The 1,153,433-nt window shown below is 43.6% G+C and overlaps 1 protein-coding gene across 2 annotated transcripts; it reads left to right on the forward strand.

Moving 5' to 3' along the window:
* The first annotated feature begins 277,325 nt into the window (after positions 1 to 277,325).
* Positions 277,326 to 967,960, forward strand: LOC143788547 (uncharacterized). 2 transcript variants are annotated; one of them, XM_077278284.1, is made up of 5 exons: positions 277,326 to 277,624; positions 296,567 to 296,682; positions 334,039 to 334,086; positions 824,165 to 824,367; positions 966,483 to 967,960. In XM_077278284.1, the coding sequence occupies exons 1-5, from the start codon at positions 277,558 to 277,560 to the stop codon at positions 966,691 to 966,693; spliced, it is 645 nt and encodes a 214-aa protein (XP_077134399.1). In that variant the 5' UTR covers positions 277,326 to 277,557; the 3' UTR covers positions 966,694 to 967,960. The 2 variants fall into 2 exon arrangements, with proteins under 2 accessions (XP_077134399.1, XP_077134400.1); XM_077278285.1 differs by lacking the exon at positions 966,483 to 967,960 and adding an exon at positions 827,831 to 828,084.
* Positions 967,961 to 1,153,433: the final 185,473 nt, after the last annotated feature.

The following is a 1,153,433-nucleotide window of genomic DNA, read 5'->3' on the forward strand; positions in this document are numbered from 1 at the left end:
TAGTGTTGGACAGTGGAAATCGCTACAGCATAAGCGGTTTGGGGGTTAATATTCCCTCCCTAACAATATACCTGCTTCTGACGAAGCAGCAGCAACCTCTCCCTATGCTCATTTCAGCAGCAGTAAGATGGCGGTCGGCATGCACGCCCCTTTATAGCCCCTGTGACGCTGCTGAAAGCAAGCCAATCACTGTAATGCCCTTCTCTAAGATGGTGGGGACTGAGACCTATGTCATCACGCTGCCCACACTCTGCATCCACCTTCATTGGCTGAGAAATGGCACTGAACGCATCATATGAAACGCGACTTTGGCGCAAAGATCGCCGACTGCATGGCCGATCCCACACTGGGTAGGGTCGGGTTTCACGAAAACCGACTTTGCTGAAAGTCGGTGATTTATGAAATTGACTGATCCGTTTCGCTCAACCCTAGTGGTGGCAAAGGAGGAAAAGGAGCAGGATGAGCAGGGCAAATTCACAGTTAGCAGACCTGTCATCCACACATGACTCAGAGAGTGGGTTCCTGTGCCAACAGTGGCCAATTACCCAACTGTACAGCTAGGGAACTGTTTGGGAGGAGGAGTGGAAACAACCATATTCACAGCGGGGTGGCACTAAGAGCAGCTCACGGGCATTATTGGACTGTGGCTGGGGGATACAGGGTACACAGAAGATACACCTCCCTGAGTACAGCTTTTCAGTGCCTCTGGGCAGCCAGGCAGGATAAATGCTGCTGTGCCTGCACAATGCCTGATGAGTTGTCTGTATTGTTACCACTACAGATTACAGGGTGGCTGCCCTGATAGACCCCAGCTGCAAGGAAAACTTATTGGAGTGGGATCGCAAAATGCATGAATACAAGCACACGCTGGTAGAGAAACTACTGATGGCTTTCCCATTTGACAGTGGGAGTTTAGTGGAAGAACAAGGCAGAGGCAGAGGAAGGAGTCAGCAATACAGCTGGTGCACCGCCACCTCCTCAGTAGGCAGGGTTAGCATGACTGAAATTTGGCAGAACTTTATGAGAATGCTACAACATCCGGCACCACCATCTGATATGGTGTGTAATAGCAGAAGGAAGCATTTCAACAAGATGGTGGAAGAGTGCTTGTTCACAAGTCTCCACGTACTAATTGATGGGTCTGCACCATTTAACTTCTGTGTCTCCAAATTGGATACATGCCTGGAGCTTGCACTTTAAGCCGTAGAGATGCTGGCCTGCCCTGTGGCAAATGGACTGTTGGAATGTGTGTTTATCATGGCAGGGGGTATGATCACAGACAGGTGCATACACCTGTGCACATCCAATGTGGGGAAGCTAATATTCCTTAAAATGAACCAGGTGTGGATCCTACAGGACTGTTCCATACCTTTGAATGATTAGACAATTTAACCAGCCACACTCAGGCAGTTTTCAACTCTATTTACTATTTGTTTCATTTGGGTGCCTCCTTCCCAAATTTAAAAAAAACCTGTGTTTGTTAACTCCTCCTCTGACTTTTCCACCTACACCACCATGTCCACCTTCCCCAGTTGGACCTTCGCCCCATGGTTGTAGCTGTTAGTTTAATATTTGTTCAGTCTATGTTCTTTTAAGCCAGGTCCATAAGAAAAAAAAAGAAAGAAAGAAAAACACAAGCAGTGTAGGATTACTCCTCCGTTGCCTCTTCCACCTATACAGCCACGTCCACCTCTTCCTTCACTTGGACTGTCACCTCCTGGTTCTAGATTTCTAGTTTCAGCTTTGCTAATTCTAGGTTGTTTTAAGTCAGTTCTGTTAAACAAATTACTGAAAAAATTAAATAAATAACTGAAAAAAAAACAGTGTTGGATTACTACTCCTTTGCCTTCCTTCACCTATACCGCAATGTTCCCTTCTTCCTCAACTTGGACAAACGACGCAAGGTTCTAGATTGCTAGTTTGAGTTTTGTTAATTCTAGGATGTTTTATGTCAGCTCCATAAAAATTAAAAAAGAATGAAAAAAATAAAAATAAAAACCCAAAACAGTGTTGAATTTTTACACGCTTGCCCCTTCCACCTACACAACCACATGTATCTCCTCCTAAACTTGGACCTGCTCCAAGTTTTCTTTACTGTTGTGTTTAGTGTAGAGATAGGGTGCAGCTGAGGGACAGTAATAGGTTTTGTGCATGCACAGTTTTCCAAAAAGACTCTATGTGTACTCTGCACCCATGCCTGTGAGAGTACTATCCACTATGTACTATGTACTATGAGAGTACTATGTATACCCAAACATTTTTTAAATATACAACCGCGTTGGTCTGAGTCATGTGCATCAAAAAAATGTTTCTACTATTATGCACCCATGTCTGTGATAGTACTGTGTATGAAAACTAATTTTTCTACCCTTATGCACCTATGCCTGATAGCACTGTGTGTACAAACACATTTTTCTACTCTTATGCACCTATGTCTGATAGTACCTTGCATTCCAAAAATGTTTTATATTCTTATACACCTATGTCTGGTAGTACTGTGCGTACAAGCACATGTTTCTACTCTTATGCATCTATTTCTAATAGTACTGTTTATACTTCCAAAAAATGTTTATACTCTAATACACCCATATCTCTGATAATACTGTACTTGCAAACAATTTTTTCTACTCTCATGCACCTATGTCTGATAGTATTGTGCGTACAAACAAATCTTTCTACTCGTTTGCATCCATGTCTGTGTTAATACTGTACATCAAAGCAATATCTCTTATGCTTGTCTTATAGTACTGTGCGTATAAGCACATTTTTTTACTCTTATGCATCCATGTCTGTGATAGTACAGGGTGGGCCATTTATCTGGATACACCTAAATGAAATGGGAATGGTTGGTGATATCAACTTTCTGTTTGTGGCACATTAGTATATGGGAAGGGGGAAACTTTTCAAGATGGATGGTGACCAATGTTGGCTATTTTGAAGTTGGCCATTTTGGATCCAACTTTATTTTTTCCAATGGGAAGAGGGTCATGTGACACATCAAACTTATTGAGAATTTCACCACCAATCTTTAAAAGTGTAGGTGTATCCATATAAATGGCCCACCCTGTACTGTGCATTAAAGCAAATTGTTCTACTCATATGCACCTATGTCTGATAGTACTGTGCATTCCCCAAAAGTTTATACTCTTATACACCCATGTCTCTGACAGTACTGTGCATGCAAACACATTTTTATACTCGTATGCATCCATGTCTCTGATAGTAATGTGAATTAAAATAAATTTTTCTACTCTTAATATAATTTTAATCTTTATTTATATAGTGCCATCATATTCCACAGCGCTTTACAGTTTAACAGTTCATACACAAGTCATAAGTAACAACGTTAAAAATAATACAATAATTAAAGCAAAATAAGACGACCCTGCTTGTGGGAGCTTACAATCTACAGTGAGGAGGAGGGAGACAAAGTACAGGGGCTTATTTTCAATGATGGTCCTGCCATCTTGAGGGAGTGGGGGATAGATGAAGGCTGCATGAGCTTGTCATTAAAAAACAACCAAAAGATGACGGTCTAATTACCGCCCCCTTAATGAAGCCATCCATAGATAAAATTCCAATTAAATTTTATTTAAAGACAATAGAAACAATGGACATACATTTAAAAATAAAAAAAAGCTACCTCTATATTAAATCAGAACCATACCCCATGGGCGAACCATAGAGAAAAACAGATTGCCGTACCAATAAAATGATCAACAGGAGTGCTGGAAAACAACCTAACTACAACATGTGCCCGATTATTCAAGCCCACAGACTCACATAGATCTCATATTAGGTGCTAACCGAATCCCTTCCTATATCTATGTTAAAGTGACTTGTGTATAAATGCAATTCATAAGGTGCAGTAATATTATAAAATGCAGTAGCGTTGTAATCCAAATGTGAACATGACTCCAATATCCCAGGACCAGTAATATGTACCCAAGAGTACAAGGTTATCTATATGTGGATATCCCGTGGCATCCGTAATCCCGCAGTTTCCCCAGCACCCCGACGCTCGTTTCGCCCTTTCTGCTTCTTCTGCTTCCTCTTGGTTCTCTTACTATCATAAAGATACTAAGAGAACCAGGAGAGGGCAGTGTCCTTTATGCCTATTTATTGGAGCATAGAGAGTAGGAAATGGTGGTCAACAGTGTCAAAAGCTGCAGAGAGGTTAAGAAGAAGGAGCAGAAAGTGGTTACCGTTACATTTTGCGGTCAGAAGGTCCTTAGTCACTTTGGTGAGTGCGGTTTCTGTAGAATGTAGAGGTAGTAGCCAGATTGTGATTGATCTAGGAGAGAATGAATGGAGAAGTAACGTGTAAGGCAGGAGTAGACCAGGCGCTCCAAGAGTTTAGAGATGAAGGGGATATTGGAGACTGGTCGGTAGTTATTTGTACAGGATGGATCAAGAGAGGTTTTTTAATAATGGAGTAATGATAGGGTGTTTGAAGGAGGAGGGGAAAATGCCAGAGGAGAGGGAGATATTGAAGATTGTAGTTAGGTGAGTAGTGACGACAGGAGAGAGACTGGAGGATGTGTGAGGGAATGGGGTCGGCAGTGCATGCAGTAGGATGAGAAGAAGAGAGGAGCCTGGAAACTTCTTCTTCTGTGATGGGATCAAATGTGGTGAATGAGCCAGAGGAAATGTGGGGATTTCCTGATGGATATTCTCTATATTCTCTTTATAAAGTGGGAGGCCAAGCCATCAGCACAGGTGCTTTTGGACTGAGGAGGGAGTGAAAGGTGGCAAACGTACCTATGTCAGATAGTACTGTGTGTTCTAAAAAATTTTTATACTCTTATGCAGCCATGTCTCTGAGAGTACTGTGCTAACCACTGAGCCAACATGTAGGCAAAATGAAATAATTTAATGACCATTCACAGTTTCACTGTACCATCTGTGTGTACACAGTAGTGATGGGAGACTTTACTGTAAGCTACTGGAGCTGTAATTACCATTTTAATTAAGGATTAAACTAGCCATTCCAATTAAACAGCCTCTAAATTGTCATGGATGACTATTGTGTTTTGTAACATCAACTGCTGACTGAGTTGACGAGTGGCTAATATGCTTGATTGCTGCCTTTCTTGGATGTGGTACGTGTTTATCAGGTTGCTTCTCCAAATTAAAACTCTGATTCACTGTACTCCAAGGACACCAGCATGTAATGGAGCCCATATGGCATGGAACGGTAGGGTAGTTGGAAGGGAAAACATCTCGCTGTGCAGGCAGGTCCAGAAGCGGGAGGTGGAGAGAAAACACCCCTTCCACGGTAAGGGTGAGGTGAATGGCCTTCAGAAAACACCATGGCCACCCTGCTTTGTCAATCAGTGTATCCAAGGCAATGAACAGGATCGCTCAGAAGGGAAGGGCATTGGGGCCTATGCGGTTCCTCTGTCATTCTTTCCATGCATTCCTTTACTGGTTCATAATTTTACGGTGATCTGTAGCCAGAAATTTAAAAAATAATCAAAATTGACTGATTTAATGACTATTCGCAGTTTCACTGTACCATCTGTGTGTACACAGCCATTGACATGCAGGGCTCATCGTCAAGCATTTTTTAATTCAATACACTTCACAAACATGTTGATTTTTCCCCAAATTCATCCTTTTTTGGGGGGGATTCTATGGTATTTTAAGCCATTTACCTATCCTAATTTGTTTGTAGTTCAGTTGCCTGCTCTTACCCCATTTAGATTCTTTTTGCAGCCCCCAAACCCTTACTATGATCATTTTACAGCCATTGTTCTGCCTAACTCCACGTATGGTTCTGTGTGGATTTCAGCATACGGTTAACCCTCATCCACTTCCCAGTAAACCGACTGTATGGATTCTTAAATCTATATTTATTGAGATGACGAACAGTGGACGATAATAGGTAAAAACTACAAGGAAATAACAGCGTATACGTACTTGACACATTACAGCACGATACAGGATGCAATGACATGAATAATAGGGACATTACAGAGATAACACATAACACAGCATAACACAGAGATACAGTTATCAAACTGCCAGCCGTGTACTGTACTACTTATACAGACATGCTTCTATCTGCATACAGAGAAAACAGCAATATGATACAAAGCACAACATGCCTAACTACACAATATGCACATAATAACACAAACATGTAGGTACATTTGACCCTCACCAGAATCCACTTGTCAGGAGCAGTGATTTGTAGGGAGAGCCAGGAACACATATGTAAGACTCAAGGTCCGGGGAAAATGTCTGCAACCTTCTTGCCGGGAAACTGAGGGGGAGGTACTAAGTAGAATACATTGCTTGTTAAAGAGGAAAAGTTCCTGAATCAAGAGACAGTAGAAATGGGTACCCAATAACCTCTAATGGTTATAAGTTGTACTACACTATGTATTAACTTGATGCACATGTGTGGGCAGAAAAGCCATTTTAAAGCACACTAAAGTTTGTGTGACTTCTATTAGATTCAGGTATAGGGTCAAGTTCAGATACTGAACCAAACTTTTAACTCTAGTTCGGCCGAACCCGATGAACCCGAATATCCATGGGTCCTCTCATACCTACTACTGAGCTCTGAAGCACTTTAAATACAGAAAATAACTTTTTTTCTTAATTCTGTGAAGACTAGTGTTGAGCGATGCCTTCCGATATTTGAAAGTATCGGTATCGGATTGGATCGGCCGATATCCAAAAAATATTGGATATCGCCGATACCGATACCGATACCCGATACCAATACAAGTCAATGGGACACAAATATCGGAAGTGATCCTGGATGGTTCCCAGGGTCTGAAGGAGAGGAAACTCTCCTTCAGGCCCTGGGATCCATATTCATGTAAAAAATAAAGAATAAAAATAAAAAATATGGATATACTCACCTCGGACGAGCCCTGGCTGTCACCGCTGCAAGGGTCTGCCTCCGTTCCTAAGAATGCAGTGAGTGTAGGACCTTCGATGACGTCGCGGCTTGTGATTGGTCGCATGACCGCTCCTGTGACTGCTCACGTGAGCAATCAGAAGCCGCGACGTCATTGCAGGTCCTACACTCACTGCATTCTTAGGAACGGAGGCTGCCGGTTGCACCACTGAGGTCCAGGGTCTGTCGGAGGGGTGAGTATATCCAAATTTTTTATTTTTATTCTTTATTTTTTACATGAATATGGATCCCAGGGCCTGAAGGAGAGTCTCCTCTCCTCCAGACCCTGGGAACCATACGCACCGCACACACCTGGGAACTTATAGGAACTTCCGATTCCGATTTCCGATATCACAAAAATATTGGAACTTGATATCAGAATTCCGATACAGCGAATATCGGCCGATACCCGATATTTGCAGTATCGGAATGCTCAACACTAGTGAAGCGCATTACAGGCTAAAAAATACCTTTTCCAAAGAGTGGCAGTTTGACTGCAAGCAATTTGCAATACATGCAACCCAGCAAAATCCATTTTAAAGAAGTCTGTCTTTTTAATCCATTGATCTGCTTGCAAACTTGTGCAGCTATCACCATGGGAAATAAAGATGCCAGATCCTAATGATTCAGGACAGCTACATATGGCAAGTATGATTTATACATCAATGCTTATTTTCAGCCGACATAAAATAAATTTGTGAGACTTTGGATCTTTTATCTTGTCAATTACTTCAAGATGAAATATACAAGAAATGAGAATGACATAATTTATCCAAGTAAAATGAAAGATGAAGAATATAGGTTTTATAAAGATGTCACTAACAGGATGCAGTCATGAGGTCCGTGCATGATTAAGACCTGTTCATTATAGGCACAAATGAAAACATAAATCTACACTTGTACTGATGATAATAATATTTATTATTAGTAGTAGTAGTAGTAGTATTCAAAGTTTTGCTCTAAGATAAAGAATGCCTTATTCTTCTTATCTTCTTTCTTTTATTTTGCCACAAGTTTGCATGCCTGCAAGACGGCACAACATGCCTTACCATACATACAGCAAATACCCAACTAAGCAAATAAACAAAAATAAATCTAATAATAATTTTTCTTCTTACATCACTGACTATACTCACACACCATAATTTGCATGATTTCAAATTGCATACTACTTACTCCAAACTTTCATAAAGTGGAGGTTCTCATTTTATTAAAAGGTTATTCCCATTATCTTCGATAAGTAAAATTGTAAATTGTTTGTAAAAAAAAAGAAGCAAATTTGCAATTTACAGCACACAGTACTTACAAGCTCCCTCCAATAGAGCTTGTAAACACTGTCCTGAAGCTGTGTGGGATCTCAGTAGCACACTATTAGCTCCTGAATTCCAGCCAGATTCAGTATTTTTGCTTTGCTGATGCTGCAGAGGCAAAGCTGCCTAATATAGCAGTATAGGGACCACACAGATACAACTGTCAATAAAGCGGCAAGTCTGGAGGCTGGTGTGTGGTGTTCTACAGCATTCGCAGGATAGGAATAAGCCTTTTAGCCATGTGAGTTGATTTCTCCTGGTTTCCTGAGACCCCTCAGCACTTCCCTCATGTCCACAACAATTGTCAGTAGCGGGAGGTGGCACTTGTGGATGGTATAGGACCCCGGAGGCACTCCTGTAGCGCTGGTGTCTGGGTGCAGGGTTTGGAGCACCCGTGGTGTTTGTGCAATCTCCAGCAGCCAGATATGCAGGCGAACTTGGAAAAATAACAATTTTACTGAAAAAGGTAACAGGGTACAGTCTCTCTTAAAGGCAAGGTTCACAGTATGTTGTGCATATGAAAGTAATAGCTATCTCCTCATGAGACAAGCGAGCTTATGGCCTCTCAGGGCGGCTTGAGCAGTGTTCTCTTCACTTGCTATTAGAGGAAGTGCTATGTGCAGTCCAAAAAATATTACACTGATAGAGGGACCTTCACAGATTGGCTCTCCGTGGAAACACACTAAAGTGTGGAAGTACTCACAGTTTTGAGCCTACTGTATACAAAATTGGTGGCATGGCAGCCATGTGGATCTTGGTCCTGGCTACAAGCAAACACGATAACCAGCTTGCAGGAGAGCACATGTGCAGCTTTATCTCTAATGACTGGATGAGGCTTCACTACTTTGTGGAGGAGATTATGAGGAGAAAAATGTCCCCTAGAGTGGACTGGCATGGAAAATATGCTGAGAACAGTAGTGTCTGCATACTCAGGCAGCTTGAACTGCCCACCACGGGAAGTTACCTCAGAAAATGTGGGAGCCCTGAGCTGGGAGGCTCCTCCTAGCCATTTCTACGGCAGCTTGTTGTGAGGAGAATAATCACGTAATTTTCTTATACACATTGGCCAGTAGATGGCAGCAAAGCACATTTATGAGTCTGCATTATTCAATGCAATGTATTACATCTCCTAAGGCTTCTTTCACATTTCCATTGGTAGTCGCCCGTCACAAAGCGTCGGCGCGACGTACCAACGGAAGTGTGTCCTTTCACATTTTCATCTGCAATCCCGGCCAGGAAAGAGACAGAGAGAGACCTTTCCTGCCAGGCATGAGCAGACGGAAAAACTGGATACAACGCACAGAAAAACGTTCCCTTGAACGTTTTTCCCAGACGATGGGCCACCAAAACCCAACGCAACCAGTGCATGATGGACCTAATGTGTGGCCATACGTCACGATCCATCAGCAATACAAGTCTATGGGAAAAAAGCGCATCCTGCGGGCAAATTTGCAGGATGCATTTTTATACCAAAATGATGCATTGTGATGGGGAATGCCCAACATAAATGTGAAAGTAGCCTTACTCACAGTGCCCAAACTACTTCTGATACACTGGAGCAAATCTACTGTAACACGACAACTGTCTCATTCAGCAGCAGTAAAGTGGGTACTGGAATACCACATTGCCTCTTTACTGCATTTCACTGTAACACCTTTAAATTCTGATAGTAATGCAGCATAACTTTGAAGAAAAGTTATTAGAAATGTATGCCAGGTGAACCAATGGGTGCCTCCTAGATGTTGTACTGCGTGCGTACTGGATAAACCCATTAAACCACTTCATATGTAAAACAAAACAGCTCCAGGAAGTCCATAAAATGAAATTTAATTAAAAATATTTAAATCCATCATAAACAGTATAACAGTCACACTCCCAAGAGGGGGGTGTTGGGGGTCGAGTTCCCGCCTCTGCACAGGGGGAATCTCGAAGCATCTCCGCTGCGGTCTCCCATTCTTCTCCAGCCACAGTGGAGCCTGCTCAGCGGAGATGTCGGTCCCAGTGTCTGGCTACTGCTGCCTTTCCAGGCTCAGCCATTGTAGCGAGTACTGGTCAGCGGCGAGCAGACGTCTCTGGGACTAAATCCTTCTTTTTCCCGTCTGAGCATGCCCAGAGTAAGTCCTCTCATTGAAGGTCAGGGGTCACATGCTCCGGTACTACAGCAGCTCCCATTGGTCCTCTAGGAAGGTCCTGAAGTGGCTCAGGTACTGTAGCAGCTCCCATTGGTCCTCTAGGAAGATCCTGTAGTTGCTGCAGCTATAAAAGGTTTGCATGGCCTCACGGCCATGCGCTAGTATCAACTAAGTTATGTGTTCTGCGCCAGTGTGGTCATATGTATGTGGTTTCAGGGATCAGCTGAAATAAGCCCCTAGAATACCGGCACCTCCGGTGAGGAGTTTTACGTGTTTCATTCTGACTGCATGACCACTGTTCGCTCTATTTGGTAGCTGTGTTCCTCTGTGAGGTTAACAGGGCACAGCGTTCTCTTGTCTTAAGTGACTCTGTGAAGTAACAGAGTTCACTTATACTGCCATATAGTACCGTCAGTTACTAGCAGCGGGTTTTACCCCTGCACGGTGGACCCTGGGTTGCGAACGCACCTATTACTGTATAAATATATATTTGGTGCATTCTGCCAAACCCTATTAGGAAGTGTTTTCACTGACAGATGCGTTTCAGACCTCAAGGTCTTTGGTCACTGCATACCATAAAGACATAACTGTCAACCTTATAAACTGCTTCCTGTCTGGAACAGACCACTTGGCACAGATTTGCATGCAGGACCCTTATAAAACCATTTTTCAAATCTATACAGTGATACCGCGAGGATACAATGGAATTGTGGAGGTGTGCATAACGATGCATATAAGGTGGTGGCAACAGTATGTGAAGGGAAAATCTGCTGACAGGATCCATTTAATGGTGAATTGCATACCTGTATTCAAAACCATAGCGTGGGACATTTCTTGCACATTATTTATTTACACATTATTTATTGGTGGCACTTTAGTGATTTTTTTAAAGTACCAACACATATTTTAATTGGACACTTGCATTTCTTTTTTTTTTTCTTTTTGGGTCTGCCTTCTATATTATCGATTTTATATACACAATTATATGTTTTTATTGTAGTCTTTTCTATTTATGTAATGTATGTCCTGATACGTGCACATTATTTTACAATACTACTGTTACCATTAATATTAAATAAAGGTGCCGTATATACTCGAGTATAAGCCAACCCGAGTATAAGCCGACCCCCTAATTTTGCCACAAAAAACTGGTAAAACTTAATGATTCGAGTATAAGCCTAGGGTGGAAAATGCAGCAGCTACCGGTAAATGTCAAAAGTAAAAATAGATACCAATAAAAGTAAAAATTAATTGAAACATCAGTAGGTTAAGTGTTTTTGAATATCCATATTGAATCAGGAGCACCATATAATGCTCCATAAAGTTTATGATGGCCCCATAAGATGCTCCATATTAAAATATGCCCCATATAATCCTGCATAAAGGTTAATAATGGCCCCATAAGATGCTCCAAAGACACATTTGCCCAATATAATGCTGCACAAACCTTGATTATGGCCCCATAAGATGCTCCATACAGACACTTGCCCCATATAATGCTCCATAACGTTAATTATGCCCCCATAAAATGCTCCATAAAGATATTTGCGCCATATAGTGCTGCACAAACGTTGATTATGGCCCCATAAGATGCTCCATAAAGATATTTGCCCCATATAATCCTTCACAAACATTGATTATGGCCCCATAAGATGCTCCATACAGACACTTGCCCCATTTGCTGTTGCTGCGATAAAAAAAAATCACATACTCACCTCTCCGTCGCTCAGGCCCCCGGCACTTTCAATATTCACCTGACTTTGTTCCGGCACCGCTCCATCTTCAGCGTCTTCTGCACTGACGATCAGGAAGAGGGCGCGCACTAACCACGTAATTGCGCCCTCTGACCTGAGCGTCACTGCAGAAGACGCTGAAGACGGAGCGGCGCTGGAACAAGGAGCAGGTGAATATTGGGCAGCGCTGCGCTCCCCTCCCCGTTATACTCACCTGCTCCTGTCACGGTGCAGTCCCTGCTTCCCCGGCGCCGCAGCTTCTTCCTGTACTGAGCGGTCACCATTACCACTCATTACAGTAATGAATATGCGGCTCCACCCCTATGGGAGGTGGAGCCGCATATTCATTACTGTAATGAGCAGTACCATGTGACCGCTCAGTAAAGGAAGAAGCAGCAATGCCGGGGAAGCAGGGACCTGCAGGGACCGCACCAGGGAGTTGAGTATAATTAGACAGACTCCCCTCCCCTGCCGACCCCTGGGTATGACTCGAGTATAAGCCGAGAGGGGGACTTTCAACCCCCCAAAATGGGCTGAAAATCTCGGCTTATACTCGAGTATATACGGTATATAAATTTTAATCAAACATTTCTTGTCTGGATTTCCAAGGCTGTTGATTGTTCCAGGGTGTTTTGGTTGGTTTCCTTACCCTGAGTGGTTTCCACTTCTTTCACAGAGCACTGGGGCTTTTTATTTCTATATACTGTATATACATATATTTTTTAAATTTCTTATAAGAATATAGGACAGTTAGGTGTTTCTGTTATGTTGACTTACATGAACTCTGGCATTCAATTTCATTTTTAAATATGACCAAAAGTTTTGAGATTGACATAAATTTTGATTTTCACAAAGTTTGTTCCATCAGGGCTTTTAGATCCTTTAGCCACATATTTCTAAGCATATTTATGAGAATTTCATAAGTCATCAAACTTTTTTGACAAATACATTAAGTGTATGTTAAGATTAATTATTTATAGTGATAATAATTTTATTTTTCAAAACTTCTACAATTTGCATAGGCATACAAATTATGACTGATGGCAACCCATTATTTCCTACTCAGTGTTTGAAGTTTATCACAATTTCTGTGTTTTTGTTTGTCCACCAGCTCTTTTAAGGATTGACCAACGGTCATCAATAGGATTGAGCTTTGGGAAGTGTTCAGGCCATAGACCCAAAGTTTTAATAATTTTCTCTTATTACATAGTGCCTTATTGTGTATTAAGCCATCTATTGTTATACATTGGCCCCACTTAGCATCGTCCTGTACCTTTATTATCCACAGTTTTATCCATTATTACTTAGCGTCCTTCCTTATTGAAAACATTAAAGGTATGTGCATATGATGTCTTTTTCCGGAGAGTACTTTCTGTAACCCACCTGAAAAAGTGCTAAAAACCGTTAAAATGAATGAGCAGATGTACAGAGTTAAAAAAAGCTTTCTTTTTGGCCTTCTATTGTTTCTCAAACATGCACCTGTACAACTGTATTCATCAGTTGACCTGTCATATGACTTGTGATCTCCACAACCTGGTGACCCATCACTTGAGACATCAGGTGACATGTGAAGCCCACACAGTCTGATCTCCTGGAGACCCTGGCTACCTTTAATCCTCCCCGTTTGCAGTCTCAATATGATCTGCATTCGGTTTTACTACAGTTTTGTGATAGTAGTAATGTCAATATATAAATGGAAATATACGATGGGTGCCTTACATTCCAGATTTAAGTAGTAATGCTAATTGGGTTCTTCTCACTTGTGAGTACTATAAGAACTTTAGAAGGAAGAGTAGAGTAAGAAGCATCAATATTGGGTAAAACAATGTATATTGAACTGTACATGTGAATGGTCATTTATGTTTGTTAAATTAGGCTTCGTTTCATGAGCAAAACACAGAACAATGGTCGTTTTTAAGGCAACCTTGTCCATCAATAAGCCTTTAATCTAAACATCATTCACACATTAATGGCATGGACTTTTTAGTTGCTTAGTGTGTCCTTATCCAGAGTATTTAAGTGATAGTCCATCCCTACTGCTTCTCAGATAGCCACGCACTGTATTTCAACCATTTTCTACCTTTGTGCTGTATTACAATCAATCAATCAACCATTCAATGAGCAGTCTGATAACAATAATATGTCAGTGCTAGAAAGCAATTATAGGCGCACTCTGAGACAGATGACATCGCTCCTGCAGATTGAGTACTTTGAAATTAACTTGAGTATCCCAAGCCAAACTCATCTAAATTAATCACTGACCTGTCACAAGAAAGCTCAAAAGTCTCAGCTTAATCTATACTGTCCATTTCTATAATAGGCGCTTTATCTGAAAATTAGGAGTCTTAGGAATTTTAAATGGAGTCACAAGATGTGGATTTATTAAAAGTTACTTATCAAAGTGATTTTACTTCGCCAAAAAAATACTACTTTGCAAATTATTTTCAGATTCCAAATTATCTGTAATCACTCTAGGTAATGAATGTAAGTCAACCGCTTTCAGTGAGTTGTTGGAGGTCACAACTATTTCCATAGCCGTAGATTCAATTTAGCTGAATGACTTTGCAAATACTTAATTTTTTTTGGTCTAGATATTTATACCTTGAAGTCCACATCCAGCTGGTTGCTTCTTGTAAATTGACATTCCTCCTTTGAATCTGTCAGACATGTTGCCTAATATTTTTGCTCAAAATGTGTAACTAGGTTATGTTCTTACATTGTGGAAACACAGCATCTTACGGGAGCAGTGTTGTGAAAATGAAGTCACTAGATTTGAATTAATCGATTTGTAACAAATCAAAAATGTTCCAAATTGCTAATCCAAAAATTCTGGCCAGACACTATTTTGCTGATTGCTCCCTCCAGTCCTTGGATCTCTCAGCTCTGACAAGGCCTCTTGAAGTCATATGGGGTGCTATGTCATTGACGTCAATGATGTGAGTCACGTACGATGTGACCCTGCAAAGCTTATTCTGTGCTGGAAAATTCAAAGACTGAGGAAGAGGGCAGGTGACCTGGCGGTGAGCTGTGATGACAGACCTAGTACACGTGAGTAGAAACTTATTATTTTTAACAATTTCCCCTATTTTTGGGGCACCTTTAGCTCAGACTGAATTTTAGTTGGATCAAGTTGAATCTGACAGTTGATTAGAGCTAATTTGCATGAAATTAAATTTGGAGAATCACTAACCACTAGATGTCACTAAAGCGGATTAAAAAATAATGATAATAATAACTGGGCCTAAAAACAATGGTTTGGTCCTCACAGACTTCTATAAGCAAATAACAAAGATTGACCGCCATTGATGAAGCAAATGTGAACAGGTGAGAGCTGCTTTCACTGCATGATAGCCAAAGGACATTGTGTGAAAAAATGTTTACAAACATTGAATATATGATTTTACGTGCCCAACATCAAAAACACTATATTTATAAAATTAAATTACTTAGCACACAAATTGGCCAATTCGTAAGTGCCTACCAGCCACAACAATGAGACCTTTCTTGGAGGGGACTCTGTCTTTTCTATGAGTCATACCTTCGCCGTGCCAAAAGCCTACAATTTTAAAGGTTAGAAAAGAGATAGCACTAATTTAAAGCAGCCTTAGGGTATGTGTCCACCTTCAGGATGGCGGGCAGTAAGGACGGAGCGGCAAACCCGCTCCGCCCTAAGCCCCGCCCAATCTGTGACACGATGATGCCGGATGTGTTCATTGCACACATCCGGCATCATCGCACCCCATTCATAGGGCCCTGTGTTATACCTTGCGGCGGCGCAGCGGCGCCGCGGCGCCGCAAGGTATACGGACATGCTGCGATCTAAAAAGACGCTCAGCATGTCCGGAATCGCAGGGCCGCCGGGTGCGTGTTACCACGCATAGTGGAGACGGGATTTGATAAAATCCCCTCCACTATGCTGTAACATCTGGAAAATGCGTGTTTTATGCTGCGGCTCTGCGCAGCGTCAAACACGCAGCGTTTCCTGCACGTGGAAACATACCCTTAGACTGATAGGAGAAGTACTTAGCAAAGTAATTTGGCAGTCATTATCTCCAATGGTTAAGTACAAAAAATAAAGACTAACCAGCACCTCCTGAATAAAGCATAGGTGAACAGGAGCAAGCTATTATGGCTGCATTATAAATTGTATAAACCAAAGAATATATGATTACTCTATAATCAAATATCAAATGATGAAGGCAAGAACAAAATATGTAGTAATTTTATTTACAGAAATAAACCCACAATCAAAATAAATATGTACTGTATATTAATATCACAGATATACAGACACTTTTTACGTGAATATCCATACCTTCAATACTGACATATAAAGGATGAATCATATTTCAATTAAATACCCACACAATAAAATAACCAACCATTCACAGACCAAATCATGGCACCATACAATAGCTAAATGATGTGATGTTGTCATACAGTTTCAAAGTGATACTACCATATAGTGCCAACACAGATGTTACACTTCTCAAACTAACTGGTGCATTTCTCCATGCAGCTATCATATTATAGAATATGAGAGTGGCATGCTGTCTATACAGACGGTACTTGCTACACTCGCGGCACATACTAAGGGAAAATCTATGAAATGCTATCCCAGAGAAATACACACCTTGTTATTCCACCTTTAATCAGTCCGGTTCCAGAAATAATGTTTCCACTGGAAAATACTTCTGCAATAGGTGAAAAAGGGTGACTATAGAGCTTGCCTAATTTTAGTTTCCCTGTTGGATTCTGCATAACTATGGAGGTACATTAGAGTTCAATATACTTTTTTGGTTGATGAGTACAGCTCCAATGAACTCATAGTTTGTAGGTGTAATGGAGCCACTGAATGTGGTCACCTGGTATCTCTAAAGATGACTACCAGGAACATGCTTAGTGCTAGCTACTCCATTTTCCAAATCCCAGGCTTTACCCTAGCATTCACCATTTAAGCCCTATAAAGGGATCTTGACCTAAAAAAGACCCTTAAGTTGGAGTTAGCTACTGCTTGTTGGTGCAAGTTGGCACGAAGAATGGTCAAGTAGCTGGGACAAGACCAGGAGCTCAGTGCAGGAACAAAACCATAAGGCAGGAAAATAGTCAATAATGAGCCAAGGTCAAAATCAAGACTGACTTCTATGGATTAAAGCAGGATACTAAGCTATAACTGGAGCTAGTCAAGTTATAACTGGCAGTGAACTGCAGGTTTTCGGCAGCTTGCAGCTTGCAGCAACACTCAGGCCAAACAGAAGAAAACAAACACTGTCAAATGTTAACTCTTGAACTCTCAGTACAGACAGATCTCCCAGGTGACACAGAACTAGGGTTAGTTGCGTCTTGCAATGTCTCTCGCAGCAGAAACCCGGTGTCGCCTAGTGATGGAAACAGAGACAGTAAGGGCAGGCACCAATACAAATGTCACAATAGGGAGGCATAATATGGTCTTGTGCATAAGACCTAGAAAAGTTTTTTCTCTCTCACAATATAAATTTCACATCTGGATACAACTAATTGTAAATGGAGAAAAAAATCAACATAATAAAAATACAATATCATAAGTTTCTATGGGTCTTCTTTACATGTGCATTTCTGCTCATTTGCATTTCTAAGGGTAGAGGGGTCTGTTCTATGTAAAGATGAGCAGATCAATCTGTGGTGGATCAAGTTAAAGTCAAATTTCCTAAAATTTGTGGTTTCAAAGAAATGCGAACACTTTGAGATTCGATTCGCAAAAAAAAAACTTGCCTGGTACCATTTCCCACACAGCTGAAATATCAGAGAGTGAGCTAATGACTTTTTGTGTAGCTGTGCAAGCTTTCCCATAATACTCTTCTGCTATGACATTTAGTGGATTATCATACCTTGTACATTTATTTGACGCAAATCAAGTTCATTGGGAGATTTCGGCAGAGCAAGGTCAAAATGACAAAAATATTTTAATATACTTTTATTACATACCGTACTATGGTTTACTTTTTTTTTTTACTTAGTATCCATCTACTGTATAGCATGCTTAGTAATGTCTGTGCTAATTACTACAGAAGATAGAACTTTCCAGTAGAATCATGTATATTGTGATCTTGGCCAAGAATTAGTTAAACATTATGGCAGTTTAATTGGTCTCATATCAAGTTTTGATCCTTGAAGTTTGACTCATGAGGAAGTCTTCATATTTGAGCCTTTGCCAATAGATCATCTCCTTTCAACACAGGTTATGACTAGTGTTGAGCGATACCGTCCGATACTTGAAAGTATCGGTATCGGAAAGTATCGGCCGATACCGGCAAAGTATCGGATCCAATCCGATACCGATACCCGATACCAATACAAGTCAATGGGACTCAAGTATCGGACGGTATCCCTGATGGTTCCCAGGGTCTGAAGGAGAGGAAACTCTCCTTCAGACCCTGGGATCCATATAAATGTGTAAAATAAAGAATTAAAATAAAAAAATATTGCTATACTCACCTGTCCGACGCAGCCTGGACCTCAGCGAGGGAACCGGCAGCGTTGTTTGTTTAAAATTCGCGCTTTTACTTGGTTACGTGAAGTCCCGGCTTGTGATTGGTCAGGGCGGCCATGTTGCCGGGACGCGGACCAATCACAGCAAGCTTGCTGTGATTGGTCCGCGTCCCGGCAACATGGCCGCCATTAACCAATCATAAGCCGGGACGTCACTGGAGGCTGGACACGCGCGCTTTTTAAAATACGCGCATGTCCAGCCTCCCGTGACGTCACGGCTTGTGATTGGTTAATGGCGGCCATGTTGCCGGGACGCGGACCAATCACAGCAAGCCGTGACGTAATTTCGTCACGGCTTGCTGTGATTGGTCCGCGTCCCGGCAACATGGCCGCCCTGACCAATCACAAGCCGGGACTTCACGTAACCAAGTAAAAGCGCGAAATTTAAACAAACAACGCTGCCGGTTCCCTCGCTGAGGTCCAGGCTGCGTCGGACAGGTGAGTATAGCAATATTTTTTATTTTAATTCTCTCTTTTACACATTATTACATTAATGTTGTTGCGATACCCGATACCCGATACCACAAAAGTATCGGATCTCGGTATCGGAAATTCCGATACAGCAAATATCGGCCGATACCCGATACTTGCAGTATCGGAATGCTCAACACTAGTTATGACTGAGTGTTTCATTTGAAGACAGCACTATGTAGTGACAGAGAAATGAGTGATGGATAATATGAGCAGAAAGACAGAGACACCTACAGGTAACAAAGCAACTCTTAAACTGCTCTCAAGTTTAAGGCTCCACAACAGAGCTGTCATCAGCCACATACTTCATATATAGAATTCCAGCTCTCAGCAGATTCTAAACTTCATTCACTAAAGAATAATATTTCCTCAGAGAATTAGATTTTTGTTTCCTTTGGTCATATTTACTACACAAACCTCCCCCTCTCCAAATTTAGCAAGATAATGGAAACCTCTCACCTTGAAAAATCTGGGGTAACCTGTATGTAAATAGCATTACAATGCTAGGCAGCCAACTTAATGAAAGTGCAGCTATCAGGAAAAAATTGTAGTGTTGGAGTCCCTGCACGCTTCCTCCCTCCCCCGACAGGGATGCTAACTCCCTTACCGCCATAACGCTTGTCCCGCACCACCTTCTCCTACCTCTGCTGTCCGTGGTCTGTGCATTGCTCGCAGATCCCTTGGTACTGTGCTTAGGGCATGTGCCCTGTCAGACTCTTAAAGGGACAGTGCGTTCCATCCTTAAAAGTGTCCCCAGCCAATAGCTGCAAGATACGTGTTATATAGGGCACCTCCACCTGTTGGGAGGTGCCTGAGCAATTTGTTATGTCAGTAGTCTGCACGCTTGCTAGTTTTCAGGTCCCCTGTACCTGACAGTCAGTTTAACTGTCCTGTACCTGCACATCAGCCGTGCCCACCAGCACCTGCCTGCCTGCATATCAGCCGTGCCCACCAGTACTTTCCTGCATTTAAGCCATGCCCACAGCACCTCTCTGCATATCAGCTGTGTCTGCCAACACTTGCCTATTTGTACATCAGCCGTGCACGCCAGAACCTTCCTGCCTTCATAGCAGTAATGTCTACCTTTACCTGCTTGTCTCTATAACAGCGGTGTCCGCCACTACCTTTACCTGCCTGTACCTGCCGTTACAGCTTCCTGCCCCTTTGAGGTTCAGCTGCCGTGCGTCCAAGGTCTGTCCTGAAGTAGCACCTTGCGTCCATTCGGAGCCATGTCTAACCCTACCATCAAGGGTTCTAGTGAAGATTCAGTCATTCATTTGTCATGCCCCTCCAGCCTCTCCTCGGTCCAAGGCACAGTAGTTCCACCACCCAGACCATTATAAAAATGAACATATTTCCTCCCGATTTCAATCATAGAGGCATGCATGGAGCGGCTACAGTCTTTGCTCACAATACTGCTCACTCTACTGTGATCGGCAGCTATAAGCACAACCCAGCACTTTAAAGAAGCACTCCCATGAAAGTGTTTATCATCTTAATATATTGCAGTCATCATATTATATGGCACTTTGCACTTACAATTGCTCATTTTGCCTTTCTACCCAGCTAATTCTTCTCGTATTCATTAGGTCTATGACATCACATGATTAAAAACTGACTGGCTGAATCCTGATAAGCTCTATGTAGAAAAGGAAAGGAGTTATCACTGTAAAGTTCCTGTCAGGGGGAGGAGGGAACAGCTGGGTCAGGAATTGAAGAAGTGGAAGACTCATGCAGAGAATAGAGACTTCCTGTTTCTAACTATCATTTAGAAGGATTCAGTAGTTAGTTTTTAAGTATGCCATGTCATAGAGCTAATGGAAAAGAGAATTAACTAGGTAGAAGGGTAAAATGAGCAATTGTAAGTACACAATGTTATTAAATATAATGTTTGAAAAATATTAACAGAATAAAAACTTTAATGGGAGTGCTTCTTAACAGTTTATTCTGCAGCATGAAAACCCTTGCGCTCCCAGGAAGAAATAAGTTCATTATCTCCCTGAAATCGCACTTTTAGTAATTGGGCTGGGTAGCATTGTAATGCTATTTCCCCGAAGATTACCTCTATATTTTCAAGTAAATAACGTTTTCCAAGATAATAAGTTCCATTTAAAACAATACTAATAAGATTGAAAACATGTCCCAGAAACTCAAAAAACAAATTCACTAAAAATACCCTTCTAGTATTTACAACAATTTTATTCTTAATACCATAAAAGGAGGGACTTAAAAATATAATAAAGTTGCAGAGACTGAAAGGGACAATGGGTCTAACCCTATCCCAGCCTCACACACTTCCTCTACCTTGCCGTGGAGGTTGGCACCCTAATAATGCGATATGGCGCCCCAGTTGCTTGTCGGCTCTCCCTCCCTGACCCTACTGTGCCCTAAATGTAAACACCAAAAATATATGATAAGGTTACAATATCAGTGAAGATAATAATAATGTCATACATATATATAAAAATATACATGTCACAAAAAAGGTCATAAGTTCCATTTAAGCAGATTTTACTTGGTGCTATTATTTATAAAGACAATCTATGGTACTTTCTTCCTTCCCAACACAAAATCTGTGTCTTTTAGCAAACTAAGTACCATATGTAAAGTAATTGGAAATACCTTTTTTTCTGGAAACATAAAATACTTAGAGTGAACATAGTAAGAAGCTGTAAATATTATCCCTCATCAAATCTAGTCATATAATCTTTTATGTTTCCATAAATAATAAATATAGGAGTAAGTATAATGTAGTGGCATCACTTAATAAAAGTATATTATCTAGCACTATATAATAAGTGCAAAAACTGCTAAACATCTTCAATATGATTGATAAAAGTGCATATTCCATAAGGACTAAATTAAGTTTATGTCACAAATATGTTCCCTGAAAAAAAAGACTACATATCCTCACCATATATTTTTTCTTAAATAAACTTGGATCAAGTATTTGCTTTCACATGCTTCTCTCTAAGTCATAGATACTAAACATAGGCAAATTCATTTGGCCTTGAATTTTACAAAAACATCTGCATTCAAATTTTTGTTTTTGGCAAATCCATAAAAAGGGTTGCCAGTCAGCTGCCATTTTGCTTATTTATAAAGGGCTAGGAAAGGGTAAAAAAACAAATACGGTACATTATGCTTTCTAGGCCCATGTCTACCCTGCTGCACAGACCCATTTTGGTCTGCTCTTCACTGAGCCATCTCTGGTGTCATCCCAGATCTTTGGTGTCTTCCAGCTCCTGCCATTTTTGTTGTCTCCTGCTATGACTAAGCCACATGACATCACGACATTTCTTGGGGCCTCATATAATGTCATGACATGTGTCACCTTATTCAGAACAAGAGATGACAAAGACAGCAGACATAAACAACCTTTTGGAATAGGTGGGATCTTGATACAATAAAGAACCAAAGAAAATACTGAAGATCCCTAAAAATTAACTGTTATTAATATATTAAAAGTATTCTCAATACTAAAAAAGGTGCTATGAGCAAACAATGGCCACCAAAGACACAATACAACCAGTTAGAGGCACAGTAACCAAATATAAAGGAAAGAATGGGAGTCTACTCTCTCCCTAAAAGCCCTGAGAGTGTCCCTACCTACCAACGGAGATTGGCCACCTAGTCGTTGAAATGATGGCCCTCTTACTCAATGTTGGTAGCACTGTAAACAATATAACACCCTAAACATACCAACAATAGAAAAACACAGAAAAAACACACAAACACATACAGGAAAACCGTGTAAATACCACTAATGAGGAGACAAAAAATAGTCTCATAGGGAACTAAGTCTGTAAACTAAGTTATCTCGAAGTGCTAAAGTGCTGTATGCAGCTATTGTAGGGTAGAGCCAGAGTCGACACTGACATTAAAAGAATCCTGTCACTTGTCCTTTTAGATGTTGCTAAAAACCGGACATTTAACCAGATATAGGGATGGTTAAATGGCCAAAATATGTTGTGGACACACCCCACAAAATCCCTCTTCCTAGAAATTTAGATAAATATCTAACTCAATGAAAAAACTAGGAGCCAGGGAGGTACATATATGCTAGCAATAGAAGTTCACCGAATCACCATGCAGTAATCCCATACATATCAAGCACCTAACAGCCATAAAAAGTTCCCTCTAGCTCCCATCAGAAATCATTCAGGTATAGTGATAGGCATAGATTCTAAACAATGTCATGCTAGAAAAACCAATAAGATTGTGGTACTTAGCAGCCATGAGTGAGTCTTATTCCCTATGCTTTTCCCCCTTCTTTAGGATAAAAGGGTTCATCAGGGGATCCAGATGAGGGCTTCATTATCCCCCAGTGGACGAAGTCTGTGCTGTATGCAGCATGTTAGCTATGCAGGTGCCGCCATTAAATCAGTCTGGAAAGCTGTTGATGGCAAATTACCTCACATCCGCCCACGCGCCGCAGAACAATGTGTGGAACGCACACCGGAAGTGAACTAATCTCTGCTGTTTAAAAACATTGCGTGGAACGCAAACTGGTCCCACCACTCAAAATGGCCGGAAGTCACACTATTCGATGAAGGAGGAGTGGAAATGCACTACTGTCTGTTCTACAAGGGGTGATACAAGCAATACTTCCATAATTTCCTTTATGTCCTCAGTTTATTAAATAACAATGAAACAGAGAGAACTGTATACTATGGCAAATTTCTTTATAAAGTAAAGCCTCAAACACCTCAAACACCAAAGTCCCTTATTTACCACCAATATTGCACATAAAGATAATCATAAAGGTATGTATAAACAATTGTTTAGGATAAATAAGATGCAACCATAGTAGATGCAATAATAAAATATTCATGGCTCATACTGAGGCAATTGACACAAAGCATGCCGAACCTATCTGTGACCACATTTTTATACGATGCTAGGGAAATGTAATTGTTTTTTTAGACCTTTAGGGCTAAGAGATTCCAAAACATAACTTTTACTAATGAGTTTAAAATGGACAAACTAGTCCAAACTAGTTTGTCCATTTTAAACTCATTAGTAAAAGTTATGTTTTAGCAATTTGGGTTAACTCTTCTGGCTGCTTTAATCTACTTACCCTATGAGTTGTGCAACAGCTTGGTTATTCTGGGCTGAGGCTGATTACTTACTTAAACGGTTTTGGTATGGCTGGTTTCTTGTCGGCGGGGCCGGACACAGACTTGTGGCTTACGGAAGCAAAAGATATTTTTTCTGAAAAAACGTTTGCACAGAAAAAATATACACCAACATATAATACAGTCTTCAAGGACCTTACTAGAATATACAAGGAACAAATAGTGTCGTGGTGGGAGCTGCAGAGCTTAGAAAATTATATAACAAACGGCATTGTTCCCAGGGGCCTGCGCATCTCTTTACTACCCGCCGTACGCTGTAGAACACCACAACTGATGAGCTTGTGGGAAAAAGAGGCAACGCGCAGCTCCTTGAATTTAATGCAGATTCTGGTCAATGAAGAAAAAGCCAATCTTGAGAGACTAAATATAAAACTTAAAGAACAGATAGACATTACCAAGAAGTTCAGTACGGAGAGTGATTTTATCATTAAAGAAAGTCAGCTACAAAACACTATTGAAAAATTTCAGTATAATTTAAAAGAAAGGAAACATAAGCAGTATCTAAGAGATTTACAGGACTTTAAGGATAACAAGATATACCAGGTGGTGGGAGAACGACAGGAAAGAGGGGAGAGGGACACTGAGTTCTCCTCCACAGAGACAGATTTGTCCGATACAGAAACAAGAAGTGGACCCTCCAGAGGGCGACAAAGGGGAAGAAATCGGGGATATCAGAGGGGAGGGAGATTTCAGCCCTCAACCCCTAGACCCGGTTTTTTAGACCGCCCCTACCAATTAAGGAACCGCAACACCTTCAGCAGGGAATAGACCTACAGGTTATCAATTTATCAAAAAGGAATCTAAACCCTGTCGAAATGTCGGTTCTGTCCAAGGGACTCTCCTTCATACCAACCACGGATTTTGCATTGTTCGATATGATTAAGGATTTAAACTTGTTCGTTAGAAAATTAAGGTGGCACAAACTGTATAAACAGAAGGATAGAAAGACTGCTGCTGATTTGGGGATCCCTCTGGATATTCAACTATTGGCGGGTTTAGAGACCATCCCACAAATTGATAAAGGATTTGGTCCGTTTACACAGTTGAAAAATCCGAGTAGAAAAATGGCACCTACAGGGGGTGACGTTTCAGCAATTGATGTCTTTCTTAACCTTGCCACCAGAGACATGAAACAACTGACTCAGATACAGTCCAGACACAATCTGAGTAAGGAACAGATCACTACACTCCATAGCTTAGAAACAGATAAAACAGTCATATTTAAACCCTCTGATAAAGGGGGAAATGTGGTAGTTATGGATGTGGATAAATACAAGGATATGTGTCTGGCCTTACTAAACGATCAGACTACGTATACTCGAGTAATGCAGAACCCAATGTCACACTGTATGAAGGATCTGGAGGAGATTTTGGTAAAAGCTAGAATGGAAAATCTTATCAGTCAGGAGGAATATCTTTTCCTCCTCCCTTGGCACCCGGTTATGGCTACCTTCTACGCCTTGCCAAAGATCCACAAGGGCACAGTACCCCTGAAGGGGAGACCTATTGTCTCTGGGATAGGGAGCATCTGTCAAAATGTGGGAACCTATATTGATCAGATATTGAGACCCTTTGTTACCTCCCTCCCTTCATATATTAGGGATACTATGGATCTTCTTCAGAGATTGGAAGGGATTTCCCTTGAATCAGGGTCCTTTTTGGTCAGTATCGATGTGGAGTCATTGTATTCCTCAATTCCACACACCTGCGGTATGCAAGGAGTGCGGCACTTCTTAGGGACGAGAGGTAAACAGTTTTGTCCCCACAATGACTTCGTGTTAACCCTTCTTGATTTTGTCCTTAACAACAACTACTTCTGCATTGATGGCAGGATCCTCCACCAGCTCAGAGGCACCGCTATGGGGAGCCCCTGTGCGCCAAGCTACGCCAACCTGTTCCTGGGCTGGTGGGAGGACAACATCGTCTTCTCAGAGATAAACGAGGAATTCACCGTCTGTATCGACCTATGGGTTCGTTATATAGACGATGTTTTTGTTTTGTGGAAGGGTACCAGAGAGACTTTTCAGAAGTTTATGTCCTCTTTAAACCTTAATGACGTGGGCCTGAGGTTTACCTCAGAGGTGGAGGAGAGAAGTTTACCATTCCTGGACATCACAATCTCAAAGTTAACTAGTGGTGATGGCCTTGAGACAACTATCTTTAGGAAACCCACCTCTACAAATTCCATGCTAAGGTGGGACAGCCACCACCCTTACCCACTCAAAAAAAGGTATTCCTAAAGGTCAGTACCTGCGTTTGAGACGAAATTGCTCTAATGATACTGATTTCAAGACTAAAGCCAAGGATCTGAGGTGTAGATTTTTGGCGAGGGGGTACCCTGACCGGGTGCTGAGGGAGGCATACCATTTTGCCAGGGGGCAAGTCAGAAACAGCTTACTGGCACCACGAGAAAGAGAGGGGGATGGAGTAAGAACCATTAGAATGATTTGTGCCTTTGACAAAGGGGCTCCGTCTGTTAGGGCTATACTTAAAAAACACTGGAGCATCCTTGCAATGGATGATAATCTCAGAGACGCTGTAGGGGAACAGCCACAGATCACATACAGAAAATGTAAAACGTTGGGTGACCGACTAGTACATAGTCATCTAAGTACACCTGTAAGGGATACATGGTTGCCAAAGAGGCCTATAGGATGTTTTAGGTGTGGTACGTGTGTGGCGTGTGAGTCAATACAGGTGGGTAAAGAATTCTGCAACACTCACACGCAGCGGACATACACTATAAAAGAATTTATCAACTGTAAGTCAAAAGGAGTCATTTACAGAGCTGTGTGTATTTGTGGTATCACCTATGTAGGCAAGACGATCAGAGAACTCAGGAGACAGGTAGGAGAGCACCTGGGGGATATTAGAAATCAAAGAGACACCCCCATTGCCAGACATATCAACACTAGCCATGGTGGCAACGTAAAAGCTATAAGTTTCATGGGGATTGACAAGGTCACTCCACCAGATAGGGGAGGTGACTTTGATAAGATCCTACTGCAGAGAGAAGCAAGATGGATTTTTTTGTTGGACACCTATCACCCCCATGGACTAAATGACCAACTTAACTTTAGTTGTTTTCTCTAGGCCTATTTTCATGCTCCAAATATGTGTTTTCCTCCTCTCTTTCCGGTCCCCCCATTTCTCTTCCCCCCCCCTTTTTTAGGTCTGTAGCATTCATGTTGACCAATGTCTGTTATTCCGTCCTGCCATTGAGAATCAGCTGAATTAAACAAAACGTCTTTGCTTTGATAATTTCGGCACAGGGTCAATACTCTGTCCCTTGGCTCTCCTCTTTACTATATTTCCGGTTTCGGTGGTGTGGACATATTAATACCACTGTTTGATTTTCTGGAAAGGAGGAATGCATTTTTATGTATGGACAAAGAGACGTGGTGAGTCTCATTTATATATGGCCCCCCCTTTTTGTTTCCTTTACCTGGCTGCTATGAATTCCAATCAGGAACATTTCACGTAATATTCGTTACCTCCTTCATTTGTCTTCTCCTCTACTTGCCCCTCCTGTCTTTTCCCGGTCCCTGCCCCCTGCCTTCCCTCTTGTGCCTGCGGCCCTGAATATATGAATTATTATTATAAGCCCTGAGTATAATAAATATGTGGCATGGACACTTCCAGCCACTTATATCTGTATTTTCAATGATGTACATGTGGCGTGGACACTTTCAGCCACATGGATATCATTTTGTATATACGACAATATTGCCTGAAAATAAATAAGATGTAGGCAGGGGTTTAGTGTCTGCACTCCTCTCCACTGTAGGGGTCAGACATTTGCGGCATCAAATGGGCTTTTGTCTGCGTTTTATAATATCATCGCGCCTATTTGCATAAGCGCATCATCAGGGAGCGCGCTGCATTGGGGGTATCATGTGCTCTTTGTTTGCGTTCCACTCGTGGAGTGCACTGTAAGACAAACGGCGAACCAGAAGTGACGTATCCAAGATGGCATCGATACTTCCGGTTTCGCCTGCACGTTTTGTTTGGAGCCATGTAGGAGACTGGAAGCCTCTGGCGTGCGTTCCAGTGGAGGAACGCAGCGTGGAGCTTGTCCGGTGATAAGTGCAATGACAGGTGAGCAGGGGTATGTACAGGTCCTTCTCAAAAAATTAGCATATAGTGTTAAATTTCATTATTTACCATAATGTAATGATTACAATTAAACTTTCATATATTATAGATTCATTATCCACCAACTGAAATTTGTCAGGCCTTTTATTGTTTTAATACTGATGATTTTGGCATACAACTCCTGATAACCCAAAAAACCTGTCTCAATAAATTAGCATATCAAGAAAAGGTTCTCTAAACGACCTATTACCCTAATCTTCTGAATCAACTAATTAACTCTAAACACATGCAAAAGATACCTGAGGCTTTTAAAAACTCCCTGCCTGGTTCATTACTCAAAACCCCCATCATGGGTAAGACTAGCGACCTGACAGATGTCAAGAAGGCCATCATTGACACCCTCAAGCAAGAGGGTAAGACCCAGAAAGAAATTTCTCAACAAATAGGCTGTTCCCAGAGTGCTGTATCAAGGCACCTCAATGGTAAGTCTGTTGGAAGGAAAAAATGTGGCAGAAAACGCTGTACAACGAGAAGAGGTGACCGGACCCTGAGGAAGATTGCTGAGGAAGCAGTGGACTGAGTCTGGTGTGGAAACATCCAGAGCCACCGTGCACAGGCGTGTGCAGGAAATGGGCTACAGGTGCCGCATTCCCCAGGTAAAGCCACTTTTGAACCATAAACAGCGGCAGAAGCGCCTGACCTGGGCTACAGAGAAGCAGCACTGGACTGTTGCTAAGTGGTCCCAAGTACTTTTTTCTGATGAAAGCAAATTTTGCATGTCATTCGGAAATCAAGGTGCCAGAGTCTGGAGGAAGACTGGGGAGAAGGAAATGCCAAAATGCCTGAAGTCCAGTGTCAAGTACCCACAGTCAGTGATGGTGTGGGGTGCCATGTCAGCTGCTGGTGTTGGTCCACTGTGTTTCATCAAGGGCAGGGTCAATGCAGCTAGCTATCAGGAGATTTTGGAGCACTTCATGCTTCCATCGACTGAAATGCTTTATGGAGATGAAGATTTCATTTTTCAGCACGACCTGGCACCTGCTCACAGTGCCAAAACCACTGGTAAATGGTTTACTGACCATGGTATTACTGTGCTCAATTGGCCTGCCAACTCTCCTGACCTGAACCCCATAGAGAATCTGTGGGATATTGTGAAGAGAAAGTTGAGAGACGCAAGACCCAACACTCTGGATGAGCTTAAGGCCGCTATTGAAGCATCCTGGGCCTCCATAACATCTCAGCAGTGTCACAGGCTGATTGCCTCCATGCCACGCCGCATTGAAGCAGTCATTTCTGCCAAAGGATTCCCGACCAAGTATTGAGTGCATAACTGAACATTATTATTTGTTGGTTTTTTGGTTTGTTATTAAAAAACACTTTTATTTGATTGGACGGGTGAAATACGCTAATTTATTGAGACAGGTTTTTTGGGTTATCAGGAGTTGTATGCCAAAATCATCAGTATTAAAACAATAAAAGACCTGACAAATTTCAGTTGGTGGATAATGAATCTATAATATATGAAAGTTTAATTGTAATCATTACATTATGGTAAATAATGAAATTTAACACTATATGCTAATTTTTTGAGAAGGACCTGTATAAGGTATATATGGAGGTGGAGGGGGCCAGACACGGATGACTCACATCCTGTGACACATGTCACATCGCTTAATCCTGGGACTATCTAGCCACTGCTAATACCCGGACTCTTATGGACATTTGAGCTTATATCTGGGCCGGTTGGCCATTGAAAACTCCCCTGATGAATCTCTGGGATTGGAGAGGAAACGCGTAGGGAGGCGTTTGAGAGACTTTTTCTATTTGGGGGTGTCCATAGTTAGGCATACTTGGGCCTGTCCTTGTAAGGACAGGAGCTATTGCTGGGGCACGACAGGGGTTTAGGTAAAAGGTCCCCATATCTCCTACCTCATTCTGCTATCGTGGACCCTCCCTGGACCCTGCACAACCAATGTGGGGACCCCTTCGTCCATAATTGGTGAGATCAAACCAGTTTTTTATTAGAGCACAGTTTTCGTCATGAGCACTTCTTTATTTTGGTATTATATGTGTTTAGTTTGTCCATTTTAAACTCATTAGTAAAAGTTATGTTTTAGCAATTTGGGTTAACTCTTCTGGCTGCTTTAATCTACTTACCCTAAGAGTTGTGCAACTGCTTGGTTATTCTGGGCTGAGGCTGATTACCTAAGGGATTCCAAACAGAAAATCCAACGCGTTTCACGCTGAATAATCTTACGGTCCCAACCCCTTGTCTTACTGCAGGCTGAATTTTTTCAATTACTTGAAAGGAGATGTTACTATCATCTTCCCCATGCTTCAGATTTACATGTCGTGCAAGTGGGGTGTCCCTACCATGTCTAGTGTCACCCAGATGTTCACTGATTCGGACACGTAGTTCTCGCTTCGTTTTGCCCACATGATCCAAAGGGCAAGTGCAGGTACATAAGTATACAACTCCTGATGTGTTGCAAGTGGCAAAACAGTTAATATTGTAGACCCTTTTGGTATGGGAACTGGAGAAGGTCTTGGATGGACATATGAATTTGCAAAAACTGTAGTGTCCACATTGGAACATTCTCACTGCTCTGTTTTCTAGCCAAGTTCCTTCTTTCTTATGGGGTTGAAATGACTCTATACTACAAAGTCCTTAATAGACTTGCCTTTTTTAAATGTGACTGATGGTTTAGGTGCGATGAAGACACAGATATCTTGGTTGGTTCTCAAAATTGCCCAATGCTTATTAAGGACTTCCATGACCCTTCTAGATTGGTCATCACATGTACCAAAAAGCTTTGTCATAGGGTCAGAGTCCTGCTTGTCCCTAGCGGTGAGTAAGGATGACCTGCTCACTTCCATCACATGTTTATATTCTGTGTTATGGTTCTCAATGGCAAGAGAACATAGCCCAGCAAACATAAGAACTAGCTCTTGGAAGGATGGAAACTAAACTGACCATGAACTAAACCTGCCGCACAACTAACAGTAGCCGGGTAGCGTTGCCTGCGTTTTATCCCTAGATGCCCAGCGCCGGCCGGAGGACTAACTAATCCTGGCAGAGGAAAATATAGTCCTGGCTCACCTCTAGAGAAATTTCCCCGAAAGGCAGACAGAGGCCCCCACATATATTGGCGGTGATTTTAGATGAAATAACAAACGTAGTATGAAAATAGGTTTAGCAAAATTGAGGTCCGCTTACTAGATAGCAGGAAGACAGAAAGGACACTTTCATGGTCAGCTGAAAACCCTATCAAAATACCATCCTGAAATTACTTTAAGACGCTAGTATTAACTCATAACATCAGAGTGGCAATTTCAGATCACAAGAGCTTTCCAGACACAGAAACGAAACTACAGCTGTGAACTGGAACAAAATGCAAAAACAAACAAGGACTAAAGTCCAACTTAGCTGGAAGTTGTCTAGCAGCAGGAACATGCACAGAAAGGCTTCTGATTACAATGTTGACCGGCATGGAAGTGACAGAGGAGCAAGGCTAAATAGCGACTCCCACATCCTGATGGGAACAGGTGAACAGAGGGGATGATGCACACCAGTTCAATTCCACCAGTGGCCACCGGGGGAGCCCAAAATCCAATTTCACAACAGTACCCCCCCCTCAAGGAGGGGGCACCGAACCCTCACCAGAACCACCAGGGCGATCAGGATGAGCCCTATGAAAGGCACGGACCAGATCGGAGGCATGAACATCAGAGGCAGTCACCCAAGAATTATCCTCCTGACCGTATCCCTTCCATTTGACCAGATACTGGAGTTTCCGTCTGGAAACACGGGAGTCCAAGATTTTTTCCACAACGTACTCCAACTCGCCCTCAACCAACACCGGAGCAGGAGGCTCAACGGAAGGCACAACCGGTACCTCATACCTGCGCAATAATGACCGATGAAAAACATTATGAATAGAAAAAGATGCAGGGAGGTCCAAACGGAAGGACACAGGGTTAAGAATCTCCAATATCTTGTACGGGCCGATGAACCGAGGCTTAAACTTGGGAGAAGAAACCCTCATAGGGACAAAACGAGAAGACAACCACACCAAGTCCCCAACACAAAGCCGAGGACCAACCCGACGCCGGCGGTTGGCAAAAAGCTGAGTCTTCTCCTGGGACAACTTCAAATTGTCCACTACCTGCCCCCAAATCTGATGCAACCTCTGCACCACAGCATCCACTCCAGGACAATCCGAAGATTCCACCTGACCAGAAGAAAATCGAGGATGAAACCCCGAATTACAGAAAAAGGGAGACACCAAGGTGGCAGAGCTGGCCCGATTATTGAGGGCAAACTCTGCTAAAGGCAAAAAAGCAACCCAATCATCCTGATCTGCAGACACAAAACACCTCAAATATGTCTCCAAGGTCTGATTCGTCCGCTCGGTCTGGCCATTAGTCTGAGGATGGAAAGCAGACGAGAAAGACAAATCTATGCCCATCCTAGCACAGAATGCTCGCCAAAATCTAGACACGAATTGGGTACCTCTGTCAGAAACGATATTCTCCGGAATACCATGCAAACGGACCACATTTTGAAAAAACAGAGGAACCAACTCGGAAGAAGAAGGTAACTTAGGCAGGGGAACCAAATGGACCATCTTAGAGAAACGATCACACACCACCCAAATGACAGACATCTTCTGAGAAACAGGAAGATCCGAAATAAAATCCATCGAGATGTGCATCCAGGGCCTCTTCGGGATAGGCAAGGGCAACAACAATCCACTAGCCCGAGAACAACAAGGCTTGGCCCGAGCACAAACGTCACAAGACTGCACGAAGCCTCGCACATCTCGAGACAGGGAAGGCCACCAGAAGGACCTTGCCACCAAATCCCTAGTACCAAAGATTCCAGGATGACCTGCCAACGCAGAAGAATGAACCTCAGAAATGACTTTACTGGTCCAATCATCAGGAACAAACAGTCTACCAGGTGGGCAATGATCAGGTCTATCCGCCTGAAACTCCTGCAAGGCCCGCCGCAGGTCTGGAGAAACGGCAGACAATATCACTCCATCCTTAAGGATACCTGTAGGTTCAGAATTACCAGGGGAGTCAGGCTCAAAACTCCTAGAAAGGGCATCCGCCTTAACATTCTTACAACCCGGCAGGTAGGACACCACAAAATTAAACCGAGAGAAAAACAACGACCAGCGCGCCTGTCTAGGATTCAGGCGTCTGGCGGACTCAAGATAAATTAGATTTTTGTGGTCAGTCAATACCACCACCTGATGTCTAGCCCCCTCAAGCCAATGACGCCACTCCTCAAAAGCCCACTTCATGGCCAAAAGCTCCCGATTCCCAACATCATAATTCCGCTCGGCGGGCGAAAATTTACGCGAGAAAAAAGCACAAGGTCTCATCACGGAGCAATCGGAACTTCTCTGCGACAAAACCGCCCCAGCTCCGATTTCAGAAGCGTCGACCTCAACCTGAAAAGGAAGAGCAACATCAGGCTGACGCAACACAGGGGCGGAAGAAAAGCGGCGCTTAAGCTCCCGAAAGGCCTCCACAGCAGCAGGGGACCAATCAGCAACATCAGCACCCTTCTTAGTCAAATCAGTCAATGGTTTAACAACATCAGAAAAACCAGCAATAAATCGACGATAAAAGTTAGCAAAGCCCAAAAATTTCTGAAGACTCTTAAGAGAGGAGGGTTGCGTCCAATCACAAATAGCCTGAACCTTGACAGGATCCATCTCGATGGAAGAGGGGGAAAAAATATATCCCAAAAAGGAAATCTTTTGAACCCCAAAAACGCACTTAGAACCCTTCACACACAAGGAATTAGACCGCAAAACCTGAAAAACCCTCCTGACCTGCTGGACATGAGAGTCCCAGTCATCCGAAAAAATCAAAATATCATCCAGATACACAATCATAAATTTATCCAAATAATCACGGAAAATGTCATGCATAAAGGACTGAAAGACCGAAGGTGCATTAGAAAGACCAAAAGGCATCACCAAATACTCAAAGTGGCCCTCGGGCGTATTAAATGCGGTTTTCCACTCATCCCCCTGCTTAATTCGCACCAAATTATACGCCCCACGGAGATCTATCTTAGAGAACCACTTGGCCCCCTTTATGCGAGCAAACAAATCAGTCAGCAGTGGCAACGGATATTGATATTTAACCGTGATTTTATTCAAAAGCCGATAATCAATACACGGCCTCAAAGAGCCATCTTTCTTAGCCACAAAGAAAAAACCGGCTCCTAAGGGAGATGACGAAGGACGAATATGTCCCTTTTCCAAGGACTCCTTTATATATTCTCGCATAGCAGCATGTTCAGGCACAGACAGATTAAATAAACGACCCTTAGGGTATTTACTACCCGGAATCAAATCTATGGCACAATCGCACTCCCGGTGCGGAGGTAATGAACCAAGCTTAGGTTCTTCAAAAACGTCACGATATTCAGTCAAGAATTCAGGAATCTCAGAGGGAATAGATGATGAAATGGAAACCACAGGTACGTCCCCATGCGTCCCCTTACATCCCCAGCTTAACACAGACATAGCTTTCCAGTCAAGGACTGGGTTATGAGATTGCAGCCATGGCAATCCAAGCACCAACACATCATGTAGGTTATACAGCACAAGAAAGCGAATAATCTCCTGATGATCCGGATTAATCCGCATAGTTACTTGTGTCCAGTATTGTGGTTTATTGCTAGCCAATGGGGTGGAGTCAATCCCCTTCAGGGGTATAGGAGTTTCAAGAGGCTCCAAATCATACCCACAGCGTTTGGCAAAGGACCAATCCATAAGACTCAAAGCGGCGCCAGAGTCGACATAGGCATCCGCGGTAATAGATGATAAAGAACAAATCAGGGTCACAGATAGAATAAACTTAGACTGTAAAGTGCCAATTGAAACAGACTTATCAAGCTTCTTAGTACGCTTAGAGCATGCTGATATAACATGAGTTGAATCACCGCAATAGAAGCACAACCCATTTTTCCGTCTAAAATTCTGCCGTTCACTTCTGGACAGAATTCTATCACATTGCATATTCTCTGGCGTCTTCTCAGTAGACACCGCCAAATGGTGCACAGGTTTGCGCTCCCGCAGACGCCTATCGATCTGGATAGCCATTGTCATGGACTCATTCAGACCCGCAGGCACAGGGAACCCCACCATAACATCCTTAATGGCGTCAGAGAGACCCTCTCTGAAATTCGCCGCCAGGGCGCACTCATTCCACTGAGTAAGCACAGCCCATTTACGAAATTTCTGGCAGTATATTTCAGCTTCGTCTTGCCCCTGAGATAGGGACATCAAGGCCTTTTCCGCCTGAAGTTCTAACTGGGGTTCCTCATAAAGCAACCCCAAGGCCAGAAAAAACGCATCCACATTGAGCAACGCAGGATCCCCTGGAGCCAATGCAAAAGCCCAATCCTGAGGGTCGCCCCGGAGCAAGGAAATCACAATCCTGACCTGCTGAGCAGGATCTCCAGCAGAGCGAGATTTCAGGGACAAAAACAACTTGCAATTATTTTTGAAATTTTGAAAGCAAGATCTATTCCCCGAGAAAAATTCAGGCAAAGGAATTCTAGGTTCAGATATAGGAACCTGAACAACAAAATCTTGTAAATTTTGAACTTTCGTGGTGAGATTATTCAAACCTGCAGCTAAACTCTGAAAATCCATTTTAAACAGGTGAACACAGAGCCATTCCAGGATTAGAAGGAGAGAGAGAGAGGAAGGCTGCAATATAGGCAGACTTGCAAGAGATTCAATTACAAGCACACTCAGAACTGAAGAGAAAAAAAAAAAAAATCTTCAGCAGACTTCTCTTTTCTCTCCTTTCTCTGTCAATTAATTTAACCCTTTTGTGGCCGGTCAAACTGTTATGGTTCTCAATGGCAAGAGAACATAGCCCAGCAAACATAAGAACTAGCTCTTGGAAGGATGGAAACTAAACTGACCATGAACTAAACCTGCCGCACAACTAACAGTAGCCGGGTAGCGTTGGCTGCGTTTTATCCCTAGACGCCCAGCGCCGGCCGGAGGACTAACTAATCCTGGCAGAGGAAAATATAGTCCTGGCTCACCTCTAGAGAAATTTCCCCGAAAGGCAGACAGAGGCCCCCACATATATTGGCGGTGATTTTAGATGAAATAACAAACGTAGTATGAAAATAGGTTTAGCAAAATTGAGGTCCGCTTACTAGATAGCAGGAAGACAGAAAGGACACTTTCATGGTCAGCTGAAAACCCTATCAAAATACCATCCTGAAATTACTTTAAGACGCTAGTATTAACTCATAACATCAGAGTGGCAATTTCAGATCACAAGAGCTTTCCAGACACAGAAACGAAACTACAGCTGTGAACTGGAACAAAATGCAAAAACAAACAAGGACTAAAGTCCAACTTAGCTGGAAGTTGTCTAGCAGCAGGAACATGCACAGAAAGGCTTCTGATTACAATGTTGACCGGCATGGAAGTGACAGAGGAGCAAGGCTAAATAGCGACTCCCACATCCTGATGGGAACAGGTGAACAGAGGGGATGATGCACACCAGTTCAATTCCACCAGTGGCCACCGGGGGAGCCCAAAATCCAATTTCACAACAATTCTGACTCAACAATTCTCTTTGGATAACTCCTATCCCAAAACCTCCTCCTCAGGCCTTTAGATTGAGACTCAAATTTACCTCGGTTGGAACAGTTCCTCCTGACCCTGATGAACTGTCCCCTGGGGATACCATGTTTCAGGTGGGGATGGTGGCTCTCCCATCTAAGGAGGCTAACTGTTGATGTAGGTTTGCGAGAGATGTTTTATGTGAGCCATCTTTCTCAATCGAGATGCTAATATCCAGAAAGGCAATCTGGTTCTTACCTACCTCTGAGGTAAGGTACAGACCCATCTCATTGTAGTTGAGATGCTCTACGAAGGATACAAAGGATTCTTTGTCACCTGCCTAGAGGACAAAGATGTCATTGATGTATCTGCCCCAGAATAATATTCGGGGACACCAGACCACATCTTCATCCCTGAAGACCATGGTATCTTCCCACCAACCCTGAGTTGGTGGTAGTACCGGCCATTGAATAGAAAAAAATTGTGGCAGAATACAAATTCCAACAGTTTCACTAGGAAACTGTTATTTGGTCCCCCCCTACCCTTGAGATAGCAGACACAAAAAAACCCACATAATTTGGCCAGGATTCAGATGTAACCAAAGAAGATGACTATTTCAGAGAAGGGCTATGTGACAGGACAAATGAGAGCTGGATGAGAAATGTTTTTTCCTTACTCTAACATTTTCCTCTCCTTTTCTTCATGCTAGAAAATTACTGTGTTCCTTCCTAATGGATGACATTGGCTTACCCATGCCTACTTCAGAGAGTAAAGGGATAGACTCTTAACTAAATTGGGTAAACTATTTAGGGTTGGGATCACCATCTAACCCTTTCTCTTTCTTAATTAGAAGTTCTACAGTAGATGCAATTGGTGACATTTTGGGGACTGGTTCAACCACAGCTATGATATATTTTAGTAAAATGTGGTTGAGATACTGCTGCCATTTTAATTAGCTAGTCATGATGCATAAGAAGGACAGGAGTGTTTTAATTCTTCGCTTGAACAGTAAATTCAGTATTATGCTTTTGGAAATATCCCATAAGGCAGATCCTATTCTTACCAGATCCACATGGCTCACTGAAGCTGGACTTGGGTGCAACTTGTCTTGGTTCTCTTATCTAACCAATGATAAGCATTATTTCCATAAACAATATGGATTTCAAAAGATAGTTGGTATGATATCAGCACCAACAAATATTGGTGTTAATAGCCATGGGTCTATAGTATGTGATCAGACCAGAACTGCTGTCTCCATCATCTTCCATCTGGCCCTCATCTTTACACATTATGCCCCATCTCCTGAGTGGAACAATGATGCCCTAGTCCATGAGTCATTATAAACATATCTCACCATGCATAACTCCAGGTCACATTCCTTTTTTCCCTGCTTGTTCTTTTTCTGGGCAAAAAAACTCATTTGTATGTAGCTATCAGGTATTATACCCAATTTTATGAGATTTATTGGTACATTACTCCATTGTTCTTTGTTCTGCTTTCATTCCAAATAGTTACCCCACTGTCCTTGTTAGGTTAATTTTCCACAATAGGTTTTTAAACCATAGCTCCACAATGAGTTTTGCTACCATGTTTCAGAAATTACCCCTTAAATTCAGTTCTGTCATATTCCAACCATTGGAAACTTCTCTTATGTAAAAGGGATGGATGTCTACATAGGTCACTGATTTGTACAATATAGAAAAATCAGTACAAAGCCAACAATCAGTAAGGTTAGCTAACCAAGCTATTTAGTGCTTTATGAATTTATTTTCCCACTCATTGTGGAGATACTTGTTTATTGTCTCAGTAGTGATTAGAACCGATACTAAAACACTTACCGTATTTTAAACACATACATGTTGTGTTTAGACTGATACTGTCCATTACTAAAACCTTTCTGCAGTGAGATAAATGTATCCAATGGACTTTTATCAAGGTAAATGAGGTTGCAATATTACATCTGATATCAACTTCTTGGATCATGCTTTTGATTGCTTTCATACAGGACAAGCCTTAGATCATACTGAAAAGAGATCCACAGTGACAAGGACATGCTTAAATATGCCTATCTAGGGTAGCGATATGAAATCAAACTGCAGTCACTGGAATGGGTACAATTGTCTTGGGCTGTATCCTTGCAGGAGCTTGACAGTTTATCTTGGGTCGTGGAGAGCACAAACAGTAAAGACAGAAACATACGCAGTAGTAGCCTGATTAAACCATGAAACTAGTCAATGCTGACTTACCACACTTACGTTGACTTATTTAGCACAGCAAGTCATCCCATTAATCAAAATATTTTGGAAAACAAGACTTCTCACCCAATCTCCACACAATAACATTGTCAAAAATACTCTACTAGTTTGAGTAATCAGTGCAAAAAACATTATACCAGAAATTAATTGAATTGCAACGCAATGTTGCAGCAGCCCAAAAAAAAGTCTGGCCTTTAGATTTTTTTTGGCACAATTTAACAATCAAATTAATTTATTTTATATTTTGATAGATTTGACTTTTATGAATATAGCAATATCAAGTATGTGTATTTTTTTATTTCCTTTCATTGTTTCATTTTTAGTATGGCAAAAGAGTGAATGATTTGAATTTTTAAATTTTTTTTATTTTTTTATCCTATTTATATTTTTAAAACATTTTTGTTCACTTTTTACTGTGTTCAATCTTCCTTTTAGGGAACTTGAAGTTGAGATCATCTCATCCCTTGTACAATGCATAGTAGTGCATCAGCACTGTTATGTATAATAAAAATCATAGTTTCTTATTAACACCAGCCACGGGCTGACTTTCACAGAAGAATCGCAGTGAAAGGCATTTGGGTCTTCAATAGACCACCAACTGTCATAGCAACCCATTGACGCCCCGCAATCATGTAATGGGTTCGTGGAATGACGCGTCCCCTTACCGGCGTGTGTTAAATCTACTGTCAGAGATTGCCCACATCAAAGTCACTACCCTGTGATGTGCAGTTTTGGTGCCATAATCCGATGCCTGCACCCTGCACTCATGCTATTCTGGATACCTTATCCGCCATTCTATGGGCAGTGTCTTCATCCTTCTTCTGTGCAGGCGTGAAAAGTTACTGCTACTGCACAGTGACTCACCTGCACATGAGCAGAATGAAGACACTGCCCATAGAGGGGCAGATAAGGTACCCAGAACAGCACGAGTGCAGGGCGTAGGCACGGGATTACGGTGCCACAACTGCAAGTCACAGGGTAGTGTGACGTCCATTGGAGGGAGGTGGTATTATAATGAAGTCAGGAGGCAAATATTTCTTCCAGGCACCACGCGCCCCGAAGGCTGGAAGAAATCATTAACATAAAACATTTTACACAACTAGACTGCAGATATGAGGCATACAGGTAAGACTATTTTAACCATTATATTACCCGTATGCCCATAGTAATAGCTTGAAAGCAGCTAAGGTGTGGCAGATTCCCTTTAAAAATCCGACCAATAACACTCTTAACCAACCAGGCAATTTTTGTTTTTTGCCCTATTGTTTTTCCTTCCCCTTCTTTCAAAAACCATAACTTTGTTTTAACATGAGCTCTTTTTTATGGAGAAGCAGATTTTAAATGAGGGGAAATGGTGAAAAAAAACACAATTTAACATTGTTTTGTGGGTTTATTATTTGCTACTTTGCAATTAACATTATTTTTATTTTTTTTACAACTTAGTGTCTAAAAATCAATTCTAAACTTTGCAAAATAAAAAATTGTTTTGTGTCAACATATTGTAGGACCCATAACTTTTTTTTGCATAAATGGACCTTGATGCCTTGTTTTCAACATGTTGAGCTTTATTACTATCATTTTGGGGTGCATGCGACAGTTTAATTACTTCTTATTGCATTTTTGATGGTGGAGATGTGACCATAAAAACAGGATTTCTGACATTTCAGCTTATTTGACACATTTGCACCGCCAAAATGCTGCTGTCATAAAATTGATATGCACTTTTATGAGATGGCATCTAACTCCCCAAAAAAGTGCCTACCGATTTCAGTATAACACAACTACTAGCTAACTAGCTCAAAAAAATCATATTGAAAACAAACATTTCAGTTTCTTTTTACTTTCTAAGTGCATCTGAAATGTTTTTTTGTGAACCAAATAAATATTATTCATCCAAGTATAGTATGCACTGACAACATCTGGCTAATTAAAATGTTTATCTGAGTAAGGCTGCTGTCACACTAGCAGTATTTGGTCAGTATTTTACATCAGTATTTGTAAGCCAAAACCAGGAGAGGAACAATTAGAGGAAAAGTATAATAGAAACATATGCACCACTTCTGTTATTTATCACCCACTCCTGGTTTTGACTTCCAAATACAGATGTTAAATACTGACCAAATACTGCTAGTGTGACTGCAGCCTAAGTTGCCAGTTAACTAATATGTTTTAAAAAATTTTAATCTGAATATCAGTTTAGTGAATATTTAATGAGATCTACTTAAAAGCAAGGTTCAAATCTTCAATATTATTGAAAGGACTTTTAAGGTAAAAATGTAATTGTTGTACAGATAAATGTCAACCTTCTTGGGTCAGATGGGATCTGCAAGTCTTTTGCTTAGACTTGAGCATACGATTTGAATGTTTTAATGATTATTTTTGAAAGCCTCTGAGGAATAAAAATGAAGTTTATTGGTTGCTCCATTGTCTCTAATAATCATAAGTAGGGTTGAGCGAAACGGGTCGTTCATTTTCATAAGTCGCCGACTTTTGGCAAAATCGGCGTCTCATGAAACCCGACCCGATCCCTGTGTGGGGTCGGCCATGCGGTACGCGATCTTGGCGCGAAAGTCGCATTTCGTATGACGCGTTTAGCGCCATTTTTGCAGCCAATGAAGGAGTGGTAGAGTGCTAACGTAGGTGTTAGGGGGCGTACACAACAACAGGCATTTTTTTTCGCGTGCATTACAGCGATGTGCAAAGTGTAAAATGAGCGTTCTGGGAGCGATGTGGAAAATCAGCGTTTAGGGGGAGAGAGAGAGAGAGAGAGAGAGAGAGAGAGATTTAAAAAATAATATTTAAAAAATTTCTTCATTGGGTTTCGTGTTTCGGCCGAAACCCGACTTTTCACGGTGGTCGGCCGATTACACTCGACTCGACTTTTAAGACAGTCGGGTTTCACAAAACCCGACTCGACCCTAAAAAACTAAAGGTCGCTCAACCCTAATCATAAGTTCTAACACAGTCTTCTTCTGTTTTAATGGTCTGATGGGTGGTCTGTTGCAGATAGCAATGGTCATTGGTCATAGATATAGCTTTGCATTTGTAGCATAGAGGAATTTGCCTGAGCCGGGACCGGAGGGTATGTATGTGTGTTAGGACTGGCAGAAAGCACCAAATAATAATTAGAGATGATATAAGGTGCGTTCGCAGTCCGGGGTCCACAGTGTAGCTAAGACACCTGCTGCTTGGTAATGACGGACTATATGGCTGTATAATGTGAGTGCACACATGGGTTAGCTTCACCCGGTATGAAGGAAGCGAACCCTGTTGTATCACAGGGCCGTGATACCGCACAGAGAGCGCAAGCACGGTGACACAGAACTCTGCCCCAAGACTCAGGGTAAGAGTTCCTCTATATCTCTTGCGCCCGACACCGCTACTGCGGTGCCAGGGAAACAACTAAATTAAATATGTACCCCACAGGAGTGCGTGCCTCGCCGCACTGGTGGATGCCACTAACCACCCTAACCAGGGCCAGGAAAGCGCATTATCTGCGCACGGCGCCGCTCTGGCGGTCGCTGTTAACTGCAACTTGTGTAATTGTGCAGGATAGTGCTGTCGGGTGCTAGAAAGATCTACCATTCGCTAACAGGTAACAACACTAAGGATGGGAATGATTTGGAGCTTTCATCCATTGACAGGCATTCATCCACACACACACAAGTTAATAAGTTTACACTAGCGCATGGCTGAGTTGCCATGCAAACCTTTTATAGCAGTAGCGCTCCGGGACCTTCCTGATGGTCCAATAGGAGCCGCAACAGGACCTGAGCATGTGACCCCCGATCTCCAATGGGAGGTCGTCCAGTGTGCATGCTCAGTGTGGGAAAAGCAGGACTTAGTCCCTGAAACGTCTGCTTGCTGCTGAACAGTGCTGGCTACAAAGGCAGAGCCTGGAAAGGTAGCAGAACCCAAGCGCACAGTATCAGCTTGAGCCAGATGCTGGGATCAACGTCTCTGCTAAGCAGGTTCCACTGTGGCTGGGGGAGAATGGGAGACCGCAGTGGACATGGTTCGAGATTCCCCCTGTGCAGCGGTGGGAACTCGACACCTAACAGTGTGTTATACATACTCTGGGCCACAGCCTGTCTATTGGGCGTGGCCTTGCTCCATACATTTGTATTGAGCAAGGCCACATCCTGACTGGTGATGCAGCTGTCAAGTGTAAGGATGGGAGACCAAGACCACTGGCCGGAAGAATGTATAATGTATACACACCCTCTGGTCCTGGCTCAGAAACCGGCAAATCCCCACAGTGCACAGTGTGTGCACACTGGGGAATTCATAATTCTACTGTCACACAGAATGACTGTAGACTTATCGATTTAGACCAGGCAAACTTTTAATTTTTTTTAATTCTATGCTAAAAGACAACAAACAGTACTATATAATAAAAAAAAAGAATTTCTTAAAATGACAAGCTGTTCTAAGCCTCCAGGTTGTAGATGAACCAGTATCGTCAATATTTTCTAGCTCTGACTGTAGAAGAAGCATCTTTCATTTCTGTAGTTTTAGAGATATTTGATCTGTTGTTTTAACTTTCGCAGAAGATTTAATGGAATTTTCCTAGTGTTTACTAAGTGTAATGGATTTCCTGAAGAAGGAGAAAATCTCCCACTGCTATTTTAACATACTTGATTTATGCATTTTCCAAATCTTTATAACTAAGTGCATTACTATAATTAGTTTATGCTCTGTTTGGATGTAAGATGTACACTTATTTATTTCCATCTGTCCCGACAGGCGTCTGCTTGTTTGTCCAGAAAGTAATAGACACAATCTAGTCTAGTTGTGCTGGCGAGTAATTTAGACAATCCGCAGACACCTTAATATATGCATTTTACACGTGGATTTTCTGGCTACTGTTTTATTCTGTGCTGAAATCTATTCATTGTGGTTTTTAAAGGCTCTCCATCATCACTTCTCACATTTCACAAACACTTTCAATTTGCTGAAGTCAATTTATAACTCTGGCAGCTTTATATGGTTCTTTTCCTCTAGTGAAGGGCGATTTTAGTACCCATGACAACAAGTAGTTATGTCTATGCATTAGTTTAATGGTGAATTCCCATCTAGAACCAAAGAGAACCAGAAACACTGACATGTTTACTTCCGTGTGATTGATGCTTTTCTTTATATAGCCATCACACCTACAAGTATTTTTAAATAACATTTTGACATTGATGTGAGAACATTTTGATTTCTGCAAGATGCTTTAGTTTGGATGGTGCTACATCAAATTCGAGCTGTGCCACCAAATTTTGAGAAGACTGAAGGCATTATTGTTCAGTAACAACCTCATTGAAATGTATTGTAAAGCCAACGAGATAAAAACCAGAATGTTTTCACTCGTAATGTTGCATGAAAGTAGCAGCCACAAAGTACAATCAATGCTTCTTGGATAGAATGGCTCAGATGCATCTAATGGAACCTGTTGCTTTAGTCTTCAGAATCTAGCTAAAGTACACTGTTGACCTCTGTATGAAATCATAGCCACATTAGAGCCTCATTCACTTCTGTGGATGCCTTACCACTGCTTTGTACAATGCAAAACTGTAATATGTTAAGAAAGATTTATCCAAAGTGAACCTTTACTTCAATTGTTCCTCAGATTTACATATGTATTCTATTATTCCTTAGAGAGATTGGTCACTTTCCAATGGATACTGTTAAATTGTCATAAAATAAGTACCGAATATACTCAAGTATAAGCAGACCCAAGTATAAGCCGAGGCACCTACTTTTGCAATGGAAAACTGGGTAAGGTTATTGACTCTAGTATAAGCCAGGTAAGCATTGTCCCCTCATCCCTGTCCTGCTATGTGTGGCTCCCTCGGTCTCCTAGTTGTTTGCATGGCTGGGCATCATCCCCTTCCATGCATGGCTCGGAGTCCTCCCTCTTCTATGCATGGCTCAGTGTCCTCCCCGTCTTCCCCTTCTGTGCATTGCTCAGCGTCCTCCCCATTCTCCCCTTCTATGCATGGCCCAGCGTCCTCCCCATCTTCCCCCTTCTATGCATGGCTCGGCATCCTCCCCTGTCCTTCCCCCTTCTATGCATGGCTCAGCGTCCTCCCCATCCTTCCTCTTCTATGCATGGCTCCGCATCCTCCCCGTCATACTCACCCTCCTCACGCGGTCCTGCACATCCCTGTATCTCCGTTGTCCGGTGCCGGAAGCTCCTCTCTCAGCTCCCCTGCTCAGCGGTCACGTGGTACCTCATATATTGCTCCATACAGTATAATGGACCCCATATATTGCTTCATATAGTATAATGAACCCCATATATTGCTCCATACAGAATAATGTTGGTATACTTGTGCAAGATTTGTGTCCTAATATTTTATGTTCTGCTGTTTGTGTTGCTGCTGTAATACCAGAATTTCCCCCTGGGATCAATAAAGTGTATCGTATCGTATCCATGCAGTATAGACCCCCGCATATTGCTCCATACAGTATAAGGAGCCTCATATATTCCTCCATACAGTGTAATGAGCGCCATGTATTGCTCCATACAGTATATTCAGCACCATATATTGTTCCATGCAGTATAGAGCCCCATATATTGCTCCATACAGTATAATGAGCCATATATATTGCTCCATGCAGTATAATGGGCCCCATATAATACTCCATACAGAATAATGGACCTCATAAAATGCTCTATCTAGAATAATGAACCCCATACATTGCTCTATACATAATGAGACCAATACATGTGTCCCATATAATGCTCCATACAGTATACGATGGGCCCAATATAATGCTCCATACATAATGTGACCCATATAATGCTCCATACAGTATATGATGGGCCCTGTTGTGAATTCCGTTCTTGGGCTCCCTCCTGTGGTCATGAGTGGTACTGTGTGAGTTTGGTCTTGGGCTCCCTCTGGTGGCCTTTAGCGATATGGCTGGTCTTGGCTGGGCTCAGCTGTTTCATCTCCTGCTAGGCTGGGCCTATTTAACTCACCTGGACCTTTACTTGTCGCCTGCTGTCGGTGTATTCAGTCCTGATCCTGTGTCCTCCTGAATATTCCTTGTGACCAGTCTCCTGCTATGAGAAGCTAAGTTTGCTTGTTCAGTTTCTCATTATTTCCTTGAAAACGTTTCTCATTATATTATGAGTTCAGCCCAGCTTGCTTTTATGTGATTTTTTGCTTGCTGGTTAGTTCTGGGGTGCAGAGTGCGCCCCTCACATCGTGAGTCGGTGTGGGGGTTCTTGTATTCTCTGCGTGGTTTACTTTTGATAGTTTTTGTACTGACCGCACAGACACCTATCTATTTTCTGCCTATCTAGTATTAGCGGGCCTCATTTGCTAAATCTGTTTCTACGTTTGTGTTTTCCCCTTGACTCACCGTTATTATTTGTGGGGGGCTATCTAAAACTTTGGGGTATATTTCTTTGAGGCAAGTGAGGTCTTTGCTTTCTTTCTAGGGGTAGTCAGTTTCTCAGGCTGTGACGAGACGTCTAGGTTTTCAGGTAATGTTCCACAGCTGCCTTTAGTGTGTTTGGATAGGATCAGGATTGCGGTCAGTATAGCTTCCACATCCCCCAGAACTTGTCCTATATACTCAGGGTATATTTGTCAGGTCAGTTTGAGATCCTACCACCAGGATCATAACAGTACAGCAGGCCCGTAAGTGTTAATGCAGCTAAAGAGGGAGAAGAGAAATCTTAAGGTCATTTTTTTTTTCCTCTGCACTGTGTTTTGCCTCTCTCCTCCCCTTAATCTCTGGGTGGTTCTGTATGCAGCTACTAATATGGACATTCAGAGTCTGTCTTCTAGTGTGGATCATCTCACTGCAAGGGTACAGGGCATTCAGGATTATGTAGTCCGCAGTCCTATGTCAGAGCCTAAAATACCTATTCCTGAGCTGTTCTCCGGAGATAGATCTAGGTTTTTGAACTTTAAGAATAATTGTAAGTTATTTCTTTCTCTGAGACCTCACTCATCTGGCGACTCTGTTCAGCAAGTCAAAATTGTTATTTCTTTGTTGCGAGGTGACCCTCAAGATTGGGCATTCTCTTTGGCGCCAGGAGATCCGGCACTGCTAAATGTTGATGCGTTTTTTCTGGCGCTTGGAGTGCTTTATGAGGAACAAAATCTGGTAGACCAAGCAGAGAAGGTTTTGCTGGCTCTCTCTCAGGGTCGGGATGAAGCAGAGGTTTATTGTCAGAAGTTTAGGAAGTGGCCATGCTCACTCAGTGGAATGAGTGCGCCCTGGCGGCGATTTTCAGAAAGGGTCTTTCTGAAGCCCTTAAAGATGTTATGGTGGGGTTCCCCACGCCGACGGGTCTGAATGAGTCAATGTCTTTGGCCATTCAGATTGATCGGCGTTTGCGGGAGCGCAAACCTGTGCACCCTCTGGCGGTATTTTCTGAGCAGAAACCTGAGCCTATGCAATGTGACAGGATTCTGACCAGAGTTGAACGGCAAAACCACAGACATCAGAATGGGTTGTGCTTTTACTGTGGTGATTCTGCTCATGTTATCTCAGCATGCTCTAAGCGCACAAAAAGGGTTGCCAAGTTTGTCACCATTGGTACTGTACAACCTAAATTCATTTTGTCTGTTACTTTGATTTGCTCTCTGTCATCCTACCCAGTTATGGCTTTTGTGGATTCAAGTGCTGCCCTGAATTTGATGGATTTGTCATTTGCCAGGCGCTGTGGTTTTATCTTGGAGCCCTTACAATTCCCTATTCCGCTAAAGGGAATTGATGCTACACCATTGGCCAAGAATAAACCTCAGTACTGGACTCAATTGACCATGTGCATGGCTCCTGTACATCAGGAGGTAATTCGCTTTCTGGTGCTACATAATTTGCATGATGTTGTCGTGTTGGGTCTGCCATGGCTGCAGGCTCATAATCCAGTCCTGGATTGGAAAGCAATGTCTGTGTCAAGTTGGGGGTGCCAGGGGATTCATGGCGATGCTCCTTTGGTGTCAATTGCTTCTTCTACTCCTTCTGAAGTCCCTGAATTTTTGTCGGACTACCAGGATGTATTTGATGAGCCCAAATCCAGTGCCCTACCTCCTCATAGGGATTGTGATTGTGCCATAAATCTGATTCCTGGTAGTAAGTTCCCTAAGGGATGACTTTTTAATTTGTCTGTACCAGAACATACCGCTATGCGGAGTTATATAAAGGAGTCCTTGGAGAAGGGACATATTCGCCTGTCCTCGTCCCCTTTGGGTGCGGGGTTCTTTTTTGTGGCCAAGAAGGATGGTTCTCTGAGACCCTGTATCTATATATATAATTGTCTAAGGGTTTTTCTGTCTGTCTTTCTGTCTGTCTGTCTTTCTGTCTGTCTGTCTGTCCTGGAAATCCCGCGTCTCTGATTGGTCGAGGCCGCCAGGCCTCGACCAATCAGCGACGGGCACAGTATCGACGTAGATGTCATAATGGTTGCCATGGTGACGATGATGTCATAAAGGTTGCCTCGACCAATCAGCGACGAGCACAGTCTGCCGCGAATTCTGGAATCATCATTGTCCATATACTACAGGGACATGCATATTCTAGAATACCCGATGCATTAGAATCGGGCCACAGTCTAGTAGATTATAAATAACATCACGGTCAAATTTCAGTATCCCTTGCCACTGTTGTCCGATCTGTTTGCCCGGATTAGGGGGGCCAGTTGGTTCACCAAGATAGATCTTCGTGGAGCGTATAATCTTGTGCGCATAAAGCAGGGCGATGAATGGAAAACAGCATTTAATACGCCCAAAGGCCATTTTGAGTACTTGGTGATGCCTTTTGGGCTTTCTAATGCCCCCTCTGTGTTTCAGTCCTTCATGCACGATATCTTCCGAGAGTACCTGGATAGATTTATGATTGTGTACCTGGATGATATTTTGGTCTTTTCTGATGATTGGGAGTCTCATGTGAAGCAGGTCAGGATGGTATTTCAGGTCCTGCGTGCCAATGCCTTGTTTGTGAAGGGCTCTAAATGTCTCTTCGGAGTCCAGAAGGTTTCCTTTTTGGGCTTTATTTTTTCTCCTTCTACTATCGAGATGGATCCAGTCAAGGCCCAGGCTATTCATGACTGGACTCAACCTACATCTGTGAAGAGTCTTCAGAAGTTCTAGGGATTTGCTAATTTTTACCGTCGCTTCATCACTAATTTTTCTAGTGTGGTGAAGCCTTTGACGGATTTGACCAAGAAGGGTTCTGATGTGACGAATTGGTCTCCTGCGGCCGTGGAGGCCTTTCAGGAGTTGAAACATCGGTTTTCTTCGGCTCCTGTCTTGTGCCAGCCCGATGTCTCTCTTCCCTTTCAGGTCGAGGTTGATGCTTCAGAGATTGGAGCAGGGGCTGTTTTGTCGCAGAGAAGCTCTGATGGCTCTGTGATGAGACCATGTGCTTTCTTTTCAAGAAAGTTTTCGCCTGCCGAGTGGAATTATGATGTTGGTAATCGAGAGTTGTTGGCAATGAAGTGGGCATTTGAGGAGTGGCGACATTGGCTTGAGGGAGCCAAGCATCGTGTGGTGGTCTTGACGGATCACAAGAATTTGACTTATCTCGAGTCTGCCAAATGGTTGAATCCGAGACAGGCTCGATGGTCACTGTTTTTCTCTCATTTCAATTTCGTGGTTTCATATCTTCCGGGTTCGAAAAACGTGAAGGATGATGCCCTCTCTAGGAGTTTTGTACCTGACTCCCCGGAAGTTTCTGAACCGACTGGTGTTCTCAAAGAGGGGGTGATTTTGTCTGCTATCTCTCCTGATCTGCGACGGGTGTTGCAGGAGTTTCAGGCCAATAGACCTGACCATTGTCCACCGGAGAGACTGTTTGTCTCAGACAGATGGACCAGTAGAGTTATTTCCGAGGTTCATTCTTCGGTGTTGGCGGGTCATCCTGGGATTTTTGGTACCAGGGATTTGGTGGTGAGATCCTTTTGGTGGCCTTCCTTGTCGCGGGATGTGCGTTCCTTTGTGCAGTCCTGTGGGATTTGTGCTCGGGCCAAGCCTTCATGTTCTCGTGCCAGTGGATTGCTTTTGCCTTTGCCTGTCCCGAAGAGGCCTTGGACGCATATTTCCATGGATTTTATTTCGGATCTTCCTGTCTCTCAGAAGATGTCTGTCATCTGGGTGGTTTGTGATCGTTTTTCCAAAATGGTCCATTTGGTACCCTTGCCTAAGTTGCCTTCCTCCTCCGATTTGGTGCCATTGTTTTTTCAGAATGTGGTTCGTTTACATGGTATTTCGGAGAACATTGTGTCCGACAGAGGATCCCAGTTTGTGTCCAGATTTTGGCGATCCTTTTGTGCTAAGATGGGCATTGAATTGTCTTTTTCGTCAGCCTTCCATCCTCAGACGAATGGTCAAACCGAACAAACTAATCAGACCTTGGAAACTTATTTGAGATGTTTTGTTTCTGCTGACCAGGATGATTGGGTGACCTTTTTGCCATTGGCTGAGTTCGCCCTCAATAATCGGGCTAGTTCTGCTACTTTGGTTTCACCTTTCTTTTGCAATTCTGGTTTTCATCCTCGTTTCTCCTCGGGTCAGGTTGAGTCTTCTGACTGTCCTGGGGTGGATTCTGTGGTGGATAGGTTGCAGCAGATTTGGAACCATGTGGTGGACAATTTGATTTTGTCCCAAGAGAAGGCTCAGCGCTTTGCTAACCGCCGTCGCTGTGTGGGTCCCCGACTTCGTGTGGGGGATTTGGTATGGTTGTCTTCTCGTTATGTCCCGATGAAGGTTTCCTCTCCTAAGTTCAAGCCTCGTTTCATCGGTCCTTATAAGATTTTGGAAATCCTCAACCCTGTGTCTTTTCGTTTGGACCTCCCAACATCGTTTGCCATTTATAATGTGTTCCATAGGTCATTGTTGCGGAGATATGTGGTGCCTGTGGTCCCTTCTGTTGATCCTCCTGCTCCGGTCTTGGTCGAGGGGGAGTTGGAATATGTGGTGGAGAAGATCTTGGATTCTCGTATTTCGAGACGGAGGCTTCAGTACTTAGTGAAATGGAATGGTTATGGTCAGGAGGATAATTCCTGGGTTGTCGCCTCTGATGTCCATGCGGCCGATTTGGTTCGTGCCTTTAATTTGGCTCGTCCTGATCGGCCTGGGAGCTCTGTTGAGGGTTCGGTGACCCCTCCTCAAGGGGGGGGGTACTGTTGTGAATTCCGTTCTCGGGCTCCCTCCTGTGGTCATGAGTGGTACTGTGTGAGTTTGGTCTTGGGCTCCCTCTGGTGGCCTTTAGCGATATGGCTGGTCTTGGCTGGGCTCAGCTGTTTCATCTCCTGCTAGGCTGGGCCTATTTAACTCACCTGGACCTTTACTTGTCGCCTGCTGTCGGTGTATTCAGTCCTGATCCTGTGTCCTCCTGAATATTCCTTGTGACCAGTCTCCTGCTATGAGAAGCTAAGTTTGCTTGTTCAGTTTCTCATTATTTCCTTGAAAACGTTTCTCATTATATCATGAGTTCAGCCCAGCTTGCTTTTATGTGATTTTTTGCTTGCTGGTTAGTTCTGGGGTGCAGAGTGCGCCCCTCACATCGTGAGTCGGTGTGGGGGTTCTTGTATTCTCTGCGTGGTTTACTTTTGATAGTTTTTGTACTGACCGCACAGACACCTATCTATTTTCTGCCTATCTAGTATTAGCGGGCCTCATTTGCTAAATCTGTTTCATCTCTACGTTTGTGTTTTCCCCTTGACTCACCGTTATTATTTGTGGGGGGCTATCTAAAACTTTGGGGTATATTTCTTTGAGGCAAGTGAGGTCTTTGCTTTCATTCTAGGGGTAGTCAGTTTCTCAGGCTGTGACGAGACGTCTAGGTTTTCAGGTAATGTTCCACAGCTGCCTTTAGTGTGTTTGGATAGGATCAGGATTGCGGTCAGTATAGCTTCCACATCCCCAGAACTTGTCCTATATACTCAGGGTATATTTGTCAGGTCAGTTTGAGATCCTACCACCAGGATCATAACAGGGCCCCATATAATGCTACAAACATAATGGGCCACATATAATGTTCCATACAGTATATGATGGCCCCCATATAATGCTTCATACATAATGAGCCCCATAGAGTGCTCCATACATAATGAGCCCCATATATTGTTCCATATATAATAATCCTCATATAATGCTGCCATACAGTATACGATGGGCCCTGTATAATGCTCTAAACATAATGGGCCACATATAATGCTCCATACAGTATATGATGGGCCCCATATAATGCTCCAAACATAATGGGCCACGTATAATGCTCCACACAGTATATGCTGGGCCCCATATAATGCTCCATACTGTCACACCGCAGCTCTGCAGGTAGATGCACGCTCCACTAGATGGCAGTACTGTGGAGGGAAGACTGCAACAATTGCTAGAGCAGACCTACAGTGCTGCAGCGAGGCCACCAACAAGTGGCAACAGGGTAGTCAAACAAGCCGAGTCAAAAGAAAGAGAGTAACGTAATACAAAGAGGAATATCAACTCAGAGTCAGAGATGTGCCAGAGGGTCAATACCAGATGGAAGCAGAAGTACCAGGAGCAAAAGACAGAGTCAGGTCAGAGTCAAAGCCGAGTCAAGTACCAGAGAGTTCAAACACGAAGGGAAAACACTGAGTCGGATCGGGGGAGGGGAATGAACAAACACGGGAACAGTCAGGAATTGCAGCAGGACAAATCAGAATATAACCAGAGTCAGCTACTCATACCGTAGGCAGAAGCTATAACTGACACCTCCTGCAGGATGCAGCGGAGATAAATAGCAAACCTGAGACTAGACTGAGGCTGAGAAAAGTCAACCCCTGACATGATCAGACAGGGAAAAGGGAAGACAGTCTCAAAACCCGGTCTGGATCATGACACATACATAATGGGCTTCACATAGTGCTGCATACATAATGAGTCATATATATTGCTCCATACTCTATAATGATCCTTACATATTGTTCCATATAGTATATGATGGGGCCCATATATTGCTCCATATATAATGGACCCCATGTAATGCTCCATACATAATGGGCCCCATATAATGCTCCGTAGATAAAGGGCCCCATATAATGCTTGATACAAAATGGGCCCCATATAATGCTACAGTATATCATGGGTCCCAAATAATGCTCCATACAATATGGGCCCCATATATTGCTCCAAACATAAAAAAATTAAATACCTCTCCTCGCTGGCCCTGCTCTGCTCCAGACTCCTCAGCATCGCCATTTTCCATGTCTCTGTACTGACTGTTCAGAGCAGAGGGTATGTTGTAGTTATGTTATCACGTACTCTGACCTGAAACGTCACAGAGTCAGATGACGCAAAAGATGCTGCAGGTGCAGAGGAACAAAGAAAGGAAAGTTTTGCAAGTATCGGGGCCCTGAGCAAGCAGAAGCACACTCGCAGGCAGAAGCACCATGCCCCCATAGCACGCTGGTATCCTCGACGGTGAGTTGGATCCCCCACTTGCAATACCAAAGCCACAAAAGAGGACTAAAATACTCCAAAAATTAAAAAAGACAGCAGAAAAAAGGCAGCACTGCTTACCTGCCCAGGTCTTTGAACAAATGCACTACAGGATGCAGCCTGCTGGGGTTTTTTTCAATCAAAATTCAAAAAGGAAATAATTATTCTAAATCATGACATTTAACTCTGCAGGTCTGTTTTGTCATTCCTGTTTTAGTTGTCAAATTGAAGATACATACACATCATGTGGAAATTACAGGCAGGCGGGTGTTAAAATTTGCAATTTTGGATATTTACCCTACATAGAATTTCTTGTTGATTCCACATGTTTCCAGGGTTAGTTAAGTGTGGTAAAACAATTTTGTAAATATTATACTTTTGTCCATAATGTGTGTCAAACAAAAAGGTAGAACTACCAATCCACTTTGGAATGTAAGAGAAAAAAAACATACCATGACAAAAAATGTGTGAGCCGCTAAATGAATCAGCAACATTGTTTGTATTAGCTGTACCAAATGTAGGTCACAATTGCCTCTAGCACGTATTTTAGAGGAAGAAAGCCGAGGATGTAATAAAATACATCACTGTTTTCAATACATCAATACATCACATCACTTGTCTAAGTCACAACAGGATGATGTTACCTCTCTCTGTGTTCTATCCATTCCACCTCATCTGTCATCATAACACTTAAAGAGGACCTTTTACCAGCTTTTGTACGTTACCGAGGTTGTCCACTATTTTAACATGTGTCATGTGACACCCGAGACCCCACCAATCAGTTATTCACTGTGCCAGTGGCGGTGTGAAGTCCTCAGTTACACAGCTGATCAATATCAATTGGGGGAGGATGTTTAGTACCTGTCCACAGCCACTATCAGATAATGCAGCAGCTCCATAACTGAGCACTTCTCGGTGCCGGCAGCGACAGGAAGTGCTCAGTTATAGAGCAGCTCGATCATCTGATATGGCCAGGTACTGCACATCCACCCCCTATTGATATTGATCAGTTATGTAATTGAGGACTTCAAGCCACTGCGAGCAATGAGAGCAACTGATTGATGGGTGCCTAGTGTTGCACCCCGACAAATCAGAAATGAATAACCTTTCATAAGGATAGGCAATCAATGTTAAAGTATTGAACAACCTCTTTAAACTGGCCACATCATGGAATAGTGGCTGTAGAACTAAATAAAACCTATTTTATATCTTATAATTTGTAATGGGCTTGGTGGTGGAACCACTGTGCCACAGCCCAAGGAAGACCTGGAGGGGCATGACTAGGAGCCTCACCCAATCTGACCATGGACATGCAGCAGCTAATGACACCACGGTCCGTGGACAGACAAGGGAGGTGATCCAGGTGCTACTCCAGGACTGACCTTGGGTAGATGGCAGCTGACCCCTAGGAACAGGTAGCTGGGCTGGCCCAGAGGAAGGTTCAACAGATGCAGACAGAGAAGATGACAGGAACCGCAAGTGCAGGCAGGACAGTCTGACAGAGGGATGAGCACTGGCAGGTGTGACTGGCTCAGCTGCCATTGAAGAAAGCACTGCCTGGTGCAGCTTGCTTGGCTGCCATTGAGGAAAGCACTGGCAGGTGCAGTTGGCTTGGCTGACATTGAGGTAAGCACTGGCAGGTGCAGCTAGCCCTGCTGCTGTTGAGCACAGCACTGATGTGTGCAGCTGGCTTGGCTGCCATTGAAGGAAGCACTGGGGTGTGCCGCAGACTGAGATGCAAATACTGGGACCTGAGAACTGACAAGTGTGTTAGGCACGAACTCACAACATTGCACAGGCACCTCCATGTTGGAGAAGGTGCTTTAAATAGTAAGAGACCTCCAGCTATAGGCTGGGGACACTTTAGAGGAACGAGAGTGGGCCCTTTAACAAAGAGGAAGTGTACACGCTCTCGCGCTAAAAGCATAGTGTGTGGAGACCTGCTAGGAGTCACACATCCCGGGCAGCAGCAGACCCGGTAGGAGCAGGGCGGGAGCCTCAGCGGTGAGTACGCTGGTTTCTCTGCAGGGAGAGAGGGACTGCAGACAGAGAAGCGGGCGCTACATAATTTCTTCTCTCCATTGTGGAGATATTAGTTTGAACATTTTAGGTTGTAATTTATGTGATGTTCAATGGGGCATTTTCAGACATTTTTCACTAGAGGCATGTACTTTTTCTCCTGAATGAAGTGGACTAATCATAAGCAGACAACAGCATAGAGGGGAGAAAAGAACATGCTTCCACAAAAGTTTAGACTATTTTTCTCAGTTTGAGCCATGTAATGACAGGTAGTCTGATTTCCTCAGTGGTCTCACTGCAGTGCAGTGTGTAACTGCAACATCGGGAGTAGAGCAGAGAATCTTAATACCTTCAGATTTCATCTCACAGCAGTCAGTGTGGTGGAAGAGCAGTACAGCAAAACTTGCAATATTGTGAGATGAGAGCTACAGCTGAAGAGGCGATTGTAATGAGAAAGAGTTCAACTCTGCTATACTGTCCCTCCCTCAAAGATTGGAGGAGATGGAGAAGTCACAAATGCCTATCTCTTTTCCTAGCTCTGGAAGCCAAAGTGGTAAGGTCACTGGAAGTTGTAGTATTTGTAGCTCTTTGAGTAAGGGCAAATCTCTTGATAGGAATTAGACGGGTGGAAAAGGGCTCAAGCCACATCTCATGCAGAGACAGCTGTTAATCGAGTCAGTAATGATAAATATAATGCTTTTTGTGGTGGACAATACATGGGAGCAAAGCAGAGCTGCTGAGGAGGTGATGTCATCAGAGGAGGAGAGTAGGGTTGAGCAAAACGGATCGGTCATTTTCAGAAATCGCCGACTTTTAGGCAAAGTCGGGTTTCATGAAACCCGAACCGATCCTAGTGTGGGATCGGCCATGCGGTACATGATCAGAGCGCTAAAGTCGCATTTCGTATGACGCTGTTACCGCCGTTTTTCATCCAATGAAGGAGGACGCAGAGTGTGGGCAGCGTGATGACATAGGTCTCTGTCCCCACCATCTTAGACAAGGGCATGGCAGTGATTGGCTTGCAGTCTGCGGCATCACAGGGGCTATAAAGGGGCGTGCACACCGACCGCCATCTTACTTCTGCCGATCTGAGCATAGGGAGAGGTTGCTGCAGTTAGTCAGAAGCAGGGACAGAGTTAGGGAGGAAATATAAACCCCCAAACCGCTTGTGCTGGAGCGATTTTCACTGTCCCACACCACCTTTTTGTGCAGGGACAGTGGAGGTCGTATTTTAGTGCAGCAGCTGCATAACTGTGTGCACGGTGCTTTGCAACCAACTGCTTTTTTCAAAGCAAAAATCCTGTTGCTCCTTTCTGTCTTACCTGTTACCTATCTTGTTTATTTGTCCACACTTTTTTGTTCTGAAGTCCTTTTTATTGCTGCCATACTGGTCCTGAGGACTAGGGAGCGTGTTATTGCAGTGATTTTTTTTTTTTTTTATAATAATTACAGCCACTTTCTGCCACATTCATAGTGTTGTGTTATACCACTGTGCCAGAGTTGTGGTTCAGTTTCTCTCCCCAAAAGTGAGATAGTACTTCTCACACAGTTTATATTCTGCTGTACTGCTAGTGTGTCGTATATCAGGCAGCCACTTTCTGTCACGTTCATAGTGTTGTGTTATACCACTGGGCCAGAGTTGTGGTTCAGTGTCTCCCCCCAAAAGTGAGATAGTAATTCTCACACAGTTTATATTCTGCTGTACTGCTAGTGTGTCGTATATCAGGCAGCCACTTTCTGCCACGTTCATAGTGTTGTGTTATACCACTGGGCCAGAGTTGTGGTCCAGTGTCTCCCCCCAAAAGTGAGATAGTATTTCTCACACAGTTTATATTCTGCAGTACTGCTAGTGTGTCGTATATCAGGCAGCCACATTCTGCCACGTTCATAGTGTTGTGTTATACCACTGGGACAGAGTTGTGGTTCAGTGTCTCCCCCCCAAAAATGAGGAAGTCTGGTGGAAAAGGCAGTGGTCGGGGGTTGCCAGCTAGTACTGATGGTGGTGGTGGTGCTGCATCTGATGGTAGTGGCAAAAGCACAGTAGCACCTAAGGCTGGAGGTGTTGAGCCTGCGTCATCGTCTGGCTACACAAGGCCTCGAAGGCTCCCTTACCTGGGAGTAGGAAAACAGCTTTTAAAGTCGGAGCAGCAGGAAAAAGTTTTGTCTTTCCTTGCTGACTCAGCCTCTAGCTCTTTCGCCTCCTCTTCCCAAAGTTCAATATCTAAGAGCAGCCAGTCGTCAGTGGATGCTTCCGGTCCGGAAAAAGACGTTTCCTTGTGTCCTTCTCCCAAACCAAAAGTGAAGGATGTGTCAGGCGACACTACAGGTTACTCCATGGAGCTCTTTACCCATACCGTGCCAGGGTTAGAAAAGGAAATTGTACACTGCCCATTACAAGAAGAATCAGACATGGAGTGCACTGATGCACAGTCACAGCTAGATTATGATGCTGTTCCATTGTCTCAGATCACTACATTGACCTCGCAGTTTCCTGAGCCAGAATCTGACCCTGATGAGACTATGGTGCCCTGTCCCGAACGCTATAGCACCGGCTTACACGGTGACACTGAGGAAGGTGCACATGACATTGTGGAGGAGGAGGTCATAGATGACCCAGTTCTTGACCCAGATTGGCAGCCATTGGGGGAAGAGGGTGCCGCTGGCACTAGCTCACAAGCGGAGGAGGGTTATCCGCAGCAACACCAATCTACATCGCAACAGCTGTCATCAGCCAGGCCCGTATCAGGCCCAAAACGTGTGACAAAAACAGTTTTAGGACAGCGTGGCCAACCGCTGAAAGTTGCACAGCGTGCAATGCCTGAAAAGGAATTCCATAGTAGGAAGAGTGCAGTGTGGCATTTTTTTGACCAAGATCCCAATGATCAGTCTAAAGTGATCTGTAAGAAATGCTCAAAGACCTTTAGCAGAGGGAAGATTCTTCAAAATTTAAATACAACGTGCATGCGTAGACATTTAACCAGCATGCATTTGCAAGCCTGGACTAATTACCAAACGTCCTGTACCGTTGGTGCACCTGGTCAGAATGAAGGTAGTCAGCAACACTACATTGCTTCCCTCACTGTAAGCCCACCGGTTCGGACACCACCAGCAGCAAATGTGGAGGGATCGTCGCAAGGCCAAAGCAGGCAGGGAATCAGAAGCTTATTGGTAGGAAGCACTGTAAGTAGGCCAACATCACCAACTGTCTCTCAATCCGCCATGTCCACCACCACCACCGCTAGTTCCACCATCTGCAGATCTCCTGTCCAGCTCACCCTAGAAAAGACTCTCGTGAGGAAAAGAAAGTACTCATCCTCTCATCCGTGTACACAGGGTTTGAATGCCCACATTGCCAGATTAATCCCGTTAAGAGATGATGCCCTACCAGTTGGTCGAAAGCAAAGCTTTCAAAGACCTGATGGCCTACGCAGTACCACGCTATGACCTACCCAGTCACCACTTCTTTGCGAGACAAGCCATCCCAGCCCTCCACCAGCATGTCAAAGACCGCATTGTCCATGCACTGAGGCAGTCTGTCAGTGGAAAGGTGCACCTCACGACAGATGTGTGGACCAGTAGGCATGGCCAGGGACATTACGTGTCCATCACGGCGCACTGGGTTAATGAGGTGGATGCAGGGTCCACAGGGAACAGCCATAGTGGGACAGTTCTGCCTAGCCCACGGTCTAGGAAACAGTTGGCAGTAGGTGTTCGACACCCCTCCTCCTCCTCCTCCTCCTCCAGAAGCGACAGCTCGTCCACAGAGTGCAGTCGCCTGGCAACTCCATCCGCAGCTGCCAGTGTTGCACACGAGGTGTCTCATTATGGAACAGCTAGTGGTAAGCGTCAGCAGGCTGTGTTGGAAATGAAGTGTTTGGGCAACAACAGACACATCGTGGAAGTACTGGCCGAGTTCTTGCAGCAAGAAAGTGAGTCATGGCTGGGCAGTGTATATCTTGAGGCAGGCAAGGTAGTCAGTGATAACGGAAGGAATTTTATGGCTGCCATAGCCCTTTCACAACTTAAACACATACCTTGCTTGGCTCACACTTTGAACCTGGTGGTGCAGTGCTTCCTGAAAAATTATCCGGAGTTACCAGCCCTGCTCCTGAAGGTGCAAAAACATTGTTCGCACATCCGCCGGTCGCCCGTACACTCCAGCCATATGCTGAACCATCAGCGATCGCTAAATCTTCCACAGCAACGCCTAATTATAGATGTTGCAACAAGGTGGAACTCCACACTGCACATGGTTCAGAGGCTGTGTGAACAGAGGCGTGCTGTCATTTATTTGTGGGAGGATACGCATACACGGGCAGGCAGTTGGATGGCAGACATGGAGTTGTCTGGTGTGCAGTGGTCGAAGCTACAAGACCTCTGTCAAGTCCTTCAGTGTTTTGAGGAATGCACATGGCTGGTAAGTGCAGATGACGCCATAATAAGCATGAGCATCCCACTTATGCATCTGCTGATGCAAAGTTTGATGCACATTAAAGAGCAGGCGTCTGCAGCCGAGGAGGATGGAAGCCTTGATGACAGTCAGCCGTTGTCTGGTTAGGGAACTGTCCAGGACGAGGTGGCGGACGAAGAGGATGATGAGGAGGATGATGGGGCTGAATATGTATGGGAGGAGGAAGCTTCTCAGGGGGCAATAGAAACTGGTGCCGTTGCAAGGTCTGGTACAGGTTTCTTGCGGGACCCTTGTGATGTAGATTTGCAAGAAAGTGCTCCTCAACCCAGCAGAAGCAGTGAATTGACACCTGGAACATTGGCCCACATGGCTGAGTATGTCTTGCTTATCCTAAAAAGGGACCCCCGCATTGTCAAAATGATGACCGATGATGATTACTGGTTGGCCTGCCTAATGGATCCACGCTACAAATGGAAATTGCAAAATATCATGCCACATGAGAACCTAGAGCAAATATTGGCTAACAAACAAGCAACTCTTGTAGACTGTTTGGTTCTGGCATTCCCAGCACACAGCGGCGGTGATGGTTCTCACACGAGCCGTAGGGGGCAACATGGCAGAGGTGCTAGCGGTGCAGAAATCCAAAGTGGCGTTGGACAGAGGTGTTTTATGACAAGGTTGTAAAGTGATTTTTCAATGACTGCTGACACGACAGGGACAGCTGCATCGATTCAAAGTGACAGGAGACAGCATTTGTCCAGTATGGTTACAAACTACTTTTCCTCCCTTATCGATGTTCTCCCTCACAGGTCATTCCCCTTTGATTACTGGGCATCTAAACTAGACACCTGGCCTGAATTGGCAGAATATGCATTACAGGAGCTCGCTTGCCCTGCTGCCAGTGTGCTATCAGAAAGAGTCTTCATGGCTGCTGGTTCAATACTGACCGAAAAAAGGACACGTCTGGCTACCCAAAATGTTGATGATCTAACCTTCATTAAAATGAACCAATCATGGATTTCACATTCTTTTGCCCCACCTTCCCCTGCTGACACGTAGTTTTCCTTTAAAAAGGTCTTGCTTTTGGACTCCTCTTACTGACTGCTCCAATTCCTCCATTTGCTGCTGCTGAATGTCCACCATCGGCCATTTTTAACACCTCCCTAAATTGGCTGACTCCCCCCACGGGCCCGTGGTCACCACTTGGAGCAAGCACCCATGCGAGTGCCGTTTGCCTGGACAGGTGGGTGTGCCCACTTTTGGCCGATGGCACTGGCACAGGGTCCCTCATCGTACAATTAAGTGTCTCTGGCGGTGGGGGTGCACACCCAATGTCAGACACACCATCGTAATATGAGGGGCCCTGGGCCAGTACCGCCACCCACGAGAGAGTGTCCCCCCCCCAGCTCAAACAGTGCTCCACCGCTGTTTAGTCGGTTCTGTTAAATCCTTCAATGGCACTGCCAATACAAATTGAGAGATGATAGTAAATATATACAGGGACCATGCCCTCCATTTTGACCTGTGAATACTGTGCGCGAACTACCACTATCTGGTACTCAGCAGAGGAACCCACCCCTGTACGTTGCTTTGCCACCTGTTTATTTACGAACATTTTTTTTGCAGACATTTAGCCCGCTTTACTATTTAGGCCAATGTACTGTGTCAGCCACTTATTCCAGTTGTCCTCCACCGAACAAAGCAGTGCCACCAGTTTACTCCTGTTACCAGTTTAGAACTGCATTGAGCCAACTTTTTTATTTTAGGCCTAGTAAGTCTGTCTGTGCCACTCCTACTAATCGTACTCCGCTGACCAAACCAGTGCTGCCTGTGTACCCCTGTTACCCATTTTAAACTGCATTGAGCCAACTTTTTTATTTTAGGCCTAGTAAGTCTGTCTGCGCCACTCCTAGTAATCATCCTCCGCTGACCAAACCAGTGCTGCCTGTGTACCCATTACCCATTTTGAACTGCATTGAGCCAACTTTTTTATTTTAGGCCTAGTAAATCTGTCTGCGCCACTCCTAGCAATCGTCCTCCGCTGACCAAAACAATGCTGCCTGTGTACCCGTTACCCATTTTGAACTGCATTGAGCCTACTTTTTTATTTTATATATGAAAACACCGTGTGCACTGCTATTATTGGTGCAGAGACTAGGTACCCAAATCCTTCTATAAACAGAAAAAGAAGTCTCGCACTCAACTTGAGTATATTTGCAGATTTATTTGGTGCTGAAGTAGCACTGGAGAAACGTTTCAGCCCCAATTAGGCTTTCATCAGTCACTACAACATTTAGAGTGAAAACAAAATTTAACACAGTATACAAATAAACAGCAATGGAAAACAAAGTATATACAATTTACACACAATTAATCAGAAGAGCCATATTTGTAAGATATTATACATTTTATATCAGAGTAATACCATGTGCAATACTCTCGCTCTATATGGTAATTAAAGATACAAAAACTATGTTAGGAAGAGAAATCTTGAACCATAACACACATACCGTGCTGTGTCTTACACGCTGTCTGGACTTTAGTGATAATCAGGATACAAATCCTATGTAATGCCTAAAATTGGCGTGATAGAAAAGGGCATTGGTATATGGCCTTATGGCCGGAACGAGTAGGTATAGTGTGCTTGGTAAGATAGTGATACTTACACTAGGTGGTCGCCTTGTGGGAACGTGAATTGATAATGAAGACCGGATATAGAGTGAATGATAAATCACTAGTAACGAAGAGAGGAGGGAACAGATAATAGTGTGGACCAGTGGTATATCATGCTATATGAAATATGAAATATAGGCAGGAGCTCACTGTGTATTATACCTCAGATGGTCTGGCTCAGGTAGATGGTAATCCATACACAGGTGACCAGTAAAGGGATCCGTGGCTAGATAAAATATAAGATCCGAACTTAGTGTCACCAGAGAAAATATAGTATAGTATAGGTGCGTCAGAGTGGGGTGTTACCAGCATACCTGGAGGGAAGCCGCTGTGGAGTTGATGTGATCCTCACCGACGCGGTATCCACCGCCTGTCTGGGATCATAATGTGAGCGGCGCTCTTTTTGTCTCTCGGTGTGCGTCCAACCGGAAGTGACGCGTGTAATTGCTGTCGGACCGGAAGTCCCTGGCTGAGCATGTAGGAGAGGTGTATGCGTTCCACGGTGTGGGCGGTACTGCGTTCCACAATGTCAGCGGTGCTGTGTGGAGAGTAATAGCTCAATGCTGCCTAAATAACAAATTGCATGTGGTGGAGTATGGTATATGGGTATAAACAATGGTATATGCGTTGAGACACATCTAAGTGTGGTCATGATGGAGGGGCGGTCCTGTAAATAAGGGGAGGGGCGGTGCTAAAACATAGGCTATTAGTGAATCTGGATTGTCATGGACGTAACTAGCTGGGAAAGGGAGCCAGGGGGCGTCGGGGATATGAGAATGATGATGTAGCTGAGTGGATGTATTTAATATGAGAGTAAAGGGAGAAGAATAGTCTCTACATGATTTTGCCAATGGGAAAGTGGTCTAAGGGGGAAGAGATTTAGGTACCTTGCGTCGTATATTCAGTGGACTATAGGGTATAGTGATGGTACATCAGGGTGAATAAAGTTGCACATACATATCCAAAGTGCCAATATACAGAACAGATATCCGCGTGGTCCGTGGTGAAAAAGTGGCATAGTGAATAGTGATCGATCCGGTGAAGTTTCGTGCTGTATCAGACATCATTAATATAGTCGATTCTACAAGATGAAAAAAAGAATGTCAATAACACAGACCATATCACATATGCAGTATAACATCAACTGTAATAATACCAATGAGGTGATGATAGCCCTAAACGAATGCCGATAGCTCATATTCTCTGTTGAGTCCTTTTGGAGAAAGTGTGTCTAGAGAATGAATCCAATAAGCCTCACGTTTTTTGAGCATCAGGACCCTATTACCCCCCCTCCGTTGTATGGGGACATGTTCCAGAACCTGGAATTTCAATTGTGAAATGTTGTGTCCGAATGTGTGAAAATGGTGGGGTAAGGGTAATAAAAGATTATTGCAGCGTATGGTGGATTTATGTTTCGATATTCGATCCCTGATGGGTTGCGTCGTTTCGCCCACGTACAGGAGTCCACAGGGACATTTAATTACATAGACCACGTAGGCCGAACTGCAAGTGAAGTATCCCCGAATTTTAAACTCCTTTCCGGAGTATGGGTGTCTGACAGCATTCCCTTTTAATACGTTGTTGCACTGGACGCAACTTAAACAGGGGAAGGTGCCTTCCCTTGGAGTACCCAAAAAGCTCTGTCTCATTTTGGTTTTGGTGCCAATGTCTGCTCTGACTAGGTTGTCTCGTAGGCTGGGGGCCCTTTTGAAGCAGGGGAGGAATGGTTGTTGGAACTCCTTCACCTTGGGAAAGGCATTGGAGAGGATAGACCAGTTGTTCCGTATTGCCCTATGCAGTTTATACATATAGGGATGGAATGAATGTACAAAAGGGATTCGTAGGGAGGTGTCCATCTTGGGTCTACTTGTGGTGGTTCTGGAGGTTTCTAGTAGGGATGAGGGATAACCTCTAGCCCTGAATTTTGTTGTCATTTCACTTGTGCGTAATTTTCTGGTGTCATCATTTGAGACTATGCGTTCTACCCTCTGGTACTGTGCTCTGGGTATGGATTTCTTAGTAGATGGGGGGTGGAGGCTCTGAAAATGTAGAAGACTGTTTCTATCTGTACTTTTGGAGTATAAATCCGTACTGAGGAGGCCATTTGGATCCTTGAGCACTAGAGTGTCTAGGAAATTCATTTCCCACATGTGACAGTTCATAGTGAACGTGATACCCGGCCACGAAGTGTTCAAGAAGGATAGGAAGGAATGGAGGGTCTCCTCCGAGCCCCGCCATAGACAAAACACGTCGTCTATATATCTCTTCCAAATGATGACGTTTTCTTTAAACAGCGGGTTTTGGTAAATGCTACTCTCTTCAAAATGCACCATGTACGCATTTGCGTACGGAGGTGCTGCGTGCGACCCCATCGCGGTCCCCCGTTTTTGTAAGTAGAACGTATCCTCAAATAAGAAAAAATTAGAGGTAAGTATAACCCTTAGGAGGTCGATGCATAGTGATATGTGGTCTATATCTCTATTCGTGCTTGCCAGTAGGTGGTGAACAGAGAGAATACCCTCTTCGTGAGGGATAGAAGTGTACAAATCCCTTACGTCCAGGGTCACCAAGAGAGAATCCACTGGTACAATATTGGTTTCTCTAATTAATTGTAAAAATGAACCCGTGTCAAGGAGAAAGGATTTTGATTCCTGTATGAGTGGGGTAAGTATCCGTTCAATATACCTTGCCAGGGGAGAGAGGATCGAGTCTGTGGAGGCCACTATGGGTCTCCCTGGTGGATTATCCAAATTTTTATGCACCTTGGGCAGTGTGTAGAAAACAGGTATAATCGGGTTAGGGTTCATGAGGAAACTACAGGTTTTTTGATCTAAAACTCCTAGATCGGTGTATTTATGGAGGATGGTCTCGATGGTGTGGCGGATCTCAAATGAGGGATCCCTCTCCAATACCTGGTAGATGGAACTATCGCTTAGTTGTCTCGTTATTTCTGCTAGGTATTTTGACCTGTCCATGACCACTAGTGCCCCTCCCTTGTCTGCCGGTTTCATTATGATGGACTGATCCCCCTGTAGGTTCTTTAACGAGTGTCTCTCTTCTGTTGTCAGGTTTGGTGGGTAAAACAGATTACCCCTCTCAATCTCACTCCTAAGGGATGTAAATGCATCTTGTATAAAATTAACAAATGTTTCGACCGCATGGGAGTTTTGTGGGGGTCTGAAGTGACTTTTATTTCTCAGACCCAAGCTCGAGGAAGTTAGCAGTTTAGGGTTACTGCCAATGGCAATAGTCTCTACGGCCGGAGGAATAGTAGAGAAATGTGCCTTCAGCCTGATAGTACGAAAAAACCTCTGAAGGTCCATATCTAGCTCAAAGGTACGACAGCGATAAGATGGACAGAATGATAGTCCTTTTTGTAAAAGAGAATGTTCAGACAAACTCAAAGTACGGGACGAAATATTAATCACTAGATTGTCCATACCTTCTGTCGAGTGTTCCTGTAGGTTTCCTGATTCCTTCTTGTATTTCTGTCCCCGTCTTGTCTTCTTGTGGGGTATCGTCGCTGTCCTAAAAAAGGAAGAGTTGAAACTGAGGTAGATGGTGCCGATTCGTGATCCGACCCTGAGGTGGAGAGATCCGAGGAAGTTGGTTGATTTGGACGGATATTCATGCGTCTTGAGTTGTCTTGCCATCTATAGACACGGTTATTTTTGTAGTCCTCCGCGTCCCTTGCAAATTTACTCCGTTTCCTAGCTTCAATGTCCCTCTTGTGTTTGGTGATCCGATCTTGAATTTCAGCTTTGAGAGAAGACAACTCTTCAGAAGAACCTGTGGCTCAGAAGAACCTATTATCTGTTCCCTCCTCTCTTCGTTACTAGTGATTTATCATTCACTCTATATCCGGTCTTCATTATCAATTCACGTTCCCACAAGGCGACCACCTAGTGTAAGTATCACTATCTTACCAAGCACACTATACCTACTCGTTCCGGCCATAAGGCCATATACCAATGCCCTTTTCTATCACGCCAATTTTAGGCATTACATAGGATTTGTATCCTGATTATCACTAAAGTCCAGACAGCGTGTAAGACACAGCACGGTATGTGTGTTATGGTTCAAGATTTCTCTTCCTAACATAGTTTTTGTATCTTTAATTACCATATAGAGCGAGAGTATTGCACATGGTATTACTCTGATATAAAATGTATAATATCTTACAAATATGGCTCTTCTGATTAATTGTGTGTAAATTGTATATACTTTGTTTTCCATTGCTGTTTATTTGTATACTGTGTTAAATTTTGTTTTCACTCTAAATGTTGTAGTGACTGATGAAAGCCTAATTGGGGCTGAAACGTTTCTCCAGTGCTACTTCAGCACCAAATAAATCTGCAAATATACTCAAGTTGAGTGCGAGACTTCTTTTTCTACTTTTTTATTTTAGGCCTAGTAAGTCTGTCTGGGCCACTCCAGTCCTGACAATCGTCCTCCGCTTAACAACACTCTGCCGCCTGTGTACCCCTGTAACCAATTTTAAACTGCATTGAGACAACTTTTTTAATTTAGGCCTACTACCTGTGTCTGTCTGCACCACTCAATACAGCTGTCCTTCACTGCACAAAGCAGAGCCTCAATTTGCAGCCTATATCACATATTAAAGTGCATTTGGCCTACTAGTTTGGTTGGGCCTACTAACAGTGTCTGCAGCTCCTTGGTATTCTCCTGTGTTTTTCTCCTGAGCTTCAATCTTCAGGCTTTCGGCCTATAGGAATTTTAAAACTGCATTTGGCCTACTGGTTTGGTTGGGCCTACTAACAGTGTCTGCCGCTCCTTGCTGTTCTCCTCCACTGAACAAAGCAGTGCTGCCTGTTTACTCCTGTTACCAATTTTGAACTGCATTTAGCCTACTTTATTCTTTGGGCCTATATCTGTGTTTCCTCCTCATCCTGCCCATTGCCCAGCCACTGCTAGATGAGTCTGCCGGTACATTGACCCAGACCGCTACATTCCCCTTGCACTCTACATAGCCAGTATCTGACCCTGCAGAAAGTCTGGTTCCCCTTCCCACATACTATACCACCTTACACGGGAACAAAGAGGAAGGTGCAGATGAAAGTGCAGGTTCCTTCAACAGGTGGGGGGGACATACTCGTTGGCGAAGTCACTGGCACAGGGCCCCTCATAGTACGCAAAAGTGTCTCTGCCAGTGGGAGGCACCCCCGCCGTCAATCACAACGCCATACTTTGAGGGGCCCTGTGCCAGTGGCAATGTGAACGAGTGTGCCCCCCCTGCTTGCTCAGGATCACAGCACTTGCAAAGTTGAAATACTTACCTCTGCCTGCTCCACCGCCGTGACGTAGTCCGTGTTTCCTGGGCCCACGAAAAACTTGAGCCAGCCCTACTCCCCCCACAACTGTTGCCAAATGACCCCCAAATTTTCAATGGCTAACTATTATTATAAGGTAAATTAAGATTGACAAGCTTAAGTAACAAGAATTGATGTTTTTGGCATTAAAATGGGCTCTGTTGGTGTTTTCCTGTCCTCCACTCACTGCCGACTTTGATTCTCCATTGACTTGCATTGGGTTTCGTGTTTCGGTCGGATCCCCGACTTTTCGCAATAATCGGCCGATTTCACCCGACCTGACTTTTGACAAAGTCGGGTTTCGCGAAAACCGACTCGATCCTGAAAAAGTAAAAGTCGCTCAACCCTAGAGGAGAGTGTTGTCCTTGGCAATAAGCAGAGAGAATGTGTGGCTAAAAGATCCTCTGGGCAAAATTTGTTTCTACTGCAGTTGACTCTGGAGCTGGTGACACTGCATGTACTGTCACAGAAAGAGGCTCAACAGTGGCCGTGGTGATGACGATTTGCTCATGTGAGCATCCCATATATGGGAATTTTTTTGCACATTGCTACCAATTTTATGTTTTCATTATACAGGCTTAGTGGAAAGAAAATAAGCCATGGATATCCTGGCTCACATACACCAGGAACTATGAATCTTCATAAGCACATGAAGCTAAATAGCATGCTCAACTGGGAAAAGCAAAGTTGATCAAGATTCAGAGAAAGCCTCAAATTGTCCTTTTACCTCTTATCCTCAGAATTGTCTTAATGACAGCGAGGCCACAGCCTAAAGCTTTTTGTGGTCAGTGTCATCATTAACAACATTGTCATCCACCTTAGCTACTTGACATGCTTAGAATACTCCTCCCCTCCTTCATTACACTCATAGATATTCATCCCTGATTGTGAGTTGAGGAAACATGGGTATGTTCTTCGTCATCCACTTGTGTGCCAACTAAACTCTCACCTGGTCAAGTTGCTATGATGTAGTCATTGGAATACCACTTTGTGAAGTCATCTGCCTTTCGAGAAGTGCTGCCATGCACTAAGCATCACTGAAAGATGCCTAGTCACAATGATTTCTCTAATCTCTGCTTTGTCATGCAGGAGAATGTGAGTTGCCCTCACAATTGTTTTTGAGCTTTAAAGAGCACTGAACATAGACAACTGGAGCGGCAGCAAACAGCAAGGACAATACAAGAGTTTCACAGCCCAATATGTGAATACTTTTAGCAGCAGAAATGCATTACCACAACCAGGATGGGTGGAAAAGCCTCCCTGACTGTGAGCTACTGAGCTACATACAGTATTATTTCGGTTCTCAGTCACCTACACCTCCTCTTTGGTTGCCCATTCAATTTTATCGGTCCATGGAAACAGTCGGACATCAATCAGATGGCATACCTGTGCTGTCCAATATTCAGAAACAGACTGAATGTAAAAAATGTAAAAACTTTTTTTTAAATACTTCACATTCAAGGAAAGCGGGTCCCACATTGATCAAACTCTGATCAAAGTCTGATCAGAGTGTGATTAGCATAATCAGACACTTTTTCACAACTGGAGAACATACGGTCGTCTGCACCTGCCCTTAGGAAAAGTAACTCATGCTCCATGCATGGTACACATCCTGAGTTTAATTGTGCAACTTTTTTTTAGAAACCTACTCTTTGAGAAAGGTGTTAACTATAGCCAGGAAAGTGCTTATTTCACCATTTTTACATGGCCTGGTACTTTACTTAAGTTTAAGTGGGTGCTATCATATAGTAACTCATGCAGGGAGAAAAAATACACACCCTTAGTGAAAACACCCACTTTGCCTTAACTAAAGGTAATTCATTAGGTGTGAAATACAATACTTTGGTTGCTAATATTTTCTCTATGATGAGGTGAAATTTATAACAAACAAAAACGTTTTATTCTGCTCTGCAGCCACTATTACGTGGTGTATCCAGTTCAACATATAACGTTTGGTGAAAGATCCTCTTTAAAGAACAAGGTCAGAAAGAATAGTTGTGAAAAAAGAGTATAAGGTATGAACACAGTGATGAACGAATGCTACCCTAGAAGAAATGCACCTGACAATCTTAATGCGTATCACTATGTAAGGCAAGTCCAGTAGTTACAGCAAAGCCCGGTAGTTGTAGCAGACCTAGGCTTGTCAGGAGTCTCAAATAAAGAATATAGTAGGGTATAGTGGTTAGAAAAGCTGAGTTAGTAAGTAGGCATTGCTAAGACAGATGGGGGATACATTCAAAGTTGTAGCATCGACAACACTAACTTTGAATACTTCAGGAGAGGAGGAAAGCGCACATAGGGTGATTGTCAGGACTCTGAACATTTTTTACCTTTTGTGCATTACTGCCCTTCTCCAAGATGGCGTCTTTGGTCTCATGTGCACTGCGTCTTCCTGCTATAAAACTCCACCCCAGCCTTCAGTCTGTGCTAGAGTATTCTGCCTTGCATCCAGCTCCTGACTCTGTTGACTCCCAGGCTATATTCCTGCTCCTGTGAACCTGTGTGGAGATCCTGCTACTCTGCTCTGAGTTCCTGCTGCATACACCAGTTTCCAGTATTCCTCTTTCATCTGCTGCTCCTGTTTACTTCCATCTGCATTTGCTGGACATGTAAGCTGTTGCTGCTCTGCAATAACCTGAGACTATTACCCAGGCCTTCCTGTTTGAGCTAAGATATTATTTGAACTGCCTTATAAGCATATCTGTCATGATTCCCAATGGCAGGGAAACATCAGAACACAAAAATAACGGACGAGCTCTGGGTGATGGAATCTCGAGCTGACCGTGAGCTAAATCTACCACACAACTAATAGTAGCCAGGGAGCATACCTACGACTTCCTAAATGCCACGCGCCAGCCGGAGGACTAACTACGCCTGGTAGAGGAAGGAACAGACCTGGCTTACCTCTAGGGAAATACCCCAAAAGATGATAGCAGCCCCCCACATGTAATAACGGTGAGTTAAGAAGAAAAGGCATACACAGTATGAAAGTAGATTTAGCAAAGAGAGGTCCACTTACTAGATAGCAGAAGGATACAAAAGAGGACTTCACGGTCAACTGAAAACCCTTTCAAAAAACCATCCTGAAATTACTTTAAGACTCCTGTGTCAACTCATGACACAGGAGTGGCAATTTCAGCCCGCAAGAGCTTCCAGCTACAGAGAATAACAAAACTGCAAGCTGGACAAAAGATAGAAAACAAAAGGACAAAGTCCACTTAGCTGATCAGCAGACTAGTAGCAGGAACATGCAACCGAAGGCTCTGGTTACAATGATGACCGGCAAGGAAATGACTGGAGAGCAAGGCTAAATAGGAAACTCCCAAACACTGATGGGAGCAGGTGAACTGAGACAGCAAAGCACACACAAGTCACCAGTACCACCAGCAACCACCAGGGGAGCCCAAAAAGCGGATTCACAACAGTACCCCCCCCTTAAGGAGGGGGCACCGAACCCTCACAAGAACCGCCAGGGCGATCTGGATGAGCCCTATGAAAGGCACGAACCAAATCCAAGGCATGAACATCAGAGGCAGTTACCCAAGAATTATCTTCCTGACCATAGCCCTTCCATTTAACCAGATATTGAAGTCTCCGTCTGGAAATACGGGAATCCAAGATCTTCTCTACAACGTACTCCAATTCACCCTCCACCAGCACAGGAGCAGGAGGTTCAGTAGAAGGAACCACCGGTACCTCATATCTCCGCAACAACGACCGATGGAATACATTATGGATAGCAAAAGATGCCGGGAGGTCCAAACGAAAGGACACAGGGTTAAGTATCTCCAAAATCCTATAAGGACCGATGAACCGAGGCTTAAACTTAGGAGAAGAAACCCTCATAGGGACAAAACGGGAAGACAACCACACCAAGTCCCCAACACGAAGGCGAGGACCAACACGACGACGGCGGTTAGCAAACTGCTGAGTCCTCTCCTGGGACAACTTCAAATTGTCCACCACTTGTCCCCAAATCTGATGCAACCGATCCACCACCACATCTACTCCAGGACAATCCGAAGATTCCACCTGACCAGATGAAAAACGAGGATGAAACCCTGAATTGCAAAAGAAAGGAGAAACCAAAGTGGCAGAACTTGCCCGATTATTAAGAGCAAATTCTGCCAACGGCAAAAAGGAAATCTTTTGAACCCCAAAAACACACTTTGAACCCTTTACACACAAAGAATTATCCCGCAAAACCTGAAAAACCCTCCTGACCTGTTGAACATGAGACTCCCAGTCATCAGAAAAAATCAAAATATCATCCAAATACACAATCATAAATTTATCCAAATATTCACGGAAAATATCATGCATTAAGGACTGAAAGACTGAAGGTGCATTAGAAAGGCCGAAAGGCATTACTAAATACTCAAAATGGCCCTCAGGCGTATTAAATGCGGTTTTCCACTCATCCCCCTGCTTAATTCGCACCAAATTATACGCCCCACGAAGATCAATCTTAGAGAACCACTTAGCCCCCCTTATGCGAGCAAACAAATCAGTCAGCAAAGGCAACGGATACTGATATTTGACTGTAATTTTATTCAGGAGTCGATAATCAATACAAGGCCTCAGAGAGCCATCCTTTTTAGATACAAAGAAAAAACCAGCTCCTAAAGGAGATGAAGAAGGACGAATGTGTCCCTTTTCCAGGGACTCCTTAATATACTCTCGCATAGCAGCATGTTCAGGTACAGATAAGTTAAACAAACGACCCTTTGGAAATTTACTGCCAGGAATCAGATCTATGGCGCAATCACAATCTCTGTGGGGAGGGAGTGAACCAATTTTTGGCTCCTCAAAAATATCACGATAATCAGACAAAAATGCCGGAATCTCAGAGGGAATAGATGACGAAATGGAAACCAAAGGTATGTCCCCATGAGCCCCCCGACATCCCCAGCTTAACACAGACATTGTTTTCCAGTCAAGGACTGGGTTATGAGATTGTAACCATGGTAATCCATACACCAAAACATCATGCAAATTGTACAACACAAGGAAGCGAATCACCTCCTGATGGTCTGAAGTCATACGCATAGTCACTTGCGTCCAGAATTGTGGTTTATTACAAGCCAAAGGCGTAGAATCAATACCCTTCAGAGGTATAGGGACTTCCAGAGGCTCTAAATCAAACCCACAGTGCCTGGCAAAGGACCAATCCATAAGACTCAGAGCGGCACCAGAGTCCACATAGGCATCCACGGTAATAACTGATAATGAACAAATCAAGGTTACAGACAGAATAAATTTAGACTGTAAAGTGCCAATTGAAATAGACTTGTCAACCTTCCTTGTACGTTTAGAGCATGCTGATATAACATGAGCAGAATCACCACAATAGAAGCATAACCCATTTTTACGCCTATAATTCTGCCGTTCGCTTCTGGACAGAATTCTGTCACATTGCATTTTCTCTGGCGTCTCTTCAGAAGATACCGCCAAATGGTGCACGGGTTTGCGCTCCCGCAAACGTCGAACAATCTGAATAGCCATTGTCATGGACTCATTCAGACCTGTGGGTGCAGGGAACCCGACCATAACATCTTTAACGGCATCAGAAAGGCCCTCTCTGAAATTTGCCGCTAGGGCGCACTCATTCCACTGAGTAAGCACAGACCATCTACGAATTTTTTGGCAGTATATCTCAGCTTCATCTTGCCCTTGAGATAGGGCTATCAAAGCTTTTTCAGCTTGAATCTCCAAATTAGGTTCCTCATAAAGCAACCCTAAAGCCAGAAAAAACGCATCCACATTGAGCAACGCAGGATCCCCTGGTGTCAATGAAAATGCCCAATTTTGAGGGTCACCTCGCAGCAAAGAGATTACAATCTTAACCTGCTGGACAGGATCTCCAGAGGAGTGAGGTCTGAGAGAAAGGAACAATTTACAATTATATTTGAAATTCAGGAACCGAGATCTATCTCCGGAAAACACCTCTGGTGTAGGAATTTTAGGTTCAGACATCGGAGTATGTATAACAAAATCTTGTAAATTTTGAACCTTGGTAGCAAGATTATTTAAACCTACAGCCAAACTCTGAGGATCCATCTTTAAACAGGTGAGATCAGAGCCATTCAAGGATTAGAAGGAGAGAAAGGCAAAGGCTGTAATTAGAGCTGAAATACAACTGATCCAACTATGGAGCAAACATAGGAAAAAAAAAAAAAAAAACTCTACAGACTTCTTTTTCTCTCCTTTCTTCTGCCAGTAACTTTAACATGGGCCGGTCATACTGTCATGATTCCCAATGGCAGGGAAACATCAGAACACAAAAATAACGGACGAGCTCTGGGTGATGGAATCTCGAGCTGACCGTGAGCTAAATCTACCACACAACTAATAGTAGCCAGGGAGCATACCTACGACTTCCTAAATGCCACGCGCCAGCCGGAGGACTAACTACGCCTGGTAGAGGAAGGAACAGACCTGGCTTACCTCTAGGGAAATACCCCAAAAGATGATAGCAGCCCCCCACATGTAATAACGGTGAGTTAAGAAGAAAAGACATACACAGTATGAAAGTAGATTTAGCAAAGAGAGGTCCACTTACTAGATAGCAGAAGGATACAAAAGAGGACTTCACGGTCAACTGAAAACCCTTTCAAAAAACCATCCTGAAATTACTTTAAGACTCCTGTGTCAACTCATGACACAGGAGTGGCAATTTCAGCCCGCAAGAGCTTCCAGCTACAGAGAATAACAAAACTGCAAACTGGACAAAAGATAGAAAACAAAAGGACAAAGTCCACTTAGCTGATCAGCAGACTAGTAGCAGGAACATGCAACTGAAGGCTCTGGTTACAATGATGATCGGCAAGGAAATGACTGGAGAGCAAGGCTAAATAGGAAACTCCCAAACACTGATGGGAGCAGGTGAACTGAGACAGCAAAGCACACACAAGTCACCAGTACCACCAGCAACCACCAGGGGAGCCCAAAGAGCGGATTCACAACACATATCTATCTGTGTTGGGACTAAAACAAGGACTTATTCGTGTCAAGTATCCTCAAGAATAATTGTGCTTCATAGACTTTCTGCGTGATTGCATTTTCCTCTGAAGTTTCCTATAGACTGCTAAGCTGCGTTTAATATTTACACCAAGTGTTGTGGACTTGAGTTTCTCTCTGCACCTGTTTGAATCACCGTGTGATAATATAGACTTTACCATTTATAAAACTGTGTCCTGTAGTTGTCTTGTTCCACGCAAAGAGTCTCCTGAGTTATCCCCTATAATTATTACAGGATACTCAAGCCAGAAAAAAAAGGAGACTGCTGGAACAATAACTGCAGAGAGCAGATTAGAGCAGGTGTTTTCCATAATTAGATCACTGCAGAAAGATGTGGAAGGTCTGCAAAAGAAGTTTGGAAGCTTTGAACACAATCAACAAGTGTTTGGACAGACTTTGCAGGACTTAAGCACCCGCATGGCAGCCCAGGAAAACAAACTTGCTGGCATAGAGTCCCAGTATGGACGGGCTTTTCAGGACATAAGCACGCAAATAGCTGCACAAGCGACTTTACCCTCTGGGCAACCGCCACCAGCTAGCCCATCTAATTTGCCCCATTCAGATTTAATGGTGATCGCGACAAATTTCATAGCTTTGTGAATCAATATATGCTATATTTTGATGTGCATGCTGACCGTTGCGTGTAATAATGCTGCTGACCGCACGAGCGCTCGCCTGGGCGAATCCGATGATTGAGTCTCGTGACCCACGGTTAAATAACTTGGATGATTTCTTGGCCACTATGGCATTAATGTTTGATGACCCTAATATCCGTGCAACCGCTGAATCTGCTGTATTGTCTTTACGCCAGGCTAAACGTTCTGTTATTGAGTATGCTACTGAATTCACGAGATTAGCGGTAGATACAAATTGGGACAGTTATGCACAATTGCCTATTTTTAAAAGGGGTCTGTCTAGTATTATAAAAGATGAATTAGCTCGCTCTGAGTCACCACAAGAGCTAGAGACATTTATACAGCATTGTGCGCATAGACATTCGCTTACTGAGAGTAGGCAGGAGAAGTTTGCTGCATATAACCGCATTTTCCCTTCCTTCCAAAGAGCCTGCAGGTAAAATATCTCGGGAGGAGGAGGCAGTGCCCATGCAAATTGATTCCGTTCAGAGGCGCGAGATCAATGAGCGCCGGGAGCATCGCCTTCGTGAAAGTCTATGTTTCTACTGCGGCCAGTCTGACCACTTCTTGATCAATTGTCCTAAGTGTCCTAGACGGCCTAACAAGGTGCTAGCAGCAGTAGGGGAGTATGACAACTGTGATGATGAATCTGAATCTCTGAATGTAGCCTGCCTTTAAACGCTGTATTCCATTCACTTTCTATGACTTCACTCCCCCAAGGAGCTTAAGGAAAAGAACTCTCACTGTTCTCTCCCTATTAAGATTCTGTGTTCAGGACAGTGGATTTCCAGTGCAGCTATGATTGACTCTGGTGCAGGTGGCAATTTCATGGATATCGCATTTGCCAAGGAAATGGTATTGAAATTCAGCAAAGAGCCTCTCTAATTACCATGGAAACAGTGGATGGGTCACCTTTAATCTCTGGGCCTGTGGATCAGGAGACTGTACCCCTTGAAATTTTGTTGGAGCCTAATCATCAGGAGCAACTTTCTTTCTTGCTAATTTCTTCTCCTCATTTTCCTGTGATTTTAGGCATTCCTTGGTTGCGTTCTCAGAACCCAATTATCAACTGGGAGACCAAGGAGATTATCTTTCCAACAAGGAGCAACTCAGCATTAACAGAAGCTGTCCCTAAGTCCATGACTACGGAACCACATGTACAGGTATTTTCTTTACCTCCAGCATATAAAGAGTTCTCTGACATCTGTGACAAGAAGAATGCAGATCAGCTTCCTCCACACAGGCATTATGACTGTCCCATTGAGCTGCTTCCTGGGGCAGCTATTCCTTTTGGTAAAGTATACCCTTTGGCAGCACCTGAGCTTCAAGCCTTAAAGGAGTATATTGATGAAAATCTGGCCGAAGGCTTCATACGTCCTTCTTCCTCACCAGCAGGGGCACCTATATTTTTTGTAAAAAAGTACGAAACCGTTACCCTTTGCCTCTGATTCACGAATTACTGGAAAGAGTCCGCCATGCTAAGGTGTTCTCTAAACTGGATCTTCGTGGGACTTAGAATTTGGTGTGTATTCGTCCAGGGGATGAGTGGAAGACAGCATTCAGATGCTGGTATGGACACTTTGAATATCTTGTGATGCCCTTCAGGCTTTGTGACACCCTGCAACGTTTCAACACCTTGCTAATGACATTTTCAGAGATTTGTTGGACCAGATTTGGTGATCTATTTGGACGATATACTAATCTTTTCTGACTCTCTACAGGAACATGAAGAACATGTCAAAACTGTTTTAAGACATCTGAAAGAGAACCGTCTGTATATTAAGCCTGAGAAAATGCGAGTTCCATCGTTCTGAAATACAGTTCTTAGGTTATGTCATCTCTCCCCAGGGGCTGAACATGGAATCTGGTAAGATTCAGGCTATCCTTGACTCGCCGGTACCCAAGAACGTTAAGGAGGTCCAACGTTTTATTGGTTTTGCAAATTTCTACAGACGCTTCATTCAAAATTTTTCTGATATTGTCCGTCCCATTACTTCCTTGACAAAGAAGGAAAAGCCCTTTAAGTGGTCATCACAGGCTCAAGAAGCTTTTGATCAGCTTAAGATCTGTTTCACATCAGCACCGCTGTTGATACACCCAGATCCAACACTTTCTTTCATTGTGGAGGTGGACGCTTCTGATAATGCTTCGGGGGATATTCTCTCCCAAAGAACTGGAGAGAAGGGTCTGCTACATCCTTGTGCTTTCTGAGAAGAATTACAATGAGGGAGACAAGGAATTGCTGGCTATTATTGCGGCTTTCAAAGAATTGAGGCATCATCTGCAAGGAGCTGCACAACAGATCATAGTGCTAACTGTGTTATGGACCTGGTGGTTAGGAGCACCCGGAATGACCTGATGAGTAAACTAGAAATCGGAACAAGCTCTGGGAAAGTGGGAACTCTGCTGACCGCAAACACTACTCCTATCACACACACTAGAAATAGCCGTGGAGCGTACCTAACTCTCCCTAGACGCCTCTTCACAGCCTAAGAGCTAACTACCCCTAAAGATAGAAATAGAAGCCTAACCTTGCCTCAGAGAAATTCCCCAAAGGTAAAGGCAGCCCCCCACATATATTGACTGTGAGTTAAGAGGAAAGTCACAAACACAGGAATGAAACAGGTTTTAGCAAAGGAGGCCAGACTTCACTAATTTAGACAGAGGATAGAAAAGAGAACTATGCGGTCAGCACAAAAGGCTACAAAAAACCACGCAGAGTAAGCAAAAAGACTCCCCACACCGACTCACGGTGTGGAGGTGCCACTCTGCACCCCAGAGCTTCCAGCTAGCAAGGGAATATCATGATAGCAAGCTGGACTAGAACTAGCAGTACTAAGAAATATATTCAGGAAGCAGTAACAAAAAAAGAACTAGCAAAGACTTAGCTTCTGCTGGAGTAGACAGGTCCTCAGAGAAGTCCAAGAGAGATCTGAACCAATACTGAACCATTGGAAGCTGGCATGAAGTAACGATCTGAGTGGAGTTAAATAGGGAAGCCAACATAGCAATAAACGAGAGCAGCTGACAAAGCCAACCTCAGTGACCAGCAGTTCCGCTCAAAGCCACCAGAGGGAGTCCAAGAGCAGAACTAACCAAAGTACCATTCATGACCACAGGAGGGAGTCCGAGAACGGAATTCACAACATAACTGACCATCGCAATTTAGAGTTCCTTAGATCCACTAGATGTCTTTCTCCTCATCAGGCTCATTGGAACTTATTTTTAAATCAATTTAACTTTGTTATCTCGTACCGTCCAGGTTCTCGTAATGGGAAGGCTGATGCTTTATCCCGAATCCATGCTGCGTATTCCGTACCTGGAGCCCCATCCAAGACCATTCTATCTGATGCCAATTTCATCAGAGTTATCCACGATCAGGACTTGTGGAAGGAGTGCAGGGAGGCCTATGATGGTGATGTATTTCTGGCCAACCCACCTGTGGATATTAATCTTGTCTTTAAGGGTGGCATGTGGTTCAGAGATCGACGTATCTACGTCCCTGAGGTTGTCCGTCTGCAGAACCTCAAGTTGGTACATGACTCCAAGTTGGCTGGTCACAGGGGGGTACAGAAGGCACAAGAGTTCTTGAGCCATTCTTCTGGTGGCCAACTTGCCTGAAGCATACCAAGGACTATGTTCTCTCTTGCAAGGTATGTGCCCGTTACAAGACTCCTCATGTGGCACCTATGGGTCTTCTACAACCATTACCTGTTCCGTCCCACCCTTGGGGGTCTATATCAATGGACTTTATTGTGGAACTGCCTACATCGGGGGGCATGAATACAATCATGGTGTTAGTTGATCGCCTGACTAAAGCTGCTCATTTTGTTCCGTGCACTGGCCTCCCCCCAGCTAAAGATACCGTGAACTTGGTTATACAGAATGTCTTTCAAATGCATGGGGTTCCGGATGAGATCATCTCTGACCGTGGAGTACAGTTCACTTCAAGATTCTGGAAGGGGTTTTGCTCTGCACTCAATATTAATGTCTGTCTCTCTTCCACTTACCATCCCCAGACAAATGGTCAGACTTAGCGTACCAACCAGATGCTGGAACAATATCTAAGATGCTATGTCAGCCATCTCCAGGATGATTGGCTGGAGTTGCTGCCGTTAGCCGAATTTTCATATAATAATTCTCAGAGCGCCTCCACTAAATTTACACCTTTCTTTGCCAATCTGGGTTATCATCCGTGTATTTTACCTAGGTCTCCAATTAATTCTCCGGTTCCGGCAGTGGAGGAAAGGCTGACTGCGATGAGACAAAATCTGGAGTTTCTGTAGGAATCCCTGACCACAGCTCAAGAAGTTTTTAAGAGATTCCGTAAACCTGCACCCATGTTCAAGGTAGGAGATCCCGTGTGGTTAGCAACTAAGAATCTGAAGTTAAACGTTATTTCACAAAAACTTGGACAGAAATTCATTGGTCCTTTCAAGATCAACGGTATTGTGAGCTCTGTGGCCTGCCGGCTGAAGCTGCCTAGGACTATGAAGGTACACCCAATTTTTCATGTATCTTTACTAAAGCCGTTATCTCCTAATACCTTCCAGAGTCGTGTTGTGCCACCTCCGCAGCCTGTGGTGATTGATGGGCAAGAACAAGAACAATTGTGGTGGAGGAAATTATTGATTCCAGGATTCGCAGGAATCGGCTCCAATATCTGATAAGATGGCCGTGATATCCCCCTGAGGAAGACTCTTGGGAACCTGTGGAAAACATCAATGCCCAACAGAAGATTTCTCATTTTCATCAGAGATTCCCTGAGAAACCAGGTCCAGGATCATCCTGAGGCCGCTTCTAAGGAGAGAGTAATGTCAGGACTCTGAACATTTTTTACCTTTTGTGCATTACTGCCCTTTTCCAAGATGGCGTCTTTGGTCTCATGTGCACTTGTCTTCCTGCTATAAAACTCCACCCCAGCCTTCAGTCTGTGCTAGAGTATTCTGCCTTGCATCCAGCTCCTGACTCTGTTGACTCCCTGGCTATATTCCTGCTCCTGTGAACCTGTGTGGAGATCCTGCTACTCTGCTCTGAGTTCCTGCTGTATACACCAGTTTCCAGTAATCCTCTTTCATCTGCTGCTCCTGTTTACTTCCATCTGCATTTGCTGGACATGTAAGCTGTTGCTGCTCTGCAATAACCTGAGACTATTACCCAGGCCTCCCTGGTTGAGCTAAGATATTATTTGAACTGCCTTATAAGCATATCTATCTGTGTTGGGACTAAAACAAGGACTTATTCGTGTCAAGTATCCTCAAGAATAATTGTGCTTCATAGACTTTCTGCGTGATTGCATTTTCCTCTGAAGTTTCCTATAGACTGCTAAGCTGCATTTAATTTTTACACCAAGTGTTGTGGACTTGAGTTACTCTCTGCACCTGTTTGAATCACCGTGTGATAATATAGACTTTACCACTTATAAAACTGTGTCCTGCAGTTGTCTTGTTCCATGCAAAGAGTCTCCTGAGTTATCCCTTATAATCATTACAGTGATATTGAAAGGCACAAATGAGAAGGGAGCTATGGAGTAGCTCATCTGAAAGGGTTGTCATTGCTACAGCCCCAATAATCTCCCATGGATATTACAGCTGCTGCAGTCCCTTCAGTAAATGAAGGTGAACCCTCTTTTGCATATCGATTCATAGAAAAAGTAGATTGACGTTTCAGAGTAGAATAGAGTTCTAGAGTGGAATAACAATTTCGTAGTTATTATTTTTATGTGTTCCATGCTCGCACCTATCTCTTTTTAAAAAACAAACTACATAACACAATCAGTATAAAAGGGAAAGGGGGTTTAAGAAAAAAAACCCAAGACACTTAAAAAAGGGTAAACCGACAACCTGGGCGAGAACAAATAGTTAACATTATAAAAACACTAATATTGGTATAAAAATCAAAAGATATAGTTATCTACTTTGAAACGTCAATCTGTTGAGCAATTGAGACAATATTTTCAATGCCTGAAATATTATTCCCAGCCCCTAAACCCTCAGTTTTAATGATAAATTAAACACATGCACAATTCTAAACTGAATAAGTCCTAACAAGCTAACAGACTACTTTGAAGAGATATTAAACTTACTTGTTGATTTATCCCACATTAGTGTTTTTTATCACTTGCTCCATAGAAAAACAGCTGTTATTTAAAGACAGCGTCATCTAAAACTTTGTTTGAATAGACACATTGCATGTAGACGATGTAAACACCTGTTCATTGTCAGCATATTTTTCTTGAACTTGGCAGTGCTGTTCCCTTTTCATCTCGCAGGGCACATAAATGTCTTAAATCTTCAAAATGATGCCCTAAGGATAATTACTGTACACAATAGAGGCTTAAAAACCTCTTTACATTCCTTATCTCGATATCTTTAGAAACAGAATCTTTGTTTCTTTTCTTTTTTTCTTTCTTTCTGTTCTTTTTTTTCTCTCTGTGTCTTTTGTTCACTCACTTTTTCCTTATAACTTTGTGTTTGAAAAAATGTTTTGGATAATATGATCTTGGTTTAAACAATGTTCTAGAAAACTGTGTCTTGGTGGAATGTGCAAAGAGCAGACCCGTGAGCAATTGTAATATTTTTTAGAATGATTTCTAATGTTGCTGACTATTCCTGGAAGATTTAGTGGTTAGGAGCTGAAATCGTACCCATTAAAACTTCTCTTTCTGTAAAAGGTAACTACAGAACTAGTAATAGATCTGCAGTAATATTTTCATTTAGTCATTATTTTGCCATTGATCTATTGAATAAAAATTCTGCTGTGTCAAGCGCAAGACTTAGTTCAGGGTTGTTTTAGCAGCCCTGCAGAAAATACTGCAAAAATAGTACAAAAAAATCCATATATTAATAAATAGAAATACCGTGCTATGAGGGATCCAATTGAGGCTGGTTACTTGGATAGACAAATATATATACGCATTCCCAAGTATGATTCAGATTCAGCACTGTTGCCTATTACCATTCAATAATTCCTGAGAAAGCCAATAGACCTAATATCAGTCTAAAACTCTGGCATACATAGATATGTGCGTCAGCCTCAAAAACTGTACTAATTGACACTTTGTATATAGATTCCGTTTGCAATTGCACATCTTAATGCTCCACATACCTTAAGATTTCACGGAAATTAGTTCGATTAGGTTACCCAAGTGTTCTCCGCTGCCCTCCTGGTGGATAAAAGTTTACTGCAGGTTTGTAAAGAGCTGGGTGGGTGAACACTGTACGTGCCCCGCCGAGGGCCCTGCAGTGAAAAAGTAGTTTGATGTGTTGTCCAATTAGATTGAATGTTTAATTGACTTATTTAAAATATACCTTTAGTATAATTAAAAATAAAAATCTCTATAAAAAGCTACAGTTAAATTTTAAAATACAGTTACGTTTAAAATACCTGTTGCTCCAAGTGTTATTTAAAAATAATTCTATATATTAATATCATCTGAAATTAAAAGGGGAATATATCGGGCTATTTATGCCCATGGTCCTTCCACATCTAAAATACCAATAATAATGGTGACAATTGCACTACTAATAACATTATTTTTAAAAATACCAACAGTGCTGACAATTAGTGATGAGCGAATATACTCGTTACTCGAGATTTCCCGAGCACGCTCGGGTGACCTCCGAGTATTTTTTAGTGCTCGGAGATTTAGTTTTCATCACCGCAGCTGAATGATTTACATCTGTTAGCCAGCATAAGTACATGTGGGGGTTGCCTGGTTGCTAGGGAACCCCCACATGTAATCATGCTGGCTAAGAGATGTAAATCATTCAGCTGAGGTAAGGAAAACTAAATCTCTGAGCACTAAAAAATACTCGGAGGTCACCCGAGCGTGCTAGGGAAATCTCGAGTAACGAGTATATTTGGTCATCACTACTGACAATCATAACAGTATCAACCATCCTGACAATATTGGTTTCAACTTATTATGTACAAGAGGCCCGTTGGCTATATCGGAGTACGTTATGATATGTCTCATAGGACAATAATGTACATTACTCCAGGTAGTGTTTAGAAAGCATATAATTCTAATTCACAATTAAGGCCTTTGGGGACTAAGCTGTCTAAGGTAAAAATTTATTGTGATTCTCTTCTGGACATTTGCTTAATAAAATCCCCCCTCTCCAGTTTTGATGTACCACCTGAATCCCACAAAATTGGACACCTTTAAGCGATTGTACATGCGATGGACAATCGCTTAAAGGTGTCCAATTTTGTGGTATTTTAGCTGTGGAAGTACCATGGGCATAAATAGCCCAAGATATTCCCCTTTTAATTTCGGATGATATTAATGTAAATAATTATTTTTAAATAGAGAAGAAAAATAGCAGCAACACTTCAAATGTTTGTGATAAATATCCTTAGTCCTTTATTTCCAAACGAGTTACATGGACAAGGTGGTGCGGGCAGGACAACTGCAGGTTATGCAGGCAAGAGAGACAGGACAATTCAAAAAATTTGCTGACTGAAAAACTTGTTTAGCACTAATTGAAGAGATTTATAAAAAGCATGAATAATCCAACCTTTTGTTTAATCCCAACGGGCCTTGCGCATTTGCTCTGATAATCCATTTGGCCTCATGTCTTAAAAGGATTTTGTTGGTCCTCTATGAAGGTCCTGAAGTTGCACAAGTTCTGTGGCAGCCTCCCATTGGTCCTTCTGGGAAGGTCCTGAAGTTGCTGCAGCTATAAAAGGTTCGCATGACCGCACGGCCATGCGCTAGTATCAATCTATGTTATGTGCTTTGCGCTAGTGTGGTCTTGTGTGTATGTATTTAGGGCCCCAGCTGAAATAAGCCCCTAGAATACCGGCACCTCCGGTGAGGAGTTTTGTGTGAATGTATTCAGGGTCCCGGCTGAAATAAGCCCCTAGTATACCGGCACCTCCGGTGAGGAGTTTTTGTGTGTGCAAGACCACTGCCTGCTATCAGTTCAGCAGTTAGCTGTGTACTCCTGCGAGTCTAACAGGGCACAGTGCTTTTGTTTTGTCGGCGACTCTGTGAAGTAACAGAGTTTGCTTATACCGCCATAATAGTGCCATTTGCTAGCAGCAGGTTCCTCCTGCACGGTGGACCCTGTGCTGAGAATGCACCAATAACTTCATCCATTTACTCGGTGCGTTCCGCTAGCCCTAACACACCATGTCAGTACAATAGTGAGTATGCTAAACTTGTATTATATTTTTATTTAAGCTACAAAAAAATTGGGAAATTCATAAAAAAAATTTTTTTTTTTTTTTTTTTAATCACATGAACATGTTCCAATAACATTTTAATTTATCAGTCAATTAAATGTGAAAGATTGTTTTGTACCCCTAACTGACATTTTTATTGGGACCATTTTAGGCTAGATATATTTTAATTGCTTCTTTTTTTCATTTCATGGAACATTTTCCGAGACCAAAAAAGTGAAGGACACTTGGAACGCTCAATGTACCAGCTCCCACTGAGCTTCTCATATGTACAACTATCTCTGCCAATGGCTAATAACGGAGGTGGAGCCACTTTGTGCACTGTCTGACCTCCTTTTCATTAGTATCCGTCTCTGTGACAGGAGCACAAAAATTGCTTCAAAATTTACATATAAAAAATAAATGGTATTATAAAACAAACCAAGGACAAAAAGATTAAGAAAGAGACTCAATTACTATAGAAAGTAAAATTAATCTAAAAATATTCCTTATTTATATAAAGAATAGGAGACTCAAAATTGATCATATTGGCCCCATCAAAAATAATCTGGATGAAGTGGTGGAAGGGGACATGGGTAGACCAATCCTATTAAACACATTCTTCTCTATAATATTTACACAAGAAAATCCTATGGAATAGGACATGATCATGGAGATCATTATTTCTCCATTCAATGTCTCTTCCTGGCATGCTGTGACGATTTTCAATAAGGCATCAAACTGTAACTGGTAATGGGACCCTATCTATCCCTGTTCTGGGGGTACTCTTGAAGGTAGAGAGGTATGAGTCTCCAACTTTACTGTGCTCCTATTAATGTCCTAAGCTGTCCCCTCCCCCAGGAGGCCTGGACAGATATACTAGTGTATACACACATAAGACAAACAGAAATAACAAAAAACATCTTACATACAAAAACACTTACCAAAGGTATAGAGGAATGAAGAGAAGGATAGGAAAGTACAAACCAAATGGTAATAGGATAACGGAGAAAGCATACACACAAAAACAGCAGACAACAATCTCCAGCAGCAACGACGAACTCCAACTTCAGCACACCAACTCCAGCAAGCCAGAAAGCAAAACTTTCACAGACAGGAATGAGAAGGTCTGGCCAGGTTTTTATATAGAGAGAAAGCAAGCAGGTCAGGAGCAGCTGTGAGATGGAGCTGCATATCTCTAACCAGTATACAAAGAGTCATTAACTTCTTCAGCGCCAAAGGAAACAAAGTCCATTTAATTGGAGGAGCAAATCGCACAGGCTAAATGGAAGACCTGTGATTCACAGTACGTAAAGATCGCCTAACCCCAGATCTCCCAGGAGCATGTGACACACTTGTGACACCTGCTTCATCCATCAGGAAAAAGGATGCCTCCTGAAGAATGTCCTGACATACATCTGAGAGTGCAGATGGAAACAATGCTCCTTGCGGTCCTTGGTGACACTGTTTACCACTCAGAGGCACATGGCAGACACCAACAAAATGGCTCTGCCCTATAATCCTAACCTTCATCCGCCCTTATCTTTTTACAAACACCCAGAAGTGGATGGGAGGAGTGACATCAGACACATGTGAGCAGATCCATCCCACTTTTATTGCGTTCATTCTCCGAGCTAGCACTGCACTAGGTTTTAATGAGAAATGTTAGCGGCTGCTCCCCCTAGTGTTTAAAAGTTGAAAATATCTAAACTAAAAAAAAAATAATTTTGTACCATTACTTTTTTTTATCAAAACATTATTACTTCACATTATTTAAATTTTTTTTTTTGTTTTATAACATGATAACATGTTCAGTTTAAACTGTTTGCATCACTGTAGATTAGTTTAAGGTGCATTTAGTGCGAAGGACATATTTCTGACTTACTCTCCCTCTCAAATAATATTATGTGTTTTATGTAAATGATACAATTAAGGCATTCTATCAGTAACAAGTGTTTTTCCATACTAGGGTTGGTAATGTTATGAGCCTGTGTGGCTGGCACTTTTATTGTGACCTATTGCCTAGATGTGTAACCATTAGGCTAGGGTCACACAAGTGTCATTTCTCTCATCCAAGAGAATCGGGCAAATTATGACAGTCACACTCTGATCCGAGTTGGATTAGAGTGTAATCATAGTGTGATCCGATTTTCTCAGATGAGAAGATGGAAAAAAAAAATGAAATGTGGACTGCACTCAGATATCATACGAGTACAAACCAAAGTTTTTTCCCACTGACCCATTGACGCCTAAGGCCAAGTGTGATCCAAATATCCGATCAGACTCGTGCATGCTGTGATTTGTTTCTCGGACAGACTTTGTCCTAGGAATACAGTCATCTACACAAGCCCTAAGAGGAGCTGTATGGAAAGTAATGCTAAGGCTGTGGCTGACTGTTTTATGAGCCACTGTGGCTGTGTAATGGGTCATAGGACAGCATAGTTTTAGGGCACTACAGTAGGTACTGTTACAAAGGCCCTATGCCTGGTACTGTAATGGGTTGTTGGATCGCCCCCACGTGTATAGGGCAATGGGGTACTCGGTACCGGGTCCTTCAGTTCCTGACGGGGATGTCACGGTGGCCTGACCCAGCCCGTGGCCCTAAGAGGGGCGTCCAATAAAAGGCAGAGTTCGTATAGAATGGTAGGGTTCGTGACACCACCTGTGGTATTCGGGTCCGCTGGGGTGATGTTATGGCAGCTAGATGGAATACCTTCCCAAAGGTGAAGTGTATCCCCAGGGCTTCCCAGAAGTGTAGATGGTGATGGTGGATGATGTAAGGCGCAGTGAATAACGAGGACACAAGGTTGCAGTCTTTTTACCTTTACTGAAGGCTTCAGCATCCACAGTCCAGGGCACAGAATCACAGGGTAGGCAGAGTCCAGTTGGTCTGAAGGCAAATCCAGAGTCCCCTTATCCAGGTGGAAATCAGTAGCCTTCCTATAGCGCTCGTGCGTTGTAGTACCTCCCTGTTGAGCAACTCGGTAAGGTCCTCACAACTGTTGTTGGTGTTCTAGATGTGATTTCTTCCTCTCTGTCCCCCAGATGGTATGGATAGGACAAACCGTATGACTGATGGCCTGAGGCTTGTTTATAGGGACCCAAGAGATGCCCCGACCCCCACAATTGCCACCGTGTCTTCTTAGGTATTAAGGTCGGGCAGCCAACTTGGAATTGACTGTCCTGCCGGTCTTTGAAGTAAAGCGTAGAGTCTATTACTCCCTCGGTGTTTCCGGCCACCACCTATGCGCCTCAGAAGGAGGCAGCCTCTCATAGGACAGGTCTCCTTCTGATGTTATCTCCTTGTGCTATGAACTCGTTTCTCACTCTCTACAATACATTTCTCTTCGTGTCCTTTCTTAGGATGCTGATGCACGTGGGGCAGGCGCAGGTCCGTGTCCTTCTGGCTAGGCCTATGACAGGATCCCACCCCTGTCCGAGACCTCTCTGTCTGCAGCTCTTGTGGTGTTCCTCCTTCCCCTCTGTCTGCCTGACAGGGAATCACTGACTCGATGCTACCTGGGCAAAGCCCAGTCAGCTTCTCTCTAACTTTCTATCCAGCCCACCAGTTTTACCCTAATGTGAGGAGTGTCCTAGTAGATAGGAGCAAGGCTCCCCCTGCTGGTCTGGAGTGTGAAGTGTGTTGTATGTTCTGTGAAACCTGGTAGGAAGATCTCATTTATTGCCATCAGACGTAATATCACTCCCCCTGGTGGAAGAATGATATCACTGCAACGACCAGGACTCTGGGGCACTGTACTCCCCCCCGTTAAATCCAGTACTCCCAGACTTGGAAAAGAAAACAACAATTACAGGTTAGCAAAAGACATGCAAAATTTTGAAATGCTATAAAACAAATTAATATAACAGTGCTTCCCTTTATGGGAGGTGAGGACACTTGAAAGTTACAAACAATAACATATTTAAATTGTGCATGCAACTTTTTAAGGCAAATTGAAAACAGTTATTATCTAGCTATGAAACGCAATTACCCATAGAGGTATTCTATCTATTAACTACTAAGTGCCTTTTCAGAACAATAAATTAACATTCTCTTTATTCAAGCATAAAACCGTTATTCTTCTCTAAGTGCAAAGTCTTTTAACTAACTTCCTAAGGCTAATGTCACGGCGCCCGGGTATCAATGCTGCAGGGGAAGCTGCACACAGCAGCTGAGCAAGACGCCAAGTTACTAACCTGAACCCACGGGACCTTTGATATGAAACGGAGTGTACAGGTAATGAACAGGACCTTAGACCATGTGACAGAGTGGGAGGAGGAAAGGGGGCGGAGCCAGAAGCCGAGGAAACAGAGAATGGACAAGCACTAAAGATTAATCAAACAAGCAGAAGTCGTAGCCAGGAGATTATGAGGTACCAAAATGGAGAAACGGGATAGTCAGAAGCAAAGCCAGAGTTCAGTAGCCAGGAACACAAACAGGGTAAAGCAAAGAAAGCAAGACAGCGCTATGCAAGCCGGGCACACACTCCAGGAGTCACGCATACAGACAGAAACAGAATCTATAGCTGACAGAGAAACCAGGTTAGGAGCGAGTATTAATACCCCTCCCATTTTGGAAAAGAGGCTAGCAAAATTAACCCTGACAGGACATTAACCATGTCCTGACCATGACAGTACCCCCCCTTAACGGGGGGCCACTGGACCCCCAGGCTTCTTAGGGTATCTTGCATGAAAAGCCCACACCAGTCAATCAGCATGCACAGAACTGGCCGGAACCCATGACCTATCCTCAATAGAAAACCCCTTCCAATGTATTAGGTACTGAAGCCTTCGATGCACCCACCGTGAATCAATGATGCGCCCTACCTCGTACTCCAGCTGACCCTTTTCCAATACTGGCGGAACATTAGATGAAGAATCTTCTCTAACCATCCCCAAAGGTTTTAATAGGGACCTGTGGAAGACATTAGAAATTTTGAAAGAGGTGGGCAACTGTAACCTATAGGCCACCGGGTTGATCACCTCAATAATCTTGTATGGACCTATAAACCTGGGGCCCAACTTCATGGAGGGAATCTTAAGTTTGATGTTATGGGTAGACAGCCACACCTTCTCCCCCACAGTCAGTGTGAGAACTGACCCCCTCCTCCTGTCCGCAAAATGTTTGTACCTCTTTTGGGCTTTGGAGATGTTCGCCTGAACCTCCCTCCAAAGGGTTCTTAACTGTTGCACAAAACCCTCGGCACCAGGGCAACCAGAATCCATGCGGAAAAATTCTCCAAACTGCGGAACAAACCCATAATTGACTTGAAAGGGAGATTTGCCAGTAGACTGATTAATACGACAATTGAATGGAAATTCAGCCATGGGTAAAACCTCACACCAGTCCTCCTGTCTGGAAGAGGCCAGGCATCTCAAAATCTGTTCCAATGACTGGTTGGTGCGTTCAGTCTGTCCGTTGGATTCCGGGTGATAAGCAGAGGAGAATGACAACATAACCCCCAATTTCTTACAAAAAGCCCTCCAAAACCTGGCCACAAACTGCACACCCCTGTCAGATACCACATTCACAGGGACTCCATGCAACCAAACTATATGCTTAATAAACAAGCGAGCCAAGGTTTCAGCAGAAGGCAACGCAGGTAATGGCACAAAATGGGCTTGCTTCGAAAACCAATCAACCACAACCCAAACCACAGAGTTGCCCTTGGAAGACGGAAGATTAGTGATAAAATCCATGGACAGGTGTGTCCAGGGTTTATCCGGAATTGGCAAAGGTACCAATTCCCCGGCTGGCCGGACCATAGAGCTCTTAGAACGAGCACACAACCCACAAGAATTCACAAACTTTTTGATATCAGAACCCATAGAAGGCCACCAAAAGTTCCTAGCTACTGCTTCCTGGGTAGCTGCAATCCCAGGGTGTGCACTCAACACAGAGTCATGAAATTCTTGCAGAAGTGTGAGACGGAAATGATCGGGTACAAACAGTTTACCTTGGGGTTTATTCCTGGGAGCTTGTGCTTGTGCATCCAAAATCTCCCTCTATAACTCAGATGAGACTTCAGCCACAACCACTCCAGGTTGAAGAATGGAGGAAGGAGGTTCTGGAGGGGACACAGAATCAAAACTTCAGGATAAGGCATCCGCCTTTACATTTTTAGACCCTGGTAGGAACATAATGGTAAAATGAAACCGAGAAAAAAAAGTGCCCATTGAGCCTGTCTGGGGGTCAGCCTCTTAGCGGACTCGATATAGGCCAAATTTTTATGATCAGTTATGACCGTAACGGGATGAACAGCCCCCTCCAGAAAATGCCTTCATTCTTCGAAGGCCAATTTAATTGCTAACAATTCTCTGTTGCCGACATCATAATTTCTCTCGACCGAAGATAATTTTTTAGAGAAAAAGGCACAGGGTTTAAGGTCAGTAAGGGTGGTCGGGCCCTGAGTCAACACTGCTCCCACCCCCACCTCTGAGGTTTCAACCTCCAGGTCTCGATGAAATGGGTTGTATCAACACGGGTGCTGAAGTGAAACATTTCTTCAGTGTCAGAAAGGAATTTTTTGTGGCCACGGACCAATTTTTTACATCCGCCCCTTTGAGTGTGAGGTCCGTCAAGAGTTTCACTACCTGTGAAAACCCTTTAATGAACTTCCTATAATAATTAGCAAAGCCCAGAAATCATTGCAACCCCTTCAGATCCTGAGGTTGCACCCAATCAGAAATGTCCTGAACCTTCCCAGGATCCATGCGGAATCCTTCCCCAGATACAATAAATCCCAGAAAAGACAGTTCTTGCATAAAGAACGAGCACTTCTCCAGTTTAGCATATAAATGGTTCTCCCTGAGTTTCACAAGAACCGAATGAAGATGTTGTAAGTGTGACTGACTGTCCTCTGAGTATATCAAGATGTCATCCAGGTAAATGACAACATAACGCCCAATCAGGTCAGAAAACACAACATTAATAAAACTCTGGAAAACAGCAGGAGCATTGGTGAGACCGAAGGGCATGACCAAATTTTCAAACAAGCCCTCGGTCGTCAGAAATGCTGTTTTCCATTCATCCCCATCTCGGATCCTTATCAGGTTATAAGCCCCTCGTAAGTCAAGCTTGGAAAACCTCTTGGCCCTAGTGAGTTGATTACATAAATCAGGAATCAGAGGAAGAGAATACGTGTTTTTTACAGTAATCTTATTTAGTTCTCGAAAGTCGAGGCACGGTCGCAAACCACCATCTTTTTTCTTGATAAAGAAAAACCCTGCTGCAACGGGCGAGACACAGGGCCGAATATGCCCCTTGCGGAGGCTCTCTGTGATGTACTCTTTCATAGACTGGCACTCAGGCCCAGACAAATTGTACAGACGAGCCTTGGGTAATTTGGCTCCCGGGATTAAATCAATTGCACAATCACCGGGTCGATGTGGTGGAAGCGCCTCAGCCTCACTTTCGGAAAACACGTCTTCGAAGTCTTTCAGGTACTCCGGAATACCCTCCAGACCAACAGACGACACAGATACAGACTTAATCGGGTTAACAAAAGGTCCCAGATTACAACACGGACCATTAGGCCATGTGCACACGTTCAGGATTTTTCGCGTTTTTTTCGCGTTTTTTCGCTATAAAAACGTGATAAAAACGCGAAAAAAACGCTAACCTATGCCTCCTATTATTTACAGTGTATTCCGCATTTTTTGTGCAAATGTTGCGATTTTTTCCGCGAAAAAATCGCATCGCGGAAAAAAAGCAACATGTTCATTAAAAATGCGGAATTGCGGGGATTCCGCACACCTAGGAGTCCATTGATCTGCTTACTTCCCGCACGGGGATGTGCACACCATGCGGGAAGTAAGCAGATTAAAGCAGACTAAAAAATAGTGATATACTCACCTTCGATGTCTTCCCGCCTCTCAGGTGCATGCTGCCGCTTCGGTTCCTGTAGCTGGTGTGCAGTGAAGGACCTGTGATGACGTCACGGTCCTGTGATTGGTCGAGACCGGTCATGTGACCGCTCACGTGACTGCGACGTCATGGAAGGTCCTGCGCGCACACACCATCTATACGGAACGGACGCCGCTGAGGTCTGCAGGTGAGTATAAGCATTTTTTTTATTATTTTTCAACACTCTATCTTTTACTATAGATGCTGCATAAGCAGCATCTATAGTAAAAAGTTGGTCACACTTGTCAAACAGTATGTTTGACAAGTGTGACCAACCTGTCAGTCAGTTTTCCAAGCGATGCTACAGATCGCTTGGAAAACTTTAGCATTCTGCAAGCTAATTACGCTTGCAGAATGCTAAAAAAACTGCGAAAAAAACGGAAAAAAAACGCAAAAAAAAAAAAGCGGATTTCTTGCAGAAAATTTCCGGTTTTCTTCAGGAAATTTCTGCAAGAAATCCGGACGTGTGCACATACCCTTCCCCTTACATCTCCATTGAGTGATCTCCCCAGCCACCCAATCAATGACAGGATTGTGGCATTGCAGCCAGGGCATTCCCAGTACCAGTCCTGCAGGTAGATTATTCATTACAAAGCAACTTAATTTTTCCACGTGAGTGGAACCCACTTTCAGAGAAAAAACATCAGTCCCGAAACAAATTCCATCCCGGGTAAGAGGGGATGAATCAACAACCACAACTTTAACAGGGTTTTTCAACCTGACTGTCCCTATCTTATAATGAGTCACAACTTGGGCATCAATCAAATTAATGGAAGAACCACAGTCAACAAAGGCGGTAGTCACCACAGGACCACCAGCAAGTTCCAATTCCACTTGAAGCAATATTTTGGCAAGTGAGAAAACATGTACCTGGGAGTCTGGACAACCTCCTCGATTGTTACCCAGACTCAGTCGTTTCTCAGACGGTTTCACAGAAGAAGGGCAGGATGAACAGTTCCTTTTCCAATGTCCAGAGGCTCCACAGTAAAAGCACAATCGATTGTCTCTCCGGTGCTTCCTTTCATTCTCCATAACCGAAACTGACCCAATCTCCATGGATTCAGATACAGGTGCAGCGTCACGCAATTTGAAAAACAAGGAAGTCTCTTGCTGCATCACTCCTCTAGCATGGAGTCTCCGGTCCATTCGAACTGCCTGAGTCATGGCGTCCTCCAGGGTATTAGGAGGAGGATGAAGTGCCAGAGCGTCCTTCAGACAGTCAGACAGACCCATGTGGAACAATCCCCTCAGGGCTCCATTATTCCAAGAAATTTCAGCGTCCCAGCATCTAAACTCTGAGCAGAACCATTCAGCAGAGTGCTTCCCTTGTGTCAAACTCATTACCATATCCTCTGCCAAATGCACTCTACCAGGTTCATCATAAATGAGCCCCAGGGACTCAAAAAACAGGTTCACAGACATGCGTTCAGGAGCAGAGGGAGAGAGAGAGAAAGCCCATGCCTGTGGGGACCCCCTTAATGAAGACATAACTACCCCCACACTCTGCCTTTCATTCCTCGATGCCCGGGGACGCAACTTAAAAAACAACCTGCATCCCTCCCTAAAGACCCTGAACAACTTTTTATCCCCAGAAAAAGAATCAGGTAACTTTTACAGGTGGTTCGGGGTCCACCAGGGATACATCAGTGGTGCCCCCTCCTGGGACCGCAAGGAAGCAGACATCTGTAAAGCACCTGCCACATCTCTCTGCACCTGCTGGTGCGAGTGGACCAGGGCTTGCTGTTCCACAGACAGCTTCTGCAACAACTGGGAGAGCTCATTAATCTGCCCCGTGAGAACCTGTACAGGATCCATGGCATACCAACACCCCTCCCACCAGAGAAAAAGACTGTAAGGTCAGCTATAATGTCACGGCACCCGGGTATCAATGCTGCTGGGGAAGCTGCACACAGCAGCTGAGCAAGACGCCAAGTTACTAACCTGAACCCACGGGACCTTTGGCATGAAACAGTGTACAGGTAATGAACAGGACCTTAGACCATGTGACAGAGTGGGAGGAAGAAAGGGGGCGGAGCCAGAAGCCAAGGAAACAGAGAAGGGACAAGCACTAAAGAATAATCAAACAAGCAGAAGTCGTAACCAGGAGATTACGAGGTACCAAAACGCTATGCAAGCTGGGCACACACTCCAGGAGTCACGCATACAGACAGAAACAGAATCTATAGCTGACAGAGAAACCAGGTTAGGAGCGAGTATAAATACCCCTCCCATTTTGGAAAAGAGGCTAGCAAAATTAACCCTGACAGGACATTAACCATGTCCTAACCATGACAGCTTACGAGAGGACTCACTATCCCCTACGGGTTCACTGTATTGAAATGCGGAACAGGTTTTACCCCCCTATGGGTTCACTGTATCTTTCTTTCAATCTGTTTTACCTCTATTTTATCTAAAGTACATCACTAACATTTTTATTCTCAACATTATCAAACATTTCTTATCTTTAACTTTCTGACTACATACTATCACTATGTAAAACATTATTACTATCTACTTCTTAAAGCAACATTATTACTTTTTAGCAAGGTGCAACAAGTAAACATCCCCTTTAAGAGGAAACTCAAGTCTTCTCTGAGGTAGTGCAAACAATTAACAAGTCAATTATCAACTGTGAAGCAGCAAGAACTTTCACGCTGTCATCAGGAACAGTCTCTTCACAAAGCTCTTCTTGTAAAACCAGTAGAGAGCACCTTTAAGAAGGTGCAAACTATATACAAACAGTTTGTGAATCATTCACTGTCCATGATTCTGCAGTTCTTTAAAGAAAAGTAGAAACTTGTGCAAAATTTGAAACAACAGGGATCCCGGGTAAACAAAGGGATCCCTTTAAGAGTTAACCCAGGACAAGTTTTAAAGCAGCAAAGAGGAACGAACAGTTAATTATTTACATTATCGGTTTTTCGAGGTTTATTTAATCCACTCTGGAGGTAGTACCGGCGGGGGTAGTCCTTTTGGGTATTGGCTCCCGCCTGGTACTACGTAGGGAGGTCCCTCGCTCCTTTTCCTCCCACTCATGGTCGAGTTGGGCCTGATAGTCCTCCCAACTTAGAACTTCCACTGTCTCTCCCTTTCGTCGTTTTCCCCCGGGGAACCCCATGAAGTCCGGTCCAGGATTCACTCAGCGGTACACAGTCCGCTCCGCATAGACCTCACCCGGCAGGGTGGTGGGTGCGATTGGGGCCTTTAGAAAGTGTTCCATGCCCGTGGCCTGGTCCCATGGTGCTAGACGCTGCAGGCGGTGAGTACCGCGGGAAGGTGGTGCTGCTACAGGGCCTACCAGCAGGTCTTCAGTCCCCGGGGCAGGGTCAGCGTTCTTACCTGCCGTGGCGGTGTCCTGGATGTCGGCTTGCTCTGCTGGCGGCGGCGTCCGCGAAGATGTCGTCAGCGGCTCCAGTAGCGGCGCAGGATGCAACGTCGGTGGCAGTGCCAGTGGATCCTCAGCAGGTGTTAGTGGCGGAGGGTCTTCCACAGGCGCCACCTGGTACAGGGCCTTGGTCTTCACCCGCAGCTGTAGGAGTTGGTCTATCAGCTCTTCCATTCCAATCTGCAGGGAGTCAGCGTCAGCAGTGAAGGCTTGGCTGCAATGCCCTTCCGGGTAGCTGGGGGAGTCTTCTGCTCCGACCCCACGCTCTGGCTCCGGGCGGCTGGCCATGGTGTCCTCCACGTGGCCGGCCTCTTCCTCGTCCTTTTCCTGCTCTCTTCTTCTGGGGCGGTTTCGTTTTCTTTGTCTCTGGGACCCTAGAGATGCCCCGACCCCCACAATTGCCACCGTGTCTTCTTAGGTATTAAGGTTGGGCAGCCAACTTGGAATTGACTGTCCTGCCGGTCTTTGAAGCAAAGCGTAGAGTCTATTACTCCCTCGGTGTTCCGGCCACCAGCTACGTGCCTCAGAAGGAGGCAGCCTCTCACAGGACAGGACTCCTTCTGATGTCATCTCCTTGTGCTATGAACTCGTTTCTCACTCTCTACAATACAATTCTCTTTGTGTCCTTTCTTAGGATGCTGCCGCACGTGCGGCAGGCGCAGCTCCGTGTCCTTCTGGCTAGGCCTCTGACTGGATCCCACCCCTGTCCGAGACCTCTCTGTCTGCAGCTCTTGTAATGTTCCTCCTTCCCCTCTGTCTGCCTGACAGGGAATCTGACTTGATGTTACCTGGGCAAAGCCCAGTCAGCTTTGCTCTAGCTTTCTATCCAGCCCACCAGTTTTACCCTAATGTGAGGAGTGTCCTAGTAGATAGGAGCAAGGCTCCCCCTGGTGGTCTGGAGTGTGAAGTGTGTTGTATGTTCTGTGATACCTGATAGGAAGATCTCCTTTATTGCCATCAGACGTAATATCACTCCCCCTGGTGGAAGAACAATATTACTGCAATGACCAGGACTCTGGGGTGCTGCACTAGCTGTTTAGAGTTGTATTGTTGCTACTGCTGTTATTACTATGCTGGGATTTTCTGTTGCTTGCACTTTTATGTAGGAGGCTCTAATTGATTTGGAAGTCCATAAAAACTTGTTCAAAAGCTTAAATTAATATGTCATATAAAAAATGATAAAATATCTATACATACATAAAATCTGAGCCTCTATGGACTCGGCAAACTGTATATAACTATAAACACTCTGTCCTGCATTTGTTTTTCCAAGGTTGGTAACTCAGGCCCATCAATGGAAATATTCAGAAACATCAAAACTGAGCGAACAAGAGTCAAAATAGTATAAATACATTTTGGCAAACAATGCTGGGCGGGGGGCAGTTTTTTAATTTCAACTTTGGTTTTACTATCTGTGTTTGACTCCAATCAGGAAACATTTTATTGTCAGCAATATTTAGGGTTATTGGACCTTCAACGCCAATCTGTATCTCATTGACAGAATAGATGATAAGGTTTACTTCTGATGAGTAGGTAAAACATTGAAAAAAATAGTTTTTAGTAATAGAAATATGGTAAAAATCTCTCAAATCCTGTATTAACAGAATATTATAGCTGTTGCTTTATTAAACATTCAGGTTTATCATTTAGTCAAAGAAAAATATATAAAAATATATAAATATATAAATCTCTTTCTGTAGTGTTATCTTTAATCAAGGTTTCTTTCTTTGCAGTCTTTATGTCTTCTTGAATTTTATTATTTATCACAGTTTTGTGATGAAAACATGTCCTGGATTGTCACATTTTCTGGGTTATCAGATGCCAGTTGAAAAAGATTTTTAAATTATATACCTTTCTTTAAGAAAATCTGATAAACTGTCTCTTTCAGTGTACTTTTTGGAAACACTGACTAAATTGTCCAATTTGATTTTGACAACACTGATTTTCTGTTCCATTCTGTTTTATTTTTAATTCTAATCTTGAATAATCTCAAAGAAATTCCTTGATTGTCTCTTTGGATCTGATCCACTTCTAAAATAAGCTGTTTAATGGCACTTTCATGACCATAATTCATCCATAAGAATGACTATACATACTTAATAAGAATATGCTTTATGGTAAGTGAGACTGCTATTTAATTAGCCAGAGGGAGAGTAGTTCATGATACAATCTATTCCACTCATCTTGGACTTTAAGAAAAGAGTCAGACAATGTTATTTATGAATTTGCTCTTTATGTGTTGTGGCACATAGAAATCTCTTCCCCGAAATTTTTTTGTCAATTTTGTATTTAGCTGTTATGTAGAAATAAAATGAAGGTGAAGCTTCATATTACTAATAAGCATCTAATTTTTGTTGTCATACTACAGCACACAGTACTTCGAACAATTTTCATCCTCAGTAATTTGCTAATGAAAATAGACATATATGATATGATAAATCTATATACTGAAAGGCAGACAGCAAGACAAGCTTTTAGATTAACCAAAGTTTTATTGATTTGAATTTCACCTTTGACTTGTATTTGGCTACCATCATCCTTATTAGATGTATTGTTTGTGTAGGCAGTTTTGTATGGTGCGCCAAATATAGGCTATTCATTAAAACTTGAGATGAGGGCTACACATTGTTAGGGTTGGCGGAACGCACCAAGTAATTATATATGTATAAATAGGTGCGATCGCAACCCGGGGTCCACCATGCAGGGGAGGAACCTGCTGCTGGCAAATGGCGGCGCTATATGGCGGTATAAGCAAACTCTGTTAACTCGACAGAGTCACTAGAAATAAGATGCTGTGCCCTGTTAGCGTCACAGGGGAACACAGCTAACTGCTGAGCTGATGGCAGTCAGTGGTCATGCACCCAGAACAGCACACAAACACTCCTCCCCAGAGGTGCCGGTATTCTAGGGGCTTATTTCCACCGGGTCCCTGAATACATACATGCAAACTCCTCACCGGAGGTGCCGGTATTCTAGGGACTTATTTCAGCCGGGTCCTTGAACACACACATACAGGTGCGACCACAAATAACAAGCTCATGACATGAGGTGATACTAGCGCAAGGCCGTGCGGCCATGCAAACCTTTTATAGCTGCAGCAGCTTCAGGACCTTCCTAGGGAACCAATGGAAGTTGCTACAGTACATGAGCAACTTCAGGACCTTCGTAGAGGACCAATGATAGCTGCTGCAGTACCTGAGCATGTGACCCCTGACCTCCAATGAAAGGTCTTACCTTGGGCATGCTCAGTGTGTGCAAAGCAGGACTTAGTCCCAGAAAAGCCTGCTCACTGCTGACCAGTGCAGGCTACAACAGCAGAGCCTGGAAAGGCAGCAATAACCCTTTGCACAGTATCAGACTGAGTGAGATGCTGGGACCGATGTCTCCGCTAAGCAGGCTCCACTGCGGCTGATGTAGAATGGGAAACCACAGCAGACATGGTTGGAGATTCCCCCTGTGCAGTGGCGGGAGCTCAACTCCCAACACACATGTAGCTGAATACACAAAAAGAGGAAGACTATAGTCTTCCACCATCGAGGGCCTCTACCACCCTTCATCTCTACAGTCTTTAGAATCTTACTGCTTTAAAGTATTCTTCCAACAATTTTCTACAGATGAAGCTGGAAAAGTACATAGTTTCATAATTTTTAAGGTTGAAGTAGACAGAAATCCAACTTATATGTTAACATGGTAATCTGAAGGAGGGCAAAAATTCCATGAGGCAAAAGTAAATTGCTCCATATTAGGAGAAAAATTCCTTCTAGGCTTCACATTTTTCAATCAGACTAGTTCCCTGTATCGGCATCTCATCACTAGTATCAACCATTTGAAATATTATATTTTTCATGAAAGGCATCCAGTTCCTCCTTGAACTTTTTTAGTGAATAAATCAATATGGGATCATGTGGCAGAGAGTTCCATAATCTTGTTGCTTGCATAATAAATAATCTGCAGTTTCACTGCTCGTACAGTAAAGAGTCATCAGCTGTGATTATGATTAAATCTTTTCTTCTCTAGATGTAGAGGTTTCCCACTTGTTCCCATCATTGTCCTGGGTGTAAATAGATCAATAGAAAAACCTCTGTGTTGTCCCTTAATATATTTGTACATTGTTATATAATCGCTACTAAGCCTTTGTTTCCATACTGAATAATCCCAAGTTTGATAATGTGTCTTGGTATTGCAGTCCACCCATTCTTTTAATAACCTTGGTTGTGCTTCTCTGAACCCACTTTAGTTCTATTATGTCCCTCTTATTTACTGGAGCTCAAAATTCTGTACAGTAATATGTGTTGCCACATTAGTGACTTGCATAGAGGTAAAACTATGTTCTTGTCATGAGGATTTATGCCTCCTTTAATGCATCCCATTATTTTATATGCCTTGGCAGCAGCTGCCTGACACTGATCACTAAAAGTTGAGTTTGTTGTGCACCCATCTGTCCAACTTTCTTTCAGTGACAGTTTTAGCCAGTGTTTTACCATCTATATATATAATTACCTAAGGGGTACTTCCATCTGTTTCTATCTTCCGTCTGTCTGTAACAGCAATCCTGGGTCGCTAAGTGGTCGAGGCAGCCGTGACCAATCAGCGATATTGGGGCGGGATTAAACACCGCTTCACTTTTTACTATTGATGCTGCCTATGCAGCATCAATAGTAAAAACATAGAATGTTAAAAATAATAATAAAAAATAAAAAACATTATATTCTCACCTTCCGAAGTCCGCCACTGCCTTTTCCGCTCCTTGCACTCTGGTCCCAAGAATGCATTGCGGCAATTGCCGCTAGGCATTACTGGGAACGGAGCATCACGAGGAGCAACGGTAAAGGCCTTGGCTGGATCCGGGGGCCGACGGAAGGTGAGTATATAACTATTTTTTATTTTAAGTTTTTTTAACAGGGATATGGTGCCCACATTGCTATATACTACGTGGCCTGTGTTATATACTACTTGGACTGTGCTTTATACTACGTGGCTGTGTTATATACTATGTGGGCTGTGCAATATACTACGTGGCTGTGTTATATACTGCGTGGGCTGTGTTATATACTACGTGGCTATGCAATATACTATGTGGCTATGCTATAAACTACGTGGGCTGTGTTATACACTACGCGGCTGTGCTATATACTACGTGGGCTGTGGTTTATACTATGTGGCTGTGCATTCTAGAATACCCGATGCGTTACAATTGGGCCACCATCTAGTTTAGTACATAATTACTTTTGTAACTTTTACTACTAACATGTATCACTAGAGGTTGGAGCTCCAGTCACCTGCCTGTGCTATAAGAAGAAATCCAGTAGCTGAACATTCATGTTTACTGCCAAAGGGAAAGAGAGGATAAGCAGGAGTAAGATTCATCTGGTGACATTTCACCTGGCAAGATGTGGAACTGTTCATGTGATTGTATGAAGCTTATGTTGACTTCCGTGGGATCTGCCTTCAATTACAAGTGTAAGTCAATGACAAATTATATAGAATTGCTATCTAGGAAGAGCTCCCCAGTTTTCCTTGTGAGCCTCCACCAACCATAATTCAGCACTGAACATGATTGTCCTCTGTTATGATCCTAGTGGCTGAGGATCACAAAATGGACTAGCTAAGTTTTTGAACATAGACACGAGCTCTAGGGAGGTGGTAACTGGACTGACCGCAAACCTGATCCTAACCAGCACACTAAAGGAAGCCGGTGAACGTGCCTAAAATCCTGGACGTCTCGATGCAGCCTGAGAAACTATCTACTCCTGGAGGGAAAGTAAGACCTCACTTGCCTCAAGAGAAATCACCCCAAAGATATAGGAAGCCCCCAACAAATAATAACGGTGAGGTAAGGGGAAAACACAAACGTAGAAATGAAAACAGATTAAGCAAATGAGGCCCGCTAATACTAGATAGCAGAAGACAGATAGGGAACTGTGCGGTCAGTAAAAAACCCTATGCAAAATATCCACGCTGAGAATACAAGAACCCCCACACCAACTAACGGTGTGAGGGGAGAAACTCAGCCCCTTAGAGCTACCAGCAAGCAAGGAAATCACATATTAGCAAGCTGGACAAAAATAAACCAAGAAACATGTGACCACTGATGGTCAAAAAATGAACCAAGCAAAACTTAGCTTCTCTTGAAGAGACTGATAACGAAGGACTGCAGGAGAGCTCCAAAATAGCACTGAAGACATTGACAGCAGGCAACAACTGAAAGTCCAGGTGAACTAAATAGGAAACCAGCTAAGAGATAACGAGACAGCTGATCCTGCCTCAGACCTGCAGAATGACACAAAGAACCACCAGAGGGAGCCCAAAGACAGCACTCACACAGTACCAGTTGTGACCACAAGAGGGAGCCCAAAAACAGAGTTCACAACAGTACCCCCCCTTGAGGAGGGGTCACCGAACCCTCATCAAAACCCCCAGGGCGATCAGGATGAGCCACATGGAAGGCATGAACCAAATCGGCCGCATGAACATCAGAGGCGACAACCCAGGAATTATCCTCCTGACCATAGCCCTTCCACTTAACCAAATACTGAAGCCTCCGTCTAGAAATACGAGAATCCAAGATCTTCTCCACCACGTACTCCAATTCGCCCTCAACCAGCACCGGAGCAGGGGGTTCAACAGAAGGAACCACAGGCACCACATACCTCCGCAACAAAGACCTATGGAACACGTTATGAATGGCAAACGACGCTGGGAGGTCCAAATGAAATGTCACCGGGTTAAGGATTTCCAAAATCTTATAAGGACCGATGAAGCGAGGCTTGAATTTAGGAGAGGAAACCTTCATAGGAACATACCGAGAAGACAGCCATACCAAATCCCCAACAAGAAGTCGGGGACCCACACCGCGACGGCGGTTGGCAAAGCGCTGAGCCTTCTCCTGTGACAACTTCAAATTGTCCACCACATGGTTCCAAATCTGCTGCAACCTATCCACCACAGAATCCACCCCAGGACAGTCAGAAGGCTCAACCTGACCCGAGGAAAAAGGAGGATGAAAACCAGAATTGCAGAAAAAAGTCGAACTAGCCCGATTATTAAGGGCAAACTCGGCCAATGGCAAAAAAGTCACCCAATCATCCTGATCAGCAGAAACAAAACATCTTAAATAAGTTTCCAAGGTCTGATTAGTTCGCTCGGTTTGACCATTCGTCTGAGGATGGAAGGCCGACGAAAAAGACAAATCAATGCCCATCTTAGCACAAAAGATCCGCCAAAATCTGGACACAAACTGGGATCCTCTGTCAGACACAATATTTTCAGGGATGCCGTGCAAGCGAACCACATTCTGAAAAAATAGAGGAACCAAATCGTAGGAGGAAGGCAACTTAGGCAAGGGCACCAAATGGACCATTTTGGAAAAACGATCACACACCACCCAGATGACAGACATTCTCTGAGAGACTGGAAGATCCGAAATAAAATCCATGGAAATGTGCGTCCAAGGCCTCTTCGGGACAGGCAAAGGCAAAAGCAAACCGCTGGCACGAGAACAGCAAGGCTTAGCCCGAGCACAAATCCCACAGGACTGCACAAAGGAACGCACATCCCGCGACAAGGAAGGCCACCAGAAGGACCTAGCCACCAAATCTCTGGTACCAAAAATCCCAGGATGTCCTGCCAACACCGAAGAATGAACCTCGGAAATAACTCTGCTGGTCCATCTATCTGGGACAAACAGTCTCTCTGGTGGGCAACGGTCCGGTCTATCCGCCTGAAATTTCTGCAGCACTCGTCGCAAATCTGGGGAAATGGCAGACAAAATCACTCCCTCTCTGTGGATACCAGCCGGCTCTGAAACTCCAGGAGAGTCAGGCACAAAACTCCTAGAAAGAGCATCAGCTTTCACGTTCTTCGAACCAGGCAGGTACGAGACCACGAAATCGAAACGGGAGCAAAACAACGACCAACGAGCCTGTCTAGGATTCAGCCGCTTGGCAGACTCGAGATAAATCAGATTTTTGTGATCAGTTAAGACCACCACACGATGCTTAGCTCCCTCAAGCCAATGTCGCCACTCCTCAAATGCCCACTTCATAGCCAACAACTCCCGATTACCAACATCATAATTTCGCTCGGCAGGCAAAAACTTTCTTGAAAAGAAAGCACAAGGCTTCATCACAGAGCAATCAGAGCTTCTCTGCGACAAAACAGCCCCTGCTCCAATCTCAGAAGCATCAACCTCACCCTGAAAAGGAAGAGAGACATCAGGCTGACACAAAACTGGAGCCGAAGAAAACCGGCGCTTCAGCTCCCGAAAGGCTTCCACGGCCGCAGGAGACCAATTAGTCACATCAGAACCCTTCTTGGTCAAATCCGTCAAGGGTTTAACCACGCCAGAAAAATTAGCAATGAAGCGACGGTAAAAATTAGCAAAACCCAAGAACTTCTGAAGACTCTTAACAGATGTAGGCTGAGTCCAGTCATGAATAGCCTGGACCTTGACTGGGTCCATCTCAATAGTAGAAGGAGAAAAAATAAAACCCAAAAAGGAAACCTTCTGTACTCCGAAGAGACATTTAGAGCCCTTCACAAATAAGGCATTAGCACGCAGGACCTGAAATACCATCCTGACCTGCTTCACATGGGACTCCCAGTCCTCAGAAAAGACCAAAATGTCATCCAGATACACAATCATAAATTTATCCAGATATTCTCGGAAGATGTCATGCATGAAGGACTGGAACACAGAAGGAGCATTAGAGAGTCCAAAAGGCATCACCAAAGTACTCAAAATGGCCTTCGGGCGTATTAAATGCTGTTTTCCATCCATCCCCCTGCTTAATGCGCACAAGGTTATACGCACCACGAAGATCTATCTTGGTGAACCAACTGGACCCCTTAATCCGAGCAAACAGTTCAGACAACAATGGCAAAGGATACTTAAATTTGACCGTGATTTTATTTAGAAGATGATAATCTATACAAGGTATCAGAGAACCATCCTTCTTGGCCACAAAAAAGAATCCTGCACCAAGAGGGGAGGAGGACGGGCGAATATGTCCCTTCTCTAAAGACTCCTTTATATAGCTCCGCATTGCGGCATGTTCTGGTACAGACAAATTAAAAAGTCGTCCCTTAGGGAACTTACTACCAGGAATCAAATTTATAGCACAATCACAATCCCTGTGAGGAGGCAGGGCACCGGATCTGGGCTCATCAAATACATCCTGGTAGTCTGACAAAAACTCAGGGACCTCAGAAGGAGTGGAAGAAGCAATTGATACCAAAGGAGCATCGCCATGAATCCCCTGGCAACCCCAACTTGACACAGACATAGCTTTCCAATCCAGAACTGGATTATGGGCCTGCAGCCATGGCAGACCCAACACGACAACATCATGCAAATTATGCAGCACAAGAAAGCGAATCACCTCCTGATGTACAGGAGTCATGCACATGGTCACTTGAGTCCAATATTGAGGCTTATTCTCAGCCAATGGTGTAGCATCAATTCCCCTCAGAGGAATAGGGAATTCCAAAGGCTCCAGGACAAAACCACAGTGCCTGGCAAATGACAAATCCATCAGATTCAGGGCAGCACCTGAATCCACAAAAGCCATAACCGAGTAGGATGGCAAAGAACAAATTAAAGTAACAGACAAAATTAATTTAGGCTGTATCGTACCAATGGTGACAGGTTTAGCGATTTTTTTAAAGTGCTTAGAGCATGCTGAGATAACATGAGTTGAATCACCACAGTAAAAGCACAACCCATTTTGACGTCTATGATTTTGCCGCTCAATTCTGGTCAGAACTCGGTCACATTGCATAGACTCAGGTCTCTGTTCAGAAAACACCGCCAGATGGTGCGCAGATTTGAGCTCCCGCAAACGCCGATCTATCTGAATGGCCAAAGCCATTGAGTCATTCAGACTTGCAGGAGTGGGGAACCCCACCATAACATTCTTAATGGCTTCAGAAAGACCTTCTCTGAAATTTGCAGTCAGGGCACACTCATTTCATTGAGTAAGCACCGACCATTTCCGAAATTTTTGACAATACACCTCAGCTTCATCCTGGCCCTGAGAAAGAGCCAGCAAGGCCTTTTCTGCCTGGTTCTCAAGATTAGGTTCCTCATAAAGCAGTCCAAGCACCAGAAAAAACGCATCCACATTCAGCAATGCAGAATCTCCTGGCATCAGAGAGAAGGCCCAATCTTGAGGGTCGCCACGTAACAAGGAGATAACAATTTTAACTTGCTGAGCGGAATCACCAGAGGAACGAGGTCTCAAAGATAGAAATAATTTACAATTATTCTTAAAATTCAGAAACCTAGATCTATCTCCAGAAAACAACTCAGGAATAGGTATTTTTGGCTCTGACATAGGGCTATGAACAACAAAATCCTGAATGCTTTGCACCCTTGCAGCAAGATGATCCACACTAGAAGTCAGACTCTGAATATCCATGTCTGCAGCTGAACACAAAACCACCCAGAGATTAAGGGGATGAGAGAAGCTGGACAGACTGCAGCAAAGATAGAAAAAAAAATAAATTGTACTCAGGGCTTCTCTTATCCCACTTCTGCGATGCATTAAACACTTTTTTTGGCCTGCTGTACTGTTATGATCCTAGTGGCTGAGGATCACAAAACGGACTAGCTAAGTTTTTGAACATAGACACGAGCTCTAGGGAGGTGGTAACTGGACTGACCGCAAACCTGATCCTAACCAACACACTAAAGGAAGCCGGTGAACGTGCCTAAAATCCTGGACGTCTCGACGCAGCCTGAGAAACTATCTACTCCTGGAGGGAAAGTAAGACCTCACTTGCCTCAAGAGAAATCACCCCAAAGATATAGGAAGCCCCCAACAAATAATAACGGTGAGGTAAGGGGAAAACACAAACGTAGAAATGAAAACAGATTAAGCAAATGAGGCCCGCTAATACTAGATAGCAGAAGACAGATAGGGAACTGTGCAGTCAGTAAAAAACCCTATGCAAAATATCCACGCTGAGAATACAAGAACCCCCACACCAACTAACGGTGTGAGGGGAGAAACTCAGCCCCCTAGAGCTACCAGCAAGCAAGGAAATCACATATTAGCAAGCTGGACAAAAATAAACCAAGAAACATGTGACCACTGATGGTCAAAAAATGAACCAAGCAAAACTTAGCTTCTCTTGAAGAGACTGATAACGAAGGACTGCAGGAGAGCTCCAAAATAGCACTGAAGACATTGACAGCAGGCAACAACTGAGAGTCCAGGTGAACTAAATAGGAAACCAGCTACGAGATAACGAGACAGCTGATCCTGCCTCAGACCTGCAGAATGACACAAAGAACCACCAGAGAGAGCCCAAAGACAGCACTCACACAGTACCAGTTGTGACCACAAGAGGGAGCCCAAAAACAGAGTTCACAACAGTCCTCACTTTCCTTTTCCATTTTCCTCTTCTACCACATCCTCCTGTTTTCTCATAAGTTGCAATTCCTTGTCTATAACATGAGTCTTCATATTAAGTCATAAATTCACTGTGCTTCACAATTTATGCAATAATGCATTAACTTATAGCCATTGACAACTGTTTACCTTTGTATTTTTATAATAAATACCTTTTTGTAGCCTTAGACACACAAACATAATATGGACGTATATAGTATGAAATTGTAAAAGTGTAGAAGTGGACGAGCAAAGTCATTAATGGATTTGGCATGGGATTAAATCAGGGAGTCAAGTCTAAGGAATTAGGAGTTCATCATCTTGAATAGGGTTGAGCGAAACGGGTCGATCATTTTCAAAAGTCGCCGACTTTTGGCTAAGTCGGCGTCTCATGAAACCCGATCCGACCCCTGTGCTTGTCGGCCATGCGGTACGCGACTTTCGCGCCAAAGTCGCGTTTCAATGACGCGAAAAGCGCCATTTCTCAGCCAATGAAGGTGAACGCAGAGTGTGGGCAGCGTGATGACATAGATCCTGGTCCCCACCATCTTAGAGAAGGGCATTGCAGTGATTGGCTTGCTGTCTGCGGCGTCACAGGGGCTATAAAGGGGCGTTCCCGCCGACCGCCATCTTACTGCTGCTGATCTGAGCTTAGGGACAGGTTGCTGCCGCTTCATCAGAAGCAGGGAGAGCGTTAGGCAGGGTCCACTAACCACCAAACCGCTTGTGCTGCAGCGATTTCCACTGTCCAACACCACCTTCGGTGTGCAGGGACTGTGGAAGCTATTTTTTTTTTTTTTTCCCCTCAGCGCTGTAGCTCATTGGGCTGCCCTAGAAGGCTCCGTGATAGCTGTATTGCTGTGTGTACGCCACTGTGGAAACCAACTGCTTTTTTCAAAGCACATATCCTCTTGTTCCTTCCTTTCTGCACAGCTATCTTTTCTGTTTTTCCACACTTTTTATTTAATTTGTGCATCAGTCCACTCCTATTGCTGCCTGCCATACCTGGCTTACATTACTGCAGGGAGATAGTAATTGTAGGACAGTTTTTTTTTTTTTTTTTTTTTTTTTTTTTTGTGGGAGATTAAGATTGGCATTTCTGCTACAGTGCCATCCCTGTGTGTGCCATCTCTCACTGAGTGGGCCATAGAAAGCCTATTTATTTTTTCCGTGATTTGTGTTCTAAAATCTACCTCAACACAAAAACAGTACATCAATCAGTGGGAGAAAAATATTGGCCTCAGTCAGGGCTTGTGTGCCACTGCTGTGTGTGCTATCTCTCATTCAGTGGGCTATAGCAAGCCTATTTTTTTTTTTTTTTTTTAATATTATTTGGTTTCTAATTCTCCCTGAAAAAAAAAAAAAAAACCTAAAAAAACAGTGGGAGAATAATATTGCCCTTTCAGCTTGTGTGCCAGTCTTGACTCCTGGGTGTGCCACCTCTCTCCCTCTCATTCAGTGGGCCATAGAAAGCCTATTTATTTTTTTTTTTAAATATTATTGGGTTTCTAAAGTCTCCCTGAAAAAACAAAAAATACATAAAAAAACAGTGGGAGAGTAATATTGCCCTTTCAGCTTGTGTGCCAGTCTTGACTCCTGGGTGTGCCACCTCTCTCCCTTTCATTCAGTGGGCCATAGAAAGCCTATTTATTTTTTCCGTGATTTGTGTTCTAAAATCTACCTCAACACAAAAACACTACATCAATCAGTGGGAGAAAAATATTGGCCTCAGTCAGGGCTTGTGTGCCACTGCTGTGTGTGCTATCTCTCATTCAGTGGGCTATAGCAAGCCTATTTTTTTTTTTTTTTTTTTTTTTTTAATATTATTTGGTTTCTAAAGTCTCCCTGAAAAAAAAAAAAAAACATAAAAAAACAGTGGGAGAGTAATATTGCCCTTTCAGCTTGTGTGCCAGTCTTGACTCCTGGGTGTGCCACCTCTCTCCCTTTCATTCAGTGGGCCATAGAAAGCCTATTTATTTTTTGGTTTTTTTAATATTATTTGGTTTCTAAAGTCTCCCTGAAAATAAAAAAAAAAAAATACATAAAAAAACAGTGGGAGAGTAATATTGCCATTTCAGCTTGTGTGCCAGTCTTGACTCCTGGGTGTGCCACCTCTCTCCCTCTCATTCAGTGGGCCATAGAAAGCCTTGTTTTTTTGTTTTTTTTTTAATATTATTTGGTTTCTAAAGTCTCCCTGAAAATAAAAAAAAAAAACATAAAAAAACAGTGGGAGAGTAATATTGCCATTTCAGCTTGTGTGCCAGTCTTGACTCCTGGGTGTGCCACCTCTCTCTCTAATTGTGGGCCATAGAAAGCCTATTTATTTTTTGGTTTTTTTAATATTATTTGGTTTCTAAAGTCTCCCTGAAAATAAAAAAAAAAAATACATAAAAAAACAGTGGGAGAGTAATATTGCCCTTTCAGCTTGTGTGCCAGTCTTGACTCCTGGGTGTGCCACCTCTCTCCCTTTCATTCAGTGGGCCATAGAAAGCCTATTTATTTTTTGGTTTTTTTAATATTATTTGGTTTCTAAAGTCTCCCTGAAAATAAAAAAAAAAAATACATAAAAAAACAGTGGGAGAGTAATATTGCCATTTCAGCTTGTGTGCCAGTCTTGACTCCTGGGTGTGCCACCTCTCTCCCTCTCATTCAGTGGGCCATAGAAAGCCTTGTTTTTTTGTTTTTTTTTTAATATTATTTGGTTTCTAAAGTCTCCCTGAAAATAAAAAAAAAAAACATAAAAAAACAGTGGGAGAGTAATATTGCCATTTCAGCTTGTGTGCCAGTCTTGACTCCTGGGTGTGCCACCTCTCTCTCTAATTGTGGGCCATAGAAAGCCTATTTATTTTTTGGTTTTTTTAATATTATTTGGTTTCTAAAGTCTCCCTGAAAATAAAAAAAAAAAATACATAAAAAAACAGTGGGAGAGTAATATTGCCCTTTCAGCTTGTGTGCCAGTCTTGACTCCTGGGTGTGCCACCTCTCTCCCTTTCATTCAGTGGGCCATAGAAAGCCTATTTATTTTTTGGTTTTTTTAATATTATTTGGTTTCTAAAGTCTCCCTGAAAATAAAAAAAAAAAATACATAAAAAAACAGTGGGAGAGTAATATTGCCATTTCAGCTTGTGTGCCAGTCTTGACTCCTGGGTGTGCCACCTCTGTCCCTCTCATTCAGTGGGCCATAGAAAGCCTTGTTTTTTTTTTTTTTTTTAAATATTATTTGGTTTCTAAAGTCTCCCTGAAAATAAAAAAAAAATACATAAAAAAACAGTGGGAGAGTAATATTGCCATTTCAGCTTGTGTGCCAGTCTTGACTCCTGGGTGTGCCACCTCTCTCTCTAATTGTGGGCCATAGAAAGCCTTTTTATTTTTTTCCTTCATTTGTGTTTTAAAATCAACCTCAACACAAAAACACTACATCAATCAGTGGGAGAAAAATATTGGCCTCAGTCAGGGCTTGTGTGCCACTCCTGTGCGTGCCATCTCTCATTCAGTGGGCCATAGAAAGCCTTGTTTTTTTGTTTTTTTTTTAAATATTATTTGGTTTCTAAAGTCTCACAGAGAAAAAAAAAAAAATAAATTAGGTGGGAGATTAATATTGACATTAGTGCTTGAGTGACAGTCCTGCGTGTGTGTCATCTCTGTGATTTGGTGTCACAGAAAACAGAGTGTGTAACATTGTGCCTGATTTTCCTTGTGGTCTCACCAACCTGTTAAGGGATATTGAAATCATACTGAAGTTATAGCTCACCGTGTAAGTTGTTTGACAGCAACAAATAAAGTTAGTTTGGTTACGATTTTTAAACAATGAGGAAGTCTGGTGCAAGAGGTCGTCGTGGGCGTTCATTGTCAGCTGGTAATGATGGTAGTGGTAGTGGAGCATCAGGTGGTCGTGGGGATAAAAATATTCCACCTAAGTCTGGAGCTGTGGAGCCAGTTTCGTCGTCAGGCTACACAAGGCCTCGAACGCTCTCTTTTCTGGGAGTAGGAAAACCGCTTTTAAAGGCTGAGCAGCAACAGCAAGTTTTGGCTTACATTGCAGACTCAGCCTCTAGCTCTTTTGCCTCCTCTTCCGAAACTGGTAAATGTAAAAGCAGCGCGTCGCTTGTGGATGTTCACGGTCAGGGACAAGTCGCTTCCTTGTCCTCCTCAGCAAAAACTACAACAAGAGAGAAGGATGCAGCAGGCGACACAACGGGTCACTCCATGGAGCTCTTTACACATACCGTCCCTGGCTTAGAAAGTGAAACATTTAACAGGCCATGCCCATTACAAGTAGATTCTGACATGGAGTGCACTGATGCACAGCCACAGCCAGAGTACTATGCTGCTCCTTTGACTCAGACCACCACATTGCCCTCTCAGGGTACAGATCCACAATCAGACCCTGATGAGACTATGTTGCCCCGCCACGAACGCTATACCACCGACCGACACAGTGACACAGACGAAGTTGCACACGAGCTCGAAGAGGAGGTAATAGATGACCCAGTTATTGACCCCGATTGGCAGCCATTGGGGGAACAGGGTGCAGGCGGCAGTAGTTCAGAAGCGGAGGTGGAGGAGGGGCCGCAGCAGGCATCAACATCACAACAGGTTCCATCTGCCGGGCCCGTATCTGGCCCAAAACGCGTGTCAAAGCCAAAACCTGTTGGAGGACAGCGTGGCCATCCGGTTAAAGCTCAGTCTGCAATCCCTGAAAAGGGATCCGAGTCTAGGAAGAGTGCAGTCTGGCATTTTTTTAAACAACATCCAACTGATCAGCGCAAAGTCATCTGTCAAAAATGTTCAACTAGCTTAAGCAGAGGTCAGAATCTGAAAAGTCTAAATACTAGTTGCATGCATAGACACTTAACCACCATGCATTTTCAAGCCTGGACTAACTACCAAACGTCCCTTAAGGTTGTAGCACCCTCGGCCAATGAAGCTAGTCAGCAACGCAACATCCCTTCCGTCACTGTAAGGCCACCATTTTCCGCACCACCGGCAGTATCTGTGCAGGTTTCTTTGCCAGCCAAAAGCAGTCAGGGTCAGGGAATCACCAGTTTAGTAGGAGGAAATATTGCATCTAGGGCACCGGCGGAAACAATACCGTCTCCAACCGTCTCTCAGTCTGCCATGTACACCGGCACACCCGAAAGTTCCACGATCTCCTGCTCTCCAGTCCAGCTCACCCTACATGAGACTCTGGTTAGAAAAAGGAAGTACTTATCCTCGCATCCGCGTACACAGGGTTTTAACGCCCACATAGCTAGACTAATCTCGTTAGAGATGATGCCCTACCGTTTAGTTGAAAGCGAAGCTTTTAAAGCCCTGATGGAGTACGCTGAACCACGATACGAGCTACCTAGTCGACACTTTTTTTCCAGAAAAGCCATCCCAGCCCTGCACCAGCATGTTAAACAGCGCATCGTCCATGCACTTAGGCAATCTGTGAGTACAAAGGTGCACCTGACTACAGATGCATGGACCAGTAGGCATGGCCAGGGACGTTATGTGTCCATCACGGCACACTGGGTGAATGTGGTGGATGCAGGGTCCACAGGCGACATCAATTTAGGGACAGTTGTGCCTAGCCCACGGTCTAGGAAACAGTTGGCTGTAGGCGTTCGCACCCCCTCCTCCTCCTCCTCGTCCTCCTGCAGAAGCTACAGCTCTTCCACAGAACGCAGTCGGCCAACCACTCCATCGGCAGATGACACTGTTGCACACCAGTTGTCCCATTATGGGCCAGCTACTGCCAAGCGTCAGCAGGCTGTATTGGCTATGAAGTGTTTGGGCGACAACAGACACACCGCGGAAGTTCTGTCCGAGTTCTTGCAACAAGAAACGCAGTCGTGGCTGGGCACAGTAGATCTTGAGGCAGGCAAGGTAGTGAGTGATAACGGAAGGAATTTCATGGCTGCCATCTCCCTTTCCCAACTGAAACACATTCCTTGCCTGGCTCACACCTTAAACCTGGTGGTGCAGTGCTTATTGAAAACTTATCCTGGGTTCTCCGACCTGCTCCTCAAAGTGCGTGCACTTTGCTCACATATCCGACGTTCGCCTGTACACGCCAGCCGTATGCAGACCTATCAGCGGTCTTTGAACCTTCCCCAGCATCGCCTAATCATAGACGTTGCAACAAGGTGGAACTCAACACTGCACATGCTTCAGAGACTGTGCGAACAGAGGCGTGCTGTTATTTATTTGTGGGAGGATACACGGGCAGGCAGTAGGATGGCAGACATGGAGTTGTCAGGTGTGCAGTGGTCGAAGATACAAGACATGTGTCAAGTCCTTCAGTGTTTTGAGGAATGCACACGGCTGGTTAGTGCAGACAACGCCGTAATAAGCATGAGCATCCCCCTAATGCGTCTGCTGATGCAAAGTTTGACGCACATAAAGGAGCAGGCGTCTGCACCAGAGGAAGAGGGAAGCCTTGATGACAGTCAGCCATTGTCTGGTCAGGGCAGTGTACAGGACGAGGTAGCGGGCGAAGAGGAGGTGGAGGACGAGGAGGATGATGGGGATGAGTATATTTTTAATGCGGAAACTTTCACGGGGGCACAGGAAATTGGTTGCGTGTCACGGCCGGGTTCTGGTTTTTTGAGGGACACAAGTGACGTAGATTTGCCTGCAACTGCCCCTCAACCAATCACAACCGGAGATTTGACAACTGGAACTTTGGCCCACATGGCGGATTATGCCTTACGTATCCTAAAAAGGGACACACGCATTACGAAAATGATGAACGATGACGATTACTGGTTGGCCTGCCTCCTTGATCCACGCTATAAAGGCAAATTGCAAAATATTATGCCACATGAGAACTTGGAACTAATATTAGCAACCAAACAATCAACTCTTGTTGACCGTTTGCTTCAGGCATTCCCAGCACACAGCGCACGTGATCGTTCTCACACAAGCTCCAGGGGGCAGCAGACTAGGAGTGTTAGGGGTGCACACATCAGAAGTGGCGTTGGACAGAGGGGTTTTCTGACCAGGTTGTGGAGTGATTTTGCTATGACCGCAGACAGGACAGGTACTGCTGCATCAATTGAAAGTGACAGGAGACAACATTTGTCCAGTATGGTTACTAACTATTTTTCATCCCTTATCGATGTTCTCCCTCAACCGTCATTCCCATTTGATTACTGGGCCTCCAAATTAGACACCTGGCCAGAATTGGCAGAATATGCATTGCAGGAGCTTGCTTGCCCGGCAGCAAGTGTCCTATCAGAAAGAGTATTCAGTGCTGCAGGTTCAATATTAACCGAAAAAAGGACTCGTCTGGCTACCCAAAATGTTGACGATCTAACATTCATTAAAATGAACCACAACTGGATTTCGAAATCTTTTGCCCCACCTTGCCCGGCCGACACCTAGCTTTCCTATGAAAAGCTCTTGCCTGTGAATTACTTTTCTAATGTCTAATTTGCTGCAGCTGATTGTACAGCATACGACATGTTTACACCTCCCTAAATGGCAAAACTCCCCACACGGGGCCGTGGTATCGCGACTTGGCGCAAGCACCCGTGAGACTGCTGTTTGTCTGAAGAGGTGGGTGTGCTCGCTTTTGGTTGACGGCATTGCTACTGGGTCCCTCATAGTACAATGTAGTGTCTCTGGCGGTGGTGGTGCGCACCCAACGTCAGACACACCGTTGTAACATGAGGGGCCCTGGGGCGGTCCCGCCGGCCTCAAGAGAGTTCCCCCCTACCCCAGCTCAAAATGTGCTCTACCACGTGCAAAATTATGTCGCACAGCTCCACCAATCTTTAGTCTATTCGCTGACATCATTCAATGTCTGGCACTGACAATACAAATTTGTAGACATCTATGATGCAACTTAAAGTAGTCTGTGTCTGTGTCCTATATTGGCACCATTAAATAGTTACTGCCAAATTACAATGTCAGAAACTCAGTAGATGAGCCCACCCCTGTACCTAAGTATGCCACCTTTTTTTTTTGTTTTGGTTGTTTTGCGAGACATTAACATCTATTTATATTTTGGGAGTACTGGGACAGACACTCCTTGCACTACTCCTCCACTCACCACCAAGCTGCCTGTGTATCCATGTAACCGCTGTAAAACTGCCATGAGCCTATTGTTTGTTATTTTAGGCCTTTGATAGCCTGTCTGCGGTCCCTACTTTAAATACTCCTCCACTGACCACCAAGCTGCCTGCCCGTGTATCCATGTAACCGCTGTGAAACTGCCATGAGCCTATTGTTTGTTATGTTAGGCCTTTGATAGCCTGTCTGCGGTCCCTACTTTAAATACTCCTCCACTGACCAGACCACTGCTGCCCGTGTACCCCTGGAACCAATTATAAAGTGCCTACAGCCAGCCCATTTTCTTATGTTAGGCCTTTGAAGCCTGTCTGCGGTCCCTACTTTAAATACTCCTCCACTGACCAGACCACTGCTGCCCGTGTACCCCTGGAACCAATTATAAAGTGCCTACAGCCAGCCCATTTTCTTATGTTAGGCCTTTGAAGCCTTTCTGCGGTCCCTACTTTAAATACTCCTCCACTCACCACCACCAAGCTGCCTGCCCGTGTATCCATGTAACCGCTGTGAAACTGCCATGAGCCTATTGTTTGTTATTTTAGGCCTTTGATAGCCTGTCTGCGGTCCCTACTTTAAATACTCCTCCACTCACCACCAAGCTGCCTGTGTATCCATGTAACCGCTGTAAAACTGCCATGAGCCTATTGTTTGTTATTTTAGGCCTTTGATAGCCTGTCTGCGGTCCCTACTTTAAATACTCCTCCACTGACCAGACCACTGCTGCCCGTGTACCCCTGGAACCAATTATAAAGTGCCTACAGCCAGCCCATTTTCTTATGTTAGGCCTTTGAAGCCTGTCTGCGGTCCCTACTTTAAATACTCCTCCACTCACCACCACCAAGCTGCCTGCCCGTGTATCCATGTAACCGCTGTGAAACTGCCATGAGCCTATTGTTTGTTATTTTAGGCCTTTGATAGCCTGTCTGCGGTCCCTACTTTAAATACTCCTCCACTCACCACCAAGCTGCCTGCCCGTGTATCCATGTAACCGCTGTGAAACTGCCATGAGCCTATTGTTTGTTATGTTAGGCCTTTGATAGCCTGTCTGCGGTCCCTACTTTAAATACTCCTCCACTGACCAGACCACTGCTGCCCGTGTACCCCTGGAACCAATTATAAAGTGCCTACAGCCAGCCCATTTTCTTATGTTAGGCCTTTGAAGCCTGTCTGCGGTCCCTACTTTAAATACTCCTCCACTGACCAGACCACTGCTGCCCGTGTACCCCTGGAACCAATTATAAAGTGCCTACAGCCAGCCCATTTTCTTATGTTAGGCCTTTGAAGCCTGTCTGCGGTCCCTACTTTAAATACTCCTCCACTCACCACCACCAAGCTGCCTGCCCGTGTATCCATGTAACCGCTGTGAAACTGCCATGAGCCTATTGTTTGTTATTTTAGGCCTTTGATAGCCTGTCTGCGGTCCCTACTTTAAATACTCCTCCACTCACCACCAAGCTGCCTGCCCGTGTATCCATGTAACCGCTGTGAAACTGCCATCATGAGCCTATTGTTTGTTATGTTAGGCCTTTGATAGCCTGTCTGCGGTCCCTACTTTAAATACTCCTCCACTGACCAGACCACTGCTGCCCGTGTACCCCTGGAACCAATTATAAAGTGCCTACAGCCAGCCCATTTTCTTATGTTAGGCCTTTGATAGCCTGTCTGCGGTCCCTACTTTAAATACTCCTCCACTCACCACCAAGCTGCCTGCCCGTGTATCCATGTAACCGCTGTGAAACTGCCATCATGAGCCTATTGTTTGTTATGTTAGGCCTTTGATAGCCTGTCTGCGGTCCCTACTTTAAATACTCCTCCACTGACCAGACCACTGCTGCCCGTGTACCCCTGGAACCAATTATAAAGTGCCTACAGCCAGCCCATTTTCTTATGTTAGGCCTTTGAAGCCTGTCTGCGGTCCCTACTTTAAATACTCCTCCACTCACCACCACCAAGCTGCCTGCCCGTGTATCCATGTAACCGCTGTGAAACTGCCATGAGCCTATTGTTTGTTATTTTAGGCCTTTGATAGCCTGTGTGCGGTCCCTACTTTAAATACTCCTCCACTCACCACCAAGCTGCCTGCCCGTGTATCCATGTAACCGCTGTGAAACTGCCATGAGCCTATTGTTTGTTATTTTAGGCCTTTGATAGCCTGTGTGCGGTCCCTACTTTAAATACTCCTCCACTCACCACCAAGCTGCCTGCCCGTGTATCCATGTAACCGCTGTGAAACTGCCATGAGCCTATTGTTTGTTATTTTAGGCCTTTGATAGCCTGTGTGCGGTCCCTACTTTAAATACTCCTCCACTCACCACCAAGCTGCCTGCCCGTGTATCCATGTAACCGCTGTGAAACTGCCATGAGCCTATTGTTTGTTATGTTAGGCCTTTGATAGCCTGTCTGCGGTCCCTACTTTAAATACTCCTCCACTGACCAGACCACTGCTGCCCGTGTACCCCTGGAACCAATTATAAAGTGCCTACAGCCAGCCCATTTTCTTATGTTAGGCCTTTGAAGCCTGTCTGCGGTCCCTACTTTAAATACTCCTCCACTGACCAGACCACTGCTGCCCGTGTACCCCTGGAACCAATTATAAAGTGCCTACAGCCAGCCCATTTTCTTATGTTAGGCCTTTGAAGCCTGTCTGCGGTCCCTACTTTAAATACTCCTCCACTCACCACCACCAAGCTGCCTGCCCGTGTATCCATGTAACCGCTGTGAAACTGCCATGAGCCTATTGTTTGTTATTTTAGGCCTTTGATAGCCTGTCTGCGGTCCCTACTTTAAATACTCCTCCACTCACCACCAAGCTGCCTGCCCGTGTATCCATGTAACCGCTGTGAAACTGCCATCATGAGCCTATTGTTTGTTATGTTAGGCCTTTGATAGCCTGTCTGCGGTCCCTACTTTAAATACTCCTCCACTGACCAGACCACTGCTGCCCGTGTACCCCTGGAACCAATTATAAAGTGCCTACAGCCAGCCCATTTTCTTATGTTAGGCCTTTGAAGCCTGTCTGCGGGCCCTACTTTAAATACTCCTCCACTGACCAGACCACTGCTGCCCGTGTACCCCTGGAACCAATTATAAAGTGCCTACAGCCAGCCCATTTTCTTATGTTAGGCCTTTGAAGCCTGTCTGCGGTCCCTACTTTAAATACTCCTCCACTCACCACCACCAAGCTGCCTGCCCGTCTATCCATGTAACCGCTGTAAAACTGCAATGAGCCTATTGTTTGTTATTTTAGGCCTTTGATAGCCTGTCTGCGGCCCCTACTTGCAATACTCCTCCACTGACCACAATGCTGCCTGGAGTGCCTGCCTGTGTATCCATGTAACCGATGTAAAACTGCCATGACTGCCTACTGTTTGTTATTTTAGGCCTTTGATAGCCTGTCTGCAGCCCCTACTTGCAATACTCCTCCACTGACCACACCAATGCTGCCCGTGTACCCCTGGAACCTATTTAAAAGTTCATAGAGCCTAGTTATATATTTTATTTACTATTAATAAGGCCATGATGGACTACGCTGTACCACGCTACAAGCTAACCAGTCGACACTTCTTTTGCGAGAAAAGCCATCCCAACCCTCCACCAGCATGTAGAAGACCGCATTGTCCATGCACTCTGGCAATCTGTGAGTACAAAGGTGCACCTGACAACAGACGCATGGACCTGTAGGCATGGCCACGGAAGATTACGTGTCCATTACGGCGCAATGGGTTAATGTGGTGGATGCATGGTCCACAGGGGACAGCCTACTAAGTCTGTCTGCAGTCCCTAATTCAAATTGTGCTCCACTGTCTAAATCGGAACTTCCACCTTCTGGCTTTCGGCCTATAGTATCAGAAATTAAACTGCATTTGGCCTTCAACTTTGGTTAGGGCCTACTAACGGCTTCTGCCCCTCCCTGGTGTTGCCCTCAACTAAATAAAGCTGAGCTTCAACCTTCTGCTCCAAATTACCATTTTGAAAAATGCAATAGGCTTTTCAGGCCTACTAAAGGAGTCTGTCTGTGTGCCCCTCCCTGGTGTTGTCCTCAACTAAATAAAGCTGAGCTTCAACCTTCCGGCTCTCATTATGTGGTTTTAAAAAAAAAAAAGGTGGTTAGGGCCTACTAACGGCTTCTGCCCCTCCCTGGTGTTGTCCTCAACTAAATAAAGCTGAGCTTCAACCTTCCGGCTCTCATTATGTGGTTTTAAAAAAAAAAAAGGTGGTTAGGGCCTACTAACGGCTTCTGCCCCTCCCTGGTGTTGTCCTCAACTAAATAAAGCTGAGCTTCAACCTTCCGGCTCTCATTATGTGGTTTTAAAAAAAAAAAAGGTGGTTAGGGCCTACTAACGGCTTCTGCCCCTCCCTGGTGTTGTCCTCAACTAAATAAAGCTGAGCTTCAACCTTCCGGCTCTCATTATGTGGTTTTAAAAAAAAAAATGGTGGTTAGGGCCTACTAACGGCTTCTGCCCCTCCCTGGTGTTGTCCTCAACTAAATAAAGCTGAGCTTCAACCTTCCGGCTCTCATTATGTGGTTTTAAAAAAAAAAAAGGTGGTTAGGGCCTACTAACGGCTTCTGCCCCTCCCTGGTGTTGTCCTCAACTAAATAAAGCTGAGCTTCAACCTTCCGGCTCTCATTATGTGGTTTTAAAAAAAAAAATGGTGGTTAGGGCCTACTAACGGCTTCTGCCCCTCCCTGGTGTTGTCCTCAACTAAATAAAGCTGAGCTTCAACCTTCCGGCTCTCATTATGTGGTTTTAAAAAAAAAAATGGTGGTTAGGGCCTACTAACGGCTTCTGCCCCTCCCTGGTGTTGTCCTCAACTAAATAAAGCTGAGCTTCAACCTTCCGGCTCTCATTATGTGGTTTTAAAAAAAAAAAAGGTGGTTAGGGCCTACTAACGGCTTCTGCCCCTCCCTGGTGTTGTCCTCAACTAAATAAAGCTGAGCTTCAACCTTCCGGCTCTCATTATGTGGTTTTAAAAAAAAAAAAGGTGGTTAGGGCCTACTAACGGCTTCTGCCCCTCCCTGGTGTTGTCCTCAACTAAATAAAGCTGAGCTTCAACCTTCCGGCTCTCATTATGTGGTTTTAAAAAAAAAAATGGTGGTTAGGGCCTACTAACGGCTTCTGCCCCTCCCTGGTGTTGTCCTCAACTAAATAAAGCTGAGCTTCAACCTTCCGGCTCTCATTATGTGGTTTTAAAAAAAAAAAAGGTGGTTAGGGCCTACTAACGGCTTCTGCCCCTCCCTGGTGTTGTCCTCAACTAAATAAAGCTGAGCTTCAACCTTCCGGCTCTCATTAAGTGGTTTTAAAAACAAAATGGTGGTTAGGGCCTACTAACGGCTTCTGCCCCTCCCTGGTGTTGCCCTCAACTAAATAAAGCTGAGCTTCAACCTTCTGCTCCAAATTACCATTTTAAAAAATGCAATAGGCTTTTCCGGCCTACTAAAGGTGTCTGCCCCTCCCTGGTGTTGTCCTCAACTGAACAAAGCTGAGCTTCCACATTCTGGCTTTCGCCCTATACTATCAGATATTAAACTGCATTTGGCCTACTAGTGTGGTTAGGCCCTTGAAACAGTGTCTGCTGCTCTTGGGTTTGCTACTCCACTGAACAAAGCAATGCCGCCTGTTTAGTCCTGTTACCAATTTTGAACTGCATGTAGCCTACTTTATTCTTTGGCCCTATATCTGTTTCCTCCTCATCCTGCCCATTGCCCAGCCACTGCTAAATGAGTCTGCTGGTACATTGACCGAGACCACTACATTCCCCTTGTACTCTACACAGCCAGAATCTGTCCCTGCTGAATGTAAGGTTCCCCTTCCCGCATGTTATACCACCTTACACAGGGACAAAGAGGAAGGTGCAGATGAAAGTGCAGGTTCCTTCATCAGGTGGGGGGGCATACTCGTTGGCGACGTCACTGGCACAGGGCCCCTCAGAGTACGCAAAAGTGTCGCTGCTGGTGGGAGGCGCCCCCGCCATGCAAACACACCGCCGTACTTTGAGGGGCCCTGTGCCAGTGGCAATGCGAACGAGTGGGCCCCCCCCCTGCTTGCTCAGGATCACAGCACTTGCAACTTTTAAATAATTACCTTTCCCTGCAACACCGCCGTGACGTAGTCCGCATTTCCTGGGCCCACGAAAAACTTGAGCCGGCCCTACTCCCCCCACAACTTTTGCCAAATGACCCCCAATTCCCTATGCCCAACTATTATTATAAAGTTAATTAAGATTGACAAGCTTCAGAAACAAGAATGGATGTTTTTGGCATTAAAATGGGCACTGTAGGTGTTTTCCTGGCCTCCACTCACTGCCGACTATGCTTCCCCATTGACTTGCATTGGGTTTCGTGTTTCGGTCGATCCCCGACTTTTAGCGATAATCGGCCGACTGCACTCGACTCGACTCTGGACAAAATCGGGTTTCCCAAAACCCTACTCGATCTTAAAAAAATGAAAGTCGCTCAACCCTAATCTTGAACAAAGTGGTATGGACAGATGGCATCCCTAGGTCACTAACACAGAGTAGTCTCCATTAGCAAGGGCTGGTATGTAGACTAATAGGCTTTTCCAATTTGTGGTACCATGAATTGGATAGAAGACATAGTGAAATGGTGCAATGTTCAAGATGGCGAGGTCGTGAATAGAGTGAAGGCAGAGTTAAGAGTCAGCTGTAGGCAGAAGACAATAGTGAAAAGCCTATATTAAACTATAAACAGCACCAAAGCACACTAAAGCAGGAAGGTACCAAAAAAAAAGCAGTATCCAGCACTAAGACATAAAACACTTATTTTTTATTGGCACCTCAAACATTCATTAAATCTATAAAACTGTGACAAACACAAATGATTATGGTAAATTCAAATACTATGATCTGATCTGAAGCACCAACAAGCAGCCACTAATCAGTGTGGTGGAGCAGGGGTGGTCTGATTTGTACACTGTTTACATCCACTGATGCTGCAGATGAGTGTGCGTGGGGGGTGTCGCGTGTCTGACCTCCACTGGTATGGCTCAGACGATCACCTATAGTAATCAGAGGTCATCAATATCAAATTTGTGGAAAACACCTTTAATCACAACATGTTGCAGCATTTTTTAGGGGCCAAAGAATCTATTCATTTTGTGGGAAAAGTTCTTAAAAAGCAGGAGTTATTTTGGTATTTAATGCACATTGGCTCCTAGGAGGCCAAACACTGGCGTATGCATGTGGTCCACATCCAGGACAGCGTGATGCTGGAGGAAAGAGACAGCTAGAAGCAGAATGCTGGGAACGTACAGAGGCAAGCCGGTAGATCATTACAGAAGTGAATATATGGCAGTTGAAGAAGTGTATAGATCCACAGTGTACTTCTGTATGCCTCAAAATATGGAAGCGTATGGACGTTGTCATTGTTTATTGGAAACTGTAACATAGAGTTATTCCCTTTTTACTTTGTCACTGTGGGGCTCTACTCAAAAATGCTACGACTACTTAGTATACTTAGTCATTGCCATGTGCCTGCAGTCACTTGCACGCCAACATCAGCTGCAGGGCTCTGATTGGCTGGCAGCTGGAATTTCAATGCATGGACCAGATGAGTCTGTGCAGCACAATACACTTTACCTGGATGTGTGTCTGCGGGTCCCCACCTGCACAGGCCTGCTTGCGATTGCAACATCTGTGGCAGCGGTTGTTACACCCCTGACCATGACCTGAACCTCCCCAGTCAAAATGCCAGATGCTTTTTTTTTATTCACCATTTTAATGGTGAAAGTGCCAGTTATAGTTATTAGTGTCAAACACAGGGAAGAAATTTAATTTTCTAATTGCACTTTTCTGTTTTTTTGCAAGTTTCATTCACCCAAATATTCAATTACATTATTCTCATATCACTGTCACTAAACCCTGGCTTGCTTGTTTACTGTCTTAATTATGGTCTGTATATCACATACCTACGTCTTTTAAATCACTGTTGTCAAACCCCGATCTGCTTGCCTTACCATTTTCCTGTCTACTCATGGTACATCACATCATACAACCCTTGAAAATATGGTTCTTCTACCGAGCAAACATTATTCAAAGAACTGACCACCAGGCTAGTTGGATGTTCACCCATAACACAACTTGACAAAAAACAGTGTGTGCTATAGGTAAAAAGAGCCATCTGGTTCCCCTTTCTCCGAGTATCAAACAAACCTGACCATGTCAGCTATTTTATATTGCCTATATTTTTTTACAAAAATATGGCTCCAAATCAAATGAGAGTATGCATTAGGAGACCTATAATGTACTTCAATGTGATGTGTGATTATATTTTATGTATTACAACATATGATTAAGCTTTGTACCATGTTCCTAAATCAATCCAAATTGATGAACTTTCAGGACCTTTCTACAATAGCAAAGGAAACAACCTAAATAAAATAAAACTTGAATTATATTGAAAATTGAACCTCTAGCAGCTATCGTGTGAAAAATTGTACATGTAAAACTTTTTTTTAGAATAATACAATAGTTTACCATTTATTTTGGGTGCTTCATTACAAATATGAAGGGGTACTGCCCAAAAAAGAGTTACTTATTTAATATTTTTTATTCAAGATAACATCTTGGAAACATTAATCCTCTTCACAATACTGTCCATTACATGATATGAACTTGCCCCAACTGATTTTGCACTGTTCAAAACATTTGTTGTATCCTTCTGAACTAATGCATCCAGTTATTTTTTCGTAATCTCAACCATGTCTTGAAAATGCTTTCCCTTTAGGTTTTTCTTCGTTCTTGGGAATAAGTAGAAGTCACAGAAGTCAAGGTCGGGTGAGTATAGGGGTGACTCTTTTTTGTCAAACGTCTTCACAGAGAATGAATCTTGGTGTTACACCTATGATTCTGTAAACTGTCTCTTCAGAGAGGAAGAAAACTAAACATTCTAGTGCCACCTATTAGATGTAGCAATCCTAAAAGTCAATATTGACCCTTTAACGAGCCTTGTCACATGACTTAGGATAAAAGCCAAAACCAGAATCTCAATTTACAAACACTGTGTTTCAGGGTACTGCCCCTCATAAGTGCAAAGTGTGAGATCTGGTTTGGCTATGTGAGAGGCATCTGACCGGAATCCAAGAAGTATCGTTTCTCCTTGCGGAGAGTGATATGTTAACCATGCCGAGATGAGGAGACTTAAAGCTGCAATGCTCCTCTGGTAAATATGCAAATTGTCTTTTTAGAAAGGAAGAGGACTAGAACTAATGTTAGGTGGCACTAGAGTTTTCGTCTTCTTCTTCTCTGAAGAGACAATTGGCATATTTCCCAAAGGAGCATTGCAGCATTAAGTCTCCTCATCTCGGTTTGCCTATGATCCTGAAACAAAACAGCAGTCCAGCCAGTGGAAGACGGCTTTATCACCCAGACCAAAAAAGCACGGCAAGTGAAATCGAATTTGAAGTCTATTATGGATTGTTTTTTCAACATCAAAAGAGGCATTCACACTGAATTTGTTCCTCAAGTCACCACAGTGATCCAACATTACAATCTGCCAGTGCTAAAGTGATTGCGTGAGGCAGTGAGCAAAAATCCACCTGAATTGTGACAATTGGGGGGACTGGCTGCTTTATCATGACAACGCGCCTGCCCACATAGCATTGAAAATGAACTCGTTTTTGGTGAAAAACACCATGACAATGATTTCTTACTGCTCTTACTGCCCATCTTAGTCTGTTGCAACTTTTTATTATTCTCAAGAATGAAGAAAAACCCAAAAGGAAAGCATTTTCAGGATGTAGAAGAGGATAAGAAAAATAGCTGGAGGCACTTAACAGCATTAGTTCGTAGAATATAAAACATGACAAGAGCATATTATCTAATGGACTATATTTTGAGGGAGATTACAGTTTTCAAGATGTTATTTTGAATAAAAAATCTATATAAGTACTTCTCATCTTTTGGGGGTACCACCTCGTATATTGTCATTTGATTATACTTTTTTTTTAATGAAATACTAATTCACTAGGATCTTGTAAATAATGTAATGTCAAATAGTATTGTATTGATATATTTAGTGAGTAAAGATAAAATCGTAGGGACAAGAATGTTTTAAACAGTTACTCATCTCTATTCTCGAATATTTTAACCAGAATAGGACATAACAATTGAATAGCATTTCCGTAGGTTGAGAGTACTAAAGATATCCCCTTTCAACCATGTCTCCATGTTTGTCAGGAAGGCTGTCTGAAAAGCTTTCAGCATGGAGCAAAATAATTTGCTGTATCTTCTTGTTCTTGACTTATGTAGCCTACACACTCCCTCATTAGCCATAAGACCCAAGAGATCAAGAACTTAATGAAACATGATTTCACACAGCAAGAGATAAATGCATAGCTTTGCTGCATATAAAAAATATTTTCAATATAAATTGTGCATTCTAAGTATTATACATGCCATTCTTTGTTTAGTATGTTTAGAAAAAGAATATTATAGGGCTGTTAAAAAGTATATGTCCCATATCAAGTGGCCCTATTATTTAATATTTGTCAGTTATCACTGACTCTTAAAATATCACGTATTGCTAAATAAAAGGGCTTCATGTAAATACAATTTTAAATTTTTTTCCCAACTTGTTCCTGATTTTCCTTTTAGAGCATATATACATTTTAAAGGGGCAATTGTTGCTGACAATTCTCAAATATTAGCAGGAGCCATGGTTTTTAGGATATGTTCCATGTTAGCAGTTGCTGTGTGCCCAAAATGATTGAACAAATTACACACTGAGCAAAGCAAAAATTATATGAGAGAAAGTGTACCCATCAAGTGATAATACAAATTATATATATAATATAGTGCAATGTTGTTATGGAATCCATGGCAGACCATTCGGAAAGATTCAAATTGAAACAAGGAGAAAAAAACGAACAAAAAGGTCCAATAAATGAAGGTGAAAACCAAGAAATAAGTAAAGTACAAAAATGTATTCAAAACAAAGAGAAGGGAAGTACAGGATGATGATAATAAGATGACAACAACACCAAGTGTGTAACTGCCCGCTATACAAAATGACCACAATGTAAAACCTATATAATACTGGGGAAGTACAGGATGATTGGTCTATTGATCTATCGGTCTATCCATGCCACATGTTTACTGATGTCAATATTATATAGTTTCAATTTGTGCCCAAAATGATGTTGTGGTACAATCCAATACATTATAAAAATTGCAATGCTTTTTAAAAGTATTGTTAGAGATTAAATTTAACCACTTAAAGAGTACCTTTCACTTGTTTCAGCATGTTAAACTAGCTACTTTAGGGAATAGTGGCTACAAAGATGTATAACCTATAGTTTTTATTTTTCATTTTCTCCTTTCCGTTGCAGAGATATTCACTTGTAAACTTTAGGCTATGAAAAGTCCAACTGGGTGTAGTTCTTCCCTTGCATGAGGTTGACCAATCACAAGCAGGCAGTGTCATTCAGGAGACAAAAGAACACACCCTCTTCTCATCACTGATTTCTACAGCTACTGCGAAGCAATACATCAGAGCTGAGTTCTGAATCATTACAAACCCTTCAAGATCTCATCTCTCAGCAGCAAGTGTGAGGGTAGGAGTAGGGCTGAAAGCAGCATAAGATGAGATCGGAAAGTGTTTGCAATGATACAAAAATATAAGAGTATAAATCACACCATTTATCTCCAAACATAAATGCACAAATGATAATCATAAAAAAATGAACTTGGCATTGCTATGTGCATAATATTCCAAACTAAGAAAATCTGAAAATTATTTATCTCACATGGTAAATACCTAAACGGAAAAAAACAAACCACTCGTCGATACAATTTTTCACCAAAAAAAGTAAAGAAACAATCTCAACATTGCATGTATCCAAATACTGTATCAATTCAAAAATTTAGCTTGACATAGAAATAACAAGTCCTTATACAGGTCCGTTGAATGAAAAATAAAAATGTATGGTTCTCATAAGGTAGCCGCTCAGAACAAATACAATTTTTGATTTTGTTTACAATATTTTTTTTAAAAAATTCACCACTAACATAAAATTATACTATGAAAGCTTTGTACCGCCTTAATCATAGTCACTTGGAAAATCTTGCTGCTTAATGAATGCCTTAAAAATAAAACTAAAAAACAATTACAGAATTTCGTTTTTTACCATTTCACAGCACTTGGAATGTGGTTTCATGTTCCAGTTTATATGTTAAAATGAATGATGTCATTCAAAGCTAATAAAAACTTGCCCCACAAAAAGCAATACCTAATATGGCTATGTATCATGAAAAAATAATGGGTCTTGGAAGAAGCTTTAAGAGGTTATATAAATTGTGATTGTTCGGGCAGCACAGTTTTGCAACAATGGCTCAGTAATTAACAGGCAGCAATCAATTTATACTTAATTTCTAACTATGTGTTGAAAGCCACTGCAATTTTTATTTTTGTGCAATTACAAAAGAAAAGTGTGATCAACCACAGCTTTGAACCACGATATTTGCTAATAGTGATGAGCGAGTATACTTGTTGCTTGGGTTTCCAGAGCATGCTCGGGGTGTCTCTGAGTATTTGTGACTGCTTGGAGATTTAGTTTTTGTTGATACAGCTGCATGATTTACAGCTGCTAGCCAGCCAGAGTACATGTGGGGTTGCCTGGTTGCTAGGGAAACCCACATGTAATCAAGCTGTCTAGTAGCCGCAAATCATGCAGCTGCGGCAAAGAAAACAAAATCTCCGAGCAGTCACAAATACTCAGAGACCACCAGAGCGTGCTCAGGAAAACCCGAGCAACAAGTATACTCGCTCATCACTATTTGCTAATCAACATGGCTATCAGCTGACAGAGCAATGATCATTTCATCTCAGAGGTAGCTGTCATTTTGTCAGTGGCTGCCTAGACAGGTCATAGTCATATATACACTGCTCAAAAAATAAAGGGAACACTAAAATACCACATACTAGATATCTCTGAATGAAATATTCCAGTTGCAAATTTTTATTCATTGCATAGTGGAATGTGTTCAGAACAATAAAATATAACAATTATCAATGTAAATCAAAATGAATATCCCATGGAGGTCTGGATTTGGAATGATACTCAAAATCAAAGTGGAATATCAAATTACAGGCTAATCCAACTTCAGTGGAAATGCCTCATGACAAGGAAAAGCTGCTCAGTATTGTGTGTGGCCTCCACTTGCCTGTATGACCTCCCTTACTCTGCAATGCCTGGGCATGCTCCTGATGAGGCGGCGGATGGACTCCTGAGGGATCTCCTCCCAGACCTAGACTAAAGCATCTGACAAGTCCTGGACATTCTGTGGTGTGATGGAGCGAGACATGAGGTCCCAGATGTGCTCAATCGAATTCAGGTCTGGGAAATGGGCTGGCCAGTCCATAGCTTCAATGCCTTCATCTTGCAGGAACTGCTGACACACTCCAGCCACATGAGGTCTGGCATTGTCCTGCATTAGGAGGAACCCAAGGCCAAATGCAGCAGCATATGGTCTCACAAGGGGTCTGAGGATCTCTTTTCGGTACCTAATGGCAGTTAGGCTTCCTATGGCAAGCACATGGAGGGCTGTGTGGCCCTCTAAAGAAATGCCACCCCACACCATTACTGACCCACTGCCAAACCGGTCATGCTGAAGGATGTTGCAGGCAGCAGATCACTCTCCACAGCATCTCCAGACTCTGTCACGTCTGTCACATGTGCTCAGTGTGAACTTGCTTTCATCTGTGAATAGCACAGGGCACCAGTGGTGAATTTGCCAATCCTGGTGTTCTGTGGCAAATGCCAAGCATCCTGCACGGTGTTGGGCTGTGAGCACAACCCCCATCTGTGGACATCTGGCACTCAGACCATCCTCATGGAGTCGGTTTCTAACCGTTTGTGCAGACACATGCACATTTGTGGCCTGATGGATGTAATTTTGCAGGGCTCTGGCAGTGCTCCTCCTGTTCCTCCTTGCACAAAGGCGGAAGTAGCAGTCCTGCTGCTGGGTTGTTGCCCTCCTACGGCCCCCTCCACATCTCCGGGTGTACTGGCCTGTCTCCTGGTAGTGCCTCCAGCCTCTGCACACTACGCTGACAGACACAGCAAACCTTCTTGCCACAGCTTGCATTGATGTGCCATTAAGGATGAGCTGCACTACCTGAGCCACTTGTGTGGGTTGTAGAGTCCGTCTCATGCTACTACGAGTGTGAAAGCACAACCAACATTCAAAAGTGACCAAAACATCAGCCAGAAAGCATTGGAACTGAGATGTGGTCTGTGGTCCCCACCTGTAGAACCACTCCTCTATTGAGGGTGTCTTGATAATTGCCAATAATTTCCATCTGTTGTCTATTCCATTTGCACAACAGCATGTGAAATTGATTGTCAATCAGTGTTGCTTCCTAAGTGGACAGTTTGATTTCACAGAAGTTTGATTTACTTGGAGTTACATTCTGTTGTTTAAGTGTTCTCTTTATTTTTTTTAGCAGTGTGTGTATATATAAATATATATATACACACACACACACACACACACACACACACACACACACACACACACACACACACACACACACACACACAGTACAGACCAAAAGTTTGGACATACCTTCTCATTTAAAGATTTTTCTGTATTTTCATGACTATGAAAATTGTACATTCACACTGAAGGCATCAAAACTATGAATGTAACACATGTGGAATTATATACTTAACAAAAAAGTGTGAAGCAACTGAAATTATGTCTTATATTCTAGGTTCTTCAATGTAGCCACCTTTTGCTTTGATGACTGCTTTGCACACTCTTGGCATTCTCTTGATGAGCTTCAAGAGGTAGTCACTGGGAATGGTTTTCACTTCACAGGTGTGCCCTGTCAGGTTTAATATGTGGGATTTCTTGCCTTATAAATGGGGTTGGGACCATCAGTTGTGTCTGGGGGATACACAGCTGATAGTCCTACTGAATAGACTGTTAGAATTTGTATTATGGCAAGAAAAAAGCAGCTAAGTAAAGAAAAACGAGTGGCCATCATTACTTTAAGAAATTAAGGTCAGTCAGTCTGAAAAATTGGGAAAACTTTGAAAGTGTCCCCAAGTGCAGTGGCTGGCTCACACTTTTTTGTTAAGTATGTAATTCCACATGTGTTTATTCATAGTTTTGATGCCTTCAGTGTGAATGTACAATCTTCATAGTCATGAAAATGCAGAAAAATCTTTCAATGAGAAGGTGTGTCCAAACTTTTGGTCTGTACTATATATATATATATATATATACATATATATATATATATATATATATATATATATAAAATAGAAAAAATTGAAACAGCACTACTTCTTTACTTATCTTCGGGTGCAAAGCCCAGACAACCCGTCCTCGGTTGTTTCCACTTCATATAAATCACACGTTCTTAAGTTGATATGCAGGTGTTTATTGTGCCCACATCTCCATGCAACGTTTCGGCTCTGACTGAGCCCTTCTCAAGCCTTGTGATATATATATATATATATATATATATATATATATATATATATATATATATATATATATATTGCTCAAAAAAAATAAAGGGATACTTAAACTGTAAATCAATGAAGCTTGAAGCTTACAAAGCAATGAACTACAATAGACTATCCAAAATTATATTTCTGCTTAGCTCCAATGGGTTTATCATAATCAGCTCAAATTTTCAAGAAAGCAAAACTTTTGAAAAAATGTGTTGTCCAGTTTTATTTGTTCACCATTTTTCTTACGAGGGTTTGGTTTAGTATTGTGAAATGCATATTGCAAAATCACCTTTCTTTTTCAAATAACTGACAAAAAAAGTTGGGCAATAGAAAATAGTAATAACTAAAAAGAATTCAAAACGTTAAGTACATTTTTTATGCCTCTATTCATTGCTAAACTAAGGTTTTCAGTCCCGTCTTAGAATAGGAGTCCGAGAGCTCACCTACCACTTATTCTACAATATGTGCACATCCGCTTTGCACTGTACACTATTTGCACAGTGACAGTGCTTTCATTTATTTAACCCCTTCATGACCCAGCCTATTTTGACCTTAATGACCTGGCCATTTTTTGCAATTCTGACCAGTGTCCCTTTAGGCTATGTGCACACTTTGCAGATTAGCCTCTGGAATTTTTTGTGCGGATTCTGCATCTCTTGGCAGGTGCGGATTTGATGCGTTTTTTATGCGGATTTTGTGCGGATGTGCTGTGGATTTACTGCGGATTTTGTGCAGATTTCTTGCTTTTTTACCCTTGCGGATTTCTATAATGGAATGGGCACAAAAACGCTGCAGATCTGCACAAAAGAAGTGACATGATACTTCTTTTAATCCGCAGCGTTTCCGTGCAGAATTTTCTGCACCATTAGCACAGCATTTTTTTTTTCATTGATTTACATTGTACTGTAAATCACTTGCGGATCTGCAGCGTTTCTGCATGGTAAAAACCGCTGTGGATCCGCAGGAAATCCGCCACGTGTGCACATAGCTTGTTGAGGCAGACGTGTATCTAGCCTTTCCTGCACCCGGGGCAAAGGATCAGTTTGGCGCCCCCCCCCATTTGAACCTTAACTCTATTGAAACTGTATGACCAAGCCAAGGTACATTCCTGTAAATTTATGGGCCATACTGTCCAGATTTGTGCCCCCATACTGTCCTGATTTGTTGTGCCCCCTTAATGTCCTGATTTCTGCCCCCATCCGCATCCCCCCCCTATCATGATATGTTCCCTCAGTCTTTCATCCAGCTGCCCCCCTGGCTAAGGCTTTGCCTTTGCTTCACAGTCCTCAGACTCACAAGTGACACATACCCATTTTGCGTTGTTGCCCCTGGCTGCTGCTCCCTCCCCCTCCCCCTATCATGCATGCAGGCAGGCTCATTTTAAAGTTAATCATTCAGAAATGATTCTGGAAGTTCGGTGACTCAGTCGGTCGGTGTCTTCAAAGTTCAGACTTCAGCTCCATTACCCGGTCCCCGCGGCTGCAGTCTGCAGCACTTACCACCGGCACCGACGTCACCGTCCAATGCAACACTACACACCTGAACCGAACACCGGCGCCACGAACGAAGCAGCAGCCTGTCACACGCTCAGTGACGTCAGCCGCTGCTGGCGCTTCCCTGATGCGGAAGTGCCAGCGGCGGTCAGCGCCTCTCAGCGGTTGACAGGGGCGCAGGCGCTGGCTTAAACTGAGAAGGGAAGGGACTGTCGTCTCACAAGGCAAGCCGAACCGGGTACTAGCGACACGCAGCAGAAGCATTTTCTCTGAGCTGGCTGTCAATTTGACAGCCGGCTCAGAGAACAAACGGGATTATCTCACTGTGGAGGCAGCAGAATGTCGCTGACGAGGAGCCTGGTTTGGACCACCGCAATGCCGCGTCATCAGGCGGCCCCGCTGGCGCCCCCCTGTCGGCTGCGCCTGGGGCACATGCCCCGGCTGCCCCACTGGATACGCCACTATGTTGAGGAAATAACTCAGGAATGCTTCAACGGATCCTAGCGATTCTGAGACTGTTTTTTCGTGACATATTAGGCTTCATGTTAGCTGTAAATGTAGGTTGATAATTTTTGCATTTATTTGTGAAAAAAATTGAATTTTGGTGAAAATTTTGAATTTTTATTCTGTTAAACTAGAGAGTTATGTAAAACAAAATAGTTAATAAATAACATTTACCACATGTCTACTTTACATCAGCACAATTTTGGAAACAAAATTTTTTTGTTACGAAGCTATAAGGGTTAAAAGTTGACCAGCCATTTCTCATTTTTTAAAACAACATTTTCAAAAACTTTTTTTTAAGCACCACCTCACATTTAAAGTTAATTTGAGGAATACCCAAAAGTGACACCATTCTAAAAACTGCACCCCTTAAGGTGCACAAAACCACATTCAAGAAGTTTATTAACCCTTCAGATGTTTCACAGCAGCAGAAGCAACATGGAAGGAAAAAATGAACTTTTAACTTTTTAGTCACAAAAATGATCTTTTAGCAACAATTTTTTTTATTCTCCCAAGGGTAAACGGACAAAGTGGACCCCAAAAGTTGTGTCCAATTTGTCCTGAGTGAAACCCCATATGTGGGGGTAAACCACTGTTTGGGTGCATGGCAGGGCTCGGAAGGGAAGGAGCGCCATTTGAGTTTTTTTAATGGAAAATTAGCTACAATCGTTAGCAGACACCATGTCACGTTTGGAGAGTCTCTGTTTGCCTAAACATTGGAGCACCCCCACAAGTGACCCCATTTTGGAAACTAGACCCCCCAAGGAACTTATCTAGATGCATAGTGAGCACTTTGAACCCCCAGGTGCTTCACAAATTGATCCATAAAAATGAAAAAGTACTTTTATTTCACAAAAATTTTCTTTTAGCCTCAGCAGGATAAAATGGATCCTAAAATTTGTTGGACAATTTCTCCTGAGTACACCGATACCTCATATGTGGAGGTAAAACACTGGGTGCATGGCAGGGCTCGGAAGGGAAGAATCACCATTTGACTTTTTGAATGGAAAATTAGCTCCAATCAATAGAGGACACCATGTCGCGTTTGGAGAGCCCCTGTGTGCCTAAACATTGTAGCTCCACACAAGTGACATTTTGGAAACTAGACCTCCCAAGGAACTAATCTAGATGCGTGGTGAGCACTTTTTACTCCCAAGTGCTTCACAGAAGTTTATAACACAGAGCCGTGAAAACAAAAATATTTTTTTTCCTGAAAAATAATTTTTTTAGCCACAATTTTTTATTTTATCAAGGGTATCAGGAGAAATTGGACCCCAATACCTGTTTACCAGTTTGTCCTGAGTACACTGGTACCCCATATGTGGGGGTAAACCACTGTTTGGGCACACGTCGGGGCTCGGAAGGGAAGTAGTGACATTTTGAAATGTAGACTTTGATGGAATGGTCTGTGGGCATCATGTCGCATTTGCAGAGCCCCTGATGTACCTAAACAGTAGAAACCCCCCACAAGTGATCCCATTTTGGAAACTAGACCCCCCAAGGAACTTATCTAGATGTGTGGTGACCACTTTCTACCCCCAAGTGCTTCACAGAAGTTTATAACGCAGAGCCGAGAAAATATATATATATTTTTTTCAAAAATTATTTTTTAGCCCTCAATTATTTATTTTCTCAAAAGTAACAGGAAAAATTGGACCCCAAAAATTGTTGTCCAGTTTGTCCTGAGTACGCCGATACCCCATATGTAAAAGGGTAAAACCATGGGCACATGGGGCTCAGAAGGGAAGTAGTGACGTTTTCGAATGCAGACTTTGATGGAATGGTCTGCAGGCATCATGTCGTGTTTGGAGACCCTCTGATGTACCTAACCAGTGGAAATCCCCCAATTCTAACTCCAATCCTAACCTCAACACACCCCTAACCCTAACCCATTCCCTAATCCTACCCCTACCCCTAATCCTACCCCTACCCCTAATCCTAACCCTACCCCTAATCCCAACCCTAACCCTACCTCTAACCCTAATCCCAACCCTAACCCTCCCCCTATCCCTACCCCTAACCCTACCCCTACCTTACCCCAACTCTACCCCTAACCCTACCCCTACCCCTAATCCCAACCCTAATCTTAACCCTACCCCTAATCCCAACCCTAACCCTACCCCTAATCCCAACCCTAACCCTACCCCTAATCCCAACCCTAATCCTAACCCTACACTTAATCCCATCCCTACCCCTAACCCTAATTTTAGCCCCAACCCTAACCCTAATGGGAAAACTGGCACAGGGGGGTGATCACCGGGGCAGGGAGGAGATCAGTGGGGCAGGAGGGAGATCATCGGGGCAGGGGGGAGATCGGCATCGCAGGGGGAAGGTCAGCATCGCAGGGAGGTGATCCGGGGGCAGGGGGCAGGGGGGAGATCAGCGTCGCAGGGGGAGATCAGCGTTGCAGGGGGGAGATCAGCATGGCGGGGGAGATCAGTGTGGCGGGGGGAGATCAGCATGGTGCGAGGAGATCAGCATGGTGGGAGGAGATCAGCGGGGCAGGGGGGAGATCAGCAGGGCAGGGGGAAGATCAGCGTGGCGGGGGAGATCAGTGGGGCAGGGGGGAGATCAGCAGGGCAGGGGGAGATCAGCATCGCAGGGGGAGATCAGCATTGCAGGGGGACATCAGCATGGCAGGGGGAGATCAGCATGGCGGGGGGAGATCAGCATGGTGGGGGGAGATCAGCATGGCGGTAGGAGATCAGCTGGGCAGGGGGGAGATCAGCAGGGCAGGGGGAAGATCAGCGTGGCGGGGGGAGATCAGTGCGGCAGGGGGGAGATCAGCAGGGCAGGGGGAGATCAGCATCGCAGGGGGGTGATTCGGGGAAGGGGGGCGATTAGGGGGCAGGGGGGAGATTACTGGTTCAGGTGGTGATCACCGGGGGCAGGAGGGGGCTTTCTGGTTGGGGGGCTGAGGATATGCAGTATTAGATGAAGCTGGCGGCAGCAGCAGCAGTGATCAGGGGGTGATCACTGGGGCAGGGGGAAACGGTGATCACCAGTGCAGGGGGGAGGGAGCAGAGGTCAGCGAGAGGGAGCGGAGGTCAGGGGAGCGGAGGTCGGGGGGAGGGAGCGGAGGTCAGCGGGAGAGGAATTGGATGGCAGGGGAAGTAGAGGGTAGCAGAGGGGAGTACCTGGCAGCGGCGGTGATGACAGCGATCGAGGTGAGTATGTGGCAGGGCAGCCAGCAGGTACCTCGCTGTTCAGCTTCCATGGACACCATGAAGCTGGACAGTGAGGCAGCCATCACTCACTCTGCTTCTCAACATCTGAATGGAGAGATAGCATCACATGGACGCAGGCTCCAATCAGATCTGGGGGTGGTAACAAAAAGGGTCACCAGAGCGATCATAGCCAAGGGGGGCAAAGCCACCCCCCGGGCTAAAGTACAAGTCCCCCTGTTCCTGCAAGTCGGGTAAAATTTGAGTTAACCCTTTCACCCAATCTGCAGGAATGCGATCATTCTGGGACACAGCATATGCGTCACAGGTCAGATTGGCACTGACTTTCATGACGCATATGCTGTGTCACAGGTCGGGAAGGGGTTGGGTTGTCTGGGACTTCTACATTGATGTCCCATCTTTACTATAGGTCATTGCTATCTAATCATTGAGATTGTAACATGTTGCACCCCACTGATCTGCTGTTCCCAGTGCCGGAGGCCAGAGTGGCTCAGCCACATACTACACTTCTGCCCCCTATCAATTCAAATAGGTGGTAAATGTGCAGTACCCAACCATTACACCTTTTGAAGGCGTTGTGCTGTGCAGCTCTTCAAATTGAGTACTTCTGGCCAGAGTTACTAACAGCTGATAGGAGTGCCGTGTGTCGCATCCCCAATGATCAGATGTTGATGACCTCTCCTAAAGAACAGTCACCAATGTAAAAGACCTAAACAATCCTTTTAATAAGCTGCTGACAGCAGTGTCAGAGGGCATCATAGCTGTCATTTTGATGGTTGCTTCATCTCTATCAACAATAAGGTCTAATAGATTTGGACTCAAGTCATGATAGATATTTAGCATTAGTGTACAACTGGGTATTAATGTGTCAGAGCCTGGACTCATCTGAGCATCCTACGGCACTTAATCAGGTCAGTCCATGTAAAGAAAACAAGGGGAATGCTCTGTTCTTGGATACATACTGTAGTTTTGTATAATTTTTATTCAGTATTTTTTTAATGTAAAAAGCTATTTAGGTGTTACCAGAACCAGTATACAACCTACATTTTCTATAAGAATCCCTGAAGCAATAAATTGTAGAAAGAAATGAGAATTATGTGGATGTTTTTTCAAGAAAAAGTGTCAGTGATGTCCTTGGGATATGCCCGGTATTGTAATTCAAGTCCATTCAATTGAAATTGACTGAGCTGCAATACAATACCATCAACAAAGGAGTAGCCATGGTTATCAGATTTCTTACAATTCAGCTAACCCCTCCCTTACAAGTTACATACATGTACATCACATGTCAGGTGGGTGAATATGGAGTACAGAGTAGGCTTTAGGGAAGAGTCAGCCGTTTAACTCTGACAAGAATGGCAACACAGTGCACGGACTGGCCAGCGGCTCTCCCCACCTGAGTGTGACAGCATGTATTGCTTTGCAACTGTCACACTTGGGATGGGAGAGATGAAGGCCAGTCCGAGCATTGCGCTGCAATCCTTATCCAAGTCATTTGGCCATTTGACTCGTCGAATGTGCATGATGTACTATACAGCTGACACTCGCCTACAACTCCCTGTGATCACAGTAGTTAGATACCCTAGATGTTGCGGCAAATAGAAATCATAGCAACTCTGTCACCCCATCATCCCTCTCAGGGATGCAAGTGGGTTTTATTTGCAGCCTGTGGCCCAAGGAAAGCCCCCAGAGCAGTGATTCAAAAAAATAACAACTAAAAAGCCAGAGACTAATAGTGGAGCATCAAAAGCACAACACACTCCAATATAGAAATATTGCGTGTTTCACCATTGATGGTCCAATCGCAGGTTCACGTCCCTAGTCCCTTAATGGGAATGAACAAAACATTGAAAACATTTTTAAAGTTTTCAAAAATATTCATAAACTTCCAAACCATAAAAGTTTAAACCACTCCTATTTTCACCTACAGCCCAATAGAATAATAAAATATCATATTGATTAACCTTCAAAGTAAACACAATGTAAAAAAATGAAAGTGCTAAATAAAAACTTGATTGTCCTGGAAAAGGTTCTTCTTTATGTCGTCACAGTCATGATATTACTATTTTCAGGAAATAATAATATTAATAATAATAATAAGAAGAAGAAGAAGAATGTAATATGAAAAGAATAATACTAATACATTGAATATTATAATGATACATAATTATACAATTTGAAATAATAATAATAATAATAAGAAGAAGAATGTAATATGAAATGAAAAATACTAATATATTTGACGTTATAATTAGTGTTGAGCATTCCGATACCGCAAGTATCGGGTATCGGCCGATACTTGCGGGTATCGGAATTCCGATACCGAGATCCGATACTTTTGTGGTATCGGGTATCGGTATCGAAACAACATTAATGTGTAAAATAAAGAATTAAAATAAAAAATATTGCTATACTCACCTCTCCGACGCAGCCTGGACCTCACCGAGGGAACAGGCAGCGTTCTTTGCTTAAAATGCGCACGTTTACTTCCTTCCGTGACATCACGGCTTGTGATTGGTCGCGTGCCGCCCATGTAGAATTAGGCATTGAGGACCTGAAAATTACGTCACGGCTTGCTGTGATTGGTTGCGTCGCGGCCACATGGGCGGCACGCGACCAATCACAAGCCGTGACGTCACGGAAGGAAGTAAACGCGCGCATTTTAAGCAAAGAACGCTGCCGGTTCCCTCGGTAAGGTCCAGGCTGCGTCGGAGAGGTGAGTATAGCAATATTTTTTATTTTAATTCTTTCTTTTACACATTAATATGGATCCCAGGGCCTGAAGGAGAGTTTCCTCTCCTTCAGACCCTGGGAACCATCAGGGATACCGTCCGATACTTGAGTCCCATTGACTTGTATTGGTATCGGGTATCGGTATCGGATTAGATCCGATACTTTGCCGGTATCGGCCGATACTTTCCGATACCGATACTTTCAAGTATCGGACGGTATCGCTCAACACTAGTTATAATAATACAATTTGAAATAATAATTATTATATACAACTTTAAATAATAATAATAATAATAATAATTACACTTGATTTCACTTTTACAAGCCAAGACAAAAAATAAACTTCCAGGCCATTATTATGCAAAGCATTATTTCATACAAATGTCTTTTCTTTGAGATCTGTTTATGACACAGGTGGCATTTCAAGTAGCAAAGTTCTTGGCATCAAGGCAGAATAGAAAGGTTATAAACTAATAACGTTCTTTGATCCATGCCAGGTTTACAGTCAAAAGAGGGCAGTACATGGCACTATTATGGATAACAAGGATACAAATTCTCTGATGGGAACTCTAATAAGTGTAGTAGGAGCTTGTTGTAATAAAGAGCACTTGAAAATGGATGAGGTATAACAAAATTATTCATAAAGGGAAATGGAAAAGAATGTCATGCTGAGTGGTTACATGCACTTATAAGAAGCACTAACAAGGTTATATCACTAGGAGCAGAGTGCCAGCGTTGTCTCCTCTGTGCTCCAAACAGCACAAGAAAGAAGCTGTTTTAATCCTGGGGAACAAGGTAGACAATCTAGATTGATGCAAAGTATTTCTACAGGTTTTAAATAATGTAGAAAGAAACTAGCAAAATTGGGCTCCCCTCCATCAGAGTAACATGCAGATAGAGGATTTCTTTTGAAGATGTCTTTTCCATCTGAATCATTTGTAGTTCTGTGTGACAAAAGCACAATAAGCAAACAATGCCCAAATTCTGTGATGTTTAAAAATTAAGAGATGGAAAAAGTTGTTGCAGCTGACATTGGAAGAAGATTAAAAAAATAAAAGAAAAAATGGCATGCAAATATGACTGTATGCACCGAGCAGGTTCAATTTAACATGACATATTTTGGTGCACAGAAAGTGGAATATTTGATTTTCAGCAATTTCTAAGGCCTGTGCTTCAACAGTTAGTTTTTCAACTATAGCTATAATAGTGACACTAATGTGCGGCAGCTGTTTGCAGAAAGTATAAATGCAGATGATTATATAAATGGAAGGCAGGATGATTATAAAGCCACTGACTTTGTAAGTAGATTTTACCTGCAAAATAAAGACATAAGATAAAAAGAACAGAATATGAGAGATTTGGATATAAGGTAAATTGCGGCATACTGACAACTAGTAAGTACTGAACGCTGTCGCATTAAAACAAACTTGTAATTCTATGATTCAAACAAGTGTGTGTGGGAGACTTGGGAGGTTATTTAATAACTTGAATTATTCTGTGAAAGATAAGTAGTCTGCAAATCTGAGTGTTACATATTTAATTTCTCAAGCATTGCAACAGATTAGGAACGATATGAAATTTAGTATTAGGGGTACAGTCATGGCTGAATGAGTTGGCACCTTTGAAATTGTTCCGGTAAATGAAGTATTTCTCCCAGAGCATTATTGCAATTACACATGTTTTGTTATACACATGTTTATTTCCTTTGTGTGTATTGGAACAACACAAAAAAGCAGAGAAAAAAGGAAAAATGGGCATAATTTCATGCATAACCCTAAAAATGGGCCAGAGAAAATTGGCACCTATGGATGAATAAACTCGAACTGTAAAGCTTGGGGTGCGAACCGGACACCTAATGTCCGGTACCGAACCCAAAGCATGGACTTTTAAAAGGATGTCTGGATTGGTGTTTGGGTTCAGATGCCTAATAAAGTTTGTTGAAAGGTTGCAGCGCAGCCAATCAACAAGCTTTTAGGCTGTGAGCACTTCTGGAGCCAATACAGCCATGCCAAGTGGCTGTGATTGTCTGGTGCACCATATGACCCATCCTGTATAAATGCCACATCTTGAGTGCCACTGCCATTTTGCTCAGATTAGTGTAGGTACAGGGTGCAGCTGGAGGGAGGAACAGAATTAGACTGGGTTCTCTGCAAAAAAGCTGCTGTGTGTACTTTGCAACCATATCTGTGGAAGTACTGTGCCAAAAAGTCACTGTGTGTACTCTGCATCCATATTTGTGAGAGTACTGTGCCAAAAAGACTCTATGCGTACTCTCCACCCATGACTGTGGGAGTACTCTGCATTTAAGCTTTTGTGTGCACTCTGCAATCCTGCCTGTGGGAGTACTGTGCCTATAAGCCTCTGTGTGTACTATGCAACTCTGCCTATGGGAGTACTGCACCTTTAAACCTCTGTGTGTACTTTGCAAGCCCACCTGTGGGAGTACTTTGACTGTTAGAAATAGCCTCAGTGTATTCTGTTCCCATGTCTGCACGAGCAGTGTGTCCCTAAAAAATTTCTACTCTGCAGCCATATTTTTGTGAGTAGTGAGTCTAAAAAAATTCCAGTATGCACTGCAGCTGTCTCTTATCCATTTGTGGGCCGAATAAATTATTTTGTTCTACCACTTCCACCGCTATGTCTATACGAGCAGTGATTCCATATTAAAATATTGTGAACAAAGTGTAGTTGTGGTTCTCCTATACTCACAAAGGCTCTGCACACAGTTAAAAGCCAGAAAACAAATACAAGGAGGGTCATCCATAAACCCTTGAACGCACCAAATGGATAAAAAATTAAGAAAGTGTAGTGGCACTTCTACTTCCATAAAGACTTTGCACATGGTGCAAAGCCAGAAAAAAAGGAGGGTCATCCAGTCATCCATATACCCTTGAAGGCAACAACTGGTGGGCCTCATTCAAACATTTTGAAAATGTAGTTGATGTACTCCTACACTCAAAGACTTTGCACAAAGTACAAAGCCAGGAGAAAATGATAAGAAGGGTAATACAGTAATCCTCTTCTTGTGTCCGCTTCTTCTTCTCCTTTCTTGTGAAGCTGGGAGGACTGCCTTCACTGGCTTCTAGTTCCTGGGTTGTAAGTGACCAGTGTCAGAGCCACCAAGATGAAGAAATGGGCAACAGACCTTACATTACCTGTACCATCACCTGCTCCCTCATAGGAGTTGGGGTACTGCAAAGACAATTTCATCTCTCTGGGGTAGTATCCCTGTCTTGAGCCACCTTGAGGAGTATTCCTCAGGTATGTTCATTTTGCAAGAAGGGTTCATCCTGCTCCCTTCTCTGATCATGCTCACCACTAGCCAGCAATGTCGCCCTTCCATTTTGAGGAACATAACCTTGGTTCCCTCCATCACCTCTTGCAGCCTTTGTGGCAAATGTTCTTTCTCTACTGCTCGCTGGTTGAACAAGATGTGATAACAGGTCCAAAACTCTTCAATGGACCCCCTTCTCTGCTGTCGGTTGTACGTACCACCTCCCCCTGGGATTCCAACTCTCAGTACCTTGTCGCTAGTGGGCCCATTAGCATGTCTTCAGCCCTTTTTCTTGCTTGCTTCCTTCTCTCTTCAGCCCAGCCTAGGTTACGCAATCCGCTCAGCAGTTGTTAGATCCTTACTCTCTCGTCTGCAGTCCGCAAGAACCCAATCAAGGAAAGCTGCTGCCTAGGTTCAGGCCTTGTTGATTCTGGGAAAGCGACCGGTTCTGGACCACAGAGTCCTGCCATCTCTGCTGTCAAACCACCTCAGACTGGCTCTGATTATTCATCTGATTGCTGCCTTGGGAGTCTTGCAGGATCCTGACAAGTTTGCAGCCCACAAAGCACATTACACTTTATGGATTACTAATTCAACCCAGGACAAAATTTTGAACTTTTTTTTTATTTTTTAAAGCTTTGTATACCACCATAATGTAACACTAACCATGTTAAACTCTATGGATGACTAATTGAATCCATTAAAAAAAAAATTAAATCTTTTTTAGAGTACTATATACCACCGAAATGTAGCACAAAACGCGTAATACTCTATGGATGACAAATTCAATCCAGAACAATTTTTCAACGCTTTTTATTCAAAAAGTCAAGTGGCGCTCCTTTTCCAAGCCCTGTTGTGCGCCAATACAGTAGATTTACTCCCCAAATTGGTATTGGCGTACTCAGGAAAATTTTGCAACAAATTGTATGGTGCTATTTCTCTTGTTACCTTTGCTAAAAATGCAAAATTGGAGGCTAAAAAACATTTTTGTGGGAAAATTTAGATTTTTTTTAGTTTCACGGTTCAATGTTATAAACTTCTGTGAAGCACCTAGTGGTGTAAGTTGCTTACTGTAAATCTATATAAGTTCCTTGAGGGGTCTAGTTTCCAAAATTGTGTCACTTGTGGGAGATTTTCACTGTTTAAGCACATCAAGGGCTCTCCGAAAGCCACATGGCATCCTCTATTGGTATTCCACTAGTGGTTTCCCTGCACATATGGGGTATTGGCATGCTCACGAGGACATGCACCACAGATTTTAGGGTCCATTTTTTCTTTTACACATGTGAAAATGAAGAAATTTGGGTCTAAAGTAAAATTATTTTTAAAAAAAGTTAAATGTTCTTGTTTTATGCCCGCATTCCAAAAATTCATGTGAAGCACCCGAAGCGTTTTTGGATGTAGTTTTCAGCATCTTGAAAGATGCAATTTTTAGAATGGTGTCATTTGGGGGTATTTTCTGTCATATAGACCCCTCAAAATCATTTCAAATGTGATGTGGTTCCTAAAAAAAATAGTTTTGTATATTTGGGTGAAAAAGTGAGAAATTGCTGGTCAACTTTTAACCCTTAAAACTTCCTAACAAAAAAATATGTTTCAAAAATTGCGCTGATGTAAAATACACATGTCAGAAATGTTATACAGTAAATAATCTATTTTGTGTGACATAACTCTCTGATTTAAGTGCATAAAAATTAAAATTGCTACATTTTCTGCATTTTCAACAAATTTCCGTTTTTTTCACAAATGAACTCAAGTCATATTGAAGAAATTTTATCATTGTCATGAAAAAAAATATGTCACGATAAAACAATCTCAGAATCATTGGGATCCATTGAAGCATTAGAGTTATTACCACATAAAATGACATTTGTCAGAATTGTAAAATTTGGCCTGGTCATGAAGGTGCAATCAATGTTTGAGCTATTAAAATATAAAATGTATCAATCCGTAGGGTAAACACCCTGAAGAATAATAAATAAAAGAGAACTACCAGAATTGCATTTTTTAGTTGCTCCACAATAATGCAAAAGTATGTACTCCAAAATAAGCTCTCTGTACAAAACACAAGTCTTCACACAGCTGCATCAATGGAAAAAATAACATTATATGGTCTCAGAAAATGGCGACAAACTAAATCTTTATTTTTTTTTTTTAAATTGATTTTGTTGCTGCTTAAATAAAAATAAGGTAAGCAAGTTTCATATTGCTGTAAATGTACTGACCTCGAGAATTATATTGTCACATTATTTTTACAACACAATGAATACTGTAAAAAAACAAAACAAACAAAGCAAAAAAAATAAAATAAAATGCCAAATTGCATTTTTTTTTACTACAGTATTTCTGACCACTTGGAATTTTTGTTTCCAGTTTTATTGGAAAAATTAAGACTTTTAATTCAGTTAGGCTACTTTCACACTGGCGTTTTTTGTCCTCCGTCGCAATGCGTCGTTTTGGTCAAAAAACGCATCCTGCAAAAGTGCTTGCAGGATGTGTTTTTTGTCCATAGACTAACATTAACGACGCATTGCGACGAATTGACACACGTTGCAACCGTCCTGCGACGGTTGCGCCGTGTTGTGGCGGACCGTCGGCAGCAAAAAACGCTACATGTAACGTTTTTTGCTGCCGACGGTCCGCTTTTTCCGACCGCGCATGTGCGGCCGGAACTCCGCCCCCACCTCCCCGCACCTCCAAGCACCTCACAATGGGGCGGCGGATGCGCTGGAAAAATGTATCCGCTGCCCCCGTTGTGCGGCGCAGAGAACGCTAGCGTCGGTAACCTCGGCCCGACGCACTGCGACGGGCCGAGCCCGACGCTAGTGTGAAAGTAGCCTAAGCTAGAATAATCTGCAGTAATAAGATCATAAGATATTTAGTTACATAGTTATTAAGGTTGAAGGAAGACTGTAAGTCCATCTAGTTCAACCCATAGCCTAACCTAACATGCCCTAACATGTTGATCCAGAGGAAGGCAAAAAAAACCCATGTGGCAAAGAGTAACCACCATGGGGAAAAAAATTCCTTCCCGACTCCACATACGGCAATCAGACTAGTTCCCTGGATCAACGCCTTATCAAGGAATCTAGTGTATATACCCTGTAACATTATACTTTTCCAGAAAGGTATCCAGTCCCCTCTTAAATTTAATTAATGAATCACTCATTACAACATCATACGGCAGAGAGTTCCATAGTCTCACTGCTCTTACAGTAAAGAATCCGCGTCTGTTATTATGCTTAAACCTTCTTTCCTCCAGACGTAGAGGATGCCCCCTTGTCCCTGTCTCAGGTCTATGATTAAAAAGATATTGTGGACTTTACAAGCTGATGAAGATCCTGCATATAGCTGATATAATCACTTTTTTCTTTCTTTTATATTGGCCATTGAGGATTTTTCTTTTGCGTCTACAGTTTAATTACAATCCTGATTCAATATGATCTTACTATTCTAAATAAAAACACCTCTGTTAGAATTCCCCGATGGTTATGTCAGATTTAATCAACTAACTTTAAGTATTTTCATTGGTTTTCCTGAGTAAACTTCTTATGATGAAATACTGTATCACTGTGTCATAATTGTTTTTCGACCATATTGCTGCGTGCTGAGAGATACTATGTATGTCATACTGTTGCTTTCACATATTTATAGAACTGAAATGCCATGGGCCGACTAGTAACATTGTTTCTGGGGGCCCACTGTTTAGCTACATTCAAAAATAATCTGACCCTTGTATAGAAATGTACTTCAATATAATGTAAACCGAGAAGTTTGTTTAACCCCTTAGTGACAGAGCCAATTTGGTACTTAATGAGCAAATCAATTTTTACAATACTGACCACTGTCACTTTATGAGGTTATAGCTCTGGAAAGCTATCAACAGATCCCACTGATTCTGAGATTGTTTTTTCATGAGATATTGTATTTCATGTTAATGGTAAATTTCTGCAATGTGATTTGCGTTTATTTATGTAAAAAATGAAAATTAGCCAAAATTTTGAAAATTTTGCAATTTTGAAACTTTTAATTTGTGTGTCCTTAAATCTGAGTGTCACATTGCACAAAATAGTTAACAAAAAACATTTCTCACATGTCTACTTTACATCAGTACAATTTTGGAAGCATAATTTTTTTTTGTTAGGACGTTAAAAGGGTTAAAAGTTGACCAGTGATTTCTCATTTCTCCAACAAAATTTACAAAACCATTTTTATTTAGGGACCACCTCACATTTGAAGTGAGTTTGGTGGGTCAATATAACAGGAAAGTTACACCATTCTAAAAACTGCACCCCTCAAGGTGTGCAAAACAACATTCAATAAGTTTATTAACCCTTCAGATGCTTCACGAGAAATAAAGAAATGTGAAAGGAAAAAATGAACATTTATGGAAGGAAAAATGAACATTTTACTATTTTCACAAAAATGTACCTTGTAACCAAACTTTTTTCTTTTCACAAGGGTATCAGGAGAAAATGGACCACAAAATTTTTTGTGCAATTTCTCCTGAGTAGTCAATTCCCCTGTATATGGGGGAAAGCCACTGTTTGTGTGCATGGCAAGGCTCAGAAGTGAGGGAGCACCGTTTTACATTTTTGAACGCAATATTGGTTGCAAACAATGGCGGGCGCCATGTTGCGTTTTGCTACTTCCTGATGTGCCTAAACAGTGGAAACCCCCCAATTCTAACTCCAACCCTAACACAGCCCTAACCCCAACCCTAACCCCAACACGCCCCTAAATCTAATCCCAACCATAACCATAAACCAAACCACAACCCTAACCCCAACACCACAACTTTAATCCCAACACCACAACCCTAACCCCAACCCTAGCCCTAGGCCAACCCTAACCCTAGCTCTAACCACAACCCTAACCCTAGCCGGAACCCTAACCATAGCTATAACCCCAACTATAACCCCAACTATAACCCTAACCCTAGCCCTAACCATAACCCTAATGGAAAAATTTTAAAAATATATTTTTTTAAATTTTATTATTTTTACTTAACTAAGGGGGCGTTATAGGGGGGGTTGATTTACAATTTTTTCTATTTTGATCACTGTGATAGGGTCTATCACAGTAATCAAAATGAACCAATAGGAGAAATCTCCTATTGTTGCCAGGTGCTGGCGTGCAGATCTTGGCGTGTGCACTGCGCATGCACCCACCATTTTCTTCCTGGAGAAAGATGCTGAGTGCCGGCGGACACAGCCAGAGCGACCAGGGGTACCACAGGTACTGGGCAGGCTCACGGGACCCAATTTTCTCTCCTCTGATGTGCTAGGTCATATCAGAGGAGAGAGAAATAAATAGGAAATCAGACTTATTTTGGCGGTCTCCGTTATCCCACGAATAACGGTGATCACTAGAGTTGAGCGATTTTTACTTTTTTCGGATCGAGTCGGGTTTCGCGAAACCCGACTTTGTCAAAAGTCGGGTTGGGTGAAATCAGCCGATTATTGAGAAAAGTCGAGGGCCGACTGAAACACGAAACCCAATGCAAGTCAATGGGGAATCAAAGTCAGCAGTGAGTGGAGGACAGGAAAACACCTACAGTGCCCATTTTAATGCCCAAAACATCAATTTTTATTACTTAAGCTTGTCAATCTTAATTTACTTCATAATAGTTAGGCATTGAAAACTGGGGGTCATTTGGCTAAAGTTGTGGGGGGGTAGGGCTGGCTCAAGATTTTCGTGGGCCCAGGAAATGCGGAATACGTCTTGGCAGTGGAGCAGGGAGAGGTAAGTATTTCAACTTTGCAAGTGCTGTGATCCTGAGCAAGCAGGGGGGCTGTTGTGAAATTGGATTCTGGGCTCCCCCGGTGGCCACTTGTGGAATTGTACTTGTGTGCATCATCCCCTCTGTTCACCTGCTCCTATCAGGATGTGGGAGTCGCTATATAACCTTGCTCCTCTGTCAGTTTCATGCCGGTCAACAATGTAACCAGAAGCCTTCTGTGCATGTTCCTGCTACTAGACAACTCCTAGCTAAGTTGGACTTTTGTCCTTGTGTGTTTTTGCATTTTGTTCCTGTTCACAGCTGCTGTTTCGTTACTGTGTCTGGAAAGCTCTTGTGAGCGGAAATTGCCACTCTGGTGTTATGAGTTAATGCTAGAGTCTTAAAGTAATTTCTGGATGGTGTTTTGATAGGGTTTTCTGCTGACCATGAAAGTGCCCTTTCTGTCTTCATGCTATCTAGTAAGCGGACCTCGATTTTGCTAAACCTATTTTCATACTACGTTTGTCATTTCATCTAAAATCACCGCCAATATATGTGGGGGCCTCTGTCTGCCTTTTGGGAAAATTTCTCTAGAGGTGAGCCAGGACTGTCTTTTCCTCTGCTAGGATTAGGTAGTTCTCCGGCTGGCGCTGGGCATCTAGGGATAAAAAACGTAGGCATGCTACCCGGCCACTTCTAGTTGTGCGGCAGGTTTAGTTCATGGTCAGTATAGTTTCCATCTTCCAAGAGCTAGTTCTCATATATGCTGGGCTATGTTCTCTCGCCATTGAGAATCATGACAGTTTGACCGGCCCAAAAAAGGGTTAAATTCTGGCTGAGAAAGGAGAGAAAAAAGAAGTCTGCTACAATTTTTTTTTTTTTTTTTTCCCTCTAGTTCTGAGTGTGCTCTTAATTGAATCACTTGCTAGTTTGCCTATGCTGCAGCCTTCCTCTCTTTCTCTCCTTCTAATCCTTGAATGGCTCTGTGTTCACCTGTTTCAAATGGATCTTCAGAGTGTAGCTACAGGTTTGAATAATCTCGCCACAAAGGTACAAAATTTGCAAGATTTTGTTGTTCATGCACCTATGTCTGAGCCTAGAATTCCTTTGCCTGAATTCTTCTCGGGGAATAGATCTCACTTTCAAAATTGTAAAAATAATTGCAAATTGTTTTTGTCCCTGAAGTCTCGCTCTGCCGGAGACCCTGCACAGCAGGTCAGGATTGTAATTTCCTTGCTCCGGGGCGACCCTTAGGACTGGGCTTTTGCATTGGCACCAGGGGATCCTGCGTTGCTCAATGTGGATGCGTTTTTTCTGGCCTTGGGGTTGCTTTATGAGGAACCTCATTTAGAGCTTCAGGCGGAAAAGGCCTTGATGTCCTTGTCTCAGGGGCAAGATGAAGCTGAAATATACTGCCAAAAATTCCGCAAATGGTCTGTGCTTACTCAGTGGAATGAGTGCGCCCTGGCGGCGATTTTCAGAGAAGGTCTCTCTGATGCCATTAAGGATGTTATGGTGGGGTTCCCTGTGCCTGCGAGTCTGAATGAGTCCATGACGATGGCTATTCAGATCGATAGGCGTCTGCGGGAGCGCAAACCTGTGCACCATTTGGCGGTGTCTACTGAGAAAACGCCAGAAAATATGCAATGTGATAGAATTCTGTCCAGAAGCGAGCGGCAGAATTTTAGACGAAAAAATGGGTTGTGCTTCTATTGTGGTGATTCAACTCATGTTATATCAGCATGCTTTAAGCGTACTAAGAAGCCTGACAAGTCTGTTTCAATTAGCACTTTACAGTCTAAGTTTATTCTATCTGTGACCCTGATTTGTTCTTTGTCATCTATTACCGCGGACGCCTATGTCGACTCTGGCGCTGCTTTGAGTCTTATGGATTGGTCCTTTGCCAAACGCTGTGGGTATGATTTGGAGCCATTGGAGGCTCCGATACCTCTGAAAGGGATTGACTCCACCCCATTGGCTAGTAATAAACCACAATACTGGACACAAGTGACTATGCGTGTTAATCCGGATCACCAGGAGGTTATTCGCTTTCTGGTGCTGTATAATCTACATGATGTTTTGGTGCTGGGATTGCCATGGCTGCAATCTCATAACCCAGTCCTCGACTGGAGAGCTATGTCTGTGTTAAGCTGGGGATGTAAAGGAACTCATGGGGACGTACCTTTGGTTTCCATTTCATCATCTATTCCCTCTGAGATTCCTGAATTCTTGTCTGACTTTCGTGACGTTTTTGAAGAACCCAAGGTTGGTTCACTACCTCCGCACCGGGAGTGCGATTGTGCCATAGACTTGATCCCGGGTAGTAAATACCCTAAGGGTCGTTTATTTAATCTGTCTGTGCCTGAACACGCGGCTATGCGAGAATATATAAAGGAGTCCTTGGAAAAGGGACATATTCGTCCTTCGTCATCTCCCTTAGGAGCCGGTTTTTTCTTTGTGTCTAAGAAAGACGGCTCTTTGAGGCCGTGTATTGATTATCGACTTTTGAATAAAATCACGGTTAAATATCAATATCCGTTACCACTGCTTACTGATTTGTTTGCTCGTATAAAGGGGGCCAAGTGGTTCTCTAAGATTGATCTCCGTGGGGCGTATAATTTGGTGCGAATCAAGCAGGGGGATGAGTGGAAAACCGCATTTAATACGCCCGAGGGCCATTTTGAGTATTTGGTGATGCCTTTTGGTCTTTCAAATGCCCCTTCAGTCTTCCAGTCCTTTATGCATGACATTTTCCGCGATTATTTGGATAAATTTATGATTGTGTATCTGGATGATATTCTGATTTTTTCGGATGACTGGGACTCTCATGTCCAGCAGGTCAGGAGGGTTTTTCAGGTTTTGCGGTCTAATTCCTTGTGTGTGAAGGGTTCTAAGTGTGTTTTTGGGGTTCAAAAGATTTCCTTCTTGGGATACATTTTTTCCCCCTCTTCCATCGAGATGGATCCTGTCAAGGTTCAGGCTATTGGTGATTGGACGCAACCCTCTTCTCTTAAGAGTCTTCAGAAATTTTTGGGCTTTGCTAACTTTTATCGTCGATTTATTGCTGGTTTTTCTGATGTTGTAAAACCATTGACTGATTTGACTAAGAAGGGTGCTGATGTTGCTGATTGGTCCCCTGATGCTGTGGAGGCCTTTCGGGAGCTCAAGCGCCGCTTTTCTTCCGCCCCAGTGTTGCGTCAGCCTGATGTTGCTCTTCCTTTTCAGGTTGAGGTCGACGCTTCTGAAATCGGAGCTGGGGCGGTGTTGTCGCAGAGAAGTTCCGACTGCTCCGTGATGAGACCTTGTGCCTTTTTTTCCCGTAAATTTTCGCCCGCCGAGCGGAATTATGATATTGGGAATCGGGAGCTTTTGGCCATGAAGTGGGCTTTTGAGGAGTGGCGTCACTGGCTTGAGGGGGCCAGACATCAGGTGGTGGTATTGACTGACCACAAAAATTTAATTTACCTTGAGTCTGCCAGGCGCCTGAATCCTAGACAGGCGCGCTGGTCGTTGTTTTTCTCTCGGTTTAATTTTGTGGTGTCTTACCTACCGGGTTCTAAGAATGTTAAGGCGGATGCCCTTTCTAGGAGTTTTGAGCCTGACTCCCCTGGTAATTCTGAGCCCACAGGTATCCTTAAAGATGGAGTGATATTGTCTGCCGTTTCTCCAGACCTGCGGCGGGCCTTGCAGGAGTTTCAGGCGGATAGACCTGATCGTTGCCCACCTGGTAGACTGTTTGTTCCTGATGATTGGACCAGTAGAGTCATCTCTGAGGTTCATTCTTCTGCATTGGCAGGTCATCCTGGAATCTTTGGTACCAGGGATTTGGTGGCAAGGTCCTTCTGGTGGCCTTCCCTGTCACGAGATGTGCGAGGCTTTGTGCAGTCTTGTGACGTTTGTGCTCGGGCCAAGCCTTGTTGTTCTCGGGCTAGTGGATTGTTGTTACCCTTGCCTATCCCGAAGAGGCCTTGGACGCACATCTCGATGGATTTTATTTCGGATCTGCCTGTTTCTCAGAAGATGTCTGTCATCTGGGTGGTGTGTGACCGTTTCTCTAAGATGGTCCATCTGGTTCCCTTGCCTAAGTTGCCTTCTTTTTCCGAGTTGGTTCCTCTGTTTTTTCAAAATGTTGTTCGTCTGCATGGTATTCCGGAGAATATCGTTTCTGACAGAGGGACCCAATTCGTGTCTAGATTTTGGCGGGCATTCTGTGCTAGGATGGGCATAGATTTGTCTTTTTCGTCTGCTTTCCATCCTCAGACTAATGGCCAGACCGAGCGGACTAATCAGACCTTGGAGACATATTTGAGGTGTTTTGTGTCTGCGGATCAGGATGATTGGGTTGCTTTTTTTGCCTTTGGCGGAGTTCGCCCTCAATAATCGGGCCAGCTCTGCCACCTTGGTGTCCCCGTTTTTCTGTAATTCGGGGTTTCATCCTCGATTTTCCTCCGGTCAAGTGGAATCTTCGGATTGTCCTGGAGTGGATGCTGTGGTGGAGAGGTTGCATCAGATTTGGGGGCAGGTGGTGGACAATTTGAAGTTGTCCCAGGAGAAGACTCAGCTTTTTGCCAACCGCCGTCGTCGTGTTGGTCCTCGGCTTTGTGTTGGGGACTTGGTGTGGTTGTCTTCTCGTTTTGTCCCTATGAGGGTTTCTTCTCCTAAGTTTAAGCCTCGGTTCATCGGCCCGTACAAGATATTGGAGATTCTTAACCCTGTGTCCTTCCGTTTGGACCTCCCTGCATCCTTTTCGATTCATAATGTTTTTCATCGGTCATTGTTGCGCAGGTATGAGGTACCGGCTGTGCCTTCCGTTGAGCCTCCTGCTCCGGTGTTGGTTGAGGGTGAGTTGGAGTACGTTGTGGAAAAGATCTTAGACTCTCGTGTTTCCAGACGGAGACTCCAGTATCTGGTCAAATGGAAGGGATACGGTCAGGAGGATAATTCTTGGGTCACTGCCTCTGATGTTCATGCCTCCGATCTTGTCCGTGCCTTTCATAGGGCTCATCCTGATCGCCCTGGTGGTTCTGGTGAGGGTTCAGTGCCCCCTCCTTGAGGGGGGGGTACTGTTGTGAAATTGGATTCTGGGCTCCCCCGGTGGCCACTTGTGGAATTGTACTTGTGTGCATCATCCCCTCTGTTCACCTGCTCCTATCAGGATGTGGGAGTCGCTATATAACCTTGCTCCTCTGTCAGTTTCATGCCGGTCAACAATGTAATCAGAAGCCTTCTGTGCATGTTCCTGCTACTAGACAACTCCTAGCTAAGTTGGACTTTTGTCCTTGTGTGTTTTTGCATTTTGTTCCTGTTCACAGCTGCTGTTTCGTTACTGTGTCTGGAAAGCTCTTGTGAGCGGAAATTGCCACTCTGGTGTTATGAGTTAATGCTAGAGTCTTAAAGTAATTTCTGGATGGTGTTTTGATAGGGTTTTCTGCTGACCATGAAAGTGCCCTTTCTGTCTTCATGCTATCTAGTAAGCGGACCTCGATTTTGCTAAACCTATTTTCATACTACGTTTGTCATTTCATCTAAAATCACCGCCAATATATGTGGGGGCCTCTGTCTGCCTTTTGGGAAAATTTCTCTAGAGGTGAGCCAGGACTGTCTTTTCCTCTGCTAGGATTAGGTAGTTCTCCGGCTGGCGCTGGGCATCTAGGGATAAAAAACGTAGGCATGCTACCCGGCCACTTCTAGTTGTGCGGCAGGTTTAGTTCATGGTCAGTATAGTTTCCATCTTCCAAGAGCTAGTTCTCATATATGCTGGGCTATGTTCTCTCGCCATTGAGAATCATGACAGGGGGCCCACTCGTTGGCACTGGCACAGGGCCCCTCATAGTATGGCGGTGTGTTTGATGATGGGTGGCGCCTCCCACTGGCAGAGACACTTTTGCGTACTATGAGGGGCCCTGTGCCAGTGAAATCGCCAACGAGTATGCCCCCCCACCTGATGAAGGAACCTGCACTTTCATCTGCACCTTCCTCTTTGTCCCCGTGTACGGTGGTATAGTATGCGGGAAGGGGAACCTGACTTTCAGCAGGGTCAGATTCTGGCTGTGTAGAGTGCAAGGGGAATGTAGTGGTCTGGGTCAATGTACCAGCAGTCTCATCTAGTAGTGGCTGGGCAATGGGCAGGATGAGGAGGAAACACAGATATAGGCCCAAATAATAAAGTAGGCTAAATGCAGTTCAAATGTGGTAACAGGACTAAACAGGTGGCATTGCTTTGTTCAGTGGAGGAAAACTGTAATGAGTGGCAGACACAGTTAGTAGGCCCAAATAATAAAGTAGGCTAAATGCAGTTCAAATGTGGTAACAGGACTAAACAGGCGGCATTGCTTTGTTCAGTGGAGGAAAACTGTAATGAGTGGCAGACACAGTTAGTAGGCCTAAATAATAAAGTGGGCTAAATGTCTGCCAAAAAATTGTTCATAAATAAACAGGTGCATAGCTAGGTACAGGGATGGGCTCCTCTGCTGAGTAGCAGACAGTGGTAGTAGGCGCAAAGTATTAACTGGTCTAAATGGAGGCCAGGGCCCCTGTATATTTTAACTATCATCTATCATTTCAATAAATTTGTATTGGCAGTGCCATTGAAGGATTTAACAGAACAGACTACACAGTGGTGGAGCAGGGAGAGGTAAGTATTGCAAGTGGTAGAACACTGTTTGAGCTGGGGGGACACTCTCTCGTGAGCGGCGGTACTGGCACAGGGCCCCTCATATTACGACGGTGTGTCTGACGTTGGTTGTGCACCACCACCGTCAGAGACACTTCATTGTACTATGAGGGACCCTGTGCCAGTGCCGTTGCCCAAGAGTGGGCCCACTCACCTGTTCAGGCAAACAGCACTCGCACGGGTGCTTGCGCCAGGTGGTGACCACGGCCCTGTGGGGGAGTCAGCCCACTTAGGGAGGTATAAAGAAGGCCTATGGTGGACATTCAGCAGCTGCAAATGGAGGAATTGGAGAAGTCAGTAAGAGGAGGCCAAAAGCAAGACATTTTTCAGGCAAGCTACGTGTCAGCAGGGGAAGGTGGGGCAAAATAATTTGAAATCCATGATTGGTTCATTTTAATGAAGGTTAGATCATCAACATTTTGGGTACCAGACGTGTCCTTTTTTCGGTCAGTATTGAACCAGCAGCACTGAAGACTCTTTCTGATAGCACACTAGCAGCAGGGAAAGCGAGCTCCTGTAATGCATATTCTGCAAATTCAGGCCAGGTGTCTAGTTTAGATGCCCAGTAATCAAAGGGGAATGACCTGTGAGGGAGAACATCGATAAGGGAGGAAAAGTAGTTCGTAATCATACTGGACAAATGCTGTCTCCTGTCACTTTAAATCGATGCAGCAGTACCTGTCATGTCAGTGGTCACTGCGAAATCACTCCACAACCTGGTCATAAAACCCCTCTGTCCACCGCCACTTCGGATTTGTGCACCTCTAACACCTCTGCCATGTTGCCCCCTACGGCTTGTGTGAGAACCATCACCACCGCTGTGTGCTGGGAATGCCTGAACCAAACCGTCTACAAGAGTTGCTTGTTTGGTAGCCAATATTTGCTCAAGGTTCTCATGTGGCATGATATTTTGTAATTTTCCTTTATATCGTGGATCCAGGAGGCAGGCCAACCAGTGATCGTCATCGGTCATCATTTTGATAATGCGGGGGTCCCGTTTTAGGATACGCAAGGCATACTTAGCCATGTGGGCCAATGTTCCAGGTGTCAATTCACTGCTTGTGCTGGGTTGAGGAGCACTTTCTTGCAAATCAACATCACTTGTGTCCCGCAAAAACCCCGTACCTGACCTTGCAACGCCACCAGTTTCTATAACCCCCTGAAAAGCATCCTCCTCCCATAAATATTCATTCCCATCATCCTCCTCCTCCTCCTCCTTTTTGTCCGCCACCTCGTCCAGGAGAGTTCCCTGAGCAGACAATGGCTGACTGTCATCAAGGCTTCCCTGTTATGGTCTGGTGATTAAGGAGTGACATGCGACTAGCTCTGAGCAGGTGGTAACTATACCGACCGCAGTTCCTGATCTTAACACAGACACTAGCAGTAGCCGTGGGATGTTCCTGTCACTCCCTGGACACCTCGTCACAGCCGGAGATCTAGCTACCCCTAAAGGTAGAAGCAGGAAAGCTATCTTGCCTCAGAGAAAATCCCCAAAGGATAGGACAGCCCCCCACAAATAATGACTGTGAGAGGAGAAGGAAATGACATACGTAGTATGAAACAAGATTTAGCAATGGAGGCCACTACTAGCTAGAAAGAATTAGTACAGGACAGAACACTGTGCGGTCAGTAATAAAAACTAGAAAAAGTCCACCGCAGAGAAATGCAAAAAATCTCCACACCTGACTAAAGGTGTGGAGGGCAAACTCTGCTGCCCAGAGCTTCCAGCTTAGCTGACTACATACATACTGATAAGCTGGACAAATGAGCAAAACATAGAAAGTGCTAAACAACAAAGTCCACAACAAGTGAACTGCAAAAAGACAAGCAAGGACTTAGCTTTGCTGAAAAGGTCAGAGTGACAGGGAAATCCTCAGAGAGCCATGACTCCAAGCTCAACAATTGACAACTGGCATTGAATTAGGGAAAAGGCCAGACTAATATAGCAGAGCCAGAAAGACGATCAGTGAAAACAGCTGCTGATGCTAAATCCAAGAAGCAGCCATACCACTCAAAACCACAGGAGGGAGCCCAAGAGCAGAACTCACAAAAATGCTACTTATAACCAACGGAGGGAGCCCAAGAGCGGAATTCACAACAGTACCCCCCCCTTGAGGAGGGGTCACCGAACCCTCACCAGAGCCCCCAGGCCGATCAGGACGAGCCAAATGAAAAGCACGAACCAAATCGGCGGCATGGACATCGGAGGCAACCACCCAAGAATTATCCTCCTGGCCATAACTCTTCCACTTGACAAGATACTGAAGCCTCCGCCTCGAAAAACGAGAATCCAAAATTTTCTCAACCACATATTCCAACTCCCCCTCAACCAACACCGGGGCAGGAGGATCAACAGATGGAACAACGGGTACCACATATCTCCGCAACAAAGATCTATGGAAAACATTGTGGATGGCAAAAGAGGCTGGAAGGGCCAAACAAAAAGACACTGGATTGATAATGTCAGAAATCTTATAAGGACCAATAAACTGAGGCTTGAACTTAGGGGAAGAAACCTTCATAGGAACATGACGAGAGGACAACCAGACCAAATCCCCCACACGAAGCCGAGGACCAACACACCGACGGCGGTTAGCAAAACGCTGAGCCTTTTCCTGAGACAACGTCAAATTGTCTACCACATGAGTCCAAATCTGCTGCAACCTGTCCATCACAGAATCCATACCAGGACAATCAGAAGGCTCAACCTGCCCTGAAGAAAAACGAGGATGGAAACCAAAATTACAAAAGAAAGGCGAAACCAAAGTAGCCGAACTGGCCCGATTATTAAGGGCAAACTCGGCCAACGGTAAGAAAGCCACCCAATCATCCTGATCAGCAGACACAAAGCATCTCAAATAGCTTTCCAAGGTTTGGTTAGTTCGCTCAGTTTGGCCATTTGTCTGAGGATGGAACGCCGAAGAAAAAGACAAATTAATGCCCATCTTAGCACCTAAGGCCCGCCAAAACCTGGAAACAAACTGGGAACCTCTGTCAGACACAATATTCTCTGGAATGCCATGCAAACGAACCACATGCTGAAAAAATAATGGAACCAAATCAGAGGAGGAAGGCAATTTAGGCAAAGGTACTAAATGGACCATTGTAGAGAACCGGTCACAAACCACCCAGATAACAGACATCCTCTGGGACACAGGTAGATCCGAAATAAAATCCATGGAAATATGCGTCCAAGGCCTCTCCGGGACAGGCAAAGGCAAAAGCAACCCACTAGCACGGGAACAGCAAGGCTTAGCCCGGGCACAAGTCCCACAGGACTGCACAAAAGAACGCACATCCCGCGACAAGGAAGGCCACCAAAAGGACCTAGCAACCAAATCTCTGGTACCAAAAATCCCAGGATGACCGGCCAACACAGAACAATGGACCTCAGAAATTACCTTACTTGTCCATCTATCAGGAACAAACAGCTTCCCCACAGGACAGCGGTCAGGTTTATCAGCCTGAAATTCCTGAAGCGCCCGCCGCAAATCAGGGGAGATGGCAGACAGAATCACCCCTTCCCTAAGAATGCCAACCGGCTCAAGGACTCCAGGAGAATCAGGCAAAAAACTCCTAGAGAGGGCATCCGCTTTAACATTCTTAGATCCTGGAAGATATGAGACCACAAAATCAAGACGGGAGAAAAACAGGGACCACCGAGCCTGTCTAGGGTTCAGCCGCTTGGCCTACTCGAGGTAAATCAGATTCTTATGATCGGTCAAGACCACAATGCGGTGCTTTTCTCCCTCAAGCCAATGTCGCCACTCCTCAAATGCCCACTTCATAGCCAACAACTCCCGATTGCCGACATCATAATTGCGTTCCGCAGGCGAAAACTTTCGGGAAAAGAAGGCACATGGTGTTAGGAGTCAAGTTTCCTCTGCTGCACAGGGGGAATCTCGATCCGTCTCTGCTGCGGTCTCCCATTCTCCATCGGCCGCAGTGGAGCCTGCTCAGTGGAGACGTCGGTCCCAGCATCTCACTGAGTCTGATTCAGTGCAAAGGGTTATTGCTGCCTCTCCAGGCTCTACTATTGTACCCTGCACTGATCTACGGCGAACAGGCTTTTCTGGGACTAAGTCCTGCTTTGCACATACTGAGCATGCCCAGGGCAAGATCTCTCACTGGAGATCAGGGGTCACATGTTCAGCTTCTGCAGCCAAGTCCATTGGTCCTTTCAGGAAGGTCCTATAGGAGCTTGGACTAAGTCCTGCTCTGCACACACTGAGCATGCCCAGGGCAAGATCTCTCAGTGGAGATCTAGGGTCACATGCTCAGGTATGGCGATCTCTCATTGGTCCTCTTTTTTAAGGTCCTGTAGGTACTGCAGCTAATTAAGGCCCGCATGGCCGCACGGCCATGCGCTAGTATCTTCATACGTTACATGCTTTGCGCCATTGTGGTCATTTGTGTGAATGTGTTCAGGGACCCAGCTGAAATAAGCCCCTAGAATGCTGGCACCTCCAGTGAGGAGTTTGTGTGTGAGAGTATTCAGGGACCCGGCTGAAACAAGCCCTTAGAATGCTGGCACCTCCTGCGAGGAGTGAAATATGCATGAATGACCACTGACTGCTTGCGTCTGGGTAGTTAGCCTGTGTCTCTGTGACAGTTAACAGGACACAGAGCTTTGTCTTCTCAGCCACTCTGTGAAGCTAACAGAGCTGGTTATTACCGCCATATAGCGCCGCCATCCACTTAGCAGCAGGATATTCCTGCATGGTGGATCCCGGGTTGCGAACGCACCAATCACCTCAATAAATATATTTGGTGCATTCCGCAAACCCTAACATTATACTAGCGCCAGGATCTGGCTAAGTAATGGCGGACAAACAGCGATTGCAGGGGTACATCCAGCTGCTGGAGGGCCGGTTGGCGTCTCTCGAGCGTGCAACCTCGGCGGTGGATGTTACCGCAATTGCTGTTCAGGCTGCTAGCGTGGCTGCAGCAGCTTTACCCACTGCCACCTCTGTCCCGACCTTATCCCATCTTCCATTGCCTGAAAAATTCTCTGGGTACAGTAAGTCCTGTAGGGGATTCGTGAGCCAGTGCGGTATTCATCTCGAGCTCCTGGCTGCACGTTTTCCCACAGAGCGGGCAAAGGTGGGATTTGTAATTTCTCTTCTGTCGGACAGAGCTTTGGAGTGGGCTACGCCGTTGTGGGAGCGCAACGATCGTGTGGTGCAGAGTGTTCCTCGGTTTCTGGACACTCTGAAGCAGGTCTTCGTAGGACCTCAAGTCACCCATGATACGGCGCTCCAACTGCTGGTATTGACTCAGGGTTCGACCATGGTCAGTCAATTTGCCATTCTCTTCCGGACCTTAGCGTCTGAGTTGGAGTGGTCTGATAAAACCCTCATCCCAGTCTTCTGGAGGGGGCTGGCTGACCATGTGAAGGACGCTTTGGCCACTAGGGAGATTCCTGCTACACTGGAGGAGCTCATATCCATATCAACTCGCATAGACCTTCGTTTTCACGAGCGAAGGTTGGAGCGAGCCCAGTGTAAGCAGAGGTTTCGGCTGGCTCCCACCTTTGCCAGACCTTTGGAATCTCCTGTCCAGGCGCCCGAGTCACATGAGGCCATGGAGGGGTCACGAGCGGGGACTAAGTCCCAGGCTGCTCTTGCCTCTAAGGTCTGTCATGTTTGCCGGCAGTCCGGACATTTTGCCTCTAAGTGTCCGCAACGGTCGAGGAAACGTCAGTGTCTAGTGGCAGTTGGAGGAGGTGCATTAGACACGGCGACGTTTACCTCAAAATTGTCCTTCAAGGGGACAATTACCATAGGCCCATCCACTCTTATGGTAGAGCTTTGCGTGGACTCTGGAGCGGAGGGTAATTTTATGTCTTCCACTTTCGCTCAGCGACACGCAATACCCCTGGTGATGCTCGCCAAGCCAATAACCATTTGAGTGGTAAATGGGTCGACACTACCTTTACAGATTACACACCAAACCATCCCTTTCACTCTCTCGTTATCTCCATCACATCAGGAGATTATTTCTCTTTTGGTCCTTCCTGAGGGAGTTGATGAGGTCCTGTTGGGGATACCCTGGCTTCGTTTTCATTCTCCTCATATAGAGTGGTCCTCAGGGAATATTTTGGGATGGAGTAAATCCTGTGAGGGTAGATGTCACAGGGAGTGCGTTCAGGTTGCTACAACTGAGGTACCCGCAGATCTTTCCTCTCTCCCCAAGCACTATTGGCCTTATGCGGACGTATTCTCCAAAAGGGCTGTGGAGACCCTTCCGCCTCACCGCCCCTATGACTGTCCTATCGATCTCTTGCCTGGAGCTGAGCCTCCCCGGGGTCGAGTCTATCCGTTATCTCTCCCGGAGACGGAGGCAATGTCTCAGTATATCCAAGAAAATCTGGCAAGAGGTTTTATTAGGAAGTCAGTGTCACCTGCTGGGGCTGGGTTCTTCTTCGTACAGAAGAAGAGTGGAGAATTGCGTCCATGCATTGACTACAGGGGTCTTAACACCATCACCGTTAAAAACAAGTACCCACTACCCCTGATATCTGAGCTCTTTGATAGGCTACGGGGAGCAAAGGTTTTTACTAAATTAGATCTGCGGGGTGCTTATAACCTGATCCGCATCCGTGAGGGGGACGAGTGGAAGACGGCTTTTAACACCAGGGATGGGCACTATGAATATCTGGTGATGCCCTTTGGGCTCTGTAATGCCCCAGCCGTTTTCCAAGACTTCGTGAACGACATCTTCCGGGAGATGCTCACCACCTCGGTCGTAGTCTATCTGGATGATATTCTCATCTACTCTCCAGATATTGACTCCCACCGGAGAGATGTTCGCAAAGTCTTCGACCTCTTACGGGCAAACTCCCTCTACGCTAAATTGGAGAAGTGTGTGTTTGAGCAGGAGTCCTTGCCATTCCTTGGTTATATCATCTCTACCCAGGGTTTGGCTATGGATCCTGCCAAGCTACAGGCTGTGATGGACTGGCAGGAACTGTATTCACTTAAAGCGGTGCAGCGCTTTATGGGGTTCATCAATTACTATCGCCAGTTCATTCCACACTTTTCAACTTTGGTAGCTCCCTTGGTTGCCCTCACCAAGAAGGGAGCAAATCCCAAGTTGTGGTCGGAGGATGTCTCCAAGGCATTCCTTTCGATTAAGTCACACTTTGCTAGCGCTCCCATTCTACATCGTCCCGATGTAGATAAGCCATTTATTATGGAGGTGGATGCCTCATCCGTTGGTGCTGGAGCAGTCCTTTTCCAAAAGGATGCTCAAGGTCGGAAGCATCCTTGCTTCTTCTTCTCCAAGACCTTCACACCAGCGGAGAGGAATTATTCCATCGGGGACAGGGAGTTGCTAGCAATGAAGTTGGCTTTTTCTGAGTGGAGACACCTCTTGGAGGGAGCTCGCTTTCCCTTTCAAGTATTCACCGACCACAAAAACTTGGTGTATATACAGACGGCCCAGCGGCTGAATTCTCGCCAGGCCAGATGGTCCCTGTTCTTCTCCCAGTTCCATTTTACTCTCCATTTTCTCTCTGGAGAGAAGAACACTCGTGCCGATGCTCTCTCTCGCTCCGTAGTGTCATCTGAGGAGGAGGATGAGGAGCCTCGGCTTATTGTCCCCTCTGAGAGCCTGAGAACTGTGGCCCCGGTTTCGCTTGAGTCCGTGCCCCCGGGCAAAACTTTTGTACCAGCAAATTTGTGACCGGAGGTTCTCTCTTGGGCACACTCGTCCAGAGTGGGTGGACATTTTGGAACCAAGAGGACATCTGAGCTTTTGGCGAGGACGTACTGGTGGCCGCATATGGCCCGTGACGTCGGGGACTATATTCGGGCGTGTATCTCCTGCACCCAGAATCGGTCTTCACGGCAACGGCCTGCCGGGTTACTTTACCCCATGCCGGTGGCAGACAGGCCTTGGGAGATGGTCGGGATGGACTTTGTGGTGGGTTTGCCCAAGTCTCGTGGCTGTACCATCATTTGGGTCATCACCGATCATTTCTCGAAAATGGTGCATTTGGTGCCACTACCACGGTTACCTTCTGCAAGGGCCTTGGCGGCGTTGTTCATTAAGCATATTTTCCGCTTACATGGTATGCCTGATAAATTTGTCAGCGACCGGGGTCCCCAGTTTGTGTCTCGGTTTTGGAGAGAGCTCTGCCGTTTACTCAGCATAGAGCTGAATCTCTCCTCTGCATATCATCCCGAGACAAATGGATTGGTAGAGAGAACCAATCAGACTCTGGTGACATACTTGCGACATTTTGTCTCTGCTAGGCAGGATGACTGGGCATCTTTGCTACCTTGGGCGGAATTTGCCTTGAATAATGCCGTAGCCGATTCCACTGGTCAGACTCCTTTTCTCCTTAATTACGGCAAGCATCCGCGTGTCCCTGTGCCCATGCCAGTGTCATCCACCGATTCTAGGGTGGCAGACTGGGCGGTGGAGGCATGTGACATCTGGGACCGCACACAGGATGCCATCCGGGCCTCCAAGGAGAGAATGAGGGTCTCGGCTGATACACACCGACGCCCCGCTCCGACCTTTGCTCCTGGCGACTTAGTGTGGCTCTCCGCCCATAACATCAGGCTGCGAGTTGAGTCCACTAAGTTTGCGCCTCGCTACATTGGTCCGTTCAAGGTTCTGGAACAGGTGAACCCTGTGGTCTACTGTTTGGCTATTCCTCCACGCCTTGGTATCACCGATACCTTTCACGTTTCCCTCTTAAAGCCCGTTCTTTTGTCCCGGTTTTCTGAGTCATCTGCCGGGACATCGGGTTCATCTACGAATGAGTTTGAGGTGAATGCTATCGTGGGGTGCAAGGTGGTACTTGGCAAGAAATTTTATCTGGTGGATTGGAAGGGTCACGGTCCTGAGGATAGAACCTGGGAGCCTGTGGAGCACATTCGGGCTCCGCTGCTCATTGCAGCTTTTGAGCGTAGCGAGGCTCAAGGAGGGGGGGGGCCCTAGGAGGGGGGGTAATGTTAGGAGTCGAGTTTCCTCTGCTGCACAGGGGGAATCTCGATCCGTCTCTGCTGCAGTCTCCCATTCTCCATCGGCCGCAGTGGAGCCTGCTCAGCGGAGACGTCGGTCCCAGCGTCTCACTGAGTCTGATTCAGTGCAAAGGGTTATTGCTGCCTCTCCAGGCTCTACTATTGTACCCTGCACTGATCTACGGCGAACAGGCTTTTCTGGGACTAAGTCCTGCTTTGCACATACTGAGCATGCCCAGGGCAAGATCTCTCACTGGAGATCAGGGGTCACATGTTCAGCTTCTGCAGCCAAGTCCATTGGTCCTTTCAGGAAGGTCCTATAGGTGCTTGGACTAAGTCCTGCTCTTCACACACTGAGCATGCCCAGGGCAAGATCTCTCAGTGGAGATCTAGGGTCACATGCTCAGGTATGGCGATCTCTCATTGGTCCTCTTTTTTAAGGTCCTGTAGGTACTGCAGCTATTTAAGGCCCACATGGCCGCACGGCCATGCACTAGTATCTTCATACGTTACATGCTTTGCGCCATTGTGGTCATTTGTGTGAATGTGTTCAGGGACCCGGCTGAAACAAGCCCTTAGAATGCTGGCACCAGGAGTGTAGTATGCATGAATGACCACTGACTGCTCGCGTCAGGGTAGTTAGCCTGTGTCTCTGTGACAGTTAACAGGACACAGAGCTTTGTCTTCTCAGCCACTCTGTGAAGCTAACAGAGCTGGTTATTACCGCCATATAGCGCCGCCATCCACTTAGCAGCAGGATATTCCTGCACGGTGGATCCCGGGTTGCGAACGCACCAATCACCTCAATAAATATATTTGGTGCGTTCCGCAAACCCTAACACATGGCTTCATCAAGGAACCATCAGAATTCCTCTGTGACAAAACGGCCCCTGCCCCAATCTCAGAAGCATCAACCTCAACCTGAAAAGGAAGAGAAACATCCGGCTGACGCAAGACAGGGGCAGAAGTAAATCGGCGTTTAAGCTCCTGAAAGGCCTCAACAGCCTCAGAGGACCAATTAGTCACATCAGCGCCTTTCTTCGTCAAATCGGTCAGGGGTTTAACCACACTAGAGAAGTTGGCAATGAAACGGCGATACAAATTAGCAAAGCCCAAAAATTTCTGAAGGCTCTTCACAGATGTGGGTTGAATCCAGTCATGAATGGCTTGGACCTTAACAGGATCCATTTTTATAGACGAAGGAGAAAAAATAAACCCCAAAAAAGAGACCTTCTGAACTCCAAATAGGCACTTAGACCCCTTCACAAATAGAGCATTATCACGAAGGATCTGGAATACCATCCTGACCTGTTTCACATGAGAATCCCAATCATTGGAAAAAATCAAAATATCATCCAAATACACAATCAAGAATTTGTCAAGATAATTGCGGAAAATATGCATAAAGGACTGAAATACAGAAGGAGCATTAGAAAGCCCGAAAGGCATCACCAGGTATTCAAAATGGCCTTCGGGCGTATTAAATGCAGTTTTCCATTCGTCACCCTGTTTAATACGAGCAAGATTATATGCCCCTCGAAGGTCAATCTTGGTAAACCAACTAGCCCCCTTAATCCGAGCAAACAAATCAGAGAGCAAAGGTAAAGGGTATTGGAATTTGACCGTGATCTTATTAAGAAGGCGATAATCAATACAGGGTCTCAAGGAGCCATCCTTCTTGGCAACAAAAAAGAATCCCGCTCCCAATGGTGACGAAGACGGCCGAATATGCCCCTTCTCTAAAGACTCCTTTACATAGCTCCGCATGGCGGTATGTTCAGGCACAGACAGGTTGAAAAGTCGGCCCTTAGGGAACTTACAGCCAGGAATCAAGTCAACAGCACAATCACAGTCCCTATGTGGAGGAAGGGAACTGGACTTGGGCTCATCAAATACATCCTGGAAATCTGACAAAAATTCAGGAACATCAGAAGAGGGGGAAGAGGAAATTGACATTAAAGGAATGTCACTATGTACCCCTTGACAACCCCAACTAGTCACAGACATTGATTTCCAATCCAGCACTGGATTGTGTACTTGTAACCATGGAAAACCCAGTACAACAACATCATGTAAATTATGCAACACCAGAAAACGGCAATCTTCCTGATGTGCTGGAGCCATGCACATAGTCAGCTGAGTCCAATACTGAGGTTTATTCTTGGCCAACGGTGTAGCATCAATACCCCTTAAGGGTATGGGACTCTGCAAAGGCTGCAAAGAAAAACCACAGCGCCTAGCGAATTCTAAGTCCATTAAGTTCAGAGCAGCGCCCGAATCCACAAATGCCATGACAGAAAAAGATGACAATGAGCAAATCAGGGTCACAGACAGGAGAAACTTAGGCTGCACAGTACTAATGGTAACAGATCTAGCAACCCTCTTAATACGCTTAGGGCAATCAGAAATAGCATGAGCAGAATCCCCACAGTAAAAACACAGCCCATGCCCGCATCCAAATCCTGAATCACCCAGAGATTAAGAGGAAGGAAAAAGACAAAACAGATTAAAGAAAAAAAAATGGCTCAGAACTCTTTTTCTTTTCCTTCTTTTGAGATGCATTCAGCTCATTTTTGCCAGTTGTACTGTTATGGTCTGGTGATTAAGGAGCGACATGCGACTAGCTCTGAGCAGGTGGTAACTATACCGACCGCAGTTCCTGATCTTAACACAGACACTAGCAGTAGCCGTGGGATGTTCCTGTCACTCCCTGGACACCTCGTCACAGCCGGAGATCTAGCTACCCCTAAAGGTAGAAGCAGGAAAGCTATCTTGCCTCAGAGAAAATCCCCAAAGGATAGGACAGCCCCCCACAAATAATGACTGTGAGAGGAGAAGGAAATGACATACGTAGTATGAAACAAGATTTAGCAAAGGAGGCCACTACTAGCTAGAAAGAATTAGTACAGGACAGAACACTGTGCGGTCAGTAATAAAAACTAGAAAAAGTCCACCGCAGAGAAATGCAAAAAATCTCCACACCTGACTAAAGGTGTGGAGGGCAAACTCTGCTGCCCAGAGCTTCCAGCTTAGCTGACTAGATACATACTGATAAGCTGGACTAATGAGCAAAAAAATAGAAAGTGCTAAACAACAAAGTCCACAACAAGTGAACTGCAAAAAGACAAGCAAGGACTTAGCTTTGCTGAAATGGTCAGAGTGACAGGGAAATCCTCAGAGAGCCATGACTCCAAGCTCAACAATTGACAACTGGCATTGAATTAGGGAAAAGGCCAGACTAATATAGCAGAGCCAGAAAGACGATCAGTGAAAACAGCTGCTGATGCTAAATCCAAGAAGCAGCCATACCACTCAAAACCACAGGAGGGAGCCCAAGAGCAGAACTCACAAAAATGCTACTTATAACCACCGGAGGGAGCCCAAGAGCGGAATTCACAACACTTCCCTCCTCCTCGGCTGCAGACGCCTGCTCCATAATGTGCGTCAAACTTTGCATCAGCAGACGCATTAGTGGGATGCTCATGCTTATGATGACGTCGTCTGCACTTACCATCTGATGCACCACCACCACCATCAGTACCAGCTGGAAACCACCGCCCATGGGCTCTTCCTCCAGACTTCCTCATTTTTTGGAAAATCTAACCAAAATAACAACCATTGTATGGTACTGTAAAACAAGGTAGAAGGTGTATATAAACTTGTTGAGAATTTAAATCTCCCTTTTTTTGGGAGACTGAACCAAAACTCAGGCCCTGTGCATAAAACAACACAATGTAAGTGGCAGAAAGTGGCTGGCTGGTATACGACAAACTAACAGGACTGAAGTATATCCACTTTGTGAGAATTTGAATCTCACTTTTTTTGGGGGAGACTGAACCAAAACTCAAGCTCAGTGTATATAACAACGCAATCTAAGTGGCAGAAAGTGGCTGGCTGACATACGACAAACTAACAGGACTGAAGTATATCCACTTTGTGAGAATTTGAATCTCACTTTATTTTTTTGGAGACTGAACCAAAACTCAGGCCCAGTGTATAAAACAACACAATGTAAGTGGCAGAAAGTGTCTGGCTGATATACGACAAACTAACAGGACTGAAGTATATCCACTTTGTGAGAATTTGAATCTCAATTTTTTTTTGGGAGACTGAACCAAAACGCAGGCCCAGTGTATATAACAACGCAATCTAAGTGGCAGAAAGTGGCTGGCTGACATACGACAAACTAACAGGACTGAAGTATATCCACTTTGTGAGAATTTGCATCTCAATTTTTGTTTGGAGACTGAACCAAAACTCAGGCCCAGTGTATAAAACAACACAATGTAAGTGGCAGAAAGTGGCTGGCTGATATACGACAAACTAACAGGACTGAAGTATATCCACTTTGTGAGAATTTGAATCTCACTTTTTTGGGGGGAGACTGAACCAAAACTCAGGCCCAGTGTATATAACAATGCAATCTAAGTGGCAGAAAGTGGCTGGCTGACATACGACAAACTAACAGGACTGAAGTATATCCACTTTGTGAGAATTTGAATCTCACTTTTTTTTTGGGGGGGAGACTGAACCAAAACTCAGGCCCAGTGTATATAACAACGCAATCTAAGTGGCAGAAAGTGGCTGGCTGATATATGACAAACTAACAGGACTGAAGTATATCCACTTTGTGAGAATTTGAATCTCACTTTTGTTTTTGGAGACTGAACCAAAACTCAGGCCCAGTGTATAAAACAGCACAATGTAAGTGGCAGAAAGTGGCTGGAAGATATATGAAAAAATACAAGGACTGTAGTACAATTTTAATCTCCCTACAATGATCTCAGGACAAGTATGGCAGCAATAATAAGGACTGCTGCACACAAAAGTGTGGACAAATAAACAAGATAACTGTGCAGAAAGGAGCAACAGGATTTTTGCTTTTAAAAAAGCAGTTGGTTTGCACAGCAGCGTGCAAACAGCAATGCAGCTATCAGGGAGCCGTATAAGGCAGCCTAATAAGCTACAGAGCTGATGCACAAAAATATAGCCTCCACTGTCCCTGCAAAAAAAAGGTGGTGTTGGACAGTGGAAATCGCTACAGCACAAGCAGTTTGGGGGTTAATCTTCCCTCCCTAACTATATCCCTTCTTCTGATGAAGCTGCAGAAACCTCCCCCTATGCTAAGATCAGCAGAAGTAAGATGGCGGTCGGCGTGCACGCCCCTTTATAGCCCCTGTGACGCCGCAGAAAGCAAGCCAATCACTGTCATGTCCTTCTCTAAGATGGTGGGGACCGAGACCTATGTCATCACACTGCCCACACTCTGCATCCTCCTTCATTGGCTGAAAAATGGCACTGAAAGTGCCAGAAAGTGGCAGAAAGTGCCAAAGTCCCAAACGCGACTTTTGCGTGCAGATTTCCGACCTCATGGCCGATCCCACACTAGGATCGGGTCGGGTTTCATGAAACCCGACTTTGCCGAAAGTCGGCGATTTTTGAATTTGTCCGATCCGTTTCGCTCAACCCTAGTGATCACAGCATTGGGGTTGGTAAAAACCAACCTGAATCATGCTCTTCAGGGTCTCAGCTACCCCCGGAAGCCTAGATCCTGGAGATTTTCTGACGCTGGGGGGTGCTATAACCTTATTTCTCAGCACCGGTTAAAAGCGGCGCTGAGGAATAAGTACCCTTAACTGCCGCCATTAAAAGGCGTATTGGCGGTCATTAAGGAGTTAATAAATGATTATATGCTGCCTTTATCTTCAGATAGTGAATAAAGTGTATTACAGTGATTATTCGCCTTGACAGCGGCCTACAGGGTGATTCACCTCTTCCTCCATGGGCTAGTCCAAGTCTGATTGCAAGTGAATTTAAAGCTGAGTATAGACATATAATTTCCGACTCATGATGAGCAGGAATTGTTGCATGCATATGACACATAGCAATTAGTCATGAGCGATTACATTTGGCACTATTTGTTACTAGCACGAATAGTACGCTATTCGGGCTATTTGTTACTTGGCGAGTAATTTGGTATTTGCCTCAATTTGTTCAAGGGACCCATTCAGCATGTTTGGTGCTTTATTTGCAGCCAATGAACATGCTGGGCTGGCTTGCCAATCACAATAATGCCGGGACCATCTTTGTGTGGCATTACTGTGATTGGCTGGCCTTACAGCATCATAGAGAATATTTCAAAGCTGCCGGCACCATCTTGCACACATTGCAGGTGGAAACAGCATAGGGAGAGCATATAGGGAGCATTATTCATTCCAAAAAGCTCTTTTAAGAGCTGAAGATTGTGAAGATTAGTTCTTTGTTAGTTGGTATTAGCATAGGGAGAGATTTAATAGGAGGGAGAGTAACAGGCAAGCACCTGGGTATATTATCATCATTGCAAGTACATGCTGCAGATCTCTGCTATTTTCCACTGTGCTGTATAGTTAGTATTAGGAACAGACTGTGTGATTAGGGTGAAATAGGGAGGGTTTCATCCAATATCACAATATAAAAATCAGCTATTTTTAGAGGCAAATAATATTAGGCAGTAACAGCATATGCTAAACCTTTTTTTGTGGAGCTGCATAATATTCCTGTGTAGCAGCCTATACATTTTTTCCCACAAAATAATATTCCTAAGTGCCACCATATAGTAAAATCAATTTTAAAAGTTAGTTGCTAATTAATTTTTCTTTTCTATTGTCTAATATTTCTCTAGCAGTTGTGGGACTGTAGTAAAACCTGTTGAGCTACGGAAAATGTCACTATCTACCATTAATTTCCACCAATCTGCTTTTGGCGTGTGTCATAAAGGCGATGTAAAAAAAATACCAAAAAAATTCTATTGGATAAAAAAACAGTGTAGTTTTATCTAGCAGTTGTGTGATTGTCCCAATCCAGGTAGAGATAATCAAGCATAACAATTTAGCAGGGGCAGTTATTTTCATTACTCCGCTGTTGCAGTGTGTCAGCAGGGCAATCTTTAAAAAAAATCATAATTTTCTGTTTGTTTAATAAATTACGTATCTTTATCTAGCAGTTATGTGACTGGTGCAATCCGGGCAGAGATAATGAAACAACAATTTGGCAGTGGCAATAATTTTCTTTACTCCACTGTTGCAGTGTGTCGGCAAGTCAATCTTTAAAAAAATCGTAATTTTGTATTGGTTTAATAAATAGCGTATCTTTATCTAGCAGTTGTGCAACTGGCAAAATCCAGGCAGAGATAATCGAACGCGACAATTTAACAGCGGCAATAATTTTCATTACTCCGCTGTTGCAGTGTGTCAGCAAGGCAATCCTTAAAAAATCATAATTTTCTATTGGTTTAATAAATAGCACATCTTTATCTAGCAGTTGTGTGACTGGCGCAATCTGGGTAGGGATAATCAAACGTAACAATTTAGCAGTGGCAATAATTTTCATTACTCCGCTGCTGCAGTGTGCCAGCAAGGCAATCTTTAAAAAATCATAATTTTCTATTGGTATAATAAATAGCATATCTTTATCTAGCAGTTGTGCCACTGACACAAAGCCGGCAGAGATACGCAAACGTGACTGTTTAGTATTAATAGAGCCATACTGTGTTCATATACTACTGCCACATAGTGATCAAGTAATAGAGCCATACTATTTACCTGTTATTTATGTCAGTCTGCTGTTGCCGTGTATAATAAAGCTGAGATCTGAAAAAAATAGCCACAAATTGCTAGATACAGTGAATTTGTACATAAGATCTTAGTGAGGGTACTTGTGAAAAATAAAACCAGTATTTTTTGTATGTGGTGGTGCCCGCCAAGGTCGTGTGACAGATCTGAAGGTGACTGTATCTCATTCTAGCTTCCTATCAATATTTGGTCAGTGTGCTACACTGCTAATGAACCCAGACAAGTGTGAGTATGTTGTGGATTGGATGGCAGACATAGGCTCTAGTGTCCAATAGAAGAAAAAATTGGCACCGCTGAAACCCAGGGTCAGTACCTCCACCGCTTAATGTCGCTGCTGTTGCCACAAATGCCTAAACAATCAAGACCCTCGGGTGCAATGATCCAGAGATAATGTGAAATCCAATGAAAGAAAAAAATAGGAATGCACTCACCGGTCTGTTGAAGCAAAAAAAATTCCTTTTATTGGGACATGTGCAGGAGACGACAGGGAGAACGTGGACAAAACAGGACGACGATCGTTTCGTGCTGCTGTGCTTCTACGGGTCCTATTTTTTTTTTTTGTAATCCACGTTCTCCCGTCCTGCTAACAGCCCACAGGATAAAGGCAATAGGACCCGTAGAAGCGCAGCAGCGTGAAACGATCGTCGTAATGTTTTGTCCACGTTCTCCCTGTCGTCTCCTGCACATGTCCCAATAAAAGGATTTTTTTTTGCTTTAACAGACCGGTGAGTGCATTCCTATTTTTTTCTTTCATTGGAAAGGCTCTAGTGTGTTGACTAGCAGCACCACAAAGTATTCTACACGATCCAGTCTCAGTAGCCAAAAGACTGTGCCTCTGAATCCTCAACATGGTTATTGTTCCTCCCACCATCAAGAGTCCCAGGAGATATATGACCCCAATGCTGGCCACTCTGAGGAACTGTTTATGTTCCCTTGTAATTTGTCAGACCTCTGAACGTGCCCCATTAAAGAGAGTCATGAGGAGGTGGAGTGCAGCAATGCCCAAACATTTGAGCACCCACAGCCAGGAGAAAGCCACGTTAGGGATTGTCAATTCATGTCTGAAAAGGTGGAGGAAAATTATGACGCACATTTGCCATCAGGTGAGCCTTAAATCGCAACTCAGAAAGAGGATCAACTTCGTTGGTTGATGATGAGGCCACTGATTCAATCTGGCACGGTGGTATGCCTAGCGAGCACAGCAGTGCAGAGAGGGATAGATCCGTTGCACAAAAACAGGCAAGAAGAGGTAATGGTTTGACCAGAGGGAGAACTTGGTCAACTGTTCCACAGAGCCCCCCCTATCGGCTAGATACCATGACAAGGGTGCGTTGTTCTCCTGTATTTAATTTTTTTCTGAAATTCCTTCAGACAAAACAACTGTAATTTGCAGCATCTGGCAAACCGAGCTAAGAAGAGGCAAGAACGCTGCCAAGCTGAGCACCACCAGCAAGCAAAAGCACATGGCAGCCAAGCACCCCAGTAGCTGGGTGGAACACCTGGGTACAAAATCTGTCTGAGGGTGAAATCATTGCCCCTTCCCTTGTGTTACAGCCTTCAAAATCTGCTGACTATGAAGCAGGTGCTGATGCCTTTTGCCCAAAACTTGCAGTTGCACACACACAACAGTCAGGAACCACGTCTGGTTCATTGTCCCAGCGCAGCTTTCAGTTGTCCCTGCACCAGACATTTACCAGAAAGCAGAAATATTCACCCACCCACAGCCCAAATGCTATACACCCACATTGCCAGATTGCTAGCCCTGGAAATGTTATTGTTTCGATTTGTAGGAACTGAGTCTTTCTGCGATCTCTTGGCTGTGGCAGCCCACTAGTACTCGATTCCCAGCCACCAAAATTTTTCCTGGAGTGCCATCCCCACATTACATAAGCACGTGTTACACAATATCAGCAGTGCTCTGGCCAACGCAGTCACAGGGAAGGTCCACCTAACCAGAGACACGCAGACAAGTTCTTGTGGACAGGGATGATACATTTCCCTGATGGCACACTGGGTTAACCTGGTAGAGTCTGGGACAGAGTCAGAGGCTGGGACATCACACATCTTACCCACACTAAGAAGAGTGGGCCCAACTTCCATCAGATTTTCAGTCTCCTTGTATTCCTGTTCCTGTCTCTCCTCCTCATCATCATCAGCAAAACTAGCCTCCCCATCACTCTCCAGCTGGGAGGTCTACAGCACTGCCTTAGTGAAGCCGCATCACGCTCTGCTGAAGCTCACCTGTTTAGGTGATAAAGCTCACAATGCAGCCGAGCTGTTGAAAGGGATACAAGAGCAAACTGATCAGTGGCTCTCCCCGCTGAATGTCCAACCAGGTCTAATTGTGTACGATAATGGTTGGAACTTGGTGGTGGCTTTAAAGCTCGGGAAATTGGTACACGTTCCATGCATGGCCCACGTACTCAACTTAGGTGTACGGCAGTTTTTAAAAACATACCCTGACTTGCCGGACCTACTTGCCAAGGTACATCATGTCAGCGCACATTTCCGAAAGTCATCTCAGGCTTTCGCTGGTCTTGCTACGCTGCTGCAGTGCTTTAAGTTGCCTTGTCACTGACTGATTTGTGACCTGCCCACACGCTGGAATTTGACCTTTCATATGTTGCAAGGCTTAGTGATCAGCAGAGGGCATTGTCAGAATTCCAGCTTCTCAATGCCCATCAGAGTAAGACTCAGCCCCCACACATAACAACTGCTGAGTGAGTGTGGATCGCTGATATACGTGAGGTTCTTCAAAACTTTGAATACTGCACCAAGATGGTGAGCGCTGATGAGTAGTGTTGAGCGATACCTTCCGATATGCATTGGTATCGGTATCGGATAGTATCGGCCGATACCGGCAAAATATCGGATCTCGCCGATACCGATACCCGATACCAATGCATTTCAATGGGACGCAAAGTATCGGAATGGTTCCCAGGGTCTGAAGGAGAGGAAACTCTCCTTCAGGCCCTGGGATCCATATTCATGTGTAAAATAAAGAATTAAAATAAAAAATATGGATATACTCACCTCTCGGCGGCCCCTGGACTTTACCGATGTAACCGGGAGCCTCCGTTCCTAAGAATGAGCGCGTGAAGGGCCTTCGATGACGTCGCGGCTTCTGATTGGTCGTGTGAGCGCTCATTTGACCGCTCATGCGACCAATCACAAGCCGCGATGTCATCGCAGGTCCTTCACGCGCTCATTCTTAGGAACGGAGGCTCCCGGTTATGGCGGTAAGGTCCAGGGGCCGCCGGAGAGGTGAGTATATCCATATATATATATATATATATATATATATATATATATATATTTATATATATTTCCATATACTCACCTCTCCGGCGGCCCCTGGACCTTACCGCCGTAACCGGGAGCCTCCGTTCCTAAGAATGAGCGCGTGAAGGACCTGCGATGACGTCGCGGCTTGTGATTGGTCACGTGAGCAGTCACATGAGCGCTTACGCGACCAATCAGAAGCCGCGACGTCATCGAAGGCCCTTCACGCGCTCATTCTTAGGAACGGAGGCTGCCGGTTACAGCGGTAAGATCCAGGGGCCGCCGGAGAGGTGAGTATATCCATATTTTTTATTTTAATTCTTTATTTTACACATGAATATGGTTCCGATACCGATTCCCGATATCACAAAAGTATCGGAACTCGGTATCGGAATTCCGATACCGCAAGTATCGGCCGATACCCGATACTTGCGGTATCGGAATGCTCAACACTACTGATGAGGCTTTTATCAGTGTAGCCATCCCGCTGCTCTGTCTGTTAAAACATTCGCCATAGAGTCTCAAAGAGGAAGCTTTCAATGTCGAGCAGGTGGCTATGGAGCAAGATTTTACAGTGGCTGATACCACACAGCCCAGCCTCACACAATATTCTCAGGCCACATTGGGTGATGACGAGAAACTGGAGGAGGAAGAGAATGAGGAGGAACATGAGTTTTTGCTCTATGCTACACAGGGGACTCCCAATCCCAGCTTCATGCCTGTCCAGCATGGATGGCCTGAAGAGGTGGAGGAAGAGGCTATACATCGTGAGGAGGAAAGGATGGTTAGTGTTCTGTGACACTGAACGTTTGACTCTTTCTATTCTGCCACACATGACAGAGGTCATGTCCAGATGCCTTTCCCAAGACTATCGCATAAAACACATTTTGTCCAACATGAAATACTGGCGGTGCACCTTTCTTGACCCATGGTACAAGGAGAAATTTGCTTCTCTCATGTCGGAGACAAATGTGCCAGAGGGCTGTTGTAGAAGACTTGCTAAATAGATTACCCTCAGACAACACTGCTGGCAGAGGTAGCAGCTCTTTTCACCCACAAGGATTACAGGGGATGGCCAAGTGCACCAGGTGCAACTCAGGGGAGGAAAATGTCCACCAACTGGGCCATTTTCATGAGACCGTCGCATCAGCAAGGGCTATCTGTGTGTGCAACTATGACGAGGAGGGAGAAGTTGACCAAGATTGTAACAGACTACTTAAATGACCATACCAGCATTTTTCCTGATTCTTCACTGCCCTTTAACTACTAGTTGTCCAAGCTGCACACTTGGCCTGACTTCTCCTTGTACGCCTTGGACGTGCTGCCATGCCCTGCTGCAAGTGTGTTGTCCGAGCAGGTTTTTAGTTCGGCAGAAGCAAACATAATGAATTAGGAGCACACAGTTGTCAACGGAAAATGCAGACAGGCTGGCTCTCCTAAAATTGAACAAGGGCTGGATTTCCTCCGACTTTGTAAGCCCTACGGATGACAGCAACTTAATGTAAATGCAGCACAAATGGATTTTTTTTGGAAGTTATCTTAATGTCCATCCCTTACTATCCAAACCCATTTTGTTCAGGAAATCACCTTCTCTTCCTCATCCTGCAACAAGTACTTAGTGTTCATCTATGTATACCCCACGTGGGTAATGTTTTGCACTTTTTGAAAACTTTGCACATTGTGCAATGGTGAAACTTGTACTCCCTATCTCTACCTCTGGTAATATATGCTAAATGTACACTGTGCCCCCATCGCGTGTATGATACAGACCCATTGGGGTAATGTTAGGAAACATTTGTACATTGTGCACTGGTAACATTTCTACTCTCAATCTCTACCTCTTGTAATAACTTCTAAATGTATTGCAAGGTCCCCCTCATTGCCTCTTTCAGCATGAATGATACAGACCACTTGTGATAATTTTTGGAAACCTTTGTAAATTGTGCAGAGGTGAAATGTCTACTCTCAATCTCTATATATTCTATTATTATAATTTTTTTATTGTGTTGCCCTTCTCACGGTCTTTTTAAGCATGTATCTGGTAGCCTGATGTTGATTTTTGGGTCTGCACGTGAACATTTTGGAACATCAATGCTTTAACATGCTCCACACAATTCTTACAATACACACAGAATAATAGTTGGAGTAATGAAACATGCTCTATATATGCTGCTAGTTCGAAAATCTTACCCACACATCCCTTTATAAAGGGAAATTCAACATAATACCTCTGTTACCATACGCCATATAATGCAGCACTCTAGTAGGTGGGCAGAAATACTGTGTACAAAATCTGTGTCTGACAGCGAAACCACTGTCCCTTCTCCTGTGTTACGCCCTTCTCAATATGCTGTGCAGGAAGGAGGTGCTGATGCCTCCTGTCCACAAACTGCAGCTGCACAGACACAGCAGTCAGCAACCTCTTCCAGTTCGTTGTCCCAACACAGCGTTCAGTTGTCCCTTGTCACCATATATGTCTGTTCACAAATTGTTAGCTAGATAGGGCATACATATTTGTAAGCAATTTAAGGTACCTTCACGCTGAACAACTTAACAACGATAACGATAGCGATCCGTGACGTTGCAGCGTCCTGGATAGCGATATCGTTGTGTTTGACACGCAGCAGCGATCAGGATCCTGCTGTGACATCATTGGTCGGAGCTAGAAGGCCAGCACCTTATTTCGTCGCTGGATCACCCGCTGACATCGCTGGATCGGTGTGTGTGACACCGATCCAGTGATGTCTTCACTGGTAACCAGGGTAAACATCGGGTTACTAAGCGCAGGGCCGCGCTTAGTAACCCGATGTTTACCCTGGTTACCATTGTTAAGTAAAAAAAAAAACACTACATACTTACATTCCTGTCGCGTCCCTCAGCGTCAGCTTCCCTGCGTCCCCCAGTGTCAGCGCCGGCCGGCCGTAAAGCAGAGCACAGCGGTGACGTCACCGCTCTGCTTTCCGGCCAGCGCTTACACAGTGCAGCGACCAAACAGCGACGCTGCAGCGATCGGCATCGTTGTCTTGATTATTGCAGCGTCGCTTAATGTGACGGTACCTTTACATTGTTTGGTGCTGGCCAAAACCATTGTTGACTTTTTCAGGCTCCTAAATGAGACTTCTGTCTCTTTATTAAACTGTTGCTTCTCTTACGATTGCAATGCCCGCTAAATCCAGGGGTACTCAGTCTGGGCCGGCCAGTTCTTCAGGGGATGACACGGCAGCAGTGACCCAGTACGTGGCCCTGGGCATGCAATAAAATGCAAGGGTGAAAGTTTATAGGGGATTAAGTCGTGACGCCACCCGTGGTGTTCGGCAATAGATGGCCGACGCTTCAGGTCCACTGGGGAGATGTTACAGCCCTCCACTGGTAGAGCGGGCCCCAGAGCAGTTATAGGGTTAATTTGATGATGGTAGCTGCTGTCCTACAGGGCAGGTGACGCAGTAAATAATTCTGAGGACACAGCAGGGTGCAGTCTTTACTCTACTCACAGTATTTATGTTACAATCACCAGCTGGGTGCTGTGTCCTCCGGGTCGGATGTCCAGCCAGCTCTTGGGTAGTTTGGGTGCACTTTTCCAGGACCCCCTTCTAGTGTACCTTCCCAGGTCGTCTCTCTGCACTGGCTCACACCCTCCTGCCCTGCGCCTCATGCCCTCCTGCCCTGCGCCTCACATACAGTGTCCCAAGCCAGCAGCATCAGGTCCTGTCGGGCGATGACCTCCTGGTCCCCTTGACCCTATGTGGCTACCTTTTTAGTGATTGTGTGTTGATTTGGCTGTCGCACATACAGATACTACAGCCTCCGGTTCGTTAGCTGAGTCCTACAGTCTCTCCACTAGTCTGGGGCCGGTCCCTACTGCGACCTGGTCCCTCCACCCAACTATGGTATGGATTCGGATGACACGGGTGGATTCTTCACTTGCCTGGCCCCTAGGACCCCTTCTCTCTCCCTGGAGCTCCTCTCTGACCCATCCGTCACTCCTCTCTCCACACTTGCTCCACCTCACTCCCGTTTCCATGCCAACTCTCCACTACCAACTATCGACTTTTTCTCCAACTGTCACTCTACCTCCAGGTCTCCTACTCTTATCTACTTCCTCCACCCACACCCTCTACCTAGTTCCCCCTCCAGCCTGAGATTGGGCCCTCCCTAAATAGGGTCCGCCCAGATCCCCTAGCCTGTGTGGTGTTAGATGCTAGTGTGCGGCTACCGGGTAGTGCCCCCTCCTTAATTGAGAGTTGGGTACCACACCTCTGGCTGAGGTGCAGTACCTCTGTGGCGACTGGACCCTCAGGGGCACCACACATTTTCTAAATTTGTATCCTTATAAAAAAATGGTGGTGGGGTAATGGCCACTTTAAAACTTGAAGTGAGGGCCACATAATTACATGGCGGTGGACATGGTAATGGTGGCGGGCGAAGCCCAAAATTCAAATGGGCATGTTTAAAATGGCATTGCAAAGGGATGGGGAATATGTATTCCACTATCTTGCTAATTATTTTGCATGAGGGAGTGACCTCCCAAACGTAGGAGTGAGAGTCGTCTCAAATGTTAATGGAAAAACTAAGGCCAAAACATTCAGTATGAACATATGCTAAAGGGGAGGTATAATTTTTTTTATATTTTTTTATTTTATTTTGTGTTAAATACATGTAATTGTGAAGGAAAAAAATGTTTCGTAGCATTTTTCCTTTTAAAAAAATGTAGGTTTGGCTTGGCAGGTCTTTTTAAAAATCCATAAAACTGGCGCAATAGTCTGACAACATTATTCCTAGATACCATATGTGAGTCAGAAAGGCATGCAGGCATCTTCTCCATCCTATTTAGTTTTAGCTTTTTCCCATCCATTTCAGCTTTTTTTCTCATGCCTCCAGACCTGTTTATTGGGTCCAGCAAAAAAAAATTCGGCTTTCCCATTGACTTGCATTGGATTCGTTATTCGTTACGAATACACGGATATTAGAAATTATTTGTGCCGACTTTCCCAAATCCGAATATTTCACTATTCGCTATCACTAATAGCAATCTTTTCTGATCAAAATAATATCTGCCATGGTAGCTGAAATTAATCTGACAATGTGATGATCTTCACATATACGTTTTTCTTAGAAAAAATAGTAATGTTAGACTAAGAGCAGTTGCATAATTTTTATATCCTGCTACATATTGTGCTAGAAGCACTAAATATAATTAACCCCTTAATGACCAGGTCTGAAGGGCCGTTAATGACCATTTTTTTTCCTATTTTGTCTCTCCACTTTTGAGCAGCCATAACCATTTTTTTTTCAGTGATGTCGCTGCATGAGGCTTTCTATGTATAAATTATTGTGTCATTATTACACTTTTTTTGTTACAAAAATATTGAAAAATGCAGTGTATGGTTTAACTTTTGCTTATAATTTTTTATGTTTCACATCAAATAACCTGTTTAAATTAATTATTCAAGTTATTATATTCATGTGGATATGTAATATGTATGTGGGTTTAGTTTTTTTCTAAAATGTTCAGATGTACCGTATTTTCCGGCGTATAAGACGACTGGGCATATAAGACGACTCCCCAACTTTTCTAGTTAAAATATAAAATCTTCTTAAAAGTCAGGGGTCTTCTTATACGCCGTGTGTCGTCTTATAGGGTGGGTGACCAATGTGCATATGGTGGGGTGGAGTGGTCCCGATGACGAAGAGAGGGGGCGTCTGTTAGGGGTTGAGTTCCCGCCTCTGCACAGGGGGAATCTCGGGCCATCTCCGCTGCGGTCTCCCATTCTTCTCCTGCTGCAGTGGAGCCTGCTCAGCGGAGACGTCGGTCTCAGCGTCTCGCTCAATCTGACTCTGTGAGGAGGATTACTGCTGCTCTTCCAGCTTCGGCTATTGTAGTCAGTACTGGGCAGCGGCGAGCAGACGCTTTTGGGACTAAGTCTTGCTTTTCTCCTTCTGAGCATGCCCAGGGTAAGATCTCTCATTGGAGATCGAGGGTCACATGTTTAGATACTGCAGCAAAACCCATTGGTTCTCCAGAAGGGTCCTGAAGGTGCTCAGGCTCTGTGGCAGCCTCTCATTGGCCCTTCTAGGAAGGTCCTGTACTTGCTGCAGCTATAAAAGGTTCACATGGCCGCATGGCCATGCGCTAGTATGAAATCTAAGTTATGTGCTTTGCGCCAGTGTGGTTATGTTTGTATGTGTTCAGGGACCCGGCTGAAATAAGCCCCTAGAATACTGGATCCTCGGGTGAGGAGATTGTATGATTGCGTAACCACCAACTGCTATCTGCTCAGCAGTCGCTGTGTACTCCTGTGAGGTTAACAGGACACAGTGCTTTCTTTAGGTGACTCTGTGAAGTAGCAGAGTTCGCTTCTACCGCCATATAGGGCCGCCATTTGCCAGCAGCAGGTTCCCTCCTGCATGGTGGACCACGCACTGCGAATGCACCAAATAACATCTCTCTATTTACTGGGTGCATTCTGCCAGCCCTAACAGCGTCTCACAGGGAAGGTGTAAGTGGAGTATCCCCCATTACCTTTTTGTAGCAGCGATGCTCTCTGTGTTGGGGGGTGGCATCGGCGGCTCCTCTATGTGCAGCGTGGGGTCTCTGTGCTGGGGGTGGCAGCGGCTCCTTTTTGTGCAGTGTGGGGGCTCTGTGCTGGAGGCGGCAGTGGCATATCTCTGTGCAGCATCAGGACTCCGCTGCCATTTCCTCAAAGCCCGGAGGCACCGGCAGCTCCATTGCTGCGATGCGGTGGCCTCCGGAAAAATGGCTGCTGGGGGTGGCGCATGCTCAGATTCAGATCTCGTCTCCCGAGATCTCAGGACGAGATCTGAATCTGAGCATGCGCTGCCCCCAGCGGCCATTTTCCCGGAGGCCACCTCATCGCAGCAATGGAGCTGCCGCTGCCTCTGGGCTTTGAGAAAATGCCGGCGGAGCCCCGATGCTGTACAGAGATATGCCGACGACACCCCCCAGCACAGAGAGCATTGCTGCTTTGCTACAATGAGGTAATGGGGGATACTCCACTTACACCTTCCCAGTGAGACGCCCCCCTCTTTGTCATCAGGACCACTCCCACCCACCATGTGCACCCGCCCTATAAGACGAGACCTGGTGAATAAGACGACCCCCGCTTTTAAGAAGATTTTCAGGGGTTAAAAGGTCGTCTTATACGCTGGAAAATACGGTAGTCAAGTTTAACTGGACAAATAATGCACAATCTTAATAACTTGTCACGGAAGGGTATCTCACACCCTGTCAGCACGATATTGTAATGTAAAGTAAGGTCATGTCTGTAATGGTGCTGTGATACTGATTAATTTGATATATTTGGTGAATAAATCTGTTTTGTTGTTCTTCTTTTATCACCATTTGAAGTTTTCTGCTAATTAGATTTCTGAGCACAGGGGCCGGAGTGTACAGGGGGTCTTCTCCTCCCTGCCTGTAATTCCTCAGCCCCTTTGCCGCCTCCAGTCTGTGAATTACTGGCCTCCTCTGTTGGAAATCTCAGCAGTGATCTGTCATTCAAAGACCGGAGGCAGCGGAGCTTCTGGGGAATCACAGACAGGGAGGAGAAGACCCAATGCGCAGTTCAGCCCCTGTGCACAGAAATCTAATTAACATAAAAATTTTAATTCTGAATAAAAAAAGAACAACAAAATGGATTTCTTCACTACAGGTATCAATTTAACTAGTATTACAACCATTACAGTCATGTCTTCATGTTACATTCCAAAATTGTGCCGACAGGTTCTCTTTAAAAGATTAAGATATACTAACACTACACAATCCATTGACTGTCATTAAGTTACTATTCAAATTTCATTTTTTTGTGAAATTATTTACCAGTGCAATGTTATCTGTCTTAAGGTAAGTTTGGCTGAATGTGTTATCTGTGTTAAGGTAAGCTTTACCTCATCTTAATGCAATAATTATTGTAGGAAAAAAAATCTAAATTAGTATTTTTTACCAAGGGGAATTTTTACTTTTTCTTAATGATTTTTTTTTGCACAAATTTTTTTTATGTATTTTTATGCACTTTTTTTTAACAAGAGATCATCAAAGATTTCTGGGGAACTTTATTTTTTAACATAACTTGTCATTTTTGCCCACTGTAACTGGTACATCCATAAGAGCCCTAGTTACAGGAGAAAGCAGCAAACTACAGTGACATAGCTGATCTGGTCTGCTAGTACTCTGCAACTTGGCTATGCCAGCAAAGACCCATTGATCATGTGATTGCCAATTCCTACTGAAGCATCAGCGCTACTGATGCTTCTGCATGCTAAATATCAGTCATTAAGTGATATATAGCTTGTGAAATCAAAGACAGAAGGAGTAATAAACTGCTTCTGTCATCATTCCAGGGTACAAGACTTGCTCCTTCAGCATTGTAGAAGCAGTAACTTTAACTCCATGCCATAAGTTTTTTTGAACATTTTTTGTTCCTGAACAGGTTTTTAAAAATGCCTGTTGGATACAAGAAAGTGAGTGTCACTTCTTTGAAATATGATGAAATCTGTTCCAAACGAGACACTGTCAAGTCAAGATGTTGCAAAAAATCACTTCAGGAATAAAAACAAAAATCTGCCAAAACTCTTCTTAACAGCTTCACAAAAAGAAACATTCTCCCAAGACTCTACACAAAAACAGAACTTGAACACCTCAAAAAAAATCTCTGGATGAACATAGCCTAATAAGGCAAAACCATATACATGAATCTGGCATAGTGGCCCATTAATCATTGCAGTACTGCTTTATGGAGCATATATCACACCCCAAGTCATCATTTGGTTCCTAAAAACAAGAGGCTTTTTATGTACATGGAACATGAAATGATTCATTTTGAAAAATTCTACAAAAATGGCACATGCTAAAACAACTGAAAGACATTTTGTATTGTAAAAGTGTATTGTAAACTATAACAAAGTAGCACAGAAGGTGCAATAGGGCGCTCCAAAGTGCCATTAAACTGACATTATTTATTGCAAGGGAAAATATATAGCTGTGATGGAAAATGTATTTGCAGAGCCAATAACACTTAAAATCACCCATTAGACATTTGCCTCTACACTAGATAGTCAGTACTTGACATAATGTGATTTGTACAACTCTCTTACGACACCAGGCTTGGAGCTGCGCTTCAACATTTTGTCCCTTAAAACATGCCTTTCATCTAAAGCAAAGACCTGTCTACAATAGCAGTACAAGTAAATTGCATTTTGGTTAAAACATTAATTTTTAATAGGCCAGGAATGCATTTGATGTACTTACTTAATTCAGCAACACCACTTTGAGGCTTTGGAAATGATTCCTAAATTTGAATCATTTCAATATGCAGTGACAATTTAATCTTGTGGGGTTAGAGATCTAGCCTTTCAGCTAAGAGTAAGAATAGATATCCCACAGCAAGAGAAGCCAAATATCATTTAATCTGGTTCATCTGGCAGCCATCGGAGAGTGCCTTGACAGTGGTTTCTACTCTACAAAGTGCATTAAAGCTAGCTAAACACATTAATGAGGCTAGTGTAATTGTTGCAGGTACGGAGACGCTAAGGACATTTGAAGGGCTTAACAGTGATAGACATATACTTACTCTCAAGTTCAGGGTCATTCTTTCATATGTGCAAGTTAACCTATAAGACAATGTGAACCAAAAATTCCGGCACTTTCTTTAAGACAAAAAGAAAAACAAAACAAAGCAAAATGACTTGAAGTATATCTGTGTTTCAGGCCTCATAAACAGGGTCTATCAACACAGACTAAAATATACAGTGAATACAAAAAGTCTACATATGAGGGGCGTTCATTAAAGATTTACCCTGACCCACTTCCTGTGGACTAAGAAGTAAAACTTGGCAGAGTTATTAGTCCTTCTCTACATAGGTGCCACCCAGGGACAAACACTTCTCTCATCGCTTTAACCCCTTAATCCCATATGACGTACTATCCCATCGAGGTGGGGTGGGCCTTAATTCCCACCGACGGGATAGTACGTCATATGCGATCGGCCGCGATCACGACTATCGCAGCTGACATCCGGCACTATGTGCCAGCAGCAGTCATGGACCGCCCCCAGCATATTAACCCTCGGCACACTGCGATCAAACATGATCGCAGTGTTCCGGCTGTATAGGGAAGCATCACGCAGGGACGGTGCTCCCTGCGGGCTTCCCTGAGACCCCCGGAGCAACGCGATGTGATCGCGTTGCTCCGAGCGTCTCTTACCTCCTATCCCTGCAGGTCCCGGATCCAAAATTGCCGCGGGGCTGCATCCAGGTCCTGCAGGGACTACTTCTGGGTCCAGAGCAGACGCTGGTAAGCCTGCAGCGCTGTAAGTCAGATTGCTGATCTGACAGAGTGCTGTGCAAACTGTCAGATCAGCGATCTGTGATGTCCCCCCTGGGACAAAGTAAAAAAGTTAAAAAAAAAAATTCCACATGTGTAAAAAAAAAAAATTCCTAAATAAAGATAAAAATATATATATTATTCCTATAAATACATTTCTTTATCTAAATAAATAAAAAAAAAACAATAAAAGTACACATATTTAGTATCACCGCATTCAAAATGACCCAACCTATAAAACTGTTCAACTAGTTAACCTTTTCAGTGAACACCGTAAAAAAAAAAAAAAAAAAACGAGGCAAAAAACAACGCTTTATTATCATACCGCCGAACAAAAAGTGGAATAACATGCGATCAAAAAGACGGATATAAATAACCATGGTACCACTGAAAACATCATCTTGTCCCGCAAAAAACGAGCTACCATACAGCATCATAAGCAAAAAAATAAAAAAGCAATGCCAAAATAATTATTTTTTGTATAAAATAGCTTTTATCGTATAAAAGCGCCAAAACATAAAAAAATGATATAAATGAGATATCTCTGTAATCGTACTGACCCGAAGAATAAAACTGCTTTATCAATTTTACCAAACGTTGAACGGTATAAACGCCTCCCCCAAAAGAATTTCATGAATAGCTGGTTTTTGGTCATTCTGCCTCACAAAAATCGGAATAAAAAGCGATCAAAAACTGTCAAGTGTCTGAAAATGCTACCAATAAAAACGACAACTTGTGCCGCAAAAAACAAGACCTCACATGACTCTGTGGACCAAAATATGGAAAAATTATAGGTTTTAAAATGTGGAGACGCAAAAACTTTTTTGATATAAAAAGCATCTTTTAGTGTGTGACAGCTGCCAATCGTAAAAATCCACCATAAAAAAACACTATAAAAGTAAATTAAACCCCCCTTCATCACCCCTTTAGTTAGGGTAAAATAATAAAATTAAAAAAAATGTATTTATTTCCATTTTCCCATTAGGGTTAGGGCTAGAGTTAGGGTTAGGGCTAGGGTTAGGGTTAGGGCTAGGGTTAGGGCTAGGGCTAGGGTTAGGGCTAGGGCTAGGATTAGGGTTAGGGTTAGGGCTAGGATTAGGGTTAGGGCTAGGGTTAGGGTTAGGGCTAGGGTTAGGGCTAGGGTTAGGGTTGGGGCTAGGGTTGGAGCTAAAGTTAGGGTTAGGGTTGGGGCTAAAGTTAGGGTTAGGGTTGGGGCTAAAGTTAGGGTTGGGGCTAAAGTTAGGGTTACGGTTGGGGCTAAAGTTAGGGTTAAGGTTTGGATTACATTTACGGTTGGGATTAAATTTGGGATTAGAGTTAGGGGTGTATCAGGGTTAGGGGTGTGGATAGGGTTACCGTTGGGATTAGGGTTAGGGGTGTGTTTGTATTAGGGTTTCAGTTAGAATTAGGGAGTTTCCACTATTTAAGCACATCAGGGGCTCTCCAAACGCGACATGGCGTCCGATCTCAATTCCAGCCAATTCTGCGTTGAAAAAGTAAAACAGTGCTCCTTCCTTTCCGAGCTCTCCCGTGCGCCCAAACAGGGGTTTACCCCAACATATGGGGTATCAGCATACTCAGGACAAATTGGACAACAACTCTTGGGTTCTCTTGTTGTAAAAAGTTGGGGGGCTAAAAATCATTTTTGTGGGAAAAAAAGGATTTTTTATTTTCATGGCTCTGCTTTGTAAACTGTAGTGAAACACTTGGGGGTTCAAAGTTCTCACAACACTTCTAGATAAGTTCCTTGGGAGGTCTAGTTTCCAATATGGGGTCACTTGCGGGGGGTTTGTACTGTTTGGGTACATCAGGGGCTCTGCAAATGCAACGTGACGCCTGCAGACCAATCATCTAAGTCTGCATTCCAAATGGCGCTCTTTCCCTTCCAAGCTCTGCCATGCGCCCAAACAGTGGTTCCCCCCCACATATGGGGTATCAGCGTACTCAGGACAAATTGGACAACAACTTTTGGGGTCCAATTTCTCCTGTTACCCTTGGGAAAATAAAAAACTGGGGGCTAAAAAATAATTTTTGTGGAAAAAAAAATATTTTTTATTTTCATGGCTCTGCGTTATAAACTGTAGTGAAACACTTGGGGGCGAAAGTTCTCACAACACATCTAGATAAGTTCCTTGGGAGGTCTAGTTTCCAATATGGAGTCACTACTTGTTGGGGGTTTCTACTGTTTGGGTACATCAGGGGCTCTGCAAATGCAACGTGATGCCTGCAGACCAATCCATCTAAGTCTGCATTCCAAATGGCGCTCCTTCCCTTCCGAGCTCTGCCATGCACCCAAACAGTGGTTCCCCCCATATATGGGGTATCAGCGTACTCAGGAAAAATTGGACAACAACTATTGAGGTCCATTTTATCCTGTTACCCTTGTGAAAATACAAAACTGGGGGCTAAAAAATCATTTTTGTGAAAAAAAAAGAATTTTTATTTTCACGGCTCTGCGTTATAAACTGTAGTGAAACACTTGGTGGTTCAAAGCTCTCAAAACACATCTAGATAAGTTCCTTAGGGGGTCTACTTTCCAAAATGGTGTCACTTGTGGGGGGTTTTAATGTTTAGGCACATCAGGGGCTCTCCAAATGCAACATGGTGTCCCATCTCAATTCCAGTCAATTTTGCATTGAAAAGTCAAACGGCGCTCCTTCCCTTCCGAGCTCTGCCATGTGCCCAAACAGTCGTTTACCCCCACAAATGGGGTATCAGCATACTCAGGACAAATTGCACAACAACTTTTGGGGTCCAATTTCTTCTCTTACCCTTGGGAAAATAAAAAATTGGGGGCGAAAAATAATTTTTGTGAAAAAATATGATTTTTTATTTTTATGGCTCAGCAATATAAACTTCTGTGAAGCACTTGTTGGGTCAAAGTGCTCACCACACATCTAGATAAGTTCCTCAAGGGCTGTACTTTCCAAAATGGTTTCACTTGTGGGGGTTTCAATGTTTAGGCACATCAGGAGCTCTCCAAACGCAACATGGCGTCCCATCTCAATTCCAGTCAATTTTGAATTGAAAAGTAAAATAGCGCTCCTTTCTTTCCGAGCTCTGCCATGCGCCCAAACAGTGGTTTACCCCCACATATGGGGTATCAGCGTACTCAGGACAAGATGTACAACAACTTTTGGGGTCCAATTTCTCCTGTTACCCTTGGTAAAATAAAACAAATTGGAGCTGAAATAAATTTTGTGTGAAAAAAAGTTAAATGTTCATTTTTATTTAAACATTCCAAAAATTCCTGTGAAACACCTGAAGGGTTAATAAACTTCTTGAATGTGGTTTTGAGCACCTTGAGGGGTGCAGTTTTTAGAATGTTGTCACACTTGGTATTTTCTATCATATAGACCCCTCAAAATGACTTCAAATGAGATGTGGTCCCTAAAAAAAAATGGTGTAAAAATGAGAAATTTCTGGTCAACTTTTAACCCTTATAACTCCCTAACAAAAAAAATTTAGTTCCAAAATTGTGCTGATGTAAAGTAGACATGTGGGAAATGTTACCTATTAAGTATTTGGCATGACATATCTCTGTGATTTAAGGGCATAAAAATTCAAAGTTGGAAAATTGTGAAATTTTCAAAATTTTCGCCAAATTTCTGTTTTTTTCACAAATAAACGCAAGATATATCGAATAAATTTTACCACTATCATGAAGTACAATATGTCACGTGAAAACATTGTCAGAATCGCTAAGATCTGTTGAAGCATTCCAGAGTTATAACCTCATAAAGGGACAGTGGTCAGAATTGTAAAAATTGGCCCGGTCATTAACGTGCAAACCACCCTCGGGGCTTAAGGGGTTAAACAACTTTAAACACCTCACTTGTAGAAGTCTACAGGTTGCTCCAAAACCAACATTGTGACTTTAGAAATCAGAGTCTCATCCTCTGGAAAATGTTTGCCCTTCAATAATAACTTCATTTTTGGAAAGGGATGGAAGTCCGATGGTGCGAGGTTGGGTGAATAAGGGGGATGCGGTAGAATTTCAAAGCCATAGGAGCATGCTTACATTTGGGCAACATATGAGTTGTGAACTGGTGCATTGTCTTGCAGAAGGCGGACACCTTTGGTTTTGATGGCCTCTCGCAATTTCCGCAGCAGTGAAACATAGTATGCCCCAGTGATCATGGTACCCTTTGCTAGGAAATCCATCAGTACTACTCCGTGCTGGTCCCAAAATACTGTGAGCATGCCTGCCGAGGGTTGGGCACGTGCCTTCCTTGGAGGCTGTGAGCCATGATGCTTCCAATTCATCGACTGGACTTTAGTCTCAGGATTAAAGTGGCGGACCCAGCTTTCAACCTGTTTGATCAGTCTGTAGAAAAAGTCCTCCTGGTTTCCATGGCACATCATCAATAGAGCCTGAGAGCATTCAATTTGTTCTTCTGAAAAGGTATGCCAAGACGCTTTAGGAGAGATTAGTGCAAATAGGGTCTTTTCTGAGAAATACAGTATTAATACAGTATTAGTATTACGCTCAGATTAAACTCACCTGTTCCAACTGATAAAACAGCATACAGTGTAGAGAGTTAGCTGCAGCAGATCCACGGGTCAGCAAGTGACCTTCAGACATCAGACTGGAAAAGGAGTTAGTGGACAATTTCCACATTGCCAACAGATTTGAGATGTATATCACAAAGTGGTAAAATAAGGTGGTGGTTTCTTTCAATGCGTCTCGAAGTGCAGGGTTACTTCTTCATCAGGATAAACCTGAGCCAAGGAACCCAGTGATCGGATACCTTATGCATGTGAAGATGGTCTTGGATGATTTTTTCCACAGATCCCACACAAAATAGCGACCTCCACTTGTTGGATGGTGTGTTCATCAATAGCAGTGTGGGTTTGCCACGGAATTGGAGCTGTTTGCACCGAAGTCTGACCACATTTGAATTGATGATGCCAGTTCTTCATTACATCAAATGATGGGGAATCATCACCATAAACCTCTTTCATCTCATTGAACTTCTCCTTTGGTTTGAAGCCTTTCAAGTAAAGGAACTTGACGACTGCTCTGTATTCCAATGGGTCCATTATCAAACCTCACACCACTTCAGCACCTGTAAAATCAAAACCGTTATCAGTTCTGAGTTGCAAATTGGCAATTAACCTATAGAGACTTATATCAAGACACGTGCAGTTTTAGCATCCTGTGATAAATAATAAGTGGGTCAGGGGAAGTCTTCTATGAGTGCCTCTCATATACCTGTTAAAATGTCTCGTTTCTGTCATGTAAGAAAAACAAAAGTGAATTGCATACTAAATGTCAATCGAATTATGTGAGCGTAAAGAAAGAGAAATGTAACTCAAAGGCAGTGGGTGGGGGGGAAGCTGCCAGGGGCCTGCCTGTCTGACTACTCTCCAGCTTGGCTCAATACCCAGTGGTGGATTTTAAAGTATGTTTTTCTCTGAAACTTCATAGTGTTTCAGAGTCTAATATACAGTCAATACCTGATACATGCTGCCCATAGGGCGGGCAGCATGTATCAGCTGTCAGCTTCACTTTATAAATTCCCTATGTCTCCCTCTCTAACTTTATGTCAGCTTTTTTTTTACTTGTGAAGACGTTATGCAGTGCCCCACAGTCCTGGTTGTTGCAGTAATGTCGCTCTTCCACCAGGGGGAGTGATATTGCATCTGACGGTACTAAAGGAGTTCACCTGACCAGGTATCACAGTCACACACTACACTTCACACTCCAGTCCACCAGGGGGAGCAAAGGTACTATCTACTAGGCCACTCCTCACACACGGCTAAAACTGGTGGGTTGGATAGGAAGTTAGAGAGAAGCTACCTGGGTTCGACCCAGAGAGGACCTGTCAGGCAGACAGGGGGAAAGGAGGAACATCTGAGCTGCAGACAGAGGGTCCCTGTCAGGGGTGGGATCCTGACAGAGACCAAGCATGAGATAGAACGTTACAGAGCTGCGCCTGCACTCCATTGCGGCAGCATCCTAAGAAAGGACACGAAGTGAAGTATATTGTGGAGAGTGAGAAACGAAGTCACAGCACAAGGAGATAATACCGGGAGGAGTTCTGCCTCAAGATCGGCAGCCTCCTTCTGAGGCGTGTAGCCGGTGGCTGGAACACCGAGGGAGTAATAGGCTCTACGCATTACTTCAGAGACCGGCAGGACAGTTGATTTCAAGTTGGCTGCTCGACCTTAATACCTATGAAGACACGGAGGCAAATTGTGGGAGAGGGGCGTCTCTAGGGTCCCTATAAAATAGCTCCAGGCCTACCCCGTCATACAAGTTGTCCTATCCATATCATCTGGGGGACAGAGAGAGAGAGAACATCAGAAACATCCACGAAAGTTGTGAGGACTATCCCGTGGTGCTCAGCAGGGAGGTACTACAACACACAGGCACTAGTAGGAAGGCTACTGATTTCCACCTGGATAAGGGAACACTGGATGTGCCTTCAGACCGGCTGGACTCTGCCTACCCTGTGAACAGTACTCTGGACTGTGGACTCTGAAGTCTTCAGTAAAAGGTAAAGAGACTGCAACCTTTGTGTCCTCGTTATTCATTGCGCCTTACGACGTCCACCATCACCACCTACACATCTGGGAAGCCCTGGGGACATACTTCACCTGTGGGAAGGTACACCATCTAGCTGCCATTCCATCACCCCAGCGGACCCCAAGCAGCGTCGGTCACCCTGACCGAATACCACAGGTGGTGTCACGAACACCGTACAAACAACTACACCTTTAATTGGACGCCCCTCAGAAGGGCCACGGACTGGGTCGGGCCACCGTGACATCCCCAGAACCGAGAGAGATAGACCCGGTACTGAGTACCCCATTGCCCTACACGTGGGGGCAATCCAGTTACACTTGAGAATGCTCAATGCATGTGGATCCCCAAAGAAGATGTCATCAGTGGGGGCTCAAGTCACTGGCACAGCTGCTGTCCCCACCCTGAAATAAAGCACCATTAGTGGCATCCATTTCAGGGGCAGAGCTAGCCCCTGCTCTACTGTGCATGCACCCATTGTCAATATTGATGCATGCTTAGTGTGCGCTCTCTGCACTATATTCCATTGAATGCTCACTGAGATTGGTCTCCTTCATAGTGAACATGGGAGAACAGAGACCAACCCACACGCTGAAAAAGATTTCATCACCCTGAAATGGTATGTTATCAGTGATGTCTGTTTCGCGGGCTTGGCTGGTCTCTATTCTCCATAGAAGGTAGAAGGTGTACAGCTTGAGATGAGTGGATCAGGCAAAATTTGAATCTGCATGTTTGCATAGATTTTCCTGGGAAATTCAATTTGCAGAGAAGCTATTCTTGCCAAATTTAAATATTGCTCACATCTCCGATCCCTACGATGCTCCTCACCATCAGCCACCTGGTTCTTATTGCATCTTCTGATTGCCACCGTTCATGCTGAACTCTCTGGACCTATCAGGCAGAGACTTCAGAAGGGAAGTGCATGGAAGGTCACAATATGATGACTCTACGACATGCACAGTGACTTTACACTCACAAATGTAAAACCTTTCCAGGGATTTCAGCGTGGTGATCAGAAGAAGCGGCAAAGTCTGGATGGGTGACAGTGATAAATGGAGTGGCCAGAGAAGTCAGTGGTGAGGTGATTACAAATATTATTTTTTTATTTAAACCTTTGGATTCTATATCATGGTTCAGAAAATTGACAGCCAGCAGCTGCAATTTTGCTGAATTTGTGTGGAAGCGAATTACAAAAAATACACATTTTGGTGAATGCAGATTTTTGTAACATTTGAGCAGAATTGAATTACACTTGCATTTATTTGCTTATCTCCAATTATTATAACAATATAATTACAGTTGTTAGGCTTTTGACGCTAATGGCTTTTACAATTCATTTTTCTCAGTGACACGGATATTTTGAAGTATATTTTCCAACTCTAATGTTTCTGAACTAAAACATACTAGGAACTCTGCCTGATGTACCACTTATCAGTTAAACTCTTAAATGGCTGATGTTCCACCCTACATAATGGGTTTGAGATGTGCCCTCCTGTGCCAGGTCAGCAATGTGTTATACAATTATGTTACAGTCACAGTACGACACAGGGGCAAGCAACAGGAAAACAATTACTTTCACACAGCTTTCCTCAATGTCACTGTTCACATCTACTTCTAATGTTTGTATTTATATAAATTTCTATTTGCAAAAATGTATTAAGAATAGACAAAATAACATTACCCTGTAGATTGGAGGGTTTTAATACAAATAAAAGGTTTTTACGGCGATGCTGTGTATAATGCACTATTTAAATTGATGTTGTATAGAATGGACTGTTTAGGCTAAAACATGCTTTTAAATATCCCTTTTATTTTATTTGTGATTCACATATATTGTAAATGCACTTCTCATATTAATTTTCTATGATGATCATGTCTTTAATAATATATATTTAGATTATGGGGAAAAACTTTGAAGCTAAAAAATTCTATAACATTCAACAAGTTTGTTCTAAAAAGTTAATCTCTTGTCCAAAATTGTTCTTTGAAAATTCTACAGTACATTATGAAAACTACTATTACTAATAATTTCATGTCATTTTATTCTTAGCTGAACTGTACCACTGTATGAGAATGCATTTACGGTACATCTGTCCATCTCACCAGTAAACCATACAAACTAATTTACTTATTTCAACCATGCAGCCACTCTATGTGACTAATTTCATAAAAGACCAACAATTTTGGTGTTACAAAGTAGCTAAAGAAGCATGATCAAGTGTAAAGGTGTCCAAAAGCTCTTAACAGCTACTTTTCCTCCACGATCCTGAATACTTGAATGCTCAGCTGTGCAGAGCTTTCATGCCTTCTTGGTGGGGAGAGGATAGCAAGCTGCCAGACAAAGCAGTTGGTGGCTTATCTGCTCTGAGAACAAAAGCTTTGAATCATGCCTGATCATTTTTTATCCCCCAAATCATGTCAGGTTAGAGTTAGCAGAAAAACACCAAAAGAGGAAAGACCTCCACTATTCTAAACAAAAAAAAAACCAAAACAGAATACAGGCAAAGATGCTTACCTGTTCAAGGCCTCCAACAATTGCACTAACCAAGGTGCAGCGGACCCAAGTTAAGATGGCAAATTGGTTAGTGCAATTGTTGGAGGCCTAGAGTTAGCAGAACCCATACTTGTCTATTAGGCCGGGTTCACACTGCGTTACAGCAGCCCGTTCAACACATACGTTAAACGGGCTGCTGTAAAGCAAGTGCCGACTTTGGCACATCGCTAGCGCAGATAGAGCATCTGCTAGCTCTATCTGCGCTAGCAGTGATGGACCCGGAAACGCTGCAGCCCGCGTCTCAGGGTCCGTCACTCAATAACGGCATATGGCTAGCGCACGCCCATTGTCGGCGTGCGCTAGCTATGCGTCTGACATTGCAGTCAATGGCGGCGCTAGCGGACTACGTTACACCGCATTATGCAGCGGTGTAACGTAGTCCATCTAACGGACTGGGGGAACACAATGTGAACCCAGCCTTAAGTGTATGAGGACCTTAAAACAGACACTATTAAGGATAAACTTGGCACACACGTAGTGAGATGCAAGTGAAAATTTAATAGAAGGAGAGTACATACACAACACGTTTCGGTCACAAACTAGACCTTCATCAATGTACTATACAAAAGAAAAAACTAAAATAAATAAAGTACTGTATATACAACAGGTTATACATAACAGTTTATATATAACAAATAATCTATACGGGTCCACACAAAAACAGAAAAAAACAGAAAAAACGATAGACACTGATGCAAGCGGTACATTAGGAGTGGCAAATTATTGCCAAAAAGATACGACCATTTTGCATCCTAATAATCATGCACATATTATGATGTGAACATTGGGACTAATCCCAGTATGGTAAGGAGGTGCTAAGGTGAATAAGGTGAACCTCGTGACTGTGGCTGTTAGGGAAAGACATAAGCTGCCTGTGAGGACGTGAAGAGAAAGCAAAACAAATTAGAGGGGGAACCTACCCTCTCTTAGAGTATTTCTTAGTAGTGCCTACGGCTATTTTGAAATCTTAAACAGACACTGCCATGTTATCAAGCTTTGTGTGAATCAGTAGTACAAGTGACCAAAAAGAGAACAAAGTTCAGGAACGAAAATACCCGGAGATACAAAATACAAGGGCTAAACAATGTAACAGACCAGGGTAGTAACAAACTATAACTGGCATCTAGGAGTTAGCTGCTGGGTAAATAATGACTTGCCCTGTCCAAGGCTCACAGAAGATAGCTAATTACAACAGATATTCAGCACCCTGTAGCAAAACAAATACTTCGAATGGGCAAGACCAAAATTCCTAGCCAGACTGATGAAAAACAAGACCACGCCTGCATCCACCAATGCTGTCAGTAGTAGAGATGGGTGAACTTGCACATTGCATCAGATTCGGCATGAACCTTGCACATTTGGATTCGTGTTCGTATTCCAGAACATTTTCTAGAAATTCGGCAAAATTCGGCCAAAGTTTGGTAAATGATTAAGTTTCCACTAATGCTTTTTGTGAGGACTTTGGCTAGGATAGTGGTTCTGTATGATAAATGGGGGGACAGGTTTGATGAGGGGATAGGGAGAAGTCAGAGGAGCGGTGGACTTTTATTATTTTTTTTATTAACTTAATGTGTGGAGATTGCGGCAGCCAATCAGGGCACAGAAACCACCCACAACTTACAGACACAAGGAGGTGTGTCATTTTCTGAAGTCACATGTTCTTTTCCATGTAAAAAGTGGACATGTTTCTTCGGTGCCATTTTGTGAGTGTAACAGCGTAGTGAGGCTGCTGCTGCAAGTAGTTAGATAGTTAACTGGGCAGTTTATTGTCAGATAGTTCAGATAGATAGGATCCTGTGTCAAATTGACCTTCCAGCATATAAATCTGGAGTGTTAATTCTGTGCTACAGCGACCAGTCGCCACTTCAGCATATAAATCCATAGTACTGTCGATTTTGTGCTACAGCGACCAGTCGCCACTTCAGTATATAAATCCATAGTGCTATTGACTTTGTGGTACCACGACCAGTCGCAATTTAGCATATAAATCCATAGTGCTGCTAATTCTGTGCTACAGCGACCGGTCGCCACTTCAGCATACAAATCCATAGTGGTGCTGAGTCTATGGTACAGCAACCAGTCGCTACTTCAGCATATAAATCCATAGTGCTGCTGATTCTGTGCTACAGCAACCAGTCACCACTTCAGCATACAAATCCATAGTGGTGCTGATTCTATGGTACAGCAACCAGTCGCCACTTCAGCATATAAATCCATAGTGCTGCTGATTCTGTGCTACAGCGACCAGTCGCCACTTCAGCATACAAATCCATAGTGGTGCTGATTCTGTGGTACAGCAACCATTCGCCACTTCAGTGTATAAATCATTTGTGCTAATTGTGTGGTCCACCCAGCAGGCCACATTTCAGTATTTAAATGTTTGCGCTAACTCTGTGGTCCAGCCACAATATCTCAGCAAACAAAAAAATACTGATTGTTAATTTAGTGACCTGTTCACTTTTGCACTGCTTTGTGGACAATATTGAGTATGAAATGCTTGCTGTATTCCCAGGGCCTGCATAATGTCCTTCATTATTTCTCCAGTGAAGTGTGTACCCCTGTCACTTTGTATGTTTTTTTTACCGAGCGCTCTATATTTGAGGGTCTTATCTCTTAATTCGGCCTCACTGGTGATCCGGCATATCTGATTTTGGGTCGGAGCAAAAGCAGCTACAATGGTGAGAAAAAGCAAGGATGTGGTGGAAGGAGGAACAGGCATGGTGTTCGAGGTGTTGGTGGGGTAGGTGGTAATGTTACTGAAAGCTCTAGTGAACAAACACAGACTCATCCTATCCAAAGACAACTGACAACTTCAGTTACTTGACAGGCTACCAACTGTCTTTCTTTGGCAGTCGCACAGCGGTAAGCCTTGTAGATGAGGGCCAGAAAAAGCATGTGCTCCAGTGGATGGCAAGTGCTACATCAAGTAGCTTCTCCTCTTCCTCCACCATAACATCACACACAGTACAGTCCTCAGAGGTCACCCTTGTTTGCCTCTGTGTCACAACTCTCCAACCGCCCAACTGACTTTGGGAACCATAGATGGGCGAGTCTGCAGAGCTAGTCACACATTCTATTCCTTGGGTATCAAAGGTCTTCTCCAAAGATTCACAGACTCAAAAAGAGGAAAGCCTCTGCACCGATGCCCAACATTTTTTCAGTTGGATCCAGGGAAGGACGAAGTAGCGTCTGAGCTGAATGAAGTTGTAGATCCCACTTGGTGTGGACCCAGAAGCAAACAGCTGAGTAGATCAGCAAAGGAGGTGGAGAAGGAAGACGAAGAGGTTACTTTTCGGCTTCCCGCACAGACATGGAGTGATGGAACAATGACAGGCACTGCATTCTCAGCCATAGCTCTGGCTGTGGCCAGCAGTGGTCGAGGGTCTGCAGTTTGCAGGGGAGGCAATGGCTGCCTGTCCTGGGAATTTTTTGAGACCACAAAGGATGACCCAACTCACGTTATCTGCTAACTTTGTAAAAAAAACAACTCAATAGGGGCAAAAGTTCCAATAATTTGACTACTACATGCATGAATCGGCACATGCGCGATCAACATGCGCAAGTCTGTGAATCTCTCTGTGCTAAAATGGGGCCTAGCAGGCCTCACCAACCAATGGCCACCCCATCAACCACACCTGCTGCTTCTTCCTCCTCCGTCAACGTGGCAAGTGTTCTCACACAGGTCTCTGGCTGCAGAACCTCCACTTTTTACCCGCTACAGTCGAGGTGAGTGACAGCCCATCAGCTGTTGCAGAGGTGGACATGCCTACTGTTTTTGACTGATTTCAGACACCGAGCACCCCACATCTTTCTCAATCCACCATAACATCTCTGCCTGCACCTCACTCACAGTCCAGCAGTTTGTTGTGTACACCCTACTCCACCATTTCTCAGCACAGAAGCCAGCCCTTTGTCCTGCAGTTGTGGTCACGTAAAGAATTTTTTCCTCCTGCACATGCCAAAGCTAGGAGCTTGAACTTTGCCATCTCCAATCTGTTGGCCACAAACATGCTGCCTTTCCTCCTAGTGGATACACTGTTTCTGAAAGCTGATGGCCATTGCAGTCCCCCCAGTACTAGTTGCCCAGTCACCAATACTTCTAGAAGAAATCTGTGCCTGCAATACACCAGTATGTTGCAGACAACATCACCTGTTCCTTAAAAAAATCTGTTTGACAGTGGGAAATTTCACCACAGACACCTAGATGAGCAAGCATGGCCAGGGGCATTACATCTTGCTGACTGGGCACTGGGTGACTCTGGTAGCTGAAGGGTCAGGCAGGGATGGGGCTGCTCCACAAGACTAGAAATCCCAAAGGCCTGTGGGGCAAACCTCTGTATCTAATACTTTATCCTTTGCTTCTGCCTCCTCTCCCTCTAGGACCTTCATCTGTACCCTCAACCACTCTCTTAATGAAGCACACTTTCCAGCAGTGCAGAGAGAATCCCCCACCTCCATACTGCACAGCAAGTGCTCACCGCAATCAGGCAGTATTAAAATTAATATGCCTTAGAGATCGCAGTCACACAGCTCAAGAGTTGTAGATAGCTGTTCATGCCTAGTTTGAGCAATGGCTGTCTTCACTGAACCTGAACAGTGCAAACCTGATGCAGGGGCAACCTCATACACTTGCTCATATTGTCAACCTGATGGCACAGCAATTTCTCCACCACTATGTACTAGCAAGGATGTGCTTTTGCAAAAAGATTTGTTGCTGTGTGCTCACTTCGACCATTCGCACCCATAGGTCATCGACTTGCATCGCTGCAGTCTTTTGGCTTACCAGTTAACCAGTTGAAATGCAGTGTGCTAACGGGGTGGAATTCCACTCTGTACATGTTTCAGTGACTGTGGCAGCAGCGACGAACCCTTGTGCAGCATGTCATTTTGCATAGCCTTGGTCAATGCACTATGGACCACTAAGAATCTAACCACCTCCAGCGTGATCAGGCATATTTCATAAGCACTTGTAGCCAGGGATTCTACATATGCCTGATGGCACACTGGGTGAATACTGTGGAAGCAGGGGCCGAGTCATACTCTGGTGCATGCGCTCTTAACTCCGAGGATTTCTGGCCTATCTCTATAAGATTTTCCTCCACCTCCTACAGTAGTTCCTGCACCCCCTTCTGCTCCTCCTCATCCTCCATCTTTGATGTGTTATCTCAGGGCACATCGTCCACATCAGCCGGAAATTGGAAGCTCTGCAGCACTGCCTCAGCGAAGTGGCAACAGGCTCTGCTGAAGCTAATTTGTCTAGGAGATACACCGCACACCACAATAGATTATTTAAAGGAATAACTGACCAGACAGATCTGTGGTTTTTGCCTCTGATCCTCCAACCAGACATGGTCGTGTGTGATAATGGGCATAATCTGGTGGTGGCTGTGAAGCTTGGCAAGCTGACACACATAACATGGCACATGTGCTCAACTTGATAGTTCAGCAGTTTCTTTAAACATACCCAGATTTCATTGTCCAAGAAAAGGGAGGGGAACGGTGGAGCAGCGGGTCACAGGAGACAGGAGCCGGCTGTTGCGGCTAAAGCCTGTGCCAGCTGCTAAAGAGAAATGAATATTCACTGCACTGGCAATGAATATTCATTTCTTCCACAGCGTGCACAGTGTCAGCCGCAGACGCCGGCTTCCAGCAGCTGCCGGGCTATCACGGGTGCGCCCTACTTAAGAGTTAAGAACATTCACCCCTCTCCACTCCCATAGGTGTGGAGTGGAGTGAATATTCATTACCTTAATGAGTGGGGACATGTGATAGCCCGGCAGCTGGAGCTGAAGACCCCAGAACAAAATTCAGAGAGGGCACGCAGGGACAGTAAGTAAAATATATATTTTTTTAATGCTTTTCTCATACAAGAATGGGGATGAGGAACCTTGAATACCAGGATAAGGATAGGGATGAGGAGTAGTGTTGAGCATTCCGATACTGCAAATATCGGGTATCGGCCGATATTCGCAGTATCAGAATTCCGATATCGAGTTCCGATATTTTTGTGATATTGGAAATCGGAATCGGAAGTTCCTATAACTTCCCAGGCATGTGTGGTGCGTATGGTTCCCAGGGTCTGGAGGAGAGGAGACTCTCCTTCAGGCCCTGGGATCCATATTCATGTAAAAAATAAAGACTAAAAATAAAAAATATGGATATACTCACCCCTCCGACGGACCCTGAACCTCAGCGGTGCAACCGGCAGCCTCCGTTCCTAAGAATGCTGTGAGTGTAGGACCTGCGATGACGTCGCGGTCTTGTGATTGGTCGCGTGACCGCTCATGTGACCGCTCACGTGACCGCGATGTAATCGAAGGTCCTTCACTCTCTGCATTCTTAGGAACGGAGGCAGACGCTTACAGCAGTGACAGCCAGGGCTCGTCCGAGGGTGAGTATATCCATATTTTTTATTTTTATTCTTTATTTTTTACATGAATATGGATCCCAGGGCCTGAAGGAGAGTTTCCTCTCCTTCAGACCCTGGGAACCATTCAGGATCATTTTCGATATTTGTGTCCCATTGACTTGTATAGGTATCGGGTATCAGTATCGGCGATATCCGATATTTTTTGGATATAGGCCGATCCAATCCGATACCGATACTTTCAAATATTGGAAGGTATCGCTCAACACTAATGAGGAGCCATGCAGACAAGGATGTGGATGAGGAGCCATGCAGAAAAGGATGGGGATAAGAAGCCATGAATACAAGGATGGGGATAAGGAGCCATGTATACAAGGATGTGAATGAGTAACCATGCATACCAGTATAGGAATGAGGGGGCATTGCATACCTGGTTTATATTCGAATCAATACGTTTTCCCAGTTTTTCGTGTCAAAATTTTGTGCCTCGGCTTATACTCGGGATCGCTTATACATAAGTATATACGGTAATTCAATTCTGCTGAAGAATGTCCTGGAAATGAAACTATGGGGTTGATGTAACGATTTTGAAGAATTTGGGGAAATAACTATTCTTATAACTATAGAACAAACATCTACTTCAATGAAAAAAACAGCCTGTAGATGTGTGGATGATGTAGAAAAAGAGCAGAGGGAGAAAAAGAGATTTTAGGACCTTGAAAACTGGAAGTGGAGATTTCAGTTAGTTCCACAAATTAGCTCCCTTCTGAGTGAGGGTGGTAAGGTAAACTGCCAGTAACAATTGGCAAAGACAAGGATCTTAGAAGGGCATTAAGGCCAAACGGTTATAGCTAATCCATAGTTGCTAAATTATATTTACACCTTGAATACACTGGCAACATGCAGCTACCTGATCTGGCAATCAAAAGTTTAGGCAGATGACATCAGAAGTGGGAGGACTAAAAGAGAAGATGCACACAGAACCTTATTTACAGCTTCATTATCACAATGGAGTTGAAAATCGTGAGATTACTTAGTCATGTTTTAATCTACTCAGTAAGGTTGACAAGTGAGCAACAGAAGATGAAAAGTTTACATCTGACCTAGTGGTCAGTATGAAAAAAATATTTTTATATAGATAGGCAGAAACTAAAAAGTAAAGTTCATAATAAAAATCTAATTTAATTAATATGTAGCATATCTATTCATACCTTCCCTTCAATCCTTTCTTCTGAACAAGATTAAATTGGCAATTTTGATTTATTCCTGTTAATACAGACATGCATAAATTGCTAATGTCTGTTTCAACTGCGTAATGTAGATTATTCTTTTCACTTTTGTCTATGATCAGTTTACTCACTAGGGAATATGTTCAAGAGAAAGGCGATGTTTGAAATGTAGCACACTTTTACAATTTCTGGTTTCTATGGGGCATACACACATGGACAAAATTGTTGGTACCCTTCTGTACAGTAAGAAAAATCCACAATGGTTACTGAAATAACTTGAAATTGACAAAAGTAATTTTAAATTTACCAGCCTGAAAAGCAACTAATGAAAATTACTACTTCTGAATTGCGCTTGAGCAGAAACAAACCGCTCTATCCATCACAGGTTTGAAAGGTGCCTTCTCCAGACTGCATGTTTGAGTTCTTTTCACATATGTTCAATAGGATTATATCAAGGTTCATAGAAGGCCACAATAGCCCAAATGCTTTACTCTCAGCTATTCTTGGATGTTTTTATCTATGTATTTTGGATCATTGTCCTGTTGGAAGAGCAATGACTGTGACTCAGACCAAGCTTTCTAATACTGGGTAACGCATTTTACTCCAGAATGCCTTGAAAGTCTTGATATTTCACTCTATCCTGCACAGATTCAAGACATCCATACCAGATGCAGTGCAGAAACCCAAAACATAACCAAGCTTCCTCCATTATTCACACTAGGTATAATGTTCTTTTTTTTGTTATCTTATTTTTGTGTCTGTGAACATAAAGTTGATACGGTTTGCCAAAAAGCTCCAGTTTTATCTCCTCTGTTCAGAGGATGTTCTCCCAGAATCTTTATGGCTTGTCACTATGAATTTTGGAAATATCCAGTCTCACTTTTTTATAATTTGCTTACAGCAATGGATTCCTCTTTGGTTGTCTTCCATGAAGTCTACTATGGCCAAGACAGTGACGTATGGTGCAATCTGACACTGGTGTATCTTGACCTCTGCGTTCACATCTAATCTTATTGGAAGTTGGTCTGGGATCTTTGGGTTCCATTCATGTTATCTGTCTTTTCAATTTGTCATCAATTTTCTCTTGCAGCCTCGTCCAGTGAGCTCTCCAGCTCTCTACAGTCCCATAGACCTTAAACTTCTGAATAATATTCGCAAGTACAGTAACAGAAACATCAAGCTGTTTGAAGATGATCTTGCAGCCTTTACCTATAACATATTTGTCTATATTTTACCTTCTAATCTCCGGAGACAAATCTCTTTAGTTTTCTAAACTGTGATGCTAATTACAGAACAACTTTAATTTAACAAGTTTCTGTGGTCAAATTACTTACAATCTTTTCTAGGGGTATGATGATTTTTGTCCAGGCCATTTTTATTAGTTTAGATTTTAAAATCTGTCTGTTAAACCACAATTGAATGTAATGTCTGATATTCATTAGTTGATATTCAGTAAATTTAAATTAAAAATTACTTTTGTCAGTTTTTAAGTTTTTCAGTGACCATTGTAAGTTTTTCTTACTTTATGTGTCCATGTGTGTGTATCTTATTAGAGGGTAAATAATATATTCAGTGAAATAGCTAACTACTGTATGAAGGACAACTTTTCAATGCAATGCAAAATCTAGTCAATAGGCATTCTTTTTTACTAATAGCGAAACATATATTAAAATTAATTACACATTAAATAAACGTCAACATTTGAAAAATGTAGCTAATAAACAATTGATCACTTAGTTGAGCATAAACAAAGCATTAAATTGGATGCAGAATTACTCCTAATTCTATAGTTCTTGCAGCTGACATTTTAGTATCTTCTATTTTGCAGTGGCCATTTTACATGTGCCCCAGGTAATAGAGAGTGGTGACTGTTTTGTCAGGTTGCATTGCTTAATTAGATAACAGTTTTCTGTGGGATCTTAAAATTATTTTGGCAGATGACAGCATTTTCACAGTTATAGTTTTTAATTTGAAATCTTCCTAAACTAAATGCAAGAGGCGCTGTGAGCAAAAATAAGTATAGGTTATGTACGTATTACAAAATGCTTAAGGTCAATGCAAAATGTAACATTGGAATGAGTAAGTTGACTTTTTCTTATGACTAGTATTGTCATTAAATAGATGCTAATAAAAAAGCCTAGGGAGATACTCATTCCAAGACATAAAATGGCACATTCTACATGCTCCTTCTTATGTCACTTGTAATATATGTTACAATATATTGCTTAAATATTTTCAGCATGCTTTATATTTGATGAAAAAGCTATTGATGTAAATCAACAGCAAAGATAGACACAATAGAATAAGTTACTGTACGGCAAGCTTATAAGGGAAGCATATTAATGTGGTTTACAGATGAATCAGCAATGAGCCTTCATTCCAGCACAGTGCACAAAGTGTTCTAAAGATGTGGAACTGTTAGTTTTCCACTGACCTTTAAATAAGCATGACAAGCTATCTTGTAATAATGAGCTATAACAGAGGAAATAGTGTTTATCACATATACATTAGGCAGCTGTACACAGGGCAAAGTATTTTGGTGCCCTAGACAGATGATGCCAAGGGCGCCACCCCATCTCAAATCAAAAGAATGGCTCAGGAGTAAGGTAACAGGACACCTAATGTGCTTCCCCCTTCCCCTCCGACGGGTTAGGTAGCAAACTCTGATGACCACTTCCACTAGAATTGATACCTTTTTCACAAAAACATTTAATTAAAAGTAAAAAAAAGTGGTGTACTTTAGGTATATGACTTTACTGGGAGTGCAATTTCAAAGTTACAATCATTTTTTGCAGACATTTTACACAATATAGAGGAAAGAAGCAATACTTGTTTCCTCCTACACTGGCACATGTGGATTTGTGGACCCACTTTGCCACAGGGCCAAGCCTGCCCAGACAGGGGTATAGCTAAGTGGCTACATGGTGTTAACTGGAGCTCCTGATGGTGCAGACAGACTGGGCTGCAGGCAGTCTCCAGGTACCACTCCTGGGTAGAACCCGGTACTGCACCCCAGGGTTCAGGTATGCAGTCACTGATTTAGGGCTTAATAATAATAATAATAATCTTTTATTTTTATATAGCGCTAACATATTTCGCAGCGCTTTACAGTTTGCACATATTTTCATCACTATCCCCGTTGGGCTCACAATCTAAATTCCCTATCAGTATCTCTTTGGAATGTGGGAGGAAACCGGAGAACCCGGAGGAAACCCACACAAACCCATACAAACTCTTTGCAGATGTTGTCCTTGGTGGGGTTTGAACCCAGGACTCCAGCGCTGCAAGGCTGCTGTGCTAACCACTGCACCACCGTGCTGCCCAGTTCAGACATGCTGGTCTAGGATACTGGATTAGAGTTTGGCCACTCATGGGCCAGGAGATATTGTTCATACACTGGCTGCACTGGGACCTGAGGACTTTGGAAACAGGACTAGTTGCATCGGAACCAGTGGATGAGGTTCGGGCACTGGTTGCTCCAGGACCAGGGTATGAGGTTCAGGCACTGCACGCTACAGGACCAGGGGATGAGGTTCAGGCACTGGACGCCAGGGGATGAGGTTCAGGCACTGGATGCTACAAGACCAGGGGACGAAGTTCAGACACTGAATGCTCTGGGACCAGAGGATGAGGTTCAGGCACTGGCAGCTCCAGGACCAGGATACTATGGATAGAGGACTGGCCACTCTGTAACCAAGGGACTACAAATACATGACCAGGGAGACAGATTCATGACACTGGCTACACAGGGACCAGGAGACCTCACAACTCACTAGTTGTAAACCTTACAAACTAATCATTCTACACATTGCTTGGTGACTCCCTAGGGTAAAGGGAGTCTTCTATACAAGATGCCTCTTAGCTATTGGCTGAAAGCCAACATGTAGGTGCACTACATTATACTAAATGCTTCGCAGCAACAAGCTGAGGGCATTTAGTATATGTGCACATTGCCCCTTTAAGAACAGGGAACTGCGGCGCATACACCAGGAAGCAGAAGGGACACCCCGGGAGACTGCACAGCGAGGCTGGGGTGGTGAGTAAGCCATCAACCCTTCATGGAGGTGGAAAGGAACACGTGTAGGAGTGCCAGCAGTAGTGGTACAATATTCATCACTGACATTCTATATTTTAAATGTAGAACCCAAAAATAGTTATGGAAACTAATAAAGCTTAACTATAATCGGTATCGTTTGGTTTCAGTTAAGTTGTCTAGCATTTGGCAAATACCCTAATGGAAAATAAACAGACCCCCATAATAATTTAAGGGATACATTTGATGTTTTTTTCATCCATTATGCAACTAATACAGGTTACACAAACTGATGCTGGTCCTGGTGATGTATTCCAGTTCTTGTGACAAATTCTTGTAGTGATGGTTGCTCTGTTGCTGTATTCATGTAATGATGATGATTCTGGTAATATATTCATCACCAGAACATCATCAGTACATGAACAGGAAGCTAAAATCATCATCAGTACATAATTAGAAATTAGAGCACCAGAGCCATCAATAGTACATCATTATGTTACAGAAACATCATCAGAAACTAAATACATCACCAGAACCACAATCAGTAAATGAATGTCACCAGAACCACCACCATTACATGACTACATCAACAAACCCACCATCGCTACTTGACTATATCACTAGAACCACCATCAGTAAATTAATACATCACCAGAAACTCCATCAGTACTTAAATACATTATCAGAACCAAGAGCACTTGAATACAACAACCAAGCTTAGTACAATGATCAGTTGGAATATCAAGTCAGCCCCATAAGCAATTGTATTGCATGAGCCCACAATTCCTAGTATGTCTTTAACAATGGTAAAGGGATACTGGGAGTTGTTAGTAACAGCCATCATCAGACTGCGGACCACACAGAATCCACAGTACTGATGAGACTTAGGCAGTGTCACAAATAAACATTTACATATAGCTTTCTTATAGATTACATCTTCTCTGGAGTTGTTTCTTTTCATCTCCATATTGTCTAGATGCCATGATGACATTTTACATCCACAGATGTTCTCTGCAGACTTTCCTCTTTTCTGATCTTTTGCAGCACATCCCAACACAGTGCCCTTAAAGGTAAGTGTCAGTAAAATTCTGCTGAATAAAAACATCTTTTGATATTATAACCTAAATAAGCATCCTATGGACTATGACCTCCAAACTGTCTACCATTATCAGCTATAACCAACACACCATCTTCCCTTATGAACCACGGTGTAATAATGAGTCCCTTCTCACGGCCAAGCCGTGAGATGGGATAGTCAAGGAGTCCAAGGTCAGAAGCCAGGAGGGTACGTCATAAACAGAAGGAAGAGAGAAAGGTATAGTAAGGTAATGTTTCGTGGCCAGAATACCAGGAGATAGTGAATCAAAGCAGAACAGGTTAAACAGATGGTCAAAACGAGGTATCAGGTCAGACAACAAAAGATCTACAAAGAGAATGGAAGACACAGAGACAAACCTGTTATGATCTGGTGGCCTAAGAGCAGCATGAGACGTACTCTGGAGATGGTGGAATGTACATATCACTCCCTAGACATCTCGACACAGCCGGAGGACTAATTACCCCTAGAGATAGAAAAGGGAAAACTATCTTGCCTCAGAGAAAATCCCCAAAGGATAGACAGCCCCCCACAAACATTGACTGTGAGAGGAGAGGGAAAAAACATACACAGACTGAAATCAGAATTTAGCAAAGGAGGCCACTTCTAGCTAAATAGAAAGGATAGGACAGAGTACTGTGTGGTCAGTATTAAAACACTAGAAAATATCCACCACAGAAAATACAAAATCTCCACATCTAACTAAAGATATGGAGGGTATATCTGCATCTCCAGAGATACCAGCTTGGCTAAACAAATCCTTATACAGACCAAGCTGGACAAGACAAAAACATGGAAAATAACTGAACAATAAGGCCCACAGCATGTGGACTGCAAAAATCAAGGCCAGAACTTATCTTTGTTGAAATGAACAGCAAAGCAGGAGAGACCAGGCAGGGATGTGAATCCTCCAGGAACAATGGACAACTGGCACTGACTAAAGGGTAGAGCAAGACTAAATAGCCCAGTCAGAATTGCAAAAAGTAAACACACCTGATGACTGCTGTGATCCAGAGACAGCAGCGCTACCACTTCTAACCACCGGAGGGAGCCCAAGAGCAGAATTCACAACACAAACCACACAGTAGCTGAATGTACGTCTGGCAGAGGTCTGGGACTGACAGTTCAGTTAATTAGCCTGGCAATCACCTGGGACAACGAACACCTGCAGTCAGCCAGTGCCTCCCACTCTCAGATTGGATGACCAAGCTGTCATTCAACATAATGACAGCTCATCATACCCCATCAGGAGACTGGATGACTAAGCTGTCAATCAAAACACTGGCAGCTTCAGCACACCCCTGTACCAGATTGGAAGGCTGAACTGTCAGTAACTGCATCCCAGACACACTGAGGGGTGGAACCATGACACACGGCCTATACCATGGCTGTCTTCTCTAATTTTCCATTACATTTTCTATATCTCCACAATGTATCCACACAATGCTAACCACTCTCCATATTTCACACTGTCTCCTCTTCAGATACAGTACATTCTGTGCCCCTTTTCACACTATGCCCTCATGTTGCCCACCACCCTGCCCTTTTCAAACTGTAACCACTCCTCACACTGTTCCCCTACACAGCATGATGTTCACTAGAGCCGCTCATATGGTATGATTTCCATAACAACCCCCCAATATATAGTATGGCCACCACCATAGCCCCAATATTTAGTATGATGGCCAAAACAGCCCCTATGTATACTATGATGGCCCCCACAGCATTTCATACAGTATATTGCCCATAAACAACACTGCAAACAGCAAAACAGTGTAATATTCTGTACAGCCCTCTATCCAGTATGGACACCATAGCTCCTAGCATAATCTCCTCCACAGCCCCATATACAGTATGGTCAACATAGCTCTTTATTATATTTTGCTGTCCCCTGTTTACAGTCTCTCACTTCATGACCCCTGCACAGTCCTTCACTTCATGGCCCCCGCAGAGCCCTTAATTTCATGCCCCCCATACTGCCTCTCATTTCATGCCCCCGCAGTGCCTCTCATTTCATGCCCCCTGCATAGCCCTTCATTTTGTGTCCCCATGTGCACAGACACTAAGTTTATTCCCCCATCTGCACACCCCCTGTTTATTCCCCCTCATAAGCATGGCCCCTCAGTTTGTTCCCCTCCATCTGCACAGCCCCAAAGTTTATTCCACCATCAGCACAGTTCCTCAGGTTATTCCCCTTATCTGCACAGTCTCTTAGTTAATTACCTTCATCTGCACAACCCCTCATTTTATTCCCCCATCAACATAGCCCCTCACCTCATTTTATTCTCTCATCAGCACAGCCCCTCTCCTCATTTTATGCTCCCCTGCACAGTAATATAAGATTTAAAAAATTAGAAAAAAAATATCATATCCACATAATCCCGGCTTCTATCCACCTTCTCCCCTTTTGTGAAATGCCTCAGTGGACACTGAATGCCAGAATGACATCACACCATGGCGCCACCCGACATCCCCTAAATGTGACTCCTCCAACAAGGTGCTGGCCAGAAGTTACCTGCATCTTGCTGGAGAGCTCGACAGAGCAGGGGTGATGACAGCTCTTCTGATCCTGTCCCGAGCAGCAAATGCAGCAATTGTATTTTTGTCTGACAGACACAAATGCAATTAAGTGCAGGGAGGGAGCCATGGCTGGGGCACAGGCAGAGAGAGGGGTGAGCCGTGTCAGTGACTGACACTGCTTCCTTGTGTGCCCGTGCCCCAACTGTCACTGTGCTGAATGTCTGTGGCCGCATGAATATGCCTGGCGATTGAAAACATTCTGCCATTTATTTTTTCAAAGTGCACCCACCTCAGGTAGGCAAGGGGTGGTGCCCAAGGCAGGTGCCTACTCTGCCTACATCCCTCATCCCCACCCTGGTTGTACAGTTTAGACCTCCTCCTAAAATCTTTGTGAAAGACATCTCACTTGGACAACTGTAGCGCCCCCACTGCCGCAGGGCCGAGGGGTACCCGGTACCGGGCCTCTGAGTCTCTGTTCTGGGGTTGTCACGGTGGCTAGACCCGGTCCGTGACCCTGCTGAGGGGCGCCCAATGAAAGGTGTGGGTGGTGATGATATTATGGTGCGGCGCAGGTCGCAGTAAATAACAAGGACACCAGGTTGCAGTCTCTTCACCTCTTTAATGAAGGCTTCAGGATCCTCAATCCGGAATAACCGGGCTGCGTAAGTCCGGCCGGTCCGATGGCACCTCCAGGGTTCCCTTTGCAGGTGGAAATCTGTGCCTACCTTCTAGCGCTTGTGTGTTGTGGTCCTCCCCTGCTGTGCTTACGGGATAGTCCCCACAACTGTTGTGTCTGTTTCTGAAGTTCCCTCACAACTCGATTATGATGTTCTGCTTCGTCCCCTAGATGATATGGCTAGGACGCACCCATATGACGGGTAGGCTCGGAGGTCTTCCGGGACCCTAGAGTCGCCCCTCTCCAAATGTTGCCCCCTATGTCTTCTTAGGTGATTTGAGTGAGACAGCCTGCCTATAACTGACTGTCCTGCCGTAGGTTTGAAGTAAGTGAAGGAACAGATGATTGGCCTCGGGGAGACCAAAACATCCAACACCGCGGAGACACCATCACGTGTTTTTCAACGCAGTGATCCAGAACACTGCCCCCATCCCTTATGGGAAATATGCAAATGCATGTAGGATAGCTGCGGAGACACCATCACGTGTTTCTCGACGCAAGCAGTGAATAGCCAGACCTTTCCCCGGGAGGGAACAACCACGGGAAGGGCAGCATCCAATAAAGGAAAACATCCAATACAGGAAAACCACCTATGCCAAGCATGGTATCCATCCACAGACAGCTGTTTCGGGGTGTTTGCCCCTCATCAGTGTGGAGTAGGAATCTGGCTATTAGGAGCAGTGCCTAGTAAAAGGCTGTGAAGGAACAGATGATTGGCCTCGGGGAGACCAAAACATCCAACACCGCGGAGACACCATCACGTGTTTCTCAACGCAGTGATCCAGAACACTGCCCCCATCCCTTATGGGAAATATGCAAATGCATGTAGGATAGCTGCGGAGACACCATCACGTGTTTCTCGACGCAAGCAGTGAATAGCCAGACGTTTCCCCGGGAGGGAACAACCACGGGAAGGGCAGCATCCAATAAAGGAAAACATCCAATACAGGAAAACCACCTATGCCAAGCATGGTATCCATCCACAGACAGCTGTTTCGGGGTGTTTGCCCCTCATCAGTGTGGAGTAGGAATCTGGCTATTAGGAGCAGTGCCTAGTAAAAGGCTGTGAAGGAACAGATGATTGGCCTCGGGGAGACCAAAACATCCAACACCGCGGAGACACCATCACGTGTTTCTCAACGCAGTGATCCAGAACACTGCCCCCATCCCTTATGGGAAATATGCAAATGCATGTAGGATAGCTGCGGAGACACCATCACGTGTTTCTCGACGCAAGCAGTGGCTATTCACTGCTTGCGTCGAGAAACACGTGATGGTGTCTCCGCAGCTATCCTACATGCATTTGCATATTTCCCATAAGGGATGGGGGCAGTGTTCTGGATCACTGCGTTGAGAAACACGTGATGGTGTCTCCGCGGTGTTGGATGTTTTGGTCTCCCCGAGGCCAATCATCTGTTCCTTCACAGCCTTTTACTAGGCACTGCTCCTAATAGCCAGATTCCTACTCCACACTGATGAGGGGCAAACACCCCGAATCAGCTGTCTGTGGGTAGGAGTGCCTCTCGGCCTTCTGGCTGCGATCTTGTGTCGCGGTCAGAGGGTGCGAGTGTTTCCTAGCAGCGTGCTGCTAATTTATTGCTGCGGTATTCGTACCGGCAGAGAAGTTTGAAGATGTTCATTAAGAATACAATTCGTGTGGTCGTGGAAGATGGTGCCAAAAACAACGTGGTGTACGTGGTTCGTGACCTGCTGGAGGGAAAGGCTGGAGCTCATCGGACTGATATTTTCAGCGTGAACGAATTTCATAACCAAGGTACTTATGATGTTACCTTTGTGAGTGAGCCTTGCTGTTTAACAGTCTTTGAGTGGCTCAGAAGTCATGATGGTGACCCATGCCTGGAGGGAGTGCGGGTGGAGCCTCTGTTTGGGCTCATGGAAAAAGTTGTGACGGTTACTGTTTATAATCCTTATACTGAAGTAAGTCTGTTGGAGCAGTTCCTGGCTCGGTACTGCGAATATGTTAAGGGTGGAGACAAACAGAGAAATTGCTTGGGCATTTTTAACTGTAAACTTGTGTTTCGTGTGAAACTGAAGAGAGACCCAAGTTGTTTGGGAGGTTTCACCCACCCCCCGGCGAATTTCTCAGTGGCGGGTCATAGGGGCTTTCTGACATATGCAGGGCAGCCTCTATACTGCAGGAAGTGTTTCCAGTTTGGGCACTTGCAGAATATGTGCGATAAAAGTTTGGTTTGCCGTAACTGCAAAAGAGAAGGCCATGTGGCGGCTGAGTGTCCGATGCCACGTGAATGTGACCGTTGTGGTAATACAGGGCACCTGTATAAGGATTGTCCATATGGTGTGCCGAGGAGGCCAACTAGAGAGGAGGAGAGGCGGGAAGAGGAAGAAAAGAAACGTAAGGAGGAGCGGAGGCAGGAGGAGGAAAAAAAGAGAGAGGAGGAGGTTAAGAAGCGAGAGGAGGAGAGGAAGCGGGAGGATGGCGAGGCGTCTGTGCAGCAAAGCTCTGAGGTAATTCCGCCCTCTATGATTGAGAGAAGGCGGGATAAACGGCAGGAGGACAAGGAGGCTGAGAGGAAGAGGGAGAAGCAGGAGGACAAGGAATTCTGGAGAGCTGCAAAGCAGGAAGAGCGTGCTATGATTAATAAAAATAAAAAAAAAAAGGAGTCCCCAGTTACCAAAGCAGTCGAGTTGGGTGATTTGATGGATTTTGATACTTCTGGGGCGGAGGAGATGGCTGAGTCTGTGATTCATGGGTCTGACCCAGGAAACATTGGTGCTTTTTCCTCAGAAGAGGAGCCTGGAGGTCGAAAGTGTCCCAGGGAGGGTGGTGGGGAAATTAGTGACTTTGAGGATGGTGAAGGAGTGCCCCGGAGGAAGGCTGGGCAGAAGAAGACGCGTCTGGAGGAGTGTATGGAGGTTAGCGGCTCTGAAAGCTGCACGGCGCAGATGGTGGAGGAGGACAGTAGCGGTGCTGGTTAGCTATGTGCTATTATTTCAGTAGCTAAGTGTTTTTGTATATAGTAGCATTTGCCTTTAAAAAATGTTTTGTTTTTTTTTGTTTTTTTTTTTTGTTTTTTTTTGTTTTTTTTTTGTTTTTTTTTTGTTTTTTTTTTGTGTTTTTTATGTAAGTTGCGTAATGTTATGTTTGTAGGTTGATTTTCTTAGTATTTTTGTTTCTGTGTATGTTATGGGTTTTGTTATTATATCACAAAATGTGAGGGTTTTTAAAAACAGGTTGCGGCGGGCGGCCATCTTGGATTTTTTTGCAACTCAAAATGCAGGAATTTTTTGTTTGCAGGAGTGTGGTATTGTGGATGGTGTGAAGGGGAGTGAATGGCCTCATGGTGCGTCTGTGTGGTCAGGGAGTGCCTGTAATAAAAATGATGGTGTGGGTTTTTTGGTGAAGGGAAATGATGTGAGTTTGTGTGACTATATGGTGATTGAGGTTGGAAGGTGTGTGTTGGCAAATTTTGAGTTTAGAAATGTTCGTTTTTGCGTTATTAATGTATATGCGCCTGTGGATAAACAGGAGCGTAGAGTTTTATTTGAAAAAATTAAGTTTTTTATTCCAGGAAGAGTGCCTGTTGTGATAGTGGGTGATATGAACTGTGATGTGGGAAGTGTGAATGTCGATGCGTCAGGGAAAGTGTTAATGGATATGGTGAGTGATTTTGGTTTAAAAGATATGCAGCGGGCATGCAAGATAACTCCGTTGTTAAATACGTTTTTTTCTGACAGTGGGAGGGTGGAGTCTAGATTGGACTATTGTTTTGTTTCAAAAAATCTGATTCCTGTTAGTTATGCACAGGAGAGGGTGTTTTTTTCGGATCATGTGTGTATGAAGTGTGAATTGGATTTGCATGTTAATGAGGTGGCTGGGAAAGGTGTGTGGAAGTTGAATGTGAGTTTGCTGGAAGGAGGGGGGGTGAGAGAGGAGTATGAAAGACATTATGCAGAGTGGTGTGGGTGCAGGAGTGATTTCAGAAATGTGTGTGAATGGTGGGATTGGGTTAAATGGAGAACCAAGAGTTTTTTTAAAAAACTCGGGTACAAGTGTGCGGCTGCAAAGAGAGAAAGGTTTGTTTTTTTAAATGCAAGATTGAGTTTGTTGTATAAGTTGAGGGCGGGAGGGATGGATGTGAGTGAAGATTTAGTGAAAGTGAAAAAAGAAGTGAATGATTTTTTGTTAGAAAGAGGGAGGAGTATTGTGTATAGGGCCAAATTAGAGAATTTGGAGAAGAATGAGAAGTGTTCGCGGTTTTTCTTTAAGAAAGTTTTTGGGAAGAGACAGAGTATGAGTGTTTTGAATGGGATGGATGGAAATGAAGTTAGTGGCGCGGACTTGTGTGAGGAAGTGGCAAAGTTTTATGATGATTTGTATGCTGTGAAATGGAGGGATGAAGGTTTGGAGGGTGAGGTGTTGAGTGTTTTGGAAAATAGTTTGAATAGGATAGAAAGGGAAAGTTTGATGGGTGAGGTGACGGGTGAAGAAGTATGGAAGGTGGTGTGCAGTATGGCGCTGAATAAAACACCGGGGGAGGATGGTTTACCGGTGGAATTTTATCGTGTGATGTGGGATGTGATTGGGAAGGATTTTGTGGATGTATGTAAGTATATGTGGGCGAATGCAGAGGTGGCAAATGGTATGCGTGCAGGGGTGGTTGTGTTATTGCCAAAAAAAGGTGATTTGAAAAATCTAAAAAATTGGAGGCCGATCACATTGCTGAATTGTGATTATAAGATTTATGCGAAACTTTTGGCTAACAGGATGCGTGGTGTGGTTGGGAGCGTGGTGGGTGAGGAGCAATGTTGTGCGGTGCCTGGAAGACGAATACATGGAAGTTTGTGTATGTTGAGAGATTGTTTGTGGGACTGCATGAATCGTAAGAAGGGGGTGTATGTGTTGAGTTTGGATTTTGAGAAGGCGTATGATAGATTGGCGCATGGTTTTTTGTTTAGTGTGTTGGTGAAGATGGGGTTTCCTTCTGAGTTTGTTGAGAGAGTGAGAAGTTTGTATAAGAATATTTACAGTTGTGTGTTGTTGAATGGAAATGTGGGGAGGAGAGTAAATGTATTTTCGGGTGTTCGGCAGGGGTGTCCTTTGTCCCCTATCGTTTTTATTTGCGCAATTGAGCCTTTGTTATGTTTGTTAAGAAAAGATAAGGTGATTCGGGGTGTGCAAGTACCCGGGGGTGGGGGGAGAGAATGGAAGATGAGTGGCTATATGGATGATGTGTGTGTGCTGTGTGATTCAGAGTGTTCGGTACGGCGTGTGAAGTTGTTGGTTTCTATTTTTTGTGGAGCATCTGCTTTTAAAGTGAATTGGGAGAAGAGTGAGTGTAAGAATTTTCGGGGAAGGAGTCTGAGCGATGATGTTGGAGTGAATGTGGTGAGTGGATCGATAAAGGTTTTGGGTGTGAAATTTTCAGAGAAATTGGATGGAGAGGAAAGCTGGGTGGATGTGAGAGAGAGAGTGGAGCGTAAGTTAAATTTTTGGAGTTTGAGGGATCTTACGTTTTTTGGTAAAATTTTAGTTATTAAGAGTGTTGTGTTACCTATTTTTTTGTATGTTGCGATGGTGTTTCCACCAAGCCACATGTGTATTAGAAGATTAAATAGGGTTTTGTTTGTCTTTTTTTGGGGTTCATGTATGGAGCGTGCAAGGAGAGAGATTGTTATGAAGAGTTTGGATAAGGGGGGACTGGGTTTCCCAAATTTGAATGTTTTTTTCGGCGTGAATATTATGGTGTTTGTACTAGGTGTGATTAGGATGGATGGGAAGTATGCATGTATGTGCAGGTTTTTGTTTGGAAATTTCTTGTTTCGTTTGAAATGGCGTGAAAGAGATCTTAGGAGCCCAGTGGCTTTTGAGGTTCCTGTGTGGTATGTGTGGGTTTACAAATTTTTAGTGAAGTATGAACTTTGTGATGTGGATGTGAGATTGTTAGAAAAGAAGAAAGCTGTATATAAGATGATTGAGTGTAGAGAGATGGAATGTGACATTATTGTAGGACGAGCCCATAGGCTGTTCTTGCCAGATTTTAAAATGGTAAGAGGGGATGATGTGCAGAAAGTATGGAAGAAGGTACGTGTGAATGGTATGACAAATAGGCAGAGTGAGATTGTATGGCAGTCATTGCATGGGGTGTTGCCGGTGAGGGAGTTTCTGAAAAATCGGGGTTTAGCGAGGAGTGAGAGGTGTCCGAGGAGTCGATGTGGTGGGAGTGAGAGTGTGGTGCATTTGTTTTGGAATTGTCAGTATGCTAGAAGTGTGATTGCAGGTCTGGGTCGTTTGTGTAAGGAGCTGTGTGAGGTGAATCTGTTGTCTTTTGAGCTCTTTATGTTTGGATTGGGTATGTGTGGGGAGAAGGAGAGAGTATTGTGGTTGATGATGGCATGTATAAAAGAGGTTTTGTGGGATGTGAGGAATGTGTATGTGTTTAAAAGGAAGGATATTGAGGTTAAAAACTGTATAAAAATTATTTTGGGAAAATTGTATTTTTGCTTTGTGTGTGATCAGAGGAGGAGAGGGGAGGTGGATGCAGAGGGAATTTGGAAGACTAAAAAGTGGAAACATTTTGTTAATGTATCTTGAAGTGGTTTTTGGTTGTTAATTAAAACATTTTTTGTGTGTTTTCCAATGATGATGGGAATGGCGGTGGCACTAAGTGTGTGGCACGCTGTTTTGGGAGATGAGTTCCTTATAGTTTTGGTTACCTGACTGTGGAACTTCCCATCTGAGGGGAAAAAAAAAAAAAAAAAAAAAAAAAAAAAGCTGTCTGTGGATGGATACCATGCTTGGCATAGGTGGTTTTCCTGTATTGGATGTTTTCCTTTATTGGATGCTGCCCTTCCCGTGGTTGTTCCCTCCCGGGGAAAGGTCTGGCTATTCACTGCTTGCGTCGAGAAACACGGGATGGTGTCTCCGCAGCTATCCTACATGCATTTGCATATTTCCCATAAGGGATGGGGGCAGTGTTCTGGATCACTGCGTTGAGAAACACGTGATGGTGTCTCCGCGGTGTTGGATGTTTTGGTCTCCCCGAGGCCAATCATCTGTTCCTTCACAGCCTTTTACTAGGCACTGCTCCTAATAGCCAGATTCCTACTCCACACTGATGAGGGGCAAACACCCCGAAACAGCTGTCTGTGGATGGATACCATGCTTGGCATAGGTGGTTTTCCTGTATTGGATGTTTTCCTTTATTGGATGCTGCCCTTCCCGTGGTTGTTCCCTCCCGGGGAAAGGTATGGCTATTCACTGCTTGCGTCGAGAAACACGGGATGGTGTCTCCGCAGCTATCCTACATGCATTTGCATATTTCCCATAAGGGATGGGGGCAGTGTTCTGGATCACTGCGTTGAGAAACACGTGATGGTGTCTCCGCGGTGTTGGATGTTTTGGTCTCCCCGAGGCCAATCATCTGTTCCTTCACAGCCTTTTACTAGGCACTGCTCCTAATAGCCAGATTCCTACTCCACACTGATGAGGGGCAAACACCCCGAAACAGCTGTCTGTGGATGGATACCATGCTTGGCATAGGTGGTTTTCCTGTATTGGATGTTTTCCTTTATTGGATGCTGCCCTTCCCGTGGTTGTTCCCTCCCGGGGAAAGGTCTGGCTATTCACTGCTTGTGTCGAGAAACACGTGATGGTGTCTCCGCAGCTATCCTACATGCATGTGCATATTTCCCATAAGGGATGGGGGCAGTGTTCTGGATCACTGCGTTGAGAAACACGTGATGGTGTCTCCGCGGTGTTGGATGTTTTGGTCTCCCCGAGGCCAATCATCTGTTCCTTCACAGCCTTTTACTAGGCACTGCTCCTAATAGCCAGATTCCTACTCCACACTGATGAGGGGCAAACACCCCGAAACAGCTGTCTGTGGATGGATACCGTGCTTGGCATAGGTGGTTTTCCTGTATTGGATGTTTTCCATTATTGGATGCTGCCCTTCCCGTGGTTGTTCCCTCCCGGGGAAAGGTCTGGCTATTCACTGCTTGCGTCGAGAAACACGTGATGGTGTCTCTGCAGCTATCCTACATGCATTTGCATATTTCCCATAAGGGATGGGGGCAGTGTTCTGGATCACTGCGTTGAGAAACACGTGATGGTGTCTCCGCGGTGTTGGATGTTTTGGTCTCCCCGAGGCCAATCATCTGTTCCTTCACAGCCTTTTACTAGGCACTGCTCCTAATAGCCAGATTCCTACTCCACACTGATGAGGGGCAAACACCCCGATACAGCTGTCTGTGGATGGATACCATGCTTGGCATAGGTGGTTTTCCTGTATTGGATGTTTTCCTTTATTGGATGCTGCCCTTCCCGTGGTTGTTCCCTCCCGGGGAAAGGTCTGGCTATTCACTGCTTGCGTCGAGAAACACGTGATGGTGTCTCCGCAGCTATCCTACATGCATTTGCATATTTCCCATAAGGGATGGGGGCAGTGTTCTGGATCACTGCGTTGAGAAACACGTGATGGTGTCTCCGCGGTGTTGGATGTTTTGGTCTCCCCGAGGCCAATCATCTGTTCCTTCACAGCCTTTTACTAGGCACTGCTCCTAATAGCCAGATTCCTACTCCACACTGATGAGGGGCAAACACCCCGAAACAGCTGTCTGTGGATGGATACCATGCTTGGCATAGGTGGTTTTCCTGTATTGGATGTTTTCCTTTATTGGATGCTGCCCTTCCCGTGGTTGTTCCCTCCCGGGGAAAGGTCTGGCTATTCACTGCTTGCGTCGAGAAACATGTGATGGTGTCTCCGCAGCTATCCTACATGCATTTGCATATTTCCCATAAGGGATGGGGGCAGTGTTCTGGATCACTGCGTTGAGAAACACGTGATGGTGTCTCCGCGGTGTTGGATGTTTTGGTCTCCCCGAGGCCAATCATCTGTTCCTTCACAGCCTTTTACTAGGCACTGCTCCTAATAGCCAGATTCCTACTCCACACTGATGAGGGGCAAACACCCCGAAACAGCTGTCTGTGGATGGATACCGTGCTTGGCATAGGTGGTTTTCCTGTATTGGATGTTTTCCATTATTGGATGCTGCCCTTCCCGTGGTTGTTCCCTCCCGGGGAAAGGTCTGGCTATTCACTGCTTGCGTCGAGAAACACGTGATGGTGTCTCTGCAGCTATCCTACATGCATTTGCATATTTCCCATAAGGGATGGGGGCAGTGTTCTGGATCACTGCGTTGAGAAACACGTGATGGTGTCTCCGCGGTGTTGGATGTTTTGGTCTCCCCGAGGCCAATCATCTGTTCCTTCACAGCCTTTTACTAGGCACTGCTCCTAATAGCCAGATTCCTACTCCACACTGATGAGGGGCAAACACCCCGATACAGCTGTCTGTGGATGGATACCATGCTTGGCATAGGTGGTTTTCCTGTATTGGATGTTTTCCTTTATTGGATGCTGCCCTTCCCGTGGTTGTTCCCTCCCGGGGAAAGGTCTGGCTATTCACTGCTTGCGTCGAGAAACACGTGATGGTGTCTCCGCAGCTATCCTACATGCATTTGCATATTTCCCATAAGGGATGGGGGCAGTGTTCTGGATCACTGCGTTGAGAAACACGTGATGGTGTCTCCGCGGTGTTGGATGTTTTGGTCTCCCCGAGGCCAATCATCTGTTCCTTCACAGCCTTTTACTAGGCACTGCTCCTAATAGCCAGATTCCTACTCCACACTGATGAGGGGCAAACACCCCGAAACAGCTGTCTGTGGATGGATACCATGCTTGGCATAGGTGGTTTTCCTGTATTGGATGTTTTCCTTTATTGGATGCTGCCCTTCCCGTGGTTGTTCCCTCCCGGGGAAAGGTCTGGCTATTCACTGCTTGCGTCGAGAAACATGTGATGGTGTCTCCGCAGCTATCCTACATGCATTTGCATATTTCCCATAAGGGATGGGGGCAGTGTTCTGGATCACTGCGTTGAGAAACACGTGATGGTGTCTCCACGGTGTTGGATGTTTTGGTCTCCCCGAGGCCAATCATCTGTTCCTTCACAGCCTTTTACTAGGCACTGCTCCTAATAGCCAGATTCCTACTCCACACTGATGAGGGGCAAACACCCCGAAACAGCTGTCTGTGGATGGATACCATGCTTGGCATAGGTGGTTTTCCTGTATTGGATGTTTTCCTTTATTGGATGCTGCCCTTCCCGTGGTTGTTCCCTCCCGGGGAAAGGTCTGGCTATTCACTGCTTGCGTCGAGAAACACGTGATGGTGTCTCCGCAGCTATCCTACATGTAGGTTTGAAGTAAGGCCTGGAGCTCAATACTTCCTCGGCGTTCCGGCCACCGGCTACGTGCCTCAGTAGGATGTTGCCTCGTCTTACAGCACGACTCCTACTGGTGATTCTCCTTGTTGCGTTGATCTCGTTTCTCACTCAGCACAATAAACCTCGCTTCTTGTCCTTTCTTGGGGTACCGCCGCGATGAAGTGCAGGCGCGGTCCCGTAACGTTCTTTCTGTTCGCTAGGCCTTTGTCAGGATCCCACCCCTGACAGGGACCCTCCTGAATCTTCCCCTGCAACACCCTCTGCCACAGGATGTTGCCTGGTTCCAACCCAGTCAGCTTCTGCCTAACTTCCTATCCAACCCCCAGTTTTACCAGATTGTGAGGAGTGGCCTAATACATAGCACCCTTAGCTCCCCCTGGAGGCCAGACTGTGAAGTGTATTGGTGTCTGTGATACCTGGTCAGGTGAACTCCTTCAGTGCCATCAGACGTACCATATCCCCCCTTAGCGGCGGAGCATCAGTACTGCAACGACCAGGACTTTGGGGTGCTGCACTCCCCCCCAGTTAAATCCAGTACTCCTGGACTGGGAAGAAAACAACAATACATGTCAGCAAAAAGACATACAATTTTGAAATGCAATAACAAGTAAACTTTAACAAGGCTTCCCTTTATGGGAGGTGAGGACACTTGAACGTTACAAACGTGGTTAAATATTTTAAGTAACATACTATAAATAACTTCTCTTACCCATCCGGGTATTCTACTTAGTGCAATTTCTGAACAATAATTTAACATTGCCTTTAAGGACGTATACGCTGAATCCACTAAAGACCTTCTTATAAATCATTATAAGGCTAATCAACTTTTCTTCATTTTCCATCTTTACATCTGCAGGACTGCCTGTCTATCTGCCCCAGGCCTACTGCCTCTCGCTCTGCTGCAGGACCGCCCCTTTCCGCCCGGGCCTACTGCCTTTCTGCTACTATACACAGTATAGAACTTATCAACCTTCCCTCAGTTCAGGATCACTGAGCCATATCGGTATGGCTCCTAGGAGGACTCACCGACTAACCCCATACGGGTTCACTTCCTGTCCTCATTCTTCTAGCAACATCATTAAACATTTCTCACAATTAACTAGCTCACTACATATAACTTTTATATGTAAGCATTATTAGTACTTCCTTTTAAAGCATCATCATTCCTTAAGTGCTATTGATGAACGTCCCCTTTAAGAGGGGACCAAGTCTCTTGGAGGTAGTGCAACTCCTCAAGCTGCAAGTTCGTATACAGCAAGGACTCCGATACTGCTTCCAGGAACAGTTTCTTCGCAAAGAGTCCCTTTCTTTGTAAAACCAGTAGAGGGCACCTTTAACCCCTTTCTGACATCTGACGTACTATCCCGTCGAGGTGGGGTGGGCCCGTATGACCACCGACGGGATAGTACGTCATGCGCGATCGGCCGCGCTCACGGGGGGAGCGCGGCCGATCGCGGCCGGGTGTCAGCTGCATATCGCAGCTGACATCCGGCACTATGTGCCAGGAGCAGTCACGGACCGCCCCCGGCACATTAACCCCCGACACACCGCGATCAAACATGATCGCAGTGTACCGGCGGTATAGGGAAGCATCGCGCAGGGAGGGGGCTCCCTGCGGGCTTCCCTGAGACCCCCGGAGCAACGCGATGTGATCGCGTTGCTCCGAGGGTCTCCTACCTCCCTCCTCGCTGCAGGTCCCGGATCCAAGATGGCCGCGGCATCCGGGTCCTGCAGGGAGGGAGGTGGCTTACCGAGTGTCTGCTCAGAGCAGACACTAGGTAAGCCTGCAGCCCTGCACAGCAGATCGCAGATCTGGCAGAGTGCTGTGCACACTGCCAGATCAATGATCTGTGATGTCCCCCCCTGGGACAAAGTAAAAAAGTTAAAAAAAAATTCCCCACATGTGTGTAAAAAAAAAATAAAAAAAATATCCTAAATAAAGAAAAAAAAAAAAATTATTCCCATAAATACATTTCTTTAGCTAAATAAAATAAAAAAAACAATAAAAGTACACATATTTAGTATCGCCGTGTCCGTAATGACCCAACCTATAAAACTGCCCCACTAGTTAACCCCTTCAGTAAACACCGAAAGAAAAAAAAAAAAAAACGAGGCAAAAAACAACGCTTTATTATCATACCGCCGAACAAAAAGTGGAATAACACGCGATCAAAAAGACTGATATAAATAACCATGGTACCGCTGAAAACATCATCTTGTCCCGCAAAATACGGGCCACCATACAGCATCATCAGCAAAAAAATAAAAAAGTTATAGTCCTGAGAATAAAGCGATACCAAAATAATTATTTTTTCTATAAAATAGTTTTTATCGTATAAAAGCACCAAAACATAAAAAAATGATATAAATGAGATATCGCTGTAATCGTACTGACCCGATGAATAAAACTGCTTTATCAATTTTACCAAACGCGGGATGGTATAAACGCCTCCCCCAAAAGAAATTCATGAATAGCTGGTTTTTGATCACTCTGCCTCACAAAAATCGGAATAAAAAGCGATCAAAAAATGTCACGTGTCTGAAAATGTTACCAATAAAAACGTCAACTCGTCCCGCAAAAAACAAGATCTCACATGACTCTGTGGACTTAAATATGGAAAAATTACAGCTCTCAAAATGTGGTAAGGCAAAAAATATTTTTTGCAATGAAAAGCGTCTTTCAGTGTGTGACAGCTGCCAATCATAAAAATCCGCTAAATAACCCTCTATAAAAGTAAATCAAACCCCCCTTCATCACCCCCTTAGTTAGGGAAAAATAAAAAAATTAAAAAATGTATTTATTTCCATTTTCCCATTAGGGTTATGGTTAGGGTTAGGGCTAGAGTTAGGACTAGAGTTAGGGCTAGGGTTAGGGTTAGGGCAAGGGTTAGGGCTAGGGTTAGGGTTAGGGCTAGGGTTGGGGCTAGGGTTAGGGCTAGGGTTAGGGTTAGGGCTAAGGTTGGGGCTAGGGTTAGGGTTAGGGCTAGGGTTAGGGCTAGGTTTGGGGCTAGGTTTGGGGCTAGGGTTAGGGCTAGGGTTAGGGTTAGGGCTAGGGTTAGGGCTAGTGTTACGGCTAGTGTTAGGGCTAGTGATAGGGCTAGGGTTATTGCTAGGGTTAGGGCTAGGGTTGGGGCTAGGGTTGGGGCTAAAGATAGGGTTAGGGTTTGGATTACATTTACGGTTGGGAATAGGGTTGGGTGTGTCTGGGTTAGAGGAGTGGTTAGGGTTACTGTTGGGATTAGGGTAAGGGGTGTGTTTGGATTAGGGTTTCAGTTATAATTGGGGGGTTTCCACTGTTTAGGCACATCAGGGGCTCTCCAAATGGGACATGGCATCCGATCTGAATTCCAGCCATATCTGCGTTGAAAAAGGAAAACAGTGCTCCTTCCCTTCAGAGCTCTCCCGTGTGCCCAAACAGGGGTTTACCCCAACATATGGGGTATCATCATACTCAGGACAAATTGAACAACAACTTTTGGGGTCCAATTTATCCTGATACCCTTGTCAAAATACAAAACTGGGGGCTAAAAAATCATTTTTGTGAAAAAAAAAGAATTTTTATTTTCACGGCTCTGCGTTATAAACTGTAGTGAAACACTTGGGGGTTCAAAGTTATCACAACACATCTAGATAAGTTCCTTGGGGGGTCTAGTTTCCAATATGGGGTCACTTGTGGGGGGTTTCTACTGTTTGTGTACATCAGGGGCTCTGCAAATGCAACGTGACGCCTGCAGACCAATCCATTTAAGTCTGCATTCCAAATGGCGGTCCTTCCCTTCCGAGCTCTGTCATGCGCCCAAACAGTGGTTCCCCCCCACATATGGGGTATCAGCGTACTCAGGACAAATTGGACAACAACCTTTGGGGTCCAATTTATCCTGATACCCTTGTAAAAATACAAAACTGGGGGCTAAAAATCATTTTTGTGAAAAAAAAAGAATTTTTTTTTTCACGGCTCTGCGTTATAAACTGTAGTGAAACACTTGGGGGTTCAAAGCTATCAAAACACATCTAGATAAGTTCCTTAGGGGATCTACTTTCCAAAATGGTGTCACTTGTGGGGGTTTTTAATGTTTAGGCACATCAGGGGCTCTCCAAACGCAACATGGCATCCCATCTTAATTCCAGTCAATTTTGCATTGAAAAGTAAAATAGCGCTCCTTCCCTTCCGAGCTCTGCTATGCGCCCAAACAGTGGTTTACCCCCACATATGGGGTATCGTCGTACTCAGGACAAATTGCACAACAATTTTTGGGGTCCAATTTCTTCTCTTACCCTTGGGAAAATAAAAAATTGGGGGCGAAAATATCATTTTTGTGAAAAAATATGATTTTTTATTTTTACGTCTCTGCATTATAAACTTCTGTGAAGCACTTGTTGGGTCAAAGTGCTCACCACACATCTAGATAAGATCCTTAGGGGGTCTACTTTCCAAAATGGTGTCACTTGTGGGGGGTTTCAATGTTTAGGCACATCAGGGGCTCTCCAAATGCAACATGGCGTCCCATCTCAATTCCAGTCAATTTTGCATTGAAAAGTCTAATGGCGCTCCTTTCCTTCCGAGCTCTGCCATGCGCCCAAAGAGTGGTTTACCCCCACATATGGGGTATCAGTGTACTCAGGACAAATTGTAGAAGAAATTTTGGGGTCTATTTTCTCCTGTTACCCTTGGTAAAATAAAATAAATTGGAGCTGAAAAAAATTTTGTGTGAAAAAAAGTTAAATGTTTATTTTTATTTTAACATTCCAAAAATTCCTGTGAAACACCTGAAGGGTTAATAAACTTCTTGAAAGTGGTTTTGAGTACCTTGAGGGGTGCAGTTTTTAGAATGGTGTCACACTTGGGTATTTTCTATCATATAGACTCCTCAAAATGACTTCAAATGAGATGTGGTCCCTAAAAAAAAATGGTGTTGTAAAAATGAGAAATTGCTGGTCAACTTTTAACCCTTATACTCCGTCACAAAAAAAAATTTTGGTTCCAAAATTGTGCTGATGTAAAGTAGACATGTGGGATATGTTACTTATTAAGTATTTTGCGTGACATATGTCTGTGATTTAAGGGCATAAAAATTCAAATTTGGAAAATTGCGAAATTTGCAAACTTTTCGCCAAATATTCGTTTTTTTCACAAATAAACGCAAGTTATATCGAAGAAATGTTACCACTATCATGAAGTACTATATGTCACGAGAAAACAGTGTCAGAATCGCCAAGATCCGTTGAAGCGTTCCAGAGTTATAACCTCATAAAAGGACAGTGGTCAGAATTGTAAAAATTGGCCCGGTCATTAACGTGCAAACCACCCTCGGGGGTGAAGGGGTTAAGAAGGTGCAAACTATTTACAATAAGTTTGTAATCATGCAGTGTTCATGATCCAGCAGTTCTTTTCAACAATGATAAGACGAAAAACAAAAGCAAAAAGACAAAAATAGGGATCCCGGGTAAACTAAGGGATCCCTTTAAGAGTTAACCCTAATCGGGTTGTAGCAGCAAGAAGACACATAGAAAGACAGACAGTTAACTATATACAAATGATGAAGCTCTCTTGCTTACTCAGTTTCTGGCTGAGCAGGAGGCGGCCTCCTTCCGGGCCTCACCTGGCAGATGGGTCGTGGTGGCATGACAAGGACCGGTCCTGGATTCAGCAACGACAGGATTCCTCGTCGGGACACCCTCCTTGCTCGTGGGTGAGCACGACCCATAGCTACACGGTGGGCCCGGATTCCCTGGGGTTCCGCGGGGGCATCTTCCCTGCAGGAGGCTCGTCCTCCGACGTCCCGGCAGCGGCCTGGAGTGCGACGCACCGCTGGACACCCCGAGCTATCCAGCCAACCTCCCTCCTCCACCGGGTGTAAGTTACTGCGTCTCCGGGCTCCAGGTCGTGACTGTACCTTCCTCCGCAGGGTTCCACCTCTTCCCGATCCACACAGACCCGCAGTGGCTCTCCAATTTCTTGTATAACTCCCCGTCCTTTCCGGGAGTTGAAGAACACCACCACACCCCAGTGTGATGGGGGAACCTCCTCAGCATCCGTCAGGTCAATCTGGACCGCAGGTTGGGGTCTATTCCTCCACGACGTCATCAGGCGCTGCCGATGTTCTGCCTCCGGCAGGATCCTCAGCCCCTGTGCCTGCAGCTCGCACTCTGCCGCAGCCGTGATGGAGGAAGCAGGGGACACCGGAGTTAGGCGGACTTCCGTAGGCTGGCCCAGCCGAACGGTCACACGGGCGTCGGCCTCCCGGCGGCGTGCTATCTGCCGGGCCTCGGCTGCGGCCACACACTCCTCAGACGGCGGCCAGTTGGGTCTGCCCATCGGTAACTCCATAAGGGCCAGTACCTGCAACGATGGCGCATCTGGGGCTGTGTCGGGTGGTGCAGCCTCATGCTGGGTCGGGTCATCCCCACGCGGTACTCCCTGCGTCGCCATCTTTGCTTCCTCTCCAGTGTCTTCTTCCCGTGGTCTCTTTTGTGGGCGGCCCCGTCTCCATGGTCTCCACCCTCCAAAGAGGATGAGAAGGCGGACCTCGGCTGCTGATGGACACGTCCTCAGGATGCAAAAATGTTTAGACTGGGCGGCCATTGTCTTTTGCGCTCTTCAGCTGGTTCACGCCTACTCCACGCCCTTCTTCTTCTCCTGCACTCTCCTTAGCGCTGTAATGGCGGCGGTTTTAGTGGGAACTTTTGGCGGCAAGTGGTGATGCACAGTCTTTGCAATAAGTCAAAGTCCAAGTATAATAAATCACAGTTCCAAGGCACACATGACCTGATTCTTCAGGCTTAAGTAGATCCTGTTCATGATGCCAAGTTGTAGCGCCCCCACTGCCGCAGGGCCGAGGGGTACCCGGTACCGGGCCTCTGAGTCTCTGTTCTGGGGTTGTCACGGTGGCTAGACCTGGTCCGTGACCCTGCTGAGGGGCGCCCAATGAAAGGTGTGGATGGTGATGATATTATGGTGCAGCGCAGGTCGCAGTAAATAACAAGGACACCAGGTTGCAGTCTCTTTACCTCTTTACTGAAGGCTTCAGGATCCTCAATCCGGAATACGGTTAACCGGGCTGCGTAAGTCCGGCCGGTCCGATGGCACCTCCAGGGTTCCCTTTGCAGGTGGAAATCTGTGCCTACCTTCTAGCGCTTGTGTGTTGTGGTCCTCCCCTGCTGTGCTTACGGGATAGTCCCCACAACTGTTGTGTCTGTTTCTGAAGTTCCCTCACAACTCGATCATGATGTTCTGCTTCGTCCCCCAGATGATATGGCTAGGACGCACCCGTATGATGGGTAGGCTCGGAGGTCTTCCGGGACCCTAGAGTCGCCCCTCTCCAAATGTTGCCCCCTATGTCTTCTTAGGTGATTTGAGTGAGACAGCCCATCTATAACTGACTGTCCTGCCGTAGGTTTGAAGTAAGGCCTGGAGCTCAATACTTCCTCGGTGTTCCGGCCACCGGCTACGCGCCTCAGTAAGATGTTGCCTCGTCTTACAGCACGACTCCTACTGGTGATTCTCCTTGTTGCGTTGATCTCTTTTCTCACTCAGCACAATAAACCTCGCTTCTTGTCCTTTCTTGGGGTACCGCCGCGATGAAGTGCAGGCGCGGTCCGTAACGTTCTTTCTGTTCGCTAGGCCTCTGTCAGGATCCCACCCCTGACAGGGACCCCCCTGAATCTTCCCCTGCAACACCCTCTGCCACAGGATGTTGCCTGGTTCCAACCCAGTCAGCTTCAGCCTAACTTCCTATCCAACCCCCAGTTTTACCAGATTGTGAGGAGTGGCCTAATACATAGCACTCTTAGCTCCCCCTGGAGGCCAGACTGTGAAGTGTATTGGTGTCTGTGATACCTGGTCAGGTGAACTCCTTCAGTGCCATCAGACGTACCATAGCCCCCCTTAGCGGCGGAGCATCAGTACTGCAACGACCAGGACTCTGGGGCGCTGCAGAACTATGCTCTATATTGGCAAGGGGCAAAAACTTTGAAGCAGCTGTGTCTGGTAAGACACAGAAGAAGAGACGAACAGGGAATAGACAATAAGAAAACTACTCAGCTGAGGCTCTGCTTCTAAGCTCCACAGCAGCAGAGTAAACGGAAGCGGGGCATCAGAACTCCACACAGCAGCAACACCACCAAAACGGGAGAGCTCCACACACCTATCTGCAACTCATAGAACAAAAACTCTATAACCGACGATCAGCTAATGGGTCATGTGACTATTTAAACGGAGATGTAAGTGGTTACAAACCAACATCAGCTGACCAGCCGAAAAGACAACTTCCAGCAAGAGACTGACATTAATTCTTGCTGGACCAAAAGGAAAAAACAATATTTAAATTTCAGCAGACCCAGCTTTTAACATTACGTTTTCATTACTAAGTTTGTTGTTCACATTATATAGCTTCTCTCTAGTTGAATTTGTTTATCAGCACTAGCTTTTTGTCCCTCTGCACTTCTATCTCCTTGGTCTATAGTGGTGTATTGTGGAATTAAGAAGCTCATTTTACTCACAGACTGTAATACAGAGGATATCTGCCATTTGATTCCATTTTTTTATAGCATCGCTGGTAAGAAGGACTATGTTGCACCTGTTTGGCAGCCATCAATTACCTAAGATTCTCACCCCTGCATTAGTCAGCTGCATTTATAACACTGCATAGGAATCTGGTTAAACGCATGTTGTTTATAAGTTGTTCAGTCATTTGTCACATGCAATTCTGTGTTAGGCCTCTTTCACACTAGCATCGTGCACTGCATGTCGCTAGGCATCGTTTTGCAGAAAAAACGCATCCTGCAAAAGTGCTTGCAGGATGTGTTTTTTCTCCATAGACTTTTATTAGGAACGCAGTGCAACGCATTGCCACACGTCGCAACCGTCGTGCGACGGTTGCGTCGTGTTGCATTGGACCGTCGCCACCAAAAAACGTTGCTTGTAACATTTTTTGGTGCGTCGTCTGCAGCATTTCCGACCGCGCATGAGCGGCCGGAACTCTGCCCCCGCCTCCCCGCACCTCACAATGGGGCAGCGGATGCGTTGAAAAACAGCATCCGCTGCCCCCATTGTGCGGCGCTTCCACAGCTAGCGTCAGTGGGCCGCAACGTCGCATAGCGATGTGCAGTGCACGACGCTAGTGTGAAAGTAGCCTTACCTGTGTACATGTACTGATTCCTGGTTATTTGATTTCTTCTAGTTTCACCAGATACATACTAATGTTCAATAAACAAAGCACAGACTTCAGGAAACTGTCTTCTTATTGGATTAAAGGAGATCAGTTTAACTGCATGTCAGACTACGCACACACGTCAGAGTACCCTGTAGGGAGGACAGAATAACGATAAAATGTAGAGCTATAAAAAGTTAAGGACTAGTGATGAGCGAGTATACTCATTGCTCGGGTTTTCCCGATCACGCTTGGGTGATCTTCGAGTATTTGTAAGTGTTCGGAGATTTAATTTTCCTAGCCTAAGCTGCATGATTTACAGCTGATAGACAGCTTGAATACATGTGGGAATTCCCTAGCAACCAGGCAACCCCCACATGTAATCACGCTGGCTAGCAGCCGTAAATCATGCAGCTATGGCAACAAAAACAAAATTTCTGAGCAGTTACAAATACTCAGTGACCACCCGAGCATGCTCGGGAAAACCCGAGCAATGAGTACACTCGCTCATCACTATTAGGGACCCACTGATAGGTCGTCATGATCTGGTAATGTGTTTAATACAGTATGATCAGAAAATTAACCCCTTTCTGACATTAGACATATTATCCCATCGGGGTGGTATGGGCCCGGATGACCACCAATGGGATAGTACGTCTAACGCGATCAGCCGCACTCACGGGGGGAGCGCGGCTGATCGCGACCAGGTGTCAGCTGACTATCACAGCTAACATCTGGCACTATGTGACAGGAGCGGTCACGGACTCTCCTGGCACATTAACCCCCGGAACACTACAATCAAAGATGATCGCAGTGTTCCGGCGGCATAGGGAAGCATCGCGCAGGGAGGGGGCTCCCTGCGTGCTTCCCTGAGACCCTGGGAGCAATGCGATGTGATCGCGTTGCTCCGAGGGTCTCCTACCTCCTCCTCCCTGCAGGCCTGGATCCAAAATGGCCACGGGGGGCCTTCCGAGTCCTGCAGGGAGGTGGCTTTCAAGGGCCTGCTCAGAGCAGGCACTGGGAAGCCTCCCTGCAGTGCCTGTGTGATCGCTGATCTGACACAGTGCACTGCAAAGTGTCAGATCAGCGATCTGTCACTATCATTTGATGTCCCCCCTGGGGAAATGTAAAAAAGAGTAATATTTACATGTGTAAAAAAAAAAATTCCTAAATAAAGAAAAAAAATATTGTTCCAATAAATACATTTCTTTATCTAAATTAAAAAAACAACAAAAGTACACAAATTTAGTATCGCCACATCCGTAACGACCCGACCTATAAAACTGTCCCACTAGTTAACCCCTTCAGTGAACACCGTAAAAAAAGGAGGCAAAAAAAGACGCTTTATTATCATACCGCCAAACAAAAAGTGGAATAACATGCGATCAAAAAGACGGATACAAATAACTATGGTACTGCTGAAAACGTCATCTTGTCCCGCAAAAAAGGAGCCACCATATAGTGTCATCAATGAAAAAATAAAAAAGTTATAGTCCTTAGAATAAAGCGATGCAAAATTAATTATTTTTTATATAAAATAGTTTTTATCGTACAAAAGCGCCAAAACATAAAAAATGATATAAATGAGGAATCGCTGTAAACACTCTGACCCCAAGAATGAAACTGCTTTATTAATTTTACCAAACATGGAATGGTATAAGCGCCCCCCCAAAAGAAATTCATGAATAGCTGGTTTTTGTTCATTCTACCTCACAAAAATCGGAATAAAAAGCGATCAAAAAATGTCATGTGCCCAAAAATGGTACCAATAAAAACGATAACTCATCCCGCAAAAAACAAGACCTCACATGACTCTGGACCAACATATGGAAAAATTATAGCTCTCAAAATGTGGAGACGCAAAAACTATTTTTTGCAATAAAAAACGTCTTTTAATGTGTGACGGCTGCCAATCTTAAAAGTCCACTAAAAAAAACCATTATAGAAGTAAATCAAACCCCCCTTCATCACCTCCATAGTTAGGGAAAAATAATAAAATTTTAAAAAATGTATTTATTTCTATTTTCCCATTAGGGTTAGGGCTAAAGTTAGGGTTAGGGTTAGGGTTGGAGCTAAAGTTAGGGTTAGGATTGGGGCTAAAGTTAGGGTTAGGGCTACAGTTAGGGTTAGGGTTGGGGTTAGGGTTAGGGATGGGGCTAAAGTTAGGGTTGGGGCTAAAGTTAGGGTTTGGATTACATTTACGCTTGGGATTAGGGTTGGAATTAGGGTTAGGGGTGTGGTTAGGGTTATGGTTCAGATTAGGGTTAGGGTGTGTATGGGTTAGGGTTTCAGTTAGGGGGGCTTCCATTGTTTAGGCACATCAGAGGCTCTCAAACGCAACACGGCGTCCGATCTCAATTCCAGCCAATTCTGCTTTGAAAAACTAAAACAGTGCTCCTTCCCTTCCGAGCTCTCCCGTGCGCCCAAACAGGGGTTTACACCAACATATGGGGTATCAGCATACTCAGAACAAATTGGACAACAACTTTTGGGGTCTAATTTCTCCTGCTACCCTTGGGAAAGTAAAAAAACTGGGGGCTAAAAAATAATTTGTGTGAAAACAATGTTTTTTTATTGTCACGGCTCTGTGTTATAAACTGTAGTGAAACACTTGGGGGTTCAAAGTTCTCACAACACATCTAGATAAATTCCTTAGGGGGTCTAGTTTCCAATATGGGGTCACTTGTGGGGGGTTTCCACTGTTTAGGTACATCAGGGGCTCTGCAAACGCAATGTGATGTCTGCAGACCATTCCATCTAAGTCAGCATTCCAAATGGAGCTCCTGCCCCTCCGAGCTTTGCCATGCGCCTGTTAGGGTGGTCTTCAATTCAGACCCTCAGGGATATTGGATGGCTGCCAGATGTGAGGATGCTTAAGCAATGATGGACAGAGACAGACGTAATCTGTTCAGATGCCATAAAGTTTACTGGTTACATGCAGTTATATACCCTTTTGAGTGGGCGTATACATTATGTTTGAGCGAATCAGCTGTTCATTACATATGAGACCATCATTAATTCATCGGGTGATTCTTACGTAAGAGGTATCTTGCGGACAGACACGTACAGTCCTAAAGTTCATCTGATTAATTTCACCCTTGTCAGCAATTCTAATCAATAGTCAATGACTTAGCAAATCTTAGCAAATGGTGGTTCCCGCCCACATATGGGGTATCAGCGTACTCAGGACAAATTGGACAACTTTTGGGGTCCAATTTCTCCTGTTACTCTTGAGAAAATACAAAACTTGGGGCTAAAAAATAATTTTTGTGGAAAAAAAAAGAATTTTTATTTTCACGCCTCTGCGTTATAAACTGTAGTGAAACACTTGGAGGTTCAAAGTTTTCACAACACATCTAGATAAGTTCCATAGGGTGTCTTCTTTCCAAAATGGTGTCACTTGCAGGGGGTTTCAATGTTTAAGCACATCAGGGCTCTCCAAACATGACATAGTGTCCTATCTCCATTTTGCATTGAAAAGTCAAACGGCGCTCCTTCCCTTCCGAGCTCTGCCATGCGACCAAACAGTGGTTTGCCCCCACATATGGGGTATCAGCGTACTCATGACAAATTTTACAACTTTTGAGGTCCAATTTCTTCTGTTACCCTTAAGAAAATAAAAAAATTGGGCAAAAAGTTCATTTTTGTGAAAAAATATGATTTTTTATTTTTACGGCTCTACATTATAAACTTCTGTGAAGCACTTGGTAGGTCAAAGTGCTCGCCACACATCTAGATAAGTTCCTTAGGGGATCTACTTTCCAAAATGGTATCACTTATGGGGGGTTTCAATGTTTAGACACATCAGGGGCTCTCCAAAAGCGATGGTGTCCCATCTCAATTCCAGTCAATTTTGCAATGAAAAGTCAAACAACGCTCCTTCCCTTCCGAACTCTGCCATGCGCCCAAACAGTGGTTTACCTCCACATTTCGGGTATCAGCGTACTCAGGACAAATTTTACAACAACTTTTGGGGTCAAATTTCTCCTTTTACCCTTGGTAAAATAAAACAAATTGGAGCTGAATTCATTTTTTTGTGAAAAAAAGTTAAATGTTCATTATTTTTAACCCCTTAAGCCCGTATGACGTACTATCCCGTCGAGGTGGGGTGGGCCTTAATTCCCGGTGACGGGATAGTACGTCATACGCGATCGGCCGCGCTCACGGGGGGAGCGCGGCCGATCGCGGCCGGGTGTCGGCTGCATATCGCAGCTGACATCCAGCACTATGTGCCAGGAGCGGTCACGGACCGCCCCCGGCACATTAACCCCCGGCACACCGCGATCAAACATGATCGCGGTGTACCGGCGGTACAGGGAAGCATCGCGCAGGGAGGGGGCTCCCTGCGGGCTTCCCTGAGACGATCGGTACAAGGTGATGTACTCACCTCGTACCGAACGTCTTCTCCCTGCAGGCCCCGGATCCAAAATGGCCGAGGGGCTGTATCCGGGTCCTGCAGGGAGCACTTCCGGGTCGGAGCAGGCTGCAGATGAAAGCTGCAGCCTGCTCCGATGAAAGTATGATCGCGGATCTGATAGAGTGCTGTGCACACTATCAGATCTGCGATCTGTGATGTCCCCCCCTGGGACAAAGTAAAAAAGTAAAAAAAAAAATTTCCACATGTGTAAAAAAAAAAAAAAAAAAAAATTCCTAAATAAATAATAATAAAAAAAAAAATATTATTCCCATAAATACATTTCTTTATCTAAAAAAAACAAACAAAAACAATAAAAGTACACATATTTAGTATCGCCGCGTCCGTAACGACCCAACCTATAAAACTGGCCCACTAGTTAACCCCTTCAGTAAACACCGTAAGAAAAAAAAAAAAAAAACGAGGCAAAAAACAACGCTTTATTACCATACCGCCGAACAAAAAGTGGAATAACACGCGATCAAAAAGACGGATATAAATAACCATGGTACCACTGAAAACGTCATCTTGTCCCGCAAAAAACGAGCCGCCATACAGCATCATCAGCAAAAAAATTAAAAAGTTATAGTCCTCAGAATAAAGCGATGCCAAAATAATTATTTTTTCTATAAAATAGTTTTTATCGTATAAAAGCGTCAAAACATAAAAAAATGATATAAATGAGGTATCGCTGTAATCGTACTGACCCGAAGAATAAAACTGCTTTATCAATTTTACCAAACGCGGAACGGTATAAACGCCTCCCCCAAAAGAAATTCATGAATAGCTGGTTTTTGGTCTTTCTGCCTCACAAAAATCGGAATAAAAAGCGATCAAAAACTGTCACGTGTCCGAAAATGTTACCAATAAAAACGTCAACTCGTCCCGCAAAAAACAAGACCTCACATGACTCTGTGGACCAAAATGTGGAAAAATTATAGGTCTCAAAATGTGGAGACGCAAAAACTTTTTTGCTATAAAAAGCGTCTTTTAGTCTGGTTTCACACTTGCGTTTTTATCTGCATGCGTTTTTTTAAAAAAACGCATGTGTGAAAAAATGCATGTAAACGCGGTAAAACGCATGCGTTTTTATAGAAAAACACAAGAAAACAAGAAAAAAACAAAAAACCCTAACCCTACCCCTAACCCTACCCCTAACCTGAAATACGTGGCACTGAAATACGTGGCACTGAAATATACGTTTATATACGTATATACGTATATAAGTGCCACGATATTTCAGTGGCCACGTATATAAGTGCCACGTATTTAAGTGCCACGTATTTAAGTGCCACGTATTTCAGTGCCACGTATTTCAGTGCCACGTATTTCAGTGCCACGTATTTACGTGCCACGTATTTACGTGCCACGTATTTACGTGCCACGTATTTACGTGCCACGTATTTTTCAGTGCCTGAAATACGTGGCACTGAAATTCGTGGCACTGAAATTCGTGGCACTGAAATATCGTGGCACTGAAATATCGTGGCACTGAAGTATTTACGTGCCACGTATTTTTCAGTGCCTGAAATACGTGGCACTGAAATACGTGGCACTGAAATACGTGGCACTGAAATATCGTGGCACTGAAATACGTGGCACTGAAATACGTGGCACTGAAATACGTGGCACTGAAATACGTGGCACTGAAATATCGTGGCACTGAAATACGTGGCACTGAAATACGTGGCACTGAAATACGTGGCACTTAAATACGTGGCTCTTAAATACGTGGCACTTATATACGTGGCACTTATGACTGTCAGAAAATGTTCAGTAAACGGTTAGGGGTGAGGTTAGGGGTAGGGTTTCAGGTAGAATTGGGGAGCTTCCACTGTTCAGGCACATCAGGGGCTCTCCAAACGCGACATGGCGTCCAATCTCAATTCCAGCCAATTCTGCGTTGAAAAAGTAAAACAGTGCTCCTTCCCTTCCGAGCTCTCCCGTGCGTCCAAAAAGGGGTTTACCCCAACATATGGGGTATCAGCGTACTAGGGACAAATTGAACAACAACTTCTGGGGTCCAAGTTCTCTTGTTATCCTTGGGAAAATAAAAATTTGGGGGGCTAAAAATCATTTTTGTGGGAAAAAAAATATGTTTTATTTTCACGGCTCTGCGTTGTAAACTGTAGTGAAACACTTGGGGGTTCAAAGTTCTCACAACACATCTAGATAAGTTCCTTGGGAGGTCTACTTTCCAATATGGGGTCACTTGTGGGGGGTTTGTACTGTTTGGGTACATCAGGGGCTCTGCAAATGCAACGTGACGCCTGCAGACCAATCCATTTAAGTCTGCATTCCAAATGGCGCTCCTTCCCTTCCGAGCTCTGTCATGCGCCCAAACAGTGGTTCCCCCCCACATAGGGGGTATCAGCGTACTCAGGACAAATTGGACAACAACTTTTAGGGTCCAATTTATCCTGATACCCTTGTGAAAATACAAAACTGGGGGCTAAATTTCATTTTTGTGAAAAAAAAAAAAAATAATATTTTCACGGCTCTGCGTTATAAACTGTAGTGAAACACTTGGGGGTTCAAAGTTCTCACAACACATCTAGATAAGTTCCTTGGGGGGTCTAGTTTCCAATATGGGGTCACTTGTGGGGGGTTTGTACTGTTTGGGTACATCAGGGGCTCTGCAAATGCAACGTGATGCCTGCAGACCAATCCATTTAAGTCTGCATTCCAAATGGCGCTCCTTCCCTTCCGAGCTCTGTCATGCGCCCAAACAGTGGTTCCCCCCCACATAGGGGGTATCAGCGTACTCAGGACAAATTGGACAACAACTTTTAGGGTCCAATTTATCCTGATACCCTTGTGAAAATACAAAACTGGGGGCTAAATTTCATTTTTGTGAAAAAAAAAAAATATTATTTTCACGGCTCTGCGTTATAAACTGTAGTGAAACACTTGGGGGTTCAAAGTTCTCACAACACATCTAGATAAGTTCCTTGGGGGGTCTAGTTTCCAATATGGGGTCACTTGTGGGGGGTTTGTACTGTTTGGGTACATCAGGGGCTCTGCAAATGCAACGTGACGCCTGCAGACCAATCCATTTAAGTCTGCATTCCAAATGGCGCTCCTTCACTTCCGAGCTCTGTCATGCGCCCAAACAGTGGTCCCCCCCACAAATGGGGTATCAGCGTACTCCAGACAAATTGGACAACAACTTTTGGGGTCCAATTTATCCTGATACCCTTGTGAAAATACAAAACTTGGGGGCTAAAAAATCATTTTTGTGAAAAAAAAAAATATTTTTATTTTCACGGCTCTGCGTTATAAACTGTAGTGAAACACTTGGGGGTTCAAAGCTCTCAAAACACATCTAGATAAGTTCCTTAGGGGGTCTACTTTCCAAAATGGTGTCACTTGTGGGGGGGTTTAATGTTTAGGCACATCAGGGGCTCTCCAAACGCAACATGGCATCCCATCTTAATTCCAGTCAATTTTGCATTGAAAAGTAAAATAGCGCTTCTTCCCTTCTGAGCTCTGCTATGCACCCAAACAATGGTTTACACCCACATATTGGGTATCAGCGTACTCAGGACAAATTGTACAACAACTTTTGTGGTCTAATTTCTTCTCTTACCCTTGGGGAAATAAAAAAATGGGGGTGAAAAGATCATTTTTGTGAAAAAATATGATTTTTTATTTTTACGGCTCTGCATTATAAACTTCTGTGAAGCACTTGTTGGGTCAAAGTGCTCAACACACATCTAGATAAGTTCCTTAAGGGGTCTACTTTCCAAAATGGTGTCACTCGTGGGGGGTTTCAATGTTTAGGCACATTAGGGGCTCTCCAAACGCAACATGGCGTCCCATCTCAATTCCAGTCAATTTTGCATTGAAAAGTCAAATGGCGCTCCTTCCCTTCTGAGCTCTGCCCTGCGCCCAAACAATGGTTTACACCCACATATGGGGTATCAGTGTACTCAGGACAAATTGCACAACAATTTTTGGGGTCCAATTTCTTCTCTTACCCTTGGGAAAATAAAAAATTGGGGGTGAAAAGATCATTTTTGTGAAAAAATATGATTTTTTATTTTTACGGCTCTGCATTATAAACTTCTGTAAAGCACTTGTTGGGTCAAAGTGCTCACCACACATCTAGATAAGTTCCTTAGGGGGTCTACTTTCCAAAATGGTGTCACTTGTTAGGGGTTTCAATGTTTAGGCACATCAAGGGCTCTCTAAATGCAACATGGCGTCCCATCTCAATTCCAGTCAATTTTGCATTGAAAAGTCAAATGGCGCTCCTTCCCTTCCGAGCTCTGCCCTGCGCCCAAACAATGGTTTACACCCACATATGGGGTATCAGCGTACTCAGGACAAATTGCACAACAATTTTTGGGGTCCAATTTCTTCTCTCACCCTTGGGAAAATAAAAAATTGGGGGTGAAAAGATCATTTTTGTGAAAAAATATGATTTTTTATTTTTACGGCTTTGCATTATAAACTTCTGTAAAGCACTTGTTGGGTCAAAGTGCTCACCACACATCTAGATAAGTTCCTTAGGGGGTCTACTTTCCAAAATGGTGTCACTTGTTAGGGGTTTCAATGTTTAGGCACATCAGGGGCTCTCCAAATGCAACATGGCGTCCCATCTCAATTCCAGTCAATTTTGCATTGAAAAGTCAAATGGCGCTCCTTTGCTTCCAAGCTCTGCCATGCGCCCAAACTGTGGTTTACCCCCACATATGGGGTATCAGCGTACTCAGGACAAATTGTACAACAACTTTTGGGGTCTATTTTCTCCTGTTACCCTTGGTAAAATAAAACAAATTGGAGCTGAAATAAATTTTGTGTGAAAAAAAGTTAAATGTTCATTTTTATTTAAACATTCCAAAAATTCCTGTGAAACACCTGAAGGGTTAATAAACTTCTTGAAAGTGGTTTTGAGTACCTTGAGGGGTGCAGTTTTTAGAATGGTGTCACACTTGGGTATTTTCTATCATATAGACCCGTCAAAATGACTTCAAATGAGATGTGGTCCCTAAAAAAAAATGGTGTTGTAAAAATGAGAAATTGCTGGTCAACTTTTAACCCTTATAACTCCGTCACAAAAAAAAATTTTGGTTCCAAAATTGTGCTGATGTAAAGTAGACATGTGGAAAATGTTATTTATTAAGTATTTTGTGTGACATATGTCTGTGATTTAAGGGCATAAAAATTCAAAGTTGGAAAATTGCGAAATTTTCCAAATTTTCGCCAAATATTCGTTTTTTTCACAAATAAACGCAAGTTATATCGAACAAATTTTACCACTATCATGAAGTACAATATGTCACGAGAAAACAATGTCAGAATCGCCAAGATCCGTTGAAGCGTTCCAGAGTTATAACCTCATAAAGGGACAGTGGTCAGAATTGTAAAAATTGGCCTGGTCATTAACGTGCAAACCACCCTCGGGGCTTAAGGGGTTAAACATTCCAAAAATTCCTGTGAAACACCTGAAGGGTTAATAAACTTCTTGAATATGGATTTGAGCACCTTGAGCTGTGCAGTTTTTATAATGGTGTTACAATTGTGTATTTTCTATTATATAGACCCCTCAAAGTGACTTCAAATGTGATGTGGTCCCTAAAAAAAAATGGTGTTGTAAAAATGAGAAATTGCTGGTCAAATTTTAACTCTTATAACTCCTTAACAAAAAAAAATCTTGGTTCCAAAATTGTGCTGATATAAAGTGGACATGTGGGAAATGTTACTTAAGTATTTTGTGTGACATATCTCTGTGATTTAAGGGCATAAAAATTCAAAGTTGAAAAATTGTGAAATTTTCAAAATTTTCGCCAAATTTCCATTTTTTTCTCAAATAAACGCAGGTAATATCAAAGAAATTTTACAACTCGCATGAAGTACAATATGTCACGAGAAAACATTGTCGGAATCATCAGGATCAATTGAAGTGTTCCAGAGTTACAACCTCATAAAGGGACAGTGGACAGAATTGTAAAAATTGGCCTGGTCATTAACGTGCAAACCAACCTTGGGGTAAAGGGGTTAAACTCGAAACCTCATGTTCTGTTTTGTAAATTTTTGCCCTTAAGCATTAGATCAATGAATGATTTTTGGATTTGCAGTCCATTTTTTTTTTTTTACAGCTCTGCATATTGCATTGTCTGTTCCCTTTTTTTTAACTTGGATCAGCACTCCTCCTATTTGGCACAGGCGTTTTTAATTAGCAGGAGACTGCATGAGGGGCTCTGCCTATTTTTGTTTTCAATTCCCAGTCATGGCCATGTTCACGCGTGAATATTTGGTCAGTATTTTACATCAGTATTTGTAAGCCAAAACCAGGAGTGGGTGAACAATATAGAAGTGGTGGCGTGTATCCATTATACTTTTTTACTGACTGTTCCACTCTTGGTTTTGGCTTACAAGTGCTGAGGTAAAAAAACTGACCAAATACTGAATGTGTGAATGTGGCCTCAGAGTGTGTGGAAGGTGAGTTTTTGCTCCTTTCACTTGGTGTTGATGCTGAGTGGTGACCATTGTTGCTGTAGTGTTTGTGTCTGTGGGATGGTGTGACCTGGAGTCATGGGTACTCAGCCTTGCAGCATGGTTGCTGTGAGGCACCAAGTCATTACCCCTGCTGGTGTACCGACATTGGTTGGTGGTAGGTGCATAGCTCCACACCTTTAAGACTAAAACATCAAGGACATGCTGAGAGGTTTTCCTTAATATAGCAGTGGGCTTCATACAGTCTGATCAGAATGTTAAACTCAAGTTCAGCTCTGTAAATTTTTACCTGGAGGCATTAGATCAGCATATAATTTTTGGATCTGTGGTCCAGGTCTTTTCTACACCATTGGCACAATAAAATATACTACTCAGTAGTCCATTACACAAGGGCAATTTTTAGTAACAAGGTCCTCATTAATGCAATGTATGCAAAAGAACCTCAAGATAATGTAATTAATCCTTATAAAATGTAGCTATATAGCAATGAATAGTCCCAAATCCAATTTTCTTTTACATGGGCTTCTTGGAACCCTAGTAGGTAGCATAGTTAATCCACTTCTTTATACCTTTACTTGGCGATGCCTTTCACAAATCTGGAATGAGGTTTTTCAAGCACACTTATGACAAGCTCTTCTGGTGTCAAAAATGCATGGTATTGTACAAACTGTCCAAAAGCCCCATAGTTTTATGAACTGATGTTTAATTTATGAACAGTTGGCAACCTAATGCAGGACAGCATGGCACGTGTAGTGCAAATAGCAGTGTATTTTACATGTTGACTGTATGGCAGTGGGTTATTCTTAGCATTCTGTCACAGAATTAACAGTTACATTTATGAGCAATACTGTTTGGAGCAGACATGCTATAAAATAGAAGGGCTAAAGCTGAACACAGCACATAATGACATTAACCTCTAAAAATATATACTGTATTTTTCGGATTATAAGTTGCATATTTTTTCCCAAAAAATTTGGGAGGAAAATATGGTGCATCCTATAATCAAAATGTAACTTACTGGCGGGGGGCATGGTCGTTGCAGGAGGCTGGCGATGGCAAGAGTGGGACAATGATGTTGGCTTTCTGGGAGGAGGGGGAGTCCAAGAGGTGTGAAGCTGTGGACTGGGCTTTCGTAAAATGTCGGCAGTGAGTGGAGTCCCCTTCCCATTGATTTCCCTGCGGCAGGGTTTGGAAAAATGGTCACTTTCAGCGGTGAATTGAAATCTTGGGAGCCGAGATATTGGGAGACTAAACTCATCTCCCAAGATGTCAAGCTGTGCATGCACCACCTCAAGTGGCCATCTTCCTGAAGCCCACCTCAGGGAAATTAATGGGAAGGGGACTCCGCTTACCACCAACATTTTATGAAAGCCCAGGGCTCGCAGCCTCGCATAGGTGGGACACCTCCCAGCATCGCCCCACTTTTGCCACCACCAGCCTCCAGCAGAAGCGACCCTGTCTCCTGTAACCACATGCAGCCACCCCTGGTAACCTACCATAAAATAGGACTATAAGATGCACCACCATTTTATTTAAAAAAAAGGTTTTCCTGTTTTCCTCCCCAAAATTTTGGATGCGTCTTAGAGTCCCCAAAATACAGTAAATGGATTTATATTTGCATTAGTGGCACATAATTAACACCATATTGCATAGTTCTATTGCAGTGAAGCCTGATTCAAGCTTTTGGTATGCAATGAGGGATAGTGAAAAATAGTGGTAGAAGAAACAGGAAAAATCATTCATAAGACTGGCACATAGAGGGCCTGATTCACCAATGCTTTTATGCCAATATTCTGGCATAAAAAGCCTTAGAAAGTTGAGATGTTTTAGCGTAACAACAGAATACACTAAAATTATTTGACTTTTGGCATTCGCACATCATTTTTGCCCTGCTCTACCAAGGAGGTAGAGCTGGTGCGGGACAGAGAAGTTGCAACCGCCACTCATCAATTTCCTGACTAGTGGCATCGTTCATAGAATCATAGAATGATAGAGTTGGAAAGGACCTCCAGGGTCATCGTATGTCAATTAGAGTGGAGGCTAAGAAACCAGATAAGGAAGGAAATTCACCTCCTAGACGCCAGGAAACTTTGGTAAGTCTCCCATGTGGTGCACCCATCTTCCACAGGGCAATATTGAATTGAACACATTTTTGGGGGGTGAGAAGTCAGAATGCTAGGTCATCACCGTAGCTCTTTCGTTTATTCACACATTTAGTATGTAGAACAAGGTATAGATGGAAGTATGGCCAGTTTCAAAGAAGTTTGGGCAACACAATTCTTTATCTCAAGTAAACATCTGAGTTTCCTTCTCACATCATTATTTCAACATAGTGAATTTTTAACTTCTACTTTTGCTTTAAAATATACTCCCTGCACTAGTGAAATTCATTATTATGGCTATGGATGCAATGTATGAGTAACTCTTACTTTCTCAGTAGCTTCTGATAATATGCATCTCATTCATTGGCACCAGAAGACATTATTATACCAAATTTGGATGCAAATCCCTGTTATCCTTAGGGTGAGATATTATCTTTTTTAAACTTCTCCTCTTTTCGTAGAAAGAAAAAACTAATCAGACTGAAGTCTTCATTTAAAGATATTATCAAATCATTAAAATCAAGTGTACTAGTGTCAATTTGTGCCTTGGAAAGGGCAGACATACTTTAAAAAAAATCTAGTTGAAATATTGAAAAGGTTGAATGACGCTAGACATGATTTTTAAATGATGACTTTTAATTCAGTCAATAAAACAGTTTTTACATTTAAGCATCGTTTATAGATTTACATATTTAAAAGGATTATTCACTTCAATTTTTTTTTAAATTGGGTCTCAGTACAGTCAGTGAAAAATGAAAATGGAAACTCACCTAACTATCCTCCAAATATCTTCTCTTGGTACTATCTGAATTACCAACAGGTTAGAGACCTTTCACTTCTGGTGGGCAAGCGCTTGTGACAGCCATGTGGTAAGCGATGCAGAGACCACCAAGTGACCTGGGTAGCACCAAAGGAGGATCAACAGAAGGAACATTTCCTTTTTTAATTTTTACACCATGCTGGGGTCTAATTGAAAAAAGGCAACCATTTTAAGGATTTAGTTACCATACATATTTCACATCTGCTGCTTTTTATGCCTTAACAGAGATGAGCAGATCAGACAAAATCCAATTTACCTGTTTTCATGGCTTTGGCCAGTAAATGTAATGTTCCTTATTATGCTATTGCTATGGGGTCTCTGCAGGCATTCAAAATATCTTATACTCACCTTACCACTCACCTCTCTGGCCCTTGCGCTCTTTATTGTCACCGGTCTGGTCCTCGTCACATCTTCTAATCTTTGAGCTCATGGACAGGTGACGTGAGGCATAGAGGGGCCACAGACGTGAGCAGTGAGGTGACTATAAGTGTTTTTTTTATTTTTAACCTTTTTATGGCCCTTTACAGTTCATAAAAATAGCAATCAGCAGTTGCCAAATTGGTGAACACAAGGTGAGGCAAGCTGCAAAAAAAATCTTCATTTGGGTGAGCCTGAATTTTTGTAAGATTTCTGTACAATTCAATTACACTCAAATTTATTCACTCATTTCTATTTAATTCTTGAACAGTTTTAAATTTGAATTTGCTGTCTTCCGCCTCTCCTCCCTCTTACTGGTGGATTAACATTTTCTATACCTTATAGTCGAAAAGAGGATTTATGAACTTTATGCACCATAGTGAAATGATTGGAGACTATTATAGCTATTGCTACAGTACCTACTGTATATCAGGTATATGTCTTCTGATTCTTATTTTTAGAGGACCCATCGTGCACCCAATATATTGATAATGACAAGTCAGGCATGAAATCACACACACAACAAATGTAGAATTATATTTGAGGACAGATGATTGAACCTTTTGAAAATCAAATTTCCTGGCTTTGCAAAATTTTACCCAAAAAATGTGATTCATGGCAAATCCCGATACTGCAAAGCTCGAATTGACCTGAAAATAGGTAACAAAATGGGTATGTCCAAAAAAATCCCCTGTCAATATGATGCCATACATGAGAAATAGTAACCTAAAATAGAATAATGTAATATTGAGAATCAAAAGAACAGTCACTGAATTCCTAGTAAGTAATACAAATAGATATAAAACTAATAGGAAATAGTTATATTATACCATGATAATAATTAAGAATGACACCACATAGACCGCAAGATGAAATGGATGAGTAACATCAATGTCAGTCTACACAATCATCAGGCTACACATCTACCTTTTTAATTTACGATGGTAAAAAACTCCAAATAAGTCCCCAAACTGCCGGCAGACAATTTGCATACCATGTAAAATTGTCTGGGAGCTAATCTCCATCTGCGATACCATGTGTATATGGACAACTGTTACACGTGTAATCTCCCATATAAAACTCTGCACGCTGCAAATACAGGGTCTGTGGGACAGTCAGGAAAACTGAGTAGGATTTCCGTCACAGTTGGTGTCCAGATGTTTGGAGAAGAGGGCATCATTCTCACTTGCAAGTGACCAACTTCTTGCAGTGAAGTGGAATGACATGAAGGATGTGTACATGCTGAACACGCTACATGCAGAAACCACGGTGATGTTGAGAGACAGGGTCACGACCAGGGACAAGGAAAAAAAATGGTCTGCTTCACAAAATATAATAAATATATGGGAGGCATTGACTTGTTAGACCAGGTGCTTCAACCGTAACTGATAAAGAGGAAGACGAGAGCCTGGTACAAAATAATAGCAATCTATAACAGCTTCGTCCTCTATAGAAAGTCACAAAGAGCACTCACATTTCTCCAGTACCAGGAGAAAACTGTCAAGTGTCTTCTATTTGACTGAACGCAGGCACAGAAGGCCATCCTTGAGTCAGAGGATGTCCGGAGACTATCGGAGCAACATTTTATTTGCCTTGTCCCTGCCACTCTCACCCAAAATTGTCCCTAAAAAGATGCCGGGTTTGTAGGAAGCACAGTTGAAGGAGGGATTCCTGATATTATTGCCCCCTGTGCCTGTCCCTACCAGGCGTTTGTGTCACCCTCTGTTTTGAAATCTACAGCACAACTTCCCATTATTAATTTGACAGGAAAAAGACCAAATTGTGTGGTAGCTAGTGTTGAGCATTCCGATACCGCAAGTATCGGGTATCGGCCGATATTTGCTGTATCGGAATTCCGATACCGAGATCCGATACTTTTGTGGTATCGGGTATCGGTATCGAAACAACATTAATGTGTAAAATTCAACATTAATGTGTAAAATATAGAATTAAAATAAAAAATATTGCTATACTCACCTCTCCGACGCAGCCTGGACCTCACCGAGGGAACCGGCAGCGTTCTGTGCTTAAAATGTGCGCTTTTCCTTCCTTCCGTGACGTCACGGCTTCTGATTGGTCGCGTGCCGCCCATGTGGCCGCGACGCGACCAATCACAGCAAGCCGTGACGTAATTTTCAGGTCCTTCTAGGCATTCAGTATTTTAAAATTACGTTCCGGCTTTGTGATTGGTCGCGTCGCGGTCACATGGGCGACGCGACCAATCACAAGCCGTGACGTCACGGGAGGCAGGAAACGCGCGCATTTTTAAAATTATGTCGCGGCTTGTGATTGGTTGCGTGCCGCCCATGTGACCGCGACGCGACCAATCACAGCAAGCCGTGACGTAATTTCAGGTCCTGAATGCAGAAATAGGCATCAGGACCTGAAATTACGTCACGGCTTGCTGTGATTGGTCGCGTCGCGGTCACATGGGCGGCATGCGACCAATCAGAAGCCGTGACGTCACGGAAGGAAGGAAAAGCGCGCATTTTAAGCAAAGAACGCTGCCGGTTCCCTCGGTAAGGTCCAGGCTGCGTCGGACAGGTGAGTATAGCAATATTTTTTATTTTAATTCTTTATTTTACACATTAATATGGTTCCCAGGGCCTGAAGGAGAGTTTCCTCTCCTTCAGACCCTGGGAACCATCAGGAATACCGTCCGATACATGAGTCCCATTGACTTGTATTGGTATCGGGTATCGGTATCGGATTAGATCCGATACTTTGCCGGTATAGGCCGATACTTTCCGATACCGATACTTTCAAGTATCGGACGGTATCGCTCAACACTAGTGGTAGCGCCTTTTTTTTTCAAATAATTTGTATTTTCAGCTTAGTGGGCCCCAATAGAGAGGAATTTTTATTGTACAAGAAATAAAAATCATATTGTCACATTTTACCTAATTTCACAATTAATTCTAGGACTTGATCAATCACATACCAAACTATTATTTAGACAAATTTTCATCCACATGCTCATGTCTATATACCTCAGACTGTGGACCACACAAATGTTCTTGAAAAGCAAAGTCATCTGAAAATTAATTCCAGGACTTCATCACTCACGTAAACATTTTTTGACCATTCATCTTCATTTACTGTATATACTCGTGTATAAACCAACCCGAGTATAAGCCGAGGCAACTAATTTTGCCACAAAATATTAGGAAAACTTATTAACTCGAGTATAAGCTGGGTATGCATTGTCCCCTCATCCCCATCCTGATATGCATGATTCCTCATCCCCATCCTTGTCTGCATGGCTCCTTATTCCCATCCTTGTATGCATGGTTCCTTATTCCCATACTTGTCTGCATGGCTCCTTATCCCTATCCTTGCATGCGTGGCTCCTTATCCCCATACTTGCATACATGGTTCCTCATCCCTATACTTGCATGTGTGGCCTCCATGAGAAAAGCATAAAAAAAACCATCCTACTTACAGTACCTTCCCTGCATGCCCTTGCAGCATCTCTTTCCGGTGCCAGTAGAAAGAATATTCATTACCTTAATGAGCGGGCACCGGTGATAGCCCGGAAGCTGCTGGAAGCCGGCGGCTGCGGATGTACACTACCGTTCAAAAATTTAGGGTCACTTAGAAATTTCTTTATTGTTGAAAGAAAAGCACAGTTTTTTCCAATGAAGCTAACATTAAATAATTCAGAAATACACTTTATACATTGTACATGTGGTAAATGACTATTCTAGCTGCAAACGTCTGGTTTGTAATGCAATATCTTCATAGGTGTATAGAGGCCCATTTCCAACAACCATCCCTCCAGTGATCTTATGGAACTTTGTGTTTGCTAACTGTGTAAGAAGGCTAATGGATGTTTATAATACCCTTGAAAACCCTTGTGCAAGTATGTTAGCACAGCTGAAAACAGTTTGGCTGATTAGAGAACCTATAAACCAGACCTTCCTTTGAGCTAGTTGAGATTCTGGAGCATTACATTTGTTGGTTCCATTAAACTCTCAAAATGGCCAGAAAAAAAAGAACTTTCATGTGAAACTCGACAGTCTATTCTTGTTCTTAGAAATGAAGGCTATTCCATGTGAGAAATTGCCAATAAACTGAAGATTTCCTACAATGGTGTGTACTACTCCCTTTAGAGGAGAGCACAAACAGGCTCTAACCAGAGTAGAAAGAGAAGTGTGAGGCCTCGCTGCACAACTGAGCAACAAAACAAGTGCATTAGAGTCTGTATTTTGAGAAATCGACGCCTCACAGGTCCTCAAATGGCAGCTTCATTTAATAGTACATGCAAAACGCCAGTGTCAAAGACTACAGTGAAGAGTAGGGTTGAGCGACTTTCATTTTTTTAAGATCGAGTAGGGTTTTGGGAAACCCGATTTTGTCCAGAGTCGAGTCGAGTGCAGTCGGCCGATTATCGCTAAAAGTCGGGGATCGACCGAAACACGAAACCCAATGCAAGTCAATGGGGAAGCATAGTCGGCAGTGAGTGGAGGCCAGGAAAACACCTACAGTGCCCATTTTAATGCCAAAAACATCCATTCTTGTTTCTGAAGCTTGCCAATCTTAATTAACTGTATAATAATAGTTGGGCATAGGGAATTGGGGGAAAGTTGTGGGGGGAGTAGGGCTGGCTCAAGTTTTTCGTGGGCCCAGGAAATGCGGACTACGTCACGGCGGTGTTGCAGGGAAAGGTAAGTATTTAAAAGTTGCAAGTGCTGTGATCCTGAGCAAGCAGGGGGGGGCCCACTCGTTCGCATTGCCACTGGCACAGGGCCCCTCAAAGTACGGCGGTGTGTTTGCATGGCGGGGGCGCCTCCCACCAGCAGCGACACTTTTGCGTACTCTGAGGGGCCCTGTGCCAGTGACGCCGCCAACGAGTATGCCCCCCCACCTGATGAAGGAACCTGCACTTTCATCTGCACCTTCCTCTTTGTCCCTGTGTAAGGTGGTATAACATGCGGGAAGGGGAACCTTACTTTCAGCAGGGTCAGATTCTGGCTGTGTAGAGTACAAGGGGAATGTAGTGGTCTAGGTCAATGTACCAGCAGACTCATTTAGCAGTGGCTGGGCAATGGGCAGGATGAGGAGGAAACAGATATAGGGCCAAAGAATAAAGTAGGCTACATGCAGTTCAAAATTGGTAACAGGACTAAACAGGCGGCATTGCTTTGTTCAGTGGAGTAGCAAACCCAAGAGCAGCAGACACTGTTTCAAGGGCCTAACCACACTAGTAGGCCAAATGCAGTTTAATATCTGATAGTATAGGGCGAAAGCCAGAATGTGGAAGCTCAGCTTTGTTCAGTTGAGGACAACACCAGGGAGGGGCAGACACCTTTAGTAGGCCGGAAAAGCCTATTGCATTTTTTAAAATGGTAATTTGGAGCAGAAGGTTGAAGCTCAGCTTTATTTAGTTGAGGGCAACACCAGGGAGGGGCAGAAGCCGTTAGTAGGCCCTAACCACCATTTTTTTTTTTTAAAACCACTTAATGAGAGCCGGAAGGTTGAAGCTCAGCTTTATTTAGTTGAGGACAACACCAGGCAGGGGCACACAGACAGACACCTTTAGTAGGCCGGAAAAGCCTATTGCATTTTTTAAAATGGTAATTTGGAGCAGAAGGTTGAAGCTCAGCTTTATTTAGTTGAGGGCAACACCAGGGAGGGGCAGAAGCCGTTAGTAGGCCCTAACCACCATTTTTTTTTTTTAAAACCACTTAATGAGAGCCGGAAGGTTGAAGCTCAGCTTTATTTAGTTGAGGACAACACCAGGCAGGGGCACACAGACAGACACCTTTAGTAGGCCGGAAAAGCCTATTGCATTTTTTAAAATGGTAATTTGGAGCAGAAGGTTGAAGCTCAGCTTTATTTAGTTGAGGGCAACACCAGGGAGGGGCAGAAGCCGTTAGTAGGCCCTAACCACCCTTTTTTTTTTTTAAAACCACTTAATGAGAGCCGGAAGGTTGAAGCTCAGCTTTATTTAGTTGAGGACAACACCAGGCAGGGGCACACAGACAGACACCTTTAGTAGGCCGGAAAAGCCTATTGCATTTTTTAAAATGGTAATTTGGAGCAGAAGGTTGAAGCTCAGCTTTATTTAGTTGAGGACAACACCAGGCAGGGGCACACAGACAGACACCTTTAGTAGGCCGGAAAAGCCTATTGCATTTTTTAAAATGGTAATTTGGAGCAGAAGGTTGAAGCTCAGCTTTATTTAGTTGAGGACAACACCAGGCAGGGGCACACAGACAGACACCTTTAGTAGGCCGGAAAATCCTATTGCATTTTTTAAAATGGTAATTTGGAGCAGAAGGTTGAAGCTCAGCTTTATTTAGTTGAGGACAACACCAGGCAGGGGCACACAGACAGACACCTTTAGTAGGCCGGAAAAGCCTATTGCATTTTTTAAAATGGTAATTTGGAGCAGAAGGTTGAAGCTCAGCTTTATTTAGTTGAGGGCAACACCAGGCAGGGGCACACAGACAGACACCTTTAGTAGGCCGGAAAAGCCTATTGCATTTTTTAAAATGGTAATTTGGAGCAGAAGGTTGAAGCTCAGCTTTATTTAGTTGAGGACAACACCAGGCAGGGGCACACAGACAGACACCTTTAGTAGGCCGGAAAAGCCTATTGCATTTTTTAAAATGGTAATTTGGAGCAGAAGGTTGAAGCTCAGCTTTATTTAGTTGAGGACAACACCAGGCAGGGGCACACAGACAGACACCTTTAGTAGGCCGGAAAAGCCTATTGCATTTTTTAAAATGGTAATTTGGAGCAGAAGGTTGAAGCTCAGCTTTATTTAGTTGAGGGCAACACCAGGGAGGGGCAGAAGCCGTTAGTAGGCCCTAACCACCATTTTTTTTTTTTAAAACCACTTAATGAGAGCCGGAAGGTTGAAGCTCAGCTTTATTTAGTTGAGGACAACACCAGGCAGGGGCACACAGACAGACACCTTTAGTAGGCCGGAAAAGCCTATTGCATTTTTTAAAATGGTAATTTGGAGCAGAAGGTTGAAGCTCAGCTTTATTTAGTTGAGGACAACACCAGGCAGGGGCACACAGACAGACACCTTTAGTAGGCCGGAAAAGCCTATTGCATTTTTTAAAATGGTAATTTGGAGCAGAAGGTTGAAGCTCAGCTTTATTTAGTTGAGGGCAACACCAGGCAGGGGCACACAGACAGACACCTTTAGTAGGCCGGAAAAGCCTATTGCATTTTTTAAAATGGTAATTTGGAGCAGAAGGTTGAAGCTCAGCTTTATTTAGTTGAGGGCAACACCAGGGAGGGGCAGAAGCCGTTAGTAGGCCCTAACCACCATTTTTTTTTTTTTAAACCACTTAATGAGAGCCGGAAGGTTGAAGCTCAGCTTTATTTAGTTGAGGGCAACACCAGGGAGGGGCAGAAGCCGTTAGTAGGCCCTAACCACCCTTTTTTTTTTTTAAAACCACTTAATGAGAGCCGGAAGGTTGAAGCTCAGCTTTATTTAGTTGAGGACAACACCAGGCAGGGGCACACAGACAGACACCTTTAGTAGGCCGGAAAAGCCTATTGCATTTTTTAAAATGGTAATTTGGAGCAGAAGGTTGAAGCTCAGCTTTATTTAGTTGAGGACAACACCAGGCAGGGGCACACAGACAGACACCTTTAGTAGGCCGGAAAAGCCTATTGCATTTTTTAAAATGGTAATTTGGAGCAGAAGGTTGAAGCTCAGCTTTATTTAGTTGAGGGCAACACCAGGCAGGGGCACACAGACAGACACCTTTAGTAGGCCGGAAAAGCCTATTGCATTTTTTAAAATGGTAATTTGGAGCAGAAGGTTGAAGCTCAGCTTTATTTAGTTGAGGGCAACACCAGGGAGGGGCAGAAGCCGTTAGTAGGCCCTAACCACCATTTTTTTTTTTTAAAACCACTTAATGAGAGCCGGAAGGTTGAAGCTCAGCTTTATTTAGTTGAGGGCAACACCAGGGAGGGGCAGAAGCCGTTAGTAGGCCCTAACCACCCTTTTTTTTTTTTAAAACCACTTAATGAGAGCCGGAAGGTTGAAGCTCAGCTTTATTTAGTTGAGGACAACACCAGGCAGGGGCACACAGACAGACACCTTTAGTAGGCCGGAAAAGCCTATTGCATTTTTTAAAATGGTAATTTGGAGCAGAAGGTTGAAGCTCAGCTTTATTTAGTTGAGGACAACACCAGGCAGGGGCACACAGACAGACACCTTTAGTAGGCCGGAAAAGCCTATTGCATTTTTTAAAATGGTAATTTGGAGCAGAAGGTTGAAGCTCAGCTTTATTTAGTTGAGGGCAACACCAGGCAGGGGCACACAGACAGACACCTTTAGTAGGCCGGAAAAGCCTATTGCATTTTTTAAAATGGTAATTTGGAGCAGAAGGTTGAAGCTCAGCTTTATTTAGTTGAGGACAACACCAGGCAGGGGCAGAAGCCGTTAGTAGGCCCTAACCAAAGTTGAAGGCCAAATGCAGTTTAATTTCTGATACTATAGGCCGAAAGCCAGAAGGTGGAAGCTCCGATTTAGACAGTGGAGGACAATTTGAATTAGGGACTGCAGACAGACTTAGTAGGCTGTCCCCTGTGGACCATGCATCCACCACATTAACCCATTGCGCCGTAATGGACACGTAATCTTCCGTGGCCATGCCTACAGGTCCATGCGTCTGTTGTCAGGTGCACCTTTGTACTCACAGATTGCCAGAGTGCATGGACAATGCGGTCTTCTACATGCTGGTGGAGGGTTGGGATGGCTTTTCTCGCAAAAGAAGTGTCGACTGGTTAGCTTGTAGCGTGGTACAGCGTAGTCCATCATGGCCTTATTAATAGTAAATAAAATATATAACTAGGCTCTATGAACTTTTAAATAGGTTCCAGGGGTACACGGGCAGCATTGGTGTGGTCAGTGGAGGAGTATTGCAAGTAGGGGCTGCAGACAGGCTATCAAAGGCCTAAAATAACAAACAGTAGGCAGTCATGGCAGTTTTACATCGGTTACATGGATACACAGGCAGGCACTCCAGGCAGCATTGTGGTCAGTGGAGGAGTATTGCAAGTAGGGGCCGCAGACAGGCTTCAAAGGCCTAAAATAACAAACAATAGGCTCATGGCAGTTTTACAGCGGTTACATGGATACACGGGCAGGCAGCTTGGTGGTCAGTGGAGGAGTATTTAAAGTAGGGACCGCAGACAGGCTTCAAAGGCCTAACATAACAAACAATAGGCTCATGGCAGTTTTACAGCGGTTACATGGATACACGGGCAGGCAGCTTGGTGGTCAGTGGAGGAGTATTTAAAGTAGGGACCGCAGACAGGCTTCAAAGGCCTAACATAAGAAAATGGGCTGGCTGTAGGCACTTTATAATTGGTTCCAGGGGTACACGGGCAGCAGTGGTCTGGCCAGTGGAGGACTAGTGGAAGGAGGGACCGCAGACAGGCTTCAAAGGCCTAACATAAAAAAATGGGCTGGCTGTAGGCACTTTATAATTGGTTCCAGGGGTACACGGGCAGCAGTGGTCTGGTCAGTGGAGGACTAGTGGAAGGAGGGACCGCAGACAGGCTTCAAAGGCCTAACATAAAAAAATGGGCTGGCTGTAGGCACTTTATAATTGGTTCCAGGGGTACACGGGCAGCAGTGGTCTGGCCAGTGGAGGACTAGTGGAAGGAGGGACCGCAGACAGGCTTCAAAGGCCTAACATAAAAAAATGGGCTGGCTGTAGGCACTTTATAATTGGTTCCAGGGGTACACGGGCAGCAGTGGTCTGGTCAGTGGAGGACTAGTGGAAGGAGGGACCGCAGACAGGCTTCAAAGGCCTAAAATAACAAACAATAGGCTCATGGCAGTTTTACAGCGGTTACATGGATACACGGGCAGCTTGGTGGTGAGTGGAGGAGTAGTGCAAGGAGTGTCTGTCCCAGTACTCCCAAAATATAAATAGATGTTAATGTCTCGCAAAACAACCAAAACAAAAAAAAAGGTGGCATACTTAGGTACAGGGGTGGGCTCATCTGCTGAGTTTCTGACATAGTAATTTGGCAGTAACTATTTAATGGTGCCAATATAGGACACAGACACAGACTACTTTAAGTTGCATCGTAGATGTCTACAAATTTGTATTGTCAGTGCCAGACATTGAATGATGTCAGCGAATAGACTAAAGATTGGTGGAGCTGTGCGACATAATTTTGCATGTGGTAGAGCACATTTTGAGCTGGGGTAGGGGGGAACTCTCTAGAGGCCGGCGGGACCGCCCCAGGGCCCCTCATGTTACAACGGTGTGTCTGACGTTGGGTGTGCACCACCACTGCCAGAGACACTACATTGTACTATGAGGGACCCAGTAGCAATGCCGTCAACCAAAAGCGAGCACACCCACCTCTTCAGACAAACAGCAGTCTCACGGGTGCTTGCGCCAAGTCGCGATACCACGGCCCCGTGTGGGGAGTTTGGCCATTTAGGGAGGTGTAAACATGTCGTATGCTGTACAATCAGCTGCAGCAAATTAGACATTAGAAAAGTAATTCACAGGCAAGAGCCTTTCATAGGAAAGCTAGGTGTCGGCCGGGCAAGGTGGGGCAAAAGATTTCGAAATCCAGTTGTGGTTCATTTTAATGAATGTTAGATCGTCAACATTTTGGGTAGCCAGACGAGTCCTTTTTTCGGTTAATATTGAACCTGCAGCACTGAATACTCTTTCTGATAGGACACTTGCTGCCGGGCAAGCAAGCTCCTGCAATGCATATTCTGCCAATTCTGGCCAGGTGTCTAATTTGGAGGCCCAGTAATCAAATGGGAATGACGGTTGAGGGAGAACATCGATAAGGGATGAAAAATAGTTAGTAACCATACTGGACAAATGTTGTCTCCTGTCACTTTCAATTGATGCAGCAGTACCTGTCCTGTCTGCGGTCATAGCAAAATCACTCCACAACCTGGTCAGAAAACCCCTCTGTCCAACGCCACTTCTGATGTGTGCACCCCTAACACTCCTAGTCTGCTGCCCCCTGGAGCTCGTGTGAGAACGATCACGTGCGCTGTGTGCTGGGAATGCCTGAAGCAAACGGTCAACAAGAGTTGATTGTTTGGTTGCTAATATTAGTTCCAAGTTCTCATGTGGCATAATATTTTGCAATTTGCCTTTATAGCGTGGATCAAGGAGGCAGGCCAACCAGTAATCGTCATCGTTCATCATTTTCGTAATGCGTGTGTCCCTTTTTAGGATACGTAAGGCATAATCCGCCATGTGGGCCAAAGTTCCAGTTGTCAAATCTCCGGTTGTGATTGGTTGAGGGGCAGTTGCAGGCAAATCTACGTCACTTGTGTCCCTCAAAAAACCAGAACCCGGCCGTGACACGCAACCAATTTCCTGTGCCCCCGGGAAAGGTTCGGCATTAAAAATATACTCATCCCCATCATCCTCCTCGTCCTCCACCTCCTCTTCGCCCGCTACCTCGTCCTGTACACTGCCCTGACCAGACAATGGCTGACTGTCATCAAGGCTTTCCTCTTCCTCTGGTGCAGACGCCTGCTCCTTTATGTGCGTCAAACTTTGCATCAGCAGACGCATTAGGGGGATGCTCATGCTTATTACGGCGTTGTCTGCACTAACCAGCCGTGTGCATTCCTCAAAACACTGAAGGACTTGACACATGTCTTGTATCTTAGACCACTGCACACCTGACAACTCCATGTCTGCCATCCTACTGCCTGCCCGTGTATCCTCCCACAAATAAATAACAGCACGCCTCTGTTCGCACAGTCTCTGAAGCATGTGCAGTGTTGAGTTCCACCTTGTTGCAACGTCTATGATTAGGCGATGCTGGGGAAGGTTCAAAGACCGCTGATAGGTCTGCATACGGCTGGCGTGTACAGGCGAACGTCGGATATGTGAGCAAAGTGCACGCACTTTGAGGAGCAGGTCGGAGAACCCAGGATAAGTTTTCAATAAGCACTGCACCACCAGGTTTAAGGTGTGAGCCAGGCAAGGAATGTGTTTCAGTTGGGAAAGGGAGATGGCAGCCATGAAATTCCTTCCGTTATCACTCACTACCTTGCCTGCCTCAAGATCTACTGTGCCCAGCCACGACTGTGTTTCTTGTTGCAAGAACTCGGACAGAACTTCCGCGGTGTGTCTGTTGTCGCCCAAGCACTTCATAGCCAATACAGCCTGCTGACGCTTGGCAGTAGCTGGCCCATAATGGGACAACTGGTGTGCAACAGTGTCATCTGCCGATGGAGTGGTTGGCAGACTGCGTTCTGTGGAAGAGCTGTAGCTTCTGCAGGAGGACGAGGAGGAGGAGGAGGAGGGGGTGCGAACGCCTACAGCCAACTGTTTCCTAGACCGTGGGCTAGGCACAACTGTCCCTAAATTGATGTCGCCTGTGGACCCTGCATCCACCACATTCACCCAGTGTGCCGTGATGGACACATAACGTCCCTGGCCATGCCTACTGGTCCATGCATCTGTAGTCAGGTGCACCTTTGTACTCACAGATTGCCTGAGTGCATGGACGATGTTTAACATGCTGGTGCAGGGCTGGGATGGCTTTTCTGGAAAAAAAGTGTCGACTGGGTAGCTCGTATCGTGGTTCAGCGTACTCCATCAGGGCTTTGAAAGCTTCGCTTTCAACTAACCGGTAGGGCATCATCTCTAACGAGATTAGTCTAGCTATGTGGGCGTTAAAACACTGTGTACGCGGATGCGAGGATAAGTACTTCCTTTTTCTAACCAGAGTCTCATGTAGGGTGAGCTGGACTGGAGAGCTGGAGATCGTGGAACTTTCGGGTGTGCCGGTGTACATGGCAGACTGAGAGACGGTTGGAGACGGTATTGTTTCCGCCGGTGCCCTAGATGCAATATTTCCTCCTACAAAACTGGTGATTCCCTGACCCTGACTGCTTTTGGCTGGCAAAGAAACCTGCACAGATACTGCTGGTGGTGCGGAAAATGGTGGCCTTACAGTGACGGAAGGGATGTTGCGTTGCTGACTAGCTTCATTGGCCGAGGGTGCTACAACCTTGAGGGACGTTTGGTAGTTAGTCCAGGCTTGAAAATGCATGGTGGTTAAGTGTCTATGCATGCAACTAGTATTTAGACTTTTCAGATTCTGACCTCTGCTTAAGCTAGTTGAACATTTTTGACAGATGACTTTGCGCTGATCAGTTGGATGTTGTTTAAAAAAATGCCAGACTGCACTCTTCCTAGACTCGGATCCCTTTTCAGGGATTGCAGACTGAGCTTTAACCGGATGGCAACGCTGTGCTCCAACAGGTTTTGGCTTTGACACGCGTTTTGGGCCAGATACGGGCCCGGCAGATGGAACCTGTTGCGATGTTGATGCCTGCTGCGGCCCCTCCTCCACCTCCGCTTCTGAACTACTGCCGCCTGCACCCTGTTCCCCCAATGGCTGCCAATCGGGGTCAATAACTGGGTCATCTATTACCTCCTCTTCGAGCTCGTGTGCAACTTCGTCTGTGTCACTGTGTCGGTCGGTGGTATAGCGTTCGTGGCGGGGCAACATAGTCTCATCAGGGTCTGATTGTGGATCTGTACCCTGAGAGGGCAATGTGGTGGTCTGAGTCAAAGGAGCAGCATAGTACTCTGGCTGTGGCTGTGCATCAGTGCACTCCATGTCAGAATATACTTGTAATGGGCATGGCCTGTTAAATGTTTCACTTTCTAAGCCAGGGACGGTATGTGTAAAGAGCTCCATGGAGTGACCCGTTGTGTCGCCTGCTGCATCCTTCTCTCTTGTTGTAGTTTTTGCTGAGGAGGACAAGGAAGCGACTTGTCCCTGACCGTGAACATCCACAAGCGACGCGCTGCTTTTACATTTACCAGTTTCGGAAGAGGAGGCAAAAGAGCTAGAGGCTGAGTCTGCAATGTAAGCCAAAACTTGCTGTTGCTGCTCCGCCTTTAAAAGCGGTTTTCCTACTCCCAGAAAAGAGAGCGTTCGAGGCCTTGTGTAGCCTGACGACGAAACTGGCTCCACAGCTCCAGACTTAGGTGGAATATTTTTATCCCCACGACCACCTGATGCTCCACTACCACTACCATCATTACCAGCTGACAATGAACGCCCACGACGACCTCTTGCACCAGACTTCCTCATTGTTTTAAAATCTTAACCAAAGTAACTTTATTTGTTGCTGTCAAACAACTTACACGGTGAGCTATAACTTCAGTATGATTTCAATATCCCTTAACAGGTTGGTGAGACCACAAGGAAAATCAGGCACAATGTTACACACTCTGTTTTCTGTGGCACAAAATCACAGAGATGACACACACGCAGGACTGTCACTCAAGCACTAATGTCAATATTAATCTCCCACCTAATTTATGTATTTTTTTTTTTCAGGGAGACTTTAGAAACCAAATAATAAGAAAAAAAATAAATAAATAAATAGGCTTTCTATAGCCCACTGAATGAGAGATAGCACACACAGCAGTGGCACACAAGCCCTGACTGAGGCCAATATTTTTCTCCCACTGATTGATGTAGTGTTTTTGTGTTGAGGTAGATTTTAGAACACAAATCAAGGAAAAAAAAAAAAAAAGCTTTCTATGGCCCACTGAATGAGAGAGGTGGCACACCCAGGAGTCAAGACTGGCACACAAGCTGAAAGGGCAATATTACTCTCCCACTGTTTTTTGTATGTTTTTTTTTTTTTTCAGGGAGACTTTAGAAACCAAATAATATTAAAAAAACCAAAAAAAAAATAGCCTTTCTATGGCCCACTGAATGAGAGAGAGAGGTGGCACACCCAGGAGTCAAGACTGGCACACAAGCTGAAAGGGCAATATTACTCTCCCACTGTTTTTTTATGTATTTTTTGTTTTTTAAGGGAGACTTTAGAAAACCAATAATATTTAAAAAAAAAAATAAATAGGCTTTCTATGGCCCACTGAATGAGAGGGAGAGAGGTGGCACACCCAGGAGTCAAGACTGGCACACAAGCTGAAAGGGCAATATTACTCTCCCACTGTTTTTTTAGGTTTTGTTTTTTTTTTCAGGGAGACTTTAGAAACCAAATAATATTAAAAAAAAAAAAAATAGGCTTGCTATAGCCCACTGAATGAGAGATAGCACACACAGCAGTGGCACACAAGCCCTGACTGAGGCCAATATTTTTCTCCCACTGATTGATGTAGTGTTTTTGTGTTGAGGTAGAATTTAGAACACAAATCACGGAAAAAATAAATAGGCTTTCTATGGCCCACTGAATGAAAGGGAGAGAGGTGGCACACCCAGGAGTCAAGACTGGCACACAAGCTGAAAGGGCAATATTACTCTCCCACTGTTTTTTGTATGTTTTTTTTTTTTTTTCAGGGAGACTTTAGAAACCAAATAACATTAAAAAAACCAAAAAAAAAATAGCCTTTCTATGGCCCACTGAATGAGAGAGAGAGGTGGCACACCCAGGAGTCAAGACTGGCACACAAGCTGAAAGGGCAATATTACTCTCCCACTGTTTTTTTATGTATTTTTTGTTTTTTAAGGGAGACTTTAGAAACCCAATAATATTTTAAAAAATAAATAAATAGGCTTTCTATGGCCCACTGAATGAAAGGGAGAGAGGTGGCACACCCAGGAGTCAAGACTGGCACACAAGCTGAAAGGGCAATATTACTCTCCCACTGTTTTTTGTATGTTTTTTTTTTTTTTTTTCAGGGAGACTTTAGAAACCAAATAATATTAAAAAAACCAAAAAAAAAAATAGCCTTTCTATGGCCCACTGAATGAGAGAGAGAGGTGGCACACCCAGGAGTCAAGACTGGCACACAAGCTGAAAGGGCAATATTACTCTCCCACTGTTTTTTTATGTATTTTTTGTTTTTTAAGGGAGACTTTAGAAACCCAATAATATTTAAAAAAAAAAATAAATAGGCTTTCTATGGCCCACTGAATGAAAGGGAGAGAGGTGGCACACCCAGGAGTCAAGACTGGCACACAAGCTGAAAGGGCAATATTACTCTCCCACTGTTTTTTGTATGTTTTTTTTTTTTTTTTCAGGGAGACTTTAGAAACCAAATAATATTAAAAAAACCAAAAAAAAAATAGCCTTTCTATGGCCCACTGAATGAGAGAGAGAGGTGGCACACCCAGGAGTCAAGACTGGCACACAAGCTGAAAGGGCAATATTACTCTCCCACTGTTTTTTTATGTATTTTTTGTTTTTTAAGGGAGACTTTAGAAACCCAATAATATTTTAAAAAAAAAATAAATAGGCTTTCTATGGCCCACTGAATGAGAGGGAGAGAGGTGGCACACCCAGGAGTCAAGACTGGCACACAAGCTGAAAGGGCAATATTACTCTCCCACTGTTTTTTTAGGTTTTTTTTTTTTTTTCAGGGAGACTTTAGAAACCAAATAATATTAAAAAAAAAAAAAAAAAAAAAAAAATAGGCTTGCTATAGCCCACTGAATGAGAGATAGCACACACAGCAGTGGCACACAAGCCCTGACTGAGGCCAATATTTTTCTCCCACTGATTGATGTAGTGTTTTTGTGTTGAGGTAGATTTTAGAACACAAATCACGGAAAAAATAAATAGGCTCTCTATGGCCCACTCAGTGAGAGATGGCACACACAGGGATGGCACTGTAGCAGAAATGCCAATCTTAATCTCCCACAAAAAAAAACAAAAAAAAAAAAAAAACTGTCCTACAATTACTATCTCCCTGCAGTAATGTAAGCCAGGTATGGCAGGCAGCAATAGGAGTGGACTGATGCACAAATTAAATAAAAAGTGTGGACAAACAAAAAAGATAGCTGTGCAGAAAGGAAGGAACAAGAGGATATGTGCTTTGAAAAAAGCAGTTGGTTTCCACAGTGGCGTACACACAGCAATACAGCTATCACGGAGCCTTCTAGGGCAGCCCAATGAGCTACAGCGCTGAGGGGAAAAAAAAAAAAAAATAGCTTCCACAGTCCCTGCACACCGAAGGTGGTGTTGGACAGTGGAAATCGCTGCAGCACAAGCGGTTTGGTGGTTAGTGGACCCTGCCTAACGCTCTCCCTGCTTCTGACGAAGCGGCAGCAACCTGTCCCTAAGCTCAGATCAGCAGCAGTAAGATGGCGGTCAGCGGGAACGCCCCTTTATAGCCCCTGTGACGCCGCAGACAGCAAGCCAATCACTGCAATGCCCTTCTCTAAGATGGTGGGGACCAGGATCTATGTCATCACGCTGCCCACACTCTGCGTTCACCTTCATTGGCTGAGAAATGGCGCTTTTCGCGTCATTGAAACGCGACTTTGGCGCGAAAGTCGCGTACCGCATGGCCGACAAGCACAGGGGTCGGATCGGGTTTCATGAGACGCCGACTTAGCCAAAAGTCGGCGACTTTTGAAAATGATCGACCCGTTTCGCTCAACCCTAGTGAAGAGGCGACTCTGGGATGCTGGCCTTCAGGGCAGAGTGGCAAGGAAAAATCCATATCTGAGACTAGCTAATAAAAGGAAAATATTAATATGGGCAAAAGAACACAGACATTAGACAGAGGAAGATTGGAAAAAAGTGTTATGGACAGACGAATCCAAGTTTGAGGTGTTTGGATCACACATAATTACATTTGTGAGACCCGGAATGACTAAAATTATGCTGGAAGAGTGCCTGACGCCATCTGTCAAGTGTGGTGGAGGTAATGTGATGGTGTGGGGTTGCTTTGGTGCTGGTGAAGTGGGAGATTTGTACAAGGTAAAAGGGGTATTGAATAAGGAAGGCTATCACTCCATTTTGCAATGCCATGCCATACCCTGTGGACAGCGCTTGATTAGAGCCAATTTCATCCTACAACAGAACAATGACCCAAAGCACATATCCAAATTATGATAGAACTATTTACACTGTGTGCAGAATTTATAGGCAAGTTGTATTTTGATCACATGATACTTTTTATACATGTTGTCTTACACCAAGCTGTTCAGGCTTGAGAGCCAACTACCAATTGAGTAAATCAGGTGATGTGCATCTGTGTAATGAGGAGGGGTGTTGTCTAATGACATCAAAACCCTATATAAGGTGTGCTTAATTATTAGGCAACTTCCCTTACTTTGGCAAAATGGGTCAGAAGAGAGATTTGACGGGCTCTGAAAAGTCCAAAATTGTGAGATGTCCTGCAGAGGGATGCAGCAGTCTTGAAATTGCCAAACCTTTGAAGCGTGATCACCGAACAATCAAGCATTTCATGGCAAATAGCCAACAGGGTCGCAAGAAGCGTGTTGGGCAAAAAACGTGCAAAATAACTGCCCATGAATTGAGGAAAATCAAGCGTGAAGCTGCCAAGATGCCATTTGCCTCCAGTTTTGCCAGGGCAAAAAACGTGCAAAATAACTGCCCATGAATTGAGGAAAATCAAGCGTGAAGCTGCCAAGATGCCATTTGCCTCCAGTTTTGCCATATTTCTGAGCTGCAACTTTACTGGAGTAACAAACAGCACAAAGTGTGCGATACTCAGGGACATGGCCAAGGTAAGGAAGGCTGAAAAACGACCACTTTTGAATAAGAAACATAAGATAAACCGTCAAGACTGGGCCAAGAAATATCTTAAGACTGACTTTTCAAAGGTTTTATGGACTGACTAGACTGTGGCCCGATTCTAATGCATCGGGTATTCTAGAATATGCATGTCCCCGTAGTATATGGACAATGATGATTCCAGAATTCGCGGCAGACTGTGCCCGTCGCTGATTGGTCAAGGCAACCTTTATGACATCATCGTCGCCATGGCAACCATTATGACATCTACGTCGATACTGTGCCCATCGCTGATTGGTCGAGGCCTGGCAGCCTCGACCAATCAGAGACGCGGGATTTCCATTATGACATCTACGTCGATACTGTGCCCGTGGCTGATTGGTCGAGGCCTGACGGCCTCGACCAATCAGAGACGTGGGATTTCTATGTCGATAGAAGAGGTTGGTACACAAAATGAGAATGCTTGGTCTGGGGGAAAATGTGTGTAAATGGGTTAGTAACTGGCTTAGTGATAGAAAGCAGAGGGTGGTTATAAATGGTATAGTCTCTAACTGGGTCGCTGTGACCAGTGGGGTACCGCAGGGGTCGGTATTGGGACCTGTTCTCTTCAACATATTCATTAATGATCTGGTAGAAGGTTTACACAGTAAAATATTGATATTTGCAGATGATACAAAACTATGTAAAGCAGTTAATACAAGAGAAGATAGTATTCTGCTACAGATGGATCTGGATAAGTTGGAAACTTGGGCTGAAAGGTGGCAGATGAGGTTTAACAATGATAAATGTAAGGTTATACACATGGGAAGAAGGAATCAATATCACTATTACACACTGAACGGGAAACCACTGGGTAAATCTGACAGGGAGAAGGAATTGGGGATCCTAGTTAATGATAAACTTACCTGGAGCAGCCAGTGCCAGGCAGCAGCTGCCAAGGCAAACAGGATCATGGGGTGCATTAAAAGAGGTCTGGTTACACATGATGAGCGCATTATACTGCCTCTGTACAAATCCCTAGTTAGACCGCACATGGAGTACTGTGTCCAGTTTTGGGCACCGGTGCTCAAGAAGGATATAATGGAACTAGAGAGAGTACAAAGGAGGGCAACAAAATTAATAAAGGGGATGGGAGAGCTACAATACCCAGATAGATTAGCTAAATTAGGATTATTTAGTCTAGAAAAAAGACGACTGAGGGGCGATCTAATAACCATGTATAAGTATATAAGGGGACAATACAAATATCTCGCTGAAGATCTGTTTATACCAAGGAAGGTGACGGGCACAAGGGGGCATTCTTTGCGTCTGGAGGAGAGAAGGTTTTTCCACCAGAATAGAAGAGGATTCTTTACTGTTAGGGCAGTGAGAATCTGGAATTGCTTGCCTGAGGAGGTGGTGATGGCGAACTCAGTCGATGGGTTCAAGAGAGGCCTGGATGTCTTCCTGGAGCAGAACAATATTGTATCATACAATTATTAGGTTCTGTAGAAGGACGTAGATCTGGGGATTTATTATGATGGAATATAGGCTGTACTGGATGGACAAATGTCTTTTTTCGGCCTTACTAACTATGTAACTATGATACTGTGCCCGTCGCTGATTGGTCGAGGCCCAGGCGGCCTCGACCAATCAGAGACGCGGGATTTCCAGGACAGACAGACAGACAGAAAAACCCTTAGACAATTATATATATAGATGAAATGAGAGTGACTCTTGATGGGCAAGATGGATGGGCCAGAGGCTGGATCTGTAAAGGGCAGAGAGCTCCACTCTGACTCAGACGCCATCAAGGTGGAGGTGGGGTACTGGTATGGGCTGGTATCATCAAAGATGAACTTGTGGGACCTTTTCGGGTTGAGGATGAAGTGAAGCTCAACTCCCAGACCTACTGTCAGTTTCTGGAAGACAACTTCTTCAAGCAGTGGTACAGGAAGAAGTTGATATTGTTCAAGAAAAACATGATTTTCATGCAGGACAATGCTCCATCACATGCCTCCAATGACTCCACAGCGTGGCTGGCCAGTAAAGGTCTCAAAGAAGAAAAAATAATGACATGACCCCCTTGTTCACCTGATCTGAACCTCATAGAGAACCTGTGGTCCCTCATAAAATGTGAGATCTACTGAAGATCTACTGGGAGGGAAAACAGTACGCCTCTCGGAATAGTGTCTGAGAGGCTGTGGTGGCTGCTGCACGCAATGTTGATCGTAAACAGATCAAGCAACTGACAGAATCTATGGATGGAAGGGTGTTGAGTGTCATCATAAAGAAAGGTGGCTATATTGGTCACTAATTTTTTGGGGTTTTGTTTTTGCATGTCAGCAATGTTTATTTCTAAATTTTGTGCAGTTATATTGGTTTACCTGGTGAAAATAAACAAGTGAGATGGGACTATATTTGTTTTTTATTAAGTTGCCCAATAATTCTGCACAGTAATAGTTACCTGCACAAACAGATATCCTCCTAAGATAGCCAAATCTAAAAAAAAAACCACTCCAACTTCCAAAAATATTAAACTATTTATGAGTCTTTTGGGTTGATTGAGAACATAGCTGTTGATCAATAATAAAAATAATCCTCTAAAATACAACTTGCCTAATAATTCTGCACACAGTGTAGAGAAGAAGCAGGCAGCTGGTATTCTATCTGTAATGGAGTGGCCAGCGCAGTCATCAGATCTCAACCCCATTGAGCTGTTGTGGCAGCAGCTTGACCATATGGTACGCAAAAAGTGCCCATCAAGCCAAACCAACTTGTGGGAAGGGCTTCTGCAAGCATGGGGTAAAATTTCCTCAGATTACCTCAGCAAAATAACTACTAGAATGCCAAAGGTCTGAAATGCTTTAATTGCTGCAAAGGGAGCATTCTTTGACAAAAGCAAAGTTTGAAGGAGAAAATTATTATCTCAAATAAAAATCTTTTTTTCGAACCTTGTCAATGTCTGGACTAGATTTTCAATTCATTTGGCAAATCATTTGATTAATAAAAGTATGAGTTTTCATGAAAAACACAAAATTGTCTGGGTGACCCTAAACTTTTGAACAGTAGTGTAACTGTGCACGCTATAAAATAAATTAATATTCATTGCTAGTGCAGTGAATATTAATTTCTCTTTAGCAGCGGGCACAGGCTTTAGCCGCAGCCGCTGGCTCCTGTCTCCTGTGACCTGCTGCTCCGCCACTTCCCCTCTCCTGCCTTCTTCTGAGACAGTGACTCCTGTATAAGCTGAGGGGTTGTTTTCAGCACAAAAAAGTGTGCTGAAAAACTCGCGTTATACACAAGTACATATGGTAATTGTTTTTAAGACTATGTCTTGCTATATGAAACTTTTGTTTTCATTTACATCTCTCATATATTATTTATATTGGTGATATGGCATTATAATTTTATTGGATGATTTCTAATAATGAGGCTGATCTGTACTTTTATACTATGTGCTTTGGTGCATGATTCTTGCCGAACATCCTGTACCACTCAATACTTTCAGGATTCTGTGGTGCATCGGTTGTTTTGCATGCATAGCGGTTCCAACCTTGTTGAATGGGAGAATGCTATGTTGTAACATATCTATTGACACATTCGTCTCTCATATAGGGATTGATGGATCTAAACAAATGTTGTACGACTAATCTCTGAAAGATAATCCTGTTGTGATTGTGGTCTGGGTTCTCTCCCGATCCCCATAGGGTTAATTGTCTTTGGCCTCCTTTTGGCTCTGGGAGGGACTTATATACCCACACCAGGCTCAGGTTCTCTGTCAGTTATACTTATGCCCTCAGCTGAGTGTGTTGACCCTCGTGTACCTGAGCTTTGTGCCTGCCCTTGTGCTTGATATTTCGGCTCTGACCTGGTGTGTCCCTTTGTTTGTGATTTGGTATTCTGTCTCGGTACTGTTTGTTTGCCCATTTTGTATATTGACTCTTGCCTGGCTTTTTGACTACCCGCTCTGTCTTTTCCCTCTAGTACCGCTATGTTATCTCTGGTTCTGACCTCAGCCTGGCCCAATTACCTCCCTGCACTGTTCAACCTGGTAATGGTGTCATCCTCTGGTTGTTACCTCAGCCTGTCCGACAGCTCTCCTTCTTTCCCCATCGGAGCCTAGCTCTCCAGAGCTTTTGCAGTGGTCTCCACCCTGGCCACTCCTCCTGTCAGTCACTGCTTCAGTTCCTGTCCACCTGAAGCACAGCTGTCTGTCACCGCCGCTGTCAGCTGGTGCTGCATGTAATGTGCAGAGTGCTGATGGTTGCAATTAGTTGCGGTAGATATCAGTGCTGCTCGGTATTGCTTGCTGGGCAGGGACAGAGATGTCGTCCCCTCACGTATGGTTGGGGAGAAATGACTGACCGTCAGCTATTCCTGTAGGCATTGAGCAAAGTGCCGCTGATTGCGGAGTAGTCGGGTGGGAAGCAGTGCTCCTAGGTCTTAGGGCTGTCCCACACGTCCAGATAATTCCGGTACCGGAATAAATCGGTACCGGAGTTATCCGTGTCCGTGTGCCTGGGAACTCACGGAGGCCATACCTGCGGCACACGTGTGCCGCCCGTATGGCGAGTGGGTACCACACGGAGCGTGTGGTACCCACTCTGCATGGTTCTGAAGCTGCTGAAGCTGCGATTCATATCCTCTCTGCAGTAACGTTTGCTGCAGAGAAAATATGAAGAATAGTGTTAAAAATAAAGATTTAGGTGTCCGCCGCCCCCCCACCCCCTGTGCGCCCCCCCCGCTGTTCAGAAAATACTTACCCGGGTCCCCCGTCGGCTGTCGCTCCTTCTTGGTCTTGCCGCGGCTTCTCCTGCATGCGGTCACGTGGGCCCGATCATTTACAGTCATGAATATGTGGCTCCACCTCCATAGGGGCGGAGCCGACTATTCATGATTGTAATTGATCGGCCCCACGTGACCGCATACAGTAGGAGGCGCGGCCAGACCAGGAAGGAGCGTGTAAGTATTTTCTGACCAGCGGGGGGGCGCACAGGGGGTGGGGGGGCGGCGGACACCTAAATCTTTATTTTTAACACTATTCTTCATATTTTCTCTATAGCAAACGCTGCTACAGGGAAGATATGAATACCGGCTTCAGCACCATGTGGGGGGGACAGCGCTTACTGTAGCGCTGTCTCCGGCACGCACACGGACCCCAGACAGAGAATGTCCGTGTGAGGTCCGTGTTTTACGCGGACCCATTGACTCTATTGGGTCCGTGTAAAACGTGCGCTCCCACGAACACTGACATGTCTCCGTGTTTGGCACACGGAGACACGGTCCGCACACGGTCCGCAAAAAATCAATGACATCTGAACAGATGCATTGATTTTTATGGGTCTACGTGTGTCAGTGTCTCCGGTACGTGAGGAAACTGTCACCTCACGTACCGGAGCCACTGACGTGTGAAACCGGCCTTAGGGAGAGAGAGAGAAACGCCGACACCTCACATGCTCCGGCCGTAAGCAGCGCCGAGGCTGTGGCGTGAATGGCGGGGGGCAGAGCTAGACTAGATGTCAAGAAATTACAGGGACAGGTACGCGAGGAATACAGTTGCCAACGTGTTTCAAGGGATACGGTCCCTCTTCGTCAGCTTCAAGTGACCCATGGAGGCTATTGAAGCAAGTAAAAAGAAAAAATATATATAAAAGTTCAAATCACCCCCCTTTCGTCCCATTCAAAATAAAATAAAAAAAATTCAAATATACACATATTTGGTATCGCTGCATTCAGAATCACCCAATCTATTAATATATAAAAATAATTAATCTAATCGGTAAACGGTGTGGCAAGAAAAAAAATCGAAATGCCAGAATTTTGTTTTTTTGGGTCGCTTCAACAGTGCAATAAAATGCAATAATGGGTGATCAAAAGAACATATCTTCACAAAAATGCTATCAATAAAAACATTAGATTGGTGCACAAAAAAAAAAGCCTTCACCCAGCCCCATATCCCAAAAAATGGAGATGCTACGGGTCTCGGAAAATGGCAACATTTTTTTTTTTTTTCAAATTTTGGAAGTTTTTTTCACCATTTAGATAAAAATAACCTAGACATGTTTGTTGTCTATGAACTCCTAATGACCTGGAGAATCATAATGGAAGGTCAGTTTTAGCATTTAGTGAACCTAGTAAAAAAGCCAAATAAAAAACAAGTGTGTGATTGCGCTTTTTTTGCAATTTCACCGCACTTGGAATTTGCTTCTCATTTTCTTTTACACGACATGGTAAAACCAATGATCTCATTCAAAAGTACAACTCGTCTCACAAAAAAAAGCCCCCACATGGCCATTTTGGCCAAAAAATAAAAGACTTAGGCTATGTTCACACTTTGCGGTTTTTGCTGCGGATCCGCAGCGGATTTGACGCTGCGGATCCGCAGCAGTTTTCCATGCAGGGTACAGTACAATGTTACCCTATGGAAAACAAAAACCGCTGTGCCCACATTGCGGAAAATCCCTTTAAAAACCGCGCGGAATTGCTGCGGAAAAAAAGAAGGAGCATGTCACTTCTTTCTGCGGATTCCGCAGCGGTTTTCAACATGCGCCAATAGGAAAGTGCTGTTGAAAACCCGCAGAGGAATCCGCAGAAGAAACCGCAGGAAAATCCGCAGTGAAAACCGCAGCGGTTTTGCACTGCAGTTTTTCCAAATCCACTGCGGAAAAATCCGCAGCAAAATCTGCAAAGTGTGAACATGCCCTTATGACTCTGGAAAGAAGGGGAGCAAAAAATGAATATGCAAAACCAAAATTACCCCTGGTCATTAAGGGGTTAAGCGGGTTGCCTAGGTGGAAAAGGCACTGCAAAGGCATATCAATAAAGTTGTCAAAGCCAAATATCAACAAGTTTCCAAAACAAAGCAGCTTTATTTAAAACATGGCACACCAAAAACAGATAAAAAAGCAAAGTCAAAAACGTGATAAAAACATAAAAAATAAACACAAAAAGGCATTGAAAAAACACAAGTAACCTTAACAAAAGCTCATTGTGAGAACACAGCCTTATTTGGGTAACCTGTAGCACCCTCAAGATGTTTTTTCCCATAACATATTACTACTGGTGCACTTACAGACCTACAAGTCTCCTATGAGGAATAATGCACATAGAATGGTAGAGTAGGAAGGGACCTCCTGGGTCATCTGGTCTAACACCCTGCTCAATGCAGGATTCACTAAATCATTCCAGACAGATGCCTGTCCAGTCTCAGTTTGAAGACTTCCATTGAAGGAGAACTCACCACCTCTCATGGCAGCCTGTGCCACTCGTTGATCAACCTCACTGTCAAAAATTATTTCTAATATCTAATCTGTATCTTTTCCCTTTCAGTTTTGTAGGATGCTAGCAGGTGACGTGGGATGCAGTGACGGACGGGAGGCAGAGCAAGGGTTATCAGGTTTATTTACAGGGGAGATGCTCCACGCAGGGAGGTAAAGAGTTAACGGTATTAAAGGCATGGTAAAATGCAACAATTCAAACAAAACAATTAGGAAGCAAGAGTATATGGAAGTTCTCACACTGCAGCTCCTGCTGTGCACTAAATACCACCTGCAACGATGGGCACAGTGCCTCCTCCTGGAGGGTACTGTAGTCACTGGTTCCGTCTTCTGGCGGCAGTGGTCGGTCTCCGGTACCTTCCACTGGACCTAGTCCATATACTAATGTGGCTATTAAAGGCACGAGCCACAGTCCGGTGCGAGCCCAACGTGGCTCATTAACTATCTCAAATGGGGGGTAGCCAGGTAACAGATGGTCAGGACAACTATTCTCTCCCCACGTCAGGGTGCAAATCTCAGTCCCATGTGTGATCTCTCTTGGGGGCAGCGCATGTGCGGTACTCCCGGTCACGCCGTGGCCAGCACCTGGTACTCTCTGACTATCACTAGGAACACACCGCACGTCCCGCTCTCTCTGGTTCCCACTGTTGGCGGCAGGCGATGCCGGTCTCTTTGGCACTGATGCTCCCTGTCATGGTTCCCAATGGCAAGGGAACGTAAAAAACACATAAGTAACGAACGAGCTCTCGGGTGATGGAAACTCGAGTTGACCGTGAGCTAAATCTACCACACAACTAACAGTAGCCAGGGAGCATACCTACGGCTTCCTATATGCCATGCGCCAGCCGGAGGACTAACTACGCCTGGTAGAGGAAGAAACAGACCTGGCTTACCTCTAGGGAAATACCCCAAAAGATGATAGCAGCCCCCCACATGTAATAACGGTGAATTAAGAGGAAAAGACATACACAGTATGAAAGTAGATTTAGCAAAGAGAGGTCCACTTACTAGATAGCAGAAGGATACAAAAGAGGACTTCACGGTCAACTGAAAACCCTTTCAAAAACCATCCTGAAATTACTTTAAGACTCCTGTGTCAACTCATGACACAGGAGTGGCAATTTCAGCCCGCAAGAGCTTCCAGCTACAGAGGATTACAAAAACTGCAAACTGGACAAAAGGTACAAAACAAAAGGACAAAGTCTACTTAGCTGATCAGCAGACTAGTAGCAGGAACATGCAACCGAAGGCTCTGGTTACAATGATGACCGGCAAGGAAATGACTGGAGAGCAAGGCTAAATAGGAAACTCCCAAACACTGATGGAAGCAGGTGAACAGAAGAAGCAAAGTGCAAACAAGTCACCAGTACCACCAGCAACCACCAGGGGAGCCCAAAAAGCGGATACACAACAGTACCCTCCCCTAAGGAGGGGGCACCGAACCCTCACAAGAACCGCCAGGGCGATCTGGATGAGCCCTATGAAAGGCACGAACCAAATCCGAGGCATGAACATCAGAGGCAGTTACCCAAGAATTATCTTCCTGACCATAGCCTTTCCATTTAACCAGATATTGAAGTCTCCGTCTGGAAATACGGGAGTCCAAGATCTTCTCCACGACGTACTCCAATTCACCCTCCACCAGCACAGGAGCAGGAGGTTCAGTAGAAGGAACCACCGGTACCTCATATCTCCGCAACAACGACGGATGGAACACATTATGGATAGCGAAAGATGCCGGGAGGTCCAAACGAAAGGAAACAGGGTTAAGAATCTCCAAAATCCTATAAGGACCGATGAACCGAGGCTTAAATTTGGGAGAAGAAACCCTCATAGGGACAAAACGGGAAGACAACCACACCAAGTCCCCAACGCGAAGGTGGGGACCAACACGACGACGACGGTTAACAAACTGCTGAGTCCTCTCCTGGGACAATTCCGAATTATCCACCACTTGTCCCCAAATCCGATGCAACCGATCCACCACCGCATCCACTCCAGGACAATCCGAAGATTCAACCTGACCAGATGAAAAACGCGGATGAAACCCTGAATTGCAAAAGAAAGGAGAAACCAAAGTGGCAGAACTAGCCCGATTATTAAGAGCAAACTCCGCCAACGGCAGAAAGGCAACCCAATCATCCTGATCCGCAGACACAAAACACCTCAAATAAGTCTCCAAAGTTTGATTAGTTCGCTCCGTCTGGCCATTGGTCTGAGGATGGAATGCAGACGAAAAGGACAAATCAATGCCCAACCTGGCACAGACTGCCCGCCAAAATCTAGACACGAACTGGGTACCCCTGTCAGAAACGATGTTTTCCGGAATACCATGCAAGCGAACCACATTTTGAAAAAACAGAGGGACCAACTCAGATGAGGAAGGCAACTTAGGCAATGGCACCAAATGAACCATTTTAGAAAAACAGTCACACACCACCCAGATGACAGACATCTTCTGAGAAACAGGGAGATCCGAGATAAAGTCCATAGAGATGTGCGTCCAAGGCCTCTTCGGAATAGGCAAGGGCAACAACAAGCCACTAGCCCTAGAACAACAAGGCTTGGCCCGAGCACACACATCGCAAGACTGCACAAAAACACGCACATCTCGAGACAGGGAAGGCCACCAGAAGGATCTAGCCACCAAATCTCTGGTGCCAAAAATTCCCGGATGACCTGCCAGAGTAGAAGAATGAACTTCCGAGATGACTCTAGTGGTCCACTCGTCAGGAACAAACAGTCTACCAGACGGACAACGATCAGGTCTATCCGCCTGAAATTCTTGCAAAGCACGTCGCAAATCTGGAGAGACAGCAGACAAAACCACTCCATCCTTAAGGACACCAGCAGGTTCAGAATTCCCAGGAGAGTCAGGCTCAAAACTCCTAGAAAGAGCATCTGCTTTCACATTCCTAGAACCCGGTAAGTACGAGACCACAAAATTAAACCGGGAAAAGAACAACGACCAAAGTGCCTGTCTAGGATTCAGGCGCCTGGCAGACTCCAAATAAATTAAATTCTTGTGATCAGTCAAAACTACCACCTGATGTCTGGCACCCTCAAGCCAATGACGCCACTCCTCAAATGCCCACTTCATGGCCAAAAGCTCCCGATTACCAACATCATAGTTTCGCTCGGCGGCCGAAACTTTTCGCGAAAAGAACGCACAAGGTCTCATCACTGAGCAGTCGGAACTTTTCTGCGACAAAACCGCCCCCGCTCCGATCTCGGAAGCATCGACCTCAACCTGAAAGGGAAGAGAAACATCAGGCTGGCGCAACACAGGGGCAGACAAAAAGCGGCGCTTAAGCTCCCGAAAGGCCTCCACGGCAGCAGGGGACCAATTGGCAACATCAGCACCCTTTTTAGTCAAATCCGTCAGAGGTTTAGCAACGCCAGAAAAACCAGCTATAAATCGACGATAAAAATTAGCAAAGCCCAAGAATTTCTGGAGACTCTTCAGAGAAGTAGGCTGCGTCCAGTCGTAAATAGCCCGAACCTTGACAGGGTCCATCTCAATAGAAGAAGGGGAAAAAATATACCCCAAAAATGAAATTTTTTGAACCCCAAAAACACACTTTGAACCCTTTACACACAAAGAATTCTCCCGCAAAACCTGAAAAACCCTCCTGACCTGCTGAACATGAGACTCCCAGTCATCAGAAAAAATCAAAATATCATCCAAGTACACAATCATAAATTTATCCAAATATTCCCGGAAAATATCATGCATTAAGGACTGAAAGACAGAAGGTGCATTAGAAAGGCCGAAAGGCATTACCAAATACTCAAAATGGCCCTCAGGCGTATTAAATGCGGTCTTCCACTCATCCCCCTGCTTAATTCGCACCAAATTATACGCCCCACGAAGATCAATCTTAGAGAACCACTTAGCCCCCCTTATGCGAGCAAACAAATCAGTCAGCAAAGGCAACGGATACTGATATTTGACTGTAATTTTATTCAGGAGACGATAATCAATACAAGGCCTCAGAGAGCCATCCTTTTTAGAGACAAAGAAAAAACCGGCTCCTAAAGGTGATGAAGAAGGACGAATATGTCCCTTTTCCAGGGACTCCTTAATATACTCGCGCATAGCAGCATGTTCAGGTACAGATAGGTTAAACAAACGACCCTTTGGAAATTTACTGCCAGGAATCAGATCTATGGCGCAATCACAATCCCTGTGAGGAGGGAGTGAACCAATCTTAGGCTCTTCAAAAATATCATGATAATCAGACAAAAATGCCGGAATCTCAGATGGAATAGATGACGAAATGGACACCATAGGAGTGTCCCCATGAGCCCCCCGACATCCCCAGCTTAACACAGACATAGCCTTCCAGTCAAGGACTGGGTTATGAGACTGTAACCATGGTAATCCAAGCACCAAAACATCATGTAAATTGTACAACACAAGGAAGCGAATCACCTCCTGATGGTCTGGAGTCATACGCATAGTCACTTGCGTCCAGAACTGTGGTTTATTACAAGCCAAAGGTGTAGAATCAATACCCTTCAGAGGTATAGGGACTTCCAGAGGCTCTAAATCAAACCCACAGCGCCTGGCAAAGGACCAGTCCATAAGACTCAGAGCGGCGCCCGAGTCCACATAAGCATCCACGGTAATAACTGATAATGAACAAATCAAGGTTACAGACAAAATACATTTGGACTGTAAAGTGCCAATTGAAATGGACTTGTCAACCTTCCTAGTACGCTTAGAGCATGCCGATATAACATGAGCAGAATCACCACAATAGAAGCATAACCCATTTTTACGCCTATAATTCTGCCGCTCGCTTCTGGACATAACTCTGTCACATTGCATTTTCTCTGGCGTCTCTTCAGAAGATACCGCCAAATGGTGCACGGGTTTGCGCTCCCGCAAACGCCGATCAATCTGAATTGCCATTGTCATGGACTCATTCAGACCTGTAGGCGCAGGGAACCCGACCATAACATCTTTAACGGCATCAGAAAGGCCCTCTCTGAAATTTGCCGCTAAGGCGCACTCATTCCACTGAGTAAGCACAGACCACCTACGAAATTTTTGGCAGTATATCTCCGCTTCATCTTGCCCTTGAGATAGGGCTATCAAAGCTTTTTCAGCTTGAATCTCCAAATTAGGTTCCTCATAAAGCAACCCTAAAGCCAGGAAAAACGCATCCACATTGAGCAACGCAGGATCCCCTGGTGCCAATGAAAATGCCCAATTTTGAGGGTCACCTCGCAGCAAAGAGATTACAATCTTAACCTGCTGGACAGGATTTCCTGAGGAGTGAGGTCTGAGAGAAAGGAATAATTTACAATTATATTTGAAATTCAAAAACCGAGATCTATCTCCGGAAAACACCTCTGGTGTAGGGATTTTAGGTTCAGAAATAGGAGCATGTATAACAAAATCTTGTAAATTTTGAACCTTCGTAGCAAGATTATTTAAACCTGCAGCCAAACTCTGGACATCCATGTTAAACAGCTAAGGTCAGAGCCATTCAAGGGTTAAGAGGAGGTAAGAAGCAGCTAGACAGCAATTAAGGGCTAGGCAGCAAAACTCTGAGGGAAAGAAAAAAAAAAAATTTCCCTTCAACACTTCTTTTTCTCCTGCTTCAGCCCAAACAATTAACACTTTGTGGGCCGGTCATACTGTCATGGTTTAAAATTTTAAATTTTTAAAATGCGCGCGTGTCCAGCCTCCCGGCTTGTGATTGGTTGACCGCGGCGCAACCAATCACAAGCCGGGACGTCACGGGAGGCTGGACACGCGCCCATTTTAAAATTTTAAAATGCGCGCGTGTCCAGCCTCCCGGCTTGTGATTGGTTGACCGCGGCGCAACCAATCACAAGCCGGGACGTCACGGGAGGCTGGACACGCGCCCATTTTAAAATTTTAAAATGCGCGCGTGTCCAGCCTCCCGGCTTGTGATTGGTTGACCGCGGCGCAACCAATCACAAGCCGGGACGTCACGGGAATTTCGTCACGGCTTGCTGTGATTGGTCCGCGTCCCGGCAACATGGCGCCGTGACCAATCATAAGCCGGGACGTCACTGGAGGCTGGACACGCTCCCATTTTAAAAAGCGCGCGTGTCCAGCCTCCCGTGACGTCACGGCTTGTGATTGGTTAATGGCGGCCATGTTGCCGGGACGCGGACCAATCACAGCAAGCCGTGACGTAATTTCGTCACGGCTTGCTGTGATTGGTCCGCGTCCCGGCAACATGGCCGCCCTGACCAATCACAAGCCGGGACTTCACGTAACCAAGTAAAAGCGCGAATTTTAAACAAACAACGCTGCCGGTTCCCTCGCTGAGGTCCAGGCTGCGTCGGACAGGTGAGTATAGCGATATTTTTTATTTTAATTCTTTCTTTTACACATTTATATGGATCCCAGGGCCTGAAGGAGAGTTTCCTCTCCTTCAGACCCTGGGAACCATCAGGAATACCGTCCGATACTTGAGTCCCATTGACTTGTATTGGTATCGGGTATCGGTATCGGATTGGATCCGATACTTTGCCGGTATCGGCCGATACTTTCCGATACCGATACTTTCAAGTATCGGACGGTATCGCTCAACACTAGTAAAGAGGAATATGTAATAAAAGAAGGGATATGAGATGGTTTACTGTATGTAAACCATGTCTCATATCCTGTTGGGTTTGTGAAGGAGATAGGAAAAGCCGGCAATTGAATTACCGGCTTTTCTGCTATCTAGCGCTGAATTAAATATAAATATATATATGTGTCTGATTGACATATATATATATATATATACCTATTCTATGTGTACACATTTATTCTACCTATTCTATTCTTTTCTGTCAGTGTGATTTTACTGTACACAGCAATGAATTTCCGGCTTTTCTATAGAACACCGGTGCGTATTTCTTGCAAGTCACATGCATGGTCCATGTGTAATCAGTAATTTTCTCGCCCCCATAGACTTTCATTGGCCGATTTTTAGCGCAATACGCTGACAAACGCAGCATGCTGCGATTTTCTACGTTTGTACAAGACCGTATAATACGGATACGTAATATACGGCAGATAGGATCTGCCCCTAGAGAATCATTGGACCGTGTGCAATGCGTATTTTCTGGACGTATTTTCTGCGCTGATACGTCCGTAAAACTCGCTAGTGTGATGCCGACCTAAGGGTTACCATCCATATGTCACGCATTTTTCAAGAATCTTTTACAATTATTAAGACAAAACTATATTTTATCTTTATTATTTATTTAATTGCTGGTAAAAACCAGATGCCATAAGCATGTACAAAACCGTACATACAGATGGCATACATATGTAAGAAAACAGACATTCGGATAGCATACAGATGTAAAAAATTGACATACGAATAGCATACAGATGTAAAAAATGAACATATGGATGACATATGGGCATAAAAAGGACATATACAAGCTATACAGATAGAAAAAACAGACACAGGGAATACACACAGGAATACAGGTGTAAAAATGTCAGTTTTTTCAGATTTTACACTCAGGGGAGTAACTATAGTAAGTGCAGGGGTTACAATTGCACCTGGGCCCTGGAGTCTAGGGGGCCTAAAAAGTATCTTTTAACCCATATGACAAAATACTATTAATATTAATGACCTATGATATTTAGGGACCCTGTTGCAAATTTTGCATCGAGGCCCATGAGCTTCAAGTTACGCCATTGTCTGAACACCATCTGCTTCTGCTGACTATGGAGTTGCGTAGCTCTTGTGCTCACTCCATATAGGTGTCATATATTGAGAAAGTGTTAAACCAACCTAAATGTATTAAATGCTACCACTTGAGTACAGGCTGGTTGATGCGCAAATAATTGAAAGTGATTAAAAATTTAACAAAGTTAGATTTTTTTGCAATTGCAAAATTTGGAAGAATGCGGAAAACAGCAAAGGAGTGTTGGCCGAGATTGTGTTGGTAGTCAACCATACATACTGCACAGCAATGTACCATTTGTTCAGTACTTTCTCATAAGTCAGATGCACTTTTACAACTACTGGCTGTGTACAACTTTCACTTTCAGTTTAGTCAGCTGCTCCGGGCCCCTCCCACTGATTGAGCTTTTTACTTCCGACATAAGCAAATATCAGCTGGTAATAGATCAGGACAGGAGGAAAGTCACAAAACAAAGGACTAATGATAGCAATATGTATGGAGCTTAATGTACTCTGCTCGGGAGGTTTCCTGTCTGAATCTGACAAACCCTTAGAAGGAAAACTTTCATTTGGATTTTGGGGAAGTTTCTGAAGTTACCCGTCACACATATAATCTGGCACATCTAGCTGCTGACAAAGGGAAATGGATAATGATTTTGTTTTTATTACTGTGACCTCAGACTCAGAATCTACTCCTGCTACTCATACAGGTAATTATTTTCAGTAAATATTATTCAGAATTGCATTTTGCTTTCTTTTCAGTTTTTACTTTTACTACATGGTGATCTTTTAAGTTAACATGAGAAAAGGTACCTTTTAATGGCTAACTAAAAAGATGGTAACAAATTGCAAGCTTTTGAGACTACACAGGTCTCTTCATCAGGCATAGACTAATGCAAATTCTGAAAAATCACATATTTAACCCCTTAGTGACGGAGCCTGATGAAGAGACCTGTGTAGTCTCGAAAGCTTGCAATTTGTTACCATCTTTTTAGTTAGCCATTAAAAGGTATCAACCACTGAGGACTCTCAATTCTAAACATTTTTCTATCTACTGGCTAACATGGTACCAAGATATACGGTATATCTTTCCTGCATGAGAAAAGGTGACATTTTTGTAATCTGCACGTATGTAAATCGCATAGACAACTATAGCTATATAGATTTCAATATGTCTAGTTACACAGACCGTCCTACTGTATTTTAGCACGTAAGTTAATAGGGCCTTGTTCGGATGGTCATATTTTCAGTACGTGAGTTTCCAAAAGTTAAATTTCATAAAAAAAAAATCCCAGCTATCACTAGTTTAGTCTCCTTTTATGCTTTATGGACTAGGATCAATGCATATAATAGAAGGCAGCAATCCAATTTACTGGCATCGTTTTTAATATCAAATTTAAATTTATCTTAATCCATTCCTGACTAGTGTTCAGCATTCCGATACCGCAAGTATCGGGTATCGGCCGATATTTGTGGTATCGGAATTCCGATACCGAGTTCCGATATTTTTGTGATATCGGAAATTGGAATTGGAAGTTCCCAGTGTATGGTTCCCAGGGTCTGGAGGAGAGGAGACTCTCCTTCAGGCCCTGGGATCCATATTCATGTAAAAAATAAAGAATAAAAATAAAAAATATGGATATACTCACCCCTCCGACGGACCCTGGACCTTAGCGGTGCAACCGGCAGCCTCCGTTCCTAAGAATGCAGTGAGTGTACAGGACCTGCGATGACGTCGCGGTCTTGTGATTGGTCACGTTACCGCTCATGTGACCGCTCACGTGACCGTGACGTCATCGAAGGTCCTTCACTCACTGCATTCTTAGGAACGGAGGCTGCCGGTTGCACCGCTAAGGTCCAGGGTCCGTCGGAGGGGTGAGTATATCCATATTTTTTATTTTTATTCTTTATTTTTTACATGAATATGGATCCCAGGGCCTGAAGGAGAGTTTCCTCTCCTTCAGACCCTGGCAACAATCCAGGATACCTTCCGATATTTGTGTCCCATTGACTTGTATTGGTATCGGGTATCGGTATCGGCGATATCTGATATTTTTGGGATATCGGCCGATCCAATCCGATACCGATACTTTTGAATATCGGAAGGTATCGCTCAACACTATTCCTGACCAGATGTCAGGTACATGTGTATGGAGCAGGCATAGATCCTGCACCATACACGGCAGTTGCTGGCTTTGTTACACAGCTGGCATCTGCTTCTAAGTGCATCAACCAGAGTTCGCTCGGATCGCTGTTATCTAAACACTTGAACACTGCTGACAATCTTTAAGGCCTGGTTCACACAACTATTTAAAAATCATCAGTTTCATCCAGAAAACCCAACAATTTTTTTTTCTCAATTGCCATCCGTATACAGTTTGTATGCAATTTCTTTAGCTGATGATGCAAATTGTCTCTTCAGAGAGGAAGAGGACTAGAACTCTAGTGACACCTATTGGAAGTAGCAATCCTAACAGTCAATGTCAACCCTTTAACGAGCCTTGTCACATGACTTAGGATAATATCCAAACCAGAATCTCAATTTGCAGAAACTGTGTTTCGGGGTACTGCCCCTCGTCAGTGCAAAGTGGAGATCTAGTTTGGCTAATCGAAAGGTCTCTGACCGGGATCCAAGAAGTATCATTTCTCCTTGCGGAGAGTGACATGTTAAGCATGTCGAGGTGAGGAGACTTAAAGCCGCAATGCTCCTCTGGGAAATATGCAAATTGTCTCTTCAGAGAGGAAGAGGACTAGAACTTGATTTAGTTGATGATAAAATGATATATATTTTTTTCATGTTTGTGTAGTCCATTCTTCTACGGACAGCAAAAATAAGGTTGTGTGAACGAGACCTAAGTGACAGCAAAATGTTCACTGGTATCTGATGGGTAGCCATGACAGCTAGGGGCCTACTAAAGATCCCACCCCTCACCCCTATTCTATCTTTGGATCTGTGCACTTAAAAAATACTGAAAGATTGCAATGGTTACATGACATAATATGTAGTATACTTTAAAGGCCCCGTCTCACATAGCGAGATCGCTAGCGAGATCGCTGCTGAGTCACAAGTTTTGTGACGCAACAGCGACCTCAGTAGCGATCTCGCTATGTGTGACACGTACCAGCGATCAGGCCCCTGCTGCGAGATCGCTGGTCGTGTCGGAATGGCCTGGACCTTTTTTTGGTCGTAGAGGTCCCGCTGACATCGCTGAATCGGTGTGTGTGACACCAATCCAGCGATGTCTTCACTGGTAACCAGGGTAAACATCGGGTTACTAAGCGCAGGGCCGCGCTTAGTAACCCGATGTTTACCCTGGTTACCAAAAAAAAAAAACAGTACATACTCACCATCTGATGTCCGTCAGGTCCCTTGCCGTCTGCTTCCTGCTCTTACTGAGCCGCCGTACAGTGAGAGCAGAGTGCAGCGGTGACGTCACCTCTGTGATCTGCTCTCACTTTCCGGCCGGCACTCAGAGCAGGAAGCAGACGGCAAGGGACCTGACGGACACCGAAAGGCGAGTATGTACTGTTTGTTTTTTTTGGTAACCAGGGTAAACATCGGGTTACTAAGCGCGGCCCTGCGCTTAGTAACCCGATGTTTACCCTGGTTACCCGGGTGCTGCAGGGGGACTTCGGCATCGTTGAAGACAGTTTCAACGATGCCGAAGTCGTTCCCCTGATCGTTGGTCGCTGGAGAGAGCTGTCTGTGTGACAGCTCCCCAGCAACCACACAGCGACTTACCAACGATCACGGCCAGGTCATATCGCTGGTCGTGATCGTTGGTAAATCGCTATGTGAGACGGGGCCTTAAGATTAAAGATTTTAAGAATAGGATGCCAGTTAGTGAACAACCAAATTTAACTTTGTCGAGATACCTAACAAGTGATCATTAGCTTATGAAGAAGTGGGAGTTAGGCTTTGTTCACATGTACAGTAATGATTCAGCAGCAATCCGTTGGCGAAAACGTTGTGCAAGCACAACTTTTTAGTATGTTTGTAATGCTGGGGAAAAAAAAGTCTATGGACAATAGATCTTTTAATGAGCCATCTGTTCTCCCATTTCTAACAGATCTTTATTTATTTTTTTTGCACACTGGATCAGTTAGAAATGGAAGACAACAGATGGATAATTGTAATCCATTAGTTAATGAATCTGTTGTCCATAGACTTTAATATATTAAAAAAAAAATGAATCCATTGTCGGCACAACTTTTTTTTTTTCAATGGATTGTTGGTGGGGATCCATTCTATCGGATCATTACTGGACATGTGAACATTGCCTTATTGCCTTATACACTATTTGCATCATGTGTGACAGTGTATATATATATATATATATATATATATATATATATATATATACGTTAATTCTACAAGAATATTACACAAATCTGTATGTGACAAAATACAGATTTTTGGGTGTAATTTGCATCCATTCAGAATTAGCAACGTGGTGGCTGCTGCCTGCAATTTTACTGAATTAATAAGGTCTGTCAAAAGGCTAAAAAAATTCTTATACTCTCATTACGCTCACCTCTTTGGCCCCACAACTCATCACTGTCATTTAACCGGTCCTTCTTAAGACTGCTGTTGAGCGCTGAATTCCAGCCTCTGATGAGGCCCAGGATGTTTCCATTCATGTTCACATAGTCAATAGTGCACATGGTGATCTTACATGCTCTTGTACAAAACTGTCCTGGTCTAGTGTGAAGAGGTCTTCATGAATCAGCGCTCGTGGAGGGGCCTGAGAGGTGAATTTAAAAAAAATAAAAATGTTTTTCTCTATTTTTTTTATGCTCTTGAGTTGAGTTGAGAGAAACCCAAGAGCATAATGAGGGATATTCAATTTGTGGAGAATAACTTCTGTGAATTGAATTTCCTGGGAAAATTTATGTGATCTGCTAATCTTCTACTCCCTAAAGGCCCCGTCTCACATAGCGATTTACCAACGATCACGACCAGCGATACGACCTGGCCGTGATCGTTGGTAAGTCGTTGTGTGGTCGCTGGGGAGCTGTCACACAGACAGCTCTCTCCAGCGACCAACGATCAGGGGAACGACTTCGGCATCGTTGAAACTGTCTTCAACGATGCCGAAGTCCCCCTGCAGCACCCGGGTAACCAGGGTAAACATCGGGTTACTAAGCGCGGCCCTGCTGTGCTGTGCTCTCACTGTACGGCGGCACTCAGTCAGAGCAGGAAGCGGACGGCAAGGGACCTGACGGACATCAGATGGTGAGTATGTAGTGTTTGGTTTTTTTTACATTTACACTGGTAACCAGGGTAAACATCGGGTTACTAAGCGCGGCCCTGCGCTTAGTAACCCGATGTTTACCCTGGTTACCAGTGAAGACATCGCTGGATCGGTGTCACACACACTGATTCAGCGATGTCAGCGGGACCTCAACGACCAAAAAAAGGTCCAGGCCATTCCGACACGACCAGTGATCTCACAGCAGGGGCCTGATCGCTGGTACGTGTCACACATAGCGAGATCGCTACTGAGGTCGCTGTTGCGTCACAAAACTTGTGACTCAGCAGCGATCTCGCTAGCGATCTCGCTATGTGTGACGGGGCCTTAAGGCCACGTGCACACATTGAGTATTTGGTTAGTATTTTAACTCAGTATTTGTAAGCCAAAACCAGGAGTGAGTGAAAAAATGCTGAAGTGGCGACGTGTTTCTATTATACTTTTCCTCTGATTGTTCCAATTCTGATTTTGTCTTACAAATACTGAGGTAAAAAATTCACCAAATACTCAACGTGGCCCAGTGGCGTAACTTGAAACTCATGGGCCCTGATGTGAAAGCTCCAACGGGACCCCCAAATATTTTAAATCTTTAATAGCAACAGTCTTTTTCTATAGGCCAAAGGGACTTTTAGGTCCCCCTAGGCTCCAGGGCCCGGGTGCAATTGCAACCCCTGCACCTGTTGTAGTTACACCCCTGCCGTGGCCTAACATTTATTTTTACTTTTTCTTCAAGTCTAATTTCTATTAGCTTTTTATTTTTATACAGTTAACAACATGACAATATTACCTAGTGACAAGAAGTTTGCCTTGCCAATATGAAGAGAAATAGTTGCTATAATTAACAAAAAAAGAGAAATGTATTACTCATTCATTATTTCCTACTACTACCCATTGAACTTTTGCTGAATATACCGATATCAACGGCACCCATAGACATTGGTAGGTTTTGCCCAAAGCCGAATTTGTATGAGGCCCTAGACTTTTTATTGTTGGGGGAAAATATTGATCAGGCAAGTACAGTTTTTTGAACTGCCAATCATACTGTCTTCTGGAGACAAGCTATTGCCAAACATGTCTGGTAATGGCTTTCTCATAGGGCATACAGGCGCATTCATCCACTGGCCTCTCCAGTGGGACTGCCAGCAGAATAATCGGCAGAACCACTGTTTGTTCACTGCTATCTAAGGGTATGTGTCCACTTTCAGGATAGCCGGCGGTTTGGAAGGAGCGGCAATCTTGCTCCGCCCAAAGCTCCGCCCCCTTCTGAAGACGCGATGATGCCGGATGTGTTCATTGCACACATCCGGCATCATTGCACCCCATACATAGGGCCCTGTGACTTACCTTGCAGTGGCGCAGCAGTGCCGCAAGGTAAACGGACATGCTGCAATCTAAAAAGACACTCCACATGTCCGTAATCGCAGGGTTGCCGGGTGCGTGTTACCACGCATAGTGGAGACGGGATTTCATAAAATCCCCTCCATTATGCTGTAACATCTGGACCCTGCGGATTGAACACTGCGACTCCATGCAGCGTTCAATCCGCTGCTATTCCGGATGTAAAACGGCATGTGGACACATACCCTAATGGGAATGGCCCTTGAACCTCATGAATGTTTCCCTGCCCTTACATGTTGTCCGAGCTCACACCATAAGCCAGAACACTATCCACAAGGAAAAGGCCTGCGTGAGAGTTACACAACTCCTACCTGTATGCTTCCACATCTGGGTTTTTTTTATCATTATTGTGGCATCTATTTTTCTCATAAGCTTAAAAAAAAAAAAAAAAAAAATAGTACTCGCACATAAATGTGTGATTTTTTTATTATTATTTTAATTTTTTGTGGACAATTGGTCATGTAAACATGTCCATAGAGTATAATGGGTATGTGTTCATTTTGGGAAAAGAGTGTAGAACACATGTGAGTAAGGGTTCACTCCCATTGTGTATAAATCCGACAAATGCAATCAGAAGAGAAAAAAATCAGATTACACTCAGATCAGTGTTATTCAATTAGGCAATGCAGATCTGGTATTTTTTTTTTCCCTCGGTTGTATTCGGCATGAGAAAAAAAATTCACACCAAATTCTGATGGTTGCAAGGAAAAAAAATCGCGACAAGTGAAAAAATATCATTCCACTCTTCTGAATGAGAACGGGACAGATTATTTATATGCTAGTGTGAGTGAATCCTTAGGCCTTATTCAAACGTTCAGTATTTTACCTCAGTATTTACCAAAACCAGGGGTGGGTGATAAATACAGAAATGGTGACATGTTTCTCTTATACTTTTCCTCTAATTGTCCCACTCCTGGTTTTGGCTTGCAAATACTGATTAAAATACTGAATAAGGCCTAATGACTGATTGAGAAATAAGACATCTGAATGCCTTAAATTTACTGTCCAGGATGAGAAAAAAAATATGGCTACATATTCTACATATGTTGCCAAATCTGATCCTCAGAGTCATAAACATTAATGTAAAATTTTCATGGACTTTTGGTTGTGGAATCTGCAGTGGCAAACAACCACATGTGAACATGACCTTAGAATTGCCTTCATGAATACATTTCAGAATATTGTAATGTTTTATTTTATGTCTAGCGGTTATTTTTGTTTGGAGTCAAAGAAGGAAATAAGATGTTGAATGGATGTCAATTAATGTAGCCATAACATCATAGATGTTTAGAGACCCCCTCCCCCCTAAAGAAAAAAAAACTAAACAAACATAAAGACTGATCCATTAGGCCTCATTCATGTCATTGCTTTTCCTGTATGAATTCTAACCATGATTTTCTAGGATAGAATTCGCACCTATTACAGTCTTGGGGGCTGTTCACATGTCCATATATTATTGCAGCCTGATTGGCCTGCACTTAATCATGAAGACTGTCCAATTATGATCAGAATTTCAGATAAAACTCTCCAATATAAAGGTGACCACGCACATTAGATGGCTGACGACTAAAAGATGCTTCGGCAAATTATTCGGCTTATGGACGATTCTCCCATACATAGATGGCAGAATAAACACGTAAGCTATTCTGTCACAATTGCTGTGGTGCTGTCCGTTTTTTATCTACATTTGGATTTATATACTGGGATGGATCCCCTGGTGTGGACGGGTACCCTATTGTCCATAGAGACGTTGTTATTTTAGGGTGCGGCCTGACTATCCTTTTTTGATACTCTCCCATACATAGTCATTCAGCTAAGCATTTCTGTGTTCTCTATAAGATAGCCACGGACTGACTCATCAGCCAGCGTCATATCCCCATGACAACAATGAGATTGGCAGTCCGAAGTCAGACATGAGCAATCAACATCTCTTCTGACAAGCAAACCCAATACATAACACTGTTGGCCAAACATATCATTGTCGGTGGGTTCAGTTGTGTGTATGGGATCCTTAAGTCTATAGTTCAATGATGGAGGAACAATCGTCACTCTACTGACAGGCACACTCCATACATAAGACTTTTGGCCAAACGTATCATTGTCGGTGGGTTCAGCTGTGTGCATGGAAGCCTTGCATCGAGAGGTCAATGAAGGAGGAGCCAACAGCACTCAGATGCCATCCATGTGTTGTCTGTTTTTATAGACTGTTTGACATAAAAACCTTAATTTTTTTTTCTTAAATAATGGATCCGCTACAGATGAAATAAAATTAGACAGGTGAACAGAGCCTAAACTAAATTTAGTTTAAAAATCTTGAACTGAAAGTGGAGGTGGGTGGGTCAATACATGGCTTTGGATATTAACACAATATTGGCAGTGGTGTCATTTTAGTGATGTATTTAAAGCAAACTTGTATCAAGCAAAGTGTACAATATTGAAAATGTCTCTATTATTGCTCCTCTTCACTTATGTGTTTCCTCTGTTTTAATGCTTGGCAAATATGTTTGCACTTCTAAATCAATAGCCATGCAATATTTCTGTCAAACTCAAACCATTTCTTCTTTGGCAAAAGTTTATTCTTTAATATAAGCACTTAGAATTTAACACATATTCAAATGTAGCCAACATGTAACAAAAATACTAATGCAAAATCCAATAAAGTAATTTAAGACAAATCTATCTGCAAATGTTCTAATGGGTTATTCGGTTAGTGCTTACAGTAAGTCCTTTCCAGATGTTAAAAATTACCTGAATTTGTAAGCAGTGAATTAATTGACATAAATCTTCACTATATAAGAAGGGTTTTACCTTCTCATATTCCTTTTATCTCTTCTACCCTTGTTTTAAGCACATCAGATATAGTTCATTTAAAAGCCTCTTTTTCATAAATGGAAAAGCTACAAATGCAAAGTCGAGAGAGAGCACTCTTCTGACTTCAATATTTGCTTTTAACACTTGTGTAACTTTCGGATTCTGGCAGTGTATGAGTTCTAAAGAGCGCAGGCTGGCTTTCTTCCAAGGATATTAACTTTTTCCAAAGTGAGAGAAGGGACTAAAAAGAGTGGATCTTAACAAAATTCCTGAGTGCCCTTTAGTGCTTATGACCATGCTTACCAAATGGTGAGTACATCTGAGCCAGCTGCCTTGAATCCCTTGTTGATTTCTAACAACAATTTTTGGACTGTTCACTTTTAAATAAATTGTATTAGACAATGTTCCCGCAATGAGGTGTCTGTGTTTGGTTTTTTTTTTTACCCTCCATATTTTCAAAAAAATGCAAGTTACCTATTTTGCTTAGGTTGCAAAAAAATGATCATCATTAAAAACTCTCCAGAAGCTCATCGTGGGAACATAGCTTTACTAACTTGGCAAAAAACAGACACGGAATGTGATGTTAATATCTGATGCAAATATAAAAGTCCATCTTGAATATCATCATATTTTGTTTTGATGTGAAAAGGTGCAAAGGGAATTTGTCTGTAGGCTCATCCTTTCTAAGCTATCTATATGGGTATGCAAGTCATAGGAAGCTGAAAAAAATACTTTGAGTTCTGCGATCCGATGTCCTATTCCAAAGAAATTCATGTGTTTATCAATATGTAAATGTGCTGTTAAGATCTATGGGTGTGACATAGAACTCCTTGAGAATCAGTCTAAACAGCTAATTTTAAATTAACCCTTTAACCCACCCAAGCCTGTTGGTACCATCATGTCCAGACAAAATTTTACAATTCTGACCAGTGTCACTTTAAGTGGTAATAACTCTGGAAAGCTTCAACAGATCCCACTGATTTTATTTTTTCGTAATATATTGTACTTCATGGTAATGGATTTCTTTGATATGACTTGAATTTATTTGTGAAGAAAGTAAAATGTAAATTTGGTGAAAATTTTGCAAATTTCCAACTTTTAATTTTTATGCCTTTACATCTGACAGTTATGTCACACAGAACAGTTAATAACTTTTTCCACATGTCTACTTTACACCAGTACCATTTTTGAAACATAATTTTTTTTATATGGGAAGACATAAGGGTTAAAAGTTGACCAGTGGTTTCTAATTTTTCCAACAAAATTTACGAAACAATTTTTTTAAGGACCAGATTACATTTGAATATTTGAAGTGACTTTAAGCAGTCTATATAGCAGAAAATACCCAAAAGAAAGCCCATTACTGCATCCCTCAAGGTGCTAAAAATCACATTTAAGAAGTTTATTAACCCTTCAGGGAATGTGGAAGAAAATAACGAACATTTTAACTTTTTTTTCACATAAATTTTACCTTAAACCCAATTTTTTTTTGCAAAAAGTAACAGGACAAAATTGAGGTGAAAATTTGCTGAGCAATTGATACTTGATCATGCCGATACTCAATATGTGGGGGGAAAACCACTCTTTGGGTGTGGTGCAGGGGTTGGAAGGAAGGAGGGACATTTGACTTTTTGAATGTAAAATTTACTGGAATAATTAGCGGAAGCCATGTCAAGCTTGCAAAGTTCCTGATGTGCCTAAACAGTATAAACCGCTCTTAACTGACATCATTTTGGAGACTAGACCTCGCAGGGAACTTATTTAAATGTGTGGTGAGCCCCTTGAATTCCCTGGTGCTTCACAGAAGTTTGAGAAGTGACAATTAAAAAAAAAAATTCCCATTCACAAGTGACCCTGTTTCTGGAACTAGACACCTCAATGAATGTATGCGCAGTGCCTTGCAAAAGTATTCGGCTCCTTGGAACTTTTTAACCTTATACCAAATTTTTGGTGAAGAATCAACAAGTGGAACACAATTTTAAAGTTGAACAAAATTTATTGGTTATTTTACATTTTTGGGGAAATTCAGAAACTGAAAAGTGGGGCGTGCAATATTATTCAGCCCCTTTAACTTAATACTTTGTTACGCCACATTTTGCTGCGATTACAGCTGCAAGTCGCTTGGGGTATGTCTCTATAAATTTTGTACATCGAGAGACTGAAATTCTTGCCCTTTCTTCCTTGGCAAACAGCTCGAGCTCAGTGGGGTTTGATAGAGATTGTTTGTGAACAGCAGTTTTCAGCTCTTTCCACAGATTCTCGATTGGATTGAGCTCTGGACTTTGCCTTGGCCATTCTAACACTTGGATATGTTTATTTGTGAACCATTCCATTATAGATTTTGTTTTATGTTTGGGTTCATTGTCTTGTTGGAAGACAAATCTCCGTCCCAGTCTCAGGTCTTTTGCAGACTCCAACAGGTTTTCTTCAAGAATGGTCCTGTATTTGGCTCCATCCATCTTCCCATCAATTTTAACCATCTTCCCTGTCCCTGCTGAAGAAAAGCAGGCCCAACCCATGATGCTGCCACCACCATGTTTGACAGTGGGGATGGTGTGTTCAGGGTGATGAGCTGTGTTGCCTTTACGCCAAACATATCGTTTGGCATTGCTGCCAAAAAGTTCGATTTTGGTTTCATCTGACCAAAGCGCCTTCTTCCATTTTGTTTGGTATGTCTCCCAGGTGGCTTGCTGCAAACTTTAAATAACACTTTTTATGGACTTCCTTGAGAAATGGCTTTCTTCTTGCCACTCTTCCATAAAGGCCAGATTTGTGCAGTGTATGACTGATTGTTGTCCTATGGACAGACTGTCCCACCTCAGCTGTAGATCTCTGCAGTTCATCCAGAGTGATCATGGGCCTCTTGGCTGCATCTCTGATCAGTGTTCACCTTGTTTGAGATGAAAGTTTAGAGGGATGGCCGGGTCTTGGTAGATTTGCAGGGTATAATACTCCTTTCATTTCAATATGATCGCTTGCACAGTGCTCCTTGGAATGGTTAAAGTTTTGGTAATCATTTGGTATCCAAATCCGGCTTTAAACTTCTCCACAACAGTATCACAGACCTGCCTATTGTGTTCCTTGGTCTTCATGATGCTCTCTGTGCTTCAAACAGAACCCTGAGACTATCACAGAGCAGGTGCATTTATACGGATACTTGATTACACACAGGTGGATTATATTTATCATCATTAGGCATTTAGGACAACATTGGATCATTCAGAGATCCACAATGAACTTCTGAAGTGAGTTTGCTGCACTGAAAGTAAAGGGGCCGAATAATATTGCATGCCCCACTTTTCAGTTTTTGAATTTAAAAAAAAATTAAAATAACCAATAAATTTCATTCATCTTCACAATTGTGTTCCACTTGTTGTTGATTATTCACCAAAAATTTACATTTGGTATCTTTATGTTTGAAGCATGATATGTGGGAAAAGGCTGAAAAGTTCCAGGGAGCTGAATACTTTTGCAAGGCACTGTATGTGGTTAGCACCTTGAACCCTCAAATGCTTCACGGAAGTTTATAACATAAAGTCATGAGAACAATGAAAATTTCAGGACAAAATAATTTTTCCCACAAAGAGTTTTGACTTTTTTTTACTTTCACGAGGGTAACAGACAAAATGGACCAAAACAATTGTTATGCAATTTCTTCTGGTACTCCACTCCTGGCACTTTAACCCCCGAAACTCTGCGATCAAACAAGATCACAGCATTCCAGAGCCAGCACAGGGGCTGACAGCCCCTCTGCCTTTGGATCGCCGTGGGATCCCGATCGCTGACATAGATACCCGATGTCGTCATAACAACATCCGGGTCTCCAGAGCTGAGAAACTTCCTGTCATGCGCAGTGCATGTCAGGAAATCTCTTGGGTTAGTGTGCAGAAACTGCAGCACTGACAGCTTCTATAGCTTGCAGATCTGCATGCTATAGAAGCGATCAGCCAGCACAAAATGATTGTCCCATAATGGGTCACAGTGTAAAAGTAAGAATGAGTTAAAAAATGTTTTAAATAATTGTAAAAATATTTCTTAAAAATAATACAAAAATCTATATTTATTCTATCAATAAATAAATATTTGCATTAAAAAAATCTAAACAATAAAAGTACACATATTTGGTATCTCTGCATCTGTAATGACCCGCCCTATAAAACTGTCCCACTAGTTTACCCCTTTAGTGAACACCATAAAGAAAGGAAAAAAAGCAATGCTTTATCATCATACCGCCAAACAAAAAGTGGAATAACACGCGATCAAAAAGATGGGTGTAAACAAACATGGCACTGCTGAAAACCTCTTGTCCTGTAAAAACAAGTCCCCCATACAGCTCCATCACTGGAAAAATAAAAAAGTTATAGCTCTCAGAATAAAGCCAAAAATAATTATTTTTTATATAAAATAGTTTTTATTGTATAAAAGCGCCAAAACATAAAAAAAGATATAAATGAGGTATTGCTGTAATCATACTAACCTGAAGAATAAAACTTCCTTATCAATTTTATCACACGCGGAACGGTATAATCGTCGCCCCCAAAAGTAATTCATGAATTGCTGGTTTTTGCTCACTATGCCTCACAAAAATCAGTATCAAAAGCGATATAAACATGTCATGTCCCCGAAAATGGTACCAATAAAAACGTCAACTCGTCCCACAAAAAAAAGACCTCACATGACTCTGTGGGCCAAAATATGAAATAATTATAGCTCTCAAAATACAGTGAGGCAAAAACTATTTTTTGAAATAAAAAGCGTCTTTTAGTGTGTGACAGCAGCCAAACATAAAAACCTGCTATAACGCCTCTTTCACACATCCTGATATTTCTGGTACTGGAGATGTCAGTGTCCGTGTGTGTAATACTTGTGGCACACATGTGTGCATGCGTGTGCTGCATCAGTACCACAAGGACGGGCGCCAGGGAAGAAGCGCAACAGTAAGCGCTGTTCCACGGCGCTGAACATCGCTCTCATGTTTGCCGGGGAACAGCGCTTACTGTAATGCTTCTTCCCCGGTGCCGATGCGTGTCACATGGATGACATCCATGTGTGTTGCGCATATGCACGTGTGCTGGATGTTTTGTGCCCCCTGCTGACATTAAAAAACAGACATATCAGCGTGTTTTGCCCACGGACACACGGTCAGTGGAAACACACTGACATGTGCACAGACCCATTCACTTGAATAGGCAAATAGCATTCCATTCCTCCAGAGTCTCTCCGCATGGCTGCCCAATGGTATAAAATTCTGTGACACACCCATGGTGTCAATATGATCACTGCACCCCTAGATGAATTCATTGAGAGGTGTAATTTGTAAAATGGGATCACTTATGGGGGGGTTCTGCTGTTTTGGCACCTCATGGGCTCTCCCAGTGGGTCATGGCATCTGCAAATCATAACAGTAAAATCAGGCGCTCCTTCCCTTCCCCACATATGGGGTATCGGCGTACTCAGGACAAATTGCACAATAACTTTTGGGGTCGAATTTCTCCTGTTACCCTTGGGAAAATAAAAAAAAATGGATCTGAAATAATCTTTTGGTGAAAAAAAGTTAAATGTTCATTTTTTTTTTTAACATTCCAAAATTTCCTGTGAAGCACGTGAAGGGTTAATAAGCTTCTTGAATGTGGTTTTGCGTACCTTGAGGGGTGCAGTTGGTAGAATGGTGTCACTTTTGGGTATTTTCTATCATATAGACCCCTCAAAGTGACTTCAAATGTGATGTGGTCCCTAAAAAAAAAAAAGTGTTGTAAAAATGAGAAATCGATGGTCAACTTTAACCCTTACAACTCCCTAACAAAAAAATATTGGTTCCAAAATTGTGCTGATATAAACAGACATGTGGGAAATGTTACTTATTAAGTATTTTGTGTGACATATCTCTGTGATTTAAGGGCATGAAAATTCAAAAGTTGGAAAATAGCTAAATTTTCAAAATTTTTGACAAATTTCCATTTTTCTTGACAAATAAACGCAAGTAATATCAAATAAATTTTACCACTGTCATGAAGTACAATATGTCATGAGAAAACAATGTCAGAATCTCCAGGATCCATGGAAGCATTCCAGAGTTATTTACTCATAAAGTGACAGTGGTCAGAATTGTAAAAAGTGGTCTGTCATTAACATACAAACCACCCTTGGGGGTAAAGGGGTTAAAGAGGTATTCTCATCTCCAGGATTCTATCCAAATATGTAGTAGGTGTAATAATAATAATACAAAATAATAATAATAATGTTGGCAAATTCTTCTAATTAGAAACGTAGTATACTTTTTCTGATTCGCTATATATCTTTCCTCATGTGCAAGCATTGCAATACCATGGGAATCCATGGTTCCGCCACTGATAAAGTGACAGTTAGTTGCTAGGTGTCATAACTAGTGTTGAGCATTCCGATACTGCAAATATCGGGTATCGGCCGATATTCGCTGTATCGGAATTCCAATACCGAGTTCCGATATTTTTGTGATATCGGAAATCTGAATCGGAAGTTCCTATAAGTTCCCAGGCGTGTGCGGTGCGTATGGCTCCCAGGGTCTGGAGGAGAGGAGACTCTCCTTCAGGCCCTGGGATCCATATTCATGTAAAAAATAAAGAATAAAAATAAAAAATATGGATATACTCACCCCTCCGACAGACCCTGGACCTCAGCGGTGCAACCGGCAGCCCCCGTTCCTAAGAATGCAGTGAGTGTAGGACCGGCGATGACGTTGCGGCTTGTGATTGGTCGCGTGAGCGGTCACATGAGCGGTCACACGACCAATCACAAGCCGCGACGTCATCGAAGGTCCTTCACTCTGCATTCTTAGGAACGGAGGCAGACGCTTGCAGCGGTGACAGCCAGGGCTCGTCCGAGGGTGAGTATATCCATATTTTTTATTTTTATTCTTTACTTTTTACATGAATATGGATCCCAGGGCCTGAAGGAGAGTTTCCTCTCCTTCAGACCCTGGGAACCATCCAGGATCACTTCCGATATTTGTGTCCCATTGACTTGTATTGGTATCGGGTATCGGTATCGGCGATATCCGATATTTTTTGGATATCGGCCGATCCAATCCGATACCGATACTTTCAAATATCGGAAGGTATCGCTCAACACTAGTCATAACCATGGATATCTAAGGTCCGGCTATGCCTGCACAAGAGGAAAGATACTTAATGAGTCAAAAACACTATACTACATTACTAATTGGAGGAATTTGCTAACATTATTATTACACTTACTACATATTGGGATAGGATCTTGGAGATGTGAATACCCCTTTAAGAATTTGAGACATTCACATTTAAGTTTTGAAGGATTAATAATTTTTCATATTTAGATTTTTTTAAACTTTTTTTAATGTTTTGGATATTGATGTACGTAAGGTTTCTCAATGTAGCATTATTGCTATGGTCTTGTTTATATAATATTTGTTGCCGCTGTACCAATACAGAAGATTATGATTTCACTCATCGTAAAGAAAAATCCTGACCTAAAAATAAAAATGGTGAAAGCTAATGGAAAAGACAATATGTATTAAAAGGAAAAATATCCAGATTAAATTGTTCTCGACATGTACAACAATGATCCAATTTTGTGACCTTGAGGACAAATTCAGATCTGCACCAAGATTTCAGCATTGGCTGTCGGCTACATTTACATTATAAAATGTCTTTTTATGCATAAAGAAAGTAAAATGCTCTCTATAATAGCACATAGTCGATTTCCTTACTGACAAGATGAATAAATCAGAAGACGTTTATACTCTGTGTCTGGGTTTTGATACATTTAGATATTTTTACATGTAATGTGCACAATATAAATGAATGACTCTTTATGTTTATGTTTACCCCCAGGAATACAATTTGTGAAGCTGATTTAGGAGCTTACCATTCCAGAATGTGTTTTTTGGATTATAACTGTTTCTGCCATGATTTTTTTTTTCTTTCATTTCAGTGGTTGCTTGCTGTAGAAATCTCAACCTGCATTTTTTTTTTTTTTTTTTTTTTGGTGAGGTTACTTGAATTTTCTACAGGTGTATAATTTAAGATCGTTTTTTTGTGGTCATTCTTTGGACAGTGTAGGCATTTGATCTTTTGATTTTAAGGGGTTGTCCAGGTTTGGCACAAAAGTCTGCAGACTGGTGAATTGGCACAAAAGTCTGCAGACTTGTGAGTCCTCACAGTGTGCACGGCGCGAGCTGTCAGTATTCTCCATTGCTGACACTGAGATCGGACGGCTATATGAGCACAAGTATGCATGCCCCAGGCCACATTATGAATAGACATATGTGGCCTTGCTCCTCCCTATGCCATCAGACTCAGCTTTTTTTATTTTCCATCTGGGCCTTTAAACCAGAAGACCGAGTCTCTGGCTGCACTAATGCAAGGGCACTCGAGGAGGGAAGGGGTAAGCATTTAGACTGAAAGGGTAACTGTACTTTGAAGAATACATTTTAGAATAATCAGTGTATAAACATAATAAATAATGATATTTCTAGTCATGATTTTTATCCTGATTTTTCACCTGTTTTCTCTTCTGCAATCCTTTTTTAATCTACATTTTACACTGAGCTGGTGGGAGGATACAACCTACTATGATGGCTTCCTTACACAGTACAGCACACACAGATGGATTCCTGCACAGTAATCCTTAATAGGCACACAGAAAAATGAGGCAGCATGGAGAAAACTGTAGAGCAGTGCAGAAGTGAATCTAAAGTAAGGTTAAACATTTGATAGAAAGCTCAGCAAGATCTTTGTCTCGCTTTCTTTGTTCTCTCTTTCTCCTCCTTTATAGAGTATAATATGATTTTTAGCCTGACACCACAATGAGCTGGAAGTTCGTCTCAACTGAACAAGACTGAAGTGAGCTGTTTTCTTTCAGAGAAAATGACCAGTTAAGGGGAGAGGAAATATGCAAATTGCCTCTTCTGAGAAAAATTACTTAAACTCTATAGCGCCACCTGTTTGAAGTAGCAATCCTACAAGTCACAATCAACCCTTTAAGGAGTCATGCAATATGACTTAGGATAAATGTATCTCAAGTCGCAGACACGGTGTTTCGGGCTATTGGCCCTCGTCAGTGCAAAGCATGAAAACCGATTTGGTTAGGTGAGAGGCTCTGGACTGGGGTCTAAGGGGTAACGTTTCTCCTTGTGGAGAGTGACATAACATGCAATGCTCTTCTGAGAAAGAGAGGACTTAAACTCTATAGCGCCACCTGTTGTAAGTAGCGATCCTACAAGTCACAATCAACCCTTTAACGAGTCATGCAATATGACTTAAAATAAAAGCCAAATCAGTATCTCAATTTGCAGACACGGTGTTTCGGGCTGTTGGCCCTCGTCAGTGCGAAGCACGAGAATTGATTTGGCTAGGTGAGAGGGTCTGGACTGGGGTCTAAGGGGTAATGTTTCTCCTTATGAAGAGTGACATACCAGCTGGCTTGTCTAGGTAAGTAGGCTTATTCGCCATGCAATGCTCCTCTGGGAAATTAAATATGCAAAAAGAGGACTGAGAAAAAGAGGACTTAAACTCTGTAGCGCCACCTGTTGGAAGTAGCGATCCTACAAGTCACAATCAACCCTTTAACGAGTCGTGCAATATGACTTAGGGTAAAAGGGGGAGAGGAAGAAATGGCTCCTAACTGAAGAAGGAAGAAAACTCTCTGCAAGTACTGTTCTCATTGGGTGATGAGCTAGCACTGCTTCAGAGAATGTCTTGACTCCAGCATCTGACTGCACAACAGGGAGTGTGGTGTGCAGGATCCGTCTGCTCACTTGTGACAGTATGGAGAGATGTGAGGACAGAAGTGGGTAGCACAGACCATTGAAAATCTGCTTGGTTTAGCATGTTACCAATTCATGCCTGATTGGCTTGTCTGAATTGTGCTTTGCAGTTAGTTACTCTAAATCTATTTTTTCTGGACCGTGTCAATATAGTATTTCTCTAGATCTTTTACATCTATTCCTTTAATGCACACCGTATACACCAGCTTTGATCAACTGTATCTATTTAATATTAGAGAGATTCAGAAACTTTTATTCTGTAAGTTTCTAATTTTCAGGTTGGAGCATTTCTCAATTTGAAAAGATAACTTTTTAATTACTTTTAATAACAACCAAACTGTTTCATTTTTAATAAGAAGCAGATGAGTCTGAGACATATTGCACTTTCATAACTTTTTTTTTTTTTACAGAAAAAGAATGTTTTATATGTCGGGAAAATGAAAAGGGCCAAGAACAGCTAGAAAACTTTTGTGATTGCACAGATTTATCTGTACACCACCAGTGTTTGCTGCTATGGATACATAAGGTGAGCAATTTATTGGAATTTATAAGAATTTATCTTATGTTTAAAGATGCCAATATCACTTAAGCGTCCAAACCTTGGTTATACTAATGAATGTGCCATATGTAGAAGCAAAGTTGCATGATCTTAGGCCCCCAATCCCACCCAAATATACGTTAAACTAATGTTGGCTTTACTTGACAAAATTGACGGGTTCAGTCGCCACTCTGTGTTTGGAGGTGGGGAGGACGGTCACTGTCGATGGATATGTGGTGCCCCTGGGGTCCAGTCGCCACAGAGGTACTGCACCTTATCCAGAGGTGTGGTATCCCACTCTCAGGTAAGGAGGGAGCACTACCCAGGACTCTAACACTCACATCCAACCCATACCAGTTAATTCGGGGCACCTGGGTGTACCCTTGGGGAGGAAGGCCTCATCCCAGGCTGGACAAGAATGGGTGATGGGAGTGGGTGGGGTAGGTAGAGTAGGGGAGGAGCTAATTAAGAGGGAAAGTTAGGCAGATTGGGAGAGGAACTGAATGGAGCAATATATGCAGAGAAGGAGCTCCCTGTCAGAGAGAGCTAGAGAGAGAAAAGACTGAAGAGAGAGCGAATTGAAAGGGAGAGATTGAAGGAAGCTCCCAGGTGGACAGAAGGGGTCCTAGTGGCACAGGTAGTGCAGAAGCCACCTGTGGGGCCCATATCCAGACGTGGAGGGACCAGGTCGCAGTTAGGGGACTGGCCTCAACTTAGTGAATACTTCAAGTTCAGCTAAGAAACCGAAGGCTGTGTCTTTTGCAAGAGTCACATCCACATCCACCCATACGTTGCCAAAAAGGCAGCCGTATAGAATCCAGGGGACTGAGAAGACATCACCCGACCAGGTTTGTGGCTGCTGGTTTGGGACACTGTAGGTTAGGTGCTGGGCAGGAGAAGTGGAAGCCAGCGTAGAGAGACAGCCAGAAAAAAAGGCATATGAAAGGAGTCCTGGAAAGGTACATCTCAATTTACCTGGGAGTTTGCTGGACCACTAACCTGGAGAACAGAGCATCAGGCTGACGTTTGTGGACTGGAGAATTGTGAGTAAAAGTGGAAACTGCACCTTTTTGTGCCCTTGCGTTATTCATACAACACCTGCCCGGTATACCACAACCACCATCATCTCATCACTTATACATACAGTTACCTTGGGGTCTAGTACTACCTGTGGAGAGCTGTACCAACTCTGCTGCATCACCAACAGCCCCAGCGGACTCCGAAGCAGCGTCGGCTAACATCTTTATTGCTGAGTACCACAGGTGGAGTCATGAACAATCTCCCATAAACTTTATTTCCCCTTTATTTCACCTTTAATTGGATGCCCAGAGCCACAGACTGGGTCACCGCTGCTGTGACCACATCCCCTATGAGAACCAGCCCGGTACCGAGTATTCCCATGGCCCTTGGGGGTGATCCAGATATACAGTATCTATCAGGCATGTCTTTTCTTTTATGTCAGTTTGTTTTATTCTCCTGGACATTAGCTGCCACTAAAGATGTCTATACGCAGCTTTGTTTTCTCGTATAGAGCACAGGCGCACTTGGCCAAATGCATGCTGTTGTGTATGGGATCACCGGCTGAACGAAAGGCCAATGCATCATTCAGATGTCATCTATCTAATGTGCATGAGGAGCTGTAACAAAATGTCATAAGTGGTTTATGATGTTGTTAAACATTTGTTGGAGCGCTCACTAATGTGTACAACTGTTTTCCATGAATAGGCCATTTGAAAACTTTTGGTGGCGGAGAATTGGCTAATCATTACTAAACACTAGTGTTCAACAATGTTGCCATAAAGATTATAAATAACTTAGGTGTGCAATCCCCAAATGGTGCAAAATTATAAGTAAGAAGATAAAAGGAAGTTAGTAGAAGAGTTCTACAAAAGAGTATGGCAGCTTATAACCTAGAATGGATGACACCAGGAGTGGGCAAGAAGTCTAGCTGTACATGAAATTAATATTGGAGGGGTCAACATTACTATGTGGGACTAAAGTCACTAATTGTGTGGCACCACTTTTGGGGTGGGAGACTTAATTAGTGTGGGGTAACTTTTAGTGTGTAGGAAATAAATGTAGGTTTACCTAATGGCAAGCAGACCAATTCATGATGGTTCATGACTGATGTACCTAAAACTTGAGGCCACCTTTTTAATTTTATTTTTGTTTTCCTTTAACCCCTTTATGACATCTGATGTACTATCCCATCGAGGTGGTTTGGGCCCGTATGACCACCGACGGGATAGTACATCATCAACGATCAGCTGCGCTCACAGGGGGGAGCGTGGCCGATCGTCAGCCGATTATTACAGCTGACATCCGGCACTATGTGCCAGGAGCGGTCACGGACCACTCCTGGCACATTAACCCCTGGCACACTGCAATCAAAGATCGCACATTAACCCCCGGCACAGGGAAGCATCGCACAGGGAGGGGGCTCCATGTGTGCTTCCCTGAGACCCTCGGAGCAACGCAATGTGATCACGTTGCTCCGAGGGTGTCCTACATCCTCCTCACTGCAGGCCCCGGATCCAAAATGGTCGCGGGGGGCCTTCCGAGTCCTGCAGGGAGGTGGCTTTCAAGCGCCTGCTCAGTAAAGGCGCCGGGAAGCCTCCCTGCAGTGCATGTATGATCGCTGATCTGACACAGTGCACTGCAGAGTGTCATATCAGCGATCTGTCACTTTACTGTGATTTCCCCCCTGGGGCAATGTAAAAAGGTAAACAAAAAAATGTACATGTGTAAAAAAAAAAAAAAAATTCCTAAATAAAGAAAAAAAAATATTGTTCCAATAAATACATTTCTTTACCTAAATAAAAAAAACTATATAAGTACACATATTTAGTATCGCCGCATCCGTAATGACCCGACCTATAAAACTGTCCCACTAGTTAACCTCTTCAGTAAACACCGTAAAAAAAATAATAAAAAAAAACGAGGCAAAAAATGACGCTTTATTACCATACCGCCAAACAAAAAGTGGAATAACACGCGACCAAAAAGACGAATATAAATACCCATGGTACAGCTGAAAACATCATCTTGTCCCGCAAAAAACAAGCCACCATACAGCATCATCAACGAAAAAATAAAAAAGTTATAGTCCTCAGAATAAAGCAATGCAAAAATAATTATTTATGTAAAATAGTTTTTATCGTATAAATGCGCAAAAACATAAAAAAAATAATATAAATGAGGCATCACTGTAATCATACTGACCCGAAGAATAAAACTGCTTTATCAATTTTACCAAACGTGGAGTGGTATAAGCGCCCCTCCCAAATGAAATTCATGAATAGCTGGTTTTTGTTTATTCTACCTCACAAAAATCGGAATAAAAAGCGATCAAAAAATGTCACGTGCCCGAAAATGTCAACTCGTCCCACAAAAAACAAGACCTTACATGACTCTGTGGACCAAAATATGGAAAAATTGTAGCTCTCAAAATGTGGAGACGCAAAAACTATTTTTTGCAATAAAAAGCATCTTTTAGTGTGTGACAGCTGCCAATCATAAAAATCCGCTAAAAAACCCACTATAAAAGTAAATCAAACCCCCATTCATCACCTCCTTAGTTAGGGAAAAATAATAAAATTTTTAAAAATGTATTTATTTCCATTTTCCCATTAGGGTTAAGGTTGGGGCTAAAGTTAGGTTTAGGGCTAAAGTTAGGGTTGGGGTTAGGGTTGGAGTTAGGGTTGGGGCTAAAGTTAGGGTTGGGGCTAAAGTTAGGGTTAGGGTTGGGACTAAAGTTAGAGTTGGGGCTAAAATTAGAGTTAGGGTTGGGGCTAAAGTAAGGGTTGGGGCTCAAGTTAGGGTTGGGGTTAGGGTAAGGGTTGGGGCTAAATTTAGGGTTAGGGTTGGGGCTAAAGTTAGGGTTAGGGTTGGGGCTAAAGTTAGGGTTAGGGGGTCAGCTGTGGACGGCGCGGTGGCTGGTGTGCACATCTCGGTATGTATTTCTTCCTATGTGACGTTTGTGTTGCTCCGCACTGATTATCACTTGGATACTTAGTTATGGGAATGTTATTGTATATGGCTGTGCACCAGCCGGACTATGGCTACCGATGATGGAATTTTTGTACTATATATATATGATCTATGCGCTGTCCTCTGCTTACATTGGGCATTTCTGTGCCGCATTCCTGCATATCCCCCATGTTCCCCTTTGAATCTGTTTAAACATTTTTTATTATAATAAAGTATTTTGTATTTTGGACTAAAAAACTGTTGGTGCGTTTTGGTTTTCTTACAGAGTTCTGCAGTCGGTCCTGTTATTGTCCAAATAATTGTTGGGGGTTATCTCTGGGCTCTTGTGTTATGCCCTCTTTCTTACCATCTATTCCCTGATTCTATATGATGTCATTATTTTTGTATCTATTAAAGTTAGGGTTAAGGCTAGGGTTAGAGTTGGGGCTAAAGTTAGGCTTTGGATTACATTTACGGTTGGGATTAGGGTTGGGATTAGGTATAGGGGTGTGGTTAGGGTTGTGGTTGGGATTAGGGTTAGGGGTGTGTTTTGGTTAGGGTTTCAGTTAGAATTGGGGGGTTTCCACTATTTAGGCACATCAGGGGCTCTCCAAACGCGACATGGCGTCCGATCTCTCCTTTCCAGCCAATTCTGCGTTGAAAAAGTAAAACAGTGCTCTTTCCCTCCTGAGTAGGGTTGAGCGACTTTCATTTTTTTAAGATCGAGTAGGGTTTTGGGAAACCCGATTTTGTCCAGAGTCGAGTCGAGTGCAGTCGGCCGATTATCGCTAAAAGTCGGGGATCGACCGAAACACGAAACCCAATGCAAGTCAATGGGGAAGCATAGTCGGCAGTGAGTGGAGGCCAGGAAAACACCTACAGTGCCCATTTTAATGCCAAAAACATCCATTCTTGTTTCTGAAGCTTGCCAATCTTAATTAACTGTATAATAATAGTTGGGCATAGGGAATTGGGGGAAAGTTGTGGGGGGAGTAGGGCTGGCTCAAGTTTTTCGTGGGCCCAGGAAATGCGGACTACGTCACGGCGGTGTTGCAGGGAAAGGTAAGTATTTAAAAGTTGCAAGTGCTGTGATCCTGAGCAAGCAGGGGGGGCCCACTCGTTCGCATTGCCACTGGCACAGGGCCCCTCAAAGTACGGCGGTGTGTTTGCATGGCGGGGGCGCCTCCCACCAGCAGCGACACTTTTGCGTACTCTGAGGGGCCCTGTGCCAGTGACGTCGCCAACGAGTATGCCCCCCCACCTGATGAAGGAACCTGCACTTTCATCTGCACCTTCCTCTTTGTCCCTGTGTAAGGTGGTATAACATGCGGGAAGGGGAACCTTACTTTCAGCAGGGACAGATTCTGGCTGTGTAGAGTACAAGGGGAATGTAGTGGTCTAGGTCAATGTACCAGCAGACTCATTTAGCAGTGGCTGGGCAATGGGCAGGATGAGGAGGAAACAGATATAGGGCCAAAGAATAAAGTAGGCTACATGCAGTTCAAAATTGGTAACAGGACTAAACAGGCGGCATTGCTTTGTTCAGTGGAGTAGCAAACCCAAGAGCAGCAGACACTGTTTCAAGGGCCTAACCACACTAGTAGGCCAAATGCAGTTTAATATCTGATAGTATAGGGCGAAAGCCAGAATGTGGAAGCTCAGCTTTGTTCAGTTGAGGACAACACCAGGGAGGGGCAGACACCTTTAGTAGGCCGGAAAAGCCTATTGCATTTTTTAAAATGGTAATTTGGAGCAGAAGGTTGAAGCTCAGCTTTATTTACTTGAGGGCAACACCAGGGAGGGGCAGAAGCCGTTAGTAGGCCCTAACCACCATTTTTTTTTTTTAAACCACATAATGAGAGCCGGAAGGTTGAAGCTCAGCTTTATTTAGTTGAGGACAACACCAGGGAGGGGCACACAGACAGACACCTTTAGTAGGCCTGAAAAGCCTATTGCATTTTTCAAAATGGTAATTTGGAGCAGAAGGTTGAAGCTCAGCTTTATTTAGTTGAGGGCAACACCAGGGAGGGGCAGAAGCCGTTAGTAGGCCCTAACCACCATTTTTTTTTTAAAACCACATAATGAGAGCCGGAAGGTTGAAGCTCAGCTTTGTTCAGTTGAGGACAACACCAGGGAGGGGCAGACACCTTTAGTAGGCCTGAAAAGCCTATTGCATTTTTTAAAATGGTAATTTGGAGCAGAAGGTTGAAGCTCAGCTTTATTTAGTTGAGGGCAACACCAGGGAGGGGCAGAAGCCGTTAGTAGGCCCTAACCACCATTTTTTTTTTTTAAACCACATAATGAGAGCCGGAAGGTTGAAGCTCAGCTTTATTTAGTTGAGGACAACACCAGGGAGGGGCACACAGACAGACACCTTTAGTAGGCCTGAAAAGCCTATTGCATTTTTTAAAATGGTAATTTGGAGCAGAAGGTTGAAGCTCAGCTTTATTTAGTTGAGGGCAACACCAGGGAGGGGCAGAAGCCGTTAGTAGGCCCTAACCACCATTTTTTTTTTTAAAACCACATAATGAGAGCCGGAAGGTTGAAGCTCAGCTTTATTTAGTTGAGGACAACACCAGGGAGGGGCACACAGACAGACACCTTTAGTAGGCCTGAAAAGCCTATTGCATTTTTTAAAATGGTAATTTGGAGCAGAAGGTTGAAGCTCAGCTTTATTTACTTGAGGGCAACACCAGGGAGGGGCAGAAGCCGTTAGTAGGCCCTAACCACCATTTTTTTTTTTTAAACCACATAATGAGAGCCGGAAGGTTGAAGCTCAGCTTTATTTAGTTGAGGACAACACCAGGGAGGGGCACACAGACAGACACCTTTAGTAGGCCTGAAAAGCCTATTGCATTTTTCAAAATGGTAATTTGGAGCAGAAGGTTGAAGCTCAGCTTTATTTAGTTGAGGGCAACACCAGGGAGGGGCAGAAGCCGTTAGTAGGCCCTAACCACCATTTTTTTTTTAAAACCACATAATGAGAGCCGGAAGGTTGAAGCTCAGCTTTGTTCAGTTGAGGACAACACCAGGGAGGGGCAGACACCTTTAGTAGGCCGGAAAAGCCTATTGCATTTTTTAAAATGGTAATTTGGAGCAGAAGGTTGAAGCTCAGCTTTATTTAGTTGAGGGCAACACCAGGGAGGGGCAGAAGCCGTTAGTAGGCCCTAACCACCATTTTTTTTTTAAAACCACATAATGAGAGCCGGAAGGTTGAAGCTCAGCTTTATTTAGTTGAGGACAACACCAGGGAGGGGCAGAAGCCGTTAGTAGGCCCTAACCACCATTTTTTTTTTTAAAACCACATAATGAGAGCCGGAAGGTTGAAGCTCAGCTTTATTTAGTTGAGGACAACACCAGGGAGGGGCAGAAGCCGTTAGTAGGCCCTAACCACCATTTTTTTTTTTAAAACCACATAATGAGAGCCGGAAGGTTGAAGCTCAGCTTTATTTAGTTGAGGACAACACCAGGGAGGGGCACACAGACAGACACCTTTAGTAGGCCTGAAAAGCCTATTGCATTTTTTAAAATGGTAATTTGGAGCAGAAGGTTGAAGCTCAGCTTTATTTAGTTGAGGGCAACACCAGGGAGGGGCAGAAGCCGTTAGTAGGCCCTAACCACCATTTTTTTTTTTTAAACCACATAATGAGAGCCGGAAGGTTGAAGCTCAGCTTTATTTAGTTGAGGACAACACCAGGGAGGGGCACACAGACAGACACCTTTAGTAGGCCTGAAAAGCCTATTGCATTTTTTAAAATGGTAATTTGGAGCAGAAGGTTGAAGCTCAGCTTTATTTAGTTGAGGGCAACACCAGGGAGGGGCAGAAGCCGTTAGTAGGCCCTAACCACCATTTTTTTTTTTAAAACCACATAATGAGAGCCGGAAGGTTGAAGCTCAGCTTTATTTAGTTGAGGACAACACCAGGGAGGGGCACACAGACAGACACCTTTAGTAGGCCTGAAAAGCCTATTGCATTTTTTAAAATGGTAATTTGGAGCAGAAGGTTGAAGCTCAGCTTTATTTACTTGAGGGCAACACCAGGGAGGGGCAGAAGCCGTTAGTAGGCCCTAACCACCATTTTTTTTTTTTAAACCACATAATGAGAGCCGGAAGGTTGAAGCTCAGCTTTATTTAGTTGAGGACAACACCAGGGAGGGGCACACAGACAGACACCTTTAGTAGGCCTGAAAAGCCTATTGCATTTTTCAAAATGGTAATTTGGAGCAGAAGGTTGAAGCTCAGCTTTATTTAGTTGAGGGCAACACCAGGGAGGGGCAGAAGCCGTTAGTAGGCCCTAACCACCATTTTTTTTTTAAAACCACATAATGAGAGCCGGAAGGTTGAAGCTCAGCTTTATTTAGTTGAGGACAACACCAGGGAGGGGCAGAAGCCGTTAGTAGGCCCTAACCACCATTTTTTTTTTTAAAACCACATAATGAGAGCCGGAAGGTTGAAGCTCAGCTTTATTTAGTTGAGGACAACACCAGGGAGGGGCACACAGACAGACACCTTTAGTAGGCCTGAAAAGCCTATTGCATTTTTCAAAATGGTAATTTGGAGCAGAAGGTTGAAGCTCAGCTTTATTTAGTTGAGGGCAACACCAGGGAGGGGCAGAAGCCGTTAGTAGGCCCTAACCACCATTTTTTTTTTAAAACCACATAATGAGAGCCGGAAGGTTGAAGCTCAGCTTTATTTAGTTGAGGACAACACCAGGGAGGGGCAGAAGCCGTTAGTAGGCCCTAACCACCATTTTTTTTTTAAAACCACATAATGAGAGCCGGAAGGTTGAAGCTCAGCTTTATTTAGTTGAGGACAACACCAGGGAGGGGCAGAAGCCGTTAGTAGGCCCTAACCACCATTTTTTTTTTTAAAACCACATAATGAGAGCCGGAAGGTTGAAGCTCAGCTTTATTTAGTTGAGGACAACACCAGGGAGGGGCACACAGACAGACACCTTTTGTAGGCCTGAAAAGCCTATTGCATTTTTCAAAATGGTAATTTGGAGCAGAAGGTTGAAGCTCAGCTTTATTTAGTTGAGGGCAACACCAGGGAGGGGCAGAAGCCGTTAGTAGGCCCTAACCACCATTTTTTTTTTAAAACCACATAATGAGAGCCGGAAGGTTGAAGCTCAGCTTTATTTAGTTGAGGACAACACCAGGGAGGGGCAGAAGCCGTTAGTAGGCCCTAACCACCATTTTTTTTTTTAAAACCACATAATGAGAGCCGGAAGGTTGAAGCTCAGCTTTATTTAGTTGAGGACAACACCAGGGAGGGGCAGAAGCCGTTAGTAGGCCCTAACCACCATTTTTTTTTTTAAAACCACATAATGAGAGCCGGAAGGTTGAAGCTCAGCTTTATTTAGTTGAGGACAACACCAGGGAGGGGCACACAGACAGACACCTTTAGTAGGCCTGAAAAGCCTATTGCATTTTTCAAAATGGTAATTTGGAGCAGAAGGTTGAAGCTCAGCTTTATTTAGTTGAGGGCAACACCAGGGAGGGGCAGAAGCCGTTAGTAGGCCCTAACCACCATTTTTTTTTTAAAACCACATAATGAGAGCCGGAAGGTTGAAGCTCAGCTTTATTTAGTTGAGGACAACACCAGGGAGGGGCAGAAGCCGTTAGTAGGCCCTAACCACCATTTTTTTTTTTAAAACCACATAATGAGAGCCGGAAGGTTGAAGCTCAGCTTTATTTAGTTGAGGACAACACCAGGGAGGGGCAGAAGCCGTTAGTAGGCCCTAACCACCATTTTTTTTTTTAAAACCACATAATGAGAGCCGGAAGGTTGAAGCTCAGCTTTATTTAGTTGAGGACAACACCAGGGAGGGGCACACAGACAGACACCTTTAGTAGGCCTGAAAAGCCTATTGCATTTTTTAAAATGGTAATTTGGAGCAGAAGGTTGAAGCTCAGCTTTATTTAGTTGAGGGCAACACCAGGGAGGGGCAGAAGCCGTTAGTAGGCCCTAACCACCATTTTTTTTTTTTAAACCACATAATGAGAGCCGGAAGGTTGAAGCTCAGCTTTATTTAGTTGAGGGCAACACCAGGGAGGGGCAGAAGCCGTTAGTAGGCCCTAACCAAAGTTGAAGGCCAAATGCAGTTTAATTTCTGATACTATAGGCCGAAAGCCAGAAGGTGGAAGTTCCGATTTAGACAGTGGAGGACAATTTGAATTAGGGACTGCAGACAGACTTAGTAGGCTGTCCCCTGTGGACCATGCATCCACCACATTAACCCATTGCGCCGTAATGGACACGTAATCTTCCGTGGCCATGCCTACAGGTCCATGCGTCTGTTGTCAGGTGCACCTTTGTACTCACAGATTGCCAGAGTGCATGGACAATGCGGTCTTCTACATGCTGGTGGAGGGTTGGGATGGCTTTTCTCGCAAAAGAAGTGTCGACTGGTTAGCTTGTAGCGTGGTACAGCGTAGTCCATCATGGCCTTATTAATAGTAAATAAAATATATAACTAGGCTCTATGAACTTTTAAATAGGTTCCAGGGGTACACGGGCAGCATTGGTGTGGTCAGTGGAGGAGTATTGCAAGTAGGGGCTGCAGACAGGCTATCAAAGGCCTAAAATAACAAACAGTAGGCAGTCATGGCAGTTTTACATCGGTTACATGGATACACAGGCAGGCACTCCAGGCAGCATTGTGGTCAGTGGAGGAGTATTGCAAGTAGGGGCCGCAGACAGGCTATCAAAGGCCTAAAATAACAAACAATAGGCTCATGGCAGTTTTACAGCGGTTACATGGATACACGGGCAGGCAGCTTGGTGGTCAGTGGAGGAGTATTTAAAGTAGGGACCGCAGACAGGCTTCAAAGGCCTAACATAAGAAAATGGGCTGGCTGTAGGCACTTTATAATTGGTTCCAGGGGTACACGGGCAGCAGTGGTCTGGTCAGTGGAGGAGTATTTAAAGTAGGGACCGCAGACAGGCTATCAAAGGCCTAACATAACAAACAATAGGCTCATGGCAGTTTCACAGCGGTTACATGGATACACGGGCAGGCAGCTTGGTGGTCAGTGGAGGAGTATTGCAAGTAGGGGCTGCAGACAGGCTATCAAAGGCCTAAAATAACAAACAGTAGGCAGTCATGGCAGTTTTACATCGGTTACATGGATACACAGGCAGGCACTCCAGGCAGCATTGTGGTCAGTGGAGGAGTATTGCAAGTAGGGGCCGCAGACAGGCTATCAAAGGCCTAAAATAACAAACAATAGGCTCATGGCAGTTTTACAGCGGTTACATGGATACACGGGCAGGCAGCTTGGTGGTCAGTGGAGGAGTATTTAAAGTAGGGACCGCAGACAGGCTTCAAAGGCCTAACATAAGAAAATGGGCTGGCTGTAGGCACTTTATAATTGGTTCCAGGGGTACACGGGCAGCAGTGGTCTGGTCAGTGGAGGAGTATTTAAAGTAGGGACCGCAGACAGGCTATCAAAGGCCTAACATAACAAACAATAGGCTCATGGCAGTTTCACAGCGGTTACATGGATACACGGGCAGGCAGCTTGGTGGTCAGTGGAGGAGTATTGCAAGTAGGGGCCGCAGACAGGCTATCAAAGGCCTAAAATAACAAACAATAGGCTCATGGCAGTTTTACAGCGGTTACATGGATACACAGGCAGCTTGGTGGTGAGTGGAGGAGTAGTGCAAGGAGTGTCTGTCCCAGTACTCCCAAAATATAAATAGATGTTAATGTCTCGCAAAACAACCAAAACAAAAAAAAAAGGTGGCATACTTAGGTACAGGGGTGGGCTCATCTACTGAGTTTCTGACATAGTAATTTGGCAGTAACTATTTAATGGTGCCAATATAGGACACAGACACAGACTACTTTAAGTTGCATCATAGATGTCTACAAATTTGTATTGTCAGTGCCAGACATTGAATGATGTCAGCGAATAGACTAAAGATTGGTGGAGCTGTGCGACATAATTTTGCACGTGGTAGAGCACATTTTGAGCTGGGGTAGGGGGGAACTCTCTTGAGGCCGGCGGGACCGCCCCAGGGCCCCTCATGTTACAACGGTGTGTCTGACGTTGGGTGCGCACCACCACCGCCAGAGACACTACATTGTACTATGAGGGACCCAGTAGCAATGCCGTCAACCAAAAGCGAGCACACCCACCTCTTCAGACAAACAGCAGTCTCACGGGTGCTTGCGCCAAGTCGCGATACCACGGCCCCGTGTGGGGAGTTTTGCCATTTAGGGAGGTGTAAACATGTCGTATGCTGTACAATCAGCTGCAGCAAATTAGACATTAGAAAAGTAATTCACAGGCAAGAGCTTTTCATAGGAAAGCTAGGTGTCGGCCGGGCAAGGTGGGGCAAAAGATTTCGAAATCCAGTTGTGGTTCATTTTAATGAATGTTAGATCGTCAACATTTTGGGTAGCCAGACGAGTCCTTTTTTCGGTTAATATTGAACCTGCAGCACTGAATACTCTTTCTGATAGGACACTTGCTGCCGGGCAAGCAAGCTCCTGCAATGCATATTCTGCCAATTCTGGCCAGGTGTCTAATTTGGAGGCCCAGTAATCAAATGGGAATGACGGTTGAGGGAGAACATCGATAAGGGATGAAAAATAGTTAGTAACCATACTGGACAAATGTTGTCTCCTGTCACTTTCAATTGATGCAGCAGTACCTGTCCTGTCTGCGGTCATAGCAAAATCACTCCACAACCTGGTCAGAAAACCCCTCTGTCCAATGCCACTTCTGATGTGTGCACCCCTAACACTCCTAGTCTGCTGCCCCCTGGAGCTCGTGTGAGAACGATCACGTGCGCTGTGTGCTGGGAATGCCTGAAGCAAACGGTCAACAAGAGTTGATTGTTTGGTTGCTAATATTAGTTCCAAGTTCTCATGTGGCATAATATTTTGCAATTTGCCTTTATAGCGTGGATCAAGGAGGCAGGCCAACCAGTAATCGTCATCGTTCATCATTTTCGTAATGCGTGTGTCCCTTTTTAGGATACGTAAGGCATAATCCGCCATGTGGGCCAAAGTTCCAGTTGTCAAATCTCCGGTTGTGATTGGTTGAGGGGCAGTTGCAGGCAAATCTACGTCACTTGTGTCCCTCAAAAAACCAGAACCCGGCCGTGACACGCAACCAAATTCCTGTGCCCCCGGGAAAGGTTCGGCATTAAAAATATACTCATCCCCATCATCCTCCTCGTCCTCCACCTCCTCTTCGCCCGCTACCTCGTCCTGTACACTGCCCTGACCAGACAATGGCTGACTGTCATCAAGGCTTTCCTCTTCCTCTGGTGCAGACGCCTGCTCCTTTATGTGCGTCAAACTTTGCATCAGCAGACGCATTAGGGGGATGCTCATGCTTATTACGGCGTTGTCTGCACTAACCAGCCGTGTGCATTCCTCAAAGCACTGAAGGACTTGACACATGTCTTGTATCTTAGACCACTGCACACCTGACAACTCCATGTCTGCCATCCTACTGCCTGCCCGTGTATCCTCCCACAAATAAATAACAGCACGCCTCTGTTCGCACAGTCTCTGAAGCATGTGCAGTGTTGAGTTCCACCTTGTTGCAACGTCTATGATTAGGCGATGCTGGGGAAGGTTCAAAGACCGCTGATAGGTCTGCATACGGCTGGCGTGTACAGGCGAACGTCGGATATGTGAGCAAAGTGCACGCACTTTGAGGAGCAGGTCGGAGAACCCAGGATAAGTTTTCAATAAGCACTGCACCACCAGGTTTAAGGTGTGAGCCAGGCAAGGAATGTGTTTCAGTTGGGAAAGGGAGATGGCAGCCATGAAATTCCTTCCGTTATCACTCACTACCTTGCCTGCCTCAAGATCTACTGTGCCCAGCCACGACTGCGTTTCTTGTTGCAAGAACTCGGACAGAACTTCCGCGGTGTGTCTATTGTCGCCCAAGCACTTCATAGCCAATACAGCCTGCTGACGCTTGGCAGTAGCTGGCCCATAATGGGACAACTGGTGTGCAACAGTGTCATCTGCCGATGGAGTGGTTGGCAGACTGCGTTCTGTGGAAGAGCTGTAGCTTCTGCAGGAGGACGAGGAGGAGGAGGAGGAGGGGGTGCGAACGCCTACAGCCAACTGTTTCCTAGACCGTGGGCTAGGCACAACTGTCCCTAAATTGATGTCGCCTGTGGACCCTGCATCCACCACATTCACCCAGTGTGCCGTGATGGACACATAACGTCCCTGGCCATGCCTACTGGTCCATGCATCTGTAGTCAGGTGCACCTTTGTACTCACAGATTGCCTGAGTGCATGGACGATGCGCTGTTTAACATGCTGGTGCAGGGCTGGGATGGCTTTTCTGGAAAAAAAGTGTCGACTGGGTAGCTCGTATCGTGGTTCAGCGTACTCCATCAGGGCTTTGAAAGCTTCGCTTTCAACTAACCGGTAGGGCATCATCTCTAACGAGATTAGTCTAGCTATGTGGGCGTTAAAACCCTGTGTACGCGGATGCGAGGATAAGTACTTCCTTTTTCTAACCAGAGTCTCATGTAGGGTGAGCTGGACTGGAGAGCTGGAGATCGTGGAACTTTCGGGTGTGCCGGTGTACATGGCAGACTGAGAGACGGTTGGAGACGGTATTGTTTCCGCCGGTGCCCTAGATGCAATATTTCCTCCTACAAAACTGGTGATTCCCTGACCCTGACTGCTTTTGGCTGGCAAAGAAACCTGCACAGATACTGCCTGTGGTGCGGAAAATGGTGGCCTTACAGTGACGGAAGGGATGTTGCGTTGCTGACTAGCTTCATTGGCCGAGGGTGCTACAACCTTGAGGGACGTTTGGTAGTTAGTCCAGGCTTGAAAATGCATGGTGGTTAAGTGTCTATGCATGCAACTAGTATTTAGACTTTTCAGATTCTGACCTCTGCTTAAGCTAGTTGAACATTTTTGACAGATGACTTTGCGCTGATCAGTTGGATGTTGTTTAAAAAAATGCCAGACTGCACTCTTCCTAGACTCGGATCCCTTTTCAGGGATTGCAGACTGAGCTTTAACCGGATGGCAACGCTGTGCTCCAACAGGTTTTGGCTTTGACACGCGTTTTGGGCCAGATACGGGCCCGGCAGATGTAACCTGTTGCGATGTTGATGCCTGCTGCGGCCCCTCCTCCACCTCCGCTTCTGAACTACTGCCGCCTGCACCCTGTTCCCCCAATGGCTGCCAATCGGGGTCAATAACTGGGTCATCTATTACCTCCTCTTCGAGCTCGTGTGCAACTTCGTCTGTGTCACTGTGTCGGTCGGTGGTATAGCGTTCGTGGCGGGGCAACATAGTCTCATCAGGGTCTGATTGTGGATCTGTACCCTGAGAGGGCAATGTGGTGGTCTGAGTCAAAGGAGCAGCATAGTACTCTGGCTGTGGCTGTGCATCAGTGCACTCCATGTCAGAATATACTTGTAATGGGCATGGCCTGTTAAATGTTTCACTTTCTAAGCCAGGGACGGTATGTGTAAAGAGCTCCATGGAGTGACCCGTTGTGTCGCCTGCTGCATCCTTCTCTCTTGTTGTAGTTTTTGCTGAGGAGGACAAGGAAGCGACTTGTCCCTGACCGTGAACATCCACAAGCGACGCGCTGCTTTTACATTTACCAGTTTCGGAAGAGGAGGCAAAAGAGCTAGAGGCTGAGTCTGCAATGTAAGCCAAAACTTGCTGTTGCTGCTCCGCCTTTAAAAGCGGTTTTCCTACTCCCAGAAAAGAGAGCGTTCGAGGCCTTGTGTAGCCTGACGACGAAACTGGCTCCACAGCTCCAGACTTAGGTGGAATATTTTTATCCCCACGACCACCTGATGCTCCTCTACCACTACCATCATTACCAGCTGACAATGAACGCCCACGACGACCTCTTGCACCAGACTTCCTCATTGTTTTAAAATCTTAACCAAAGTAACTTTATTTGTTGCTGTCAAACAACTTACACGGTGAGCTATAACTTCAGTATGATTTCAATATCCCTTAACAGGTTGGTGAGACCACAAGGAAAATCAGGCACAATGTTACACACTCTGTTTTCTGTGGCACAAAATCACAGAGATGACACACACGCAGGACTGTCACTCAAGCACTAATGTCAATATTAATCTCCCACCTAATTTATTTTTTTTTTTTTCTCAGGGAGACTTTAGAAACCAAATAATATTAAAAAAAAAAAAAAAAAAGGCTTTCTATGGCCCACAATTAGAGAGAGAGAGGTGGCACACCCAGGAGTCAAGACTGGCACACAAGCTGAGAGGGCAATATTACTCTCCCACTGTTTTTTTATGTATTTTTTGTTTTTTCAGGGAGACTTTAGAAACCCAATAATATTTTAAAAAAAAAATAAATAGGCTTTCTATGGCCCACTGAATGAGAGGGAGAGAGGTGGCACACCCAGGAGTCAAGACTGGCACACAAGCTGAAAGGGCAATATTACTCTCCCACTGTTTTTTTAGGTTTTTTTTTTTTTTTCAGGGAGACTTTAGAAACCAAATAATATAAAAAAAAAAAAAAAAATAGGCTTGCTATAGCCCACTGAATGAGAGATAGCACACACAGCAGTGGCACACAAGCCCTGACTGAGGCCAATATTTTTCTCCCACTGATTGATGTAGTGTTTTTGTGTTGAGGTAGAATTTAGAACACAAATCACGGAAAAAATAAATAGGCTTTCTATGGCCCACTGAATGAAAGGGAGAGAGGTGGCACACCCAGGAGTCAAGACTGGCACACAAGCTGAAAGGGCAATATTACTCTCCCACTGTTTTTTTATGTATTTTTTGTTTTTTCAGGGAGACTTTAGAAACCCAATAATATTTAAAAAAAAAATAAATAGGCTTTCTATGGCCCACTGAATGAGAGGGAGAGAGGTGGCACACCCAGGAGTCAAGACTGGCACACAAGCTGAAAGGGCAATATTACTCTCCCACTGTTTTTTTAGGTTTTTTTTTTTTTTTTCAGGGAGACTTTAGAAACCCAATAATATTTTAAAAAAAAAATAAATAGGCTTTCTATGGCCCACTGAATGAGAGGGAGAGAGGTGGCACACCCAGGAGTCAAGACTGGCACACAAGCTGAAAGGGCAATATTACTCTCCCACTGTTTTTTTAGGTTTTTTTTTTTTTTTCAGGGAGACTTTAGAAACCCAATAATATTTAAAAAAAAAAATAAATAGGCTTTCTATGGCCCACTGAATGAAAGGGAGAGAGGTGGCACACCCAGGAGTCAAGACTGGCACACAAGCTGAAAGGGCAATATTACTCTCCCACTGTTTTTTTATGTATTTTTTGTTTTTTCAGGGAGACTTTAGAAACCCAATAATATTTTTAAAAAAAAATAAATAGGCTTTCTATGGCCCGCTGAATGAGAGGGAGAGAGGTGGCACACCCAGGAGTCAAGACTGGCACACAAGCTGAAAGGGCAATATTATTCTCCCACTGTTTTTTTAGGTTTTTTTTTTTTTTTCAGGGAGAATTAGAAACCAAATAATATTAAAAAAAAAAAATAAATAGGCTTTCTATGGCCCACTGAATGAGAGGGAGAGAGGTGGCACACCCAGGAGTCAAGACTGGCACACAAGCTGAAAGGGCAATATTACTCTCCCACTGTTTTTTTAGGTTTTTTTTTTTTTCAGGGAGACTTTAGAAACCAAATAATATTAAAAAAAAAAAAAAAAAATAGGCTTGCTATAGCCCACTGAATGAGAGATAGCACACACAGCAGTGGCACACAAGCCCTGACTGAGGCCAATATTTTTCTCCCACTGATTGATGTAGTGTTTTTGTGTTGAGGTAGATTTTAGAACACAAATCACGGAAAAAATAAATAGGCTTTCTATGGCCCACTCAGTGAGAGATGGCACACACAGGGATGGCACTGTAGCAGAAATGCCAATCTTAATCTCCCACAAAAAAAAAAAAAAAAAAAAAAAAAAACTGTCCTACAATTACTATCTCCCTGCAGTAATGTAAGCCAGGTATGGCAGGCAGCAATAGGAGTGGACTGATGCACAAATTAAATAAAAAGTGTGGACAAACAAAAAAGATAGCTGTGCAGAAAGGAAGGAACAAGAGGATATGTGCTTTGAAAAAAGCAGTTGGTTTCCACAGTGGCGTACACACAGCAATACAGCTATCACGGAGCCTTCTAGGGCAGCCCAATGAGCTACAGCGCTGAGGGGAAAAAAAAAAAAAAATAGCTTCCACAGTCCCTGCACACCGAAGGTGGTGTTGGACAGTGGAAATCGCTGCAGCACAAGCGGTTTGGTGGTTAGTGGACCCTGCCTAACGCTCTCCCTGCTTCTGACGAAGCGGCAGCAACCTCTCCCTAAGCTCAGATCAGCAGCAGTAAGATGGCGGTCGGCGGGAACGCCCCTTTATAGCCCCTGTGACGCCGCAGACAGCAAGCCAATCACTGCAATGCCCTTCTCTAAGATGGTGGGGACCAGGATCTATGTCATCACGCTGCCCACACTCTGCGTTCACCTTCATTGGCTGAGAAATGGCGCTTTTCGCGTCATTGAAACGCGACTTTGGCGCGAAAGTCGCGTACCGCATGGCCGACAAGCACAGGGGTCGGATCGGGTTTCATGAGACGCCGACTTAGCCAAAAGTCGGCGACTTTTGAAAATGATCGACCCGTTTCGCTCAACCCTACTCCTGAGCTCTCCCGTGCACCTAAAGAGGGGTTTACCCCAACATATGGGGTATCAGTGAACTCAGGACAAGTTAGACAACAACTTTTGGGGTCCAATTCCTCCTGTTACCCTTGGTAAAATAAAACAAATTGGAGCTGAAGTAAATTTTTTGTGAAAAAAGTTAAATGTTCATTTTTATTTAAACATTCCAAAAATTCCTCCTGTGAAGCACCTGAAGGGTTAATACACTTCTTGAATGTGGTTTTGAGCACCTTGAGGGGTGCAGTTTTTAGAATGGTGTGACATTTGGGTATTTTCTTTCATATAGACCCCTCAAAGTGACTTCAAATGTGATGTGGTCCCTAAAAAAAAATGGTGTTGCAAAAATGCGAAATTGCTGGTCAACTTTTAACCCTTCTAACTCCCTAACAAAAAAAATTTAGTTACAAAATTGTGCTGATGTAAAGTAGACATGTGGGAAATTTTACTTATTAAGTATTTTGTGTGAAATATCTCTGTGATTTTTGTTTTAATATCAAAGAAATTTTACCACTTTCATGAAGTACAATATGTCCTGAGAAAACAGTGTCAGAATCATCAGGATCGGTTGAAGCGTTACAGAGTTATAACCTCATATAGGGACAGAATTGTAAAAATTGGCCCGGTCATTAACGTACAAACCACCCTTGGGGGTAAAGGGGTTAAGCTGAGAAAGCTTTGAATCAGTAGGGGGCAGATGTGCCATTTCTTATAAAGCATTGAAAATTATGCTGAAGAATGATGATTTCATTTTAGTGTACTGACACCAAAGTTAGATAATGGTTAATTTTTTAACATAGATAACTTGTTAATTGAGTGGACATCAAGGAAGCAGATTTTATGCTTAAATTAAACTGATCAACACATGTTGTCTTCCCAGATGTTGCATAGTGCATATGTATTCTAGCAATCTACTCCTTCATTAAGCAGCCAGTCATATCGTAACAGAACCAGATGTTACAAGTTCATCTTCTGTTGGATAAACTACAGAAATGCTCATCCATATGTCAATTCCAAATGTAAAGGTGATCCTTTTACACCCATAAGAAAATACCATATAAACCCCATAGAGGGAAAATCATATCTTTCATGTTTTAAAGTGAATTTATTTTTTGGTTAATACGGAAAACTGATTTGACATGAATAGTCATATCTTCAATTTAACAATTTTCAATCCAACCAACTCATCTATCGTATGGTATTAATACTATTGCTGTCTAAGATGACTTGGTGGATTTAACACCTGCCCAGATGCATTAGCACCCCAGCCCCCCTTGTGTAAAGGTTCTTTCACATTGTGTTTGTGGTGGGACCACAGACTGTAAACATGCAGACAGAGTGAATGTGCTCTTTGACATACATAATTTTCGCGATGCACGTTCGCTCTGCCGTCGCCATTACAGTCAATTTATTTTTCGGCATTTTGCAGGTGGGTTCTGACATATGCCCTGACGGGACCTACAATTGCAATGTGAAAACACCCTAACTGCCACCTCTCAGACCCTGAACCTGAAAGATTTCTCACTAATAACTACTAAATAAGGTCCAACATTAATCGGACACAAAATACTTGAACTTGTAATATTAAAATCCATTCACTACAGTATATATTTCATAAGTGTTATTTTATTTTATTTTTATTTTTTGCATTTTAAGACTTTTAAAGAATATCTTGTTAGCTTTGTTGATGAGCAAATACCAAAACAAAGTTTTGTATGAGCCATCTTCAGTGGGATTCTTGGACCTTTCTCCAAAATGCCTGACCACCGTGGAAACAGTTATCCATTTGACATGGCATATATTTATACTTACAGTATATGTTTTTGTTTTTTCTTTTTGCTGCATAAATATTTTTTTCAGCTCCCACTACAAAAATTCAAGTTGATCCCAAATTTAAGTATGGCACCTTTTGGAAATGTTTGGTTTTATTGCATATAAAATTAATACCAGCATAATTTGCTATTAATGCCACTGTCTGTTAACTGTAGATCATCTATAAGGGCATTTCGTAGAGCAAGTTGGCACCAAAAGTATGTTCTTGACCACCGTACCTATTATTGGGGCATATCTGTGGATATCTGCAATGTTTTTGATACTTGAGAAAAGTAATACATTTTGTTTCATTTAGTTTTCCAATAACAGGCTGACCATAATAATGTTTCTGGGCAAGTGCTCTTCATATGTCACAAGGGAATACTTACAAAACATATCTTTTTTAAATTAAGTGAAATGACAGACACATTTGGGGAAATAGTATATTTTGGTTTGCTCAAACCAAAGGAATCGAGAACAAATATTTTTGAAGAATGCTACTACAGATACCGTATATACTCGAGTTTAAGCCGACCCAAGTATAAGCCGACCCCCCTAATTTTGCCACAAAAAACTGGGAAAACTTAATGACTCGAGTATAAGCCTAGGGTGGAAAATGCAGCAGCTACTGGTAAATTTCAAAAATAAAAATAGATACCAATAAAAGTAAAATTAAGTGAGACATCAGTAGTTTAAGTGTTTTTGAATATCCATATTGAATCAGGAGCCCCATATAATGTTCCATACAGTTCATGATGGGCCTCATAAGATGCTCCATACAAAATACGTCCCATATAATGCTCCATGCAGTGTATGATGAGCTCCATAAGATGCTCCATATTAAAATATGCCCCATATAATGCTGCACAAATGTTGATTATGACCCCATAAGATGCTCCATACAGACATTTGCCCCATATAATACTGCACAAATGCTGATTATGGCCCCATAAGATGCTCCATAGAGATATTTGCCCCATATAATGATGCACATGGCCCCATAAGATGCTCCATACAGATATTTGCCCCATATAATGCTGCACATGGCCCCATAAGTAGTGTTGAGCGATACCTTCCAATACTTGAAAGTATCGGTATCGGATTGTATCGGCCGATATCCGAAAAACATCGGATATCGCCGATACCGATACCCGATACCAATACAAGTCAATGGGACACAAGTATCGGAAGGTATCCTGGATGGTTCCCAGGGTCTGAAGGAGAGGAAACTCTCCTTCAGGCCCTGGGATCCATATTCATGTGTAAAGTAAAGAATAAAAATAAAAAATATTGATATACTCACCCCTCCGGCGGCCCCGGCTCTCACTGGTCTCACCGGTCCAAGCGTCTGCCTCCCTAAGAATGAGGGAGTGAAAGACCTGCGATGACGTCGTGGCTTGTGATTGGTCTCGTGAGTGGTCACGTGACCGCTCACGCGACCAATCACAAGCCGCGACGTCATCGAAGGTCCTTCACTCGCTCATTCTTAGGAACGGAGGCTACCGGTTGCAGCGGTTACAACCAGGGCGCGCCAGAGGGTGAGTATATCCCTATTTTTTATTTTTATTATTTATTTTTTACATGAATATGGATCCCAGGGCCTGAAGGAGAGTCTCCTCTTCTCCAGACCCTGGGAACCATACACTGGGAACTTCCGATTCCGATTTCCGATATCACAAAAATATCGGATCTCGGTATCGGGATTCCGATACCGCAGGTATCGGCCGATACCCGATACTTGCGGTATCAGAATGCTCAACACTACCCATAAGATGTTCCATACAGATATTTGCCCCCATATAATGCGTAAGATGCTCCATACAGATATTTGCCCCCATATAATGCTGCACATGGCCCCATACAGATATTTGCCCCATATAATGCTGCACATGGCCCCATAAGATGCTCCATAGAGATATTTGCCCCATATGCTGTTGCTGCGATTAAAAAAATAAAAAATCACATACTCACCTCTCAGGCCCCCGTCACTTGCTATACTCGTCTTTCCCGTTCCACCGTCGGCGCTGCTGTGTCTTCCCCGTCCTGTGCACTGACTGTTCAGGCAGAGGGCTGCCTAAACTGTGGTTGATATGAATTGTGTTCATTTCTAAAAATTTGACAAAATAACCAAATATTTTGCAATTTATAAACATAAAATTTTTACAGCCTTAAATCAGACACTTATACCACACAAAATAGTTAATAACCTTTCCCATACATTTACAGTGCCTTGCAAAAGTATTCGGCTCCCTGGAACTTTTCAACCTTTTCCCACACATCATGCTTCAAACATAAAGATACCAAATGTAAATTTTTGGTGAAGAATCAACAAGTGGAACACAATTGTGAAATTGAACAAAATGTATTGGTTATTTTAAATTTTTGTGGAAATTCAAAAACTGAAAAGTGGGGCGTGCAATATTATTCGGCCCCTTTACTTTCAGTTTAGCAAACTCACTCCAGAAGTTCATTGTGGATCTTTGAATGATCCAATGTTGTCCTAAATGCCTAATGTTGATAAATATAATTCACCTGTGTGTAATCAAGTCTCCGTATAAATGCACCTGCTCTATGATAGTCTCAGGGTTCTGTTTGAAGCACAGAGAGCATCATGAAGACCAAGGAACTCAACAGGCAGGTCCGTGATACTGTTGTGGAGAAGTTTAAAGCCAGATTTAGATGCAAAATGATTTCCAAAACTTTAAACATCCCAAGGAGCACTGTGCAAGCAATCATATTGAAATGGAAGGAGTATCATACCACTGCAAATCTACCAAGATCCGGCCATCCCTCTAAACTTTCATCTCAAACAAGGAGAAGACTGAGATGCAGCCAATAGGCCGAGGTGGGACAGTCTGTCCATAGGACAACAATCAGTCATGCACTGCACAAATCTAGCCTTTATGGAACAGTGGCAAGAAGAGAGCCATTTCTCAAAGATATCCATTAAATGTGTCGTTTAAGGTTTGCAACAAGCCACTTGGGGACACACCAAACATGTGGCAGAAGGTGCTTTGGTCAGATGAAACCAAAATTGAACTTTTTGGCAACAATGCCAAACGATATGTTTGGCGTAAAGGCAACACAGCTTGTCACCCTGAACACACCACCCCCACTGTCAAACATGGTGGTGGCAGCATCGTGGTTTGGGCCTGCTTTTCTTCACCAGGGACAGGGAAGATGGTTAAAATTGATGGGAAGATGGATGGAGCCAAATACAGGACGATTCTTGAAGAAAACCTATTTGAGTTTGCAAAAGACCCGAGAGTGGGATGGAGATTTGTCTTCCAAAAAGACAATGTATCCAAACATAAAGCAAAATCTACAATGGAATGGTTCACAAATAAAAGTATCCAGGTGTTAGAATGGTCAAGTCAAAGTCCAGACCTCAATCCAATCGAGAATCTGTGGAAAGAGCTGAAAACTGTTCACAAACGATCTCCATCAAACCTCACTGAGCTCGAGCTGTTTGCCAAGGAAGAATGGGCAAGAATTTCAGTCTCTCGATGTACAAAACTGATAGAGACATACCCCAAATGACTTGCAGCTGTAATCGCAACAAAAGGTGGCACAACAAAGTATTAAGTTAAAGGGGCAGAATAATATTGCACGCCCCACTTTTCAGTTTTTGAATTTCCACAAAAATGTAAAATAAGCAATACATTTCATTCATCTTCACAATTGTGTTCCACTTGTTGTTGATTCTTCATCAAAAATTTACATTTGGTATCTTTATGTTTGAAGCATGATATGTGGGAAAAGGTTGAAAAGTTCCAGGGAGCCGAATACTTTCGCAAGGCACTGTAATTTACATATGCATAATTTTTTTTTAACTTTTTTTGTTAGAAAGTTAGAAGCGTTTTTCATTTTTCCAACAAAATGTAAAAAAACAATTTTTTACAGATCACATCACATTTGAAGTGACTTTGAGAGGCCTATTTCACAAAAAATGCCAACATTGACACCATTCTAAAACTGCATCACTGAAAATGCTCAAAACCACATTCAAGAGTTTATTAATTCTTTAGGTTCTTCATAGTAATTACAGGAATGTGGAAAGAAAAAAATGAACATTTACTTTTTTCACAAAAATGATAATTTAGCCTCAATTTTTTTATTTTCACAAGCGTATCAGTAGAAAATTGACCATAGATTTTGTTGTGCTATTTCTCCTGAATATGTTGATGCTCCCATATGTGGAATAATTTATTGTTTGGACTCTCAGAAGGGAAGGGGCACACTTTGACTTTTTGAATGCAAAGTTGGCTATAATAGAGAATGGACACCATGTATTATTTGGAAAGTCCCTGATCTGCCTAAGCAGTGGAAACCCCTCCCCCAAGTGACCTCATTTTGGAAACTAAACCCCTTAATGAATTTATCTATAGGTGTTGTGAGCACCTTGAATCCCTAGGTGCTTCAAATAATTTTATAATGTTGAGCCGTAAAAATAAAAAAATCAAATTTTTTCCCACAAAAATATTTTGGCCACAATTTTTTATTTTTACAAGGGTAACAGGAGAAAATAGACCAAATAATTTGTTGTGTAATTTGTCCTGAGTACACTAATAACACTAATACCTCATATGTGGTGAATAGCTACTGTTTGGGTGCAAGGTAGAGCTCTGAAGTGAATGAGGACTGTTTTGACTTTTGAAGTACAAAATTGTCTGCAATAGCTAGCAGACACCATGTTGCATTTGCAAAGCCCCTCATGTGCCTAAACAATGGAAACCCCCCACAAGTTACCCCATTTTTGAAACTACACCACTCAAGGAATTCTTCTAGAGGTATTTGAGCACCTTGAGCTCAAAGATGCTTTGAGAATTTTAAGACATCAAAGCATCTGCCTAGATGGGCTAAATGCCAGGGTCCAGAAATTGTCTGCAGGTGACATCACTGCCTTTTCCATTGTTCTACATTCACACAAATCCCCTATCCATTACATAGGTGAAAATTTCTCCCAACAGGCACTTGTTGTTGCACAGTTGCAACCACACCCTTGTCCCAGCGCAACATTCAGTTGTCCTTACCCCAGTCCTTGGAACGCAAGCGCAAGTACTCACCGAACCAACCAAAGGCCATGATACTAAATGGCTACACTTCCATACTTATTGCCCTGGAAATGCTGCCATTTAGGCGTGTGTAGGCTGAAGCTTTCGCAATCTCATGGCTGCGACCATTCCTATGTAATCGGTCCCCAGCCGCCACTTTATCTCCTGGTGTGCTGTTTCCGCCTTACACAAGCATGTGTCCCATAACATCAGCCATGTCCTGACCAGTGCTTGTGGACAGGTACACTACATTTCCCTGACAGCACACTGGGTAAACAATGTGGGAGCTGGAACCCAGTCAGACAAAACATGCTACCGACACAGAGGCTTGGGAGCCCTGGTTCAATCAGGATTTCCCCCACCTTATACAACAGTTCCTGCACCTTCTCCTCCTCACCCTCCATCTCCGAAACATCTCCGAAACATCAACATTAGTCACAATCTGGAAGAACTGCAGCACTACCTTTGCCAAGCAGCAAGAGGCTCTGCTAAAGCTAATTTGCTTAGGTGACAAACTGCACACCACTGTGGAGTTGTGGAAAGGTATAACAGACCAGACTGATCTGTGGCTCTTGCCCCTGAACCTACAACCAGGCATGGTCGTGTGTGACAATTGCCATAACCTGGTGTAGCTCTGAAGCTTGGCAACCTTGCACAATTACCATGCCTGGCCCACGAGCTCAACCCAGTGGTTCAGTGGTTTCTCAGAATCTACCTAGATCTGCCTGAGCTCCTTGAGAAAGGTACGCCATGTGTGTGCCCAAATCTCCAATCTTCTACAGCTGCCACCAGCCTGGCAGTGCTGCAGCAGTCTTTCCAACTTTCAACTCACCAACAGGTGTGCGTTGTCACCTATGCATTGGAACTCAACCTTTACATATGTTGGCAAAGCTTTGTGAGCACCAGAGGACAGTAGTTGAATACCAGCTGCAACATGCCCATCTGTATTCTGGTCAGCCTCCACACATAAGAGCTGATGATGGGCATGGATGTCTGATATATGTGCAGTTATCCAAAACTTTGAAGACTCCACCAAGATGGTGAGTGTTGATGGCTCCTTAATCAGCATAATCACACCCTTCTCTGTCTAGTGAAACACTTCCTGCTCACAATTAAAGAGTAGAGATGAGTGAACCTTTTAAGCCAAACGTCCCACACCCCATTAAATTCAATGTGAGGCCAAACCAAACATATACACGACACCTTAAGGGGTGATAAAAAGCTTCCCAAACAGCTGAAAAGTGGCATTTATTGACCACGGTAGAAATTTGGTAATAGCACAGCAGCAGTCAACCATGGGCCATGCATTAGGTATCAGGGTCTGGGCCAGCATTTTCAGCCTTAAATTGAAATTTCAATGAAGACCCGGTGGTTAATTCCTTCACCCCAAAGCCTGTTTTTAACTTCCTGATCAGGCCATTTTTTTCAATTCTGACCAATGTCATTTTATTAGGTCATAACTCTGAAATACTTCAATGGATCCTGGTGATTCTGAGGCTGTTTTCTCGTGACATATTGTACTTTATGATAGTGTAAAATTCTTCAATATGACTTGCGCTTATTTGTGAAAAAAATGGAAATTTGGAGAACATTTTTTTGCCAAGAAGTTATAAGGGTTAAAAGTTGACCAGCGATTTCTCATTTTTACAAAAAAAAATTGCAAAACCACTTTTTTAGGTACCACCTCATACTTGAATTGGCTTTGAGGGGCCTATATAACAGAAAATGCCCAAAAGTGACACCATTCTAAAAACTGCACCCCTCAAGGTACTCAAAACCGCATTCAAGAAGTTTATCAACCCATCAGGTGCTTCACAGGAATGTTTGGAATGTTTAAAAAAACAAACATTTAACTTTTTGTCACAAAAAATTTAAATCAGATCCAATTTGTTTTATTTTGCCAAGAGTAACAGGAGAAATTGGACCCCAAAAGTTGTTGTAAAATTTGTTCTGAGTACGCCGATACCCCATATGTGGGGGTAAACCACTGTTTGGGCGCATTGCAGAGCTCGAAGGGAAGAAACGCCGTTTGGCCTTTCAATGCAAACTTTTCTGGAATTGAGATCGCACACCATGTCGCGTTTGGAGAGCCCACGATGTGCCTAAACAGTGGAAACACCCCCAAAAGTGACACCATTTTGGAAAGTAGACCCCCTAAGGAATTTATCTAGATGTGTGCTGAGCACTTTGAACCCCCAAGTGCTTCATAGAAGTTTATAATGTTGAGCTGTAAAAATAAGAAATCATATTTTTTTCACAAAAATGATTTTTTTTGCCCGCAATTTTTTATTTTGCCAAGGGTATCCAGAGAAATTGGACCCAAAAGTTGTTGTGCAATTTGTCCTGAGTATGCTGATACCCCATATGGCAGAGCTAGTAAGGGAAGGAGCGCTGTTTTGGAATGCAGACTCTGATGGAATGGTCTACGGGTGTCGTTATATTTGCAGAGCTCCTGATGTACCTAAACAGTAGAAACCCCCCACAAGTGACCCCATATTGGAAACTAGACCCCCGAAGGAACTTATCTAGATGTGTTGTGAGAACTTTGAACTCCCAAGTGTTTCACTAAAGTTTATAACGCAGAGCTGTGAAAATAAAAAAAATTTTATCCACAAAAATGATTTTAGCCCCTAAATTTTTATTTTCACAAGGGTAACAGGAGAAATTGGACTTCAAAAGTTATTGTCCAATTAGTCCTGAGTACGCTGATACCCGATTTGTCGGGGTAAACCACTGTTTGGGTGCACGGCAGAGCTCGGAAGGGAAGGAGCACCATTTTACTTTTTCAATGCAGAATTGGCTGGAATTGAGATTGGATGCCATGTCGCGTTTGGAGAGCCACTGATGTGCCTAAACAGTGGAAACCCCCAAATTCTAACTCCAACCCTAACCCCAACATGCCCCTAACCCTAATCTCAAACCTAGCCATAACCCTAACCACACCCCTAACCCTAATACCAACCCTAACCACACCCCTAACCTCAACACACCCCTAACCCGAACACACACCTAACCCTAATCCCAACCCTAACCACACCCCTAACCTCAAGACACCCCTAACCCCAACATGCCCCAACCCCAACACACCTCTAACCCTAATCCCAACCCTGATCCCCTAATCCTAACCATAAAAGTAATCCAAACCCTAACCCCAACTTTATCCCCAACCCTAACCCTAACTTTACCCCCAACCCTAACCCTAATGACAAAATGGAAATAAATATATTTTTTTTAATTTTACTATTTTTTTCCTAACTTAGGGGGTGATAAACTATTGATTTACTATTTATAGCGGGTTTTTATATTTTGTATTTTTATGAGTGGCTGCTGTTACACACTAAAAGACACTTTTTATTGCAAAAAATAGTTTTTGCATCATCAAATATTGAGAGCTATAATTTATCCATATTTTGGCCCACAGAGTCATGTGAGGTCTTGTTTTTTGCAGGACGAGTTTACGTTTTTATTGGTATCATTTTCGTCACCCTAAAGATACAGTGGGGCAAAAAAGTATTTAGTCAGTCAGCAATAGTGCAAGTTCCACCACTTAAAAAGATGAGAGGCGTCTGTAATTTACATCATAGGTAGACCTCAACTATGGGAGACAAACTGAGAACAAAAAATCCAGAAAATCACATTGTCTGTTTTTTTATCATTTTATTTGACAGAGGTCATTTATAATGACAGAGGTCAAACGTTTTCTGTAAGTCTTCACAAGGTTGCCACACACTGTTGTTGGTATGTTGGCCCATTCCTCCATGCAGATCTCCTCTAGAGCAGTGATGGTTTTGGCTTTTCGCTTGGCAACACGGACTTTCAACTCCCTCCAAAGGTTTTCTATAGGGTTGAGATCTGGAGACTGGCTAGGCCACTCCAGGACCTTGAAATGCTTCTTACGAAGCCACTCCTTCGTTGCCCTGGCGGTGTGCTTTGGATCATTGTCATGTTGAAAGACCCAGCCACGTTTCATCTTCAATGCCCTTGCTGATAGAAGAAGGTTTGCACTCAAAATCTCACGATACATGGCCCCATTCATTCTTTCATGTACCCGGATCAGTCATCCTGGCCCCTTTGCAGAGAAACAGCCCCAAAGCATGATGTTTCCACCACCATGCTTTACAGTAGGTATGGTGTTTGATGGATGCAACTCAGTATTCTTTTTCCTCCAAACACGACAAGTTGTGTTTCTACTAAACAGTTCCAGTTTGGTTTCATCAGACCATAGGACATTCTCCCAAAACTCCTCTGGATCATCCAAATGCTCTCTAGCAAACTTCAGACAGGCCCGGACATGTACTGGCTTAAGCAGTGGGACACGTCTGGCACTGCAGGATCTGAGTCCATGGTGGCGTAGTGTGTTACTTATGGTAGGCCTTGTTACATTGGTCCCAGCTCTCTGCAGTTCATTCACTAGGTCCTCCCGCGTGGTTCTGGGATTTTTGCTCACCATTCTTGTGATCATTCTGACCCCACGGGGTGGGATTTTGCGTGGAGCCCCACATCGAGGGAGATTATCAGTGGTCTTGAATGTCTTCCATTTTCTAATTATTGCTCCCACTGTTGATTTCTTCACTCCAAGCTGGTTGGCTATTGCAGATTCAGTCTTCCCAGCCTGGTGCAGGGCTACAATTTTGTTTCTGGTGTCCTTTGACAGCTCTTTGGTCTTCACCATAGTGGAGTTTGGAGTCAGACTGTTTGAGGGTGTGCACAGGTGTCTTTTATACTGATAACAAGTTTAAACAGGTGCCATTACTACAGGTAATGAGTGGAGGAAAGAGGAGACTCTTAAAGAAGAAGTTACAGGTCTGTGAGAGCCAGAAATCTTGATTGTTTGTTTCTGACCAAATACTTATTTTCCACCATAATATGCAAATAAAATGATAAAAAAAACAGACAATGTGATTTTCTGGATTTTTTGTTCTCAGTTTGTCTCCCATACTTGAGGTCTACCTATGATGTAAATTACAGACGCCTCTCATCTTTTTAAGTGGTGGAACTTGCACTATTGCTGACTGACTAAATACTTTTTTGCCCCACTGTATGTACAAGATAGGCGCCCCCGCTCAACGGCGGCTGTCCCTATATCTCCTGTCTGTCAGCTATGGATAATGTGATACAATTTTGAACCTTGGCTGCATATTCTACTTGTTTTTTTGGTATAATTTTCGGGCACATGAAATTTTTTGATAGCTTTTTATTCAGATTTTTGGGAGGCTGAATGAACAAAAACCAGCAATTCCTGCATTTCTTTTTTGGAGGGCATTTATACCATTCCGCGCGTGGTAAAATTGATAAGGCAGTTTTATTCTTCTAGTCGGTAGGATTACAGCGATACCTCATTTATATCTTTTTTTATGTTTTGGCACTTTTATACAATGAAAACTTTTATATAAAAAATAATTGTTTTTACATCACTTTATTTTGAGAGCTATAACTTTTTTAATTTTCTGCTGATAGAGCTGTATGGCAGCTTGTTTTTTGTGGGACAATATGACGTTTTCAGCGTATGATGATAAAGCATTGTTTTTTGCCTTGTTTTTTATGTTTTTTATGGTGTTCACTGAAGGGGTTAACTAGAGAGATAGTTTTATAGAGCGGGTCGTTACGGATGCGGCGATACCAAATATGTGTACTTTTATTGTTTGTTTCTTTATTTACATAAATAAATTGATTTATTGGAAAAACTTTTTTTCTTTATTTGGAGATTTTTTTAAAATATTTTTATACATTCTAATTATTTTTTTTTTACTTTATAACATTGTCTTAGGTTGGGACATCACTATATAAAGTCAGATCGCTGATCTGACACTCTGCATAGCACTGTGTCAGATCAGCGATCTGACAAGCAGTGTAGGAGGCTTGATGGCAGGCCACCTCACTGCAGGACCCGGGAGGACCCCACGGCCATTTTGGATCCACGGAGACCACCGGTACAAATTGCGTTGTTCCGGTGAGAGAGCGCGATTGTTTTCTAGGCCGCTATCACTACTGACAGCGGCATCAGAGGGGTTAAATGCCCATGATCGGTGCTATCACCGATTGTGGGCATTGCTATGGGGTGCCAGCTGTCACATACAGCTGACACCAGCACGCGATCGCTGCGGCGCTCAACGTGAGACCGCGCTATTGTGCCGCCATACTAGTACTGCGGTTTGGGGGAACGAAGGTCCCGCAGAGCAGTACTAGTACAGTGCATGTCAGGAAGGGGTTAAGGAGTTTAAGCCTTCTTTGCTTGGAGCCCTGAAACCTCATGCAGCAACTCCATTTTTTTTCCCAGCCACACTCAGATGGCCCAACTATCAGTTTTATAGAGTACTATTGGTAGAAAAATGTAAGGATAGTAACACAGGTAATTGAGTGAAAATAAGTGCAGGCCTATCTGTCTGGGAGCTACTTCTACAGGCAAACACATGAAGGAGACCCACATTTCAAAAAATGATTGTCACACACCACTAAAGTGGCATCAATTTCCACAAAGAAGAACCAGTATAATAGGCCTCTGACATACCTTCCACTACAGGCAACCCACTAGATCGATACCCAACTTGGAGTCTCCACATTTCAAAAAATTGTTTGTTACATCAGCATCAGTAGAAACAACAGGCACAGAAGTCACGACAAAGGTGGCACAGATTGCAATACCATAAGATAAATGCATGACGCTAAAAACGAAACCATCGCCTTGTCTGCCCAGTCTGTGACTGGGGTACAAAAGTCATTGGAAATCTATACTTTCAGGGGACAGCGACATGAGCTTATTCATCAGAACACCACCAGCAGTGCTGAAGACACGTTCTGAGAGAATGCTGTCTGCCGGGCATGACAAAACCTCCAAGGTGTGACAGACTAGCTGAGGCCACTCTTCCATTTTTGAACACCAAAATGGAAAGTAGCCCAAATTCCCCCTAATGGCATTGATGTGGAGCTTTAGAGACTCCTGTATCATTTTCTTCAGTTACTCACAATGTGTTAGAATTGGACTCTTGTTCTGCTGGTGCATGGGCTGGTCTAAAAAATGTGTGAAATGACTGACAGAAATTGCTTATGGAACTTACGCTGCTGCTGTTAATGTTTTTGCCATGACGCCTTAATGTTCCCGGGGTTGGAAGTCTAGAACTGTGATGCACACTGTGTGCCTCATTGCTGTCTTGAGGAAAATCACTATTAAGATTGTCTACAAGCGTGTTTCGACAACTCTAGCATGTGAATGCCCCTTTCCAGGGGAAGGAAGCATCTGGGAAAATTGACTCTTGTACTATGGATCTAACAGAGTGGCAACCCAGTAGTCAGCACTGTTTCTAACCCTAAGAATATGGGCATCATGCCGAAGATAGTGCAGCAAGAAGGCACTCATGTGTTGTGCACTTCCAAGAGGTCCAAGTCCATGGTGTGTGGGTGGCGGGGTAACAGTAAAGGTTGCTTCATCCGTCCCCTTTCACCAACCACGGACAACAGAGAGAGGATCATTATTCTCTTCATTTTCTGACTATTGTGCGCCTATAATCTTTTCCTCATTTTACTCCTCCTCTATTTGTTCCTCGTCTTCTGCATCTACATTAACAGTTTGTCTGGTACAATTAGCCCACCTTGATCGCTGTAAGCCACCCTTCCATGACACGCGCCTGTGCAACAGTCTGGAAATTTAAGGTATTGTTGTCCCTTCTGCATCCTCCTCTGCTTCTACCTCTTCCTCTGGGACCACCACCTCCTCACGCAGACTATTCAAAGTGTGCTTCAGAATGTAGATGACTGGAATAGTGATGCCGATGATGGGATTGTCACTACCACTAATAAAATGTTGCAGCACCTGAAGGAACTAGTTGAAAAATTATTTAAAAAATTCCCATCTGGCAATGCTGGCGGTAGAAGTTCCAGTTCCTTGGATAACCAAGGAGTAGAGATGAGGGAGATGCAGCAGGGAAACACTCTCAAAGGTCTGGGACAGTTTTCTCAGACCCTCCGCCATCGTGCAGGCTAGATGCTCCGGGTAGTCTGACAAGGAAGGAACATCCAGTAATTACTGGCATATAACACAAGGATCAAAGAAAAAGCAGTGTGATACAGTCAGCCATTTGTGCCAGAATCCAAACAGGCAAGACTTCCATGTTTCCACCAGAAGGACCCTCCTCCTTTCTTCCTCTTCCTCCTCTTCCTCCTTTGTTTCTCTTTCTTTTCCGATTCCTCCATTTTCTTCCTCCTTTGTTTCTATTTTTCTTCCTCCTTTTTTCCTCTTAGTCTTTTCTTCCACCTTCTTTTTTCCTTTTCCTTTATTCTTCCTCTTCCTCCTTTCTTTCTCTTCCTCCTTTCTTGCTCTGACTCCTTTCTTGCTCTGCCTCCTTTCTTGCTCTTCTCCCTCCTTTCTTGCTCTTTCCCCTCCTTTTGGTCCTCTTCCTGAGGATGTTTGATGTCCTCCCACAACAGACAATTACACCTAGGCCACGGCCTTGTCCTCTGCCTGCACCATCAGCATGTCCACTTCCCCGTCCTTTATTGTACTCCTTGCATATATTAAATTGGGTACGCAGCTAAGAGCAATATTAAAAAGGACTAGAATAAAATAGATGTAGGCCTGAAAAGGAGCTCTTGTTTTAGGTTGCAGTCCTAACTCTGGTTTGATCTGGAAATGTATGGTGGATTAAAAATTATATATATATCTACTATATAATTGTCTAAGGGGTACTTCCGTCTGTCTGTCTGTCCCGGATATTCATTGGTCGAGACCAGCTAGTGGGCGTAGACAAAAGGGCAGGGGAGGCCAGTAAGTATGCACAGCGAGTCCCCGCCCACTCCATACAGGCCCGGCCACAAGTGCTGTAAAGGGGGCGGAGTTGCCATGAGAAGGGCGGAGCCGGCCAGGACCATGGACGCTGTTGGGCCTACCCCGGCAAAATGCCAAGGACTAAATTAGTGGCTGCGGGTCGCGGCCAGCCAGTACAGGCCCGGCCAGAAGTGCCGCAAAGGGGGTGGAGTCACCGTGAGGAAGGCGGAGCCGGCCGGGACCATGGACGCTGTTGGGCCTACCGCCACAAAAAGCCGGGGACTAAATTTGTGGCTGCGGTCAGTGATGACAGCCGCGGTTATTCAAGACGGCTGCAACAGCAGGAAACAGCGCAGCACATGCGGCGGTGACAGCTGCGGATGGAAGGTGAGTATATACTACTTGGGATGTGCTATATACTCTGTGGCTGTGCTATATACTACATGGCTGTGCAATATACTACATGGGCTGTGCAATATACTACGTGGCTGGGCAATATACTATATAGCTGTGCAATATACTACGTGGGCTGTGCAATATACTATGTGGGCTGTGCAATATACTACGTGGGCTGTGCAATATACTACGTGGGCTGTGCAATGTACTACATGGCTGGGCAATATACTATGTAGGCTGTGCAATATACTATGTGGCTGGGCAATATACTATGTGGCTGGGCAATATACTATATAGCTGTGCAATATACTACGTGGGCTGTGCAATATACTACATGGGCTGTGCAATATACTATGTGGGCTGTGCAATATACTACGTGGGCTGTGCAATATACAACGTGGGCTGTGCAATATACTACCTGACTGGGCAATATACTACCTGGCTGGGCAATATACTATGTGGGCTGTGCAATATACTATGTGGGCTTTGCAATATACTACGTGGCTGGGCAATATACTACATGGCTGGGCAATATACCATGTGGCTGGGCAATATACTACGTGGACATGCATTTTCTAGAATACCCGATGCGTTCAAATCATGCCACCATCTAGTATATATATATATATATATATATATATATATATATATATATATACAGTGTGTATATACATATATATATATATATATATATATATATATATACATATTATACATTTATTATTGAGGAGAGGCTTTCCCATTATTACATTATTAAGATAGTATCTTATCAGCAATAGTAATCTCCTATGTAGACAGGAGGATCTCTGCCTCTAGCTTCTCCCTTCCACCATCTACATAGAATCAATTAAGAGATGAACTGGAATATAAACTTGTGTGGATACAGTTCGTAGGCACATGGTCACACTGGCAACTAGATGGACAAACCACAAGTCCAAAAACAAAATGCACAAATGCCATGCAGTTAACAAATAACAATAGTGCATGAAAATACTATAGGGCTGACATAATTTTCATTAAAAAAAAGTAAAGGCTATACCACCATGTCAAGGTCACCCAATTTGGAATGGTCCTAACCTCTAGTATTAAATCCCTACCATTTGTTAAGTGCCGTAAAATGTGAATAAGGGCTGAGAAAGACTAAGGGTACCGTCACATTAAGCGACGCTGCAGCGATAGCGACAACGATGTCGATCGCTGCAGCGTCGCTGTTTGATCGCTGGAGAGCTGTCACACAGACCGCTCTCCAGCGACCAACTATGCCGAGGTCCCCAGGTAACCAGGGTAAACATCGGGTTGCTAAGCGCAGGGCCGCGCTTAGTAACCCGATGTTTACCCTGGTTACCAGCGTAAAAGTAAAAAAAACAAACAGTACATACTCACCTGCGCGTCTCCCAGCGTCTGCTTCCTGCTCTGACTGAGATCCGGCCCTAAAGTGAAAGTGAAAGCACAGCGGTGACGTCACCGCTGTGCTTTCACTTTCACTTTAGGGCCGGATCTCAGTCAGAGCAGGAAGCAGACGCTGGGAGACGCGCAGGTGAGCATGTACTGTTTGTTTTTTTTACTTTTACGCTGGTAACCAGGGTAAACATCGGGTTACTAAGCGCGGCCCTGCGCTTAGTAACCCGATGTTTACCCTGGTTACCAGTGTAAAACATCGCTGGTATCGTTGCTTTTGGTGTCAAACACAACGATACACGGCGATCGGACGACCAAATAAAGTTCTGGACTTTATTCAGCGACCAGCGACATCACAGCAGGATCCTGATCGCTGCTGCGTGTCAAACTAAACGATATCGCTAGCGAGGACGCTGCAACGTCACGGATCGCTAGCGATATCGTTTAGTGTGACGGTACCTTAAGATCCGGCTAATGGACGCCCAGCCATTGGAAACTACATGAATGTAATTCCAGCTCAAAGAAAAGAGAGGCCACACCCCTACTTGCACAAAACACCTGAACCAAAATCTTATCAGTAGTCCTCTCCTATCTCAGTAACGGGAAAGTCGGTCTTCACTGAATACAGATTTCACTTCTGAATTGTGAATTTTTGGTAATGAGTGATCAATTTAGATTGAAGCAGATTTCTCTGATAAGATATATTACAAAGTTGCTAATTTTCATGTGCAATATTGATTTATGAAATAAAAATTCAAATGACGGTTACACTGTAAGCTTGTCCCTGCTCACAAGGTAAAATGTTTAGGAAGACCATCTGCTTTATCAAATGCATTCCTTTTGCCACAATCTTGACCTAAGCTACACAATGTGTGGCAGGTTTTGCAGCAACCATAATAAAATTCCGGATGTAAGACATTCGGATTCCCATCCAGGATTTTACCACATAATTTTGCTCCCTCCTGTGGACTTTCTCCACAACATCTGAACTTTATGTTTGAGAAAATTTGATCATATCTCTTGTTAATACTGGTCAGCTATGAGGTGAATAAATATCCATATGTATTCAGGAAAGAGTATCTAGACCAATTTTAGAAAACGAGCAAAAAAAAGTAATAAAGGTGCCAACTGTCAAATGTGAACCAGATTTTGAAATAATAAAACATTCATTTCTCATTATTTCTCTGGCGAGATGCTTCTCTTACACTGCCAGAAAAAGGAATATTTTTGCATTCTTCCTTTCTACAGAAAAATGATTTTATATCTTAACAAGATGTTTCTTTAACAGGGATCCGGTAATGAAAATCGACAACAATGTGGTGCATGCACAGCTAAGGTAGGTGGAAAGTTCCTTTTTGGTGAATGTTTACTTGGTTCTATTTCATTCTCGGCTCCTGTAATATTTAGGGTAAGGCAATGTGATAACTTTAGTCTCTAGTGGTCTGGAAATGCTGCTCCTGGGATAAAGCTGTAGAAGAAATGGGTTACCCTGCCAATGTCTGAGTTCTCCAGCCTTAAACTGTTGCCATCTCAGTTTTCGATATCCTACTGTAACAAAGACAAGGCTTACCATATACTTTAAATGTCTGCTGAACACTCGCTCTCTGCTTATGAATCTGTCCAAACTCTTATGTGTTCTCAATAGGTAGATGGCAGTAAGTTATTGCCAAACACATCTTATGGTGGCTTATCTCTCTCAAAGGGAATCTGTCACCAGGATTTTGCTACCTCAGCAGCATAATGTAGGGAGACGCCGATTACAACGATATATCACTTAGTTTACTTTCTGCAGCAGTTGTGACAAAATTGGGGTTTGCGCAGCAGTAGATGTAGCAGAATTCAGAAAGCTAACTCCACCCACACCTCCACTTTCTATGTGTATATATATATATATATATATATATATATATATATATATATATATATATATACAGTATGTTATGACACTGGTGAAGAAGTGATGGAGGGGAGATACGTGTCACTGCACATGATCACATCAGTGATGTAAAACCAGAATCGTTTCCTCCATCACACGGCATGTTGGAACGATGTATATAAAATTGTATAATGGGCTGGTTTTAGTGGACATTCATAGAGCTGGAGGGAGAATTTCCACATATCTCCACCTGCAGAGCTGCCAGGATCCGTATGATTTCAGAATCATGTGATCAGTCACATGATGGAGTAGTCACAAGGTCAGAGTTTAAATGGCTGACTGGCAGAGCTTCCAGTGTTTAGTGGTTCCTGGAGAGAGAACACTTCAGGTAGTTGTGTGCTCTTTCTGAACCGTGCACATTACTGTCTGTTAAAGGCTGATCCCGCTAGGAAAAGACCTGTGATTCTTTCTTTTTTTTCTTTTGCTTCTTTGTTTTCGCTGTTTTGCCCAGAGGGCCATGTTTACTTTTCAGCTTGGTTTATGCTGCTACAAGAAACCAAGCATTTCTTAAAGAGCCAGTGTTCCAGATATACAGATATCTATACAGATATACGCCGAGTGAGGTGCCCTACCACAATATATATTAATTTACTAGCTGTACTATCTGGCTTTGCCCAGGTTAATAACTCCTGTTAGCAAAATAGAATGTGTTAACAAAAATTTATTGTGCACACAAAAAAACACAAAACAAATAGATATAAATTTAATTATTAGTGTTGAACATTCCGATACCGCAAGTATCGGGTATCGGCCGATACTTGCGGTATCGGAATTCCGATACCGAGATCCGATACTTTTGTGGTATCGGGAATCGGAATCGGAAGTTCCCAGTGTATGGTTCCCAGGGTCTGAAGGAGAGGAAACTCTCCTTCAGGCCCTGGGATCCATACCATGTAAAAAATAAAGAATTAAAATAAAAAATAGGGATATACTCACCCTCTGACGCGCGAATTCTAGGAATTTAGGACCTGAGAATGACGTCACGGCTTGTGATTGGTCGCCTGGCGGTCACATGAGCGGCACGCGACCAATCAGAAGCCGTGACGTCATGGAAGGCCCTAAACACGCTCATTTTAAGCAAAGAAGGCTGCCGGTTAACAGCGGTGAGGTGCAGGGGCCTCCGGAGAGGTGAGTATATCAATATTTTTTATTTTAATTCTTTATTTTACACATTAATATGGATCCCAGGGCCTGAAGGAGAGTTTCCTCTCCTTCAGACCCTGGGAACCATCAGGATACCTTCCGATACTTGGTGTCCCATTGACTTGTATTGGTATCGGGTATCGGTATAGGCGATATCCGATACTTTTCGGGTATCGGCCGATACTATCCGATACCAATACTTTCAAGTATCGGACGGTATCGCTCAACACTAGTAATTATTAAAAGGCACAAACTAAGCTAATAGAAGCAGATGACTCATTGGGCCTTGAGGAAGCAGCTCTTCATCTCTTATCTGCAAGCCTAGCTTCCCTCTGTTTAGAAAGTTCATTGTCTCTTGAGGAAGCAGCTCTTGTTTTCATGTCTGCAACCCTCGCTTCCCTCTCCTCAGAAGGTTCATTGGCTCTTGAGGAAGCAGCTCTTGTTTTCATGTCTGCAAGCCTTGCTTCCCTCTCCTCAGAAAGTTCATTCGCTCTTGTGGAAGCAGCTGCTGTTCTCATGTGTGTCAGCCTTGTTTCTCGGTCTTCACATTTTTCATTGGCCCGTAATGCAGCTTTTCTTTTCGCATCAGCTAACATTCATGCCATAGAATTCCTTTTCTTATGAGGCATTATTGTGGTAAAATAGTCTGTAACTGGCAGTTTCTATATCCTCTCACATAGAGGTAATGTGACTGACATCAGCCTTTCCACCAACACACCCTAACTGACATGCTATTACTTCACACAAGCTTTGTTATACTGAGAATGTCCCTTGTTGCCTATATTAACCAATCAGAGCTCAGATTAATTAACTGTAGCAAAATAGAAGCTGAGCTGTGATTGGTTGCTATTGGCAGCCTGATAAATGCCCAGCCAACAGTAAGTCCTTCCCCCTGGCAGTATATATTGGCTCACACATATGCAGCGTCTCAGAGTCCTGGTCGTTGCAGAAATGTCACTCTTCCACCAGGGGGAGTGATATTACATCTGATGGTACTAAAGGAGTTCACCTTGCCAGGTATCACAGTCACACACTACACTTCACACTCCAGTCCACCAGGGGGAGCAAAGGTTCTATCTATTAGGCCACTCCTCACACACGAGTAAAACTGGTGGGTTGGATAGGAAGTCAGTCAGAAGCTGCCTGGGTTTGACCCAGAGAGGACCTGTCAGGCAGACAGGGGGAGAAGGAGGAACATCTGAGCTGCAGACAGAGGGTCCCTGTCAGGGGTGGGATCCTGACAGAGGCTAAGCATGAGATAGAGCGTTACGGAGCTGCGCCTGCACCCATTGCGGCAGCATCCTAAGAAAGGACACAAAGCAAATTGTATTGTGGAGAGTGAGAAATGAGGTCACACACAAGGAGATTATAGCGGGAGGAGTTCTGCCCCAAGATCGGCAGCCTCCTCCTGAGGCGCGTAGCCAGTGGCAGGAACACTGAGGGAGTAACTGACTCTACGTATTACATCAGAGACCAGCAGGACAGTCAATTCCAAGTTTGTTGCCCGACCTTAATACCTATGAAGACACGGAGGCAAATTGTGGGAGAGGGGCGTCTCTAGGGTCCCTATAAAATAGCTCCATCCCTACCCCATCATACTGGTTGTCCTAGCCATACCATCTGGGGGACAGAGAGAGAGAACATCAGAAACATCCACAAAAGTTGTGAGGACTATCCTGTGGTGCTCAGCAGGGAGGTACTACAACACACAGGCGCTAGTAGGAAGGCTACTGATTTCCACCTGCACAAGGGAGCTCTGGATGTGCCTTCGGACCGGCCGGACTCTGCCAGCCCTGTGATCTGTGCTCTGGACTGTGGTAGCTGAAGTCTTCAGCAAAAGGTAAAGAGACTGCAACCTTGTGTCCTCGTTATTCATTGCGTCTTACATCGTCCACTATCACTACCTACACATCTGGGAAGCCCTGGGGACATACTTCACCTGTGGGAAGGTATACCATCTAGCTGCCACTCCATCACCCCAGCGGACCCCTAAGCAGCGTCGGTCACCCTGACCGAATACCACAGGTGGCGTCACGAACACTATACAAAAATCACCTTTAATTGGACGCCCCTCAGAAGGGCCATGGACCGGGTCGGGCCACCGTGACATCCCCAGAACTGAGACAGAGGGACCCGATACCGAGTACCCCATTGCCCGCCCTTAACGTGGGGGCGCTCCACATACACATAATAGACAGGTCATGTGACTGACAGCTGCCATATTTCCTATATAGTACATTTATTGCTCTGGTAGTTTGTCAGCTTATTAATAAGATTTTTATTTTTGAAGGATAATACCAGACTTGTACGTGTTTTAGGGCGAGTTTCATGTGTCAAGTTGTGTGTGTTGAGTTGCGTGTGGCGACATGCATGTAGCGACTTTTGTGAGATGAGTTTTTTGTGGCGACATGCGTGTAGCAACTTTTTGTGTGTCGAGTTGCATGTGACAGGTTAGTGTAGCGAGTTGTGTACAGCAAGTTTTGCGCGTAGTGAGTTTTATGTGTGGGGAGTTTTGAGTATATGCAAGTTTTGTGTGAGGCAACTTTTGCATGTGTTGCAACTTTTGTGCATGTGGCAATTTTTCCGTGTGTGCAAGTTTTGCGTGAGGTGAGTTTTCCATGAGGTGAGTTTTGCACGTGTGGCGAATTTTTCCGTGAGCATAGTTTTGCATGTGGCGAGTTTTGCATGTGGCGAATTTTGCGCGTGGTTAGTTTTGTGAGGATACTTTTGTGTTTTGACTTTTATGTGGCGAGGTTGGTGTATGTTTGGTGAAATGTGTGCTGAGGGTGGTATATATATTCAAGCATATTGTGGCGCATTTTGTGTGTGTGTGTTCATATCCCCGTGTGTGGTGAGTATCCCATGTCGGGGCCCCACCTTAGCAACTGTATGGTATACTGTATACTCTTGGCGCCATGGCTCTCATACTTTAAGTCCCCCTTGTTCACATCTGGCAGCTGTTAATTTGCCTCCAACACTTTTCCTTTCACTTTTTCCCCATTATACAGATAGGGGCAAAATTGTTTGGTAAATTGGAAAGCGCGGTCTTAAAATTTCGCCTCACAACATAGCCTATGATGGTCTTGGGGTCCAGACGTGTGACTGTGCAAAATTTTGTGGCTGTAGCTGCGACGGTGCAGATGCCAATCCCTGACATATGCACATGCATACATACATACATACACGCACATTCAGCTTTATATATTAGATTTATGTTACTCACTTATATAGCACCATTAATTCCCCAGCACTTTAGATACATTATCATCACTGATCCCATTGGGGCTCACAATCTATATTCCCTGTCAGTATGTCTTTGGAGTGTGGGAGGAAACCGGAGGACCCAGAGGAAACCCATGCAAACATGGGGAGAACATACAAACTCCTTTCAGATTTTGCCCTTCGTAGGATTTGAACCCAGGATCCCAGTGCTGCAAGGCTGCAGTGTTAACCACTGAGCCAGCCAGATACATAAGATTCTGGCTGTCTGTGGCCACCACTAAGGGGAACTCCCTGTATACAGAGATAATGATAAGATTCTGTCTGCAGCCACCACTAGAGGGAGCTCCTTTGACAGTAAGCTGGTAAACAATGGTCGGGGTGTGGTTGGACCAGGAGGCTGCTAGTCTGGTAGTGAATGCGTTTTGATCTCCTGCTGATAAAACACTTATTGTATTCAAACATCACACAGCCTAACAAGTGATGCATCTCAGAAATCAGTGTCATAGCCCCAGCCTCATGCTTACCTCAAATTAAATGGCAAAAACCTGCTGACAGATTTTTTTTTTAAGAGCAAAAGGAATAGGCATGTTGAAATTCAACAAGCTCAACTCTTTATCTTGAGAGCTGCAGGTTCAACTGACACTTATTGAAAGGTTGAAGGGCATTGGCCACTTGACGAAAACACTCCTATTAACTTTTTTTTAACCTGTGCATGTAATGTACTGTCTGTGTGTTAATATACAGTAGGGAAAGTAAGTATTTGATTCACTACCGAATTTGCAACTTTTCCAACCTACAAAGAATGGCGAGGTCTGTAATTTTTATCTTAGGTACACTTCAACTGTCAAACAGAATCTAAAAAAAAAACCACAATCACATTATATGATTTTTAAATAATTAAATTGCATTTTATTGCATGAAATAAGTATTTGATCACCTACCAACCAGCAAGATTTCTGGTTCTCACAGACCTGTTAGTTTTACTTTAAGAAGCCCTCCTACTCTGTACTCATTACCTGTATTAATTGCATCTGTTGAGCTCATTACCTGTATAAGATACCTGCCCAAACACTCAATCAACCACACTCCAACCTCTCCACCATGGCAAAGAGAGCAACCTCTCCACTATGGCTAGGAGCTGTCTAAGGACACCAGGGACAAAATTGTAGTTATGAACAAGGCTGGAATGGGATACAGGACAATAGGCAAGCAGCTTGGTGAGAAGGTAACAACTGTTGACACATCTATTAGAAAATTAAATAAACACAAGATTACCGTCAATCTTCCTCCGTCTGGGGCCCCATGCAAAATCTCACGTCTTAGGGTAAGGATGATTCTGAGAGAGGTCAGGAATCAGCGCAGAACTAAATGGGAGGAACTGGTCAATGACCTGAAGAGAGCTGGGGCCAGAGTCTCAAACATTACCGTTAGTAAAACACTATGCCGTCATGGATTAAAATCCTGTAGGGCACGCAAGATTCCTCTGCTCAAGCCATCACATGTCCAGGCCCATTTAAAGTTCAGCAATGACCATCTGGATGATCCAGAGGAGGCATGGGAGAAGGTCATGTGGTCAGATGAGACCTAAATAGAACTTTTTGGCATATTGCCGTGTTTGGATGAAGAAGGATGACTACAACTCCAAAGACTCTATTCCAACTGTGAAGCATGGTGAAGGAAACATCATACTTTGGGGTGCTTTTCTGCAAAGAGGAAAGGATGACTGCACCGTATTGAAGGGAGGATGGATGGGGTCATGTAGGTTTAGGCCAACAAAAACCTTCTCTCAGTAAGAGCATTGAAGATGGGTCATGGCTGGATCTTCCAGCATGACAAAAACTCGAAACACACAGCCAGGGCAGCAAAGGAGTGGCTCCGTAAGAAGCAATTCAAGGTCTTGGTGTGGCCTAGCCAGTCTCCAGACCTTAACCCCATAGAAAATATTTGGAGGGAGCTGAAACTCCATGTTGCCCAGCGACAGCTCCGAAACCTGAAAGATCTGGAGAAGATCTGTATGGAGGAGTGGGTCAAAATCCCTGCTGCAGTGTCTGCAAACTACAGGAAACGTCTGAACTCTGTAATTGCAAACAAAGGCTTCTGTATCAAAAATTAAGTTCTACTTTTCTATTGTATCAAATATTTATTTTATGCAATAAAATGCAAATTAATTATGTAAAAATTATACACCTAAATAAAAATTACAGAGCTTCCATTATTTGTAGGTGGGAGAACCAGCAAAATCGTCAGTGTATCAAATACTTATTTTCCTCATTGTACTTAGCTACGTTCCCTCTTGGTCCAGCGCCATTTCATTCCTATTCTGAGTTTTGTAACGGCTCATCAGACTCTCCTGCTGACTCTATGCTTTATGCGTGAGCTGGAAGTCTCCTTTACAGTGTAAGATTATGAAGCCTTATTGTGACGCTCCATGGGTTTACATTGTAGAAGTCACTTCCGAGTCACATAGAGCGAAGTGTAATGAGGAGAGTGGTGACGTCACAGAGGTGAACTGTGCTGGATACTGGAGAAGACTGCGGCAGGGGAGTATATTAACATGCTGACACTCGACTATGTACAAAGTTTTATGAGAAAAAAGTTCATAGAAGGGCTTTTTCATTGTTGAAGCCAAGATAAAATATTGACTGCCATTATGCAACTAAGCCCTTATTCAGACATCTGATTGATTTTCCTAAATGTGACTTTTTTTTTTTTTTTTCTTGTCTGGCGAGTGAGTTTGTTGTCTTTTTAAGTGTTTTATCAGTGATTTTCTCAAAAACTAACAGCATATGAGTGGTATCCTCGTGCTGCCCATTATTTTTCCAGATCAGTAGACTTCTGTGAGTGAGTTTGCCCTCGCTTGGATTAAAGTGGACTTGTCTTTCTTTTTCTGTTGTACAGTTTGCAAAAAAAAAAAAATGGTCATGTACCCTTAGTGGAATCCATGCCAATATATGGGTTATTCAGTGCGTGGTGTTCCCTCACATGTCTTAGATCTTGGCTAGAACACTCCGGTCCAGGAACTGAGCCTGTATTTCTATTACTAACTGGGCAGAACCTAAAAGTCAATTAATTCTTTCAAACTACCTAGTTTACTGATCAGTTATTATTATTAATATTAATAATAATAATAATAATAATAATAATATCACTGGTTTAATAGCCAAAGAAAAATATATAATCTGTCCCTCTTCTCCTGAAATGTTTCTTCCCTACATAGGTTGTGCGTTATATAGATAGATAAAGATATATATCTTTTTTGAAGACCAAGATTGCATATTATTGGTTTTAGCATGACCAGAGGAGGTTAAACTGTTATATTAACTATGAATGATATACTACCTCATTATTTGTACAGTGCATTGTTATGAGAATTCATACGATGATCTAAAGTTCTATTTTAATTTTATAACTAAGCCATTCTGATGGGTTGATGGTCATAAATAAGAGATTTGGCAAGAGGATCTGTAAGGAGTGGTATTGTGATAATGGCCTATCCTGTATAGAATTCCTGTCTTTTAATTTTTTATTTTTTTTTACAAAGTATAAAACAATTTCTTGCGATATATTTAGTTCACTTTGGTTAATGGGAACCTGTCACCCCCAAAATCGAAGGTGAGCTAAGCCCACCAGCATCAGGGGCTTATCTACAGCATTCTGTAATACTGTAGATAAGCCCCCGATGTATACTGAAAGATGAGAAAAAGAGGATAGATTATACTCACCCAGGGGCGGTCCCGGTACGATGTATGTTGCGGTCCGGGGCCTCCCATCTTTATATGATGACGTCCTCTACTTGTCTTCACGCTGCTGCTCTGGCGCAGGCATACTGTGTCTGCCCTATTGAGGGCAGAGAAAAGTACTGCAGTGCGCAGGCACTGGGAAAGGTCAGAGAGGCCCAGTGCCTGCGCACTGCAGTACTTTGCTTTGCCCTCAACAGGGCAGACAAAGTATGCCAGCGCCGGAGCCGCAGCGTGAAGACAAGAAGAGGACATCATCCTATGGAGATGGGAGGCGCTGGACCGGACCGCGACGCCCATCTGATTGGATCGCCACTGGGTGAGTATAATATAACCTCTTTTTCTCATCTTTCAGGATACATCGGGGGCTTATCTACAGCATTCCAGAATGCTGTAGATAAGCCCCTGATGCTGGTGGGCTTAGCTCACCTTTGATTTTGGGAGTGACAAGTTCCCTTTAATCTATGTAAAACTTGTAAAAAATAAATGAAGTGCTGTGTTACAGTAAATAACATTGACAGTTCAAACAAAGCGTTTGTTGCCTTATGCATTTTGAATGATTACATTGTATTAAATATTAGATTCTCTGAAATAACACTGGATGTGATGCTGAAGTGTCACACATAATTCATCTTATAAATAGATTGACTGATCACAAGAGGTAATATTAATGATAAAAAAAAAATTTTAAATGGGCAATACATTCCTCATATCGAAGAGTATTGACAATTCTAATTAACCACTTCACCACAACTGACATATAGGTATGTCATCAGTAGCGTCCCTGTATTTGCTACTGGCTCCAGCGCTGAGCCTGCATCTTTCCCTGCACATAACAGCTGATCAGATCAGTGTCATGTGCCACTAGCAGCTACGGCTGGATCTGCGATCCACCTGCAGCTATTCACAAGTTAAATGCTGCGGTCAATCTCTGTGATTGCGGAGTGCAGATGGGTTGTCATGACAGCGGAGGGTCTGCAGAAAACCCCTGTGCCTGTGATTGTAAATCTCCTATGAACACTGGTCTGTGGCTTCTACTGAAAACTATTTAGTGGAGTAGGCAGGATCTAATATCCCAAATTTTATAACTGGGGAGAGGGACCTGTATTGTGGCATGTACACAGTAAATATACCCTTATTAAAACCCCTTTGTGTTCTCACCCATGATTCTCTATAATGGCCATGAAATGGATATGATGCCCCCACTCACACATAGTATGATATCACCACAGTTAATTCTCTCCCTAAAGTCCCACCACATATACATTATGAAGTCAATGCAAAGTGTATAACCCCCAGATTTCATAGTGTCCCAAACACCATACAATTCCCACACTATCATGACCACCACGTAGTATGATGACCTGTCAGAATGATGACCCTACTTAGTATGATATCCCACACAGTATGATGCACATACAGCCCGTCCTCCACTCAGTATGGTGGACACCACAGTCCATTACCTTCTCAGTATGATAGTCTCAACAGCCCCTTAATCAGTATGTTAGACCCCACAAATAATGACCTTTATAAAGAAATAATTGCTCCTTGCATACAATTGTTTTCCCTGGCACTTTGCTCTGGTTTGTACTGTGTGAGAACTTAGGCTCCACGCTGCAGGCGCACTGTAATGACATCATAGCACGGCGCCTGCTGCCTCCCAAGTCTGACTCACAGGTGCAGACTGAATGGTGGATCGGGGAACCTTTCGGCTTCATTATCCCTCATTGTTTTTAACAGTATCAACATCCTGAGGATATGGATTTGCTGAACTTATTATGGACGGAGAGGGCCCAGTGGTATAGGGCTCCCAACTCGAAGGCCCCATAGTGGTCACATGATCTGCTGCTTGGGGTGTATAAGCCTCATGCATTTAATCTAAGTAATTCAGAAGACTACCAATTGGCATATTTCAGAGAATAGAGCATATGACTCTTAATAGTGGGAAGGGGAGTACTAACTGGAGTACAAAAAGTTTTTAAAAACTGTCACTTCTGAGCCGTGTGTGTCTGCTGCGGCGTTAAAATCCGCTATGGATAAATCTCAATTTGACCATTCAGGTACAGATTTTAAGGAGTGGATTGTACACCTTGTAATTTTACTTGCTATTCACAGCATGTTTTATTAAATGCTGCATGTTTTAGGTGGGGTGTACTTTCTTTTGTTACTGGAAAAGCCTGATTCACTCACCAAAAATATATGCATTAACATGAATAAGCATCTGGGGTAAACTGCACATGTAGGGCCTTGCACAGGATAGGGCCCCAGTAATGGGAAATAAGAGCAAACAATTAAAAAAAAAATGCTGTTTCTATAGCTTTCAATTTTCTTTCAAGTTTCAACTTCTTACTCACTTTTTTCAAAAATAATATTTTGGGGGTAAGTATTTTGGTGAATTCTGGGCTGGGCAAAAAGGAAAAATGTGTTGTAATTTGGCAACAAAACTTCTTGGTGTTTCATTAAATGCAATTTTCTAAGCAATTTTTTTTCTTAACGTTTCTTGAGGGGGTAAAGCACTCTGGCTGAATCCTGTTCAGGAATGGGTCCCTGCGCAGAACTGGGAACATAAAAGGATCGGCTAGGATTTCCTAACATGTACTCACTCAGTCATGTTTAGTACAGACCATAGGCTTAAGCAAGTGAACTCTGTGTTAGTCACATGGAAAAAATTTCAGTCTTTGTCATAGACTTTCAGGCAATGACAGACTATCGGGTCTGATCAAGAAAGACTAAGGTTATGTGCACACAACGTCTATTTCAGGTGGAAATTGCATGGAAAATCTATGCAGAAATACTCAAAAGAATGAACATAAACAGACTGTTTGTTACTACTGTCTGCCAACTGTTTACCCATAGCATTGGGGTAGCTTGACCTTACTATGGCCATCTTCGCATTTGAAGAGCTCAAGAAGTATAATGCAGTCCTTGGAGAACTATGAGGCTTCGCTGTATTAAGATTTGTAACAAATCTCTTCAGTGCAAATTAAATTTTTTACTACACATAAATATATATACACACATATACAGTGCCTAAAAGTAGTATTCAACCCCCTGCAGATTTAGCAGGTTTAATAAGATGCAAGTAAGTTAGAGCCTTCAAACTTCAAACAAGAGCAGGATTTATTAACAGATGCATAAATCTTACAAACCAAAAAGTTTTGTTGCTCAGTTAAATTTTTATAAATTTTAAACATAAAAGTGTGGGTCAATTATTATTCAACCCCTAGGTTTAATATTTTGTGGAATAACCTTTGTTTGCAATTACAGCTAATAATCGTCTTTTATAAGACCTGATCAGGCCGGCACAGGTCTCTGGAGTTATCTTGGCCAACTCCTCCATGCAGATCTTCTCCAAGTTATCTAGGTTCTTTGGGTGTCTCATGTGGACTTTAATCTTGAGCTCCTTCCACAAGTTTTCAATTGGGTTAAGGTCAGGAGACTGACTAGGCCACTGCAACACCTTGATTTTTTGCCTCTTGAACCAGGCCATGGTTTTCTTGGCTGTGTGCTTTGGGTCGTTGTCTTGTTGGAAGATGAAATGACGACCCATCTTAAGATCCTTGATGGAGGAGCGGAGGTTCTTGGCCAAAATCTCCAGGTAGGCCGTGCTATCCATCTTCCCATGGATGCGGACCAGATGGCCAGGCCCCTTGGCTGAGAAACAGCCCCACAGCATGATGCTGCCACCACCATGCTTGACTGTAGGGATGGTATTCTTGGGGTCGTATGCAGTGCCATCCAGTCTCCAAACGTCACGTGTGTGGTTGGCACCAAAGATCTCGATCTTGGTCTCATCAGACCAGAGAACCTTGAACCAGTCAGTCTCAGAGTCCTCCAAGTGATCATGAGCAAACTGTAGACGAGCCTTGACATGACGCTTTGAAAGTAAAGGTACCTTACGGGCTCGTCTGGAATGGAGACCATTGCAGTGGAGTACGTTACTTATGGTATTGACTGAAACCAATGTCCCCACTGCCATGAGATCTTCCCAGAGCTCCTTCCTTGTTGTCCTTGGGTTAGCCTTGACTCTTCGGACAAGCCTGGCCTCGGCACGGGAGGAAACTTTCAAAGGCTGTCCAGGCCGTGGAAGGCTGACAGTAGTTCCATAAGCCTTCCACTTCCGGATGATGCTCCCAACAGTGGAGACAGGTAGGCCCAACTCCTTGGAAAGGGTTTTGTACCCCTTGCCAGCCTTGTGACCCTCCACAATCTTGTCTCTGATGGCCTTGGAATGCTCCTTTGTCTTTCCCATGTTGACCATGTTTGAGTGCTGTTCACAAGTTTGGGGAGGGTCTTAAATAGTCAGAAAAGGCTGGAAAAAGAGATAATTAATCCAAACATGTGAAGCTCATTGTTCTTTGTGCCTGAACTACTTCTTAATACTTTAGGGGAACCAAACAGAATTCTGGTGGGTTGAGGGGTTGAATAATAAGTGACCCTCTGAAAAAACTTTTCCCAATTTAAAAAAAAAAATAAACAAAGAAATAACATTCTTTTTTGCTGCAGTGCATTTCACACTTCCAGGCTGATCTACAGTCCAAATGTCACAATGCCAAGTTATTTCCAAATGTGTAAACCTGCTAAATCTGCAGGGGGTTGAATACTACTTGTAGGCACTGTATATATATATATATTTTTTTTTTTACATCTCGGCAAACCTGGCAAATTTGAGTTTAACAAGGCTTGACAATCTCTATTTTGCATAGTGTACTGATATGTTCTTCCTCACCTTTTGGACTTGGCTCAATATGCTGTATCCTATCCTATCTTCAGGTTTTGAGCTTTGCTCCCTTATCCTCTGGCTGCCGGCCTTTGTTGTGCTCTTCATTGGGTATTACAAGTGGCCCAATGTTCCTTATTGGCAACATACTCCAAGGTCTTTTAAGGCCCAAATAGAATTGACATTGTGTCAAAGTATTGACTTTAAATGGTAACTGAACACATTTCATCCTGTGTCTCCTGCTGCCATTATCTTCTGAGACTCCTGTGATTGTTAGTTTGCATCAAATAATCAAGACCTACTAGGTGACGAATCGTTTGTTGTATGCATCTTGAACTTCTTCTTAGACTGTTTACATTACGCTGCATTTTTCCATGCAAACGCCTATGAGTTCAACAAACGCTCAGACCTGCTGGTTAACCCGTCATCTGCAGTAAGCACGACAAACTTATGAGTCTGTTTAAATTAAGATATAATCTGTTGTGAACCCTGACACCTTAATTTAAATGCTGCATTAGACAGTCATTTTCCGCTACATATGCCTGCCTGGCTCCATGGCTTTCAGAGTGGCTTGCTTACTTGTATGCCATCCATAGTCTGGTAGGATATCTGCGGAGACACCATCACGTGTTTCTCAACGCAAGCAGTGAATAGCCAGGCCTTTCCCCGGGAAGGAACAACCACGGGAAGGGCAGCATCCAATAAAGGAAACATCCAATACAGGAAAACCACCTATGCCAAGCATGGTATCCATCCACAGACAGCTGTTTCGGGGTGTTTGCCCCTCATCAGTGTGGAGTAGGAATCTGGCTATTAGGAGCAGTGCCTAGTAAAAGGCTGTAAAGGAACAGATGATTGGCCTCGGGGAGACCAAAACATCCAACACCGCGGAGACACCATCACGTGTTTCTCAACGCAGTGATCCAGAACACTGCCCCCATCCCTTATGGGAAATATGCAAATGCATGTAGGATATCTGCGGAGACACCATCACGTGTTTCTCAACGCAAGCAGTGAATATCCAGGCCTTTCCCCGGGAAGGAACAACCACGGGAAGGGCAGCATCCAATAAAGGAAACATCCAATACAGGAAAACCACCTATGCCAAGCATGGTATCCATCCACAGACAGCTGTTTCGGGGTGTTTGCCCCTCATCAGTGTGGAGTAGGAATCTGGCTATTAGGAGCAGTGCCTAGAAAAAGGCTGTAAAGGAACAGATGATTGGCCTCGGGGAGACCAAAACATCCAACACCGCGGAGACACCATCACGTGTTTCTCAACGCAGTGATCCAGAACACTGCCCCCATCCCTTATGGGAAATATGCAAATGCATGTAGGATATCTGCGGAGACACCATCACGTGTTTCTCAACGCAAGCAGTGAATAGCCAGGCCTTTCCCCGGGAAGGAACAACCACGGGAAGGGCAGCATCCAATAAAGAAAACATCCAATACAGGAAAACCACCTATGCCAAGCATGGTATCCATCCACAGACAGCTGTTTCGGGGTGTTTGCCCCTCATCAGTGTGGAGTAGGAATCTGGCTATTAGGAGCAGTGCCTAGTAAAAGGCTGTAAAGGAACAGATGATTGGCCTTGGGGAGACCAAAACATCCAACACCACGGAGACACCATCATGTGTTTCTCAACGCAGTGATCCAGAACACTGCCCCCATCCCTTATGGGAAATATGCAAATGCATGTAGGATATCTGCGGAGACACCATCACGTGTTTCTCAACGCAAGCAGTGAATAGCCAGGCCTTTCCCCGGGAAGGAACAACCACGGGAAGGGCAGCATCCAATAAAGAAAACATCCAATACAGGAAAACCACCTATGCCAAGCATGGTATCCATCCACAGACAGCTGTTTCGGGGTGTTTGCCCCTCATCAGTGTGGAGTAGGAATCTGGCTATTAGGAGCAGTGCCTAGTAAAAGGCTGTAAAGGAACAGATGATTGGCCTCGGGGAGACCAAAACATCCAACACCGCGGAGACACCATCATGTGTTTCTCAACGCAGTGATCCAGAACACTGCCCCCATCCCTTATTGGAAATATGCAAATGCATGTAGGATATCTGCGGAGACACCATCACGTGTTTCTCAACGCAAGCAGTGAATAGCCAGGCCTTTCCCCGGGAAGGAACAACCACAGGAAGGGCAGCATCCAATAAAGGAAACATCCAATACAGGAAAACCACCTATGCCAAGCATGGTATCCGGCCACAGACAGCTGTTTCGGGGTGTTTGCCCCTCATCAGTGTGGAGTAGGAATCTGGCTATTAGGAGCAGTGCCTAGTAAAAGGCTGTAAAGGAACAGATGATTGGCCTCGGGGAGACCAAAACATCCAACACCGCGGAGACACCATCACGTGTTTCTCAACGCAGTGATCCAGAACACTGCCCCCATCCCTTATGGGAAATATGCAAATGCATGTAGGATATCTGCAGAGACACCATCACGTGTTTCTCAACGCAAGCAGTGAATAGCCAGGCCTTTCCCCGGGAAGGAACAACCACGGGAAGGGCAGCATCCAATAAAGGAAACATCCAATACAGGAAAACCACCTATGCCAAGCATGGTATCCATCCACAGACAGCTGTTTCGGGGTGTTTGCCCCTCATCAGTGTGGAGTAGGAATCTGGCTATTAGGAGCAGTGCCTAGTAAAAGGCTATAAAGTAACAGATGTCTCCTTGGGGAGACAAAAAAAATCCATCACCGTGGAGACACCATCACGTGTTTCTCAACGCAGTGATCCAGAACACTGCCCCCATCCCTTATGGGAAATATGCAAATGCATGCAAACAGCTGTCTTTGGATGGATACCATGCTTGGCATAGGTGGTTTTCCTGTATAAGGGATGGGGGCAGTGTTCTGGATCACTGCGTTGAGAAACACGTGATGGTGTCTCCGCGGTGTTGGATGTTTTGGTCTCCCCGAGGCAAATCATCTGTTCCTTTACAGCCTTTTACTAGGCACTGCTCCTAATAGCCAGATTCCTACTCCACACTGATGAGGGGCAAACACCCCGAAACAGCTGTCTGTGGATGGATACCATGCTTGGCATAGGTGGTTTTCCTGTATTGGATGTTTCCTTTATTGGATGCTGCCCTTCCCGTGGTTGTTCCTTCCCGGGGAAAGGCCTGGCTATTCACTGCTTGCGTTGAGAAACACGTGATGGTGTCTCCGCAGATATCCTACATGCATTTGCATATTTCCCATAAGAGATGGGGGCAGTGTTCTGGATCACTGCGTTGAGAAACACGTGATGGTGTCTCCGTGGTGTTGGATGTTTTGGTCTCCCCAAGGCCAATCATCTGTTCCTTTACAGCCTTTTACTAGGCACTGCTCCTAATAGCCAGATTCCTACTCCACACTGATGAGGGGCAAACACCCCGAAACAGCTGTCTGTGGATGGATACCATGCTTGGCATAGGTGGTTTTCCTGTATTGGATGTTTCCTTTATTGGATGCTGCCCTTCCCGTGGTTGTTCCTTCCCGGGGAAAGGCCTGGCTATTCACTGCTTGCATTGAGAAACACGTGATGGTGTCTCCGCAGATATCCTACATGCATTTGCATATTTCCCATAAGGGATGGGGGCAGTGTTCTGGATCACTGCGTTGAGAAACACGTGATGGTGTCTCCGCGGTGTTGGATGTTTTGGTCTCCCCGAGGCCAATCATCTGTTCCTTTACATCCATAGTCTGGTGTCCAATCTTTGCACAGTGGGCTGGATGAAACGCTAAGATGCTAACTCCCTGGGTATGTGTACATCTTGACCCATGTCCTCATGAATCCACCTCACCAGGTGAGACTGACAAAATAAATTTAATTTTGAAGAAAACAAAAATTGTGATTGCAATGTCATGAGAAGATGTTTGTGTGGCCACCATGTGGTTGTCATGTGGATTATAATCTGCCAATGATTTTCCTGGAATGTTGTGATAATTTATTGAACTTGTATCTTCAGAAATTGGAGCCCTTAACCAAATTCAGGAAAATAACTTACAAGCCTAATTTGGATCTGTTGTGAAGAAGCTAATGAAGAACCTCAAGAGCACCTCGCTTCTTATGATAATACTCCCACTTTCTATATGAATATCTTGCAGTTGTTCTCTTGTTTTCTACTGATTTCAATAGTTTCTATAAAAGCCACTAGTAATAGTATAAAAGCAATTATATATACAGTATATAAAAGCCAATTAAAAAAGAAGTGTCATAGCAATATCACACAATAAATACTACGCCTTTTAGTCATATTTTAGCAAATTATTATTTCTCATTAATGGTTATACATAGCTTTTTCCATCAAATTGAAACCTATTGCCATTTTATTTTTTACTGCAGTTTTCCTGAAATGTGGGACACTATGCAAGAGTCAAGTTAATGTGTTAGGGCAATGAATACATTAATTTCATTAGCGAATGGCCTGAAAGCAATAATTACCAGTGTAGGTGTGTCAGAAACAATCATGTTCAGTTTTGCCAGTTAATTATTAAGATTTTGTTCAGAAGGACCCAGATCTGACATCAGGCTTTTAATTTAGCTGTAAATAAACTCTACTATGCAGGGAGAGAAAACTCTGGCAAGAACTTTGCTTTGCTCTTGGATTTCTGCTTTTATTTATTTTATTTTTTTTTTTCAATCTTGACTTCCAATAAGATGCCAAAATAATTAGTGTCAGTGATGTGAAGTTTATTGCATAGCCCCAAAAGGGCACATTATAATAAAAATAGCAATTTTGTCTTTTCAATCCTCTTGTCTCTCTTTAAGTTACAGTATATAAATTTTCTACTGGAAATGCTAAACTTGATACAGCATGATCTTAAAAATAGAAGTTTATGGGTCGGAAGGTTTTTTTCCTCTTGTTTGTAAACTCTTCCTTAATGAGTTTTAAAGTTTTATTTGTTTCTTCTAACCAACAAATTATTGGCAGCTCTAAAGTGATACTTTTCTTTAGAGGGTTCATGTCTTAACAGCCTACCCTCCGCATAAGACATTTGTTTCATAAAGGTCAAATATATTTTCTAGTTAAAGGTTACTAAGGAGAATTTCCAAAGGAGGCAGATATATATATATATATATCAGCACACAAAAAAATGGGCTTTATTGCGCAATAGCGAGGTGACGTTTCAGATGTCATATCCTTTCTCAAGCCTATATAATATATTATTTATTACTATATATTTTTAATATACATACTAAAATTGATTTAAGGCTAACCTCCACCCTAGGACAGAAAATACGATGACACATATCTTGTATATAGTCACCCTACCTGGTCAGCAACTCTCCCTTCACCCCCTCAGTTTTCTTCTCATTGCCACTCTTGCAATCAAGATGGCCTTTGTAATAGCAGAGGGAGTGCAAACAAAGGTCTAAACCACACCTCCCCCTATGGATCATGTGCTGTGATATGAGAAAGGCAGAGTAGACATAGTTTGTGCACTCCTTGACCTACTGTGATGGACATCTTGGAAACAGTAGGGAAAGAATATTGAGCTAAGCGGAGGAGGCAAACGCAAACAAAGGGCAACAGAGGGGGTTACTAAAATGAGATTTTTCAGTCCCTTGGTGTAGGGTTCCTATTAACAATTAACATGTAAATTTTATAAAGATGCTTGAGATAATGGCCCCATAAAAGTCGGTGCTTGCTTCTTAACTCGTTACTACTTTGTTTGCATAGCGCTTCACTCTCTGCTGCCACCTATTGGTCAGGTCATTTGCAGCTCCTGGGATTTAGTGAAATCATCACACATTACCTGTGGTGGTTGAAAATGTAGGCAACTTTCTGCTAACTAAAAAAAAAATATGAAACTTATTAAATGCCCCATCTTCTTGTCTATGACAACACTTAGTACACTTCTGGTTTTTAGCCTTTTTTTGCCAATCATTTTGAGCAATCTTCCAAAGCCTGTTTTGCTCTTGTTCTTGATTCACATAATGCTGTTGGCTCTAAAGAAGATAAGGAAAATTGGCGTGAGATCTACTGTTTATAATAATCTGTAAATAAGGGCAGGAACCACAAGGACCATGCACTAGAGATTTGCCAACATGTTTAAAACGCCATCTAGAAACTAGGAGAATCTTCTAGACTTGCTGCTTTAATCCCTTAACACCTTTAGGGTATGTGCACACGTCTGATTTCTTGCAGAAATTTCCTGAAGAAAACCGGAAATTTTCTGCAAGAAATCCGCATTTTTTTTTTTGCGTTTTTTTTCCGTTTTTTTCACGGTTTTTTTAGCATTCTGCAAGCGTAATTAGCTTGCAGAATGCTAAAGTTTTCCAAGCGATCTGTAGCATCGCTTGGAAAACTGACTGACAGGTTGGTCACACTTGTCAAACATAGCGTTTGACAAGTGTGACCAACTTTTTACTATAGATGCTGCTTTTGCAGCATCTATAGTAAAAGATAGAATGTTTAAAAATAATTAAAAAAATAAAAAAAATGCTTATACTCACCCGCAGACAGCTGATCTCCTCACCGGCGTCCGTTCCGTATAGATGGTGTGTGCGCGCAGGACCTTCCATGATGTCGCGGTCACGTAAGCGGTCATATGACCGGTCTCGACCAATCACAAGATGGTGACGTCATCGGCAGGTCCTTCACCGCACACCAGCTACAGGAACTGAAGCGACAGCGTGCAGTGGAGAGGCGGGAAGACATCGAAGGTGAGTATAGGACTATTTTTTATTTTAATTCTTTTTTTTTTTTGACCAATTATATGGTGCCCAGTCCGTGGAGGAGAGTCTCCTCTCCTCCACCCTGGGTACCAACCGCACATAATCTGCTTACTTCCCGCATGGTGTGCACAGCCCCGTGCGGGAAGTAAGCAGATCAATGGACTCCTAGGTGTGCGGAATCCCCTGCAATTCCGCATTTTAATGAACATGTTGCTTTTTTTTCCGCGATGCGATTTTTTCGCGTAAAAAAAAAGGCTACATTTGCACAAAAAATGCAGAATACACTGAAAATAATGGGAGGCATATGTAAGCGTTTTTTTCGCGTTTTTATCACGTTTTTATAGCGAAAAAACGCGAAAAAACCGCAAAAAATACTGAACGTGTGCACATGGCCTTAGACGTATAGGTACGTCCAAGGTCGTCTCCCTGAATTTGATGTGGGCTCCGACTCTGAGCCTGCATCTTTCCCTGCACGACAGCTAATAATAATAATCTTTATTTTTATATAGCGCTAACATATTCCGCAGCGCTTTACAGTTTTGCACACATTATCATCACTGTCCCCGATGGGGCTCACAATCTAAATTCCCTATCAGTATGTCTTTGGACAGCTGATCTGATCTTTTGTCATGTGTCTTTAACAGCCATGGGTGGATCTGAGATCCACCTGTGTCTGTTAAGTTAAATGCCGGTGTCAATCTCTAACAGCGCCATTAAACACGCGATAACCAGAGGCATATCAGAAGACCCACCCATCGACACTCCTGTCACTTGATCACAGGATGCAGATTGGTTGTCTGCATAAGATCCCCATGCCTGTCATTGTAAATCTCCTATGAAAACCAATGTGTGCCGGCGTTCATGGGACATCATTGGTGTATGCTACACATAGCAGGGCTAAAGCTCTGCTATGTGTAGCACAGGCGATCAGATGATTGCAGCTTCAAGTCTCCTAAGGGGACTATTGAAGCCAGAAAAAAGTTGAAAAAGATAAATAAATTATAAAAAGTAACTAAAAAACACAAGTTCAAAGCATTCCCCTTTTTCCCCATTCAAAATCAATCATAATAAATGAAAAAAATACACGTTCGGTATTGCTGCATCTGATCTATCAAAAAAAAAAGTAAATTCATCTGATCGGTAAATGGTGTAACAAGAAAAAAAACCCTCCAGAATTACGTTTTTTGGTTTTTTTTACCACCCGCAATAAGATGCAATCAAAACAACGTATCTACCTCAAAAAGGTAAGAATAAAAATGTCAGCTCAGGGCACAATAATTGCTCACACAGCTTTAGATCCAAAAACTAAAGATGCTACGGATCTCGGAAAATTGCAACAATTTTTTTTTTTGTTACAAATTTTGGATTTTTTTTCACCGCTTAAATAGAAAAGAACCTATGAAGGGATAGTCATCACTAATTTAATTGGGGCATGGGAGTCAACCACTTAGTCCAGATAACATTAAATAAAGTATAGTAAAGGGTTTCAGTTTATTAAACACTTTAAAGTCAATTCTTGAGATATCTAAGCATTCCTAAAATCTTAATTTTCTGGAATGAGTTTTGGAAATGTTAAGCTTCCACAATAGTTGTATTGGTCTTCTTGAGGCATTGAGTGGCCAAGTGGAGGATGAATCAGTACGAAGATCTGAACCTGCCAAGGTATTTACAGAAGCTTCTATCTACAGTCATGAACAAAAATTTTGAGAATGAGACAAATATTAATTTTTCCAAAGTCTACTGCTTCATTTTTTCTAATGGCAATTTGCATATACTCCTGAATGTCAGAGTGATCAGCTTAACAGCAATTACTGTACTTGCAAAGTCAATATTTGCCCAGAAAATGAACTTTAACCCCCAAAACACATTTTAACATCATTGCAGTCCTGCCTTAAAAAGAGCAGCTAACATCGTTTTAGTGATTGATCCATTAACACAGGTGTGGGTGTTGATGAGGACAGGGCTGGCGATCAATCAGTCATGATTAAGTAAGAATGACATCACTGGACACTTTAAAAGGAGGTGCTTGGTATCATTGTTTCTCTTCAGTTAACCATGGTTATCTCTAAAGAAACACGTGCAGCCATCATTGCACTGCACAAAAATGGCCTAACAGGGAAGAGTATCGCAGCTACAAAGATTGCACCTCAGTCAACAATCTATCACATCATCAAGAACTTCAAGGAGAGAGCTTCCATTGTTGTCAAAAAGGCTCCAGGGCGCCCAAGAAAGACCAGCAAGCGCCAGGACCGTATCTTAAAACTGTTTCAGCTGCGGGATCGGACTACGAGCAGTGCCGAGCTTGCTCAGGAATGGCAGCAGGCTGGTGTGAGTGCTTCTGCACGCACTGTGAGGCGGAGACACTTTGTACAAGGCCTGGTTTCAAGGAGGGCAGCAAAGAAGCCACTTCTCTCCAGAAAAAACATCAGGGACCGACTGATATTCTGCAAAAGGTACAGGGAGTGGACTGCTGAGGACTGGGGCAAAGTCATTTTCTCTGATGAATCCCCTTTTCGATTGTTTGGGACATCTGGAAAACAGCTTATTCGGAGAAGAGGTGAGCGCTACCACCAGTCTTGTCTCATGTAAACTGTAAAGCATCCTGAAACCATTCATGTGTGGAGTTGCTTCTCAGCCAAGGGAATCGGCTCACTCACAGTCTTGCCTAAAAACACAGCCATGAATAAAGAATGGTACCAGAATGTCCTCCAAGAGCAACTTCTCCCAACCGTCGAAGAGCAGTTTGGCGCCCAACAATGCCTTTTCCAGCATGATGGAGCACCTTGCCATAAAGCAAAGGTGATAACTAAATGGCTCATGGAACAAAACATAGAGATTTTGGGTCCATGGCCTGGAAACTCCCCAGATCTTAATCCCATTGAGAACTTGTGGTCAATCATCAAGAGATGGGTGGACAAACAAAAACCAACAAATTCTGGCAAAATGCAAGCATTGATTATGCAAGAATGGACTGCTATCAGTCAGGATTTGGTCCAGAAGTTGATTGAGAGCATGCCAGGGAGAATTGCAGAGGTCTTGAAGAAGAAGGGTCAACACTGCAAATATTGACTTGCTGCATTAACTCATTCTAACTGTCAATATAACCTATTGGTACTCATAATATGATTGCAATTATATTTCAGTATGTGATATAAACATCAGACAAACACTAATAAAAACCAGAGGGCAGCAGATCATGTGAAAATATAATTTTGGTGTCATTCTCAAAACTTTTGGCCATGACTGTACTGTAGGAGATTTGAGAGGACACCTATTACATCCATAATACAGATGTATTCTGACAATGGAATGTTAATTAATTATACTATGAAAACAGGCAGTTTACAATTAGTATTTATTGAAGGTGTTAAATATTTTTTGGCAACATTTTTAAGTTTCTGCTGTACTTATAAACAGAAAAGGAATAGGCATATTCACAATGTCCTGAAAGCCCCCATTATGTGAATTTGTGGTGTAATCTTTCAGTAACCTTATTAAAAACATTAGAATGATGCATATCGTCCCATCTGTTTTATCTGTGAGTCAGCAATGAGTTATTTTTCCATCGTTGCATGCAGCAGAAGGTTTAAAAGTGAATGCTACATAATAATCAGAGAAAGAAAAACTTTTCTAAGTTGATTCCTTATGATATTTAATCATGGAGACAGTGTTTGAGTTTCTTGCATTACATCTCTGATAAATATACCTAGCATGGAAGCCTGACCCTCTTTTCCCTTTATCCAGTATGCATCCTACAGTAATTTAGGATAACATTTGTGTACAGTATAATGCATATAAGATATGCAATAATAGACTTCGAAAGTATGTTGGGGGCATGATTTTATGTAATATAATAAAAGTATTACATGCCCTCCTCCACTTGTTAGTGATGCCTTCCTCACAAACTGCACAGCTCCCCAATTTTCTGCTGATGGAGGAACATGTGACCGGACCTGTCTATTGGCCTCCTCAAGGAGCATAACTATTAGGTGCATGGGTGGCAATCGCACTAGGACCCCAGAGCCTAAAGGGCCCAAAAGGTCCCTTTGGCCCATATGAAAAGACTCAATATTGAAGACCTGCATTCGTTCGGGACCCTGTTGGAGATTATGCATTGGGGCCAACAAGCTTCAAGTTATACCACTGGCTGCCTCCAATGGAAACACAGCTTTCCTACATGCCGTCTTTTTTTTTCTCTTTTGCGGAAGCTGGTAGTTAGGTCTGGTCATATATTTTTCAATATTAAGATCAGCTTTGTTCTATTTTAGTATTGAAGGGGAACAGTTTCTTCTTGTTGAGAGTGAATAGTTGGCGTAATGAGACTCACAGGCCATACAATGCTCATCTGGGAGTTTAAAATATGCAAGTAACCTCTTCAGAGAGAGTAAGTGGATGGGAACTCTAGTGCCACCTATTTGAATTGTTCAATTCAGAGTTCCCATTCTCTGGAAGAAGTTTCCAGAGGAGCAATGCATGGCCTTTAAGTCTCCTTATGCAGACTTCAATCTCAGCAAGGAGAAACTTTACATCCTGAGTCTCCAAGGCCTCTCACCCAGCCATACCAACTCTCCTGCATTGCACTGAAGAGCAAACAGCCCAAAACAAGTGTCTACAAGTGGAGTCTCTGGCTTGACTTCTTATCCAAAGTTTTGTGGCAAGTTCCTTTTTTAAAGGGTCGTCATTGGCTTTTAGGATTGCTGCTTCCAAAAGGTGGTACTGGATTTTGTTTCACAGAAGAAAAATAATAAATTTGGGGTAAATCAAACTCAGCTCACAGAAGGGGTCCCCCAAAAGAAGTGTTTAAAGATAAAATGTAACCTTTATTAAAACAATTGCTAAATAAAATAAACCATATATGTGCACTTACAAAAACCATCACCAAAACACAAACATACCACAGGAAAGGCCAGGACAGTGCCAAGCCCTACACTCACTGAATATACCCTACCTACCTGCGGAGGTTGGCACCCTATGTCCTGCGCTGTGGCTCCCCCGCTCCTCATCAACTCGCCCTGCTATCCCTGTTTGACCTTACTGGGATAGGGGAATAGAGATGTTCATGCACACAGTGCTAAGATAAGAATAACGTGAGTCGATATAGATAGCTAAAAAGATCTGTATAACTATCTAGCTAAGACTAATATTCTCTACTGCCTAGATAAGCTGTGTCCCTAAAATGTCGTAGTGTGGCTCTGCTCTATTTTAGTTGCTTATTTTTTGAGTAGGTAAAGGTGCTTCCGTGCTTATTTATAGAGGTCAAGACCATGTGTATATATCTCCTCGGTTTGTTTTATACATACTGGGGATATCTCTTGGGGCGCTAGCCTAATAGTACAGAAAAATACCTACTGTGATAGTCAATCATACCTCAAATAGCCATACAATAATATGATATTATGCCACAAGATAAGCACATCAGTAGATACTTAAATCAGCCACCGTTGCGCCATTGGTGAATGTAATAACAGTATATTTACAACCCCAGGGTAAGTCAACCCGTTAATCAATGTAACTCAATATGTCTTAAATCAGATACATCCCTTTCAACTCAACGCGTTTCCCCTCTTCCTGTTTTAAGAGGTTAATCAGGAGTAAAACCAGATATCAAAGGGTTACTTAGCTTTATCATATTCTCAGCAATTTAGCGATGTAGTCAGCTGCACCACCGGGCCGATCCCCTATCCATGTAGTGCTTGCAGACAAGTGCCAGAAGCTGTGCGTTTTATGGACTACTAATTATCACTATGACGGTTTCACCTGGATAACTTAAATGCCGTAAGTTATCTGTGCTTCCAGTGTTACCCAAAATTCTCGGCAGACCTGACGTGTGCATCATGTGATGAAAAAGTGCCGGCAGGACCAAATGCGCAGGCGCCACTTATCTAAACTTATTCAGCTACTATGCATACCGATACTCAATCTGCGCAGGCGCGGACACACAGATAGCCGCGCACGTGCCTTTGGAACCATGCTGCGGGGAAATCTCCATAGATAGCACACGCGCAGTGGAGCATAGATAAAAGTGATTTAGCTGCACAGATATACAAAGCCCCACATGCGCAGTTCTTCTGCTACAAAGACAGAGAAGAGCGTTAACACCTACAATACATAGGGACTACTCTACGTTCCAATTTCCAATATGCGCAGGCGCAGGAACCCGCGCAGGCGCCGCTTATATCATAATGCGTGAAAAGGAATACCATCATGTAACTTTACATGATTCACACAGGCGCAATGGATAATGGTGGACCACTGCTCAGAGCCGTGCATGGGCAGTACATATCCTTCTACATTAGTAGACAATATCTTTTACATAAACAAGACCCTTTATGCCAGATGCCGAGAAATGTAATAATTATGATCAATAGCTCAGATTTCTTAACACGTCCCTTACCAGATGTAAATAACTTGCATATTTTATAAACAGCCCAACATATACATATTTAGAGACCATTAAATCAAAAAATTGGTCCTCAACGCACTCTCAAGAGAAATTACATCTGTAATAATTCACTGGGCATGTGATGTGTAACTGAACAAATAGACCACCCCGCTTGTTTTGCAATAAGCAAAGTGTCTACTCTCAAAGGTTTGTCCTGTGCTAGCACTGGAAAAGTGATTACCTGTGGCAATGTAGCCACAGAAGGAGCACCCGCAGCAGAATGTGCCAAGTTGTCTCCTTTCTAACCATGTGCCCTTCTTCATGGGGGAGTAAAGGTGCTGTGCGCGAGTTGGTCCTTTAGGGATCTCCCCCTCCTATAAGTGATCAGGGTGTTTCAGGTAGATGCTCATTAATATCCGTATCCACCAGTAATATGCCCCAATACTTCTTGACAATGTTCCTCACTTCCTGAGAGCAGTCATCAAAACTCCCAATGAGTCTCACCAGAGGGTCAGATTCATCTTTACTTATCGATTGAAGGAGGCTGAATCTAGAAGTTGCCTCCACCTGTTTGAAAGTACTATGGAGAATGTTCCTCGGGTACCCTTTATCCAAAAATCTATTTCTTAGGTCCCGTGATTCAGCACAAAAGAACACATCAGAGGAACAATTCCTCCTCACTCTCATATATTGTCCTTTAGGTATCCCTCTCCTGAGCCCATAGGGGTGATGACTGCTCCAGTTCAGCAAGTTATTTGTGGAGGTGGGTTTCCTATACACCATAGTTGCAAGATGACCATCATTGTCCTTACTGATTGTGACATCCAGAAAGTTGATTTTTTCACTATTAATTTCAGACGTGAAAGTAAGGCCTATACTGTTAATATTGAGGTCCTGGACAAAAGCATGAAATGAAGCTACATCCCCGTCCAAAGAATTAGGACGTCATCTATGTAGCATCCCCAGAATAATATCTGGGGACCACATAGTGCCAATTTGTCCTCACCAAACACCACCGTGTCCTCCCACCAGCCCAGGAGCAAATTACCATAGGTAGGGGCACATGGACTGCCCATAGCTGTGCCCCTGAGCTGGTGGTAGAACCTCCCCTCAAACAGAAAATAATTATGAGTCAAAATGAAACATACAGTTAGGTCCATATATATTTGGACAGAGACAACATTTTTCTAATTTTGGTTATAGACATTACCACAATGAATTTTAAACAAAACAATTCAGATGCAGTTGAAGTTCAGACTTTCAGCTTTCATTTGAGGGTATCCACAATAAAATTGGATGAAGGGTTTAGGAGTTTCAGCTCCTTAACATGTGCGACCCTGTTTTTAAAGGGACCAAAAGTAATTGGACAATTGACTCCAAGGCTATTTCATGAACAGGTGTGGGCAATCCCTTTGTTATGTCATTCTCAATTAAGCAGAGAAAAGGCCTGGAGTTGATTTGAGATGTGGTGCTTGCATTTGGAAAGATTTGCTGTGAAGTAAATATGCGGTCAAAGGAACTCTCCATGCAGGTGAAACAAGCCATCCTTAAGCTGCGAAAACAGAAAAAAACAAGCCGAGAAATTGCTACAATATTAGGAGTGGCAAAATCTACAGTTTGGTACATCCTGAGAAAGAAAGAAAGCACTGGTGAACTCATCAATGCAAAAAGACCTGGGCGTCCACGGAAGACAACAGTGGTGGAGGATAGAAGAATAATCTCCATGGTGAAGAGGAACCCCTTCACAACAGCCAACCAAGTGAACAACACTCTCCAGGAGGTCGGCGTATCAATATCCAAATCTACCATAAAGAGAAGACTGCATGAAAGTAAATACAAAGGGTTCACTGCACGGTGCAAGCCACTCATAAGTGTCAAGAATAAAAAGGCTAGACTGGACTTTGCTATAAAACATCTAAAAAAGCCAGCACAGTTCTGGAAGAACATTCTTTGGACAGATGAAACCATGATCAACCTCTACCAGAATGATGGAAAGAGAAATGTATGGCAAAGGCTTGGTACAGCTCATGATCCAAAGCATACCACATCATCTGTAAAACAGGGCGGAGGCAGTGTGATGGCTTGGGCATGCATGGCTGCCAGTGGCACTGGGTCACTAGTGTTTATTGATGATGTGACACAGGACAGAAGCAGCCGAATGAATTCTGAGGTATTCAGAGCCACACTGTGTGCTCAGATCCAGCCAAATGCAGCCAAACTGATTGGTCGTCGTTTCATCCTACAGATAGACAATGACCCAAAACATGAAGCCAAAGCACCCAGGAGTTAATTAAATCAAAGAAGTGGAATATTCTTGAATGGCCAAGTCAGTCACCTGACCTCAACCAAATTGAGCATGCATTTCACTTGTTAAAGACTAAACTTCAGACAGAAAGGCCCACAAACAAACAGCAACTGAAAACCACCGCAGTGAAGGCCTGACAGAGCATCAAAAAGGAGGAAACACAGCGTCTGGTGATGTCCATGAGTTCAAGACTTCAGGCAGTCATTGCCAGCCAAGGGTTTTCAACCAAGTACTAAAAATGAACATTTTATTTAAAATTATTGAATCTGTCCAATTACTTTTGGTCCTTTTAAAAACAGGGTGGCACATGTTAAGGAGCTGAAACTCTTAAACCCTTCATCCGATTTTAATGTGGATACCCTCAAATGAAAGCTGAAAGTCTGAACTTCAACTGCATCTGAATTGTTTTGTTTAAAATTCATTGCGGTAATGTCTATAACCAAAACTAGAAAAATGTTGTCTCTGTCCAAATATATATGGACCTAACTGTAGGAGGCGGTTTATAAATTGGTTATGTTCAGTGAATTGGACCCCTCTAGACCTAAGAAAAAAATCAACAGCTTGTAGTCCAGCCTCGAGCGGGATGCTACTGTACAGGGTTTTGACATCTATTGATGCCAGCAAGGTATCACCTCTGACAGTAACACCCTCTATTTTTAACAATAGGTCAGATGTGTAGCGTATATAGGATGGCATGGCTGTTACGAACTCCCTTAGGACTTTATCAATATAAATTTCGCAATTTTGTGTAATGGACTCATTCCCCAACACTATTGGTCGACCCTTTAGGGGTATCAGCCCTTTATGCACCTTTGGAAGGGCATAAAATACCGGTATTGTAGGTATCTTTTGTGTCATAAATTTCTTCTCACCATCAGAAATCAGTCCAGACTCAAAGGCCTCGTCCAAAATATGACCCAATTCGGAGTTAAATCCCCCAGTGGGGTCCTTCCGCAGCAGTCCATACGTGGATTCATCCCTCAGTATTCTTAGGGTACCGTTACACAAAACGATTTACCAACGATCACGACCAGCGATACGACCTGGCCGTGATCGTTGGTAAGTCGTTGTGTGGTCGCTGGAGAGCTGTCACACAGACAGCTCTCCAGCGACCAAAGATGCCGAAGTCCCCGGGTAACCAGGGTAAACATCGGGTTACTAAGCACAGGGCCGTGCTTAGTAACCCAATGTTTACCTTGGTTACCAGCGTAAACGTAAAATAAAAAAAACACATACTCACATTCCGGTGCCTGTGTCCGCTTCCCTGCACTCCTCCTGCATCCTGTGTAAGCGCCGGCCAAAGCAGAGCGGTGACATCACCACTGTGCTGTGCTTTCACTTTACGGCCGGCGCTCACAGTCAGTGCAGGGAAGCAGACGGCCAGGGACCTGACGGACACCGGAATGTAAGTATGTACTGTTTGTTTTTTTTTACATTTACGATGGTAACCAGGGTAAACATCGGGTTACTAAGCGCGGCCCTGCGCTTAGTAACCCGATGTTTACCCTGGTTACAAGCGAACGCATCGCTGGATCGGTGTCACACACACACCGATGCAGCGATGACAGCGGGAGATCCAGCGACGAAATAAAGTTTCAAACGATCTGCTACGACGTACGATTCTCAGCGGGGTCCCTGATCGCCGCTGCGTGTCAGACACAGCGATATCGTATGGATATCGCTGGAACGTCACGGATCGTGCCGTCGTAGCGATCAAAGTGCCAATGTGAGACGGTACCCTAAGACACATCTCCCTATATTTGTCACAGTCAAGAATAACAAGATTGCCCACTTTATCTGATGGTTTGAACACCAGCTCTTTCTTTTCGGACAAAGTGTCCAAAGCCCTTCTTTCATTTGAGGATAGATTTGATATAATCTTTCTTTTCTTCATGCTCAATTTCTTAAAATTGGCTAATACCAATTGCGTAAATATGTCAGTACTGGTGTTCATGGACAAAGGGGGCATTCTTGTACTATTTGGTTTTACTTTAGTAAAAGGACCAGCTCCCATTGGTCTAGAGCTTTCTTCCAACATGTCAGTGAGAATCCTAAAATCCGACAGTTCAGATAAATCTTTACCCAGGGCTAAACACTCGGCCTGATCATGGTTTTTGAAAAACTTTTTCCATTTTAATTTGCGGGCAAAGAGGTTCATCTCCTTGACCCATTCAAACTCATTAAATCTATTAGTTGGTACATATCCAAGACCCCTTTCGAGGACTGTTATCTCCACATTCGAGAGATGATAAGAGGAAAGGTTCACTATCCTGTTTTCCTTATTCCTATTTAACGAAGGGCCCCCAGTCGCTCCCTTAGATGATACGGCATAGTTCATCTCTCTAAAAAAGAGGAATAAGAGGAGGAAGAAGAGGAGGGAGATGGGGCAGCTGAAGCTGCCGAAGTAGCAGCATGGCCTGAAAAGGATGTACGATAATTCCCTCCACCTCTTGCAGGGACATACCTCCTTTTTCCTGACCTCCCCCATCTTTCTCTACGTGGTCTAAATGCTGGGCTGATGTAATTACCACCCGTATTCCTATAGGAGTCCCCCCTCTCACTATCTGACGTCTCAGCCTCAGATGATGATATACTCGGGGCTTCACCTTTTTGGGCTAGGTACTCCTCTGATAGGAACCCAAACACTCTATTCTCTTTAAAGTCCCAGCTATCACGATTGAATTGTTTGTGTTTCCTCTCTTTGATATCGGCCTGGAATTTTTCAATGTTAGTCTGAAAGCTCGATTCTCTTCGATTAAAATCTGAATCCCCTTTATGCTTAGTGATGTTATCTATCAGTTCAGTAAGCCTCTTACTTGTTTTATCAAAGGTATTCCTCTCTTCCTGTAAGAGGATCTGCATAAATTTTATCAAACTCTCGATTAACTCATTCTTCCACTTATGTAGCAATTCAGGTGTCCTGGCCCTACGTTCCGGTATAATATTAAGTCTCAGTCCCTTGGGTATAACTTTTGTCCTGATGTAATTCTCCAATGATTGAACCTCCCACCATGATCTAATATTATCCCTATAGCAGCCAGTCAATTCATGAAAAAGGTCTCTTAGATCTGGTGTTTTAGCTGGATCACTCGTACCCTTGGGGTCACAAAAAACATCCCTGGCATCAAATGCCCATGACTCTCTGTTGATTGGCCCTGCAAGGAAACCTGCCATAAAGACTAAATAATGTTTCACAGAAGAAAAATAATAAATTTGGGGTAAATCAAACTCAGCTCACAGAAGGGGTCCCCCAAAAGAAGTGTTTAAAGATAAAATTTAACCTTTATTAAAACAATTGCTTAGAAAAATAAACCATCTGTTAGGACTGGCGGAACGCACCAAGTAAAAGATGTAATAATATTGGTGCGTTCGCAGTCCAGGGTCCACCATGCAGGTGAAAACCCGCTGCTAGCAAATGGCGGCGCTATATGGCGGTGGAAGCGAACCCTGCTAGCCACAGGTCCGCAATACCGCACAAATGAGTGCAAGCAAGGAGTCGGTGAACTCAATCCCAAGACTCAGGGTAGAAGTCCGTACAGACAACTTGCTCACCACACCGCAACTGGGTGTGTAGGTATAGTAAGAGCACCGAAGTGCGAACTGTGCCGTGCTGGCAGACACCACTGGTACCCAGACGTGGGTTAAGAAGCGCACTACTGGCGCGTGGCGCCGCACTGGCGGTCACGGCGGTAGACGCTGACTCGTGTGTAACACGTGGAGTGTTTAGTCGGGTGCTAGGTAGCAGCCATACACCTTACGAGATCTTTCATACAATAGGGTAGGGGTATTTAATGAACGACTTGCACTCACAACAAACACACGTATACAAATGTACACTAGCGCATGGCCGTGCGGCCATGCGAGCCTTGTATAGCTGCAGCAAGTAAAAGACCTTCCTAAAAGGACCAATGAGAGACTGTCATACCAGAGCATGTGACCCTAAATCTCCACTGAGAGATCTTGCCCTGGGCATGCTCAGTGTGTGCAAAGCAAGACTTAGCCTTTGCACTTAAAGGACCTTCCTGAAAGGACCAATGGACTTAGCTGCAGTGTCTGACCATGTGACCCTCGATCTCCACTGAGAGATCTCACTCAGGGCATGCTCAGAACGAGAAAAGCAGGACTTAGTCCCAGAAGCGTCTATTCGCCGCTGCCCAGCACTGACTTCAATGGCAGAAGCCGGAGAAGCAGCAGTAACTCTTTGTACAGAGCGGGACTGAGCAAGATGCTGGGACTCACATCTCTGCTGAGCAGGCTCCACTGCGGCAGGAGAAGAATGGGAGACCGCAACAGAGACGGCCTGAGATTCCCCCTGTGCAGAAACGGGAACTTGACTCCTAACACCATATATGTGCACTTACAAAAACCATCACCAAAACACAAACATACCACAGGAAAGGCCAGGACAGTGCCAAGCCCTACACTCACTGAATATACCCTACCTACCTGAGGAGGTTGGCACCCTATGTCCTGCGCTGTGGCACCCCCGCTCCTCGTCAACCCGCCCTACTATCCTTGTTTGACCTTGCTAGGATAGGGGAATAGAGATGTTCATGCACACAGTGCTAAGATAAGAATAACTTGAGTCAATATAGATAGCTAAAAAGATCTGTATAACTATCTAGCTAAGACTAATATTCTCTGCTGCCTAGATAAGCTGTGTCCCTAAAATGTTGTAGTAGGGCTCTGCTCTATTTTAGTTGCTTATTGGAAATTGGAACGTAGAGTAGTCCCTATGTATTGTAGGTGTTAACGCTCTTCTCTGTCTTTGTAGCAGAAGAACTGTGCATGCGGGGCTTTGTATATCTGTGCAGCTAAATCACTTTTATCTATGCTCCACTGCGCATGTGCTATCTATGGAGATTTCCCCCACAGCATGGTTCCAAAGGCGCGTGCGCGGCTATCTGTGCGCCCGCGTCTGCGCAGATTGAGTATCGGTATGCATAGTAGCTGAATAAGTTTAGATAAGTTGCGCCTGTGCATTTGGTCCTGCCAGTGCTTTTTCATCACATGATGCACACGTCAGGTCTGCCAAGAATTTTGGGTAACACCGGAAGCACAGATAACTTACGGCATTCAAGTTATCCAGGTGAAACCGTCATAGTGATAATTAGTAGTCCATAAAACGCACAGCTTCTGGCACTTGTCTGCAAGCACTACATGGATAGGGGATCGGCCCGGTGGTGCAGCTGACTACATCGCTAAAATGCTGAGAATAAGATAAAGCTAAGTAACCCTTTGATATCTGGTTTTACTCCTGATGAACCTCTTAAAACAGGAAGAGGGGAAACACGTTGAGTTGAAAGGGATGTATCTGATTTAAGACATATTGAGTTACATTGATTAACTTGACTTACCCTGGGGTTGTAAATATACTGTTATTACATTCACCAATGGCGCAACGGTGGCTGATTTAAGTATCTACTGATGTGCTTATCTTGTGGCATAATATCATATTATTGTATGGCTATTTGAGGTATGATTGACTATCACAGTAGGTATTTTTCTGTACTATTAGGCTAGCGCCCCAAGAGATATCCCCAGTATGTATAAAACCAACCGAGGAGATATATACACATGGTCTTGGTCTCTATAAATAAGCACGGAAGCACCTTTACCTACTCAAAAAATAAGCAACTAAAATAGAGCAGAGCCCTACTACGACATTTTAGGGACACAGCTTATCTAGGCAGTAGAGAATATTAGTCTTAGCTAGATAGTTATACAGATCTTTTTAGCTATCTATATCGACTCAAGTTATTCTTATCTTAGCACTGTGTGCATGAACATCTCTATTCCCCTATCCCAGTAAGGTCAAACAGGGATAGCAGGGCGAGTGGACGAGGAGCGGGGGAGCCACAGCGCAGGACATAGGGTGCCAACCTCCGCAGGTAGGTAGGGTATATTCAGTGAGTGTAGGGCTTGGCACTGTCCTGGCCTTTCTTGTGGTATGTTTGTGTTTTGGTGATGATTTTTGTAAGTGCACATATATGGTTTATTTTTTTTAGCAATTGTTTTAATAAAGGTTAAATTTTATCTTTAAACACTTCTTTTGGGGGACCCCTTCTGTGAGCTGGTACTGGATTTTCCATCCTCCTCCTCTCTATTTGAAAGTTTTTACATTATAGCACTGACTTAAAGAAAATTGTCACTGCATGAACATGAATTATCTGCAGAATAATTAGACTAGTGATGTGGATTTGAAATCTACAACAAGTCAATTTTTCCTGTGAATGTCATTGTGCATTGTACCCTTTGATGCAGATATTGCGAAAATACACTACAAGATGAGACTGTATCTTTAGGCTGGGATAAGCATGGCGCATCTACCACGTGCTTCCGTCTGCCAGGCCCATCTTCTGCCATGAATAAGTGTATGATTTTGTGGTAATATGACATATTAATTGCTCATGCGGTTCTTTGCCCCTGTTGGTATGAACACCACCCTACAGTCCAAGTTTTATTTTAACCAAGGACATTGACAACAAAAGCTTACAAAACCAATAGAAAAGTCTAATTAACTGATTTCTTGTTTTTAAAGTGCTGCTAATTGTATTTTAATTCAGTGCCCCCTTGTTAGAGTAAGTGAGTGACTTTTTCCTACATACCTTGTTCTAATACATGCTTTTATCACCAAACACAAGAGACGAACTGCATGTACGAAGATGAGATTTCAAATGATCATAGCGGCATTAAATTGCCCTTTATATTTATGGCTTTAAGAAAGTTCATAATCTAAGTGTTCCCTGCCAGTTAATTTCCTGCTAATGAACATTTTACAGGTTCTCTTTCGAAAGTGCTGCTCTCCTTCCTAAATCCTGTGTCTGTTCTTTATTGCTTTTGTCATTAAGCAAAATATCTTACCCACTATTCTCTTTGATTTCTCCAGATATGCTTTATCAGCAGCAGAAGTGGTTTTTTTTTCCTTTTTAAACTATAACTAAAGATTGCTTCTAGTTACGGTTTTTCACCAAAGTCTGTGTAACACCGGTGGTTGTGGACCCACTGTGCCATGGGCCGGGCTTACCCTGGAGTTGTGTGACTAAGTGTCTACTGGGTATTCACTAGGGTCTCTGATGGTGAGTATAGGCTCGGCCACCGGTAGACACCAGGTACCACTACGGGGTTGTCCCCGGGACTGCAGCAGCTGACTGGAGAGTCTGAGACTCTGGTATGGAGTACAGGTGGGAGAGACAAAAGCAGTCAGTTTGGCCGAGGTCAGGGCAGGCAGCACAGGTTCAGAATTTGTAGTCAAGGTCAGGAGCGGAGAGATCAGGATAAACAAGATGGCATGCCGGGTCGATAAAAAGAGACAAAACAGGAATAAGTCATTACATGGAACGTGGAACTAGAGACTGAGGTATGAAAGACCTAAATTCAGGTTAAAAATGGAGGATGGAGTTGTCTGATATGTCACCTGCTGGCAGATAGTAATCTGGGGAAGCAGATTCCTGCAGGACAGAAAGGAATCAAATTCTTGCAGAGTACATCCGTGCCTCCCTATGACTCACAAACAGCGGAGCTGGAAGTGCAGCACAAGGCAGGTCAGAACAATGGTCAGGTACTGGATGGAGCACAGTGAAACACGTGAAGAGTAGGGTGGCGCTTAGAAGATATGCAAATGGCCAGCATAATAGCGATTTTATACAGACTATCACTAAAGGGTACTCTATCCTGCAGAGAGTGACCATGGCTAGGGGGTATAGTGTAGAGCAGTGTTTTCCAATTTCAGTCTTCAAGTGCCACCAAGAAATCATGTTTTCAGGATTTCCTTTATTATCAGGGAATTACTACAAAAATTCTGAAAATATGATCTGTTGGTGGCTCTTAAAGATTGGAGTTGGAGAACACTTGGGTAGAGAATTGTCTTCTACTATAATCTGTTCCTCTAAACCTGGGGTCTCAAAAATGGAGGCCATATGCTGCCCCTGAGACTGTTTTCTGTGGCCTCCAGGCACTGTAGACCCCTTGACTATCGTGGACCGGTCTGCAGATGGCATCATGTTATTTTGTTTGAATAGAAGTCAATGGATGCACATTCAATTGAAATGTATTGCCAAGCTCCCTGTACAGCAATACCAATGCCAACTGCCGGCCAATCAGAGGCCAGCCGTATGCCAGCACATCAATGGAGTATTCTTACAAGATGAGGACTATGATGGGGCATTACTACAAGATGGGAACCTGGATGAGGACATCGTTACAAGATGGTGACCTGGATGGAGACATTACTATAAGAAAAGGACTAGGATGGGGCAATACTAAAAGATTGGGACCAGGATGGGGCACATTAGTACAAGATGTTTGCCATAATTCCAATATGGTGCTAATACTAAGACAATATTACTGTATGTGGGCAGTTGGAGAAAACAAAATTGTAAAGACAAAAATTCAAAATGAAAGCATGAAAAAATATTTTGCAACTAAAAATGCTGTTTTATATATAAAGTAAAGTAAACATGCATAATGACCCAAAAATAAAACTGCACCATGACCCATACGATAAATGTGATTTAAAAAACTAAAATAAACACTGCAAAAATGATCAAAAGGTGTACAGAAAAAAATGGCATCACTAAAAATGTCACTATGTCCTGCAGAGAATGCAGACCCCCAAATTAATTTTTTTTTCATGTGCGGCCTATACACCTTAATGAGTTTGAGGCCGCTGCTCTAAACTAAGTTTATATTGTAAGATAGCGCTTACAGTGTATCTTGTGGGACACTCGCTTGGCAACGGTATAAACACACATAGGCACGGTTTTCTTACAAAAACAGTCTCTTAGGTTTATTTCCACATCAGCATAAACCACAACCTCATGAACTTGGTAGTTTGCAACAGCCTGAACACTGTCTGTACATATTCAGCTTTACAGTGGAACCACAGTCCCTCACTGGCCCCGGTCAGCATTACACGGATTACAGTCTGTTATGTGTCAGCAACCTTCACACAGGTTCCCGGATGCCTCTTATCCTCAGAGGTATCCCATAGAGTAAACAGTGTCTCTCTCTCTCTGACCCCGGTCAGTATAACATGGATCCCTTTCCGTTACCTGTTGGTGCCGCACAGGTTCCCGGATACCTCTTATGCTCAGAGGTATCCCACAGATGTCTCTCACTGACCCTGGTCAGTATCACACACGGTTAACAATCCGTCCATTCCAGAGGCATCTCACAGGCCTCCTTGCTCTGGCTCAGACTAGCCAGCACGCGCTCCCATGTGCTAAATACACCTCCATTACATAGGTGTAACCACACCCAGGTATCTATCACATGGCTAGTCAGGTGACATCACCGCAGGTCCTCAAACACACAATCATATACAGGCTTCATCTTGGGAATTCAGACACATCCCTTTGGGTGGGTTTGTAGGTGACTGGACCCCTCAGCTCTCCAAGCCAACTTGAAGCCTTTCCAAAGTAAAATAAATCCCTTAGCAGTAACAAAAATTGGAACAGGACCCTTAGTTTCATTGCAGCAGATTTCAATGCAAGACACCCTACGCAAGAAAACTCACCATTCCCATTTTATTTAGGTATATACATATAAATGGCCCACCCAAAAAATTTTTCCCCATCACTGAACATTATGTTCTGTGTAAACTGAGGGTCCTGTTCCAATTTTTGTTTTGCCCATACTGCAAATTCAGCGTGCCGATCTGGGTCATCCTCATTGAGATGCTGCAGCAGCTGGATTTTGTAAGTGTGCCATTTGTGAGTAGCTAATATCCACCGAAGGGATGTTTGACTGATGCCAGAACGGCATTTATATGGATACACCTAAATAACATGGGAATGGTGACAGTTTTCTTGCCCTTGATGTGCCTAAACAGTAGAACCCCCCCACATGTGACCTCATTTTTGGAAACTAGATCCCCCAAAGGAGCCTATTTAGATGTGTGGTGAGCACTTTGAATGCCCAAGTGCTTCACAGAAGTTTATAACGCAGAGCCATGAAAATAAAAAATCCTTTTTTTCCGCAAAAATGATTTTTTTAGCCTCCAATTTTTTTATTTTCCCAATGGTAACAGGAGAAACTGGATCCCAAAAGTTGTCCAAATTGTCCTGAGTAAGCTGATGCCCCATATGTGGGGGTAAACCACTGTTTGGGTGCACAGCAGAGCTCAGAAGGGAGGGAGCACCATTTGACTTTTTGAATGCAAAATTGGCTGGAATCAATGGTGGAGCAATGTTGCGCTGGGAGACCCCCTGATGTACCTAAACAGTGGAATCCCCCCAATAGTATCTTCAACCCTAACCCCAACACACTCCTAACCCTAACCATAATCTTAATCACAGCCCTAACCCCAATACACCACTAACCCTAATCCCAACCCTAACCATAACCCTAATTCCAACCCTAACCCCAACGCACCTTAACCCTAATAACAACCCTAACCCCAACACACCCCTAATCCCAACCCTAACCGTAACCCTAACCACAAACCTAACCCTAATCCCAACACACCCCTAACTCTAATCCCAACCCTAACCATAACCCTAATCCCAAACCTAACCCTAATCCCAAACCTAACCCTCATCCCAACCGTAACTCTCATCCCAACCATAACCCTAATCTCAACCCTAACCCTAATCAAAACCCTAATCCCAACCCTAATCCCTACTCTAACCCTAGCTTTAGCCCCAACCCTAACCCTGATTTTAGCCCAACTCACTTTAGCCCAACTGTAACCCTAATTGGAAAATGGAAATAAATATATCTTTTTTATTTCATTATTTTTACCTAAATAAGGGGGTGATAAAGGGGGTTTTTATTTACTTTTTTTTTTTTTTGATCACTGTGATAGGGTCTATCACAATGACCAAAATGAACCAATAGGAAAAATCTTCCTATTGTTGCCGGGTGCCAGCCGCCAGATCTCGGTGGACGCACTTCGCATGTGCACGCCATTTTCTTCCTGGAAAAAGATGGTGGCACCCATAGCGAGAAGCAGGAGGGACGAGGAGCATCGGGAGGCACTGGCAAGTATCGGGGTGGGGATCAAGGACCCTATTTCTCTCTCCTCTGATGTGCGGTCACATCAGAGGAGAGAGAAATTAAATGGCACATCAGACTTTTTTTGCGGTCATGTTATGTTCTCTGGGGTCTCGGCTACCCCCGGCAGCCGAGACCCCAGAGAAAATCTGACTCTGGGGGGCACTATACACTTTTTCCACAGTGCCATTAACGGCGGTGTGGTTTAAGTACCCTTAATTGCCGCCGTGGAAAGATGTATCGGTGGTCGTTAAGGGGTTAATTCGTAAATAAATTTGGAGCGTAAATATTTTGAAAGTGAAGTTGAAGTACTTCTAGCCTTATAAAGGCTTTGCACAAAGTGCAAAGTCGGTAAAAAATGATAAGGAGGTGTGACAAAGTCGCTGGTAAAATACTGGAAGGAAAGGTAAGTGTCACTACGCTTAATGGTGTCAGTGATCTAAAACCAGAGTATTTTCCTCTAGCCTAGTGTGGCAAGGCGTAAGCTAAATTTGCATAAATTTCCCACCAAGGGAGGAGAAGAGTAATAGTGTACCATAGTACATCATCCAGACGAACATGATACTACAAACAGAGGTAATATAAAGTACCAAACATACAAATATACTCATTTGTTATACAATGTTACAATACAATATTCGTTACACAATGCACACATGCCTCGACAAGTGCCCTCTCCCTCCAATACGACCTGTCACAGCGCTGTGCAATGGCATCAGTGTGCCAAGCTGGATCTGTTCTCTTATTTACTGAAGACATATATTGAGACTTTTGAGACTTAATCATCAGTCACGGAGGCGAAAGAAGCAGATTTCTCCAATAAGATATATCGCATAGTTTCTAATTTTCATGTCCACTAATTTATGAGAAAAAAAAATAAAACACAGGTTACTTTTCAAGATTACTGTGCAGATATGATTATAATAGTGTGTGGAGTTTTGCTTTGCTGATTTGGCTCCAATTTTTCTACTTAGACTTGCATTTTAAAACCCAATATTTAACGAACACTAGAAAGGAGGAGAAGGGCTCAATAATGTGCCGTAATCTGCTATACTCCCCCTAGTGGCAGCTCAAAGCAGTCAGTGATGAGTGCTTTACTGATGCAAATCTCCAAATCCACTGCTATAAATTTGGATCTAAGAATGACCTATTAGAAGGTAGGCATTGCATGTAAAATCACGTTGAGCCATAACTTAAATCTGAGTTTGTAAGCTGCTGACTTTATCTGACACAGAACAGGGAAAGTTGATCGGAGAAACCAAGGAGCACAAAAGTACACAAAAGCCTCTAATGCAGACTGATCGCCCTGATCCTCATATGAGTATTTATTTCAGATAATATTGGCTGTTCTGAAGATGGCAGTAGCAGGTAATCAATGTCGATGAGGTTTTTTTTCCCAGTTATGAAGCAATTACTGAGTATTTTAACTGAAAAATCCCAAAGGCATGTGTGATTAATAGCCAGTCTATCTAAAAGGCAGAGAGTAATTATTGCTGCGGGTTAAACTAGGGCACGACCCTAAATGAGTCACTTGTAGATGCATCCAAAAGGTAAATTTAAGGTTAGTTTATCAGCTGTGTAATAAAGGCAGGATAAAAACATATATGAATGACAAACTCGTGTGCAGGTTGTACCCTGGATTCTGTGATGCACTGATTTTAAGCAATGTTGTCTGCAATTCTGATTATCAAAGAATTTATATTTAGCTCTGCTGAAAGTTCACAAAGGGAATCTGTCACCAGGTTTTTCTCATACAAAGTAGGGCAAGCACCTGTAAGCCCTCATGCACAGCATTCTAGTATGCTGTATATATGGCCCCAATGCGCTATCAATAACACAAAAATAGCTTTTATTATACTACGGGGCGCTCCGATCAGATGGGTGTCGTTGTTCTTGATCTGACGCCTCCTCCTTTGTCATCCACACCGTGTCCTCGGCATCACACTCCTGCTCAGGCTCACTTGTGCGCTCTACCGAGGGAAAGGCCAAAGAGCGCCAGCGCATGCGCACTACAGTACTTTGCTCTGTCCTCGCCAGGGCAGAGAAATGCACCTGCGCAGAAGCGCGATGCCACGGACACTGTTTGGATAACGAAGGACGCATCATCCACACGAAGCAAGAAGAGAGGAGGTGCTGGATCAAAACCAGCAACGCCCATCGGACCGAACCACGTCGTAATGGAGCATAATGAAAGGCATTTTGCTTTATAGAGAGTACATTGAGGACATATAGACAGCATTCTAGAATGCTGTATATGAGGGCTTCCAAGTGCTGGACCTACTTTATATGGGAAAAACCTGGTGACAGGTTCCCTTTAAAGGGTTAATACATGCACAATGCACTGATGACATATTTATTGGATAGCTCACCAATATGAGACTGGTGGGGTCTAATACTGAACCATCCCATCAATCAGTTATTTTCTTTCGTGGCAGCTATATGTAAATATGTGGAGCGGAGCTGCGAAGCATGGCTGACCTGGTGCAGCTCGAGATCATATCCATAAGGGCTCATTCACACATCAAGTTTGCACATACGAGTGCTAATGTGCTTTATTTAATGGATATCAAGGTATTGGACCCCAACCAATTCGAAGTTGATGACCTTTCCAATGAATAAATGTCATAACTACATTTTGCCTAGACAATCCCATTAAGGTAAATTAACCAAAATCAATAATTTGAGTTGTGCATGCTTACCAAAGAATAGTGACCTCAATGGATACCATTTTTCCTTTTGTCCTCTTACTTATCCTCTTATAATCCGTCTATGAGCTCTGTAGCACAGCTGGCATTTTGGAGCGCATGCACAGTAGCGAGGCAGCAACAACGTTGCATAAAACCTTGGTCTGGTCTAGTTTAGAAGTTCAGGTATTTTATAGTACAGCTTTACATGCGATCACACACATGTTCTCATTTCCTAATCTATAAAATTACCCTTTGGGTTTTGATATGTATTGTGGATATAAAAAGTCTATAAAACCCTGTTAAAACACCTGGTTGTTGTAATAAAAATAATTCCAAGAAGAATAATTTCAGAACTTTTTCCACCTTTTAAAGTCATCCATAATCCTATACAAATCCATTGAAAAACAAACTGAAATCTTTTCGTCTGGAAACAGAAAATTGAAAAACTAAAATAATGTGGTTGCATAATTATGCACACCCTTAAAGGAGTTGTTCTGTCTAAATTGGTCTGCAGTTACTTTGTGTGACTGTGTAGACTTACAAATTCTGCCAGCGCATGCACTGTGCACTGCGTGGATTTGCTGGTTATTGAGCGAGGCTGTGACCTGTCTAGTGATGCGTCTGTCTAGTGGGCGCAGCCTTGTTCAATACAGGTGTAAGGTCAAGAGTATGCATAGCGCATACATACCTGCCGTTCCTGGCTCAGAAACTGTTGAGTCCTCCCAGCACACAGGGACCGGACAACCCTTCTAAAATAATACTTTGCTGAAGTACCCCTTAAACTTATAACCGCATTCGGTCATTTTGGGTTGGTTGTCTATGATCATGCTGCAATTCCTGTGTACAGTCCCCCCACCCCTTTAAAGTCAACCCACAGATTTTTAATTGGATTCAGGTCTGAGCTCTGAGCCATTCCAAAATCTTGATCTTATGGCAAAGTCACTCTCTTCTTGATTGGGCTGTTCTTTATTCTTTCTAGCAGAGGTGTTGTGAATTCTGTTCTCGAACTCCCTCCTGTGGTCATGAATGGTACTTCGGCGGGTTCTGTGTTGTGATCCGGTGGTAGGATCACAAAACTGACCTGACCTGTAAACCAGAATATTAGGACAAGTTCTGGGGATGTGGAAGCTATACTGACCGCAATCCTGATCCTATCCACACACACTAAAGGCAGCCGTGGAGCGTTACCTAAAAACCTAGACGCCTCTTCACAGCCTGAGAAACTGGCTACCCCTAGAGAGAAAGCAAAGACCTCACTTGCCTCAGAGAAATAACCCCAAAGTTTTAGACAGCCCCCCACAAATAATAACGGTGAGATAAGGGGAAAATACAAATGTAGAAATGAAACAGGTTTAGCAAATGAGGCCCGCTAACACTAGATAGACTGAAGATAGCTAGGAATCTGTGCGGTCAGTACAAAAACTATCAAAAACAAACCACGCAGAGAATACAAGAACCCCCACACCGACTCACAATGTGAGGGGCGCACTCTGCACCCCAGAACTAACCAGCAAGCGAAAAATCACATTAAAGCAAGCTGGACTGAACTCATCATATACTGAGAAACGTTTTCAAGGAAATAATGAGCAAAATGAACAAACAAGACTTAGCTTCTCCAGTAGGAGACAGGTCACAAGGAAGATCCAGGAGTGATCAGAATCAGGACTGAATACAACGACAGCAGGCAACAAGTGAAGGTCCAGGTGAGTTAAATAGGAACAGCAAAGCAGGAAATGAAGCGGCTGAACCCAGCCACAGACCAGCCATATCGCTAAAGGCCACCAGAGGGAGCCCAAGAACAAACTCACACAGTACCACTCATGACCACAGGAGGGAGCCCAAGAACGGAATTCACAACAGTACCCCCCCCCTTGAGGAGGGGTCACCGAACCCTCACCAGAGCTCCCAGGCCGATCAGGATGAGCCGAATGAAAGGCACGAACCAAATCGGCTGCATGGACATCGGAGGCGACAACCCAGGAATTATCCTCCTGACCATAGCCCTTCCATTTAACTAAGTACTGAAGCTTCCGTCTCAAAATACGAGAATCCAAGATCTTCTCCACCACATACTCCAACTCCCCCTCGACCAAGACCGGAGCAGGAGGATCAACAGAAGGGACCACAGGCACCACATATCTCCGCAACAATGACCTATGGAACACATTATGAATGGCAAACGATGTTGGGAGGTCCAAATGAAATGACACAGGGTTGAGGATTTCCAAAATCTTATAAGGACCGATGAAACGAGGCTTGAACTTAGGAGAGGAAACCTTCATCGGGACATAACGAGAAGACAACCATACCAAATCCCCCACACGAAGTCGGGGACCCACACAGCGACGGCGGTTAGCAAAGCGCTGAGCCTTCTCTTGTGACAACGTCAAATTGTCCACCACGTGGTTCCAAATCTGCTGCAACCTATCCACCACAGAATCCACCCCAGGACAGTCAGAGGGCTCAACCTGACCCGAGAAAAAACGAGGATGAAAACCAGAATTGCAAAAGAAAGGTGAAACCAAAGTAGCAGAACTATCCCGATTATTGAGGGCGAACTCAGCCAATGGCAAAAAAGTCACCCAATCATCCTGATCAGCAGAAACAAAACATCTCAAATAAGTTTCCAACGTCTGATTAGTTCGTTCGGTTTGGCCATTCGTCTGAGGATGGAAGGCCGATGAAAAAGACAATTCAATGCCCATCTTAGCACAAAAGGACCGCCAAAATCTGGACACAAACTGGGATCCTCTGTCAGACACAATGTTCTCCGGAATACCATGCAAACGAACCACATTCTGAAAAAACAGTGGCACCAAATCGGAGGAGGAAGGCAGCTTAGGCAAGGGCACCAAATGGACCATTTTAGAAAAACGATCACAAACCACCCAGATGACAGACATCCTCTGAGAGACAGGAAGATCCGAAATAAAATCCATGGAAATATGCGTCCAAGGCCTCTTCGGGACAGGCAAAGGCAAAAGCAATCCACTGGCACGAGAACAGCAAGGCTTGGCCCGAGCACAAATCCCACAGGACTGCACAAAGGAATGCACATCCCGCGACAAGGAAGGCCACCAAAAGGACCTCGCCACCAAATCCCTGGTACCAAAAATCCCAGGATGACCCGCCAACACCGAAGAATGAACCTCGGAAATAACTCTACTGGTCCATCTGTCCGGGACAAACAGTCTCTCCGGTGGACAACGGTCAGGTCTATTGGCCTGAAACTCCTGCAACACCCGTCGCAGATCAGGAGAGATGGCAGACAAATTCACCCCCTCTTTGAGGACACCAGCCGGTTCAGAAACTTCCGGGGAGTCAGGTACAAAACTCCTAGAAAGGGCATCAGCCTTCACGTTTTTCGAACCCGGAAGATATGAAACCACAAAATCGAAACGAGAGAAAAACAGCGACCATCGAGCCTGTCTAGGATTTAACCGTTTGGCAGACTCGAGATAAGTCAAATTCTTGTGATCCGTCAAGACCACCACACAATGCTTGGCTCCCTCAAGCCAATGTCGCCACTCCTCAAATGCCCACTTCATTGCCAACAACTCTCGATTACCAACATCATAATTCCGCTCGGCAGGCGAAAACGTTCTTGAAAAGAAAGTACATGGTCTCATCACAGAGCCATCAGAGCTTCTCTGCGACAAGACAGCCCCTGCTCCAATCTCAGAAGCATCAACCTCGACCTGAAAGGGAAGAGAGACATCGGGCTGGCGCAAGACAGGAGCCAAAGAAAACCGACGTTTCAGCTCCTGAAAGGCCTCCACGACCGCAGGAGACCAATTCGTCACATCAGAACCCTTCTTGGTCAAATCCGTCAAAGGCTTAACCACACTAGAAAAATTAGTGATGAAGCGACGGTAAAAATTAGCAAAACCCAAGAACTTCTGAAGACTCTTCACAGATGTAGGTTGAGTCCAGTCATGAATAGCCTGGACCTTGACTGGATCCATCTCAATAGTAGAAGGAGAAAAAATAAAGCCCAAAAAGGAAACCTTCTGGACTTCGAAGAGACATTTAGAGCCCTTCACAAACAAGGCATTGGCACGCAGGACCTGAAATACCAGCCTCTCCTGCTTCACATGAGATTCCCAATCATCAGAAAAGACAAAAATATCGTCCAGGTACACAATCATAAATCTATCCAGATACTCTCGGAAGATGTCGTGCATGAAGGACTGAAACACAGAGGGGGCATTAGAAAGCCCAAAAGGCATCACCAAGTACTCAAAATGGCCTTAGGGCATATTAAATGCTGTTTTCCATTCATCGCCCTGCTTTATGCGCACAAGATTACACGCTCCTCGAAGATCTATCTTGGTGAACCAACTGGCCCCCCTAATCCGGGCAAACAGATCGGACAACAGTGGCAAGGGGTACTGAAATTTGACCGTGATTTTATTTAGAAGGCGATAATCTATACAGGGTCTCAGAGAACCATCCTTCTTGACCACAAAAAAGAACCCCGCACCCATAGGGGACGAGGATGGGCGAATATGCCCCTTCTCCAAAGACTCCTTTATATAACTCCGCATAGCGGCATGTTCTGGTTCAGATAAATTAAAAAGTCGTCCCTTAGGGAACTTACTACCAGGAATCAAATTTATAGCACAATCACAATCCCTATGAGGAGGTAGGGCACTGGATTTGGGCTCATCAAATACATCCTGGTAGTCTGACAAAAATTCACGGACTTCAGAAGGAGTAGAAGAAGCAATTGACACCAAAGGAGCATCGCCATGAATCCCCTGGCAACCCCAACTTGACACAGACATTGCTTTCCAATCCAGGACTGGATTATGAGCCTGCAGCCATGGCAGACCCAACACGACAACATCATGCAAATTATGTAGCACAAGAAAGCAAATCACCTCCTGATGTGCAGGAGCCATGCACATAGTCACTTGAGTCCAGTACTGAGGCTTATTCTTGGCCAATGGCGTAGCATCAATTCCCTTTAGTGGGATAGGGAATTGTAAAGGCTCCAAGACAAAACCACAGCGCCTGGCAAATGACAAATCCATCAAATTCAGGGCAGCACCTGAATCCACAAAAGCCATAACTGAGTAGGATGACAGAGAGCAAATCAAAGTAACAGACAAAATGAATTTAGGTTGTACAGTACCAATGGTGACAGACCTGGCGAACCTTTTTGTGCGCTTAGAACACTCTGAGATAACATGAGCAGAATCACCACAGTAAAAGCACAACCCATTCTGATGTCTGTGATTTTGCCGTTCAATTCTGGTCAGAATCCTGTCACATTGCATAGGCTCAGGCTTCTGCTCAGAAAATACCGCCTGATGGTACACAGGTTTGCGCTCCCGCAAACGCCGATCAATCTGAATGGCCAAAGACATTGACTCATTCAGACCCGCAGGCGTGGGGAACCCCACCATAACATCCTTAAGGGCTTCAGAAAGACCCTTTCTGAAAATCGCTGCCAGGGCGCACTCATTCCATTGAGTGAGCACAGACCAGTTCCTAAACTTCTGACAGTAAACCTCCGCTTCATCCTGACCCTGAGAGAGCCAGCAAAATCTTTTCTGCCTGGTCTACTAAATTAGGTTCCTCATAAAGCAATCCAAGCGCCAGAAAAAACGCATCCACATTTAGCAATGCAGGATCTCCTGGCGCCAGAGAGAATGCCCAAACTTGAGGGTCACCACGTAACAAAGAAATAACAATTTTAACTTGCTGAACAGAGTCACCAGAGGAGCGAGGTCTCAGAGAAAGAAATAACTTGCAATTATTCTTAAAGTTCAAAAACCTAGATTTATCTCCGGAGAACAGCTCAGGAATTGGTATTTTAGGCTCTGACATAGGACTGTTGACTACATAATCCTGAATGCCCTGTACCCTTGCAGTGAGATGATCCACACTAGAAGACAGACTCTGAATGTCCATATCTGCAGCTGAATTCAGAACCACCCAGAGATTAAGGGGAGGAGAGAGACTAAACACAGTGCAGAGGAAAAAAAAAATGACCTCAGGACTTCTCTTCTCCCTCTTCTGCTGCATTAACACTTTGTGGGCCTGCTGTACTGTTATGATCCGGTGGTAGGATCACAAAACTGACATGACCTGTAAACCAGAATATTAGGACAAGTTCTGGGGATGTGGAAGCTATACTGACCGCAATCCTGATCCTATCCACACACACTAAAGGCAGCCGTGGAGCGTTACCTAAAAACCTAGACACCTCTTCACAGCCTGAGAAACTGGCTACCCCTAGAGAGAAAGCAAAGACCTCACTTGCCTCAGAGAAATAACCCCAAAGTTTTAGACAGCCCCCCACAAATAATAACGGTGAGATAAGGGGAAAATACAAACGTAGAAATGAAACAGGTTTAGCAAATGAGGCCCGCTAACACTAGACAGACTGAAGATAGCTAGGAATCTGTGCGGTCAGTACAAAAACTATCAAAAACAAACCACGCAGTGAATACAAGAACCCCCACACCGACTCACGATGTGAGGGGCGCACTCTGCACCCCAGAACTAACCAGCAAGCGAAAAATCACATTAAAGCAAGCTGGACTGAACTCAACATATACTGAGAAACGTTTTCAAGGAAATAATGAGCAAAATGAACAAACAAGACTTAGCTTCTCCAGAAGGAGACAGGTCACAAGGAAGATCCAGGAGTGATCAGAATCAGGACTGAATACAACGACAGCAGGCAACAAGTGAAGGTCCAGGTGAGTTAAATAGGAACAGCAAAGCAGGAAATGAAGCGGCTGAACCCAGCCACAGACCAGCCATATCGCTAAAGGCCACCAGAGGGAGCCCAAGAACAAACTCACACAGTACCACTCATGACCACAGGAGGGAGCCCGAGAACGGAATTCACAACAGTTCTGTCCGTGTACTCCCACTGGTGGCTGTGAGTGGAGCTGCTGGTTCTGAGGTTTCTTCCTCAGCTGACCTCATTTAGTCCTGGCTGGCTGCTCTATTTAACTCCACTCAGATCCTTACTTGATGCCAGCTGTCAATGTCCTAGTACTGGTTCTGATCTCTCTTGGATCTTTCAGATGACCTGTCTACTCCATCAGAAGTTAAGTTCCTGCTAGTTTATTTGTTTATCACTGTTTTCTTGTCCAGCTTGCTATCATGATTTTGCTTTGCTAGCTGGAAGCTCTGGGATGCAGAGTGGCACCTCCGCATCGTGAGTCGGTGCGGGGGTCTCTTTTGCACACTCTGCGTGGTTTTTGTAGATTTTTGTGCTGACCGCAAAGATACCTTTTCTATCCTCAGTCTGTTTAGTTAAGGCTGGCCTCCTTTGCTGAAACTTGTTTCATTCCTGTGTTTGTGATTTCCATCTTAACTCACAGTCAATATGTGTCGGGGGCTGCCTATTTCTTTGGGGAATTTCTCTGAGGCAAGTTAGGCTTTGTTTTCTATCTTTAGGGGTAGTTAGCTCTTAGGCTGTGAAGAGGCGTCTAGGCAGAGTCAAGTACGCTCCACGGCTATTTCTAGTGTGTTGTGATAGGATTAGTGTTGCGGTCAGCAGAGCTCCCACTTCCCAGAGCTTGTCCTGTATTACTAGTTTGCTCATCAGGTCATTCCGGGTGTTTCTAACCACCAGGTCATCATAACACAGAGGCATGAATGCTTTGATTAAAAATTGACTGACACTGTAAACTGTTCATAATTCCCTCTGCCTTGAAAAAAAAAACCATTCATAGCTGCTGAAAATAGAAACCCAAACCCTAATGCTGCCTACACCACGCTTCACTGTAGGTATGGTGTTCTTTTGGTTATGCACAGTGTTCGAGTTGAACAAGACATAACTTTTAGAACTATGGACAATTTAGTTTAATCTTGTTTTCATCAAACCATAACAGGTTTTGCCACGCGCTTTTGTCAAGCTTGATGTACTGTAGGTTTTAGCAAAACGTAGTCGGGCTCGGCTTGGATGGTTTTCTTTGTAAAAAAAAGGCTGCTGTGTTGCCACTCTACCCCACAGGCCAGACATATTAAGAATATCGGAGACTGTAGTCACATGTAGCGCACAACCAGTACTTGGCATAAATATCTGCAGCTCCTTTAAAGTTGCTGTGGCAGCCTTCCAGACCAATTTTCATCTTGTCTTGCAAATTTTTGAGGGACGTCCAGCTCTAGGCAATGTCAACGTTGTGCCAAATTGTCAAATGTTGATGATCATCTTCAGCGTCCCATGATATATCTAATGCTTTATAAAAAAAAATTTAAAAAAATCTTCTGACTGACAACTTTCAACAATAAGATCCCTTTGCTGTATTGTAATCAGTTCATGCACCAGGGTTTTTTCTATAACATCCTACCTGGTAGGATTCTGCTGATATTTTCTTGAATGGCTAAATTGCATATGGAGTTAATCTGAGTCACTGTAAATGATGGCAGCTGTGAACTGACTACTATTTAACATATGTTTAAATACGATTGGCTAAGTTAAAAAACAAAACTCCCCAATTAAATGGGGGTGTTCTCAGTCACTTTTGCAACCACATTACAGTGTGTCCGTAAAGTCATAGTGCACTTTTGACCAGTCACTGGAAAGCAACAAAAAATGATAAAAATGTGAAATCTGCTCCAAATAAAAGAAAAACTCTCCGAGTTTCATACCTATTCAGTGCAGTTTGATGTGAGCCCCATTTGTTGCCCTACACATCTGGCCGCACCACATGTTCACTTTAGGGATGTTACGTTTGTACTTAACGTAGGCATGAGGATGTTCAGCAGCCCATATTCAGACGAAATGGCGATGAACATGTCCACAGATATGGAAGGTCGCCTCATCACTAAACACAATCTTCTGCAAAAATCTTGCATCATTGTCGATCACATGAAGCATATCTGTAGCAAACGCGCATCGTTTGGGTCTATCCGTCGGTTTGATAGTGTGCAACAGCCGCAATTTGTACCCCATAAAACAGAGACATTTGTTTAACATCTTATGAACTTTAGTCTTGCATAGGTGTATTTGTCGAGCACACGCACGCACAGATTTTTTAGGGCTGCTTAGGTAGCTATCCTGTATAGCCTCTACAAACTTGTCACTGACCGATGGCCTAGCAGAATGGGGTTTCTCTGCCAAACTGTCGGTTTCCTTCAACTGCTTATCCCACTGAGTAATGTTATTCCTATGTGGTGGCGCTTCCTTATAAATGCGCCGATATTTAGCACTTTGTCACGGATGCAAATTTAGCGAGCCACAGAACACACTGAATTTTCCTCTGTACCGTCCACATCTCAACTGACATGGAAAATCACACAGCTGGCATAAACTTGTGGTTGCATTATGTCACAGACCTGGCAGTGTATTAATCAGAGTTCAGTTTATCAGGGGTTAATCTGATTGGGCTCCAGAACAGCTTAAATGAGTTTGTGTTGTTTGATTGGTTCTTGTTATCTCTTCTCATGAACAGGTCTGATATCATTGGGCCAAAGAAAGGGTGCCAAAATGTAAACTAAAAATAGATTCTGTGACTTGTCAAAAGTGCACCATGACTTTACGGACACACTGTATATTAAGCAGAGAAAAGTAAAGAAATGAGCGACTCTCACTGTTCCATAAAATAGTCCTTGATTCCATGCTGCTTGCCATAACTTGGTGATATAACATCTCAACACACACATGCAGAGACATCTCGGGCCTAGTTGTGTTTAAAAGTCCATGCCTGGAGTGCACAATTAGGTCTAAAATGTCTCTGCGTATGTGTACTGTAAGGTAATGGTTGTACCACCATGACCTTACAGTGCACACTCTAGGGTGGGACTTCTGGCCAAGTATATGCAATGATGAATCTTTACATACACTAGATGGTCCCAGGCCTATTCACAGCTGTAAATCCTGAGCTAACATAAAGATGTGGGGGCAATAAAATGCACTGAGTTAGAGAGGGAAGTGAAGGTGGCCAAATGGGTGTCTGGTGAGTTCGTTTTTTTTTTCTTTCTTGTGAAATTCGGATGGTTTTGAATTTCACTTGATTAAATTTGCCCATCTCTATTGGGAGTCTGACAAAATAAAAAATAGTTCTATTGAATGGTGGACCATAACAGCACCTGAATATGTAAAGTACAATAGCCCTGAGTAGGGTTGAGCGAAACGGGTCGATCATTTTCAAAAGTCGCCGACTTTTGGCTAAGTCGGCGTCTCATGAAACCCCTGTGCTTGTCGGCCATGCGGTACGCGACTTTCGCGCCAAAGTCGCGTTTCAATGACGCGAAAAGCGCCATTTCTCAGCCAATGAAGGTGAACGCAGAGTGTGGGCAGCGTGATGACATAGATCCTGGTCCCCACCATCTTAGAGAAGGGCATTGCAGTGATTGGCTTGCTGTCTGCGGCGTCACAGGGGCTATAAAGGGGCGTTCCCGCCGACCGCCATCTTACTGCTGCTGATCTGAGCTTAGGGACAGGTTGCTGCCGCTTCGTCAGAAGCAGGGAGAGCGTTAGGCAGGGTCCACTAACCACCAAACCGCTTGTGCTGCAGCGATTTCCACTGTCCAACACCACCTTCGGTGTGCAGGGACTGTGGAAGCTATTTTTTTTTTTTTTTCCCCTCAGCGCTGTAGCTCATTGGGCTGCCCTAGAAGGCTCCGTGATAGCTGTATTGCTGTGTGTACGCCACTGTGGAAACCAACTGCTTTTTTCAAAGCACATATCCTCTTGTTCCTTCCTTTCTGCACAGCTATCTTTTTTGTTTGTCCACACTTTTTATTTAATTTGTGCATCAGTCCACTCCTATTGCTGCCTGCCATACCTGGCTTACATTACTGCAGGGAGATAGTAATTGTAGGACAGTTTTTTGTTTTGTTTTGTTTTTTTTTGTGGGAGATTAAGATTGGCATTTCTGCTACAGTGCCATCCCTGTGTGTGCCATCTCTCACTGAGTGGGCCATAGAAAGCCTATTTATTTTTTCCGTGATTTGTGTTCTAAAATCTACCTCAACACAAAAACACTACATCAATCAGTGGGAGAAAAATATTGGCCTCAGTCAGGGCTTGTGTGCCACTGCTGTGTGTGCTATCTCTCATTCAGTGGGCTATAGCAAGCCTATTTTTATTTTTTTTTTTTTAATATTATTTGGTTTCTAAAGTCTCCCTGAAAAAAAAAAAAAAACCTAAAAAAACAGTGGGAGAGTAATATTGCCCTTTCAGCTTGTGTGCCAGTCTTGACTCCTGGGTGTGCCACCTCTCTCCCTCTCATTCAGTGGGCCATAGAAAGCCTATTTATTTTTTTTTTAAATATTATTGGGTTTCTAAAGTCTTCCTTAAAAAACAAAAAATACATAAAAAAACAGTGGGAGAGTAATATTGCCCTTTCAGCTTGTGTGCCAGTCTTGACTCCTGGGTGTGCCACCTCTCTCTCTCATTCAGTGGGCCATAGAAAGGCTATTTTTTTTTTGGTTTTTTTAATATTATTTGGTTTCTAAAGTCTCCCTGAAAAAAAAAAAAAAAACATACAAAAAACAGTGGGAGAGTAATATTGCCCTTTCAGCTTGTGTGCCAGTCTTGACTCCTGGGTGTGCCACCTCTCTCCCTCTCATTCAGTGGGCCATAGAAAGCCTATTTATTTATTTTTTTTAAATATTATTGGGTTTCTAAAGTCTCCCTTAAAAAACAAAAAATACATAAAAAAACAGTGGGAGAGTAATATTGCCCTTTCAGCTTGTGTGCCAGTCTTGACTCCTGGGTGTGCCACCTCTCTCCCTTTCATTCAGTGGGCCATAGAAAGCCTATTTATTTTTTCCGTGATTTGTGTTCTAAATTCTACCTCAACACAAAAACACTACATCAATCAGTGGGAGAAAAATATTGGCCTCAGTCAGGGCTTGTGTGCCACTGCTGTGTGTGCTATCTTTCATTCAGTGGGCTATAGCAAGCCTATTTTTATTTTTTTTTTTTTAATATTATTTGGTTTCTAAAGTCTCCCTGAAAAAAAAAAAAAAACCTAAAAAAACAGTGGGAGAGTAATATTGCCCTTTCAGCTTGTGTGCCAGTCTTGACTCCTGGGTGTGCCACCTCTCTCCCTCTCATTCAGTGGGCCATAGAAAGCCTATTTATTTATTTTTTTAAATATTATTGGGTTTCTAAAGTCTCCCTTAAAAAACAAAAAATACATAAAAAAAACAGTGGGAGAGTAATATTGCCCTTTCAGCTTGTGTGCCAGTCTTGACTCCTGGGTGTGCCACCTCTCTCCCTTTCATTCAGTGGGCCATAGAAAGCCTATTTATTTTTTCCGTGATTTGTGTTCTAAATTCTACCTCAACACAAAAACACGACATCAATCAGTGGGAGAAAAATATTGGCCTCAGTCAGGGCTTGTGTGCCACTGCTGTGTGTGCTATCTCTCATTCAGTGGGCTATAGCAAGCCTATTTTTTTTATTTTTTTTTTTATATTATTTGGTTTCTAAAGTCTCCCTGAAAAAAAAAACAAAACCTAAAAAAACAGTGGGAGAGTAATATTGCCCTTTCAGCTTGTGTGCCAGTCTTGACTCCTGGGTGTGCCACCTCTCTCCCTCTCATTCAGTGGGCCATAGAAAGCCTATTTATTTATTTTTTTAAATATTATTGGGTTTCTAAAGTCTCCCTTAAAAAACAAAAAATACATAAAAAAACAGTGGGAGAGTAATATTGCCCTTTCAGCTTGTGTGCCAGTCTTGACTTCTGGGTGTGCCACCTCTCTCTCTCATTCAGTGGGCCATAGAAAGGCTATTTATTTTTTTTTTTAAATATTATTGGGTTTCTAAAGTCTCCCTTAAAAAACAAAAAATACATAAAAAAACAGTGGGAGAGTAATATTGCCCTTTCAGCTTGTGTGCCAGTCTTGACTCCTGGGTGTGCCACCTCTCTCCCTTTCATTCAGTGGGCCATAGAAAGGCTATTTATTTTTTTTTTAAAATATTATTGGGTTTCTAAAGTCTCCCTGAAAAAAAAAAAAAAAACATACAAAAAACAGTGGGAGAGTAATATTGCCCTTTCAGCTTGTGTGCCAGTCTTGACTCCTGGGTGTGCCACCTCTCTCCCTTTCATTCAGTGGGCCATAGAAAGCCTATTTATTTTTTTTTTTAAATATTATTTGGTTTCTAAAGTCTCCCTGAAAAAAAAAAAAACATAAAAAAACAGTGGGAGAGTAATATTGCCCTTTCAGCTTGTGTGCCAGTCTTGACTCCTGGGTGTGCCACCTCTCTCTCTCTAATTGTGGGCCATAGAAAGCCTTTTTTTTTTTTTTTTTTTTTTAATATTATTTGGTTTCTAAAGTCTCCCTGAAAAAAAAACAAACATAAATTAGGTGGGAGATTAATATTGACATTAGTGCTTGAGTGACAGTCCTGCGTGTGTGTCATCTCTGTGATTTTGTGCCACAGAAAACAGAGTGTGTAACATTGTGCCTGATTTTCCTTGTGGTCTCACCAACCTGTTAAGGGATATTGAAATCATACTGAAGTTATAGCTCACCGTGTAAGTTGTTTGACAGCAACAAATAAAGTTACTTTGGTTAAGATTTTAAAACAATGAGGAAGTCTGGTGCAAGAGGTCGTCGTGGGCGTTCATTGTCAGCTGGTAATGATGGTAGTGGTAGTGGAGCATCAGGTGGTCGTGGGGATAAAAATATTCCACCTAAGTCTGGAGCTGTGGAGCCAGTTTCGTCGTCAGGCTACACAAGGCCTCGAACGCTCTCTTTTCTGGGAGTAGGAAAACCGCTTTTAAAGGCGGAGCAGCAACAGCAAGTTTTGGCTTACATTGCAGACTCAGCCTCTAGCTCTTTTGCCTCCTCTTCCGAAACTGGTAAATGTAAAAGCAGCGCGTCGCTTGTGGATGTTCACGGTCAGGGACAAGTCGCTTCCTTGTCCTCCTCAGCAAAAACTACAACAAGAGAGAAGGATGCAGCAGGCGACACAACGGGTCACTCCATGGAGCTCTTTACACATACCGTCCCTGGCTTAGAAAGTGAAACATTTAACAGGCCATGCCCATTACAAGTATATTCTGACATGGAGTGCACTGATGCACAGCCACAGCCAGAGTACTATGCTGCTCCTTTGACTCAGACCACCACATTGCCCTCTCAGGGTACAGATCCACAATCAGACCCTGATGAGACTATGTTGCCCCGCCACGAACGCTATACCACCGACCGACACAGTGACACAGACGAAGTTGCACACGAGCTCGAAGAGGAGGTAATAGATGACCCAGTTATTGACCCCGATTGGCAGCCATTGGGGGAACAGGGTGCAGGCGGCAGTAGTTCAGAAGCGGAGGTGGAGGAGGGGCCGCAGCAGGCATCAACATCGCAACAGGTTCCATCTGCCGGGCCCGTATCTGGCCCAAAACGCGTGTCAAAGCCAAAACCTGTTGGAGCACAGCGTTGCCATCCGGTTAAAGCTCAGTCTGCAATCCCTGAAAAGGGATCCGAGTCTAGGAAGAGTGCAGTCTGGCATTTTTTTAAACAACATCCAACTGATCAGCGCAAAGTCATCTGTCAAAAATGTTCAACTAGCTTAAGCAGAGGTCAGAATCTGAAAAGTCTAAATACTAGTTGCATGCATAGACACTTAACCACCATGCATTTTCAAGCCTGGACTAACTACCAAACGTCCCTCAAGGTTGTAGCACCCTCGGCCAATGAAGCTAGTCAGCAACGCAACATCCCTTCCGTCACTGTAAGGCCACCATTTTCCGCACCACCGGCAGTATCTGTGCAGGTTTCTTTGCCAGCCAAAAGCAGTCAGGGTCAGGGAATCACCAGTTTTGTAGGAGGAAATATTGCATCTAGGGCACCGGCGGAAACAATACCGTCTCCAACCGTCTCTCAGTCTGCCATGTACACCGGCACACCCGAAAGTTCCACGATCTCCAGCTCTCCAGTCCAGCTCACCCTACATGAGACTCTGGTTAGAAAAAGGAAGTACTTATCCTCGCATCTGCGTACACAGGGTTTTAACGCCCACATAGCTAGACTAATCTCGTTAGAGATGATGCCCTACCGGTTAGTTGAAAGCGAAGCTTTCAAAGCCCTGATGGAGTACGCTGAACCACGATACGAGCTACCCAGTCGACACTTTTTTTCCAGAAAAGCCATCCCAGCCCTGCACCAGCATGTTAAACAGCGCATCGTCCATGCACTCAGGCAATCTGTGAGTACAAAGGTGCACCTGACTACAGATGCATGGACCAGTAGGCATGGCCAGGGACGTTATGTGTCCATCACGGCACACTGGGTGAATGTGGTGGATGCAGGGTCCACAGGCGACATCAATTTAGGGACAGTTGTGCCTAGCCCACGGTCTAGGAAACAGTTGGCTGTAGGCGTTCGCACCCCCTCCTCCTCCTCCTCCTCGTCCTCCTGCAGAAGCTACAGCTCTTCCACAGAACGCAGTCTGCCAACCACTCCATCGGCAGATGACACTGTTGCACACCAGTTGTCCCATTATGGGCCAGCTACTGCCAAGCGTCAGCAGGCTGTATTGGCTATGAAGTGTTTGGGCGACAACAGACACACCGCGGAAGTTCTGTCCGAGTTCTTGCAACAAGAAACGCAGTCGTGGCTGGGCACAGTAGATCTTGAGGCAGGCAAGGTAGTGAGTGATAACGGAAGGAATTTCATGGCTGCCATCTCCCTTTCCCAACTGAAACACATTCCTTGCCTGGCTCACACCTTAAACCTGGTGGTGCAGTGCTTATTGAAAACTTATCCTGGGTTCTCCGACCTGCTCCTCAAAGTGCGTGCACTTTGCTCACATATCCGACGTTCGCCTGTACACGCCAGCCGTATGCAGACCTATCAGCGGTCTTTGAACCTTCCCCAGCATCGCCTCATCATAGACGTTGCAACAAGGTGGAACTCAACACTGCACATGCTTCAGAGACTGTGCGAACAGAGGCGTGCTGTTATTTATTTGTGGGAGGATACACGGGCAGGCAGTAGGATGGCAGACATGGAGTTGTCAGGTGTGCAGTGGTCTAAGATACAAGACATGTGTCAAGTCCTTCAGTGTTTTGAGGAATGCACACGGCTGGTTAGTGCAGACAACGCCGTAATAAGCATGAGCATCCCCCTAATGCGTCTGCTGATGCAAAGTTTGACGCACATAAAGGAGCAGGCGTCTGCACCAGAGGAAGAGGAAAGCCTTGATGACAGTCAGCCATTGTCTGGTCAGGGCAGTGTACAGGACGAGGTAGCGGGCGAAGAGGAGGTGGAGGACGAGGAGGATGATGGGGATGAGTATATTTTTAATGCCGAACCTTTCCCGGGGGCACAGGAAATTGGTTGCGTGTCACGGCCGGGTTCTGGTTTTTTGAGGGACACAAGTGACGTAGATTTGCCTGCAACTGCCCCTCAACCAATCACAACCGGAGATTTGACAACTGGAACTTTGGCCCACATGGCGGATTATGCCTTACGTATCCTAAAAAGGGACACACGCATTACGAAAATGATGAACGATGACGATTACTGGTTGGCCTGCCTCCTTGATCCACGCTATAAAGGCAAATTGCAAAATATTATGCCACATGAGAACTTGGAACTAATATTAGCAACCAAACAATCAACTCTTGTTGACCGTTTGCTTCAGGCATTCCCAGCACACAGCGCACGTGATCGTTCTCACACGAGCTCCAGGGGGCAGCAGACTAGGAGTGTTAGGGGTGCACACATCAGAAGTGGCGTTGGACAGAGGGGTTTTCTGACCAGGTTGTGGAGTGATTTTGCTATGACCGCAGACAGGACAGGTACTGCTGCATCAATTGAAAGTGACAGGAGACAACATTTGTCCAGTATGGTTACTAACTATTTTTCATCCCTTATCGATGTTCTCCCTCAACCGTCATTCCCATTTGATTACTGGGCCTCCAAATTAGACACCTGGCCAGAATTGGCAGAATATGCATTGCAGGAGCTTGCTTGCCCGGCAGCAAGTGTCCTATCAGAAAGAGTATTCAGTGCTGCAGGTTCAATATTAACCGAAAAAAGGACTCGTCTGGCTACCCAAAATGTTGACGATCTAACATTCATTAAAATGAACCACAACTGGATTTCGAAATCTTTTGCCCCACCTTGCCCGGCCGACACCTAGCTTTCCTATGAAAAGCTCTTGCCTGTGAATTACTTTTCTAATGTCTAATTTGCTGCAGCTGATTGTACAGCATACGACATGTTTACACCTCCCTAAATGGCAAAACTCCCCACACGGGGCCGTGGTATCGCGACTTGGCGCAAGCACCCGTGAGACTGCTGTTTGTCTGAAGAGGTGGGTGTGCTCGCTTTTGGTTGACGGCATTGCTACTGGGTCCCTCATAGTACAATGTAGTGTCTCTGGCGGTGGTGGTGCGCACCCAACGTCAGACACACCGTTGTAACATGAGGGGCCCTGGGGCGGTCCCGCCGGCCTCAAGAGAGTTCCCCCCTACCCCAGCTCAAAATGTGCTCTACCACGTCCAAAATTATGTCGCACAGCTCCACCAATCTTTAGTCTATTCGCTGACATCATTCAATGTCTGGCACTGACAATACAAATTTGTAGACATCTATGATGCAACTTAAAGTAGTCTGTGTCTGTGTCCTATATTGGCACCATTAAATAGTTACTGCCAAATTACTATGTCAGAAACTCAGTAGATGAGCCCACCCCTGTACCTAAGTATGCCACCTTTTTTTTGTTGTGGTTGTTTTGCGAGACATTAACATCTATTTATATTTTGGGAGTACTGGGACAGACACTCCTTGCACTACTCCTCCACTCACCACCAAGCTGCCTGTGTATCCATGTAACCGCTGTAAAGCTGCCATGAGCCTATTGTTTGTTATTTTAAGCCTTAGAAGCCTGTCTGCGGTCCCTCCTTCCACTAGTCCTCCACTGACCAGACCACTGCTGCCCGTGTACCCCTGGAACCAATTATAAAGTGCCTACAGCCAGCCCATTTTCTTATGTTAGGCCTTTGAAGCCTGTCTGCGGCCCCTACTTGCAATACTCCTCCACTGACCACAATGCTGCCTGGAGTGCCTGCCTGTGTATCCATGTAACCGATGTAAAACTGCCATGACTGCCTACTGTTTGTTATTTTAGGCCTTTGATAGCCTGTCTGCGGTCCCTACTTTAAATACTCCTCCACTCACCACCACCAAGTTGCCTGCCCGTGTATCCATGTAACCGCTGTAAAACTGCCATGAGCCTATTGTTTGTTATGTTAGACCTTTGATAGCCTGTCTGCGGTCCCTACTTTAAATACTCCTCCACTCACCACCAAGCTGCCTGTGTATCCATGTAACCGCTGTAAAGCTGCCATGAGCCTATTGTTTGTTATTTTAGGCCTTTGATAGCCTGTCTGCGGTCCCTACTTTAAATACTCCTCCACTGACCAGACCACTGCTGCCCGTGTACCCCTGGAACCAATTATAAAGTGCCTACAGCCAGCCCATTTTCTTATGTTAGGCCTTTGAAGCCTGTCTGCGGTCCCTACTTTAAATACTCCTCCACTGACCACCAAGCTGCCTGCCCGTGTATCCATGTAACCGCTGTAAAACTGCCATGAGCCTATTGTTTGTTATTTTAGGCCTTTGATAGCCTGTCTGCGGTCCCTACTTTAAATACTCCTCCACTGACCAGACCACTGCTGCCCGTGTACCCCTGGAACCAATTATAAAGTGCCTACAGCCAGCCCATTTTCTTATGTTAGGCCTTTGAAGCCTGTCTGCGGTCCCTACTTTAAATACTCCTCCACTGACCACCAAGCTGCCTGCCCGTGTATCCATGTAACCGCTGTAAAACTGCCATGAGCCTATTGTTTGTTATTTTAGGCCTTTGATAGCCTGTCTGCGGTCCCTACTTTAAATACTCCTCCACTCACCACCACCAAGTTGCCTGCCCGTGTATCCATGTAACCGCTGTAAAACTGCCATGAGCCTATTGTTTGTTATGTTAGGCCTTTGATAGCCTGTCTGCGGTCCCTACTTTAAATACTCCTCCACTCACCACCAAGCTGCCTGTGTATCCATGTAACCGCTGTAAAGCTGCCATGAGCCTATTGTTTGTTATTTTAGGCCTTTGATAGCCTGTCTGCGGTCCCTACTTTAAATACTCCTCCACTGACCAGACCACTGCTGCCCGTGTACCCCTGGAACCAATTATAAAGTGCCTACAGCCAGCCCATTTTCTTATGTTAGGCCTTTGAAGCCTGTCTGCGGTCCCTACTTTAAATACTCCTCCACTCACCACCAAGCTGCCTGCCCGTCTATCCATGTAACCGCTGTAAAACTGCAATGAGCCTATTGTTTGTTATTTTAGGCCTTTGATAGCCTGTCTGCGGCCCCTACTTGCAATACTCCTCCACTGACCACAATGCTGCCTGGAGTGCCTGCCTGTGTATCCATGTAACCGATGTAAAACTGCCATGACTGCCTACTGTTTGTTATTTTAGGCCTTTGATAGCCTGTCTGCAGCCCCTACTTGCAATACTCCTCCACTGACCACACCAATGCTGCCCGTGTACCCCTGGAACCTATTTAAAAGTTCATAGAGCCTAGTTATATATTTTATTTACTATTAATAAGGCCATGATGGACTACGCTGTACCACGCTACAAGCTAACCAGTCGACACTTCTTTTGCGAGAAAAGCCATCCCAACCCTCCACCAGCATGTAGAAGACCGCATTGTCCATGCACTCTGGCAATCTGTGAGTACAAAGGTGCACCTGACAACAGATGCATGGACCTGTAGGCATGGCCACGGAAGATTACGTGTCCATTACGGCGCAATGGGTTAATGTGGTGGATGCATGGTCCACAGGGGACAGCCTACTAAGTCTATGGGAGGTAACCGTAGGCACTACTATTGGAGGTGGTGCTCAAGTAGGTGCCCAAACCTTATAGTATTGTAAAGTAACTTGGCACACACGTGATCAAGATGCTTGTGAAATTTAATAAAGAGAGTACATACAGACGTTTCGGTCAAAGACCTTCTTCAATGTACTAAACAAAATGATAATAAGGTGGATACAATAAATAAAGTATATACAATAAATAGATGGCGATCCGATACAAAGAAAAAAATAAATAAATAATAGTAATAACTGCTTTGGTAATGGCATACGTATGCTAATATATTATATAGTGCAGTTTGGTGAAGAAATCTACTATACATCATGCACTAGCCGTGTATACAGAGTTTTCATAAAGTGGCACACCAACTAAGGATCTAGCGTAATGGAAGAAAAGGGGGACCTACCCTCTCTCAGAGAGTCTTATCTGGTGAGCAGACAGATGGGGTGAAAATGACCTGCAAATATGTGTATAATATTGCATTATTTAGAATCCCCTAAAGTCTTGTAACTTATACTCGGGACGAAGTGGGAGAGAACATACCCCTTTGTGCGTCAGGAGGTGGTAATCACCGTCGCTGCGGTCACAGACCAGAGTCCGGTGCTGTGGGGTAAAAGTTACATGCCTGTGAGTGCCTCCGATTCACAGACAGGAAGAATGGTCCGTGAAAGGACAAGTGCCCCGCTTACCTAACGTGTCACGATCTTAGACGCGGCATCCACCGCTTGTCTCCGATGTGGTGATGTGCGCTGGTGGTCACCATTTAATAGTCGCGCTTGAGAACGCGCTAACCGGAAGTGCTAGGGCGGAAGTGACCTAGCAGGGTGGGTTTGGCTCTATTGCGTTCCATCAGTGTTGTTGTAGGAGGGGCCGTGCGTTCCACTGCGATCATGCGTGGTGGGAAGGTGCCCTGCAGTTCTAAGTTACGTGAGCTCCTATTCCAGATAGATGAGACAAGGATCTCATTGTGAGGAGGTGACCGGTGGCCATTCATGGTGATAGTGACATTGAAGTAGCAGGAGTGACATCCGTTCCGGATAACATTTAATATAATCGATTCTGTGAAAAGAGATATAGGTGTTAGAATATGTTGTCAGCAATACATATGCAATATGCAATATGCAATAAATATATTTACTGTAATAAAGGTGACGCTATAATAACAAGGATGGCACTTATAAAGGTTACATTGAATTAAAAGGTGCTTCACAGTCTTGGGTGAATCAACTCATCCACATTTTTAAGAGAGAGAGGCTTGGATATCATAGTCTCTGTTCAGGCCCTTTGGGGTTAAAGTCTGAAGTTCGTGTATCCAAAAGGCCTCTCTCTTTTTCAGGAGGCCTATCCTATCACCCCCTCTACGTGGTGATGGAACCTGTTCAATCACCTGAAATCTTAGCTGGGCGATTGTATGGCCCTGAATGACAAAGTGATAAGGGATGGGTAGTAGGGTATTCTTACACCTTATCGTGGATTTGTGTTTGGAAATCCTCTGTTTGATAGGTTGAGTTGTTTCGCCAACATAGTATAAGCCGCAGGGGCACTTGATTATGTAGATCACATATGATGAGTTGCACGTGAAAAAGCCTTTAATCGGATAGGACGAGGGAGGAGACAAACAAGAAGAAGAGGACCCGCAGAGGGAAGAAACGGTCAAAGAGACATGGACTTCACGCGCATAACCCGCTCACAGGTACGAACCCCCTGGTAATCAATATTTCATCCAAATCACTAAGCATTGCAGAACATCAAGTACTACAAAAAGGACTATCCTTTTGTCCAAGCTATAAGCTAAATACTTTCAACTTAGATATGGATCTACAGAGATTCTACAGATCACTTAGACTAAAACTACACTTCGCTGACTCCAACATTAATGATCCAATCCCCAGTGACACAGATGATCGACTCCTTACTTCAAGGAGTTTGGGCCTGAGGAGTAAAGCAATTACAGACCTCCAACAGGTTCCCCAGCACTTGAAGCATTTATCTCATTTGTGGATAATTCATTTCACAAATTGAGGAATGACTTTGATAGAGGTAGATTACACTCTCCATCTAACCTCACTGCCTTGGATTACCAAGCACTCAATTCCTTACAGTCAGATAAGGACATAATAGTGAAACCAGCAGACAAGGGGGGTGCCATAGTCGTACTAGATAAGTCCACATACAAACAAGAAGTCTACCGCCAACTTAACGATAGTTCCATCTACACACCCTTGGAGAGGGACCCAATTAACAGAATTAGGGAGGATATACAACAAACGCTCACTAAATACAAAGAATTAAAAATCTTAGACCAAAAAACATGCGAATACCTCAAGAAACAAAATCCCATCACGCCTGTTTTTTATATACTACCAAAAATCCATAAAAGTCTAACCAACCCACCCGGTAGACCCATAGTGGCCTCAACGGATTCCATTCTCTCGCCCATATCGAAATATTTAGAAAAAATTCTCACACCAATGATTAAACAAACTCCCTCCTTCCTATTAGACACGGGAGCCTTCCTCAAACTTATAGATGAACTAAAGATCATCCCACCAGAGGCCTATCTGGTCACATTTGACGTAAAGGACTTGTATACGTCCATACCACATGAGGATGGTATCAAATCAATGAGAAGGTTACTTGTGACCTCTAATTTAGACACTGATCAGATCAATCTCTGTTGTGAGCTATTGTCCCTAATACTCACTAGAAATTATTTCTTATTTGAGGAAATATATTGCATATTGCATATGTATTGCTGACAACATATTCTAACACCTATATCTCTTTTCACAGAATCGATTATATTAAATGTTATCCGGAACGGATGTCACTCCTGCTACTTCAATGTCACTATCACCATGAATGGCCACCGGTCACCTCCTCACAATGAGATCCTTGTCTCATCTATCTGGAATAGGAGCTCACGTAACTTAGAACTGCAGGGCACCTTCCCACCACGCATGATCGCAGTGGAACGCACGGCCCCTCCTACAACAACACTGATGGAACGCAATAGAGCCAAACCCACCCTGCTAGGTCACTTCCGCCCTAGCACTTCCGGTTAGCGCGTTCTCAAGCGCGACTATTAAATGGTGACCACCAGCGCACATCACCACATCGGAGACAAGCGGTGGATGCCGCGTCTAAGATCGTGACACGTTAGGTAAGCGGGGCACTTGTCCTTTCACGGACCATTCTTCCTGTCTGTGAATCGGAGGCACTCACAGGCATGTAACTTTTACCCCACAGCACCGGACTCTGGTCTGTGACCGCAGCGACGGTGATTACCACCTCCTGACGCACAAAGGGGTATGTTCTCTCCCACTTCGTCCCGAGTATAAGTTACAAGACTTTAGGGGATTCTAAATAATGCAATATTATACACATATTTGCAGGTCATTTTCACCCCATCTGTCTGCTCACCAGATAAGACTCTCTGAGAGAGGGTAGGTCCCCCTTTTCTTCCATTACGCTAGATCCTTAGTTGGTGTGCCACTTTATGAAAACTCTGTATACACGGCTAGTGCATGATGTATAGTAGATTTCTTCACCAAACTGCACTATATAATATATTAGCATACGTATGCCATTACCAAAGCAGTTATTACTATTATTTATTTATTTTTTTCTTTGTATCGGATCGCCATCTATTTATTGTATATACTTTATTTATTGTATCCACCTTATTATCATTTTGTTTAGTACATTGAAGAAGGTCTTTGACCGAAACGTCTGTATGTACTCTCGTTATTAAATTTCACAAGCATCTTGATCACGTGTGTGCCAAGTTACTTTACAAGCCTACTAAGTCTGTCTGCAGTCCCTAATTCAAATTGTCCTCCACTGTCTAAATCGGAGCTTCCACCTTCTGGCTTTCGGCCTATAGTATCAGAAATTAAACTGCATTTGGCCTTCAACTTTGGTTAGGGCCTACTAACGGCTTCTGCCCCTCCCTGGTGTTGTCCTCAACTAAATAAAGCTGAGCTTCAACCTTCCGGCTCTCATTAAGTGGTTTTAAAAAAAAAAATGGTGGTTAGGGCCTACTAACGGCTTCTGCCCCTCCCTGGTGTTGTCCTCAACTAAATAAAGCTGAGCTTCAACCTTCCGGCTCTCATTAAGTGGTTTTAAAAAAAAAAATGGTGGTTAGGGCCTACTAACGGCTTCTGCCCCTCCCTGGTGTTGTCCTCAACTAAATAAAGCTGAGCTTCAACCTTCCGGCTCTCATTAAGTGGTTTTAAAAAAAAAAATGGTGGTTAGGGCCTACTAACGGCTTCTGCCCCTCCCTGGTGTTGCCCTCAACTAAATAAAGCTGAGCTTCAACCTTCTGCTCCAAATTACCATTTTGAAAAATGCAATAGGCTTTTCCGGCCTACTAAAGGTGTCTGTCTGTGTGCCCCTGCCTGGTGTTGTCCTCAACTAAATAAAGCTGAGCTTCAACCTTCTGCTCCAAATTACCATTTTAAAAAATGCAATAGGCTTTTCCGGCCTACTAAAGGTGTCTGTCTGTGTGCCCCTGCCTGGTGTTGTCCTCAACTAAATAAAGCTGAGCTTCAACCTTCTGCTCCAAATTACCATTTTAAAAAATGCAATAGGCTTTTCCGGCCTACTAAAGGTGTCTGTCTGTGTGCCCCTGCCTGGTGTTGTCCTCAACTAAATAAAGCTGAGCTTCAACCTTCTGCTCCAAATTACCATTTTAAAAAATGCAATAGGCTTTTCCGGCCTACTAAAGGTGTCTGTCTGTGTGCCACTGCCTGGTGTTGCCCTCAACTAAATAAAGCTGAGCTTCAACCTTCTGCTCCAAATTACCATTTTGAAAAATGCAATAGGCTTTTCCGGCCTACTAAAGGTGTCTGTCTGTGTGCCCCTGCCTGGTGTTGTCCTCAACTAAATAAAGCTGAGCTTCAACCTTCTGCTCCAAATTACCATTTTAAAAAATGCAATAGGCTTTTCCGGCCTACTAAAGGTGTCTGTCTGTGTGCCCCTGCCTGGTGTTGTCCTCAACTAAATAAAGCTGAGCTTCAACCTTCTGCTCCAAATTACCATTTTAAAAAATGCAATAGGCTTTTCCGGCCTACTAAAGGTGTCTGTCTGTGTGCCCCTGCCTGGTGTTGTCCTCAACTAAATAAAGCTGAGCTTCAACCTTCTGCTCCAAATTACCATTTTAAAAAATGCAATAGGCTTTTCCGGCCTACTAAAGGTGTCTGTCTGTGTGCCACTGCCTGGTGTTGCCCTCAACTAAATAAAGCTGAGCTTCAACCTTCTGCTCCAAATTACCATTTTGAAAAATGCAATAGGCTTTTCCGGCCTACTAAAGGTGTCTGTCTGTGTGCCCCTGCCTGGTGTTGTCCTCAACTAAATAAAGCTGAGCTTCAACCTTCTGCTCCAAATTACCATTTTAAAAAATGCAATAGGCTTTTCCGGCCTACTAAAGGTGTCTGTCTGTGTGCCACTGCCTGGTGTTGCCCTCAACTAAATAAAGCTGAGCTTCAACCTTCTGCTCCAAATTACCATTTTGAAAAATGCAATAGGCTTTTCCGGCCTACTAAAGGTGTCTGTCTGTGTGCCCCTGCCTGGTGTTGTCCTCAACTAAATAAAGCTGAGCTTCAACCTTCCGGCTCTCATTAAGTGGTTTTAAAAAAAAAAATGGTGGTTAGGGCCTACTAACGGCTTCTGCCCCTCCCTGGTGTTGTCCTCAACTAAATAAAGCTGAGCTTCAACCTTCCGGCTCTCATTAAGTGGTTTTAAAAAAAAAAATGGTGGTTAGGGCCTACTAACGGCTTCTGCCCCTCCCTGGTGTTGTCCTCAACTAAATAAAGCTGAGCTTCAACCTTCCGGCTCTCATTAAGTGGTTTTAAAAAAAAAAATGGTGGTTAGGGCCTACTAACGGCTTCTGCCCCTCCCTGGTGTTGTCCTCAACTAAATAAAGCTGAGCTTCAACCTTCCGGCTCTCATTAAGTGGTTTTAAAAAAAAAAATGGTGGTTAGGGCCTACTAACGGCTTCTGCCCCTCCCTGGTGTTGTCCTCAACTAAATAAAGCTGAGCTTCAACCTTCCGGCTCTCATTAAGTGGTTTTAAAAAAAAAAATGGTGGTTAGGGCCTACTAACGGCTTCTGCCCCTCCCTGGTGTTGTCCTCAACTAAATAAAGCTGAGCTTCAACCTTCCGGCTCTCATTAAGTGGTTTTAAAAAAAAAAAATGGTGGTTAGGGCCTACTAACGGCTTCTGCCCCTCCCTGGTGTTGCCCTCAACTAAATAAAGCTGAGCTTCAACCTTCTGCTCCAAATTACCATTTTGAAAAATGCAATAGGCTTTTCCGGCCTACTAAAGGTGTCTGTCTGTGTGCCCCTGCCTGGTGTTGTCCTCAACTAAATAAAGCTGAGCTTCAACCTTCTGCTCCAAATTACCATTTTAAAAAATGCAATAGGCTTTTCCGGCCTACTAAAGGTGTCTGTCTGTGTGCCCCTGCCTGGTGTTGTCCTCAACTAAATAAAGCTGAGCTTCAACCTTCTGCTCCAAATTACCATTTTAAAAAATGCAATAGGCTTTTCCGGCCTACTAAAGGTGTCTGTCTGTGTGCCACTGCCTGATGTTGCCCTCAACTAAATAAAGCTGAGCTTCAACCTTCTGCTCCAAATTACCATTTTGAAAAATGCAATAGGCTTTTCCGGCCTACTAAAGGTGTCTGTCTGTGTGCCCCTGCCTGGTGTTGTCCTCAACTAAATAAAGCTGAGCTTCAACCTTCCGGCTCTCATTAAGTGGTTTTAAAAAAAAAAATGGTGGTTAGGGCCTACTAACGGCTTCTGCCCCTCCCTGGTGTTGTCCTCAACTAAATAAAGCTGAGCTTCAACCTTCCGGCTCTCATTAAGTGGTTTTAAAAAAAAAAATGGTGGTTAGGGCCTACTAACGGCTTCTGCCCCTCCCTGGTGTTGTCCTCAACTAAATAAAGCTGAGCTTCAACCTTCCGGCTCTCATTAAGTGGTTTTAAAAAAAAAAAATGGTGGTTAGGGCCTACTAACGGCTTCTGCCCCTCCCTGGTGTTGCCCTCAACTAAATAAAGCTGAGCTTCAACCTTCTGCTCCAAATTACCATTTTGAAAAATGCAATAGGCTTTTCCGGCCTACTAAAGGTGTCTGTCTGTGTGCCCCTGCCTGGTGTTGCCCTCAACTAAATAAAGCTGAGCTTCAACCTTCTGCTCCAAATTACCATTTAAAAAAATGCAATAGGCTTTTCCAGGCCTACTAAAGGTGTCTGTCTGTGTGCCCCTGCCTGGTGTTGCCCTCAACTAAATAAAGCTGAGCTTCAACCTTCTGCTCCAAATTACCATTTTGAAAAATGCAATAGGCTTTTCCGGCCTACTAAAGGTGTCTGTCTGTGTGCCCCTGCCTGGTGTTGTCCTCAACTAAATAAAGCTGAGCTTCAACCTTCCGGCTCTCATTAAGTGGTTTTAAAAAAAAAAATGGTGGTTAGGGCCTACTAACGGCTTCTGCCCCTCCCTGGTGTTGCCCTCAACTAAATAAAGCTGAGCTTCAACCTTCTGCTCCAAATTACCATTTTAAAAAATGCAATAGGCTTTTCCGGCCTACTAAAGGTGTCTGCCCCTCCCTGGTGTTGTCCTCAACTGAACAAAGCTGAGCTTCCACATTCTGGCTTTCGCCCTATACTATCAGATATTAAACTGCATTTGGCCTACTAGTGTGGTTAGGCCCTTGAAACAGTGTCTGCTGCTCTTGGGTTTGCTACTCCACTGAACAAAGCAATGCCGCCTGTTTAGTCCTGTTACCAATTTTGAACTGCATGTAGCCTACTTTATTCTTTGGCCCTATATCTGTTTCCTCCTCATCCTGCCCATTGCCCAGCCACTGCTAAATGAGTCTGCTGGTACATTGACCTAGACCACTACATTCCCCTTGTACTCTACACAGCCAGAATCTGTCCCTGCTGAAAGTAAGGTTCCCCTTCCCGCATGTTATACCACCTTACACAGGGACAAAGAGGAAGGTGCAGATGAAAGTGCAGGTTCCTTCATCAGGTGGGGGGGCATACTCGTTGGCGACGTCACTGGCACAGGGCCCCTCAGAGTACGCAAAAGTGTCGCTGCTGGTGGGAGGCGCCCCCGCCATGCAAACACACCGCCGTACTTTGAGGGGCCCTGTGCCAGTGGCAATGCGAACGAGTGGGCCCCCCCCTGCTTGCTCAGGATCACAGCACTTGCAACTTTTAAATACTTACCTTTCCCTGCAACACCGCCGTGACGTAGTCCGCATTTCCTGGGCCCACGAAAAACTTGAGCCAGCCCTACTCCCCCCACAACTTTCCCCCAATTCCCTATGCCCAACTATTATTATACAGTTAATTAAGATTGGCAAGCTTCAGAAACAAGAATGGATGTTTTTGGCATTAAAATGGGCACTGTAGGTGTTTTCCTGGCCTCCACTCACTGCCGACTATGCTTCCCCATTGACTTGCATTGGGTTTCGTGTTTCGGTCGATCCCCGACTTTTAGCGATAATCGGCCGACTGCACTCGACTCGACTCTGGACAAAATCGGGTTTCCCAAAACCCTACTCGATCTTAAAAAAATGAAAGTCGCTCAACCCTAGCCCTGAGTGAATTTTGAGTCATATTTTTACACTTGTGTTCCTCTGAAATATTTTTCAATATTAAAGAAGTTATCCATTGCTTTTTCATTGGTTTTAAAGTATTTGCGTTGGGCCTTTTTAAATATGTTTATCACACTTTTAAAAATGATTTATTGCAGGCCAGTTTACTTTGGAAAGATAATTCTGTTTAGAGGTCATTTTATCCGTTTTATAAGACTTTTAAGAAGAATTGGTCCTAAGTTGTTGTCATTTTGATAAGAAAACAAACCATTTATGTCACAATTTGCCAAATCTGTTTGTCTGATAAAGTGCCTCCAGTGTGCAGCAGTCAAGCCTCTCACCCAGGGTGTTCCATTTTTCATAATGTACAAAAATATTTGATTTCATTTTTTTTCTGTTGTCTTTATTTATATCATCTGACAAGTATAAATTCATCTTGTTAATCTGTCTAATAATCAATCATAACTGAGTATTTTACAAACCTTTTGATAGAATAACCTTTCAGAAAGAACTCCCTGTGGTAAACCGTATTGTAGAATAGAGCACTTTCTTTTTAAACCAGTCAATTACAGACCTTTCTTAATGGTTTCATTACTTGCCCATTTTTATTTAAGATTGGGTACAGACACTTTTTTTGTGTAAGTTTTGTGGGTCACTTTATTTTTTGTATTGAGAAATCATAACGTAGTAGTAATGCTGCAATTTTACTATGCTCTTAGTATCACCAAGTGATAGATTTATTATTCCTATCTTTATTTAGAGCTCATTAAACTATATATGCCACCTCTTCATTGGCATACTGTGCTAAAATTGTGCCATCTATAAATTAAAAAAATGAATTCTGTTTGAACCATGCTTAGCCATTTGCTCTTTTCTAGAGACTGTGGAAAAGTGTCTTAAACATGTTGCACAATTTATTTTCCATAGCCTCTTTAAGAAGCTAGCCTTAGGCCTCTCAAAATTTGGAAGCCATTGATGGCCTCTATACAGTAGATATGAGTGAATATGTTTGAAGAGAATTGAATTATTCTCAAATTTTACAAAAAATCTGCATTTGTCAATTTTTTTCTTTTAAATTCGCTTTCGTGCAAATTCAGCAAAATAACGGCCACTGGCCACCATATTTCTGAACCATAATGGGAAATCACATTGTTTAAAAAAATCGTTATCCTCACCACTCACCTTTTCAGCTTCTCTGCTAGCCACTGCCACCCTTCAGGTCATTGACACATCTTTTGATTCCCCGATGCAATCTTCAGAACTTTTCCATTGTGTCAGACCTCTTTGAGTCATGATGCCAAGCAGGGTCCTGTGCAGGTGCCAGAGAGGTCAAATGTGTCATGATGTCACAAAGTGCATCATGATCACCTATACAAAACCTGTCCAAGCACTATAATACCCAGAAGTTTGGCACAGTGCAAGAGTACTTAAGATTCCAAAGCAAGCTGCAGGGATCAAAAGATGTGGTAAGCATCAGGTGGATGGGCGTGAGCAGAGGTCGAGTATAATTATTAGAGATGATCAAGTACTGAAATGCTCCAGTGCTTGGTACTCAACTCATATACGTCGCATGCTTGGAAGTGACTATGAAACTCAAGCATTTTCAAGATCTCTCTCTCTCACATTTCTTACTTTTTCAAAGTCTTTTTAACTCCAAATTAAGAAGATTTTCTTTACAAGCACTTGGTAAATCAATACAGCACAGCCTTGTATGGTGACTTCTCCTATATTCGCACATGTAAGCTACTTAACCCATTTACCACCCAATGTGGTTTGCAGCTTAATGAACAGGCCAATTTTTACAATTCTGACCAGTGTCACTTTGAAGTAACTTCACTGGATCCCACTGATTCTGAGACATATTTTTCATGACAAATAGTAATTCATGATGGTGGTAAAATTTCTTTGATATTACTTGTGTTTTATTTGTGAAAAAAATTGGTGAAAATTTAGCAATATTCAAACTTTGAATTCTTATGCCCTTAAATCAGAGAGATATGTCACCCAACATACCGTATATACTCGAGTATCAGCTGACCCGTGTATAAGCCGAGTCCCCTAACTTTGCCACAAAAAACTGGGAAAACTTAATGACTTGAGTATAAGCCTAGGGTGAAAAATGCAGCAGCTACCGGTAAATTTTAAAAATAAAAAAAGGTACCAATAAAAGTAAAATTAATTGAGATATCAGTAGGTTAAGTGTTTTTGAATATCCATATTGAATCAGGAGCCCTATATAATGCTCCATACAGTTCATGATGGGCCCCATAAGACGCTCCATACAAAATACGCCCCATATAATGCTCCATAAAGTTTATGATGGGACCCATAAGATGCTCCATATTAAAATATGCCCCATAAAATGCTGCACAAAGGTTAATAATGGCCCCATAAGATGCACAATAGACACATTTGCCCCATACAGTGCTGCATAAAGGTTAATAAGGGCCCCATAAGATGCTCCATAGAGACATTTACCCCATATAATGCTGCACAAATGTTGATTATGGCCCCATAAGATGCTTCATAGAGATATTTGCCCCATATAATGCTGCATAAATGGTGATTATGGCCCCATAAGATGCTCCATAGAGATTTTGCCCCATATAATGCTGCACAAATGCTGATTATGGCCCCATAAGATGCCCCATAGAGATATTTGCCCCATATGCTGTTGCTGCGATAAAAATAATGACATACTGACCTCTCGTCTCTCAGGCCCCCAGCACTTGCAATATACACCTGTCCTCCTTCCACCGCCGGGCGCCGCTCCGTCTTCCGCATCCTCTACACTGACGTTCAGGCAGAGGGCGCACACTAACCACGTCATCGCACCCTCTCACCTGAGCGTCACAGCAGAGGATGCGGAAGATGGAGTGGCACCCGGCGGTGGAACGAGGACAGGTGAATATCGCGTAATGCTGCTCACCCTCACCATTATACTCACCTGCTCCCAGCGCAGTCCCTGGCAGCTTCCGTGCTGGTCTTCTCCGGGCGCTGACAGCTTCTTCCAGCATTGAGTGGTCACCGGTACCGCTCATTACAGTAATGAATATGCGGCTACACCCTATGGGAGTGGAGTCGTGTCCATATTCATTACTGTAATGAGCGGTACCATGTGACCGCTCAACACTGGAAGAAGCTGTCAGTGCCCAGAGAAGACCATCAGGGAAGCTGCCAGGGACCACGCCAGGAGCAGGTGAGTATGTCAAAGCCGCCGCTCCCCCTCCCCCGCCAACCCCCCTGGGACAAGTAAGCCGAGAGGGGCACTTTCAGCCTAAAAAAGGGCTGAAAATCTCGGATTATACTCGAGTATATACAGTACTTAATAAGTAACATTTCCCACATGTCTGCTTTACATCAGCACAATTTTTTAAACCATTTTTTGTTAGGAAGTTATAAAGGTTAAAAGTTGACCAGCAATTTCTCATTTTTCCAGGAACAAATTTACAAAACCATTGTTTTAGGGACCACATTACATTTTTATTGACTTTAAGTGGTCTATATGATGTAAAATACCCCAAAGTTACACCATTCTAAAAACTGCATCCTTTATCGTGCTCAAAACCACATTCAAAAAGTTTATTAACCCTTCAGGTGCTTCACAGGAATTTTTGGAATGTGGAAAAAAACTAAACTAAGGCTGGTTTCACACTTGCGTTTTGATCTGCAGCGTTTTTGGAAAAAAAAACGCATGCATTTTTTTTTCCTATGTTTAACATTAAAAACGCATGCGTTTTTTTTGTACGCGTTTGGCCGCGTTTAACGACGCATGCGTTTTTTGGCTGCATGCGTCATGTTGCAGAAATGCAACATGTAGTAATTTTCAGGGGCGTTTTTTTGACGCAGAAAAATGCATGCGTTTGTTTGCGTTTGATTTGCGTCAAAAATTACATTGATGTCTATGGAAACGCATGCGTTTTTGTGTACATGCGTTTGCGTGCGTTTTTGAACGCATGCGTTTCCATTAAGATAACCATGTCTAGACACAGATAAGACACCCCCTACCAACAAGGTGATAAAAGGGAGGTTGGGGAAAGTTTCAGGACACTTCTCATCAGACTCTCAAGAAGACAAGACACTTGCAAGACGCATTTTGGAGGACAAGACCCAGATCAATGTGAGTATATCCTACCAATGCCTTTATTTTCTAATTTTTGTCTCTACATGTCCTAATTTCTTCCATTTATTTCTTTCTACATGCCAGAATGTCTTCTTCGGAGTCTTCATCTGGTGAGGAGTTTGAGCCACGTCAGTCAGAAGTGGAGCATGTCAGTGAGGTGAGTGTTTGCCTCGTCAGATTGGTAAGTATTCACTGTCACATCGACACATGTGACAATTTGATTTTTCCTTTTTTTTAGAGCACTTCTACTGAGGCACAGACCGGGCAGGAGCAGCGGAGTCAAGGTCCGGTTGGAAGATGGCAGCGGGTATGTATACAAGGCTGACTGTCCTCATTGTAAAATTCTTGAATCTTTCATTCTTTACACTCGTATATCTTTAAATTTTTCTTATAGAATCCTTTTGTATGTTTACTTTCGCATTCATGCCATTTCTCATCATCTGTTCTCTTTCTTTTCCTTATGTGATTGAGCAAACTGTAATGATTGTCTTTAATTTTTAGGTTTCACGACGGGACGATGACCTTATCGACAACGACCTCCTAATAACCCTGGTCCATGAGCGAGTTCCGTTGTGGTACAGCCGGGATCCACTGCATTCGATCAACACCACGCGCCGCCGTTTATGGAATGAGGTGGCCCAAGCGTTGTGGGATGGATGGGACAATGCCCCGCCACGGGTCCGTAGTGCATTTGGTAAGTGTTGCACTGCAGTGTGAAGCAGCAGAGACCTTTGCCGTGCTCTCTTGACTGTGTGTGATGAAAGAAACTCTCCGGAGTTTCTCTCATCACACACAGTTGTCTTTAAACAGCAAAAATTCAATGTCCTGACCATAATTATTTTTTTTTTTTAACAGTGGACAAAGTCAAAACACGTTGGCGTTCCATGAAAGACCGCTTCAACAAGGACCTGCACCAAGAGAGTCATGCTGCCAGTGGTTCAGGAGCAAGGATCAGACTGTACAAGTATCATCGCGTGCTGTCATTTTTAAGACCGGTCCTTGCCCAGAGAACGTAAGTTTTTCTCACATCCTTTTGGTTGTATTGTATTGACATAATCTGTATTTTAAAATTCCACAGGATTTAGCGTCTGGTTATTTTTTGGTATTAATTGTCTGTTTCCTTTTTTCACAGCACACACTGCACGACTGTCGAGCGAGGTTCTGCAGCGGTCCTTCAGCCGGCAGCCACGGACCCATCCCAGCCATCCAGCAGCGCAGCAGCAGGTGGGCCTTCCACAGTAACTGGAGACCAGGGAGCTGGCCCGTCAGGTCTTCCCCTTTCCCAGTCCTCTTCCACTGCCCCCTTTTTTTTGGGCTCATCCCGGCAGCGACAGAGGGCTTTGGACAGGTCACTCATGCCCGAGTTTTTGCACTTGAGCTCGGTTTTACACGTAGCAATCAAGGCTTTAGGTGACCGAATGGATGTTTCTCATAACCTCTTGAATTGCCGTATACAGGAGGTCACCAAAAGCCTTGATCAAGTGAAAGCCGACCTCCAGAGGCCAGCTCATCATTTTTTCAACCAAATTGAGCAGGGCATGTCGGAACACCTTAGCCCTGATCTCCAGCTCAGTGTGATGCAGGCCTGCAATGCTGCTTTTGTGCAGGCTATGCAGCAGAGTCGTTATTTACAGCAGACAGTGGCGGCATATCCAACTGTGCCGTCACTGTCACGATTAACCTCCTTGCCGACCTCTGCTGCATACCACTGCACGGCCATCTTAATTCCTTCCACAGGCGGACTCCACTACAGCGCCAACACCATGACGAGTGCAGTTAGACATCCCACCGCCACCACCGTGACCACCGCTGCTCCGGCTTGGACCTCCTCCACTGACACCACGATGCAGCAGGACCCTGGCGTGGCTTTCAGGCCCGGACCCACCACGATGCAGCAGGACCCTGGCGTGGCTTTCAGGCCCGGACCCACCACGATGCAGCAGGACCCTGGCGTGGCTTTCAGGCCCAGACCCACCACGATGCAGCAGGACCCTGGCATGGCTTTCAGGCCCAAACCCACCACGATGCAGCAGGACCCTGGTGTGGCTTTCAGGCCTGGACCCACCACGATGCAGCAGGACCCTGGTGTGGCTTTCAGGCCCGGACCCACCACGATGCAGCAGGACCCTGGCGTGGCTTTCAGGCCCAGACCAACCACGATGTAGCAGGACCCTGGCGTGGCTTTATGTTTCCCCCCCACCACGACGCAGCAGGACTCTGGCATGGGTGAGCCCTCGACAAGCGCAATGGACTGTGAGACAGTGCAGCCGGACCCTGTCGGGTCTCCCGCCACCACGCTACAGCATATGAGCCCACCAAGACGTCCCCCTACCAGACAAAGCCCCAAAAAATCAGAAAAAAAAAACTCTTAGTATTCCTCCCCCTTCACCTACCGATGTGTATGTATTGTCAGTTTTGTCTCACCCTTCCAGTGTGTCTCCAGCCTCTCATGTTTCCAGCCCCATCCCCGAAATTCCAGACCCTTCTAGTTTCATTGCCCCTTCTCCTGCCTCCTCTGCATCGTCCATGGTTAGCCAGGCCTCCATTCTTCACACCCCCATTTACATCACTCAACCCCAAGCCGGCGCGGTTCAAAAAAATAATTTTTTTACATTGTTAACTAAATAAAAAAAGTTTGATTTGCCACAATCTTGTTTGGTATATTGTGTCTCTCGCCGCCGCCAACACACACCGTGCGCCAAGAAACTTGGCCACACACTTACTTTTTGGGCCACAACATATCTCCAGTAGTTAAAAATACAAGACTGCAGCTATATGTGTGACTTTACTATACAGATATGAGGTGGCCACACAAATTTAACATGTATCTCCATAATCTCTTTTTGTATATGCCTAGTGTGGCAGTATTAAGAGATAATGGTGGAAATCCAGTGCAGTCCTCATCTGAACAGGTCAGGTGTCGAAAAACTCAAAAGTTATGACACCTGACCTGTTGAGTAGATAACTGCCTTGTATAACCACTAGGGTTGAGCAAAGCAGATCTGCCAATTTCAAAAGTCGCCGACTTTTGGCAAAGTCGGGTTTGGTGAAACCCCACCCGATCTCACTGTGGGATCGGGTCATCCGTCGGCGATCTTCGCTCCAAAGTCGGGTTTCTTGTTTTATATATATATATATATAGTGTCATTGAGACACACATATATATATATACAGTATATATATATATACATTTATATTTACTTCAGTGCGATATATGTAAAAAGCCGGAAATTCAATTGCCGGCTTTACAAACCGAACATGATGACATGGTTTACATAAGTAAACCATGTGATATCCCCCTTTTCCCAGGCTGCAGTTCATGAGGACATCCAGCAGGGGGCGCATCACCGCGACTGAAGGTAACTATAGGTCATTGACCTACTTTTCCTTCATTCCCCAGGGTTTACAGGCACGAGCACAGCTGCATTAGCAGAGCTCCTGCCTGTAAAATATTTTAACCCCTTCAGATGGATTTACCTCGTGGGACGTGACATATCATCGGAAGGTATGTATATTGTTGTTTTATTATTTTTCAGAGCGAGGGTCTTCAGGTGGATTGAGAGAGCAATAAAATATTAAAACAACTGGTGTGTTTATTTCATTAAAATACTTTTTAATAATGTGTGTGTTTTTTTAACCCTTTCATATAATTGGATTAATAATGGATAGGTGTCATAATTGACGCCTCTCCATTATTAATCTGGCTTAATGTCACCTTACAATAGCAAGGTGACATTAACCCTTCATTACCCCATATCCCACCGCTACACGGGAGTGGGAAGAGAGAGGCCAAGTGCCAGAATTGGCGCATCTTCCAGATGTGCCTTTTCTGGGGTGGCTGGGGGCAGATGTTTGTAGCCAGGGGGGCCAATAACCATGGACCCTCTCCAGGCTATTAATATCTGCCCTCAGTCACTGGCTTTACCACTCTGGCGGAGAAAATTGCACGGGAGCCCACGCCAATTTTTTCCGCGATTTAACCCTTTATTTTAAAAGCGACAGCGCCAAAATTTTGCACATACACACTACTAACATTTGTAGTGTGGAATAGGCAAAAAAAGGGGGGATATGACATGGTTTACTGCCCGTTTTTGGGTAACCTTGGTTTGGAGAGGAAAAAGATAGGAGACACGGTCAATACAACCAACACTAAAGTTTATTAATGTGAAACATTATTTTCATTGTAGAAAATTACTGGTACAGATAAAGATACAACAGGGCATTTACACACCATTGTCCTGCCATGACACCCGTCCAATATCTGATTCAAAATAAGCAGCAAATTGGTCCCGCATGAGACCAACAGCTGCAGTTGACCGCAGCGGGTGATGCTAGAAATCAGGCAGAGGGTGTGCAACTGGTTCATCCAGTTCAATGTGGGGTCGTTCCTTAGTTATTATGTAATTGTGGAGAACCACACAGGCTTTGACCACCTCGTCAACTGTTTCCACTTTTAGATTTATGGCTGATGCAAGAATGCGCCATTTAGCGACCAGAATGCCAAAGGTATACTCTACTGTTCTTCGGGCCCTCATCAGTCTGTAGTTGAAGATCCTTCTAGTGTGGTCCAAGTCACGACTGGAATAGGGCTTCAGGAGATTTTCACACATCTGGAAGGCCTCATCCCCAACCATAACAAATGGCAGCGGTGGGCCTTGAGTGTTGGGGAGAGGCTGTGGAGAGGGAAAATTAAAATTTTTACCATACACACGCCGGCCCATATCCGAGCTCTTGAAAGTCTGGGAATCGTTGCCACGGCCAAAAGCTCCAATGTCCACGGCGATGAAGCGACAGTCCGCATCAGCTATTGCCATGAGCACTACAGAAAAATATTTTTTGTAGTTGAAAAACTCCGATCCGGTTCTGGCAGGTTTGATAATGCGGATGTGCTTTCCATCCACCGCTCCTAAACAGTTGGGGAAATCACACACATTCCAGAATTTGTCAGCAATTTCACGCCACATGTCCGTGGTGGGTAGTGGTATAAACTCATCACGGAGTGCATTCCATAATGCCCGACAGGTGTCCACAACTATTCCGGACAGGGTGGATATTCCAAGCCGGTATTGGAAGTGGAGGGAAGATAAACTCTCCCCTGTGGCAAGAAATCTAGAAGAAAAACACAAACAAAAAACAAAATTACAATCTACTTTTTTTATGGTGTGGTTAAAAATTGAAAAAAAAAAGAAAAAAAAAGAGGAAAATACAAAAAAAAAGGCAGAATAACAAAAATTTGGACTGTCATTGGTTTAGATTTTGAACGTACCTTAATGTCACCAGCAGACGTTCCTCGGGTGGAATCGCTCTACGGAGCTGGGTGTCCTGTCGCCGTATGGCTCCTTGGACACGAGACAGCAAATCCCGGAACTATTCTTGCGACATTCTCGTGTACTCCTGGAATTTATCCGGGTTAGCATTCAGCTCGGCATAGAGCGTGTGATAGGCTCCACTGCTCTCACGTAGTTCGATAATGGGGTGCCTCCAAAAACGCCCTACGTTGTCTCCTTCTCCATCTTTCGTGGTTTTCGGTCTTGCTCCCAAGCAAAAGCACAGGCCAGAAACATCTTGAAGCTGAAATCCAGGTTGAAATAAAAGCTCTCCATGCGAAGATCCATCATGACACAGGATACAGTAGCAAGCTGTTAAAATTTAAGTAGCCGTAGGGTCTAAATATAGAGAGCCAATCATACACGCCCTCTGTAGTCCCATTGGTGGTGTCTGGTTATCTTGTTTTTGCTATTGTGAAATTGCTCTTCTTGCACAAAAAAACCACAAACGCATGAAAAAACGCATGTAAACGCAGTCAAACGCTGCGTTTTTTTAAAACGCATGTGAAAACGCATGCGTCTAAAAAACGCAGCGTTTGTATGCGTTTACATGCGTTTTTTCACCACCTGCGTTTTTTTTATAAACGCTGCAGATCAAAACGCAAGTGTGAAACCAGCCTAAACTAAACTTTTTTTTCACAAAAATTTAACTTTAGACCCAACTTTTTTATTTTAACAAGAGTAACAGGAAAATGGACCTTCAAATTTGTGGGGGAAAACAACTGTTTGAGTGCACGGCAGAGCTCTGAAAGGAACACGTGCCATGTGACTTTTTGAATGCAAAATTTGCTGTAACAGTTAGCGAATGCCAAAGAGTGAAAATCCCCCACAAGTGACACCATTTTGAAAACGAGACCCTCAGGGGACTTACCTAGATGTTTGGTGAGCACATTGAACCCCCAGGTGCCTCACAGAAGTTTATAACATTGAGCGGCAAAAATAATAAAATTAAATTTTCCCCACAAAAATGTTTTTTAGACCTAAATTTTGCATTTTCATAAGGGTAACAGGAGAAATTGCACTCTACAATTTCTGTTGTGCAATTTCTCCTGTGTACACCGATACGTGGGGGAATACTACTTTTGAGGCACAGTGGAAAGCTCAGAAGGGAAGAAGCTCTATATTGGAGTTAAGATTTTGCTGAAATGGTTTGATGGTGCCATGTCACATAGGCAGAGCCCTTAGGGTGCCAGAACAACAGAAACCCCCCATATATGAACTCCTTTTACAAACTACACACCCAATGAATTAATCCAGGGGTGCAATGATTATATTGACAATACATGTGCCTCACATAATTTGATACTATTGAGTGGTGAAGAAAGAATAAATTACAGTTTTACCATTAAAATGTTTCTAGCCCAAAGTTTTTAAATTTTCTATGGTCTAATAGGAAACACTTTTACAACAAGCTTAAGTCCAGTTTTTCCTGAGTGTGCCAATACCCTGCATGTAATTAGGAAATATTTTTCAGGCACAGTGCAAAGCTCAGAAGAGAAGGAGCCTGATACTATAGTGCAGATTTTATTGTTTTGGTTTGCAGGTGCCATGACCCACTGGAAGAGACCCTGACTTTTCAAGCTGCACCTCTCAAAAATTAATCTAGGGGAGCTGTGATCATATTGACACTATGGGTGTGTCACAGAATTTTATACCATTGGGCAGTAAAGTAAAATAGCTAAATTTTTGCCACCAAAATGTGTCACGAGTGTTCCAGATGCAACAGACAGTTGCTCTACATCTGGCTGCAGAAGGTCTCTGTGTTTAGCATTGTAGATGCCTTCTTAATCCTTCTGACTGTTGAACCCAGCGGCAACCTCCCTCTGGCTCTAATTAACACATCTAGACCTTGGTGTTTATAAACTCCCAGCCTGCTTCAGGGAGTCACCAGTGATATTCACTTTTTCCCTTGTGAAGGCTTGGAGCTGTAGTTATCAGTGGGGACTTAACAGTGCTCATCCCCCTCCCTGTGCAGGGCCTAGCTCTAGGGATATACAGGGTTTAGGTTTCCTGCTTGGCGATTGGTGTGGAACCAATTTAGGGATGTAGGGTAGGCAGGTTGTTATAAGATCTGTCTAGGGGTCTCCACTCCTCCATTCCCTAGTGTTCGGGCATCTTTCCCCTCATCTCTTCATGTTGCATTTAGTCTTTCCTGCACTGTGCATGACAAAAAAAATTTTTTAGCCCCAGATTTTAGATTTTCTCACAAGAATTCAGAATTTGTCCCACAATTTCTACTGAAAGTGGCAATACCCCATATGTGGCTGTATAGCGCTGTAGACTAGTACAATTTGCCTCCTGGAGCACAGATTTTCTTAGAATAATTTGCAGACTCCTTATACAGAGCCCCTAAGCGCTAGAAGAGCATAATACCTTCCTTAAATGACCCAATTTGGAAATTAAATTCCCAAAGAGGTATTTCTACAGGTTTAGTTAAAAAATTTTGACTCCATGGGAGTTTTCCAGAAGCAAGCAGCAATGAATGTTGCCAAGTGAAAATTGCAAACTGCCATTTTAGTGACCAGCAAGTTTTAGTGAGCAGTATGCTCTGACCAGCTCATCCTTCTGGAGTGCACTTTTGTGCTTGCCTAAAAAGACAGACACTGCCGGATCACAGATCAGACTGCATCCACAGTGCCTCCATCTTCCTCATTATAGTGCATTTTCTGCCGAGAGTTCCATCTGAATCATGTATTTCAGAGTTTTACACAGAAACCCCGGTGTAGGCACTCAAAGCATAGTGCAGGATAAATGTGCGCCTTACTGCAATCTTTTTGAGGCAGAATGAACAAATCAACAGCAGGTGAAGAATTGTTTTTATTTATTTTTTCACACCGTTATTCATGTGGAATAACTGATATGGTGACTTTATTCTTCGGGTCGGTGCAAGTTGATGTAGATTATTGGTACCATTTTCAGACACAATGTTTTTTGTTTGCTTTCTATTCTGATTTTTGGGACGCGAAATGAACAAAAACCAGCAATTCAAGAATTTTTTTTTTAATGCTCCATGTGTGGTAAAATTGATAAGAAAGCTTTATTCTTTGGGTCAGTACAATTACAGTGATGCCACATTTATACAGTTTTTTTATGTTTTGGCGCATATACACAATAAAAACTATTTTGTAGAAAAAAATAATTATTTTTGCATCACCTAATTCAGAGAGCTATAATTTTTTTTTATTTTTATGCTGATGGAGCTGTATGATGGCTTGTTTTTTGCGGGACAAGGTGATGATTTCTGAGGTACCATGTTTATTTACATTTGTCTTTTTGATCGTGTTTTATTCCACTTTTTGTTCAGTGGTATGATGATGACAAAACAATGTTTTTTCACTTTTTTATGATATTCACTAAAGGGGTTAACTAGTGCAATAGTATTATAAGTTGGGTGAAAAAGCATCCCTATGCTTTACAAGTTGTCAGCGCTCCACTGACAGTCAAACTTGATTCATCATGCTCTGGGCACGATCAAGCAACTTTGCTAGCTCTGGTGACCTGGATGTCATCATGACAACAGCAGTTTACCATGGCAATGATCTGGACCCTGTAATGACTTCTGCAATTCAAGGGCAGGGGACAGTCGCTCCTGGCACTGAGTGCCGGTTGTCAGCTGCCAGAATCAGCTGGCATCCAGAGGCGATGGACGTATCCATATGTCAATAAGTTTGAGATCACAGGGACATATGGATATGTATAAGGTGGTAAAGGGGTTCAAAATGAAAATGACGCATACGCTTTATTTAATAAATCAATGGTACACATGAAAATAATCAAGTTTATAATATTTCTTGACAGAGAAAGGAGCACATTTTCTAATAAAATTGATACGTCATTATCAAAATTCTCAATTCTGAGGTAAAATCTGCATTCACTGAAGGTAAACAGACAAGATAGGTCATCAATGCTAAAGTAGTGGACAACCTCTTTAAGAAAACGAGCTCTGCTTTTTGCTGATGACTGCTCTGAGACGTTACTGGTTGTTCATTGGTTTCCGATCAAGTTGACCATTTTTCTTCTACATCTTCTATCCCTTATTAGGCTAGCATCTTTGTGAGGCTACCATCCAGAAATAGGCAAATGTATAAGCCACATTGTCCACTAGTATAATACATGCTGTTTCCTATTGTTTTGCCAATCCGAACACAACTCGGCAACCTGCAACAACAGATTTATTCTGTTACAATTTTGCCATTAGTATGACATGCTAACATGATGTAGGACCATTATTTCTCCCCCTTCTCCTTCCTGCCATCTACCACGATATGTGAATTGTCAGCCCAAAAAGTGCATCTTATGGTTCCAGAAAATTAGATGGGATTTATAGACATCTCATGCCTACTGTGTTTTTTTTATGCTACGTAAACTTATTTGCGGTGCGTTAAATCAGAAACATGTCAGTTTTTTTTTTCTTGACGGTTTGTGGTGTTTTATGTGCAAATATTCCATTAGATATGGAAAATCTACAGGTAAATATAAAAAAATATATGTGGTTTTTGAACATTTCTGCTATGGGAAACACACTAAAGACATATGTAAGCCACACATGGCTATCAATAAAGTTTTGTCACATCCAAATACCAGGGAATATCAAAAACAAAAAGCTTTATTTGAAACATGACATCAAAAGGGAGAAAAAACTGCAGCGTCAAGCTTGACAAATGCATGTAAAAAATGCACAAGTAATATAATTTTACCTAATAGGTACAGAAAATTTGTAACTAAGGATGGGCGAACCCGAACTGTAAAGTTCTGGACCCAAACACGGGTTTCCATGGAAAACCTGTGTTACAGGGCTGTTAATAATAAACATTATAATTATACTTACCTGTCCAGCAATGCGTCCTCCCATCCTGCTGTCTCCTGGCCGCATCTGCTTCCATGGCCGCCCGTTAATTTCTGGCAGTATTCACTGCACTTGGCAATTTTTGGCTTTTTCCGGCAGTGTTCGTGAGGTGAAGTTAATGAGTGGCCCCGGAAGTAGATGCAGCCGTGAGACAGTGAGATGAGAGGACGCGTCGCTGGACCAGTAAGTATAATAATAACGTTTATTATTAATTTTATGCTTTGTTTTACAGCCCCCGAGCCCCATCCCATATCTCTAAAGTCCAAGCTCGGGGTTCGGACGCAAGTTCGCATCATCTCCGGCCCCGAACACGAACTTTACAAAGAAACTCAGGCGAACCCGCCAATCCCGATCATCGGGTGGTTCACCCATCAATATTTGTAACATCCAAAACTTGCCAAATAATCGCTGTGGGAACATTGCCTTAATTTCAGGGAATGCAAATGCCATGGATTCAGATAAGGCTGTATTCACACATAGATGTATATTTTTATATACATTTTATATCTGTATTGAATCGTTTTATTTTTTCTCATCAATACTTTAGCTTTCCATCCATTTATCCATTGTTAAGAATCAGTGAATAAAAGTTCAAAGTCTGGTTTCCGTGTTTCATCCAAGTCTAATGGATTCCCATAGACTTTAATAGCCGAATAAGACCTGCTTCGTGCCTTGAGGATTGAACACATGGATCCTTTAAAATGTTTGTATGTATAGATCAGTGAAACTGTATAGGTCAGTGTGTTGTCCAAGGAAAAGACAGACCGAGTGACCGAGCCAATTTTGACCTTAACGACCAAGACAAATATTACAATTTTATCCAGTTTCCCTTTATGTGGTTTTAAATCTGGAACGCTTCAATGTATCCCACTGATTCTGCAACTGTTTTTTTGTGACATATTGTACTTCATGATGGTGGTAAAAAATGTATTTGATATGGCTTCAGGCTTGCATTTATTTAAGAAAAAATGGAAATTTGGAAAAAAATTGAAAAATGTCCTTAAAACAGAGAGTCATGTCACACAAAATAGTTAATAAATAACATTTCCCACAGGTCTACTTTACATCAGCACAATTTTGGAAACGTTATCTGTTTTTGTTAGGAAGTTATAAGGGTTAAAATTGATCAGAAATTTCTTATTTTTCCAACAAGTTTTACAAAACCTATTTTTTTAGGGACCACATCACATTTAAAGTGATTTTGAGGCACCTACAGTGGATATGGAAAGCATTCAGACCCTTTTAAATTTTTCACTCTTTGTTTCATTGCAGTCATTTGGTAAATTCAAAAAAGTTCATTTTTTTCTCAATGTACACTCTGCACCCCATCTTGTCTGAAAAAAACAGAAATGTAGAAAATTTAGCAAATTTAATAAAACGGCATTTTGGAATCCACACCACTCAAGGATTTTATCCAGGGATATAGTGAGCATTTCAAACTCACAGGTATGACACAGAATTTGATAACACTAGATTGTCATATTAAGTATGTTGTCTTTAGTGTTGAGCGCATGTGCTCGCTACTTCAGTTTGCATAGGGTGCCCGGGTATGCACCAAATATAGCAGGTGCTCGAGTGAAGTGCTCGAGACCATGCCCTGCATGTTTTGCGACTGTTAGACACTAGTAATGAGCAAGTATCCTCGTTGCTCGGGTTTTTCCGAGGACGCTAGGGTGATCTCCGAGTATTTGTGACTGCTCAGAGATTTAGTTTTCATCGCGGCAGCTGAATGATTTACAGCTACTGGCCAGGCTGAATACATGTGGGGGTTGCCTGGTTGCTAGGTAATCCCCACATGTAATCAAGCAGGTTAGTAGCTGTAAATCATTAAGCTGCCGCAATGAAAACAAAATCTCCGACCAATCATAAATACTTGGAGGTCACCCGAGCGTGCTCGGGAAAACCCGAGCAACTAGTACACTCGCTCATCACTATTAGACACCCAAAATAAACATTTTGGGATCCGCAATACTCCGTGCATATCCAAGCACCTGATGCATTTGTGCTGAACACAAGCTATCAAATCGTCATCTTTTTTTAACTTTTGAACCCCCCCATTCTAACTCAAACCCTAACCTCAGCGCTAACTGCAAAGAATGGAAAAAACATTTTTTTAAAAATGTACTTTAGAATTTTTTTTCTAACGAAGGAGGTGACAAAGGGGGATTTGATTTTTGGTATTTTTTTATTTTGATCACTGTAATAGGGTGCATCACAGTGATCAAAAGGAACAAATAGGAAAATTTCCTCATTGCTGCCAGGTACCGGTCGGCAGTTCTTGGCGGTCGCACTGTGCATACGCCAACCATTTTTTTTTTCCAGGAAGATGACACGGAGAGCTGGGGGATTAAGCAGACGAGGCCAGGGTTGACAGAAGTATAAGGGGAGTGGGTTCCGGGCGAAGATTCCATTTCTCTCTCCTCTGATATGCTAAATCACATCAGAAAAGAGAGAAAAGAATTTTAAATCTGATTTTTTTTTGTGATCATCACGTGACAGGGAACTGTAAAAAAAATGGCCCTGATGATGTTCTCCTGATTATTAATTAAAATCCTGATTTCATAGTAACCAAGGAATGGACTGGCCATTTACAGGCATTGCTGGATTTGTTTTTAAAAGAGCTACATGCACAAATCACAAGCAGCTTGGTGTGAACTCATGCTAACAGATTACCTTCAACAGAAGAAAACAAACAACAGAAGACTTGTGCATGGTAGGTGATCTGCTTATTTGCTGGTCGTCTTGAATGTGGTTTTATTAAAAAAGAGAAATGGCAATATTAAAAAACATGAATTATAACATTTATCTTGATATTAATGAGAGGTCTGAGCGGTGAAGTTCATATATACAACAAAACTTTATGTAAAAACATTGGCTGCTTTGTTTATGAATTCACATAAAACAATACAGCCCGAATTTATTAGGAGCCATGGGCCTATTAATGAAACATAAAAATTGACTTTAAGGCAGGAGTCACACTAGACCGTAATAGGGACAAGTGCTATGCACACTGTGTCTTGTTGACACCTCTCCATTATTAAACAGGCTTAATTTCACCTTACAATAGCAAGGCGACATTAACCCCTTATTACCCCATATGCCAATGCTACAGGGCAGTGGGAAGAGAGAGGCTAAGTACCAGAATAGGCGCATCTTACAGATGCGCCTTTTCTGGGGTGGCTGGGGGGCAGATGTTTTTAGCCAAGGGGGGCAAATAACCATGGTCCCTCTCTAGGCTATTAATATCTGCCCTCAGTCACTGGCTTTCCCACTCTGGTGGAGAAAAGCGCAGGAGCCCACGCCAGGTTTTTCTGTGAATTAATTCTTTCATTTAACACCTACAGCTCCCAAATGTTACACACACACACACACACACTACTAACATTATTAGGAAGGGATATATAAAAATCTAATGGATATGCAATGGTTCACTGTATGTAAACCATATCTCATATCCTGTCGGGTTCTGCAATGATTTTACAGAACCGGACAATTGATTTATCGGCTATTCTGCTTTCTAGCTCTGTATGAAATATAAAGATATATATATATATATATATATATATATATATATATATATATATATTATATATATATATGTTTTCATGAATATTTGAGGCCATGGATCCATTATATGTCTATTTTGCAAGCCGGCGAGAAAATCTCGCCATACGGATGCCATACAGATGTCACACGGATGCTTAGATGTGAGAAAATCGCATCCTCGCACTGCACACAGATGACAGGGGAACATTTCTGCGATTCTCGTCCTTTTAAAGTGGACCGATTTTTATTTTTCTTACACGTTGTGTGTGACTCCAGCCTAACTCATTAATTAGAATGGCGTAAAACCCCTGCCACTAAAAAAATCCTCCAAAACCGGTTTCTTCTGGTCTTCAGTGTCAGTTTGCTTTCTGTTTTATAATTCCTCATTGGCTAGAAGTATGTTAAGGCATGCTAAGATTTAGTAGTAAAATGTCAGCTGTTATATTTTGTATTGTGTCAGAAAGTGTAGAAATTTATTGTCTAATTTAGAAACCTGAGATGTTACCGGGAAGTGCTGTGGGGTGCGTTATAATGAAAATACCAATCCACATTAGACATGGTTGCCATAAGCAAAAATCGTAATATCTCAGCTAGACGTTAAGAGGAAAAAAATCCGCAGTTCATTGAAAGGAGTGCAAATCATTACTTTGCAAATATTTGCAGTTTCCTTCAACTCCAAACGGGTTAAGCCTGATTTGTAATAAACTTGCATTCCTAATTTTTCCAAGCGATGTGCCAAGTTAAGTACTATGACGGCCTTTGGACAGATTTATATTTTGTCTTCTTCTGAATTAGTGATGACTGACAAGAGGACATTGTTTTATACGCAGCTATTTAAATAAAGGCCTGCAGGGTGTTTCTGTGATGTTGTCACTTCAAGTCCCAACTGGTAACCAAGAGATGTGTATTACGGAGTAATCTTCATTAGCTTTTATGATTTTAATCTACTTCAGAGAAAGGATTGCTTAGATGGCAAGGCATTTTAATATATATAGACAGCTCAGCCTTTGTTTCTGACTAAAGCTATGTCTTCATGTTTTATTTTCTCTCACTAAAACCTTTCAAGTTCCAGATAAGTTGATTTTATTTAGCTGTGGAAAGAGTATTTTAATAAGTTTTAAAACTTTCTGTAAAGACATTTAAAAGGATGTTGCATTTGTAACAAATCTCCTTAATGTTTTCCAATGGCTTGATTGTTTTAAAAACCTAATCATTATTTACTTGCTTATTTTATTTAAAGGAGGGTTCCGTTATTTGGTAAAATTTGCCAATGAAGGATAAATGGGGGAGGTGGGAGAATAATAAGACAAAGAACTCACTTGACAAATCCCCCTGTTATTCAAGCACTTCCACCCCACTCACTATTTAGGGATCTAGGTTTCATTCAGATGTTTGTTTTTTTTCTTGGCGATTTTCATCAGTATTTGGTCCATGTATCAGATTTTACCATGTTTCTTCAATTATTTGCTGATATGCAACAACAAAAAAATACAATAAAAATCGCAAAGCTATCCTCCCCTTACGATGCGTTGACAACCATATTTTATGGTCCATATCTGACATGCAATTTCACACTGCAGGTCTCTCGTTCTGAACTACTGTCCTCATTGGCATCTATGGGGCTGTTGGCTGAAGTCAGAAGACTCCTGCAGAGGCAAGGAATTTTAGCCCCATGACTGACTGTAACTAGTCATGTGACTGCAGCATAATGCTACGTTCCAATGATGAGTTTTTGGTGAGTTTTTTATGCTGCATATTTTCAAACACATGCAAGTGACCCATTTTACTTAATGGGTGCAAAAATGGTGCCGAAAATCTGCAACATCAAAATATCATCGTGGGAAATTTTAAACAAAAAGTGAATAGGAATTCTCCTGTAAGGTTTCCCTGCTCTTTGCTGAGGTCACTGACAACTACAAGCAGCATGAATCAGTGGCCCAGCTCAGTCGTTTCAGCCAGGTATGTTTTGAGGTTGAAACTCTTCAGCATTTTAGTTAAAACATACATTTTGAAGCCGACTGGAGGCCATGATGCTCGGTTGACTAGTCCAAGAGGTCGGTCCTCAGCAGGTTTTCTCCCTGTGAGTGACAGATCCTCTCCCCACCCCTACGGTATCCTCTCTGTCCTAGACTTTATATAGGACGATACTAGGAATGCAAGAAATAAAGCTCGAGCTTTTCTGCACAATTTCTTAGAAATATCTTGAGCAGTTATCCCTGAGAGTCCTTGCACGCAGCTCGAGAGAAAAAGACCATGGTTTATTTCCTACTGATCCCCAAAGCGCTACCTTAACCTGTTTCTTTGGGAAAAGGTCTATGCGATCAGCTCCAATTACAAGCATCAAAGTGCTTTGTGCCTCTAAGTCTTATGTAACAATCCTCTTCTTACCTGTGATTGCATTGGTGCTGAATCTGCGTGCTATGTTGTATATTATCTACCTATGAAGCTCCCCTTCGTCCTTTTCCATTGCATAGATGAGAATGCATATCTGCTTCAAGCAGGAACGTGTAAGCCACATCCACTAACCTCACTGAGACTCAAAAGACCCTAATTAATATTATTACTTGGCATTTCACTAGAAAGGCAAGTAAAGAGCGAAAATCACAATGATGCAGATCTGCCACAAAGTGGAAGCTAGCAGAAGGACAGCATGGTGGCCTAACTCTGTTTCTATTGACCCCTCATCTTAAGGTCCACTGATTAAAGTATAATATATTGTTTGGTCACTCCTAGACATTCCTTTGGCATAGCGATATGGCATGTATGGATATGGATTCTACTCAGGCCCTACTATGTCAGATGGGCCAAAAAAATCCTGTGTCGAAATACTGACACCAACATTATAAATAGTCGGTAATGGCTCCTTTTACAGATTTTTGCATTGGGTCCCATGAGAATTAAATTATCCCTTTGAGGACTATAGCTTACTGTTCTGACATAATAAAGCACTTGATTCATGAAAACTCAATTAAATATTTCACTGGCAATAAATAATCCCAGCTCTGTTACAATATTACAATGTCTGAGAAAAACAAAAAAGAATCCTCCTTCTGTTTTCTTCTGTTGAAAGAACATTTATTGGCAGCAATGACGCCTGTAATAGCTGTGTAGAATGATTTCTGTGTGAAAATGCACCTTTCCTTATTGAAACGCTTGTCCAGGTGCTGGAAGTTTATTAAAAGAAGCATATTTTACTTATTAGTTTTGTATTTGATTACAGAGCTGTAAATTATGAAAAGTTAACCCCCTGGAGCACAGAAGTGTACAATGAAATTAGTAATGGCTTGTCATCATGTAAAAGTCTGGAATGTCTCTGAACACGCAGGACAGGTGCTTCTTACTAGACGCGCACTAAAAATTTTGTAAGACAAATACTATGCTTAGACTTTGTGGTGCTACTGTTTAAGATGTGCGTGTATATATATATATATATATATATATATATATATATATATATATACATATATATATATATATAGTGAGATAGGGCTTACTGAATGTATTGGGGGACACTCGCTTAGCACTGGCACAGGTTTCCACTTCTGTCTATCCAGTTTATTTAATGCAACATAAACCGGGTCATGCACAGTTCGGACTTCTCACTTCATCCAGTTACCTTGGGTGACCGTATGCCAAACAGTTCATCAATGTCCATGGAACACAACAAGCACCAACAGTCTGTTCCATTGGCAGATACTTCTCTGCCGTTATGATAGCACCCTTCCTTGGTGTTACCTTTCGGGAGCTCCTGCGCCACACGCTGACTTCCTGTCAGTCCTCTCTCCTCCAGGAAAGCTGCCGAACTGGGATCACCATCCCGGGCAATGTCTTCCTCACCATGCCACCTGACAGTCCAGATCCTCAGACGGGCTGTAGCTCCCCCAATGCAGTGCCGTTGCAGACTCTGCATGCATTCGGCCTTTCCGTGCGCTCTTCAGGATGTCCATCCCCACCTGGGACCATCCAACACACAGGCCTCCATCAGGGATCCGATCCTACTCCCAGGATCTTCCAACACACAAGTCTTCAGATCCATGGCCTCTCAGTGTGCTATTCAGGGATCCGGTCCACACACAGGCCGTCCAGGATCTACACACTCTCCGTCACAGAGCATGTGACCACACCATGGTCACCTTATGTACCTGTAACCACTCCCATAGTTGGAAGGTGTGTGTGGTTACCAATCCCACCCAGCTCTCCGACCAACCCTGCAAGCCTCCCTTTAAAACTACACAAATACTTGTGGGACTACAAGTCCCAGAACAACAACATTACTTCAGGCTTACAGCGCAGACTCCCTCTGCGACACAAACCTGCCAGTCACTGTTTCACCATAATTATCACAGATACGCCTCCATGCGCATCCCGAGGAGCACATACAGCGCCCCCTAGCTGTAACAGGGGTCACTGCATCACATAAAATATATATATATATATTTTTTTTTTAATTAGACATATATATCTATTATCTCTCCATTACACTAAGCTTTGACATTAGTTGTTTACGGAAATGCATTCATAATGTTGTTGTATAATCTATATAGGGCTTAAAGTGTAGACTCTCAGCTTTTATTTTGAAAGTATTCACATCCTAACTGGACAATTATCTCAAAAGCTTTTTAATTTGCTATTCCCCTGCTGATCCATCAATTAAGCAGATAAAATGTCTGGAGGTTATTCTAGGTGTGGCATTTGCATTTGGAAGTTGCTGTTGTGAACCCATAGCATGCGGTCAAAGGAGCTCTAAATGGAAGAAACACAAACCATGAAGGATGAGCAAGAGTGCTCGATGATACTCTGATATCACTCGAGTGTCTGGGTACTTGGATGTGCTCAGCACTCGACAAGCATTGTCTGATGCTCGGATGTCATTCTCGAATCCCCGTCCCGCATGTTTGACATTGTCCAGCCAATAAATATGAATAGGTTGCCTGCCAGTTACTGTAAAGCCATAGTCATCTTGGTAGTGGCATTACCTTGATTGGCTGGCTGTATTGCATCAACAGAGTTTAAAAAAGGACAGGCATTGCCATACTCGGCACACTGATGCCATTGCACAGCTCAGGGACAGTTCGTATTGGAGAGAAAGAGTGCTTTCTCAGGGCTGTGTGTGCAGCGTTCAACTTATCATAGTCCTCTGATACTGGTGCCGATATTGAACCATCATACCAACAGTCCTTCTAAGGGCTAATCCACTGGTTTGCTGTTTGTATTGCTTACATTCTGCATTTAACCTAGGGACAGTTGTAGGGCTTTACACTCGGTTGCAAAATCTATAGTTGCTGCAGGTGACCAGATTTTTTTTTGGGGGGGGCGGGGGAAGTTAAAAAATTCACTATATTGTCATCCATGCAAGATTACGTGATTTGCGTGATATATAGAAAAATTTTGCTGATTCAATTTCTCATCCATAGAGTATTATGTGCTTTCTGTTACGTTTAGGTATTATATAAAACTAAAATAAAAGGTTTGTAAACTCTTTGTGATTCAATTAGTCAGCCATAGACTTTAATGCACTGCTTAGTGTTACATTACGGTAGTATCTAAAACTGAAAAAATCCTTCTAAAACTTTTTATGGATTCAGTGATTCATCCATACACTGTAACGTGGTTCTTGTTATATTACAGTGGTATCTAAAACTGAAAAAAACACCTTCCTAAACTTTTCATGGATTTGGTGAATTACTGTAGCGCGGTTCATGTTACATTGCGGTGCTATATAACACTTTGAAAATCACTTCCAAAACTTTTTATGAATTCAATGATTCATCCAAACATTGTAACGGGATTCTTGTTACATCGCAGTGCTATGTATCACTCCAAAACATTTTCTGGATTCAATTAGTCATCCATATTGTTTAACATGGTTTGTGTAAAATTACGGTGTTTTTACATTTTTATAAACTGCTTGGCCTGGTACAGTTCACAAAGACAGATGAGCAAGCACTAAAATGCTTGGGTGCTCTTTGCTCAAACCAAGCAATTCCTAATACTCTCATGCCTGTTTTAAGTAAAGAATATAATGGGATTCAATAGGAAATCTGAGTTTTTTTCCATCAGACCCTACAAAGAGGTCAGGGGGACAGTGAAAATGTTTACATAGATGGAAAAAGTGCTGAATGGAAGGTGAACAGCATGAGGAAGACCCCTGGAAGCATCTCTGACTCCCAGATCGCTGCTGAGAACAATGGTGTCACACTTTTACTCCTCTTTAAGAAGTGACAATAAAACATTCCAAACTGATGAGAAATTGCATTTTACAATAAAAAAAAACATGCTAAGGCTGGGATCACACACAGCGAGATACGGCCGAGTCTCGCAGCTTAAAACCAAGCTCTGGCACCGGCACTCCAGAGCGGAGCATGCAGCTCCATGTATTGCTATGCGGCTGCACGCTATGCTCTGGAGTGCCGGTGCCAGAGCTTGGTTTTAATCTGCGAGACTCGGCCGTATCTCACTGTGTGTGATCATGGCCTAAGAAACATTTTTTTCCTGCTAAATTATTTTATATAAGGCAAAATTTAAAAAGGATTTTTACAAAATATAATTTAAGTAAACCAAAGTTGATTTTTGTTTTAAATTAAAAAATAGGAAATTTCTGTGTAGTTTATGAAGGAAGCAAGAACTACCAAAAATAAGGGACTCGGTTACACCCTATATTATACATATCTGAGGGCCTCATACACATTCTGTTCAAATTGTCCTGTATTGGTAATCCTAGACTCATAAAAGCCATGCACTTTTGAGGGTTATGTACCAAAGAAATGTACTCCCATACCACTTAATAGTCTATGGGTGAGCAATATAATTCTGATAAGGGAATGCACACACCATTCCTGCAACTCTTGGCAGGAAAAACACAGCTACAAGACAAGCATTTTTTACTGTTTTTGCCGGCGTTTTTGATTGATTTTGAGTGGTCAATGGTAAAAAATGCAGTGAAAAAAGCGAATTGATATGCACCAGATTATTTTCTGCACCACATTTGCAGGTCCAAAATGCTCGACGTGCGCATGACACATCAGGTTTCTCATTCACTTTGCTCACATCAGGTTTTGCTTCAGGTTTTCTCACAAATCCATGCAGAAATAAAAAGCGACGAAAATACACCAAATCTGCAATAAGTGCACATAGCCTAAATTTTTTAAGATTTTTTTTTTAAGCTTTTATACCAAGGAACTGTACTCCAGACCACGGAATAGTCTATGGGTGAGCAATATAATACGGATAAATTTTTTAACAATTTTTTGAGGGCTATCTACCAATGAAATATACCCAAGAAAACATAATACTGTATGGTTGAGAAATGTAACCCAGCCAAATTTTTTATCCTTTTTTTGAGTCTTATATATCACAAAAATGTACTCCAGAACATGGATGTATGGGTAATAAATGTAAACAAACAAGCAACATTTTCAATCGCTCTTTTGTACTGTTATGTACCACCAAAATGTGACAGAGCTCTTAATACTCTATGGATGAGCAATCTAATCCTGAAATATTTTCTTCATCTTTTTGTAAATTTTACATACCGCCGTAATACAACAATAGCTGTGTTAAACTGTATGAGTCATTGAATACATAAAAACATTTTTAATGAAAATGTTTTGAAAGTGTAGTTGATGTACTTATACAGCAATAAAGATTTTGCAGAAAGCATAAAGCCAGACAGAATTTATATTCACATCCATAGACCCCTGAAAGGCAACAATTGGTGGGCCTCATTAAAATATTGAACATTACAAACATTTGTGCTGCTGTCATCTGGTGATGTGGAAAAGTGTAAGTTAATCCAGGCTTTTTTCATTTTTATGAGAGTGAGCATGTCTGCATTCTCTGTTGACAGGCCAAAGCGCCTGTCTGTTATGACCCCCTCAGTGGCACTAAAAAACCTGCTCAGACAAGACTCTAGTGGCAGGGCAGCACAACACCTACAAGGCACATAGGAACAGCTCATTCCAGATAACCAGCTTTGAGACGCAATAGTTGAAAGTCGCAGAGGAATTAGTGAGTAGGCTGGTTTCGTCGGCCAGGTATTGCTTGACCATCTTTAAAAACTTTTCCGTCCTTGTCAAAAATAACCAGTCATCAGGCCCTGGGCTGCTGTCATGAAATTGTCCCACACCTTTGACCCCTGCCTCTGCTGTGTGTCTCCCTGTTTTCTCCTCCTTGGTTGGGCAAAGATGCTTTCCCTCTGTCGCTAGCATTGCCTGATGGGAATTTTTTCAACATATTTTCCAAACTGGCCTTCTGGTATAGCATCATTTTAGAAGACCTCTCCACCTCAGGCAGAAGAGATGGAAAGTTCTCCTTGTAGCATGGGTCTACCAGGGTGAACAAGCAGTATGCTTTTATTTTTTTGGCCAAGATGAATGTAATGTGAGGGTCATGAGAAATGCAGTGGTATATAAAGTCGGCCATATGTGCCAAGCTCCATACAGCAAACACTTCCCTGTCTCCACCAGAGTGACAAGTCTCCATTTCCTCTTTCTTATCTTCTTCCGCATTCCCTCCTCATTTCCATCATTAGCCCATCCACATAGGACAGACAGGATGAAGGTTGTGTGGGTACCAGCCTCTGTTGTGCTAACCACCATCTCCCTTTCCTCCTCCTCAGTGTCCACCTCCTCACTGATATCCAATCTTCTCTTAGCAGAGGCTAGGCTGGCTGCAATCTCTCTGTGTTATGTTTTCCTCCATCACTAACTGCTCCGCATGCAAAGTGTCATGTTTAATTGTGAGCAGTGACTGTTTAAAAAGGTACAGAAGCGGGATAGTTGCACTGACTGACGTCATTGCTCCTCACCATTTTTGTGGAGTCCTCAAATTCTTGGAGAACCAAACAAATGTTAGACATACATGCCCACTCTTCAGTTGACATATAAGGAGGCTGACTAGAATACCGATAGGCGTGTTGAGGCTGGCACTCTACCACTGGCCTATTCTGCTCACAAAGACTTACCAACATGAGCAGCATGGAGTACCCGTACGTGGTGACGTCGCACACAAGTCGTTGAGCTGGCACTTGAAGGCGCTGCTGCAACACTGTCAGAGCAGTGGCAGCTGAAGCCGACTTGTGGAAATGGGTGCTGATGTGGCATACCTTGTTCAGAAGCTCTGGCAAACCTGAGTATGTTTTCAGAAACCGCTGAACTACCAAGTTGAGCACATGTGCCAAGCATGGTACGTGTGTGAGCTTGCAAAGCTTCACAGCCGCCACAAGGTTTACGCACATTATCACACACGACCATGCCTGGTTTTGATGTTCAGTGGCAAAAATCACAGATCTGTTTGGTCAGTTATTCCTTTAAGCATCTCTGCCACTGTGTGCGGTTTGTCTCCTGGACAAATAATCTTCAGCAGAGCCTGTTGCCATTTCGCTGAGGAAGTGCTGCAGAGCTTCTAGCTTCTGTCTGATGTGGACAATGTGCTCTGACAGACCACATGTGGTGATGAGGAGGAGCAGGAGGGGGTGCAGAAACTGCAGTAAGAGGTGGAGTAAACCCTGATAGAAGTAGGGCTAGCAATCCTCGGCTACTGGAGCACGTGTCGTGCCAGGATGTGGTTCGGCTCCAGTCTCCATAATGCTCATTCATTGTGTCGACAGGGAAATGTACCATCCCTGGTAACAAGCACTTGTCCATGTGTTGGACGTTAAGTGGACAATGCCAGTAAGTGTGTTGGTAAGGGCTCGGTTGATGTTCCTGGACTTGTGCTGGTACAAGTCACAGATGTCTCACAGGGAGAAAATGTGGTGGCTAGGGACCGAGTACTGGTGGATGGCGGCCGCCATGAGTCAGTACAAGTCCTCCATGTTTACTAGCCTAAATGGCATGATTTTTTAAGGCAAGCAGCATGTAAATGTGCCAGTGTAGCATTTGGGCCAGTGGCTGGGAACTTTCTTTTTCATTCCAAGGCCCTGGGTAGGGACAGCTGAATGCTGTGCTGTGACAAGGATTTGGAAGTGACTGATGATGGTAAGTCAGCATGTGCAAGGAGAGGTGCAGGGCACGAGGCATATGCGGCAGTGTTTTGGGCACTGCATTGTTTGAAATTAAAAAGAAAAATTGGCCTGCTACAGGTCTAAAAAATATGGTTGTTCCAAAATTGGTGGCTGTCATATACTGTAGAACCTGCTTTGTGTAAAATATTGTTGTTTTCCAAATAATTAAAAAATGTGCCCTGCTGCAAGTGTACAAATGTATACTGTAGAACTTGGTTTGTGTGAAATTTCAATGGTTAGAAACCTCTGGGTTCACATTACAACCTCATCATCACCCTCTCTGTTCTCACACTCCTCACCCTGAGAGTCACCCTACTCCTCTTCCTGCCTTGACAACACAGTATAGTCTGCAGGCGCCACTGGCATCTGAGTCTCATCAGGATCATCTCCACCCTTGCTGGTAAACATTTGATGACGATGGTCTGGATTCTGCTAGGGCCGTACTTCATTCAGCCCCGGATTCAACATGAAAGCATTTTGGGCATCGGTGCTGATGCTTTCATCCTCTGGATTCTGTGAATCTTTGGAGCTGATCTCTGATGCCCATGTTGCCATCCACTGGAGCATATGCTCTTTCTGAGCCTCATCTACAAGGCAGACCTCTGTGTGGATGCCAAAGAAAGGGAGTCAAGTAGCCTGTCCAGTAACAAATGTCAGTGGTCTGTTATGGTTCTCAATGGCAAGAGAACATAGCCCAGCAAACATACGAACTAGCTCTTGGAAGGATGGAAACTAAACTGACCATGAACTAAACCTGCCGCACAACTAACAGTAGCCGGGTAGCGTAGCCTGCGTTTTATCCCTAGACGCCCAGCGCCGGCCGGAGGACTAACTAATCCTGGCAGAGGAAAATATAGTCCTGGCTCACCTCTAGAGAAATTTCCCCGAAAGGCAGACAGAGGCCCCCACAAATATTGGCGGTGATTTTAGATGAAATGACAAACGTAGTATGAAAATAGGTTTAGCAAAATTGAGGTCCGCTTACTAGATAGCAGGAAGACAGAAAGGGCACTTTCATGGTCAGCTGAAAACCCTATCAAAATACCATCCTGAAATTACTTGAAGACTCTAGTATTAACTCATAACATCAGAGTGGCAATTTCAGATCACAAGAGCTTTCCAGACACAGAAACGAAACTACAGCTGTGAACTGGAACAAAATGCAAAAACAAACAAGGACTAAGTCCAACTTAGCTGGGAGTTGTCTAGCAGCAGGAACATGCACAGAAAGGCTTCTGATTACAATGTTGACCGGCATGGAAGTGACAGAGGAGCAAGGCAAAATAGCGACTCCCACATCCTGATGGAAACAGGTGAACAGAGAGGATGATGCACACCAGTTCAATTCCACCAGTGGCCACCGGGGGAGCCCAAAATCCAATTTCACAACAGTACCCCCCCCCCTCAAGGAGGGGGCACCGAACCCTCACCAGAACCACCAGGGCGATCAGGATGAGCCCTATGAAAGGCACGGACCAAATCGGAGGCATGAACATCAGAGGCAGTCACCCAAGAATTATCCTCCTGACCGTATCCCTTCCATTTGACCAGATACTGGAGTTTCCGTCTGGAAACACGGGAGTCCAAGATTTTTTCCACAACGTACTCCAACTCGCCCTCAACCAACACCGGAGCAGGAGGCTCAACGGAAGGCACAACCGGTACCTCATACCTGCGCAATAATGACCGATGAAAAACATTATGAATAGAAAAAGATGCAGGGAGGTCCAAACGGAAGGACACAGGGTTAAGAATCTCCAATATCTTGTACGGGCCGATGAACCGAGGCTTAAACTTGGGAGAAGAAACCCTCATAGGGACAAAACGAGAAGACAACCACACCAAGTCCCCAACACAAAGCCGAGGACCAACCCGACGCCGGCGGTTGGCAAAAAGCTGAGTCTTCTCCTGGGACAACTTCAAATTGTCCACTACCTGCCCCCAAATCTGATGCAACCTCTCCACCACAGCATCCACTCCAGGACAATCCGAAGATTCCACCTGACCAGAAGAAAATCGAGGATGAAACCCCAAATTACAGAAAAAGGGAGACACCAAGGTGGCAGAACTGGCCCGATTATTGAGGGCAAACTCCGCTAAAGGCAAAAAAGCAACCCAATCATCCTGATCTGCAGACACAAAACACCTCAAATATGTCTCCAAGGTCTGATTCGTCCGCTCGGTCTGGCCATTAGTCTGAGGATGGAAAGCAGACGAGAAAGACAAATCTATGCCCATCCTAGCACAGAATGCTCGCCAAAATCTAGACACGAATTGGGTACCTCTGTCAGAAACGATATTCTCCGGAATACCATGCAAACGGACCACATTTTGAAAAAACAGAGGAACCAACTCGGAAGAAGAAGGCAACTTAGGCAGGGGAACCAAATGGACCATCTTAGAGAAACGATCACACACCACCCAGATGACAGACATCTTCTGAGAAACAGGAAGATCCGAAATAAAATCCATCGAGATGTGCGTCCAGGGCCTCTTCGGGATAGGCAAGGGCAACAACAATCCACTAGCCCGAGAACAACAAGGCTTGGCCCGAGCACAAACGTCACAAGACTGCACGAAGCCTCGCACATCTCGAGACAGGGAAGGCCACCAGAAGGACCTTGCCACCAAATCCCTGGTACCAAAGATTCCAGGATGACCTGCCAACGCAGAAGAATGAACCTCAGAAATGACTTTACTGGTCCAATCATCAGGAACAAACAGTCTACCAGGTGGGCAACGATCAGGTCTATCCGCCTGAAACTCCTGCAAGGCCCGCCGCAGGTCTGGAGAAACGGCAGACAATATCACTCCATCCTTAAGGATACCTGTAGGTTCAGAATTACCAGGGGAGTCAGGCTCAAAACTCCTAGAAAGGGCATCCGCCTTAACATTCTTAGAACCCGGCAGGTAGGACACCACAAAATTAAACCGAGAGAAAAACAACGACCAGCGCGCCTTTCTAGGATTCAGGCGTCTGGCGGACTCAAGATAAATTAGATTTTTGTGGTCAGTCAATACCACCACCTGATGTCTAGCCCCCTCAAGCCAATGACGCCACTCCTCAAAAGCCCACTTCATGGCCAAAAGCTCCCGATTCCCAACATCATAATTCCGCTCGGCGGGCGAAAATTTACGCGAGAAAAAAGCACAAGGTCTCATCACGGAGCAATCGGAACTTCTCTGCGACAAAACCACCCCAGCTCCGATTTCAGAAGCGTCGACCTCAACCTGAAAAGGAAGAGCAACATCAGGCTGACGCAACACAGGGGCGGAAGAAAAGCGGCGCTTAAGCTCCCGAAAGGCCTCCACAGCAGCAGGGGACCAATCAGCAACATCAGCACCCTTCTTAGTCAAATCAGTCAATGGTTTAACAACATCAGAAAAACCAGCAATAAATCGACGATAAAAGTTAGCAAAGCCCAAAAATTTCTGAAGACTCTTAAGAGAAGAGGGTTGCGTCCAATCACAAATAGCCTGAACCTTGACAGGATCCATCTCGATGGAAGAGGGGGAAAAAATATATCCCAAAAAGGAAATCTTTTGAACCCCAAAAACGCACTTAGAACCCTTCACACACAAGGAATTAGACCGCAAAACCTGAAAAACCCTCCTGACCTGCTGGACATGAGAGTCCCAGTCATCCGAAAAAAATCAAAATATCATCCAGATACACAATCATAAATTTATCCAAATAATCACGGAAAATGTCATGCATAAAGGACTGAAAGACTGAAGGGGCATTTGAAAGACCAAAAGGCATCACCAAATACTCAAAGTGGCCCTCGGGCGTATTAAATGCGGTTTTCCACTCATCCCCCTGCTTAATTCGCACCAAATTATACGCCCCACGAAGATCTATCTTAGAGAACCACTTGGCCCCCTTTATGCGAGCAAACAAATCAGTCAGCAGTGGCAACGGATATTGATATTTAACCGTGATTTTATTCAAAAGCCGATAATCAATGCACGGCCTCAAAGAGCCATCTTTCTTAGCCACAAAGAAAAAACCGGCTCCTAAAGGAGATGACGAAGGACGAATATGTCCCCTTTTCCAAGGACTCCTTTATATATTCTCGCATAGCAGCATGTTCAGGCACAGACAGATTAAATAAACGACCCTTAGGGTATTTACTACCCGGAATCAAATCTATGGCACAATCGCACTCCCGGTGCGGAGGTAATGAACCAAGCTTAGGTTCTTCAAAAACGTCACGATATTCAGTCAAGAATTCAGGAATCTCAGAGGGAATAGATGATGAAATGGAAACCACAGGTACGTCCCCATGCATCCCCTTACATCCCCAGCTTAACACAGACATAGCTTTCCAGTCAAGGACTGGGTTATGAGATTGCAGCCATGGCAATCCAAGCACCAACACATCATGTAGGTTATACAGCACAAGAAAGCGAATAATCTCCTGGTGATCCGGATTAATCCGCATAGTTACTTGTGTCCAGTATTGTGGTTTATTGCTAGCCAATGGGGTGGAGTCAATCCCCTTCAGGGGTATAGGAGTTTCAAGAGGCTCCAAATCATACCCACAGCGTTTGGCAAAGGACCAATCCATAAGACTCAAAGCGGCGCCAGAGTCGACATAGGCATCCGCGGTAATAGATGATAAAGAACAAATCAGGGTCACAGATAGAATAAACTTAGACTGTAAAGTGCCAATTGAAACAGACTTATCAAGCTTCTTAGTACGCTTAGAGCATGCTGATATAACATGAGTTGAATCACCGCAATAGAAGCACAACCCATTTTTTCGTCTAAAATTCTGCCGTTCACTTCTGGACAGAATTCTATCACATTGCATATTCTCTGGCGTCTTCTCAGTAGACACCGCCAAATGGTGCACAGGTTTGCGCTCCCGCAGACGCCTATCGATCTGGATAGCCATTGTCATGGACTCATTCAGACCCGCAGGCACAGGGAACCCCACCATAACATCCTTAATGGCATCAGAGAGACCCTCTCAGAAATTCGCCGCCAGGGCGCACTCATTCCACTGAGTAAGCACAGCCCATTTACGGAATTTCTGGCAGTATATTTCAGCTTCGTCTTGCCCCTGAGATAGGGACATCAAGGCCTTTTCCGCCTGAAGTTCTAACTGAGGTTCCTCATAAAGCAACCCCAAGGCCAGAAAAAACGCATCCACATTGAGCAACGCAGGATCCCCTGGAGCCAATGCAAAAGCCCAATCCTGAGGGTCGCCCCAGAGCAAAGAAATCACAATCCTGACCTGCTGAGCAGGATCTCCAGCAGAGCGAGATTTCAGGGACAAAAACAACTTGCAATTATTTTTGAAATTTTGAAAGCAAGATCTATTCCCCGAGAAAAATTCAGGCAAAGGAATTCTAGGTTCAGATATAGGAACATGAACAACAAAATCTTGTAAGTTTTGAACTTTCGTGGTGAGATTATTCAAACCTGCAGCTAAACTCTGAATATCCATTTTAAACAGGTGAACACAGAGCCATTCCAGGATTAGAAGGAGAGAGAGAGAGAAAGGCTGCAATATAGGCAGACTTGCAAGAGATTCAATTACAAGCACACTCAGAACTGAGAAAAAAAAAAAAAAAAAAAAAAATCTTCAGCAGACTTCTCTTTTCTCTCCTTTCTCTGTCAATTAATTTAACCCTTTTTTGGGCCGGTCAAACTGTTATGGTTCTCAATGGCAAGAGAACATAGCCCAGCAAACATACGAACTAGCTCTTGGAAGGATGGAAACTAAACTGACCATGAACTAAACCTGCCGCACAACTAACAGTAGCCGGGTAGCGTAGCCTGCGTTTTATCCCTAGACGCCCAGCGCCGGCCGGAGGACTAACTAATCCTGGCAGAGGAAAATATAGTCCTGGCTCACCTCTAGAGAAATTTCCCCGAAAGGCAGACAGAGGCCCCCACAAATATTGGCGGTGATTTTAGATGAAATGACAAACGTAGTATGAAAATAGGTTTAGCAAAATTGAGGTCCGCTTACTAGATAGCAGGAAGACAGAAAGGGCACTTTCATGGTCAGCTGAAAACCCTATCAAAATACCATCCTGAAATTACTTTAAGACTCTAGTATTAACTCATAACATCAGAGTGGCAATTTCAGATCACAAGAGCTTTCCAGACACAGAAACGAAACTACAGCTGTGAACTGGAACAAAATGCAAAAACAAACAAGGACTAAGTCCAACTTAGCTGGGAGTTGTCTAGCAGCAGGAACATGCACAGAAAGGCTTCTGATTACAATGTTGACCGGCATGGAAGTGACAGAGGAGCAAGGCAAAATAGCGACTCCCACATCCTGATGGAAACAGGTGAACAGAGAGGATGATGCACACCAGTTCAATTCCACCAGTGGCCACCGGGGGAGCCCAAAATCCAATTTCACAACAGTGGTCTTTGGATAGGATGAGATGGTGCTTGTTTAGTAGTTACTATTATTATTATTTATTTATATAGCACCATTGATTCCATGGTGCTGTACACGAGAAGGAGTTACATACAAATTACAGATATCACTTACAGTAAGCAAACTAACAATTACAGACTTATACAGAGGGGCCCACATTCTACAGGATGGTGGGGAAGGAGACAGTAGGTTGGGGGTTGCAGCAGCTGCGGTGTTGGTGAGGAGGTAGCTCCTGTAGTGATAAGGATATGGCTGATAGACACTCTGGGATTCTGGACAGCACAGAGGGGACATCTGGGCCAGAGAGGTAGATCTGAGTGTCATCAGCATAAAGGTGGTTTAGGTAGTTAAGCTTTCATTAACACCTAACTCACGTACACGTCGAATGCCAATCCTATTCCCCCTTCCAGCAAAACCTCAATTTTCCCACTCATGTTGTACGTACCCTTCCCCTCTTTAACTTGCTGTTTCACAACCATAGGCCCAGACCTGTCAGTCACCTGTCACTAAATGGATACTCAACATTAGTGATGGGCGAGTATACTCGTTGCTCAGGTTTTCCTGAGCATGCTCGGGTGGTCTCCAAGTATTTGTAAGTGCTCATAAATTTAGTTTTCTTCGCGGCAGCTGAATGATTTACAGCTATTAGCAAGCTTGAACACATGTGGGGATTCCCTAGCAACCAGGCAACCCCAACATGTACTCAGGCTGGCTAATAGCTGTAAATCATTCAGCTGCAGTGATGAAAACTAAATCTCCAGACACTAACAAATACTCGGAGACAACCCAAGCGTGCTCGGGAAAACCCGAGCAACGACTATACTCGCTCATCATAAGTCAAAACAAACGCATTAGTGGAAATGCGATTATTTATCAAACTGTGACCGAATTTTGCCGACTTTGAGTAAAAATTCTCGGGAAACTGAACACGAATCCGAATGTGCTACTTTTGTGCCGAATTTGAGATTGGGGAATATTTTCCTAACAAATTCACTCATCTCTAGTGGTGGGCATTGTTATACAGAGCTCATGAATAAGGAGGACTACCTGTCAGCAGTTCTACTAGTCCTTTAATGATCTCTTGCTGACAAAACAGTGATTTTATGAAAATACACTAAGCAGCCCTGTAAGTGATACATCACTGGAATTGGAGTCTCTGTCTCCACATTATACAAACATGGAATATTAGAGTTGGAAGGGACCTCAACGGTCATTGTATCCAACTCATTTACTTTTATGCTGCTCTCAGATTATTTGGCAAAAACTCTGTGACAAATTCCATGAATAATTCTCTACTTTGAAGCCATTGCCTTCTCAAGCCAAATTAAAAAGGGCTCACAACAGAGGTATCAATAGGCTGAATGGATATTTGTTTTAGCTATAGAAACCGATTCCTTTTAGGGGGGAAAACCCACATATTAAAAACATTTTTTTCTAAACTTTGAAAATGTAGTAATTTTATATGTATTTGCTTGTAGGCTTTTTAAGAAGAAAGCAGTTAGTAGATGTATAACCTTGTTCTCCTGGAAGCTTCAAGTCTACAGTTATGTTACTGTTTAAAATTCAATGAATTGCCCTCCAACTTTAAAAGCAGGCATTCAGGCTCGGGCTTTTAAGTCAAAACAGTGTGCTGATTGACTGTGCTGACATAATTGTGCTAATGACACGACGCTGAGGCTACGTTGTTGGAGATATGTCGCTTATCATCACTGTGTTTTTCATTTACTTTGGCAAGACCGCTATTACACAAGCATTGTGCTCTTAGCCAGCCACTTGGTAGTACTTACTGTTTAAATAAACATAGTTACAAGACAGTTAGCCATAGTCTAGAGAGACTATCCGCCGCGCATAGTTAAGTGTGGTACATATACTTATCTGTTTAAGACTTCAACAAATCACTCCCTGTTTTAATATTCGGTCCATCAGTTAAAACATACATTGAGAGCTTACATTATCCATGGCTAAAAGATCCATGCACTCCAAGGCGAAACTTAATTTACCCCTAGAGGGTTCAGATTTTCAGAATATTCTGTAAAGCCCTCGTTTTGTAAATTGCTTCAAACTTATGATGGCGACTACTAGGGTGGTTTATTGGAAGTAAGATTTCTATTTTAGTCTTCTCTTGTCTTAGAGGCTCACTCACATGTCCGATTATCCACTTACGAGAAAAACTCACCAATTATTCTGATCAGGCTATAATCAGAGCTTGATCAGAGCCTTGTCTGAGTGTCATCCAACTTTCTTGTATATGGAGAAATTAAAAAGGAAATTCTTCACCTTCTCCATTCTTACAGTCCGTGAAAATCAGATCGCACTCCGATGTCATCCGAGTGCCGTTTGATTTTTATCTTTTTTTTCACAGACCTTTTAGACTTGCATTGGAGATTTTCATTCTACCCTTGGATCAAAATCGGACATGTCTCCAATGTTTTGAACCATACCCAAAGTCCATGTGAATGGACACATAAAATACCATGGGTAGGAGCACTATCAGTGAAAAACACTTGAAAATCGGACATCTGAATGAGCCCTACTATGTAGTCATGTAGCCATTTACCATAATTCTATTAAAAAAAAATGTATGCCACTGTCGTCCTGATCTTGGGATTGTTTACCTTTTGTTACTATGTCTCTCTGTTCCAGATATACAATCCTCAATTCCCTGTATATAAATCTAGAATTTTAATCAAGTGGGCTAAAGACTACCAGAGACGAGATTATGAGCACGCCCACTTTGCTAAAAGGGTCGATTTATATACAGGAAAAGGGATATAGTTCAGGAATGAAAAGGCGTAGGGCTAGGAGGAAAACCAGGCCAGACACAGGAGAACATCAAAATGTACACCAGGTAACAGGAAAAAAATGTTGGGGGAAAATGACTGGTCCTTTTTATAATTTACTCTTACGCATACTTGCTATTTTTTTAAGGGAGGTTTTACATATAGAAATAAACTGCATGCTTGATTTGCTGCACAAATTCTATCCCTTCTTCCCTGCCCCTTTATATATGACATGCCCCAATCTTTTTGTTTGTTTGTTTTTTGTTTTGTGTTCATTTCTACTTATCAAGATTAAAAACATTTTACAACCCCCGTAGTACATTTAATGGATTTCTAAATACTTTCATGCAACTTCTTTCCATAGTGGTTTTTTTCGGTGTGTTTTTTTTTTTAAATTAGGATTAGTAAGCAAAAACAAACTTCCCAAAATGGTGATTTAAACCCACCCCCCACTAAAGATGTTGCATGGATATTGAAAAATTGGGTTTTATACCCTTAGAAATGACATGCATGTTCAATTGAGCGTCATCAGTTATTGACTTTTCTCTAGATGAACAAAATATGGTTAGGGAAAGCCTTTTCAGGCAGCCAAATTATTAAATAATGTACTAATAATGTCTTTTATGTATTTATCTTATATGTAACAAAAGAAATTCTATTGACCCCGTGACCTTTTGTAACTGTAACGGATGACTTGCTCACAAACTATAAAAAGTGACTTGCTTTTTAGATTAGCCCTACTTTATTCCTGTAAGGAACAACTTGTATTCTGATTTTCATTTTCATTTAGGCTTTGTTAATTGACCAGAATTTGATCATAATTTTAAGTCTAATTTCCAGATGATCATTATGGCTCTAAACAAAATTTAATAAAGTTTTAAATTCCCACCTGGAATCTTTCTCAATTTCCATTGTCACAATAGATTTGGGACTTTTTTCCACATGAATGCAATATAAACACTTGGGTGAAGCCAGTCCTCTCTTCTAATCACATTTACAATCCATTACATGCACTTAGTGAAACTTTTTTAGGACATACATAGCATACAATTTAGACAAGAGCCTGTATTTTGGCAGACAGCCATCTTGCTAAACTATAAACGAACATGTCACAACAGCTTGCTCATTTCTCTGTAGTCCAATCAAAGCTAAAGTATTTCAGGAACATAGGTTGGAACATTTATACAGATGAAAATTGGTCTGCAGTTCATGTTGAAGGCAAAAATACAACAAGTCCGGGCTACAAAAATACTCTAATTGGAAACCTTTGCTGTACAGATTTATACTTGCACGACTAAAGCAGAGTTATAGCGGAAAGCCTAAATCTGAGGTTAACTACTGTAATTAGGTTATGTAAAAGTATTCTGGGCTTTCCATAGTTTATTGCAGGGAATAAACCTGGTTAGTAATTGGGTCTGACATCAGTACCAGCTAAGGGGAAGTCAGGAAGGTAGTTTAATTTTTCAAATCCTGTATGAGCAGCACACACCATAAAATGCCCCCCAAGACCTCCCCTATACAATGTGATGCTCAAAGTTCCACCTAGTTTATTATCCCCACTTTGCTCTACATAGGCACACAGTGTGATGCCTTTCCATCCCACCAGAAACCGGGAACGAATAAAATAATATATACATACAGTATTTAATATACTCAACTAGTGCTGTTCCTACCATGAGCAGAACAGATCTACAGGTCTGGGCTGTGGGTGGCTTGGAACAGGATTATTAAGTGGAGGCCAATTACAGGTTACACTAGTTACATGTGACAAGACACCATCTGCAACCAAATTGTATACTGTAATTTTAGTGCAGATTGTTGACTGATGTCTTTTTTTCTTGCTCAAACCATGACACCAGAGTTTGGAGCATTTTAAAGACCTAGCAAATAAACTAGCCAAAACTCGTGTTTCACCTAGTTCAAGACTGAAAGGACGGAACACGACTCATGCATTCAAAAAGAAACCTTAGTGGAAGGGATTCTCCAAATTCATCAGAATTAGGGCACAAAACTTCTTATGTTTTAATTCTTTGGGATTTTTATACTTCTCATTAGGGTACGTACACACTAAGGGCTTGATTCATTATTTGTGATTAATTGACATCACGTTTTCCTTTTCTATAAAATGTTGTAGTATTTGACATTTTTTGTGCCAAATTCTCTAAAATATCACACACAATTTAGCAATTTTGATTTTGCACTATTTTTTTTTTCTCTTTCCTGGGAATCTGTCATGCCCCTAAAATGCTATTAACCTGCAGATATGGGGTAAGTTTGCAGATTAATAGAGTTTAAAGCCATGAAGTTATGACCCTCTTGGAAGAAGGGGAGAGTGTAAAATGTATAAGAAGAAAGGAAGGTCCTCCAGTGGCAAATGCCCAAATAATAAATGGATGATCCGTTTGGATAAAAAATAGCCTTTTATTATTATTATTATTATTATTATTATTATTTATTTATTTATATAGCACCATTAATTCCATGGTGCTGTACATGAGAAGGGGTTACATCAAAATACAAATATCACTTACAGTAAATAAACTAACAATTACAGACTGATACAGAGGGGAGATGATCCTGCCCTTGCAGGCTTACATGCTACAGGATTATGGGGAAGGTTGGGGGTTGAGGTAGCTCCAATGGTGTTCAGGTGGTCATATGGTCATTATAGGTTGTAAGCTTCTTTGAAGAGATGGGTTTTCAGGTTCCGTTTGAAGGAACGTGTTTCAGCGAAGTGCCTTAACCATGGTGTGTGACACTCCATGATTAAGGCACTTTGCTAAAATGTGTCGGTTTCTACACATGCCATCTTCTTGGTGGCCACCTTTTATATTTCTTATGTTGATTTAATAAAAGGCTATTTTTTATCCAACCGGATCATCCATTTATAATTTGGATATTTGGGGCTTGAGGACCTTCCTTTCTTCTTCAACAAATTTAACGTCCTGGACTGGGACAGCTCCATGCAGCTTCATCTGACAAAGCAAGGTGCTCCTGGATGTAGGGGGCTGACTATTATTGTCTCTTTTCCTGCCTGCTGTAGTGTAAAATGAAAGCGCAAAAAACGTCTGGTTCCGAAGGGGTTAAGTAATAAGGAAAAAATATTGAGGGTTGGAAATTATTTACCTGGCTGTTGTGCAAGAGTCACAAATGAGATTTTCTTTAATACAATTAGTTATGCTTCTTACGCCCTTTCATTTGATACGGCATCTTTATAAAATGCCTGCGGGGAGTAATTCACAGGTGAAAAGATTTGCAGTTATTTGGTGTAATTTTGTATATGGTACTTGATAATCATGCATTCCAACAAAGCAAAGTGTACGGTAATTTCCCTCGCAAGTGCTTCTCATAACTACAGATAACATAAATGTGTTTATTCGTTCATCTCTAAATTAAAATTACAACTGGAGTGTGGGTTTTGATTTCTACAATTTTCCTAAAATATAGCTGCAAAAAGCAAATTGCTACTATAAATACTGTAGACAGAAATATTAATATTAACCCCTTCTTGCACTGCACATTGCCAAACAGTTCCTGAAACAGTCCATATGCTCCATAACCTGAGAGTATCTGTGATTGACAGTCCTGCATAATTACTTTTTAACGCCTTAGTGACCAAGCAAATTTTAACCTCAACGGCCAGGCCAAATTTTAGAAATCTGACCAGTCTCCCTTTACAAGGTAATAACTCTGGAACCCTTCAACGGATCCCACTGATTCTGAGAATGTTTATTGTGACATATTGCACTTAATAATAGTGGTAAAATTTATTCAGTGTGACTTGTATATTTTTGTGAAAATACAGCAAATTTGTTTAGGTAATTTTGAAAAAATAAGCAATTTTCAAACTTTTAATCTTTATATCCTTAAATATATCCTTATTCATGCCATGGAAAATAATTATTAAATAAAATTTCCAACATGTCTACTTTACATTTGCATCATTTTTCAAATGTAATTTTATTTTGTTAGGATGTTAGAGTGGATAAAAGTTTAGTAGCAATTTCTCAGGCTTTCAACAAATTTACAAAACCTGTTTCTTTAGGGACTTATTCAGAATTCAATGGACCTTGAGGGGCCTACATACTCCTCAAAAGTCCTTCCATTTTAAAAACTGCACCCCTGAGATACTTCAAAATTGTTAGAAGGAAATTTTCTAACCTTCACGTTCTACACGGGAATTAATGCAAAGTGGAATGAAAAAATACATTTTAAATTTTGCCTGTAAAATGTTACATTAGCCCCATTTGTTTCACTTTTGAAAGTGGTAACACCAAAAAGTGGACCACACAATTTATTACCCACTTTTTTACGAGCACCACAATATACCTCATGTAGACAAATAGTTATGGTTGGAGAAACGGCAAGGCTCAGAACGGAAGAAGCAATATTTGAATTTTGGAACACTAATTGGCTGAAATAAGATTTTTGAGTGACATTTCACATTGGCAGGGCTTGTAAGGTACCTAAATAGCAGAAACCCCCCACAAGTGACCCCATTTTGGAAACTACACGCCGAAAGGATTTTATCCAAAGGTACAGTGAGAATTTTTTACCCAAAGTTACTACACAGAATTTGGCAAAATTAGGTTGTCATATTGAATAAGTCGTCATTGGTGTTGAATGCAAGTGCTCGCTACTTGAGTTTGCATCCGGTGCTCGGGTACGCATAAAGTATAGCGAGTGCTCGAGTAACATGCTCGAATCCTTACCCCATGTTTTGTGGCCGATGGACAGCCAAAAAACATCCCAGGATTATCTTTGTATGCCAGGCAATCCCTGCATGTTTTTTCTGGGTGTCTGAAAGCTGCAAAACGTGTGGGGCAGTGACTCGAGTATGTCACTTGAGCACCTGCGATACACTGTGCTTACCTGACTACCAGATGTAAACTCGAGTAGCAAGTGTTAGGGTTGGCAGAACGCACCGAATATATTTATTAGATGGGATAGGTGCGTTCGCAACCCAGGATCCACCGTGCAGGAAAGAACCTGCTGCTAAGTAAGGCGGAGAAGCAAATTAGAATAAATGAACTCTGTTACTTCACAGAGCCCGTAGTAAAGAGAACGCTGTGCCCTGTTTAGCTCACAGGGGACACAGCTATTGTATAGAGCCGACAGTGGTCATGCAGTCCAACCAACACGCAGCTCCTCTCCTGTGGAGCCAGAATTCTATCGGCTATTAGCCAGCCCTGAATTCACACATAAACTCCTCACCGGAGGTGCCAGCATTCTAGAGGCTTATTTTAGCCGGGTCCCTGACTGCATACACAAAACTCCTCACCGGAGGTGCCAGCATTCTAGGGGCTTATTTCAGCTGGGTCCCTGACTGCATACACAAAACTCCTCGCCGGAGGTGCCAGCATTCTAGGGGCTTATTTCAGCCGGGTCCCTGACCACACACACGACCACACTGGCGCTGAGCTCGTACATATTTGACACTAGCGCATGGCCGTGCGGTCATGAGAACCTTATATAGCTGCAGCACTTACAGGACCTTCCAAGAAGGACCAATGGAAGGCTGCCACAGAACGTGATCAGGTACAGGACCTTCCTGGAGGACCAATGGAAGTTGCTGCAGTACCTGAGTATGTGACCCTTGATCTCCACTGAGAGATCTTACCCTGGGCATGCTCAGTATGTGCAAAGCAGGACTTAGTCCCAGAAAAGCCTGCTCACCGCAGATCAGTGCAGGGTACAATAGCAGAGCCTGGAGAGACCGCAGTAACCCTTTGCACAGTATCAGACTCAGTGAGACGCTGGGACCGACGTCTCCGCTGAGCAGGCTCCACTGTGGCTGATGCAGAATGGGAGACCGCAGCAGACACGGCTCGAGATTCCCCCTGTGCAGCAGCGGAACCTCGACTCCTAACAGCAAGCACTTGTGTTCAACAGTAGTCATCATATCGTCAGGGTTTTTTCAAAAGTTAAGAAAAAAAACAATAACAATAACCCTAACAGCAAAGAATATAAGACAAAAAAATTATAAAATAAAAAAATGTAATTTGACTAGGGGGATGACACAGGGATGATTTAGGAATTATTGGGCTTTCGGTCACTGTGATAGGGTCTATCACAGTGATCTAAAGTATAGAACCATTAGAAAAATGAAATGTTGTTGCTGGGTACCGGATGGCAGATCACTGTGGGAGTACTGCGCATGCACCCCCCATTTGTCTTCATAAACAGAAAGCAGAGGGCTGGGGAAGGAGCAGGAGGGCCCAGAGGATGGCAGAAGTACTGAGGGGGCTTGGGGATATAATTTTTCTCTCCTCTGACAAGTGATATCATGCGAGAAGAGAGAGAAATACATTTTATAGCAGACAATTTTTTTTGTCATGTGACAGGGAACAAAAAAAGTCCTTGATGTGTTATCCAGGGTTTCGGCTACCCCCGGTAGCTCAGACCACTGAGATTTTTGGACTCTGGGGGAGGGTATTAAAGGCTTATTAACTATCTCCGTTTTAAAATGGTGATGAGGGAATAAGGCACCTTAGCAGTCAGCATTTTAATGCATATTGGTGATTGATAAGAGGTTGAATGAATAATGACGGCTGTAGTAAATATGGGATATAAGAAACTGGAGGGGATTAACTTTGTTACTTATCCTTGAAACGCTATCAGACTGTTGTAAAATAGTATATTCTGATGCTTCCCATGTCGCCTCCACCAGTCTATGTTCTTCCTACTGCAGCAAAGATGTTTTGACTCAGACATGGCTATTACTATTAGCACAACATGCTGGCTCAGTGGTTAGCACAGTTGATTTGCTGAGGTAGTGGGTTTAAATCCCACCAAAGACAGCATCTGCAAGGAGTTTCTATGTTCTCCCCATGTTTGTGTGTGCAGCACAGTCACTCCCCCTTTTGACTGGTCACTCATTAGCCACACTTTTCTGTCCGTTTAAATGGAGCGCTGCTTTCCATGTGGTTCCAGGAGGCTAATATCTTGCCTAGGAGATTTACTCAGTCCAAAGATACTGTAGATTCATCTACACCATTGCTGAACTTGGCTTAGCCTCCAACCAGGTCTGAAATGCAATATGGAAGTTCAGGAAAGCCAAGGCACCAAAACAGCAGGTTTTTGTTAAAAAACTTTTTCTTTATTCCATGTCAGATAAAAACATCACGGGAAGACACAACAGGCAACGTTTCTGCTATATTTGGCCTTTCTCAAGCCCTAAAAGGTTTCATACAGCTGACCGGGCAGGGTCACTTGCAATTTTTAATGTGTTATCTATTTTCCCGGGTGAGTGATTATGCAGCGCCCCAGAGTCCTGGTCATTGCAGTATTGTCGCTCTTCCACCAGGGGAAGTGATGGTACGTCTGATGGTGCTAAAGGAGTTCACCTGACCAGGTATCACAGTCACACACTACACTTCACTGACCAGGTATCACAGTCACACACTACACTTCACACTCCGGCCACCAGGGGGAGGAAAAGGGTTCTATCTATTAGGCCACTCCTCACACTCGGGTAAAACTGGGGGTTGGATAGGAAGTTTGTGGGAGAAAGCTGTTGGGTGAGACCCAGGAAAGACCTGTCAGGCAGACAGGAGGAGAAGGAGGAACATCTGAGCTGCAGACAGAGGTCCCTGTCAGGGGTGGGATCCTGGCAGAGACTTAGCAAGAGATAGAATGTTACAGAGCTGCGCCTGCACCCCATTGCGGCAGCATCCTAAGAAAGGACAAGAAGCGGAGTATATTGTGGAGAAGTGAGAAACGAGATCACAGCACAAGGAGATAATACCAGGAGGAGTCCTGCCTTAAGATCGTCAACATCCTTCTGAGGCGCGTAGCCGGTGTCCGGAACACCGAGAGAGTAATAGGCTCTATGCATTACTTCAAACTACGGCAGGACAGTTAATACCAAGTTGGCTGCCCAACCTTTAACCTAATGAAGACAACGGAGGCAAATTGTGGGAGAGGGGCGTCTCTAGGGTCCCTATAAAATATACGGGTCGTCCTATCCATACCATCTGGGGGACGTAGAGAGAGAATATCAGAAACATACACGACAGTTGTGAGGACTATCCCGTGGTGCTCAGCAGGGAGGTACTACAACACACAGGCGCAAGTAGGAAGGCTACTGATTTCCACCTGCAAAGGGAATTCTGGATGTGCCTTCGGACCGGCCGGATTCAGCCAGCCCTGTTAGCAGTGCTCTGGATTGTGGATGCTGAAGTCTTCAGTAAAAGGTAAAGAGACTGCGACCCTGTGTCCTCGGTATTTACTGCGACCTACACCATCATCACCTACCTTACCGGGAAGCCCTGGGGACATACTTCACCTGTGGGAAGGTATTCCATCTAGCTGCCATAACATCACCCCAGCGGACCCCTAAGCAGCGTCGGTCACCCTGACCGAACACCACAGGTGGCGTCACGAACACTTGACAAACTTCACCCTTTGATTGAGCGCCCCTTAGCAGGGCCACGGACCGGGTCGGGCCACCGTGACATCCCCAGAACTGAGACAGAGGGACCTGGTACCGAGTACCCCTCTGCCCTGCGCCTGGGGGCGATCCAATTACACTATGATAATATCGAGTCATCGGAGTGACAACTTTATAGGCTTCTTATTGGCTGAGCGGGTGGCGCGTAAGTCTGTAAGTTTTTTTTATCAAGCATCTGCTGTTTTGGTGCCTTGGCTTTCCTGAACTTATAAATTGCCTAGGAGATTTGCCAGATTTTCAAGGAGATTTCCAGCATTTTTAAGAGCATCCTGACATTTCAGGAGAATTGGAATATATGGGAATTGGGTAGGTGGTCAAATGGTCTAAACTGCTAGAAAACTGATACATTTACATATCTGTACAAATATATCATGATTGTACTGTGTAAATGACATTTGAAAGCTCTTTTAATGGCGTATTTCCAGAATCAAGTTATTCATGATCAATAGGATAGAGGATAACTTGCTAAACGCTGGGGGACTGATCCTTAAAAGCATCAGATGCAGAGAATAGGACTCCGGATCGTGAGAAGAATGCTCTGCACAACCCTGCCCCAAGTGGAGAGCAGGTGCGCATGCTTGACCTCTTCTACATTTATTGTCTATAGGACTGCCAGAAATACCAGAGTACTGTAATGCTTTCTCTAGATACCTATTCTTGGGAACACTTTGGGTCCCAGCAGTCAGACCCCTGCAATTAGTAAATTATGGTTAGATGATGATTTTCTATTCTGGTAATACCAGTTTATCACTTGATTATTATTATTTTTTTCTTCAACAGCACCGCTTGAGTCCCTTTTTTTAAGGATTTATTTACAGTAACAAAAAAGAAAATTATAACTTGTAGGAACTGTACTAACAGATCTGAACTTCTAGCCACACAAAGGGTTAAATGGTAAATACATTAAAATAGAATGCAATATGTAATGTGGAAACCAGACCCTTTTTGTCACATGGCAAAGTAATATCAGATGCATGAAATATAGCACTGCAGAAGCTTGCACATCCACATTGCTATAATCCTTTATGCAGGCATCTACAAGCAGCAGCATAGCTTTTGAAACATCAAAGTTTTAAGCTTCAGAGCAAAACCTATACCAGGGCCTCTTACTACCTATGACTTTACTTTACCCATATACTGTATGATGGACTCAGAGCTAAGCAGGATCTAGCTCCATTGCTTATATGCAGGAAAAAAAATTACAATCCAATATTTTTGTTACAAATGAGTGAATTCATCTCCCTTGAAATTTCACCAAAAAAGTGGATTCACCAGAATCTTAATTTAATGACTCAATTTGCTTAAATCTAGCAAAATGGCAGACTGTTGGTGGTCTTTTTTCTTCTTTTCGGTTTCTTTTTAAAACTGTTTTGTGTCCAATTTTTTCAATGTGAATAGTATTACTTTTAAATCATTTTTTCATATGATCTGAGGTCTTTCCGGACCCCAAAGCATAATAAAGATGGTTAATAAATGTCCTCGTGCTGCAACAGTCCACCTGGTCTTCTTTCTCCCCCTGGCTTCACAGACTAGGTCTCAAGTGAAGTCATGGTGTCAAGTGTCGACGCACATCATGACTTTGGCTGAGCACTGAAGAGTGAAAAAGATTGAAGACAGAAGGAAAGAAATGAGAAGCGAGCGGACACACGACTAGGTGGGAAACTACATTAATTGGGTAGGTGAGGTCAAGGTGAGAATAAATTATTTGTTTTTTACTCCCCTTTGTATTATGCTATGGAGATTCGGACAGATCTCGGAGCATAACTGGCTTTTACGAACAATTTGAATTATATTCAAAGAGTTTGGTCGCAAAATTAGTTTTGCGTTGAATTTATACTTTTATACTTTAGCTTGCAACAAAGAAGGCTAAGAGGAGACTTAATAGCTGTCTTCAAATATCTGAAGGGATGTCACAGTGTAGAGGGATCATCATTATTCTCATTTGCACATGGGAACACAAGAAGCAATGGCATGAAACGGAAAGGGAGCAGAAACAGATTAGATATTTGAGAAAATCTTTTGACAGTAAAGGTGATCAATCAATGGAACAGGATGATGAGAGGTGGTGAGTTCTCCTTCAATGGAAGTCTTCGAACAGAGACTGGGACTGACATCTGTCTGAGATGGTTTAGTGAATCCTGCATTGAGCAGGCAATTGGATAAGATGACCCTGGAGGTCTCTTCCAACTCTTAACATTGTAAGAAAGGATACAAATCTGGGAAATGAATTGACAACACATTTGCTCATTTCTAAATGTTTTCCATGAATCAACCGGTCATGTCATTTTGAGGGTGTGCTATTTATGGGTCTATTTTCAGAACTCCCATCGATGTGAATCTACAGTGCAGCACATGAGCAGCCAGTTCTGGATATAGATCGGATAAGTATTTATGGAATATCCTGTCGATATGAAATTAAAAAAAGAGGAAAGACAAAGGATTGGTTGCACTTCTTCGAAATTTTAACAATATAAATTTTAAATGTATAGCAAACACAAAAACGTAGGCTCGTTTCACACTTGCATACGGGAGGGCTGCAGATGGCAGCGTACTTCCTCCCTTCTTCCTCCCTGAAACCACGCCTATGCTCCACCTACTTCTACATGCTTCTTGCGTTGTCCTGCGTACCTATCTTTAACATTGGGTACGCAGGCTGTTATGGTTCTCAATGGCAAGAGAACATAGCCCAGCAAACATGAGTACTAGCTCTTGGAAGGATGGAAACTAAACTGACCATGAACTAAACCTGCCGCACAACTAACAGTAGCCGGGTAGCGTAGCCTACGTTTTTATCCCTAGACGCCCAGCGCCGGCCGGAGGACTAACTAATCCTGGCAGAGGAAAATATAGTCCTGGCTCACCTCTAGAGAAATTTCCCCGATAGGCTGACAGAGGCCCCCACATATATTGGCGGTGATTTAAGATGAAATGACAAACGTAGTATGAAAATAGGTTTAGCAAAATTGAGGTCCGCTTACTAGATAGCAGGAAGACAGAAAGGGCACTTTCATGGTCAGCTGAAAACCCTATCAAAATACCATCCTGAAATTACTTTAAGACTCTAGTATTAACTCATAACATCAGAGTGGCAATTTCAGATCACAAGAGCTTTCCAGACACAGAAACGAAACTACAGCTGTGAACTGGAACAAAATGCAAAAACAAACGAGGACAAAAGTCCAACTTAGCTGGGAGTTGTCTAGTAGCAGGAACATGCACAGAAAGGCTTCTGATTACAATGTTGACCGGCATGGAAGTGACAGAGGAGCAAGGTTAAATAGCGACTCCCACATCCTGATGGAAACAGGTGAACAGAGGGGATGATGAACACCAGTTCAATTCCACCAGTGGCCACCGGGGGAGCCCAAAATCCAATTTCACAACAGTACCCCCCCTCAAGGAGGGGGCACCGAACCCTCACCAGAACCACCAGGGCGATCAGGATGAGCCCTATGAAAGGCACGGACCAGATCGGAGGCATGAACATCAGAGGCAGTCACCCAAGAATTATCCTCCTGACCGTATCCCTTCCATTTGACCAGATACTGGAGTTTCCGTCTGGAAACACGGGAGTCCAAGATTTTTTCCACAACGTACTCCAACTCGCCCTCAACCAACACCGGAGCAGGAGGCTCAACGGAAGGCACAACCGGTACCTCATACCTGCGCAACAATGACCGATGAAAAACATTATGAATAGAAAAAGATGCAGGGAGGTCCAAACGGAAGGACACAGGGTTAAGAATCTCCAATATCTTGTACGGGCCGATGAACCGAGGCTTAAACTTAGGAGAAGAAACCCTCATAGGGACAAAACGAGAAGACAACCACACCAAGTCCCCAACACAAAGCCGAGGACCAACCCGAAGCCGGCGGTTGGCAAAAAGCTGAGTCTTCTCCTGGGACAACTTCAAATTGTCCACTACCTGCCCCCAAATCTGATGCAACCTCTCCACCACAGCATCCACTCCAGGACAATCCGAAGATTCCACCTGACCAGAAGAAAATCGAGGATGAAACCCCGAATTACAGAAAAAAGGAGACACCAAGGTGGCAGAGCTGGCCCGATTATTGAGGGCAAACTCCGCTAAAGGCAAAAAAGCAACCCAATCATCCTGATCTGCAGACACAAAACACCTCAAATATGTCTCCAAGGTCTGATTCGTCCGCTCGGTCTGGCCATTTGTCTGAGGATGGAAAGCAGACGAGAAAGACAAATCTATGCCCATCCTAGCACAGAATGCTCGCCAAAATCTAGACACGAATTGGGTTCCTCTGTCAGAAACGATATTCTCCGGAATACCATGCAAACGGACCACATTTTGAAAAAACAGAGGAACCAACTCGGAAGAAGAAGGCAACTTAGGCAGGGGAACCAAATGGACCATCTTAGAGAAACGGTCACACACCACCCAGATGACAGACATCTTCTGAGAAACAGGAAGATCCGAAATAAAATCCATCGAGATGTGCGTCCAGGGCCTCTTCGGGATAGGCAAGGGCAACAACAATCCACTAGCCCGAGAACAACAAGGCTTGGCCCGAGCACAAACGTCACAAGACTGCACAAAGCCTCGCACATCTCGAGACAGGGAAGGCCACCAGAAGGACCTTGCCACCAAATCCCTGGTACCAAAGATTCCAGGATGACCTGTCAACGCAGAAGAATGAACCTCAGAAATGACTTTACTGGTCCAATCATCAGGAACAAACAGTCTACCAGGTGGGCAACGATCAGGTCTATCCGCCTGAAACTCCTGCAAGGCCCGCCGCAGGTCTGGAGAAACGGCAGACAATATCATTCCATCCTTAAGGATACCTGTAGGTTCAGAGTTACCAGGGGAGTCAGGCTCAAAACTCCTAGAAAGGGCATCCGCCTTAACATTCTTAGAACCCGGCAGGTAGGACACCACAAAATTAAACCGAGAGAAAAACAACGACGAGCTGTCTAGGATTCAGGCGTCTGGCGGACTCAAGATAAATTAGATTTTTGTGGTCAGTCAATACCACCACCTGATGTCTAGCCCCCTCAAGCCAATGACGCCACTCCTCAAAAGCCCACTTCATGGCCAAAAGCTCCCGATTCCCAACATCATAATTCCGCTCGGCGGGCGAAAATTTACGCGAGAAAAAGGCACAAGGTCTCATCACGGAACAATCGGAACTTCTCTGCGACAAAACTGCCCCAGCTCCGATTTCAGAAGCGTCGACCTCAACCTGAAAAGGAAGAGCAACATCAGGCTGACGCAACACAGGGGCGGAAGAAAAGCGGCGCTTAAGCTCCCGAAAGGCCTCCACAGCAGCAGGGGACCAATCAGCAACATCAGCACCCTTCTTAGTCAAATCAGTCAATGGTTTAACAACATCAGAAAAACCAGCAATAAATCGACGATAAAAGTTAGCAAAGCCCAAAAATTTCTGAAGACTCTTAAGAGAAGAGGGTTGCGTCCAATCACAAATAGCTTGAACCTTGACAGGATCCATCTCGATGGAGGAGGGGGAAAAAATATATCCCAAAAAGGAAATCTTTTGAACCCCAAAAACGCACTTAGAACCCTTCACACACAAGGAATTAGACCGCAAAACCTGAAAAACCCTCCTGACCTGCTGGACATGAGAGTCCCAGTCATCCGAAAAAATCAAAATATCATCCAGATACACAATCATAAATTTATCCAAATAATCACGGAAAATGTCATGCATAAAGGACTGAAAGACTGAAGGGGCATTTGAAAGACCAAAAGGCATCACCAAATACTCAAAGTGGCCCTCGGGCGTATTAAATGCGGTCTTCCACTCATCCCCCTGCTTAATTCGCACCAAATTATACGCCCCACGGAGATCTATCTTAGAGAACCACTTGGCCCCCTTTATGCGAGCAAACAAATCAGTCAGCAGTGGCAACGGATATTGATATTTAACCGTGATTTTATTCAAAAGCCGATAATCAATACACGGTCTCAAAGAGCCATCTTTCTTAGCCACAAAGAAAAAAACGGCTCCTAAGGGAGATGACGAAGGACGAATATGTCCCTTTTCCAGGGACTCCTTTATATATTCTCGCATAGCAGCATGTTCAGGCACAGACAGATTAAATAAACGACCCTTAGGGTATTTACTACCCGGAATCAAATCTATGGCACAATCGCACTCCCGGTGCGGAGGTAATGAACCAAGCTTAGGTTCTTCAAAAACGTCACGATATTCAGTCAAGAATTCAGGAATCTCAGAGGGAATAGATGATGAAATGGAAACCACAGGTACGTCCCCATGCGTCCCCTTACATCCCCAGCTTAACACAGACATAGCTTTCCAGTCAAGGACTGGGTTATGAGATTGCAGCCATGGCAATCCAAGCACCAACACATCATGTAGGTTATACAGCACAAGAAAGCGAATAATCTCCTGATGATCCGGATTAATCCGCATAGTTACTTGTGTCCAGTATTGTGGTTTATTACTAGCCAATGGGGTGGAGTCAATCCCCTTCAGGGGTATAGGAGTTTCAAGAGGCTCCAAATCATACCCACAGCGTTTGGCAAAGGACCAATCCATAAGACTCAAAGCGGCGCCAGAGTCGACATAGGCATCCGCGGTAATAGATGATAAAGAACAAATCAGGGTCACAGATAGAATAAACTTAGACTGTAAAGTGCCAATTGAAACAGACTTATCAAGCTTCTTAGTACGCTTAGAGCATGCTGATATAACATGAGTTGAATCACCGCAATAGAAGCACAACCCATTTTTTCGTCTTAAATTCTGCCGTTCACTTCTGGACAGAATTCTATCACATTGCATATTCTCTGGTGTCTTCTCAGTAGACACCGCCAAATGGTGCACAGGTTTGCGCTCCCGCAGACGCCTATCGATCTGGATAGCCATTGTCATGGACTCATCCAGACCCGCAGGCACAGGGAACCCCACCATAACATCCTTAATGGCATCAGAGAGACCCTCTCTGAAATTCGCCGCCAGGGCGCACTCATTCCACTGAGTAAGCACAGCCCATCTACGGAATTTCTGGCAGAATATTTCAGCTTCGTCTTGCCCCTGAGATAGGGACATCAAGGCCTTTTCCGCCTGAAGCTCTAACTGAGGTTCCTCATAAAGCAACCCCAAGGCCAGAAAAAATGCATCCACATTGAGCAACGCAGGATCCCCTGGAGCCAATGCAAAAGCCCAATCCTGAGGGTCGCCCCGGAGCAAGGAAATCACAATCCTGACCTGCTGAGCAGGATCTCCAGCAGAGCGAGATTTCAGGGACAAAAACAACTTGCAATTATTTTTGAAATTTTGAAAGCAAGATCTATTCCCGGAGAAAAATTCAGGCAAAGGAATTCTAGGTTCAGATATAGGAACATGAACAACAAAATCTTGTAAATTTTGAACTTTCGTGGTGAGATTATTCAAACCTGCCGCTAAACTCTGAATATCCATTTTAAACAGGTGAACACAGAGCCATTCCAGGATTAGAAGGAGAGAGAGAGAGAGAAAGGCTGCAATATAGGCAGACTTGCAAGAGATTCAATTACAAGCACACTCAGAACTGAAGGGAAGGGAAAAAAAAAAAAAAAAAAATCTTCAGCAGACTTCTCTTTTCTCTCCTTTCTCTGTCAATTAATTTAACCCTTTGCGGCCGGTCAAACTGTTATGGTTCTCAATGGCAAGAGAACATAGCCCAGCAAACATGAGTACTAGCTCTTGGAAGGATGGAAACTAAACTGACCATGAACTAAACCTGCCGCACAACTAACAGTAGCCGGGTAGCGTAGCCTACGTTTTTATCCCTAGACGCCCAGCGCCGGCCGGAGGACTAACTAATCCTGGCAGAGGAAAATATAGTCCTGGCTCACCTCTAGAGAAATTTCCCCGATAGGCTGACAGAGGCCCCCACATATATTGGCGGTGATTTAAGATGAAATGACAAACGTAGTATGAAAATAGGTTTAGCAAAATTGAGGTCCGCTTACTAGATAGCAGGAAGACAGAAAGGGCACTTTCATGGTCAGCTGAAAACCCTATCAAAATACCATCCTGAAATTACTTTAAGACTCTAGTATTAACTCATAACATCAGAGTGGCAATTTCAGATCACAAGAGCTTTCCAGACACAGAAACGAAACTACAGCTGTGAACTGGAACAAAATGCAAAAACAAACGAGGACAAAAGTCCAACTTAGCTGGGAGTTGTCTAGTAGCAGGAACATGCACAGAAAGGCTTCTGATTACAATGTTGACCGGCATGGAAGTGACAGAGGAGCAAGGTTAAATAGCGACTCCCACATCCTGATGGAAACAGGTGAACAGAGGGGATGATGAACACCAGTTCAATTCCACCAGTGGCCACCGGGGGAGCCCAAAATCCAATTTCACAACAGCAGGCCATGCGAATGTATGCGGATGCCTCCGCATGCGTCATTTTAATGCAGGTACCCAATGATAAAGATAGGTACGCAGGGCAACGCAGGACACAAGAAGAAGTAGGTGGAGCGTAGGCGGGGTTTCAGGGAGGAAGAAGGGAGAAAGTACGCTGCCATCCGCAGCCCTCCCGTACGCAAGTGTAAAACCAGCCTTAGGCAAGGCAAATAAACACAATTAAAAATGTGCCCATTGTTTCAAAACCTTTTTCCTAGACGAAATCTGGCACTGGAATACAACCCCATGTGACCGACATGAAATCCATTATATTTGTATGGCAGTGTCTGGAGTAGGATTTGTGGGGAGGCGCACACTATTGTCCAAACTTGCCTGCTTTATGCGCGTACATCTCTTAATGAATTGGGAGCCTCGAACTCCACCAGGTCCCTCAAGATCTTGATGAGTGGGGGTCTTAGTTTCTGCACTACATAGCATGTAATGATCATACACGAACAAATTGTCTTTCATTATTTTGAGGGTGACGAATGAGAATATGAGAGGATATTTCCATCATCAAATAATAGAAAAAAAATACGTAAAAATAGAGTACTTCAGCTGAGCTAATGACTATAGTGGCTGGTGCACAATAACTGATTTGTAAGTGAGCAATTGGTGAGGGAAAGCTGAATACTTTGAATATTTCCTTTTAATTAGTTGTATCTTGTTCTTACAGTTAAAGGCAATTAGTGCTGAACTGTTCCCTGAAGGTCAGGGAGAATAACTACAATTTTAGGCAGTTTGTCACTGATTTTTAGACTTTATCACAAAAGGTCAAAAGGAAAATGTGCACTAGTGTTCAGGAATATAATTTTCCTGTATAAAGCAGAAATCAATTTGTACATTGTTACTGAATGGTATTCACAACTGTTTTCTGCCTTCCAGGCATAAGTTAACTGTTGGGAAAGCACAGGCCAGCCATCTGTGCATCGCTCATTGTTTTTTGGCTCCGTGGGTAGCTCACCTGGAGTGTCAGGTTGGCTCTGTCAAAACTTAGCTTGAAACCTACTGTAGACATATCTGATCAGTTTTGTTAGTTTTGCATCCACCACTCCACTGTTCTGAAAACTGGAACTATCAAGCATTAATGTAAGGATAATGCAGTCCGAGTATTCGGGTCAAAATGCAAATATCCAATTTTTATTGTTTCTAACATGCATGAAATTGTATATTGTTGCACACGGTGAGCGCAATAGACTTACTGGAGAGAAATGTTACATGAACTGGTGCTGAACATTTTGCATTAAAAAAGCTTTGTGTCAAAGATGGTTATCTACAATATTTACAGATGTGTTCTCATTTACCATTGCCGTTGGTTTGGAATGGGTTGGCATTAGGAATTAGCGGATCAAGCAAAATTCAAATTTGTCTTTTTGCCAGAATTTTCCGCGAAAATCTGATTTGCAGTGAAGTTATTCTCTGCAAATTGAATGTCTCATATTATGCATTGGTGCATTGGGGTCTCTGCAGGCACATGAGAATAATGAATGTAAGAGGTACAAAAAAAATTACTTCATACTCACCTTCTAAGAATTCTCCATTGTAACATCTTACTATGTGTGTATGTATGTATGTATGTATGTGTGTGTATATATACATATACATATATACAGTATATATTTGGTAGCAACTGAAATACAAACCAGAAAAGGAGCCGAAGTCCATGCAACTAAAGATTAAAAAAAAACAAATGTTTTTATTGAAAAAATTACATACACAACATACATAAACAATGTAACCAGTGACAGTAACCTAGATTAATAAGGCTTGGAGCACTGCTGATACACTAATAGCCAGGGAAGTATCTACATTACACTCCTTGTTGATTGAAATAATAATGTCTATCCTATGTATAAGGAGAAACTTATGTATAGGTGAATTGAAAATCCTCACAAATAAAACCCTCACAAATTTTAATCCATATGTGGTGTCAAATAAGTATCCCACACTTTGCCTAGGGCCAAATCGTAGGTTATCTACGCTCAATAGCGAGGTCTAACCATTTACCATATATGAGCAGACAAATTGGGCGGCAGACAGCGCCACAAGTGCATATATGTAGTTTGAACGTGTATTGAATAACATCTTTAGTGTATACGCAGAAAGAGGAAAATTGATTAAAAGCTTTAAAAAAGCAGCATTAACATGGATATGCTTCGATTCAAAAGTATGTGCTATTAGAGACATGCTTCAAAGTAGAGACAGAACAAGGATGTTACATTAAATGGTGGTCACTGTAAAAGAAAAGACAAACATCTACAATTGAACAATATTTAAAAGCCATAAAACATCAGGTCAAGAGGATAACAGAGATTTAGTTGGCCAATTATATAGTCAAGATTTGAATTTTATAAGAATGGGGCAAATCCCTGGGATTCAATCAATCCGTGGGGTACCATTGTTTCCAACATGGCAAGCCATCTGCATTCTCTTTGTGCGAATAGTAGTGTTGAGCATTCCGATACCGCAAGTATCGGGTATCGGCCGATACTTGCGGGTATCGGAATTCCGATACCGAGATCCGATACTTTTGTGATATCGGGAATCGGTATCGGGATTAATAGCAATGTGTAAAATAAAGAATTCAAATAAAAAATATTGCTATACTCACCTCTCCGACGCAGCCTGCACCTCACCGAGGGAACCGGCAGCCTTCTTTGCTTAAAATGCACGCGTTTACTGCCTTCCGTGACGTCACGGCTTCTGTTTGGTCGCGTGCCGCCCATGTGACCACGACGCGACCAATCACAACAAGCTGTGACATAATTTCAGGTCCTGAATGCCTAATTCTAGGCATTCAGGATTTGAAAATTACGTCACGGCTTGTGATTGGTCGCGTGCCGCCCATGTGACCGCGACGCGACCAATCACAAGCCGTGACATAATTTTCAAATCCTGAATGCCTAGAATTAGGCATTCAGGACCTGAAATTACGTCACGGCTTGTTGTGATTGGTCGCGTCGCCGTCACATGGGCGGCACGCGACCAATCAGAAGCCGTGACGTCACGGAAGGCAGTAAACGCGCACATTTTAAGCAAAGAAGGCTGCCGGTTCCCTCGGTAAGGTGCAGGCTGCGTCGGAGAGGTGAGTATAGCAATATTTTTTATTTTAATTCTTTATTTTACACAGTAATATGGATCCCAGGGCCTGAAGGAGTTTCCTCTCCTTCAGACCCTGGGAACCATCAGGGATACCGTCCGATACTTGAGTCCCATTGACTTGTATTGGTATCGGGTATCGGTATCGGATTAGATCCGATACTTTGCCGGTATCGGCTGATACTTTCCGATACCGATACTTTCAAGTATCGGACGGTATCGCTCAACACTAGCGAATAGGCGTTTGATGTTTCCTCCTCTGATTCCACATTGGACATGCTGGATCCCTCTTACCATAAGGAACTTAGGGTTGCATTGTTGAAACATTTTATAATGTTGAGGTATTTTCTTTAATTTTTGTCTTTAATCGGTTGTTGTTTGTGCTGCCATTATGTCATGTACATACTCTTGTGTACGGTTTTTGTGCTGGCGTGACATCAATCCAATATAAATTTTTGGGCAGCTGCAAGTGGCATAATAGATAACTTGGTAGTACATTTAATATGTTAGGAATATATATAGTGAGTACACCGGCGCTCCACAAGGTGTTTGAGCGTGGAGGTGAGGGAAGCTGCTGGTGCCTAGACGGCTACTGTGCCAAGCCTGTCATATATGAAGGAAGAGCTTTGTATAATAGAATATAGGTCACCGCGCTACCTTACTCCGAGATAGAAAGTTAAATAGATAGTGTCCCCAAAAAAAATAGAGTAAGAGACTTACTTACTCACTTTAGTGCCGGTAATAAGTCTGTGGGAGCGGTTCCTTAGACGAGGTGGAGCTGGAAGAGAATGGCTGCTCCTCCGTGCGTCTAGAGATGGGGGTCCGATCGGCGGTGTGGGATGGCAGGGCTACGGGGAGCGTCCTCCCCTGTTGGCGCCTAACCACCACATGCACCAGAGAAGTAAACAGGCGGCGTCTAGGCCAGAGAACGCCGCTACACTGCAGCGGGGGATGAGGGGGCGTGGTCTGGGTGACGTCACCCGGAGCTGCAGGGAATGAGCAGGAGACGGATGCCGAGCGGGGCCTCAATTGCCTACGTGTTTCGAAGGTCTCCGGACCTTCTTCATCAGGGCCTGACGAAGAAGGTCGGTAGACCTTCGAAACGCGTAGGCAATTGAGGCCCCGCTCGGCATCCGTCTCCTGCTCATTCCCTGCAGCTCCGGGTGACGTCACCCAGACCACGCCCCCTCATCCCCCGCTGCAGTGTAGCGGCGTTCTCTGGCCTAGACACCGCCTGTTTACTTCTCTGGTGCACGAGGTGGTTAGGTGCCAACAGGGGAGCACGCTCCCCGTAGCCCTGCCATCCCACACCGCCGATCGGACCCCCATCTCTAGATGCACGGAGGAGCAGCCATTCTCTTACAGCTCCACCTCATCGAAGGAACCGCTCCCACAGACTTATTACCGGCACTACAGTCAGTAAGTAAGTCTCTTACTCTATTTTTTTTGGGGACACTATCTATTTAACTTTCTATCTCGGAGTAAGGTAGTGCGGTGACCTATATTCTATTATACATTTAATATGTTGTTTAATGAAATATGTGTTAGGGATGGCGGAACTCACCGAGTAAATAGTGAGATGATATTTGGTGCGTTCGTAGCCCGGGGTCCACCGTGCAGGAGAGAACCTGCTGCTGTCAAATAGCGGCCCTATATGGTGGTAGAAGCGAACTTTGTTACTTCACAGAGTCGCCTATAAAGAAAGCACTATGTCCTGTTTAGCTCACAGGGGTACACAGCAACTGCCGAGCAGATAGCAGTTTGTGGTCACACCGACAAAGAAGCAATCATGCAATCTCCTCACAGGAGGAGCAGGTATTCTAGTGGCTTATTTCAGCTGGGGCCCTGAATGCATACACACAATCTCCTCACCGGAGGTGCCGGTATTCTAGTGGCTTATTTCAGCCGGGGCCCTGAATACACACATGTATGACCACATTGGCGCAAACTCATGACATGAATTGATACTAGCGCATGGCCGTGCGGTCATGCGAACCTTTTATAGCTGCAGCAAGTGCATGACCTTCCCAGATGGACCAATGGGAGGCTGCCACAGAAGTTGAGCACCTTCAGGATCTTCCTGGAGGACCAATGGGATATGCTGCAGTATCTGAGCATGTGACCCTTGATCTCCAACGAGAGATCTCACCCTGGGCATGCTCAGAAGGAGAAAAGCAGGACTTAGTCCCAAAAACGTCTGCTCGCCACTGCCCAGCACTGGCTGCAATGGCAGAAGCTGGAAAGGCAGCAGTAATCCTTTGCACAGAGTCAGACTGAGCGAGACGCTGGGACCGACGTCTCCACTGAGCAGGCTCCACTGCGGCCGGAGAAGAATGGGAGACCGCAGCGGAGATGGCCCAAGATTCCCCCTGTGCAGAGGCGGGAACTCGACCCCTAACAATATGTTTGGGTGCCGACAGGAAAAGGCAAGTTGGATGTTTCTGCAGGCAACACAGTTGAAGCATGGAAAACATCCATGCAGAGGTCCACCAGAGTTAAATGGATTTTAAATGGTGGGAACATAGTGACTATGAACCATATATCACCCAAATTTCTACTTCTCCCTGATTTCATGAGGTCACGATCCGACAAGTATTTGGAAAGAGCTGGTTCCAATTTTAAGATATTCCAATGGCGTTGTAGGCACTCTCTTATGGAGGACCATTCCCCATTGTAGGTTGAAATGAAACTTATTTTATCCTCTGATTTTTTTTAATTGCAGATGAGGGGTGCAACAGTGCTCCTTGTCTACTTTTTGTGCTCTTTTCTAGTCATATTTTAGGCATCTGTTACTGTATCCTCTCATCTGGAATCTTTCCTTCAAATCGTCCAACTGCATTTCAAATTTATCGTCTGAGCAAATTCGTCTCATTCTTAGGTATTGGCCAACTGGGATGGCCTTTTTGTTGCATACGGATGGCAGGAGTCAACATACAGAAGATAAATGACTGAGGTGGGCTTTCAAAGGATCTCAGTCTGCAATTGCAGTCGTTGGTCGACTTCGATCTTAATGCCGAGGAAGTCCACCTCAGCATCACTAAATGAATAGGTCAGCCTGATGTTGACTCTATTATCATTCAGTCCACTGATAAACTCCTGCAACCGATGCTGGATCCCCTGCCACACGATGAAAATATAATCAATATAGTGTAGCCAGAACTGCACATGGTTGGCGGCCTGGGCGCCCTCCTTGCCAAATACTTCCCTTTACCAATAGCCCAGAAAGAGACTGGCGAAGGAGGTTACGCAGGCCGCACCCATGGCAGAGCTGCACCACTATAAATATAATACATCTTTAAATACAAAAAAGTTGTGTAAGAATGTATGTGAACAATGCAAAGACCAAGTCACATATTTGGCCATCCCAGTTGCTAGCCGCCAGAAAAAAGCAACATGCTTCCAGTCCATCATGATGTCATGTATATAGTGACTCAGTCAGCTGTTACCAGTAGCATGTCTCTTTCTCCAAACCCATGCTGTTAATTCTGGCTCCCTCAGGACAAAACAGCCATTTGTGGCGCTGTCTGCACCCCCAATTTGTCTGCTCATATATATGGTAAATGGTTAGACCTCACTATTGAACGTAAATAACCTACGATTTGGCCCTACGCAAATTATGGGATACTTATTTGACACACCACATGAGGATTTTATTTGTGAGGATCTTATTTTTGAGGATTTTCAATTCACCTATACATGAGTTTCCCTTTATACGTAGGATAGACATTATTATATCAATCAGCAAGCAGCGTAATGTAAATACTTCCCTGGCTATTACTGTATCAGCAGCGCACCGAGCCTTATTATTTGGGTAACTATTAAACTATTGCCTATGTTGGTACAAAAAAGTAAACATCAAGACTCAATAGAATTTATTTCAATATACTTGAAATCTCAGTAAATGAAATTATTGGAGTCCTCCCTCAACCCTAAATAAGCATAAAATGCAGTGGCTGTCTTTTTAGACAATGATAATAATTGCTTATTATATTACTTAAAAGGGTTGTCCGGTCCATATCAATATGTCTGCAGACATTCTGTGAATCCCCCAGCACAAACACTCTGCGCTGCAAGGATTTGCCAGTTTGTAAGCCGGGACTGGAGCGTATGTGTGCATTTACATACTCCCAGCCATAGCCTGTCCAACAGGCACAGGTTTGCTCCATGTAATGACACAACCATCCAGCAGACGTGGCCATCTAGAGACTGCGGCCTCGTTTAATACAAGTGTATGGATTGAGGCTGTTCCGCCACTCTGGCTCTTGCCAGGAGTATGTATAACCCCTTTGCTTCAGTTCTAGGATCTGTAAATAAAGTCTATTGTAAGCAGTCAACTCAAAAATGCTATGTCCGGAACTCTAACAGATTCCACTGGAACTCTTTCTTTCACCCTTTAACCCCTTTTACAGACATCTGGACTTGCTATGCTACAACTGGGTTGTGCCCATGGAGTGTCCCCTGTCTGAAGTGGACAGACTAGCCTGGGCAAGGATAGTCAAACTATAAAAGTCAGTAGCAGAAGGGACATTATTTGAAGGCAATACCATAGTCATATGAACAACCAGGGTCACATACCAAGTGATCAGTCAAAAGCAAAGTCAGACAAGTTGAAGTCAAATCTTGGAGACAGATGTTGTCAAGAATAAATGCATGAGCCTTTGCTCGAATTGATGTATTTATCTATAAAAAAAATTTTAAAATCCTGAAATACTTAACAATTATACACTATGTAACCATAGAAATATCTGACACAGACAAATTTTGGCTTGCGGCTTCAGCTTTTTTTTTTAAACATCTTTTATTCACAAGCAAAACTTTTGGCCACAACTAACTATACACTGCTCAAAAAAGAACACCTAAAGAAGCACTACCGTCAAAATAAAATTTTTTATCCTCCTAATATATTGCAATCATCATATTATATAGCACTGTGTACTTACAATTGCTCATTTTGCCTTTTGACATCACGTGATTAATAACTGACTAGCTGGATCCTTCTAAGCTCTATGTAGAAATGGGAGGATAATTATCCCTGTATGAATCATCAGTAACTGCAAAAGTCAATGGTGGGGTGAGGAGCAGATCAGATGGGTCAGGAGTTGAAGAGAGGAATGATAAATGCAGGGACAAGAGACTTCCTGTTTCTATATAAAGCAGAGAAAAGAGAGGAAGTAGCTGGGTAAAAAGGCAAAATTAATAATTATAAGTGCACAGTGCTATATAATAACTACAATATTAAAAGAGGATAAAAACTTTGATGGGAGTGCTTCTTTAAACATCACAGTAAGCAAGGATATCATTCTGTCTAGAAGGGGAACATAAGGAACACTGAACAATTTCGCCTGCTATGGTGCAAATGAAAGTGATAACAGGTGCAGTAGAGGGACAACAACAAGATCACTCCCAAAAATGGGACGATATTGCAGGGCTGGCCACAGACTACTTCTTGTTTTGTTGCCAACTGATTCTTCTCTAGTTTTGCTAATTTCTTTATAACTATTGGTAGTTGAAGTACCTGAAGCCCATGCAACTTGCACAGAAAGTGAAGCTTCTCCAGGATGGCACATCCAAAGTCTGAAGAGCATGCAGCAGATACCAGGACATCGTCAGTTACATGAGGAAAGCCAGACAGGGCCATGGAAGGGAATCAACCCACCAGCCAGTTATCGGTCATTTTGTCCAAGGAGGAACCAGAACATTTCCACTGCTGTACAAAATAACTTCCAGCAAGATACTGATATGCAAGTTTCAAACCAAGCTGTCAAGACAAACTCTTTGCAGGTGACATAAGGTCACGTCTGATAGTGGAATTTGTGATCACAAAATTGAGAGATCTGCCATTGATGGCCCATTCTCTTGAAAAATAAGATCAAGTTAACATTCAAATCACAAAGGACAGACTAGAATGAATCTGGAGACATTGTGGTGGACATCAGGGTGCCTCGAACACCATCCAGCATGACCAGTTTATCAGTAGATCAGTGTTGGTCTGAAAAGGCATGTTGTTGAAAGGGTTATAAACAATAGCAGTCAGGGAATCGTTGACTATCAATGGCAATTGAGAATCTTTTGGACATTAAGTATTGGTGCATCAGATAAAGCTAAGAAGAGTCCATAATCCAAGTCTGGTAGGGCATTCTCCATGATACCATCCACCATCTCATCAGAACCATGCCCAGACGTTGACAAGAATACTTAAACCACAGAGTCACGTTATGAATTGCCATGCTAAAATTGGATCCACTTGTGATTACAATTGTTTACTTTGATTTTTTGGGCTATTGTGAATCCAGCCCTCGATTCATAATTTTATTTTGATATGTGATTTTATTGTCAATGAAATGCACGTTGAATCTCAATGACCATAAGATTAAGGTGTTCTTTCAATTTTTCTTGAACAGTGTATAAATATTACAGGTTCTCCTCTTCTTGTTAGTACAGCCTTCTCCATAGACTGCGCAGCATTTGTCCTCAAAAAGAATGCTGATGGAAGAACGTGTGAGCAGACACCTTTCCATTAGCCTCCTTCAAATGAAAAACTGCATTCCAATGAATGGCCTTTCAATTGGAGGACACTGATACATGTGGTCACGTTCTCCTGTAACTGCAGTCATTTTTAGGATCGGCGCTTTGTGCAGTTTTTATGAGAGGCTTATCTAGCAACAGGAAATCTATGGTTGCATTGCATGTAATAATTGTCAAAAGAGTTGCATTGTCTTATAGTTTTGAAAAGCAAAATGTATATATTTTTGTTTTTTGTTAACTAGTAGGGTTGATCGAATAGCTTCGGACTATTTTTGAGCAGCCATTTCCAGGTTAATAGGGTTGATGGAATAGCTTCGGATAAGTGCTTATCCGACTAGCTATAGCGCTTACCGAATAGCTGCCTCGGTTACCTGGATACCTGGAGCGCTCCCGATGATCAGCTGTTAGGAGCCGCAGCTGCATGTGTCGAGGCTGTGTGATAGTTACAACACATGCATGGAGAACCTGTTTGTTGTGACCTTCACACAGCCGCGACACATGCAGCTGGGGCGCCGAACAGCTGATTATCGGAAACAATCCAGTTATCCGGGTTACCGATGCAGCTATTAGGTAAGCGCTACAGCTATTTGGATAAGGACTTATCCGAAGCTATTTGATCAACCCTATTAACCAGGAAATAGCAGCTCAAAAATAGTTGACCGTGAGTCACAGACAAGCAGCACAAATCTTTTTAGACGTGCAATATATTTGAGAATTTCTGCCATGCAGCCCGTTTAGCCAAAGCTGAAAAAGAGAAGGAGCTGAAGCAAAAACTAATGAAATTGGTGCAAAATAAACAGTCGGCCCATTGACGCTCCATGATGACTAAAGTTTAGATACTCTACCGCAGCTACATGAATCACATCAACTATGTGTAGCTTTCCATAAAATAGGGCACCTTGAAAACTCCAATACCATCACCTGAAAGTAGATATCCGTTATAGTAGAAGATGAAAACGGGTAAATAATGCTGCTAGAATGAAGCCGTTACAATCTTTGGTTTCTTTTGTGACTTACAATATCATAAGTCAGAAGTTTTTCTTTTTTTTTTTTATACAACATCCATGATTAAAATTGAGGTTTCAATGCCCTTTTTTGTTCCTTGCAAATTCTGAATTGTCCTTCAAGACATAATCTATAGAGTTGTTTATGAAATTTTCAGAAATGCCTTGCGAACAATAGCTAGTTTTTATATTGCAATGAGGTTTGCAAGCTTAACTAAACCTACATCACAAAAGCCTTTTGTGGTTCATGTTATATTAATATTGCAGCGTGATTATCAAAAACCATTACTCTTGGTTATCTTGCGCAGGCTGAGTCAAGGAACCATAAGTCAGGCTGACTGTCCACACACAGTATGCTCTGTGTTTATGATAAGACAAGTCTAAACATTAAACTGCATTTGTAAAATTATTGCCCTTTGAAGATCAGATTGCTCAGCAAGTGCAAATTAGATGTTACCTCATAGTAGCTTTTCTCCATATAAAGGAATTAAATGCATAAATAATGTCAATATACTCCATTGCGTGAGTTTGATTTCACACAAGTGATTTTAATCCCCCCCTCCCAGTCAGAAAGAGATCAGTGTATATATTTATCACTGCCCTCGGAACATAACCATCCAGCAATTCCTGTTTTTTAATGTTTTTCACTTATTTTATTTTTTATTTATTTTTTTTTAAGCGATTTGGCTCCAGGTTGATGTGTTATTAAATGGAAATATATGCTTTTCTTCTGTGCTGAAGATGAGTTTTAATATTTAACGTGTTTTACAAAGGAGTGCATTTAAAGGGGAGCGATGCTGAAAAATTGCTTGTTCGATGAACAAAACCTCTTTTCAAGTAAAACAAAGACTTTTAAGCCTTATGGGTGCACTTTATAAGACCTGTAAAAACTGTATACGGTATATTAATTAGAAAGCTGTGTAGTCATGAAGGCTTGACCAGCAATGGATATTGCTCTTCTTCTTGTTTTTCTTTTTCTTGGAAAAATCAATTTATACTTGTGTTGCTTATCCTACGATCTACAGTAATTTATCCTTTATAACAAATATATGCTCAAAGTAATGCTAAGAATTAAGAAATGATGGTGCTAGTAAAAAAATGTACTTTCCTAAATTTAAAAAAGAAATATTTAAGCAAAGAAAAATGTTTGAGGCACAATAAAGGGTCAATTGGCATTTATGGATAAAGAGGCTGGCTTTGCTAGGCCAGCAAAGAATGGGGGGGGCAAAATTGAGAATTTACTTGGAATAATCACTAATTAAATGTATATGGCTTTCCTAACTTCAAAAGACTGCAAAATAATAATTTGTTAATGAGTAAAATGTCTACATACTCCACAAAATTTCCTTTGCCAACTGAAGACCGATCTATTCTAAATGCTTGTGTTCTCCTTACCATCCTTCCAAACTGCATCATGGGTGTAAAATACTTACTCCATTCTTTTTCCTATCTGAATTATTTACTTTGGTTTGCACAGAAACTAGACATTGGCCTTTGAGACAGGAAGATATATAATTTGATTCAGACATATGTTGAGATTCATGATGGCAGCCGCTATTAAGATGGTAGTTCTTGGGAATCTGTTGGCATTTTGACTAAACTGCACCCTTGATGGTAGTAGTATATAATTTCACCTTTTTATAGCAAATCATATAATGGCACAGTAATGATACAAATATGCAATAGAGGCAACTCTGAAGACAAATATGTTGGCCATGTATCCAAATTCCTGAAATTCCTTGTTCATGTCTGTATGTAGGGTAGATTTCTCCAATGGTTTCCACTTTTTTTAAAAAGACACTGGTATACAAAATGTAGACAATTCAACTTTAATGACCATGACTACAAATACAGCAACACAAAAAGTTGTTCGACCATTGTCTTTTTAAGAGGTACAAAATTCTTATCAGTTTCAACACTTCTTTAGGGGATGTGTCTTAAAACTGTTACAGGGAATCTCAGGTATCGCTCTCCATTACTGAGACCAAGCTAATATTGTATATCCTCACAGTCTCGTATCAAATTCCCAACTTACAAGTCGTAAAACTGGTGCCACTTTCACATACTCTACTTTCAAGGTCTCTGCCTTTCTAACCAAAACCTTGCTCCAAAAGATTCTGCTCACACATACGTTTATCCAAAGATTCTGTCCAGTAGGTGGTATCACTATAATTACACCACTTTCTAGGTTCCCCTATAGTTACTCAATCCGACAGTGGTCTTCCTTTTTGGCTCTGTTGGTTCACATGTTCAATTATCATTTATTTGAAACTGATCCAAATTTTTTCTTTACTGCATTTTCAAATTGATGAAAAACTGATACACTTTAAAACTGACCTGTTCACATTGACTTCAATGATTTAACAAATTAACCCAGATGCATTCGGTATTTGGGCAGATTTTTAGCTGGTTAAAAAATTGTCTACACAACTTTTTTTTCTTTGTCGTTGTAAAAAACATTTTTATTTAATGGATCGGTTTACAAAACATGTGAACATACAGTACCTTGCAAAAGTATTCGGCCCCCTTGAACTTTTCAACCTTTTCCCACATATCATGCTTCAAACATAATGATACCAAATATAAATTTTTGGTGAAGAATCAACAAGTGGAAAACAATTGTGAAGTTGAATGAAATTTATTGGTTATTTAAAATATTTGTGGAAATTCAAAAACTGAAAAGTGGGGCGTGCAATATTATTCGGCCCCTTTACTTTCAATGCAGCAAACTCACTCCAGAAGTTCATTGTGGATCTCTGAATGATCCAATGTTGTCCTAAATGCCTAATGATGATAAATATAATCCACCTGTGTGTAATCAAGTCTCCATATAAATGCACCTGCTCTGTGATAGTCTCAGGGTTCTGCTTGAAGCATAAAGAGCATCATGAAGACCAAGGTACACAACAAGCAGGTCCGTGATACTGTTGTGGAGAAATTTAAAGCCAGATTTGGATACAAAATGATTTCCAAAACTTTAAACATCCCAAGGAGCATTGTGCAAGCAATCATATTGAAATGGAAGAAGTATCATACCACTGCAAATCTACCAAGACAAGGCCGTCCCTCTAAACTTTCATCTCAAACAAGGAGAAGACTGATCAGAGATGCAGTCAAGAGGCCCATGATCACTCTGGATGAACTGCAGAGATCTACAGCTGAGGTGGGACAGTCTGTCCATAGGACAACAATCAGTCGCACACTGCACAAACTTGGCCTTTATGGAAGAGTGGCAAGAAGTAAGCCATTTCTCAAAGATATCCATGAAAAGTGTCATTTAAAGTTGGCAACAAGCCACCTGGGAGACACACCAAACATGTGGAAGAAGGTGCTCTGGTCAGATGAAACCAAATTTGAACTTTTTAGCAACAATGTCAAATGATATGTTTGGCGTAAAGGCAACACATCTCATCAAACTGAACACACCATCCCCACTTTCAAACATGGTGGTGGCAGCATCATGGTTTGGGCCTGCTTTTCTTCAGCAGGGAGAGGGAAGATGGTTAAAATTGATGGGAAGATGGATGGAGCCAAATACAGGACCATTCTTGAAGAAAACCTGTTTGAGTCTGCAAAAGACCTGAGACTGGGACGGAGATTTGTCTTCCAACAAAACAATAATTCCAAACATAAAACAAACTCTACAATGGAATGGTTCACAAATAAACACATCCAGGTGTTAGAATGGAAAGTCAAAGTCCAGACCTCAATCCAATCGAGAATCTGTGGAAAGAGCTGAAAACTGCTGTTCACAAACGATCTCCATCAAATCTCACTGAGCTCCAGCTGTTTGCCTAGGAAGAATGGGCAAGAATTTCAGTCTCTCGAAGTACAAAACTGATAGAGACATACCCCAAGTGACTTGCAGCTGTAATCGCAGCAAAAGGTGGTGCAAAAAAGTATTAAGTTAAAGGGGCCAAATAATATTGCACGCCCCACTTTTCAGTTTTTGAATTTCCACAAAAATTTAAAATAATCAATAAATTTCGTTCAACCTCACAATTGTGTTCCACTTGTTGTTGATTCTTCACCAAAAATTTACATTTGGTATTTTTATGTTTGAAGCATGATATGTTGGAAAAGGTTGAAAAGTTCAAGGGGGCCGAATACTTTCGCAAGGCACTGTAGTTTTACTTGGAACGCAGAGTGGTCATTCTGATATCTTACCATCTCCCCTTTGACACTCTCTCCTAGGCCATGCTTGGCAAAGCAGAATACTTCTTCCTTCTTTCTCTTCAGCTTTACACAGGCCTCCCCATTACAACTCCTAACCAGATGTATACCATCTCCACCACCACAGCCGGAGTATGAGGATGGTCTATACTTGTGACCAGGTCCCTGGCTAATTTCTGGGCAGACCTTTGTCAGCCAGGTCTACTATTTAAGCCTGTATATTTTATAATTTTGACAACCCTCTTTATATTGGATCTTGTCTGCTGAAACCAGATAATTGAGGACAAAGTGAAGCAATGCAAATGCACAATCACATCATTGACTGCTCTTTATAGCCCGCCTGCCATAGTTACTCAGAAGAGTCTCCTCCTTCTGTTGAATTCCATATGCAACAGCTTTCCAGTGTTACTGCAGAACAGCAAAATACATCCAAATATATACGATGTAATGCAACCTAAATACAAAAGCATAAACCATAACATCTGAGTAGACCCTTATTAAGCTTGTAGTCCTTAACACTTGAGAGCAAAGGTTACATGGAAAGTCCATAGACTGCAAATGCTTGTCACTAGGAATGAGAGAATGTGCTCTGTGGTACTCTGATATCACTCGTGCATCTGGGTGATAGGATATGCTCGGCACTCGGCGAGCATTACCGATGCTCTGATTTGAAACTCAAATCCGCTCCCCACATGTTTGTCGCCTGTTACACAGCCAATAAACAAGCGAGGATTGCCTGACAGTCACTGTAATGTTATGGCCATCTTGATAGTGACATTACTCTGTCAGGATTATCTCATCAGAGGTTATAAAAGGAAAAGCACTGACATGATCGGCTCACTGACACTATTGCACAGCTCAGGGACACTTCTTATTGTTCAGGCCTGTGTGTGCTCAGTTTAACAAATCAGAGTCCTGCAATATTGATATTGGAGAATGAAACAGAACCATCATACTAACAGTCTTTCTAAGGGCTCATCTTGATCTTTTTCTGTATCTATGCAATACATTCTACATTTAGCAGGAGCAGGGAGAGTGACAGAGTACAGCTTCTAGGCAGGGCTTATGGCTTTGCAGTCGATTGCTAAATATTTATCTGCTGCACGTGACCACATTCTTTTTTTGTGGGGTGAAAAACTGTTCTATATTGTCATTCATAGAGTATAACATGCTTTGCTTTACATTTCGGTGGTATAAAACACTCCAAAAAAGCTTTCAGAAATTTTTCTGGATCGAATTGGTCATCCATATACTTTTTTGTTCTTTGTGTTACATTACGGTGGTATTAATCTCAGAAAATATGCTTTGACTGCTGCAAGTGACCAATTATTTTTTTTGGCATTAAAAATAAAGTTGGTTTCAAGACACCTATCAATTAGAAAATGCGTGGGGTAAAGAACAAGGAACTAGAAGTGCTGATGATGGTGCACGCATACGCCGAGGACATAGGGCAGGTGTCACTACTCCTGTTGTGGAGCACAAGAAATTCTCTGATCCACAACACACAAATTCCTGTCCTACTTTGCAGAGAAGCACAGTACAGCTCTTCTGAACCCGTGTGAGCAGGTGGTCGGTTGGATAGCAGATAATGCTTCCAGCATACTTTGCAGCATCACCTAATTTCCCACAAGGTCTAGTTTCACCAGCCAAGAGTCTGGATTACTAAATCCTCACTCTGATCCTCCTTCCTCCCAACATGTTGAGTCCCAGGAGACTAGTGATACCACACTAGGACACTCCGAGGAGCTTTTTACATCATTTCCTGATTGTGGCTTCTCACCCTGCATGGTCCAAGAGGAACAGGAGGAGATGTGGTTTAGTGATGCACAAAACTTACAGCAGCCCCGTCCACAAGAATATGATGGTGGAGAGCCACAAATTTTGTCTTAGGAAGATGATGATGAGACACAGTTGCTGATAAGTCAGGTTGTTGTTAAGTCACCAAGTCAGGGGGACCAGGGTGCGGTGGTGGAAGACCAGGTGGTGAATGATAAAGTCACCGACAAACCTGGGAATCTGGCATGCAGAGCAAGGCCAGCAGCACTAAAAGGGGAGGAATCTGCAGCACCAAATCAGGCAGAAAGAGGCAGTGAGGAGACCTGAGTGAGAAGGTGGGCAATTATGCCACAGAACACCAACGCTCCTGAATTTATCAGTCAATGAATTAGGTGTTCTCCAGTCTGGAACATTTTTAAACAGCGTTCTGAAAAAAAAAATGGTCATTTGCAACCTGTGCCATGCTAAGATCAGCAGAAGCCTGACCACTCAAAGCCTAACCACCACCAGCTTGATCAGGCACATGTCATCTAATCACCCAACTCTGTAGTCTGAATGCCTGTGACACCACTGCCTCTTCCCCTGTGCTAGATGCTTCCCAATCCTCTGTCCATGACACTGGCACAGAAGCCTTTCGCCCTGCACCTGTCCTTGCATTTCTGATGCACCATCTTCAGGCAGTTCCAAATTGTTGTCCCAGCACAGTGTTCAGTTGTCCCTTTCAAGGCCTTGGAATTAAAAAGAAAGTTTTCAGCCACCTAAAAACATAACCAGATTTGTCAGCGCTTCTGGACAAGGTACAGCGCGTAAATGCCCAATTCCGCAAGTCAGGTACAGCTGCTGCCACTCTGGCTATGCTGCAGCAGCACAAGCAAATGCCAGCTCACTGACTGGTGTTGACGCACAGGAACTGAACACTGCACATGCTGGCAAGGCTTTGTGAGCAGCAGAGAAGAGTTGTGGAATATCAGCTCCAACACGCCCGTCTATATTCTGGTCAGCCTCTGGAAAAAAGTGATGTGTGGGCATGGAAGTCTAACATTTGGGTAGTTCTTTAAGACTTTGAGGGCTCCATAAAGATGGTCAGCGGCGATACTATAATCAGTGCAATGATCCTGCTTTTGTGCCTACCTAAACAGGCGCTGCTCACAATTAAACATGAAGCTATCCATGCGGGCCAGGTGGAGTTGGAGGAAGACATGAGACGAGGAGATACTATCCAGGCCAGCCCCATCTCATCTGCTTTGTGCAGATTGGGTACCAATGAAGAGGAGAAGGAACAGGAGCTGATTGCTAGCATAGCAGAGGTTAATACTCTCACAACCATCATCCAGTCTCTCCTAAGTGGATGGGCTGAAGAGGTGGAAGACCTGAAGGAGGAAGAGGAGATGGAGAGAAATCATCATGGTGGAGGAAGGGAAGTGTTGACTTTATGGAGCTTTGCACATATGTCAGACTTTATGTACCACTGCCTTTCCTGTGACCCTTGCGTTATATTTATCTTGGCCAAAAAGGAGTACGGATTGTTCACCCTTCTAGAACCTCGCTACAAGAAGAACTTTGCATCTCTCATTTCAAGTGGCAGAGAGGTCTTCTAAAATGGTGCTATGCCAGTAGGCCATTGTGGAAAATATGTTGAAAAAATTCCCATCAGACAATGCTAGCAGTGGGGTGCAAGCTTTCTTTCCCAACCAAGGATGAGAGGCGAGGGAGACACAGTAGAGGTACACTATCAAAGGCCTGGGCCAATTTCATGACAACATCCCAGAGTCCACAGCCTAATGACCAGTTAATTTTGACAAGGAGGTGAAAAGTCAAGCAATACCTGGCGGACAAAACCAGCGTACTCGCTAATTCCTCTGCGATCTCCAACTATTGGGTCTCAAAGCACCTTAAATGAGCAGTACCTCTATGCCTGAGGTGTTTTTCTGCTCTAGCTGATAAGCTCACACTCTGATAAAAATGAACAAAGCCTGGATTAGCCCCCACTTTTTCACACCACCAAAAGACAGCAGCACCTAAAGTGTTTTTAATGTTCAATATTTGAATGAGCCCTCTAGTTGCTGTCTTTTAAAAGTGTATAGATGACCCTTATTGCAATTTTTTCCTGGCTTTGCACGCTGAGCCTTTATGGGTGTAGGAGTACATTAACTACACTTTGTTAATTTTTTTTATGAGGCACTCCGTTTGATGCCTTCAAGGGTGTATGGATGACCCCACTTGTAATTTTTAGCTTGTTTTGCACTTAGTGCATAGACTTTGTGAGGCTAGGAGTATCACTACATGCCAATTTGAACAGAATGTGTATGAAGCCCCCCTTTATGTCTAATACAGGGTGTATGTGAATCCCTCTAATCATCTAATTTTTGGCAGTTCTTGCTTGATTCATAAATTGCATGGAAATTTACATTTTTTTTTATTTAAAAACAGAATAAATTAATAAATAATTACATTTTGGTTTACTTTAAATTATATGTACATTTTAAATACTTTTTACATTTTGCTTCTATATACAAGTCATTATTCAGGAAAGAATGCTTAACATTTTTCCTTTAAACTCAAATATCTCGTCAATTTTGAATGTTTTATGGTCAGTCCTTAAAGTGTAGTAAAAGTTGAACACCACTGTGCTCAGCAGCGATCTGGAAGTCAGAGATGCTTTCTGGGGTCTTTCCCAACCTGTTCTCCTTCCATTCAGCACTTTTTCCATACATTTCAACATTTTAACTGCCCCCCAAACCTCCTTGTAGGGTCTGCCGGAAAAATGCTTGGATTTCCCATTGACTCTCATTATACTAGTTACTTGAAACGAGCACCCAAGCATTAGGAACTGCTCAGTTCAAGTGACGAGCATCTGAGCATTTTAGTGCTCACTCTTCCCAGGTGGTCACACAATTCACCAACCTTAACCTAACTGACCATTGTATGGTGTTTTAGAAGGTGATTAATGGTGAAAATATACAGCTATCCATCTCTAGGCTTGTTCAGCTGTCTTGACTAGGTGTAAGGTCAAGACACACACATCTCTAAATTGATTTATTAAGACCATCTGACTGTACTTTGAACATATCAACTGACCAAGTAGAGTAGAAAATGCCATCTATTCCTTTTTCAGTATAAATTTTATTGAACTTTGACCCTTATAGCATATTTAACTGTTGTGGAGACATCATTTTCACCAATAGATTCAGTTGTCAAGATGCAGAACCTTTAATATTAAGGCTTTTAAAAGGACTATATTTTTAACCCCTTCATGACCGTGGGATTTTTCATTTTTCCGTGTTCGTTTTTCACCCCCCTCCTTCCCAGAGCCATAACTTTTTTATTTTTCCATCAATTTGGCCATGTGAGGGCTTATTTTTTGTGGGACGAGTTGTACTTTTGAAAGACATCATTGGTTTTACCATGTCGTGTACTAGAAAACGGGAAAAAAATTCCAAGTGAGGTGAAATTGCAAAAAAAGTGCAATCCCACACTTGTTTTTTGCTTTGCTTTTTTGCTAGGTTCACTAAATGCTAAAACTGACCTGCCATTATGATTCTCCAGGTCATTACAAGTTCATAGACAGCTAACATGACTAGGTTATTTTTTACCTAAATGGTGAAAAAAAATTCCAAACTTTGCTAAAAAAAAAAAAATTGCGCCATTTTCCGATACTCGTAGCATCTCCATTTTTCATGATCTGGGGTCGGTTGAGGGCTTATTTTTTGCGTGCCAAGCTGGCATTTTTAAAATGATTCCAATTCGGTGCAGATACGTTCTTTTGATCGCCCGTTATTGCATTTTAATGCAATGTCACGGCGACCAAAAAAACATAATTCTGGCGTTTCAATTTTTTTTCTCGTTACGTTTCTCGAATCGCGATTTCACCCGCCGCTATTGCAGGCACATGTCAGCTGTTCAAAACAGCTGACATGTCCCGGCTTTGATGCGGGCTCACCGTGGAGCCCTGCATCAAAGCAGGGGAGCTGACATCGGACGTACTATCCCATCCGATGTCAGTAAGGGGTTAATGTAAACTAAATTTACATGCATCAAATAAGAAATATAAATGTTCACTAGAGATTATTAAAATTTATGTAATCGAATTGTAGTTTAATGTCATGAAATCTACAGCTCCTGGTAAATTTGAACAATTTGTGATTTGATTTGCGCAAGTTAGGAAAAAATGCCCAGAAACTTCCTACACTTTGGAAAGGGATTGCATTGGCCACAGAAGGCTCACATGACTCAAGGCCTCCCCATAATGTTTTACAGCTATTACAGCATATAGTATATGAAAGCCAATTAGCAGGGATTTTCATAGCCTGTATGATAGCAAAGGCAATGAATGCAGCAGTCATTTTAGAGTAATTTACAATAGTGAGGACATCAGAGTCCTGTTTTACTAGTCCAATTTTGACAGCCAAACATGCCACCTGCTTAGGCCTGCTGCCTATCTGGCATTTCTTGCCTTCTTTTGGGCAAGGATTGAAAACTTGGAGTTGAAAAGATAGTCAAAAGTTAGTGTTGGATAAAATTTATGGTCAAAGAAAAAATGGCAGTTAATGTTTGAGCCACTAGCAGCAGTAGTAAAAGCACCATCACTGGCAATAGCCTACTAAACATAGGCCAAAATTGACCTTTTTTGCCTCCGGTAAGCATACTATAGGAGAGAAAGTAGAGCGTGTTATGAGAAATATGGCATATTACTCATCTCAGTCACTGCAGGGTGATGTTACCACTGACAGGAACAAAAATCTGTTTTGAGTCAGTCTTTTGTAAAGAATTATCGGTCTTCAGAAGTTATCCTAGTAATTTGTGATCAAAGTTCATTTAAAAACATGAAAATGACTGGAAGTGCATTTCGTTATTAAATGGACTGTTGATTAAAACAGTGTACCATGTTTTTCTATGTTGAGATTACTTTAACACAACCTTACTAATGAGGAATTTGAAGGGGGTTGGCTACAGTTCTAGGAGACCTAAAAGTGTTACATACGTCTTTTCAGGGCAATTGGAGACTCTGCAGTACTGCATTTCAAGGAGAATCGATTTGTTTGTTTTTCTGGGGGGTAAGGGGAATTCATTGAACTTGGTTAATTTGAATTACAAAAGATTTAATTATCCTAACGCTCATCTTTAAATTGAGTACCATATAGGTTAATGGAAAATCTTCCCAAAGTTTTTTGGTTGTTGGAGGTGCATATTCATCTTTTCTGTAGTTGTTCAATATTTTTATGAAAATGCCAGTGTTTAAGATCCAGTATCCATGATCAGGAGATTGCATTAGCACCATGTGAAATAAAGTATGACCAGTAGTGTTGAGCGATACCTTCCGATACTTGAAAGTATCGGTATCGGATAGTATCGGCCGATACCCGAAAAATATCGGATATCGCCGATACCGATACCCGATACCAATACAAGTCAATGGGACACCAAGTATCGGAAGGTATCCTGGATGGTTCCCAGGGTCTGAAGGAGAGGAAACTCTCCTTCAGGCTCTGGGATCCATATTAATGTGTAAAATAAAGAATAAAAATAAAAAATATTGATATACTCACCCCTCCGGAGGCCCCTGGACCTTATCGCTGTAACCGGCAGCCTCCGTTCCTAAGAATGAGTGCGTGAAGGACCTTCGATGACGTCGCGGCTTGTGATTGGTCATGTGAGCGGTCACATGACCGCTCACACGACCAATCACAAGCCGCGATGTCATCGAAGGTCTTTCACGCGCTCATTCTTAGGAACGGAGGCTGCTGGTTACAGCGCTAAGGTCCAGGGGCCTCCGGAGGGGTGAGTATATCAATATTTTTTATTTTTATTCTTTATTAGTGTTGAGCATTCCGATACCGCAAGTATCGGGTATCGGCCGATACTTGCGGGTATCGGAATTCCGATACCGAGATCCGATACTTTTGTGGTATCGGGTATCGGTATCGAAACAACATTAATGTGTAAAATACAACATTAATGTGTAAAATAAAGAATTAAAATAAAAAATATTGCTATACTCACCTCTCCGACGCAGCCTGGACCTCACCGAGGGAACCGACAGCGTTCTTTGCTTAAAATGCGCGCTTTTCCTTCCTTCCGTGACGTCACGGCTTCTGATTGGTCGCGTGCCGCCCATGTGGCCGCGACGCGACCAATCACAGCAAGCCGTGACGTAATTTTCAGGTCCTTCTAGGCATTCAGTATTTTAAAATTACGTTCTGGCTTTGTGATTGGTCGCGTCGCGGTCACATGGGCGACGCGACCAATCACAAGCCGTGACGTCACGGGAGGCAGGAAACGCGCGCATTTTTAAAATTACGTCGCGGCTTGGGTTGCGTGCCGCCCATGCGACCACGAGGCGACCAATCACAGCAAGCCGTGACGTAATTTCAGGTCCTGAATGCAGAAATAGGCATCAGGACCTGAAATTACGTCACGGCTTGCTGTGATTGGTCGCGTCGCGGTCACATGGGTGCCACGCAACCAATCACAAGCCGTGACGTAATTTTAAAAATGCACGCGTCTCCTGCCTCCCGTGACGTCACGACTTGTGATTGGTCGCGTCGCCCATGTGACCGCGACGCGACCAATCACAAAGCCGGAACGTAATTTTAAAATACTGAATGCCTAGAAGGACCTGAAAATTACATCACGGCTTGCTGTGATTGGTCGCGTCGCGGCCACATGGGCGGCACGCGACCAATCAGAAGCCGTGACGTCACGGAAGGAAGGAAAAGCGCGCATTTTAAGCAAAGAACGCTGCCGGTTCCCTCGGTGAGGTCCAGGCTGCGTCGGAGAGGTGAGTATAGCAATATTTTTTATTTTAATTCTTTATTTTACACATTAATATGGTTCCCAGGGCCTGAAGGAGAGTTTCCTCTCCTTCAGACCCTGGGAACCATCAGGGATACCGTCCGATACTTGAGTCCCATTGACTTGTATTGGTATCGGGTATCGGTATCGGATTAGATCCGATACTTTGCCGGTATCGGCCGATACTTTCCGATACCGATACTACCGATACTTTCAAGTATCGGACGGTATCGCTCAACACTATTCTTTATTTTACACATTAATATGGATCCCGATACCGATTCCCGATATCGCAAAAGTATCGGAACTCGGTATCCGAATTCCGATACCGCAAATATCGGCCGATACCCGATACTTGCGGTATCGGAATGCTCAATACTAATGACCAGACAATTCTCCTATTGTGACTATGGCTAGAGAGATTCACCGCACACTTTTTCTTGGTGATGCAAGCTTCTTTGTTTTGTGCGAACAAACAAAATTAAATGCGACTTTGAAATGTGCGACAAAGTAATGACGTTTCGACCCCACTGGGGTCTTTATCACCATTTCATTTGGTACTTGAAATGGAAGGGATATATTTGTTCGAACAAAATAAAGAAACTTGCATCACCAAGAAACAGTGTGTGCAGTGAATCTCTCTAGCCTTGGTCGTGGGGTCTCAGGCCACATTCCATTTGCACCTCAACACTTTGACCGAGCGCACGCCAATCTTCCAGCACCTATTAGGACTACATCAGAACAGAATGTTAATTAAGCAAAAGTTAATTAATGAATCTTACTCACCTCTCCAATAGCGGAATTTGCTTCTCTTCCCCTGTGGATGGTCCCTCTGTGCTAGTGTAAGGGGGAGAAACTAACCAGGTTTGCCTCATCTGTAATGGGTCTGGAACCGTCGGGTCTGTCACCTAGGATACAGGGGGGAGAGCTTGGGGTGTCCCTGTGCTCGAGTGAAGTGGGTGTGGCTAAGCAGACAGTTAATGCATGTGCAGAAATTCAAACAGTTCAGGAGGGAACGGCACGCACAGGAGAGTCCTGTCAGAGAAGATCAGCTGTGAGGCAACAAGGCAGTGCTGACTGGAGCTGGGGATGAGAGAATGTGCTGACAGGAACAGACAGATGGGGTCCCGCTGAGACACCACAGATAACACTGTCCTCACTAACACCGCTGTCCCTGCTAACATTACCGGACCGTTAAGAGACTGCTGACTCAGCCGACGACGCTGACAAGACCGCCCTGGCCAGGAGTTCTGACCATGAGAGACAGTCTGTGTGTAAGAAATCCGGGCGCTCATCGGTACGGCACAGCGGACAGAGCTGACCATTATAGAGTGTGTCGGGACAGTGTCACAGGGTCCGAGAGTGTAGGGACTCTCACCGCTGAGGGAAGAGACTATTCCTCCTTCCTCCCTTCATCCGTTGTATCCAGTGCCCATGGTAATACCACAGACTATCACCGCCATCGCCAGGTTCACCAGAGGACATCGCCACCGCCAGGACCACCAGAGGACACTGCCATCATCAGGACCACAGGAGGACACCGTTAACACCAGGGAAGTTTCCCCCCATTTTTCACAGAACTGTGACAGACTCCTTTCTGTCATGTAATCTAAATGTCCTCAGTCACAGGCAGGAGCACACCCATGGCTGATGCCCAAAGTGTTAAGAGTATTATTTGTATTATTCTCCCCTGGTCATTAAAAACCCTTCCCCCTATTAGTTCTCTCTGTATTAGGTATAACCTTGCTCCTTGTGTACATATCTCCCTGCGAGGAGTAACTACTGTTTATTAAAGCCCATTTTAACCCTTGGTCTGCCTCCTGTCCAGCACTGCATCCCACAACCTGCTTACACTAGCTCATGCTTGATTATTGTGGTAAGCCGTAGAGACGAGCAAATACATTTGCAAGATCCTGATCCAGTGACCACAATAGTATTCTGTTGCCATTAGATGAAAGTACTGTGAACCACTTCCTACTTGTCCAGATACCCAGAACCTTTTCTGAAGTGTTAGGCTGGCACAATACCATTGTTGCAAATTGATGCACATCATGCGTGGCCTACTAATCAGAAGAGACCTGAAGGCAAAAAGGAGATGGATCGCAAAACTCCATTCCAGCAGCCATGGAATTCTGCAAAGCTGTTAAGCTAGGCAAGTACTTAATCTCTTGCAACTTGGCATGCATTTCTGAGGTAGTCATAAGAGGCCTTTTAAGGCTTCTTCAGGTAGTAAACTCTGATTGCTCATTTTGTCAAGCAGTCAAGCCACATTTACTATTTGAATATGCTCCAGCTAGGTTTCTGATTATCTTCTCAGCTGCTTTCCAGTAACTAGCTGCCACTACCAGCTTAGCCTTGCTATTCCTGGTGCTGCCTCCACCCTAACCTCTACTGAGTCAAAGTACTTAATAACTAACTCATCTTTACCATTTTTGATGGTGTCCACACCATCAACCAACTTAATTCTGGTGCATTAAGGAGCCAGATTGCCTACACAAATCTGCTTTACTGGATGTTTGATACTACTGCAGCACTGTTCCTGACTGCTTACTCGATTTTGCTGTTCCTGTCCTAGGGCACACATTTGGCTCTGTTGCATTTAGTGCCCGCAGTTCTGATGATCTACCTACTGTTCTGCATACCCATCTCTATAGGCTCTTGTTGTTCCACGTGCATGTGGCAAGTGGAGCTCCAAGGCATCAACATCTCTGTGCTAGTCATCCTGATCCTGACCCTGACCTACAGCTTAATGAATCCATCTTTCCAGGTGAGCCTATACTGATGAATCGGGGCCAAAGTGTTTCTCATAGTTGTGTGTGACAGTTCATCAAGACTGATGTTTTGCAAGACAGTCTTGATAAAGGTGCGTTGGGGGTAGAATGTGCAAACTTCATTAAGAGGTGTGTGCTGCTTTAATGAATTTGGTACATATTTCAGCTGGCATGGATTGGTGTAAGGAATAAATTCCAGTCAGACATTTTGATAACTGAGAGGTTGGTTGTTTTTTTAATCTATTTTTTACAATTGATATCTTATAAGTGGCATTGAATTTGTGGAAAGCCAATGATGTGTGAATAAAATTTTCCAATAAAATCGGTGTAAACAGGCAAATTTAAATGTTATCACATCCGCTCCTCTCTAATGGCCCGCTCTTATACAAGTAACATCAATAGACTGATCCCTTCATTCTTCCTGCTGGTATGTTTCAGTTTGGGAATATGTTCTTTAACGTGGTTCCAAAGTTGACCTTCACATAAGTGCTGATGGAAGAACAGTAAATGTGTTTAAAATGTGTGTTAATACCATTTCCATTTCACAGAAGACCTTGCAGTGTAAGTGAATAAAAGTCGTCTTCTTTGATCTATAGCTTCGAGAACCATGTGACATAATGATACTGCCCCATACCTGTGACATAATTAAATGCAATGGACAATCAAAGAGAAGGAATGGATCTCTATAATAATATTCACATTGTACTAGTTAAAGGGAAGCATGTTCACCATTAGATCTCCAAACTGATCATGCTGCTCTGTCCTCCGCTACATCTAAGATATCAGTGTCAAAAACCTTAATTATAAAAATTGCAATAAATTAGTAATGGGTAAAGAGGGAGGGAGCAGATGAGTTACTGGAAATCAAATCTCAACACACATCTTTTATCAGATCAAAGCAAGGCAGAACTGATGAAGTTAAAATCTTGTTTAAAACTCACAATTAGTATAATTGGCGCATTCATCATAAATCTTGATCTTGCATTCCAGTGTTAATTCATCTAGAACAGAGTCAGGGTTTTTTCCTTCTAACAACCCTGAAGAGGGAAAATGAAAATGTGATCGTTGGAAAGGCAGAGCGAAAATAAAAAAAAAGAAAAAAATATATCGATGTAAACCTAATTATGACAGAAGAAAGATAACCAGAAGCTGTTGTAAAACATATGAACGCTTGGACTAAAGATTTGAGATGCCGAATGAGACGGCCGGTAATGAACAAATTGTTCGACTTAACAAAGAAAATTTTGCCTAAATGCTAATTTCTGATTGCAGATGTTCCATCATGAGATTAGAAACTCATATACCTTTCCAAGGAATATTAAAACAGACTGCCTAACCGCCTGTGTTTGTCCTACTAGCCTCATTCTTGCTGCTAGCAGAGCATGTCCCAACTGTTGTCAATTTATCAATGTAACGTGCACTAGTGGGCACAGTGTGAGCAGCCATTAGGACAGGTGCCGCTATCCATCACAGCCAGTCACTTATTCCTCCTTGTCAAGAAAACTAAATGGAGCTTTTGGAGTAATGTAAACAACTCTCTAATGGACAATCAAAGCGCCACTTTCGGGAGCAAATGAGAGCAAAAAAACACAAATCTGACAGATATTTGTACATTTTGGTTTACACTTGTCTTTTGACCTCTTTTTAATTCAATATTTAAAAGTGTAAGTGTCACAGAAAATAACAAGTCAAGTACTTCTGTGGAAAGTCCTGATTACTGCTGACAAACACATATTTCTAAGTGGGGAAAAAATGGCTAGTAGATCATTTTTGCAAATGTTTTTAACATACAGCTGTCACTTGCGCACATTAAATGTGTTTCTAAAGGGACAAACAAAACCAAACATCTTGTGTTTTCGACTTTTAACATTTCCTTAGAAACTTCAAATTTTTCGCTTTCACGTTGTCGCATAAATTGATTAGAAAATCAACGTCTACCTTCGCTCTGAAAAACCTGCATAGATATTGATGCACACTCTACGTCTAGTGTATACACTGAGGAATTCTGCTGTCATGTAGGGTTTAAATGTCCCAAGAGTATATTTGCCAAAGATTAGTTAAACCACATTGCACTGGTTGTAATGTCAAATGCAGTGTGAACCGAACGTGAGAAATAAATATTATAAAACATTTGAAAACCATGTAGACATGCTGATTGATTTTTTTTTCTGTCTTCTGTTATAAGACTTATGTACTTTTGTTTAGTTTCTTTTTTTTTAATGTTAGAGATGGGCGGATATTTGGAAATTTGAATTTGCTAGCTTCATCAAATTTTCCCCAATTTTTGATTCGTGGTGAATAAATTTGCGCTCATCTCAATACATGTAATTGCTTGGAAAAATACATCTCAGTGCGAGAGAGAATACCCTGCTGACAAGAAGAGCTTACACTCTACACGAGAGGGTATCCTGCTGACAAGATGAGCTTCTACTTTACAGAAGAGCGAGACTTGCCCAATGACTCTGGAGATGGAAAATGACAGTCGTACAAGCTGTCCTCCACTGGGAACCACTGATCTGTGATGCCCCAGGTACTGACCATCACTGTACAAGGTATGATAATCCATAAGGTGTCATTGCTACACAGCATTATGAGGAAGCCCACGCAGCCAAGCAAAAAGACATTCGTCCACTCCTTGATACTTCAGCAGTGTGGGAAATAGTGTCAGGCATTTTTCTTTTTTGCAATCCAGTCTCAAAGTGTTTGAAGAATCGACTTTGAGTCTATTTTCCTGAAATTCGTGTTTTCATGTGAAGTCACATATCAATCCACTCATTTCTATGAAAGGGAATATATCAGCAGGTTTTTGCTATGTAATCTGAGGACAGCTTGAGGTAGTGGTTAAAACAAGGAATTGTCGGTGTTACTTAGGCTGTGTGCTGTTGTTTACTTACTGTAAAGTTTTCATCACCAAGAATTTATCATTGCTGTGACTAGCTGGCACGTGAGCAGTCATCCGACTCCACCCCCTCTTCTGATAAGCAGCTTACTGTCAACAGAAAATGTACACACAGAGCCTGGTGTGCATGGGAGCAGCTTTGTCCGCTCTGCTTCATGACGCATTTAATAACTCTGTGTCAGATATGCTGCACCCAGTAAAATAATACATCAATGGATTTGGAGTCTCTTTTTCTACTTCAGGCTGCTCCCAGGGGAGGTAGCAAAAACCTGCTGACAGTTTCCCTTTAAATGAAATTGTAGTATGCAGTAAAAAAAGCTTATATTTTTGACTGATTAAAATGGCACAGTGCAACAATGACCTTAATTATTGAAGGTAATTTACTATATGACCATAAGAGTTAAAGAAAAAAAGTCAAAAGCAATCAGGTCATAGTAGTCACATTTCTTGGAGAGACTTGGCTGGTTGCTAAAATTGTAGACCTCATGTATAAAAAACAGTGCAGACAGTGTGAGTACCTTTAATGTAAATAATTTTTGCTTTTACAGGATGTCTACCTATAATGAGGAGTTGCAGCACAATTGGGTTAAGCAGAGGTGGCTATTGCCAATACAAGGATGAAGGATGAGCCAGTTTCAAATTTTTCATTGAAATTCAAGTTAAGGTTCAAGAGTTAAGATTTAGGAGTTAGGTTTTCAATTCATAATTGAATCTTAACTTGACAAATGCAGAAAGTGATCATACCAGTTATACACAAACTAATTTCTTTAATTTTTCATTGCTTACATGGTATCAACATATAAAGCAGCAGTCTTTTAGGGCTCATGCAGATGTACGTGCATCGCAATCTAATCACAGACCACAATGCATGGACTGGCCACAGGTCGCCCTACTGGAGCATGACCACTTCATTTATTTCAATGAGGCTGTCACGCTCTAGTCAGGAGACCAGTGGCCGGTCTGTACATTGTGTTCCATGATAGGACATAGATATTTGGACGTCTGCATGAGCTCTTATACTAGATCCAATTTCTCTATATCCAACACATAAGTTGGTTAACTGGACGTTTACTAATTTTTTTTTAAAAGGAAGCCAATCAACCAATTTTACCCTTCGCAAAGATGCTGGAATTTCTGGAGGAAAGATCTGCATAGCAGGAGCACAAACTCCATGCAGATGTTGTCCCTAGTTGGATCCAAACCCAAGAATTGAGGGGCACAAGACATTAGCGCAAACCAGTCACTGTGCGCTATGGTTGCATATCCAGAGCAAAGCAATAGAATCCTAAAATGTTCCATAAATTTTATATTTATATGCAGACTTTGCCGTAGATGATTATGAAATTGACTCAGTAGATAAGACAGAATCTTCTATATTTTCTTTATGATTTTTTTTTTTTTGCTGATAGTTAAGGGTGTAGAATCTGTTAGGAAAATCTGTGTCAATACTGCAGAGATTTCACATTCAGATGACCAATTACATTTTCATTGTGGTATTTTTAGGCTTTTACAGCTGTTGATTGCATGTTCAGGTAAAGTAATGCTCGTTCCTTCTGATTTTCAGATCTACTTAAATAGTATTTTGAATGCAAGGTTTCTTTTTTCTGTAGCATGGGTATATTTCGGATGTCTAATTATATTTGATGAATGCCAACCTCTAAATTTAGTAAAGTACATGAATATTTTACCTAATTTGATAATGCCCTGTGACAATTTTACTTTGTAATTGAAGGTAAAAGCACCATATTTAGAGATGTGCACTGTTAAGCTTTTTTACTTTGACATTTAGAAAATCCAAAAATCTGTGTCTTACATATTGCATATCTAGTCTGAAAAAAAAGAGAGTTGGATGTGCTGATCCCATTATATTACAATGTGTAGATGCCATTTTTCTTAGTAAAAAGAAAGTTCTTCCCCACATTTTTCAATTAGCAACCCAAATAATCAATTGCGCTGTCACTTTTTTTTTATCTTGCTGTATTGATATTTTTTTTAGCTAAAATCCTCAAAATGGAGTGCTCATGAATTTTAAAAAAAATAAAAAAATGCTCTTCATTTTTGTTTTTACCTTGTTAGAACCTTTTCTAAAGCAATTAAAAGACAAAGCAAAAATAAAAATGTGCTAGACAATAAAAACTAGACCAAAAAAGGCAGCAACTGAATAGTGAATTGGGACTGATGTCTTCGTTCAGACAAGTTTGATACCAAATTCTGGCAATTTTATATCAGAACTACATGACGTTATGGGCTACCTTGTGGCTTGAAGCCTTATGTATGTAGCAGAATCTTGTACAGCAGAGTCTGTACAGTGAGGCATAGAGACCCTGGCTCTGATTTCATCAAGACTGGCGATTATCTTCTTGGTGTTGAGTGGGTGTGTTGGAGTCAGATGCTCCTGAATCATTAAGTGCAGACCTCTTACAGAACCAGGCATGTCTAACCAGTGGCTTGTACTTCTGTGCACCTTTCCAGAAATCTTACTCCAGTCACTCATTGGAATAAGCTTTCTGCCACTGCTCATCATGAATTGGAGGAACTGTGGCGTCAGTTCCCCGTCGCGCCCCAGTTCAGACTATTTTGTCAAAGCTGGGAGAAAGTTTTGTGAAAACACCAAACCTTGCATAATTTTTGCTCAACTCCAACTCCAGGTTGTTACAAAATTGTTGCGAGCGACTTTTCAAAGCTTTTACGAGACTTTTCTGACTTGAAAGTTTTGATGAATCGGCCATATAATTTCTATTTACAGTGGCATGTAAAAGTTTGGGCACCCCTGGTCATAATCACTGTTAATGTGAACAGTTAAGCAAGTTGAAGATGAAATGATATTTAAAAGGCCTAAAGTTAAAGATCACTTATTTCCTTTGAATTTTAGGCAAAAAATATATATACAGAGAGTCATCTTTTACATTTTAAAAATCACAAAAAGAAAAGTGAGCCAATGCAAAAATTTGGGTACTCTGCATGGTTAGTACCCAGCAGAATCCCCTTTTGAAAGTATCACAGCTTGTAGCCAGCCAAGAGCTTTTCAATTCTTGCTTTGAGGGATTTTAGTTCATTCTTCCTTGGAAAAATTCTTCCAGTTCTGTGAGATTCCTGAGTCGTCTTGCATGCACTGCAATTTTGAGGTCTAGCCACAGATTTTCAATGATGTTCAGATCAGGGGACTGTAAGGGCCCATTGTAAAACCTTCAGCTTATGCCTTTTGAGGAAGTCTATCTGAGGAAGTTGATTTTGACATGTGTTTTGGCTCATTATCCATTTGTGGAAGTCATCCACTTTTTAACCTCAGCTTTTTTATAGATGGTGTTATGTTTGCATCAAGAATTTGTTGAAGTTCAATTGAATTCATTCTTCTCTCTACTCGTGAAATGTTCCCTGTGCCATTGGCTGCAGCACAACCCTACGGCATGATTGATCCACCCCCATGCTTAATAGTTGGCAAGATGTTCGTTTCCTGAAATTCTGTGTTTGTTTGTTTTTTCTCCACACATACCTTTGATCATTGTGGCTGAAGAATTCTATTTTAGCCTCATCAGTCCACAGGACTTGTTTCCAAAATGCATCAGTCTTGTTTAGATGTTCTTTTGCATACTTCTGAATCTGATTTGTATGGTGAGGATGCAGGAGAGGTTTTCCTCTGATGAATTTTCATGAAGGTTATATTTGTGCAGGTGTCTCTGAATAGTAGAACTACGTATCACAACTCCAGAATTTGCTAAATCTTTCTGAAGGTCTTTTGCAATCAAGCGGGGGGTTCTGATTTTGCCCCCTCTATAGCAATCCTTTGAGCAGCTTTCCATAAAATTTTGCTTGGTCTTCCGGACCTTATCTTGACCTTCACCGCTCCTGATAACTGCCATTTTTTAATCACATTTTGTTCTGAGGAAATGACAACATGAAGATGCTTTGCAATCTTCTTATAGCCTTCTCCTGCTTTGTGGGCCTCCAGAATTTTCATTTTCAGTGTGCTAGGCAGCTGCTTAGAAGAACCCATTGCTTCTGTTTCTTTGGCATAAGGTTAGTTGAGGCTGGCCTTTTATAAAGCTGGGAAATTTGCATCACCTGGCCTTTCCTAATGATGGCATTGAACAAGCCATAAAATTAACAAGCTGATTAAGATCTGAAACCTTAGTCAAAGATATTTGAGAACACAAGTCTCCAAGGGTGATCAAACTTTTGCATTGGCCCATTTTCCTTTTTGTAACTGTTAAAACATAAAATATGAGAATATTTTTTTTGAAAAAATACAAAGGAAATGTGTCCGTTGTAACTTTAGGCCTTTTAGACATCATTTCATCTTCAACTTGTTTAATTATTCATAATAAGAGTAGTTTTGACCAGGGGTGGCCAAACTTTTACATGCTACTGTAGTACTTTACAGCCTCTGTGTGTTGCTTTTCAAAACATACTATGTGTAGCTTGTGCAAAGATATTCTATATTAGCAGATTATTCAGAGTGCCGTAAAAATACACAGAGAAAAATGCCAAGTGCCACTAGACTTTTTTTAAGGTTTTTTCATTCTAAGGGCTTGATTCATTACTGCATTTGAGCCTGTTTATTGTCTAATTTCATTAGAGCCTAATTATTTTTTTGTGCCTTTTTTTATTTTTTTTATTACAGTGTTTAGGGATGAGCAAACCCGAACTGTAAAGTTAGAGGTTCATACCGGACATTTAGTGTCAAGTACCGAACCATGAACACATACTTTTTACCGGATGTCCAGTTTACTGTTCAGGTTCAAATGCCTAATATAGTTTGTTGAAAGGCTGCAGTCTTTTAAATCAGCAAGCATTTAGGCTGTGGGTACTTCCTGAGCCATCACAGCCATGTCAAGTATTGATATGGCTGTGATCAGCTGGAGCACTGCATGCCCCAGACGGTATAAATGCAGGATCTTGAGAGCCGCCGCCATTCTGCTCTGATTACTGTAGGGACAGGATGCAGTTGGAGTGAGGGACAGCATTAGACTGCACATTCTGCAATATTATGTACTCTGCATGTGTCTGTGGGAGAAAAGTGCCAAGAAGCTGTTGTGTGCACTTTGCACCCTTGCCTGTGAGAGTACTGTGACAATAATCCTCTATGTGTACCCTGCATCCCCACCCTTGGGAGTACTGTGCCTTTAAGCCTCTGTGTGTACTCTGCACCCCTTCCTGTGGGAGTACTGTTTCAAATAGCCTCTGTGTGTATGTGTGTACTCTACATCCGTGTCTGTACAAGTAGTGTATCTAAAATATAATTCTACTCTGCAGCTGTTATTTTAAAAGTAGCGCCTAAAAAATAAATTTACTTTACCGCTGTGTCTATGCAAGTAGTGTGCCAAAAAACCTTTTCCAAAAATGAGAGCATCAAATAGGGGACATGGATGTGGCCATGGTGATGCTGGTGTAGCTGCTGCTGGTATTGATGATGTAGCTACTGCAGGGAGAGGATGTGGATCTTCTGTACCCATTATATAGGTGTGGGCAGCACAGGAGAAAAATACTGAAGATTTTTCTCCTGTGCTGCCCACACCTATATAATGGGGGTCCTTTAATAGGGATGAGCGAACTTGCTCATTAATACTCCAATATCACAAAAATCTTGTAAATAAAATAAGTAAAATCTTGTTTTACATTTCGCTTGTATACACGACTACAAGTAAGAGTTAAAAAACATTTCTGGATTGAATTAGTAATCCATACATTGTAACTTGCTTAGAGGGCGACAAGGCGACCAAGACGGCAGAATACTGCAATACTCACAGGGAGATATCAAAGGAATATCAGAGCCAAACCAAGCTGGACTGACAGCGGAGGTGGCAAGAGCCTGTAATCCAGAACCGGACGCTTTACCAGTAACCAACAAGGCCCAAACCCAGGCCGCAGCCTTCACCACTGTGAATCTTATGGACTGCAGATGGGAGAGCCAGGATCCAGCAACTAGTGAGAGGACTGAGGGGCCTAGGTTGGTTGGAAGAGAGAAGGTGGAGAGCCAGGACCAAGGTTGGAGAATTGCTAATGGGCTCGCTAGTTGATATGTACCGAGAGTTGTCATCCCAGAAGGAGATCGTACACCCGGCAGTAGAGATGGGGGTCCATAGAAGAATTTGGGATTAGTCCTTACATCTCATTCAACCACTGGGGAGTAGAGACAGAGCACTTGCTTTGAAGGCTGGAAAAACTCAAGGATGGAACCAGAGTGATGTTTATCAAAATGGAGGGTCAACATCACCTGTCAACAGAAAGTGCTGACATGCTCACAGCATGCTGTGAGCTGACATGCTGACAGCAGCACTTGAAGTGTTTTTAATCTTCAATATTCGAATGAAGCCAGCCAGTTGTTGCCTTCAACGATCTATTGATGACTGAATGACCCTTCATATAATTTTTTTCCTGGCTTTGCACTGTGTGCAAAGCCTTTAGGGGTGTGTAAGTGCAGCAAGTACACATTCTTAATTTTTTTATGAGGCAGTCCAGTTGGTGCCCTCAAGGGTGTATGGGTCTTCCTGCTTGTAATTTTTGGCAGGCTTTGCACTTAGTGCATAGCTTTTGAGTCTAGGAGTATGACTACATGGCAATTTGAACAGAATGTGTATGAGGCGCTCCTTTTATTATAATAATAATATTATTTCTATAGCACCAACATATTCTGCAGCACTTTACATTTTAGAGTGGACTTGCACAACCAATAAAAGACATTACAGAATAGCAATAATCACATAAATCAATAGGTGCTAAGAATTACATTTTGGTTTACTTAATTTTATTTTTTTAATCCTTTTCAAATGTTGCTTTACTGATTTTTATTTTCACTCCTTAAAGGGGAATAAAAGTGTGACATAATTGTTCTCAGCAGCGATCTGGGACTCAGATGCTTCCAGGGGTCTTCCCCATGCTGTTGTCCTTTCATTCCAAACTTTTTTCATCCATTTCAACATTTTTACTGCCCTCCAGACCTCTTTGTAGGGTCTGACAGAAAAATGCTCGGATTTCCCGTTGACTCCCAGTATGCTCGTTACTCGAACCAAGCATTTGAGCATTAGGAATTGCTCAGTACAAGTAACGAGCTCTCGAGCATTTTAGTGATCGCTCATCCCTATTCTTTAGTTAGAGCAGTCAGAATGTGTAATGCCGACCACAAGAAGTAGTAATTAGAGATGAGCGAATTTGCTTGGGTTCCCTCTTCTTTCCTCTTATTACCCGGCTTTCTGGATTGCATTCTCAAGGGGAACTTGAGAAAGCGAGTGCTGACAGCGCGAAACGCGTGTCGGGGTACGTGCAGTGGGTCCCTCATGTTCAGGTGAGACATGCCCCCTTTTGGTATCCATGCTTATACCCACCAAGTTGGGCATTTGTACGGTTAGACGCCTTTTTGTGATAGGTGATGTGCAGCATTCACACTCCCATAGAGTTATTTAAGATATGGCTTGTTAACAATGACCTCTACGGTTTATAATTGGGGGTTGTGTGTGCCTGGATATCTGTAGGAGTACTTGTCTCTCACTATACTTATTTATACAATGCACGGATGCAGTAATATATGTACTAGGAGGGACATTTATATCTGGTGTCTTTGTTTATGAGCACTTTCATGACTATGTTTGTGTGTTTTTAAGTGTTTTGTACTTGTTAATAAAATTGTTTGATAGTTTTTATACAAAAAAGCTTCCGCTATTTTCTCCGGTTTTCTGACTAGGTTATAAAAAGCCTATTTAACTGTAATGGTAAAGCCATAGTGACTATGTCACAGATCCATGGTAAACTGTGGTGTAGCGCCCCCACTGCCGCAGGGCCGAGGGGTACCCGGTATCGGGCCTCTGAGTCTCTGCGCTGGGATTGTCACGGTGGCTAGACCCGGTCCGTGACCCTGCTGAGGGGCGCCCAATAATAGGTGTGGAAAGTGGTGGTAGTGCGGAGGAGTGCCGGTCGCAGTAAATAACGAGGACACCAGGTTGCAGTCTCTTTACCTCTTTACTGAAGGCTCAGGATCCTCAGTCCGGAATACGGTTAACCAGGCTGCGCAAGTCCGGCCGGTCCGATGGCACCTCCAGAGTTCCCTTTGCAGGTGGAAATCTGTGCCTACCTTCTAGCGCTTGTGTGTTGTGGTCCTCCCCTGCTGTGCTTACGGGATAGTCCCCACAACTGTTGTGTCTGTTTCTGAAGTTCCCTCACAACTCGATTATGATGTTCTTCTTCGTCCCCCTGATTGTATGGCTAGGACGCACCCGTATGATGGGTAGGCTCGGAGTTCTTCCGGGACCCTAGAGTCGCCCCTCTACTATTGTTGCCCCCTATGTCTTCGTAGGTGATTTGTGTGAGACAGCCCGCCTATAACTGACTGTCCTGCCGTAGGTTTGAAGTATTGCTTGGAGCCTAGTACTTCCTCGGCGTTCCGGCCACCGGCTGCGCGCCTCAGTAGGATGTTGCCTCGTCTTACAGCACGACTCCTACTGGTATTTCTCCTTGTTGCGTTGATCTCGTTTTTCACTCAGCACAATAAACCTCGCTTCTTATCCTTTCTTGGGGTACCGCCGCTATCTCGTGCAGGCGTGGCCCCGTAACGTTCCCTCTGTTCGCTAGGCCTCTGTCAGGATCCCACCCCTGACAGTGACCCCCCTGAGTCTCTCCCCGCAACACCCTCTGCCACAGGATATTGCCTGTTCGATTCCCAGTCAGCTTCTGTCTAACTTCCTGTCTAACCCCCAGTTTTACCAGACTGTGAGGAGTGGCCTAATACAGAGCACCCTTAGCTCCCCCTGGAGGCCAGACTGTGAAGTGTATTGGTGTCTGTGATACCTGGTCAGGTGAACCCCTTCAGTGCCATCAGACGTACCATCACTCCCCTTAGCGGCAGAGCGACGTTACTGCAACGACCAGCGCTGCACTCCCCCCCGGTTAAATCCAGTACTCCTGGACTGGGAAGAAAACAACAATACATGTCAGCAAAAAGACATACAATTTTGAAATGCAATAACAATAAGTAAATTTGAACAGAGCTTCCCTTTTATGGGAGGTGAGGACACTTGAACGTTACAAATATGGTTAAATACTTTAAATAACATACTATAAATAACTTTTCTTACCCAACCGGGTATTCTACTAAGTGCAAAATTTTGAACAATAATTTAACGTTGCCTTTAAGGACGTACACGTTAAATCCACTAAAGACCTTCTTATAAAACACTATAAGGCTAATCAACTTTTCCTTCATTTTCCATCCTTACATCTGCAGGACCGCCTGTCTATCTGCCCCAGGCCTACTGCCTCTCATTCTGTTGCAGGACTTGTTGCTATACACAGTATAGATTGTATCATCCATCTCTCAGTTCAGGATCACCGAGCCATCTCTGTATGGCTCCTAGGAGGACTCACCGACTAACCTCATACGGGTTCACTTCCTGTCCTCATTCTCTAACACATTATTAAACATTCCTTACAATTAACTAGCTAACTACATATAACTGCTACATGTCAGCATTATTACTTCTTCTGTTAAAGTATCATCATTCTCTAAGTGCTATCGATGAACGTCCCCTTTAAGAAGGGACCAAGTCTCTATGAGGTAGTGCAACTTCTCAAGCTGCGAGTTCGTATACAGCAAGGGCTCCGGTGCTGTTTCCAGGAACAGTTTCTTCACAAAGAGTCCCTTCTTTTGTAAAACCAGTAGAGGGCACCTTTAAGAAGGTGCAAACTATTTACAGAGAGTTTGTAATCATGCAGTGTTCATGATCCAGCAGTTCTTTCAACAATGATAAAACAGGAAACAAAAGCAAAAGCAGAGGAAGGGATCCCGGGTAAACAAAGGGATCCCTTTAAGAGTTACCCTGATCGGGTTGTAGCAGCAAGAAGACAAACAGTTAACTATTTACATTCTATAAGGCATCTAGAGCTTCATAGTAAGTTGCAAGACATCAGCCGATAGTGGACACCTCTTGACCGCTCAGGCTTCAGCCCCAGGTCTGCGGCTGATGTAGTGTCAGTGTCAATGGTTGGTCTCTCGGGTGCAGTCAGGTCACCCGGTGTCTGGATTCGAAGGCTAATCCTGGCTGCAAGCTCGGTAGCCGCAACAAGGCATACAGTGGCGATAGTAACAAGATCTGTCATGCCCGGACCGGTCATGATCGGGGCAACAGGTGACACCCCCTCAGGCCCACATCGCTGGATGTTCCGAGCGCACCATCCTTGCGCACTCCGGTGGCGGGTGTAGGTCACCTGATCCCCCCTTTGCAATAGTGGGTCACCATATTGGTTGCGGCAGGGAGTCTTCACGTTATAACTGGTAACGAAGACGTCAGTCGGTAGTCCCGGTTCCTGTATGGAGCCCCAACTCCGCTTTGGGTGAAAGGCCAGCACAGTTCCCCGCTTTACCACGTCTTTCCTGCCGCACGCAGGCTTCGGGCGTTGTACTTTTGGCGCATTAGTTTGTTCTGTCTTTTCGGTTTTTCCAATGTAGGATCAGGCATTATTTATATTGTTCCCAGGTGAGCACAGCAAGGGTGAGGCCTTCCTCCCGAGCTCCTTCTGGCCCGGTCCGGGGGGTGTCCCACTGGAGGATCACCCCTTCTGGGCTCACATCTATGGGTTCCCCCATCGTGGTCGGTAGTGGAGGTACCAGCTTCCCCTTCGTGTCGGGGGTGAGCACCACCAGCCCCGCCGAGAGGAGACAGTTATTGTTGGGGGGAAGAATGGTCACGGGAGCGGGATCGGTCAGGGGAGCAGGATTGGTCGGGGGAACAGAATCGGCCGGGGGAATAGGGGCGCCTTCCATACCTGCGCCTGATGTGATTCCACCGATGTCGATCCGTTCCGCTGACAAGGACACTGGAATCAGCTGCAGCCCGGACCGCGGTTCCTCCAAGGTGGCCTCTCGATGTGGCTCCGCTCTCCATGGCTCCAAGGAGTTCAGATCCTTCAGCTGCAGTGGATGCAGATCCGCCTCTGGTGGGTGAAGGCAAGCCGGGATCACTTCGCCGTCGCTCGGGCACTTGCTGATCGCCATCGCTGTCCGGCATTCGGCGGCAACGCATGCACCTGGCTCCGCCATTTCTCCAAGGTCGAGTTCCCTCTTCACCTCATTCCCGCCGTTGCAAATCAGGGGGCGGTGTTGTGAATTAGACTTCTTGGCTCCCTCTGGTGGTTATTAGTGATATGACTCTGGGATTTTCTTTCCTCAGTTTGCACCCACCTGGGTCGTTAGTCCAGGGGTGTTGCTATATAAACCTCCTGGATCCTTAGTCCAGTGCCTGGCATCGTTGTAATCAGATCCTTTTTGTTTGCTCCTATCTGCTGGTCCTGGTTCGTGCAAAATTAAGCTAAGTCCTGCTTCTTTGTTTTTTGGGTTATTTGCTTGCTCTCATTTTTGTCCAGCTTGTACTAAATGTGATTCCTGACCTTGCTGGAAGCTCTAGGGGGCTGGTGTTCTCCCCCCGGGCCGTTAGACGGTTCGGGGGTTCTTGAATATCCAGTGTGTATATTTTTGATAGGGTTTTTGCTGACCATATAAGTTATCTTACTATATTCTGCTATTAGCTAGTGGGCCTCTCTTTGCTAAATACCTAGCTCATCCTTACGTTTGTCTTTTCCTCTTACCTCACCGTTATTATTTGTTGGGGGCTTGTATCCAACTTTTGGGGTCTTTTCTCTGGAGGCAAGAAAGGTCTTTCTTTTCCCTTCTAGGGTTAGTTAGTTCTCCGGCTGGCGCGAGACGTCTAGAATCAACGTAGGTACGTTCCCCGGCTGAAGTTATTTGTGGTGCTAGGATTAGATATATGGTCAGATCAGTTACCACTGCCCTATGAGCTGGTTTTTGTGTTTGCAGACTTAGAAACTATTTCTGAGACCCTCTGCCATTGGGGTCATAACTGTATGCCAGGCCAACATTGAATGTTTATTGCATTGCAGAAGTGGGATAATAAGAAAGGAAATTCTGAGTTTTTTTTTTTCCTCTCTTCCTCCCCTTTACCTTTGAGTGGCTTGTGCTTGCTACAGACATGAATGTCCAGACCTTGATTACAAGTGTAGACCAGCTTGCTGCTCGTGTGCAGGGCATACAAGATTTTGTTACCAGTAGTCCAATGTCTGAACCTAAAATACCTATTCCTGAACTGTTTTCTGGAGACCGATTTAGGTTTAGGAATTTCAGGAACAATTGTAAATTGTTTCTTTCTCTGAGACCCCGTTCATCTGGAGATCCAGCTCAGCAAGTGAAAATTGTTATCTCTTTTTTACGGGGCGACCCTCAGGATTGGGCTTTTTCGCTAGCGCCAAGAGATCCGGCATTGGCAAATATTGATGCGTTTTTTCTGGCGCTCGGATTGCTTTACGAGGAACCCAATCTTGAAGTTCAGGCAGAAAAAGCCTTGCTGGCTATTTCTCAGGGCCAGGATGAAGCTGAAGTGTATTGCCAAAAATTTCGGAAATGGTCCGTGCTTACTCAGTGGAATGAGTGTGCTCTGGCCGCAAATTTCAGAAATGGCCTTTCTGAAGTCATTAAGAATGTGATGGTGGGTTTCCCCATTCCTACAAGTCTGAATGATTCTATGGCGCTGGCTATTCAAATTGACCGGCGTTTGTGGGAGTGCAAAACCGCTAATCCTCTGGTGGTGTTGTCTGAACAAACATCTGATTTAATGCAATGTGATAGAATTCAGACTAGAAATGAGCGGAAAAATCATAGACGTCAGAATGGGTTATGTTTTTACTGTGGTGATTCTACACATGTTATATCAGCATGCTCTAAACGCCTAACAAGGGTTGTCAGTCCTGTCGCCATTGGTAATTTGCAACCTAAATTTATTTTGTCTGTGACTTTAATTTGCTCATTGTCTTCTTACCCTGTTATGGCGTTTGTGGATTCAGGTGCTGCCCTGAGTCTTATGGATCTGTCATTTGCCAAGCGCTGTGGTTTTGTTCTTGAACCGTTGGTAAATCCTATTCCTCTTAGAGGTATTGATGCTACGCCATTGGCGGAAAATAAACCGCAGTTTTGGACGCAGGTAACCATGTGCATGACTCCTGAACATCGGGAGGTGATTCGTTTTCTTGTTCTGCATAAAATGCATGATTTGGTCGTTTTGGGTCTGCCATGGTTACAGACTCACAATCCAGTCTTGGATTGGAAGGCAATGTCTGTGTCAAGTTGGGGTTGTCAGGGAATTCATGCTGATTCCCCGCCGGTGTCTATTGCTTCCTCTACTCCTTCGGAAGTTCCTGAGTATTTGTCTGATTATCAGGATGTATTCAGCGAGTCCAGATCCAGTGCTCTGCCTCCTCATAGGGACTGTGACTGCGCCATAGATTTGATTCCAGGTAGTAAATTTCCTAAGGGAAGATTATTTAATCTGTCTGTACCTGAGCATGCCGCAATGCGTTCGTATATCAAGGAGTCTCTGGAGAAGGGGCATATCCGTCCATCCTCTTCCCCTCTTGGTGCGGGATTCTTTTTTGTGGCCAAGAAGGACGGATCTTTGAGACCTTGTATTGACTATCGGCTTCTGAATAAAATCACTGTTAAATTTCAGTATCCTTTGCCTCTGTTGTCGGACTTGTTTGCCCGGATTAAAGGTGCCAAGTGGTTCACCAAGATAGATCTTCGTGGTGCGTACAACCTTGTGCGCATTAAGCAAGGAGATGAATGGAAGACTGCATTTAATATGCCCGAAGGTCATTTTGAGTACTTGGTGATGCCTTTTGGGCTCTCTAATGCTCCCTCAGTGTTTCAGTCCTTTATGCATGATATTTTCCGGAAGTATCTGGATAAATTTATGATTGTTTATCTGGATGATATTCTGGTTTTCTCTGAAGATTGGGACTCACATGTGGAGCAGGTCAGGATGGTGTTTCAGGTTTTGCGTGAGAATGCTTTGTTTGTTAAGGGCTCAAAGTGTCTCTTTGGAGTACAGAAGGTTCCCTTTTTGGGGTTTATTTTTTCCCCTTCTGCTGTGGAGATGGACCCAGTCAAGGTCCGAGCTATTCATGATTGGACTCAACCCACGTCAGTTAAGAGTCTTCAGAAGTTCTTGGGTTTTGCTAACTTCTACCGTCGTTTTATCGCTAATTTTTCTAGCGTTGTTAAACCTTTGACGGATATGACCAAGAAAGGTTCTGATGTTGCTAACTGGGCTCCTGCAGCCGTGGAGGCATTCCAAGAGTTGAAGCGCCGGTTTACTTCGGCGCCTGTTTTGTGCCAGCCTGATGTCTCACTTCCCTTTCAGGTCGAAGTGGATGCTTCTGAGATTGGGGCAGGGGCCGTTTTGTCACAGAGAGGCCCTGGTTGCTCGGTAATGAGACCATGTGCTTTCTTCTCCAGGAAGTTTTCGCCTGCTGAGCGGAATTATGATGTCGGCAATCGGGAGTTGCTGGCCATGAAGTGGGCATTTGAGGAGTGGCGTCATTGGCTCGAGGGTGCTAAGCATCGTGTGGTGGTCTTGACTGATCACAAAAATCTGATGTATCTCGAGTCTGCTAAACGCCTGAATCCTAGACAGGCCCGCTGGTCATTGTTTTTCTCCCGTTTTGACTTTGTGGTCTCGTATTTACCAGGTTCAAAGAATGTGAAGGCTGATGCTCTTTCAAGGAGCTTTGTGCCTGACTCTCCTGGAGTCGCAGAACCAGTTGGTATTCTTAAAGAGGGAGTTATCTTGTCAGCCATTTCTCCTGATTTGAGACGCGTGTTGCAGAGATTTCAGGCTGGTAGACCTGACTCTTGTCCACCTGACAGACTGTTTGTTCCTGATAGGTGGACCAGCAGAGTCATTTCCGAGGTTCATTCCTCGGTGTTGGCAGGTCATCCGGGAATTTTTGGCACCAGTGATCTGGTGGCTAGGTCCTTTTGGTGGCCTTCCTTGTCACGAGATGTGCGGTCATTTGTGCAGTCCTGTGGGACTTGTGCTCGAGCTAAGCCTTGCTGTTCTCGTGCCAGCGGGTTGCTCTTGCCCTTGCCTGTCCCGAAGAGGCCTTGGACACACATTTCCATGGATTTCATTTCTGATCTCCCGGTGTCTCAGGGCATGTCTGTCATCTGGGTGGTATGTGATCGCTTTTCCAAAATGGTCCATTTGGTGCCTTTGCCTAAGCTGCCCTCCTCTTCCGATCTGGTTCCTGTGTTCTTTCAGAATGTGGTTCGTTTACACGGCATTCCTGAGAATATTGTGTCTGACAGAGGATCCCAGTTTGTTTCCAGGTTCTGGCGATCCTTTTGTGCTAGGATGGGCATTGAGTTGTCGTTTTCGTCTGCCTTTCATCCTCAGACTAATGGACAAACGGAGCGAACTAATCAGACTCTGGAGGCTTATTTGAGGTGTTTTGTTTCGGCAGATCAGGATGATTGGGTGACCTTCTTGCCGTTGGCTGAGTTTGCCCTTAATAACCGGGCTAGTTCCGCTACTTTGGTTTCACCACTTTTCTGCAACTCTGGTTTCCATCCTCGTTTTTCCTCGGGACATGTGGAGCCTTCTGACTGTCATGGGGTAGATTCTGTGGTGGATAGGTTGCAGCAGATCTGGAATCATGTGGTGGACAACTTAAAGTTGTCACAGGAGAAGGCTCAGCGTTTTGCCAACCGCCGCCGCGGTGTGGGTCCCCGACTTCGTGTTGGGGATTTGGTATGGCTGTCTTCTCGATTTGTTCCTATGAAGGTCTCCTCTCCTAAATTTAAGCCTCGCTTCATCGGTACTTACAAGATATTGGAAATCCTTAATCCTGTGTCCTTTCGCTTGGATCTTCCGGTGTCGTTTGCCATTCACAACGTGTTCCATAGGTCCTTGTTGCGGCGGTACGTTGTACCTGTGGTTCCTTCTGTTGAGCCTCCTGCTCCGGTGTTGGTTGGGGGCGAGTTGGAGTACGTGGTGGAGAAGATCTTGGATTCTCGTCTCTCCAGACGGAGGCTTCAGTATCTGGTCAAGTGGAAGGGCTATGGTCAGGAGGATAATTCCTGGGTGGTTGCCTCTGATGTGCATGCGGCCGATTTAGTTCGTGCCTTTCACGCTGCTCATCCTGATCGCCCTGGTGGTCTTGGTGAGGGTTTGGTGACCCCTCCTTAAGGGGGGGGTACTGTTGTGAATTAGACTTCTTGGCTCCCTCTGGTGGTTATTAGTGATATGACTCTGGGATTTTCTTTCCTCAGTTTGCACCCACCTGGGTCGTTAGTCCAGGGGTGTTGCTATATAAACCTCCTGGATCCTTAGTCCAGTGCCTGGCATCGTTGTAATCAGATCCTTTTTGTTTGCTCCTATCTGCTGGTCCTGGTTCGTGCAAAATTAAGCTAAGTCCTGCTTCTTTGTTTTTTGGGTTATTTGCTTGCTCTCATTTTTGTCCAGCTTGTACTAAATGTGATTCCTGACCTTGCTGGAAGCTCTAGGGGGCTGGTGTTCTCCCCCCGGGCCGTTAGACGGTTCAGGGGTTCTTGAATATCCAGCGTGGATATTTTTGATAGGGTTTTTGCTGACCATATAAGTTATCTTACTATATTCTGCTATTAGCTAGTGGGCCTCTCTTTGCTAAATACCTAGCTCATCCTTACGTTTGTCTTTTCCTCTTACCTCACCGTTATTATTTGTTGGGGGCTTGTATCCAACTTTTGGGGTCTTTTCTCTGGAGGCAAGCAAGGTCTTTCTTTTCCCTTCTAGGGTTAGTTAGTTCTCCGGCTGGCGCGAGACGTCTAGAATCAACGTAGGCACGTTCCCTGGCTGCTGTTATTTGTGGTACTAGGATTAGATATATGGTCAGATCAGTTACCATTGCCCTATGAGCTGGTTTTTGTGTTTGCAGACTTAGAAACTATTTCTGAGACCCTCTGCCTTTGGGGTCATAACAGGGCGGTTCTCCTCTGCTGCTGGGCAGGTCGTCGTCTCGCAGCAGAAGTCGGAGGGGGCAGTCGCTACTTTTGGCGCCGCTTTGGTAGTCTCCTCCCATGGCACGCCCTTCTTCTTCCTCTGCGCTCCCTGTGGCGCTGCAATGGCGGCGGCTTTTGGCGGGAACTTTTAGCGGCAAGTGGCAACACACAGCCTTTGCAATAAGTCACACTCCAGTCACAATAAATCACAGTTCCAAGGCACACATGACCTGATTCTTCAGGCTTAAGTAGATCCTGTTCGTGACGCCAAGTTGTAGCGCCCCCACTGCCGCAGGGCCGAGGGGTACCCGGTACCGGGCCTCTGAGTCTCTGCGCTGGGATTGTCATGGTGGCTAGACCCGGTCCGTGACCCTGCTGAGGGGCGCCCAATAATAGGTGTGGAAAGTGGTGGTAGTGCGGAGGAGTGCCGGTCGCAGTAAATAACGAGGACACCAGGTTGCAGTCTTTTTACCTCTTTACTGAAGGCTCAGGATCCTCAGTCCGGAATACGGTTAACTGGGCTGCGCAAGTCCTGCCGGTCCAATGGCACCTCCAGAGTTCCCTTTGCAGGTGAAAATCTGTGCCTACCTTCTAGCGCTTGTGTGTTGTGGTCCTCCCCTGCTGTGCTTACGGGATAGTCCCCACAACTGTTGTGTCTGTTTCTGAAGTTCCCTCACAACTCGATTCTGATGTTCTTCTTCGTCCCCCAGATTGTATGGCTAGGACGCACCCGTATGACGGGTAGGCTCAGAGTTCTTCCGGGACCCTAGAGTCGCCCCTCTCCTAATGTTGCCCCCTATGTCTTCGTAGGTGATTTGTGTGAGACAGCCCGCCTATAACTGACTGTCCTGCCGTAGGTTTGAAGTATTGCTTGGAGCCTAGTACTTCCTCGGCGTTCCGGCCACCGGCTGCGCGCCTCAGTAGGATGTTGCCTCGTCTTACAGCACGACTCCTACTGGTATTTCTTCTTGTTGCGTTGATCTCGTTTCTCACTCAGCACAATAAACCTCGCTTCTTATCCTTTCTTGGTGTACCGCCGCTCTCTCGTGCAGGCGCGGTCCCGTAACGTTCCCTCTATTCGCTAGGCCTCTGTCAGGATCCCACCCCTGACAGTTACCCCCCTGAGTCTCTCCCCGCAACACCCTCTGCCACAGGATGTTGCCTGTTCGATTCCCAGTCAGCTTCTGTCTAACTTCCTGTCTAACCCCCAGTTTTACCAGACTGTGAGGAGTGGCCTAATACATAGCACCCTTAGCTCCCCCTGGAGGCCAGACTGTGAAGTGTATTGGTGTCTGTGATACCTGGTCAGGTGAACCCCTTCAGTGCCATCAGACGTACCATCACTCCCCTTAGCAGCAGAGCGACGTTACTGCAACGACCAGGACTCTGGGGCGCTGCAGTGGCACAGTACCACATCTTGTAAACACAACATGGATAATATGTAGGAGCATAACTATTGAGGTCGCAGAGGAAGTGACTGCAGACCCCAGTGCCTGCTTCAGCTGGATGTCAGTCCATAGACGCACATTCAGCTAAAGTGCATTTCAGCGCAGAGACTTTCTGGATTCCTGCGCTGCAATACATGTCACTGGCCAATCAGAGGCTGGTAGAGGATGTTGGTATGCCAGACATTGGCATCTCATGGCAGTGACATCATGTGTCACCATAGCAGGCATGCTACTGTCCGCTGATGGCTTCTGATTGGCCAGCGACGTATTGCAGCACAGGGAGCCTGAGAATCCATGGACTGCAATACACATAAGTTGAATGTGCGACCTCAGACACTTATCCAGCTGCAGCACTAGCTGGAGTCTGCGAGCCTGCAAGAGGACGCCGAACGTCAAGGGAGTGGAGTAAGGTGATAAGAATTTTTTTTATGTAGAATAGGGAACATGTATGCTAGAAAGGGGCCCAGGATGGGGGGACATATACAGTATATACCAGGAATGGCCTCATGGTGGGAGACATATATACCAAGATGGGGGACATATATACCAGAAAGGGACCCTAGATGGGGCACATATATACCAGGATGGGACACTGGATGGGGGACATAGGTACCAGGAATGGGGATACATATACACCAGGAAGGGAACCGGGATTGGGGACATACATACCAGGATGGAGGACATTAGTGCAGGATGAGTGACATTATTACATAGTACAGGATGGGGGACATTACTACATAATGAAAGGGGGATGAACACTTATGCAAATCATATAAATGTCTTTATATGATTTAGAATGCTACAAGAGCCCATACATCTGACAAATGTGCACGGAGGGTCCAGGGCCCGTTTGACTCTAGTTTTGCCACTGATAATATGGCTTAATGTGCACCCCTTAATGAGGATCGGTCAGCAGGTTTTTGCTATGTAATCTGAGGACAGCATAAGGTAATAGTTAAAACACTCAATTCAGCAATGTGTCTCTTATTAGGCTGTGTGCTGCTGTTTACTTACAATTAAGTTTTTATCACTAGGACATCATCATTGCCCTTATTAGCTACCTAGTGCCAAGTCATAAGCCCATGTACCCTTCTGTGATAAACAGCTCACTTACAATAGACAATAGCCTGGTGTGGGTGGGGGGTGTCTCCTCTTTCTGAGCTCTGCTACATGCTGCATCTCTGAACTCTTGCTTTGTTACAACTGACTCTCTCAGTGAACTAAATGATATATTTTTGGAATCGGGGTCTCTTTTCCTACATCATGCTGCTTTCAGGTGAGGTAGCAAAAACATAGTGATAGATTCCCTTTAGTAAATGTGAGCAAAAAAATTGCCTATTTTTTCTTTCCCCATATAACCTCTTTGATTATGGATACTCTATACTTCTGGTAGTAAGTTGTAGAATTCAATATTTTTTTTCTCTTAATTTAAGTAAAGATAGGAAAATGACGCATGCTCAGTAAACCAAATGGCTTAATTTCGATCACAACCACAACAGTCTAGAATACAACAGTTTATTAATTTTTCATGGCCTTCTGTTTAATTTCAGAAATTTTTAGCTAAAAAAAATGCAACAATCAGCTGCACCTGTTGCCAATTAAAGAATTAATGACACATCAATCAATCCAAATGTGCTGTATTAAGAGATTACACATGCTCTGCAGTCAGATCACTTTAGAATCATGCAGTGAATGAGATTTTTGTATGCGTTTTGTGCCGATCTGTAGGGTCCTGACAAAAAATATTAGTGTGTTTTCTACAGTGACAAAGTGAAGGTTGAAAATGTAAAAAAAATGAAGTTTAAATAAAGTTCAAAGTGATCCAGATCTTTTATGCAAGTCGGTAAATTTCTGTGGAAATTTGCGACAATTGTTAGGGGAACCAGTGACATTTTGGTGTAAAAAGTTAAACTAGTGAAAGACGAAAATAAAGGGCATTTTTGATTATGTGTAAAATTTGAGACACCTGTGCCATTTTGAAGAATTTGTTACCCAAAAGTTATCAAACACAACAAGACAAAAGAAAAGTGACTTAAAAAAACTCACTGATGAATCTGGTCCAATTTCTTTATTTAATACTATTAGAATTGTGTTCCTGGATGACAAGTACAGTAGGACATGCAAGAATTTACATGGGTGTATTTATTGGTATTTTTGAGCACTGCACCATAATCCTAATAAGGAGGATATAGAACAGCTGATAAATATAAGTAGTTTGAAGCCAACGTCTATGGGTCATCCAAGAGTGGTGCCTAAAAAAACTTGTCCATCAAATGTGTATGGGTAAGCTGGAAGCTCAAGTGGCTAGCTCATCGCAAGAGGTGGTGGGGTAGAGGCAAAAGTGAGTGACCAGGAACTGTGAAGAATGCAGCCTAGTGGGTCAATTAGGTGACTTGAGATCTCATCTATCAAGGTCGGAGACTACAGGAACTGACAGAGTTGACCGACCAAATCATAACTGTTTTAGGATAATGGACTGGAAAGGTCTAGCCATGGGAAAGGACAGCTGGTAGGGCTCTGTGCAACATGTCACTGCAGATGTAGAGTCTGACCAAGTGTTCTGCATCTCGTTCTACGGCTCGTTCAGATGAGTGCGTTTTTGGTTGAGGTGCGCAGTGAACAGCACACTCGCTAATACATGATTCTACATGTGCACATAAACAATTTTACTCATAGTCCTTTTTTATAGTCCGTGGCAAAACGTGTTCCTATTGCCCCTGATAATGCTGCAAATAGTATAAAAGGTTGTTTTTCTACCAGTAGAGGTTAGACACACAGAGTAGACCGTTCTGCTGGCCTGCACAGCTTCTCTTTCTGCTGTCTGCATCAGAAGTAGCTAGCAAGTGGGGGTGAGTAGAACTCTCTCCAACAATGGATGCTATCCCAAGAGCTTATATTGAGGAACAGAGGAGAATGTAAAGAACCCTAGCCTGCACTGCTGTTTGCTTTTGGTAAAGGAGACCAGACCAAATCACAAGAAAAGTACAGTCATTACAGAAAGAGGGTGAGGAAAGCAACTGCAGAGGGGAGCACAAAGATGCAGAGAGAAAAATATATCCGCTAAATAAGCACAATTTAGCTGCCCATTAGGGATGTCTGCATTTCCTTTGTCATCCACAATTTAGCTGCCCATTAGGGATGTCTGCATTTCCTTTGTCATCCCTGAATGGAGAAACCACTACATCAACAAAGAATATTTTTATCCCACATTCTTAAAGGGGAATGCCACCACTCAAACACCCCTTTTCTGCACCTATTTCAACCATCAATCTTCTGTACCCTAAAGTGTGAACCAAAGCCAAGCGTGTGGTGCCATTTAGTTTTAGAAAAGTAAAATATATTGTTTTAACTAATTTCAGACTTTCCCTGCGTCTTTAATAGGAAACTCTTGACTCTGATGTTACATGTTTTTTAATGTTACCTCTAAAAAGAAAGTGATTACTGAAGATGAAGGAATATTTTGAAATCTGAATTCACCAGTATTGCTGAAACTTACAAAACAATTTGATTTTGTGGCTTAATTGATTCAACGCAATATGAAAGTAAAGATTTCAATTGCCCTGAAAAGACATGAATCACACTTGGAGGTCTTCTAGGATCGTATCAAATCGCTTTCAACATTTTTTAAATGCACATTTAGACTGCATGATTACCAAGAATGTTCGTTCCAGATAGTTATGCAATGTATATAGTCTAACAATCCGCCTCCCCAACATTCACTCACCCTGAAATGATATTTTGGCTTGTTTGACAGACTATATTTCTGGGCAGCACATTATATTGTGTAAACAGGATGATGTGCTGTAAAACTAATGGCAGCCTATGTGCACTTAATGTTCTATTTAACGATCATTCAATGTGCATCTGAAGAGTGGTCTGCCTGTCTAAACTGGCTATTAAATGACCATTGACTGCCAAATTTGTTGCCGATTGGTGTCATTTAATGTACACGATTAGCTATCTCAGTCTGTAAGCTGTGAGCTGTGACATCCTCACATTCCAGATTCACCACAAAATGACTGCTGTATTCCCTGCTTTTGCTTTTATACAGGGTATGATGGTCTTTCCTGATTGGATGCGCAATACCTTGTGATGTAATATCTGCAGAGCATTATGAGGAAGCTCATGCCTGCCTCATTGGCTGGTGCAATATCCAGCCATTTAATGCAATTTGCATTAATTGAATGGCAAATTATTTAAATGCACCAGTTTTATCAAATTCCTAAAAAATCGTTACAAATTTCAGCTTTATCAAGTTGATTTGCTCATCTCTGGTGATTGTAGATGACCGAATAGCTCTGAACTACTATTGAGGTGCTGAAAACCCTCCAAAGACAGGAATGAGAGACGAAAAAGCATCCCAGATGTTCTAACTTTCTGTATCTGAGCTGTAAAGTGTCTTATGAAAGCTGCAGTAATGGGCCTTAAATGGATTTTAAAGAACCAGTAGTGTAAAGAGTAGCAAGTTAATGAATACTATTGCATTTTCTTTCATTGGCAATATTGACGTAAGTTATTTATATTTTTACAAATTGCATCAATGGTTCCTTGCTGCAAAAAAAAAAAAGTCATTAGGTAAATGAAGCTTAGAACACCCTTCGTTTGCACACGAAGTTCAAATTTGAAAGTTGCATAATAAATGGGAGTCTTATGCAATCGCAACCGCTAATAAAAAAAAAATTAAACTTGCCATGGAAAAAAAATGAAAACGGCATTTCCATATTGTATTTAGAAGTCATAAATACTTGCTTCTCGCTATAAGGGGGCTGTAGGACTGAATCCAAGATGGTTGCACCTATTCCAAACTTGGACACTTCTGCATTTTAACACCTTTCATGTTTGCATTTATTGTAATCATGTAACAGTCCTTTTAGATGGTGCTTTTTTTTGTTTTTGCTTTCATTGTTTTGTCCCCTTGTATGGATGATGGGTCACATTTTACAGCAGCCATGGTTTTTCCCTGTGCTAGAGTAGCGTCTTCTCTCCTCTGTAAATTTCAAGGTTCACAGTGTCATTTTCCTAATGGACAACAAAAGTGCTACTTGCTTACATACTTAGCTAATCTTCTGGTAGTGCTACTTTAAAGGGATAATTTCCTATTCTTAACACACAAAACCACACAGAATAATTGACTTAAGTGCCCGTGCTGTAACTGTATACCTCCTGACTTCCTATAGTAGTTTCTGTTACTATAGTTTTTTTTTAAGTTTATTAAAAGGGCGCAGGAAACCTGACAAGGAGAAATAGTCCTGTAATAGGACTGCGGACATCAACTAAGTGCGGATGCAAATTAAACTTCTTTCACTGACCTTATGGCATATAATGTCATTCAATAGTACGTTACATGCTTAAAAGCTTACATATATGCTAGTGGACCTCCTAGTGCAGTTGATGTTTTTTAGGCCCTGATTTTTCTTCTTCAACTCTGCAGCGAAGAATCCTTGGGCTGTGTATTGAAAAAAAAAATAAAATGCATATTTATCAAATTAAATGTACCAGAACGTTAGCATCACTTGCATCAAAAATAATTTAATGACTTGCACCAGATTTATTATATATTTTAGACACTTTCTGCGCCTTGTCAGTGAAGGGGGCATGCGCCCTAATGTGCACCAAAGAATGTGCTAACATTTTGGCAGAAATTTCTGGCACAAGGCAAGTAAACTAGATAATGAGTTGTGCAAACTTTTACAATAGTCTTAAGATGTGCAAGATTTGCAAACCAGTTAAACCACTATTCTAATTTGGGGCATTATAAGACTATAAATTAAGGCTTGATTCATCAAGACACGCTGGTTTTGAGGAAGCATGTTGGAGTCAGAGGAACCTAATTTATTAAGAAGCGCACACCTTTTAATGAATTAGGAAGGTCTGACAGGGACTAGAGTAAGATTTCTGGCATAAGGTACACCACAGCATGCCATGAATTAGACTAGCTGTGGTGCTATGCCTCTGTTCCACCCCAGCTCTCTACAATTTGGCATGAAAATGCCAAAACTCACAAATTGTTTGCACAACTCCACATTACATAATATTTTTGTGACTTCTCAAAGTAATTTACATCTGAAAAAATAAGATTTTGACTGAATTCTACTACAATATTCGAAAAATCAGAATTTGTCAAAATTCAGGTAGTTTTATTTTTGAGGGAGTTGACTTCCACGTGGATTCAGCAAAATTGCAGTCTTTGTCTTTTTTATAAACTGCAGAGGGCCATCAAAGGTTTAAAAATAAAAAAAATCCTTAGTGACCTTTCCGCTCAGCTCTCCAACCCTTCCATGCCACATAGTCACCTGTCTAATTCTTGCATCTTCTGATCCCCACTTCGTCTCCCTGAGATCAGTGCGACCAGGTGACAACGATTGGAGTTGTATTCAGCAGCAGCTGGGTCCTTCCTGTATAAAATAAAGTTTTAAATAAAAAAAAATGTTGTGGACTCCTCTGCAATTTTCATAACCAGCAGAGGGAAAGCCCATGGCTAGGGGTTGATGTTAATAATCTGGGAAAAGGGGCAGTAGCCCATAAGGTTCCCAGGCTATTAATAACAGCTCACAGCTGTTTACTTCATTTTTTTCCTTGCTCCCCATAAATTCACCAGGCTAAGCAGCATCCCCCTATACATGCAAACCAGCAAAGGCTAAACAGACAGCTGTGGGTTGAGATTAATAGCCGGGAAGGGGCCAGGGATATTTCCCCCATCCCAGGCTACCAACCTTAGCCATGCTAGAAATGGCGCATTGATAAGATGTGCCAAATCTGACTCTAATCCTCACTCTTCACAATTGCCCTGAGGCAATAGCAAGTGGGGTAATAAGATTGGGGTTGATGTCACCTTTGTATTGTCAGGTGACATCAAGCCCAGGTGTCAGTAATGGAGAGGCATCTATAAGACACCTATGCATTGCCAATCCTATAGTTGTATGGTAAATAAAGACACAGATAGACTAAAATCCTTTATTAGAAATAAGACTAAACACAGTTTTCCATTTTATTGAACCCCTTTACCACCAAGGGTGGTTTGCATGTTAATGACAGGCCAATTTTCACAATTCTGACCACTGTCCCTTTATGAGGCAATAATTCTGGAATTCCTCCATGGATCCCGTTGATTCTGACATTGTTTTCTAGTGACACCTCAATTACTAACTCCATAGTAAGTATTAACATAAACACACAGCAAGAATAAAATCCTTTATTTGAAAAAAACACCCTGTTTTACACATGTATTTAAAAATAAAAAACACCATTATACTCCCCTTTATACCTAATCCATTGAAGCCCTTGTCCCCCTGTAAAAAAAAAAATAACAAACAACAATATTCTTCACCTGTCATATGTGAAGATAATCCTTTGATGCCAATGTCCCTTTTTAAAAAACAAACATAATAAACAACCACATTCCTCACCTGTCTGATGTGAAGATAACCCATACTGTCCCACACCATAATGTATCTCTCTGACATCGGATTTTCATGGTGATCTCATTGAGGTCACCGCAGTTCATTGTACTGGTTCACAGTGAAGTGAGCCTGGGGACGCACCTTCAGTAACCTGTGGTAACCTCTTTGACGTCGCCACTTGTCATTGAAGCTGCCTCATGGTTTTCAGCCTAGATGGTCACACCATGTCACCGTTCAGGTTGTAAACCAGATATCGCAGAGATGGATTACGGAGTGGGACAGTATGGCTTTTCTTCACTTCAGACAGGTGAAGAATATGGTTGTTTATTTTATTTTTTACAGAGGACAAGGGCTTCAATGTATTAGTCCTAAGGGGAGTATTATGGTTGTTTATTATTTTCTGTTTTTTTTACAGGGAACAAAGTGTTCAATGGAATAGATATAAGGTGAGTATAACTGTTTTTTATTTTTAAATAAATGTGTAAAACAAGGTGTTGATTTTTATTTCAAATAAAGGATTTTATTCTTGCTGTGTGCTTATTTCCAAACTTAGTAAGTGGGATTAGTAATGGGGGGTCTTACAGATGCCTCTCCATTACTAACCTCTGGGTTTTCATGTGAGCTGACAATAGAAGGCTAACACCAACCCCACAAATATTACCCCACTTGCCACCACATCAAAAAAGTGGGAAGAAAGAGGCTAAGTGCCAAATTTGATGCATCTTATGAATGTGCCATTTCTGGGGTGACTGAGGGCTCATTTTGGTAGTCTGGGGAGGGCAATATACTGTACATGACCCCTTCCTAGACTATTAATATCAATCCATAGCTGTCTGTTTAGCCTTTGCTGGTTTGAATTTACCTAATTTTTTTCTGGGGTCTTCCATGAATTCATGAAAGACTAAGTAAACAGCTGTGAACTTTTCTTAATAGCCAAGAAACCTTATGGGATATTATCCCGTGTCCCACATTATTAACATCAGTCCCCAGCTGTGGACTTTCCCTCAGCTTGTTATGAAAATTGTGTGGGAGCCCACACTGTTTTATTTAATTCCTTAAATACAAATACACAGGAGTTACACAGCTGCTTCTGAATACAACTCCCATTAGCGGGGGACAATGATGAGAGCTGACTTCCGACACCGGTGCCTGGGAACAGCACAAACTGTACCGATTCTTCCCAGGTGCCAGTACATGTCACGCTGATGGTACATTGATGTCATCTGTTTGTCATCAGTGTGCAGCATGCATTTTTTCAGTGATAAGCAATAAAACTGACATGCCTGCAGGTTTTACACATTGACACATAGCCCATGTGAAAAACCTGACATGTGCACCACTGTTCAGCACAATTGGTGTGCGTGTGTCCATATTTGTGACCCTTAAAAAACGTACCACACACGGACACAAAACACGGACGTGTGAAGAAGACATAAGAATCCACCAGCTGTGTAGTGTGGTTGGTGACTGCAGTATGTTGACAATGTGATCTCTTACATTTGCACAAGGCAATTTTCAGAAAGGTATCGTTTCATTGTATTTTTTATTGTTACTGTTGCAATTTTTGCACCACTACTGGTTCTGCTTAATTTGTCATGTATCATGATAGAGCTCTATGATGTAAGTTCAGAAGACCCGCGTGAGTTCTATGAACTGGGAGCGTAATAGGGATGTTAAAATGTGGCTGCTATATAACTATCTGAAGAGGTACTATATTATGCTAACAGTTTTCATGTATTTAATAACCTGAAATTTTATCTTGAAGAAAAGAAAACTTTGGGCCAAGGAGTATAAATTGCTCTTAATGAGCTCTTACATAACAGCAAGAGTATGTTACTAATGTATTTTAGTGTTGGTTGACTTTCCCGTACATACAAATCAACATAGTGTATCCTTGTTATGTAAGCCACATGTGTATTACACTCCAAAACTTAGAATTCCCAATTTATGACAATAATATAAAATGGTTAAACTCTACGAGTGTATACATGATATATTTTTTATTTTTGTTTTTAATTTGACTACTCGAGTCTCCTGAGTGACCATTTGTTTTACAGCGGTGACCTAATTTGATGCATAAAGTTTTCAGACTCAAAATGAGCCCTGTTAGCAATACAGATTTTGTCTAACATACATAATGAAACCAGCAAATTAGGTCCCATGGCCATAAACCTCATAGAGGGAAAGCAAATAGAGCATGAATCAAGAAGACTTTAGAAAGCCGTAAACTATTAGAATCATATAAATTAAAGACTAGACCCTAAATGTCGCTTAAATCTAGCTCATGTAATCTGTGTACACTGTAACAGACCTGAATATATTTGCTGCGCTCGTTTGCTGGAAAACATGGCTATTAGTTTGTGAATCCATACTTGAAAAGAAGAGTTTGTACTCAGCCTGAGGCTTTGGACAGTGTTTAAAAGCCTGCGCCTAACTCGTATTTCTATTACCAGGTGTGTGTCGAGAACTTAGCACAGACCTTCCTTTGAAATGAAAATGGTAACTCATTAAAGCAGGATGCCTAGTTATTTCCGAAATGTTTTTAATGGGCTCTCACCCCTTGCTTTCACTGGAGAGAAATAATGCTGCCCAAACCGAAATGACTTCTACATTGTTAGTGCTTCACTTGCCTGGCTTTGCTTTAATGATTAAAAACAGGGGAAAAAAATGTAAAACTTTTTTCACATATATATCATGTTTCACAAAGACATGGGCTTATATTGTTGTTTGCTTTAGATTTAGTGCAGCCATGATGTTGGTGAAGTTCGAGATCCCATTTAAACATCCGACATTCACGGTTCGCTGATGGACCGCTGTGTCCCAACCATCCACAGGTTTCCAAATCCAAACTCGATCATTTCAGGCATTTGAGGTTGATGAGTTCAGCTTAGGAAAATACAGGAAACATAAAAAGTGACAATTCAGCTTACCAGTCACCACCTATGCATTGGAGATAATTTTTCCAGGAGACTTCCAGTGTAGACAGTCTGAGGTCTGGGTGTGGTGCATGAAGTATGCATTGGTCTGGCTTCCAGGTAAAATAGCTCTGAATGGTCAAAAAGGGGATCTCCAACACAAAAGGAAAATAGTTAAAACTTAGCCTTTAATCATTTAGGATAAAAAATTGGGATACTGTGTTCATATTAAAAAAAGGAAAACCATAATGCTTCGGGAAGAAAAACTGCTAATCATAGCAATCATAATCCTAGCTATCATTAAGGGTTTTTCTACCCGAAATGCATAAGCATTTGAGGTTTTCTTTTTTAATATGTGTACATTCTCAGATTTTTTTTCTGTATGATTAAAGGCTAAATTTTAACTTCTTTCCTTTGGTGCTGAAGAACAAACCCTTTTGGACCATTTCAGCTTAGGAAACTTACGGCTAGCACGGACATTGCAATCCATACTTGGGCCGTGAACTTTACATATGTGAAATAGACTTTGTGAGAATGTTCCAACATATGTATAACGCATGTCATCTATATTTCAAGAGGCTGTCTTATGTCTCTTCATTGAGGTCAGCTCATCAGTACTAGAGATCTGTACTACAAATGAAATACTTATGGCATGCTGATGAATTAAGACCTGGCCATCTTGTGGTTTCGTGTTATGCACATTAATAGTCTTTGCAAGTTGTCTGTACATGCGAAAAACCCTTGAGACTGCACAAATTGTCTGGTATGTTGAGTATGTGGGGAACTATTAAGAGTGAATGACTTGAATATTCATTAAATTTATTTTTTTTTAATTCTTATTTGACAACCCGTCCATTTTTTACCCTGTAGTTGACAATAGCAATTGCATCCCGGCTCATTTTTGGATGGCGTTTTGGGAAGCTACAACCTTACACGTTGCTACAAGCAACTCATTCACGTCTCCTTCCACTACCTCAATTAGTAGATCCATCACTTTATACTTATCAACTGGTTTAAAAAGTGAGAGGCAACATCAGTAAAATGTGGCCACTGTAGCAAATGTTTTCATCCCCGTAGATGTTGCTCTCTACATCCACAGCAAAAAAAGGTGATTTTGCCAAGCTAAGATATGGCTATATAGATGTTTGCAGACTACTGCAGGGCAAATCAGCTATTACATGGTGACCAGAATTGAAGCTTTTTTACTGCACTGGATCTCTGTTATATCTCATAGAGGAAGGTTCCAAGTAGAAGTCCACATATGTCTATAAAGGGCATATGGAGGTTTGTCTTAATTGAGGCTCCCTTTTGAAGGGATATTACACTTTCAGAAAACTTTTAACGTGTCACAGTGATTCCACAATTGCTGAAATGAAAGGCAATGGTGCCCAATCGGCTTTCTTCAAGTAGATGAGATTCCCTGAAAGTGGTCTCTTTGTTGAACCCATTTTTTTGCAAACACCATCACATTTCTCTACTGCCTCCTTGTTTCAACTGTTATTGCTGTTCTTATTATCACCTAAACCCCCACTGCTCCAAACCTCACTATGAGATGTCAACATTTTTTTCTTTTCTTTTTTTTTAATAAAAAGTAGTTTTTTTAAATTCTGTAAATATGTAGACATTGATCGTAGTAAATCAAGATTCTGATTAACACAATTGGCTGTAAATTGACAGCTTGACTGCAATGTAGCAAAAAACTATATAAGTATAGTTAATCTTACTAAATAAGCATTATAAGTGGGTGTGTGGTGCAATGAACAGCCATTAGAGAATGTCAGCAAGGGGCAACTTTGCAACCTCTTTTTTGCATTTTAAATGGCAGATAAATTTGACCCGTGCTGGAATGGGAATTTGTGAAATCGCTTTGACCATGCAGAATATAATTTTAATGGTCTGATGCCAGTTGTTTGTACTACATGCAAGCCCCCCCCCCAAAAAAAAAATACATTTTTCAACAGGGCACAATTTTGTTAATAACAAAACACTATTCTTTCTATATAAAAGGGTTGACTTTCAGCCAGACATATCAGACAGATGTCTGTCCAGCCTCTGTTTGAAGACTTCAATTGGAGGAGAACTCAGTCTCCACCACTCGTGGCAGCCTGTTCCACTCATTGATCACCCTGACTGTCAAAAGGTTTTTTCTAATATCTAATCTGTATCTTCTCCCTTTCAGTTTTATTCCATTGCTTCTCTTGTTTCCATGTACAAATGAGAATAAGGATAATCCCTCTACACTGTGACATCCTTTCAGATATTTGTAAACAGTTATTAAGTCTCCTCTTGGTCTTTTTTTTTGCAAGCTAAACATTTCCAGATCCTTTAATCATTCATAGTAGGACATACTTTGCAGTCTGCTCACCATACTGGTAGCTCTTCTCTGAATTTGCTCCAGTTTTTCAATGTCTTTTTTTAAAATGTGGTGCCCAGAACTGGGCACAGTATTCCAGATGAGGCCTGATCAAGGGGGAGTAAAGGGGGATAATTACTTCACGTGGTTTAGACTTTGTTTCTCTTAATACATCGTAGAACTGTGTTTTCCTTTTTTGCTGCTGCATCACACTGTTGACTCATATGCAGTCTATGATCTATTAGTATACCCAATTCTTTATCACACATGCTGTTGCTCAGTTCTATTTCTCCAATTCTGCAGATGCAATGTTTGTTTTTCTTGCCCAGATATAGAATCTTACATTTCTCCCTGTTAAATACCATTCCATTAGTTGCTGCCCATTGTTCAAGCTTATCTAGATCTTTCTAAATCCTTGCAAAGTCTTCTCTAGTGTTAGCGATCCCTTCTAGCTTTGCATCATCTACAAATTTGATTAGTTTACCTTCCGTTCCCTTATCTATATCATTCATAAAAAATGTTGAACAACACTGGGGCCAAGAAAGAGCCTTGTGGTACCCCACTTGAATGAGTCTTCCAATTGGCTGTGTAACCATTTATTACCATTCTTTGAATATGATCACTGGGCCAGTTATGACTCCACTTAACCGTAGCCTTGTAAATCCCATACTTGGTAATTTTTTTTTCAATAAGGATAGTATGAAATACTTTATCAAATGCTTTGCTGAATTCAAGATATACTATATCTACCGCATTTCCCTGATCCACCCAGTCAGTGATTCCATCATAGAAGGAAATTAGATTAGTCTCGTATGACTTGTTTGCAACAATCCCATGCTGACTCTGGTTAATTACTGTATTCTTATCCATGTACTTACATACATGTTGTTTAATAATTTGTTCAAAGATTTTTCCTGGTATAGAAGTAAGACTCACTGACCTGTAATATCCTGGCTCCATCCTTTTTCCTTTTTTGAAGATGGGGACAACATTTGTACTTCTCCAATATTCTGGAACTTCTCCTGTTCTCCAGAATTTTTCAAAGATTCTGGCTACTGGTTCTTCAATTTCCTCCAACTCTTACAGTATCCTAGTATGTAATTCATCTGGACCAGGATATTTAAATTCATTTATATTAGCTAAGTGTTCCCTCACCATATCTCCGTTTATAGATAGTGTGGATTATTTTATTCCTTCGATAGCACTGTGAAGATCAGTTGATGTTACATTTGCTTACTTAGAGAACACAGATGCAAAATAGGAATTTAAAAGTTCGGCCTTCTTTTAGACCACTTGATCCAGATCAGCCAATCATTGTGTACTATCACAGGGACTATAAAAGATGAGCTCTGTCAAACAAGTGCCATTTTAGAATTTGAGGTCACCATACACAGCTCATTCCATATTGTGATAGAAAAAGGCCTAATTTCATTGATCTACTACTACTAAACTAGTGCTGAAACGCATTTAAAATTAGAGTGGAAGTCTGTGAATAATAATACAAAGATTCAAGTGTCAAAGAGAGGTGCTGGACCTACAGTCAATGTAACTATGAATTAATTGATCTGTTATACACTGCAGTAACAGCACTTTAATACAAGCATCTTTTTTCATTCTTCACATTACAAACTAGGAGAGGGAATTTAATACCCTTTTGTCCTAATTTTGCTACTAAAAAAACTCCTAGATAGGATGAGGTCACATGGACATTAATAAGCCTGTGTTTGCATTCGAAATTGACAAATGGGTTCAATATAGTCCTAGGAGACTTCCGAGTGTTACACACATTTTCCAGGCTTCTTTAGGCTTTGCATTATTGTGAATAAATACAATGTGGATCAAATTTGGAGAGGAGAATTTTAATTTCAAATGATCCATTCGACTCTAGCAGTTACTCTTTAGTCTTACCATAGTTATTTTTAATTGTCCTAATTGTATAACATTTATTATTATTCATCCTGAACTTTCCAAGTTTGTGATTAAAACCCAGAACTCTTAAATTTCAAAAATCTCTTGAAATTTTACATGGCTAGTTCCTGGACCGAGAACAGGATACAAAGTCAGTTGAGTATACAGTGACATATGGCCATGTGCAGTGTCGGACTGGAGCACCTTGGGCCCACAAGAGAAAATCATTCTTGGGGACCACTATGTAACTGCATAGAAATAAAATCAAGACCACCGATTGTGCGGTAAAAAACACTAATATCAGGGTATAATATAAGGTAGTATACATCTTAAATATGTAGCAGGGGTTGGAGTAGCCACTTCATAGAATATAATGCAACACTCATTGAATATAATATAGCCCCCCTCATAGAATATAATGTAGCCCCTCATTACTCTCTCCACCACCTCCATCATTGTCCTCATCACCACCTCCATCATTGCCTTCTCACCCACCACAACATCCTTGCCCTTTCCACTACCTCTATCACTGCCTTCTCCCCCACCACCCCATCATTGCCCTTTCCACCACCTCTATCATTGCTTTCTCCCCCATCATTGCCCATTCCACCACTTCCATCATTGCCTACTCCCCACCACCACTATCATTGCCTTCTCCCCCACAACCCCATCATCATAATAATAATAATATAATAATAATTTTATTTATATAGCGCCAACATATTCTGCAGCGCTTTACAAATTATAGAGGGGATTTGTACAGACAATAGACATTACAGCATAACAAAAATCACAGTTCAAAATAGATACCAATAGGAGTGAGGGCGCTGCTCGCAAGCTTACAATCTATAGGAAAAAGGGAGACACAAGAGGTGGATGGTAACAATTGCTTTAGTTGTTCAGACCAGCCATAGTGTAAGGATCGGGTGTTCATGTAAAGCTGCATGAACAGCCTAAGTATGTAACAGTACAGACGCAGAGGGCTACTAACTGCATGAAATATATGAGAACATGATGTGAGGAATGTGATTTAGTTTTTTTTTTTTTTTTAATGGGCCACACAGGGATAGTTAGGTTAATGCATTGAGGCGGTAGGCCAGTCTGAACAAATGCATTTTTAGGGCACGCTTAAAACTGTGTGGATTGGGGATTAATCGTATTAACCTGGGTAGTGCATTCCAAAAAATTGGCGAAGCACGTGAAAAGTCTTGGAGACGGGAGTGGGAGGTTCTGATTATTGAGGATGTGAACCTCAGGTCATTAGCAGAACAGAGAGCATGGGTAGGCTAGTAGACTGAGACCAGAGAGGAGATGTTGGGTGGTGCTGAGCCATGGAGTGCTTTGTGGATGAGGGTAATAGTTTTGTACTGGATTCTTGAGTAAATGAATAACCAGTGTAGTGACTGGAGCAGGGTAGAGGCATCGGTGTACCGGTTGGTGAGGAATATAATCCTGGCAGCAGCATTCAGGACAGATTGGAGAGGGGAGAGTTTGGTAAGAGGGAGGCCAATTAAGAGAGAGTTACAATAGTTCAGACGAGAATGAATGAGTGAAACAGTAAGAGTTTTTGCAGTGTCGAAAGTAAGAAAAGGGCAAATTCTAGAAATGTTTTTGAGATGCAGATAAGAAGAGCGAGCCAATGATCAGATGTGGGGGGTGAAGGAAAGCTCAGAATCAAGGATGACCCCAAGGCAGCGGGCATGTTGCTTGGGAGTAAAGGTGGAACTGCACACGGAGATGGCAATGTCAGACAAAGGTAGGTTAGTAGAGAGAGAGAACATGAGGAGTTCAGTTTTTGACAGGTTCAGTTTCAGATAGAGGGAGGGCATGATGTTAGAGACTGCAGTAAGACAATCACTGGTGTTTTCTAAAAAAGGCAGGCGTGATATCAGGAGAAGAAGTGTATAATCGGGTGTCATCAGCATATAGATGGTACTGGAAACCAAATCTACTGATTGTTTGTCTAATAGGGACAGTATACAAAGAGAAGAGGAGGGGGCCTAGGACTGATCCTTGAGGAACCCCAACAGTAAGGGGAAGATGAGAGGAGGAGGAACCAGCAAAAGATACAGTGAAGGAGCGGTCAAAGAGATACGAGGAGAACCAGGAGAGAACTGAGTCCTTGAGGCCCTTTCCATCACCTGATTGTTTTCTCCCCACCACCCACATCATTGCCCATTCCACCACCTCCATCATTGCCTCCTGCCCCACCACCCCCAGCATTGCCTTTTCCCCCACCACCCCATCATTGCTTTCTCCCCCACCACCCCTATCATTGCCCTCTCCATCTCCTCCATAATTGACTTCTCCCTCACCCCCATCATTGCCTTCCCCCACCACCTCCATCATTGCCTTCTCGCCCATGACCCCATCATTGCCCTTTCCACCACCTTTATCATTGATTTCTCCCTCACCACCCCATTATCCTTTCCATTACCCCATCATTGCCCTCTCCACCACCTACACACACACACACCTCTCTGCACGTTCCCCCAGAGACACACACATGCACTTCTCTGCACATTCCCCTGCAGAGAGACACACACAGCACCCCTCACCTCTCCGCACATTCCCCAGCAGCATCTTCATCACTGACAGCTTCCTCTCCATGCTGAATGCTGATATCATCCAGCTGCACTGCTGCATCAGACAGGAAGCATAGGGCACGAAGCAGAAGGGATCCCTTCTGCTCTGCTCTGCTGCCATTTTCTCCTGTAGGCAGCAGAGCTGCAGGCATCACTCCCTGCCCGCTGCACATGAGGGCAATCTGGCCAGGGCCCCCCCGGAGACCGGCTTTACATGTGGCATGTTAGCCACAGTCTGCAGCCAACACTGTCAGCTATTACAGTGAAATGAGTATTCACCCCTCTCCACGACCATGGGTGCATGGGGAAGAGTGAATATTCAGAAGGGACTGGCTTCTGCCTCCTGTCTCCTGCTGCTGCTCTGCTGGCACAGGGTGGGTAACCCCTGACTCAGGGGCCCACTAGCAGCTGCATGGTGTGCTGCTATTAGCGACATGCCACTGGCTGGGGGCCCCTGGAGCAGTGGGGGCCCTAGGCAGCTTCAGGCCCTGTATGCCACCAGGTGTCGGTGCCTAGACCCACCAGAGAATCCTCCAGTTCTCCAGTGGGCTAGTCCAACCCTGTGTAATAATTATAGGGGATATCTGTTGTGAATTTGGATTCTGGGCTCCCCCGGTGGCTACTGGTGGAATTGAACTGGTGTCTTCATCTTCTCTGTTCACCTGTTCCCATCAAGATGTGGGAGTCGCTATATAACCTTGCTGCTTTGTTAGTTGCTTGCCGGTCAACAATGTTATCAGAAGCCTCTCTGTGCTTGTTCCTGCTCCTAGACAACTACTAGATAAGTTGGACTCTTGTCCATGTTTGTTTTTGCATTTTTGTTCCAGTTCACAGCTGTAGTTTCGTTACTGTGTCTGGAAAGCTCTTGTGAACAGGAATTGCCACTCTGGTGTTATGAGTTAATGCCAGAGTTTTAAAGTAATTTCTGGATGGTGTTTTGATAGGGTTTTCAGCTGACCATGAAAGTGTTCTTTCTGTCTTCTGCTATGTAGTAAGTGGACCTCAAATTTGCTAAACCTATTTTCATACTACGTTTTGTTATTTCATCTTAATTCACCGCCAATACATGTGGGGGGCCTCTGTCTCCTTTCGGGGTATTTCTCTAGAGGTGAGCTAGGACTAATATTTTCCTCTGCTAGCATTATTTAGTCCTCCGGCTGGTGCTGGGCATCTAGAATCAATGTAGGCATGCTACCCGGCCACTGCTAGTTGTGTGTTAGGTTTAGTTCATGGTCAGCTCAGTTCCCATCTTCCAAGAGCTAGTTCCTATATATGCTGATGCTATGTTCTCTTGCCATTGAGATCATGACAGTTTGACCGGCCCACAAAGTGTTAATTGTTTGGGCTGAAGCAGGAGATAGAGAAGTGTTTAAGGGAAATTTTTTTTTTTTTTTCCCTTCAGAGTTTTGCTGCCTAGCCCTTAATTGCTGTCTAGCTGCTTCTTACCTCCTCTTAACCCTTGAATGGCTCTGTGTCCACCTGTTTGTAATGGATCTTCAGAGTGTAACTGCAGGTTTGAATAATCTCGCCACGAAGGTACAAAATTTGCAAGATTTTGTTTGTCATGCACCTGTATCTGAGCCGAGAATTCCTTTGCCGGAATTTTTCTCGGGGAATAGATCTGGGTTTCAGAATTTTCGAAATAATTGCAAATTATTTTTGTCCCTGAAATCTCGCTCTGCCGGAGACCCTGCACAGCAGGTCAGGATTGTGATTTCCTTGCTCCGGGGCGACCCTCAAGACTGGGCTTTTTCATTGACACCAGGGGATCCTGCGTTGCTCAATGTGGATGCGTTTTTTCTGGCCTTGGGGTTGCTTTATGACGAACCTCATTTGGAGCTTCAGGCAGAAAAAACTTTGATGTCCCTATCTCAGGGGCAAGATGAAGCGGAAATTTACTGCCAAAGATTCCGTAAATGGTCTGTGCTTACTCAGTGGAATGAGTGCGCCCTGGCGGCGACTTTCAGAGAGGGTCTCTCTGATGCCATTAAGGATGTTATGGTGGGGTTCCCTGTGCCTGCGGGTCTGAATGAGTCCATGACAATGGCTATTCAGATCGATAGGCGTTTGCGGGAGCGCAAACCAGTGCACCATCTGGCGGTGTCCACTGAGAAGTCGCCAGAGAGTATGCAGTGTGATAGAATTCTGTCCCGAAGCGAGCGGCAGAATTTTAGATGGAAAAATGGGTTGTGTTTCTATTGTGGTGATTCTACTCATGTTATATCAGCATGCTCTAAACGCACTAAAAAGCTTGGTAAATCTGTTTCCATTTGCACCTCACCGTCTAAGTTTATTCTATCTGTGACCCTGATTTGCTCTTTGTCATCTATTACCACGGACGCCTATGTCGACTCTGGCGCCGCTTTGAGTCTTATGGATTGGTCCTTTGCCAAACGCTGTGGGTATGATTTAGAGCCTTTGGAGACTCCTATTCCTCTGAAGGGGATTGACTCCACCCCATTGGCTAATAATAAACCACAATACTGGACACAAGTAACTATGCGTATTAATCCGGATCACCAGGAGATTATTCGCTTTCTGGTGCTGTATAATCTACATGATGATTTGGTGCTAGGATTGCCTTGGCTGCAATCTCACAACCCAGTCCTCGACTGGAGAGCTATGTCTGTGTTGAGCTGGGGATGTAAGGGGGCTCATGGGGATGTACCTGTGGTTTCCATTTCATCATCTATTCCCTCTGAAATTCCTGAGTTCCTGTCTGACTATCGTGACGTCTTTGAAGAATCCAAGCTTGGTTCGTTACCTCCGCACCGAGAGTGCGATTGTGCCATAGATTTAATCCCGGGTAGTAAATACCCAAAGGGTCGTTTATTTAATCTGTCTGTGCCTGAACATGCTGCTATGCGAGAATATATAAAGGAGTCCTTGGAAAAGGGACATATTCGTCCATCGTCATCTCCCTTAGGAGCCGGTTTTTTCTTTGTGTCAAAAAAAGACGGCTCTTTGAGACCATGTATTGATTATCGGCTTTTGAATAAAATCACTGTTAAATATCAATACCCATTGCCGTTGCTGACTGATTTGTTTGCTCGCATAAAGGGGGCCAAGTGGTTCTCTAAGATTGACCTTCGTGGGGCGTATAATTTGGTGCGAATCAGGCAGGGGGATGAGTGGAAAACCGCATTTAATACGCCCGAGGGCCACTTTGAGTATTTAGTGATGCCTTTTGGTCTTTCAAATGCTCCGTCAGTTTTCCAGTCCTTTATGCATGATATTTTTCGCGATTATTTGGATAAATTTATGATTGTGTATCTGGATGATATTCTGATTTTTTCGGATGACTGGGACTCTCATGTCCAGCAAGTCAGGAGGGTTTTTCAGGTTTTGCGGTCTAATTCTTTGTGTGTGAAGGGTTCTAAGTGTGTTTTTGGGGTACAGAGGATTTCCTTTTTGGGATATATTTTTTCCCCCTCTTCCATTGAAATGGATCCTGTCAAGGTTCAAGCTATTTGTGATTGGACGCAGCCCTCTTCTCTTAAGAGTCTTCAGAAATTTTTGGGCTTTGCTAACTTTTATCGTCGATTTATTGCTGGTTTTTCGGATATTGCTAAGCCATTGACCGATTTGACTAAGAAGGGTGCTGATGTTGCTGATTGGTCCCCTGATGCTGTGGAGGCCTTTCGGGAGCTTAAGCGCCGTTTTTCCTCTGCCCCTGTGTTGCGTCAGCCTGATGTTGCTCTACCTTTTCAGGTTGAGGTCGACGCTTCTGAGATCGGAGCTGGGGCAGTGTTGTCGCAGAAAAGTTCTGACTGCTCCGTGATGAGGCCTTGTGCCTTCTTTTCCCGTAAATTTTCGCCCGCTGAGCGGAATTATGATGTTGGGAATCGGGAGCTTTTGGCCATGAAGTGGGCTTTTGAGGAGTGGCGCCATTGGCTTGAGGGGGCCAGACATCAGGTGGTGGTATTGACTGACCACAAAAATTTGATTTATCTTGAGACCGCCAGGCGCCTGAATCCTAGACAGGCGCGCTGGTCATTATTTTTCTCTCGGTTTAATTTTGTGGTGTCATACCTACCGGGTTCTAAGAATGTTAAGGCGGATGCCCTTTCTAGGAGTTTTGAGCCTGACTCGCCTGGTAACTCTGAGCCCACAGGTATCCTTAAGGATGGAGTGGTATTGTCAGCCGTTTCTCCAGACCTGCGGCGGGCCTTGCAGGAGTTTCAGGCGGATAGACCTGATCGTTGCCCACCTGATAAACTGTTTGTTCCTGATGATTGGACCAGTAGAGTAATCTCTGAGGTTCATTCTTCTGCGTTGGCAGGTCATCCTGGCATTTTTGGTACCAGGGATTTGGTGGCAAGGTTCTTCTGGTGGCCTTCCCTGTCACGAGATGTGCGAGGCTTTGTGCAGTCTTGTGACGTTTGTGCTCGGGCCAAGCCTTGTTGTTCTCGGGCTAGTGGATTATTGTTGCCCTTGCCTATTCCTAAGAGGCCTTGGACGCACATCTCGATGGATTTTATTTCAGATCTGCCTGTTTCTCAGAAGATGTCTGTCATCTGGGTGGTGTGTGACCGTTTCTCTAAGATGGTCCATTTGGTTCCTCTGCCCAAGTTGCCTTCTTCTTCCGAGTTGGTTCCTCTGTTTTTTCAAAATGTTGTTCGTTTGCATGGTATTCCTGAGAATATCGTTTCTGACAGAGGGACTCAATTCGTGTCTAGATTTTGGCGGGCATTCTGTGCTAGGATGGGCATAGATTTATCTTTTTCGTCCGCTTTCCATCCTCAGACGAATGGCCAGACCGAGCGGATTAATCAGACCCTGGAGACATATCTGAGGTGTTTTGTGTCTGCTGACCAGGATGATTGGGTTGCTTTTTTGCCATTGGCGGAGTTCGCTCTCAATAATCGGGCCAGCTCTGCCACTTTGGTGTCCCCGTTTTTCTGTAATTCGGGGTTTCATCCTCGATTTTCCTCTGGTCAGGTGGAATCTTCGGATTGTCCTGGAGTGGATGCTGTGGTGGAGAGATTGCATCAGATCTGGGGGCAGGTGGTGGACAATTTGAGGTTGTCCCAGGAGAAGACTCAGCTTTTTGCCAACCGCCACCGTCGTGTTGGTCCTCGGCTTTGTGTTGGGGATTTGGTGTGGTTGTCTTCTCGTTTTGTCCCTATGAGGGTCTCTTCTCCTAAGTTTAAGCCTCGGTTCATCGGCCCGTATAAGATATTGGAGATTCTTAACCCTGTTTCCTTCCGTTTGGACCTCCCTGCATCCTTTTCTATTCATAACGTTTTTCATCGGTCATTATTGCGCAGGTATGAGGTACCGGTTGTGCCTTCCGTTGAGCCTCCTGCTCCGGTGTTGGTTGAGGGTGAGTTGGAGTACGTTGTGGAGAAAATCTTAGACTCTCGTGTTTCCAGACGGAGACTCCAGTATCTGGTCAAGTGGAAGGGATACGGCCAGGAGGATAATTCTTGGGTGAATGCATCTGATGTTCATGCCTCTGATCTGGTTCGTGCCTTTCATAGGGCCCATCCTGATCGCCCTGGTGGTTCTGGTGAGGGTTCGGTGCCCCCTCCTTGAGGGGGGGGTACTGTTGTGAATTTGGATTCTGGGCTCCCCCGGTGGCTACTGGTGGAATTGAACTGGTGTCTTCATCTTCTCTGTTCACCTGTTCCCATCAAGATGTGGGAGTCGCTATATAACCTTGCTGCTTTGTTAGTTGCTTGCCGGTCAACAATGTTATCAGAAGCCTCTCTGTGCTTGTTCCTGCTCCTAGACAACTACTAGATAAGTTGGACTCTTGTCCATGTTTGTTTTTGCATTTTTGTTCCAGTTCACAGCTGTAGTTTCGTTACTGTGTCTGGAAAGCTCTTGTGAACAGGAATTGCCACTCTGGTGTTATGAGTTAATGCCAGAGTTTTAAAGTAATTTCTGGATGGTGTTTTGATAGGGTTTTCAGCTGACCATGAAAGTGTTCTTTCTGTCTTCTGCTATGTAGTAAGTGGACCTCAAATTTGCTAAACCTATTTTCATACTACGTTTTGTTATTTCATCTTAATTCACCGCCAATACATGTGGGGGGCCTCTGTCTCCTTTCGGGGTATTTCTCTAGAGGTGAGCTAGGACTAATATTTTCCTCTGCTAGCATTATTTAGTCCTCCGGCTGGTGCTGGGCATCTAGAATCAACGTAGGCATGCTACCCGGCCACTGCTAGTTGTGTGTTAGGTTTAGTTCATGGTCAGCTCAGTTCCCATCTTCCAAGAGCTAGTTCCTATATATGCTGATGCTATGTTCTCTTGCCATTGAGATCATGACAGATATCCCTGCCATCCTATCAGATATTGGAGCCGATTCCTGCAAATCCTGGAATCACCAATTTCCTCCACCACAAATTGCTCTTGCCCATCAATCACCACAGACTGCGGAGGTGGCACAACACATCCCTGGAAGGTATTAGGAGATACAGGCTTTAGTAAAGATACATGAAAAACTGGGTGTACCTTCATAGTCCTAGGCAGCTTCAGTCGGCAGGCCACAGAGCTCACAATACCATTGATCTTGAAAGGGCCAATGAATTTCTGTCCAAGTTTTTGTGAAGGAACTCTTAACTTCAGATTCTTAGTTGCTAACCACACGGAATCTCCTACCTTGAACATGGGTGCAGGTTTACGGAATCTATCAGCCGATCTCTTATAACATTCTTGAGCTGTGGTCAGGGATTCCTTCAGAACCTCCAGATTTTGCCTCATCACAGTGAGCCTTTCCTCCACTGCCGGAACCGGAGAATTAATTGGAGACCTAGGTAAGATACATGGATGATAACCCAGATTGGCAAAGAAAGGTGTAAATTTAGTGGAGGCGCTCTGAGAATTGTTATATGAAAATTTGGCTAACGGCAGAAACTCCAACCAATCATCCTGGAGATGGCTGACATAGAATCTTAGATATTGTTCCAGCATCTGGTTGGTACGCTCAGTCTGACCATTTGTCTGGGGATGGTAAGCAGAAGAGAGACAGACATTAATATTAAGTGCAGAGCAAAACCCCTTCCAGAATCTTGAAGTGAACTGCACTCCACGGTCAGAGATGATCTCATCCGGAACCCCATGCAGCCGAAAGACATTCTGTATAACCAAGTTCACTGTATCTTTAGCTGAGGGGAGGCCGGTGCACGGAACAAAATGAGCAGCTTTAGTCAGGTGATCAACTACCACCATGATTGTATTCATGCCCCCCGATGTAGGTAGCTCCACAATAAAGTCCATTGATATAAACCCCCAAGGGCGGGACAGAACAGGTAATGGTTGTAGAAGACCCGTAGGTGCCACATGAGGAGTCTTGTAATGAGTACATACCTCGCAAGAGAGAACATAGTCCTTGGTATACTTCAGGCAAGTTGGCCACCAGAAGAATCGGCTCAGGAACTCTTGTGTCTTCTGTACCCCCTGTGACCAGCCAACTTGGAGTCATGTACCAACATGAGGATCTGCAGATGGACGACCTCCAGGACGTAGAAACGTCGATCTCTGAACCACATGCCACCCTTAAAGACAAGATTAATATCCACAGGTGGGTTGGCCAGAAATACATCACCGTCATAGGCCTCCCTGCACTCCTTCCACAAGTCCTGATCGTGGATAACTCCGATGAAATTGGCATCAGATAGAATGGTCTTGGACGGGGCTCCAGGTACGGAATCCGCAGCATGGATTCAGGATAAAGCATCAGCCTTCCCATTACGAGAACCTGGACGATATGAGATAACAAAGTTAAATTGATTTAAAAATAATTTCCAACAAGCCTGACGAGGAGAAAGACATCTAGTGGATCTAAGGAACTGTAAATTGCGATGGTCAGTTAGCACTATGATCTGTTGTGCAGCTCCTTGCAGATGATGGCTCCATTCTTTGAAAGCCGCAATAATAGCCTGCAATTCCTTGTCTCCCACGTTGTAATTCTTCTCTGCTGAGGTTAGTCTATGGGAAAAGAAAGCACAAGGATGTAGCAGACTCTTCTCTCCAGTTCTTTGGGAGAGAATAGCCCCCAAACCATTATCAGAAGCGTCCACCTCCACAATGAAAGTGTTGGATCTGGGTATATCAACAGCGGTGCTGATGTGAAACAGATCTTAAGCCGATCAAAAGCTTCTTGAGCCTGTGATGACCACTTAAAGGGCTTTTCCTTCTTTGTCAAGGAAGTAATGGGATGGACAATATCAGAAAAATTTTGAATGAAGCGTCTGTAGAAATTTGCCAAACCAATAAAATGTTGGACCTCCTTAACGTTCTTGGGTACTGGCCAGTCAAGGATAGCCTGAATCTTACCAGATTCCATGTTCAGCCCCTGGGGAGAGATGATATAATCTAAGAACTGTATCTCAGAACGATGAAACTCGCATTTCTCCGGCTTAATATACAGATGGTTCTCTTTCAGACGTCTTAAAACAATTTTGACATGTTCTTCATGTTCCTGTAGAGAGTCAGAAAAGATTAGTATATCGTCCAAATAGATCACTACAAACTGGTCCAACAAATCTCTGAAAATGTCATTAGCAAGGTGTTGAAATGTTGCAGGGGCATTACAAAGCCCGAACGGCATCACAAGAGATTCAAAGTGTCCATACCGGCATCTGAATGCTGTCTTCCACTCATCCCCTGGACGAATACGCACCAAATTATAAGCCCCAGATCCAGTTTAGAGAACACCTTAGCATGGCGGACTCTTTCCAGTAATTCGGGAATCAGAGGCAAAGGGTAACGGTTTTGTACGGTCACCTTATTGAGTTCCCGATAGTCAACACAGGGTCTCAGGGTCCCATCCTTCTTCTTTACAAAAAAGATAGGTGCCCCTGCTGGTGAGGAAGAAGGACGTATGAAGCCTTTGGCCAGATTTTCATCAATATACTCCTTTAAGGCTTGAAGCTCAGGTGCCGCCAAAGGGTATACGTTACCAAAAGGAATAGCTGCCCCAGGAAGCAACTCAATTGGACAGTCTAATGCCTGTGTGGAGGAAGCTGATCTGCATTCTTCTTGTCACAGATGTCAGAGAACTCTTTATATGCTGGAGGTAAAGAAAATACCTGTACATGTGGTTCCGTAGCCGTGGACTCAGGGACAGCTTCTGTTAACGCTGAGTTGCTCCTTGTTGGAAAGATAATCTCCTTGGTCTCCCAGTTGATAATTGGGTTCTGAGAACGCAACCAAGGAATGCCTAAAATCACAGGAAAATGAGGAGCAGAAATTAGCAAGAAAGAAAGTTGCTCCTGATGATTAGGCTCCAACAAAATTACAAGGGGTACGGTCTCCTGATCCACAGGCCCAGAGATTAAAGGTGACCCATCCACTGTTTCCATGGTAATTGGAGAGGCTCTTTGCTGAATTTCAATACCATGTTCCTTGGCAAATGCGATATCCATGAAATTTCCACCTGCACCAAAGTCAATCATAGCTGCACTGGAAATCCACTGTCCTGAACACAGGATCTCAATAGGGAGAGAACAGTGAGAGTTCTTTTCCTTAAGCTCCTTGGGGGGTGAAGTTATAGAAAGTGAATGGAATACAGCGTTTAAAGGCAGGCTACATTCAGAGATATCAGATTCATCATTACAGTTGTCATACTCCCCTACTGCTGCTAGCACCTTGTTAGGCCGTCTAGGACACTTAGGACAATTGATCAAGAAGTGGTCAGACTGGCCGCTGTAGAAACATAGACTTTCACGAAGGCAATGCTCCCGGCGCTCATTGATCTCGAGCCTCTGAACGGAATCAATTTGGATGGGCATCTCCTCCACCTCCCGAGAGGTTTTACCTGCAGGCTCTTTGGAAGGAAGGGAAAGGTTAGAAATACGGTTATATGCAGCAAATTTCTCCTGCCTACGCTCAGTAAGGCGAATGTCAATGCGCACACAATGCTGTATAAATGTCTCTAGCTCTTGTGGTGACTCAGAGCGAGTTAGTTCATCTTTTACAATACTAGACAGACCCCTTTTAAAAATAGGCAATAGTGCATAACTGTCCCAATTGGTATCTACCGCTAATCTCCTTAATTCAGTAGCATACTCAATAACAGAATGTTTTGCCTGGCGTAAAGATAATAAAGCAGATTTAGCGGTTGCACGGCGATTAGGATCATCAAACATTAATGCCATAGCGGCCAAGAAATCATCCAAGTTATTTAACCGTGGGTCACGAGACTCAATCATCAGATTCGCCCAGGCGAGCGCTCGTGCGGTCAGCAGCATTATTACACACAATACTTTGGATCTATCATTAGTAAAACGGTCAGCATGCACATCAAAATATAGCATGCATTTATTCACAAAGCCACGAAATTTGTCACGATCACCATTAAATCTGAAGGGGGGCAACTTAGGTGGGCTAGCTGATGGCGGTTGCCCAGAGGGAAAAGTCACTTGTGCCACTATTTGCGTGCTTATGTCCAGCAAGTTTGTTTTCCTGGGCTGCCATGTGGGTGCTTAAGTCCTGCAAAGTCTGTCCAAACACTTGTTGATTGAGTTCATAGCTTCCAAACTTATTTTGCAGACCTTCCACATCTTTCTGCAGTGATCTAATTATGGAAAACACCTGCTCTAGTCTGCTTTCTGCAGTCATTGTTCCAGCAGTCTCCTTTTTTTTAGGCTAGAGTATCCTGTAATAATTATAGGGGATAACTCAGGAGACTCTTTGCGTGGAACAAGACAACTACAAGACACAGTTTTATAAGTGGTAAAGTCTATATTATCACATGGTGATTCAAACAGGTGCAGAGAGAAACTCAAGTCCACAACACTTGGTGCAAATATCAAATGCAACTCAGCAGTCTATTGGAAACTTCAGAGGAAAATGCAATCACGCAGAAAGTCTATGAAGCACAATTATTCTTGAGAATACTTGACACGAATAAGTCCTTGCTTAGTCCACAACACAGATAGATATGCTTATAGGCTGTTCAAATAATATCTTAGCTCAACCAGGGAGGTCTGGGTAATAGTCTCAGGCTCTTGCAGAGCAGAAACAGCTTACATGTCCAGCAAATGCAGATGGAAGCAAACACGAGCAGCAGATGAAGGAGGATTACTGGAACTGGTGTATGCAGCAGGAACTAAGAGCAGAGTAGCAGGATAACCCCACAGGTTCACAGGAGCAGGTATATAGCCAGGGAGTCACCAGAGGTCAGGAGCTGGATGCAAGGCAGAATACTCTAGCACAGACTGAAGGCTGGGGTGGAGTTTTATAGCTGGAAGACACAGTGCACATGAGACCAAAGACGCCATCTTGGAAAAGGGCAGTAATGCACAAAAAGGTAATAAAAAATGTTCAGAGTCCTGACACCCTGGCCATGTGTACACATTGAGTAATTGGTGATTCTACCTCCAATATTTGTAAGTTAAAAACTAAGAGAGGAACAGTCAGGGAAAAAAGTATAATTGAAACACGTCTCCACTTCTGCATTTATCACCCACTCCTGGTTTTGGCTTACAAATACCGAGGTAAAATACTGACCAAATACTCAACACCTGCATGTGGCCTAATAAAAATATAGCTGCAATTTCTATTCTCGATTTATTATCCTCTATCCCAAATGTTGGATCCCCATAACAGGTGTGGTAGATATGCTCACTTGGCTGCACACGGAGGTAGTCACGGGAAAACTGCGGCTTTAAAGATGCACTTGGTTTATTAGATATAGCATAAACCAAGTTTTAAGCACAAAATAAACATGGCCCTCTGGGCAAAATAGCAAAACAAAATGGTAGCACTCTGTGCAGTCCTTGCATTAGTGGGGCTCTGCCCATTCAGGGTTATCAATGTCCTTTAACAGGCACCATGTGCACAAACTTTCCTTGAGTCTTCCTCTCCAGGCACTCAACAACCCAGACAGCCCCTGGAGTTCAGCTATTTAAGCCCAGACCATGTGACTAATCACATGACTGTGACATCACACAGGTCCTGTCAGCACACGGCGGTGTCGGTTCTGCAGGTAGAGATAAGTTGGACCACCTCCCACCTGCTCTGTGGTTGTCCACATTGGTGCCTTGCATATCTCCACCAGTGATTGCACTCCATTTTGCACTTCTTCTCACCAGTCATCATTCTACTGTGTTCTCTGGGTTCCGGAGTTTCGTTCTCGGAATTATTTGGGGTTCCAATGATTAGACTCTCCGGAGATCAGCAAGATAGCTTGAGATTTTGGGAGAACCACTTTACATAAAACCAGCTAACCTCCTTCTGATCACAAGATAAATGCACTTTTTCCATTTTTCCTATGTATAGGCTTGGAGATTGCTCATGTGTCAGAGGGGACTGCATTTCCATTTTAAACCAGGTTACCCTGTCTGCAGCTCCATAAATTTAATAAATAGTTTATAAAGTAATTCAGATAGGAAGTGTGCATAGACTTAGACGGCTGTGGGAAACATGCCAACATCGCATATCATGTTAGAAGTGTGCTGAGTATTGTCACACAAATTAACTCCGACAATACTGTGTAGGATATTTGGGATATGCTGTAATGGTATTACATAATTCATCAAATCCCTGTGGGATGAGGAGGACAATTTATAAAACCAGCGCTGAGTGCTCAGGGTGCATTTTCATATTCGCTTTCTAAATCACAAAATGATCTTGCTGAGCTTTTTCCTACTTTGACTTTTATTTCCACCTTTAATTTTTTACCTGGCCGAGATCTGTTGTTCTATTACCAGAGGGCACAAATGGGAGGAATTGTCTGGGCTAAATTGCAATTAGGAAGCCCTGAGTGAGGCTGGCACCAGTTAACTTGGGATATTGGAGTGAAAAGGCCCATAATCAGCCTTCGGTCATGTAGAACAATGCATAAAATTAAATTGACATTAATGAATAATTGTGTAATGAAAATGGAAGAGGAGAGTTAATTGCATGTTACAGTGAGTGTAATGCCTAGATAACCTTGCATTTAATGCTATTCTTAGCCTGGCTGCCAAGACTTCTACCGAGCCTCTCTCAGCAGGAAGTCATTAAAAGCTGTGAGCAGATAATGCCGGCTTGGTGAAACCTAAGTGGCAACAATATAACAAGAGTTTCTTTCAGACCTTACTGTTTCCAGGAAAAAAAGGGCATGTAGGGGTAATTTGTACACATCTGAATGAAAACAGGAGACCATTCCAATCTATTTGAAGCTTGTCCACTTCTACTGAAAACTATTATCAGGGGGGTAGAAGACCCCAAGGTCAGTGCTTATTAAAGACTAGCATTTACCTGCAGCATAAGAGGTGGCGGCACCCAGCTGTCTGCTTGCACTGACAGACTTTTCCTAATCTTGCAGTGCTGCAAAGTACCACTTGACCCTTTTGGTTTTTTTGAAAATACATGAAGGGCAATCTCTTGGTCATAACATTCCATCAAACCCTTTTCCTTTTTCTTCTTTTTTTGTTAAAGCATTTCTTGGCCATCGACGCTAAGGTAACCAGTGTAAATGTAAAAATATTGCAATCATCTAAAGTGACTTCATTGAATCTATTTTTTTTTTTTTAATTGCAAAATTAATTGACTAGGTGGAGCAAACGGATCCATTAGTTATGCTACCTGAGACATGATATCACTGTGCCAGCAGAGCACATGCCGCAAGCCAGGAATGTATATTGCTGGAGTGTATAAAGTTTTATTAAAGGGAATTTATGAGCAGGTTTATGCTACCTCATCTGAGAGCAGCATAATGTAGGAAGAGAGACCCTGATTCCAGCAATGTGTCACTTAGTTTACTGGGTGCAGCAGTTGATACAATCAGAGTTTTGGATGTACCATGTAGCACAGCTCAGAGAGCTGCCCCTGACCACACCACAGTTTTTGTGCACATTGTTTAATGACAGTGAGCTGCTTATCGGAGTAGGGGGTGTGGTCAGACCAGGGCTCATGTGTACTGTGGTCCGAGCAGTGATAATCACCTGGTGATTAAACCTTTAGTGTGTGGAAACATCACCCAGCCTAGTAAGTGACACAACCTTGAAATCTGTGTCACAGCTGCTTCATCAGATTAAATAGCAAAAATCTGTTGACAAATTCCCTTTAACCATGTGCAGGAAGATAGCTACTATATGAACATACTAAGAAAAGTCATCATATAGCGCTCACCTTCTGTAAGAATTTGTTTCAGAAATGACTGCTTGAAGAAGCTCGAGGCTAGCCAGGCCTGCTTCCAATCCAAAAAGTCCTGAGATATAGAGTGTCGGGGTAAAAATTCCATCATACTGTGAAGAGGAAATAATTTCTTCTCTGCCTCCCGAGAACAAGAAACTTTGCGAAGTAGACAATATATAACATAGAGAGAGCAGGCTGGTGAACAAGACATGAGCCAGGGAAAAGATGAGGAGCCCCCACTAAGAACAGAGAAGCACCAAAGTGACGGTGACCGAACAGTGAACAATTATCGTCAGACTCTCTGCAATCACCTTCAGCCTGACAAAGAGATGAGCTTGTGCAAGGACCCAGAATGGTTCTGTCATTAGTTCGATTACTGCAGAAAATCCAAGCGCCAGAACCCCAGTGCCATAATGTTGGATAATCGATGGATCGGGGACCTGCAACATACTCAGCCATGTCCACCCTAGTATTACAGACCAGCAGATGCCTAGTGGTACTGCCAACCAGGTGATGTGGATGGTGTTTTTCCAGCTCTGCTGTGTAGAATGGCTCAGACAGGCTTTACGGAAAGCTTCATGGGCGAGAAACACGACTGTGGTGTAGAGGAGCGTGAGATGGACATTCACAATGCCGATGACCTCCCTGGAGACATACCGCAGGGTGAAGGCATTCAGGGTAAAGGTCAGGAGCCAGAACATGACCTGCAGGACCATATTGGAGGATGCCAGGCTGGTGGTGTCCCAGAGGACATTGTGCTGACGAGCGATGATGCTGCCGGCAGTGTGGTAGGAGTCGTATTGATGACATTGGCGGGTGACCGGCTGGATGGCGGCTCAGCAGGACATGATGACTTTTCTCAGTGTTCTGTCATTTGGCGATTAGGGCGTGAACAAAATATATGAATATACTAGTGACATGATAATCCAAGTTTTAAGTCCCCGATTCATCAAGGCCAGCATTGCTCAAACCAGTCTTGATGAGGAGGTGTCTTACAGTCAGGTGCTCCTGATTCATTCAGAGACACATGCTGGTTAATGAATCCAGCGCGTCTGTAAAGTGGCATTTACCACCATGTGCGCCTACCCACAAATCTTACTCCAGACGGAGACTGGAATGCTGTTGCTCATCATGAAAGTAATGAGCAGGATTTCCCCATCCTGTCCTGCTCCAGCTTTGCCCACTTTTGTCAACTCCACCTATTTTGCAAGAAAGTCAAAAGTCACTACATTTTAGCGCAGTCTCGCATTACAGCAACATTTCGTGACTTTTCAAATCTCTTTAGGCCAGAAATCTTGTGTAAAAGCTTTGATGAATTGGGCAATAAATCTTTATATACTGTGAGGCTGTGGCCTCTGATACAGCTAGGGGGCGCTGTTTGTTCTCCCCAGAATGTGCATGCAGACGGATGAAGTCCATAGGTGTGCATGAGAGTCATGGATTTCCAGTCCGGGTTTTCCAGGTGGCTGAAGGCCACAGGTTTGTGTGTGTTTAAAAGCCCTGCAGTAAGGGGTATGGGTATGTCAGGCCATGCAGGCCATGTCAGTCCGTGTCAGGCGTCTGGCCAGGTGAGGCCAGTTGTGCGAGGTGCACGTCAGTGTCAGTCTGGTGTGTGCTGGTCTGCAGAGTGCATGGAGGCCAGCAGAGCCAGCACCCAGGGCAGCTGAATAGCCTGGCACCCGCAGCATACACAGAGATGCAAGTGGACAGTCCTGTGCCCGGAGGTGGATGTCCTGTGCCTGGAGGTGGATGTCCTGTGCCCGAAAGAGGACTAGCATGTGCAACGATTGCAAACAGGTGGATATGTTTCCCGGCTGCTATCCGGAGGATATCCTGAACTGTGTACGACTGTGTGAGTAAAGAGTCTGTAAGAGACTGTGATACAGCGATGCAGGACACCCACGAGAACTAGTCAGAGGAGGGCTGGCATGAGTAGTGTCTGCAACATATGAGGCTGTGTGTATGGAGACGTATAGAGACTGAGATGGCTTGCGGTCGCCCAGGGAAACTGGACAAGGGAAGTCTGGCCTGTTTAGGGACCGCAAATCTAAAGCCATGTGAAATGTATTGCATTGAACTGGTGTAAACTGTGTTGTGATTCGGTTCGTGGGCTCCCCCGGTGGTCTCTTGTGGTACTAGTGTCCTGCAAGCTTTGCCTTCTCAGTTCACCTGTTCCTATTAGGATGTGGGAGTATCCTATTTAACCTTGCTCCTCAGTCATTCTAATGCTGGCCATCAATGTATCCAGAGTGATTCTGTTGCATGTTCCTGCTCCCAGTTTTCTGCTCAGCTAAGTTGGACACTTTAGTCCTTAAGTCTATTTTTGTATGTTTTGTCCAGTTTGCACTTATGTGAATCTCTGCAGCTGGAAGCTCTTGTTGGGCTGAAATTACCACTCCAGTGGCATGAGTTGTCACATGAGTTAAGGTAATTTCAGGATGGTGTTTTGAAGGGTTTTGCAGCTGACCGCGAAGTCCTCTGTTGTATCTTTCTGCTATTTAGTTAGCGGGCCTCTCTGTGCTAAATCTGCTTTCATACTACGTGTGTCTTTTCATCTGCTCTCACCGTTATTATATGTGGGGGGCTGCTATCTCCTGTGGGGACATTCTCTGGAGGCAAGCCAGGACTGTGTTTTCTTCTACCAGGGGTAGTTAGTTCTCCGGCTGGCGCGCGGCATCTAGAGACAACGCAGGAATGCCCCCTGGCTACTTCTAGTGTGGTGTGTAGGTTTAGCATCGCGGTCAGCTCTAGTTTCCATCACCCGAGAGCTTGTCCGTTTATTCTATGCTTCTGATGTTTCCTTGCCATTGGAAACCATAACAGTATGGCCAGCCCAAATGTTTAATCTATAGGCTGAAGCAGGAGAGAAAAGGAACTGTGTGAAACCTTTTTTTTTTTTTTCCTTCCTCTGAAGTTGCACTCCAGCTCTAATTGCAGTCTCCTGTTTTCCTCTCCTCTTAACCCCTGAATGGCTCAGACTTTATCTGTTGAAATATGGATCCCCAGAGTCTGGCTACCAATTTGAATAATCTTGCCTCTAAAGTTCAGAATATACAAGATTTTTTGTTACATGCTCCTCGGTCTGAACCTAAAATTCCTATACCGGAGTTTTTTTCTGGAGATCGATCTTGTTTTCTAAATTTTAAATACAATTGTAAATTGTTTCTTTCACTGAGATCTCATTCTGCTGGAGATCCTGCCCAGCAAGTAAAAATTGTTATTTCTTTACTGCGGGGTGACCCCCAAAATTGGGCATTTTCATTGGCACCAGGGGATCCTGCGTTGCTCAATGTGGATGCGTTTTTTCTGGCTTTGGGGTTGCTTTATGAGGAACCAAATTTGGAGATTCAGGCTGAGAAAGCCCTAATAGCCCTCTCTCAGGGGCAAGATGAAGCCGAAATATATTGCCAAAAATTTCGAAAATGGTCTGTGCTTACTCAGTGGAATGAGTGCGCTCTGGCGGCAATTTTCAGAGAAGGTCTCTCTGATGCTGTAAAAGACGTCATGGTGGGGTTTCCTGCGCCTACTGGTCTGAATGAGTCCATGACAATGGCAATTCAGATTGATCGGCGTTTACGGGAACGCAAACCTGTGCACCAGTTGGCGGTGTCTTCTGAAGAGGCACCACAGAGTATGCAATGTGATAGCTTTCTGTCCAGAAGCGAACGACAGATTTATAGGCGCAAAAATCATTTGTGCTTCTATTGTGGAAATTCTACTCATGTTATATCAGCATGCTCTAAACGAACAAAGAAAGTTGATAAATCCTCTGCTATTGGCACTTTGCAGTCCAAGTTTATTTTGTCTGTAACTCTAATTTGTTCGTTATCTTCTATTGTTGCAGATGCGTATGTGGATTCTGGCGCCGCTTTGAGTCTTATGGATTGGTCCTTTGCCAGGTGCTGTGGGTTTGATCTAGAGCCTCTGGAAGTTCCTATACCTTTAAAGGGTATTGATTCTACACCATTGGCTAGTAATAAACCACAATACTGGACACAAGTGACTATGCGTATGACTCCAGACCATCAAGAGGTGATTTGCTTCCTTGTACTGTATAATCTACATGATGTGTTGGTGCTGGGATTGCCATGGTTGCAAACTCATAACCCAGTCCTTGACTGGAAAACAATGTCTGTACTAAGCTGGGGATGTCAGGGAAATCATGGGGACACATCTTTGGTCTCCATTGCTTCATCTATTCCCTCTGAAATTCCTGAGTTTTTGTCTGATTATCGTGAGGTTTTTGAGGAATCTACTCTTAATTCTCTTCCTCCTCACAGAGATTGCGATTGCGCCATAGATTTGATCCCTGGCAGTAAATTTCCTAAGGGTCGTCTATTCAATCTGTCTGTACCGGAACATGCTGCCATGCGAGAGTATATTAGGGAGTCCTTGGAAAAGGGACATATTCGTCCTTCTTCGTCTCCTCTTGGAGCGGGGTTCTTTTTCGTAGCTAAAAGTGATGGTTCTTTGAGACCTTGTATTGATTATAGACTCTTGAATAAGATCACAGTCAAGTATCAGTATCCTTTGCCATTGCTGACAGATTTATTTGCTCGCATTGAGGGGGCGAAGTTGTTCTCTAAGATTGATCTTTGCGGTGCGTATAATTTGGTGCGAATTAAGCAGGGGGATGAGTGGAAAACCGCATTTAATACGCCCGAGGGCCATTTTGAGTATTTGGTGATGCCTTTTGGTCTGTCAAATGCCCCTTCGGTCTTTCAGTCTTTTATGCACAATATTTTCCGTGAATATCTGGATAAATTTATGATTGTGTATTTGGACGATATCTTGATTTTTTCGGATGACTGGGAATCTCATGTTCAACAAGTTAGGAGGGTTTTTCAGGTTTTGCGGACCAATTCTCTGTTTGTTAAAGGTTCAAAGTGTGTTTTTGGGGTTCAGAAGATTTCTTTTTTGGGGTACATTTTTTCCCCCTCTTCTATTGAGATGGATCCTGTGAAGGTTCGGGCTATTTGTGACTGGACGCAACCGACTTCTCTTAAGGGCCTTCAGAAATTTTTGGGCTTTGCTAACTTTTATCGTCGATTCATAACTGGTTTTTCTAGCGTTGTCAGGCCTTTGACTGATTTGACTAAAAAGGGTGCTGATGTTGCAGATTGGTCTCCTGCTGCTGTGGAGGCCTTTCGGGAGCTTAAGCGCCGTTTTTCTTCTGCTCCGGTGTTGTGCCAGCCTGATGTTTCTCTTCCTTTTCAGGTGGAAGTTGATGCTTCCGAGATCGGAGCGGGGGCGGTTTTGTCGCAGAAAAGTTCAGATTGTTCAGTGATGAGACCTTGTGCGTTCTTTTCTCGAAAATTTTCGCCCGCCGAGCGAAATTATGACGTCGGTAATCGGGAGCTTTTGGCGATGAAGTGGGCATTCGAGGAGTGGCGTCATTGGCTTGAGGGTGCTAAACATCAGGTGGTGGTCTTGACTGATCACAAAAATTTGATTTATCTTGAGTCGGCCAGACGTCTGAATCCTAGACAGGCGCGCTGGTCGTTGTTTTTTTTCCTGGTTTAATTTTGTGGTTTCGTATCTGCCAGGTACTAAGAATGTGAAGGCGGATGCCCTTTCTAGGAGTTTTGAACCTGATTTCCCTGGTGATTCTAAACCTACGGGTATACTTAAGGATGGGGTGATATTGTCTGCTGTCTTCCCAGACCTGCGACGTGCTTTACAAGAGTTTCAGGCGGATCGGCCTGATCGTTGTCCGCCTGGTAGATTGTTTGTGCCGGATGAGTGGACCAATAGAGTCATCTCGGAGGTTCATTCTTCTGCATTGGCAGGTCATCCGGGAATTTTTGGTACCAGAGATTTGGTGGCTAGGTCCTTCTGGTGGCCTTCCCTGTCTCGGGACGTGCGTACTTTTGTGCAGTCTTGCGATGTTTGTGCTCGGGCCAAGCCTTGTTGTTCTCGGGCTAGTGGGTTGTTGTTGCCCTTGCCTGTTCCTAAGAGGCCTTGGACACACATCTCTATGGATTTTATTTCTGATCTCCCTGTTTCTCAGAAGATGTCCGTCATTTGGGTGGTGTGTGACCGCTTTTCTAAGATGGTTCATTTGGTGCCCTTGCCCAAGCTGCCTTCCTCATCTGAGTTGGTGCCCCTGTTTTTTCAGAATGTGGTTCGGCTGCATGGTATTCCGGAGAATATCATTTCCGACAGGGGATCCCAGTTTGTGTCCAGATTTTGGCGGGCGTTTTGTGCCAGGATGGGCATTGATTTGTCTTTTTCGTCTGCATTTCATCCCCAGACAAATGGCCAGACGGAACGTACTAATCAGACCTTGGAGACTTATTTGAGGTGTTTCGTGTCTGCTGATCAGGATGACTGGGTCTCCTTTTTGCCGTTGGCTGAGTTTGCCCTTAATAATCGGGCCAGTTCTGCCACTTTGGTCTCCCCTTTCTTTTGCAATTCAGGGTTCCATCCTCGTTTTTCATCTGGTCAGGTGGAGTCTTCGGATTGTCCTGGAGTGGATACCATGGTGGATAGGTTGCATCGTATTTGGGGGCAGGTGGTGGACAATTTGGAGTTGTCCCAGGAGAAGACTCAACGTTTTGCTAATCGCCATCGTCGTGTTGGTCCTCGTCTTCGTGTTGGGGACTTGGTGTGGTTGTCCTCCCATTTTGTCCCTATGAGGGTCTCTTCTCCTAAGTTTAAGCCTCGGTTCATCGGTCCTTATAAGATTTTGGAAATTCTTAACCCTGTGTCTTTTCGTTTGGACCTCCCAGCATCCTTTGCTATCCATAATGTCTTCCATCGGTCATTATTGCGGAGGTATGAGGTACCACTTGTGCCTTCTGTTGAGCCTCCTGCTCCTGTGCTGGTTGAGGGTGAATTGGAGTACGTGGTGGAGAAAATCTTGGACTCCCGTGTTTCCAGAAGGAGACTTCAATATCTGGTGAAATGGAAGGGCTACGGTCAAGAGGATAATTCTTGGGTTACAGCTTCTGATGTTCATGCTTCTGATTTGGTCCGTGCCTTTCATAGGGCTCATCCAGATCGCCCTGGTGGTTCTTGTGAGGGTTCGGTGCCCCCTCCTTAAGGGGGGGGTACTGTTGTGATTCGGTTCGTGGGCTCCCCCGGTGGTCTCTTGTGGTACTGGTGTCCTGCAAGCTTTGCCTTCTCAGTTCACCTGTTCCTATTAGGATGTGGGAGTATCCTATTTAACCTTGCTCCTCAGTCATTCTAATGCTGGCCATCAATGTATCCAGAGTGATTCTGTTGCATGTTCCTGCTCCCAGTTTTCTGCTCAGCTAAGTTGGACACTTTAGTCCTTAAGTCTATTTTTGTATGTTTTGTCCAGTTTGCACTTATGTGAATCTCTGCAGCTGGAAGCTCTTGTTGGGCTGAAATTACCACTCCAGTGGCATGAGTTGTCACATGAGTTAAGGTAATTTCAGGATGGTGTTTTGAAGGGTTTTGCAGCTGACCGCGAAGTCCTCTGTTGTATCTTTCTGCTATTTAGTTAGCGGGCCTCTCTGTGCTAAATCTGCTTTCATACTACGTGTGTCTTTTCATCTGCTCTCACCGTTATTATATGTGGGGGGCTGCTATCTCCTGTGGGGACATTCTCTGGAGGCAAGCCAGGACTGTGTTTTCTACCAGGGGTAGTTAGTTCTCCGGCTGGCGCGCGGCATCTAGAGACAACGCAGGAATGCCCCCTGGCTACTTCTAGTGTGGTGTGTAGTTTTAGCATCGCGGTCAGCTCTAGTTTCCATCACCCGAGAGCTTGTCCGTTTATTCTATGCTTCTGATGTTTCCTTGCCATTGGAAACCATAACAAAACTGGTCATTGAAGTTATATGCATTTATGTGAACTGGACTTTAATGCTGTAAAGAAACACATTAAAAGAGACTTTTTTTTTTGAATTTGTGGGTCACTGCTGTTATGACCTGGTGGTTAGGAGCACCCGAAGTGACCTGATGGTTAAAACAGAAAACCTGGGACAAGCTCTGAGGAAGTGGTAACTCTACTGACCGCAATCCCTAATCCTATCACACACACTAGAAATAGCCGTGGAGCGTACCTAACTCTCCCTAGACGCCTCTTCACAGCCTAAGAGCTAACTACCCCTAAAGATAGAAATAGTAGCCTACCTTGCCTCAGAGAAATTCCCCAAAGTAAAGGTAGCCCCCCACAAATATTGACTGTGAGGTAAGAGGGAAGTGACAAACACAGGAATGAAACAGATTTTAGCAAAGGAGGCCGAATCTTCTCTAGAAAGACAGAGGATAGGAAAGGGAACTATGCGGTCAGTATAAAAAGCTACAAAAACCACGCAGAGTGTGCAAAAAGACCTCCACACCGACTCACGGTGTGGAGGTGCAGCTCTGCACCCCCAGAGCTTCCAGCTAGCAAGGAAATATCATAATAGCAGGCTGGACTGAAACATAGCATGTACTGAAAAATATATTCAAAAACCAATGAACAGCAAATGACTAGCAAGGACTTAGCTTCTGCTGGAGTAGTCAGGTCATCTGAGAATTCCAAGAGAGATCTGAACCAGTACTGAGACACTGACAGCTGGCATGAACTAACGACCTGGGCAGAGTTAAATAGGGAAGCGAGCAGAAGCAATAAACGAGGGCAGCTGAGAAAGCCAACCTCAAAGATCAGCAGTTCCACTCAAAGCCACCAGAGGGTGTCCAAGGACAGAACTCACCAAAGTACCATTCACGACCACAGGAGGGAGCCCGAGAACGGAATTCACAACACACTGCTTCTTCACTGCATACGATGCTACTACAGCTTTACAATACCTTTCATAACTTTTTAATTTTGCTTAAGTGCCTCTCAGGTAAAGGAATTTTGCAGTAGGTTTTGATTTATACTTCTTCAGGGGTTAGTCCATTACTATATATCAAGTATGGATTATAAACAAAATAGTAATATTGCTATAGAGTTTCAACACTTTATCAGTGCGTCATTTGCAAATGAGTCCTGGTGGTCACACATGCTCAGTCATTCTTACATATGGTCAGTCAAACGGTCTATGGGAAAAAAGAATGGCATAAGTGTATTTTTTTTTCTTTTTCTCATGGGACCATAGACTTGCATTGGCAAGTTTTATAAGAGACCTTGATCAAATCAGACATGGCTCTGTAAGGGGGAGAAACTAACCAGTTTTGCCTCATCCATAACGGGTCCAGAACCGTCAGGTCTGTCTACTAGGATACAGGGGGTAGAGCTTGGGGTGTCAGAGTGTTCCCTGTGCTCGAGAGAAGGGGGAGTGACTAAGCCGACAGTTAATGCATGTGCAGAAACTCAAACAGTTCAGGCAGGAACGGTGCGTGTTCGGAAGTCCTGTCAGAAAAGATCAGCTGTGAGGCGATGGGGCAGCGCTGACTAGAGCCGGGGATGAGAGGACGCACTGACAGGAGTTGACGGACGGAGTCCCACCGACACACTGGAGATACCGCTGTCCACGCTAACATCGCTGTCCCCGCTTACATCACAGACATTTACGAGACTGCTGACGCGGCCGACTACGTTAACAAATATGTCCTAGTCAGCGACCGTGAGAGGCAAGGTCTGTGTACGGGATACAGGCACTGAACAGTACAGCGCAGCTGACCGGGCTGGCCATTATAAACAGTGTTGGGACAGTGTAAGGGCTCTCACCACTGAGAGAAGAGATTATTCCCCTTCCTTCCTTCATCCGTTGATGCCAGTGCCCATGCTGGAGCCCCAGACTATCGCCCCATCATCAGAATTGGGGGAGGACACCGCCATCACCGGGACCACAACAAGACAACGCCATTGTCAGGACCACCAGAGAGTGTCAGGGAAGTTTTCTCCCATTCTCTCCAGAACTGGGATAAATCCCCTTTGAGCATAATCGGTCTCAGTCGTGGACAGAAGGGCATCCGTGACAGGAGCCCAGAGTCTTAAGTTCATAGTTTACATTTCTTTCCCTTTTAGTATATTCTGTGTTAGGAAACTACTTCATACCCTTGGTTATATATATCTCCCTGTGAGGAGTTACTGTTTGTTAAATAAATCCCCTTGTTGACCCTTGATCTGCCTTTTTGTCTGTGCTGCATCCTGTAACCTGCTTATATTTCCATGATTTAATTCAGACTTCTCGAATCACCACAAAAATACATGGACCTGTGACCAGTTCCATAAATTATATAATAGACACAAGTTTGAGCCGTAAAAGTGACGTCTGAATGAGCCCCAACAGCTGCTCTGTAGTGAGAAGAGAGTAGGATTCGGCTCATTAGAACTACCTGCAATTTGCTATACCCTTTAAACACCAGATGTGCCATACTATGTAAGAAAATGTGATCTAATGTGAACGTAAATTAATTTCGTAATTGTGTAACTTTTACTATTTTATTTTCCTTACTTTTACTGTACTAGGTGGGCAAAATCTAATTTATTGAGGGGTTCATGATCGTGTTTTGTGAGGGAGAATGGAGAGGTGGGACAATGACATCAAAGCTACCAATTTTTTTTTTGTCAATCTTGCCATATTGCAATAACATACTTTTCATATTTAATCATTCTTTAAAAAATTAATGATTGCACACTTAGTAATTTTATTTAGACCCCTGGGAACCATGTTGTGAGGCTCTCATGGGTTGACAGCGAAAACTTCCTCCCTCTGTCGTCCGTTTTAGACGCCATGGTCACAATTGACCACAGCATCTAAGAATTAAAGGTCACTATGTACCCTGGTACTGAAAAGTAGCCATAGAGTTGTCATGTACAGTCACCCCATCCGGTTGCCCTCCTTTTTCCTCCCCTGCTTCTTCCACTAGTTCATCCTACAACCAATGGGATGAGGAGTTAAGTGGTACTTCTGAACTATGCCTCACCTGCTGCTTTTTTGAGAGGGATGCATCTCTCAGACTTACCACTGGTCCATACAACATTGTGGTGGCCACCTTGGATGCAGGAGGACATGAACATCAGTCTGAGCAGAGGGTGGCAAATATAGGGATGACTATACATGACAAATATATAGTCTTATGGTGGAGGTTCACTTTGACTCTGATCATGGCAGTTGTGGCATCAACTTATTGGGGTATGAAATCAGCCCTGCAACAAATGTGTGGACACATTGGACAGCACCAAGAAAATGGCTGCTACAGATATATCCATCTGGAAGTCCGAACAAGCAATCGAATGTGATGGATATGTCCTTCATTGTACAAGGGATTGTCCACCTTTTTAGGACAACTTTTTGTTACTAAATATGAATATATTTTTGGCAAAAAAAAAAGAACTCTTGCAAATGAGTTCCAATTAAAAATTTTCACTACTTGCACCTTTTTATAGCTCCTGTGTTGCTATGGCTATTGTGGTCTGCAGAATGGGTAAATAAGAATCTGTCATCTCATTCTGAAGGTCCAAAAGACCTTTTGACCTGACTGATGTGGTCTGTGGTCACAAAAGTTGAATGTGCAGAGACAAAGAACCTATAAAAGCGAAGCAGTGCAAAATGTTTAACGAAACAGAGTTGCCAAAAGAAAGAGGTGGACAGCCTCTCTAAGGAATTAAAAACCTTCTACCATTTGTGTAGCCCCGATTTATCTAGCCTGGCATTTTGTATGCTAGTCTTGATGATGTGTGCATTGGAGTAAGATCCTTTTCTATTGAGTGAGGTGTTTGCATCTTTATGAATTTGGCTAATTTTTTAAACTGCTGTGTTGCACTGGTGAAAGGAGTACTCCGGTCAGGATGGCAAATATTTCTATTGCCACAACAGTGGCATAAATTAAATTTATTGGCCTGATTGGCCATAGTCTGGCCACAAGCTCTATCATCTCCTCGGAAAGTTGGCAGAGACAGTTGAGACTTGCATAAAAACTGCAAAACTAAATTTTTTTGCAACATTTCAAGTTCTTATTGCTGCTTTTTTGAGTAAAACTGCTTGATGAATCAGGGCCAGTGTGTGCTAGGGGTCGAGTTCCCATCTCTGCACAGGGGGAATCTCGATCCCTCTTTGCTGCGGTCTCCCATTCTTCTCCTGCCACAGTGGAGCCTGCTCAGCGGAGGTGTCGGTCCCAGTGTCTCGCTCAGTCTGACACTGTGCAAAGGGTTACTGCTGCCTTTCCAGCTTTTGCCATTGTAACCAGTACTGGTCAGCAGCAAGCAGACGTCTTTGGGACTAAGTCCTGCTTTTCCCCTTCTGAGCATGCCCAGGGTAAGATCTCTCATTGGAGATCAAGAGTCACATGCTCAGGTACTGCAGCAATTCCCATTGGTCCTCTAGGAAGGTCCTGAAGTTGCTCAAGTTCTGTGGCAGCCTCCCATTGGTCCTTCTGGGAAGGTCCTGTAGTTGCTGCAGCTATAAAAGGTTCGCATGACTGCACGGCCATGCGCTAGTATTAATCCTTGTTATGTGCTTTGCGCCAGTGTGGTCAGGTAGGCCTGTGGTCAGGGTCGACTGTAAAAGCCATTAGAATACCGGCACCTCCTGTCAGGAGTTTGGCTGCATGTAGTCAGGGCCTGGCTGAAATAAGCCACTAGATTACCGGCTCCTCCGGTGAGGAATTGGTCGTGTGCTTTCCTGACTGCGTGACCACTGACTGCTATCTGCTCTGCAGTTATCCGTGTGCTACTGTGAGCTTAACAGGACACAGTCCTTTTCTATATCAGCGACTCTGTGAGGTAACAGAGTTTGCATATACCGCCATATAGTGCCATTTACTAGCAGCAGGTTCCTCCTGCACGGTGGATGCCGGGCTGCGAACGCATCAATAACATCATCTATATTTACTCGGTGCGTTCGCTAGCCCTAACAGTGTGTCTCCATGGTAAGACCACAAACTGTGCATGGCAAACTTCCATCCATACTCATATCCTTTAGTCAAGTAATGGTCCATTTACTTGGATCGAGTGGAGACCCAATACCAATTTGGTGAATGTTTTAAAATTATTACAGATTGATGGTCATTGAAATATAATTGCCAGACCTGAAATAACAAGCACTTTTCACCTATTGTGTCCCCCCCCATTTCCTTGTATATTGTAAGCTTGCGAGCAGGGACCTCACTCCTAATGTCACTGTTTAAATAGTACTAACTTGTATTGAATTTGTTTGTACATGTCCTCGCTTAATTGTAAAGTGCTGCGGAATATGTTGGCGTTATATAAATAAAAATTACTATTATTTAATTATTATTAAATATCTGCTTGCACAGGCAGACCAAAGCAATCAAAGTGCACTGAGCGATTGTACTAACATACTGTAGATCGCAATTGCAGTTCCATGGGTTGGAGTATTTTACTATAATAATATAATAATAATAATTTTTATTTATATAGCGCCAACATATTCCGCAGCGCTTTACAAATTATAGAGGGGACTTGTACAGGCAATAGACATTACAGCATAACAGAAATCACAGTTCAAAATAGATACCAGGAGGAATGAGGGCCCTGCTCGCAAGCTTACAAACTATGAGGAAAAGGGGAGACACGAGAGGTGGATGGTAACAATTGCTTTAGTTATTTGGACCAGCCATAGTGGAAGGCTCGGGTGTTCATGTAAAGCTGCATGAACCAGTTAACTGCCTAAGTGTGTAGCAGTACAGACACAGAGTGCTATTAACTGCATAAAGTGTATGAGAACATGATGCGAGGAACCTGATTATGGGTTTTGTTTTTTTTTGTTTGTTTTTTTTATTTAATAGGCCACACAGGGATAGTTAGGTTAATGCATTGAGGCGGTAGGCCAATCTGAACAAATTAGTTTTTAGGGCACGCTTAAAACTGTGGGGATTGGGGATTAATCGTATTAACCTGGGTAGTGCATTCCAAAGAATTGGCGCAGCACGTGTAAAGTCTTGGAGACGGGAGTGGGAGGTTCTGATTAATACATCGCTCAGTGCGCATACACTGCCAAAGTTCTCAGCAGAACATGTCCTGTTTACACTGGACAATGAGTCATCAAGAATGATGCTTTTTTGCACTTTCCACTTAGGTGATTAGCAGCCTGTTTTTGTTATATAACAATATAATCGTGAAATTAGCATTTTTAACAACTCTCAATCCCATTTATCGAGCATTTTAACAACTCTCAATCCAATTTATCTTGCTCTGTAAATGCAGCTTGAGACTAAGGTTACACAACTGTAAGGAGGTGAAGCACAAGAAGAGTCTGTCGGTGGTTACCTTCTCAGCTCTGTGCCTGGAACCATTGAGCTGTGCTGCAGGTTCCCCAGGGGGCAGACTTAGAGACTGGGACAGGAAGGAAGCCGGGCAGAAAGCGGGAAAGGCACACGCACAAGGAACAGAGCAGCGTGAGCAGCGGTCAGAGCAGGGTGCAGCTGCGCTCCGGGAGAGAGAGAGAGCTCCCGGTCAGAGGACAAATACAGGGAGATTGCCCAGAAAGACTGCATCTTGTGAGTACATGAAAGTGGACTCTGCTGTGACTGGAGAGGGGCACTTTGAGACCTGTGTAGAGACATTGGCCCGTGCAGAGACTGCGACCCCCTGGTACCCGCGGTATCAGTACAGAGACTGTGATTCCTGGTGAGAGACTTAACAGTGCAGAGCCCCTGATTCCTGGTGAGAAACTTAACAGTGCAGAGCCCCTGATTCCTGGTGAGAGACTTAAAAATAGACTGACCATCGTTTTCCCGGGATAGGCTGTGCTCTAAAAGGTAAAGACTCAGAGCCTGTCCATATCACATTAACTCCTGAAACCCCAGTCAGCGGGCTCCTAGAGACTACTCAGCCCACGGACAGCAGAGGGACGACAAGTGACGCTGTTTCTCGTTGCCTACGTTGGAGAAGACGACCCTTCAAGCAAGTCCTCATCAGACTGATAAGTGTTCTTTTCTCAAGAAATCTTGCTTACTTCTGTTACATTGTTTGACTTCCATATTTTTGCACTGTTTTATTGCTAGTTATTTTCCATTGCTTCCTCCCTCCGACGAGAACCTTATTCCTGTTATTAAACCCCTCAACTGTTGGTCTGTCTGTTCCGTGGTGACATACTCAGTACCTGCATACTATTACATTTGGCGTAGTCGGCAGGATGTCGCATGGTAGCGCGGACAGGGCAGACCAAGCAGCTGGGGAGGTTCCCAGGTCTAGCATTTCCCTGGGAGCCATGTTGAATAATTTGCCGAGGTTCACTGGGAACAATGTAATGCTGTGGAGTTGGACGGAGCGTATCCGGGGAATGATGCGGATGCATCCCATGACACCAGCCCTGGAGGCAGAAATTGCATTGATGGCCCTGGAGGGGGAGGCGTGGGATTCTGTCATGCATAGGTCCCCCTGGGAGAGAGATACCCTGGACAAAGTGCTGTGCATACTTGAGGAGACGCATGGGGACCCCACTGATGTAGGGGAGCTTCGCATGCGACTGTTTCACCGGGTACAACGGGAGGGGGAGACTGTAACCCAATTCATGAACGCCCTACAAGAGCTTCTCACTGCTATCAGACGAAAGGATGGTGTAGGGGTTGGGTCAGTTGATGTGGTGCTCAGAGATCAGCTGATGATGGGACTGCATGATGCAATGATGAAACAGGCACTGCGAGAGCACATGCGAGTAAAGCCAGACATGACTTTCTCTGAGGTTGGCAGTGAGGCACGTGTGCGAGAACAAGAATAGGGAGTGACGGGGCTGATGGGAAGGGTGCAGAGCGGGAAGGTAACAACCACCGCAGACAATATCCCCCAGTGGGTGGAGGACCTGAGAATAGAGATTAGACAGGTCCGTGAAGAAATGGTGGCCTCCAGAAGAACTCTGGCAGAAGGGACCGGCCCTCTGGTGCGAGACAGAGAAGCTGCCCCCCGAATGGAGGGTGAAATTACCAGGAGGAGAAGCCCTCTTACATGCTACACTTGTGGAGAATCTGGCCACATTGCTCGATGGTGTCCCCGGTGGAGCCGACCATCCCCGTGCCCTCCTTTAAACTAGGTGGCTCTGAGCTCAAGGGGCACGACTCGGAGCGTGAAGAACAGAGGAGGAGTAGTAAAAGTCCCCACAGCCTTGTTTCCACGTGCCCTCTGGTCTGGGCAAGTGACCACCATGCCTGAGAGATATTTTCGCTGTCACTTCACAGAGGCGCTACGGCCCGAATGGGGCCCTGTGATCAAACTTATGGTGGCCAATTACTTGCCCATCCAGGTCGCAGGGGTGGTATGGATGAACATAGAGGTCTGTGGAAAAGACTTCAGGAGAAGAGGAGTGGTACTGGTGGATGGAGAGGTAGTTAAAGACCATACCGTGATCCTGGGCATGAATGTGTTAAAAGGCTTCAGAAGCCAGGTTTTCAACAAGTCCCCAGAACAGTTTCTGCAACAATGGAGTGACCAAACCCCCCAGAAAAGGGTCTTTCAACAACTGACACGAACCGCCCAGGTCCGGGAAGCATACAGCGACGGAAAGGAAATCGGCAAAGTCGTCGCCCCTGCCTCAGTCTATCGAGTGTTGCCCCCTGGGCAGATGGTGCTTCCCCTGCCTATATGAGCTGGCATCCTGCTGGAAGTGGTCGAAGTCCAAATTTAGCCCAGCAGAACTGACCAGCTGCCGTCAGAAATATTGGTCGCACGGTCCCTGGCTACCATGCGGGATGGAACTGTCCTTGTGCGCTGCATAAATTTGTGGGAGACAGATACAACTTTGCCCCCTAGAAGTGAAATCAGCTCAAGTCCTGGGCCTCCCAGACAAGTTGGTCCCAGCTGAGGTGGTACAGCTGACCGCAAGGCCAGAAGATCCATGGCTGGTGACTGTCAAAGGGGAGGCAGCTACGGACCCCAGATTACTTCAAGAAGAGCACCAGATACTGAAATGCATGAGGGCGGAGCTCTCAGAACTTACTCTGCAGCAGGTACCTCAGGTGGAAGCCGTATTGGGGAAATTTCAGGAGGCGTTCGCCAAAGATGAAGATGACTTTGGATGTACCACGGCCATCACCCACGAGATACCCACCGGGGATGTGGCACCAATCCGGGAACGGTGCCGCCAAATACCCCCACAGATATACCAGGAGGTGAAGGGAATGCTGTCACACATGGTGAAGAAGGGAGTTATACGCGAGAGTCAGAGCCCGTGGGCAGCCTCTATAGTCTTGGTGAGAAAGAAAGACGGGTCCTTGTGGTTCTGTGTGGACTATCGCCGGCTCAACGCTTGCACAGTGCGGGACTTGTACTTACTGCCCAGGATAGAGGAGTCCCTGACGGCACTAGGGAATGCCAGATATTTCTCCACGTTAGACTTGGCCAGCGGCTACTGGCAGGTGCCCATGTCTGAGCAAGACCGAGCCAAGATGGCTTTCATCCTTCCGATGGGACTGTATGAGTTCGACTGGATGCCCTTCGGCCTAGCAAACGCCCCAGGAACATTTCAGCGACTCATGGAGAAATGTCTGGGAGACCTGAAATTTGAAGCCACTTTGATCTACTAAGATGATATCATCGCCTTTACCCCCCCCTTTGAGGAGCAGCTGCAGAGACTAGAGCAAGTTCTGAGTCGGCTACAGAAGTATGGCTTGAAAGTGAAACCCCAGAAATGTCACCTCTTCCATACCGAGATTGAATACTTGGGACATGTTGTCTCCGCTGAGGGGGTGAGGCCTTCCCAGGAGAAGATCGCTGCTGTACATAAGTGGCCAACTCCAAAAACTGTGAAAGATGTGCGTGCGTTCCTGGGACTCACAGGATACTTCAGACACTTCGTAAAAGACTTTGCCCGCCTTGCTACTCCACTCCAGGAGTTGTTGAGGAGAGTGCCCTCGTGCGCCAAAAACAGGAACATACAGTGGGGGAAGCATCAGGAAGAGGCATTCTTGTCTTTGAAGAGGGCTTTGACGGAGGCCCCCGTAATGGCCTATGCTGACTTCACTCAACCGTTCATCTTGCACACTGATGGGAGCCTGCAGGTCCTCGGGGCCGTACTATCGCAGATGCAGGATGGGAAACAGCGCATCATTGCATACGCCAGTCGGTCTTTGCATGACTCGGAAAGGAATCCAGAAAACTACAGTTTATTTAAGCTGGAGTTGTTGGCGCTGGTGTGGGCAATGTTGTGGATTCTGTTGGTGGGCTCCCTCTGGTGGTTACTGCTGGTACTGGGTGACTTTGGTGGGTTGCGGCCTTTGGTTTCCACCTGTCCATCAGAGGCTGGGTGTTTCCTATTTTACCTGGCCTTTCTGTCATTTCCCTTGCCGGCTATCAATGTGTTCAGATGTGCTCTGTTTGGTTCCTGCCTACCTGCTCCCAGATCTTTCAGGATAAGCTAAGTGCTGATTTTCAGTTGTTTGGTTTTTGGTCCAGCTTGCTTAGAATGTCTCTATGCTAGCTGGTTGCTCTAGTGGACTGAGGTTCTCCCCATGTGCCATGAGTTGGCACATGGGTTCTTGTAATCTCAGGATGGTTTTTTTGATTAGGGTTTTTTGCTGACCGCTCAGTCCCCTTTTGTATCATTCTGCTTTCTAGTTTTCAGCGGGCCTCTATTTGCTAAAGCTATATACATCATCTCTATGTGTGTGCCTTCCTCTCATTTCACCGTCAGTACATGTGGGGGGCAACTATACCTTTGGGGTTAATTCCTCTGGAGGCAAGTGAGGTCTTGTTTTCTCTGCAGTACTAGTTGGCTCTTAGGCTGGTGCGTGGCGTCTAGAACCAACGTAGGTACGCTCCCTGGCTATCTCTAGTTGCGTTTGTCAGGCGTAGGGCAGCGGTCAGCCCAGGTTCCATCACCCTAGAGCTCGTCCGATATTTGTTATACTTTGCTTGTCCTGTGCTATCCCTAGCCATTGGGGATTCAAGACAGTATAGCCGGCCCACAAAGTGTTAATTGTTTGGGCTGAAGCAGGAGGAAAAGAAGTGTTCAAGGAAAATTATTTTTTTTTTCCTTCAGAGTTTTGCTGCCTAGCCCTTAATTGCTGTCTAGCTGCTTCTTACCTCCTCTTAACCCTTGAATGGCTCTGATCTTAGCTGTTTATCATGGATGTCCAGAGTTTGGCTTCCAGCCTGAGTAATCTCGCGGCAAAGGTTCAAAACATACAGGATTTCGTTGTTCACACTCCCATGTCTGAACCTAGAATTCCTATTCCAGAGTTTTTTTCTGGAGATAGATCTACCTTCCTGAATTTCAGGAACAATTGTAAATTGTTTCTCTCTTTGAAATCTCGCTCCTCTGGAGACCCTGCTCAACAGGTCAAGATTGTTATATCGTTCCTACGGGGCGACCCTCAGAATTGGGCATTTGCATTGGCACCAGGGGATCCTGCGTTGCTCAGTGTGGATGCGTTTTTTCTGGCATTGGGATTGCTCTATGAGGAACCTAACCTAGAGATTCAGGCTGAAAAGGCTTTATTAGCCCTCTCTCAGGGGCATGATGAAGCGGAAATATATTGTCAGAAATTTCGGAAATGGTCGGTGCTTACTCAGTGGAATGAGTGCGCCCTGGCTGAAAAATTCAGAAATGGTCTTTCTGAGGCCATTAAGGATATTATGGTGGGGTTCCCTGCGCCTACAGGTCTGAATGAGTCTATGGCTATGGCCATTCAGATTGATCGGCGTTTACGGGAGCGCAAACCCGTGCACCAGTTGGCGGTGTCTTCTGAACAGGCACCTGAGACTATGCAATGTGATAGAATTCAGTCCAGAAGTGAACGGCAAAATTATAGGCGGAAAAATGGTTTGTGTTTTTATTGTGGTGAGTCAGCTCATGTTATATCAGCATGCTCTAAACGCACAAAAAGGGTTGATAAAATCTTTTGCCATTGATACTCTGCAGTCTAAGTTCATTTTGTCTGTGACTCTGATTTTTTCACTGTCTTCCATTTCCGTCGATGCCTATGTGGATTCAGGCGCTGCCCTGAGTCTTATGGATTGGTCATTTGCTAAACGCTGCGGTTTTAGTCTAGAGCCTCTGGAAGTTCCTATTCCTCTGAAGGGAATTGATTCTACACCATTGGCTATGAATAAACCGCAGTATTGGACACAAGTGACCATGCGCATGACTCCCGTTCATCAGGAGGTGATTCGCTTCCTTGTACTGTATAATTTACATGATGTACTAGTGCTTGGTCTGCCATGGTTACAAACTCATAATCCTGTCCTGGACTGGAAAACAATGTCTGTGCTAAGCTGGGGATGTCAGGGGGTTCATGATCATGCACCTCCGATTTCTATCGCTTCATCGACTCCTTCGGAGATCCCTGCGTTTTTGTCAGATTATAAGGATGTTTTTGAGGAGCCTAAGCTCAATTCGCTCCCTCCTCATAGAGAGTGTGACTGTGCTATAGAATTGATTCCTGGCAGTAAGTTCCCTAAGGGTCGTTTATTTAATCTGTCACTGCCAGAGCATACTGCTATGCGGAATTATATTAAGGAGTCCTTGGAAAAGGGACATATTCGTCCATCTTCGTCCCCTCTGGGTGCAGGTTTTTTTTTTCGTGGCAAAAAAAGATGGTTCCCTGAGGCCTTGTATAGATTATCGCCTTCTGAATAAGATTACAGTCAAATACCAGTATCCATTGCCATTATTTACTGATTTGTTTGCTCGCATTAAGGGGGCTAGGTGGTTCACTAAAATAGATCTTCGTGGTGCGTATAATCTGGTGCGGATAAAACAGGGTGATGAGTGGAAAACCGCATTTAATACGCCTGAGGGCCATTTTGAGTATTTGGTAATGCCTTTTGGACTCTCCAATGCTCCGTCAGTCTTTCAGTCCTTTATGCACAATATTTTCCGTGAATATCTGGATAAGTTTATGATTGTGTATTTGGATGATATTTTGGTGTTTTCTGATGACTGGGAGTCTCATGTTCTACAGGTCAGGAAGGTGTTTCAGGTTTTGCGGGCTGTTGTGAAATTGGATTTTGGGCTCCCCCGGTGGCCACTGGTGGAATTGAACTTGTGTGCATCATCCCCTCTGTTCACCTGTTCCCATCAGGATGTGGGAGTCGCTATTTAACCTTGCTCCTCTGTCACTTCCATGCCGGTCAACATTGTAATCAGAAGCCTTTCTGTGCATGTTCCTGCTACCAGACAACTTCCAGCTAAGTCGGACTTTTGTCCTTGTTTGTTTTTTGCATTTTGTTCCAGTTCACAGCTGCAGTTTCGTTTCTGTGTCTGGAAAGCTCTTGTGATCTGAAATTGCCACTCTGATGTTATGAGTTAATACTAGAGTCTTAAAGTAATTTCAGGATGGTGTATTGATAGGGTTTTCAGCTGACCATGAAAGTACCCTTTCTGTCTTCCTGCTATCTAGTAAGCGGACCTCGATTTTGCTAAACCTATTTTCTTACTACGTTTGTCATTTTCATCTTAAATCACCGCCAATATATGTGGGGGCCTCTGTCTGCCTTTCGGGGAAATTTCTCTAGAGGTGAGCCAGGACTATATTTTCCTCTGCCAGGATTAGTTAGTCCTCCGGCCGGCGCTGGGCGTCTAGGGATAAAACGCAGGCTACGCTGTTGTGAATTTGGATTCTGGGCTCCCCCGGTGGCTACTGGTGGAATTGAACTGGTGTCTTCATCTTCTCTGTTCACCTGTTCCCATCAAGATGTGGGAGTCGCTATATAACCTTGCTGCTCTGTTAGTTGCTTGCCGGTCAACAATGTTATCAGAAGCCTCTCTGTGCTTGTTCCTGCTCCTAGACAACTACTAGATAAGTTGGACTCTTGTCCATGTTTGTTTTTGCATTTTTGTTCCAGTTCACAGCTGTAGTTTCGTTACTGTGTCTGGAAAGCTCTTGTGAACAGGAATTGCCACTCTGGTGTTATGAGTTAACGCCAGAGTTTTAAAGTAATTTCTGGATGGTGTTTTGATAGGGTTTTCAGCTGACCATGAAAGTGTCCTTTCTGTCTTCTGCTATGTAGTAAGTGGACCTCAAATTTGCTAAACCTATTTTCATACTACGTTTGTTATTTCATCTTGATTCACCGCCAATACATGTGGGGGGCCTCTGTCTCCTTTCGGGGTATTTCTCTAGAGGTGAGCTAGGACTAATATTTTCCTCTGCTAGCTTTATTTAGTCCTCCGGCTGGTGCTGGGCATCTAGAATCAACGTAGGCATGCTACCCGGCCACTGCTAGTTGTGCGTTAGGTTTAGTTCATGGTCAGCTCAGTTTCCATCTTCCAAGAGCTAGTTCCTATATATGCTGATGCTATGATCTCTTGCCATTGAGATCATGACAGTTTGACCGGCCCACTAAAGGGTTAAAATCCTTGGCTGAGAAAGGAGAGAAATAAGTAGTCTGCTGAAATTTTTTTTTTTTTTTTTCTCTCTTTGAATGGCTCTGTGTCCACCTATTTGTAATGGATCTTCAGAGTGTAACTGCAGGTTTGAATAATCTCGCCACGAAGGTACAAAATTTGCAAGATTTTGTTTGTCATGCACCTGTATCTGAGCCGAGAATTCCTTTGCCGGAATTTTTCTCGGGGAATAGATCTGGGTTTCAGAATTTTCGAAATAATTGCAAATTATTTTTGTCCCTGAAATCTCGCTCTGCCGGAGATCCTGCACAGCAGGTCAGGATTGTGATTTCCTTGCTCCGGGGCGACCCTCAAGACTGGGCTTTTTCATTGACACCAGGGGATCCTGCGTTGCTCAATGTGGATGCGTTTTTTCTGGCCTTGGGGTTGCTTTATGACGAACCTCATTTGGAGCTTCAGGCAGAAAAAACTTTGATGTCCCTATCTCAGGGGCAAGATGAAGCGGAAATTTACTGCCAAAGATTCCGTAAATGGTCTGTGCTTACTCAGTGGAATGAGTGCGCCCTGGCGGCGACTTTCAGAGAGGGTCTCTCTGATGCCATTAAGGATATTATGGTGGGGTTCCCTGTGCCTGCGGGTCTGAATGAGTCCATGACAATGGCTATTCAGATCGATAGGCGTTTGCGGGAGCGCAAACCAGTGCACCATCTGGCGGTGTCCACTGAGAAATCGCCAGAGAGTATGCAGTGTGATAGAATTCTGTCCCGAAGCGAGCGGCAGAATTTTAGACGGAAAAATGGGTTGTGTTTCTATTGTGGTGATTCTACTCATGTTATATCAGCATGCTCTAAGCGCACTAAAAAGCTTGGTAAATCTGTTTCCATTTGCACCTTACCGTCTAAGTTTATTCTATCTGTGACCCTGATTTGCTCTTTGTCATCTATTACCACGGACGCCTATGTCGACTCTGGCGCCGCTTTGAGTCTTATGGATTGGTCCTTTGCCAAACGCTGTGGGTATGATTTAGAGCCTTTGGAGACTCCTATTCCTCTGAAGGGGATTGACTCCACCCCATTGGCTAATAATAAACCACAATACTGGACACAAGTAACTATGCGTATTAATCCGGATCACCAGGAGATTATTCGCTTTCTGGTGCTGTATAATCTACATGATGATTTGGTGCTAGGATTGCCTTGGCTGCAATCTCACAACCCAGTCCTCGACTGGAAAGCTATGTCTGTGTTGAGCTGGGGATGTAAGGGGGCTCATGGGGATGTACCTGTGGTTTCCATTTCATCATCTATTCCCTCTGAAATTCCTGAGTTCCTGTCTGACTATCGTGACGTCTTTGAAGAATCCAAGCTTGGTTCGTTACCTCCGCACCGAGAGTGCGATTGTGCCATAGATTTAATCCCGGGTAGTAAATACCCAAAGGGTCGTTTATTTAATCTGTCTGTGCCTGAACATGCTGCTATGCGTGAATATATAAAGGAGTCCTTGGAAAAGGGACATATTCGTCCATCGTCATCTCCCTTAGGAGCCGGTTTTTTCTTTGTGTCAAAAAAAGACGGCTCTTTGAGACCATGTATTGATTATCGGCTTTTGAATAAAATCACTGTTAAATATCAATACCCATTGCCGTTGCTGACTGATTTGTTTGCTCGCATAAAGGGGGCCAAGTGGTTCTCTAAGATTGACCTTCGTGGGGCGTATAATTTGGTGCGAATCAGGCAGGGGGATGAGTGGAAAACCGCATTTAATACGCCCGAGGGCCACTTTGAGTATTTAGTGATGCCTTTTGGTCTTTCAAATGCTCCGTCAGTTTTCCAGTCCTTTATGCATGATATTTTTCGCGATTATTTGGATAAATTTATGATTGTGTATCTGGATGATATTCTGATTTTTTCGGATGACTGGGACTCTCATGTCCAGCAAGTCAGGAGGGTTTTTCAGGTTTTGCGGTCTAATTCTTTGTGTGTGAAGGGTTCTAAGTGTGTTTTTGGGGTACAGAGGATTTCCTTTTTGGGATATATTTTTTCCCCCTCTTCCATTGAAATGGATCCTGTCAAGGTTCAAGCTATTTGTGATTGGACGCAGCCCTCTTCTCTTAAGAGTCTTCAGAAATTTTTGGGCTTTGCTAACTTTTATCGTCGATTTATTGCTGGTTTTTCGGATATTGCTAAGCCATTGACCGATTTGACTAAGAAGGGTGCTGATGTTGCTGATTGGTCCCCTGATGCTGTGGAGGCCTTTCGGGAGCTTAAGCGCCGTTTTTCCTCTGCCCCTGTGTTGCGTCAGCCTGATGTTGCTCTACCTTTTCAGGTTGAGGTCGACGCTTCTGAGATCGGAGCTGGGGCAGTGTTGTCGCAGAAAAGTTCTGACTGCTCCGTGATGAGGCCTTGTGCCTTCTTTTCCCGTAAATTTTCGCCCGCTGAGCGGAATTATGATGTTGGGAATCGGGAGCTTTTGGCCATGAAGTGGGCTTTTGAGGAGTGGCGCCATTGGCTTGAGGGGGCCAGACATCAGGTGGTGGTATTGACTGACCACAAAAATTTGATTTATCTTGAGACCGCCAGGCGCCTGAATCCTAGACAGGCGCGCTGGTCATTATTTTTCTCTCGGTTTAATTTTGTGGTGTCATACCTACCGGGTTCTAAGAATGTTAAGGCGGATGCCCTTTCTAGGAGTTTTGAGCCTGACTCCCCTGGTAACTCTGAGCCCACAGGTATCCTTAAGGATGGAGTGGTATTGTCAGCCGTTTCTCCAGACCTGCGGCGGGCCTTGCAGGAGTTTCAGGCGGATAGACCTGATCGTTGCCCACCTGATAAACTATTTGTTCCTGATGATTGGACCAGTAGAGTCATCTCTGAGGTTCATTCTTCTGCGTTGGCAGGTCATCCTGGCATTTTTGGTACCAGGGATTTGGTGGCAAGGTCCTTCTGGTGGCCTTCCCTGTCACGAGATGTGCGAGGCTTTGTGCAGTCTTGTGACGTTTGTGCTCGGGCCAAGCCTTGTTGTTCTCGGGCTAGTGGATTGTTGTTGCCCTTGCCTATTCCTAAGAGGCCTTGGACGCACATCTCGATGGATTTTATTTCAGATCTGCCTGTTTCTCAGAAGATGTCTGTCATCTGGGTGGTGTGTGACCGTTTCTCTAAGATGGTCCATTTGGTTCCTCTGCCCAAGTTGCCTTCTTCTTCCGAGTTGGTTCCTCTGTTTTTTCAAAATGTTGTTCGTTTGCATGGTATTCCTGAGAATATCGTTTCTGACAGAGGGACCCAATTCGCGTCTAGATTTTGGCGGGCATTCTGTGCTAGGATGGGCATAGATTTATCTTTTTCGTCCGCTTTCCATCCTCAGACGAATGGCCAGACCGAGTGGATTAATCAGACCCTGGAGACATATCTGAGGTGTTTTGTGTCTGCTGACCAGGATGATTGGGTTGCTTTTTTGCCATTGGCGGAGTTCGCTCTCAATAATCGGGCCAGCTCTGCCACTTTGGTGTCCCCGTTTTTCTGTAATTCGGGGTTTCATCCTCGATTTTCCTCTGGTCAGGTGGAATCTTCGGATTGTCCTGGAGTGGATGCTGTGGTGGAGAGATTGCATCAGATCTGGGGGCAGGTGGTGGACAATTTGAGGTTGTCCCAGGAGAAGACTCAGCTTTTTGCTAACCGCCGTCGTCGTGTTGGTCCTCGTCTTCGTGTTGGGGACTTGGTGTGGTTGTCTTCTCGTTTTGTCCCTATGAGGGTCTCTTCTCCTAAGTTTAAGCCTCGGTTCATCGGCCCGTATAAGATATTGGAGATTCTTAACCCTGTTTCCTTCCGTTTGGACCTCCCTGCATCCTTTTCTATTCATAACGTTTTTCATCGGTCATTATTGCGCAGGTATGAGGTACCGGTTGTGCCTTCCGTTGAGCCTCCTGCTCCGGTGTTGGTTGAGGGTGAGTTGGAGTACGTTGTGGAGAAAATCTTAGACTCTCGTGTTTCCAGACGGAGACTCCAGTATCTGGTCAAGTGGAAGGGATACGGCCAGGAGGATAATTCTTGGGTGAATGCATCTGATGTTCATGCCTCTGATCTGGTTCGTGCCTTTCATAGGGCCCATCCTGATCGCCCTGGTGGTTCTGGTGAGGGTTCGGTGCCCCCTCCTTGAGGGGGGGATACTGTTGTGAATTTGGATTCTGGGCTCCCCCGGTGGCTACTGGTGGAATTGAACTGGTGTCTTCATCTTCTCTGTTCACCTGTTCCCATCAAGATGTGGGAGTCGCTATATAACCTTGCTGCTCTGTTAGTTGCTTGCCGGTCAACAATGTTATCAGAAGCCTCTCTGTGCTTGTTCCTGCTCCTAGACAACTACTAGATAAGTTGGACTCTTGTCCATGTTTGTTTTTGCATTTTTGTTCCAGTTCACAGCTGTAGTTTCGTTACTGTGTCTGGAAAGCTCTTGTGAACAGGAATTGCCACTCTGGTGTTATGAGTTAACGCCAGAGTTTTAAAGTAATTTCTGGATGGTGTTTTGATAGGGTTTTCAGCTGACCATGAAAGTGTCCTTTCTGTCTTCTGCTATGTAGTAAGTGGACCTCAAATTTGCTAAACCTATTTTCATACTACGTTTGTTATTTCATCTTGATTCACCGCCAATACATGTGGGGGGCCTCTGTCTCCTTTTGGGGTATTTCTCTAGAGGTGAGCTAGGACTAATATTTTCCTCTGCTAGCTTTATTTAGTCCTCCGGCTGGTGCTGGGCATCTAGAATCAACGTAGGCATGCTACCCGGCCACTGCTAGTTGTGCGTTAGGTTTAGTTCATGGTCAGCTCAGTTTCCATCTTCCAAGAGCTAGTTCCTATATATGCTGATGCTATGATCTCTTGCCATTGAGATCATGACACTACGCTACCCGGCTACTGTTAGTTGTGCGGCAGGTTTAGTTCATGGTCAGTTTAAGTTTCCATCCTTCCAAGAGCTAGTTCCTATGTATGCTGGGCTATGTTCTCTTGCCATTGAGAACCATAACAGTTTGACCGGCCCACAAAGGGTTAAATTAATTGGCAGAGTGTGCTGAGTGTGCTTTCAATTGAATCACTTGCAAGTCTGCCTATATTGCAGCCTTCCTCTCTCTCTCTCCTTCTAATCCTGGAATGGCTCTGTGTTCACCTGTTTAAAATGGATATTCAGAGTTTAGCTGCAGGTTTGAATAATCTCACCACGAAAGTTCAAAATTTACAAGATTTTGTTGTTCATGTTCCTATATCTGAACCTAGAATTCCTTTGCCTGAATTTTTCTCGGGGAATAGATCTTGCTTTCAAAATTTCAAAAATAATTGCAAGTTGTTTTTGTCCCTGAAATCTCGCTCTGCTGGAGATCCTGCTCAGCAGGTCAGGATTGTGATTTCCTTGCTCCGGGGCGACCCTCAAGATTGGGCTTTTGCATTGGCTCCAGGGGATCCTGCGTTGCTCAATGTGGATGCGTTTTTTCTGGCCTTGGGGTTGCTTTATGAGGAACCTCATTTAGAGATTCAGGCGGAAAAAGCCTTGATGTCCCTATCTCAGGGGCAAGATGAAGTTGAAATATACTGCCAAAAATTCCGTAAATGGTCTGTGCTTACTCAGTGGAATGAGTGCGCCCTGGCGGCGAATTTCAGAGAGGGTCTCTCTGATGCCATTAAGGATGTTATGGTGGGGTTCCCTGTGCCTGCGGGTCTGAATGAGTCCATGACAATGGCTATCCAGATCGATAGACGTCTGCGGGAGCGCAAACCTGTGCACCATTTGGCGGTGTCTACTGAGAAGACGCCAGAGAATATGCAATGTGATAGAATTCTGTCCAGAAGCGAACGGCAGAATTTTAGACGAAAAAATGGGTTGTGCTTTTATTGTGGTGATTCAACTCATGTTATATCAGCATGCTCTAAGCGTACTAAGAAGCTTGATAAGTCAGTTTCAATTGGCACTTTTCAGTCTAAGTTTATTCTATCTGTGACCCTGATTTGTTCTTTATCATCTATTACCGCGGATGCCTATGTCGACTCTGGCGCCGCTTTGAGTCTTATGGATTGGTCCTTTGCCAAACGCTGTGGGTATGATTTAGAGCCTCTTGAAACTCCTATACCTCTGAAGGGGATTGACTCCACCCCATTGGCTAGTAATAAACCACAATACTGGACACAAGTAACTATGCGAATTAATCCGGATCATCAGGAGATTATTCGCTTTCTTGTGCTGTATAATCTACATGATGTGTTGGTGCTTGGATTGCCATGGCTGCAATCTCATAACCCAGTCCTCGACTGGAACGCTATGTCTGTGTTAAGCTGGGGATGTAAGGGGATGCATGGGGACGTACCTTCGGTTTCCATTTCGTCATCTATTCCCTCTGAGATTCCTGAATTCTTGTCTGACTATCGTGACGTTTTTGAAGAACCTAAGCTTGGTTCATTACCTCCGCACCGGGAGTGCGATTGTGCCATAGATTTGATTCCGGGTAGTAAATACCCTAAGGGTCGTTTATTTAATCTGTCTGTGCCTGAACATGCTGCTATGCGAGAATATATAAAGGAGTCCTTGGAAAAGGGACATATTCGTCCTTCGTCATCTCCCTTAGGAGCCGGTTTTTTCTTTGTGTCTAAGAAAGATGGCTCTTTGAGGCCGTGTATTGATTATCGGCTTTTGAATAAAATCACGGTTAAATATCAATATCCGTTGCCACTGCTGACTGATTTGTTTGCTCGCATAAAGGGGGCCAAGTGGTTCTCTAAGATAGATCTCCGTGGGGCGTATAATTTGGTGCGAATTAAGCAGGGGGATGAGTGGAAAACCGCATTTAATACGCCCGAGGGCCACTTTGAGTATTTGGTGATGCCTTTTGGCCTTTCAAATGCCCCTTCAGTCTTTCAGTCCTTTATGCATGACATTTTCCGTGATTATTTGGATAAATTTATGATCGTGTATCTGGATGATATTCTGATTTTTTCGGATGACTGGGACTCTCATGTCCAGCAGGTCAGGAGGGTTTTTCAGGTTTTGCGGTCTAATTCCTTGTGTGTGAAGGGTTCTAAGTGCGTTTTTGGGGTTCAAAAGATTTCCTTCTTGGGATACATTTTTTCCCCCTCTTCCATCGAGATGGATCCTGTCAAGGTTCGGGCTATTTGTGATTGGACGCAACCCTCTTCTCTTAAGAGTCTTCAGAAATTTTTGGGCTTTGCTAACTTTTATCGTCGATTTATTGCTGGTTTTTCTGATGTTGTTAAACCATTGACTGATTTGACTAAGAAGGGTGCTGATGTTGCTGATTGGTCCCCTGCTGCTGTGGAGGCCTTTCGGGAGCTTAAGCGCCGCTTTTCTTCCGCCCCTGTGTTGCGTCAGCCTGATGTTGCTCTTCCTTTTCAGGTTGAGGTCGACGCTTCTGAAATCGGAGCTGGGGCGGTTTTGTCGCAAAGAAGTTCCGACTGCTCCGTGATGAAACCTTGTGCTTTTTTTTCTCGTAAATTTTCGCCCGCCGAGCGGAATTATGATATTGGGAATCGGGAGCTTTTGGCCATGAAGTGGGCTTTTGAGGAGTGGCGTCATTGGCTTGAGGGGGCTAGACATCAGGTGGTGGTATTGACCGACCACAAAAATTTAATTTATCTTGAGTCCGCCAGACGCCTGAATCCTAGACAGGCGCGCTGGTCGTTGTTTTTCTCTCGGTTTAATTTTGTGGTGTCATACCTACCGGGTTCTAAGAATGTTAAGGCGGATGCCCTTTCTAGGAGTTTTGAGCCTGACTCCCCTGGTAATTCTGAACCTACAGGTATCCTTAAGGATGGAGTGATATTGTCTGCCGTTTCTCCAGACCTGCGGCGGGCCTTGCAGGATTTTCAGGCGGATAGACCTGATCGTTGCCCACCTGGTAGACTGTTTGTTCCTGATGATTGGACCAGTAAAGTCATTTCTGAGGTTCATTCTTCTGCGTTGGCAGGTCATCCTGGAATCTTTGGTACCAGGGATTTGGTGGCAAGGTCCTTCTGGTGGCCTTCCCTGTCACGAGATGTACGAGGCTTTGTGCAGTCTTGTGACGTTTGTGCTCGGGCCAAGCCTTGTTGTTCTCGGGCTAGTGGATTGTTGTTGCCCTTGCCTATCCCGAAGAGGCCTTGGACGCACATCTCGATGGATTTTATTTCGGATCTTCCTGTTTCTCAGAAGATGTCTGTCATCTGGGTGGTGTGTGACCGTTTCTCTAAGATGGTCCATTTGGTTCCCCTGCCTAAGTTGCCTTCTTCTTCCGAGTTGGTTCCTCTGTTTTTTCAAAATGTGGTTCGTTTGCATGGTATTCCGGAGAATATCGTTTCTGACAGAGGAACCCACTTCGTGTCTAGATTTTGGCGGGCATTCTGTGCTAGGATGGGTATAGATTTGTCTTTCTCGTCTGCTTTCCATCCTCAGACTAATGGCCAGACCGAGCGGACGAATCAGACTTTGGAGACATATTTGAGGTGTTTTGTGTCTGCAGATCAGGATGATTGGGTTGCTTTTTTGCCTTTAGCGGAGTTTGCCCTCAATAATCGGGCCAGCTCTGCCACCTTGGTGTCTCCTTTTTTCTGTAATTCGGGGTTTCATCCTCGATTTTCCTCCGGTCAGGTGGAATCTTCGGATTGTCCTGGAGTGGATGCTGTGGTGGAGAGGTTGCATCAGATTTGGGGGCAGGTGGTGGACAATTTGAAGTTGTCCCAGGAGAAGACTCAGCTTTTTGCCAACCGCCGGCGTCGGGTTGGTCCTCGGCTTTGTGTCGGGGACTTGGTGTGGTTGTCTTCTCGTTTTGTCCCTATGAGGGTTTCTTCTCCTAAGTTTAAGCCTCGGTTCATCGGCCCGTACAAGATATTGGAGATTCTTAACCCTGTGTCCTTCCGTTTGGACCTCCCTGCATCTTTTTCTATTCATAATGTTTTTCATCGGTCATTGTTGCGCAGGTATGAGGTACCGGTTGTGCCTTCCGTTGAGCCTCCTGCTCCGGTGTTGGTTGAGGGCGAGTTGGAGTACGTTGTGGAAAAAATCTTGGACTCCCGTGTTTCCAGACGGAAACTCCAGTATCTGGTCAAATGGAAGGGATACGGTCAGGAGGATAATTCTTGGGTGACTGCCTCTGATGTTCATGCCTCCGATCTGGTCCGTGCCTTTCATAGGGCTCATCCTGATCGCCCTGGTGGTTCTGGTGAGGGTTCGGTGCCCCCTCCTTGAGGGGGGGTACTGTTGTGAAATTGGATTTTGGGCTCCCCCGGTGGCCACTGGTGGAATTGAACTTGTGTGCATCATCCCCTCTGTTCACCTGTTCCCATCAGGATGTGGGAGTCGCTATTTAACCTTGCTCCTCTGTCACTTCCATGCCGGTCAACATTGTAATCAGAAGCCTTTCTGTGCATGTTCCTGCTACCAGACAACTTCCAGCTAAGTCGGACTTTTGTCCTTGTTTGTTTTTTGCATTTTGTTCCAGTTCACAGCTGCAGTTTCGTTTCTGTGTCTGGAAAGCTCTTGTGATCTGAAATTGCCACTCTGATGTTATGAGTTAATACTAGAGTCTTAAAGTAATTTCAGGATGGTGTATTGATAGGGTTTTCAGCTGACCATGAAAGTACCCTTTCTGTCTTCCTGCTATCTAGTAAGCGGACCTCGATTTTGCTAAACCTATTTTCTTACTACGTTTGTCATTTTCATCTTAAATCACCGCCAATATATGTGGGGGCCTCTGTCTGCCTTTCGGGGAAATTTCTCTAGAGGTGAGCCAGGACTATATTTTCCTCTGCCAGGATTAGTTAGTCCTCCGGCCGGCGCTGGGCGTCTAGGGATAAAACGCAGGCTACGCTACCCGGCTACTGTTAGTTGTGCGGCAGGTTTAGTTCATGGTCAGTTTAAGTTTCCATCCTTCCAAGAGCTAGTTCCTATGTATGCTGGGCTATGTTCTCTTGCCATTGAGAACCATAACAGCGGGCCAATTCTCTGTTTGTGAAGGGCTCAAAGTGTCTCTTTGGAGTCCAGAAGATTTCTTTTTTGGGGTACATTTTTTCTCCTTCTACTATTGAGATGGATCCCGTTAAGGTTCAGGCTATTTGTGACTGGACACAACCTACATCTGTTAAGAGCCTTCAGAAGTTCTTGGGGTTTGCTAATTTTTATCGTCGGTTCATTGCTAATTTTTCCAGTATTGTTAAACCTTTGACTGATTTGACTAAAAAGGGTGCTGATGTTGCTGATTGGTCTCCTGCGGCCGTGGAGGCCTTTCGGGAACTTAAGCGCCGGTTTTCTTCTGCTCCTGTGTTGTGTCAACCAGATGTTTCACTTCCTTTTCAGGAGAAGGTTGATGCTTCCGAGATTGGAGCGGGGGCGGTTTTGTCACAGAGAAGTTCTAATGGCTCGGTGACGAAGCCATGTGCTTTCTTCTCTAGAAAATTCTCGCCCGCCGAGCGCAATTATGATGTGGGTAATCGGGAGCTTTTGGCCATGAAGTGGGCATTTGAGGAGTGGCGTCATTGGCTTGAGGGTGCTAAACATCGCGTGGTGGTCTTGACTGATCACAAGAATCTCATTTACCTTGAGTCTGCCAGGCGTTTGAATCCTAGACAGGCTCGTTGGTCATTATTTTTTTCTCGTTTAAATTTCGTGGTTTCATACCTGCCAGGTTCAAAGAATGTGAAGGCAGATGCTCTTTCCAGGAGTTTTGTGCCTGACTCTCTTGGAGACACTGGGCCTGCTGGTATCCTTAGGGATGGGGTAATATTGTCCGCCGTATCCCCAGACTTGCGACGCGCATTGCAGGAGTTTCAGGTGGATAAACCGGATCGATGTCCACCAGAAAGACTGTTTGTTCCGGATGATTGGACCAGTAGAGTCATCTCCGAGGTCCATTCTTCTGTGTTGGCTGGTCATCCTGGAATATTTGGTACAAGAGATTTGGTGGCCAGGTCTTTTTGGTGGCCTTCCTTGTCTAGGGATGTGCGTACCTTTGTGCAGTCTTGTGAAGTGTGTGCTCGAGCTAAGCCTTGCTGTTCACGGGCTAGTGGGTTGTTGTTATCTTTGCCCATCCTGAAGAGGCCTTGGACGCACATTTCCATGGATTTTATTTCTGATCTCCCGGTTTCACAGAAAATGTCCGTTATCTGGGTTGTGTGTGACCGCTTTTCTAAGATGGTTCATTTGGTGCCCTTGCCTAACTTACCCTCCTCCTCTGAGTTGGTTCCTTTGTTTTTTCAGAACGTGGTTCGTTTGCATGGGATTCCGGAGAATATCGTTTCTGACAGGGGATCCCAGTTTGTGTCTAGATTTTGGCGGACGTTTTGTGCCAAGATGGGCATTGATTTGTCTTTCTCGTCTGCATTCCATCCTCAGACGAATGGCCAGACGGAGCGAACTAATCAGACCTTGGAAACTTATTTGAGGTGTTTTGTTTCTGCTGATCAGGATGACTGGGTTGCCTTTTTGCCACTGGCCGAATTTGCTCTTAATAATCGGGCTAGTTCTGCCACGTTGGTCTCTCCTTTTTTTTGTAATTCGGGGTTTCATCCTCGTTTTTCCTCGGGTCAGGGGGAGTCTTCGGATTGTCCTGGAGTGGACGTGGTGGTGGACAGGCTACATCAGATTTGGAATCAGGTGGTGGACAATTTGAAGTTATCTCAGGAGAAGACTCAGCAGTTTGCTAATCGCCGTCGCCGCGTGGGTCCCCGACTTCTTGTTGGGGACTTGGTGTGGTTGTCTTCTCGTTTTGTCCCTATGAAGGTCTCTTCTCCTAAGTTCAAGCCTCGGTTCATCGGTCCTTATGGGATCTCGGAGATTCTTAACCCTGTATCTTTTCGTTTGGATCTCCCAGCATCGTTTGCTATTCATGGTGTGTTCCATCGGTCGTTGTTGCGGAGGTATGAGGTACCCGTTGTTCCTTCGGTCGAGCCTCCTGCTCCGGTGCTGGTGGAGGGAGAATTGGAGTATGTTGTTGAAAAGATCTTGGATTCTCGTGTTTCCAGACGCAGACTCCAGTATTTGGTTAAGTGGAAGGGTTATGGTCAGGAGGATAATTCCTGGGTGGTCGCCTCCGATGTTCACGCGACTGATTTGGTCCGCGCCTTCCATAGAGCTCACCCTGATCGCCCTGGGGGTTCTCGTGAGGGTTCGGTGACCCCTCCTCAAGGGGGGGGTACTGTTGTGGATTCTGTTGGTGGGCTCCCTCTGGTGGTTACTGCTGGTACTGGGTGACTTTGGTGGGTTGCGGCCTTTGGTTTCCACCTGTCCATCAGAGGCTGGGTGTTTCCTATTTTACCTGGCCTTTCTGTCATTTCCCTTGCCGGCTATCAATGTGCTCAGATGTGCTCTGTTTGGTTCCTGCCTACCTGCTCCCAGATCTTTCAGGATAAGCTAAGTGCTGATTTTCAGTTGTTTGGTTTTTGGTCCAGCTTGCTTAGAATGTCTCTATGCTAGCTGGTTGCTCTAGTGGACTGAGGTTCTCCCCATGTGCCATGAGTTGGCACATGGGTTCTTGTAATCTCAGAATGGTTTTTTTGATTAGGGTTTTTTGCTGACCGCTCAGTCCCTTTTTGTATCATTCTGCTTTCTAGTTTTCAGCGGGCCTCTATTTGCTAAAGCTATATACATCATCTCTATGTGTGTGCCTTCCTCTCATTTCACCGTCAGTACATGTGGGGGGCAACTATACCTTTGGGGTTAATTCCTCTGGAGGCAAGTGAGGTCTTGTTTTCTCTGCAGTGCTAGTTGGCTCTTAGGCTGGTGCGTGGCGTCTAGAACCAACGTAGGTACGCTCCCTGGCTATCTCTAGTTGCGTTTGTCAGGCGTAGGGCAGCGGTCAGCCCAGGTTCCATCACCCTAGAGCTCGTCCGATATTTGTTATACTTTGCTTGTCCTGTGCTATCCCTAGCCATTGGGGATTCATGACAGGCAATGACTGAGAAGTTCGCGGAATATCTGGCTGGCTCAGAAGTTCATGTACACACCGATAACAATTCGTTGGCACATCTCAAGAATGCCAAGTTAGGTGCCCTAGAACAACGTTGGGTAGCCCGAATGGCCAAGTTCCGATACAGAATTTCATATAAAAGAGGAGCTGACAATGTTCATGCGTATGCCCTCTCCCGAGTAAACTATCGCAAACCAGCACCCAGCCAGGATGAAGAACTGGAAGATGTGGAGGTTCCAGGTTTTGGAGAGACTGCCAGGATGGTGGCAGCAGTGTGGCAAATTGAACAGGAAGAGGCCTGTGTGAATTTGCTGAAGCAGCCCCGCAATGAGTGGGTCCAAGTGCAGCAGGAGGATCCGGAGCTAGCTCAGTTGAGAAGGTGGGTCATGTCTGAACAAATGCCCAATCGGCACGAGAGGAGGTCCATGTCAGCTGAAGTACTGAAGATGCTACACCAGTGGGAGAGGCTCCAGTTGCGGGATGGTATCCTGTACCAGAAGGTATTCCTGCAAACAGAACTCAGTCTTGTATGGCAGATGGTGATTCCCTCATTCTTGATAGACCACTTTACTAAATTTGCCGTAGTGTCACCCACGCGGGACCAGACTGCCGAGTCTGCTGCTCACGTAATCTGCAAACACTTCATACAGGTGTACGGGTGTCCCAAATAGGGTTGAGCAACTTTTGCTTTTTTAGGATCGAGTCGGGTTTCGCGAAACCCGACTTTGTGAAAAGTCGAGTCGAGTGAAATCGTCCGATTATTGCGCAAAGTCAGGGATCGACCGAAACACGAAACCCAATGTAAGTCAATGGGGAATCAAAGTCAGCAGTGAGTGGAGGACAGGAAAACACCTACAGTGACCATTTTAATGTCAAAAACATCAATTCTTGTCACTTAAGCTTGTCAATCTTAATTTACCTTATAATAATAGCTAGGCATTGAAAATTGGGGGTCATTTGGCTAAAGTTGTGGGGGATAGGGCTGGCTCAAGTTTTTCGTGGGCCCAGGAAACGCGGACTACGTCACGGCAGTGCAGCAGGGAGAGGTAAGTATTTCAACTTTGCAAGTGCTGTGATCCTGATCAAGCAGGGGGGCCCCACTCCTTCGCATTGGCACTGGCACAGGGCCCCTCAAAGTACGGCGATGTGTTTGCACGGCGGGGGCGCCTCCCACCGGCAGCGACACTTTTGCATACTCTGAGGGGCCCTGTGCCAGTGACGTCACCAACGAGTATGCCCCCCACCTGATGAAGGAACCTGCACTTTCATCTGCACCTTCCTCTTTGTCACCATGTAAGGTGGTATAGGATGCGGGAAGGGGAACCTGACTTTCAGCAGGGTCAGATTCTGGCTGTGTAGAGTGCAAGGAGAATGTATTGGTCTGGGTCAATGTACCAGCAGACTCAAATAGCAGTGGCTGGGCAATGGGCAGGATGAGAAGGAAACACAGTTAGTAGGCCCAAATAATAAAGTAGGCTAAATGCAATTCAAATGTGGTAACAGGACTAAACAGGTGGCATTGCTTTGTTCAGTGGAGGACAACTGTAATGAGTGGCAGACACAGTTAGTAGGCCCAAGTAATAAAGTGGGCCAAATGCAGTTCAAAATTGGTAACAGGAGTAAACAGGCGGCACTGCTTTGTTCAGTGGAGGAGAACAACAAGCAGCGGTAGACACCGTTAGTAGGCCCAACCAAACAAGTAGGCCAAATGCAGTTTCATATCTGATCTAGGCCGAAAGCCTGAAGATTGAAGCTCAGCTTTATTCAGTGGAGGAGACAAGCGAGGGGCAGCAGACACCGTTACTAGGGTCCAACCAAACAAGTAGCCCAAATGCAGTTTAATATCTGATCTAGGCCGAAAGCCTGAAGATTGAAGCTCAGCTTTATTCAGTGGAGGAGACAAGCAAGGGGCAGCAGACACTGTTACTAGGGCCCAACCAAACGAGTAGGCCAAATGCAGTTTAATTTATAAAATGTAGGCCGAAAGCCTGAAGATTGAAGCTCAGGAAAACCAACACAGGACAACACCAAGGTGTGGCAGACACCGTTACTAGGCCCACCCAAACTAGTAGCCCAAATGCAGTTTAATATTTAAAATGTAGGCCGAAAGCCTGAAGATTGAAGCTCAGGAAAACCAAACAGGAGAAAACCCAGGAGCGGCAGACACCGTTACTACCCCCAACCAAAGTAAAAGGCCAAATGCAGTTTAATATTTAAAATGTAGGCCGAAAGCCTGAAGATTGAAGCTCAGGAAAACCAAACAGGAGAAAACCCAGGAGCGGCAGACACCGTTACTACCCCCAACCAAAGTAAAAGGCCAAATGCAGTTTAATATTTAAAATGTAGGCCGAAAGCCTGAAGATTGAAGCTCAGGAAAACCAACACAGGACAACACCAAGGTGTGGCAGACACCGTTACTAGGCCCACCCAAACTAGTAGCACAAATGCAGTTTAAAATTCTAAATACAGGCCGAAAGCCTGAAGATTGAAGCTCAGGAAAACCAAACAGGAGAAAACCCAGGTGTGGCAGACACCGTTACTAGGCCCACCCAAACTAGTAGCACAAATGCAGTTTAAAATTCAAAATACAGGCCGAAAGCCTGGAGATTGAAGCTCAGGAAAACCAACACAGGACAACTGTTGTGATCCGGTGACCTTGGAGCCGCATGAGACTTTCTCTGGAGAAGGTGGAACCTGTACTGACCGCAAACCCTAAACTGACACCGCAACTAGAAGTAGCCGTGGGGTGTACCTAACACATCCTAGACACCTCGACACAGCCGGAGGACTAAATACCCCTATAGATGGAAATGGGAATTCTATCTTGCCTCAGAGCAGAACTCCAAAGGATAGGCAGCCCCCCACAAATATTGACTGTGAGTATTAGAGGAAAGACACACGCAGGCAGAAAACAGGATTTAGCAAAAGAGGCCACTCTAGCTAAATAGAAAAGGATAGGACAGAATACTACGCGGTCAGTATTTAAACCCTAAAAATATCCACAGCAGATAATACAAAAATTCCACAATCTAACTAAAGACATGGAATGTATATCTGCATCTCCTGAGAATCCAACTTGACTGAAAAAGTCCAAACACAGTCTAAGCTGGACAAGAAAAAAACAATGAATAGTACTGAAATGTAAAGCACACAGCATGTGTACTGCAGAAACAAAACCCAGACACTTATCTTTGCTGATCTGGCAGCATGGCAGGAGGAACCAGACAGAGATGTAAAACCTCCAAGAACAATGGACAACTGGCAAGGGCTAATGAATCCTGCACATATAAATACCCAGTGAGAGCTGCAATCAGCAGGGACACCTGCTCAGGATTGCAACCCAGGGGCAGCTGTATTTCCACCAACAACCAACGGAGGGAACCCAAGAGCAGAATTCACAACAGTACCCCCCCCCCTTGAGGAGGGGTCACCGAACCCTCACCAGAGCCCCCAGGCCTATCAGGACGAGCCAGATGAAAGGCACGGACCAAATCAGCAGCATGGACATCAGAGGCAAAAACCCAAGAATTATCCTCCTGGCCATAACCCTTCCATTTGACAAGGTACTGAAGCTTCCGCCTCGAAAAGCGAGAATCCAAAATTTTCTCAACCACATACTCCAACTCCCCATCAACCAACACAGGGGCCGGAGGATCAACAGAGGGAATCACGGGCACCACATATTTCCGCAATAAAGGTCTATGGAAGACATTATGGATAGCAAAAGAAGCTGGAAGGACCAATCGAAAAGACACTGGATTAATAATCTCAGAAATCCTATAAGGACCAATAAACCGAGGCTTAAACTTAGGGGAAGAAACCTTCATAGGAACATGACGGGAAGACAACCAGACCAGATCCCCAACCCGAAGCCGGGAACCAACACACCGACGACGGTTAGCAAAACGTTGAGCCTCCTCCTGAGACAACACCAAATTGTCCACCACATGAGCCCAATTCTGCTGCAACCTGTCAACCACAGAATCCACACCAGGACAGTCAGAAGGCTCAACCTGCCCCGAAGAAAAACGAGGATGAAAACCAAAATTACAAAAGAAGGGCGAAACCAAGGTAGCCGAACTAGCCCGATTATTAAGGGCAAACTCGGCCAATGGCAAGAAAGCCACCCAATCATCCTGATCAGCAGACACAAAGCATCTCAAATAAGTTTCCAAAGTCTGATTAGTTTGCTCGGTCTGGCCATTTGTCTGAGGATGAAATGCGGATGAAAAAGACAAATCAATGCCCAGCCTAGCACAAAAGGCCCGCCAAAACCTAGAAACAAACTGGGAACCTCTGTCGGACACAATATTCTCCGGAATACCATGCAAACGAACCACATGCTGAAAAAACAACGGAACCAAATCAGAAGAAGAAGGCAATTTAGGCAAAGGCACCAAATGAACCATCTTTGAGAACCGGTCACAAACAACCCAGATAACCGACATCCTCTGGGAAACCGGAAGATCAGAAATAAAATCCATAGAAATATGCGTCCAGGGCCTCTCAGGGACCGGCAAAGGCAAAAGCAACCCACTAGCACGGGAACAACAGGGCTTGGCGCGCAAGTCCCACAGGACTGCACAAAAGAACGCACATCACGTGACAAAGAAGGCCACCAAAAGGACCTACCAACCAAATCTCTGGTACCAAAAATACCAGGATGGCCAGCCAACACAGAACAATGAACCTCAGAAATCACTCTACTAGTCCATCTATCAGGAACAAACAGTTTCCCCACTGGACAGCGGTCAGGCTTATCAGCCTGAAATTCCTGAAGAACCCGTCGTAAATCAGGGGAAATGGCAGAAAGGAACACCCCTTCTTTCAGAATGCCGACCGGTTCAAGGACCTCAGGAGAATCAGGCAAAAAACTCCTTGAGAGGGCATCAGCCCTAATATTCTTAGAACCCGGAAGACATAAGACCACAAAATCAAAACGGGAAAAAAACAAAGATCGTCGAGCCTGTCTAGGATTCAGCCGTCTGGCAGACTCGAGGTAAATCAGATTTTTATGATCGGTCAAGACCACAATACGGTGCTTAGCTCCCTCAAGCTAATGTCGCCACTCCTCAAATGCCCACTTCATAGCCAACAACTCCCGATTGCCGACATCATAATTGCGTTCAGCAGGCGAAAACTTACGGGAAAAGAAGGCACACGGTTTCATCAAGGAACCAACAGGATCCCTCTGAGACAAAACGGCCCCTGCCCCAATCTCAGAAGCGTCAACCTCAACCTGAAACGGAAGAGAAACATCCAGCTGACGCAACACCGGGGCAGAAGTAAATCGGCGTATAAGCTCCTGAAAGGCAGAGACAGCCGCAGAGGACCAATTCGTCACATCAGCGCCTTTCTTCGTCAAATCGGTCAATGGTTTAACCACACTGGAGAAGTTAGCAATGAAATGGCGATAAAAATTAGCAAAGCCCAAAAATTTCTGAAGGCTCTTCACGGACGTGGGCTGAATCCAATCATGAATGGCCTGAACCTTAACCGGATCCATCTCCATAAATGAGGGAGAAAAAATGAAGCCCAAAAAAAGAAACCTTCTGCACTCCAAAGAGACACTTAGACCCCTTCACAAACAAAGCATTATCACGAAGGATCTAAAATACCATCCTGACCTGTTCCACATGAGACTCCCAATCATCGGAAAAAATTAAAATGTCATCCAAATATACAATCATGAATTTATCAAGATAAGTCCGGAAGATATTGTGCATGAAGGACTGAAAAACAGATGGAGCATTAGAGAGCCCGAATGGCATCACAAGGTATTCAAAATGGCCTTCGGGCGTATTAAACACAGTTTTCCATTCATCACCCTGCTTAATACGAACAAGATTATATGCCCCCCGAAGGTCAATCTTCGTAAACCAACTAGCCCCTTTAATCCTAGCAAACAAATCGGAAAGCAGAGGTAAAGGGTATTGAAACTTAACCGTGATCTTATTCAAGAGGCGATAATCAATACAGGGTCTCAAGGAGCCATCCTTCTTAGCAACAAAAAAAAATCCCGCTCCCAACGGTGAAGAAGATGGCCGAATATGCCCTTTCTCCAAAGACTCCTTAACATAACTCCGCATGGTGGTATGTTCAGGCACAGACAGGTTGAAAAGTCGGCCCTTAGGAGACTTACAGCCTGGAATCAAGTCAATCGCACAATCACAGTCCCTATGCGGTGGAAGGGAACTGGACTTGGGCTCATCGAATACATCCTGAAAATCAGACAAAAACTCTGGAATTTCAGAAGAGGAAGAAGAGGAGATTGACATCAAAGGAACGTCATTATGAACCCCCTGACAACCCCAGCTAGTCACAGACATAGACTTCCAATCCAACACAGGATTATGTACCTGCAACGACGGAAAACCCAGCACGATAGCATCATGCAAATTATGCAACACCAGAAAACGACAATCTTCCTGATGGGCTGGCGCCATGCACATGGTTACCTGTGTCCAAAACTGGGGCTTATTTTTAGCCAAAGGTGTAGCATCAATGCCCCTTAAAGGAATAGGGTTCTGCAAAGACTGCAAGGGGAAACCACAACGCCTGGCAAACTCAAAGTCCATTAAGTTCAAGGCGACGCCTGAATCCACAAACGCCATGACAGAAAATGATGACAATGAGCAAATCAAGGACACAGATAACAGAAATTTAGGTTGTACAGTACTGATGGTAACTGAACTAGCGATCCTCTTTGTACGCTTAGGGCAGACAGAAATGACATGAGAAGCATCACCACAATAAGAACACAACCTATTATGACGTCTGAATCCTTGTTGTTCCATTCTAGACAAAATCCTATCACACTGCATTGGCTCAGGACTTTGCTCTAAGGACGACGCCACAGCGTGCACAGTTTGACGCTCCCGCAAACGCCGAGTAATCTGAATGGCCAGAGACATAGAATCACTCAGACCAGAAGGCGTGGGAAACCCCACCATAATATCTTTAACGGATTCAGAAAGACCCTTTCTGAAAATTGCCGCCAAAGCATCATCATTCCTTTTAGTCAACACAGACCATTTTCTAAATTTCTGACAATACAATTCTGCCGCCTCTTGACCCTGAGACAGGGCCAACAAGGTTTTCTCCGCTTGATCCACAGAATTCGGTTCATCATATAATAATCCTAAAGCCTGAAAAAAGGAATCTACATTAAGCAAGGCCGGATTCCCAGATTCCAGGGAAAATGCCCAATCCTGTGGATCGCCACGGAGCAGGGAGATGACAATTTTAACCTGCTGAATGGAATCACCAGAGGATCGCGGTCTCAGAGCAAAAAACAGTTTACAATTGTTTTTAAAACCCAAAAATTTGGACCTATCACCAAAAAACAAATCAGGAGTAGGAATCTTCGGCTCTAAAGCAGGAGTCTGAACAATATAATCAGAAATATCCTGTACCCTAGCAGCAAGCTGGTCTACACGAGAAGCTAATTCCTGAACATCCATGCTGGCACAAGACTCCTCAGCCACCCATAAATAAAGAGGGAAGAGAAGACAAAACAGACAGCAGAAAAAAAAATGGCTCAACACCTTTCTTCCCTTCTTCTGAGATGCATTTAACTCATTATTGGCCAGTTGTACTGTTATGATCCGGTGACCTTGGAGCCGCATGAAAACTTTCTCTGGAGTTGGTGGAACCTGTACTGACCGCAAATCCTGAACTAACACTGCAACTAGAAGTAGCCGTGGGGTGTGCCTAACAAACTCTAGACACCTCGACACAGCCGGAGGACTAAATACCCCTATAGATGGAAATAGGAATGCTATCTTGCCTGAGAGCAGACCCCCAAAGGATAGGCAGCCCCCTGTTGTGAATTCTGCTCTTGGGCTCCCTCCGGTGGTTGTTGGTGGTAGTGCAGTTGTCTTGGGGTTGTAATCCAGGCAGGTGTTTCTGCTGATTGCAGCTCTATTAGGTATTTAGGTGTGCAGGATCCATGAGTCTGTGCCAGTTGTCCATTGTACTTGGAGGGATTGCATCTCTCTCTCTGGCTCCTCATGCCCTGCTGCCAATTCATCTAAGATAAGTGTCTGGTTTTTTGTCTCTGTGCACACATGCAGTGTGCTTTGCAATTCAGCTTAGACTTTGTTTGGATTTTTCAGTCATGCTGGATTCTCAGGAGATGCAGATATACTTTCTATGTCTTTAGTTAGATGTAGAATATTTGTATTATCTGCTGTGGATATTTTTAGGATTTTAATACTGACCGCTTAGAATTCTGTCCTATCCTTTTCTATTTAGCTAAGAAGTGCCTCTTGCTAAATCCTGTTTTTCTGCCTGCGTGTGTCTTTCCTCTTATACTCACAGTCAATATTTGTGGGGGGCTGCCTATCCTTTGGGGTTCTGCTCTGAGGCAAGATAGAATTCCCATTTCCATCTATAGGGGTATTTAGTCCTCCGGGTGTGTCGAGATGTCTAGGACGTGTTAGGTACATCCCATGGCTACTTCTAGTTGCGGTGTTAGTTTAGGGTTTGCGGTCAGTACAGGTACCACCTACTCCTGAGAAAGTCTCTCATGCGGCTCCAAGGTCACCACATCATAACAGCCCCCCACGAATAATGACTGTGAGTAGGAGAAGAATAGACACACGCAGGTAGAAAACAGGATTTAGCAAAAGAGGCCACTCTAGCTAAATAGGAAAGGATAGGACAGATTACTAGGCGGTCAGTATTAAAACCCTTCCAAAAATATCCACAACAGATAATACAAAAAGTTCCACAATCTAACTAAAGACATGGAATGTATATCTGCCACTCCAGAGAATCCAGCAAGACTGAGAAAATACTGACACAATCTAAGCTGGACAAGAAAACACAAAGAATAGCACTGAATTGTGAAGCGCACAGCATGTGTGCCACAGGAAAAAAAAAACAGACACTTATCTTTGCTGATTTGGCAGAAAGACAGGAGGAACCAGGCAGAGGTCCAACACCTCCCAACAACAATTGACAACTGGCAAGGACTAATGAATCCTGCACACCTAAATACCCCAGTCAGAACTGCAATCAGCAGACACACCTGACCAGGACTGCAACCCAGGGACAACTGCATTACCACCTACTACCACCGGAGGGAACCCAAAAGCAGAATTCACAACAGGCCGAATGCCTGAAGATTGAAGCTCAGCTTTTTCAGTGGAGGACTGCGGTATTGAGTGGCACAGACAGACAAAGGTAGTATGTGTTAAATAAAAAAGTTGGCTCTATGCAGTTTTAAATTGGTTACAGGGGTACACAGGCAGCATTGGTGTGGTCAGCGGAGGACGATTGCAAGGAGGGACCGCAGACAGACTTCCTAGGCCTAAAATAAAAAAGCAGGCTCTATGCAGGATAAAATAGGCTACAGGGGTACACAGGCAGCATTGGTGTGGTCAGCAGAGGACGATTGCAAGGAGGGACCGCAGACAGACTTCCTAGGCCTAAAATAAAAAAGCAGGCTCTATGCAGTTTTAAATAGGCTACAGGGGTACACAGGCAGCATTGGTGTGGTCAGCAGAGGACGATTGCAAGGAGGGACCGCAGACAGACTTCCTAGGCCTAAAATAAAAAAGCAGGCTCTATGCAGGATAAAATAGGCTACAGGGGTACACAGGCAGCATTGGTGTGGTCAGCGGAGGACGATTGCAAGGAGGGACCGCAGACAGACTTCCTAGGCCTAAAATAAAAAGCAGGCTCTATGCAGTTTTAAATAGGCTACAGGGGTACACAGGCAGCATTGGTGTGGTCAGCGGAGGACGATTGCAAGGAGAGACCGCAGACAGACTTCCTAGGCCTAAAATAAAAAAGCAGGCTCTATGCAGGTTTAAATAGGCTACAGGGGTACACAGGCAGCATTGGTGTGGTCAGCGGAGGACGATTGCACCGAGGGGCAGACACAGTTAGTAGGGCCAAAAAAGTAATAGGCAAAATGCAGTTAAAAATCGGTTACAGGAGTACGCAGGCGGCCTAGCTTTGTTCAGTGGAGGACAACTGTAAGGAGTGTCTGACACTGTTAGTAGGTCAAAATTATAAAGTGAGGTTAATGTGTTGCCACAAAAAAATTTCACAAATAAACAGGTGGCATACCTAGTTACAGGGGTGTAAGTAAAACAAACCCAAAATGGAGGATAACCATGTATACTTTTTCCACATATTCACAACCCCAGTGGGGGAATTTAGCAGAAAAGCATTTCTAATATATAGAGGACACTCCTAGAACAAATATTGATAGCGCAAGAAAATGGAGTTAATGTCCAACGATTATATGATAGTTTATTAAATTCCAAAAATACCAACAATGTTCCAACATATGTACATAAAACACTCAGATAAAAAATTCAGGCAGTTAGAGATAGGAAGTAGCACAGAAAAAAGGTAGCGGTGCGGCACTCAGGCTGATGCCCTATACATAAGAATCGCTTGCATAGTGCAAAGTATGAGGCACAGGTAGTAGAAAAACGGGGGGGCATGTAAAACACTGTATAACAATTTATGAGTCCTGTACACTGACTCCTATTGCACTCATGAACCTATCAAACCCCACCCAGGATCCTTACCTATGCACTGACACCAGAACTGGACCGCACCGTTGCCCCAACGCGCGTTTCGCGTCGGCTTGCTTCGTCAGGGGGCGGCCCTTTTTAGGATACGCAAGGCATAATCCGCCATGTGGGCCAATGTTCCAGGTAACAAGTCACTGCTTGTGCTGGGTTGAGGAGCACTTTCTGGCAAATCAACATCACTTGTCTCCCTCAAAAACCCTGTACCTGACCTTGCAACGCCACCAGTTTCTATTGCCCCCTGAGAAGCTTCCTCCTCCCATAAACATTCATCCCCATCATCCTCCTCATCCTCCTCCTCTTCGTCCACCACCTCATCCAGGAGACTTCCCAGAGCAGACAATGGCTGAGTGTCATCAAGGCTTCCCTCATCCTCGGCTGCAGACTCCTGCTCCTTTATGTGCGTCAAACTTTGCATCAGCAGACGCATTAGGGGGATGCTCATGCTTATGATAGCGTTGTCTGCACTAACCAGGCATATGCATTCCTCTAAACACTGAAGGACTTGACACAGGTCTTGTAGCTTCGACCACTGCACACCTGACAACTCCATGTCTGCCATCCAACTGCCTGCCCGTGTATGTGTATCCTCCCACAAATACATAACAGCACGCCTCTGTTCGCACAGCCTCTAAAGCATGTGCAGTGTGGAGTTCCACCTTGTTGCAACATCGATTATTAGGCAGTGCTGGGGAAGCTTCAAAGATCGCTGATGGTTCTGCATATGGCTGAAGTGTATGGGCGAATGGCGGATGTGCGAGCAAAGTCTTCGCACCTTCAGGAGCAAGGTGGGTAACCCCGGATAACTTTTCAGGAAGCACTGCACCACCAGGTTCAAAGTGTGAGCCAGGCAAGAAATGTGTTTCAGTTGTGAAAGGGCTATAGCAGCCATAAAATTCCTTTCATTATCACTGACTACCTTGCCTGCCTCAAGATGTACAGTGCCCAGCCATGACTGAGTTTCTTGCTGCAAGAACTCGGCCAGAACTTCCGCAGTGTGTCTGTTGTCGCCCAAACACTTCATTTCCAACACAGCCTGCTGATGCTTACCACTAGCTGTTCCATAATGCGACACCTCGTGTGCAACACTGGCAGCTGCGGATGGAGTGGTCGTCCGACTGCGGTCTGTGGATGAGCTCTCGCTTCTGCTGGAGGACGAGGAGGAGGAGGGGTTGCGAACGCCTACAGCCAACTGTTTCCTAGACCGTGGGCTAGGCAGAACTGTCCCACTGGGGCTGTACCCTGTGGACCCTGCATCCACCACATTAACCCAGTGTGCCGTGATGGACACGTAACGTCCCTGGCCATGCCTACTGGTCCATGCATCTGTTGTGAGGTGCACCTTTCTACTGACAGATTGCCTGAGTGCATGGACAATGCGGTCTTTCACATGCTGGTGGAGGGCAGGGATTGCTTTCCTCGCAAAGAAGTGTCGATTGGGTAAGTCATAGTGCGGTAATGCATAGGCCATCAGGGCTTTGAAAGCTTCGCTTTCAACCAACCGGTAGGGCATCATCTCTAATGAGATTAGTCTAGCAATGTGGGCGTTCAAACCCTGTGTACGCGGATGAGAGGCTGAGTACTTCCTTTTCCTAACGAGAGTCTCTTGTAGGGTGAGCTGGACTGCAGAGCTGCATATGGTGGAACTAGCGGGGATGGTGGTGGACATGGCAGACTGAGAGAGGGTTGGTGATGGTATTCTTGCTGTTGGCCTACATACAGTGTTTCCTACCAATAACCTGGTGATTCCCTGACTGCTTTGGCCTTGTAACGATACCTCCACATTTGCTGCAGGTGGTGTCGTAAATGGTGGGCTTACAGTGAGGGAAGGAATGTTGTGTTGCTGACTAGCTTCATTGTGAGTGGGTGCAACAACGTTACGGGACTTTTGTAGTTAGTCCAGGCTTGCAAGTGCATGGCGATTAAATGTCTACGCATGCAAGTTGTATTTAAATTTTTGACATTCTGACCTCTGCTAAAGGTCCTTGAGCATTTCTTACAGATCACTTTGCCCTGATCATTCGGATCTTGGTTAAAAAAGTGCCAGACTGCACTCTTCCTACTATCGAATACCTTTTCAGGCATTGCACACTGTGCTACTTTAACCAGATGGCCACGCTGTCCTACAACTGTTTTTGGTTTTGACACACGTTTTTGGCCAGATACGGGCCTGCCAGATGAAAGCTGTTGCGATGTTGATGCCTGCTGCGGCTCCTCCTCCTCCGCTTCAGAGCTACTGCCAGATGCACCCTGTTCCCCCAATGGCTGCCAATCGGGGTCAACAACTGGGTCATCTATCACCTCCTCTTCTATGTCCTGTGCACCTTCCTCTGTGTCACCGCGTAAGCCGGTGCTATAGCATTTGGGACGGGGCACCATAGTCTCATCAGGGTCAGATTCTGGCTCGGTACACTGCGAGGGCAATGTTGTGATCTGAGTCAATGGAACAGCATAATAATCTAGCTGAGGCTGTGCATCTGTGCACTCCATGTCCGATTCATCTTGTAATGGGCATGGCCTGTTAACAATTTCCCTTTCTAACCCGGGCTCGGTATGTGTAAAGAGCTCCATGGAGTAACCTGTTGTGTCGCCTGACGCATCCTTCACTGTTGTTTTGGGTGAAGGACACAAGGAATCAACTTGTTCCTGCCCTCGAGCATCCACCGACGACTGGCTACTTTTCAATTTTGAACTATCCGAAGAGGAGGCAAAAGAGCTAGAGGCATAGTCAGCAAGGAAAGCCAAAACTTTTTCCTTCTGCTCCGGCTTTAACAGCGGTTTTCCTAGTCCCAGAAAAGGTAGCGTTCGAAGCCTTGTGTAGCCGGACGATGACGCTGGCTCAACAACTCGAGACTTAGGTGCTATTTTGATTTTTTCTCTACCACCCGATGCTCCACCAGCACCACCACCACCACCATCAGCATTACCAGATGGCAATGACCGCCCACGGCCACGACCTCTTCCACCAGCCTTCCTCATTCTTGGGAAAATGTAACCAAACTAACAACCGTTATATGGTACTGAAAAACAAGGTAGAAGGTGAATGTTAACTTGTTGTGAATATAAATCTCCCTTTTTATGTGTGGGTGAGTGCTGAATAAATCAGGCCCACTGTATGACAGTATAGTTTCTGTGGCAGAAAATGACTGACAGAGATACCACAGACAGGACTGGCACAGATGCACAGATTTGGCAATGTTATTCTCCCTTTTTTTTATATGGAAGACTAGTGAATAAATCAGGCCTACTGTTTTAAAGTATGGTTTCTGTGGCAGAAAATGACTGACAGAGATACCACAGACAGGACTGGCACAGATTTGGCAATGTTATTCTCCCTTTTTTTTCATATGGGAGACTAGTGAATAAATCAGGCCCACTATATGACAGTATAGTTTCTGTGGCAGAAAATGACTGACAGAGATACCACAGACAGGACTGGGACAGATGCACAGATTTGGCAATGTTATTTTCCTTTTTTTTTAATATGGAAGACTAGTGAATAAATCAGGCCCACTGTTTTACAGTATAGTTTCTGTGGCAGAAAATGACTGACAGAGATACCACAGACAGGACTGGCACAGATGCACAGATTTGGCAATGTTATTCTCCCTTTTCTTCATATAGGAGACTACTGAATAAATCAGGCCCACTATATGACAGTATAGTTTCTGTGGCATAAAATGACTGACAGAGATACCACAGACAGGACTGGCACAGATGCACAGATTTGGCAATGTTATTCTCCCTTTTTTTTCATATGGAAGACTAGTGAATAAATCAGGCCCACTATATGACAGTATAGTTTCTGTGGCAGAAAATGACTGACAGAGATACCACAGACAGGACTGGCATGGATGCACAGATTTGGCAATGTTATTCTCCCTTTTTTTAATATGGAAGACTAGTGAATAAATCAGACCCACTGTTTTACAGTATAGTTTCTGTGGCAGAAAATGACTGACAGAGATACCACAGACAGGACTGGCACAGATGCACAGATTTGGCAATATTAATCTCCCTTTATTTTTTTTATTTTTTTGGAGACTAGTGAATAAATCAGGCCCACTGTTTTACAATATAGTTTCTGTGGCAGAAAATTACTGACAGAGATACCACAGACAGGACTGGCACAGATGCACAGATTTGGCAATGTTATTCTCCCTTTTTTTAATATGGAAGACTAGTGAATAAATCAGGCCCACTATATGACAGTATTGTTTCTGTGGCACAAAATTACTGACAGAGATACCACAGACAGGACTGGCACAGATGCACAGATTTGGCAATGCTATTCTCCCTTTTTTTTCATATGGGAGACTAGTGAATAAATCAGGCCCACTATATGACAGTATAGTTTCTGTGGCAGAAAATAATTGACAGAGATACCACAGACAGGACTGGCACAGATGCACAAATTTGGCAATGTTATTCTCCCTTTTTTTAATATGGAAGACTAGTGAATAAATCAGGCCCACTGTTGTACAGTATAGTTTCTGTGGCAGAAAATGACTGACAGAGATACCACAGACAGGACTGGCACAGATGCACAGATTTGGCAATATAAATCTCCCTTTTCAGGTGTGGGACAGTGCAGAAAAATACAGGCCCACTGTTTTACACCACACAGTTTCAGGGGCAGAAAGTGGCTGGAAGATATATATATTAAAAAAAAGGGACTGTACTACAATTACTATCTCCCTACAATAATCTCTGAAATGTATGGCAGGCAGCAATAAAAAGGACTGCTGCACACAAAAGTGTGGACAAACAAACAAGATAGCTGTGCAGAAAGGAAGGAGCAACAGGATTTGTGCTTTTAAAAAAGCAGTTGGTTTGCACAGGGGCATACAAACAGCAATGCAGCTATCAGGGAGCCTTCTAGGGCAGCCCAATAAGCTACAGAGCTGATGAAGAAAAATCTAGCCTCCACTGTCCCTGCAAACAAAAGGTGGTGTTGGACAGTGGAAATCGCTACAGCACAAGCGGTTTGGGGGTTAATGTACCCTGCCTAACGCTATCCCTGCTTCTGACGAAGCGGCAGCAACCTCTCCCTATGCTCAGATCGGCAGCAGTAAGATGGCGGTCGGCGTGAATGCCCCTTTATAGCCCCTGTGACGCCGCAGAGAGCAAGCCAATCACTGCCATGCCCTTCTCTAAGATGGTGGGGACTGAGACCTATGTCATCATGCTGCCCACACTCTTCATCCACCTTCATTGGCTGAGAAAAGGTGCTGAAAGCGTCATAGGAAACGCGACTTTGGCGCGAAGATCGCCGACCGGGTGGCTGACCCCACACTGGGATTGGGTCAGGTTTCATGAAACCCGACTTTGCCAAAAGTCAGCGATTTATGAAAATGACCTATCCGTTTCGCTCAACCCTAGTCCCAGGTGCATCCATTCTGATCAAGGGGCCTGCTTCCTCAAAAGAGTGATGGAGGAGCTGCACCAGCTGTACAAAATCGATAAGTCCCGGACCACCCCTTATTATCCACAGGGGAATGAAGCTTGTGAAAGATTTAACCGCACTCTGATTCAAATTCTGAGGACCCTGGAAGAGGACCAGAAGGCGAAGTGGACTGAGTCCGTCCCTGAATTGGTGTGGGCGTATAGCAATAGGAAACACAGCACCACTGGATTCATCCCCTACTCTTTGTTCTTTGGCCGACCCGGGAAGGGTCTGGCAGAGCTGGAGCTGGAACCCGAGAAGGAATACCCATGGACGGGGGAGTACTCCTGGGTTTAAGAACATTGTCGTTGGCTGCAGACAATTCAACGTCTAGTGCAGAACCAGCTGCAAGAATTGGAGCATCCCCAGGTAGCTTCTCAAAAGGGGACAGCCCTGCGGCCTGGAGACCGAGTCTTAGTGAGGGAAAAGCGCCCACACAACAAACTAGAGTACCGGTGGGAGAAAAGGCCGTACCGAGTGAAGCGGCGGCTCGGCAACGGGGGTCCCATTTATGAAGTCCAGCCCGAAACGGAAGAGGGGACTCCCACCCACACACTGCACAGGAATACGTTGCGTCCATGTTTGTCTTGAGATCCTGAATCAGTCCAATTGGCTCCAGCGCCCCCACCAGCTGCGCCAGTGATCATTGTAGATGTGCAGGACGAGGAAGACTCCCGACCTCTCCCAGGGAACCCAGAAACAGGGCTGGTGCCTGAAACTACCACCGCCCCTGCTGATTTGAGACGCTCTGAACGTTCAACGGCAGGTGTACCCCCTATTCGCTACAATCAGGACGAGTTCATCTGGCAGCAGATTGTGCAATTACTGGAAGACTGCCAACAGGAACTCCTGAAAATCTCGCCCGTGGAATGGCGGCCAGAAAGAGGGAGGAATGTAAGGAGGTGAAGCACAAGAAGAGTCTGGGGGGCGGTTACCTTCTCGGCTCTGTGCCTGGAACCATTGAGCTGTGCTGCAGGTTCCCCAGGGGGCAGACTTAGAGACTGGGACGGAAAGGAAGCCGGGCAAAGAGCAGGAAAGGCACGCGCGCAAGGAACAGAGCAGCGTGAGCAGCGGTCAGAGCAGGGTGCAGCTGCGCTCCAGGAGAGAGAGAGAGCTCCCGGTCAGAGGACAAATACAGGGAGATTGCCTAGAAAGACTGCATCTTGTGAGCACATGAAAGCGGACTCTCCTGTGACTGGAGAGGGGCGCTTTGAGACCCATGTAGAGAAATTGGCCCGTGCAGAGACTGCGACCCCCTGGTACCTGCGGTATCAGTACAGAGACTGTGATTCCTGGTGAGAGACTTAACAGTGCAGAGCCCCTGATTCCTGGTGAGAGACTTAACTGTGCAGAGCCCCTGATTCTGTGCTGTAAAAGCTAAAGGCTCAGAGCCTGTGCATATCACATTAACTCCTGAAACCCCAGGCAGCGGGCTCCTAGAGACTACTCAGCCCACGGACAACAGAGGGACGACAAGTGCCGCTGTTTCTTGGTGCCTATGTTGGAGAAGATGACCCTTCAAGCAAGTCCTCATCAGACTGATAAGTGTTCTTTTCTCAAGAAATCTCGCTTACTTCTGTTACATTGTTTGACTCCCATATTTTTGCAGTTTTATTGCTAGTAATTTTCTATTGCTTCCTCCCTGTGAGGAGAACCTTATTCTGTTATTAAACCCCTCAACTGTTGGTCTGTCTGTTCCGTGGTGACATACTCAGTACCTGCATGCTATTACATAACAGTATTAAAAATAGTTCAGAAAAGCGGAATGATTTTTTTCTCACTTGGCATCCGTGTGCAATCTGTGTTTTTTACAGCAGCAGACACTCTTAATGACAAGATCATTTATCTTTTTCTATGTTACAGAATTGCAATATATCCATAAAATTCGGATGCTATACTGTATCACTGTATGCCATGCGATTTTGATTTTTTTTTTCCCCTCACACCCATAGACTCGAATGGGTGAGTTCCATCTAATTTTCAGAAAAAAATGGTGCATGCTGTTTTTTTTTCACATGCAGATTTAGTCTGTGAAAAAGATTGTGCATCTTCTCTCCCCCGTTGAATAACATTGGTCCGAATGTAATCTGTTTTTTTAACAGACTGCACTTAGACTGAAAATGTGGTGGTGCACATGAGTCATCAGACAGATAGAAGGAAGGTTGACTGCAGGAACAGACTACAGAGGGCTCGTTTGCAGTCTGTAACAATGTAGTCACAATGGAATACATTAAATTAGGTCTATATGTTTATTAGAGATGAGCGGTGTTTGAGTCGAACTGTTCGCCAATTTCAAATTCGAGCTCTTTTGGGCGGTGTTCGAGTCGTTCGACGAACCCGAACAATTTGCTTAAAATTCCGCTGTTCGAGTTTCTGTTCGATAACTGTTTGTTCACCAAAAGCCTAGCTTGATTTGTACATTAAAACTGTTTATCATTGTTAATAGACTGTTTCAGTGTATAGTGGGCGGGGGGGGGGCGGGGGATAGATCTGTGCTGAAATAAGATAGATCTCCATTTTTTTCCCGCATTTGCAGAGAAGCGGTGCAGTCTCTCAGCCTATCAGCACTGCGCACAAACACAGCAATGTGCATGTGATGCACACAAGCATTGGCTGTGTATGTCACATGTCCTTGCCCTATAAGAACCAGCCATTTGCCCCGTCGCCACTATTTCCTCACTGCTGCAGCTTAGTGTTAGACGGCACCACTGCTGCTGTGGGCGCTATACAGACTAAGGCCGGCCTCACACTAGCGAGTTTTACGGACGTATGAGCGCATAAACTACGTCCGTAAAATACGCATTACACACGGCCCAATGATTCTCTATGGCCCAGCTCCTATCTGCCGTATATTACGCATCCGTAATATACGGTCTTGTACGGCCGTAGAAAATCGCAGCATGCTGCGTTTGTCACCGTATTGCGCAAAAAAATCGCCAATGAAAGTCTATGGGGGCGAGAAAAATATGGATTCCACACGGACCAGCAGTGTGACTTGTGAGAAATACGCATCTTAGCACAAAAGGTCCGCCAAAATCTAGACACAAACTGGGATCCTCTGTCGGAAACAATATTTTCAGGGATCCCGTGCAAACGAACCACATTTTGAAAAAACAGAGGAACCAACTCGGAGGAGGAAGGCAACTTAGGCAAGGGCACCAAATGGACCATCTTAGAAAAACGATCACACACCACCCAAATGACAGACATTCTCTGAGAGACAGGGAGATCTGAAATAAAATCCATGGAAATGTGCGTCCAAGGCATCTTTGGGACAGGCAAAGGTAACAACAAGCCACTGGCACGAGAACAGCAAGGCTTAGCCCGAGCACAAATTCCACAAGACTGCACAAAGGAACGCACATCCTGCGACAAGGAAGGCCACCAGAAGGACCTAGCCACCAAATCTCTGGTACCAAAAATCCCAGGATGGCCTGCCAACACCGAAGAATGAACCTCGGAAATAACTCTGCTGGTCCATCTATCCGGGACAAACAGTCTCTCCGGTGGACACTGGACAACGGTCAGGTCTATCCGCCTGAAACTCCTGCAGCACTCGTTGCAAATCTGGGGAGATGGCAGACAAAATCACCCCTTCTCTGAGGATACCAGCTGGCTCTGAATCACCAGGAGAGTCAGGCACAAAACTCCTAGAAAGAGCATCAGCCTTCACATTCTTCGAACCAGGCAGGTATGAGACCACGAAATCAAAACGAGAGAAAAACAACGACCAACGAGCCTGTCTAGGATTCAGCCGCTTGGCCGACTCGAGATAAATCAAATTCTTGTGATCAGTCAAGACCACCACACGATGCTTAGCTCCCTCGAGCCAATGTCGCCACTCCTCAAATGCCCACTTCATAGCCAACAACTCCCGATTACCAACATCATAATTCCGCTCGGCAGGCGAAAACTTTCTTGAAAAGAAAGCACATGGCTTCATCACAGAGCCATCAGAGCTTCTCTGCGACAAAACAGCCCCCGCTCCAATCTCAGAAGCATCAACCTCGACCTGGAAAGGAAGGGAGACGTCTGGCTGACATAAGACCGGAGCCGAAGAAAACCGGCGCTTCAGCTCCCGAAAGGCCTCCACAGCCGCAGGAGACCAATTATTAACATCAGAACCCTTCTTGGTCAAATCCGTCAATGGCTTAACAACACCAGAAAAATTAGCGATGGAGCGACGGTAAAAATTAGCAAAACCCAAGAACTTCTGAAGACTCTAAACAGATGTAGGCTGAGTCCAGTCATGAATAGCCTGAACCTTGACTGGGTCCATCTCAATAGCAGAAGGAGAAAAAAATGAAACCCAAAAAAGAAACCTTCTGGACTCCAAAAAGACATTTTGAGCCCTTCACAAATAAAGCATTGGCACGCAGGACCTGAAACACCATCCTGACCTGCTTAACATGGGACTCCCAATCATCCGAAAAAAACAGAATATCATCCAGATACACAATCATAAATTTATCCAGATATTCACGGAAGATGTCATGCATAAAGGACTGAAAGACAGAGGGAGCATTAGAAAGTCCAAAAGGCATCACCAAGTACTCAAAATGGCCTTCGGGCGTATTAAATGCAGTTTTCCATTCATCACCCTGCTTAATACGCACAAGGTTAAACGCACCACGAAGATCTATCTTGGTGAACCAACTAGACCCCCTAATGCGAGCAAACAGATCAGATAACAATGGCAAAGGATACTGAAATTTGACCGTGATTTTGTTTAGAAGGCGATAATCAATACAAGGTCTAAGGGAACCATCCTTCTTAGCCACAAAAAAGAACCCCGCACCAAGAGGGGAGGAGGAGGGGCGAATAAGTCCTTTCTCCAAAGACTCCTTTATATAACTCCGCATAGCAGCATTGTTGTGAATTTGGATTCTGGGCTCCCCCGGTGGCCGCTTGTGGAATTGGACCTGTCATCCTCTTTCCTGTTTCACCTGATTCCATCAGTAGTGGGTGTCGCTATTTAAGCTCATTTCTCTGGTGGTTTCTTGCCGGTCAACAATGTTATCTGATGCCTCTCAGTGCTTGTTCCTGCTTCTAGACTACTACTAGATAAGTTGGACTTTTGTCCATGTTTTGTTTTGCCTATTTGTTCCAGTTCACAGCTGAAGTTTTGTTACTGTGTCTGGAAAGCTCTCGTTGATCAGGGATTGCTACTCTGGCGTTATGAGTTAATGCCAGAGTTTAAGGTAATCTCTGGATGGTGTTTTGTTAGTGTTTTTCTGCTGACCATGAAAGTATACTATCTGTCTTCTGCTATCTAGTAAGCGGACCTCAAATTTGCTAAGACTATTTTCCTGCTGCGTTTGTTGTTTCATCTGAACTCACCGTCATTATATGTGGGGGGCTACTGTCTTCTTTGGAATATTTCTCTAGAGGTGAGCCAGGTCTTATATTTCCCTCTGCTAGCTATTTAGGTCTTAGGCCAGAGCTGGGCATCTAGCGATAAATAGGAAATGCTACCTGGCTATTTCTAGTTGCGCGGCAGGCTTAGTTCATGGTCAGTATAGTTCCATCTTCCGAGAGCTTGTCCCTCTATAGGCTTGCTATGATCTCTGCCTGCAGAGATCATGACAGTTTGACCGGCCCATAAAGTGTTAAAGACCCAGGTTGAGAAAGGAGAGTTATAAGAAGTCTGCTGAAATTTTTTTTTTTTTTTTTTTTTTTCTCCTCCAGTCTGCCTTGCTGCAGTCTTTTCTCTCTCTCTCCTCCTAATCTCTGTATGCTCTGTGTGCACCTGACAATAATGGATCTCCAGAGTGTAACTGCGGGTTTGAATAATCTCATCACGAAAGTACAAAATTTACAAGATTTTGTGGTACATGCTCCGGTATCTGAGCCGAGAATTCCTTTGCCGGAGTTCTTCACAGGGAATAGAGCTAGCTTCCAGAATTTCCGAAATAATTGTAAGCTTTATTTGTCCCTGAAGTCTCGTTCAGCTGGAGACCCTGCTCAGCAGGTTAGGATTGTGATTTCCTTGCTCAGGGGTGACCCTCAAGATTGGGCCTTCTCATTGCCAGCAGGGGATCCTGCGTTACGCGATGTGGATGCGTTTTTTCTGGCTTTGGGCTTGCTTTATGAGGAACCTCATTTGGAACTTCAGGCAGAAAAAACTTTGATGGCACTATCTCAGGGGCAAGACGAAGCTGAAGTTTTCTGCCAAAAATTCCGTAAATGGTCTGTGCTTACTCAGTGGAATGAGTGCGCCTTGGCGGCAACTTTCAGAGAAGGTCTCTCTGATGCCGTTAAGGATGTTATGGTGGGGTTCCCTTTGCCTGCAGGTCTGAATGAGTCCATGACAATGGCTATTCAGATTGATAGGCGTCTGCGGGAGCGCAAACCGGTGCACCATCTGGCGGTGTCTATGGAAAAGACGCCAGAAAGTATGCAGTGTGATAGAATTCTGTCCAGGAGCGAGCGACAGAATTTTAGACGGAAGAATGGATTGTGTTTCTATTGTGGGGATTCTACTCATGTTATATCAGCATGCTCTAGGCGTACAAAGAAGCTTGATAAGTCTGTTTCCATTAGCACCATTCAGTCTAAGTTTATTTTGTCTGTAACCCTGATTTGCTCTTTGTCATCCATTGCCACGGACGCCTATGTTGACTCTGGCGCCGCTCTGAGTCTTATGGATTGGTCCTTTGCCAATCGTTGTGGTTTTGATTTAGAGCCTTTGGAAGACCGCATTTAATACGCCCGAGGGCCACTTTGAGTATTTGGTCATGCCTTTTGGTCTTTCTAATGCCCCTTCAGTTTTCCAGTCTTTTATGCATGATATTTTCCGCGATTTTCTGGATAAATTTATGATAATATATCTGGATGATATTCTGATTTTTTCTGATGACTGGGACTCTCATGTCCAGCAGGTCAGGAGAGTTTTTCAGGTTCTGCGGTCTAATTCTTTATGTGTGAAGGGGTCTAAGTGCGTTTTTGGGGTCCAGAAAATTTCCTTTTTGGGGTATATTTTTTCTCCCTCTTCCATTGAGATGGATCCCGTTAAGGTGCAAGCTATTTGTGACTGGACTCAGCCCTCCTCTCTTAAGGGTCTTCAGAGATTTTTGGGCTTTGCCAACTTTTACCGCCGATTTATTGCTGGTTTTTCGGATGTCGTTAAACCACTGACTGATTTGACCAGACAAGGCGCTGATGTTGCTAATTGGTCCCCTCATGCTGTAGAGGCCTTTCAGGAGCTTAAGCGCCGTTTTGCCTCTGCCCCTGTGTTGCGTCAGCCTGATGTGAATCTGCCTTTTCAGGTTGAGGTTGACGCTTCGGAGATCGGAGCTGGGGCAGTGTTGTCGCAGAAAGGTTCCGACTGCTCCGTCATTAGGCCTTGTGCCTTCTTTTCTCGCAAATTTTCGCCCGCAGAGCGGAATTATGATGTTGGGAATCGGGAGCTTTTGGCCATGAAGTGGGCGTTTGAGGAGTGGCGCCATTGGCTCGAGGGGGCTAGACATCAGGTGGTGGTATTGACTGACCACAAAAATTTGATTTATCTTGAGACTGCCAGACGCCTGAATCCTAGACAGGCGCGCTGGTCTTTATTTTTTTCTCGCTTTAATTTTGTGGTGTCATACCTACCGGGTTCTAAGAATGTTAAGGCAGATGCCCTTTCTAGGAGTTTTGACCCGGACTCTCCTGGTAATTCTGAACCCACAGGTATCCTTAGGGAGGGAGTAATTTTGTCGGCCGTTTCTCCTGATCTGCGGCGGTCCTTGCAAGAGTTTCAGGCGGATAGACCGGATCGTTGTCCGCCTGATAGACTGTTTGTTCCGGATGATTGGACCAGCAGAGTCATCTCTGAGGTACATTCTTCTGCATTGGTAGGTCATCCCGGAATTTTTGGTACCAGGGATTTGGTGGCAAGATCCTTCTGGTGGCCTTCTCTGTCACGAGATGTGCGAGTCTTTGTGCAGTCATGTGACGTTTGTGCTCGGGCCAAGTCTTGTAGTTCTCGGGCTAGCGGACTGCTGTTGCCCTTGCCTATTCCTAAGAGGCCTTGGACACACATCTCGATGGATTTTATTTCAGATCTGCCTGTTTCCCAGAAGATGTCTGTCATCTGGGTGGTCTGTGACCGTTTCTCTAAAATGGTCCATTTGGTTCCTCTGCCCAAGTTGCCTTCTTCTTCTGAGTTGGTTCCTCTGTTTTTTCAGAATGTTGTCCGATTGCACGGTATTCCTGAGAATATTGTTTCTGACAGAGGTACCCAATTTGTGTCTAGATTTTGGCGGGCATTCTGTGCTAGGATGGGCATAGATTTGTCTTTTTCGTCTGCTTTTCACCCTCAGACTAATGGCCAGACCGAGCGGACTAATCAGACCCTTGAGACATATCTGAGGTGTTTTGTCTCTGCTGACCAGGATGATTGGGTTGCTTTTTTGCCATTGGCAGAGTTCGCCCTCAATAATCGGGCCAGTTCTTCCACCTTGGTGTCCCCGTTTTTCTGTAATTCGGGGTTTCACCCTCGATTTTCCTCCGGTCAGGTGGAATCCTCGGATTGTCCTGGAGTGGATGCGGTGGTTGAGAGATTGCATCACATTTGGGGGCAGGTTATGGACAATTTGAAGTTGTCCCAGGAGAAGACTCAGCGTTTTGCCAACCGTCATCGTCGTGTTGGTTCTCGGCTTTGTGTTGGAGATTTAGTGTGGTTGTCTTCTCGTTTTGTCCCTATGAGGGTCTCTTCTCCTAAGTTTAAACCTCGGTTCATCGGCCCTTATAGAATATTGGAGATTCTTAATCCTGTTTCTTTCCGTTTGGACCTCCCTGCGTCCTTTTCCATTCATAACGTTTTTCATCGGTCGTTATTGCGCAGGTATGAGGTACCTGTTGTACCTTCAGTTGAGCCTCCTGCTCCGGTGTTGGTTGAGGGTGAGTTGGAGTACGTTGTGGAGAAAATTTTGGACTCTCGTGTTTCCAGACGGAAACTCCAGTATCTGGTCAACTGGAAGGGTTACGGCCAGGAGGATAATTCTTGGGTCAATGCATCTGATGTTCATGCTTCTGATCTTGTTCGTGCCTTCCATAGGGCTCATCCTGGTCGCCCTGGTGGATCTGGTGAGGGTTCGGTGCCCCCTCCTTGAGGGGGGGGTACTGTTGTGAATTTGGATTCTGGGCTCCCCCGGTGGCCGCTTGTGGAATTGGACCTGTCATCCTCTTTCCTGTTTCACCTGATTCCATCAGTAGTGGGTGTCGCTATTTAAGCTCATTTCTCTGGTGGTTTCTTGCCGGTCAACAATGTTATCTGATGCCTCTCAGTGCTTGTTCCTGCTTCTAGACTACTACTAGATAAGTTGGACTTTTGTCCATGTTTTGTTTTGCCTATTTGTTCCAGTTCACAGCTGAAGTTTTGTTACTGTGTCTGGAAAGCTCTCGTTGATCAGGGATTGCTACTCTGGCGTTATGAGTTAATGCCAGAGTTTAAGGTAATCTCTGGATGGTGTTTTGTTAGTGTTTTTCTGCTGACCATGAAAGTATACTATCTGTCTTCTGCTATCTAGTAAGCGGACCTCAAATTTGCTAAGACTATTTTCCTGCTGCGTTTGTTGTTTCATCTGAACTCACCGTCATTATATGTGGGGGGCTACTGTCTTCTTTGGAATATTTCTCTAGAGGTGAGCCAGGTCTTATATTTCCCTCTGCTAGCTATTTAGGTCTTAGGCCAGAGCTGGGCATCTAGCGATAAATAGGAAATGCTACCTGGCTATTTCTAGTTGCGCGGCAGGCTTAGTTCATGGTCAGTATAGTTCCATCTTCCGAGAGCTTGTCCCTCTATAGGCTTGCTATGATCTCTGCCTGCAGAGATCATGACACAGCATGCTCCGGCACTGACAAATTGAAAAGTCGTCCCTTAGGAAACTTACTACCAGGAATCAAATCTATAGCACAATCACAATCCCTATGAGGAGGTAGAGAACTGAGTTTGGGCTCATCAAATACATCCTGGTAATCCGACAAAAACGCAGGGACCTCAGAAGGAGTGGATGATTCCCTTCTAGGAATTTAGGACCTGAGGGATGACGTCACGGCTTGTGATTGGTCGCGTGGCGGTCACATGAGCGGCACGCGACCAATCAGAAGCCGTGACGTCATGGAAGGTACTGAACGCGCTCATTTTAAGCAAAGAAGGCTGCCGGTTCACAGCGGGAAGGTCCAGGCTGCGTCGGAGAGGTGAGTATATCAATATTTTTTATTTTAATTCTTTATTTTACACATTCATATGGATCTCAGGGCCTGAAGGAGAGTTTCCTCTCCTTCAGACCCTGGGAACCATCAGGAATACCTTCCAATACTTGAGTCCCATTGACTTGTATTGGTATCGGGTATCGGTATCGGCGAGATCCGATACTTTGCCGGTATCGGCCGATACTTTCCGATACCGATACTTTCAAGTATCGGACGGTATCGCTCAACACTAGTTAATAGTTTTGGGCCTAGGAGCAGTGTATGCACGTCAGCAGAGTAGCCCGCCTGTTAAACAAACTATACCGCCTGTGTATCTCAATTTTCACTGCATCTCATCCAGTTAATATTTTTGGGCCTAGGAGCAGTGTCTGCACGTCAGCAGAGTAGCCCGCCTGTGAAACTAACTACACCGCCTCTGTATCTCTATTTTCACTGCATCTAATCCAGTTAACAGTTTTGGGCCTAGGAGCAGTGTCTGCACGTCAGCAGAGTAGCCCACCTGTGAAACTAACTACACCGCCTGTGTATCACAATTTTCACAGCATCTAATCCAGTTAATAGTTTTGGGCCTAGGAGCAGTGTCTGCACATCAACAGAGTAGCCCGCCTGTGAAACAAGCTATACCGCCTGTGTATCTCAATTTTCACTGCATCTAATCCAGTTAATAGTTTTGGGCCTAGGAGCAGTGTCTGCTTCTAATCCAGTTAATAGTTTTGGTCCTAGTACCACAGTTTGGCCACTCAGTTCTGCTCGATTTTCATCCATCAGTTGTTGTGCCAACAACTACAGATACAGAGTTGCCAACTAGTTAAGCACTAAAATGAGTGGCAAAAGGCCTGCTGCTGGTGGAATGGGGAATAGGCGTGTTGGAAAGGGAAAAAAAGGTTGTGTCCGTGGGGTAGGTGGTAAAGCAACAGTAACATCTGCAGAAGAAAGACCATCTTCCAGCCAAAGTAAGATGTCTACTTCTTTTCGTGGACAATCTGATATGATCCCTTTCTTACGACCATCGCTACAAGCATCGCCAAAAATTCCAGATGAGGCACAAAAACAGCAGGTGCTTGAACGGATATCAAGTGCTCATTCAAGTGGGCTCTCCTCCATGTCAACTTCAACATCGCAACTACTCCAGTCCTCAGAGTTGTCACCCCAATCGCACTTGCTTCCTCACAGCTCCCAAGTCTCCAGCTGCCCGTCTGAGCATGGGGTAACACACATGGTTGAGTCTGTAGAGCTGTTTATGCATACTATAGCCTGGGAATCAGAGGTCTGCTCCAGAGATTCTATGAATCCAGATGAGGAAATGATCTGCACTGATGCCCAGAATCTCTGTGAGTCAGATCCAGGCCCAGATGAAGAATGTTCTGAGCATAATGTAGACCCTCGTTCCCAAACTGTAACTCCTGTTTGTGGAAACAATGAGGAAGATGATGATGAGACTGAGATACCTGATTGGAACTAAAACTTGACTTTTCGGTCGGGGCAGGAAGAGGTTGGCTCTGAGGACGACGGGTGTGAGAACACACAGGATGATGATGACGAGGTTGTAGACCCCACTTACTGTCAACCCCCAGTCCGCCAGTCCATGAGGTCAGCAGAGGAGGTGGAGGAGGATGCTAGTGACGAGTCTGACGACGAGGTAATGGTGCGCCTTCCTGGACAGAGATGGAGTACTGGAAGCACGTCAACAACTGCATCCTCAACCCCAACTGTTCCTCAGACCAGAAGTCTTGGTGGCTCTTCAGGTCGCACGGGCTCTAAGCCTTGCATAGCCTGGGCATTTTTTGACATCGCAAAAGATGACCCAACTCATGTTGTCTGTAAGATTTGTCAACAAAATCTCAGTGGAGGCCAAAAAATTACTAGCTTGAGTACTTCATGCATGAACTGTCACATGGATATGAGGCATAAGTTGCAGTGGGAAGCTCACTGTGCTACAATGCGGCCTAGTGGGCCGGGTCAACCACCGTCTGCCCCATCAAGTGCATCCATGTCCTCTTCATCCTCTGTGACTGTGGGGACAGCAGTCGCACTTGGTTTTGGATGCAGACCTTCCACCTATTTACCCACAACAGCCAGTGTGATTGGCAGGTCGTCAGGACATTTGCAAGTGGAAACACCTGCTGTGTTGAGCGCTCTCTCTGACATCGACACCACATTTTAATCATGGCAACATAACATCTCCGCCTGCACCTTCCTCACAGACCAGCAGTTTTCCGGGGACACCCTACTCAACTCCGTCTAAGCACGGCAGCCAGCCATCAGTCCCTCAGATGTGGAAAAGTAAAAGACCATTTCCTCCTAGCCATGACAAAGCTAAGAGGTTGAATTTCTCCATCTGCAAGCTGTTGGCTACAGAAATGCTGCCTTTCCACCTGGTGGACACAGAGGATTTTCAAGACCTAATGTCCATCACAGTGCCCCAGGACCAGATGCCCAGTCGCCACTACTTCTCAAAGAAAGCTGTGCCTGCGCTACACCAGCATGTTGCACACAACATCACTGCTTCCTTCAGAAACTCTGTGTGTGACAGGGTGCATTTTACCACAGACACTTGGATGAGTAGACATGGACAAGGGCATTACATGTCGGTGACTGGGCACCGGGTAACTACAGCGACATCAGGAGAAGGGGCTGCTGTCCAAGTCTTGCCGTCCCCACGAGTTGCTTGTCAATCCTCTGCATCTAGAAGTTCCTCCACTGCTTCTGCCTCCTCAACCTCCTCTCGGTCCTCCATCTGCACCCAAAGCCTATCTGGTAATGCCACCCGCGTTGTAACTGCGCAGAAAGAATCCTGCACACCTCCTCACTATGCTGTCACCAGGGCTCAACAGCATCAGGCAGTGTTTACATTGAAATGTCTGGGAAATGTGAGTCACACAGCTGAGGAGTTGTGGTCAGCTCTGGAGACCGAGTTCCATCAGTGGTTGTCTACACTCAACCTGCAGCCAGGGAAGGCTGTGTGCAACAATGCTGCAAACCTGGGTGCGGCCCTTCGCTGGGGCAATGTCACACACATGCCTTGTATGGCTCATGTTTTGAACCTGGTTGTCCAGCAATTTTTATCCCACTATCCCGGACTAGATGGGCTTCTGCAGAGGGCACGGTCGCTGTGTGCTCACTTCCACCATTTGCATCCTGCAGCTTGACGACTTGCATCTCCACAGAAGTCGTTGGACCTGCCAGTTCACCGGCTGAAATGCGATGTGCCCACATGGTGGAATTCAACATGTTGGAGCGACTGTGGAAGCACCGACGAGCCCTGGTGCAATATGTTATGACATATAGCCTGGGCCAATGAGATCAAGAGGTGGGGCAAATCATGCTGCAGGAGTGGTCTCAGATCAGGGACCTATGCACCCTTCTGCACAGTTTTGAAATAGCAACAAATATGTTTAGTGCTGAGGATGCCATTATCAGCATGACCATTCCGGTGATTTACATGCTGGAGCACACCTTACACAGTGTCTGGACTCAAGTGGTGGAACAAGATGAGGAGGGGGAACAGGAGGAGTCATATGCGGAAGGAATCATATCTCCAAGGTCAAGAAGGTTGGCAGCACCAAGGCAGCTGGCATTGGAGGCTGGGGGAGAGGGATTACCGAGGGCGCATGGTAGCAGCCAAACTGTTGAGGAAGGTGCAGGAGGCGAGGAAGAAGTGGAGGACGAACTGGCGCTGGGCATGGAAGACTCATCAGATGAGGGAGACCTTGATCAAATTTCTGTTGTGCAAGGTTGGGGGGAGAGGGCAGAGGAAGGAAGCATGATTCTCACATCTAACATCTGCTTTTCCACAAAACACCAGTGGTGCACGTAGTCAATCTCTGAGTTCTAACTTGACAACCGTGGGACTATTGAGTCATCACTCTAACCGTAACAGTATCATCGTATCTGGTGGTAACAGCAATTTTTTCCAATCGTTTCACGATTTATTTAGACCATCCTTTGCAAGGCCACAGGAGACAAGAAGTCTGATGCACAGCCAATGCCTAGAGAAGATGGTACAAGAGTATCTCCAAGTTAACATCGATGCCATGACTGTGGAACTGGACCCTTGCTCATTTTGGGCTTCCAATCTTGAAAAATGGCCTGAGCTCGCCACTCATGCCTTGGAGATCTTGTCGTGCCCCGCAGCCAGCGTTCTCTCTGAACGTGTGTTCAGCGCTGCTGGTGGTGTGCTGACAGATAAGCGCACGTGGCTGTCCAGTGACAATGTAGACAGACTAAGGTTCATCAAGATGAACAAATCCTGGATCCGCAAGGACTTTTCTACCCCTGTGTCATCTTGGGAGACTAAAAGCTTGATGATTTTTGAAAATCACCTCACCAACCGTTTTAAAAAACTCTGGCGAAATTGATGCCACTTAAGTGGTGTCTGTGGCCGAATTTTTTGAAAAAATGGAGACTCTTTTATTTAGTCCCCTTGCTGAGTTTTACATGACGTTGCCATCGTCAATTCCAGGTGGGTGGGGTCGTCTGCAGAGTTGTTTACTCATACTATGGCCTGGGATTCAGAGGTCTGCTCCAAAGCTTCAGTGTTTGCTAGTCAACAGAGTAGCCCAGCCACCCACCGCCTGTTTACCTACGTACTATTTTTAACGGCATTTGGTCCAGGAAATCCTTTTGGGCCTAGTAGAATTTAGTGCTACTCAGCAGCGTACCCCACCCATGAAGCAAGCTACACTGCCTGTTAATCTAATTACTAATTTTTAACTGCATCTAGCCCAGGAAATCGTTTTGTACCTAATAGCATTTTGTGCTACTCAGCACACTACCCCACCCATGAAGCAAGCTATACCGCCTGTTTACCTAAGTACTATTTTGTAATGGCTTCTAGCCCAGGAAATCCTTTTGGGCCCAGTAGAATTTGGTGCTACTCAGCAGCGTACTTCACCCATGAAGCAAGCTACACCGCCTGTTTACCTAACTACTATTTTGTAACAGCATCTAGCCCAGGAAATCCTTTTGGGCCTAGTAGAATTTAGTGCTACTCAGCAGCGTACCCCACCCATGAAGCAAGCTACATCGCCTGTTTACCTAACTACAATTTTGTAACGGCATCTGGCCCAGGAAATTCTTTTGTGCCTAGTAGCAATTTCTGCTACTCAGCAGAGTACCCCACCCATGAAGCAAGCTACACCGCCTTCTTTCTTTCTCAATCTAACCCCTCGGCTCTGGGGTGTCCACTCTCCCTCCAGCTCTCTCCTTCTCACAGGTGGACTACCACATGTTTTCACACTGTGGCGAATCTTTTGGGCCCAGGCATAAGAAGTCGTCGAGGTAATGGATAATATGTGCCGCCTTACAAACGTCCATGACGACACATTCGAGGAAGCAACTAAACCCCTCAAATAGTGAGCAGGATATGGAGCACCCCATGGGCAAACAGCGATCTATGTAGTATGCTCCTTCACAGAAGCAGCCCAATGGGAGGACACTATTCGGAGGCACAGATAGTAACCGGAACACCCCCTCAATGTCTGTTTTGGCCATTAGGGTGCCCCTTACCAACTTCTTGTCCCGCCTGATTGCCTCGTCAAAGGAGGTACAGTACATAGTACTGTACTTGGTTCCATGTCGATGTTGTCGTTTACTGACCTGCCCCTTGGATATGACAAATGATGGATTAGTCTGAATGTATTGGGTTCATTTTTTGGCACAACTCCCAACGGGGTTACCACTACGTCTTCTAAGGAAAGTGTTCTGAATGGACCCGCCGACATTCTACCTAAAGATATTTATTTTTTTATTTTTTTTGTCAAGACGTCAGGGTGTTGGTAGAGTGAGTTTAGATTTTTATGCCAGCCTTTCTTGATTTTAGAAGGGCAAGACATGCCTATATCTGTGTCTCCTCCTCCTTTTACTCCTCCACCTCTTTTCTTTTCACATGACTATATGTAGTTGTGACTTTTCCATGTGTTTGTTGTGTCTTCTGAGCAGTTTGTCAGCTTTTGGACACCTTTTAAGGTGTTTTCTATTTGTTTTCCATGTGTTTGTATGTGTTTGTGTTTGCCTGCCATTGGTTTCAATGGGGTTCGACGGTGTTCGTCGAACGTTCGACGAACAGTTCGTCAAACATATCCCTGTTCGACGAACCGAACCCGAACACTGGGGAGGTGGCTCATCTCTAATGTTTATCTCAAATGTAGTGGATCAACTGCGAAAATGTTTTTATAGTTGTACAAGGGGTTTTATTCTGTCATTCCAAAAAATGTAATAGATTAAATGTTGGTCCTTTTTAAAATAAGATGTACTCAATTGTTTTTCTATTTTAATACCATTTTAATTATTTATCCAGCCCACAAAATAGCAGGAACATCACTACTAATTGAGAAGATACTGAAGAGACATGTTTTCAGCATTTTTCTTGAGTCACTGACATTATGATATTAAAATTGCTAAAAGGACTCTTGCACAATTTAATATTGCATTATGAATTTCTAAGAAATGAAATCATGTTTGTCTAACCTCTTGAGAATTGAGATCACATTCAGACAACTGCTTCGCCAGGAGGTGTCGAGCCCTATGTGCACTGTCCTCCCTTCCCATAGGTGGTGTCTTCAATGTTTTCATTTATCATATTCTACAGTACATTAAAAATTAGATGATACAGGCCAGATTGTTAGGCAGTTGCATCATTCACAAAATCCATAATGTCCATAATGGGCATAGGTTATACATCCTTAATACTTTATAAATGTCCTTTCAAGAAAGGAAAATAGTTTACCTTCAATGCCAACTCTCACAAAAAAATGCTATGGCTCAAAATCTCATTTTTAGTAGTGTCACATGAATTTGTGTGCAGAAGTTACATTATGTTAACTGCTTTTTAGGAATTGGTCTGTCTATCAATGTTGAAAAACAAACTCCATCTTTATACATGTCCATGCATACAGTTACTATCATTACTTTTTTTTAAGTCACTGGGCCTCATGCACACGTGACATAAGGAGAGAGCCTGCATTGTGGCATATGGCCCATAAATAATATCCAATCTGTTTACCAGCATGCCATCTATATAACAGAGGTATGTACTTTTGCTGAGTATTTCAACATTTTTCATTAAAGTCATTACTACATAGACGGGTAAACAGCAGTAGACAACATAAAAAAAGCAGAAGTTTCCCCACACTCTGGTAACTTTTCAAAAAGAGCTGAAAAGGCTTCTAAGAGAAATAAGCCATCCACACCATGTTGTGAATTTTTTTAAATAATTAGAAAACAACATGTAATCTCCTTTAGACTTCACAAATACTTCCTACTTTGTATTGGTATGTTGCATGAAATGATTTCATTTTGCTACCTTTTCCTTTAGACTTCACAAATACTTCCTACTTTGTATTGGTATGTTGCATGAAATGATTTCATTTTGCTACCTTTTCCTTTAGACTTTAAAATACTTCCTGCTTTGTATTGGTATGTTGCATGAAACAATATGTTGCATGAAATGATTTCATTTTGCTACCTTTTCCTTTAGACTTTAAGATACTTCCTGCTTTGTATTGGTATGTTGCATGAAAAGATATGTTGTATGAAATGATTTCATTTTGCTACCTTTTCCTTTAGACTTTCAAATACTTCCTGCTTTGTATTGGTATGTTGAAAGAAATCCAAATAAAATGAATTTGCTTGTGGATGGATGTAATGTGAAGAAATATGGAAACATTCACGGGATATGAATACTTTTTCAAGTCACTGTATATACTGTAATACCACATTATTGCAGTATGTAGTAATAATTGCTGCCTCCTATGAATGCCAACCACCAGCTAGTCATCATAGAGGGGCAGACATATTAGAGTCTTGGGTCTTTCAGCAGACTCCCAGCATTCATGGCAACTAATCAGTAAGCTGCAGGGTGGGGAAATGGGTGTTTGGAATGGTGCATCCTCAAGCATTGCGTTCTAAAGGCTGCTGTCAGAGATTGACAATGGCATGTAAAGGGAATCTGTCACCAGCTTTTTATGACCTCATCTGAGAGCAGCATAAAGGAGAAAAGGAGACCCTGATAACAGCTATGTATCATTTAGTTTACTGGGTACAGCAGTTGTGAAACATTCAGAGATCTAAGATGTAGCATGTAGAAGTGCCCAAAAGCTGCCCCCACCCATACTAGCCTCTGAATGTACATAGTCTGTTGACAGTGAGCTGCTTATCACAGGAGGGTGCAGAGTTGCACCAAGAGGCATGCACCAGCTAGAGATAAAACCTTCATTGTAAGTAAACAGCATGCAGCTTGATAAGTGACACATCTTTGAATACAGCGTTTTAACCTCTAACTCATTCTGTCCTCAGATTACATAGCAAAAACCTACCGACATATTCCCTTTAAGGAGTTAACAGCAGCAGTCAGAGCTTGGCTCCACTTGATGCTGTTAGAGGAAGATTGTGGCTGAATAACACAGCTATTATCTGCCGGAAATAATGCAGGCTCAGCTACTGGGCCTGTTTTAATGAAATGTATCCAACATATGGCATGTCATATGTCAGGAAGAGTTTAATATACTTATCCGCTCTGTGGTACACTATTTTAAAAAACTTTGCAGTACTTTTTTTTATAGTTGGAAACTAAGAATAAATACTTGAGGTCCTCAAACATAATAAAGTTAATTCTTATCATTTCACATGTTTCTTATGCAAAGTCCAGACAGAAAAATGTTATGTTAATTATTTTCAAATCCTAGTTAAATGCAATGGACTAGAAAGGGCAGCATGCTGCTGACTCCATCATTTGGGAAGAAGCATTAATTTAAAACGTTAACTTTCAGAATACAAAAGGTAGTTTGTTCAAACGCTTCTCCCCTGGGTGTTATGAAAAGGCTTTAAGGCGTGAACTCTTGAATCTGCCAAGAAGAATTTTGAAAACCAGATGCAATGCTGACCTTGTTAGTGCATTCGAAAATATAACTGTTAAATGTTAATAAACCACATATTCTGTATTTGAGGTGGTAATGGAATTTGGACTGCCTTTCACATCCTAGGCAAGGTTCTTCCTCAGCAGGGTTTGGTCACCTTTGTGAGATGCCAGTAGATCTGTTGGATCTGTTGAGAAAAGGTTATTACATAATTGACAGGGCAACCATAAATTCAATTTTTTTTCAAGTGGAAAAATATGTGAAAATAGACAAGACTCAAGTTCAGACATTGTAGAAGTAATTTGTAGAGTAAAAAATACTTTATGCAATCGCTTTGCCATTTGCGTAGGTAATGTATGAGGGTGTGGTGGCTAGCACTTAAAATTGGGCATTACCCTTGACCATATTGCTTTTGGATAAACCTAACTCAGACATTATATTGAGCAAATTCATTTTTAGTTTGCTAATTTTAGCCTGTATAGTAAAATTGTTATATCCAAGTGCAATATTAGATATCATTCATAATGCTTTTACGTAACCTACTAATACTTTTTATGATCGACTTTTGGAAAGAGTACTTAACTTAGGCAAAGGGACATATTTTCAACACATTGTGGATTCAGCTCACATGGACTCCAGACACAGCTCCGTATAGTATATAGTATTCTGTGTGTTCATACCATTAGTGCATCCAGTATTCAAATGCCGGCACACAGATATGTTTTCTGTATTAGCATAAGTAAAAATGACATATTCTCTCAGCATACCCCACACTCCTGAAAGCATTATTCCAAGGATCAAACTGGGATACACAGGAGCACATGGCCTTCAATATAGTTTTATACCATGGAGCTATATGACATTCTGAATATTCATTATGATACACCTTTGAATAACTAAATTCATATTGTATTCACCCCCAAAATGAAGGCACTTCTCCACATCAAGTGTTCTTGAATTTTAAGGTATATTTACATTTTCTTATAAAAATGAAGCAGTAAACCCCCCCAAATTGTTTTCAACACTGTTCATAAAGTAGTGAAATATTAATAAGCTACAATAGTATTGTGCATATGTTTAGTGTGTGTATGTATGTATATACACTCACCGGCCACTTTATTAGGTACACCTGTCCAACTTCTTGTTAACACTTAATTTCTAATCAGCCAATCACATGGCGGCAACTCAGTGCATTTAGGCATGTAGACATGGTCAAGACAATCTCCTGCAGTTCAAACCGAGCATCAGTATGGGGAAGAAAGGTGATTTGAGTGCCTTTGAACGTGGCATGGTTGTTGGTGCCAGAAGGGCTGGTCTGAGTATTTCAGAAACTGCTGATCTACTGGGATTTTCACGCACAACCATCTCTAGGGTTTACAGAGAATGGTCCGCAAAAAAAAAAAATCCAGTGAGCGGCAGTTCTGTGGGCGGAAATGCCTTGTTGATGCCAGAGGTCAGAGGAGAATGGGCAGACTGGTTTGAGCTGATAGAAAGGCAACAGTGACTCAAATCGCCACCCGTTACAACCAAGGTAGGCCTAAGAGCATCTCTGAACGCACAGTGCGTCGAACTTTGAGGCAGATGGGCTACAGCAGCAGAAGACCACACCGGGTACCACTCCTTTCAGCTAAGAACAGGAAACTGAGGCTACAATTTGTACAAGCTCATCGAAATTGGACAGTAGAAGATTGGAAAAACGTTGCTTGGTCTGATGAGTCTCGATTTCTGCTGCAACATTCGGATGGTAGGGTCAGAATTTGGCGTAAACAACATGAAAGCATGGATCCATCCTGCCTTGTATGGAGCATCTTTGGGATGTGCAGCCGACAAATCTGCGGCAACTGTGTGATGCCATCATGTCAATATGGACCAAAATGTCTGAGGAATGCTTCCAGCACCTTGTTGAATCTATGCCACGAAGAATTGAGGCAGTTCTGAAGGCAAAAGGGGGTCCAACCCGTTACTAGCATGGTGTACCTAATAAAGTGGCTGGTGAGTGTATATATATATATATATATGTATATATACTGTATATATGTATATATAATATGGCATGCGATACCATGATCAGAGAAGAGACAGAGGAGATGGACCAGGTGCTACACCAGGACTGACCTTGAGTTCATAGCAGCTGACCCCCTAGGGACGGGTTGCTGGGACGGCCTGAACGGAAGATACGGTAGATGCAGGCAAGCGCTGTAAGAACACTGTAACTACGGATGCAGACTGTACGGGCTGATGTACAGATGTACACTGGTAGGTGCATCTGGACTGGCAGATGTGGAGATGAGCACTGGCAGGTGCAGGATGAACAGGCTGGCGTAGAGATGAGCATTGGCAAGTGCAACTGCACCGCCTGATATGGAGATGAGTCTGGTAGGTGCAGCTGGACAGGCTGAAGTAGAGATGAGCACAGACGGGTAGGCACAGCTGATCAACAGGCATGCGAGCACGGATAGTAGACAGGCAAGTATACAGAAATAAGAGAACTAGGACCTAAGAACTAAAAAGTGTTTAGGAACAAACTTACAATGTTGCACAGTCACCTTACTTTAGGTGGAGGTGCTTCTAATAATGAGGGTCTCCCAGTTATTAGCTGGGGACACTTTAGGATAGAGCGTGCTGTCCCTTTAAGAGAACGGGACCACGCACTCCATAAGCACACTGCCTGGGGATGCACACCCCAGGCATCAGCAGCCAAAGCAGGTAGTGAGGGACGGGGGCCACGGTGATGATTAAGTCAGTGTCTCTGTTGGGGAAGAGAGGCAGCAGGTAGTGATGCTGGCGCTACAAAATAAGTAAACATATCTTATGCAGCTTAGAATGATCTCACCCAGATTCTCCTGTCCAAGGGAAACTATCATCACATCAAACATCCATCTTGTATACCAGTTTATCAGGTGGATCTTACAAGAGGTCCTAAGTAGCTCTCAGCATCCTGCGCTGGCCCTAGTTTCCCAAAGCTCCAGCGTTGACAAGAGCATTCCACATCTGGCCCTCAAAGTGAACTTTCCCTACAATAGCTTGTGTGCCTCCCAATGCATTTCTCCCTCTCAAGGGAGATGCATGCACAATAAACTCATAGCTAGAAATATTGATACTAGTATCTTAATGGTTAATCTGATTCTTAACTGGTACAACACTGTTTCACCATTGTTATAAGTGTATTTCTGATCTCAACTGAGTCCAGTTTTGTTTCTTTTTGTCTTAGATTTGTTAAAAGAGACAAAATATAAAATATTACTAATATCAATTAAAAGTTATATTTTATTGCCTCACTATTTGGCCAGAGTTACACTAGCATAGAATATGGATGGGTGCTATGCGAGGAAACATTGCATAGCCCTCGGACTAGTGTTAATCTGTGGGTCAGCTCACATCACCGTATTTTTTTCTCATCCGTATGCGGCATGCATGTAAAATTGCACCATGCTGCGATTTTACGCGTGTATCGTCCAAGACTTGCCAATGCAAGAAAAAAATCGCACACCACTGACCATGCAAGTGGTGTCCGATTGTTACTCACCAGTGTCCGTTGAAAAGTCAATTTACACTGGCAGGTTAGAATAGAATAGATCTATACACATAGAATACATATATACAATATATGTTAGTGACACACACACGCACAGGGCCGGACTGGGACTAAAATTCAGCCCTGGCATTTGAAGTTACACAGGCCCACTTGTCACATGGTGACTTTATAATATCTTTGTACACTTGTAGGCAGGGCCGGTTTTAGGCAAAGTGGGGCCCTAGGAAAAGTTTAAAAAGGGGCCCAAAATGCTAACATATTGCACATCACACAAAAGCATTTCGGTTGTATTTACAAGCGTTGAGTTCAGGCCGCTAAATTAGTTTGATCGACAATACTGAAGTTGTTCATCACTTGTTTACCGGCCTCTTTCCACCGTCTGAGAAAGAATGATGGGACAGAACGATCACTAACAGATCACTAACCGATCCCCATACAGTATCATGTTATCAGCAGCACATCTACAGTTTACAGCGGCGATGTGCTGCTGAGAACAATGATTTTTGTTCCGGCAAAAAAAAATCTGAATATGCAGCATTTTACATGTTTAGTAAAATACACCCCATAGTCCTCCATATATTATAATGTGCTCCACAGTCCTCCATATAGTATAATACACTCCCTATAGTCCTCCATATAGTAAATAAAATACACTGCTCAGTCCTCCGCATAGTAAAATACACTCCTCATAGTCCTCCATATAACATAATACACTCCTCATAGTGCTCCATATAGTATAATGCACCGCCATAGTCATCCATGTAGTACAATTCACTTCCCATTGTATAATGCACCCCATAGTTCTTCATATAGTATAAAGTATTCCCCATAGTCCTCGATACAGTATAATGCAGCCCACATATAGTATAATGTAGCCACCACCCTACAGAATATAATGCGGCAACCACAGAGTATAATGCAGCCACCCCACAGAGTATAATGCAGCCACCCCACAGAGTATAATGTAACCCCATAGAATATAATACAGCCCACCTCCCCATAATATATAATGTAGCCCCCATAGAATATAATGCAGCCCCCCATAGTATATAACACAACCTCCCCATAGTATATAACCCAACCTCCCCCATAAAATATAATATACCCCCACAATAGTATATACCACAGCCACATAGTACATAACATGGCCTCCCCATAGAAGATAATATACTCCCCATAGTATATAGCAAAGCCCGCATAGTATTTAGCACAGCCCGCATAGTAGATAACACAGCCCACACAGCAGTATAAACCACAGCCCACACAGTAGTATATACAGCACAGCCCACACCGTAGTATATACAGCACAGCCCACAAAGTAGTATATACAGCACAGCCCACACAGTAGTATATACAGCACAGCCCGCACAGTGGTATATACAGCACAGCCCGCACAGTAGTATATCCAGCACAACCCGCACAGTGGTATATCCAGCACAACCCGCACAGTGGTATATCCAGCACAGCCCGCACAGTGGTATATCCAGCACAGCCCGCACAGTGGTATATCCAGCACAGCCCGCACAGTGGTATATCCAGCACAGCCCGCACAGTGGTATATCCAGCACAGCTCGCACAGTGGTATATCCAGCACAGCCCGCACAGTGGTATATCCAGCACAGCCCGCACAGTGGTATATCCTGCACAGCCAGCACAGTGGTATATCCAGCACAGCCCGCACAGTGGCATATCCAGCACAGCCCGCACAGTGGTATATCCAGCACAGCCCGCACAGTGATATATCCAGCACAGCCCGCACAGTGGTATATCCAGCACAGCCCACACAGTGGTATATCCAGCACAGCCCGCACAGTGGTATACCCAGCACAGCCCGCACAGTGGTATATCCAGCACAGCCCGCACAGTGGTATATCCAGCACAGTTGAATGCGGCGGCAGGGGGGTGAGTCGGCGGCAGCAGGGGGAGGCGGATCGAGCAGCCCACGAGTGGCACCGGCCCTTCTGGCATTTGCCAGAAGTGCCCTATGGCCAGTCCGGCCCTGCACACGCATATACACTACGGTTGCAAAGTTTAGGGTCACTCAGACAATTTTGTGTTTTCCATGAAAACTAATGCTTTTATTAATCAAATGAGTTGCCAAATGAATTGAAAATCTAGTCCAGACATTGACAAGGTTCGAAAAAAAGATTTTTATTTGAAATAATAATTTTCTCCTCCAAACTTTGTTTTCGTCAAAGAATGCTCCCTTTCCAGCAATTACAGCCTTGCAGACCTTTGGCATTCTAGCAGTTGATTTGCTGAGGTAATCTGGAGAAATTTCACCCCATGCTCCCAGAAGCCCCTCCCACAAGTCGGTTTGGCTTGATGGGCACTTTTCGCTAACCATACGGTCGGTCAAGCTGCTCCCACAACAGCTCAATGGGGTTGAGATCTGGTGACTGCAGTGGCCACTCCATTACAGATAGAACACCAGCTGCCTGCTTCTTCCCTAAATAGTTCTTGCATAAATTGGAGGTGTGCTTTGGGTCATGGTCCTGTTGTAGGATGAAATTGGCTCCAATCAAGCGCTGTCCACAGGGTATGACATGGCGTTGCAAAATGGAGTGATAGCCTTCCTTATTCAAAATCCCTTTAATTTTGTACAAATCTCCCACTTTACCAGCACCAAAACAACCCTAGACCATCACATTACCTCCACCATGCTTGACAGATGGCGTCAGGCACTCTTCCAGCATCTTTTCAACTGTTCTGCATCTCACAAATGTTCTTCTGTGTGATCCAAACACCTCAAACTTGGATTCGTCTGTCCATATCACTTTTTTCCAATCTTCCTCTGTCCAATGTCTGTGTTCTTTTGCCCGTAATAATCTTTTCTTTTTATTAGCTAGTCTCAGATATGGCTTTTTCTTTGCCACTCTGCCCTGAGTCGCCTCTTCACTGTAGACGTTGACACTGGCGTTTTGGGTGTACTATTTAATGAAGCTGTCTGTTGAAGACCTGTGATGCATCGATTTCTCAAACTACAGACTCTAATGAACTTGTCTTGTTGCTCAGTTTTGCAGCGGGGCCTCCCACTTCTCTTTCAACTCTGGTTAGAGCCTGCTTGTGCTCTACTCTGAAGTACAAACCGATGTAGGAAATCTTCAGCTTCTTGGAAATTTCTCACATGGAAAAGCCTTCATTTCTAAGAACAAGAATAGACTGTCGAGTTTCACATGAAAGTTCTTTTTTTCTAGCCATTTTGAGAATTTAATGGAACCAACAAATGTAATGCTCCAGATTCTCAACTAGCTCAAAGGAAGGTCAGGTTTATAGGTTCTCTAATCAGCCAAACTGTTTGCAGCTGTGCTAACATACTTGCACAAGGGCATTCTAACCAACCATTAGCCTTCTTACACAGTTAGCAAACACAAAGTATCATAAGAACACTGGAGTGATGGTTGTTGGAAATAGGCCTCTATACACCTATGAAGATACTGCATTACAAACCAGACGTTTGCAGCTAAAATAGTCATTTACCACATTAACAATGTATAGAGTGTATTTTTGAATCATTTACTGTTAGCTTCATTGGAAAAAACTGTGCTTTTCTTTCAAAAATAAGGAAATTTCTAAGTGACCGTAAACTTTTGAACAGTAGTGTATATATGTATATACAGTATATATTACATAGATAGAAGAAAAGCCGGTAATTCATCTGCCATGTTGTGTAAAATCACTGCAGGAGCTGACAGGATAGAAGAGATACTGTAGATTACATACAGTAAATACAAATGGAATAGGTAGATATATAGATGTCAGTGACAAATACAGTTAGTACAGAGTGTGTGCAAATTGCTGGACATGTTTTTAATAAAAGATTATTTTTTGGAAAAAAATGGCGTGGGCTCCCGCGCAATTTTTGTAACAAGCAGAGGGAAAGCCGACGGCTGGGGACAGATGGTTATAGCCTGGGAAGGAGCTAATACCCATGGACCTTCCCAGGCTATTAATATCAGCTCACAGCTGTATAATTTGCTTTTACTGGCTACTACAATGGGGGACCCCAAAGAAATGACATAGGGTCCCCCTATAATTAATAACCACCCAAGGCTATGCAGACAGCTGCGGGCTGATATTAATAGCCTAGGGAGGGGCCATGGATACTGGCCCCAAGGCTAAAAGCATCAGCTCTCAGCTGCCCCAGAAAAGGCGCATCTCTATGATGCACCAATTGTGGCAATTAGCCTTGCTCTTCCCACTTGCCCTGTAGCGGTGGCAAGTGTGGTGGTAGTTGGGGGGTTGATGTCACCGTCAGGTGATATCAAGCCCTGAGTTTAGTAATGGAGAGGTGTCAATAAGACGCCCCCATTACTAACCCCATAGTCACATTGTAAGAAAACGCAGACACCCAGAAAAAAGTCCTTTAATGAAAGAATGACGCAGACTCCTTTAATATTCTTAATTAAACCATACTTATGACCTTACCCATTCCCCCGATGCCCTCGTCATCTGAAAAAGAGGTAAAAGAAACAAACAACAGTATTACTCACCTTTCCAAAGAGATGCTTTTAATTAATTTGCCCCACAACGGTTCCAGCTCTGCTACATCTAGATGGCAGGCTGCATGATGCAACCATGCAGCCTGTCATCCAGCAGTGCTCAGTGTCTCTGTGTTAACTGCTATTCCCTGTCTGAGGGCACCACGAGCGTGAGAAAGTTCTCCTGCTTGCAGTGTCATCTGACAGGTCCGGCGCGTTCATGGCCAATGAACTCACTTCACCTATGTGACGTTGGTGTGAGCGACTTGCCACTGCACCAGGGCAAAGCGCTTTTCTAGGGTGACTGTGGCCTGCTATTTTTAGGATGTAAAAGGCCAATATCCATGGCCTCTTCCCAGTCTAAGAATACCAGTACATAGCTGTCTGCTTTAGCTAGGCTGGTTGTCAAAACTGGCGGGACCCCACTCTGTTTTTTAAAATAATTTAAATTTAAAAAACGGCATGGAGACCCCTCTATATTTTTGATAACCAGCCAAGATAAAACTGACAGTTGAGGGCTGCAGCCCGCAGCTCTCAGTTTTGCCTGTGCTGGTTAGGAAAAATAGTGGGGACCCCACCTGATTTTTTTATTTAATGCACAGGTTCTGGCTGATGAATATGCTCATCATCATACTTCTGCTCTCTCTGCTATCAGGGAGTCCGGGTGTACAATGATGAGAATAGCACTCTCATCACCTGACTCTTTTGACCTCCGGAAGTCTTTTTGCAGACAGTCACAGCTGCCGGCTCAAATGCTGTCATCTGTAATGAACATACCATTAGATAGTGCTTCTCATGCTGTCACACAGATGACAGCGTGGGAAACACAGAAATTAGGGCCCCTCATTCATTTGAATGGGTTCCGGGTTCGGTACCTGAACTTGTTTTCTAAATGTTTGGCTGAACCTGATGGACCCGAACAGCCACTGGTCTGCCCATCACTAATAATTACAATATTAGTAACCTTTTCCCTGTATTTCTTGTAAAGATGAGCTTAGTGTTTTTATCAAGATCAATCTTCAGGGGTGCACTACTTCTGTCTCCTGTCTTCATTCTTGCTGAAGTGTGGTATGCTAATTGACAGTTTAGGCCAGAGACATGGTAGTGCCACTGGTCTAAACTGTGTAGTCTCTGTAGCTGTTAGTAGAGGTAGCTTTGCCTCTGAAAATCTGAGAAGCTTAGGGGTCACAAAAGTTAGTTGAATCTAATGAACTGGCTGGTTTCAGAGCAGCACTTACAACCTCTAGAGCAAAAAGGGCTACTTACCTAAGAGACTGGCAGAGGTCGCCATTAACCTAGTCAATGAGCAGTAAATTAGACAATTACAAATCCCCTACTCGTAAGAACCAAGGGATTTTTAACAACAAGTAAACTGCAAAATCGCTTGATTTTACAATCGCATTAAGACAACCCCTTTAAGACAGCCATGTAGTAAAACATTTTGTGTCTCCATGTATCTAAAGTGTAGTGTTAACAAAATAGTGATAGCAGATGTAATTGCTCATCTTGTGTGTATCCTAGCAGACAGGATCTACAAATCCCTCTGATAACATATCCAGTAAGGGTGCTTTCCAACTTCCAGTCTGCAGAGAGGTAACTTTTAGATGTGTCCCACTTGACCTTTGCCCACTGAACGCTTACCAAAAAATAATTAGAAAGATAACCAGAATGACTAAATCCTTAGGATGAAACTAATTGTAAAAGAGATATCTAGTGGCACGCTATCTATTCCAGCAGGCTGTACTCAGACATTGGTTAAACACAACATTCATTGTCATGAAGTCAATCTTATTTTAACATGCAAAGCATACAATAAATCAATCTCTTTCTATCTCTGTCCTATCTTTCCTTTTTTTCTTTTTTGGCCTTGCCTGATGTCATTCCTTCACTGCTGACTCATTTTTATTGAAAAACATCCTTTTTCCAGACTTCTGTGTTCCCTGGAACAATTCAATCTGGGAGGTTTTGTCCTATTTTATGTTCACATTTGCAGATACGGTAAGTATAAAGATTTGAACTCCCTGGTCCGGCATCTAGTTCGGTACTTTGTGGCAGCTGGACCAAAGCAGTATTCACTTCTGCAATGTCAGTTTACTGCCCGGCATCCTGGGTGACTCCACCATTTAGATGTGGAGCACCCGCTAGGACCATGGGGTACTCGGTACCGGACCGGTTCTAAAAGGCGATGTGGTGACGGCAGCAGTGACCCAGTCTGTGGCCCTGGGTGTCCAATTAAAGGGGATGAAGTGTAGTGACAAATAGTCTATAGAGCAATGTTCGTGACGCCACCTGTGGTACTCAGCCAGGGATGGCAGACGCTGCTTAAAGGGACCTGCTGGGGCTGATGGTAATGCAGCTTAGATGGTTTTGCTCTCCACAGGTCTAGCGAAGACCCCAGGGCTACCAGGGCAGTCTAAGAGGGGTTGTAGATGTTGAGGTGCAGGAAAGAATTGGAAGACAGAGTTGCAGTCTCTTTACCTTTTACTTGTGAAATTGCAGTCCAGGGCACAGATTACAGGTGATATTGAAATCCGGGCAGCCTGGAAGTAGTTTGGAATCTCCCTAGCCAGGTGGAGTTGGAAGCCTTCCTTTATGCGCTGAATTCTAGGTTCTTAATGCTTTAGCTTTCCTCAAGTCCCTCTCTCTATCTGTCCCTCAGGTGGAACTCTACCCGCATGGCAGGCAGCTTGAGCCTTTTTACAGGTTTCCCTTCTGTCGTGGTGACTCCGGGCTCTAATCTGCTGCTTTGCCTTCGGGTGTCAGTTGTGGCTAGAAGACCTGCAATCTCCTGCCCTCCGGTTTCTGTTGTGGGGCATACAGTTCCCATACAACCTCAGACTCTGGTGTCTGGTTTCTTGCGCTCAAGCCTGGAGTGAGCCCAATCGCAGCTCCACTCCAGTTTCTCTCTCCTCCTGTGCTTGCTCTCCCTTCACTGTCTCATACACACTGCCCACTAACTCCTCCTCCAGACCAGAACTTATAGGGAAGCTACCCTAAAACCGGGTTTAGAGCTCCCCCTTCTGGCCTGGAGTCAGGAAAGTGTTGTATGCTAGTGTTACCTGCTAAGGGAATTCCTTTTTGCCTCCAGGCATGGCATGACCCTCCCCGGGAGGCAGGCAATACCATTGTGGCAGAAACAATAGACAAAGAGACAATAGCATCCTACATGCCCAACAGAGAATTGTGCACTGCTCTTGTCTGGCTACCAGAAAGGGCCAACCTGGAAGGCAGACTAGAGTTGTTTGTCTCTACCTAACTCATTCATATCAAAACTGTTTATCAATACGGCACTTCATCTTGATAGTCTAAATTTTGCAAAAAATGTCCGTTAAAAAATGTGCCTGGCAGCTTTATCACCTAAATCTAGGAGATTTCTCCGTATTCTAAAAAATCAACCAAAGTGGTAGAAAATAAAGCAATAACTAGAGATGAGTGGATAAATTTGAGGAGGATCGACTTTTAGTCGAATGTTCTACAATTTGAATAGTGATCAGCGAGCACTAAAATGTTTGGGTGCTCGTTGCTCGTGTCGAGCAAATTGGAATACTCGGGTACTCGACCCGAGCAACGAGCCCAATGTAAGTCTATGGGAAACCCAAGTATTTTTACCGCGATCCCCCCGGGGTCCTTTTAAGGTCTAAAAACGTCTGAAAATGATGGAAACACTGCTCAAATGACACAGGAATGGGGATTGCCCCTGGAAGCATTTCTGACTCCTAGGTCATAGCTGTAAGCAATGTTGTCAGAGTTTCACGCCATTTTTACAGGTGCACCAAAAAACATACAAAAACAAAAAGAAAATGGATTTTGCTGGGAAATATGTTAAGGTGCATCCTTTCCAGGGTAATGACTTGTATATAAGGCAAAATAATTAACCCCAGACCAAAATGTTCCTCCACCACATGGGCTATGTTCATATGCAGCGTTTTTTATGCGTTTTTCAACTTTTACATTGCTTTCAACCAATAGAAATGCATTCACTGGGAAATGTCATTGTAACATTTAACAACCCTAGCTGGCCATGTGGTGTGTGACACATAAGGAGACACATCTTGTTTCATTTATGAAGGAGGGACTCAGTCTTAAAGTCTCAAAGCCTATTTTTAGAGGGGCATCAGGTGGCATTAATATTCTTAAAGGGCCATTATTAAACAGTGGGTCTCCTATGCTGTTATTGCCTATGAAGTAAGTGGCTGGGCTGCCAACAATTACAACGCACCCCAATACCCCTTTCACGAGAGGTACAGGAGGGCTTCCTGAAAAAATGTTGCATTGAATGCAAGGCCTGCCCCACTATCAAGTTATATACACCCCAATAAGTCTTTGAACCCAGGTACTGGATGGCCACAGGAAAACCCACTTCACATTCTTTAGTTGGTCCTGCCATACTGTTTTCTTATGTATTACCAGCAAGGCCTGCCCTGCTATCAAGTCATATGCACTCCAATAAGCCTCTGAACCCAGGTACTGGATGGCCACAGGAAAACCCACTTCACATTCTTCAGTTGGTCATGCCATACTGTTTCCTTATGCATTGAATGCAAGTTCCGCCTTGACCCAAATTTGCACACACCCCAATCCCCCTTGGAAGAAACATGGAGGAGGGCCTCATAAAAAAACTATCCCATTACAAAGGAGCAGGTCTCCTAGACTCGTAATGCCCAAACACTAAGTGTATGGGCTGACAAACATTTCCCGGGGGGGGGGGGGTACATTTAAAAAAAATATTTAATGGGGATCACAGACACCCTTGCCAAAAAATTGACTGTCGGTAGCAGCACGGAACACGTGAACCCTGGTGATCTAGTGGTGGAAAATGATGAGAGGTGGAGGAAGGCCCCATTAAAAACTTGGCCCAATTTAAAGGAGCAGATCTCCTAGACTTGTAATGCCCATACACTAAGTGTATGAGCTGACAAACATTTCCCCATGGGGGTTACATTTTTAAAAAAGTATTTATGGGGATCATAGATGCCCTTGGCCAAAAATTGAATGGCTGTAGCAGCACAGAACACGTTCACCATGGTGTTCTAGTGGCAGAGAATGATGATATGTGGAGGAAGTCATTATTAAAAACTAGGACCTATGTTAAGGAGCGTGTCTCCTAGACATGTAATGCCCATACACTAAGTGTATGGGCTAACAAACATTTCCCTATGGGTGATACAGTTGTAAAAAAATATTTAATTGAGATCACAGACACCCTTGCCAAAAAATGAACTGTCTATAGCAGCACGGAACACGTGAACCCTGGTGATCTAGTGGTGGAAAATGAGGAGACATTGCTGAAAGCCTCATTAAAAACTAGGCCAAATGATAAGGAACGGGTCTGCTAGGCTTGTAACGACCATACACGAAGTGCATGGGCTGAGACACATTTCACCATGGGGGTACCTTTTTAAAAATCTTTTATGGACATCTTAGACAGGCTTGGCAAAAATTGTACTGCCTGTAGCATTATAGTACACGTTAAGCGTGGTGACCTAGTGGTGGAGAATGAGGAGACATTGCTGAAGGCCTCATGAAAAAATAGGCCCAATGTAAAGAAGTGTGACTCCTAGACTTGTAATGCTCATACATGCATTGCATGGGCTCACAAACATTTCCCAACAGGGGATACATTTTTTAAAAATATACTATCGGCATCATAGACACCCTTGCCAAAAATTGGACTGCCTGTAGCGGCACAGGAGACATTAAGCCTGGTGATCTAGTGGTGGAGAATTAGGAGGGAGACATTGCTGATGTCCTCATGAAAAAATAGGCCCAATGTAAAGAAGTGTGACACTAGACTTGTAATGCCCATACACGCAGTGCATGGGCTGACAAACATTTCCCCAAGGAGGATACATTTTAAAAAAATATACTATGTGCATCATAGACACCCTTGCCAAAAAATTTACTGTCTGTAGCAGAACAGAACACGTTCAGGCTGATGATCTAGTGGTGGAGAATGAGGAGACATTGCTGAAGGCCTCATTAAAAACTAGGCCCAATGTAAAGGAGTGTGTCTCCTAGACTTTTAATGCCCATACACGCAGTGCATGGGCTGACAAACATTTCCCCAAGGGGGATACATTTTGTAAAAATATACTATGGGCATCACAGACACACTTGCCAAAAATTGGACTGCCTGTAGCGGCACAGAAGACGTTAAGCCTGGTGATATAGTGGTGGAGAATGAGGAGACATTGCAGAAGGCCTCATTAAAAAATACGTCCAATTTAAAGGAGTGTGTCTCCTAGACTTGTAATGCCCATACACGCAGTGCATGGGCTGACAAACAGTTCCCCAAGGGGGATACATTTTTTAAAAATATGCTATGGGCATCATAGACACCCTTGCCAAAAATTGGACTGCCTGTAGCGGCACAGGAGATGTTAAGCCTGGTGATCTAGTGGTGGAGAATGAGGAGACATAAAGATTAGTGATGAGCGAATATACTCGTTACTCAAGATTTCTCGAGCACGCTCGGGTGTCCTCCGAGTATTTTTTAGTGCTCAGAGATTTAGTTTTTCTTGCCACAGCTGAATGATTTACATCTGTTAGCCAGCATAAGTACATGTGGGGGTTGCCTGGTTGCTAGGGAATCCCCATGTGTACTTATGCTGGTTAACAGATTTAAATCATTGTGCTGAGGCAAGAAAAACTAAATCTCCGAGCACTAAAAAATACTTGGAGGACACCCGAGCGTGCTCGAGAAATCTTGAGTAATGAGTATATTCGCTCATCACTAATAAAGATAAATCATACTGAAATAAATGTAAAAAAAAAGGATGTGAATCCACCAATGAAAGTAAATAACAAAATGGAGGGGCAAACACAGGTTCATATATATGATGACAGATTGTGTCCAGCGAGATATGTTTGTCCCTAGTAACAGCTCAGAGACAGTGATATAACAAAAAATATATAATAGTATTTCAATATTTTCATATTGTAGAGGTATACACTGGGTCATAAAAGGACGGTGCCGAGATATTAAAACTGGAATATTTAAGTATAAATGGGAAAAAAATACGTACATCTTATTTTGATGACAGTTCCCCCTGGGGGAGTTTATTTTGGTTTCTAATTAGTAACGGGCATCTGAAAAACACCCTTGCACAAAAATTTAGTGGCTTTTGCAACACGGAATACGTTCACCCTGGTATTGTACTGGTTGTGGATGATGAGGATGAGGATAAGGAGGATAACACCAAACAGACTAAATTACCAAGCGGATAGCCATGTGTGGTTGGGGAGAAGTGCATGACAATACACCTTCACAAAAAAAGACAATGTATTACAGGTTATGTGTCGCTGTTTTCACTTGGTGGTGTACAGAAATCTTGCCCAATCCAGCCCTTGTTCATTTTTATAAGAGTCAGCCTGTCAGCATTTTCAGCTGACAGGCGCATGCGCTTATCTGTTATAATTCCACCAGCGGCACTAAAAACCCGCTCGGACAGAACCCTAGCAGCAGAGCAGGCCAGGACCTCCAAGGTGTAGAGAGTCAGCTCATGCCACGTGTCCAGCTTGGATACCCAATAATTAAAAGGCACAGAGGAATCACGGAGGATGTTTGTACGATCTGCAAGGTACTCCCTCAGCATCTTCCCAAACATTGCACTTCTTGTGACAGCACCCTTTGCCTCTGTGTCGGCACGATTGGAGGGTCTGAGAAAACTGTCCCAGAGCTTTGCCATCGTTCCCCTTCCTAAGCTGGATTGTACTTCTGTCTCTCTCGCTTGGACTTCTTGGTTGTACATCAAACTCTGACGTCTGCTGCCAGTGTTCTCACATGAGAATTTTCTAAGTAATTCTGCTACAAGGGCCCTCTGGTACTGCAACATTTTAGTACACCTCTCTGCCTCTGGCAGCAGAGATTGAAAGTTCTCCTTGTAGTGTGGGTCTAAAAGTGTCACCAACCAGTAATGAGTGTCACCAAAGATTTTTATAATGCGAGGATCACGTGAAATGCAGCGCAACATAAAGTCAGCCATGCGTGCCAGACTGCTAACAGGCAAGATTTCCGTGTCCTCAACAACAGGATGACTGACCATGCTGTCCTCCTCCTCCTCATCATCCTCCTCCGTGTCCTCAGGCCATCCCCACTGAACAGATGGTATGACTGCTGTGCTTGTAGTACCGTCTATAGTGCATCCTCCTCCTCATTGCCTACCAATCCATGTTGGGAAGACATGAGGCTTGGCTGAGTGTAATCCCCCTGTGTGGTTCCTTTGTGCATGTCCTCGTGCTCTGCCTGCAATGCATCCTCTTTATTTGTGACCAGAGAGGTTTTCAGAATGATGAGAAGCAGGATGGTGATGCTAATTATGGCATCATCGCCGCTCACCATCTTGGTGCAGTCCTCAAAGTTTTGTAGGATAGTACATATGTCTGACATCCATGTCTACTCCTGAGGTCTTATGTGTGGAGTCTGAACTGAATATCGACATTCTTGTTGATGTTGGTAGTCAACAACTGCCCTCTTCTGCTCACAAATCCTTTCCAACATATGCAGCGTAGAGTTCCAATGCATGGGGACATCACACACCAGGCAGTGAGCCGGAAGCTGCAAACGCTGCTGAAGCATGGCAAGGGCAGCTGAAGCTGTAGCTGACTTTCTAACATTGGCAGACAGACGGCGTACTTTCACTAGCAGATCTGGCAGCTACGGGCAGCTTTTCAGAAAATGCTGAACCACGAGGTTAAGTGTTATGATCCGGTGACCTTGGAGCCGCATAAAAACTTTCTCTGGAGTCGGTGGAACCTGTACTGACCGCAAATCCTGAACTAACACAGCAACTAGAAGTAGCCATGGGGTGTGCCTACCAAACCCTAGACACCTCGACACAGCCGGAGGACTAAATACCCCTATAGATGGAAATAGGAATGCTATCTTGCCTCAGAGCAGACCCCCAAAGGATAGGCAGCCCCCCACGAATAATGACTGTGAGTAGGAGAAGAATAGACACACGCAGGTAGAAAACAGGATTTAGCAAAAGAGGCCACTCTAGCTAAATAGGAAAGGATAGGACAGATTACTAGGCGGTCAGTATTAAAACCCTTCCAAAAATATCCACAACAGATAATACAAAAAGTTCCACAATCTAACTAAAGACATGGAATGTATATCTGCCACTCCAGAGAATCCAGCAAGACTGAGAAAATACTGACACAATCTAAGCTGGACAAGAAAACACAAAGAATAGCACTGAATTGTGAAGCACACAGCATGTGTGCCACAGGAAAAAAAAACCAGACACTTATCTTTGCTGATTTGGCAGAAAGACAGGAGGAACCAGGCAGAGGTCCAACACCTCCCAACAACAATTGACAACTGGCAAGGACTAATGAATCCTGCACACCTAAATACCCCAGTCAGAACTGCAATCAGCAGACACACCTGACCAGGACTGCAACCCAGGGACAACTGCATTACCACCTACTACCACCGGAGGGAACCCAAAAGCAGAATTCACAACAGTTAAGCACATGGGCCAGGCAAGGTATGTGTGTGAGCCTGGCTGTAGGTTCAGCGGTGTCATGCAAATATCTGACTGCTCTTTCAGCGCTGTCCACAACTCTTCTGCATTGTGCGGTTCTTCACCTATGCAGATTAGCTTCAGCACAGCCTGTTGCCACTTGGCTGAGGCAGTGCTGCAGTGCTTCCAGCTTCTGACTGATGTGCTGATTTCAGAGATGGAGGCTGAAGAGGAGGAGGAGGAGGAGGTGCAGGAGCTGTAGACTGTGGGGGCAACCCTGATTGACATAGGGCCCACAATCCTTGGCATGGGGAGGATGTTTTCCATCTGAAGGTCCAACTGGGTCCCGGCTTCCACTATGTTAACCCAGTGTGCCGTCACTGAGATGTACCATCCCTGCCCACAAGCACTTGTCCACGTGTCCGTGGTTAGGCGGACTTTCCCAGTAACAGCATTGTTGAGGGCACGGGTAATGTTGTGGGACACATGCAGGTGCAATGCCGGTACGGCACACCGGGAGAAATAGTGGTGACTGGGGACCGAGTACCGTGGGACGGCCACCGCAATCAGGTTGCAGAAATCTTTCATCTCAACGAGCCTAAGAGGCAACATTTCAAGCGCAAGCAGAAGAGAAATGTTACAATTTAGTACTGTGGCCTGTGAGGCATTGGCTGGGCATTTCTGCTTGAATTCCAATGACTGGGGTATAGACAACTGAGGGCTGTGCTGGGACAAGGACGTGGACGGACTTGATGATGGTGCTGCTTGACTGTGGGCAACAACAGGTGCAGGGCTAGAGGCATCTTCAAATGCACGGTGGACTGGGGATTGGCTTCTATGCAAAACAGTGGAAGATGCAGTGGTGTGACCAGCGGTGGTCCTGGAGCCTGGGGTTCGGCCCACAAAGTCGGGTGCTTTGCTGCCATGTGCCTGATCATACTGGTAGTGGTCAGGCTGGTAGTTTTGCTACCCTGCTGATGTGGGCATGGCAGGTGCTGCAAATGGCCTGTTTGGGGTTATCGGCAGAGTGTTTAAAAAATAACCACACTCGGGAAGATCTAACAGTTTGAATGGCAACTTCCCTCATGTTGGTGTTACGGGGAACGGATGCACGCCTTCTGCCTGTGGCCACCGCAGTGCTTCTTCCTGCCTATTGGGGTGATATGCCTCCTTCCCCATGTTTTCTGCTGTCCTCGCTCTGCATGTCCTCCTGCCAGGTTGGGTCAGTCACTATGTCATCCACCACCTCCTCTTCCCCATCCGCACCCTGCTTCTCCTCCTGACTTTCTGGCAATTGTGTCTCATCATCGTCCACCTCTTGTGACACTTTCCCACCATCGCCTTCTTGTGACCGTGGCTGCTCAAAGCATTGGGCATTGCTACATGTGTTCTCATCTGGCCCCACTTCAAGTTGACCAGCCGAGAGTACGGAATCTTGAAAGGGAAAACTGAACAGCTCTTCGGCGTGTCCAAGTGTGGGATCAGTTGTCTCAGGGCACTCGGCAAGGTGGGAGGAAGGAGGATCAGGGTGAGAAATATCCGGTCCACACTCACGGCTACTCAGACTTGACCATGTGGAAGACATGGTGGTGGTGGTGGTGGTGGCTAAGTGACTGGAAGCATTATCCGCTATCCAACCAACAACCGTTTCACACTGCTCTGGCTTCAATAGTGGTGTGCTGCAATCCCATAGAAACTGGGACAGGAAGGTCGAGCTAGAAGATGTGGGTCTTTGTTGTGGCCCACTTTCAGCTTGACCACGGCCTCGTCCTTCTTGACCATCAGCATCACGTCCACTTCTCCATCCCTTGCGCCTTGTCTTGCCCATTTTAATGGACTACTGCACTATTTCAAAAGCTCAACACCAATGTATTTATTTGGAGCAAAATTATATCTGATCAGAATGCTTTCAAATCTATGATTTTTCCACCAGAGATACACCAGGCCTCAGCCTGACATACCAGTTTGTATAAATTTTTTATTTTTGGGGGGTGAATTTTATTTTGAAAAAAAAAGGAGACAAAGGATACCACACAGAACTATGATACATATGCCTGCAAAACTACGATTTTTCCATCACCGATACACCAGGCCCCAGCCTGACATAACAGACTGTATAAATTTTGGGGGGGTTTGGAGAATTTTCAAAATAACAAAAAAAGAGTGGAAAAAGGCTAGCAGTCAGAACTATTAAACTTATGCCTGCGAAGCTATGATTTTTCCACCACAGATACAACAGGCCTCAACCTGACATAACAGACTGTATAAATTTTGTTTTTGGATTTTGGATAATTAAAAAAAAAAAAAAAGCGGAAGAAGGCTAGCAGACAGAACTATGAAACTTATGCCTACGAAGCTACGATTTTTCCACCACTGTTACACCAGGCCTCAGCCTGACATAACAGACTGTGTACATTTTGTTTGTGCTTTTGGATAATTAAAAAAAAAAAAAAATGGAGTTGTGGACTGAACAGTTGCAGACGTACACTAAGGGTATGTGTCCACATTCAGGATTGCATCAGGATTTGGTCAGGATTTTATGCAGGTAAAATCCTGACCAAATCTGCACCTGAGGTCACTGGCAGGTCATCTGCATTGTTCTTGCGTTGTTTCAGCAATGCAAGGACATACTGCGTTCTTAAAAGACGTGCCGCATGTCTGTTTCCGCGGGTATGCCACATGCGTCTTTCACTGCATAGTGGAGAAGGGATTTCATGAAATCCCCTCCACTATGCTGTAACATCTGGACGCTGTGTGTCTGATGCTGCGACTCAACGCAGCGTCAAACACGCAGCGTTTCCTGAACGTGGAAACATACCCTAAGGCTGCCGTCACACTAGCAGTATTTGGTCAGTATTTTACATTAGTATTTGTAAGCCAAAACCAGGAGTGGGTGATAAATGCAGAAGTGGGGCATATGTTTCTATTATACCTTTCCTCTAATTGTTCCACTCCTGGTTTTGACTTACAAATACTGATGTAAAATACTGACCAAAAACTGCTAGTGTGACGGCAGCCTTACTCTTAAAAGCACGATTCTGACCTTGTCTCAGCAACAGCTCTCCCTACACTCGCTAAGTCCAGAGCAGAATGCGGCGAGCAGGGCGGCGCCAGGTCTCTTATACAGGTCCTTCTCAAAAAATTAGCATATAGTGTTAAATTTCATTATTTACCATAATGTAATGATTACAATTAAACTTTCATATACTATAGATTCATTATCCACCAACTGAAATTTGTCAGGTCTTTTATTGTTTTAATACTGATGATTTTGGCATACAACTCCTGATAACCCAAAAAACCTGTCTCAATAAATTAGCATATTTCACCCGACCAATCAAATAAAAGTGTTTTTTAATACCAAACAAAAAAACCATCAAATAATAATGTTCAGTTATGCACTCAATACTTGGTCGGGAATCCTTTGGCAGAAATGACTGCTTCAATGCGGCATGGCATGGAGGCAATCAGCCTGTGACACTGCTGAGATGTTATGGAGGCCCAGGATGCTTCAATAGCGGCCTTAAGCTCATCCAGAGTGTTGGGTCTTGCGTCTCTCAACTTTCTCTTCACAATATCCCACAGATTCTCTATGGGGTTCAGGTCAGGAGAGTTGGCAGGCCAATTGAGCACAGTAATACCATGGTCAGTAAACCATTTACCAGTGGTTTTGGCACTGTGAGCAGGTGCCAGGTCGTGCTGAAAAATGAAATCTTCATCTCCATAAAGCATTTCAGCCGATGGAAGCATGAAGTGCTCCAAAATCTCCTGATAGCTAGCTGCATTGACCCTGCCCTTGATGAAACACAGTGGACCAACACCAGCAGCTGACATGGCACCCCACACCATCACTGACTGTGGGTACTTGACACTGGACTTCAGGCATTTTGGCATTTCCTTCTCCCCAGTCTTCCTCCAGACTCTGGCACCTTGATTTCCGAATGACATGCAAAATTTGCTTTCATCAGAAAAAAGTACTTGGGACCACTTAGCAACAGTCCAGTGCTGCTTCTCTGTAGCCCAGGTCAGACGCTTCTGCCGCTGTTTATGGTTCAAAAGTGGCTTTACCTGGGGAATGCGGCACCTGTAGCCCATTTCCTGCACACGCCTGTGCACGGTGGCTCTGGATGTTTCCACACCAGACTCAGTCCACTGCTTCCTCAGGTTCCGGTCACCTCTTCTCGTTGTACAGCGTTTTCTGCCACATTGTTTCCTTCCAACAGACTTACCATTGAGGTGCCTTGATACAGCACTCTGGGAACAGCCTATTTGTTGAGAAATTTCTTTCTGGGTCTTACCCTCTTGCTTGAGGGTGTCAATGATGGCCTTCTTGACATCTGTCAGGTCGCTAGTCTTACCCATGATGGGGGTTTTGAGTAATGAACCAGGCAGGGAGTTTTTAAAAGCCTCAGGTATCTTTTGCATGTGTTTAGAGTTAATTAGTTGATTCAGAAGATTAGGGTAATAGGTCATTTAGAGAACCTTTTCTTGATATGCTAATTTATTGAGACAGGTTTTTTGGGTTATCAGGAGTTGTATGCCAAAATCATCAGTATTAAAACAATAAAAGACCTGACAAATTTCAGTTGGTGGATAATGAATCTATAGTACATGAAAGTTTAATTGTAATCATTACATTATGGTAAATAATGAAATTTAACACTATATGCTAATTTTTTGAGAAGGACCTGTAGACCTGATGATGCTGTGCAGCAGCCAGTAATACCACAACAAAGATGGCTGCGGCATTACAGTGCATGGCTGACAATCCCTGCACTGTCATTGGCGCTCTAAAGAGCGCCAGAATTGCAGGGAGGGGACCCGAGCTCCCTCTGAATAATCCCAGAAATACACTGTGCTCGCCGAGTACACCGAGCATAGTGATACTCAGGCGAGTAACGAGTAGTGGCGAGCACGTTCACTCATCACTAAATTTGAGCTTTCACCTTTCACACAAATTGGGACACTTTTGAGATTTTGTTCATCCAAAATAAAAAAAAACAACTTACCATTAATGAGGGAACAAATGTAGATTTGTGGGGCCATGCTTCCTTCCATCACAGTGACCACAAGTATACAAAGTATAATAATTCTATACATGTCAACTGCAGGGCAGTCAGAGATCAGTGGTCATATTTGGTTGCACGTGCTCCCCTAAAATGTCCTGCAGACTTTGTATGAATCTCCAGATGAAATATATATATTACAATATATTGAACATGAGCCAATGTCGTTTTTGCTTAGCTGCTCTCGCTTCCCCTCAATGCTTGTCTCCTTCTCCTGTATTAAAATTTGCACAAATTTCACTGCAGCAAATCAAATTTTGGGGGAAAATTAAGCAAACCCTGCAAATTAGAATTTCCAAAGATACACTCTAGCAGTAAGTTATACCTGCGTGGACTCTGGTGAATTACCCCAGGGTCCGCGTGGTCTCTGCCTATTTCCTGCATCCATGATATGTCGATTCTGCACATGTAATGCAGAATCAACGATCACATGCCAGCATTACTGTGAGCGGCGAATGGCTGCAAAGGTCACACGCACAAGTTCACACGTCAACGCTGCCGAAAGTAAGAGATTGTTGGCAAACAAACAGTGTGACGTTGCAACGAAGAGGGTAAGTATAGGGTATTGCTGTTTTTCATAAAATTACTTAATAGGGTTTTCAACTATTTTATCAACCTGAAAAAATAAATATTGGTACCTACTGCATGTCGTGTAAGAGAAGTGGTTGTCACAATGCTAAGGCATAGTAGTAAATAACACCGCAGTGAATATTCTGATTGCATATGTTTTTTTTACATGGAATCATTAACATATACATTAAAGGCAAATCTCACAACTTACAAAGATTCTTTGATTTTGCTTTTCACCTTCTTAAAGATATCTTTCCCCCAGATATGACTACTTTCTCGGGGACCAGCAATCAGCACTTTGTAGTTAAATTAAGCCTAGAATAAATATGAAGAAGTCAGAGAGTCTGGTGGCTGATTCAATAGCAGCAGATTGTTAGGAACACTAATGTGCTTTTAAAAATGTTTTGAACTAAAGCCAAGCATATTTCTTTTGTTTAGACTGAAATAAATTGCTCTAACACTTGAGTAAAATGTTTTATGTTACATTGCAAAGTTTAAAAGCCTAGCTTTTTTTTTCTTAGAAACTTTGAAATCCTGGATGAGCAAATTGTGGAACTCCATATGTTTCAGAACAACATTACTCATGATTGCATTGCACCATGAGTGATCCAGTTCTACGATGACTCATATTCTGTAGGTTGCCCGTCACGGTGCAACACATTATTTGTTAGAGTTAGTTGACAATAGAACCATGGGTTTAACCCAAGGGAGAAATTACAGGTGCATAACAAAAAGGCTACAATTCATTTTTTACCCTACGGAAATCTCCAGATTAATACCCAATTCCCATAACATTTTGTGGTCCTCTCCTAGGAGAAGCTTCTGTTTCTAACATTGCCATCTGCCTGCCATTGTCAATTATACTCTAACCAGACACGAGGTGAATGTGAGAGACGAGTTCATGTGTACATGGGAGCGGATTGTGGTAAGGTGATATTGATATCCTGTAGTGGCAGGAACGTATTGAACACAGAAGTCTGTGCAGGAAGTAATTGAAAAGGGAGTCTGCTTTAATTCCAAATTTACGCATAATGTTGCCTACTCCCACATCACCATAATTATCTCCTATGTTGTGTAGGGAGCTAGAGTTTTCTGATGAAGGCACAGTCGTTCGAGGAGAAGATGATGAAACTACATTAAAATTGGTCTGAGACTATAATTATTTTCATGAGTTTTTCATTATCTCACGAACAATGATAAGAAAAAAGCTATTGGTAATTTAACCAGTAAAAGTCCATCCCAAGCACTGCAGCATTGCAAATTTTTGCTTTTGAAATGAGGCTGACAATGAAAGCTTTAACGGTTGATCTGGCACCGCTCACTTTAGCATTTGCAGGTGAGTGGTGCTAATGGCGTCCCATTGGCAAGTGCATGCCAGGATGTGGACATGGCCAGCAGGTATGGTGATCACAGTATGGGAGGCACCTGTTAATGGGACACCATCAGCGCCACTCAACTTTCAATGCAAAAGTGAGTTACCCTTTAACTGTACATTGTTTAAGTATTAAGAACACAGGGGTTCAATTTTCTTATTTTGGCTTCTGGTATGTTATGTTTCAATTTAAAATAGCAATCATGCCTAGACATCATGGAAAGACTAGAGAAGCTGTTGGCCATAATGAGTGATCCAGTCTCTCCAGTATGGTATTCCAAACAAAGTGGTTTGCAGATTCACTTTCTGGGGCTCAAGGAAAAAGGCAAATAAGCATCCTATGCATATATTTAAGGGAAAAAAAACGATTCCAACATTCAGAAAAATGTATTTGTAAGGTGAGAGGGGGTGACTTACAATGCCTCATACTGCAAGATTATGCTGTAGTATATGCACTGTTGGGAGAATTGTTATGCCTTTACATGTTAAAGCCTGTCATGTGTTGAAACGAAGGAACATCTGGTGAACTGTTTTGTGTTTGCTGATGACAGCAGGAATGACATTGTTGGATTTCCTCTTGCAAGACTCAATGTCTCAGCCATATTCTTGGCGTCCTATATCTGAATTGGGGTGAACATTATGGTGCACAAAGCAATGCTCTAAATAGTCCTTAAGTGGGTTTTAAAAAAACATCACAAATGTCTGGTGTTATAATCTATGGAGCTATTCATATGTCCTTTTTTTGTTTTTTGTTTTTGTGGGCCAAGTGGTCCATAAACCGTCACAGAGACATGTATGGGTAATTTTGATACCTGACTCTGATCAAAAACAGACAAGTCTATGAGTTGGTGAATTTTAGGTGTCGAATTCCCGCCGCTGCACAGGGGGAATTAAAAACTAGGACCTATGTTAAGGAGGTGGGGGATGCCGCATCACACATCCGGCTAATATTGTCATCAGGTATGCCACTGGTCCCTTGTTTTTTTACCACTGCTATTTGTTTCCCCACTGCTGGGTTACTTTGTGGTTGTATACATGTGTGAGCAGGGGGTTATTATGGACTAGTGTACATCTATATGTTCCTTCGTCTGGATTATGTGAGTTGCTGGGTCCCCCTTGTATGTGCATTTTATCTTGAGGGCCGGTTTTCACCCTTCGTCATTTTAGCCTACTTATATATGTTTGTATTTCAATAAAGTTGACATTTATATTTACTTTGGACTAGTACACCTTCTTTTTGTGGTTGTTTATATATTTTGGTGTGTCCTGCACATCGTCTCCATTTGGCTTCTATCTATGGCACTATGTTGCTTTATTGTGTTAGAAGCCATATATGCTTTCCGTGTCTTTATTTCCTGGCCCTAGTTAGGGTGGTTAGTAGCATCCGCCAGAGCGGCGCTGCATGCACCCCTGTGCAGTAAATATTTACTTTAGTTGTTTCCCTGGCACCGCAGTAGCGGTGTTGAGCGCAAGAGATCTAGATGGACTCAAACCCTGAGTCTTGGGGCAGAGTTCTGTGTTGCCTTGCTTGCGTTCTCTTTGCGGTATCGCGGCCCTGTTACGCAACAGGGTTCCTTTCCTTCATACCGGGTGAAGCTAACCCGTGTGTGTACTCACATTATACCACCATATAGTCCGTAATTACCAAGCAGCAGGTGTCTTAGTTGCACAGTGGACCCCGGACTGCGAATGCACCTTATATAATCTCTAATTATTATTTGGATCAGACTGATGAAACTTTGATCCATAACACTATACATATTTTTACATACAGGAAATATCACGAATTTGTGAATGAGATCTTAGCCGTCACTGATTTAGAAGATTGTGCAAATAAAGGGGGAGGGGTAATTTGTTCCATTTCGTAAATGGCAGCCAAATGGAAATAACTACAAAACCAACTTCAGTACAGTGCTCTATTGGTCCTGAGTAGGGTTGAGCGACTTTCATTTTTTTAAGATCGAGTAGGGTTTTGGGAAACCCGATTTTGTCCAGAGTCGAGTCGAGTGCAGTCGGCCGATTATCGCTAAAAGTCGGGGATCGACCGAAACACGAAACCCAATGCAAGTCAATGGGGAAGCATAGTCGGCAGTGAGTGGAGGCCAGGAAAACACCTACAGTGCCCATTTTAATGCCAAAAACATCCATTCTTGTTTCTGAAGCTTGCCAATCTTAATTAACTGTATAATAATAGTTGGGCATAGGGAATTGGGGGAAAGTTGTGGGGGGAGTAGGGCTGGCTCAAGTTTTTCGTGGGCCCAGGAAATGCGGACTACGTCACGGCGGTGTTGCAGGGAAAGGTAAGTATTTAAAAGTTGCAAGTGCTGTGATCCTGAGCAAGCAGGGGGGGCCCACTCGTTCGCATTGCCACTGGCACAGGGCCCCTCAAAGTACGGCGGTGTGTTTGCATGGCGGGGGCGCCTCCCACCAGCAGCGACACTTTTGCGTACTCTGAGGGGCCCTGTGCCAGTGACGTCGCCAACGAGTATGCCCCCCCACCTGATGAAGGAACCTGCACTTTCATCTGCACCTTCCTCTTTGTCCCTGTGTAAGGTGGTATAACATGCGGGAAGGGGAACCTTACTTTCAGCAGGGACAGATTCTGGCTGTGTAGAGTACAAGGGGAATGTAGTGGTCTAGGTCAATGTACCAGCAGACTCATTTAGCAGTGGCTGGGCAATGGGCAGGATGAGGAGGAAACAGATATAGGGCCAAAGAATAAAGTAGGCTACATGCAGTTCAAAATTGGTAACAGGACTAAACAGGCGGCATTGCTTTGTTCAGTGGAGTAGCAAACCCAAGAGCAGCAGACACTGTTTCAAGGGCCTAACCACACTAGTAGGCCAAATGCAGTTTAATATCTGATAGTATAGGGCGAAAGCCAGAATGTGGAAGCTCAGCTTTGTTCAGTTGAGGACAACACCAGGGAGGGGCAGACACCTTTAGTAGGCCGGAAAAGCCTATTGCATTTTTTAAAATGGTAATTTGGAGCAGAAGGTTGAAGCTCAGCTTTATTTAGTTGAGGGCAACACCAGGGAGGGGCAGAAGCCGTTAGTAGGCCCTAACCACCATTTTTTTTTTTTAAAACCACTTAATGAGAGCCGGAAGGTTGAAGCTCAGCTTTATTTAGTTGAGGACAACACCAGGGAGGGGCACACAGACAGACACCTTTAGTAGGCCTGAAAAGCCTATTGCATTTTTCAAAATGGTAATTTGGAGCAGAAGGTTGAAGCTCAGCTTTATTTAGTTGAGGGCAACACCAGGGAGGGGCAGAAGCCGTTAGTAGGCCCTAACCACCATTTTTTTTTTAAAACCACTTAATGAGAGCCTGAAGGTTGAAGCTCAGCTTTATTTAGTTGAGGACAACACCAGGGAGGGGCAGAAGCCGTTAGTAGGCCCTAACCACCATTTTTTTTTTTTTTAAAACCACTTAATGAGAGCCGGAAGGTTGAAGCTCAGCTTTATTTAGTTGAGGACAACACCAGGGAGGGGCAGAAGCCGTTAGTAGGCCCTAACCACCATTTTTTTTTTAAAACCACTTAATGAGAGCCGGAAGGTTGAAGCTCAGCTTTATTTAGTTGAGGACAACACCAGGGAGGGGCAGAAGCCGTTAGTAGGCCCTAACCACCATTTTTTTTTTAAAACCACTTAATGAGAGCCGGAAGGTTGAAGCTCAGCTTTATTTAGTTGAGGACAACACCAGGGAGGGGCAGAAGCCGTTAGTAGGCCCTAACCACCATTTTTTTTTTTTTTAAAACCACTTAATGAGAGCCGGAAGGTTGAAGCTCAGCTTTATTTAGTTGAGGGCAACACCAGGGAGGGGCAGAAGCCGTTAGTAGGCCCTAACCACCATTTTTTTTTTTTAAAACCACTTAATGAGAGCCGGAAGGTTGAAGCTCAGCTTTATTTAGTTGAGGACAACACCAGGGAGGGGCACACAGACAGACACCTTTAGTAGGCCTGAAAAGCCTATTGCATTTTTCAAAATGGTAATTTGGAGCAGAAGGTTGAAGCTCAGCTTTATTTAGTTGAGGGCAACACCAGGGAGGGGCAGAAGCCGTTAGTAGGCCCTAACCACCATTTTTTTTTTTTAAAACCACTTAATGAGAGCCGGAAGGTTGAAGCTCAGCTTTATTTAGTTGAGGACAACACCAGGGAGGGGCACACAGACAGACACCTTTAGTAGGCCTGAAAAGCCTATTGCATTTTTCAAAATGGTAATTTGGAGCAGAAGGTTGAAGCTCAGCTTTATTTAGTTGAGGGCAACACCAGGGAGGGGCAGAAGCCGTTAGTAGGCCCTAACCACCATTTTTTTTTTAAAACCACTTAATGAGAGCCTGAAGGTTGAAGCTCAGCTTTATTTAGTTGAGGACAACACCAGGGAGGGGCAGAAGCCGTTAGTAGGCCCTAACCACCATTTTTTTTTTTTTTAAAACCACTTAATGAGAGCCGGAAGGTTGAAGCTCAGCTTTATTTAGTTGAGGACAACACCAGGGAGGGGCAGAAGCCGTTAGTAGGCCCTAACCACCATTTTTTTTTTAAAACCACTTAATGAGAGCCGGAAGGTTGAAGCTCAGCTTTATTTAGTTGAGGACAACACCAGGGAGGGGCAGAAGCCGTTAGTAGGCCCTAACCACCATTTTTTTTTTTTTTAAAACCACTTAATGAGAGCCGGAAGGTTGAAGCTCAGCTTTATTTAGTTGAGGACAACACCAGGGAGGGGCAGAAGCCGTTAGTAGGCCCTAACCACCATTTTTTTTTTTTTTAAAACCACTTAATGAGAGCCGGAAGGTTGAAGCTCAGCTTTATTTAGTTGAGGACAACACCAGGGAGGGGCACACAGACAGACACCTTTAGTAGGCCTGAAAAGCCTATTGCATTTTTCAAAATGGTAATTTGGAGCAGAAGGTTGAAGCTCAGCTTTATTTAGTTGAGGGCAACACCAGGGAGGGGCAGAAGCCGTTAGTAGGCCCTAACCACCATTTTTTTTTTTTTTAAAACCACTTAATGAGAGCCGGAAGGTTGAAGCTCAGCTTTATTTAGTTGAGGACAACACCAGGCAGGGGCACACAGACATACTCCTTTAGTAGGCCTGAAAAGCCTATTGCATTTTTCAAAATGGTAATTTGGAGCAGAAGGTTGAAGCTCAGCTTTATTTAGTTGAGGGCAACACCAGGGAGGGGCAGAAGCCGTTAGTAGGCCCTAACCAAAGTTGAAGGCCAAATGCAGTTTAATTTCTGATACTATAGGCCGAAAGCCAGAAGGTGGAAGTTCCGATTTAGACAGTGGAGGACAATTTGAATTAGGGACTGCAGACAGACTTAGTAGGCTGTCCCCTGTGGACCATGCATCCACCACATTAACCCATTGCGCCGTAATGGACACGTAATCTTCCGTGGCCATGCCTACAGGTCCATGCGTCTGTTGTCAGGTGCACCTTTGTACTCACAGATTGCCAGAGTGCATGGACAATGCGGTCTTCTACATGCTGGTGGAGGGTTGGGATGGCTTTTCTCGCAAAAGAAGTGTCGACTGGTTAGCTTGTAGCGTGGTACAGCGTAGTCCATCATGGCCTTATTAATAGTAAATAAAATATATAACTAGGCTCTATGAACTTTTAAATAGGTTCCAGGGGTACACGGGCAGCATTGGTGTGGTCAGTGGAGGAGTATTGCAAGTAGGGGCTGCAGACAGGCTATCAAAGGCCTAAAATAACAAACAGTAGGCAGTCATGGCAGTTTTACATCGGTTACATGGATACACAGGCAGCTAGGTGGTGAGTGGAGGAGTATTTAAAGTAAGGACCGCAGACAGGCTATCAAAGGCCTAACATAACAAACAATAGGCTCATGGCAGTTTTACAGCGGTTACATGGATAGACGGGCAGGCAGCTTGGTGGTGAGTGGAGGAGTATTTAAAGTAGGGACCGCAGACAGGCTGTCAAAGGCCTAACATAACAAACAATAGGCTCATGGCAGTTTTACAGCGGTTACATGGATACACGGGCAGGCAGCTTGGTGGTGAGTGGAGGAGTATTTAAAGTATGGACCGCAGACAGGCTTCGAAGGCCTAACACAATAAAATGGGCTGGCTGTAGGCACTTTAAAATTGGTTCCAGGGGTACACGGGCAGCAGTGGTCTGGTCAGTGGAGGCCTAGTGGAAGTATGGACCGCAGACAGGCTTCGAAGGCCTAACACAATAAAATGGGCTGGCTGTAGGCACTTTAAAATTGGTTCCAGGGGTACACGGGCAGCAGTGGTCTGGTCACTGGAGGACTAGTGGAAGGAGGGAGCGCAGAAAGGCTTCAAAGGCCTAAAATAACAAACAATAGGCTCATGGCAGTTTTACAGCGGTTACATGGATACACGGGCAGGCAGCTTGGTGGTGAGTGGAGGAGTATTTAAAGTATGGACCGCAGACAGGCTTCGAAGGCCTAACACAATAAAATGGGCTGGCTGTAGGCACTTTAAAATTGGTTCCAGGGGTACACGGGCAGCAGTGGTCTGGTCAGTGGAGGACTAGTGGAAGGAGGGAGCGCAGAAAGGCTTCAAAGGCCTAAAATAACAAACAATAGGCTCATGGCAGTTTTACAGCGGTTACATGGATACACGGGCAGGCAGCTTGGTGCTGAGTGGAGGAGTAGTGCAAGGAGTGTCTGTCCCAGTACTCCCAAAATATAAATAGATGTTAATGTCTCGCAAAACAACCAAAACAAAAAAAAAGGTGGCATACTTAGGTACAGGGGTGGGCTCATCTGCTGTGTTTCTGACATAGTAATTTGGCAGTAACTATTTAATGGTGCCAATATAGGACACAGACACAGACTACTTTAAGTTGCATCATAGATGTCTACAAATTTGTATTGTCAGTGCCAGACATTGAATGATGTCAGCGAATAGACTAAAGATTGGTGGAGCTGTGCGACATAATTTTGCACGTGGTAGAGCCCAGTTTGAGCTGGGGTAGGGGGGAACTCTCTTGAGGCCGGCGGGACCGCCCCAGGGCCACTCATGTTACAACGGTGTGTCTGACGTTGGGTGCGCACCACCACCGCCAGAGACACTACATTGTACTATGAGGGACCCAGTAGCAATGCCGTCAACCAAAAGCGAGCACACCCACCTCTTCAGACAAACAGCAGTCTCACGGGTGCTTGCGCCAAGTCGCGATACCACGGCCCCGTGTGGGGAGTTTGGCCATTTAGGGAGGTGTAAACATGTCGTATGCTGTACAATCTGCAGCAGCAAATTAGACATTAGAAAAGTAATTCACAGGCAAGAGCTTTTCATAGGAAAGCTAGGTGTCGGCCGGGCAAGGTGGGGCAAAAGATTTTGAAATCCAGTTGTGGTTCATTTTAATGAATGTTAGATCGTCAACATTTTGGGTAGCCAGACGAGTCCTTTTTTCGGTTAATATTGACCCTGCAGCACTGAATACTCTTTCTGATAGGACACTTGCTGCCGGGCAAGCAAGCTCCTGCAATGCATATTCTGCCAATTCTGGCCAGGTGTCTAATTTGGAGGCCCAGTAATCAAATGGGAATGACGGTTGAGGGAGAACATCGATAAGGGATGAAAAATAGTTAGTAACCATACTGGACAAATGTTGTCTCCTGTCACTTTCAATTGATGCAGCAGTACCTGTCCTGTCTGCGGTCATAGCAAAATCACTCCACAACCTGGTCAGAAAACCCCTCTGTCCAACGCCACTTCTGATGTGTGCACCCCTAACACTCCTAGTCTGCTGCCCCCTGGAGCTCGTGTGAGAACGATCACGTGCGCTGTGTGCTGGGAATGCCTGAAGCAAACGGTCAACAAGAGTTGATTGTTTGGTTGCTAATATTAGTTCCAAGTTCTCATGTGGCATAATATTTTGCAATTTGCCTTTATAGCGTGGATCAAGGAGGCAGGCCAACCAGTAATCGTCATCGTTCATCATTTTCGTAATGCGTGTGTCCCTTTTTAGGATACGTAAGGCATAATCCGCCATGTGGGCCAAAGTTCCAGTTGTCAAATCTCCGGTTGTGATTGGTTGAGGGGCAGTTGCAGGCAAATCTACGTCACTTGTGTCCCTCAAAAAACCAGAACCCGGCCGTGACACGCAACCAATTTCCTGTGCCCCCGTGAAAGTTTCCGCATTAAAAATATACTCATCCCCATCATCCTCCTCGTCCTCCACCTCCTCTTCGCCCGCTACCTCGTCCTGTACACTGCCCTGACCAGACAATGGCTGACTGTCATCAAGGCTTCCCTCTTCCTCTGGTGCAGACGCCTGCTCCTTTATGTGCGTCAAACTTTGCATCAGCAGACGCATTAGGGGGATGCTCATGCTTATTACGGCGTTGTCTGCACTAACCAGCCGTGTGCATTCCTCAAAACACTGAAGGACTTGACACATGTCTTGTATCTTCGACCACTGCACACCTGACAACTCCATGTCTGCCATCCTACTGCCTGCCCGTGTATCCTCCCACAAATAAATAACAGCACGCCTCTGTTCGCACAGTCTCTGAAGCATGTGCAGTGTTGAGTTCCACCTTGTTGCAACGTCTATGATTAGGCGATGCTGGGGAAGGTTCAAAGACCGCTGATAGGTCTGCATACGGCTGGCGTGTACAGGCGAACGTCGGATATGTGAGCAAAGTGCACGCACTTTGAGGAGCAGGTCGGAGAACCCAGGATAAGTTTTCAATAAGCACTGCACCACCAGGTTTAAGGTGTGAGCCAGGCAAGGAATGTGTTTCAGTTGGGAAAGGGAGATGGCAGCCATGAAATTCCTTCCGTTATCACTCACTACCTTGCCTGCCTCAAGATCTACTGTGCCCAGCCACGACTGCGTTTCTTGTTGCAAGAACTCGGACAGAACTTCCGCGGTGTGTCTGTTGTCGCCCAAACACTTCATAGCCAATACAGCCTGCTGACGCTTGGCAGTAGCTGGCCCATAATGGGACAACTGGTGTGCAACAGTGTCATCTGCCGATGGAGTGGTTGGCCGACTGCGTTCTGTGGAAGAGCTGTAGCTTCTGCAGGAGGACGAGGAGGAGGAGGAGGGGGTGCGAACGCCTACAGCCAACTGTTTCCTAGACCGTGGGCTAGGCACAACTGTCCCTAAATTGATGTCGCCTGTGGACCCTGCATCCACCACATTCACCCAGTGTGCCGTGATGGACACATAACGTCCCTGGCCATGCCTACTGGTCCATGCATCTGTAGTCAGGTGCACCTTTGTACTCACAGATTGCCTGAGTGCATGGACGATGCGCTGTTTAACATGCTGGTGCAGGGCTGGGATGGCTTTTCTGGAAAAAAAGTGTCGACTGGGTAGCTCGTATCGTGGTTCAGCGTACTCCATCAGGGCTTTGAAAGCTTCGCTTTCAACTAACCGGTAGGGCATCATCTCTAACGAGATTAGTCTAGCTATGTGGGCGTTAAAACCCTGTGTACGCGGATGCGAGGATAAGTACTTCCTTTTTCTAACCAGAGTCTCATGTAGGGTGAGCTGGACTGGAGAGCTGTAGATCGTGGAACTTTCGGGTGTGCCGGTGGACATGGCAGACTGAGAGACGGTTGGAGACGGTATTGTTTCCGCCGGTGCCCTACATGCAATATTTCCTCCTACAAAACTGGTGATTCCCTGACCCTGACTGCTTTTGGCTGGCAAAGAAACCTGCACAGATACTGCCGGTGGTGCGGAAAATGGTGGCCTTACAGTGACGGAAGGGATGTTGCGTTGCTGACTAGCTTCATTGGCCGAGGGTGCTACAACCTTGAGGGACGTTTGGTAGTTAGTCCAGGCTTGAGAATGCATGGTGGTTAAGTGTCTATGCATGCAACTAGTATTTAGACTTTTCAGATTCTGACCTCTGCTTAAGCTAGTTGAACATTTTTGACAGATGACTTTGCGCTGATCAGTTGGATGTTGTTTAAAAAAATGCCAGACTGCACTCTTCCTAGACTCTGATCCCTTTTCAGGGATTGCAGACTGAGCTTTAACCGGATGGCAACGCTGTGCTCCAACAGGTTTTGGCTTTGACACGCGTTTTGGTCCAGATACGGGCCCGGCAGATGGAACCTGTTGCGATGTTGATGCCTGCTGCGGCCCCTCCTCCACCTCCGCTTCTGAACTACTGCCGCCTGCACCCTGTTCCCCCAATGGCTGCCAATCGGGGTCAATAACTGGGTCATCTATTACCTCCTCTTCGAGCTCGTGTGCAACTTCGTCTGTGTCACTGTGTCGGTCGGTGGTATAGCGTTCGTGGCGGGGCAACATAGTCTCATCAGGGTCTGATTGTGGATCTGTACCCTGAGAGGGCAATGTGGTGGTCTGAGTCAAAGGAGCAGCATAGTACTCTGGCTGTGGCTGTGCATCAGTGCACTCCATGTCAGAATATACTTGTAATGGGCATGGCCTGTTAAATGTTTCACTTTCTAAGCCAGGGACGGTATGTGTAAAGAGCTCCATGGAGTGACCCGTTGTGTCGCCTGCTGCATCCTTCTCTCTTGTTGTAGTTTTTGCTGAGGAGGACAAGGAAGCGACTTGTCCCTGACCGTGAACATCCACAAGCGACGCGCTGCTTTTACATTTACCAGTTTCGGAAGAGGAGGCAAAAGAGCTAGAGGCTGAGTCTGCAATGTAAGCCAAAACTTGCTGTTGCTGCTCCGCCTTTAAAAGCGGTTTTCCTACTCCCAGAAAAGAGAGCGTTCGAGGCCTTGTGTAGCCTGACGACGAAACTGGCTCCACAGCTCCAGACTTAGGTGGAATATTTTTATCCCCACGACCACCTGATGCTCCACTACCACTACCATCATTACCAGCTGACAATGAACGCCCACGACGACCTCTTGCACCAGACTTCCTCATTGTTTTAAAATCTTAACCAAAGTAACTTTATTTGTTGCTATCAAACAACTTACACGGTGAGCTATAACTTCAGTATGATTTCAATATCCCTTAACAGGTTGGTGAGACCACAAGGAAAATCAGGCACAATGTTACACACTCTGTTTTCTGTGGCACAAAATCACAGAGATGACACACACGCAGGACTGTCACTCAAGCACTAATGTCAATATTAATCTCCCACCTAATTTATTTATTTTTTTTTCTCAGGGAGACTTTAGAAACCAAATAATATTAAAAAAAAAAAAAAAAAAGGCTTTCTATGGCCCACAATTAGAGAGAGAGAGGTGGCACAACCAGGAGTCAAGACTGGCGCACAAGCTGAAAGGGCAATATTACTCTCCCACTGTTTTTTATGTTTTTTTTGTTTTTTTCAGGGAGACTTTAGAAACCAAATAATATTAAAAAAACCAAAAAAAAAAAAGGCTTTCTATGGCCCACTGAATGAGAGGGAGAGAGGTGGCACACCCAGGAGTCAAGACTGGCACACAAGCTGAAAGGGCAATATTACTCTCCCACTGTTTTTTTATGTATTTTTTGTTTTTTCAGGGAGACTTTAGAAACCCAATAATATTTAAAAAAAAAAATAAATAGGCTTTCTATGGCCCACTGAATGAGAGGGAGAGAGGTGGCACACCCAGGAGTCAAGACTGGCACACAAGCTGAAAGGGCAATATTACTCTCCCACTGTTTTTTTAGGTTTTTTTTTTTTTTCAGGGAGACTTTAGAAACCAAATAATATTAAAAAAAAAAAAAAAAAAAAATAGGCTTGCTATAGCCCACTGAATGAGAGATAGCACACACAGCAGTGGCACACAAGCCCTGACTGAGGCCAATATTTTTCTCCCACTGATTGATGTAGTGTTTTTGTGTTGAGGTAGAATTTAGAACACAAATCACGGAAAAAATAAATAGGCTTTCTATGGCCCACTGAATGAAAGGGAGAGAGGTGGCACACCCAGGAGTCAAGACTGGCACACAAGCTGAAAGGGCAATATTACTCTCCCACTGTTTTTTTATGTATTTTTTGTTTTTTCAGGGAGACTTTAGAAACCCAATAATATTTTAAAAAAAAAATAAATAGGCTTTCTATGGCCCACTGAATGAGAGGGAGAGAGGTGGCACACCCAGGAGTCAAGACTGGCACACAAGCTGAAAGGGCAATATTACTCTCCCACTGTTTTTTTAGGTTTTTTTTTTTTTTTCAGGGAGAATTAGAAACCAAATAATATTAAAAAAAAAAAAAAAATAGGCTTTCTATGGCCCACTGAATGAAAGGGAGAGAGGTGGCACACCCAGGAGTCAAGACTGGCACACAAGCTGAAAGGGCAATATTACTCTCCCACTGTTTTTTTATGTATTTTTTGTTTTTTTCAGGGAGACTTTAGAAACCCAATAATATTTAAAAAAAAAAATAAATAGGCTTTCTATGGCCCACTGAATGAGAGGGAGAGAGGTGGCACACCCAGGAGTCAAGACTGGCACACAAGCTGAAAGGGCAATATTACTCTCCCACTGTTTTTTTAGGTTTTTTTTTTTTTTTCAGGGAGAATTAGAAACCAAATAATATTAAAAAAAAAAAAAAAATAGGCTTTCTATGGCCCACTGAATGAAAGGGAGAGAGGTGGCACACCCAGGAGTCAAGACTGGCACACAAGCTGAAAGGGCAATATTACTCTCCCACTGTTTTTTTATGTATTTTTTGTTTTTTTCAGGGAGACTTTAGAAACCCAATAATATTTAAAAAAAATAATAAATAGGCTTTCTATGGCCCACTGAATGAGAGGGAGAGAGGTGGCACACCCAGGAGTCAAGACTGGCACACAAGCTGAAAGGGCAATATTACTCTCCCACTGTTTTTTTAGGTTTTTTTTTTTTTTTCAGGGAGAATTAGAAACCAAATAATATTAAAAAAAAAAAAAAAATAGGCTTTCTATGGCCCACTGAATGAAAGGGAGAGAGGTGGCACACCCAGGAGTCAAGACTGGCACACAAGCTGAAAGGGCAATATTACTCTCCCACTGTTTTTTTATGTATTTTTTGTTTTTTTCAGGGAGACTTTAGAAACCCAATAATATTTAAAAAAAAAAATAAATAGGCTTTCTATGGCCCACTGAATGAGAGGGAGAGAGGTGGCACACCCAGGAGTCAAGACTGGCACACAAGCTGAAAGGGCAATATTACTCTCCCACTGTTTTTTTAGGTTTGTTTTTTTTTTTCAGGGAGAATTAGAAACCAAATAATATTAAAAAAAAAAAAAATAGGCTTTCTATGGCCCACTGAATGAAAGGGAGAGAGGTGGCACACCCAGGAGTCAAGACTGGCACACAAGCTGAAAGGGCAATATTACTCTCCCACTGTTTTTTTATGTATTTTTTGTTTTTTCAGGGAGACTTTAGAAACCCAATAATATTTAAAAAAAAAAATAAATAGGCTTTCTATGGCCCACTGAATGAGAGGGAGAGAGGTGGCACACCCAGGAGTCAAGACTGGCACACAAGCTGAAAGGGCAATATTACTCTCCCACTGTTTTTTTAGGTTTTTTTTTTTTTTTCAGGGAGAATTAGAAACCAAATAATATTAAAAAAAAAAAAAAAATAGGCTTTCTATGGCCCACTGAATGAAAGGGAGAGAGGTGGCACACCCAGGAGTCAAGACTGGCACACAAGCTGAAAGGGCAATATTACTCTCCCACTGTTTTTTTATGTATTTTTTGTTTTTTTCAGGGAGACTTTAGAAACCCAATAATATTTAAAAAAAAAAATAAATAGGCTTTCTATGGCCCACTGAATGAGAGGGAGAGAGGTGGCACACCCAGGAGTCAAGACTGGCACACAAGCTGAAAGGGCAATATTACTCTCCCACTGTTTTTTTAGGTTTGTTTTTTTTTTTCAGGGAGAATTAGAAACCAAATAATATTAAAAAAAAAAAAATAGGCTTTCTATGGCCCACTGAATGAAAGGGAGAGAGGTGGCACACCCAGGAGTCAAGACTGGCACACAAGCTGAAAGGGCAATATTACTCTCCCACTGTTTTTTTATGTATTTTTTGTTTTTTTCAGGGAGACTTTAGAAACCCAATAATATTTAAAAAAAAAAATAAATAGGCTTTCTATGGCCCACTGAATGAGAGGGAGAGAGGTGGCACACCCAGGAGTCAAGACTGGCACACAAGCTGAAAGGGCAATATTACTCTCCCACTGTTTTTTTAGGTTTGTTTTTTTTTTCAGGGAGACTTTTGAAACCAAATAATATTAAAAAAAAAAAAAAAAAAAAAATATAGGCTTGCTATAGCCCACTGAATGAGAGATAGCGCACACACAGCAGTGGCACACAAGCCCTGACTGAGGCCAATATTTTTCTCCCACTGATTGATGTAGTGTTTCTGTGTTGAGGTAGATTTTAGAACACAAATCACGGAAAAAATAAATAGGCTTTCTATGGCCCACTCAGTGAGAGATGGCACACACAGGGATGGCACTGTAGCAGAAATGCCAATCTTAATCTCCCACAAAAAAAAAAAAAAAAAAAAAAAAAAACTGTCCTACAATTACTATCTCCCTGCAGTAATGTAAGCCAGGTATGGCAGGCAGCAATAGGAGTGGACTGATGCACAAATTAAATAAAAAGTGTGGACAAACAAAAAAGATAGCTGTGCAGAAAGGAAGGAACAAGAGGATATGTGCTTTGAAAAAAGCAGTTGGTTTCCACAGTGGCGTACACACAGCAATACAGCTATCACGGAGCCTTCTAGGGCAGCCCAATGAGCTACAGCGCTGAGGGGAAAAAAATAAATAAATAGCTTCCACAGTCCCTGCACACCGAAGGTGGTGTTGGACAGTGGAAATCGCTGCAGCACAAGCGGTTTGGTGGTTAGTGGACCCTGCCTAACGCTCTCCCTGCTTCTGATGAAGCGGCAGCAACCTGTCCCTAAGCTCAGATCAGCAGCAGTAAGATGGCGGTCGGCGGGAACGCCCCTTTATAGCCCCTGTGACGCCGCAGACAGCAAGCCAATCACTGCAATGCCCTTCTCTAAGATGGTGGGGACCAGGATCTATGTCATCACGCTGCCCACACTCTGCGTTCACCTTCATTGGCTGAGAAATGGCGCTTTTCGCGTCATTGAAACGCGACTTTGGCGCGAAAGTCGCGTACCGCATGGCCGACAAGCACAGGGGTCGGATCGGGTTTCATGAGACGCCGACTTAGCCAAAAGTCGGCGACTTTTGAAAATGATCGACCCGTTTCGCTCAACCCTAGTCCTGAGGTCATGTACATGGCTGTATTATGGATCTACATTGCCTTGCGAAAGTATTTGGCTCCATGGAACTTTTCAACCTTTTCCCACATATCATGCTTCAAACATAAAGATATCAAATGTAAATTTTTGGTGAAGAATCAACAACAAGTGGAACACAATTGTGAAGTTGAATGAAATTTATTGGTTATTTTAAATTTTTGTGGAAATTCAAAAACTGAAAAGTGGGGCGTGCAATATTATTCGGCCCCTTTACTTTCAGTGCAGCAAACTCACTCCAGAAGTTCATTGTGGATCTCTGAATGATCCAATGTTGTCCTAAATGCCTAATGATGATAAATATAATCCACCTGTGTGTATTCAAGTCTCCGTATAAATGCACCTGCTCTGTGATAGTCTCAGGGTTCAGTTTGAAGCACAGAGACCATCATGAAGACCAAGGAACACAACAGGCAGGTCCGTGACACTGTTGTGGAGAAGTTTAAAACCAGATTTGGATACAAAATGATTTCCAAAACTTTAAACATCCCAAGGAGCACTGTACAAGTGATCATATTGAAATGGAAGGAGTATCATACCACTGCAAATCTACCAAGATCCGGCCGTCCCTCTAAACTTTCATCTCAAACAAGGAGAAGACTGATCAGTAGTGTTGAGCATTCCGATGCTGCAAGTATCGGGTATCGGCCGATACTTGCTGTATCGGAATTCCGATACCGGGATTCCGATACTCTTGTGGTATCGGGTATCGGGTATCGGAACAACATTTTATTTTAATTCTCTCTTTTACACATTTTAACATTGTTAAAATGTGTAAAAGAGAGAATTAAAATAAAAAATATCGCTATACTCACCTGTCCGACGCAGCCGGGACCTCAGCGCAGGAACCGGCAGCGTTGTTTGTTTAAAATTCCCGCTTTTACATGGTTACGCGAACTCCCGGCTTGTGATTGGTCAGGGCGCCCATGTTGCCGGGCCGCGGACCAATCACAGCAAGCCGTGACGAAAATACGTCACGGCTTGCTGTGATTGGTCCGCGTCCCGGCAACATGGCCGCCATTAACCAATCACAAGCCGTGACGTCACGGGAGGCTGGACTTGCGCGCTTTTGAAAAAGCGCGCGTGTCCAGCCTCCAGTGACGTCCCGGCTTATGATTGGTTGCGCCGCGATCAACCAATCACAAGCCGGGAGGCTGGACACGCGCGCAATTTTAAAATGCGCGCTTGTCCTGCCTCCCGTGACGTCACGGCTTGTGATTGGTTAATGGCGGCCATGTTGCCGGGCCGCGGACCAATCACAGCAAGCCGTGACGTATTTTCGTCACGGCTTGCTGTGATTGGTCCGCGTCCCGGCAACATGGCGCCGTGACCAATCATAAGCCGGGACGTCACTGGAGGCTGGACACGCGCGCTTTTTCAAAAGCGCGCAAGTCCAGCCTCCCGTGACGTCACGGCTTGTGATTGGTTAATGGCGGCCATGTTGCCGGGACGCGGACCAATCACAGCAAGCCGTGACGTATTTTCGTCACGGCTTGCTGTGATTGGTCCGCGGCCCGGCAACATGGGCGCCCTGACCAATCACAAGCCGGGAGTTCGCGTAACCATGTAAAAGCGGGAATTTTAAACAAACAACGCTGCCGGTTCCTGCGCTGAGGTCCCGGCTGCGTCGGAGAGGTAAAGTATAGCGATATTTTTTATTTTAATTATTTCTTTTACACATTTATATGGTTCCCAGGGCCTGAAGGAGAGTTTCCTCTCCTTCAGACCCTGGGAACCATCAGGAATACCGTCCGATACTTGAGTCCCATTGACTTGTATTGGTATCGGGTATCGGTATCGGATTGGATCCGATACTTTGCCGGTATCGGCCGATACTTTCCGATACCGATACTTTCAAGTATCGGACGGTATCGCTCAACACTACTGATCAGATATGTAGCCAAGAGGCCCATGATCACTCTGGATGAACTGCAGAGATCTACAGCTGAGGTGAGACAGTCTGTCTATAGGACAACAATCAGTCGTACACTGCACAAATCTGGCCTTTATGGAAGAGTGGCAAGAAGAAAGTCATTTCTCAAAGATATCCATACAAAGTGTTTTTAAAGTTCGCAATAAGCCATCTGGGAGACACACCAAACATGTGGAAGAAGGTGCTCTGGTCAGATGAAACCAAAATCGAACTTTTTGGGAACAATGCCAAACGATATGGTTGGTGTAAAGGCAGCACAGCTCATCACCCTGAACACACCATCCCCATTGTCAAACATGATGGTGGCAGCATCATGGTTTGGGCCTGCTTTTCTTCAGCAGGGACAGGGAAGATGGTTACAGTTGATGGGAAGATGGATGGAGCCAAATACAGGACCATTCTTGAAGAAAACCTGTTGGAGTCTACAAAAGACCTGAGACTGGGACAGAGATTTGTCTTCCAACAAGACAATGATCCCAAACATAAAGCAAAATCTACAATGGAACAGTTCACAAATAAACGTATCCAGGTGTTAGAATGGCCAAGTCAAAGTCCAGACCTCAATCCAATCGAGAATCTGTGGAAAGAGCTGAAAACTGCTGTTCACAAACGATCTCCATCAAACCTCACTGAGCTCGAGCTGTTTGCCAAGGAAGAATGGGCAAGAATTTCAGTCTCTCGATGTAAAAAACTGATAAAGACAAACCCCAAGCGAATTGCAGCTGTAATCGCAGCAAAAGGTGGCGCAACAAAGTATTAAGTTAAAGGGGCCGAATAATATTGTGCACTCCACTTTTCAATTTTTGAATTTCCACAAAAATTTAAGATAACCAATAAATTTTGTTCAACTTCACAATTGTGTTCCACTTGTTGTTGATTCTTCACCAAAAATGTACATTTGGTATCTTTACGATGTTTGAAGCATGATATGTGAGAAAAGGTTGAAAAGTTCCAGGGAGCCAAATACTTTTGCAAGGCACTGTATGTACTATAGATCTGTAATATCATACCTGTAAGCCAACACTGTACTTCTTTGCCTACAGTTCAACATAGAACCTCACAGAAGTATTTTTGTCCTTATATACAGAATGGAAGTATTCAATCTCTTAGCACATTATGTATTGTGGTTCTTCACGGGGCACCACGGAGTGCCCACAGCTTCCACAATCTGAGCCCTCAGCGTAGGTGCACATGACAGTTTTCTCCCTATCTGCGAAAAATTGTCTGATTATTCTGATCAGACTCTGATCAATCTCTAATAAAACTGATCATAGTGGCATCAGTATTTCTCAGTGGTGGAGAAAAGAAAGTTTTTTCACCTTCTCCATTCTCAGTCTATGAAAATCAAACTGAACTCTGCTGTCATCTGAGTGCGACCCTATATTTTTAACAGACCCATAGTCTTGCATTGACTATTTTGATCCGAAACTCGGATAAAAATGGGACAGGTCTCCTTTTTTTTCGGTCTGAGGAAAAAAATTTGACATGTGCACAGCTCCATATTATGGGTACAAATGTTACCCGTGAAAACTACAAATTGCACTTGTTCAATATAATCAGTCGTGTGCATGAGACCTCAGACATTACATTTGCTAGGGTCATGCACATGTTTTATATTTGTAAGTAATTAGTAATATTTCTGTTAAAACTCAATTTTTACAAATGTTATATACTTTTAAATAAGTTACTTAATAAATAATTCCTGAAAAATATAAACCTTCTAGCTGTAACATTATCAAATATGACTCCCTATAAATCTAAGTGCCTTATGGTTCTCACTATAGATTAGTCTATAAAACCAAAATAAGCATAAATGGCTAATAACGTTCCACATAACGAACATGTTTGTTCATTTACGCACAATAATGCCTTCCAACTTGGCCAAAAAATTTGTATTCGATGCAACCTGTACTTATTTAGCTCCGGCCTGTTGTTATTTTTCATAGCCGTTCTTAGGCGTCTGTTGCTCACCATGTGGTTCAACTTTTAGCACATCGCATACAAAAAAGGCAACCCTGCCAGCGATTCTAAAACATGGCCATCGGCTCGAAGCATCTTGTGTTGAACCTCACAAAGATGCTCCCAAGCTGTCCATGATTAGAAGGAGGAGGAGCGAAAAAAAAGACATTATTATCAAGGAAAAAACAATACTGAGCGCGTAAATTGAGGCAAACTGCCGGGCATACCCAAGAGAGGTCATTATCAATGAACACTTGTGAAACAGCTGTGAATTCACACACCGTTCTGTATTTTCTTTTTAGCCTTTTTTTTTCTAGTACGCATATGAGAATTGGTACGAAACCAGCAAGATTTACAAACAGCTACAACTTCATAACTTCAAGCCAACGACAATCGAACTTTGCGGAGGTCTTCCACACTCTATTTGAAGGGCTCGTGTTTGACAAGTTTGCAATTAAATAAGATGTTTAGTTAGCTGGGAATGTCTTTTGTGGTTTTTGTCTTGCATATACAAAAGGCGCAGAGCACAGAAAGGTCTGCTGCTCAAAAAAAACCAAAACAGGAATTTGGCAAACGTTTCTTAAATCAGAACAAATTACTCAAATGCAACAACAACAAAATGTGAATCCAGTTCTGCCTTTTATGCATATCGGCATTTATCACAACCCTGCATCAACTTTTTGCCTTCTGTCATTGTACTGAAGATGGCAATAATGTAGAAATGTGTTTTTTTGTTTTGTTTTTTCAACATTTTTATTTTGGCCAAGTGATGGAGGAATATGTCTGAATATTAATTGATTACTCTTGGTTTAATATATTGCATTCATTGGTATACTGTCGTAGTTTGTGAGCTTTGGATGGGGCTAGCTTTTAATCCTTGCTAATGTATGTAAAGCGCTGCAGAATATGATAGCATGATATAAGCAATGCATAATAAATAAATAATAAATAAATCCTGTGTTATATTCACCTGACATTAATAGGACACCATCAAATGGCTTCCATTTTAATGAACGCTTTATCAGACTTAGGATTAAGTCAGAGATGATTTCTACAATTTTTATTCTATTTATCAATAATATATTTATTCTTTTTATTTATTTTTTTAGAAAAAACTATTGGAGCGAGACTAGTAAACTTTACACACACTTTTAGTAGTCTGCAAAACTGATGACTGTACTAAATAGGTGAGATGTAGATAGCTTTTTTACCGTGTTAAATGCAGCATTACCCCGATTGCCACAACACCAGGACAATCTGGAAGAGCCGGGCAAAGTGCCAGAATTGGTGCATCTAATGTGATGCGCCAATTCTGGTGGCTGCTATGGTATGGTATTTTTAGGCTAGGAAAGGCCAAATAACCATAGACTTTCCCAGCCAGATAATATCAGCCCCCAGCTGTCTGAATAGGAGAGACCCCGGGTAATTGTTTTCAATTATTTATTTATTTTGTTCCCAACAGTGACCTGAGAGTCAGAGACGCATCCACACGTCTTCCCCATGCTGTCAGCCTGGACGTTTACATCTTGGCACCATTCAGGTTGAAAACTATTTATCCCCTAGACATGGATTACGGCATGGGACAGAACGAAAGACAAGTGAGGGATATTGTTGTTTTTTTATTTTTTGCTTTGAGACGAGCGATTCAATGGAATGGACATTTGGTGAGTATAGTGTTTTGTTATTTTTTTAAATAAAAAAGTAAAAGTGTGTTTTGCTTTATTTCCAATAAAGGACTTTATTCTGGCTGAGGCTTTATGTACCATACAATCATAAGATTACTAATGGATAAGTGTCCTATAGACGCCTCTCCAATACTAATCCGTGGGCTTGATGTCACCGGACAATACAAAGGTGACATCAACCCCACAAATATGAATCCCACTTGCCACTGCTACAGAGCAAGTGGGAAGAGCTGGTTAAAGCACCAGAATTGTCGCATCTTGTATATGCACCTTTTCTGGGCGGCTATGGGCTGCTATTTTAATGGTAGGAGTTAAATATTCATGGCCCTTTACCAGCTTGAGAATACCAGCCCCCAGCTGTAAGCTACAGCAAGGCTGGTTGTCCTAAATGGGGGGGACCCCATGCTGTTTTTTTTAATTATTATTTAAATCAGTAAAAAAATTTGGAATGGAGACCCCACTATTCTTGATAACCAGCTTTACTAATGCTGACAGCTGAGGGTTGCAGCCCCCAGCTGTCAGTTTTGCCACCCCCAGCTGTCAGCTTTGCCTGGCTGGTTATCAAAAATACAGGGGAATCCAATTATTTTTTTTCTTTTTTTAATTGTTTATTTACAGCGCAGCCACTGGTTGATGAACACTTGCATCAGCTGCTCCTTATCTCATTGACGGCAGCAGCCGTCAGCTGATGGGAGCAGAAGTCCCATCAGCCGACACCAATGATCAGAGGTAAACTTTATATCTCCGATTATAGCTGCAGACTCACACTGTCATTTGATAGTGATGGAACAGCTGTTGTCTGACTGGCGGTAATGATTTTACCGCCGATCAGAAGTGGTGTTTGCTGCCCTGTCATGCACATGACAGCGTGACAAACACCAGGTGTTCGGGGGCTGAATCCGAACAGTAAAGGCCCCGTCTCACATAGCGAGATCGCTAGCGAGATCGCTGCTGAGTCACAAGTTTTGTGACGCAACAGCGACCTCAGTAGCGATCTCGCTATGTGTGACACGTACCAGCGATTAGGCCCCTGCTGCGAGATCGCTGGTCGTGTCAGAATGGCCTGGACCTTTTTTTGGTCGTTGAGGTCCCGCTGACATCGCTGAATCGGTGTGTGTGACACCGATCCAGCGATGTCTTCACTGGTAACCAGGGTAAACATCGGGTTACTAAGCGCAGGGCCGCGCTTAGTAACCCGATGTTTACCCTGGTTACCAGCGTAAATGTAAAAAAAAACAAACAGTACATACTCACCATCTGTTGCCCGTCAGGTCCCTTGGCGTCTGCTTCCTGCTCTGACTGAGCCGCCGTACAGTGAGAGCACAGCAGTGACGTCACCGCTGTGATCTGCTCTCACTGTACGGCACTCAGAGCAGGAACCAGACGGCAAGGGACCTGACGGACATCAGAAGGTGAGCATGTACTGTTTGGTTTTTTTTACATTTACGCTGGTAACCAGGGTAAACATCGGGTTACTAAGCGCGGCCCTGCGCTTAGTAACCCGATGTTTACCCTGGTTACCCGGGTGCTGCAGGGGGACTTCGGCATCGTTGAAGACGGTATCAACGATGCCGAAGTCGTTCCCCTGATCGTTGGTCGCTGGAGAGAGCTGTCTGTGTGACAGCTCCCCAGCGACCACACAGCGACCACACAGCGACGCTGCAGCGATCAGCATCATTGTCTGTATCGCTGCAGCGTCGCTGTGTGAGACGGGGCCTTAACACGGACTTCCTGGTGAAGTCAGTGTTTGGTGTCCATGCCTGACTAGTAGGTGTTTGGTATGCACGCCGAACCTTACTGTTCGGGTTCACCTATCTCTAATCATCACACCGTTATCAAAAGAAATGTACAATATGACTTTTAAAGGGAACCTGTCACCCCCAAAATCGAAGGTGAGCTAAGACCATTAGCATCATGGGCTTATCTACAGCATTCTGTAATGCTGTAGATAAGCCCCCGATGTATCCTGAAAGATACCTGGCACCTGCGCACTGCAGTGCTTTGCTCTGCCCTCAACAGGGCAGACAAAGTACGCCTGCGCCGGAGCCACAGCGTGAATACAAGAAGAGGACGTCATCGTAAGAAGATGGGAGGCCCCGGACCGGACTGTGACACCCATTGGACCAGAACTGGACTGGGACCGCACCTGGATGAGTATAATCTAACCTCTTTTTCTCATCTTTCAGGATACATCAGGGGCTTATCTACAGCATTACAGAATGCTGTAGATAAGCCCCTGATGCTGGTGGGCTTAGCTCATCTTTGATTTTGGGGGGTGACAGGTTCCCTTTAATGTTTTTTGATGAACCCCTGTGTCCAATAATATTTCTATTTCTGCAGCAAAAGTACATGTCATTAATGTAACGTGTTTGAATTGGATGATTGCTATTTTAGGCTTCATGCATCATTGCTTATAATGGATGTCCACATGGCTTTTATTCCATACGGACACAAGTAAAGGTGTTTTTTTTGTAGTTGTTGGTCTTACACAGATTCAGGAATCACACCATGCTACATATTTATGGAGATATTCTACCATTTTAAAGATTTGATTTGAGGGAATAATATTTTCCTTTGGAGAAATGTTGCTATATGTTGCAGTAAGGTGGCACCATACGGCAGAAAAAGGAGTGCCTCCAGCTCTGTTGCACGAGAACTTCAGGGATATAGCCTGAACATGCAACAAAAATATTTGAAATGATAAGCAAACAAATGCATAAAATGTAGATAATCTTTCTAGTATGAGATAGAAAATATTTTAGACATTTTGCATCTTTTTTTTCCAGCTACCACCCACAATATAAAGAATGGGGTGTTAAGAGTTCATTTCTTTCAAGAAGAGATTTATGAAAATACCACCAGGACATTCAATTTGTAAAGGAGAGCATTTTCACAAGCAGATTCATGTCATACTGTACATGTACCTCTAACACCGCACTTAGTGAAGCGTAACTAGTAAGGCTCGTTAGTACTCACAGAGAGTTATTTAACAGTAGATTTTAATAATTTCTAGCAAGCAAACATCTAGAATTAACAGACCGTGAAAGGGAAAAGGCCTAGAGTGACAGGAAAATGCTCTCCGAGGCACTCCCTTCTTCAGGAGTGCGAAGGTCTTATAGCCTCAGTGTGTGGTGTACGCGTCTGTGTATATATAGAACGTATTCAGATGGTTGTGAGGGTTACATCTGGTACTTCTGTATATCATTAATTTACACATTTGACAGCCGTTCTGCGATATCTGATTAATTAAATTATTTCATGGTGTTTATTACTGCTGACAGAGCACTCAGAGTTTATTAAGTTTCCTGGGTATAGGTAATGTTTTTCATGGAAAGTTGGAGACCATTGATGCATTAATGGGGTGCTAGTCTGCAGGTCTTATAGGGAACCTTTCTCTAGGTTTCTGCTACTAAATCTGAAAAAACTAAAATTAATTAACTTGGATATAAACGTGTTTGCAAAGACAGAACATGATAAATAAATACACTGCAGTAAATAATCAGCAATAGTGCATGAAAATAATATAGGGTACATGGATAACATAATTTTGATTGAAAAAATGAAAAATCCATCCCACCACTTCACGGTGACCGTAACTGGGACAGTCCTAACTCTAATATTAAAACCTTACCGTTTTTAAAGTGACATGCATGTGGATAAGGGCTGAGAAGGACGAGGCCCAACTAGTAGACACACAGCCATGGGAGACCACATCAATGCCACCAATAGCGGCTGTTAACGTGTTAAAGGCCGCTGTCCATCTCCGACAATGGCATTTAACATGCTCGCTTGGAAATGCATCACAAACCGTGCCCATCAACACCGCGTCACATGAGCGCGGGTTGACGATGGGTTGGCATAACAACCCTGGGTCTGTAGGAGACCGCTGTGGTTGTCTTAGCTGGATAGCTATTAGAGCCGCCCAGTGGTCAGCGCTCATAGCAAGTAAGTTTTTGCTCAAGCCCTGCTCTGTGTAGCAAAAGCTATTGGATGATTGCAGCTTGTATTCTCCCATGGAGACTATTGAAACAAGTGAAAAGTAAAGAATAAAAAAAGTTTTTTAAAAATATATAAAAGTTTAATCCCTTCACGCCGCAGCCTATTTCATGCCGCGCCCCAGTCTGTTTTTTGTTCTCCTTCCTAGAGCCATATTTTTTTATATTTTTCTGTCAATATTGTTTGTTTTTTGTGGGACGAGTTGTACTTTTGAATGATTACCATATAATGACCTGGAAAATGGGAAAAAATTCCAAGTGCGGTGAAATTGCAAAAAAAAAGTGCAATCCCACAATTGTTTTTTTTTTTACCTTGTTCACCAAATGCTAAAACTGACCTGCTATTTCAGGTCATTATGAGTTTGTAGACATCATAAATGTCAAGGTTCTTTTTTATTTAAGTGGTGAAAAAAAATCCTAAGTTTGTTAAAAAAAAGAAATAAATAAAAATTGCATAATTTTTCAAGACCTATTTCAACAAACCTATTTCAAACACCCTGATCACCTCACTGTCAAATAACCCTAAATGTCTCTTTGACACTTTCGAGTCCCTACTCAACCCAAGAGATCAGGCCCCAACCACGGATCTCCGCGCTGACGATCTGGCCAATTACTTCAAAGAAAAAATTGACCACATTCGACAGGAAATCATCTCCCAATCTCTTCATACCATGCACTGTCCTCCCTCCCCCACTGCATCTAGTTCACTCTCTGACTTTGAGCCAGTTACAGAAGAAGAAGTAGTCGGGCTCCTTGCATCTTCTCGCCCGACCACTTGCACCAGTGACCCCATTCCGTCACATCTCCTCCAGTCCCTTTCCCCGGCTGTCACCTCTCACCTAACAAAAATATTCAACCTTTCTCTCACTTTTGGTATTTTTCTCTCCTCATTTAAGCATGCCATCATACATCCATTACTTAAAAAACCATCCCTCAACCAAAACTGTGCCGCTAATTATAGACCTGTCTCTAATCTTCCCTTCATCTCTAAACTCCTCGAACGCCTGGTCCACTCCCGTCTTACCCGCTATCTCTCAGATAACTCTCTTCTCGACCCTCTTCAATCTTGTTTCCGCTCTTTACACTCTACTGAAACTGCCCTCACTAAAGTCTCTAATGACCTACTAACAGCTAAATCTAATGGTCACTACTCCATGCTAATTCTCTTGGATCTCTCCGCAGCTTCGATACTGTGGATCATCAGCTCCTCCTCAATATGCTCCACTCCATCGGCCTCAAGGACACTGTTCTCTCCTGGTTCTCCTCCTATCTCTCTGACTGATCCTTCACTGTATGTTTTGCTGGTTCCTCCTCCTCTCACCTTCCCCTTACTGTTGGGGTTCCTCAAGGATCAGTCCTAGGCCCCCTCCTCTTCTCTTTGCATACTGCCTCTATTGGACAATCAGTAGATTTGGTTTCCAGTACCATCTCTATGCTGACGACACCCAAATATACACCTCTTCTCCTGTTATCACGCCGACCTTTTTGGAAAACACCAGTGATTGTCTTACCGCTGTCTCTAACATCATGTCCTCCCTCTATCTGAAACTGAACCTGTCAAAAACTGAACTCCTCGTGTTCTCTCCCTCTACTAACCTACCTTTGCCTGACATTGCCATCTCCGTGTGCGGTTCCACCATTACTCCAAAGCAACATGCCCGCTGCCTTGGGGTCATCCTGGATTCCGAGCTTTCATTCACCCCCCACATCCGATGACTGGCTCGCTCTTCTTATCTGCATCTCAAAAACATTTCTAGAATTCGCCCTTTTCTTACTTTCGACTCTGCAAAAACTCTTACCGTTTCACTTATTCATTCCTGTCTGGACTATTGTAACTCTTTACTAATTGGCCTCCCTCTTACCAAACTCTCCCCGCTCCAATCTGTCCTGAATGCTGCAGCCAGGATCATATTCCTCACCAACCGTTACACCGATGCCTCTACCTTGTGCCATTCATTACACTGGCTACTTATCCACTCCAGAATCCAGTACAAAACTACTACCCTAATCCACAAAGCACTCCATGGCTCAGCACCACCCTACATCTCCTCTCTGGTCTCAGTCTACCACCCTACCCGTGCCCTCCGCTCCGCTAATGACCTCAGGTTAGCATCCTCAATAATCAGAACCTCCCACTCCCGTTTCCAAGACTTTACACTTGCTGCGCCGATTCTTTGGAATGCACTACCTAGGTTAATATGATTAATCCCCAATCCCCACAGTTTTAAGCGTGCCCTAAAAACTCATTTGTTCAGATTGGCCTACCGCCTCAACGCATTAACCTAACGATCCCTGTGTGGCCTATCATTAAAAAAAAAAAAACATGATCAGGTTCCTTCTATCATGTTCTCATACACTTTATGCAGTTAATAGCCCTCTGTGTCTTTACTGTTACATACTTAGGCAGTTAACTGGTTCATGCAGATTTACATGAACACCCGAGCCTTACACTATGGCTGGTCCAAATAACTAAAGCAATTGTTACCATCCACCTCTCGTGTCTCCCCTTTTCCTCATAGTTTGTAAGCTTGCGAGCAGGGCCCTCATTCCTCCTGTATCTATTTTGAACTGTGATTTCTGTTATGCTGTAATGTCTATTGTCTGTACAAGTCCCCTCTATAATTTGTAAAGCGCTGCGGAATATGTTGGCGCTATATAAATAAAATTATTATTATTATTATTAATTATTATTATTAAGACCCATAGTGTCTCTTTATTTTTTGAGATCTGGAGCAGTGTGAGAGTTTTATTTTTGCTGAGCTGACATTTTTTAATGATACCATTTTGGTGTAGATACGATGTTTTGATCAGCTGTTACTGCATTTAAATGCAATGTAGCGGTGATCAAAAAAACTTAATTCTGGCGTTTTTATTTTTTTCTCGTTACGCCGTTTACCGATCAGATTAATTATTTTTATATATTGATAGATCAGGCAATTCTGAATGCGGTGATATTAAACAATGTATTAAAATGCAATAGCAGGCGATCAAAAGATCATATATACACCAAAATGGTATTGGCGTGCAAAAAAGCCCTCACGCCGCCCCTTATCTTGAAAAAAGGAGACGCTATGGGTCTTGAAAAAAATATGCAAAAAAAATTACGCTGCCCTAGATCACGAAAAATGGAGACACTACTGGTCTCGGAAAATGACCCAATTTATTTTTTTTTTAACAGACACTCAATTTTTTTCATCACTTAAATAAAAAAGAACCTAAACATGTTTGGTATTAACGAACTAGTAAACTCGTAATGACCTGCAGAATCATAACGACAGGTTAGTTTTAGCATTTGGTGAACATGGTAAAAAAAACAATTGTGGAATTGCACTTTTTTTGCAATTTCATAGCACTTGGAATTTTTTTCCCGTTTTCCTGTACACTATATGGAAAAACCAATGTTGTCATTCAAAAGTACAAAAGTCGCAAAAAACAAGCCCTCACAAGGCCATATTAATGGAAAAATAAAGTTATGGTTCTGGGAAGAAGGGGAGCAAAAAACAAACGCAAAAACAGAAAATGGCCCGAGGTTGAAGGGGTTAAGCATTTTGACCAATACTAGTTGAGCTATTGTGCGATACCCTTTATATATCCCATATATTTACTACTAATGGTACTGGCAGTCTCCATATTAACAATGTCAAAATAATGGTTTATTTCTGATACAGTTCTATAATATATTTTATCCACTTGAATCCGTGAACATTTACGGATTTCTATAGACACTGGAAGGTGTATAGGAGGTTTGTCATCCAATCTCTCTTGATTCAATATGCCATAATAGGATATACTAAAAAGCGCTGTCAGAGTTGTGTACAGGTATTTTCAGGAGGTTATCGACCTATCAGCATTGGCTAAGCTACCAGGGTAGTAGGTAGCAGCTGCTGCAGAGCACAGGGGACTCTCCTATCACATACATGTATGATGCAGCTAATGATAGGTGTGGATGATTGAGGAGGAGAATAAATAATGAATTAAATCCTCCTTTGACACCATGAAAAAGAGAAAAAATACACAGAGGGCTATGCAAAGGCTAACAATCACAAGCCTTTCATATCATGATAATGCCAGTTCCAATTTTGTATTTTTGTATGGGATCACATTACTAGATTGTTGCCTGTTAGCACAATTTTTGCATTTATAAATTCTCCACAATTTATAACAGATTAAGGTGCATAGCAATACAAAGTGTGTTGGATCAAACCATGCAGCCCATAGCAGGAAAGCACACATGCTAGCTTCACCTTAAAGGGAACCTGTCAGCAGATTTTGCCGCTATAAGATGCGGCCACTGCCTTTCAGGGCTTATCTACAGCATTCTATAATGCTGTAGAAAAGCCCCCGGTCCGACCTGCAAGCTGGCGAGACAGGAGCAGGAACCAGGAAGCAACGCGGGCAAGGGGAAAGGTGAGGAGAGTGTTTTTTTTGTTTTTTTTTACTGGACTGTGGGCCATTCTCGGGGGGGGGGGGGAGGAAGAGAGGAGATGCGGGCTGTGCTCTGTGCTGTATACTACTTTGTGGGCTGTGCTATATATAGTGCTCTGTGGGCTGTGCTGTATATAGTACTCTGGGCTGTGCTGTATATAGTGCTCTGTGGGCTGTGCTGTATATAGTTCTCTGTGGGCTGTGCTGTATATAGTACTCTGTGGGCTGTGCTGTATATAGTGCTCTGTGGGCTGTGCTGTATATAGTGCTCTGTGGGCTGTGCTGTATATAGTACTCTGTGGGCTGTGCTGTATATAGTGCTCTGTGGGCTGTGCTGTATATAGTGCTCTGTGGGCTGTGCTGTATATAGTGCTCTGTGGGCTGTGCTGTATATAGTGCTCTGTGGGCTGTGCTGTATATAGTGCTCTGTGGGCTGTGCTGTATATAGTGCTCTGTGGGCTGTGCTGTTTATAGTACTCTGAGCTGTGCTGTATATATTGCTCTGTGGGCTGTGCTGTATATAGTACTCTGTGGGCTGTGCTATATATAGTACTCTGGGCTGTGCTGTATATAGTACTCTGTGGGCTGTGCTGTATATAGTGCTCTGTGGGCTGTGCTGTATAAATACTCTGTGGGCTGTGCTGTATATATTACTCTGTGGGCTGTGCTGTATATAGTACTCTGTGGGCTGTGCTGTATATATTACTCTGTGGGCTGTGCTGTATATATTACTCTGTGGGCTGTGCTGTATATAGTACTCTGGGCTGTGCTGTATATAGTACTCTGGGCTGTGCTGTATATAGTACTCTGGGCTGTGCTGTATATAGTACTCTGTGGGCTGTGCTGTATATATTACTCTGTGGGCTGTGCTGTATATATTACTCTGTGGGCTGTGCTGTATATAGTACTCTGTGGGCTGTGCTGTATATAGTACTCTGGGCTGTGCTGTATATAGTACTCTGGGCTGTGCTGTATATAGTACTCTGGGCTGTGCTGTATATAGTACTCTGTGGGCTGTGCTGTATATAGTACTCTGTGGGCTGTGCTGTATATATTACTCTGTGGGCTGTGCTGTATATAGTACTCTGGGCTGTGCTGTATATAGTACTCTGGGCTGTGCTGTATATAGTACTCTGGGCTGTGCTGTATATAGTGCTCTGTGGGCTGTGCTGTATATAGTGCTCTGTGGACTGTGCTGTATATAGTGCTCTGTGGGCTGTGCTGTATATATTACTCTGTGGGCTGTGCTGTATATAGTACTCTGGGCTGTGCTGTATATAGTACTCTGTGGGCTGTGCTGTATATATTACTCTGTGGGCTGTGCTGTATATATTACTCTGTGGGCTGTGCTGTATATAGTACTCTGGGCTGTGCTGTATATAGTACTCTGGGCTGTGCTGTATATAGTACTCTGGGCTGTGCTGTATATAGTGCTCTGTGGGCTGTGCTGTATATAGTGCTCTGTGGGCTGTGCTGTATATAGTACTCTGGGCTGTGCTGTATATAGTACTCTGGGCTGTGCTGTATATAGTGCTCTGTGGGCTGTGCTGTATATAGTGCTCTGTGGGCTGTGCTGTATATAGTGCTCTGTTGGCTGTGCTGTATATAGTACTCTGGGCTGTGCTGTATATAGTACTCTGGGCTGTGCTGTATATAGTGCTCTGTGGGCTGTGCTGTATATAGTACTCTGTGGGCTGTGCTGTATATATATTACTCTTTGTCTGTGCTGTATATAGTACTCTGTGGGCTGTGCTGTATATACACTCACCGGCCACTTTATTAGGTACACCATGCTAGTAACGGGTTGGACCCCTTTTGCCTTCAGAACTGCCTCAATTCTTCGTGGCATAGATTCAACAAGGTGCTGGAAGCATTCCTCAGAGATTTTGGTCCATATTGACATGATGGCATCACACAGTTGCCGCAGATTTGTCGGCTGCACATCCCAAAGATGCTCCATACAAGGCAGGATGGATCCGTGCTTTCATGTTGTTTACGCCAAATTCTGACCCTACCATCCGAATGTCGCAGCAGAAATCGAGACTCATCAGACCAAGCAACGTTTTTCCAATCTTCTACTGTCCAATTTCGATGAGCTTGTGCAAATTGTAGCCTCAGTTTCCTGTTCTTAGCTGAAAGGAGTGGTACCCGGTGTGGTCTTCTGCTGCTGTAGCCCATCTGCCTCAAAGTTCGACGCACTGTGCGTTCAGAGATGCTCTTAGGCCTACCTTGGTTGTAACGGGTGGCGATTTGAGTCACTGTTGCCTTTCTATCAGCTCGAACCAGTCTGCCCATTCTCCTCTGACCTCTGGCATCAACAAGGCATTTCCGCCCACAGAACTGCCGCTCACTGGATTTTTTTTCTTTTTCGGACCATTCTCTGTAAACCCTAGAGATGGTTGTGCGTGAAAATCCCAGTAGATCAGCAGTTTCTGAAATACTCAGACCAGCCCTTCTGGCACCAACAACCATGCCACGTTCAAAGGCACTCAAATCACCTTTCTTCCCCATACTGATGCTCGGTTTGAACTGCAGGAGATTGTCTTGACCATGTCTACATGCCTAAATGCACTGAGTTGCCGCCATGTGATTGGCTGATTAGAAATTAAGTGTTAACAAGAAGTTGGACAGGTGTACCTAATAAAGTGGCCAGTGAGTGTATATTACTCTGTGGGCTGTGCTGTATATATATTACTCTGTGGGCTGTGCTGTATATATATTACTCTGTGGGCTGTGCTGTATATAGTACTCCGTGGGCTGTGCTGTATATAGTACTCTGTGGGCTGTGCTGTATATAGTACTCTGTGGGCTGTGCTGTATATAGTACTCTGTGGGCTGTGCTGTATATAGTACTCTGTGGGCTGTGCTGTATATATTGCTCTGTGGGCTGTGCTGTATATATTGCTCTGTGGGCTGTGCTGTATATAGTACTCTGTGGACTGTGCTGTATACTACTGTTTGGTCTGTGCTGTATACTACTGTGTGGTCTGTGCTGTATACTACTGCGTGGTCTGTGCTGTGTACTACTGCGTGGGCTGTGCTGTATACTGCTGTGTGGGCTGTGTTATCTACTACACGCGCTGTGCTATATTATGCAGGCTGTGCAATATACTATACGGTTTGTGCTATATACTATGCGGGCTTTGCTATATACTATGGGGAGTATATTATATTCTATGAGGGAGGCCATGTTATGTACTATGTGGCTGTGTTATATACTGTTGTGGGGGTATATTATATTCTATGGGGGAGGCTGTGTTATATACTATGGGGGAGGCTGTGTTATATACTATGGGGGGCTGCATTATATTCTATGGGGGGGCTACATTATATATTATGGGGAGGTAGGCTGTATTATATTCTATGGGGGGTTACATTATACTCTGGGGTGGCTGCATTATACTCTGGGGTGACTGCATTATACTATATGTGGCTGCATTATACTGTATCGAGGACTATGGGGAATATGTTATACTATATGAAGAACTATGGGGTGCATTATACTATGGGAAGTGAATTGTAGTACATGGATGACTATGGCGGTGCATTATACTATATGGAGCACTATGAGGAGTGTATTATTCTATGTGGAGGACTGAGCAGTGTATTTTAATATGGAACACTATAGGAAGTGTATTATACTATATGGAGGACTGTGGAGCACATTATAATATATGGAGGACTATGGGGTGTATTTTACCAAACAAGTAAAATGCTGCATATTCAGATTGTTTTTGCTGGAACAAAAATCATTGTTCTCAGCAGCACATCGCGGGTATAAACTGTAGATGTGCTGCTTATAACATGATACTGTATGGTGATCTGTTAGTGATCTATTAGTGATCGTTCTGTCCCATCATTATTCCTCAGTTAGTGGAAAGAGGCCGGGAAACAAGCGTTGAACAACTTCCGTATTGTCGATCAAACTCATTTAGCGGCCTGAACTCAGCGCATGTAAATACAACCGAAATGCTTTGTGTGATGTGCAATATGTTAGCATTTGGGGTCACATTTTAAACTTTACCTAGGGCCCCACTTTGCCTAAAACCGGCCCTGCCTACAAGTGTACAAAGATATTATACAGTCACCATGTGACAAGTGGGCCTGTGTAACTTCAAATGCCAGGGCTGAATTTTAGTCCCAGTCCGGCCCTGCCACCCACACACATAGACTTCACCCACACACTCTTCCCCCTTCCAATCTGCAGTGTTTCTCGCAGGCATATCCGCAGATCTTTTTTAAACCTGCGGTTTTGCTGCGGATTGGCCTGACACAATGGAAGTCAATGGGTGCAGAAACGCTGCAGATCCGCAAAAAGAATTGACATGCTGCGGAAAATAAAACACTGCGATTCCGCACTTTTTTTTCTGCAGCATGTGCTCACCAAATGTCAATTTCACATTGACATTGCTTGTGCACTACACTATGGATCTGATGCAATTCCGAGCATCAAAAAAAGCTGCGGATCTGCATCAAAATCCACAACGTGTGCCCATAGCCTTAGTATATCAGACAAGAGTTGCCAATGCAAGTCAATGGGTGTGACCATGTAAGTGCTGTCCTCCTTTTTATGCACCCGTCTCCTTGAAAGCCCGACATTTCATCAGCCGTGTACAGTAAAATCACAGCGTGACAAGTTAGAATAGATGGAATATATATACATAAAATAGATAGATAAAAATGTCAGTCACATAAATAATTATTACAGTGCTTGCTGTACAAGTATTTAATTAATAAATAAATATCTAAAAAAAGGGCGTTGGATCCCTCAAAATTTTATTATCTAGCAGAGGAAGAGTGGACAGATGGGGGCAGATGCTTATAGCATGGAATGGGGTAATACACATTGAGCTTCCCAAGTTATGAATATCATCTTATAGCTGTATACTTAGTCTTTACTGGTTATTAAAATAGGGGACTCCTCCAAAAAAATGATGTATGGTCTCCCTATAATTAATAACCAGCAAAGGCTAGGCGAACAGCTGTGGGCTGATATTAATAGGCTATGAAGGGGCCATGGATATTGGTCCCATTCTAGACTAAAAGCATCAGCTTTCTGCCACCCCAAAAAAGGGGCATCCATAAGATGGGGGTTGATTACAGCTTTGCATTGGCAGCTGGCATCAAGCCCATGGGTTAATAATGGAGAGGCATCAACCATATTCCTCACCTCTCCAACAAGAAGATAATCGATTTGTCCATAGATGACTCTAGCTCTGCTACATCTACTTGGCATGCTGAACACTGGCATGATGTGAGCATTCAGTATGTCAGGCAGCCGAGACACTGAGCTGTGCGTGCTTGCTCACCTCAGTGCCTCATGGTGACAAAAAAAAGGTAAGCGGGGTTGCTATCAAATGAACTCTGCTCACCTCACTAATGTTACTGCAAGTGGGAGAAAGTTCTCACGGTGCCGTGAGAAATGTGAACGGGGTTCATATCAAATGGACTCGGTTCACCTCAATGACATCGGCGCGTTTGCTGTGGGAAAGTTCTCACAACCCTCACGCTACGTCATTTTTTAGGGGGTGGTCCCCCCATTTTAATAACCAGTAAAGGCTAAGTAAGTATACAGCTGTGAGCTGATGTTAATAGCCTGGGAAGCTACATGGTTATTACCCCCCTTCCCAGGCTATAAATATCTGCCCCCACTGACCGCTTTCACTCTGCTAATAATAACATTTCAGGAGATCCCATGCCATTTTTTTCTGGATATAATTTATTTAATACTAAATACATGTACAGTAAACTATACATGTTAAGCATTGATTATATATCTCACTGACATTTCTATCTATATCTCTATCTATCTCATATGCTTTTATGTATGTATATCTATACAGTATATATACTGTATGTATACAGTGTATATATATATATATATATATATATATGTGTATATATATATATATATATATATATATATATATATATATATATATGTGTATATATACAGCTCTGGCAAAAATTAAGAGACCACTGTAAAATGTTCAGTTTGTCTGATTTTTCTCTTTATAGGTATATTTTTGAGTAAAATGTAAATTGTTCTTTTATTCTATAAACTTCTGACAATATGTCTCTGAAGTTCCAAGCGATAAATTTTGTATTTATTTTCTGAAAATGATAAATGGTTAAAATAACAAAAAAATGCATTGCTTGCAGACCTCAAATAATGCACCAACAAATACCTCAATTAATGTGCAAAGCTTTTCCAACCAACAGTCCAATGGTTCCTTACAATAGAGTAAAAATGAGAAAAACAGGACTTTATTGCCTAATGGCGTGGCGATGTTTCGAATGTGATATCCTTTCTCATAGCTTTCTTGGGACCGGAGCATGTGGCTGCATAGAAATACAAACAGCCGTACGCTATGGTCCCGAGGGCCGGCGGCAGTGCGGGTATTGAGGCTAGAGACTTGCGCGAGTTTCTCACATTGCACTCGCAATTGTGACCCTGGCCTTAGGATAAAAGTGGCATGAGAGTTCAAGCCTTTTTCTTCTCTGATGAAGCAATACATAGGTTGTAGCAAAAAAGGATTGACTAAAGGCCTCCATACACTTTAGATAAGCCAAACCTGCCTAATGACAAATGTCAGCTTAGAGAAGGATCTGGTCATGGTAGTTTTGCTGGCTGATCCTTTTGTTTGGTGGGAAATAGTGATGATTAGGCACTGAAATGCTGGAGTGCTCAGTAATCTCTCTTAGCTCTTAGGAGTCCCTACATTTTCAGCAGGGGAATACCTCTCTTCGGCGAGCTTGAACTTTTTATAGGGATATGAGCACCACACGAAACTCGGCGCTGCTTGATACTCGATCAAGCACCGCAATGCTGTATCGAGCCTTGCTAAGCACTCTTGCACATCACTAGTGGGAAGCAAAAACTACTGCCAGGGGCTCAAGCATTCCTGTGTATGCAGGAGTTGAATGAGAGTTCTATCAACTGGTATGATCACTCTTGACAATGATCCAATATGTATTGCGAGCCTATAGCTACTGAAATGAGCAATCCGGCCAAACACAGCACTGAGCCCTTTTTGACACAGGACAAGGACCTGCTATGACTTATGACTGGACCTTGTCGCTAAAAATCCGGGTTAAAAATATGAACTATATGGGTCGGTTGCCCTTTTTTACTAAAAGGGCAATTACACTGCAAGTTTATCGTGAAGAAGAAGTGTTGTTAAAAGTGCTCATAATTATCTCACTGTGTAATCTGGCTGCCGATCATCTAATGAAAGAGCAAAATGCTTGTTCATTGGGTGAAGTGGTCTTTCATGCAGCATAAAAGATCATTGACATGTCCCATGACTTGGGAATACGGTGTTGTATTGTTGCTGTTACACTGTGATGGAACCCTTTTAGAAGTTTGTCCTGTTTCTCCCTGTAGCCCAGCTGGGATGTAAGTAACCCCTGCCTTCTTCCTCCTGTCTCAATAGTAATCAGCCATCTTCATCCGAGGTTCATATCTATATATCTCTGGTTCAGAACTGCTGTTTTACCTACTGTTATTGCATCCGCTGCAGCTGTGGTAGTTACAGCAATTGTGCATAATACAAGAATTCAGCCTAAGAATGAAATGTCTTCTGGAATCTTCATATGTGCCACTGCAGTCGAGTTGAAGCTATCTGATGAATTTTCTTTGTGTGAGTACTGGTTTATACAGACATCCATAGAAATGCTGTCTAAGGAGCCCCACCCTCATAGCCTAGATATGGAGTCAGAATAATCTTTATTTCCAGCACTGCATCCTGTTTAACCAGAACTTAAGCTTCTTAGAACTATGGCAGCCTTTGCGCACAGAGTGATCTTGTATATGCATTCAAATGACCGCCGATCGGTAAAAGTTTACTGGTCGGTTTGTGGAAAAGGATCTTAACTTAGCTGCATTTATCAATTTTTTATAAATTTAGAGAGGTTTAACCTGACAAGTGTGCTATGCATGATTACTCAAGTATGTAACGATCTAATAGATTAGTGTGTGTTCATAGATTCTCATTCTTTATATTGTGCAATATACTTAATAAAAGTTAAAAAAAAGGGAATTCTACTTTTTAACACTGGTGGTGAAAAGGTCTCTGGCACAGTTTGGATACCGGGGCCTAGAAGCTTCAGGATATACCTCCATTTATAATGTTCTTCTGTATCAATTTGAACCCTAGATGAACCTTAACTCTATTACATGCACAATAAAGGAGGAAGAAAAAGCCGGGTCTACAACATTTTAAAGCCCCTTTCTTTTAACCAAACAACAAACCTCATTATTACCAGCACAAACTTTAACTGATTTCTTCATTGGAAAAGATAATACCCCCCCTCCTTGTCCCAGAGTGCTACGTTGAAAGCAAGCTGTTAGCAGAAATGAGTAATTATTGAAGCTCTAACAGGCAGCTTTCATTGCATTTGATTACAGCCGCCATATAATCACTTTTAAGGATGTTGTAATCACAGTAGCAAGCAATGGTTGGCTTGTTTCTTATAGTTTTCACTCAGGGTGGAGGTAGGGGGCCTGCGAGAGAACCAGTTTCACCACCTAACTGCAATTTCTGCTGCAAAAGAATGGCACACAGCACTGAATGAGGAAGATAATTCAGCTCGCCAAATTATTAGCATTCTCCCCTCCCTCACGCAGAACAGGCCGTCGGATTCAGGAAATTGCTGTTATTCAATATGCAAGCCAAAGGTTTTTAATGACTGTTGGGAAGGGATCGGCAAACAATTACAGCCTTTTTTTTTTTCGTGAAAAGAAATAATCTAGTTGAAGCTAAACTGCCCTGCTACTTACTAGGGCCGTTGTCACCGGTTAAGTGAGAAGAACTGCTCTGCAAAGCAAGTTAACAGGAATAAATTAGTTGGATCGAGTGAAGGAAAAAAAGGCATACTCATTAGTGTGATGTTATAGGCAACGTAAAAGCCTATCTTCAGTGCAATTAGGTAGACAAATGAATTGTACAATTGACTGATTCACACCTGCTAACTGCTGAGGGCTAAGCACAAATGTACAAAATCCACTCTTTACAGTTCATGCATACTTGCATAGTTTAATGGGAATTGCATTCCTAAATTATCCACCATTCCTTCAGATTTTACTTTTGTTAAGGTAAAAATAGGTCAGCCTTTACTTCAATAGCATTACCGTGTCTGTATTAGCATCCGTGTATTAAAAATCATGGGATTGCTGTTTACAAGGAGATGATGGCTTTTTCTCTATAATGTCATGTTTTTGTTTTATTTTTCTCTATTATAATACATCCATATAATATGCATGTATTCATGGAAAGCTGTGTGTATGTGTGTGTGTGTGTATATATACAGTTAGGTCCATATATATTTGGACAGAGACAACATTTTTCCAATTTTGGTTATAAACATTACCACAATGAATTTTAAACAAAACAATTCAGATGCAGTTGAAGTTCAGACTTTCAGTTTTCATTTGAGGGTATCCACATTAAAATTGGATGAAGAGTTTAGGAGTTTCAGCTCCTTAATATGTGCCACCCTGTTTTTAAAGGGACCAAAAGTAATTGGACAGATTCAATAATTTAAAATAAAATGTTCATTTTTAATACTTGGTTGAAAACCCTCTGTTGGCAATGACTGCCTGAAGTCTTGAACTCATGGACATCACCAGACGCTGTGTTTCCTCCTTTTTGATGCTCTGCCAGGCCTTCACGGCAGCGGTTTTCAGTTGCTGTTTGTTTGTGGGCCTTCCTGTCTGAAGTTTAGTTTTTAACAAGTGAAATGCATGCTCAATTGGGTTGAGATCAGGTGACTGACTTGGCCATTCAAGAATATTCCACTTCTTTGATTTAATAAACTCCTGGGTTGCTTTGGCTTTATGTTTTGGGTCATTGTCCATCTGTAGTATGAAACGACGACCAATCAGTTTGGCTGCATTTGGCTGGATCTGAGCACACAGTTTGTCTCGGAATACCTCAGAATTCATTCGGCTGCTTCTGTCCTGTGTCACATCATCAATAAACACTAGTGACCCAGTGCCACTGGCAGCCATGCATGCCCAAGCCATCACACTGCCTCCGCTGTGTTTTACAGATGATGTGATATGCTTTGGATCATGAGCTGTACCACGCCTTCGCCATACTTTTCTCTTTCAATCATTCTGGTAGACGTTGATCTTGGTTTCATCTGTCCATAGAATGTTCTTCCAGAACTGTGCTGGCTTTTTTAGACGTTTTTTAGCAAAGTTCAGTCTAGCCTTTTTATTCTTGATGCTTATGAGTGGCTTGCACCGTGCAGTGAACCCTCTGTATTTACTTTCATGCAGTCTTCTCTTTATGGTAGATTTGGATATTGATACGCCTACCTCCTGGAGGGTGTTGTTCACTTGGTTGGCTGTTGTGAATGGATTTCTCCTCACCATGGAGATTATTCTGCGATCATCCACCACTGTTGTCTTCCATGGGCGCCCAGGTCTTTTTGCATTGATGAGTTCACCAGTGCTTTCTTTCTTTCTCAGGATGTACCAAACTGTAGATTTTGCCACTCCTAATATTGTAGCAATTTCTCGGATGGGTTTTTTCTGTTTTCGCAGCTTAAGGATGGCTTGATTCACCTGCAAGGAGAGCTCCTTTGACCGCATGTTTACTTCACAGCAAAACCTTCCAAATGCAAACACCACACCTCAAATCAACTCCAGGCCTTTTATCTGCTTAATTAAGAATGACATAATGAAGGGATTGCCCACACCTGCCCATGAAATAGCCTTGGAGTCAATTGTCCAATTACTTTTGGTCCCTTTAAAAACAGGGTGGCACATGTTAAGGAGTTGAAACTCCTAAACCCTTCATCCGATTTTAATGTGGATACCCTCAAATGAAAGCTGAAAGTCTGAACTTCAACTGCATCTGAATTGTTTTGTTTAAAATTCATTGTGGTAATGTCTGTAACCAAAATTAGAAAAATGTTGTCTCTGTCCAAATATATATGGACCTAACTGTATATATATATATATATATATATATATATATATATATATATATATATATATATATATATATATATATATATATAATGTGTGCACATGTATGTGTATATATGTATATGTATAAACATATATTTGTGTTTGTTTGTATATATATGTGCTTCTCACAAAATTACAATATCAAAAAGTTGATTTATTTCAGTTCTTCAATACAAAAAGTGAAACTCGTATATTAAAACAGAGTGATCTATTTCAATTGTTTATTTCTGTTAATGTTGATGATTATGGCTGACAGTCGATGAAAATCCAAAAGTAATTATCTCAGTAAATTAGAATAATTAACAAAAAACACCTGAAAAGGCTTCCTAAGCGTTTAAAAAGGTCCCTTAGTCTGTTTCAGTAGGCTCCACAATCATGGGGAAGACTGCTGACTTGACAGATGTCCAGAAAGCAGTCACTGACACACTCCACAAGGAGGGTAAGCCAAAAAAGATCATTGCGAAGGAAGCTGGCTGTTCAGATTGCTGTATCCAAGCATATTAATGGAAAGTTCAGTGGAAGGAAAAAGTGTGGCAGAAAAAGGTACACAAGCAAACAAGATAACTGCAGCCTTGAAAAGATTGTTAAGAAAAGGCCATTCAAAAATTTTGGGGAGATTGACATGGAGTGAACTGTTGCTGGAGTTGTAGCTTCAAGAGCCACCACACACAGATGTAGCTAGGACATGGGCTTCAAGTATTGCATTCCTTGTGTCAAGCCACTCATGACCATTAGGCAACGTCAGAAGCGTCTTACCTGGGCCAAGGAGATAAAGAACTGGATTTTTGCTCTTTGGTCCAAGGTGTTGTTTTCAGATCAAAATAAATTTTGCATTTCATTTGGAAATCAAAGTCCCAGAGTCTGGAGGAAGAGTGGAGAGGCACACAATCCTAGCTGCTTGAGGTCTAGTGTGATGTTTCCACAATCAGTAATGGTTTGGGGAGCCATGTCATCTGCTGGTGTTGGTCCACTGTCTTTGTCAAGACCAAAGTCAGCTCCGCCATCTACCAGGAAATTTTAGAGCACTTGATGCTTCTCTCTGCCGACAAGCTTTTTGAAGATGGATACTTAATTCTCCAGCAGGACTTGGCACCTATCCACAGTGCCAAAAGAACCAATACTTGGTTTAAAAACAACAGTATCACTGTGCTTGATTGGCCAGCAAACTCGCCTGACCATAACCCATAGAGAATCTATGGCATTGTCAAAAGGACTCCCTACACTCATCACTGTCCACAATCTCCTCTTTTTCATGTCCTGATTTGGCAGTACATCACTACAATGACACTCTCAGAAGCAACCTGGACCATGTAGTGCCCCTTACTGTCAGAACCTCCAAACACAGAGTAAAACAGCCCTGGCTCACATCGCAAACTCAATTTCTCCAGCCATGCTCTAGGAGTGCTGAAAGCCAATGGAGGAAAACTCGCACACCAGAAGACTTCATCCACTACAAATTTATGTTAAGAACGTATTACTCTGCCCTTCACCTCGCAAAGCAGACCTACTAGACCACTCTGATCTCCTCCCTATTTAACAACCCAAAAAACTTTTTGACTCCTTTCGCTCCATCCTCAGTCCGAAACCACAGGCCCCTATCACGACATTTGTGCAGATGACCTTGCCTCCCACTTTATAGGGAAAATAGAGAATATCCATCAGCAAATCCGCTCCCAGCCACCAAGTGCTTTGAATCCCATCCCTCCCTGCATCTCCCTTGGCTCACTCTCCACATTTTATCCCACCATAGAATAAGAAGTCTCCAGGCTCGGCTCCTCTCCTCTTCTCGTCCGACTACATGCACTACCGACCCCATTCCCTAACATCTCCTCCAGTCTCTCTCTCCAGTCGTCACTACTCACCTGACTACCATCTTTAATCTCTCCCTTTCCTCTGGCATTTTCCCCTCCTCCTTCAAGCACCCTATCATTACTCCATTATTAAAAAAAAAAACCTTTCTAGATCCATCCTACACAAATAACTACAGAGCAGTCTCCAATCTCCCCTTCATCTCTAAACTCTTGGAGCGCCTGGTCTACTCCTGCCTTACCCTCTACCTCTCCACTCACTCCCTCATAGATCCTTGGGGTCCCTCAGGGCTCAGTCCTTCGCTCCCTTCTCTTCTCTCTTTACATGGCCCCAATTGGACAAACCTTCAGAAGATTTGGCTTTCAGTACCATCTTTATGCCGATGACACACAACTACACACGTCATCCCCTGATCTTACCCCCGCTATATTACAGAACGCCAGTGACTGTCTGTCTGCAGTCTCCAACATCATGTCTGCTCTCTATCTGAAACTCATTTCTGCTCCCGCTGTCTACTATCCTCTCTAAATCTGACATCTCCCTCTGAGTGGGTGGCACCATAATATGCCCAGGCAGCAGATGCACTGTCTGGGTGTTATTTTTGACACCAATCTTTCCTTCACCTCCCATATACAATATCTTGCCTGCTCTTGCCACTTACACCTAAAGAACATCTCTAGAATCAGCCCTTTCTCACCATGGAAACAACAAAAACTCTCACCGTTGCCCTGATCCACTCCCGCCTGGACTATTGTAATGCTCTATTAATTGTCCTCACCCTCACTAGACTTTCCCCTCTCCAGTCCATCCTTAATGCAGCAGCCAAGGTCGTCCATCTGGCTAATCGGTACTTGAACGCAGCCGTTCTTCGCCAGTCATTGCACTGACTGCCAATTCATTATAGGATCCAATTCAAACTGCCTGTTCTCACCCAAAGAGCTCTCCATAGTGCGGCACCCCCTACATCTCCTCCCTCATTTCTGTTCAATGGGCTACTCGCTTGTTACGCTTTGCTAACAGCTTTTGACTAACCTCTGTACTAATTCGTACCTCCCACTCCCTGCTCCAAGACTTCTTCGGCATTGCGCCAATCTGGAATGCTCTACCCCAAGAAATTAGGACTTACACAGCTTTAGGCGCTCCCTCAAAACACATCTGTTCAGAGCAGCCTATCACATTTCCTAATCAAAGTAATTTTACGTGTAAGTGTGTGTGTGCAGCCCATTAACTACCTGAGAATAACTCTCCATCAAACTCCACCGCACCACAAATACAGGCTGGTGACAAGCTTGTGCAGCCTTTATCTATCCCCCAATCTCTCAAGATGGCTGGACCATCATTGTAAATAAGCACCTGTACTTTGTGTCTCCCCACCTCATTGTAGATTGTAAGCTCTCACGAGCAGGGTCATCTGATTTTACTTTAAATATTGTATTATCTTTAACGTTGTTACTTATGACTATTGTGTATGAACACTGTAAAGCGCTGCAGAATATGTTGGTGCTATATAAATAAAGATTGTTGTTATTATTATTATTATTAGGAAGATGAGAGACACCAGACCCAACAATGCAGACAAGCTAAAGGTTGATCTCAAAGCAACCTGGGCTTCCATAACACCTCAGCAGTGCCACAGGTTGATCGCCTCCATGCCATGCTGCAGTGATGCAAAAGAAGCCCCGACCAAGTATTAAGTGAACTTACTGAACATATATTTTAGCAGGCCAACATTTCGGATTTTAAAATCATTTTTCAAGATGGTGTTATAAAGTATTCTAATATACTGAGATAATGACTAGTGATGGGTGAACCCCCCAATGTTCGGGATTGGCGGGTTCACCTGAGTTTTTTGTAAAGTTCGAGTTCGGGACCGGAGATGACACAAAGTTGCGTCTGAACCCCGAACTCAGACTTTTCATATATGGCATGGGGAGGGGGAGCTGTAAAAAAAGCAGAAAATTAATAATAAACATTATAATTATACTTACCTGTCCAGCGACTCGTCCTCTCATCCCGCTGTCTCCCAGATGCATCTGCTTCCAGGGCTGCTCATTAACTGCCAGCAGTATTCACTGCACTCGGCATTCTATGGCTTTTTCCAGCAGAGTTCGTGCGGTGACGTCACCGAACGAACACTACCAGAAAAAAGAAAAAATTGGAGTCCGGCTCCACAGGACTGGATTTTCCTTTTTGTTTTGATTTTTCAAAAGAAAATATAGTGCATACAAAAGAAAAATTTACATGGTCGACATGACCCAGTCAACGCTTTTCAACTGCACTAGGCAGTCGTACTCATGAGTCATGAGTAAGACTGCCTAGTGCAGTTGAAACACGTCGACTGGGTCATGTCGACCATGTAAATTTTTCTTTTGTATGCATTATATTTTCTTTTGTAAAAGAAAATGAAAAGGAAAATCCAGTCCCGTTGAGACAGACTCCAATTTTTTCTATTTTCCTTGATGTGAGGCCAGGGTGAGGCAGGTGTCTGAGCCCCAGGTGGATGAGCATAGAGCAACTGGGTGAGCTGGAATCAAATTTCTACTACCGGAAAAAGCCAAAGACTGCTGAATGCAGTCAATATCGGCAGAAGGTAATGAGTGGCCCTGGAAGCAGATGAGGCCAGGAGACAGCGGGATGGGAGGACGCATCGCTGGACAGGTAAGTATAATTATAATGTTTATTATTAATTTTCTGCTTTTTTTTAACAGCCCGAACTGGACCTGAACTGTAACATGGGCTTCCCATGGAAACCCGTGTTCCGGACCGTGTGATCAAACACTATGTGTTCGATACGGTCCCGAAGTTTACAGTTCGGGTTCGCCCATCCCTAATAATGACTTTTGGGTTTTCATTGGCTGTAACCCATAATCATCAACTTTAACAGAAATAAACACTTGAAATAGATCACTCTGTTTGTAATGATTCTATATAAAATTTGAGTTTCACTTTTTGTATTGAAGAACTCAAATAAATTAACTTTTTGATGATATTCTACTTATGTGAGAAGCACCTGTATATATTCATATACACACAGCGGGTGAAATAAGTATTGAAGACGTCACCAATTTTCTAAGTAACCATATATCTAAAAATGCTATTAGCATGAATTTCTTATGGGATGTTGGTAACAACCCATCCAATCCACACAGGCAAAAATATGGAATCATAGATGTCCAAAAATAAAGTTTTGTAATAATGAGAAATGACACATGGAAAAAGTATCGAACACACTTGCTGAAATTTATTTAATACTTCGCACAAAAACCTTTGCTGATGATGACAGCTTCAAGACGCCACCTGTATGGAGAAAATGTGAAGGATGGCATCAGAGAGATCACACAGAATTCCACCACTGCCATCACATGTGATGAATCCGTACCTCGCCACCCCACGTTACGTCACTATTACATCAGATGGATCATGTATTGCAGTCTCCCCACTTTCACCAACGTGACGTTCTGCACCTACTGGGGAGACGTAAGGTCAGCTTACTACAGATTTAAACCGACACCCCCTCTCCCCCCTCTCCACATGAGCCCAGGGAAGTGAAAGGATGTGGCCCACGCAGTCACTGACATGGCACCACATTCGCTCACAACCCTGACAGGCTGAGAGGCGCCTTTCACTAGCACTAGTAAAACAGAGTGCTGCCAGCCTGGTAGGACTGCCACCAGTTCCTCATTAGATATAAGACCAATCTGTTAATGGGATTATATCGGGCCAGAAACCAGCCCTGGTAGAATGGAAAGTTAAATCAAGAAATGGACTTGTGGATGTGTGAATCGAGATAAAAGAGCAGCCCAAGGTTAGGGTACTGTCACACAGTGCAATTTTGATCGCTACGACGGTACGATTCGTGACGTTCTAGCGATATCGTTACGATATCGCAGTGTCTGACACGCAGCAGCGATCAGGGACCCTGCTGAGCATCGTACGTCGTAGCAGATCGTTTGGAACTTTCTTTCGTCGCTTGATCACCCGCTGACATCGCTGGATCGTTGTGTGTGACACCAATCCAGCAGTGTGTTCGCTTGTAACCAGGGTAAACATCGGGTAACTAAGCGCAGGGCCGCGCATAGTAACCCGATGTTTACCGTGGTTACCAGCGTAAACGTAAAAAAACCAAACAGTACATACTCTCATTCCGGTGTCTGTCCTCCGGCGTCTCAGCTTCTCTGCACTGTGAGCGCCTGCCGGCCGGAAAGCGAGCACAGCGGTGACGCGGTGACGTCACCGCTCTGCTTTCCGGCTATGGTGCTTACACAGTGGAGAGAAGCAGAACGCCGGGGGACAGACACCGGAATGTAAGTATGTACTGTTTGGTTTTTTTACGTTTACGCTGGTAACCAGGGTAAACATCGGGTTACTAAGCGCGGTCCTGCGCTTAGTAACCCGATGTTTACCCTGGTTACCCGGGGACTTCGGCATCGCTCCAGCGCCGTGATTGCAAAGTGTGACCGCAGTCTACGACGCTGGAGCAATAATCATACGACGCTGCGACGTCACGGATCGTGCCGTCGTAGCGATCAAAATTGCACTGTGTGACAGTACCCTTAAATTATATATTTAATCACTTTAAGGGCACGCTAGACAATGCAATATATACACAATGGTCATACATATAAAATGGTCAGAAATGCAAATACAGATAGTGGTAGGACAAAAGATATAAACAGATGGATCATGTTAATTAACAGTTTGATGTTTGACCATGTGTATTCTGGGCTGCAGGGGGCATTGGCTGCCAGCTGGTTCCTAGGTCCTTCACTACATGTTACTTGTTGTGACCTCCCTTTCGAAGTGGACTGCATGAATAACAGAGAGAGGCCACATGGTCCTACAGTAGAATTTATCCCCTATGGGTCACTCCCCTCCTGCACTCTTTGTAGCTGGGAAAGCTTAGAAAATTGTCAGTGTATCAAATGCTATTTTCCCCACTGTATAAGTAGATGTACATTGCAAATTGCGGATGTGACTGCTTCTGTGCACCAAGATGTGGATGAGTGCATGTGCTATGTGCCATTCACCTTTTAGTCTGCTGAAATGACAAGACTAGTGCATGCTGACATTTTTTGTGTGTGGAAACACACTCTTGTGAATTTGCCTTTTAGTATTAATGCAATCCACAGTCAGGTAGGGGGTAGTAGGGACACATGTTGACCAATTTGTATGCAAGTAGAATGGCTATCATTGTTTTGTGGACACTGAGTCACTCCAGTTGTTTTACTGTTAGTCCCCCCATACACATTAGACTCATGTTGGCCTAACCCACTGATATTACCAGGTTCGACCAACGGTCTATTGTGTATGGTGGCACCATAAGCCATCGGCAGACATTTTATAGAAAACACAGGAGCACTTGACCAAATGAGAGCTCCTGTGTGTGTGAGGGTTGGCTCAGATGGCTGTTAATAGAACAATCGACCAAAACATTGTTCAGCCAAAAGACATCTAATATGAATGGCTGGTTTAAGTGTGTGTTTGGTTGTAGTAGTGCAATGTGCTTTCACACACTAAGGTCGCCATTGTCCAAGTACCTTTCAAGATGACTCATTCGCAAGATGATCTCACTGCACTCAAACAAGCAACACTCGCATTCAAATCAGCTCTCACTTCTGCTAAACAGGTCTACTTCACAACCCTCGTATGTTCCCTATCCCACAACCCCAAAGAGTTGTTCAACACTTTTAACTCCCTCCTCTGCCCACCACTGCCCCCTCCGAGTTTCCTAATCGTGACCGAGGACTTTGCCACGCACTACAAAAATAAGATCAACCAAACAAGGCAAATATCTGTTGTCAAACGACCACAACCCCTTTGTATACCAGACCAATGCCCAAACACCATAATTTCCCTCTCCACAATCACTGAAGGGGAGCTTGCTCATCTTCTCTCAAAATCACACCTCACCACTAGTGCACTTGACCCCATCCCATCCCACCCTTCCCCAACCTCACCACCACACTAGTCCCATCCCTATCCCATCTCTTCAACCTATCACTAACATCTGGTACCTTCCCCACTGCTTTCAAACATGCCACAATCACACCTATCCTCAATAAGCCATCCCTAGACCCAAGTGCTATGTCCAGCTATCGCCCCATATCTTTGCCCCCATTTGCATCCAAATTCCTTGAGCAGCACGTCCATGCTGAACTTTCCTCTCACTCTGCATCTAACTCTCTCTTCAACAACCTACAATCTGGCTTCCGTCCCCACCATTACACTGAGACTGCCCTGACCAAAATGACTAATGACTTACTTACAGCCAAAGCTAACAGACAATTCTCCACACTCTTCCTTCTAGACCTGTCCTCTGCCTTCAACACAGTTGACCACTGCCTCCTACTACAGATCCTCTCTTCCTTTGGGGTCAAAGACCTTGCCCTATTTTGGATCTCCTCCTACCTTACCAACCGCACATTTAGCATTTCCTACTCCCATACCACCTCTTCATCTCGCCCCCTCTCTGTTGGTGTCCCTCAAGGCTCTGTCCTTGGGCCCTTACTCTTCTCAATCTATACACTCGGCCTGGGACAACTCATAAGGTCTTATGGCTTCCAGTGCCATCTATATACTGATGGCACTCAGATCTACCTCTCCGGCCCAGATGTCACCTCTCTGCTCTCCAGAATCCCAGAGTGTCTACCAGCCATACCCTCCTTCTTCTCCTCTCACTTCCTCAAGCTCAATGTGGACAAATCTGAACTAATTATCATTCCTCCATCTCGCATATCTTCCCTACCTGATCTATCTATCAAAATAAATGAAATCACACTTTCTCCTGTCCCCAAAATCTGCTGCCTTGGAGTAACCCTAGACTCTGTCCTGTCCTTCAAACCGCACATCCAAGCTCTCGCCACCTCCTGTCGCCTCCAGCTCAAAAATATTTTCAGAATCTGTCCTTTTGTCAACCCTCACTCTACCAAAAAGCTTGTACATGCCCTAATCATCTCCCGCCTCGACTACTGCAACATCCTCCTCTGTGGCCTACCTTCTAACACTCTCGCACCCCTCCAGTCCATCCTTAAGTCTGCTGCCTGATTAATTAATCTCTCTCCTCGCTACATCCTGCTTCCCCTCCTTGCAAATCCCTTCACTGGCTCCCAATTTCCCAGCGTATCCAGATTAAACTACTAACACTGACCTACAAAGCCATCCATAACCTTTCTCCTCCGTATGTTTCCAAACTAATCTCTCAATATCTTCCCTCATGTAATCTCCGGTCCTCCCAATACCTCCTTCTCTCCTCCACGCTTATTCACTCCTCACCCAATCGCCTCCAAGACTTCTCCCGAATATCCCCCATCCTCTGGAATTCTGTGCCCCAACATGTCTGGTTATCCACCATATTTGGATACTTCAAAAAGAAACCTGAAACCCCACCTCTTCAAAGAAGCTTACAGCCTGTAATGACCACACGGCCACCTCAACAACATCGGAGCTACTGCAACCTTCGACCTACTGTCTCCTTCCCCATAAACCTGTAGAATGTAAGCCCACAAGGGCAGGGTCCTCTCCCCTCTGTATCAGGCTGTCATTGTTAGTTTTGTTTACTGTAAGTGATATTTGCATTTTGATGTAACCCCTTCTCATGTACAACACCATGGAATTAATGGTGCTATATAAATAAATAATAATAATAATAATAATACTACTGATGAATAGATTAAACAGACTTTGTGCTAAGCTTGATTAGATCAACAAATTTGGAACCACAATCTAGGTCCTTGAATTTCTAAAGTCATGTTCGGCTTCCCTATGAGTTTCTGTGGCCTCCAAATGCAATGTCAGCAATTACGTCTACTATCTGGGCTGGGTTCTACTTGAGTACACCTGAGAATGCATTAAGAGACCGAACCAGATGGCTACATGTCATTGTTGAGTTTGCATTTGGATGCTCCAGACACTTGTGTTATCCAAACTAGAGGTCAGTGGGAGAGCGAAGGATCCAGATAATATATCATGGGATCTCTTGCTCCACTAGGAAAACTGAGCACTGCAGTTAATTAAAACATTAATAGACTTGAAATTAACTGCCAATATGGTTCTTTAGAAAGCCCGTTCATAGTACTGGACATCACCTTTTAAGTATAATATTGCAAAACTCCAGTTTCTCCATCACTCCAGAAGAGCATACTTTTTAGATACTATGTAAATGATCCATGTGCATGTTTGTTTTTTTTTGGCAAAGTAGATTGAGCACTGGGAAATGAACTGGTGTGAATGGTGAAAATCTCTGAACAGTTCTTCAAAATATATTGGCAGCTTGAAAATGTGTTAGAAAAAAGCAGAGGTTCGGTTTGTTACCATTCATTGTGATAGTATTAATTATATGAAGTAACATGCTCCATTATCTTACCTCTGAATATCATAAAGCACAGGCTATGTAGACTCCAAGAAGAGAATGACAAACTCTTTTCTGTCACATCTGTAGCTACTGGGAAATAAGCAGCTGATTTGGAAGCAAATATAATGAAATCCACTGTTGAATTGGAAAGTATTCATGTTTATTGTATTGCTTTTATGCTTCCTCTCGACTATAGAAATGGGATATGAACGTCTCCAACAGAGGAGCGCTAAAGAGTGTCTGAAAATTGTAATGTTCGGCATTGTCTATCCACAGTTAAAGAACCCTGCAGGAATCTGTCTATTCATTTTGCTATTCATTTTATTTGTAATTGGGCCATGGGCTGGAAGGATTAATTACATTTAAGCTGTAGGAGTTATTAGAGAACAGAAATGAGAAAACGTTAACTAACAAACCAGGCACTAACTGAAAGTTAATGGTATGTGTAGAAGAGTGAAGTATAGCGTTTACAGAAACCATTTGTCTTGTCCGGGAGAAAGTATAAAATGCACAGCATGACTATGATCCTCAATGCCAAACCTCAATAAAAACCTAAATGTAAATGATGTGAAAGTTTCCATCCTGGCTTAAGTCTGATCTATGAAGGCCTTAGGCCATGCAAGAAAGTGAATTTCTATTTTCAGAATTTTAGGCTGTTTTCTTTATAAATCTTTAGAAATAGACTACTGAGTAGTCTTTAGCATAAGGTCTCGATAGCACTGACTTGTTGGGGCTTGCTGACTAGTCAACTTTAAGGAGTAGTCGTAACATCCATAAAAAATTAGGAGGACAAGATGAACTGGCAGTGAACTACAGTTGCCCATATACCTTTAGGCCACATGCAAATTAGAAGAATGTCTGCAGTACCGGCCGACCATCTGATGTACTTGAGAACCTCTTGACTCTCCCCCAACAGATTGTATAAGGGCAGAGCAGGATCGAGCAGGAGGCATTTGAAAGCCTGATTCCTTTGTCTTTAAGGGTGATAAGCCACTTCCAGAAGTGTCTTGCAGACTATTTCTCGTCACTCCACATTGAAAATGAATACATGCTCTACCAAGCAGGGTTCTCATGTGTATGGGGGAGTTGTGAGAGATATCGATCAGTCAATGGCTATCTCGTATGTATGGTCAGCATTAGATAGTCGTTGCCTAAGCAAGCTTTCAGTTGTCCACTACCTCTCTCCACTCCCCCCAAACACACACAACAATGAATACTCAGTATGCATGTATTTTCAATGACTAGAGTGGAGTAAGCCACTGTCAGACACCTCTGGCAGCAACTTATTACTAGCAGAAATGAAAGGACTGGGTGCTGTAATTCAACATGGACAAAAATTCTCCTCGCCCCTCAACATCTGTGGGGGAGAGTCGAGAGGCTAGATTAATGTTGACCAAACCACCTGATTATCAAATGTGTATATGGCCTGAATCAATCAGTGTTTTTAAATACACAACCATGAAAAATTAAGGCAATACTAATTTCCATTTGTTTCAAGAACAGTTGTCATTAGCTAAAAAGGATAGGACACTCTTATTTTGGCAAGCATAAAGGGGTTGCCCACCTTTTGAGACTTTTATTTCTAACTTAAATGAATGTATTTGTGGCTAATAATTTTTGCAAATTGGGTTTCATTAAACATGTTACATGTTTTCCATCTAAAGCCTGCTTTTTTTCACACTCAATTGCTGGTAACTGAGAGTCTGTCAGTCAGTGTGTTATGCCTGTCTAAGGCCTCCTTCAGACGTCCGTATAAAACACATATGTGAAAAAACAGTACCTGTGTCATTAGTGTATCATCCATGTGCCCGTTTTCTACCATCAGTGTGTCAGCAGTGTTTTTCTGGTATGGATAAAGAATGGGATACATTTCAAAGCTTCTCCTATATTTTGCTATGTTGAATGTGGATGGCACACATATACCATCCATGTGCTAGATGTGTTTTTCATGGACCCATGGACCTGTATTGGCCCTTGCTACCGGAAAAAAATCGGACATGTGCACTGCAGCATAGGTTATAATGGGTACATGTTGTATCTGTGAAAAAAACAGATGCCAGACATACTGGAAACATGGACGTATTTCTGGGGGCCCAATAGGGAGTTAGTAATCCATTTATTTGTCATTTTCTGAGCTCCTCTCTGCTTCCTTGCACAACTGCAAAAAAGTTTTTGAGCCCCATATAAGTTGAGTAAATTACAAAAAATGTTCTCAAAGCTGAACAAACCCTTAAAGTTTACTAAAGACGTTGAACATGGATTTATGAGGTAATGGCTGCCTAAATATAGGGGGAAAAGGTTCTACCTATTTAACGGAAACTGCAACACTCGTTACCATGGGTAATGTCTAGTAATGCAACTCCACCCTAATAACTTGTCACGGTGAAGAGAAACCTTTGGGTATGCTTTTTCTAGAAATATTTTATTCATCTTAGAAACCCTTTTAACAATATGGATTTACAACTTTCTAAAACATGTAATCTTAGATAGGTTTTATTTAAAATTTAGCCATAAACTTGTCATACAGAAAACAGCTGTTGTGAAATATTTCTCATGTAGTCATGTATTGTAAGTTGGACATGGATGTAAATGGAGCGGCCCCCAGACGCAGGACGGCGGGGTACTCGGTACCGGGTCTATCGGTTTTGAGGATGTCATGGTGGCCTGACCCGGTCTGTGGCCCTGCTAAGGGGTGCCCAATAAAAGGTGCAGGTGGTGGTGTAGGTTGCAGTAAATGACAAGGACACAGGGTTGCAGTCTCTTTACCTCTTTACTGAAGGCTTCGGCATCCACAATCCAGAGCACTGCTAACAGGGCTGGCTGAGACGGGCCGGTCCAAAGACACATCCATAGTGTTGAGCATTCCGATACCGCAAGTATCGGGTATCGGCCGATACTTGCGGTATCGGAATTCCGATACCGGGATTCCGATACTTGCCGCGTATCGGATACCGGAATCGGAAGTTCCCAGATTCAAAATGCAGAAATTCAGCCAATGAGAAAGATTCCAAGTGTGGGCACATCCTGTTTAGCATGGAGGGCATGAAACTACTGGCATGGCTGTGATTGGCTGCTGAAATGATGTCATGATGCAGTTTAAAAGTCGCTGGCGCCATTTTGCGATCACTCTGCTGTGAATTCAGTTAGTGACAGGACGCTGTTTGCTGACTGAGGGCCAGTTTAGAGATAGCGATTTGCTTCTTTGTGCTTTCCAAAGGCTAATTTAGCAACCGCTGTGTTCACCTACTATTCACCTTGCTTTTGCCTTGTAGCGCTGTTTTCACAGCGATCTGCAAGGTCTGTGTGTGTGTGTGTGTGTGAGTGCAGCCCACTCTCTAGTCTGAGTGCAGCCACATAGGCCATCCATAGCTGGTTGTATTCAGTTCAGGGAGGGTGGTTCATTGCCTCATACTGTCCTTTTTTTTTTTTTTTTTTCCAAGTAGTGTAGTCTGCTGCTAATTTATTCAAAAAAATCCTATTAGTGTCTTTCCACCCGTCTCCAGCTAATTTGTGGAAAAACACTAGATAGGATAACGTAGAGGAGGGTTTTTGGGCCTTGCAGCGCCGTTTACGGCTGTCTGCACGGTCTCCGTGTGACTGCAGCTCGCCCTGTAGTCTGTGAGCAGCCATAGCCTGGTTGTCTCCAGCTCAGGGTTGTTCACTGCGTCATACCGCCAAATCAATTTTCATTTTGTTTTAAGTAGTGCAGGCTGCTGCACATTTTTTCAAAAAATTCCTATTAGTGTCTTTCCACCCGTCTCCAGCTAATTTGTGGAAAAACACTAGATAGGATAACGTAGAGGAGGGTTTTTGGGCCTTGCAGCGCCGTTTACGGCTGTCTGCACGGTCTCCGTGTGACTGCAGCTCTATCCGTTGTCAGTTCAGCCCCCAAAAAATAAATAAATAATAAAGTTCACCAAACACACCAGTTATACCACTTTACATTTGTGTAGGCCACATTAGCTCATATTAAAGTCTAGTCCACACTTTAGAAAATTAGTGTTTCTTATACCTGTTAGGAGGAGTTGTTCAGGAATAAGCACACAAAGCCGTTAGTACTTTTCTGCTTATCTTTATCAGTCAACCAAGATGAAGAAGGCAGTGAGTAAGGCACGTGGGCGTGGGCGCGGAGCAGGGAGGGGACGTGGGGATTCTGTGCCTGCTGTGGGCACCGGTGACTCATCAGCACCCACTTTCACCAGGCAACAGTCGTTCATGCGCAGCTTTGTGTCAGAGCGCCGTACACCGCTGCTGCGTGAAGAACAAATTGAAGCCGTTGTCGGATGGATGGCAGCTAATGCATCAACTTCAATTAGTGCCACATCCTCTCAGACACAGAGCACTGGAGAGCAGCCATCTGTCTCTTCACCACCTGCCAAATTGCCCAGGCAGACAGAGAGCCCAGGACAGGAGCCGTCTCTACTTCTGTTCTCTGAATCTCTTGGCTTGGAAACAGGGGGCCAGCCAAGCAGCATTGGAGAAATGGAAGAAGAGGCAAGGTGCAGTGATGCCCAACAGCTTTTTCTCTCTTCCTCTGAAGAGGCGGGTGGGCCAGTGGCTCCGGTCACCACATCGCAGGCCGCATCAGCTGATGATGACACTCAGGTGCCACTTACTGGTGCGTGCTCTGCTGCTGAGACTACCCAGGAGGAGCAGTTGGGGGCAGAGGGTAGTGTAGATGATGAGGTCCTTGACCCATCTTGGCGTGAGGGACAGGAAGGTGGTGGGAGCAGCTCTGAGGAAGAGATTCCCCGTACGGCCCAAAGAGGGAGAGGGAGGGGGAAGACTGCGGATCCTGCAGCCTCCGCTTTGGCACCCGTTAGGAGCATGTCTCTTCCAAAAGCCAAAAAGGGTGCTCCCAAGACTTGCAGTGCCTGGTCCTTTTTTGACACAGTTGCAGATGACATTTGCTATGTCAGATGCAAGGTGTGTCATCAAAAAGTCAAAAGAGGGAAAAATGTCAGCAACCTCAATACCTCCAACATGTGGAAACATGTGCGCACCAGGCACCCAGCGGAGTTAGAAAAACACACTGAAGAGCTAGGCCAACCAACAGCGGCAGCTACCACCTCTTCAGCTCGTGTTGCCTCTTCCTCCAGCTCACACGCAGCTGGTTCGGCTTCCTCCCAGGATCGCCGTGGAAGAACCTCTGGCCCTGTTGTCCAGAGACCCGCTGTAATTCCACCCGCAGCACCACTTTCCCAGTCATCCACACACTCCCAGCCCAGTCTACAGCCATCGGTAGTACAGGCATGGGAGAAAAGGCGGCCTTTCTCGTCAAACCACCCACGAGCACAGGCTCTGACTGCAGGCATTGCCAAACTTCTGTCACTGGAAATGCTGTCATTCAGGCTGGTGGAGACTGACAGCTTCCGTGACTTGATGTCATTGGCAGTCCCACAGTACAATGTGCCCAGCCGCTTTTACTTCAGCAGGCAAGCCGTCCCTGCCCTGCACAAGCATGTGGAGGGACACATAAAACACGCGCTACTGAACGCCGTCAGTAGCAAGGTCCACCTCACCACCGATGCGTGGACCAGTCAACATGGACAGGGGCGATACCTTTCCCTCACTGCCCATTGGGTTAATGTTGTTGAGCCGGGTACAGACCGTGCGAGTGGCGCAGGACGTGTCCTGCCCACTCCAAGGATTGCAGGAATCCATTCTGTACGCATTGACTCCTCCTCTTACACCAGTTCCTCAGAATCATCGCTGCAGGAGCCGTCACAGTCCACCTCCACATGGACCCGTGATGAACGTGTACCTGTTACGACCGACATGAGCACAGCCGTGGCCAAACGTCAACAGGCCGTCTTGAAATTAATTTTTTTGGGGAATCGTAGCCACACAGCGCAGGAGCTCTGGAATGCCATCAAGCAGGAGAGCGATGTGTGGTTTGTGCCAGCGAATCTCCAGCCAGGCATGGTAGTGTGTGATAATGGCCGAAATCTGGTGGCAGCTCTGGGCCTCGGCAACCTCACTCACATCCCATGTCTGGCACATGTGCTCAATTTGGTCGTGCAGAGCTTTTTGAGGGACTATCCGGATCTTGATGCACTGCTGCACAAGGTCCGCCTAGAGTGTGCTCACTTGCGGCGTTCCAGCACGGCAAAAGCGCGCATTGCGGCTCTGCAGCGCCGACACCGCCTGCCGGAACATCGCATCATATGTGACCTACCTACCAGGTGGAATTCCACGTTACATATGTTGGAGCGGTTGTGTGAGCAGCAGCAAGCTGTAATGGAGTACCAGCTGCTTCAGGCGCAAAGAAGTCGCAGTCAGCGCCGTACAGACTTCACAACCACAGAGTGGGCCACTATGGATGACGTCTGCCAGGTTTTGCGTCCCTTTGATTATTCCACGCGGATGGCGAGTGCAGATGATGCACTAGTCAGCATGACTGTCCCCCTTATCTGCCTGCTTGAAAAATCACTGCAAGCGCTAAGGGATGATGTTGTGGAAGAGGTGGAGGATGAGGATTCACCATTTCCATCATCTTCTGGACAGTCAGCGCCATGTGGTTCCTCACAAATGCGTAGGCAGGGGACAGTTTGTGAGGAGGATGAGGAGGAGTCAATGGAGGAGGAAGACATCCGTCCAGAGGAGGGAGTTACACAATTGTCCAGTACTCAGTGTGTACAGCGAGGGTGGGGTGATGACGAGCGGGCAGAGATCACGCCTCCAGCAGGGGACAGCGTTTCTTGGGCAGTTGGCAGTCTGCAGCACATGGTGGATTACATGCTGCAGTGCCTGAGAAACGACCGCCGCATCGCCCACATTCTCAACATGTCTGATTATTGGGTGTTCACCCTCCTCGATCCTCGCTACCGGGACAACGTAGAAAGCCTCATCACACCGTTGAACCGGGAGCGAAAAATGCGGGAGTACCAAGACACACTGGTGAATTCCATCATCTTCTCCATTCCAACTGAGAGAAGTGCTGCTAGTGCATTCCAAAGCAGCTCAGTGCGTCCAGGCAGTGGTGGAGGCTCTGCACAAAGAGGGAGCAGAAGCAGTGCCTCTGCCCAAGGCAAGACCAGTATGGCCCAACTGTGGCACAGTTTTCTGTGCCCGCCACAAAAGTCTACACCATCACAGACTGCTCCAGTCAGCAGGAGGCAACGGTTCCGTCAGATGGTGACAGACTACATGTCTTGCCCTCTTGCTGTACTCCCAGACGGCTCTTCCCCTTTCAAGTTTTGGGTCTCAAAGCTGGATACATGGCCAGAGCTAAGCCAGTATGCATTGGAGGTGCTGTCTTGCCCTGCGGCCAGTGTATTATCGGAACGTGTCTTTAGTGCTGCAGGTGGTGTACTAACTGACCGTCGCATGCGACTATCCTCCGATAACGTTGACCGGCTTACTTTCCTGAAAATGAACAAGGCCTGGATCTCGCAGGAATTTGCCACTCCTCTTCCTGATTAAATAATTAGGTGACTGTCTACAGTATCCAGGTCTCCTGTTGTGTTCATCTTTCTACCACCTGAACTGTAATTCCTGGGCTCCAACACCGCCAGTTGAGGCTCAGAAGTGTCGTCTGCACAGTCAAAACATACGACCCAGTGTTATTGGGTTTCAGTAACGTCAGCTGATCCCCAGCTGTGTAGCCGGCAATGTGTCCTGCGACCGCCACGCTGACACAACAACTGAAATGTAAGGGAATCTGTCCCCCCCCCAAGGCGTTTGTTACTGAAAGAGCCACCTTGTGCAGCAGTAATGCTGCACAAGGAAAAGGTAGCTATTTTTGTTTAGCTCCTTGCACACGCAGAACTTAACACTTATAAAATGTGTCCACTGATACCGTAAAACCGTCCCGGAGGTGGGACTTTCCTTCGTAATATGACGCAGCACAGCCGTCATTCCTACCCCCTTGGCGCCGTGCCCCGGCTCCTCAGCGTTGTTTGATTCCGTCCCGGAGCCTGCGCTGTTATGTTATCCCGTGACCATGCACACTTAGCGCTGCCCGTCTTCTGGCATCATTTGGTGTCAGGATGGCTGCGCCTGTGCGGCCGTGCTGGCCGAGAGCCCGCCTCGCAGTGTCTTCTGATTTAATCCCACTGGGGGCCTGGGATCCATGGACATGCGCAGTGCATATCTGAACCTCCACCTCTCACTCATCTCCCTATGGCTTCTTCAGACTGTTCGGTGTCAGCTGGTCCCTAATAGCATGCCACGGCCGTGACACCGCACAGTCTTAAGAATCCGTAGGGAGGGGAGTGAGAGGCGAGGATATGCACTGCGCATGGCCATGGATCCCAGGCCCCCAGTGGGATTAAATCAGAAGACACTGCGAGGCGGGCTCTCGGCCAGCGCGGCCGCACAGGCGCAGACAGCCTGACACCAAATGATGTCAGAAGATGGGCAGCGCTAAGTGTGCCTGGCCACGGGATAACATAACAGCGCAGGCTCCGGGACGGAATCAAACAACGCTGAGAAGCCGGGGCACGGCACCGGGGGGGTAGGAATGACGGCTGTGCTGCGTCATATTACGAAGGAAAGTCCCACCTCCAGGACGGTTTCACGGTTTCAGGGGACACATTTTATAAGTGTTTAGTTCTGTGTTTGCAAGGAGCATGACGAAAAGAGCCACCTTTTCCTTTTGCATCTTTTGTGCTGCACAAGCTGGCTCTTTCAGCTACAAACGCCTTGGGGGGGGGGTTAAAGGTTCCCTTTCGACTTTCTCAGGCTTCGGCCTACATTGTGTTCCTCTGCTTTTCCACCTGTCCCTGGGCTCCAACACCGCCAGTTGCCGTCCAGAAGTGCTGTACGCACAGTCAACAGTCCCTCCTCTGTTATTGGGGTTCAGTAACGTCAGCTGTTCCCCAGCTGTGTGTGTGGCAATCCCTCCTACCTCCTCCTACCTCCTCCTCCTCCACCTGTCCCTGGGCTCCAACACCGCCAGTTGCCGTCCAGAAGTGCTGTACGCACAGTCAACAGTCCCTCCTCTGTTATTGGGGTTCAGTAATGTCAGCTGTTCCCCAGCTGTGTGTGTGGCAATCCCTCCTACCTCCTCCTACCTCCTCCTCCTCCACCTGTCCCTGGGCTCCAACACCGCCAGTTGCCGTCCAGAAGTGCTGTACGCACAGTCAACAGTCCCTCCTCTGTTATTGGGGTTCAGTAACGTCAGCTGTTCCCCTGCTGTGTGTGTGGCAATCCCTCCTACCTCCTCCTACCTCCTCCTCCTCCACCTGTCCCTGGGCTCCAACACCGCCAGTTGCCATCCAGAAGTGCTGTACGCACAGTCAACAGTCCCTCCTCTGTTATTGGGGTTCAGTAACGTCATCTGTTCCCCAGCTGTGTGTGTGGCAATCCCTCCTACCTCCTCCTACCTCCTCCTCCTCCACCTGTCCCTGGGCTCCAACACCGCCAGTTGCCATCCAGAAGTGCTGTACGCACAGTCAACAGTCCCTCCTCTGTTATTGGGGTTCAGTAACATCAGCTGTTCCCCAGCTGTGTGTGTGGCAATCCCTCCTACCTCCTCCTACCTCCTCCTCCTCCACCTGTCCCTGGGCTCCAACACCGCCAGTTGCCGTCCAGAAGTGCTGTACGCACAGTCAACAGTCCCTCCTCTGTTATTGGGGTTCAGTAACGTCAGCTGTTCCCCTGCTGTGTGTGTGGCAATCCCTCCTACCTCCTCCTACCTCCTCCTCCTCCACCTGTTCCTGGGCTCCAACACCGCCAGTTGCCGTCCAGAAGTGCTGTACGCACAGTCAACAGTCCCTCCTCTGTTATTGGGGTTCAGTAACGTCAGCTGTTCCCCTGCTGTGTGTGTGGCAATCCCTCCTACCTCCTCCTACCTCCTCCTCCTCCACCTGTCCCTGGGCTCCAACACCGCCAGTTGCCGTCCAGAAGTGCTGTACGCACAGTCAACAGTCCCTCCTCTGTTATTGGGGTTCAGTAACGTCAGCTGTTCCCCAGCTGTGTGTGTGGCAATCCCTCCTACCTCCTCCTACCTCCTCCACCTGTCCCTGAGCTCCAACAGCGCCAGTTGCCGTCCAGAAGTGCTGTACGCACAGTCAACAGTCCCTCCTCTGTTATTGGGGTTCAGTAACGTCAGCTGTTCCCCAGCTGTGTGTGTGGCAATCCCTCCTACCTCCTCCTACCTCCTCCTCCTCCACCTGTCCCTGGGCTCCAACACCGCCAGTTGCCGTCCAGAAGTCCTGTACGCACAGTCAACAGTCCCTCCTCTGTTATTGGGGTTCAGTAACGTCAGCTGTTCCCCTGCTGTGTGTGTGGCAATCCCTCCTACCTCCTCCTACCTCCTCCTCCTCCACCTGTCCCTGGGCTCCAACACCGCCAGTTGCCATCCAGAAGTGCTGTACGCACAGTCAACAGTCCCTCCTCTGTTATTGGGGTTCAGTAGCGTCATCTGTTCCCCAGCTGTGTGTGTGGCAATCCCTCCTACCTCCTCCTACCTCCTCCTCCTCCACCTGTCCCTGGGCTCCAACACCGCCAGTTGCCGTCCAGAAGTGCTGTACGCACAGTCAACAGTCCCTCCTCTGTTATTGGGGTTCAGTAACGTCAGCTGTTCCCCAGCTGTGTGTGTGGCAATCCCTCCTACCTCCTCCTACCTCCTCCTCCTCCACCTGTCCCTGGGCTCCAACACCGCCAGTTGCCGTCCAGAAGTGCTGTACGCACAGTCAACAGTCCCTCCTCTGTTATTGGGGTTCAGTAACGTCAGCTGTTCCCCTGCTGTGTGTGTGGCAATCCCTCCTACCTCCTCCTACCTCCTCCTCCTCCACCTGTTCCTGGGCTCCAACACCGCCAGTTGCCGTCCAGAAGTGCTGTACGCACAGTCAACAGTCCCTCCTCTGTTATTGGGGTTCAGTAACGTCAGCTGTTCCCCTGCTGTGTGTGTGGCAATCCCTCCTACCTCCTCCTACCTCCTCCTCCTCCACCTGTCCCTGGGCTCCAACACCGCCAGTTGCCGTCCAGAAGTGCTGTACGCACAGTCAACAGTCCCTCCTCTGTTATTGGGGTTCAGTAATGTCAGCTGTTCCCCTGCTGTGTGTGTGGCAATCCCTCCTACCTCCTCCTACCTCCTCCTCCTCCACCTGTCCCTGGGCTCCAACACCGCCAGTTGCCATCCAGAAGTGCTGTACGCACAGTCAACAGTCCCTCCTCTGTTATTGGGGTTCAGTAGCGTCATCTGTTCCCCAGCTGTGTGTGTGGCAATCCCTCCTACCTCCTCCTACCTCCTCCTCCTCCACCTGTCCCTGGGCTCCAACACCGCCAGTTGCCGTCCAGAAGTGCTGTACGCACAGTCAACAGTCCCTCCTCTGTTATTGGGGTTCAGTAACGTCAGCTGTTCCCCAGCTGTGTGTGTGGCAATCCCTCCTACCTCCTCCTACCTCCTCCTCCTCCACCTGTCCCTGGGCTCCAACACCGCCAGTTGCCGTCCAGAAGTGCTGTACGCACAGTCAACAGTCCCTCCTCTGTTATTGGGGTTCAGTAACGTCAGCTGTTCCCCTGCTGTGTGTGTGGCAATCCCTCCTACCTCCTCCTACCTCCTCCTCCTCCACCTGTTCCTGGGCTCCAACACCGCCAGTTGCCGTCCAGAAGTGCTGTACGCACAGTCAACAGTCCCTCCTCTGTTATTGGGGTTCAGTAACGTCAGCTGTTCCCCTGCTGTGTGTGTGGCAATCCCTCCTACCTCCTCCTACCTCCTCCTCCTCCACCTGTCCCTGGGCTCCAACACCGCCAGTTGCCGTCCAGAAGTGCTGTACGCACAGTCAACAGTCCCTCCTCTGTTATTGGGGTTCAGTAACGTCAGCTGTTCCCCTGCTGTGTGTGTGGCAATCCCTCCTACCTCCTCCTACCTCCTCCTCCTCCACCTGTCCCTGGGCTCCAACACCGCCAGTTGCCGTCCAGAAGTGCTGTACGCACAGTCAACAGTCCCTCCTCTGTTATTGGGGTTCAGTAACGTCAGCTGTTCCCCAGCTGTGTGTGTGGCAATCCCTCCTACCTCCTCCTACCTCCTCCTCCTTCACCTGTCCCTGGGCTCCAACACCGCCAGTTGCCATCCAGAAGTGCTGTACGCACAGTCAACAGTCCCTCCTCTGTTATTGGGGTTCAGTAACGTCAGCTGTTCCCCTGCTGTGTGTGTGGCAATCCCTCCTACCTCCTCCTACCTCCTCCTCCTCCACCTGTCCCTGGGCTCCAACACCGCCAGTTGCCGTCCAGAAGTGCTGTACGCACAGTCAACAGTCCCTCCTCTGTTATTGGGGTTCAGTAACGTCAGCTGTTCCCCAGCTGTGTGTGTGGCAATCCCTCCTACCTCCTCCTACCTCCTCCTCCTCCACCTGTCCCTGGGCTCCAACACCGCCAGTTGCCGTACAGAAGTGCTGTACGCACAGTCAACAGTCCCTCCTCTGTTATTGGGGTTCAGTAACGTCAGCTGTTCCCCTGCAGTGTGTGTGGCAATCCCTCCTACCTCCTCCTACCTCCTCCTCCTCCACCTGTCCCTGGGCTCCAACACCGCCAGTTGCCGTCCAGAAGTGCTGTACGCACAGTCAACAGTCCCTCCTCTGTTATTGGGGTTCAGTAACGTCAGCTGTTCCCCAGCTGTGTGTGTGGCAATCCCTCCTACCTCCTCCTACCTCCTCCTCCTCCACCTGTCCCTGGGCTCCAACACCGCCAGTTGCCGTCCAGAAGTGCTGTACGCACAGTCAACAGTCCCTCCTCTGTTATTGGGGTTCAGTAACGTCAGCTGTTCCCCTGCTGTGTGTGTGGCAATCCCTCCTACCTCCTCCTACCTCCTCCTCCTCCACCTGTCCCTGGGCTCCAACACCGCCAGTTGCCATCCAGAAGTGCTGTACGCACAGTCAACAGTCCCTCCTCTGTTATTGGGGTTCAGTAACGTCAGCTGTTCCCCAGCTGTGTGTGTGGCAATCCCTCCTACCTCCTCCTACCTCCTCCTCCTCCACCTGTCCCTGGGCTCCAACACCGCCAGTTGCCGTCCAGAAGTGCTGTACGCACAGTCAACAGTCCCTCCTCTGTTATTGGGGTTCAGTAACGTCATCTGTTCCCCAGCTGTGTGTGTGGCAATCCCTCCTACCTCCTCCTACCTCCTCCTCCTCCACCTGTCCCTGGGCTCCAACACCGCCAGTTGCCATCCAGAAGTGCTGTACGCACAGTCAACAGTCCCTCCTCTGTTATTGGGGTTCAGTAACGTCAGCTGTTCCCCAGCTGTGTGTGTGGCAATCCCTCCTACCTCCTCCTACCTCCTCCTCCTCCACCTGTCCCTGGGCTCCAACACCGCCAGTTGCCGTCCAGAAGTGCTGTACGCACAGTCAACAGTCCCTCCTCTGTTATTGGGGTTCAGTAACGTCAGCTGTTCCCCTGCTGTGTGTGTGGCAATCCCTCCTACCTCCTCCTACCTCCTCCTCCTCCACCTGTTCCTGGGCTCCAACACCGCCAGTTGCCGTCCAGAAGTGCTGTACGCACAGTCAACAGTCCCTCCTCTGTTATTGGGGTTCAGTAACGTCAGCTGTTCCCCTGCTGTGTGTGTGGCAATCCCTCCTACCTCCTCCTACCTCCTCCTCCTCCACCTGTCCCTGGGCTCCAACACCGCCAGTTGCCGTCCAGAAGTGCTGTACGCACAGTCAACAGTCCCTCCTCTGTTATTGGGGTTCAGTAACGTCAGCTGTTCCCCAGCTGTGTGTGTGGCAATCCCTCCTACCTCCTCCTACCTCCTCCTCCTCCACCTGTCCCTGAGCTCCAACACCGCCAGTTGCCGTCCAGAAGTGCTGTACGCACAGTCAACAGTCCCTCCTCTGTTATTGGGGTTCAGTAACGTCAGCTGTTCCCCTGCTGTGTGTGTGGCAATCCCTCCTACCTCCTCCTACCTCCTCCTCCTCCACCTGTCCCTGGGCTCCAACACCGCCAGTTGCCGTCCAGAAGTGCTGTACGCACAGTCAACAGTCCCTCCTCTGTTATTGGGGTTCAGTAACGTCAGCTGTTCCCCTGCTGTGTGTGTGGCAATCCCTCCTACCTCCTCCTACCTCCTCCTCCTCCACCTGTCCCTGGGCTCCAACACCGCCAGTTGCCGTCCAGAAGTGCTGTACGCACAGTCAACAGTCCCTCCTCTGTTATTGGGGTTCAGTAACGTCAGCTGTTCCCCAGCTGTGTGTGTGGCAATCCCTCCTACCTCCTCCTACCTCCTCCTCCTTCACCTGTCCCTGGGCTCCAACACCGCCAGTTGCCATCCAGAAGTGCTGTACGCACAGTCAACAGTCCCTCCTCTGTTATTGGGGTTCAGTAACGTCAGCTGTTCCCCTGCTGTGTGTGTGGCAATCCCTCCTACCTCCTCCTACCTCCTCCTCCTCCACCTGTCCCTGGGCTCCAACACCGCCAGTTGCCGTCCAGAAGTGCTGTACGCACAGTCAACAGTCCCTCCTCTGTTATTGGGGTTCAGTAACGTCAGCTGTTCCCCAGCTGTGTGTGTGGCAATCCCTCCTACCTCCTCCTACCTCCTCCTCCTCCACCTGTCCCTGGGCTCCAACACCGCCAGTTGCCGTACAGAAGTGCTGTACGCACAGTCAACAGTCCCTCCTCTGTTATTGGGGTTCAGTAACGTCAGCTGTTCCCCTGCTGTGTGTGTGGCAATCCCTCCTACCTCCTCCTACCTCCTCCTCCTCCACCTGTCCCTGGGCTCCAACACCGCCAGTTGCCGTCCAGAAGTGCTGTACGCACAGTCAACAGTCCCTCCTCTGTTATTGGGGTTCAGTAACGTCAGCTGTTCCCCAGCTGTGTGTGTGGCAATCCCTCCTACCTCCTCCTACCTCCTCCTCCTCCACCTGTCCCTGGGCTCCAACACCGCCAGTTGCCGTCCAGAAGTGCTGTACGCACAGTCAACAGTCCCTCCTCTGTTATTGGGGTTCAGTAACGTCAGCTGTTCCCCTGCTGTGTGTGTGGCAATCCCTCCTACCTCCTCCTACCTCCTCCTCCTCCACCTGTCCCTGGGCTCCAACACCGCCAGTTGCCATCCAGAAGTGCTGTACGCACAGTCAACAGTCCCTCCTCTGTTATTGGGGTTCAGTAACGTCAGCTGTTCCCCAGCTGTGTGTGTGGCAATCCCTCCTACCTCCTCCTACCTCCTCCTCCTCCACCTGTCCCTGGGCTCCAACACCGCCAGTTGCCGTCCAGAAGTGCTGTACGCACAGTCAACAGTCCCTCCTCTGTTATTGGGGTTCAGTAACGTCATCTGTTCCCCAGCTGTGTGTGTGGCAATCCCTCCTACCTCCTCCTACCTCCTCCTCCTCCACCTGTCCCTGGGCTCCAACACCGCCAGTTGCCATCCAGAAGTGCTGTACGCACAGTCAACAGTCCCTCCTCTGTTATTGGGGTTCAGTAACGTCAGCTGTTCCCCAGCTGTGTGTGTGGCAATCCCTCCTACCTCCTCCTACCTCCTCCTCCTCCACCTGTCCCTGGGCTCCAACACCGCCAGTTGCCGTCCAGAAGTGCTGTACGCACAGTCAACAGTCCCTCCTCTGTTATTGGGGTTCAGTAACGTCAGCTGTTCCCCTGCTGTGTGTGTGGCAATCCCTCCTACCTCCTCCTACCTCCTCCTCCTCCACCTGTTCCTGGGCTCCAACACCGCCAGTTGCCGTCCAGAAGTGCTGTACGCACAGTCAACAGTCCCTCCTCTGTTATTGGGGTTCAGTAACGTCAGCTGTTCCCCTGCTGTGTGTGTGGCAATCCCTCCTACCTCCTCCTACCTCCTCCTCCTCCACCTGTCCCTGGGCTCCAACACCGCCAGTTGCCGTCCAGAAGTGCTGTACGCACAGTCAACAGTCCCTCCTCTGTTATTGGGGTTCAGTAACGTCAGCTGTTCCCCAGCTGTGTGTGTGGCAATCCCTCCTACCTCCTCCTACCTCCTCCTCCTCCACCTGTCCCTGGGCTCCAACACCGCCAGTTGCCGTCCAGAAGTGCTGTACGCACAGTCAACAGTCCCTCCTCTGTTATTGGGGTTCAGTAACGTCAGCTGTTCCCCTGCTGTGTGTGTGGCAATCCCTCCTACCTCCTCCTACCTCCTCCTCCTCCACCTGTCCCTGGGCTCCAACACCGCCAGTTGCCGTCCAGAAGTGCTGTACGCACAGTCAACAGTCCCTCCTCTGTTATTGGGGTTCAGTAACGTCAGCTGTTCCCCAGCTGTGTGTGTGGCAATCCCTCCTACCTCCTCCTACCTCCTCCTCCTCCACCTGTCCCTGGGCTCCAACACCGCCAGTTGCCATCCAGAAGTGCTGTACGCACAGTCAGCAGTCCCTCCTCTGTTATTGGGGTTCAGTAACGTCAGCTGTTCCCCTGCTGTGTGTGTGGCAATCCCTCCTACCTCCTCCTACCTCCTCCTCCTCCACCTGTCCCTGGGCTCCAACACCGCCAGTTGCCGTCCAGAAGTGCTGTACGCACAGTCAACAGTCCCTCCTCTGTTATTGGGGTTCAGTAACGTCAGCTGTTCCCCAGCTGTGTGTGTGGCAATCCCTCCTACCTCCTCCTACCTCCTCCTCCTCCACCTGTCCCTGGGCTCCAACACCGCCAGTTGCCGTACAGAAGTGCTGTACGCACAGTCAACAGTCCCTCCTCTGTTATTGGGGTTCAGTAACGTCAGCTGTTCCCCTGCTGTGTGTGTGGCAATCCCTCCTACCTCCTCCTACCTCCTCCTCCTCCACCTGTCCCTGGGCTCCAACACCGCCAGTTGCCGTCCAGAAGTGCTGTACGCACAGTCAACAGTCCCTCCTCTGTTATTGGGGTTCAGTAACGTCAGCTGTTCCCCAGCTGTGTGTGTGGCAATCCCTCCTACCTCCTCCTACCTCCTCCTCCTCCACCTGTCCCTGGGCTCCAACACCGCCAGTTGCCGTCCAGAAGTGCTGTACGCACAGTCAACAGTCCCTCCTCTGTTATTGGGGTTCAGTAACGTCAGCTGTTCCCCAGCTGTGTGTGTGGCAATCCCTCCTACCTCCTCCTACCTCCTCCTCCTCCACCTGTCCCTGGGCTCCAACACCGCCAGTTGCCGTCCAGAAGTGCTGTACGCACAGTCAACAGTCCCTCCTCTGTTATTGGGGTTCAGTAACGTCAGCTGTTCCCCAGCTGTGTGTGTGCCAATCCCTCCTACCTCCTCCTACCTCCTCCTCCTCCACCTGTCCCTGGGCTCCAACACCGCCAGTTGCCGTCCAGAAGTGCTGTACGCACAGTCAACAGTCCCTCCTCTGTTATTGGGGTTCAGTAACGTCAGCTGTTCCCCTGCTGTGTGTGTGGCAATCCCTCCTACCTCCTCCTACCTCCTCCTCCTCCACCTGTCCCTGGGCTCCAACACAGCCAGTTGCCGTCCAGAAGTGCTGTACGCACAGTCAACAGTCCCTCCTCTGTTATTGGGGTTCAGTAACGTCAGCTGTTCCCCTGCTGTGTGTGTGGCAATCCCTCCTACCTCCTCCTACCTCCTCCTCCTCCACCTGTCCCTGGGCTCCAACACCGCCAGTTGCCGTCCAGAAGTGCTGTACGCACAGTCAACAGTCCCTCCTCTGTTATTGGGGTTCAGTAACGTCAGCTGTTCCCCTGCTGTGTGTGTGGCAATCCCTCCTACCTCCTCCTACCTCCTCCTCCTCCACCTGTCCCTGGGCTCCAACACCGCCAGTTGCCGTCCAGAAGTGCTGTACGCACAGTCAACAGTCCCTCCTCTGTTATTGGGGTTCAGTAACGTCAGCTGTTCCCCTGCTGTGTGTGTGACAATCCCTCCTACCTCCTCCTACCTCCTCCTCCTCCACCTGTCCCTGGGCTCCAACACCGCCAGTTGCCGTCCAGAAGTGCTGTACGCACAGTCAACAGTCCCTCCTCTGTTATTGGGGTTCAGTAACGTCATCTGTTCCCCAGCTGTGTGTGTGGCAATCCCTCCTACCTCCTCCTACCTCCTCCTCCTCCACCTGTCCCTGGGCTCCAACACCGCCAGTTGCCGTCCAGAAGTGCTGTACGCACAGAGCCAAACACCTCGCCAATGTGTTAGTGGGGTTCAGCACCGCCAGCTGTTCCCCTGCTGTGTATACGGCAACGTGTACTGCGACCGCCACGCAGGCACAACAAGTTAAATTTAAGGGAACCTGTCCCCCCCCCAGGCGTTTGTTACTGAAGGAGCCACCTTGTGCAGCAGTAATGATGCAAAGGGAAAAAGTGCCTCTTTTCGTGGTGCTCCTTGCACATGCTGAACCTAACACTTATGAAATGTGTCCCCTCACAGCGTTAAACCGTCCGGTAGGTGGAACTTTCCTTTGTCGTGTGACGCAGCACAGCCATCATTTTTACCCCCTTGGCGCCGTGCGTCGCCTCCTCAGCGTTGTTTGAATCTGTCCCGGAGCCTGCGCTGTTAGGTTAGCCCTTGGCCATGCACACATTTTGCGCTGCCCGTCTTCTGACATCATTTGGTGTCAGGCTGGCTGCACCTGTGCGGGTGCGCTGGCCGAGATCCCACCTCGCAGTGTCGTCTAATGTAATCCCACCGCGGGCCTGGGATCCGTGGCCATGCGCAGTGCATATCCTCGCCTCTCACTCCCCTCCCTACGGCTTCTTCAGACTGTGCGGTGTCAGCTGATCCCTAATAGCATGCCACGGCCGTGACACCGCACAGTCTGAAGAAGCCGTAGGGAGGGGAGTGAGAGGCGAGGATATGCACTGCGCATGGCCACGGATCCCAGGCCCGCGGTGGGATTACATTAGACGACACTGCGAGGCGGGATCTCGGCCAGCGCACCCGCACAGGTGCAGCCAGCCTGACACCAAATGATGTCAGAAGACGGGCAGCGCAAAATGTGTGCATGGCCAAGGGCTAACCTAACAGCGCAGACTCCGGGACAGATTCAAACAACGCTGAGGAGGCGGCGCACGGCGCCAAGGGGGTAAAAATGATGGCTGTGCTGCGTCACACGACAAAGGAAAGTTCCACCTACCGGACGGTTTAACGCTGTGAGGGGACACATTTCATAAGTGTTAGGTTCAGCATGTGCAAGGACCATAATTAAAAGAGCTAAGTTTACCTTTTCCAGCATTAGTGCTGTACACAATGGCTCTTTCAGCTACAAACGCCTGGGGGGGGGGGGTTAAAGGTTTCCTTTCAACTTGCTCCGGTGCAGGCTTCAACCTACACTCCGCTCCCCCTGCTCCTCCTGCTGACCCTGGGCTCTAACACCGCCAGTTTTGGCCCAGATGTGCTAGCTGCACAGAGAAAAACACCAGCCAATGTGTCAGTGGGGTTCAGCACCGCCAGCTGTTCCCCTGCTGTGTAGCCGGCAACGTGTCCTGCGACCGCCACGCAGACACAAGAACTGAAATTGAAGGGAACCTGTCCCCCCTCCCCCAGGCGTTTGTACGTTTTTAAGGCCACCTTGTACAGCGGTAATGCTGCATGTGTGCAAGGTGGCTCATAAACGTATTCTCCTCGCACATGTGGAACTGAAAACACGTCTAAAATGTGTCCTCTGTGTGACCATTTAACCGTCCCGGTGGTGTGACTTTCCTTTGTAATGACACGCTGCAACCCCCTTGGTAGCGCTGCCCGTCTTCTGGCATCATTGTTTGCATGCCTGCGCCTCTGCGGCCGCCCTGACCCACACAACGCCCCTCGGTGTCTTATTTCTTGGGACTGCGAGGGTGTGATTGATGGGCATGAGCAGTGCATCACTTCGCCTGTCCCTCATCTCCTTCCGCCTTCTTCAGACTGTGCGGCTTCATGGCCGTGGCATGCGATAAGGGATCAGCTGACGCCGCACAGTCTGAAGCGGGTGTAAGGACCCGAGTGTGAGAGGCGAACATATGTGCTGCGCCAGGCCATGAATCCCAGCCCCGCAGTGTTTTAACAATGTTAAGACACTGCGGGGCTGGGATTCATGGTCATCGCGAACCGCACCGGCCGACATTAAATGATGTCAGAAGATGGGCAGCGCTAACAGCGCTAGGCCAGGGGATAACACGACAGCGCAGACTCCTGTACAGCAAATAACAACGCTCAGGAGGCTGCACCCAGCACCAAGGTGGGATTCTTGACATCTGTGCTGCGTCTCATTACAAAGGGAACTCGCGCCTCCAACACAGTTTGACTGTATAAAGGGCTAAATGTTATACGTGTTTCATTCAGCGTGTGCAAGGAGCAAAATTAAAAGAGCAACCTTTGACTTGTGCAGCACTACTGCTGCATAAGCTGTGGCTCTTCTACTTTGTAACCCCTGAGGGGGGGTTAAAGGTTACCTTTGAAATTGGTTCAAGTAGGCTTCGGCCTACACTCTGCTCCCCCTGCAGAGCCCGGGCTCCAACACCGCCAGTTGGGGCCCGGTACTGCTAGCTGCACAGAGCCAAACACCAGCCAATGTGTCAGTGGGGTTCAGCACCGCCAGCTGTTCCCCTGCTGTGCAGCCGGCAACGTGTCCTGCAACTGCCACGCAGGCACAACAGACCCAAAGCTGCCGCCAGTGCAGGCTTCGGCCTACACTCTGCTCCATCTCCTCCTCCTGCTGACCCCGGGCTCTAACACCGCCAGTTGGGGCCCGGTACTGCTAGCTGCACAGAGAAAAACACCAGCCAATGTGTCAGTGGGGTTCAGCACCGCCAGCTGTTCCCCTGCTGTGCAGCCGGCATCGTGTCCTGCAAAAGCCACGCAGACACAAGAACTGAAATTGAAGGGAACCTGTCCCCCCTCCCCCAGGCGTTTGTATGTTTTTAAGGCCACCTTGTACAGCGGTAATGCTGCATGTGTGCAAGGTGGCTCATAAACGTATTCTCCTCGCACATGTGGAACTGAAAACACGTCTAAAATGTGTCCTCTGTGTGACCATTTAACCGTCCCGGTGGTGTGACTTTCCTTTGTAATGACACGCTGCAACCCCCTTGGTTGCGCTGCCCGTCTTCTGGCATCATTGTTTGGCTGCCTGCGCCTCTGCGGCCGCCCTGACCCACACAACGCCCCTCGGTGTCTTATTTCTTGGGACTGCGAGGGTGTGATTGATGGGCATGAGCAGTGCATCACTTCGCCTGTCCCTCATCTCCTTCCGCCTTCTTCAGACTGTGCGGCTTCATGGCCGTGGCATGCGATAAGGGATCAGCTGACGCCGCACAGTCTGAAGCGGGTGTAAGGACCCGAGTGTGAGAGGCGAACATATGTGCTGCGCCAGGCCATGAATCCCAGCCCCGCAGTGTTTTAACAATGTTAAGACACTGCGGGGCTGGGATTCATGGTCATCGCGAACCGCACCGGCCGACATTAAATGATGTCAGAAGATGGGCAGCGCTAACAGCGCTAGGCCAGGGGATAACACGACAGCGCAGACTCCTGTACAGCAAATAACAACGCTCAGGAGGCTGCACCCAGCACCAAGGTGGGATTCTTGACATCTGTGCTGCGTCTCATTACAAAGGGAACTCGCGCCTCCAACACAGTTTGACTGTATAAAGGGCTAAATGTTATACGTGTTTCATTCAGCGTGTGCAAGGAGCAAAATTAAAAGAGCAACCTTTGACTTGTGCAGCACTACTGCTGCATAAGCTGTGGCTCTTCTACTTTGTAACCCCTGAGGGGGGGTTAAAGGTTACCTTTGAAATTGGTTCAAGTAGGCTTCGGCCTACACTCTGCTCCCCCTGCAGAGCCCGGGCTCCAACACCGCCAGTTGGGGCCCGGTACTGCTAGCTGCACAGAGCCAAACACCAGCCAATGTGTCAGTGGGGTTCAGCACCGCCAGCTGTTCCCCTGCTGTGCAGCCGGCAACGTGTCCTGCAACTGCCACGCAGGCACAACAGACCCAAAGCTGCCGCCAGTGCAGGCTTCGGCCTACACTCTGCTCCATCTCCTCCTCCTGCTGACCCCGGGCTCTAACACCGCCAGTTGGGGCCCGGTACTGCTAGCTGCACAGAGAAAAACACCAGCCAATGTGTCAGTGGGGTTCAGCACCGCCAGCTGTTCCCCTGCTGTGCAGCCGGCATCGTGTCCTGCAAAAGCCACGCAGACACTTGCTCTTGTACCTTCTGCTCCCCATCCTGGTTCCAGTACCGTCAGCTGGTTCCGGGCAGAGCCTTTGGCTTAGGTGCCTCCCTCTGGGTATCCGAGTTCCACCAACGTCAGGTGGTCCTTGGTAGTGCTTTCAGGCACGGGTACCTCCTGCTTAGTAACCGGGTTCCAGTAACGTCAGCTGGTCCTCGGTAGTTCCATTGGCTCTTGGACGTTCGGCTACCCATCCGGGTTCCAGCACCGTCAGCTGGTTCTCGGCAGTGTCTTTTGCTCTTGTACCTTCTGCTCCCCATCCTGGTTCCAGTACCGTCAGCTGGTTCCGGGCAGAGCCTTTGGCTTAGGTGCCTCCCTCTGGGTATCCGAGTTCCACCAACGTCAGGTGGTCCTTGGTAGTGCTTTCAGGCACGGGTACCTCCTGCTTAGTAACCGGGTTCCAGTAACGTCAGCTGGTCCTCGGTAGTTCCATTGGCTCTTGGACCTTCGGGTAGCCATCCGAGTTCCAGTTCCATCAGCTGGTTCTCGGCATTTTCTCAGCCTTCTTGTACCTTCTGCTACATTTCCAAGTTCAAGAGACTAAACACGATGACCCGGAAGACCACCCCTAAGATGACGACGACACCAGAGACGACAACCACCGTGATGACGACGACCCTGGAGACGATGACCCTGAAGACCACCCCGATGACGACGACCCCGGAGACGACGACCCTGAAGACCACCCCGATGACGACGACCCCGGAGACGACAACCCTGGAGACGACGACGACCTGGAAGACCGAGAAGCAGAAGAACAAGGGGCTGCAGAACAAAGAGCAGAAGAACATTAAGCATAACACTAAATATCAGAGCAAAAAATATTATCTAAATTATAAGCAGAAGAAGACTAAGCAGTGTATGGGGGTGAGTCCGTTCCTCCTCGTGGTGCCCCTGGATAAAGCCTGATGCTGCAGGTCAAACTGAACGCGGACAAATGTAACTGTTTTGTGACAGGCAGAACGGAAGGTGTAATCTTCAAACTTTTAAAGATAACAACTACGGGAATGCCTGACACAAATAAGAATATGATGAAGAAGTAGAATATGATGAAGATAATAGTAAAATAAAAAGAATATGAACAATGTAACCCAAAAAATAATAGGTAGAAGATGAAGAAGAAGATGAATAAGGTGAAGAAGTTGATGTCAAAGAAGCTGATGATGAGGATAATGAAGAAGAAAGTGTGGGAGAAGTAAAAAAGAAGGTGAAGGGCGTGGAAGTAGTGAAACATCAATATCTGACAAAATAAAAAAAAAATTAACATAGTCAAAATCTTTCTAACGCCGAACGTCATAAAAAAAAAAAAATTCCTGCTATTCTATTAGATTGGGCTAAACCTCTGTGCCTTTAATGTCTCCGCCACGTCCCCCAATACAGCCTACATTATTCTTAGTTGTTTTCCTTCATGTAGAATTAACCTACAAGGAAAGAAAGGGTTTATTTTAATTCCGATATTTTCGTCCCATTGACTTGCATTGGGATCGGGTATCGGTATCGGATTAGATCCGATATTTTGACGGTATCGGCCGATACTTTCCGATACCGATACTTTCCGATATCGGAAGGTATCGCTCAACACTACACATCCAGAGTTCCCTTTGCAGTGGAAATCAGTGCCTACATACTAGCGCCTGGGTGTTGTAGTACTTCCCTGCTGAGCACCATGGGATAGTTCTCACAACTGTCATGTATGTTTCTGTTCTTTCTCTCCGTCCCCCAGATGATATGGATAGGACGCACCCATATGATGGGGTAGGCCTGGAGTTATTTTATAGGGACCCTAGAGACGCCCCTCTCCCACAATTGCCTCCGTTGTCTTCATTAGGTGATTTAGGTGAGGCAGCCAACCTATAATTAACTACCCTGCCATTGGTTTGAAGTAATGCGTGGAGCCCAATACTTCCTCGGCGTTCCGGCCACCGGCTACGCGCCTCAGTAGGATGTTGCCGATCTCGGGGCACAACTCCTACCGGTTCTCTCGCCTTTGTGCTGTGATCTCGTTTCTCCACAATAAACCTCGCTTCTTATCCTTTCTTAAGATACCGCCGCAATGAAGTGCAGGCGCGGTTCCGTAACGATCTGTCCTTTTCGCTAGGCCTCTGTCAGGATCCCACCCCTGACAGGGACCCCCCTGAATCTTCCCAAGCAACCTCTTCTCTCACTAGGTGTTGCCTGGGCAAAACCCAGTCAGCTTTCTCCCTAACTTCCTATCCAGCCCCCAGTTTTACCAGATTGTGAGGAGTGGCCTAATCATAGAACCCTTTGCTTCCCCTGGTGGCCAGAATGTGAAGTGCAATGTGTGACTGTGATACCTGGTCAGGTGAACTCCTTAAGTGCCATCAGACGTACCATCACTCCCCTTCGTGGCGGAGCGACAGTACTGCAACGACCAGGACTCTGGGGCGCTGCACTCCCCCCCGGTTAAATCCAGTACTCCCGGACTGGGAAAGAAGAACAACAATACATGTTAGCAAAGACATACAAAATTTTGAAATGCAATAAACAAGTAAATTTAACAATGCTTCCCTTTATGGGAGGTGAGGACACTTGAACGTTACAAACGGAAACATATTTACATTTTCACTCAAGGTTATAAATAACACTTATGATTAACTCGACTATAAATAACCATCATTACCCAGCCGGGTATTCTATGTACTAAGTGCAAATTTTGAACAATAATTTAACTTTTCCTTTAAGGGCGTATAAGCTTACTATATAAAAGGCTTACTATAAAACTCTAAAATATAAATTAACTTTGTCTTTATTTCTCTTTTCTAAATGCAACATTTTGCTGTACTCTCTGATTTTGAACATGCAGGACCGCCTGGCTACTCGTCCGGGCCTACTGCCTCTTTTCTTCTATTAGCTCAATTTTTATTCACAGTATAAGATCAATCAAACATCTCTCTATGGTTTCCAGGAGGACTCACTAACCCCTACGGGTTCACTTTCATTGAACTTCGGCTTTCAACTCTTTTCCTGTCCTTAACTTCTAGTAACATTATCGAACATTTCCTATTATTTCTTAAATAACTACACACTATTCACTACTATTCAACGTTCTTAAAGTAACATTATACTTAAGTGCAACACATGAACATTCCCTTTAAGAGGGAACCAAGTCTCTTTGAGGTAGTGCAGACTCTCTCTCTGCAAGTCCGTTTAAGGCGAGAACTTCTGTGCTGTATTCAAGAACAGTCTCTTCAAAAAGTTCTCCTTTTTGTAAAACCAGTAGGGGGCACCTTTAAGAAGGTGTGAACTATTTACAACACAGTTTGTGAACCATTCACCGTCCATGATTCAACAATGATGAACAAAAGCAAAAACAAAAAGGCAAAAACAATAGGGATCCCGGGTCAACTAAGGGATCCCTTTAAGGACAACCCTGGTCGGGTATCAGCAGCAACACAGCAAGAAGACAAACAGTTAAATGAACTATATACATTTTCGTTGCGCCATGGCGCACTCCGGTTCTAAGATTTACTCCTGTTCAGGCGGCTGCAGCTCCACAGGCAGCAATGGGCGAGGCCATCTGCCCGAATACCTGCAGCTACCAGATGTTGCTCCAGGAGCTTCCTCACTCCAGACAGGGGTCTGGGTACCCACAGTTTTAGATCTTGGGATGGCCTGTGCGCTAGCGATCACCGCAGTCAGTTCCCTAGCCACCACAGTGGCGGTGGTGGCAATAGTGCAGGTCGTGGTCTTGACGATGGTGCACGTCGGGGTGGCAACGATGGTCTTGGTGGTAACTGTATCCTGACCACAAGGGGGCGCCTTTGCCACGGGGAACAATTTCTCCGGCACCTTAGTCAGGGGTGTCACGGAGCTTCGCCTCTTGTGGACGTTCAGGGCGAACCACCCCTTTTCCCCAAAGTGCCGGGTGTAGGTGACTTCATCCCCCGGGTAGAGATCCCGATCCGGGTGGCCCTCTTTAAGGTGGGACTCTACATCCCTCCGATTCACAAAAACTTCAGCGTACAGGCCCGTCTCCTTAATGAATCCCCAGCCTCCACGGAGTCTAAAGACGGTGATGATGCCCTGCCTGCGCGGGGCCTGGTGGGTGGTGCGGTCCTTGCGGGCCTGGTCCTTCACTGCCAAGTCCCACTGGTGATGTGCCTCCCGCTGGGCCTCATAATCCTTCTCCTCCTGCTCCCACCGTTGGTCTAGCTGGGCCTGGTACTCCGCCCAGCTAAGGGCCTCCACCATCTCCCCTTCCTGCACCTTCACCCCGGGGAACCCCATGAAGTTGGATCCTGGGTTCACCCAGCGGCACACTGTGTGCTCCGCATAGACCTCGCCCGGCAAGATGATTGGCGAGATTGGGGCCTTTAGGAGGTGCTCCATACCCGTGGCCTGGTCCCAGGGGGTAAAGTGCTGGAGTCTATAGGTCCCAGGGAGAGGGGGTGCCGCGACAGGGCCTATCAGCAGGTCCGCCACTGGCGGGGCAGGGTCGGCGGACACACCGGCCGGTGCGGCTTCCTCCATCGCGGCTGGCTCCGCTGGCAGCGGCGGCGGTGGAGACATCGGCAGTAATCCGGACAGCGGCACAGGAACTGATGTCGGTGAATCCTTCGCTGGCATCTCCTGGGGTGCGGCCTTGGTCTCCACCCGCAGTTGAAGGAGCTGCTCGATCAATCCCTCCATCTCAATCTGCAGGAGGTTAGTGCCGACTGTGGAGATTTGGCCGTTCTGCTCTTCCGGGTAACTGGGGGAGTCCTCCGCTCCTACCCCACACTCTGGTTCCGAGATATCAGCCATGGCATTCTCCACGTGGTTCACTTCCTGGTCTTTTTCCCGCTCTCTCCTTCGTGGGCGGTTTCGCTTTCGTTGTCGCCGCCCCCCATTGAGGATCAGGAGGCAGATCTCGGCTGCTGACGGACACGTCCTCAAAGTACAGAAATATTTAGACTGGGCAGCCATTGCTCTTCGTGCTCTTCAGCTTGTTCACGCCCACAAGTCCACTCCCTTCTTCTTCTCCTGCGCTCCGCGTTGCGCTGTAATGGCGGCGGTTTTGGCGGGAAATAGCAATACACAGTCTTTGCAATGAATCACGGTTCAAACACAATTCAGTCACAGTTCCAAGGCACACATGACCTGATTCTTCAGGCTTAAGTAGATCCTGTTTGTGACGCCAAGTTGGAGCGGCCTCCAGACGCAGGATGGCAGGGTACTCGGTACCGGGTCTATCAGTTCTGAGGATGTCACAGTGGCCTGACCCAGTCCGTGGTCCTGCTAAGGGGCGCCCAATAAAAGGTGTAGGTGGTAGCGTAGGTCGCAGTAAATAACGAGGACACAGGGTTGCAGTCTCTTTACCTCTTTACTGAATGCTTCGGCATCCGCAATCCAGAGCACTGCTAACAGGGCTGGCTGAGACCGGCCGGTCCGAAGGCACATCCAGAGTTCCCTTTGCAGGTGGAAATCAGTGCCTACCTACTAGCACCTGGGTGCTGTAGTACTTCCCTGCTGAGCACCACGGGATAGTCCTCACAACTGTCGTGCATGTTTCTGTTCTTTCTCTCCGTCCCCCAGATGATATGGATAGGACGCACCCGTATGACGGGGTAGGCCTGGAGTTATTTTATAGGGACCCTAGAGACGCCCCTCTCCCACAATTGCCTCCGTTGTCTTCATTAGGTGATTTAGGTGAGGCAGCCAACCTATAATTAACTGCCCTGCCGTTGGTTTGAAGTAATGCGTGGAGCCCAATACTTCCTCGGCGTTCCGGCCACCGCCTACGCGCCTCAGTAGGATGTTGCCGATCTCAGGGCACGACTCATACCGTTCTCTCGCCTTTGTGCTGTGATCTCGTTTCTCACTTCTCCACAATAAACCTCGCTTCTTGTCCTTTCTTAAGATACCGCCGCAATGAAGTGCAGGCGCGGTTCTGTAAAGATCTGTCCTTTTCGCTAGGCCTCTGTCAGGATCCCACCCCTGACAGGGACCCCCTGAATCTTCCCAAGCAACCTCTTCTCTCACTAGTTGTTGCCTGGGCAAAACCCAGTCAGCTTTCTCCCTAACTTCCTATCCAGCCCCCAGTTTTACCAGATTGTGAGTAGTGGACTAATCATAGAACCCTTTGCTCCCCCTGGTGGCCAGAGTGTGAAGTGTAATGTGTGACTGTGATACCTGGTCAGGTGAACTCCTTAAGTGCCATCAGACGTACCATCATTCCCCTTCGTGGCGGAGCGACAGTACTGCAACGACCAGGACTCTGGGGCACTGCATAAAAGAGCTGAGCAGAATATGTCCCGGCATTGGGTTTATCTTGGCCTTCAACATCTTTACTTATAGATTCAAGGTTGATAAGGCCTTATTCACATGACTTTTTCTCAATCATGTGTTGTGTGTGTGTGTATCTATATTTATACATTATACATACAGGAACACACACAAACCTATACATGTGTGTGTCTGTATGTGTGTATAATTTACATGTATTTATAATGTGTGTATATCTTTTTTTTTTATTGATCTGTGTGATATAACTAGCTTTATCGCTTATTCTGATCTGTTGTGCAGACGCAAATGCTCACAGACAATTAAAAGGAAAGATTTGTGGTCAAGTTTGTTACTGTCCTAAGGGTCCTATTGCACAGGGTGATAATCTCCATCATTTTGTGTGCACATTGGTTCCCAATCATTGCAGTGTAAATGTGTCCAGTGATACAACAATATGACAGCAGCCGCACATGCACTGATGTGAATAAGGGGTGTAGTGGCAGTAATAATGTAAGCTGAATGGAATAGGGTGTTGGTGAGAATAATAATTTGGGCTATGAAAATTAAGACATCTATATATATATAATTGTCTAAGGGGCACTTCCATCTGTCTGTCTGTCTGTCTGTCACGGAAATCCCGAGTAGCTGATTGGTCTCGGCCGCCAGGCCGAGAATTAGTCCCTCCCTACTCCCGTCCAGTCAGTGCCCGGCGCCCGCTCCATACTCCCCTCCGGTCACCGCTCACACAGGGTTAATGGCAGCGTTAACAGACCGCATTATGCCACGGTGTTACGCACTCCGTTATCGCTGCTATTAACTCTGTGTGGCCAACTTTTTACTATTGATGCTGCCTATGCAGCATCAATACAGTAGTAAAAAAATCTAATGTTAACCCTAGAACGCATACCTGGGGCCTCGCAGGCCTGCCAGGTTACTTGTTTTCTATTTTCTGTAAAAGTACTTTAGTAAGAATTTTGAAAATCTAGGTAATCCTCAGGTATATAGTTGTTAGTAATTTCCAGTTATTCATATATTTTTATGTTACAGACATTTCGGTATAACAACCTTTTTTTGAGACTACCCCATATTCACGCACCTGGGGCCTTTTAGGCCTGTACTAGGTTTACATGTGATACACAGATTTGCTTATCAAGGCAAATTACGGAGGCAATGATCCGATGTGGAATACGCGTTCTGGAACATCCAGAGCAAAGAGAAACAAAAAGAAAGCACTGCTATATTTGTCCAGCAAAGAAGGAAAGAAAATCGGAGCATTTCTGTTCTACTTGTGGACAAAATGTATGCAAGGAACATTCAGCCGAAAAAATAATATGCGAGAATTGTCGGTGGAATATGTAAAGTTACAAATAAATATTCCTGCACCAAGTTTGCTACAACCAAAAAATGTTTTCATAAAAAAATTGCATATAGAATGCCTATATTTGGCGTGCCCATTTACTTACTTTTTTGTTGTTTTATGCACATAATTATGTTTTGAAATATACACATCTTAGGCTGCATTCCCAGTAGCACTGGGGTTCACCAGAAGGGGATCCATAATGGATCTGACCTCCTGGTAACTCCAGGATTCCGCCAGCCTTAGCTGGGGTCACCAGGATGTCAGATCCATTACGGATCCCCTCCTGGCGGACCCCAGCGCTAGTTGGAATGCATCCTTACCTTGCAATTGTAAAATAAATTTTGAAAAGTATTTTTATTTGAATTATTCCATGATAATTGTAAACAGGCCTAAAAGGCCCCAGGTGCGTGAATGTGTAGATTTCTATGGGTATGCGTTCTAGGGTTACAAATAATAAAAAAACAAAAAACCTGCTATTTTCACCTTCCGTCGTCCGCCGATGCACGCGCGGCTGCCGCCAGCTTCCGTTCCCAGAGATGCATTGCAAAATTACCCAGAAGACTTAGCGGTCTCGCGAGACCGCTAAGTCATCTGGGTAATTTTGCAATGCATCTCTGGAAACGAAAGCTGGTGGCAGCCGCACGCGCATCGGGACAGCTTCGCTGGATGCCGGAGGGTGAGTATATAACTATTTTTTATTTTAATTATTTTTTTAATGGGGATATGGTGCCCACACTGCTATATACTATGTGGGCTGTTATATACTGCGTGGCTGCTATATACTATGTGGGCTGTTATATACTGTGTGGCGGCTATATACTATGTGGGCAGTGTTATATACTACGTGGGCAGTGTTATATACTGCATGGGCTGTGTTATATACTGCATGGCCACTGTTATATACTGCATGGCCTGTGTTATATACTGCATGGCCTGTGTTATATACTGTGTGGGCTGTGCTATATAGTACGTGGGCTGTGTTATATATTGCATGGGCTGTGTTATATACTGCGTGGGCTGTGTTATATACTGCGTGGGCTGTGTTATATACTGCGTGGGCTGTGTTATATACTGCGTGGGCTGTGTTATGTACTGCATGGGCTGTGTTATATACTACATGGGTTGTGTTATATACTGCATGGTCTGTCTTATATACTGCGTGGCCTGTGCTATACATTATGTGGGCTGTGTTATATACTACGTGGCTGTGTTATATACTGCGTGGCTGCTATATACTATGTGGGTCCTATATACTACGTGGCCTGTGCTATATACTATGTGGCTGCTACATACATACATACATACATACATACATACATACATAAATATATACATATTCTAGAATACCCGATGAGTTAGAATCGGGCTACCATCTAGTTTCCATATAAATAGGTCATAACCATCGACAGACATATCATTGGGACAACAAGGGGCCTAGAAGGTAAGGGGGCTACATGCAGCTCCGAAGCAGGTAAAATTGTGCATTTTGATGAGTAATTAGACTGAAAAGGGCTTATGTTCTCTTCTAGCACAAGGGCCTTCTTCTGCCTCTGTCCACCACTGGTTATATATCCACAACTTGCTGATCAGTGTGGGTCTTACCACTGGAAACCCCACCTATCTCCAGAATACAGCTCTGAAATATCCCATCTCAATGGAGCTATGGCATGTCTGCTACCATTCATTGTCCATGGGACTGATTGAAATAGTAGAGTACAGCACTCAGCATTTTCTGGTAGTCCCATAGATAATAAATGGAGCAGTGGTGGGCATGCCTGGCTGTAGACACATGTTAATCGAGTTGTAGAATCTTGTTCTAGGGCTTAGTAGGGTTCCAATGGTCAAATCCCTACCAATCAGCAAGTTATCACTGGTCCATGGCTTTTATAAATGAGAATGATCCTTTAATATGATTGTAATATGTGAACAGGGTCAGTCTGGCCTGGCGGGGTACCGGGGAAATCCCCGGTGGGCCCTTGGCTGTGGGAAGGAGAGGAGGAGGAGATCTATTCATTCCCTCAGTGGCTGCACTTGTTTTTTTCTAGAAGCCCCAAAGAGAATGAATGGAGCTGCTTTCAGATATCCCACCTGCAGCTCCATTTTAAAATGGGGATAAAACTTCCTCATTCTTCTGATCGGTGTAGTTTCTAATGGTCGGACCCAAGCGATCACCTATCCTATGGAGCCCATGGATTGGTAATAATAACTTGTTTTAACCAAAGAACCCCATTAATATAAACTATCGTAATTATACATCCCAGTTATAGGGACGCACAGTAGATGTGCAGGAGCCGCCTGTGTTTTACAGCCGATGCTCCAGTATAATGGGGATAACGACTGACAGATATTTGCATATAGCTGTAGGGTGGGCCCCTAAAGTCCATTCCTCTGGTGGGCCCCAGTCCGACCCTGTATGTGAATGATTGTAAACAACTGCAGATAAACTTACTATATTGTTGATTGGTGCATGTTATGTCCAATTTATCTAGCTGTATTTGAAAAAAAACAACCTTATGAATGTTTGCAGCATTCTGATAAATGTCAAGATATACCATGGTAAACTATTGGCTATATGTAATTTTCATCAATTAGTATTCCCTTTTCTTTACCTTTTCCCATTCTTTGCTTCAACTTGATGGACAAGTCTTTTTTCCCCTCCATAATAACTATGTAACTGTGTATTGTTGCTGTAACACTTATTTTTCCTTCCGTCTACTGATCTGCACCAAAATATGTTTTTGTTTCAAAATTTGAGAAAAATGTATGCGGTAAGTACCATCATCCTTGATAGTCAGCTTACATATAGGCATAAGACAGCATGCGGCTGAAGTGATTTGAAAAAAAATATACATATTTTTTTTTATATATAAATTTTAGGCTTTTTTTTTGGATATAGACAAGCCTATTGTCTTTACTTTCCCCTTGAGTGAATATCTATTCTAAGCTAAAAGATAGTCTTTCATGGTTGATTAACTAAAATACCTAAGAGCCCCATCAGGAAATCCTATTCTCTTTTGACTAATGAGGAACAATTTGAATTTAGAAGGTATATCCACATAGGGATGGTAATTACATAACACAAAGAGGAAATGTCTAGAAGATGGGATTGCCTCCCAGACCATACTACCTTGTGCTGTATAGTGACACTACACTATGGAAAATGAGCAACATAATTTTTCTCTGCACAATGTCGGCATATTCTGCAGCATGAGGCAATAGCCAGTGTAGCTGCTGTATGGTTTGCACACACATTTTTAAGGTATACATGTTTATAAGCATGCAAAAAAATGGCTGGGTAAAATGTGAATTATTCCAGTAACTTCAAACAGGATCCATATCATGAAAGGGGTTCTCCACTAATTGTATATTGACAGCCTACACTTAGGATAGGTCAACAATATCAGATCAACGGGGGTAAAACCTGGCATTTACATGAATCAGCTGTTCCCTTTACCGGTGGTGGCCTGATGTGATAAATTGATGGAGCTGTGCTGTGCAGCTTCACAACTGTATAGTGAGCACAGCCAGGTACTACACCTCTGCCGCTATTCAATTCTGTAGTAGCCTACTGCGGCCACTATACAGTTGATGGAGCTATGCTCTTCAGCTGTGAGACTAGTCACATCCGTCCGACACCGGGAATATCTGAACGGTGGAATTGCCCTCAACAGGCTGATGTTGATGACCTATTCTAAGAATAGGCGATCAATATAAAATAAGTGGACAACCTCCATAAATGGCAAACCATAGTTTACTTGCCTTTTGAAATTGTGTACCATCCCCACTTTGCAGGTGCCATGGTCTCCAGCATCAAGTTTTTGTCACAATGACGTGCAATTCAATATACATAACTGGCACCTGTCATATATTGACATGAAACATAATATGGATGCCAGTCCTAACCTTAGTGCCAGTGTAGCCTATGTACCCACCATCATGCCGCAGTGGGTGGGAGTCTGGAACCCCAGGTCAACCATCTGATAATCCTGGTAAATTGTCAGTTAATCCTAGTAATGAGAACTACAATCTACCCAAGTAACATTAAATTGCTTAAGGTAGAATATCCCTATTAAGCATCTTTTACACACTTTTTTTACAAACTAAAAAAAAGAAAATGTTGAAAAAAAAAGTTATGAATTTCTTGACGTGACCATTGATCATTTCAACAGCCAAGCCAGCCCTCTTTCTATAAACATCGGCTGTGATGGAGAGGGGTCATGGTCAGCCAACAAGCCTTTCATACACATCACTGGTGACATGGTGAAGTGTAGGTACTGATCATACCTGAGCAAAATTGGTCCTCTGGTCTTGCCTATCCAACCCCATCACCACAGTCCCATACACACACACACACTCCTATAGGCCACAGCAGCCTTTAGGAAAATAATATAAAAAACAATGTAATGATAACAGACCTACCATATTAAATGACTATCATGAATGCAAGGAAGAGTTCAAGGGGTCTTTGAAGGCCCACCCAATAAAGTTCTGCACCATCGGTTCAAGGACTCACCTGATAGTGTGCCAGATAATGACCTCCTGAGACCTTGGCCCAGTAGAGTCCCCAAGTATTTGAGACCAGTAGACTCACGGGGGTGGGCCCCACCTAAGAGAGTCCCCTCCCCCTTTTTATCAAATCACTAGTGGCCTTTCAAAGACACGTCAGCTGCCATGATATAGCGCATAGTCAAAATAATCACCACCCCACCAATCTACCGCTATGACCTATGAAAGTTGGGTGGGATGCTGCTCTAGCAATGGTCTGCCTATATTCTGCCCTGTCACACAATCCCTATATATCACTAGCACTTCCATCACCGGGATACGTCTAAATCACCATTTTCTTCTCTTAATTTTGTTGCTGTGTTCTTTCCCACTACCCTCTTCCCTGCTTTAATGCCCTCCACACCCTCATTATTTGTCCTGGCAACATCTTAAGACATTCCATCCTGACCCCATCATTGCTCGTATGATCTTACCTGGCCCTGAAATACATTATTTGTATTATTATTTATTCCATTTATGTGGCCTTCCTTTGTATCCCCTTTGAGTCAATGTATGGGCTCCACCGTTCTCTTCATTTGTTTTTAATGTAGGAAGAAAAAGATAATATTAAATGACATTTTTTTCAATATGAGCGAACTCTTTAATGATAATGATAGGGCTAACCATTTAGAGTAATTAGAAGAAGTACAAGTAGTTAAATAGTAGTCAACCAGTCACTTTTTGAATAGCACTGGCCGGGTAGGTGTATGTGTAGTACTGTAGGTGTAGTGCAATTTGTGGAAAAAAAGGAAGAACATTTTTTAAATGCTCTACCTGTCTATATTTTGTGTTTCGCAACTGAATTGAATGGGGCTGAGCTGCACTAGTACACACAACCTGTGGACAGGTGGACACTGTTTTTTTTTTAAGAAAGCAGTCATATACTGAACTCATAACTTGCTTTCATGCATAGAGATTGATAGACCTGTTTTGGCATGTATAATTACATCTTCAGGGGTTAAACTTTAGATGACTCTTTAGTTAAGTCTAAAATTTTCGTCATCATTTCTGGCATCCGTTGATGCGAGATCGCCAGCTACCACCTTCGATCCTACTGTACCCTTTTAATGGCTATAGAAGACTTTTTCTGTTTTTCTAACTGTTGTCATAAACCAGTGTTAATTTTAATATGATGGCGTGAATGCTGAAAATATAATGAAAATTACCTTTACATGAGTCTGTTCTCTTTTTAATTAGTTGAAGTTGAAACCTAGGCTCCCAAAAAAGTGAATCTGAGAGAGAAGGAAAAGTCTATGTAACAAGTTAGGGTAACGTGATCCTCGTACAGTTGCACAAAACGCATCAGATATTTTTTTTATTAGTTATGCAAATCTTAGAAGATATAAAGGTGTCGATGGATTTAGCTTTCAATCTCTTGCTGCATCCTTGAGAAATCAGTGCCTCATTTGCATATGAATTAAGACACTAAGGGTATGTGCACACGTCCGGATTTCTTGCAGAAATTTCCTGAAGAAAACCGGAAATTTTCTGCAAGAAATCCGCATTTTTTTTTTTTGCGTTTTTTTTCCGTTTTTTTTGCGTTTTTTTTTTTAGCATTCTGCAAGCGTAATTAGCTTGCAGAATGCTAAAGTTTTCCAAGCGATCTGTAGCATCGCTTGGAAAACTGACTGACAGGTTGGTCACACTTGTCAAACATACTGTTTGACAAGTGTGACCAACTTTTTACTATAGATGCTGCTTATGCAGCATCTATAGTAAAAGATAGAATGTTTAAAAATAATAAAAAAAATAAAAAAAATGCTTATACTCACCTGCAGACCTCAGCGGCGTCCGTTCCGTATAGATGGTGTGTGCGCGCAGGACCTTCCATGACGTCGCGGTCACGTGAGCGGTCACATGACCGGTCTCGACCACTCACAGGACCGTGACGTCATCGCAGGTCCTTCACCGCACACCAGCTACAGGAACCGAAGCGGCAGCATGCACCTGAGAGGCGGGAAGACATCGAAGGTGAGTATATCACTATTTTTTATTTTAATTCTTTTTTTTTTACCACTTATATGGTGCCCAGTCCGTGGAGGAGAGTCTCCTCTCCTCCACCCTGGGTACCAACCGCACATAATCTGCTTACTTCCCGCATGGTGTGCACAGCCCCGTGCGGGAAGTAAGCAGATCAATGGACTCCTAGGTGTGCGGAATCCCCGCAATTCCGCATTTTTAATGAACATGTTGCTTTTTTTTCCGCGATGCGATTTTTTCGCGGAAAAAAATCGCAACATTTGCACAAAAAATGCGGAACACACTGTAAATAATAGGAGGCATAGGTTAGCGTTTTTTTTCGCGTTTTTATCACGTTTTTATAGCGAAAAAATGCGAAAAAAACGCAAAAAATCCTGAACGTGTGCACATGGCCTGAGTGCTCTGGGATGTGACAGAGCACTTCCTCAGTCTCCCAAGGAAGTTTCCCCATCTAATACCAGCCACTGTGGTAACGTATAGGATCTGATTTATTAAGGAGTAACCGTTGTTTTAATTTATATTTCATAAATCAATAGTACATGTGAAAATAAGAAACTTTGCAATATATCTGGTCAGGAAAATTAGCTTCTTTCTCTGCATTTCTGGTGTAAGAAATGGAAAGCCATGCCCGCTCCCACCTAGATCCTTCCTTGTCTCCTTCCATTTTGAGCTGCATTAAACTGGCGTAAAAACGCAAAATCCATTTCTTTCAACTCCACGTTATGCAAACATTTTGTGACTTTTGAAAGCAATTTCTGCCTGAAACGGGCATAAAAGCTTTGAATGCGGGCAATATTAATTTCTTCCCAATTAAATATAGGCAATATAATAAGTTAAAAAATATATATTTTTTCTTTATCAGTAAGTTACTTATGAGTATGACCCAAAATGAAGAGAAACAAGAATAAAATCTCCTCCTCCCTCCCCCCCAAAAAACTAGGCTGTGCATCTTGGGTCTAGGACCTGCTCCAACTCCTCTATTTTGAGGCCTGCTGGCACATAGCAAAGTAATTAGCTGTATTAGGGACCATCCTGATTGGGTGCACCTTGTCATGGCGGGATAACTTTTATGCTCTTATGATTAAAATATTACTGAAAAATGCCACCAGTAATGGAAGTAATCTGCACTACTGGATAAATGACAACTAAGCCATAATGGAAAATGAAATGTTGGTTTATTGTCAACGCATTTCAGTCATTCCAACTCCTTCTTCAGGACAACCAAAAATTCACCTGAATTTGATGGTTGTCCCAAAAATTAAAAATGCCCTGATGATTAAAATAGTGTTAACTAAGTACCATAATATAATCCTAAGCTGATGAGGGTAAATGTTTTAATGGCCATATTTTATTTTTATTGGACAGTATATCTGGATCTATTCTCCTCTAGGGTCATTATGTTATGTTATGGTTAGCAGAACACCTTTCTGTACTAATCTATAATACTTTGCTAGATAACCATTAGGAAGACTAATTTGTCATACATAGTAGATAGTCATTTTAGGATATAAGCGGACTGTAAAACTCCTGGCCTAGTGACGTCTCTATGTTTAATATATACCAATAAATGCATACAAGCACACAATATATAGATAGAATTTACTGTCCTTTACAAATTCTATCTATATTGTTTTTAAAATGATATAAAGCCTATTTTCCAGCAATGAGAATGGCACAATCAGTGTAAATTCTCTCTAGAGAACAGTAACAAGTTCACAGGTGCGGCAGGGTGTGCGTTCATCTTTTCATTGGGATTACAGATCACCCATCACAATCATTAGCCATGAACAAGGCTGTATTTAGACTATTGGTGTCATCAGTATCCCAAGGGGTTGTAAACATGTCAGGAACAGGGGTAGAAGGGAAGAATCAGTGAAGTGTAACATTGAACTGCTCTAGAGACATTGTTAACTCTTGGAGTGATACTGTATATATAATTATAGTATGCGGAGCCTTGCCTTATGGCACTTATCAGGGATAGGTGTGTTTAATGTTGTCAATGAAACAAGTCCAGTTACCTGAAAGGACCCATGGGTGCATACTGAATTGCAGTGGTGTTGCTTTCTACTGTATATATCATGTCACTATACCAAGCGCCCTCCATTTCCCTCCCTCTAGACCAGTCTTAGTCCACCACCTGTATCCAGGATGGCTGCCATAGTGGCACGGGGAGTGTAGTAAGTCTGAACCAAACAACCACTCCCTTTCCTGTTCTGTGGAGGCATGATACCACTGCTCCCTATACCATTGGGGCAGCCATCTTGGATGCAGGAAGACCAGAATTCAAGTATCAGCAGAAGAGACAGCAGGAGGCCAAGGGAGGACACGAGGTAGGGTAACTAAACGTGATGGATATACTGTTACTTTTCAGTGTCAGTAAGTTTGCCCCCACTCACCCCCCATCCCAGTAAATCATTCATATGCACTAACAGCCCAGCGAATGTTGATCTCATTGGTACCTTTTTGTATTTTTATTCCTTTGTCTCAATCTTGTTAAATCTGTTTTCTGTGGTATGCAAATGAATTGCTAAGTGTATTGGGCCGAAGAATGCACTTGCTGAAATTTGGCCTGCTCTGTAACTAGTGGGAATCTGTCATCAGGTGTTTGCAATGTAATCTGAGAGAAGCATGATGTAACAGCAGAGAGCCTGATTCCAACGATGTTACTTACTGGACTGCTTGATACAGTTTTAATAGAATTGTTGATTTCTCAATTGCAGATTCAGCAGTGGTCAGAATGCTGAGCTCGGCATAACCCGGCCCACACCCCTGATTGGTAGCTTCCTTTGGCAGGCTACGTACAATGAACAGTTTACAATCTGTGGTGGGGGCGGGGTTACACAGAAAAGCTGGACTGTCTTGCACGTGAGACCTAGTCCTCTAGTGATAATCTCCTGTTGATTAAAACACGAATTATTTTAAAATTACAGAACACAGCCTAATAAGTGACACATCCTTGGAATCGGGCTCTCAGCCCCTACATTATGCTGCTCTCAAATTAAATGATGACAACCTACTGACAAATTCACATTAACACTATTGGCTTCTCCCTTTGATCGATGGCTGACTTAGGTTCTTGACGTCAGAGGCAGACAGGAAAACATGTGCCTGCATAGATCAGTGGTCTCCTTGCTGAGAACACAGACTCCACTGTTATGCTGTGCGTACAATGCGCAGCAACGCTTACAACTGGATAAACGAGAACCAACCATTCCAGAAAGATAGGATAGTAAGTCACAGTGCATAAGAATTAGGACCGTTCCTACACATATTTAGTGCACACATACAAGCCTAAGACATATTGAAATCCTGGTGGGAGGTTGGGTCTCACAAAATGACTGTTCTGGCAGTCCTTACGGTGTCTAAAGAGTTCAGTGCACTTTCCCACCCACTTCCAACGATCTCTGTACTTCTCTGCCACTTGTAAAGCCAGATTTATCAATGAAGTAAAAAGGGGATAGAGATTTGATATAAAACAAGAAGATAGGCAGGTCTATGGAACGGTTTGGCCACAACATGAGTGCACAGAGCACCTGTTCTTATTGAAAAGTTATTTTGTGCTGACGCTCCACTTTTGAGTGCAATGACCAATCTGCCATACATGGCAAAAACCTGCTAACAGATTCCCTTTAATCTGAGAGCCCCATAATGTAGGAGCAGAGAACCTGATTACAGCAATGTCCCTTACTGGGCTGTGTTTTGCTTTATCAATATAATCAGTGTTTTATCAGCAGGAGATTATCACTACAAGACAACTGGCCTCATGCATCCTAGTCCAACCAATCCCCCAGCACTGAATTGGCAGCATTATGTCACTATACAATGTACACCGAAAGCTGTGGTGTGGCCGGGGTTATACAGGGCTCAACAGCTGAGCTCTGCTAGATCTGCAGCAGAGAAAACTGTGACTCTACTGGGTGCAGCAGTTATGATAAACTAAGTGACACATTCCTGGAATCAGGTTCTCTGCTCCTACATCATGCTGCTGTCAGATTACACAGTAAAATCCTGCTGACCTATTCCCTTTAAAAATAGAATAGTTTAGGGAGGTTTCTTAATCAGTAAAATGTAAATGTTTTAAAATGTAGTCTTTATAATTAGAATTTCTAATTTTCTATATGAGACGTCATCTTAACATTTGACTTGTACAATTCCAATTCTCGCCATGATCATAAAGGATTAAAATTGTCAAAAAAGTGCCCTGATCTGCCAAGACAAAGGACCCCATTGGAGAACAGAAAACTGATCAAATTTGGAAGTTTTTAGAGTCTCCATAAAATAAGACATTCTGAATGTTTTTTTTTTTTTTTAAATTATCTTCAGGAAAATTTCAGCAGAAATAATTACAGTATGGAAAGTTTGTAGATTAAAATTGCATTTTTTTTTGCAGATTTTTTTTCTTCTTGAAATTAAACTCCAAAACCCAGAAAGAAATACAATTTTTTTTTTATGTTACAAAATAATCCAAGTTCTATTTTTTTTTTATTTATCACACTGTATGAATGTTTACATCTGTTAAGCGTGCTTCCAGGAATGCTCCTTCCCAATTTTCTAAGGTAATGTTGTTTTCATTTGCCCTGAATGATATGCTTTCAACATCGCACCTTAAGGAAGCCTTGCACTAAGTGTCAAGGGTGCCATAACTAGCAGGGAATCTGTTCTGCCAATAATTTTGCTTGGAGTAATGAGACAGGTCTACACAGCCTAAACTCTCCAAGCAAATAAACATGTAGCTGTTAATCTCCAGAATCAAGCCTACTTTTTTAGGCAGACCTGTAAAATACTTTGTTATCCTAGTACAGTAAATTAGGTAGTAATTCAGTCTATACCCTTGACACTAATTTACATTTAATTTAAGACCCTTGCTGTCAGTGGAGACAGGAGCGTAATCTGTCAGCGCTAGCCGGCAGCTGGGTGCTTGGGCATAATGGAAGATGACAGCTTGATTACCATAGGTTCTATATACATGCACGGATGTCGTCCTCATGGCTCCCAAAGAGTTAATCTTGCAAAAGATGATTACCGGCGCTTGCGCTACCCACATTGGAGTAATACATTACATTGCAGGTTATAATATTGTTAATGTGTAGTTAGGTATACCAACTTCTACTTCAAACTGCTCATACATGAAACTTTTAAAGTAATTTCTTGGTTTGGGTTATAGGTTATTATACACACTTTGGAAAATAGGATGTCATTGAAAGGAGACCTTTTAAAAATGATGTTTTCTTAAAGTGCACATCTTTGTCAGCTATTGAACGGCTGATTCCCCCAATCGGCAGAAGGGGTTCAGAAATGGAGTGAGGCAATTTTGGTTGTTTGTAGATTTCTTGACAGGCATGATGTCATCTATTACTACAGTCTAGAAAAGTGCCGAAGAAAAAGGGTTAATCTGGCTTCATTCACTTTTGTATCCGGGGTTAAGTGAGAAAGGAGACATCTTGTCTACACAGGTCTGACGCTTAAGGAACTCCCGCACTCCCGAACTCCCGCACGGCACTTTCTACACGTCTCACGAACTCAGTCCTGTTTGGACAAGTTACTTTCAAAAGCTACAGGAAAGATATATATCTTGGTACCGTGTTAGCCAGTAGATAGAAAAATGTTTAGAATTGAGAGTCCTCAGTGGTTGATACCTTTTAATGGCTAACCGAAAAGATGGTAACAAATTGCAAGCTTTCGAGACTACTCAGGTCGCTCCATCAGGCATAGACTAATACAAATTCTGAAGAATCACATATTTATGCACAACATAGCACAGAACAAAAAAAAAACATGGATAAGACAGGTGGCATGAAGCAGAATTACCATGAGTGATAAACAGTTATGTCCATAAATGTTGGGCCAGTTCTTAGATAAGGAATGTTTTATTGTCCTGATTGGGGTCTCTGTTGTGATGACCCCTTATAGTCTGAGGGGCAAGTTCCTTAGTTGATGTAAAAAGACATAAATCCATGCGACACATTCATTCCACCACTAAGACAGTCAAAGGTCGTCATCAGTTTATATTCCCAGACTCTTCTGTCTCTCTGTGTTTTGAAGTTACCTTTCAATACAAGTAATTTCATGTCCATAATGCTATGATTTTTGTCTCCCAAATCATAGCATTATGGACATGAAATTACTTGTATTGAAAGGTAACTTCAAAACACAGAGAGACAGAAGAGTCTGGGAATATAAACTGATGATGACCTTTGACTGTCTTAGTGGTGGAATGTATGTGTCGCATGGATTTATGTCTTTTTACATCAACTAAGGAACTTGCCCCTCAGACTATAAGGGGTCATCACAACAGAGACCCCAATCAGGACAATAAAACATTCCTTATCTAAGAACTGGCCCAACATGTATGGACATAACTGTTTATCACTCATGGTAATTCTGCTTCATGCCACCTGTCTTATCCATGTTTGTTTGTTTGTTTTTTTTTTGTTCTGTGCTATGTTGTGTATAAATATGTGATTCTTCAGAATTTGTATTAATCTATGCCTGATGAAGAGACCTGAGTAGTCTCAAAAGCTTGCAATTTGTTACCATCTATTCAGTTAGCCATTAAAAGGTATCAACCACTGAGGACTCTCAATTCTAAACATTTTTCTTTCAAAAGCTATACACTTTGGTCCTTTCTGCCAGGCGTCCTTTCCCAGGACCCATCTCCGATCGATCATTCTGTCTCTTAGTCACTTCTGTTCTGGATCTCACTATCTCTTTCCTATGGTCTCCTCTCACTTTATGGACACCCAAGAATGCGGCACTGTTCACACTGGACCTTAGGTCCTCTTTGTGTGCATTCTAGGCCCTATCTGTCTCTTTGAATGGAAATTGTCCCTTCAACGTAGCCCCTTCCAAACATCAACGCTCACTATCCCTTCTGTCAAACTACACACACTATCAATATTACTAACCTCGTTAATGCACATCACAATTCACATTACAGGTGCTTCTCACAAAATTAGAATATCATCAAAAAGTGAATTTATTTCAGTTTTTCAATACAAAAAGTGAACCTCATATATTACATAGAGTCATTACAAACAGAGTGATCTGTTTCAAGTGTTTATTTGTGTTAATGTTGATGATTATGGCCTACAGCCAATGAAAACCCAAGTTTTTTTCTATCAAAAATAAATCTGTCAGCACAAAATGACTGTTCAAACCAAGCACAGGCACCCGTGCTTGGTTTGAACAGTCAATTTGTGATGACAGCATTATTTTAAGGGCTCATGCAGACTACAGTAATTTCAGTCCCAGAGCAATCTGTCAAAACATCGGATCGCACTCACTAAGTCAATACACATGTCCAACTTTTTTCCCATCAGACCAAGGAAAAATATAGCAGCATGCACGATTTGCCTCAAGTAACAGATGTCAGTTATATGGATGTTTTGGGTTGTCATTATGATTTAAAAAGAGGAATCACAGTAGTTTGACAATAAATGGCTTCACCCAACCACTAACCATGAGTGGAGAAAAAGTTTTGGTGTTATCATTCATATTTTCTGAAAAAAGGCCAAGAAAGCAAAAATTCTGCCAGGGTATGTAAACTTTTGAGCACAACTGTAAGCGCAATCTGATTTTCATGGACAGACTGAATGGAGGAAATGGAGAAACTTTTTGTTTTTTTCAATTCTCCACATCCGAGCAAAATGGATCCCATTCTAATCAGAGGCTGATGGCCGTGTGATTAGAATAATCAGAGCATCAGACACCGGCTCTGAGGGTAACATGTACACTGATAAAGTTTATCATTGATCAAGTTTTCCTTTGTGGAACCATATATGTTTTTTTTTTCATCATTAATTAGGCTATTTTCATTGCAGAAATCTAAGCTTGCCTTATAATTAAGCACAAATGCTTTCGGAATTACGGACTGCATTGTGGATTCCATTTTTTGCGTCTATAAAAAAGACTTTCACTTCCGTGCCTGTACCTGTAATTTGGAACAATAATACTCCGTCCTGAATGAACTGTATCATACTTTCCAGACAAAGGATCATGTAATTCTGATTGGTCTTTTCACTCTAAAAGGTTCCATATTGTATAGTTGATGGGCTAACTGCAGGTTTGGCTAATAGATATGTTCCTGCAGAGCCTGGTTGGAGTTGAATGTTTGGAATGGAAATGTTACACGTCAAGGTATATGAGCCCTCTCTCTTTCTCGCTGCTAGGTGGCAATTTTGTTTATTGTGAACGACAAACTTGTTGGGCTTTGACAGCCATGATAATGGAGAGCAACCTCCCTTTTATTACTTTTTCTCTTAGATTTCCAAACTATCGGTTCCCTCTAGAAATCTTTGCTACCTTGTAGCATCATTTTTTTAATCCTTTTTTTTATCCTATTTTTATCCTTTTTTTTTTTTTCTTTTTTTTACCCATAGAGCTTAGACAATAATTTTAAGGTTACGATTAGTCTCATAACAAAACTATAAAGCAAAGTTTAATGCATTGGATAAAATAAAATCCCACTGATGACTTTAATTGAAATTATTGTATTTTGTTTTAATAGAAAAAATGGCCTGTCTTGACCTTAGCTTTTAACATCCCGTAAAGCAAGTGGACAAGAAAAGGGAAATGCTCAATTTTATAAAATTGAATTTTATTGGAACCAGTTCAGTCTGTCAAATCAAGTTTTAAAGGGAATCTTTCACCAAGTATTTGCCACATAACTTGAGAACATAATAATGTAGGCTGAGACCCTGATTCCAGTGATGTATCACTTATTGGGCTGCTTGCTGTAGATTTTTTTTAATCAGTTTCATTAGCAGGAGATTACCACTACAAGTAAACTTGTTGCCAGGTAGTCCTCCATATTCCACATGACCTATAGTCCATTGGGACCTCTATCTCTGGCAGGTTGTTGTATACACTGTGCATTGAACTTTTAGAGAACTAGTGGATCTGCAACAGATCAAACTGTGATTTTTTGAAAACTGCAGCAACTAGTAAAATAAGTGATCCTTTGCTGGAATCAAAGTTTCTGCCTCTATATCATGCTGCTCTGAGAGGGTAGCAAAACCTTGGTGACAGATTGCCTTTAACCCTGGATCAGGCGCATCTCTGGCACTCCCAACTTCAGGTGCCGTGCACTTAACAGGCACAGGTTAGGAAACCACCTATAATATCTAAAATAATGTATAATGAAAGTAATCAGTGACATTCGTAGGGATGTATTACAAGAGAGTACGCAGATAACGTTACCACCTGCATTCAGGAAAACAAGAGAGGCAAGCGAGACAGGAAGTGAAGGTAACAGGTGCGGCTGATGAATACTCTCATCATTGTACACCTGTTTTCACGGCTATCAGTGTACGAAGATGAAAATAGTACTCTCATCACTAGTGTTGAGCATTCTGATACCGCAAGTATCGGGTATCGGCCGATACTTGCGGGTATCGGAATTCCGATACCGAGATCCGATACTTTTGTGGTATCGGGAATCGGTATCGGGATTAATATCAATGTGTAAAAGAAAGAATTAAAATAAAAAATAGGGATATACTCACCTCTCCGGCACAGCCTGGACTTTACCGCCGTAACCGGGAGCCGTTGTACCTAAAAATGTGCGCTTGAAGGGCCTTAGATGACGTCACGGCGCTCTGATTGGTCCGTAGCGGTCGCGTGACCGCTACGGACCAATCACAAAGCAGTGACGTCACCTAAGGTCTTTCAAGCGCTTGAAAGACCTTAGGTGACGTCACTGCTTTGTGATTGGTCACGTAGCGGTCACGCGACCGCTACGCGACCAATCAGAAGCTGCGGACGTCTTCTAAGGTATTTCAAGCGCTTGAAAGACCTTAGGCGACGTCACGGCTTTGTGATTGGTCCGTAGCGGTCACGCGACCGCTACGGACAAATCAGAGCGCCGTGACCTCATCTAAGGCCCTTCAAGCGCGCATTCTTAGGTACAACGGCTCCCGGTTACGGCGGTAAAGTCCAGGCTGCGTCGGAGGGTGAGTATATCCCTATTTTTTATTTTAATTCTTTCTTTTACACATTGATATGGATCCCAGGGCCTGCAGGAGAGTTTCCTCTCCTTCAGACCCTGGGAACCATACAGGATACCGTCCGATACTTGGTGTCCCATTGACTTGTATTGGTATCGGATATACAGCTGCAGCTTGGATATACCAAACTGTTGCACAACTCTTAGGGTAAACAGTAGTTATCAGCTGGAAGAGTATGACCCATGAATTAAAACATAACTCCGTTGGGAGGCGTTTTACTACTTGACATTTGGTGGGGGTGTCCCTAATAGGGCTCATTCGGGCCTGTCCTTGTAAGGACAGGAGTCATTGCTGGGGCACGACAGGGGAAGTAGTAAACAGATCCCCGTCCCTTACTTACATTGCCCTATTTTTATTGGACCCTCCCAGGGACCCCGTTTCACCTACGTGGGTGCCTCCTGTCTACAATCGGTGAGATCCAACTAGTTTTTTATTATGCACAGTTTTCGGCGTGAGCACCTTCATTTGTTACACATTGTTAGTCCATTTTTAACAATTTAGTAAAAGTTATGTTTTAATTCATGGGTCATACTCTTCCAGCTGATAACTATTGTATTGGTATCGGGTATCGGTATCGGATTAGATCCGATACTTTGCCGGTATCGGCTGATACTTTCCGATACCGATACTTTCAAGTATAGGATGGTATCGCTCAACACTACTCATCACCTGATGCCTGTGACTGACGGTAACCTTTTTACCGTCGGTCACAGCTGCTGACTTACACGTTGTCATCTGTATGACAGCATGGGAATCGCAGAGCTCTTGCCAGCTGTAATGAACTTATCGCGATCAGAGCCGGTGTTTCTCACACTGTCACACAGTTGATAGCAGGAAAAACAGTGATGTTTGGGCCCCCCATTCATTTGAATGGGGTTCAGGTTCAAGTTCGGGTTCCGTTCTGTTACCCGAACTAAACTTTTTTTAAATGTTCAGCAAAACCTGCCGGACCCGAACATCCACGGGTTCGCCCATCACTGCACAAAACGCCTTTACTCACATCAAAGTATGGATGATGCTATCCATGCCATGTTTCATCTCTGTAGACTGGTAAAATTGCAATAAGAAAAATTATGCCAATATCTACCACTATCATAAAATTGTAATGTACCTACAGTGGGGCAAAAAAGTATTTAGTCAGTCAGCAATAGTGCAAGTTCCACCACTTAAAAAGATGAGAGGCGTCTGTAATTTACATCATAGGTAGACCTCAACTATGGGAGACAAACTGAGCAAAAAAAATCCAGAAAATCACATTGTCTGTTTTTTTTATCATTTTATTTGCATATTATGGTGGAAAATAAGTATTTGGTCAGAAACAAACAATCAAGATTTCTGGCTCTCACAGACCTGTAACTTCTTCTTTAAGAGTCTCCTCTTTCCTCCACTCATTACCTGTAGTAATGGCACCTGTTTAAACTTGTTATCAGTATAAAAAGACACCTGTGCACACCCTCAAACAGTCTGACTCCAAAATCCACTATGGTGAAGACTAGGGTTGAGCGACCTTGCCTGTTTTAGGGTCGAGTGGTGTTTCACGAAACCCGACTATCTGAAAAGTCGAGTCGGGCGAAGTCGGCCGATTACTGCGAAAAATCGGGGATCGGCCGGAACACGAAACCCTATGCACGTCAATGGGGAAATTTTGGCGCCAAGATCGCGTTCCGCATGGCCGACCCCACACAGAGATCGGGTCGGGTTTCATGAGACGCCGACTTTGCCAAAAGTCGGCGACTTATGAAAATGACCGATCCGTTTCGCTCAACCCTAGTGAAGACCAAAGAGCTGTCAAAGGACACCAGAAACAAAATTGTAGCCCTGCACCAGGCTGGGAAGACTGAATCTGCAATAGCCAACCAGCTTGGAGTGAAGAAATCAACAGTGGGAGCAATAATTAGAAAATGGAAGACATACAAGACCACTGATAATCTCCCTCGATCTGGGGCTCCACGCAAAATCCCACCCCGTGGGGTCAGAATGATCACAAGAACGGTGAGCAAAAATCCCAGAACCACACGGGGGGACCTAGTGAATGAACTGCAGAGAGCTGGGACCAATGTAACAGGGCCTACCATAAGTAACACACTACACATGGACTCAGATCCTGCAGTGCCAGACGTGTCCCACTGCTTAAGCCAGTACATGTCCGGGCCCGTCTGAAGTTTGCTAGAGAGCATTTGGATGATCCAGAGGAGTTTTGGGAGAATGTCCTATGGTCTGATGAAACCAAACTGGAACTGTTTGGTAGAAACACAACTTGTCGTGTTTGGAGGAAAAAGAATACTGAGTTGCATCCATCAAACACCATACCTACTGTAAAGCATGGTGGTGGAAACATCATGCTTTGGGGCTGTTTCTCTGCAAAGGGGCCAGGACGACTGATCCGGGTACATGAAAGAATGAATGGGGCCATGTATCGTGAGATTTTGAGTGCAAACCTCCTTCCATCAGCAAGGGCATTGAAGATGAAACGTGGGTGGGTCTTTCAACATAACAATGATCCAAAGCACACCGCCAGGGCAACGAAGGAGTGGCTTCGTAAGAAGCATTTCAAGGTCCTGGAGTGGCCTAGCCAGTCTCCAGATCTCAACCCTATAGAAAACCTTTGGAGGGAGTTGAAAGTCCGTGTTGCCAAGCGAAAAGCCAAAAACATCACTGCTCTAGAGGAGATCTGCATGGAGGAATGGGCCAACATACCAACAACAGTGTGTGGCAACCTTGTGAAGACTTACAGAAAACGTTTGACCTCTGTCATTGCCAACAAAGGATATATTACAAAGTATTGAGATGAAATTTTGTTTCTGACCAAATACTTATTTTCCACCATAATATGCAAATAAAATGATAAAAAAACAGACAATGTGATTTTCTGGATTTTTTTTGCTCAGATTGTCTCCCATAGTTGAGGTCTACCTATGATGTAAATTACAGACGCCTCTCATCTTTTTAAGTGGTGGAACTTGCACTATTGCTGACTGACTAAATACTTTTTTGCCCCACTGTAGCACATCCCCCAAACTACCCCCTTATGAGCTCACCAAGAGGAGGTATGTGGTTGTAACCTTGATTTAATAAAAATGAGAGTTTGGAAGTCTTTTTTCATAAAGAAAGACATAGTTCGCAGTGATAGTGTGCCACTTTCCTAATCTGAGCGTTTGACACAATAAAAATAAGAGCAATTCCTCCAGCACAAGGTTTACTACTTTTCTTTGCTATTCCTTCTTATTTTTTGTAATTGTATATATTGTTTTGCTCCCATTATGAATCATCTTTGTATATTTTTTATAAACACTGTCTACCTTTCCAGATTAAATATATAAAATGTAATGGCTCTGTTCTTTTTGTTCTGCAAACCACATTCCTAAAGCTACCTTTAACAGGTGTCCAATCGGACTGCATAAACGATTGGTGGTGGTGATGGCAGCTAGTGATTTCTTTTGCTATTGTGAAATTTGGCAGTGACTGAAAAACACAGCCTAGTAAGTTAAACATTGCTGGAATCAGGGTCTCTGTCTCTACATCGTGTTGCCATCAGATTACACAGCAAAACCTGCTGACAGGTAGTATTCGTTATTCATATCACTAAAGGGAATGGGAATCTATGGTCTCATGTAACATTTCTAGTTCTAATAAATGATAGAAATCCAATCAATTGGTTGATTACATTTTCTCCCAGCAATGCAGCTGGAAGGAGACAGTTAGTGCTTGTAGCAGGCAGTACTTTGACTTTGTAAAAAGAAGGCAACCCGTGTTACCACTAAAGTCAAACTTACTCTTATGGCCCTTATGATAAGAGGATCTTTGAGCTATTAAGACTATAAGGATAAAGGACCACCACAAAATTCTAAGCACAACCATAAAAAGGGCCGCAACACTCTCCAAGCAGCCTACTCATTCTAACAGCATCTGCATGACTAACAGGGTGCCAAGTCATTGGTCAGTACTTTTCTGTTTCGTCCTTGTCCCGGCTTCTATAAGTCTGTTACATCACAAGGTGTTGTCCATACAGTCAGCTCTGCTGTATCTTGCTATCCCAGCTCCCCTGATCCAGGTGATGTTCTATCTAGCCCACTCTACTGTTCCCCTTTTCTCTCAACCAATGCCACTACCTCAACACTTTTGTTGCTCACTCAGACCTCCTGCTAAGCATATCATCTCACAAAGCAAGCCTGTGACAGTTTCACAGTACCTCCTCTGTCGTATACAGTACAGACCAAAAATTTGGACACATCTTCTCATTTAAAGATTTTTCTGTATTTTCATGACTATGAAAATTGTACATTCACACTGAAGGCATCAAAACTATGAATTAAAACATGTGGAAAATATATACTTAACAAAAAAGTGTGAAACAACTGAAAATATGTCTTATATTCTAGGTTCTTCAAGGTAGCCACCTTTTGCTTTGATGACTGCTTTGCACACTCTTGGCATTCTCTTGATGAGCTTCAAGAGGTAGTCACCAGCAATGGTTTTCACTTAACAGGTGTGCCCTGTCAGGTTTAATAAGTGGGATTTCTTGCCTTATAAATGGAGTTGGGACCATCAGTTGTGTTGTGCAGAAGTCTGGTGGATACACAGCTGATAGTGCTACTGAATAGACTGTTAGAATTTGTATTATGGCAAGAAAAAAGCAGCTAAGTAATGAAAAATGAGTGGCCATCATTACTTTAAGAAATGAAGGTCAGTCAGTCTGAAAAATTGGGAAAACTTTGAAAGTGTCCCCAAGTGCAGTTGCAAAAACCAAGCGCTACAAAGAAACTGGCTCACATGAGGACCGCCCCAGGAAAGGAAGACCAAGAGTCACCTCTTCTTCTGAGGATAAGTTTATCTGAGTCACCAGCCTCAGAAATCGCAGGTTAACAGCAGCTCAGGTAAGAGATCAGGTCAATGCCACACAGAGTTCTAGCAGCAGACATATCTCTACAACAACTGTTAAGAGGAGAGTTTGTGCAGCAGGCCTTCATGGTAAAATAGCTGCTAGGAAACCACTGCTAAGGACAGGTAACAAGCAGAAGAGACCTGTTTTGGCTAAAGAACACAAGGAATGGACATTAGACCAGTGGAAATCTGTGCTTTGGTCTGATGAGTCTAAATTTGAGATCTTTGGTTCCAACCACCGTGTCTTTGTGTGACGCAGAAAAGGTGAACGGATGGACTCTACATGCATGGTTCCCACCGTGAAGCATGGAGGAGATGTGATGGTGTGGGGGTGCTTTGCTGGTGACACTGTTGGGGATTTATTAAAAATTAAAGGCATACTGAACCAGCATGGCTACCACAGCATCTTGCAGCGTCATGCTATTCCATCCGGTTTGCGTTTAGTTGGACCATCATTTAATTTTCAGCAGGACAATGACCCCAAACACATCTCCAGGCTGTGTAAGGGCTATTTGACCAAGATGGAGAGTGATGGGGTGCTACGCCAGATGGCCTGGCCTCCACAGCCACCAGACCTGAACTCAATTGAGATGGCTTGGGGTGAGCTGGACGGCAGAGTGAAGGCAAAAGGGCCAACAAGTGCTAAGCATCTCTGGGAGCTCCTTCAAGATTGTTGGAAGACCATTCCCGGTGACTACCTCTTGAAGCTCATCAAGAGAATGCCAAGAGTGTGCAAAGCAGTCATCAAAGCAAAAGGTAGCTACTTTGAAGAACCTAGAATATAAGACATATTTTCAGTTGTTTCACACTTTTTTGTTAAGTATATAATTCCACATGTGTTAATTCATAGTTTTGATGCCTTCAGTGTGAATTTACAATTTTCATAGTCATGAAACTACAGAAAAATCTTTAAATGAGAAGGTGTGTCCAAACTTTTGGTCTGTACTGTATATATAATTACTGGGCATTTGGTGAATAATTCTGTGAACTGATTTTGTCCTGTAATAAAACATGAAATAACATATAAAATACATTACATAGTAAATACAAGTTGGAATTCAACTACTTTAAATTTATATTTACAAACTTTATTCTGCAATTTTTCTTTATGTTGTTTAAAATACATAGAAATGTCTTACAATGTTCTTGAAAAAAATAATCAGAGCCTGTGCAAACATCATAAGATGACTTCAAGTTCTTATTTGCATTACCGTTTCGTTCCGAAAAAAAAAAAAAAAATCTTTTTATGGCCACTTTTCAACTGCTGTCTCTAGCCATAATTCTCGGCAGCATTTTTAAGTAGAAATGAGCATTCTTCATTACACTGAAAGAGCTGGGAGAGGAATTCTTCCAATTTGTCACAAATTGGTTGTATTTGCATTTGCCAAGCTCTCGGAAATCAATCTTGTGTCTTTCCGCAGATATTTACAAATAAACAGCATAGACCCATAATGGAGATAATGTGCTGCGGATGGCAATAGGATGGTTTTTTTTGTAAAGTGTTATAAAATGTGAGTTTATGCATGTTAATGTAAATTGTTAAGATGCTTTTATAACCTAGCCAGGTCAAAAATTGATAGAGATTCATGAAACCTGTCAAAGAAGTAGGATTCTATATATTCAAAGTGTAAAATGACTTGATGTAATATTTGCATAGTTGATATTCTGCTTCTAAACAACTTGGGCAGTTTTGTAAACTTGGTAAAATGTGGAGGAAAAAAGTTGTTTCCAGTAGCAGGTAGCAGTGTGCTGTTACTTCACGAGAACAGTCGAATTCCAGCACTTATTGGATGCTTTGGACCACAGCCCAGTTTTCATAAATGTCTGTAAATGTTTCCCTGTGACCTGGGCAGTAATCAAAATGTAAACTATACCGAGAGCCAGCAATAAACCAGGGAGCCAGTAGGGAATTGATATTTTGACATTTTCTACTTCACTGGTCCACAAGGTAAAAGGCTTAATTGCTTCACCTTACTTGTGGTGTAACTTTTATCTACAATTGTCAATGTAGAATATGGTCTGAAAACATGGTGGGAAACATTTTGTTCTGCCAGAATTCCGGTGTAAAACTGTGTTGCACACAGATTTGACAGTATTTTCAACATTTTGCAACACTTAGCATTTTTTATGCCAATCCCAATCAGCGCTGCCCAATTTTTTAAAAAGTAGTTGGAGCCTTAGCAGGGAAAAACATGGTCAAGCGCGACCATCAAATTCATCATAAGGCTAGGTTCACATTGCGTTAGGGCAACCCGTTTAGCGCTAGCGCATTGCGCTAACGCAATGTTTATTTAGGGGCCGCATTAGGGGTCACGTTAACATCCCCGCTCTCGCAGATCCCCGATCTGCGAGAGCGGGGAACGGACCTCGGGCGCGCCGCAGACGCTGCAAGCAGCGTCCGCGGCGCGCCACCGAAGAACAGCACATCGCTAGCGCGAGCTGAAAAAGGCACGCGCTAGTGATGCGCTACAGGGAAACTTCACATTGCTGTCAATGGGTGCGCTAACGGACCCGTTGCACGGCTTTAATTGCGACATTTTCGCCATGCAACGCTGTCCGTTAGCGTGCACACATTAACGCAATGTGAACCTAGCCTAATCTATGTCATGAAAATTGTTGCAAATTTTGACATGAATTTCCTTGATTGGAGATGCACAAAATTCATTAGGAGGCACTCATTCTGTTTTTTTTTTTATTTTATTAACTCTTTCGAGCATTTCCTCGGGAATAGGAAGGTGACCTGAATGTTTTTTAAATATTTATAATATTTAATTGCATTTACTTTTTTTTCCTGCCTTTTACAGTTTGTCCCCTTAGGGGTTTGAACCTAAGATAGTTTGGTTGCTTCATCTACATACAACAATCTTTCAGCATTGTTCCATATAGTAAAAACTACATTTGCATATGATGCCCAGCCACAGGTTAAAAGTCACTGTCACCACATGACGAGCAAAATAGGCCTTCAGCCATCCCCAAGCAACCTATTGGCTCACTGCAATAGCGTCGCTGTGGGGGAGAGATAAATTGATTAAATTAAATGCCACTGTCAGTGACTGACACTGGCAATTAAGAGGTTATGTACTGATGGTCGTTCTGCTAATGTATTCATGTAAGTAGCCTTTTACATTTTTTTGCGGCCTTTCGGATTGGTTCAATATGACAATGTGACCTTGGACCAAAAAATGTTGTGTACCCTTGGCATAAGCAAAAAAATGCATTTTTTTCCTACATTTTTCTTAAATTTCCAACATTTTCTTAAAGGAAAAACATATAGACCTGAATTTACCACTAATGTACAAAAGTCAAGATGTGAATATTCACATTTACCTTTAAAGCTTTTACCACTTAAAGTGATACAACATATTTGAAATATTGGACTTGTTTACTAAAGGGCTAAATGAGTTTTGCCATCATTGACACTTATCCATGGGATAGCTAATAAAGGTATGGGCTCCCAGATTTGTGGGTTCCAAACAATCAATCACTCACTAAAATGGGGATCAGCCCCCCTTGCTCATCATTGTATCATTAGGCATTTTTGGGGGGCTAATTTAATCAATGAATGCTGTACTCTGCTGTCTACATCTGTCCCAAACAATTTGAAGCTCTGGAGCTACTTTCACACTAGTGTTGGGAACTGCACGTCGCAATGCGTCGTTGTGGAGAAAAAACGCATCCTGCAAAGTTGCCCGCAGGATGCGTTTTTTCTCCATAGGATTTTATTAGCAACGCATTGTGACGCAGTGCCACACGTCGCAACCGTCGTGTGACGGTTGTGTCGTGTTTTGGTGGACCGCCGCCACAAAAAACGTTACACGTAACTTTTTTGTGCGTTGAGACCGCCATTTTTGACCGCGCATGCGCGACCGAAACTCCACCCCCTCATCTCCGGACCTTGCAATGGGGCAGCGGAAGCGTCCTAAGACTGCTTCCGCTGCCCACGTCGGGCATTTTTTTCACAGTATGCGTCGGTACGTCGGGCCGAGGCAGTGCGACGGCCCCGTACCGACGCTAGTGTGAAAGCAGCCTTAATATAAAAATTAAATAGTCCTGGATAACCCCTTTAAATGTCAAAAATGCATATCGGTGAGAACCTACAGCTAATCATGCATTTTGGTTGGCTAGAGCATGGAAAACAATTGGCTATCTCCCCTGTAGATTGTGAGCCCTCACAGGCAGAGTCCTCTCTCTTTCTGTACTTTTGTGTGACTTGTATTACTCATGTTTATTGTGCTTGTCTATATTTACCCCTTTCACATGTAAAGCGCCATGGAATAAATGGCACTATATAAATGTATAATAATAGTAAAATAATAATAATATCTAGAGCAAGCTTTAGAATTCAATAGATCCTCCTCTTGTCCAACCTCATCAACCTTAGGTTTTCGATGAGTTAAGTGACAAAAAAATAAAATCAGTGCTTGTAGAAGTTTATTTTTTTCTCCTATTATTTCTTTGTTTTGTTATTTTTTGTTTTTAACTTGCGTTATATACGGTAATTCTCCAGTGTCTCTTTGGTCTTTTTTGGGTGTTCAATTATTTTAAAGAGTTACAGTGCCTTATTTTGACCATAGCAATCAAAAAAATCTATCTAGAACTTAGTTTCTATTTGAAAAGAATTACCTTTTCAGTAACTCTGTAACTTTTGTTGGCTACACAGTGATTGATCACAACAGATACCACTGCCTGAGATTGTACGTTATGGTGACATCGCTTATCTAAACCTAAAATTTGCCCTCATTTGCACATTCGGTTTTATGCTGAGATGATTGATGCCAGGTTTACAGATTTATTTACATTTAAATATTTATTCCTTCCCAATTTCGTTTTAAGCATTTTTTTCATGGCGATCACTTTTGAATAAAGAACTAATAATTATAAAATGTCAGTAAAAAGTGATATTAGATATTCAACCATTGTATCCAGTTGTCAATAAGCCGTAAGACGTCTACATGTATACCATTCGGGCAAGTTTTGTATTCTTCAGACATTTGGTTATTGCAGATAAATGCATGTCATACTGGACTATGGGATACTAAATTCCTCTACTCTTTTATCAGGAATTTTTGCAAAGTAAATAAAATGCTATACTGGAGAATTATCATTTAGAATTTCCATAATAATAAAAAAAACAAATAAATCCAGTTCCTAACTTAAAGAATTATTCACACCAATAACATTTCAGCATTTGTCTACAGAATACATGATTTCTTGTGGTCTTATTGATGTTGTCACGATTGTTCAAGATCCCTCGGGTCCGGTGTCCACCATGTTTATTGAGTAGTAGTATGATCACCACTTCTTTCACTATGGGAGTGGTGGTTAAGCATTGACACTGCTACATTTACTTGGATCCCAAATTCTTAAGATCAGTGAGATCAGATACCCCCCACAACTTGTACACATATTACCAGTCATGTGATTAGTTGATAGTATTCTTGGCATGATTCATTTATGCAAAATCAAATCTTTTTAGAGCTGCATGTGGTACATCCCTTGCACTCAACACCATTGGACACCATACAATTACTAGTTTTTGAAAGTGAATTTTTGGTTGTGAGGTACTAAAATGTTGGGAAAGGAAATTACATTACGACCTAATATCTGACATGACTATTTGATATTTAATATTTAATTTGATAAGTAAACTATATCTGATATCTTAATAAAGAAGTGTCATCAGATATAGTCTATATATCAAAGCCATGTTTTCATGTTATGTCTATGTTCATAGATAAAGTCCACTATTGCCTAGATATTGTCTACTTCTTCTAAGACTTTTCACACATTCAAATAAGAAAGAAATGTTGTAAAAGTTGTACAATGCTAAATATTAGACATATTAGGGTCACTCAAATGTTTTTCACTCATCTGAGAAAATGAGTGTGGTCAGAGCTTCTCGGATGTGGAGAATAAAATAAAAACGTTTCTCCACCTTCTCCGTTCAGTCTGACTGTGAAAATCGGATTGCACTCACATGTCATCAGAGTGCAGTCCAATTTTTTTCAACAGTCCTATAGTCTTGATTGGCCAAGTGTGTTTCGATTATCAAGAACAAATTATGCATGCTGCAATTCTTTTCCTCACATCACTTGGTCTGAGGTAAAATCAGATGTGCACTGCCTCATTGATTAACATGGGGATGAGTGCTCATTCGGTTATGGTCGTCTGTACAAGCCCTTAGGAAAGACCATCAATCTTTGATTGGCTAGGGTCACACCACTTAGAGCATTGGCCACATATGGTGTCACAGCTCTATTTATTGTCTGTGGGATGGCTGGAGAACGTTAAGCATTGTACTCCTATATCTCTGCTAGTCCCCTAAAGAATGAAAATCATCACATTCCCACAAGATCCACATGTCTGGAATTACTGCTCAGATCCACTTGATTAAATAGAAGACAGCACATGTCTGAGAATAAGGCATTTGGAAAGTCCATGTTTGTGGCATAGTAGCCAACCTTGGGATGCAGTATTTACATCTGAAATGGACCTTCATCAGCAGAAATTGTAGTTACCCCATTGTCTCCTTATCAATGAATTAAATGGAGTTTGAATGGATTCCATGTAATCATGGTGCTCAATAGCCAATTGCAAATCTGTCAAAATTTGTCTCCAGTGACAGGGACTGCAGGGCCTAAAACATGTCTTTTGTACGTTGGGTGATGGTGAGAAGTATCTTGACTAGGCAGGCAGCACATTTACCAAAGAAAAATCATTACAGGAAATATTCATCAACGTGTCATGGCTCATAAATTATTTAATTAAATGGCATTCATGAAAAGGTGATTGCATAAAGGGACGGACATCTGTTCCTGAAAGAAGGCTCCTCCATCAGGAAGAGCTGAAATGGGGCTGTATAGTGGAAACTAGTTTTGTTTGAGGCTCATGTAAAAAACATGTTTAGAAGATTCTGCAGGTACTGTCATCAGTAGAAATTATCCTGTGGAGCACACGGTCTTTAATATACTAAGCAACTCGAGATGTACAGCGCAAGTACGCATCCTTTATAGAATATATTGTATTCTCTACTGTTACCACCAGAAATCATTCTTAAGGGTTCATGATCCAGATGTGAAGAGAAAGTATGCTTCCATTAATAATACTGTATAGTCTACCTACCTCATTGCACAGATAATATTTGCAATAAAAATAGTAGGTTATTTGTGCAATACCCACCAAAAAGGTAACTGACTTTCTACTGTTGTTGAGATGCTTGGGTTCACCAGAGGATCCTTTTGGACCTTAAGGGTATGTTTCCACTGTCAGGATGGCAGGCGGTATCGCCGCAGCGGCGAAGCCGCTCGGCGCTAAGCCCCGCCCCCTTTCTGGGACGCGATCATGCCGGATGTGTTAACTCTTCACATCCGGGATGATCGCTCTCTCCCATAGCGCCCTGTGATATGCCTTGCGGGGACGCTGCGTCCCCGCAAGGTGTACGGACATGCTGCGATCTGAAAAGACGCGCAGCATGTCCGTAGTCGCAGGGCCGCCGCGTGCGGGTTTCCACGCATAGTGGAGACGGGATTTCATAAAATCCCCTCCACTATGCTGGAACATTTGGACGCTGCTTGTTTGATGCTGCAGCTCTGCGCAGCGTCAAACAAGCAGCGTTTCCTGACCGTGGAAACATACCCTTAGTGGGCTAGTTCGTCCATAGCTTCTAATACTTGTCCAAAATTTGAAGACATTGTGTGACCCAATAAGCAAAAAAAGAGTTTGAAGTCACCACTGAAAACGTTTTAAAGGAAAAACTGTGGTTGTCCATGTAATCCATTTGAATGGCTTTCATTTAATGAGTCAAGACCAGAGTCAACCTCTCTATCTAAGCCAATGTTTCCCAAACAAGTCATGTTTTCAGAATTTTCTTACTTTCATCACTTGTGCAATACTATCATCAAGGCATCAGAAATTATCTCACTTGTGTAACTCTATGGAAGTCCTGGAAACATGACCTGTTGGGGCCAGGAGGACTGGAGTTTGGGAAACACCAATCTAAGCTGTATCTCTGCGCATGGGTTGTTTTTATGATACAACCCCAAAATGGTCCAGAAACGTTACTAAAATCTGCCTTAAACCTATTTATTATCTATCACATGTGAACTTTTGAAAATAGATGTAGGTTATCCCGATCCGCATATCGTTCTATAACATTGCATCTGTTTTCTTATGTAATAAAATCTTCAAATTGGCATTAAAATATTTCTCCTAAATGTCACTTAAGCTTCACACATCTAGAATGGATATACAGCTCTCTAGCCTTAGTAATAGCCAGTTGTTACCCAAGTAGGAAACTCAAAACCTTGCCTCATTCATTATTCTTGACAGAAAGAAATGATTTCCAAGCCACTTAAGTTATATAGGATCACAAACTATGATCGCTATGCCTTCTGTGATCAGGTTTACCCATAAATATAAGTGTACAGTGCCTACTTAAAAGGCTTCTATATTCATTTATTATGCTTTTTTACATTTAAGTAGCTGGTCCCATAATACTGTAGCTATCACTGCAAGAAACTCATGCATAATAACTATGGTACCAGTACAATTATACATTGCATTAAAAATATATCCTCCTGGATGTGCACCCATCACACCCATAATCTATAGTAATATAAAAGAGCAATTTTATGAGAAAAAAGAGAAAAAAGCCCCATAATTGTACTAATAATAAGTATTAAGGTGCCTTGGCATGAATGGCACAGTGTGTGTGCGTGTGTGTATATGTATGTGCATATGTTTGTGTGTGTGTGTGTATATACAGTACTAGATGGTAGCCCGATTCTAACGTATTGGGTATTCTAGAATATGTATGTAGTTTATTTATGAAGTTTTCAGAATAATGCAATTTATACACAGGATTCGGCCGGCCGCGACCAATTAGCGAAGCGTGGTTGAAATTCCATGCCAATTCACGGGCGGACCTGGACTGTCGCTGATTGTTCGCAGCTGGGTGTGACCAATCAGTGAAGCCAGGGCCGGCTCCAGGTTTTTGAGGGCCCCAGGCGAAAGAGTCTCAGTGGGCCCCCCTCTTTAACACATACCACGATTCATGATGCACAAATACAGCAAAGAAATATAGCACAGCCAAGAAGCTTATAACACAGCCCAAGTAGTATATAATACAGCCCACGTAGTATATAACACAGCCACGTGGTATATAACACAGCCATGTAGTATATTGCCCAGTCACATAGTATATAGCACAGCCCACATAGTACATAACACAGCCCATGTAGTATATAGCACAGCCACGTAGTATATAGCACAGCCACGTAGTATATAGCACAGCCACATAGTATATAGAACAGCCCATGTAGTATATAGCACAGCCACGTAGTATATAACACAGCCCATGTAGTATATAGCACAGCCACGTAGGATATAGCACAGCCACATAGTATATAGCACAGCCCATGTAGTATATAGCACAGCCATGTAGTATATAACACAGCCCATGTAGTATATAGCACAGCCAAGTAGCGTATAACACAGCCCAAGTAGTATATAACACAGCCCACGTAGTATATAACACAGCCATGTGGTATATAACAAAGCCCACATGGTATATTGTCCAGTCACGTAGTATATAGCACAGCCACGTAGTATATAACACAGCCCATGTAGTATATAGCACAGCCACGTAGTATATAGCACAGCCACATATTATATAGCACAGCCACATGGTATATAGCACAGCCACGTAGTATATAGTACAGCCACGTAGTATATAGCACAGCCACGTAGTATATAGCACAGCCACATAGTATAGCACAGCCCACGTAGTATATAGCACAGCCCATGTAGTATATAGCACAGCTCACATAGTATATAGCACAGGCCACGTAGTATGTTGCCCAGCCACGTAGTATATTGCCCAGCGACGTAGTATATTGCCCAGCCACATAGTATATTGCCCAGCCATGTAGTATATTGCCCGGCCACGTAGTATATTGCCCAGCCATGTAGTATATTGCCCAGCAACATAGTATATTACCAAGCCACGTAGTATATTGCCCAGCCATGTAGTATATTGCCCAGCCACGTAGTATATTGCCCAGCCACGTAGTATATTGCTCAGCCACGTAGTATATAGCACAGCCCACATAGTATATAGCACAGATATGTAGTATATAACACAGCCCATGCAGTATCTAACACAGCCCACATAGTATATAGCAATGTGGGCACCATATCTCTGTTAAAAAAAGAATTGAAATAAAAAATAGCTATATACTCACCTTCAGTCAGACCCCCGGATCCAGCCGAGGATGCTCCTCGCGATGCTCCGGTCCCAAGAGTGCATTGCGGTCTCACGAGATGATGGCATAGCGGTCTCGCGAGACCGCTACAACATCATGTTGCGAGACCGCAATGCATGGATCGGTCACCGGAGCATCGCGAGGAGCGGGAAAGGCGACGGTAGGTGAGATTATAATGATTTTTTATTTTATTTTTAACATTAGATCCCGCGGCAATGTCGCTGATTGGTTGCGCCGGCTGGGCGCGACCAATCAGCGAAGTGGGATTTAAATCCCGCACCAATGTCGCCCAATCAGCGAAACGTGATTTAAATCCCGCGCCAATGTCGCTGATTGATCGCGCCGGCTGGGCGCGAGCAATCAGCGAAGCGGTGGGACCAGAGCATCGCGAGCTGCAGAAAAAGCTGCTGCGGAGGCGACGGAAGGTGATAATATCACGTTTTTTTATTTTTTTATTATTTTTAACATATCTTTTTACTATTGATGCTGCATAGGCAGCATCAATAGTAAAAAGTTCGTCACATAGGATTAATAGCAGCATTAACAGACTGTGTTACACCGCGTTATGCCGAGGTGTAACACAGTCGGTTTAACGGACTGCTACAACCCTATGTGGGCGGCGGGCACTGACTGGGGGGGTAGTATACAGGGGGCACTGACTGCAGGAAAGTAGGGAGCGGCCGGACTGTGCCCGTCGCTCCCAATAGTGCATTGTGGTCTCGCAAGATGTTAACGTGTGATCTCGCGAGACCGCAATGCATGGACCGGTCACCGGAGCTTCGCGAGGAGCGGGAAAGGCCTGGGCTGGATCCGGAAGGTGAGTATATAATGATTTTTTATTTTTGTATTATTTTTAACATTAGATTTTTTTACTATTGATGCTGCATAGGCAGCATCAATAGTAAAAAGTTGGTCACACAGGGTTAATAGCAGCGTTAACGGAGTGTGTTACACCGCGGCATAACGCGGTCCTTTAACGCTGCCATTAACCCTGTGTGAGCACTGACTGGAGGGGAGTATGGAGCGGACACTGACTGCGGGGAGTAAGGAGCGGCCATTTTGCCACCGGACTGTGCCCGTCGCTGATTGGTTGTGGCTGTTTTGCCGCAACCAATCAGCGACTTGGGATTTCTGTGACAGACAGAAGGACAGACAGAAAGACGAAAGTGACCCTTAGACAATTATATAGTAGATGTACATATATATATATGTAACATTATATTTAAGGTTCTTTTGCAGTAAAGGTATCATGTGTGCAGGCATATTTATATGTATATTATATTTATATGTGTGTGTATGTATATATACAGTATATATATATATATATATATATATATATATATATATATATATAAATATATATATATCTTGCAAGCCACCATCTTCTGATTAGTATGTCTGATTCTACACCATAAATCCATCAAGCCCCAATATTGATGGTGTGCCAGGTTCTACAGGTCAAAAAAGACGCTGAGATTCTGACAAAGCCCCCAATTCGATGCCATGAAATACTGAGATGCCACTGGACAAAGGGTCCTGCCAATTGATTCTCATATCGTTAATAGATACTCATGCATAATTATGCTTAAATACCAAAGGTTTGGGATTTATTACCAAATGCAAACTGTTGTACTTTGGTTTTATTTTGTCCACGTACTGTATGATTTTCCAAATCTAAAGTGGCAGATTCCATACCATGTTTCATCGATGCCATTACTTTTATTTTTCTGAACCATACAATCAAAAGGCTTAGGGCTTGTTTCCACTTGCGAGTTATATGTCCGTGTCTCGCATGTGAAAACCAAGATCTGGAGCCGGCACTTAGGAGCGAAGCATGCAGCTCCATGTGTTGCTATGCAGCCGCACGCTCCGCTCCGGAGTGCCAGCTGCAGAGCTTGGTTTTCACATGCGAGACAGGGACGTATATCTCGCAAGTGGAAACAAGCCCTAAAAAAGAAAAAAAATCCTTATACTCACCTCACTGGTGGTCACTCTACAGTTTCTGTTCTCATCAGAATCACTCATCTGGACCTCACTACATCTTCTGATCATTGTTGCTTATGTTGGCCTTTCATGTGCCCTTATCCATGCTTGCATAGAACTCGAATGCAAGCAGCCATGATCAGAAGGTGCAGTGAGTCGCGCAGGAACCGGACAGGTGAGCGGTCAGTATAAAGATATTTGTTATTCTTTCACATCTTATGTTTATTATACCGCAGTGTCTGGAGAGAGAGTATAATAGCGGACATTACATTTGCGGAGAATAGCTTTTCTGCAAATCGAATTTCCCATGGAAATTTGAGCAAACAGGCAAATTTGAATTCTACCTGATCCACTTATCTCTAATAAATGGCAAATATCTAATTTGTATATCATGTAAGAAAAAAAATAAACATAGCAGTCTTTCTGCCATTTTAACTTAATATATTTTTCTTAATTCCATCTAGAATAAAGGAAAGTAATTATTTTCTACATTCCTCTTTTGCAGCGAAAATTTAATTTGTAGTAGGTATCAAAATTGGGTGTCTAATTGTAATATTATGGTTGGAAAAAATCCTTCTTGAAAGCAACCAGTGCAATTTGAACCACAGTTTGGTGAAATTACTGTAGACTTGCACTAGGTTACTCTATTAATTACTCATGTCTTTCTCTTAGTATAGCTGGTGATCGAAGGTCATCAATTTTTTCTCTTTCCCTTTTTAAAAAAATAAAAATTTCAGATTTTCTTAGTTTTGTCTTAAAGCATGAACAGATGAGCAAAACAGATTCTTCAGAGACAGTTTTACACAAAGTTACATCCATCCAATTCAATTATAAATTAAATTGACTAACGAACCATGGCTCATTATGGGAATCAATTACTCAGAACTGTCATTGGACCAAAAATGTGTAAAATAAAAAATAATGGTCATACTTCAACATACCAGATTGTCTGTATTTGAAAACACTGGCTTTTTTTTCAACTTGGCATGAACTAAAGCCCGAAAGAAATGATGATTTGTTTTCTTAACTGATGGTAGAAATGTTCATGTGGTAAAAAAATAAAATGAATAATTAAACAATAAAAATCTAGAAATATCTTTTGATAAGAACTGCGGATATAGTTTTGTATGAGCCAATGTCACGTCACTGTGTATGCATACTTTACATCTACTTTTTCAAATGTTCTATTAGAAGTGGTCCCTAATGACATGTTAGCATTGGATGTAAGAAATCGATATCATCCAGATAATTTTCAAATTGCAAATTTGAGAAATTTCCTAAGGGAAAAAAATATATTTTAAAACCTTAAACCATTAAGACTATATTATGGATATATGGAGCAAGAACATTGTTAAATTTATTTTTCATGATGTGTGTATATAGCAATCATGATCATTGGGTTCAGAGTAAATCTGCACCCTTGCGATAGTTTGAAGGAGTGCATCTGCTATATGTGGCCATTGTGAACACCATTCCCCTTAGTTTAACCCCCTTTGATGCATCTGTGAAAGAAGCACTCCTCCCATCAAAGTTTTTATCCTCTTAATATATTGCCATCATCATATTATATGGCACAGCGTACTTATAATTGCTCATTTTGCATTCTACACAGTAATTCTTCTCTTTTCTTTGCTCTATATAGAAATAGGAAGTCTCTTTCCCCTACATTTATCATTCCCCTTTTAATCAGAAAGGGTAATTCATATGTATAGTGTGCTAAAACATCATAATAACGCAGCCTGCATCAAAGCTGGGACATGTCAGCTGCTTTGAGCAGCTGACATGTGCCCGCAATAGGCGCGGGTGGAATTGCGATCCGCCTGCACCTATTAACCAGTTAAATGCCACTGTCAAGCTCTGACAGCAGAATTTAACAAGCGCTTCCGGCCATCCGGCCAAAAATGCGTGCACCGGTGACCCCCATCACCTGAATCGGGGGTCATCGGCTTGTCAGCATAATAACCAAAGGTCTCCTTGAGACCTCTATGGTTGTTGATGCTGGATTGCTATGAGCGCCATCCTGTGGTCGGCGCTCATAGCAATGCAGTAATTCTGCTACATAGGGGCGATCTGAGCATCTCCTCTATGTAGCAGAGGCAATCGAGTTGTGGCAGCTTCTAGCCTCCCATGAAGGCTATTGAAACATGGCAAAATTAAAAAAATAAATAAAAATATGAAAAAAATTAAAAAATATAAAAGTTTTAAATCACCCCCCTTTCGCCCCATTCAAAATAAAACAATAAAAAAATCAAAGCTAAACATATTTGGTATTGCCGAGTTTAGAATCGCCTGATCTATCAATAAAAAAGGATTAACCTGATCGCTAAACGGCGTAGTGATAAAAAAAAAGTAAAAATGCCAGAATTGCGTTTTTTTGTGGTTGCTGCGACATTGCATTAAGATGCAATTACGGGCGATCAAAAGAACGTATCTGCACCAAAATGGTATAATTAAAAACATCAGCTCAGCATGCCAAAAATGAGCCCTCACCCAACGACGATAAATGGAGACGCTACGGGTATAGGAAAATGGTGCATTTTTTTTTTTTTTTTAGCAAACTTTGGAATTTTTTTTCCCCACTTAGATAAAAAAGAGCCTAGACATGTCTGGTGTCTATGAAATTGTAATATCCTGGAGAATCATAATGGCAGGTTAGTTTTAGCATTTAATGAACCTAGCAAAAAAGCCAAACAAAAAACAAGTGTGAGATTGCACTTTTTTGTAATTTCACCGCACTTGGAATTTTTTTCCTGTTTTCGAGTACAAAACATGGTAAAACCAATGGTGCTATTCAAAAGTACAACTCATCCCACAAAAAATAAGCCATCACATGGCCATATTGATGAAAAAATAAAAAAAGTTATGGCTCTGGGAAGAAAGGGGCAAAAAACGAAAATGCAAAACTGAAAAAAACTTGGGTCATGAAGGGGTTAAACATTCACTGCAGGTAAGTATGAATTGCAGGCTACAGAGGAATCAATTCCTTATGGCTAAATACAGGTAAATGAGGCAAAATGTATTTGTCTTGTAATATTTTCCCAAAATAGAATGACCCAAAAACAGAGCATCCAATATATATACAGTATATATTCATGGGCAGCCCAATCTCCAGACCTGAACCCCTTTGGAAACCTCTGGAATGTAATCAAGAGGGTGATGGATAGTCACAAGCCATCAAACAAAGAAGAACTGCTTAAATTTTTGCGCGAGAAGCAGTGTGAAAAAGTGGTGGAAAGCATGCCAAGATGCATGAAAGCTGTGATTAAAAACCATGGTTATTTCACAAAATATTGATTTCTGAACTCTTCCTGAGTTAAAACATTAGTATTGTTGTTTTTAAATGATTATGAACTTGGTTTCTTTGCATTATTTGAAGTCTGAAAGCACTGTTTTGTTTTGTTTTTTGAGCATTTTTCTTTGTCAGAAAAAAATACAAATATCATTGCTTGGAAATTGGGAGAAGTGTTGTCAGAAGTTTATAGAATAAATGAACAATTTACATTTTACTCAAAAATCTATCTATATAATTGTCTAAGGGGCACTTCCATCTGTTTGTTTGTCTCTCTGTCTGTCTGTCTGTTTGTCTGTCTGTCACAGAAATTCCAAGTCGCTGATTGGTGGCAGCCAGCCAATTAGCGACAGGCACAGTCCGGCCGCAAAATGGCCGCTCCCTACTCTCCTGCAGTCAGTGCCCCCTCCATACTCCCCCCAGTCAGCGCCCGCCACCCACATAGCGTTTTAGCAGTCCGTTAAACCGACTGAGTTACACCACTGCATAACACGGTGTAACGCAGTCTGTTAACGCTGCTATATACTACGTGGCTGTCTGTGTTATATAGTACATGGGCTGTGTTATATACTATGTGGCTGTGCTATATACTACGTGGCTGTGCTATATACTACATGGCTGCTATATACTATGTGGCTGTTATATACTACATGGCTGTGCTATATACTACATGGCTGCTATATACTATGTGGCTGTTATATACTACGTGGCTGTGCTATATACTACGTGGCTGTGCTACATACTACGGGCTGTGCTATATACTACGTGGCTGCTTTATACTATGTGGCTGTGCTATATACTATGTGGCTGTGCTATATACTACAGTACGTGGCTGTGCTATATACTACATACTACGTGGCTGTGCTATATACTACATGGCTGTGTTATATACTACGTGGATATACTATATCCTGCACCCCAAAACCCCCGACATCCAGCGCCCCGAACCCTCGACATCCTGCGACCAATCAGCGACAGATGCAGTCCAGCTGCAAATTTATGCGGGATTTAAACCATGCTTCGCTGATTGGTCGCAGCCGGCCGGGCAAGACCAATCAGCGATATTGGCACGGGATTTAAACACCGCTTCAGTGATTGGTCGTCCACGGCCGGCCGCAACCAATCAGCAATATTGGCGCAGTATTTATACACCGCTTCGGTCATTGGTCGTGCCCGGCTGGCCGCGACCAATCAGCGATATTGGCACGGTATTTAAACACCACTTTGGTCATTGGTCGTGCCCGGCCGGCCGCGACCAATCAGCGACAGGCACAGTCCGGCGGCGAATTGGCGCCAGATTTGAACCACGCTTTGCTGATCGGCGAGCCGGGCGCGACCAATCAGCGATATTGGCACAGAATTTAACCCGCACTCACAGCGCGACGTACATACATACATACATATTGTAGAATACCCGAGAGAAAAAGCATAAACACTGCTATATAGCTAGTGCTTAAATTGGGGATGTATGGTGGTCTTCATCCTAATCAGAATACACAGATGTCCTATAAAGAAGGCATGCTGCAAAAGGACTCCGTGCTAATAATAGATGCAGACAGCCAGCAATTCCCAATATGAATAAACGTATGTACAGCATCCAATCTCTACCTAATGTTGTGTTAAATACAGGCTGAAAGTCCATGCAATTAAACTTACAGTGAGTGTCGCGTTCCTCCACCCTGACGCTTGTTTTGTCCACACTTCTTCAGGGGGCATGTGACTTAACACTCCCCTCTTCAACTCCTGACACAGTCGCTCTCACAATTCCATAGTGGAGTCGTTAGTTATTGTTAGGCCTGGACTGCCAAAACCATGCATTAAGTCTGCCATCTTGGTTCTTCTTTTAAACCCATCCAGAGATTGGATCTAATAGAATGCCTATCAGCATTATGCTGTCATTTGTAATACACCCCAATATAAAAGTACAGCAGAGTATTTCATCGATAGTAAGATCAAGACCATTCAAAAATAAAATAAAATAAAAACTACAAAAATTACAAAATGTAAAAAACATTTTAAAAACTACCTTTTTTCCCTTCCATTTTTTTATCATATAAATATTTCACATGCATTACCATACAGCTTTAATTATAAAATTGTTATATTTGTTAACCTATATTATAAATGTCATACATAAATTTAAAAAAAGGCTGTTTTTTATTTTCATTTCTCCACGGCTCAAACTCTTGAGCAAAATGAGATCACATGCCACAGAAGGCAATCCATTCATTGAACCGTGCAGAATCACCGCATCCTATACATTGGATGGTCATATTTATCTTATGGAGACAGAGCGTCTCCGCAAGATGAATTGACATGCTGCGGTTTGGAAAGACGCGCCACATGTGCGTCTACGCAAGGAAGCCATAGGCGTCACTGCACGCATAATGGAGATGGAATTTCAGTGTCTAAGGCACGCAGCTGCTGCTATTAGGTAGCACATTTCCCAGGTTGCGGTAGCACCTTCCTTTGTTTTATCACAGGTGTGAGTGTTTGTGGCATCAGCAGTCCTCTGAGCTCATCATAAATCAAGTAAATGACCAATAAGCTCAGTGGCCACAGGACCTCCTTCATTACTAACCTGACCTATGATAAGTTCAGAGCATCATAAAGGTGGTAGAAAGTCACTCCTGTGATAAAACAAGCAAATGTGCTACCTCAGGCAGGGAAATGAAACCTCAGAAAGCAGCAGCTGTGAGCTCCTGCTGCTTCGTCTGTATATTCACTTATCATAAGTTAGTTATGCTTCTACACACCCTCTGGCCAGTCTTTGTGGTTTGTTTGGACCGTGAAGTGGAGCACCTGTGCATGGTCGGACCCTGCCATTACACAGTATGCAGCAGGGGTATGTTTATAGGATTCTCAGCACAGGATGATTTTTTTTCACACATCCTATTGTGGAACTTATTATTCCAAGATCTGTTGACTAAAATGTATTTTGTCACATTTTTAGACTGCCTAGTTTTAATTTTTAAGACATTTCTGATTTCTTAATTTTATTATTTGGCTTACTTTGAATCAAAATTTGACAGGCAATGTCTATTGTAGGTCTTTTCATATTTGAAAACCTGTCTAAAATCCAATATATGTGGTAGAAGACATGGAAAACAGCTTTTGGTTCAGAGTAAGTGTAAATGCTACCTAAGTTAGCTTAGAAACAAAAGACCGATTCTGAAAAAAATGCATATATTGTGACTGATTTACTAAGGAAATTAGTGGATTGCTTTGCACAAGCATTGTTCAGGTCAGTGCTCTTTGACGGTGGACAGGAACTGCATGAATTTGTAGAGTTTCTGGGATCCAAGGCTCAGCTTACAATTAGCCAGGCTAGCAAGAAGTCAACTGTGCGTCATATAGTTGACATTCCGCTAGACCCAGATACGGACTGGGGTAGAAATTTAGTCCTGACATTGAAATCACACAGGCCCATGCTGTCCCCCTCCCCAAGAACCAGATTGGATATATTACTAATATTGCCCTGGATGGAGGAAAGGAAGATTTTCTACAAGACCAATATGTCTAATGATACCTGTGGACAACTGGGGTAAGTGATGGAGTCAGCGTCTTTGTGCTCCATCACAACTCTTAACAGTATGGGTATCTTGAGAACACCAATTCTGCAATGAGGCAGACAAGGCAGCCCATGACCACACAGGCCCTTCTGGCATTTGCCAGAATTGCCAGATGGCCAGTCCGGCCCTGGCTAGACCGTTGACTCAAATGGTGAGTTGGGGAACCCGGAAAGCTCAAAAAATGTATACAGCTCCTGTCCACGGGCAGAGAGCACTGACGTAGACTATGAACCAGGGTTGCGGGAAATTACCCACTCATCTCTACTTGGGACAAATAAAGAATAGGAACTAAATTCTGAATTCAACTTACATTTTATGAGTAATACTTTTTAGAGTTTAAAAGTTCCTGTTGTGCTAACCACATAAGTATCGATGTCCGGTGCAGATATACTGTGCAGCATTAGGAAATGTCTGGCATAGATATTCTATATAGTGTTAGAAGATTTTTTTCTGATGATACCATAGATTATCACAAGACTACATTGAGTACTTTTAGGTAATGTATTGGTTCTTTTTTATTTTTACCACACTGATTCCAGCAGAAAAAAAGTTTAAATGATGGATGACATTAATAGCCTATTATGATAATGAGTAGGTAAAACTTCATTTTAAGCTTTTGCAGCCATTTTAGGCATTTGAAATGCCCTACTTTTCATACCTTGCTACAGATGAGAATACAGAAATAATGAACACGTTTCTAAAGCAAAAATGTCACTTTTGGGTTAAAGTCTTTAATGTTGAAAAAGACATCAATGGTGGTTTCCGTCTGCTCTCTAGGTGAATAGAATAAGAACGGAAAGTGAAGAACTTAATTGACTGTTTCTTTTTCACTTCATTGTAATAACTGTAGCTATGTAATGGCCAAAAAAGTTAAAAAATCAATTAAGGGATTGACTCTTCCCCTTTTAACCTTGATAGCCATGAAAAAAATGAAGCTGATATTTTCCAGCTTTGAAAGCTCTATTAATAGTTAGAACAGTGTTATCTTACACTGACAATATGAACTGCTGTAATTTGTCTTTTGACAAAATGATGTCCTATCATACATTAGTCACCCTGGAAATGTAATTGTTCCAATGCTTTAAAAGTAAGGCTGTTTTGGCCATGAAAGCTTGTGAAAACTGCAACCTGTGCATCACGAATTAATACTTGTGGCGTTCCATATATGACTATATTCATAGGATACTTGTAAATACAGGCTTATACTAAGTAAATTATAAATTAATAGTAAACTTCAAAGTTATTCTCAACTTCAAGGTTCTCTGAAATTGCAACTTATCTGTTAATATATATTATTTCTTTAACTTGGGTTGTCCACTACTCTGATAACCCCTTCTGAATCCTTAAGTTTCTCCCCAGTAAAATAATTACATTTATACTCACCTCTGGTGCCAGCACCATTCCAGCGGTTTTGGCACTGGTTCTCCCAGGGATCCCATAATCTGTGATGTCATCCCTGTGGCCAATCACCGCTGGCTTTACTCTCCTCTTCTACAGAAGAATCAAGACATCCAGAGGAAGGGAAAGACCAGCGCAACTCTCATTTTCTCAGGTTGTAAAATACATCCATAGGAGAGGAGAGTGAAGCCAGCGCTAATTGGCCTCAGTTATCTTGTGATGTAACGATGCCACGCGATCCCTGGGGGAGTCAATGCCAACCCCACTGGAATGTCGTTGTCACCGGCAAGTGCTTAAAAGTGTTATTATTTTATGGAGGGAGGAATATAGATTCATAAGTGGTTATCCAAGTAGTGGACAACCCCTTCTAAAGGGTTTTAAAGATAACGTTTTTGCATATCACCAAGCAGGATTCATGAGAGAAGAATAATTGATAGGGATGGCATATCTAATGTCATTATTTTATGATATTGTAGGCCAAACTTGGTGTAGCGCTGATTCACCTTTTAGTTTCCACCAGCTCAAAAGCCTCTTGCCACTTGTCTATGCAAAGAAGTTCAGGCTATCCAATTCACTTAAAGTGATGCTGTTGACCCTTTACAACTTGGGACTAAAGCAATGTAGCAACTTGCATAGTCTGCAGCACAGTGGATGTAGTGGACACATGAACTGTAGATCTAATGTCACTGCTGCAGCTGAAAGTCTAGAGCATTTGCAGAATTACATCAGCGGACCAATCTAGGTAAGTATTCTGTGTATATTTTCTACAACTCCAATGTACTAAAAAAATGTAATGCCAGACAACCCCTGTAAAGGATAACTATCATTTTGACAAATATTTCAATATTATAGGTACTGCAAGCTGGTGCTGATTGGTGGAAGTTCCCACTAGCATCTCAAAAAATTCAAAGGGTCCCACTCCATACACTGTGTGCAGAATTATTAGGCAAGTTGTATTTTAGAGGATTATTTTCATTAATGATCAACAACTATGTTCTGTCATGTCAGACGCTGTTCACACTAGGGCGTCCGACAGACAGCAGTAATTCCACTTACGTCCACTACACGCTCAGATTTTATCCAGCTTGCTCGGGGTTAATCTAGCTGGTAATCAGGTTGGAGGCTGGGTCACGCCCACGGCCTTTAAATAGTCGCGCTGGACTTTGGGCGTCGCCGATTATAGCTTTTGCTTTATGCCTGGTGATTCCGGTCTGGAGTGGTGGTCTCGTTGTAGGAATATTGTTGTAGGAATATCGTATCTGGTGGTGTATAATCCTTTGTCATATTCCTCCTTCCTATTTGTATTTGTTTTGCCCTGTGCACATTATAGTGTATTCCTGTGTGTCTGCGGCGTGGTGCGTTTTTCAGTTTTCCCTGTCTGTGCTTTCTGTTGGGTTTGGTGTGTGGTCTCTTCACTGGGTGGCGGGTGGTGATTTCAGCTTAGGGATGAAACAGGAGTCAGGGTCAGGCCTGGCAGCCCAGACATGCACACCTTTAGTGTAACTTCTGGGAAAGGGACAGACAGGGTTACCCTAGCCTGAGGGATATCACAGGGGCCTGGGTAACCAACCTTATTCTACCCAGTTCCCCGTGACATTATAATCGGCCCAAAAAGAAAAAAAGATATATATATTTTTTTTTTTGTATATCATGGATCCCATGACTTCCATAAACCGCCAGTTGAGGGCGCTGTTCTTACAGGTCACTGAATTGAAGGGGGCAGTTCAGCAACAGGGTCTTGTGGTATCTAATGTGCAAGTGGAAACTGCAGGTAGAGTTGCAGAGCCAAAAATCCCTTTATCTGAGAGGTTTGCTGGGGAACGCAGTAAACTTGTTGTTTTCCATGAAGCTTGCAAATTATATTTTCGTATGTGCCCGCTTTCCTCAGGTAATGAGGCTCAGGTGTGGGCTTGGTTTTGTCATTGCTGAACGGAGACCCCCAAGCATGGGTGATTTCATTACCTTCTGATTCAGCTGCATTTAACTCAGTAGAGAGTTTTTTTTCTGCTCTTGGACTCATATATGATGATCCTGACAGATTGGCTCTAGCAGAATCTAAAATACACGCTCTCTGTCAGGGGGAGCGAATGGCGGAGGATTACTGTTCTGAATTTCGCCGCTGGGCGGTGGACACGCAATGGAATGACCTGGCGCTGCGGAGTCAGTTTGTATGTGGGGTTTTGAGAAGGGTTAAACAAGCCCTTCTGATGTATGAGACTCCTGCTTTTCTAGAGTCTGCCATGAGTCTTGTTGTCCGCATTGATCACCATTTGCATCAGGGGGTGCTAGAGACGCTGCCTATGGGGGAGGTTGTAGGTGGACTGTTATGGACCTGGTGGTTAGGTGCACCTGGAATGACCTGATGGTTAAACTAGAAGACAGGACGAGCTCTGGGAAGTGGGAACTCTGCTGACCGCAAATCCTAATCCTATAACACACACACTAGAAATAGCTGTGGAGCGTACCTAACTCTCCCTAGACGCCTCTTCACAGCCTAAGAACTAACTACCCCTAAAGATAGGAAAATAAGCCTTACCTTGCCTCAGAGAAATTCCCCAAAATGTAAAGGCAGCCCCACACATATATTAACTGTGAGTTAAGAGGAAAGTCACAAACACAGGGATGAAACAGGTTTCAGCAAAGGAGGCCAGACTTACTAGATAGACAGAGGATAGGAAAGGGATCTATGCGGTCAGCACAAAAAGCTACAAAAAGCCACGCAGAGTGTGCAAAAAGACCCCCGCACCGACTCACGGTGCGGAGGTGCCACTCTGCAACCCAGAGCTTCCAGCTAGCAAGGCAATATCATGTTAGCAAGCTGGACTAGAACTTAGCAAGTACTAGGAAATATATTCAGTACAAAATGAACAACAAAATGAACTAGCAGGGACTTAGCTTTGCTGGAGTAGACAGGTCATCAGAAAGATCCGAGAGAGATCTGAACCAGTGCTAATACATTGACAGCTGGCATGGAGTAACGATCTGAGTGGAGTTAAATAGAGAAGCCACCTAGCCGCAAACGAGGGCAGCTGAGGGAGCAACCTCAGAACCAGCAGTTCCACTCACAGCCACCAAAGGGAGTCCACGGACAGAACTCGCCGAAGTATCATTCATGACCACAGGAGGGAGTTCAAGAACGGAATTCACAACAGTGGACGTAAGGTTGCTGCAGGTGAGCCCACAGAGCCTATGCAAATCACAGGGGTGTCACGTCATCAAGCCCCCTCGCTCAGGAAGCAGGGACTCTGTTTTTGCTGTGGTAAAAAGGGGCATTATGTAAATGATTGTCCTCTGTTTTCTAAAAAAAGTGCAAAGGCGGAAATCTACTAAGCTCAGAGGGTGTGGAGGAAGCCAATCTGAGCTTATGCATATCCTCCATGGTGGTCTCTCAATGTAGGCTCCCTGCCAGAGTTATGGTCACTGGCAGAGAGCTGCTAATCACTGTTTTTGTGGATAGTATTTCGGCCACTAATCTCATTGATGAGGAGTTTGTGCACACGGCCGGGTTCACGGTCGAAAAATTGCCTCATCCTATCCGGGTGGTCACCATCAATGCTACCCCTCTCCCACAGGGGGAGATTACTGAGTTTGTGGCTGAGGTGAAACTCCACATTGGGGTCCTACATTCTGAGCAGGTTACATGTAGGGTGCTCAGTAATCTTCCTGCACAAATGGTTCTGGGTTTCCATGGTTATCTATGCACAACCAGGTTATTGACTGGAAAATTCAGGACATAATTCATTGGAGCGGATTTTGCCAGGAGAATTGCCTGGCCACATGTGTGTCCGCTGTGACTCCTAGCATTCCTGAGTCTCTGCTGGATTTCGCGGATGTGTTCTCAGAGAAGGGTTGCTCAGAATTGCCACCACATCGCCCCTATGACTGTACTATTAGGTTTAAACCAGGGGCTAAATTGCCGAAAGCTAGGATGTTCAACATCTCTGGTCCTGAGAGGCAAGCTTTAAAAGATTACATTGCTGAGAGTCTGAGCAAAGGGCTCATCAGGCCTTCGTCCTCGCCGGTGGCAGAGGAGTTCTTCTTCATTAACCCTAGAATGCGTGACCATAGAAATCTACACTATTACGTACCTGGGGCCTTTGAGGCCTGTTTTCAAATAACATGGAATAACTCAAAAAAATTTTTTTTTCAAAGTTATTTGAAAGTAAGCATGCATTCCCACTAGCTCTGGGGTCCGCCTGGATGGGATTTCGTAATGGATCTGACCTCCTGGTGACCCCGGCTAAGGCTGGTAGAACGCGTACCTGGGGCCTCGCAGGCCTGTCAGGTTACTTTTTTATTATTTTCTGTAAAACTGCTTTAGTTACAATTTTGAAACTCTAGGTATTCCTCAGCTATATAGTTGTTAGTAATTTCCAGTTGTTCGTATATTTTTATGTTATAGGCATTTCGTATAGCAACGCTTTTTTTGTGACTACCCCATATTCACGTACCTGGGGCCTTTTAGGCCTGTGTGCAAATAACATGGAATAACTCAAATAAAAATACTTTTCAAAGTTTATTTTAAATTTGCAAAGTAAGGATCCATTCCCACTAGCTCTGAGTTCCACCAGGAGGGGATCCGTAATGGATCTGACCTCCTGGTGACCTCAGCTAAGGCTGGTGGAATCCCGGCATTCCATCAGCCTTAGCTGGAGTTACCAGGAGGTCAGATCCATTATGGATCACATTCTGGTGAACCCCAGCGCTACTTGGAACATAGCCTAAGATGTGTATAATTCCCAAAAAAAATTATGTACATAAAACAACAAAAATGTAACTAAACGGGCTAAGTACAATTTTTTATGATGGATACATTTTTTCTTATAAAAAGTTTTTACATAAAGTCTGTAGCAAACTTTGTGCAGGAATATTTATTTTCCACTTTACATATTCCCCCGACAATTCTTGCATATTATTTTTTCTTCAGAATGTTCCCTGCATACATTTTGTCCGCAAGTAGAACATAAACGCTCCGATTTTCTTTCTTTCTTTGCTGGACAAATATAGCAGCGCTTTCTTTTTTTTTCTCTTTGCTCTGGCTGTTCCTGAAAGCATATTCCACATCGGATCATTGCCTCTGTAATTTGCCTTGATAAGCATTTTGTGCTGCTTCTCTCTAGCATAGTAGGCATCAAAAGTTCATAACAAAGTTCTGTCAAAAATATACGTCTATTGTCCTTCCTGTTGGCATGGAATTCTGGATTAGTTTGACAATAAACAATATAGCTTTTGAGGGATGACACATCAAAGATATTGGAAAAAAGGGCAACAGGCCAACGTTTAGTCTGCCTTTTACACGAATATTCAGTAATCATTACCAAAGTCTCTCCAGCAACTAGGATTTAGGACTAAAGGACCTGTACTGACAACATAATCACGTTACTTTGTGAGGGGAAACTCCCTTCCAGGATCACATTACCATGTCAGGCAGAATCCACACTCTTCCCAGCAACAGCCATCGACCAATAGTCATAAAGACTGAGTCATAAGTTCTTCCCCAACAACAGTACAGACAAAAAGACCGAGGAGTACATGTAAACCAAAGCAGGCCTCAAAGGCCCCAGGTACGTGAATCTGGGGTAGTCACAAAAAAAGCGTTGCTATACGAGATGCCTATAACATAAAAATATATGAACAACTGGATATTACTAACAACTATATACCTGAGGATTACCTTGAGTTTCAAAATTCTAACTAATGTAGTTTTACAGATAATAGAAAACAAGTAACCTAGCAGGCCTGCGAGGCCCCAGGTACGTGTTCTAGGGTTAAAAAGAAAGATGCGGACTATGCCCGTGTCTGGATTTCAGGGAGTTAAACCAGATTACGGTTCGTGATCCATACCCTATGCCACTGATACCTGATTTGTTCAACCAGGTGGCTGGTGCTAAGTGGTTTTCCAAGCTTGACCTCAGGGGTAGTGTTGAGCATTCCGATACCGCAATTATCGGGTATCAGCCGATATTTGCTGTATCGGAATTCCGATATCGAGATCCGATACTTTTGTGGTATCGGGAATCGGAATCAGAAGTTCCCAGTGTATGGTTCCCAGGGTCTGAAGGAGAGGAAACTCTCCTTCAGGCCCTGGGATCCATATCCATGTAAAAAATAAAGAATTAAAATAAAAAATAGGGATATACTCACCCTCTGACGCGCCCTGGTAGTAACCGGCAGCCTTTTTTGCTTAAAATGCGCGCGTTTACTGCCTTCCGTGACGTCACGGCTTCTGATTGGTCGCGTGCCACCCATGTGACCGCGACGCGACAAATCACAACAAGCCTTGACGTAATTTTCAGGTCCTGAATGCCTAATTCTAGGACGTCACGGAAGGCAGTAAACGCGCGCATTTTAAGCAAAGAAGGCTGCCGGTTCCCTCGATAAGGTGCAGGTTGCGTCGGAGAGGTGAGTATATCAATATTTTTTATTTTAATTCTTTATTTTACACATTAATATGGATCCCAGGGCCTGAAGGAGAGTTTCCTCTCCTTCAGACCCTGGGAACCATCAGGGATACCGTCCGATACTTGAGTCCCATTGACTTGTATTGGTATCGGGTATCGGTATCGGATTAGATCCGATACTTTGCCGGTATCGGCCGATACTTTCCGATACCGATACTTTCAAGTTTCGGACGGTATCGCTCAACACTACTCAGGGGGGCTTACAATCTCATAAGAGTCCGTCAAGGTGATGAGTGGAAGACGGCTTTTAATACTCCTGAGGGTCATTTTGAAAATTTGGTGATGCCATTTGGGTTGACAAACGCGCCTGAAGTTTTTCAACATTTCATAAATGATGTATTCTCGCATGTTCTGGGGAAATTCGTTATTGTGTACCTAGATGACATTCTCATTTATTCATGCGACCGTGATACTCATTTAGAGCATGTGAGGCAGGTGTTACAGCTTCTCAGGGAAAATAAGCTCTATGCAAAACTTGAGAAATGTGTATTTTTTGTTCAGGAGTTGCCTTTCTTGGGTTATATTGTGTCTGCTTCAGGGTTTAAAATGGACGCCGCTAAGGTGCAAGCGGTGCTGCATTGGGAACGGCCTGATAACCTAAAAGCACTCCAGCGGTTCCTTGGGTTTTCCAACTATTATAGAAAGTTTATCAAAGATTTTTCTACCATTGCTAAACCGCTTACTGACATGACGAAAAAGGGTACCAATTTCTCTGCCTGGCCCCAGGCTGCTGTGCGCGCATTTGAATTTCTGAAGAACAGTTTGCTTCGGCCCCCATTCTGGTGCAACCGGACGTATCAAAACCATTTACCATGGAAGTCGATGCGTCTGAGGTTGGAGTGGGGGCGGTGCTGTCACAAGGCTCATCCTTGGGCGAGTTGCGTCCTTGCGCCTACTTTTCCAAGAAGCTGTCATCTTCCGAACGTAATTACTATATCAGCAACAGGGAGTTGTTGGCTATCAAGTTGGCTTTTGAGGAATGGCGACACTTTTTGGAGGGGTCGGTCCATCAGGTTACAGTTATCACCGATCATAAAAATCTGCTGTATTTGGAGTCAGCCAGGCAGGCTCGCTGGGCATTGTTTTTCACATGGTTCAACTTTTTTGTTACGTACCAACCTGGGTCTAAGAACACTAAGGCGGATGCTTTGTCCAGGTGTTTTCCGGGGGGAGAACCTCGGGAAAATCCGGTACCCATCCTCCAAAAGGGTGTAGTGGTCTTGGCTCTCACGACCAAGGTTGAGGCTGAGATTGCCGAGGCTCAGGTGGAGGTACCACCAGAGCTTCCCATTAACAAATTGTTTGTACCACTCCATCTTCGCCTAAAGGTGTTGGGTGAGCATCATGATGCTGTCCTGGCTGGCCATCCAGGGGTTAGGGGTACCATGGAGTTGGTGTCATGTCGGTTTTGGTGGCCCAAAATCCGACAGGACGAGGTCTCATACGTATCAGCATGTACCACGTGCGCTAGGGCTAAGACATCCCGCTCTCGTCCTGCTGGTACACTACATCCTCTCAGGGTACCAAGTAGGCCATGGACGGAGATTTCCATGGATTTTATCACAGATTTGCCCTCTTCTGCTGGGAACACGGTCATTCTGGTGGTTGTTGATCGGTTCTCAAAGATGTCGCACTTTGTGTCTTTGCCTTCATTGCCTAACGCTAAGACTCTGGCTCAGGTTTTTGTGCAGGAGGTGGTCAGACTTCACGGGGTCCCATCTGACATCGTGTCTGATAGGGGTACTCAGTTTGTGGCAAAGTTTTGGAAAGCTTTTTGCTCACGGCTGGGGATCAAGTTGTCGCATTCTTCTGCGTTTCATCCTCAGTCAAATGGTCAGACCGAGTGTATGAACCCGAATTTGGAGCAGTACTTACGCTGTTTTGTTTCTGACAATCAGGAGGAGTGGTCGACGTTCCTTCCTTTGGCTGAGTTTGCTATAAATAATCACCGTCAGGAATTGTCTGGGGAGTCCCCGTTCTTTTGTGTTTACGGGCTCCATCCTCAGTTTTGTACTCTGCATCAGGGGGGCTCTACTGGCGTCCCAGAGGAGGACCAGTTAGGAGCACAACTGTCATCCGTTTGGAGGAGAGTGAAACAGCGTTTTGCTAAGCGTAGGTGCAAGGTTCAAACGAGTGGCTGACAGTAAACCTGTGACAGGTCCGGACCTGAGTGTGGGTGACTGGGTGTGGTTGTCCACAAAAAACATAAAACTCAAGATTCCATCCTTGAAATTGGGTCCAAGGTTTATTGGTCCATTTAGGGTTGCCGCCATCATTAACCTGGTAGCCTACCGTTTGGCGCTCCCTACGGTATATAAAATACACAACGTGTTCCACAGATCGTTATTAAAAAAGGTGGTGGGTTCTGTGGAAACGGCATCTATGCCACCTCCAGTCTTGGTGGATGGCAATTTGGAGTTTGAAGTCTCCAAGGTGGTTGACTCTCATGTAGTGGGCTGCACATTACAGTACCTGGTACACTGGCGTGGTTATGGGCCGGAAGAGAGGTCCTGGGTACCAGCCTCGGACATACATGTGGTCCGGCTGGTCAGTATGTTTCACTGCCGCCATCTGGACAAGCCGGGTCCTATAAGTCGTGAGGGCCCTGGGGTCCCTCGTAGAAGGCGGGGTACTGTCATGTCAGACACTGTTCACACTAGGGCATCCGACAGACAGCAGTAATTCCACTTACGTCCACTACACGCTCAGTGGCGTCGGCTAGATTTTATCCAGCTTGCTCGGGGTTAATCTAGCTGGTAATCAGGTTGGAGGCTGGGTCACGCCCACGGCCTTTAAATAGTCGCGCTGGACTTTGGGCATCTCCGATTATAGCTTTTGCTTTATGCCTGGTGATTCCGGTCTGGAGTGGTGGTCTCGATGTAGGAATATCGTATCTGGTGGTGTATAATCCTTTGTATTATCCTTCTTTGTCATATTCCTCCTTCCTATTTGTATTTGTTTTGCCCTGTGCACATTATAGTGGATTCCTGTGTGTCTGCGGCGTGGTGCGTTTTGCAGTTTTCCCTGTCTGTGCTTTCTGTGGGGTTTGGTGTGTGGTCTCTTCACTGGGTGGCAAGTGGTGGTTTCAGCTTAGGGCTGAAACAGGAGTCAGGGTCAGGCCTGACGGCCCAGACATGCATACCTTTAGTGTAACTTCTGGGAATGGGACAGACAGGGTTACCCAAGCCTGAGGGATATCGCAGGGGCCCGGGTAACCAACCTTAGTCTACCCAGTTCTCCCGTGACATGTTCTCAATCAACCCAAAAGACTCATAAATATCAAAGCTTAATATTTTTGGAAGTTGGAGTGGATTTTTTTTAGATTTGGCTACCTTGGGAGGATATCTGTTTGTGCAGGTAACTATTTACTGTGCAGAATTATTAGGCAACTTAATAAAAACCAAATATATTCCCATCTCATATATTAACAATATTCCCCTCTCACTTGTTTATTTTCAACAGGTAAACCAATATAACTGCACAAAATTTAGAAATAAACATTTCTGACATTCAAAAACAAAACCCAAAAAAATTTGTGACCAATAAAGCCACCTTTCTTTATGATGACACTCAACAGCCTTCTATCCATAGATTCTGTCAGTTGCTTGATCTGTTTACGATCAACATTGCGTGCAGCAGCCACCACCTCCCAGACACTGTTCCAAGAGGTGTACTGTTTTCCCTCCCTCTAGATCTCACATTTTATGAGGGACCACAGGTTCTCTATGGGGTTCAGATCAGGTGAACAAGGGGGCCTTGTCATTATTTTTCCTTCTTTGAGACCTTTACTGGCCAGCCCCGCTGTGTAGTAGTTGGAGGCATGTGATGGAGCATTGTCCTGCATGAAAATCATGTTTTTCTTGAACAATACTGACTTCTTCCTGTACCACTGCTTGAAGAAGTTGTCTTCCAGAAGCTGGCAGTAGGTCTGGGAGTTGAGCTTCACTCCATCCTCAACCCAAAAAGGTCCCACAAGTTCATCTTTGATGATACCAGCCCATACCAGTACCCCACCTCCACCTTGCTGGCATCTGAGTTGGAGTGGAGCTCTCTGACCTTTACTGATCCAGCCTCTGGCCCATCAAGATGCAGTAAAAAATAGTAATAATGGTCCTAGGAGCGCTGGAAATGAGACCAAAACAAGGATTTTAATGTTGAACCACAACGCGTTTCAACGGTTAAACCGTCTTCATCAGGTGGAAGTTTCACCTGATGATGACGGTTTAACCATTGAAACGTGTTGTGGTTCAACACTAAAATCCTTGTTTTGGTCTCATTTCCAGCGCTCCTAGGACCGTTATTACTATTTTTTACTGCATTTTGTATCCTCCTAGAAGGTTAACGGCTGGAGCTGGGGTGGACTCTTTGTTTTTAATTTTAATTTTAACTGTGACCCTAACAGCGCTCCCCAGTGACTGCTTTCTTTTCCCTTGAATTTAATCTCTGGCCCATCAAGAGTCACTCTCACTTCATCTGTTCATAAAACCTTTGAAAAGTCAGTCTTAAGATATTTCTTGGCCCAGTCTTGATGTTTTATCTTATGTTTCTTGTTCAGAGGTGGTTGTTTTTCAGCCTTCCTTACCATGGCCATGTCCCTGAGTATCGCATACCTTGTGCTTTTTCTTACTCCAGTAACGTTGCAGCTCTGAAATATGACAAAACTGGTGGCAAATGGCATCTTGGCAGCTTCACGCTTGATTTTCCTGAATTCATGGGCAGTTATTTTGCGCCTTTTTTGCCCAACACACTTCTTGCAACCCTGTTGGCGATTTGCCATGAACGCATGATTGTTCGGTGATCACGCTTCAAAAGTTTGGCAATTTCAAGACTGCTGGATCCCTCTGCAAGACATCTCACAATTTTGGACTTTACAGAGCCCGTCAAATCTCTTTTCTGACCCATTTTGCCAAAGGAAAGGAAGTTGTCTAATAATTAAGCATACCTTATATAGGGTTTTGATGTCATTAGACAACACCCCTCCTCATTACAGAGATGCACATCACCGGATTTACTTAATTGGTAGTTGGCTCTCAAGCCTGAGCAGCTTGGAGTAGGACAACATATATAAAAAGTGTCATGTGATGAAAATACAACTTGCCTCATAATTCTGCACACAGTGTATACCACTCTGAGTGGTGGTATATATTAAACTTGCTATTGATCCCATACACCAATCTGTGCAATGTCCACTGTACTTCAGTGTTTTTTGTGGAGCAACTGATGTTAGAACTCAGACCCCCCAACACTAAGAAGCACTTTTCCACCCATGAAATATATTCAAAACTTCAAATGATGATTGCCCTTTAATCTCTTTTTATAACCCTATTAAAAGTCAGATGATTCTCCTGACAAGATTGTTGGTGAGCTATTTGCCCATCATTTGATCCACATGTTCTAATCTTTCCCAGTCATTGAAATATACTATTAATATGCAGAGGAACTGCACACCTAAAGGCTTGGACATGCTTTAAATAGGATTTATTGTCAGTATTTAACCCCTTTCTGTCATTAGACGTACTATTCCGTCCATGTGGGGTGGGCCCTACTTCCCAAGGACGGAATAGTACGTCATACGCGATCGGCCGCGCTCACGGGGGGAGCGCGGCCGATCACGGCCGGGTGTCAGCTGCATATCGCAGCTGACATCCGGCACTATGTGCCAGGAGCGGTCACGGACCGCCCCCGGCACATTAACCCCCGGCACACCGCGATCAAACATGATCGCGATGTGCCGGCGGTGCAGGGAAGCATCGCGCAGGGAGGGGGCTCCCTGCGGGCTTCCCTGAGCCCCCCGCAGCAACGCGATGTGATCGCGTTGCTGCGAGGGTCTTACCTCCCTCCCTGCCTGCTCCAGACCCGGATCCAAGATGGCCGCGGATCCGGGTCCTGCAGGGAGGGAGGTGGCGTCACAGAAGCCTGCTCAGAGCAGGCACTGTGAAGCAGCCTGCATTTCTCGCAGATCGGTGATCTGTCAGAGTGCTATGCAAACTGACAGATCACCGATCTGTATTGTCCCCCCCTGGGGCAAAGTAAAAAAGTAAAAAAAAAAATTTCCAAATGTGTAAAAAAAAAAAAAAAAAAAAAATATTCCAAAATAATGAAAAAAAAAAAATATTATTCCCATAAATACATTTCTTTATCTAAATAAAATAAAGAAAACAATAAAAGTACACATATTTAGTATTGCCACGTCCGTAACGACCCGGCCTATAAAACTGGCCCACTAGTTAACCCCTTCAGTAAACGCCGTAAGAAAAAAAAAAAAAAAACGAGGCAAAAAACAACGCTTTATTATCATACCGCCGAACAAAAAGTGGAATAACACGCGATCAAAAAGACTGATATAAATAACCATGGTACCGCTGAAAACGTCATCTTGTCCCGCAAAAAACGAGCCGCCAAACAGCATCATCAGCAAAAAAATAATAAAGTTATAGTCCTGAGAATAAAGCGATACCAAAATAATTATTTTTTCTATAAAATAGTTTTTATCGCATAAAAGCGCCAAAACATAAAAAAATGATATAAATGAGATATCGCTGTAATCGTACTGACCCGACGAATAAAACTGCTTTATCAATTTTACCAAACGCGGAACGGTATAAACGCCTCCCCAAAAAGAAATTCATGAATAGCTGGTTTTTGATCACTCTGCCTCACAAAAATCGGAATAAAAAGCGATCAAAAAATGTCACGTGTCCGAAAATGTTACCAATAAAAACGTCAACGCATCCCGCAAAAAACAAGATCTCACATGACTCTGTGGACTCAAATATGGAAAAATTACAGCTCTCAAAATGTGGTAACGCAAAAAATATTTTTTGCAATGAAAAGCGTCTTTCAGTGTGTGACGGCTGCCAATCATAAAAATCCGCTAAAAAACCCGCTATAAAAGTAAATCAAACCCCCCTTCATCACCCCCTTAGTTAGGGAAAAATAAAAAAATTAAAAAATGTATTTATTTCCATTTTCCCATTAGGGTTAGGGTTAGGGCTAGAGTTAGGACTAGAGTTAGGGCTAGGGTTAGGGCAAGGGTTAGGGCTAGCGTTGGGGCTACAGTTAGGGTTGGGTCTAAAGATAGGGTTAGGGTTTGGATTACATTTACGGTTGGGAATAGGGTTGGGTGTGTCTGGGTTAGAGGAGTGGTTAGGGTTACTGTTGGGATTAGGGTAAGGGGTGTGTTTGGATTAGGGTTTCAGTTATAATTGGGGGGTTTCCACTGTTTAGGCACATCAGGGGCTTTCCAAACGGGATATGGCATCCGATCTGAATTCCAGCCAATTCTGCGTTGAAAAAGGAAAACAGTGCTCCTTCCCTTCCGAGCTCTCCCGTGTGCCCAAACAGGGGTTTACCCCAACATATGGGGTATCAGCGTACTCAGGACAAATTGGACATCATCTTTTGGGGTCCAATTTCTCCTGCTACCCTTGGGAAAATACAAAACTGGGGGCCAAAAAATAAGTTTTGTGGGAAAAAAAGGATTTTTTATTTTCACGGCTCTGCGTTGTAAACTGTAGTGAAACACTTGGGGGTTCAAAGTTCTCACAACACATCTAGATAAGTTCCTTGGGGGGTCTAATTTCCGATATGGGGTCACTTGTGGGGGGTTTGTACTGTTTGCGTACATCAGGGGCTCTGCAAATGCAACGTGACGCCTGCAGACCAATCCATTTAAGTCTGCATTCCAAATGGCGCTCCTTCCCTTCCGAGCTCTGTCATGCGCCCAAACAGTGGTTCCCCCCCACATATGGGGTATCAGCATACTCAGGACAAATTAGACAACAACTTTTTGGGTCCAATTTATCCTGATACCCTTGTGAAAATACAAAACTGGGGGCTAAAAAAATCAATTTTGTAAAAAAAAAAATAATTTTTATTTTCACGGCTCTGCGTTATAAACTGTAGTGAAACACTTGGGGGTTCAAAGTTCTCACCACACATCTAGATAAGTTCCTTAGGGGGTCTACTTTCCAAAATGGTGTCACTTGTGGGGGGTTTCAATGTTTAGGCACATCAGGAGCTCTCCAAACGCAACATGACGTCCCATCTCAATTCCAGTCAATTTTGCATTGAAAAGTCAAATGGCGCTCGTTCCCTTCCGAGCTCTGCCCTGCGCCCAAACAATGGTTTACACCCACATATGGGGTATCAGCGTACTCAGGACAAATTGCACAACAATTTTTGGGGTCCAATTTCTTCTCTTACCCTTGGGAAAATAAAAAATTGGGGGCGAAAAGATCATTTTTGTGAAAAAATATGATTTTTTATTTTTACGGCTCTGCATTATAAACTTCTGTGAAGCACTTGTTGGGTCAAAGTGCTCACCACACATCTAGATAAGTTCCTTAGGGGGTCTACTTTCCAAAATGGTGTCACTTGTGGGGGGTTTCAATGTTTAGGCACATCAGGGGCTCTCCAAATGCAACATGGCGTCCCATCTCAATTCCAGTCAATTTTGCATTGAAAAGTCAAATGGCGCTCCTTCCCTTCCGAGCTCTGCCCTGCGCCCAAACAATGGTTTACACCCACATATGGGGTATCAGCGTACTCAGGACAAATTGCACAACAATTTTTGGGGTCCAATTTCTTCTCTTACCCTTGGGAAAATAAAAAATTGGGGGTGAAAAGATCATTTTTGTGAAAAAATATGATTTTTTATTTTTACCGCTCTGCATTATACACTTCTGTGAAGCACTTGTTGGGTCAAAGTGCTCACCACACATCTAGATAAGTTCCTTAGGGGGTCTACTTTCCAAAATGGTGTCACTTGTGGGGGGTTTCAATGTTTAGGCACATCAGGGGCTCTCCAAATGCAACATGGCGTCCCATCTCAATTCCAGTCAATTTTGCATTGAAAAGTAAAATGGCGCTCCTTTCCTTCCGAGCTCTGCCATGCGCCCAAACAGTGGATTACCCCCACATATGGGGTATCAGCATACTCAGGACAAATTGTACAACAAATTTTGGGGTCTATTTTCTCCTGTTACCCTTGGTAAAATAAAACAAATTGGATCTGAAATAAATTTTGTGTGAAAAAAAGTTAAATGTTCATTTTTATTTAAACATTCCAAAAATTCCTGTGAAATACCTGAAGGGTTAATAAACTTCTTGAAAGTGGTTTTGAGTACCTTGATGGGTGCAGTTTTTAGAATGGTGTCACACTTGGGTATTTTCTATCATATAGACCCCTCAAAATGACTTCAAATGAGATGTGGTCCCTAAAAAAAAATGGTGTTGTAAAAATGAGAAATTGCTGGTCAACTTTTAACCCTTATAACTCCGTCACAAAAAAAAATTTTGGTTCCAAAATTGTGCTGATGTAAAGTAGACATGTGGGAAATGTTACTTATTAAGTATTTTGCGTGACATATGTCTGTGATTTAAGGGCATAAAAATTAAAAGTTGGAAAATTGCGAAATTTTCAAAATGTTCGCCAAATATTCGTTTTTTTCACAAATAAACGCAATTTATATCGAAGAAATTTTACCACTATCATGAAGTACAATATGTCGCGAGAAAACAGTGTCAGAATCGCCAAGATCCGTTGAAGCGTTCCAGAGTTATAACCTCATAAAGGGACAGTGGTCAGAATTGTAAAAATTGGCCCGGTCATTAACGTGCAAACCACCCTTGGGGGTGAAGGGGTTAATATCCACTGGTTACACTGCAGTAAGTACAGTATTACCTTAGCGTTTCCGGTGAAGAACCTTCATCAGACGTTTGAGCTCTGTTCAATGCATGTAGGTCGAAAGGGGTCCAGGCCATTTGGTGTAATTAACCCAAACAGGACAACCAGGATCCAGCTGTATCAAGGCTTGCAAAGGGTTCATCTGATTAGGGCCCTACATCCAAAATGTTAATATAATACTGTACATACCAGGGTGTAACCAATAGATATGAAATACTGACAATAAATCCTATTTGAAACATCTCTAAATGCCTTTAGGTCTGCAGTTCCTTCATTCTGTCTATTGGTCTACAGGAGCTCAGTGGTTGGCTCCAGATGAGATGGCATGTGTCTCAAGCTAACTCTAATTCACTGGGTATGTCCTCTACTTGTTTCATTAAAATATACCATTAAACCTCTTACAATCTATGACATACAGGTACATCATAGGTCACCTTCCCCTCTTTGATGCAGACACTGGCACGTAGCCCGCATTTTTCCAGGCACATAACATCTGATTTGATTAGCTGTTATGGACCCCTAACTGCTTGGGTGGAATCGCAATCCATGTTAACAAGCTAAATGCCGCTCTCAATCTCTGAAAATGGCATTTAGCATGCACGTGCTGGAAGCACATCACAACATCACAAACCCCACCCATCGGCACCCCTGTCACATGATGGCAGGGTGCTAATGGGTTGACATGACAACCGAGGGTCTGCAGGAGACCCCTGTGCAAGTCATTGCTGATCTGCCATGAATGCCATCCCGTGGCCTTCATTCATCGCAAATGATCATTTCTGCTACACATAACAGGGCCAAATATTGCAGCTTGAAGTCAACTAAGGAGACAATTGAAGCAAGTGCAGAATAAAAAAAAAAGCTTTAAAAAATATTTTAAAAAATGTAACAAATATAAAAACAAATCTCCTCCCTTTTGTCCCAGCAAAGTAAAACCATAAAAAAATCCAAAATACACATATTTGGTATCACTGCTTTAAAAGTATAAAAATAATTAATTAGATCGGTAAACGGCGCAATGAGAAAAGAAATCAAAACACCAGAGTTACATTTTTTTGGTCACCTCAATATTGTAAAAAAATGCAATAACGGGAGATCAAAAGATTGTATCTAGCCCAAAATGGTATTGCTAAAAACATCAGCTTGGTGCACGAAAATTAAGCCGTCACCCAGACCCCGAAAAATTGAGACTCTTGGAAAATGGCACCATTTTTTTTTCTTCAAATTTTGTAGTTTTCTTCACTACTTAAATAAAAAAGAACATATGCATGTTTGGCATCTTCAAGCTCATAATGACATGGAGAATCATAATGGCAGGTCAGTTTTAGCATTTAGTGAACATGATAAAGAAAAATCCAAAAAAACAATTGTGGGCTTTCATTTTTTTTTGCAATTTCGCCGCACCTGGAATTTTTTTTTCCGTTTTCCAGTACACTATATGGTAAAACCAATGGTGCCGTTCAAAAGTACAACTCATCCTGCAAAAAATCAAGCCCACACTGCCATATTGATGGAAAAATAAAAAAGTTATCGCGTTGGGAAGAAGGGGAGCAAAAAGCGAAAATGCAAAAAACGGAACATCCCAAGGTGTGAAGGGATAAAAGTTGATTTATTATGAACAGCATTATGCACACCAGTAGCAGGGAAGTTTCCAAACTTATGGTATTTTTCCAAACCCAGACGACTGTCAAAGTTAAATAAATGTGGTGTAAGGTGGATGTTGGACAACTAGTGGTTGGGAGATAAACTTGAAGTAATGCTTTAGTACATTTCGGAATAAAAGGGGTTAATCAGCCATGATAGATTGATTGTGAGCAGCTAATGAGTTGGGAGAGAATGCTGCTCACCATATTTTCACACCTGGGTGTGGTTCCTTGTGCTAATTGAGAGAGATTTGTCTCACACATGTCTGTGTGTATAGAGGTGTGCAGACCTCCTGGATGAATACCTTTGCTAAAGGACTAAGAAGCTAAATCCTAAGCCTGTTGCTCTAGCAAGCACTATTGTATGAATTTTATGCCTTATGTTGTACTTTGGGCTGGACAAGGGCTGTATTTGAGTTTCCGGTAATGTGGATTATGAGGACTGCAATAAAGCAGCCGGACTTTAAATAAGAAAGGTTCCTGTAATACCTCAGATCGCTCCCAAGTGAGTAGTATTGGTACAGCGGGTTTAACATCTTATTTACCAATATATCTTTTTTTACATCTACTGTATATTTATCTGTGCAAATCCATGCAGCTCTATTTTTCTTAGCAAGTTTGTTTTTTCTTTTTATCAGAAATCTTTATGCTCCTCTGAACACTGCCTGGATTATACGTGTTTTGCCCACAACTGATCCTTACTTCCTTAAATCAAGTCTGCTTTTAATTCATTTTTGGGTCATTTTTAAAATTTTTCTTTAACTATCTATGCAGCAACACTATGAACATAAACATCTTTACTTCGTAAATCTTTACCGAGGTGATATCGAGCTCTTTGTTATTATGAGTGTTTATAAGGATTTGTCTTCATTCAAAGCTGCTTGTATGTTTCATTTCACCACGGGGTCCATTCAGAACTATCGTTTTCAAAGGTCACCATTTTGTTCCAGAAGCAGTTGTGTCAGAGGATTAAATGGCACTCGAACGTTCTTTTTTCATTAAAATTAAAAATTTTCACATGGAGTCGGTAAATAACAACACGGAAAACTATTATTTTAAGGCTCGGAAACAACTATGAAGGCATAAGTTGAGATGTTAACGTACAGACCAATTATATAAAATGTTTCATATTGCCTTGATTCATTTCAAACCCTGCACAGGCTATTTTGTCTGTGAAATCATGTGGAACAGAATGCAATTTGTGTCAGAAGCCGGACTGTAGAAGGACAACTAATTCTAATTAGTACAAATTCCCTGAAGGCCAGAAAGAGGCCTGGTGTGGTAACCCACTGCCTAATACTGTTTCTATTTTCCAACAGGTAGGTTGAGGCCTACTAGAGGTTGCCATGACAATACATAATAGCAGTCCTTTATAGAAGCACAACAAATATTAATTAAGTGCTTGTTCACAATTCAATTGATCTGCTTTAGCGGAGTTTGAACAAGAGAACATCTATTTTAATTAGTCAAATTCTTAGCATTGAAAGTGATAATACATTATTCTCTCAAAACTAAAAAGCGCCATTTGATTAGCCATAGAAACTAATTTACTGCTGAACAAAATGTACAAAAAATACTGCCCACAATCTGCCATAAGTTTCAAACCACTTTCTTTTCTGAAAATACCAAAACCATCCTTTAAATTGTGTCTTTAATTCTAAGTCTTTTTATTTCCCACATTGTGATTTAAAAAAAATATATATAGAAATCCTAAAATGGTTTTATACTCTGGCCCCTGAGCTTCATAAAGAGCTGAATCTTCCTGCTCAATAGAAATGCCAGCTGTTATGACCCCAATGGCAGAGGGTCTCAGAGGTTATTACCAAGTCTGCACACACAAAAAACCAGCTCATAGGGCAGTGGTAACTAGGCTGACCGTATAACTGATCCTAGCACAACAAATAGCAGTAGCCGGGGAACGTACCTATGTTGGTTCTAGACGTCTCGCGCCAGCCGGAGAACTAACTAACCCTAGAAGGGAAACAATAGACCTTTCTTGCCTCCAGAGAAAAGACCCCAAAAGTTGGATACAAGCCCCCAACAAATAATAACGGTGAGGTAAGAAGAAAAGACAAACGTAAGAATGAACTAGGTTTTAGCAAAGAGAGGCCTGTTGTGAATTTGCTTTTTGCTCCCTCTAGTGGTTACTAGTTTTTTGACTCTGGTTTTTCTGTCATTCCTTTTATCCGCACCTGGGTCGTTAGTTAGGGGTGTTGCTATATAAGCTCCCTGGACCTTCAGTTCAATGCCTGGCAACGTAGTTATCAGAGCTAGTCTGCTGTGCTCTTGTCTACTGATCCTGGTTCCAGTTATATCAGCTAAGTCTGCCTTTTGCTTTTTGCTATTTGTTTTGGTTTTGTATTTTTGTCCAGCTTGTTCCAAATCTATATCCTGACCTTTGCTGGAAGCTCTAGGGGGCTGGTGTTCTCCCCCCGGACCGTTAGACGGTTCGGGGGTTCTTGAATTTCCAGTGTGGATTTTGATAGGGTTTTTGTTGACCATATAAGTTACCTTTCTTTATTCTGCTATCAGTAAGCGGGCCTCTCTGTGCTAAACCTGGTTCATTTCTGTGTTTGTCATTTCCTCTTACCTAACCGTCATTATTTGTGGGGGGCTTCTATCCAGCTTTGGGGTCCCCTTCTCTGGAGGCAAGAAAGGTCTTTGTTTTCCTCTACTAGGGGTAGCTAGATTCTCCGGCTGGCGCGTGTCATCTAGAATCAACGTAGGAATGATCCCCGGCTACTTCTAGTGTTGGCGTTAGGAGTAGATATATGGTCAACCCAGTTACCACTGCCCTATGAGCTGGATTTTTGTATTCTGCAGACTTCCACGTTCCTCTGAGACCCTCGCCATTGGGGTCATAACAGTTTGCCAGGCCAGTATTAAATGTTTAATGCATTGCAGAAGAGGGATTATAAGAAAGAAGATTCTGAGTTTTTTTTTTTTTTTTTTTCTTCTTCCCCTTTACCTCAGAGTGGCTATGCTTGCTGCAGACATGAATGTCCAGACCTTGATTACAAGTGTGGACCAGCTGGCTACTCGTGTGCAGGGCATACAAGACTATGTTATCAGAAATCCTAGGTCAGAACCTAAAATACCGATTCCTGAACTGTTTTCCGGAGACAGGTTTAAGTTTAGGAATTTCGTGAATAATTGTAAATTGTTTTTGTCCCTGAGACCCTGTTCATCTGGAGATTCTGCTCAGCAAGTAAAAATTGTTATTTCGTTCTTACGGGGCGACCCTCAGGATTGGGCTTTTTCGCTGGCGCCAGGAGATCCGGCATTGGCTGATCTTGATGCGTTTTTTCTGGCGCTCGGTTTACTTTATGAGGAACCCAATCTTGAGATTCAGGCAGAAAAGGCCTTGCTGGCTATGTCTCAGGGGCAGGACGAGGCTGAAGTGTATTGCCAAAAATTTCGGAAATGGTCCGTGCTGACACATTGGAACGAGTGTGCACTGGCCGCTAATTTTAGAAATGGCCTTTCTGAAGCCATAAAGAATGTGAAGGCCGATGCTCTTTCTAGGAGCTTTGTGCCTGATGCTCCTGGAGTCGCTGATCCTGTTGGTATTCTTAAAGATGGAGTTATCTTGTCAGCTATTTCTCCGGATCTGCGACGTGTGTTGCAGAGATTTCAGGCTGATAGGCCTGAGTCTTGTCCACCTGACAGACTGTTTGTCCCGGATAAGTGGACCAGCAGAGTCATTTCCGAGGTTCATTCCTCGGTGTTGGCAGGTCACCCGGGAATTTTTGGCACCAGAGATCTGGTGGCCAGGTCCTTTTGGTGGCCTTCCTTGTCAAGGGATGTGCGGTCATTTGTGCAGTCCTGTGGGACTTGTGCTCGAGCTAAGCCTTGCTGTTCTCGTGCCAGCGGTTTGCTCTTGCCCTTGCCTGTCCCGAAGAGACCTTGGACACATATCTCCATGGATTTCATTTCTGATCTTCCGCTATCTCAGGGCATGTCCGTTATCTGGGTGATATGTGATCGCTTCTCCAAGATGGTCCATTTGGTTCCTTTGCCTAAGCTGCCTTCCTCTTCCGATCTGGTTCCTGTGTTTTTCCAGAACGTGGTTCGTTTGCACGGCATCCCTGAGAATATTGTGTCAGACAGAGGATCCCAGTTCGTTTCCAGGTTCTGGCGATCCTTTTGTAGTAGGATGGGCATTGATTTGTCGTTTTCGTCTGCTTTCCATCCTCAGACTAATGGACAGACGGAGCGAACCAATCAGACTTTGGAGGCTTATTTGAGGTGTTTTGTCTCTGCTGATCAGGACGATTGGGTGACATTCTTGCCGTTGGCTGAGTTTGCCCTTAATAATCGGGCTAGTTCCGCCACCTTGGTTTCGCCTTTTTTCTGCAACTCTGGTTTCCATCCTCGCTTTTCTTCGGGTCATGTGGAGCCTTCTGACTGTCCTGGGGTGGATTCTGTGGTGGATAGGTTGCAGCAGATCTGGAATCATGTGGTGGACAACTTGAAGTTGTCACAGGAGAAGGCTGAGCGCTTTGCCAACCGCCGCCGCGGTGTGGGTCCCCGACTACGCGTTGGGGATTTGGTATGGCTTTCTTCCCGCTTTGTTCCTATGAAGGTCTCCTCTCCCAAATTTAAACCTCGTTTTATTGGGCCTTACAAGATATTGGAAATCCTTAATCCTGTATCTTTTCGTCTGGATCTTCCTGTGTCGTTTGCTATTCACAATGTATTTCATAGGTCCTTGTTGCGGCGGTACATTGTGCCTGTAGTTCCTTCTGCTGAGCCTCCTGCTCCGGTGTTGGTTGAGGGCGAGTTGGAGTACGTGGTGGAGAAGATCTTGGATTCTCGCCTCTCCAGGCGGAGGCTTCAGTACCTGGTCAAGTGGAAGGGCTATGGTCAGGAGGATAATTCCTGGGTGGTCGCCTCTGATGTTCATGCGGCCGATTTAGTTCGTGCCTTTCATGCCGCTCATCCTGATCGCCCTGGTGGTCGTGGTGAGGGTTCGGTGACCCCTCACTAAGGGGGGGGTACTGTTGTGAATTTGCTTTTTGCTCCCTCTAGTGGTTACTAGTTTTTTGACTCTGGTTTTTCTGTCATTTATTTTTATCCGCACCGGGGTCGTTAGTTAGGGGTGTTGCTATATAAGCTCCCTGGACCTTCAGTTCAATGCCTGGCAACGTAGTTATCAGAGCTAGTCTGCTGTGCTCTTGTCTACTGATCCTGGTTCCAGTTATATCAGCTAAGTCTGCCTTTTGCTTTTTGCTATTTGTTTTGGTTTTGTATTTTTGTCCAGCTTGTTCCAAATCTATATCCTGACCTTTGCTGGAAGCTCTAGGGGGCTGGTGTTCTCCCCCCGGACCGTTAGACGGTTCGGGGGTTCTTGAATTTCCAGTGTGGATTTTGATAGGGTTTTTGTTGACCATATAAGTTACCTTTCTTTATTCTGCTATCAGTAAGCGGGCCTCTCTGTGCTAAACCTGGTTCATTTCTGTGTTTGTCATTTCCTCTTACCTAACCGTCATTATTTGTGGGGGGCTTCTATCCAGCTTTGGGGTCCCCTTCTCTGGAGGCAAGAAAGGTCTTTGTTTTCCTCTACTAGGGGTAGCTAGATTCTCCGGCTGGCGCGTGTCATCTAGAATCAACGTAGGAATGATCCCCGGCTACTTCTAGTGTTGGCGTTAGGAGTAGATATATGGTCAACCCAGTTACCACTGCCCTATGAGCTGGATTTTTGTATTCTGCAGACTTCCACGTTCCTCTGAGACCCTCGCCATTGGGGTCATAACAGAGGCCCACTGACTAATAGCAGAATATAGGAAGATGACTTATACGGTCAGCAAAAACCCTATCAAAATTTCCACGCTGAATATTCAAGAACCCCCGAACCGTCTAACGGCACGGGGGGAGAATATCAGCCCCCTAGAGCTTCCAGCAATATCAGGAATCACATTTAGTACAAGCTGGACAAAAATAAGAGCAATGCAAATAACCAAAAAATAAGGAAGCAGGACTTAGCTTATTTTGCAAAGAACCAGGACCAGCAGACAGGAGCAAACAGAAAGGAACTGATTACAACGATGCCAGGCACCAGACTGAGAATCCAGGGAGTTTAAATAGCAACACCCCTGGACTAACGAACCAGGTGGGTACCAAGCTGGGGAAAGAAAATCAAAGTGTCATGTCGCTAGTGACCACAAGAGGGAGCCAAAAAGTTCAATTCACAACAGTACCCCCCCCTTAAGGAGGGGTCACCGAACCCTCACCAAGACCACCAGGGCGATCAGGATGAGCTGCGTGAAAGTCACGAACCAAATCGGCCGCATGAACATCAGAGGCGACCACCCAGGAATTATCCTCCTGACCATAGCCCTTCCACTTGACCAGATACTGAAGCCTCCGTCTGGAGAGACGAGAATCCAAGATCTTCTCCACTACGTACTCCAACTCGCCCTCAACCAACACCGGAGCAGGAGGCTCAACAGAAGGAACCACCGGCACAACGTACCGCCGCAACAAAGACCTATGGAACACGTTGTGAATGGCAAACGACACCGGAAGATCCAAGCGAAAGGACACTGGATTAAGGATTTCCAAAATCTTATAAGGACCGATGAAGCAAGGCTTAAATTTAGGAGAGGAGACCTTCATAGGAACAAACCGAGAAGACAGCCACACCAAATCCCCAACGCGAAGTCGGGGACCCACACCGTGGCGGCGGTTGGCAAAACGCTGAGCCTTCTCCTGTGACAACTTTAAGTTGTCCACCACATGATTCCAAATCTGCTGCAACCTATCCACCACAGAATCTACCCCAGGACAGTCAGAGGGCTCAACATGTCCCGAGGAAAAACGAGGATGAAAACCAGAGTTGCAGAAAAATGGCAAAACCAAAGTAGCGGAACTAGCCCGATTATTAAGGGCAAACTCAGCCAATGGCAAGAAGGTCACCCAATCATCCTGATCTGCAGAAACAAAACACCTCAAATAAGCCTCTAGAGTCTGATTTGTTCGCTCAGTTTGGCCATTAGTCTGAGGATGAAAGGCAGATGAAAACGACAAATCAATGCCCATCTTAGCACAAAAGGATCGCCAGAACCTGGAAACAAACTGGGATCCTATGTCAGACACGATATTCTCAGGAATGCCGTGCAAACGAACCACATTCTGAAAGAATAAAGGAACCAGATCGGAAGAGGAAGGCAGCTTAGGCAAGGACACCAAATGGACCATCTTGGAATAACGATCACATACCACCCAGATGACAGACATGCCCTGAGACACCGGAAGATCTGAAATGAAATCCATGGAAATGTGTGTCCAAGGCCTCTTCGGGACAGGCAAGGGCAAGAGCAACCCGCTGGCACGAGAACAGCAAGGCTTTGCTCGAGCACAAGTCCCACAGGACTGCACAAACGACCGCACATCCCGTGACAAGGAAGGCCACCAAAAGGACCTAGCCACCAAATCTCTGGTGCCAAAAATCCCCGGATGCCCTGCCAACACCGAGGAATGAACCTCGGAAATTACTCTGCTGGTCCATTTATCAGGAACAAACAGTCTGTCAGGTGGACAAGAGTCAGGTCTACCAGCATGAAATCTCTGCAACACACGTCACAAATCCGGAGAAATGGCCGACAAGATAACTCCCTCTTTAAGAATACCAGCTGGCTCTGAGACTCCAGGAGAGTCAGGCACAAAGCTCCTAGAAAGAGCATCAGCCTTCACATTCTTTGAACCCGGTAGGTACGAGACCACAAAGTCAAAACGGGAGAAAAACAATGACCAACGGGCCTGTCTAGGATTCAGGCGTTTAGCAGACTCGAGATACATCAGATTTTTGTGATCAGTCAAGACCACCACACGATGCTTAGCACCCTCGAGCCAATGACGCCACTCCTCAAATGCCCACTTCATGGCCAACAACTCTCGATTGCCAACATCATAGTTCCGCTCAGCAGGCGAAAACTTCCTAGAAAAAAAAGCACTTGGTCTCATTATAGAGCAACCAGGGTCTCTCTGCGACAAAACGGCCCCTGCACCGATCTCAGAAGCATCCACTTCAACCTGAAAAGGAAGTGAGACATCAGGCTGACACAAAACAGGCGCCGAAGTAAACCGGCGCTTCAGCTCTTGGAAAGCTTCCACGGCTGCAGGAGCCCAGTTAGCAACATCAGAACCTTTCTTGGTCATATCCGTCAAAGGTTTAACAACGCTAGAAAAGTTAGCGATAAAACAACGGTAGAAGTTAGCAAAACCCAAGAACTTCTGAAGACTCTTAACTGACGTGGGTTGAGTCCAATCATGAAAAGCTCGGACCTTGACTGGGTCTATCTCCACCGCAGAAGGGGAGAAAATAAAACCCAAAAAGGGAACCTTCTGCACTCCAAAGAGACACTTTGAGCCCTTGACAAACAAAGCATTCTCACGCAAAACCTGAAACACCATCCTGACCTGCTTTACATGGGAGTCCCAATCATCAGAAAAAAACAGAATATCATCCGGATAAACGATCATAAATTTATCCAGGTACTTCCGGAAAATATCGTGCATAAACGACTGAAACACTGAAGGGGCATTAGAGAGCCCAAAAGGCATCACCAAGTACTCAAAATGACCTTCGGGCGTATTAAATGCAGTTTTCCATTCATCTCCCTGCTTAATGCGCACAAGGTTGTACGCACCACGAAGATCTATCTTGGTGAACCACTTGGCACCCTTAATCCGGGCAAACAAGTCCGACAACAGAGGCAAAGGATACTGAAATTTAACAGTGATTTTATTCAGAAGCCGATAGTCTATACAAGGTCTCAAAGATCCGTCCTTCTTGGCCACAAAAAAGAATCCCGCACCAAGAGGGGAAGAGGATGGACGAATATGCCCCTTCTCCAGAGACTCATTGATATACGAACGCATTGCGGTATGCTCAGGTACAGACAGATTAAATAATCTTCCCTTAGGAAATTTACTACCCGGAATCAAATCTATAGCGCAGTCACAGTCCCTATGAGGAGGAAGAGCACTGGACCTGGACTCGCTGAATACATCCTGATAATCAGACAAATACTCAGGAACTTCCAAAAGAGTAGAGGAAGCAATAGACACCGGCGGGGAATCGCCATGAATTCCCTGACAGCCCCAACTTGACACAGACATTGCCTTCCAATCCAAAACTGGATTATGGGTCTGTAACCATGGTAGACCCAAAACGACCAAATCATGCATTTTATGCAGAACCAGAAAACGAATCACCTCCTGATGTTCAGGAGTCATGCACATGGTTACCCGTGTCCAAAACTGCGGCTTATTTTCCGCCAATGGCATAGCATCAATACCTCTAAGAGGGATAGGATTTACCAACGGCTCAAGAACAAAACCACAGCGTTTGGCAAATGAAAAATCCATAAGACTCAGGGCAGCACCTGAATCCACAAACGCCATAACAGGGTAGGAAGACAATGAGCAAATTAAAGTCACAGACAAAATAAATTTAGGTTGCAAATTACCAATGGCGACAGGACTAGCCACCTTTGTTAAGCGTTTAGAGCATGCTGATATAACATGTGTAGGATCACCACAGTAAAAACACAACCCATTCTGACGTCTATGATTTTTCCGTTCATTTCTAGTCTGAATTCTACCACATTGCATTAAATCAGGTGTTTGTTCAGACAACACCACCAGAGGATTAGCGGTTTTGCGCTCCCGCAAACGCCGGTCAATTTGAATAGCCAGCGCCATGGAAACATTCAGACTTGTAGGAATGGAGAAACCCACCATCACATTCTTAATGGCTTCAGAAAGGCCATTTCTGAAATTTGCCACCAGAGCACACTCATTCCACTGAGTAAGCACGGACCATTTCCGAAATTTTTGGCAATACACTTCAGCTTCATCCTGGCCCTGAGAGATAGCCAGCAAAGCTTTTTCTGCCTGAATTTCAAAATTGGGCTCCTCGTAAAGCAACCCGAGCGCCAGAAAAAACGCATCAATATTTGCTAATGCCGGATCTCCTGTCGCTAACGAGAAGGCCCAATCCTGAGGGTCGCCCCGCAAGAACGCAAGAAAGAGATAACAATATTTACTTGCTGAGCTGAGTCTCCAGACGAACGAGGTCTCAGAGATAGAAACAATTTACAATTATTCCTGAAATTCCTAAACTTAAATCGGTCTCCAGAGAGCAGTTCAGGAATAGGTATTTTAGGTTCTGACATAGGACTACAAGTAACAAAATCTTGAATGCCCTGCACACGAGCAGCAAGCTGATCCACACTAGTAATCAAAGTCTGGACATTCATGTCTGCAGCAAGCTCAAGCCACTCAGAGATAAAGGGGAGGAAGAAAGAAAAAAAAAAAAAACTCAGAATTTCCTTTCTTATAATCCCACTTCTGCAATGCATTAAGTATTACTTTCGGCCTGGCATACTGTTATGACCCCAATGGCAGAGGGTCTCAGAGGTTATTACCAAGTCTGCACACACAAAAAAACAGCTCATAGGGCAGTGGTAACTAGGCTGACCGTTTAACTGATCCTAGCACAACAAATAGCAGTAGCCGGGGAACGTACCTACGTTGGTTCTAGACGTCTCGCGCCAGCCGGAGAACTAACTAACCCTAGAAGGGAAACAATAGACCTTTCTTGCCTCCAGAGAAAAGACCCCAAAAGTTGGATACAAGCCCCCAACAAATAATAACGGTGAGGTAAGAAGAAAAGACAAACGTAAGAATGAACTAGGTTTTAGCAAAGAGAGGCCCACTGACTAATAGCAGAATATAGGAAGATGACTTATACGGTCAGCAAAAACCCTATCAAAATTTCCACGCTGAATATTCAAGAACCCCCGAACCGTCTAACGGCACGGGGGGAGAATATCAGCCCCCTAGAGCTTCCAGCAATATCAGGAATCACATTTAGTACAAGCTGGACAAAAATAAGAGCAATGCAAATAACCAAAAAATAAGGAAGCAGGACTTAGCTTATTTTGCAAAGAACCAGGACCAGCAGACAGGAGCAAACAGAAAGGAACTGATTACAACGATGCCAGGCACCAGACTGAGAATCCAGGGAGTTTAAATAGCAACACCCCTGGACTAACGAACCAGGTGGGTACCAAGCTGGGGAAAGAAAATCAAAGTGTCATGTCGCTAGTGACCACAAGAGGGAGCCAAAAAGTTCAATTCACAACAGCCAGCACTCTTTCCTTCTTGAGAAACTCTGTTTATTTTAACTTTATTCCATACGTGTTAAAGCCACTGACTATAGGGCATCAAACTGACGCGTTTCGGAAATAAAAGCTATGAATAAGGAAGTTTACTTCCAAAACGCGTCAATTGTTTGACCTGTGTTTAGTGGTTTTAACGTTACGATGAACATAGAGTTTCTCAAGAAGGATGGAAGGCTGGCTTTTCTCTTACTGTATTATATTGACATGATCTGTGTTGTGATTTTGCTTTTTGCTCCCTCTAGTGGTCATTAGTGATTTGACTCTGGAGCTTCTGTCTTTTCCTATATCCTCACCTGGGCCGTTAGTTCAGGGGCGTTGCTATATAAGCTCCCTGGACCTTCAGTTCAATGCCTGGCATCGTTGAAATCAGAGCTAATCTGTTGTGCTCTTGTCCTATGATCCTGGTTCCTGTATTTCTAGCTAAGTCTGCTTCCGTGCTTTTTGCTTTTGTTTTGTTTGGTATTTTTGTCCAGCTTGTTCCAATCTGTATCCTGACCTTTGCTGGAAGCTCTAGGGGGCTGGTGTTCTCCCCCCGGACCGTTAGACGGTTCGGGGGTTCTTGAATCTCCAGCGTGGATTTTTATAGGGTTTTTGTTGACCAGATAAGTTATCTTGCTATATTCTGCTATTAGTAAGCTGGCCTCTCTTTGCTGAACCTGGTTCATTTCTGTGTTTGTCATTTCCTCTTACCTCACCGTTATTATTTGTGGGGGGCTTGTATCTTGCTTTGGGGTCCCTTTCTCTGGAGGCAAGAGAGGTCTTTGTTTTCTTCTCCTAGGGGTAGTTAGATTCTCCGGCTGGCGCGAGTCATCTAGCGATCCGTAGGCATGATCCCCGGCTACTTCTAGTGTTGGCGTTAGGAGTAGCTATTTGGTCAACCCAGTTACCACAGCCCTATGAGCTGGATTTTTGAATCTCGCAGACTTACACGTTCCTCTGAGACCCTGTCCACTGGGGTCATAACAGATCTGCTTATGCTGCCGAGCACCCTGAATAATCCCAATACAGGTACAGAGAGCTGATGGTTTTCTTATGTTGGATTCCTACTCAATAGAGCTCATTTTTCAGCAGTCATGTTTATAGATAAGTGAATAAATTATTAGACGCCTGGTCCAGCAGCCTAGTCAGTATTCTGTATATCAAAAGACTGACCGTCACTTCCAAACAGGAGGACAAATGTGAACAGAGCTATATATATAGCTAAGAGAGCTATATGTATCTATCAAATTAAATAGAATTTGTCAGGTCCCCCATGCCCTCCAACCCAGCAGCATTCACCAGCATTCATTCATGCATGAGCAAATTATCTGCCTAACCAGCCCTGTATACCGTTATAAAGTGAAAACAAGGTATAAAAAATTGCATTTATAATGTCCCCATTTGATATGCTAATGAAGGCTTTGACTTATTGATGGGGCGTTAGTTGCCCCAGACTAGTCTGACTTCTTTACATGCTATTATGCCCCTGTGGGCATGATAACATAACTTGCATGAGCAGCGTCATCATTGCTCATGCAAATCTAGCGCATGTGCGTCACTCGTTCTGGCAGCGTCACTGTGTCTCTGAAGCCAGGTGTATGCATTCCGGCTTCAGAGGCACCCACTGCACATGACCAGAAGTTTAAAAGATCACTTCTGCTCAGGGGCAGTGCGCGCTTCTGAAGCCGGAAAGCATGCACATGGCTTAAAAGACGCAACGACACTGCCACAGTGAGCGGCGCACATGCGTTAGATTTGCATGAGTGGCAATGATGCCACTCATGCAAATCATGTTATCACGCCCACAGGGGTGTGATAACATAGAAAGAGGGCAGACTAGTCTGGGATAATAATACCCCATTGACTATTCAAAGTCCTCATTAGCATAGCAAATGGGGACATTATTTTATTTTTATTATTATTTTATACCTTGTTTTCACTCAATAATGTTATAAAGGGCTGGATAGGCAGGGAATTTGCTCGTACATAGGTGAATGCTGCTGGGTTGGAGGGCATGGGGGACCTGACAGATTCCCTTTATAGCTGCACTCTGTAAAGCTATAGTATGCAAACATTGAATATATGAAATTGGAACTGCATTACTGCTTTAGAAGATAAACTTAAAAATGAAGATACTTAGCGAATAAATAGGCTACTTCATGTGTGTTCAACAGCAAGCAAAATGGCGCAAAAGGCAATGCATGCCCAGATTAACCTTATGGTCTCCAGCAAAATGGCGTAGATCAAGATTTTGTCTCATCATTAGTGTTGAGCGATACCTTCCGATACTTGAAAGTATTGGTATCGGATAGTATCGGCCGATATCCGAAAAATATCGGATATCGCCGATACCGATACCCGATACCAATACAAGTCAATGGGACACAAGTATCGGAAGGTATCCTGGATGGTTCCCAGGGTCTGAAGGAGAGGAAACTCTCCTTCAGGCCCTGGGATCCATATTCATGTGTAAAATAAAGAATAAACATAAAAAATAGGGATATACTCACCCTCTGACGCGCCCTGGTAGTAACCTCTGTAACCAGCAGCCTCCGTTCCTAAGAATGAGCGCCTGAAGGACCTTCGATGACGTCGCGGCTTGTGATTGGTCGCGTGAGCGCTCATGTGACCGCTCATGCGACCAATCACAAGCTGCAACGTCATCGAAGGTCTTTCACCCCTGCATTCTTAGGAACGGAGGCACCGCTAAGAGCAGGGGCCGCCGGAGGGGTGAGTATATCAATATTTTTTTTTTTTATTATTTATTTTATACATGAATATGGATCCCAGGGCCTGAAGGAGAGTCTCCTCTCCTCCAGACCCTGGGAACCATACGCACCGCACACTTCCGATTCCGATTTCCGATATCATAAAAGTATCGGAACTCGGTATCGGAATTCCGATACCGCAAGTATCGGCCGATACCCGATACTTGCGGTATCGGAATGCTCAACACTACTCATCATTGAACTCAAATCCAATCTGTGCATGAGAGGCCACCGGTTCCATATTACTAGAGACCGCCAGAGGTTAATATGAGCATGCATTGCCTCTGGTGCCATTTTGTTTTAGAATGCTGGGACATGAATGTGCACAAGGACTGCACGTGTGAAGGGTGGTGCTAGGACGAAATTTAAACAAAGAGAATTACTTTGGGTTCAGCTCAGAAAGAGCAAAACATGCCAAACCAGGGAGAGCGAATGGGACCCTAACCAAAAACCCTCATTATAAATAGGGTGACGTTCCTGAAGAGTAGGTATAGGGGAACCTCAGCAAGTGAACATGCAATGTCTGAAAATAAAGCTGTATACGAAGACCAACACTGAAGACCAACACTCTATATGGTGACTGTATAGTGATAAATATCAGTCCTGCAGAACATGTAAGTGATTACAGTACAGTTATAGATAGCGACTTGCAGCTGACATTGTTTCTGATGGAGTCGTTCACTTTTCACGTCTTTTCCAGACATGATAACTTCTTTCAGCCATGAGTCATCTACAGAGAGTACAACAAAACACATTTGACATCTCATATTTCCAACACCATCTGCATCCAAGCAGCACAAACTCCTCATCCTACTGATAGCCCAATGCTGAGCCGCTGATGCTGTTGGTGTCTCTACTATTGCACCTGCTGTGTGTGTTACAAAACAGGACTTTTCTTCTGCTCCACATAATATTGCCCCCCACTTGCCTCTTACAAAATAAAATGCCTCATTTGTGTCCTCTAGATGGTAAAATTCCCCCTAGAAAATATGAATTCCCTGTGCACGTGCCTTAGAAAACGGTGTTCATGTTTTCCCCCTAGAAAGTCATAATGACCCCATGTGCACCTTTGCCTGTCACAATACCCTGAGTGCTCCATCATATATTCACCCAATCCAGGACCCTATGGTGTTAACGCACTGGGACTGTGTCATCCTGTGTGTGCTCCAGCGTCTCTCCAATTCCATCACTCTGCTGTTCTGTAGACCCCAGGTTCAAAGTGACCTGTGATCTACAGAATGGAGAATGGGAGTGCAGGCAGATTATTTCTCACTGTGCTATCAAAGAGCTTAACTATATCGGTTACTGAGCCTATGTATACAGAAGTCGCACTGCTCAGAACAGTTACAGCCTATAGATTGCTTGGTATGCATCATTTGCTTTGATCGGCCTGTATAAACAGGCAGTCAAATGTCTGTTGACCAGCAAGAGTTTACCGATTGGCGGTTATATCGTGACATCAGTTGTTCTGTATACACATACCCTGAATTTTGCTTAGCTTGCATTGGCGCCTTAAGATAAAAAGCAGTATTACTATACAGAAGCTATTTTTGCCTTAAAGAAGCACTCCCATCATATTATATAGCACTGTGTACTTACAATTGCTCATTTTATCTTTCTACCCAGTAAATTCTATTATTTTATCTGCTCTATGTAGTAAAATCATTCCCCTCTTCAACTCCTGACCAGCTGAGCCCTCATCCCCCCTGCCAGGGACTTTTTCAGTGACTCATGAGTCACACAGGTAAAATTGACCTCCTATTTCTACATGAGCTTAGTGGAATTCAGCTAGTCTGTTTTTAATCATGTGATGTCATTGACCTAATGGAAAAGAGAAGAACTAACTGGTAGAAAGGCAAAGTGAGCAATTGTAAGTACACGGTGATATATAATTTGATGATTGTAATATAATAATATGATAAAAACTTTGATGTGAGTGCTCTTTCAATGGGCATTTATACTACAAGATAATCATGAACAGGTGTTATTTAAAAATGCTAGTTAACAGGCTGCCAATCATCCAATGAATGAGAAAAATGCAACTTCAGCGAGTGAAATGAACGTTTGATCGTTCCCGGTGATACATCTTCCTGTGTTATCAGGACTCGCTCTGCTGAGACCAATTGTAGACTTTGCACATTCATTAGTGTGCATCCTTTGAATGCCCCTTTTACAAAGGTAGACAAAGCCAAGTGACTACCAGTAAGTAAAAGTTTTCCGATTGGCGATCCTATCGTGTCCAAGTTGGTCTGTGTAGACTGACCTTTTTTTTGGGGGGGGGATTTTTTTTTTCTTTTGATAATACAAAATATTTGACCTTGTTCCCCAAAATATCATATTTTGGGGAAAAGTTATATGTAGAATAGTTTAAACAATTATCTTTTCCTTTTTCTTTATTTTTTTAACAATGCTAAATTGTCATTTTTTTTGTTATATGTCAGAGTTTCACAGGTCTGTGTCTGATATTATATTATTATCCTTGACCTTAATGCCCAGCGAGTGGTCAGTACAACCTATAAGACTTCACTAATCTAGCACTCTTTTCTACTAATGACAATTCAGGAGTCTGATCATAATTCATAAAATGACATGTAAAATTGTTGTCTCTTTTAAACAGCCATAGAGAGAGTAGCTGGTAATTGATGAGAAACTTCACAGTGGCTTATTTCCCAACATAATTCATCTTTTCTATATTACTTTTTCACTGATGGATTTTCATGAAAAATTGTCTCCTCTAGAAACGCCCTATAGCATATGTAAAAGAAATGGTGAAATGATTTGTCAACTTTTATTTATTTATTTTTTGCATGTTTAATGCATATTACTCAACAGGAAATTCAAGGTGGAGATTCTTAACTGTTGAAGATTACAAAGATAAATACAGGAGATTTAATTATAGTAATTAACAAAACCATTAATTACAACTGTCACAAGAAAAGTCTAATTTTGTTTTGATTAGGTTGGGATCAATACCATTTTTCTACCCACTAATTTGTGTTTATTGGGTGCTTCTTTTATTTAATTGAATTCAACGTGTGATTACTATAACTGTCCTGTTTTTATAAAAGAAAAAAAATGTATCCATGTAAGAGATATTCTGTCTATGCTTCTCACTTAATTGTTATTGGGAGGGAAGTAGTAAAATAGCACAAAAAGTATGTAAAAGTGCAATAATGGTGGTAGTATCTAGTATTAAATCTAGTAGTGTAGGCAGTGGTTTAAAAATAAACATGTAGGTGTACAAAAGTATTGGAAAACACCTTTTAATCACTGAATTCAGGTGTCTTTATTAACATTCATGAAACTATGGGTCATTATAAACAGTTCATTGATAAAAGCACCGTCCTGCAATAGGAGTCAACATTGTAACAAGTCAGTTCATAGGGATAACGTTTCTTTTTGAGGAGAGTGACAAACCTGGCAATGCCAGTGGAAGGAGACTTAAAGGCCTTGCAATGCTCCTCTGGGAAATTATATATGCACACTATAGCTCTTCAGATAGGACGAGGACTTGAACTCTAGTGCTACCTATTAGAAGTAGCAATCCTAAAAGTCAATATAAACCCTTTAATGAGCCTTGTCATAAGACTTAGGATAAAAGCCAAACCAGAATCGCAATTTGCAGACACGTGTTTTGGGTTGTTGCCCCTGGTCCGTGCAAATCATGAGCTCTGATTTTGCAGTATGAGAGGCTTCCGACTAAGGTCTAAGGGGTATAATTTCTCTTTTGTGGAGAGTGACATGCCTGACATGCCATGACTTGTAGGATTGCTACATCTAATAGGTGGCTCTAGAGTTCAAATCCTCTTTTTCACTCAAGAGATAATTAGTATATTTATTTTCCCAGAGGAGCAATTGCACAGCTAATAAGTCTCCTTACATTGGCTACCCATTAGACCTCAGTCATAGGCCTCTCACTCAGCCAAATCAGATCTCATGCTTTGCACTGAGTAGAGGCAACACCCCAAAACACATGTCTGCAAATTGAGATCCTGATTTGGCTTTTATCCTAAGTCATGTGGCAAGGCTCAAAATAAGAATAGGAGGAAAAACGGAGTATAGAATCGATTAAGTAAAAAAGTACAAATTTTATTAGAATATACAGTAAATAAATCCATAAAAATATAGGAATAAGACAAGACCAGCACCAGAGAAATGGAGTCACATGCAACACATATAACAATGCCACAATTTGTATATATCACATGCTTATGAGTAGAGCAAAATATAAGAAGCAAATTTGGCAAGTGCAGCCTGATATAGTGTAAACACGAAATTAGAGTCCCAAAGAGGCCAATAAATATAATCACAATCAATTAATACAGGAGCAGCTTACCAAAAAGAAGCATGGACCCAAAATCAGATGAGTCAGTTTATGACACTTCATTTCTCCTAAATATTTTTTCCATTAAGTGCGATTAGTATTGAAAGTAGAAGCATTTAGGAGCCACAGAAACTTGGCCACAAAAAGTAACCCAAAGAAGAAGAATGTCCAGCCCCACCGAATCCGTGAAGATAAAGTTTCTTTATTCACAAAAACTTGTGACAGGGGTATTTAAGTGGGACATATGTTTTATTTGGAATGTCATGATTAAGGGAGCTTAGTCTCCAGAAACACATTGATATTCACACTTATTTGGTCTGTGCTGAAGTTTGTATCCTCTATGTCACAAGTTTTGTGAATAAAGAAATAAAGAAACTTGATCTTCACGGATTCAGTGGAGCTGGATATTCCTCTTCTTTGGATTATACACTCTTGGACACAGTGGGTCCGTGCTCCTGAGCTGGTATTTAAAAAACATTTTCTTCACAAAAAGTAACCTCTGTAACTACACATGGTCTGAGTGTTGAACTACGTTGCACATAAATCATAAATGCTCCACTGACTCAATATCTATAGAGTTCCAAAAAATCGTTTTAATCAATATCAACACAAAAATGGTAGCTTCATAGCATGGATTCATATCACCAAGCACAATGCAGTGGAAATGCATGCTGTGGAGTGATGAATCACATTGTTCTACTGACAGTTTTATGGGCGAGTCCAGATTAAGAGAATGCCAGGAGAACGTTGCCTGCCTTACTGCATTGTGCCACCTGTGAAGGGATAATGCAATAGGATTGCGTTTCAGGGGTTGACCTAGGTTCTTTATTGTCAGTGTAGGGAAAGTTTTAATACTTCTCAATGCCAAGACATATTGAATAATTACTTGCTTCCAAGTTTGTGGGAAATGTTTGGTGATGTTCCACCCCAGATTTCTGACATATGCTCTTATTCTTATCACTGAGCAATATGCGATGTGACAGTGCGCTCTCCTGTCATCTCAGATTGAAACTAAGGAGCCGACAGGGAAGCGCTCTTTCAGTGCATGTTGTAAGAATACTCAGCGTGCAGAGGCCAGCACTGCCCCCGCAAGTGACGTCAATGTGCACTGACAGTGCGCTCTCCTTCCGGCTTGTTACGTCTGGTCTGAGCATTGTCTTGCTGCTGGTCTGAACTGTGCACTGTCTGATGCTGTAAATACAGACAGCATCGAAGGAGCGCAAGGCCACTGAAATTGACATCCATAACAAAGAGTTGGCATGTGTGCAGACCTTGCATGGGAAACTGGCCTCCTCTCATGCACTGCAGCAGTGGTAGGTAACTTTAGCAATGAGCAGTAAACTTTACAATTTAAAAAAAAAAGCACTCAAAGAAGAGACAAAAAGTAAAGTTGCTTATTTTTACAGTGTTACCCATTTATGATGATAAATATCCTGCTTTTTTTAAAATAATCCTTAAATGAACAGTCCTTTGATGTTGGGCTAGAAGCAAGCCAGTCTGATGTTGGTCTAGTATATCTTGTACCATATCCTATGTGTACGTAGTAGCCAGAAACGTTAAAGGCATGAGTGCTTTGCCTAAGGTCAGGTGCAGATGAGTTAATTCTGGTCCGACAAAACGTTAGGTCGTACTCGGACCAACGTTAGTCTGTGGGGTCATGTACAGTATATGTCTCCATTTTTTTTTTCCTGTGGAAAAAACTCTGCATGCCCATGTTTGATCCAATATTTGGATCTCACTCAGCCATGCAAGTCAATGAGTGCGTGGGGAAACATCGGGCTGCACTCTGATGACATCTGTCCGATTTCCACGCACTCAAAGAATGCAGAAGTAGAATTTTTTTTCTCCATCTTCTAATCTTATCACGCTATGATCAAACTCCAATTAAACTGTGTCATTTGGTTAATAAGCCTGATTCTCTTGTATGAGAGAATCTGCAGACATCTGCACTATACAATGTGATTATACGGGTATTTATATGTTAGGCAAAACTTTACAAACTGAAGATTTCTATGCAATGGCTTATGCCAGGCTGTCTTTTGACATCATACTCACAAAAAAAAAAATAAAAAAAATAAAAAAAATTCTGACTGTAATAAAAGATGGTAAATGAAAATTTTTGATGATATACAATATCTGCCAAAGGGGGGAAAAAAACATTTATTCAAATTGTAAGGTTTCTAAGTGAGGCAAAATGAGCTTAGCTATCCACATAAATAATTTTGACATGATAAATATGTGAGTTTGATGATAACTGATAAGTGAAGCAATTACCTTGCTTTTTCTGGATTACATTAAATGAAGATTCTGATAGAGTAATGAAAATAGACAAAAGAGACAAAAGGCATCTATAGAGCTTTTGGGCACCGCGTTATCTCTGTTCTACCATATTGAAGTAGAAGAGTTATCACCAATCATGCTTTCTATGTAGCTCCTTGCTTGTAAGCGAGAACACTGAATAAATTGTCACACCAAAGCAACTGATAAATTGAGACTGGCAGACCTTTTAAAGTGTGTAAATAAACTTATCAGCAGTCTTCCGTTGGTCCGAAAGATATGGATATTTTGCATAGAATAGATTGCAGAATAAAATTTCCCTAATTTGCTGACATCAGTAGCTCATTGTCTGCTCATTGGTATTAAATAAACATTTCATCTTTTGATCTCAGATTATCACTGTCACTGCACTTTGACTGCATACAATGGAGACACAGAAAACCAAAACCAATGATATTTTAATTTATCTAAGGGAAAATGATCATTCTGGCCAAGATGCAAATGAAGCTATGTGAAAAATTGGAAGGAAGTATTTTATAAAGATCCTTCATCTTCTGAATTACCTGTGGCTTTTTATTATTAGGCTGAAGGATATGAGCAAGTATTATATCGGTTTCTGGCACAAACAAGGATTGGCAGCATAAATAAGATCACAAGAATCGTATGTGCGAATTTACTGTACTGTCGATCAACAATTCCATAATTTCAAGGCAGTGAATTATAGTGGAAAAAAATAGTTTTATACCAGCACATTCAGCTGGTGCATTGTGACCCACATGTGACACTCCATCCATTTATGAGCACCAGTCACTACAGATGCAAACTTCCTTATAAAGCAATTCACATCCATGCCAGAAATTGAACACTTCCAAGGAAAGTACTAGTAAAAAAAGGTTGTGAAGCTACATTAAAGGGAATATGTTTTAGTTGCCACCAAAGTCTAAGGGCTAACATTTCTTCTTGTGGAGAGTGGCAAACCTAACATGCCAGGATAAGGAGACTTGTAAGCCATGCAGTGTTCTTCTGGGAAATTAAATGTGCAAATTGACTCTTCAGAGAGGAAGAAGACTTGAATTCTAGTGCCACCTATTAGAAGTAGCAATCCTAAAAGTCAATATTGACCCTTTAATGAGCCTTGCCACATGACCCGGGATAAAAGTCAAACCACAATCTCAATTTGCAGATGTGTTTCGGAGGTTGCCACTCCTCAGGGCAAAACATGAGATAGGTTCACTAAAGTAGAGTTCTGGTCATCTTCCTCCCTGAAGAGACAATTTTTAATATTTTTAATTTCATAGATGATCATTGCATGGCAAATACTGTATTTTTCAGACTATAAGACACACCGGACCATAAGACGCACATCAAATTTTCTGAAGAAAAGTAGGGGAAAAAAATTAATGCGTCAAATGGGGTCTGTCTTATAGTCCAAATTCAGCTTACCTAGGGGGAGGCTTCAGCAGTGCTGCTGCAGTGGGGTCACAGGGGGTGTTTGGTGGTCCGGCGATGATATGACTCCTGTTGTGAATTCCGTCTGGGCTCCCTCTGGTGGCCTTTAGCGATACTGCGGGTCTGGAGCTGGGCTCAGCTGCCTCATTTCCTGCTATGCTGGTTCCTATTTAACTCCACCTGGACCTTTACTTGTTGCCTGCTGTCGTTGTATTCAGTACTGGTTCTGACCTCTCCTGGATCTCCCTGGTGACCTGTCTCTTTCTGAGAAGCTAAGTCTTGCTAGTTCTTTTTGCTCATTGTTTCCTTGAAAATGTTTCTCAGTATATTATGTGTTCTGTCCAGCTTGCTTATATGTGATTTTTCGCTTGCTGGTAGCTCTGGGGTGCAGAGTGCGCCCCTCACATCGTGAGTCGGTGTGGGGGTTCTTGTACTTTCTGCGTGGATAGTTTTTGATAGTTTTTTGTACCGACCGCACAGATCCCTTGCTTTCTTCTGTCTATTTAGTGTTAGCGGGCCTCATTTGCTTAAACCTGTTTTTCATTCCTACGTTTGTATTTTTCCCTTAACTCACCGTTATTATTTGTGGGGGGCTGTCTAAACTTTGGGGTTATTTCTCTGAGGCAAGTGAGGCTTTGCTTTCTCTCTAGGGGTAGCCAGTTTCTTAGGCTGTGAAGAGGCGTCTAGGTTTTTAGGTAGCGCTCCACGGCTGCCTTTAGTGTGTGTGGATAGGATCAGGATTGCGGTCGGTATAGTTCCCACATCCCCGGAGCTTGTCCTACTATTCAGGTTTACCTATCAGGTCAGTTTTGTGATCCTACCACCGGATCATAACAGTACAGCAGGCCAGTAAAGAGTTAATGCATCGCAAAAGAGGGATAAGAGAAATCCTGAGTTCAATTTTTTTTTTCCTCTGCAGTGTGTCTAGCCTCTCTCCTCCCCTTAATCTCTGGGTGGTTCAGAATTCAGCTGCAGCTATGGACCTTCAGAGTCTGTCTTCTAGTGTGGATCATCTCACTGCTAGGGTACAAGGCATTCAGGATTATGTAGTTCACAGTCCTATGTCAGAGCCTAAGATACCTATTCCTGAGCTGTTCTCCGGAGACAGATCTAGGTTTTTGAACTTTAAAAATAATTGCAAATTGTTCCTTTCGCTGAGACCTCGTTCCTCTGGTGATCCGGTTCAGCAAGTTAAAATTATTATTTCTTTGTTGCGTGGTGACCCTCAAGATTGGGCATTCTCTCTGGCGCCAGGAGATCCTGCATTGCAAAATGTGGATGCATTTTTCTGGCGCTTGGAGTGCTTTATGAGGAACCTAATCTGGTAGACCAAGCAGAAAAGGTTTTGCTGGCTCTCTCCCAGGGTCTTGATGAAGCAGAGGTTTACTGTCAGAAATTTAGGAAATGGTCTGTGCTCACTCAATGGAATGAGTGTGCCCTGGCAGCGATTTTCAGAAAGGGTCTTTCTGAGGCCATTAGGGATGTTGTGGTGGGGTTCCCCACGCCTGCGGGTCTGAATGAGTCAATGTCTTTGGCCATTCAGATTGATCGGCGTTTGCGGGAGCGCAAACCAGTGCACCATCTGGCGGTATTTTCTGAGCAGAAGCCTGAGTCTATGCAATGTGACAGGATTCTGACCAGAATTGAACGGCAAAATCACAGACGTCAGAATGGGTTGTGCTTTTACTGTGGTGATTCTGCTCATGTTATCTCAGATTGTTCTAAGCACACAAAAAACTTTGCTAAGTCTGTCACCATTGGTACTGTACAGCCTAAATTCATTTTGTCTGTTACTTTGATTTGCTCTCTGTCATCTTACTCAGTTATGGCTTTTGTGGATTCAGGTGCTGCCCTGAATTTGATGGATTTGTCTTTTGCCAGGCGCTGTGGTTTTATCTTGGAGCCTTTGCAATTCCCTATTCCACTAAAGGGAATTGATGCTACGCCATTGGCCAAGAATAAACCTCAGTACTGGGCTCAAGTGACCATGTGCATGACTCCTGCACATCAGGAGGTGATTCGCTTTCTTGTGTTACATAATTTGCATGATGTTGTCGTGTAAGGTCTGCCATGGCTGCAGGCTCATAATCCAGTCCTGGATTGGAAAGCAATGTCTGTGTCAAGTTGGGGTTGCCAGGGAATTCATGGCGATGCTCCTTTGGTGTCAATTGCTTCTTCTACTTCTTCTGAAGTCCCTGAATTTTTGTCGGACTACCAGGATGTATTTGATGAGCCCAAGTCCAGTGCCCTACCTCCTCATAGGGATTGTGATTGCGCCATAAATTTGATTCCTGGTAGTAAGTTCCCTAAGGGACGACTTTTTAATTTGTCTGTACCAGAACATGCCGCTATGCGGAGTTATATCAAGGAGTCTTTGGAGAAGGGGCATATTCGCCCGTCCTCGTCCCCTTTGGGTGCGGGGTTCTTTTTTGTGGCCAAGAAGGATGGTTCTCTGACACCCTGTATAGATTATCACCTTCTAAATAACATCACGGTCAAATTTCAGTATCCTTTGCCACTGTTGTCCGATCTGTTTGCTCGGATTAGGGGGGCCAGTTGGTTCACCAAGATAGATCTTCGTGGAGCGTATAATCTTGTGCGTATAAAGCAGGGCGATGAATGGAAAACAGCATTTAATACGCCTGAAGGCCATTTTGAGTACTTGGTGATGCCTTTTGGGCTTTCTAATGCCCCTTCAGTGTTCCAGTCCTTCATGCACGACATCTTCCGAGAGTATCTGGATAGGTTTATGATTGTGTACCTGGATGATATTTTGGTCTTTTCTGATGATTGGGAATCTCATGTGAAGCAGGTCAGGATGGTATTTCAGGTCCTGCGAGCCAATGCCTTGTTTGTGAAGGGCTCTAAATGTCTCTTCGGAGTCCAGAAGGTTTCCTTTTTGGGCTTTATTTTTTCTCCTTCTACCATTGAGATGGATCCAGTCAAGGTCCAGGCTATTTGTGACTGGACTCAACCTACATCGGTAAAGAGTCTTCAGAAGTTCTTGAGTTTTGCTAATTTTTACCGTCGCTTCATCACTAATTTTTCCAGTGTGGTTAAGCCTTTGACGGATTTGACCAAGAAGGGTTCTGATGTGATGAATTGGTCTCCTGCGGCCGTGGAGACCTTTCAGGAGCTCAAACGTCAGTTCTCTTCAGCTCCTGTCTTGCGTCAGCCGGATGTCTCTCTCTGCCCTTCCAGGTCGAGGTTGATGCTTCTGAGATTGGAGCAGGGGCTGTCTTGTCACAGAGAAGCTCTGATGGCTCTGTGATGAGGCCATGTGCTTTCTTTTCAAGAAAGTTTTCACCTGCCGAGCGGAATTATGATGTAATCGGGAGTTGTTGGCAATGAAGTGGGCATTTGAGGAGTGGCGACATTGGCTTGAGGGAGCCAAACATCGTGTGGTGGTCTTGACGGATCACAAGAATTTGACTTATCTCGAGTCTGCTAAGCGGCTGAATCCTAGACAGGCTCGATGGTCGCTGTTTTTCTTTCGTTTCAATTTCGTGGTTTCATACCTTCCGGGTTCGAAGAACGTGAAGGCTGATGCTCTTTCTAGGAGCTTTGTGCCTGACTCTCCGGGAGTTTCTGAACCAGCTGGTGTCCTCAAAGAAGTGGTGATTTTGTCTGCCATCTCCCCTGATTTACGACGGGTACTGCAGGAATTTCAGGCCAATAGACCTGATCGTTGTCCACCGGAGAGACTGTTTGTCCCGGATAGACTGTTGTGAATTGGACTTTTTTGCTCCCTCTTGTGGTCACTAGCGACATGACACTTTGAGCTTCTTTCTCTAGCTTGGCACCCACCTGGCTTGTTAGTCCAGGGGTGTTGCTATTTAAGCTTCCTGGATTTTCAGTCTGGTGCCTGGCATCGTTGTAATCAGTTCCTTTCTGTTTGCTCCTGTCTGCTGGTCCTGGTTCTTGCAAAATAAGCTAAGTCCTGCTTCCTTATTTTTTGGTTATTTGCATTTGCTCTTATTTCTGTCCAGCTTGTACTAAATGTGATTCCTGATATAGCTGGAAGCTCTAGGGGGCTGATATTCTCCCCCCGTGCCGTTAGACGGTTCGGGGGTTCTTGAATATTCCGCGTGGAAATTTTGATAGGGTTTTTGCTGACCGTATAAGTCATCTTCCTATATTCTGCTATTAGTCAGTGGGCCTCTCTTTGCTAAAAACCTAGTTTATCCTTACGTTTGTCTTTTCTTCTTACCTCACCGTTATTATTTGTTGGGGGCTTGTATCCAACTTTTGGGGTCTTTTCTCTGGAGGCAAGAAAGGTCTATCTTTTCCCTTCTAGGGTTAGTTAGTTCTCCGGCTGGCGCGAGACGTCTAGAACCATCGTAGGTACGTTCCCCGACTGCTGCTATTTGTGGTGCTAGGTTCAGGTATACGGTCAGCCTAGTTACCACTGCCCTATGAGCTGGTTTTTTGTGTTTGCAGACTTGGTAATAAATTCTGAGACCCTCTGCCATTGGGGTCATATCATAGATGGACCAGTAGAGTCATTTCCGAGGTTCATTCTTCGGTGTTGGCGGGTCACCCTGGGATTTTTGGTACCAGGGATTTGGTGGCTAGGTCCTTTTGGTGGCCTTCCTTGTAGCGGGATGTGCGTTCCTTTGTGCAGTCCTGTGGGATTTGTGCTCGGGCCAAGCCTTGCTGTTCTCATGCCAGTGGATTGCTTTTGCCTTTGCCTGTCCCGAAGAGGCCCTGGACGCATATTTCCATGGATTTTATTTCGGATCTTCCAGTCTCTCAGAAGATGTCCGTTATCTGGGTGGTTTGTGATCGTTTTTCCAAAATGGTCCATTTGGTGCCCTTGCCTAAGCTGCCTTCCTCCTCCGATTTGGTTCCACTGTTTTTTCAGAATGTGGTTCGTTTGCATGGTATTCCTGAGAATATTGAGTCTGACAGAGGATCCCAGTTTGTGTCCAGATTTTGGCGGTCCTTTTGTGCTAAGATGGGCATTGAATTATCTTTTTCATCGGCCTTCCATCCTCAGACGAATGGCCAAACCGAACGAACTAATCAGACCTTGGAGATTTATCTGAGATGTTTTGTTTCTGCTGATCAGGATGATTGGGTGACTTTTTTGCCATTGGCTGAGTTCGCCCTCAATAATCGGGCTAGTTCTGCTACTTTGGTTTCGCCTTTTTTTTGCAATTCTGGTTTTCATCCTCGTTTTTCCTCAGGTCAGGTTGAGCCTTCTGACTGTCCTGGGGTGGATTCTGTGGTGGATAGGTTGCAGCAGATTTGGAACCACGTGGTGGACAATTTGACGTTGTCACAAGAGAAGGCTCAGCGCTTTGCTAACCGCCGGCGCTGTGTGGGTCCCCGACTTCGTGTGGGGGATTTGGTATGGTTGTCTTCTCGTTATGTTCCGATGAAGGTTTCCTCTCCTAAGTTCAAGCCTCATTTCATCGGTCCTTATAAGATTTTGGAAATCCTCAACCCTGTGTCATTTCGTTTGGACCTCCCAGCATAATTTGCCATTCACAATGTGTTCCATAGGTCATTGTTGCGGAGATATGTGGTGCCTGTGGTTCCTTTTGTTGATCCTCCTGCTCCGGTCTTGGTCGAGGGAGAATTGGAGTATGTGGTGGAGAAGATCTTGGATTCTCGTGTTTCGAGACGAAAGCTTCAGTACTTGGTTAAGTGGAAGGGCTATGGTCAGGAGGATAATTCCTGGGTTGTCGCCTCTGATGTCCATGCGGCCGATTTGGTTCGTGCCTTTCATTCGGCTCGTCCTGATCGGCCTGGGGGCTCTGGTGAGGGTTCGGTGACCCCTCCTCAAGGGGGGGGTACTGTTGTGATTTCCGTCTGGGCTCCCTCTGGTGGCCTTTAGCAATACTGCGGGTCTGGAGCTGGGCTCAGCTGCCTCATTTCCTGCTATGCTGGTTCCTATTTAACTCCACCTGGACCTTTACTTGTTGCCTGCTGTCGTTGTATTCAGTACTGGTTCTGACCTCTCCTGGATCTCCCTGGTGACCTGTCTCTTTCTGAGAAGCTAAGTCTTGCTAGTTCTTTTTGCTCATTGTTTCCTTGAAAATGTTTCTCAGTATATTATGTGTTCTGTCCAGCTTGCTTATATGTGATTTTTCGCTTGCTGGTAGCTCTGGGGTGCAGAGTGCGCCCCTCACATCGTGAGTCGGTGTGGGGGTTCTTGTACTTTCTGCGTGGATAGTTTTTGATAGTTTTTGTACCGACCACACAGATCCCTTGCTTTCTTCTGTCTATTTAGTGTTAGCGGGCCTCATTTGCTTAAACCTGTTTTTCATTCCTACGTTTGTATTTTCCCCTTAACTCACCGTTATTATTTGTGGGGGGCTGTCTAAACTTTGGGGTTATTTCTCTGAGGCAAGTGAGGCTTTGCTTTCTCTCTAGGGGTAGCCAGTTTCTTAGGCTGTGAAGAGGCGTCTAGGTTTTTAGGTAACGCTCCACGGCTGCCTTTATTGTGTGTGGATAGGATCAGGATTGCGGTCGGTATAGTTCCCACATCCCCGGAGCTTGTCCTACTATTCAGGTTTACCTATCAGGTCAGTTTTGTGATCCTACCACCGGATCATAACAGACTCCATCCCAGACTGGTACGGCAGGTTCAGTGGTGCTTGGTGGTTCAGGGGCGCCGTAGACATTTTGTGAAAGCCCGGAGCCCCGCATGTCCATTACTACAACACTGAATTCCCAATCTGTGCATGCGCCGCCTCCGGTGGCCATTTTCCCAGAGGCCGCAGCATTGCAGCAATGGACGTAAGGGGGCTCCGGGTTTTCACAAAATGTCAGCGGAGCCCCCACACCACCAAGCGCCAACAAATACTGCCGGACAAGTCTGGAATGAGAGTCATATCATTGCCCTGCAGCACCAGACCATCGAACATCCCTCTTCCCATCCCAGGGCTGACACCGGCAGAATCTCCCGACTCTTGCTGCTGCCACACTACTGATAAAGACCTCTGGACTACAAGACGCACCCCCATTTTCCCCAAAAAAAATTTTTGGGGAAAGTGCGTCTTATAGTCTGAAAAACATGATAAGTCTCCTTACCCAGGCATATTACTGACAGAAATGTTACTCCTTAAACCCTAGTCAGATGCCTCTCATATAGCCTAGTCTATAAAAACAACATTGATGGGGCTTGGATGCACACTGAATAAAAATATAATGTGAAAAATATATAAAAAAAACTCCAGTACTAGCAAAGTGAATGAAATTTCATGTACATGCTCCTATTTATTGTCGGTGCAGATTTGAATCTTCAAAGCTTTTTATTTTTCAATTCCGCAGCATATCAATTCTTTCAGAGAGTTTGCATTATTTTTCACCCATTCAAATAAATGGGAAATAAACATTAGTAAGAACAAAACGTGAGTAGCGTACTTAATGCAGTGTTCTTCTTACAAGCACTCCAGTTTTTGCAGCAGAAAAATTTTTTGCAAATACTAACACTGTGCATATATAGTATACTATGCCTCTGATGTCTATTCCAAGGCAGGGCTTTTCCCCGTTGTGACTGGTCTCTCTCTATGTGGACACAAGGAGAGAAAGCAGATGAAAACCAACTTAGGACTTGGATGAATTTGAAGACTGGTTTCAAGCAACTTATATGCAGCTTTTCAGTTGTGTGATGCCGCGATCACTATCAGGTTGGGGAATACTCACTTGGCTGTGAGATTTAAGGCACACAGGAACACTTTCCACTTTAAACAGTCTATGCAGTTTATTTTGCACTCATAAACCACTTGAGGCCATGTTATATATCACAGGCTTAGCACATACTCCATAGCACTTTATAGTATACGGCATTAACTTCATTGACAGACAAAATAACCGCCAGTCCTCCTCTGACTAGTTCTCGGGGTTGTCCGTGCGCCGTATTAATGTCTCTATTCACACAGCATTAGACGACATGAGTTTGTAGTCTCTAAACACATCAGACCTCACTTTGTTCAGTCACCGTGGGAGACCACACAGATCATTAACTGACCCTCATCAGTACATACAGTCCCCCATCTCTGGGTTACCTTCCTGGAGCTCCTGTTCCACACGCTGACCTCCTGTCAGTCCTCTCTCCCGGGAAAACTGTCTTAGTAGGATCACCGTTCCGGATGATGCATTGCTCACCAGGCCACCTGACAGTCCAGACCCGCAGAAGGAATGGTAGCTTCCCCAACACAGTACTGCCACAGATTCTGCAGGACCATGGCCTCACCATGTGCTTTTCAGGACTCTGGTCCTACTCCCAGGGCCATCCAACACAGAGGCCATCCAGGTCCATGGCCTCTCTGTGTGCTATTCAGGGATTCTGTCCAAGTCCCGGGACCTCCCAACACACAGGCCTTCCAGGTCCATAGCCTCTATGTGTGCTACTTAGGACATCTACTACTTGGACCGTCCAACACCCAAGCCTTCCAGGACCTGACACACTGCCCATGTGACCAGACCTCAGTTACATTATATCACAGAAACCACTCCCACAGGTGGCAGGTTAGTGTGGTTAGTCAGTCCTACCCAGCTCTCCAACTAACCCTGTAAGCCTCCCTTTAAAGCTACACAATAATACTTGTGGGACTACAGGTCCCAGAACAACAATACTGGCTTACAGCGCACACTCCCTCTGCAACACATACCTGCCATTTAAAATCATGCCAGACACTGTCTCACCATCATAGTTATGCCTGCAACTGCCATGCATTCCCATGGCCTCAATACTCCTCCGTGTGTATTCTGAGGAGACCATGCAGTGCCCCCTAGCTGTAACAGGGGTCACTGCATCACAGTTGTCACAATGTCATATCATATAATTAGGTCTCCATCCACTATTCCAGATGAAATTAAATTTCCTTATGTGAATTCAACTTTTTAGGGCCAAGCTGGATATGATTGGCTAAAACACTTCCCATATAATAATCCACACCTGGTAATAAATAGCTACAATTTGGCTTAGAGTTTTGCATGCTGCCTTCCAGTCAATAGTTACCACCTAGTCTTGCCTGTACAGTATATATGTGGCTCGGCCTGTTCTATAATGTATATATGTGTGTACTATACTATATACACAGCTGCTGCTAATTCAACACTACTACTTTCATGTATAAAAATAAATCCACATATTTATCCAAAAAGCACAACTTGTCCTTCAAATGGTATTTTTTCCAATGTATTCTCAAACAGTTCTGTTTTAATCAAACATCAATTGAGCAATTCCCAGTTTTCAAGTCCTGCTCTGATAAACAATAGTTTTGACAAATGACACGTCACCCTTTGATGTTAGAGATTTTATTTTATTTTTTGGTATTTCAGTTCTAGTTAAATGCACTTTCATCATACCGATGAGCGAAATATGTACCATGTATGTTTTTTCTTTCTTCATCTTTTTTGATTTGGGAAATTTAGTTTATACTATGAAGGCATATACATGTAATATTATGTATTTGGCTTTCCTGCCATCTGTCATAGATGTTTAAAAAGAAAATTTCCCACGTTAAATCATGAAAGTTGTGTCTAGATCATGTTGTGTTCAGTGATTACGCAGTGAAGTTTTATGAAGGGCTCAGTCTTTGAGGTCCATGAGCCTGTTATTACTCCAACAAATATTAATAAAACACATGATGCTAAAAGCAGTGTTGACAATTATTGCTTCTCTGATTTTTTTCATTTTTTAATTTTTCTACTTCTTATTGAAATTTTTAATAAAAAAAAACAATTGCAGAATAACATCACTGGTATAAATATTTGACTATTGGAGCCAAAGAGAAATAATTTAAAGTGAAAAATGAGAACCAAGAGTGCATGTTACCATACAAAATTTATAAACCTCTTTTAGTAGTAGAATTACACAGTTTAACATATGGGAAGTGAAGAAATTGCGTATAGCTAGGAGGTGATGAAACTAATTAAAACTCCATTTGAAGTAGAAGACCCATGCAAGGCCAAGCAGGAGGTCTTTTGTGAGGAAAACTGAGAATTATAGATTAGAGATGAAGAGAAGCAGGAACCCTAACACCGTTAGAGGGAACTTTACATCTGTAGCTAGCCGGTTTGGTGCCAATGGGAAGTTATGAATATTGGGGTTTGTATAAATCAGATATGTATGATAAAAAGATTTTTGGCATTATAGAAAGGGTATGGATATGACTCACTCACTCAGCCATGCATTTGTCTGGAGTCCTGGGCAGGTAAACATTACTGCCTTTTTTCTGCTGCATGTTATCAGTTGGGAGAACATTCCTACAGAATCTGACATTATCCAGTCAGTGAAAACCATTCTAGAATGTGTTGGGACACACCATTTTTGAAAGAGGAATGGTGACCAACCCTACCGCACCCACAATTGTCAATTTGGTGTGCTGATACTTCTAGAAATCTGTAATTAAAATAGATTAAAGATAACATTAACACAGAGCGTATGAAAGAACATACTATGAAGTGAACAAAGTTTATTTTAAAAAACCCTAGTACTTACAAAAACTGACTTGTTGTGTATGGTTATTGGTTCTCTATAAGTATACCAGATGGAAGTCGGTGTATGGATTGAAAGCAACGGATCTTCTAGTTTCACAATTTCAAAATCTTCTGACAAAAATGAGAAATTAAGTCTTTCTTTGTGCAATGATATCCCCAATTTTGTGGATTATAAGACGCACCCCAAATTTTGAGGAGAAAAATAGGAAAACATTTTTTTTTTTATAAAATGTTGGTGCTTCTTATAGTCCATGCGTCTTATGGCTCACTGGTGGTGGTGGCAGCGCAGGATGAGATGAGGGGGTGTTAAAATGTGTGCCCTTGCGGGTGTTCAGTGGTGCTGGGGCTCTGCTGACATTTTCTGAAGGCCCAGAGCCCCCGCACTTACATGGTTTACTATGCAGTGGACTGGACTCCGGGATAATGGCTGCCAGGGGTGGCGCATGCTCAGATGGAGATCTCAGCACCAAGATCCCAGGAGATGAGATATCAGAGATGAGACATTGTTAAAGCACCCTTAGGGCTTGTTTACACTGGCTGATCCAAGAACAAAATAATGGTGCCTAGTCGACCCTATAGGAACAAAGCCGCATCTATTTAATAGTCTGTTTAGATATGTTGACTGCGCTTCCGATGTGCACAACAATCCGTAATCATTTTTGTTTTTCTCAGCAATGTATGTCCTGTTAACACAAAATTATTTACTGCCGAGGAAGATCATTTTGTAAGCATAAAACCATTTCACACAGCAAACTGGTATTTTGCTAATTCGTTTGGGTGCAGCCTCTTTACATGAGCATTCTTAGGAACATGCCTTCACCCTTCACGATAATTGGCCAGTGTAAATGTACTTCCTTAATAATTGACATAATTGCTTTATTACTTTACCTCCAGTAATGGCTGAATGGCTTTCAACACTTTGAACTATTGATATATAGTTTTAGAATTCTATTTATGTCAATTGTACAACATTTTCTATTGTATGACAGTCTATTCAAGGCAACTTTATGTAAAGGTAGTCCTATATTTTGAAGAATGTTTATGATAGACTTTTCAAACCTTTGTTATCTTGAGCCATCAGGTTTTCCAAGTATAAAATTCCTAGCTTTCAATAAAAGTGAAATTAGACATTCTTAAGGCAGACAAAAATGAAGGCAGGAATAAAAGGATCCTATAGATAAACAGTGAGATAATAATTTAGATGCAACAATATAATATACTGAGAAATAATTTCCTACAATCTTGGCAAATCTGGACTCTAGATAAATCATAAAATGCTTAAAATAGGGAGGAAAACTTTAAGAAATCATTCTCAAAATTACTGTATAATCCTATTTTAAAGTACATCAGTCACAACATGTCTAGATGATGTATTTAAGGGACGAGTCAGACAGCCATATAACTCAGATGAGTATCACAACGCAATGCAAAAACTGGACGGTGGCTATCCTGACTGGAGCATGACAGCTGCATAGAAATATATTCTGTGGTCGGGAGGGCCGCCGGCCAGTCCAAGAATTGTGCTGTTATCTCCATCTGAGTTATGCAGCCATCTGACTGTATCCTCCAGAAGACCTGTCACCTGGCTAAAATGGACCAGCGTTTACTCTAATTTTATTATATTTTATTATATATGTGGTATAATATATATAATTTTTTTTAACTATTTTTTTTAAATAAGCCCTCCAGTTCTAGACACATAGGCCTTTATATTTAATGGTGATTTTTGTGGTCTTTACCAAGAAGGCGTTGCTGAAGTGCTAATGCAGAGCAGTATAACCCCCCCCCCCCAAGAAAATGCTCTAAGCCACACACCCTTCATAAAGCCCATCAAAATTAACGCTACGTAAAAAGGTTCACATCTTTTGGAACTGTTAGCATGTTTAGAAAAGAAAATGAATTTTTGGATGAGCAACAAGAATAAAAATAAGAGCAAAATCTGATCACTATTGACCTCTTTAATAATCCAAGTGATTTGTTTTGAGAAATCTGGTGACCAATATCAAGAGGTCATAAAACCGAGCCCTTGCTTCTATAAACCTATATTTAAAGAATTACCTTGAATTTTATACTTGTTTAAACTAACCAATCCAAATTATCTTGAATAGTGAAATGATTTTTTAACATAGTTAAAATGTTTTCAGATGGTCCATGGTCTCAAAATGTCTAAACTGTTGTCTGTTAGTAAAATTACGGCAACATTGCTTTCACCACAGCTTCATCCCAAATTGTGTAATGATTAATAAACAATATCTGATATGTTCATGGTTTGATAAGTGTGGTTTATTTTTTAACAAACCATGGATCGAATCTCAAAATGCTGAAATTTGCATGAAATTGCAAATTCCAGAAAAATTTACTTGAACGTGATCCTCAACGTAACGATCAGCTCATCTCTAACAACAAATTCTACCCATAGACTGGTACATGCAATAAGAGGCTTGGCTCCATGTTTCCTCTGGTATGAATATTTCCTTTCTGTAAAATATGCTGCCAAAAGAACAAGCAACAAAATAAATTTAGAGATAAGATTCCGGTCTCAACAAGTTTCAAGGCGAAGCCTTTAACCAACAAAATTAACAGATAAAATATTAATAATACATACACAGGTGCTTCTCACAAAATTAGAATAGCATCAAAAAGTTAATTTATTTCAATTCTTCTATACAGCAAGTGAAAATCATATAATATAGAGTCATTGCAAATAGCGTGATCAGCCAATGAAAGCCCAAAAGTTATCTCAGTAAATTAAAATCTGAAATGTTGGCCTACTGAAATGTATGCTCAGTAAATGCACTCAATACTTGGTTGAGGCTCCTTTGCATCAGTTACTGCATCACTGTGGCGTGGCATGGGGGCGATCAGCCTGTGGCACTGCTGAGGTGTTATGGAAGCCCAGGTTGCTTTGATTGCAGCCTTCAGCTCATCTGCATTGTTGGATCTGGTGTCTCTCATCTTCCTCTTGACAATACCCCATAGATTCTCTATGAGGTTAAGGTACGGTGAGTTTGCTGCCAATCAAGCACAGTGATACTGTTGTTTGTTAACCAGGTATTGGTACTTTTGTCAGTGTGGACAGGTGACAAGTCCTGCTGGAGAATTAAATGTTCATCTCCAAAAAGCTTATCAGCAGAGGAAAACATGAAGTGCTCTAAAATTTCCAGGTAGACGGCTGTTCTGACTTTGGTCTTGATAAAACACAGTAGACCTACATCAGCAGATGACATGGCTCCCCAAACCATCACTGATTGTGGAACCTTCACATTAGACCTCAAGCAGCTTGGATTGTGGCCTCTCCATTCTTCCTCCAGACTCTGGGACCTTGATTTCCAAATTAAATGCAAAGTTTACTTTAATCTGAAAACAACCCCTTGGACCACTGAGCAACTGTCCAGTTCTTTTTCTCCTTGGCCCAGGTAAGATGCTTCTGGCATTGTCTATTGGTCATGAGTGGCTTGGCACAAGGAATGCGACACTTGTAGCATGTGTCCTGGATACGTCTGTGTGTGGTGGCTCTTGAAGCAATGACTCAAGGAGCAGTCCACTCCTTCTGAATCTCCCCCAAATTTTAAAATGGCCTTTTCTTAATAATGCTTTCAAGGCTGCAGTTATCCCAGCTGTTTGTGCACCTTTTTCTACCACACTTTTTCCTTCCACTCAACTTTCCATTAATATGCTTGGATACAGCACTCTGTGAACAGTCAGCTTCTTTAGCAATGACCTTTTGTGTCTTGCTCTCCTTGTGGAGTGTCAGTGACTGCCTTCTGGACATCTGTCAAGTCAGCAGTCTTTCCCATGATTGTGGAGCCTACTGAAACAGACTAAGGGACCTTTTTAAATGCTTAGGAAGCCTTTGCAGGTGTTTTTTGTTAATTATTCTATTTTATTGAGATAATGACTTTTGGGTTTTTCTTGGCTGTAAGCCATAATCATCAACATTAACAGAAATAAACCCTTGAAATCGATCACTCTGTTTGTAATGACTTTATATAATATATGAGTTTCACTTATTGTACATGCTATTAGTTGTTAGACTTTTTTAATCAATTTATTTATCTCGCTTTCATCTTTGAATAATCTCCCTTCTGCTTTAATCCTTCTCTTTAATATTTTTTGTAAAACATTTAACCTTTTCAAATGTTTCCTTAACATACTATTCACTAAAGTACATTATGTAATTATGTATTTTTAAAAAAAGAAAATTCACAGCATTTCACAGAAGATGAATTCCACAGTTCATATAAAGATAGAGGCTAAAGTATTTACAAGTTCTTTTTTCAAGAAACCTTCATATTTGACCTATTATTGTAGCTCATGTCACTACAGTACAATGAAAGATTCCAAAGTCTTTCTTTCTGATTTCTGCAGTTGTTTTCAAAGCAAATGTTGCATTCTCTCAATGGAGGATTGTTTCCTTCAAAGAATACTTACCTCAAGAGATGTACTTATTGCTGCACACGTTTTACTTTTTTTGCTGAAAAGTGCATTGTATTGTTTTTGTTTTATTATCTTTTTCCCCTTGTTTTGTTTTCAATTGGCCCTATTAACATTGGCATTGTCTATTGGTCATGATGAGTGACCCTATTAACACTCTGCAGATTATTATTAATACCCTAGTGGTATTCTAACTTCTCAAGGTTTTATTGTTGTTTGTGTTATGGCACTGTTCATTTTTTCATTACTGCAATTGTAAATATTTTAGGCATTAAGTATTCAGTGTCATATTTAAACAATTCAGGCCGAATGGAAACACTGTTGCACCTAGTGCTCTGTCCAAAAGAATGCTGCATGACCCAGGGACATCTGGGTTAGAGGTGCACAAACTTTTTTTGGTCAAACGGCCACTATTCCCAAGGACCACAATAAAAATGAAAGGTGGTATTTTCATTGATATTTCAATTTTTTTTTCAAAATTACAGTATGAACTGCGCAAGCGCAGTATTCAATATAAGAGGCAGGTCACCAAAGATTCAGTGCAGTAGCATAAATGATCAGCACAGCCCAAGGTGGAGGTGCATGAAAATAGGTGCCCAGACCTTAAGACGTAATATAGAAATATATTCAGCACACTCTGAAAGATGTCTGATGCAAAAGAGGGTGTTTAATACATACAGTATTCACAGTCACAAAAGTTTCGGTCAACAAAAGACCTTCATCAGTGTGCTATTGTTCACAAGACGTAAAATTGTACACCCGTAAAAAATATAGAGTTTTGCATATAAATGTTAAGTGCAGCAAGGAATGCAGTTTATACATGGAGGGCTGCACCGTGGACCTGCGGTGGATGCCGCGTCCTCTACCCCTGGATTCTGAGTGTTTATGACCGGCTATTTTTAGCCCTCTCTTCAGGAGCCTGAGATATCTCCTGTTTTTGACCGGCTAGTGTCAGCCCTCCATGTATAAACTGCATTCCTTGCTACACTTAACATTTCGATGCAAAACTCTATATTTTTTACGGGTGTACAATTTTACGCCTTGTGAACAATAGCACACTGATGAAGGTCTTTCGTTGACCGAAACATTTGTGACTGTGAATACTGTATGTATTAAACACCATCTTTTGCATCAGACATCTTTCGGAATGTGCTGAATATATTTCTATATTACTAAAGATTCAGTGACCTGTCATTTAAGCCCATAAGAATGAATATGTAAGCAGAGAACTACATAAAGCCTGGCCAACAGCATCCCTTCTTTATCCATAGTCTCCTTGGCACAGCGCTCCTGAGCAGGTGTACTTCTCTGTCCTGTCGAAGGCAGAGCAAAGTACTGCAGTGCGCATGTGCCTGGGGCTCTTTGACCTTTCCCGACACCTGCGCACTGCAGTACTTTGCTCTGCCCTCAACAGGGCAGAGAAGTACACCTGCTCAAGAGCGCTGTGCCAAGGAAACATGTCATCTACACAAAGCAAGCAGGAGGGAGGTATTGCAAGAAGAAGGGAGGTGCCAGAACAAGACCAGTGACGCCCATCGAACCGGACCGTCCCGCAGGTGAGTATAATAAAAGTTAGTTTTCTTATCTTGCAGGTCGGCTTGGGGCAGATATACAGCATTATAGAATGCTGTATATAAGCCCTGAAAGGTGATGGCTTTATCTCTTATCGGCCAAACCTGGTGACAGGTTTCCTTTGAATAACAACCATAAGATTGATTTCATCAACTCGGGTATCATTTTAATCAGTGTAACGGTGCCTACCCGACAATGCCTGTAGTTTACTTAGCAAATTCCTGGTGTCAGGTTTGCTTTAAAGAAGCACTCCCATCAAAGTTTTTATTCACTTAATATATTGCAGTTATCATATTATATAGCACTGTGTACTTAAAATGGTTCATTTTGCCTTTCTACCCAGATAATTTTTCTCTTTTCTCTGCTCTATGTAGAAACAGGAAATCTTTTCCCCTTCATGAGCCATTCCCCTCTTCAACTCCTTACCCAGCTGCTCCCTATTAACCCCCTGTCAGGGAGGTTTGCAGAGACTGGTGACTCATGCAGGGAACAGAGACTTCCTGCTTCTACATAGAGCTTAGCAGGATTCAGATACTCAGTTTTTAATCACGTGATGTCATAGACCTTAGTGGAAAAGAGAAGAATTAACTGGGTAGAAAGGCAAAGTGAGCAATTTTCAGTACACAGTGCTATATAATATGATGATTTCAATATAATAAGAAGATAACAATTTTGATGGGAGGAGTGCTTCTTTAAATTAAAAATACCATATTCTTCTCAGGTTGGCAAGCCCTCCATATACGTTATCAGGTCATCCCTTGCCCCTCAAAATCAATAGGTTCAACCATGTTTAATGTCAAGAAGGACTTTTACTTCGGTCCCTGCATTATATCTCCACAATTTGATAAAAATTAGTTTGCTAAATTTTTATTTAAATTAATGCTTAGCCCTCCGCCCCCAACCCATTATAAAACTGCAATGGATCTAAGTTCTAGCATTTCTAGTATTCTGCTTGTAATGTAAAAGCTGCTAATCACTTACTGTATGTGAATCTATAAATTACACACCAGCCTTTCCCTCCGTCAGCCTGTTCCTCATTAACATTATTAACAAGCAAACTGATACAGGTCTAGAAGTGTCTACATAATTTATGCCTTTAACCACACAGTTGTTAGAGCCTATAATCAGATTTGTGTAACTGACCAATGTAGACTACTCAACCGAAAATGCCAGAAATATCTTATATTTACACAAAGTATCATAAATTCTTTACATATGTGTTTGGAATAGCATAAAAAAGTAATATTCAGGTATTTATTTTTCTATCACATTGAATTACTTTTTACATGAAATTCACGGGTGACTTCTTGTTAGGAATGAGAATGTTCATCTCCTTCAAAGGAAATTAGTGGCTTTTCACTGTTTTGTGACTTGTAGTATTCAAGTTCTCGAGGACTGTGAAACTTTTCCTATAGTAAAACATAAGACTCAGACTCAGTGGTGGAAAGTTGTCTTGACAACCTCCCTCGGGCTGTCATTTCAATGAACAGTTCCCCTAATATATTTTTTCTCCTACTGTGCATCAGAATGTGTTAACTTACTTTTTAAACACCATTAGATTCACCAATCATAACCGCTGATGCCTAAAATTGAACCATGGCTCATGAATACAGCAGGATATACCTGCCAGCACCCTAATGAGTTAAATGACTGTGTAAGAAAGGCTTGCGTGGTTTACGGTATGCCACCTGTAGGTGCTGCTTGTAAATTTTTTACTTTTGATGTTGCTCTTGAGGCATACAGCAAAGTTGTCTAGAAGGCTAAGTAATCCCCTCTTATTCCTATTTTAGTAAATATTCAAAGATTTTTCTTTTTTACTTTTTCTTTAATGAGAATAAATATATATCAGAAAAAAAAGATTTTTCTTTTTCTTAATGAAAAAAAAAAAAAAATATATATATATATATATATAGAGGGGTACGGAAAGTATTCAGACCCCTTTAAATTTTTTACTCTTTGTTTCATTGCAGCCATTTGATGAATTCAAAAAAGTTCATTTTTTTTTCATTAATGTCACTCTGCACCCCATCTTGATTGAAAAAAAAGCAGAAATGTAGAAATTGTTTCATATTTTTCAAAAGAAAAACTGACATTTCCCATGGTCATAAGTATTCAGACCCTTTGCTCAGACACTCATATTTAAGTTACAAGCTGTCCATTTCCTTGTGATCCTCCTTGAGATGGTTCTACTCCTTCATTGGAGGCCAGCTGTGTTTAATTAAACTGATAGGACTTGATTTGGAAAGGCACACACCTGTCTATATAAGACCTCACAGCTCACAGTGCATGTCAGACCAAATGAGAATCATGAGGTCAAAAGAACTGGCCAAGGAGCTCAGAGACAGAATTGTGGCAAGGCACAGATCAAGTCAAGGTTACAGAATTTCTGCACTACTCAAGGTTCCTAAGAGCACTGTGGCCTCCATAATCTTTAAGTGGAAGAAGTTTGGGACCACCAGAAGTCTTGCTAGACCTGGCCATCCAGTCAAACTAAGCAATCGTGGGAGATGTGCCTTGGATGAGACCGGTAAAGAAGAACCCCAAGATCACTGTGGCTGGGCTCCAGAGATGCAGTAGGAAGAAGGGAGAAAATTCCACAAAGTCAACTATCACTGCAGCCCTCCACTAATCGGGCCTTTATGGCAGAGTGGCCGGACAGAAGCCTCTCCTCAGTGCAAGACATATGAAAGGCCGCATAGAGTTTGCTAAAAAATACATGAAGGACTCCCAGACTATGAAAAATAAGATTCTCTGGTCTGATGAGATGAAGATAGACCTTTTTGGTGATAATTCTAGGCAGTATGTGTGGAGAAAACCAGGCACTGCTCATCACCTGCCCAATACAATCCGAACAGTGAAACATGGTGGTGGCAACATCATGCTATGGGGGTGTTTCTCAGCTGCAGGGACAGGATGACTGGTTGTCATTGGAGGAAACATGAATGCTGCCAAGTACAGAGAAATCCTGGATGAAAACCTCTTCCAGAGTGCTCTGGACCTCAGACTTGGCCGAAGGTTCTCCTTCCAACAAGACAATGACCCTAAGCACGCAGATAAAATAACAAAGGAGCGGCTTCAGAACAATTCTGTGACCATTCTTGACTGGCCCAGTCAGAGCCCTGACCTAAACCCAATTGAGTATCTATGGAGAGACCTGAAAATGGCTGTCCACCAACGTTCACCATCCAACCTGACGGAACTGGAGAGGATCTGCAAGGAAGAATGGCAGAGGATCCCCAAATCCAGGTGTGGATGTTGCATCATTCCCAATGAGACTCATGGCTGTGCTAGCTCAAAAGGGTGCTTCTACTCAATACCGAGCAAAGGGTCTGTATACTTATGACCATGTGATATTTCAGTTTTTCTTTTTTAATAAGTTTGCAAAAATTTCTACATTTCTATTTTTTTTTTCAGTCAAGATGGGGTGCAGAGTGTACATTAATGAGAAAAAAATTAACTTTTTTCAATTTACCAAATGGCTGCAATGAAACAAAGAGTGAAAAATTGAAAGGGGTCTGCATACTTTCTGTACTAAGTGTATATTAAAAAAAATTAAAAAGCATTTCATTACATTCAGAGATGAATAAGCGAGCGTGCTCGGATAAGATGTTATCCCAGCATGCTCATGTTCTAATAGATTATCTTCGGTGTGCTCGAAAACTATGTTCAATTCGCTGCGGCTGAATGTCTCCTGGCTGTGTGACAGCCTCAACACATGCAGGGAGTTTCTGTTCGTTAGGCAATCCCTGCATGTGTTGCTGCTGTTGAACAGCCACGGGACATGCAGCCGCGGAGACTCGAAGTGTTGAGTGAGGTTAAATTGCAAAATTTTATTACTATCATAATTGCATTGATATGACCCATTTTCCTTCATCTGAATGAACATCAGGAATGGAATAGCCATACAGTATGAAACTTTTATAGGTTTATGGGGGGAAAATGGATTGCCTTCAGTCAGTGCTCAAAGTTTTCTAGAGTAACTAGTGTTTCTATCACCATGTTGAGTAATAAGATGTCATTAAGGTAAAATAAATTGAACTACTCAAGGAGGAAAAAGGAAGTGAAAGTGCAAGTACTGGTTTGGCTAAAAGTTACATTCTTCAGTTTCAAGTGACATTGTTTTATTCTAGAGAGCCGGGCAAGCTCCGACAGGAGGAGCCTTGTAATGAAGATGGATGCATCTAGTTATCAGCAAGCAATTTACTAAGGTTTGATGCAACCTTAAGCACTGCGGATTGCTCAATGGCACCTGCCACATGGAGGCTAATTAATGAATAGCTATCCCCAAATTAACAGAATGCCTTTCTGGATGAATTCTGGTCATTCATTAAAAGAAGCACCTTTCACACCACACATGGGTGTTTGCTGTTTCTGTTCTGACTCCTGAGCTTGTGATAGACAAACTGAATGCAAAGTAGATCAGTGGGGCAGCCATCATACATATCACCTAATCAATAAGTTAGTGTAAATATTTTTGATGTCCCCCTGATGTGTGTTCATGATAGATGGGTGTAGCATTATAAAACAGATGTATTGCATGTACTGCAGATGAAAATGCTGCCACTTTAACCATTACATTCATTTTACTCAAATACTGAGACAGAAGCTTCAGCTGCATCTCCCTCCTCCCTCTAACTCTTACTGACTTATACCAGAAAGATATTTTTGGGGACTGCTCATGCTTGTGTTCTGAATGAGGAGAGATTTAACCGCTGTCACCTTTGATATCAGAAAAATTGGCCATGTTGAATTTTAACATCTGGCATCGGCTGGAAAGTCAGGACACCCTATAGGTATTACAGCTGATATTTATCTAATGTGCATGGGTACTTTTAGTCCTGTAAGTTATAATTTGGAATGATTTTTCGACAACCTTTTCGATTACCCACATGCAATAAAGAATGGAGGTGTATGTATTTGTATGATTGCAGTTTGTATTACACTGGAAAACTAAATTCTGAGAACAGCCACTGATCTGTTATATAGAAACTGAAGGGTGATAATTTAATAGCCTGCTTGGAAATGTTGACCTTTCTTCTGGTGCACACAAAACTACCAGTATGGGTACATGCCCATAATCAGGAAATGGCAGCGCTTTGGAAGCAGCATTTTTTTTTGCTGTGTCCAAATTGCTGGGTTCAATCACGCAGTTAAATCCGCAGGTGTTCATTGATCAATGCGGATTTAACGCATCCAATACATTCTTATCTTGGAAATTTCTGTTGCGGAGACTAGCGTTGACATGCTGTGGCTTGGAAACCTGCACTTTTGGTGAGTCTACACAGCGTCCTATAGAAACACAGTGGGCACAGGATTTCTATAAATCCCATCTACTATGCTTGTATCATTGAATGCAGCCTTTTGGACGCAGCACAGGTGAGCTGCGTCCAAAATGCTGCTATTCCTGATCAGTACCCTTACAGATCGTTCAGTGTACATAGACTGCCATTGTTTTTGACAGTGAATTTCCTGTTCCTGTTTATAGAGGACAATATGCTGCCGAGAACGATCATTTATAAACCAGCTTAAAAATCACTTTACCCAACAAACAAACATTTTTTGGTGATTCACAGCCTATTTACACTGGTCAATTACTGGTAAATGAGTATTCCTAGAAATGCTCATTTACAACAATCATGCATTGTTAATGCACACTTACTCTTTGAAGAAACCTTGTCTCCTCATTTGTCACAGCTCTCATTTAGTTGGGAAAATGTTAGCTTTAAGCCATAACGTTTACCTTGGGCTGCATTTACACAGCGCTATTCAATGACCGCAGTTTAATAGGCTGTTTAAAAAGGCCGATCACTCTTCCTAAGCGCACAGAACAATCGTTATCACAATCATTCTATGCGCATACAATTATTTAGCTTGGTATTACACAGGATGATGTACTGCTGAGAATAATGATTTTTAAGCAAGTAGAAAAATCATTTCACCCTGGGAACCAGCCATCATTTTGCTGGTTTGTTGGGTGATTGGAAAGCTGTTTAGCAGATTATCGAGAACAAACATCTTAACCCTTTTACCACTTATGACGTACATTTACGTCTTACATAGCGTCCTTGACTTTGATGCAGGCTCGCATGTAGAGCCTGCATCTTTACCGGCAAATGATGGCTGATTTAATCAGCCATCATGTGTCTCTAACATCTGTAGCTGGAGCAGAGCTCCACCCACAGCTGTTAAATTTCACGTGATCACGGGGCACTGATGGATTGCCATGACAGTTGGGAGTCTTCCGAAGACCTCCATACTTGTCATGTTGATTATCATGTGAAAGCCTGGGTGTCTTTATCTCTTCATTGGTTACCTGTGTCCCCCAATGAAGGCTCCAAGAAAGAGATTTTATGGTGAGTACCACAAATCCTTTTTGATGGTGTTCATAGAAGATTGTGATTTTCACTAGCTGATACACTGCTATAAATGGTACAAGTAATCAGATGATAGCAGCTTAAAGTCCTTCAAAGGAACTATTAAATACAGTAAAAAGTAAAAAAAAAAAGTTTAAAAAAACACAAGTTTACATTGCCCCACTTTTGCCCCATTGAAAATAAAATGAAGAAAAAATCATATTTTGCATATCTACATTTGTGAATCTATCAAAATATGGCATAATTTAATTGGATCGGTAAACGGTGTAACAAGATAAAAAATCGAAACCCCAGAATTATGTTTTTTGCAGCAACATTGCAATAAAATACAATAAGAGAGGATCAAAACATTGTATCAGTAAAAACATCCGCTCAAAGTGCCAAAAATAAGCCATCACCCAGACCCTTTTTTTTAAATTACAAATTTCTGATTTTTTTTTCACCACTCAAATTAAAAAAAACCCTATACATGCTTGGTATCTGCATATTTGTACTCACCTGGAGAATCATATTTCCAGGTAAGTTTTAATGTACAGTGAACATGGTAAATAAAAAAAGAAAAACAGGTAACAGTTGTGGAATTGCACTATTTTGATTTAATTTCAACGCACTTGGAATTTTATTTTCCGCTTTGCAGTACGTTACATGATAAAATGAATGATGTCCTTCAAAAGTACAACTTGACCTGAAAAACACAAGCCCTCATCTAGTTATATGGACAAAAAAAATAATGAAGTCATGGCTCTTGGAATTAGGGTAGGAAAAAAAATTAAAATGAAAAAAAAAAAAAAATCGGAAAATTGATCATGAAGGGGCTAAAAACTCGATCTTCATAAAAATCATATGGTCTAGTCTACATGTACTCTTTAGTATAGATTGATTGAAATTTCCATTGAAATCTGGAGTACTCTTGATAGTTATGACATTTTCCCCATGGTGCTTCAGCCAACTTTCCTTTATTTGAAATAGTGGTAAAAAGAAATTGTAATTGGTCAGTTCTGCTTCTTATCACGTGTTGTGCAGTTTGTAGGAATGGCTCTGGCTCTGCTGACCACCAGAAGAACAAAAACTAAATGGGCATATATACAGTACACGCTGTATGTGGGGGGGAATGGAGATCAGTCAAAGTTAGAAGTAGTATGGTATGAAATCCAATCCGCTTTAATTTGAGTTTTGGTGTTTTTCCATGTTTGTGTGTTTATGATCCTATGGAAGAAGCAGTACAAAATCTGTCAATTACGGGGTTTTCAAAGATCACTCTCCTTCTACTCTACACATGGACTATTGTCACTTGCAGTGCAGGGCATGCTTGCCATGTTGCCACATGTCTTTATTAGGGTCCAACTGTTCTTGATGCTTCTCCTTGATGACTTCTTCTTTCACACTTTATTTTTTTAATCCGTAAATTGTGCGCTACTATTCCCCCCCAACCCCAGTCTACCAACAAGTTATATAGTTCTAGACTATTGTAAAGATCTAAAGGCAGGCGACACTATAAATGAAACATATAGTCCTCATTATATTATTAATGTCATGCAAGGTCACCAGTTTGAGTGGCACCAATTGACCATCTGTACTCATGGGGAGCCTGCCGGATAATTTCAGGTGAAAGAATGCATGTTAAAATTCAAATACTCATCCGTTAGTTTCCACTAGAAAAAATCCCCCATTAGTGCAGTTTACCTATATATATTCTCCTTTTTGTATACTCGAGCACACTTGCAATGCTTACGGGGACTATTCAGAAGGGTGTAGTCAGCAGCCAATCTGTCATTCATCCCACTGTTTCCTATGGTGTATTGGCACCTTCGATAGAGCTATAGGAGAAATCAGCACAAATAGGGTCGTTTCTGATAGATATTTATAGTATGCACTCAGATTATACTAACCTGATACATCCTTTCATATAGCGAGAAATATATTGAAGAAGTATCAGCTGCAGCAGATCCACGGGTCAGCAGGTGACCGTATTAGAACCAAAGTTGAAAGAAATCTGTGGATATTATTCGCACTGCTGAGTAAGATGCAAGTCCAGACGTGTCGAAATAAAAGATGGTGGCACCTTAGGACAGGTACACTGCTTGTAAAAGACAATGGAAGCATAAGAGCTGCTAAAATATGTTCCATAAAATATTATAATAGGGGCTTTATTTTCAGCACATTGGTTCTACAGCCTAAATCTGGCTTCCGATGTTTTCTCTCATCAACTCTAATCCATTTGTATTATATAAATTAATAAATACAGGTTTTGCCCATTGGCAAACTATACAAACCCGTTAAAGGCGGCTATTATTGGCCTTTAAAAATAATGACCTTAGGAGGCTGCAAAGCAATAGAAGAGTAACAGCATAATGAAGAAATCGTGCCATTAAAGCATTTTCCAATGTAACAGTTTTAAAGCGAATTTAGCAATATTTCTGAACAGATGGGTTGCTCTGGCTATTTTGACTGGGTGGTTAATATGATTTTGGATGGTTGTAGTTGCATTCTGATGTTTCTCCGTGCTGGGAAAGAGTTGGGAGTACTGTATATGAATTAATGTTTTCAGTTTGTGCCACGCATCGGCCCCCAGGCTTTTTTTTCTGTCCCTTGCTCTCTTTTTGCATGGCTTTATCAAATAAATGGAGCTACTGGCACCATCTGCAAACCTCTTGAAATGCTGCCCATCAGTACATTTTCTAGATTTTATCAAAATAGTATTACACCACTTTGCGGGTATCCTGGCATGGAATTACCAATTACAATATTTTTGTCACGCCACATTAAAAGCAAATAAGAATCTTGACAGATGTAGTACAACTGGCCTCTCATCGGGGTCATGTGGAATAATGTTCAGTGCCCCAATATGGATTTAGTAAATCAAAGCCTAAAAGACCAGAGTCGTGAAGTCATCGGCGCTCAATGTAATCTATGAATTGATAGACTGTAGGACCTTATTGCAAGAAGAATGGAAAGAAGAAACAGACGTTCAACCATTTGCCAAAACGTAGCAAGATTTCGTAAAGGTACAAGAGTCTTCTCCGACAAGACTATAAGCCCTGTCTTCCATCCCCTGGGGACGTCTGCATTTCACTTAATTGTAACTGGTAGTGAGAATGTAGCTCTTCTGTCTAATTGAATTTATGTGAGACGGACATTCATTTTTGTGTCATGCATCAAAACAAAAGCTAAGCAAGTTCTGTTGGATGTTAGAAGAGCGCTCGACAAAGGCAACGCAGCACAGAGCTAGTAATAAAATGAGTAAATGAGCCATGTTATGCATCCACTGCTGGAGACTGCTAGTCTTTTATTTCACAAGTGTGCATTATTGATGGAAATGATACACGTCAAAAACGAAGCACAAATCAAGGAAAACATTCCATTATAATTGGCCCAAAAAGCTTCTGCTTTTATTTTATAGTGTTGACAGCGTTATCCGAGCAGATACTAATTCATTAAATGGTAATAAACATTGACTGGTCCTTGATCTGTGTATTATGTTTAGGGATGGCATCGATTTGCATTTGCTGATTCGCATATTGGAAAAATTAATGGAATTAATGGAGAAGAGCATCTTTTTAAAGATTTACTCCTTTGCTTTTATTTGTGTTTTTTTTTTTAATTTTAGCAATAAAATATATTGAATGGGTGTGATTTGTTCTGTACAGTCATTGTGGATAAATAAAGATGAAAATGGAGCTAATTTGTTCTATGAAAATCCTTTTGGTTGTGTTCACATCTGTGTTGGTTTCCATTGGGAATTTGGTGGTTTTGACCGCAAAAATAGTATTCTGCAGTTCTAGTCTTGCCTGAAGAGGAAGGAACAATAGATTAAGGATATTTTGGATGGGTATTATGTAGTCAAATACTCTACCTTGTCCCTTCCCTGTAGGCAAATACGTAAATCTAAAACAAAGGGCTGCAATTTCTTTCAATTAAGGAATTGCAATAAACCAAGTGTGAGAACTCCTAAAATGACTTATCTATAGCTTCACTATATAACCATCTGTAATATAGGAATATATTATTTAACTATTTTGAAATTCCCATATTTTGAGTGGCTGATGACAATTTGTTACCACTTTTCTCAACTTTAGACCACTTTTCCAGCCAAGTTCAAGTTCTAAGTTAGACGGTTATTTATGTGTACATTATAACACAATACATTGATACACCAACTATTGAGTTACCTATTCAGCCACATTTCCGATTCCTAAAACAGAGTCGTCTCTTCCTAATTACATGCTTGCATGCTAGACTGGTGCTAAATTAAAGCTGACATCTATGTGGCAAATTTGAAAATGGACACCGTTGCATCTCCCTATCGGTAACTTTAAAACTAAATAATTATAAAGAATTACTTCCATCTCATGTACTTGTGATGTTTAATTTTTTTTTGCTTTTCAAAAGAAATTAATCACCACCTGCTTATAAAGAATCAAAATTCAAACACTATTATACAATTATTTATGTACCATAACCATTATAGTGCAGTTTACAAAGTCTTAAAGGGGATTTCCCTCCATATTCAGGATTGTGTATTTCCAATAGCACCAGGATGACCTGTATGACTTCCACTAATCCTCTGTATGAAGGGGTTTGCAGCTCACACTTAGTCCTGCATCCCTTTAAACAGTTACCCTACCCCAGCTTGAATGCTAGAAACTGCAACATGATTGGAGCTTGGGCACTACTGGTGGCTTTGGCACTACTGTGCAGGATAAACCTGGAGATGGTGACACAGAGCTATACCAGTACTGAAGCTCCTTCTATTGTCAATATCAATGGGTGTTTCAGAGATCCAATATCCTCCCATCATAGTGATGGAAAAATGAATGGTGATTGTCCATAATGTGAGCATAGAACATGTTGACTTCATATTATAATTATATCTTTAAAAAGCTTATGCTATGCCTTATTCAGATGTAATAAAGAAACTACTGATAAAACAGACCCTTTTTCTTTTTTTTTCAAATGTGGAGAATCTACACTCCTCAATATTAAAATTGCAACTCCAAGACAGAAAAGTTGTGAAATTATGAAAATCACAGGGTTCATAGACATGTTCATGATATGCAAATGATAAAAAGCAAACAAAATTCTTTAAACATCTCAATTTATTGAGTACAGAGCCTTGCCCTGAAATACCTGAATTAGCATGTTATCATTGAGGTTAATAATGGTTATCTGAGGAATGTTCTTAAATACCAAAGGTTATTGGGCACGCAAATAATCAAGATCAGCTGCTGGCAGCTCCTTTTGCAATTGCCGACCAATACCATTAGAGACGTGCTCGATGGGACACATATCTAGAGATGCTGTAGGCCATAGTGGCACGTTTAGGCCATGCAGGCTTTTCACAGCCTAAGCAATATACTGTCTGGGATTGTTATGTAGTAAAACGAGAATTGGGATATTTTGGAGTCAAGACCCAATTCAATTTAAGACCAAGCTGTTGGTGTAAGGGGAATGAAGATTAGATGGGCCCAGCTACCATACATTATGCCATCATGCACAGAAGAGAACCACTGTGACTTCCCTCATGAAGGCCTCTTCATTGGCCTCAAGACACCATTCTATCATAGTGAAGAGTAAGACAGCAATAGAAACTGGAATGGAGGTTTATCCTCTTCAGCGATGAGTTTGACTTTTGTCTTGCACACAATGATAGCTGGAGAGTGGTCTGAAGACCATGTGGGCAATGCTATGAGGCATTCATGATGGTACATCACATCGGTCCTACTCCTGGGGTTATGATGTTGGGTGGCATAATGTAATGTAGCCAAAACCCTAAAGCTTTAATTTCAAGTACACTAACAGCTCGATCTTGCATTGAAGAAATTGGCTGTACCACTAGTTTCATCAAATTAATTGTCCCAGGTGCCTTTTTTTTCTCAACACAACAATACCAGGCTGCATATTGCGTGCACTGCTGTCAGCATGTGAGCAGCCTGTGTGGCTGAAATGTGCTACCATGGCCTGCTGCGTCTCTGGATTTGTCTCCCATCAAGCACATCTGGGGCATCATTGTACTGCAATGGCAAAGGTAGCTGCCAGCAGTGGATCTTGATGATTTCTGTGTCCAAGTGCTTTCAGAGCTGCAGAACATTCATAAGGCAACCATTAATAGCCTCATTGATACAATGCCAAGGCTTGCAAATGCTGGTATTTTTCCATATCATTTTTTCACTCATATTCAGTCCTCAAAAAAAAAAGATATTTTGAAATGTTTTTCCCATCATTAACATGTCCATGGATCCTGTAATATTTTTCATAAATCCACAACTTTTTTCCTTCTTTGTGTTGCAATTTCAATGTTGAGGAGTGTGTTTTTGGTCCGTGTGTTATTTTTTTTACAATCCTTGAGTCATTCACTTTTCTCATGTGAGAAAAAAATACACAGCACTGAGATGACACACAGCTTATGAGTATTATTCATTTTGTTTTGTTTTTTATCCATTCACTGAAGTGAGAAATTTTGATATCCAAATTGAATAAAAAACAAACTTTTGGGCATCTGGCAATTCTGGCAAATGCCAGAAGGGCCTGTCTGGTCGTGGGCCGCCTTGTCTGCTAATTTGTTAACAGAATCCATGTTCTCAAGACACCCATACTGTTAAGAGTTGTGATGGAGCACAAAGTCGCTGACTCCGTCACTTACCCCAGCAGACCACGGGTATCATTAGTATATTGGTCTTGTAGAAAATCTTCCATTTCTCCATCCAGGGTAATATTAGTAATATATCCCATCTGGCTCATGGGGATGGGGACAACATGGGCCTGTGTGATTTCAAATGTCAAGACTGAATTTCAGCCCTAGTCCATACCTGATAATGGGTATGTTTTCTGTCCATGAAAAACACAGACAGAATACACTCAATGGTACCGGAGGACTAAATGAAGCCTTATTTTGGGCTCTGGCAATAAATATGGTCATTGGAGTGGTTTATGTAAGAAACTCTGGTTTTGGAAGCATGCAGAGAATCCTAGATTGACAAATACTGTTGGCACATTTATCTTCTTTTCACTTCTGTTCATTGTATTTTACAATCCTCCTTTTTTCGTTCTGCTAGTAAACTGTGGCTATAGTTTTCATTCTTCTGACACTCGGCAAAGTCTTTTACAGGCTTTCTGCTGCTTCATTCACATTGGGCTGGGATTGTATGTACTTTATGACCCAATCCCTATAGGGCTCATTGTCTATTAGGAATCGATTGATAAACTTCCACTTTTAATTTAGGATCTCTTGCTGGTAATTTGAGTTCACGTATCTTCTATCTAGCCTGAGCTCCATGGATTAGAAACATTCAAAAAGTGGGTGACCCATAGAAAGCATAAAAGTGAATATTCAGCTCACTCGTGTGTATGGAAATGATTATTAAATATTGGCAACAATTCTTAAAATCTGAAAAAGACATAAAGGAATGATCTCATAGCATGCAGTAGACATCTGCTAAATTATTTGACTGGATCTGGGATACTAGGCTGTCTCATTCTCGCTAGTAGTCTCGATGTCACTAGATGTGACTATTATCAGACATCTTCCCTGTCCAGTGTTCACAATGTTTCAGAAGTAATTGCATCTTCCATATTACTGAGCCAGATAACATGGTAAAATCTCTATTTTTATTTTTCGGTAACCGTCAGTCTAATCTAAATTTTTATATTTCCTTTATATTGTAGTACCATCTTCAAGAAGGGACAATATGGAAAAAGCTTGTATGTCAATGGAAAAATCTACTTGTCGGCCTGGTAGTAATAGCAGCCATCATAGCTACGCCGATCTCCGTCCAATGTTTGAAGACACTAACAGATCCAGCCCCGACTCGGCTCTTTCAGGTTGTGGCAGTGTTTGCCGGTATCATCGCCGAGACCCTACTACTCAAGTAAGTACGAGAATAGCAACCTATCACTCATATGTAAGTTTCCCAAATTAGCGTTTATTCCTATATCTCATAGGCCTGGTGCAGCCAGTGGGCATCTGTAGGCTCTATGTGGTGTATTTGGACTTAGGTTGGGTTTATTAGCAGAAATATATTGCTCTGATCAGACCCAAAATATTGGATCATGGCAAGAGTCGTTATTGAACAGACACAATAATTTTGTCTAACCACACATATGTCTTACCTTAAAGTTTTATAACATATGTATGACTTACTGTATATGGTTGTACCATCAATCTCTAGAATTGAAATATTCCTTTTCAGCATTTGTCGTACAGTGCATGACAGTTGTGTGAGTATAGAGTGGGCTAAGAAGATGTGGCCTCCATACGTAGGGTCTTGGCACCGTGTTAGAACTAGCTCTAGTTCCTGCTGTTAGCGGAGAATGTTGGCTATATGATTCTCACTGTTTAACCGTTAACGGGGTTTTCCCTGTTCCCAGGTGCAATTTGCTTTAAAAAAATAATTAACAAACAATTATTCTTTACATACCTTCCACCGGTCCACCGCTGAGTCTCTGCTGCTTCTCTTTGGGTCTGTTATTGTCAACAGGACTGACATCCTGTCCAAAGTGCTACAGCCAATCTATGAGCTCAGCAGCTCTGAGCCACATGTGCCATCTACTCAGGCAGAGCTACTTAGCTCTCTGATGGGCTGTATCACTATCAAAATTACATTGATGCTACGTTCAACAACAGAAGAGTAGCACCTAGGGATGGAAATTTTCCAAAACTGGAAAATCCTTTTCAAATGGTTCTGTTAATTAGTAGCATAATCCACCAGGACTGCATATTCTACCGATTACCACCCACCCCCTCCAAAGCAAATGTGGAGTGCTAATGGGTTGCGGTGGGAGATGGGAGCATTCTCTAGGCCTCAGTCACTGCCATTTTGGCTCTCCTGTGAAGCCAAGCAATTGACTTGGCTTCATAGGAATCTATAATTTTCACTATATTCTGCAACATTGCAGTATATACTGTAGAACAAGCGGTCAAACACATAAAATAAATAAACATGCTTGGTATTGTATCTACAAATTCATTATCTACCAAAATATATATATTTTCATTTTGCCAGACAGGAGGACCAGGGAATGGCGCTGTATTTTGTCACTGAGAGAAATAAAGGTGCAGAAATTTCAGTTTGCTTGTAGGTAAAATTTTATTCAAACCGATAATACACACAAAAAAACTATATACACAACACATTTTGGCTGTTTGCAGCCTTCTTCAATCATTCCCTGGTCTGCCTGTCTGGCATCTACGCTGTGGGATACTCTTGTTTAAGGGTCCAATCCCTCCTGACTAGGTAGACAGCATTGTCTAGCAAATACAGCCATGCTTCAAGCGAGAATTGTGCCTCAGTTTGCACAACCGCATCAGGTGAGCAATTTCCTATAGCTACTCACATTGTCAATTGATTATATCTTTTTGCTGCTCCTCCCCAAAAAATGCAGTGTAAGCATTGTATGTGCCCTAAAATTATGTCTAAAAAACCATCAAGCAAAAAACAATCCCTCACACAGCTCATCTGACAGAAAAAAAGAAATCAAAAGGTTGTGGGTCTCAGAAAATGGTGATATACAGTTATGGCCAAAAGTATTGTCACCCTTCAACTTGTTTAACCCCTTCATGACCTTGGGATTTTCCGTTTTTCCGTGTTCGTTTTTCGCTCCCCTCTTTCACATAGCCATAACTTTTTTATTTTTCCGTCAATTTGGCCATGTGAGGGCTTACTTTTTGCGGAACGAGTTGTACTTTTGAACAACATCATTGGTTTTAGCATGTCGTGTACTAGAAAACAGGAAAAAAATTCCAAGTGCAGAAAAATTGCAAAAAAAGTGCAGTCCCACACTTTTGTTTGGCTTTTTTGCTAGGTTCATTAAATGCTAAAACTTACCTGCCATTAGGATTCTCCAGGTCAGTACGAGTTCATAGACACCTAACATGACTAGGTTATTTTTTACCTAAGGGGTGAAAAAAAATTCCAAACTTTGCTAAAAAAAGAAAAAAAATTGTGCCATTTTCCGATACTCGTAGCGTCTCCATTTTTCATGATCTGGGGTCAGTTCAGGGCTTATCTTTTGCGTTCCGAGCTGGCGCTTTTAATTATTCCATTTAGGTGCAGATACGTTCTTTTGATCGCCCGTTATTGCAATGTCGCGGCGACCAAAAAAATGTAATTCTGGCGTTTCTAATTTTTTTCTCGCTACGCCGTTTAGCGATCAGGTTAATGCTTTTTTTTATTGATAGATCGGGCGATTCTGAATGCGGTGATACCAAATATGTGTAGATTTGATTTTTTTTTATTGATTTATTTTGATTGGGGTGAAAGAGGGCTGATTTAAACTTTTATATTTTTTTATTTTTTCACATTTTTTTTACTTTTTTTTTACCTTTTGCCATGCTTCTATAGCCTCCATGGGAGGCTAGAAGCAGGCACAACACAATTGCCTCTGCTACATAGCAGCGATCTGATGTTTGCTGCTATGTAGCAGAATTGCAGGTGTGCTGTGAGCGCCGACCACAGGGTGGCACTCACAGCTGCCCGGGGATCAGTAACCATAGAGGTCTCAAGGACCTCTATGGTTACTATTCTGAAGCATCACCGACCTCCGATCATGTGACGGCGGTCAGCGATGCGATCATTTCCGGCCGCCCGGCCAGAAGCGGTAGTTAAATGCCGCAGTCTGCGTTTGACAGCGGCATTTAACTAGTTAATAGGCGTGGGCAGATCGCGATTCTGCCCACGCCTATTACGGGCACATGTGAGCTGTTCAAAACAGCTGACATGTCCCGGCTTTGAATCGGGCTCACCGCACTATCCCGTCCGAGGTCAGAAAGGGGTTAAGAAAATGAAGTATTTCTCACAGAAAATTGTTGGCACCTTTCCAAACTTGTTTGTAAACCACTTTTTTTCAAGCATGTGATGCGTGTTCAAACACACCTGTGGTAAGTAACAAGTGCGGGTGATATGAAAGCTAACACATGAAATCAGATAAAAAGGGGAAAAGTTGACTTAATCTTTGTATTGTGTCTGTGTGTGCCATACTAAGCATGGAGCAAAAAAATGGGATATAAGGGTAGAGTCTTCTCTGCGCCGCTTGAAAAATTAGAAGTCCAGATGGACATTCTCTGTGGCATCCTGATGAAGGAGTCCTGGTGCTCCAAAACGCGTTGAATAAAGCCACCTTTTCATTGGATTACCCATCTGGACTTCTAATTTTTCAAGTGACGCAGAGAAGAATGTACCCTTATATCTAATTTTTTTGCTTTGGTAGAGGAGACCGGTGGATCTGCAGCAGCTAACATTTCCAGTGTAAGGGCTGGATCTGGTGGGTAAATTTGAGTAGATTTCATCTCCTTGTACCCAGATAGGACTCTATTGCGCTCTTATTTTCTTCCAGCCGTTTACTGATACTAATCATGGAGAACAGAAAGTGGAGAAGAGAACTGTGTGAAGACTTTAACCTTGAGGTTGTGAATAGCCAAAAAATGGAGTTCAATACATTATAGTAAAATCAATAGAAAAATACTTTATTGTACATGAAAAAAATACAAGGACCTTGAGGTTGTTGATATTTTTCAACCATTTTGGTTCTCAAGTCCATCTCTAGAGATCTTGATGTTCCTTTCTTTGCACACCATAATAAAAAAGCATTCAACCCATGGCACTGGAGTCCATGACTGGTTTTTTAACCATGGCTCAACACTTGGAATATTATTTTTCTGTCTTCCAGTGCACTATATGGTAAAATGAATTCTCATGAAGACTACAACTTCTTTCAACTTGATGGAGAAATAAAAAAGTTATGACTCTTGGGAGAAAGGCAGGGAAAAAAATGGAAGCGTGTTAACCTTTTCCTGCCGTTGACCACTTTTAATCATAGGCTAAACTATGCTTAAATTTGCATCACCCAGATTAAGGGCATTTAGAAAAACTCTGCATGGGGAAAGAAAAACCTAGAAATTAAAACCACTATATCTATCTATATAATTGTCTAAGGGGTACTTCCGTCTGTTTGTCTGTCTGTTTGTCTGTCTGTCACGGAAATCCCACGTCGCTGATTGGTCACGGCAGCGACGAATCATCATCAGGCTTAGTCCGGCCGTGAATTGGCTCTTCCCTACTCACCTCCAGTCAGCAGTGCACCAGTGTGTCGCCCCAAACCGGACCAACTTTTTACTGTTGATGCTGCCTATGCAGCATCAATAGTAAAAAGATATAATGTTAAAAATAATTAAAAAAAATAAAAAATTGTGCTATTCTCACCTTCCGCCATCCAAAGATGCACGAGACCACTAAGTCATCTGGGTAATTTCGCAATGCATCACTGGGAACGTAAGCTGGCGGCAGCATTGCGCGCATCGAGACAGCTTCGGTGGACGCCAGAGGGTGAGTATATAACTATTTTTTATTTTAATTTTTTTTTAACAGGGATATGGTGCCCACACTGCTATATAATATGTGGGCTGTGTTATATACTGCATGGGCTGTGTTATATACTGCGTGGCATCTGTTATATACTGCTTGGGCTGTGTTATATACTGCGTGGCATGTGTTATATACTATGTGGGCTGTGTTATGTTCTACATGGGCTGTGCTATATACTGCCTGGCTGCTATATACTACGTGGGCAGTGTTATATACTGTGTGGGCTGTGTTATATACTACATGGCCAGTGTTATACACTACGTGGGCTGTGCTATATATTACGTGGGCTGTGTTATATACTACGTGGCTGCTATATACTTTGTGGCTGCTATATACTACATGGCTGTGCTATATACTACGTGGCTGTCTGTGTTACGTGGGCTGTGCTATATACTATGTGGCTGCTATATACTATGTGGCTGCTATATACTACATGGCTGTGCAATATACTACGTGGCTGTGCTATATACTACATGGCTGTCTGTGTTATATACTATGTGGCTGTGTTATATACTACGTGGCTGTGCTATATACTACGTGGCTGTGCTAAGCGCGACATACATACATATTCTAGAATACCCGATGTGTTAGAATTGGGCCATCATCTAGTATATATATTGACCCTTACAATAAAGTCATGACATTATTTATGCTTTAATACAGCTGCCACATTGGTGTTTATTTCCATTTGCGCCATTTCCCCCCTCTACACTGAAGAAAATAAAATATATATAATATATTCAAATTTAATACATTAGCTGAAGAGCTATACTGGTGTGGATGATAAAAGAATAAATGTTGTATACCAAGTCACTGTGGGGATGATCTATAAGTATTTTTCGCAATTTAAAGTACATAAAGAAATTAAAAAAAAGTCCTTGGCTAGAGAGAAACTGCACATTAAATAGTAAAACGGATTATTAGAGTAAAGGGCACATTTTCTGAGTTAATTCTTTGTTAAACTGCAACCCATAATTGCCAATGTCTTGTGATTGCCTGGCATCGAGCTGTGCATGTCTATACCATTAAGTCACGTAAATGTTCAGTATTTTCCTTCTCATTCTTCGTTGATTTCACGCAAGAAAAAGTCAAATGTTTCAACACATTTTTTTTTGCTTCTTTCATTATAAGGAAGAAATTAAACATCCCTCCAAGTTAGTACTTAAAATATCAAAGACATTGTTAAATGCCTTTGAGTCACTATACAAGTAATTCACTTGTGCAAAGCAGCTACATAGTAAATGAAACCGTACGAGGGAGGTTTCCAAAGCTGAATAAACACAAAATTAATTAGTCTGAAACTTCCTGATGGATCTATTTAATGAAAGCCTGTTATTGTGTCAGCCACTCAACACCATGGATTTGTTTTATTGTGTTCTGTGTTGCTTTTTTATATTGAACCAACATGAAGGTTGAGCAAAGATGTTATTACATAAAGGCCTCCCAAGCATCTCTAGATATCACAAGTTGGGTGAGTCATTTATGTGAAGGTTCTGAATGTCTTATGTTGATATTGGTGGGGATCACAAGATGCCCAGCATGGAGCCATCATTTGGCAAAAAAGAATTCTGGGTAATAAATGTCAAAAAGCGTACTCCAGATTTTTGTATACTAAAAGAATTAACCCTGACAAGTCTTCGGCTGTTACATTTCCAAACTCTCTGTGAAGACGTCTCACAAACACAAGTGTAGCTGGTGCGCATCGTTTAGGATGTAATATGATTAGTGTTGAGCATTCCGATACCGCAAGTATCGGGTATCGGCCGATATTTGCGGTATCAGAATTCCGATACCGAGATCCGATACTTTTGTGATATCGGGAATCGGTATCGGGATCGATATTAATGTGTAAAATAAAGAATAAAAATAAAAAATATTGATATACTCACCTCTCCGATGCAGCCTGGACCTTACCGATGTAACCGGCAGCTTCCGTTCCTAAGAATGAGCGCTTGAAAGACCTTAGATGACGTTGCGGCTTGTGATTGGTCGCGTGAGCGGTCACATGACCGCTGCCGGAAGCTGCCGGTTACGTCGGTAAGGTCCAGGCTGCGTCGGAGAGGTGAGTATATCAATATTTTTTATTCTTTATTTTACACATTAATATCGATCCCAGGGCCTGAAGGAGAGTTTCCTCTCCTTCAGACCCTGGGAACCATACAGGATACCTTCCGATACTTGGTGTCCCATTGACTTGTATTGGTATCGGGTATCGGTATCGGCGATATCCGATACTTTTCAGGTATCGGCCGATACTATCCGATACCGATACTTTCAAGTATCGGACGGTATTGCTCAACACTAAATATGATATAAGGGAAGAGATCCTGATTCCAGCGATGTATCACTTACTTTATCTGCTGCAGATCTAGAAGTTCTGTGAATGCTGAGCTCTGTTTAACCTCACCCACACCACTGATTGGAAGTTTTCTGTGTACACTGTGCATAGGCAGAAAGCCGCCAATCAGTGGTGGTGGTGGTGTGGTTGGACTACCTGGTATCAGGTTTATTAGCTCTCTAGTGATAGTCTCCTGTTGATAAAACAGTGATTTTTATAATCCGGTTCTCTGTTACTATATTACGCTACGTTCAGATTAGTCTTTTTCAATCATATGTCCGACATTACCATATGGCACTTCAAAATTATGCAGATCAACAAATAGGAAAATCAGAGGTATTAGCCACTGAATCCAAAGAAGAGAACCATAATTTATCGCTAAAAAGACTATTTATTGTTCACAAAATATAAAAACAACAAGGTTACAAAACTTGTTTTACACAAAAAATACCCAAGGGGCCAGAAAAACACCCTAAAAAGGAATATACATTGCCATAATATTTATAGCCACATGTGGTGAGAGCAAATGAAAACACTTCAATGTTAATAACCTGTAAGAAATGAACAGCCTGATGCATAAAATTCCGTGCATATAGGAATCAACTGTGCCTCTATAGGGAATGCATGATATATGCTATCAGGACATGCTGACCACAGGCATTACAGGAAATAAAGTGCAGAGTATAAGTTATCTCACCGCCGTGATTTGTAGATAAATGAAGGCTGCAGATCCTCAGTATAGGGTGACTCGGCGTTCCCCTGTCGCCCCGACGCGCGTTTCGCCCTTGGCTTCTTCCGGGGCGTGCCCAAGGGATGGAAGGTGCGGCTATTTAAATAAGTGACGGCCAATGGGCATGCAAGGACAAAAAACAAAGCCGTGACGTCAGTGTTTTTTAATTGGTACAGCCGTATCCAAGGGACCAATAGGTGAATAGTGTGCCGTGCTGTGTCTAGGTTACGAATACCCGGAAGTAACAACAAAAGACCGGCTAATAGAAACCATATGCCATACAAAATCTATAGTACAGATAAAGCCAGTGAATAAGTGTGAGCGCACTGAGAGTAGATTATACGGCGCATGCGAACAGCAGTATCAACCATATAAAGGCACTTCTCTGGTTACGCTCCCTGTATCCGGCACAAATAATTTGCGCAGGCTCAGTATGGAGCGCTCCAAGAAATGCACGGTGATCCACTAATACCGCATGCGCTCACTCTCTCAGATAGCCCGTGAAGGAAGGTGCAAATATTTAATACTAAAAAGTACTTCACCATATAAATACATTATAAAACATAAAAGATAAGTCGTATTAGAAAGTGCCGAAGTGAAGAGAAAACTGCAAGAGTGCAGAATAAAATTTATTCCATATAAAGTGTGCATATTGAAGTGTTTATAAATTACTAAACTTATAAGACCGTTAAAATCCCAATAAGACACTAGCAGTACCAATATAAAAACTGGGGGACTGAAAATTACAATATGCTTAATCATAAATACTAACAAAAAAGAAAAATTTAAATACAATAGACATATAAATGTAAAATTACAGAGATAATAAAAGGACCATTAAATACACAAAGATGCATAACCACCCAGCATGTGTGTAGAGATACAATTTATGAGATAAAAATACAACTCATATATGAACTCAAATAACAAAAGGTGCTGAATAGTGTTGAGCATTCCGATACAGCAAGTATCGGGTATCGGCCGATACTTGCGGGTATCGGAATTCCGATACCGAGATCCGATACTTTTGTGGTATCGGGTATCGGTATCGAAACAACATTAATGTAAAAATGTGTAAAAGAAAGAATTAAAATAAAAAATATTGCTATACTCACCTCTCCGACGCAGCCTGCACCTTACCGAGGGAAGCGGCAGCGTTCTTTGTTTAAAATTCGCGCTTTTCTTTCCTTTACGTGAAGTCCCGGCTTGTGATTGGTTGCGTCCCAGTCACATGGGCGACGCAACCAATCACAGCAAGCCGTGACGTAATTTCAGGCCCTTAAGGATTTTAAAATTACGTCCCGGCTTTGTGATTGGTTGCATCGCAGTCACATGGGCGACGCAACCAATCACAAGCCGTGACGTCACGGGAGGCTGGACACGCGCGCATTTTAAAATGCGCGCTTGTCCAGCCTCCCGTGACGTCCCGGCTTGTGATTGGTTGCATCGCGGTCAACCAATCACAAGCCGGGAGGCTGGACACGCGCGCATTTTAAAATGCGCGCTTGTCCAGCCTCCCGTGACGTCCCGGCTTGTGATTGGTTGCATCGCGGTCAACCAATCACAAGCCGGGAGGCTGGACACGCGCGCATTTTAAAATTTTAAAATGCGCGCGTGTCCAGCCTCCCGGCTTGTGATTGGTTGACCGCGATGCAACCAATCACAAGCCGGGACGTCACGGGAGGCTGGACAAGCGCGCATTTTAAAATGCGCGCGTGTCCAGCCTCCCGGCTTGTGATTGGTTGACCGCGATGCAACCAATCACAAGCCGGGACGTCACGGGAGGCTGGACAAGCGCGCATTTTAAAATGCGCGCGTGTCCAGCCTCCCGTGACGTCACGGCTTGTGATTGGTTGCGTCGCCCATGTGACTGCGACGCAACCAATCACAAAGCCAGGACGTAATTTTAAAATCCTTAAGGGCCTGAAATTACGTCACGGCTTGCTGTGATTGGTTGCGTCGCCCATGTGACTGCGACGCAACCAATCACAAAGCCGGGACGTAATTTTAAAATCCTTAAGGACCTGAAATTACGTCACGGCTTGCTGTGATTGGTTGCGTCGCCCATGTGACTGCGACGCAACCAATCACAAAGCCGGGACTTCACGTAAGGAAAGAAAAGCGCGAATTTTAAGCAAACAACGCTGCCGGTTCCCTCGGAGAGGTGAGTATAGCAATATTTTTTATTTTAATTCTTTCTTTTACACATTAATATGGTTCCCAGGGCCTGAAGGAGAGTTTCCTCTCCTTCAGACCCTGGGAACCATCAGGAATACCGTCCGATACTTGAGTCCCATTGACTTGTATTGGTATCGGGTATCGGTATCGGATTGGATCTGATACTTTGCCGGTATCGGCCGATACTTTCCGATACCGATACTTTCAAGTATCGGACGGTATCGCTCAACACTAGTGCTGAATAAAGTTGTTGAAAACCAAAATATTATACAAAAAACAAACTTCCCATAGTGTATTATTAGAATACATCATAGGTCCATATCTTGCCAAAAAATAATTATAAGGATGAAAAATAGTCCCAATTTTTTCAAAAATATATACCCCACTCATCAGAGTGGCATGTAGTGGATAAGTTCATAATAGACACGAAGAAAATCCCAGGAAAAAATCATCCTCAAGGAAATCCCGAAGGGAACACTGGAACTGCGCTTTGTGTGTCCATTGAAGCACCCCTTTTTTTCCGCCATAAGATGAACCTGGAGTGAAAAATCTCCATGGAAGGTACCCATTAAAAGCCATAAAGAACTAGAATAAAGAAACACTGATTAATAAACTAGCAAATACATACAATACATAATAACTGCTAAAATTCCCACATGAATAAATAAATTAAAATAACCCATCCCTAAAAAGATGCTTACTACAATTACACCAATCAATGACCCCTACTTCTACAGAAATGCTGCAAATCCCAAATTTTCATTAAGACCTCCTGGGCTAAGGGTCCCCAACCTATATATCCACTTACTTTCCACTCTTGCTAAGATTTTACCCAAATCCCCTCCCCGAGATCCAAGTGTAACCTGATCTATTGCCTTAATCCTCAAACCTCTCGCATTGCATTCATGATGACTTTTGAAATGCCTAGGGAGGCTCTTAAGAGAGGAAGTTTCTTTAATGGTTTTTGCTTTTTCTATGTCCCTAATGTGCTCTCGAGTTCTTACCTTTAGCTCCCTAGTGGTCAGGCCAATATAGACCTTCCCACAGGGGCACGTAGCATGGTAGATGACTCCAACCGACGCACACGTAAGATGTTGACGAATAGTATACGTACGGGATCCATCCCAATTCTTAAAGGTAGTAGCTTTAGTGTGATTATAACAACCCTTACAAAAACCACAGGGAAAGAAGCCTGGCAATCCATTCTGATTCACCTGATTGTTAGCCGTCCTCGTGGATTCGTAGTGGCTATGGACCAATAGGTCCTTTATGTTGGCAGATCTTCTAGCCACAATTGATGGTTGTGATGGGAGTATTCCTTTAAGAATTGGGTCCACCATTAGTACCTCCCAATGCTTATAAACAATAGCCTTCAAATTTTTCCATTCTTTGTTAAATGTTGAAATGAACCGAACTTGGTTATTATTCACTCTAGTTGTAGATCTTGATGTCCGATATAATAGTTGGTCTCTGGATGCTTTAGCAGCTCTCTGATAGCCTCTTTTTATAGCCCTTTTGCTATAGCCTCTGTCCAAAAATCTACCCGTTAGGTCAACGGCTTGTTTATTAAAATTTTCCTCATTTGAACAAATACGTTTGGCTCGAAGATACTGACCAATGGGAATCCCACGAATGATTGATGGTGGATGGGATGAATCTGCGGACAAAAAAGAGTTTGTAGAAGTAGGCTTCCTAAATATATCCGTATTAATTCGCCCATCCGTATCAACACACATCTTGATGTCCAAAAACTCCATTTCTCTTCCTGATTTAAAGGTGAGTTTTATGTTCAGATTATTATCATTCAATTGTCTCATCAGGATGTTTAATACATCAAGTGTACCATCCCATAAGAACAGGACATCATCGATGTACCTCATCCAGTTATGAACATTGGACATACCCTGGATGAGGTCATCATGGAAGATGTCCATCTCCCAGGATCCCAAAAACAAATTGGCATACGAGGGGGCACAAGAGGCCCCCATCGCAGTGTCCTGCAATTGTAAGTATATGTGAGTATTGAAAATAAAGGTATTATGGGTTAATAAAAACTCCAAAAGTACCAAAATAAATTCAATCAGCATACCATCAAGGGAACTTGAAGAGAGGAAACGTTTCACCACCCTTAAGCCATCTTGGTGGCGGATGGACGTATACAATGCTTCCACGTCGGCCGTTACGATGATCATATCCTCATCCAGGTATAATTGATCTAATCTCTGTAAGGCCGACGTGGTATCCCTGATGTAAGAGGGTAAATTTGTGACCAAGGGTTTCAAAACATGATCCACAATATTTGCAATTAATTCACACGGCCCGTCATTACCTGATACTATAGGTCGACCGGGTGGATCTAAAGCATTCTTGTGGAGCTTAGGGATCAGGTAAAAAGTAGGAAGTTTGGGATGGTTTAGCCGTATCTTATCAACCAGTTTCTTGGAAACAATTCCTTGTGTAAAAGCCTGGTCAATGCTACCTAATCTGTCACGTGACCGCTCCGCGACCAATCACAGGCCGCGACGTCATCTAAGGACTTTCAAGCGCTCATTCTTATGAACGGAGGCTGGCGGTTACAACCAGGGCGCGTCAGAGGGTGAGTATATCAATATTTTTTATTTTTATTCTTTATTTTACACATTAATATCGATCCCGATACCGATTCCCGATACCACAAAAGTATCGGATCTCGGTATCGGAATTCCGATACAGCAAATATCGGCCGATACCCGATACTTGCGGTATCGGAATGCTCAACACTAGTTACGTACAGGGTTATAGATAACATTTACAGTAAACAAATTTACAATGACAGACTGGTGCAGTGGGGAGAGGACCCTGTACTTGCGGACTTACATTCTACGGGATAAAGGGGAGGAGACAGAAGGTCAGGGGAGCAGCAGCTCTGGTGGTGGTGAGGCGGCAGCTCTGGCAGTTGATGAGGCGGCAGCTCCGGCGGTTGGTGAGGCAGCAGCTCCAGCGGTTGGTGACACGGCAGCTCCGTCGGTTGGTCACGCGGCAGCTCGGTTGGTGGTGAGGCAGCAGAATGGTTATTGCAGGCTGTAGGCTTTCCTGAAGATATGGGTTTTCTGGTTCTGTCTGAAGGATCTGAGGGTGGTGGATAATCGGACATGTTGAGGCGTGGAGTTCCAGAAGATGGGGGATATTCAGGAGAAATCTTTGAGGCGGTTGTGTGAGGAACGAATAAGTGTGGAGGTGCGTAGGAGGTCTTGGGAGGATCAATGACTACCTGAGGGTAGATATTGGGAGATTAGTTCAGAGATATAGGGAGGGAGCAGGGTATGGATGGCTTTATAGATCAGTGTTAGTAGTTTGACCTGGATTCGTTGGGGAATTGGGAGCCAGTGGAGGGATTTGCAGAGGGGAGAAGCAGGGAAGTAGCGAGAAGAGAGGTGGATTAGCCGGCAGCAGAGTTGAGGACAGACTGGAGCAGTACAAGAGAGTTAGCAGGGAGGCCACAGAGGAGGGTGTTGCAGTAATCGAGGCGGGAGATGATGAGGGCATGCACAAGAGTTTTAGTAGATTGTGGCCTGAGGAAGGGACGGATTCTGGCAATTTTTTTTGAGTTGGAAGCAACAAGAGGTGGCAAGAGTTTGGACGTGCTGCTTGAAGGACAGGGCAAAGTCGAGAGTTACCTCGAGGCAGCGGATTTCAGGTGCAGGAGAGAGCGTGATGCTGTTTACCATAATAGATAGATCAGTAGGGGGGAAACGCAAGATGGGGGAAAGATGATGAGTTTGGTTTTGTCTACATTGAGTTTTAGGAAGCGAGAGTTGAAGAAGGAGGATATGGCTGATAGAATCTCCGGGATTCTACCACAGCAGAGAGGTGACATCTGGGCCAGAGAGGAAGAGTGTCGTCCGCATACAGGTGGTACTGGAAGCCATGGGACTTTATGAGTTGTCCTAGGCCAAGGGTATAGATGGAAAAAAGTAAGGGCCCTAGGACAGAGCCTTGAGGGAATCCAACAGAGAGAGGGTGGGATGAGGAGGTAGTGTGGGAGTGGGAAACAATAAATGTGCGGTTGGAAATGTGTGCAGCAATCCAGGACAGGGCAAGGCCTTTGATGCCAAGGTAAGAAAGAATCTGTAGCAGTAGGCAGTGGTCGACTGTGTAAAAAGCAGAGGATAGGTCGAGAAGGAGGAGGATGGAGAACTATCTGTTAGCTTTGGCTGTGAGTAAGTCATTAGTAATTTTGCTCAGAGCAGTTTCGGTGGAGTGGTGGGGGCGGAAGCCAGATTGGAGGTTGTCAAGAAGAGAGTTAGATGAGAGGTGGGAGGAAAGTTGAGCATGGACATGCTGCTCAAGGAGTTTGGAAGCAAACGGGAGCAGTAATATGGGGCAATAGATGGGCAATAGCAGTTGGGTCAAGGTTAGCTTTTTTGAGGATGGGTGTGATGGTGGCATGTTTGAAGGCAGAAGGGAAGGTACCAGAAGATAGCGATAGGTTGAAGAGATGGGTAAGGGCTGGAATGAGCATGTTAGTGAGGTTGGTGAGCAGTTGGGAATGGATGGGGTCAAGTGCACAAGTGGTGAGGTGTGATTTGGAAAGGAGGTGAGTAAGTTCTCCTTCAGTGATGTTGGAGAGGGAAGTTATTAGGGAAAGGCAGAGATCTGGTATATGGAGTAGTTGGGGTGGCGGAACAGTAAACATTTGCCTTGTTTGATCGATCTTGTTTTTGAAGTAGGTGGCAAACTCCTCAGAAGAGATGAGGGGAGTTGGAGGTGGCAGTGGTGGGAGGAGGAGAGAGTTAAATGTGCTTAACAGTTGTTTTGGGTTGTATGATAATGAAGATACAAGGTTAGTGAAATAGGTCTGTTTAGCAGAAGTGAGGGCTAGTTTGAAGGCAAGTGTAGCTTGTTTGAAATCAGTGAAGTCGCCTGGCAGGTGTGTTTTTTTCCAACACCGCTCCGCGACCCTGGATGCTTGTCAGAGTTTTTTGGTGAGGTTGTTATGCCAGGGTTGCCTATTGATTTGTCACATTTTGCCATGCATGAGAGGGTCGATTGAGTCTATGGCTGATGTGAGGGTGGAGTTATAGAAAGCTGTGGCGCTGTCCATGTCTTGGAGTGAAGATATGGAGGACAGGGGTAGAAGAGTCTAAGAGTCTGTGAATGTCTAGGTATGCAAGATTTCTGCGAGAATGTGGTAGTGGCTGGATATAGGGGCAGGTGAGGAGGACAAGGATGAGAAGGTGAGTAGATGGTAATCAGATAGGGGGAAGGGAGAGGTTTTGAGATTAAATAAGGAACAGAGGCGGGTGAAGATGAGGTCTTGTGTATGTCCGTCTGCGTGGGTGGCTGTGGAGGACCACTGTGTAAGTCCAAAGGATGAAGTAAGGGCCAGGAGCTTGGAGGCTGCTGGCTGGCGGGTGTCAGTAGGGTGTTATGACCCCAGTGGACAGGGTCTCAGAGGAACGTGTAAGTCTGCGAGATTCAAAAATCCAGCTCATAGGGCTGTGGTAACTGGGTTGACCAAATAGCTACTCCTAACGCCAACACTAGAAGTAGCCGGGGATCATGCCTACGGATCGCTAGATGACTCGCGCCAGCCGGAGAATCTAACTACCCCTAGGAGAAGAAAACAAAGACCTCTCTTGCCTCCAGAGAAAGGGACCCCAAAGCAAGATACAAGCCCCCCACAAATAATAACGGTGAGGTAAGAGGAAATGACAAACACAGAAATGAACTAGGTTCAGCAAAGAGAGGCCAGCTTACTAATAGCAGAATAAAGCAAGATAACTTATCTGGTCAACAAAAACCCTATAAAAATCCACGCTGGAGATTCAAGAACCCCCGAACCGTCTAACGGTCCGGGGGGAGAACACCAGCCCCCTAGAGCTTCCAGCAAAGGTCAGGATACAGATTGGAACAAGCTGGACAAAAATACCAAACAAAACAAAAGCAAAAAGCATGGAAGCAGACTTAGCTTGAAATACAGGAACCAGGATCATAGGACAAGAGCACAACAGATTAGCTCTGATTTCAACGATGCCAGGCATTGAACTGAAGGTCCAGGGAGCTTATATAGCAACGCCCCTGAACTAACGGCCCAGGTGAGGATATAGGAAAAGACAGAAGCTCCAGAGTCAAATCACTAATGACCACTAAAGGGAGCAAAAAGCAAAATCACAACAGTACCCCCCCCTTAGTGAGGGGTCACCGAACCCTCACCACGACCACCAGGGCGATCAGGACGAGCGGCGTGAAAGGCACGAACTAAATCGGCCGCATGAACATCAGAGGCGACCACCCAGGAATTATCTTCCTGACCATAGCCCTTCCACTTGACCAGGTACTGAAGCCTCCGCCTGGAGAGACGAGAATCCAAGATCTTCTCCACCACGTACTCCAACTCGCCCTCGACCAACACCGGAGCAGGAGGCTCAGCAGAAGGAACCACAGGCACAACGTACCGCCGCAACAAGGACCTATGAAACACGTTGTGGATAGCAAACGACACAGGAAGATCCAGGCGAAAGGATACAGGATTAAGGATTTCCAATATCTTGTAAGGACCAATAAAACGAGGTTTAAATTTGGGAGAGGAAACCTTCATAGGAACAAAGCGGGAAGAAAGCCACACCAAATCCCCAACACGTAGTCGGGGACCCACACCGCGGCGGCGGTTAGCAAAGCGCTGAGCCCTCTCCTGTGACAACTTCAAGTTGTCCACCACAAGATTCCAGATCCGCTGCAACCTATCCACCACAGAATCCACCCCAGGGCAGTCAGAAGGTTCCACATGACCCGAAGAAAAACGAGGGTGGAAACCAGAGTTGCAGAAAAACGGCGAAACCAAGGTGGCGGAACTAGCCCGATTATTAAGGGCAAACTCAGCCAACGGCAAGAAGGTCACCCAATCGTCCTGATCAGCAGAGACAAAACACCTCAAATAAGCCTCCAAAGTCTGATTAGTTCGCTCCGTCTGTCCATTAGTCTGAGGATGGAAAGCAGACGAAAACGACAAGTCAATGCCCATCCTACTACAAAAGGATCGCCAGAATCTGGAAACGAACTGGGATCCTCTGTCTGACACAATATTCTCAGGGATGCCGTGCAAACGAACCACGTTCTGGAAAAACACAGAAATGAACCAGGTTCAGCAAAGAGAGGCCAGCTTACTAATAGCAGAATAAAGCAAGATAACTTATCTGGTCAACAAAAACCCTATAAAAATCCACGCTGGAGATTCAAGAACCCCCGAACCGTCTAACGGTCTGGGGGGAGAACACCAGCCCCCTAGAGCTTCCAGCAAAGGTCAGGATACAGATTGGAACAAGCTGGACAAAAATACCAAACAAAACAAAAGCAAAAAGCACGGAAGCAGACTTAGCTTGAAATACAGGAACCAGGATCATAGGACAAGAGCACAACAGATTAGCTCTGATTTCAACGATGCCAGGCATTGAACTGAAGGTCCAGGGAGCTTATATAGCAACGCCCCTGAACTAACGGCCCAGGTGAGGATATAGGAAAAGACAGAAGCTCCAGAGTCAAATCACTAATGACCACTAGAGGGAGCAAAAAGCAAAATCACAACAGTAGGGATATTAAAGTCACCCATTATGATGGTGGGGATGTCGGCAGAGAGAAGCTAGGTGGAGAATTGGTCAATGAAGGCAGTGGCTGAGCCCAGTGGTCGGTATATGACAGCCATTTGGAGATTAGAAGGGGAGTAGATACGGACAGAGTGAACCTCGACAGAGGGGAGGATAAGGGAGGGTGGGAGTTGGATAGGGTTGAAGGAGCAGTTTTTAGAAAGAAGGAAACCCACACCTCCCCCATGTCTGTTGCCAGAGCGAGGAGTGTGGGTAAAGTGGAGGCCACCGTAACTCAGTGCAGCAGGGGAGGCCATGTCAGGGTGGGTCAGCCAGGTCTCAGTGAGGGCCAGGAAGGAAAGGTTGCAGGAAGTAAAGAGATTGTGGATCACACGGAGCTTGTTGCAGACAGAGTGGGCATTCCAAAGTGCCCCAGATAGAGGAAGCAGGGTGGTGGGGGTCAGTGACACAGATTTTAATTGTGAGGGGTTGCGGTAGTTTCTCATAGTGTGAGAAGGATAGGGGTGAGGATTAGTGGGATGTAGGGGGAGGGGGGAGCCAGTATTGGGGGATATGTCGCCAGCAGTGAGGATAAGAAGAGAAAGGGAAAGCAGTTGGGTGAAGGAGAGCAATTGGCTTATATAATATTTTAGTAGGTGAGAAGTTAAAGAGCAGGTCTGCGGATGAAGCGAGGTGGGGGGTGGGAGAGATGGGGAGATAGTTATTTGATTCGAGGGTGCAGGGGTTTGGGGTTAGAGAAGGAGAGTGAGGATTAGTGGAGCAAAAACAGTGAGGGCAAATGTGAGCATGGTTAAAAGAGCAGGGTAAAAAAAGAGAGGCAAATGAAATTAGAAGACAGGGATTAGTCTTACCATCTGGCCGATTTTGGGACCATTTCTGGTATATTTCTGATGATACACTTAAAAAGATGTCACTTGAAATGATGTCACATCTGACTAAAGTCAGATCTGATGAGCTGCATACAACTTATACCATTCAAGTGTCTATGAAATGAAGCCAGGTGAGAGAGGGAGGGGGGAGGAGGAAGGAGGTGGAGGACAGTTCACAGCAGGGGACAATTAGCAGATTGCAGTTAATACAACATTTGACTTCCAAAGATTAAGACAGAGGCAGGATAAGATCGAAAGATGGGGCTAGGTGTGAGGAGCACAGACATGTCAATATGCATTCAGAAAATGTTCAGTATGATACATGGAATTAAAGTCAGGGAAAAAGTAGCAGAGTACCAGGTAGAACAGAGGGAGGGAAGTGCATGGGATTCAGGGGTCCAGTGGGTATTCCAGGTTAGGAGACAGTTCAGATATACCAGGTGGAACAGGGAGAGGGAAATGCATAGGATTCAGGGGTACAGTGGGTATTCCAGGTTAGGAGACAGTTCAGTTTTACCTGTGGATGGAAGCAGATGGATCAGGGCATGACAGCATGAAGGACAATATACCATGGGTTACCATTGTGGTATATTTCTGAAGATACACTTAAAAAGATGTCACTTTAAATGATGTCACATCTGACTAAAGTCAGATCTGACCAGCTCCATGCAACTTATACCATTCAAGTGTCCATAGATTGTGAGCCCCAATGGGGACAGTAATGATGATGCTGTGGAAATAATGGCTCTATATAAGCAAAGCACAATAATTTAATAATAATAAATGATCAAAATACTGTCTTGAACTGTAATGTATTGAAAGTTCCAGGGCAAGTTTAGAGTAACCATTTATTACTTTGGAGCTGCTCTTCTAACTGGTAAAAGATAATACAGACTAAAATAAAAGAAAACATTGTGCACCAATTAATGTTTAATTATTTGGGTGGATCATCTGTTTTTAGTTCAATGTGTTCACAGAAAAAAAACATGTACATTTTTTTATTCCCTTTTTTATGAATTCTGCTACAAAATCTGAAAAATTTGTTGAAGCATATCTATTCTCTCCACACTTGTCTTTTAATTTATCAAACATCAAAATAAAAACATTTGCAACATTTAGAGAATAATTCCAATTGTTCATGGCAGATGGTTCAGTAAAATACTGGAGTGATTAGGCTCTCAGTCACTGTAGCCAATGTTTTTTTTTATAATTTCACCACATATCAATTAGAATTTTAATCCAGAATAGAAATGCATATAAATTTGCATATTAGATTTCATAAACTGTTTTACATCCCATATAAGACAGAGATGAAAGGGGTTGTCCACTACTAGGACAACCCTTTCTTGATCTAAATGTTTGGCCCTGATAAAATAAAAAAACATACTCACCTCCCGCGCCGGTGCCGCTCCAACAGTGTCGGCACCAGTGTTCCCAGGGCTCTCATGCGGCTGTTATGTCATGTGAGTCCAGCGCCCAATCAGTGCTGGCGTCACTGTCCCCACCTTCATGCGAATTGAACATGAAGAGGAAGTCATGGCTGCGGCCATAGGATAAAGAAACATGGCCAGGTGCATAATCTGGGACATTTGAGTAGCAGCCATATTAGACTCATTATACTCTCTGTATAATGCACCAGAGTTCTGTTTTTTTTTTTTTAAATACAGTATATATATATATATATATATATATATATATATATGTATGTATATTATACGCACATACACAAGATGTATATCTGAGGGTCTAAAATTGAATGAAGAAATGAAGACTGCAGAAGACTAGAGATGAGAAAACCCATGGATGTTCAGGTTCACTGAGTTTGATGTACGTACAGTAAAAAGTATTGTTTTGGGTCCAAATTTGGCCGCGAACTTGACCCCGGACCTGAACTTAATAGAAGTCATTAGGTACCTGAACTTTGGTGCTTTAAAATGGCTGTAAAATGATCATAGCAAGGGCTAGTGGGGTGCAAAAGGAAACCTAAAGGGGGTAAGAGCAGGACTATTGACCTGAAAAAAATCATGAACAAGGAAATGATTTAAAGGGTTCTGTCACAATAGCAATCATTTGAAAAATAGGAAGTAAATTAATAACATAAAAAAATTAAGAGTGCCCTCACAGAGACCGAAGCTAGCTACTTCCAGTCCAGTTAAAAGTTTCACCCACAGAGCGTGGGTCATAGTACCCCTACATAATTGTCTTAAAAATTTCACCCAGAGACCATGAGGCAGAGTACCCCCTCAGAAACAACTTACAAATTTCACCCACAGACAATGAGGCAGAGTACCCTCTAAGAAGCGGTCTACAAAGTTCACCCAAAGGCCTTGGGGCAGAGTACCCCATAAGAAGCAGCTTACAAATTTCACCAACAGTCCATGGGGTAGCGTTCTCCCTAAGAAGCAGCTTACTAATTTCACCCACAGACCATGGGTGTCAGGACCAACAAGGTAAAGTCCAGCAGACGATACAGCTTATACCTACAATGGGATGGAATGGAATGAGGAAGGCCCTAACCGTAGGAAATGAGGGATGAGGACACCTCCTGAACTCCAACCGAAGCCTATCCCAAACTCCCCTAATGCCCTAAGTGGGTCTTTCCCCCCCGCCGCCATCACATGCCTAGTCCCTGATTGTCACCTCACTGATCCCTGGCAAGTGCACTGGCTGGCAAGGATGCTAGCCTCACCACTGCAGATATTAAACAATGCAGAGAGAGTGATAAAAACACAAGACAGACAGATGGGTGTTATGGACCTGGTGGTTAGGAGCACCTGGAATGACCTGATGAGTAAACTCAAAAAATGGAACTAGCTCTGGGGAAGTGGGAACTCTGCTGACTGCAAACTCTACTCCTATCGCACACACTAGAAATAGCCGTGGAGCGTACCTAACTCTCCCTAGACGCCTCTTCACAGCCTAAGAGCTAACTACCCCTAAAGATAGAAATAGAAGCCTTACCTTGCCTCAGAGAAATTCCCCAAAGGTAAAGGCAGACCCCCACATATATTGACTGTGAGTTAAGAGGAAAGTCACAAACACAGGAATGAAACAGGTTTTAGCATAGGAGGCCAGACTTACTAAATAGTCAGAGGATAGAAAAGAATACTATGCGGTCAGCATAAAAAAACTACAAAACCACGCAGAGTATGCAAAAAGACCCCCGCACCGACTCACGGTGTGGAGGTGCAACACTGCACCCCAGAGCTTCCAGCTAGCAAGGAAACATCATGATAGCGAGCTGGACTAGAATTTAGCAGTGCTAAGAAATATATTCAGGCAGCAGTAACATCAAATGAACTAGCAGGGACTTAGCTTCTGCTGGAGTAGACAGGTCCTCAGAGAAGTCCAAGAGAGATCTGAACCAATTCTGATACATTGACAGCTGGCATCAGGTAACGATCTGAGTGGAGTTAAATAGGGAAGCCAGCATAGCAACATAACGAGAGCAGCTGATAAAGTCAACCTAGTGACCAGCAGTTCCGCTCGGAGCCACCAGAGGGAGCCCAAGAGCAGAACTAACCAAAGTACCATTCATGACCACAGGAGGGAGTCCGAGAACGGAATTCACAACAGTACCCCCCCCTTGAGGAGGGGTCACCGAACCCTCACCAGGGCCCCCAGGCCGATCAGGATGAGCCAAATGAAAGGTACGAACTAAATCGGCAGCATGGACATCGGAGGCAACAACCCAGGAATTATCCTCCTGAACATAGCCCTTCCACTCAACCAGGTACTGAAGCTTCTGTCTCGAAATACGAGAATCCAAAATCTTTTCCACCACATACTCCAACTCCCCCTCAACCAACACCGGAGCAGGAGGATCAACGGAAGGAACCATAGGCGCCACATACCTCCGCAACAACGACCTATGGAACACATTATGGATGGCAAAAGAAGCCGGAAGGACCAAACGAAATGACACATGGTTGAGAATTTCAGAAATCTTATAAGGACCAATGAAACGAGGCTTAAACTTAGAAGAAGAAACCTTCATAGGAACATAACGAGAAGACAACCAAACCAAATCCCCAACACGAAGTCAGGGACCAACACAACGATGGCGGTTAGCGAAACGTTGAGCCTTCTCCTGGGACAACGTCAGATTGTCCACTACGTGAGTCCAAATTTGCTGCAACCTGTCCACCACAGAATCCACACCAGGACAGTCAGAAGGCTCAACCTGCCCCGAAGAAAAACGAGGATGAAAACCAGAATTGCAAAAAAAAGGCGAAACCAAAGTAGCCGAACTAGCCCGATTATTAAGGGCGAACTCAGCCAATGGCAAGAAAGTCACCCAATCATCCTGATCAGCAGAAACAAAGCATCTCAGATAGGTTTCCAAAGTCTGGTTGGTTCGTTCGGTTTGGCCATTTGTTTGAGGATGGAAAGCCGAAGAAAAAGACAAATCAATGCCCATCTTAGCACAAAAGGACCGCCAAAACCTAGAGATAAACTGGGAACCTCTGTCCGACACAATGTTCTCCGGAATGCCATGCAAATGAACCACATGTTGAAAAAATAATGGCACCAAATCAGAGGAAGAAGGTAATTTAGGCAAGGGTACCAAATGGACCATCTTAGAAAAGCGATCACAAACCAACCAGATGACAGACATCCTTTGAGAGATAGGAAGATCTGAAATAAAATCCATTGAAACATGCGTCCAAGGCCTTTTCGGGACTGGCAAGGGCAAAAGCAACCCACTGGCACGAGAACAGCAGGGCTTAGCCCGAGCACAAGTCCCACAGGACTGCACAAAAGAACGCATATCCCGTGACAAGGAAGGCCACCAAAAGGACCTAGCCACCAAAAATCCCAGGATGACCAGCCAACACTGAGCAATGAACCTCAGAAATAACTCTGCTAGTCCATCTATCAGGGATGAACAATTTCTCCGCTGGACAACGGTCAGGTCTATCAGCCTGAAACTCCTGCAGCGCCCGCCGCAAATCAGGGGAGATGGCAGACAGAATTACCCCCTCTTTGAGAATACCAGCCGGCTCAGGGACTCCCGGAGAATCAGGCACAAAACTCCTAGAAAGGGCATCCGCCTTCACATTCTTAGAACCTGGAAGGTATGAGACCACAAAATCGAAACGGGAGAAAAACAGCGACCATCGAGCTTGTCTAGGATTCAACCGCTTGGCAGACTCGAGATAAGTCAGATTTTTGTGATCCGTCAAGACCACCACGCGGTGCTTGGCTCCCTCAAGCCAATGTTGCCACTCCTCGAATGCCCACTTCATAGCCAGCAGCTCCCGATTGCCAACATCATAATTACGTTCAGCAGGCGAAAACTTTCTAAAAAAGAAGGCACATGGCTTCATCACAGAGCCATCAGATCTTCTTTGAGACAAAACAGCCCCTGCTCCAATCTCAGAAGCATCAACCTCGACCTGAAAAGGGAGCGAAACATCTGGCTGACGCAACACAGGGGCCGAAGAAAAATGACGTTTCAGCTCCTGAAAAGCCTCAACAGCCGCAGAGGACCAATTCACCACATCAGCACCTTTCTTTGTCAAATCAGTCAAAGGTTTAACCACACTAGAAAAATTAGCGATAAAGCGACGGTAAAAATTAGCAAAGCCCAGGAATTCCTGGAGGCTCTTCACAGATGTAGGTTGAGTCCAATCATAAATGGCCTGAACTTTAACAGGATCCATCTCGATAGTAGAAGGGGAAAAAATGAAGCCCAAAAAGGAAACCTTCTGAACTCCGAAGAGACATTTAGACCCCTTCACAAACAAGGAATTAGCATGAAGGACCTGGAATACCATTCTGACCTGTTTCACATGAGACTCCCAATCATCCGAAAAGACCAAAATATCATCCAAATATACAATCATGAATCTATCCAGATACTTTCGGAAGATGTCATGCATAAAGGACTGAAACACAGATGGAGCATTTGAAAGCCCGAATGGCATTACCAGGTACTCAAAATGGCCCTCGGGTGTATTAAATGCTGTTTTCCATTCATCGCCCTGTTTAATACGCACAAGGTTATACGCCCCTCGAAGATCTATCTTGGTGAACCAACTAGCCCCCTTAATCCGAGCAAACAAATCAGACAGCAGAGGCAAAGGGTACTGAAATTTGACCATGATTTTATTGAGAAGGCGGTAATCTATACAGGGTCTCAGAGAACCATCCTTCTTGGCCACAAAAAAGAACCCTGCTCCCAACGGTGATGAAGATGGGCGAATATGCCCTTTCTCCAAGGACTCCTTCACATAAGTCTGAATAGCGGCGTGATCTGGCATGGATAAATTGAAAAGTCGGCCCTTAGGAAACTTACTACCAGGAATCAAATTAATAGCACAATCACAATCCCTATGAGGGGGTAGGACACTGGATTTGGGCTCATCAAATACATCCTGGTAATCCGACAGAAACTCAGGGACTTCAGAAGGAGTGGAAGCAGAAATTGACACCAAGGGAACATCGCCATGTACCCCTTGACAACCCCAACTAGACACAGACATTGATTTCCAATCCAATACTGGATTATGAACCTGTAGCCATGGCAAACCCAACACGACCACATCATGCAAATTATGCAACACCAAAAAGCGAACATCTTCCCGATGTGCAGGAGCCATGCACATGGTCAACTGAGTCCAGTACTGAGGTTTATTCTTGGCCAACGGCGTGGCATCAATTCCCCTTAATGGAATAGGATACTGCAAAGGCTCCAAGAAAAAACCACAGCGCCTGGCAAACTCCAAGTCCATAAAATTCAGGGCAGCGCCTGAATTCACAAATGCCATAACCGAGTAGGATGAGAAAGAGCAAATCAGAGTAACAAACAAAAGAAATTTAGGCTGTACAGTACCAATGGTGACAGACCTAGCGAACCGCTTAGTGCGCTTAGGACAATCAAAGATAGCATGAGTGGGGTCACCACAGTAAAAACACAGCCTATTTGATGTCTGTGTTCTTGCCGTTCAGTTCTCGTCTAAGTTCTATCACATTGCATAAGCTCAGGCCTCTGCTCAGAGGACACCGCCAAACTGTGCACAATTTTGCGCTCGTGCAAACGCCGATCAATTTGGATGGCCAAGGACATTGACTCATTCAGACCAGCAGGCGTGGGGAATCCCACCATAACATCCTTAAGGGCTTCAGAAAGACCCTTTCTAAAAATTGCTGCCAGGGCACACTCATTCCATTGAGTAAGCACAGACCACTTTCTAAACTTCTGACAATATATCTCCACTTCATCCTGACCCTGACACAAAACTAGCAAAATTTTCTCTGCCTGATCCACTGAATGCGGTTCGTCATAAAGCAATCCAAGCGCCAGAAAAAAACGCATCTACATTAAGCAATGCAGGATCTCCTGGCGCAAGGGAGAATGCCCAGTCTTGAGGGTCACCACGCAACAAAGAAATAATAATTTTTACTTGCTGAATGGGGTCACCAGAGGAGCGGGGTTTCAAAGCAAGAAACAGTTTACAATTATTTTTTGAAATTCAGAAACTTAGATCTATCCCCAGAAAACAAATCAGGAATTGGCATTCTAGGCTCTAACATCGGATTCTGAACTACATAATCTTGAATGCTTTGTACCCTTGCAGTGAGATGATCCACACAAGAGGACAGACCTTAAATATCCATATCTACACCTGTGTCCTGAACCACCCAGGGGTTAAGGGAAAAAGAGAGACAAAACACACTGCAAAGAAAAAAAAATGGGTTCAGAACTTCTCTTATCCCTCTTTTGAGATGCATTAACACTTTACTGGCCAGCTGTACTGTTATGGGCCTGGTGGTTAGGAGCACCTGGAATGACCTGATGAGTAAACTCATGTGACCAGCAGTTCCGCTCGAAGCCACCAGAGGGAGCCCAAGAGCAGAACTAACCAAAGTACCATTCATGACCACAGGAAGGAGTCCGAGAACGGAATTCACAACAGATGGGAACTTATACTTAACAACTGTCTCTGCTGCAAAGTACCACACAGCAGAGGGTAATGCACCAGGACCATGAACTCCACAAAAACAGTAGACTCACTACTGCAATCAGAGAGCTCTGTACTCCCTCCATGCTTGATCAACATAGAATACTATATCACTGAAAGTCAGCTGATGGGTCATGCGACTTTTTAAAGGATGGTGGAAGTGGTCACTACCCACACCAGCTGACTAGCAACGAAGCAGCTGCCAGCAAGGGAAACTGACATTAACCCTTGCTGGCCCAAAAGGAAAAAAGCTACATTTAAATTATAAAGGAACCAGAGCTGCCAAGATTCCAAAAATGAATTGTGACAATGGGGCAGTGTACCCCCTAAGAAGAAGCTTACAAATTTCATGCAAGGAGCATGGGGCAGAGTACCAAAATGCACAGCACAGCTCCAAAATGTCTACTCCAGTAGCGTATTTTCCAAATGCCACTGATAAAAAGCTTGTTGTATGATCTTGGATCAAGCTGGTGGTCTGCAGCGAGGCTTGTTACTGACAGTTTAGTTAAAAATTGCACCCACAGAGCAAGTTTCCAAATTTTCCCCACAAAAGCTGGTAAGAAATTTCATACCCAGACAATGGCCCGCAGTTCCTCCACAGACAGGGTTGCAGGATACACACAGCGGCTTTTGAAAAACTACGCCGACAGATATGGGTTCAAGAATACACACAGAGTCTTTTGACACAGTACTATGGCAGGCGTGGTTGCCTGTAAATAGGATTTTTTTATATACAGACATCACTCCACCCGACTTAGTTGCAGTGCAGAGTATACATAGAGAGTGTTTTTCCAAAACTGCCCATATGTAAAATCTAATAATGTCCCTCACTACCACTGCATCCTGTCCCTGCTCTAAGCAAAGTAGGAAAAAATGTAAATCTTGAACCAGGAGGAACAGGTCCAAGTGGAGGAGGAGGTAGAAGTGGCAGTATAGGTTGAAGAGGTGGAGGAGGAGGTAGCCAGCACAGTTTTTTTTTTTTAATTAATGTAGGAAGTTACCAAATGAAACGAATGGCAAATAGAGTTGAAGACTGTTCGGGGTGCGGCTGTTATAGTTGTCTAGTCATTCAAACATATGGACAAGTCGAGTGGGGTCCATGACTGGTTTATTTAAAGAATGTTAGGTTACCCACATTGTATGAGGACAGGCAGATGCGCCTGTCTGTGATGACCCGCCCACTGTGCTAAACACACGTTCCGACAGTACACTTGCTGCAGGGAAGGCCAGCACCTCCAAAACATAAAGGGCAAGCTCAGGCCATATGCCCAATTTGGAGACCTAGAAGCTAAACGATGGCAGACCCATCTGTTAGTACGTGGAGACACGTGGACAGTTAGTCATCCAACATATTGTTGTAACACTGCCTCCTGCTAATACGGAACATATCAGATGGTGGTGCCGAATGTTGTGGTGTGCTCATAAAGTTTTTCCATATTTTGGCCATGCTAACCCTGCCTTCTGTGGTGCTTGTGGTGCCACAACTGTGTTAGCGACTTCCTCCTCTGCTTTGTTGTTCCACTGAACCCCAGCTGTCAGATGGAAAAGCCATTAATAGTTTTTCTACCAGCGTGTGCTTGTATTCATGCATTTTGTGATCCCTCTCCAGTGATGGATGTAATGATGGTACATTGTCCTTGTAGCAAGGATACATAAGCGTGGCCACCCAATTATCTGCACTGGCAACTTGGCAGTCATTCCTCAGGCACTGCAGCATGTATTGGCTCATGTGTTCCAGGCTGACCAGAGACAATACCAAGCTGTCCTCGATGGGAGGTATATTGTCTGGGTACTCTGTTTTCTTTCTGCCATGCTCCAGTGATGCCCGTGAGCTGATCTGAGTGCCACCCTGTTGTGAAAACTTTTGATCCTCCCTCCTCCTCCCTCCTTCTCCTTCCTCCTCCTCCTCACCCCTCCTCCTCCCCCCTGCTCCTCCACCCTCCTCCTCCCCCCTGCTCCTCCACACTCCTCCTCCCTCCTCCTCCTCCCTACTCCTCCGCCCTCCTCCTCCTCCCTCCCCCTACTCCTCCTCCCCCTCTATACAATTGGGTACCTGGCAGATATTGGGACAGTAACCCACGATCCGAGCCCTGTGTGGACTACAGGCCTGATAAAAGTGTGAATTGGCTCTACCCCTCCTCCTGCTCCTACTTCATCCATCATAGCCTGCATTGTTTTCTTCAGCAGGCATATAAGTCACATAGTAACACTTATGATGACATTATCAGTGCTGTCCAAATTAGTGGAATTTTCAGAGCCAGCCCAACATGTCACACACGTCCCGCGTGGAGGCCCACTCATTGGTAGTGAAGTGGTGTTGCTCTGCAGTGCGACTCATCTCTTTATGCTGCAGCTGAAACTCCACTATTACCTTCTGCTGCTTGCACAGTCTCTCTAGCAAATGCAAGGTGGAGTTCCACGTCACATATCAGCCAGTGAGCGGGAAGACAGAAGTAAAGCTTCAGCGCAGAACGGTGAGCGGCAGCAGGGTGAGAATGCCAAAATTGCGCACACACCGACCGCAGCAGCAGCTCTGATGTGTGGGTAGTTTTTTTTAGGAAGCTCTGCACCACCAAGTTTAGCACATGCGCCAGGCAAGGGATGTACATCAAACCGGCTAGGCACAGAGTTGCTATGAGATTTTTCCCGTTACTGCACTCCACCAGGCAGGGCAAGAGGTTCATCAGCAGATCATAGGTCTGCTGTTTGATCCCAGTTCAAAACACCTGTGCATTGTTGGATTTTAAAACTGGAGTCCCAAGGTACTAGTATATAGCCATGATCGGCAGAAACTTATTTTCAGTTACCTTGGGCTACATTAATGCTTTAGTGATCTATCACTTTGGGTGTCTAGAGGACCATTGTTAGGTTATGAAGCCCATTCATTTACTTTCTTTCAGCATGGTCTCCCTGGCACTCTGATTATTGAATTCATGATTGTATAGCATTGCATACTGCAGGTGCTGCACCAGGATTTCTGTGTTGTTCATCAGTGCACTTCATACCATCTAGGTACACTGATTGTTTTAGCTACTATTGCTCACATACTCCTTTATTTTTGTCTGTGTGAATTTATATTTTTTCTAAATACTAAACTTTGTATTGATTAATTATCAACCCCAATCTGGTATGGACTTTGTGCACAATTACATTATGAACGAATTTATATTTCTTATGATACTATTTCATGGATCCATCGCCCTGTTTGTCGGTTCACATGGAGTTTAAAAACAGCCTGCTGTTATTTCACCCTGGCTGTTTTCAAGTTGATGGTGCAGGTCTTCCTGTGATCAAATGAGGAGCTGATGGAGGAAGAAAATAAGCAATAGCAATACTAGGTGGTGGTAGGATATGAGGTAGAACACCTTCCGCCTCTGCCCCAGCCGTCAATACATTTACCCAGTGGGCATTTAAGAAGATGTAACGTCCCTGTCCATACTTACTGGTCAACATATCGGTGGTTATGTGGACCTTGCCACTGATGGCATTGGCAAGTGCACACTTGATTTGGTCCGCAACATGTTTGTGCCGGGCATGGATGGAAAAGCTGAACACTTCCATGGGACGGTGTGGAGATGCTCGATGATACTGGTGTTGGCGGTGATACTGTCACATCCTCTAAACATGGAGAGGCAGGTGGCCCTGTTGATTGTGAGCGGAAGGAAGAGATTGAGACTGCAGCAGAAGAGGGAGCAGGGGAGGCTCAGATCTGTCATGCTTTTTATGGTGTGTACTCCACTGCACCTCGTTCTTGGAATTCAGATGCCTTGTCATACAGATGGTCCTCAGGTTCAGAACATTTATGCCTCACTTGCAAGGGCAAACCACTTTCACTTGTTGGCAGCACATTCTCTTAAGAAATGCCATACCAGGGAGCTCTTTTGAGATGTCTTTGGTGTGCTTATATCAATTGCATGGTGGGTGGTAGCAGCTGATGTACTAGCCAGGAGCTGCCCGCTATGCTTTTTGCACCCTCCTCCCTTTTTTGCTGTCCTGTCACAGCAATGTGGCCTCCTCTTCTTCCTTTGAACTGCGCACGTCACTAGGATGGCCTCCGCTCCATGTTGGGTCTAGGACCTCATCACCTCATCATCCCCCGCATTATCTTCCACTGACACCTTAACCCTACCCTCCTTGCCAGTCTGATCACTGCATAAAGACGCTGCAGTTGGCAACTGAGTTTTGTCATCATCTGACATGTGCTGCGGTGGTCTATTGACCATGTGCAATAGCCCTCCCACATAGGGTTGAGCGAAACGGGTCGATCATTTTCAAAAGTCGCCGACTTTTGGCTAAGTCGGCGTCTCATGAAACCCGATCCGACCCCTGTGCTTGTCGGCCATGCGGTACGCGACTTTCGCGCCAAAGTCGCGTTTCAATGACGCGAAAAGCGCCATTTCTCAGCCAATGAAGGTGAACGCAGAGTGTGGGCAGCGTGATGACATAGATCCTGGTCCCCACCATCTTAGAGAAGGGCATTGCAGTGATTGGCTTGCTGTCTGCGGCGTCACAGGGGCTATAAAGGGGCGTTCCCGCCGACCGCCATCTTACTGCTGCTGATCTGAGCTTAGGGACAGGTTGCTGCCGCTTCGTCAGAAGCAGGGAGAGCGTTAGGCAGGGTCCACTAACCACCAAACCGCTTGTGCTGCAGCGATTTCCACTGTCCAACACCACCTTCGGTGTGCAGGGACTGTGGAAGCTATTTTTTTTTTTTTTTCCCCTCAGCGCTGTAGCTCATTGGGCTGCCCTAGAAGGCTCCGTGATAGCTGTATTGCTGTGTGTACGCCACTGTGGAAACCAACTGCTTTTTTCAAAGCACATATCCTCTTGTTCCTTCCTTTCTGCACAGCTATCTTTTTTGTTTGTCCACACTTTTTATTTAATTTGTGCATCAGTCCACTCCTATTGCTGCCTGCCATACCTGGCTTACATTACTGCAGGGAGATAGTAATTGTAGGACAGTTTTTTTTTGTTTTTGTTTTTTTTTGTGGGAGATTAAGATTGGCATTTCTGCTACAGTGCCATCCCTGTGTGTGCCATCTCTCACTGAGTGGGCCATAGAAAGCCTATTTATTTTTTCCGTGATTTGTGTTCTAAAATCTACCTCAACACAAAAACACTACATCAATCAGTGGGAGAAAAATATTGGCCTCAGTCAGGGCTTGTGTGCCACTGCTGTGTGTGCTATCTCTCATTCAGTGGGCTATAGCAAGCCTATTTTTTTTTTTTTTTTTTTTAATATTATTTGGTTTCTAAAGTCTCCCTGAAAAAAAAAAAAAAACCTAAAAAAACAGTGGGAGAGTAATATTGCCCTTTCAGCTTGTGTGCCAGTCTTGACTCCTGGGTGTGCCACCTCTCTCCCTCTCATTCAGTGGGCCATAGAAAGCCTATTTATTTATTTTTTTAAATATTATTGGGTTTCTAAAGTCTCCCTTAAAAAACAAAAAATACATAAAAAAACAGTGGGAGAGTAATATTGCCCTTTCAGCTTGTGTGCCAGTCTTGACTCCTGGGTGTGCCACCTCTCTCCCTTTCATTCAGTGGGCCATAGAAAGCCTATTTATTTTTTTTTTTAAATATTATTGGGTTTCTAAAGTCTCCCTTAAAAAACAAAAAATACCTAAAAAAACAGTGGGAGAGTAATATTGCCCTTTCAGCTTGTGTGCCAGTCTTGACTCCTGGGTGTGCCACCTCTCTCCCTCTCATTCAGTGGGCCATAGAAAGCCTATTTTTTTTTTTAAAAAATATTATTGGGTTTCTAAAGTCTCCCTTAAAAAACAAAAAATACATAAAAAAACAGTGGGAGAGTAATATTGCCCTTTCAGCTTGTGTGCCAGTCTTGACTCCTGGGTGTGCCACCTCTCTCTCTCATTCAGTGGGCCATAGAAAGGCTATTTTTTTTTTGGTTTTTTTAATATTATTTGGTTTCTAAAGTCTCCCTGAAAAAAAAAAAAAAACATACAAAAACAGTGGGAGAGTAATATTGCCCTTTCAGCTTGTGTGCCAGTCTTGACTCCTGGGTGTGCCACCTCTCTCCCTCTCATTCAGTGGGCCATAGAAAGCCTATTTATTTATTTTTTTAAATATTATTGGGTTTCTAAAGTCTCCCTTAAAAAACAAAAAATACATAAAAAAACAGTGGGAGAGTAATATTGCCCTTTCAGCTTGTGTGCCAGTCTTGACTCCTGGGTGTGCCACCTCTCTCCCTTTCATTCAGTGGGCCATAGAAAGCCTATTTATTTTTTTTTAAAATATTATTGGGTTTCTAAAGTCTCCCTTAAAAAACAAAAAATACCTAAAAAAACAGTGGGAGAGTAATATTGCCCTTTCAGCTTGTGTGCCAGTCTTGACTCCTGGGTGTGCCACCTCTCTCCCTCTCATTCAGTGGGCCATAGAAAGCCTATTTTTTTTTTTTTAAATATTATTGGGTTTCTAAAGTCTCCCTTAAAAAACAAAAAATACATAAAAAAACAGTGGGAGAGTAATATTGCCCTTTCAGCTTGTGTGCCAGTCTTGACTCCTGGGTGTGCCACCTCTCTCTCTCATTCAGTGGGCCATAGAAAGGCTATTTTTTTTTTGGTTTTTTTAATATTATTTGGTTTCTAAAGTCTCCCTGAAAAAAAAAAAAAAAACATACAAAAAACAGTGGGAGAGTAATATTGCCCTTTCAGCTTGTGTGCCAGTCTTGACTCCTGGGTGTGCCACCTCTCTCCCTTTCATTCAGTGGGCCATAGAAAGCCTATTTATTTTTTTTTTAAAATATTATTGGGTTTCTAAAGTCTCCCTTAAAAAACAAAAAATACATAAAAAAACAGTGGGAGAGTAATATTGCCCTTTCAGCTTGTGTGCCAGTCTTGACTCCTGGGTGTGCCACCTCTCTCCCTTTCATTCAGTGGGCCATAGAAAGCCTATTTATTTTTCCCGTGATTTGTGTTCTAAATTCTACCTCAACACAAAAACACTACATCAATCAGTGGGAGAAAAATATTGGCCTCAGTCAGGGCTTGTGTGCCACTGCTGTGTGTGCTATCTCTCATTCAGTGGGCTATAGAAAGCCTATTTATTTTTTATTTTTTTTTAATATTATTTGGTTTCTAAAGTCTCCCTGAAAAAAAAAAAAAAACCTAAAAAAACAGTGGGAGAGTAATATTGCCCTTTCAGCTTGTGTGCCAGTCTTGACTCCTGGGTGTGCCACCTCTCTCCCTCTCATTCAGTGGGCCATAGAAAGCCTATTTTTTTTTTTTAAAATATTATTGGGTTTCTAAAGTCTCCCTTAAAAAACAAAAAATACATAAAAAAACAGTGGGAGAGTAATATTGCCCTTTCAGCTTGTGTGCCAGTCTTGACTCCTGGGTGTGCCACCTCTCTCCCTTTCATTCAGTGGGCCATAGAAAGCCTATTTATTTTTCCCGTGATTTGTGTTCTAAATTCTACCTCAACACAAAAACACTACATCAATCAGTGGGAGAAAAATATTGGCCTCAGTCAGGGCTTGTGTGCCACTGCTGTGTGTGCTATCTCTCATTCAGTGGGCTATAGAAAGCCTATTTATTTATTTATTTATTTTCTTATTATTTGGTTTCTAAAGTCTCCCTGAAAAAAAAAAATACATAAATTAGGTGGGAGATTAATATTGACATTAGTGCTTGAGTGACAGTCCTGCGTGTGTGTCATCTCTGTGATTTTGTGCCACAGAAAACAGAGTGTGTAACATTGTGCCTGATTTTCCTTGTGGTCTCACCAACCTGTTAAGGGATATTGAAATCATACTGAAGTTATAGCTCACCGTGTAAGTTGTTTGACAGCAACAAATAAAGTTACTTTGGTTAAGATTTTAAAACAATGAGGAAGTCTGGTGCAAGAGGTCGTCGTGGGCGTTCATTGTCAGCTGGTAATGATGGTAGTGGTAGTGGAGCATCAGGTGGTCGTGGGGATAAAAATATTCCACCTAAGTCTGGAGCTGTGGAGCCAGTTTCGTCGTCAGGCTACACAAGGCCTCGAACGCTCTCTTTTCTGGGAGTAGGAAAACCGCTTTTAAAGGCGGAGCAGCAACAGCAAGTTTTGGCTTACATTGCAGACTCAGCCTCTAGCTCTTTTGCCTCCTCTTCCGAAACTGGTAAATGTAAAAGCAGCGCGTCGCTTGTGGATGTTCACGGTCAGGGACAAGTCGCTTCCTTGTCCTCCTCAGCAAAAACTACAACAAGAGAGAAGGATGCAGCAGGCGACACAACGGGTCACTCCATGGAGCTCTTTACACATACCGTCCCTGGCTTAGAAAGTGAAACATTTAACAGGCCATGCCCATTACAAGTAGATTCTGACATGGAGTGCACTGATGCACAGCCACAGCCAGAGTACTATGCTGCTCCTTTGACTCAGACCACCACATTGCCCTCTCAGGGTACAGATCCACAATCAGACCTTGATGAGACTATGTTGCCCCGCCACGAACGCTATACCACCGACCGACACAGTGACACAGACGAAGTTGCACACGAGCTCGAAGAGGAGGTAATAGATGACCCAGTTATTGACCCCGATTGGCAGCCATTGGGGGAACAGGGTGCAGGCGGCAGTAGTTCAGAAGCGGAGGTGGAGGAGGGGCCGCAGCAGGCATCAACATCGCAACAGGTTCCATCTGCCGGGCCCGTATCTGGCCCAAAACGCGTGTCAAAGCCAAAACCTGTTGGAGCACAGCGTTGCCATCCGGTTAAAGCTCAGTCTGCAATCCCTGAAAAGGGATCCGAGTCTAGGAAGAGTGCAGTCTGGCATTTTTTTAAACAACATCCAACTGATCAGCGCAAAGTCATCTGTCAAAAATGTTCAACTAGCTTAAGCAGAGGTCAGAATCTGAAAAGTCTAAATACTAGTTGCATGCATAGACACTTAACCACCATGCATTTTCAAGCCTGGACTAACTACCAAACGTCCCTCAAGGTTGTAGCACCCTCGGCCAATGAAGCTAGTCAGCAACGCAACATCCCTTCCGTCACTGTAAGGCCACCATTTTCCGCACCACCGGCAGTATCTGTGCAGGTTTCTTTGCCAGCCAAAAGCAGTCAGGGTCAGGGAATCACCAGTTTTGTAGGAGGAAATATTGCATCTAGGGCACCGGCGGAAACAATACCGTCTCCAACCGTCTCTCAGTCTGCCATGTACACCGGCACACCCGAAAGTTCCACGATCTCCAGCTCTCCAGTCCAGCTCACCCTACATGAGACTCTGGTTAGAAAAAGGAAGTACTTATCCTCGCATCCGCGTACACAGTGTTTTAACGCCCACATAGCTAGACTAATCTCGTTAGAGATGATGCCCTACCGGTTAGTTGAAAGCGAAGCTTTCAAAGCCCTGATGGAGTACGCTGAACCACGATACGAGCTACCCAGTCGACACTTTTTTTCCAGAAAAGCCATCCCAGCCCTGCACCAGCATGTTAAACAGCGCATCGTCCATGCACTCAGGCAATCTGTGAGTACAAAGGTGCACCTGACTACAGATGCATGGACCAGTAGGCATGGCCAGGGACGTTATGTGTCCATCACGGCACACTGGGTGAATGTGGTGGATGCAGGGTCCACAGGCGACATCAATTTAGGGACAGTTGTGCCTAGCCCACGGTCTAGGAAACAGTTGGCTGTAGGCGTTCGCACCCCCTCCTCCTCCTCCTCCTCCTCGTCCTCCTGCAGAAGCTACAGCTCTTCCACAGAACGCAGTCTGCCAACCACTCCATCGGCAGATGACACTGTTGCACACCAGTTGTCCCATTATGGGCCAGCTACTGCCAAGCGTCAGCAGGCTGTATTGGCTATGAAGTGCTTGGGCGACAACAGACACACCGCGGAAGTTCTGTCCGAGTTCTTGCAACAAGAAACGCAGTCGTGGCTGGGCACAGTAGATCTTGAGGCAGGCAAGGTAGTGAGTGATAACGGAAGGAATTTCATGGCTGCCATCTCCCTTTCCCAACTGAAACACATTCCTTGCCTGGCTCACACCTTAAACCTGGTGGTGCAGTGCTTATTGAAAACTTATCCTGGGTTCTCCGACCTGCTCCTCAAAGTGCGTGCACTTTGCTCACATATCCGACGTTCGCCTGTACACGCCAGCCGTATGCAGACCTATCAGCGGTCTTTGAACCTTCCCCAGCATCGCCTAATCATAGACGTTGCAACAAGGTGGAACTCAACACTGCACATGCTTCAGAGACTGTGCGAACAGAGGCGTGCTGTTATTTATTTGTGGGAGGATACACGGGCAGGCAGTAGGATGGCAGACATGGAGTTGTCAGGTGTGCAGTGGTCTAAGATACAAGACATGTGTCAAGTCCTTCAGTGTTTTGAGGAATGCACACGGCTGGTTAGTGCAGACAACGCCGTAATAAGCATGAGCATCCCCCTAATGCGTCTGCTGATGCAAAGTTTGACGCACATAAAGGAGCAGGCGTCTGCACCAGAGGAAGAGGAAAGCCTTGATGACAGTCAGCCATTGTCTGGTCAGGGCAGTGTACAGGACGAGGTAGCGGGTGAAGAGGAGGTGGAGGACGAGGAGGATGATGGGGATGAGTATATTTTTAATGCCGAACCTTTCCCGGGGGCACAGGAAATTGGTTGCGTGTCACGGCCGGGTTCTGGTTTTTTGAGGGACACAAGTGACGTAGATTTGCCTGCAACTGCCCCTCAACCAATCACAACCGGAGATTTGACAACTGGAACTTTGGCCCACATGGCGGATTATGCCTTACGTATCCTAAAAAGGGACACACGCATTACGAAAATGATGAACGATGACGATTACTGGTTGGCCTGCCTCCTTGATCCACGCTATAAAGGCAAATTGCAAAATATTATGCCACATGAGAACTTGGAACTAATATTAGCAACCAAACAATCAACTCTTGTTGACCGTTTGCTTCAGGCATTCCCAGCACACAGCGCACGTGATCGTTCTCACACGAGCTCCAGGGGGCAGCAGACTAGGAGTGTTAGGGGTGCACACATCAGAAGTGGCGTTGGACAGAGGGGTTTTCTGACCAGGTTGTGGAGTGATTTTGCTATGACCGCAGACAGGACAGGTACTGCTGCATCAATTGAAAGTGACAGGAGACAACATTTGTCCAGTATGGTTACTAACTATTTTTCATCCCTTATCGATGTTCTCCCTCAACCGTCATTCCCATTTGATTACTGGGCCTCCAAATTAGACACCTGGCCAGAATTGGCAGAATATGCATTGCAGGAGCTTGCTTGCCCGGCAGCAAGTGTCCTATCAGAAAGAGTATTCAGTGCTGCAGGTTCAATATTAACCGAAAAAAGGACTCGTCTGGCTACCCAAAATGTTGACGATCTAACATTCATTAAAATGAACCACAACTGGATTTCGAAATCTTTTGCCCCACCTTGCCCGGCCGACACCTAGCTTTCCTATGAAAAGCTCTTGCCTGTGAATTACTTTTCTAATGTCTAATTTGCTGCAGCTGATTGTACAGCATACGACATGTTTACACCTCCCTAAATGGCAAAACTCCCCACACGGGGCCGTGGTATCGCGACTTGGCGCAAGCACCCGTGAGACTGCTGTTTGTCTGAAGAGGTGGGTGTGCTCGCTTTTGGTTGACGGCATTGCTACTGGGTCCCTCATAGTACAATGTAGTGTCTCTGGCGGTGGTGGTGCGCACCCAACGTCAGACACACCGTTGTAACATGAGGGGCCCTGGGGCGGTCCCGCCGGCCTCTAGAGAGTTCCCCCCTACCCCAGCTCAAAATGTGCTCTACCACGTCCAAAATTATGTCGCACAGCTCCACCAATCTTTAGTCTATTCGCTGACATCATTCAATGTCTGGCACTGACAATACAAATTTGTAGACATCTATGATGCAACTTAAAGTAGTCTGTGTCTGTGTCCTATATTGGCACCATTAAATAGTTACTGCCAAATTACTATGTCAGAAACTCAGTAGATGAGCCCACCCCTGTACCTAAGTATGCCACCTTTTTTTTTGTTGTGGTTGTTTTGCGAGACATTAACATCTATTTATATTTTGGGAGTACTGGGACAGACACTCCTTGCACTACTCCTCCACTCACCACCAAGCTGCCTGTGTATCCATGTAACCGCTGTAAAGCTGCCATGAGCCTATTGTTTGTTATTTTAGGCCTTTGATAGCCTGTCTGCGGTCCCTACTTTAAATACTCCTCCACTGACCACCAAGCTGCCTGCCCGTGTATCCATGTAACCGCTGTAAAACTGCCATAAGCCTATTGTTTGTTATTTTAGGCCTTTGATAGCCTGTCTGCGGTCCCTACTTTAAATACTCCTCCACTCACCACCACCAAGCTGCCTGCCCGTGTATCCATGTAACCGCTGTAAAACTGCCATGAGCCTATTGTTTGTTATGTTAGGCCTTTGATAGCCTGTCTGCGGTCCCTACTTTAAATACTCCTCCACTGACCACCAAGCTGCCTGCCCGTGTATCCATGTAACCGCTGTAAAACTGTCATGAGCCTATTGTTTGTTATTTTAGGCCTTTGAAGCCTGTCTGCGGTCCCTCCTTCCACTAGTCCTCCACTGACCAGACCACTGCTGCCCGTGTACCCCTGGAACCAATTATAAAGTGCCTACAGCCAGCCCATTTTCTTATGTTAGGCCTTTGAAGCCTGTCTGCGGTCCCTACTTTAAATACTCCTCCACTGACCACCAAGCTGCCTGCCCGTGTATCCATGTAACCGCTGTAAAACTGCCATGAGCCTATTGTTTGTTATTTTAGGCCTTTGAAGCCTGTCTGCGGTCCCTCCTTCCACTAGTCCTCCACTGACCAGACCACTGCTGCCCGTGTACCCCTGGAACCAATTATAAAGTGCCTACAGCCAGCCCATTTTCTTATGTTAGGCCTTTGAAGCCTGTCTGCGGTCCCTACTTTAAATACTCCTCCACTGACCACCAAGCTGCCTGCCCGTGTATCCATGTAACCGCTGTAAAACTGCCATGAGCCTATTGTTTGTTATTTTAGGCCTTTGAAGCCTGTCTGCGGTCCCTCCTTCCACTAGTCCTCCACTGACCAGACCACTGCTGCCCGTGTACCCCTGGAACCAATTATAAAGTGCCTACAGCCAGCCCATTTTCTTATGTTAGGCCTTTGAAGCCTGTCTGCGGTCCCTACTTTAAATACTCCTCCACTGACCACCAAGCTGCCTGCCCGTGTATCCATGTAACCGCTGTAAAACTGCCATGAGCCTATTGTTTGTTATTTTAGGCCTTTGATAGCCTGTCTGCGGTCCCTACTTTAAATACTCCTCCACTCACCACCACCAAGTTGCCTGCCCGTGTATCCATGTAACCGCTGTAAAACTGCCATGAGCCTATTGTTTGTTATTTTAGGCCTTTGATAGCCTGTCTGCAGCCCCTACTTGCAATACTCCTCCACTGACCACAATGCTGCCTGGAGTGCCTGCCTGTGTATCCATGTAACCGATGTAAAACTGCCATGACTGCCTACTGTTTGTTATTTTAGGCCTTTGATAGCCTGTCTGCAGCCCCTACTTGCAATACTCCTCCACTGACCAGACCACTGCTGCCCGTGTACCCCTGGAACCAATTATAAAGTGCCTACAGCCAGCCCATTTTCTTATGTTAGGCCTTTGAAGCCTGTCTGCGGTCCCTACTTTAAATACTCCTCCACTGACCACCAAGCTGCCTGCCCGTGTATCCATGTAACCGCTGTAAAACTGCCATGAGCCTATTGTTTGTTATTTTAGGCCTTTGAAGCCTGTCTGCGGTCCCTCCTTCCACTAGTCCTCCACTGACCAGACCACTGCTGCCCGTGTACCCCTGGAACCAATTATAAAGTGCCTACAGCCAGCCCATTTTCTTATGTTAGGCCTTTGAAGCCTGTCTGCGGTCCCTACTTTAAATACTCCTCCACTGACCACCAAGCTGCCTGCCCGTGTATCCATGTAACCGCTGTAAAACTGCCATGAGCCTATTGTTTGTTATTTTAGGCCTTTGAAGCCTGTCTGCGGTCCCTCCTTCCACTAGTCCTCCACTGACCAGACCACTGCTGCCCGTGTACCCCTGGAACCAATTATAAAGTGCCTACAGCCAGCCCATTTTCTTATGTTAGGCCTTTGAAGCCTGTCTGCGGTCCCTACTTTAAATACTCCTCCACTGACCACCAAGCTGCCTGCCCGTGTATCCATGTAACCGCTGTAAAACTGCCATGAGCCTATTGTTTGTTATTTTAGGCCTTTGATAGCCTGTCTGCGGTCCCTACTTTAAATACTCCTCCACTCACCACCACCAAGTTGCCTGCCCGTGTATCCATGTAACCGCTGTAAAACTGCCATGAGCCTATTGTTTGTTATTTTAGGCCTTTGATAGCCTGTCTGCGGCCCCTACTTGCAATACTCCTCCACTGACCACAATGCTGCCTGGAGTGCCTGCCTGTGTATCCATGTAACCGATGTAAAACTGCCATGACTGCCTACTGTTTGTTATTTTAGGCCTTTGATAGCCTGTCTGCAGCCCCTACTTGCAATACTCCTCCACTGACCAGACCACTGCTGCCCGTGTACCCCTGGAACCAATTATAAAGTGCCTACAGCCAGCCCATTTTCTTATGTTAGGCCTTTGAAGCCTGTCTGCGGTCCCTACTTTAAATACTCCTCCACTGACCACCAAGCTGCCTGCCCGTGTATCCATGTAACCGCTGTAAAACTGCCATGAGCCTATTGTTTGTTATTTTAGGCCTTTGATAGCCTGTCTGCGGTCCCTACTTTAAATACTCCTCCACTCACCACCACCAAGTTGCCTGCCCGTGTATCCATGTAACCGCTGTAAAACTGCCATGAGCCTATTGTTTGTTATTTTAGGCCTTTGATAGCCTGTCTGCGGCCCCTACTTGCAATACTCCTCCACTGACCACACCAATGCTGCCCGTGTACCCCTGGAACCTATTTAAAAGTTCATAGAGCCTAGTTATATATTTTATTTACTATTAATAAGGCCATGATGGACTACGCTGTACCACGCTACAAGCTAACCAGTCGACACTTCTTTTGCGAGAAAAGCCATCCCAACCCTCCACCAGCATGTAGAAGACCGCATTGTCCATGCACTCTGGCAATCTGTGAGTACAAAGGTGCACCTGACAACAGACGCATGGACCTGTAGGCATGGCCACGGAAGATTACGTGTCCATTACGGCGCAATGGGTTAATGTGGTGGATGCATGGTCCACAGGGGACAGCCTACTAAGTCTGTCTGCAGTCCCTAATTCAAATTGTCCTCCACTGTCTAAATCGGAGCTTCCACCTTCTGGCTTTCGGCCTATAGTATCAGAAATTAAACTGCATTTGGCCTTCAACTTTGGTTAGGGCCTACTAACGGCTTCTGCCCCTCCCTGGTGTTGCCCTCAACTAAATAAAGCTGAGCTTCAACCTTCTGCTCCAAATTACCATTTTGAAAAATGCAATAGGCTTTTCCGGCCTACTAAAGGTGTCTGTCTGTGTGCCCCTGCCTGGTGTTGTCCTCAACTAAATAAAGCTGAGCTTCAACCTTCCGGCTCTCATTAAGTGGTTTTAAAAAAAAAAAATGGTGGTTAGGGCCTACTAACGGCTTCTGCCCCTCCCTGGTGTTGTCCTCAACTAAATAAAGCTGAGCTTCAACCTTCCGGCTCTCATTAAGTGGTTTTAAAAAAAAAATGGTGGTTAGGGCCTACTAACGGCTTCTGCCCCTCCCTGGTGTTGTCCTCAACTAAATAAAGCTGAGCTTCAACCTTCCGGCTCTCATTAAGTGGTTTTAAAAAAAAAAATGGTGGTTAGGGCCTACTAACGGCTTCTGCCCCTCCCTGGTGTTGTCCTCAACTAAATAAAGCTGAGCTTCAACCTTCCGGCTCTCATTAAGTGGTTTTAAAAAAAAAAATGGTGGTTAGGGCCTACTAACGGCTTCTGCCCCTCCCTGGTGTTGTCCTCAACTAAATAAAGCTGAGCTTCAACCTTCCGGCTCTCATTAAGTGGTTTTAAAAAAAAAAATGGTGGTTAGGGCCTACTAACGGCTTCTGCCCCTCCGTGGTGTTGTCCTCAACTAAATAAAGCTGAGCTTCAACCTTCCGGCTCTCATTAAGTGGTTTTAAAAAAAAAAAATGGTGGTTAGGGCCTACTAACGGCTTCTGCCCCTCCCTGGTGTTGTCCTCAACTAAATAAAGCTGAGCTTCAACCTTCTGCTCCAAATTACCATTTTGAAAAATGCAATAGGCTTTTCCGGCCTACTAAAGGTGTCTGTCTGTGTGCCCCTGCCTGGTGTTGTCCTCAACTAAATAAAGCTGAGCTTCAACCTTCCGGCTCTCATTAAGTGGTTTTAAATAAAAAAATGGTGGTTAGGGCCTACTAACGGCTTCTGCCCCTCCCTGGTGTTGTCCTCAACTAAATAAAGCTGAGCTTCAACCTTCCGGCTCTCATTAAGTGGTTTTAAAAAAAAAAATGGTGGTTAGGGCCTACTAACGGCTTCTGCCCCTCCCTGGTGTTGTCCTCAACTAAATAAAGCTGAGCTTCAACCTTCCGGCTCTCATTAAGTGGTTTTAAAAAAAAAAATGGTGGTTAGGGCCTACTAACGGCATCTGCCCCTCCCTGGTGTTGTCCTCAACTAAATAAAGCTGAGCTTCAACCTTCCGGCTCTCATTAAGTGGTTTTAAAAAAAAAAATGGTGGTTAGGGCCTACTAACGGCTTCTGCCCCTCCCTGGTGTTGTCCTCAACTAAATAAAGCTGAGCTTCAACCTTCCGGCTCTCATTAAGTGGTTTTAAAAAAAAAAATGGTGGTTAGGGCCTACTAACGGCTTCTGCCCCTCCCTGGTGTTGTCCTCAACTAAATAAAGCTGAGCTTCAACCTTCCGGCTCTCATTAAGTGGTTTTAAAAAAAAAAATGGTGGTTAGGGCCTACTAACGGCTTCTGCCCCTCCCTGGTGTTGTCCTCAACTAAATAAAGCTGAGCTTCAACCTTCCGGCTCTCATTAAGTGGTTTTAAAAAAAAAAAATGGTGGTTAGGGCCTACTAACGGCTTCTGCCCCTCCCTGGTGTTGTCCTCAACTAAATAAAGCTGAGCTTCAACCTTCTGCTCCAAATTACCATTTTGAAAAATGCAATAGGCTTTTCCGGCCTACTAAAGGTGTCTGTCTGTGTGCCCCTGCCTGGTGTTGTCCTCAACTAAATAAAGCTGAGCTTCAACCTTCCGGCTCTCATTAAGTGGTTTTAAAAAAAAAAATGGTGGTTAGGGCCTACTAACGGCTTCTGCCCCTCCCTGGTGTTGCCCTCAACTAAATAAAGCTGAGCTTCAACCTTCTGCTCCAAATTACCATTTTGAAAAATGCAATAGGCTTTTCCGGCCTACTAAAGGTGTCTGTCTGTGTGCCCCTGCCTGGTGTTGTCCTCAACTAAATAAAGCTGAGCTTCAACCTTCCGGCTCTCATTAAGTGGTTTTAAAAAAAAAAATGGTGGTTAGGGCCTACTAACGGCTTCTGCCCCTCCCTGGTGTTGCCCTCAACTAAATAAAGCTGAGCTTCAACCTTCTGCTCCAAATTACCATTTTAAAAAATGCAATAGGCTTTTCCGGCCTACTAAAGGTGTCTGCCCCTCCCTGGTGTTGTCCTCAACTGAACAAAGCTGAGCTTCCACATTCTGGCTTTCGCCCTATACTATCAGATATTAAACTGCATTTGGCCTACTAGTGTGGTTAGGCCCTTGAAACAGTGTCTGCTGCTCTTGGGTTTGCTACTCCACTGAACAAAGCAATGCCGCCTGTTTAGTCCTGTTACCAATTTTGAACTGCATGTAGCCTACTTTATTCTTTGGCCCTATATCTGTTTCCTCCTCATCCTGCCCATTGCCCAGCCACTGCTAAATGAGTCTGCTGGTACATTGACCTAGACCACTACATTCCCCTTGTACTCTACACAGCCAGAATCTGTCCCTGCTGAAAGTAAGGTTCCCCTTCCCGCATGTTATACCACCTTACACAAGGACAAAGAGGAAGGTGCAGATGAAAGTGCAGGTTCCTTCATCAGGTGGGGGGGCATACTCGTTGGCGACGTCACTGGCACAGGGCCCCTCAGAGTACGCAAAAGTGTCGCTGCTGGTGGGAGGCGCCCCCGCCATGCAAACACACCGCCGTACTTTGAGGGGCCCTGTGCCAGTGGCAATGCGAACGAGTGGGCCCCCCCCTGCTTGCTCAGGATCACAGCACTTGCAACTTTTAAATACTTACCTTTCCCTGCAACACCGCCGTGACGTAGTCCGCATTTCCTGGGCCCACGAAAAACTTGAGCCAGCCCTACTCCCCCCACAACTTTCCCCCAATTCCCTATGCCCAACTATTATTATACAGTTAATTAAGATTGGCAAGCTTCAGAAACAAGAATGGATGTTTTTGGCATTAAAATGGGCACTGTAGGTGTTTTCCTGGCCTCCACTCACTGCCGACTATGCTTCCCCATTGACTTGCATTGGGTTTCGTGTTTCGGTCGATCCCCGACTTTTAGCGATAATCGGCCGACTGCACTCGACTCGACTCTGGACAAAATCGGGTTTCCCAAAACCCTACTCGATCTTAAAAAAATGAAAGTCGCTCAACCCTACTCCCACATACTCCTCATCCAACCTACATGTGTTTGGGCATCAGTGCACACATTTATTCAACTTCTGGAGCAGGTGCATGTGGATGGGTCATGGAACCCCAGTTAGCAGAGTCATCAAAAGACAGAAGAGACTGCTGCATGACTTGGGGCTCAGACTGCTTGGCTGATGTGCAAGGAGATAAGGTGGAAGCTGGATAACCATGGTCCTCAGGTGCCAACTGTTTACTTATTGCACTAGACCGGGTGGCAGATAATGCAAAGGAACTGGAGCCACTCTCAGCCATCCAACACTTTTTCAACATTTTGTGGCCTCGCCAATCGTGATAGTGGAGCATACTGAATCAGACTAAGGGTATGTGCACACGTCAGGATTTCTTGCAGAAATTTCCTGAAGAAAACCGGAAATTTTCTGCAAGAAATCCGCATTTTTTTGCGTTTTTTTCAGCATTTTGCAAGTGTAATTAGCTTGCAGAATGCTAAAGTTTTCCAAGCGATCTGTAGCATCGCTTGGAAAACTGATTGACAGGTTGGTCACACTTGTCAAACATAGTGTTTGGCAAGTGTGACCAACTTTTTACTATAGATGCAGCCTATGCAGCATCAATAGTAAAAGATAGAATGTTTAAAAATAATTAAAAAAATTAAAAAAATGGTTATACTCACCTGCAGACAGCCGATCTCGTCAGCGGCTTCCGTTCCTATAGATGGTGTGTGTGTACAGGACCTTCGATGACGTCGCGGTCACGTGACCGCGACGTTATCGCGGTCATGTGACCGCGACGTCATCGCAGGTCCTTCACACACACACCATCTATAGGAACGGAAGCGGCAGCATGCACCGATGAGAGGCGGGAAGACTCCGGGGGCCATCGAAGGTGAGTATATGACTATTTTTTATTTTAATTCTTTTTTTTTACCAATTATATGGTGCCCAGTCCGTGGAGGAGAGTCTCCTCTCCTCCACCCTGGGTACCAACCACTCATAATCTGCTTACTTCCCACATGGTGTGCACAGCCCCGTGCGGGAAGTAAGCAGATCAATGCATTCCTAGGTGTGCAGAATCCCTGCAATTCCGCAAATTTAATGAACATGTTGCTTTTTTTTCCGCGATGCGATTTTTTCGCTGAAAAAAATGCAACATTTGCACAAGAAATGCGGAATACAGTGAAAATAATGGGAGGCATATGTAAGCGTTTTTTTCGCATTTTTTTCGCGTTTTTTTCCGCGTTTTTATCACGTTTTTATAGCGAAAAAACTCAAAAAAACGCGAAAAATACTGAACGTGTGCACATGGCCTAAGACACCTTTTTAAATGCTTAGGAAGCCTTTTCTGGTGTTTTTTGTTATTTTTTCTAATTTTGAGAGATAATGACTTTTGGGTATTCATTAGCAGTGAGCCATAATCATCAACATTAACAGAAATAAACACTTGAAATAGATCACTCTGTTTGTAATGACTCTATGTAATATGAGTTTTGCTTTTTGTATTGAAGAAATGAAACAAATTAACTTTTTGATGATATTCTAATTTAGTGAGAAGCACTTCTATATGGTACCTACACTCAATGCAAACACATATGAAAGGTGTAAACTCACCTACCCTGCACCCATATAAACAATATGTACATTCAATGCAAGCATATACCGTATTTTTTGGACTATAAGATGCACTTTCTTCCCTAAAATGTTTTGGGGAAAATGGGGGTGCATCTTTTAGTCAGAATATACCTACAAAATACTGTGGTGGCGGTCCCGGTGCGACGCTGCAGGGCGATGCAGGCTCACTTCCCAGGCTGATGCGGCGGTTGTGCTCTGTGGTGCAGTGGTGGTGCTTTTTGGTGCAGCGGTGGTGCGAGGGGCTCTGCCGGCATTTTCTGAAAGCCTGGAGGCCCCCACAGATCCATTTCTGCAATGTCGTGACCGCTGGGGGCGGCACATGCTCAGAATGAGATCTCGGCACCAAGATCTCATCCCGAGATCTTAATTTGAGCTTGCGCCGCTCCCAGCTGCCGTTTTCCCAGAGGCCACCGCATCGCAGCAGATTGAGATCTCGACAACGACATCTCGTCCCGAGATCTCTGGAGATGAGATCTTGGGACGAGATCTCGTTGCCAAGATCTCAATCTGAGTATGCGCCGCCCCCTGCGGCCATTTTCTTGGAGGTCACCACATTATATCAATTGATCTGTGGGGTCCTCCGGGCTTTCACAAAATGCCGGCAGAGCCCCGCTGCAGCACAGCGCATCACCACCGCACCTGTTGCAAAGTATCGGCGGAACCACCGGGAACCCCAGAGCACCACTGCCGCACCAGCCTGGGATGGGACTTACCGGAGGCCACGACGCCAGTCTGGACCACTGAACAACCCATGTGACCACTCCTCCACCTGTGCCGATCCCCTCCAGTAAGCTGAATTCAGACTGGAAGACGGACCCCCATATGACACTTTTTTTTGCCTATTTTCCTTCTGAAAATTTGGGTTGCGTCTTATGGTCCGGTGCATCTTATAGTCTGAAAAATGAAGTATGTAAAGCATAGAATCCCTTATCTCAAATCAATACACTTCTCAACACTTTTCCCTTTAGCAGTAGAAGGTTCCTCAGGAGCTACTGTTGGGGTCTTGTAAAGAACTCTCTTTCTTTACTATCAATTTGCTCAAGCTGGATGCCTTTGGGTTGCATGCTACATTCAACTGCACTCCCACACTCAAACAGGATGGATTCCTGTGTTGATGGCATGCACAAAAGCTGCTACATGTAAGTACGGGAACACCAAAGGTTGGAACGCATCTATGTCCAATGAGGTTGAGCCTCAAACTGGCTTCATCCCATACTAATGCACATGGAAACACCACTGTACGGGTACTGATACATAAAGCTAGAACTGTGTGTTTTTCGTAATTTTGCCACACTTGAAATTTTTTCCTGTGCTCCAATACACTGTGTGTTAAAATGAATAGTGACAATCAAAAGTACATCTTGTCCTGCACAAAAACAAGCCCTTATACGGCTGTGTGGAGTGATAAATAAAAAAGTTATGACCCTTGGTACAAGGGGAGCAAGAAATATGAAAACGCAAAAATGGAAATTGACCATGTTGGGAAGGGATTAAACCCTTAAAGGGAACCTGTCACCTCAAATTGGGGGATATTAAAATGAGTTTTTACCGATCCGATGGGCGGCGTTTCCCCTTCATTTATCCACCCCGTCCGTCCCTGTTTTCCGTAATATTTTAGTGAATTAGAGTATGTGTGCGCCATAGTTGAAGCGTGCGCCATGCAATCTTCGGTGGCGCACACGCAGTATGCTTTGCCCTACTGCAGGCAAAGCCGAAAAACTTTACTGTGCATGTGCCCGCGACCGGAAGTATTTCGCTGTGTTCCGGGACATAGTGCATGGGCGCATGCGCAGTAATGCTTTTCGGCTTTGCCCGCAGTTGGGCAAAGCATACTGCGCATGTGCCACCGAAGAATATATTGCGCACGCGCCAACTATGGCGCACACATACTTTAATTTACTAAAATATTGCGGAAAACGGGGACGGATGGGGTGGATAAATGAAGAGGAAACGCCACCCATCAGTCCGGTAAAAGCTCATTTTAATTTCTCGCCAATTTGAGGTGACAGGTTCCCTTTAACAATTCCTTTAGACTGTTGAATCTGTCACAAATATGTTCCATTTTACCAAAGTTGAATATACAAGAAAGTAGAAATACTTGTATTTGCACATTTTGGAATTCAGTGTTCATTAAGGTTTTACCTTTCAATGTATAGGGCCATAGACGATAATGGCAATATAGATAATGCACATGTACAGTATATATTACACACACAATATAATTAACAGCCAGTTGCCCGGCCAAGTGTAAGTATGTAAATTCTGACATGACGGCTTAATCTATAAATATTCTGCATTTTGAATGACGTCTTGTGTAATGTATAATTATGTTCAACATTAATTCTTATACATGACATCTGGTTAACTCTTTAAAATCAAGTAATATTGAATTCTAGGTACAGCTAGCAGGCTGCACAAACTGATTGCCTTGTCAAGTTGTGGATGTGTTTTCATGCAGTCAGTGAAATTTATGAAATGTTACAGTCTCAAAGAACAATAATCAAACCTAACACCCTTCCATTTGACTGATTTACAATGTTGAGCCACATTCGCCCAATGAATAATATACAATACAGAACAAATCTAAAAATAAATATACTTCAAAAACCATATTTTATCTTTCTATAGGAAGCCTGCATGTCTCAGATGCCAACAGAATGAGGATTTGAATTCCTAAATTATTTAGTCTTATTGGTTGAAAGAGGGGGGAAATTTAACATGCACCTAACTTTGTGCTGCAGAAACTATTAAAACGACTGTATTCCCAATCCATATTATGTCACCTATAGACTACTATGAGCCCATATGGAATCTGTGATTTTAAAAATAAAATGTGCTATCCACCGCACATGGAGTTCTATAGGTTTATATGTGTAGGGTGTCATTTAGTGTCAGTGGGTACAGGATCAAGGTTCAAATGAGCTGTCCAGTCCAAATCTGCAGTTGCTCTGTGGGTTTCTTATGTGGTATTTCCTGATGAAGTTCTTTGAAACTCAGAAATGCGTTGAATGAAGACCACTTTTAATAATACCTTTGGACTACATGATTCAGCAGCGCAGAATTTGACCACGTCCTACATTGTATTCTTGACTGCAGACTTATGAAATTCCCCAGTGTGAACATTGTGTGCTCCTGGGATTTGGTGGTTTCTGGCCCGGGACCAAAGGGTATGTATGAGTTATACATACTCCTGGTGTGGCCCTGCTCCGAAATACATGCATTGAGCTAAGCTGTCCAGTGGGTGTGGCCCACTAGAGGGCTCGGGCTCACTCCATACAAGTGTATAGGAATTAGGCCACACCCACTGGACAGGCTCTGACTATGTATAACTTATACAAACCCTCCGATCCCAACTCATAAGCAGGAGAATCCCTGAAGTGCAGTGCATACACTGGGAGGATTCATAAGTCTGCAGATACACAGAGTGACTGCAGACTATTCGATTTGGACCGGGCAACCTCTATAATCAACTGGGCAGTTGCTACTTTTTCTGACAGTTTGGCAGAAGATGTTACATTCCAGCTTAGAAGAACTCAAGTTTTTGGGCTGATTCATCAAAGCTTTTACACCCCAAATTGGGTCACCGCTGTGTGTATACATAGAGGCGGCTGTAACCACGCCCCCAACCCTGACTGACAGCCGGCCCAAAATGCATAGCTAGTGTCAGTCAATGCTGGGGGAGTGGTTACAGCACAGGTGACAGAACCAACCCCGGCGTAGCCCCATGACTAAAACTGGAAAGCTGACGGGAGGAATAAAAGTAATTTTCTCCCTGCAGTGTTTGGGTAAGTGCGGGAGCCGGGCAGTTTAGTAAAGCTATTACTTTTCAGATTAATCCCATAACTGCAGGTTAATAGTATTTTTTGTCTGGTGACAGGTTTCCCTTAAGCACACATCTATACTTGCTGATTCCCAGCTGTTATGTCCACTGATCTGCTATATTAAAGTTGATTGGTTATTTAATAGCTTATTTAGACAGACTCGGCAGCACATTTTGCTCTTTCCTGATAATCAGCCAGTGAAAATGTACTTTTAGTGTCAATATTATCTGATAAACAACTACCGATTGGCCATATACAAGGCAGTCAGTGATTGTCTCTTTAGACATGTTAACAAACATGCGATATACATAGAACCATCACTAAGGCTATGTTCACGTGTGGCTTTTTTGCTGTGTTTTTTTAATTCATTTTATTTAAAGCAAGTTTTCATCAGCTTTTTACAGTAACAGCAAAGTCTGAGATTTCAGAAATCTCATGCAGTTTTTTTTGTCCTCAGTATTTTGTGCTTTGCTAGTTTTTGCAGAATAGAGCATGTTATTTTTTTCAGCATTTTTTCACCATGTTTCACTCATTGAAAGTAATGGGTGGTGAAAACAATGCTGAAAAAACACAGTTATCTGGTTCTGTTGCATTTTTTGCACCAAAATCTTAAGCAGAATATGATTTTTTGTCACAAAACTTTATCAAAATGCGCTAGATACAAATGTAGCAAGACAAAAACGCAGCAAAAAAAAACCGCAAGAAAAACCAAGCAAAACCTGCTTTTTTACAGTTTCTTTACTGCCAAGAGAGCACAATTATACTATTTGTACTGTGGATCAATTGATGCCTCTTTTCCTTATGTCTGCCCTTGATTTGAGCTGTTTGGGAAACTTTTTCTCCCCACTTAAGGTGTTGTCTATGTGTTTAGTTTTGCCTTCCATTGAATTGAATGGGGTTTGGGTACATTTGATGAATCGTTCTGTGAACATGTTCATCAAACATCAGGACGTCCGTTGAACCATACCTTGACAGCTTCATTCATCTTTAGTTGAAACGCATGTGGATCACGGACCCACTTTGCCATGATCTGGGCTTACCCAAGAGGGGTGTGGTTAAGTTGCTGCATGTTTTTTGCTAGAGCACCTGATGGTGGTGTTAGGTCTGCGCTGCAGGTAGCTGCCAGGTACCACTTCAGGGCAGTCCCCGGTACTGCAGCAGTTGACCCCAAGGGTCAGAATTGCAGTCATATGGACATGGACTAGGAATCACTGGTAGGACAGGATTCAGGTACTGGTTTAGGTTTAGATGGTGTGGATTCTGGAACACATGACAGGATGGACACTGGTACTGGTTCAGGTTTCGCCTAAGTGACTGAAGACTCAAGTACCGCCAGAGCAGTTTCAGGGTCAGATACTGCTGAATTGGTTTGTTGCACAGCACTAACTAAATCAAGGTGGTTGCTCAGGCACCTGCCTACTGGGGAGCATGCCTTATATACTTGATTCCTTAAAGCTATTTTCTCGGGGCTTTTCCAAAGTGTGCTTGCTGCCTCTTTAATTGTCAGCATCACTGCCATGAGACCTTAATGCATTCGCAGGCCCAGAGAAACAGGAAGCCATAGCAGAGAATGGGGCACCGCCCTGCTTATTATGTTGGCATCCATGTTGGGAGAAGGGAGAGGGACCAGGCAGGAACATAGGCATTGGCATTACAATAGCCAGCCCAATGAGTATTTGCCTAACTGTTATGCCCACATTTACATGAGACTACATAACATTGACTTCTGCCTATGTCTGTATTCAGAAAAGCCGTTGGATAAAGAGCGTCTTAATACAAAGTGATAAATCTTAGTTGAGTAAACAAAAGACACCAGTGGACAGTTGGACTGGAATCATATCACAATTGAGTAACTTTGTCTGTAAGCCGCAATAATCACCAGGCTGACATATCCTTATTTGTCCAGTCACAACATATTGATGACCTGTCCGTAGAATAGGTCATGAATATAAGATCAGTGAGGGTCTGACACCAAGCACTCCCACAATTGGCTGTTATTAACTCCACTGAAGGTAAACACTTTGAGCAGAGCTTCTCTTTGCAGGTCTGTTCAATGTGTAGCATCCGCTGCTGGTTACTGCAGAACAGGTCAGTTCTTTTGAATAGGAACTGTTGTACAGTGCTCTGTAGTGGCCACTACACATTGAGTAGACAAGCAAATCACAGGTCCATTTAAAGAGATTGCATTTTTTGACTGTGAAGGTGCCTAGTGTCTGGCCCACATCGATCTCTTGTTATTGATCAATCCTACAAATAGGCCATCAGTATGGTAGAATGCAGTTGGCCAGGATTCGTGAGGATCCTGCAGTGCCACCTGAAATGAATAGTGTAGTCTACTGTATTGTGCTTTGGCTAAAAGACTAAAAATATCACTGTATACATTTTTCATTACAGCATGTTTGACATAGTCCTAGCGAACAAAAAACTTAATATGATAACCTAGCTTTAGATTTTTGATTGCTTCTTTTGACATTAATCTGGTTTGCTAACAATTCTTTGAGTATGGTCAATGTAAAGTAGCCGCCATGCATTGCAAGACAATGCTACTGAGAGCGCCTTACCCCTTTCTTAAGGCCAATAAAACTGAGAGAGAGAAAAAACGGGCACCATGAAAAAGTTAATTTCCTTTCCTTTATTTCATTAGATTGCCACCTTTTGCGAAAAGTAATGAAAAGCAAAAAGGGTGCATTGTGCATTTAATACATACCAAAGAATGCGCCTGTATTTGAGCATTCGACTTAACACAAAGAATCAGCGAGAAGTCTGTCTTGTTAGTTCAAATACATTTTAGCGTAAAATGTTTATCAGTTCAAAAGGTGGCAAACTGAAAGCAACCGAAAAGCCCTGCTTAGTGTAATGAGCTTCATCTGCAATCAAGTCTTAATAAGAAGTTACCACCTAGTTAAATCTTTAATGTTATATGTATAGTGCGCCACTTACCATCTGTTGTTTTGTGTGGGTGTAGACATATATGCATTGTTTGTATGTGTGCATTATATTTTTTTATATTAGTGCATCATACACATAATGGCTCACGGCTCCCTATAAAGGTGCACTTTAAGTGTATTTAAAATCCACTTTGCACTTAAATTAATGAAGCACCACTGAAATTTTAATAACCTTCAATTTTCTCTAATGTCTTGCCATACCCTACCTGCGGAGATCTGCAACCGAAAATAACCCGTACTATACAAGGCACATTTGTGTGCCCAGTACAACTTCTCAGCGGGTTCTTTATTTAATTTCAATTAAACTCACGACATTAATTGTTCCGTTCTCCGTTCTGTATCCACCTCGCGCTCACTGCAACAGGTTCGACGCTGAAGCCGAAACTAATGACTAACGTGAAGTCCTCATCAGAAACAGGAGGCCCATGGAATATGTGACATTTTTATCACCTTGTTCCCACTTCCGTTTTCAATAAAAGCACAAATTGGAAATAAAGCCTGGGGTCTGCTTAATCATTAGTAAATTAAGAATCTGTTTTTAATATCCCCTAACTTGTAAATAATGTATTAATTGAATGGCTTGAACGCTGGAAAGTCTGCTAAATGTGTAATGAAAGTAGTTTGCTATTATTGGAGGATGCATACCAAATGCAGCAAATTCAATAAGCCAGTTGTTGTTTGTGAAAATGGTGATATAATTAGCAGGCACCTGCAGCTGTTTCTGAGCCGAACAACGGGCCTGAAATGTGTACAAAGTGGATCTGGATGTCACATCGTGATGAACGGGTTTAATTTTTTTTTTCCTTTACCTTTTTAAAAATTAAACAAAGTGAAATATCTTGTCGGGTGATAAAAGACCAGTGTTCCCCTTACCCTGGAAAGAATAATCTTTAAGATCACTTTTCTATTGTAAGACTACGTTTTTGTTTTGTATTTTTCAATTAAAATGAGATTTTTTTTCCTTTTATGTATACTTTTCATTCTGGAACCATATAAAACCAGCTATCAAATAAAAGCAGTGAGGCTTAGTTGAATTGTAAACTAGTCTTTGGGTATTTGAAATGCTTTTTTTTCCCATTGTATTTTAATCGTTGAGCTCTTTATTCTATTTTTTTAGCTGTTTTATTTTATATAAGGTCTGATACACATGGCAGTGTCGTTTGAACAGGGACGTGGTTGTCTCAACAGAGCAAGTTGTCATCTATCGATAGGATTAAGCCCACCATACACTTTAGACTAATTTCGTCCAAACCCACCAATATCAATAAGTTCAGCCAACACTCTAATGTAGGGGTCCCCAACCTGTAGCTCGAGAGTCACATGAGGCTTGCAGGCCCGTGACGTGTTGCTCGCGGCTGTTTGCCAGCTTGGTGCATTAGCAAACGGCTATCAAGAGTAGATCTCTAGATGGTGAGCTTTGTGTGTAGCCCTGCACAGAAAAGCACATCTAAATGGGGGAAAGATAGGAAACCAAGGAGCTTGCATGCTGTCTTGGTGTGCTTTCAGTGGAAGAGCTCTGGCTGTCATTATCCTGGCAATGGGGGTGCTGGGTATCACTACTGAGAGTGGGACAGGAGCTGGATATGGCTTGTTCTCCTCTCTCAGAGCTGAATGTGGCTCGCAACCCTCTTTCATACCTGAATGTGGCTCTCAAGGTCAGAAAGGTTGGTGACTTCTGCTCTAAGAGGACCCTGAACAATTCATGGCCAGGAAAGTTACGAATCCATCATGTCCGATTTTGGCTAAAACATGCAAGCTTGCAAGCCATGTTAAGTGTCCTCATTGTATTTTAACTAGGTATTGGCATGTGTGGTTGTTTTATTTTTTTTCCATGACTGTTGGTCATGGTCCTATCAGTGTGCTGTCCGTTTTTCCATAAACAGCATTTAGACAGAAAGTATGATTGTGTGAACTTGGCCTTAAAGTGTGAGCCATAGATGGAAATTGCAGAGGATTGCTATGGATTGTACGAAGCTCGACTGATCTTGCAAAGTAACATTGCCCTCCTTTTCTTTAATATACACAGATTCCGGAAAAGAGAACAGAATCCTCATATTTGTCTTATATATCCATAAGGGGACTGGAGCTGAATTTAATCTGTGCCACAGCAGATATATGCTGTTATAAATCAGATCATGTCGTTTAACCACCTTTAGGTCATCGCATGGAATTTGAGAAGCCAATGCCTTGCCTATTGCTGTGCATTCATATTTTTGCACTTCTTAGTATGTATGGACAATATACATCTTCCGCCACTTTCTCTTCAATTCAGATCAGTAAATGTATCCAGCCCTAAACGCTATTTTCTTGACTATATGGTGACAAAACTGCTAGCTGTTACTAATTGATTATACACTCCATTGAATCTTATGTGACACGTTGAATTTAGAGATCTGCTCAAATGCTCAAAAAAAGTCTAAAATAAACTATAGGCATTGATAATCCTATTTTATGAACTAAACTAATGGTAAAGTTCACCAGGCTCCATTAAAATCAAAGAGTTTACTTCTGGCTCTGCAAGTTGTTTATGGAAAATTACTTACTCTTTGATCTGTTCTTCACACATATTATCTAACATGTGCATTCTCCCTGTAGCTATTCATACTTGGTTGAGAATTTGATATAAACATTCCATTAATCTGATAGAAATTCTAGTTCTGTTTTGCTTAGATTTGCATAATATTTCTTTTTTAATCTAGTATATGTTATTTTTTGCCTGATACAACCGATGATGACAATTGTTACCAGCAACTATCATGTCTGGCACTAAAACTATTGGTTACTGTGCATATTTCATAAGTCATGTTTGCCATAACTATAAAAAGATGATTGGCTGTTATATATATACATACAGTGTACATAACGAAATATGTAATTAAAGAAAGATCTCTCTCTCGCTCTCTGAATATATATATAAATTGTAAATACCTCTGTAGAGCGCCATGTATATGGATACACCTAAATAAAATGGGAATGGTTGATGATATCAACTTCCCGTTTGTGGCACATTAGTATATATAGGAGGAGAAAACTTTTCAAGATGGGTGGTGACCATGGCGGCCATTTTAAAGTCAGCCATTTTGGATCCAACTTTATTTTTTCCAATGGGAAGAGGGTCATGTGACACATCAAACTTATTGAGAATTTCACAAGAAAAACAACGGTGTTCTTGGTTTTAGCGTAACTTTATTCTTTCATGAGATACTTACATGTTTCTCTTTTTTCACAGCCATTGACATGTGGCAGAGGTTAACACGTGAGGAGCAGACAGAAATTGTGTTGATGTCTGCTGAACCCAATGCCCGGGTCATTGCAGCAGATTTCAATGCAAGATACCATACGCAAGAAAACTGTCAGTATTCCCATGTAATTTAGGTATATCCATATAAATGGCCCACCCAAAAAAGTTTGCCTCATCACTAGTGTTGAGCATTCCGATACCGCAAGTATCGGGTATTGGACGATATTTGCTGTATCGGAATTCCGATACTGAGATCCGATACTTTTGTGGTGTCGGGAATCGGTATCGGGATCAATATTAATGTGTAAAATAAAGAATAAAAATAAAAAATATTGATATACTCACCCTCTGATGTGCCCTGGTTGTAACCGCCAGCCTCCGTTCATAAGAATGAGCGCTTGAAAGTCCTTAGATGACGTCGCGGCCTGTGATTGGTCGCGGAGCGGTCACGTGACCGCAACGCGACCAATCACAAGCTGCGACGTCATCTAAGGTCTTTCAAGCACTTGAAAGACCTTAGATGACGTCGCGGCTTGTGATTGGTCGCGTTGCGGTCACGTGATCACTCCGCGACCAATCACAGGCCGCGACGTCATCTAAGGACTTTCAAGCGCTCATTCTTATGAACGGAGGCTGGCGGTTACAACCAGGGCGCATCAGAGGGTGAGTATATCAATATTTTTTATTTTTATTCTTTATTTTACACATTAATATGGATCCCAGGGCCTGAAGGGGAGTTTCCTCTCCTTCAGACCCTGGGAACCATCAGGATACCTTCCGATACTTGGTGTCCCATTGACTTGTATTGGTATCGGGTATCGGCGATATCCAATACTTTTCGGGTATCGGCCGATACTATCCGATACCGATAGTTTCAAGTATCGGACGGTATCGTTCAACACTACTCATCACTGAACATAATGCTCTGTGTAAACTGAGGGTCCAGTTCCAATTTTTGTTTTGCCCATTCTGTAAATTCAGCATGCCGATTTGGGTCATCCTCATTGAGATGCTGCAGCAGCTGGATTTTGTAAGGGTGCCATCTGTGAGTAGCTAATATCCGCCGAAGTGATGTTCGTCTGATGCCACATTGGCGCCCTGAATTTTCAGAATGGGCAAAACAAAAATTGGAACAGAATCCTCAGTTTACACAGAACATTATGTTCAGTGATGAGGCAAACTTTTTTGGGTGGGCCATTTATGTGTATACACCTAAATAACATGGGAATGGTGACAGTTTTCTTGCATAGGGTTTCTTGCATTGAAATCTGCTGCAATGACCTGGGTACTGCGCTCACCTGACCAGACATCAACACAATTTCTATCCGCTCCTCACATGTTAATCTGTGCGACATGTTAACGGCTGTAAACAAAGAGAAACTTGTAAATAACTCAAAAAAATAAAGTTACGTTAAACCCAAGCACACCATTGTTTTTCTTGTGAAATTCTCAATAAGTTTGATGTGCCACATGACCCTCTTCCCATTGGAAAAAATAAAGTTGGATCCAAAATGGCTAACTGCAAAATGGCCGCCATGGTCACCACCCATCTTGAAAAGTTTTCTGCCTCCCATATACTAATGTGCCACACACAGGAAGTCGATATTACCAACCATTTCCATTTTATTTAGGTGTATCTATATACATGGCCCACCCTGTATGTATATATATATATATATATATATATATATATATATATTCAGTAGAGACCAAAAGTTTGGACACACCTTCTCATTCACATTGAAGGCATCAAAACTATGAATTAACACATGTGGAATTATATACTCAACAAAAAAGTGTAAATCAACTGAAATTATGTCTTATATTCTAGGTTCTTCAAAGTAGCCACCTTTTGCTTTGATGAGTGCTTTGCACACTCTTGGCATTCTCTTGATGAGCTTCAAGAGGTGATCACCCGGAATGGTTTTCAATTCACATGTGTGCCCTGTCAGGTTTAATAAGTGGGATTTCTTGCATTATAAATGGGGTTGGGACCATCAGTTGTGTTGTGCAGTAGTCTGGTGGATACACAGCTGATAGTCCTACTGAATAGACTGTTATAATTTGTATTATGGCAAGAAAAAAGCAGCTAAGTAAAGAAAAACGAGTGGCCTTCATTACTTTAAGAAATTAAGGTCAGTCAGTCTGAAAAATTGAGCAAACTTTGAAAGTGTCCCCAAGTGCAGTGGCAAAAACCATCAAGCGCTACAAAGAAATTGGCTCACATGAGGACCGCCCCAGGAAAGGAAGACCAAGAGTCACCTCTGCTTCTGAGGATAAGTTTATCCGAGTCACGAGCCTCAGCAATCACAGGTTAACAGCAGCTCAGATTAGAGACCAGGTCAATGCCACACAGAGTTCTAGCAGCAGACACATCTCTACAACAACTGTTAAGAGGAGACTTTGTGCAGCAGGCTTTCATGGTAAAATAGCTGCTAGGAAACCACTGCTAAGGACAGGCAACAAGCAGAAGAGACTTGTTTGGGCTAAACAACACAAGGAATGGACATTAGACTAGTGGAAATCTGTGCTTCTGATGAGTCCAAATTTGAGATCTTTGGTTCCAACCACCGTGCCTTTATGCAACACAGAAAAGGTGAACGGATGGACTCTACATGCCTGGTTCCCACCGTGAAGCATGGAGGAGGAGGTGTGATGGTGTGGGGGTGCTTTGCTGGTGACACTGTTGGGGATTTATTCAAAATTGAAGGCATACTGAACCAGCATGGCTACCACAGCATCTTGCAGTGGCATGCTATTCCATCCGGTTTGCGTTTAGTTTGACCATCATTTATTTTTCAACAGGGCTATGACCCCAAACACACCTCCAGGCTGTGTAAGGGCTATTTGACCAAGAAGGAGAGTGATGGGGTGCTACTACAGATGACCTGGCCTCTACAGTCACCAGACCTGAACCCAATCGTGATGGTTTGGTGTGAGCTGGACCACAGAGTGAAGGCAAAAGGGCCAACAAGTGCTAAGCATCTCTGGGAACTCCTTCAAGATTGTTGGAAGAACATTCCCGGTGACTACCTCTTGAAGCTCATCAAGAGAATGCCAAGAATGTGCAAAGCAGTCGTCAAAGCAAAAGGTGGCTACTTTGAAGAACCTAGAGTATAAGACAAAATTTCAGTTGTTTCACACATTTTTGTTAAATATATAATTCCACATGTGTTAATTCATAGTTTTGATGCCTTCAGTGTGAATGTACAATTTTCATAGTCATGGAAATACAGAAAAATCTTTAAATGAGGTGTGTCCAAACTTTTGGTCTATACTGTGTGTATACATATATATATATATATATATAGAGAGAGAGAAAAAAATGGAAACCAGCACTCCAAAGCTATCAAAGTAAAGGTGAACTTTATTAGGTCCACATGGCATGGTGACATTTCGGCTTCAAAAGCCTTTCTCAAGCAGACTGATGAGCAAGTGTACTCGTTGCTCGGGTGTTCCCAAAATGCTTGGGTGGTCTCTGAGTATTTTGGGCATGCTCGGAGATTATGTTTTCGTCGATGCAGCTACATGATTTGCGGCTGCTAGACAGCCTGAATACATGTGGGAGTTGCCTGTTTGTTAGGGAATTCCCACATGTATTCAGGCTGTCTAGCAGCCGCAAATCATGCAGCTCCATCGACGAAAACATAATCTCCGAGCACGTCCAAAATACTCGGAGAATACCCGAGCATGCTCAGAATACCCGAGCAATGAGTACACTCGCTCATCACTAGTACTGATCAAAAGCCCACAGAGTATGGTAATTACAACATAATGGCCTAATTTGCCTAGAAGAAACACACCATTGCACCCAAATCACTTGTGCGCCAAATGATGCCTCTCAGACAATTTTTCAGGAGATGCTGTAATTGGCATTTGGCGGGCACACACATTTTTTAAACTACATTTTTGAGAGCTGTTAAACAGGTGCAACAGTAGTTACTGATACATATATAAATGATTTGGCCAGTCAGATTCCTTTTAGGATAGGACAACCCTCCCCTCAGCTGATAAAATATTTAGTTTGAAAGAATATATTTATTATCTGACTTGGCTAAAATGTGTTTCATTTTTCATCACAGTTTCAATAAGAACCACAGGTGCAAATTAAAGTCAAAATCATTCTCCAAAGTACACCCATCATTTGACCTGTTTAATTACAAAATGTAAAGAACCATAATTCCATTTCAATTCCAGAACAGAAGGACAATGTGTTTGCTCATTTAAACAATGTGCTATGAGTATTATTTAATTAAGATCTGGGGTGCAGCTGTTTTCAGAAAAGCTGTTTCATATGGCAAGTCTTGCTCCAATACAGATTTTTTTTTTTCCTTTTGTGTGTTCAGAGCGCACAATACAAAGACTGAGATGCCAGGTGTGTATACAGGGAATTTGGAGAGTTTCAAACGCCAACCTACTCATCAGTGCAGTACAATGGAATATACCATGCCAAATAAAATATAACAAACTAATTAAAGATAGTTCCTTGTAAAATAAAAGGTCATTGCTTGCAGGCGTTTGCATTATGAAATGAATTAAATTTGATTTATAATCTGATTGCAAAAACTCATTAAGCACTAAGGTGCAATTTTCCAGGTTAAGGTAAAGACAAACAGCTTAGTTATTTGAAGTGCGACTCTGAATGGATGCACGCATTGTCTTAAAAGGAAACTGAGCTAAAAGAAACATTTCCGAATGTAATGGATCACGAGGGAAGAAGGGAGTTTATTTCCACCTGTTGGAAAAGTGCTTTAAGTTTGGGAGTATGGTATGATATTATAAAACACCTGTATTGATAAAGTGTGAACTGCAGTAGGATGCTCCAAACTCATGAAGAGGCATTTGCCGTGTGCCAATGCAAGAAATTAACATCAGTCAGAGACTGGCATCAAATTTTGTTATTATTTACATCAATTTTGTGGTATAACTTGATTAATTTATCCAACGAGTTCAGTCATTCCTACGAATGGTTGAGCTACGCCAACTTTTTAACAAATTTGCAGAGCGGGCCAGGACTGGAGTAAAAAAAAAACATCAGAAGGCTTAATTGTGCAAAGTTTTTGTGACTTTTAAAGTCGTTCTATTCCAAAAAACTAGAAAACTTCTTGATTATCCCCTATATATTTAACTCTTTTCACCAATTTACAGTATGTGCTTCTGTGAGTGCCAGAGGCTAGAATTCTACCTGTAATTATGGAATATTGATTAATATCAACTTTCTGTATAATTTTAAAGGATTATTCTTGTCTTGTATCCTCAGGAGTGCGCCACTCCCCTGCCTCCCAACTTCCTGCTTGCCGAGGGGGGTAAGCTCCTGAAGATTAAGAGTTCAGACATGGCTGTGCCACCGGTCCAAACTGTATGCTCGCCAAACCTGCCTCTGCTGTACTGGAGTAGGGCAGGGACACTGGAGTTGACTGGATCCAGCAGTATGCCCATCATTAGAGCAGTACTTGAAAGCTGTGTAGCAAAGATCTTGCAAAGGGTACTTTTCTTGTCTGTAGGAAATTGCACCCTCCGATAGACTTCCGTGTTGGCCAGCAACCTAGGCAACGAGTAGTACACAATAGAATTAAGAATCCCTAAAATCTATAGTACGGAGAGGAATTTTAATAAAAATAAATTGGCAAAGTTGCTTGTTTTTACAATTTGTTTGCACTTTTACCCATTTATGCTTGGGAAGACTCCTTTAATTGTTATTTAGTAGACTTTTTACAGCTCAATTCAATGTTTACATCCAAACGTTGGATCTAACGACAGCAGATCGGTGAGGCTGCTCTTTGTTGTACCCTCACCGACAAGATATTGATGACCTATCTGGTGGACAGGTCATCAAAATGCCTGGACCAATCCTGTAAAGTGTTTATTTTTCGTGTTACAATCATATACTGTTTAATGAACTAATGCAAATTCTCTCTTAAATCAAGCCAGTTCACAGGTAAGGGGTTGCTTTGATCTAGGTTATCTTACATATCTGTGCATTACACGGAAAGCACAAGTAGTAGACAACCCTATGCCTATAGCGATTTATTTACAATTTCAGTAGCCATTCAGACTAGTTAAACAATCTATGATTTGTCCCCTATTAGGTATCTCATCCTTATAAATATATTAGCTTTTATTTGGACAAAATCTCAGAAAAATGTAGTCAGCCAATGTGATTTTAAAATATTTTATGTCTTTTATTCATCTGCCACATTGTATTATTCCCACAAGATGTCCACTTTTTATATGGACAGGGACATGTGACTTTGTCAATCAATCACAGAAGACCTTGTGTCATGATGTTGCCGATGGTTTCTGCACCCTGATTGGCTCCTGGAACGTGCACACATTAACCCCTTCTTGAACTGTGACGCAGCGTATGCGTCATGGTTAGTGTTGAGCGATACCTTGCGATACTTGAAAGTATCGGCATCGGATAGTATCGATCGATACCCGAAAAATATCGGATATCGCCGATACCAATACCCGATACCAATACAAGTCAATGGGACTCAAATACCGCAAGTATCGGGTATCGGCCGATACTTGCGGTATCGGAATTCCGATACCAAGTTCTGATATTTTTGTGATATCGGAAATCGGAATCGGAAGTTCCCAGTGTATGGTTCCCAGGGTCTGGAGGAGAGGAAACTCTCCTTCAGGCCCTGGGATCCATATTCATGTAAAAAATAAAGAATTAAAATAAAAAATATGGATATACTCACCCGTCCTGCGGCCCCTGGACCTTACCGCTGTTAACCGGCAGCCTCCGTTCCTAAGAATGAGGAGTTTAGGACCTTAGATGGCGTCACGGCTGACGTCGCGGCTTGTGATTGGTCGCGTGACTGCTCATGTGACCGCTCACGCGACCAATCACAAGCCACGACGTCATCGTCGCGAGCAGATGCTTTTGGGACTAAGTCCTGCTTTTCCCCTTCTGAGCATGCCCAGGGCAAGATCTCCCATTGGAGATCGAAGATCACATGCTCAGATACTGCAGCTGATCCAATTGGTCCTCCAGGAAGGTCCTGAAGGTGCTGAACTTCTGTGGCAGCTTTCCATTGGTCCTTTTTGGAAGGTCCTGTACGTGCTGGAGCTATATAAGCTTCACATGACCGCACGGCCATGTGCTAGTGTACATCTGTATGCGTGTGTGTGTTGATGAGTGCAAGTCGTTCTTTAATATCCCCTCCCTTGTGTATGACTGCTCGCGAAAGGTGGATGCTTGCTGTCTAGCGCCTGACTAGCTGTCAACATAAAGACACACGATACAGCGTCTACTTCTGTAGCCGCCAGTGCGGCGCCGTGCGCTTATAGAGCGCTTTCCTATCTCAAGTCTGGGTGGTTAGTGGCGTCCGCCAAAGCGGCACAGCACGCACTCTTGGGCTTTAAGTTATTCTGTTACTTTGACACCCCAGTTGCGGTGTCGAGCGCAAGTGGTCTGTAAGTACTCTAATCCAGTGTCTTGGGATAGAGTCCTGAGACTCCTTGCTTGCACTCTTGGTGTGGTACCGCGGCCCTGTGAGGCAACAGGGTTTGCTTCCTTCACACAGGGTGAAGTTAACCCGTGTGTGTATCCACATTGTACCGCCATATAGTTCATCATTACTCAGCAGCAGGTTCCATCTCTGCACAGTGGACCCCGGGCTGCGAACGCACCTTATACCATCTCTCTTATAATTTCGTGCATTCCGCTAGCCCTAACACAGGGCCTCTCCATACGCGACATGGTGTCTGCTAACAATTGAAGCTAATATTCCTTTCAAAAAGTCAACTGGCGCTCCTTCCATTCTGGGCCCTGCCGTACGCCCAAACAGTGGTTTACCCCCACATATGAGGTATTGGTGTACTCAGGAGAAATTGCCAAAAAAATTGTAAGATCCATTTTATCCTTTTGCCTATATGAAAATGAAAAAATTGAGGCTAAAAGAAAATTTTTGTGAAAAAAAGTACTTTTTCATTTTTATGGATGAATTTGTGAAGCACCTGGGGGTTCAAAGTGCTCACTATGCATCTAGATTAGTTCCTTGGATGTCTAGATTCCAAAATGGGGTCACTTGTGGGGGAGCTCCAAAGTTTAGGCACACAGGAGCTCTCAAAACGCGACATGGTGTCCGCTAACAATTGGAGCTAATTTTCCATTCAAAAAGTCAAATGGCGCTCCTTCCCTTCCGAGCCCAAACATTGATTCTCCCCCCACATACAGGGTTTCAGTGTACTCAGGTCAAATTGGACAACAATTTTTGGGGTCCACTTTTTCCTTTTATCCTTGGGAACATAAAAAAGTTGTTGCTAAAAGATCATTTTTGTGACTAAAAAGGTAAATGTTCATTTTTTCCTTCCATGTTGCTTCTGCTGCTGTGAAGCACCTGAAGGGTTAATAAACTTCTTGAATGTGATTTTGATCAGCTTGAGGGGTGCAGTTTTTAGAATGGTGTCAGTTTTGGGTATTTTCAGCCATATAGACCCTTCACACTGACTGCAAATGTGAGGTGGTCCCTAAAAAAATGGTTTTGTAAATTTTGTTGTAAAAAATGAGAATCGCTAGTCAACTTTTAATCCTTATAACTTCCTAACAAAAATAATTTTGTTGCCAAAATTTTGCTGATGTAAAGTAGACATGTGGAAAATGTATGCAAAATGTATGCAAAATGTGGATGCATATCGCAGCTGACATCCGGCACTATGTGCCAGGAGCGGTCACGGACCGCCCCCGGCACATTAACCCCCGGCACACCGCGATCAAACATGATCGCGGTGTACCGGCGGTATAGGGAAGCATCGCGCAGGGAGGGGGCTCCCTGCGGGCTTCCCTGAGACCCCCGGAGCAACGCGATGTGATCGCGTTGCTCCGAGGGTCTCCTACCTCCCTCCTCGCCGCAGGTCCCGGATCCAAGATGGCTGCGGCATCCGGGTCCTGCAGGGAGGGAGGTGGCTTACCGAGTGCCTGCTCAGAGCAGGCGCTGGTAAGCCTGCAACCCTGCACAGCAGATCGCAGATCTGACAGAGTGCTGTGCACACTGTCAGATCAACGATCTGTGATGTTCCCCCCGGGACAAAGTAAAAAAGTAAAAAAAAAATTCTCCACGTGTGTAAAAAAAAAAAAAAAAAAAATCCTAAATAAATAAAAAAAAAAATATTTATTATTCCCATAAATACATTTCTTTAGCTAAATAAATAAAAAAAACAATAAAAGTACACATATTTAGTATCACCACATCCGTAACGACCCAACCTATAAAACTGCCCCACTAGTTAACCCCTTCAGCAAACACCGTAAGAAAAAAAAAAAAACCGAGGCAAAAAACAACGCTTTATTATCATACCGCCAAACAAAAAGTGGAATAACACGCGATCAAAAAGACTGATATAAATAACCATGGTACCGCTGAAAATGTCATCTTGTCCCGCAAAAAACGAGCCACAATTCAGCATCATCAGCAAAAAAAATAAAAAAGTTATAGTCCTGAGAATAAAGCGATACCAAAATAATTATTTTTTTCTATAAAATAGTTTTTATCGTATAAAAGCGCCAAAACATAAAAAAATGATATAAATGAGATATCGCTGTAATCGTACTGACCCGATGAATAAAACTGCTTTATCAATTTTACCAAACGCGGAACGGTATAAACTCCTCCCCCAAAAGAAATTCATGAATAGCTGGTTTTTGATCACTCTGCCTCACAAAAATCGGAATAAAAAGCGATCAAAAAAGTCACGTGTCCGAAAATGTTACCAATAAAAACGTCAACTCGTCCCGCAAAAAACAAGATCTCACATGACTCTGTGGACTCAAATATGGAAAAATTATAGCTCTCAAAATGTGGGAACGCAAAAAATATTTTTTGCAATGAAAAGCATCTTTCAGTGTGTGACGGCTGCCAATCATAAAAATCCGCTAAAAAACCCGCTATAAAAGTAAATCAAACCCCCCTTCATCACCCCCTTAGTTAGGGAAAAATAAAAAAAAATAAAAATGTATTTATTTCCATTTTCCCATTAGGGTTAGGGTTAGGGCTAGAGTTAGGGCTAGGGTTAGGGTTAGGGTGAGGGCAAGGGTTAGGGCTAGGGTTAGGGTTAGGGCTAGGGTTGGGGCTAGGGTTAGGGCTAGGGTTAGGGTTGGGGCTAGGGTTAGGGTTAGGGCTAGGGTTAGGGCTAGGGTTGGGGCTAGGGTTAGGGCTAGGGTTAGGGTTAGGGCTAGGGTTGGGGCTAGGGTTAGGGCTAGGGTTAGGGTTAGGGCTAGTGTTACGGCTAGTGTTAGGGCTAGTGATAGGGCTAGGGTTATTGCTAGGGTTAGGGCTAGGGTTAGGGCTAGGGTTGGGGCTACAGTTAGGGTTGGGGCTAAAGATAGGGTTAGGGTTTGGATTACATTTACGGTTGGGAATAGGGTTGGGTGTGTCTGGGTTAGAGGAGTGGTTAGGGTTACTGTTGGGATTAGGGTAAGGGGTGTGTTTGGATTAGGGTTTCAGTTATAATTGGGGGGTTTCCACTGGTTAGGCACATCAGGGGCTCTCCAAACGGGACATGGCATCCGATCTGAATTCCAGCCAATTCTGCGTTGAAAAAGGAAAACAGTGCTCCTTCCCTTCAGAGCTCTCCCGTGTGCCCAAACAGGGGTTTACCCCAACATATGTGGTATCAGCGTACTCAGGACAAATTGTACATCATCTTTTGGGGTCCAATTTCTCCTGCTACCCTTGGGAAAATACAAAACTGGGGGCCAAAAAATAAGTTTTGTGGGAAAAAAAGGATTTTTTATTTTCACGGCTCTGCGTTATAAACTGTAGTGAAACACTTGGGTGTTCAAAGTTCTCACAACACATCTAGATAAGTTTCTTGGGGGGTCTAGTTTCCAACATGGGGTCACTTGTGGGGAGTTTGTACTGTTTGGGTACATCAGGGGCTCTGCAAATGCAACGTGACGTCTGCAGACCAATCCATTTAAGTCTGCATTCCAAATGGCGCTCCTTCCCTTCCGAGCTCTGTCATGCGCCCAAACAGTGGTTCCCCACCACATATGGGGTATCAGCGTACTCAGAACAAATTGGACAACAACTTTTGGGGTCCAATTTATCCTGATACCCTTGTGAAAATACAAAACTGGGGGCTAAAAATCATTTTTGTGAAAAAAAAAGGAATTTTTATTTTCATGGCTCTGCGTTATAAACTATAGTGAAACACTTGGGGGTTCAAAGTTCTCACAACACATCTAGATAAGTTCCTTGGGGGGTCTAGTTTCCAATATGGGGTCACTTGTGGGGGGTTTGTACTGTTTGGGTACATCAGGGGCTCTGCAAATATAACGTGACGCCTGCAGACCAATCCATTTAAGTCTGCATTCCAAATGGCGCTCCTTCCCTTCCGAGCTCTGTCATGCGCCCAAACAGTGGTTCCCCCCCACATATGGGGTATCAGCGTACTCAGGACAAATTGGACAACTTTTGGGGTCCAATTTATCGTGATACCCTTGTGAAAATACAAAACTAGGGGCTAAAAAATCATTTTTGTGAAAAAAAAAGGAATTTTTATTTTCACGGCTCTGCGTTATAAACTGTAGTGAAACACTTGGGGGTTCAAAGTTCTCACAACACATCTAGATAAGTTCCTTGGGGGGTCTAATTTCCAATATGGGGTCACTTGTGGGGGGTTTGTACTGTTTGGGTACATCAGGGGCTCTGCAAATGCAACGTGACGCCTGCAGACCAATCCATTTAAGTCTGCATTCCAAATGGCGCTCCTTCCCTTCCAAGCTCTGTCATGCGCCCAAACAGTGGTTCCCCCCCACATATGGGGTATCAGCGTACTCAGGACAAATTGTACAACAACTTTTGGGGTCCAATTTATCCTGATACCCTTGTGAAAATACAAAACTGGGGGCTAAAAAAATCATTTTTGTGAAAAAAAAATTTTTTTTATTTTCACGGCTCTGCGTTATAAACTGTAGTGAAACACTTGGGGGTTCAAAGCTCTCAAAACACATCTAGATAAGTTCCTTAGGGGGTCTACTTTCCAAAATGGTGTCATTTGTGGGGGGTTTTAATGTTTAGGCACATCAAGGGCTCTCCAAACGCAACATGGCATCCCATCTTAATTCCAGTCAATTTTGCATTGAAAAGTAAAATAGCGCTCCTTCCCTTCCGAGCTCTGCTATGCGCCCAAACAGTGGTTTACCCCCACATATGGGGTATCGTCGTACTCAGGACAAATTGCACAACAACTTTTGTGGTCTAATTTCTTCTCCTACCCTTGGGGAAATAAAAAAATGGGGGCCAAAACATCATTTTTGTGAAAAAATATGATTTTTTATTTTTACGGCTCTGCATTATAAACTTCTGTGAAGCACTTGTTGGGTCAAAGTGCTCAACACACATCTAGATAAGTTCCTTAAGGGGTCTACTTTCCAAAATGGTGTCACTTGTGGGGGGTTTCAATGTTTAGGCACATCAGGGGCTCTCCAAACGCAACATGGCATCCCATCTCAATTCCAGTCAATTTTGCATTGAAAAGTCAAATGGCGCTCCTTCCCTTCTAAGCTCTGCCCTGCGCCCAAACAATGGTTTACACCCACACATGGGGTATCAGCGTACTCAGGACAAATTGCACAATAATTTTTGGGGTCCAATTTCTTTTCTTACCCTTGGGAAAATAAAAAATTGGGGGCAAAAAGATCATTTTTGTGAAAAAATATGATTTTTAATTTTTACGGCTCTGCATTATAAACTTCTGTGAAGCACTTGTTGGGTCAAAGTGAGTCACCACACATCTAGATAAGTTCCTTAGGGGGTCTACGTTCCAAAATGGTGTCACTTGTGGGGGGTTTCAATGTTTAGGCACATCAGGGGCTCTCCAAATGCAACATGGCGTCCCATCTCAATTCCAGTCAATTTTGCATTGAAAAGTCAAATGGCGCTCCTTCCCTTCCGAGCTCTGCCATGCGCCCAAACAGTGGTTTACCCCCACATATGGGGTATCAGCGTACTCAGGACAAATTGTACAACAAATTTTGGGTCTATTTTCTCCTGTTACCCTTGGTAAAATAAAACAAATTGGAGCTGAAATAAATTTTGTGTGAAAAAAAGTTAAATGTTCATTTTTATTTAAACATTCCAAAAATTCCTGTGAAACACCTGAAGGGTTAATAAACTTCTTGAAAGTGGTTTTGAGTACCTTGAGGGGTGCAGTTTTTAGAATTGTGTCACACTTTGGTATTTTCTATCATATAGACCCCTCAAAATGACTTCAAATGAGATGTGGTCCCTAAAAAAAAATGGTGTTGTAAAAATGAGAAATTGCTGGTCAACTTTTAACCCTTATAACTCCGTCACAAAAAAAAATTTTGGTTCCAAAATTGTGCTGATGTAAAGTAGACATGTGGGAAATGTTACTTATTAAGTATTTTGCATGACATATGTCTGTGATTTAAGGGCATAAAAATTCAAAGTTGGAAAATTGCGAAATTTTCAAAATTTTCGCAAATATTCATTTTTTTCACAAATAAACGCAAGTTATATCGAAGAAATTTTACCACTATCATGAAGTACAATATGTTACGAGAAAACAATGTCAGAATCGCCAAGATCCGTTGAATCGTTCCAGAGTTATAACCTCATAAAGGGACAGTGGTCAGAATTGTAAAAATTGGCCCGGTCATTAACGTGCAAACCACCCTTGGGGGTGAAGGGGTTAAAAATTACACTCCGTGGCTCCTCTGGCTTAGACACATCCCTTCCCCTCATAAAACATGTCCTCTCTCTCATCATACAACATCACTATCCTAGACAAAGTAAAGACTAAAGTATTAGTGCAAATGTGATCATTTACCAATCTGTAACCGAATTTGCTGAAATTAAGGAAAAATGATTGGGAAACCGACATGAATCCGAATGTGCTACATTCGTGCCTAATTTGAGATTGGCAAACGTTTTCCGAACAAGTTCACTCATCTCTAGCTATCTCTAGACATGCAGAGCAAACCATCAACACCAGCCTGATGATGGCAAACAAATTTTTTTTGAAAAGAACAGAATAATCTACATTCAAAAAATAAACAGTTTAGAAAAAAATATATGTATTTATTTGAAAATATATATATGGAATATATTCTCTTCTAAAATAAAAAAGGTAAAAATTGCCTTGAAATATCCATGCATGATGTGGGGGCAAATATATTGGTTGAACTATTAAAATGGTTTCTCATTGCACAAATCTTTCCCCTCTCAATGTAAAGAGGCACCAATGAGCTAAACTATAAGTGATCAATCAGCTCAAAAATAGACTTTTAAATTAAAATGTAACCAATTCTAATTATATTTAGGTCTCTCCATACCTCTTGTCCAGCGTCACAAAATGTCTATGTCAAGAAGATGCCTGAGGTCAGCTAGCACTCCACAACCACTTCCTACTACCGTAACTCTGAAGCTACATGACATCTTAACCTTTGAAAAACTGCTTCCAGTCAGCATTTAAAAACACCCAAATCTTATTTGACCTTTGCAATTTGGTACAGATTTAGTGGAGAAAAAAATGACGTTACAACAAATTGTTTTCTAGCTATGGCCTTTTTAAAATGTTCATTGTGTACTGTGTTCTTACTTTGCCTCTACTATATTATTTGAAACCAATCATTAATCATGAAAGATAAACACCTGTTTTTTATGATCTGGATTTTTTTAATAGTTTTGCTTCATGCCTGTGACATTTAAAGAAGTCATTTTGCTGAAATGTAGATCAGATTTGTACTATAATATGCATGGAATTTCATTTTTTTTTTACTTGCAAATGTTTCACTTGTCTCAGAGTGTGTGAATATGTACAATTGTGCATCTCTTAACTCCAGAACAGTGTGCAACCCGCATAGGTCGTTTATTGGCTTTACACCGCACAATCCAAAACAATGCGAGGCTTTCAAAGAATTTGCCAATAATCTTTTTGTTTTGCTTAATAGAAAGAATCAAGTCTTGTCTTGATAATATGCATATATCTGTTGGAAACTATTTAGCCTTAAAGGGTTTGTCCACTGCATGGACTACACCTTTTTAATCTCTATATTACCCTCTAGAAAAATAATTACACTTATACTCACCTCCGGTGCTGGCAACATTTCAGCGGTGTCGGCACTGAATCTCCCTGGGGATTGAGTAACATTGTTACAATCTTCATTTTTCCCCCCTTATAAATAACACTTATACTCCCCTCCGTTGCCAGCGCTGTTCAAGCGGTGTCGGCACTGCGGCCAATCAGCGCTGGCTTCACTCTTCGGACAAATCAGATACATCTGGAGGAAATGAGTGAACTGCAACTCTCACTTCCTAGGAATGTTTGTGATTTGTCCGAATGTGGGGAGAGTGAAGCCAGCACTGATTGGCCGCAGGGCACTCACAACATAACAATGTTACCCAATCCCAGGGAGAGACAGTGCCGACATCACTGGAACAGCACAGGCCCCGGAGATGAGTATAGATGTTATTTTACAAGGGGCAAACATGAGGATTAAGAAGGGGTGGTCTAAGTAGTGGACAACCCCTTTAACACTGGGTAAAATTAAAAAGGGTTCATTGCTCAATTATACATTTTTCAATTTCAACTGGTTAGACATATATTGATGTATTATAATAGTAATTTCTGCACTCATACCAGACAGATTCTGGCAAGTTTTTGAATTGAATTCTTCATAGATTCTGTCATCCACAGACTCAAACTTTTAACTGCAGTCAGTTAACATGCAGCTGTAGCAAAGTTTACCATAACAAAGCACCATCTTGATAATTTGTTGCAGAAGATTATCTTACACTACTTCGGGCTCATTTACACATCAATCATTTTTCTTGCATGCAAAAAACGGTCCATGCTTCATCAGTGTTATCACAGTTTCGTCAGTGAATCAGATGTTACCATTAGTTTCATCATCTCTTCTCATCCGCTCAGAAAAAAACTGATGGAGGTGTCTCAAACTTCTCCTATCTAACAGTGTGTGAAAAATGGACACCACTTGGATGGCATTTAAGTAGAGATGGGCGGACACCTGAATGTTGGGGTACGACGGGTTTGGCCGAATAGTTAAAAAAAAAAGTTTGGGTTCAGGTACCAGAACCCCTTTCACTTAAATGGGGGGCCCAAACATCCATTGTTTGCCATGCTGTCATGTGCATGACAGCGTGGCAAACACCATTTTTGAATGGTGGAAAATCATCACTGCCAGTCAGACAGCTGCAGTTCCCACTTTGTCAAAAGACAGCGTTAGTGCGCAGCAGAGATTGGAGAAATAAAGTTTACCTCAGGTCATTGGTGTCAGCTGATGGGACTACCACTCCCATCAGCCAATGCCTGCTGCCGTTAATAACAGTGAGAGTAGGAGCGGCTGATGGGAGTATTCATCAGGTGGCTCCTGATCTGTAAATAAATAATATTAAAAAAACAATAAAATGGCATGGGTTCCCCTGTATTTTTGATAGCTAGCCAGACAAAACTCACAGCTGGGGGCTGCAACCCTCAGCTGTCTGCTTCAGCAAGGCTGGTTATCAAGAACAGAGGGGTCCCCATGCCATATTTTTAATTATTTAAATAAATAATTTAAAAAAATGCCATTGGGTTCCCCCATTTTTGACAACCAGCCTTGCTAAAGCAGACAGCTGGGGACTGGTATTCTCAGGCTTGTAGGGGGTCTAAAAATAGCATCCCGCAGCCACCCAGAAAAGGCGTATCTATTAAAGGAACCAATTCTGATGCTTTGTTTCGCTCCTCCCACTTGCCCTGTAGCGGTGGCAAGAGAGGTTCACATTTGAGGGGGTAGAAGTCACCTTTGTGTTGTTCGGTGACATCAAGCCCATGGATTAGTAAAGGAGAGTCTTCTATAAGACCCCTATCCATTACTAATCCTATAGTTATATTGCAAATAAAGACACAGCCAGAGTAAAGTCTTTTATTTGAATAAAACAAAACAGACTTTTACTTTTTTATTTAAAAATAACAGTTATACTCACCTAATACTTAATTCCACTGAATCTCTCATCTACTGTAATAAAACAAAAATAAAAAACAAAACTATCCCTCACCTGCCATCGTTCTGTCCCATTCCGTAATCAATGTTTGGGGGATAGACTGTTTTAAACCTGGACGGTGCCAAGATGCATCCATCCAGGCTGAGAACCAATGGGAAGTGAGCTGCTGCTAGCACACATCTTTGACTAGTGGAGACATCATCAAGGTTCCTGCCAGTCACTGAGAAATCACAGAAAAAAAAGCAGAGATGATTACCTGCTCAGGAGTCCAAGCAAATGCACTGACAGGGTGCAGCGGACTCTATTAATCATGGCAGAAACACCTTACATATATTGATATGGTTTTTTGCACTTTATCTTACAGGGTGCAGTTGGACCCAGATGTCTCTGTAAACTGTGGCCTCTGTTCACACAGTATGCTTTTTGTAGCACTGGGCGGCCCGCCTACGTGTGCGCTACTAATAGACCATTAGCTCGATGCTCTGCATTGCCTGTTTGAATAATGCTGCATACATAATTATTATCTTTTATCTTTTGTGCACTAATATACCAAACAATCACCCCCTTCATGGACTAGTAGGCTGAGAGTGATCACTATATCGGTATTGATGCATTTGTGTTACTGCCATAATTAATCGGGTACGCTGCACCCTGTCCTCTTTTTGTGTCGGTGAGCTCTGCTGGTCACAGAGGCTGCGTTCCCAGCCAGGCAAATTAACTGTGATGAGCTTGGTGAGATCGCCACTAGCACAGAAAAAGTCTCCCAGTGCAGAGGTGAGTTCACCGCAGTGAAATTCTCTGGGTGAACTCGGCTCTGCCCCGTGAGACATTTTCTCACTGTGTGCTAGTGGTAATCTCACCAAGGTCACCGCAGTTCATTGGCCCACCTTGGAATGCAGCCTCAGTGACCGGCCGAAACCTCGATGATATCTCTGCTAGTGACTGATGCTGTGCTCACAGCAGCTCATTTCCCAGCCTGGATGATAGCATCTTGGCACCGTCCATTGTGTCTGTGTCAATTCCTGTTGACCAAACATCTAGCTTAGGATAGGACATAGTCTAACAGCGCTGTTTGTTTGTTTTTTTGTTGTTTATGTTTTTGAAACCAAGGGGGATCCAAAAACGTCTAAGCAAGATATGGTAACATCAATGTTTAGTCTTAAAGTAGTTGAAACTATTTTTTTTATTCTCTTTTATCTCTTTCATAAAATAAAACAGATTCTTAGAGCAAGCCAGATACTCCTTTCTCAAACCTTTCGAATGGCTCATTTTGACAAGTCAATAGTGATGAGCGAGTGTACTCGTTTCTTGGGTTTTCCCGAGCACACTTGGGTGACCTCCAAGTATTTGTTAATGTTCGGAGATTTAGTTTTCATCATGGCAGCTGAATGATTTACAGCTATTAGCCAGGTTGAGTACATGTGGGGGTTGCCTGGTTGCTAGGTAATCCCCACATGTAATCAAGTTGGCTAATAGCTGTAAATCATGCTGCTGAGGCCATGAAAACTTAATCTCCGAGCAGTCATAAATACTCGGAGACCACCTGAGCGTGCTCGGGAAAACTTGCCCAACGAGTACACTCGCTCATCACTACAAGTTAATGCAGTGAACGAGTGTTCATAGGAACACTCTTTTCCAATTATTAGAGTTAGCAATGAATCGTCCAATGAATGAGTATCATTTGGTGGGTGCAATGATTTTTATGCGTGCATAAAAATGATCGTTGTCAGCAGCACATAGCCCTGTGTATGTAGGCGATGTGCTGCAGTTTACATGATACTGTATTGGGACAAAACTATCATGATGGCAATAATCTTTAGTGTGGGTTGTTTACTTAAACTGTGGCTGAATGCTGTTAAATTCTGCAAAAAAAAAATCCACGCTTCAAAGTTTTTTCTTAGAAAAGTATCAGTTAGGCTACGTTCACATTTGCGTTGTTGTGTGTTGCGTCGGTGACGCATCGGCGACGCAACGCACAACGCATGCAAAACGCATTGTTTTGTGACGCATGCATCCTTTTTTTGCATGATTTTGGACGCAAAAAAATGCAACTTGCTGCTTCCTCTGCGCCCTGACGCGTGCGCCCAAAAAGACGCATGTGTCACAAAACGCAACACAACGCATGTCCATGCATCCCCATGTTAAATATAGGGGCGCATGACGCATGCGGCGACGCTGCAGCGCCCGACGCTGCGGCGCACAACGCTAATGTGAACGTAGCCTTAGCCCTGAAATGAATTCAACGTGCAAATAAAGTATTTGCAGTTCTCTCAATGTTTCATAATCACCACTGCCAGTTCAATTGGTGACCATGTCAAGGACTTTTGTCACTGCAATGATTATGTCTCTAAAATGGTAAGATTAGTTCTTTAGGAAAAGTTGCAACTGCAAGCATAGACCACTTAAGGTAATCATTCAATTGGAAACTTGCTCACGTTGATTAGGCACAGCTCTAACTGGTTAACAGTAGAAATAAATAGATCTTTCCGCGCAGTTCAAGTTCGAGTTGAATTTCCTGAAACCCATTTTCAAGCAAATTCGAATGTTGAGATTTGGTTCACAAAAAAAAACCCTTTCCCGACACCCTTTCCAACACTGCTCATAAAATAAGCTAACCTCATTTTGTGTGTTATCAGACCTTGTACAGTGGTGGTCAGTACCTAGGTCATCACAGATCAGCGGTTCCCAGATCTGTGATTTCATTTTCCATCTCTAGACTCACTGGTTAAGTCTCTCTCTCCTGTAGAGTGTAAGCTCTTATGGTCTGTGGAGTCCTCTCTTTCTTTTTTCTGTAGTGTGTAAACTCTTAAGATCAGCAAGTTTTTCTCTTATCTCTACCCTATGTGTATTTTATAATTCCAATTTATCCAGTGATGAGATTTGTGCAAATTTACTAAGTGATTTTTTTTTTATATTCAGCAAATTTAAATTTCAAAAGATCTGCTCATCTCTAGGGAACATACTTCCCGATCCTCTTATATATACTCAAAATGTCATGCCTACAGGACTAAAAATAAGACGAAAAATAGTAACACTAAAAATTGAATGAAAATAAAAAAGTTAAGTGATTTATTGACCCATTTGGCAGAAGTCAAACTTTTTTGGGGAGTGGTGTCTTGTTCTTTAATTTTTTATTTTCTATCGTTTTTTAGGAATAGCATTTATTGTGGAGGACAGGAGGCAAGTTGCATAGATGCAACTCAAAGTGTGCACTTTTTAAATGTATTCTTCTTTTAATATTTTTAAGTCTGATGGGCAAGGAATAGCAGCAAAGTACAGACTAGGGTTTATACAAATTATATTTCAACTTTTTTTTTATTCAGTTATCAGACAAATCATAAGCAAGAAAATAAACCTTTTCTTCTCTTGAAAAATGTAAACTGCCTAAACAATACTCTCCAGTGACATGTAATATTCTGAAAATGGATCTAATTATTTTCAAAATGATTTCGGTTTTAACTGCGAATAATTTCTCGGAATTACAATATAATGTCCCCACACTAGAAAACCAATGTAGCGGTAGAGATAAAAATGCTGCAATGTGTTATCACTTTGTTGTCACGTGACTCAATTTTGGGCGCTCTTGAAAAATATGACTCTGGCCTCTGAGAAGAACAGCTGCAGAAAATGGAATAAATTCCTGGAAACGATAACAATACACTTCTGAATTAATAAAATCTGTGACTTTTTTGGAACACATGACAGTTCTACTTAATAAGTTGTAACAATTCGATACAATCGTGTTGTGATTTTGTCCATTATTTTACCAGGACCCTTGAGTTTAGCCGTATTTTCTCTTGAACCCATGCTGTCTCTTACATCCCAAAAGAAGTTCTACATATACCGCCTTTTTTTTAATTACTTTCTATGCCAAGAGTCATGTTTATACTTTTCCAGGTGTGTCCATTTTGTTTGGCTACCACTGCTTCAATTTGTGGTCTGATTCATACAGAAATATTATAAATATTTAATAATGGGAAACAAATGTTCGCATTAAAAATTGAAGTGAACGGTTCAGTATTTGACTTCTTTATATAAAGGGGAACCCAACATCAGGACTATAGTGTTTTACATGCATGATCTACTCTGAACCAGCATGCCAAAATTACCCAACGAGGGGGTCTTGTAGGGAAGGAGGTATGTAAGCGCCACAGGTGACAGCTTCGGAAAAGGACTAAAAGAAAGCAAAGTTCAGTAGTTGGAGAACTACATTGATGAGCAGGTGGAAAACTGATAGAATGTGAAGTCTGCACATCATTAAAGGGGTTCTCCAAGAATTATATAAAATGGAGTCCCTGATATTTAAACCTACAGCTAGTCCTGGTCAAATATCAGTATAGGCTGCAGACTGACGACATACACCTACCAAGAAGTGTGTCTCAACAGACAAGACTTGTATTGCACATACAGTCAGCAGCCAGGAGTATGGCTGTGATATGTGAAGAAATAGGTTTTAAACTACTTAATACAACCCCAGGAGATCTCCAGTTTCATCACCGTCCTCCTCTATCTGTATGACAGCTTTATAACAGTGCACAGAGACTGACTGTGCCCAACTGGAAAACAAATAAACATCAAGGATGATAAAGCTTGAGATGATACTCTCTCATTGAAGAGATATATTTCTTCACATATCACAGACATGCTCTCTGCTGCCAACTGAGGAATAGTTGATACAGCTGTTGACAGTTGAGATGTAGGTCTCGTGAGCTGTATGTCTTTAACAGGTGACTAGGATGGACTGCAGTTTTACTTATATGCTCTTTTTGCACTGCTTCATCAGTGGGTGTGCAACTGGGATCCTCTGCAGGATTAGCATCAAAACAACTTTAAAATGCCATTGGCGGCCGGGAGCACGGCTGTGACATGTGAAGAAATGTTTTAACTTGCATTGTGCTCGGCCAGGAGATCTCCAGCTTCACCACCCTCCTCTGTCTGTCTGACCGCTTTATAGCAGTGCACAGAGACTCACTGCGCCCCACTGGAAAACAAGTAAACATCAATGAGGATAAAGCTTGAAATGACTCCCAACCCATTCTGTTGTGTTCAGTGAACAAGAGATATATTTCTTCACATCTCACAGACATGCACCAGGTTGCCGAGTGAGGTATGGGTGATTGTTGGGACAAAGGTCTCGGGAACTGTATGTTTTCAATCTGCAACCCACACTGACAAGTGGCTAGGACGGGCAGCAGTTTAACTTGTATGAGGCATCATAGTCCCTGTGTCCTCATGCTCATTTTGCACAGCTTCATTTGGGGGTATGCAACTGGGATTCTGTGCAGGATTACCATTGGAGCAGCAAAGATAAAACCAGCAAAGGCTATTGCAAGCAAAAAGAATTGGACACCTGATGTATCAGCAGCAAATTTACAGTAAGGTCAGACTCTGTTAAAATGACAAAGCGATTGAGTGTGGCTCAGCAATTAGAGTAGATTATTGGTTATACATCACACACAAACTGGATTACAAAAATATTTAAACACATGTTGTAATGTAACAAAATAGATTAAAAGCTAAAGGTGTGGATACTTTTGCAAGCCACTGTATATATTTTAAGTTCTGATTTTCTTGTTGTGTATTTTAAAAAAACTATTGAAGTTTGGTCTCACCTTAATGACCTGGACAATCATGTACAATGGCATGTAAAAGTTTGTGCACCCCTGGTCAAAATTACTGTTATTGTGAACAATTTAATACAGGAGAGATATATATGTTAGCCAGTGGATAGAAAAATATGTAGAATTGAGAGTCCTCAGTGGTTGATACCTTTTAATGGCTAACTGAAAAGATGGTAACAAATTGCAAGCTTTCGAGACTACTCAGGTCTCATAGACTAATAGAAATTCTGAAGAATCACATATTTATGCACAACACAGCAAAGAAAAATGTCATAAATAAGACAGGTGACGTGAAGTAGAATTACAGTACCATTATGTGAGTGATAAACAGTTATGTCCATAAATATTGGAACAGTTCATAGATAAGGAGTGTGAATGTTTTTTGTCCTCTGATTGGGGTCTGGTACTGTGTTATGGTGACTCCACATGGTCTGAGGAGCAAATTCCTTAGTTGATGTAAAAAGACATAAATCCATGCCACACATTCATTCCTGCACTGAGAGTGTCAAAGGTCATCATTAGCTTATATTCCCAGATTCTTCTGTCTCTCTGAGATATGAAGTTACTTTTTAATACAAGTAATTTCATGTCCATAATGCTATGATTGGGGAGGCAAAAATGTAATACCACAGGTAGATCTATTCTTTTTTCTCTCACTGTATGGCGATGAAAGTTCATCCTTGTTCTTAGCTTCTGCCCTGTCTCCCCTACATAGAAACCCCTAGTTGGACATTTAGTACAAATAAATAAGTACACCACATTAGAAGTGACGCAGCTGAAAGTACCTGGTATTGTTAAGTCCTGATGTGAATTGGGGATCTTTATCTTGTCCGTGGTCATTATAAATGGACAGATTTTACATTTTTTCTGATTGCAGGGAAAGGTTCCTGCAGCTGTTGGAGAGGACAGAGAGCTGCTGACAATGATGTTTCTTAGATTTGGGGGCTGCCTAAAACACAGTAGTGGGGGGTCTGGAAAAATGGATTATAAGCGGGCATCTTTTTGTAGTAAAGGTTGTAATTTCCATGCAGCTCTCCTTAGCACCTCCAGATTTGGATTGTAGTTAACTACTAGAGGCACTCAATTATTTTCTTCTTTAGCTTTGTAATGTAGCAGGTGATTCCTTGATATTCTAGTTGCTCTAGTAATATGGTTTTGAATTGTTCTTGGATGGTAGCCCTGATTCAAAAAGGTCTTTCTGAGGCGACCAAGATGTTCATCTCTATCCATGGGGTTGGAACATATGCGATTGTATCTGATGGCTTGGCTGTAGACAATAGAGTTTTTTATGTGTTTTGGATGGAAACTGTTCCATTTAAGGTATGTTGGACGGTTGATTGGCTTCTGATACAGGGATGTTTCTATTTCATTGTTCTGCAGCTTAATGATGGTGTCCAAAAAGTTAATTTCAGTGCAGGAGCAGTTGAGTGTTAAGTTGATGGTATGAAGAAATTGATTAAACTATTCATGGAACGTCTTTAGCTGTGGCTCAGACTCAGTCCAGATGATTAAAATATCATCAATGTAGCGGTAGTACGCCAGAGGCCTGATGGGACATGAGGACAAAAAGTCGCTTTCAAGCTTGGCCATTAAAAGATTTGCGTACTGTGGGGCCATTTTACTTCCCATTGCTGTGCCAGTCTTCTGTAGATCTTGTGGTCAAATTCAAAGTAATTGTGGGTGAGGATGAATTTTATAAGTTTCACCACAGAAACAGCATCAGTCCCTGAGTTTTCCAGGAAGAATTTGCAGGCATTTAATCCATCCTGTTGTGGGATATTAGAGTACAAAGATTCCACATCCATGGTGGCCAGGATGGTTCCTTCAGGTAGAGGACCTATTGCTGATAGTTTATTCAATAGGTCAGTTGTGTCCTCAATGAAGCTGGGTGTATCCTTTACCAGTAGTTTAAGAATACCCTCTACCCATCCAGATACCTGCTCAGTAAGGGTGCCCATACATGAAATAATTGGTCTTCCTGGATTTCCAGATTTGTGGATTTTGGGAAGCATGTAGAATGCCCCTATTCTTGGACTTTCTGGTATCAGGTCATCGGCTCTTATGGATTCATCGGGCAGACAAGATACCAACTTGTTTAGTTGCTTGTAATAGTCCTGTGTAGGATCTGACTCCAATTTTTTGTAGTAGCATGTGTCCATAAGTTGTCTGTTTGCTTCCTTCATATAGTCTGATGTGTTCATCATGACTATTGCACCACCCTTGTCAGCAGGTTTGATGATGATTTCTTTGTTGGTTTTCAAAGACTGTATGGCCTTTCTCTCCTGGGCACTGATGTTGGATGCTTGTCTCCTGTTAGTATCTATGATGGTGGATTTTATCAAATGTCTGAAGGAGTCTATATATTTATCCAAATGAGGGTTGTGTCCAGGGGAGGTGTCCAGTCTGACCTCTTCTTAGTTGTTAGGATCCCTTTTCCTTCAGTCTGAGTGTTTTCTGAATATTCTGTATCATTGAAATATTCCCTCAGGCGCAGTCTCCTGAAAAAATGTTCCATATCACTGCAGAGTTCAGTTTTATCCAGGGCCTTAGTAGGACAAAATGAGAGTCCTCTGGAAAGCACGGCCATCTCCACTTTGTTGGGTTTATAATCTGAGAGATTAATGACACAGTTAGATGCCTTTGTGCCTGGAATGGAGTGGTTGTCCAAGTTGTCAGGTTTAGGCTTTGTTTTGTATCTGTTTGCATAGAGTCCTGAATTGAGGCGTAATCTGTGCAGTTTCTTTTCCTTGTTATGAATCAGAAGGGTCCGTAGTTTGTTGTAGTATTGTTGTAATTTTCGCTCTGTCTCTTCTGTAAGTGTTTTCCTCATAGTTTCAAATTGACCTTGGACTTTACTCTTTATGCTGTAGCAGACATGCAAAAGGTGATTCCTTAATATCTCAGAAGTCCTGTGACACAGGTTTTGTGCATAATGGGTATTGTAGGTATGAAGAATTGGGTTTGTAATCCAGAGTCCTTTGGGAATTAGATTCTCCTTTTTGCATGTAGATAGGAAAAAAATGTCGCTATCCATTTGTGCACGTTTCTTCAGAAGTGGCTTTAGTTCCATAAAGATGCGGTACATTCTGGTGTCCTCCATTTTGATACAGGAAAGATATATATATATTGGATAGAAAAATATTTAGAACTAGCTGTACTACCCGGCTTCGCCCGGGGTAATAACTGCTGTTAGCAAAATAGAATGTGTTAACAAAAATTTATTCTGCACAAAAAAACCACAAAACAAATAGATAGAAATGTAATTATTAAAAGGCAAAAACTAAGCTAATAGAAGCATTTTACAACATATATTTCAACACCAGAGATATTCCACACAGATTTAACTAAATTGGCCAAGTAATGTGAAGTAATCTTCTACTACTTATTCGAGAGCCTTTTGATAAACGACATTCTTAGTTTTTCCTTCAGGTGCAAAGACAAACAGATTTTTGGCTGTTCCAACTCTTGAACAGGCCACATAAAGTTGACCATGAGAAAAGCATGAAGATTGTAAATCTAAGCTAGCTGAAGAGCCCGGCGTTGCCTGGGCATAGTAAATATCTGTGGTTAGTTATAGCACCTCACTTCTCTTATTTTCCCATCACGCCTCTCATTTTCCCCATCACATCTTTCATTTTCCCCCTCACACCTCTCATTTTCCCCCTCACTCCTCTTATTTTCCCCCTCACTCCTCTCATTCCCCCCTAACACTTGTCATTTCGACCTCACATCTGTCATTTTCCGATCACTCCACTATTTTCCCTCACTCCTCTCATTTTGCACTCACACCTTTTCATTTTCACCTCACACCTCTCATTTTCACCTCAGTATATACATGTTTGTCATCTCCCTTATATATAGTATACACCTGTATGTCATCTCCTGTATATAGTATATACCTGTATGTCATCTCCCCTGTATATAGTATATACCTGCTGTGTGTCATCTACCCTGTATATAGTATATACCTATATGTCATCTCCTCCTATATATAGTGTATACCTGTATGTAATCTCCTCCTGTATATAGTATATACCTGTGTGTCATCTCACCTATATATAGTATATATCTGTGTGTCATCTCCTCCTGTATATAGTATATACCTGTATGTCATCTCCTCCTATACATAGCATATACCTGTATGTCATCTCCTCCTGTATATACTATATACTTGTAGGTAATCTGCTCCTGTATATAGTATATACCTGTGTGTCATCTCCTTCTGTATATAGTATATACCTGTATGTCATCTCCTCCTCTATATAGTATATACCTGTGTGTCATCTCTCCTGTATAGTATATATCTGTGTGTCATCTCCTCCTGCATATAGTATATACCTGTGTGTCATCTCCCCTGTAAATAGTATATACCTGTGTGTCATCTCCTCCTGTATATAGTATATATCTGTATGTCATCTCCTCCTGTATTAGACCTCGTTCACACGTTATTTGGTCAGTATTTTTACCTCAGTATTTGTAAGCTAAATTGGCAGCCTGATAAATCCCCAGCCAACAGTAAGCCCACCCACTGGCAGTATGTATTAGCTCACACATACACATAATAGACAGGTCATGTGACTGACAGCTGCCGGATTCCTATATGGTACATTTGTTGCTCTTGTAGTTTGTCAGCTTATTAATCAGATTTTTATTTTTGAAGGATAATACCAGACTTGTGTGTGTTTTAGGGTGAGTTTCGTGTGTCAAGTTGTGTGTGTTGAGTTGCGTGTGGCGACATGCATGTAGCGACTTTTGTGAGATGAGTTTTGTGTGGCGACATGCGTGTAGCAACTTTTTGTGTGTCGAGTTGCATGTGACAGGTTAGTGTAGCAAGTTGTATGCAGCAAGTTTTGCGCATGGCGAGTTTTGCGCGTGGCGAGTTTTATGTGTGGTGCCTTTTGAGTATGTGCAAGTTTTGTGTGAGGCAACTTTTGCATGTGTTGCAACTTTTGTGCATGTGGCAATTTTTCCGCGTGTGCAAGTTTTGTGTGTGGCGAGTTTTCCATGAGGTGAGTTTTGCACGTGTGGCGAGTTTTGCATGTGGAGAGTTTTGCGCGTGGCGAGTTTTGAGCGGCGACTTTTGTGTTTCAACTTTTATGTGGCGAGGTTGGTGTATGTGTGGTGAAATGTGCGCTGAAGGTGGTATATGTGTTCGAGCACGTGGTAGTGTGTGGCGCATTTTGTGTGTGTGTTCATATCCCCGTGGTGGTGTGGTGATTATCCCATGTCGGGGCCCCACCTTAGCAACTGTACAGTATTTTTGGCGCCATCGCTCTCATTCTTTAAGTCCCCCTTGTTCACATCTGGCAGCTGTTAATTTGCCTCCAACACTTTTCCTTTCATTTTTTCCCCATTATGTAGATAGGGGCAAAATTGTTTGGTGAATTGGAAAGTGCGGGGTTAAAATTTCACCTCACAACATAGCTTTGACGCTCTCGGGGTCCAGACGTGTGACTGTGCAAAATTTTGTGGCTGTAGCTGCGACGGTTCAGATGCCAATCCCGGACATACATACACACATTCAGCTTTATATATTAGATTGAGAGTCCCAGTGGTTGATACCTTTAAATGGCTAACTGAAAAGATGGTAACAAATTGCAAGCTTTCGAGACTACTCAAGTCTCTTCATCAGGCATAGACTAATAGAAATTCTGAAGAATCACATATTTATGCACAACACAGGACAGAAAAATGCCATAGATAAGACAGGTGACATGAAGTAGAATTACCATTATGTGAGTGATAAACACTTATGTCCATAAATATTGGAACAGTTCATAGATAAGGAGTGTGAATGTTTTATTGTCCTCTGATTGTGAACAGTTAGGCAAGTGGAAGATGAAATGATTTCTAAAAGGCCTAAAGTTAAAGATGACACATTTCCTTGGTATTTTAGTATTTAATATATGTATTGTCATTTTTTACATTTTAAAAATTACAAAGCCTTTGCTGGCATCAGGTTTTGCTTCAGGTATTTTCACAAATCCACGCGGAAAAAATGCGACAAACACACCAAATCTGCTATGCTTAAACATGCCTAAAATTTTGGTAGGTTTTTTGAGGCTTATATATCAACAAAATGTACCAAAGAACATGCTATGCTGTGTGGTTTAGTAATACAATATGGATTACTTTTTGAACCAGTTTTTGAAGGGTTTTATACCAATAAAATGTACCCAATAACATGTAACACTCTATGGATGAGCAATATAATATTGCAATAATTTTTGAACAATTTTATGGAGGGTTAGATATCACCGAAATGAACTTAAGAAGATGTAATAGACTATGGATTAGCAATATAATATTGATACATTTTTAACCAATTTTTTGGGGGGTAATATACCATTGAAATGTACTCCAGACCACGGAATAGTCTATTGGTGAGCAATATAATACCGATTAAAATTTTAAACAAATTTTTAGAGGGTTATAAGTAAGTACCATCCCCTTGGATGCCAACTCTCGGTACCTTATTGCTAGCGAGCCCAATAATATTTCTACCGACCTGATCCTGGCTCATCTCTTCCAATAAGCCTAGGCCCCGCAGTCCACTCATCAGTTCATGAATCCTGGCTCTCCCATCTGCATCCTGCAAGAACCCCAGTGGTAAAGGATGCAGCTTTGAATTGGGATTTGGTTGGTTGTGGGATATCGGCTGGATCAGGAACACAGGTTCCCGCCACCTCTGCTGTTGTAAAAGTTTCCTCTGGCTCCAACATTCTTTCATTCACTTCCTCGGGAGTCACACTTTATTTGATATCTTTGTCACCCACTCTATCCTGGATCTTGTCATACCTAACAGACTAGACATTCAGCGTCTCCCACTCACACACCACCTCCTCACCTCTGTCGAAGTCCCACAAGGTTCAGTTTTAGGGCCCCCGCTCTTCTCCATTTACACCTTTGGCCTGGGACAGCTCATAGAATCTCATGGTTTTCAGTATCATCTCTATGCTGATGACATGCAGATATACATCTCTGGACCAGATATCACCACCCTACAAACCAGAATCCCTCAATGTCTGTCCTCTATTTCATCCTTCTTCTCTGCTAGATTTCTAAAACTTAACATGGACAAAACAGAATTCATCTTCTTTCCCTCATCTCACGCGACCCCCCCAACAAACCTATCCATTACAGTAAATGGCTGCCCACTCTCCCCAGTCCCACAAGCTCGCTGTCTCGGGGTAATCCTTGACACTGATCTCTCTTTTAAACCACATATTCAAGCCCTTTCCACTTCGTGCCGCCTTCAACTCAAAAATATTTCACGGATCCGTACATTCCTAAACCAAGAATCTGCAAAAACCCTAGTCCATGCCCTCACCATCTCCCGCCTCAACTACTGTAACCTCCTGTTCTGTGGCTTCCCCTCTAACACTCTCGCACCCCTCCAATCTATTCTAAACTCTGCTGCCTTACTAATCCACCTGTCCCCCCGCTATTCCCCAGCCTCTTCCCTCTGTCAATCCCTTCACTGGCTTCCCATTACCCAAAGACTCCAGTACAAAAGCCTAACCATGACATACAAAGCCATCCACAACCTGTCTCCTCCATACATCTGTGACCTCGTCTCCCAGTACTTACCTGCGCGCAACCTCCAATCCTCACACAATCTACTCCCCTCTTATCTCTTCCCACAATCGCATACAAGATTTCTCTTGCGCATCACCCCTACTCTGGAACTCTCTACCACAACATATCAGACTCTCGCCTACCATCGAAACCTTCAAAAAGAACCTGAAGACCCACCTCTTCCGACAAGCTTACAACCTGCAGTAACCACTGATCCACCAAACCGCTGCATTACCAGCTCTATCCTCACCTACTGTATTCTCACCCATCCCTTGTAGATTGTGAGCATTCACGGGCAGGGTCCTCTCTCCTCCTGTACCAGTCGTGACTTGTATTGTTTAAGATTATTGTACTTGTTTTTATTATGTTTACCCCTCCTCACATGTAAAGCACCATGGAATAAATGGTGCTACAATAATAAATAATAATAATAATAATAATACAGTATGGATTACTAGTTGAATACAGTAAAAAATAACACTAATGCTTTTTTGGATTGTTACAAATCACAGAAATGTACCCCAGACCATGTAATATTGTATGGTTGAGAAATGTAACTGTACAAAATTTTTAAGGTTTTTTTTCCAGTTTTATAAATCACAGGAAATGTACCCCAAACAACAGAATAGTTTATGGATGAGAACTGTAATCCAGCCAATTTTTTCAATGCTTTTTTGTATTGCTGAATAATATCACATAAATGTACCCCAGACCACAGAATAGTATAGGGGTATAAAATGTAATGCAGCTATTTCTTTAATGCTTGTTTGGAATGCTAAATATAACAGAAAGCCCGTAAATTTCTTTAACATTTTTTTTCAGACCACCTAATACATGTGACAAATTTAACCAGAGCTGTGCAATGGCATCAATGTGCTGAGCTGTGTGAACCATGTTCTTTTATAATCCCTGATGATGTCACATGGCAAGTCAATCATTGTAATGCCACAACCAAGATGGCTACGGCATTACAGAGATGCGCAGGCAATCTCTGCATGCTTATTGGCTGTGTAGCAGGTGCCAAAGATGAAGGGCAGGGATTCGAGTTTTACATAGTGCACCACCCATTACTCAGAGTAATGAGCATATCCGAGCACCATGATACTCGAGTTATAACCGAGCATCACCGAGCATGTTCACTGATCCCTAGTAGTAACCTGTGAGATAACTATTCTTTGTGAGAATGTTATGTTTCCTATGCCAGGGACTGCTTTGACACATCCGATGGTTTCCTATGTTCCCCAATGAAGTGTTGAATGATAGTAGGCTTAGTGTAGCCTGCTGGGGAGGAGCCGACTTGTTTTTGTTTTTTTTGGTATGTTTTTAGTGTTAGCCCCCTGTTGGCAGTAGACTTCACCCATGATTTCCTGTACCCCACCTCCCTCATCCAATGAAGACTTTTATGATTAGTACCCAAAATCCTCTTTTTTGCCATTTTCCTTTATGATATATGGTAAAATGAATGGTGTCCTTCAAAACTACAGCTCGTCTAGCAAAAAATCCCCCAAAAATCTATGTTGACAAAGAAGTAAAACAAAAATCTATAGCTATTTGAAAAAAAGAAAGTACCAAAATAAAAATTGGCTGCATTCCTAAGGGCTTAATTTTTTTCTAAAAAGCGATTAATGTTTTAATATACTGTATGTTATTCGTAATCCACCTGAGAAGAAGAAAAAGAATATACTGAAATTCTCCTCCTAGTAGAAATAATAAACCAAATGTAGTATGTATATAAATTCTTGTCTCCCTTCTCCACATGTAGAATAAACAAGCAAGTAACTTTTACCAAAGTTGTGTTAAAAATAACTATATACTCCTGATTTTCCAGCCTTTTAAATATAGGTGAGAAATCTCAGTACTGTATAGAAGTTTTCTGGAGTGTTATTAAAATAGGTATGACTTCTCATGTTAAAAATTACACTTTATTCCATAAATGTACCATGAAATAGCCTGAACTTTATACCAGCATTTCATGACGCTCTCACACAAAAAAAATAGCAACGTTATGGATGAATTCCCATGTTTAAAAAAATCACCCAGGCGGGACTCTTGCTTTTAAACAATTATAATTTTGTTTACAGCCTTGTATAAAGCCTTGGTTTCCATACTGAACACTTGTACAATGCTCTGAGGATATATTGATCTATTTACTATAATGTTAAATATCTTTTTTCCCCTAAAAGTCGAAAGGTAGCAACATAAGTACATGTGGGGATTCCCTAGCAACCAGGCAACCCCCACATGTACTTATGCTGGATAACAGATGTAAATCATTCAGCTGCGGCAAGAAAAAAGCGAAAACTCTGAGCACTAAAAATACTCGGAGGACACCCGAGCGTGCTCAAGAAATCTCGAGTAACGAGTATATTCGCTCATCACTAATGGTGATCAATTGCAATGCAGCATTTCAAGTGATTAATAGATTCTGAAGAGGTTAGGTCAATATATTTTTAACTATGTAGAGAGTCTTTAATTCCATAATCGACAAAGACTTAATTTTAATTTTTTTGCCATAGATTGCCAAGAAAAGTATGAAAAGTATGAAGATGGGTAAGGAGCTGTGCCTTCTTTACACTAGGCAGATACCGGCTGTGTTACGTTACCGGCATCTGCCTCTAACTGCAGCAATTGAAGCCAACTCAGAACGCTTCAGTGTAGCCACTTAACTAAATAATCTCAGACAGTGGCATTTAAATGACGCACTAGCTTCCATCGTTCCCCCTTCACCTGGTGAATGGCATCTTGGGCCTCCTGTGAAGCTCAACCACCCTTTAAGCTGCTTAGGAAAACCATGATTTCCCCATACAGTGTAATATTGCAGTCTATAGGATAATGATCAAACACGCGATAGCAGGTTCATCTCCTCAGCTGACTAAAAAAATAAAATTAAAATTTAAAAAGTTTGGTAAATTAAAAACATATTTGGTAGCGTCATTATCGAAAAAAATCATATGCTCATCTTCAACCATATGTTAAACGGCAACATAAAAAATATCCATTTTTCTATTGCCACACTCTCCCACCTCCGAAATTTTTTTTTATAAAAAGCAATCATAATGTTGTATGTACTCCAAAATGATATCAACAAAAATGGCAACTCAGGACGCAACAAACAAGCCTTCATACAGTTCCATTGGCAAGAAATGAAATAAATCTCAGAAAATGATGAGAAATACAAAAAAAAAATTTTTTTGAACTACAAAATTTGTTTTCACCACTGAAATAATATAAAAATATTATTTTTCGGACTATAAGACGCACCTAGGTTTTAGAGGAGGAAAAAAAATGAAGCAAAAAATGCGGTCATGACACACTGTTATGGGGGGCAACTGCTGCTGATATTGCTACAGGTGTAATGTCCCCCAATTCTGTACTAATATCCCTCATCCTCGTATATACATGTCCCTATCCTGGCATATATGTCCTAATCCAGGTATAAGTGGCCCCCAATCCATTTAGTCATTGGTTCACACCCATCCTGGTGTACATGGCGACCATTCCCATCCTGGTATACATGGCCCCTCATTTCCATCCTGGTATACATGGTCCCTCATCCCCATCCTGGTATACAAGGCCCCTCATCTCCATCCTGGTATACATGATCCCCTCATGTCCATCCTGGTATACATGGCCCCATCCTGGTATACACCATCCCCCCCCCATTTCCATCCTGGTATACATGGTTCCCTCATGCCCATCCTGGTATACATGGCCCCATCCTGGTAAACATGGTCCCCCCATCTCCATCCTGGTATATATTGCCCCCATCATGGTGCACACATAAAAAAAAGATTTTACTTGCCTTCCCCCGCTCCCTTGCCTTACATTCCCACATGCTGAGGTCAGCTGCCAGAGAATTCACTGCTCCCCATGCCTGTGACGAGTGGAGAGCAGTGAATATTCATTCTGTTTAATAACAGGCACACTGTTAGCCGCAGTTGCCGGCTTCCTGCAGCGACTGGGCGATCATGTGTGCCCACTATTAAAGCAAATGAGTATTCACTGCTTTCCACTCCCATGGACTTGGGGAGCTGTGAATATTCATTCTCTTTAATAGTGAGCACACGTGATCGCCCAGCAGCTGCAGGAGCCGGCGGCTGCAGCAAACAATATGCCCGCTATTAAAGAAGATGAATATTCACTGCTTCCCACTCCCAAAGTCCCTCCCACCTCTCGGTGCACACGTCAGTGCATAGAGGTGGGAGGTACGATGGGCATGGAGAGCAGTGAATATTCATTTTCTTTAACAGCAGGTACACATAGTAGCTGCAGTAACCAGCTACTGCCTCCTGTGACCCGCTCCTACCCCACTGCCACTCCTCTCCCCACCATAAACAACCACACCATAAGGTACATCTGGACTAAAAGATGCAACCCCCACTTTTAAAAAAAAAAACTGGGTAAGTTTGGTATCGACGCAATAATACTGACCTGGAAAATACGTTACCAGATCATTTTTACTGCACGATGAACATCGTAAAGCAAAAACCCGAACAGCAGTGGCAGAATTGCTATATTTTTTCCCACAATTGTAATTTTTTTTACTAATTTTCCTGCGCATTGTATGGTAAGATGAATGATGTTATTCAAAACTGCAAGTAGTCCAAAATATCAAGCCTTCATATCCCTATGTCAATAGTTATAGCACTTAAAACAAGAAAAAAAAGTTTGGAAATAATAAATTCCCAAGGTTTTTGCTATGTAACCTGAAAGTAGCATGATGTGGGAGCGGAGCCTGTTTCCAGCAATGTGTCACTTTCTAGGCTGCTTTGTGAAATGCTAATAGAATCCTTGTTTTCTCTGCTGTAGATATATCAGTGCTTTAAATGCTGTGCTCTGTATAACCCCGCCCACACTCCTAATTGGCAGCTTCCTATGTACACTGTCGTCAACCTGCCAATCAGTGGTGGGGGGCAGAGTTACACAGATTAGCTGGTCTGGTTTGCACATGACACCTAGTCCAGCAGTGATAATCTCTGGGTGATAAAACACAGATTGCACTGAAACTACAGCAAGCTGCTGAGCGAGTGACAAATCACTGGAATTGGGGTCTCTGCCCCTACATTAAGCTGCTGCAAGATTATGCAGCAAAAAGCTGCTGATAAATTCCCTTTAAGGGTTTAAAAGGTTGGAATTAAAAATCTAAGGATAACTTGCATGGGAAGAGTTCATGAAACTGACAGTAGGGAATCTGCAGAATATAAGAACCTTATTTTTTTCTCATTTGTACAAAGCACTTATTGCACTGTTGAGGTTTAGTATTGATTAATGCTGCTGAGTTTTAGAACTTGTGTGTAGGTGCCAATGTAGTAGGTGAATACAGCTGAAGAAATGCGAAGGTTCAACTAACAAGAAGTAAACACACAAATGAACAATAATCTACCTCTCCAATTTAAAGTAAAATGTAAACCCATGGAGCTGGGCTTTCAAGGAAAATATTTGCTTTACTTTTGTTTTTATTTGATTTTAAAGTAAGGACCAAGAGAATAATTAAAATAAGAAGTCACAGATCTGCTAACTTTTGGGACCATGAAAGAGGCAAATCTTGTCTAGCTTTACGTCACCCTAGATGGCACAAAGGCTTTGTCCAGGTAGCTCTTTTATCTTGTCTCAAGAATGGACTGAAGATCCTTTCAAATCTTGGACATTATTGTATTTTTTTCTTAAGGAAGTGAGTTGGATCTCCCAATAAATTGATGGATGGACTAGGGGCACATTCAGTGCGAAGGACATTTCAATAGTAGGCTAGTACCTAAGGACTTGTGGCCTCTTACTGTACACACATGCATATTACATTAACTCCTCCCTCTAAGGGGTTCTAACTTTTTTTTTGGGGGGGAGGGTGTTCTCCCCTTATTCAAAGAGTCATTACTTTTTTTCTTGCTGTTCACATAGATGTGTGAGGGCTTGTTTTTGGGGGAGGAGTTGTACATTCGAATAACACAATTCATTTTTATTTATTTATGCTTCTTGATTATACAGCGACTTTAATTCCACAGCGCTTTTCATCACTGTCCCCATTGGGGCTCACAATCTAAATTCCCTAACAGTCTGTCTCTGGAGTGTGGGAGGAAACCCGGAGGAAACCCACACAAACATGGGGAGAACATACAAACTGTGCAGATGTTGTCCTTGGTGGGATTTGAACCCGGGACATCAGCGCTGCAAAGCAATACTGAGCCACCATACATTGTACCACATAGTTTTCTTTGTTAATGGGGAAAAAAAAAAGTCCAAGTGCAGTGAAATTGTGAAAAAAAACCCTCACAATTCTGACATTGTTTTTTGGCAGTTGTTTTTACAATGTATATTGTGTGATAAGTACAGTAGGAAAAATAAGTATTGGATACACTGCCAATTTTGAAAGTTTTCCCACCTACAAAGAATGGAGAGGTCTGTAATTTTTATCATGGGTACACTTCAACTGTGAGGGAAAGAATATAAAGATAAAACAGAAAATCACATTGTATGAGTTTTACATAATTAAATTTATTTTTATTGCATAAAATAAGTATTTGATCACCTACCAACCAGCAAGAATTCTGGCTCTCACAGACCTGTTAGTTTTTCTTTAAGAAGCCCTCCTACTGTGCACTCATTACCTGTATTATTTGCACCTGTTTGAACTTGTTTCCCGTATAAAAGACAAATATCCACACACTCAATCGATCACAATCCAACCTCTCTACCATGGCCAAGACCAAACAGCTATCTAAGAACAACAAGGACAAAATTGTAAAAGGCTGAGATGGGTTACAGGACAATAGGCAAGAAGCTTGGTGAGAAGGCAACAACTGTTGGCACAATTATTAGAAAATGGAAAAAAACAAAAGATGACTGTCAATCTTCCTCGGTCTGGGGCTCTATGCAAGATTTTGCCTCCTGGGATAAGGGGGATTTTGAGAAAGGTCAGGAATCAGCCCAGAGCTACACAAGACGACCTGGTCAATGACCTGAAGAGAGCTTGGACCACAGTCTCAAACATTACCATAGAACACTAAGCCATCATGGATTAAAATGCCAGGACGTGTCCAGGCCCATTTGAAGTTCACCAATGACCATCTGGATGATCCAGAGGAGGCAATCGAGAAGGTCATGTGGTCAGATGAGACCAAAATAGAACTTTTTGGTATCAAGTTGAGTTGCTGTGTTTGGAGGAAGAAGGATGAGTACAGTCCCAACCCAACCGTGAAGCATGTTGGGGAAACCTCATACTTTGAGGGTGATTTTCTGAAAATGGGACAGGATGACTGCACCGTATTAAAGGAAGGATGGGTGGGGTCATGTATCGCAAGATTTTGGCCAACAACCTTCTTTCCTCAATAAGATCATCAAAGATAGGTCATAACTGGGTCTTCCTGTATAACAATGAGCAGAAAAACACAGCCAGGACAACTAAGGAGTGGCTTTGTAAGAAACATTTCAAGGTCCTGTAGTGGCCTAGCCAGTCTCAAGACCTGAACGCAAAAGAAAATCTTTTGAGGGAGCTGAAACTCAATGTTGTGCAGTGCCAGCCTCAAAATCTGAAAGACCAGGAGAAGATTTGTATGAAGGAGTGGGCCAAAATCCCTGCTGCATTGTATGCAAACTTGATCAAGAACTACAGGAAACGTCTGACCTCTGTAATTGCAAACAAAGGTTTCTGTACCAAATAATAAGTTCTGCTTTGCTATTGTATGAAATGCTTATTTCATGCAATAAAATGCAAATTAATTATGTAAAAATCATATAATTTGATTTTCTGAATTTTCTTTAAGATTCTGTCTCTCACAGTTGAAATGTACCTACTATAAAAGATTACAGACCTCGTCATTCTTTGCAGTTGGGAAAACATGCAAAATCTGCAGTGTATCAAATATTTTTTTTATCCACTGTATGACCTGGCATCATGATTCTCCTTTTTAGTACGTTTACGGTGATACCAATTTTGTCCAGTTTCTTTATTATTTTACTTATAAAAAAAAAAAATTTGGGGACCAGACAATGTATTTGGGATTGATAAGATATTTTTATCACTTTTTACAGCATTTTTTTGCAGTCTTGTTTGATTTTTTTAAATGATCACTGTGTTTACCACTTGGGTTATTTCATTTTCTATTTTCATAAATCTGACTTTTGTGGGTGATTCTAACTTGTATGTTTTTTATCTTTTCATCTTTTTTTAAAACTTTTTTCTGTTTATTATATTTGTTAGTCCCTTTATTAGACCTGAACATGCAGTCATCTGATCACTTGTGCTGTATAAAGCACAGTATTACTGTATGGACTAAAAATCACAGTCTCCTTTGAAGCCTGACTACTGCCTGGGTTCCAACGGAGCGTCAAGATGACTGGCATGGGGTCTTCAACACACCCCTGGATGTGATAGCAACCTTTGGTTGCGCAGTGGTCAAGTCACAAGGCAACCGATGGCATGCTTCATGTTAGCTTGCTATTAATGCCATAGTCAGAGATTGTTAACCTGTTAAATGCTGTGTGCAGTTGCTGGTGGAGCTCCACTGTCTGTCACACTTGAGGCGGGCTCACCCTATAGCCCAATTCATGGCAGCTGTTAGTAAGGGGTTAATGAATGCTGAATCGGGGCAAGGTAGGGAAAAGCAGGGCATCTATGTTTCAACAATCAGTATTTTTCGCCCAGGTAGATAAGCGGTTGCCAGAGATATAGTATGTGTGTCTGATGAACAATTTTTTTTGCCCAACACTAATCTTATTGTTTGCACAGCCTTAGTCCATTGCAATATTCCTTAAAGAGGAATTCCCATTTAGTACACTTATGACTCAATGGTTATGGGACCCACTAATCGAACCTGTCAGTGGAGCACTGGTCAGAATTCCTACTCATTTGTATTACAATGCCGATCACCCTTCTACTGACAGGCGCATGCAATATGACCCTGTACTTGAGATAAATGAGGGTCCCCTTGGTGCGGCCTGCACTTACTTTACATTTATGGTATTTCAGTGGATATATAGTACAGACCAAAAGTTTGGACACACCTTCTCAATTAAAGATTTTTCTGTATTTTTATGACTATGAAAATTGTACATTCACACTGAAGGCATCAAAACTATGAATTAACACATGTGGAATTATATACTTAACAAAAAAGTGTGAAACAACTGAAATTATGTCTTATATTCTAGGTTCTTCAAAGTAGCCACCTTTTGCTTTGATGACTACTTTGTACACTCTTGGCATTCTCTTGATGAGCTTCAAGAGGTAGTCACCAGGAATGGTCTTCCAACAATCTTGAAGGAGTTCCCAGAGATGCTTAGCACTTGTTGGCCCTTTTGCCTTCACTCTGCGGTCCAGCTCACCCCAAACCATCTCGATTGGGTTCAGGTCTGGTGTCTGTGGAGGCCAGGTCATCTGGCTTAGCACCCCATCACTCTCCTTCTTGGTCAAATAGCCCTTACACAGCTTGGAGGTGTGTTTGGGGTCATTGCAAACCGGATGGAATAGCATGCTGCTGCAAGATGCTGTGGTAGCCATGCTGGTTTAGTATGCCTTCAATTTTGAATAAATCCCCAACAGTGTCACCAGCAAAGCACCCCCACACCATCACACCTCCTCCATGATTCACAGTGGGAACCAGGCATGTAGAGTCCATCCGTTCACTTTTTCTGCGTCGCACAAAGACACCGTGGTTGGAACCAAAGATCTCAAATTTGGACTCATCAGACCAAAGCACAGATTTCCACTGGTCTAATGTCCATTCCTTGTGTTTTTTAGCCCAAACAAGTCTCTTCTGCTTGTTGCCTGTCCTTAGCAGTGGTTTCCTAGCAGCTATTTTACCATGAAAGCCTGCTGCACAAAGTCTCCTCTTAACAGTTGATGTAGAGATGTGTCTGCTGCTAGAACTCTGTGTGGCATTGACCTGGTCTCTAGTCTGAGCTGCTGTTAACCTGCGATTTCTGAGGCTGGTGACTCAGATAAACTTATCCTCAGAAGCAGAGTGACTCTTGGTCTTCCTTTCCTGGGGCAGTCCTCATGTGAGCCAGTTTCTTTGTAGCGCTTGATGGTTTTTGCAACTGCACTTGGGGACACTTTTAAAGTTTTCCCAATTTTTTGAACTGACTGATCTTCATTTCTTAAAGTAATGATGGCCACTCGCTTTTCTTTACTTAGCTGCTTTTTTCTTGCCATAATACAAATTCTATCAGTCTATTCAGTAGGACTATCAGCTGTGTATCCCCCAGACTTCTGCACAACACAACTGATGGTCCCAACCCCATTTTAAGGCAAGAAATCCCATTTATTAAACCTGACAGGGCACACCTGTGAAGTGAAGACCATTCCCGGTGACTACCTCTTTGAAGCTCATAAAGAGAATGCCAAGAGTGTGCAATGCAGACATCAAAGCCAAAGGTAGCTACTTAAGAACCTAGAATATAAGACATAATTTCAGTTGTTTCACACTTTTTTGTGTGAAGTATATACCGTATATAATCGAGTATAAGCCGATCCGAATATAAGCCGACACCCCTAATTTTGCCACAAAAAAAATGGAAAAACTTAATGACTCGAGTATAAGCCTAGGGTGGAAAATGCAGCAGCTATGGGTAAATTTCAAAAATAAAAATAGGTACCAATAAAAGTAAAATTAATTGAGATATCAGTAGGTTAAGTGTTTTTGAATATCCATATTGAATCAGGAGCCCCATATAATGCTCCATACAGTTCATGATGGGCCCCATAAGATGCTCCATATTAAAATATGCCCCATATATTGCTGCACAAAGGTTAATAATGGCACCATAAGATGCTCCATAGACACATTTGCCCCATACAGTACTGAATAAAGGTTAATAAGGGCCCCATAAGATGCTCCATAGAGACATTTGCCCAATAAAATGCTGCGCAAATGTTGATTATGGCCCCATAAGATGCTCCATAGAGATATTTGCCCCATACAATGTTGCACAAATGTTGATTATGGCCCCATAAGATGCTCCATAAAGGTATTTGCCCCATTTAGTGCTGCACAAATGTTGAATATGGCCCCATAAGATGCTCCATAGAGATATTTGCCCCATATGCTGTTGCTGCAATTAAAAAAAAAAAAATCATACTCACCTCTCGTCGCTCAGGCCCCCGGCACTTGCTATATTCACCCGTCCTTTATCCGGCGCTGCTGTGTCTTCTGCGTCCTCTGCACTAACGTTCAGGCAGAGGGCGCGGACTAACCACCTCATCGCACCCTCTGACCTGAGCGTCACTGCAGAGGACGCGGAGACAGAGCAGCACCCGGAACCAGGAGAGGTGAATATCGCGCAGTGCTCCCCCTCCCCATTATACTCACCTGCTCCTGGCGCAGTCCCTGCATCTCCGGTCTCCAGGCGCTGACAGCTTCTTCCAGCGTTGAGCGATCACCGTTACCACTCATTACAGTAATGAATTTGCAGCTCCACCCGTATGGGAGTGGAGTCGCTTCCATATTCATTACTGTAATGAGTGGTACCACGTGACCGCTCAATGCTGGAAGAAGCTGTCAGCACCCGGAGACCAGAGATGCAGGGACTGTGCCAGGAGCAGGTGAATATGTCACAGCCGCCGCTCCCCCTCCAACCCTCGAGGGACAATAACTCGAGTATAAGCCGAGAGGGGCACTGTCAGCCTAAAAAATGGGCTGAAAATCTCGGCTTATACACGAGTATATACGGTAATTCCACATGTGTTAATTCATAGTTTTGATGCCTTCAGTGTGAATGTACAATTTTTATAGTCATGAAAATACTGAAAAATCTTTAAATGAGAAGGTGTGCCCAAACTTTTGGTCTGTACTGTATATAAATGTACGAGATGTGAATATCCCATTCAATTTAAGTTTTAGTCTAGAAAATAAGAAAAAAAAACAATTTCATCTTAGTTTGTGTGGTTTTAGAAAGAGACCTATGACCTTGCTACATTACTTATGGAAAGATTTTTCATACTCATTTAATTAACCTCACAGTTCTTAAAAATACTTGCAAATTGTTAATATCGAGAATCCTAACGTATATACGGTAGCTCTTTTAGAGGAGACAAGTCTGTGTAGAAATATGATTCTATTAAATAGAAATACATATTTGTAAATACAATTATCGCCAGTGTTTGTTTCCGATCTCTCATCACTCTGGATAATTGAAATCTCAGAACTAGACTTTTTTTTCACTATTATTGCTGTAACAGGCTTTAAAATTCAGGTGAGCAAATGTCAGCCAACGAGTTAGGTGAGGCTTGTTTGACTGTACTGATAGCCTAAGCTATAAGTTCAGTCATTTTTCGAGACAGTCAACAGCTTGTGGCTGTGTAGGCGACTGTTCGAGTTGACAAAAACAACATCTAATGTTCTGTTCTGCTTGATTTATTATACCTAAGTGTAGCCTTTAGCTTATGGACTCTCTTCAATTTGGAGCAAGCATTTCTTCTCCACTTTTGTCAGGTCTTGGCTTCGGGGGAATATACTGATAGCTATTTAATTTGAATTCTTTCAGGCCCAAGCACTAAGGCTAAAGGTACTTGCATGGCATTGTAAATAGAAAATGAGACCTTATAATCTTTACAGCTATATATTAGGAGATATGCTAAATTGATTTTTCTTTTTTCACGGTGCACACTTTAAGTGATGACGTGCAAGATCCTGGGATGCATTGAGCCACTCATTTATGACAGAATTGCAAAATCTACCTGTTTAATTAATAGAAAACCTGCAGCTATTTGCTGTAAGAAAAACTTTGCATTAATTAATATGATGAGATAAATTACAACGTTTCTTATAGTCGCTAATCAGCTAAAGCTGCTTCTTTCTCCACTTAGGAGCTACTTCTCTTTTTCCCCTGCTTCCTGAGTGACTCTATCACCCAACAACTTGATCAAATCCCTAATTCACAAGACAAGGAGGATTGGGCAGCTCAGTAAAGTACAGGTAGTCCTCGACTTACGACGTTGATCCGTTCTTACGTGGCGTCGTAAACCGAATTTCGACGTAAGTCGGACCATACGTTCATACAGTACTGTATAATACAGTCGAACGACTAAGTCCTAATGACCTGCCATTTCTGTTGGTGTTTCCCCCTTATCAGATCGCCTTTTGATATCCACTTTCACCTCCATGGTGATGGCCTTCCTTTTCTTTGATGCACTGGTATCAGATGAGTCTAGCTTACGTTTGGGAGCCATAATGAAGGGTGTTATGGCGTGCAGGAGACTCGTTTTCCTCGTGTAACTGGGTACAGTGTACAGTACTGGGACTCTATTCTTCCGCCGCTGCACGTAGTTGCACGTAGTTCGACTTACGATGCAAAACCGCGTAAGTCGGAATGAGGCGTCGTATAAAGTGTCGTAACCACGAAACGACGTAACTCGAGACCATCATAACCCGAGGACTAACTGTATGAGGTTACAGAGCATATTGAAGTCTATGAAGGAGAAAAGGAGAGAGAAGCGGAGTGAGAAAGTAAGCAGAGGCATAAAAAGACAGATTATGAGGCAATTTTATTGAGCTTATCCAATGCAGGATTCAGAAACATGGAGATTAGAGCAGAAGTCCATCTGTCTGTGCGTATAGGAGACACCTAGCAGTTAAACCCTACCCACCAGCTTACAAATGGAGACTGTTCAAAATGTTGGATACGATTGATATAAGGTACAGAAATGGCATTATTTCACATGTGCACGCATGACAGCTTATTCTGAAACATTATGTATATATGTATAGGTGCCCCTTAAACCACTGATCTGAACGTAGAACATCATCATCTATGGTGGAAGAATGTAGCTAATAATTAATTTAATAATTAAACTTCTAGCAATTGGAATAATTTTGAAGAGACAGTGCCTTTTACGGACTACACAGTCCATACTAAAGAACTTCAAACGTCTTGGCTCATCATTATGGTTAGATACCATAATTAGTGTTGAGCATTCCGATGCTGCAAGTATCGGGTATCGGCCGATACTTGCTGTATCGGAATTCCGATACCGGGATTCCGATACTCTTGTGGTATCGGGTATCGGGTATCGGAACAACATTAATGTTAAAATGTGTAAAATAGAGAATTAAAATAAAAAATATCGCTATACTCACCTGTCCGACGCAGCCGGGACCTCAGCGCAGGAACCGGCAGCGTTGTTTGTTTAAAATTCCCGCTTTTACATGGTTACGCGAAGTCCCGGCTTGTGATTGGTCAGGGCGGCCATGTTGCCGGGCCGCGGACCAATCACAGCAAGCCGTGACGAAAATACGTCACGGCTTGCTGTGATTGGTCCGCGTCCCGGCAACATGGCCGCCATTAACCAATCACAAGCCGTGACGTCACGGGAGGCTGGAAACGCGCTCATTTTAAAAAGGGCGCGTGTCCAGCCTCCCGTGACGTCACGGCTTGTGATTGGTTGCGTCGCGGTCAACCAATCACAAGCCGGGAGGCTGGACACGCGCCCATTTCAAAATGAGCGCGTCCAGCCTCCCGGCATGTGATTGGTTGATCGCGGCGCAACCAATCACAAGCCGTGACGTCACGGGAGGCTGGACACGCGCCCATTTCAAAATGAGCGCGTCCAGCCTCCCGGCTTGTGATTGGTTGATCGCGGCGCAACCAATCACAAGCCGTGACGTCACGGGAGGCTGGACACGCGCCCATTTTAAAATGAGCGCGTGTCCAGCCTCCCGTGACGTCCCGGCTTGTGATTGGTCAGGGCGGCCATATTGCCGGGACGCGGACCAATCACAGCAAGCCGTGACGTAATTTCGTCACGGCTTGCTGTGATTGGTCCGCGTCCCGGCAACATGGCCGACCTGACCAATCACAAGCCGGGAATTCACGTAACCAAGTAATAGCGCGATTTTTAAACAAACAACGCTGCCGGTTCCCTCGCTGAAGTCCCGGCTGCGTCGGACAGGTGAGTATAGCGATATTTTTTATTTTAATTCTTTCTTTTACACATTTATATGGTTCCCAGGGCCTGAAGGAGAGTTTCCTCTCCTTCAGACCCTGGGAACCATCAGGGATACCGTCCGATACATGAGTCCCATTGACTTGTATTGGTATCGGGTATCGGTATCGGATTGGATTCCGATACTGTGACGGTATCGGCCGATACTTTCCGATACCGATACTTTCAAGTATCGGACGGTATCGCTCAACACTAACCATAATATATCACCTATTGGCCACATAAGCAGAGTATAACAGACCTCCTGTCAGTGTACGGGCTTGTTCACACTTTGAATTTTCTCATGCAAGAACTATCCATGATTTTCTTGAACCTATGACATCCTGTGGGGCTGTGAACATGTCCAATTTTTTGTTCCTCAGACCAAAAGGTCAACAGAAAATATCAGACATATCTGTTTTTGATCCGAGGGTCAATTCAAGTCTATCAGTTTGTGAATAGATCAGAGAATGGTCCTTTTCAAATACTGTCAAAAAGAAGAAGGTGGAGAAACTTCTTTTTTTTCTTGCGTGTGAGAAAAACTGACCCCACTTGGACCACAATAATCAGTCTGTTTTTCTCGTAAGCGGAAAATAATTACATCTGAAGGAGTCCTTACACTGGCAGGCCCAATGAACTTTAATACATGGGTATTGCTGTGCATTAGACCCGCAATCAAACTATTGAGTGTACAAGTAACATAGTGTGACTAAATAAAAAAAATAATAATAACATAAAAGGTCTAAAAAAGAGGGGGAAAAAGAACTAATAACATTTGAGTCAAAACTTTGGAAATATTTTGGCTCAAATACAACAATGTGACAGAAGGACACAAGACCGTCTATTAAAAATAATGATAAGCTCCAAACATGTCCTCCCATCATGGATTGTACAATAATATGGATGGCAGGACAGCGCACTAAAACCTTCTAAAAGCTATGCATGTAAACCACCTAGGACCCCACAATTTTATTCCACTGTATTTAGCCCCACTGAACCATTAACATTTAAAGGTAATGTTATTAAAATGTATATTTGAAATGCCCATAGAGAAAGGCTGGGTCACTAGTGTGGCTTTTAGCCCTTTCGGTATACTTGTAAAAATATAAAGCATAAAAAAATAATGGGAAAAATGTTTTGCCATTTAAAACGCAATTGACATGTAAAAATAAACCAGAAAAGTATACACCCAGAAATATAAAATTATTACAATATTTATCCTCTATGTCTATGGTGTACACAGTAAGAAAAAAAAAAATAAAACATTGATTCTTTTTATCAGACTATCACAGAGAAAATGTGATAAAAAATTTGTATTGTGAAATAAATGTTTCACTGATAACATCAGCACACCCTGCCTTGGCTCTGTAGAAAGTAGTTTAGCAAACAAAAAGAGCAAAAATAATATATATATATATAGTACAGACCAAAAGTTTGGACACACCTTCTCATTTAAAGATTTTTCTGTATTTTCATGACTATGAAATTTGTACATTCACACTGAAAGCATCAAAACTATGAATTAACACATGTGGAATTATATACTTAACAAAAAAGTGTGAAACAACTGAAATTATGTCTTATATTTTAGGTTCTTCAAAGTAGCCACCCTTTGCATTGATGACTGCTTTTCACACTCTTGGCATTCTCTTGATAAGCTTCAAGAGGTAGTCACCGGGAATGGTCTTCCAACAATCTTGAAGGAGTTCCCAGAGATTCTTAGCACTTGTTGGCCTTTTTGTCTTCACTCTGCAGTCCAGCTCACCCCAAACCATCTTGATTGGGTTCAGGTCTGCTGGCTGTGGAGGCCAGGTCATCTGGCGTAGCACCCCATCACTCTCCTTCTTGGTCAAATAGCCCTTACACAGCCTGGAGGTGTGTTTGGGGTCATTGTCCTGTTGAAAAATAAATGATGGTCCAACTAAACGCAAATTGGATGGAATAGCATGCCACTGCAAGATGCTGTGGTAGCCATGCTGGTTCAGTATGCCTTCAATTTTGAATAAATCCCCAACAGTGTCACCAGCAAAGCACCCCCACACCATCACATCTCCTCCTCCATGCTTCACGGTGGGAACCAGGCATGTAGAGTCCATCCGTTCACCTTTTCTGCGTCGCACAAAGACACGGTGGTTGGAACCAAAGATCTCAAATTTGGACTCATCAGACCAAAGCACAGATTTCCATTGGTCTAATGTCCATTCCTTGTGTTCTTTAGCCCAAACAAGTCTCTTCTGCTCGTTGCCTTTCCTTAGCAGTGGTTTCCTAGCAGCTATTTTACCATGAAGGCCATGAAGGCCTGCTGCACAAAGTCTCCTCTTAACAGTTGTAGTAGAGATGTGTCTGCTGCTAGAACTCTGTGTGGCATTGACCTGGTCTCTAATCTGAGCTGCTGTTAACCTGCGATTTCTGAGGCTGGTGACTTGGATAAACTTATTGTCATGCAGCTGCAGTGCAATACAGTGCAACCTTCACCAGGGGGAGCTTTATCGGGAAGCGAGACTGCACACACTGAGCAGCTGAACAGATGCCAACAAGTGGCAAGAGAGTAGTCAGAAAAAGCCGAGTCAGGGCACAAGATAACACGTCAGTACAAAAAGGATTAAAACAGAAAGGATAGTCAGGACGTAGCAAGAGATCAGTAAACCGGGACGAGCAAAATACGTTACAAAAGGGACAAATCCAAACAGAGTCAATAGCCAAGCCAGGAGATCTGAATCAGGGAATCAAGCAGAATAGACAAACGCAGGGAAAGGGCAGACAGAGGGAGATAACAGACACAGGACAAGTCAGGGTTCACAGCAGGACAAACCAAGGGTTTCCAGAATCAGGTTCACAAGCCGAAGACAGAACTATAGCTGACACTGCCAGCAAGATTCCTGGGAGCTAAATAGCCAACCTGAACCCAGAACGAGGCAGAGCAAAGTTAACCCTTGACATGATCCGTCCAAAAAGGGCAGACACTAATAAACCCTGGAACGGATCATGACACTTATCCTCAGAAGCAGATGTGATTTTTGGTCTTCCTTTCCTCATGTGAGCCAGTTTCTTTGTATCGCTTGATAGTTTTTGCCACTGCACTTGGGGACACTTTCAAAGTTTTCCCAATTTTTCGGACTGACTGACCTTCATTTCTTAAAGTAATGATGGCCACTCGTTTTTCTTTACTTAGCTGCTTTTTTCTTGCCATAATACAAATTCTAACAGTCTATTCAGTAGGACTATCAGCTGTGTATCCACCAGACTTCTGCACAACATAACTGATGGTCCCAACACCATTTATAAGGCAAGAAATCCCACTTATTAAACCTGACAGGCACACCTGTGAATAGAAAACCATTCCCGGTGACTACCTCTTGAAGCTCATCAAGAGAATGCCAAGAGTGTGCAAAGCAGTCATCAAAGCAAAAGGTGGCTACTTTGAAGAACCTAGAATATAAGACATAATTTCAGTTGTTTCACACTTTTTTGTTAAGTATTTAATTCCATATGTATTAATTCATAGTTTTGATGCCTTCAGTGTGAATGCACAATTTTCATAGTCATAAAAATACAGAAAAAACTTTAAATGAGAAGGTGTGTCCAAACTTTTGGTCTGTACTGTGTATATATAAAAAAGATATACCGTATATAAAAAAGAGTTTTTGGCAAAGCAAGCAAGAAACAGGAATGCATATAACCAGTGGTTACAGTTGGCACGGAAAACGGATTGGAATAAATCCACACATGTAAAGAAAAAACTTTTTGTTTCTCCAGCGAACAGTCCAATGGTAGAGTAAAATATACCTTTTATTTATCCATTAAAAAGTTCCAGATTTCTTCAATAACAGTATTGCATACATTCAATTCCTTATGGATGACATATTTCGAAACACCACATGTGTCTTCCTCCAGGTCCCAGGAGACCCAGCCTGGTGTCGAGTCACCATGGCAATGATCGAGACCCCGCAGTGTCATTGTGGGGGTCTCCGATCCAAGGGCAGACAGGCTTTCTTCCCTCTGCCTTCCCCCAAAATGCTGCAATCGAGTTTGATCACACCATTTAAGGGGTTAAAGTGCTGGGAGTGGTGCGGGACCGCTCTTGTAACTGAATGCCGGATGTCAACTGTCAGAATCAGCTGACACCCAGCGGCGCTTACAGCATATGTGTGCACAAAATCACCTACAAGTTGCCATACGTTCCAGGTCAGTAAATACCAGGCCACAGGGAAGTATGGATATGTCCAAGGTTGGAATAATAACCATCAGACCTCTGTGATATGCATCACGGTCCCATTGGACCTGTGATTCTTATTTTTCCCCACATACGGGGTATCAGCGTACTCAGGAAAAATTGCACAATAAATTTTGGGGTCATTTTATCCTGTTACCCTTGTGAAATGAAACAAAATTGGGGATAAAAAAAAATTGCTGTGAAAAAAAGTAAAACAATCTCAAGATCTCAGGATTACTGGGATTTGTTGAAGCATTCCAGAGTTATTGCCGCGTAAAGTAACCCTGTTCAGATTTTAAAAACAATTGGCCTGGTCATTAAGGTCAAAATTGGATCGATCACTAAGGGGTTAAATAAATGCAAACACTTGGATTACACTGGCACTAATGACCATGGCATTTAAAGGGGATATCCAGGACTTTACACTAACAGGTAAGTGCCACCTTCCTGCCTGTTGTGCCCCTCGCTATTCTCTGCCAGGACAGAGCGGTTATAGACTTCCACTGATGCCGCATCAACAGAGTGGCAGTTTTTTTTTTCTGCTTGCAAGGCAGTACTACTGGTGTGATGCCTATTGACAGCCGTTCCCTGATGCCTAAAAGTAGTCCCACCCTGTAAACAGGAAGAGAAACTGCTGCTCTGTTGACAGAGAGCAGCTGAATCTCCAGCAGGAGCGGTCAATGACGGGCAATAGGTACAACAGGCAGATGGTTGCCTCTTTTAGCAACTACTTGCCAGTTAGTACTTATGCACAATTTTCTTTTTAAAGTCCCGGGTATCCCCTTTAAAGGGGATTACATGATTGGGATCAGAAACAACCCATATCCTGTCTGTTTCAGTGGAAACATTGCTGTATATTACATGGCTGTAGATGGTATGGACTTGGTTCCTGAGTTGAAGCCTTTCTTATGCTATAAATGTACAGAATTTTCAACAAACCATTTTTCACTAAAAATGGAAAAATATCATGGGGCTGGACAGGGATTAAAGGAACAATCTAAGAGAGATTGAGTGTGTTCTCTCTTGTGCAGGAAGTGAGGGAGTGGTGCATGACACAGGGTTTCAGAATTGATTATCATTGATGTATGCACTGCCTCCCACGTCTCTGCACCTAGACATAACACAATATATCCATTTTATTTGGAACCTTTCTTTGATATATGTGGAAATATAAAAGAAGTAAAGTTGTGTACTGTTTGAATTGTTTAATGGTTGTTCCATTACAACGTCTCCTAGTGCCTGCAACAATAGTGATGGTGCAAACATTCATCTTGCCAATCCATCTTATGCTCATAATGATTTCGGGAGTTGCCTATAACTAATCAGTCATGTAAGAAAATTACTATGTGTAAATGAGCCTTAAGAGAGATATAACAATAATGCATTTTAAAGCTAATGTAAGGGTAATAAACCTCTTATTATCATGTACAAAGGGACGGCAGGTGTACATAGGGTTAGATCAGGTTTACACACATTGCCAGTGACTCATTCATCAATGGCCTAAGCTGCCTGTCACCTGAATGTGTTATTATTCTAGTCAATTAGGACACTCCCTTCAACACGTTATTAAGAATATAAAGTGTTCTTTTGTTATAGCAAAACTTCTTTTGCTATCTTGACTATGCTTCTTTATTCATGGCAGATGTTTATCTTTCTTGAGTTCATATAGGTAATTTTAACAGGTCTGCAAAGTACAGTAAAGCAAAATGTCAAAGCAGATTATGACGTTTGTGCCTTTGTTCTGGCTTTATAATGTGGAGTCAATAATTGGTATTGTAAATGGCCATAGTGTGACATAGTGCAGGTTATTCTGAGGTCAAATGAACAAACTGTAGAACATCTTCAAAGGAAATACTTCCAAAGAAATACATTATATTTTATTTATTATGCTTTGCTTATATAACGCTATCATATTTTGCATACATTATCATCACTGTCCCCATTGGGACTCATAATCCAAACTCCCTATCAGTATGTCTTTGGAGTGTGGGGGGAAACCGGAGAACCCGCAGGAAACTCGTGCAAACACGGGGAGAACATACAAACTCCTTGCAGATGGAGAAACCCTTCTCCATTTTAGATATTTACTGCTTTATATAAAAATATGAATTGTATGGGAGGAATAGGGATAACTTCCTTTAATACTAGTAAATTAGAGCAAAGGCTGACTGAGACTTTTATCCACTTAGTCACTAAAATTTTAACTTGAGGCTAAACCAAGAAGAGGATTCTAGGGTATTGTGCATCATTCACTCTTAACCCCCAGCAGAAATTATCCATGTAAGGGTGCTATCACATTGCACTTTTCTGAATGTTCATGGGCCAAGTCAGGGCTCCCGCAAAATATGGACGTAAGCTCCAAGAGGACCATACACTATAATGGTGCTGGCAGAGCGAATGTGCGCTGTCTCGTGCATCCTTTTCGGGCATGTATGCCTATTGGAGGTGGCAACCAGACATAGTAGACTGCATCTGCGTGTCCACCTCCAGTAGGCATATACGCCCCAAAATGATGTACGAGAGAACGCACGTTTGAATCCCGTTTTGTGGGAAGGTTCAGCACAATACCCAATGTGATCCACGAATGTGGAGAAAAGTGCAATTGGAGAACACCATAAAAGTCAACGATGACTGTCCAAAACCCACCCAACCTCACTTGGTTGATACCTCTAAGGATGGTTTAGATCATCTCAAGCCTGTCCAAAACCCTGCGTATGTACCATTGTATTCCAGTTCTACCACATGAGTGGTAAAGCTGGTTATACTTGCACCAAGAATCCTATTCTGACAGACTGATCGATTGTAGAAGCTTCCAGGAACAACAGCTCAGCCATGAAGCAGTAGACCACATTACCATACAGAGCAGGTCCATGTAGTAAGGAAGCATGTTACAAATAAAAATCACCTCTGACATCAGTGAAAGAACTATGCTTTGTGATTTTGAAATCAATCTGCTGCATGCAAGATTAAGACTGCAATTTACAATGCCAAAGCTTTGGCTGGAGTGTTGCAAAGCATGGTGTCCCTAGACTTTGCATTCTTAGGGCCCTATTCATGAAAGCAGTCATTCCAGAAATCTGTAGCAAAAGCTTTGAAAAGTCACAAAATGTAGGCGTAACTTAGAGTGGTGCCTAAATTTTGTGACTTTTGGCATTTTCACTCCAGGTTCTCTCAGCTCCACCAAAGTGGGGCGAGTTGGAGGCATGACTTCACAGCTAATCTCATTCATGAAAAGCTGTGGCATTCCATATGCCAGAAATCCCACTCTAGTCCTTGACTGGAAAAAAATTTCTGGCGTAGCTCATGGAGGCTCACGCCACTCGTCAGATGCTCCAGTCTCATGAAAATGTGTGCACTTAATCATGAATCAGGAGAGTCCAGCATGCCCCCTCATCAATACCAATCTTAATTAATCTGGCCCTTCATGGTCTCTGAAGGGAAGAATGTGTCAATCTAATGGTAAATTATAGGTTTTGGAAGGTCAGAAGAACACTAACAGAAAAAGTGCTTTGGTCTAAAAAGGATAATAGTACATGGCCATCCCTTTTGCTTGTTTCATTAATCCTGATGAAGAGTACTTATTTTCTACAATATAGGATTACCTTTTCAGACAATGGCATGTTTCCAATTTTGTGACACTTTCTACATTTTGACGATCACCCTTTCCTGTTCGACGACTGAGCCTGGGCACATAATGATCTCCTAGAAGTCATGGTTTAATCATATTGAGGTTAAAGGGAATTTGTCAGCAGAATCAACCCTCGCAAGTCATAGAAAGTTTAATAAAATGTTACCTTGATATCTGCAATATAATGTTTTAGATCCAAGAAATTGTAAATGAACTGTTAAGGTCTACGACACAGATCTTCAGGAGATTCAAGCTCATTTTAAACGAATGGAGGCATTACCAGTGTGAGACATGTAATGACTGACAATCTGCTCTCCTGCTCTACATGTTTCACACTGGTAACTCCCCCTTTCATTTAAAATAAGTTCTGGAGGCAAATTGTCCCTTAAATATGTACCCGGCCCATAAATCTTACCAGCTCATTTGCATATTAAAAAAGTGGATTTATCTGGAATAAGACATCAGATTGCAGATATCAAAATATCATGTTCTTCAACTTTCAATTACCTGGAGGTTTAGAAGGGTTGATCTTACTGACAGATGCCCCTTAAGACAATATAAGACAAATTTAGTTCTTTCACAACATGTGGCCTTGGGATCAATTGGGTTTCTGATTGTGAACCAGGCCCTTTTGGCCAACATTCTCTTTTGGCTCATTGGGCACAAATTTCAACAGCTCACTCAGATTTTTTGGAAGTACTTCCCAGAAGATTGGAGGTTGTTTTAGAGAGAGATTTTATTTTGTTATAATATTAACACCCATGGTTTTGGAATAAATATTTCTATACATATAGTGTTATACAGTAGTTGGTATATAGTGTTTTTACTTTAATGCTATGTATTGGTTAAAACTTGACTGTTGCATTTATTGTCCCTTAGCAAATAGAATTTAGTGGTCCTTTACTCAAAATGCTCTTAACCACCTAAAGCAATTTACTCTTTAGTTTTATGCCAAATTAAATAAAGATGTGTTGTTATATTTATATACGCATTTCTTTACCTTTAGAATATGATTAGGCAAAAATTCCATTGGGTCTGGAGTCTACATTAATCCCATCTATAATAAATTCCATACAAAAAGTAGCACAATATGCTGTACTTTGGGGAAAGGGATTTAGAAGCCACTCGTTTCATTTGGCATAAGCATTTACAACCTTTTTCATAACCTCAATAAACACCATTGTACCACCTTTATTTGGCTCCCCTATTGTTTCTGTTCCTTTGATCATTTACCTGTAAACCTGTTTAACCACTACTGAGAGTTTCCGTGCAATTATACAGCATAAATGTTTGCACCAAGTTTATATTAAATCATTAATTCGTACCTAGTGGGTGGGCATGAGCTATGTAAATAAGTACTATATACAATTATTAAGCCAGAACTCAACCAGTGAATGGAAGAATAAGCTCAAATGCTTTAGGCAATTTATCCCCCCACTACCACTACCATCAGTCCCCCGACTTCTGCATGCAAACCTTCTATTCTGAAATCAACAACTATTGTTGAATAGTTAGAAGGCACCTAGATTACATTGTTCACAGATTCCCCGATTTAACGGGATCCACCATAGATCATATATATACGTGTTATATCAAATGCCATTTCCAATTAATTTCCTACAATTGAATTAGAAGTAGTTGTATCACATTATAAAATCATGGCATATTTACAGCTTGGGGACAAGAGTGGTGATATACCTAAAAGAATGCAGTCCATTTAAATGTAGTTTAAAGTAATAATGGGTGGGATATGTCACATTTCACAAGTTACACAAATTACAAGTTTTATATTTCCAGTGGGACCAATTTAACAATTTTACAAATTATTTTACCTATCTACCAAGTTTACCAATTATTCACACTTTTTAAAAACTATCACCGATCCCTTAAAAAGTGTCTAAATGCCCAATCAGCTATTATGTATGCTGACATCCACATCCTTCAGCATCTTTTTTAAAAATCATCATATGTTCAGATTTTTATTTAAAGATCTAAGAGAGGATGGGAAGTGTCCACTCTGTTTACATTGTATTGGACCTCCACAATTTTCTGATTTGAGTTCGATGAGAATTCAAAGAAAAAGGTCCAACAATGTGTACTGATTAATTTTTGGAATATTGGTAATTGACTTTTAAGACTGCTACTTCCAATTGGTGGCACACACGTTCTTTCAAGTCCTCTTTCTTTCTGAAAAGGCAATTTGCATATCTAATTTTCCAGATGAGTATTGCATGGCCTATAAGATTCTTCACCTTCACAACAGCATGTCAGGCATGTCAGCCTTCTCAAGAAGATATGTTACCACTTAGATGCCCATGATAGGCATCTCATTAAGCCAATCAGATCTCTCCTCTTGCTTTGCACTGATGAGTGCCAAAAACCCCGAAACATGTCTTCAAATCGAGTGTGTAGTTTGAGCTTTATCCTAAATCACATGACAAGGCTTGTTAATGGGGCAATATTGACTTTCAGAATTGCTACTTCCAAGTGGTTGGAGTTCAGATCCTTTTCCTCTCTGAAGAAACAATTTGCACATTTTGTTTCAGAGTAGAGCATTGTATGACCCATAAGACTTTCCACACACAGAGATGTTACCCCTTAAATCCTGATTCATTTTTAAATATATTTTTATAGCACATGGAAGTCCATATTTGTAATTCAGAGCTCCAAATTCCCTGAAAATAGTTAAAGGGATTGTCTGATGAAAGTATTCCCTATTTATATGACCTACTATGATGTGTGGACATCAAAAAAGGGGCCCCCAATTTGGAACCTCCTTATGAATCACAATGGAGGGTCACTCTGAAACAAGTTCTGTTCTGGTGAACTCAAGCAATCATTATATTTCTGCCACGCAGATAAGGGTAATTGATTTGCAGGACCCCAAACAGCAGCCACGTCATTAATTTGAGGCTACTGGACGAGAGCCCAGGAAACTGCCTCTGACCTGCCAGCTTACGGGGCTCTTGGATTAGCAGGCCTAGCTTGACATCACTTCTTCGTCACAAATGTCACACCAGGCTGGCTAATCAAGAGGAGCCAGGGATGACATCATGTAGGTGGTGGTTCAATTAGCTCCAATCTAGAAGCAACAGATTACCGACTGGTCCTTCAAGCAGATCCACACAATATGTTTTTTTTTTTTGTACAAACCTATCCCAAATGGGATTGTGTTCTTTTGGACTTTGGCGGCCCGTATTCTGGTACAAAGAAAGGAGAATTCCATTAAAATCATTAAAGATTTTGAGCTCAAACCAAGTATTATGGTTTCTGGTCTAATATACAAGATTAAAACCTATTCTAGCTTATCTTCAGATTTCTTATTGAACTCAATAATATGCACATTTTAGCTATATTTCCTTTTTAATAATAATAATGTTCCTGGCAATCTGAATATTAGAGGAAGAACAATTCCAGATTATGTCGGTGACGCATTTCCTTTATGAGTTTAATTTCATTGTTAAAATGCCTTTTTTAACAGCATTATTAAACAGAAGTCTAATGCTATAATAAATACATATAAGTATTTAACATAGTAAGCTTCTACGTTTGATGCCAAGAAATAAAAGTCCGACATTGGATAAAGGATAAGTGTTCCATTAAGTAACAATACATTATAAAGACTTTGCTAAATCACAATAGAGTCTTTAGAGTGTCTGCAGTTCTTAAAAGTTTTATAAACCACAGCTACATTGAGCGCTACTGTGTGTGTGACAGTTTTTGAGTATCAAAGATATTTATTCTTTTTATTAAGTGCCTTGTCACTGACATGACACACTGTGTGGGAAACAAAGCTTGCAAGTGGTACTTGAACAGGTGTAAGACTGTCTTACTGAAAAAGCAGCCATTTATAAAGGCAACCATGGGAACGGAATGTGCTTGTGGGGATGGATCAGGAAATCGCTCTTGATTTATCTACACTTCAATGCATCAAGTCTGTTTATCAGAATAATTCTAATCCCCAAACAACTTATTATAAAATATAATTCCCCATCCAAGTGCCTCCATTCCATTAAAGCCCCACTCGAGCATTATTTTTTCATTGCATCACTGGTGTGGTGCTACTAGATCTACGTTCTCTGACCCTAGGGTTACACTTACTGGTCACCATGTTCATCTTTTATTGGTGCCGCTCCGACCGTCTTCTGTAGATTGTGACCTGCTGGATCGCTCCAGTGTTTGCTGTTCAATCTGGAAGTTATAACTCAAAGTAAGTTTATGAGAGCCAGAATGAAGCCTGAACGAGGTTCTCATAGACTTACACTGACAGCTTGTGACCGTTACCCTCTGACTTCCAGTCAAACAGAAGTTTTGCTCACAAGATGGTGGATGGGGACCAGAGCAGCTCAGATAATAGATGAAGACAGCAGCTGGTAAGTATACCATATTTTTCAGACCATAAGACGCACAGTACCATAAGGAAAATAGGGGAAAAAATAATGTGCAAAATGGGGGTCCATTTTACAGTCTGAATTCAGCTTACTGGGGGGGATCGGCACAGGTGGAGGAGTGGTCACAGGGGAGCGTGGTCACAGGGGTTGTTTGGTGGTCCAGGCTGGTGCTCTGGGGTTCCCGGTGGTTCCGCCGGTATTTTGCGACAGGTGCGGTGGTGGTGCTCTGTGGTGCGGCGGGGTTTTACAGGCATTCTGCGACAGGTGCGGCGTGGCTCCGCTGGCATTTTGTGAAAGCCCGGAGACCCCCGCAGATCCATTGCTGCAATGCGGTGGCCTACAGGAAAATGACTGAGATCTCGGCAACAAGATCTTTTAGCTGAGATCTCAATCTGCTGCAATGCGGTGGCCTCTGGGAGAATGGCCCCTGGGGGCGGCACATGCTCAGATTCAGATCTCTGCAATTAAATCTCGTCCTGGTATCTCATCTGCCAAGATCTCGGGACAGATCTCGGTGCCAAGATCTCAATCTGAGCATTCACGCCCCCTGTGGCCATTTTCCCAGAGGCCACCGCATCACAGCAATGGATCTGTGGAGGCCTCTTGGTTTTCAGAAAATGCCGGTGGAGCCCCCTGCATCACAGAGCATGGCCACCGCACCACAGAGCATGACCGCCGCACCAGCCTGGGAAAAGAGGCTGTATTAGCCTGCAGCATCGGACCAGGACCGCCTCCACAATATTTTGTAAGTATATTCTGACTATAAGACGCACACCCATTTTCCTCAAAAAAATTTGGGGAAAAAGGTGCGTCTTATAGTCCGAAAAATACGGTAATACTAAAGTCAGGGAACTTAGATTAGTTGCACTCTGCTAGCGGTGAAATAAAAAATAAATGCTGGAGTGGTGCTTTAAACAGAATAGAAAAAGAAAGTTTTATTTTTTCTCAGAATGAGGTATGTCACACTTACGGGTTACATGTACTTTTAGTGATACACAAGCCTATTGGTCACACACGTACAAGTGTAACGTGGTTTGTGTCAGTAGCCATTGTTGAGGTACTTGTCTCTTATGCCCCGGCAAGTTACAACGGGGAGTCCTGGCTGGGTGTGTGGACTTGTGCTGTGAGGGAGCTACATCCGTGAAGATGCATGTAATTGATGTTGCAGATATTTCAGTATCAGATATTGGACAGTTCAATGCAGGAGACCACCATTTGGAAATAAACTGTTTACTACAGGAGAGCTTGGTAGGGAATACATACAAGTGATAGCAGGTACACAATCTTATGAATGTTTGCTTTACAACTTGAATCATTTTCCACACACAGTTTCCTTCCTTTTTTTTCTATTGTTCTCCTTGCTTTACCTTTCCTCTTTATGTTCTCTACTGGTCCTCTGTCTTCACGGTTTCTCACTACTTAACCACAACCCAGTTCAACTTTGCAGTCCTGCTTAGCAAGAGTCCGTTACTTTCCCCACGGTACTGCATCTTCTTTCCCCTTAGTGTACCAATATGGCCGAACTTAGCTTTAAGCTCTCTGCTGCTCTGTAACTCCAGTCTTGGACTTTCTACTCATCTCACATACTCAGTCCTGCATAGGGACGTTACCTTGAGGAGTTAAAAACTCTGGGCCTTACTGCTAGGCATCCTCTACCAGGACCCATCTCTGATCAATCAATTTGTCTGTCAGTCACTTCTGCTCTGGATCTCGTTATCTCTTTCCTTCAAAATGTTCTCACTTTAGGGTCTCCCCACAACATGGCACTGCTCAAAATGGACCCAGGTCCTCCTTTCTATGCACTCCAAGCCCTATCTAACTTCCTAACAGGAAACTAACTCCTGTCTTTTGCACTACCCCTCCTACTATGGGCTAATCCCAAACATTAAGTCAAACTGTACCTATTCACTGCCTGTTGCAAGGGCAGAACAAAGCTTCCTCACAGTACAGTGCAAAACATTACAAAGTAAACATTAACTCTATCTCGCCCTACCGACTGGCATAAAGTCTATGAATAAGGACACATATTACAATTCACGTTACTCATCATTAATACTTATTACATTATACGTTATTCACATTACAACATATTTCACATTAATAACATTAAACTTGTTTCTTCAAGAGGGAAATGTGGGCAGCATATCCATCACCTTACAGAAGGTGCACTTGAACCATAGAACAGTTGTAAAATTTGGAACATTTTCTAGCCGGGATCCAGAGGACTGAATGCCACTCCACAAATCACAAGGTTTCACAAGTCCATTATATATGGATATCCTGGCACCTCAGTCAGTCCTGGTGACCAATAAGTCCCTATTTGTCTTAGGAATTTCTTCCTGTCCATTCAATTACGTACTAACAAGGTGTGTTCCACCAACACTTTACTGTATAATTTATATGGTTGTCTGGCTTCTGATTTTCCACTGACACACAGTTTTAGTACAAACTATGTGGAGTAGATAATTGTGCTTATTGGGTGCACCACTATATTAGGCCTAATGATTTTTAAGTGTAATTCTGGCCTAATTTATTTCAGCACAATCGATATGGAGTACCTAGTAGAGGTTCTTGAGACTGACACACAGTTTTTGCACAATCGTCATCGATGCTGGAAGATCTATTTCACACTGGACAAGTTCACTTTCAGCAGCATCAGCACTAGCAGGAGCAACATTTTTGCACTGTGACACTGAGCATATGGCACCGGCAAAACAAGATGTCTGCTTTTTGTATGGCCATGGACATGTGACTTCAGCAACCAGTCACCAAAGACCTTGTGTCATCACATTGTGGATGGTTCCTCCATCCTGATTGGTTGCTGGAATCAACACACAAAGTTAAGTGGAAAAAAAAGTGTTTGCCGCTCCTGTAATCTGTTCAGATGCTCCCTTACCCTCTTCACACCCCCTCCCCTCATCAAACATGTCCCCCGGTTCACCCCGCTCATCATACAGCACCATAATCATAGTCAAAGTAATACAAAAGCATTAGTGGAAACGTGATGAATTACCGAACTGTTATGATCCTGGTGGCAAGGATCGCAAACTGACCTGCTAAGTAACAGAAATCCTTAGGACAAGCTCTGGGGATGTGGGAGCTATACTGACCGCAACTCTGATTCTATCAATACACACTATAGGCAGCCGTGGAGCGTTACCTAAAATCCTAGACGCCTCGTCACAGCCTGAGAAACTAGCTACCCCTAGAGAGAAAGCAAGCCTCACTTGTCTCAGAGAAATCACCCCAAAGTTTTAGACAGCCCCCCACAAATAATAACGGTGAGTTAAGGGGAAAACACAAACGTAGAAATGAAAACAGGTTTTTTAGCAAATGAGGCCCGCTAACACTAAATAGACAGAAGACAGCAAGGGATCTGTGCGGTCAGTATAAAATGCTATCAAAAATAATCCACGCAGAGATTACAAGAACCCCCACACCGACTCACGATGTGAGGGTCGCAACTCTGCACCCCAGAACTTCCAGCAAGCAAAAATATTACATATTAGCAAGCTGGACAGAACTCATCATATACAGAGAAACATTTTCAAGGAAATAATGAGCAAACATGAACTAGCAAGACTTAGCTTCTCAGGAGGAGACAGGTCACAAGGAAAGTCCAGAGAGATCAGAACCAGTACTGAATACAACGGCAGCAGGCAAAAAGTGAAGGTCCAGGTGGAGTTAAATAGAGGCCAAACTAGCAGAAAACGTGGCAGCTGGATTCCAGCTACAGACCCGCAGTAAGCACTAAAGGCCACCAGAGGGAGCCCAAGAACAGAACTCACACAATACCACTCATGACCACAGGAGGGAGCCCGAGAACGGAATTCACAACACCAAACGGTAACTGGCTTTTGTCGACTTTGAGTAAAAATGCTTGTGAAAGCGATCACGAATCCGAATGTGCTACGTTGGTGCCGAATTTGAGATTGGTGAACATATTCTTATCTTTAGTCTTAAACCTCTTCTAAATATGATGCACAAGAAAGCCCACAAACAGTTCGCTGAAAACAAGCAGACTAAGGGCATGAATTACTGCAACTTATTCTGTGTTCTGATGAGACCAAGATAAATTTATATAGTTCAGATGGTGTTAAGCCTGTGTGGCGGCAACCAGTTGAGGAGTAAAAAGACAACTGTGTCTTGTCTACAGTTAAGTATGGTGGTGGGAGTGTCATGGTTGGGGCGGCATGAGTGCTGCTGGCTATGTGGAGCTACAGGTCATTGAGGGAACCATGAATGCCAACATGTACTGTGACATACTGAAGCGCAGCAAGATTCCCTCAATTCAAAAACTGGTCCGCAGGACGGTATTCCAACATAACGACCCCAAATCACACCTCCAAGACGACTACTGCCTTGCAAAAGAAACTGAGGGTAAAGTTGGGGGACTGGCCAAGTATATCTCCAGACCTAAGCTCTGCTGAGCATCTGTGAGGCATCCTAAAATGGAAGGTGGAGGAGATCAAGGTCTCTAACATTCACCAGCTCCATGATGCCGTACTGTAGAAGTGGAAGAGGATTCCAGTGGCAACCTGTGAAGCTCTTGTGAACTCCATGTGCAAGAGAGTTAAGGCAGTGCTTGAAAATAATATATATTATATTGATGCAGGGCCATTTTTAACTAATACAAAAGGTGTTCCTCTATATTATTAAACATAAGAAGGTGGAGGAAGGGCTAAAAGAAAGTCCAAAAGGTAGGCCGCTGATGGATGGTGCAACCTAGCAAGAGTTGTCAGGTCACCAGGCAAGAACCAGGAGGACAGTAAAAATACAAAATCAGAAGACACAAGAAAGGCCAGTTATTAGGATGAGGTCAAAACATGAAGCCAAAAAAGAAAAACAGAAGCTGAGAAGCAACAGTAAACCAGAGCAAGAACAAAGTATTTCTGGCAGTTACCAGCAGTAAACTGAGAGCATTACTAAGGTGTGTTTTTTCCAATTAGCCAAAGTAGGGGACGGATTACTCCAGCTGGACAGCACACATACCCATACTGCCCGACTGGACAGCAACACAGTATTGCCCTAACCTTAGTGGTTTAATACAGCCTGCGCTAACCAGAGCTTCTGATCTCAATGTCTCCTTCATCACCAGCACTACCCACAGAAAGAATATTGTGGTGTTTGGTGACAGAATCAAAAATCACAGGAGCCGGTTCTGGAGGAGATCTGTCAATTGGTAAATAAAAAAAAAAATGTTTTTACTTTGCTTTTGGAAAATTTGTTAGAAAAATAAGAATCAATTTTCCAATTAGATTTTATAGACCAGAAAATTAACAAAAAGGAGAAAAGCAAGCACATCAATCCGACTCCCCTCATTCCTGACCAGATTTGGGCACAAGGCACCATTTACCATTGAGATGCTCTATACCATCAGTCCCCACCCTCCACTCTCACAGTTAGTAACTTCCAGGGAAGATAATATTTCTAGATTTTGTGTTTCCTTTGATGACACCCAAATTAAATCTGTGTCCTTCTAATATTGAGGGAAGTAATCTGAAGATCATAGTCAGGCCACACTTGGAATGATATGTACAATTTGGGGCTCCAATGTATAAGAAGGACAAAGCTGAACTAGACTGGGAGAAGAGCAGAGAAACTGAGGCTAAAGGGGTTGTTCTCTATTCGGACAACCCCCTCTCTATCCCTAAGTTTCACCCCATTAAAATAACACTTATACCCCCCTTCCCCGGAGATGCTCCAGCAGCGTCAGCACTGGCACCCCTGGGGCTTGCATGACTTTATATCCCGCAAATCCTTTGGCCAATCAGTGCTGGCTTTACTCTCCCCTCCTCAGACAAATCCATATATCCAGAGGAAGTCAAAGCTGCAGCTGCTCTCTCGCTTCCTCTGGATCTCAATTACTTCCATAGGAAAGCAGAGTGAAGCCAATGCTGATTGGCAGCAGGGCTCACTTGACATAACAATGTCTCACTAGCATGGGATAGCCAGTGCCAACACCACTGGAACGGCACCACCATCGGAAGTTAGTATAAGGGTATGTGCACACGTCAGGATTTCTTGCAGAAATTTCCTGAAGAAAACCGGAAATTTTCTGCAAGAAATCCGCATTTTTTTTTGCGTTTTTTTCCCGTTTTTTTCGCGTTTTTTAGCATTTTGCAAGCGTAATTAGCTTGCAGAATGCTAAAGTTTTCCAAGCGATCTGTAGCATCGCTTGGAAAACTGACAGGTTGGTCACACTTGTCAAACATACGGTTTGACAAGTGTGACCAACTTTTTACTATAGATGCTGCTTATGCAGCATCAATAGTAAAAAGATATCATGTTAAAAATAATAAAAAAATTAAAAAATGGTTATACTCTCCCTCTGCAGACAGCCGATCTCCTCAGCGGAGTCCGTTCCTATATAAGGTGTGTGCAGGACCTTCGATGACGTCGCGGTCACCTGAGCGGTCACATGAGCGGTCACGCGACCAATCACAAGACAGCGACATCATCGCAGGTCCTTTACCACATCATCTATAGGAACGGAAGCGGCAGCATGCAGCGCAGAGAGGCGGGAACACTCCGGGGGCCATCGAAGGTGAGTATATCACTATTTTTTATTTTAATTCTTTTTTTTGACCAATTATATGGTGCCCAGTCCGTGGAGGAGAGTCTCCTCTCCTCCACCCTGGGTACCAACCGCACATGATCCGCTTACTTCCCGCATGGTGTGCACAGCCCCTTGCGGGAAGTAAGCAGATCAATGCACTCCTAGGTGTGCGGAATCCCCGCAATTCCGCATATTTAATGAACATGTTGCTTTTTTTTCCGCAATGCGATTTTTTCGTGGCAAAAAATGCAACATTTGCACAAGAAATGCGGAATACACTTAAAATAATGGGAGGCATATGTAAGTGGGTTTTTTTACGCGTTTTTATCAAGTTTTTATAGCGAAAAAACACGAAAAAAACGCGAAAAATACTAAACGTGTGCACATGGCCTAAGTGTTATTTTACTGGGGGGAAATGTAGAGATTAAAAAGGGTTTCTCTGAGTAGTGGACAACTGCTTCTAATGGAGTGCGTAGATTGCAGTTTCAAGATGGGTAATTAAACCTGGAGTTCTCAGTTTGAAAAGTAAGGCTTACGGGTGATCTTATTACAATGTCCAAAAATATCAGACACACGAACTTCAGAGCAGCAAACATTTCCTTATTTCATATCCCCCTTAACCCAACTGGTAGGGGTGCTACAACAGCACAGGACACTCTCAAATAGCCATTCAACACAGAAAAGAAAAAAGAGCACAAAAAGTCCCAAATAAAATCAGAATCATAATTTATTCAAAATTACATATAAGCAGAACAAAGTAACCATAAAAATTCACAGACAAAGTGGAATAACTGATATCACATGTCAGGTGTAACACCCAGGACCCGCATATATTAAAGTGGATGGGAAGGCAGAAAAAGACACCACATCAGAAAATGGCAGTGCAATGGGTATAGGATAAATTCACACTAGATAAATTTATCACTGGCAGGGAAAATCATACTGCTCAGAGTACAACCATTGCAGCTCTAAATAAGCATATATAAAAAAGTAATATCAAAATGTAAATGCTGCAAGTAAGAAAAAAGGGGGGGAGCAGTATGACAATCCAACGAGTCAAAGTGAAAAATCAAGAAATTAACTGTGTATCACTTTAAAAAAAACATTACCATCACTGAGAATGCCAGAAAAAGCGCTTACCCATGGTCTCCACTGCGGTAACCTGAATGTGCAGCCCCAACGCGCGTTTCGCAGCCCCCGGAGGAAGCCCACGTGAAATGTGTTCTGCTTATACGTAATTTTGAATAAATTATGATTCTGATTTTATTTGGGACATTTTGTGCTCTTTTTTCTTTTCTGTGTTGAATGTCCAATAATATACAGTACAGTGATCTTTCAAATAATCTTTTCTACTTAGGCCTACAATAATGGGAAGGGGAACAACCGTTCTGTCCAGAGGAATGAAGGATTAATCATCTCAGTAATGGTTGACTAATTAAACAAGTTCATGGAGGGCTGGATACTTTTGTTGATTAAAAAAATGTGGGTTCTAGATTTTAAAATGGGATGTTGATCCAGGGAACTGGTCTGGTTGGCTTATATGGGTTTGGGGTAAAATATTAGTATTTGCCTCATGGGGGGGTTATTCTCTTCTAGATCAACATGTAAGTTGAACTTGATGGACTTGTCTTCTTTCAACCTTAAAACTATGAGATATCTGACAAACTGAAAGGTTTGATCCTTTTAGAGTGTGTGCTTAGGCAAATGCTTTCATGTTTCCTATGCTATACAGAATTAGAGGTGAGCTGTCTATATTGATGCAAACAAGTTATGATGTGTCTTACATTAAATCTGCCATATCTATAAATTATTCACGATGCTATGAGTTTAGTAAAGCCATTTGCTTTGTTCAGGTGCTTCTCTTTAAAGTCTGTTTGATGTAATCATAGACCTTAATGTAAGGATATAAACATTCTCATCACAAACCATTATACACAAGATCTTTTTTCATGAACTGCTACTTGAGAAATATATTACTCCCATCATAACTGAATCACTTGCTTGTTAAACTGGTGCCGATTTCAATGATAAATGATTAGGGAATTTGTTAAATAATAATAAGCTCCAAAAATCATCTTTAAATATATAAGGTAAAAATATAATATTTGGCATTTAATGTTGACCTGCCATACCAAGTAAAACAAAAAACTAAATGAAATACAATATATTTAATTTGAATCCTTCATCAGCTTCTCCATACGCTCGGGGCAGAGATGTAAGATAAGAGCCTATGATACTTTAAAGGGTAATATATGCTGCGTAAACTGTGGGCAGAATGTATCAGCCACTGGCTGTTGTACCCCAGCCATGCATGTTAGACTGAAACGCTGTGGCATTTCAGAGAAAAGCATACTTTTGATATCTGCCGGAGATTGAGCTGCAATGTGCACTAGTTGCACAGGCAGGTCGCCGCCGGCCTCTGCCTGTGCGCATATAAGCATTGACAGAGAGGAGAAGCCTATAGGACTAGTGCACAGTACGGCTCTGTCCCGGACAACTATTAAAAGTATGTTTTTCTCTGAAACGCCACAATCTTTCAGAGACGGCCATTGGCAGTACGATCACAACCAGGTATGTTTGATACACGCTGTCTATGTTCCTTTTAATATTATCTAGCGGGTAGGTGATCATCTTTGCAGACTTGAATACCCATTTACTCACCTGTTCCGGTTCCAGCCCTGGGCTTTGATTCCATCTCATTTGGTCAGCCCCCTCAGCATTAGTCCATGCCGAGTTTTTTTTTTTAACTCTGCAAACAACTCTGATATTATCAATCAAGGTGTTTTGCAGTCATATGGCAGCTGCCTGAGTATTCAAAAAACAAAGCTCCTTATTATCTCGTGGTTTTTCAGGAGTTACTCCAGACTTTGCTCCACCCTCCTGGATAATTATCCTACCTTCAAATGCTGTCAGCTTTACAGAATTCACTTCCCTTGCCCAATCTGTTTAATCCAAGTGCTATTGCACGCAAAATTCTAAGGTCACATTCACACGTTTCGCATTTGGTCAGTATTTTACAAAAGCATTTGTAAGCCAAAACCAGGAGTGGGTGAAAAATACAGAAGTGGTGACATGTTTCTATTATACCTTTCCTCTGATTGTTCTATTCCTGGTTTTGGCTACAAATACTGATGTAAAATACTGACCAAATACTGAATGTGTGAACAAGGCCTAATACTAGCTAATGCTGGTGATGTTCACACCTTCAACTCTGCTGCAACAAGACTGCTCTTTCACCATTAACCCCTTCATGACCATGGTATTTTTCGTTTTTCCGTGTTTGTTTTTCACTCCCCTCCTTCCCAGAGCCATAACTTTTTTATTTTTCCATCAATTTGGCCATGTGAGGGCTTATTTTTTGCGGGACAAGTTGTACTTTTGAACGACATCATTGGTTTTACCATGTCGTGTGCCTACCTTCTACCTGCTCCCCAAGGTCCACAAAGATCTTGTCTCTCCTCCAGGACGTCCGATTGTCTCTGGCATGGGAGGGCTGTGTGATGCAACATGCAAATTTATTGAATATTATTTAAAACCACAGGTTGAGACACTGCCCTCCTATGTCAGGGACACTACGGACGTCCTGAGACGGGTTGATGGCCTTGTCGTGGAGAAGGATATGCTACTAGTGACGGCGGATGTGGAATCCTTATACACTAGCATCCGCCATGTGGATGGGATGCGGGCCTCTAGGTTTTTTCTGGAATCCAGCAATCTGGATCCTGACTTACGTGAGCTGGTGTTGAAGCTGTTGGAGTTCATCCTGACACACAATTTTTTTGTTTTTAAGGATCGTTTTTTTCTCCAGCGACAGGGCACTGCCATGGGGGCGGCCTGTGCGCCGTCTTATGCTAACCTATTTTTAGGTTATTGGAAACGTGAGATCTTCCAGGGTGGTGCACAGTCCGCCCCCCAAGTTCTTGGGTGGTACAGATATATTGATGATGTTTTGTTTATATGGCATGGCCCTATCCTGGAGTTACAACAATTTATGGTAGGATTGAACGACAATGGCTCCAACATCAGGCTCACATATATATATCATCCTAGCGAGATCTCCTTCCTTGACATTACGTTGAGGGTCCAAGAGAACAGTTATATTTATACGGATATGTATAGGAAGGAGACCTCGGTTAATGCACTTTTGCATTCAACCTCATCCCATCCACCCTCCACGATAAGAGCCATCCCCATAGGACAGTTCCTTCGGGCTCGAAGGATCTGTGCCTCTGATTTACTTTTTGAGAGGCAGGCTGTGGACCTTGGAGAGCGTTTTAGACAGCGCGGCTACAGTGGGCGTGCTGTTAAGAAAGGATATATGAGGGCTAAAAGGATGTGTAGGAGTGACCTTCTGGCTGAGAGGAGGAAGACTAAACTAAAATTGTGGGATGACCAACCCAGGTTTGTGTCCACATTTAATCATAAATGGGATGAAATGAGACATATTCTGAGAAAACATTGGCCCGTCCTAACCACTGACCCATTGCTCGGGAGATGCCTGTCTGACCAACCTCTTATGACGGCACGTAGGAGTAGCAATATGAGAGACATACATGTGCACAGTCACTACGTGGCTAAAATACCAGATCCATTTAAAGTGGGGAGACAAAATAATGGTTTCCTCCCATGTGGTGACTGTCTCGCCTGTAAAAATCTTGTCAGATCCGTAGCATTTGTTTCATCGGACGGGAAACGTGAATTCAAAATTGAAGAACATATTACATGTAATACAACTTATGTTGTATATTATGCCATCTGTACATGTAAGTTAGTGTATATTGGACTGACGTCTAGAGAATTGCGTGTTCGCATACGCGAACACGTAAGAGACATTAAAGCAGCACGCGATGTGGAGGATGAGAATGATCTTAAACCCATTCCAAAACACTTCCGTCGATATCACAAATGCAATCCTAAAGATCTAAAGGCCTGGGGTATTGACAGGATTCGGTTAGGCATTAGAGGAGGTGACGCAAAAAAGAGGTTGGCACAGAGAGAATGCCGTTGGATTACGACATTAAATACCATGGCCCCTGCAGGCCTTAACGAGCAATTGAGTTTCAGTTCCTTTTTATAGTACCTATTTCGGCGTATTTGTATTTTTATTGTGTGTTGCTGTGTGTTCCTTTTTCTGTTTTTAACTATAACCCTTTTTATTATTATTTGTGTCTAGTGTTCTCTATGTATCATTCATGGCACTATTGATGTGGTCCCCTTATTGGAGAAGGCATGCATGACTCGTTACCAGATATATGAACTGTTGGTCGTCTCTTGCCCCAATCATCTTTTATTCATTGTGCATGGTGAATTACATCTGTGGAGCATGGAGATTATGGAACCACGTTCTTTGTGATGTTTATATATGTGTCACTTATCTTGTATGTACACTTTGTAGTTTGCATTTATATATATAAATTACATGGTTGTTGACACTTTATGGTAGCCACAATTTATGCCTTTAATCTGTCTTTTGATATTTGGTATACTATTATAATTACACTTATTGTATTTTGCATAATCTTCCTTCCTGTTTTAAACCTATTATCTGATATATATATATACATAGAGGGAGGTCGTTTGTAAGGATTTTGTCAAAGAAGTAGAGTTCTTCTTTTGTACTATTAGCACTATTTAGCACTGTTGTTTTTCTCCCTTTTTTCTGTTTTTTCCCGTTTTTTCGGCACACGTGGGATTACCAACATCTCCCATTAATATGATAGTACATCCCGCTTTTTGATTCGGGCACTCGGCATGTTACTAACTTGTTCCATAGTGCGCATGTCCTCTGCCGTCTGTGTCCCAGGGCATTATGGGCGGCGCCGCGTGATGACGCGTGCGGTACAGTGACGTCACCGCGACGGGGCTGTGGACCGCAGTGCCATCTTGGACGCCGCTCGTGATGCATTACCTGGCCAGGCGAGTGGCAGACATGCGCCGCAACAGGTGGAAGCATTAGTTATTAGTGGGGGACCTATAAATAATGCCTCCGGATATCCAGCAGCACCGCCCCCTGACGAAGCCGACGCGAAACGCGCGTTGGGGCAACGGTGTGGATCCCTGTCTGACGCCAGTACATGGGTAAGAACTTGGAGGGTAATCTGTGATGCTTATGACATTTTTGAGCCTATGTACAGGGCTCACCAACTGTCTCTTACGTTTTTACTATACCCTCGGTTAAATGCCCTTATACATTTGCACTATGCACTTTATGGCGGTATATTGACGTCTGCGGGATCCACATTAGTTTTTGGTCTGTGCTACCCTATGGGAGGTGGAGCCGCATATTCATCACTGTAATGGGTGGCACCACGTGACCGCTCATACAGGAGAAGCAGCGGCGCGGAGAGGAGAGAGGAGACATCGCGGGAGCTAGGTGAGTATTTCTCTGCATCTGCAAGGGGCCGGGCGGCGCACTGGGGATGGGAGGACACCAGCAAAGTTTATTTTTAACAAAAAAATAGAAAAAATTGATCTTTCATCTCTTCTCTCCAGCCAACGCTGCTGGAGAGAAGAGATGAATTAAGCCTTCAGCACCACACAGGGGGGACAGTGCTTACTGTAAGCGCTGTCTCCAGCACGGCACACGGACAACATCCGTGTGCGGTACGTGTTTTACACGGACCCATTGACCTTAATGGGTCCGTGTACACTGGTATGTCTCCGTGTTTTCCAAAAGGACACACGGTCCGCGAAAACATGCTGACATGTGCAGAGACACATTGATTTTAATGTGTCTACGTGAGTCAGTGTCTCCGGTACGTGAGGAAACTGACACCTCATGTACCGGAATCACTGACGTATGAAACCGGCCTAAAGTAGCATAGAATTTGAATGGAGAGACATGGCATGACAGCCCCTGCCAATCAACTTTTCAAGGCAGACCTAAAATCTAAAATTATTCTCAGATGGAAGTGGAAAAAACATGCAATTTCTGTTCACATAACTTATGCGATTTATTCACTTTTCATGCCTTCGTTATTGAACATTGTTTTGAGGGACATTGATCATGGGGTATCAGGTCAACTGATTATGGTCATTGGATGGTAAAAACTGAACGTATTCAATGTTTTTTTTTCTAAATTCATCAAAACTGAATTGAAAATCCTCCTTCAAACTACGTAATGGCAAATGATTTATAGCATTTGTGAAGCTTTTTATGATATTAGTGTATGTTCAGTGTTCATTCTCTGTATAATATTTTAAGAGAAAGGAAAAGCACTTAACTAAACCAAGTATGTTTGTCATATTAACAGTATTGACTCAGGTTGCAACCTGTTCAGCTGACATTAAATGAAGCACAAGCATTATCTGATTGCAATAATGTAACAATAAATGTTCCTTTCCCAACTCGAACACTAATGGATTTCCTTTTCACCTGAATGCTAGTAAGAACATGTAATCCATTGACATGCTTAAAGCGCCTTTCTGCCAATGTCATGAAGGCTGAATACTTCTTGATATCGGTTAACACAGTTTTGTTACTTAGAAATCTCGTCATGTTTTAAATGTAATGCAAAACAATTTTCTGAAATGGGCTATTGAAAGTTTCTGCTAATGGCCCAACTCTGTTTCTCGTCATAGTTTGTTTGAATCTGGTTGCATGTCCCATTCCTATGCCAATCACCGTGGTCTGTGGCAGATGCATGGAAGGGTTAATGCCGCCTCTTACCTGCCGGTATCCACAACTCTTCTTTTGATTAGCCAGCCTGCTGTGTGACATCACGCCAGGCCAGCTAATCAACAAATGAGCAACGAGTGTCGGCAAGGAAGAGGCGATACTCCCACTTCCTGTGCAGAAGCGACGGATCACTGTCATGGATGATGGAATGGGACATGAAAATTGATACATCTCAATATAAATGTTAAAAATATATAATTTCTACAATAATTCCTGTTTAATTGGGATCTATAGGTCTAGTCATTATTTAATGGAGAGTTAAGTGAGTTACCATTGATAACTAATACAGATATAATAGGGATGGGGTGCAACACCTAGTCTGGATAACAATCATGAACATCAAGAGAAGGAAGGCCAAACTAAAAAATGGTGTGCACACCCACATAACAATAGAATAATAATAGCCTTTATTAAAAAAAATTAAATTAAAAATTCATGTAAGACATGGCAAAAAATCTACACGCCCAAACATGGAGCCATATGGGCCAATCTAAATGGAAATTCACCATGAAGGGAGATGAGCCAGCTGATGGGAAGCCACGTGTTAAAGCTGGATCATAATTGATCCAAGAACCAATATAACAAATAATAATGATGTACATACAAGGATAATAGAAAACACGTGGTAGTAGCAGGCCACAATACATCCAAACTACAATATACAGCATACAATACAATTATTTTTTTTGTCTGTTTATTTTTTTAGCATCTTGCATTTATTATGCTCTGTGGTCTGGAGAGAACCTGGAGCATAGTAAGGGGGCTAGCCAACGAATTTCCCAAGAAAATTTGGGCAAATTTGTTTGAATTTTGCCTGATCGTCTCATCTAAAGTGTTTAGTTCTGCTACATTTAGAGATGCCTCTTTGAATTGTCAGTGCCTATTTCGCATACAGGGAGTGACAGTACTATATGTGCTGTTATATCTTACATGGGGGCAGTAACTTGTCGGGAGCAACAGGGAGGTGCTCCAGTCAATGACTAAATTGACTCCATTTCTATTTGTTTATAGGAAGAGACAAGGCAGGAATATCTATACCAACATCATTTGCGAAGTCAGTGCTGTCCATATCTACATCTGTAAAATGAGTTTTGCTTCCGGTCTAGCTAGGGAGAGAGACAAAGGATATAAATAAATTAAAGATGTAATATAAATAAGTTATTTAATTTGCAGGGAGGCCATATAATACACACCTGCATGAATTTATAGGCAAAAGGATCCAATATCCTACGCCATCGGCTCTATTCTTAGGTTTCAGGTGGTGGTGGTCACTTTGGTGTCACTTGGACTGTTGATATGCATGGATGGTCAATCTTTGTAAGTGTTCACTTGTAATATTAACAATGGAAAATTATGACAACATGGAAAGCATGAATCTCATCGCACGTTACTGCCTTAGGTATATACTTCCACAAACTTTAGCATATTGTTAAGATGATTTACATACAATGGTCTTTAAATTGGCACGATTATCCTGTCCCTGAAAGTGAAGAATGAAACTTTCTGCAATTGTCACCAAGCATGAGGAAGTTTGAGGTTTTTTTTAGGGGGGGCGGTATGCTCAACATTATTCTCTGGCTGATTATCTCAAGCAGCTGGAATGGTTTACCTTAGATATAGGTTAATGTTAAAAAGAAACTGAAGAGGATATTTGTCATTTAGCTTCTTGTATTCCTGTATGTTCTGCTCTTAAAAACCTTAGGAAGCTTACTGCATTCTTAATCCTAGATCTGTCTAGCGATAGCCAATCACAGACCAGACTAACCCCTTCACCCCCCCCCCCCCGAGCTTTTTTCCGTTTTGCGTTTTCGTTTTTCACTCCCCTCCTTCCTAGAGCCACAACTTTTTTATTTTTCCATCAACATGCCCATGTGAGGGTTTGTGTTTTTTGCGGGATGAGTTGTACTTTTGAACGACACCATTGGCTTTACCATGTCGTGTACTAGAAAATGGGAAAAAAATTCCAAGTGGGGTGAAATTGCAAAAAAAGTGCAATCCCAAATATTTTTTTTGCCTTTTTTACTAGGTTCACCAAATGCTAAAACTGACCTGCCATTATGATTCTCCAGGTCATTATGAGTTCATAGACACCAAACATGTCTAGGTTCTTTTTTATCTAATTACAAACATTTAAAAAAAAAAAATGCGCCATTTTCCAATACCCGTAGCGTCTCCATTTTTTGCGATCTCGGGTTTGGTGAGGGCTCATTTTTGCGTGCCGAGCTGACATTTTTAATTATGCCATTTTAATGCAGATACAATCTTTTGATCGCCCATTATTGCAATTTAATGCAATGTCGGGCCGACCAAAAAAACATAATTTTTGTGTTTTGATTTTTTTCTAGCTACGCCATTTAGCGATCAGGTTAATCCTTTTTTTATTGATTGGGCAATTCTAAATGCGACGACACCAAATACAGTATGTGCAGGTTTGATTTTATTTTTGTTTTATACTTTTTTTTTACTTTTGCCATGCTTCAATAGCCTCCATGGGAGACAAGAAGCTGGCACAACTCAATTGTCTCTGCTACATAGAGGCGATGGTCAGATCGCCTCTATGTAGTAGAATTGCTGATTTTCCATGAGCGCCGACCACTGGGTGGCGCTCACAGCAATCTGGCACAGACAACCATGGAGGTCTCTAGGAGACCTCGGGTTGTCATGCCGACACACCGTTGACCCATGATCACAAGACGGGGGTCACCGGTTTGCGTATTTCCAGCACGATTGCTGGAAGTGCCATTTAAATGCCGCTGTCAGAGTTTGACTAGTTAATAGCCCGGGTGGGTGCATTGCGATTCCACTTGTGTCTATTGCGGGCACATGTCAGCTGTACAAAACAGCTGACATGTCCCGGGAAAGGGAGGGATACCGACATCGGCGTACTATTACGCCCGATGTCGGTAAGGGGTTAAATGGGACCTGTACATTAAGAAAAGTGTTTTACATAGATCAAAGAACAGGCGAATATAACAAAATGGCAACATTACTCATCAGAGAAATATGGTTCCTTCCTCACTTATCCACTTATCGCCACCACACTGTCTCTTGAACCTTGTCATCAGTTAGTCTTCTTATTATACACAGTAAAGAAGGGGAGTGAAGAGTGAGAAAAGAGGCAGAGTGAGACACAGGTTGTTCTGAGCTTTCTAGCAAGTCTTTTATCTCACCCCAAAGCTTGAGTCACATCCACACAGCTCAGTACTGCTATATAATAATCTCCATGTTGCTGCTATTTTTTTGTGAATGGAAGCAAAAGAAAATTAAATGAAGAGCTTAAATCAATCTCCCTATGTATTGTTCTTTGCATCGGAGACATCACACAATGCTAGTCCCCCACCCCCCCTGCTCATTCAATTGTAAATTAAGTGATGTATCCTGCATCTTCTCCCCTCTGCAGGATCTAAGTCATAAAGTGGCTAGATAGTATAATTTCTTATATCATAAACACAGGGCATTTTACGCTGGAAAATTACTTGAAAAGTACAGTTACAACATACAACTAAACTTTACTAATTACAACAGTAAATACAGTTACACTTACAGACCATCCCAGTGATTTTTTTTTTCTCCTCTTAGGGTATCATATGTGTGTCATGAAGGTAGTAACATACTCCCTTCTTGCCATCTTCTTCTGGTTCACTGGCGCTCTGGTTCATTGTGGCACCACAAAACTGCATTTGTGACCTGTAGGATCACACAGCGGATGCTGTGTAGAGTGGAGGATACACAGACTCTGTATACTGCTGTGGAAATCTAAAGATGGGCTGAAAAGTTTAGTTGGATTTATGTGATGTAATAATGATATAAGGTTTCACCTTCCATGAATGCCGGTCTCCACTCTGATTTTGCACTATTTACCCTTCTTGGGCAATACCTCATAGTTTCGGAATTCTAGAAGCACAAAAAGGGACCCATATACTATTCTTGCAAATGGCCCTCTTCCATCTGTGTCTGCCATTGCAACAGATCAGGCATGATGATATGTTGGTGATTTAATTAATCTCACTAAATTAATTAAAATCTCTTGCAAATGGCAGCACGGTCAAAGATATATAAACATAGGGCGCTATATGATCATGAGCATAACAATTAGAATTTTGACAATTTTTTCTTCCTCATTATTGAACTCATTGCTGAACTTGTGGCCTAATGGAGAGTAAAATAGACTCTTGTTGGGGCCTGTACGGCGCTTTTTGTTGCTTAGGGAGAGACAACTGTGAAGGACCCCATAGTGACGGTGACGCACCCTAAGTCAAGGTATTAGGACTGAGACGTTGTTGATGGTAAAAATTGCTTAGTGGTAATTATAGAACAACAGCATGTAAATAACCTGGGTAAATACCTTGATTTAGCCGTATTAATGTATTCTTATAGTGCCATAATTCAAAGTATTGCCACTGTTCACTTTTACACTTGATATTGTTCCGCAGGCACTAAGTATACACTCACCGGCCACTTTATTAGGTACACCATGCTAGTAACGGGTTGGACCCCCTTTTGCCTTCAGAACTGCCTCAATTCTTCGTGGCATAGATTCAACAAGATGCTGGAAGCATTCCTCAGAGATTTTGGTCCATATTGACATGATGGCATCACACAGTTGCCGCAGATTTGTCGGCTGCACATCCCAAAGATGCTCCATATAAGGCAGGATGGATCCATGCTTTCATGTTGTTTACGCCAAATTCTGACCCTACCATCCGAATGTCGCAGCAGAAATCGAGACTCATCAGACCAAGCAACGTTTTTCCAATCTTCTACTGTCCAATTTCGATGAGCTTGTACAAATTGTAGCCTCAGTTTCCTGTTCTTAGCTGAAAGGAGTGGTACCCGGTGTGGTCTTCTGCTGCTGTAGCCCATCTGCCTCAAAGTTCGACGCACTGTGCGTTCAGAGATGCTCTTAGGCCTACCTTGGTTGTAACGGGTGGCGATTTGAGTCACTGTTGCCTTTCTATCAGCTCAAACCAGTCTGCCCATTCTCCTCTGACCTCTGGCATCAACAAGGCATTTCCGCCCACAGAACTGCCGCTCACTGGATTTTTTTTCTTTTTCGGACCATTCTCTGTAAACCCTAGAGATGGTTGTGCGTGAAAATCCCAGTAGATCAGCAGTTTCTGAAATACTCAGACCAGCCCTTCTGGCACCAACAACCATGCCATGTTCAAAGGCACTCAAATCACCTTTCTTCCCCATACTGATGCTCGGTTTGAACTGCAGGACATTGTCTTGACCATGTCTACATGCCTAAATGCACTGAGTTGCCGCCATGTGATTGGCTGATTAGAAATTAAGTGTTAACAAGAAGTTGGACAGGTGTACCTAATAAAGTGGCCAGTGAGTGTATATAGATTTGTGTTAATCAGATAAATAGTTTGCGCTGCGCTGTTGTATCCACGTACGTTAACAAAAGCACCATGATTTCACAGATAAAACTTCTTTCACCTTAGATCCTGAGTGTTTCAGTCTGTAGAATCATTCCTGCTAAAGCCTCATTCACATGTCTGATTTTTTTGCATACAAGAAAATAGGAAAAATTATTCTGATCAGACGATCGGAGTTTGATCATAGTGTGGTTCGATTGTGATCTTATTTTCTTTTATGTTTAAAACAAAAATTCTATACCTCCGTTCTGAGAGTCCATTTCATCCAAGTGCAGTCCAATTTTATTCACCGACCCGTTGACTTGCATTACTGATTTTTATTTGACCCTTGGATTAAATTCGGACAAGTCTCTGATATTTTCAGCAGACCACTCTATCATGGGTGTTGTGAATTCCGTTCTCGGGCTCCCTCCTGTGGTCGTGAATGGTACTTTGGTGAGTTCTGTTCTTGGACACCCTCTGGTGGCTTTGAGTGGAACTGCTGGTCTTTGAGGTTGGCTTTCTCAGCTGCCCTCGCTTATTGCTTCTGCTGGCTTCCCTATTTAACTCTGCCCAGGTCGTTAGTTCATGCCAGCTGTCAATGTCTCAGTACTGGTTCAGATCTCTCTTGGATTTCTCAGTTGACCTGTCTACTCCAGCAGAATCTAAGTCCCTGCTAGTTCATTTGCTGTTTATTGGTTTTTGAATATATTTCTCAGTACATGCAATGTTTCTAGCCCAGCTTGCTATTATGATATTTCCTTGCTAGCTGGAAGCTCTGGGGGTGCAGAGCTGCACCTCCACACCGTGAGTCGGTGTGGAGGTCTTTTTGCACACTCTGCGTGGTTTTTGTAGTTTTTTATACTGACCACATAGTTCCCTTTCCTATCCTCTGTCTTTCTAGAGAAGATTCAGCCTCCTTTGCTAAAATCTGTTTCATTCCTGTGTTTGTTACTTCCCTCTTAACTCACAGTCAATATTTGTGCGGGGCTACCTTTTCTTTGGGGAATTTCTCTGAGGCAAGGTAGGCTGCTATTTCTATCTTTAGGGGTAGTTAGCTCTTAGGCTGTGTAGAGGCATCTAGGGAGAGTTAGGCACGCTCCACGGCTATTTCTAGTGTTTGTGATAGGATTAGGATTGCGGTCAGTAGAGTTTCCACCTCCTCAGAGCTTGTCCCAGGTTTTCTGTTTTAACCATCAGGTCATTTCGGGTGCTCCTAACCACCAGGTCCATAACAGTACAGCTGGCCCAAAACAAAGTGTTAATGCATCTCAAAAGAGGGATAAGAGAAGTTCTGAGACCATTTTTTTTTCTCTGCAGTGTGTTTTGTCTTTCTTTTCCCCTTAACCTCTGGGTGGTTCAGGACTCAGGTGTAGATATGGATATTCAAGGTTTGTCCTCTTGTGTGGATCAACTCACTGCAAGGGTACAAAGGACTCAAGATTATGTAGTTCAGAATCCGATGTTAGAGCCTAGAATTCCTATTCCTGATTTGTTTTCTGGGGATAGATCTAAATTTTTGAATTTCAAAAATAATTGCAGACTGTTTCTTGCTCTGAAACCCCGCTCCTCTGGTGACCCCATTCAGCAAGTAACGATTATTATTTCTTTGTTGCGTGGCGACCCGCAAGACTGGGCATTCTCCCTTGAGCCAGGAAATCCTGCATTGCTTAATGTAGATGCATTTTTTCTAGTGCTTGGATTGCTTTATGACGAACCAAATTCTGTGGATCAGGCAGAAAAGATCTTGCTGACTCTATGTCAGGGTCAGGATGAAGCAGAAGTATATTGCCAGAAGTTTAGAAAGTGGTCTGTGCTTACACAATGGAATGAGTGTGCCCTGGCAGCAATTTTCAGAAAGGGTCTTTCTGAAGCCCTTAAAGATGTTATGGTGGGGTTCCCCACACCTGCTGGTCTGAATGAATCAATGTCTTTGGCCATTCAGATAGATCGGCGTTTGCGCGAGCGCAAAGTTGTGCACCATTTGGCGGTGTCCTCTGAGCGGAGGCCTGAGCCTATGCACTGTGATAGGACTTTGACCAGAGCTGAACGGCAAGAAAACAGACGTCAGAATGGGCTGTGTTTTTACTGTGGTGACTCCTCTCATGTTATCTCTGATTGTCCTAAGCGCACTAAGAGGTTCGCTAGGTCTGTCACCATTAGTACTGTGCAGCCTAAATTTCTCTTATCTGTTACTCTGATTTGCTCATTGTTGTCCTACTCCGTTATGGCATTTGTGGATTCGGGCGCTGCCCTGAACTTGATGGACTTGGAGTTTGCCAGGCGCTGTGGTTTTTCCTTGGAGCCTTTGCAGAATCCTATTCCCTTAAGGGGGATTGATGCTACGCCATTGGCCAAGAATAAACCTCAGTACTGGACTCAGCTGACCATGTACATGGCTCCCGCACATCAGGAAAATATTCGCTTTTTGGTGTTGCATAATTTGCATGATGTTGTCGTGCTGGGTTTGCCATGGTTACAGGTTCATAATCCAGTACTGGATTGGAAATCAATGTCTGTGTCTAGTTGGGGTTGTCAAGGGATACATAGTGATGTTCCTTTGATGTCAATTTCTTCTTCCACTCCTTCTGAAGTCCCTGAGTTTTTGTCGGATTACCAGGATGTATTTGATGAGCCCAAGTCCAGTGCCCTACCCCCTCATAGGGACTGTGATTGCGCTATTAATTTATTTCCTGGTAGTAAGTTCCCTAAGGGCCGACTGTTCAATTTATCTGTGCCAGAACATGCCGCTATGCGAAGTTATGTAAAGGAGTCCTTGGAGAAAGGACATATTCGCCCGTCTTCATCACCATTGGGAGCAGGGTTCTTTTTTGTTGCCAAGAAGGATGGCTCTCTGAGACCCTGTATAGATTACCGCCTTCTCAATAAAATCACGGTCAAATTTCAGTACCCTTTGCCTCTGCTGTCTGATTTGTTTGCTCGGATTAAGGGGGCTAGTTGGTTTACCAAGATTGACCTTCGAGGGGCGTATAATCTTGTGCGTATTAAACAGGGCAATGAATGGAAAACAGCATTTAATACGCCCGAGGGCCATTTTGAGTACCTGGTGATGCCATTCGGGCTTTCTAATGCTCCATCTGTGTTTCAGTCCTTTATGCACGATGTCTTCCGGAAGTATCTGGATAGGTTCATGATTGTATATTTGGATGATATTTTGGTCTTTTCGGATGATTGGGAGTCTCATGTGAAGCAGGTCAGGATGGTATTCCAGGTCCTTCGTGCTAATGCGTTGTTTGTGAAGGGGTCTAAATGCCTCTTTGGAGTTCAGAAGGTTTCCTTTTTGGGCTTCATTTTTTCCCCTTCTACTATCGAGATGGACCCTGTTAAAGTTCAGGCCATTTATGATTGGACTCAACCTACATCTGTGAAGAGTCTTCAGAAGTTCCTGGGCTTTGCTAATTTTTACCGTCGCTTTATCGCTAATTTTTCTAGTGTGGTTAAGCCTTTGACTGATTTGACGAAGAAATGCGCTGATGTGGTGAATTGGTCCCCTGCGGCCGTTGAGGCTTTTCAGGAGCTTGAACGTTGTTTTACTTCGGCCCCTGTTTTGCGTCAGCCAGATGTTTGCTCCCTTTTCAGGTCGAGGTTGATGCTTCTGAGATTGGGGCAGGGGCTGTTTTGTCTCAGAGAAGTTCTGATGGCTCTTTGATGAAGCCATGTGCTTTCTTTTCTAGAAAGTTTTCGCCTGCTGAGCGTAATTATGATGTCGGCAATCGGGAGTTGTTGGCTATGAAGTGGGCATTCGAGGAGTGGCGACATTGGCTTGAGGGAGCCAAACATCGCGTGGTGGTCCTGACTGATCACAAGAATCTGACATACCTCGAGTCCGCCAAGCGGTTGAATCCTAGACAGGCTCGATGGTCACTGTTTTTCTCCCGTTTCGATTTTGTGGTCTCATACCTTCCGGGATCTAAGAATGTGAAGGCTGATGCCCTTTCTAGGAGTTTTTTGCCTGATTCTCCGGGAGTCCCTGAGCCGGCTGGTATTCTCAAAGAGGGGGTGATTCTGTCTGCTATCTCCCCTGATTTGCGGTGGGTGCTGCAGGAGTTTCAGGCTGATAGACCTGACCGCTGTCCAGTGGAGAAACTGTTTGTCCCTGATAGATGGACTAGTAGGGTTATTTCTGAGGTTCATTGTTCAGTGTTGGCTGGTCATCCTGGGATTTTTGGTACCAGAGATTTGGTTGCTAGGTCCTTTTGGTGGCCTTCCTTGTCAAGGGATGTGCGTTCTTTTGTGCAGTCCTGTGGGACTTGTGCTCGGGCCAAACCTTGCTGTTCTCGTGCCAGTGGGTTGCTTTTGCCTTTACCTGTCCCGAAGAGGCCCTGGACGCATATTTCCATGGATTTTATTTCTGATCTTCCTGTCTCTCAAATTATGTCTGTCATCTGGGTGGTTTGTGATCGGTTTTCTAAGATGGTCCATTTGGTACCCTTGCCTAAATTGCCTTCCTCCTCTGATTTGGTTCCATTATTTTTTCAGCATGTGGTTCGTTTGCATGGCATTCAGGAGAGCATTGTGTCGGACAGAGGTTCCCAGTTTGTTTCTAGGTTTTGGCGGTCCTTTTGTGCTAAGATGGGCATTGATTTGTCTTTTTCTTCAGCGTTCCATCCTCAGACAAATGGCCAAACCGAATGAACCAATCAGACCTTGGAAACCTATCTGAGATGCTTTGTTTCTGCTGATCAGGATGATTGGGTGACATTCTTGCCATTGGCCGAGTTCGCCCTTAATAATCGGGCTAGTTCTGCTACTTTGGTTTTGCCTTTTTTTTGTAATTCTGGTTTTCATCCTCGTTTTTCTTCAGGGCAGGTTGAGCCTTCTGACTGTCCTGGTGTAGATTCTGTGGTGGACAGGTTGCAGCAAATTTGGACTCACGTGGTGGACAATTTGACGTTGTCTCAGGAGAAGGCGCAACGCTTTGCTAACCGCCGTCGCTGTGTTGGTCCCCGACTTCGTGTTGGGGATTTGGTTTGGTTGTCTTCTCGTTATGTTCCTATGAAGGTTTCTTCTCCTAAGTTCAAGCCTCGTTTCATTGGTCCTTATAAGATTTCTGAAATTATCAATCCTGTGTCATTTCGTTTGGCCCTTCCAGCTTCTTTTGCCATCCATAATGTGTTCCATAGGTCGTTGTTGCGGAGATATGTGGCGCCTATGGTTCCCTCCGTTGATCCTCCTGCTCCGGTGTTGGTTGAGGGGGAGTTGGAGTATGTGGTGGAGAAGATTTTGGATTCTCGTATTTCGAGACGGAAGCTTCAGTACCTGGTTAAATGGAAGGGCTATGGTCAGGAGGATAATTCCTGGGTTGTTGCCTCCGATGTCCATGCTGCCTATTTGGTTCGTGCCTTTCATTTGGCTCGTCCTGATCGGCCTGGGGGCTCTGGTGAGGGTTCGGTGACCCCTCCTCAAGGGGGGGGTACTGTTGTGAATTCCGTTCTCGGGCTCCCTCCTGTGGTCGTGAATGGTACTTTGGTGAGTTCTGTTCTTGGACACCCTCTGGTGGCTTTGAGTGGAACTGCTGGTCTTTGAGGTTGGCTTTCTCAGCTGCCCTCCCTTATTGCTTCTGCTGGCTTCCCTATTTAACTCTGCCCAGGTCGTTAGTTCATGCCAGCTGTCAATGTCTCAGTACTAGTTCAGATCTCTCTTGGATTTCTCAGTTGACCTGTCTACTCCAGCAGAAGCTAAGTCCCTGCTAGTTCATTTGCTGTTTATTGGTTTTTGAATATATTTCTCAGTACATGCAATGTTTCTAGTCCAGCTTGCTATTATGATATTTCCTTGCTAGCTGGAAGCTCTGGGGGTGCAGAGCTGCACCTCCACACCGTGAGTCGGTGTGGAGGTCTTTTTGCACACTCTGCGTGGTTTTTGTAGTTTTTTATACTGACCACATAGTTCCCTTTGCTATCCTCTGTCTTTCTAGAGAAGATTCGGCCTCCTTTGCTAAAATCTGTTTCATTCCTGTGTTTGTTACTTCCCTCTTAACTCACAGTCAATATTTGTGGAGGTTACCTTTACTTTGGGGAATTTCTCTGAGGCAAGGTAGGCTGCTATTTCTATCTTTAGGGGTAGTTAGCTCTTAGGCTGTGTAGAGGCATCTAGGGAGAGTTAGGCACACTCCACGGCTATTTCTAGTGTTTATGATAGGATTAGGATTGCGGTCAGTAGAGTTTCCACCTCCTTAGAGCTTGTCCCAGGTTTTCTGTTTTAACCATCAGGTCCTTTCGGGTGCTCCTAACCACCAGGTCCATAACACATGGGGTTTCCGCAACAGAGAGGAGCCAGAAGAACTCGACATCTGATTGCTCCTACTCCTACGTTGAGAAGAAGCACTTCTCCTTCATTTTAATGGTGTTTATTCCTTTTGACAGAACAGGGGTTAATCGGCCATCTTGAAAAACCTTGAGCTCTCAGCTGAGCTCAGTTAGCCTTTATAATCCCTTTATAATTCCCTTTATAATCTGGCTCTTGATTCAAATTCATGTCAGAGCTAGCATTTGCTGCATGGCTTAGGAGGACAGGAGTTCATATGGGAAGGAGTTCTGAAGGAGTTATCTGTGACTCTTGCATGGTTTGTAAGTGTGGTAATTCCCTTCACTCCTCTACTTTGGTTAATTACCCTACCTCCACTCCCTGGTGCATTGTGTTATATGTGAGTGGATATTTTGTATGCCTGGTGTTTTCAGTTTACCCTCATTTGTGTAGTAAAGTTTGCCTGGTTGATGTACTGCGGTGCAAAGTAGCACCCCTCTTCCCTGGGTGGGTGAAGAGAAAAGAGGGCTAACTCAGGAGATAAGGCAAGGTTGGTTGCCCTGGCTTCTTCACTTTCAGAAGTATCCCGGGGAATAGGGTGAGGTAGGGTGCCCCCTATTGTCAGTGACAGGGAAGGAGCCCCTGGTCCCAGGTCAACCGACAGCTATGTCGTGGCACACTCAATCCAATGAAAAAATAGGGCATGAGTATGGTCCCATAGAATATGATGAGTATGAGTGCTATCCGTTAAAAACACAGATTGCACACGTGCGCAAAAATCCGACATCTGAATGACGCCTTACTCTGTGAAGGCTATCAAGGAGGCACCTGATTTCGGATCACATTTTTGTAATTATTTCCCTTTCCCATAATAAACCTTACAGAAGCTCCTCTTTTCGGGAACTTTCATGGAACTCTGGAAATTTGCCAACCCTTATGGGGTTTTGATAAGTCTCCCTGTTTTCTTGGAGCCATTTGGAAGGTTCTGTAGAGATAAGTATCGTAGAATTGTCATGTGTTTGTGGATCGCCCCCAGGCACAGGGCAATGGGGTACTCGGCACCGGGTCCCTCGGTCTCGGTTCTGGGGATGTCACGGTGGCCCGACCTAGTCCGTGGCCCTGCTGAGGGGTGCCCAATTAAAGGTGATAGTTTGTCAAGTGTTCGTGACGCCACCTGTGGTGTTTGGTCAGGATGACCGACGCTGCTAGGGGTCCGCTGGGGTGATGGAATGGCAGCTAGATGGTACACTTTCCCACAGGTGAAGTATGTCCCCAGGGCTTCCCTGCAGATGGTGATAGTGGACGTTGTAAGGCGCGATGAATAACAAGGACACAAAGGTTGCAGTCTCTTTACCTTTTACTGAAGACTTCAGCATCCGCAGTCCAGAGTACCGCTCACAGGGCTGGCTGAGTCCGGCCGGTCCGAAGGCACATCCAGAGTTCCCTTAGCCAGGAGGAAATCAGTAGCCTTCCTACTAGCGCCTGTGTGTTGTAGTACCTCCCTGCTGAGCACCACGGGAAAGTCCTCACAACCTTTGTAGATGTTTCTGATGTTCTCTCTCTGTCCCCCAGATGATATGGATAGGACAACCTGTATGACAGGGTAGGCCTGGAGTTAATTTATAGGGGCCCTAGAGATGCCCCTCTCCCACAATTGCCTCTGTGTCTTCTTAGGTATTTAGGTCGGGCAGCCAACTTGGAATTGACTGTCCTGCCATTGTCTGGAGTAATGCGTAGAGTCAGTACTCCCTCGGTGTTCCGGCCACCGGCTATGCACCTCGGAAGGAGGCTGCCGATCTCGGGGCAGGATTCCTCCCGGTATTAACTCCTTGTGCTGTGACTTCGGTTCTCACTCTCCACAATATACTTCGCTTCGTGTCCTTTCTTAGGATGCTGCCGCAATGATGTGCAGGCGCAGCTCCGTAACGTTCTATCTCTTGCTAGGCCTCTGTCAGGATCCCACCCCTGACAGGACCTCTCTGGGTCAAACCCAGGCTGCTTCTCCCTCGATGTTATCTGGTCGAAGCCCCGTCTCCTTCTCTCCCACTTCCTATCCAACCCACCAGTTTTACCCGTGTGTGAGGAGTGCCCTAGTAGATAGAAGCTTTGCTGCCCCTGGTGGACTGGAGTGTGAAGTGTAGTGTGTGACTGTGATACCTGGCAAGGTGAACTCCTTTAGTACCATCTGACGTAACATCACTCCACCTGGTGGAAGAGCGACATTACTGCAACGACCAGGACTCTGGGGCGCTGCACTTGTCTTTTAGAACTGGAATATGGATTCTGAAATCTGTCTATCATTCACTTATCTGAATAACAGTTTAGATGTATCAGGCAAAGTTTTATTGCAAAAGATAATTTTTGATTGTAAGACACTAATTGTCTAACTTTATTTTGATCTGTGAAGTCTGTTGATGAATGATGGTTATTAATTTTTCATTATTCTGTCTCATTAACAGTATTTTAATAATCCCTTAAATGAATGTAATTTCTTTCTATTCATTACTTTTCTACAGGAGTTTGCTTTGGTACTGCTGCGACCAATACAGCAAAGCCAGGATCTCCTCTTATTCCATCAAGCCCCGATCTGTGGGGGAACGTGTGAGGGTCAGACACCAGAGTCCAGTTGCTCCCAATTCATCTATGCCTGTGGTGAACAGAACCAAGTTGGAAAGACAGACGGCAGCCATACCAAAAGATGCATTAAGCCTTAAGCTCTCGTTATGACTGGAGGAAAGTCAGGACAGAACCCAAAGAAAACCCAGAGGCAGAGGGGAAAACAGATTGATTTTCAGTGAGTCATTTAGCTTCTGGACTGGATGCAGCTCTCCCCTGCTGGCAGTTTGGCTTCGTATTAATAGGACACACACACTAGGCTGAGTAGCTTAAAATAATTATATGTAGAAATCCCCAAAACTGATCACCATCCAAATATTTCCTTTTGTGTCAATATAGACTGAACAAATTACATTTACATTATTAAAAATGAAATCATTGGATTTACCTCAATTTCATGTTAAGCAGTAAACTGGACCACATTCAAATCTACCGTCGCTAATGGGTTTGTGCTCGCTATGTACGTTGTGAGTGGGTGTCAGCACAATATCCATTTGTCTACACTGAAATGCAATGTGATTGTGTTTTTGAAGTCCTGTAGATTGCTATTTGGTGGTTTTAGTATACAAACATGTATTTACCCTCCATATGCTATAGTACAGGCGGACGGGAAAATATATGAAGGGAACAATACAAATACGGGCTAATCCGAGGGACCCTGCACTCGTGTATTACTGCAATTACATTCACGTGATATGCTATTTCTGTGCAGATATAGGCAGTTTTGCATTAATATTTTATAAACAGTATTTACACTATTCAATGTTTGTGTAGAATTGCAAAACTTTGTAATATAAGCCATTACCAGACATAATAACACCCCAACAGTCACGGCCACCATTGGGCATCATGCACACAGCAGTATCACAGTTCCCATAAAACCTCCAAATTGTACCAAGCCATCATACAACACTCTATTACATAATGATTTGTTATATCAAGCACCATTCACATTCCTTTTAAGGTGGATTTCCTCTGGAAATAGCTTAAAGGGGTTGTCCAGCCTTAGCCTACAAGTCTGTAGTCACTCTGTGACTGCAGACTTGTGAATCCTCACTTAATGTGCTTTCAGGAATATTCGGTACCAGAATCGGGAGCAGCAGGCACGTGAGCGCAAATATGTGATTTCCGTACTTACTGTCACCTGCCGACTAGATGGTCACGGCCTCACTCAATACAAGTGTATTAAGCACTGCTAGACACAGTCTAGTCGGAATGTGGCAGGAAGTGTGCAAATCACACACTTGTGGTCACATGATCTACCGCTCCTGGCGCCAGCACCGGAGAATCCTCACATTGTGCAAGGTGAGGATTCACAAGTCTGCAGTCACATAGAGTGACTGCAGACTTGTAGCCTAAGGCCAGACAACCCCTTTCATATTAACCCCTTAACGACCTTTGACGCATACGCTGCGTCATGAAAGTCGGTGCCAAAACGACCTATGACGCAGCGTATGCGTCATGGAATGATCGCGTCCCTGCAGATCGGGTGAAGGGGTTAACTCCTATTTTACCCGATCTGCAGGGAGAGGGGGAGTGGTGCTTCAGCCCAGGGGGGGTGGCTTCACCCCCCCGTGGCTACGATCGCTCTGATTGGCTGTTGAAAGTGAAACTGCCAATCAGAGCGATTTGTAATATTTCACCTAAAAAACTGGTGAAATATTACAATCCAGCCATGGCCGATGCTGCAATAACATCGGCCATGGCTGGAAATACTAAATTCCCCCCCCACACCCACCGATCGCCCCCCCAGTGCTCCGTTAGTCCTCTGGTCCCCTCCGTCCGCCTGCCGGCTCCCCCGTCCTGCTGTCCGCTCCCTCCTTGCTCAGATCCCCCCCCCCTGTGCTCCGATCACCCCCCCTGTGCTCCGATCCACCCCCCCACCACCCCTTCATACTTACCGATCCTCCCGGTGTCCGGCCGTCTCCTCCCTGGGCGCCGCCATCTTGGAAAATGGCGGGCGCATGCTCAGTGCGCCCGCCGAATCTGCCAGTCGGCAGATTCCTTACAGGTACATTTTGATCGCTGTGGTAGGTTCTATCACAGCGATCAAAATAAAAAAAATAATAAATAACCCCCCCCCCTTTATCACCCCCATAGGGACAATAATAAAATAAAGAAATTTTTTTTTTTTTTTTCCCACTAGGGTTAGGGTTAGAACTAGGGTTAGAACTAGGGGTAGGGTTAGGGGTAGGGTTATGGCATGTGCACACAGAGCGGATCGGCCGCGGATCCGCAGCGGATCGGCCGCGGATCCGCAGCGGATCCGCAGCGGATTGGCCGCGGATCCGCAGCGGATTGGCAGCGGACCCGCAGCGGATCGGCCGTGGATCCGCCGCGGATCCGCAGCGGATCGGCAGCGGATCCGCAACGGATCGGCAGCGGATCCGCAGCGGATCGGCAGCGGATCCGCAGCGGATCCGCAACGGATCGGCAGCGGATCCGCAGCGGATCCGCAGCGGATCCGCAGCGGATTGGCCGCGGATCCGCAGCGGATTGGCAGCGGATCCGCAGCGGATTGGCCGCGGATCCGCAGCGGATTGGCAGCGGATTGGCCGCGGATCCGCAGCGGATTGGCCGCTGCGAATTCGAAGCAGTTTTCCATCAGGTTTACAGTACCATGTACACCTAAGGAAAACCAAATCCGCTGTGCCCATGGTGCGGAAAATTCCGTGCAGAAACGCTGCGTTGTATTTTCCGCAGCATGTCAATTCTTTGTGCGGATTCCGCAGCGTTTTACACCTGTTCCTCAATAGGAATCCGCAGGTGAAATCCGCACAAAAAAACACTGGAAATCTGCTGTAAATCCGCAGGTAAAACGCAGTGCCTTTTACCTGCAGATTTTTCAAAAATCGTGCGGAAAAATCTCACACGAATCCGCAACGTGGGCACATAGCCTTAGGGTTAGGGTTGGAATTAGAGTTAGGGTTGGAATTAGGGCTAGGGTTTGAAATAGGGTTAAGATTAGGCTTGTGGTTAGGGTTACGGATAGGGTTAGGGGTGTGTTGGGGTTACAGTTGTGGTTAGGGTTGGGATTAGGGTTACGGTTGGGATTAGGGTTAGGATTAGGGTTGGAATTAGGGTTACGGGTGTGTTGCGGTTAGGGTTGTGGTTAGGGGTGTGTTGGGGTTAGGGTTGTGATTAGGGTTATGGCTACAGTTGGGATTAGGATTAGGGGTGTGTTGGGGTTAGTGTTGAAGTTAGAATTGAGGGGTTTCCACTGTTTAGGCACATCAGGGGTCGCCAAACGCAACATGGCGCCACCATTGATTCCAGCCAATCTTGCGTTCAAAAAGTCAAATGGTGCTCCCGCCCTTCCAAGCCCCGACGTGCGCCCAAACAGTGGTTTACCCCCACATTTGGGGTACCAGCGTACTCAGGACAAACTGGGCAACAACTGTTGGGGTCCAATTTCTCCTGTTACCCTTGCAAAAATAAAAAATTACTTGCTAAAACATAATTTTTGAGGAAAGAACAATTATTTTTTATTTTCACGGCTCTGCGTTATAAACTTCTGTGAAGCACTTGGGGGTTGAAAGTGCTCACCACACATCTAGATAAGTTCCTTCGGGGGTCTAGTTTCCAAAATGGGGTCACTTGTGGGGTGTTTCTACTGTTTAGGCACATCAGGGGCTCTGCAAATGCAATGTGACGCCCGCAGACCATTCCATCAAAGTCTGCATTTCAAATGTCACTACTTCCCTTCCGAGCCCTGACGTGCGCCCAAACAGTGGTTTACCCCCACATATGGGGTATCAGCGTACTCACAACAAACTGGGCAACAAATATTGGGGTCCAAATTCTCCTGTTACCCTTGTGAAAATAAAAAATTGCTTGCTAAAACATCTTTTTTGAGGAAAGAAAAATGATTTTTTATTTTCACGGCTCTGCGTTGTAAACTTCTGTGAAGCACTTGGGGGTTGAACATGCTCACCACACATCTAGATAAGTTCCTTGGGGGGTCTAGTTTCCAAAATGGGGTCACTTGTGGGGGGTTTCTACTGTTTAGGCATATCAGGGGCTCTGCAAACGTAACATGATGCCCGCAGACCATTCCATCAAAGTCTGCATTCCAAAACGTCACTACTTCCCTTCCGAGCCCCAGCATGTGCCCAAACAGTGGTTTACCCCCACATATGGGGTATCAGCGTACTCAGGAGAAACTGGACAACAACTTTTGGGGTCCAATTTCTCCTGTTACTCTTGCAAAAATAAAAAATTCTGGGCTAAAAAAATATTTTTGAGGAAAGCAAACACATTTATTATTTTCACGGCTCTGCATTATAAACTTCTGTGAAGCACTTGGGGGTTCAAAGTGCTCACCACACATCTAGATAAGTTCCCTTGGGGGTCTAGTTTCCAAAATGGAGTCACTTGTGGGGAGTTCCTACTGTTTAGGCACATCAGGGGCTCTGCAAACGCAACATGATGCCCGCAGAGCATTCCATCAAAGTCTGCATTTCAAAACGTCACTACTTCCCTTCCGAACCCCGACGTGTGCCAAAACAGTGGTTTACCCCCACATATGGGGTATCAGCGTACTCAGGAGAAACTGGACAACAACTTTTGGGGTCCAATTTCTCCTGTTACTCTTGCAAAAATAAAAAAATTCTGGGCTAAAAAAATATTTTTGAGGAAAGGAAACACATTTTTTATTTTCATGGCTCTGCGTTATAAACTTCTGTGAAGCACTTGGGGGTTCAAAGTGCTCACCACACATCTAGATTAGTTCCTTGGGAGGTCTAGTTTCCAAAATGGGGTCACTTGTGTGGGAGCTCCAATGTTTAGGCACACAGGGGCTCTCCAAACGCGACATGGTGTCCGCTAATGATTGGAGCTAATTTTCCATTCAAAAAGCCAAATGGCGTGCCTTCCCTTCCGAGCCCTGCCGTGCGCCCAAACAGTGGTTTACCCCCACATATGGGGTATCATCGTACTCAGGACAAACTGGACAACAACATTTGGGATCCAATTTCTCCTATTACCCTTGGGAAAATAAAAAATTCTGGGCTAAAAATCATTTTTGAGGAAAGAAAAATTATTTTTTTATTTTCACGGCTCTGCGTTATAAACTTCTGTGAAGCACCTGGAGGTTATAAGTGCTCACTATGCATCTAGATAAGTTCCTTGGGGGGTCTAGTTTCCAAAATGGGGTCACTTGTAGGGGAGCTCCAATGTTTAGGCACACAGGGGCTCTCCAAACGCGACATGGTGTCCGCTAACGATTGGAGCTAATTTTCCATTCAAAAAGTCAAATGGCACGCCTCCCTTTCCGAGCCTTGCCGTGCACCCAAACAGTGGTTTACCCCCACATATGAGGTATCGGCATACTCAGGAGAAATTGCCCAACAAATTTTAGGATCCATTTTATCCTGTTGCCCATGTGAAAATGAAAGAATTGAGGCTAAAAGAAATTTTGTGTGAAAAAAAAGTACTTTTTCATTTTTGCGGATCAATTTGTGAAGCACCTGGGGGTTTAAAGTGCTCACTATGCCTCTAGATGAGTTCCTTGGGGGGTCTAGTTTCCAAAATGGGGTCACTTGTGGAGGAGCTCCAATGTTTAGGCACACAGGGGCTTTCCAAACGCGACATGGTGTCCGCTAACGATGGAGATAATTTTTCATTCAATAAGTCAAATGGCGCTCCTTCCCTTCCGAGCCTTACCATGTGCCCAAACAGTGGTTTACCCCCACATGTGAGGTATTGGTGTACTCAGGAGAAATTGCCCAACAAAATTTAGGATCCATTTTATCCTGTTGCCCATGTGAAAATGAAAAAGATGAGGCTAAAATAATTTTTTTGTGAAAAAAAAGTACTTTTTCATTTTTACGGATCAATTTGTGAAGCACCTGGGGGTTTAAAGTGCTCACTATGCTTCTAGATAAGTTCCTTGGGGGGTCTAGTTTCCAAAATGGGGTCACTTGTGGGGGAGCTCCAATGTTTAGGCACACAGGGGCTCTCCAAACGTGACATGGTGTGGGCTAAAGATTGGAGCCAATTTTTCATTCAAAAAGTCAAATGGCGCTCCTTCCCTTCCGAGCCCTGCCGTGCGCCCAAACAGTGGTTTACCCCCACATATGAGGTATCAGCGTACTCAGGACAAATTGGACAACAACGTCCGTGGTCCAGTTTCTCCTTTTACCGCTGGGAAAATAAAAAAATTGTTGCTAAAAGATCATTTTTGTGACTAAAAAGTTAAATGTTCATTTTTTACTTCCATGTTGCTTCTGCTGCTGTGAAACACCTGAAGGGTTAATAAACTTCTTGAATGTGGTTTTGAGCACCTTGAGGGGTGCAGTTTTTAGAATGGTGTCACTTTTGGGTATTTTCAGCCATATAGAACCCTCAAAATGACTTCAAATGTGAGGTGGTCCCTAAAAAAAATGGTTTTGTAAATTTTGTTGTAAAAATAAGAAATCACTGGTCAAATTTTAACCCTTATAACTTCCTAGCAAAAAAAAAAAATGTTTCCAAAATTGTGCTGATGTAAAGTAGACATGTGGGAAACGTTATTTATTAACTATTTTGTGTCACATAACTCTCTGGTTTAACAGAATAAAAATTCAAAATGTGAAAATTGCGAAATTTTCAAATTTTTTGCCAAATTTCCGTTTTTTTCACAAATAAACTCAGAAATTATCGACCTAAATTTACCACTAACATGAAGCCCAATATGTCACGAAAAAACAATCTCAGAATCGCTAGGATCCGTTGAAGCGTTCCTGAGTTATTACCTCATAAAGGGACACTGGTCAGAATTTCAAAAAACGGCAAGGTCATTAAGGCCAAAATAGGCTGGGTCATGAAGGGGTTAATTAAAAGATAATCAATTGCATTGAAAATTATACATATAGAGACATAGATATTTATTTAAGATCTACTTTTTTCTGGGGTTAGGAGTCCAGTGGGCTGTCTTACACAGTCACACTTACATAATGAAGGCGGTCAATCACCATGTAGGACCACCCCCTGGACTCCTAGGTCCAGAATAAGCAGCGCATTACATGTACAAATTACTAGTTTTCCTGACTCTTTTCCCTTTAAAAAAAAAAGCTGTTCCTGTCCTCCTGCTCTATAGCAAGCTACCTACAGATAGGACTGCGTTTTTTTATTTGATTTATTTAACAAAAGAGTTCTTCTTTAAGCACAAATGCAAATCTGTTTTCTAGTTTGTTCTCAGATCTGACATTGGATCGCCTTGTAGGCAAGGTTGCCGAACTGAAAATATATATAAAAATCCAGACTTTGTATTCTGTGACCTGCAAGCCATGGCATGATATCAAAAGCCAAAACTATGCACATACTAATCATCCCTACAAAACTTGAAAACATTATTCATTAGTAATGCAACTGAACCTAAAAAAAAGGAATATCTTTGGGCAAATTTTGCTTTTAGAGTTTTAGCTAATTGATCAACCTACCAGTTTTTCCCATCCCTCCAACCAATTAGTAAACTGTCTAGTCACAGTAACCCATCTAGTCTTACTGCTCGGTAGATGGATAATGTTTCCTGCAACGTGTTGAATTCTTGTCTTTTTATGGTGTGTAGTTAGACATGATTTCCATTGCAAGTCATTAATTTTAACAAGGAATATTAAATACAGCACACAGTAACATTTTAAGCAACACAGTTACTGGTTTGAAACTATAATTATCGGAGATGGCATATTTTTGCATATATTTTTGCATATGTAAATGTAATACATTGCAAATAAGCATTTAATAAAAGGTTTGTTTTTAGGGAACTACTTTTTAATTAGTATTTTTTGTCATTTTGCTGAAAGTTTGCACATACAGATAAAAGGTGTATATTTGTGAACCTTTCTTAATGGTAAATAAAATATGACTTGTAAACTTATTTATTTTTTTGGGTGGGGATGCATTGCTGGGAAATGTATTATACTGTATATTTTTAACTGATATCCATTGCAATATATGTCTATGTTTAAGGCATTTACACATTAAAGTTATGTATTTCTGGAAAGATATCTGCCTTATATTAATAATAATCTTTATTTTTATATAGCGCTAACATATTCTGCAGCGCTTTACAGTTTTGCACACATTAACATCGCTGTTCCCGATGGGGTTCACAATCTAAATTCCCTATCGGTATGTCTTTGGAATATTAATTGGTTCAAACTGATCATCATTTTTCTTTAAAGGGAATCTGTCAGCAGATTTTTGTGTGTAATCTGAGAAACGCATTAGGTAGAGACAGAGACCCTGATTCCAGTGATGTGTCACTTACTTTACTGGGTGCAGCAGTTATTATACAATCACAGTTTTCTCTGCTGCAGATCTAGCAGAGCTCAGTTGTTTAGCCCTGTATAACCCCGCCCACACCCCTGATTGGGAGCTTTCTGTGTACATTGCATAGCGACAGAGCAGCTAATCAGTGCAGGGGGCGTGGTTGGACTAGGATGCATGAGGACAGTTGTCCTGTAGTGATAATCTCCTGCTGATAAAACACTGATTGTATTAAAACAGCAAAACCCAGCCCGGTAAGTGACACATCCCTGTAATCAGGGTCTCTGCCCCTACATTATGGTTCTCTCAGATTACATAGCAAAATCCTTGTACAGATTCCCTTTAAATATGTTTCTAATATGTACTTCTTGCTGTCTTCATTATTCATCTGAGGGGCAACATATCATGGTGTTTGTATGTTCACCCCGTACTATATATGATGTTCTTTGGGGCTCATAATTTTTTTCTATAATTCCCCAGAAATATACTGGTCAGTTGCATGACTCTCTATGAAATGGACTATGGTGTACACGGTAGAGATACTATGCCTCTAAAGGGTCTCCATCCAGTGTTTCTCAACTCCAGTCTTCAAGGCTCCACAGCAGGATATATGGCATCTGGATATCCTCTAGAGAAAGTTTGTGGCTATTTTTGATGCTTTGCTAATAATTCCATCCCCTGTGCAATACTAAGGAAATCCTGAGAACATTACTTGTTTTAGGGGCTTCATGATTGTGGTCCAGACTATAGAAATAGATGAAGTACTATGTAAGAAGTGGAAGGCTAGAAATATTTGCTGTCTTCTGTGTTGGTCCTTTCTCTGAACTTTTTGAGACAAATATAGTAAAATGATCAGATACATTAATTTACTTATAGATTGTGTTTAGGGGTAAAATGTTCTACTCCATAAAGATCAGGATATTTTCCCTTACGTGTCCAGGTACCAAGAGATTTTGTACTGGAGACCTTTTTGTGGAATATTATGCTTTTTCATGCTCACTATCTTTTGACCTATATGATGTCTCTGCAGTTTTACTTAAGCAAAAGTAATAGCCCCCATGGTTTTATTTATTACATAGGATAAGGGCAGGTGCGGTCGGCCTTAGACTTTCTCACTCGAGAGAATCGGGACGATTAGGAAAATGACACTCAGACAAATCTTTGATCAGTTTGGCCAGCATAGTACAATCCGATTCTCTTGGGTGAGAAGAAGATGCAGAAAAAAATGTCATCCGAGTGAGGTCCAATGTTTCCCGCGCACTCATTCATTTGCATGGCCTATTACGATCAGAATATCGGATCAAACTCGGAAAGATTTGATCTGAGGAAAAAATCGGACATGTGCACAGAATAGAACAGCCCTGATCCAAATGCGTTCTGATGTTTTGGCGGATCACACTCGGATCGAAAATACTGTTGTCTGCATCGGCTGTAAGTTAGGTTCAATTGAATAGAATCTAAGATGCCGTTCTTGGCAACATCCACTAAGCAGTTTGTAGAGTTGTACTGTTCGGGGGCAGGCGGTCTGCCATATTCCTTGTGCGAGGACTACAACACAGTGAATGGTCTGACCCAGCACCTCTCCTGACCTGAGCTTGACAGCGTGATGTATTTCTATAAAACATATAAAACCTACAAGAGAAAAAATGAGCAAAAACCCTGCTGTAACTAAATAAAAGCAAAAAGTGCATCTAAATAACACATGCAAATTGCCTCTTCTGAGAAAAAGAGGACTTAACTCTATAGCGCCACCTGTTGGAAGTAGCGATCCTACAAGTCACAATCAACCCTTTAACGAGTCGTGCAATATGACTTAGGATAAAAGCCAAATCAGTATCTCAATTCGCAGACACGGTGTTTCGGGCTGTTGGCCCTCGTCAGTGCGAAGCATGAGAACTGATTTGGCTAGGTGAGAGGCTCTGGACTGGGGTCTAAGGGGTAACGTTTCTCCTTATGGAGAGTGACATACCAGCTGGCTTGTCAAGGTAAGGAGGCTTATTCGCCGTGCAATGCTCCTCTAAATAACACAGAGTTTTTAGTAACACTGTTTTTGATCAAAAATAGCATAAAAGCCATCCCATCACGACAAGGTGACTCTGATCGGGACAGTCCTACACTGTCTAATATTAAAAACCGTACCATGTGTCAATGTTGACCTCAGTGTGAATAAGGGCAGACAAAAGGACTGGGCCCAACCAGTGGAACACCAGTCTGGGGAAGCCTTATATACAATCTCCAGCTCAGAAAAGGGAGGCCACACACCGGCTTGTACCACTCCTGACCTGAGCTTGACCGCGTGATGTATTTCTATGCAGCTGTCAGGTCAATAGAGCCGATGGTCAGTCCGAGGATTGGTCAGTCCGAATGCAATGGGATCTTGCCCCCATCCACTCAAAGCCCAAGACTGAGTTGATCAGTGGTGTAGCAGTGTTGCTCAGCTATATAGCACAGCTGGGTTTGTCACAGAGGCAAAGGAAGAGCTGGCAAGCAGTATAGCAGAGATAACCGATAATATAGTAGAGCTGGCTTTGTCAGTAGGTTAGAGTAAGAATTAGTCAATAATAACAAAGTGAATACCAACTACCTGAATACTAAGGCCGCATCTCACTGCCTTAGCCAGCCTATAATGCCTGGGAGAGTTGCATCAAAGGAGCGCAGACACCTGGAGCACACAGTAGCCAGGACAAATGAGTAACACAAAATCCTACTGTATTTAACTCTTACTGTTAAAGTATGTAAATTGATAGATGGATGTTCATGTATTTTCCAAACCAGGCAAATAATGACCTTTTACCTGATGGCAAACATCAGGGAAGAGAATGATCAGGCTGTTGAATTTCAATGCCCAATTTCTTCGTTCTCAGAGGAGAAAAACCTCCAACCGTAGCTGTCTGGCCATGGTTTGGAACATGTATGTATGTATGTATAAGGGTACTTAGTAGGAAAAGCTCTCAGCCAGACTAGATTGCTCTTTTCTTCTCCTACATGTGTTTGTTTCTCTTTTCACATTTTTTTCTTTAATATTATTATTATGAGACGGTTTTTCAATGCAAATTATAACATGTCGTCTCTTGATAATAGTTGAATTATTGGACATTCCACTTTGCCTAAAAGGTAAAGAAGCAGGATAACGATTGCGGTGGAATTAACTCAGTAATCCTTATACATTCAAACTAGCCACCTAATATCCACTCTGGAGACTCTTGGTGGTCCTGCTTTGGCCGTTTAGGGTGTTCTCTCAAAAGAGGCTATTACTACTGTAACAGCATGTTCACAAGTAAATTTCAAAATCCAATAATTGCCATTCTTCAAACATGAGCTATTTCAATGCCTCTCTGTCCTATTGAGCTATACCAAAAATGGATGATAACCCAAGTTTAATTTTCTCAATCACTAGCCCAGCTCCCTTTCCCCCCTTGAAGCTTGATTTTTATGCACCCTAGAAGCATTTCTAATTTACAAAGTATGAGACCATCACTATACAATAAATCTAAAGCTTGTCATCTGAATCCCTATATCTATTACTTTACGTGTCTGACCACTTACTGCTGCTTTTAATGCAGTCAGAAAAAGACAAATCCTTTTTTATTGTAATCTCTGTTCTAGATTAATGCTGTTTGAAACCTTGAAATTGCTTCAATAATGTTCATGGTTTCTTGAATTAAACTTGTATTAGGCCTTTGGCTGATGAGTCCATCCCCTACCACCCACAGAATCCTCCGACAGACTCAGGTGACCTAGGCTTGGCCCTTCCACACCCACTGAACAGATTTTTCAATAATGGCTGTTAAAATAGTCACCCAGAGCAATGTTCTGCCCTGGCTAGTAAAATGTTGTAAGGAAATAGTAATGCTTTTTAATAAAGTTGCTCTTTATTGCCTGTTCACCAGTATAAAAGAAATGCTCAGTTTATTTTCCTCTTTTTTTTTTCCCCTCATTTATTGCACAACCTCCAGGGTGAATTACTAGGAAATCTCGTTGGTTTCACCCTGCATGACAACATTAAAATCAAGGCAAGGAGAAAAAGTGGTATTAAATGCTTACAACCAATTTCAGTTGGTTAAACAAACGCATGGTGTGAGAAAATGACTTCCCGGAGTTCGCCAGACAAATAATTCTCAAAGTTTTAACTAGAGAGAACATGCCCTATATTTTGTCTTTATCTTGAAGTTTTAACACCTATTAAAGGGAATCTGTCACCCCATTTTAGGCCTATAAGCTGCGGCCACCGCCATCAGGGGCTTATCTACAGCATTCTATAATGCTGTATATAAGCCCCCGATGTAACCTGAAAGATAACAAAAACGAGTTAGATTATACTCACCCAGGGGCGGTCACGGTGCGGTCCGGTCTGATGGGTGCCGCAGTGCGGGTCCAGAGCCTCCCATCTTCATACGATGACGTCCTCTTCTTTGCTTCCTGTTGCGGCTCCTGCGCAGGCGTACTTTGTCTGCCCTATTGAGGGCAGAGCAAAGTACTGTAGTGCGCAGGCACCGGGAAAGCTCAGAGAGGCCCAGCACCTGCGCACTGCAGTACCTTGCTCTGTCCTCAACAGGGCAGACAAAGTATGACTGCGCAGGAGCTGGGACAGGAAGCAAAGAAGAGGACATCATCTTATGAAGATGAGAGGCGCTGGACCAGCACCGCGACGCCCATCGGACCAGGCCGCATTGGGACCGTCCCTGGGTGAGTATAATCTAACTTGTTTTTCTTATCTTTCAGGTTACATCGAGGGATGTAATTATTGCATGAATTGGCCACATTTTTATACTGGTTAGATTGGCCAATTGATTTGCTGATCACAAGAGTGATGTTGGATCTGCAGAGGTCTACTTACGAATGAGGTCTACTTATGAAACACATAGGGAGATACAAACGTTATGTACACATGACGTCTTTTCAGGTTGATTCTGCCTGGAACCCACCTGAAAAAGCAACAAAAAAAACACCCCATAAAAAGAACATAATGCACATGACTGTCAAAATGGCGTGGAGCAGCTGAATCGCCATCTGGAGCAGTCAGTGACCGCTCTGAGCCGGCACTGGGTAGAACAGGCAGGTAGCTATCTCTGTTAGCATCCACCACTCCAGATTTAAAAACTCAGCCATATTTACACCATGTAAAAAAATAGACGTATTTATGGAAAGTGACAGGTCCTTTTTAATCCCCACTAGTTGTTATTGCTATAATAGTCCTAAAATATAAAACATTGGGGCCCATATATCAGTGAAAAACACTTGGCTTAGGGCCATTTTTTTTCTGCAGTGGTATAATCTTTTTTGACTTTTGCTGTTTTTGCACCAGTTTATAGCAGCTCCGACCTAAGTGGGTTGTGTTTGGGAGGAGCCGGAGCCGTATGGAGAGTTGACTACAGCCACCTGTCAATTTCAGTAAATGTGTGGTCATTTTTTACGCCAGAAATGTTAATCAAGTCCCTGACTGGAGTAACATTTCTGGCAAGGTGCACAAAGGGGCCGGCCTCTGAGAAGGTCTACTGAATCAATTCATGGGTGTGCGCCTCTTAATGAATTTGGCCCATCTTATTCCTGCATGCCATTCATTAAAACTGGTGTTTGAAAAAAAAAAAACAATCTTACCGAATCATGGCCATGGATTGGAATGACTTGATCTAAAATTTGAACAAAGCCCATAGCAAATGTTTTTGCAATTTCACAGTTGAATTTGAGGAAAACGCCTCGGTGGTACGTTGCTTTATGTTTGTTGAAACCTCAGTTTCTAATACTATTACATCAAATCTTCGAAAGGTAGTTTGGATTTGCTAGTAAAAGTGGTTGCAGCCAAAAATATGTTCACATCCAATTCTAGGAGCCCGAGAGCCTTACCGCTGAGTACAGATGCCCATAGATTTTCTCACTTTCATTACATTACATTACAGCTGGCAGAATGCAGGACAGAAATCTGACGAACCATCATAATAGATGGTGTCATGTTGAAAGAATGGACCCATATTTTTCTCCATTGATTTATTGTTCTTTTTATGTATTTATGAATTATTTATGCAGTTCAATAAATTCTGCAGAGTTGTACACAAAAAAATTATTCACTGAGATCAGTTACTGGTCCCAATGGGACTTATTTATCTCTGGCAGATACACCTACACTGTGGCCAGTAGTATGTAGGACATCCATTAACCTAAGACAGTTTAGTTTGCAAGTGGGCAGAAATAGGAACATTTATAAAAAATGCAACTAACCACAGGGGAATATGCAGATTCCATCCAGATGTCGTTCTGATTGAAATTGAATCATTGATGCAATTGAGTGGGACTGCACCAATCATGGCACTTACATCTTGCTCATAGTCAATAGTGCTGTGTTTCTTAACATGGGTTGTAGGAGATATTTAGGTTCTGTCGAAAATGCCAAATTCATGTCTGTTGACCACATCAGTGATTAACATTGCTGCCTCGTAGTACTGGGATTATTGGTTATTATCTGACCAAGTTATTTGTCCACCCCCCAATCACATGGCCACAGCAAAGAAGGAGTTGAAGTAGAGCGGCTGGATACCGAGAGGATAAGTGATCGTTATTTAAAGCCAATAAATCCCATTAATTTGTGTTGCACTTTTGCTCCTTCAAGAATCCCCATCTTGTTGTTCTATGTCTCAACCATATCCTTTACTACTGTATCTGGGATATGTTGGAGAGAGGCAAAGTCCATGCTGTGGACGGGTAAATCACAAGAATTTTGGTGCAGTGCCGGCTTTTAAGAGTTATTATCCAGATGTATTGAGGTTTCCTTCTGATGCCTTGTATAACGGCCATAAAAGCTAAATATGCTCACAAATATAATGCTTAATTGCCTCTAAATATTGTGTAGCCTCTAGTGCCAGAATCGCTTTGCGGAGCACAATTGAAGCTACCTGATGTTTTATCTTGCTTAGATGAATATGTAGGGGTCATTGTGAACCTTTTTTATAAGCCTTAATTGAAGCAGTTTATTAAAAGAACAGTGTTGCATAAAAAAAAGTCGTATTTATATCCTGTGTGTAATAAGGCGAAAGAATACAACCCAGATGGGCAGAATTATGGGGAATATTGCAGCTAAACAGGGGACTAATTACTAACGGCAGGATCCCATAACAAGCCACTGTCCAGGCCTGCTTCATTACGAAACTCTCATCCATCCTCTGAGATTAACCCTGCACAAAAATAGTTCCCAGCACTCGTCTAACAACAATCCATCATGCCCAGTGACTTGTAAACTAGGTTACAAATAAATTAACACCACTCTCTTTCATTCTTTCTGCAGTTTAAAAGGGGTTGCACAGAATAAAAAAAAGATGGTGTGTCTTGACTTCCTATCAGAAAAAGTTCAACTTTCAACAGAGAAATCGCCGGCTCACGCCTGTGCACTATGCTCTGCTCTATTGAGGGCAGTACCAGAAAACATAAGTGCTTATGCGCTGTTATGATTTATATATATTATAGTTGGGGATATTCAACTTCTCATTGGAATGACAGGTATTGATTACTAACTTTTTTTTTCAATGGCTGACAGTGGCTTAACTAGAGTCCGATAGGCCCTGATGCAAAATTTGGACCTGCCCCCTGTCACCTCCTTACATGTTAGACAAATGTATGGGCCCTTGTAGCATTCTAAATCCTATAGGGACATACGAGTAGCCCCCCATCCCCCATTTATGTAGTAATGTCTCCCAATCTGTACTAATGCCTCCCATCCTGGGCACCTTCCAGATATATACTGTATGTCCCCCATACTGTTACACGTCTCCCACCCTGGGCACACCCTGATAGATATTTCCTTTATCATGGGACCATTTTTGGTATATATGTCCCCCATCCTACTAGGCCCATTCTGGTATATATGGCTGCCATCCTGGTATATATGTTTCTTATGATGTGCCTCTTCCTGGTATACATGTCCCCCATCCTGAGCCCATCTTGGTACTGTATATATGACTGAAATCCTAGTATATGTCTCCCATCCTGGGCCCATCCTGGTATATTTGGCTTTCATCCCAGGACCAACCTGGCATATACGTCTCCCCATCCTGGTATATACTGTATGTCTTCCATCTGGCACATCTTGGTATATATGTCCCTTATTCTGGGCCTCTTCCTGGTATACATGTTCCCCATCCTGGTATATATGACTGCCATCCTGGTATACATGTATAACATCCTGGGCCCATCTTGATAAATTTGGCTCCCATCCTAGGCCCAACCTGGTACATATGTCCCCCATCCTGGTGGAGACTGTATGTCTCCCATCTGGGCCCATCCTGTTTATATGTCCCCTGTCCTTGTATACATGTCCCAAATCTGAGCCCATCCTGGTATAAATGATCCCCATACTGGTAACATGACTCCCAGCCTGGGCCCATCCTTATAAATAAGTCCCACACCTGGGCACATCCTGGTAGATATGTCCAACACGAACAACAAAAGAGCAAAAAACCCTAAAAAACATATCTTTAATCATATAATTGTAAAAAATGTACTATTTTGACCACATATGAGGTATCTTTGCATTCAGGAGAAATTGCGGAACAAATTATGGGCAATGTTTTCACCTCACTGGGGAACACAATTTTTTAAGAGTTAGGTCAGACAACTGTTCTTAATTAATTTTTGGATGCTGAATCCAGAAATGATCTCAGTTTTTCTCTATCACGTCAAGTTTTTGAACTATAGGATTTTTGTCTTCTCAAAACTATGTAAACTACTGTACCTAAAAAGTGTTTTGTTTTTTTTAAATAGTACAAATATGAAAAAAAAATTAAATATATAAGAAATAGGCATGACAAAGTTGTGACTACTCTTACAAGTTGCCACGTAGCTCTATATGAGTCGAATTGTAATCAGATAACAAGTCTTATTACAGATATCAGTGCAATTGTGCTTCTCTGGCAGGTAAGTTGTGTAGGAAAAACTTGACGTGCTAGAAAAAAACTGACTACATTTTTGGAATCAGCATGCCAATTTTAGTATAAATCAGCTCAAAAACCTAACTCAACAGAAATTTTTTTTCATATTGTTCCCCTGTGTTATCTATTGAGAAAATTATACATTTGGGGCTAAAACATTTTTGTGAAATTTTTTAAAATTTGACAACCTAATGTTATCAAATTTTGTGTAGTACCTTTGGATTCAAAATGCTCACTACTCCCCTGGATAAAAAACTTGAGGGGTGTAGTTACCAAAATGGGGTCACTTTTGGGGGGTTTCCACTGTTTAACCCCTTAAGCCCGTATGACGTACTATCCCGTCGAGGTGGGGTGGGCCTTAATTCCCGGTGACGGGATAGTACGTCATACGCGATCGGCCGCGCTCACGGGGGGACCGCCCCCGGCACATTAACCCCCGGCACACCGCGATCAAACATGATCGCGGTGTACCGGCGGTACAGGGAAGCATCGCGCAGGGAGGGGGCTCCCTGCGGGCTTCCCTGAGACGATCGGTACAAGGTGATGTACTCACCTCGTACCGAACGTCTTCTCCCTGCAGGCCCCGGATCCAAAATGGCCGAGGGGCTGTATCCGGGTCCTGCAGGGAGCACTTCCGGGTCGGAGCAGGCTGCAGATGAAAGCTGCAGCCTGCTCCGATGAAAGTATGATCGCGGATCTGATAGAGTGCTGTGCACACTATCAGATCTGCGATCTGTGATGTCCCCCCCTGGGACAAAGTAAAAAAGTAAAAAAAAAAATTTCCACATGTGTAAAAAAAAAAAAAAAAAAATTCCTAAATAAATAATAATAATAAAAAAAAATATTATTCCCATAAATACATTTCTTTATCTAAAAAAAACAAACAAAAACAATAAAAGTACACATATTTAGTATCGCCGCGTCCGTAACGACCCAACCTATAAAACTGGCCCACTAGTTAACCCCTTCAGTAAACACCGTAAGAAAAAAAAAAAAAAAAAACGAGGCAAAAAACAACGCTTTATTACCATACCGCCGAACAAAAAGTGGAATAACACGCGATCAAAAAGACGGATATAAATAACCATGGTAACACTGAAAACGTCATATTGTCCCGCAAAAAACGAGCCGCCATACAGCATCATCAGCAAAAAAATTAAAAAGTTATAGTCCTCAGAATAAAGCGATGCCAAAATAATTATTTTTTCTATAAAATAGTTTTTATCGTATAAAAGCGTCAAAACATAAAAAAATGATATAAATGAGGTATCGCTGTAATCGTACTGACCCGAAGAATAAAACTGCTTTATCAATTTTACCAAACGCGGAACGGTATAAACGCCTCCCCCAAAAGAAATTCATGAATAGCTGGTTTTTGGTCTTTCTGCCTCACAAAAATCGGAATAAAAAGCGATCAAAAACTGTCACGTGTCCGAAAATGTTACCAATAAAAACGTCAACTCGTCCCGCAAAAAACAAGACCTCACATGACTCTGTGGACCAAAATGTGGAAAAATTATAGGTCTCAAAATGTGGAGACGCAAAAACTTTTTTGCTATAAAAAGCGTCTTTTAGTCTGGTTTCACACTTGCGTTTTTATCTGCATGCGTTTTTTAAAAAAACCGCATGTGTGAAAAAATGCATGTAAACGCGGTAAAACGCATGCGTTTTTATAGAAAAACACAAGAAAACAAGAAAAAAACAAAAAACCCTAACCCTACCCCTAACCCTACCCCTAACCTGAAATACGTGGCACTGAAATACGTGGCACTGAAATATACGTTTATATACGTATATACGTATATAAGTGCCACGATATTTCAGTGGCCACGTATATAAGTGCCACGTATTTAAGTGCCACGTATTTCAGTGCCACGTATTTCAGTGCCACTTATTTCAGTGCCACGTATTTCAGTGCCACGTATTTCAGTGCCACGTATTTCAGTGCCACGTATTTCAGTGCCACGTATTTACGTGCCACGTATTTCAGTGCCACGTATTTCAGTGCCACGTATTTACGTGCCACGTATTTTTCAGTGCCTGAAATACGTGGCACTGAAATACGTGGCACTGAAATTCGTGGCACTGAAATTCGTGGCACTGAAATATCGTGGCACTGAAATATCGTGGCACTGAAGTATTTACGTGCCACGTATTTTTCAGTGCCTGAAATACGTGGCACTGAAATACGTGGCACTGAAATACGTGGCACTGAAATATCGTGGCACTGAAATACGTGGCACTGAAATACGTGGCACTGAAATACGTGGCACTTAAATACGTGGCTCTTAAATACGTGGCACTTATATACGTGGCACTTATGACTGTCAGAAAATGTTCAGTAAACGGTTAGGGGTGAGGTTAGGGGTAGGGTTTCAGGTAGAATTGGGGAGCTTCCACTGTTCAGGCACATCAGGGGCTCTCCAAACGCGACATGGCGTCCAATCTCAATTCCAGCCAATTCTGCGTTGAAAAAGTAAAACAGTGCTCCTTCCCTTCCGAGCTCTCCCGTGCGTCCAAAAAGGGGTTTACCCCAACATATGGGGTATCAGCGTACTAGGGACAAATTGAACAACAACTTCTGGGGTCCAAGTTCTCTTGTTATCCTTGGGAAAATAAAAATTTGGGGGGCTAAAAATCATTTTTGTGGGAAAAAAAATATGTTTTATTTTCACGGCTCTGCGTTGTAAACTGTAGTGAAACACTTGGGGGTTCAAAGTTCTCACAACACATCTAGATAAGTTCCTTGGGAGGTCTAGTTTCCAATATGGGGTCACTTGTGGGGGGTTTGTACTGTTTGGGTACATCAGGGGCTCTGCAAATGCAACGTGACGCCTGCAGACCAATCCATTTAAGTCTGCATTCCAAATGGCGCTCCTTCCCTTCCGAGCTCTGTCATGCGCCCAAACAGTGGTTCCCCCCCACATAGGGGGTATCAGCGTACTCAGGACAAATTGGACAACAACTTTTAGGGTCCAATTTATCCTGATACCCTTGTGAAAATACAAAACTGGGGGCTAAATTTCATTTTTGTGAAAAAAAAAAATAAATAATATTTTCACGGCTCTGCGTTATAAACTGTAGTGAAACACTTGGGGGTTCAAAGTTCTCACAACACATCTAGATAAGTTCCTTGGGGGGTCTAGTTTCCAATATGGGGTCACTTGTGGGGGGTTTGTACTGTTTGGGTACATCAGGGGCTCTGCAAATGCAACGTGACGCCTGCAGACCAATCCATTTAAGTCTGCATTCCAAATGGCGCTCCTTCACTTCCGAGCTCTGTCATGCGCCCAAACAGTGGTTCCCCCCCACATAGGGGGTATCAGCGTACTCAGGACAAATTGTACAACAACTTTTGGGGTCTATTTTCTCCTGTTACCCTTGGTAAAATAAAACAAATTGGAGCTGAAATAAATTTTGTGTGAAAAAAAGTTAAATGTTCATTTTTATTTAAACATTCCAAAAATTCCTGTGAAACACCTGAAGGGTTAATAAACTTCTTGAAAGTGGTTTTGAGTACCTTGAGGGGTGCAGTTTTTAGAATGGTGTCACACTTGGGTATTTTCTATCATATAGACCCGTCAAAATGACTTCAAATGAGATGTGGTCCCTAAAAAAAAATGGTGTTGTAAAAATGAGAAATTGCTGGTCAACTTTTAACCCTTATAACTCCGTCACAAAAAAAAATTTTGGTTCCAAAATTGTGCTGATGTAAAGTAGACATGTGGAAAATGTTATTTATTAAGTATTTTGTGTGACATATGTCTGTGATTTAAGGGCATAAAAATTCAAAGTTGGAAAATTGCGAAATTTTCCAAATTTTCGCCAAATATTCGTTTTTTTCACAAATAAACGCAAGTTATATCGAACAAATTTTACCACTAACATGAAGTACAATATGTCACGAGAAAACAATGTCAGAATCGCCAAGATCCGTTGAAGCGTTCCAGAGTTATAACCTCATAAAGGGACAGTGGTCAGAATTGTAAAAATTGGCCTGGTCATTAACGTGCAAACCACCCTCGGGGCTTAAGGGGTTAAGCACATGAGCAGCTCTCCAAACGCGACATAACTCCCGCAGACCATTCCGTCAAAGTCTGCATTGCAAAATGTCACATCGAGCCCTGCAATGCGCCCAAACAGTAGTTTACCCCCACATATGGGGTATCTGTATTCTCAGGAGAAATTGCACAACAAATTATATGGTGCATTTTTTGCTGTTACCCTTTTGAAAATAAAACATTTGAGGCTAAAAGAATAGAGTTCCTTCCCTTTCAATCCCTGCTATGTACCCAAACAGTAGTTTTCCCCCACATATTGGGTATCTGCGTACTTAGTAAAAAAAAATGGACCACAACATTTGTTGTGCAATTCCTCCTGCTACCCTTGTGAAAATAAAAACAATTGGGGATATAGTGAAATTTTTGTAAAAAAAATCTGTGTTCATTTTTTCCTTCCACATTACTTTAGCTGCTGTGAAGCACCTGACTGGTTAATAAACTTTTTGAATGTGGTTTTGAGGACTTTTAGGGTATGTGCACACGTTGCAGATTTGCCTGCGGATTTTTCCGCACTGAATCCACATCTCTTGGCAGAAAACACAGGTGCATTTTTGATGCGTGTTTTTGCATGGTTTTGATGCATTTTTATGCATTTTTTTATGCTTTTTTTATGCGGATTTGTATGCAGTTTTGAAAGCTAAATAAAGATCTATTATTGAACAAAAAAAGATTTGTGATGTAATTTCTTGTCCAACCTCCTCTTTTACATTTGTCCAACCCACACTCCATTACACATAGATAGATAGATAGATACAGGTCCTTCTCAAAAAATTAGCATATAGTGTTAAATTTCATTATTTACCATAATGTAATGATTACAATTAAACTTTCATATATTATAGATTCATTATCCACCAACTGAAATTTGTCAGGTCTTTTATTGTTTTAATACTGATGATTTTGGCATACAACTCCTGAAAACCCAAAAAACCTGTCTCAATAAATTAGCATATTTCACCCGTCCAATCAAATAAAAGTGTTTTTTAATAACAAACAAAAAAACCATCAAATAATAATGTTCAGTTATGCACTCAATACTTGGTCGGGAATCCTTTGGCAGAAATGACTGCTTCAATGCGGCGTGGCATGGAGGCAATCAGCCTGTGACACTGCTGAGATGTTATGGAGGCCCAGGATGCTTCAATAGCGGCCTTAAGCTCATCCAGAGTGTTGGGTCTTGCGTCTCTCAACTTTCTCTTCACAATGTCCCACAGATTCTCTATGGGGTTCAGGTCAGGAGAGTTGGCAGGCCAATTGAGCACAGTAATACCATGGTCAGTAAACCATTTACCAGTGGTTTTGGCACTGTGAGCAGGTGCCAGGTCATGCTGAAAAATGAAATCTTCATCTCCATAAAGCATTTCAGCCGATGGAAGCATGAAGTGCTCCAAAATCTCCTGATAGCTAGCTGCATTGACCCTGCCCTTGATGAAACACAGTGGACCAACACCAGCAGCTGACATGGCACCCCACACCATCACTGACTGTGGGTACTTGACACTGGACTTCAGGCATTTTGGCATTTCCTTCTCCCCAGTCTTCCTCCAGACTCTGGCACCTTGATTTCCGAATGACATGCAAAATTTGCTTTCATCAGAAAAAAGTACTTGGGACCACTTAGCAACAGTCCAGTGCTGCTTCTCTGTAGCCCAGGTCAGGCGCTTCTGCCGCTGTTTATGGTTCAAAAGTGGCTTTACCTGGGGAATGCGGCACCTGTAGCCCATTTCCTGCACACGCCTGTGCACGGTGGCTCTGGATGTTTCCACACCAGACTCAGTCCACTGCTTCCTCAGGTTCCCCAAGGTCTGGAATCGGTCCTTCTCCACAATCTTCCTCAGGGTCCGGTCACCTCTTCTCGTTGTACAGCGTTTTCTGCCACATTGTTTCCTTCCAACAGACTTACCATTGAGGTGCCTTGATACAGCACTCTGGGAACAGCCTATTTGTTGAGAAATTTCTTTCTGGGTCTTACCCTCTTGCTTGAGGGTGTCAATGATGGCCTTCTTGACATCTGTCAGGTCGCTAGTCTTACCCATGATGGGGGTTTTGAGTAATGAACCAGGCAGGGAGTTTTTAAAAGCCTCAAGTATCTTTTGCATGTGTTTAGAGTTAATTAGTTGATTCAGAAGATTAGGGTAATAGGTCGTTTAGAGAACCTTTTCTTGATATGCTAATTTATTGAGACAGGTTTTTTGGGTTTTCAGGAGTTGTATGCCAAAATCATCAGTATTAAAACAATAAAAGACCTGACAAATTTCAGTTGGTGGATAATGAATCTATAATATATGAAAGTTTAATTGTAATCATTACATTATGGTAAATAATGAAATTTAACACTATATGCTAATTTTTTGAGAAGGACCTGTAGATAGATAGATAGATAGATAGATAGATAGATAGATAGATAGATAGATAATATATCTATCTATTCTATCTATCATCTATCTATCTATCTCATTCCTTCAATCTATCTATTCTATCTATCATCTATCGATTTATCTATCTCATTCCTTCTATCTATCTATCTCATTCCTTCTATCTATTCTTTCTATCATCTATCTATCTATCTATCTATCTCATTGCTTTTATCTATCTATCTATTATCTATCTCATTCCTTCTAACTATCTATCTATTCTATCTATCATCTATCTATCTATCTCATTCCTTCTATCTATTATCTATCTATCTATCTATCTATCCATCTATCTCATTCCTTCTATCTATCTATCTATCTATCTATCTATCTATCTATCTATCTATCTATCCATCATCTATCTATCTATCTATCTATCTATCTATCTATCTATCTATCTATCTATCTCTCATTCCTTCTATCTATCTATCTATCTATCTCTCTATCTATCTAAAGATAGATAGATAAATATGGGATAGATAGATAGATAGATAGATAGATAGATAGATAGATAGATAGATAGATAGATAGATAGATAGATAGATAGGTAGTAAAAAAGGAACAACACAATAGTTCACAGCGGGTGCCAGGCCTCCAGGCAAATAGTCTAATACTTGCCAAACTAAATAGAAGAAAAAAATGAAGGCAGCACTCCAATTGTTTCAGGTGGAAAAAAGTGAAAAAACTTTATTCTGCTCCACTCATCCTGGGCAACGTTTCGGCTCCTCCTGAGCCTTTGTCAAGCTTAACTACGTAGCCTTTACTGGCTATTAAAATAGGGGGACCCTCCCAAAAAAATGACGCAGGTTCCCCCATATTTTATAGCCAGAAAGGCTTTGCAGACAGCTGCGGGCTGATATTCATAGCCTAGAGAGGGGCCATGGATATTTGCCCCCCCCCCGCTGCCCCAGAAATGGCACATCTGTAAGATGCGGATCAGGGAGTATATTGTTGGTTTATTATATTAATATCTTTTACAGGTGATAAATGGCTTTGGGATCAAGGTGATTGGTTAGTATGTACTAAATGCTGTATGTACTGTATGTTGTGTTCCCACCACTGTACAGGGGGAATCTCGCACCATGTCATCTGTGGTCTCCCATTCTTCCCCAGCCGCAGTGGAGTCTGCTCAGCAGAGACGTCGGTCCCAACGTCTGGCTGAAGCTGATACTGTGCGTCTGGTTACAGCTTCCATCCCAGGTTCAGCCTTTGTAACCAGCATTGATCAGCAGCGAGCAGACGTTCCAGGGACTAAGTCCTGCTTTTCATCTACTGAGCATGCCCGTGGGGCGACCTCTCATTGGAGGTTGGAGGTCACATGCCCAGGTCCTGTAGCAGATCTGATTGGACCACCAGGAAGGTCCTGGAAGGCTGTGACTATAAAAGGTTTGCATGGCTGCTCAGCCATGCGCTAGTATAGATCTGACTATGTATGTGTGTGCTGAGAGATTAATACTGGTGAATGCTCCTAAATGATCCCCATCCCTTTGGTTGTTGTCTGGATATTAAGGTACCGTCTCACAGTGGCACTTTGGTCGCTACGACGGCATGATCCGTGACGTTCTAGCGATATACTTACAATCTCGCTGTGTCTGACACGCTACTGCGATCAGGGACCCCGCTGAGAATCGTACGTCATAGCAGATCGTTTGAAACTTTCTTTCGTCGTCAAGTGTCCCGCTGTGGCGGCATGATCGCATCGTGTAACAAAGGTGTGCACGATATTGTACACGATGTGCGCACAGTAACCAACGGCTTCTATATCGCAAATACGTCATGAAATTATCGCTCCAGCGCCGTGCATTGTGAAGTGTGACAGCTGTCTACGACGCTGGAGCGATAATGGAGCGACGCTGGAGTGTCACGGATCGTGCCGTCGTAGCGACCAAAGTGCCACTGTGAGACGGTACCCTTAGGGTGAGTGGAGCAAGCAGTCAGCGCCTAATAGTGGCTTCTCAGCTACATTAACACTACTGGCCAGTGTAGGGTGGGAATTCCCACTTGATCTCAGCATCTGACTCAGGGCGTCCTCAGGCACGGGCTCAAAAGCCACCGAGGGTCAGAGCGAGATCAATCACCAGCGTAGTGGGGGTGAATTTCAGGGATCCCACTAGCGTCCATCTGCTGTACCCTGTGACTGCTAACAGGGCACAGCATTTCATTTGTTTCTCTGCATCTCTGTGAAGAAACAGAGTTCTTATCAGTTCATACCGGGTGACGGAACCCGTGTTTATTCTGGCGTAATACCGCCATATAGTGCCGCCATTACCTAGCAGCAGGTTCCATCTCTGCACGGTGGACCCCGGGCTGCGAATGCACCTTATTACTATCCTTATATTTATTTGGTGCATTCCACCAGCCCTAACATGTTGTATGTACTGTATGTATTGTATGTTGTATGTACTGTATGTTGTATGCACTGTATGTTGTATGTTGTATGTACTGTATGTTGTTTGCTGTATGTACAGTATGTATTGTATGTCTATATGTATGTACTGTAAACTGTATGTGTGTATGTGGTTTTGTTTTTGTTTTTTTTTACATTCAACACATTAGCCGGATGATAGGACTACTACTGTCCCATCATTGTGTAGCGCCCCCACTGCCGCAGGGCCGAGGGGTACCCGGTACCGGGCCTCTGAGTCTCTGCTCTGGGGTTATCACGGTGGCTAGACCCGGTCCGTGACCCTGCTGAGGGGCGTACAGTAATAGATGTAGATGGTGGTGGTGGTGCGGTGCAGTTGTGGGGTGCAGGTCGCGGTAAATAACGAGGATACCAGGTTGCAGTCTCTTTACCTCTTTACTGGAGATCTCTGAGTCCTCAGTCCAGAATACGGTTCACCAAGCTGCGCAAGTCCGGCCGGTCCAATGGCACCTCCAGAGTTCACTTCACAGGTGGAAATCGGTGCCTTCCTTCTTAGCGCTATGTGTTGTAGTCCTTCCCTGCTGTGCTTACGGAAAGTACCCCACAACCGTTGTGTCTGTTTCTTAAGTTCCCTCACAACTCGATTAAATGATGTTCTTCTAATCGTCCGTCCCTTCCTGCTGTTACAGTTGGAACGGCACCCGTTTGTCGGATAGGCCTGGAGTTCTTCCGGGACCCTAGAGACGCCCCTCTCCCGCAATTGCCTCCCAAGACTTCATAGGTGATATGTGTTAGACAGCCCGCCTTAAACTGACTGTCCTGCCGCTGTTTAGAGTATTGCTTGAAGCTGAATGTTATAATACTCCCTCGGCGTTCCGGCCACCGGTAGTGCGCCTCAGTAGAGTGTTGCTCCGGTCTTACAGCACGACCCCTACTGGAATTCTCCTATTGCTTGATCTCGTTTCTCACTCAGCACAATCTATCTCGCTTCTAGTCCTTTCTTGGGTCCCGCCGCTTCCCGGAGCTGGCGCGGACCTGTTACGTTCTTTTCAATGCCAAGCCTCTGTCAGGATCCCACCCCTGACAGAGACCCTACTGTCTCTTCCTCCACAACACCCTCTGCCACTAGGTGTTGCTTCGTCCAATCCAGTCAGCTTTCTGATCTAACTTCCTGCCTGACCCCCAGTTTACCCACTATGGTGGGGAGTGGCCTAATGAATAGAACCCTTAGCTCCCCCCGGAGGCCCGGCTGTGAAATGTATTGGTGTCTGTGATACCTGATCAGTTGAACTCCTTCAGTGCCATCGGACGCACCATGGCTCCCCATAGTGGCAGAGCCACAGTACTGCAACGTCCATGACTCTGGGGCGCTGCAATTGGCTACTGTGTCAATCACTGTCACTGTAGCAGACATATCCGGATGGGACTTGTAGTCCCAATAGATGATGCCTGCACACACACACAGCACTGCAGACCCCCGGACAGCCATGGCAGACCCCCGCACACCCACGGACACCCCCGGACAGCCACGCCAGACCCCCGCACACCCATGGACAGCCCCGTTGACCCCACACACACACAAACACAGACACGCAGACCCCGCCTGCACACACAGACATGCACATAGCTCCGCCCACACTCCACCCACACACTTCCCTCCTCCCGATCTGTGCAGAGAAGAAAAAACCGAACTATATGGTCCAATACAGAAGTAACAACCAATGCATGGATAGAGTACCAAAAATATTTATTGAGGACAAACAAGGAAGTAAAAAATAAAGACAGGATGCAACAAACAGTGTTTATCTGCCCATGACACAAACAATGACCACAAAAAGAAGATAAAGTATTGACATTGATGACTACTAAGTATAAATCAATCCCAGAATGAAGGGAAAATGTACATTACACCAATAAATACTAAATACATATCCATCCAAGAAACTGCATGTAGTGTGCAAAAAATATGGTACAAAGACTCCCGATAAGAGAATGTATCTATTTTGGGATATATGTAATGAATGTCAATGTGGCAAATCACCACAAATATAGCAAATAGAAAGACCCTTATAGCTCACATATAATGTCATACATATAAAACAGGCCAGTGCAAATAAAGTGCATGTGCTAAGAAAATGTGATAGCCACAATAGATTACCAAACTATGGAAAAAGTAAGAATAACAGTCAAAAGAAAGATCCCCATGCTGCAGAATAGGAGACCATAATACTGTAAAAGGTGATCATATAATGGTCTGGTAAAGCTAATTGTAGTTGGCACTATTTACCTGTGTGGTCATGGTAGTGTAGGCAGACACTTGCCCCGACGCGCATTTCGGATAAAAATCCTTCGTCAGGGGGTGGCGTCCATATCATGATGTGAGGTTTAAAAAGGGGGTTGCGGCCAATGAGAGAGGACCGGAATCATGTGTGCTGCATGCGCAGTCAGGAGAGAAACCTTTTCTTTTTTTTTTCTCCTCCCGATCTGCAGTGTTTCATCCACAGCTAAACTGCAGATCTTTTACATCTGTGGTTCTGCTGCGGATGTGCCTAACTCAATGCAAGTCAATGGGTGCAGAAACGGTGAAGAGCCGCACAAAGAATTCACGTGCTGTGGAAAAAACACTGCTGCGTTTCCACACGTTTTTTTCCGCAGCATGGGCACAGTGGATTTGGTTTTCCATAGGTTAACATGCTACTGTAAAATGCATGGAAAACTGCTGCAGATCCGCAGCGACAAAAACGCTGTGGATCAGCAGGAAAATCTGCAACGTGTGCACATAGCCTTAGAGGTGCAGATTTTAGAATGGTGTCACATTTTTGTATTTTCTGTCATATATGCCCCCAAAGTCACTTCAAATGTGATGTGGTCCATAAAAAAATGGTTTTGCAAATTTTGATGTAAAATTGAATAATTGCTGATCAACTTTTAATCATTCTAACTTCCTACCAAAAAATGTTTAAAAATGATGCAGATGTAAAGTAGACATGTGGAAAATGTTATTTATTAGTAGGTGGAATGCTCCCGATAATCAGCTGTTCGGCGCCCCAGCTGTATGTACCGCGGATGTGTGTCACAATACATGCATGGAGAGCCTGATTGTTGGGCTCTCCATGCATATGTTATGACTGTCACGCAGCTGAAACACATGCAGCTGCGGCACCAAATAGCTGATTATCGGGATCACTCCAAGTATCCAGGTTCCCAAGGCAGCTATTCAGATAAGTGCTTATCCGAACCTATTCGACCAACACTATTTATTAATGATTTTGTGTGACATAACTTTCTGATTTAATTGCATAATAATTAAAAGATTGAAAATTGCAAAATTTCACCAAATTTCAGATATTTTCAAAAATAAACGCAAGTCATATTAAACAAATTTTACTACTATCATGAAGTGCAATATGTCTGTAAAAAACAATCTCAGAATCACTAGGCTTCATTGAAGTGTTCCAGAGTTATTACCACTAAAGTGACACTGGTCAGATTTAAAAAAAATTGGTTAGTCATTAAGGTTAAAATTGGCTCTGTCACTAAGGGGTTAAAAGTATGTATACATATACGGTATAAACATACAGAAGGTCATATGGCGGGATAGGGAATTTGGGGAATCATTAGCCCTTTACTAATCTTTTCCTGACCATGGAAATAAGCACCCTAAAATCATGATATGCTCCCACCCCCCCAAAAAAAGCTATTCCTCTTTGACCCCATCATGTTACCTTATAGGCGAAGCTTTCAATAGCGAAACGCGCGTCGGGTGTGGTGGGTCCCTGGCTGCTGGCTTTAATAAGGTAAATATTTCTCATGGTGCGCACTTAGGGTCTTACTAATATATACCCCAGCCCTGCAAGCGGTGGTGTTCTGGCACTTTGCTTATCTGTGTTATATGCATCCTTTGCACAAAAAAATGTATGTTTACTATTTAAATTATGCAATTTATATTTATGTGGTGCTCGACTCCTACTGCTTGCAGCTTGAGCTGATGTATTTTATATAAAGTATATTCTAATTCCTATCTTGATTGAAAATATGTATTTATTATTACTCTTTGTGGTTATTGACTATTCTAGCCCTTTCAGGCACCTGATATATTTAAGCCATTTCGATGCCATACCCACCTTTTCCTTTCCTGTACTTGTTTTCTTTTTCTATTAATAATATTTTTATGTATTATTTATGTGTTTTTATTGATATGTTGAAATAAAAATCATATGTTTAACCAATTTAAAAAGCGTCAGTTTTGGTGAGACTTAGGCCGGCGTCACACTTGGCGTAAGACAATACGCCATGTATTATACGTCTGTACTACGGCCGTAATACGGAGAAATGTTCCCAAAATATTGATCCGTAGTCAGGGTGTGTCAGCGTATTTTGCGCATGGCATCCTCCGTATGTAATCCGTATGGCATCGTACTGCGAGATTTTTGCGCAGGCTTGCAAAACCGACATCTAATGGATTTATGTGCTCAAATGTTCGGGAAAACATATATACAGTATTTATATATATATATATATATATATGTCATTGAGACACATATATATATATATTCTGTATTTAGATTTCATTCAGCGCGATATCTGTGAACAGTCGGTAATTCAATTGCCGGCTTTTCATTTCTCCTGCACAAACCCGACAGGATATGAGACATGGTTTACATACAGTAAACCATCTCATATCCCCCTTTTTTTTGCATATTCCACACTACTAATGTTAGTAGTGTGTATGTGCAAAATTTCAGCGCTGTAGCTGCTAAAATAAAGGGTTAAATGGCGGAAAAAATTGGCGTGGGCTCCCGCGCAATTTTCTCCGCCAGAATGGTAAAGCCAGTGACTGAGGGCAGATATTAATAGCCAGGAGAGGGTCCATGGTTATTGGCCGCCCCTGGCTACAAACATCTGCCTCCAGCCACCCCAGAAAAGGCACATCTGGAAGATGCGCCTATTCTGGCACCTGGCCACTCTCTTCCCACTCCTGTGTAGCGGTGGGATATGGGGTAATGAAGGGTTAATGCCACCTTGCTATTGTAAGGTGACATTAAGCCAGATTAATAATGGAGAGGCGTCAATTATGTCACTTATCCATTATTAATCCAATTGTTTGAAAGGGTTAAAAAACACACACACACATGATTAAAAAGGATTTTAATGAAATAAACACAGCGGTTGTTTTAATAATTTATTGCTCTCTCAATCCATTTCCAGGCCCTCGCTTTGCAAAATAATAAACGCACAAGATACATACCCTCAGCTGAACCGTCACGTCCCACGAGGCAATCCATCTGAAGGGGTTAAAATATTTTACAGGCAGGAGCCCTGCTAATGCAGCTGTGTGCTCGTGCTTGTAATTCCCCGGCGAATGAATGAAATGTAGGTCATTGACCTACATTTCCTTCAGTCGCGGTGATGCGCCCCCTGGTGGATGTCCTCATATGACCTGGAGCGTGGGAAAAAGTTCCCAGGCTGCAGTTCATGAGAACATCCAGCAGGGGCGCATCACCGCGACTCAATGTAAGTACAGATCCAGCTTTCCTTTTAGCACCCGGGGATTACAGGCATGAGCGAGTGGTTTATCGCAGCTCGTGCCTGTAATATTAGTTAACCCCTTCAAATGGATTACCTCGTTGGACGTGATAGGACATCAGAAGGTATGTATATTGTGGGTTTATTATTTTGCCAAGCGAGGGCCTGCAAATGGATTGAGAGAGCAATAAATTATTAAAACAACCGCTGTGTTTATTTCATTAAAATACTTTTAAATCATGTGTGTGTGTGTGTGTGTTTTAACCCTTTCAAACAATTGGATTAATAATGGATAGGTGTCATAATTGACGCTTCTCCATTATTAATCTGGCTTAATGTCACCTTACAATAGCAAGGTGGCATTAACCCTTCATTACCCCATATCCCACCGCTACAGGGAGTGGGAAGAGAGTGGCCAAGTGCCAGAATAGGCGCATCTTCCAGATGTGCCTTTTCTGGGGTGGCTGGGGGCAGATGTTTGTAGCCACGGGGGGGCCAATAACCATGGACCCTCTCCTGGCTATTAATATCTGCCCTCAGTCACTGGCTTTACCATTCTGGCAGAGAAAATTGCGCGGGAGCCCACGCCAATTTTTTCCGCAATTTAACCCTTTATTTTAGCAGCTACAGCGCTGAAATTTTGCACATACACACTACTAACATTAGTAGTGTGGAATATGCAAAAAAAATGGGGATATGAGATGGTTTACTATATGTAAACCATGTCTCATATCCTGTCGGGTTTGTGAAGGAGAAATGAAAAGCCGGTAATTGAATTACCGACTTTTCACTAACACCGCTGCGTATTTCTCGCAAGTCACACTGCTGGTCCGTGTGGAATCCGTATTTTTCTCGCCCCCATAGACTTTCATTGGCGATTTTTTTGCGCAATACGCTGACAAACGCAGCATGCTGCGATTTTGTACGGCCGTAGAAAGCCGTATATTACGGATCCGTAATATACGGCTGATAGGAGCAGCCCCATTGAGAATAATTGTGCCGTATGTTATGCGAGTTTTACGGATGTAGTTTCTGCGCTCTTACGTCCGTAAAACTCGCACGTGTGACGCCGGCCTCATACGTTAAAAATTACAATGCAAATTTCATCCCTACACAAAGGGCATGCGTCTCTGATCTTGGACAGTAAACACATTGATAGTACGAATCAACTTAAATAGAACCATTATGGCCTGAATAAACAAGAACTTAGATTGAGAAACAGCTGGTGAGTGTATATAAATCTCACTTAGATGTGGCGAGATACACACACTTGTTCCATGTATGGTCTGGGGAGTGGTAACATCCACTGTAGCACTGCTCCCTATATTCTTCTCCCCCAAGGTAGGATTCTCCTGATGAACCCTTGGATTACCAGTAGAGGGGGGGAAACATGTCAAGAACTTGGGGACTCTGCTGGAATGTGTCCATCACCTAGAAGCTCCTCAAGCTAAGTACTTCTTTAATTGGGCCATACTGGCTCTATTTGAGCTTATTCATACTATCTATCGTGACTTTAGGGTGCCAACCTCCGCAGCGAGGAAGGGATAGGGATCTGTATAGGGCTAATTAGTCCCCAAATTCCCGATCCCGCCATATGACCTTTTGTGTGTTTATACACAGCATGTATAGATATTATTAAACGTTTAGTTACATCCAGGTACTATTGTACCTTTTTAGAAATATATGATCAGATATATGGTTTTTAGGCCGTCCAGATGGGAAAGAGGAAATATAGTCCTATCTGCTAGTTTGCAGGATATGTTTGACAGTAGCAGACCCTGTTACCTTGGAATTTGTACCCAGAACATCTTGGCATGCAAGCATGCACACTGGGACAATACAATATATATACATAGAACTGGTTTGGGTATGGAGACAAAAAGCGTATACCTAAATACAATGCTATTTTGTAACATAAGTGTGTCTCTCCAACTTCGAGAGCCATGCTTGTGGCGTTCTAATAATAAAATGGCTAAGAAATTGGTAGAGCATATGTATCTGTGAAGCCCGTCTTAGTGAGTGAGATGTACAGCGCTATGAAGGTTTATAAGAATCCAACCCAAAAATCCCTACGTCTGAAAAGACAAGAGTATGTCCACCAAAAGAACTCCATTAAAGAGCTGAGCAAGAAGCTGCAGGCAGACCCAAAAGTGATACTGAGCATGTTCTAAAATGTTCATTTTACATCATTACCATTGAATTATTCATATCAAGCATCTGTGGAGAAGGCGTGAGTCTATAAATATAATTGTTACTATTTTATATTCCTATTTCTTCTGATTCCTTATAAGGCTATATCTACACATAGCGTTAGCGATACAACACCAAGACATCACTCCTTTGCTGCTGCACCAAAAATACATGAACACATTGTTTTCATGTCCACAATTTATTATAAACTTTGCAAGATGATTCTAATAACGTATTTAGTCCGTCATACTGTACATGTTCAGCCAAGGACAATAATTGCCAGCTAAGAAATAACTGTAAACACTAAACTGTAGTCAAACTATTCTCATGTCTTAAAAGTCATTTTTATAAGAGTTCTTAAGTTTCACCATAAATGTCATTTATAAATAAGCTTTACAGCTTGATATAATTGATTTTCTGTAACACTTTTCATTGTGAGTAGGGCATAAATCTGCAAACAAGTCCTTTAGGAGTTACACTGTCATACAAACACATAATCACGTCCAATGTCTTCACATCACCAGGTTGTTAAACGTTAGATGTGGTGATCTATTTAGCTTTGTGATCAATGTACTATGTTGTTGTTGCTTTTTTTAAAATTATTTTATGTTCTCTCAGAAGGTAAAGATGTCTAGAAGTGCCGAGAAGTATTCTAAGTGTTGGTGTTGTTCGAAGACTAGATACAACACAAGGAGCTCTTTGTTTGTTTTGCTGCTGGGAAAAGAATTAAATAAAAGTTTTCAACCCCTTGGCTGCCAAATTACTCAGTACGGGTGGTATTTCTAGCCATCAAGGGATTAATAGAATTAACGTCTAGATGGGTATCTCTCCTTTCCATTTCCTATATAGGCTATTTCTCTCATGGACGCAGAGACGGAAGTTGAAGACTGTTCCTATCTAAATGTGCCGAGACTGTAACTCAACCACAACTAATTAACCTTGGGTGATGACCCTGAAATGCACTTAACGTAGCCATAGTGAACTAATAACAAGCATATTAAAAACATGCAGAAGAGACAAATATCTTTAGTTGGGTAAAATGGATAGGATGGAAAGGCAGAGTGATCTAATTACTTTTAACCTAATCCAGCCCTATCTGTTGTTCCAAGCATTGTATGATTCCATTCACAGTCACTCAATGTCTTTAAGGTCTTGACATACCGACTGCTAAAATGTCTGTTTATGAAACTCCATGACAAATGTGAGGTTCTATTTGTGTTCTTTTAATGCCTGCTGTTTCTAAATGCCAGATGGGTATTTTCATGAGTGTATGAGCTCGGATTAGTTAATTTCCTACATCTGGGACTCCAAATGGCTACATTGTATGGGAGATGAACAGATTTCAGCTGCGGAGTCCTCTCTACACCTTTGCCTAACAGAGGGGATGGAGCCTAATCTGAGCACTGTGCCACTAAGCAACATATGGGATGTTACGTTATTATGTTCTCTTACTAATGCAACTTACAGTCTGTTTTTAAATTGTAATGTAGCGTTATTATTTCATTTGGGAAAATTCATTTGTCCCCAAAGCTTTGGGATTTATCATTTCTTTCTGGAAATGCTTAGGCATCAATCATCCATGCCTGAGCGCCATGCAATGTTCATCTCACTGACCCAGGCAGCAATTAGGCTAGAGATGGTCACACTCTCAATTGATGATCTTTGTGCATGGTTCCTTCTTCACCAACCATCACATGTTCATAAAAAGCAAATGAATAGTCCAACTGCAACTTAAGCTTGCACCCTTGAAGTGTATCATTGCACACCTTTTTGCAATCATGTCAAACTGGCCAATGCGATCCAAGATTATACAAGTTGTTTACAATCTATTTCGAGCTAAAAGTATGTATTGGTCCTTGCCATACACATACACCTCACAAGCGATGCATAGGAGAAGTAAAAAGTATGAACTTCAGAGTTGGAATAATCATGGAGTAGATGTTTCAATGATGAAGTTCAAAAAATGACCACAGTGCCATGTTTCTTTCATGTCTCATTGTTCTATTGGCTGCAGCATTTATAGGCTAAATGTAAGAAGAAAAGATTAATTGTAGCAGGCATATTACACGTAGAACACCCCAAAGGGGTCAAATGACAGCATGGCAAAATAACATATTATGATTATATAATCTACATGTAAGCACAGACCAAATAAGGCCCAACTGCAAATATATATACACAAAAAACACCACAAAAAGGCAGTCAAAAGGACACATAAAGTGATAAACTTTATTAAATAACCGTTAAAAACAGTACAAAAACCAGGTAAATGTCACAAAGCAGGAGATGAGTAGTGCCCATAGCAAAGCATGGACAGACTGAAAGGACTCAATTAGCCACACACCCCCACATCACCACTAACCCACACACAATATGAGAGCGCATAATTGCTAAATAAATAACAATGCAAATACGTATTAGTAGCATGCGCGGCACACTGCCGCATATATCATACCTGTGTGATGCAGGAGTGGGGGGCCAAGAGTCCTGTCCCCGACGCGCGTTTCGGTCGTAAAAGAACTCCTTCCTCAGGGGGCATACATGAATGCACTACTCGGCGAACATTTATACACCTGCATGCAGCGCCACCACACACTGCGCGCCACATCCGGAACCTCCCCATCCGTCGGCGTCCGGAACACGTGGGGCCCCACATGACCGGATAACCAGCAGGAGAGGAGAGCCGGCGCAACGTCACAGGGCAAGGTGCGCAAGAGCACAGTAAAAGATGAATGAACGGCAGCCATTATATTAGTGGGCACAGAAAAAGGGCAATATTATAGATATCCTATAACAGTATAAAGGGCTGTATCTATTTGGAAAACTCAAAATGAGCGACACATCCAAGGCATAATAAACATTCAGATGTGGCAATCAAATAAACAAAAATTACATTCAAATTAACATATTACATAAAATAAACAATAGATAGACCTGTACAAGGGTGTCCATACAACAATATAGACAGTATAAATCATAGTAGAATGGTATATAAACACATCAGTAACTGTATACAATATATCATAGGGACCGCACCACCCAAGTCCATCCATCCATATAAATAAATAACAAAAAACAAAGAAAATTAATATTATATAAACACAATATATCACAACCCCTATATCGTGCACTTGAAATTACGCCCAGGAGAATATTATCAACCCACTATAAGCCTATATAGTATATAGCCACATAAAATAGTCCCACAACCAGTTGCCACATCCAAAAGAATCCCATAATGACAGGCCGATGAAGGTATCCGAGTAGATCCAATACTGTATGCGTTTCATATGATGTATATAATGTTCAAACTTCCAGCAGTACGCACCTCACATTATACAAAACTAAAAAGAAACATAAATACAAACAACATTAAAATGAATAAACATAGCAACACATAAAAAACAGAATGTCCACACCGCAAATGAACACACATCAGGCGGAAGATCACAAAAATGGGGCAAACGATATATTCTCATTTAGCCCAATCGTATGCAAAGTCCAAATCCACCTTACTTCTAACTGAGCAAGGCGTTTGGAAAGATTTCCTCCTCTAATATTAATATTCAGTTGGTCAATCTCCCTCACTCTTAGCCCTGTAGCATCACATTGATGGAGGTCTCTAAAATGTCGTGGCAACGTCTTAAGACTGGCCACATCCGAGCTGGCAGCCGCCGCTTGTATGCCCAGAACGTGCTCCCAGACCCTAACTTTCAGTTGTCTAGTTGTGAGTCCTATATATACCAGTCCACACGGACAAGTGGCATAGTATATAACGTACCTGGTGGTACATGATATACGATGTTTAATTTGAAAAATTTGAGTCCTAGGAAGAAACTTCATAATGATAGGATCCGCCTGTAAAATAGGCCAAGCCCTTTCCAGCGCAGACCGTACACTAGCGTGTTGAGGATGGTATGATGTAATAAACCTAGCTTTACTATTCACTTCACCTTTATTTTTTGTAGCGTTATATAATAAGTTATTGCGAGATGAATACTTTGCACGGCGATAGGCTCTTTTAACCATCCGTCTGCTATAACCCCTACAGATAAATCGTGTTGAAAGCTCACCTGCTCGGACCTCAAAGTCATGATCATCAGAGCAAATCCGACGTAAACGGAGGAATTGCCCTACGGGAATCGCTCTAATCATATGGTGTGGGTGACAAGACGTAGCGTGAAGAAGGGTGTTAGTAGCTGTTACTTTACGGAAAATATCTGTCTGTAGTACACCACCCCTATCCCTACAAATGGTCACATTCAAAAAATCAATTCTCTCAGCATCCCACACCGGAGTAAGACGGATGTTAAAATCATTGTCATTAAGGGTAGCTATGAATTGCAGAAGGTCGGTGGGGGTGCCCGGCCAGACAAAAAAGATATCGTCAATATAGCGTGCCCATAAAAGGACATGCTCAATTGACCCCAATCTGTCAGACAGGAAAAGGTCCCTCTCCCACATCCCCAGGAACAGGTTAGCATAGGAGGGCGCGAACGCCGCCCCCATGGCCGTTCCCTGGATCTGCAGGTAGAAGGACCCTTTAAACACAAAAAAATTACTCAAGAAGCTCCAGGATGAGGTCCCTCAACCCAGTAGGAAGTGTGGAAGTGTTCAAAAAAAATTGGACAGCACGGATGCCATCATGATGTCTAATACTGGTATAGAGGGATTCAACATCCACGGAAGCTAAAAGAGTATCATCCTCTAAACACAACCCATTGACCTTGCGCAATGTAAGAAGCAGACTCACCCAATGGTGTTTTAGGACAATCCATGGCTAAAAAATAATTAAAAACTAGACACATGAGTGAAGGGACATTTAGTGCTTGTTTTTTGATTTGTCTATGACAGAAGAATTGGTTTTGATAATGGTCATCATGAACGAACGATTAAAGTTGGTAATTTATTAAATATGGAAGAAAGGTAATCCAAACTGGATATCAATGAGATTAGAGTACTGTTCTACGAGCATCCATTGCTAAAAACAATTAAACACTAGACTAATGACTGATGGGACATTTTGTGGCTGTTTTCACTTTGCCTATGATTTGGAAGAATTGGTTTTGATAATGTCATCATGAATGAAAGATTCAAGTTAGAAATTTATTGAATACTTAAGATTAGTCATTCAAACTGGATATCAATGAAATTAGCCAACTGTTCACTAACAGAAACATTTCAGGGAAAAAGGAGATTTGAGAATGTTGGGCCTCTGTCATCTCCCACAATTTGGGAATTATCCAGTATTGTATTGCTGCTGGTATTTTGCTATGCAATAAGGTTAGCCTTTTAGAAGTTTGTCCTCTGTCTGCCTCCTTAGCTCTGATGTCAGTAAGTCCTACCTGCTTCTTCCTCATACTCTGAATGTTTGGCATCTTAAGAAACTTATGTCTTCAACTCTGGTTCCTAATAGTCTTTTTTACCTAATAGAATTGTGAATACTACAATAATTCAGCTTGAAAATAATCCTTCTTCCGGAATCTTTACATGGGTCTCTACAGTCGAGTCAAGCGATCAGAAGAAATCTCTTTGTGTGAGTAATGGCACATAGATACAGCATAGAAATAGTTTCTCAAGAGTACGCATACTCATTGCCTAGTTTTGGAGTCAGAATAACTTCACTATGTCCGATCCATTGCTTCCATTGAAAATTGACTGGGGGTGTGTGATTTTTAATGGGGAGAAGTAAACGGTTTAATGAGCCAAGTGTGCATGTTGGACTTGAGTTACATCGAGATGAAAACGCTGATCCAGTGATGCAGCATGTAACACTAAAATATTCTAATTAATGTCACCCATCATTGAAGATTCCACAGGTCATTGTATGCTTTCATATCCTGGCTAAATAATTCATGATGTTCAGAGGTCTTGGCCAGTTTGGACAACTGGAAATCCTCATCATACAAGTTTATTGCAGTATTTCCGTTTGATCTCCCACTGTTCCAACAGTTTCCATTGGATAAACAGTAACATTTATGTTGGTTTATTCACCCTTTGTTTCCATTGCATATCCCTACAGTCCTCCAGATACTTTACTCTAGTCTCTTGACTTTGGCTAAGGAGAGTCACCACTTTGTAACTTAGACATGCCCTAAAAGTTCAAATCCAGATGGTTTGAAAGGAGAAGCCCTTTTCAGTCAATGCTAATGTTTATTCATTTGTTTGCCATACCTGTAATGTAACGCAAATACAAAAGGTGCTATTTTCATAAAACCCGCTTGGACACGATGCATTTGCCTGCAAGATAATGTTAAGTTGTTTTCTCCCCATACAACTCGTTTACTGCCACCAGCTATTTAAAAGCCATCATGTTTTCTCACTTACTGTTCAGTCTACAGCAGTAATTCCTTGCAAACATCACCCCTCCCATCCCCACACATACTTTGTACTGCTGATATTAATTACATATTTTCATTACCATCAGGTTTTGTTGTTGACGTGTTTTTTTTTCATACAGGCTGGGGTATTATTACCACAAAATGCAATGAAACAGAAAAGAGGAAAAGAATGGGCTTCTGGGAAATTTTCCAATTTCTAAAATGCAATGTTAATTACAAGGTATTTTTAATATTGTGGACAAACAACCTTTTTAATCATTTAAAGGTTTTTGAAGCAAACTGATAATTCAGCAGCAGATGTGTATGTATATTATGGAAGGCTTCCCAACTATAGTGAGTGCTCGAGACTCCATTCCTGTTGCTGATCTAACAAAACAGATCATGAATATATGATGAAATGAAGTTTAATGTACAAATAATAGTTTTATGCTCATTTAACCCATTATCTTTTGCATTAATTACTGTCATATGTACTACTGGAAGCATAACATTATCTGCAAATTGCTAGGAAGGTGAATAATATCATTTATAGCCATGGTATAGCCCCAGTTCAAACAAATCTATAGTACAATGTATTACCACATGGTCGGAGTGATGTTTTATACTATATCAGCCACCAATGCATGTAGAAAGCGAATAAAGTACCGTATAGATAATTGAACTTGAACAGTTATATAGGCCATATCTCCAGGTACAAAAAAAAAGTCATTTTTCCTCCTGAGAACAAGTATAGTGAGGTTTAGACCGGGGTCACACTTGCGAGTGTGTTGCAAGAAACTCGCATCAATACCCGGCACTGCCGCCGTCACTCGGACCGGAGCATGCAGCTGCCTAGAAATACGGCCTTAGAAAGACTCTATATGCTTTAGACTAGTGAGCAATTTTTTATATTTTTAGGGGGCCCTGCTCAAGTTCCAAGCACAAAAATAAGATTATGGTACTCACTAAATATTACAATTTCTCACTTTAATATATCCAGCAAAACAGGAATGAAAATAGCAGTTTCGCTCAGGTGAGCCATGATAAAGTGCCCGTAGACGCAAAACTGCCATAGGTTGAATGCTGTCTGTGCTCCCTGTTTTTATTCCTGTTTTTCATTGCTGGATATAATAAAGCAAGAATTTTTCATAATTGTTGAGTGCCAAAACCTTATCTATATGCGTGGAATTCTGTGGACATTGTTTTAGGCTACAGTGCAACACTGTGTGATATAATGGATGCCACGGCTTCACTTCAAACTTTTAATTCATGGCTGAAACCAGTGAGTAGTGTATGTAGGGAGGAGAGCCAGGCTAATGGTCCCTCTTGCGTGTCTGGGCTGGAACTGCCGGGGATGTCTCCATTATTCTGGGGGGAAGAGATTTCTGACCGGAGCAGTTCAGGACACCTGACTGATGGGGGCGGGTCCAACTTAAATAGCAGTGTGCGCGGGAAGATGGGACACTTGGCGGGGAAAGAGCTTGTGAGCAGAGAGACAGTTGACTCCCTCTCGATGGACCCACACCAGCTAGCTGTGCCTTCACACCCGGCTAGCAAAACTGCTAAGACGTGCTACCCACAGCCCAGAGAGACATCTGCACCATGTAGTGACCAGTACAGAGTGCATACCATTGCTCCACTCACCACCGCGGAGGCACCACTTAGTCATATCCCTGCGGTGCCCATTGAGAACCTGACCGCACCTGGAGCTGTGGTCGCTGGACTGTGCGCTTCTACTGCGGCCTTGTCTACTGAACTTTCTGCTTCATCTGCTGTGCCGCAGACCACTATCTCTACTCCACCTAGTGCCTGGACAAGGAGACCAAGTGCCGAAGAACCCGGAGGATTCATCACCGCAAGGATCATCTCCTTTATGCAGGACCGGATCGGAGACATCTTGCGCCGCCTACGGCGCCACCGAGGGATCTTCCAGCCGCCTTCCTCCAGTGCACATAGACTGATAAGTTAACCTTTTGTTACCAGCTGTATTTGTCTTTCCTCCATCTGCAAATTCATATCCTTTACCCCGCTGCTTATTCCATCACTTTTTTTTAATAAAGAACCTTTTAATAAAGAACCTGTTAACTCTTGCTCTGTCTCCTGTGTGTCACTGCATCCTATGCACCTGCTATCATTCTACATATATGCCACACTCCTAACTCTGGTTTCACCCTACTCAAGTTCCTCACCTGATTTGTAGTGCTTAAATCAATGCTTTTGTTCAGAGTAACTTTCTACTGTAAAGCTTCCAGTCTAATCAGAATGGTCTGGGATTTGAGTTCTGAAGTTCACAGTACTTTCTTTGAGATATATACAGTGGGTACGGAAAGTATTCAGACCCCTTTAAATGTTTCACTCTTTGCTTCATTGTAGCCATTTGGTACATTAAAAAAGTTCATTTTTTTTCTCATTAATGTACTGTACACTCTGCACCCCATCTTGAGAAAAACTGAAATATCACATGGTCATAAGTAAGTATTGCGGGCAGCACGGTGGCTTAGTGGTTAGCACTGCAGCGTTGCAGCGCTGGAGTCCTGGGTTCAAATCCCACCCAGGACAACCTCTGCAAGGAGTTTATATCTTCTCCCAGTGTTTGTGTGGGTTTCCTCCAGGCACTCCAGTTTCCCCCCACATTCCAAAGACATTCTGATAGGGAATTTAGATTGTGAGCCCCATCAGGGACAGCGATGATAATGTGTGTAAACTGTAAAGTGCTGCGGAATATGTTAGCGCTGTATAAAAATTTAGATTATTATTATTATTATTAAGCATTCAGACCATTTGCTCAGACACTAATATTTAAGTCACATGCTGTCCATTTCCTTGTGATCCTCCTTGAGATGGTTCTACTTCTTCATTGGAGTCCAGCTGTGTTAAATTAAACTGATAGGACTTGATTTGGAAAGGCACACACCTGTCTATATAAGACATCACAGCTCACAGTGCATGGCAGACCAAATGAGAATCATGAGGTCAAAGGAAATAGCCAAGATGCTCAGAGACAGAATTGTAGCAAACCACAGATCTGGCCAAGGTTACAAAAGAATTTCTGCACTACTCAAGGTTCCTAAGAGTACAGTTGTAATAATTATAGGGGATAACTCAGGAGACTCTTTGCGTGGAAAAAGACAACTACAGGACCCAGTTTTATAAGTGGTAAAGTCTATATTATCACACGGTGATTCAAACAGGTCCAGAGAGAAACTCAAGTCCACAACACTTGGTGCAAATATCAAATGCAGCTCAGCAGTCTATAGGAAACTTCAGAGGAAAATGCAATCATGCAGAAAGTCTATGAAGCACAATTATTCTTGAGGATACTTGACATGAATAAGTCCTTGCTTAGTCCAAAACACATATAGATATGCTTATAAGGCAGTTCAAATAATATCTTAGCTCAACCAGGGAGGTCTGGGTAATAGTCTCAGGTTCTTGCAAAGCAGAAAGAGCTTACATGTCCAGCAAATACAGATGGAAGTAAACACGAGCAGCAGATGAAGGAGGATTACTGGAACTGGTGTATGCAGCAGGAACTCAAAGCAGAGTAGCAGGATCACCACACAGGTTCACAGGAGCAGGTATATAGCCAGGGAGTCACCAGAGGTCAGGAGCTGGATGCAAGTCAGAATACTCTAGCACAGACTGAAGGCTGGGGTGGAGTTTTATAGCAGGAAGACACAGTGCACATGAGACCAAAGAAGCCATCTTGGAAAAGGGCAGTAATGCAGAAAAAGGTAAAACAATTGTTCAGAGTCCTGACAACAGTGGCCTCCATAATCCTTAAAAAGAAGAAGTTTGGGACCACCAGAAGTCTTCCTAGACCTGGCCATCCAGCCAAACTGAGCAATCGTGGGAGAAGAGCCTTGGTGAGAGAGGTAAAGAAGAACACCAAAATCAGTGTGGCTGAGCTCCACAGATGAAGTAGGGAGATGGGAGAAAGTTCCACAAAGACAACTATCACTGCAGCCCTCCACCCGTCTTTAAGGTAGAGTGGCCCGACAGAAGCCTCTCCTCAGTGCAAGACATTTGAAAGCCTGCATAGAGTTTGCTGAAAAACACATGAAGGACTCCCAGACTGAGAAATAAGATTCTCTGGTCTGATGAGACGAAGACAGAACATCTTGGTGATAATTCTAAGTGGTATGTGTGGAGAACACCAGGCACTGCTCATCACCTGCCCAATACAATCCCAACACTGAAACATGGTGGTGGCAGCATCATGCTATGTGGGTATTTTTCAGCTGTAGAGACAGGACGACTGGTTGTAATTGAAGGAAACATGAACGCGGCCAAGTACAGAGATATCCTGGATGAAAACCTCTTCCAAAGTGCTCTGGACCTCAGATCTGGCCGAAGGTTCACCTTCCAACAAGACAATAACACACAGCTAAAATAACAAAGGAGTGGCTTCAGAACAACTCTGTGACCACTCTTAACTGACCCAGCCAGAGCCCTAACCTAAACCCAATTGAGCATCTCTGCAGAGACCTGAAAATGGTTGTCCACCAATGTTCACCATCCAACCTGACGGAATTGGAGAGGATCTGCAAGGAAGAATGGCAGAGGATTCTCAAATCCAGGTGTGAAAAACTTGTTGCATCATTCCCAAGACGACTCATGCTGCACTAGCTCAAAAGGTGCTTTTACTCAATACTGAGCAAAGGGTCTGAATACTTATGACTACGTGATATTTCGGTTTTTCTTTTTTAATAATTTTTTAAAAATTTCTATATTTCTGATTTTTTTCAGTCAAGATGGGGTGCAGAGTGTACATTAATGAGAAAAAATGAACTTTTTTGAATGTACCAAATGGCTAAATGAAAAACAGTTCAATGAAACAGAGAGTAAAAATTAAATGGGTCTGAATACTTTCTGCACCCGCTATATATATATATATATATATATATATATATATATATATATATATATATATATATATATATCCATATACATACAGTGGGTATAGATAATATTCAGACCCCATTCAATTTTTCACTCTGTTTCATTGCAGCCATTTGGTAAATTCAAAAAAGTTCATTTTTTTTCGCACCCCATCCTGACTGAAAAAAACAGAAATGTTGAAATTTCTTAAAATTTATTAAAAATGTAAAACTGAATTTTTTTTATCCTTCATAGTTTGGGGTATTAACCCCTTCCTGACATCAGACGTACTATCCCGTCGAGGTGGGGTGGGCCCGTATGACCGCCGACGGGATAGTACGTCATCATCGATCAGCGGCGCTCACGGGGGGAGCGCGGCCGATCGCGGCCGGGTGTCAGCTGCATATCGCAGCTGACATCCGGCACTATGTGCCAGGAGCGGTCACGGACCGCCCCCGGCACATTAACCCCCGGCACACCGCGATCAAACATGATCGCAGTGTACCGGCGGTATAGGGAAGCATCGCGCAGGGAGGGGGCTCCCTGCGGGCTTCCCTGAGACCCCCGGAGCAACGCGATGTGATCGCGTTGCTCTGAGGGTCTCCTACCTCCCTCCTCGCCGCAGGTCCCGGATCCAAGATGGCCGCGGCATCCGGGTCCTGCAGGGAGGGAGGTGGCTTACCGAGTGTCTGCTCAGAGCAGACACTTCGTAAGCCTGCAGCCCTGCACAGCAGATCGTCGATCTGGCAGAGTGCTGTGCACACTGCCAGATCAATGATGTGTGATGTCCCCCCCTGGGACAAAGTAAAAAAGTAAAAAAAAAAATTTTCCACATGTGTAAAAAAAAAAAAAAAAAAAATTCCTAAATAAATAATGATAAAAAAAATATATTATTCCCATAAATACATTTCTTTATCTAAATAAAAAAAACAAAACAATAAAAGTACACATATTTAGTATCGCCGCGTCCGTAACGACCCAACCTATAAAACTGCCCCACTAGTTAACCCCTTCAGTAAACACCGTAAGAAAAAAAAAAAAAAAACGAGGCAAAAAACAACGCTTTATTACCATACCGCCGAACAAAAAGTGGAATAACACGCGATCAAAAAGACTGATATAAATAACCATGGCACCGCTGAAAACGTCATCTTGTCCCGCAAAAAACAAGCCGCCATACAGCATCATCAGCAAAAAAGTAAAAAAGTTATAGTCCTGAGAATAAAGCGATACCAAAATAATTATTTTTTCTATATTTTAGTTTTTATCGTATAAAAGCGCCAAAACATAAAAAAATGATATAAATGAGATATCGCTGTAATCGTACTGACCCGACGAATAAAACTGCTTTATCAATTTTACCAAACGCGGAACGGTATAAACGCCTCTCCCAAAAGAAATTCATGAATAGCAGGTTTTTGGTCATTCTGCCTCACAAAAATCGGAATAAAAAGCGATCAAAAATGGTCACGTGTCCGAAAATGTTACCAATAAAAACGTCAACTCGTCCCGCAAAAAACAAGACCTCACATGACTCTGTGGAGCAAAATGTGGAAAAATTATAGGTCTCAAAATGTGGAGACGCAAAAACTTTTTTGCTATAAAAAGCGTCGCTGGTTTCACACTTGCGTTTTTGTCTGCAGCGTTTTTTGCACAAAAAAACGCATGCGTTTTTTCCCTATATTTAACATTGAAAACGCATGCGGTTTTTTTGTACACGTTTGGTCGCGTTTTCAAACGCATGCGGTTTTTTTCTGCATGCGTTCATTTTCAGAAATACAACCTGCAGTATTTTCTTGCGTTTTTAAGCACATGCGTTTGTTTGCGTTAAAAACGCATGCATTTTTATCGAAAAAAAACAGAAAACACACTGAAAAGCCACCCACCACCATCAAGGTGATAAAGGGATCCAAACCCTAACCCTAACTCTACCCCTAACCTCACCCCTAACCGTTTAATGAACATTTTCTGACAGTCATAGTGCCACGTATTTCAGTGCCACGTATTTCAGTGCCACGTATTTCAGTGCCACGTATTTCAGTGCCACGTATTTCAGTGCCACGTATCACGTATTTTAGTGCCACGTGTTTCAGTGCCACGTATTTCAGTGCCACGTATCACGTATTTCAGTGCCACGTATTTCAGTGCCACGTATTTCAGTGCCACGTATTTAAGTGCCACGTATCACATATTTCAGTGCCACGTATTTAAGTGCCACGTATTTCAGTGCCACGTATTTCAGTGCCACGTATTTCAGTGCCACGTATTTCAGTGCCACGTTTTTCAGTGCCACGTATCACATATTTCAGTGCCACGTATTTCAGTGCCACGTATCACGTATTTCAGTGCCACGTGTTTCAGTGCCACGTATTTAAGTGCCACGTATCACGTATTTCAGTGCCACGTATTTCAGTGCCACATATTTCAGTGCCACGTATTTCAGTGCCACGTATTTCAGTGCCACGTATTTCAGTGCCACGTATTTCAGTGCCACGTATTTCAGTCACGTTTAGGGTTAGGGTTAGGGGTAGGGTTAGGGTTAGGGTTAGGGTTGGAGGTAAAGTTAGGGTTAGGGTTTGGATTACATTTACGTTTGGATTAGGGTTGGGATTAGAATTATGGGTGTGTCAGGGCTAGGGGTGTGGTTAGGGTTACCGTTGGGATTAGGGTTAGGGGTGTGTTTGGGTTAGGGTTTCAGGTAGAATTGGGAAGTTTCCACTGTCCAGGCACATCAGGGGCTCTCCAAGCGCGACATGACGTCCAATCTCAATTCCAGCCAATTCTGCGTTGAAAAAGTAAAACAGTGCTCCTTCCCTTCCGAGCTCTCCCGTGCGCCCAAAAAGGGGTTTACCCCAACATATGTGTTATCAGCGTACTCGGGACAAATTGAACAACAACTTCTGGGGTCCAAGTTCTCTTGTTATCCTTAGGAAAATAAAAATTTGGGGGGCTAAAAATCATTTTTGTGGGAAAAAAAAGATGTTTTATTTTCACGGCTCTGCGTTATAAACTGTAGTGAAACACTTGGGGGTTCAAAGTTCTCACAACACATCTAGATAAGTTCCTTGGGAGGTCTAGTTTCCAATATGGGGTCACTTGTGGGGGGTTTGTACTGTTTGGGTACATCAGGGGCTCTGCAAATGCAACGTGACGCCTGCAGACCAATCCATTTAAGGCTGCATTCCAAATGGCGCTCCTTCCCTTCCGAGCTCTGTCATGCACCCAAACAGTGGTTCCCCCCCACATATGGGGTATCAGCGTACTCAGGACAAATTGGACAACAACTTTTGGGGTCTAATTTATCCTGTTACCCTTGTGAAAATACAAAACTGGGGGCTAAAATATCATTTTTGTGAAAAAAAAAAGAATTTTTATTTTCACGGCTTTGCGCTATAAACTTTAGTGAAACACTTGGGGGTTCAAAGTTCTCAAAACACATCTAGATAAGTTCCTTGGGAGGTCTAGTTTCCAATATGGGGTCACTTGTGGGGGGTTTGTACTGTTTGGGTACATCAGGGGCTCTGCAAATGCAACGTGACGGCTGCTGACCAATCCATTTAAGTCTGCATTCCAAATGGCGCTCCTTCCCTTCCGAGCTCTGTCATGCGCCCAAACAGTGGTTCCCCCCCACATATGGGGTATCAGCGTACTCAGGACAAATTGGACAACAACTTTTGGGGTCTAATTTATCCTGTTACCCTTGTGAAAATACAAAACTGGGGGCTAAAAAATCATTTTTGTGAAAAAAAAAAAGAATTTTTATTTTCACGGCTTTGCGCTATAAACTTTAGTGAAACACTTGGGGGTTCAAAGTTCTCAAAACACATCTAGATAAGTTCCTTTGGAGGTCTAGTTTCCAATATGGGGTCACTTGTGGGGGGTTTGTACTGTTTGGGTACATCAGGGGCTCTGCAAATGCAACGTGACGGCTGCTGACCAATCCATTTAAGTCTGCATTCCAAATGGCGCTCCTTCCCTTCCGAGCTCTGTCATGCGCCCAAACAGTGGTTCCCCCCCACATATGGGGTATCAGCGTACTCAGGACAAATTGGACAACAACTTTTGGGGTCTAATTTATCCTGTTACCCTTGTGAAAATACAAAACTGGGGGCTAAAATATCATTTTTGTGAAAAAAAAAAGAATTTTTATTTTCACGGCTTTGCGCTATAAACTTTAGTGAAACACTTGGGGGTTCAAAGTTCTCAAAACACATCTAGATAAGTTCCTTGGGAGGTCTAGTTTCCAATATGGGGTCACTTGTGGGGGGTTTGTACTGTTTGGGTACATCAGGGGCTCTGCAAATGCAACGTGACGGCTGCTGACCAATCCATTTAAGTCTGCATTCCAAATGGCGCTCCTTCCCTTCCGAGCTCTGTCATGCGCCCAAACAGTGGTTCCCCCCCACATATGGGGTATCAGCGTACTCAGGACAAATTGGACAACAACTTTTGGGGTCTAATTTATCCTGTTACCCTTGTGAAAATACAAAACTGGGGGCTAAAAAATCATTTTTGTGAAAAAAAAAAAGAATTTTTATTTTCACGGCTTTGCGCTATAAACTTTAGTGAAACACTTGGGGGTTCAAAGTTCTCAAAACACATCTAGATAAGTTCCTTTGGAGGTCTAGTTTCCAATATGGGGTCACTTGTGGGGGGTTTGTACTGTTTGGGTACATCAGGGGCTCTGCAAATGCAACGTGACGGCTGCTGACCAATCCATTTAAGTCTGCATTCCAAATGGCGCTCCTTCCCTTCCGAGCTCTGTCATGCGCCCAAACAGTGGTTCCCCCCCACATATGGGGTATCAGCGTACTCAGGACAAATTGGAAAACAAATTTTGGGGTCCAATTTATTCTGTTACCCTTGTAAAAATACAAAGCTGGGTGCTAAAAAATCATTTTTGAGAAAAAAAATAAAAATTATTTTCACGGCTCTGCGTTATAATCTGTAGTGAAACACTTGGGGGTTCAAAGCTCTCAAAACACATCTAGATAAGTTCCTTAGGGGGTCTACTTTCCAAAATGGTGTCACTTTTAGGGAGTTTCAATGTTTAGGCACATCAGGGGCTCTCCAAACGCAACATGGCGTCCCATCTCAATTCCAGTCAATTTTGCATTGAAAAGTCAAATGGCGCTCCTTCCCTTCCAAGCTCTGCCATGCGCCCAAACAATGGTTTACACCCACATATGGGGTATCAGCGTACTCAGGACAAATTGGCCAACATTTTTTGGGGTCTAATTTCTTCTCTTACCCTTGGGAAAATAAAAAATTGGGGGCGAAAAGATCATTTTTGTGAAAAAATATGATTTTTTATTTTTACGGCTCTGCATTATAAACTTCTGTGAAGCACTTGGTGGGTCAAAGTGCTCACCACACATCTAGATAAGTTCCTTTGGGGGTCTACTTTCCAAAATGGTGTCACTTGTAGGGAGTTTCAATGTTTAGGCACATCAGGGGCTCTCCAAACGCAACATGGCGTCCCATCTCAATTCCAGTCAATTTTGCATTGAAAAGTCAAATGGCGCTCCTTCCCTTCCAAGCTCTGCCATGCGCCCAAACAATGGTTTACACCCACATATGGGGTATCAGCGTACTCAGGACAAATTGGCCAACATTTTTTGGGGTCCAATTTCTTCTCTTACCCTTGGGAAAATAAAAAATTGGGGGCGAAAAGATCATTTTTGTGAAAAAATATGATTTTTTATTTTTACGGCTCTGCATTATAAACTTCTGTGAAGCACTTGGTGGGTCAAAGTGCTCACCACACATCTAGATAAGTTCCTTAGGGGGTCTACTTTCCAAAATGGTGTCAATTGTAGGGAGTTTCAATGTTTAGGCACATCAGGGGCTCTCCAAACGCAACATGGCGTCCCATCTCAATTCCAGTCAATTTTGCATTGAAAAGTCAAATGGCGCTCCTTCCCTTCCAAGCTCTGCCATGCGCCCAAACAATGGTTTACACCCACATATGGGGTATCAGCGTACTCAGGACAAATTGGCCAACATTTTTTGGGGTCCAATTTCTTCTCTTACCCTGGGGAAAATAAAAAATTGGGGGCGAAAAGATCATTTTTGTGAAAAAATATGATTTTTTATTTTTACGGCTCTGCATTATAAACTTCTGTGAAGCACTTGGTGGGTCAAAGTGCTCACCACACATCAAGATAAGTTCCTTAGGGGGTCTTCTTTCCAAAATGGTGTCACTTGTAGGGGGTTTCAGTGTTTAGGCACATCAGGGGCTCTCCAAACGCAACATGGCGTCCCATCTCAATTCCAGTCAATTTTGCATTGAAAAGTCAAATGGCGCTCCTTCCCTTCCAAGCTCTGCCATGCGCCCAAACAATGGTTTACACCCACATATGGGGTATCATCGTACTCAGGACAAATTGCACAACATTTTTTGGGGTCCAATTTCTTCTCTTACCCTTGGGAAAATAAAAAATTGGGGGCGAAAAGATCATTTTTGTGAAAAAATATGATTTTTTATTTTTACGGCTCTGCATTATAAACTTCTGTGAAGCACTTGGTGGGTCAAAGTGCTCACCACACATCAAGATAAGTTCCTTAGGGGGTCTACTTTCCAAAATGGTGTCACTTGTAGGGGGTTTCAGTGTTTAGGCACATCAGGGGCTCTCCAAACGCAACATGGCGTCCCATCTCAATTCCAGTCAATTTTGCATTGAAAAGTCAAATGGCGCTCCTTTCCTTCCGAGCTCTGCCATACGCCCAAACAGTGGTTTACCCCCACATATGGGGTATCAGCGTACTCAGGACAAATTGTACAACAACTTTGGGGGTCCATTTTCTCCTGTTACCCTTGGTAAAATAAAACAAATTGGAGCTGAAATAAATTTTGTGTGAAAAAAAGTTAAATGTTCATTTTTATTTAAACATTCCAAAAATTCCTGTGAAACACCTGAAGGGTTAATAAACTTCTTGAATGTGGTTTTGAGCACCTTGAGGGGTGCAGTTTTTAGAATGGTGTCACACTTGGTATTTTCTATCATATAGACCCCTCAAAATGACTTCAAATGAGATGTGGTCCCTAAAAAAAAATGGTGTTGTAAAAATGAGAAATTGCTGGTCAACTTTTAACCCTTATAACTCCGTCACAAAAAAAAATTTTGGTTCCAAAATTGTACTGATGTAAAGTAGACATGTGGGAAATGTTACTTATTAAGTATTTTGCATGACATATGTCTGTGATTTAAGGGCATAAAAATTCAAAGTTGGAAAATTGCAAAATTTTCAAAATTTTCGCCAAATTTCCATTTTTTTCACAAATAAACGCAAGTTATATCGAATAAATTTTACCACTAACATGAAGTACAATATGTCACGAGAAAACAATGTCAGAATCGCCAAGATCCGTCAAAGCGTTCCAGAGTTATAGCCTCATAAAGGGACAGTGGTCAGAATTGTAAAAATTGGCCCGGTCATTAACGTGCAAACCACCCTTGGGGGTGAAGGGGTTAATGACCTTGTGGATGGGACTGAGAGTAAAGAGATTAAAGGGAATCGGTCACTCCATTTTTGGCCAATAAGCTGCGGCCACCACTATCAGGGGCTTATCTACAGCATGCTGCAGTGCTGTAGATAAGCCCCTGATGTAACCTGAAAGATAAGAAAAAAATAGATTATACACACCCAGGGGCAGTCTCGGTGCCGTCCGATCCGATGGGTATCGCGGGTCCAGCGCCTCCCATCTTCATACGATGACGTCCTCTTCTTTGCTTCCTGTTGTGGCTCCTGCGCAGGCATACTTTATCTGCTCTGTTAAAGGCAGAGCAAAGTACTGCAGTGCGCAGGCACCGGGCCTCTCTGAGAAATCACATCAGCCGCTTTACCAATATCCAGATTTGCACTTACCTCCTCATAGAAACCCAAGATGATAGTTAGACAGGACCCATCATTCATGAATCCATACTGGTTATCAGTTATTATATTATTCTCTGCAATATATTTCTGCAGGTCATCTCTTATAATGCCCTCAAACATTTTGCACACTACTGATGTCAGACTTACGGGACAGTTGTTGCCTGGCTCCACCTTCATACCTTTCTTAAATATCGGTACCACATCAGCCATCCTCCAATCCTGTGGCACCAGTCCTGCTACAAGAGAGTCTGAGAATATGAGATACAGCGGTCTGTCAATTACTGAGCTCAATTCCCTCAGCATACGTGGGTGAATAAGATCTGGGCCAGGGGAATTGTCAATGTTAAATCTGAGAAATTCTGGATAGGATATTCAAGATACCGACAATTTGGCGCTCCTCCGAAATCAGGTAAGGGAATCACAGAGTTCAGAAGAGTTGCATACTTTATTCAGAGCTATAAAACTACGCGTCTCGTGGACGTCCTGTCCATTTCCTCAGGTACTTAGATTGGCTATGTACCTGAGGAAGTAGACAGGATGTCAGCGAAACACGTAGTTTTATAACCCTTACTATTCCCATACCTACTATATGTGTTGTGTATATTCACAACGTGTAAAAGTGAGAATTTACCTTACAGTAAACTAATTGTTATTTTGGTAACTGCGCTATTGCGCCCCTCTCTTTACCATTTCTAATGTTAAATTTACTCAGATGCAGGCGTGCTTCTTCTTGTGTTAAACTAATTATATCAGGTGATGAACTTTGATTTTTTTCCTTGTTGAACGATCTCATTGGTGAACACAGATGAAAGGTGCCTGTTTCATATCTCAGCCTTTTCTTTGCCTCCCTTATCTTGTTATTATCGTCTTTTAAGGGGCCGATACTAGCTTTTTTTCCTTTTTGGCATTGATGTATTTATAAAAAAAATATTGGGATTTATTTTAATGTAACTGGCAATTTGTTTACCTGTGGATAACTTTGCCAGCTTGATTTCTTTTTTACACATTCTGTGTTCTCGGCCAACAGGATTTTGAATTCCTTTTCTTTTAGTCCTATTAAACTTTTTAGCGTCTTATTTATCCATAATGGTTTCTTTTTATTCCTGGACATTTTATTACTGGAGGGTATACGTTTTCTACAAGATTCTAGTGTTATATCCTTAAACTTGCCCCATTTATGGTCAGTATCCCCAGTTACCATGAGATGGTCCTGGTCTACATGATTAAGCTCTTCCCTTAATTTGTTGAAATCAGCTTTCTTAAAGTTCCAGGTTTTTGCATTTCCCCATTTGAATGTTTGATTGAAAATTACTTTGAAACTTACCATATTATGGTCACTGCATCCCAAATGCTCCCTGACCAGTAGATCTGAATTGTATCTGGTTTATTTGACGGAACCAGATCCAGCAGATTACTTTCCCTTGTCGCTTCATCTACCAGTTGACAGAGGTAATTGTCCTGAATTGTGGATAAAAACTTACAGCTTTTAGCACAACTAGAAGATTCTATATACCATTGAATGTCTGGATAGTTAAAATCCCCCATAATAAGGACTAGTGTTGAGCATTCCGATACCGCAAGTATCGGGTATCGGCCGATACTTGCGGGTATCGGAATTCCGATACCGAGATCCGATACTTTTGTGATATCGGGTATCGGTATCGAAACAACATTAATGTAAAAATGTGTAAAAGAGAGAATTAAAATAAAAAATATTGCTATACTCACCTCTCCGACGCAGCCTGGACCTCACCGAGGGAACCGGCAGCGTTGTTTGCTTAAAATTCGCGCGTTTACTTCCTTACGTGAAGTCCCGGCTTGTGATTGGTCGCGTGCCGCCCATGTGGCCGCGACGCGACCAATCACAGCAAGCCGTGACGTAATTTCAGGTCCTTCAGGATTTTAAAATTACGTTCTGGCTTGTGATTGGTCGCGTCGCGGTCACATGGGCGATGCGACCAATCACAAGCCGTGACGTCACGGGAGGCTGGACACGCGCGCATTTTAAAATGCGCGCGTGTCCAGCCTCCCGTGACGTCACGGCTTGTGATTGGTCGCATCGCCCATGTGACCGCGACGCGACCAATCACAAGCCAGAACGTAATTTTAAAATCCTGAAGGACCTGAAATTACGTCACGGCTTGCCGTGATTGGTCGCGTCGCGGCCACATGGGCGGCACGCGACCAATCACAAGCCGGGACTTCACGTAAGGAAGTAAACGCGCAAATTTTAAGCAAACAACGCTGCCGGTTCCCTTGATGAGGTCCAGGCTGCGTCGGAGAGGTGAGTATAGCAATATTTTTTATTTTAATTCTTTCTTTTACACATTAATATGGATCCCAGGGCCTGAAGGAGAGTTTCCTCTCCTTCAGACCCTGGGAATCATCAGGGATACCATCCGATACTTGAGTCCCATTGACTTGTATTGGTATCGGGTATCGGTATCGGATTGGATCCGATACTTTGCCGGTATCGGCCGATACTTTCCGATACCGATACTTTCAAGTATCGGACGGTATCGCTCAACACTAATAAGGACCCTATTATTATTTGCTTTTTTTTTTTATTTCGCTCCACCAGCATTCCTCACATGATGCACAGGCTCACAGTATTTACCTTAGCTACACAGCAGGTAACATATATAAGCAATTTCTTTTACTTTATCAAATCTGACAATGCCCTCTCCATCCCCTTTGTTTTAAAGGCTGTATCTAATAGTGTCCTGATCACTCCTCAGCATAGGTAGCAATATCATTTGCAATTGCTCATAAAATATTTCACTGACCTTATTTTTAGGGGCCTCAAGTAGTGTTGAGCATTCCGATACCGCAAGTATCGGGTATCGGCCAATACTTGCGGTATCAGAATTCCGATACCGAGTTCCGATATTTTTGTGATATCGGAAATCGGAATCGGAAGTTCCCAGTGTATGGTTCCCAGGGTCTGGAGGAGAGGAGACTCTCCTTCAGGCCCTGGGATCCATATTCATGTAAAAAATAAAGAATTAAAATAAAAAAATATGGATATACTCACCCGTCCGGCGGACCCTGGACCTTATCGATGTAACCGGCAGCCTCCGTTCCTAAGAATGAGGAGTTTAGGACCTGCGATGACGTCACGGCTTGTGATTGGTCGCGTGAGTGGTCACATGAGCGGTCACGCGACCAATCACAAGCCGCGACGTCATCGAAGGTCCTAAACTCCTCATTCTTAGGAACGGAGGCTGCCGGTTACATCGGTAAGGTCCAGGGGCCTCCGGAGGGGTGAGTATATCCATATTTTTTATTTTAATTCTTTATTTTTTACATGAATATGGATCCCAGGGCCTGAAGGAGAGTTTCCTCTCCTTCAGACCCTGGGAACCATCCAGGATAGCTTCCGATACTTGTGTCCCATTGACTTGTATTGGTATCGGGTATCGGTATCGGCGATATCCGATATTTTTCGGGTATCGGCCGATACTATCCGATACCGATACTTTCAAGTATCGGAAGGTATCGCTCAACACTAGCCTCAAGGAAATTGTGGCATTAAGATAAGATTTGTGTCTATTGGATCATCTGGACTACGCCGCACTGTGCACTTTATTCATTCATTTATGTACATATATGTATTTATTTATTATTGCTGGTCGCCCTCCCCCATTACTTGGAGGTCCCTCTTATTCTGTCTTTTTTATTATTATTATTATTATTATTATTATTATTATTATTTCTTTTTAATTGTTTAAACAATTAAAATATTTTTTTAACTATATTTCTACTTCACTTTCTGTCTTTTATGGCACTGCACCATAACAGACTATGTTGTTAATATATCAGAGGGATCATGCAGCATGGTCTCTGCAATTGCACCAGTGTGATGTTCCACATCCCCTGGGAACTCGCAAGGTCAGCTTGACATAGTTTTTACACGGACACCCCCTGTTCACACTAGTCCAGTGGGCACGGGAAGTGGGAGAAGATGAGCTTAAGCCGCTGATGTGGCACCACACTCACTCACAACCCTGACAGGCTGAGAGGCCCCTTTCCCTAGCACCAGTGAAACCGAGTGCTGTTCAGCCGGTAGGACTGTCATCAGTTCCTCATGAGATATAAGCCCGGTCCGCTAACGGGATTATATCGGGCCAGAAACCAACCCCAGAAGCATTGAAAGTTAAAAACAAAAACACGGACTTGTGGATTCGTAGATCAAGATAAAAGAGCAGCCCAAGGTTAAATTACATATTTATTCACCTTAAGGGCACACAAGACAATACACTATATACACAATGGTTATGCATATACAATGGTCAGATATGCAAATACATGTGAAACACAAAAGATATAAGCAGATGAATCATGTCAATTTCCATTTTGATGTTCAACCATGTGTGCTAGGCCGCATGGGGGCATAGGGAGCCCAGTTATTCCTGTTTCTCCCAGCACGTTACATGACATGGCCCCCCTTTAAAAGTGAAGAGCAATCATGACAAAGACAGAGCACATGACCAGATAGAGCACATCACCTTACACAAGCCTTTATCCCCTTGATTGGTCACTCCTTTCTGCCCCTGGGAGGGGCCTTATCTTTCTCCCTTGGGTGTTTGTAGCTAAAACTCCCAAAACCTATGAAGGATTATAACCTCCCAACGGATGGTCATAGGGTAGTGGTTCTGGTGTCATCAGATCGTGCCTGGCCCCGTTATGCTTGGAGACCAAAGACAGCTTTGCTACCTGGCGCCAATTAGCTGAGCTACATATCACCCTACCCTGGGGTGCTAGAATAGATTGAGACCATGGAAGATGTTCAACCTGTTACAGAGATCTAGAAAATGTAACCAGTGTGTGGCAAGCACGTATGATAACTCCATATTCCCCTTAAATCTCCTTATGAAATCCTATCTGATATTGAAAAAGCAGTTACACAGCGTGAGCTCCACAGGAGGTCATCCTGTATGAGTTTGGATACTAGCGTGTGTGGCTGCACCACCTGCTGAGCCAGGTGGTCTGTTACAGCTAAACATGCTGAAGGAGGATTGTAAGCTGCCATTAAATCTCCCCATATTCTTCAAACATGGCCTGTATACAGAGAGAGAATGGCCAGCAGAATATTACACTGCCTGCTTTCATAGTACCCCAAAAAATGAATAAAATAAAAAAACACAACTGTGTTGACTACCTCCTCCTCCTATGCCTCTTCAACCTACATCGCCACCTATACCTGCTTCTCAACCTTCTCCTCCATTTGGACTTCTGCCTCCTGGTTTAAGATAATATTTTTTATTATTTTGTTATTTTAAGTAATTTCCCTATCCAAATTTGTTTACAAGGGAATTGTCCTCCTTTTACCCCCATTTAGATTCCTTTTGCAGCCTCCTATCCCTTACTATGACCATTTTACAGCCATTTTAAAGCACTGAAGTTTGGATTCCCATTGACTTCTATTGGGTATCGGGTTCAAGGTCAAGTTCATTTACCAAACCAAACTTTTAACTCTAGTTCGGCTGAATCCATCGAACCAGAACATCCACGGGTCCACTCATCCCTACTAGAGACATAAGGATATAACAAAAAATATGTAAACTTTGAAAATTTTACTTCTTCCTCTTGGGAGAATAAACCCACTATGGAAAACTATTGTTAAGTACTTTTCAATTAGATGTATTGTAATATTTAATTCAATGATATACACTATGCAAATGTTCTTTATTCATTACCATTTTGTAACTGTACACAGAATAGGACTGATAAGAAATCATTAGACCTATCTCAGATGCATTTTCCATGGTGCAGTCCATAGAAATGCCTATATTGAATGTGCCTTTTGTAATATTATTAGGATAAATTTCATTACAAATTATAAAAATGGCTGCAAAAACATGAATTTATTTTACATGTTAATAAATGCACGTTGAGCGACTGATTGTGGACGAGTAATTAGCGCCTTATATAATGGAATTATATTTTTATTTCACTGATGTTGGTGTCATATTTTTTCAAGTGTCTCATCTCAGGAGGGATATCCTTATAGACTGGGCATGAGCTCCGACCTTTTATGCCTGTGCACTCATTTTGCAATGCAAATTTTTATGTCAATTTGGAAAAGAGTATGAAATGTGTCTAAAAAATCCACTATAATATGTAATAGTAATCACTTAAACATGAATCATAAATTGGTCAAGTAAACAGTGATCTAATGCAGTTTATCAAATTATTGTAGAACTACTTCTAGCATTCCCTGACAGTTGGAGACTTTTATAAGATTGTAAGCCTTTCGATGATGCCCTAACAACCACAATGGTTCAAATGTCTTTGAATGATCATATAGTTTAAAAGGCCATCATAGCGATCTACAGTCAACCACAAAATAATCAATCTTGTGCTAAACTGTCTTGTCCAAATTCAGCACAAGACATTGATAAATATGTTTCACAGCTCGGATCCATGGGTCATGTCCCAGTGGAGCACCTTTTGAAAGACAACACTCAAAAGGGGTTTTAGGATAAATTTAGGACATAAGAAAATGGGAGAAAAAAAATGGAAGACTTCTATCTTGTCTTTTGTTTTCTTGACTTTATGTTCTGCCTAAGTATGAGAAACTGTGTTCTGAGAACAAGATGTTAGGATGTTGCACTTTAATGCCTTTTTTACAAGCTGTATTATTTGGCCAAAACTGGGAAAAGATCCCTAAAAATAGAAGGATAAGGAAGTCACATATTACATATATACATATTAGATAAAACTCAAATGGCTGGCCAACAAACCAACATGAATGACGACTGCAAATTTGGAGAAACCACCAACTGTTCGTTTCAACTGATGGCCAATCAATGACTATTGATAATAATTTAAATCACCATTTGGCCTGTTGGATTTTTTTTAGGTGATGATAAATAAGTGCCACAATGGTTGACAAAATCCAATATTGGCCAATGTTGTCTGTGATATGTATGGGGCCATTGATGATTCGTCAGTCCATGCTCAACTATTATGTATGGTGGGGTCTTAAATGTTTACATTAATATTTTACCTTTACTTTTTTGTCATGTCTTGATCAAGCTAGTCCATGCGTTTATTATCACTATCAAATCAATAAAAGTTGTGGACAACTATAAATCAGAAATTTTCAGATAAAAATGAAGGTTTGACCATGTCTACCGAAAAACCAAATTTGGACATGCCCATTCAAGACAATAACAGGTATTAATTTGAAGACTGCTATAAATCTGTCCTTCTGACATGTCCGATTGACATCTCTGTAAAGTATATTGAAGGAATACTTCTTTAAGGCTAGTTTTTGTTTTATGCATTTTCAAATGCAGACAAAAACTCATTATCCATCAATGTTTTAGTTTGGTTGTAACCAAATAACCTTTAGAAAGATGAGAGAACACAGAAAACTATCACCTATAGATTCCCATCTGAAAATATAATATCTATTTTGTCAAGATGATTGGAGCAACAGGGAGAAACTACTTCATTCTCTCAGGGCAATCAGAATTTTCATTGGCGTACTTGCAAGATTTTTGCAGGATGACACTGATGATATTACAATTCTATTTCAAGGATCTGGAGGCTTGTTGCTGCGAAAGCTGAAGAATACAAACCTGTTTTTCATCAGCTAGGCTGGCCTGACAAATTAAGTCTGCAGAGTCATTAGATTAAGATAAGAGCTTATCTCCTAGCTTGACATTTATTCATAGTTTTTACACTGCTCAGCTGGTAATTAGAGCTGTTGAGATTTTAACACTGCTTTGTCCGGTCATTCAACAAGTTCAACTCTGTCTATCTTATTAGTTTTTCTTTAATGAAAACAAATGAAGGGGGTTAGAAAATAATTAGCCTGAAGGGATTCTTGGTAATTCCTGGCAAAGCTTTCATTGATTATGAATTGTCCGTAAACTTCATGTTTTAAATCACGTTCCTCCAAATGACACCCAAATTCTACAGATAACGCTCAATTACAAGTCTGTAGTATATACTGTATCCTTTACAGGCGGTTATCTGGATTTCTAACATTTATTTTCAAAAGCACTATTAAGAAATTCTGAGTAATAAGAACCTATTCTTCTACTCATAACTCTCATCCATCAACCAATGTGGTGAGTGGCTACAAACAAAATGGATCTAACACATCCATGAACATGAAAAGTTCATTCAATACAATGAGAAGTTAGCAATGCCTAAAGACCCATTTACATGGGTCAATGTCCAGCCAAAAGAGTATTTGTAAGAATATTCATTCCTGTATCATAGCCTGATGTAAACATGCTTGCTGATAAGAGATGAGAGAACCTTTTAGGGTATGTGCACACGTCCGGATTTCTTGCAGAAATTTCCTGAAGAAAACCGGAAATTTTCTGCAAGAAATCCGCATTTTTTTTTGCATTTTTTTCCGTTTTTTTTGCTTTTTTTAGTATTCTGCAAGCATAATGAGCTTGCAGAATGCTAAAGTTTTCCAAGCGATCTGTAGCATCGGTTGGAAAACTGACTGACAGGTTGGTCACACTTGTCAAACATACTGTTTGACAAGTGTGACCAACTTTTTACTATAGATGCAGCCTATGCAGCATCTATAGTAAAAGATAGAATGTTTAAAAATAATAAAAAAAATAAAAAAATGGTTATACTCACCTGCAGACAGCCAATTTCCTCAGCCGCGTCCGTTCCTATAGATGCCGGTGAGGTTCAGGACCTTCGATGACGTCGCGGCTTGTGATTGGTCGCGAGCGGTCACATGAGCGGTCACGCGACCAATCACATGACAGCGACATCATCGCAGGTCCTGAACCACACCATCTATAGGAACGGAAGCGGCAGCATGCAGCGGTGAGAGGCGGGAACACTCCTGGGCCATCGAAGGTGAGTATATGACTATTTTTTATTTTAATTCTTTTTTTTTGACCAATTATATGGTGCCCAGTCCGTGGAGGAGAGTCTCCTCTCCTCCACCCTGGGTACCAACCGCACATGATCTGATTACTTCCCGCATGGTGTGCACAGCCCCGTGCGGGAATTAGGCAGATCAATGTACTCCTAGGTGTGCGGAATCCCGGCAATTCCGCATTTTTAATGAACATGTTGCTTTTTTTCCGCGATGCGATTTTTGTAAGCGTTTTTTTTCGCGTTTTTATCACATTTTTATAGCGAAAAAACGCGAAAAAAATGCGAAAAATCCTGAACGTGTGCACATGGCCTCAAGGTTTCGTTCAACTCGGCGAACTTACCGATGGTCACCTTATTGCTTGTCAAACTGATCCAAACCCCATTGAATTCAATGGGAAGCAAAACTAAATGCATAGACAATGCCTTCAGGGGGAAAACACTGCTAAATCAGCTGAAATTAGGGGCAGACAACAGTTAATGTGACATCAACTGACCCAGAGTACAAATAGTATAAATGAGCAGCAGGGATACACGGGACAGGGCTTGGACCAGCATTTCTAGCTTAAACATTGATCAGTAACATGTACCCCACGTACACCTCAAACACCAAGCCTACTCCAACTTCCACCACCACCTCGCTTTTTCCTCAATCATGTTGGATGTACCCTTCCCTTCTTTTTACTAGCTGTTTTACAACCCTAGGCCCAGACCTATCAGTCACATGTGTCAGGACTCTGAACATTTTTTACCTTTTGTGCATTACTGCCCTTTTCCAAAATGGTGTCTTTGGTTTCATGTGCACTGTGTCTTCTTGCTATAAAACTCCACCCCAGCCTTCAGTCTGTGCTAGAGTATTCTGCCTTGCATCCAGCTCCTGACCTCTGATTACTCCCTGGCGATACACCAGCTCCTGTGAACCTGTGTGGTGATCCTGCTACTCTGCTCTGAGTTCCTGCTGCATACACAAGTTTCCAGTAATCCTCCTTCATCTGCTGTTCATGTTTACTTCCGTCTGCATTTGCTGGACATGTAAGCTGTTTCTGCTTTGCAATAACCTGAGACTATTACCCAGGCCTCCCTGGTTGAGCTAAGATATTATTTGAACTGCCTAATAAGCATATCTATCTGTGCCTGGACTAAGACAAGGATTTATTCGTGTCAAGTATCCTCAAGAATAACTGTGCTTCATAGACCTTCTGCACGATTGCATTTTCCTCTGAAGTTTCCTATTGACGGATGAGCTGCATTTGATATTTGCACCAAGTGTTGTGGACTTTAATTTCTCTCTGCACCTGTTTGAAACACCGTGTGGTAATATAGACTTTACCACTTATAAAACTGTGTCCTGTAGTTGTCTTGTTCCACGCAAAGAGTCTCTTGAGTTATCCCCTATAATTATTACAACCTGTCACTAAATTAGCAATCAGTATTTATTTGCTGAGATAGTGTGGCTGGACCACAGAAGATTTATATGCTGTAATGTGAGCAGGTGGCTAGATCACACAATTAGCACAAAGGATTTAGGTGCTAAAATGTGGACTGGTGGCTGGACCACACAATTAGCACAAAGGACTTAGATGCTGAAATGTTGACTGGTGAGTGGACCACGCAATTAGCACAAATGGCTTAGATGCTGAAATGCTGACTGGTGAGTGGACCTCACAATTAATACAAAGGATTTATATGCTGAAGTATGCACTAGTAGGATGTGAGGGAGGCTGGGGCCAGGGCAGTAGTCATGGCCGATAGTAATCCCTGTATCACCCACTGGCCCCGTCCCTTTCAAGTACCTCAGTGCTGCTCCTCTATGCCATCAGGGTTTTCCCGGTATGTGACAGTTACCTCTGCAGACGATTCCAAGAATAAAGAGTCACAGTCGAGTTTCACTTCAATTTCAACATGCTTACTCAGCAACTTGTCATCCAGGGCGCACTCTGTTACAGCAACAAGCATCTGTCTCTCTTACCCTTGCCTGTTGCTAAGCCTGCGATCGGGACGGTCCATACTGTACGGTCCCACAGTGTTCTTAATGACCAGTATTTCTGCCTTTCGTGGGGCATTCCCTGCCATTTTGCCCCGGTCCTGAGAATGGTGACCCACGCAAAAACCTGCCACATGTTGGTGCACTTTCTCCCACTTTGCTCAGCTGTCTTCTGTTCAGCAGCTGCAGTCCCACTATTTCTGCACTGCTGTTTCTGTAGTTGCTGTACTCTCTCTCTCGGTTCTTAGTTCTGGCCCCCTGGACCTCCTTCTTCTTAGAAGAACGTTACGGGGCACAATGTGCCCTGGGCTAGCCAGCCCTGTCTGAGCTGTATGGGCACCCATACATTGTGTGCACATGTTTTAGGACAAGAAATAATAAAAGCAAATATGCATAAAATCACTAATATATTGAAACCCAAGTAGGAATAAGAGGCACCCAGAAAACATATATAAAATATATATATATATATATATATATATATATATATATATATATATATATATATATATAAAATTAATTAGGAGAATCTGTACCTTATAGGTGCCACTTGGTCCTGACAGTGTGCATTGTGCATTGTCAGGACCAAGCGGAACCTATAAGGTACAGATTCTCCAAATTAATTTCTTTTTGTTAGCACTTTGAACTTTGCACACTGTTGCCCTATGTATGGGCTTTTTGTTGCTCGATTTATTTGATCACGCTTCTTCATTGATTTTTCTCAATAAGGATACATGATTTGTTAGTTAATCCAGGTGTCAATGGGATCACTTGTGGAGTTTTTTTGATTGTATCTAGTTTAACAGGAGATCTGCACATACATATATATATTTTTTTTTATATATATGTTTTCTGGGTGCCTCTTATTCTTATTCTTATTCTAATAGTTGCCTTCTCCGGTACCCAGTAGCGGTGGAGCAGGAAATGACGTCTTGAGGGTTTTCCCTCTGCCTGCTCACAACGCTGCAGGTGCCGGTGATCGTATGTGCGGCGTTCCGGATATGGCGGTGCGCATGCGCCAATTACAATGCACGATGGCCGCTACAGCTGACAATATGTCCTTAAATACAGCCCAGTCTGACACACAGCACGTCCCCCCGAGGAAGCTCACGCGAAACGCGCGTCGGGGCCACCGGACACACACTGGCACTAACTTATATGTGGGTAAGAACAACAGAACTGTTTGATACCTGTACAATTATGGTTGCTTTATGATTTAAGATGTATGATGATATTGGACCCATGGTTACTCATGTAGAGCACTATGCACTTTATAGTTACAATTACTAGCTATTGATTGAGTAACATGCTTCCAATAGACATCAGTTTCTGTCTTTTCTTAGCCTTAGGTGCTACTTTCAGTGTGGTTGGTCCGCCATACATGTGCTAAAACGTGTACCTTGTCGGTTTATATCTATTGTTATCTATGTATATGTTTATCTTTAATAAAATTTGTTACCTTTTTTATATGAGTATTTTGGAGGGTGTTTTATACTCCGAAGCTTTTTTGTAGGATTTATATGTAGTGGAGTTTTCCCTGTTATATTCCATGTCCATTTTAGGGTATTCCCCTTGTTGAGATCTGATATGCATCAGTGGTATCTGTATTTGTTATTCTAATAGTTGAGTGGTTTCCACTTCCTTTTCTGTTGCACTGGGGAGGAACATATAATTTCACTTTTATATACTCATGTATGGATTGCATTGATTATTTCTGAAAGTTATTAGTCCTCTGAGGTGTATATGCAGCGCCCCAGAGTCCTGGTCGTTGCAGTAATGTCGCTCTGCCACTAAGGGGAGTGATGTTACGTCTGATGGCACTGAAGGAGTTCATCTGACCAGGTATCACATACACCAATACATTTCACAGTTGGGCCTCCAGGGGGAGCTAAGGGTACTATTCACTAGGCCACTCCTCACATACTGGTAAAACTGGGGGTCAGGCAGGAAGTTAGAGTAGAAAGCTGACTGGGTTGGAACCAGGCAACACCTTGTGGCAGAGGGTGTTGCGGGGGGAAGATTCGGTAGGGTCCCTGTCAGGGGTGGGATCCTGACAGAGGCCTGGCAACGAGAAAGAAGGTTACGGGACCGTGCCTGCACAGTATAGCGGCGGTGCCCTAAGAAAGGATAAGAAGCGAGATTTATTGTGCTGAGTGAGAAACGAGATCAAAGCAAGAAGGAGAATACCAGTAGGAGTCGTGCTGTAAGACCGAGGCAACATCCTACTGAGGCGCACAGCCGGTGGCCGGAAAGCCGAGGAAGTATTTATATATATATATATAGCTCCAAGCAATACTTCAAACCAACGGCAGGACAGTCAGTCACAGGCGGGCTGTCTCACCCAAATCACCTAAGAAGACATAGGGGGCAACCTGTGGAGAGGGGCGACTCTAGGGTCCCGGAAGAGCTCCGAGCCTACCCGTCATACGGGTGCGTCCCAACCGTAACATCAGGGAGGGACGGAGGATTAGCAGAACATCATCTAATCGAGTTGTGAGGGAACATCAGAAACAGACACAACAGTTGTGGGGACTATCCCGTAAGCACAGCAGGGGAGGACCACAACACATAGCGCTAGCAGGAAGGCACAGATTTCCACCTGCAAAGGGATCTCTGGAGGTGCCATTGGACCGGCCGGACTTGCGCAGCCTGGTTGACCGTATTCCAGACTGAGGACCCAGAGACCTTAAGTAAAGAGGTAAAGAGACTGCATCCTGGTGTCCTCGTTATTTACTGCGACCGGCACTGCACAACTACACCACCATTTCCACCCCCTTTCACTGGACGCTCCCCCCGCGCAGGCAGGGCCACGGATCGGGCCTAGCCACCGTGACAACCCCAGAACAGAGACTCAGAGGCCTGGTACCGGGTGTCCCTCGGCCCTGCGGCAGTGGGGGCGCTCCATTTTTGGCGTCATGAACAGGATCTACTTAAGCCTGAAGAATCAGGTCATGTGTGCCTTGGGACTGTGATTTATAGTGCTTGGACTGTGCTTTATTGAGAGAACTGTGTACTGCTGCTTGCCGCCGAAAGTTCCCGCCAAAACCGCCACCAATGCAGTGCCACGGGGAGCGCAGAGGAAGAAGGAGGGTGTGCCATGGGAGGAGACTACCAAAGCGGCGCCAAAAGCAGCGACCGCCCCCTCCGACTCCTGCTGCGAGATGACGACCTGCCCAGCAGTGGAGGAGAATTGCCCCCTGATTTGCAACCGCGGGAACGAGGTGAAGAAGGAGCTCGACCTCAGAGGAATGGTGGAGCCCGGTGCATGCATTGCCACCGAATGTCGGACAGCGATGATGACCAGCAAGTGCCCGAGGGACGACGAGGTGATCCCGGCTTGCCCTCACCCACCAGAGGCGGACCCGCATCCGCCGCAGCGGGAGAATCTGAACTCCTTGGAACCGCCAGCGGAGGAGCTGAGCCCACCTATCCCGACCTCGGAGCCAGCAGAAGAGGAGCCATGGGGAGCGGAGCCGCATCCGGAGGCCGCCGAGGAGGAGCCGCGGTCCGGGCTGCAGCCGATTCCAGCGTCCTCGTCAACAGACCGGATCGACATCGGTGGAATCACATCAGGCGCAGGTATGGAAGGTGCCCCTGCTCCCCCGCTCGATCCCGCTCCCGCGACCGACCATCACCCCAACAGTAACCGCCTATTCACGGTTGAGCGGGTGGTCCTCACCCCTAACCTAATGGGGAAGCTGGTACCGCCACTGCCGACCAAGATGGGAGAACTCATAGATGTGGGCCCAGACGGGGTGATCCTCCGGTGGGACACCCCCTGGATTGAGCCGGATGGGGCCCCGGGAGAAGGTCTCACCCTTGCGGTACTCACCTGGGAACAGTATAAACAATGTTTAATCCAACACTGGAAAAATCGAGACGAGACTGAACAACATGATACACAACGTAGAAAGACCGCGCACGGCAGGAAAAATGTGGTAAAGCGGGGGACTGTGATGGCCTTCCACCCGAAGAGGGGATGGGGCTCCATACAGGAACCGGGGCTACCAACTGACGTCTTCGTTACTAGTTACAACGTGAAAACCCCCTGCTGCGACCGGGATGGCGACCCATTGCAAAGGGGGGGATCAGGTGACCTACACCCATCATCGGAATGCACAAGGATGGTGCGCTCGGAACGTCCGACGATGCGAGCCTGAGGGAACGTCACCTGTTGCCCCGATCATGACTGATCCAGATTTGCCAGATCTTGTTACTATCACCACCGTACGCCTTGTAGTGGCTACTGAACTTGCAAGCAGGGTTAGCCTTCAAATCCAGACCCCGGGTGATCTGACTGCACCTGAGGGACCAACCACCGGTACTGACATTGCATCAGCCGGGGACCAGAGGCCATCCCCTGCACCGCCAGCATCAGAGTAAGACTATACTGATTCGTTACATGTAAATAGTTCAGTTAACTGTTTTCCTGCTTTTGCTACTTTAAAACCCGTCTAGGGTTATTCTTAAAGGGATCCCTTTGTTGACCCGGGATCACTATTGCTTTTGTTTTTGTTTCTACTTTTCTACACCAGTTATAAAAGACTGCCGAATCATGAACAATGCATGATACAAACTTCTTGTAAATAGTTTGCACCTTCTTAAAGGTGCTCTCTTCTGGTTTTACTTAAAAGGAAGACTCTTTGCGAAGATACGGTTCTTGGAACCCGCACCGGAGTCCTTGCTGCGTACAGACTTGCAGCTTGAGAAGTTGCACTACCTCAGAGACTTAGTCCCCTCTTAAAGGGGATGTTCACAAGTGTTGCACTTATGAACAGCATTGCCTTAAGATGGTTGAATGGCAATAATGTCTTGAGAGAAGAAGTGATGATGTTGATATGTAAAAGTTAAATGTAACTAACTAGTTAATTGTCAGAAATGTTTAATAATGTTGATAGAAGAATGAGGACAGAAAGTGAACCCGTACGGGGTTAGTTAGTGAGTCCTCCTTGGAGCCATACAGGAATGGCTCAGTGGTTCTGAACTGAAGGAAAAATTATATGTTCTATACTGTGTATAGTAGTGGAAGGGCAGTAGGCCCGGGCAGAAAGGGGTGGTCCTGCATAGAAAGGAGAGGCAGTAGGTCTGGAGCGGTTAGGACAGGCGGTCCTGCAGACATAAAGTAGGAGAATGCAGACAAGTTGCTCAGTTTTATAATGTTTAATGAGTAGGTCTTTAGTGGATTTAGTGTGTACGCCCTTAAAGGCAATGTTAAATTATGGTTCAAAGTTTGCATTAAGTAGAATACCCGGTTGGGTAAAAGAAGTTATTTATAGCATGTTGCTATAATATTCAACCATGTTTTGTAACGTTCAAGTGTCCTCACCTCCCATAAAGGGAAGCTCTGTTCAAACTTGCTTATTGTTGCTGCATTTTAAAATTGTATGTCTTTTTGCTAACCTGTATTGCTGTTTTCTTCCCAGTCCAGGAGTACTGGATTTAACCGGGGGGGAGTGCAGCGCCCCAGAGTCCTGGTCGTTGCAGTAATGTCGCTCTGCCACTAAGGGGAGTGATGTTACGTCTGATGGCACTGAAGGAGTTCACCTGACCAGGTATCACATACACCAATACATTTCACAGTCGGGCCTCCAGGGGGAGCTAAGGGTACTATTCACTAGGCCACTCCTCACATACTGGTAAAACTGGGGGTCAGGCAGGAAGTTAGAGTAGAAAGCTGACTGGGTTGGAACCAGGCAACACCTTGTGGCAGAGGGTGTTGTGGGGGGAAGATTCGGTAGGGTCCCTGTCAGGGGTGGGATCCTGACAGAGGCCTGGCAACGAGAAAGAAGGTTACGGGACCGTGCCTGCACAGTATAGCGGCGGTGCCCTAAGAAAGGATAAGAAGCGAGATTTATTGTGCTGAGTGAGAAACGAGATCAAAGCAAGAAGGAGAATACCAGTAGGAGTCGTGCTGTAAGACCGAGGCAACATCCTACTGAGGCGCACAGCCGGCGGCCGGAAAGCCGAGGAAGTATTTATATATATATATAGCTCCAAGCAATACTTCAAACCAACGGCAGGACAGTCAGTCACAGGCGGGCTGTCTCACCCAAATCACCTAAGAAGACATAGGGGGCAACCTGTGGAGAGGGGCGACTCTAGGGTCCCGGAAGAGCTCTGAGCCTACCCGTCATACGGGTGCGTCCCAACCGTAACATCAGGGAGGGACGGAGGATTAGCAGAACATCATCTAATCGAGTTGTGAGGGAACATCAGAAACAGACACAACAGTTGTGGGGACTATCCCGTAAGCACAGCAGGGGAGGACTGTTGTGAATTCTGTTTTTGGGCTCCCTCTGGTGGCTACTGGTGGTACTGGTTGACTTTTGTCTTGTGTTTTCAGTGCACCTGTTTTCATCAGGAAATTGGGAGTTTCCTATTTAGTCTGGCTTCTCAGTCACTCTAGCGCCGGCAATCAATGTTATCAGAGCACCTCTGTTGCTTGCTACCTGCTCCAAGTCTGCAATTCAGCTAAGTTGAATCTGTCATTTTTTGTGTTTGTTTTGTCCAGCATGCATTTATATTCCTCGTGCTGCTGGAAGCTCTAGTGATCTGAAATTACTACTCCGGTGTCATGAGTTGATAACGGAGTTAAGGTAGTTTCAGGATGGCTGCTTAGGGTTTTGAGGTAACCGCGAAGTCCTCTTTTGTATTTTCAGCTATCTAGTCAGAGGGCCTCTCTTTGCTGAATCTATATTCATACTTGCCGGGCTCGAAAAATGTGAAGGCAGATGCTCTTTCTAGGAGTTTTGAGCCTGACTCCTCTGGTGATTCTGAGCCTACGGGTATCCTTAAGGATGGAGTGATTTTGTCTGCTGTCTCCCCAGATTTGCGACGTGCTTTGCAGGAGTTTCAGACTGATAGGCCTGATCGTTGTCCATCTGGGAGATTGTTTGTTCCAGATGAGTGGACCAGTAGAGTCATCTCAGAGGTTCATTCTTCTGTGTTGGCGGGCCACCCTGGAATTTTTGGTACCAGAGATTTGGTGGCCAGGTCCTTCTGGTGGCCTTCCCTGTCTCGGGATGTGCGTACCTTTGTACTGTCTTGTGATGTTTGCGCTCGGGCCAAGCCTTGCTGTTCTCGGGCTAGTGGATTGTTGTTGTCCTTGCCTATTCCGAAGAGGCCGTGGACGCACATTTCTATGGACTTTATCTCGGATCTCCCGGTTTCTCAGAAAATGTCCGTCATTTGGGTGGTGTGTGACCGTTTTTCTAAGATGGTTCATTTGGTACCCTTGCCCAAATTGCCTTCTTCATCGGAGTTGGTTCCTTTATTTTTTCAGAATGTGGTTCGCTTACATGGTATCCCGGAAAACATCGTGTCTGACAGAGGATCTCAATTTGTGTCTAGGTTCTGGCGAGCGTTCTGTGCCAGGATGGGCATTGATTTGTCTTTTTCATCTGCGTTCCATCCTCAGACTAATGCCAGACGGAGCGAACTAATCAGACTTTGGAGACTTATTTGAGGTGTTTTGTGTCTGCTGATCAGGATGATTGGGTCGCCTTTTTGCAGTTGGCAGAGTTTGCCCTCAATAATCGGGCCAGTTCTGCTACTCTGGTTTCTCCTTTCTTTTGCAATTCTGGGTTTCACCCTCGTTTTTCATCTGGTCAGGTGGAATCTTCGGATTGTCCTGGAGTGGATTCTGTGGTGGATAGACTGCACCGGATTTGGAGTCATGTGGTGGACAATTTGAAGTTGTCTCAGGAGAAGACTCAGCAGTTTGCTAATCGTCATCGTCGTGTGGGTCATCATCTCCGTGTTGGAGATTTGGTGTGGTTGTCTTCTCGTTTTGTCCCTATGAAGGTCTCTTCTCCTAAGTTCAAACCTCGGTTCATAGGTCCTTATAAGATTTTGGAGATTCTTAATCCTGTATCTTTTCGTTTGGACCTTCCAGCATCTTTCACCATTCATAATGTCTTCCATAGGTCGTTGTTGCAGAGGTACGAGGTACCGGTTGTTCCTTCTGTTGAGCCTCCTGCTCCTGTGCTGGTGGAGGGTGAATTGGAGTATGTTGTGGAGAAGATTTTGGACTCTCGCATTTCCAGACGGAGACTTCAATATCTGGTTAAATGGAAGGGATACGGTCAGGAGGATAATTCTTGGGTGACTGCCTCTGATGTTCATGCCTCTGATTTGGTTTGCGCCTTTCATAGGGCGCATCCAGATCGCCCTGGTGGTTCTCATGAGGGTTCGGTGCCCCCTCCTTAAGGGGGGGGTACTGTTGTGAATTCTGTTTTTGGGCTCCCTCTGGTGGCTACTGGTGGTACTGGTTGACTTTTGTCTTGTGTTTTCAGTGCACCTGTTTTCATCAGGAAATTGGGAGTTTCCTATTTAGTCTGGCTTCTCAGTCACTCTAGCGCCGGCAATCAATGTTATCAGAGCACCTCTGTTGCTTGCTACCTGCTCCAAGTCTGCAATTCAGCTAAGTTGAATCTTTGTCATTTTTTGTGTTTGTTTTGTCCAGCATGCATTTATATTCCTCGTGCTGCTGGAAGCTCTAGTGATCTGAAATTACTACTCCGGTGTCATGAGTTGATAACGGAGTTAAGGTAGTTTCAGGATGGCTGCTTAGGGTTTTGAGGTGACCGCGAAGTCCTCTTTTGTATTTTCAGCTATCTAGTCAGAGGGCCTCTCTTTGCTGAATCTATATTCATACTGCGTTTGTGTTTTCCTCTTACCTAACCGTTATTACATGTGGGGGGCTACTATAACTTTTGGGGTTTCCCTGGAGGCAAGCCAGGTCTGTGTATTCCTCTTCTAGGGGTAGTTAGATCTCCGGCTGGCGCAAGGTGTCTAGGGATAAAACGCAGGCACATCCCCTGGCTACTTTTATTTGCGTGTTAGGTTCAGCATCGCGGTTACCTGAGATACCATCTTCCTAGAGCTAGTCCGTTTTTTGCCCGTGTCCCTGCCATTGGGAATCATGACAGAGGACCACAACACATAGCGCTAGCAGGAAGGCACAGATTTCCACCTGCAAAGGGATCTGTGGAGGTGCCATTGGACCGGCCGGACTTGCGCAGCCTGGTTGACCGTATTCCGGACTGAGGACCCAGAGACCTTCAGTAAAGAGGTAAAGAGACTGCAACCTGGTGTCCTCGTTATTTACTGCGACTGGCACTTCACAACTACACCACCATTTCCACCCCCTTTCACTGGACGCTCCCCCCGCGCAGGCAGGGCCACGGATCGGGCCTAGCCACCGTGACAACCCCGGAACAGAGACTCAGAGGCCCGGTACCGGGTGTCCCTCGGCCCTGCGGCAGTGGGGGCGCTCCATATACATTATTGCTTCCCCTAACTAAACTGACCCAGGGCACTTATTTTCCCTAACCAACAGAGGAGCAATAACAATGGCATTACATTCAAACATATACAGTGCCTTGCGAAAATATTTGGCCCCCTGGAACTTTTCAACCTTTTCCCACATATTATGCTTCAAACATAAAGATACCAAAAGTAAGTTTTTGGTGAAGAATCAACAACAAGTGGAACACAATTGAGAAGTTGAGCGAAATTTATTGGTTATTTTAAATTTTTGTGGAAATTCAAAAACTGAAAAGTGGGGCGTGCAATGTTATTCGGCCCCTTTACTTTCAGTGCAGAAAACTCACTTCAGAAGTTCATTGTGGATCTCTGAATGATCCAATGTTGTCCTAAATGCCTAATGATGATAAATATAATCCACCTGTATGTAATCAAGTCTCCGTATAAGTGAACCTGCTCTGTGATAGTCTCAGGGTTCTGTTTGAAGCACAGAGAGCATCATGAAAACCAAGGAACTCAACAGGCAGGTCCGTGATACTGTTGTGGAGAAGTTTAAAGCCGGATTTGGATACAAAATGATTTCCAAAACTGTAAACATCCCAAGGAGCACTGTGCAAGCGATCATATTGAAATGGAAGACGCATCATACCACTACAAATCTACCAAGACCCGTCCGTCCCTCTAAACTTTCATATCAAACAAGGAGAAGACTGAACAGAGATGCAGCCAAGAGGCCCATGATCACTATGGATGAACTGCAGAAATCTACAGCTGAGGTGGGTCAGTCTGTCCATAGGACAACTGTAACGAATGGAAACGGAAGCACAGAAGTTGAAGTTCACATTCGTTTTTATTAAGATTTAACGTGGAACCTCGGGACCACGGTCCGGGGGGCTCTGAAAGGGGCATGACTACGTCAGTCCCAGACACCCGTGGTATGTCCCCTCGAACAGGGTCAGAATGGAATGCCTGGGGGACACAGGTGCTACCTCCAGTTAGACCCCGAACTCGTGGCAGCTGTCCCAGCGGGACAAACGGACAAGCAGCGTTAGCGGGAGACGTGGAGCTAACCAGGTGATACTGGGTGTACGGGTAGAAGCTGGTTCCAGTGGTACAGTCATTGTCCGGAGATGAGGATGACAGACTGGCAGGACGAGACGGATCTGGAGTAGGCAGAGTGAACGTTGTCCAAGATAGCCGGGTAACCGGTAACAGATGATCTGTGGAGACAGAGAGTATAAGCAGAGCACTATCAGAGAACTTCAGAAACAGAAGCACATGCTGACAGGAACCGGAAGAAGCAACAGTGGATACTTGTTGCTCCGGCGCCCTCCCTATGGTGGAGGAGCTAGAAATAACAATGAACAACACGCCATTGGCCAGAAGCATCTTTTAAAAAATGTCTGATGTCTCTTTAAGAGACCGGGAGTGAGCACGTGCGTGACCTAAGCACTCTGCCTGAGAATCTGCTGGTAGCGCGCCAGGAAGAAGGAGAGAAAGGAGAGGCAGAAGCTGCATCCTGACAGCTGGCACAGATCGGGAGTCCCGACAGGGACCCCGCAAAGGTTCAGAAACAGAACCGGGTGTAACAACAACAGTCAGTCATACACTGCACAAAATCTGACCTTTATGGAAGAGTGGCAAGAAGCAAGCCATTTCTCAAAGATATCCATAAAAAGTGTCATTTAAAGTTTGCAACAAGCCACCTGGGAAACACACCAAACATGTGGAAGAATGTGCTCTGGTCAGATGTAACCAAAATCGAACTTTTTGGCAACAATGCCAAACGATATGTTTGGCATAAAGGCAACACAGCTCATCATCCTGAACACACCATCCCCACTGTCAAACATGGTGGTGGCAGCATTATAGTTTGGGCCTGCTTTTCTTCAGTAGGGACAGGGAAGATGGTTAAAATTGATGGGAAGATGGATGGAGCCAAATACAGGACGATTCTTGAAGAAAACCTGTTTGAGTCTGCAAAAGACCTGAGACTGGAACAGAGATTTATCTTCCAACAAGACAATGATCCCAAACATAAAGCAAAATCTACAATGGAATGATTCACAAATAAACGTATCCAGGTGTTAGAATGGCCAAGTCAAAGTCCAGACCTCAATCTAATCGAGAATCTGTGGAAAGAGCTGAAAACTGCTGTTTACAAATGATCTCCATCAAACCTCACTGAGCTCGAGCTGTTTGCCAAGGAAGAATGGGCAAGAATTTCAGTCTCTCGATGTAAACATATTATTTTCTGGTTAGTCAATAAAGGTATCACTCCTAGAATGCTTCTGTCATCATTGGGCAGAAAAGTATTCACATCAGTCTCTCGATGAACAAAACTGATAGAGACATACCCCAAGCGACTTGCAGCTGTAATCGCAGCAAAAGGTGGCGCAACAAAGTATTAAGTTAAAGGGGTCAAATAATATTGCCCGCCCCACTTTTCAGTTTTTGAATTTCCACAAAAATTTTAAATAACCAATAAATTTCGTTCAACTTCACAATTGTGTTCCACTTGATGTTGATTCTTCACCAAAAATTTACATTTGGTATCTTTATGTTTGAAGCATGATATGTGGGAAAAGGCTGAACAGTTCCAGGGGGCTGAATACTTTCGCAAGGCACTGTATATAACAAGATTAATACGCTTTATGCATAGCAGTACTCATTATAAGACACAGTGAAAATACATTAAATATGTAGCAGTATCACATGACAAGTGAACAGTGAGTTAAGGGGGAGGGGAACAAGGAATCAAACTATCACATCCCCTACACACTGGTGGAGGGACCACACAACTAGCACAAAGGATCTAGATGCTGAAATGTGGACTCGAGGCTGGACCACACAATCAGCAGCACTATGTTTTTTTTGCTGAAGTGGCGATTGTTCGCTGTAGCACAGAATCATCAGCACTGTGGTTTTATATGCTGAGGTGGCGACTTGTGGCTGCACCACAGAATTAAAAGTCCAATTTATATGCTGGCAGGTCAATTTGACACATGATCTTATCTATCTGAACTAGCTGAGATTAAACAACCTAGCTAACTATCTGAACATTTGCAGCAGCAGCCTCACTATGCTATTACACTCTCAAAATGGTGCTGAAGCCACATGTCTGCTTTTAATATGGAGAGTGACATGTGACTTCAGCAGCCAATGACACAATGATAGAAGCCCTTGTGTCTGGACATTCTGGATGATACATGTGCCCTGATTGGCTGCCCGAATCTCTACACATTAAGTTAATAAAAAATAAAACTAAAAACAGGCTGACGCTTCTTTGACCTCTCCCCACCCCTTCCACTCAACAAAAACGCCCCTCCCGCTTATCATAAAGCACCGCTATCCTAGCCAAAGTCCTAGCAAAAGTATTAGTGGAAACTCGATCATTTACCAAACTTTGGCTCAATTTTGCCGATTTTGAGAAACATGCTCAGGAATCCCAACATGAATCGGAATGTGCAAGTTTCGTGCTGAATTTTAGATTGGCGAACGTTTTCCGAACAAGTTGCTCATCTCTATTGCTGATGAAAAAGACAAAAGAGCAAATGCATATTTAAAAGTCATTGTGGTTGCCAGCTCATCCAATGATGTAAAAAGGGAATGTGCTGTACAACTGTACAAATGATTGTTCATGTGCAACACTGCTAATGCTAGCTCTATGAAAATGGAAGCAGAATGAGCATCAATCAACTAACTACATTGTTGACGGACAATTATTATAGGCAAATTATTTAACCGTGTAAATAGTCCAATATTTGTAAGGATACTGCAAGATACTCATGTCTCACTGCTAATTAGTCAACTAATGTTGTGAATTTATTTAAGATTGGTGGCACACGGTAGCATTAGGTTTGATGCAAATGAAAGGGGGTGTCAAGGCTCAGCACAAAACTCTGCAATCATTCTATGTGTGACATAGAGCCACATTCCAACTAGACTAGCATGGCTTGCTCAAGGCATGTCTAGTTGGAATGTATGCATATCAGAAACATCCGGTCAAATGAATGCCTGGTCTCACCACCAACAGTGGAGAATTCTGATAATGTGTGCTGCATGTACTGTGCGCGCTGTGAGGATTTACAAGTCTGCCATCACATAGTTACGGCGGACTTTCATGCCAAACCTGAACAACCCCTTCAAGCAATTTAGCCTGTAATGTTTTTAGGAATGTGTAAAGTGACTGAGAGCGATAGTCATTACCAAGCTTCTGGCACGTTACACTCTGGTATTTTACATGAAAGCCATGTATCAGTCCCAGTGTGCTGTTAGGTGTGGGGTGCATCACACTGTATTATAGTCCACAGGCCTCCTTGTTCAGAAATCGCCTCATACAACCCATAAGACACCAAGTTCATTTTGACAAGCAGAATTTTACTGGACAGTTCAAGTTCATCAGGTTGCAGCACCTAGGATAGAGCACAACACATCTTTATCCCTACCATCCGTACCTCCTGGGCTATCCCACTGACCCCATCAGTCTCAGGGATTTCCTGTCCAGTCTCGCAGTGCACCCAGGATCTGCTACCTTCCATTCACACGGTTCTGCATCCATCTTCCTCTGTTTGCCAAAGGACATGATGCGCCCTTTAGCCCCTATGCTGAAGCCTTGAGCTCTTGATGTTGCCGGAATGTCTGCGTGGAATTTTGGTATGGCCTCCCACTGCTTTGAATAATAGGGCCAGCATGTACCTATTAGTCCACTGCACTTGAACTTAACCTTGTTACTCTATTTCCCTATTAGAGTTACTATCGGAAAGTGCCTGCTTTTCACTAGTGCTATCCACCTTCCACTGTGGGATTAGCCCCCACACATTGGTTGTATTTTTTCTTGTACTTTCAGCTCACCTAACTATAGCTAGTTTTCTATAAAAGTCTGTACTAAGCCTATTGTCCTTATCATTATGCTATGTACACACTAGGCATATTCTACTTTACATTGCTATATTGACAGTACTTATACTACCCCATATCACATAAACACTAGATACACAGAAACGCATGACACATGACGTTCTGTCAACAGGAACAGAGAACAGTTCCTTTTTCCCTGTTGGGTTCAACAAGCACTGTTGAGCTTACCAGACAAACTCCTCTTCTCCCATTTCTGGTTCAGGCATTCACATTTCCTCCTCCTCCCCTTCAGGAGGCCCTGGGGATGTCCTTCATCTGCTTCCTAGAGCCCAGTTCTGAGGTGCCTGGGCTGCAAATGAACCAGCCTCGGGTAGTATCGAAGCTCCTGACAAATAGAAGTGGGCTACAGCCCCGTGCATCGCCTGCACTTGTGTGGGAGGTGGGGACCCCCAGGCACCGTCTGATGTCCCAGAGCTGGTAGGTCCAACTTGAGCGCCTTCTATGACTCTCTCCCAGGTCTTTTTGTTCAACAAGAAGGGCTTATCTGTCTCTTTGCCATCCCGCATCATGCCTACAACATACCACCACTAACCATCTTCAAGAAGGTGACCCTGATACTGTCCGTCAATTCTTTCGGCCTTCAGGGTAAATGCTGCATCTCAACTGCTCTTTCCTTGAAAAGAAAATGGTGGCAGGTCCCATTTTATGTCATGGGTCATAGGTAAAGACTTTTCCACTAGAGGCCATCTCCCAATACCTTATAACTAGCGGACCTACTAGCATGTCCCCGACTCTGGTTCGGACCCATCTCCTCTCTTCTGCTCAGCCCAAAACCCCTTAAGTCCCTCACCAGCTGTCCAATCCTGGCTCTCCTATTCACAGTCCTCAGGAAACCCCAGTGAAGGCCACATCCTTGCTTTTGGACCTTACCTGCCCAGCAACATTGCTCAGTTCCGGGCCGCAAAGTTCCTGCTCCATCTTCTGCTGCACCAGACTGCTCCAGTTCCTGCGTTCATCCAGGTGCATCCTTGGAAGCATCGCTCGACACCACCATTGTCTCACCCTGCTGCGCCTTCACTGACTCATTACCCACAAATGGCATCATCTCTTCCATGTTCTGAGGCCCGTCCTGATTACACATCCTCTTGGGCGTAGCTACTTCCAGCTCACCTGCCCATTTCTTGTTCATTGGTTTGCTGCAGCGGGTGTGGTTCCTTTTTCTTCCGTCATATCTTATGTTGTACCTTCAGCTAACTATTGTTACTTTCCGATAACAGTCTGTACTAAGCCTATCTTATCCTTATACTATATACACACTATGCATAGTATACTTTACATTGCTATATTGACCTTACTTACGCTACTGTGGCGCCCCTAGGGGTATTTGCCACAAAAATAGTTATTGACACAAAATACAAATGTTAAAATAGCAAGACTGCACTACCATCTCCGGCCAGAAGGGGGAGCTCCAGAGACTCCCCTTGATCTATTCTGGTTTGAGAAAAAGATTGGCAGTTGGGTTGAGGAGCTGAAAGTGTGAGGTCGTATAACTGAGCTCCTAACAGCCCTATGGCGGATTATAGGTCCGTAATACCGATAGTAGGAAAAGAGGAATAGAGAAAAAGGACATTGTGAGAACCGGGTAGTAATAATCACTACCCATAATAGGCGCAGAGACGGATACCGGATCCGTGGCTATATTCATTATATATAATACAGCAACCGGAAGGGAGGTGATATCAGCTTCACCAGGGTAAGACGCAGCAACAGACACAGAGTTCAGCAGTACTCCCAGAAGGGGTAAGCCGACAAAAAGGGACTCGGGTTGCCCGTCGAACCAGAGCACAGAAGAGACAGATTGGGTCGGCAGCCAGTTCACAAACAGCAGCAGGACCATACAGAAACTGCGCATAATAAGAGGTGGAAATCCTGACAGGGTCAAAGTAATTCAGGGTTCTTATACAGACTCCGGTGACAGTATTGGTGGCAAATCCCTTTTTGTAGAAGTAAATTGGTTAAACGTTTCAACGCCTCAGTCTTTCATTTGGACAATAACCATCGGTCCAGGATCGGGGCCATCACAGCTGAGAAGACCTGCTGCTGACCAAGTAAGTGTCTGTTCCTTCATGATATCCCTTACACTGTGCATCGCCTGAGGCCACAGCACCAGGTCAAGCCACTAGTGACATCCCCCTTAAGAGACAGACCTCATTGATCTGGTGCTGGGTATCTCGGTCTACCGGGCGTCACACTACCCTATATCACATTACATACTAGGTACACAGAAATGCATGACACTGTTTACATTACACAATATTAGCGTGATTGATGTCTTCAGGGGTAGGATCACAGCAGAATATTCCACCACTTTTCCACATGATCAACACATACCCCTTCCCTATTAAAGGTGTTACTTTTTATCTCCCAGTTTTTATGTATTAATCCAATTATTAACATGTCAAAACTGTTTGGGCATGCATGTATCCTATTTGCATGAATGGTAACAATAATTCAGCTTGCATAGCTTTTGGATTATTTTCTATAATATAGCCTTATCTTTATAATTCTAGAAAAATTACCCATAGCAATAGGGGTCATTTAAGCCTATACATACTCAATTGTCAATACCATCACAAAGTCAATCAAGGTTCTTCAGAGTGTTGATGTGAAAAATTCTTGGCATTTGAATGAAGTCCTAGTCTAGCACCCTTATAGTATGGTCTGCATCTTTTATAGGAACTTGGCTTGAGAACACTGTAATGTGTGCAAGTTTGGCTTTAGGCCAGAGAGAAACTTGAGTAGGAAAGATATGAAGTGTTTATGATGTTACTACATACAGTATATAAAGAGGCATGATGAAACAAGCAAAATGAATAAAACATATTTATTAGGCACTGTCCTAGTATTTTTTTGTCAACCCTTTTTCTACACTTTATGTACATACCAGGATAAACAAACGTTGTCGTATCCTTACTGCTTTTCATCTTATTTTTTATTTGCTTATACCTTTTTTGGTTGCTATTTATATAAAGCTACTGTAACAAAGTTGAGTTTATTACCTCAATTTGGAACTATAACATTGTTCATAATGTATATCATACTTGAGTAAGTAGTGCAACTCGCTGGCCAAATGACGCCCTTTGGCTGTTTCGGTGTCGCCCTCCGTATGGCCTGACATGGTCACTGATATCTGCATCCTCGGGATGCAAATACTGATGAATATAACGGTGGAGGAGGTAGTTGTCAGCTCCCTGTTCCCTCATTAAGCATGAGCATCGGAGAACGCACGATGAAGTCACTGCGTCATGCTAGCTGTACCTCAGTACACAGCACAGACCTCGGAGCTGCAGGAGGACAGGGTTAGATGAGTAGCTTTTTTTACTTCAAACATCATTCTGTGTGGTCTGTGGGAACAAAATTCTGTTTAGGTGTGCTGTATGGAGCCATAGTACAGTGTAGGTGGCTATGTGGGGACATCATTCTGCATGGGGAGCTGTATGGTGAGATAAAACTTTGTATAGAGTAGTGATGAGCGAGTGTGCTAGTTTCTCGAGTTTTCCGAGCATGCTCAGGTGTTCTCCGACTATTTTGGGCGTGATCACAGATTATGTTTTTGTCCCCACAGCTGCATGATTTGCGGCTGCCAGACAGCCTGAATACATGTGGGGATTCCCTAACAAACAGGCAATCCCTGCATGTATTCAGGCTGTCCGGCAGCTGCAAATCATGTGGAGACAAAAACATAATCTACGAGCACGCCCAAAATACTCGGAGTACACCGAACATGCTCGGAAAACTCGAGTAACGAGTGCACTCACTCATCACACTAATAGAAAGGCTTTTTTGGGGACTTCATACTGTATAGGAAGGCTGTGTGGAGACATCATATAGTGAGGGAACTGTTGGGCATCATGTTGCGTTGGGAGCTATTGATCAAAATATAAGGGCAGAATAACAGGAGCAGTATGATTTACTGTTTTTTATAAACTTTATAAAAAACAGTAAATTACATGGTTTTGATTAGCTATTATAGTTATTAGTGATGATTAGTGTTGAGCGATACCGTCCGATACTTGAAAGTATCGGTATCGGAAAGTATCGGCCGATACCGGCAAAGTATCGGATCCAATCCGATACCCGATACCAATACAAGTCAATGGGACTCAAGTATCGGACGGTATTCCTGATGGTTCCCAGGGTCTGAAGGAGAGGAAACTCTCCTTCAGACCCTGGGATCCATATTAATGTGTAAAATAAAGAATTAAAATAAAAAATATTGCTATACTCACCTGTCCGACGCAGCCTGGACCTCAGCGAGGGAACCGGCAGCGTTGTTTGTTTAAAATTCGCGCTTTTACTTGGTTACGTGAAGTCCCGGCTTGTGATTGGTCAGGGCGGCCATGTTGCCGGGACGCGGACCAATCACAGCAAGCCGTGACGAAATTACGTCACGGCTTGCTGTGATTGGTCCGCGTCCCGGCAACATGGCCGCCATTAACCAATCACAAGCCGTGACGTCACGGGAGGCTGGACACGCGCGCTTTTTAAAATACGCGCATGTCCAGCCTCCCGTGACGTCACGGCTTGTGATTGGTTAATGGCGGCCATGTTGCCGGGACGCGGACCAATCACAGCAAGCCGTGACGTAATTTCGTCACGGCTTGCTGTGATTGGTCCGCGTCCCGGCAACATGGCCGCCCTGACCAATCACAAGCCGGGACTTCACGTAACCAAGTAAAAGCGCGAAATTTAAACAAACAACGCTGCCGGTTCCCTCGCTGAGGTCCAGGCTGCGTCGGAGAGGTGAGTATAGCAATATTTTTTATTTGAATTCTCTCTTTTACACATTATTACATTAATGTTGTTGCGATACCCGATACCCGATACCACAAAAGTATCGGATCTCGGTATCGGAAATTCCGATACAGCAAATATCGGCCGATACCCGATACTTGCAGTATCGGAATGCTCAACACTAGTGATGATCAAATAGTGAAATATTCTGATTCGGGACAATCGGCACGAATGATTTCTTATATCCGTGTATTCGTACCGAATAACAAATCCAATGCAAGTCAATGGGAAAGCCGAATACTTTTCTGCTGTACCCAAGAAACATGTCTGGGGGCCTAAGAAAAAAGCTGAAATGGATGGGAAAGAGCTAAAACTAAATGGGAACAGCATTGAGAAGATGCCTGCTTGCCTTTCTGATTCACATATAGTATCTGGGAATAATGTTGTCAGACTGTTGTGCTTGTTTTATGGATTTTTAAAAAGACCTATCAAACCAAACCAAAATTTTTTTTTTTAAAGGGAAAAAAGCTAAGAAGCATTATAGCACGGTGGCTCAGTGGTTAGCACTAGGGTTGAGCGAAACGGATCGTTCATTTTCATAAGTCGCTGACTTTTGGCAAAGTCGGGTTTCATGAAACCCGACCCGATCCCTGTGTGGGGTCGGCCATCCGGTACGCGACTTTCGCGCCAAAGTAGCGTTTCAATGACGCTAAAAGCGCCATTTCTCAGCCAATGAAGGTGGACGCAGAGTGTGGGCAGCGTGATGACATAGATCTCAGTCCCCACCATCTTAGAGAAGGGCATTGCAGTGATTGGCTTGCTTTCTGCGGCGTCACAGGGGCTATAAAGGGGCGTTCCCGCCGACCGCCATCTTACTGCTGCTGATCTGAGCGTAGAGAGAGGTGCTGCCGCTTCTTCAGAAGCAGGGATAGTGATAGGCAGGGTACATAAAGCCACAAACCACTTGTGCTGTAGCGATTTCCACTGTCCAACACCACCTTTTGTTTGCAGGGACAGTGGAAGCTACATTTTTTTTTCCTCAGCGCTGTCGCTCATTGGGCTGCCCTAGAAGGCTCCCTGACCCTGATAGCTGCGTTGCTGTGCCTGTGTGTGTACGCCGCTGTGCAAACCAACTGCTTTTTTCAAAGCACAAATCCTGTTGTTCCTTCCTTTCTGCACAGCTATCTTGTGTGTTTGTCCACACTTTTGTGTGCAGCAGTCCTTTTTATAGCTGCCTGCCATACTTTTCTGAGATAACTGCAGGGAGATAAATATTGGCAAGTCTGCCTCCGTGCCAGTCCTGTGTGTGGCATCTGTCTCTCATTGTGTGCCACCGAAAACCAGTGTGTGATACTTGGCCATTTTTTTTTTTTTTATAAATTCTCCCTTTTCTAAAAAAAATAATTAGAGGGAGATAAATATTGGCAACTCTGCCTCCGTGCCATTGCTGTGTGTGGCATCTGTCTCTCATTGTGTGCCACCAAAAACCAGTGTGTGATACTTGGCCATTTTTTTTTTTTATAAATTCTCCCTTTTCTAAAAAAATAATTAGTGGGAAATAAATATTGGCAAGTCTGCCTCCGTGCCAGTCCTGTGTGTGGCATCTGTCTCTCATTGTGTGCCACCGAAAACCAATGTGTGATACTTGGCCATTTTTTTTTTTTTATAAATTCTCCCTTTTCTAAAAAAAATAATTAGTGGGAGATAAATATTGGCAAGTCTGCCTCCGTGCCAGTCCTGTGTGTGGCATCTGTCTCTCATTGTGTGCCACCGAAAATCAGTGTGTGATACTTGGCCCTTTTTTTTTTTTTATAAATTCTCCCTTTTCTAAAAAAAAATAATTAGTGGGAGATAAATATTGGCAACTCTGCCTCCGTGCCATTGCTGTGTGTGGCATCTGTCTCTCATTGTGTGCCACCAAAAACCAGTGTGTGATACTTGGCCATTTTTTTTTTTTTTTTTTGGGTACATTCTCCATTTTCAAAAAAAAATAATTAGTGGGAGATAAATATTGGCAAGTCTGCCTCTGTGCCAGTCCTGTGTGTGGCATCTGTCTCTCATTGTGTGCCACCGAAAACCACTGTGTAATACTTGGCCATTTTTTTTGGGGGGGGGTAAATTCTCCCTTTTAAAAAAAAAATAATAGTGGGAGATTAAGATTGGCATTTCTGCTTGAGTGCTGGTCCTGTGTGTGCCATCTGTCTCAAATTATTGGGGCACAGAAAACCTAGTGTGTAACATTGGGCCTGATTTTCCTTTCAGTGTCAGGCACCTATAAAGGTATATATAAATCCTACAGAAGTTTGAGTTCACCTTATAAGTTGTTTTACAGTAACAAGTAGCGTTACTTTGGTTACGTTTTGCAAACAATGAGGAAGTCTAGTGGAAGAGGTCGTGGCCGTGGGCGGTCATTGTCAGCTGGTAATGATGGTAGTGGTGGTGGAGCATCAGGTGGTCGTGGTAAAAGCAGTACAGCACCTAAGTCTCGAGTTGTTGAGACAGGTTCGTCGTCTGGCTACACAAGGCCTCGAACGCTCCCTTTTCTGGGAGTAGGAAAACCACTTTTGAAGCCGGAGCAGGAGGAACAAGTATTGGCTTTCATTGCTGACTCTGCCTCTAGCTCTTTCGCCTCCTCCTCGGAAAGTGCCAAATGTCAGAGCAGTGCATCGTCAGTGGATGCTCCCGGTCAGGAACAAGTCGCTTCCTTGTGTCCTTTACCCAGAACAACAGTGAAGGATGCGTCAGTCGACACACCAGGTTACTCCATGGAGCTCTTTACACATACCGTTCCTGGGTTAGACAGTGAAACAGTTAACAGGCCATGCCCATTAGAAGTTGAATCGGACATGGAGTGCACAGATGCACAGCCACAGCCAGATTACTATGCTGTTCCTTTGACTCAGACCAGAACATTGCCCTCGCAGTGTACTGAGCCAAAATCAAACCCAGCGGAGACTATGGTGCCCCGTCACGAACGCTATACCACCGGCTTACACGGTGACACAGACGAAGTTGCACACGACATAGAAGAGGAGGTCATAGATGACCCAGTTGTTGTCCCCGATTGGCAGCCATTGGGGGAACAGGGTGCAGGCGGCAGTAGTTCTGAAGCGGAGGAGGAGGAGCTGCAGCAGGCATCAATATCACAACAGGTTCCATCTACCGGGCCCGTATCTTGCCAAAAATGCGTGGCAAAACCAAAACCAGTTGGAGGACAGCGTGGCCATCCGGTTAAAGAAGCTCAGTCTGCAATGCCTAAAAAAGGTATCCGATAGTAGAAAGAGTGCAGTCTGGCATTTTTTTAAACAACATCCAACTGATCAGCGCAAAGTCATCTGTCAAAAATGTTCAACTACCTTAAGCAGAGGTCAGAATCTTAAAAGTCTAAATACAAGTTGCATGCATAGACATGTATCCACCATGCATTTGCAAGCCTGGACTAACTACCAAACGTCCCTAAAGGTTGCTGCACCCTCGGCCAATGAAGCTAGTCAGCAACGCTACATCACTTCCCTCACTGTAAACCCACGATTTCCCGCACCACCTGCAGTATCTGTGCAGCTTTCATCGCCAGGCCAAAGCAGTCAGGGAATCACCAGTTTTGCAGTAGGAAACACTGCATGTAAGGCACCGGCAAGAATACCATCTCCAACCCTCTCTCACTCACCCATGTCCACCGGCACCACCACTAGTTCCACGATCTCCAGCTCTCCAGTCCAGCTCACCCTACATGAGACTCTTGTTAGGAAAAGGAAGTACTCATCCTCGCATCTGCGTACACAGGGTTTGAACGCCCACATTGCTAGACTAATCTCATTAGAGATGATGCCCTACCGGTTAGTTGAAAGCGAAGCTTTCAAAGCGCTGATGGACTACACTGTACCACGCTACGAGCTACCCAGTCGGCACTTCTTTTCTAGAAAAGCCATCCCAGCCCTCCAACAGCATGTTAAAGACCGCATCGTCCATGCACTCAAGCAGTCTGTGACTACAAAGGTGCACCTGACAACAGATGCATGGACCAGTAGGCATGGCCAGGGACGTTACGTGTCCATCACGGCACACTGGGTGAATGTGGTGGATGCAGGGTCCACAAGGGACAGCAATATTGGGACAGTTCTGCCTAGCCCACGGTCAAGGAAACAGTTGACTGTAGGCGTTCGCCCCCCCTCCTCCTCTTCCTCATCCTCCTGCAGAAGCGAGAGCTCGTCCACAGACCGCAGTCGCACATCCACTCCATCCGCAGCTGCCACTGTTGCACACCAGGTGTGCCATTATGGGACAGCTAGTGGCAAGCGTCAGCAGGCTGTATTGGCAATGAAGTGTTTGGGCGACAACAGACACACCGCGGAAGTTCTGTCCGATTTCTTGCAGAATGAAACTCAGTCATGGCTGGGCACTGTACATCTTGAGGCAGGCAAGGTAGTGAGTGATAACGGAAGGAATTTCATGGCTGCCATAGCCCTTTCCCAACTGAAACACATTCCTTGCCTGGCTCACACCTTAAACCTGGTGGTGCAGTGCTTCCTGAAAAGTTACCCGGGGTTACCCGACCTGCTCCTCAAAGTGCGCAGACTTTGCTCGCATATCCGCCGTTCGCCCGTACACTCCAGCCGTATGCAGAACTATCAGCGGTCTTTGAACCTTCCCCAGCATCGCCTAATCATCGACGTTGCAACAAGGTGGAACTCCACACTGCACATGCTTCAGAGACTGTGCGAACAGAGGCGTGCTGTTATGTTTTTGTGGGAGGATACACAAACACGGGCAGGCAGTTGGATGGCAGACATGGAGTTGTCAGGTGTGCAGTGGTCGAAGCTACAAGACCTGTGTCAAGTCCTTCAGTGTTTTGAGGAATGCACACGGCTGGTTAGTGCAGACAACGCCATAATAAGCATGAGCATCCCCCTAATGCGTCTGCTGATGCAAAGTTTGACGCACATAAAGGAGCAGGCGTCTGCAGCCGAGGAAGAGGAAAGCCTTGATGACAGTCAGCCATTGTCTGGTCAGGGCTGTGTAGAGGACGCGGTAGCGGGCGAAGAGGAGGAGAAGGACGAGGAGGATGATGGGGATGAGTACTTTTTTTAATGAGGAAGCTTCTCCTGGGCCAACAGAAATTAGTGGCGTTGCAAGGACGGGTTCTGTTTTTTTAAGGGAGACAAGTGACGTAGATTTGCCTGTAACTGCCCCTCCAACCAGCACAAACGCAGATTTGACAACTGGAACTTTGGCCCACATGGCGGATTATGCCTTACGTAGCCTCAAAAGGGACCCACGCATTATTAAAATGATGAGCGATGATGATTGCTGGTTGGCCTGCATCCTTGACCCTTGCTATATAGGCAAATTGCAAAATATTATGCCACATGAGAACCTCGAACAAATATTAGCAACCAAACAAGCTTCTCTTGTAGACCGTTTGATTCAGGCATTCCCAGCACACAGCGCCGGTGATGGTTCTCACACAAGCTGCAGGGGACTACATGGCAGAGGTGTTAGAGGTGCACAGATCAGAAGTGGCTTTGGACAGAGGGGTTTTCTGACCAGGTTGTGGAGTGATTTCGCAATGACCGCAGACAGGACAGGTTCTTTACTGAAGCAAGTTTAATTGTCATGGGTGTGTAAGAGACTGCAGACAGTCCCACTGCATCCGGTTGCAGAAGGTCTCAGCGGTTGGCCTTGCAGACTAGTGGCCACCTCCCCCGACCTTAATAGTATCACCTGGATCTGGGTGCTTATAACTCCCAACTTCATGTTGGGAGTTGTGGGTGTTATTTTCTATCTGCACTTCCCTGTTGAGGCTTGGAGCTGTGGCAGTCGGTTAGGGTCCTCTTTGGAGGTTGAAGGACAATGGTGTTTCTCTCTGAGTCTACTCAAGCTAAGTTTCCCCTTGCTTTGTATATTCTAGCTGTCTGTAGTTTTAGTGGGGTTCAACCAGCATGACCTTTTCCTTCCATAAGCAGGGCTTACCGCTAGGGTCTGACAGGGACTAGGTTTTCTGCTTGGCGATAGATGTGGAACCTATTTAGGATCTATTAAGGCTGACAGGGTGACGCTAGATCTGCCTAGGGGTCTCCACTCCTGCTTCCCTAGTGTTGGCCCCCTTCTCCTTATCCCTTTGTGTTTCACTTAGTCTGTTATACACTGTGCGTGACATGAATTTAGATTATACTCACCCCGGAATTAGTTGTAAGTTATTATTTTTATGCGACACCATAGCAGAAATTTCCACTTGTGATAGTTCACATCATAGGTCACTACTAAGTAGACGTAAAGTTTTAGAGTTTTAAAATAATAATAGTGAAAAAAATTCAGATGAGATTCCATATGAAGTGTTTATAGAAACTATGTATACTTAATATATATTCTTCTATATCTTGATAAAACATTGAGGAACTCTCAGCAACTGCAGAAAACACGTTAACAGACCATCTGGCATCAACATGTTAATCTTTAATGAATAAATAATGTTATTAATAGAAAAACATGCCTTCAGCTTTGCCCCGGAGCACAGTGACTCTTTCCCTCATTATCCACATTTTAAATAGCCGCACCCTACATACTTAATGTTTAATTATTTCAACCAACAAATGGACATTCCTCAGCAGATGAACAGATAAGATGGAAATTAGTTTGGATTGAGCATACTCCTACTGAAACCCCTGACTGGTACCAAGAACGCTTTCCATGTGTAACCAAAGGCAACAAATTAAAAGAAAATCTGTTTGATGTTAAAATCCTCAATAATTCATTCTTGTAATGCACACGACCTAAATGAGGAGGTTTAGATAACTTCGCTAATATAATTGATCTTTTTTAATAGGTTGTTAATGTCTTCTTGGATTTATGAAGACAATGTATTCTACCACAGTTTTGGAGATGGACAAAAATAAATGACTTGGTTGGTTTTCAACAGCTACGACAACTACATTATGAGCAATCAGTCATACTCCCAACAAACCCACACATAACATGTAAGCGAAGAATAACCTCCAATACTATAAAGAAAGAGGAACTTTATGTTGCATTAAAATATACTAAGTGATTGGAAAAGATCCAATCTATAAGTTTTGGTCAAGGGCTTTTCCCACCACAGATCTATTGATCATAAAGGCCAAGAAAGCTCAATCAATGGGGCTCTAACTATTAGTCCCCGCCCCCCCAAAGGTATCAAGAACAGGGACTTCTTTTTTAAGTTTCTCGCTACAAAGTGGCCAAGTGTGAGTAGTCATTCTCTAGTCTAGAGATATGGAAAGATCCATTGATTTGATATAGTATTAAAGTCTTTGGTGGGAAACTTCTTAAATACGATCATAATAGAGAAAGTGACATAAAACTCAGACTGGTAAGCAGCAAAAAATAACTAGTGATTCCAACTACTGACTGTAGTAAGGTAGTCAATATGATGATTGAGCATGCTTGCCACTGCTCAATACTCAATCGAGCATTGGAGTGCTCGGGTATGCTCATTACTCAATTGAGTATGGCGGGTGCTTGACCGCCATGCTTGAGTACCCACCCCACATGTTTTGCGGCTGTTAGACAGCCAATAAACATGCAGGTTTTGCATGCCATACTCAGTAATGCCTTAACCATTGTGAGATAGAGCTCACTAATTGGTTGGGGAATACTCCCTTGGCAGCGATAAAACACACAGCAGGACTGTATTTTCTTCAAAACTTTAGCTGGGTTTATTACTCCATAAGCCCCAGCGGCACAGACACAAAATAACAGCCTTCAGATCCAGCAAAACAAATTAACAGTGTTCATAACATGGTTTACTCCATCAGGACTGTGACCATACTCGGTAGAGTCCAGTATTCAGGCTCGCTCTTCAGCCAAACACACAGTCTAGGTTAACTGCTTGACAGTGTTGCAGGTTTTCACTGGCTGACATCACATGGGTCCTATCCTCTGGAGAAGCTGCCTTATGAGGATCACCAACTTGCCTGGCAGGCACACATCAGTCAGTTCCAGACCCACCGAAGGATGGTAGCTTCCCCAACACAGTAGCCATCACCTGCTCTGCAGATCCATGGCCTCACTTCGTGCTCTTCAGGGATCCGGTCCACACTCTGGACCTCCCAACACAGAGGCCACTCAGGATCACAGCCTCACCTTGTGCTCTTCAGGGATCCGATCCACACTCTGGACCTCCCAACACAGAAGCCTTTCCTCTCACAGGACCTTACAGCCAAGAACCATTCAGGTCCATACACTCAGAAACATGTGACCCACACCCTGGTCACATTATGAAGCTGTAACCATCCCCATAGGTGGGTGGTGTATGTGTGGTTAGTTAGACCCGCCCAGCTCTCCAACTATCCCTGCAAGCTTCCCTTAGAAACTAAGAAAATACTTGTGGGACTACAGGTCCCAGAACAACATTTTTATTTTGGGCTTACGGCACAGAATATCTTCTCCATGACACTTACCAGCCATTTACAATAATGCAGGACGTTGTCTCAACATCACAGTTGCATTCCCATGGCCTCAATATGCCTCCGTGTGTATTCCGAGGAGACCATGCAGCGCCCGCTACCTGTAACAGGGGTCACTGCATCACACCATGTAGGCTAGTGGCATTACTGTGCTTGGCTGGCTGCATCGCATCATGGGATTTTCGGCTGCATGCCCACCATCAGGATTAATAGCATTCAGGACACAGCTTAATTTTGTTTGAGCGTCCGACCTGCTCAATTTGAGTACAGAGCACTCAATCATCACTAGTAGCTAATAGTCTGCGTCCATCCAGAATAAAGATGATGGTCCACAACTTGCTTCAACACACTGAAAGGATCTCAGGCCATCCTAGATGTAATGTCAGCAGCAGGAAAGATGATAAAATAACAATATACTAATTAATATTTTCTTCTAGAGAATCGAAATCCAGAAGTTATTATGTTGTGTAAGGTGCCCAGGATGGTAGCCATGGACAAGCTACTGCTCCATAACGCCCTGGCACTTTTCAAAGAAATCATGTCCCAGTCCATAACTGTTGTGCTGTGTACATTGCATTGTACTCACTTTTAGGCAGGAGGCCTTCGCTGTCTCCTCGTCCTCAGTCCCAGGAGAAGCCGCACACACATCAGAGGACACCCGGTTCATTTTAACAAGTTCAACTTTACTGGACAGTTCATGTACATCAGTCTTTAACATGCAGTATCGGGCATAGCACCTTCCTGTTCTTATTCGATCAACAAAGTACACTTCAATCATTTTCTTACTTTCAGCTTGAACTATCCTTAATTTAACAGGTCCTGTTAGCCCTAGGGGTTCCTCATCTGGCACCACAGTATTTCCGAGATCCACTACATTTCCCTCATGCGGTTCAATGCCCATCGTCCTCTGTACAGAATGGTTATTGGTGCTCTCCATAGCCCGTAGTTTGAGCCTTAAACTCCGAATGTTGTTGGAATCTCTGCTGGGAGTTTTGCACGACCTCATACTGCCAGAACAATTTGCCACCACCGTACTTTCAGCCCACTGTCACTTTAACTTCACCTTGCTTCCAACAAAAACTTTCATTAACTCTTACTAACTCACTAAACCAGGAAGTAGCTTCCTTTTCTACTTGCCATAACCCCTCCCAATCTGGGCTATTCCCCAAATATTAACTGTATCTTGCCTTACTGTACCTACAGTGTATATATATCTCCTAAGCACTAAACTATATCTTATACTTTCCCTATACCTGAGCTGAGTGTACCAAAGTTGCCTTAGGCATTACCTTTGCAGTACCCACACAGTAGCGTCAGTACGTATCACACTTTACATTGTTTACATTGTACACTATGCATTTTACATTTCACGTCACCTTAAAAAGCAGCAAAAACCCATGACAGTATTCACACTGCGCAATTGTTGTCTTCAGAGGCAAGAACACGACAATCTCTGTCACACCATTACATTTAAATGGAAGGGAAAGTGATGTGGTAATAAGGTATTTACACTATATCCTCCCGATCCATTCCATTTTAGGCTGACAAATATCTCATGTGTTGGGGTTTGCTAGTTTGGTGGCATTATATGTCTAGTCTTTCCTAACAGAGCAGATGGGTAAAATTCACTATTCACTTTTAGTACTTGTTAACGGAATGCTCATTTTGTTATTACTCCCTACCTAACCATACATATGCACGCTCAGTTCATGGAAGCATGCTTGCATTCCTTATTGGCATAGGGAAATAAACCTTTGGCGGTAGTTGTTATACCATGCGAACCAATGATCGGGCATGTTTAGATTTAAAGTGAACCTGTCAGCAGTTTTGGCCGAAATGAGTTATGGCCACCACTAGGGTTGAGCGACTTTCATTTTTTTAAGATCGAGTAGGGTTTTGGGAAACCCGATTTTGTCCAGAGTCGAGTCGAGTGCAGTCGGCCGATTATCGCTAAAAGTCGGGGATCGACCGAAACACGAAACCCAATGCAAGTCAATGGGGAAGCATAGTCGGCAGTGAGTGGAGGCCAGGAAAACACCTACAGTGCCCATTTTAATGCCAAAAACATCCATTCTTGTTTCTGAAGCTTGCCAATCTTAATTAACTGTATAATAATAGTTGGGCATAGGGAATTGGGGGAAAGTTGTGGGGGGAGTAGGGCTGGCTCAAGTTTTTCGTGGGCCCAGGAAATGCGGACTACGTCACGGCGGTGTTGCAGGGAAAGGTAAGTATTTAAACGTTGCAAGTGCTGTGATCCTGAGCAAGCAGGGGGGGGCCCACTCGTTCGCATTGCCACTGGCACAGGGCCCCTCAAAGTACGGCGGTGTGTTTGCATGGCGGGGGCGCCTCCCACCAGCAGCGACACTTTTGCGTACTCTGAGGGGCCCTGTGCCAGTGACATCGCCAACGAGTATGCCCCCCCACCTGATGAAGGAACCTGCACTTTCATCTGCACCTTCCTCTTTGTCCCTGTGTAAGGTGGTATAACATGCAGGAAGGGGAACCTTACTTTCAGCAGGGTCAGATTCTGGCTGTGTAGAGTACAAGGGGAATGTAGTGGTCTAGGTCAATGTACCAGCAGACTCATTTAGCAGTGGCTGGGCAATGGGCAGGATGAGGAGGAAACAGATATAGGGCCAAAGAATAAAGTAGGCTAAATGCAGTTCAAAATTGGTAACAGGACTAAACAGGCGGCATTGCTTTGTTCAGTGGAGTAGCAAACCCAAGAGCAGCAGACACTGTTTCAAGGGCCTAACCACACTAGTAGGCCAAATGCAGTTTAATATCTGATAGTATAGGGCGAAAGCCAGAATGTGGAAGCTCAGCTTTGTTCAGTTGAGGACAACACCAGGGAGGGGCAGACACCTTTAGTAGGCCGGAAAAGCCTATTGCATTTTTTAAAATGGTAATTTGGAGCAGAAGGTTGAAGCTCAGCTTTATTTAGTTGAGGACAACACCAGGCAGGGGCACACAGACAGACACCTTTAGTAGGCCGGAAAAGCCTATTGCATTTTTTAAAATGGTAATTTGGAGCAGAAGGTTGAAGCTCAGCTTTATTTAGTTGAGGGCAACACCAGGGAGGGGCAGAAGCCGTTAGTAGGCCCTAACCACCATTTTTTTTTTTTAAAACCACTTAATGAGAGCCGGAAGGTTGAAGCTCAGCTTTATTTAGTTGAGGACAACACCAGGCAGGGGCACACAGACAGACACCTTTAGTAGGCCGGAAAAGCCTATTGCATTTTTTAAAATGGTAATTTGGAGCAGAAGGTTGAAGCTCAGCTTTATTTAGTTGAGGACAACACCAGGCAGGGGCACACAGACAGACACCTTTAGTAGGCCGGAAAAGCCTATTGCATTTTTTAAAATGGTAATTTGGAGCAGAAGGTTGAAGCTCAGCTTTATTTAGTTGAGGACAACACCAGGCAGGGGCACACAGACAGACACCTTTAGTAGGCCGGAAAAGCCTATTGCATTTTTTAAAATGGTAATTTGGAGCAGAAGGTTGAAGCTCAGCTTTATTTAGTTGAGGACAACACCAGGCAGGGGCACACAGACAGACACCTTTAGTAGGCCGGAAAAGCCTATTGCATTTTTTAAAATGGTAATTTGGAGCAGAAGGTTGAAGCTCAGCTTTATTTAGTTGAGGGCAACACCAGGGAGGGGCAGAAGCCGTTAGTAGGCCCTAACCACCATTTTTTTTTTTTTAAAACCACTTAATGAGAGCCGGAAGGTTGAAGCTCAGCTTTATTTAGTTGAGGACAACACCAGGCAGGGGCACACAGACAGACACCTTTAGTAGGCCGGAAAAGCCTATTGCATTTTTTAAAATGGTAATTTGGAGCAGAAGGTTGAAGCTCAGCTTTATTTAGTTGAGGACAACACCAGGCAGGGGCACACAGACAGACACCTTTAGTAGGCCGGAAAAGCCTATTGCATTTTTTAAAATGGTAATTTGGAGCAGAAGGTTGAAGCTCAGCTTTATTTAGTTGAGGACAACACCAGGCAGGGGCACACAGACAGACACCTTTAGTAGGCCGGAAAAGCCTATTGCATTTTTTAAAATGGTAATTTGGAGCAGAAGGTTGAAGCTCAGCTTTATTTAGTTGAGGACAACACCAGGCAGGGGCACACAGACAGACACCTTTAGTAGGCCGGAAAAGCCTATTGCATTTTTTAAAATGGTAATTTGGAGCAGAAGGTTGAAGCTCAGCTTTATTTAGTTGAGGGCAACACCAGGGAGGGGCAGAAGCCGTTAGTAGGCCCTAACCACCATTTTTTTTTTTAAAACCACTTAATGAGAGTCGGAAGGTTGAAGCTCAGCTTTATTTAGTTGAGGACAACACCAGGCAGGGGCACACAGACAGACACCTTTAGTAGGCCGGAAAAGCCTATTGCATTTTTTAAAATGGTAATTTGGAGCAGAAGGTTGAAGCTCAGCTTTATTTAGTTGAGGACAACACCAGGCAGGGGCACACAGACAGACAGACACCTTTAGTAGGCCGGAAAAGCCTATTGCATTTTTTAAAATGGTAATTTGGAGCAGAAGGTTGAAGCTCAGCTTTATTTAGTTGAGGACAACACCAGGGAGGGGCAGAAGCCGTTAGTAGGCCCTAACCACCATTTTTTTTTTTTAAAACCACTTAATGAGAGCCGGAAGGTTGAAGCTCAGCTTTATTTAGTTGAGGACAACACCAGGCAGGGGCACACAGACAGACACCTTTAGTAGGCTGGAAAAGCCTATTGCATTTTTTAAAATGGTAATTTGGAGCAGAAGGTTGAAGCTCAGCTTTATTTAGTTGAGGACAACACCAGGCAGGGGCACACAGACAGACACCTTTAGTAGGCCGGAAAAGCCTATTGCATTTTTTAAAATGGTAATTTGGAGCAGAAGGTTGAAGCTCAGCTTTATTTAGTTGAGGACAACACCAGGCAGGGGCACACAGACAGACACCTTTAGTAGGCCGGAAAAGCCTATTGCATTTTTTAAAATGGTAATTTGGAGCAGAAGGTTGAAGCTCAGCTTTATTTAGTTGAGGGCAACACCAGGGAGGGGCAGAAGCCGTTAGTAGGCCCTAACCACCATTTTTTTTTTTAAAAACCACTTAATGAGAGTCGGAAGGTTGAAGCTCAGCTTTATTTAGTTGAGGACAACACCAGGCAGGGGCACACAGACAGACACCTTTAGTAGGCCGGAAAAGCCTATTGCATTTTTTAAAATGGTAATTTGGAGCAGAAGGTTGAAGCTCAGCTTTATTTAGTTGAGGACTACACCAGGCAGGGGCACACAGACAGACACCTTTAGTAGGCCGGAAAAGCCTATTGCATTTTTTAAAATGGTAATTTGGAGCAGAAGGTTGAAGCTCAGCTTTATTTAGTTGAGGGCAACACCAGGGAGGGGCAGAAGCCGTTAGTAGGCCCTAACCAAAGTTGAAGGCCAAATGCAGTTTAATTTCTGATACTATAGGCCGAAAGCCAGAAGGTGGAAGCTCCGATTTAGACAGTGGAGGACAATTTGAATTAGGGACTGCAGACAGACTTAGTAGGCTGTCCCCTGTGGACCATGCATCCACCACATTAACCCATTGCGCCGTAATGGACACGTAATCTTCCGTGGCCATGCCTACAGGTCCATGCGTCTGTTGTCAGGTGCACCTTTGTACTCACAGATTGCCAGAGTGCATGGACAATGCGGTCTTCTACATGCTGGTGGAGGGTTGGGATGGCTTTTCTCGCAAAAGAAGTGTCGACTGGTTAGCTTGTAGCGTGGTACAGCGTAGTCCATCATGGCCTTATTAATAGTAAATAAAATATATAACTAGGCTCTATGAACTTTTAAATAGGTTCCAGGGGTACACGGGCAGCATTGGTGTGGTCAGTGGAGGAGTATTGCAAGTAGGGGCTGCAGACAGGCTATCAAAGGCATAAAATAACAAACAGTAGGCAGTCATGGCAGTTTTACATCGGTTACATGGATACACAGGCAGGCACTCCAGGCAGCATTGTGGTCAGTGGAGGAGTATTGCAAGTAGGGGCCGCAGACAGGCTATCAAAGGCCTAAAATAACAAACAGTAGGCAGTCATGGCAGTTTTACATCGGTTACATGGATACACAGGCAGGCACTCCAGGCAGCATTGTGGTCAGTGGAGGAGTATTGCAAGTAGGGGCCGCAGACAGGCTATCAAAGGCCTAAAATAACAAACAGTAGGCAGTCATGGCAGTTTTACATCGGTTACATGGATACACAGGCAGGCACTCCAGGCAGCATTGTGGTCAGTGGAGGAGTATTGCAAGTAGGGGCCGCAGACAGGCTATCAAAGGCCTAAAATAACAAACAGTTGGCAGTCATGGCAGTTTTACATCGGTTACATGGATACACAGGCAGGCACTCCAGGCAGCATTGTGGTCAGTGGAGGAGTATTGCAAGTAGGGGCCGCAGACAGGCTATCAAAGGCCTAAAATAACAAACAGTAGGCAGTCATGGCAGTTTTACATCGGTTACATGGATACACAGGCAGGCACTCCAGGCAGCATTGTGGTCAGTGGAGGAGTATTGCAAGTAGGGGCCGCAGACAGGCTATCAAACGCCTAAAATAACAAACAATAGGCTCATTGCAGTTTTACAGCGGTTACATGGATAGACGGGCAGGCAGCTTGGTGGTGAGTGGAGGAGTATTTAAAGTAGGGACCGCAGACAGGCTATCAAAGGCCTAACATAACAAACAATAGGCTCATGGCAGTTTTACAGCGGTTACATGGATACACGGGCAGGCAGCTTGGTGGTCAGTGGAGGAGTATTTAAAGTAGGGACCGCAGACAGGCTTCAAAGGCCTAACATAAGAAAATGGGCTGGCTGTAGGCACTTTATAATTGGTTCCAGGGGTACACGGGCAGCAGTGGTCTGGCCAGTGGAGGACTAGTGGAAGGAGGGACCGCAGACAGGCTTCAAAGGCCTAACATAAAAAAATGGGCTGGCTGTAGGCACTTTATAATTGGTTCCAGGGGTACACGGGCAGCAGTGGTCTGGTCAGTGGAGGACTAGTGGAAGGAGGGACCGCAGACAGGCTTCAAAGGCCTAACATAAAAAAATGGGCTGGCTGTAGGCACTTTATAATTGGTTCCAGGGGTACACGGGCAGCAGTGGTCTGGCCAGTGGAGGACTAGTGGAAGGAGGGACCGCAGACAGGCTTCAAAGGCCTAACATAAAAAAATGGGCTGGCTGTAGGCACTTTATAATTGGTTCCAGGGGTACACGGGCAGCAGTGGTCTGGTCAGTGGAGGACTAGTGGAAGGAGGGACCGCAGACAGGCTTCAAAGGCCTAACATAAAAAAATGGGCTGGCTGTAGGCACTTTATAATTGGTTCCAGGGGTACACGGGCAGCAGTGGTCTGGTCAGTGGAGGACTAGTGGAAGGAGGGACCGCAGACAGGCTTCAAAGGCCTAAAATAACAAACAATAGGCTCATGGCAGTTTTACAGCGGTTACATGGATACACGGGCAGCTTGGTGGTGAGTGGAGGAGTAGTGCAAGGAGTGTCTGTCCCAGTACTCCCAAAATATAAATAGATGTTAATGTCTCGCAAAACAACCAAAACAAAAAAAAAGGTGGCATACTTAGGTACAGGGGTGGGCTCATCTGCTGAGTTTCTGACATAGTAATTTGGCAGTAACTATTTAATGGTGCCAATATAGGACACAGACACAGACTACTTTAAGTTGCATCATAGATGTCTACAAATTTGTATTGTCAGTGCCAGACATTGAATGATGTCAGCGAATAGACTAAAGATTGGTGGAGCTGTGCGACATAATTTTGCATGTGGTAGAGCACATTTTGAGCTGGGGTAGGGGGGAACTCTCTAGAGGCCGGCGGGACCGCCCCAGGGCCCCTCATGTTACAACGGTGTGTCTGACGTTGGGTGCGCACCACCACCGCCAGAGACACTACATTGTACTATGAGGGACCCAGTAGCAATGCCGTCAACCAAAAGCGAGCACACCCACCTCTTCAGACAAACAGCAGTCTCACGGGTGCTTGCGCCAAGTCGCGATACCACGGCCCCGTGTGGGGAGTTTGGCCATTTAGGGAGGTGTAAACATGTCGTATGCTGTACAATCAGCTGCAGCAAATTAGACATTAGAAAAGTAATTCACAGGCAAGAGCCTTTCATAGGAAAGCTAGGTGTCGGCCGGGCAAGGTGGGGCAAAAGATTTCGAAATCCAGTTGTGGTTCATTTTAATGAATGTTAGATCGTCAACATTTTGGGTAGCCAGACGAGTCCTTTTTTCGGTTAATATTGAACCTGCAGCACTGAATACTCTTTCTGATAGGACACTTGCTGCCGGGCAAGCAAGCTCCTGCAATGCATATTCTGCCAATTCTGGCCAGGTGTCTAATTTGGAGGCCCAGTAATCAAATGGGAATGACGGTTGAGGGAGAACATCGATAAGGGATGAAAAATAGTTAGTAACCATACTGGACAAATGTTGTCTCCTGTCACTTTCAATTGATGCAGCAGTACCTGTCCTGTCTGCGGTCATAGCAAAATCACTCCACAACCTGGTCAGAAAACCCCTCTGTCCAACGCCACTTCTGATGTGTGCACCCCTAACACTCCTAGTCTGCTGCCCCCTGGAGCTCGTGTGAGAACGATCACGTGCGCTGTGTGCTGGGAATGCCTGAAGCAAACGGTCAACAAGAGTTGATTGTTTGGTTGCTAATATTAGTTCCAAGTTCTCATGTGGCATAATATTTTGCAATTTGCCTTTATAGTGTGGATCAAGGAGGCAGGCCAACCAGTAATCGTCATCGTTCATCATTTTCGTAATGCGTGTGTCCCTTTTTAGGATACGTAAGGCATAATCCGCCATGTGGGCCAAAGTTCCAGTTGTCAAATCTCCGGTTGTGATTGGTTGAGGGGCAGTTGCAGGCAAATCTACGTCACTTGTGTCCCTCAAAAAACCAGAACCCGGCCGTGACACGCAACCAATTTCCTGTGCCCCCGGGAAAGGTTCGGCATTAAAAATATACTCATCCCCATCATCCTCCTCGTCCTCCACCTCCTCTTCGCCCGCTACCTCGTCCTGTACACTGCCCTGACCAGACAATGGCTGACTGTCATCAAGGCTTTCCTCTTCCTCTGGTGCAGACGCCTGCTCCTTTATGTGCGTCAAACTTTGCATCAGCAGACGCATTAGGGGGATGCTCATGCTTATTACGGCGTTGTCTGCACTAACCAGCCGTGTGCATTCCTCAAAACACTGAAGGACTTGACACATGTCTTGTATCTTGGACCACTGCACACCTGACAACTCCATGTCTGCCATCCTACTGCCTGCCCGTGTATCCTCCCACAAATAAATAACAGCACGCCTCTGTTCGCACAGTCTCTGAAGCATGTGCAGTGTTGAGTTCCACCTTGTTGCAACGTCTATGATTAGGCGATGCTGGGGAAGGTTCAAAGACCGCTGATAGGTCTGCATACGGCTGGCGTGTACAGGCGAACGTCGGATATGTGAGCAAAGTGCACGCACTTTGAGGAGCAGGTCGGAGAACCCAGGATAAGTTTTCAATAAGCACTGCACCACCAGGTTTAAGGTGTGAGCCAGGCAAGGAATGTGTTTCAGTTGGGAAAGGGAGATGGCAGCCATGAAATTCCTTCCGTTATCACTCACTACCTTGCCTGCCTCAAGATCTACTGTGCCCAGCCACGACTGCGTTTCTTGTTGCAAGAACTCGGACAGAACTTCCGCGGTGTGTCTGTTGTCGCCCAAGCACTTCATAGCCAATACAGCCTGCTGACGCTTGGCAGTAGCTGGCCCATAATGGGACAACTGGTGTGCAACAGTGTCATCTGCCGATGGAGTGGTTGGCAGACTGCGTTCTGTGGAAGAGCTGTAGCTTCTGCAGGAGGACGAGGAGGAGGAGGAGGAGGGGGTGCGAACGCCTACAGCCAACTGTTTCCTAGACCGTGGGCTAGGCACAACTGTCCCTAAATTGATGTCGCCTGTGGACCCTGCATCCACCACATTCACCCAGTGTGCCGTGATGGACACATAACGTCCCTGGCCATGCCTACTGGTCCATGCATCTGTAGTCAGGTGCACCTTTGTACTCACAGATTGCCTGAGTGCATGGACGATGCGCTGTTTAACATGCTGGTGCAGGGCTGGGATGGCTTTTCTGGAAAAAAAGTGTCGACTGGGTAGCTCGTATCGTGGTTCAGCGTACTCCATCAGGGCTTTGAAAGCTTCGCTTTCAACTAACCGGTAGGGCATCATCTCTAACGAGATTAGTCTAGCTATGTGGGCGTTAAAACCCTGTGTACGCGGATGCGAGGATAAGTACTTCCTTTTTCTAACCAGAGTCTCATGTAGGGTGAGCTGGACTGGAGAGCTGGAGATCGTGGAACTTTCGGGTGTGCCGGTGTACATGGCAGACTGAGAGACGGTTGGAGACGGTATTGTTTCCGCCGGTGCCCTAGATGCAATATTTCCTCCTATAAAACTGGTGGTTCCCTGACCCTGACTGCTTTTGGCTGGCAAAGAAACCTGCACAGATACTGCCGGTGGTGCGGAAAATGGTGGCCTTACAGTGACGGAAGGGATGTTGCGTTGCTGACTAGCTTCATTGGCCGAGGGTGCTACAACCTTGAGGGACGTTTGGTAGTTAGTCCAGGCTTGAAAATGCATGGTGGTTAAGTGTCTATGCATGCAACTAGTATTTAGACTTTTCAGATTCTGACCTCTGCTTAAGCTAGTTGAACATTTTTGACAGATGACTTTGCGCTGATCAGTTGGATGTTGTTTAAAAAAATGCCAGACTGCACTCTTCCTAGACTCGGATCCCTTTTCAGGGATTGCAGACTGAGCTTTAACCGGATGGCCACGCTGTCCTCCAACAGGTTTTGGCTTTGACACGCGTTTTGGGCCAGATACGGGCCCGGCAGATGGAACCTGTTGCGATGTTGATGCCTGCTGCGGCCCCTCCTCCACCTCCGCTTCTGAACTACTGCCGCCTGCACCCTGTTCCCCCAATGGCTGCCAATCGGGGTCAATAACTGGGTCATCTATTACCTCCTCTTCGAGCTCGTGTGCAACTTCGTCTGTGTCACTGTGTCGGTCGGTGGTATAGCGTTCGTGGCGGGGCAACATAGTCTCATCAGGGTCTGATTGTGGATCTGTACCCTGAGAGGGCAATGTGGTGGTCTGAGTCAAAGGAGCAGCATAGTACTCTGGCTGTGGCTGTGCATCAGTGCACTCCATGTCAGAATATACTTGTAATGGGCATGGCCTGTTAAATGTTTCACTTTCTAAGCCAGGGACGGTATGTGTAAAGAGCTCCATGGAGTGACCCGTTGTGTCGCCTGCTGCATCCTTCTCTCTTGTTGTAGTTTTTGCTGAGGAGGACAAGGAAGCGACTTGTCCCTGACCGTGAACATCCACAAGCGACGCGCTGCTTTTACATTTACCAGTTTCGGAAGAGGAGGCAAAAGAGCTAGAGGCTGAGTCTGCAATGTAAGCCAAAACTTGCTGTTGCTGCTCCGCCTTTAAAAGCGGTTTTCCTACTCCCAGAAAAGAGAGCGTTCGAGGCCCGCTTGTGTAGCCTGACGACGAAACTGGCTCCACAGCTCCAGACTTAGGTGGAATATTTTTATCCCCACGACCACCTGATGCTCCACTACCACTACCATCATTACCAGCTGACAATGAACGCCCACGACGACCTCTTGCACCAGACTTCCTCATTGTTTTAAAATCTTAACCAAAGTAACTTTATTTGTTGCTGTCAAACAACTTACACGGTGAGCTATAACTTCAGTATGATTTCAATATCCCTTAACAGGTTGGTGAGACCACAAGGAAAATCAGGCACAATGTTACACACTCTGTTTTCTGTGGCACAAAATCACAGAGATGACACACACGCAGGACTGTCACTCAAGCACTAATGTCAATATTAATCTCCCACCTAATTTATTTTTTTTTTTTTCTCAGGGAGACTTTAGAAACCAAATAATATTAAAAAAAAAAAAAAGGCTTTCTATGGCCCACAATTAGAGAGAGAGAGGTGGCACACCCAGGAGTCAAGACTGGCGCACAAGCTGAAAGGGCAATATTACTCTCCCACTGTTTTTTTAAGTTTTTTTTTTATTTCAGGGAGACTTTAGAAACCAAATAATATTAAAAAAAAAAAAAAAAAATAGGCTTTCTATAGCCCACTGAATGAGAGAGAGAGGTGGCACACCCAGGAGTCAAGACTGGCACACAAGCTGAAAGGGCAATATTACTCTCCCACTGTTTTTTTATTTATTTTTTTTTTTTTTTCAGGGAGACTTTAGAAACCAAATAATAAGAAAAAAAATAAATAAATAAATAGGCTTTCTATAGCCCACTGAATGAGAGATAGCACACACAGCAGTGGCACACAAGCCCTGACTGAGGCCAATATTTTTCTCCCACTGATTGATGTAGTGTTTTTGTGTTGAGGTAGATTTTAGAACACAAATCAAGGAAAAAAAAAAAAATGCTTTCTATGGCCCACTGAATGAGAGAGAGGTGGCACACCCAGGAGTCAAGACTGGCACACAAGCTGAAAGGGCAATATTACTCTCCCACTGTTTTTTTATTTATTTTTTTTTTTTTTTCAGGGAGACTTTAGAAACCAAATAATAAGAAAAAAAATAAATAAATAAATAGGCTTTCTATAGCCCACTGAATGAGAGATAGCACACACAGCAGTGGCACACAAGCCCTGACTGAGGCCAATATTTTTCTCCCACTGATTGATGTAGTGTTTTTGTGTTGAGGTAGATTTTAGAACACAAATCAAGGAAAAAAAAAAAAATGCTTTCTATGGCCCACTGAATGAGAGAGAGGTGGCACACCCAGGAGTCAAGACTGGCACACAAGCTGAAAGGGCAATATTACTCTCCCACTGTTTTTTTATGTATTTTTTGTTTTTTAAGGGAGACTTTAGAAACCCAATAATATTTAAAAAAAAAAATAAATAGGCTTTCTATGGCCCACTGAATGAGAGGGAGAGAGGTGGCACACCCAGGAGTCAAGACTGGCACACAAGCTGAAAGGGCAATATTACTCTCCCACTGTTTTTTTATGTTTTTTTTTTTTTTTTCAGGGAGACTTTAGAAACCAAATAATATTAAAAAAACCAAAAAAAAAATAGCCTTTCTATGGCCCACTGAATGAGAGAGAGAGGTGGCACACCCAGGAGTCAAGACTGGCACACAAGCTGAAAGGGCAATATTACTCTCCCACTGTTTTTTTAGGTATTTTTTTTTTTTCAGGGAGACTTTAGAAACCAAATAATATTAAAAAAAAAAAAAAAAAAAATAGGCTTTCTATAGCCCACTGAATGAGAGATAGCACACACAGCAGTGGCACACAAGCCCTGACTGAGGCCAATATTTTTCTCCCACTGATTGATGTAGTGTTTTTGTGTTGAGGTAGAATTTAGAACACAAATCACGGAAAAAATAAATAGGCTTTCTATGGCCCACTCAGTGAGAGATGGCACACACAGGGATGGCACTGTAGCAGAAATGCCAATCTTAATCTCCCACAAAAAAAACAAAAAAAAAACAGGGACTGTCCTACAATTACTATCTCCCTGCAGTAATCTAAGCCAGGTATGGCAGGCAGCAATAGGAGTGGACTGATGCACAAATTAAATAAAAAGTGTGGACAAACAAAAAAGATAGCTGTGCAGAAAGGAAGGAACAAGAGGATATGTGCTTTGAAAAAAGCAGTTGGTTTCCACAGTGGCGTACACACAGCAATACAGCTATCACGGAGCCTTCTAGGGCAGCCCAATGAGCTACAGCGCTGAGGGGAAAAAAAAAAAAAAATAGCTTCCACAGTCCCTGCACACCGAAGGTGGTGTTGGACAGTGGAAATCGCTGCAGCACAAGCGGTTTGGTGGTTAGTGGACCCTGCCTAACGCTCTCCCTGCTTCTGACGAAGCGGCAGCAACCTGTCCCTAAGCTCAGATCAGCAGCAGTAAGATGGCGGTCGGCGGGAACGCCCCTTTATAGCCCCTGTGACGCCGCAGACAGCAAGCCAATCACTGCAATGCCCTTCTCTAAGATGGTGGGGACCAGGATCTATGTCATCACGCTGCCCACACTCTGCGTTCACCTTCATTGGCTGAGAAATGGCGCTTTTCGCGTCATTGAAACGCGACTTTGGCGCGAAAGTCGCGTACCGCATGGCCGACAAGCACAGGGGTCGGATCGGGTTTCATGAGACGCCGACTTAGCCAAAAGTCGGCGACTTTTGAAAATGATCGACCCGTTTCGCTCAACCCCAGCCACCACCTTTCAAGGCTGATATACAGCATTCTATAATGCTGAATATCTGCCCCCAACCTGACCTGCAAGAGAAGAAAAATAACTTTTATTATACTCACCTGTGGGGCGGTCCGGGCTGAGATGTGTCGCTCTTCTTGGTTAGGCGCCTCCCATCTTCTTGCGATGTCACCGTTCTGCTTGCTTCATGTGGTCTCTTCAGCACCACGCTCCTGCGCAGGCATAAATATCTGCTCTTTTGAGGGCAGAGCAAAGTACTGCAGTGCGCAAGTGCTGGGAAAGGTCAAAGGGCACCGGCACCTGAGCACTGCAGTACTTTTCTCTGCCCTCAACAGGGCAGATAAGTACGCCTGCACAGGAGCGCGGTGCAGAAGAGACTGTGTGGATGATGCAGCAATGCGTCATCCACATGAAGCAAGCAGGAGGGCGGCATCGCAAGCAGATGGGAGGTGCCAGACCAAGAAGAGTGACTCCCATCAGACCAGACCACCCCGCAGGTGAGTATAATGAAAGTTATTTTTCTTCTCTTACAGGTCGGGTTTGGGGCAGTTATAAAGCATTATAGAATGCTGTATATCAGCCCTGAAAGGTGATGGTTGTATTTTATATCGGCCAAAACTGGTGACAGGTTCCCTTTAACAGGCCAAATCATCTTTCCCACTGAAAGTCACCCAAAAAGATAATAAGTATTAGATGTATGGCCAATCACACTGGACTGTATTTGGCCAACTTTAATATATTGTGTAGGGTCTTTTTATAGTCAGGTGCTTTACATTCATGTACAGGACTGTGAAAAGGAGAACGCATTTTATCAATCAGAAACGGCTGTTCTCCTGACATTTAAAATGATTTATATACTGTATGTCTCAGTTTTGATTTTCAATAAAAAACAAAATGGGTTTCTAGGAGAAGAGGAGAATATGTGCACAATTGCTATAATACCGTATATACTCGATTATAAGCCAACCCGAGTATAAGCCGACCCCCTAATTTTGCCACAAAAACTGGGAAAACTTAATGACTCTAGTATAAGCCTAGGGTGGAAAATGCAGCAGCCACCGGTAAATTTAAAAAATAAAAATAGGTACCAATAAAAGTAAAATTAATTGAGATATCAGTAGGTTAAGTGTTTTTGAATATTCATATTGAATCAGGAGCCCCATATAATGCTCCATACAGTTCATGATGGGCCCCATAAGATGCTCCATACAGTTTATGATGGCCCAATAAGATGCTCCATATTAAAATATGCCCCATATAATGCTGCACAAACGTTGAATATGGCCCCATAAGATGCTCCATAGAGATATTTGCCCCATATGCTGTTGCTGCGATTAAAAAAAAAAATGACATACCTCTCGTCGCTCAGGCCCCCGGCACTTGCAATACTCACCGGTCCTCATTCCGTCACCACTGTGTCTTCTGCATCCTCTACACTAACGTTCAGGCAAAGGGCGGGGACTAACCACGTCATCGCGCCCTCTGACCTGAGCGTCATAACAGAGGACGCGGAAGACGGAGCCCGGAGGTGGAACGTGGGACAGGTGAATATCGCGCAGTGCTCCCCCTCCCCATTATACTCACCTGCTCCTGGCAAGGTCCCTGCATCTCCGGTCTCCAGGCGCTGACAGCTTCTTCCAGCGTTGAGCGGTCACCGTTACCGCTCATTACAGTAATGAATATGCGGCTCCACCCCTACAGGGGTGGAGTCTGGTCCATATTCATTACTGCAATGAGCGGAACCACGTGACCGCTCAACGCTGGAAGAAGCTGTCATTGCCCGGAGATCGGAGATGCAGGGACCTCGCCAGGAGCAGGTGAGTATGTCACAGCCGCCGCTCCCCCTCCCCCACCGAACCCCCTGGGACAATGACTCGAGTATAAGCCGAGAGGGGCACTTTCAGCCTAAAAAAATGGGCTGAAAATCTCGGCTTATACTCGAGTATATACGGTATGTCATTTTTGAATATTGCATATTTTTTGTAAAACTTCATAGACACATTTTTGGGATCTCCACCAGTCGCTGAAATGATGGTCCTGAGTAGAGATGAGCGGATCTTTTGAAATCCGAAGTTCGAGGAATTTTCCTGAAAAATTTGACATGTCTCGAATAAAATTGCTCAAATCTCAATACTGGGAAGCTCATAATTACACTGAAAATACACATGGGGAGAACCCTGCTGACGATAAGAGCTTGCACTTTATAGGAGAGAGAGAAAGAGAGAACACCGCTGACCATAAGAACTTACCTACTACAGGTGAGAGAGAAAGAGAAAAAAACCCTGCTGACTATAATAACTTCCACTCAAGGCCGGTTTCAGGCAAAGTGGGGCCCTAGGCAAAAGTTTAAAATGGGGCCCCAAATGCTAACATATTGCACATTACACAGAAGCATTTCTGTTGTATTTACATGCGCTGAGTTCAGGCCGCTAAATGAGTGTGATCGACAATATTGAAGTCGTTCGCTCGTTTCCCAGCCTCTTTACACCAACTGAGAAAGAATTATGGGAACAGAACAATCACTATTAGATCAATCTGTCCCCATGCAGTATCATGTTATCAGCAGCACATCTACAGTTTACACCAGCAATGTGCTGCTGAGAACAATGATTTTTGTTCCCGCATAAACAATCACTTGATGAATATACAACATTTTGCTTGTTTAGTATAATACACTAAAGGACAATAGTCCTCCACATAGTAAAATGTGCACCACAGTCCTACATATTGTAAAATGGAAACCCCATAGACCACCATATAATATAATGTGCCCCATAGTGCTCCATATAGTATAATACACTCCCCATAGTCCTCCATATAGTATAATACACCCCTCATAGTCCTCAATATAGTATAATACACTCCTTATAGTCCTCCATATATTAAAATACACTCCTCAGTCCTCCATATAGTATTATACACTACCCACAGTCCTCCATATAGTATGATACACTCCTCAGTCCTCCATATAGTATTATACACTTCCCATAGTCCCCCATATTGTTAAATACACTCCTCAATCCTCTATACAGTATAATACACTCCTCAGTCCTCCATACAGTATAATATTCACCTTATAGTGCTCAATATAGTATAACACACTCCTCATAGTCCTCCATATAGTATAATACACTCCTCATAGTCCTCCATATTGTATAATACACTCCTTATAGTCCTCCATATATTAAACTACACTCAGTCCTCCATATAGTATAATACACTCCTCAGTCCTCCATATAGTATAATACACTCCTAATTAGGGTTGAGCGAAACGGATCGGTCATTTTCAGAAATCGCCGACTTTTAGGCAAAGTCAGGTTTCATGAAACCCGAACCGATCCTAGTGTGGGATCGGCCATGCGGTACACGATCAGAGCGCCAAAGTCGCGTTTCGTATGATGCTGTTACCGCCGTTTTTCATCCAATGAAGGAGGACGCAGAGTGTGGGCAGCGTGATGACATAGGTCTCTGTCCCCACCATCTTAGACAAGGGCATGGCAGTGATTGGCTTGCTGTCTGCGGCGTCACAGGGGCTATAAAGGGGCGTGCACGCCGACCGCCATCTTACTTCTGCCGATCTGAGCATAGGGAGAGTTTGCTGCAGTTAGTCAGAAGCAGGGACAGAGTTAGGGAGGAAATATAAACCCCCAAACCGCTTGTGCTGGAACGATTTTCACTGTCCCACACCACCTTTTTGTGCAGGGACAGTGGAGGTCGTATTTTAGTGCAGCAGCTGCATAGCTGTGTGCACGGTGCTGTGCAAACCAACTGCTTTTTTCAAAGCAAAAATCCTGTTGCTCCTTTCTGCACAGTAACCTGTCTTGTTTATTTGTCCACACTTTTTTGTTCTGAAGTGCTTTTTATTGCTGCCATACTTGTCCTGAGATCCTTGTAGGGACTAGGGAGCGTGTTATTGCAGTAATTTTTTTTAAATTTTTTTTATAATAATTACAGCCACTTTCTGCCACGTTCATAGTGTTGTGTTATACCACTGTGCCAGAGTTATGGTTCAGTTTCTCCCCCCAAAAGTGAGATAGTATTTCTCACACAGTTTATATTCTGCTGTACTGCTAGTGTGTGGTATATCAGGCAGCCACTTTCTGCCACGTTCATAGTGTTGTGTTATACCACTGGGCCAGAGTTGTGGTTCAGTGTCTCCCCCCAAAAGTGATAGTAATTCTCACACAGTTTATATTCTGCTGTACTGCTAGTGTGTGGTATATCAGGCAGCCACTTTCTGCCACGTTCATAGTGTTGTGTTATACCACTGGGCCAGAGTTGTGGTTCAGTGTCTCCCCCCAAAAGTGAGATAGTGATTCTCACACAGTTTATATTCTGCTGTACTGCTAGTGTGTGGTATATCAGGCAGCCACTTTCTGCCACGTTCATAGTGTTGTGTTATACCACTGGGCCAGAGTTGTGGTTCAGTGTCTCCCCCCAAAAGTGAGATAGTAATTCTCACACAGTTTATATTCTGCTGTACTGCTAGTGTGTGGTATATCAGGCAGCCACTTTCTGCCACGTTCATAGTGTTGTGTTATACCACTGGGCCAGAGTTGTGGTTCAGTGTCTCCCCCCAAAAGTGAGATAGTGATTCTCACACAGTTTATATTCTGCTGTACTGCTAGTGTGTGGTATATCAGGCAGCCACTTTCTGCCACGTTCATAGTGTTGTGTTATACCACTGGGCCAGAGTTGTGGTTCAGTGTCTCCCCCCAAAAGTGAGATAGTAATTCTCCCACAGTTTATATTCTGCTGTACTGCTAGTGTGTGGTATATCAGGCAGCCACTTTCTGCCAGGTTCATAGTGTTGTGTTATACCACTGGGCCAGAGTTGTGGTTCAGTGTCTCCCCCCAAAAGTGAGATAGTAATTTTCACACAGTTTATATTCAGCTGTACTGCTAGTGTGTGGTATATCAGGCAGCCACTTTCTGCCAGGTTCATAGTGTTGTGTTATACCACTGGGCCAGAGTTGTGGTTCAGTGTCTCCCCCCAAAAGTGAGATAGTATTTCGCACACAGTTTATATTCTGCAGTACTGCTAGTGTGTCATATATCAGGCAGCCACTTTCTGCCATGTTCATAGTGTTGTGTTATACCACTGGGCCAGAGTTGTGGTTCATTGTCTCCCCCCAAAAGTGAGATAGTATTTCTCACACAGTTTATATTCTGAAGTACTGCTAGTGTGTGGTATATCAGGCAGCCACTTTCTGCCACGTTCATAGTGTTGTGTTATACCACTGGGCCAGAGTTGTGGTTCAGTGTCTCCCCCCAAAAGTGAGATAGTAATTCTCACACAGTTTATATTCTGCTGTACTGCTAGTGTGTGGTATATCAGGCAGCCACTTTCTGCTAGGTTCATAGTGTTGTGTTATACCACTGGGCCAGAGTTGTGGTTCAGTGTCTCCCCCCAAAAGTGAGATAGTAATTCTCACACAGTTTATATTCTGCTGTACTGCTAGTGTGTGGTATATCAGGCAGCCACTTTCTGCCACGTTCATAGTGTTGTGTTATACCACTGGGCCAGAGTTGTGGTTCAGTGTCTCCCCCCAAAAGTGAGATAGTGATTCTCACACAGTTTATATTCTGCTGTACTGCTAGTGTGTGGTATATCAGGCAGCCACTTTCTGCCACGTTCATAGTGTTGTGTTATACCACTGGGCCAGAGTTGTGGTTCAGTGTCTCCCCCCAAAAGTGAGATAGTAATTCTCCCACAGTTTATATTCTGCTGTACTGCTAGTGTGTGGTATATCAGGCAGCCACTTTCTGCCAGGTTCATAGTGTTGTGTTATATCACTGGGCCAGAGTTGTGGTTCAGTGTCTCCCCCCAAAAGTGAGATAGTAATTTTCACACAGTTTATATTCTGCTGTACTGCAAGTGTGTCGTATATCAGGCAGTCACTTTCTGCCGGGTTCATAGTGTTGTGTTATACCACTGGGCCAGAGTTGTGGTTCAGTGTCTCCCCCCAAAAAATGAGGAAGTCTGGTGGAAGAAGCCATGGGCGGGGGTTGCCAGCTAGTACTGATGGGGTGGTGGTGCTGCATCTGGTGGTAGTGGCAAAAGCACAGTAGCACCTAAGGCTGGAGGTGTTGAGCCTGCGTCATCGTCTGGCTACACAAGGCCTCGATGGCTCCCTTACCTGGGAGTAGGAAAACAGTTTTTAAAGCCAGAGCAGCAGGAAAAAGTTTTGCGTTCCTTGCTGACTCAGCCTCTAGCTCTTTCGCCTCCTCTTCCCAAAGTTCAAAATCTAAGAGCAGCCAGTCGTCAGTGGATGCTTCCGGTCCGGAAAAAGACGTTTCCTTGTGTCCTTCTCCCAAACCAAAAGTGAAGTATGCGTCAGGCGACACTACAGGTTACTCCATGGATCTCTTTACCCATACCATGCCAGGGTTAGAAAGGGAAATTGTACACTGCCCATTACAAGAAGAATCGGACATGGAGTGCACCGATGCACAGCCACAGCTAGATTATGATGCTGTTCCATTGACTCAGATCACTACATTGACCTCGCAGTTTCCTGAGCCAGAATCTGACCCTGATGAGACTATGGTGCCCTGTCCCGAACGCTATAGCACCGGCTTACACGGTGACACTGAGGAAGGTGCACATGACATTGTGGAGGAGGAGGTGATAGATGACCCAGTTCTTGACCCAGATTGGCAGCCATTGGGGGAAGAGGGTGCCGCTGGCACTAGCTCAGAAGCGGAGGAGGGTTATCAGCAGCAACACCAATCTACATCGCAACAGCTGTCATCAGCCAGGCCCGTATCAGGCCCAAAACGTGTGACAAAAACAGTTTTAGGACAGCGTGGCCAACCGCTGAAAGTTGCACAGTGTGCAATGCCTGAAAAGGAATTCCATAGTAGGAAGAGTGCAGTGTGGCATTTTTTTTACCAAGATCCCAATGATCAGTCTAAAGTGATCTGTAAGAAATGCTCAAAGACCTTTGGCAGAGGGAAGATTCTTCAAAATTTAAATACAACGTGCATGCGTAGACATTTAACCAGCATGCACTTGCAAGCCTGGACTAATTACCAAACGTCCTGTACCGTTGGTGCACCTGGTCAGAATGAAGGTAGTCAGCAACACCACATTGCTTCCCTCACTGTAAGCCCACCGGTTCGGACACCACCAGCAGCAAATGTGGAGGGATCGTCGCAAGGCCAAAGCAGGCAGGGAATCAGAAGGTTATTGGTAGGAAGCACTGTATGTAGGCCAACATCACCAACTGTCTCTCAATCCGCCATGTCCACCACCACCACCACCACCACTGCTAGTTCCACCATCTGCAGGTCTCCTGTCCAGCTCACCCTAGAAGAGACTCTTGTGAGGAAAAGAAAGTACTCATCCTCTCATCCACGTACACAGGGTTTGAACGCCCACATTGCAAGATTAATCTCGTTAGAGATGATGCCCTACCGGTTGGTCGAAAGCAAAGCTTTCAAAGACCTGATGGCCTACGCAGTACCACGCTATGACCTACCCAGTCGCCACTTCTTTGCGAGAAAAGCCATCCCAGCCCTCCACCAGCATGTCAAAGACTGCATTGTCCATGCACTGAGGCAGTCTGTCAGTGGAAAGGTGCACCTCACCACAGATGCATGGACCAGTAAGCATGGCCAGGGACGTTACGTGTCCATCACGGCACACTGGGTTAATGTGGTGGATGCAGGAGCCACAGGGGACAGCCATAGTGGGACAGTTCTGCCTAGCCCACGGTCTAGGAAACAGTTGGCAGTAGGCATTCGACACCCCTCCTCCTCCTCCTCCAGAAGTGACAGCTCGTCCACAGAGCGCAGTCGCCTGGCAACTCCATCTGCAGCTTCCAGTGTTGCACACGAGGTGTCTCATTATGGAAGAGCTAGTGGTAAGCGTCAGCAGGCTGTGTTGGAAATGAAGTGTTTGGGCGACAACAGACACACCGCGGAAGTACTGGCCGAGTTCTTGCAGCAAGAAAGTGAGTCATGGCTGGGCAGTGTACATCTTGAGGCAGGCAAGGTAGTCAGTGATAACGGAAGGAATTTTATGGCTGCCATAGCCCTTTCACAACTTAAACACATACCTTGCTTGGCTCACACTTTGAACCTGGTGGTGCAGTGCTTCCTGAAAAATTATCCGGAGTTACCAGCCCTGCTCCTGAAGGTGCGAAAACTTTGTTCGCACATCCGCCGGTCGCCCGTACACTCCAGCCGTATGCTGAACCATCAGCGATCGCTAAATCTTCCACAGCAATGCCTAATTATAGATGTTGCAACAAGGTGGAACTCCACACTGCACATGGTTCAGAGGCTGTGTGAACAGAGGCGTGCTGTCATTTGTTTGTGGGAGGATACGCATACACGGGCTGGCAGTTGGATGGCAGACATGGAGTTGTCTGGTGTGCAGTGGTCGAAGCTACAAGACCTCTGTCAAGTCCTTCAGTGTTTTGAGAAATGCACACGGCTGGTAAGTGCTGACAACGCCATCATAAGCATGAGCATCCCACTTATGCGTCTGCTGATGCAAAGTTTGATGCACATTAATGAGCAGGCGTCTGCAGCCGAAGAGGAGGGAAGCCTTGATGACAGTCAGCCATTGTCTGGTCAGGGAACTGTCCAGGACGAGGTGGCAGACGAAGAGGATGAGGAGTAGGATGATGGGGCTGAATATGTATGGGAGGAGGGAGCTTCTCAGGGAGCAATAGAAACTGGTGCCGTTGCAAGGTCTGGTACAGGTTTCTTGCGGGACACTTGTGATGTAGATTTGCAAGAAAGTGCTCCTCAACCAAGCAGAAGCAGTGAATTGACACCTGGAACATTGGCCCACATGGCTGAGTATTCCTTGCATATCCTAAAAAGGGACCCCCACATTGTCAAAATGATGACCGATGATGATTACTGGTTGGCCTGCCTAATGGATCCACGCTACAAAGGGAAATTGCAAAATATCATGCCACATGAGAACGTAGAGCAAATATTGGCTACCAAACAAGCAACTCTTGTAGACCGTTTAGTTCTGGCATTCCCAGCACACAGCGGCGGTGATGGTTCTCACACGAGCCGTAGGGGGCAACATGGCAGAGGTACTAGCGGTGCAGAAATCCGAAGTGGCGTTGGACAGAGGGGTTTTATGACAAGGTTGTGGAGTGATTTTTCAATGACCGCTGATATCAGGGACAGCTGCATCGATTCAAAGTGACAGGAGACAGCATTTGTCCAGTATGGTTACAAACTACTTTTCCTCCCTTATCGATGTTCTCCCTCACAGGTCATTCCCCTTTGATTACTGGGCATCTAAACTAGACACCTGGCCTGAATTGGCAGAATATGCATTACAGGAGCTCGTGCTGCCAGTGTGCTATCAGAAAGAGTCTTCAGTGCTGCTGGTTCAATCCTGACCGAAAAAATGACACGTCTGGCTACCCAAAATGTTGATGATCTAACCTTCATTAAAATGAACCAATCATGGATTTCACATTCTTTTGCCCCACCTTCCCCTGCTGACACGTAGTTTTCCTTTAAAAAGGTCTTGCTTTTGGACTCCTCTTACTGACTGCTCCAATTCCTCCATTTGCTGCTGCTGAATGTCCACCATAGGCCATTTTTAACACCTCCCTAAATGGGCTGACTCCCCCCACGGGCACGTGGTCACCACTTGGCGCAAGCACCCGTGCGAGTGCCGTTTGCCTGGACAGGTGGGTTTGCCCACTTTTGGCCGACGGCACTGGCACAGGGTCCCTCATCGTACAATTAAGTGTCTCTGACGGTGGCGGTGCACACCCAATGTCAGACACACCGTCGTAATATGAGGGGCCCTGGGCCAGTACCGCAACCCACGAAAGAGTGTTCCCCCCCCAGCTCAAACAGTGCTCCACCGCTGTTTAGTCGGTGCGGGTAAATCCTTGAATGGCACTGCCAATACAAATTGAGAGATGATAGTAAATATATACAGGGACCATGCCCTCCATTTTGACCTCTGAATACTGTGCGCGAACTACCACTATCTGGTACTCAGCAGAGGAACCCAGCCCTGTACGTTGCTTTGCCACCTTTTTTTTACGAACATTTTTTTGCAGACATTTAGCCCGCTTTACTATTTAGGCCAACGTACTGTGTCAGCCACTTATTCCAGTTGTCCTCCACCGAACAAAGCAGTGCCACCAGTTTACTCCTGTTACCAGTTTAGAACTGCATTGAGCCAACTTTTTTATTTTAGGCCTAGTAAGTCTGTCTGCGCCACTCCTAGCAATCATCCTCCGCTGACCAAAACAATGCTGCCTGTGTACCCGTTACCCATTTTGAACTGCATTGAGCCAACTTTTTTATTTTAGGCCTAGTAAGTCTGTCTGCGCCACTCCTACTAATCGTCATCTGCTGACCAAAACAATGCTGCCTGTGTACCCGTTACCCATTTTGAACTGCATTGAGCCTACTTTTTTATTTTAGGCCTAGTAAGTCTGTCTGCGCCACTCCTACTAATCGTCCTCCGCTGACCAAAACAATGCTGCCTGTGTACTCGTTACCCATTTTGAACTGCATTGAGCCTACTTTTTTATTTTAGGCCCAGTAAGTCTGTCTGCGCCACTCCTACTAATCGTCCTCCGCTGACCAAAACAATGCTGCCTGTGTACCCGTTACCCATTTTGAACTGCATTGAGCCAACTTTTTTATTTTAGGCCTAGTAAGTCTGTCTGCGCCACTCCTACTAATCGTCCTCCGCTGACCAAAACAATGCTGCCTGTGTACCCGTTACCCATTTTGAACTGCATTGAGCCAACTTTTTATTTTAGACCTAGTAAGTCTGTCTGCGCCACTCCTAGCAATCGTCCTCCGCTGACCAAACCAGTGCTGCCTGTGTACCCCTGTTACCCATTTTAAACTGCATTGAGCCAACTTTTTTATTTTAGGCCTACTAAGTCTGTCTGGGCCACTCCAGTCCTGACAATCGGCCTCCGCTTAACAACGCTCTGCCGCCTGTGTACCCCTGTAACCAATTTTAAACTGCATTGAGCCAACTTTTTTAATTTAGGCCTACTACCTGTGTCTGTCTGCGCCACTCAATACAGCTGTCCTTCACTGCACAAAGCAGAGCCTTAATTTGCAGCAGATATCACATATTAAAGTGCATTTGGCCTACTAGTTTGGTTGGGCCTACTAACAGTGTCTGCCGCTCCTTGGTATTCTCCTGTGTTTTTCTCCTGAGCTTCAATCTTCAGGCTTTCGGCCTATAGGAATTTTAAAACTGCATTTGGCCTACTGGTTTGGTTGGGCCTACTAACGGTGTCTGCCGCTCCTTGCTGTTCTCCACTGAACAAAGCAGTGCTGCCTGTTTACCCCTGTTACCAATTTTAAACTGCATTTAGCCTACTTTATTCTTTGGGCCTATATCTGTGTTTCCTCCTCATCCTGCCCATTACCCAGCCACTGCTAGATGAGTCTGCCGGATAATTGACCCAGACCACTACATTCCCCTTGCACTCTACATAGCCAGTATCTGACCCTGCAGAAAGTCTGGTTCCCCTTCCCGCATACTATACCACCTTACACGGGGACAAAGAGGAAGGTGCAGATGAAAGTGCAGGTTCCTTCAACAGGTGGGGGGGCATACTCGTTGGCGATGTCACTGGCACAGGGTCCCTCATCGTACAATTAAGTGTCTCTGGCGGTGGGGGTGCACACCCAATGTCAGACACACCGTCGTAATATGAGGAGCCCTGGGCCAGTACCGCCGCCCACGAGAGAGTGTTCCCCCCCCAGCTCAAACAGTTCTCCACCGCTGTTTAGTCGGTGCTGTTAAATCCTTGAATGGCACTGCCAATACAAATTTAGAGATGACAGTAAATATATACAGGGACCATGCCCTCCATTTTGGCCTGTGAATACTGTGCGCGAACTACCACTATCTGGTACTCAGCAGAGGAACGCACCCCTGTACGTTGCTTTGCCACCTATTTATTTACGAACATTTTTTTGCAGACATTTAGCCCGCTTTACTATTTAGGCCAACGTACTGTGTCAGCCACTTATTCCAGTTGTCCTCCACCGAACAAAGCAGTGCCACCAGTTTACTCCTGTTACCAGTTTAGAACTGCATTGAGCCAACTTTTTTATTTTAGGCCTAGTAAGTCTGTCTGCGCCACTCCTAGCAATCGTCCTCCGCTGACCAAACCAGTGCTGCCTGTGTACCCCTGTTACCCATTTTAAACTGCATTGAGCCAACTTTTTATTTTAGGCCTACTAAGTCTGTCTGGGCTACTCCAGTCCTGACAATCAGCCTCCGCTTAACAACGCTCTGCCGCCTGTGTACCCCTGTAACCAATTTTAAACTGCATTGAGCCAACTTTTTTAATTTAGGCCTACTACCTGTGTCTGCCTGCGCCACTCAATACAGCTGTCCTTCACTGCACAAAGCAGAGCCTCAATTTGCAGCAGATATCACATATTAAAGTGCATTTGGCCTACTAGCTTGGTTGGCCCTACTAACAGTGTCTGCCGCTCCTTGGTATTCTCCTGTGTTTTTCTCCTGAGCTTCAATCTTCAGGCTTTTGGCCTATAGGAATTTTAAAACTGCATTTGGCCTACTGGTTTGGTTGGGCCTACTAACGGTGTCTGCCGCTCCTTGCTGTTCTCCACTGAACAAAGCAGTGCTGCCTGTTTACCCCTGTTACCAATTTTGAACTGCATTTAGCCTACTTTATTCTTTGGGCCTATATCTGTGTTTCCTCCTCATCCTGCCCATTGCCCAGCCACTGCTAGATGAGTCTGCCGGATAATTGACCCAGACCACTACATTCCCCTTGCACTCTACATAGCCAGTATCTGACCCTGCAGAAAGTCTGGTTCCCCTTCTCGCATACTATACCACCTTACACGGGGACAAAGAGGAAGGTGCATATGAAAGTGCAGGTTCCTTCAACAGGCGGGGGGCATACTCGTTGGCGACATCACTGGCACAGGGCCCCTCATAGTACGCAAAAGTGTCTCTGCCGGTGGGAGGCGCCCCCGCCGTCAATCACAACGCCGTACTTTGAGGGGCCCTGTGCCAGTGGCAATGAAAACGAGTGTGCCCCCCTGCTTGCTCAGGATCACAGCACTTGCAAAGTTGAAATACTTACCTCTCCCTGCTCCACCGCCGTGACGTAGTCCGCGTTTCCTGGGCCCACGAAAAACTTGAGCCAGCCCTACTCCCCCCACAACTGTTGCCAAATGACCCCCAAATTTTCAATGGCTAACTATTATTATAAGGTAAATTAAGATTGGCAAGCTTAAGTAACAAGAATTGATGTTTTTGGCATTAAAATGGGCTCTGTTGGTGTTTTCCTGTCCTCCACTCACTGCCGACTTTGATTCTCCATTGACTTGCATTGGGTTTCGGTCGGATCCCCGACTTTTCGCAATAATCGGCCGATTTCACCCGACCTGACTTTTGACTAAGTCGGGTTTTGCGAAACCCGACTCGATCCTGAAAAAGTAAAAGTCGCTCAACCCTACTCCTAATAGTTCTCCATATAATAAAATACACTCAGTCCTCCATATAGTATAATACACTACTCAGTCCTCCATATAGTATAATACACTCCTCAAGGTCCTCCATATAACATAATACACCCCTCATTATCCTCCATATATTAAAATACACTCCTCAGTCCTCCATATAGTATTATACACTACCCATAATTCTCCATATAGTATAATACACTCCACATAGTCCTCTATATAGTATAATACACTCCTCATAGTCCTCCATATTGTATAATACACTCCTCATAGTCCTCCATATATTAAAATACATTCAGTCCTCCATATAGTATAATACACTCCTTAGTCCTCCATATAGTATAATACACTCCGAATAGTCCTCCATATATTAAAATACACTGTTCGGTCCTCCATATAGTATAATACACTCCTCAGTCCTCCATATAGTATAATACACTCCTCATAGTCCTCCATATATTAAAACACACTCCTCATAGTCCTCCATATATTAAAATACACTGTTCAGTCCTCCATATAGTATAATACACTCATCAGTCCTCCATATAGTATAATACACTCCTCAGTCCTCCATATAGTATAATACACTTCTCAGTCCTCCATATAGCATAATACACTCCCCAGTCCTCCTTATAGTATAATACACTCCTCATTGTCCTCCATATATTAAAATACACTGCTCAGTCCTCCATATAGTATAATAAACTCCTCATAGTGCTCCATATAGTATAATGCATCGCCATAGTCATCCATGTAGTACAATTCACTTCCCATAGTATAATGCACCCCATAGTTCTTCATATAGTATAATGCATTCCCCATAGTCCTCGATACAGTATAATGCATTCCACATATAGTATAACGCTGCCACTCCACAGAGTATAATGCAGCTACCTCACAGAATATAATGTAGCCCCCTGAGTATATTGTAGCCCCGCCATACAATATAATGTAACCCCCATAGAATATAATGCAGCTCACTCATATAGTATAATGCAGCCCCTCCATAGAGTATATGGTAGCCCCATCATAGAATTATTATTATTATTTATTATTATAGCGCCATTTATTCCATGGCGCTTTACATGTGAGGAGGGGTATACATAATAAAAACAGGTACAATAATCTTGAACAATACAAGTCACAACTGGTATAGGAGGAGAGAGGACCATGCCCGCGAGGGCTCACAATCTACAAGGGATGGGGGAGGATACAGTATGTTAGGATAGAGCTGGTCGTGCAGTGGTTTGGTCGATCAGTGGGTACTGCAGGTTGTAGGCTTGCCGGAAGAGGTAGGTCTTCAGGTTCTTTTTGAAGGTTTCGATAGTAGGTGAGAGTCTGATATGTTGTGGTAGAGAGTTCCAGAGTAGGGGTGATGCGTGAGAGAAATCTTGTATGCGATTGTGGGAAGAGGAGTTAAGAGGGGAGTAGAGAAGGAGATCTTGTGAGGATCGGAGGTTGCGTGCAGGAAAGTACCGGGAGACGAGGTCACAGATGTATGGAGAAGACAGGTTGTGGATGGCTTTGTATGCCATGGTTAGGCTTTTGTACTGGAGTCTCTGGGTAATGGGGAGCCAGTGAAGGGATTGACAGAGGGGAGAGGCCAGGGAATAGCGGGGGGACAGGTGGATTAGTCGGGCAGCAGAGTTTAGAATAGATTGGAGGGGTGCGAGAGTGTTAGAGGGGAGACCACAGAGCAGGAGGTTACAGTAGTCGAGGCAGGAGATGATGAGGGCATGGACTAGGGTTTTTGCAGATTCTTGGTTTAGAAATGTACTGATCCGTGAAATATTTTTGAGTTGAAGGCGGCAGGAAGTGGAAAGGGCTTGGATGTGCGGTTTGAAGGAGAGATCAGTGTCAAGGATTACCCTGAGACAGCGAGCTTGTGGGACTGGGGAGAGTGGGCAGCCGTTTACTGTAATGGATAGGTTCGTTGGGGGGTTCGCGTGAGATGGGGGAAAGACTATGAATTCTGTTTTTTCCATGTTAAGTTTTAGAAATCTAGCGGAGAAGAAGCATGAAATAGCGGATAGACATTGAGGGATTCTGGTTAGTAGGGTGGTGATATCTGGTCCATAGATGTAGATCTGTGTGTCATCAGCATAGAGATGATACTGAAAACTGTGAGATTCCATGAGGTTTCCCAGGCCAAAAGTGTAAATGGAGAAGAGCAGGGGCCCTAGAACTGAACCTTGAGGGACTCCGACAGATAGGGGGCGAGGTGAGGAGGTGGTGTGTGAATGGGAGATGCTGAATGTTCGGTCAGTTAGGTATGACGAGATCCAGGATAGGGCCAAGTCTGTGATGCCAAGGGATGAGAGGGTCTGTAGTAATAGGGAATGGTCCACTGTGTCAAAGGCAGAGGACAGGTTCAGGAGGAGGAGGATAGAGTACTGTCGCTTGCTCTTGGCGGTTAATAGGTCATTGGTGACCATAGTTAGGGCAGTTTCAGTGGAGTGGTGTGACCGGAAGCCTGGTTGTAAGCGGTCAAAAAGGGAGCAGGAAGATAGATGGGAGGACAGTTCAAGATGGATATGTTGTTCCAGTAGTTTTGAGGCATAGGGGAGAAGTAATATAGGGCGATAGCTAGATACAGAGGATGGGTCAAGAGAGGGCTTTTTGAGGATAGGTGTGATTGAGGCATGTTTAAAGCTTGAGGGGAAAACACCAGTTGTTAGTGATAGGTTGAAGAGATGGGTTAAAGTTGGGATGAAGACTGTGGCGAGGTTTGGGATGAAGTGGAAAGGGATCGGGTCAAGTGCACAGGTGGTGAGATGCGATCTTGAGAGTAGAGTGGAGAGTCGATCTTCTGTAATGGTGGAGAAGTTGGTTTTCGAGGTGGAGGGCTGGGTAGTTGGGAGGAAGGGCTCTGGGGGTTGTCGACTAAAACTCTCTGATGTTCTCAATCTTCTGCTTGAAAAATGAGGCAAAGTCTGCAGCTGAGATGAGTGGGGAGGGAGGAGGTGCTGGGGGATGGAGGAGAGAGTTGAAGGTGTTGAATAACTGTTTAGGGTTGTGAGACAGGGAGGATATGAGAGACGAGAAGTAGGTTTGTTTAGCTGTGGTGAGTGTGGTCTTGAAAATAATGAGGGACTGTTTGAATGCGGTGAAGTGCTCTCTGGAGTGGGATCTTTTCCATCTCCGCTCAGCAGCCCTGGAAGCTCGCCTCAGTTCCTTGGTCAGGCTGGTGTGCCAGGGCTGTCTGTTAATTTTGCGAGCTTTGGTATGTGTGAGAGGGGCAAGAGATTCCAAAGCTGCAGCTATTGTGGTGTTATATAGAGTGGCAGCGTCATCCGCATTGTGTAGGGAACTTATGTCTGTGAGAAGGAGGAGGGATTCAGAGAGTGAATGTATATCAAGGTGATTAAGATTTCTGCGAGGGTGTGCAAGTTTGTGGGGTGGGGATTGTGGACAAGGAGTGGAGAGGGAAGAGAATGTGAGTAGATTGTGGTCAGAAAGAAGAAGAGGTGAGTTAGAGAGGTTAGATAGGGAGCAGAGGTGGGTGAAGATGAGGTCCAATGTGTGACCATCTTTGTGAGTGGCTGCAGAAGACCATTGAGTGAGGCCGAAGGAGGAAGTGAGAGATAGAAGTTTAGTGGCAGCTGAGAGGGAAGTGTCAATGGGTATGTTGAAGTCGCCCATGATGATAGTGGGGATGTCCGTAGAAAGGAAATGAAGTAGCCAGGTGGTGAAGTGGACAAAGAAGGTGGTGGCTGGCCCAGGGGGGCAGTAAATGACAGCCAGTTGGAGGTTGGTGGGGGCATAGATGCGCACAGAGTGCACCTCAAAGGAAGGGAGGGTAACAGAGGGTGGCAGTGGGATTGGGGTGAAGGAGCAGTTATCTGACAGGAGAAAACAAACTCCTCTGCCATGCTTGCTGCTGTGGAGGGGTGTGTGAGAAAGGTGACAGCCACCATAGGAAAGCGCAGCAGGAGAGGCTGTGTCAGAAGGGGTGTGGCAGGTTTCAGTGAAGGCGAGGAAGGAAAGTTTGGTAGTAACAAAAAGATCGTGGATTTAGGGAAGCTTGTTGCAGACAGAGCGAGCATTCCACAGAGCTCCTGTTAGTGGGACTGGGGAAGTGGTGGCTGGGCGAATGGGTATAAGGTTAGAGAGGTTATGGAAATTTGTAATGGAGCGTGGGTGGGAGGTAGAACTGACTGTGGGGATGTGGTGAGGAGGACCAGGATTTGGAGAGATATCACCAGCAGTGAGAAGGAGCAGAGAAAGTGTTAGCAGGTGGGAGCAGGAGAGGGCATGAGGTGTCTGTCTGTGCTTGGAGACAGAGGATTGTATGTTAAGGAACAGTTCTGAGGAGGAGGTGAGATGGATGGGGAGGATTGAAGAGTAGATGAATTGTTCTTTACTAGGAGTAGGGATTAGGGGAGTTTGCAGAAAGTGAAGGATTATAGGGGTGAAAGTGAAAACAAACAGAAACATTATTTACAGTGACTGGCCAGTTACCTTCAGTTCCCTTCTGGTTCAATTCTGTTTTTAATTCTAAAATTAATCTTCACACTTCTAGGACACACTTATAGGAATCACACAGCAGACTAAAGTCATTGCAGACTTGTGCTATGCAATATATGTACAACTAAGTGCATTCAGGTGTGAAGCAGAGAGGAGTGGTCTCTGCTCATCTTGGTCAGAGAATTAAGGGTGGACCAGATGCATGCAATCAAGCATTGAGTAAACAAGGTCATAAACAACACTGGGGTAAGCTGGGGTTAGCTGAAAGGCATACCATGTGAATGCTAGGAGCAGAGGAAAGTCTGTGTGGAAAGTTGGGTGATGTACTATGTGCACTTCATAGACAGACAAGGCAGGAGAGCAGGCTGGAGAGCTGGGTGCATGAACATACCTGTAGGAAGAATAGACATGCTGGTTAGAGTGCGATGGTGGCAGATAGCAGGGCACAGTCTGTATACATCCTTCTGGTTTTAATTCTAAAATTAATCTTCACACTTCTAGGACACACTTATAGGAATCAAACAGCAGACTGTGTGATATAGAATATATACAATATAATGCAGCACATTCATATGATATAATGCAGCCCCTCCCTAGAATTTATGGTAGCCCCTCATAGAGTATAATGCAGCCCCCCATAGGATATAATTCAGCACCCATAGAATATAATTTAGGCCCCCATAAAATATAATACAGCCCCCATAGAATATAATGCAGACCCCATAGAATATAATGTAGGCCCCCATAAAATATAATACAGCCCTCCATAGAATCTAATGCAACCCCCATAGAATATAATACAGCCCCCCTATAGAATATAAACCAACCCCCCCTCCCCTCACTCATTCATATATTAAAAAAACACAATCTTCACCTCTCCTCGTGCCCCACGCTGCTCCAGGCACGGCTCTGCTCTCAGCAGCTGCAGTCTGCACGGCACACAGCAGGTACGCGATGATGTGACATCATCATGCACCCACAGTGTCAGAGGCACAGGGGAATGATGGGAGAGGGAGCATCAGCTGACGCTCTCCCCTCCATCATTGCATTGAACTATACCAGCATCTTAGTTGCCGCTATAGTTGAATGAGTCGGCGCTGATGGGTAGGAGTCGATGCTGGTGGCAGGTGACTGACTGGGGGCCCCTGGGGGAGCAGGGGGCCCTAGGCAGCTGCCTGGTCTGCCTGCCACTAACGCCGGCCCTGCTTTCACTGTAGGAAGAGACACTTACCCAGTTACTCTGGAGATGGAAAATAGCTCTGCCGGACAAACTCTGTTCCACTGGGGACTGCTGATCTGTGATGTCCGAGGTACTGACCACCACTGTACAAGGTATGATAAGAAGCTATACTGTATGTCATAGCTGCAGAACTTTATAGGGAGCCCAGTGCAGCAATGCGAAATGATGTTAACCTGCTTTCTGATACTTCGGTAGTGTGGGTTATAGTGCAGGACGAGAGGTTTTATTTTGTGAACCGCAAATTAAATCTGAAAATGTTCGAATTTGCGTAAAACCACGAATTTCAGGAAATTTGACTCGAACTTGGTCTTCCAAAATTCGATTCCACTCATCTCTAGTCCTGAGTTCTCCCCTCCTCCTGACCATTCTACGTCATTGGCAGAACACATCCCCTCTATTCTCTAACTGCAATGTCACGGCTGGTCAATGTAAAATGATCAGGTTACAACAGCCATTATCTGCCATGCAGTGCATCCTATAGTTTCTATGAATAAAGAATCTACTGCATTTGGGGACTCTTAAAACAACCCACCGCCTTCCATAGCATATGTTTTTAATATATTGTCACTGTATCCAATAGACTCTAATCCCTCCATATTGGATATTGGTGCCCTGTTCTCTTGCTGGCCACCCAAAATGTCTACAGTAGAGTAACTGGAACATCGTGTAAAGTCTGAACCACGCCTCCCTGACTTTTTTCTGCTCTGGAATGGACACAGCAACGTCACCATCAGTCCCACATCAGCTGAAAAGCAGGAGAGACAGGGTTCAGCCATCATTTACCATGATGGTGGTGGATAAATTTACATTTCCTGCAATTCTGTATTTTATGTTTTAAATGTTTCTGCTCTTATAACAATTGGTATACTATTATATTATGGAGTTATTACTAATGCAATTCCCCGTGTGCTACATAAAGTAGCATTAAACTGAGGCTGTGTGTGATGTGTGCAAATATCTGTCTACAAAGCTTTAATTTAGGTGCAGTGGTCCTTTAAAGCTTTGCTTCCTCCCACCTTTGTTCTGTGAGCAATTTATTAGTTTCACTCATCTTTACAAACAGATCATGAAATGTCAGTAATAACGTCTCCTATATATCGCGTCTTTGATTTTCATTTTCTAATGACATGCTTTCTCTAACTTAACAGCAGGGTACACAAGCTAAGAAATATGAAACTAATCACCTGTTTTTATATTTCACAGATGGTATCTCATGGGATTGTCATGTAAGGTAGCACAACTAGTTAGTCCAGTATGTAACAATAATATAAAATAGCATAGAAGAAATTCAAAATCCCAGCAATGCTTTTAAGGTATACTTCCATTATGCTATGTTATGCTGCCTCTCTTAGCTTTGTCATTGACACAAAGCCACAATGACAAATGGCTCCAAATAGTTTTAATTGTCACTAGTGTTCACAGGGAAATTACAGAGGCCTGTGATTTGTCACCATGAGAGTCTAATGTTCTACTGAAAACCAATAAGACTAAAATGAGAAAAGCAAATATTTGAATATCTATTTCCTTTTGTACTTTTTTTTTTCACTGCTTGTATGTGTCTGGATAGGATTTAGGGAAAGTTGTCTTAAAAGGGGTTGTCTATTACTTTAACATTGATGGCCTATCCTTAGGAAAGGTAATCAATGCCTGTTCGATGGGGGTGCGACACCTGGCATCCCCCACTAATCAGCTGTTGATGGTGTCAGTGGTGGTGGGAGCTGCTCAGTTGCGGAGGTGCACAACAGAGCTTCGCTGACTGTATAGTGGCTGCAGCCGAGTACTTCACATCCACCATCTCTTCAATAAAGGGTGTCACGGGTGTGTCATCCTGGATCCTGTATCCAGCTGCAGAAGGTCTTCGCATTTAGCTCAAGCACCTCCTTGATTTTTGCATTTCTGTTATGGGTCATTATCTTTTTCCTTCTAGGACCCAATAGTTACCTCCACCTTCTGCTTCTAATCACACACCTGTGCTGAAGGTTTAAATACATTCAATTACAGCAGCATAGTGTTGGTGTTAGCTCATATTTGCTTCAGTCTTGTTGGAGGTTCTAGCAGTCGGTTAGCGTCTTCCCTGAGGACCCTTGTAGGATTGCTGGGGTGACATCTCGGTGGTCTTCTCAAGCTAAGTGTCTCCCTCCCATCTGTCTACCCTCCTTATCTTTAGTTTTAGTGGGGACTGACTAGTGCTCACTTCATCCCCTCCCTATGTAGAGCCTATTGCTAGGGTCAAGCATGGATTAGGTTCCTGCTCGGCGATAGGTGCAGAACCTATGTATGGACCTTTATGGCAGACAGGGTGATTTTAGATCTGCTTAGGGGTCTCCACTCCTCTCTTCTCTAGTGTGTCAGCTCCCCCTCCCTCTTACCATTGTTGTGCACTTACTTATCCTTCACCTAGTGTGACAAAGGGTAGATGTGCAGTACCCAACCATGGCCACTATTCCATCTAAAGAGCTGTGTGGTGAAGCTCCCTAACTAAACCATTCCAGGTGATTGGCAGGGGTGACAGGTGTCGCACTCACACTGATCACACATTGATGACCTATCCTAAGGATATGACATCAATGTTAAAGTCCTGAACAACCCCTTTTAACCCCTTTAGTTTTTGATGGTTGTTAGATCTTCTGCATGATACTGAAGTCAGTCTTGTTGAAAACCTGCACAGAAAAGGCGGTAAACTCCCGTTGATTAGTTTTATATTCAGCTGATGGCTGCGGAAAGTTTAGAAATCTTTTGCTCTAACGCAGACAGGGCACAGCAGGGAGTCTTACAGCCACACACAGGACACTGAGGATGGGACATAGATAGTGAGAGTGACACCAAAAGTATTTCTTTATATATTTCTCTTCTGATACTCTCTCCTCCATCAATGAATTCAACTGTATTGGCGTCTATTATGCCGATAAGTTGAATGTGGGGGAAGGGGGGAGAGGACGGCATGACGTCGGGCCAGTATGGTGTGCCATAATTAGCGCACACCACTGGCTGGGGCCCCTGGGAGAATGGGGGCCCTAGGCAGCTGTCTGGTCTGCCTGGCCCTAACTCCGGCCCTGCCTGCAGGTTGCATGCGGCCCACAGGCCACATGTTTGAGACCCCTGCTCTAGAATATAGTAGTGCCTGTGTAAGTGCCCTAGAAAACAGGGCCCACATGTTGCCCCTAAAAAGTAATAATGCCCTCTCTGTGTCCCTTTGACAGTTACAATAACCTGAGTTTCCCTAAAACAATAAGTTTGCTCAACTCACACTGGCGACATCTTCAGAAGGCCTCTTTGACTACTGTCGCAGTTGGGGCCAATGCACCAGCCGTTACAATCACTGAAAGGTCTTCCTCACACAAAGTGAGCACCTCTATTGTGAGCTTCTTTAGTTAACTGCACCACCAATGCCTCTGGAGCCATCATTTGCCAGGTGTCATCAAACTGTAGAGGAAGCTAGATTCTTTGACGCAGCAAACCATTCTTCATAAGGAGCCTTTCCCACTGACCCAAGATATGCAATGTGCTCGCGGGTAAAGAAGTCCTGGCCTCCTGGTAGGGCCTTTGTCTTAGGACAACCCACTTCTTCAGCTTTGCTAGGTTGGGATCGGACTGCTGCAGGTGTTTCCACTTATCCCTGGAACAACCCAAAATCGGGATGGTCTGGACTCTTCTCTAGAATCTTGGGTGGATTTTACAACCATGGAAATCTGTTTGAAGTCCGTAGTCTCATCATCTTGGATATTTTCATGGCCCACTTCTATTCCAATGCACCCAGATTCACATTTCCCAGGAGAGCCAAGAGATTGTTGTCCGTACACACATGTATTTCTGACCCCAAGTACTCTACTAATTTTTTCGGTCATAATCCACACCAGCACCAGCAACTCTAGCTTAAACAAACTATAGCTGCCTGGATTTTCTTTTTCAGTCTCTCTCAGTGACCAGCTGGATTAAGCGATCACCCTTCTCTTCCTTCCTGCACCTGGACCAGTACTGCTTCTAGTCCGTACAGTTTTCCGTCAGTATACAGCACGAAGGGCTGAGAGGAGTCAGCATAAGCCAAGATAGGAGAGTCCATCAGCGCCTTCTTCAATGCCTGAAAAGATTCCTCTTGCCTTGAACCCCACTGGATTGGCTGCCGCTTGGCTCTCCTTGATGTTGCAGGAATGGCTCTTATCGTTATAGAGGGAAGCACTCTGATTGGAAAAAAATGGAACACTCTCACAGAGAACTGTGTCTTCCAGAAAAGAACAATGGCAGAAACTCAAACCTTGATTTTTGTTAGATCACATACAGTACCTCCCTTTGGTGATCTCATAATGGGGCTGGTTTTGTGATGTGCTAGATCTTTTAGCAGATTATGAGATCCCCAACTTTAAGGATATCTTCCCCATGAAGGATCCAGGTGGAAGATATCGTTGTCGTGTTTCTGTTATGATTTCACCTTTCTATAGAGCGGAAACATAGCATGGATAGAATCATCCATCTTAGCGATATTAAGTTGGAGACATTCTGCTGGCTGTTCGGTGATGCGATTGAATGTGTTATGTTTCTCCCTTCACTATGATGGTGAAAATATATCTTCCATAGATATCAGATTGATGCAAACCCCAATATTCATCACTGACTACTGGCTGACCACTGGCTCCCGAAAGTCTGAGATCAGTGCTTTGAACAAAGGAAGCTTTTGTCTCAGAAGTGTGCTTCTCTGCCTCTGAATATTTTAATCTGGTTCACAGAACAGATCTCCTGTTGTAATTACCTGGTTACTGCAGGAGGTCCCTACTTCACTGGAGGTTGAAGTGTCAGCTTTCTCTCACTTCCCCGATTATAATTAGTTTCTCACTTCTCCAGTTATGATTAATCTAATATGTTCAAGTGAGGGTGATATGCCTCCTGTCTGGAGATGTCTTTATGGATTTAAATTTTTTTTCCATGACACATGCCAAATGCGTCAACAAAACTTCAGGAGTGGCTACATTTCTGCCTAGAATAAACAGGATGCAGGACCTGCAGGTTCTATAACAGACGCTTTACTCATTTTATAGTGCTATGGTGTGAGGGAAATAAAAAAGTATGTTAACAGTCCTCAGAATACAACATTTAATATGCTAATAATAATTTTATAGATCATATAGATATCCCTCATTCTTTGGTATCCCACCGAAACATTCAATGTGATATTTCACAATACTTCCTGCCAATTATGTGGTCAAGTCTTTCAATGTGCTTTTAGTTAGATTTAACTTAATGAACACAGATTAAACATCATTGTCTCCAGCATTCTTGACTCCTTGTTTCTATTTTGTAGTTGTGTAACAGAGAAGATATTTCTTCCTCAGATCTCACTGATTTTCGTGGAATCTCACGGCCTTCACATGTATATCGAGAGATTATGGCTGTCAAGAGAAACACAGAATGAAGATGCAGGACATTTATTTGTTTTATTCTTTGTTTCCCCTTGACAAACTAGTACGGGGTATCCTGGTAGTCACTTAATTACATATTTTCTTAGAAAGTAAAAATTTATTTTAAAGAGAATCTGTGAGGTTGATTTCACCCCCCAAATTATTTATATATGCATGTTGCTTTTTCAAACACATGTCCAGCAATACTTTTACATGGGCAGTCTGTTCCTCTGTTAATGAGAAATCAGCATTTGAATTTATATGAAAATGAGTCTGAAAAGCTATTTGTAGATCTGAAGCCTACGTCACTCCAGCTCTATTTGCCACCAAGCATCACCTCCTCCAACTTAATTGACAACCTCTATGTTGTGTGACATCAGGAAAAGGAACCTTCACTCGAGGAGGAGGCAGCGCTGAGCGGGGAATAGAGCTGGAGAGACAGAGGCTGCATATCTACAAATAGTTCTTCAGCCTGATTTGCAAGTCAATTGAAGCACTGATTCCTCAGTGCAAAAGGAGACAGACAGGCCATTTAATGGTATTACTAGACTATTTTAAGAGCTACATGGACATAAAAATAGCTTTGAGATGTAAAATCCTCCTGACAGATTCCCTTTAATAAGGAAAGCAGAGTAGATAGCTAACTTATGGCTTTGGCTAGCGTTAGCTCATTGTTTAATCCTCTCTATATGCCGTCTGATTTGCTGGACTTTGTATTCAGCCATTCCCCAGGCATATCCATCCTTCAGCCCATAGTATATCTAGCGACATCCCTAGTGGATTGATTTCTAAAGACAACTTAAGCCACGTGTTACATGACTGTATATTTATTTCAGTAGTCATCATATAATACTACATTTCCTCTACAGAGGATGGTACAAGAAAATATTGTCCAGACCTATGTCCAAAGTAAAACTTACCTTCTTTCCACTGGAAGGTGATAATTGCCCCCCTTACCTCTTAGGCCGGCGTCACACTAGCGAGTTTTACGGACGTATGAGAGCAGAAAATATGTCCAGAAAATACGCATTGCACATGGCCCAATGATTCTCTATGGAGCAGCTCCTATCTGCCGTATATTATGCATCCGTAATATACGGTATGTTACGGGAGTAGAAAATCGCAGCATGCTGCGTTTGTCAGCATATTGCGCAAAAAATACGCCAATGAAAGTCTATGGGGGCGAGAAAATTACGGATTACACACGGACCATCAGTGTGACTTGCGAGAAATACGCACCGGTGTTCTAGAGAAAAGCCGGCAATTGAGTGCGGTGTACAGTAAAATCACACTGACAGAATAGAATAGAATAGAATAGGTAGAATAAATGTGTACACATAGAATAGGTATATATATATATATGTGTGTCAGTGAGACACACACATATATATATATTTAATTCAGCGCTAGATAGCAGAAAAGCCAGTAATTCAATTGCCGGCTTTTGCTATCTCCTTCACAAACCCGACAGGATATGAGACATGGTTTACATACAGTAAACCATCTCATATCCCTTCTTTTATTACATATTCCTCTTTATTAATGTAAGAAGTGTCTTTGTGTCAAATTTGGGGTCTCTAGCTATTAAATTAAAGGGTTAAATCCCGGAAAAAATTGGCGTGAGCTCCCGCGCAATTTTCTCCACCAGAGTGGGAAAGCCAGTGACTGAGGGCAGATATTAATAGCCTAGAGAGGGACCATGGTTATAGGACCCCCCTGGCTAAAAACATCTGCCCTCAGCCACCCCAGAAAAGGCACATCTGTAAGATGCGCCTATTCTGGCACTTAGCCTCTCTCTTCCCACTCCCCTGTAGCGGTGGGATATGGGGTAATAAAGGGTTAATGTCACCTTGCTATTGTAAGGTGACATTAAGCCAGGTTAATAATGGAGAGGCGTCAATTATGACACCTATCCATAATTAATCCAATAGTACGAAATGGTTAATAAAACACACACAACATTATTAAAAAGTATTTTAATGAAATAAAGACACATGGTGTTGTAATATTTTATTATACTCTTAATCCACCTGAAGACCCTTGTCACCTGAAATAAAGTTAAAAAAAACAAACAACAATATTCAATACCTTCCGTCGTTCAGTCTTGTCCCACGCTGTAAATCCATCTGAAGGGGTTAAATCATTTTACACCCAGGAGCTCTGCTAATGCAGCTGTGCTCCTGCCTGTAAAACTTGGTGAATGAATGGAATGCAGGGGAATGTACTGTAGCTACCTCGAGTTGCGGTGATGCGCGCTCTGCTGGATGAACTCATATGAACTCAAGCGTGAGATAATATTCTGAAAAGGTCCCACGCTCGAGTTCATATGAGTTAGCTAGAGACCCCAAATTTTACACAGAGACACTTCTTACATTAGTAAAGAGGAATATGTAATAAAAGAAGGGATATGAGATGGTTTACTGTATGTAAACCATGTCTCATATCCTGTCGGGCTTGTGAAGGAGATAGGAAAAGCCGGCAATTGAATTACCGGCTTTTCTGCTATCTAGCGCTGAATTAAATATATATATATATATATGTGTGACTCACTATATATATATATATATATATATATATATATATATATATATATATATAGACTGTATATATGTTTTTAAGAATATTTGAGCCGATGGATCCATGATATGTCCATTTTGCAAGCCTGCAAGAAAAAATCGCCGTACGGAAGCCATATGGATGACACACAGATAAATTTGTGCGTAAAAATCGCATCCTCGCATTCAATACGGAACAGTGTTTTGGGACAATTACTGCATATTACGGCCGTAAAAATCGGACCGTATTTTCATACGCCTAGTGTGACGCCGGCCTTAGACCCCTATGCGACTGCGCAGGTTGCACCAATGATATGTCCGCCCTTGCTTCTTTCCACATATCTATTCAGAAAAAGAAGCTACCTGCCTGGATATAAAATGTAAAAAGTCCTGTACACGGAGCAGGAGATCTGCTAATCGGTGCCCTTTCATTTTAAGTAAGGAGATATATTTCATTATAAAATGTAGGAGATGGGACATGCATTTTTTGGATTAAATAAAAATAAATTACAGAAAATAAAAGCCAGAATAATCCTGTAGTAATGAAACCACCATTCAGCGAGCTACGAGCTGTGCATTGTGGGTTCGAAGCATAAGGCTAGTAAGACAAGTTCATAAATAATGAAGTTTAAGTGTCATCACCAAGGTAATTAAGGTCACATATGAGTAAAGTGGTTGATTCAGTAGAGACGGTGACTAAAATGCATTAATAAGACAAAAAGGATAAGGCAGAAGAATATAGAGAGTTGCAGATAATAACTGTGATCGTGTTGTGCTAGCTATAGCAAAACAGTTTGTGTGACTTTTACAATGGGATGCACAAATTTGTCTCTAATGCACAATATGCACCAATACACATGAACATATAGTCTCATAAATCAACAATAGGATCAGCAAATGTTGTGGTCCTAATAAACATGCTTATAATACACAAACACTTCCTAATATTTGGACAAAAACTCAATTAAATGGCACACACATTCCATTCAAAATACAATTCTTAAAGGAAATACGACCTAGTGACCTCAATTTCCTGCTACGCCTTCCTCTCATACTAAACTATTTCAATCCCACTGCAGATCCCAATCTAATCAGAGTGTAAAACAATTTGTCAATATTTACGTCTAGTAGCAAAAAAAAAAAGATACTTTTGTCACTTGGGGTATGAGTGCGTGGATGTCAAGGATCTGTCATGAGATTTTATTGAAACAATCCCATCTTTAACGCATCAAAACTCACGAGTTCAAGCATTTCAGATCGTTTTCAATTTTTTTTTATCCTTTTATCCCTTTTTTTCCAGTCTAGAATTTACGGTAGAAATGACAGCAAAAAATGTACCTCAAATACATGAGCATGGTATAATTGTCATACATGGAATATTGTATTAAATAATTTTTGAATAAGTTGGGCAGACATGAACCTCTATTCTAATTTTTGAATAAATTGGGCAGACATGAACCTCTATTCTAATTTTTGAATAAATTGGGCAGACATGAACCTCTATTCTAATTTTTGAATAAATTGGGCAGACATGAACCTCTATTCTTGTCTGGGCCACATGTCCAGTCTAAAAAGAATGGTCAAACAGTTTTGCAACAATTTTCTGGCATTTAAAAGTTGAGTATTATTTTGGTTTTTTGTCCTTTTGCATCAGCATTGACCCTCTTCTAAAAGTGGTCAGTAAAGGGATTCACTCAAATATGGCACAAGAAAATGGGATAATTTAAGCAAAAATCGATTCCAGCTTTTTGCTAGCAAAGATTTCAGATTGTGGTTCATGTGCAGCCCAAAAATGCCACAAATTCATTAAGAACCATGCACCACTAACAGTGGTTGTCCCCCGGAAGACATTTATGGATCTCATTCTAAAAATAGAGAGGCGGAGCCAAACCTATCTTTAGAATGGCTGTCCCTGATCCACCATTTCTGGCATCTGACCACCAGTAAGTGGAGATGTGATGGTGCATGCACTGTATCTATCCATTCATTGATATGGAATTCTAAGTACAGCCTGGCAAAGACTTGGACACCAGCCAGAACAAGGGATCAGGGTCCTGAAGATAGTCATGGGTTCTGTAAGTGGAGATGATGTCACATCCCACTGAAAGAATCTGTGGTCATATAATATGCAAATTGCCTCTTCAGAGAGAAAGAGGACTTGAACTCTATAGTGCCACCTGTTGGAAGTAGCGATCCTACAAGTTCACAATCAACTCTTTAACGAGTCTTGCAATATGACTTCAGATAAAAGCCCAATCAGAATGTCAATTTGCAGACACGGTGTTTCAGGCTATTGACCCTCATCAGCGCAAAGTATGAGAACTGATTTGGCTGGGTGAGAGGCTCTGGACTGGGGTCTTAGGGGTAAGGTTTCTCCTTATGGAGAGTGACATACCAGGCTGATCAAGATAAGGAGGCTTATTCACTGTGCAATGCTCCTCTGGGAAATGTAATATGCAAATTGCCTCTTCAGAAAGAAAGAGGACTTGAATGCTATAGTGCCACCTGTTGGAAGTAGCTATCTTACAAGTCACAATCAACCCTTTAACGAGTCTTTCAATATGACTTAGGATAAAAGCCAAATCAGAATCTCAATTTGCAGACATGGTGTTCACGGTGTTTGTGATCATATAATACATTCTACTGTTTTGTCTGGTTGGTAATTTGCATTACTATGTGTTGAAATACTAATGTAGTCATTTTCTGCCAAGCAACAGTTAGTCAGTATGAAAATGGTTAATCATTGGGACTAGCTCATATGAAAGGAGTTATATGGGCACTAGCTGAGGCAGATTTCCTGTTATGACTCAGAAAGGGCCTACAATTCAGTAGTAAAAGACCTTAAGTCTAATAACATGGAGACTTTCATGCCAACGGGTGTTGTGTGTGCAGAGGGAGCACAGCTACACATCAGATAGTACGTCGTAATTAGTGTTGAGCATTCCGATACCGCAAGTATCGGGTATCGGCCGATATTTGCTGTATCGGAATTCCGATACCGAGTTCCGATATTTTTGTGATATCGGAAATCGGAATCGGAAGTTCCCAGTGTATGGTTCCCAGGGTCTGGAGGAGAGGAGACTCTCCTTCAGGCCCTGGGATCCATATTCATGTAAAAAATAAAGAATACAAATAAAAAATATTGATATACTCACCCCTCCGGCGGCCCCTGGACCTTACCGATGTAACCGGCAGCCTCCGTTCCTAAGAATACAGGGTGTGAAGGACCTTCGATGACGTCGCGGTTTGTGATTGGTCGCGTGAGCGGTCACATGAGCGGTCACGTGACCAATCACAAACCACGACATCATCGAAGGTCCTTCACGCGCTCATTCTTAGGAACGGAGGCTGCCGGTTGCAGAGGTTACAACCAGGGCACGTCCGAGGGTGAGTATATCCCTATTTTTTTTTTTTATTCTTTATTTTACACATGAATATGGATCCCAGGGCCTGAAGGAGAGTTTCCTCTCCTTCAAACCCTGGGAACCATCCAGGATCACTTCCGATATTTGTGTCCCATTGACTTCTATTGGTATCGGGTATCGGTATCGGCGATATCCGATATTTTTCGGATATCGGCCGATACTATCCGATACCGATACTTTCAAATATCGGAAGGTATCGCTCAACACTAGTCGTAATAACATAAGGAAATGTAAAAAGACATTTAGCAGTTTGGAGTCCAGGTCAGGAAGGTCTTGTTAAAGGAAAAGAACAGAGCTTGGTGGAGCAGAAGGATGAAAACCTTGGGTCAGGACAGGAAGGCCATCTAAATGATATAGAACATTGCCCGGGGGCGAGCAAAAGGCCCACTAAAGGAATTGAATTGAGAAATTAATATTTCTACAGAGAGAAGCAAACTGTCAAGGTACTTTTGAAGAATTGAAGAGTCATACCGACATAGCTCAGGAAGTGGGGTCCTCATTAGTCAGTTCAAAACTAGGAGAAGTTGTGAGGAGGGGCTGTAGAGTTACATCTCAACCTGTGCGGCCTTCACAAGGGAAGATGGTGAGTTCCATTTTAAGGGGCTAGACTGTTGAGCGCTGTGAGGAAAGTGAAGCGTCTCCAACTGTAACTGTGAATTGCCTTTTTCTGCATATTAAAAACAAAGCTTTCAAAAAGTGTTGTGCCTACTGTTAGTGTTGAGCGATACCGTCCGATACTTGAAAGTATCGGTATCGGAAAGTATCGGCCGATACCGGCAAAGTATCGGATCTAATCCGATACCGATACCCGATACCAATACAAGTCAATGGGACTCAAGTATCGGACGGTATTCCTGATGGTTCCCAGGGTCTGAAGGAGAGGAAACTCTCCTTCAGGCCCTGGGAACCATATTAATGTGTAAAATAAAGAATTAAAATAAAAAATATTGCTATACTCACCGTCCGACGCAGCCTGGACCTCACCGAGGGAACCGGCAGCGTTGTTTGCTTAAAATGCGCGCTTTTCCTTCCTTCCGTGACGTCACGGCTTCTGATTGGTCGCGTGCCGCCCATGTGGCCGCAACGCGACCAATCACAGCAAGCCGTGACGTAATTTTCAGGTCCTTCTAGGCATTCAGTATTTTAAAATTACGTTCCGGCTTTGTGATTGGTCGCGTCGCGGTCACATGGGCGACGCGACCAATCACAAGCCGTGACGTTACGGGAGGCAGGAGACGCGCGCATGCGCGCGTGTCCAGCCTCCCGTGACGTCACGGCTTGTGATTGGTCGCGTCGCCCATGTGACCGCGACGCGACCAATCACAAGCCAGAACGTAATTTTAAAATCCTGAAGGACCTGAAATTACGTCACGGCTTGCTGTGATTGGTTGCGTCGCGGCCACATGGGCGACGCGACCAATCACAAGCCGTGACGTCACGGGAGGCTGGACACGCGCGCATTTTAAAATGCGCGCGTCTCCTGCCTCCCGTGACGTCACGGCTTGTGATTGGTCGCGTCGCCCATGTGACCGCGACGCGACCAATCACAAAGCCGGAACGTAATTTTAAAATACTGAATGCCTAGAAGGACCTGAAAATTACGTCACGGCTTGCTGTGATTGGTCGCATCGCGGCCACATGGGCGGCACGCGACCAATCAGAAGCCGTGACGTCACGGAAGGAAGGAAAAGCGCGCATTTTAAGCAAACAACGCTGCCGGTTCCCTCGGTGAGGTCCAGGCTGCGTCGGAGAGGTGAGTATAGCAATATTTTTTATTTTAATTCTTTCTTTTACACATTAATGTTGTTTCGATACCGATACCCGATACCACAAAAGTATCGGATCTCGGTATCGGAATTCCGATACAGCAAATATCGGCCGATACACGATACTTGCGGTATCGGAATGCTCAACACTACCTACTGTACATAATCTTCATCAAGTTCATATTCTGTAAACAAAAGTTTATTTTTGGACTTTGGTCTCCCTCCTTCATCTTCAAACTATCTGGTCCTGGCTTACTAGGCTCAAAATCAGGATGCGATCTGAAGAGGCGTATTGCCCAGGGAACAACCTCACAGATACCTAACCAGGACCCCTATTTTCATGTAGCTTGGCGAGGCGTGGAAGACGAGTACCTCACCCACAGTTACCGCTCCTGGCCACTTGACACTTGGCATAGTCGGCGGGATCGAGTCTTGCAAAGGTGAATAGAAAAATAATACTGGGAAGACTCATGAAACAATGAAAATGATGGTTTTAGTGTATTAAAAAATGGAGCTAATAATGGAGATGACGGATGGTGTCGCTGTGAAGAAAAAAGGACCTGCTCATTGTGGGCATAGAGGACACAAAAGGGCGCAAAGAATCATCCAGCCCTTCACAGGTTCCACCTAAAGAAAGGAGTGCCCTGCAAACAGTAGCAGGCCCATTGAGGAAGGTGCATGCCAAAAGAAGGTGAGATGGAAAAAGAAGGCCTGCCCACCAGGAGGTGAAGAGAGAACATGGGAGGGCTCACCAGAGAAACATCATTACGCAGAAGAAGCCCAACCGATGGAAAAGTGGAGCCATGCCAGGAAGTGCGCAGCCACGAAAAGTTGGGTGCCATTAGTCTGCTGGGAGCCGGAGAGGAAGCAGCACTATTTGATCAGAGCAAGAAGATATCCAGTGACCATGGCATAATACCTACCCCGATTGCGTAACTCATGGAGGAGTTGCGGCCCTGTGTCAAGAATGGAAGCTGGACTCAGACACTGAGGCAGATGAAGGAAAATTTGGGGTCTGGGACCAGAGTGAGAGTGATGACTTCAGTGAGTCAGAGAACAAATGGATGCTAACCTGGGAGGATGACAATGAAGCTAGGGAGAGCTATAGTTGGAACACATCTATTTCCCCTTATATCCAGAAGTGTACCAAGAGGAGCTGGTACATGAAAAGCATGCTGAAGAGGGGGTCAGCATGAAAGAAAAGGTAACCTCATGGCCCATTCACACTTGGGTGTCAGAGGAGGACGCAGTCACTTCCACCAATTCAAGGAGCAAGTGGAGCGGGAGTTGAAGAATGACACGATGGAGATGGGTACTGCTTACATAACAAGCATATTGCTGGTGCCGCTGGTCAAGAAACACCCACCTGCAGTTTCCCTCTTCAGTTCAGTTTGTGGTGAGGATGGAAGGACCCAAAGCCTTCAGCCTGACAGTGAGGTCCAACCGGGTGGTCTAGCAGAGAATGTGTTGTGAATTTGGATTCTGGGCTCCCCCGGTGGCTACTGGTGGAATTGAACTTGTGACATCATCTTCCCTGTTCACCTGTTCTGATTAGATCTGGGTGTCGCTATATAACCTGGCTTCTCTGTTAGATGCTTGCCGGTCAACAATGTTATCAGAAGCCTCTCTGTGCTTGTTCCTGCTCCCAGACATCTACTAGATAAGTTGGACATTCGTCCATGTTTTGTTTTTGTATTTTGGTTCCAGTTCACAGCTGCAGTTTCGTTACTGTGTCTGGAAAGCTCTTGTTGATCAGGAATTGCCACTCTGGTATTATGAGTTAATGCCAGAGTCCTAAAGTAATTTCTGGATGTGTTTTGTTAGGGTTTTCTACTGACCATGAAAGTATGCTTTCTGTCTTCTGCTATCTAGAAAGCGGACCTCAAATTTGCTAAAACTATTTTCCTGCTGCGTTTGTTGTTTCATCTCATATCACCGCCAATATATGTGGGGGGCTTCTGTCTCCTTTTTTTGGGCATTTCTCCTAGAGGTGAGTCAGGTCTTATATTTCCCTCTGCTAGCATTATTTAGTTCTCCGGCCGGCGCTGGGCATATAGGGATAAAAAGTAGGACATGCTACCTGGCTACTTCTAGATGATGCGGTAGGTTTAGTTCATGGTCAGTATAGTTACATCTTCCAAGAGCTTGTTCCTATAGAGGCTTATGCTAGTTCTCTGGCCATGGAGATCATGACAGTTTGACCGGCCCACTAAAGGGTTAAAATCCTTGGCTGAGAAAGGAGAGAAATAAGAAGTCTGCTGAGAGTTTTTTTTTTTTTTTTTCTGTGCTCTTAATTGGATCACTTGCCAGTCTGTCTATGCTGCAGTCTTTTTTTTTTTTCTCTCTCCTTATAATCTTTGAATGGCTTTGTGTTCACCTGTTAATAATGGATCTTCAGAGTGTAACTGCAGGTTTGAATAATCTCACCACGAAAGTACAAAATTTGCAAGATTTTATTATTCATGCTCCGGTATCTGAGCCGAGAATTCCTTGGCCGGAATTCTTCTCAGGGAATAGATCTAGCTTTCAGAATTTTAGAAATAATTGTAAGCTATTTTTGTCCCTGAAATCTCGTTCTGCTGGAGACCCTGCACAGCAGGTTGGGATTGTGATTTCCTTGCTCCGCGGCGACCCTCAAGACTGGGCTTTTGCATTGGCACCAGGGGATCCTGCGTTGCGCAATGTGGATGCGTTTTTTTTGGCCTTGGGCTTGCTGTATGAGGAACCTCATTTGGAACTTCAGGCAGAAAAAACTTTGATGTCCCTATCGCAGGGGCAAGATGAAGCTGAAATTTACTGCCAAAGATTCCGTAAATGGTCTGTGCTTACTCAGTGGAATGAGTGTGCCTTGGCGGCTACTTTCAGAGAGGGTCTCTCTGATGCCATTAAGGATGTTATGGTGGGGTTCCCTGTGCCTGCGGGTCTGAATGAGTCCATGACAATGGCCATTCAGATCGATAGGCGTCTGCGGGAGCGCAAACCAGTGCACCATCTGGCGGTGTCCACTGAGAAGACGCCAGAAAGCATGCAGTGTGATAGAATTCTGTCCAGAAGCGAGCGGCAGAATTTTAGACGGAAAAATGGGTTGTGTTTCTATTGTGGGGATTCTACTCATGTTATATCAGCATGTTCTAAACGTACTAAAAAGCTTGATAAATCTGTTTCCATTGGCACTTTACAGTCTAAATTTATTTTGTCTGTGACCCTGATTTGCTCTTTGTCATCTATTACTACTGACGCCTATATCGACTCTGGCGCCGCTTTGAGTCTTATGGATTGGTCCTTTGCCAATCGTTGTGGGTATGATTTAGAGCCTTTGGAAACTCTTATTCCTCTGAAGGGGATTGACTCCACCCCATTGGCTAATAATAAACCACAATACTGGACACAAGTGACTATGTGTATTAATCCGGATCACCAGGAGACTATTCGTTTTCTAGTGCTGTATAATCTACATGAGGATTTGGTGCTGGGATTGCCATGGCTGCAGTCTCACAACCCAGTCCTTGACTGGAGAGCTATGTCTGTGTTGAGCTGGGGATGTAAGGGGACTCATGGGGACGTACCTTTGGTGTCCATTTCATCATCTATCCCCTCTGAAATCCCTGAGTTCCTGTCTGACTATCGTGACGTCTTTGAAGAACCCAAGCTTGGTTCACTACCTCCGCACCGTGAGTGCGATTGTGCTATAGATTTAATTCCGGGTAGTAAATACCCAAAGGGTCGTTTATTTAATCTGTCTGTGCCTGAACATACTGCTATGCGAGAATATATAAAGGAGTCCTTGGAAAAGGGACATATTCGTCCATCGTCATCTCCCTTAGGAGCCGGTTTTTTCTTTGTGTCAAAAAAAAGACGGCTCTTTGAGACCATGTATTGATTATCGGCTTTTGAATAAAATCACGGTTAAATATCAATACCCATTGCCGTTGCTGACTGATTTGTTTGCTCGCATAAAGGGGGCCAAGTGGTTCTCTAAGATTGATCTCCGTGGGGCGTATAATTTGGTGCGGATCAGGCAGGGGGATGAGTGGAAAACCGCATTTAATACGCCCGAGGGCCACTTTGAGTATTTGGTGATGCCTTTTGGTCTTTCTAATGCCCCTTCAGTCTTCCAGTCCTTTATGCATGATATTTTCCGCGATTTTTTGGATAAATTTATGATAGTGTATCTGGATGATATTCTGATTTTTTCAGATGACTGGGACTCTCATGTCCGGCAAGTTAAGAGGGTTTTTCAGGTTTTGCGGTCTAATTCTCTGTGTGTCAAGGGTTCTAAGTGCGTTTTTGGGGTTCAGAGAATTTCCTTTTTGGGATATATTTTTTCTCCCTCTTCCATTGAGATGGATCCTGTCAAGGTTCAAGCTATTTGTGATTGGACGCAGCCCTCTTCTCTTAAAGGTCTTCAGAAATTTTTGGGCTTTGCCAACTTTTATCGTCGATTTATTTCTGGTTTTTCGGATGTCGTTAAGCCATTGACCGATTTGACTAGACAGGGTGCTGATGTTGCTAATTGGTCCCCTGATGCTGTGGAGGCCTTTCAGGAGCTTAAGCGCTGTTTTTCTTCTGCCCCTGTGTTGCGTCAGCCTGATGTGACTCTTCCTTTTCAGGTTGAGGTCGACGCTTCTGAGATCGGAGCTGGGGCAGTGTTGTCGCAGAAAAGTTCTGACTGCGCCGTGATGAGGCCTTGTGCCTTCTTTTCCCGTAAATTTTCGCCCGCTGAGCGGAATTATGATGTTGGGAATCGGGAGCTTTTGGCCATGAAGTGGGCGTTTGAGGAGTGGCGCCATTGGCTCGAGGGGGCCAGACATCAGGTGGTGGTATTGACTGACCACAAAAATTTGATTTATCTTGAGACCGCCAGGCGCCTGAATCCTAGACAGGCGCGCTGGTCATTATTTTTTTCTCGGTTTAATTTTGTGGTATCGTACCTACCAGGTTCTAAGAATGTTAAGGCGGATGCCCTTTCTAGGAGTTTTGAGCCTGATTCACCTGGCAACTCTGACCCCACAGGTATTCTTAAGGAGGGAGTTATCTTGTCAGCCGTTTCTCCAGACCTGCGGCGGGCCTTGCAGGAGTTTCAGGCGGATAGACCGGATCGTTGTCCGCCTGATAGGCTGTTTGTTCCTGATGATTGGACCAGTAAAGTTATCTCTGAGGTGCATTCTTCTGCGTTGGCAGGTCATCCTGGAATTTTTGGTACCAGGGATTTGGTGGCAAGATCCTTCTGGTGGCCTTCCCTGTCACGAGATGTGCGAGGCTTTGTGCAGTCTTGTGACGTTTGTGCTCGGGCCAAGCCTTGTTGTTCTCGGGCTAGTGGATTATTGTTGCCCTTGCCTATTCCTAAGAGGCCTTGGACACACATCTCGATGGATTTTATTTCAGATCTGCCTGTTTCTCAGAAGATGTCTGTCATCTGGGTGGTGTGTGACCGTTTTTCTAAGATGGTTCATTTGGTTCCCCTGCCCAAATTGCCTTCTTCTTCCGAGTTGGTGCCCCTGTTTTTTCAAAATGTTGTTTGTTTGCATGGTATTCCTGAGAATATCGTTTCTGACAGAGGAACCCAATTTGTGTCTAGATTTTGGCGGGCATTTTGTGCTAGGATGGGCATAGATTTGTCTTTTTCGTCTGCTTTTCACCCTCAGACTAATGGCCAGACCGAGCGGACTAATCAGACCCTGGAGACATATCTGAGGTGTTTTGTGTCTGCTGACCAGGATGATTGGGTTGCTTTTTTGCCATTGGCGGAGTTCGCCCTCAATAATCGGGCCAGCTCTGCCACCTTGGTTTCCCCGTTTTTCTGTAATTCGGGGTTCCATCCTCGATTTTCCTCCGGTCAGATGGAATCCTCGGATTGTCCTGGAGTGGATGCGGTGGTGGAGAGATTGCATCATATCTGGGGGCAGGTGATGGACAATTTAAAGTTGTCCCAGGAGAAGACTCAGCTTTTTGCCAACCGTCACCGTCGTGTTGGTCCTCGGCTTTGTGTTGGAGATTTGGTGTGGTTGTCTTCTCGTTTTGTCCCTATGAGGGTCTCATCTCCTAAGTTTAAGCCTCGGTTCATCGGTCCGTATAAAATATTGGAGATTCTTAACCCTGTTTCCTTCCGTTTGGACCTCCCTGCATCCTTTTCTATTCATAACGTTTTTCATCGGTCGTTATTGCGCAGGTATGAGGCACCGGTTGTGCCTTCCGTTGAGCCTCCTGCTCCGGTGTTGGTTGAGGGTGAGTTGGAGTACGTTGTGGAAAAAATCCTAGACTCCCGTGTTTCCAGACGGAGACTCCAGTATCTGGTCAAGTGGAAGGGATATGGCCAGGAGGATAATTCTTGGGTCACTGCATCTGATGTTCATGCCTCTGATCTGGTTCGTGCCTTTCATAGGGCCCATCCTGATCGCCCTGGTGGTTCTGGTGAGGGTTCGGTGCCCCCTCCTTGAGGGGGGGGTACTGTTGTGAATTTGGATTCTGGGCTCCCCCGGTGGCTACTGGTGGAATTGAACTTGTGACATCATCTTCCCTGTTCACCTGTTCTGATTAGATCTGGGTGTCGCTATATAACCTGGCTTCTCTGTTAGATGCTTGCCGGTCAACAATGTTATCAGAAGCCTCTCTGTGCTTGTTCCTGCTCCCAGACATCTACTAGATAAGTTGGACATTCGTCCATGTTTTGTTTTTGTATTTTGGTTCCAGTTCACAGCTGCAGTTTCGTTACTGTGTCTGGAAAGCTCTTGTTGATCAGGAATTGCCACTCTGGTATTATGAGTTAATGCCAGAGTCCTAAAGTAATTTCTGGATGTGTTTTGTTAGGGTTTTCTACTGACCATGAAAGTATGCTTTCTGTCTTCTGCTATCTAGAAAGCGGACCTCAAATTTGCTAAAACTATTTTCCTGCTGCGTTTGTTGTTTCATCTCATATCACCGCCAATATATGTGGGGGGCTTCTGTCTCCTTTTTTTGGGCATTTCTCCTAGAGGTGAGTCAGGTCTTATATTTCCCTCTGCTAGCATTATTTAGTTCTCCGGCCGGCGCTGGGCATATAGGGATAAAAAGTAGGACATGCTACCTGGCTACTTCTAGATGATGCGGTAGGTTTAGTTCATGGTCAGTATAGTTACATCTTCCAAGAGCTTGTTCCTATAGAGGCTTATGCTAGTTCTCTGGCCATGGAGATCATGACAAGAATGTCACCTTGTCGCCACGCAGATGGAAAGCGATGAAACAGAGCCAGAACCTTTTTTCCCAGCCTAGTTTTCTGCCCAAGAAAGGTAAAAGGGACTTGATAACCTTTGGTTAGAAATACCAGTAGGTCCACTGCCTCCTCCTGTTAAGAAGGTGAGAGTTATAGCCATAGCCCGATAGATTGCTGAAGTAGTGGAAGAAAAGAAGAGAAGGGAAGAGTAGGTGGGCGCCTGAGTGGATGGGCCTGCAGGATACCAGTTGGACCAACAACTGACCTGGGAAAAGGTCCTGTCTTTTTGACTAGGTACAGGGATACAGGTTCCTAGAAGAGGAGAACACAAAACACATCATTTACGTGATCCACTTCTTAGTAAAGTTAAGCTATCTACCCTACCACTTGCACAGCTTGCAGCCCGGAGAGTGGGTGAGGTTCCTGAAGGAAGATAGGCCACCTTGTGGTGGGGTATGCGGTGACCGCCTCACATTTGGTGGTGGAGTCGGAGAAAGAGGAAAAGAGCTGGGAGGTGAAACCATTGGCACCACAAGTGGTGTCCCCTACTGCTGTTCCCCAGGACAACCGCCTCCATACCATGGTCTGTGCCAGGGGCAGTCCCCTGATGAAAAAAGTTCAGATTGCCACTCCCCTATCAAGGAACCAGGAGCTACAGGATGGGTTAGCCTGAGATTACCAGTGCTTTTAACCAACCCTGCAGTGGTCTCTATGGCCCACTGTGTGCATTCAGAAGTCTACTTCAGACAACCTCTGGATATGACGCTGAGCATGTGCACTCAACTTCTTTGGTCGACCATTTCAAAGCCTGTTTTGAATGGAACCTGTCTTAATAAACCACTGTATGCTCACTATGCTGCCGCTCAGCTTCAGGGTGTTGGTAATCGTCTTATAGCCTAGACCATTTTTATGTAGGTTTAAGAGTTCAAGTCTTTCCCTCATTTCCAATAACCAACCCAGAATTTACAAAACATGGGAAGGCGCGGCATCAAATTGTTCGAAAATATTTTTGGAATTGCTTATTAGAGCGAATGAAACATCTCTAACGGAAGCAGCCCCCCGAGGAAGCCGAGGGCGAAACGCGCGTTGGGACGCGTGTGTGTGCACATGGTTTAAAGCATGGGTAAGATGACTTGATGGGAACACTGTTATTTTGTGGGACACTGTGTAGCTCTCTTGCTGATTGAGCTGGATGGGCTGTCATTGCTACTGCTTATATGCATTAGACAAGTGATTGGTAGGCAACCATTTTTGTATTGTATGCACTAGCACCTTAGTACTTTTTTAGTGGTTGCTACCTACCCTGTACCCTCCATTTTTATATCCATGCCGATTCCATAGTGCCGCACTTTTTAGTGGGTGCATCTCTGCCCCTCATTCAAATTGACTCTGGTTGTGTATATTATATGTGTATTATTGAATGTCATGTTATCTATTTGGCACTGGTTTTATACTGTTATTTAAGTGTAATAAAATATATATTTTTTATATCTACTTTTGTGACTTTATGCTTCAATGCTGTGTTTGGACATTTTTATGTAGAGCAACAAATCTTTTTTTATGATCCTCAGAGTTTTTGCTATGAGGTGCCATGTTGAACTTCCAGTGGCTAGTGTGAGAGCGATTATACTAAATTTACCACACCTGCTCCCATTCACTCCTGAGAGGTTGTAACACTAATGAGTCACACGACACCAGGGAGAGAAAATGGCTAAATGGGCACAATTTGGCCATTTTGACTTAGGGGTGCACTCACTTTTGTTGCCAACGGTTTTGACATTAATGGCTGTGTGCTGAATTGTTTTTGAGTGCACACCAAATTTATACTGTTACACAAGCTGGACGCTGACTACTTTACATTGTATCAAAGTGTCATGTCTTCAGTGTTATCCCATGAAAGGATATAATAAAATATTTACAAATATGTGAGGTGTGTACTCACTTTTGTGACATACTGTACATTTAACACACTGTATTTTAAGAGCTTTTCTCAGCATATACACCAGATATAGGCCTCTGACACTTTTTGCAGTCTTACATGGTGCCCATCCAAGCTTAGTCACATAAGGTCCTCCAATGGCTCTTTACCCTCCTACAACCCATGGACAGGTTCTATCATGCATATATATGTCCTAGAGTTTATTGGTAAAGGTCTTCCGCAAAACAATGATCCGACACATTATGTATGACAAACGTTAATCCAGCCTTCAAGGCTATAATTATTGCAATCAGTAGCTGGCAGGATATTGTTGTAGAGTGTAGCTGTGACCGCTTAAGTCTGCACTCAACTTTTGCTGTATTCTATGACTTCATGGCAATTAGAAGACCACTTATTCATTTACTTTACATTCTAGCTGTGTAGCGCATAATACTATTGCTGTTCTATGGTTATTACTTACAATGTCCTAAGGGAAAGGGAACGGCTTTTCCATTATAGCAGAAGGGATGAAGTTCCTTGACCTTTTTCATTATTATAAGATGCTTTAAAGCAAAACTGGGAATATTCTGTTATTCTGCTTTCAGTGTACGGCGTTGTTGTCCAACCTCGATCTCCATGTCTGCTGGACTTTTGTGGGGAACTCCAAGGTGTGTAGAACATCAAACCATCAGTGAAAGTAGGAGGATAATTAGAATGAAACACATGCACAGGTTCATCATTATTATTATTATTATTTATGTATATAGCACCATTAATTCCATGGTGCTGTACATCAGAAGGGGTTACATCAAAATACAAATATCACTTACAGTAAACAAAACTAACAACGACAAACTGGTACAGAGGGAAGAGGACCCTGCCCTTGCGGGCTTACATTCTACAGGATGGTGGGAAAGGAGACAGTAGGTCGAGGGTTGCAGTAGCTCCAATAGTGTTGAGGTTGCCGTGTGGTCTTTACAGGCTGTAAGCTTCTTTGAAGAGGTGGGTTTTCAGGTTTCTTTTGAAGGATCCAAAAGTAGTGGATAACCGGATGTGTTGGGGCACTGAATTCCAGAGGATGGGTGATATTCGGGAGAAGTCTTGGATGCGATTGGGTGAGGAGCGAATAAGCATGGAGGAGAGGAGGAGGTCTTGGGAGGACCGGCGATTACGTGAGGGAAGATATTGAGAGATTAGTGTGGAAATATACGGAGGAGAAAGATTGTGGATGGCTTTGTAGGTCAGTGTTAGTAATTTAAACTGGATACGCTGACAAATTGGGAGCCAGTGAAGGGATTTGCAAAGAGGGGAAGCAGGAGTGTAGCGAGGAGAGAGATTAATTAGTCGGGCAGCAGAGTTAAGGATGGACTGGAGGGGTGCGAGAGTGTTAGAAGGTAGGCCACAAAGGAGGATGTTGCAGTAGTCGAGGCGGGAGATGACTAGGGCATGCACGAGCATTTTGGTAGAGTGTGGGTTGAGGAAAGGACGGATTCTGGAAATATTTTTGAGCTGGAGGCGACAGGAGGTGGCGAGAGCTTGGATGTGCGGTTTGAAGGACAGGGCAGAGTCAAGGGTTACTCCGAGGCAGCGGATTTTGGGGACAGGGGAAAGTGTGATTTCATTTATTTTGATAGATAGATCAGGTAGGGAAGATATGCGAGATGGATATAGGTACAGCCTAAGGCCGGGTTCACATGAACGTATACAAAAGCATCCATTTTTTTATTGTCCAGCAAAAATTAAAGTAATTGTTTTTTATTCTTATGTACATTTTTTATACCCATATTGCACACACATGTACGCTTTTTATGTCTATATGTCATTCGTAATGAATGGATTTCGGTGTGTCTAACATACTTGATATTGAATAAATAGAGATGTTTTGATAATTTTGTTTCCAATTTTTTTCATCATTTGCAAATCAGTAACATGTCTATCCTTCTCGTGATTTTCATAATTCCTTGACTTTTCCTTCCGGGAATTACAACTTCAATGTTTTCTGTCTTTTGAGAGTTTTTCTTTTGCTTCAGGTCTTGAAAACTACCTGTGGAGAGAAAACGTGCATGTGACTTTTAAAGTGTCTACTGATGGAAAATTCTCCAAATTGGGCATTGTCCTATCAAAAGACAGCAAAAAAAAAAAATTTCTGGAAAAAAAACACTCCAAGAGTGAGAGAGAGTTTCCTTATGCGGTTTTCACTAGGAAACGTATTTTGTGCATCTACTCTAAGTTTCGTGTTATGTCTTGATTTTTTGTAAACCAGAGACAGATGGATTTATCTTTTGTCCAAACATTGCAATCATTCTTGCTGATAGTTTTCCGTAGTAAAAGATTGCTTTCCAAGCTATCTGTACTTTAACGATTCAATTACTACAGAACAAAGAGTACTACAAATTGTATGTACTGTGTACGGTATACATTATGTGACATTAGGGGTTAGGGCCAGTTCTTAGACAGAAATCTATAACATTTCTATTTACATATATGCCCTTGATAGGTCGTGTAAAACACGGGCAGACATTTTGCTAAACTAGGTGTCCATTGGGCATCTAAATGTCTGACTTTGTATGAATTGTATACATGACATATAATGTCACCACCACTAATGGATAGCTCGCCCTATATGCATTTAGCTGGACTTTTCAGTGGGTAGACAGATGTAATCATATCACATCTTACAGTGATTCTGAAAGCCAGGCAAAATGAAAAGTATAAAATCACTTTCATGGAAAAAACAATACTCATTTATTTCCCATGGGGCATAGGGATTGTTTTGTACTTATTGGCTCTTATAAGAAATCTTCCCTTGTGGATATTGCTGCATTTTGTCCAAATGCCCTCTGCTACTAGGAAGAGGGTCCTTGAATGTAAATGTCAAGCAACTTCAAGCAAATAAACCTGTTCTTCCTCGTCGTTGAATTCAAATTGAATGTGTGGTTCCTGCAGGGTTGTAATTAAAGGAAAAAAAACAACTTTCTACAACTTTAAGAAAAGGATTTACCCAGAGAATCACCTGTTTCCTTTGACCTTCCAGCTGTTTCCCTTTTTCCTCTGCAAAGTCATTGCCATTTATTATTTTTGCTTTTAGACCATTGTGCTTAGCAGCTCAGGCATCCCTGATAATGCCATGTTCTCTGTACAAAGAACCACAGTGAAAAACAAAATCAGATTCGTTTTATAGAACTTTCTTTATTTTTACAGGACGGCTATAACTCTAACACGCTCGCAATGAATAATTCTATATATTATTCTTACAGAAACACTGCTCTCACATGTAATGTAAAGCCTCTCTACGTTATTTTGTAGACAGCTCCACTTTTTAACTACTTTCTTCCACCGATGTTTGATCGAATTGAGATCTGGGGAATTTGGTGCACAAGTCCACACCTAGAACGCTTTATGAAGTCCTCAAACCATTCCTAAACTTTTTTGCAGTATGGAAAGACACATGATTCTGCTAAAATAGAGCACTACCATTAGGGAAAAATGTTGGGGTTAAAGTAACAACCACATGAATGCCAGGATCCAAGGTTTCCTAGCAGAATATAGCCTAGAGCAGGGGTGGGCAATTCATTTTCCAAAAGGGCTACATCAGGGAACATGACTGTTCTGTAGGGCGGAACCAACCTGCCGAACTTAACTCAGCTTATCATTATGTTATATTTTTATCACTTATTATAGAGAAGAATTAAGTCTGTTGTGCAGCAGCCACTGCTAATACATGCTACGATATGGCTTATTATAGCATGTATTCTTACCAAATTATACCATGTAATCAAAACCATACAATATAATGCTTTTTATAAAATATAAAAGTAGCAAACCATATTGCTCCTGTTATTCAGCCTTAAAGGGAATCTGCCAGCAAGTTCTAGCTACCTGATCTGAGAGCAGCATAATGTAGGCAAAGAGACCCTGAATCCAGCGATGTATCACTTAGTTTACTGGGTGCAGCCGTTCCGACACAATCGGAGGTTTTAGATTCAGCTAAGCAGCAGAGCTGAGAAAGTTAAACCCGCCCACATCAGGTTCTTTCTACAGGCACTGAGGTTCTTATTATTGAAGGGGGCAGAGTCGGACCAGGGCTCACAACCAGCTAGTCACAGCAATGTTAATTATAAGGTGATTAAGCCTTCAGTCTAAGTAAACATCATCACTCAGCTGGACATGTGACACATCATTGAGTTCAGTGTTTTAACCCCTACCTCATGCTGTTCTCAGATTACATAGCAACAACCTGCTCACAGATTCCATTTAAGTATACTTAATAAATATAGATGTACTGTGATCAGCAGCTCGTGCCACACAGTATAATGTCCTCACAGCCTCACACACAGTATGATCCCTTCACAGTTCCACAAACAAAGCACAATGCCACCCCAGCCTTCACAGTATAATGGCATCACATATAGGTACTGTACGATGTTCCCACAGCCCCTCACATAGCATTGTGGCCTCCCACACAAGTATGATGTACCAACAGCCCCTAAAACAATATGGTGTCCCAACACACAAGTATGATATCCTCACAGCCCATCACACACAATGAGGCCCCCACAGCCCATCGCACAGTAGTCTCCATACAAGTCTGATGTCCCCACAGCCCCTCATATAGTATATATTATGTCTCCCCTCACAATTATGATGTCCCCACAATACCTTACACAGTATATGCCCCCCAGACATGTATGATGTCCCCACTGTCTCTCAGAGTATTACATTCCCCCCACACAATTATGGTGTCCCCATGGCCCCTCGCACAGTATGATATCCCCATGGCCTCTCACAGAGGATTATGACATTCCATGCACGATGTCGCCACAGCTCCCCAAAACAAGTACTGACCTATAAGTAAAACAAAAAATTACAACTACTCACCTCACCCTTATTCCCTTCAATGCACTACTCTGCTGTGTGCATTATTTGTACTGAATCTCCATAAATCGGGAGCAATATGATGACATCACTACACTCACTGAGCAGACACTCAGTCGCATTGGCTGAATGATAAAACAGGGAGCTGAAGGCTTCCTGATCCATCATTGTATTCACCAGTATCTGTGTCCTGAGCCTGCAGATACCAGTGAAAGTGAGACACCAGGCAGGGGGCAGCCACGTCATGTGAGACACCAAAGTATCCAGCCTTTTGACAGTCCTACTCTACGGGTACACTGGAACAGCCATAGGGCCACGGGCTGTCCTTAGCCCAAGTCTAGGATAGAGCATTACATGTGCATTACGTGTGTTTTTGTCTGTAGACTGGAGTTAACATGGGCCCTCTGATTGGTCTGAAACTATACAGCCATAATATATAGAGCAAGCACATAGGCCCTGTGGGTTTTTCCACCTCTCTATCAAAGTCAGCAAATAATGCTACTGTCCTTCTTCTGTGGGATCAGACAAAATGGGTTAGGCTTCTCTCCAGTCAAGAATCACTGATCATCGGACTCCCATTACCCATTATAATGAGTTTTGGTATGTACTAACCACTCCATGCAGTGAATACACTATAAAACCTGTGATTTTGGAGACACTCTTACCCAGTCACCTAACCAACACGATTTTTCCCTTATTATAAGTTGCTCAGATCCTTGAGAGAGTACACTACATGTAGGTCAGTCAGTAGCTGGAAAAGAAGAATGAACTTTGGGCAAAAGCATAGGTTTGTTGCAAAAAAAATCACTGCACGAAGCAATAAGGCATGCCAATGCAGAGCTGCTCATCGGATATATTAATCAGATTCAATACAAATAATTTTACATTTTATAATGATGTTTTATGAAGATGAAATTTACATTCTGAATTGTATTAACCTGCAGGCTTCTACTAGATAGTTAACCTGCGGAAATGTCAGCTGGGCACAGTCTGACAGTTTTGTTACCTGTAATCAGGATTGACCACAAGTTGTCACATAAATACCAATATCCGATGATTGTGAAATTGATGAAATCTTGTCATCTCAAATCTAAATAAATCCTGTGGTCAGTATAGACTCCTAAGTAACTTATTAAAGCCTGGCATTAAAGGGATCTAAAATGTGCTAAATTACAAGACTTTATGGATCTGTCATGTGAAAAAATGTTATTTACCTGCAGATTAAGTCATGTGGCCTTCATACTGAAATCCCAGGTAGTGGGAGGAAATTAACTTTATTCCTCCCAGGAGCCTGCATCTTTGAGTCAGCACATGGCTTCCGTCACCACTCAGTACATAGTGAGCTGCGACTATAACCACACCCCTGGTACTGACTGACAGCCGACTCTGCAGTGTATCAGTACAGAGCTAGCTGTAAGTCAGTGCCGGAGGTTACAGTGGTTACTCACTATATACTGAGTGGTGACTAAAGTCACATCGGCCGCACCTCTGACACTGAAAGCCGGAGCTCAGAGGTGAAATAGAGGTCACTACCTCTGGGCAGCTGGGCTTTCAGTGTGGTGGTCACGCTGCTTCAAAATGCTATTAACCTGCAGATTAAACCCAAATAAGTTAATAGCTTTTTTCACATGATAGGTTCCCTATGAATTGCCATAGAAAAATATTTAACATTTTTTTGCGAGATTAGATTGTAGATTAGTGCTGGGCTATCAGAATTTATAGATATTTGGATGCTGATTTCAGATAATTTTATAGTTGATAAATAAATGTTTGTACCTTTAAGCTATTAAATGTAATTTCTTAATATGATTGATTTGAGTAACATCAGTTTCACACGTTGGACATACTCCCGAGTATGTACTGCGATGTCTAGACCAGCCATGGGTGTTATGCATGTACCACACTCATACATGGGTAAAGGGAGTAAGGAAGACTAACTATAGAGAGAAGAAGCAACTGCTCCCGACTGGTCCCTGTACATACTTGTCAATCCCTAGCCACACAACTAAAACCACCACTTTGGACCTGACTCCCTAAAAGGCCATCAAGGGGGTTTCTCATGTCTCCTGAGGAACCAGAGGGGAGACCGCAACACACTGCCAAAAAAGGGGTGAGAAAGGTGTGCAGGTTTACACGAAGACCCAGGGAGTGAAACTTAAAGCATGTTCATAAAAGAGGAGACAGGGAATAGTAAAGAGAACAGAAACGTAAATGAATGTAATTGTAAGGTTATGCTGCCCAGATTCTCCTCTTGAAGAAACGTGTTTTATTGATGTAGTATGTGCAATGTGATAAGTGTTAATGATATGTAATGTGAACTGTGCTCTGTAATGTGAATTGTGATGTGTGTTGACAATGTTGGTAATATGTGTAGTTGGACTATCGGAACATTAAGAGATAATATGTGGGACTAGTCCACAGTGTGATGAGCTAGTGTAAGAGACTGTTTCCTGTTAGGAAGACAGGGCCTGGAGTGCAAAAGGTCCAACGTGAACAGTGCCACAATCAAGGGTGGCCCTAGATGAGAGGAGACCAAAGAAAAGGGCTAGTGACGCGACATCCTTAGAATAAGTGACAGACAGAGTGGACTTCTGGAGATGGAGCTAGGGGAGGACACCTAACCACAAGAACCAAAGCTTAAAACACTGTAAAGTAATGGGAATAAACAGGACTGAGTTTGTGGGACTAGTGAATGTTCTCAAGTGTGAGTATGTGGGACTAGTGAAGGTTCTCAAGCGTGAGTATGTCGGACTAGTGAAGGTTCTCAAGCGGGAGTTCCAGGGCACCAGTAGTAGAAACAGGAAGCAGAACCACAGAACAAGTAAAGGACACTTGTTGATCAGGACTGTAGTATTAAAGCTGGGTTGTGGTGAAGTAGGGACAAACAGCGGACATAGAGATCCCTGGAATAGACTACTAAGGAAGGAAAACTGGGTAAAAAAAATGCTTCAAGTTGAAAAGGAAATGATCATAAGACTGTGTGCCCGCTATCTCTTGTATATAACTGTTATCAAGTTAACATTCAGTAAAGAGTTTATTTTTGAATTGTGGTCTCCCTCATTGAGTTGTGCAACATCTGGTCTTGGCAAACCCCCAACAATGGCTACAAGTTTACACACAGTGACAGGACCTCCACTTTCATGTAACGTGCTGTGGCAACACAAATTATTGCCTCACTCATGGCTACCACCCTGCGCCACATTACATAACCTCCCAGAAACCCAATAAATGTAATAGAAAAAGGTGCTGGTAAGTAGACAAACAGACACACAGTAGAAAAAAGAAGGAGCAGCATCCATTCCAGGTGATAGGTATCAAAAAAAAGTCTTTGTTCTGCCATCACAAAGAATGCAGTGATAAGCAGTGTAAAGCTAACATTTAATATCCTTTCCATAAAGGGCTAAAACTTCTTAGCACAAATTCACCTTGAGGTATGGCCAGCAAGGAAGTGCAGTGAATGGATAAAATATACAGTCCCACCAAGAAGGTAATAGGACAAGCCAAAATGGGAAAATGGAAAACACCCTGAGAGGAGCAAACCAAGAAGGGAGAATAAAAACAACAGGAACAATCAGCATTTGGACAAGGAAAAGAGCAATAGCTCAACAGACAGAAGAGTCGACCATGAAGACTCTGGTCACCAGATTAAATCCCCAAACCAGGCCATGACAGTGGGTCTCCTAAATTAAAGTTCGTGTTACTTGTGCTATCATCTGCATTACAGTGGCTCTGATCGGCGGTAAGATCATTGCTGCCAGTCAGAGTGCTGCAGCATGAGCCCTCTGCTGTGAGCAGAGGTAAAAAGTTTACCTGCTGTCACAGGTGCGGATGATAGGACTACTACTCCCATCAGCCTATGCCTTCTTCCAGTAATATCAGCAAGACCAGGAGGTGGCTGATGGGAATATTCTTTTTACCTTCACAGCTGCAGGCTCACGCTGTAATCTGACAGCGTGGGAGCCGTGACTCTCTGACCAGCGGTAGTGATCTTACCTCCGAAACAGACAGTGTTTGTTGTGGTGTCATGCTCAAACCCAATGTGAATGGGGTCTGGGTTTGGGTACGGTTCTGGTACCAGAACTGAAGTTTTTTTTTAATTGTTCGACTAAACTCTCTCGACCTGAACATCACTGTAAATCTTGTTGCAAGCTCATTCACACCAAGCCATCTAATGGCAACCCTGCGTAAATTCACATGTATTCCTTGACTTCTATGTATGGGCAGATCTTGAAATCCTGTTAATTATATACAGTTGACATCTTTTTATTTGCAATCATAGCTGTAAATATAAACACTTGTCATTGTGACTTACAAATATTCTCATTTTCTCCTCATCTTGGTGCAACCATTTGGAATCAGAGCTCTGCAAGTCTCTAAAGAACACCAGAATGAGCTTTCATACCTGTATCATATAATTACAGTTAGTCAATAATACCAAATGTTTTCCTCTGTTCAGTTAAGCTTATTACCTCTTGTGACATTGTTAAATACATTGCCTAATGTGAGATTTTATCACTATCAAGCATGTTGCCTTCTTGCAGGTAAAGTTGAAGAACCAATTTGTGTGTGAAACTGCTTTCTTCTGCCATTCCAATGTGGGGAACCAGTCAAACACCAAAGATGAGCCTATTCTACTTAAAAGGACACATTTCATGTTCATTGTGATTGATAGGCTGCTGTTCACACACACAGCAGCCCTGCCCTGCCTCAGGCTCTAGTTAATTGTGCACCTGTGTCTCAGCCTGTTTCACCCTTTAACTTTGGTGCTGGTTTGGCAGTGTGGAGGCCAGATCTGAAATGTCCGCACAGGACCTGATCGGCTTTTACCTGCGCTTGCCTTTCGCGGCACCAAGGGAGTGATTCTGACATGCTCCAGGTACAGCTTGCACGTTATGGTATGTTATTTAATGTGGTCTTTCCTTTTTTTTTTTTCTCACTCTTAATACATGCAGGAGGCCGTAATGGCACAATGTAAATAAAATACGTAGAGTAGGACTGCCCCATTATGAGAATGCCGTGAAGTGGCGGGGTAGCTCAAAGAATTGATCAATTGTTTGCTAAATGTCTCATATTTGAATATACAGATAGAATTTAGTATGTGCATGTGCACCTTATGTATTGTGTCCTGACCTTTAGCAGTGCTGGCTTCTCCTTTTTTTTTGTCTTTAAAAGGACACATTCTCCACCACTCCATCTAAAACCAAAGCAAGAAAAAAAATCTTCCTTAAATCCTGCCTGGCACTCATGACACTACACCAACAAAACCACTGTCTTTGACTTACTACAATAGTTATGTGACATTTTAATTTGTGGCACCCATGCTGCGTATTGTGAAGTTCTACAGCAGTTGAATTGTCTATTATCTGGAGTTATGCAAAATGATTCATCAGACTTTGGTCAAGTGGCCAATCGGTATTTTGTGACTGGCAGACCACACCAGACAACATCGGCAAACCTCCTACCGGCAGAATCCTTGGGACCTCTTTTAATTAGTAGGCTCGGCAACAGCATTATTTTGCAACGTAACGCACCAATGACATTGTACATACTTACTAATCAGAAGATGCGCTAGCAATGCTGAAGGTAGTAGGATTTTTGCATTGCTCTGTTCAGGTGGGCATGGACTATCGACATCGCTGATGAACTATAGTCTGTAAGTCTCTTTGCTCAATTCTAATACTATGTTACAGGGGCAAACAAATCATTGGTGCCACCTGTGGGGCCACAAAGGGACCCAAGAGGTAAGGGGTCCAATTTCAACAACTAAAGAAGGGAGAATTTTGCAGCATAATGAACTATTTTACTGGAAAGGGCTGATAGCATCGTACGCAGTGAAGAGGCAGTGACCCACAATGGTCGCAGTCCGGTCCGGCGCCTCCTATCTTCTTGCAATGACGTTCTCTTCTTGTCTTCATGCTGCAGTTCTGGCGCAGGCGTACTTTGTCTGCCCTGTTGAGGCACCTGGCCTCTCTGACCTTTCCCAGCACCTGTGCACTGCAGTACTTTGCTCTGCCCGTGACGCCCATCATACCGGGACCGCCCCTGGGTGAGTATAATCTAACTTCTTTTTCTCATCTTTCAGGATACATTCTTTCAGAATGCTGTAGATAAGCCCCTGATGCTGGTGGGCTTAGCTCACCTTCGATTTTGGGGGTGACAGGTTCCCTTTAATGTGTTTCCTCATAGCATTAAAGTCCAATTCACACAAATGCATATAACTTCAGTGAATATTATCAGTGTTCAGTTCATACCAGTTCATAGAAATACATATCACATGGCTTTAGATTTGCGGTCCCTAAACAGGCCAGACTTCCCTTGTCCAGTTTTCCTGGGCGACCGCACGCCATATTACAGTCTCCATACACAGCCTGATATGTTGCAGACACTACACATGCCTGCCCCCTCCGACTAGTTCCCGTCGGTGTCCTGCATCCCTGTATCACAGTCTCTTACAGTCTCTTTACTCACACAGCCACATAGCCCAGGATATCCTCCGGATAGCAGCCAGGCACCATATCCACCTGTTTGCAATCGTTACACATGCTAGTCCTCTTTTGGGCACAGGACATCCATCTTCGGGCACAGGACTGCCCACATCCGACTCCTTCGGGCACAGGACATCCACCTCTGGGCATAGGACTGTCCACATCCGAGACCAGTACCATGGACAACTTGCATCTCTGTGTACGCTGCGGGTGCCAGGCTATTCAGCTGCCCTGGGTGCTGGCTCCGCTGGCCTATGCCTCCATGCACTTAGCCAGCGCTCTGCAGGCCTCTGCTCTGCACACCAGCACACACCAGACTGATACTGATGTGTACCTTACACGTGACACACCCATACCTCTTACTGCAGGGCTTTTAACACACACAAACCTGTGGCCTTCAGCCACATGGAAAACCTGGATCGGAAATCCGTGACTCCCATGCACACCTATGGACTTCATCCGTCTGCATGCACAACCAGGGGAGAAGACACAGCGACCCCTACCTGTGACATGAGTCACTGCCTCACATTGCAATCACAGCTACACCTGCGACTGCCATGCACACCTATGGACTTCATCCGTCTGCATATACACATTCTGGGGAGCACAAACAGCGCCCTCTAGCTGTAACAGGGGTCACAGCCTCACAGGGCCCATATACTGTTCTTGCACAGGGGCTCTTTCCTGTCTGTGTCCATCAGTGTTATGATGTTCTGCAGCAGCTATTGTGTGCATTATGATATTCTTCAGCAAATGGGTTAATCTTTATTTGTCCTAATGCACACTACGAAATCAGGGCCATACACAACTTCTGAGTTGTACAGAGCCTTAACAAAATGCCCACAACAGTCTATGGTGCTCTTTGATTTGCACTCAGTGGAATGCCATAATAAGATGCCGTAAATCAGCATCACATGATGGTACATGGAGTGCACTCAGCAGAGACTTATTAGAAGCAGGGTGATGACTGATTTGGCTGACATTACAACAGCCTGAAGTGTTGTCATTCATCTTCCACATTCTCCAGAGAAACAAGTCAAGTTTTGTAACATATCCCATTCCCATTTTGCAGGATACATATCCTATCCCCATACTGCAGGATACATATCCTGTTTTAAATTGCTTACAAATACATTCAGGAGTTTGGAAATGTTGGTGATGGTCCCTGATAAAGAATAATGACCTTACTGATTTTCATCCAGCTCACATTGGAACATATACCTTGGCATGTAAAAGTTTGGGCACCCCCGGTCAAAATTACTGTCATTGTGAACAGTTAAGCAAGTTGAAGATGAAATGATCTCTCAAAGGGCTAAAGTTAAAGATGACACATTTCCTTAGTATTTTAGGCAAAAAAAAATACATTGTTATTTTTTACACTAAAACACGCTATGTTACTCCTATTCCTGCATTGTCTCACAGGAGACGCGGTAATGACCTCAGAGGTAGCGTAGCCTGTTGATCCGATCAGATCCTGAAATCCAGAGGACGCGATCAGTCTCTCCGGGGAATTAGCGTGCCTGATCAGCGCGCTTTCTCCCATCGGAGTGTATGTCAAGTGGGCCTCAGTGCCGAGCTGAAGAGCTTTGTGGCGACGATCCCCATAGCAAACACCGGCCAGGTCCGGACCGGGGATCACTGGCACTATTGACACTTACTTCACTGCATCCCCAATAAGTATAAAAATAATATGTTCCAACTTATTTTACCATCTGATTAGACTAAAACATCCAAAACTAAGGCTAACGCATAACTACTCAGGGTCATCACATGCTTAAGGGCTGTTTCATTCATACAGACCTATAACAATTTATGGAATTAACAATGTGGTGTGACTTCAACATATAAGGTATTTAACACCAAAAATGCATTCATGTGAAAAACAAACAGAGCACCTTAAAGGGAACCTGCCACCTCTTTTTTGGCCTACCAGCTAAAAATATCAGTTAATAGAGTGTCAGCTGTGCTTGCTGTATGCATGTGCCCTTCTGCTTTTTGGCTTTGCCCACAGTTGGGCAAAGCATACTGCGCACGCGTGAGATCCCATTTGAATGCGCACGTGCAAAATCTATATTGCGATCTGCGATATTCACAGTAAGGAATGCGTACAGCAAGCAGAGGAGGGGTGGAGTGAGGGAACCAAAGCAACGCCCATCGGACCGGAGGGATCAATAACTGATATTTGTAGCTGGTAGGCCAAAAAAGAGGTGACAGGTTCCCTTTAATGAGATTGGAATCCAGCCTATAATTTTAGGGTCAATGGCTGATATTCCATCACATTTAATTCATTTTATTCTGAGGTCCAATCGCTTGGGATTTAGTGTGTCACAGTGGTGAATACAACATAATCAATCACACACTCTGATCTTATATATATCTATGATGCATGATTAAGTAATTTAAATGTGATATTATAATTTTTATTCAAATTAAGGATTTATAATAAAGTTTAGTTTTATTCACACTTTCACCTTTCCCCCTCCCCCTTCTCCTATTAAGTTTTACAATAGCCCTCACAGTCCCCTGATCTGAACATCATTGAAAATCTATAGCTAGACCTCAAAGTGGCAGAGGATGGAAGATGACCCAGGAATCTCACAGAACTGGAAGAATTTTCCAAGGAAGAATGGATGAAAATCCCTCAAACAAGAACTGAAATACTCGGCTGTCTACAAAAAAACTTTTACAACCTGTGATACTTTAAAAAGGGGGTGCTACAAGTACTAACCATGCAGGCTGTCAAACTTTTGCATCTGCCCATTTTCCTTTTGTAATTTTTAAACTGTAAAAGATGATAAAATATATATATATATATTGGTTTTGCCTAAAATACAAAGGAAATGTGTCATCTTTTAGGCATTATAGAGGTCATTTCATCTTCAGCTTGCATAACTATTCACAATAAAAGTAATTGTGACCAAGGGTGCCCAGACTTTTACATGCCACCCTGCTGTATAGTTAAGAAAGTAGCTGGCAATGGTAATTAAAAATCACTGAGGTAGGTTTCTTATTCATTTTTTAGAAAGAAATTAATTTCAGAGTAACTAGGGATGTATGTGAACTTGTTACCGATTACCTTGAGATCCTTTTTCCATTCTCACTCTGACCTTTGTCTTCTACAAGGGTACAATTTTCAATTAAGATGATTTTGGGTACTGCAAAATATCAAACCTTAGAGCCTATCTGTAAGCACCCACTCCATCCAATGCAGCCCAATGTAAAGCTTATCAGTAGAGAAAGGGATGTGATTACAGACCAGACGCGGCTGCTTTTACGTGGTGAAAGGAGCGATACCGAGCTGTTTAAAGAATAGAGCAGAGATGGGGCATCGGATCCAGCCCTATTATATGTATTCCTTGTAACAATGCACATGTTTTATTACTCATGCACAATATTTTCGCAGACTACAAGAGAACTAATGATTATTTGCATAAAACTATGACTTTTATTTTTTCTGTGTAGTAAGAGCACCGGCAGGTAGTTTTGTCACATGGACGTACAAATGGAAATGTGCCTCAACATAGACTTACTGCACACTGCAACTTTCAAAAACAACTTTGGAAAACAAATAAGACTAAGATCTCTTTTGAGAAGGATTTCTGTTTACTTTAAAAGACTGATCTATGAAAATCTAAAGTTATTTAACCCATACTATAAATATGTAGAATAAAAAATTGAACTGCCAAAATTGTGTTTTTTGCTGTTTTTAATTATTCTTTACAAAACTCCTAATTTTATTTTCACCTCATAGATTTAAAAATAAAATATGTGCAAGTTTAGTATCCCTCCCCTCCCGGCAGAATCCAGTTTATTAACTGCACATTTATATTTCAGTTTTCACCTTAGGCAGCAGAAAAGGTAAAATCAGTCCTGGCTGCAGCCAATCACTGAGCTCAGCAGCTTGTTCTCTTTACATTGACAGAGCCACTGAGCTCTGCGTTTGGCTGCAGCGCTGTCAACGTGATATCACTGCTGCAGCCAAAGTACTGAGAACTTAGAAGCAGCAGAGAGTCGGTGCTGGACTCGGGAAGGGTGTTTGTAGGATATAACAAATATAAAAGCATTTGCGGTCCATTTGTCTGAAAATGGAAAACCCCTTTAACTAATTTTAGGAGGTCTGTAACTTAATAAAGCAATGAAATACTTTTTTTTTTTCGTAAATATATTTTATATCATCTTACACAAGTTTTTCTTGGGTGACCCTATAAATGCAGCTGAAAGAACAATGAGAAAATAATCTGACAATAGTGTCTTGTTGCTACGACCATATAACCTTTCACTGTACAATATCATGCTACATAATAAAACCCATAATATAATGGCAATCATTGTGTAATTTAACACTTATATGAACATTACAATGATCGTACAGACACTAGCTCTGCCTCAGAGTAATACAGTCACTCTAATGGGAGAATTTATAGACCCCAGAATCTGATTTAGCTTTGACAAGTGTTGAACTTTATAGACATTACAAATCCACAAATTGCAGTTGTGACTCTATATGCAGCTCTTTGTGCTCATCCATATGATGCACAAGTGCAGCAGCTGCCTACTATTTACATGCAATAATCTGATCCATATATAGGACGAGTGTAGCCCATAGGCCACGTTCACACACTCAGTATTTGGTCCGTATTTTACATTAGTATTTTGGAGCCAAAATCAGGAGTGGGTGATAAATACAGAAGTAGTGACGTGTTTCTATTATACTTTTCCTCAGATTGTTCCACTCCTGGTTTTGGCTTACAAATACTGATTTAAAATACTGACCAAATACTGACCATGGTCATAGTGTGCTTTATTCCACACAGATCTCAACCAAAGTCGCATTAACCAATAACATTGGATTATGTGCTGTTGCACACATCAACATCAGATGGCCCAAAATATGTTCATGTGAAAGGATCGTGGTAAGGCCACATTCACATGTTGAGTATTTGGTCAGTATTTTACCTCAGTATTTGTAAGCCACAACCAGGAGTGGAACAGTCAGAGGAAAAGTATAATAGAAACATATACACCACTTCTGTATTTATCACCCACTCCTGGTTCTGGCTTATAGATACTGAGGTAAAAACCTGACCAAATACTCAACATCTGCACATGGTCTAGCACAGAAAAACATCCCCAAATCAGCAGCCAAAATTTCACTCATGAGCTGCCGTCATAAGGGTATAACTCCCCCTTCCTGTATTAAGTTCGTATATCTATTTTTTATTGTCTTTGTAAAGATGTGTGTTCATGTTGTGGGTTATGATACACAATTCACATTTTGTACTGCTGAACTGCTCAGTTTAGGAATTAGTGGCAGATTCCTGGCTAAGAATAAGAAAGAGTTCGATATAATGAGTATGTACCTCATGTTTTTGAGTCTTAACGGAGTATTGGTAGAGAGATGTCGCTTAAGGCACCATTACGAAGATAGATGATAATTAGAGATGATCATATATTTTGAAACTGAAGTTAACTATGTTCAGTAAATTTAAAAAAAAAGATTGTATTTGTGAATCATAGGTATTCCAATTGCCCTGAAAAGATGCATTTAAAAGCCCATTTACACCAGTCGATAATCTGTCAGATTCTAATGCTAATGACTCATCGTTTGCGATAATTGGTACTGTGAATAGAGAGATTGAATGATTTGTTCTCAAGCATTCGCTCATCGTGCATGCAATCATTTAGGTGAGCAAAAAATTCTCATTTATCTTTTGAAGAATGTGTATCGTAAAAGGAGCATGGACGTTTGCTCGTTCAAATATTAGACCGGCAAGAAGGAGGAGTGGAACAATTACTTTTTAACCATTTAATTCACGATCGTCCAGTATAAACACTTGTCTGACATCTTTTGTTAGGCCGGGGTCACACTTGCGAGTGCAATGCGAGAAACTCACGTGAGTCTCTCGCATCAATACCCGGCACTGCCGCCAGCACTCGGGACCAGAGCGTTCACCTGCATAGAAATACATGCAGCTGCACACTCTGGTCCCGAGTGCTGGCGGCAGTGCCAGGTATTGATGCGAGAGACTCGTGCGAATTTCTCGCATTGCACTAGCAAGTGTGACCCTTATATATTACATATAAATGATTATCTGCTCGTATAAACAAATCTACCACCCAGAAGTTTCCTAAGACAATCTCCAACCAATCTGAATCTGTTTAATGCAAACAGAGCCATAATGCCAAAGTAACCTCACCATAGAAACAGATGGTTACCCAGTAGTGTAGTTGTGGTGCCCCTGAAGGTCCAGTCACCACAGAGGTACTGCATCTCATCCAAAGGTGTGGGACCTCAACTCTCTGATATGGAGGGGACACTGCACAGAACCCTAACACTTGCACCCAACACCAGACCTCCCCAGGCCAGGGAGGGATTAGGTAGAAGGTGTTGGTGGAGAAAGAGGAGTTGTCAGGGGAGACAGGAGGAAGGAGTTGAGGAGTCTGTGAGGAGAAGTGGAGCTGAGCAGACGTGTGGGTCTGCAGCTCTTGTCAGAGAGAAGGGAGAAGGAAAGGAAGGAAACTCCCAGAAGATAGCAAGGGTCTTAGGGGCATGGGAAGTGCAGAAGCCACCTGTGGGATCCGCATCCAGGCTGACCAGCGTCAGGTGGAGGGATAAGGTTGAAGAAAGGGGAACCGGCCCCTGATCTAGTGGAAGGACTGTAGGACTCACCTAGGAACCTGGAGGCTATGGCGTCTGTAAGAGTCACAGCCATAACTAACCATAACTGGCTAAAAAGGCAGCTGTATAGAACCCAGGGGACTGAGAGGACATTGCCCAACCAGGTTCGTGGTTGCTGGCTTAGGACATTGTGGGTGAGACGCTGGGCAGGAAGAGTGGAAACCAGCATAGAGAGACGGCCAGATAAGGCTTATAAAAGGGGGTTCTGGGCAGGAGCCCTAAGTTGCCGGAGAGTTTCCTGGACCACTCACCTGGAGTACACAGCACCCCGGCTGGGGCACACTACCTGAACTGTGAATAAAACGTGAATACTTCATCTTGCTGTGTTCTTCCAATCCTTTCCTGCGATGCCTGCCCTGCACCTCCACTACCCCCACAAGAACTTTACTTAACACTCTTTTGGGCTGTCCTGGGGCTAAGCTCTACCTGTGGGGAGCTGTACCAACTCTGCTGCGACACCATCAGCCCCGGTGATCCCTTTAAGCAGCGTCGGCCATCCCTGGCCAAGTACCACAGGTGGCATCACAAACAATTCCCCTTTATCCCCCATAAACTTTATTCCTCAACATCATACAGCCCTTTTCATTATGCACCCCGGACCTCGGACCGGGTCAGTTGCTGCCGTGACCACCCCTTTAAGAACTGTGCCGACTCGATGCCAAGTACCCCAAGGCCCTTGTGGGTGTTGCATAGTTTATGGGAGTAACCAACAGCCTAATTAGTAACACAGTGAATCCATAGACTTAACATGTTTCTTTAAAATAAATATTCCATTATTTATCGCTCTTAATCATTTGTAATGACTAGTGTTGAGCGATACCTTCTGATACTTGAAAGTATCGGTATCGGATAGTATCAGCCGATACCCGAAAAATATCGGATATCGCCGATACCGATACACGATACCAATACAAGTCAATGGGACACAAGTATCGGAAGCTATCCTGGATGGTTCCCAGGGTCTGAAGGAGAGGAAACTCTCCTTCAGGCCCTGGGATCCATATTCATGTAAAAAATAAAGAATTAAAATAAAAAATATGGATATACTCACCTCTCCGGGGGCCCCTGGACCTTACCGATGTAACCGGCAGCCTCCGTTCCTAAGAATGAGGAGTTTAGGACCTTCGATGACGTCGCGGCTTGTGATTGGTCGCGTGACCGCTCATGTGACCGCTCATGTCACCGCTCACGCGACCAATCACAAGCCGCGACGTCATCGCAGGTCCTAAACTCCTCATTCTTAGGAACGGAGGCTGCCGGTTACATCGGTAAGGTCCAGGGGCCCCCGGAGGGGTGAGTATATCCATATTTTTTATTTTAATTCTTTATTTTTTACATGAATATGGATCCCAGGGCCTGAAGAAGAGTCTCCTCTCCTCCAGACCCTGGGAACCATACACTGGGAACTTCTGATTCCGATTTCCGATATCACAAAAATATCGCAACTCGGTATCGGAATTCCAATACCGCAAGTATCGGCCGATACCCGATACTTGCAGTATCGGAATGCTCAACACTAGTAATGACGCCTCCGAAACGCACGTCGGGGCAGAGGGACGTCGAGAGGATTCCACGTGGCTGCACATCAGTTATTGAAACAACTTGTTATATACTATTATGGTTTGAGCCCTTGACATTGCACCATTGAGCACACATAGATACAGTGGGATTAATACAGTCATATCCCTCCTTTTAGGAATTCCAGGGAGGTTTATTAGAGGTACAGTTATACATCCCATGTGAAAAAGGGATTTCTGCTCTAGCATACAGGGATTTGTTTGCCATCATGTATGCAGTTAATAGTTAGGAATACCCTATGGCATTGAGTCCCTCATTAAAGTACCTAGCACCCTTGTTTTAATGCAATTTTGTGTTTTAAAAAATTATTAATAAAAGTGATTTTTTTACACATTAGTACTACTTGGGGATCTGTTTCTTATTACTAATTGATCACCATAAGTGATAAAATGTTGAATACAGTAGTGCATAACCCACGATGTGATGGGTAACATTATTTTGGGCATTTCTTTGTGAATATATATAATCATTTGTAATGAGGCAGACCATTTTTACAGAACACTGACTCAGGCCGGGGTCATACTAGCGTATGGCATCCGATGAGAAAGCATCAGTGCAATATGTTAATGACTCTCGGCTCCTGCTCTTCTGCAAGTGGGAGCCGAGTGTCATGCTACTGTGCTCCGAGCCTCTCACACAGAGAGGATCGGAGCACAAACTAATTTCTCCATCTCCTCCATTGCCAGCGTCGGCGTATATCGTACAGCACTCGGATGATATTCGAGTGATGTGCGCTGTGTCACTCGCATCCATAGACTAATATGGGTGCGAGTGAGCCGAGACTCAGTCTCGGTGCCAATCACAGCATTCCGCGATTGTTCTCGCATGGCGATCCGGCATGAGAAAATAATCTCAGATGTGATCTGCCCCATAGATTAACACTGGTCTGAGTGTTATGCAATGTTTTCTCCATAGCACTTGTCCGTGTTATATGCTAGTGTGACCCCGAACTCAAACTGATAGTGTCACTATCAGAGGTAACATCATCCTGCTGTGACAAGCATGTCATAAATGTCATGCGTGTCATAAATTCCATAAAGCCCTTTGCTTTTTCTCCACTTCCTCGGAGACAAATGAAACAATTGTGACCTGTGTTTGCTAAAGCTACCGCCTGGATTGCTGGTGCCAATACAACCCCTGGCAAAAATTATGGATTCCCTGGCCTTGGAGGCTGTTCGTTCAGTTGTTTAATTTTGTAGAAAAAAAGCAGATGACAGACATGGCACAAAACTAAAGTCATTTCAAATGGCAATTTTATGGCTTTAAGAAACACTAAAAGAAATCAAGGACAAAAAATGTGGTAGTCAGTAATGGTTACTTTTTTAACCAAGCATAGGGAAAAAATTATGGAATCACTCAATTCTGAGGAAAAAAATATGGAATCATGAAAAAAAAAAAACACTCCAAAACATCACTAGTATTTTGTTGCACCACCTCTGGCTTTTATAACAGCTTGCAGTCCTGAGGCATGGACTTAATGAGTGTCACACAGCACTCTTCATCAATCTGGCTCCAACTTTTTCTGATTGCTGTTGCCAGATCAGCTTTGCAGGTTGGAGCGTTTGTATTTTCCTTTGTATTTTTAAAAAAAACAATTTTTCCCCTGTCAGAAAAATGATAGCACAAGAAATGCAAAAACTCCATAGATGCTACTAACAAGAAAGCACACCTGGCTGACACTGATTTCAGATTTTTTTTCCTGTAAAAACTATTGTGCTGTCTCTATGCTGCTTTCTAGCACATTAAAGGGAACCTGTCACCTGAATTTGGCGGGACCAGTTTTGGGTCATATGGGCGGGGTTTTCGGGTGTTTGATTCACCCTTTCCTTACCCGCTGGCTGCATGCTGGCCGCAATATTGGATTGAAGTTCATTCTCTGTCCTCCAGAGTACACGCCAGCGCAAGGCAATCTTGCCTTACACAGGCGTGTACTATGGAGGACAGAGAATGAACTTCAATCCAATATTGCAGCCAGCATGCAGCCAGCGGGTAAGGAAAGGGTGAATCAAACACCCGAAAACCCCGCCCATATGACCCAAAACTGGTCCCGCCAAATTCAAGTGACAGAGTCCCTTTAAGAATAAAGAAAGAATAAGTAGTTTTAATTCAAATATAGAAATAGAGATGCCAGGTACAGATGTAATCAAAAGCTATGAGACTGACAGAAATTTTGTTATTTCACAAAGTTTGCTGTTTCAGTATTTTTAGATCCATAAGGCCGGGACCACACATGCGAGAAACACGGCCGAGTCTCGCATGTTAATACCCGGCCCTGCCACCTGCACTCCGGAGCGGAGCGTGCGGCCACATGGCAATACATGGAGCCGCACACTCCGCTCCGTAGTGCAGGCGGCAGGGCCGAGTATTAACATGTGAGACTTGTGTTTCTTGCATGTGTGATCCCGGCCTTAGTCAGATTTTTCTGCATCTTGCTGCAGTAAAGACTGGACCCAGAACAGTTAGGCCGGGGTCACACTCGCTCGAGTCTCTCGGATCAAGTCCCGGCACTGTCGCCAGCACTCGGGAATGGACCATTCAGCTGTATAGAAATACATGCAGCCGCACGCTCCGGTCTCGAGTGCCGGCGGCAGTCCCGGGTATTGATTGCGAGAGACTCGCGCAAGTTTCTTGCATTGCAGTTGCAAGTGTGACCCCGGCCTTAAAGAGAACTTTCCCTGTGATCAGAGCAATTTGTGTGCCTTGAGGGATAGCCGCCATTAAGCTAGTGAAACATGATAATTCTTGCAGCCGGATGATTCCCTGAGAACTGATACCATTTGTGGCCATGATCAACATTGGAGTTGAGCAATCTTTCTGATATTGGCTTAACTTGAAGCTTGTGGGCCCCAATACAAAATCTCCAATAGGACCCCCAATTATCATTGATCTTGATAACTATGGTCTTCTCATATGGGCCAAATGGATCTTCTGGAACCCCCTAGCCTCTAGGGCCCAGGTGTGACTGCAACCTGTGCAAACACTGTAATTTTGCCTCTGCTTCCTGGTGGATTACAGTCATTGCCTATGTCATTGGATATAGTTTCCAAGGTTATCCTACACTAGTACTAATAGACATTTTATCACTGTTTTTCTGCAACAGAGAGGAGCCATAAGACCGCTACATCTGGTTTCTTCTACTCCTGCACTGATTAAAAGAATTCCACTTTCATATTAAATGGTGCAGGTTTCCTTTAGTAGTGTATAATCTGCTCAGTTGAGAGCTCTTAGAAGCTTTCCTGCATTAAGGTTTTTCACTGTTATCCACTCCCATCTCCTATATAATCTGGGCCCTGACAAGCACTCATTGCCAGATATGGCTTATGCTGCATGGTTGGAGATGGTGGTTTGTGGTTGTTGCTTGAGAAGACATTTGGCAAATTTATCTGAGACTGTTACTAGGTTTTGGATGTGAATCCTCCACTTCCCTGTGTATACCTCTGTTGTTTGTGTGAGTATATTTGTATGATTGGTTTTTTTCTTTATCCCTGTTTGTATTACCTTTTTAATCAGGTGGGTGTATTACGATACATTACTACTTCCCTCTTTCCTGGGTAGGGGAGGGGTTCAGAATAAGGGCAGATTCAGGAACTAAGGCAAAGTATGTAACCCCGGCGTCTTCACCATCAGAAGTAATCTGGGGAACAGGGCGAGCTAGGGCGCACTTAGGGACAAGGAAGGAACATCTGGTCATGGGATACCCAACAACAGAGTAGTGACACATTTTGCATTAGACAATTAAAGGAAGTGGTGAGTTAGATTATAACGACTTTTTTTGTTAAAGTGCTGTATTAATGAGAACCACCATAAAGAATCGTGTTAATGTAACCAAAGTCTGAGAGAATGACATTTTCTTTTTATGCATTTTATAGCGTAAGCCACCCCAGTTATGGGACCCTCCACATGGTGTTTCACCCTCACTGCTGCCCTGGGCATTGTAGATGCCTTATGATGGTAGACTGGACACTGCATTAAGCATTGTGTAAAAAATAACAACATTGTACCATTAAAACCAATAGCTACTTATTAACCCGGAATGAGAAAATTCCTGCTTTGCGATGGGTTTCAATTACCTTGTACACAAAGATCAAATTAATAACCTGTACTTAATAAAAGGAGTTGATATTAATTTATAATTAGTAGCCTAAAGGCTTTTATGTTTGAAGGAACATTCCCACAAATATTTTATACCCTAAACCTGTGTATTTAATGTAGTGTAATATACTTATCAATCGTTGTCTTCCCAGCACATGCAGGGATTGCCTGTTTGTTAGGCAATCCCTGCATGTGCTGCAGTTGTCGAACAGCCTCAAGACATGCAGGCGCAGCAGTACAAACATAGTATTAGACCACGCTGAAGATCCCCTCTTAGCACTTGAGCATGCTCGGATAACACCATATCCGAGCACGCTCGCTCATCACTAGTCCCTGATTTTGATGCAGGCTCATACGTGCAGTGGTCTCAGAGCACCAATGGGCCATGATAGCCAGGAGTCTGCGAATAACCCCTGTGCTTGTCATGACGAATCTTTTGTGAAAGCCAATGCTTATCTTGCATTCATAGGAGACCATGATTTTCGTATTAGCGATCAGATGATTGCAAGTTCAAGTCCACTAGGAGGACTATTAAATACTGTAAAAAGTGAAAAGAAAATGTTTTTTAAAAAGATATATTTGTTATTGCTGCATTCATAAAAGTCCATAAATGAATCCCATCGGTAAACAGTGTAACAAAAAAAAAAATCGAAACGGCAGAATTAAATTTTTTAGCCTACACAACATTGCAAAAAAATGCAATAAGAGGTGATTAAAACATTGTATATATACCCCAAAACTGTATCAGTAAAACCGTCAGCTCAGGGCGCAAAAAATAAGCCCTCACACAGTTACATATCCCAAAAATGAAAACGTTATGGGTCGCAGACAGTGGTGTAACAAGCAGCATTTTTTTCTTTCAAATTACCAAAAAAAATTCACCACTTAAGTAAAAAAAAAAACTATACATGTTTATTATTGGTGTAACAATACTGACCTGGAGAATCATATTGCCAGGTCAGTTTAACCATATAGTAAACCTGGCAAATAAAATTTTAAAAATACATTGTGGAATTGCATTTTTTTTTGCAATTTCAACGCACTTGGAATTTATTTCCAGCTTTCTAGTGTGTCACATAATAAAATGAATGGTGTCATTCAAAAGTATATCTTGTCCTGCAAAAATCAAGGCGTCAAACGGCTATGTGGATAGAAAAATAAAAAAGTTATAGATCTTGGAAAAAGGTAAGGAAAAAAACTAAAAAAAACAGAAATTAGCCTTATACTGCTTTAAAGAAACCCTTCTTGTGCACCCAAAATGGACATGCATGACATTTTTTAGTAGGCAACCTATAGTATAACACGCGCTAACTATGGGACCTTCTGCTTGGTGCTTCACCCCCCCCCCACTGCCCTGGACGTTGCAACTTGCAGACATCCGTGAAGGGACACTGGACACAGGCAGTAACAAAAGTTAGGCAAAATATAAATAATTTACTCTAAAGTGTAATAGCCAGCCAAAGCATTTAGGCTGCAGACTGAGAATTAATATCAACTGATTTTGACCAATTGAATAATCGGGACTCATATATTTTATGTACTAATGGGTAAACCCCTAGATGTTCAGGTCCAACAGAACATTTAAAAAAAGTTTGGTCATGGTAACAGAACAGTACGTGAAGCCAAACCCAGACCCCTTTTCAGATGAATAGGGGGCCCGAACATCCATTGTTTGCCATGCTGTCATCTGCATGACAGCTCGGCAAACACTGCCTCTGATCCGCAGTAAGAATACCCCACGTATTTTTTTTTAAATTAACTTACAGCGCACTCTCCAGCTGATGAATACTCCCATCAGCGGTTACTGCTCTCGCTGTTTTAGCGACAGAAGGCCTAGGCTGATAGGAGTAGTACTCACATTGCAAAGGTCTCTGTATTTGGCATTACAGACTCCTCCTTAATCCTTCTGACTCTTGGACCCAGTGGCAACCTCCCTCCAGCTCTAGTTGACACATCTGGGTTTTTATAAATCCCCAGTCTGCTGCAGAGAGTCACCTGTGATTCTCACATTTTTTCCTTACGAAGGCTTGGAGCTATAGCAGTCAGCTAATTTCCTCTCTGAGCTGTTTGAGGACGTTTGGTGTCACCTCTCTGAGTCAGCTCAAGATAAGTTAATTCCCCTTGTCTGTCTACCTTTTTGTCTTTAGTTTACAGTGGGGACTGACCAGTGCTCATTCAAACCCTCTCTCTATCCAGGGCTTAGCTCTATGGAGATTCAGAGCTTAGGTTTCTGACTTGGCGATTGGTGAGGAAGGTGACTGACCTCTGCCATGAAGTTCTGCAGCAGCAACAGCAGCTCCAGGTCACTAATGATGGGGTCTCTGCAGGTAGGCCGGTCCAGCTGGAACCCAAGGTTACCCTCCCGGACAGGTTTTCCAAAGGTAGAGACAAGTTTTTTGTTTTCAAAGATCACGCATGCAAGAAACACATCCGAGTCTTGCATGTTAATACCCGGCCCTGCCGTCTGCACTCCGAAGCGGAGCGAGCGGCTGCATAGTAATACATGGAGCCGCACGCTCCACTCCGTAGTGCAGGCGGCAGGGCCGAGTATTAACATGCAAGACTTGTGTTTCTCGCATGTGTGATCCCGGCCTTAGTCAGATTTTTCTGCATCTTGCTGCAGTAAAGCCAGGACCCAGAACTGTTAGGCCAGGGTCACACTTGTGAGTTCAATGCGAGGAACTCACGCAAGTCTCTCGCATTAAGTCCCGGCACTGTCGCCGGCATTCGGGAATGGAGCATTCAGCTGCATAGAAATACATGCAGCCGCACGATCCGGTCCCAAGTGCCGGCAGCAGTGGCGGGTATTGATGGGAGAGACTCGTGCGAGTTTCTTGCATTGCAGTTGCAAGTGTGACCCCGGCCTTAAAGATAACTTTCCCTGTGATCAGAGCAATTTGTGTGCCTTGAAGGATAGCCACCATTAGGCTAGTGAAACATGATAATTCTTGCAGTCGGATGATTTGTTCCCTGAGAAATGATACCATTTGGGGCCATGATCAACCTTGGAGTTGAGCAATCTTTCTGATATTGGATTAATATGAAGCTTGTGGGCCCCAATACAAAATCTCCAATAGGACCCCATTTATCATTGATCTTGATAACTATGGTCTTCTCATATGGGCCAAATGGATCTTTTGGAACCCCCTAGCCTCAAGGGCCCAGGTGTGACTGCAACCTGTGCAAACACTATAGTTTTGCTTCTGCTTCCTGGTGGATTACAGTCATTGCCTATGTCATTGGATGTAGTTTCCAAGGTTATCCTAAACTAGTACTAATAGACATTTTATCACTGTTTTTCTGCAACAGAGAGGAGCCAGAAGACCGCTGCATCTGGTTTCTCCTACTCCTGCACTGATTAAAAGAATTCCACTTTCATATTAAATGGTGCAGGTTTCTTTTAGCAGTGCATGGATTAATCTGCTCAGTTGAGAGCTCTTAGAAGCTTTCCTGCAAGGTTGTTCACTGTTAGCCACTCCCATCTCCTATATAATCTGGGCCCTGACAAGCACTCATTGCCAGATATGGCTTATGCTGCATGGTTGGAGATGGTGGTTTGTGGTTGTTGCTTGAGAAGACATTTGGCAAATTTATCTGAGATTGTTGCTAGGTTTTGGATGTGTGCTAATCCCCTTCTCTTGCTTTGTTTTTTCCTAATTCTCCACTTCCCTGTGTATACCTCTGATGTTTGTGTGAGTATATAGTTGGGACCTAGATTTATTGGTCCCTATAAAATAACGGCCATTATTAACCCAGCAGTGTTTCGTCTTGAGCTACCTCCGGCCCTTAGGATCTACAATGTCTTGCACAGGTTACTGCTCAAGAAATATGTGGAACCTCTTGAATCCCCACCTCTACCACCACCCCCAATAATGGTTGATGATAATCTAGAGTTTCAGATTTCAAGGATTGTAGATTCTCTGTTATGACCCCAATGGCAGAGGGTCTCAGGAATAATGCTAAGTCAGTAAATACAGAAAACCAGCTCATAGGGCAGTGGTAACTGGGCTGACCATATAACTAATCCTAGCACCACAAATATCAGCAGCCGGGGAACGTTCCTACGTTGATCCTAGACGTCTCGCGCCAGCCGGAGAGCTAACTACCCCTAGAAGGGAAAAGAAAGACCTTTCTTGCCTCCAGAGGAAATACCCCAAAAAGTTGGATAGAAGCCCCCCACAAATAATAACGGTGAGGTAAGAGGAAAAGACAAACATAAGAATGAGCTAGGAATTTAGCAAAGAGAGGCCCACTAGCTAATAGCAGAATATAGAAAGATAACTTATATGGTCAGCAAAAAATCCTATCAAAAATATCCACACTGGAAATTCAAGAACCCCCGAACCGTCTAACGGCCCGGGGGGAGAACACCAGCCCCCTAGAGCTTCCAGCAAGGTCAGGAATCACATTTAGTACAAGCTGGACAAAAATGATAGCAAACAAATAACCCAAAAAACAAAGAAACAAGACTTAGCTTAATTTAGCACGAACCAGGACCAGCAAACAGGAGCAAACAGAATGTGTCTGATAACACCGATGCCAGGCACTGGACTAAGGTTCCAGGAGGTTTATATAGCAACACCCTTGAAGTAACGACCCAGCTGGGTGCAAACAGAGGGAAGGAAATCCCAGAGTCATATCAATAGTAAGCACTAGAGGGAGCCAAAAAAGTCTAATTCACAACAGTACCCCCCCCTTAAGGAGGGGTCACCGAACCCTCACCAAGACCACCAGGGCGATCAGGATGAGCAGCGTGAAAGGCACGAACCAAATCGGCCGCATGCACATCAGAGGCAACCACCCAGGAATTATCCTCCTGACCATAACCCTTCCACTTGACCAAATACTGAAGCCTCCACCTGGAGAGACGAGAATCCAAGATCTTCTCCACCACGTACTCCAACTCGCCCTCAACCAACACCGGAGCAGGAGGCTCAGCAGAAGGAACCACAGGCACAACGTAGCGTCGTAACAAAGACCTATGGAACACGTTGTGAATGGCAAACAAAACCGGAAGATCCAAGCGAAAGGACACCGGATTAAGGATTTCCAATATCTTGTAAGGACCGATGAAGCGAGGCTTAAATTTAGGAGAGGAGACCTTCATAGGAACAAATCGAGAAGACAGCCACACCAAATCCCCAACACGAAGTCGGGGACCCACACCGCGGCGGCGGTTGGCAAAACGCTGAGCCTTCTCCTGTGACAACTTCAAGTTGTCCACCACATGATTCCAGATCTGCTGCAACCTATCCACCACAGAATCTACTCCAGGACAGTCAGAAGGCTCCACATGTCCCGAGGAAAAACGAGGATGGAAACCAGAGTTGCAGAAAAATGGCGAAACCAAAGTAGCGGAACTAGCCCGATTATTTAGGGCAAACTCAGCCAACGGCAAGAAGGTCACCCAATCATCCTGATCTGCCGAAACAAAACACCTCAAGTAAGCTTCCAGAGTCTGATTAGTTCGCTCAGTTTGTCCATTAGTCTGAGGATGAAAGGCAGACGAGAACGATAAATCAATGCCCATCCTAGCACAAAAGGATCGCCAGAACCTGGAAACAAACTGGGATCCTCTGTCAGACACAATATTCTCAGGAATGCCGTGTAAACGAACCACATTCTGAAGGAACACAGGAACCAGATCGCAAGAGGAAGGCAGCTTAGGCAAAGGCACCAAATGGACCATTTTTGAAAAGCGATCACATACCACCCAGATGACAGACATACCCCGAGACACCGGGAGATCAGAAATTAAATCCATGGAAATATGTGTCCAAGGCCTCTTCGGGACAGGCAAGGGCAAGAGCAACCCGCTGGCACGGGAACAGCAAGGCTTAGCTCGAGCACAAGTCCCACAGGACTGCACAAATGACCGTACATCCCGTGACAAGGAAGGCCACCAAAATGACCTAGCCACCAGATCTCTGGTGCCAAAAATTCCCGGATGACCTGCCAACACCGAGGAATGAACCTCGGAAATGACTCTGCTGGTCCACTTATCAGGAACAAACAGTCTGTCAGGTGGACAAGAGTCAGGTCTACCAGCTTGAAATCTCTGCAACACACGTCGCAAATCAGGAGAAATGGCTGACAAAATAACTCCTTCTTTAAGAATACCAACAGGTTCTGTGACTGCAGGAGAGTCAGGCACAAAGCTCCTTGAAAGAGCATCAGCTTTCACATTCTTTGAACCTGGTAAATACGAGACCACAAAGTCAAAACGGGAGAAAAACAATGACCAGCGGGCCTGTCTAGGATTCAAGCGTTTAGCAGACTCGAGATACATCAAATTTTTGTGATCAGTCAAGACCACCACACGATGCTTAGCACCCTCGAGCCAATGACGCCACTCCTCAAATGCCCACTTCATGGCCAGTAATTCCCGATTGCCCACATCATAATTCCGCTCAGCAGGCGAAAACTTCCTAGAGAAGAAAGCACATGGTCTCATTACCGAGCAACCAGGGCCTCTCTGTGACAAAACGGCCCCTGCCCCAATCTCAGAAGCATCCACCTCAACCTGAAAGGGAAGTGAGACATCAGGCTGGCACAAAACAGGCGCCGAAGTAAACCGGCGCTTCAACTCCTGGAACGCCTCCACGGCTGCAGGAGCCCAGTTAGCAACATCAGAACCTTTCTTGGTCATATCCGTCAAAGGTTTAACAACGCTAGAAAAATTAGCAATAAAACGACGGTAGAAGTTAGCAAAACCCAAGAACTTCTGAAGACTCTTAACTGACGTGGGTTGAGTCCACTCATGAATAGCTCGGACCTTGACTGGGTCCATCTCCACAGCAGAAGGGGAAAAAATAAACCCCAAAAAGGGAACTTTCTGTACTCCAAAGAGACACTTTGAGCCTTTAACAAACAAGGCATTCTCACGCAAAACCTGAAACACCATCCTGACCTGCTCCACATGTGAGTCCCAATCTTCAGAGAAAACCAGAATATCGTCCAGATAAACAATCATAAATTTATCCAGATACTTCCGGAAAATATCATGCATAAAGGACTGAAATACTGAGGGAGCATTAGAAAGCCCAAAAGGCATCACCAAGTACTCAAAATGACCTTCGGGCATATTAAATGCAGTCTTCCATTCATCACCTTGCTTAATGCGCACAAGGTTGTATGCACCACGAAGATCTATCTTGGTGAACCACTTGGCACCCTTAATCCGGGCAAACAAGTCCGACAAGAGAGGCAAAGGATACTGAAATTTTACAGTGATTTTATTCAGTAGCCGATAGTCAATACAAGGTCTCAAAGATCCGTCCTTCTTAGCCACAAAAAAGAATCCCGCACCAAGAGGGGAAGAGGATGGACGGATATGCCCCTTCTCCAGAGACTCCTTGATATTTGAACGCATTGCGGCATGCTCAGGTACTGACAGATTAAATAATCTTCCCTTAGGAAATTTACTACCTGGAATCAAATCTATGGCGCAGTCACAGTCCCTATGAGGAGGCAGAGCACTGGATCTGGACTCACTGAATACATCCTGATAATCAGACAAATACTCAGGAACTTCCGAAGGAGTAGAGGAAGCAATAGACACCGGCGGGGAATCAGCATGAATTCCCTGACAGCCCCAACTTGACACAGACATTGCCTTCCAATCCAGGACTGGATTGTGGGTCTGTGACCATGGCAGACCCAAAACGACCAAATCATGCATTTTATGCAGAACAAGAAAACGAATCACCTCCCAATGTTCAGGAGTCATGCACATGGTCACCTGCGTCCAAAACTGTGGTTTATTTTCCGCCAATGGCGTAGCATCAATACCTCTAAGAGGAATAGGATTTACTAACGGTTCAAGAACAAAACCACAGCGCTTGGCAAATGACAGATCCATAAGACTCAGGGCGGCACCTGAATCCACAAACGCCATAACAGGGTAAGAAGACAAAGAGCAAATTAAAGTCACAGACAAAATAAATTTAGGTTGCAAATTACCAATGGCGACAGGACTAACAACCCTTGTTAGGCGTTTAAAGCATGCTGATATAACATGTGTAGAATCACCACAGTAAAAACACAACCCATTCTGACGTCTATGGTTTTTTCGTTCATTTCTAGTCTGAATTCTATCACATTGCATTAAAACAGGTGTTTGTTCAGACAACACCACCAGAGGATTAGCGGTTTTGCGCTCCCGCAAACGCCGGTCAATTTGAATAGCAAGCGCCATAGAATCATTCAGACTTGTAGGAATGGGGAAACCCACCATCACATTCTTAATGGCTTCAGAAAGGCCATTTCTGAAATTTGCGGCCAGAGCACACTCATTCCACTGAGTAAGCACGGACCATTTCCGAAATTTTTGGCAATACACTTCAGCTTCATCCTGACCCTGAGAAATAGCCAGCAAGGCTTTTTCTGCCTGAATTTCAAGATTGGGTTCCTCGTAAAGCAATCCGAGCGCCAGAAAAAACGCATCAATATTCGCCAATGCCGGATCTCCTGGCGCTAGCGAGAAAGCCCAATCCTGAGGGTCGCCCCATAAAAAAGAAATAACAATTTTAACTTGCTGAGCAGAATCTCCAGATGAACGGGGTCTCAGAGAAAGAAACAATTTACAATTATTCTTGAAATTCCTAAACCTAAATCGATCTCCAGAAAACAATTCCGGAATAGGTATTTTAGGTTCAGACATAGGACTACTGGTAACAAAATCTTGTATACCCTGCACACGAGCTGCCAGCTGGTCAACACTTGTAATCAAGGTCTGCACATTCATGTCTGCAGCAAGCACACGCCACTCAAAGGTAAAGGGGAGGAAGAGAAGGAAGGGAAAAAAAAAAACTCAGAATTTCCTTTCTTATTATCCCACTTCTGAAATGCTTTAAACATTCAATATTGGCCTGGTATACTGTTATGACCCCAATGGCAGAGGGTCTCAGGAATAATGCTAAGTCAGTAAATACAGAAAACCAGCTCATAGGGCAGTGGTAACTGGGCTGACCATATAACTAATCCTAGCACCACAAATACCAGCAGCCGGGGAACGTTCCTACGTTGATCCTAGACGTCTCGCGCCAGCCGGAGAGCTAACTACCCCTAGAAGGGAAAAGAAAGACCTTTCTTGCCTCCAGAGGAAATACCCCAAAAAGTTGGATAGAAGCCCCCCACAAATAATAACGGTGAGGTAAGAGGAAAAGACAAACATAAGAATGAGCTAGGAATTTAGCAAAGAGAGGCCCACTAGCTAATAGCAGAATATAGAAAGATAACTTATATGGTCAGCAAAAAATCCTATCAAAAATATCCACACTGGAAATTCAAGAACCCCCGAACCGTCTAACGGCCCGGGGGGAGAACACCAGCCCCCTAGAGCTTCCAGCAAGGTCAGGAATCACATTTAGTACAAGCTGGACAAAAATGATAGCAAACAAATAACCCAAAAAACAAAGAAGCAAGACTTAGCTTAATTTAGCACGAACCAGGACCAGCAAACAGGAGCAAACAGAATGTGTCTGATAACACCGATGCCAGGCACTGGACTAAGGTTCCAGGAGGTTTATATAGCAACACCCCTGAAGTAACGACCCAGCTGGGTGCAAACAGAGGGAAGGAAATCCCAGAGTCATATCACTAGTAACCACTAGAGGGAGCCAAAAAAGTCTAATTCACAACAATTCTCGTCTCCAACATCGTTCCCTTCAGTACTTGGTGCACTGGAAGGGTTATGGTCCGGAGAAAAGGATGTGGGTTTCAGCATCAGTGGTGAATGCCCCTAGGCTGGTTCATTCATTCTACACCTCTTATCCTAGTCCTCAGTGGCTGGAGGCCACTCATAGAACGGGAGGTACTTTCACAGGTGTGTCAGATGCAACAGACTCATTCTGCATCTGGCTGCAGAAGGTCTCTGCGTTTGGCACTACAGACACATTCTTAATCCTTCTGATGCTTGGACCCAGCGGTAACATTCCTACGGCTCTAGTTGACACACCTGAACCTGGGTGTTTATAAATCCCCAGTCTGCTGCAGAGAGTCGCCTTTTTCACATTTTGCCCTTGTGAAGGCTTTGAGCTATAGAAGTTGGCTAACTTCATCTCTGGAGCTGTTTGAGGATGTTTGGTGTTACCTATCTGAGTCTGCTCAAGCTAAGTTCATTCCCCCTTACCTGTCTGCCTTTTCCTCTTTAGTTTACAGTGGGACTGACCAGTGCTCATCCCACCCCCTCCCTATCCAGGGTTTAGCTCTAGGGAGATACTAGGCTTAGATTTCCTGCTCGGCGATTGGTGAGGAACCAATTTAGAAACATTAGGGTAGGTAGGGTGTTGTTGGATCTGCTCAGGAGTCTCCACTCACGCTTTTCCTAGTGTCTGGGCTTCCTTCCCCTCATCCCTTCATGTTTCACTTAGTCTTTCCCACTCTATGCGTAACTCTGGATCACTGCAGCCCTCTGTCCGCAGCTCTCTGACTGGTGGTAATGATTTTACCGCCGATCAGAGCTACTGGTGTCTTTTGCGCTGTCATGCAGATAATAGCGTGGAAAACACCCCATGTTCAGGGTGCCACACCCGAATAGTAACATGGACTTCCTGGAGAAGTCTGTGTTTGGGGTCCAAGCCCGAAGAGTAGGTGTTCAGTACGGACCCCGAACTTTACTGTTCAGGTTCGCCCATCACTAATTTTATGTGAATCTATCAGAATTTAAATAACAGGTTATTAATTTTATCTTTTTTTGTGAGTGTACAGGGTCATGGAAACCCATCACATAAGAGGAATTTTCTCATTCAAGGTTAATAAGTAGCTATTTGTTTTAATAGTGGAATGCTGTTATTTTTTACACAATGTGTATTGCACAATATAGGTACTGATTATATCTCGTACAATTCTCTGGTAAGAGGTTCTGTTAAAATCTCGGTGAGTAATAGATTACAGTGATTTGACAGGAATCCATTACCTCTCAATGCAGAGTGGCCTTGCTTTTCTCGCTTACAATAGCAATTGTCCTTATAACTGAGGATCCGACCAACGAGCAAGTAGTAAACTCTTATTATTTCACATAAACTTTTAATCTATTAGGAGCGCAGCATACAAAGCCAGTGGAGCAAATAGCTTTACAGCAGAACATGAGAAAACAATAGCAATTCAGAAAAAAACCTATAGGGAAAATATAGCTACTTTTATATCTTCATTTATACCAATATGTTAGTTATTGCTGAGATAAATGTTATACTGTAATTTAAAAAAAAAAAAAATATATATATATATATATATATATATATATATATATATATATATATATATATATATATATATATACTCTCAGCTATATCATGCAGTAGTTATCATCATTCTACATTATATGGCTGTCGTCATACTATTTTACATCAGTATTTGTAAGCCAAAACCAGGAGTGCAACAATTAGAGGAGAAGTATAATAGAAACATATGCACCACTTATCACCCACTCCTGGTTTTGGCTTGCAAATACTGATGGAAAATACTGACCAAATACTGATAGTGTGACGGCGGCCTATAAGCTCCAAAAGGCGGACCTTGAAGACATTGAAAGGCCACAAATAATATTCTGCCTGGAATGAGAGCGCAAGTAGGTGGCAAGTAACTAAAGAGGAGGGATCAATCTGCAGAGGATTGAGGTTAAGTTGAACTTCATGAAATCTGCAATTTCATCCGAATTTGAACATTTTGAAATTTGATTCATGAGAGCGGACTAATGTAATTTTGCGTTGCCCATAATGTCTGCAGCCATGACATATAGCAGATTATCATACCTTGTACAATGGTGTTCACTAAATGGGCTAGCCTATCACAGATTAGCAGTTTCCAGTGGAGTACAATTTATATAGCAGAGTCATTTTCCATATCCAGAGTCATTTGATACATTTCTCTCTCCTGTAGAGTGTAAGCTCTTATGGTCAATGGGTTCTCTCTCTCTCTCTTGTCTGTAAACTGTAAGGTCTCATGGACAGCAGGGTTCACCCTGTCTCTCTCCTCTCCCTCCATGAGTGTTTTCCAAGCAATTACAATCTCTCCCATATTTATGTTTGAGCAAATTTATGTGCCCATATAAAATCTTTCTGGAAAATTTGGACATATTGGCGAATGTGAATTTCAAAAGATCTGCTAATTTCTACAAGTAATGATTGGTCTGGAATTATTGCTAGAGAAGAGCGAATGCGAACTATAAAGTTCGGGTTTGTATCAGACACCGGTACCGAAGTCTGAACATGAACTTTTTCCCTGAAATCTGTTTTACTGTTTGGATTCGGTGCCATATAAAGTTTATTGAAAGGCTGCAGAGCAGCCAATCAACAAGCTTTTAGGCACTTCCGGAGCCATCACAGCCAAGCCAAGTATTTTCATGACTTTGATTGACCGGTAAAACACATGACTCTGCCTATATAAATGCTAGGTCTTGGGTTGTGCCACCATTGCGCTCTGACTAGCATAGGAACAGTGTAAAACAAATAAATAAAAAAATAAAAAAACAACTTGGAGTCCCCCAATTTTTAATAACCAGCCAAGGGAAAGCAGACAGCTGTGAGCTGGTCTTATTATGCTGGGAATAGGAAAATATCCATGGACCTTCCCAGCCTATTAATATCAGCACACAGCTGTCTGCTTTTCCTTTGCTGGTTACAAAAATAGGGAACTGGAAAAAAAATAATGTGGGGTTGCCCCTATTTTTGTTAACCAGCTAAAGCATAGCAAACAGCTAAGACCAGACCTCTGTCGCCCCAGAATTAGTGCCTCCATCCAATCTGTCACTTAGCCTTGGGTCTTTCCAATTTCCCTGGTGTGGTGGCAATTGGGGCAATAGTTTTGAGGGTTGATGTCAATTGTGTAATGTCAGTTAACATGAAGCCGAGGGATTAGCAATGGTGAGGCATCAGACACCTCCATTACTAACCCCATATTTAAAAATAAAAAGACACACACAGGAAAAAAGTTTTCACAAATTCTCTGGTTTACCCATGTATTATTAAAAAATAATCCCAGCAGCTCCTAAGTAATCCATTGTGATTCCCACAACATCCAGCAATACTCTCCTGCAGCCTATAGAGTGTCGTTCTGAGAATGACACTACATAGGTTACTCCTGGTCATGTCTCACAAGCTGGGAGGTCAAGTCTTAAGGGCAATGACATTACTGATGTCATTGCCCATGAGACATGATCGCGAGCGACCTATGTCGCCTCGAGAATCTATGCAGCCTCATCACTCATGAAACATGACTGGAAGTGACCTATGCTGGTTATTAAAAATAGGGGAGACCCTATATCATTTTTTATGAGTCCACAATTTTTAATAACCAGCCAAGGTAAAACAAACAGCTGGGCGCTGATATTAATAGGCTTGGAAAGTTCATGGATATGGCACCTTCCCTGCATAATAAGATCAGCTCTAAGCTGCCTGCTTTCCATTGGCTATTTATTAAAAATAGCCCCCGTGTCTTTTTTTTCATTTATTTATTTATTAACAAGTACAGTAAACTACACACGAGGCACTGCTCCACTCCTCCACTTGACCTCCGCATCCTGATTCAAAATTATTTTTTATGTTTTTTTCTGTTATTTTTTGTCATTTTCCTATCTTCATTTGTTTGCAGGGCAATTGTCCTGCTCTTACCCCCATTTTACTACTGTTATAAGCCCTATTGCCCTTACTATGACCATTTTTCTGCACCAAAGTTCAGGTCCCCATTTACCTTCTATGGGGTTCTGGTACAGAATCAAATTCCACGGGTCCACTTATCCCTATTATTGTCAGATTGTAGAGCATCTGTCAATGGGTAGGCAGTAGATTAAGACAACAGATCTAAGGCTTTAGATATTTGTCACAAATCACAGAGGGATAACTTTATCATCCCCACAGCTCACACCAATGTGTCATGAACCGGGGTTGTTTGGCTGGCCCCAATTCTTTTCTGAAGGGGATTTATCTATATCCCACTTTCCAGTTCCAATTTGGAACTTGCAGCTCTCTGGCGCCCCTTTACCCTCAGGTCAGACAGGGTACTGCACCTAGGATAATTAGTCACCAGAAAGACTGCCTTAAGGTACCGTCACACTAGGCGATATCGCCAGCAATCCGTGACGTTGCAGCGACCTGGATGGCGATATCGCTGTATTTGACACGCAGCAGCGATCTGGATCCCGCTGTGAAATTGCTGGTCGCTGCTAGAAGGTCTGCACATTATTTGGTCGCTAGGTCGCCGTGTATCGCCGTGTTTGACAGCAAAAGCAAGGATACCAGCGATATTTTACACTGGTAACCAGGGTAAACATCGGGTTACTAAGCGCAGGGCCGCGCTTAGTAACCCGATGTTTACCCTGGTTACCAGCGTAAAAGTTAAAAAAACAAACAGTACATACTCACCTGCGCGTCCCCCAGCCTCTGCTTCCTGACACTAAAGCGCCGGCCCTAAACTGAAAGTGAAAGCACAGCGGTGACGTCACCGCTGTGCTGTTAGGGCCGGAGCTCAGTCAGCGTCAGGATGCAGAGGCTGGGGGACGCGCAGGTGAGCATGTACTGTTTGTTTTTTTAACTTTTACGCTGGTAACCAGGGTAAACATCGGGTTACTAAGCGCGGCCCTGCGCTTAGCAACCCGATGTTTACCCTGGTTACCCGGGGACCTCGGCATCGCTGGTCGCTGGAGAGCGGTCTGTGTGACAGCTCTCCAGCGACCACACAGCGACGCTGCAGCGATCGGCATTGCTGTCGCTATCGCTGCAGCGTCGCTTAGTGTGACGGTACCTTTACTATGTACTGGCTAATGGGCACACTGCGGAGATATAACTACTCCCACTCAGGCAAGAACAATAAATATCAACGCCAAACATCGCTGCCAGTTTCCCCAAAAGTGCAGGACAATTCCGCTGCCACCAGCTCCTATCTCTTAATCAATAATGGGTCAGGAGCCAACCCAATTAGTAGCATAATTTTAGTTCAGAGGATGTGACAGTACGTTATAGAGCAAGGAGAAACTAAGCTAGTAATTTTATATATTTTACTCCAAAAGGTAGGCAGTGTTCAAAAAAGGGTAAAAAGATATTATGAAAGTATCGTATGTGCAGACAATTACAAGAATAACAGGGATTAAAGGTGAAAATCCACTTACAGTTCTTTCATATCATTCAATGGTACGCTATGTGGTGGAGGGGGAGGGACCTTCCCAAAATCTTCAGGTCAGATTGCACAGCCTGTTGTAGCTGAATCCCCTGGCAAAAGACCCCACCCTTGTCTGGGCCCCTGAGTTTTATACCTTTGCCCAAAACTAAGGGTCTCTCCCATGGATGACCTCATGGGGTGGGCAGAGCTATGGAATGCACTCCTCTTTCTTGAGTATATGAAAAAACATCATCCCACATATGAACCTCGTAGAAAGACGACACCTGTAAAAAATGTAAACAAAACATCTTGATCTATTCAGTACTGACTATGAGTGCAAATGCACAGCAATACATCTACTTACATGCTTTGGCACGGTATCAACAAGGTAGTTAATGGCTCTCTGAGAAATGTTCTGCCACACTGAATGCACCTGGGAAAATTATCAAGATTCACTGTTGTCAGCTCCCTTTGCAATTGTTGACCAATGACTTTCCAGATGTGCTCAATGGAAGACAAGTCCGGAGATGCTGCAGGCGATGTGTAGGCCATGTAAACTTCTCACAGTAGCATGAACAACATGTAGCCTACTGTTACCAGGCTGAAAAAAAGCTCCTTGGACACTTTGGAGAATTTTCCGCACCACTGGTGCCAAGATCAAATCAATGTAACTCCGAGCTGTTAGTGTACCTGGAATGAAGACTAGAGAGTTATGGTTACTGTATATTATTCCACCCCACAACTTAATCCCAGGACTGGGGCCAGTGTGGCATGTTCTCAAGAAGACTTTTTCACATCATTGTCCGTGTGGTCTCCAGACAAATCTCTGACTATTATTGCATACAAGACAAAAGTGTGACATATCGCTGAAGTGCATAGTTCTACTTTCCGTCCTCCATTGTCTTCTTGTTCTATCCCATGATGATCTTAGAGAGCAGTGTCATAAAATCAATGGCTTTTATCCAAAGTCATATTGCACAACTCGTTAAAGGGTTGATTGTGACTTGTAAGATCACTACTTCCAACAGGTGGCGCTATAGAGTTTAAGTCCTCTTTTTCTCAGAAGAGGCAATTTGCATATAAAATCAATGGAACAGCTGTAGCTGGACGTATGTCTTGTAGCCCAATGTCTTGCAGTAGCCTTCTAATGGTTTGTGTAGACATTGTCTGATTTTTTTTTTATTTTGCTCACTTATATAGCGCCATTAATTCCACAGCGCTTTATAAACAATTTACAGAGCAGCCTACATGGCCAAAACGCGCTACCAAAGCCGGCAATAACTCAGG

Source organism: Ranitomeya variabilis, chromosome 8, assembly GCF_051348905.1.
Source record: "Ranitomeya variabilis isolate aRanVar5 chromosome 8, aRanVar5.hap1, whole genome shotgun sequence".
Taxonomy (NCBI): domain Eukaryota; kingdom Metazoa; phylum Chordata; class Amphibia; order Anura; family Dendrobatidae; genus Ranitomeya; species Ranitomeya variabilis.

Bases quoted from the DNA above. Each gene is read 5' to 3' on its own strand.
- LOC143788547 (XM_077278284.1), top strand. From the start codon at position 277,558: ATGGATAATGATTTTGTTTTTATTACTGTGACCTCAGACTCAGAATCT. The intron at 277,625-296,566 runs GTAATTATTTTC...TTTTTTTTACAG, and splicing joins TACTCCTGCTACTCATACAG to AAAAAGAATGTTTTATATGT. The intron at 334,087-824,164 runs GTAGGTGGAAAG...TTTATATTGTAG, and splicing joins GTGGTGCATGCACAGCTAAG to TACCATCTTCAAGAAGGGAC.